General features: G+C 37.2%; 2 protein-coding genes, 2 long non-coding RNA genes and 1 pseudogene across 7 annotated transcripts; 2 read left to right on the top strand and 3 right to left on the bottom strand.

Moving 5' to 3' along the window:
- Positions 1-8,919: 8,919 nt before the first annotated feature.
- LOC130681361 (ubiquitin-conjugating enzyme E2 N-like) lies at positions 8,920-9,404 on the bottom strand. Its single transcript, XM_057494275.1, has one exon. The coding sequence runs from the start codon at positions 9,376-9,378 to the stop codon at positions 8,920-8,922; it is 459 nt and encodes a 152-aa protein (XP_057350258.1). The 5' UTR covers positions 9,379-9,404.
- A 407,622-nt stretch (positions 9,405-417,026) lies between these two features.
- On the bottom strand, positions 417,027-422,335 carry LOC118927722 (uncharacterized). Its single transcript, XR_005030935.2, has 3 exons — positions 422,054-422,335; positions 421,628-421,809; positions 417,027-420,617 (listed from the first exon to the last, which is right to left on the bottom strand). It is a non-coding gene; the product is annotated as an uncharacterized LOC118927722 (long non-coding RNA).
- Positions 422,336-423,410: 1,075 nt separating this feature from the next.
- ADGRB3 (adhesion G protein-coupled receptor B3) lies at positions 423,411-1,092,719 on the top strand. Of its 3 annotated transcripts, XM_036916253.2 has the most exons (32): positions 423,411-423,567; positions 424,954-425,119; positions 426,229-427,000; positions 680,044-680,154; positions 686,103-686,264; positions 692,169-692,333; positions 704,227-704,391; positions 704,808-704,972; positions 720,290-720,391; positions 720,811-720,917; positions 741,374-741,568; positions 756,959-757,027; positions 761,026-761,134; positions 789,593-789,742; positions 790,575-790,650; positions 803,238-803,340; positions 813,840-813,883; positions 945,126-945,252; positions 946,851-946,954; positions 950,785-950,887; positions 1,024,609-1,024,759; positions 1,027,311-1,027,380; positions 1,029,867-1,029,933; positions 1,032,375-1,032,460; positions 1,037,725-1,037,823; positions 1,038,142-1,038,313; positions 1,048,139-1,048,234; positions 1,049,674-1,049,713; positions 1,054,207-1,054,850; positions 1,064,727-1,064,762; positions 1,079,636-1,079,740; positions 1,091,848-1,092,681. In XM_036916253.2, exons 3-32 carry the CDS (start codon positions 426,244-426,246, stop codon positions 1,092,034-1,092,036), a joined length of 4,569 nt encoding a protein of 1,522 aa, XP_036772148.2. In that variant the 5' UTR covers positions 423,411-423,567; positions 424,954-425,119; positions 426,229-426,243; the 3' UTR covers positions 1,092,037-1,092,681. The 3 variants fall into 3 exon arrangements, with proteins under 3 accessions (XP_036772148.2, XP_036772151.2, XP_036772150.2); XM_036916256.2 differs by lacking the exon at positions 1,037,725-1,037,823 and having other exon boundaries at positions 1,091,848-1,092,719; XM_036916255.2 differs by lacking the exon at positions 424,954-425,119 and having other exon boundaries at positions 423,416-423,567.
- On the bottom strand, positions 1,043,275-1,123,006 carry LOC118927723 (uncharacterized). Of its 2 annotated transcripts, none has more exons than XR_005030938.2 (3): positions 1,122,884-1,123,006; positions 1,093,042-1,093,212; positions 1,043,275-1,043,409 (listed from the first exon to the last, which is right to left on the bottom strand). It is a non-coding gene; the product is annotated as an uncharacterized LOC118927723 (long non-coding RNA). The 2 variants fall into 2 exon arrangements; XR_005030936.2 differs by having other exon boundaries at positions 1,043,278-1,043,409; positions 1,093,042-1,093,209; positions 1,122,884-1,122,997.
- A 27,452-nt stretch (positions 1,123,007-1,150,458) lies between these two features.
- On the top strand, positions 1,150,459-1,150,558 carry LOC118927810 (U6 spliceosomal RNA; annotated as a pseudogene).
- Positions 1,150,559-1,153,433: the final 2,875 nt, after the last annotated feature.

The raw sequence follows: 1,153,433 nt of genomic DNA, 5'->3' as shown, positions 1-1,153,433 counted from the left end.
TGGCTGACTTTGAAGTAGTTTTTAAATACTCACTTGAAGTGATGCATACAGGTATGCCCTGCATCTAATCATTTGGTACGTAGACTACCACTGAGAGAAATTTTCCAATGTTAATAACTTAAGTTCAAAACTCTACAAAAAGCATCCTGTTGTCTTCCCTGGAAATGTTGTAAGCTGAAAGAAAGATTAGTTTCTTAAAAGATAAGGGAAGCTAAAATGAGATAAGTACTATAAAACTTCAGTTAAAGGAAGGGATAACATCAGAGGAAATAGCAATGAGAATGAAGACATTTCTAAGTGGAATATCTAATTGTTTTATATTTTTTTTCCTGATTATAAAATACATTCTTCCTAGGCTGTTTGTAGAAGATTCAGAATGCACAGAAAATTTTAAAGTAAAATGAAAAATTGTCCTTGACACATTTCTTCAAAATACAGATGTTGAACTATTACCAGTTCTGTATTAAACTCCCTGGGTTCTATGGTGAATGGTTATAGATTTAAATGGTTCAAGAGGCTAAGAGAGAGGACTTTGCCATCAGGGGTTTACATATACCAGAGGCAATAGATAGATTAATATATACAATGCAGTATGATAATTGCAATGTATTCTAGGCAAGCTTCCTTGGGGAGATGAATCTCAAATTCTTATAAGATCCGTAACAATCAGTAGCATCTTATAAGGTAAAATAGAAAGGGAACAAAGTAAAAACATTTCCAAAAATTTAGTTGCGTTGTTTTTCTATTTTTGAGCTAAATTACACAACTCTTAAACAAATTTTCCACCAAAGTAATGCACATGTAGTTCAGTATAATGTAGGAAAAATGACAAACCCCATCACCATGCAAAATCTATAGTAAATAAAAATATGCAAAATGGTCAAATTCAATGGAGATTATTCATATTATGTTCAGATGTACAAAAGAAATTAAACTTTCTTGACTTTCTATACCTTCATCTTTATCTGTTGTCTCCCTGTTTCTTATTAGTCAGGATAGTGAAATGAGATGAAAAATAATAAATTTGTTAATTAAATTAGCCTACTTACTTTTCAATCTCAGCAAAAATATATAGTTTTTTTGGAAAATTTAAGTTGATATTGAAATGAATGATTACTTTTAGCAAATAAGGAATGAATGGAGTGATCATCAACTTGATAAAGAGCAACTACCCCCTCCCACCAAAAAAACCCAAAATCTACAAGAAACATCATATATAACAGTGAGAAATGGGTGCTTTACCTTTAAGATTGGGAAAAAGGCAATGATGTTCTCTCTCACCATTGCTACTCCACATTATATTGGATGTTGTAGTAAATGCAATAAGACAAGAAAAGGACATGAAGGATATACATATTAGAAGTGAAAAAATAAAACTACCTCTATTCACAGTTGACATGATTACCTATATAAAAACTCCTAAAAATCATCAATGACAACAATAAAGTATTCTGAAACAAATAAGTGAGTATAATAAAGTTATAAGGTTCTAGTTATGTACAAAAGTCTATTACTTTTCTACAGCAGCAATGAACAATTAGAATTTGAATTTTGAAAACAATACCATCTCCAATAGCACTCCAAACATGAAACGAAATGTAGTAGATAATCTACCAAACTACCTACAGGATCAATATGCAAAAATCTATAAAACTCTGATTTTTTTAAAAATAGGAAAATCTAAATAAACTAAGAGATACCTTGTGTTCATGGACTGAAAGACTCAAGATTGTGAAGGTGTCAATATATCCCAACATAATTAATGCAACTGCAGTCAAAATCTTAGCAAGTGTTTTGTAAATACCAACAAACTGATATAAATTTTGTATGGAAAGTCAAAGGCCCTAGAAAAGCCAAGAAAATAGTCAAGAGTAACAGAACTGAAGGACTCACAGTACTTAACTTCCAGACATATTGTAAGATTACAATCTTAAAGACATTGTGGCACTAATGAAAAAACAGATACACAGATTAATTAAACAGAATAGAAAGAACAGAAATAGACCTATGCAAATATAAACAGCTGACTTTGAAAAGGGAGCAAATCCAATTTAACAGAGAAAGGATAGTTTCTTCAAAAAACTGTGCAGGAACAATTGGATTTCCCTGGACAAACAAAACGAAATAAAATGAAAGAAACAACAAAAAGGCCTAAGACCTAGAAACAGACCTTAAACTTTACACCAAAATTAACTCAAGATGGATCATGGAATTAAATGTAAAATTCAGAACTGTAGACTTGTTGACAAACACATAGGAAATCTACATGACCTTGGGTTTGGTTATAATTTTTAAATACAACATTAATAGTTCAATCCATGAAAGAAAGCAAATGATAAATGGACTCATTAAACTTAAAATTCTCTGCCCTGTGAAAGACTCTGCTAAGAAAATATAATGATAAGCCATGGACTGGGAGAAAGTACCTGCAAACACAAATCTAATAAATGACTTGTATCCAAATAATTGAAAAAACTCTTAAAACTCACCAATAAGAAAAGTAACAACCCGATTAAAAAATGGACAAAAGATCTGAACAGAAACCACATAAAGAAGATATGCAGATGGAAAATAAACATGGGAAATGATGTTTGCCATCATTTGTCAAGGACCACAAATTAAAATAATCATCAAATACTGCATTACAATTAGATGGCTGAGATCAGAGAGAGAAAGGAGAAGAATCTGACAACAGCAATTGTGGGCAAGGATGGAGAGTACCTGGAGCTCCCAGCCACTGTAAGCAGGTTTGCTTACTGTATCCAGCAGTCATGTTCTGAGGTCTTCACCCAACTGACTAAAAACAGGTTCACATGAAAGTTTGCATTTGAGTATTTATAACAACTTTATTCATAATCACCAAAACCTGGAAGCAACTGATATGTCATCCAATAGGTGAATAGGTAAACAAACTATAGAACATACAAAAAATGAGTAGAGGAAAGATCACTTTCAGAGAAATATGTGATATTTGGAAGTAAAACGAAAACTAGGTGCTATGGACTGAAAGTTTCTCTCCTCACCCCAAACTCATGCATATATATATAGTTGTGTTCCCAGCAGTGGAGTATTTTACTCCAAGAAACAAGGTTTGAAAGCAGGAGTGGCTCTACTTACTACTACTGCCAATGACTGACTTGTAGAATTTGTGCTTCGCACCAAGGCTGTGTTCAATTCAGAAGTCCTGCTTCCCAATAAAAGATTATGATCGCAAGGGGTGCTGCAAGAACCCCTCTGAACTATATGTTATGGCTACTGCCTGAGCACCTTAGGATCTTCATGACAATGAATTAGCAGGGCAGAAGGGTTGCCATCTTGGTAGGGCTAATTGAGGATCAATTAGCGGAGGGTTCTGTTACACAGGGAGCACAGAGGGAATATATCTGGAATGTAGGTAACCACTTGTGGGTTTCTTGGTACTCCGTTGCCCAGCTGAAAGCAAATAAACAAGGGTGGGCTCCATGTCCTGAAAAGAGCACAGTGACTAAGGACACAGATCATTCAAGGATGAGGATTTGGGACATATCCTTAAGAAGGCCATATAGACCAGCCAAGACACTAGCTGGGGTGGAGGGTATGCAGAATGGAAAGTAGGCAAGGAAGATACTGAAAGAAATTTATAGCCTTGTGACCAGCAACAGCAGCTGTCACAACAGTGAGCAGTGGACTGTAGTTCATTCCACAAAATTTTCTTTCCTAAAGCTCCTCCAGGAAGAGGAGCCCTGTAGAATCCTAGAGGACTACTTTCAAAGCCTATAGAGGACAGTGTATCCAAGCAACACAAGGGTAGTTTGTGGGGGAGTCTGTGATGTGCCATCCTGCAAAGGGCCAGCACTAAGGTGAGGCAATCATGCCTCTACAGAACAGAGGCTTTCTAAGTTCAGCTCTTACACAGCAGGTACATTCTGCCATTGCACTAGTGCCTGAACATGCTCAGGGGAAAGGTTAAATTTAAAGTTAATTTGCTTGCTATAGGGCACAAAATTGAAGAAGATCCTCATTCTCAGGTCAAACAATTGAGTGCCTCCTTGAACTGGGTTCCTTTGGTTCCTCACCCACCCCGTGCTAGTCCCTGCCTTGGCCCAAGTCCTTCAGGAATAGAGGATTTATTCTCCCAGCTTCTGGAAGAACTGCCAAAACAAAATCTACAACCATCAAACATCTTAGGGATGAGTTTTGTTGAAAAAACTGTCCTACCAAAGGCTGAACTCCTACCAGAGGCAGCCCATAGCCCCAAACTTCTGATCATGCAGAAATGTCAATGCCCAGTCCCCTGTTTCTAATTCAGGACACTTCTGATGGGTCATTTCATCACCACGGCTTCCTGTGCAGTGTCTGAGGCCCTCCCTGAGACTGCATCACAGTTCATCGCTTCTCGCCACCTCATCCCCCTCTCACACAGGTGCTCATCCTAAGGGGACTCTTTCTTAATAACTTCCTACCTGCTATATCCTTTCAGGGTTTGCATCTTGAAGGAACTATGTAGGCTTTCCTAAAAATACAGATCTAACCAGAAATGTCTAACTAATAATGTGAAACTAATAATAAATAAAAATAAATGATTTCATCCTCTTAATAAATCTGGGAAACATTTTCATCATCAGAGCATCCTGCATGCTGATCCAATCCATTTTTCTCACTGTGTATCTGTTACTTTTTATTTGAAAATCGTCGTGTGTTTTTATTTTTTCTTTCCGTCCCTTCCCCCATTGTTCTTTCTTCATCTCTCTCCTCTTTCCTGGCCTTCCTGCCTTTCTTCCTTCCTTCCTTCCCTCCTTTATTTTCTTTGTCCTGAAGGTTGACCACATGACTAAAGCTATTTCCAGAGCAGAACAGAGGTTTTATAAGCTCAGCTCTTCCATAGCGGGTACATTCTGCCATTGCACGAGTGCCTGGACACACTCAGGGGAAAGGTTAAATTTAAAGTTTAATTTGCTTGCCTAGGTTACAGTTTGGAAGTCTGTAAGGACTTATTTATAAAATGTACTCAAAATCCTCCTGATTATGAGCCTCCCCCTCTGCTGCTTACACATATGAGCCAAAGATCTCCTGACCCATTTCTTGTTTAATTCTTGTACTGCATTCTTCCAGGATCCATGTGGACACCATAAATATTAGCTAAGGCAGAATCATTAGATGCAATTAAATTGACAGACTCTCCCCAGGGCCAAATTAGTTAGATAAAGACTCATTCTCCAGACTGAATAATTAAGAAAATGCTGTATTCTCTTTGGATTAAGGTAGGCTGGAGATATGGTCATGGCTTGATGTAGATTTCTGGCTGAACTTCTCAACTTTTAGCTAGAATCATTTGTTCAGATGCATACAGGATAGCACTGCAGTCTATCTAATTCCTATACCTCAAAAAATTCTGCCTCCAGAACATAATAGAATTTTATTAGATTATATCTGGATGATAAAATGAGGTTTTATGTATTCAAATAAAGTCTCCATTAATTTTCTACCTAATTGGATCTATGTTTTTCTGTGTGTGCAACTATGTAGGCTTTCCTAAAAATATAGATCTAACCAGAAATGTCTATTTCAATTAACTGTCTTGAATATAATAGGGCAAGTGATTCTTTATTCAAACAGTTAAGGTATTTTACCACATTCATGAGAGGCCAATGACTGTTGCTGCTAATTTTGTTAAACTGATGTCTCAAGACTTTATTTTTCTTCATGGATTAAACTTAAGGTAAATCATTTTGGAAAGTATTGAGTTAATAAGGTGGAGAGAGAGAAGAAGAGGGATATGTTTGGTTAATATATACCTATACCTTTTTTTAAATAGATTTTTTAGTTATTCAGCAAATTAAACTGGCGTTTTACCATCAATATAGAGTCCATTAAATGAGCAATCAAGCCTATCACTATAACATAGAGGAAATATTGGATAATGTTTTATTTATCAATAAATAAAATTAATTTCATTTCACTTTAATAAGAAGTCTTTTGGATAGTATCCTTTATGACTTTCCAAATATTAGAAACATTTTTTAAGATAGACAATTTTTTACCTGCTATGTTCTATTGGTAATCACACTTTTAAAAGATTAGACTTGAGGTTTAATGTGAGGTAGTTACTATTTTAACTTTTTAGTGAAAAAATAATATAGCACCATGATTACATTTCAAGTAGAAATCCTCTTGATAAGACTGTAGATACAAAGGAGATGAGTCCTAGTGAAAATATAATGTCTGAACCTTGTTAATCAGCCAGAAAAAGTGAAACATTTGTTTTGGAGTCCAAAAATAGACCTTCTGTCCACTAAAAGTAATGCAGTCTAGACTTTGGAATCCTTAACTCAAATGTTGTAATGACCATTTGAGTTTTCTTCTGCTTCACAGTTAGTGATAGATAGACTTACAGAGTTGGAAAAGCTGAGGTTTGGCTTAGTCGACCATGTGAAAAATTGGTTATCTGCTGGTTGCCAGTCTGAATTATCCTGACATTTGAAATGCTTGTTCCAGCCAAAGTTCTTTTAAAGTAGGTGCAGAAACTCTTATTTACAAGATAGATGAGATCTTCTTTTTCCCTCACCTTTTAATAACCTTTAGCATGTCTTTTAGATGCTACCAATCCTCCTAACCAGTAGTTTGACAAGAGAAGAAAATGAGTAAATCTGCGTATCATATGACAATGCTAAGAGCTACCTTCTCTGTTACAGAAGGATTACCATCTGTATTTCTAACAGATTTTGCATGAGAAAAACTTCCAGTGAATGATCATATGTCAGAGAGAAATTGGCTTTAGTTTTGTTCAGATTTTTTTTTACAGAAGCTTACTAATATTCTAAGTTCTGGGAAGACAGATACTCTTTTTTCAATGTTTATTCATATATCTCTAATGCCTTAAACAGTGTGATGTAGATGTTCAATAAATATATGTGACTGGATGAATATATACCTTCTTCAGAATTATTTCAAAAGTTGAGTACTACTTCAGGATTAGATTCAGGTTCCCTTTCCCTTTCAGCTTATTTACATGTTATGTAAGTTTTAGGTACAGTCATATACATCAAGTCTTTAGGCCTCCCTGAAATACAGCAAGGAAGGATAATTTTCTGTTTAACATTAAATCTGAAGCACAATGACATTGTGTGAGGACCTCAAGTAATCAGAGTCAGGATATAAAACCCAGGCCTTTTAAATCAGTGGCCCATTTTCAAACCATAATGGCTTCTAGACATAGTCTAGAATAGGAACGGATCCATTATTTTATTTAACCCTATTAAGGAAGTAATGAAATAGTAAGATTAAGTTAAGAAAAGGAGAAAACCTTGATGGGTTAGGAAATAAATCAAACACAGGTGCATGATGGAAGGACTATATTGGAAGCAAATGGAGTAAAGAGACTCAGTGATGCCAGAGAAAGTATAAGAGTTAGGACCAAATATACAAGAACACTGTGTTTATTGTGGCCACTCGGAACAGTATGTAGAATCTTGCCACTAATGCCTCTACATTTCAGGATCTGGATCCACTGCAGACGATTTTTTTTTTAAGAATACCTCTTGAATTTGGCTGACAAACACCTTATTAACTTTATAGATTTAGATTTTTCCAGATAGAAGAACCTCTATATTCTGCAACTGGGCTGGGAGTTGTAAAATCCCTTTTGTACAACTCTTGTCCTATTGTTACAACAAGTTTAGAATATGTTACAGATATTTTGTTTTTAACAAAATACCTTGATTGAATAGTGATAGTTGAGTTTCATGACCTTCCACTTTGTATGTCCAACTACATGTTATCTAGTCATGTGAGACACTTGAGCACTGAAAGTTCTCAATTTTACAACTGCACAAAATGGAGAGATTAACATAAATTATCTACTCCCCCTTTTCTAACCCTTCCTATATACAACATAACTAACATCTCTCTTTCAAGAATGGCATGAATGATTTTTATTCACAAAATGTTTTGTACTCAGATGTGAGCACCTCCATACAGCTAAAGTGCTTCTATTCTCTGGCCTGGTGGGAAAAGTTTGATGCTGTGACCCTTGCAGGAAAAATGCTGCGCCAACCACTGAGGGCGTGGACCATGCTCCAGCTTTTGAAATGCACAAAGCCAGCAGATCCACAGTTAAGAGGGTCGGGGAGAAAGGAAAGTTGTAGGTTAGCTACACACGGAATATATTTGGGAAATAGGGTTTAGGTAGTCCTGTCTTAGAACTTGTAAAACCTGAATGCTGAGAACTCAAATGCTATTGCCTGAGGGGTTTTGTCTTTTACTGAAAGGTGTAAGTCTAATTTTTTTTACTGATCATATAATCCTTTAAAAAAATATCAAAATATATCTTCTAGGTAGTGATGTATTAAAAATATGAATATGAAAGTTTAATGAAAAATAACACACTGGATTTTTTTTTTTTTTTTTTTTTTAGTGAGGGCTGTGATGTTTAATGTTCCCATTTTGGTTCAAATAATCAAGCTTGTCCATCTACAGCATCTAAATAAAGTTAGACTTGGCTAGAGAACATATTCTAAAGAACTGGTTAGCTGCTTTAAACCAATGCAATTAGATCACCATAAAGGAGGGGACAGGAGCCCATTACAATTAGAACTACCCTCCCCCCAAAAATAAAGAAAAACACCCACACCCTTGCAGCTAACCCTGACAACTACCTTCATTCACAGTGCTTTATGCTTAAACCACGATGGGGGAAATGAATAAAAACAGAGAGAAGCCACTGCTTTTAAACTTTTCACAATTCAGATGATACTTCTAGTTTCACAACAATGAATCAGGACAAGACATAGATTTGCTAATGTGCATTTAATCACCAAAAGACTGAAGATGTCTGGGCTTTTCTTCTGTAATGTTTCTAGACTGTGTCCATTCAATGCAAACAAAGAGGAAGAAGTCTTGGCAGAACAGGAGAAGTGATGCACACTTGATGACCAGATCCATTTAAGTGTTATTCATGGCATACAGCCTGGTCCACGCTCTAGCTGTTTCTTTGGCCTGGGCTTCGTTGGTCTTCCAGTGCTCCGCTACATCATTTGCTAATAGATCATCTGGGTTGGGAGCACTTAACAAATCCTGGACCCACAGCAGAACTGTGCGGATCTGCACTGCTGGGGTCCATTTATCTGTCAAAGTATCTAAACATGTTCTTCCCAACTTGTCTACATTAGGATGATAAATTTTGGTCATGAAACGTACTTTCGGGGCTGCCATCGGGTATTCTTCTGGAAGGAACAGTTCAAGTTTAAAAGTCCCTCCTTCAAAGGGGGAATCCGGAGGGCCAGCCATGGTCACATGAAAAGAACGGGCGTTGGTCTCATCCGGTTCTGCTTTAATACCCGGAATTGGTTCTGCCAGCAAACACTGGATTTCCTTGATAATCCTGCGGGGCAGTTGGGCCATCTCCTCAGACCCCAGTTCGGCCTCTGGTCTAGTCTCAGGCTCCGCTCGCTTCATGAATGAGTGGCAGGTCCGGGCTCTGCTTCCAGGAGCCGTTGCCGCGCCGCCGAGGCCTCACGGGAAATGTAGTCCCTGCTCGAGCGCGGGCAGGAGTCTCACGTAACTGCCGCCTCCCTCGCGCTTCCCGACCCAGCCCCAGACCGTGGGCGGCGGAAGTGACGCGCCGCAGCAGGGCAGGAAGTTGGGGGGAGGCTGGGTGGGGCTGCGCGCAGCTCCGGCGGTCGTGACCAAGCCTCCCTCGCATTGGTGGGACTGGGCGGCTTGCTCCCCCGCAGCTCATTTCTTTTTTTTTTTTTTTTACTTTTTTATTTTTTATTTTGTTATCATTAATCTACAGTTACATGAAGAAGATTATGTTTACTAGGCTCCCCCCCTACCCCAAGTCCCCCCCACAAACCCCATTACAGTCACTGTCCATCAGCATAGCAAAATGTTGTAGAATCACTACTTATCTTCTCTGTGTTGTACAGCCCTCCCCTTTCTCCCACCCCCCACATTATGCATGCTAATCATAATACCCTCTTTCCTCTTCCCCACCCTTATCCCTCCCTACCCACCCATCTTCCCCAGTCCCTTTCCCTTTGGTAACTGTTAGTCCATTCTTAGGTTCTGTGATTCTGCTGCTGTTTTGTTCCTTCAGTTTTTCTTTTGTTCTTATACTCCACAGATGAGTGAAATCATTTGGTATTTGTCTTTCTCTGCTTGGCTTATTTCACTGAGCATAATACCCTCTAGCTCCATCCATGTTGTTGCAAATGGCAGGATTTGTTTTCTTCTTACGGCTGAATAATATTCCATTGTGTATATTTACCACATCTTCTTTATCCATTCATCTACTGATGGACATGTAGGTTGCTTCCATATCTTGGCTATTGTAAATAGTGCTGCGATAAAAATAGGGGTGCATATGTCTTTTTCAAACTGGAGTGCTGCATTCTTAGGGTAAATTCCTAGAAGTGTGTGTGTGTGTGTGTGTGTGTGTGTGTGTGTGTGTTTAATCCCACTAAATTTGCTATAACTTGTGACAGCAGCAGTAGGAATCTAATATGGGGAGTTTCTGTGAAGTTCCTGTGGAAATTTGAAAGATAAAACATGCAAATACCCCTGAAGTTGTGTCTTCAGGGCCTAATTACTACGCCGTGAGTCTTTCTCTCTAACGGAAAGCAGGGCAGCAGAAACTGGGAGAACCTTTCCTCAGCTCAGAATAGATGAAAGAGGCAACAGAGACCCATAGCCATGTTTTAAAACATTACATAATAGTAAGTACAACATTGAAAGTGAGCTTAAAGATGATTTGATACTGATGGAGTTTTGAAAGCTGATCTTTTCATATTTGATCTTTGATGTTTGCTGTATTTCTCAGAAACTTCAGGTTTTATCTGGTTAGAGCACACAGAAATCTGTGAGGAAGCATGATAGAATCTCTATTTCCTAAGTGGACAAACTGAAGTCCAAACAGGGTAAAGAATTTGTCCAAAGTCACCAAATGGCATTCTCCTGACCCAAAACAGAAGGGTATTTCTAATATGCTATCAATCTTCCTGAAACTATTTAAAAGTATTATATTTTTATAATGTGAAAGATATGTTGCCAATATGTAAGTGTCAAATGGATATTAAATGAATGAATGGTCTTAATGAACATTAGCTGGGAAAACTGCCTGGAGATAAGGGATGAGTTTTGAATACCAGCAAATACAATACAAAGAGAATGAAGGTTGGCTCTGCTCTGGGTGATACTATTAAGTTTACTTTGAAGTATTCAGGGAGGTATGTTTTTCTGTTTAAAATCTCCAAAATTCAACTGTGAGATTTGTCTCACTCTATAAATGGTTGTTGCATGTAGCTCCGCCAGCCCCTGCCCATTCCTGGTTGCCCCTCAGAACTCCACTGAAGATCTGAATCAGTCTGGATGACACCCAGCCCACCTGCTCGGAGTCTTAACACGCCAAAGAGCACCAGACATTGTGCTCTCTTGTAACTTTGCTCTCGGTATCTGATAAAGAGCAAAGGAAGGACCCTCTGTATTGGCCCCAGGACCTGAGGACCTGGGCTGGTTGGCTAACTTATGAGCAGGAGAAAGGGACCAAACCATTTTCTTTGCACAGCTTGAATCATATTTATCCCAGGGATGCAAGAAGAGTTGATCTGTATGAAGTTCACTTAAACATCTGACACTGCAAAACTTTATTCATTCAATCAGGGAATGTTTATTGGCCAGACCCCAATGTGAAATGCCCGCACGACATGGTAAACAAAAAAGACGTGGTCACTGGACTCCTGTAATTTTAGTCTGGCTGGGAGACAGTTAATAAACAGGTGAATGAACACATAAATACATGGTGACGACTTGGGAAACAGCTAAGAAGAATGCTAGGAAAGAATGGGTTGGGGGTGAGAGCCTACTTTCCCTTGATGGTCAGAAAGAATTACTCTGAGAGGAAAACACTGAAGTTGACACCTAAGATGGAAAGAAGAAACAGGCAGTCAGTGTCAGGGAAGATGTTTCACACACACGGGACTAGCCCTTTGCTAAAGCCTGGAGGGGACGGAGCCTGGCCTGATGAAGAAGTGTGTGGCGGGAGTGCAGTGAGAAGGCGCGCAGGTGGTGAGAGAAGAACCCAAGATTGGGTGGCGGAGGCTCCTAAGGGTGTGGGAGGAAACACAGACCTGCTGAGATGCATTCTGAAGTCAGCAGAAAGTAAAGGACAGTTTTGAAGCACAACTAACTTAAGAAGACATGAGGTTCTACTTAAAATTCACAAGGGTTGTGAACAGTCAATGTGGAACTTGAGGAGTGGTGTAGAAAGGAAAGATACCTTAGAAAGTGTTTGTTAGGTTTTAAATTGCAGAGTTTAGTGAAGTACCAAGGGAGGGAGGGAAGAAGAAAGGAAAAAAACTGTAGTTATTTCTGACTGCAAATAGGAAAAGAAAGCTTTAACATGAAGTCAAATTCAGACAGAGGTTGAGTAATAAGACCATATATCCTAAACTGTTCACTATCATAGGAGAGGAATGAAAAAGGAGAGAATTGATAACATAAGCAAAGAAAATCTTGTATTTGTAAAAGTATTGCAGAAAGATTAAGCAAGACCTCTGTAGTGAAACATTCACATCTTTGTTTCAGTATTTTATATACATTTGATAGTAATGGGGAATCATTTAACCACATTGAGCATTAGTTTCACCATTGATGAAAGGGGATCAATAACAGGACCTACCTCACTGATTTATCTCAATAATAATAGAAATAATAATAGTAATAGATAGAAATAATAGATAATAAAGTGCCTAATGTAATGGCATGCATATAAAATATAATAAAAAAAAAGAGAATAATAAAAACAGATGTTAAACCTTGTGATAGAAAATAAAACTACTCCTTACTTTCTGTTAAAAGAGATTCTTTTCACAGTAGAGAATGTTTGTGTCCTTAAGGCATAAAAATTCTAGGCATAAGACTAATGTACCTGCTTTTATAGCACTCAGGCATCAATCCTTCTGCTGTTCAACAAATATTTACTGAACATTTAATAAATACCATATATAATGTTAAACATATCCTGTTTTTAATAAGCTTACAATTGGGAAACTTACATATGAACAATTACTGCAAGATTGGTCTAAAGAATACAAGTTAATGGCATTATGACTATCATGAAAACTGAAAGAAGTTCCAGATGGAAAGAGAAATAGAAATAAAAGGCAGCTCTGGGTGGTGAAATATTAGAAGGGAGTCCCATAATCCATGTTCACGTTTTCCTTTTAACCTAAGAGAAACGCAAAAACATAGAAGGATTTAAGAAGTGAAGGGACACACCAGACATGTATTGTCAGAACACATCTCGGGCTCTGGGGGAGGTGGCATTGAAATTCCAGGTGAGAGAGTGAGATGCTGATGCTTTGAGCAGGGGTGGTGGCCCTGGACACAGAGAAATGTTAGAAGAGCCGGTGAGGGAGAAGGAGTGTCTGGGGTTCTTGCTTGGGCGATTGCAAGGCTGTGGCTGCATTTCTAAAAGATTGAAAGGTGAAGGAAAAACAGGTTAAATGAATATGTGTTTACATATGTTTTGTCTAAGGTGCCTGAGAGCTATCAAGGAGGATGTTTCAAGTTGAATACATGTGTCTAGAGCTCCGGGGGATGTCTGAGTAGCAAATGTAATTTAGTGAGATCTCAACAGAGCAAAAAATAAAAACAAAACCAAAGAAGTTGAAGCCACACTTTGGATTAGATCTGCCACGAAAGAAATAGAGACCTAAGTGAAATCAGGGTGTAGATCCAGGCCCTGTGACCCATCAGCATGTAATGTCTTCACAGATGAAGTATCAGAATAGATGGAACCACAAAAGGACACTCAGAAGAGCTGTTAATCAGAGCATGAGAAAATGCCAGAGGGAGTGTATGTTCTAAGAAATCCAAATGAATAGAAATTTGTGAGCAGAGGTGTGTGCTCAACAGAGTTAGGTGGGACTAAGGAAAAGATTCAGATGTTAATCGAATAGGAGAAGTTAGAGAAAATGGAGGAAAGAAGTATAGGACTTTTAGATGGATAAAATAGCATGGACACAAAAGTGCACTGATTAGTGACTGCAAAGCCATTGGTACGGTTAGAGCACAGAGGGTGGGAAACAGTATCAGAGGAAGGAACTGGAACATGAGCTTGAGATGGAGTAAGGAGCCCCTGGGTCGGCACGTGGGCTTTTCTACACATCAAATATGAGGACACTGTTAAAGTTGGGATATGCTACAGTCATGCTTGTATTTTAGAAACACTACTCTGATTATTATAACACCATTTTGCAAAATTGTCTGCAGCGAGAGAAGGGAATTCTAAACCAATTTCAACAAATCAGGTGTGTTAAAAAGGGCACAAAATAAGTCCAACAAGTATGAAGGGGAGGGCAGGGTCAGACTGGAGTGTTGGTAGTCTGCACATGGGGCAAGACTGCATGAGAAGAAAGGAAGGAGGGCTGTCGAGGCTAAGTCTTGCATTTTTAACTTGGTGATAAAGCATCACCACTCACCGAGCAGGACACCAGAGGAGAACACTGTTCATTCATTCATTTGGCTGCCACACTGTCACTGAGCTGAGCTGCCATAGAGTCCGAGGCACTGGACACAGAAGAGTGAATGAAACAAAAATTCCAACTCGTGTTTATGATCGGCAAGAAGAGATGCACCATTTTGTTTATTTCAGCTTTGTACAAGAACATCTCTACTTTGGTAAAATCTCAAAATGAATGGCTCTTTGGGAGAGATTTGGGGAATTGAGGGTTTGCTTCACATGGTTCAAAATGTTACTATGCAGTTTTATATGGAATAATTATAAGGACATCAATGTTAAATATGTTTTAATAACTGATAAAATGGCTGAATATTCTAGAAGCTACTACGGAAACAGAAAGAATATCTGTCCCAAGTACACATGGGAATCACTCCGCCTACGCACCCTAAATGGGCAATGACTGGTCATGGTGAATATGGGACACTTAGCTTCCTTTTGGCATTCGTGAAGAACACATCACTCCATCTGCAACACGTCTCCCATTGAATTCCACTTTCTTCCTCATTCTTGATACTTAGTTTCTCATTTTATCTCTGATTCTGTCTTTAGGGCACTTTTTTCCTTTGTCTGTTATACTCAGTGCTAAGGCTTCTATATAATTTGAATCTGTTTTCCATTCCAGGTTTTACTACAGCTCCCATACCTTCCTTGATTTTGCCATTTTAAGGCCAAACCTCAAGATCTCAAAGTTCCACGATCTTTAATCTTTAGCTGAGGAAGACTTCAGGCAAGTGGTATACGTATAAATTACCAAGGACATTTTCTTCTTGACTCCAGCACTGGTCAAATATTTATTAGCATAGTGGGTTTCATTTGACATCCTTAACTGAGTCATGATACAGAGAATTTGGAAAGAAACCAAAAAGGAGCAATAAAAATGATTAACAACTGAAAAAAAATGGGCCCTAGGACAAAAGGGTAAAGGAACCCGCTTAGTAAACCCAGAGACATGAGTGTGAGAGCCAGGGGCAGAGACTAGAGCCTATAAATAGTGAAGAGGCTCTTGATGGTGACGGAGAATGAGAGCTCTTTCCAGGAAGCAGCGCTGAAGATAGAGTTTGCAGCAAGGTGCTTGGCCTGAGAAAGGACACCTTGACTTAATGGATTGTAAGGGTCAGGTCTCTTCTCTGGAGTTTCTTAGTGAGGCTCTGATCCTTTTCTCATTAAGGGCATACATCTTTACTGACAATTCCTTCACCATTGTGAAAGTAAAGGCCAACAGGGGTATCTAGAATATTTGGAATCACTGAGAACCTATCACAAAAGACTTTCACAGCCTGTAACTATCCATAATATTTGAATGGATAGATGTGGTTAGACAACCAATAAGGAAAGAAAATATTCTCTGAACAAGAAAAGCAATGCTTGACCATGTTTTTTGTTTTCTTGACTTCAAATCACCTTGAAGCTATTACTATACTACAAAGTCACCTGCTGTGGGGGTTGGTAGAACTACCTGACCTGGAGCCTGAAGTTTTCTCCATTGAAACATTAAAAATTTAAGAAGTGATGGGTTAATGCACAGACTGCTGCCTGGCATCTGGAAAGGGCTACTGGCAAAGCTTCGTTCTCCTCTGGGCTGGAGGGAGTAGCCCTTCTGGGCAGGTGGCTCCCAGGGAAACAAGGATGACGATTGCCCAGGGGCATCAAAGCATCTCATGATGCCTAACTATAAACACCACCTCCCGTTTTCTCCTCCCTGCTCTGCTAAGGCAGTTTGGGGAACATTTACCGAGATTCTTAAGAAGTAGACTTTTTAAACCCTAGGCCTGATTCCCAGATTTAAGAAATATTAAGGGTGGAAAGAACCTCGGACATTAGGTAACATCCTAGACATATTGTTAATTAAAAAACAAAAGGAAGGTACAGGATACAATGCAATTTCCTGTATTAATTAATAAAAATCACCTGAAACTATGGAAGAGGAAAGGGCAATCTACTACTAACTGGATGAGCCATGGACTTCATGACTTTTGAAATGTCTGCCACAAACTCTTAACCTCAAGAAAACAGTTCAGTTGGTATCAAGAGGCAGAATGTTTAGGAGGAGGCGATAAAGGATGCCTTAAAGCAGCAAAGTGTCTTTCCCCCTCTATGACATTGTGAAACAATATTCAATGTAACTTTATTTTCTTTGGACCCTTGGTTTGAAATGTGGATGCTTCACTGTATTCAGTGTCTACATTTAAAGAAGGCATATCAGGGTGTTTGCTATCTCAATACAGTCTTAGGACCACATATGAAAACATCCAAGGAGCCATTTGTAGACACTGAAACATAGAAAATATCAAACATATTATTTATTGATTTTGGAACTTCCTTTATATTAATATTCATGAGGTATTGATGCCATTTCCAAACACAGGAATACAGCTATTTACAAGTTTTTCTAACAGACTATTAATATCCTATCGTCTTTACAGAGTATTCCTCTGAGAGTATTATATCAGTTTTGTGATATGAGGCTATAGAATCAGAGATTCTGTGAATATTGAGTGTTTATGTAATTAATTCCATTCTCAAATCCACTTTTACTACAATCAAAGTAACAAAACTACTGAAGGAAGCACTGTGCAAAATTAGTCAGTCACAGAAATTTGGTATAATGATGTTATCGGAATCTTTTTATAGTACCTCTCCCCATATTATCACCGTGTTGGAAAGTTGCCATCAATCCATTAGGAATGTTAGTCTAGCTGCACAGGATCCCTGCCACTGAAGAGTTAAAAACAAGTAAGAATATAAGATTCTCAGCAAAAATTAGTAAATGAATGCCTGACATTCACATAAATTTTGTCCAGGAGGTGAAATCTTTTGATCTGTCCTTTTAGGGATGAGTATTCAGCTGCTAAGTGTAGCTCTCTTTCAAGATCACAGGTTTTCTATGCCCTGTGAACAGAATTTGAGAAAGAGAATTATAAGAAGAAACATAAAAAGGGGAGTTAAACTCATTGAAAAAATGTACAAAATGTTTAATATGTTATTATTGGGTTAGTCGGTGAAAGTAATAATATAAGAAAAGTAAAAATACTACTGAGACCTTGCAAGAGAGTACACAAGTTAGGGAAGTAAAGCATGCACACATTCATAAATCAGTTAGCTACGTAATGTACACTGAACACCTACTGTTTGCTGGCAGTGTGATAGAGAAATTATGTCATTTTTTCATTGTATCTTTACAATAACATTTTGGAGCACTTATTATTGTTTGTCATTTTAAAGATAGAAAAAGGCTAAAGCTAACATTTGTAAGATCACAAAACCAATAATTAGCATATTTGGTTTCCAGCACAGACTTGTGTCCAGTGCCTCTCTCTTTAAAAGACAATGCAATTTCCTGTATTAATTAATAAAAATCATCTGAAATGATGGAAGAGGAAAGGGCAATCTACTACTAACTGGATGAGTCCACCTTACCTTATACTTAGGTTTCATTTCCATGTCTGCCTAATGACAGGATTGTTGCTAAGTGTTCCTGAAGGTTCTGTCCATTTCTGGAATTCAGTAATTCTTCAGTTGTACGGTTCTCATGTGGACTGAGTTGATTGATATAGTATTTCTTGAGGAAACAAAGGCTAAATTGATTCTTGTAGGGTGGGAGGTACTAGGACTGTGGGAGGAAAAGCCATGGTACTCATGTGTGGTTTGGAAGAAAGTTCCAAATTTAGCAGTGCAAAGAGACAGGGAAGAGGCACCTACGACTTGATGGGCATTTGTTGGAGCAGAAGGTGATACACCTGACTGGGTAATGAGCAGTCACATTTAGGAAGTGTTTGAAGGCAGGCATGTGGAGTCCTAAGATCAAACAAAAAAATGTGAATAAGGCATTCATGTAGTGACTGACTGATACTAAAGGCTTCAGAAGTAGTCTAGAGTAAAACTGAGACCATCTGGGACAATTTGGGACAATTATTCTTGGGGAAGAAGCCTGATGAATTAAATAGAAGGAAGAGTAGGAATGAGTATAAGTCCCAGAGGTGCCATGTACAGAAATCAGCACTATCTCAGTCCTCAGAACTCTCTTAGTTCCAAAACAGTTGCATTTGCACATCTTGCTCAATTTACATTACTTTATATTATATTATATAATTACATTATATTATATGTAATATAAAATACAGCTAACCTTCCTCCAAGTTTCTGTTTCTGATACTTTTGTCTAGCTCAGATGCAATGTCTAACCTAGATGCATTTTTCACCTCCTCCACTCCGTTTGCTTCGGGTCACCATGAAGACTTTCAACGCTCACTTCCACTGCTGATCCTGTCTTTTCTTCAGCCTTCTTCACATATCTTTGGATGACTTTCAAATCTCATCTGTCCTAGTCACTAATGAAAATTTTAACCACTGGTGTCTTCACAATCACCTTCTATTAGTCATGTTTTGCTGTATATCCCCGGTGACAGAGACCCTTGAGTAGCAGTTGTGATTGTAACTGCCTACCCATGTGCCATCCTAGCTGTGTCATTTCAGACTCACGAGTTTGCTAAAAACATCATTGGAGGCAACTGAATATTTTCCTACCCTGAGATCAATGGATGTCAAGTCTTAACCATAACACACATACAGTTACCTCCCATGTAAATGTGATTGCTTGAAAACCTCTTCCTATTTTAAATTTGACAATGTGCAAGTTAGATTTCACAGGTCATTCAGAAATACAGTTGTTGAATACCATCTTGTACTTTACATGCTTTAAAGAAAAAATGTTTTATTAACTATGAATAGTTGACATGGTATCCTGCTTTGCACAGCTGAATGTCTTTTAGGCTGTGTTTTTCATTATTTTCCTAGATTATCCAAGTAGGCTTTTAGATTTCTCAGATAATGACAATAGCATGTCACTCTCAATAAACTGCTCTTAAAGGAGATGAGCTCTCTCTTTTCTCTTGAGATACTCACAGCATAATGCAGGAGGTGTCAGAAATAATTAAGAAGAATGACTTTCTATCCAATCAAGTGAAATTTATCTTTTGGAATTTTGACACTTTTTCTATGCTGTGCATGATTCTAATGAGAACAAATCAAGTGTGCATCTTCTCACCAGGAGTGGAAAGAATCTGAAACTGTAAGATTCAGTTTAAAATAATTAGTTGGTGGAATAATGTAGGGATTTCAAATCATTAACAGCTCCTGCATGACAAGTGCTATACAGAGTTAGAGCTCACAGCCCTAAACATGGGCAGTTTAATAATCTTACTAAATAGAAAGAATTTCTGTGTCTGTTCACTGAGAAAAATCATGCATATCTCCAGAAGTTCTGGTAAAAAACGGCACAGGTACTTATAAAGAATTCCATTAACAGGAATAAATTTTATCAGCAATATGTTATTGATTGATTCGTTTTCTCAAAATGGTTCCCTGTAGCTACAGTTTCCTAAGATTTGACTCAGCTGTATTACTTTCTCATTCATCAGTTGTCAAAAAAATCAGTCGATATACACAGCAACATTCCTTCACAGTGTAAATGCTGGTCTGTGTTCAGTACAGGATGACCGCCTTGAAAGTTACCAAGTTGGTGATGTATATAACCCATTTTCGAAATGCATCACTAATGCCCTCATGCACTGAGAAGTTGATAATAGAAGTAGAAAAACTTGCATGTCCGTGTAAGTATTCCAAAGCTGTGATATCACTCAAATTTGATGTTATTCAGCCTAATATTATGCCCCCTAGGGAAAAACCTAAATCCTGAGAAAGGAGCGCTCTCCCGCCAAGAACTTAAGGCTGCCAAATTGCTCCCTGTTTTTCTGAATTTCATTTCAAATGATCTCAGGGGTCATGGATAGAAATTACTTTTCCAATTTCAAGGAAAAGACGCCAAGTTTTTATCAGCGTAGAAAATTGCACTATCTGAGTGCTCACTACCTTCAGCCAGAATTTGACATTTTCGGCAGATTGGTGGCACACCTTTAATTAGACACATGAACTTGTCCAACACCATCAGCCTGGCATGTGATGAGTAGAGCCTCGTCAGAAGGAACGCCCACCTAGGGCCCCGGCAGGACAGGAAATGCACTTTCCAGATGCTTCCCGGGACCACAGCAAGCCTTCCTTTTTAGAAGTGTCATGGGAGTGTGTCTTTGAGCTGATGTTACTACACAGAGAATATGAGGGATGTGAACAGCCTGACCAACAGTGACAGGAATTAAATTTCATTTCCTACTTCAGTGGGAAATGATCTCAAGTATCATACAGCATGTGAGGATCTCCCTCATAAAAATATGCAACAGGCACACTGCACAGTCTGGAGTCAGACTTGAGTTCACTGTCAGCTACTAACTAGCTGTGTGACCTTGGGAAACATAATCATTCTTTTCCCATGTCCTGGGTAAAATGGCAGCTGTGTCGCAGTGATGGAAGGATTATATGACTTAATGCTTGGAAAGTGTTCAGCACAGTGCCTGGACATCTGAATTACTCAGCAAGTCTTAACTGGTATCATCATTACATACATGAGGTCATCTTCCTTAAAATACACTTTCGAAGCCTCCTATCTTCTGACATATTCCATTCCTGATAAATACAACTTCAAATTTCTATGACTTGTAGGGCAGCGGGATTTCATTACTAAGTTTGCCACAAGAATGTTACAATAAAGATAACCAAATTAATCTCTTACACTATACAAGGATGCACAGCATATTAACAAGAGTTGAGTGGTCTAGAACACTGACAGCACACTTTTACTGTATAAAAGTCTCACTGGTAAATATATTCAGTTTGGTGCATCATATAGTCTGTGTCACAACTACACAACTCTGACATTGCAATTCAAGTGTAGCTGTAAACAGTGCATGCCTGGATGAGCACGTCCATATGAACAGACAGTAGTTTGCAGAGCCCTGGGCTAGAAAATAACCTAAGGAATAAAAGAAAAATCATTAAATTGGGTAAGAAATCCAAATATTGTATAAATAAGACGATTCCAAGAATAGCCATAATAACAAAGGAAGATAAAATAGCCTATATCTTAAATGTTCCTTAAATGACTTTACTAACAATCCAAAATTTTTTAGGAAAATTAAATACATTCTAGGAATTTCAAACAGGAAGGGAAATTAGGGAATTTGAAAAGGCTTAGGAAGTCAAAGTCAGGGTAAAGGGCCACCGACTTCCCAGCAGTGCAGAAATGAGAGAATTATAGACAATACCTGTCAATGAGCTCAGCTGCCTACATCCTCACAGTAGCTGGTTTATGGGAGGCTATCTGGGAGCCCCAGGTTCTTGTGGCACAAGCTCGTCTGCCTTCTGCCAAAATGCACATGCCCGGCACTGATGCAGCAGTCGTTCAATTCCTTTCTGCTACTTCCTTTCACATCTTAAGGAGCAGCTTTGCATTAGTAGAATGTAAACCAGATATCTACTAAAAGAGTCTGGAAAATGTCTCTACTGTTCTTACTCCTGATATACAGAGAAGAACTTAGAAGGATCAAAAGCTAGTGGACTAGGAATAGGCAATAGCTAGCTCAATATTATCCATGGGTAAAATGATGACAATGGGTTTCTAAGGAAATATATGCTTTGAAACTGATAAGATAATGGCCTGAGAATTTGAAACTGGAGCGTGTAAATGTTAATAGTCATTTCAAGTTAGAAAATAGCACTGTGAATTACAGCTGAGGACAATACAATTATTTTTACTGAAAGCAAAGAATATATTTTTGTCATCACCAAGCGGAACACAAATCCTTTTTTCTTACATTAGAAATGCCCATGGTTATGAGGAAGATGGACACTAGTTTTTAAAAGAATTAATTTCATTGTATGGACAAAAAGAGATTTTTCCCAAAGAAGAAATATATAGATTAAGAGATCAACATATTACAAAGTGTCAATATATTACATTGGAAGAACTATGTAGGATTCACAGTGTATTTGGAGACGATCCCAGGAAGCAGAGGTGAGGAGCTGGGAAGGGGGGTCGGAGAAGGACGCATATGCGATACCAGAGATCATTTTCAGTTTCCCTGCCGTGGGCAGCAGGGCGGGACTCTGCCAAATCTCCTGAAATGTAGTGTGCTTTGCAGAATTGTCCACTTGAAAGACTAAATAATCCACCAGGTTCATGTCCCACTGGCTGAGGGCATCCCCAAGAGGATTAACTTCAGAGTCCCCAGATCGAAACACATGTGGGCCAAGTGGACTCCCACGGTCTTGGGGAAAGGCTGGAAGTAGTAAAATCCTATTCCTAACATGGCCACTGGCAGTTCTAGACAAGCCTGGCTTGCCCAGAGCCGTCCACCATGGCTACTGCGGAAATCAGAGCTGAGCCAGGAAGATCTGGCTCTGAGCCCGCTCCCGGGTACTCCTCACTCTGCTCTAATGCACTAATGGGGGAGTATTTACTCCACCCCCTGGGGGGGGGCACGGTACAGTCCTCCAATCAGGTACCTCGCAATCATCAATGACTGGATCTGCGAACTGCCAAACAATAGCAATTTTATACGGTGGTATCTTGACACCAGTTCATTTTTGTCAATATCATAGCTGAGAAGTAATAGCTCAGTGTAGTTTATGTTTTATTTTTCTTATTATGAGTAGAATCCAGAATTTTCATAAGTTTAAAGGCTGATTTCATACCTGTTCTGGTAAATTCTTTACTCATGGATTTTGCCCATGTTTTTAAAACAGTTTTTTGGATTATTTTGCCACCAGATTATAAGGGTTCTTTTTATGCTGGTGAGATGACCACATTGTGATCTTTGAAGCAAATATATTCTCCTAGTTCGCCAACTTTCTTTTGACTTTGTTTATGTTTGTTGGCACAATATAAACACTTAAGATATATAATTAAATTTGTCAGCCATTTTTTCATTGCTTTTGCATTTTGAGGCAGTTTTTAAAACTTTCCCCGAACATTTCATAGTGTTGTGCACTTGACCTATCTTGAACTAGGAATAATTAAAATCTATGATTAATATATTCTGTCAATTTATCACTATGTTTCCTGTAGCATCTGCTTTTAGGGAGTATTCCTTTTTATTTGGCCCACAAATCTTCAAAATCAATAGATAGCCACATTGTAGTGTATGGCCTTTCACCTTATAAAGTGTCTTCATTCTCTTTCTCCATTCATTTCGGCCTCAATTCTACCTTGTCTGATAGTAGGATCACAATCTGTTTTGTTTTGCTTTTTTTCATTTTTTCCTTTTGACTGGATACCTTTATGTACAGACCAACATCTCTGGCCTGGGTTCCTGTAGGAGTACCCCCACTGGTCTTTCACTCACCACTCCTTTGCTCCTGTAGTTTGTTCTCAATACAGTGTCGGCTAGAGCATTCTTTATGAAAGTTAAGTCATTAGCGTATCGTTCCCTGATCAAAGGTTTACAGTGGCTCCCCATGTCACTCTGAGTAAAGCTCAATTGTCTTAAAACCGTTTGCAACATCCTAAATGCTGTTGTCCCCAGTGCCTCCTACATCCTTTAACCATTTGCTCTCCCATGTACACCAGCCACCTTAATGTTCTTTGGAATTCCCAGCCACACTCTTACCTCAGGATCTTTGTACCAGCTATTCCTTCCAGAGGGGAGACCTCTTAAATAGCTCAATGGCTAACAATGATGTGTTCATGTCTTTGCTCGATTATGAAATTGGAATCCTTCTCTGATCACTTTATTAAAATTACAGCATAATCCAAATCCCTCTTACACCACTTTATATTTACTCATTTATTATGTTGTTTTTGTTTCGTTACTAAAATGATAACACCATGAGGACAGGAATCTTATATAATTTGTTCACTGAGGTATCCTAAGAATCTAGAATGATGCCAGCACATAGCAGGGACTTGGTAAATATGCAATAAATGAAGGGTTCTGTTTTTTCTTAATCTCGCCTCATAGCAATGCATTCTCTTCAATAAAACCACAGTGAATCTTTCAAAGTATAGTTGAACACACTGCATTTGCTTAAAACCTTTCAGTGACTTCCCATCACCTTTAAAATGAAACATAAACTCCCCTTGCCTGAGGAGAAGGCCCTTCATGCTTTATTCCAAGACTCTCTCATCTTTTACAATTCCCACCTCATATCCTGAATTCTCACCATGATAAATCACTTGCATTTCCCAAATATGCTGTTTGCTCACAACTCTGTGTCCCTGCCCTTAGGTAGGGTAGCTACATAATTTATCGCCCAAACCAGGACTTCTGAGAGTTAAAGTGAGTGTTATTAATAATTGTAAAATGGGACTGTCCCAGACAAACAAGAATGAATGGCCAGGCAGTTTATCCTTAGGCTTCCTGCCTGAAATGTCCTTCCTAATTTCTTTGCCTGATTCTGTCAGAATATCTTTCACATTTTAGTCCTGTATCACTTCCTCAAGTAGGACTTTTCATGTCCCTGGTCTAAGCCAGATATCCCTCTTCCATATCTGATAATACCAACCATTCCCTTGTCCTATGCATCATACTTCCTAGGTGTCCAGAAGACAGTGAGGGTGCCCTTGAAGGCAGTAACCATTTTATTTATGCCTCCATCCTGGGCATGAGACAGACTGTGTAAGAAATAATAGATAAAGGTGGCATGATATTGTGAGCTGGTAAACTTAGGAGTTAAGCTTTCAGGCTGTGGAGTCAAACTAGTAGATTTAAATCACGGTCTTATCTCATATTAGCTGTGTGGCCTTGGGCCATTAGAGTCTGTTCATAGAGTGGTTGTAGAGATCAAATAAGTTAATACAGAAATGAATAGCCAGAATCAAGTGAGAACTCAGGAACCCTTAAGTATTTCATCAGTGATTCAATAAGAAAATTCACTGATGAATAATTAGTGGACCACAATAAACATTAATCATACCTATGTTATATCTACTATTCTCACGGGACTCTAAGATATAAAATTCTCTTATCCATAGTACTTACACCAGATTCCCTCCTCCAAGAAATTCATCAGGAAAAACATGGCTTGTGTGTTTTAGTATTCTCAATTTTCAGTGAGGAAATACATTCAAAGGATTGAATGGCCTGCACAGAAACTATAAGAGTTCCCATGTAAAGCAGCTGGAACACAGCCATATACCTCTGCACTTGACCCATGTGCTCTTTAGTTCTCCCCTCTCCTCCTAGCCACCCCCACACTGCTTCAGGATGAGAGTCAGCCCTCATCCAGGACGTCTCCCCTGGTCTGCGCCTGCCTCCTCTCCAGCCAGGTCAGGTGACCGACCCCAGGCAGCACGGCGCCCAGCTTGTCAGCACTATTCCGCTTCTCCCTCTACTGGGCCACCTGTTCAACGGTTGTCTCCGGGTAGGAAGAGAACCCTTTCCAGGCGAGGAATCGTGTCTTAAGGCAACATGCCTATAGGAACTAACACACTGCTATGCTTGATGCATAGCAATTGCTCAAAAACATTTGTCAACACTAAACACAACTCTAAACCTATTGGCTTTTCCAATATTCTGAGTGGCTGTTGAGAATCAGCCTTGGAAGTTTTTGCCACAAAATGAAAACAAAATGCATGTTGAAACAAACAGAAAACTAAGTTTTAGTGGAGAAACATTAATCTGACAGATCATTTATTAAGTGGGAAATCAAATTTAAAAGGCATTTGTTGAATGTTTGTTCTGCCTCAAATACTGCTGATCCTTCAACAACAGATGGAGTTGGGGAGCTAATCCCCTGCACAGCTGAAAATCCCTGAAAACTTTTGACTTCCTAGAAAAGCCTTACTGATAACACAAACAGTTAATTAACACATATTTTTTCTGTTACATGTGTTATATACTGGGCACTTACAATAAAGTGACCTAGAGAAAAGAAAATGCTTTTCAAGTTGTCACAAATCCCCAGAACATTTTCCAATATATGTGCTGAAAATATCCATTTATTAGTGGACCTACATATTGCAAATCTGTGTTTGTTTGAGGGTCAACTATACTGCGCTAAGTGTATCACAGATTTTTTATCCATTTTTGACGTACAGTAACCCTGTGAGCTAAGTGCTGTTATAATACCCATTTTACATGGGGAAAATATATTTAGACCATTCTTTGTATTTTGTGTTTGTATACCTACATTTAGATTAAGAGTGCAGAAAATATTTTTAGAATGCAACCCTTTTACATATCCATTTATCTCCATCAAGTCACCAGGTGATATATATGGGAGAGTATCACAATGAAATACATGACTGTGTTATTCCTATTTGCTTATTTACGTAAGGAAAAGGTTTATTTTCTACATCACATGTTACAAAAGAAATTCCTCCTTATCATGTTTAACTACCTCATTCATACTGTTGCTCTACAAAATTACCTTTTATTATATAGTCCCCTAATAGCTGGTATTGAATACACTTGATTTTTCTTTTAAAGACATTGCTTTGATCTTTGCACAATTCTGAGTCTCCTCTTAAAAATAGTTTCTATTCTACTATGACTTTTAAATGCCAAATTAAGTTTTCCTTTATTTTTACAATATAAAACATCTGAGTCCCTAAAAATAAAGGCATCATTTATTATATAGTTATTGAGTATTTATTTTCACAAGCATTTCAGACTGGTCCACCTAATATTCTTGCTATGTATGTATGACTCTGTATCTATTTGTAAGAGTTTACAAAATGTGTACATGCCTCAAAATACTATTAAAATTTCTGCCCCCAGCTCATGTGGAATTTGAATCTGCTTAGATAATGACGAATGGGCTGTTGCCAGCAGACACAGAAAGCTATACAAATAACCTTTGCTGAGTTGCCGTGGCTCTTATTACTAGAAAGAACCAAGTTTTCCTGCATTGTGGTGAATTAAAAATGCTTCTAGTTTCATTAGGGCTTGACATCTGATGCTCTGTCTTACATGGATTCAACTGGTTGGAGAGTCTTCATAAGGGAGCAATCAGACCCATAATTTCCTCCTTGATTGTTTCTGTGACTCTCTCGAGACTTTTTCTCCCCCATCAATATTGTGAATAAGTTTAGAGCCTTCAGAAAAGAGAGAAATTAAACTCTAGCATCACTATGGCCCCTGTCTCTGTATCTTAGCTCTTATATCCCATCAGTTTGATCATTCAATGATATTTAGAAAACATAATTTAATTTGCAAAATCCAAGACATTGTTGTGGCTTTAAAAAAAAGGCTTCAGAAATCCAGGACTAATGTTGTTACCAGTGATGCCGGTGCAGGAATTTCTGTTAATTAAAAAATGAGAAAAGCTAAGAGGAAAACAAATCTTTTGTTCCAAAACATAAGAGGAGTAAAGATTTGATATCCTGTCTTAGGAGGCTCTTGATTGTCATGTACTGTGGTTTGGGTATATAGATTTACTAGGAAAATTTTGGAATTTTTTAGAAATGACATTTTAAAATTTGTATCAATTAACTAACATGCTACAAGAAATTTCACAAGGCATACACAAAAATTATGTAAAATTAATATAAAAACATTTGATTTTATCCTCCAAGCACATGTGTATGCCCTTACATTAGGAAAAACTTAAACCTGTGAAGCTGTGTGTGTGTGTGTGTGTGTGTGTGTGTCTGTGTGTGTTCATAATTATTTTTTAATAAACTAATCTACCCTATCTCTGGTAATTGTTTAGTAACTAGGTAGTTATGCTGATTATGATTTATTTTTGGGGAGACAGAACTTTTAAAGATCCCATCTTCCACTCACCTTCCTACATTTCAGGGAAGATGCTTGTACAGGCATATTTAAATGTACACAAAACGCCAAATCCCTATAAAATAAGAGTCACTACATTTCTATATGACAGTAATAATGTTTAAGTCATACTGAAACTGACTTTCTGTATCTGCCCACACTAACAGTTTAACGGCTCTATTTTCACTCATCTATCAAAGCAAACGATTGTTCAGTTCTATTGACTGGCTCCTAAAGTGTCTTTATAAAAATTGACCAGTGGGATTATTGACATGTTCAGTTGCTGAGAAGACTTGGTAAACAATTTCTGTGGTTTTATCAAACAGGATGATATCATACTGCATAATAAATTCAGTAGATGAAACTAAGTTTAAAGCATATTTCTATAATCATTTTAAGATATGTTTTGAAAGATAAATTTTTCTAGTCAGAAAATAGCAATATAGAGAAGAAAATGAATTTTTTCTTGTGAGATACAGCCTGCACTAAAATGGAGGTTTCAAATATTTAATTCAATCTAAAATATTAATTAGTAATGCATATTATTGTCATAATAAAATAATTTTTAACAATCCATAGAAAAACTCCTTTCATAAAACCAAGCTTAAGTAAAAGACTAATCCATGATCCAGACAAAGCTTGAGAAACTGAGTGAAAGAGGGACTGACACGGCCCCACATTTTAGATATTTTCCTCATTCCCAGACACAACTGCAAAACTCCAAAAAAAACCCAAATTTTAAAAACATTACATGTGAATCAATTGTTGACTGGTGACATGATCACTGATATTTTAAATTTTAAACATTAAAAATGTTAAAGTCCAAATATGATACATGTGGACTCTGACTTGACTTGATATTTTATACACCCCCTTTCTTTCCAGTAGAACATATGAAAATGGTGGATTGTTTTAAAATATTATATAAATATCACAAATTTTTCTATCCCTTAGGAACTAATTAGCACTTCAATTAAAGTCAAAACATTTAACTGTGAACCTGAATAAATTTGGATTGTCAAACACTCTCAAATTTTATGCAGTTTTCACAGAAACTCAATGTAAAGGTTCACTTTTCTGTTGCTTATAAATAGCAGCAATGCACATAATTCACATATAGAAAGATCACCTTTCTGAGATACAATATTGAGTCCACCTGGCATAAATTTAAAATAGTTCAAGTCAGTAACTGATTGGCATATGCTTAAGAAATATTTCATAGTGTGATGTTTATTTGGCTCCTCCCAGGTGGATTAACTCCATAAATATCAGGTGTTTATTTCTGATATCTCTATTAGTCATGAGGAAATTCTATTATACTCTCACAACTTATTTTGTAGTCCTAGGAATGCCAAATCAGAATTGGCAAAAAGAAGAAATGGCAAAAAAGGAAGAGACATCTGAGGCTAATTTTGATTTGAACTTACATTTTAAAATATTTATACTTGCATGTCTGCTATCCTGTTTTTGCAAGACAAAACCTTTCTTGATTGTCATTGAAGAAAGTAAGCTATGTTATTGGGGGCTGTAAATCCTAAGAAAGAATAAGAGAAGTGGAGATAGCCTTCTCTTCAAGGAAAGAAGAAATGTCAGAGGAAGGAATCAAAGGGCAGAGAGGAAAGAAAAAGAAAACATTAAAGGATAGAGAAGCCTTCCTTGCCTCAGATTCCAGGTATATTCAATCAACTGGGATGAACAGGATTAGAACATTCTTGAAGCATATAAGGAGTACTCGGACGTGAGCATCAATTTTATATTAAAAAGGAAACCATTTTTTATAACCCCCAAAAATACGTAAAATACGATTCCATTAGGAAAAAACTGATAATAACCCACATATGAAGCACACTAGAAACAAAAAGACAAAGAAGTAGAGAATGCTTTTTTGGGGACTAAGACAGAGAAAGGAACACTGAAAACTAAAAGTGAGATCTTAATTTTCTTTGAAAAAGAATGAAAATGTACATTAAAAGGTGTTCATGGATTATTTATGTATTATCAATTATTTATTTTAATCTTAATGAAAATCATTTTAAGCCACTGATATTGGCAACAATTTTGTTTTAAGTCAGATAATATTAGCACTGATGAGTAAATGCATCAATGGAGAACCTCATACACTCCTGGAGGGAGACTAAACCGATACAACTATTTTAGACAATGGTTTTGTGTTGTTCTGTGAAGGCAGATATGGACACTCTCAAGATATAACACTTTCACTGATATGTATATATTCAAAAGATGCTATTGCACAAGCGTACCAGAAGCCCATAAAAACATATGCATTCATAGGTTTTTAAAATAATCATTGTTTGTAATCAACCTGTCATGTAGAAATACAGCCATGAGCAGCAGGGGGAAGGGGAAGATAGAGTTCAAGGAAAAACTGCTCCAACTGCCCAAGCAGGCCTCCCACGTGCAGACAGCAAAGGCTTGCAGGGAGGTCACATCTTGCCTATCAGACAGACCAGGAGAAATAGGTCCCAACTGCATCCCAACGCAGGCGCCACGGAACAAAACTAAGAACCGCCCAAAACACACCTCCTCGTAACCTCATTAAAATAAAATTGTGTTTTTGCAACCCCCACCCCCCATCCCCATGGGATTTTCTGTGTGCATTCTGGGAAAAGAAGTGCACAATGTCATATGTTCATACAAGGGAATCTTATACCACAGTGAGTGTGAACAATGGCTTTATGCCTCATCATGGATGAAATTCAAGGTACAAGGCAAAGTGAAAAATAAACCAATACCATGTATACAGAGCTCAAAAACAGAAAATAATCTAGCTATAAGGTGTTGATTTATAATCCTTTTATGTTAATAATCTACTTAAAAGTAAGGAAAGGATGAACACAAAACACAGAATACTATTTATCCTTATTGGAGGAGGGAATGTGTACACTGGAGAAGGGTCTGCAGGTATTGGCAGTACTCAGTATCTGAAGCTAAACGCTAAGGACATGATGGTCATTTTATATCTTTACCAAAGCACATTTTATATATTCTTTGAGGCCAGGCCGAATTAGCAATTAGTCACTATGGCGCTCTATTTAAGAGTTCCTAATCCTGACTGCTCATCAGAATGGCCCAAGGACCTTTCAAAAATGCAGATTATAAACTTTACTACCATATTCCAATCTTCTGGTATAGGCCCCAGGGCCTGTATTTCTCAAAAGTTTCCAGATCATGCATGCCATCAGCCACATTTACAAATCCCTTCTTCTTGGTGCCAAGTCATTTCCTTTACATCTTTAAGTTTTATTTGTATGGGTTGAAGTATCATACAACGTTCTATTCTAGTTGCTAGGGTGTCACGTACAATAGGGTTGACTACATTAGTGACACACAGAAACAAGGAACCCAAAGACATGTGTGACTATCTACTGTAAATGAGTGAAAATAGGATTATTCTTTAATTGGAAACAAATAAAAGTTGATTATTCAAGTAAATAATAACACTAGCTGTGACCATGGAAGTCACCTAACCTCCCTGAACTTATCTTTCCTGTTATTTAGCTGCAGATATTTTGCTCTATTATTTTTATTATCCTAAGATAAAAAAACATACAGTGAAGTGCCACAGAAAGCACATCTAAAGTTCATAGGTTACTGTTCATTTAAATTCTTTCTCTGTGTGGGATTTATATATATAATTATGACTTTCTTTCAGAATACGTAGTTTGATTTTTGAAACCAAGGATGTTTAGTATTTTTATTTTCTTTAGCAAGGGCAAATCTTGACTCTAGGTTATGTATTATTCTAAATAACCGTATTAGACTAAGCAACATCATTTCACCATATCCCCAAACACCATATCATTTTTACTGAGCATTGCTGCAATGGCTTTTCCAAAAGTTTTAGGATTTTTCAACTCATTTACATGACAGTATATTCAGGGAAGGCAAACCACAGCACAAGGATCAAACCCAATTTGCTGTTAATGTTGGCAAATCAAGTTTTCTTGTTTTACTGGAACATATCCAGTGCTACTCATTTGCATAATGCCCATGGCTGCTCTGTAGCGGCAGAATGGGGTGGTTAGGATGGAATCCATCCGACACACAGAGTCTGAAATATTTTCTCATTTTGTTGACCCTGGAATTATCATTGTTCTCATGAACAGTTTTATCAAAACTTAGCCATGATTCTCAATTAAGTTCTATGACAGCGAATGGTACACTAAATAAAAATCAGGTGCCCCAAACCCTCCTACACTGCTGGTGGGAATGTAAGCTAATTCAACCATTGTGGAAAGCAATATGGATGTTCCTCAAAAAACTAAAAATAGAAATACCATTTGACCCGGAAATCCCACTCCTTGGAATTTACCCAAAGAATACAACTTCTCAGATTCAAAAAGACATATGCATCCCTATGTTTATCACATCACTTTTTAAAATAGCCAAGATATGGAAGCAACCTAAGTGTCCATCAGTAGATGAATGGATAAAGAAGACGTGGTACATATACACAATGGAATATCATTCAGTCATAAGAAAGAAAACAAATCCTACCATTTGCAACAACGTGGATGGAGGTGGAGGACATTGTGCTCAGTGAAATAAGCCAGGCAGAGAAAGACAAGTGCCAAATGATTTCCCTCATTTGTGGAGTATAACAACGAAGCAAAACTGAAGGAACAAAATTATAATACAATTATCCCAAATTAAGTCAATTCTGTGTTTTTGGCTGGGTTAATTTAGCACCATTAACAAACAAACAAATAAACTAACTCCTAAGGAAGGGTAAGTAAAATAATGTCTTACATTAGATTTATGTAGGTAAAGAGAAACAAAAAAAAAGGAAAAATTTATCCAAATTATTCAGGAAATCTATTTGGGTCTGATTAGTTATATAAATATTTCCTAGGCAATATTCTGAGGAATATTTGATTTAGTGTAAGGATATTCCAACTGATGCTTACATCTTGTTTTACTTTGAACATTGCCTCAGACGTCACACAGAAACTATATTCCCCTATGGCAAAGATACAACTCTGCATATTGAGCTTACTACATATTGACACACTGCAAGTGGTGTAGAATGCATGCAATGTGTAGGATGCATATTGACATCCTACAAGCAGTGGCAGACTAAACCAATCTTCACTTTAAAGAAAACTTAATGAATTTCTGATAATCCTAAAGTCACCTAGTCCACAGATTCTCATTTAGAGAACTAAGCCCTCTGGTGTTAAGTAAGATATTATGAATTGGCAGTTGCAATTCATAGAATTGGAAGTGAAGAACAATTATTTACACAATAGGCAAAATAAATTTCCACAAAATCATCTTGTCTGATTCAAATAACACAATAGGAGCAATATTGAGACTCAAATGGGAAGCGTATTAAAGGGTAGTGTTTCAGCATTTCTGGTTGAAGGTAGGCAAGTGAACAAGATTTTACAGTTATTAAAAGAAGCTATAAATGTTTAAATGTTAAGAAGTATAAACCTTCCTCTTGCCATATAATTTCTGGATAATTTGTAAACATATCAATGCAATCAATCAATGTCATTCCAACTATTCACAGAGTAGACGTTTTAAAAATCCATATCCTCTGTTATGATTTTTCAATGGCATAGTTAATTATGTATAGGAGATTAGAAGAATAAGAAATAGAGGAGACAATAGATTTTTTGGAATACATAATGTAAAACATCTTTAAATTTAAATACTTAAAATAATCTGTTCATTCCCCCCAGCTTGGGGTCATGTTGAGCCACTAAAATCAGGGAAAGCTTAACAACATGATTAAATTAGTTTTAGGAATAAACTCTGTTGGAGGCCGTGATCACAGCACCAGGTGAGTTTCTGTCTGGAGCTTCTGTCACTCCTTCTCCTCCCTTCCATTCAGTCCCAGGAAATTCTGCTCCTAGCAGGACCTGAAATGGCTCAGGGTCATGGTGAACCAGAAACAAAATCAGATCCAGGGTGAATTTCCAATTTATATAAGAGCCTCATGTTTTTAACTGGTGAGGATTTATTTTGAACCAATCTACATCCTACTTAGGTGTTTGCGAGATTAAATATTAATTTCCATAGGTTTCTTCATGTGTAGTCATTGTAAACATCACAGCTGAGGTCATGACCAAGAAAACTACACCCAGAATTGGTTTAAACAAGATAAGTCTTGAAGTAATAGATTTTGCAGTCATTTTTATGAACTCAAAAACCCTCAAAAATTGAACTAAAGAAGTACAGAGTTGGAGAAAACCTGGAAAGGGGCCAAAATAAGGGTATTATTTTATAAGAACAAGGAAGCTGACTGGCTGTTCACTACTCATTCAGATTCTCAAAGGATATTGCTGTCATCTGAGACAAAAGAGATATTCACGTCACACATACTTTCAGAGAATTTTTAGCAAAATTTTGCATTGTAGGTTACTATCTGGCTTGCAGAGACAGGAAATAAATTGAAAGTTCAGAATATTAAACTGACTGGCATAAAGAAGTTATCATAAATACATGCTGAAAAACAGTGATATCTCAACCTAGAAAAAAATAACTCCAGAAAATGTCCTCAGATAACTCATTCTGTTTGTTAGTTTGGATGTCTATGGTATTAAGCTTGCCTGCAGAGTTCAGGGTGTGTGTGTGTTTGTGTGTGTGTGTGTGTGTGTGTGCACACACAATGCTAAAGTTAGGATGCAATTGCATATTGTAGAAAATAATGTAGTAAAATAATCTTGCTTGAGCAAGATTATTTCATGCGTTTTGTCTTATATTGATTATTTCCTAAACATCCCAGGCCACTTTCCCACCCACTGTGCACAAACTGAGGTACATTCATGCATAGGTTAGCTCAAATCAACTTTGGCTTTTGGGAGGTATCTTAGGACTACTTGTTTGTGTGAGTCCTCCTACCTACAGCCAGCAGCATAAGTATGTCCCCTCACCTGATGATAAGGCACAGGGAGAGAAGCTCAGTTACACTGGGCTAGGCTAATGAAACAGGGTGGCATGAATTCTAGTTAAGAGTTCCTGACTTATCAGTATTCTTCTAGTCAGCACATCCCTTTTCTTCCCCCTCCATTTGCTACAGGTAATACATAATAAGCCAATCTATGAACTAAGCAATACTTATAAGCATCTGAAGTTGCATCCAGTCCTTAATATCCTAAGCATAATTTAAATCAGCATATTGTTCTGTTTTGGGGAAGAAAGAGTTTAATCTACCAATGTGTGGATATCATGGGCTGGATGCAAATAAAAATTTCTATTTTTGGATTTATGCACTGTTGCCTACACACAACCAAGGCTAACGTGAAATTTTCTACAGGTAAAAATGCTTAGAAATAAGCGAAAAAAAAAAACAACAGAATTTTGAAGATAGAAACAAAGATAAGATAAACATCAGGTTAGTTGTTTAACATGATTTTTTATTTTAGGAATAATATCTCATATTGGGGTGTCTAATGTAAAGTATTATAATATTTGGCTTTGTACCATATATTTTTTAATTTTTTTTAATTAATAGGCTCTTTTTTTAGAGAAATTTTATATTCATGGAAAAATTAGGCAGAGAGTACAGAAAGGTCCAGTATAATACCTGATCCTCATAGAAGTTGACCTCCAGGACTCCATGTGGTGCCCTGGAGCAGGTACTCCTAGGGAATGGCAGGAGACGGTTCAAGTCCCAGCACACTGCCATTGGCATTAGTCTAGAGCTTCCCAGTGTTTCAAAAAATGGATTTAGTATATTTTCATCATATCTTCATTTCTTAGGTCTTATGTATAGAAGCCTCTCCTGATATCCCAAATTGTAACTTTTCCAACAACTTTGACTAATTGAAAAAGAATTCATTCATTTCCTATGCTCTGTGGACTTCTGTAATCTCTCTTAAATTGTCCCTTATAGCATATTTTTTTTCTTTTGCATAAGATTGATTTAGGAACAAAGTTGATTTTTCTCACATTGTTATCCCTTGACCTTATGTCATTTAGCATCATTGTTTTTTCTTTGAGATTTTGAGCTTCTAGGTTAAAAGTGTCATACCAACTTAGCTTAATTTCTAGAGCATTCAATAATTCAACATACATGTTTAAATAATTTATTATGAAAATTGTTTTGAAATCAATGAAGTATACCATACACCCTAAAATATTGCATGAGGTATTAAATTTATTTAGATATCTTCCTATCATGCCAACTGGCAGTTATGCTAAGATGATTTGTAAGTTCATAGAGTAGGCAATGAGAAGTGGCTTACCTTGAGACATTTTCTTTTGCTCAGTCTTAATCAGAATACACCGAGGAAGCTAAGAGATGGGACCAGCCTTTTACCTAGGAAGAAAAGTCTGTGGTAACAGATTAAGACTCTTAGAAGAAATAAGACCCATTTCTCCCTCCTGCCCTACATCATCAGGAATGCATCCATTTAGCTCAACATGTTCTCTTTTAAAATACATATAATGCCTGAGAGACACTTGTTCTTCATGTATTTAATGCCAGCCACTGGTGACTGGCTTGGACTATTAACTACTCAATAGTATCATTTAGAATATTTTGAGTTAAAATGGAAATTTCAAGTTGCTCATATACTGATAATTATGTATAAAATAAAATGTAATAGAAAAGAAGGTCCAAAGAAAACAATGGAAAATTGAAGGGACAAGAATTTCAGACATGTGGATTTTTTTTTGTTCTAAATGCTTTTGGAGATTTCAGAGAGCCTGTCACCTTGCGAGGGGTGCAGGTGTTTTCGTTGGTACTCTATATCTTGCCTTTAGTCATCTATCAAAATTTAAAAGTGAAACACATCACTTTAAGTGTACAATAATAATCCTCATTTGAACAATGGTTAAGGAATTAGGAAAAAATATATAATTGGGCAGATCTTGAAAGAGATATTCTGAAATAGCTGTTGAAATTGCTTAAATAATACAAAATAATATCTATAAATAATAATGCTTTCAACAATGCCTTCAGCATATAACTAAGCTTCTGGGAATTTAGTAAAGCATCTTGTCAGTCCTCTTAATTTGAATATATTCCAAAAAACATTTGTGATATTAAATCCCATAGATACAAAACCAGTATATGAGTACAACTATGAAGGAGCAAAATGCAGTCCTGCCCAAGGAGCTCATCACTCTAAAATTATTCCTTTGTTGAAATTATTCAGAACACTAAGCCATGGGTTATTAAGTATATTCTGCAGGGTACTATATAAAAGGCCTTCTTATGATAGGAATAATGCGACCCACAACATGCCAGTCTATAAATTCAAACCAAGTTAGTAAACTATTATGGGACTTGGGAAACATGAATTCATGCTGCAGGGAATTAATTATCTCCTTTTTACACTCTTGCTTCAGTAAGTGAAACATTTGACCATAAGCAAGCAAGCTCAAGATGTCCTGACTGAACGGGACATGTCAGAGCTTCTGAACAACAGAAATAGGAAGAAAATTGATAATGTAACAATGAAAATTGACCAATTCCCTCTACAGCTTTGTTATTTTTTTTATAATGTAAGAAAGTCATTTCAATATTTTAGACTTTTGTTCAAACTAGAGCTTTTATTTTGCTAACCATTTTTAAATCTTTTAAAATAAGTGTATTGTACCTATATTCAAATGTAACTGGATATTTCATATTAGTTATTTTCTTTATAACATAAATGATAACCTTTTCTGGTTTGACCAAGGTGCTAAACTTAATTAGATGAAGAAGATGGATAAAATAGACTACAGAATCAGATGAAAGGACATGGAAAAATACATCCTTGACTCAGTGTTATTTCATGAATAGTCACTAGTATTTAGCTTTCTGCTTAAATTTGCACCATATGAATAGATATTTTATTAAATGTGTTTTTTTACTGAGTTACATTTTTCTTTTATTTACTGATTTGGAAAAGACCCTGTTTATGACTACAGATAGATAATTATGACATTTAGTTGTACAGATTACTAATGTAAAGGTAAATGGGTTCTTACAAAGCCTTAAAGCATGGTTTCTAGAAATAAAATCTAATCAAAATTTTTGACCATAGGAATCATTAGTAAAAATGGTATAATTTTACATTTAACTCCTTTATTGCCTATTTTCAGCTGAAAAAGTAAATAGAAAGCAAACAATCCTTTTTTTTCTCTCTCTCTCCTCTCATTTGTATTTTCTGGCACCTACCTGCTCCCCCCAGTGTCCTAGGCTAATGACAATGGGCTGTTTCTCTGTGTCATATAGTCCTCATCTGCAACATTAGGAATATAGAAGAAATGAAAAAATGTGGTTGAAGGTCAAGAGAAGATTCATGTTTGTTCTTCTCAGTATTATAAACCTGAGACGATACCCACTAATGTCAGGGATGCCGTGATAGCTTAAAATATCTAAAGAAACCCACCTTGCGAATGCTTTCCAGATCACATTATGGACACAAGAAACAGAATCTTATCACTTTAAATGTAATTTGTGCATAATACTATTATATATTTTGATATCACCTCAACACAACACAGGGATTACTTTTGAAAAGTTTTTTTTACCCCCTTTGTAAAAAACAAACCCAGACCCCAAAACAGTTTCTATCTAATAGCAATTCAGGTAAATTTTAAACAAAAGCAGGATCAGTGGTTTAAGTGGCTAGTTTGAGAACCTACTATCTTTTCAGATACATATTTGTGATTTGTTTAAAATAAGCCACCTTAAAGATTAGTTTTAGAGATTGTATTTTGGAATGTGAAATAAAATCAAAGGGAAACAAGACACGACTTCAGGAAATAAAAAAAGAAGTCTAATGTATAAGTGGCCAAATTACTTAGATCACTCTTTTGGAAAACACCCAAAGATCTCCCAGAGTCCAGTGGCTGGGAGAGCAAAGAGTAAAGCCAGGCTCCTTGTGTTCAACTGTTGGCACTGACATGTACTAGCTCTGTGACCTTTGATAAGGTGCCCAACCTTTATGAGCCTCCGTTTCCTTATCTGTACAATGGGTATAATGGTAGTACCTATTCTGTTGTTAGCCCAATTCACTAAGTTAATAATGAAAGCACTTATATGTGCTTATATAAGAGCAATTGCTAGCATAAGAATAATTCTTAGCACATACTAAGTACTTAACAAATAAACAAAATAAAGAGACTTGAACTCATGCCCAGGAGCTGTTGCTCAGAGACAGAGATATAATTTTTCCACCAATTGGCATGCCTATCAAATAAGGGAATTGGATTTGTTGAGTCCTATTCCAATTAACCATTTTAGGATTGTTAAACTATCCATTCAAGTGAGATTAGAAAGCAAGGAATCAAGACAGAAAATTTGGACTGGTGTTTATATGCTAGTACTTCAGAAAGAAAATGAAGCCAATTTTTCAAGAAAAAAGATGTCTCTTTTAGTCCTGAATAAGCTCAAGTATTCAACTCCTCAAATGAGAATACAAATTAGAACTTAATTTTAAAATGACCGTGTGAGAACTAGAACTAGCTCATAGGAATAAAGTTGCATGAATTACCATGAATAAGTGCTGAACATGCTGAATTTCTAGGCATAAATATCTTCAGGAAAATGATCCCTTAATAGACACACAATGCTTTGAATTTTATTAACTATGACACTGTAATAAATGTTTTGACTTTTAAGCATCAAGGCAATAATGTCACATTTGTTTTATCTCTTTGGTCTACTATTGCACTAACCACTAGAAATATGATTAATTATCTCTTGTTAATCTATGTTCTTGGCTAGAAAACACAGAATCAACTCTGGTTAACAAAAGCAGGACAGGGATTGGAAGAGTGTGTTTTGAGTAGCCCACCAAATTGGTGGGGAAATGACCAGAGAACCAGCTTATAGATCTGGACACTGAAAAACTGGAGAGAAAAATGGACGGGGAGCAGCCAGAAGCCTACATACTGTCACTGGTACTCAGTGACACCTTTGGACACTTGACAGAGTGCTGCTGTGACAGAAGTACATTTTGAAACTCCTCTTGCTTCTTTGTGACACTTACTGGAGAGCCAGAGCTTCAGGCTGGTGTATGTGATGCGCCAAATCTGGGTCATAGATCCTGATCCAGTTGGCAAGGGTCATAGAAAACAAATCTATGAACTTCTCAGCATCCAATATGGAAGGCAGAGCACAGTGTTGACCTCCAGACACATATTTTTAAATGCCGTAAGACCAAAACCAGTAGATATCCCCTACTCTTGTGATGCTGAGAAAGGTGAAAGAGCATGTACTGTGGAGACAGACAGACTGGGCTTGCATTCCAAAGGGGGAAGGGGGAATCACTATCTGTGTGGTAGTTCACAGTGCACTAAAATCTTATGGCTGTTATTTTTCCTATGCATAGATTTCCATGCAAACCATTGCAAACTATGTAAAAGTTTGTAGCGAGAATTAAATGAGATGAAAATTTCTAAGTGGGAGACTCAGAAGTTACTTAATGCATATTATTTAATATCACCAATCCACTTTCTTTTGCTTTTATTAAAAAAAAAAAGAAAAAAAAGCACTGGATATTGTGAATCCTACATCTGCAACCAATCCTGAAACTTTCTGTTTTACATCTTTGGTTGACATTAATAAAGCACTTCAAGCTGGTGTGGGTGGATATTCCTTCCTGTTGAAAAGAGAACAAAACCTTCAACAGGGAGCAGCTGGAGACAAAGATTGGAGAGAGGAAAACCAGAAAGTGTTGCATGGCTGAATCATTTAAATCACAGATCAAGTCAACATAATAGCAGAGGAAAGACAGGGAATTTAAAATGTGTGACTCTAGTGACGACCACACCAGGTCTTCTCATTGGGATCAACAGAGGAAAAGAACTAAATGGACACAATTTCCTATTTCCTGAGAAAGAAAGGAAGGAAAGGATTGATAAGCAAATGTATTTATTTTACATTATAAATTTATTAAAATTTCCTTTACATGCAAAGCCCTTATGCAGCAGAATACAACCATTAACTGCATGAAAAAAACAATAATAAGCAATGAACACTATTAACTATTAAACTTCCTTGAAATTTCACCATGTATATGTCCAAATAAATCTGATTTAAAAAGATCCTTTTCTCCCCTCTACTATCATTGAAAAATTAAAATAGAAAACAAAAGCTAAAAACTTAAGGGAAGGTTATGTTTTCCCCAAAAAATAACATCTTGAGTAATAAATCAGGTACCAACATATTATGCAACTGGTAAGTGGATTGAAGACAATCTTTGGAAATAGAGTTTTTCAAATGCCACTGATTCTGATGTACAAAAAAACTCTAGTAATGTTGAAGTCCTGGCTGGCATTACCACAGGCTAATACTGCTTTAAAGTTTTCAAGTTAATGGTTCAAAGGCTCACCAGCTCTCCATCTGTCAACATGAAGTCAAGCTGTGTATCATGATGAATATCTGATACCTTGCTGATATAAAAGTTAAATCTGAGACTCTTTTTCCCTCGTAATCCATGCAGTAGGGAATGGAATCACTCTGGGGAGAAACCTCTGCTGTAAATTACAGGTGGGGGTTATCTCTATTTCAAAATGAATCAGCCCCTCTATATTTTTATAATTTTATTTATGAATATGTGAACTTATATGTTTATTGATGACTCACTGCTTCCTCATTCTGAGTATGATTGCCTTACAAGGCAATGTGATTGTGGATTTTATGGTAGACAGTCTATTCTGCCAAAGTTGGCAATGTTTTAAGAGAAGATGGTTGTCAATTTCATACCTATTAGGAGCCAGCAGGCATGGAAGTTCCAAAAGACAGATAATTTCATATTTTAAATAAAGATAAGGTTAGAAGTTATTTTGGTTTTGTTTTCTCATAGCTTCAATTGAGGCAAAACCTCAAAATGTTCAGGTTCACGGAATATCTAAATTTGTAGTATATTTGTAGTACAACGAGTAATCTTCCAGAGAGCATCACCGACACCACTATTTGATTTGAATGAAAACTCACAAAGTATATCTTAAAGAAGTAAGGTGTGGGGTTGTGTCTGTGCTTCTTGGACTCCAAACTTCTGGACAGAATGCTTAATGATTATAAGGGATTTGATAGAACAACAAATAATGCCTATGACAGACCCATGGATTATTTTCTCCTTGGCCTACAACCTCAAAATCCCAGAAACCTAACGACTGTCAATTTACATCCCAGGCTTATTTTGCTGCGTCTTGAAGTCAATAAACATGGTGCCCTTGACTTTCTACCTTCTTTTTCTCTGGTGCATTCTCAGGCCGTCAAAATAGGATTGAACAAGACAGGAACACATTCGTCTTTAGTACTAGGCTTATTATGTAATGTTATGCTTATTTATAACTTCTTAAATACTTATAATCTTTGAGCAGATAGTAATTGAAATTTTATCAACTAAAATCATATATTTGGAGTGGATAGTGGAGTAGTTTAACAAAGGTAAAATTTTGTCACAATATTTACCATAAACTTCCTATAAATCTTTTTATAAGACATCAGCTGTCCTTATTGAAGTTAAACTCAGAAAGAACAACATTTTCAATTTCATTTTATGAAGCAAATTTAATGTTGCTATCAACCATTGTAATGGTTGTACAACAAAAATAATACAAATCTCATTTATGAAAATAACACATCATGAAACAGATTTATTCCATGAAGTCACCTGCAGTTGAATATTGAGATCAATTATTATTATGTATCACATAATAGAGAAAATAATTACATGATCATCTTTATAGGTACCAAAAAAATTTTTGAGAAAATCTAACAAAATCCTGAATTAAGAAATAAAAAACACATTAATGGATACTAAAGAAACATGTAAAAGAAGTATATGTGCTTGGGTACACAGCCACCCTAAATTCAGGATACTATATAAGAGAGGAAATATAAGGTCATTTCCAATAATTTCAGGAAAAAGACAACACTGACCACTATAATTTGCAATACTTTGGACATATCTACAAATGTAATCAGACAAAGCAAATAGAATCTTAAAAACTAGAAAAGAAGTAGAATTATCTGTAAGAAAAATAACAATAGCAATAAGATAATTGTTTATCTAAATTGTAGTTTATAAAATTAGCATAAATATTAATCACCTTCATATGTACAAATAATCAGTGAGGTAATTTGATGGATGTAAATATGCAATAAAAATAGCAATAGAATATAAAATAAAATACCTACACATAAACTTAAGAAGAAATGTAAAGTTTTTTCTGAAAAATACAATAGATTTGAACAAATAGAGACATACCATTCTCATGGAAAGAAAAAAACATACAAAAGCTGCCAATGCTTTTTAAGTTAATTAGAAATTTAATATAATTGCACTAAAAATAGAAGTTTCTATTTTATGTAGTAGGTATAAAATTTCACTTAAAAGTTCCAAAAAAATATGAAGAAAAAAGCAAAACATCTAAGTAAATGCTGTTATACAGAAAAAGCAAAAAGAGTATGTGTGTGTCTGGGTGTGTGAAAGGGAGGCGAAAGTGGGTAGAGTAAGTCTGTAAGATATTAAAGCACATTTTAAAGGCTCTGTAATTAAATGCATACAGTATTAACAGATAGGTATACAAACCAATAAAACTGAATAGAAATGATAGGAATAGACCTAAGTATATAATGAAATGCAGTGTATGATTAAAAAAATGACATCTTAAATCTGTGGAGAAAAGAGAAGCTTGCTAATAAATAATGTTGAAAGGAGATATTTGAAGAAAAGAGATAAAATTAAATAAATTAGATTTGTACTTATAGAATGTAGCCCAGTATAAAAACATCAGTGATTTAAGTAGTAAAAAAAAAAAAAAGGATCATTAAAGAAAATTAAATATATTTTTACTGTTGGGAAGTAAGCTATCAGGAGAAGACTATCAGAGGATGATCCTGGAGAGATCAACAAATTTGAGTTTGAGAGAAGTCTGGGCTTTGCTGTAATGATCAAGGATAATTAAGAAAGAAGTTACAGTTTCAAAATGTATGAATTTTCAGAGGCACTCTGAAATGTTAGTGTGAAGAATGAAAAGTAACTCAGATAAATCAAAGATGTTCTAAATAAATGGAGAGATATTCCATGTTCATGGATAGGAAGACTTATCAACATTGTTACAATATCATGTCTTCCCAACTTGATCTACAGATTCAATGTAATATCAATAAAATCTCATCAAGTTACTTGGTGGACATTGGCAAATTGACTCTAAAGTGTACATGGAAAGGCAAAAGATCCAAAATAGCTAATATAATGTTAAAGAAGAAGAACAAAGAGAACTGACTTGAAGACTTACTATTAAGCCACAGCAATGAGACAGTCACTGTGGTATTGGTAAAACAAGAGGCAAATGGATCAATGGAACAGAATAGAGAGCACAGAAATAGACCTACAGAAATATCAACAACTAATTTTTGACAAAGGCAATCACATGGAAAATGATAATCTTTTCAGCAAATGTTACTGGAACAATGAGTATCCACATGCAAAAAGTGAATCTAAACACTGACCTTAAGCCATTCGTGATAATTAATGTCAAATAGATTATGGATTTAATTTTAAATTGTAAAACTATAAAACTTCAGGAAGATAGGTTTTTACAATGTTGGATTTGGCAATTTGTTTTTAAATATAACACCAATAGCAAGATCCAAAAAAGAAGCAGTTAGAATTTCACTGAACTTAAAAATTTCTGCTCCATAAAAGATATTAAGAGAATAAAATGACAAACCACAAACTGTAAATATTTGTAAAGCATATATCTGATAAAGGGTTTTTATTGAAAATATACAAAGAACTCTTAAAACTCAATAGTAAGAAACAATTAAAAAGTGGATAAAAGGCCTTCACAAACATGTCACCAAAGAAGACATACAGATACTCAATGATCATATGAAATGATACTCAACATTATATCTCATTTGGGAACTGCAAATTAAAGCAATAAGAAGACCTACTATAAACCTATTAGAATGACTAATATCCAAAACACTGACATCATCAAATGCTGATGAAGATGTGGAACCACACGAACTCTCATAAACTGTTGATGGGAATGCAAAATGGGACAGCCACTTCGGGAGAGAGCTTAGCATTTCTTAAAAAAGGATTACCATAGGATCTGACAATCCTACTCCTAGCTTTTTACCAAAATGAATTGAAAACTCATATCCACATAAAACCTCAAAAACTTATACCGGCTTCATTCATAATTGCCAAAACTTGGAAATAACCAAAGTGTCCTTCATTGGTCAAAGGACAGAGACTGTGACACATCCATAATGGAATACTACTCAGTGCTAAAAAGAAACAGTCTATCAAATGACAAAAATACATGGAGGAACCTTAAAATGTATATTTTTAAGTGAAAGAAGCCAATCTAAAAAACCACATACTTTATGATTTCAATGATATAACATTCTAGAAAAGGCAAAATACAGAGATAGTAAAAAGAATCAGTGGTTGCCAGGGACTATAAAGGGGAGGAGAGAAGAGTGAATAGTAAAGCACAAGGGGTTTTTAGGGCAGTGAAACTATTTGTTATGATACTATAATGGTCAGTATATGACATACATTTTTCAAAACCCAGAAAACTGTTAAACACAAAGAGTGACTTAATGTCAACTATAGAGTTAAGCTAATCATTATATATTAATATTGGTTCATCAGTTATATTAAATGCACCATAACAGCATGTTATGTTACTAACAGCAGAAACTGTAGGTGGTGGGAGGGAGTATATAGGAATTCTCTGTACTTTTTGCTCAGTTTTTCTGTAAATTTAAAGCCCAAAAAACAAAACACATTAACTGAAAAAAATAGAAAAAACTTGGTGAGATTGAAGGCTGTGACAGCAGTTAGGAATATTAATGTGAATAACAAAAATTAAAATTCTAAGTAAGAAAAAGGTAAATGGAATACAGAAAGGAGTGTGATGGGAGACATATAAACATGGCATCAATGTAACTTAGGTTTACATTGGATCACAAGGGGTGGGCAATCAAGGAAAGAGCAATCTAGACTAACATCCACAATTTTGACATTGATATCTGGGTGATATCAGTGATGGTAGGGAAGAGAAAATTATGGTGAAGAACAAATAATGATATCATCTTTTAACTTCTTGAGTTTTACAAGATAGTGGCAAACAATGAAAAAGTGTCTTATAAAAATAATATATGGCTGAAAGTTTAAAAATTATATATGCTCTCTTGTCAAAGATTTGAGGGTGCTATGTTTTTAGAATAGACTTTCTCGCTTTACTAATCTTCTATAGTCTGTAAACCAGGTTTAGAAAGGATGGAGAAAAGGAGATTTTAAAACGCTGAGACCATGCTAATGAGAATAAAGTTAAAGGGGACTGCATAAAAAGAGTCAGACATTGTGAAAGAGCAAGTGTTAAGCATTATTTCCAAATTATTAGGCAATCTGATTTTGCATAACACCTACAGTGGAGAGAAACTGACTTAGATATGAAAGCACTACAAATCCCTTAGCATGAGATGCTTCAGTTGTGTCTGAAAATATTTTGATTTCTCTGTGTAGGTGCTACTGCATATCATTGCCTCTAACTACACACTTACAAACACTCTTTGAAAATTGAGCTGGTAATTTAACTAGCATATCACAACAAGGGTAGCAAAGCAGGAGAATATTAAATGGATAGGCAAATTGACTCATGAATATGAATAGCATCTGAAATTACAGATACTGTCATAACATTATAAAATTTAAAATAGGATTTTATTATAAAGACTCAAGATCTGTAGAATAAATTAAAAGTGGCTAACTATCCTTAAGATTCTAATTTTATGAAAGACAGCGTTCTACTACGTAATTTTTTAATGAGAAAATGAAGAGTTTGCTAAGTACTGATAGAGCTGTAAGAGCTAGAGTATAAAACTTATTTGGCTTAATAGTAATAATTCCTAATATTTTGATAGTGATCTATGTTTTTTCATCCAGTACTTTCATAGAAATATGTCATGGGCTACTGGAGTCATGCAAGATAAGTAGAGCAATTAAGACTATGTTTATTTATAAATGACCAAACTGTGTCTCAGAGAATTTAAGAAAGTTGTTCCAAAAGCTACAGTGAGTTCCAAGTCTGGTGACTAAAACACAGGACATTTTACATCAGATGAGTTTCTTAGCGTCTGCCAGAGATTAAATATGTGGTTGTCACTTAGGCTTTGTTTGTTTTTGTTTCACTCTGCTTTAGGAAATCTCTCTCATCATTTGAAAGTGGGCAAACAGCTTTTGAGTCTCTGAAGTAGATTATTTTTGAAGAGGGAGTGTAGACCTCCTTGAGTCATTGAGGAAGGCTGTCCTCAGGAGCAGTGAGTAGGTATCCCCAGGATCTGAAAAAGTGGTTTGCAATACTTCTTGTGTGAAGAACGTGTAAAAGGAGAAGCAGGCGTGGTTTCTAGCATGTTCTGTGACTGAGTGTACTAAGAGCCCCCCTGGCTTAGCACTCTGGAGCTGGTTTACATCAAGCAGGATTACACAAATAAGTAAAAAGTTTCGTGATTACGAAAATGTTCAGTAGCATGTACGGAAATGCAAATGTTTAGGACATCTTTATACATTCAGGAAAAAGAACTTACAACCAGTATGTGAGCAAACGATCATACCATTCCCTAAGTCATTTGACTTTTTAAAAATAATCCATAATTTCTATGAATTAATTTTACTTCACTATAAAAATAATCCATCTAGAATCACATATAATTCTAATTTAAATATGTGTGAATTGTTGTGTAAATACAATCCACTAATCTCAGCATTACCCTCATGTGATTTACTTAAATAAACCCCCTAAGGTTCTTTCAATTTGCCTCTTCTCTCTCATTCCACGTGTTTTCTATGGGAAATTTTACCCATTCCCTTCATTGGAATCTACAGGCTGAGAATCATAAATCCTTTTCCTAAAATTGAGACACAAAACATTACTTCCATTGGGCGCATTCACTCTATCACGACAGACACAAAGCTGGAATTCATCTTTCTTTTGTATCATTCTTTCTCCACTTCCAATTGGTCATTAATTGCAACACATTCTTCTTGACGCTACCAGGGTAATATGCTTCTTCAAGGAAATGTGTTGAGTCTCATTCACTACTAAAAGCTATTGTAGGTTTCCCGAAGTGTATAGAAAAACAAACAACAAAAAAGCAAAACAAAACAAAAACAAAAAACTAAACTCTTACTGTAGCAGTCAAGGCTCTTAATTAGGTGGTTTTTCCCAACTTCAGGTCCCAGCTGCTAAACCAGACCCTTTAGTCCCTCTACTCCCACCATTCTGAACTCCTTACAATTCCAGGAATAAATCATCTTTTTGTTTATTGCTTCCTAGTGCAGACTTTCATTGTGTACATGTGTATTTCCCTCCATAGATTTTTGCCTTTTAAAGGAATGCCCTTTATCCCTTGGTCACCAAAAAGTTTTCCACTCAACTTTTGAGATTCATTGCAATTGTCACTGTCTATGGAAAGCCTTTCATTTATCCATTCTTTGTACTGTAGCTGTTCTTTGTATATAACTATTATAGCAGCTTCCAAAGGGCATTGCTTTTATTTGCTTCCAAACCTAAACCTGCCTAGTTGCATCTAGATGGTCATATTAAAAGCAGTAGCTGAAATCGAGCTACATTCCTTGAGTTCATAGGATCTTCATATAGCTATTTTAATGAAAAAACATTTAAAACCGGTATGAATAACAAATTATTTAATATTCAGTTTTTGGCATTGGCAAGATAATTACAAAAGGTCGATTTAATGGCATTCCTGTATCTCCTCCCATCCTGGTGTCTAGACAGGAGATGGTCAGCCATGAAAATGGCTAAGTTAAACAGGTCACATCAAAACATTTTGCTTGAAAAGCAAAACTGCATGATAAAGTAGCTGAGCATAAATTTAAATAAGAAAGGTCACAATATTAATCCTATATGACTATATCATATATATGTGTTTGCTTTTCTAGGATGTTCCTGACATGCTTTCTATTAAACTTAAATATTTTCTACACAACCAAGGGCAGCTAGACCCCCAGGAATTTGCTAGAATGGAAAAGAAGAAACCAAACATCCAGGATTTCAACAGAAGGCGATATCTTACAGACCAGTGTTTTCAAACTTCTTTTTTTCATTATCACCCTCTTAAGGAGGCTAACAAGACATTTCATTTTAATCTCAAATTTTAATGCCACATATATACTGTATATCTGTGCTTTATATCTGAAAGGAAAGTATTTTCACCTTCTCCAAGGAGACAGTATTGCCTCTATTGAGCACGCTCACTTTAGAAAAAGGTCAGAAGGTATACTCATTTTACAATTTTGGCCTAACCATGAGCACAGGGTAATATTTTCCCCTTGTTTCCTTTAGTATAATGAGGCAAAATGACACTGTGTGAAATGTGACTAAGACTGGTATTCTGCCAGGGAGCTCAGCCTCCAGGGGCCTCTCATGTCCCCTGGGCTCCAGAAAGAGTTCCCCTGAGAGGTTCTCTGTGTTGCTCCTCTATGCAAACTGAAACTTCTCTGGAGAACATGGACCAATGCAGATAACAAGGTTTTCTGCTAAACTTGAAAGGGCAGCCAATTAAGTGTCTGTTTTCTCAATATGTTTATTCAGGGGTATTAGAATATTAATACTGTCCTTCAAAGTGATGCCTAGATATTTAACTGTCTTCAGGAAGGGAGGCAGGACAATGCAGGATGAATATCCATCCCAAAAAGAGATGAAGGGAAGACATCCATACAAAAGTTTTAGATTATTTATGAAGACACAGGAGAGCTGGCTCTTCTTGTGAACAAAAACCTCTCAAGTTTTTCTCAGAGTTAGAGGAGTCTTAATTCATTCTCTTTAGTGGCAGACAATAAAAATAAACAAATCCACATCAGTTGCATAATACAAGGAACATATGACTCACTCAATGATAAATATTTACTGAGTAATGCTTTGGGGATAGAAAGACTATTGTACCACATGGGAAATGTTCTTATAAATGTTTAAAATAAGAAGACTAATAATTTAAACGTATAGGAAATATTCAAAGACAATTTCTCCATCCAGGTGATGTTATTTCAATCACATCAGAGTCTTAATACCTCATTGCCAGGCTCCCAATAACATTGATTTTGTAGAATCCTGTGTAGACCATAGTGATATTATCATAGGTATATTTAAATGCAAATAACGAGTCTACTGACTTACACAATTATCAAAGAACTCTCAAAGGCAATTTTAGCCTCACATCATGCTACATATCTATGACTGTAAGCAAGTCACAAAAATTGAAGAAATTTAGTTTTCTTGTATATGAAATGGAGATCATCTTGCCTATTACTGCAGAACAGCTGAACACTTTATAATTTAAATAGCAATTCAACTATATCCTTGGTGGTTCACCTAGGCAAGTTTAGCGATTTTGTATGAATTATAACAGGACAGAGGAATAAAAATGACCAATCCTTTTAAACATCAGTGGTACTAAAACCTGCTAGTTTTGAGAAAGACAGGAAGGGCAGAAACTAAAGTAAAATATGTAAGGCATCTGCAGTTCAGGTCTGGAAATACTCAAAAAGAATCTGACTATGTGTTTTTATGTGAAAAATTGTAATTTTCTATCCAAGATTATTTCTCAAGAACTATATTGAGAAGAGAGTTTAATATCAGTTTTAAATATGATTTACGAGCCTCTTAAGGAGGATAACTTTATTACCGATTCCTTGGGGGAGAAGACATGCCATGACCAGCCTGGTAAATGCGGTGGGGAACCCTGTTTGTGGCCAGCAGGCCTTTCCAGACAACTCGGTAACTACACTTCATCATAACGATGGGTCTTTGGAGAATATGATTCTCTGTATTTCCAATGGACACAGTCAACAAATTGGGTTATTTTCAAGATGCTTCTCATTCTTGGGTGGCAGCTAAGACATGTGACTGAAGCATGGCTGAAGTAGCAATTATTCAAGTAATCTTAACCAGCGAGCCCGAAAACTACTCTGTAAATTCTGAAAACAAACTTAGATGCACGTGTACATACACTTGGATATACCTACAAACCTGCCCGTATTTCCTTCCTTGTTTCGTAGAAACAAAATGACTGCCATATGTTGAAACTGATTAATATTTGTTGAACTGAACTGAAACTGCCAAAATATGCCTAGCTGAATAAACCTATCTTGCCTTTAAAGTAGCATAACTTGTTAAGTGAAGTCTAATTGATATCATGAATTAATATTACTTTAATTCATCCAGGATTGCATAGTATCGCCTGGCAATAATATTACTCAGGTGGAAACAGGTTTTGTTCTATTAAAGATTTCTATTCCAACAGTCTTGGCCATTGTCATCCCTCAACACCCTTCTGCTCTCCTTCCTTGAAATATCCCTCCCTTCTTGACCTTGGACCTCACTTTTGTCAATGCTTCTGACCCTGGCCTCACTGACTAAATTATACTATCAAGCTTTTTAAACTAATGATTCAGTAAGAGGTTATATTTGAAAAGGCTTATGAAAAGTCTGAGAAAAACAACTCAGGTGAGTATTTAGCCTCTCAGGTAATCATATTATTATAGTCTAAGAAATAATATGGGACCATCACTTTCTGTACTTCCTGCCAATGATCCTCCAGAAATATTAACTTACTGGAGTTACAAATTAAGTCTGTTACAAACTCTGGTATTTCTAAACATGCACATAAACTATATTTTTCCACATATTAGAGAAAAGTACAGATCTTTACTAGCTATGATTACATTTTAAGTCTAGGTGTCTATTTCATTATTTGCCAAAAGAAAAGATTTTGAGAAGACTGGGATCCACAAATTAAAATAATTAAAGATCCAAAGAGTTAACATTTCTTTTAGTTAAAAAAAATCTCATAAAATGCCTTTTCTAGTTACAGTGAAGAAACTCCAATAGTTTTAAGACATAAAGGCAAGTTTTCTGTTTATGGGCAATTAAAGGCAATAAACAAACCATAATGTTGTTTTTGCTTTGTTGACTTTGTAGAGCAAAATGAGAAGGAAACCCCTGACTTTCTAAAGGAAAGGAGGCATTAGAATGAGAAACCAGAGCTGAAGAGTTTGGAATTGACCATATTTCAGTATTCTAAAAGAAGCGTCAGATTCATGGTTGTAACTCTTCAGATGTATAAATTGTTCAACAGTTACTAAAGTCATGCTCAAGGGCTTGTTCTGTGCAGATACAGGTGGTCATGCTCATTGCTTTATCCCCACCATCTTCCCCTACAAGTCCTTGCCCTGGGGTAGGGGTACAGCTATAGAAGGGCAAGCACTAGGCTCTCAAATTCTGGACTCCATAAAACACAACCATTTGCTGCAGTAAGGGTGGTATGAGGTAGAAGACAAGACCCCAAGTTAGTCTGTGAGGGCCCCATGAGTAATGTAAATGGAACCACTGGCATGTGAAAATCAAAGGGTGTTTTGTGGTAAATAAAATGGCAGAAGCATCAAATACTGCAAGTAGATCTGAGAAAATAACAAAAACAAGACTATGCATTGCCTTTAATCATATGAAATGTAAAAGCTTTTTCAGTGACATAATTAGGGCAGATTATAATAGACTTCATTGCTCTTGTTGTAATTACAGTATCTTTTAGCCACAGGAAATATTCTAATCCTCTTTATTTTTAGTTGAATCTCAGCTTGACCACATAAATCAATGGATCCTCTCCATGAGACTTGGAATACAGAGTTCTCTACTTGTTGAAGAGAATATCAGTATTTTCATTTGAATTTGGATACTGTGCCATGAATCCTTACTTATTGCCATTACTTACTCAATGCTGGTGTTGGCCCTTATTTTTACTTAGTAGATGTTTATTGAACCAGTACCACTGAATAAAGGAATTTGTCTATAGTCAGATTGACTGTCTACCATTGCTGAAGCAGTCATATTTTCCCCATCAACTTGAAAAAATATCTGGTTTGATGTATTATCTTTCAAGTTTAGGCATTGGTAAGCCAATTCATTTCAAAAAGAAGCTTCTAGAAAGTCAAATTCTCAGCTACATTATTGAGATAATTGAAAACAATTTCAAAAACTACCGAAATCTTGCCCACTTCAGTGGCCGAAAATTGAGAAAGAAATCTAAGTTATTTCTGGCACAAAAGAAACAAGTAGAATATGTGAAGGCAGCAATTTTCTCGTTTGTCACTATATTTCTAATAAGATAACACAACAGTGACTATTAACTACTTGAGTCATTTTTGTCAGCACTTGCTGTTATTGAACTAGTACCACTGAATAAAGGAATTTGTCTATAGTCAGAATGGTTAATTTATACAAGCACAAAATGGTTAATTTATACAGTTCCTGTCTGATATTCTTGTTGTATCCAACTGAAATTACATAACGCTTTTTTTTTCTGCTCTCCCCTCTTTTTGCCATTTAGTGCAGAACATCATATTCCATGGCAGTCTGGTTTTATTATTTTTGGAGAACAGCAAGGTGATTCTCAATGCCTGTCTGTTCATTCTGGGAAGTGAATACAAAATGGTAATATTCTAACCACATCTTTTTGTTTTCATGCATTGGACTAATTTTGTAACATGCTTCTCTTAACCTATTATTTCTATAAGCTTTAGTTCACATAAAAAATGTAGAATAAATGCTTAATTTTATCATTTTCCCAATTTTCAATATGATGAATTAATGACCTCTCACCTCTGAAATGACCAATTAATAATTATGAACTCACAGACTTAAATTTATTTCTTGGCTTTAATCTATATTGTTGCAATTTTTATCCATTTGAACTGTGAAATATCACATCTTTGTCAAGCGGAAACCCCTTTAAGTTGGTTCCTGTGGCCTTTTCACACACCTTAGTTGCATTTAATAGCCTGATAGTTCTATGTATTATGTATCTGTATGTACATTTATGTATCTAGTACATATCCTATCTAATATTTAGTATGTCAAGATATTTCAGGCTTATCTTGACTATGCCTGCATATTCCTGAGTTAATAATTTCTCTGCAAAGACCTAATAATTTATTTGGATAAGAAATGATATTGCATGACCACAGTTTGATCTCTTGGGCTCTTTGAATGTTCACTGCCACTAGAATCCATCAGCTCTAAAACACTTCAGTGAACAGATCCAGGCAGATGAAATAATATATGACATATATAATACAATATATACATTATATATACATATATTCTGTGTATATATATATTTATATTTTTATACATTTATTTATGTATACATATATGTACATATGTATTTTACATATATATGCATATTACATATGCATATTTTACATATACTTTATATATATGGATATATACACATGTATATGCATGTATATATAAAACAATGTATACATTTATATATATGAGAATATATAGAGAGTTATATATATATATATATAAATGAGTTTCAGGTTGATATTCAAATCCAAGACCATGTAGGTTTAACCTTTCTTATAATATATTTCTACCTCCTTTCTTTCATGATGCTTTATATAGAAAATCCCCCGGAATGTCCAATGATTGAAGGGATAATGAAAAGAAGACTATCTCTGATTACTCATTTGCTTAATTGTACTTTTTAGTACAAATTAGTACAAAAATAGATCTTGGAATAATAATGCACTATTAATACTATCACCACAAATTACTGAAAAAAGTTACATTTTTTACATGCTACATATATTTTTACATATGTATGAATAGACAATAATAAAGATAATACCTATATTTTCAAATCATATATTATTTTCATAATTTCACAATATTATCCCCTCTTTTTAACACCTCATTGTGTCTATATTTTCCATGATTTTTTCTATATATTTAATACTCAGCACCAGTATTTAGGTCAATGTCTCTCTACTTGTTTCAGTTTTCTAAAATTTTCTCTCTAGTAGATATTCAGAATGATCTCATGGGAACAATATTGCCTAATAATACTCAGGGAATATGTTTGATAATAGTTTGTACTATTAATAACTGGATGTTGATTTCAGTTCACTTGTTGCATAGATATAAACAGATGATATAGACAAAACAAGACAAATTTTCATTAAAAATATTGATCTTTATATGTGGTAAGAATCTACATTATCTATTCTATATTGTGTTTCACAAAATGCTTGTGAAATGAACTAAGTTGATTTCACTATCTATAGCTGGATTAGAATCTGAAGACCACTGTCTCAAGAAATGACATAAAATAGGATAACCTTCCTGGATCTACAAAATCAAACACACCGTGAAACAAACACTGGAAGGTCATCTTTCGTATAGTCAGTCTACTCCCTCATTGTTCTCTTCCACAGCCATTTCCCATCGCCCTCCCTGAACTCCCTCTGCTGCTCTCTCCAGCACACTCACCACTGCCTTGCATCCCCACATGGAGTTCCATGAAGGACAATGTGTTAGGAGGCTTAAATCACAGGAAATGTACCCATATCTTCACTTATGACTGCAATCAATATTTTTTTCTGGAAATACTAGAAGATTGCTAGACAGGACACTGTGCTGCAGCATGATCTAAAGCTGCTGTGACTCAACCTCACATCTCCCTTCAGGTTGAGGGGACTTCATAGGGCTATTATATAAACCTCTTACAAAATGTTTACGCTTAAGTTCAGTTACTTAGATGGTTACTTAACATAAAATAATCAGAGTTTGCTTATATTTATTACAGGTTGCAAAGTGTGTCCTAGGAAACACAATTAATTTTAAGGGTTTTAATTATTAAGATTAAATTGCACTAAAAAAGGTTTTGTGTTTATACATGATCGAATGCCAAAATATACAACCAGTTAACAGAGCAGAAAGAGTGCGTTCCTAAAGGTGCACCATGCCAGGGGGTCCCTGAAGGCACTACAATGTGTAGGCTAAGTAAAGCTAAAGCCTCTCTTGTTTTTTTTTTTAATCTCACTGGACTTTCATGTACATTTGCATACTTTTTAGCAACATCAACTTTATTCTAAAAAAGAATAATAATTGTAAACCCCTCATTCCAGAATTTCACTTATTCTCTACAAGTTCTCATTACCACAAGTTAATACAAACTCCCATTTTCATAGCTTGTGAGTATAACTTCTGTTAATAACCTTTTTGCCCCGTTACTGAAAAATCGCTAATGAAAGACATCAGCATGTTAATACTGTTCTAAACACACATCCCAATTATCTTCCCCATTACTCATAGAACCAGGAAAACCTGAAAGAGCATTTTCCTTGAGGCAGTAGACAGGAGGGAAATGAGCTCAAACTCACCATGTAGTTGTCACGGGTCACTCACTTCCCGTGAACCAGTCTAGCTGCTTCTGTTGTTTAACTGCTAAAATGAAGTGATAAAGATCTCTCTTGGGTAAAGCTCTAAATATAAGCTTTCACTACTACCACTCTTAATTTGTGTATCATATCCATGTGAAGAGTTGAAGGTTTAATTTGCATTGATTTAAATAAATTACCCTTGACTATAGCTTATTTTCCAAATGTCCTATTTTCTCTCTCATGGAAATATGCCTATATATCCTTTTTTCTTGATATGTATCCCTTATACATGTGACTGCCAGGATTAGCTCTTCTGTCTAGATACAATCATCCATATTTACCTTGATCCACTGATACTTGCATTCTAATTAAATTCATAGCATCTCCACAACAGAGAATTCAAGCAAAACTTACAGCTATTGTCATTACATGCTAGCTAGCTAGAGATTGCAGAAGAGAAGCATCACGTATATAAAGGACATCCTAGTCATATGTTTGCATATAAACACATCTTTTATTGCACAGGATTCTTATTATCCTTCTATGAAAGCCCAAAATAAATTAAAGATATAAAAATCACTGATATAAGTCAGCATGGTACTTCAATCACAATCCAGTTTCTTTCTTTTTCTGATCTTATAGCCTGGGGGTTCTTAGAAAGAAGTTTAGAGAATAAAACTTTATTTTCTCTGAACTTGAGGATATACTGCACATTCTTTTCCAGAATAGGCATTATCTTCTATTTCTCTCATCCCATTTCACTGGGGGCTTATAATTTCAGGCATTATCACTTGGCAGCTCTGTGAACCCAATCCTCTATTCATGTTCAAAGACTCATGTTTTGTTTTGTTGCCCAGAAAAGGAAAATGTTTTTCACTTGGTCCCCTATCCCACCCTCAGCCTCCGGTCCTCTCTTGTTTTGTTTCATAATCCACAATAAAAAGCACCATAATGCCCAAGGGATACACTATTTATAAATCAAGTAATTTAAAGAAATATTCATGAAATGAAATGATTCCCTGCTCCACATCATTCCATCCTCGAAGGTAACAATATTAGCCATCTTTTTCCTTTTTGTTAGTCCCTAAAACTTTAAATATTATGCATTTTTTTCTGAATAAACTGTACACTATTGATGGAGTCCTCTATAAAAGATGATGATTTTATTTGTTTATATAATATTCATCTCTTTCTCTCTTGCAGCACATCTCTCAAATTTGTATAGTTGCATTACTTCTTTTCTTCTTTCAATTAGTTCTGGAAGTTTAAATATACATAAATATCTACCGTTATTTCTTTTTTTACACAGCACTTCCTAATTCTTCTCCTGTATAACAGAGACCTTATGCTTCTACCCTTCCCTTTATGTCTCTTGAATCATATGTCAAATTGCAAGTTTTGATATATAGTGCCATGTTTAGACACGCAAGTCCTGATAAAGATCAGAGAAGAAAAAGAGAACTGAGAAGACAACTCTTACAGGCATTTGGGCATTCTTAGAATATTCAGCCACCATCCCCAGGACTGGTGGCAGAGAAAGAAAACAACAAAAGAAACAGAGATAAGGAGAGGAAGAAAATGCCAGGGTCAGCATAGGAAAGCAAAGCATCCCGAAAAGCTGACATCCAGGTTCTAAAGCAGTATTCTATCGCCATTATTTGTAAAACTAGTACTTAGACTTTAAAACATAAACAAATATCTACAATATCTCTGGTTATTAGATTTCAGACCTTGACACAAGAAAGGTTCTGACATCATACTCAATTCACTTGAAGGCAGTGGAGAACTAAATCTCACTAAAGCAACAAAAATGCTATATCCAGCCACTGCAGATAAAATTGCCTTATCAGCCATTTCCCATTCCTAGAAACCTGAAAAAAGGAGAATTCTTGGATATAGATATAATTTAATATAGTTTCTACTGTTCTTTTATACATGATGATTGGCATTACATTTTTTTTTAAATACAAGAAATTTAAAGAAACAGGAAAAGATAACCAATGGTCAAGAGAATAAATATTTATTAGAAGCAGAACCAGAGATGGCCCCAATGGTGTTATCAATATTTTTTATGTTAGAAAAAAAGGATCTGGTGGGAGAGCCAAAGATATATGTGTACATTTGAATATATTAAGTGGAGAGAAAATATTTTTAAAAGTTAAATGGAAATACTATATCTGAAGAATATAACATCAGAGATAAAGCCTTATCATTGTCATAACAGATTTACAAATCAGTGAATTTGAAGAATGCGACTCAATTAAAAAATATAAACATACATTGATCTATAGGACAATATCAAATGTCAAATGGTCTAACAGATGTATAATTGAAATTCCAGAAGGAAAAGAGAGAAAAGTATATAAAAAGATAATTTTCAACAATTTTCCAAAATGAAAGAAATACCTCAACCACCAAAAACAAGAAACCCAGTGAAAACCTAAGAAGATAAGTAGAAAGAAAAATACAATCAGACACATCATAGATAAACTGCTAAAAACCAAGGATGAAGAGTAAATCTTAAGAAGTCACCACAGGAGAAAGAACTCTTCAGAGCAAGAAGGTCAGTAGACTTTAGAAACAGATTTTAAAGGTTATTCATACATTTTAAGATAATTAATAGAGAAGCCATAATCTAGGGGGACATATTTACAATAATAGAACTGACAAAGATACTTTATCTCCCAAATCTAGATATATGAATTGATCTAGATTTATAGCAAGCTAGCTAGCTATCCTCTCCTACATCTCAGTAATGAAAGAACTCCAAGTAATTTGGGTTTTGTTTTATTCTTGGACACAAATGTCAGAATGCTTAGCTCTCTTGGTGGAGGGATGAGGGCCAAATGGAGAAACTTTTCTGGAGATAAACTCTCAATGGCTTCATTCCTTCTCTCATGCTTTATCCAGCTCTTAAACTGTTCCCTTTCCTTGTTTACTTCAGGAATATCAATTCTAAACCACACTGATGCCCTCTCTTATTCACGATGTAGGCTGCAATTTTTTTCTTCAATCTGAGTATAGATTTGTTTTCCACTACTTTTTCATTACTAGAAAATTGTCAACATACATTCATCTCTTGTGATTTACCACTACTATCATCCCAATGAAGGGTGTTGGGAGAAACATGTGTTCTGTCCACTGTTTTCAAGAAAAAATTTAAAAACCTAGCCTTTAGGATTTCACAAACTGGGTAATATCACTACCATTCGAGTTCACATCATGGCAATAGTCTCAGAACAATAAACAGAAAACAACTTTTCTAATTAAATTGCACAAAAATTTATTGAAATTAGAGTTTTGGACAAATTATTTCACTTCTGTAAGCCAATTTTCACATCTTCTAAAGTAGGTATAAATCTTAGTGTTTACTTCACAGAGAAATTGATAGGATTAGATTAAATGAGACATATAAAGGAATTTAGCATTCTGCCTGGCACTTATTAAGCTTTCAACAAATTTTAAACAAAAATGTTATTACCCATTACCTCCTTCACCCCTTAGCAAAATTCTTCAAGATGCAATACACTTTGAAATGAACACTTTACTTCTTCCTTGATATTTTCCTACACCAATTTATATGCATGAGAGCAATCATTCATGGAATAATAATATTGTTGTTTATCACCATTTATCTGTTCTAAACTTAAAGTCAATCACCTGCTTTTAGGGATAGTCTCAATTTAATTGGATCTCACTGTTTTGTATTACTTAGCTACTTCGTTCTGATTTATCCAGTTTGCTCTTTATGGCTTCTAAATTTCAAAAACTGAAGCATAATATATTAACATGTAACGTTCATTTCTCCAAATATATTCCATTTGTCCTTTTCCTAACTGCACCCAAAACTCCCTGTTACATATAAGAATACCTTCCTATGTTACAGACAACAAGAATAATTTCTTCAATGGTGATTGATTCTCAATTGACAATAATATTTAAGCTATAATTGAAAACATTCTCCATGCTACAATTTGGTTGCTTTTTTGGTTCCTGAGTACAACTTATGAGCTAATTCCTTGCTCTATTCTACTCTTGAAGTATAACCAAGAGACTTGAAGTATAACAAATCTGTTGCCAGTCACTATATCAAATGGAAGGAATTAAATCAATGTTAAATAGCAAGGACTCTACTAGGTTTTGTGACAAATATGGTTCCAATGTATGAAATGCAAATATTGTGCCTTCAGTTTTTCATAACCTAAACTCTGAGCTGCTCAAGCTGCTGCCATATGACAACTTATATAATGTTGAATTATAAACATACCCTTGAGATTTTCTAATGGGATTTCATTTTTCTTTGTGAATGTAACATATGCTTGTTAAAGTAAATGTCGAAAATAAAAGTAAAATCACTTGTAACTAATCATTAAAAGACATAAATTTTAAATGAATTGAGAAAGAGAATAGATTTAGTAAGAGTTCCACAAAGCATTCATACTAATATACAATTAGAGATGGGATAGATAACATGATTTAATTCACAAGATAGAAATTAATAAATATTATAGCTGTAAAATACAAATGTACAGGACTTTCATGAAAAGAAAAAAATGATGAACTGTATTGAAATATATCAATAACTTGCTGATGAGAGAATCTTGCCACTCATTTTCATAATTTTTCATTCTGGCACAGAGTCAGAAATATTTTAAATAATTTTGATAGAAACCACCCATGTTCGATTTTGATTTCAGTAAGATTCATCCAATATTTCACATTTCATGTGTGAAAGAATTTTTGTGGCATGAAAGGAAAGCTTTTTAATAATGTTGAGGGACTTATTCCAATACATTTGGTGTTTTATTCTAGAAGTTGTGTAGACGATTGCATTGTAGTCCCCAAGCATGTTCTCTCCTTCCTGTCGGAGGATTTCTCCCAGCTCAGTGCCGCATGACAGTTGGTGCCTCCTGTGTGGAGTGTATTCCCTCTCTGCAGCTGTCCCTTTTCCAGTTCTCTTTAATATGGGGTAGGGGGAGAGTGGGCTCAGTATGTATTTCTCTCACTGTTTCATTAGTTTTACCAGGTGTTTAGGTGGAATTAAAAAAGGTAAAAATCATATATTCAATTTGACACATTTAGTAGAATTTCTTCACAAAATTTTATTCCTCCCTTTCAAGGCCCAGTTTAAGTGACACATTTTCTGTGCTAGATTCCCTGAAATTCCAACATAGAACAATTATTACTTCCTCTGTACTGTTCTAGCACTTTGCTCATCATGCTAATATAGCAATCATTATATTTTAGCTACATTTGGACATATTTATTCTTTTTCTAAATTGTGTTTTACTTTGTAGCATCTTATTCAATATAGAACACCATCTGGTATACGGTAAGTCCTCAGTCAATTTTTGCTGAATTTAATTAGAATTCAAGAAATTGACATTCAATACTCATCCTCCCTACATTATTAGGTGTAAGTTGACCCCAATTGAAACTCAGATAAGCAAAGGGGTTAGGAGAACTTTTGCCAGATTTCCAGGAATGTTTCCTTCCTTTATTAAAATGAAGATTTAAATTAATATTCAAGGGCAATATTTTCTTCTGCTAGGATTTCTGGTTGTTTAAATGTAAAGCAGAAGTCCTATGCTAGAATGCAAAGTATATGTGTATAATATACTAGGCTGCAAAGTACATATATATACTTACATATAAAGAGGTAAATAGTTCTGCCTGTGGACGTAGGAGTGTTCATATTGTGAAGCACTTACACTTCTGAGAACAAGTTTCAAGCCATGTGGAGGTGGAGGGAGAACTGGAGAATCCCAGCGAGGAGCTGGAGACATGAAGTCACTTTTCCTGGGGTGGAGGTGAGAGTAAGGTATCTACGCTGCCCTTGGGAAATGCTCCAAGAGTAATTAGTGAGCATTGCTATGTGAAAGACCTTATGCTATGTACTTCTGGAGCAGTCATATATATCACCCAGTTTCGTTTTATTCTCTTTCCCCTTTCTACATTATTATTTCTTACTGTTAATGCCCTACCTTCTCTCAAGGTTGGTTAATATAACTCATCTTTGAAAAATGAAAGGTACTCCTAAATACACAGCAAATTCCCAGGGAAATAGGGACAGTGACAGCAATCTGGAAGATATGGTTGCTAAGATATCATTCATTCAGTCAATCAGAAAATACTTATTGAGCACCTACTATTAGCCAGGCATTGTGCTAGGGTATTGGAGATAGAGCAGTGAGCATGTCAGCCATGAGTCCTATATACACTCTACTATGAGAGATGGATGTTAAACATTAATGTTTTGTAGTGCATATATTTTTCTGATTTTGAAGCTTTTCTTCCACTGTTTGAACTAATGAGCCAGTATGCTGCTGCGACCGTGATTGCTCTGACTTTGGTAATGAAAGACAAAGGCAGCAGAAATTGTGCCATACAAGTCATAAAATATAGAATTGAAATTTTAAAAAAGGAACACTGCCAAATCCCTGTAACTGCAGATTTATGCATCACTTAAGATAAATACCTATCAATGAAGCTAATCATTTTACGTCCTTTGGGGATCAGCAGCTGTGTTGGAGTCATTCTGAGGGCAGTTACGGCAAACACCTGCTGCATTCATACCCTCAACTACCATCACCCATACATGCCTAGAAGCTGCCTCAGTGCCAATATTCAGAGATTAGGAAGCTAGCCAGGGCCAGCACTGAGCCCTGAGGCCCAGCAAAGGTTCCATCTAGCATCTGACGTGAGTGAGAGACCGTGACCTCAGAGGTTAGCTTCTAAGAAGATGAGTGAGGAATTTCCCATGAGGTTTATCATGTTAAAGAGGGAGAAAGAGAGGGAGGGAGAATGACCAATATTAAATACAACTGCAAAAGTACAATTTGTAATCTAAGGAAACCACTGCAAATCAAAAATGAAGGGAAGATAAGCTTGCTTTTGCTTGTGATTTGCATTTCTCATGCTTAAAACTTTAATTATGAAAGGTAACATTATTAGTTTACCAAAACTGTGCTAACATGATACTTATGACTGCTCCTCTCTTCCATGGACATGCTCACATGCAGTTGAATTGAATTACTTGTTATGTTTTTAATCTAAACCCTGAAAATATATTTCTCTCTTGAGCCCAGGTTTACCACTGTCTGACTCATCAACATCTTCAGACTTCAAGCTCTTTCCAATTTAATTAAAATGAACACAGTGAAGAAATGTCTGTAACTCCATGAAGTTACTGATTCAACACCTGGTATTTTGCCCTACATAACAAAGACTAAAAATGCAGATAATCTCAGGGGACAGAATAACTCAGGAAAGTACCTTTCACTTTTATGTCACTGCTTAAAACTCAGTACAAGGCTGTAGTGACTACATCTGTTTCCATCTGAGAGTTGCACAGAAGCACATAGGAAATGAGGAAAGGGAATTTCTCATGGATTGACAATATTTTTGACTGGAAAATTCCCATGATAGTCATTGAAAAGATGGTTGGTGATGCTAAAAATAAAGAGGGAAGACTGACATGGCTCCAGAAGGTTCTTTTTCTGCTGGATGTAGAGGTCTCTGTTTCTTATATGTGATATAGAATTTTTTTCTAATATTATTCGACATGATTAAAAATTTTGTCGTACTTTTACAAAGAGAAAATGTTTTAGAACCTCTTTTAGATAGAGTTCAAATGATGAGGTTCAAGAAGTCCAACGGATGGGAATCAGGTTAACATTGTCCATAGGCTATAGAAAGAGCCCAGTGAAGATGTTCAACTTCTATTTGGAAGTCAGTGCACAAGGGCATTCTGTACGTCTGAAATATCCTTATAAATAAGACATCTGTCATTATTTGATATTACATGTATAATTCAGAACTGTTCTCTGCCACTTACATTCAAAAATAAAACGTAGAGTCACCAAACCAATACTATTTTTTATAGAAGGTATTGAATCAACTGGGGATAAAAGGGTTTTTTCCTAGTCACATTTTGCTTGAATTTTCTAACTTTATAATTTTCCCCTTCAATTTCTTTTCCACAAAAGTTCATTATGGTTAATGCAAATGGGAAATCATGACACGACTCCTGTAGTTGCTGCTTCAAGCAATGCTATATTTATCAACATACCTATATGAAGGAGTGAACATAAATAAACAAATGCAGTTTTCTAGGCCACTATTTTCTGCCCAACCCCTTCGGCAATAAGCATCTCTGGGGGATGGGTCTTAGTAAGTTGCCTTTTTAATAAGCACTCGTGCAGAATGTAAGAAAAGTAAGAAATAGCCAAGCCCACTACATTTTTCAGAGAGAAAATTATTTGTCAGATGGCTTAAGTGAGATACCCAAAAGCAGATTGATGGTAACTAGATAGCCAGGTAGGTAGCTAGCTAGCTAGATGATAGATATAGATGATAATTGATAGATTAGATAGATAGATGATAGACAGATATAGATAGATAGGAGATAGATAGATAGATAGATAGATAGATAGATAGATAGATAGATAGATAGATAGATAGATAGATAGATAGATAGATAGATAGATAGATAGATAGATAGATAGACAGACAGACAGGCAGATGAGATAGATGGGTGATAGATAGATAGAAGCTGAAATATTTCTTCTGATCCCTGCCTGTGTGTATTTTCACCTCACAGGTTTGTGTGATCGCTGTGCAATTATGCTGCTAACGTTCTTCTGGTTGACACTTGCTGTGGAAGTAATAAGCGAAATAAACTTACTTGGAGTTTCCTTGGAAAACTCAGGGAACCGAAGCAAAGTGGAACATGCAGGTCTAGGCCAGGACGGGAACCCAGCCCACCGAGCCCTCCTTGCCCAGAGTTCTAAGGTCCCGACTCATCTCAAAGGTCTAAGAGCCCATGGGTCCCAGTCTCTCTATTTCTGTTCAAATGTCAAATTCTGGAAAAGAAAATCTAACTTGCCTAAATTGAATCAGATTATATTTCTTTGTTTTGAAAACCATGGCCAGAGAAACAGGTCCTACAACATAGATGTGGACCCTGGGACAATTTATGTTTATTGAAATCTTCTCCTGCAAAGTGGTAAAACCCAATGCTAAAGTTGTGGACAGAATTTTGGATCTCGAAGGACAATTTAAGTAGAATATCTCACCTTAGTTACCCAAAAAAGGGAGAGCTAATAATGCGGTTACGCCAGAAATATTTGAAGAATAGATATTATGCAGCTGACAGAGAGCCAAATCTAAAATTCTTTGGACAAGAGGACAGAAATGTGCTACACATTCAAGGTTCAAGATCTGACTGGAACTAAAATGAAGGGCAGTGAGACATGATATGGGGACAGAGGACATGGGAAAACTTCCACAGGTGCAATGAAAGTATCTTAAATTTAATTTATTGAGCATAATTGCCTTAGTGCCTGGATGGATCCTGCTAGTTTAAATGTGTTTGCAAAACAAGATCTTTTCGTTTGCATTGTGAGCATAAGAAAGTTGTTAGCTCAATGATGAGCAGAATTTTGATCCCAGGGAATGTGCATGATGCATACTAAAAAAAAAAAAAAAAATCTCTTGATCTGACTTCTGCTAAAGCTTCAGATTTTTGTTCTGTTATCTATCTTATGATGCTATTTAGTCTGTTAGAAAAACTAAAACACTGTCTTTGCTCCAAAATTTTCTCTCCTGTTTCTCACATTCAGAGTTTAAAGTTCACCAAGAGCCTCACACTTTTTTTCACCCAGGTTCAAATCTAAATCTAATGGCTAGTTGTAATCATTCCATCAGAAATACGTGACTGGATCAGAAATACTTCTACATGGAAGGTCATCACACCAGCAGCCTACACAGATAATCTGGGGATTTTCCTTCTAGTTTATTACCATAATTCACAGCCTTGTTCTTACTTTATCTTGATTACTAAACTTTACAGAAATAGCCAGCTTCTCACCATGATTAATATTTCATCTGGTCTGTTGCCCGGTTCATTTCCCTTTGATTCTTGCATGTGCCTTGAAGCTCTCTTCTTACACGCCCCACTCCAAAGAGCCTCCCTTGCATGTTACTGCCGGAGGAGGCCAAGTGCTCCCTCCCTCTCTTTGATGATGCACAACAGTATATTCTCAAAGAGTTTTTGACAAATTAAACCGACTTAAAAACATTTTTGCCTCAGGATAGATATTAATTCTTTCCCAAGGATCCAAGTCCTATTAAGTACAACGGTAGCAGGCAATAAGACTATTTTTATTAACTTGTTTCTGGTTTATTTAATGAAACACCAAGAGATATAGAATTATAGAATGAGAATGGCTTTTATAGATTTTTTTTTTTTACCATTCTTTTTTTGCAAAAGAGAAAGCAAGACCCAGAGCAGTCATTTGCTTTTCCTTCAGACCCCCAGCTAGCTGATGGAAAACTGGGATGTCTTTTCTCAGGTTCCCAGTGTGTTTTTCACTAAACTGCAACTCACATCAATCTATGCCAACTTAATAGGTGCTTAATTGAATTATTCATTGTTGCCCATGTTGTCACATACATTGTACATACAATGGATTAATGAGTTCTTATAACAATGATCAATCTCTCCCATAAAATTAAAGTTGGTTGCACAAAAGCCTTACTCTAAAAATTATTTGCTTAGGTTGTATTTTGAAATGAAATTGTAAAGTCAAAAAATACTAACATTTTAAGACTTTTGGTATATAGTATCAATTTTCTTTCTAATATAGTATCAATGTATTCTTACATAAGAATTTATTAGAAAGATATTCTTAACACACCTTGGTCAACATTGAGTATTAGTTTTTTAATCTTTGTTAATATACCCTTGAATTCTTTTTTTTTAATTTTTACTACTTGTGAGAATAAACATAAACTTTTTTCCAACCATTTGTACTTTTTGCACTTTAAACTGCTTATTCACATGGGATAAAAGTCTGTTGAGTAATTGAACACCCTTTTAAAATTCCTATCGTTAATAAACTTTTTATTTTGTTCTTAGGCTAGTTCTACATTAGTCTAAAGCAAATATCGTGTCTGTATCAAGTACAGTGTTATATAAAATTGGATAAAATTATATTAATATTGTTCCCACTGTTTTCTCTTCCACTATCTATTAAGGAAGATTCTGTGTTGACCCATTCATTTCTTCTCTTCAGTAAGGTCCTTCCTGGGTAAACTACCTTCTGATCTTCTGAAGAAAAAAAATGGAGATGTGTATGGAAGATGATAATGAAAAGAGACATCCAAAATGCTTGTTCAATGTTCACAATAAAATATATATATACAGAAGCAGCAAAGAGCTGCAGTGTTAAAAATTCTTGAAGAGGGATAAAATTTGAAGGGTGTAGAAGAATTGCTGTCGCTTGTGCTTACCTTTACATTGTCCTTTAGGAAATCTATGATGATAAATTGAGTTACATAGATTTTGGGTGCTGAAATGTGCTTGACAGCCATTTGAGACTGGTCCCTGTGGAAAATGGTGTTTTAATTGCCAAAAGTGGTGACATATTTCAACAATGGAAATTTCTGTAAAATACTGTATTGCCACCTCTATGCCACACTTAACTGAAAGAGTACAGAAGTACTATGTAAAATACTTTATTTCGTTAGTTTTAGTAGCTTTATTCATATTGCCCTGTCTTTTCTTTTTCATCTCTTATAAATTCATATTTATTAGTGATTTCAGACATTACAGAATACTTGTTTTCTTTTTTAGAAAACTCCAAATATGGTTAATATTTGTGAAATTAGATATATAGATAGATAGCTTAAAGGTTGATTGATACATATGTATCTATGTACAGGGAGGGAAAGGTCGATAGCGAACATTAGGAATTGGTGAAAAGAATGACAGAACAGGACTTACTGTTTAAGAATTTGATCCTCTCTCTTTCCCTCTCTATCTCACTTAAATGGGGCTTTTCACATTATAGTAGTGATAGCTAACACTGTTTTCTTAAAGAAAACTCTATTTTAATAAAAAGCCCCATTTTAAAATACATATTCCCAGTGATTATTTTTACAAGACAGATCTTATCTTTTTGATTCCTTTCCCACATTTTAATTGGTTGTGCTTAGATACACGTAATAGCCTTGGCCAGAAAAGTGTCCAGGGGGTCCCTTCTAAATGTCATCATCTGCATAAAATGACATGCATCACCTCCTTTGTAAACATCAAAAGAAACTTGCAGGGGTGGGGGGGGTGTCTTGCTTCTTTTAATTACTACTCATTCTTAACAAATGGAAATGAAGTTTGTCTTCTTGATGATCCTATAAAGTTCTATTCTCTTCCTGGCATGCTACATTCCAGCCTAAGTTTTCTATTTAAACGCATTAGAACAGAATTTATAGGAATCTGAAAAGTTAGAAGCCTCTCAGGGCAAAGTTGCAAAAAATGTTGTTGATAATTTAATCCTCAAGTAAGGCCATGTCTCACATTTGTATTACCTTACCAGTACGGTTGGTGATTTTTTTCGAATTACAGATTTTTTAAAACCAAACATCTGTAGTGTTTTTTTGAACAGAAGAGTAGATACACAAAAAATTTGGATCCTCCTCTTCAAACAGTATATTGAAAAATCTCTTTAAGACTTGCATAGTTATGCATACTTAGGGCAGGTAAGTTTCTGCGTTGAAACCCTCCAGAGATTAACAGTAACAACTGCCTCGAGGTATTCTTGGTTCCATTTCACTACTCTGCCATCTGGGGAGACATATGAGAATCAGTCTAGCAGATGTTGGAAGTGATTATTATAGAGGTTACTCTTTTTAGCAGATGATTTTTTGTTTTGTTTTGCTGCTCCTGCATAAATGTAAAACTGAAAATACGTTCTAAGCAGAGACAAGTACAGTGCGTGTATATTTCAGCTTTCCTCTCCAGCCCTCTGAGCTTGACAGTGTCCAGCCAGAGCATGAAGGGCAGATTTTAAAGTATGCACCAGTGTAATGTGTGATTTTCCTTGCCCGCTGTCCCCCAGTACATTTCCTTCTTTCAGAAGAAGTGTGAATATAAGAACAATCTGTAATGTGAGTTGATAATTTAATTCTCCTTCAATGTGTCCTTTAAACTTCTAACAAAGCAGAACAATGTTTTAGAGGAATTAATGCAGAAACTATCAAAGTACTGCAACATTTGATAGGTTTTCAAAATCAAACAAGCATTGGTTTTAAGATATTTTTAAGTTCATGTTCTTTATTAAGATTTCTTTTGTGGATAGAAGTAATTTTATGTAAGGTGCAGATGTCTCTAGCCCTTAAAATTCTAATACAGTGTGTTGGAGTTTATTATAATAGTTTACACCCTTCTTTGAAGACGATAACTGCACGATCATTATAGACTTCCCATGAATGTAAGTAGAATTTTCAAAGTAGAAGAATATGGTAATAGCTTTGACCTTATCCTTTCATAGAGATTTTATTAAATAAATCATCATACTTCTCAAGTTTGATGCTGGCCATAAAAGAAGCATCATGATATTTAAAGAATATAGCAATATATAAAATTGAAATTATATATTTACAGAAGATTTGGGCATACTGAGCCAGACCTTCTGCAAATTTCTTCCATTGGATCATTTCCTTTAAGCAGTGGGTCTTAACTGGGGACACTTTACCCCCCACAGAAATTTGTCAATTCTAGAGAAATATTTAGTTGTCAAAAGTAGGAGGCTGGCTCCTTCTGATGTTTTTGGGTAGATGCTGCCAAACAACTTACGTTGCAAAGAAAAGCTCTGTTGCCACCGCAAATATTTATGCAGTTTAAAATGTCAGTGTGCCAAGGTGTCAAATCCCTGTTCCTTAGCACATGTACAGATCTACATAATACAAAAACTTGACAAATAAATGCAATAAATTGTGCAAAGATAAATATTTAGGAAATTCAATATCTTAGAATGGGCAATCTGCAGGACTGGTTTACACATATGCACACACTTTATGTGCATACATTATACACATACATGCACATGTGTGTGTGTGTATATATATATATACACACACACACACACACATATAGTCTGTATACACACACATACACATATACAGTCCAACACACATATGCTAACTGATGCTCAAATTACTTTAAGTCTAAATAATGCTTTGGAATAATTGCTCTTTTTCTCAGTTGCTAAACTACTCTCCAGTCTAGAATCTTTATGCATCAAGTGATCAAAGCCTCAGTTTTGGATTTTCATAGACTCTTTCCTCCTGTTTATCATGGCAGCTATACAGGGACAGGATTTTTCTAATGGGGTTCTTATTTAGCAAACCATTTCTTTTTGCTCCTATCAGATCTCTGGTTTGTTGATCTTCCGCATCTATGACAGATTCATCATCTAAATTGGAGGTTTTTCATCTTCAAGATGAAATGTTATAGTCAATCATTTACTAAAATGAAATTGTTGCTCCTGATAATGTATGGTCAATCTGATTATCTAAACTGAGACTAACAGGCTGAGCTGGCATAATTTTGGAGAGTGAAGGCAGTTATCTTCCCCATCTTCCTCTGCACTCCATCTCCCATGCCTCCAGGAAAAGAAGCACAACTCCATAGCTAAATTCCTATGTCTGGAAGGAAGTGAATGTTTTACTTGAATATAGTCTACTAGTCAAACAAAATTCCCTCATATTCATATTCTATCTTCAAGGTCCTTTGAAAATTCTCACTACAGACACCTGGAGGGAAATCTAAAACTATTCCTCTGCAATTTATATAATGTTAAGTCATCAGTGCTTATTTTTCAAAACACTTCATGCTGAAGAACTCCTGCATATGAAAAGTACAAAAAAAAGAGGGTTTCTAAAGTACCTAAGGTAGAGAAATAGACAGTTCAGTTGCAGATTATGTGTGCGTGTGTGTGTGTATGTGATTAATCATGTAGAAGTGGTGGACCATATCCACTCTGTAATTTATTATCAATGTAATCCATTTAAACAACTGTGAAGCCAATCTCCATGCAGCATCAAGTTATATTATTTGACTTTCACTTGACATAAATTTACCTTCACACGTTTGTTTTGTTCTTAGTTCCTTGTCTTTAGTTTGAGATCACCTTTCTATTTATTTACATGACATACAGACAAAATTTCATTACTACAGTAACCTAAGACACCAGATTTTATTTGTACATAAACATTTTCAAATTATGAATTATGCCCCAAAAATAAAATCTTTGCCTTGTAAAATAACAAACTTGAGTGTAAAAACAGAGGTAGAAAGATTATTGTAAGTTTATCATTATGAAAACCAAGTGCCATAAATATTAAAATTATGGGAGAACATTTGTTGTGAAATGGGCACTTGCAGACACCAACATTCTATGGTAATACGCAGTTATAGCACGATTATCTTTGAATATATCCTGGGAGTATTTTTGTTAGATTGTCATTAAAATGGAAAGAAAAACTAAAACTAAAAATTACAAAGTAAAGAGTTCTCAGAACTCAGGCACTTTGATGCAGGCAACGTTTAGAAAAGCACTAGGTTGGAGGCAGTTTTCAGAAGGCTATTGGCAGAAGGACTAATTGGCAGGAGTGAAGAAATTATCTCAAAACTGGTATTTGGGGCAAAAATACATATATGATGGCTGGTATAAAGGTAAAGAAAATCTTTTGATTTGTGAAGGGTGTAGTGCCTTCATTACATAGGCATAAAGATTTATCTTCATGCATAAAGATTGACAAGGATTGGGAGCATTTTGAATGTTGAAATATTACTAGAGATACTATAATAAATGTCTCGGTATCGAAGGATTTTTTTTTTAATTAAGAAGTAAAATTTTAAAAGATAACTTTTAAGAAAGTCAGTCATATAGCAGTCCTTTCAGATTCTTGGACCCAATTCTAAGGTGTGTAGAGGCTTCCTTACACCAAAAGTAATTCTAGGACACCAAGGATGTCCAAAAACTCAATTCTGACACTATCGAGCCAAGGACAGCATCAGATTCCACAACTAGAGGGCTCAGTCCCCCAAGACCACCCTCCTCTTCAGATACCAATCACAAGCCCAGGGTGCTACCTGTGCTTCTGACAGACTGGCTGTAAATCAGAGGTTCTGACAACACACTCCTTGAGTTCAGTTAATTTGCTGGAACAGCTCACAAAACCCAGAAAACCCATTTACTTACTAGATTACCAATTTATCACAAAGGATATTAAAGGATATGAGTCAACACATATATACACAGATACACAGGATGAGTTCCACCCAAAAAACGAGCTTCTGTGCTTGTGGAGCTGGGGGCCCAGCACAGTAGCACAGGGAAGCTTTCTGGTTCCCCAGCCTGGAAACTCTCTGAACCTCCTCCTTTTGAGTATTTATGGGACCTTCATTACATAGGCATGATTGATTGACTCACTGGCCAATGGTGATTGATTCAACCTCTAGCCCCTCTCGCCTCCCTGGCAATCAGAGGGTGGGGCTGAAAGTGCAAACCTTTATTCATAGCTGGCTCCTTTGGGAACCAGGCCCCCATCCATAGGCGCTTTCCAAAAGTCACTTTCATTAATATAAACCCAGTGTGGGGGAAAAGTTCACCGTTACGGCTCTGAAGTGCTTTCAGGAACTGAGGGCAAGAGACCAAATATTATAACAGAAATATTCCCATTGCTTTTATCCCTCAGGAAATTCTAAGGGTTTTGGGAGCTGTGAGGCAGGAACCTAGGATGAATACCAAATATATGTGATAAATATACTTTGGTCATCTGAATATCTATATGCTTCTTATAAATCACAATACCACAGTAGTATGAAAATGTTTGAAGGGAGTTATATTGAATTCTGGAAGACAAACAACAATAGCTGTTCCCATTGTTAACAAGGAAGATTACATGAATTTGACCAAAATGCTGCTTGGAATGTCAATACAACTCTGTTAAAATGAAAGCAAAAAATCTAGGAAGTGAAGAGGAACAGATTTTGCTGCCCTAAAAATGTTTCTTTGCATTAATGATCATTTTGAGTTAAAGGCAGTCAAAACCCTGCAGATTCAGGAAAAGCTCCTTACCTCTCCTTCAATGGCCTAAATTTACATTGGAAAGGAGGCCTCCGCCAAGAAGAGAGCTATTATCAAAGATACTTTTTTACCGAAGAAACGTACCTGCACAGCAGGGTAGCCTATCTTTTCCAACTATGTCCTCTCATCTTTTTAGGAAAGACCTTCCTCTATTTTTTCTTCCCCAGACGCCACCCTTTTCCTTCAATCAGGATGTTATATAAGCTGCAATTACCTGGCTTTTGGTTCTCATACGTTTATTCGGTTTCTATTCATATAAAATCAAATTTGTTTTCACATGTCAATCTGTTTTATGCCAGTTTGATTATTAGGCCTGCCAAAGAACCTGGAAGGGTGGAAGAAAAATGTTTCTTCTCCTTCAAAAGTATGCAGTAAATAATTTCAAGCTTTAAAATAATGCAATCAAGAAACTTATATAAGTGCATATATATATGTTTATACAAAAAAATCTGAAAATAATATCCTTTTTATAAAATTATGTCTGTGGAACTTTCATAAAAACTGAAACTGTACCTAGACATTAACAACAACAAAATCAAAACAATTTTGAAATTTAAGGAATGTCTATAAGCTGCACTCCTGTAAAGGAGTGTAACTGTGGGGGTAAGGTGGGTGGAAGGGGGAGATATGTTTCCAGCCTGGGGCAAATAACCTTTGAAGCAGAAATCAGTCAAAGGGAGAAATAAAGTGAAAGAAACCTGTTTATTGCTTTCAAGCAGTTATCTACCTCTTGCCCTTGTCTCTCATGACCTGGCTGCAAAAGGACCCCGTCCCACTCCAGGACAGATATACCCTCCCTCCCCACGCCTCTTATAATTACCCATTGATGTGGAGATGACTACTTCTCTCCACCCCTTGGAAATACCTATTGATATGGAGATGCTCTAAGTCCAAGAGGGAGATTCTAGAAATACTGTAATTTTACCCACAACAAAAAAAGTAAATTTATTCAATAAAATTAAAAATAGCTAATGAGAAGAACTGCTGGAGATATTAGGGGATTAGGAAATAAATTACTAAATATCCTATGAAGCAAAAATAAAATTTAAATTTAAATTACCATTTATTTAAAAAGCAATGAAGAAAAGAACATTCTAAACAAAAACCAATGGAACACAGGTAAATGTATTTTTAAACATCTTAATTTCCTTCAATACTAAAAAGTTAAAGATGGAAAGTAAAATTGAATAATCATTCATTCAGTTATTTAAGAAATAAAATAAACAGAAGAATCAATCAGAAGACATATGAAAGAAAAACAATAAAAAGCTGAAGGTTTAGACATTTTAAATGTAGAAATGATTAATAAGGTAAAATCCTGTTCTTTTAAAATATCAAAAGGCTATGAAGAATCCTTAGGATAGATTTTATGAGAAAAATAAAAGACCAATTATGGTAATAAAAGAGTATTTAATGATATACAGTTAGGTCTGAACAAAATTGAAAAACATGACATATTCTTGCATTATAGCACTCCCAAAGTAAAATATAAATTTAATAAAATTGTAATGGGTTTTCCAGAGTGAGGAAGATAAAAAATAATGTTAAAGTTCATATGGATACATAAATGAATGACAATAGCCAATAAATTTTGGAACAATAACAAAAAGAAAAAAGAAAAGGAAGGAAGATTTGCCAACTAGGTAATGAAATAGATTATAAAGTCTTTAATTAAATGAATGAAACACTGTCTTGGAAAGAGAAAATATATCAATGAAAACTGAAGTCTAAAACTATGTTTTCATATATATGAAAATTTAGTATATAGCAACAAAATCATTTCATTTCATTTGGTGAAAGACAGTTAATTTCAAGAATGATGCTGGCACAAATAACTAGCCATCTAAGAAGAACATAAGGCTGGAACCCTACCTTCACTATATATAAAAATGAATTTCAAGTAGATTAAATGTTTACATACAATTGTTGCTCCTGATAACTCAATATAGCTTTCAATACGATTGACAATCTGATAAAAAGTAAATTTTTTTTAAACCAGATTATAGCTTTGGAGATCATGTGTATAATCTTAAGGACCAGATGCATTAGTTTTAGTAAAGGGGAAATCAAAGATACTATAATGGAGAAGGGAAGAGCTGAGTTTAAAAAAATGAAAACTGCCAATCAAAAGATAATAGAAAGTCAAAAAGAAAAAACAAATGAAAATATATATTATTTTATATTATATATTAAAAAACGTGTTTTAAACTCTATTATTAAATTCATGCTGTAGAAGCCAAAGGTAGACTGACTCAAGATGTGCCATTGTGACATGAGAGCTAAAAACAAGGCCTAAAAGACTCAGAAACTTTGTCTCACCCACCTGCACCTAACTGCAGAAAAAGGATTTAGGTAAAGAATCTTCTCCAGGAGAAGAGCTATAACCATAGATAATGAAATAATAATGTCAGCTAGGTGTGGTAGACAAATGGGGATATGGCCAAATCTGTTAAAATTCCTTGCATGTCCCATTGTTTCTGGGTGGCCCATCAAGTATTTATTTACCAAATATTTACTCTTTCATATTTTTATAAACTGCTTTTTCCTTTGAAATCCTAAAACCCTACCCCTTCTCCTAAGTTTGGGATGACATTTGTACCTTATTTTCTCTGACTGTCTTTGAAATTTATGTCTGTGGATTCCTTGTACATATATAATTAATTGTTTTTTCTCCTGTTAATTTATCTCAAGTCGATTTGATTCTTAGACCAGCCAGAAGAACCTCAAAGAATAGAGGAAATTTCTTCTTCCCCAACAATTCCAATAGAACTTCTTGCACTGATGGAGATATTCTGTATTTGTTCTGTTCAATGCAATAGCCATTAGCCACAAGTGGCTTTTGAAATACGGTTAGTGCAAATGAATAATTGAATTTTTTATTTTTTTCATTTTAATTATTTTATAGAGCCACATGTAACTATTAACTATATGTTGGATAGGGCAGATACAGAAGTTCAACAAATTAATTAGCCACAAACGTATCTTTCAGAAAAAAAATTGAAAACTACACAGAAGCCTAGTGTGGGGCCAAGCACTGCCCACTTGTAACTTTTGTCCCAGAATAACCACGTGTGTCTACATGGCCCCTTCCTTCAGTCAGTATGCTGGATATATAGTATTTTGGTGACATGGGGTGGCTAAATCCAGGCCTGCCTTATCAATGTAAACATCTTATTGGGAGGCCAACATCCCTAACCAAGGTTTTGTTCCTTGGGGGTGCTAGTCACATAAGAATGATCCTTTCTAGCAAAACACACAGTCTTTATCCCCTCACCCCTGGCACATACATAGTCTCTGTCCCCTTATCCCATATAAGGAGGGCCCTCCCTGTCCACAACAGTGTTACACAACTTCGTCCAGTGGCCCCTCTGGACTCCCTGTATGCAAGTCCTTATAAACCGACTAGTCGCCTATGATGTCACAGGGTTGTTTTTTCTGTCTCTCGGGGAAGTTTTCCACTGCAACTTGCCCAACTGGGCATGTGATTGGACTTGTGATCACACACCTAGTGGCCCTAATATACTGCTGTTTAGACAGACAAAATACCAAAGATTGATTTGACAGCAAATTAACATCCGGAACAGAGGCTGAGTGCTTCTTACCTGAATTGCTTGGTTGTTGTGACATGTCTGCACGGTGCAGTTGTTCCTTGTTTTTCCTAGTGTGGGGAAAATGGAACATTCTGACTGGGGTTTCCACCTGGGCTTAATAGGTATCCTGCTTGCAAATCTATGGGATGTTTAATGGGGGCAGAGCAGCTGATCAGTCATAGGATAGGAATGGAGAGGATCACCGATTCTTTCTTCCCCTCTGTTCCTAGAACATAATTGGTTGGAAGCCCACCAGTCACCAGGGACCTGCCCACAGAGCTCCTCTGGAGGGAGTGTGGCTGGAGAGAGAGCTCAAGCAGTGCCGGAGAGCTGCCTGTGCAAGCCAGGAGAGACTGAGCCTTGAGAATAAACCCTTGAATTCCCAACTTCTTGTCCTTGCCTTCCTTCTGTCTCTGGCGTTCATAGTGAACTTGCCCTGGGTGGGGAACCCCTCCTCCAGGAGCTACATCCAGATTGGCTTTTTTTTCCTCAGTTTATTCGGAAAGGGTACTATGCCCACTCCAGCATGTTTTTTAAGACACTGACAGGAAGCTCTTCTAATTTAGTTCCTTTCTCTAAGCAGATTTGAAATCATGTACCCTTTTTGCTCAACTGAGATAATGTTATTCCTTTTCTCCAGCTGAATTTGAAGGAATGCACATTTATTAACTCCATACAATTCTAACACTACTGAAATAAATGAACTCCTAAGTAAGCTTTTTTTCTTAAATTTGAACAAGCATCTTTTGTAACTTAGAACACTACTTAATTCCCTGTAAATGGGTTCCTGAACCCAATTTCAATGTGTGTATGTGTGTGGAGGCTTCCCCACACCAGCAACCGCAGAGCTTTTTCTCCACCCTTCAGATGACAGTTGCAAGTCTGGATTGTTTACCTGTTATTTCTGATGGACTGACTGTAAGTCAGAGGTTTCCAAAACCGTCTCCTTTGGGTTTAATTAATTTGCTAGAGCAGCTCACAGAACTCAGAGAAGTATTTCACTTGCTAGATCTCCAGTTTATTATACAAAGCTTTAACTCAGAAACAGCCAGATGGAAGGTATGGACAAAGGGCAGGGAACTTGCATGCACTCCCCAGGAGCACCACTCTCCCTGAATTTTTGCATGTTTATAACCTTTAAGTCTTCCCAACCCTGTCTTCTTGGAGTTTTATGGAGTCTTCATTACATACTCATGGTGAATTAAACCATTAGCCATTGGCAATTGATTCAACCTCCAACCCTTCTGCCCTCCCCTGAGGCCCTCAGATGCGACAGAAATCTCCAACCCTCTAATCACTTGGTTGGTCCACTGGCAACCACCACCAACACCAGGTGCTTTGCAAAGTCACCTCATTAACATAACAAAGAAACCTGTATCACTCTCAACACTTAGGAAATCCCAAGGGTTTGGAGCTGTGAGCCAAGAACTGTGGATGAAGACCAAATATACGTAAGAACTCTATGCTGGTCATCTGAATGACTAAATACACATTTCTTAGAAATCACAATATGGTACACAATATGCTAATCACAAGATAGAGCAAAACTTATCCACATTTCTCTATAGCTAGTATTCCTGTAGAGATACAACTAGATTCTCTATAACTTTAGAACAGAAAGATAATTCTAATTTAATTTTTGAATAATATATTCAAATGTCTCAAAAAACTTGAATTATGAAAAGAAATTATAGTACAATGTTCTAGTCCCATTGCTATATCCTGTACTAGTTTCAACAGATATGAGGGGTTTTCTTACATGGTCTTGAGTTTCAAATATATGTTTAATATATTAGTAGAAATACACACACACAAAAATGTATATGCCCATTGCCCTTTACACTTAGTAGATTGAAACCATTTATGTGAACAATACACTTTAGTTGGAATTTTTTAATATCTAGATAAATTTAGAAAGAATTGACATCTTAACACTAAAGAATTTCCAATATATAAACATAACATCTTTCTTCATTTCTTAGGGTCTATTTAATTTCTATTAGCTCTCTTTTGTAGTTTTCAGTGTAGATGCTGTCCACATCTTTTGTTCAATGTTTTCCTAAGTAATTTATTGTTCAGCACCATTATGTGCTGACTTTATTTTTATTACTGTGGTATAAAAACATATATCATGAAATTTACCTTATTAAAGTCTTAGGCATATAGTACAGTACTGTTGACTATATGTGCATTGTTGCACATCAGATCTCTAGAACTTTTCATCTTGAATCACTGAAGCTCTACACCCATTGCACAGCAACTCCCCATTCCCACATCCCCAGAGCTCTAGCAACCACCATTCCACTTTCTGCTTTCATGCTTTTTGGCTACTTCAGACAGCTCATATAAGTGGAGTCATGCCTTATTTGTCTTTCTACTCAGTCAGTGAGAAGAGCAGGTGTATAGAGACATCCAGTGGTGACCTGTCCCAGCTGCATACCCAAAGCACACAATCCTCAACAACCATAGCCCATCCAAGCCTAGATTCAGTGGCCACTTTCCCAAAGCCCTCCAAAGGTAGACACTGCCGACTCTACTCCTTGAATGTGCAGCAGTACCCTGGTTGGTTCTAGGTACCTGCCTACAGCTCTGGCTTGCTTGTACCCTAGAGGGTGACCTCCTACTTGACCGGCTATGGTAGCCCAGCTCTGGTTCATGCAACCCAGCAAGTGTCTCATCTATCCAGTGGTTACAACTACACCTTCCCCAGTGGGGCCCAAAGCCCAGCTTGGAAAGAGAAGTCATCCTTTCTAAGTTTGTTCTCAGGTATGTTCCCTCAGCCCTGGTGTGGCTTTTAGACTTCTCTTTAGATATTAATAGTTTATCTCCTCTCATGATTTAATCATTCTTAGTTCTCCTTTTAAGTCTTTGATTAGAATCAGACTGATGTATCATGTATTTCTTTCTTAAAAGAAGAGGCTTTCCCATTTCAAAGAAAATAGGAAGTCATTTCTTTTCACCAAATGGACTCAGGTTCAAAATCATATTAAAATTTAATTATGTCATGTCCCCCACTCTACAGACACCATTTTTTAAGAATTTGTGTGTTAAACAGAATATTGCTTCTTGACTCCACTACTACAATTTATATTTTTATTTAAAATTCCAGAAAATGAGGCTACATAAGTGTCAAGATGTCACAGTGTGTTCTGTAATTATAATCCTTGCAAGTAAACTTATGTGAAATAGTATAAAACAAAGGCAACACATAGTGCAAGAAGAATATTTGTCCCAAGGATATGTAAGACTAAACAGAAAACAATGATTTTGTCTTAGAAGTTATTTAAGCTTTAACACGCCTCCCAATTTCTCTTATCTGGAGAATAGAGTAAGAAAAAGTATGCATTTGGAAGAGAACCTACAACCTATTTCTGATTCTTGACTTCAGTAACTCTGGTAAAGGAAGAAGCTCACCCAAAGGGTAAAGAAAACTCTAGATCAGATTTATGAGTCTTTGGAAAGATATGTCAGAGATGATGTAAAACACATGAAATTCTGTGGCATAAGAGGTCCTTAACTGTTACATTTTAGTACATTGCTTGTTTCATGTTTTGGTCTACTTATTTGGATATAGCCATGATCTTCACAGATACAAAGAAGCATAGACCCTCTGCTCCACCTGCTGGACCCTGTTCTTGAGGTGGACATTCTATCCTAACCATCTTCCCACCCATCAGTTGAGATATCTGGGTTCCCTGCTTTGACAGATTATTTTTCTCAGAGTCATAGATTCACCCTGAGTATGTGTATTCTATCTGGTCTATTTTTATATAAAATAACCTTTTCTGCCATAATCTTAGGACCTCTAGACTTTAATATATGCTATATATGTTTTCACTAACACTACAGAAACTAATTCTCACAAAGAGTATTTCCAATACATTCTTAAGCCGGAAGTGACATCATTAGAAGTCCTAGACTGAAAATACAAGAGGTGAAGATGAGTGTACAAGTTCTCCAAAACTTGAGAATTTTCCCTCATCTCATTTCTACGGCACTGGCAAATTGTAATTTTAATATACTGACTCCTTTCGGAGTATCTATTAAACCATGGATGAATAAAAAAGTGCCACCTATCCCACAGTATGACTCCTCTAGATCAAGGGTCAGCAACTACGGCTTAGGAGCCAAATCTGGGCCACCGCGCTCTTGTAAACAAAGTTTCATGGGAACAAAGTCATGCACACGCATGCATATCTGCATGTTGTCTAATTGTTAACATATTGTCATGACTGAAGTTTGGACTTGGAGAGGACCACAAAGACCGTCCAGATTTATTCCATCACTTTGTAGATGAAGAAGCCGAGGCTAAAGGAAGTCATGTGACCTTTCCTGAATCCTACATATGGATCCAGTTAAAAAACAGCAGTCAGAAACAACGCACAGCTCTTCTCACTTTGTTATCAGATCTGTTCATTTCCTCGTCTCGCACACTCAGAGGTAGACAATGGCATTATTAGCTTAGGCCACTGGTCTGGCTTGACAGTGTCACGTGTCACCCCAACTGAAGCAGAGAAAACCTTCTTCTCATCTCTCTTTTCCCATTACCGTGACCAAGGAGGCCAAACATTCCACACAGCACACTAGGAATCTCATATCCTGGGTCCCTGAATGTCTCCATGCAGTAAAACTCCAGCTGGCTGGTTTGGGGCACAGTGTATGAATTTGAAATAAAATCTTATCTATCCTGACCAATACACTTTCTCTCAAGCACTAGGAGTTCTAGGTTGGTAACTGCATTCAAATATGAAATTAATTCTGAAATGTTTGATTAGAATGGCTTGCTATAATGGAACTCATTGTATGTGTATATTTTAATATAGGTCGTACTATTGTTAGCTTTATAGTAGGTACCTTCTGATGGCATGTCTACTCAGGTTGAAAAGAATTTACGCAGGGTATATTAAAAGTGCCTTTTAAATACAACACTCTCTAAAGCTGGAAGTAAAAGGACATTTTGTAATTTACGTCATCTTCTTTATGAGCAACGTCTTGTTTAAAGTCCAAGTCCATTGAAGCAATTATGCAGTACAATGCTTGTGAACCGTTAACACGTGCTACAACAAAACCACATACTATGAAGTCTTACAGTTTAACCTGTTTTAAAGCCTTACAGTTTAACCTGTTCTGAACATGTATTTCCTTCATCTTGCATTTTTTCTTCTGTGCACGTATTTGCAGTTTATCAATTTAATATGTATACTGTGATCATTGTTTATGTGTTGCCTAGATCTAGAAATTTCATGATGGATATATTCTTACCATTTTTAAAAATAAGTGAGTGTCTTTATTCTAAAGAGATCTTTTTAGGTGAGAGCTCATGAACTTCTTTATGGAAGTTTCTGTTAAAACTTTTCTATTAGCTTTTCCTTTTTCTATGAAGAGACATTAAGATTGGCATACAAATAAATAGTTGAATTTTATAAATACTGTAATAACCCTCATTTTTAGTAAATACCATCTTCATTGTCATTTCATTTGTGTAATCACTTCAGTTTACTATTAAGATAAATATTATTTTTTGATCTGCATTTCCTTTTGTTTTTGCTGTTTATTTGTTTATTTTCATTTGTCCTCAAGTTAAACTCATTGTCTCATGGTCTTTTCCATTGTGTTCATTGCCTTGTGTGTAGCCCTTATTTTATTTATCTGTATTTACTGAGTCAGTAATTTGGCTTAAATATCTATAGGATTTGTAATTAGTTGAATCACTTTATTAAATTATCTTGGGTTATAATTTTTATTTCCCAGCCATTGGGAAATACAGATTTCATTAGATAAATATTTATATTATTTTTTATATTACAAATTTATATTATTATTTGTAATATTTATATTTATATTAAAACTACAAAGTATAATTTGGAACCCTTATCTATTATCATTTCATCTAATCTTACTTTACCTATAACTATGATAGCTACGCTTCAGAATTTTGCTTGGGGGAAGCCCAGTTCACACCTGTAATGCTGGCATTGCAATTATTAACAGTTTGCTTTCACTGCCAAATGTTGGGACTTTGACAATAAATATGTGGTCACCTTACCAATAATCAGTTCGATAGTACTTTTCTTTCCCACACCACATATAGTAAAAAAGATAAAATCCTCTTCTACCCTAGCCACACCATCTTTAAAAGGAACTTAAGAAGAGACAGGCATTAGCATGGACATATTGAAAATCACCATCACCAGAATGTCTATGGTTAAGGAAATGTCTTAGAATGGCAGTGTTTTTGAATCTTGTTTCCAGTTTCTTATTGTCAGACGTCTTATAGTTTCATGACCTTATCAATTTCTACCTAATGCAAACATACAGTTCCACAAAGAGAAGTCTCTGAAAGATTCTGTAAGATTTGCCATTAGCAGTAAGACTGATATTTTCTATAATTTAAAATATTTCAACATCAGCAACGATATGCATAGATGTGTGTAATTAACTAGAGTCTACATACTAGAAGATAGTTAATATTTAAACTGTCATATAACATAATAAACCCATAATCAAGAAATGTTAGATAGTATTTTAATGACCCTAAATAAAGATCCACCATCCAAAGGAGCACAACATTCAAGTATCACTGTCTAAAGCTACATTATAAGCTTTTTTAGTTAAAAGAAAAAAAGAAAAATTGCTGAAATATGTAGCAATATGTGTGGGCTATTCAGCTACATTGTATAGACACCTGCAGCTTTACCTGAATGTTACATTATAATCAGATGAACCCATGAGCTATATTGCTCTTCCAAAGGATTCTCTAGGCTGTGACTCAGTCGGTCCCTGTGTTGTCTTACCTGATTTCTTCATGTGATGTGACTAGATGCTTAGCTGATTCTAACATTAGACTACTGTCCCATCTGACTGAAGTATACCTTGCTTGAAATGAGCTCACAAGAGGAGTCTATAGAACTTTATGCCATCTGTTTGCAATAAATTTCAATAACATTAATTGAAACATAAGTCTTGCCAATAATAACAGGCTAACTTATAAAACTGAGTAATCTGCTCCTGGATAATCAGGTTACTATATACAGATTTCCTTTTGACCTGGGACTGATTCTCCCAATTTCCTCTTCAGTGCACATTTTTTGTCAAGCCCTTAAATTCTCTGACCTTCAAGATCTGTCTTATACTAAGTACTTCTCTTCTCCTTGAGACTTGGCTTAAATGACTGGCCTTGCAGATCATTTAGCTCTACTTCCACTGCTTTGACTTCTGGTGGAAAGATTCTCTCACACCGATTCAGTTATTTCATCATCAACTTAGTCTCCAACAATTTCCATTCAGAAATTAGAAGGGAACTACTCTGATATGATTCTGCTCTTACTCAAAGAGTCTCACTGGGTTCACATTGAAAGGAATGAAGCAAACCTCCATTCCTGCATTTTCTTGGGAAACAAAGAAGTACCTACAGCTAATACAGTTGTTGCTAAGCCACAATATCACTAAGCATAAGACAGAAGTACTTCCTGGGTACCCAGATACACTCATAAAACCCAGAAGGGTATTGCTAGTGGTAAGGGCATATGCTCAAGAATGAAACTGATTCTCTTCCACTCTGAAGGTCTATGTGGATGGCAGGCTGAGTGTCCAGGGGCATCCATCTGAAGCTCCCTCCCTCCTGCCTGCTTTATATAAAAAGGACAGACTGCCTGTGCCACTCCATACCCACATTTTCAATTGTTGAGATATTCACACTCTGCAGAACCTTCATATTTGTCAAAAAATGTGTAATTCCCACAGCTTAGATACTCCATGGGTCAATGGTGCAATATGATATACTGTTTTAGATCAAAGATTTTCTCCCTCTGTGGTCCCTTGCCCAGCCTTCTCTGTTGCAGTTTATCTCCAATCTGACTTTAATCTGTCTTCCACAATCTATAACCTACTTGTTCCAAAATCTCCTCAACCCAGTGAAGCCATGTGCCCTTGCTCTGCATTCTCTTGGTCCCTTGTTCTATTACATTTATTGCACTGAGTTTATCTTGTATAAATTTCAGTAGTCTGTGGAGGCCTTCAGAACAAGACATAGATAATATGTGATATGTAGAAAAAAAGATAGACAAATAGACTGATAGATACTGCAATAGGTATCATTTATCTCTATTTTCCTTGTATTTAGCATCTGCTTGACTTGAAGTAGATGCAAAATACATGTTTATTGAATTAAATTGCTAGGAAATCCACTAATGTCCCTCTTGACAATGAGTCAATAATTCCTGCCTCCTTATTCAACTACATATTACTGTAGAACCTAAAATGTCACGCTTTGTAAGAGAGTATCTATTCATTTTTATTTCCCACTTCCCAAGGAAAACTGTGAACAACTACCTGTCACTGTGCATTTTATTACTTTGATCTGTTATTGTCTTGGATTTCTGCTTCTGTGCATGATTTTCATAAACTCAACATTGAAATTTTAATAAATATGATATATTTAGGGTTTTTTTGAAAACAATAGTGTTCCTTTAAATGCCATTTTATTCCTATGCCAATGGAACATTGCTTATAAGATAGTTTTGTAGAGTTACCTATTTTTACACAATGTATCTCTCCTGAGAATAACAAGCACAGTTCAAACACATTATATGTTATATTTATAAAATTTATGACTGCATTTTTAAATACTGTCTTGTAATTTTAACATCTTAATGTTATAGTGAGCTAATAAAAAGAGAATAGGCAGTACAATTCCTACAGATTCATGTTCTATATTCCTTGAGCATAAAAAAATAAAAAAGAGAATCCACTTTACTGTGAATGAAAAACACACCATGTAGAAACATACATAGATTCTGCATTTTTGATGGTCTTAGGCCAAAAATATGAGGACATTCTTAGGTCAGAGCAGCCAGTAAGGGACTTGAATAGACCAACAACGTGGGATGCAGTTTTCGTTTTCTTGAATTTTAGATGCAGAGCATCAAATAGAACAGATACATCATTCCTTGGAGGAAGGTTGAACAAGCGTGCATCACAATCAAAACATACTGCTAGAGAACCTGACAACTTCTGTGGTTATGAGAACAGTTAGATTTTCATTGTTTATGTTCCCATTTTTTACATTTTCTAAATGCTCAGTAGTATTGCAAAGTGCATAGAATTTTCTCAACAAATGTTATGCAAATGAATAAATAAATAGATCTCCCATAGGCATATTTGACCACTCTTATAAAAATGATGCTTTACTCCCAAATACTTGTTTATATATTAATTTCCTTAATGTAGCATGTGATTTGGCCATTATATTTTCTTGAAGAATTAAACACTTTGTCATTATATAATGTTCTTCCATTCCACATAATCTTTCCTTGTTTCAAAGATAGCATTGCTGAAATTAATAATACTATACTAGATTTCTTCTGATTAGTATTTTCATGGTATATCTTTGTCCACCCCTTTATTTTGAACTTTTCTGAGTCTTAATATTTAAAGTGAGTCTCTTATAGCTATTCAGTCTTGTTTATTTAATCTAATTTAAAAATCTTTATCTTTTAACTAGTGTGTTCAGACCATTCCTTTTCAAAGTAATTGTTGATACAGTTGGATTAAAGTCAACTATCTTTTGTTTTCTATTTATGTACTTGTTCATTTTTTTCTTTTCATTTTTTGTCTTCTCTGGCTTTGAGTGAACATTTTTATTTATTCTATTTTATCTCCCCTCTTTTGTCTCATTTATGTTTCTTTTTATGATAGTCTTGAAGTGGCTCCCTGAAGTTTACAATGTAATCTAAGTTCACCTTTAAATACCACATGACATTTCACATGCAGTACAGTTGTCCTAGAATAGTCCCCACTTCACCCTCCTATCCTTTATGATATTGACATTTATATCACTTTTACATATATATAAATATTTGATATGTTGGTACTATTTTTATAAACATTTAGTTCTTTTAGAGCCAGTAATAATAAGAAAAATAAAAGATTACATACCATCTTCATTTGTTCCTTTTTGTACACCCCCTTTCTGACATATATCATTTTCCTTTCACCTGAATTACTTGTTTTAACATTTATTATAGGGCAAACTGTTGGCAATGGGTTCCCTTAAATTTTGTTTGCTGGGTGTTGTAGGCTGAAAAATGCTCTTCCCAAGTGGTCCACAACCTAATTCCCAGAATCTGTGAATATATTTCCCTATCTGAGAAAATAATTTAGCAGCTGTGACTAAGTTAGGGTTCTCAAGGTGGTTTTCCAGGATATCTGGGTGGGCCCACTGTAATCAAAGGGTCCTTATGAGAGGGAGACAGGAAGTCAGGTGGGAGATAAATGCTGTGCTACAGGCTTTGAAGACAAAGGAATAGACTATGAGCCAAAGAATATAGGTGCCATCTAGAAGCTGGAAGAGGCAAGTGAATGGATTTTCCCTTGAAACCTTAAGGAGGAATGGAGCCTGGCTGACATTTTATTTTAAACTTCTGATCTTCAGAACTGCAGGAAAATAGATTCTTATGGGTTAAATCACCAAGTTTTTGGAAATTTGGTACAACAACAATAGGAAACTGATATACTAGAAATCTATTTTTCCTTCTTTTTGAGGATATTTTCACAGGATATAAAATTCTGGGTTGGCAAGGTTTTCTTTTTATTCTCTTCTTTTTCTTTAAAGATAAAGACTTCTCCACTCTTTTTTTCATGACTTCTGAGGACAAGTTCACTGTCATTTTTATTCTAGTTTCTCTCCAGGTGTGAGTTTTATTTTCCTCTTCTGCCTTCAAGAATTTCTTTTTGACTCTGGTTCTTGCCATTTGATAGGCTTATGTGTTCTTTTTTATTACTATTGTTTGTTCTATTTTTTTGTTGGTATTGGCTTTTATCCTGCTCAGTGTTCTCTGAGCTTCCTAAATTTTTGGTTTGGTATCCATTATTAATATTAGAAAATTCTCACCACTCTTACTCCAAATACATCCTCTGTCTCATTCTCTTTTCCCCAGTTGATATTCCAATTACATGTATGCTATACAATTTGATAATGTTCCAAAGTTTTTGAATGTTCTATTTCAGCTTTATATTTTTTCATTTTTTTTCTCTTAATGTTTCTGTTTGGGCAATTTCTATTGCCCTGTCATCAAGATTACTGAATTCTTTCTTTAGCTCTGTGGAGTCTATCAGTGAGCCCTTTGAAGGCATTCTTCATTTCCTTTATTATGCTTTTGATTAACAGCATTTTTTTTTGGTTCTTTTGTGTAGTTTTATGTACTCGTTTATATAGTTTTATTTCTCTGGAGATATCAGTTCAGTATCTGGTATTGCATGTTGTATACCTTTTTAATTAGAACCTTTATCATATTAATCATAGTTATTTTAAATTATTTTTCTGATAATTCCAACCTTTGTGATCCATATGACTTTGATTCCTCTGATTTTTCTCTCTTCCGACTCTTTCGGCATGCCTTATAAATTTTGTTGATATGCTGATATGCATAGGACAATGGATATTGAGATTAATAGGGATTCAGTGTGAGGATTATGGTAAACTGACCAGGAGTTTGTTGGACTGTGTTTGATGTTTCTTGTAGCTATGAATATCAGAGATTTCAAATTGCCCTGGTGACCTTCTTATGTCTCCCATTTTAGCTCTGGAGCTTCCTGCTATTCTGTCTCCTATAGATTTCTGGGTTATATTCCACAGTTGTTATTACTGGAGATTTATTAACTTAATGGTAGGCTGTGGGCAGGGTATTATCTAATACTCTGTTTAAGTTTCAACTTTGGAGTGCACCGTGGGCCTGTTGCCTCAAGGGTGTGGCCCCTACCAGGTGGGAGAGCTTTTCCCTTGTGCTCCGTGATCCCTTCCTTGGGTGTCCTTCATTATTCCTAGTCTGTGTCCTAGTCCTTTAATGTCCATTGCTGTGTCAGAGAGCAGAGCCTTTAGGTGCTATGATAGGGTAAAAGGAGCTGATATGTGAGCAAAAGCAACATGGTAAGACCGGGGCTCAACTTAAGAAGGTCAGTAAAAATATTATGAGCAGCATGAAGGTAGACCAGAGTGTTAGATGCCAGAAGAATGGAGAAATTATTTAAAATGAAGGCCTTATGAGGGAAGAAAAAAACACTTCAAGGTAAAATCCAGAGGGAAATTTTTTTTTTTTAGCAAACTAGGAAGTTATAATGGAGGATTGGCTACAAAATACAAAGAAACGAAAGTTCACCCCAAATGTTGCCTCCATTAATAATCATTAATGTATCTACTGAATATAGTCCCACTAATTAGTTTTTGCATATGTAAAGATAGATAAACAATGCAAAATGGTACAGCTACTTTAGAAGACAGTCTGGTTGTTCCTGACAAAAGTAAATATTTTCTTCCCATATGATCCAGCAATCATACTCCTTGGTATTATCCCAAAGGAACTGAAAACTTATGTCCACACAAAAACCTACACACTGATGCTTATGGCAGTTTGACTCATAATTGCCAAAACTTGGGAGCAACCAGGATGTCCTTCAGTAGGTGAGTGAATGAATGGACTGTGGTCCATCCAAACAATGGGTTATTATTCTTCACTAAAACAAAATGAGCTACCAATTTATGAAAAGACTTGGAGAAAACTTAATTGCATATTCTGAAGTGAAAGAAGCCAATTTGAGAAGTCTATATACTGTATGACTCCAAGCGCATGGCATTCTGGGCAAGGCAAAACTATGGAGACAATTAAACAGATCAGTGTTTGCCAAGAGTAGTCAGGGGATAGATGAATAGTCGTAGGCACAAAGGCTTTTTAGGGCATTGAAAGTATTCTGTATGACATTGTAATGCTGGATGCAAGTCATTATACATTTGTCCAAATCTTCAGAATGTGCAACACCAGTAATAAGCCCTAGGATAAACTATGGACAAAAGTTTGATAAAAGCTACTCAGTTTTGAGGATCAAATAAATAAATTTTTAAATTCCTATAAGATATTTTGGCAATGCCTTATAAGTATTAAAAGAGAGTGGAAATCTAGGTATGATCCAATAAAAAACAATCTTAGTGGTTTCTTGCATTTGAAGATGTTATTTTCTTACATTAAAAATTTATACTTCTAACATTCTATTTGGAACCTTAAATGAGCTGTGACTTTCAAAACAATTAACCTTTAAGTAGGGCCCATGGTTGTTTAACAAAAGAGTATGAGAAAGTTATCAGGAAAAAACATAACAAAGATTGAAGCCATTTTCTAGAGCTGGATTTACTAATTCCAAAAATAAATAATAAATTAAGGAGAGGGTAAGCAACAAAGGATTGGTTTCTTATGATGAAATAACTTTCTTATGATCAGTTAGTGTTTTGTTTTAAATATGTTTTTAAGTACTTGATCTTAAGCTTAAATTTGTATATTACCAATATACCTATTGAATCATTTAGGAAGAATGTTCCAGGATCCTCAAGTGAAGCCATAAGTACAGGTTACTCAGTTTTATATGCCAAAGTAATGCACAGAGGAACAAGTATTTACTAAAATAGGAAATAGTTCAACTGAGCAGATTTCAGGGTTAAATATATATCAGTGATGCACTTTGTAGAAAGAATTTTCTGACTGCTATAAATAAAGTGTGTATAATTTCTACTAAACATATTATACTTTTAAATAAAAATGACCACCTAGTAGTCTAACACCTTGTCAAATATTATCACATTTCACAGAACTGAAATAAAATATCATTAGATATAAAAATACTATTAACATGAATTTTACAAAATAAATTCTCATATCCATTATTGGTGTTGAGGTATGAATTGGGGAATTGTGTAGCTTCCATTATTGAATCATGAAACACTAGCAATTTTCACTTTCTTGTATTTGAAATAATGTCTTGATTGTTACTTACAACAAATCAAAGTCAATTCAGTTAAATTATATTTTAATAAGTTTTTCGTATCCTCTAAATTCTAATCTTTGGAGATCTATTGTGTGCAATGCAAACATATTTTCTAATTTCCTGGTTGTTACAGGCAGCCTCTAATGTGGTCCCCAGTCACGGTCCTACCTGGTTCATGACTGTGTGAGATCTCCTCTTCTTCAATGTGGGTGGAACTGGGTGACTCACTGCTAAGGAACAGAGCTCACTAGCCCACTGTGGAAAGAAGCCAGCTCCCATGTTAAGAAACAGCCAGTGAGGAACTGACGCCCTAAGTTGAATAGCTTCCTAGGAATCAGATCCTTCAAACAACCACATGATTGAATTTGGAAGACCTTCTATCAGTTTAATCTTAAAATGAGACTTCAGAACTGCCTAAAAGCATGAATGCAACACCATAAGAAACCTTTAACTGGCAGCATTCAACTATGTCCTGAGCCACAGAAACTGTAAGATAAAAAATATTATCTCTATTGTTTTAAGTGGCTATATTTTGAGGTATTTTGTTATGGTTATGCAATGACAGGTAACTAATATAATGGAATGTATAATCCTCTAGAGAAATCAAACATCAATTTAGCAATTATTGGTGCAAAGCCATTAATTTTACCTACCATGACCAGAAAGACACTGTAAAAACTGAACCTTTAATTTGGATTTTGTAAGAAAAGTAGGACATTGGGTGAGAAAACAAGAACTCTGATTTAACAAAATCTACACCTAAGGATTAACATAATGGGCAAAGGTAGATGTATAACTCTCTTTATTACTTGAAGTTCATGAAGCACAAGTGACTGACATAAAGGATAAAGTAAAAAACTAAAATTCTCAGTAATGACTATAATTTGAAAATCCTCTCTGCAGGTAAAGTCATGATTTTTTGGCCCCTGGTAGGTGGAAACCAGATGTTAGTTATCATCTATCTTCCCATTTAAATAATTCAGGCAGAAGGCAAATGATATATGTCAGAAACTTGGGTCAGAAAGAGGCAAATGAAGATGGTATGTAATCTTTTAGTGTATGTAGTCTCTGCAAGAATTCTGTTAATTTCCAGAAATCTTACAATTTCATGATTACCTCTGGATATGTGTCCTCTTTAGATCAGCTCTTAGTCTACATACCATTGACTCAGACAGGAATCTCAAACTCTGGATAAAATCTATGAATAGTGTATAATAAGTTATTGTAAAAACTGAGCAAGCAGGATAAATAGATATTTATGTTAAAATAATACATGCAACTTCAAATTAAACACTGGTAAATTCATTCTTAAAGTGTCCCTTAGCCACACAATCACTGCCTTTTATATTGACCCTTTTATGTATCACATAAACTTTATTCACATAGAATCCCTTTGCTTTCACTCTTGGCTTTCCTTCTTTACCCCACAATCTGAGAGTGTCTCTTCTCCATCTCAGATGAAATAATTAAAATCCAATACTGCTGGTTGCTTGTGCTTCTGCTGACATTTATTCTCATAAGGTCTAATAGTCTATTCCTAAGATATTTCTCATGATATTTTCTCAAAGACCCTTCATAATCTAAAAGGATTTCTAGAGCAAATTGATAATATATAGAAAACCAATTATTATATGTAATCCTCATATTTCCAACTTCTGAAATCACTCACGGTTTATATATATGCTGCTCTGGTGAATACTAAAGTTCTCTATTTGTCCACCAATAGCACCCTAAGAAATTTAATTGAATAAAGCCCCCAAAAGGCAAAGTACACAGCTAAATTTCCATGTATCACTGTTTTCTTTTTGGAGTCCAAATTTTCATTTCAATCTCTTATTTAATAGTAATCTCATGATTACTTCCTATCTATAAAGAAAAAATTCAAGTTTTCTTTTCCAAAAGAACAGAATGAAGGAAATAAAAGGGACAAGAATGTATTACTATAAATTAATAAAGAACCATAGTAAAGGAGGAAAATAGATACTCAGTGAAGAATGAGTCAGTTTACTAATAAGAATCTGCTAAACATTTTTTTTTTTTGCCCAGAGCTAGGATAAAAGCATTGGCAATATCTTACTTATATTTTAAATTCAAGGGGAAGTGAAACACACGTAGAGGCAAAAGGGCTGAGGATGGCTCTCAATAGCCACCTAGAGAAGCCCAACAGTAGTAGAGCCTAGCAAAGTCCAGAGGTACAGGGTATGGAAAAGCAAGGTCGGCACGAATGGACAAGGTCAGATGAATCAGCTGGTAGCTGGAATTTGGAGCCTCAGATCTCTCTTGGATTATCACCAGTCTCCATTTCCCTGGGACAGGGAAATGTTTGAAAGGTGAACGTATTGTGCATGGAGATGTGCTTTGGATTATAAACAATGTGCCTAAATAAGATTGTTAGGATTCAGTAAGATTCAATAATCAATAAATTTCTATGGCAATGAAGAATTAACACAAAGTAAACTGGCAAGCATATAGTGATGGTCTACTTAGTTTAGAAACTTGTAGGTAGTTTAAGGGAGGCAAGTTGGGGGAGAAAAAGGTGTGATTCGCCAATCTGATTAGTGAAAACTAAAAATATGAGATAAGAGCAATTACAAAACAGAATTGCAGTAACAAGTCAACATTCAGAAACAGCAACAAAACACCACCACCGTGATTTCAGTCCCCTTAGGCATTGCTATTTTTTGTCTAGAAATTGTGTTTCAACTATATTTAAAGTATTCTTTTAATATTTTCACTACTTCCTTTGTTATAAAAGTCCTATTGTCTGTGAACGTGGTCACCCAAACTTCCTGCTCTTCAATCTCACGTCCATTTTACCCAGGGTAAAGCGCTTGAATGAGTCTCGCCTTTGACCTACTGAGTCTGTTTCTGTCTGCAGCTCTTTGGGGGAGTAAGTCCAGTGCGGATGGGAATGAATAATGCGCTCTTCATAGCGTCTGTCCTGCCCTCCACTCCTGACCTTCCCGTTGGGTGTCGTACGTGAAGGCCTAGAGGCTGCGGGCAAGTATGGAAAGAGCACTTCCTCACTCCTCATGCTCCTACCCACCTCCAGGCCTCAGCCATGCAGGCTTCTTATGCTTTGGGTTCAAACGTCCAACCCTATTTTGTTCCCTATCCTGATGTTAAAATTCTGCAGGCATATATTCAGAATACATCTATTTAGAATACATGTACCCTGAAACAATTTAGAGTTTAACTGTACGCATTTTAGGAGTCATTGATACCATTTAGGCAAGTCACTGCCTCACAGACTCACAAAACCACTTGTACAAACAGCTTGGAATGTCCCAGGCTAGGAAATGTCTTAAGAACTTAAATTGTTGTTTTTCCTGACATAGACAATTGAATTTACTATATAGAGATATCTTTTAAATAGCTACAATTTATTGACAAGCTTGGAATATCAGAGGCTTAATAACGTTTTTCCTCTCCATGACGACATAAAGTTGATACCAATAAGCAATGCTAAAATAAAGTCTGCAGAAACTGAGAGTCAGTAGGACTAGTAACTAAAATTACAGTTATTTAAGGAGGTAGGATTCGCACCCAAATCTTTTCGATCTTAAGTCTGATATCATTCCTCCATATCACTGAAAAGAAAACAATGTAGAAGAAAACAAAATAAAATAGTTATTTGGAGATTTGGTATGTAATATCAAGATTTGCAGTATTAGAGTTCTGTATTAAGACATGAAGAAATTTAGAGAACATGGGAAATGAGAGAGTGAGGTTATTTACTCATTTCAAGGATATCTGTGTTTAAGAAATTGAACTATCTGTAATATAGTCAATACTTGCTCTTGAGGGAGGATTTCTTTGTGATTCTAAGAGAATCATCCAAGAATCAAAAATAAAGCCTTGAAGGCATGAAGACTAGTTTTGCATGTGCATTACACCCTCCCAGACATCCCTGGGGCTGGTAGCTGCCACTGGAGAATGAATGGCCATGCGCCTGAGAAAGCAAAATTGTCGGACTCATTCAGGGGCTGTTGCTTATGTGACTTCGTATTAAATTGAGCTTGTGCTTTTTCTTTTCCCCTGTAGTCAACCAGGAGGTGAGTGGCAATTAAACCCGTATTTAAGCTGCATTTGACCTAAAATTATACTTCTAAGAAAATTGGACTTTGCCTCTGAAACCATTAAATTCAGCAGCATAAAACATGAAATATCCCCAATTTTAATCAATGTAAATTACACTGATAGAAGAGATGTGGATATGCAACCAACAGCCATACAATTTTTCAGAAAGGTACTCTGAATAAATTCATACAGTCCAAACTTAATGAATGAGTCCAATTTTCATTGAAATGAAAAAGTTGAGTGATCTATTAATTTTCTGACCTTTAAGTTGTACTTAATTGAATGACAGACCTGTTATTTTCATTTCATCTGCCCTTGGAAGCTTCTAGGGCTATTGCTGTCTGTGCCTATTGCAAACCCTGGGAACAAAGTTTTATACCAAGAAAAAAAAGGTATTAAAACAATTTGCAAGGTACTAGTTTTTAAACTAAATATGATCAGAGTAAAAAAGAGAAATTGTAAACATAACAAAATTTAACCTTTGACAATGTTACTGCTAGTCATTGTTAAAAAATAGTAACTTTTCTTAATCATTACATCGTCATTTTTTGTTCCTAATATACACTAGTTACTAGGTTTTTACTCATAGTTTTGTTACTGTTGATAATTGTCCCTGAATTAATAATAAAATTTTTAAATGTCATAATTCTGCTTTGGAATAATATACAGGAAAAAAGATGTGTTTATTAGGTTCAGTTATGATACACTATCCTACTAACAGAATGTCTTAAAAGGAGGGAAAAGTCTCTTCTACTTAATGAATACTCTGCAAATGAATAGCTGCTTCCCACATTTCGCTTTGGCACAGTCACCAACATCTTTCCCCATTGTAATCAGAACTGGATCAGGAGCCTGTTAATCTCTTGATTTTTGCTTTCTCCTATGTGCATTACGTTCATCCTAATCATACAGGCTCTTCAGCCTTCAGGGAAAGCTAATGTTAATGTCGAGTTCACATCATCTCAACAAAAATGGTCTACAGTTTCCTTCTTGCATTTCAGTCTAATTAAAATTACTATAGAAAACAAAAGTGGCATACAGAGCAGAGCATGGAGGTGCTCACATAGCAGTTGCCAGGTGTGTAACAAAATGGTTAAAGGGCTAGATTGTTCATTTACTCATTGGAAAGCAACCAGGCTCGGCTCAATGTAAAGCAAAGATAGAATTTTTGTTTAAATTACTCTTACGGGAGTTAAGTATCACTCAATAATGAGCCATGTAAGGAACAACTAAAACAATCCAGCTGCAAATTGAACAATTCAATTATCTTGTAAAATGGCTGTGACAAGACCAAATGCTAATGTGATCTAAACAAGAAGGGGCTTTTTCAAGGATCTCTCCTCACGTGAGGCTGCTCTTGTGTTTTCTGACTCTTGGGAGTGCAGAATTGTGCCCTTTGTACATGGTTTATTTTAAACAGAAAACATTTTTAAAAGGTTTAAAAAGAGGTACCCTTACAGGATGGTACCTTCTAAAGAAGGTAGATACATATTTTCCTGAATATTTTTATCTCTTCCTTGCCATTAATCTACAACTCACTACACTAGACCAAATAAACTGAGTATGGAATTAAAAATATAGAAGTTGACTCACAATGCAATAATTCTAAAATTCACATTAACTAGGCTTTTTCAAAATTTATAAGGGAGAGGATAAGGCACACTGATGCTGTATGAATCCGTATCTACATATCAGGTACCTTGTGGAAGTCCAATAAATATTTATTGGTGACGATGGAAAAAAGGCTGTCTAGCCATCCATGGAGGAGGAAGCAAACAAGCACAGTGGGTGTAGCTGTGCCAACATATTACTGAGTCATCAATCTCCTTTTACAATATGGTAGCAAAATTTCATAGCCCTGCTTCCCACTTCCTTTTGGATGTGACAAAATGCTTGCATTTAAACTTTATACTTTTATTGTCTAAATGCCACTTCCAGACTTTACACCATTATCTGACTTAATTCTTGCTGACGGTATTTGAATATAAACTTGAAATGACTAGAAACTCTTTAGAACAAAGGCATGTTCTAGTCTGTGACAACCTCACTACAGATAAAAGTTACATAAAAACACTCCAATGAAAGCAGTATTTGAATTGCACATCAGTTCACTAGTATCAATGCTACTCAAGCTGTTGATGTGTCATTGGTGTGCTTAACATGGAAAAACTAAATTAGCATAGGACTAGATTGTCCATACAAAAAGGAAGGGGAGTGTATTCATCTTGAATAATCTAAGTGATTTTCCCCTTACATTAGTACGAGTGAGTGCTAACAAACACATGGGTAACATATCAATATTATATTCTTCATCAATTAGCAGCTGTTTCTTCTGTGTGCCAAATACTCTACAGGGCTTTCTGGAGATACAAAGTAATATAAGATCCAGTCTCTACTTCCTGGGCTGAGGAGATAAGCTATTTAAGTTGGAAAAAGTAATATCATTACCAGGTAACACGTAATAGAAATAAGAGAAATAAAGAAGAGAGGCTTTAATCACCTGAACAAGTGCTCAGGAAAATTGGAAGCAGAGGGCAACAAATCAGAAACTTAAGACAAATATTTCTTACAATGCTTTTAGGTTGGTTTAAGGAAATCCTGGTAGAAAAAAAATTGTCAAGAGTGTGAAGTGGGTGAAATTCAATAGCTTTCTTTTTGCATCACTGATTTCATTTGTCTTTGGTGTTGATCAAAATTCACAGGCAACCCAGTGTATCCATGATGCTTTGACAAGATTTCTGAGGGAGAATGACTTTGATAATCAAGTTCAAGAGTATTTCAGGAGTGGAAACAGTCCTGCAGAAATGCTACTGGTGTAGCTGCCCTTTATTTAGCTGCCCGTGGTGTCTCTAGCAGCTACCCTGGGTCTCCTGGCCTACCGGTTAATCAGCAGTTCTGTGCAATGCCTTTGGTCTTTCTCTCCCAGAGGTAACAATGTAGCTGTGGTACTTTGGAAATAGAGATGGAAAAAATGTGGAGATTGTATTCACGGGGCCCCTAGGACTTCAAGGTTACACATGTATTTCAGCAAAGCCTTTGTTTTCAGTGGAGTCTCTGTCCATTTCCCTGTGAGCTACTCATAATGATCAAGCATGAAAATACCTTGATTTAGCACCTGCCTGGAGCTTCACTTAATGGATACCTTCAGTGTTCAGATGCCTAGACTTTAAAATATGTACTTTGGGTAAAAAACTTTCTGAGCATTTCTTTCTTTTTTCTTCTGAATTGGTTGGTTGAAAAAATAATTTAGATTAAGAATGTAAAGTGAGGAGAAAAGAATAGTAAAAGTGAAGGAGAAAAAGTTAGGAAGGGTCATGTTTACATAGTTCAAAGGGTGTCCCAGAATCATTTGGCATTGTGAGAAATTTTTTTGCTGAAACTGTTAGGGAGAACACACATTCCTTTGAAGAAAAAAACAAAACAAGAAACCCTTCCACAGGCAAGCAAACCTAAGTACCAATAAGCACTAATTGACTGGGAATAAGACTAAGTAGATTAACCTTTAAAGAAAATTGCTTTATATCCACTGTAACTATACTAACATAAATTCTTTATTTTAACAATAAGTAAGTACTCTTAACTTAAAAAGAAAAACATATAGGGTTCTTCTTGAACTATAAAATTATTCATCATTTATGGTTGAAAATCTGAAAAAAAAATCAACACATGAATAATTCCATCATTCTAAAATAATTAATTTATAAGATTGTTATATTTCTTTCATACATACACACAACATGGTCATATTTTGTGTTAGTGTATGCAAAATTATATTCATGTAATAATTGGTCTCTATTTCAGTGTTTACAAAATTCAACCCATTGGGTATCAAGAACTCATTACATATTCAAAATACTTCCTCTCTGACATGTCACATACATATATAACTTTGAGTTTTGTTGACAGTAGTATTTTTTGATATTTAAAATTTTGTGCTATTTAGTCTATCAATATTTTCCTAGTCTTCTCTTTTACATTTCATTTGTATAGTTGATTGTAGTTTCTGCCATATCACTGTTTCTTCCTTAGGTATATACAACCTCTTAAAATATATATTTTGATATTTCACCATGCATAGTTAGTCATTCCTCACATTACTTTCATTGTTGCATTGTTTTCAAGTTCATTTTTGGAGATGGTCTTAATTATTGATTTGATATAAACTATGAAGGTTAAAAACTGAAGTAGTAAAATTAACTAAAATCATAATTAGAGGATATATAAAATAGAAAGAAGTAAAGCATGATATCAAAAACTTAAAATGAGGTTGAGGGTAAGTAAAAATGTTTTGGAATGCACTCAGAAGTTGCTATCACTGGAAGTAGACTGTTACATATATAGGATGATATATGTGAACCTTATGTTAACCACAGTGCAAAACCTTATGATAAATACACAAAAGATAATGAATAAGGAATCTAAACATAACAATAAAGAAAGTCATCAAACCACAAAGGAGGAAAGATAAAAAGAAAGGAAGAGAGAGGAACTACAAAAATAGCCAGAAAACAATTAACAAAATGGCAATACCAAATACCTATCAATAATCACTTTAAGCATAAATGGATCAAAAGACATAAAGTGCTGAATGGATTTAAAAAAAAGAAGCCATATCTATATCCTGCCTACAAGAGAATCACTTCAAAAGTAAGGATACAAAGACTGAAAATGAAGGAATGGAAAAATCTACTCCACACAAATGGAAATGAAAAGAATGCTAGTATAGATATTTTCATATTAGACAAAATAGACTTTAAAACAAAGATTGTGTTAAAAGACAAAGCAGAGTACTACATAATAATAAAAGAGTCAACCAGCAAGAAGACATTACATTTATAAATATATATGTACCCAAAAAAGGAGCACCAAGTATATAAAGCAAGTATTTAAAACCTGAAGGGAGTAATTACCAGTCATTCAATAATAGTAGGAGACCTGTCACTCCACTTACATCAATAGATAAATCATACAGAAAGAAAATAAATACAGAAACATCAGCTTTAAATGACACATTAGACCAAATGGATTCAATAGATACATACAGAACATTCCATCCAAAAGCAACAGAATACACATTCTTCTCAAATGCACATGGAAAATTCTCCAGGACAGATCACATATGAGGTCACAGAACAAGTCTCAATAAATGCAAGAAGACTGAAATTGTATCAAGCATCTTTTCCAACCACATTGGTATAAAACTCAAAATCAATTACAAGAAGAAAACTAAAAAACTACAGATACAAATAACATGTTTCTGAACAACTAATGGGTCATAGGAGAATTCAAAGGAAAAATTTAAAAATACCTATGTATTGACAAATGAAAACAAAAATATAACTTACCAAAATCTTTGGGATGCAGCAAAAGCAATTCTAAGAGGGAACTTCATAGAAATGCAGTTTAACCTAAGGAAATAAGAGAAACTTCAAATAAAAAGTTTAACCATCTATTTAAAGGAATTAGAAAAAGAACAAATAAAGCCCAATGTTAGTAGAAGAAAGGAAATAATAAAAATGAGAAATAAAATATTGTTTTGTTTGAAAAGATAAACAAAATAGACAAAATTTAAGCTAAATTTACCAATAAAACAATAGAGGGCTTAAATAAATAAAATCAAAATGAAATTGGAGAAGATACAATTGATAATTACACAAATAAGAAGGATCAAAGGAGAATATTATGAACAATCTTATGCCAAAAAATTGCACAATAAAAAGGAAATGGATAAATTCCTAGGAAACATACAACTTTCAAGTCTGAATCAAGAGGAGATGGAAAATCCGAATAAATCAATTGCTATTATGGTGATTGTACCAGTAATCAAAAACCTCCTAACAAACAAACATCCAGGACACATGACCTCACAGGTGAACTCTAGCAGACACTGAAAGAGTAATACCTATTCTTCTCAAACTATTCCAAGAAACTGAAGAGGAGGGGATGCTTTTAAACATATATTATGAGACCAGCATTACCCGGATACCAAAACCAGACACAGATACCAGAAGAAAAGAAATTTTCAGGCCAATTTATCTGATGAACATATATGCAAAAATCCTCAACAAAACATTTGCAAACTGATTTCAATTATACATTAAAAGGATTATACACCATGATCAAGTAGGATTTATCCATGAATACAGGGGTAGTTCAATATCTGCAGATCCATCACATGATGTACCACATTAACAAAATGAAACCAAAACCAAAATAACCAAAATCATATGATCATCTCAATAGATTCAGAAAAAGCAAATCAAAAAATTCAACATTCATTTATGATAAAAACTCTCTACAGAGTGGGTTTAGAGGGAACATATCACAATGTAATAAAGTCCATATGTGACAAATTCAAAACTAACATAATAATCAATAGTGAGAAGGTGAAAGCATTTCCTCTAAGATCATCAATAAGACAAGGATGTCCATCTTGCCACTTCTATTCAACATAGTACTCAAAGTCCTAGCCAGAGCAATTAGAAAAGAAAATTAAATAAAAGTTATCCAAGTTGGAAAGAAAGAAGTAAAATTGTCTGTTTGCAGATGATATGATCTTATGTATAGAAAACCCTAAAGACTCCAAGCAAAACCTGTTACAACTAATAAATGAATTTAGTAAAATTGCAGGATACAAAATCAATATATAAAAATCTGTGTGTTTCTATACACTAATAATGAACTATCAGAAACAGAAATCAAGAAAACAATCTTATTACATTAAAAGGAATGAAATCCATAGGAATAAATTTAACCAATGAGGTGAAGAATTTATACACTGAAAACTGTAAGACACTGTCAAAAGAAACTGAAGGAGTCACAAATAAATGTAAAGATATTCTATGCCCAAGGATTAGAAAATTTAACATTGCTAAAATGTCCGTAACACTCCAAGCAATCTATAGATGCAGTGCAATCCTCTCAAAATTCCAATGACATTCTTCACAGAACTAAAACAAATAATCTCAGAATTTGGGTGGAACCACAAAAGATCCCAAATAGGTAAAACAATCCTGAGAAGAAGAACAAAGCCAAAACTATCATACTCCTTGATTTCAAACTATAGTACAAAACTATGATAATCTAGACAGTATGGTACTAGAATGAAAACAGACACAAATACCAATGGAACATCATAAGGAGCCCAGAAATAAACCCACACACATATATGGTCAATTAACTTATAACAAAGGAAGGGATGCTGTGCAATGGGGAAAGGATAGTCTCTTCAATAAATGGTGCTAGGAAAATTGGGAAGCTACATTCAAAAGAATGAATGAATCTGGTCCACTCCTTTACACCATTTACAGAAAGTAACTCAAAATGCATTAATGACCATTGAATGTAAGACCTGAAACCATTAAACTCCTAGAACAAAGATGAGTGTGAGTTCCATGACAATGGTATGAATGTGTTTTTTTTATCTGATCCAAAGGCAAGGACAACAAAAGAAAAAAAATAGCAAATGGAACTGCATCAAACTAAAAAGCTCTGCATAGTGAAGGAAATCACCAACAAAACCAAAAGGTAACCTAATCAATGGGACAAGGTATGTACGAATCATATATCTTATAAGGCATTATCTAAAATAGATTTTAAAAAACTCATACAACTCAATAACAACAATGAAAATCTGATTAAAAAATGGGCAGAAGATATGAATAGAACCTTTTCCAATGAAGATATACAGATGGCCAACAAGAGCATAAAAAGATGCTCAACATCTCTAATCATTAGGGAAATGCAAATCAAAACTACAATTTCACCTTCCACTTGTCAGAATGGCTATTACCAAAAAGATAAAAATAAGTATTGGTGAGGATGTGAAGAAAAGGGAACTCTTGTGTGCTCTTCTTGGGAATGAAAATTAGTGCAGCCACTATGGAAAAAAGTATGGAGTTTTCTCAAAACCTTAAAAATAGAGATACCATATGATCCAGCAATTCAACTACCAGGTATCTATCCAAAGGAAATGAAAACAGTAAATCAGAAAGATACATGCATTCCTCTGTTCATTGTAGCACTATTTACAATAGCCAAAATATGGAAACAAATTAAATACACATTGATAGATGAATGGATAAAGAAGATAGGATATATATGTGACAGAATATTACTAAGCTATACAAAAGAATGGGATCTTGCTAATGTGACAATGTGGATGGACCTTGAGAGTATTATACTAAAGGAAATGAGTCAGAGAAAAATAAACATCATGGGGAATCTGAAAAACAAAACAAAGAGAACAAAACCCTTAAGTGACACAGTAGACCAGATAGACTTAACAAAACAAACAATGAAAACAAAACCAGACACATAGATACAGATTACAGATTGGTAGAGAGAAGAAGGTTCTGGGGTAATATATAACATGGGAAATGCATCCAGTAATATTTGATTAATTTGTATGGGAACAGATGGTAACTAGTTTATTGCAGGGACCATTTCACAATGTATACTAGTGTGGAATCACTATTTTGAACACCTACCTGAAGCTAATATAACATTGCATGTCAATTATACCTCAGTTTTAAAAAGTGTAGGCAGAAACAATATATCTGAATTATTTTTAGGACATGTGACCCTAATTTGGCCTCCTTATTCTTCCTCTTAAATCTTTCCTCTAATGGAAATTTTTACCAGACAAGAGACGTTGTTGAACCTACAGAGGGGTCATAAAACTTGAGATAAAACAAAAGTTATAGAAAGGTGAAAATACATATCTCCTCTGATGCTTACAAATTTTCAACCTTACTTCTTGAAAAATTCACATGTCTGTGTCAGACATGTACAATTCTAGGTGACGCCCTGCTGTGCAGAGCTTGTCAGAATCCTTTGAGCTAATAACTGCATCTGGCTTGATAAACAGAGTTCTATTTTTTTCTAGTGAATATTATGCATTTGCCCAAGTTTGAGCTTTATGGAAGTACCTAAGGCCTATATTGGAAAAAAGGCAAGTTCATTTTTCTGTATTGGAATGTTTTTTTAAAATACATATTTATTCATATGTTCTTTGTATTGAAGTCATAAACTTCTTTACACATATAGCTAAATCCACAAAGGTAATACCACAGAGAAGGAACATTGGCCTTTCTAGTACTGTGTTTCTCATCTGATTAGGTAGCAATTTGCACAATTACACCTAAACAGAGGCAATGCTGATGCTGATATCACTGCTTATCTTATCACATCATTGAAACAGATACAATGCTATCTGCCCTACTTGTTTGTAATATTAGTCATAAACAATTTTGTGTACACTCTATGTCAATTTCCCAGCTTGATTAGCTAACAATCTGCAGTAAAACATTCAAGGTAATATGGAAAGCTAATTGCACAGAGATCCTTAAGCTCATTTGTACACAACTGAATTTATTAGTGCCAATGAAGGTAAAAAAACAGTCTGACTTCTTTGTATCCCTTCTAGTTCCCTCCACTAGTTCTAAACATGCACATGGAGCCTAAATGAGATAGAATATACAAATAGCATTTTTGAAGAGCAGTATTGCTTTTCTTTTGTATTATTGCCTGAATTTTAGAATGCTGCATCAAATGATATAAGAGAAGAGATAATAAAGCTTCTTTATACTAAGGGCTGATTTCCATTTATTGCACTCTCTTACAACTTCTTATTAAGTTTCTCTTTCTGACTCCTACTAACTGAATGATACCAATTATAGGATATCAAAAAAGGAACCCAGGTGCTAAAAGGCTCAAAATATATAACACAGAGCAGTATCATAAAAAGCTGCTATGTTAGGATGGAAAATGAAAAGCTCAACTGAAATTTTCTTACACAAGTTAAACTGGAACAAAACTGATTTTTTTTTTAAACTTTGAAAGCTTCTCAAAAAAAAAAGTAAAAATATAATATTTTAGCACAAAGGATTATTGATTTACAAAATTTTAAAGCTAGCTGTCACAAGTATTTGTGGACTTAAAGACTGACAAATTTGAACAATGTTTACAGATAAAATTTTTCTAGTAGTTATTCCATAAGAGGGAGCCTGAAACTTTTGTGAATGGGCTTGTTAAAGAGTTGTTTTGCTTTGTTTTGTTTTTAATGCCAATGTTCACTCTTAGTCTGGAATGAAAATAATTCTATTGCTTTTTAATTTTCTATCAGTTTATTAAGACAAATGATGTTTATTTACCCTGCTTGCTGGGTAGAATAACCACATCATTTTTCTCTTCACCATTGCCCTTACAAGCCCTTCCTCTGTATCCATTTTTCCCTGTCCCTGGATGAAACCCCAGTCTTTCATCATTTGTAAGAAGTAAATAAACTGCCTCCTTCTATGATATATGATATATAACATATTAAATGATATTTTATGATATATTAAAGAATACCTGGTCCAATATAGCATCAAATGTGCACACTTTTCTCCAGTTGAAGATTTCTCTGCACCCCTGCCCTAGCCCTCTAGTCTTGCATGCCTGTGGGTGCATGCCTCTCCTTCAATCTCTTCCTCACCAAAAGCTGCAATACTGGCCATTACCGTGGTTTCTTCTGAGTGCGGAGATCCCAGTGTTTGATTCTCTCCAGGACTGGGGCAGGAGGGAGTGTTCCTCTGGTGACCTTCCCTCCTGAGTTGGCCTTATCTACAGTTCTTTGAAGCAAACGGTGCCTGCTCTGACCCCTCACAATTTCTCTCTGCTACCTGGTTTCTGAATTTCCTCTCTGGTAAACTCACCTTGACCCTTATACTGTCCCATGGGCAGAATTCTACCCAAGATGACCTGGTGCAGCTGCCTCCTCCGGGAACACATCATCCTACGTTGCGCACGCAGACCACCTTGGCTGCCCTCAGTCCGAGAGTGGAGGCACCCACGAAGAGCCGTCCACTTTGTGGCTTGCTGACCACTGGCTGGAGACCGCAGGTTTTTCAAGATGTGTCTGACACCAGTCCTTCACACTTCAGAAAAGACATACCAAGTTCTCCAGGTGATCTTACTGGACTCTTGAGGTGAGGGAGAATTTTTCTGCCACCCTTCATGTGAGAGTTGTGAGATATTTGTAAAAATATCTTTCTCCAAAGAAAGCACTACTCCTGGCTCTTCAGCTTCTCGGCTAATACTTTTCCTTCTCTTTATATAGACTCAAGGTCACTGATGGGCTAATGCTAAGCCAACTGCACAATCTTTTATCAAGACCGGCCTATGTATTCTAGCAGTTCACCTCAGGTACCTGGTTCCTACTGCATTTTTCTTTGGAAACTCAGCCATAAGAATATAAGAAAGGTTACATTGTTGCATTTACGCCTATCTCTCTTTCACACACACACACACACACACACACACACACACACACACACACACACACACACACACGTGCACACACAGAGTCCCAAAAGACGACTGCATCTATTCATGGCTGAGTTCTTGTGCATTTGTAAGCTTTCACAGAAAGACAAAGGGGTAGAATTGTCACCTACTACCCCCTGATCTATAATTCTAAATTTCTAAAAGATTTTGCAATTTATCTTAAAATTCTTAGGAAGTTGCCTTCGGCTGCATTTTTTTGCCTTAAAGTGCTGAAAATCCTACCACCTCTTCCTTATCCTAACACAATGATACATAAAATTTTCCTATTTAAATATGACATAAATGATTCATACACTGGCAAATTGCACAGTTGTCCTTTCTGTATTGTTACTAAAAAACTAGTGAGGCTAGATTTTTGAAGGTATTAGAAGCATGTACTTAAAATGTGCAATTCCTTCTCTGACAATTTCCTGTTCCCAACCTTAGCTACAACTTTCCGAATAAGTTTCAAGAAACAAAAGTTTAATGGGAGTTGAAGCATTACTTCACTAAGTCCTGCACAAGTTAAAGTTCACACCACCCCATTCATAGCGATATTTGGTTTACGTTCAAGTCCTGTGGCCCCTAATCTAAATCTTGGGACTAATGTTTAAGCATACTTGGAGCTGGGGAGCAGGGAGAAATAAAGTGACATGACACACAGAGCGAGAGAGAGAGAAGAAGGGGCAGGAGGAGGACATTAGTACAGGATAGGTTGTTCTATCATAACAGACATCCACACAATCTCAGCGATGTAGCATAGGAGGTTTACTTGTTCATAGCACATTTCCAACGTGCATCAGCACGTGGGTTCTGCTCTTTGTCAATACTCAGGGACTCCAGGCAGGGGGGAGCAAACTGCATACTGTCTCTTCAGCTTCCCCAGAAAATGACATGCGCTACTCAGGCTGAATCATGTATCTAGACTTAACTTCAAAGGAAACAAAATAATGCTGCTTCCAGGGCCTAGATGGAGAAGACACTCAGCATATTTGGAAACATCCCTAGTGACTTTCCACAAGTCCATTAAGCCAACAAGTTACAAGGATCAAAAGAGACTCACAGTGCCATGCTGTCAGGGAGAGTGACTGCATTCCCTCTCAGAGCATGCTCTGACGCCCCGGTTCTCCCTGCGCGCTCCGCGGGCTCCTGCGTGTCTCCAAAACCCAAAATACTTTCATGAGCATACTGGGATGTTTTTGCCTTTTTCACTTCCATTCTCTCATGAGTTTACAGTGGAAACTTGCAGAGGTTATATGATAGATATGTCATAGGGCAACAGCCTGAAGCTAGCTTCTCTCTATTGAACCAGAAATTAAAGAACTTCACAAAAATATAATGCCACTCTTCTGACTAAACCTTCTGTCTTCAAAATATAGTTGCTGTTTCATGGAAATGCATTGTTTATTTTAACATGTTATGTTTTTATCGTTATTTTAAATGAATTAATAAACATCTGACCTAAGGGTCAAAGCTCCCCAAGGGATGAGCTAGGGGATGAGCTGGACCTTTGCTAGTGCTGTATTACACTTAAATTTCTTCCTCTGCCCAGTCTTCCTGCCTTCAGTTTCCCATAGGTGTTGTTTCAAGATCACTTCCCCCAGAATTCCTGTGTCCAGATATTTGTCTCTGAGTCTGTTTCCTAGACACTGCATTTAAGACAGTTGGTAGAAGGGTCCAAGGAAACTTACTGTAAGTGGGATTTTATGGTTCTGTCACCACTGGCAAGTGAACAGCGAGGCTCCCTATCAGTGGTAAGTGGAACACTGAACACACCTAGTACAGCTAGTAGCACATTTGCTAACACTCTCACTGGTAGTGAACTGGGATGGGACACCAGGAATACCTGGACAGGTGCGGTGTGTCAGACCTTTGGGAAGTGTTGGATAAATAACAATATGAGAACTATAGATGTGAATGGCTCTTTCTGGAGCCAATCAATGATATGGACAATTAAGGACTAAGAGTGATTATTCACCAACTAACAGTGAAGGATGAACGTAAAAGAGCCTTGGAGCACATAAAGAGAGTCAATTCTTACAGCAAAGGCAGAAAAAGTTGACGATCACCTTAGAGTGCAATCATAAGGGTAGCAAAACCCTGGAAAAAGTTGAATTTTAAGTCAGGAGGTTCCTACTCCATTGCTAGGGCTCTGTAGGGAAGACACAGGATCCTTGGTTATTATGAACTTGAAAACCTCAAATACTCAGATTATCCTAAACTCTCTTAGGGTAACTCAACCGCAACTTCTGTGCTAAATGTATCTGTGCTAGAGCAAATTAACATGCTCTTAGGAACTTGCTTTTTGGAATTGATCTGACAGAAACATTCTTTTATATTCCTATCAAAAAGGAGAATATTAGAAACCTTTTACATGAATTTGGAATGGGCTTCACTGAATATTTATGGTCTTGCTGTATTAACTCTTCTGCCCTCTGTCATAATAGACTCCTTTGGGATCTGGGCGATCTGGATATTCACAGATTACCATATCGGTCCATACTGCAGACACTAATAGGAATGACTGCGCAAGAAGTTGCATAAGCTATAAAAGGACAAGTTGACGTTTTGGAGTTCATCAAAATTAAAAATGTCCACTCTTTAAATGCCAATGTTATAAAATGAAAAGACAAGCCACTAACTGATGAAATATTTTCAAATTATATATTGGATAAAAGACTTGTCGCTAGAATATATAAAGAATTGTCCATATCACTAAGAAACATACCCATTTTTTAAGAACAGAAAAAAATTTGAACACTTAACTAAAGAAAACATAAGGTATTGGAATAAGCTGATGAAAAGATATTCAACACCATTAGTAATTAGGAAAAACAAATTAAAACCACAATGAAATACCACTACACACCAGCCATCATCTGCTGGCATTAGAGGAAAAGAAACATATGTATAGAGTGCTTATTTGCTCCTAATGTCTCAGCCAGAAACAGAAGAGCTAGGAATCAAACCCAGATCTGCCTAGCTTTTAAAAAGTGACTTCTCCCACCACACTATGTGACACACTAGAGGTGACACAATCATTCAACAATCCTCTGACCTTTTGCAAGGAGGTGCTTTGAAATCAGCAACTGTGGCTTCACATACATTCATACACACAAAATCAATAAACTTCACTCACATAAACTTTTAAAAATTCATTGGCTCATTAATAAATTTTCCCTAGCGGATCTTTAAGTGCTTTTCAGTGTTTATTGGAGCCATGTGCTTCATTTAAAATTATATGAGGCAGTTTGCTAATTATCAGGGAAATGCAAATTAAAACACAGTAAGATACCACATCACAGCAGTTAGGATGGCCAACAAAGAAAAGACTAGGAACAACAAATGCTGGCAAGGATGCGGAGAAAGGGGAACCCTCCTACACTGCTAGTCCAACCACTGTGGAAAGCAGTATGGAGGTTCCTCAAAAAACTCAAAATAGAAATAACATTTGACCCAGGAATTCGACTTCTAGAAATTTATCCTAAGAATGCAGCAGCCCAGTTTGAAAAAGACAGATGCACCCCTATGTTTATCACAGCACTATTTACAGTAGCCAAGAAATGGAAGCAACCTAAGTGCCCATCAGTAGATGAATGGATAAAGAAGATGTGGTACATATACACAATGGAATATTATTCAGCCATAAGAAGAAAACAAATCCTACCATTTGCAACAACATGGATGGAGCTAGAGGGTGTTATGCTCAGCGAAATAAGCCAGATGGAGAAAGACAAGTACCAAATGATTTCACTCATATGTGGAGTATAAAAACAAAGCAAAACCTGAAGGAACAAAACAGCAGCAGAATCACAGAACCCAAGAATGGACTAACAGTTACCAAAGGGAAAGGGACTGGGGAGGATGGGTGGGAAGGGAGGAAGAAGGGAAATAAGGGGCATTACCATTAGCACAAATAATGTAGGAAGAGGCATGGGGAAGGCAGTATAACACAGGGAAGACAAGTAGTGGCTCTATAGCATCTTACTACACTGATGAACAGTGGCTGTAATGGGGTATGTGGTAGGGACTTGATAATGGGGGGAATCTAGTAACCACAATGTTGTTCATGTGATTTTATATTAATGATACCAAAATTTTAAAAAATTATATGAGGCAGATCTACACAGCACTAAGAGTTTAGGAGTCAGTTTTCCAACTCTGGAATAAATTGGTGTAAGAAGAATCAAAGGACCTGAGATTTCTCTTGTTTATCCTAAAAGATACCCCACTCCCAATCACATGTCCATTTTTCATTCCTGACTATGAATATACTTTATTTTACAAATCATGTCATTATCCTATTGGAACATTTAGGACACAAAGTATGTTACGCCCATTGGTCTCTCAAAACTACTACACTGTTTCATTTTTCAGTTTCAATCTACCCTTCCAGATTATTGAATTTTAACTCCATGTTCATGTCTTATTCAAGATGTAATTGTGTGGACTTTCTGATGACCAAAGCATAAAATAACTTTTATATGAGCAAAAACAAAAGTGTTTTGAGCAATCTTCTCTATTAGAGAGATCTCTGCCATTGAGAAATCGAGTCCTTGGACTCATACCTTCAGGAGTTCAAGTCCAGGCTCCACCTATGAGAACTTTGAGCACGTTTCTTGTGCTCTCTCGGGACCTTTATTTTCTTATTTGTTAAATGAGAAAACCAGAACCCATAATTTAGAGTGTCATGAATTAAAGTAATTCAAGATACTGGCATGCAGAACTCAACTCTAGAAAAGTAAGTATGTATACATACATTTTATATGTATCAGAGGAAAACTTTCCCATTTTAGAAGTCTACTTTTCAGGTATGTGAATCCTTTATATGAAAATAGAAAAGGAAGACCATTCTGGGTTAATTAAGTATTTCAAAAATTTATGATATACAAGTATAAACTTTTTGGCTGAATTTAGGAAGTGGAGCTTGACTGAGTTGAAATGAGCTGGGAGAAGAAATCAGAATTCCCCAGGACCTTTAGGTGGGGTGGGAGTAGTAAGAGATTAGAGAGATGGAGAATAGAAACAGTTCTAGGGAACTAGACTTACTCCAGAAAAGGTGAAGCTGTCATTGTGAGTGATGGCCCCGGTAGCGGAAGAAGCAAAGAGGTTAAAGAACAGGGATGTGCAATGTGTGATTTTTTTTGTTGTTGTCCATTGTTTTGAAGATTAGTAGGTATAAACCTTTCCCCCATGATACTTTTAAGTAAAATTAGTGTTTGGATGCCTTTTGAAGTCCTCTTTTAGGGCACACAGATGTTGGTAGTTTGGGGAGTCGTCTGTGGGACCAACACAGGAGAGGAGGAAGTTGTCACCTTTTGGGTCTATTCCAAGGTAAGGGGAAGGGAAGAGCAATGTCAGAATGAAGAATCAAAAGCCGGTAGAAAATCAGAGCCACTGAAGACAAGCATGAAAGCATACATGGGAATTGCCTGACATCTTGGGGAGAGAATGAAAAGCTATAAAGGTTATATTGCCTCATCTAATATTTGTGATAATAAAATCAATATTTGTGATATAAATACTCTATATATTCTGATAAATATGTATATGTGTAATTGGTATCTTTTTGTCTATATGATTTGTACCTTTTATACCTTTTTGTTTTAATGGCTGCTTTTCCACTAAAGACTTTAAGACAGAGAAGGAAATCTAGGCATTTAAGTAGGCCCTTTACCTAATTTTGAGGAAAAAAAAAAAAAAGGCAAAATATACCTGATAAGGATATTAAAGTAAAGGATTTCCTGGGCCTCTTATCAAGGTCTCGTGTTATCTTTCTTCAGGCTGCTCTCCTGTCCCAAGCTACTTTTTAAATCCCAGTCAGGATGTGGTCACCTAAGCCTTGTGGAATATATTGATTCCTAGTCTCCTTCACGACAGATAAAACCTTCCTTTGCCATCACAATGTGGCCCGTTCACAAATAACTCAGTTTTGCTGAAAGCAAGCAGTCTTTGTTTCTTTTTACATTCAGACCAATAGAGATTTTGTGTGTTGGTCTTTAAAACAATGCTTTCATTTCCATGAGTTTCTGCTGGGCTGCCGTTGTTTTATTAGTTCTCAAATGATTTATGTATTTTCAATGTACAAGTGCCTAGAGGCTAAGATAAATAGAGGTATTTTTATACTAAAAATTGAAAAATAGTTCAAGGCTTGAAAAAGCAAAGCTTATTAGTTGTTCAAAATTAAAATGAATGCTTTCTCTGCCATGCTATATTTGCAAGGGACAAAACAAGACATGTGAGAGAAGTTTTCTGATAAATATTCTATTTTTTGCTCTCTATCCACAGCACATCAATGTCTAAGATAAGTATTATGTCCTTTTCTATAAGATATCTGGATACTTCAGAAGAAAATAATCCTGAAAGTTATAACCTTTGAACAAATCTTGGCATATCTGGTTTCTCCTCTTTGAGTGTTGGAGATAAATGCCAGTCAACATGCCAATGTGATTAATATGTGCAGACTTCATTATGACGGATCTTCTTCATGCAAACAGGTCAAATTTCCATGAATCCATTGATTTACTAACCCATTTTAGTATGGTTGCTTCCACTATGCTAAAAGTGAATCTCCACATTTTGGTGCACTCTTGTGCTTTGGTCAGTTATAAAGGGATTTGATACTTCGGAGCTCCAGAGGGCATCTTACTGCCCATGGTGTTTGGAAAAGGTATCCCCATATGCCACACATTTACAGAGAGTAGATAAGGCCTATTTTTCCTAAAAATCATTTTTGAACACTTCATAAGATGTTATAGTATCCCTACTATTTCCAGTCTTATCAGTTTTGTAGCTGTTCACATGAATCTCCCATCAAGCTTAAATAATCCCCCAAAAGGTCCTGATGTTGACTATGCTCATGGGGACTAATTATTTTCTAGGTAAGGTTACATGCAAGTTTACCTAAGTGCATATGAATTGTGTCTGGTATAAAAGTCAAAGTTAAAAGAATTTGGGAGTAAAGTATTCTTATTTGGAGCTAGCTAAAGAGACTTACCAACTCGAATGGCTGAACTATCGGTAACTGAAGTCTTTTGACAGAATGACTACTGAATAGCCCCGAGTAGCAGAGAAGTCTTCTGGAAAAGACTGAGGTCAAACATGAGCTGCTGATGCACCTTATTACTCTCTGTAATAGATACAGCTTCTAATGTTGGTTCATAACCTGTATGAAGGTGATTAAAATAAGCATTCAGGCAAACTAGTCTTGATGAGGTACACAGGCATAATGAATAGAAGGGGAAAAGGACAGGGTCAAGGATGGGTCTTGGTGAACATGGATATTAAAGAGGTGAGTAAAGAAAAAAAAAAACAGTAAAAATGCCTGAATTGGAGCCAAAGATATAGGAGAAAAACAGGAGAGAATGTCTTAGTGTCACTGAAGGAACAAAATTTAGAGAAAACCATGCATAGCTGGTGCTGGAGAGGGCGGTTCCTACAGAGTAGAGGGTGGAAGCCAGGACAGAGGGGACTTAGGTGTACATGGGAGGTGATGAAGTGGGCACAGAGCTGATTAGCCCGTTTGAAAGTTCATCTTAGGATGACAAAGAAGGCACCAAACAGAAGAAAATGGGAATTAGAAGGAAAAAAGTTTGGTTTTAATGTTGAATATTGATATTGAATTTTTTCATTTTAAATATTGAATAGACTTTGTTGTATACATGTGTCTGGGATAAAAATTGATTAAGGAGACCAAGGCTGATAATGCAGGAAAGAAAGCTCGATTGATGGGACAAAGTATTTGAGACGTGAGAAGCTTGGAATCTCAACCCCACCCACAGAGATTTACTCTCTACTGGAGGAGGCACAGCGCTGCCACTGCCAAGGGAAGGGGGTCGGAGAGTGAATGAATGAATGGCCATTCATTCGTAAAGTTCAGGGAAGACAAAAAGAAACCTATTGGTTTCATTGTCTTAATGATTTAGGAAACAGATTCGGCCTGACATTGAGGGAGTAGCTTGTAGGTAGGGAGTTTGAAAGAAAATTCAAAGTCCGGAAGAGTCCCTTAAGGCAATGAGAAAGGGATGGGCGAAGAGGATCGCCTGTGGGCTTAGAGAACAGGGATTCACATCAGCCTCTGTGAACGCTGCGGTGTTTTCTCCAGACACAGTCAGTGAGCTGAGTGAAGGGATGGCCAAGTCCGTAGCAGTTACTCTGCAACAGAACTGAGGTAGGAGTGTACAGGATAATAAGGAGAAAGGGAATGCGTGTTTCCTAGTTGGATGACAGTATAACCCAAACCGGAACATATTTAACAGACGTATTTAACAGTTATCACCCAAACAGGATGCCAAGAAACCAGGACTGAACTGAGTCTGTCAGTAGGCCAACTGGAATAAATGTCCACTGTGCCTGGAGTGATTCAAACTAATTTTTAAGCAGACCATTTAAGTTAGGGGAAAACTTATTTTCCCTAAAATAAGGTCTAAAACTAGTTGAGGTTGGAGAAAAGTAGATTATGAGCAAGAGAATGAAAATTCTGGAAGTGCAGATTCTGTGGCTAAAAAAATGGACTCTGAGAGTTTAGATTTCAGAAATGTAATAGATACTGTGACTGGTTTATGAAACAATTTAGTGATGTTGGAGCACAGAAGGTGGTAAGTTCACTGGGGTTCAGAAAGTCACAGTGGTCTCAAGTTAAGGTGTGGATGTCTATTTTTCTACACACTTTGAAGTTGTCCAGGAAGATAGTGGAATTAATGGTGGAGAAAATTTACAAGTCAGAGAACAGAGTCCTCAAAGAACATGAAGGTATATGAGCTTGAGTGAGTGAGTGAGGTCGGCCAGTAACAAGGATGAGGTCTGGGTGACATGAAGTATAATAAAGATAGTTTTATAAGAGGGCATGAGAGGTTTGGTAATGGCTATTAAGAAAATGAATATATTTGTCTTTGCTTCATGTCATTAAGTATTTGAATTACCCTTGATCCATGCTCATCCCCAAACTTTGGTTTTAATTGTACTTCCAGTGCCTACAGAGAGAGAATTCACTGTTTGCACTAACAAGATTGACAAGTTCTACATTTCAGTTATAGCCTCATTTTAAATTAGTAACTTGGACTTCTTGTTCATGTTTTGATTTTGATTAACAAGAATTCATCTGTAAAGAGCAATCTATTCTTCCTCTGTCAGGAAAGACAAGATCTGTTGCTTACAAGAGTCAGACCTTAGACGAGGAAGAATATATCAAATTAACTGACAAAATTTGAGCCTTCTTTGAGATTCTTAATCATGAGATCCTGCTTTCTATACTCTGACTTTAAATATCTATAGAAGTTAAAAATTGAGGATATACGTGTGTTTTCTTCTTTGCTGGCATCACAAATACTTGATATTTTCATTCCTTGTCTCTGATTTTTATGCACAAAAGTTTTAAGTTTTATATTTTATTCCTTTCTACCACCTCTAAAAGGAATAAACAGTTACTAGCATTTATAAAATGTCTCACTATATCCTTAATAAGATAAAGCTTAACAAGAGAAAACGACATTAAAATATTACTTGCCTCTTTCCATTTGAGATGTATTTTTTTTTTTTTTTTACTACACTGAAATTACATCTTTCAGTGGGTAGTAGCCTTTTTTGAAACCTTGGAGAATTGCTGGCCCCAAAATGCCATCACTCAGTGACCTGAAAGTAAAGTGAGTAATTATAATTCATTAGCATAACCAAGATTTTAAATGAGGTTGATTATATGAATTGTTCAAATTATAGCAAGCTATAGCAGACCAAATGTAACAAAACATATTACCTTACCATTTATGAACATACTAATTGGTTAAGCAATTGTTATAGCAATTATTGCATTAACATTTTAATTATATAAAATATATTGATACTTAATATGATAGCAGATGGGATCTCCCCATGGCACTTTGCCATTCTCCTGACTTAGGCTTATACATGAGAATTTTGGCTCTTTTGTTTCTCCTATTTTCCTTCTAAGGCCTCTCAGTAGAGTTGAAAATTAATTTAATTTTTTTTTCAATTCCTCTTTGGGAATACTACCAGGCTTCCAAATTTCATCACATTTACATAAGACCACTAAGCTCATTTTGCAAACCCTGGAAATCTGCATTCTTCAAATGTAGTCAACCATATGATTAGCAATTTATAATTATAGTGTATAATCTTAAAGATAAAAGTAAGCTAGGTTTGAATTGTATCTTCACCAATTTTGCTAAACCTTTCTTTGAATCACATGACATATGCCATTACTAGGTATTTCACCCATATGAATAACAGAGAATATTACAAGGAACTTCAAAACTTCAAGTAATAGGGAGAGAGGCTAGAGTTTTATATGAAGAACTTAAGAAAAAGCTTTTTTAATCATAGAAAAACAGAGAATCAGAAACACACTTTAGGAAATCAGAGGATCACTCTGCTCTGCTTTTTTAAGTTAATGAGAAGTTGCAATTGTCTGCTTGTGGATCCTTTAAATTACTGCTTACTTTAGAAGACAGCATGACTTCCCCATAAAAGCATGCTTAATTGTTGAGAGTAGGGAAATCTAAGAGAGGTGAGAAAGGAGATTTTTATAAAAATGGTGGCCTAAAAGGAACCAGTCCAGGGGGAAAAGAAAAATTTGACCTATGTTCTACAATGCAATTGATGCCCCTGCTTCATACCCTACAAGGCTTTCAGTTGTAATTTTCTCCTGTTTCCTTTAAATACTCTTTTTCTTCGGACTCTGGATGCTTCTGTGTTGAATTTAGAAGAGATGAGTGAATCAGCAAGGGAGAGGCAGTGTGCACTTCATTATCACTTTGGTAAACTGTGTTCCCTAGAGGTTCTCAAAAGTGTGATCGTGGGACTGGGAGCATAGAAATCACCTGGAAAATGCAAATTCTAGGTACCACCTGGACGTCTACATCAGAAACTCTGGGCACAGTGCCCAGCAGTCTGTCTTAACCAGCCTTCCAACTGACTCTTGTGCATACTAAACTTTGGAAGCAATTGTGTACAAGAATGTAACTTGTTATTGGTATTTTGGCATATGGATTTTTTTTATTAGAAATCACAAGAAATTTATTAGAAATCACAAGAAATGTTAACAGTTATCATTGGAGACAGAAATGTGAAAAAGAAGAATCATTCCCTATCTTCACTATTAGAATTTTTCTAACAAACATCTATTATTTATGTTTATTTTTCAGGACTTTCCTTGTTTGCATTTTTATAGTTTTCTACACATATAAAATGCAAGTAAAAGTGTTACTTTTTAAAGACATGGAGGGAATTCAGCCCTTCTCAGAGCTTTTATTTCTACTATGTCCTGCTACCCTTTGAAGTACTTGCTTTGGGCTTGGAACTGTGTTGGGTCCTTGGGTAAAGAAAAATGAATAAGGCATAATTCTTCCTGCCAAGACACTCCAAAATTTACTTGATGAGAGAAATGTTGAAAATGCTACAGTTGTCCAGAATTGGGGGGGCCAGGCCCTATAGTCTAAGGCTCTTTTTTTAAATAAAAAAATCTCCATTAAAAAATTGAAATTGTTTTGTCCATCAATTTTCCCAAAAAGATTTGAGCTCTATTATATGTAAACAGTATTTACAAAATTGAATGTCAAAACCATGGAAAGGAAGATAAGCAAAAATGCCAACCACATAGACTCATTTACTTCTCACTCATTGAAGCAACATTTCTTAAGCACATACTTTGGCCCAAGCAGTATGCCATGCACTGAGGATTCGTAAGATGGACCATTTACCCTAAGGGGCTTCGGTCTTGTAGGAGTGATGGGCAGCCAAGTCAATAAGAATAGTAAATTCTTAAAATTCCAAGAATGAAATTTTGACAGGATACCAGGAGGATGGGTTTAGATGATGAAAGGAGGGAATTGTCAGTTTTCCTAGGAATATATTTTTTCATTTATGTAATTAATTTTATTCCTGTGTTTTCAAGATAGTAAATCTCAGTAAAGGACAAAGTAGAGCTATTGCTCTCGTAATTCACAGGCTACCTCTGTAAAATAGTTTCATATATTCCTTATGCCCTGTTTTCCTACCAATGTTCCTTTCATAGTTAAGTTTGTGCTTCATTTAAAAATGTGTGATTTTTTCTTCTGCATACGTGGATGTTTTATTGCCCTTGTCTAGCTTGGATTAACACATAGTCTACAGGCACACACCTGATCATCTACATTTGCTCTCTTACAACACTAAACTATGTTTTCTACCTTTATCTTGTATCTACCTACCACTTCAGCATTTTATTAAAAATAATAATAAAGAGAGAAATGTGGTATCCACATATAAATCAAGTATAAAAACCAAATGAGTATTCATATTTGAACTGACTGTTTATAGTTCATAATGCATGAGCAAAACCGAAAGTTTCTGTGATGACTGCCCTTGTACTGTTCACCATGTATCTTAATCACTATGTAAGAATTTGTTCTCCATGTAAGGACTTGTTCGTTATGCTTCAGAAGATTGGAGACTGACAAAAATTAGGCTTGGGGTGGATTAATGATTGTGCATTGAGCATTGACTCCCCTATACAGAAATTTATTGTGGTTAACAACTATTTGATCAATAAATATGAGAGATGCCCTCACAAAAAAAAAAGAAAAAAAGTACACACTTCCAATTGTAAAATAAATAAGTAACCGGGATGTAATGTATAGCATAAGGATTATAGTCAAGATATTGTAACAACTTGGTATGGTGATAGGTGGTACCTAGAATTATCATGTATATAAATGTTGAATCACTGTGTTGTACACCTGAAACTAATGTAATACTGTGTGTCAACTACCCTTCAATAAAAAATAATTATCTACAAAAAAAAATGTGTGATTTTTTCCACTAATCATAATTTTCTAATAATTTTCCATGATAACCTTTAAAATGACTAGACAATATTTTATGACTTCTCAATATACTTCAAAGTTTGGATTTTTTTCATTATAGGTTATATTACCATTAAAAATTGTATAGAGTGTCTTTTGTAGGTATCTACATATGTATTTTTATTTATTCTCTACATATGAACTTTGAAATTGAAAAATGAATATTTTAAGGTTTTTGTTGCATATGGCTGCACTGTCTTACAAAACAATGCACACTCTCAAAAACTGATTTCTCAATAAAACAATAAATTTTTTTGCTTTGGAAATCATGCCAAATAAGGAAAAAGTGATAATATGTTTTGCAATTATATGATATAACAAGCACATTAGTTTTTGAGAGTAGAAAAATATTTTATTGACCTTAATAATAGACTAAATTGTCACATGGAGATTTAAAAATAATATGTGTAAAAATATAGAAATGTCCTTGACAACTGGTTCACAGCAATTTAAGATTTCATTCATGTAACCATTTCAGTAGAATACTGTTCCTAGGAGGGTAGCAACTGGAGTCAGGATGCCAGGAATCAAATCTCAGCTCAGCCATCACAAGTTCTATCATTTCAGCAAATTGTTGAATCTCTCTGATTCTGTTTCCTTATTTTTAAATTGGGTTTAGAATATAATTTTTTCAAAAGGTGTCTGAGAGGATTAAACTAAGTGACATGTACAAGCATTTAGCAATAAATGCAAGCCTATGAAGGAATCAATAGTTTATTATTAGTATCGATGGCCTTCGGTAAATGTAGATGTCAGATAAATTTATTTACTTTTCTACATCTCAGTTTCTTCTATAAAGAAGAGTTTGCCTCAGCATATGTCTAAAGCCCCTGTCGTAGGCAGTGTCTGCAATGACCCCCAGCGATCCTGGCTGCCTGGGCTGCAGGCTCTATGGAACCCCATGCCCTCGAGTCTGCATTGGACCTAATGACTTGCGTATAGCTAGTAAAATATGGCCAAGTGAAGGGATATTGCTCTTGAGCTTTTGTTGCACAGGTCTGAGACTTCCGTTTTTATCACACTTCCATGCCCTCTGATTTGCTGGCTCTGATGAAGCCAGTTGCCATACTGTGGGTTGCCTTAGGGAGTGAGGAATGACAGAGGGAAGCCTCCGAGGAATTGAGGTTCTCTGTCCAATAGCTTGTGAGGAACTGAATCCTGTCAGCAACCCTTCGGGTGGTCGTGGAAGCTGATCTTTCCCTGTAAGTTGTGAGATGTCCCCTGCCCCCGGGGAGACCTTGACTGTAGCCTTGAGAGTCTCGTAGCCATGACTGGATTCCTGACCTACAGACAGGGGAAGGTGGTCATTGTTGTTTCAGATCACTAAAATCAGTTACACAGCAATAGGTAACTCATGGAATCCCCTCCAGCTCTGGGTTTATGAAACGTAAGGATTAAAAACAATTTTTTCAACTTTATCTTTTCTGAGTTATATGTATTTGTGTGTTTTGTAAGAAACTCTTCATGAAAAGAAAGGAATTTTCCTAAGATTTTTATCACATGGGTATTAATACACATTTGTTAAAAACTTTGGGAATTAGTTTCTTTCCTTGTTATCTTAGGGAAGAAGAGCATTTAATTATGAGTATCTCTAGTTACTTCATTCTCTTATTTACTCATTAACCTTTGTTAATATATCCTCCCAGTACCTATATGCAAGTTATTTTAAGACCAAGCATATAGTTTTCAATTTTTCTGAATGTTGTAAAATTCTAAGGAATTTTAAAAATTAATTTATACTCATGTTAATTGTGAAAAAAATAAGAATTCAAAAGAGGTAAAATCTAAGGTGTATTAAAGCAGTTATAGATTTGATGTAATAATTGTTAACTATACATATAATCACTTTTATCAAAACATGTATTCCGTAATATAAAAAGTTCTTAAATATATAAATACTATTAACTTTAACAGTTAATGTGTTACCTCTAGGTCATAAATTATCTAATAATAATGATGGAAGTATAAACTTTTAATCACTGAAAAACATACACAAAAGTATTTAATGGATTTTTAAATTTTGTTAAGTAAAGTAACTAAATACAGATTTCAAACAATGGAAAATGGCCTAGTCTACAACTTTGTTCCAGGAAAGGATCCTTCCAAAATCACAATTTTGGATGAATTTCAATATTATTCTAAGTAGAAAACATTAATAAACCATTTGGCAAAGAGGAACCAAGAATCCTGGGCTTTACTATGTGTAATACTGCTTCTTTTTGGCTATCCTAACTTAAAGAAGTTTCGATGGGAATTGTTTAATAATTTAGTGGGAGATAGAGGCATTTTGGAAAGAACACTCAGAAACGAAACATTTAATGGCCAGCAAGGAACATGGGAATGAGAACAGCTTGCAGAATGGATGCTATAAATAAGCAAAGGAAAGATTTCTGGACTGTGTTTTAAAACCGAAAAAGCACAAATTCACATTGTGTCAGAATTAACTTGATTTATTTTTCAATAAGAAAATTAAAGAGTCAAAAATAAATGAGCCCAGCTTTCTGCACTACCTAATATTTCATGATAGATAAAACTAAAAATGACTTCCTTCATACTATAGGTGACTGCCCTTATTATGGTTGATTTAAGGACATAGAAACTGCTAAACATTTTGGGCAGGACCATTCATTCCAATTGCTCAGTCTACCAAGTATAAACATAGGAAGCAGTTAAGAACTTGGCTATGTAGTAAGCCAAATTAGATCTTTTCAAGCCAAATACACTTACTTTGTGCCCAGAATTACACAAATGAGTTTGTTGCATTGATCTAATTATTCAGATACAGATATTCCCCAAATTAGGAATAACCATTTTATGCATATCCTATACTTATGAATATGAGCTTCTACTAGAAAAGAAAAGGGCTCTTCCCCAATGACTTAGAATATGGGAACTATTCTGGGGTCAAAGCAATCCCTATTCAGTTAGACCGAGTTCACTCCACTGCCTAATGTATCGCAAGTGCCCAGGAAAGGTACAGGAGGACCAGAATTGCTGCAGCAGCTCATTCATACTTACCCTGAATTATATAATTGTTGGCTTGTATGGTGGGCTTCCCTGGAAGCTGAACTACCATTTGTTAACACTGTGTACATGAAATGTTGTATTTGGGTTCCAAATAACTGACTCTCAATAAATAAATAAATAGGTTTTGGAGCAGAATCTGTGAGTTGGGACCTGCTTGTAATTGCCAAGTCCATCCTTCGCTTTGAGATTTCAGAGCGCAACCATCAGCAGAGCCTCACATTACAGTTCTGCTGGGACCTGAGAGAGCAGATGCACTCCCATTTGTCACCGTGGCTGAGGAATCTGGATTCTAAGCCTTCTGGTTCAATGAAGCCTTAAAACATAAGGTAATCTCTAGGTTGAAATGTAAAGTAGATCTTCAATATTATAAGAAATATACTGGATGATGAGCCATTGTTCTCCCCACAGGTTAAATACCAGTGTTTTTTTTCTTGAATATGATCAAGTAAAATACTCTACAATGCAATTTGTTGTTAGTTGTTTTCATTCTGAACACATTACAAAGGAGTATTGGGTAAGTCAATGACAACACGGTCTCAGGAATAAAATGCATGCTTTCAGTGAGCATGGGTGGTGTCTATGAGCCCCTGGAGCTGTCAAACTGAATGACCTCTGAATAACATTACATAGAGAAAATAAATACATAAGGGGATATAGTTCAGTTATTTCAAAGTGTGTATTTCTGAGGATATCAGGTTTGGTTTTCTCTGGTCAAATTGGCTCTGGGTAAGCCATTGGCTTCTTCTTTATGATACATGTTTTTCAAGACCAGTGCTGAGCCCTTTCATCAGAATAAGACAGGCTACTAGTGAGGAGCTATTTATGCCATTTATTCCTCTGAACTCTGCTTATGAAAGTATTGGACTTTAACTGGAATAAAAAATTAAATTATTTTTTAATTAATGTACGTATGTATCTTAGACATAATGTTACTATACAATTAAAAGACTATAGTGTACACATAAATTTTACATGCACTGGGAAACCAACAATATTCATTTGACTCACTTCATTACAATATTTGCTTTATTGTGATTGTCTGGAACCAGACCCACAATACTTCTGAGGTATGCCTCTGTACAAGGACATATCAAAGGGCTTTTCATCTCTCCAAACCAGATCTACATCCTACACTGGAAGCTTGACAGATCTCCCTTGAAACAAACAAGAATGTTGGCTACAATTAAGTCAAAGAGAATGACTTTACTGTTAATCTTCTCCTTCGATGACATGAGGGAGGCTATAATTTGAGAAAGGTTAGTGTTGCTTTCTATGTCAGGACATTTCTTGAAGATAACTTTAAGATCTACTTTATAAACCATATAAATATATTTACACATTAATTATATATAAACTATATGCTATATATTTTAAAATATATGAAATGTATTTATGCATTTTTTTCCTCCAAAAAGGGTCACAATAAAGATACAGTAAGAAATAGATTCTCGTGTTCTTTCAATACCAATAATGATTAGGCAAATGTGTCTCACTTAGCTTCTTGATATGGCCCAAGATTCAGTTGAAAGATAATGTTTAGAAAGCTCTCTCTGTGATGTTACTTTTCAAATATGGCCCACATATTAATGTTGTGGCTTCAAAGTTCTATCAGTTGTTCATTTATATTCTCTGATTTAATAAAGTAGCTAATGTATTTTAAGAATATACATATACAAAAAGGTGTGTTTTAATTAAGTTTTAAATTAATTGACTTTCATATAAAAATAGACAATCTCTTCCTCAAACAAAATGATATATTGAAAAATCTGCTCTTAAAGGGACCGCATACTTCATGCTGAGTCTGTCCCTCTGCTCGTCACTGTGACAACAGGTTGAACCAGCTTCCCCAGGTTCTTCTCCAGTGATCAAATCCCTGTCATCATAGAGCTGGAGGTCTAGGTGGAGTAGTATTGACTCATGCACAAGAAAAGTGGTAAAGTTGATTCAATACTATGAGAATTATAAGGGAAGATTTCCTGCAATTTGCACAGGATCCACTACCACAATCCAGGAATAAGAAAGCCTTTAGGGAAGGTGGGAGATAAAAGTACAGAAACACTATGAATCTTGTATCATATTTTCGTTGCAACGTGAGAAATATGAACAAAGGCAAAGAATAGCCATGGACTCTTAATTGGCATGTAATTTGCATGAAGGAAAACCTGGTGAAGGGAGTATGGAAAAGGAGGAACACATCTGATTTATATCTAGCCCCTTCAATAATTTCACCAGATCCTTTACTCTTGTAATATAGTTGGACTCTGTCATGTCACATATCGGGAAACATATTGCAGCCCACCATGGGAAAATAGTCTTGGGTCTTTCCCAAGAGTCACACTCATCTGCTCGGAAGCCATTGCACAACCCCCACCTCCAGTCCCTGCTCCTTCAGTCCTTGTCCAGAGCCTCCTTGTGTAAGGACCTATTCCAGGTCTCTACTCTTGACTGAAAGTCCCATTTGCCCTTCTCCTTGACCCACACCAGGTTGGAGGGACTGCCACTCTTGCCAGTGGGCTTTACCTGGTAAGATCCCACCTGCCCAGTGGGGCTCCACAGAAGCCCTATTAGGAAAGGATACCCCAAACACCGTGGTGGCCCAGAATGCCCCTCTTCATGCAGCTCATCTTCATACTGCCGTAGACATACACTCACAGAATTACATCTTATACCAGGGGTTGGCAAAACACAACCCATGAGCCAAATCTGGCATGCTTCTAATTTTGTAAAGCCCATGAGCTAAGGAGATTTTACATTTTTAAAATGGCTTTGTTTAAAATGATTATGTAAGTACCAACATTATATTTTCTATTTTGCTTCTCAGCCAACAAAGCTTAAAATATTTACTATCTGTCTGTGACAGAAAAGTTACCGGCCCTTCTCTAGATAGTATTATTTCCAACAATTGCCATCTGCTCCATAGTCTCAATTTCATGCCTGTTCTTTACTTCCATTATTTCCACTTTACTCACTCTAGAACACTGATCCCAAAATCCTTTCATTTCACTAGGACCACCAATCCATTGATGCTATCACTATTTCAAGTACCTCACCTTTCTGCTAAAAGGTCCATGCTTAATAAATATGTTTTGGATGAATGACTTGAGTGGATATATTCACCTCACATCCAAAGTGTTAAATCTGCTCAGGAGTCCCATTGTTGGGGGTCTGACTGATTGAGTCATTCACCAGTGTGAACTATCTTATTTTTCCTTCCTTCACTCCAGAGAAACATGCCTGCCCCTATCTGCTCTTCCTACATAGAGGCAATCTGTGCCTAGAGTATAATAGCTAAAAAATAGACCTATGGTACAAATAGCAACTGTCAATTTTTGAATCAATATTGTGCACCAGGAACTTTAAAATATAACCTTATTTGATCCCATCTCCAAAGTAAATATTATTCATATTTTAGAGAAGAATTTTTCTCAAATTCACAAAGCTCATAAGTGCCAGAGTTCTCGCTGAGGCCTTTAGAGATTCAAATCCGAGGTTGTTTCCACTATGCCATGTGCTGTAAATATCAAAGAATGATTCAAGAGATACACATATCAGTTCATATTGGGGGTAGGTTTAGACAGATCATGTTAGGCCTGGGAAGGTATCACTAAGAAAAAGGGTTACCCCTGATGAACATAGATGCAAGAATACTTAACAAAATATTAGCAAACTGAATTCAGCAATACGTTAAAAGGATCAAGAAGAATGTATCTGGGGTTGCAAGGGTGGTTTAATATCCACAAATGAATCATACTCTGATACACCACATTAATAAAACAAAGGATGAAAATTATATGATCATCTCAATAGATTCAGAAAAAGCACATAAAGAAATTCACCATCAATTTATGATAAAAACTCTCCACAAGCTGGGTAGAGAGGGCATGTACTTCAACATAATAAAGGCCAGCATAACAACCCATAGGTTATATCAACTTAACAGTAAAAAGTTTTTTTCTCTAAGATCAGGAACAAGACGAGGATGGCCACTCTTGCTACTTATGCTCAACATAGTATTGGAAGACTTAGCCACAGCAATTAGGCAAAAACAATAAATAAATGTCATCCAAATTGGAAAGGAAGAAGTAAAACTGTCACCATTTGAGATGACATACTATATAAAAAATCCTAAAGCCTCAACCAAAAAACTATTAGAATAAATGATTTTAGTAAAGTTGAAGAATACAAAATCAATATATATAAATCTTTTTCATTCCATCACAAATAACAAACTTCCAGAAAGAGAAATTAAGAAAAGAATCCCATTTACAATTGCACCAAAAGAATAAAATATCTAGGAATAACTTTTGAGGTGAAAGACCTATACTCTGAAAACTCTAAGATGTTGATGTAGGAAATTGAAGATACAGAAATAAGTGGAAATACTGTGCTCACTGATTGGAAGAATTAATATTGTCAAAATGTCCATATTATCCAAAGCAATCTACACATTCAGTACAATCCCTATCACAATACCAACTAGAACAAATAATTCTCAAATTTATATGGCACCACAAAAGACCCCAAATAACCAAAGCAATCTTGAGAAAGAAGAACAAATCTGGAGGTGTCAGACTCCCAGATTTCAAACTATACTACAAAGCTATAATCATCAAAACAGCATGGTACTGAAACAACAACAGACACACAGATCAGTGGAACAGAATAGAAAGCCCATAAATAAACACATGCTAATATGGTCCTTTAATCACAAAAATATGACATAAGTATATACAGTCGGGAAAAAGACAGTCTCTTCAATAAATGGTATTGGGAAAACTGGACAGGTAATGCAAAGGAATGAAACCAGACCACTTTCTTACACCATATGTGAAAATAAACTCAAAATGGATTAAAGACTTAAATATAACATCTGAAACCATAAAACTCCTAGATGAAAACATAGAAAGCAAGCTCTTTGAAATCAGTTTTAGTGATATTTTTGGATCTGCCTCCTCAAACAGGGACACCAAAATCAAAAATAAACAATTGGAACTACATCAATTAAGAAGCTCTTGCACAGTGAAGAAACCATGAACAAAAAAAAGGTGACCTGAACAGGAGAAGATATTTGCAAATGATATATCCAATAAGGGGTTAACGTCCAAAATGTATAAAGAATTCATACTACTGAATATCAAGTAAAACAAATACTCAAAGTAAAAATTGGGCAGACACCTACAGAGACATTTTTCTAAAGAAGATTGCTAGCATGCCTATGAAAGATGAACAACATCACTAATCATCAGGGAAATGCAAACCAAAACCACAATGAGATATCACCCCCTCCACCTGTCAAAATGGCTAGTATCAAAAAAGAACAAGAAATAACAAGTGTTGGTGAGGATGTGGAGAAAAGGGAACCCTTGTGCACTGTTGGTGGGAATGTAAATTGGTTCAGAAACTATGGGAAACAATGTAGAGGTTCCTCAAAATATGATTCAGCAACTCATTTCTAGGCATTTTTTTTTGAAGAAAATGAAAACACTAATTTGAAAAAATGCAACTCTGTTCATCACAGCATGATTCACAATAGCCTAGATATGGACACAACTTAAATGTCCATCAATAGATAAATGGATAAAGAAATGGTATACACACACACACACACACACACACACACACACACTAAGATGCTACTCAACCATTAAAAAAGGAATGAAATCTTGTCATTGATGGGCCTAGAGGGTATTATATTAAGTGAAATAAGTCAGTCAGAAAAACAGAAATACAGGCTGTATGATTTCACTCATATATGGAATCTAAATAGCAAAACCAATAAACAAAACAAGACAACAAACTGACGGTTGCCAGAAGGGAGGGGTAAGAGGATGGATGAAACAGGTGGAGGGGATTAAGAGGTACAATCTTCCATTTGTGAAATAAATGAAACGTGGGGTGGAAATACAGCTCAGGAAATATAGTCAATGGTATTGTAATAACTTTATAGGTGGTAGATGGTAACTAGACTTATTGTGCTGACCATTTCGTACTGTATATAAATACTGAAGCCCTATGTTGTACACTTGAAGCTAATACAGTATTGTATGTCAATTATTCATCAAATAAAAAAAGGAAGTGAAAGGGTTAAAAGGGTCTTGCTCTGTCCCTTGAATCATAGCACTAAGGAATCTATGGAATGGTAAGTAATCCATGTTCACCCACCTGGCTTTTCTGTGGCACATCCCGGGAGGCCTTGGAAACAAGAACTGTGCAGGCAATTTCATTTCTTCCAAATGTTGCTATCTCTCAAGAAGCTCATTTGTGGCCCACATTTTCCAGCTGGAAAAGCATGATGGCTCAGTGGAAAGGTCTTCCCGCTGAACCACAGAGGCACCAGACCTCACTTTCTTCCAAAAATAGGGGATTGTGCCTATAAGAGAAAAACCGTCACTTCATATGATAATTCATGTGAGGTTAAAATTATTTTATAATTGCCTTCATGCACTTTCTCATCCTCTCCTCATCAAGAACAGCTAAAATCATTCTTCCTCCTTCTAACCTAAGGTTTTCTAACAGGACTAACCAGTTCCAGTAAAGAAATTCATATCTGAAATGAAGTAGGCAATTCTGGTGTGTCGTTAAAAAAATATTGAGCATGACCTATAAAGTTTATGACTCATGTTATTGCTGTTTTTAAGGCTCTCTCTTTAAAAAAAAAATTCTGTGTACTTTTCAATGCCCCCACAAGATAGTCTTTGGCACCTCAACCTTCTTTAAGAGGTTATAACCTTTCTACAAATGCCTCTTACCTCCCATGCCACTGTCATTCTCTGGTTTGATCTTTGCGATGTCCAGTCATGTGTTTCCATCCAGCCACCCAGTCTTCACAGAGCTTCACCTGACATGTGATTTTCTGTAGCTCTAAGTTGGATAGTCTGGTACAAATTTCCTATTTTGAAATAGAAACCATTTCTCTGTGTACCCTTTCCCAAGTGTTATTCTTATTCAAGCTAACTTTCTTTGTAAAATCAAAGCAACCTCTTTACAAACTGAAAAGATGCCCTCTGCAGGCAGAGGACAGATGGAATCCAGATTTCCTCAAAGGATCCCTGGGTTAACACTCATCGCCTGTGCACTGTGTTAGGCACTGTACTGTACTTCCCATGCATCAACCCATTAAATATTCAAAACAATTCCATGAAGTAAATATTATTACTGTTCTCATTTCTACAAATGAAGTAAGCAATTAAAGGACAGAAAGATGGAATAAAGTGCCCAAGCTCACATAGCTGGTATGTGTCAGATCAGAGAGTCAGAGTCAGCCAATCTGGCCTCAAAGATTGTTTAGCCACTAAATTATGTATTGCCTTAGGAATATTAATTGGTGCTACCTTCTTTATTAAGGTTTGTGTCACCTTTTCTTGGAGTAATCAGAGTGCCTTCATAAAAATTAACCTTATTAAAGTACGATGTATTTTTTCTTCCTAAGTAAACATATATTGAGTCATCAAATGCCTGGAGACAAGCTTTCAAATCCGCTTGGAAAACGTGTGTTGCTACCCAAATATTCCTTTCCAACCTTCATGCTAATTTTCCATCTGGACTTACTGCTTTAACTCATGGCTTTCAAATATGCAAAACTACAAATGTAAACTTCTAAACTAATATCTTCCCCTATTATACCTCCCAACCACAAAGTCTGGCACATAATAAGCACTACTAAGTATTGCTTTCATATGAAAGAAGTATTTGTAAGGAGATTTTCATAGAGGGACGGGACTAAAATCATTGATATTCTGAGGCTACTGTGGAGGATTCTAATCTCAACTTCTACCCAGCACGTGCAATTATTTATACATTTTTATAACAAAAATATTTATACATTTGTATAGAGTATTTGCAAATTTATATATTAAAAAGTATTAGTCAAATTAATGTATAAATTAATGGATTCTAAGTCTTATATGACCTGCTATACAACTTTGCGTTGACAATCCTTTCCCTGTTCCTCTTTGCATAAAACGTATTTTTGTTGATACTGACCTTTGTGACATCTTCAACTTCTTATTACTCAAGAGGATATTGGGGACAGAGACAGAATTGAGAGGAAGTTCACCTCCCTCAGCCAAAAAGAAATACCTGTTAGATATATAGTTCAACATCCCAGATTTTATACTTATTGCCACAAAGAAGAAATTTGCTTCTGCAAGTTTAAAGTGTTTCCTAATTTGAAATTGTTAGTTGACTGACATCGGAATCCTATGTCTTTTGAAAGAAGGAAAGCTTTGCCTAAATGAAACCATCTTCTGAAGGCAAAAAAACATCATCACCATTTCTGTCCTTTCGTTCAGGCAGTCCACAGTGTCACAGCCGTCTTGGCTGGGTAGCCTCTGCACCCGTCAGTCCTCAAGTATTGATTTTTTTAAAAATGTGCCACAAGGTAAATGTTTTTGTGAATCAGACTGAGTTCGGGGTACACACACACACACACACACACACACACACACACTCACTCACCAGGAACCTGGGGGAGTAGTTTTCATTTTGTGGAAAACATACCTAATTGTAATGTTGTTTGCCTTGCCAAGGACCAGCTCCCATTATTCCCTAAGAAATCCTTCAGCTGCTGCAGGAGAGCAGGCTTGCTTACAGAGTTGATTTTTTTATTGTTGCTGGCAACAGGCCAGTTCACTCCCTCAGTACATACCTACTGGAACCGTAGTTGAAATTTCTTAAGAGAGAGACAGTCTGATCCCTCATGTATTTGTGTGTGTGCGTGCATGTGTGTTTGCATGTTTTCTTGACCTACTTTAACTCAGGCAGATCAACAACCACTTAAAACATTCAACCTGTCTTTCCAACTTCCCTAAGAAACAAAATTCAGCTGCAGCTGCTTTACTTTCTGCAAACTTCTGTTATACTTATCATTGAATAAGCAAATGCATTTCGAGAAAGAGTGAATTTGTTTTCTGGAATTCTTGTGCAATTTAGTACCCTGAAATATTTTTTGCTATATACATGAATATCTAAAAGGGAAAATTTTTCATCAGGTTAGATGTTTATCTTTTCATATTAAGGGACTTTTTTAACGCCGCAAAGAGGGACTGGACCTACAATGACAACATGCTATGTCTAAGAAATAGTGGGTATCTTGATTATGTGGCTTCTACAAATGATTCCCTGTCTTGCTAATGGGTTTCAGCCCTGGACAAGTTCAATATGGATTCAATGTGGCCAAAGAAACAACAGTAGAATGTTCTTGGGGTGAAAGGGTTATACCCAACTTTATTTCCACAGTGACAGGTCAATCACTAGAATCCCATCCACTCAGAGCAAGTCTGCACACAGCAAGCTGGTCTCTGCCTCTCTACCTGCACAGCCGTCTCAGTCTCTGTCCTCAGCGCTGCCACCACTCCAGCCTCTTCTCTGCTCTCCTGTAGCCTTGCAGCCCTGCCACCATGTCATGCAGAGCACTGGGCAGGGCTCTTTATATAGAGTCTATAACAACACATTGCCCACATGTGTGCAGTGAGCCAGCCAACCAGGGCCAGGTGAGAATCCTGGCCACAGGAACTTTCATTTTATCCACACTCCACCCCTCCAGGGTTCTTACCTCTCAATCTAAGTGCCCTCAATCTTCTGCAATGGTCCCTGTGCAAGGAAGCTGGAACATTGTAACCAAATTCCATAATAACATAATGATAACAGAGGCTATGGCAATATACAAATAACAAAAATTATGAATAACCCTCCAGCCTGAGGAGATCCATTGTCACCAAGTGGTCATCCTGGCTGTATTCAAACCAGTTCTACTCAAAGGAGTTAACCAAAAGGACCGTGGGTGGGCTTTACAATACCCACCTTCCCCAGCCTCTCAGCAGAAGGTCCTGCAGACACACAGGCCCATCTTGTTGCTTTGTCTCTGCCTCTGCTTCGTCCTCAGCAGCCGGAACCGCCGCCCCGGTCTCAGTTGCTGCCACAGCCCCAGTCATCCAATTCCTTTCCGTCTGCTCCCGCCTTTTCAAACCAACCCACATCTGGGTGCTCGCGACCTTCAGGGGCCCTTTACATTCCTCCTTCAGAAGCAGACCGTACTTCCTGTGGTGCCTGAGCCTGGGGATGGGAGCGGAGCCTGGACGCCCCGCGGCCTGGGGAGGGGGCTGCACCCCTCCTGGAGGAGCCCGCGGCTGCCGAGTCCTTCAGGCTTCCCACCACTTCACCCGGTGGGGTCCCCCCCGAGGAGGGGCCACTGCCTCTAACTGTTCATTAAACCCCCACTCGTCCATTTCTGGTGCTGACGCTCCACTACATCCTTCACCTGCCCCACAGCACCTGGCAGCCGGCACTCTCGGGCTGCTCCCTCTCAGGCCACCATGACATCCTTTACCATTTCTACGGCGCTTTGTAGTGATGCCATTTGAGTCAGAAACAAATTCTCTTTCTCTTGGGGTGGACCCCAGTCCTCCACCCCTTCCCAGTACCACACATCCACAGGGGACACCTGAGCATCTCCCTGTCCACAGGTGAAGCCACTGCCTTCCAGGAGGGCAGCCTGTTCTTTTTCCTTGGTCACCAATGAACCCTGCGGACTGTCACCAATTGTCTTGCCAATGGGTTTCAGCCCCAGGCAAGTTCGCTATGGACTCAATGTGACCAAAGAAATGACAGTAGAACGTTCTTGGGGTGAAAGGGTTATACCCAACTTTATTTCCACAGTGGCAGGTGAGTCACTAGAATTCTGTCCACTCAGAGCTGGTCTCTGCCTCTTTACCTGCGCTGCCACCACTCCAGCCTCTGCTCTGCTCTCCTGCAGCCTTGCAGCCCTGCCACCGTGTCACCCAGAGCACTGGGTGGAGCTCTTTATATAGAGCCAATAACGACATATTGCCCACATGTGTGTGGTGAGCTAGCCAACCAGGGCCAGGTGAGCATCCTGGCCATAGAACCCTTCACTTTATCCACATTCCCAAATCCATAGAAACTACCTAAACTATTTTTCTCCAGATTGGATTTAGCAAAATCAAGACTTGGGTATACATATTTTAAAGAAGGTGATTCTGATATTCGGGCAGTCATTTGGAAACAAACCCAAGCTACTAGGTTTAAGTACCAGGTGGATTGATGATAAATCCAAATAGAGAACAACCCACATCACGGGACCCTTTAAAATATCTGAAGTTCAGGGAACTTATAATTCTTAAATTTTTAAAAAACTCAATAAATGGTTATTTTTCCAGTCCTGCTGACATTTTTAATTTAATTATAAAATCCAGTGATGGAGAAACTATTACAATCATCTTTTAAAACACTGTCGTGGAGCCACATAGATACAGGATACTTACGGGGTCCCTCTTTCTTTGGTACATAACAACCTGAAATGCAAATTGTGTGACTATGTATATTGTCATTTTAAAAGGACCATGTCTATATATTTTTTTGTGTTAGATAACCACACTCCTAGAAGCTAGCATGTCCTTCCTTAGAAAGGGGATCTGGCAGGCATATCTTTGTGTCTTCTACACAAGGTCAGAACTATTTTCTTTCCCTCCAGAAAGCAAACTAAGAAAAATCATCTTCTTCCTATCAAATTGGCAGTGCCTAATAAGAAAGGAAAATAATTATTTCCATGGAAAGAAAGACTCCAACAGAGGAATCTAAATACTCATCTGTCTCTGCACCCCATGTCCCTGTGTCTCTACCTTGTTTACTAGTCTCCCACAACAAATGCATTTCTGATTATTTAGCATTGGAAATATAATACCAATCAAAAATTTTTAAAAAACATGTCTATCTCTCATAAAGAACCAGAGAGAAAGGCATGCAAATGAATACCATTTGGCAAGCCTAAAATGGTTTAATATCTTTGTTTCTCCTTTTGCCTCCCTCTTTGTGGGTTTCCATGGGAATCTTTGTAGAACAACTGACTACAGCTGAATCTATATGTGTTCTAACAAAATCAGCTTCAATTAAAGACTTGCTGCATCTGCTCCTTGTGGCTCATGAAAAAAAAATCAACATGAATTTATTGAATGATTAATATGTACCCAAGATTATGAAAATCTCTAAGGAAACTGTTGCCTGTGTTCCCTCTTGGCAGGATTATATAATGAGAAATGAAGCTAGACAGATGTTCAAGATGACAAACGTGCATGTCTTAGTTTATCTTTCCCGTACGTTCTACCACCACCCCAACCGAAGTGGCTTTTTCCAGTTTCAGGAAACTGCTAGGCTTGGCATGGGTGAAAATGGAAGTTAAAAAAATGGTATTGTAGACAATCAACCAGTAAGTCTTTCAGTAAGTATCTCAGTCAGCCAACGAATATAAATCGACTATCTGCAATTTACCAGTCATTATGATAAGAGCCCAGGGCATAGAAATTAACCATATAGACAATGCCTTTCTCATCAATTAACTTACATGTGACCAAAATAATAACTTCAAAGAATTGTAAGGGCTACTCATTAAATAATAAATACTATGAATGATTAGTAAGGTGGAACTAGGGAGCTGGTAGATGATTTTATCTAGGCTGTTCAAGGAAAGACGCATTGAGGAGATAAAATGTGAATGGAGATCTGAGAGGTGATAAAACAATCAAATGAAAGTCTGGTGGGAGATATATTCAAAAGAGAAGACAACTACAAAGAGAAAGAAATGGAAGTAAATTTCTGAAATGGAAGTATATTTAATCTGTTCTAGAAATACACTGTCTTAGAAATATACTAGAAATATAATGCAAGATACCTAATTATAAATTTTCTAGGATCCACATCAAAAAGTAATAATAAAGTGGTTGATTTACACTAATATTTGATTTGCTTTATTTTATCTGATACATCCAAAATAATAGTATTTGTGAATGTTATCAATAGAAAAACTAATGAAATCTTTATGTTAATTTTTATACCATCTTTGAAATCTGGTATGTGTTTTACACTTACAGAACAAATGATTTCGATTAGGATATGTGAACATGGTGACCATATTTTAAGTCGTCAGTAGTCACTTGTGCCTAGTAGCTACCGTGCTGGACAATGCAGTTCTAAGGACTGAAGGAAGAGTACTGTCTACAGAAGGTGTCTAAGGAAGAGAATGAATAAAGGCAGATCTGGAAGGAGAGAAAAATATAGGTCGAATAGGACCTCGTAGGCAGTGGCAATAAATTTGGACCATACTCCAATTATTAAGGGAAATCACTAGAGTGTTTTAAGCAGAAGACTGACATAATATGATCACTGCTTGTTTTAGTCCATTCAGGCGTCTATATCAAAATATCACAGACTACATAGCTTATAAACAACAGAAATTCATTTCAAGCAGTTCTGGAGGCCGGAATTTCAAAATAATGGCTCTGTCATGGTTGGGCGAAGGCTCTCTTGCAGGCTGCAAGCTTCTAATTGTATCCTCACGGTGCGGACCAGACCCTAGAGCTCCGTGGGATTTTCATAAAAGCATTGATCCCATTGGTGCCGGCTCCATGTTCAGGACCTAATTACCTCTCAGAGGCCCCACCTGCTATAACTCTACCACCTTTGAGGCTCAGGATTTTAACATATGAATTTTGGAAGGACACAGGTGTTCAGACCAAATCACTACTTTAAAAAAGATCTCCCTGTGTTGATAGAGAAGGGGCTGCAAAGGGGGCAAGGGTGGATACAGGAAAACCAACTAGGAGAATATCAACAATTTTTTTGGGAATGTATACATGATGGCATGGATGGGCTTCTGGCAGTGGATCTAAGTGGAGTTCACGTGGATGTATATTTTGGAGGTAAATGTCCACCAGATTGAATCTTGTCAGAGACCAGATGTAGGCATAAAGTATAAAAAGAAGAAGTAAGAATGACTTGTTTTTGTTTGTTTGCTTTGTTGTTTTGTTTTATATTTTGCTGGGGCCAGCAAGTGGACGGTGGTATCATACATCGAGACAGGGAAGACTTGAGGCTGCAGAGGATTCAACATGCCAATTTTTTTTTAATGTAAAGCTGAAGATGACAATTATAATGGAAAATCACAAGCACACAATTTGTTTAGTTAGTGTGGAATTCTGATTTTGGAGGTTTCAGTGTATAGATACTAAAGTTAAGAGATAGATGAGAAGACCTGGAGAAAGGAAGGGAGCTGAGGGATAACAGCTTTGGCAAAATGTTGGAAATTGGTTAAGAGGATAAAAGCCGTTTTCATAGACAGATGGTGACAAAAAGCCTTATTGGAGTGCTATAGAGAGAGATGGGAGGTGAAGAAATGTAGATAAGTAACAACTTTTCCAAGGAATGTATAAAGAGGAGCAGAGAAATGAGACAAGAACTGGAGGAAAGATGTGAGGTCAAGGGAGAGACTTTATTTTTTAATTTGTTCATTTTTTTTTTCTAAGGCTGAAAGTTCATTTTTATACAAGTGGATAATCCATTGCCCAAGAACTGATGATTCAAGACAGGAAGATGTGAATTACATATGAGGTCAATCTAGGAAGAATCTAAGACTAATCAATGTACTCAAAATCCCAAACTACATCGTGACACCATCCTACAAACCCAGATATTCTTGGCTTCAAGGTCCGGCCTCAGATACATGCTATACTGCCTGTCAGGGAGGAAAGCAAGAGTTTGGAAAGCAAATTTCCTTTAGATGTAGTCGTGTCAAGTGAGAGGTACTTGATTAGTCTAGATACAAGGTGATAAGAACTCAAACGAATAGTGGAAATGTGTGGTGAAGAAGAAACTGATGATGAAAAATATATTAAGAATGAAACAAAACTTCAACCAAGGTGAAGCTGGGCCTCGTTAATATAGGAGTAAGAGTCAACAATAGCTTGGGGCTCATAAGTCCCTGCAGAAAGGAGAATATGGTGGTCTGCATCTATCAGGAATTGGACTTCCACCAATGCTCAATTTTTAAAAAATTCCATTGCATCCTTCATCTCTTTCTTTGGATCTAAATTTTGTTTTCTCACTTCAGCAAATTAATAACGATTTTAAGCTCTCACTTGGCAGTGCTGCCCCCTAGTCGCTGCAGGATTTTTTTTTTCCAATATACTTGACCTTCTGATGCATTTTTCAGAAACCTGTCATGTGTGGAATTAAGGCAATCCCTTTAAGGGAAATGTTGACAAAAACAAACAAAAAAGATCAAATTCAAATGAATTAGTTTTGACAATTAGACGGAAGCAATTAGATTCTGATATGACAGAAGGAGATTTAATTTGAAATGTATAGATACCTTTGAGGTCTCATTGTTGTATAACAGTACAAGTAATTCTTAATCTTCTCTTTGGAGGCTGAGTAATGGTTGTAGCCTGTTGTCTGAACTCATAAGCTAAGACTAGATTCTCCAAAGGATCTGGAAGTTCTGTGTCAGGCCCGATAACAACACATTTCTCAGGATGGTCAAGACAGCCAAGACAATCCAGAATTTTGAATACTAGCCAGTTAACCACTGAAACTTCTTAAACTTTTATTAAAAATCTCTAAGCAGTAGATATTTTGGTCTCATTTCATAGCCAAAGAGACTAGGTTCTCTACAATTCAAGTGATTTAGTCAAGATCTAAAGCTGGTAAGTGGCAGATTTGGAATTCTACCCAGTTATGTTTGGTAGCCAAGTATGCATTCTTAGCAGCAGCATGGGACTGCCTACTGAGAAACTTCTTGGGAAGGAAATCCAGGGATCAGTCACGTAGCTCACCATGGTAGCCATTGACCTTTCTCTATGTTATGTAAGTTCCATTGCAGGACAAATATTACTAGTTTTCACTGGACTGAGGAGGGCTAGATTGCATTGATTAGTATAAGGTAGAGATGGCTATAATTAGGAGCACTAACAGAGAGGAAACAGGGGTATTAAATCTCAACAGATCAGTGACATTGGAGAGAGACCTATAAATATGATAATGTAAACAAAAATTTCCATCCAACAAGAAGAGCTGAAATTTTTGTCATTATTTTCCCCTGAGTTTAATCATTGCTAATTGCTTTCTTTGTTGTTTAGTTTAACTTCAGTGCCCAGTTTGGAGTTTCCTGCCAATCCTTCCTTTGTGCTTTTTTTAAATTTATTTTTTGGTTATTCTTCAATCTTGCTGCATCCAGTTGTATAACATAAACCAGCAGGTCCATGAACATTTAAGGACTCAGAAGATGCTCCAAAGCCTTTGACTGGTTGGTTGATCATGTTAACAATAACTTTGGGCAAAGTCAGTGCAAATACCTTGTGCCCCAAAAAACTTTTCTGAGTATCTAATTTTGTAAATTATTTTAAAGCCTCATTAGGACACAGCAGCTCTTTCTTTTTGAATGAATGTTGGAAAATTATACATTTTTAAATGTACCACCTTTATAGTCACAGATTGTTGTTCAAATTGTTCAATTCTGGCTAAACATCAAGCACCTGTTAGAATTAGCTAATTCAGCAATAGTGTCCACATTAGCAGTTCTAAACAGATCTGCAGAGAGAGGCCACAGATCAAACCCTGCAAATTGTGAGGCTTCTGTAACTAAAACCATTCTTTCATTCATTCAGCCATCCAGTGAGTAAACACTTAGCCTGCTATGAGCTTGTCAGAGGGTTGAGGGCTGAAGATGCGATAATTAGCAGACTTTTAAGGAGAACAATGAAGGAGGTGGACACACACTCTAGTAAGAACTATGAATACCCATAATGTTCATAATATACTAGAAACATGCATAGAGTGCTATAACAACAATGTATAAAAGTTATGTACTTGGTTTTGCTCAACAAACATTTATTCTCTGAAACAAAAATATTCTTGTGGAGAATAAAAAGCCAAAATGGTATTTCATATGATACGGAAAATTCTCTTACTATCCATATAGCTTAGCACAAGTAGTTTATAAACTACTACTTCCCCACACTGGAGAAAAATTGAAAGTATCTCTTTAACAAACCATACACAGAAATGGGTATAGATAGAGATACAGAGAAAACATAGATGCATAGTTAGATTGATTGTGCACCATTTAGAAATGTACCTAGGAACTAATACTAAACTAAAAATTTAATTACATTATCATGTTTACATGCTATTAGTTAACTAGCTGCACTGTCTTCCTAAGCTTGTGCTATTTATAATCCCATGAATAACTTAAGACAAAAATGTCTGAAGATATCCACACTACTGCAGATTAGGTTAAAATGATCACTTCTATTTATATGGGGATATTCATCTTGTCAGAGCTTAATTTCAGAGACCTCAGAAGATAATATTTACTTATGTTAAAAATAAATAGAAATCACTTGTCTGTTCTCATGCTATGTACAAACAAGAGTGATAGCAAAAAACGTAATTGGCCCAGCATGGCTGCTGATGAAGAGTGGATACCATCTATAAACGATCAATACTGGTGAACCAGGGGATGTTGGCCAAATGTCAGATACACTGGGTCTAATTGTTTTTCTCTATATACACATATATTTCAAAAATTATTACATAAATTTTGAGCAATGTAATAAAACCAGTATATCTTATCTGTTGGGAAAACATCCAAGATCAATTATTGATTGCTTTCCTTTTCCACAAACTTAGGAATACTCATGTTAAAAGAAAATCTGTATATGATTTGCCTAAGAATTTAAGGAAGGTCCTATTAACAAGGCTTTAAAGCTGAGGGCTGGGTAAAACAGAGGGTGCTGGATTGGATTTTAAGGTATCTTAAAAAAACAAAACTAAAGGAAATGAAAAAATGACACAGGTCAAGCCGGTAATTCAGGTGGGACCAAGTTGGGTCCTTTTACAACACAGCATTTATTGTTTTATTCTTTTCCTATTTAATTTGCTATCTTGAGACAAAATTTTATATTTCCAATTGATGCAAAGAGTATGAAACATTTTATATCATGTATTTTCAATGGTCCTGTAATATTTCCCAAATTTGTTCACCCCACCTGCCCTTCCCACCACGTATCCTGGGAGCTAACACCATTATACTGTTGGATGTCTTTTGTTGGGACATTAGTTGAAGGAATAGCTCCCAGCACTATACTTGTGTAGGGAAAAATATCAAACTTCAAAAGTTTAAAGATCCTCAGATAGTTAACATTTGAGAAAGCAAAAATCTGTGTCCCATTGTCACACATTTGAGATGTAATAGTGAATGAGTAGGTGAGTGGTGGGAGGAGGGACATTGCTAAGGAAATTTATGTTTCTTTGACTTTATCTTCAAGTAGCAATGAAAAAATCCATTTTTATTATTTTAGGGGATTAAATTGAACTATTCTGCCTCACCTACCATCAGGTTTTAGAGAATCCCAGCCAACTGTGTGCTTCATAAGGGAAATATCCATGGCTGTTGTATTTCTTTAAGTATTTTCATATTTGAGCACTTGAGCTTTATATCATTCTCCCAACCCATCTGTCTTTCTGAGTCACTGTTCCTGCCCCATCTTCTCATATGTGACATAGTAGATTTTAAACCGAGAAAAAAGGTGCTTGTAATGGCATTGGAAAAAACTAGTGAGTTTCCAATTGATAAGCAAGTTACATTAAATAGTAGACATCACATAAATAAATACCTCCTCTTGGGTTATTAAAAAATTCACATGAAACCAATAATAAGAATTTTGAAATATTCAGATTTTTTAATGAAAGAAAAGTAATGGAGAAAATTCTATTTGGTTGTGCACATACCATACTATGGACCAGAATTCACAATGCACATATATAGCTTGTACATGACAGCATTCAACAGACAGGAAAGACCCAATAAAACAAAATTATTTTGCACAAACCTGCTAGGTCATCTGAAACATCTCTCATCAGATTTATTTCTTTAGGGTAAGACATTGCTTGCTGAAGTTGAGTGTCAAAATAAAATTTCTTATCTGAGAAAGTTATACATCTAAACAGCTGTTGATTTATATTAGTTTTACCCCAATAACCCCTATCACTTAGATGTGACCAGTGCCCTGAAGGAACAAGATAAGTGACAGATAAAATGTTGAGATAGGGGACACTTCCCAGAGTAAAGTTCTGCAGTGGAGGGCCTTGATGTGAAAGGGTGGGCATAAAGCCCTCCAGAAGGACACCTCGGTGGTTGGGGGGAGGAGAACACCGACTATGAACTATAGTAACCCCCGCACATTGTCCATCTACTACTCTCAACCATTCCTTGCATCAGAGGTCATCATCTCCATGCTATAGATTAGAATATGGACGTGCAGAGAAATTAATAAAACAAAACTGAGAGAGGCAAAAGCAGAGGTGGTGATGACAAGTTTCTGTGGGAAAATCTGCATGTCTAGGATAATATAAGTATTGTTCTAATTATGAATGAGGTGAGATAGTAAGGAAGACAAGAAGAAAGGAAGAAAGAGCGGGCCAGAGGGAGGGAAGAAGGAAAGAGGAAGGGAGGGGGAACAGGAGGGAGGGAAGGAGGGAGAGGAAAGCAGAGAAAGGGGGGAGAAAAAGAAGAAAGACCTCTGTTTAAAAAAAAAACAATGTAAGTGACCAATTACTGATTGCATACATGTGGCAAATGCTACCAAAGTCATCCATGATAATGATGAGTATGATCAGGATCACAATGAAGGGGCATCAAAACCAGGCTGTGAGAGAGTAAATTTGGGTTGCAAGCTAGTCTTAGGATTTCACCAAAGATTTCTTGCCATTAAGCAATGTATTATCTGCCATCCTGTGAGTCTTCCCCTGAGACAATGACTAATCCACCTCACTGGTGTTAAACTGTCCTAAATATTTTTTTTATCCTTGACTAAATTCATTGACTCTACAAATCTGCAACTATGCTTATAGAAACAAACTCTTTAAAGTGAATTTCCGTGTTCCGCCTCCCTCGGGCCCTGGACCTTGCTTTTTCACTGAAAGTGGTTACAAGTGATTGACAGGTGTGGAAACATGAGACAACTCCCACAGAATCATCCCTTTGTACGGGAACTGCAATAAATGACTGTTTGTACAGTGTGGTTAGAAATTGGGCTGGCTTGGTTAATTGTATTTTCTAGTTAGCTGAGGAGTTGTATGACCAGGGAGAATTAACAGATGGTTATAAAAATGTAGTGTGTGTATTAAACCTATTAGTTCTGGGCTTACCACCTCTTTCCTTTCATTTTTAATACATTCGTGGAAATATTTTTCACTGCTGTGCAAATGAAGCACCTAGCATTCAGCGATGTTATAGAGTAGATAAGCCGGAGGGCATAACTTGCATTGGATTACATTTCTGAGAGTGTGAATTTTTAAAGATTTTCATGTTTATTAAGCTGCCATGATCGTTGATTTCTCACCCACAAAATGAATCAGTTGTTACTGTGTACGTTGGCCAAAGCTGTGTTTTTTTGAGGCAATGGCATTCAGGGTACATCTACCGGAGCCACTTTCACTTTCAATAATATCATATTATTTTCTTGCCAAATACCATATCTGACCACACTTATAATGAAGCTGTGGGCAAACCCTGTATGTCACTTTCTTTATTTCAGCAGCAATTACAAGGAGCTGCATGTCAAATACAATCAGCATTCTGTGAGGCTTTCATTTCATTATTTGACTGTGTAATACACACATCTGTAGAGCGAGTAATGTTCAGCTACCTGGGGTCATTTTCATTCAGGGGTATGTCACAGCCCAGCCATCTCTAAATGCCTGGGGTCCTTGGAAACTCAACTATAAACTGTTCATTAAAATTTCAATCATTTCACACCTAGTAGCATATACCATATGCTAGATATCCAGTTGAAGAAATTGCATAGCCCTCTAAAATTCCACTGTAGTCGGCTCTGGGCGACTCTGAGCAAAGACTTCCCTGACCTGCCCACTCTCCTTTGGGGAGCAGGGAGAATGTGGCTGTGAGCCTACTCAGTTCCTATTCTTCTGAAGGAAGGGAAATACCACAGTGTGGTTTCTGTGTCAGATGACAGGTGGAGTATCTCCAACAGCCAGAACCTTCCAGAGCATTGTGCAAAGTATAGTCAGGAGACTGCAAAATTATCACAATACTATATTTCTTTAATGAAAGCTGGGCTCCTTTGTTTAGAACAGTGGCATTATAGATAAGGAGGTATCTATTGCCCAGTCACAACACTCTGAAGGTGGCTTTAGAAATATTACAGCAAACAAGGTGTGTTATCATGTGAGGACATTAAGGGATGGGTCCTCACATTTTCATTTGATGCATCAAAGAGTGCAGACTCAAGCATCTTCTCTGAAGTGTTACATAAATGTCTTATTCAAGCCAGATTGCCTCTAAATCAGTGGTCCTTATCCTTTCTTGGATTCATTCCACAATGTTCTATAAAATGGCATGAGACAAATGTACATAAAAAGACATATTAATAATACTGCTTCCATTTCAAATGGCTCAAGAAACAATCTAATCACCTCTATGTGTCCAGGAACCTAAGATTTACAACTATCTAAAGGAGAAAAGGTGTTTTGCTCAATGAAGAATTAAACCCCCAACTATTCGATGCAGTTTTATGTTAAAAAGAACTTGAGGTAATTTAACTCTCAAGTAAGTTACTCTTGTCTGGTTCAAGATAGGACATTCCTGGGGTATGATTCTGGAACCCAAAGATGAAACAGCCCTGAGTGGAGTTGTCTGGGGGAGTCAGATGCCTTATGTGCCCTCCAGACAGCGTGTTCCCCCACATGCAGAAGGGGCCAGCTTACGTAACCACTTAAACACTTGCTTCATCTCTGTACCAGATGTACTTATACATGTTGAAAGATTTTAAAGTCCTCCACTGAAATCTGCTGAAGAATATTCATTTAAAACAGTTCTACTCAGTCCTTGCCTAAAATTTTCTCTAGCTCATTATTCAAACTTATTGATTTATGTTATTTGTAGGCAATGTACTTCGAATAGCAAGATTTTTAGGAATTTTAAGATAATACTAAGGACATACTAGAGGTCAGTGTATTTGATCAATGAAAAATTATAAAAGACAATGTAGTCTAAAAGCAGACCCCGTATAGTGCATTTTGTTTTAGGCTGTGTCTCTTAATGTCCACACAGGATGAGAGAGAAACTTCTTCATGCCCTCATCTTGTCCACCCTCCTCAACACAAATAGCACACATGTCACACACTCTCTTGAGATTGCTTAACTTCAGAAGGAAAATTGTCATCCTAAAAAAGGAAGCCCTGGCATATCTCTGGGCCAACTGAGGTGAGGAAAAGAATGTTTTTTGGGAGACAGTGTCTTTGTTTCTGCGAAGACTAGAGTCCCAGGAAACAGTCCAGAGTAAACCATGAATGTCACACCTATTCCTTCATTTGGTGACCTCACGCTCTGTCCTTCCCCTCAGAGTTTTAAGATGGAACCTTACTGCTTCTCCCACATCTGAGCATATGTATCACATTAAAATGGACCCCTCTTTGTCTTCTCCACATTCCTTCTTTGAGGAACCACCCGGTGCTTCATCATATCATGGTGATCCTACTCAGTCCTTGTGTTTTTAGTAAGACTTATACTCCAAAAACTCCCTGCCCAAAATGTGACTAAATGTGACCAAAATCTGGCCAATCAGAGTAAACACCATCTAGCAGAACTCACTCTTTTCTTGACCATCGTCATTATTATAGACACGGCACAGATTCCAAGCCATGCTAACTAAAGTCTCTCCCCAGATTTTGACACTCTTACGGTAGAAGTTTCTGTTCAATGGGATCTGGATTTTTAGGGATGACCTAAGAGGGCACTAAAAAATTTTGGTAATCAAGGTAAGTAATATTTTAATGTCAAAAGTAATACAAAAAAAAATCCACACTAAACAAAATATCAAAATTATAAAGACAGGGTCAGACACAAGCACCCATTTTGGACTTCCAGAAATAAAGAGAAAACAGGAACTGTGTTGTTAAAAATCATGAACGCTCATGCAGCCAGGGGTTAAGGGACAGGTTGGTAGTCTCTCACTGCCCCATGCAGAAACACTGAGGTGGGTTGCTAAGAGACAGAAACTACCAGAAGGAAATTCTGATTTAAGTTGGGACTCATCAATTTGGATACTGGTTCCCAGTCCAGGGAGGAAGCAGGAAACAGTCAAACAAAAGCCAGCTGAGGTTTTCAAGGGCATTATTTTGTCAGAGAGACTTTAACCCTGGCAACTTCTCAATGTATAAAACAATTCAAATATCTCTGAGTTTATGCAAAAAAGGATGTCGTCTGCCAAGGTAGTGCTGCCCCCAAAATGAAACCACTCCAATCTTCTCAGATTCAGCCATGGAGGCAAATGGACAGGACATCCGGCAGAGGCAAGACAGCCGGCCAGGAAGTCGACTCCGTTGGCACAGAACCATGGCTGCCGTCCTGGAAGTGACGTGTGCTCCAGCTTAAGGGCCTCTGTATGCTATTTATTCTTGTCTCCTTTTTCATATGAAAGTGTTTATTCTACGCGTTTATCCCATTCTGCCTACTTCATTTAGGACTGGTGAGATTTTTCATGGGGCTTCATGTTACAGAATTATTAGGGTAACATCCAGACTGAACAAGAGCAAGTTAGATGACCCCAAAGATCCTGACTTTGGAACTGGGTGCGGAAACTGAGTGAGACCTTGGGCCGCCCACCTTTGAGGAAAAGGTAAATGCACTTTCAGTATTATGTGGAATTAGTTGCGTTATGTTAGAAATGGCATTTTTAAAAAGCGTATGTATGAAAAGAAAAATGTTTGTGGACTACTGTGGGGTGAACTTAATGGATTTTGGTGTTTTTCTACCTAGATTCCTTTCCATTGGGAATGAATTATTTATACTTCATAGTGACCTTGCTCAACCCAGGTGTTTTTGTCAGACCAGACCTTTCTCTAGTCCACTCCTCTCCCCAAGACAACCTAGTACCTAGGCCTGAATAATCAACATATTCCATCCCCTCGCTGTATGTCCACTCCTCCACCAACCCTCCAGTTTAAGCTGTGTGGCAGTCCTAACTGGTGCACACATATTATATTATCCGTCAAATTCATTGGCCCCACAAAAGGCAAATGATTAACATAGTACATTCAACTTAAAAAAAAAAAAACTAAAGTGATCTATCCTTTGTACCTATTCCAGTCCTGCAAAATAAATCTCCATTTTTAGTGACCACAGGAGACAATTCATTATTTAAAAAAAAGTTAATTTATCAAAGTATAGAATAATCATACAAAGAAGTAAGGGAAAAATAGCCTCAATGGGTTTCTTATACATTGTATAAATAGCTCATAACTACTGAGTTCCAGGAACTGCGATATCACCATTATCATTGTTTTATAGATTACAATGAAGCATGGGGTGCTTAATGTCAATTAAATGGCAAAGTTGGAATTTAAACCCCCAGCCTCGATACAGAATCCAGGCACCTAACCCCTTCAAAAATACCATTTAGTCACAGTAGAAGTGAGTAAAAACATTGTGGAATGGATGTGTGAGTGGACTCAAGCTCATTTAGGCCAGACTAACAAGAGACCAGGAGCTTTTCTTTGTGGAAGGGTGCCTGCACCCTTGTAAGTCAGCTGCACAGAGCAGCTTGCTGTTTGCACCTAGAAAAACCCTGCACTCACAGGCGTGAGCGTGCACTGGCCATGTTCATGTGAGTTCTCCATATCAAAAGGGTGGCATTGGTTCTATGCCCTGATTCACTAGTTCCTCCTTCTTTGTGTTGCTTCCCTCAAAACACACACATGAGCGTGGCCCTCTGCACACTTAGGCAAATGTGGCCTCTGACCCTCCTCTTCTGCCTTTTGCTGTTTAAGTTGTCCGTCCATGTACTGCATAGACCTTATTTTTTCGTTACTTGCAAAATAAAAGCCACGCACCCTAAGTGCTTTATCTTCACTGTGCTTCCTGCTAAATCCTGCACAGTAAGACAAATTAAGCAGATGGCAGACTTAAATGTTAAAGAGAGCAAAAAAATTCTGAAGAACTCTTGAGATAAATTAGAATATAGGATGGAATATATTGAAATGTGATGAATCAGAGGTTAAAGTCACAGAGAATTTTAAACATTTCAGCTTCCTTGAAGATATATGAATGATTCAGGACAGCAACTAAAAGTGCCCTTGCATGACAAGTGTGCCTCTATAATGCTTAATCCCCAAATCAGTCAACTGCTTTCTTCTCTGGCTTTTCTGCTTTATGAGGTCATGCACATAACCACGGCCGCTTTTCTTTCTTTCAGAGTGAAGTGTTCACAGTCTCAGTCAGCATGGGGAAGGGACAAAGCACAGAGGTTTATGTGCTTTAATGTGAGTGACACCCGTGGAGAGTCCAGGTCAAAAGGAAAATAGATTCTCATCTGCTGTCCATTACTAGTTTCCCCCAAATTTACTCCTAGGTTGTGTGCATTCACTGTAAAATTTTCAGCTCTGTTAAAATGCAAATTTTCCTGGGAACATTCACTCACTTGAGTCATTTTCAACTATGAGTAAATGAAATTAGCAGACCATTTCCTAAGAACCAGTGTAGACAAGAAGAAAAGAGGGGTAAGCAGGAGACTACCAGGGACCTGGTTCCAGGAAGGAAGAGGCTTAAAACTAAAGTTCCTAAACATGGAAAGTTCTAAAGTCAGAATTTGTCTCCTAACAGTTTTTCCAGGGCTAGTCTTAAGCTTTATCCAGTCAAAGATATTTTGCTTAAAGAGGAATAGTACTGTTTTAACTTCACGTAAAGAGGAAAAACACAAGGAGGGGAAAGAAAAGCAACTAGCCCATGCTTGCTCTGAACCAGGTGTTTGAGTATCTGTCATTGTCACAACGCTCAGATATTTTCTTAGCTCTCACTTCACACTTGAGGACAATGAGTCTCAGAAGTGTTTCTTTCCTTGATGAAAACCATACATTTAATAAATAAGTTCAGGGAAAAATTCTGACTCCAATTTGCCAGAAAATCTCGGGTCCTCTGCACATGCCCAGAGGCAGTGGCTACCTTGTTTCAAATCCCCTATTTGCGTGATAACATTTTAAAATCATTAAATAGGGAATTATATGTAATTTCATTCCGTAAATACAGATATGAAGGACATTGAAGACAAGAAGGTGTCACAAAGATCTTTGTGATCAGAAAGAGGTAATAAGAGAAAGAAGGAAAGAGGAATTGCTGGAGCAGGAGAAGATGACACAGCCAGGGGACAAAGGGACACGGCAGGCGACTGAACAAGCACAGGTGTGCCCAGGTCCCATGAGGGGTCGCTGGAGGGCTCATGTAATTTACTCACTTACTTCTGACACAGAGTATTAATCTAAAGATACAAAGTGACCGAGTTGAAGAAAGATGTTCAAAACCCTCTTAATGGTAAACAGAGGAAAGGAATTCCAGGGAAGCATTTCAAGGCAGTACCTGCTAGAAGTATTTTATTTTTACAGTGTTGGAATTCAGGCATGTCGTCCTCAGTCTTTCTTCTCTGTAGGTAAAATTTCCTGACCTTTCTTGAGCTGGAGTAAGTAACAATATACAATGAGACTGTCTCCTGCAGCCCAGGCTTTGGGGGGAGAAAGAAGCATCCTCTCTGAAGTATGATGTACAAAGAAAATCTGCGTGGACTTGTTCAGGTAAGTGAAAAGCTACCTTTTAGGTGTTTATATCACAGTGTAAAAGGCTCTAATAATTTGGATGAACTGCAAAAGTGCCTCCAGATGATTCAAGTAAAAGAGAAGCATTTGTAAGAACCGCGACAGAAGATCCACATGAACAGCTACCCAGAACAGAGACTATTTCCTTGGGGAGTTTGGAAGGAACACAATTTAAATATACTTATGACAAAAATACCATTCCTTAGTACACGTGAGGATGTTTGAACAGCCCAAGCCAGTTACACAGAGAAGCCATATTTTGTCTTTACTGGTCCACGTTAACATTTGTATCATCAAAGCATTTGAAGTCACAAGCTTATTACACTGAATATTTTCTTATAGATTATGTATTTTCAGTGGGAGTAGTACATTTCTTTTGGAAACATTATTATGTGTCTGATGGTTATATTTAATAAAATATCAAACTTTTTTATTAAAAATGAAATGACCTTTTCAGAAGGGGCAGTCATTTTCCCTCCAGTATGAACAGTGAAAATCCCAGAGCCTATGGAGAGGAGACTCACTGCTGTGGACAGGACCCCCCCATCTTCTCCAGTCTCTAAACTCTGCTCACTTACTCCCCAACCCACTCGTTGGCAGGTAGGCACAAAGGGTGCCAGGATCACACGTAGAAGCGTGCCATGAAGACCACTTGTTCTAATGTCCACTGACTCTACCAGGTCACTATATTTTAAGTAAATCTGAGCAGCACTTCTAAGCAGAAAGGAGAAAAGGCTGCTCAGCGGCCAGGAGAATGAACTCTCATCCTGAAAGACCGCCTCAGGGCAGAACCCCAGACAGGTCCCTGAGAGCTAAATCACTTGTGAATGGAGGCATGTGTGAACTGCCTCTTTCAACTCCAGAGAAGACAACCAAACACACCGTGTTACTAAAAGTACTACGGAAGCTTCACCCTATTAATAACACAAGTCCAGTACAACTTAATGCTGGAACTAGTAGAACTTTATACGTTTAGTTGCTCAACAAATTTCTGGCTTCCTTGTCGATTATGTTTACCACTAAAACACAGAGGAGGCAATGAAGGAACTTACTGAAGCTTAATTCTGAACAACAAGGAGTGACAGGTTGGTAAAAATCTGAGAATTTAGGGGATTCTAAGGATCTTTACAAATCTTATTTTTTGGCACACCCCATCAACTTCTTCCAAATGTAACATTTTAAAGTTGATAGTAATTCTTTCTTTGCTTTATTCCACTTAATTGTCCTTTGGAAGCACAAATTTAATATGCACAGTAACACATTTTTATTCCAAATATAATAGGAATAGTTTCAGAACCTGGAACACAAAGAGCTCCTCATATGTTCTTAAATTATCTCCTAAATCCCCACCAAGCATAACAATTGCCAGAGGCATGAAAAACTACTTCCTCCTGGGAAACCACTTAGTGATGATTTAAACTAGTGGTTTGCAGATCAACTGTCTTGCTGTTTGGTTATCTTAAGTATCCTTGTGCTATGGTGACTCTGATGCCTAAATGACAAGACAATTTAAAGAGTAAGCATCCTTATCATTAAATATTAAGAATCTATACATAATACATGACTACAGCCTAAACACTATGCCAATAGCAATAACACCCCATGGGAAAGTCCAGCGGGGGGATCTTCAGAATTTTTAGGCCTTCAGCTTGTCTGTCTTCTCAAGGGGTTTATTGGCATAAACTGAAGGGACTCTGATCACCTTTGGCCTGACCAAGGTCAATACTATGGCCTCCCCAAATTTCACAAATAGTGATTTGTTAAAGTGACATATTTCAATCTCCTCCTGTCCCAGATGAGAAAATGAAAATCTTTCTAGTATCTTTCCTGTTCAAAGAAATTAACTGCTCTTCTACATTTATAGGCTGACTTTTATTTATCACTATTTAAACTCATTTGTCCCCAAAATGATTAAAATTTGTTATATTTATGTAGGATTTAACATAGGAAATATTTATAATCTAACTTCTGGCAATAGATACATGAGGAAGACCTTAGAATGCTTGTATTTGTCCCAAAATCAAGGTTAGCTTTGCCTGCTTTCTCATTTCTCATCCTGAATCATCTATGAATATACTAGTTTCATGGGATACTGTAATACACTTTTTCAGTCAGGTTCCATCCAGGAAAGAAGCAATTTTAGATCTTTCATAAAGATATTTAACACAGAGAAGGGTTGCATTTGTGATGGCAGAATTGTGAAGTCAAACAAAGGAAGGTGAAGCAAGTTAAGAGGTTAGCAATAGCAGAAAAACCACTATTTGACCTAGAGAAGCAAGGAAAAAATTGATTAAAACAACCAGAGTACCCCTGATTGACTGACCAATCTTACTAAGAAGCAAGAGGGCAGTGGGTCCTGGGAAATGTGTTTCCCCAAGATACAGAGCAGAGACGGGGTAAGGTGAGGGATGGAGGCAGGCACAAACCAGCAATCATCAATCGGCTTGGGGGCCTGTAAAGGGAAGAAAGCCCTCAGCTCGAGTCTGTGTGATCCTCAGACTGTTAGCATCAATACAGCCTAGGAGTGTCAGGAGAGGTAAAGTCTTCTGCCTGACCCAAATACAGGATTCAGAATATCCGAAGGTGATTCCAGGCATCTGTGTTTGAACATTACATCATTAATTTATCAAACTGGTTTATGGTCAAATAAACTTTATCTTCCCCCACTCCCTTTTACCTGACACTATAACATTCTGGAATGAAAACGCTCAGGAAAGCCAGCATTTTTGTAGATCAACACAATCTATTAAATCTTCCAACAGGTTTACTAACTTGAACGAAACACACTGGGTTTACTTTTCCCAAAAACAGTGGAGATACCGCCCGAGAATCAGTGGGCACCATTTCAGTGGTTTGAAGTTTTCTGAGATGGCAGTTAAGGGTCAGGCTGAGTCACTGAAGGCAGTTCTGATTGTGTGTAAAGCTGATTCTGGGCAGTGACATATACAAGGAAATATGTCTCAGGAATCGGAGTCTCTCTGTTCTGATGGTGGCAAAAAATAAGATGCTTAGCAAATTTCCTTTCCCTTATCCACAAGATACAATTCTCCTCTGTCACTTTAGAGAGTCAACTTTCTCCTGTCTTCTATCTGTTCTGAATAGATTTGAGGACTACAATGCTGTTAGCTGAAAATTCTGTTCAGTTTGACGCAGTGAATTTGCTGTATTATTTACCATCTTAACTTGCATTTGTTTACTGTTCCCAAACAGTCTCTTAATTTTCAACAGTCTGGGATGCTTTCTGCGTAGGACTTACATTGCTCATTGAATTGTTTCATTAACTCCAATGCTTTGCACATCTTTGTTGCATCCATAATGATCTTGAATAATAGTTTCAGCATTCTGGCATACTTTTAAAATTTCCATTATTTGCATTGCCTTTAAGATAAGCACAGACCATATAGCTTAGCAATTAGTAACTTCCTCTTTTGGCTACTCAAAATTTGTGTAATTGTGAAAATTGGAAATACATCTAGTAGAAAATATCTAATAACTTTGCTATCAATAACCATAAGTCTGGATGTCTTTATACCTTATTAAACTATTATACTTTATTTAGAAAACTGCAATGAGGAGAGACAGAGGAAAGTACATCTTAGCATTCTTATTTTGCAAATTAAAATGTGACACATTACAGCAAAATAAACAGAGTTGGTTTTATATTAATTAACAGTTTTTATAACTTTATTGATGGTCAAATGTGTTTTGCAGAAAGAAATACCCAAAGAACCAATATTTTATGCAGCTGACATGCAAACAATATTTTTCATGGGAAAAATGGCAGCACATAAATATTTTTACATACTTCCCAAAACAGTAAAAATTTAATATATGAGCTGGATGAGATCTATAGTGTGATTATAGAAATTCTCAGAAAATGTCCTTGTGTTCACTTGTGGTTTTCAGGAAAATGAAGCCTAGTAGCAGGTGGCCCACTGAGGTAGGAGGCACCATGCAGGAACCCTCTGGGGAAGCACCGGATGGGCATGTACAGCTGTCAGCCTGAAGCTCAGAGAGGACCAACAGTCCTTATACAGAGAATCAGAGGTCTATCTCTGTAGTTCACATAGCCAAGTGCCACAGGGGCTGTTGAATCTTCAATTGCAGGAGCAAGAAGAAAGGAGTAAAATGTACAACTAGACCTCAGGCCCCTGGATTTGCAGTCATGACCAATCATGTCCAATGACTGGTGAGAATAAAAATCCAAAATTAGGGTATTACATATCACATGTGGCGATGTTCCTTCCATGAAGTTTGTGCCAGTGCGAAGATGAAAGAAAATGAGATTTTTAAAAACCCAAAAAACTACCAAGTAAAGGCGCTATAGAAATTAAGAAAGGAAACAGGGCAGAGATTGTGGGGATGTTAGGGAGAAACAGATAAGACACAGGAATTGTTTGTGGGATGGAAAGGCTTAAAATTTCTCTTTTAAAATGTGTTAAATCTTTGTTCTAAAAACCTTGTTCCGATTGGAGTACGAACAATTTTAGAAATCAGTCCTGGGAATCCCTCCTGTTAAAGCTATCTGCTTCAAAGATAGTTTCTAAAATGTGCTCACTAGGGATAATCTCCACAACCAAGAGATACAGTGATATTTGGAAATCTGCTAACCCCAAGTCATTTGTTACAAAGATTTCAGTCAGAGAAACAAATTTTAGTCTCTCCCTCTCAGAGGCTTCTGTTCTCACAACACCTGATATGATCTCTTCCATGTGGAAAGAGCTCCATGTATTGTGTACAGTTGAATTAAAGGGTGTGGAAAACGGTTCATTTCCTGGGGTCCTCTGCACACCTGGGAGTGCCCACTGACCCTGAGATCCTCAGAGCAGCCTCTCCCATCAGGCATCCTTAAATCTCCTCCTACTGGCTGAGGGACTCTGTGCCCAGGTACAGCTGGCTTGGAAAGCACGCCGGTGCCGGGAGTGATCCGAAACAGGAAAATATAGCCATTTGATTCTCACGTTTCTCACTCTGTCTGCCTCCCTCTGCCTTGCATATTTGGTATATATAAATGAGGTCAAGGGAATACAGATACTAAAAAAAAAAAAAAACGTAAGAAAACCAAAGGAAAAACACATTTCTCTTTTTCTAAATACTTTTCTCAGATAGCTAATGAATGGGGAGAATGATATTGCAAACATAGACTTTTTCCCCTAACATATGCATGTGCATGGGAACAAAGTCTCAAATGGTCCAATGGCTATAGAATAAAAAAGACATTTTCCTGCCATCCCTTTCCAGTCTCCTAGTTCTTCCAAAAAGCCATGATTGGTATCAATCTCTTGCATTTAATAATCATGATCAAAAAGTGTTATTTCATTATTTGTAATGACTAGTGTTCAAATGTACAATTATTACCATTTACTAAATCCTCTTGTTCAATGAATATTCCTACAACTACATTGTTTTTACACAAGTAAGTTTATTTGTAAATACATTCCTCGAAGTGAAATTTTACTGATATTGCCAAATTATTCTCCAAAGGGGTTTTTCAGCTATTACATTCCTAAAGAATGTTTGGTTATCCTGTGATATATCAAGTTACTGAGTTTTGACGATTCATATAGGACAAAATGTCACCTAAACATGGTTATAGTTTGTATATGTGTAGTTGTCATAAGATGTAGTTGAGCATCTTTTCATATTTTAAAAGTATTTCTGTCCTAAAAGTAGTCTATCATATCCTTTGCCCATCCAAATTGTTTTGTTTTTGGTATTGAACTTTTCTTTATACAGATTCAATATAGAGTGTTATATAATGGAAATCAGTCTTTGAGATATGACTTGAAAATATAAAAAACAAGTATTGGTTAAATAAATTTAGAGTATATGCTGAATTATATAGGGATAACCAGTACTTTTATTGCAGCATTTCTCAAAATTTTTAATAAGGTGATGTAGAGAATTTCATATGTATTTGTCTTAGATTTAGATCCCATCCATGCCCTCTCCCCAAAGCAGACTGTGAGTCAAGGATTCCACCACAAGTGGTCTATTCAGGGGCTAATCCCAGGAAACACCAGCAGGAGTTTGGAGAAGGGACACAGAAAAGATAGGAAATGCCTACGGACTGTACAAAGAGGAGGTTCCCTCTGCGGGTGACTGGGGCTCAGCCCCCCTGGGGAACTCTGAGAGTCTGGGCAGAATAGACCACAGAGTTGCCCCACATGGAGATGAGGAGCCTGAGGTTTTCAGCCCCCAGCCTCTGTGCATCATTACCTGAGAACTTTCCAGTGATACTACGGTCTGGCTCATCCTTCGTAGGAAACTTCTGGCCACTCAGGAATGATGAACACTAATGGGATCTGGACAGTGCATAGCCTCTGCTACCGCTGCCTTTTTTAAGTGGATTTATCTGAGGGCTTGTGGAGACAAAAGAAAAAGAAAAACTTCCACTTCTGCCCGACTCTGTCCACTCCACCTTCCTTTCTTCTGTCTAAGGGAGGATTAGTTGTTATCTGCTTGGTCAATTTGCAAAGTCTAAGATGTGTCTCATCTGTGAATAGACAAGATGCCCTGCTTGCAAAAATTGTTTATGTTTACCATTGTCTTTGAAATTCTCCTCCGTCCCTGCTTTAGGTCCAGCCCCAAGAACAGCCTAACCGTGTTGGCCTCTTCTTTGTAAGCACCCTTAGTTGAACAAACAATTGTTTCAGATTCTTACAGCAAGTTTCTAACCTAACAGTGATAAGTTACTAAGATTTAGGTTTTGTGTTAGAGGGAGACAGTGTCAACTTGCTAGGTTATAGTGCCCAGTTATTTAACCCAATCCTAATCTAGGTGTTACTGTGAAGGCATTTTGTAGACGTGAATAACAGCTAAATCGGATAACTTTAAGTAAAGGAGAATATCCTCACTAACATAGGTGGGCCTTATTCAATCAGCTAAAGACCTTAGGAACAAAACAGGTTTTCTGGAGAAGAAATTCTGCCATGAGATTGAAGAATTAACTGCTCTTTTCCTGCTGGCTTGCCCTACAAATTTACTGAACCCCAACCTTACCAAAGCCCTCCACTTGAGGGTCAGGCAAGGTCCATCTAACAATAAGGTGGTGGCATTTCCCCTATTCTGTTATATATTCTTATTGATATAGTTCCCTCTAAAGTCTCACAGGAAAAGAAGCACTTGGCCAAAGAGATTCAGGTGGTCTTTGCGTCTCAAGCCAAAGGCTATCTAATATGAACAAGATGCTATCTCAACTCTTAGTAGACTCTCATGTTTTGAAATAATTTATGATCGTCACCTGACCACAGGGTGCCTTCTCTAATCTACTACTTCAGCAATGAAGACCACTTTGACTACTATCACTACCACAGGTCTCTGGAGCACACTCACTCCTCTTCTCTCATTAGAGCACAACCACCATTTATTACATATCTATTTCAAGTATGTTATTAATAGGGAGTTATAATATGGGTTATCTATAATGATGGATTGGTTATTTTAAATGCCTTATTTATGCCTGATATACTGGTAGAATAAATATTAGGCTTTCTGTGACAATCTCTGTTACACGTTTTTACTTTATTTTGTTGTAGTCAGGGTATCTTGTTAAGTTCATATTGCTGTTTTAGTTTTATTTCATTTCAATACATTTTATATAAATAACTTCACAAACAATAAAATCAGTCTTCAGACCATGAGTTCCAGTTTGTAGTTTCAAACCTCCACCATAATGTTTATAGTGACTATATCAAGTTTTTTTTTTATTTTATCTTCTAAAAAACACATGGTTTTCATTTCTTATTCACCCACACTCATGTATTTGAGGATGGGAGGGGGGACAAAGCATCTATTCCTACTTGGAAGCAGCCTTTCTAACCTCGGGCCAACTAAGGTATTTATTTATTCATTTATTTTTGCAAGCAAAAAGTGCAGCTGGAATTTTCAATATATAAAATGAGAATAACTACAATAATTTAAACAGTTGGAAAATAGAAAAAGTTTTGAGAATGAGAGCAAGAGAACACATTTCCTGGGAATAAAATTAGCAAGAAAATGCACTTGAATCTGACAGAGAAAATATTAAGAACAGAATATAAGAAACAGGGAAAAAGAGGTCATAAGATTTGCTTGACTGGATTATGTATAGAATTTAATAGTGCTTTTGTTTAGCTACTTCTCTAGAGAACTTATAAAATAAGATTACAAACATTGTGGAATAATGACAGCACTGGGATATTAATTGGCAGAATTAATAGAATGAACTTGAGAAATAGTAGCAGATAAATCAGGAATATTATATGGATAATTATCATAAAGTATATATATATATATATATACATATATACCATAATCAAAAAGAAAAGCTATAAGGAAACATTAAATGTTTCATGATATAAATTTGACTTTCAACACATGAAATAACTATATAGTTTGATATAGGTAACATTAATTAAGATATAATGATTTATCAGGGGCAACTACCGTGATATTGGTATTTTCAAAACTAAATGAGCCTGTTCTCAGGAAGTGTGTCTTTGGGTTGTCTATTAAAATATGAATACTTCAAAAAAATACAGTTATAAATATACCCTTGTGAAGTTTACGTAAGCATCTGGCTAATATATTTTAGCTACATGCGAAAGTCAGGATAGGCTAGATTATGATGTGGTAACACCCAATCACAAAATCCCATTGATTTAACACAACAAAGATGGTATTTCTCACTTGCCAAAGTGTTTTGTGGGGCCGGAAGTCTTCCCAGTGCTCTCTCCTCCATGCGGCTTCTCCGGCCTCCTGCTGATGGAGGCTCCGCCCCCCGCTGCCACCCTGTGCGGAACGTGTGGTCTCGGCAGCAGGAGAGGGGCTCGGCAGGGTCTCGGACCCTCAGTTAAATGCTTTGTCCTGGAGGTGACAGATGTGTCTTCTGCTCAAAACACGCCACCTAGAAATAGTCACTTGTCTCTAGATAACTACAAAAGAGCATGGGAATGTAATCTTCCCATTTGCCTAGAAGAAAAAGAGAATTGGATGTGTAAAAATATTAGAAGTCTCAACACCTAGCTACGAGACTTCAAATTAAAGCTCCATGCAAATTCCATAATACACCAAGTGCCCAGTAATTCTTTCGTGTTGCCTAAGATACAAAGTTTTCAGTACTAAGTATGTCGCATTTTGTATTATTGAAAATACAGCTTTGTAGAAATGGATATGTTATTCTCTGTAACTCAAAGGCATAGTATAAAGCAATTTCTGGAATGATGTTGTAAGATAGAAGGATGATAATAAAAATACTACAAGAAGAACATGAATACACATCATTAATATAAAATTTCCTGCCTATTCTTTTAGTGTCTAACCAGAAAAAGTATTACTTTAAGACATCTGTAAATGTCAAGAAATTAAATAAAACTAACCTGGGCCACACATACACAAATGTTTTGAACAGGTTAACATTTCTACTCCTTCTTAGCCCATAGTAGTTCTACAGGATCTATTCTTTTCCCGGCGTACTTTCCTCTAGAGAGAAGACCTGGCAGTTACTGCAGCTGCTCCGGCTGAATGAGAATGTTACGATATTCATGGTAACAGATGTCACACCGGGAGGTTCATCTTTCACCTTCAGGAAAATTTCACTCTAGAACAAACAGTTTTGTGAAACACCAATAATTTTACAAAATAAATGTGCAACCTCAAATTTAAACTATTTCATGAAAAAATAATTACATGCTTTAATTTCTCAAAGTTAATGTGATAAATTGAGGTTGGCCCACATTTCAGAAACTTTCAAATATCACTTCCAGAAAATAAATGATCATTTGAGTTACACCAGCTTTAAATCTGGAATCACTCCCATGTAGGATCTCTCTCTTTTTTTTAAATGATGTATAATTTGATCTTAGGTTCTAATGGTAATTAGAGTGAGAGCTAACCATATTTTTATGTTTAATTGTTTTATTCTTGAGTGTGATGGAGGTGCTCAAACTCTCGCTTCACTATGATCAGGAGATACATTTTTCTTTAGCTACCCTTTCAAGAGAAAAGAGAGTAGATATATATAGATTAAAATTAATCCTCTTACACCATATTATATTATCTATTTGAAATCTTTGATGAACTTTTCTGTTTGTATTCAAAGCACTTTATACAGCAAATATTTGCGGAGCGCCACCATGTACTTGCTCGGCATGAGGTTCTTGGTATCACTTGGAAAGCCGTCTTAGAAGGAGCTTCGATCTCTGACCCGTAAATAGGCTTGGCCTTCTTATGCACTGGCCAATCATAGGAGGCAGCAGCCCCTGGGAAGGAGGCAGAGTCTTGAGCAAGACAGCCAGTAGCTCACTGGAAGCCAAGTCAGTCCTTCAGTCCTGATGGGGCTTGTATCAGCACAGAGTCCATCCAATCTCTTCCTTCAGAGAGTGCAAGCATAATTCACAACACGTATCACACACAAGCTTACTTGTGGTTCTTATTTGAATTTCTAATTCTTTTTAGTAAAGAAACTGGTAAAATTCCTGAAAGATGTCTTAGATCTCTTGAATCACCTGTCTCCTCTATATTCAGGTCTGAATAATATCCTCAGACACTAACTCTGAAAAATATGAATTCAGCTATAGCCTTAACACATTTTCTTCAATTGCTCAATAGAAAAAGAATGTGCTACTATATATATATTGCATCTTATCGGGGTGCAGGAGAATTTATGTACATAATAGAGCATTCATAAAAATATTAGATGAGGAGTAAGTACTATTATGATGTTCCATTTAGAAGCATGTTAATAAAAATGATTTAAATATAGTGTCATAAAGAATGGCATTACACAAAGTTAGCCGAAGCAGACACTTGCTATTAATTTGAGGAGAATCATGTGGATTTGCCTACATCAGTTACTATATGTAATTTTCAATGACCGTTTAACCTTTCTGTGGATTCAACTATTTTTGGCCCAAGATGGGATTAAGGGTTGTTCAAAAATGATCTCAATGGAGATGTTTAAAACTGCTTGTAACTGCATTTAATTCCTCAGTTGTCTTACAAAAAGTCACCTTTCAGGAGCCCTGACCTCCAGGCTATGTTTTCCATGCTCAAAGGAACAGGAGATAATAGAGGTTTTAATGCAGCTATTCAGAAACTAACAGAGCATTTTAGATCTCAGAAAAAAATGTTCCCTCTGAGAGGCATATGTTCAGGGAGATAACTAAGAAGCATGGTTAGCCTGTTGATTTCTTGGTTAGCAGTCTGAGCACCTAGTCTCGTCACATGACTTATGAGCATAAAATCACACAATGCTGTAGATTCAAATGAGTGAAGGATTCATTTTCTGAGACGATTCCATATGGAGACTAGGAGTTCTAGGATTTTATCCCCTTGGGAATATGTGATTTCTTAGGCAATGAGGTAATATACCAGCAAGATACACATGCTTCTCACTATGCTAAGCAAATCAAAAAGTGAGAAAGCTAGAAGGCTCAGAAAAAACTATCAGCAATTTTCCAGATTTTGAAGCATTTTTTTATTTAACAAACCTCTGGTGTGATGATCTGGGCACTGTATTTGTGGGTACTTGGCACATGGAAAAGCAAAGTTACTCTTAGATCTGCAATATCTATTGACATGAGAAGATATTCATGGTATGTACTGAATAGTTACTGAAAATAAAATGCAGAAATGCTCTAAAATGGGAGGCCCTCTGACAAAGTCAGAATTGAAATCTGAAATTAACACATCCTTCCAGGGTATAAAGTACTCATGATTCTAAATAGTGACAGAAAAAGAGATATTTTGTACAATACCTCCTGTTCTCTTCAAAGAAGTCTTCAAATAAACTAGCTCATACTATGTAGAACCCACCAACATGACATAAGTTATGTATCTAGATAAGGCGAAACCTGCATGAACAAAGTAGATATAATTCTTATAGCAAAATTCACAACCAACAGATTACTGATGTCAAGCATGTAAAGTCAGAGAAAGGTATCGAGGGGCTTAATTGTTTTGCTATCTACTCTGTAGGAAAATATTTTCAGTTCAATTTTACAAAATGTGAAGACTCCATCATTTCTTTGACCTACCTGCCCTTTACCTGGCTTCTTCCTTTGGGCTGTTGTCTGACTGCATCAAGCAGAAAGAACTGCTGTCACCCACCATCAGTGTGGAAGAAGAAAGAAAACATCCTCAAAGATTGGGGAAAGAGAAGTGGGCATGTTCCAGCAACAGCACGGCGGGAGCCCCTGGCAGTGTGTACGTGCGTCGTCAAGTGGGCACAGCACCTCTGACCTCAATCCAATTCATCTGAAGACTGCTCCAAGAGGGTTGAGCACTGTCCCTCAGGAAATGGGGTGCATAACTACATCCCATTCCGTAGGAAACATAGTTGCCCCTCGATGAAAGATTTTGGGGTCAAGAGGAAGCAAATTTTTAAGGTAACTTGAGCATTGTCGGCCCTCAGGTTTCATCGGTCAGGCAAGTGGGTGTGGATTCATCGTTGGTGTTTGTTGTTATTGGGGTTTTTCCTGTATTTTTAAATTTAATCAGTTGCTGACAATTAATAGTCAGAAAAATTTCTCATAATATGTCAGAAAAAATTAGACTTCTGGCTTAGATGTAAAAACACTGAATGGACGTAACCACATTACGAGATCAGCTGGTGTTATTCTCTTCGAAAAGGACACACTTCAGTTTGTCTAGATCCCCCAACTGTTGTTCATATACAACACAGATTCCCCAGCCAAGAGTCTGTTGTTATTTTCATGGAGGTTACCCAGTTTTTTGTCGTTGTTTCTGTCAGGCTGCCTCCTTCATTTGTTTACCTGCCTCCTGCATGTATTTGACTCAACGCCAGGCATAAACTAAGAGAATCTGGCACAAATACTCCTAATGTCAACTTCGAAGAGACCAAAAATAGAAATATCATTATAGACTGAGACTAATATAGATTTTACTGCTCAACCTTGAATTAAAATCAGAATGTTTTGGACCTCATGAGAAGATACAGTTTATTGGCAGTTTAAGCAAGTCTGCAAAACTAATGGTTGAAATGGATTTTTTTGCTATGGATTCCCCCCTCCCCCCCAAGGAATGCTTTCTTGGAGATTGAGACAACATATGCATGCATAATGATTTAAAATTCGATTTAGATTTCTCTGTGTTCCTGTATGTTAGGCAGGTAGGCAGGTGAGATTGACTGTATTTTGCTTTTTTTTTTCCATTCTATAGAAATTATTCCAATTTTTCTTAAATAATATTTTTAGATAATATACTAAAATTCTGAGTCTTACTGAAAAATTCTCCTCAGAAGAGTAATGATGTAGTATATAAAATGTTAAGGTTCAGTTTTTCCTAAAATAGTGATATGACATTTGTATTTTCTCTTTGTATTTTATAAGTTGATAACTTTACAGTTTTTGTGATGTTATATGCAAAATGTCAAAAAGGAAATTGTAATTATCCAATATAGGCCCAGATATTTTGCTTTATTCTATATTTATTACTGTTGTCTCCAATACTTACTTGATCTATTATATAACCTAAAAACTAAGAACTAGAAAATACATAGCTAATAAGACAAAATGAAATCTTGATAAAATTAGAGTAAGGATAATATTTTTATGGCCCTTAAGAAGAAACACTCTACAAACTAAAATGCAATGTTTCTTCTCTGTTAAAAGTATTAAATATATACATACACATATGCATGTGTGTGTTTATATGTATATATGCATTTATATTCATGTCAGTTTTTAGAGATAATTTATTAAATGGCAGTTTTAAGATTTCAAATAGATATTTTAATCCATTTGCAGTTTTGGTGAATGTCTCAAGCTAAATAAACTTTTAGTTTGAAATGACTTAGAATTGGACTAGTTTTTCTATGATTGTCAGCAAATAACATAGATAAGTTGAGGAGTGTAAAACATATTGATCCACCTTTTGCTTTAAGTAAACATGAAAGTAGAAGGTCATCTTTTGCCTCTGTTCCTAGATTGAATCTAAATCTTTCCTTACTGCCGAACATTCCTAATTATTCTCTCTGGACACAGGAGATCCTGAGAGTCATTCTCCATAAGAACTCAGTCCCATAGAACTACCTTAAAAATTGGTTTTGTAATTTCAAAATTGTTTATTTTGAAATATCCTACACAGAATAATATCCTGTACTCTCAAATTTATCAGCATACTGCTCTAATCCCTTAAAAATACCCACCAAATTTGACAAGTTGTTGTCCCATTTTTTTTCCATAGATTAAAATTCAGAATTTCTACTTTCTGCTTCTCAGCAACGGTGGGTGAGAAATAACAATAAAATTAAATTGAGGGTTCCTGAGGGCTCTGCACACCACAATTTATTGTTTATTACCTAAGTTTGGTAGAGGAACTCTGTCATCCTGCTTGGCCCCAGACACTTGGACCCTAGCAGGAACTGTAACTGTTGTTAAGCATGAGATGCAACTGGAAGCTCTTGTCAATGGCTCTTAAAGACACACTTTAGGGAATAAAGTATTCGTCATTTTCACAGAGGCATTTATTTTCAGAGGTTCCATTGTAAGACCTGTATAGATGCAACTGCTTTGAGTAAAGTCCATCAAACTGCTTTAAGTAGTAGGTAATTCTAAACATTTTAAATGATTTATAAATAGTCTCTACCAATGTAATCAAGTTACTAAAATATTTTTCACAAATATGCATATTTCATATGAAAAAAAAGCACACACACATAAGTAGATTGTATTAAGGCTCAGCCTCACCATTTATGATGTTTTATAGCCTTATATTTCCTCCAATCATTAATAAACTTAAAAGCCAAATGACTTTGGGTTTGTTCATAATATCAAAAAAGCCTTTATTTAATTGGGAATTCAAGATATTTAGCTAGAAATGTTTAAGATTTTCATAAAAACATTAAAAGAATCTCATATTTTATCCAGTGTTCTTCTCTGTCCCAATACCAGGGTTGGATAAACTCAATATTTCAGATGTGTTTTAAAATAATAAATAGTATTTTTGCACGTTGTTTACTCAGTCTGTTTTTTGTTTCATTAATTAGTATAATACGCCTTGAAAAACATAAATGCTCTAATTAAAGAACTTTAACACCATGACATTGTCTAATATTCAAATATACAAGTTCTCTGAGAGAAATATTAATGGGGTTACTTTCATTTGTAACTAAAACAGGAGAAGCCCACAGCTGAAGAAAAACCCCCTCTGCTACCAGATGTATGTGGTCTACTTGGCAATAGTCTTGTCTGTTATCAACATCCCACAGATTTACTTTTCATTTATAAAAATGTACTCAATGCCTCTAGTCATATCTACAAAACAGCAAACAAAAGCAAATTAGTGTTTATTTTTAGTTAAATAAACATGTACCAAATTTTAGCTCTTTTTGCACATTTGACTAAAAATAAGTCATCTTACTTTAAGCTGTCAAAAGGAGAGGAAAGAGTCTTTTTCATACCAAAGGATAGAATAGAAACTTCAACTGTGCCTGAAAATTAGCTGGCATTTAATATATATACACAGAATGAATGAATGAGTAAAAAATATACATGAATGAAAACAAACACATGGTTTAGGAAGTTGTTATAAACACAGTAAAAACCTCACAGTCTAATAACAAATAATCTGACAAAATTTTTATTTAACCTGATGAATGTTTTCTCTCTCAAACCAGAAGAGCAGGAAGGGCAATGGACAACATCGGGGCTTTTTCATTAATAGGAAGGAAAAATGTAAGGAGTTGAAGTACTATGGCTTCTAGAGAAAGTGTCTAAAGACACTTGGAATGAATATAAGGGAAGGGTGCTAGAATGTAAAGGATTTTAAATAGAAAGAGGGAAGTACACTGACAGAATCTATGAACAAATTCTGCTCAAGAGAGCTGAAAATATAAAAAAATATCATCCTGGGAAACAATAATGATGTGGAAAGGCATGCACAGAGTACAGTCGGAATGATCAGGACACTTTCTGGTGAGTGGAGAGCACGGGTGTGGGGGAAATGGAAGTTCCTATGGCCAGAATTCTGGCCTGACTCTGGCCTATTTGCATGCATGTGGGCAATACATTATTACTGACTCTATATAAAGAGCTCTGCCCAGTGCTCTGGGCTGCACGGCTGCAGGAGGACAGAGGTGGTGGCAGCATCGAGGACAGAGACTGAGATGGTTGTGCAGGCAGAGAGGTCCAGAGGCAGAGACGGGCTTGCTGCATGCAGCCTCGCTCTGAGTAGACGGGATTCTAGCACTTGACCTGCCACCGTGGGAATAAAGTTGGGTATAAACCCTTTCACCCCAAGAACATTCTATTGTCATTTTTCCATCTCACCAAAGCAGGAGTGAACTTGCCTGGGGCTGAAACCCACTGGGTTTAGTTTCTAATTCTTGTGCCTCTTTGAATGTCCAGAGCCTAGTATAGCTTGAATGATGTAGGTGCCCAATAAATATGTTGGAAGGGAAAATTAATAGGAAGATAATGATTCTCACCATGAATCATGGCTGACCTGCTTCTCATGTGTCCTGAATGATTTTCTCCTTGGACTTTGCCGTTCTTTGATCATTTTGCAATTCAACAGTCACTCCACTAGAGGGAAAAATAGGAAAAGGGAATCAGGTGAATCTTAAATTGGTTATTATGTCCAACAATAAGCACTTATTCTAACATGTAACTAAAGATAGGATTTTAGGACCAACTAAATATCAGAATGCACAGCGTCAGACTGATTCTGATTTACCTGATTGATTCATGCAATTCCTGTTTCTGTACACCATACAATGGTAAGGTTTGTGTTAATTACAATCACAAAAATAAGCATTAAACCAGAGAGTCAAACCAGAAAGCACTTGAATTAATAAATTTTTTAAGCCTCCTGAATTTATTCCTACTGAACAATTGTCAAACCTTCTTTTTTCTTTAGTTAAAACATTTTAATTTTTTTTCTCTATATAGTTTATAATCCCCTGCTACTATCAGGGGTCAGAGGGAACCCATGGTACAATATGTAAACTACTGGGAATTATTTCTTTGGAAGAGAATTTATTTAAAGGAAAGCTGGGCTATTGTCACAGCATATTGAGAGATATCAAAAAGTAATGGTCCCTGCCTGTCTTGCCTGAGGATTTCAGCCCGGGGCAAGTTCACTCTGGGCTTGATGAGACTGAAAAATGACAACAGAACATTTTTGGGGTAAAATGGTTTATACCTAGTGTGGCTAAAGTGAAGGTTCCTGTGGCCTGGACTCTCACCTGGCCCTGGTTGGCTCACTCACCACACACGTGTGGGCAATGCGTCATTATTGACTCTATATAGAGAGCCCTGCCCAGTGCTCTGGGTGACGCAGCTGCAAGGCTGCAGGAGAGCAGAGGATGCGGTGGTGGCAGCGCTGAGGACAGAGGCCCAGGGGCAGAGATCAGCTTGCTGCATGCAAACTGGCTCTGAGTGGATGGGATTCTAGTGACTGACCTGCCACCGTGAAAATAAAGTTGGGTATAACCCTTTCACCCCAAGAACATTCTACTGTCATTTCTTTGGTCACGCTGCATCCATAGTGAACTTGCCCAGGGCTGAAACCCATTGGCAAGATGATTGGCAACAGTCCGCAGGGTTCATTGGTGACCAAGGAAAAAGACAGGCTGCCCTCCTGGAAGGAGTGTTTCAGCGGCTGCACCTGTGGACCGGGAGACTTTCGAGTGTCCCCTGTGGACACGTACTGGGAAGGGGTGGAGGACCGGGGTCCAGCCCAAGAGAAGGCTGACTGAAGCGGCGTCACTACGAAGTGCTGTGGAAACAGTAAAGGCCCGAGAGGAGGCAGCCCGAGAAGAAGCAGCGGCCCCGAGAAGCAGCAGCCCGAGCGCGCAGGCCGCCGGGGGGCCGGGGCAGGTGGAGGAGGTGGGGGAGCGTCAGCTCCGGGGATGCAAGAGCGGAGGTCTGACGAGCAGGTGGGGGTGGGGGCCCTGCCAGCAGGAGGCAGTGGCCCCTCCTCGGGGGGGACCCCACCGGGTGACAGCGGCGGGTGGGAAGCCTGAAGGACTCGGCAGCCGCGGGCTCCTCCAGGAGGGGTGCAGCCCCCTCCCCAGGCCGCGGGGCGTCCAGGCTCCGCTCCCATCCCCAGGCTCAGGCACCACAGGAAGTACGGTCTGCTGCTCGAAGGAGGAATGTAAAGGGCCCCTGAAGGTCGCGAGCACCCAGATGAGGGTTGGTTTGGAAAGGTGGGAGCAGACGGAAAGGAACTGGATGACTGGGGCTGTGGCAGCAACTGAGACCGGGGCGGCGGTTCCGGCTGCTGAGGACGAAAGCAGAGGCAGAGACAAAGCAACAAGATGGGCCTGTGTGTCTGCAAGACGGTCTGCTGAGAGGCTGGAGAAGATTATGGAATTTGGCTCCAATGCTCTAGCTGCCTTGCACAGGGACCACTGCAGAGGATTGAGGGCACAGAGACTGAGAGGTAAGAACCCTGGAGGGGTGGAGGGTGGATAAAGTGAAGGTTCCTGTGGCCTGGATTCTCACCTGGCCCTGGGTGGCTAGCTCACTGGACACCTGTGGGCAATGTGTCATTATTGACTCTACGTAAAGAGCCCTACCCAGGGCTCTGCGTGACATGGTGACACAGCTGCAAGGCTGCAGGAGAGCAGAGCAGAGGCTGGAGTGGTGGCAGCGCTGAGGTTGGAGGCCCAGAGGACGGCTGTGCGGGCAGAGGGGCCCAGGGGCAGAGACCGGCTTGCTGCCTGCAGACTCACTCTGAGTGAATGGGATTCTAGTGACTGACCTGCTACCCTGCAAATAAAGTTGGGTATAACCCTTTCACCCCAAGAACATTCTACTGTCATTTCTTTGGTCACAAACTGAATCCATAGTGACCTTGCCCAGGGCTGAAAACCATTGGCAAGACACCTCACTTTATTCTCATGGTGGCAGGTCAAGAACCAGAACCTCAGGGAAAATCTGCATGCAGCAGGCAGGTCTTTGCCTCCAGGGCATCGTAGCCCTGCAGCACTGGGTGGAACTCTTCATAGAGCCAGTAATAATCTATTGCCCACACTTATGCAAGCCTGCAGCTAAGAGCATTGCACGTGCCCAGTGGGCAAGCAGACCAGGGTCAGGTAAGAACGCTGGCCATGGAACTCCTGTTTTCTCTACACTGCCTCTGCAGGTATTACTATCCCCTTATGAAGTTAGGGCCAACTATATGATTTTAAAAGTACTTTGAGTCTATAATAAAAATTAAGCAGATTATATGTACTGAATGTTCTGAGAGAGGCAGAGGGGGAATGTTTTTTAGGTGTACAAAGGACTATTTAATGCATTGTAAAAGTACTTCATAAATTGATGGTCAATATCCTGGTGAGTGGTGAGATATCAAAATACCTAAAAATAGACTGATATTCTTGTACAGAGTTTCAGGTGTCAAGAAAAATAAAATGGTTGCACATCTGCTTTGCTGATAAAATTTTAGTCCTGAAAGGAGTAGGGATTTTGTGGATGAACTCTCACTGACTAGCCTCATACAAATTAATGTATAGGTGAATGTTAATTAGCCAATTTTTCAACAGGGAATATTCTTTCTAATGACCAAAATGCATCGTCTCTCGAGAATGCCCTTTTTGAGATGTTGCATAGAACATTAAGTTGTGCATTAATAGTTTCCTTGGTGAATAGAGAATAAAAGAGAAGGGAAGGAAGAAAGAAAGGTAGATGGAAGGAAGGAAGGTAAAATAAAGAAAAGACAACAGTCTCAAGTTATGCTTTGTGAATTTTGGAAACCACTGGGACTAGCGCTGCCTTGGAAGATGGCATCTCATTATGCCTGGATTGCACACACCAGATTAATTTTACTCACTTCCTCAGTACGTGTTGCACATGGACAACTTTGTGCCCTAGGTCCCCAGTTCATCACTCACTCTATCAGTTCCACTTTCTATTGCTGCTGTGACAAGTTATCACAAACTCATAGTGTAAAAGAGTACAAATTTATTATTTTACACTTCTGCAAGTTAGAGGTCTGAAATGTGTCCAACTCAAACAAAATCAAGGTGTCTGCAGGCTACATTCCTTTCAGGAGGTTCTGGGTAAGAATATACATGTCTTTGTATTTTTCTTCTTCTAGAGGCTGCTGCATTCTTTGGCTCATGTTCCCCCTCATACATCTTTAAAATCAGCAGGTCAAATCCCTCTCATGTTGCATCATCCTGACCTCCTCTTCTGCCTTCCTCCTGCCATTTTAAAGACCTTTGTGATTGCACAGATAATCCAGGATAATCTTCCTATCATAAAGTCAGTTGATTAGCAACCTTAATTCCATCTGCAATCTTAATGCATGGGTTCCAGAGATTAGTATCTTGACATTTTGGGGATAAAGGGCTCTATCTTGCTGCTTACCCCACTTACCTTCTGTGATATGTTCTATTGTGTTAACACCAGTCATCAAAATTCAGCCTCGAAGCTCTTCCTATTGGCTTAAGAGACATTTTGCTTTTCAAATCATATGACTTAGAGAAAACACAGGTATACCAGAATTTGACTATCATCAGAATCCATGGAAAGAATTCCCCAAATATCTAATACTCTAACAATAATCATAAGAATCTCTTGTAAGAAATAATCATCCTTATATTTTTATAATACATAAATAAACCATGTTATATAATATTAATGCCTACTATCATGGGATGGAATTCAAGGCTAACTGCATATCAGAATCATTGAGGCATATTTAGGAGTGCAAATGTTCTGGCCCCATCCAAGACTTAGCAACTCAGAAGGTCTCCAGGTGGAACTTGGATAATTTTTAAAGTATTCAAAATACAATTCTGGCATATGCACTGAGGCTGACGACCCTGTATTATTTATGCAGACATATCTTCAAATTTGGTCTCTTCACGCTGGATTCATATTTCAACAAAGGTTAGAATTAGAAACTTTCCTTCCTCATAATATGTAGGCTTGATATATTTCCAAATATGTTGTCTCACATTTAGATTCAGCAATAAATGAATCTTATTTTTAAGTAAGACTAGAAGTAGCACTAGCACTCCTAACTCAAATATCCAAAAAATGTGAAGAACGGATAACAAATTTAAAAAATGAACAAAGCGTCTTAAAAGTCCACAAACAACTGTACAATTTAATGTAAGACAAGGTTGGCATATACTGACACCAAATAAGGGATCAGGAGGGTTTTATTATGTATTTGCTGAATAGCTTTTCATTACCATATAGCAGGTTCTGAATACGCAGTTGGGATAACATCAAAAACGTTCATTGTAAAGAGAACTTAATGTTCTCATGACCCAAATTAAGCCTTGTGTTGGACAGAATTGAGGAACACTCTTTCTTTAGGTTACATTTCTAAAATATGTGTGCTCGTTGTTCTGCGTAACCTATATTTTCCAGGAGTGCTGAGCTTCAAAGCTGGACTACCTCATGTGTACTTTCATTTGTCATTACAAAATACATGATTTATAGAGTACAGCTTATTTTTAAAGGTCAGTCAAATCATATATTTTAATTCACCCAATTTTGAGTTCTTAAATAATTTTAAATAATAGCTAATATCACATGATGCAATTGGAAAAATGCAGCACCAGTGATTATATTCCGCACACATGCCCATGCTAAATAAACTATAATACAGAGCTTACTTTTCTTCTTTAATCTGTCAAGTAAAGCATTTTAGATTTTTTTTGTGCTAACAGAAAAAATATCACTGATGAGTTAAAAGAAGACCTGTCTGAGGGCATATTTACATCTGACAATGTCTGTTAGAATGAGGAAGAAACTACAATTTATATTGTTATTTTTTAATGAAAGCCCAAATGACATATTTCTTCATATGAAATATTATGCTTTCCCAGTGACCATTACAAAGAAAATTAGGAGAACTGAGGAAGCGCAAGGGATAGAGCAGCAAATAAAGGGGGAGATGTAAAAAGAGCCTGAGTGCTAATTATGAAATTATACAAGATCTAAAGAGATGATTCACAAATGTGGGGCACTGTAAGGCTTTCTTTTTAAAAGCAAGTCATAAACATCTGGAATTGACCTGTTCACATTTGCTGGAGGAAGAGAACATTTTTGTGTTTCAGAGATTGTCCTTAACAACAGGCCCATTGTGCATTCAGAAACAAGAAAGAACACAATTTGCATTTGTAGACACATAGACTAGTAGGCATACGGTGTGTTATAGCAGCACTACTGAAGGTGTTGTAAATAGATATTTCAATAGTCTAGTTAAGTGCTTATGTATAAATCAATATCTTCTTGAAGGAGAGCCTACGCCTGAGGGGGCAGAATGTGAAATAGTTGAAATCCCCACTGACTGAAATTATTCAAAAACAGAGAAACTGTTTGAATTATTATAAATCAGTGGGAAATATTTAATTCATATCCACTGGCAAAATTCAGGTACCTCTGGATGTACACTTGACTATTTTATGAATCTTCCTGATAAAGTTGATTCTGTGCATTAGGAGAAGTAAACAAGAAGAAAGAAAAGCTTAAAACATTAATGTCATAAGACTTAATATGTTCCTTTTGTCTTGAATGATACACGCAATTTGACTTGTATTCCTGTGCAGATACTCAAGTATGCCATTATAACCTAGAGAGTAATAATAATCGAGGATTTACTTGGCTTTAAAATATACATGGAAATATCAAACTGCCTTGTATTAGTGACAGATTAATTTAGGTTGATCACTATATTTAATCTAGAATCACTTCCTTAGTATTAGAAGTTAGTGCTTAACATAAGAAATATGTTTTACTTCAGAAATAATTTATGTTCCAAATAATTGATCTAGGGAGACTAAATAATCCAAGAAAAAGATCTCTGTGGGGGAGTTAAAATATAAAAAATTATTTATCATACCCTGCTATAAATATGTCAGCTTTACTTATGATGTGAGCCCAAGTGGAAACTTAACCATAAACTGGTCAATATTCTAAATCCCCTAAGAAAGATTCCGCTTATTACATGTGGATTTGCTAAACACACGTTAGAAACAGAGAATGATATAGCCAAACAACTGTAATGGGCTCCAGCACTGTAAAAGGGAGAGGCTGCTTTGAACTGTCGTCACACCTGGGAGAATCTGCCCTATTGTCAGAATATCCAGGTTCAAATCCTGACTCTGGCACGTAATTACAGCTGTGGTAGGCTGGTTTGTGAGATGGTCTCTAAAATCTCCATCTCCTGGTAGTCATAGCCTTGCATAATCCCTTTCTCTGCAGGTTGATCATAGTGACTTGATCTAAACAATATGATTCAGCAAACGTGATGAGATGTCGCTTCATGATTAGGTTACAGGAGACTGTAATTTCCATTTTGCTGTCAGACCCTATGTATTGCCCTCTCACCTTGCATGCTTTAATGAGGCAGCTGCCATGGGGGAGAGGCCCATGTGGCAAGCAATGGAAGCTTACTTCCAGGCTGGAAGGAACTGAATATTGCCAAAACCGCTGAAGGAGCTTAGAAGCAGATACTTCTCCAGTTGAATTTCATTACGATCCCTAGGCCAACAGTTCGTTGCAGCCTCTTGAGACACCCCGAAGCAGAGGACTTACCAAAAGTGTGGCTGAATTCTTGACCCGCAGAAAATACGTAGTCATACTCTGGTGTTGCATTAAACCACTGGGTTTTGGAGTAGGTTATTACACAGTTGTAGATAACTAATCCATGCTATGTAACCACTAAAACACATCTTCACTTCTTAAGCCTCCAGTGTTCACATCTATAAAATGGTGATTATAAGAGTAGCCATTCTATCTATGAAAAGCACTTTCACATTTAGTGAATAGTTTACGAGTGGTAGCAAGTATTAGGGAATGTAGTCGGGCCCAATAAATAATATAGATCTTCTCTGACTGAGTTCTAAAACAATTCAGAAATAAGGCAGATGTAGGAAAAAATGGATCTAAATATGGATAAAGTGAAATCTGCAGCATTATGGCTTATATCTATATGCAAGTAGACTTAAGAATAATCCAGAGACCCCAATTTAGGCAGAATTTTGGAACCAATAACAAGAGCCCCAGACTTAGAAAGCCCTGGGTCTCACTGCTGTTGGGTCTACTTCTGTGTAAGATTTACAGCACAGAGGAGCAAAGCAGTATTTGTGTTGTCTGTGCAGAAAGCTCCCAATAGAAAGAGAGAAGAGAGAACGGGATTGATCTAGGCATGTTAGATTTTTCCTTCTAAACCCACCAGTCAGGTAAAGTCAGTTCAGATTAGTAACAGAGTACATGAGAAGACAAAGAGGGGCCCAGTTATGCTAATCAACATCCTTCCATGGGGACATGAGGAATAGCTAGTAAAAGTAGCGTGGGAGAGATGCAGAAATAGTAGCTGTAGTCGATGCCCTCATACCGATATCATTAAGTATCAGTTGACAGGGTTGGAAGAACTTGACCGTGGAAATGAGCCTTGCACTGGCTGTGGAGACAAAATATCCTAAATATGAATAGAATTTCATATTTTCCCTTGACAAATTCCATACATTTTAAGAAACCTTCTGATTGTAATTTGAATTACTAGATAGATCTGCGTAACAAAGGATAGCAAGTGCACATCAATCCAATAAACACTTACTATAAAATATTTATTAAAATAATAAATTACTGTTTTGATTTGTATGCATGCCTCATTGCCACCCTTGAGTCTGTTGTCTTTGGCTGCAATGAGGGAATCACATTTCTGAGATTAGCAGATGCTCATTACGGAGGCACATCAGGCTAGGTAGTGATAATACTAATTTTTGGCCATCCTGTGGAGACCTAAGTAGCCAACTTGGCTTCTTCCTCAAATGCATTCTTCAAACTGCAATAAATGTTGATAAGCCATGTAGCTAGCTGGATTAGTTTGAGAGTACTTATCAGTAGTATTGTTATCTTTAATTTATATGCTTGGCTTTGTTCCACTTATACTATTCAACTTTTCTGGTCTTCGACTTGAACAGTAGCTCTGATGACAGAAAAAAAAAGATATTTCCAAGATGTTAATATGATGATAAGAAGACAAAAGCATAGTATATTAAGGTAATCTAAATGCTAGAAAATAATGGGAGGATTGTACTCACACAATAGCAATGAACTCTCAGTAAGAAAGTAATATTGTTGTTTCATAGCAGCAAGTCTCATGTTCACAGATGATTCAATGACATTTTTCTATCCATTGTAGGTATGGTCATTGATCTAAAAGATTAATTATAAATACCTTCAATAAATGTCTATAAATACTTCTGTGTATTCTGAAATAAAAGTTGATTATTAATAGTGATGATACAGATACAAACAATATTCTAAGCCTGGAAAGTTTGAAAAAGGCAGAAATGACCAAATTGATAGACTGAAATACAGTAGTCTAAATAAATGTAATAATGCACAAAGACTATTCCATTTATCATATCTTTTTTCTGTAATGAAACAATGTTTAAATCCCCAATAAATGAAAGCATTTGGAATGTAAGCATAGTTTTGTTTCTTCCTGGTAGCTCTCATTGTCCATAGAATTACGTGTGTTAAAATGATAGATGATAAATGAGAGTTTAGCATAGTAAAGTTATTTCATTTTTCAGTCATCTTTTGCCAGGCTAGTTGTGGCCACATAAAAGCCCTAAAATACATGAGGAGTATTTAAATAAATAAATTATCTATTTAAAAAATATATTTCCTTTGAAAGATTGTTTTGAAGTAACTTTCAAAAAAAGAAAATAATAAGGTCAATACAGCTAAAGTAGAAATAGAGAATTCTGACATAGGATAAAAAGCATGAAACCCTTGAAAAGGGTTAGCAGGGAGCTGCAAAGATGAATAACTTCTGGAAAATAAGGCCAATAGGAAAAAGTTCAAAGAACTGAGGTTTTTAACCCACCTGAGACAAAGAAAGCACAGCATTCCTTCCAAATTATTTATCCAGCTGCCTCACTAATTCTTGAAGAATTCACTGAAGAAAAAAATTAATGCTGGAGGGAAACAAGAGGAAAATATTTACAATACAACGTAGACATCAATTTGTCTGAACAGAAAAATCCATTCATTGTGGAGAGAGGATGAGAAGGAAAAGATGACTTTGACATATGAGGAAAGGAAGTATAGATGCCTGTAGAAAATTAGCTTATTATACTCAGGTATGCAGAAGTACCTTGGCTATTCTAAAGGGGTCCAAGGACAGAAAAGTCACTCCCAAAATAATCTGACAAGTTCTAGTAACTGAGAAAGCTTTGAGTGTCAACTGTGCCCATATCGGTGTAAGAACCCAACCTGTACAGTTAGTACGGATTCAGACCAAAGGGAGGGGAGGGGAGGGAAGGGTCTTCCAGTTGTTTTCCCAAAGTCTGAATGGATAACTGGAGTTGAAGGATAAATAATTGTAGGAATAGGCAGATGCATTAAGAACCTGGTTGATAAAGATGGGAGAGACGGCTGCTATTCAGATGGAGCAAAGACCTATCATTACAGAATATCAAATGTCCTCCTTACTAATAAAGGACTCCTAAATTCCTCTACACGCGGTTTCCAGTGTATTTGTAGACTTGGCAGGGCTGCACATAAAGAAGGTAGTTCTTTAACATTAGCAAGGGGAGGCACAGTCTAACACAGATTCAAATCAGGAAATTCATCTTAAATACCCTCATCAATTCCCTGAATAACTGTATCATGGGACATCATACGGATGAATTCCTCATCCCCCTTTCTACAGTCCGATATGATGGGTACTGGCACGCAGAATCACGGTAACGTGACGCGGAGGAGACAGTCCCGTCTTTTTATTTCCCTCTTGTTTAGTGCACCCTTTTTAAGGCAACACGGGAATCTGAAAGCAGGTGTCCAAAAGCAGATCCAGATTAACGATAGTTAACCAGAAACTGTATTATTAACCACTTCATTACTTTTAATTGGAAGATAGCTTTAAAGTAAAAATGAATCATGGTACTCAGTATTTAAAAGAGAATTGCAGAATCTTTCTGACAGAAATTAAAGTGGATATTTCACTGAAAGTGCTAAAGGAAACAAGTTATATCAAACTCTCCAGCCTTGTTTTTGTGCCCTAAAACAGAACAGAATTCATTATAGTTTAAATAATGTGATTTATGACATACACAGTATAAAACATTGCTTTCATCTTTATGAACTTAACAAAGGTTTTCCTTGTATCTCCTGTAGCAGTTCTATTTATGGATAGTGCTGATAGATCCTGTGGCTATCATTTTTTTCCTATGGAAAATAATTGAAATTCTTTTTTCAAGTGCAAATTCTAAAATGTATGATTTATTCATTTAAATGGATGCACATACCTGAGATGAAAAATATCTGGAATGAAACTCATTAAAATTCAGTGGACTAACTTGATTTAAGAACTAAAGAACAGACTGCACTTCATCCTGTTATAATGTTTACAAAGTGTTTCTTTAAAACCCAATAGCATCTGTTGAGTGATTATGAAGCTTTTCATATCTTTCCTAAGACTTAAAGCAAAAAAAAAAATTGCAATATATTTTAGTTTTGTAGAAGTTTTTTGGCTGTATATGTCCATAGACAAGTATGCAGAAGGTACATTATAAGCTTCTGCAAAGACGAATTTGTCAGTGTTCTTGGTTTCAAACAACAGAAACTGATGTAGGGTACTGGGACCAGGAGACGATGTGACTACCAGAAGGAAGACCGGATCATCCAGAATACTGGAGAACCCGTTTGCACAGAGACTTCTACAGTATGAATGTGGCTGCTATTGTAATAAATTCTAATCTGCCCTCTAATTTTTTTGTGTCACTGAACCAGAGTTAAAGTTCCAGGTGGTAGTACTGAGTTGGCACAGCTTGGCTAACTAGCCTGCACTCTAGGTGCTGGGGATTAGAGAAAGCCAGTGTATATATACCCCTCCAGCCTGCAGTAGAAGCTACACTGTTGCTTGTCACCAATCTTACAGAATGGCTTACAGCTCCAACTTCGAAAAGAGTCTCAGATGTCACACTGCCCCCAAAAGCAACATGGCTAGTAAAGTATAGAAAATTGAAACTATCCAGGGATGTGAATTACAAAAATACATACAAAACATTCAGAAAGAAATGGATGTATTTTTCAACAGGATCTCTTAATAGGGCTGCCTTAAAAAATTCTTTTTGCAGCTTATATGTAGGTTTATAATAAAGTATATAAAAGCATATGTGTACTTGTGTATTTCCATATTTTATGTCACTGGCTCTAAGTCAATGATGCTTCCTGGGTCATTTGTTGAATAGATTCCAAAAGCCTCTTTAAACTCATTATTGTTTCTGTGCTTTATTTTAATAGTTATATGACAAAGTGAAAAAATATACAAGTTGTTTTTGAATAGATTCTATGCCATGATGTTGGTTATTGGCAGTATTAAATGATTAAAGTATTTAAACTTTGAAAACTAGCAGGCATTATCTAAAATGAAACGTTTATATCAGTAAAATTCTCTTTGGAGCTTGATTTACTGCTCAGATTACCTACAGAATGATGTTCTTTCTACAGAAGACCTATTTTCTGAGTGAGAAATGATATGCAGTGCCATGATAAAGGAACAATATTAATCTTAAAGCAGCATGCATAAAAAGTATGGTCTTAAGTTGGCATTGACATTGTACTTGCCAGAACAGGCAATGTTATATTGCACTAACAGAGTAACCCTCACAACTCCTCTGGTTTATCAGAACGAGCATTTATTTTAGCTTCCACTACATGCCAATGTGGTGATTGTGGGGAATTGCAAGGGAAGTCTGTGTTCCCTGTAGTTTCTCAAGACCTTGGACTGACAGAGCACCATCATCTATGGCTGAATTTCTTGGACTATATAATCTCTTTAGTTGCCACAAAAGTGGAAAATACTGGAGAATTGTTGCCTGTTCAGCCTGGAAATGACATGCATCATTCTTCAGTTTCATTGGTCAGCATAATCATGTGGCTCTGCAAAAAGGGATGGGAATGCCCATAAGTAAATGGACCTTTTGGTGAGTAATTTTGTCCCTGCCACAGACAATTTTATATTGTCTTTATCATGTGATGTTATCTTCTTGACTTTTAAAGGTAATAAATTTGATTTCCCCTCAAATGGATGCATTTAAAGCATATGCTTAATGCCATTAGAAGGAAGCATTTAGTAGCATGGTTTAACTCTCCAATTATTATTCCATCCTATAGCTGGATAAATGTTCTTTTTTACCTGGTAGTAGAGTTTGAAGGACTTGCCTGCAAGATAAAAAAAAAAAACTACAGAACACAAAAAAAGGAACATTATTATCAGTTTTCAGACATAATAATTCCATAAATTAAATGTAGTTACTTTAAATGTGGTGCTAAATATCATGTTATCTTAATATTTTTTAATTCTTTAGGATATAAGATTATATGCATTTATCTACACGTGTATCTATGTGTGTGTGATATATATATCAGGAAAGCCAGACAATGAGAAAAGAAATATAAAAAATTAAATGTAGAATACATATATGCACAAAAAAATCAAAAAATGACATTTTAAAGCAGAAGACCTTTGCTTGATGGATCTTCCTTCCCCCTCATTTTCACACTGTCTGTTCTTTTCTAATTATATGAAATACATATCAAATCTTGGACATACAGAAAAAACATTTTTCATGAACATAAATGTCTGTTGAAAAATGATCAAGATGCATAAAAATGTGGGAAAGACACCTCAAAAAATAAGACAATTAGATATAAATTAATTGACTTCAATTTTAAAAATACTCCCAAATCTTAATGCATAACTATCTAATTCTATTATATGTAAACATATATACATATATGTACATATGTATGCATGCATATTTATGCATATATGTGTATATGCATTGGATATATGGGGTGTGTGAATGCATGTGTGTGTTGAGAGAGATTTTATACTCATTAATTTTCCAAAGTTCCAAATTCTTTAGAAATATATAATTCCAAAAAGTAAATTTTTTAAATGCAGGGTAGTGTTTCTAAAACTGATACTATGCATCGTGGTGTAATACAAACACACTCACACATACAACAGCATAAAAGAAGGAAATATTAGCCAGACTTAGGAGTTACGCAGAAATCTCAGAGAGGTCCATGAGCAAGAAAATGTTATGAAGAAAGACACATGTTAGGAGAGTTTATTTGACATTCTGTACAAGACTCATAATGGTCCTGTAACGAGGTACTTATATAGCCTAGGCAAAAACAATGAGGGATTGATCAGCCCTATAGTATCACCAATGAAAAGGAGACACTAGATAGGAGAAATAATCATTAATAGAATCAACAGGACATTATCCAAGCATTATTTTTCAAGACTAATTAGCTGGGAATGTTGGGCACCACTGGCAGTAATAAAGTGAGGCTCTTGACATGGGACTATGTGGACAGAGGAGTGGAGGACATAGGGGAGAAAATGCAATGGAGCTCAGATTAAAGTCAGTCTATCCGGTGGAGGGAGGCGACATAGGAGATGATGTTCTCAGGGAACAGAACCTAATGAAGAGAGAGAAGAGACTGTCATGAAATCATAGGAAGCCTAGAAGATATGGGATATAAGAAAGTCAGTATATTAGACACTTTCGAACAAAGCCATTGAAGAATCACATTCAGATGTTTGCCATTGTTGTTACCTTGGGGAACTTACACAGGCTTTATGAGCCTCATTTCTTTGATCCATAATAATGAATAATTTCTAAACTGAAGGCTTGCCTTAGGATTAAATGTAGTAAGAATTTAGAGATCTTAGCAGAGTGACGAGCACACAATGTATTCTAGTTATATTTTCACAAGAACAAACAGATTTTGTGGTGGTCGATGCTAGCACAAAGAATGCTTCAAGAAATTGCAGGGAAGCATTTAAATGCATACATGTGGGACAAGTCAAAACAAGGCAGTAAAGGAAGGAGGAGATTGGATTGTGGTGAAGTGAAGTACATAGTTTTGCAGGAAGGTAGTTTTGTGTTTTCCATTATGCGAGGCAAGCACACGTCAGTGGGAAAGAGCTTTAAATGTAGTTAGGGATGGTAGAAACTGGAGGGACTAGGACCTAGACAATGCAAAAATAGGACTAAGAGGATGGCAGAGAGACGTTTGGCCTTAACAAAAACAAGGTGTGCTTCTTGGAAAGCAGTGTGGATGTTGGCATCAGACAGATCTGTGTTAGAATCCACACTCTGCCACTAGCCCCATGTGTGTATCTTCAGCAAGCCATTTGATCCTTCTGGGCCAAATAGTCTCATCCCAAAAATGGGAGGATGATGCTAAAATTCATGGCTTTTCTGAGCACTATATAAGCCTAGGCTTTCAACAAAGGCTAGTTTCTTCCTTTCCTTCCCTAATCCTCCAGAGAAATAAAATAACAGTAAAGGACACTGAGAAATGGCCTATGTCTGTTACTATAAGTCAGTTTGAGCATATAAGGTAAGTGGTGGGGGGGAGCTCTGCACAACGTTCATGGGGAATGTGATGGGGAAAGCAAAGAAGACATGAAAAACCAAGACATAATTGGCCAGACTGTGGGAGCTTCGCTGAGAGTGGAAAACTTGTGAATTCACTGAGACAATTGCTTACCAAACACTACCTTGGATATTGTCTTATTAATGTCATCTTTGCTGCTTTAAATAGATACCCAGTTTCCTGAAGAACAAATAATGTATAAAATCCAGGAGAAGCCTAGACCGTGGAATCAGCCTGCTCACAGAGCACATTATCAACAGTATGTGGCTTTCTGTGAGTTGTTACAGACAGGCCCTCCCAATAACCCTCAGGGAACCAAGCTTTATTTCAGATCATGAGTTTTAAATCATTCATCATTTCTCAAAAGAGCATGTGGCATCTCCCTGACCAGTGAGTCACTTACACACTTACAGCTGGTTGATAGCACTTTGTGTCTGAGCATGAGAAATGAATGCTATTTGGGCAGAAGTGATGACTTTTATTTTCCCTCTTTAATGCTTAAAAACCTTAGATTACAAGAGAAAAAAGTATGATTTAGGCACCTATCACTGAATGTGAGAGGAAGATTTCCATGTTTAACGAGGAGGCATAGCACAGCCCGTGAAGACCAAGTTTGTTCTTGTTGCCACTTACGCCGCAGATTGTCCCATTAATATTAACCAAGTTTTGCAAACCTCCTCGGGTAAGAATAGGTTGTAATTCAGAGAGAAGCGCATGACAACTCACACAGTCTACAAACTTATCTTTAGAAGCTGGAGAACTAATGGGTGCCGAGAAGTAGTGTTTGGCAGGTAAAGGAAAGCATGGCTTTCTACAGCTGGAAAAATGTTGCTTCTCTTCAGAAGAAAAATAGCTGCATTTACAGTTACATAACAATGACACAGACTTAAATTTGTACGTGCGCTTCTTAGGGGCTTATGTTTTTAAAGGTAAGCAATACAACATACAGTTTTAGAAATTAAGCAAAATGAAATTATTTTAATTTTATGTGATGGGTTCTATCAAAGTGTTCATGATTTTAAAACAAAAGCAATGTGTAGCTTATATGTTCCTAACAAGCTGACGCTGGGCTAATTATAGGAATGCCTAGAGTTTATTGTGCTGACTGCCTATTTTGTCATGCCATGTAATCCTCATGACAACCCTTTGGGGTGGAGACGATTCACTTCTGTATTTTAAATGTGAAGGGTTTGAAGGCTACAAAGGCAAATGAACTTTCTCATAGTAAAAAATCACAATGAGTAGGGCAGAATTCAAATTCATGCTCCCAACATCTATGGTATAGTAGATATGTACTTAACATTTGTACCAAATACTCTTTATTTGTAAAAATTTTTTTAAATTTTATTTTGGTATCATTAATCTACAATTACATGAAGGACATATGTTCACTAGGCTCCCCCCTTCACCAAGTCCCTCCCACATCCCTGTTCACAGTCACTGTCCATCTGCATAGTAAGATGCTGTAAAATCACTACTTGTCTTCTCTGTGTTGCACAGCCCTCCCCGTGCCCCCCCAACACTATACATGCTAATCATAATGCCCCTTTCTTTTCTTCCCGCCCTTATCCCTCCCTTCCCACCCGTCCTCCCCAGTCCCTTTCCCTTTGGTAACTATTAGTCCATTCTTGGGTTCTGTGATTCTGCTGCTGTTTTGTTCCTTCAGTTTTCCTTTGTTCTTATGCTCCACATATGAGTGAAATCATTTGGTACTTGTCTTTCTCCGCCTGGCTTATTTCACTGAGCATAATACCCTCTAGCTCCATCCATGTTGTTGCGAATGGTAGGATTTGTTTTTTTCTTATGACTGAGTAATATTCCATTGTGCCTATGTACCACCTCTTCTTTATCCATTCATCTACTGATGGACATTAAGGTTGCTTCCATATCTTGGCTTTGTAAATAGTGCTGCGATAAACATAGGGGTGCATCTGTCTTTTTCAAACTGGAGTGCTGAATTCTTAGGGTAAATTCCTAGAAGTGGAATTCCTGGGTCAAATGGTATTTCTATTTTGAGCATTTTGAGGAACCTCCATGCTGCTTTCCACAATGGTTGAACTAATTTACATTCCCACCAGCAGTGTAGGAGGGTTCCCCTTTCTCCACAACCTTGCCAACATTTGTTGTTTTTTTTGTCTTTTGGATGGTAGCCATCCTTACTGGTGTGAGATGATATCTCATTGTGGTTTTAATTTGCATTTCTCTGATGACAAGCGATGTGGAGCATCTTCTCATGTGTCTGTTGGCCATCTGAATTTATTCTTTAGAGAACTGTCTATTCAGCTCCTCTGCCCATTTTTTAATTGGATTATTTGCTTTTTGTTTGTTGAGGTGTGTGAGCTCTTTATGTATTTTGGATATCAACCCTTTATCAGATCTGTCATTTACGAATATATTCTCCCATACTGTAGGATACCTTTTTGTTCTATTGATGGTGTACTTTGCTCTACAGAAGCATTTCAGCTTGATATAGTCCCACTTGTTCATTTTTGCATTTGTTTCCCTTGCCCGGGGAGATATGTTCAAGAAGAGGTCACTCATGTTTATGTCTAAGAGATTTTTGCCTATGTTTTTTTCCAAGAGTTTTATGGTTTCATGACTTACATTCAAGTCTGTGATCCATTTTGAATTTACTTTTGTGTATGGGGTTAGACAGTGATCCAGTTTCATTCTCTTACATGTAGCTGTCCAGTTTTGCCAGCACCATCTGTTGAAGAGACTGTCATTTCCCCATTGTATGTCCATGGCCCCTTTATCGAATATTAATTGACCATATATGTTTGGGTTAATGTTTGGAGTCTCTACTCTGTTCCATTGATCTGTGGCTCTGTTCTGTGCCAGTACCAAATTGTCTTGATTACTATGGCTTTGTAGTAGAGCTTGAAGTTGGGGAGTGAGATCCCCCCCACTTTATTCTTCCTTCTCAGGATTGCTTTAGCTTTTCAGGGTCTTTGGTGTTTCCATATGAATTTTTGAACTATATCTTCCAGTTCATTGAAGAATGCTGTTGGTAGTTTGATAGGGATTGCATCGAATCTGTATATTGCTTTGGACAGGATGGCCATTTTGATGATATTAATTCTTCCTAGCCAGGAGCATGGGATGAGTTTCCATTTGTTAGTGACCTCTTTAATTTCTCTTAAGAGTGTCTTATAGTTTTCAGGGTATAGGTCTTTCACTTCCTTGGTTAGGTTTATTCCTAGGTATTTTATTCTTTTTGATGCTATTGTGAATGGAATTGTCTTCCTGATTTCTCTTTCTATTAGTTTATTGTTAGTGTATAGGAAAGCCACAGATTTCTGTGTATTAATTTTGTAACTTGCAACTTTGCTGAACTCCGATATTAGCTCTAGTAGTTTCAGAGTGCAGTCTTTAGGGTTTTTTATGTACAATATCATGTCATCTGCAAATAGTGACAGTTTAACTTCTTCTTTACCAATCTGGATTCCTTGTATTTCTTTGTTTTGTCTAATTGCATTGGCTAGGACCTCCAGTACTATGTTGAAAAACAGTGGGGAGAGTGGGCATCCCTGTCTAGTTCCCGATCTCAGAGGAAAAGCTTTCAGCTTCTCGCTGTTCAATATAATGTTGGCTGTGGGTTTTTCATAGATGGCCTTTATTATGTTGAGGTACTTGCCCTCTATGCCCATTTTGTTGAGAGTTTTTATCATGAATGGATGTTGAATTTTATCGAATGCTTTTTCAGCATCTATGGAGATGATCATGTGGTTTTTGTCCTTCTTTTTGTTGATGTGGTGGATGATGTTGATGGGCTTTCGAATGTTGTACCATCCTTGCATCCCTGGGATGAATCCCACGTGGTCCTGGTGTATGATCCTTTTGATGTATTTTTGAAATCGGTTTGCTAATATTTTGTTGAGTATTTTTGCATCTATGTTCATCTGGGATATTGGTCTGTAGTTTTCTTTTTTCGTGGGGTCTTTGCCTGGTTTTGGTATAAGGGTGATGTTAGCTTCATAGAATGAGTTTTGGAGTATCCCCTCCTCTTCTATTTTTTGGAAAACTTTAAGGAGAATGGGTATTATGTCTTCCCTGTATGTCTGATAAAATTCCGAGGTAAATCCATCTGGCCCGGGGGTTTTGTTCTTTGGTAGTTTTTTGATTACCGCTTCAATTTCATTGCTGGTAATTGGTCTGTTTCGATTTTCCGTTTCTTTCTGGGTCAGTCTTGGAAGGTTGTATTTTTCTAGGAAGTTGTCCATTTCTCCTAGGTTTCCCAGCTTGTTAGCATATAGGTTTTCATAGTATTCTCTAATAATTCTTTGTATTTCTGTGGGGTCCGTCGTGATTTTTCCTTTCTCGTTTCTGATACTGTTGATTTGTGTTGACTCTCTATTCCTCTTAATAAGTCTGGCTAGAGGCTTATCTATTTTTTTTACTTTCTCGAAGAACCAGCTCTTGGTTTCATTGATTTTTGCTATTGTTTTATTCTTCTCAATTTTATTTATTTCTTCTCTGATCTTTATTATGTCCCTCCTTCTGCTGACCTTAGGCCTCATTTGTTCTTCTTTTTCCTATTTCGATAATTGTGACATGAGACCATTCATTTTTGGTTGTTCTTCCTTTTTTAAATATGCCTGTATTGCTATATACTTTCCTCTTAAGACTGCTTTTGCTGTGTCCCACAGAAGTTGGGGCTTAGTGTTGTTGTTGTCATTTGTTTCCATATATTGCTGGATCTCCATTTTGATTTGGTCATTGATCCATTGATTATTTAGGAGCATGTTGTTTAGCCTCCATGTGTTTGTGAGCCTTTTTGCTTTCTTTGTACAGTTTATTTCTAGTTTAATGCCTTTGTGGTCTGAAAAGTTGGTTGGTAGGATTTCAATCTTTTGGAATTTTCTGAGGCTCTTTTTGTGGCCTAGTATGTTGCCTATTCTGGAGAATGTTCCATGTGCACTTGAGAAGAATGTGTATCCTGTTGTTTTCAGATGTAGAGCTCTGTCGATGTCTATTAGGTCCATCTGTTCTAGTGTGTTCTTCAGTGCCTCTGTGTCCTTACGTATTTTCTGTCTGGTGGATCTGTCCTTTGGAGTGAGTGGTGTGTTGAAGTCTCCCAGAATAAGTGCATTACATTCTATTTCCTCCTTTAATTCTGCTAGTATTTGTTTCACATATGCTGGTGCTCCTGTATTGGGTACATATATATTTATAATGGTTATATCCTCTTGTTGGACTGAGCCCTTTATCATTATGTAATGTCCTTCTTTGTCTTTTGTTACTTTCTTTATTTTGAAGTCTGTTTTGTCTGATACTAGTATTGCAACACCTGCTTTTTTCTCTCTGTTGTTTGCATGAAATATCAATTCCCATCCCTTGACTTTAAGTATGTGCATGTCTTTGGGTTTGAGGTGAGTCTCTTGTAAGCAGCATATGGATGGGTCTTGCTTTTTTATCCATTCTATTACTCTGTGTCTTTTGATTGGTGCATTCAGTCCATTTACATTTAGGGTTATTATTGAAAGGTATGTATTTATTGCCATTGCAGGTAGTAAGTATGTGGTTACCAAAGGTTCAAGGTTAGCCTCTTTACTATCTTACTGTCTAACTTAACTCACTTATTGAGCTATTATAAATGTGGTCTGATGATTCTTTATTTCTCTCCCTTCTTATTCCTCCTCCTCCTTCTTCATATATTGGGTGTTTTGTTCTGTGCTCTTTTTAGGAGTGCTCCCATCTAGAGCAGTCCCTGTAGGATGCCCTGAAGAGGTGGTTTGTGGGAGGCAAATTCCCTCAACTTTTGCTTGTCTGGGAATTGTTTTATCCCTCCTTCATATTTAAATGATAATCATGCTGGATACAGTATCCTTGGTTCAAGGCCCTTCTGTTTCATTGCATTAAGTATATCATGCCATTCTCTTCTGGCCTTTAGGGTTTCTGTTGAGAAGTCTGATGATAGCCTGATGGGTTTTCCTATGTAGGTGACCTTTTTTTTCTCTCTGGCTGCCTGTAATACTTTGTCCTTGTCTTTGATCTTTGCCATTTTAATTATTATGTGTCTTGGTGTTGCCCTCCTTGGATCCCTTGTCATGCGAGTTCTGTGTACCTCTGTGGTCTGAGAGGCCATTTCCTCCCGTAGTTTGGGGAAGTTTTTTCAGCAATTATTTCTTCAAAGACACTTTGTATCCCCTTTTCTCTCTTCTTCTTCTTCTGGTACCCCTATAATGCAGATATTGTTCCATTTTGATTGGTCACGCAGTTCTCTTAAAATTCTTTTATCTCTCTCTGCATCAGCTTCTCTGCGTTCCTGTTCTCTGTTTTCTAGTCCATTAATGGTCTCTTGCATCTCATCCATTCTGTTTTGAAGTCCTTCCAGAGCTTGTTTTATTTCTGAATTCTCCTTCCTTAGTTCTTGCATATTTCTCTGCAAGTCCATCAGCATGGTTATGACTTTTGTTTTGAATTCTTTTTCAGGAATACTGGTTAAATCTATCTCCCCAGGTTCCTTTTCAGGGGAAGATGTAGCAGATGCTGAAGCTGTCTGGGTTCATCTTGTCTGGATCACATTTTTTTGCTTTTTCATGTTGATAGGTGCTATTGACTGTCAGCTGGGAGGGCCAAACTTTCCACTTGCTACTGGCCTTTCTTTACTGGGACAACTGCGACCCCTGGTGGCTTGTGTTGGGCAATTGCGTGTAGGCTGGGTCTCTGTGTCTTGCCTGGCCGGTATGGAGGAAGCTCCCTTGCTGAGGGCGTGGCCAGCCTCAGGCTTCTGCTCTGCAATGGCGGGGCCCCAGAGGGGTAATGGACGGGGGGCTGTTTGGCTGTTTACCTCTGTGAGGGGTCTCAGAGCTGTTGCCCAGGGGGTTAGTGCGCCCGAAGTTCCCTGGAATTTCCAGCTGCTGGACTGTGACCTGGGATGCTTCCATCCTGCTTTGGAGTCCCTGTCCCTTTAAGACTTTCAAAAAGCACTCGCTTTTCTTTGTCACAGGGACACCGTCTTCAGGACCTGCTCACGGGTCTTGCTGCCCTGTTTCCCTAGTATCCAGGGCCCCCGGCACATGCATTGTGTCTGCGCTCTGGCCCGGATGGCTGGGGCTGGGTGTTCGGCAGTCCTGGGCTCCGTCTCCCTCCCGCTCCGACTCCTCTCCTCCCGCCGGGAGCTGGGGGGAGGGGCGCTCGGTTCCCGCCGGGCTGGGGCTTGTATCTCACCCCTTTTACCAGGCGCTGGGTTCTCGCACATGTGGATGTGGTCTGGCTGTTATCCTGTGTCTTCTGGTCTCTCTTTTAGGATTAGTTGTATTTGTTGCATTTTCAAAAATACATATGTTTTTGGGAGGAGATTCCCACTGTCCTACTCATGCCTCCATCTTGGCTCCACCCCCTGTAACAAATATTTTGAAATAAATATGTATCAATCTTTTACAATATTAGAGGATATACCATCCAGTTGCTAATCCCCAAATTTCATTTTCTCTACCATGATCATATGCTTTAAAGTGGTGAGGATAAAGCAAACATATCAAAAGGAACATCTTGCAATTTTGGCAAGGTAGGTATGGAAGCTATTTTAAAGAGCAGGATTAAAAATATTTGGTGCGTACAGTTTTAATGTTATGGATTTGTTCCATTCAGGTTGAGGAAAGGCAGAATATAAGCTTTGTTTGACTAAAAAAAAGCATTATTTTTAAGGAGTTCAACTTTTCTCCAAGCACATCTCCTCTCTAAACAAAAGTTGATCTCTCTTCACCAGTGCGCTACTTTAAATGAACTGATAGATTAGACAATGAAATTCTTATATGAGCAAATCAGTAATTTCTTACCTAGATATATACTGTTTATTCTTTTCACCATACTGTTTCACAGTATATACATAGGATACACACAGAAACATATATGCACATATGTACATATATACATTTTTATGTATATGTACATGTATATACATATGCAGGCATGTATGCATATGAATGTGTTGTAGCCTAGAAGCCTGGAATGATGGGTGTGCCTGCAAAATGAAACAGTCTGTTACCCATATTTATAGGCCAATAATCCCATTAATGATGATGGATCAAAGATGATTCAACTTGAGGACTGATTCACATTCACCAAAAGCATAAGAATTTAATATGCCATCAATGACATTATTATTTTGTGTTGATGCTCATAGCTAACTGAAGACTTAGGTTTATGTTACTACCTCAGTCTTTGCACTTTCTTACAAGACCACATGGGGGACACTTAAATTACTGATAATATCATTAAATATTTATTTCATATTTTATCAATACCTAATATTTGTATGTGGCTTGAAAGGTTTAAATTTTAACAAATTAATGGGATTAGTTCATGTTGGTTTGCAAGTTAAGGAGCTTCCGGGGTGAAATCTGGAACTGGCCCCCCATACAAAGAGGGCAAGGGGAGACCAAAGAAAGAGGCAGACCACTCTAGAAGAGTAGGCGATAGTTTTAATGAGCAAGGAAGCTTATATAGGAGGCTTGTCTTGGGTAGCTATAAGATTACTCAATCTCTGCAGCCACATGCCATAGCCTTAGAAGTTTACAGGGAGACCCTAACCAGTCTCAGTCGCATATACTGTCTAGATGGTCACAACAACACATTGCTCTCTCGAGGCTGGTCCTTGAAAACAACCCTCACTGTGGGGCAATGGACAGAACACACCTTCCCCAAACAAGGGAGGAGGTGAGCCTCCAGTTGCCTTGGTCCAGCTGATGGGTCACCCAGCCATCATGTCTTCTTGATGACCACCCCCAGCAGCTCAATAGAGAATCATTTATTTATTCAACAAGTATTTAATGAACTCCTACTATATCCTAAGAATTTATATGTCTCATATTACTACCTCACTCCCAAATGTTGAATTAATTTGGTTTTCTTTCACATTGCTTTACATTCTCATCATGCAATCCTAGGTATAAAGCATTTATAAAACTTTACATTTTATCTGAGAGGTACATCAACCTCAATGCTATCAGCTCCACACTTACAAGGTGTTTAAGGGGTTCATTTTGTTTTCCTGAACATGTTTCATTTCATCTGTTACAAGGCTCTTTGCATTTTTAACTGAATCCTAAGAGAATGTCCACCTTCTTGTTTCAGCCCAATATTAAATTTGGGGTTAATCTTTGTAGAATCAGTATGCTATGATTACACATGTTTGCTGTTTGTGAATACATGTCCCTCTTTCTCTTCCCACAGTTAAAAGAGTGTAAAAATTCCCTGAAAATGAATGAAGCGAGTGTATCAGGATAGGATTTGAGTGCACAAACAGGGATTTTTGAAGAAAGCCTGCTTTATACATTGGTATGTAAATAAATAGTTTAAGCCCTATAAACTTTAAGGAAATTTATTTACAGATTTATGTCTCAGAAATGCAATCATCAGGAATTTTTTTTTGTATGGAAAATAAATTATGGAATCTCTGATAGCTCTTCATTTGGTGATCTTTGACATATAAAACATCATTTTCTTTGAGTGTTGCATATTTATGAAGAGATGCCCTGCTAATTAATGCCAATTTTATTTTGCCCTTGTACATAACAATTTGTTATTTATGGAAAATATAAGCCAAATAATTTTGCTGGAAAACATTCAAACAAAAGTTCTGTTAAGTCAGTGACATGTACAAGTCTGCCAGTTGGAAATGTATCAGTATGAACCACTCTGAGGCAGGTGACATTGAGATTGTCCCCTTACTGGCATTTGTAAGGTTCTGGGAGTATAGCAGAATTCAGTACAAACATAGACCTTACAATCTCCTGTATTGTTTAAAGAGAATGGTCAGTGTAATTATCTTCTACCTTGCAAATTGTTGGTATATAATCAGTAATCTAAAAATGATAATTACTAGTATTTATTGAGGCTTTATTATGTGAGATACTGTGATCATTTCATGTGCTATTTTATTAAGCCTTCTTCACCACACCAGGAACAAGTTACTATTATTATTAAATTGTTTAAGTCAGCCAAGACATGTAGCTAGTAAGGGGCTGAGTTTAAACATCACTGTTGATTACTTAAGCACTTATGTATGCAGCATCTACATAGTACTCAATATGCACCAGTAATAGTATAAACAGATGATCGTTTCTATAATATTTATTTGACTTGAGGCTCAATTGTACTTGAGAGAGTATATTCAAGGAGCTTCGAATGCTCTACATAGAAAAGAGCAAAAGAGTGAAGCTAACCTACTGTGTGGACTGCTACAGCCTCCTCTCACAGCTCTCCACGGCAGACCCCACTGATGAACCAAAACTTGCTCACACTGAGACAGGATGGTATCTTAAATTCATTCTGAACACAATGATAGATTTCAATACTGCTAGATCGGTGTTGGCCAATGCCAAGAGAATACACTGGTCATTCTCAGACTAAACTGTAACTAAGCATTCCTTCTCCCCTATCAACACAAAGCCACTGAAACCAAAAGAACTTTAGAATGTACAGAACCTTCTAGGTCCTGTCAATGGGAATGACAAATATCAGTGGGGGATGAGGGTCCATCATTTTCCGCAAATCTCTCATTCTAATTTTCTCATAAGACATGGAAATTACTTTATATGGAAGACACAACTGATGGAAAACAAATCTGATTTGTTTTCAGCTGTAGTTCAGAGGCAAAATGCTTTCAATACTTTTGAAAAAGAATTAATCCATAGAAATATAATCTACATTTTTAAACTTGGACAAAGTGATACTTCAAATGTCTAACTAATAATTAAGCTAATTATAGCTTCTCCATACACCTATATATGATCAAATAATGCACAGGAATCTCTTTTGTATGTGTATGTCTTTTTATTTGTTTCATGATTTAAATATGTTTAATGTAAAAGCTCCTACCAATTGTCCAACATATTCACAAACATTTATATTTTATACCCTAGCTATCTCCCTTTATTTTTATTTTTAGGAAGTAAATGTCATAGCTTGAAATTTTAAAAAAATCAAGTGCCAAATAAAAATTTTATACAAGTTAGTGTGATTTAATCATTTTTGATTCAATACTTATTGAACTTTTATTGCATCCAGAATTTCAGCCACTAGACAGCTTGAAATGATGTTAATCATTAAACTATGTTAATTAATTCTTCTACCTTTTGTGCAAACCCAACACTGGAATCCTGCTGTTTTCTTTTGTCTTCAACTAAAAAACATGTCAGGAAGGCATTGGATTTCTGTCTAGTACAAAGCTATACCAATTTGAATGTACACAAATATGTATAGATGAGAACTCTGAAAATTTCTTCCATCCAGTACAATGGATGCTAAACACCAATAAGTTTTAATAAACATTAACAGATTGTTTTTTCTCCTTTGGACTGAAATTGTCTATCTGAAGGATAATCTCTGTTTCCAATATTTAATTTCATTTTTAACCTTTAAGCTCATGAAGTCTCTCTAGTCAAAGAAGTTGCTACAAAAGATTGCCATTGCTTAGTGCCACACGCCCTCATGTGCCTGGCTTATGAAATAGATGACTTGAACTCATCCAATCAAACACATGTCATGAGGTCACATTGTAATACAGAACATGGAAAGTCACAACCCAATTGTATTTGCTATCATATAGACATAGATATATGGACATATGGTGGAAAATGTTTTATTTTATATATGAAATTATGTAACCTATATCTAGATAACAATTTTATACATATATATGTCTATATATTTTATACATTATATAGTTACATAGTTATACACACACATTCAAGACAATACTTTCAGTAGTTCAGATAACATAAAAGCCAAAATAATATTTGAGTAATTTTGAAAGATTGTATAATTGATAACACCAGCTGGATGGAGGTTGGTCACCCCACCACTGGCTCCTGTTTCTGCAGACATGCCTGTGTAATCAATATACCAAACACAGTACAGATGGCTTATGGAAACCGATTCACTCTTTTTAAATAAGACCTCTTGATAATGAGGTATAAAAATTACTATAAAGTCACTATAATTTAATCAACAAGGCAGTAAATCCAAAAATGCAACAATATTCATTTTCTTCTCTCCAGAAATAGGAAACTTTCCAGAAGAGTTTATCTGTTGGTGACTTTCATTAGCTGTCTTATATTAAATTACATTTAAGAATTGAATAACTATATTGAATTTGTATTTGTCATTTTGCTATTTATTTAGAACAAGATATATCTCTGAGTCACACTGTACATTCAAACTAGCTTGGGGATGAGAAACCTGCTAATAATTAGCCTGCATAGGCATATCAAAAATATGTAATAATTATCTTCCTGAAAGACAGGTTTATATAATTCTAAATGATGAAGATGATTGTGATGATGGTGATGGTGATAGTGATGAAAAGAACAGTTACATTTTTTGAGGATGTATTATGTGCCAGTGTATAAATCATTTCCTATGCATCATCTTACTGTATCTTCATAACTATGATATGTAATATTATTATCCCCACTTTACCAATAAAAATAAGGCTCAGTGAGTTATTTAAGGTCCCTGGGATAAAAATCCTGCTGACAGCAGTATTCCATATCTAACTTCAGAAGTTTAAAATTACTGTTTATTTAAACTAGCAGTTCATCATGAACTGTACCACATCTTATGAAAGAGAAAATGATCATTACCAGGGAATGCTTCTCTATGACAAAAGTCTTCCTGTAATGCCAATATTACACTCAGAGTGTGACTGTGTAGGCTGGAGTTTGTAAACGAGGATAATGTGTGTTGTTCTCGTTTTTATTTTTTTCCCAATCCAGATCTTATAAAATGAAAGAGTGTGTTGTTTTTAAGAGTATATACTTAGCTGGGTTCAAGCCTGGCTTTTGTAAATTTTTAAATGTGAGGTCTCAGTTTAGTTACCTGCTCTGATTCTCAGTATCCTAATATATAAATTACAGCAATTCATAAAACCTGGTTTATAGAATTGTCCTAATTTTTAACTGGAAAGAAGAGCTTAACACAGTAGCAGACATGTTGTGAGTGTCCAAATGCTGAGGTGTTTTTTTTTTTTTTGTCTTTGCTGCTGATCTTTTTTGTTTTCAGTAATTTTCCCATTAGTAACCCTGGGATGAACATTTATTCAGGATCAGCTCCCTTGTTCTTTCTACATCCCAGGACTTTGTTGACACCAATCAATAGCTAGAGGCTAGTATTAGAATAATGAAACAAAGAACAAATCAATATTAGTTTATATCAAACAGAAAAAAAGATCCAATTGCCTGCCATCATGGGCACTCACAAGAGGACAATGATACAAGGAAGACGGATATCTGGATACCTTGGGTTTTCTACTTCAGGAATCATTAACTGGGACGTGTAATCATTTGAAGAAAATACTGGAGAATAGTTATTAGCTGCACCTACAATTTAGAAAACATAGGTAATCAGTCATTCCGATTCTAAAAATCAATATAAAATAGGGAAAACTCAGAGATTAGTCATACAAGTTATTCTAAAGTAAAATTAATTATACTTCTCAAGAATCATCTATTCTTTCAGCAGCTAAACTGCTAAACTACAGTTCTTAACAGATATGGGGGCCTTGATGTATTTTAATGAACTGAGCAGACTTTAAAAATCCCTCCCCCAAATTTAAGTGACATCCTCAAACATACTTACTACTTATATCTTAGGTTGGCAAAACATTCAATTTCTATATGACGGTAATGAGTCACATTCTAGTACAACTATTTTGCATTTCTCTAAGAGTCCTCTCTCAATTTCTCCAAACATTCTGGTTTCTTCAGCTTCTTTTTTTATTTGCCTCCTTTCAATTTTTTTTTTTTTACAAATAATATCATTGTATGTTTAAAGCGTACAATGCAATGACTTGATATACATATGCATTGGGAAATGTTTCCCACAGGCAAGTTAACACATCCATCAACTCACAGAGTTACCTTTTTTTTTTCTTTTTTGGTGAAAATGCTTACAATTTACTCTCTTAGTAAATTTCAAATAGGTGACACAGTAATATTAACTGTAGCCATCAGACAGTACATTAGATCCACAGAAATTATTCATGCCATAACTGGAAGTTTATACTCTTTGACCAGCTTCTCCACATTTCCCTTAATCCCTAGACCCTGGCAATCACAATTCTCCTGTTTTGGGATTCTGCTTATTTCTAAAGATTCCACATAGAAGTGATATCATACCGTATATATCTTCCTCTGCTGTCTTATTTCACACAGCATAATATCCTGAAGATGCATCCATGTTGGTGCAAAAAGCAGGACTTCCTTCTTTTTCAAAACTGAATAATACTCCATTGTGTATATCTACATCATTTCCTTCATCCATTCATCCATCCACGGACAGTTTGATTATTTCCATCCCTTTGCTCTGGGAAGTAAGGCTGGAAATTCACATGGCAGTACAGATATTTCTTCAAGGTAATAGTTTCATTTTCTTTGGATATATACCCAGAAGTGAGATTGCTGAATCACATGGGAGTTTGATTTTTAATTTTTTAGGAAACTCCATATTGTTTCTCATAATGGCTGCACCAATTACATTCCTGCCAACAGAGTACATGGCTTTCCTTTTCTCCACATCGTCACCAACACTAGTTTCCCTTGTCTTTTTGGCAATACATCCTAACAGGTGTGAAGTGATATCTCATGGTTTTGATTTATATTTCCCTGATGATCAGTGACGTTCTACAATTTGTCATATGCTTATTGGCCATTTGTACATCTTTACTGGAAACAAAACATGTCTTTTCAGGTCATTTGACCATTTTTAATTGGGTTATTCAGTTTTTCTTCTTACTATTGAGTTGTATGAGTTCCTTATGTTTTTGGATATTAACCCCTTACAGATATATGGTTTGCAAATATTTTCTCCCATTCCTTAAGATGCTTTTTCATTTTGTTGCTTGTTTCCTTTGCTGTGCAGAAGCTTTTTAGTTTGATGTTGTCCCACTTATTTCTTTTTCACTGTTGTTGCCTTTGTTTTACATCAACTTCAAAAAAACATCATTGCCAAAACCAATATCAATGAGTTAACCACATGTTTGGATTTATAGCATGATAGGCCACCCCCCGGAGGATGTATTTATTTCTGCTAAGTGTATACCCTAGAGTAGAATTTCTGGGTCATGGTATCTGCATATATTTAACTTTGGTACATGCAGTTAAACACTTTGCAAAGAGGCATTACCAATTTGCTCACCTGCGAGCAGTGTATGAGAGTCTGGTTTCTCCATATGCTTCTTAACACTTGCTACTACATTGTTATTATTATTGATATTATTAGTACAATTATATAAACTTCAGCCATCCTGCAGTGTAGTGGAATAGGTATAATTTGTCAACTAAGTGACTTTTCTGTTCTGTAATTCTGTGCTATGTGGCGCATTTATTACACAAATAGGCTAGCATCCTTTCCTCGTGGCTTTTGATCTTACTTTATAAAATTATACTGGGTAAATTTAGCCTCTCAGATGGGAATTCTTTCAACCTCTCATCCCATTCTAAAAGCTATCTTTGCACACTCATCACTTCCTCAATTCCCAGAAAAATTTGTTTTGTTTCGATTCTTCTCATCTTTTCACATGTGCTCTGAACTTCCTTTAATGTTCTGAGGATTTTCTGCATCTTTTATCTTTAGATTTCTCCTTATTTTAATCTGTCCCTCTCAGTTGCCTCTTTGGAGTTCTCCTATCTTCTTTTACTAATCTACTTTTTTCATTCTTGTTTAGATAGGAATTTCTTCAGTCCTATCCTTCAGCTAACTGATTAATGCAGACTCACATAATTCCCACAAGTGCTATGGATACTCTGGTATCCTCTGCTCGCTACAGCATTGACCTTCAAAAATGTTCCTTACTATAATAATCTTCTACATTACTGTTATGTTTGCAACCTTTCTACAAGTCATCTCCTTCTGCATGTTCCCTATAACCCCTAGTTCAGTATATTAATGAACCTCCTTGCACTTAAACCCTACATTGTTCTTTATAATATGGTGACAGCCCTTACACAATTGCTGGTGAGTTATCCATTCCCCCAGAGTTTTCTGTGGTGCTTTATAAACCTTCCTTTGGTGCCTCTCACAGCCCTAAACCCACCACCCTGCCTCCAGGTGTTCACTAACTTGGTTTCACTATACATTATAATTATTTTTATATCTTCCACATCTCTGCCTAACATACTCAGTCTTTCCTCTAGCTTCTAAAGTATATGGGCTGTGATGACAGTGGCTGTGTTCATGTCCTCACCTACTAAGTCTATCATCCGTGTCAAACTTGGGTAAGTTTCAATGGATTGATTTTTGTCCTCAGATTCAGTTGTATACTTTTGCCTGTTTGTAAGTCAGTATTTTTTTACCTGATGACAGACATAATATATTTAACATATGAAGTGCAGTGTATTTTGTATTTCTATAAATATTCTTGAGTTTTCTTCTGGAAATCATTATGGTACTTACAGAAAGTTTTGTGCTTTTAGGTACTACTTTTTAAACTTTGTTAGGTGGTAGCAGAGATTTAATTTATGAATAATTTTGTCTCAATCTGGGGCGAAACCTGTGCTATACCCATTTATAAGCAGTAAGTGTCTCCACCCTAATTGGCGGGGTCAGGAACTGTGTCTCTAATTCCTTCAGGTAGCTCTTTCCTCCACCTTGGGCAATTTCCCATTACATACACATATGTAATGATGAGTATTCTTTGAAAATGCTCCAACTCCTTAAAAACAGACTCTCTGCCTCTCTCATTTCCGTCTTCTTTCCTGAAGACAGTATGGTTGCAGTGGCCTTCTTATATTTCCAGTTCCATTTCCCAGCTCAGAGAGAGACCATCAGTCCCCTTCTGGGTCTCTCCCCTTGTGCCACAGACTGGAAACCCTTTCCAACTAATAAACTAGAGAATTGTAAGACTCCTTGTATTTCTCGTGCCTTGCAGGAACCGCTGTGATTCTTTGTATGATGTCCAATGTCTTGATATCCTTTCTTTTCCTCTACGCGTTCTATTTTCTTTAGTTGTTCCCGTGTTGGCCAAAAGCAAAGCTCTCACTGATACCTTACATACTCTTTTTTTTTTTAATCCTTGTGGACTAATATGATTTTGTTCAGGTTTTTACCCTTTCAAACTGTCTTTTCATTTTTACACTACCTATCGTCTCTCAACCTAGAACCAAAGCATTCCTTGTGAAACAAAAATTGGGTGATGTTTAATTTTCAAACTTTTTCAGTGCTGTACTTTTTATAAACATTAATTAACTCTACACTCGGTCTTTAAGCACGCAAACCCCTCCATAATCTCCTCCCTTTTACCTTTCCAACTTCCTTTCCTGCCGTTCCTTTCATTTATGCTGTGCTCCAGGTGTACTAAACCACACATTTTCCTCGATGAAGAGAATACTTCTGAGGATTTGGTCATTTGGTTTCTTATGCCTGAAACAGCCACCCCAATTCATTTTTCCTTTTGAACTCTTATGTATGCTTCAAGAAACAGATCATTATTTCTTTCTTTCTTAAGTCTTTCCACACTCATCAAAAAAGAGTTTATCATGCTTTCCTTTGTGTAGCCACTGAACTCCTCCTGCATGCATTCAGTAGGGTGTACTTTCTGTTTGTCACTGTAGAGACACAGGCCATGCCTTTTTCAGTTTTGGTTCCCCAGCGACCCTTTGGTATATACAGGACACTGCAAACCATCATTACTTCTGCTCACCAGATATTCCAGCTCTTCACCCTTCAGCCATGTAAGTTTCTATTTCTTAGCCCTCTTTCGTGTGGGTGGAATGGTGTTCCTACTTATGGTCAGTAAATTGTGAACAAAAAGACCTATGTCATATTTTGGATGGATCATCTCTGAAAAGAGACTCTTCAGAACACCATTATCATTTCCACAGCCTACAGTGCTCTAAATGGTGGCTGACCCTTCAGCTTGGGTTGAAAGTGAGAAAAACATGGATCAGAAATGATAACTCCCTTGAGACAGATACGTAGCATAGCGTGAGCAAGGTTGCATTTACTTTTTGTGAAGCATCATCCAGCTTATCCTGACTAATATTAGCTTAAACTCTTATTAACTGTTCATTGAATGTATAGGACAAATAAATGAACAGGTATATAGTTTCATAAATGTTATATCAAATACTTGAAAAATTTGATTCTGTAAAATGACAGTGCTTTATGGTTGAATTGTTTTCTAGTTCACATGGCTACAGTTCATGTATGAATTTATGTGCTCTAAGACACAGGGTTTTAAGTGGTGGGTCCCAAACAAGAACCATAAGATGACTATGAAATTTAAGTTTATTTGATGATACAGAAAAGAACTAATTGATCTGATGATTAAAGAGACTTCATTCAAATTAAAAATATTAGAGATACCTTCAGATTGATGAAAAGAACCCTAGTTTGCCAATCTATTAATTATTTATGAAAACGAAATGCTCACTGGAGGTCATGGCATAAGTTAGGGCACAAAGATCTATTGTGCCTATGATGGGAAAATCACACAGTTATTTTTATCACTGTCTTTTACTTATGTTGTGCTTTGCAGTTTACAAAGACATTTCACAATCATCATATATCTTATTTTATTCTTGCAGTCAGTCCAGGACATATATATTATTTTTCTTGTCTCTGTTTTACAATGAGTAAATAGAAGCATGGAGAAATTAATTATCTTGTCTAAGATCATGCCATATATAAGATCCAGGGACCAAAATAGGTCTGAAGTCCAATACTTGTTACTTTGTAAAAACAGTTTTCAAAATATTTTATTTCAAGGTGTAGCTTATGGAAATTAATCTTCACATTAACCATAATGATAAAAAGTCTAGTGAATTGATTTATTTTTACCTTAAGAAATTCTGTTTATCAAAATAAACCATTAAGAGAGAAAAAAAGAGAAATCCAAAGAGAAAAGCATATTTGCAATATGGAAATCCAACAAAAGATAAAGATCTTTCACAAATCTATTTGAAAAGGACATCGAAGCTAGCAAAAGATGGGCAGGGGACCTGAACAGACATGTCACAAAAAAGGATACTCAAATGGCCAGTAACATATAAAAAGTACTTTAGTGACTTCATTAATCATCAGAGAAATATAAATTAGAACAATGTATACTTATTCCACTACACTGCAGGATGGCTGACGTTTATATAATTATACTAACAATATCAATAATAATAACAATGTAGTAGCAAGTGTTAAGAAGCATATGGAGAAACCAGACTCTCACACACTGCTCGCAGATAAGCAAATTGGTAATGCCTCTTTGCAAAGTGTTTAACTGCATGTACCAAAGTTAAATATATGCATACACCATGACCCAGAAATCCTACTCTGGGGTATACACTTAGCAGAAATACATATATGTTCATAATAGAACCATTTATAATAGCCCAAACTGATAAATTCCTCAACTGTCTATAGACATAATGGGAAAATAAATTGTACCATATGCAAATAATGGAACACTGCACAGCCATGACAATAATCTACAACTACATGCAACAACATGGATGTCTCATTAACACAGTATTGAGTGGGAAAGAAACAGACACAAAAAAGTACATGCTGTATGACTGTATGATTTCATTTATGTAAAGTTCAAAGCAAACAGAACAGATCTATTGTGTTTAAAGTCAGGGTGGTGGGTAACCTTGAGGGTGGATCAGTGACTAGAACGAGGTGGGTCTTATGGTGCGACGGTAAAGTTCTGCCTCATGATTTTGATGACTTTTACACAATTATGTAAAGGCTGTGAAAAAAATTAAGAATAAACTCATTTTAGAAGTGTATGTTTATGTGTATTATACTTCAATAAAAGTTTAAAAAACGGAACTTAGTGATCAAAAGATATCTTGTTTTCTGGTATCCCATGTTCACTTTATATTTCCATGTTTAGGAAGATTGGTAAAGGCGATGATTGTTGCCATGCCACATCATTCTTTTCCAAAATATAACAAAAAAAAAGTAAATAACTTAAAATCTGATATTTCAAGGATCTACATTCAAGAATAAAGAAAATCCAATACATGTGGCCCATGACATGACATCAAAATGTGGCAAAAATGTATGCCTGAAATGTGAAAATACTGAGGCTGTGTTCATAATTCTAATGTAAAGTCTATTTGGACAATACATTTATTTAACAGCCAATTGATATTGTAATGGTCTGCTAGGTGAAAGCATGACACCAATTATAAAAATTAAATTATAATTATTACAGTCCATTTGTTCTCTCAGCACATTATAAAGAGGTCTCAGAATACAGAAACCCAGGGCTGACAAGTGCAACTTTACTGGGGAAATTAAAACTGTATTCTGACAAATTATTTAAGAATATTATTGGTTTGTAAAGGTTTGATAATTCTTGTGCTCCTAATAATAAGCTAATGAAAAAGTGTTCTTTTGTGTTGCTCCTTTGAAAGCAGTTATTCTTTAAGGCTTACTATGTGCCAGCACTGAATATGTATTTGTCTAGCACACAACCATGGGCCTGATAGTTTTATGTTCTCAGACACACTGACAAGTAACAAGATAACCATAGTCCCAGCCAATCCCAGGCTAGCAGGGAAGTGATAGATGCGTTTAACTTAGCATTTGGCATGTTTACTATTGCATGGAAAGGCAGAATACGTGAAGTTTAATTTTACTTCAACAAATGTTTATTGAATGCTAGATGAGCCCCTCCCCGTGTTTCACTGTTGTTTTTGTGGGTTTTGTTCCTCTGTTTGATTCTTAGTTTGTTCTTCACAATCCCAAATAAGAAATACAAGAACTGTGTTCCTACAGAGCTTCAGTCTGGTGAAGATGACAGCTGAACATGGCCACGACGATCAGAATGCAGAGAAGGGGCACTTCTCGGGCCTGAGAGAAGAGGACGGTGGAGGCTGCTTTCAAGGATGGTACCCTGGGTGGGACCCTGAACATTGGGCATGAGCAAGGTCAGGTAAGGCAGGAGCAGGGTGGGGAGGATAAGTACATCTTACACAAAGAGGACGCTGTCTCACAGGCTGAAGAGAGCGTAGCTAGCTGGAGAAAAGTAAATATTTGGTACGTCAAGTAGTCAAGAATCCGAGGTGGTGACCAGTGAGGCATGAGGCTTCAGCGATAAGAACAAGGCGAAGGGACTTTGGGCTCCTCCCAAGGAGCAAGAAGTCAACGCAGTTTTTTGGAGTAATAGAACGTCATCATCAGATATGTAGAATGGTGAAGATCACAGTGGCCTCAATGTGAAAAACAGACTGAAGGTTAAGAAACAAAGGAGAGGAAAATGAGCATTTAGTAACCGTGTTACTGCAGATCAGAGAGGTCTGCAACCTGGATCACAGCCCAGGGCTATGGGGGCGACAATATGAATGAACTGGAAAGAAGTTTATGGAATCTATAGGACAGTGTAATTAAATAAATAATCAGGTTCTAAGGGGAGAGACAAGAATTAAAATAGGTTTTTCTCTAGAACTGGGCATAAGAGGATGTGTACTTTGGCACTGGCATCAGTGTGGAATGATAGTGAGTTTTGTGTGTTCAGTGATACCCTGAAAAATTCTAGCACTCGATAGGGTCACACTGCTGAACTGAATTGCTTTCATAGATGCACAGATGTGAAACCATGAGTAATTAAAAGGGGCTTTCTATCTTTATTGGTATCTCTTGAAGAATTTTAGGAAAGCTTATTTAATTAATTACCAGAAATGACATTTCTCAGAATCACTTTCCCATGCCTCTCTAATTTAATTTACTTGATGGCAGTTCCAAAGATCATCACTAAACATTCCCCTACGTGCCATGTGAAAAGGTATTCTAACTTTTACTCTCACAGCACCTGCCTGCCCCCTAATTCTTTATCATCTAGATAAACTCCTCGGTTTCTTTCTGCAGTTTTCTTATCTCCTCTTATTTTACATGGATGCTCCGTAGAAAGGGGAGGGTGGGACCGACTCTAGAAACCTGCGCACCGGTTGTCACCCTCTGCCGGGAGTGATCTGTGACTGTGAAGTAGAGTCAGAGCAGAAGCCATAAAACGGACACCAAGATAAAACTACTTAGTCAAAGACTATTTTATTGCTTTTATGTAAATTCCAACTACCATGTGAAATTCAGTAAGAAGAAATGAATCTAAATGAGCCTCGCAGGCTGGAAATCCCGGACATCCTTGTGACATCCAAGCAAGGCTTAATGTAGTTCATTGCATCTTGTCAATTTCAGTGTCCTGGTTTTGATCGCTTACTTCAGTCATATGTTGTTGTCATTAGGGAAAGCAGGGTATTGGATACAGGGGAGCTCTCTCTGTACGATTTTTTTCGACTTCTTGTTTGTCAATAATAATTTCAAAATAGTAAGTTAGAGAAAAAGAAAGAAAATGCAAGGTGATCTATAGTGACAGATGCCAGATCAGTTCAGTGTTTGCCCGAAATGGGATGGAAGTGGGAGGGAGGGCAGGAAGGGACAAGAGGGAGAGATTGCAACAGTTAGAGATTCTGTGTGTGTGTGTGTGTGTTCATTACCTTGACTGCAGTGATAATTTCAGGGGCATATACATATATCAAAATAGATCAGATTTTGTAATTTTAGCACATACAGTTTATTGTATGTCAATTTTACATCAATAAAACTATTTTGTAAATTGCTCTTATGATCGATGATAGAAACTGTATGTGCATAAAATGATTTAGAAGCATGACCCAAGGGAACCTAAACTAGTTGTGGGGAAAAAATGCTTTCTTGGATGATTCCTGCAAAAAAAAAAAAAAAAGAGAGGAGGAGGTGGAGAGAGAGACAGTAGGTATTTAAGATGATACCTGCAGACTGCAGGGCTAAGTCAGGTGAAGAAGAGAGGAAGAAAAGAATTTCCAAAGAGCTTGCACAGCAAAGAAAACAGCCTGAGCAAAACATTGAGGCATAACGGAGTTTGTTTTCTTGTTGAAGCATTAAAGAAATTGAAAGACTGTTGGGGGCTGAAGTACAGTGAATTCAGAGATACACTGAAAACCCTAAGACTGAAGAGACAGCAATATTTTAGCAGATTTGGATTTTGTTCCAAAAGTAAATTAAAACCTATGATGTTAAGTTCTTACATTGTCTGCAATATCAAGGATTGTTTTCTTTCAATTAAATAAGACATCAAGATACATTCTCACATTTATAAAATACCTATTAAATTCCTTATGTATCAGATTATGGGCAAATCTCTAAATGAAAGGGACAAAATTATTCTTGAATTCGTTTTTCTCTCTCTCCCTCAATGGCGTCTCCCTCTCTCATGCAGCTTCTTTTTGAAGACATTGTCATCTGCGAAGCCATGGCTATTCTAGGCTATTTTGTTTCAGATGGGTGGACCGGTAAGAACGCTTGAGGGCAGCTAAGGAATCAGAAGCTGAGGGGCTTCTTCCCCAGGGAGGAGAACCTAGAGATATTCTTTCTGCAAATGCGCAGATGATCCAGAAAATAAGGCAGGTTTCCCGTTCCCAGATTGATGCCGTCAGTCTGGGCTGTTCTCTTTAAGTCAAGCAGAGGTGCCTCCAACCTGACATACTTTGTCACTGCAGGGGATACCTCTCTGTTGCCCATTTCTCATTCCCTCTCCTTCCATGGTGATAGCATCATGAATTTCTTTTGGGGAAATTCTACCTCCATTCTACTTCCATTCCTAACCATGTAGATTGTATAGGACTGGGGCTCCCTCAGTGGCAGGAGCAACTTTGTATAGCTTTAGACAATGAACTTTTCCTGAGCCACCATAATTGGTTCAGCAATGGGTGTGTCACACACTTTGAGCCAAGGACACTCATGACACATGTACAGGAAGGTCAGGGAATGGTCAATAATGCTCTGGAGGAGCACATTCACCTCCATGTTAGGCAGATATGGAAGATGTTTGGAAGAAGGTTTAGGCTAGGCTGGCAGGACAGTTGGAGCAGAAAGGTAGGGAGCATGCAGAACTTACTGATAGGAACTAAATTTAAAATTTAGTGGAAATTCAAGTGAAATGAGATTTTTTTAAAAAAAGAATATACCAGAAGCCAACCTTGCAGTTTTCCATTCCTCGAGCTAACAGGGAAAGAAACATTAAAGTTCAGTTAAGATCAATGACAGAAAAATTTAAAAATCTATAGTGTTTCATATTTGAGTTCCTTTGTGTTTCAGTCTGTGTCTCTTTATGAAGGAGATTGTCTGGAATTATTAAGAATCTGTTTTCTCTGGGCTGTTCCATGGGCTGATTACAAACTCCCAGACCAGAATTAGGGAGTCAAATCATCTAAAGTCAGGGTTGTGATATCATGAGGAGAAGAAAGTATCAGGCAAATCCAAGATGGTCAGCAGGCAGAAGAAGGGGAGCTGCTTGGAAGTTACTTTATGGCTACCAATAGTATCCAAGATCACAAGCAATACATATTAAGGCTAGGAAATTATATGTGTGTGTATTTATCTACACATGCATTCTATTTATTTCCACAGTTAGTCCATTATCTGGGTCAGAAAAAGAGGCCACTGATAATGCCTAAGCTAAGGCTAATTTGAGAAATCGTATGTGAAAAGACACTAAAGTCATCCTGGCCTTAAGAGTATGTAGGGTTGACCAGTTCTACTTTTTCTTGAGTTTTGAGACTAGACTATGAAGGAAGTAGCACAGCAAGAGGCAATAAAGGATGTTTGTTGGTAATAAACACTATATATTATGAGATATTTCAAAATATGCTAGTGAAAATACTCCTCATTAAGTAAATTTAAGACAGTGTAAGTACTTAGGAGACGGTAATACAGCATAAGAGATGGTCTGCCTGACGCTGGTTGGATGGTTTCATCAGGAAAGGGTGTTTGATGAGTCAATACATGAACTGAGACTTGAATGATTAAAAATGAATCCAGCCAAGTGAAAATGTGGGGAGAACACTTCCCACAGAGAACATAGTAAATATAAAGTTCTTAAGTAAGAAATTAGCCTGGCTTGTTGCATTGCACAAAAAAGGTCAGTATATGTGGGGTATTTTGAACTTGAGTGAGAGTAATATGAGATTAATCTGGAGAAGTAGGCAATGTCAGAACACGGAGGGCTTCTTAAGCCATTGCGTATACACACATTTGTTTAATACGATCTACACATGGGCTGGTTGTTGCTTTATATTTTTCTCTAAAATTCACTATAATTACTGTGTGGAAAGGCCTAGGATGGAGGAGTAATTAGTTCCTAGAAGGTAAGTGAAGTCAGCGGGGACTAAAGTTTAGAAGCAGAGATGGTTTAATGTTGTCAGATCTTAGATACCCGGCTGACCCTTGAACAGAGGGGTTAAGGACACTAACCCCGGGCACAGTCTAAGATCTGCATCTAACCTTTGACCCCCCAGAAGTGTAACTACTTATAGCCTACTGCTGATTTTATGGTAGTAAATGATAAAATAGCCTAGTATCTACATATGTTTTATGCATTCATGATATACCTTTTTCTTAATTTTTGATATTTCTAGGCTATATGGTTTATCTGTAAGTTTTTAAAAAAATTATTGTCAACCCCATTTGTTGAAGAGACTTTCATTTCCCCATTGTATATCCATGGCTCTTTTATCATATATTAATTGGCTATATATGTGTGGGTTTATAGCTGGGCTCTCCATTCTGTTCCATTGATCTGTGGCTCTGTTCTTGTGCTAGTACCAAATTCTCTTGATTACTGTGGCTTTGTAGTAGAGCTTGAAGTTGGGGAGTGTAAATGCCCCAGCTTTATTCTTCTTTCTCAGGAATGCTTTGGCTATTTGGGGTGTTTTGTGGGCCAAAATAATATTCTAACACATGTGTTTGCTGAAAAAAAAATCCATGTTGAGAAATATATATACATAGACCCATGCAGTTCAAACCTGTGCTGTTCAAGGGTCAACTGTATGTGAAAGTAGAACTAACAGGTTTTGCTGTGTGGGAAATAAGGGGTGACTTCCGGGGTTGGGACTGGCATCTTGGTAGACAATGTCGCCATTAGCTAAAATGAGAAGAACTAACGATTATGCTCTGCATGTGCTCAGTTTGGGAATCTTAAGGAAGGGCTTAGTGGCAACTACATGGGTGAATCTGAATCATAGAGGGTAGGCTCCTGTTAGAGATGGGATTCCATCTCAAGAGAAAATATTGACAGTTCAGAGGGCCAAAAACTGAACCTTACACTCCCCCAATATTTAGAGGTCAGTCAAGTGAAGAGGGCCCAGCCAAGAAAACTAAAGAAGAACAGCCACTGAAGAAAGATGAAAACAATAAGGGGAACATGATAATCACAAAACTGAAAATCGCTCCTGAGAAAGATTGAGTACAATGAGAACAAATCACTTAATAAACCCTGGCAACACATGCCAGTGGTACATGAAGGCTCGTATCTATTTTAAAATATTTGGACAGGATTTGCTGACACTTCCACTCCTCAAAGCTATGGCTGGGAAATTGCCCTGGTACAGCCTCCTTAGGACGCTGCTCTGCTTTTATAAAGAGCTTTAAATGTATAAATACTATTTAACCCTATCTTATGGCCCCTTAGAAATGACCCTAAGAAAATTGCCTGGAATATGACAAATTCCTTCACAAATGTCATTGTAACATTATTTCTAAGAGTGAAAGCTATAAAAAATTTCAGTATCAATCATTATGGGAATGGGGAATCAGAGTAACCCCCTATTTAAAAGAACATTAAAAATAATATTGAAGAATTTGACATGAAAAATATGAATATATATAGTCAAATTAAGTAGAACACAATTATGCACATAATGCATAGGATATGTTATTTTTCAGAGAGAAAATACACCAGAATGTAACGAGTGATTTCTTTGGGTACTTTGGCAGTAAAATTATGACTGGTTTTAGTTCTTTACATTTTAAGTGTTTAAAACAAATTCTTACAGAAGCAGGCATCTTAGAGCTGAAAATAAAAATCTACACTTTAAAAGTGGATATATTTAAATACATTGTATTGTTAAAAATTTTAGATAATAAATTTTATAATATTATTTTCCATAATTTATTGAGACTCCACTGTTTTTTTTATCAAATGTGAAACATAATTTTTTTAGGTTAGATTATGGTAGAATTATAGTTACTATAATTTCAATGAGAAAATAAGTTATGAATATTTGAATTACAAATCAACTCAGGAAATTAAAATGTACCTATTCTTTTTCTTATACCTTCATTTCAAGAAATATATATGAGAAAATTAATTATTCAGGTATGTAAAGCCATCTATGAAAAAAGTATCTTTCATCATTTTAAGTAGTAGGTCTTTGGAAATAAACTCAATGTTCATTAAAATGAGATTAACTGTTACATGGGAATGTGACCCACCCACTAAACAAAAGGAGAATCTATATATGCCAACAGAACGGTAGTCCATAACATATTCTAGAGCTTCATAATGATTGATCACATGTGGGTTTTTTAATTAAACACATGGTTTATTACATGATAAGCATTACCCAGTTTAAAACCTTTGAAAATATTTTAATAAGCAATTGGATATTTTCTGTTGTATCATTGCACTGCAATTTATTTAACCATTCTTCAGTTGTTGCCATTTGGAAAAAAATAAACACGTAAAAAGTCTCTAATGCACATAATCTCCATTAACTCTAGTGTAGACCTGTATGGATAAGAAAAAAAATGTGTTAAATGATTTTTTCCATTACCAAAAGAAAGCTTTAGATTATTAGCCACAGGAAAAAGAGAGCACATACTAATTACTGGGAACATAAGAGGTTTGCAACATTATTTTTTAATGTAAGATAAGAAGCGTTCTTAATTTTGCAAGTCTTAAAATCTAAAATTGTTTCTTCATGCAACTGATTGTCTTGGATACCAACTTTTTATTGTGTATTAGAAGAATATTATGACATTGATCAAATAAAGAGAAGTAGTATTAATGTTTTTACAAGGTCACATTAAATATTATTTTTAAATAATAAATATAAATGTACAAACTATCATTTATAAGATAAATAAGTTCTGGGGATGTAATATATAGCATAATGACTATTATTCATTATATTCATTCATTATTCATTATTCACCAAATATGACATTAAGAAAAGTGATGTTTGAAATGTATAAAATTTTTGGTGAATAAATAGTCATACACCAAGTATGGAATAATCACATAATAACTGTAATTATACTTAATTATGTAATCTGACATTAATGCAAATATATGCTTTTAATTCATGGTTATAAATCAGAGATTTTGAGTTTTAATTTATTAGCATAAAGTATCATTTAAAAATATATTTTTCACCACAAAGGTAGAAGCCAAAATCTGAAATCTGCTCTCTTTTTCTTAGCCTGAGACTACTAAAAACACCTTTTCTTTTCTAATTAAGTTATAAATTATACAATGCTTTAACTGTCAAATCAAAAGTTTGCTGCATCTAAAAAACATGGCTCACTTTATTTGTAAGTATTACTTAGGAATAGCACCTTAAAAAGAGGATAAAATAAAAATGTAATTAACATTTTAAGAATTCATGGTTAGATTTCCTTATCACTTTTTCTGCTAATTTCTTCATTCATTATAGGCTTTCAGTATTAGCAAGCTGCAAGATGTAAGTGAACAAATCTGAATATTAAGGAAACATCTAACAGTCTCAAATGTGTGAAAAAATTTACAAATATGAGATTAAAATTACTGATGAAAAATATTCTAAACCCTTTTGGTTTTAAAGATACATTTGGACATATGTTGTCTGATTCTGTCTCATAGCTTGTACTTCATTATCCATAAATGTTTAATTCATTTTTTTATAAAGGACTTAGAATGGGAAGAAAAGCAGTATAAAGAATGGAAATTCTATTTGCATATTTTCTGTCCCAGACAACTAGAATATATTTATTGGATTACCTGTTTGTATCTCAAGAGTTTCCATTTCCTAACTGCCTTCTAGAAGAGTACTGTAGGCTCATCGTTTTCTATAAATTATCTTAATGTAGGGCACTGTAGACTTCCAAGAAAGCTTCAGATTTTGAGACCTGACTTTTTTATGCTAAAAGAAAATTGCCTATTTTATATAAAGATATTTTCAGAGCTAAGGAAAATCACACAATGTAAACATTGATATCTTGACACATGGGTGTGGTAGAAATGTCACAGGATTGAAGTGATGTAAGTAGCACACGAATTTAGAGAGATTTTCGAAGAGGCGAGCCCACTAGTGGGAATTCGAAACCCTTTAAAAGTGTGTGTCGTACCTGAGAGAAGAGGCTGAAAGCATGAATTTTTACTAACACCATGAGTGTACCTGCCTTTCATTTTTTTTTTTCCATCTCAGTCTCCAGTAAAGTGATGGCAGCTGAAAGCCTTTGAAATGTGAAACTGAGTATGTTCAAACCATTTTGTGATTTTATAGAACTTAACTTCCGTGAAACTTAGCTTCCTCAACTATAAAAAGAAAATAACAATAACTACTATGTTTGATTCTTATGAAGGTTAACATACATAATACAGTAGGATACTATTGTTACATTCAGGTGTTTGTATGAAATTAGAAGTGATGGAATTCTTAAATGAACCCTTTTAAACTAAATATATTGACTCACATTCCATGCTGTACTCCCTGTTCAAAGATGTTACAGTATAATGCCCTCCTCCGCTGTTAGGTCATTGTTTCATGACTTTCTAGTGTCCCTAGAAATTCAAACTGCTTTACACAAACTGAGGATTGCCTTTTAAAGATGTATTTTAATATAATAACATCCATTATATTATAATAATTGTGCTATACCTTGTCATTTGTAATATAATGTGGGACATTTTCATTTCAATCTTTGCCATTTTGAAATAAATCACTTATAATTTACAGTGTATGAAGGAGCCGTGAACCAGCTAATCCCATCACGTTTACAATTGTATTTATAAACTCCGAGCTAGTTTGATCCTAAAGGTCAAATTACTAATGTATTAAGCATCAGTAAATTAAGGAGTAGGAACAGGTATGATGGAATATCATTTGCTTTGGCTTTACTCTATTTTTGTATCCTGGGCCTTAAGAAACTCAATCCTAGTTGATGTTTGCAAGCCCATGAGGGTTTAAGAATGAATGCAAGGAAATGAGTGTCTATCAAAGAGATCGGAGTGCAGGGAGACAGAGATTTATTTTAGTGGGAGAGGATCTCCATTCCATCCGTGTGTTCAGATACCAGAAGGCATGATTTAAGACCTGGAGAAATACTTCCTGTTGTCTCTGATGTAGGGAATGATTGCCCAACAGGGTTTTTCAGGTAGTAGAAAAGTCAAGTGCATGCTAACTGCCTCCATGAAAAAGCCACATTGTTTGCGTGTTCTGTGGAAATCAGAGACATGATCTTTTTTTCCCAGAGCTCCCTTTTCTAGCAGCAGTCCTTCACATCCAAGGGAACGAAGGCCGTATTTTCAGTTCTAGTGGAAACGACCACACATGCTAGAAGCATCAAAGAGAGGTCTCCAGCTCTCATAAACTGATAACATATACATTACCCTCCAAGCTTTATATATATTAAATGGTAACATAGCAAGAAAACAATCAATTAACAAGCATTTACAATCTCACTTATCTTTTATAAAATTTAAATAGGTAGAAAGGAGCTAAACCTAACCTCAAGGAATGGTAAAACAATACATTTCAAAAATACTGCTTGACATAGTAACTATTATCTGTCATTTCTATGAGGTATTTGGGTTTATTGAATTATCCACAATGAAACAATAATTTGCTGGAATTTTTTGTCAATGTCTATGGTATAAATAAAAACATTTTTTTGATTTTTAGGTATTACTAGCTACACTCAAAATATCATGACAACTGTCTATATCATTTTAACCATGTTAGATTAATTTCATTTTACTAGTATGTAGATACATCTCTATTTACCAAGTAAGTCAGAATATATTGACAGAAGAAGATTAGGGAATCCAGAAATGATGCTGTTGGGGCATGTTTGCACTGCAAAATTATTTTAACATATTATATGCCTTCAGAGTCCAGGAGTAGAAAGATTGGACATGAGAACTTAGATCTTATTTTGGGTCTGAATTCAAACTCATAAAACTAAAACTGTGCTGTGAATATACTTAGAATATTTTTATATTTAGAAATACAAATAGAATATATTTAGAAGTATTTGGAAGAACGACCACAAATGTTTAATTCTTATAAACATGAAATTCCACCATTCTTCTACTGGTAAAATACACAACAGTAGAAATTGAAGAAAGATTCCATTATCACCATGTGAAAGTCATCATTTGTTGCCCCTCATAAGTATTCTCTGCCCATGCAACTCAGAGGGATGAAACGTGATTAAGAAGCATAGTTATCCTTTTAGAATATGACAAGGAGTTCAGTGTCCACTACAACCCTGCTGGCTCCTGCCATGATATTCACAATATTTTAATAAAAGAAACATAAGATTGACCATGTGTACTGTAACTCATTTCTCAGATGTGAAGCTCCAAAGATCAGAGGAGGACCAGAGGCAGCATCAGCAGTGAGTTAGCCTCAAACTGAGCCCTGTAGCCTAGGAAGCTTCCAGCATAGTTCTCTGTAACGTTACGCTCATGCTTGCTGAGCAAGGGGACCGAGTACTGCTGTTTGGCTGATGGACAGTGACCTTCCGTGGAGCTGTGCACATCTTGGCATTTGCTCCATCGGACACGCTGCTGCACGAATCCTTCACACATGATCCCACCTCTACTCTTGCCTTCTCCTGCTATGGCCGAGGGAAACTGAGGCACACAATGTTCTCCGATGCTTTAATGTGAAAACACACTTTGAACTTCCTCTTTCTGAGGTATTAGCAAGAGCCCGCCCAGCCACACCCTTAACATTTTCCTGAAGCCCACTTTCCCAGGAGTGGGCCTCTTAAGGTCAGCATCTTCTGCAACCTGGAAATGCTGAGATTTGCCCAAGTCAACCAGTGTGCTTCCTTTCAGTTTTACAATTCTTCCCCCAATTTATCTGTTTTATCTCATGTTGTCCTCTGAGTATCAAAAAGAAACTAAGTGACACTTTCAACCCTTTGTTTGGGAATCTCCTCAGTTACTGCCCAACGTCCACTTCTAAAATTCTACTTACCTAATTACTCCAGGGCACAATTGGAGGAATCTCCTTTCCTCCAGGTCCCAATAGCATGTTCTCATACCTTTATCGTCATTTACTAACATCCTATTAATGAGAAATTAGATATTCTCGTAGGCAATAAATGTTTTCTCTGCCACACTCTGCTTCCTGTATCAGAGTGACTAACATCTCTGTTCCTACAAACAGTCGGTTCAAGGCAACGTGGGCTTTTTCCATCACACTCTCCCCAGTATTTCTAGCCTCTGCCCATTGCTCAGTTACAGAGCCAGGTCCACATTTATAGAAGCACCTCAATCCCAGGCACCAATTATGTGTAGTTTTACACTCTAGCCATACCGAATTGCCACAATATAGTGGCTTTGTGCAAATTTGCACTCTCAACAATCGTGAAGGTCAGAACTCTAATGTAAGTCTCACCAGGCTAAAATGAAGGGCTAACATGGCTGGGCTGTTTCTTTGGCCTCTGGGTAGAACACTGTTCTTGCCTGTTCTGACTTCAAAAGGCCACCAATTTCTTTACTGACTCACAATCTCCTTATTCCATCTTCAAAGCCAGAAACAGCAGGCCACATTGTTCTAGTGCTAATTTCTCTCTGATTCTCTCTTCCAATTCTCCTTTCCACGTTCAAAGACCCTTGCGATCATAATGTGCCCACCTAGACAATCCAGGAAATTGTCCCTATGTTAAGGTAAAACAGTAAACAACTTTATTTCCAAGTGCAATCTGAATTCCATTTTGTCATGCAGCTAGTAGAATACCAGGTTCTTCTGACTGGGATGTAAACATCTGGGTGGAAGGCCATTATCCTGTGGACCACATCTGGTGTCATTAGTTTAAAAACGTTTGGACCACAGGGAAATACAAACCCTACAAAGCCCTGACAGGCGTGTTACAGACTGGGTCAATCTTTGGGCTCTGTGGGAAATTGGTGAGCAGCTACAACTATGGAGACTAGGGCCAGGTCATTTGTGACCCCGAATAGCACTTGCATCATGACCCTTTAATGAGCTGCAGCAGCTCGTTTGGAGGGCAGCCAATCATTTCGAGTAGGTAAAACGTTCAGCCCATTCTGGCCAAGTTCCCACCATTGCAGAGTGCACCAGAGCAAGATACTGATGGGATAATGCAGTCATGGTTTATGATTTTCTTTTATATAAATGGTTTCAGATCTATACACATTCTATGAAACATAGAATATTGTAAGAAATACTTATCAATGGTCTAATTGCCTGATATTTGTGACTATAAATAACACAGGCCCAACAACTTAATTGAGAGAGTTCCAATTGCCCTGTCCACCATAAGACAAAAGATGTGGACTTGAGTTCATGCTCACTACTATCTGGGAATGTATTAGCACATTCTGGAGGTAACACGATAATCCACACATTAATTTATAATTGATTTATTTAAATGTGCCCACTGACACATTCTCCACCTCCTAGACTTCTGGAAATACCTTAAAAAAAAAAACCAAAATAAAGACAAAGTCAATTACTACCTAGTTAAAGTAAGAAGCTTAATGGCCAGGTAACACCTGCCTTTCATATACTATCAGAGAAACAGAACGTGTAGTAGAGACACTGAGAATCTCCCAATGGTTTTAGATTGTAAACTTCTCCACATTTATGGAGAATCTGCAGAAATATTTGCCTACAGTTCAGGCTTGGGCTTCGCCCACTCTCACACCACGCCACTGAACTCAAAATATTTGCCTCTTCATAATCCACACATAAGCATCTTCCACACTCTATGCTTCCCACTTCATTCCCCAACACACAGTAGGAATCAAGTCATGGATCCAGGCAGAAAAACCTTCATAAACACTCCAGGTAATAGTGACCAGTCCTCACAAGGGCTTCCTTTGAAACATATTATGGCTGACCCATTCTTTGATGTTATAAACCATGGAATTTTTTTTTTAACCTATAGCCCAATTGTCCTGTAATTCAGTTGATGGAGTAGATAAGAAGATGGGTTCTGTTGACTATTTCCTTTCCTATTATTCTTTTGTTGAACTAAATAGAGAATGATTAAAATCTCATTTTTTTTTTTTACAGTTAGATCTCCAAAACATCTCCCACAGATTTCTTCCAACCTGAAATGGAAATAATACATTTAAGCCCTATATAATGGGAGGCTGATAAGAACAGTACATGGAAGTCATCAAAATGCTCTTTCTAATTTGATCATGTCAATTATAACTGCCCATTTGGACAGATTTAACCAAAGTTTTAACATAATTATTAAATTAATGATAGTAATTTTAATTTTTTCAACAGCCTAAACCTCATCAAAAAGTAAATTAATTTAATTCCTTTACCAGTATACCCACCCTTTTATTTCCAGATAATCGGTTGGTCATGGGAAATTCAGAGAATATATGTACATAAAAAGTTGACTCTATAATTGGGGATATATGAAATCTAGTTATAGGTGATACTGATGTTTATTTGGAAGAAAAATGAGGTTCATGCTATTACGAAGGAATCTGTGAGGATGGATGGAACTTAGCAATATATTGACCTCAGAATATATAAAACATGTCCTTATCTGCTCTTTTCTGTTGTATTTATGATGGTGAAAAGCTTTAATGGCAATATTAATTTCAGTTGGAAAAGAAACAAATTGATGATGCAATATCAAATATTTTAACAAATATAAACAAGTTGAGATCAGGAGTTTTAGCTGTCTTCTTCAGTGCCAAATTTAAAAATTAAAGTTCTTTTAGATCAGCTTTACAAATGGTCTGAAAACTAGTTTAAAACTTTAAAGCATAAAGAGAGTCAAAATGAGAAGCAGATGGGTCTATACTTCTTCAGAGAAGAGCTGTCTGTTTCTCTTTATAATCAACAGGAACCTAAGAAAGGAGAAATGGAATAGAATGCTTGTGATTTCACACACCTTGCTACCCATTGCCACGTATTCATTAGATGGCTCTCAGAATGCTCTTTCTTATTCAATGTGTTCCTACCATTATGCTTGAGTGCTTCATTTTTTTTTATTTGATTGAAGCTGGATATTTGACACTTAAATTATTTAGGGTAGATATTAATCTCAATTTTCTTTAGTCTATGGTTTATGGTATTCTTATACTATTTGGAAAGATTGGAAATCTTGATTGAATATTATTACATTATTTCATACATGTGACATACAAATACCCTTGCAGTCCATGTTGTAATAAGTATAAGAATAGCTGAAAGGTGTACTCACCACTTCTAAATGGTTAGTTTTACTTTATTCTGCTCCTTCTAAAAATTATGAAACACTTTATTTTCAGTGGCAATCATTAATTCCCCCATTCTCTGCTCATTATAGGTGGTAAAAGCCACTCATTGCCATTAAGATTGATGAAAAAGTTTTGGTAATGGCACCCAGACTGAGAGAAATTGGTGTCAATGAATGAATGAATGAATGCATGCATGAATAACAAGTAAATAAAATGGAAGAGCAACCAAGAATATAATTTTTAGATTTATGAATCCGTTGTTCTTCAAACACTGGAAGTTTATACTAAATATAGTCCTTTTTGGTGTTAAAAAGAAGTAACCAATGAAGACTTGCTTCTTCATTCTCCATCACGTGTGATGCAGAAACACATCACAGGACCACCTTCTGGGTCCCAGTACATAATAATCAGCATGCTATTTCTCAGATCACATTTCTGCTGCACCTTCCTCATTCAGGCTGACAGTTTATATGATATTCTCAATTTCGTCCTGGTGTACTATTCCACTGACAAAATACATACTTTCCTGGGACATTTATAAAACCCATTTATGCCAAAACCTGTACATTTTTTACTGAATTGTATTACAGTCAAATGTTCTTATAAGGGAAAATAATTTTATTTTAAGCTAAAATATTCGCTTTGCATTTTCCCTGTTTCATGCTAGGAGACTTTGGAAATACTGACAGGCATTTTTCTTTGTCCATTTCAAAATAAAGTCTCTTTCACAAGACTTTATCTTACTTGGATATGTAAGTGTTTCTATGTAAATATCCCCTGTTCTCTTCTGCAGTAATCTGGACTTTATTACATGTACACCAATAACTCTTTCTTATTTTATTATCTACAAATCCTCTCATTCTATCTTTTAAATATCCTTCAAATCCATTATTTTTTCTACTGTACACATGTGAAACAGGAGCCTAGAGAAATGGAAATTATCAGTCACTGGTTTTTCTGAAGGTCCTGCCTGTCTTCTAGATAATTAACATCCTAAATGGCTATGCTTTTAAAGAACCCAATCACAACCCTATGAGGTAGTATATAAGGTACACACAAATTTCCTCCAGGACTGTAGTAAAAGTTACTTACCTTGTGATAAGTTAATTAGGGAACTTGAAAATGTAGAATAAGCTCAATTATCACATTTGTCTAAATCACTTGATTTGAGACATTCTTTATGCACCTGTAATCTGATCAAAGTGACCTAAATATGCTCTTAGGGAGGCATGACTGGGTTTAACTGTAACTAAGGGAACACATATTAAAATAATTAGATTTAACTGTGTTCAAAGAGCTTGAAGAATCTATGAAGAGAAAGGAGATGGGCTAAAAAAGGAAGAGAATAAAAGGCAAAAATGTCAGAATGTCTTGAACATTAGAAAAGAATTCGCTTAACTTAAATAAATAAAATTTTATTCTCTGTGAGGTTTGTTCGTATGAATCCAGTTCTGAGAGTTAGGCTGTAATGAAATCACCCAAATAGTGCCACCCTGTTGGAATGTGTTTGATGGGCTAGCTGGCTTCTTCAAGTGACTTTTCTCAGAGTCACCAGCATGCAGTGCACTCCAACACATCACTCCTACAGGACTGTGACTTTGTCCAGTACCCTCCATGAAGCAATTATATTCAGACTATGACCTAGTAATTCCAAAACCCATATAAGGACTATTAAAAAGGAGAGGAGTATTTGGTCACTCTTATTCTTGACTTCTACAAAGTCTCTGCTCTGGTTGCTCCTTTTCTTTCATCTAGCAGCATTTTCTGTCTCACTTATTAAAGGCAGCCATTTCCCATTCCTCAAAGGTTCATTCTTTGTTCTCACTCTTCAGTTTTCCCTTTAGGGGATGACACCTTTCAGCAAATAAATATCTTCCATATACATACCCCCAAGAGCTACAGTCTCATTCCACCACTCTCCTTTGCATGAAAAAACAGAAAATATGTGCAGACTGATTGCTAGTAATGAAATTTAACTGGTAATCAAAAGAGTCTCAACAAACAAAATTCCAGGACCAGATAGCTTCACAGATAAATTCTACCAAATATTTTAAGAAGAGATAATACCTGTCCTTCTTTAAATATTCCAAAACTTAGAAGTGGAGGAAATATTTCCAAACTAATTCTATGAGGCCAGCATCACTCTAATACCAAAACCAGAAAAAAAACAATACAAAAGGAAGAAAAAAACCATTTTCCCTGATGAACATCAATGCAAAAATCCTCAAAAAATATTAGCAAGCTGAATTCAAGAATACATCAGAAGGATCATCCATCATGACCAATTGGGATTTATTCCAGGGATGCAAGGATGGTACAATATTGGTAAATCAATCAGTGTGATACACCATATTAACAAAAGGAAGAAAAAAAACATATCATCTCAACAGATGTTGAAAAATCATTTGACAGAATTCAACATCCATTCATGGTAAAATATCTCAATAAAATGGGTATAGAGGGTACGTACCTCTACATAATAAAGGCCATATATGACAAACCCACAATTAACATCATACTCAATGGCATAAAGCTGAAAGCTTTTCCTCTAAGACTGGGAACAAGACAAGGATGTTCACTCCCACTGCTTTTATTCACATAGTACTAAGAGTCCTAGCCAAGGAAATCAGATAATTTAAAGAGATAAAAGGCATCCAGATTGGTAAGGAAGAAGTAAAACTGTCACTATTTCCATACAGCATGATACTACATATAGAAAACCCTAAAGACTCCACCAAAAACTATTGGAACTAATAACTGATTTCATCAAAGTCACAGGATACAAAATAAATATACAAAAATCTGTTGCATTCCTATACACTAACAATGAACTAACAAAGAGGAATTAAGAAAATAATTCCATTAACAATTGCATTGAAAAGAATAAAATACCTAGGAGTAACCTAATGAAGGAGGTGAAAAACCTGCACTCTGAAAGTTATAAGACACTGATGAAAGAAATTGAAGAAGATGTAAATAAATGGAAAGTTACCCCATGCACATGGATAAAAATAATACAGTCAAAATGTCCATCCTACCCAGAGCTATTTACAGATTCAACACAATCCCTATCAAAATACCAGTGGCATTTTCCAATGAACTAGAGCATAGAATCCTAAAATTTGTAGGGAACTACAAAATACCACATATAACCAAGGCAATTTTGGAAAGAAGAACAAAGCTGACATTATCACACTCCCTGACTTCAAGCTATTGACTGCAAAGCCAAAGTAATCCAAACATATGGCATGGGCACAAGAAAAGACCCATAGATCAAAAGAACAGACTAAAGAGCCCAGAAATAAACCCATGCATATACAGACAATATATGACAAAGGAGCTGTAGATGTATAATGGAGAAAAGACAGTCTCTTCAATAAATGGTGTTGGGAAAACTGGACAGCTATGTGCAAGAGAATGAAATTGGATTCTCTCTAACCCATAAACAAAATTAAATTTGAAATTGGTTAAAGAACTAAAAAGAAGACATGAAACTATAAAACTCTTTGAAAAAAACATAGGCAAAATATCATGAATGTAAGCATAAGTAAATTTTTTTCTGGGCATGACTTCCTGGACAAGGAGTACAAAAACAAAAATACATAAGTGGGACTACAGAAAATTATAAATCTTCTGTACAGCAAAGGAAACCACTGACAAAACAAAGGGGAATATATTTGTAAATGATATATCTTACAAGGGGTTAACATCCAAAATATATAAATAACTCAAATGACTCAACAACAAAAGAACAAATAAACCAATTTAAAAAATTGGCAGAGGACCTGAATGGACATTTTTCCAAAGAAGAAATACAGATAGCCAATAGCCACATGAAAAGATGCTCCACATCACTAATCACTAGAGAAATACAAATTAGAACCACAATGAGGTATCACCTCACACCAGTTGGAATGGCCACTATCCTAAAGACAAGAAATAACAAGTGTTGGCAAGGATGTGGAGAAGAGGGAACCCTCCTACACTGTTTGTGATAATGTAATTCGGTGCAGTCACTATGAAAAGCAGTATGGAGGTTTCTCTAAAACCTTAAAATAGAAATACTATACAACCCAGTAACTCCACTTCTAGGAATTTATCCAAAAAAAGCCACAATATTTCCAATTCAAAAAGATATATGCACCCCATGTTTATTACTTCACTATTTACAATAGTAAAGATATGGAAGGAACTAAGTGGCCTTCAGTAGATGAATGGATAAAGAAGATGTGGTGCATATACACACTGGAATGTTATTCATCCATAAAAAAGAAAGAAATTCTGCCATTTGCAACAACATGGATGTACTTACAGGGTATTACACTAAGTGAAATAAGCCAGGCGGAGAAAAACAAATACCATATGATTTCACCTATTTGAAGAATCTAAAAACAAAACAAAACAAAAATGAACAAAATAGCAATAGACTCAGAGACAACTGAGAAATGACTGATGGGTATCATGGGGAAGGGGTTAGGGTGGGTGAGTTTAATAGGTGAAGGGGATGAAGAGGCACAAAATCTCAATCATAAGATAAATTAGTCCCAGCGATGAAAGTAAAGCACAGTGAATATAGTCAATAGTAACATCTTTCTGTGTTGACAGTAGCTACACTAGTTGGGGTGAAGATTTAATAATGTATATAACTGTTGAATCACTGTGCTGTATACTTGAAACCAATAGAATATTGTATATCAATTATACTTCAACCAAAAAAAATTTTAAATGCTCTATATAGTCTCTTGTGTTCCAGAATTCCACATACTTTGGAGGTCACCTATACCCCACTGATTGTTCCTTTTAAGTTCTGCTGATTTCTCCTCCTTTCAACCCTTCCCATTGGTGTGCCCCGGACTGAATCTTGGCCCTCTTTTATTCTCTGTCGATACACATTCCTTTGGTATTCTTAGGACCTTAAATACTATATGTATGATCAAAGTTTGTATCTCCAACTTACATCTTTCTCTGTCATATCTCAGTCTACCTACTTGGAATCTGCACTTGGAAGTCTAATCTCAAATATTACCAATAAAAACTGAAATAGTAAACTTTCCCCAAAAGTATGAGCCACTAGAATTTTCTCTCAGTTGATAATAAAACAATTCTCTCAGTTGCTCAAACCAAAAAAGCAAAAATAAAAAGGACCCATCATTTATTTCATCCTTTCTCTCAAGTCCCATTACAAATTTGTTGGGAAATTTTACTCTCTCAATGTCAAAGTGTTGGAGGTGGGTTCAGTTTGTTCTCCTTGGTTCTTGTCCCCCCGCAACAAAGAATTGAAGGGCAGAGACACTGGAGTGAAGCAGAATGAAATTTTTATTCAAATACCCTCAAAAGGAGGTGGGGGGCTAGAGTTAAAGTAGACAAAGGCAGGTTTACTTGAATAAAGCAGAGAGGAAGGAAAAAAACAAGGAAGGAAAGGAAATCTCATTGAACTGCTGCTCAGCATAGGGCACATCCCCTGCCAACTCCTAAAGCCAGGGTCACCCAGCGTCCAGTGTCCACTTGAGTCTGCACAGTGTGGGGACTGAGTCCCTACTGCTCCAGGATTCGGGGGACCCTCAGAGCACAGGATGGAGTGAGATTATGTTCTGAGAACTTCCTAAAGGCAAAGGAAGGAGATTTTCAGGCAGGCTACTGAGGAGCATGATCGTATATCCACGGCTCCGTCCAGGTCACCCAGATGTCAGGAACTTACAAGCCTGAATCACAGCTCTCGGTAGCCCCGTCCTACATACCTGGAGAAGGACAGAGAGAGTGACAAACTCAAAGAACAGTGAGTGCGGGCAACCTCAGGGAGGAGAGGCACATCCAAAAGCTGAGATTCTGTCTTTTAAGGAGTTTCAAGAATAGAATAAAGGTAAAGGGTTGGGGGGTGTAGGATTGTACTGAGGTCTCACAATGTCTGTCTCCAGTGAGAGACAATATGTCATTGTCTATAGCCAGTCCTCTAGGTAATTCTGTAGGACAAACCTTTTGTTCCTCTCCAACACAGTGGCCACTCCGAGGTACTGGAAACACATCAACAAGCAATTAAGACTGCTTGTCTTGACATAGGATAGGGTGTTAGCTGATTACTGAGGAATATGTTAGGAGGACAAGTCCCTCTTGCTCTCACTATGCTGTTCACAGCTCAACATTTTTCATCTTAGGCAGGAAAATTTCATTGTGACGCTTGTCCCCTGTCTCTGCCCCTATCTCACCTGCGTAGTCTCAAGGTCACTGGCCCAGATCAGAGGGTATGGAATGAACTCACAATGCAAACGGTGTTAACCCTGTCTTTCCTGGCAACCTGGCTTTATCTGATTACCTCCCTGAGTTCTTGGTGGGAGCCTCTTTTCATCCCACTTCTATCCATCTTTCTGCCTAACAAAAATAACAAGTTGACTGCTTGGGACTACCTCTCCGGTTCCTACCTCAGAAAGAATCAGGCCGATTTCTCTCTGGGATGTTAGAACATCCTCCTGATAGCTGTCTCAGGTTCCACCCTACCTCACTACATTTTTATCAATGAACAAAACAATCTGACCTTTCTAAAATGTAAAATGATCCATCACAAATTCTTCTCATGGTTTCCCCCCTTTTCTCATAGAATAAACACCCACAGGGCTTTCTCACTATGGCCTGCTGTTACATTTCTGATCTTACCTCCAACTGTTCTCCTCACACTATTCCAACCACGCTGGGCTTCTTGCTGATCTTTGAAGTACTTCCTTCATAGGGAGATTTATACTTACTTGTCCCTCTTTTACCACAAATATCTTAATCTGTATCTTCAAGGATTTGCTCAAAAGTCAGCTTTACAAGCAAATCTGCTCTAATTACTCTATGTGTAAATTTCAACATCCAAGTCCTCAAGTTCTCCAAAATCCCTTTTTTTTTCAACAAAGCACTTAGAAGCTCCTGACAAAGTATAAAATTACTTATTATCCCTTTTTTTGTTGTTTTTTGAGTGTCTTCTCCCACTGACCTATAAGCTCCATCAATGAAAAAATCTTTGTCATTTTATTCAGCACAGTAGCCTAAACCCTAAAACTGATCATGGTATAGAGTAGTTACTTGGGAAATAGTTGCTGAATAAATGAGTGAAACCATCTATGCCTCTGTTTTAGTTATCATTTCTGTGATTATGACTTCTAAACATTGTCTGTTATTTGTGTCTTCTGTGTAAGTCTAGTCTATCCAAGTGAATCATAATCTTCTAAGAAGTACTGTTCATGTCTCATACTTATTTTGAGCCTCATTGCAAGCATATATTGCTGGACAAAGAAGGCATTTAGTATTTTCCCTTCCTCTACACACATTACTTTTCTGAAATTGTGTTTTGTTCTAGCCAAGACACAAGTATATTCCAGCAACCTTGAGTTTGGGCCAAAGCACTTCTCAAAAAAATAATGCAAGCAGAGACAACAATTAAAAAGAAATAGCTGGCATATATTTAAGGGAGGGAGGGAAATGACTCAATGGCTGAAACTGTAGACCCAGAATCTTAGGTACCTAAAGTACTGCCTCACCTCTGATGCTCCATGATTGTAATATATTCATCAGTTAAATGACTTCTCTGTACAAACTTCTTGATTTGTGAAATAGAAATAATAGTATCTACCTCATGAGATGATTGTGAAAAGTAGGTGTTAAGATGAGTAAAGTAAATATAGCTTGGCACATAGTGGGTGCTCCCTGCACATGAGCGTGCTAGCTTTTCAGATGTGGCCCAAAGTTTTGTTTTTTTTCCAGAGAAACCATTGTATTTTATTGCTCACAGCTTGCTGCGATTCACTGGCTAAGCCTGGCCCCAACCATCTCCTCCTCCTTCAGCCGCAGCTCTCGCTCTCCCAAAGTTTTCACACCCATTCATCTCAGATTCTCACTCCTGCTCCTACTCTGAAAAATCTCTGTGACCCTGGGTGACTCACTGAAGGGCTCTGGGTTTCCTTACCAATAAAGGGAAGAGATTGATCTAGATAACTTCCGAGATGCCTGAAAGCACTACAGATTCATGATTCTCTGAATGCTCGGGAGGGACGCAAACTTTTTCACGTTAAAATCAGCCCTTGACCATTGGGCATAAGAGCTCTGGGATAATATTTCTTTTCATGTTGGTGTCAATGGCTCTATTCAAAGAAAGGGTGAGATTTGCATTTCTACATTGATTAGAAGATGGAAACATAGCTGATGTCCATCCTCATCCCCTAGCGTTGCTCTTTGTGTTCCACATTTCTGGACAGTGAGAATTCTTGCAAAAAAAAGCGGGGGGGGGGGACAATCAGTGAGTAAGACCAGGATAATGGCAGTGGCACAGCAGAGATGATAATCAGTACAATTAACAGAAGGAATGGCACAGTGCTGACAAGGAGGGTATGTGCCAGGTATGCAGATGCGTTCCTGTTGAATGCTAGCCCTGAGTGTAGGAAAGGTCAAGAATAAAGGAGGAAATAAGGAGAAATTTCTATCAGATCACTCAGAGAATAATTAGAAGTTTAAGGCTAAATAGGTCTAGAAAGGAGAAATAACAAACTCTCTCGCTTATTGGTCCTTTAAAAATATTTTGTGATTTACAGAACAGCCTGTTTTAATCTCTTCAAACTGCTGTAACAAAATACCACATACTGAATAGCTTATAAACAACAAATATGTATTCCTTGCAACTTGGGAGGCCAGAAACCCAGGATCAGGAGCCAGCTGGTTGGGTGAGGGCCCTCTTCTAAGTCATATGTTCCTTGCTGTGTCCTCATGTGGCGGAAGGGGCAAGGAATCTCCCTGGGAGCCTCTTTTATAAGTCCCTAATCCCATTCATGACCTAAGTACCTCCCAAAGGTACGATGACACGGGGCCTTTGAATTTCAACATATGAGTTTTGGGGAGACACAAACGTTTAGGCTAGACTACAGCCCAGTGCACATTCTGCCCCTCTGAGCCACCACGATGGTGATCTAACTTCTTTAATGATGACAGTGACTTGAGAATATCCCCTCACAGGAAACAGTGGGGATACTTCAATGGAAGGGTTTGTTTTCATCATGCAATATTAGAAAACCTATTCTGATCTCAATAGAAATGAATTTACTCTGGCAACTACATTAAATACTATGCATGTATGTTTCTGGTAATATAACTCCAGGGAGGCAGACGCTTCCTAGATCTGCCTCTTGTCTCTCATTCCTGCTCCCGTGCACTGGAAGGCAGCAGCAGCTTGAGCACTTCTGTGCCCCTCAACAGGTGATGCTCCCACATTCTCTGCCTCTTGACTCCCGGCTTCTGGCATCTCACACTGGCAAGCATGGCCCCCACTGTTTATCTAGGCTCAGGGGAGCAAGTGCATATGGCACAGTAGTTAAAAGCACTAGTTCTCTTGCCAGGCCAGCTGAGATTCAAATCCTTACCCTGACGTTTACTAGGTGTATCACTTTGGGTAAGATAAAGAAATCCTCATGTATCTGCTTCCTTATCTGAAAATCGGGATAATAATAGGACCTAACTCATACCATTTCTTTAAAGATTAAATGAACTAATAGATAGAAAATATTGAGATCAGTCCATGGCACTTAGCAGGGACTCAGCAAATGCACACTGTGATTTATTATTAGGCTTCTGTTAATTTATTAATGTAAGAGTATTTCAGAGAACCCTGAATCTGCTTTTGAAGTCATCCTGCTTATTCTAGAAGCAAAGCCTTTTTACAAGTCACCAATATACTATGAATAAAGATGAGACCAACATTTGAAACATATATGTGGTGTGATCTCTTATTATTTAGTGCACTGCTCTTTCAGCAGCAGCTTCAACACTTTCAGTGATTCTTACGATTTTGCTTTCTTCTGGTTGCAAACCCACACACAATTGAAACCTCATCCCTAATTTATCACCTTTAAAATTGTAAAACTGCTCAGAAAATAGTAATACTGTATTATTCTATATGCATTTAAAAAAATAAGCCTGGTGTCAGTGATTGGCATTAATGATATTCAACTGCAGCTGTTGTGCTAATGCGTCAGAAGTGCTTAAAAATGGGTTTGAAGCATGTATCAGTTACCATGGAAGTATGCCAAGGTGGCTAAACTGATTTTTGGAGACACTGACATTTCCGACCCCTGGGATGACAAAGAAGACCATTTAACTGTAATGCTCTTTTCACTAAGGGCGGGAGGACAAGGTGATCCCCTAAGAAGCTCATTATTTTCTTCTAGGCTTATGCCTCTAAGTCTAGTGGCTGCCAATCCAAAGCCAGTTTTACCAGTTTAGAGATAAAGACAATATTTCTTAAAGTCCTATGTTTTATAAACCACTCTTAGGATTTGGGATAAAAGAGTAATGCACTGGGATAATGTCATGATCAGAATATTGGTGTAGTTTTTCCTCTTTGAATATTGAAGCTTAGGATTGGACTGTGAATATGTTTAGCCCATAATATATTATGAAACAAAGCTTTCTTTATACTGGTCAGCAAAAGCAAGAAGCCAGAGAAATGTCCTAATCTAATCTGTTAGGTATGATCCTCTAAATTAAAGTGGATACAGTTAAAGTCATGAATCAGTATGAACAACCCAAACCCACCTCACAAAGATTTGTTGGCAGACCCTTGAGAGGAAAGAGACCTGTGAAGTTTAGGCTCTGCTTCAATACAACACTGCCTCTGGGGAAACACATGGTGAAAGGTGACTTAGTCTGGTTGGTACGAGCTGGGGAGATATTTAAATGTCTGAGCCCTGGTCACAGACTAGGACTCCCGGAATATACCATCCTTATAGCAGCCTGAGTGTCTTGCCAATGGCTTTCAGCCCCGGGCAAGTTCACTATAGGTTCAATGTGACCAAAGAAAATGACAGCAAAACATTCTCGGGGTGAAAGGGTTATACCCAACTTTATTTCCAGGTGGCAGGTCAGTCACTAGAATCCCATTCACTCAGAGCCAGTCTGCATGCAGCAAGCCAGTCTCTGCCTCCAGGCCCCTCTGTCCCGCACAGCCATCCTCCGGGCCCCTCTGTCCCACACAACCATCCTCTGGGCCTCTGTCCTCGGCACTGCCACCACTCCAGCCTCTGCTCTGCTCTCCTGCAGCCCTGCCACTGTGTCATGACCAGAGCACTGGGCGGAGCTCTTTGTATAGAATCAACAGCCATGTATTGCCCACAGGTGTGCAGTGAGCTAGCCGACCAGGGCCAGGTGAGAATCCTGGCCACAGGAACTGTCATTTTATCCACACTGAGCTAAGACCCAACCACGGGGCTCTGGCTTTCCCTAGCTTTAGAAAAGCAGGATCAGCATAGATAAGGCATCTTACAGAAGACACCAGAGAGCACAGTCTTCCTGAGCCTAAGAAAGGCCAGAGAACCAAGTCCTCCCCCTTGAGAACCAGTCACAAAAGAATGAAGGGGAAGGAGCCATGTATTCATGCAAAATATATCCTTTCCTTTTTGTTCCTGAGCCCAATAAATGATTTTAAGTACATGTTGTTAAAATGCATGTAGCTTAGTTGAACATGAATAGGTCAGGAAGATTTGAAACTCAGAATTATAATTTGAAATTGTCCAAAAGTCATTCTATGAAAGGATCACCTGATCCCAGTACACAGATATTCTCTTAGTATGGACAATTGATGCACTATAAACAAAAATATGGTTATTTTTTCTGAAAATAATATTACACTTATTAAAATAACTTCAAGAATTTCCACTGTCTTGACTTAGTAGAAGTGAGATTTCTTCTCATTAGATTATTTCAATACTATGTCAGTGGCTTGTTTTCTTTGCTGTCTCTAGTCTTTACATGTGTATCTGAGCGACTTCAATGATAGCTCTTCTGTATTGTCTCTACAATCTGACAGTAATTAGAACAGAGGAGATACTCAGGAAACAGATACTGAAGTAATGAGAGAACCCCAATTAGAGCTCTGAAAATTTCAATTCCTGGCTCAAAAATTTTAGTGGAGCTTCATGACCTACAACATAGACTTTACACTTCTAAATATAATACTCATATTCTCTACAACCCAGCCCCAAATTTTTGGGTTCCAAAAAAATCTAATGCAATACCTGAAAAGGTATACACTCCTTTTCTAGACTAGAAAAGAAGATTTAGGCTAGACTCTCGATCAGTTTGAATAGGTCATCTTCCTAGCACACCTTGCCCTTCAATGCCCTAGAGTCCCCTTTGCTCCTCTGTCCATTCAAATCACATCCATATTTCAAATACCAGTTCAATTTTTACATAACACACAAGTGGGAGAAATTTCCCTGAGCTTACAAACTCTTTGGTTATATGTATTTTCAGCAAATACGTATTCTTTAATTCATTTAATAGTAATCGCAAACTTTCATGTGTAAGGCATTGAGCTAAGTGATAAGGATCTAAAAGCCAGTGAAACATAGTTCTTGCTCATGAGACATACAGGCTAGTAGGAAATCCAGATGTGCAAGCGCATCACTATGAGACATGCTTTAGCAGCTGTGAATACAGGGTTCCAGGCAACCTGTAAGAAGGGCATTCAGCCCAAGCTGTGGGGGTGTCAGGAAAGAGTGTCTGGAAGAAGCGAGATCTATTGTGCCTATGACTCAGTGAGTCACTGTTTGAAAGAACAAATTAAAAGCCTGATTATGCCAATTCCCTCCTCAAAAACTTGTAAAGTCTCCTTATTGTCTATAAAATAGAGCTCATGCTGCTAGGCACTTAGAGCTGTTTAAGAGTCAGTCAACTGAATGGGGGCTAAGAGAGGGGAGGAAGAGAATTTGCAGCATATAAAAGGCCTAAAGGAGAGTGTGCGAGCCACAGTGGGTAATTGCCATACTTTCTCACCCTCCTGACCCCCACATTTTCCCTCAATCTTTGCACTGAAAAATAGGCCTTATTTGCCTTTGTGCAAAAATACTGGAACATCTTATTTTTGTTTCAATCTCCACCACCAGATGGTAAGCCCTTTGTTTGAGAGAATTTGTCTTATATTCTTCAGAATGTCATACACAGTCTAGACACTGATCAACTAATTGTGTAGAATGCAATTTAATATGACAAGTCATATTCAAAGGAGAAAGGATCGTTGTGGAGGAAAATGAGGTGTTTTCTCTTTATACACTGTCAACTGCTATTCATTATTAATTAATATTGAACTTAGTTTCTGTCTTTTCCCGAAATTATTTAAACTCACTCTCTACTGTGATGTGTCCAGATTAGTCACAGCCAGCCACAGGTGCATTTCCTTCTATCAGTCAGAGCTCACCACCTAAGATGTCAGAAGTTGATGTAAAGTTTTGTACCTCAGGCATCAAAAATCCTTTATTTTTCTTGACTTTGCTGAACTAGAGCTTTCTCTCTCCTTTCTGTGTTGTTTATCTGCCTGGTTATCTTTTACAGAGCAAGAAAATGGTGCCTGTAGTCACTTTTCCATGGTTTGCAACATGAAGCCAAACTGGAGAAGCAGGCAGTGGCCACATTGTAAATATTGCCAGTGTCTTCTTACACCTTTTCCTCACAATGACATTGATGCCGTTTCCGTAGAGCCACACAGCTTCTCTTTCTTGTTAATTATACTTTTATTTTGAAAAACACCCAAATAACTTTTTTTTTTCTGTAACTAGTTAAAAGTAAGTTAAGGACTCAGGGCCTTGTCACTTCCAAATACCTTAGTATGCAATTGCTGAAAACAAGAACATTTTCTAACATAACCACACTGTGACCATCAGTATTCAGGAAATTAACACTGCTTTGTTAATACCATCTATTATGGCCTGAATTGTGTCACACACACCCCACCAAAATTCATAGGTTGAAGTGCTAACTCCAATTACCTCAAAATAAGAATGTATTTAGCATTAGGGACTTAAAAGGTGATTAAGTTAAAATGAAGCTGGTAGGGTGGGTCCCAATCCAATCTGAGTGGTGTCATCACAAGAGATAATTTGGACACACAAAGAGACACAGGGTCATGTGTACCCCAAGGGAGGACAGTATGAAGGGACAGCAAGAGGGCAACCATTTGCTGTGACAGGTGACAGAGGTGAGAGGCATTAGGAGAAACCAAACTTGCTGACACCTTGATCTTGGACTTTTAGCCTCCAGAACCCTGAGGAAATAAATTTCTGTTGTTAAAGCCACCCAGTCTGTGGTATTTTGTTATGAAAGCCCTAGCAAATTAACCCAGTATCTAATCCACAAACCCCATTCCAGTTTTTATGATTGTCTAGTAATAGACTGTATAGTGAAATAACCAAACAAGGATGGTCTGCTAGAGTTAGTTGTCATCTCTTTATCCTCCTTAATTTGGAAAAGTTACTCATTCTTCCATTGGCTTCCATGACTACGAGGCTTAAACATACTCCTCTGCAGAACTATTTTGCATGAAGACACTCAATTTGTCCTGTATTTCCTCATGATTCAATTCAGATAATACATGCTGTGCTTTAATTCATTGATTCTTGCGTTGGACTTTGTCTTAAAGCTAATAATGTTAATTTGACTACTTGGTTAAGGTCAAGTCCACTGGGATTTTCCACTTAAAAGTCTTTTTTTCTTTTGAAATTGCTTGTTTTCTGTTGTTGTTAATGGGAAGGTAATCTCAAACTATTTAAATACCCTGGTTCTCATCAAAATTTCACCAGAGGTATTTTTAGCATCCATGGATGATTTTTGCCTGTATCAGTTACTGTGCTAGTTACCAAATGGTGAATTTTTAATTTCTTCCACATATATTAAGTAGATTTCTACTCTAAGGAGAGATTAGTCTTCTTTCCATTTATTTATTAATCTGTTTATATACTTTATATATTTACTTATGTTGATGCTTTAATCATTCCTAATTTCCACAGTGGGAACCTGGTCAGGATGCTTACTTCCCTGCTCTTTGGACATGTGCCCAACACTCTTTGACAACTTCTGTCACAAGACATTTGAGGCTTGTCTTACACATTCACAGACACATTCCTGGAATCATCGCTTCTTCAAGAAACCATTGCTCCTCTTTTTGAAGTAGAATTTAGATGCCATGATTTAGGCACCAAATGAGCCCATTGTTATTGAGGTGCCACTACCCCTGGGCTCTTTCAGGGAACAGAGGAGAAACACACACACACACACACACACAGAGCTCACACTGATGATTCAGTTCCAATCCAACATAATTCACAGGATTTATTTCTGTATTTATACCTCCATTCTCTGGCTTCTCAATATATATACTGGTGTAAATAAGCTCAGAACTCATATTTGAAACAAATCTATTGCTGACACCAGCCCTGTCAGTGCAGACAACCTCCTCACCATTCTTAGACTCTGACACTCCGTGCTTGACCACAATGATCACCTCCTGTTCGGTCACCTGCTTCCTCTGCTCAGGGTAGCAACCCCACCCCACCACTGCATGACTAAATTGTTTTTACCCCCAGCTGAAATTTTCAGGAAACAAGGAAGCAAGTAAGCAAGCTATTCTTCTGCAAGTGGGACATTTTTATTTAACTAAAGAAGTAAAACATAGATGTCCCAGGTCTCACCAAAATGTGAGTAAAAATGATTCCCAAATTACAATAGCCTTTGCTACTGCAGGTGTTTAACGAGACAAGCTTACTGATTTATTTCAGGGTCTTCCAGTGAGATTACAACAGGTGTGTTGGTGGATAAGCAGTTCAGTTAGTCCACCTAATTGAACAAAGAATCGCCTGGGAACATACAAAAACTACTGATGCACTAGCCCTGTTTCAAAACAACTAAATCACACACTCTCATGTAAGACCCAGTCATGAGCATGTGCTAAGACCCTCCATGTGTTTCCCCTTCCATTAATCACTGATTTAAAGTGTTTTTTTCTCCTCCTTACTGGTCATTAAAATAACATGTGAGCTAAACTTACTGTGAGAGGCAAATACTAACATGGAATCTAGACCACTAACCCCTGACATGCCCCGATATACTTTTCTCCCCTGCAGTGTGGGTACGACATGCTTCTAGCCAGTGAAATATGGCAGAGATGAAAAGATTTTACAGTTGCAGTATGTGTTCCAAGTCAGTTGATTTTGAACTATTCAAAAAGGAGATCATCTTGAGTTGGCTTGCCTTCATTAGTTGAAAACCCTTAAAAGAGGAATTGGCCCTTTCCAATGAGAAGCTTTCTCTCTCCTTCCCTGGCTTTGGAAAAGTAAGCTGCCGTGTTGTGAGGAGGGTCATGGAGACGGTAAGGCAGCAAGGAACAGAGCAGCAAGCATGTCGCCTGGCTGACAAGCAAGAACACTGTGACCTCAGCCTCACAACTGCAGGGAAATGAACTTTTCCAGCAGCCGGAAGAATTTTGAAAGATAATCTTTCCCCAGTTGATCCTCTACCTGAGAATGCTGTCTGATCAACACCTGCATTTCAGGCCTCTGAGACCCTGAACAGGGGAGCCAGGTAAGCTGTGTCCAGGGTTCTGGACACAGAGGTAGAATATAGCTGCGTGAAACAGTAAATGTGTGTTGAGTTAAGCTGCTGTATATGTGATGATTCGTTGTGCAGCAATACAAAACTAATGCAGTTATCAGCCATTTCTTGGCTACCAGGCAATGTGCCCACTCATTAGAAGTTATTGATATTATTTGGATCAGAAGGTGGAAAAAGAAAATAATTGGACAAAGGGGTAGATGACAAGTACATATTTTTGACTGATTATAATATCTAGCAAAAAACAGTCCATGGTATAATGAGCATGTGTGGTCTACTTCATCTTCTAGGAAAACATTTACCCTTTCAAGGGGCACTTTTGATGTCACTTCCCCCCTTTTTCTATGCCAGAAGTAAAGTCAGCCAGTTGGTACCCTTTTCCTAACAGGTCATATTCCCCTACATTGAGATATGGGAGGATAAATGCTATAAAAATCAGTCAGTGCTATCCTTAATGAAAATAACATGGATTAGATTGCTCGTGATCTCACCTCACCTGTTCATATTTATCCAGCCGTTAATGCATAGCCTCTAATCAGAAAATCCATGAAACTCTTTTCCTTCAACCAGCTTGATTATAACCCTCTTACAATGTCTATGCAAAACTCTCCTACAGTCATATTCCTAGGATACAAACACTTTCCCCTTGAAGGAAACTTGACCTGGAACAGGAGTTGGGGTGGGGATCAGGGGGCTGCTGGGATGAGATGCAGTAGCCCAGAGCTGGGAAGTACAACACCCTTGAAGTTTCCTGGAAGCGCTGGAACAGCCTTTGGTAAGTTCTGACCATGACGGTACAAGTCAGCAAGAGTCTGATGTGGTCTGGGATTTGGGGATTTTTTTCACCCCATCTATCTTGTATAAACCCATACTTCATCCATACTTGTTTCTGCATATTTTATGTTCTCTGAGCTTAGTTTTCTAATTTGAAATGATCTACTTGCCTTCACACTCATCTCTAATTATTGTATTAAAAGAATAAATCAGGTTCTATCTTCTCTATGAAGAAAACTAGTGCTCCCTTGAACTTTAAATATACATTATATTTATATATTATGTAATATAAATATAATGTATATAAATATAACAAAATATCTTCTTGATAAAAGGAAGGAGAGGAAAAGATTTGAGCAATGTGGTTCCTCAAGATAGCATGCTACAAGCTTTTCATAGTAAAGTCCGAAAAGAGGAATTTTTGTAATTTTTTCAAGAAATATCAACTAAATGTTAATTATCCATGAAAGAAAGGATTGGGGATCAAATGATTTGGAGAAATAATGAATTAAAGTTAAACAAATTTTTTTGACTTTAGTGCTTTTTAGGACTTTTGTGAATCTCCAAGAATAGATCATATAGTCAGCAGGATTCCAGCAAGTTTTTCAAGTATTGAGCACTTTTTAACCTAAGAAGACAACTGAGTAAACTTAAACCAGTGGTTCTTAAAGTGCATTTTCCAAACCGGAAACTTCAGCGTCAACACCTCCTGGGTACCTGCTAGAAATGCAGATCCTTGGACACCCCACCCCAGACTGGACCAGCAATTCTGGGGTTGGTGCCTCATAGCCTCTGTTTCAACCTGACGGGATGCCAGCTGACTGTCATAGAGACTTGAGGGCCATTGCTTCATTCCACATGTGATTTGAGTAATCCCAACACCCCTACTTTTCAAAACAGATATTTACTGTAAGGGATATTTTTAAGGAGTAAGAGGATTAACATTGGAAACCGTGTAACCACTGACACTGGGCACACATTTCTCCCTGTGGAGTTTGTAAATGCTTAGTGAGGGTAATTGAAGAGACATGACCCATGTTTACCAGTTCTGAAAGATTTCACTGAAGACATTAACTCTAAAAATCCAGGGTGTTTAATTGATAGGAAAAAATATAGATATTTTCCCTCTCTCCAATCTGTCAGTCTGATAATTTACAACCTAAAAGATTTCAAATGAACATCCATGAAGAAATGTGTTAAACGTTAACATCTGCTCTGAAGTAATTTGTCAGAGTTCCCTACACAGATGAGGTGAAACTTTTTAAAATTCCCATTTAAGCCACTTAAGGTTGCATGTGTTAGAAATGTATTTAACTTCTAAAATCAGCTTGATAATTATTAATAAAATAGTTACGTAATGCCAAAAGGCAGTAACATTGGAGGGAATGGGGACTAATTTCCATTCTGTGATGCATGGGTAGAAACAACGCCAGGGTCTGAGCTGGCTGATTGTAGTTTATTTAGATGGCTTCAAACTCAGAATGGATATCGCTGTCACTTAAATTATTAGGTCAGAAACCAGGTCCTGTTGGAATAATCTTTTGGATATATCAATAAGAGACTTACACCAGGGCTGATTAACCCAAAACTAGCTCCCTAACTAGGTTACGTAGTTAACCATTGGACTCGTGTGCTTGCTGTTTCATCTGCATTGAAATCTTAATCCATTCTAGCATGAGGAAGATCTGATACAAGACATATGAACCTTATTAGCCTTTACCCAAAATTGTTCCCCACAGAATGCAGTCAGATAGCAGCAGATAAAACAACGGGCCTGTGGAGTCCAGGGGCACGTCAGTTAGGGATCCCTCTCTCCCTTTCTTGAGAAGGAAAATGCTGCCAATGTCAAAACACCTGGCGATTCCTTTATACTTATTATTCTCATTTTAATATGGAAAGCATTCATAAAGTGAGCTAAATTCTTACTAAGTATTCACTTAGAGGTTGCTTGTTGCTATTCTATTTTCTCAATAAACTTTATTTACAAGATGCTGTTTTTCAATGTCAGGCTAGTCCCGTGCACAAATAGTAAGTTAGGTGTTTTTACACTAATTGTTTGCTCATCTGCATACTAACGAGGCTCCGACACACTGCCTGATGCCAGTGTGACAAAATATTTTTAAATTCTCATAAATGGCCTGAAAAAGTCTTCTCAGAGGAGGGACTGATGCAGAATGCAGTCTCCCATGCGTGCAGTATATACAGCTCAGTGGAAACATGAGAATCTGAGGATACCAATTTGCTTGGGTAAACCTGGCGAAACAAAAAAAAGTCTCATTACTTCATGTGCATGATTGAAGCATTTTCTTTGTCCTTTGAACTTTTGATAAGCAGGCTTGACAGAGAATCGAAAGCTATCACTTCAGTTTTAATTCTCTTCTGATAGCTAAACACAACCACTATTCAATGAATGTTTAATAATTCTAAATCATTAATCAGCACTTTCACCCAATACATAATATAGAGTATAACCTGTAGCACAAGTTTTTTAAAAAGTGGGCTTAAATCCTAGATTGATCTTTCCCCTACACTCTTAATCTTTCAGCCTGTTTCCCTGGACAAAAAAAAAAAAATGAAATGAAGCTAATACTGCACACTTGAATGAGGTCTTCCTGAAAATTTAAATCAACTGTATGTAAAGCACTTAAACTAGTCCCTGGGAACATAGTTAAAATTCAATCAATTACTGATTTTTGCAATAGTAATTATTATTTGGCTGATGTATATGTCAGGGTTGTTTTATTGGGGGGAGTTAATTGATTTTGTCAGCATATATGAAGAAGCCAGAGATCAATTATCAACAGGAATAGGAATAAACGTTCATTTGGCAGAGAAAAGGTGGTGTAGTGGCTAAATGCAATGGCCACCCTGGCTAATGACCTCCTGTTTCTAAGGCACCTTGAGCTCTTGGCCCTTGCCCGGCCTCTCACTCTCCCTAAGTGCGATCATCTCTTCTCTGGCTTCACCACTGCCTAGAACATTAATGGAGCCCAAGTCTTTATTTCTAATCCAAATATCATTCTTGAGATGCAGGCTCATCTATCTTGATACTTACTGGATGTTTTCTGTTGTTTTTCTCCATAGATGCTTGAAATTGAACATAAAACAGATCCCCACCCTCAATTAAAGAAAATAGCACCTACCCCTCCTTCAGTGTTAAGTACTTGAATGAATGATACTATCAATCACCCAAGGGATCATACGTAAACTAGAAAATCACCCTTCACTCCTCCATCCACTAAAAGCATCGCCTCTGACTGATGGGAAGACCCTGCCCTTGGCTGCCTCCCTGCCCTCCCTCCGCACCCAGGCTCCGCTGCCGTCACTGCGGAAAAGCTTCTGTTCTTTCTCTGCCTTGTCTCAGAGCTGCTTCTCAGGTTCTGCCTCCTGATTTGGCCAGCTCGTTGCCAGTATTTCCAAAATGTAGACAGTTCACTAAGTAAGGACTATGGTTTGCTTACTAGCTTGTGCGTAATACATGACATTTTTAAAACTCCCTTTATGCAATATTTTTTGTTTTTCTCATGGCTGGAAGCACTTTCCCTCCCGCTGTCTTATGGAATGCATCTGAAGTCTCACTTGAAAGCTCTTTTCCTAGGGAATCGGGTTGGATAGACAGGGTGAATGATAAAAGACAAGCTTTGCAAAAACTGTGATGGGCTGGAAGCAGACTTTGTAGAAATCACCAAGACCCTGGTGTGTCAAAGAAAGCTTGAGTGGAGAGAAGCAGAGTGGACCATTCTGAGAAGGCTGATTCCTAGTCTCAGGGATGTTCCCTGTGCATGATGGAGACAAAGCCTTATCAGTGGCAATGCCTTCTGGTGGAACTTGCTGTGGGAAACCAGGAGAGACTGGACACATGCTCTCCTGACTAAAGAACAGACTGAAGTCACTGTGGCCAATCTGCGGGCAGTGGAGTGTGAGTGACATCAGCGGTGGGCATTAGTGCTGCTTTTCAGATATATCCGGTCCTCTTCCTGGGCACATGGTGGGATTTTATGTTACTCCCCTTTGGGATTTTATTTTGTGACTTGCTTTGGCCAATGTTAAATATGAAAGGAAGCATGTCATTTTCTGGGAGAAGCTTTAAGTGTCCATGAGGGACTTGTGGTGCCTTTTCTTTCCCTCTTTCATGCCATGGTTCCTGGGAACATTCCTTTGTCCTGGGTTCCTGAGTGTTCAGAAGGCAGAGCCCAGCCCTCCGGCTGACCTGCAGGGAAACGTAGCATGGACAGGAGGAAAGCTGTGGGGGTTCTGAGGCTAGTTGCCACCCCACATAATCTGACCAATAAAATATCCTTGAGTTCACTGTGAGTAATTCCTGAACAGCATTAAAGACCATCTCTTGCTATTGTACTGGGTGGCAGAAGAATCCAAGGAAATATGGCCTCCCTATGGATTCATGGTCCTTCTCCTAGGTTTTTTGGTAACTTATGGGACCCTGCAGGGGAGAAACTCCCAGTGGTACCTGAAGTTGAAACTCTTACATTGGGAGAGGCCTTGATGCAGTCTTAGTGTGAAATATATCTTAGGTTTGTGCATTATGATTGCCACCTGTTACATATGTTCTGGTCTAGAAATCTCTAGAGCCCAGGATACTAGGCCCACTCCATCAGCTGCAACATTTAATCCTGACTTCTAAAGCCACACTTGAGTTAATCCTCCATGTCCTCTTCCCCAAGAGGGCTGTTAGCATTGATTTTGCAAATAAATGCAACATCAGTAATAGTAACATCACTAATTTGCTGAATACTTAAAATGTGCCAAGTGATATGTTAAGCCGTTTACATAGATTATCACATTTATTTCTTTCAATACATCCATGAAGGAGTTATTACCCTCCTTTGCCATTGTAGGAACTTGGAAATTAGAAAGGTTAAAAATTAGCGTGAGTCACACAGCTGGCAGGAGACGGAGCCAGGCTGAGAACTCAGATCTGTCGGTGCCGATGTCGTCACTGCACAGAGTCCGCATTCATCGCCTGGAGTACTGGAACCACTGTCTAACTTCTGCTTCGGCTGCTTCTCTGGTTTTCTTCCTTAGCCCTTTCCCTTACTAGGTAGAGTCACGAATAAGTAATGTTAATCTGACTTTGGAAGTTCCTCTATTAAAATTCTGCTAGCTCCCAATTGCTTCTTATATAAACTTTAAATTCCTCGTTAGGCCACGGGAAGCCCCCCAAGAGCGAGGTCCCTGCCCACTCCTCAGCACGAACTTCTACCAACCCTGTTTTTCTGCTATGATCTCCTCACACTAGCTACTTTTGCTCTGTTGATGTTGCCAATAGCCATCTTGCCATGGGCAGGCTTCTGTATGCAACGCCTTCCAGGGAAAGACTCACGGACTCTGTCACCTAAATCCAACTAGCGCTAGAGAAACAATGAGGGGATGGGCTGCTCCATGGAAACCTTTACAATAATTCCGATCCTCAGTTCTAAGTCATGTAGCCCATTATCATGGTATAGATAATATGACACTTTGAGTAATGAATCCTGGAATCACAGTCAAGAGTTTGAATATCAACTCTGCTACTGTCTCGTTAACTAGGCTTTGACAAGTCATATAACATCTCAAAACCTCAGTTTTATAGTTGGTTAAAATATAAAATAAAATGATAGAAATATAGACCTCCTTGGGCAGAATTTTCTTTTATCATGCTTTGTTTTAGAATTACATTGAATAATGAGTTTAGTACAATACCTGACTATAATCAGAGATAATACAGTATTTGTTGATATTTCACTCATCACACTATAGAGTGATTATCTGAATATCAGTTTGTGAACTCTTTAGTTTCAAGATTCAATTTTTTTTTCCTTTAGATTCAATGTCTGATACAGTAGGCCCTAAATAAATGTTAGCTGATTAAATGAATGGATTATTTTTTAAATAGTAGAAGGATGCCATTTAAAATGCTTAAACTCAAAGGGATTAGCATGCATTTTGGCCTTCTCAGGACATCAGAAAGTGACATCAAAAATATAGTTCTTCATCTTGGATGATTTTACCTTATTCTATCCCTGAGACTGCATGAAAAATGAGGAATGCTGAAATAATGAAAGGGCTCCTTCTGAATTGTCCCAAAATACCCAGTGAAGTAAGAGCTCTTCTCTGAAATTGAGAAGGAAAACTTGGAAGCTTCTGGGCTGAGGAGATTTGGAACATTTCTGAAAGCAGTAAGCCAAGGAGTCAATGAGGGAGAAATATTGGGCATGCTGAGAAGCAGTCAGGGCCAGGTTGCAGCTGGTTGGGATAAACACTGAGAAGGCCAGGTCTGTTCAGCTATCATGGATGCAAGCATAAAGAAAGTGGCCCTCGGGGGAGATCCCGTGAAGATTACCAAGGGCAACACAAGGACTACACACACACAGAGAAATGTTGCTATAATCTTTTGCAGTGGGCCAATCAGGTCCAAAAGAGTTAACACATATAATGTTTTTCATAAATATTTGTTGAAAAAGTTTTAATGATATGAATGACCAGGTATGTTATTTCTGGGGCATATATTTCACGGGTAAAGCCTAAACGAACTAACAGAGTATTACTTTCAAAGTGTCACGCTCCTCCTGGGGTTGAAAGCATTTTGTGTCTGAGTTACAAAATTCCTGGACCTCACTTTCCAAAGTATACTCAGAACAAGGTTAATAGACAAAAGTAAATGATGCTACAAACAATACCAAACAGCCTTTCCTTGCTGGATTATATTTGGAGAGGATTAAATTTAGAGGGTAGAGAATGGTTCATGATGGAATGAATAATCACTTGAATTTTTCTTTAGCATCATAATAACCACAATAGAGATAATGAATTCAAGTCAATTTGGAGAATTAACCTATATAAACATAACCTACTTTGGTATGATTAAAACTGACAGGCTCTACAATAAATTAATATAGACATAATTTTTTCCTGACTTCGCTCATACTTGTATATGCCTTTAATGGCATAATGGGAAAGGGAGAAGAAAAGAGATGATAAGAAAGATTAAGGGATGGAAGCAGTATAAGTGAAATCTTGAATTTGGGGCATTTATATTTAGAGATGGATGGGCTAGATGAACTGTTTCTTTTGAACCATCTATTTGCACTCTCCCAAACTCATGAGTGCCTCTACTAATTACCTTTTGTGGCCCCATGGGACACTATGACAGAGACAGATCATAGGAAGAAGCAACAGGGTGAATGGATGACCCGGCTTCAGAAATTAAACACATAAAAATCATTTAACTCTTCCTCAACTTGAATTTTCACCCACAAGGAAATAAAATTCAATTCCCATGTGGCTCCAGGAACTTTGCATGCATTAAAAACATACTATAGAGCTCATTGGCTACATCTATATATTAAAGCAAACAATAGGTGTGGATTTTTTTTTGTATCCATAAAATACACCTCTTTTCATATATCTGCAAATTATGCAAAAGTGAGGTCTGATTTTTCCCTCATAAGAAGGAAAGTTCCCAGGGATAGGGTTGTTTCCCCTACCTGGCTCGGCCTCAAAGGTGCCACTCCAGGGAACTAAGAAGCAAGTAAGACCACTTTCCTGAGCACTATTATAGCACTTAGCACTTATTATTATAAGCACTATTACCCAGCAAAGAAGAGCATGAAGGACACCCCTGGAGGTTTCAGCACTATTTTAAGAAAGTCAGCAAGCCTCCCAGAAGAATCAAAAGTAAGAAATCACATGACCCCATCTAAGTCATCTATTTGTGTTAAGAGTGGGGAGGGCCAAGCTGCTTATTGTGGGCTAAGGTTGCCCCATGTGGATCTGCCCTGCTTCAACCGTTTACGTCTCCCCGCACCTCACTGTTCCCCCAACAGCCCCTCTGGCCCTGCCCATTTGGTCTATTATCACTGCAGGTGAGAAACCACCCTCTACCGCCAGTACAGAACGCCCGTGACTCTCTGTGGCTTGCACCCTCATACCTGTGGACTCAGCCAGGTGTAACAGAAGTTTTATTATCCTCCGGGAAGAGGATAAGGCTGGGCTCTGGCATAAAAACTATTTTAAAGTTCCTGATGGCAAAGGAGGAGTTGCATTAAGAGCATATATGAGAGAGTCATCTATCCTGCAGTGTCAGGAAGCCTTCAGTGAAGACTTTCATTTGTTTTTGTTTTTTGAGCTGAGATGTGAGAATAATGCTAAAACTGTGGCAGAGAACGGGGACAGAGGGTAGCAAGAAGGGAAAAAGAGGAGGTGCAGACAATAATGCTTTGCTTCACGCTACTGCTTAAGTAGTCTGTTTTTTTAATTAAGACACACAGGGGACATTCCTGTTTTTATTTGTTTGATATTACTGTATATTTACAGGAAAAAAATGGATTTTTTGAGATTTTTCATATCATTATTTCCTTTCAACAAATAATTTTCATAATTTATACTTTGCTTTTCCTCAGAACAAATCTGATAACAATTTAGGAAGCATAAATAGGTATTAAAGAAATATGAAATGTTCTAAGATACAGTACCAAAGAAAATAATATTATCTTGCATATACTGAGGATGAACTAAATAATAATAATAAATTGACCTTGAATTATAACATATTGCCCAGATGGCATGATTATTTTAGGTGATGTAGTTATATTTGTCTTTGACAATATAATACAAATTACATTTGTTTTGTCTGAGAGATGGTAGAGAAGATATGTTTTAAAATCCATGTACCCTGCCCATACTGGGAGAGTAGGGTGGTAAGGCAATCCTCCACTGTGATGGAAGGGTTCAGCCAGCTGAACCGTGGTACCGTGGGGTAAATGCAAGTTTTTACTCAGAATGTGCAGAATTCCCCTCCTGGCCTTAGTCCACTTACATGCCAGTAGGGGTTCACCACAGCAGAGCCCCCAGTTGATCCGGGGCAAGACGTGGAGAGAAAACAGCCATTCTCTCCTCCCCTTGGTTCCTGGTGCCTAACTGGTTTGGTGTCAGTCACCACCGCCCCCCCCATGGAGTTCCCGCCAGAAGGGGCGGACTGGAGAAAGGTGTGCACTGCGCCTGGAGGGACTGGCTGGAGCCTGGCTATCAGTCCCAAGCATGCTGTAAGCAACGAAAGCCTTTCTCCCAACCTGCTCTTTCCTTTGACTTATGTCGGTTTCATCAGATTCATAGGCGACTCACTGCGGGTGGAGAAAACCCTTTTGCCTGGAGCTTCAGGTACACAACACATTTCTCACTTTTCATATGAAACCCGGCCTGTGTCCATATGACAGACTAGTAGGAAGTGTACACAAAGGGCCGACTCCCAGCTCCTTCACCTTAAATAGCAGACACACATACACGCATGCAGGCGCTCAGTTACCCAAGCTATCCAATCATCCCGTGGTCTTTTTCACTTGCAGAGGAACTAAACAGGCGCTGCTGCATACTGTCAACCAAAAGATACCATTTCATTTGCACGTTGAATGATAATGGTAAAGGCATTGGGAAAGAAATCCTGCAGATAGGGCCTCACTGCAGTAAGAACTGCGTCCAGAAAATAAGAAACATTTGGAAGCTGTTTTCAGAGTGGAGTTAAACAGGAGTTAATCAATTACATAGGAGGAGTGAGGAGGAGAAATAAGTCAGTTTAAGCTATTCTGAGGAATTCAATTTGGAAAAGTTCATAGGTAAAGAGTAAAGTTTTCAAAACATTAGTATCGTGTTCTTTTTATTTTTCCCAGAAGTTGACTTTTAATCTAGTTCACACATATATTCATAAGCATGGAGAAGACCTACGTTTGTTTCTGATGGGTCCCAAAGGAGTTACTGCTCAGGTTATGCACACTGGGCTATCTTAAAAGGTTTTTCCAAGTTTATTTTCAGCTGTCCCCAATCTAATCATCTGAATAATTCAGTTAGGCAGCATTTGGTGCCTTTTAAATAATTTTTTTTTTTTCTGCTGGATTTCTATCATATGGGTAGTACATGGCACAGGGTGGACATTTAATAATTACTTTTGTATAACTAAATAAAAAAATAATGTGCCATGAAAAGAGAATATCAAGGCATATCTAATAGGGGGGCCAGTCTTGATTAGAAAGCTAGTTTGTAGTAGAATGAGTTCTGGGAAAGTGTAAGAAGATGAGGTTGAGGAATTCACCAGTGGTCAGAACTTGAAGGTTCTTGAAGGACATGGTGAAAAACAGTTGAATTCTAGGAGAGATCAGATGCTGTTATAGGACTGTGCACTGAATAGGACATGGGTGTGTCACATGATTTAATTATGCTTCTTAAAAGACCTTTCCATAAGGTCTGGGCAGAGATTATACCATAAGTGTGAGGGAGTGGAAATAAGAAAAATAATTAGAGGGCTTTAAATTATCCTGGTCTGGTTGAAAGCGGTTATGGCAGAGGTTATAAGCAGTGGTTACATTTTAAAGATAAACTGAATAGGAATTGTGGATGAATTGGCTTGGGCATGTCAAGGACAAATAGACTCAAATTTGGTTCTTGGGTGGTAAATAACCCTAAACTAAGTGGCTGAAAATGGCACCAACGGACCACCTCACAGTTCCTGTGGATCAGGAGTCCGGGCACAGCCTGAGTGCCGCCTCCGCTTAGAGTCTCCTGAGGCTGCAGCCAAGGTTTCAGGCTGTGTCCTCAAGCAGAGGCTCTGCTTCCAGCCTCATTCAAGATGTAGGAAAAATGTTTTCCTTGCAGTTGTATGCTTCAGGACACCAGCCTCCTCCTGCCTATGGGCTAGAGTTGCCCCTCAAGTCCTGGAAGTCACCTCCAGCCTCTTGTCATGGAAACGTCCAAAACGCAGCTGTTTGCTTCTTCAAAGCTAGAAAGGAGAGCTTCTAAAGTAAGTCCTCTATGAAGATGATACACCATAATCAAAGGAGTGACATCTGTCACCTTTGCCATATTCCACTGCTCAGAACCAAGCCACATGTCAGACCCATGCCCTGGGGAAGGGGCTACACAAAGGCGTGACCACTGGAAGTCAGAGACCATGAGGGTCTGTGCCCGAACCTATCCACTGCAGATGGAGAGCCCGAGTCTCTGACGACAGCACTGGGCACTGAACTCTCCCTGGAATCCCCGACCTCATTGCTTTTTCTGCACTGGGGCAATTAAATGTGCTCACTCTTTAAAGCCGGTTTGGGGAAGGACTTCCAGCCAAAAATATCCTGTCTGACGTATGAACAAGATATATTAAAAATATTAAAAACTTCTCAGTCTAGGGCCTCCATTTTTTCTTTGAATTAGAGGGAGATGATAGACTTGGGCCTCGCATGAAGGTCCGTGGTGGAACGTGGTCGTTGCGGTGAGTAGGAAAGAGAGCCTATCAGGATTTGCAGGTAGTTTGTAGGGCGCAGATGAGTTTAGAAAGTACGAGTATTTGATCACGACAATCTGTAAACTGAACTTTTCCTACTCTGTTCAACAGCCTAGATAAAAGAGTGGTGAAAATAGCTAATTGGCCAAATGAGAATTGGTGAAGGAAGCTTGGAAGATGAGACTATTGGCAGGAGAATGGATGGACTGACGAGTAATGTGACCCAGCTAAGTGAAATGAGAAGCAAAGAGAATATTCCTGGTAGTCGTAGATCTGCTGTGTACAGATAGTCAGGAAACGGCTGTGACAGGAATAAAGAAGTAAGCACCTTGAAGAAGGCGGCTGGGACTGGAACACAAGACTCCAGAAGCAAAACTATCATCATGAAAACCTTATTTCAGAGTGTGAAGTAGTGGAAGGAACTGCTGCAGATTGGGGGAAAGAGCCTGAGAAATGGAAGGCAGAGAGTTGGGAAGAGACAGTGCTCTATGATGTGCCCCCTCCAGGATAACGGCAAAGCTTACGGCATAGGCAGATAGGATGAAACTGATAACTAGGCTTGGAGACTTCAAGGAGGGTGGGTATGGGACAAGCGGTGGGTAGTTGCCCGAGAGGGGAAAAGGGTCAAGGTGGTAAAGCCAGATATGAGCATCAAAGCAGAGTATGCCTAGGTACGTGAGCGTTGGGTCGTCAGAGTCTAGCAACACCAGCAATGAAGTATGAGACTGTCAAAGTAGCCTCTACATCCTGCATTCCATGAGCCTTAGGAAACTAAGAAACTGAAGATAAACCCACTTCTTGGGAAAGACCCAGGGCTTAGAAAAAGCCAGCAGAGGAGGAAAGCATTTTGTAGCCTTTAAGGGGTTTGTGTACAGGCGTTTGGTCTTCCGGGATAGAGTGCAAGGCTCTGGGTATGTTTGGAGGGTGGGCCTGAGTGAGAGAACAGTGAGGCATCTGCGGATGATGTTATTGAAGAGAACACATTATCTACCACTGTTGAATTTCTCAGATTTGTTGCTTTTAGCAAAACAAGACTTCTAGCAGATGTCCAGACATTTGAAGTCCCACATTACTACTCTATCTTGCTTCTGTCACAGTTTCATGGTCTGTATTAGGCAAGCATCTGCTGGGCTGAGCGAGCTGTCATCTACTTCCACAGCAACATCGATCACGGTTTTCTTTCCTTTAACCCTTACCCACATGTTCTCTATGTGGTCCACCCTCAATCCACAGATCGCCACCCAACTGCCCACCTCCTGGGCATGCAGGTGTACTCCTCATCCACTTCTGTTCCATCTCTTTTCATTAAGAAAAGAGTTTAAACAATCCAGTTTTAGGTTCCTTCTTTTTAAAGTTTCCATGGTACATATAAAGTGATATTAGCTACTTTACATTAAAGTGTTTCTATCATATTATCTATTGTTTGTTTTCCATATTTTTATATCCACATCTAAAGCCCTTAGTATATTTATTGAATAGATTTTCAATTCATTTATGTGACATTCCAGATATGGCTCTTATACCATTGTTGCATTTCTCTCTTTCTTGCCTTTTCTATAATATTCCCCCTTTCAAACACTTTTTTAGGAATGGTATCCATTAAACTTTTTAAAGGAACTTTTGTGTAGATTGGCTTGACACCTGACAAACTTTTCCTAGTTCTCAGGAGATGCCCACTTTACGCTTCCAACATATTATTATTAAAGGTGTTTTTATTCGAATTCCCTTTAGCATATCCTGGAGAAGAGTTTGTATAGAAGAACCAAAATAACCTTTATGATGAGAACTCCAGTAGTTACCAAGTGTGGTGTGTCCTAGGTACCCAACTCTGGATTCAGCCCCAGCACACCTGAGACTGCCCTCAACATATGACACTCAAACCATTCTGAGCTAGGTTCAAGGTGGGCCAATTGGATTCACCTCCTTTCTAGGAATTTTGACCTAAACAGAGAAACAGACAGGAATCTCAGGAGAGTTGAAGCACTTGATGACAATGCTTTTGTTATAACATTTAAGAGTTCCTTGTCCTTAGAACTGTTCTGGCACCTGCCCTTCCAGCGGCTTGAGTACTCTGCTCTTTTGTTGCCTTTTGAGAACCATGCAACCTTACAATAAATCTCCTTGTTCTCAAGTAGACCACGGTCTGTTGCTTTCTATTGCATGTACCCAAAATAACCTTTCCAGCTACAGTAAACTTAGTACTACACCGAGAACTGTTCTATATCCAAAGAGAGCACACATTTAAATTTAGCCAGATATGTTTTTAAAAATCTGTGCCATGAAGAAAAGTTGAATCTGGACCCAAAAGTTACAGGTGAGTCATGAAAAGGCCACTATCTCTTCTGGAAAAGCAATAGAACATGTAAAAGATCATTTTAAATGTAGATGGTAACATAAAAGCATACTTTAGGTGTGTTACGTATTTTGAGTTTCGATTATAAAAAGATATGCCTCAATTCTCAAATGTGCCATAGATGTGATTTCACTGCAGGTTCTATCATATGTTTATCACATAAATGTATCACTTATAAACAAAATTTTTGCACGCTACGTTTCTGTGGCTGCTCCTTTCTTTATGGAACTTACCAGAAAAAAAATGAAGGGAGATTAATCCATCTCTTATATGTACTCTGGTTCACTCTATAAAATAAAGTGAAGGTGGTTGAAGAAGGCAATTATAAGATTTAGTTTTCTCTCTAAGAAGCTCAAAGTACTTAGCTGTTGTTATTCAATCGATTTTGGAGGATCCCTTGAGAGTTGTGGGAAATAGCTAGTTTATAACCAGAGAAACTAATGCAGAAACGCCACATGCTGTGTTAACTATAAGAACAGGATTAGGGCCCACCACCTCTGAGTTTATGAAACTGTCGTGAGCCCAGTAAATTATCCTAGACCCACCACAGTGCTTAGGTTCCTCCTCCTAATGGTGCTTGCGTGCTGCAGTGAGCTAACTAGCTAAACATTTTATGAACCCTCTGGTTTAAGGGGAAAGAAATCATTCAGCATCAATTAATTGGATCAACCCCTGTCTTTACAATTCTCTATGAAAGCATGTGGATCACTGTTAAAATGTCACATGCATAATGATTAGAAAGGCATTCGAGAAGTTAGTCACATTTTTAGTCTTCTGTTAAATGGCTTAGCCTGGTTTTCTGTCAATATCTATCATGTCATTCAATGCCTTTGATTTTCAATATTCACCATCCACTTCAGCTGACCACTTTGTTCCCCATGAGGCTGAACATTGTTCTTTCCCACTTCCTTTCTTTACATTTCTTCTTCTCATTATATATATAATACACACACAAACATATGTATGTGTTCTTAAATGTTTAAGTCACGCTGTTTCTCCTGACATAATGCGATCTCCCTCTAGTGACTTTACCCAAATCTTGTTTATCCTACTTGTTCCATAGAGTCATCTCTGGAATTTCAAATTATGCTATCCTTCTCACTTTTAAATTCAGGTCTTATTTCTGTCTCCGTTCTTAGGGATGTTAGCATTGTTCACTCCTTCATTTCCCTTGAACACTTACTTAACCCTTATTTTGTTACTTCCTGTGCTTCTATCTCTTCCTCCCAAAGAGACTGAAATCTTCCAGGCACAGAACCACTGACTTGCCGTACTATAGGTTCGATGATGTCTAGTACAGTATTTTGCTCTTGTCAGGTGTTTAATAAATGGACAGGGTAGAGTGTTGACGAATTAACTGGCATGCTTATGTGAACTTGAGGGTACTCTAATGCTTTGGAAAGCAATGAAAAGTTTTAAATGCTTAATTCTTACCAATTAATAATATAAGGTGGAATAACTAAATACTGCTATATTTTTGAAATGAAGAATAGCTCACAAAAACATCATTTTAATCTGCAATTTCCTTACACTGGATAATATGCCATTAGATAGCAGTTTAGTTTACATATAATCAGCTAAATAGCACAACCACTAGAAACCTCTTTAGTTTATATTAACCTTAATTATCTCATAGTCTAAAGCAAAAGACCATTTTGTATATTGGGCATTTTATTCTGTTGTCTATTCAGGCAGTTATTGGATTCTATATAAAGAACCAAGGACTTTGGTCCCCAAAAGTTCTTTAAAACATTATTCTCTACTCACTGTATTGACCATTCTCCTCCACAATTGTTATAACCTACTGCCCCCTTATTTTATAGTTGATAGTTGATCAGGTTCATGGTTTTTAATGTTTCTGCTACAATTACTTACTCTAGAGTACCCTAGACATCCTCACTTCTCTGAGCTCCTTCTATATCTCATTCTATTCCTTTACAAAGAAACCTACACATTCAATTAAACAAGTATCTCTTAAGTTCTTCTTAGCAGCAGTTACTGGACTAGCTGTTGCCAGTGAATCTACTGCTGTGTCAAAATATTTAAGAATTTATAAAATGTTAATCAATTTGATCAAGCTATTCCACTCTAAGATTTTGTTGCAAGAAAACAATCAGAATTAGGGTACATATAACATTCATGTACAGAGATGTTCATTATAGCATTATTTGAAATGTCAAAATATTTGAATCAAAGCAAGAGAAATATTGTATTTTCATAAACAGAAAAAAATATGTCAACATTTAAGAATATTGGAAAAGGATGTTCTGTAAGAAACATAAATGGGTACCACATATTGTGATATGGCATGACTTATTAAACCACTTATTTAAGCATATTATGATCACATGTAATATGTCACACATAATTCAAGGCACTGGTTACACGAACATAAACAAGCCCTGCCCAAGTGAAGCTTATAGTCTCATGGTGAAAGTAGATAAGCAAATAACTATATCATAAAGTGTCAGTTAGTGGCAAGCAGAATAGGGGGACCTGATGCAGGTACTCTACTTAAGGATAGTCAGAGGGGTAAAATCAATCAAGTGAATATCTGTATCTGGGAAAGAGCATTTCCGATAGAGCAAACATTAAAACCTATATTGGAATGTTCTTGGCGTTGAATGTAGTTGGCATACCAAATGAATGAATGAATGAATGAATGAATGAATGAATGAACGAATTATTCAATTCCTTTGGCTGTGATCTTCAGAACTGCATAACTTTTACTGATTAATTCTATAGAGTCATGCAATATGCATTTTAGCTAGCCCTAGGCTTTTCACTGAGTGCCTATCATTTGCCAGGTGTATTTTCCTACTTAAATTTTGTATCAGATAAATTAAAAATTTCAAATTTACAACTTTGGTATCATACCTCCCCGTTTTATTGAGACCCATGGGGCAAATGTTTTCTACCGCAGCTGTGTAATTCTAGGGTAGTTGTGTAAATCTGTGTAATTCAGACATAACCATATTTTGTTCTATATCCAAAAATTCTTTCTACCGTATTCTACTGCTTTTTATGACCAATGAAGAAATGTTTCCCCAAGGCAAAAAAAGTTAGAGGTATCCCAGATTTGAACTCCTAAGAGAAAAGTGAAATTTTGTATATGAGCTTTAGCTACACACAAAAAATATTAAATTTGAATACATCTGACTAACCCTGCTAAGCTTAACAAAAGAATATAGTGTCCAATATGATTTTTAATGAAAATATCTATATTTCCTGGAAATTTTCAACAGTAACTGGTAACTTCTCATATTAACCCTGAAATTTCTTATTTGGAAAATTAAGCATTTTCTAGTTTTAGGAACATGTCAGTTCTCAGTTTAACTTATAGTTTAAGATAGTGTTTCAGAGGTTTACATTCACCTATTCAAATTTACTCCAATTTGCCTACTCCGAACCTCCCATCAATGGATGACAATTACACTTTAATTCTAATGACTCCACCTAGAATCTATATTATTCCCTCGTGATAATCTTGGGGATCTGAAGTTCTTTTCCTTGCTAGTAGAAAATGACTTCTTTTTTTCCCCAGCATCTCTGAACTCCTCTCAAAATCATTTTCACTGACTCGTGGTGTTTTAAAAAAAATTCAAGTCAATTCAAAGATCTACCTGGCTTTATTAAGCAAGTCATGAATTGGACAGCTTCCCTTCTAGTAAGCAGAGAAATGTTCCAAAGGGCTACAGAAAGGGAGACGATTTTAAAGGCAGGACAAGGAAGTCACAAACAAAGAAAAAGATTACTTGGGGTGAGGTCAGCTTTCTTTTGGGAATGGAGAGGGTGCATCATTGATGCTGACCAGGAAATTCCTGACACACATTTCTGGGAGAGGTTGAGACTACAGTTAAGTTAGATACTAAGCCCCAGTTTGGTGACTTGGCCTAGTAGAACTGACTCCATGCTGGGCCTGTGGTATTCTTTCTAATAATTCCCCACTTCTGATTAGACTCTTAGTTTACCTGAGAAATGTGATCAAATCATAAGATGTCAGTGCCTCACTCGGCCACTGTTCTTTGGGTCCTCCAACTTCTGTTGATCCTTTCATCACCTGTCGTGATACATTTTTGCTTAGTCTGTGTGATACACACAGGTTCCAGCTCAGGGTCACCATCTTTAAGGAGGCCATCCTCTTTGTTTCTTTTCTGATGACCAGTCTTTGGAGATCACGTGCTCAGTGGTTGGTGCTACAGACATATATGTGAAGCTTCTGAGAGAATACAATGCACCAGGGAGATTTATTATGATTGTTATTAATAGGAAAATCCCCCATGTTTGGAGTGCACTTCATAGCCATGCTCCCCAAGACCCAAACTGATCAAAAGCAAAGAAAGACACCCCCCCCCCCCAAAGGAGTTCCTTCTTTAAGCCAAGTGGCTTATTCTATGATCTTAAGTAACTGAGTTTCAACCTTCCAGGAGTATTAATCCAGGTGCGGCAGGTGCTGCAGTCCAGGGCATAAACACCTCCTTGCTCGGTTAACAGATTTCATGGACAGTTTGGAGTCTTTTTATGATAAATCCAGCAGCCTGAAAGATTATCTCCCTTATCAATGGCCTGGCAGGTGCATATGAGGGTGTTATTTCTCAGGCCAATGACAGAATAAAGGAAAAAAGGAAAGACTTTTTGTTTAGTTGAAGTATGAAATCTTGACCCTGTGTCTTGGACAGAAGTGGTCTCCCTTGAGGCGAGCATCTCTCTCTTGCTAACCTGATTTGGAGGCCTCCTTTGTAAGACCAGGTGTCAGGTGAGGCTACCTTCAGCTGTGTCTCCAAGGCTCAATGCCTTCTCATTTTGTGCAGTGTCAGTGGTCAGGAGCTCTTGGCTAGGTTCCTTCCAATGTGGCTGGAGAACCCTCATCCTCTGATGATGTTTCCAGACTTCCCGGACATGAGGCTCTAGGCTGTGACCAGCAAGATGCACTGAATAGGGATCTTGGAAGCTTCTTTAACTGGTTGGTGATGGGCTCTCATATAAGAGGACATGCAGACTAACATGAGAACTAGGGAGTCACAGAAAGCTGTATCAATAGACTCTGGTCTGCCAGTGACTATCTCATATGAGGTGAGTTTGTTTCCCAAAGGGGGTACTAAGAAAAGCCTAGCAAGGCCATACGTAATACTTTGGCCATGGGAGTCTGACAGGGTCAGAGAGTTTAAGACTTCCTGGTTTGCCCAATGCAGTGGGCGCCTCACTCGCTGTGGACGACAGAAGGTGCACCTCCAGTGGAAATCACATTTTTCTAACAGTTGCTTTGCTACTGTGAGGGCATCAGCCTTGTGTCAGGGGAAGGCTTCAACCCTTCCAGAAAACATACATACCATAAGAGGAATGTATTGATGACCCATACAGGATGGCAGCTGAATGAAGTCCAGCTGCAGGTGTTCAAGAGTCCAGAGAGAGTAGGAAAAAACAGGATCTGCCAGCAAGTTGGGAAGAACCAAGTGGCTCTTTTGGGTTTCCTATTGCCCTGACTCTTTGTTGGTTTTACAGCCATTATTCGCCCACCTTGATTTTCAGGAGTAGACCATTGCCATATTGTGAGGACAGCAGGATGGCAGAAGTCTGGCAACAAGTGGTCATTTTTGTAGAAGCAGAATGGGCTTCCTCGATGGGCACCGACCCTTAGAAACTCTGTCTCTACTGCCTTTGCATGGAGGTCAGGGCATTTCTCTGACATTCAGGTGCAGTCTTTTTAGTGTGAGCCTCCGTTTTGATGACACCAATTTCATAAGGTAAGAGAATAATTGTGAGTGATAACATTAACCCAGGACACATCAGATTTCTAGGAATTCCACTTAATTTCTAGAACACATACGTATCTATACAAATACAGGATAAAGAAAACTTAGTATCCTTATTTGACAATGCTTTCATGTAATTTAACATTATCAAAAAACATATCTAATTAGTTTAAGAGATACTTTGGAATGTTCCAGGTCTAAAGTACCTCATTTAGGATTTGGTTTTGGTAATTTTGTCAAAAATATCAAGAAGGTTTTAAAACACTTGGCCAAATAGGGTAGTAGGTCACTGTGAAACAATGATTAGTTATATATTTAACCAAAGTGACAAATACTTTGTAAATATAGAAGGTTACATAGTTGCTGGCAAAACTTCATTATTTTAATATAAGGAAGACTCAGTTTTCTTAAGTAATCAAAGGTCAGAAGATATCGTAAAGCATAGGAAGTTACTTTGATCAAACACAGAATTTTGTTTTCTAGACATTTACTTTAAGGGCAAAGAAAAATCCTTCATAATCTCTTATCAAGAACAGACCAATAGTCCAAGAAAACTTTGTCCTTTTCACAGAAAGAAAACAAAATTCCAATCTTGCCCAATGTACTTTTGATACTGAAACTGATTCTTAACTAGATTAATTTTAATCTCAGGTAGCTTGACCACTTTAAAATTTGCTTTTCAAAGATGACTTTTCCACAAATCTTCTACAACAATCCTTTTTTTCTTTTAGATTTTTGTCCTAAATTTTCCAATAACCAGTTATACTTTAGGACAAAATTACTTTCTTTTCCCTCAATAACAACAACAAAAGCCTTTCCATTTCTCATGCCTTTTTTGATCAAAAGGACACATCCTGCTTTTTTTGCATGAAGAGATGTTTCCCTTACTATTTCTAGTGGTTTTAATTACACTTATGAGAATCCTTAATTTTTAGAAACCTTAATTTCTAGTAAAAACCAGTAAGTGATTTTGAACTATATGTTATACCAGCATTCTTTAGATTTGCAAATTATGATTATATTTCATAATTTCTAGAAACGTGCTTTTTCCATAGCACAATCTTTTAATAAAGTACAAACATGTTTACCAACAGACCCAAATTTATCCTTAGTTTTCCTGTTGTAAGAATAGAAAAGTAGATAAACTTGTTTAGCAATTAATGTCTCAGCATTTTACCTTATTTGGAAATTATCTAGATGTTCAATTGATTTAACTTAACTCATTATTTGACTTAGCAAAATGTTAAGGTGTCGAGTTACCAAAAAGATTTTGGAAAATTATTTATCTAAATTTTTTTTTCTTATTTGTATCCATTCAATTTATTTGTTTTTAATATGTTTAAATTACCTACAAAAACTTCATTAAGCATTAGACAAGGTCAGCCATTTTTTTGATAAATTCTGAAACAGAGGTAGCTATCTTGAGCTTATTTTTAGTCAACCTAGGTAGAATGAAAGTATACTTAATCTTGATAACTGTAAAGACATATCTATTTTTATTAAACCAACAAATTTAAGTTAGTTTTTATTTATTGAAAATTACTCTAGATCGCATGAACTTGAAAAACATTTAGTTGCTTTCTGTTATATTTGAGATGTATAAATGCTTAATTTGTAAGTGCATATTTTTAAACCAATTAATCGAGCTCTTTACAAATTATTTTGATCTCTCGATGGTATTGCCAAAATTATCACATATCTAAAGCACACAGACATAGAGATACAGAGACCTTATAGTCATTTTTTAAAAATCTTTAGCCATGAGACAGATATGATCATGCAAAACTCATTAATCTGTAATGGAACAGTTGGATCTAAACTGTTTTCCTGTCAGACAGAATAGGTAAGACTCACCTGTTCAGAGAGGGCTAAAGCTTTTTCTACTGTTTGTGAAGAAGACACTTGAGATCGTATTTGTCCTGACAAGCACTCTTATGGAAGCTGGAGGCTAGTTTTGGGGCAAAGGTGATTTTGTAGCAGTTTGTGTTCTAAAAGGCCTCTTTTTCTTTTTCAGTTTTAGGAATATGGGATGATCTAGATAAGTCTTTCTGGAGAAATTAAAGACTTTGAGATAAATAAGGGATGTTTTGGTATTAGTAAAGATAGGTGGTCTTTCACCGATTTCTAGAGTTGTATTTCTGGTTTTGCAAATATTTGTAATATAAGCACAGTTGCCTTCAGTCCCTCAAAGAACTGGGTTATAATTTCAATGACATCACAGTTTGATCCCCCTATCAAATTATATTATTCTCAATTTGATTCTTTCCCTCTGGGTACACAGTTCTAAGGAGGAAGGCCTTTTAGAAAATTCTGATCAGGATCTAAATATTAACTTTCAATTTAACCATCTTTTGATTACAGAGCTACTATAAGTCTTCTGAAATATCTGTCAGTTTTCAGCTGAGACAAATAGTAAATACTTTTGGTGATACTGAATAACAATTCTTGAGTGTAGCAGGAGTCCCCGGAGACATTTCAAAGGATGTTATCTTCCCAGCCACTCCCAAATACAGTCAAAAGAAAGAACCCGTATATCCCAGGCAGGCAGATATCCAAGCCCAGTTCTTAGAATGCAAAACAAAACAAACAAGAAGGCGTAGCTATTAGTGGTAGAGAAAGAATCAGTGATGGATCTGCATTTAGAAAGGAAAGAACAATGTGAAATTTTATTTTCCTCTCTTGATTGGGCACTACAGAAAAGCTGATTCTGGTAAGAATTTTCACCCTTTTGTTGGCTTCTCCAAGTTTTTCCAGAATCCCCTCTACAGGCACTGGTAAAATTGCTAGTTTTATGTTGGCTGTTTAATGAATAATGTAGCAGTCAACTAGAAAATCCCTCAGTTTTGTCAACTCTGGGAGAAGCCCATATGAATTTCCGTAAGGCCATTAATTTGGTGGACTTTTGTTTATGATTGGTAGTGGAGACTTTTCAGAGTGGGAAAGCAATTCAGACAGAGGATTACCAGAATAAATATTCAAAGGAAGATAGAGGAAAGCATGGGAGTTATGTCAGGCTTAGAGTCTTTTGTGTTGGGTACCTTATGTCTTTAACTTTTCATTAGCTTTGCAAGAAAACTTTTAATGAAGCTATTCTGGAATTCCGGACACTTTGCTTTTATGTGCATTTTTAAAATGATTTTATCTAAATGGAACATTCTTCATACTGGCCACAGTTATTCTAGGTTGTCATTCCCCTGAGGGCTGGCAGCAACTTGGTAGAACCCTAGCCACTAATGGAGTTTAACTCACATTTCTGTCCAGCCATATCTGGCTATAATGGGGTACGATCTACATTTCTCTTCAGCTACATCTGGGGTATATACAAATGGGGTGTAACTCATTTCTGTCTGATCATAGGGTTTCCAAAGTGACAGTTATTAAACCAAATTTTCAGAATACAAAATGAGCTTAGGAAGAGTTTGCTATTTTTCTACGTATCTGCAGGCTCTGAGATATAGTTTCAAGTGCTGGAAGGCAACGTAATTGATTCTTCAGAATATAAAGAATCCTATTTCCTTTAGTTAGGTCTTTGAGTTTTGCAGAGCCAAAATAATACCTAAGAGGGACCTGCTTCAGGGTTGGGGACTGTGCATATTTTACTATGTACTTCGTTGCATGGACTTTTTTTGAGATTGGTGAGTGACCCAGTGTCAGTCAAACCATTCCATGATGAAGATTATCATGGAGTCTTGTTGAGGTGGCAATGCTCTAATCATGTTTAAATGCTTGACCCATACCCACCAACTTTTGTGATGTTTTGGCCTCAGAGATCCCTGCTAACAATAGCCTATATGTCCTTAAAACAAGACAAACATGTACCTCAACACACCAGCAGTAACCAAAAGATATCACTGTGGTCTGACCAAGGAATGTCACACAGACCACCAGCAAGGCCCAGTGTGAACCAAACCAGTGGGCTCCTGTGCAGCTTCGGACTGGGGCCAGGGCTGGAGCTGGGGACTGGGTCTGGGGAAATGGGTTCCAGCGTGGAACTGCAGACCAAACGAAGGACCAAGGACTGGCTCTCTCTCAGAGCCTCTTCTCCCTTTAGACTGACCCTTAACCCTACACTCAAGACCCAGTTAGACTGGAGATTCAATGTAAAAAGAGTAGAGTTCAAACTGAGAGGACTTACAAACAGCTCTCAGAAATGGCAAGAAAGACAGTGAGCTCTAAAGTGTTCTTGGGGCACCATGCCTGTGCTTCTTATTGTCCCCAAATTCTGTCAGAAGTTTGTTCCAGAAACCACCACTGCCACCAACTCCATTAAAGGAAACTTTCAACAAAGTAAATTTGAACATCTAATTGGCATCATTAAGTAATTTTTATTACTTTTTTTATTTTTATTTTTTGGTATCATTAATCTACAATTACAGAAAGAACATAATGTTTACTAGGCTCCCCCCTGCACCAAGTCCCCCCCACATCCCCGTTCACAGTCACTGTCCATCTGCATAGTAAGATGCTGTAAAATCACTACTTGTCTTCTCTGAGTTGCACAGCCCTCCCCGTGTCCCCCACGCACTATACATGCTATTCATAATGCCCCTTTTCCCCCTTATCCCTCCCTTCCCACCTGTCCTCCCCAGTCCCTTTCCCTTTGGTAACTATTAATCCATTCTTGGGTTCTGTGATCCTGCTGCTGTTTTGTTCCTTCAGTTTTCCTTTGTTCTTATACTCCATGTATGAGTGAAATCATTTGGTACTTGTCCTTCTCCGCTTGGCTTCTTTCACTGAGCATAATACCCTCTAGCTCCACCCATGTTCTTGCGAATGGTAGGATCTGTTTTTTTCTTATACCTGAGTAGTATTCCATTGTGTATATGTACCACATCTTCTTTATCCAATCATCTACTGATGGACATTTAGGTTGCTTCCATTTCTTGGCTATTGTAAACAGTGCAGCGATAAACATAGGGGTGCATCTGTCTTTTTCAAACTGGGCTGCTGCATTCCTAGGGTAAATTCCTAGAAGTGGAATTTCTGGGTCAAATGGTATTTCTATTTTGAGCATTCTGAGGAACCTCCATACTGCTTTCCACAATGGTTGAACTAACTTACATTCCCACCAGCAGTGGAGGAGGGTTCCCCTTTCTCCACAGCCTCGCCAACATTTGTTGTTGTTTGTCTTTTGGATGGCAGCCATCCTTACTGGTGTGAGATGACACCTTATTGTGGTTTTAATTTGCATTTCTCTGATAATTAGTGATGTGGAGCATCTTTTCATGTGTCTGTTGGCCATCTGGATTTCTTCTTTGGAGAACTGTCTGTTCAGCTCCTCTGCCCATTTTTTAATTGGATTATTTGCTTTTTGTTTGTTGAGGCATGTGAGCTCTTTATATATTTTGGGTGTCAATCCTTTATTGGATCTGTCATTTATGAATATGTTCTCCCATACTGTAGGGTACCTTTTTGTTCTGTTGATGGTGTCCTTTGCTGTACAGAAGCTTTTTAGCTTGATATAGTCCCACTTGTTCATTTTTGCCTTTGTTTCCCTTGCCCGGGGAGATACGTTCATGAAGAAGCATCATTAAGTAATTTATTAATCAGGCCGCATCCCATCTAGCAAGTAGAGAGATGCTCCAAAGAACTACAGAAAGGGAAGGGACAATTTCCAGAAATTATACACAAATGTGATGTAAAGGAGGTAAGGGTATTGGATGAACTGGAGGCTGACCAGTCCAAGTGCCATTCGTGAATTGTTCCCTAGCCTCAGGAGTGATGGGCGAGTATTGTAAAGATTCTGAGGAGGATCAGTGGTAATGCTCCCCAATCCAGTAATCATTGACACCAAGAAAAGATGTTCCCCAGATACACCTCCTCTCACACTCCAGCCCTTCCATACCAGCCAGGGAGACTTTTTTTTTTTAGTGGGAGAAGAGAGGATTGGACTTCAAAACCTTGGAAGTTCCTTCTCGTTCTCTCTAGTTAGTCAGTGTTCTCTAGATTACATGGGGTAAATGTGGACTCCACCTAGAAGGGAATATTCTCAAAGGGACAATTTTCTGTCTTCTTTCTTTATCTGCAGAATCTTTTCAAACACACGTGTGCTCCCACCTTCCTTCTGTATACCTGCCAGTCCTCTCCTGTGCGTTTTTGTAGAATTCTTCAAACCCCTTGACTAAGATGACACATGTACTTCCCTGCAGCCCTCTGTATGGATGGCAGTTCTCTCATTCTCCACATATTTAAAGTTTTAGACATAGAATTTACATTTCCATGCTAATTTTAGACCTTTTGTCATCCCTCTGCAAGCAGTGCTCTCCACCAGCACCCTTGAAGCTCTGTCTAGCACTTTACCTATCTTGACTACTCCTTCCTCGGTGGGGCCCTGGCATCATCACAGTCTGAGAGCTTTGGTGGGAGAGAGATGCATGGTGCTTCAGAAGCTACGTGAATGACTGCCCAACATTTTAGACAAAAATTATTTGAACATTTTTCCTCCCACAGTTTTAACTTTTACTTAGCAATTCATTCTCCAGATAGTGCCACATCCCAGCGTCACTCAACATCTGAAAATTTAAACCCCAACATGCCATTTTTGGATTATGATCCCTAACCCCTACATTCTTTCATGCTGTCCTGTCTGTAAATGTGTTCTTCATTCTCATCAATCTCTACACTTCCTTGAACACTGCATTTTTTCAATGTTTGTTTATCCTTCTCTTCACTGGTATTCCAATAGAGCAGAGTTACCCACCTGAACAAAATCATGTTGTTGAAATTACTTTCTAATTCTCTAACCCAAACTCTCAACATTCTTGGTGACTTTTCTTTCTAATCTTAGATCACTATGACATATTTTCTGAATTCTCTATGTCTTAATATGGGCTGTTGGGACCTACTTGGGAAAAGAATCATATATTGCCCAGAACTAAAATATCTGAGTTACCCCCCACTACTCCCACCTCGCACACATGCTCTCTCATCAGTACCCTCTCTAAATCTGAGTCATCAGTTCTCTCAGTCCCTGTAACTATTCCAAAAATAGCTTTTGAAAAATTTCTCAATCTTCCTAACCCGAGTTAGCCCCACCTCTTCTCTATTAGGAAAAGAACTTGCCTTCTATTCCTAACAGAAAACTGAAGTAATCAGTGTCTACCTTTTTTATTCAACCAACTGCAAACCTAATATCTGCATGCACCCTATTTTTTTCACCTCTGAACTCAGGATAAAAAATATCCCTCTGCTTATGTAACACTAATTAATCCAGTGGTGTCTCATTCAGAGCTTCTCAAACTTTAATGTGCCCATGAAGTACCTGGAGATCCTGTTTAATGCAGATTTTGATTCAGTAGGTTGGGGTGGAGGCTGAGGTTCTAAAATCTTCCTGAGCAATGTTCCTGCTCCTGACCCACAGATTATACTTTGGATAACAACGTCCTTAACTACCATTCCCTGTCTTCTCTGAGACGTTGGTCTATCAATTATATCTTCTCTCTTTTCTGCAGTTTTGAGGTATTCCTCTGCACTGGCTGCTTAGACTATGCAAAACTTTTTTTTAATGAAAGGAAGGGAAAACAATGATAACCTCTCAATCTTATTGTTATCCTACTTATCACCTGAGACCTTGCTTTGCCTTTATAGCCAAGCTACACGGAGAATTCTAGACTGCAATACTGACAATACTGACTCTACCACATACTCTTTGAACTCTGGAATATGATGTCTGTACCTCTTTCACTAAAAGTATCCTGTCAAAGATAACCAATGATGCGCTCAACCCAAGTGTGTATTTTCTTTTCCTTTACCCACTTGACCAATGCATCACTAACTCTGTAGTCTCTCCTGATTTATATTCCATTTGAGAATTTTCTTGAGATTCTTCTACTTCTCCCAAACTCTTAGCCTTATATAATCATCACAGTCCTTTCTATTTCTGCCTTTTCTGTCTTGTCCTGCATCATCAGTTCCTTAAATGTCTGTGTTTCCTCAAGTTCACACTGGTATTTTTTCACTCTCAACATTATTCATAAACATTATTCCTACAACTTCAATTAGCCTGCATATAGTACTTACTATGAGTTCAGACATTCCCCATAGACTTTACTTGTACTGAACTTGTTCACTTCGAAGTCCAAGAGACACTTTCAATCAATGATGTCCCAAACTCAGCTTACCATTTTCTCCTTCAAACCGATGTATTTTGGTATCTTGCATTATTACCTGTGTCACCATCTATCCCAGTCGGGGCTGACTTGCTCAAGAGGACAGTGTCACCATGCCTACAGCCCTCATGACTTCCAAAATCTGAAGGAAGCAATGAAGCTTTAGGTTAAAGAAAATGTCTTAATATATAATTCTTAGTTATATCAACATTGTCATGAAGAGCAATTTTTAACCCTTTTTCTCCCCCTGGAGGAAGTAGCTCATGAAGACAAAATACCCGGGACCCACGTAAGTAACAATGTGGCCCCGGCTCCAGTCTCCTAAACCATAATAACCGGGAACTGTTCCAGGGGCCTTTTGCTTCTTCCATTCTCATATTCAATTAGTCACTGAGTGCTTATAATTCTATACCATTTTGGAGATACTGTCTTAATTCTGGCTCTTTTGTGAGTTACTGGGTAATTCCTTGCTGGGCTTCTGCCTTCTATCATGTCCTCATGACTTGATATGGTCCAGTGATTGCTCTGAAATGAAATGCTGATGATCACTTTTCTGTTACTCTCCAGGGCTTTGAGTATGCTACAGGAAAAAGATCGAATGCTCTCTCTTTCATGACCTGTGTTTTGCAGATCTTCCTGGTTTCATTTCCCCTTGGACGTCCAGTACTCCTCTAGGCTACATTAGTGGCAGCCCTTGGTGCCTGATTTTGTGTTTATATCTGCAGGCAGTTGCTTCTGACTGGGAAAACCACATCTCTCCAGTTGGCAATATAAGTTCTTATTCACCTTAAAAGCCTCTCCATCTCTTTGAAAATATAGTAAGTTCATATAATTACATACATAGCAATCCTCACATTGTAAGTACACAATTCAGTCACAAGTCACCACATGCGTTTGTATCTATTTATTTTCTTTTGTGTTGCACTTTAGACTGTGGGCTCCTTAAGGGTAGGAATTTTATCTTATCAATCCATATGTCCTCAATTCCTGGCATAGACAGGCATTCAACAGATATATGCTGGATGAGTGAATAAATTAGTGAACTATTCAATGTATACTTTGGATGTACATCTTATTAAAAATGTAAATAGTAGCAACTATACTTAAAATTGACATAATTTCAGCCCAAATCCCATGTCCATTTCTGATTATCTAATTAAGATTTGTCACTTTACCTCTGAAGATCAAAAGCAGCTATAAATGAACAATAATTTGCTATGAAAGTAGAACTCCTAATTATGAAATATGAGATTTATAGTCAATGTCAGTGCAGGCAACACATGACTTTAAATATGCAATAGTAACAAAATATGATGGAATATTAACAAAAATATGAATAGAAAAAATTTAAAAATTGCCTGGTTAAATAGATCTCAAGAATCTTCTTAGTTTTATCCTACTTTGATAATCTAAATATTTTTAGAAGTACCCAAAAGCTCATAGAGATTTAATTCAAAGTTGACAAATCTTCACATCAGTCTCTGGAAACTGAAATTGTTTTTTTAAATGAAGCTAAATGGGTGGTGGAGAAAGCATTGTGCCATTCTCTTTACTGCTTTTCTTCCATGACCACTAATTGGACAGTATTCTCAGTTGATTAAGGTACTCTTTAATCTGTCTAGTTCCTACTATGACATGAAAAAGAGAATCATCAAGATATGCCACAAATGTGATCCAAATCTATTCAGCTCATCAATTTTCTCCACTATGTTTTTAAGTCAGAGTCATTCACTCATTAATTCAACAAATATTTACTCAATGCGTACAATATACCTGGCACTTCACTGGGTATGGAAGCACTCTAGGGAATAAAACAGGGATTTTTAATTATCAGAGCGCACAGACAAAATTAAATATTGATGAATATTATGGAATGAATATTTCTATTCTCCCAAAATTTCTGTGTTGAAGCCACAACCCCCATTGTGACCCTTTAGAGATAAGGACTTTATGGAGGTGGTTAAGGGTAAACGAGGTCATGGGGACAGAGCCCCGATCCAATAGGATTAGTGTCCTTATAAGAAAGGACATGAAAGAGCAAGAAAGCCCCTCGTGTGCCCCGTGGGAAGATGGCTGGCCACCCACGAGCCAAGAGGAGCCTCACGAGAAACCTACCCGGCTGGACGCTGACCTGGGCCATCCAGCCTCCAGAGCTGTGCGAAAATTAATTTCTGCTGTTTAGCCCCCTGATCTATGCTGTTTTGTTACATTAGCCTGAGCAGAAACTAACACACTGAGATAAAGGATATGAAAGGGGGATCCATGAGATCATTTTTTTTCAGTTTTTTAAATTAAGCTATTATTGATATACACTCTTATGAAGGTTTCACATGAAAAACAATGTGGTTACTATATTCACCCATATTATCGAGTCCCCCCCATACCCTATTGCAGTCACTGTCCATAGGTGTAGTAGGATGCCACAGAGTCACTACTTGTCTTCTCTGTGCTACACTGTCTTCCCCGTGATCCCACACACATCATGTGTGCCAATTTTTGACAAGAATACTGAGACAATTCAGTGGACAAAGCAATCTTCAAAAAATAGTGTTGGGACAACTGAATAGCCACATGCAAAAGAATGAAAGTGGGTTTTTATCTCACATCATACGCAAAATTAATTCAAAATGGATGAAAGAACTAAGAGCTAAACTATAAAGCTCAGAATAAAACATAAATTTATAAATTTCATAAAATTTAGCTACCTTGGATTAGGCAATGGTTGCTTAAATATAGCTTTAAGAATGTGTAACTATCCCATCCTTCACCAAATTTTGGCCACTAGCTTTATTTGTCCATTAGTGATTCTTTCGTAATCATTTATTACAGTGTTTATCAAATAATGGTTTTCTTCATTATTCTTCTGCATTCAACACTTGGCAATTTCCTATTAGAGCGTTCAGTCCTTCTTGATTTATGTGTATCACTACAGGCTAGTAGACTCTTCATTTAATAGATTATAATCTGTTACTATTCTTAGATATTTTGGTGTTCAAATTGTCCCAAGTGTAATGAGTAGGGGCCACTTTAAGGTGTTTCTGTGTCCTTTTATTTATGTAAACATCATGCTGTGAGTTCTTCCTTAGTTTCCAGCCCAATGAGATGTTAGGCTTGCTTTGAACATTCCCTGTCCTAAACCTGAAAACAGTAACTTCTCCAGAAGCCTAGTTCCTTAGAGTGGAGAAAAATCAGACTTGCACCTGAATGATTCTCCTTTCAGGGTGTGGAGGCAAAAGACACGGCTCAGAAAGGATGGTGCTGGTTCTAAGCAGGAATGTAACTCAAATTCCAGGTGGAAGAAATATCCAAGGTTCTTGTTGTATACACCAGGGATGCTGGATTTGAGTCACAAACTCTGTCATTTATCAAAGATCTGGCTGATGTGGCAGGGGCAGTAGGAGATACAGGGGATGGAATTTTCCAGTGGCAGGGAAATGTTACATTAGAACCTGATATGTAGAGTTATGCCCTCTTTGAAAGGCTAAGAAACTCTCCTTGGATGAGGCAACCCCTAAACTAGGATGTAAGCTTGACCCTTAATCCTCCAGGAGGTAAAAAATAAGGGCTTTTCATGTTATTTAATATTGTTTTAATCTTCCTCTCACTCACTTCTCAAAGAGAGACTTGGTGGAATATTTAACTAGGATCATATTTCTTTTTTCTTACAAGGGCCATAAAAGGGGAAAAATTATATAATTTTAACACATAACCCTTAGATTGTGATTCTGTAAGTTTGGAAGATAAGCATAGCTAGCTTGTATGCCAGTGACATACAAGAGCTAAACTATAAAGTCTTGTGAGCCAGTGACAAAATGTGGACCAACGATGGCCATGACTTGGAAAACTTTAAAATTTGAGAGGCGTAAAGAGGAATTCATAAGTAGCTAGACAGATAGGCAACAATATCTTGAAAGCATCAGAACAATAACATACTTAGAAAATGATACCAACATGATATCCTTTACATACAAGTTAGGTTTATACAGCACCAGTGCTCCTGTCTCCTTCCCATCTGCATACACACTGAGAGAACATGCTCTAAATGACAGAAAGGAAACGAGCCGAGTAATGAAAAGCATAGCTTAGAACTCGGGCAGACCATCATAAGAGAATACATGATTCTGTAACTCAGGGCTTCCTTTTTTGAGACTGTGGGCAATAAAATGGCCATGCCTTATCCAGTCTTCTGCTGTTTCATAAGATTCTGTTTGATGACAGACAAGTCCGATTGAGATAAAAAATTAAAACAAACATAAAAGGCGAATAGGATCCAAACTTCAAATAATAAGCTGTGCCAGTAAGATGAGCTGTCACAGTGCTCAAGCAAGCTCATGTGACATGGGCAGTGGATCAGAGCATAAGGGCCTGGCACTGGTAGAAGGCAAAGCCAATAAGCCATTTATAAGAGTCAGAATCCCAAAAAGGAACAGATGACACAATTTATATTAGAATAATTTGAGGACATTTTGATAAAGAAAATATGTGTAAAGTGTAGACAGAATATTAGGAACCCATAACAAATGGTGCTGCCCCACAGCTAGGGAAAGAGAACTATTACCATTCCTGGGCCTGAAAAGATAAAGGAAAAAAGAGCTTTCGGAGCCTGCAAGCAGAGAACCTTGTGGAGACGGTCACTCTTGGAGAAGCTAGCACTAACCTCAAGGAATAGAGTCCGATTGATTAGCTGTGTGAAGAGGGAGACAGGAGGGTACATGAGCTGACTTTAAACCCCTTTATCCCTGGAATTTCTTGGGGCTATCCGTTAATGAAAGCCAAGTGGAAGTCCCAGGGCGTGGAGGTCTACTGCAATAGTCTGAACAGAGCCAACAGCCCAGACAGAGAGCAGGGATGCAGAAGGGGGAAGAGCAAATCGGAAAAGGAAAATGGATGATACCCCGCAAAGCAGATTTCACCACCCCTCAACCACATTAAGTAACCAGGGACAGCTGTCAGGAGGCCAGTGGCATTCCCAGGAGTCTAGGCTCCAGAACATTGTTTTAAAGGATCAAAATATTTCATCAGCATAGTAATGGCGCTTTTCTAGATATTAAAACAAAAGAACTTGTTGCCCTTGTTTTTCTTTCTTCTCATAACAAAAATGCATTCTAAAAAGTATGTGATTCCCTAGCTTGCTTTATGAATAGTTATAGGTATCTACTATGGTTTTATTTCAGCAAGACTGTGCCCATAATTTAAAAGACAAAGATGTATGTTCATGTAGTCATTTATATTGAAAATAGTCACTCTTACTATATGCACATTAGCTATTTTTGTGCTAAGAAACTAAGACAATGAGGATGAATGAATATGTAAAAATGCTCTGAGATATTCATTAATATTCATAAAGATATATATCTATGTAATAATCCAATGTCTAGGTATGAAACAATTATGTTTCTTTTTTAATATACCTGAAATTACTCTTAATGATACATTCCTGTGGGGGGAAGGAAAACTATGTCTCATATATTTAATAACTAAAGCCAGAGTTCCTGCTGAGAATATTAGCAAGCTATTGAGATTTATTTTATCTTATTTATTAAGAATGTATATGCCATATATTTTAAACAGAATAGAAGTAAACTTAGTAAGATTGAACTTAATATAAAATACGGTCATTGGGGATATACAACAAAATAAAAATCATGTAAAGGGAGCAGAAAAAGTAGATATTAACAGGAAACTGATCTGTGCTTATTATACTCTGAATTTAACTTTAACTTGTAAGAATCTGTATTTAAATTTTCAAGACATATGTAATACATCTATATTCCAAAATACACACACACACACTAGCCTAAGGAGAAAAAAATGTCTTTCATAGAATTTTACTAAACCAGAAAATTTACCATATGTCTTATTTGTGTTGTAATGTCCAATACCATAGACAATGTCTTTAGCCTTATTTTCTAAAAGACACAAAAATGTAATTCAAATAAGTAGTTATAGGTAGGGTTTTTGGTGAGTATTAAATACACACATAAAGATCTTTAATCTGTGCTATGTGTATAATGAATATTCTAGCTGTTGATACACAGTTATTATGAAAACTAAGGGAAAGGTTTTAAATAATAAGTTGATGGAAACATTACTTTAATGGCTGGAGAAAATATATCTATTTACTTAATTTCTGGTGCTCTATCTTAGCACTGCAGCAGAACTTACATAAGAACAGACAGTTAATACATCTGTTGAACTCTCGTTCTTTTCGAAATTTCACAAGTCTTGAGCCAACCCGTGGCAGTTTTTAGACTTTAGTCAATTAGTTCTGAAATTTTAAAATACGAATTCAAATGTAAAAATTCTCTGTTGGTCCCATATGTTTTAAATACTAAATGTGAGAATGGAAAAGTTATGTCTCTGTTTGGTAATTATAAGGGCTGTCCCTTATTCTCATTCATATGGAATGCTAATATATTTCATGAAGTCATGGTGGTAGGGTTACCTAAAGATACAGTCCAAATTATTCTCAAAAATGTATTTGATTTTAATGTAATGAGATTATTTTGTTATACCAACATAAATAGATTAACTGGCTCCCAACCAAGTAGAATACTAAAATCTCCAAATTAAAAAGACTTGATAAGAGCACATCATTGAATAAAATAACTTGTGAATTAATCATTGGGAATTTGAACATTTATAATCTTCTTGCAGAGTATGTAGGACCATTTCTCTTTGTCCTTCCACAGCCACTCAGAGCTTTTCTCAGGAGACCTTGTGAGCCTGTATCAGGAGATTCACTTGCCCTTCTGCTTCCGGTTGGATTTAGCCAATAGGAACTCTAGGAACAATCACACAAAGGACAATGAGTAAATTCAGGGTATTTATTCCTCTGCTCCTTCCTTCGTGGTCTGGACTGGCCGGCTGCCTCCCTCAGCGACAGGTCACTGCTGCCATGAAGCTGTCCTCAGCACGCAGCTCTCTCTTCACTGCAGCTCCCACCCCTGCTGTCCTGCCTTGTAGTCTCATCCCACTTGCTCAGACAGCCATCAGGTGTAGCACGGGTCACAGCGCAAACGGAGGAAACCATCGAGAGACCTGGTAAATTTGGCACTTAGTCATGACGGTAACAAGATTGATTATAAGGTGACGGGAGCAGCTCACTTGTTCCCTTGATCCTAGACAATTTAGCTGAGGAAAAGGAGAGACCGAAGTGATGCATGAGCATCAGATACATCAGCTCTGAAAGTTTCCTTCTCCCGAATTTGGAGAGCAGAGATCTATGCCGAGGGAACAAAAGAGTTACATAGTTGCTGTGCCAAATAAATATTGAAACTACCATATGTTTTGCTACTTTAACAACACTGGAGGAAAATATTGAGTCAGAAATATGGATGGCAACTTTAAGAGAGAGACACAGAGCTGACAAATTTGAACTCTTAAATCCCCTTGAATTTCCCAAGCCCCAAGGTGGACTTTCTTCTTTTCTTCACTTGCCCAACCATTAAGAAGCTGCTTCTTCATTACAAAATAATAACACAAGATTTCATCTAGGGAAGCTGCCTCACAAACTGTTGGTCCCATGACTACACCTCTACTGTCCCTAGGTTCTTAGTGAGAATTAGAATTTTAATAGTAATTTTCCTGGCAAAAAATAGGCTATGCAATCTGAAGGCACCTATATGAATCAGTACAAATTTGAGGATCATGAATAGAAATAAATTCTGACCAAGAAGGATGGAATGTACATTTGATGATGTTCAATTTGTAGACATGGACGCATTCATTTATTAGTAAAAATTGACTGTGTTGAGTTGAACATATTGGGAGGGTACCTTAAAAGTCTGCTGAGTTGGTAAATTCAAGACTCGAGTCAAAGATGGTTTATATGTGGTGGACATGTTTGAATTTCCCTACCATTTGGTAGCAGTAGTCCAAAAACTCAAAGGTGGAAATATTGGCCAACCCCCAATCACATCCCCAAAGAGAATCCTCGAGGTATTCATAATGCCTGGTAAAGGTACTCTTTTCACCGGGAGATTAAGAAACACATTGGTAAAGGAGACACCAGCATCCTTGAAATGCTCAGTGGCAGCTGTCCTGTGTAGACCAGTGGTGGGGGGGCGGGGGGGGTGCTACAACAGCACCAGATTCTCTGGTATCAGCCGGGTGCTGGCATCCAAGCACGGTAGATGCTGGTATGATGATCCCGTCAGCAGCAATTACCTCAACAAGCCACGGGAGTGAGGCAGCCGTCAGAGTGTTTTGACCTGTGTACTTAAATATCTAGTGATGACTATGTGTATGGAGTATCTTAAAAAAATGTTTAAAGCAGCCTACTAACATGCTCAAGTTGTTAAGCTCCTAAGCTAAGGTACAGAGGCAGAGGTAGATATAAAATGAGTGGAAACAAATAGAAATACATACATACCCAAACACACGCACACACACTTTTGCTAGGCTTTGTCAGTCAGAATTTAGCTCTCTGGCTTACCACTATGAAATTCATGTACACCTGCCCAGTTTTAAGTCTGTTTACAGCCCTAGAGCCCTTTGACTAAGATAATGGTACAAGTAATTAAGAAACTTGGACAGAAATGATGCATAGTGGAAATGATGTAAAAAGGTCAGAAAGAAATCAAAATATCCACTCTGTATCTGATCTAGATCAGAAAAAAATCTGGCTTGCACCTGAAATTGAACTGGACTTCCCACACCATCTTTATCCTAGATAAAACTTGCAAACCCAGTAGTAGGCTGATCAGCTAAACAATTGTAAACTTTCTTGCACAGACACAGGGCCAATTTTTTAATGTTTCCAAATTGATGACAGTAGAACATGTTCAGTTTATTATAGATAATACAGCCCCTCAAAGAGAATTAAGACTTGACCGAACTATATACTTGCTCAGTTTGCCCAGTATCGCCAACATCACTAATCAAAATAAGACAGTGTTTTTCTGTTGAAAAAGAGTCAGAAAGATGTGGAAACAGAGTGTTGGTTTTTCAGGGTAATTCCTTTGTTATGGGATTAAATAAGAATAACGGAAAGGGGTTGTATAATTGTCCCTATAGTTATATCTTCTTTTATACTTATGACACAATCATGAATTTTCTTTATTCTTGATTATATTTTAAAGTTTGTCTTCTTTGTTAAGCTTTTTAAGCTCTTTTTTCTCATGGCTAATACTGATAGTGGTCCATATGGTATCATACTTAGCAAGTTAAACTATGTCTTGGACTAGTATGAACTCAACTTTTATAAATGTTTTTTCCATGTTTGTTTGGAAAGAATGCATATTCTCTGTTTTCAGATCTGTGTATGTGTTTGTCAGTAATCTAGAGGTAACATGTTTTTATTCTAATTTTCTTTATCTCCATGTATATTTTGTTTACTCAATCTGGTTTCCAACAGGATTAATTTAAACTCTTACATTTTGATTATTAATTTATCATTTTTTCCTTGTTCTTTTACCACTTCTGCTGCATATGTTTTGGAATTATTACCAGTACAAAGGATTTTAAATGTCACTTCTTCTTGGTAGATTTTCATTTTGTTTTTTACATTACTGTTATCCCTCTTGGTCTACTTGAATGCTTTCCACCTGATTAAATCCTTTATAATCTGTTCACAAGAGACTAGGGTATTCCTTAAGTTTTAGTATTTGTTATGATGATATATTACATGATTCTGTTTTAAAATATAAAACCATCCTTGCATTCCTAGGATAAACCCACCTGAATCTTGACATAACTTGAAAAAATAATCAGATTTAGTTTTGTAATATTTAATTTAGAGTAAATTTGATATTTACTATCAAATGGCCCGTATTCCTCTTCTTATTATAGCCTTTTTTTACTACAGTTCTCTGATAATTGACTTCATAAAATGAGTTAAAAACACCTCTTCTTTTTCCATTTTCTAGAATAGTTACAATTTAAAAATACTTCATCTATAGTGATTTTTAGAACTGAATTTTAAAACTATCTGGATCTACTGGATTTTTAATTGATAAATATTTAAGAAGCAAGTTTTTACTTAAAATGTATAAACCTATTCACATTTCTGTTTCTCCTTAAGTCTGATTAGATTAAGTTAGTGCAACCCATGAAATTGTTCATAATGTCTGAAGTTTTTGTATTTAGTGTCACAAACTTTTTATTTTTATCATGACTTCAGGGTCCTTTGTATTTATTTATAGCTAATCCACATTTTTGTTAATTTTTCTAAAGTTTGCCTTCTATAATTTTCTTTGCTTATTTCACCTAAAGTTTGTTTGCTTTGTTATAATTTTTAAGAAACATTTTTTAGCTTTGTTAATCATTTCTACTACATATTTATTTCTATTCCTTAATTGTTCCTTTTCCTTTATTCTCCTTTCTCTTTATTCTGTAGCTTTCACCAGATTTTGGCCTTACTTTTATTTTGTTTTTAGTATTTTTCTAAATATAATCTTGTATGCCTGTGACATATCTAAATACTGCTATAGCTGGTGTTTGTGAGTGTGTGTAACTGGATTTCTCTTTTGATTGCATTGCAGTGAAAGGCTGAAGTTTTCATGGTGTAAATTCTGTAAAAGTTCTTTCTGTATGGACTGCCTAACATAGGTAAAATTTTAATTTTTCTCTATATGTTTATAAAGCTTATATATTATCCATTTTGTCCATTAACTCAAGCATATTCATTTTATAGCAAATATTCTCAGCCTTTATAATTCTTCCATTTGATCTACCAATTTCTAAGAGAGATTTGTAAAATTTCCTTTTATGATTAGGATTTATCAAATAGTCCCTGTTATCCTAGCTATTTATGAAATTACACTATTTTCAGTATTTTAGTTTAGAATTCATGTTTCTCATTTAACAAAAAAATTAAGAAGTTGCATCCTAAGTATAAAAGAACATATAACTATAGGGAGAATTTTCCCATCCATTCTTATTTAATCCCATAATAAACCACATGTTTTTGTTTCTTCATTGTATCATTATTTTTTTATCAGTTTTATCCCCGGTATTGAATTTTACCTTATTACAGTCTTGTCTGTTAGCTGTATTGCTCCATATTGCTTTTAGGTATAATTGCCTCACCTTTTAATTGAAATATTTTTGTGTTCTTGTGTTTTAGTTATGATCCTTGTATATAACATGTTGATTTTTTTCTATATCCAAACTGATCAGTTTCTTTACTCACCATTCCTTTTACATTAACTCCTTTTGTCTGAGTTCATTTCCTGCTTCTTGAATGAAATGAGTTAATATTTAGTTGTACATTCATCAATGGCTTGTGACTGGTAAGCTCTGTCTTTGCCAAGAAAAAAATATCTTTATTTTTCTGATATGTTTGGAGGATAAATAAATGTTGTATTCAGTGCTGACAATTATTTTCTTTCAGCACCTTGAAGATGGTGTCCTTGAGTACTAGCTTATCCTGCTGCTGGTAATATCACACAAGCATTACTTCTCTGGAGGATCTTTCTTGCTCTTCTTAAGACCTTCACTTGGACTTTGAATCTCTATGGTTGTACCATATCTATACATACGGTTATTTGCCAGCTGTCTCTCTGTCTTTACTTCCTTCCTTCACTTTTATCTTTTTGATACTTGTGATTTCTGGATATGAGCAGTAATGTCTTTTAAAATCTTGGAAGTTTTCAAGTATTGATTCTCCTCTATTCTCTGGAGTTCCAGTTAGACACATACTGGATCTTTCCTTCTACCTCCTGTTATTTTTAGTGCATCATTCATAGATCACATTTCTGATATATTTTTCCAACATAAATTTTTGTGCATGGTGTAAGATAGTAGTCCGGCTTCATTCCTTTGCTCTCCATTTTCACATCACCATTTATTGAAGAAACTGTCCTACACCCACTGTATGTGTTTGGCTCCTTTGTCAGATCAACTGAACATATATGCAGGGTTTTTTTTTCTTGGCTTCTATTCTATTGATCTCTGTGTTTTTTTTTATGCCAATCTGATACTGTCTTGATTACTGTAGCTTTGTAATATAGTTTGAAATTAGGGAGTATGATACTGTAGCACAGACTATCTCTCTATTTATTTGTGTTATCTTTATTTCCTTTTATCAATGTCCTGGTGTTTAGAGCACAGGTCTTCTACCAAACTGGCTAAATTTTACCTAGGTGTTTTATCATTTTAGTGCAATTATTATAAAGGATTTTTTCTTAATTTCTCTTTCTGCTAGTTCATTTTTGGATAGTAAAACACAACAGATTTCTACATATTGATTCTGTATCCTAGAACTTTACTGAATTCATTTATTCTAACAGTTTTCTTGTGGAATCATCAGGTTTTCTACACATAGTATCATGTCATCTGCAAATAGAAACAGTTTTACTTCTTCCTTCCCAATTTGGATGTTTTTTATTTCTTTTTCTTGCCTGATTGCTCTAGGACTTCCAATATAATATTGAATGAAAGTATGGAGACTCAGCATTAGTATCCTTGTCTCATTCCTTGATTTTGGAGGAAAAACTTTCAGCATTTCACCGTTAAAAAAGATGTAAACTTCAGCTTTGTCATACGTGGCCTTATTTAGGTTGAAGTACATTCCTTCCAAACCCACTCTGTTGAGAGTTTTTAATCATAAATGGATGTTGAATTTTGTTGAGTGGTTTTTCTGCATCTATTGATTTAATCATATGATTTTTTTAATCCTTGATTTTGTTAATGATGGATATGCAAATGTTGAGCCATCCTTCCATTTCTGCAGTAAATCCCACTTGATCATGGTGTATAATCTTTTTATTGTACTCTTGAATTTACTTTGTTCAGGATTTTCCTTGTATTTTGAGTATTTTTGCATCTATGTTGATCAGAGATGTTGGCCTGTAATTATCTTTCCTTGTGATGTCCTTGTTTGGTTTCTAGCCTGGTAAGATGAATTTGGAAGTGTTCCCTCTTTTATTTTTTGGAAGGGTTTGAAAAGAACTGCTATTCATTTTTCTCTGAATATTTGGTAGAATTTACCAATGAAGCTGTCTAGTCCTGGATTTTGCTTTTTGGGATGTTTTTGATTATGGACACAATCTTGTCACTAGAAATCAGTTTACTCAGATTTTCTATTTCTTCACAATTCAGTGTTGAAAGAGTATATGTTTTTAGGAATTTATTTCTCCTACATTGGCCAGTTTGGCATAAAATTGTTCATGGAAACCTCTTTTGATGATTTTTATTTCTGTGGTATCAGTTGTAACTTCTCTTTCATATTTGATATTTTTGAGCCCTCTCTCTTTTTTTCATTGTGCGCCTAGCTAAAAGGTTTGTCAATTTTGTTTATATTTTCAAAGAACCAACTCTTCTTTTCATTGATCTTTTCTATTATCTTTTTAGGCTCTATTTCATTTGTTCTCTGAACTTTGTTACTTCTTTCCTTCTCCTAACTTTGAGTTTCGTTTGTTGGATTTTTCCCTAGTTCCTTGAGGTAATGTACGAGATTTTATTTTTTTTATTTCTTGAGGGTAGCATTTATTGCTATGAACTTCCCTCCATGGAACTGCTCTTGCTGCATCCAATGACCTTTGATATGTTTTATTTCCATTTTAATTTGTTTCAAAGTATTTCTTTATATTTCCCTTTTGATATCTTTCTTGACCCGTTGGTTCCCCAGCATCAAGTTGTTTAATCAACATATTTTTTATGATTCCAGTTTACTTCTTGTATTTGATTTCTAACTTCATACCATGTGGTCAGAAAGGATCTTCATATAATTTCAATCTTCTTATATTTATAAGACTTGTTTTGTGGCCTAACAATCTATCCTGGAGAATGTTCCATGTGCACTTGAGAAGAATATGTGTTCTGTTGTTTGGGATGAACTGTTCTGTATGTATCTGCTAAGTTCATTTGGTCTAAAAAATCCTTTAAGGCCAATTATTTTTTACTCATTTTTCAGGCTGGATTATCTATCCAGTAATGCAAGTTGGGTATTAAACTTATTATTGATACTATTATTAATAGTAGTGGTATGTTATTAACATTGTATTGCTGTCTGTTTCTCCCTTTAGTTCTATTAATATTTGCTTTATTATTTAGATGTTCCTCTGGGTGCATAAATTCCTACAAATGTTATATCCTCATGTTGTGGGGGACAGAGTTTGCACCAATACTTAATTTTTAACTTTGTGCAAATAAGTAGAAAATTAATCTACATTCCTTTAGCATGTTTTATTCTGAAAGTCTTTCTAATAATCAGAAATTATGGCTTCACCTATAGGGATTTCATCTTCATCCAATGACGTCATTCTGAAGAGATATGCCTATATTTAGTAAAACATTTTATTGGGAAGACAGGTCATCCTAAAAAACATGGCACAGACATCTAGTCATGCCTTTCAGCTTGTCTTTGTTGACAGTAGATTCTATTATTCACAGTCTTATAGAAGGAAAGTAATAAAATTTTGGTGCCTGAAAGGGATGTTGAAGTTTAACCCCAGCCTCCATCTCTATTACCCCAAATGATCAGCAATTAGACAGCTATGTACAATCAAAATCGGCTCTGGGAGAGCTCTTGGGTCTACTTAAGAAAATTCATCAATAAAATGGCAGAAAAAACCTTGAGAATAACCACGCAAGAAAAGCAGGAAGACAGCTTCATATTGTCTGCATCATCCCACCTCCCATGAACATTGCTCAAGGCCAACAGGGACTTTTCCAGTTAGATTTCCCCTTGCCAAGGAAGATCTGGTTCAGTGACCAGGTATTTTAACTATTTGGAGTGAACTCAAAGGTCTTATTTTGGTTTCATCTCACCCTGACCAGGAAAAACTGAGATATCTAGAGATGGTTAGGAATGAGGAAGAAATTCAGGGGCTACCAATAGAATCCATGAAGCAGGAACAATTGCAGTTCCCAGTGAGCTGTTCTACAGATTAACCCAAAAGAAATTGCTACTGAAGAGACTAAATACTCTAGTCTCAAAGGCTATGTAAGCTCAAGAGAACAAAGAATTCAAAATAATTGTTCTAAGGATGCTCTGATGACTACAGAAGAACACAGATTTAAAAAATTAACATTAGGAAAACCATACAAGAACAACAGGAGAAATTCAACAAACAAAAACATAAAAAGAACCAAACAAAAATTTTGGAGCTGAAGAATAAGATGACTAAACCAAATTCAACAATGCATTAAAAAGATCATTCACCATAATCAGTTGGGATTTATCTTTGGAATACAAGGATGTTGAAACATAGGCAAATCAACAAATGTGATATACCACATTAACAAAATGAAAGATAAAAATTGCATGATTATTTCATGAGATGCAGAAAAACATTTGACAAAATATGATAGATATATTTTCATGATAAAACCCTCAGCAAGATGGATATAGAAAGAAGGTGTCTCAAAAAAAAAAAAGGCTATATATGAAAACCTTACAGCCAACATTGTACTTAATGGTGAAAACTGGAGAGCTTTTCTTCTTAGATCAGGAATGTGGTTTAAGGAAACTTAGAAATGAGGGGCATTAGTGACTTCTTTGCTATTTGTGTCACAGTTCTACCTAGCATTTTATCATCTCTCCAATCTGAGGTTATCAATGTACATATAAATCAAGGAAAAGAAAGGTATGGGAAGACTAATATATTTATTATTTTAAATGGAGAATCAGAGACATTATAAACACTTCTAGCAAATTAATTAGAAGTGAGAATTATTACAGCATAAATGTTTCCTAGTTATTTTTTTTATACTTGTGATTTAGTGAGAGCTTCATCTCCTAATCCATAAATTTCCACAGGCAATCATATGAGTTTCCTTTGTTGTAGGTGAAAAAGTATTAACATAAAATGGCATCACCTTTAAAGTAGTATTTATATTAATGAAAGGTACTATTTTAATTGACATTTATTTTAATCATCTCCATGTTTCAGTGCCTCACATTATATACTTTCGTTCTGTCCTTGGACACACGTGTATGAAGAACCAACAAGATGCCACACACTGTATTATGCAATAGACGTCCAAGCACAGATACAATCATCTATGCCATCAAGAGTTTTACCAACTAATGCAGAGAAATCTTTCAAAGTGGTCATATATACCCCACCACATTATCTGACTATTCAGGCTTGCTCTCAGATGTTGTTTCCTTGGGAGTAACAGTGTGATACGTATTAAGAGAACCTATAAAAAGTGATTATCATATCATAAATTAGGTGTTATATAATTAAACATAATTAGCTTAGGCAGAAAATCTATATAGTATAAACATGAAAACAATGAACCAGAAATGTGACTCCCCCAAACTGAGTAATGCATAATAAGTTAGGCCTCTTGTAGCTGGATACCCAAAGGTAGACGCACTATTAGTTTCTGAATTGAATGAAAAAGTAGGTACAACTTGAGGGCAATTACCTTAGTTTTAGGTACTTGCTAGTACCTGAGAGGGAAGCTATGGAATCACGTGCCTAATTTTCTAAAGCAGTATTGAAGCTTTTAAAATTTTTATTGGACAATTTTAAATATATTCTTATCCAGAAGTTCAATAAATTTACTATTGATAAGTAGACTTAGATACCAAGCTATTTCATAAAATTATTTTTTCACAAAAAACAGTAAGTATGTATAAATATATTCTGTTTTACAACTTTGGGGACTCTATCTTTGGATAGTTTTATAATCACATATGGTTTTGAAAATAAAATGTTAAACTATAAGTTAATTGTATCTTTATGAGTGAAGAAATGAAATGAGTTCTGATATCAAAGAGAATTATGATCAACTTACTGATATTCAAAAAGGGCTCTTAAGATTCTTAATAGTTCCTAAAGTCTATTCCAAATCATAAATATATATTGGATAAAACTATATCATCTCAAATTCCTCTTATAGAAAATCAATATTTAAGGATATAATTGTTATATTTTGTTTAATTTAGATGATCAAAGCCTTGGAATAAACATGTGTATATTCATATGTGTAAAACAAAAAAATAAGAATTATAAACAAAGAAAAATATCTGTATACTTAATATGAATAAAATAGATACTTTATAAATTAAAATTAAAATAGAAGAAACCAAGATAATTTACCTCTCAGAAGCGGTCTTAAGTCCCTCACTTTATGAGTGAGAATCACACTGAATTCTCACTAAGTAAAAAGTTATAGGTTGATTCTCAGTTGTTTAGAAAATTGTTAATTGCATAAGGTTATGGATCTAAATGTATGAAACAATTAGCTTTGCATGAAAAAAAAGTCAACATCAATAACAGCAAAGCTGTTCTACCAACACAAATTGCCCCATTAAGTGCGGTCAGCCATCCCAGGAAAGCAAGCCGATGGTCCCAATGGGATGGGTGCAACATATTTTCTCTCTTGGAAGTATAATTAAATACACATTTCCAGCTGTTGGCAGTTCAACTGCAGCATCTTAATTTAGGAAAACATCTCTGAGAGAACGGTAGCTAAGGCAGAATGATCTGTGATAGAATAGCTGGCACAGAAGCCCAATTCAACATAACCAAAAGGTACAGAATCATAACTATCTGCTACTTAAGGACCTCAAGCCTTGTGAAAATTCTGGACTTCCAATCAATCCCAGAGCTCTATTGACTTAACAGCAGCCTTTCAGAATTCAGATAACATTCGATTAGCTCAGGCCTGCTGCTTGAGGCTAGCAAACCGAGTAAACACACCAAGAAATGCTACTGTGTTTATTTGTAATAGTAGGTGCACCCAGAGCCTTAGCAACAGGGCATCTCACTAGTTGTCTAATTCTCCCATTGTACTGACATAACGATGATTTTAAAAATTATTTCAGCAAACTTTACATTAAAGAACAACTCACACAGAAACTTGTACAAGTCATAAGTATGCAACTAAAGGAATTTTCACAAAGTGAACACATGCATGTCACCATTAGCTAGAACAGCAAATAGAGCATCTCTTAGCATTGCAGAGGCCTCCTTGTGTCCCATCATGTCACCACCTCCAAGGAAAAAATATCCTGGCTCCTAACACCCCAAGATTGGTTTCATTCTTTTTGAATTTATGTAAAAGGAATCATTTAGGATACATGCTTTGCGTCTGGCTTCCTGCACTCAACCCACCTCAGTTTCACCCCCTCCCTTCATCCTGTTTCATTGCCCTCCTTCCTTTTGTGAAAAACAAAAACAAAAACAAAAAAATGGATCATTAATAATGTCGAGGTCTTTTCATCCTCTCTCTGCTGGTTATTCACAAGAATATTCTCACTTGTTAGATCATATGAAAGATTTTTCCAAAATTGCAGACAGTCACTTATAGGCACAGATAGCCATTCTATATCACTGTAAGCACCACCTCAAGGCAGCTTTGTCCAAGCTATGAATCTTAACTGAGCCATTTCATTACTATGATCTTTCCACAGTGTGTTCAATCCAGAGTTCAAAATTCTCCTCCCTGACACGAGTTTTCTGAATCTACACCTCACTCAACTCCATTAAAAAATATGGTCATTTTAAAATTGAAGTAGAGCTGATATAAACATCATATTAGTTTCTGTGTGCAAAACAGTGACTCAAGTTTTATCGATATTACAAAATGATTATCATTATAAGTCTAGTTATTATATGTCACTATTAACAGTTTTCACAATATTATTGACTATATTCCTTATGGTGTACTTACAACCCTATGACTTACTATTTTATAACTGAAAGTTGTACCTCTTAATCCCCTTCACCTATTTTGCCCATTCCTCTACTGCCTTCCCCTCTGGCAACCACTAGTCAGTTCTCTTTGTTTATGAAACTGTTCTATTTTGTTTTGTTTTGTTTGTTCATTTGTTTTTTTAGATCTCATATATAAAATGAAATCATATGGTATTTGTCTTTCTCTGTCTGACTTATTAGCTTAATACCCATTAAGTCTACCCATGGTGCAAATGGCAAGATTTCATTTGCTTTTATGGCTAAGTAATATTCCAGTGTGTGTGTTGTGTGTGTTTGTGTATGTGTATCATCTTTACTTGTCTATCAGTGGAAACTTAGGTTGCTTCCATATCTTGACTATTGTAAAAAAAATGCTACAGTGAATGTCGAGGTGCAGGTTTCTTTTTGAATTTAGTGTTCTTCTTTCCTTCAGATAAATACCAAGAAGTGGAATTGCTGGATCGTATGGTAGTTCTGTTCTTAATTTTTTGAGGACCCTCTATACTGTTTTCCATAGTGGCTGCAGCAATTTACAATTCCACCAACAGCGTAGCAGGCTTCCCTTTCTCCACATCTTCACCAACACGTATTATTTCTTGTCTTTTGGATCATAGCCATTTTGACAGGTATAAGGCAATATCTCATTGTGATTTTGGTTTGCATTTCCCTATGTTGAGTGATGTTGAGCATCTTTTCACGTGTCTGTTGGGCTACCTGTATGTCTGCTTTGGAAAAATGCCTATTTAGGTCCTCCTCTGCCCATTTTTTAAATTGTATTGTTTGGTATTTGCTGTTGACTTGTATGAGTTCTTTATGCATTTTGGATATTGACTTCTTATCAGATGAATAATTTGCAAATATAGTCTTCCATTTAGTAGGTTCCCTTTTCATTTTGTTGATGGTTTCCTTTGCTGTTCAGAAGCTTTTTAGCTTGATATAGTCCCAATTGTTTATTTTTGCTTTTATTGCCCTTACCTGTGAAGACAGATTTAAAAAATATTGCTAAGGTCAATGTCTAAGAGTTTAATACCTATGTTTTCTTTCAGAAGTTTTGTGCTTTCAGGTCTTACATTTAGTTCTTTAATCCATTGTGAATTAATTTTTTTGTATAATATAAGAAAGTAGTTCAGTTTCTTTCTTTTGCATGTAGCTGTCTAGTGTTCCCAAAACCATTTATTAAAGACTGCTCTTCTCCCCATTTGTATATTCATACCTATTTTGTTGAAGATTAATCAAACATTTAAGTGGGGTTTTATTTCTGGGCTCTTTTTTGTTGTTGTTGCATTGATCTATGTATCTGTTTTAATGCCAGTACCATGCAGTTTTGATTACTATAGTTCTGTAATAGTTAGGATTCACGGAATGTGCCACCTCCAGTTTTTTTCTTTTTTCTCAAGATTGCTCTGGCTATTCAAGATCCTGTGATTCCACAAAAATTTTAGAATTATTTGTTCTAGTTCTGTGAAAAATGCCATTGGTATTTTGATATGGGTAACCGAATTTGTAGATTGCTTTGGGTAATATGGACATTTCAACAATTATTCTTTCAATCCATGAGCATGGTATATCTTTTCATTTATTTGTTTCATTTTCAAGTTCTTTCATTAACATAATCTTATAGTTTTCAGAGTATAGGTCTTTCACTTCCTTGGTTAAAATTATTCCTAGGTATCTTATTCTTTTTGATGCAGTTGTGACCAGGATTGTTTTCTTAATTTTTTTTCTTCTATTTCATTATTGAAGTACAGAAATCAATTTGAGTAAATTTGTGTTCCGGCCCATTAAGAATGGAGTCTTGTTTTTCTACTGCCCTCTAGCTCTCTGGGAGTTAAGACCTCCTGGTTTTAAAAGCCAGACATTATGGCGACTCATCCTGGTGCAGGTGTCCAGGGTGGAGGCTCCCAACATGGGGCTTAAACTCCTTGCTTCTCAGGGAGGAATGTGTGTATGGTATATTTTCAACCTGTAAGTCACTGTGCCAGGGATATGTGTCCTAAAACCTAATGTGGGGTATAGACTGCATTTCTGCCCCTCCTACCATCTTGATGTGGCCTTTTCTTCATATATTTGTGGGAAGTTGTTCTGCTAGTCTTCAGGTCATTCTCAGAGAGAGTTATTCTTTATGTAGCTGTAGTTTTGGGGTGTGTGAGGAAGGAGTTGAGCTCAGGATTCTACTCTGCTATTTTGATCTTCTCTCAGAAATATGGTGGTGTTTTAATACCTTTCTGCATCCAGCAGAAGTTGGACTTCCTTTTCCATTACTTTCCACAGTCTTTCAATGCGGAGTCCCAGACTGTCACCCTCCTGGGTCTTCCTACCATCTCTGTCATACTGCATATCTTTACTCCCTTTTCCCAAAAAATTACAACTTTCTGTAAAAATCTGTTGTCTATAGTAGGTAATTCATTCTTCACTCTCTTCACTGACTCCTCTTTGAATAACACTAAAAAAAGTTGCTTTGGTGGTCACCACTAAAAATTTAACATTACAGTTTAGATGTCTCTGGAGTTCTTACTGAACTATGTGCTCTTGAGCTTTGCACTGTCTAGAGACTGGTGCTGTCACAGTGTCAGCCATCCCCTCATCTCTCATCGCCATTGCTGCACATGTGTTTCAGACCAATTTCTCCCTCCCAGTTAAATACCACAGCGGTGCTTTTAAAGCCAGTGATTTATATTGAAATAGGCAGACATGGGACTACAGTTAAAATTTTTCATACTGAAGTCTCCACATTTCATGCCATCCCTAAGTTTCACTTCTGAAGCATGAGGAAGCATAAGGATATAGTTCCTTGCATAAAAGTGAGTTTTGCCATTAGCAGATCCAAAACATGTGTAGAGTACTATGACCCAAAATATTTATAAGGTAAATTATGAAGGTCCACCTCAAACCAGTATTTGGATTTTCCCTCATTTTTCTAGTGTTCCCTCGTTTCCCTTAACTCCATATAGCCCTGTATTGTTCCCACCCTCAGTATCCATCAGGTAGCCTAGATCCAACTTGCTGTTGCAATCAGTTCATCCAGGTTTCATTTTCTTTCCAAATTCTATCAGTGAAAAGAATTCTCAACTTCCTAAATTAAGTATTGAATAAGCCCCTGAGAATCTTCATAGAGAAAGATATAAAATGAAAACATATTTTCCTGTGCTAATTTCAGCTAATTCTTATGGCATAACTGTTAGTTTATTAGGCTAACAAAGTTTTTTTTCTTTACTCATTTTAACCAAGAATAAGAGAAGTTACTGAAGGAGTCATAAAATACCATCCTGCCATATCTGTGTGCATGAAGTCAGATGAAATGCTTTTAAAGATGTGACTGAATAGTTTCAATGCCTTATAAACCAAATTTTTAGAATGAGAATTTTAACATCATTTTTCCTGATGTTTTCCATTTGCTTATTTGGGCTGGTTGAAATAACAGATGGCAAAATTAGATGAATTGCTTAAGAGCTGATATGAAGAAGGTAAGTATGCTTGGGTGAACTATTAAAAATCATCAACAATCAAAAGAAGATGCAAACAGTATACTTTTATTCAATCATATATTTGCTCTGCTCTCCAACAAAGTAACAAAATTAAGAATAACACCATATGGGATAAAGAAAAATGTGATGAAGTTATATAATGTATAACTCAAGAAGGAATTGTGGTCATAGTGTAAGGAGTTGTGAGGAGGAGTTTATAGTTGAGTAGGGGAGGGAGAAGGAGTAGCACAGAGTGAATGGAAAGAAGGTGTAGAGACAGTAGCAATAAAAGTCAAGTACGTCCTTGTATTTAAAAAGGTGTTTATGTCAATGCCTCATCCCCACACATATGTAAAGATGTATGAACAATAATTTCCTAATAACAACATGAAATAGATTGGATATATTTTATTAGACCTTGATTAAAACTGACACATTATTGTGAAATGTTCTTTATAAGATAAAGTAACCGTGTCTATCATGAAGACACTATCATGTGATTTGAAAACCCACCTAATAAATGCTAGGAAATACCAGATGCATTCCATTCTCTCTCAAGTAGCATTCTTTTATTCTTTTAAAAATCTGTTTTCCAAAATATAGATTTTAGAACTTCAAAAGGTTATGCAAATACAGTTTGAAAATTACTTGTGAAAACTCAAAGAAAAACTTGAGGCTTTCTATTTGAATATGAGATTTCTAAAAGAAATGTGGCAAAGTAAATTCCAAGAACATTTTTTTTCTACTTCAATGAGGTAGTTGGAAGACCTTCAGGCAGCAAGATAAAGAGCATACACAAGGTAGTTTTCCTATTCACATGTGAAAAATCAAGCTATGAGAACAGAGAATATATAGAATTACCAAATGTGTTCAATTTTGTTAGTCAATGCAATATTTCAGTTGGCCAGAAACCTCCATTTGAAGCCCATGATTACCTTCAAGAGTGTGCTAGTTATCCAATAATGATCTAAATACACATATTTGCCAAAATACTTTGAAAAAAAAACACAAAAGAGCTCAAGTCTTTTAAGATGAAAAGTACTGAACACTGAAAGCAATTCTTACGTGTCAAAATCTAGCATAACAGAGGTAAAAATCAGGGCAAGTTAGGGCATTGACAGGATCCCAGAATCAGGCTGTGTACGTGACTGAGCTAGGAGGCGATGACTTCGGCAGGCAATGGGGCCTCAGTTCCATTACTGTCATTTCAAAAAATAGGAGTAAGAATAGCCATTCGGGTTTTGTTTCTGCTGGAGCAGGAAAGAGAGAAACGGTCCCCGACTGCAGTTGGTAAGCAATAAACAGATTTTAAACTTCAAAAAAAAAAAAAGAATAGCCATTCCATGGGATACCAAAATAAAGTGTCTGAAGCTGTGGCAAGAATAAAATGGATATTCAGGAAGCAGTCAGAGGCCGATTTTGCTTCACGCTGATAACTGATGAATTTCAGTGCATGTCTGTGGTCGGCCTTACCCGGAGGCATCTAAGGCATGGCTTGGAGTCTGCCAGTGATCAACAAAGGAAGTGACCACAGGTGCAACTCAATTTCCAGGCTAATGCCTATAATTCCTTTCAAGCACAGGGGGAAAAACAAATAATTCTCTTCAAAAACATACTTTTTTATTATATTCAGAATCCTGACTTCTCAATCTTACAATCCTCATAATTCTATTTTCTTCAATTCCTTTAGTTTATATTTCTACAAAAAATAAGTACTCTGAATCTAATCTCAGTAAAGGCAGCAATGGCAGAAAAATTTGTTTTTTCAGTCTAATGAAAAATCCTCAGTGATCTCAGTGGTATTACAACTAGAAGTTCAGTGTATGCATACATATTTTGTGGCTGTACAATGCTTTCACATGCTATCTGATGTGCCTCCCCATTTCAATCACCACCAAAATTAATAATATTTTTAAAACACTATTAAGGAAACATGCTGTCAACCCCACCAAAATAAAAATTCTTATAAGGGAACACTGTAAACAAATGTATGGCAACGAATGAAATAACTTAGAAGAAATGGCAAATTCCTAGCATGGCACAAACTATACCAAAACTAAGTAGATATAGAAAATCTGAATAGACTTATAACAAGTAAAGGAATTGTATTAGTAATTTTTAAAACTTCCAGTGAAGCGAAGTTTAGGGTCAGATGTCTTCAGTGGAGAATTATACCAAAATTTTAAAAAATAATTGATGTCAGTTCTTCATAAATTCTCCCAAAAATAGAAGAGAAAGGAGTAAGTTTCTACTTATTTTATGAAGGTGGTATTATGACAGGCAAAGCATCACAAAAAAACTACAGGCTGATACTTCTTTTTTATATAGTTACAAAAATCCCCAACAAAACATTACAAATTGAATATAGTAACATAATAAAAGGCTTATGCAACATGACTAGGTGGAGTTTATCCTAGAAATATAAGGTTAGTTTATCAATCAAAAGTAAATTAATGTACTAAGCCATAGCTATAGAAGAAAGGCCAAAATCACATGATCATATGATTACATACATAAAAAGAACTTGACACAATGTAACACCCTTTTATAACAAAATTCTAATAAACTCGAATAGAAAGGAACTTCCTCAAGCTGGAAACCACAGCTAACATTATACTTATTGTGTATAAGATTGAATGCTTTCCCCCCAAGATCAAGAAAAAGACAAAGTACTGATATCATTATATTTTACTGGAGGTTCTAATCATAGCAATTAGACAAAAAATGAAAACCATCCAGATTGGAAAAAAGAAATAAAGGTATTCACATGACATGAGTTTGTGCACAGAAAATCCTAAGGAATTCACTAAAAACTCTTAGAACTAATAAACTAATTCAGTAAGATTATAAAATACAAGATAAATATACAAAATAAATTGTTTTCCATACACTTTTAATGAATCATTTTTAAAATGAAACTTCAATTCCATTTATAATAGCACCAAAGTTAATAAAATATTTAGAAATACAACAAACAAAATATAAAACATATACTCTGAAAACTACAAAATATTGTTTAGAGAAATTAGACAAGTGAAAAGATGTATCAGAAAATTTAATATTGTTAGTGATGGCAATGCTACCAAAACTAACCTTCAGATTCAATTAAATTCCTATAAAAATCTCAGTTTACTCTTTTGCATAAATTGACAAGCTAATTTTAAAACCCATATGCAAATGCAAAGGACCCAGAATTGTCAAAGAAAGGAAAAACGAACTTGGAGGACCCACACTTCTTAATATCAAAATTTACTACAAGCTATTGTAATCAAGACAGTGTAACAAACATGAAGATCAATGGAGTAGAATTAAAATTCCAGACGTCAATCCTTACATTAACTGTCAATAAAATTTTAATAATGGTGCCAAGAAAATTAAATGGAAAATGAATAATCTTCAAAAAATGGTGCCAGAAAAACAGGATGTCTGCATTCAAAAGAATGAAGTTGAACTCCTTCCTCACACCATACACAAAAATCAACTCAAAATGGATCATAGTCCTAAATGTAAGTGCTAAAACATAAAACCTTTAGGAGAAAAGATTAATCTATTCATTGTCTATTGGATTAGCAAAGCCTTTGTACTTACAACATGAAAAACAGAAGGGAAAAGAAAAAATTGATAAACTGAACATCAAAATCAAAAATTAATGTGCCTCAAAGGCATTTTCAAAATACTTTCAAGTGAAAAGACAATTCATAAAATGGAGAAAATATTTTCAAATATATCTGGTAAGGGATTAGTATCTATAATACATAAAGAACCCTTACAACTCAGTAATAAAAAGACAATCCAGATTTGTTTCATCAGAAGGACTAGAATAAGTTAGAAAGTAGGAGAGAGGGTAAAATGGTTAAATTCATATTTTGAAGTCATTGCAGTTACTAGTGATGACAAGGTACAGGATGTACATAACTACTGAGAAATGTAGGATGGAGGGAATTGTTGTTATTTCTCAGAAGGTAAAGAAGCACAAGACCAAGAGAATCATCCATTTGGATAGTCAAGACACAGGGATATGGGTAGAAAAGGAATGTAATGAACCTGAAACCAAGTTACTCAGTGAATAAGTGGAAGTGACTAAGAGGTTACTGGGTAAAATCAACAAAACAGAATTTTAAGAGAATTCAGGAAAAGATGAAGTAGTTTTCCTACAGGTAAACTTTATTGTATAAAAAAATATTTGGTATAGGTAACAATATTGTATAAAAGTTATAAACTTGAATTTAAATCACTGCTTTGTCATTGTATCATCTATGACAAACTATCAGTGTCACCAATTCTCCCTCCATGTCTTCAATTGTAAAACTGGAAAGAATACTTATTTCATATAAAATTATTGTGGAAATTAAATCAAGTAATTAATTTGAAGTATCTGGCACATACTGGGTCCTTCAGACATGTTAGCTAATTATTAATTAATATGTGATGAATATATTGATCTAAGGCATTTTTGAAATAGAAATTCCTGAAACTAGCTCAGGCAGAAAGAAAAATTAATTGAAAGACTAAGTATTGGATATTTATTTTGTCTGCTAGCCCCTGAACTGACTTGTTGCATTTGGGCATCTGCCACTGTGTGACTCATAGTGAGAGGTTGGATTTACCTTTGCCATCAGAAAGTTTCTCTCCTCAAGTCTTGGCAGCCAGCGGGCATAGACAGGTCCTATGCTGGGCACTAGGGCACTCTCTCCTGGGGCTTGACTTTGTATAAGTGAGGCAAAAGAACGGACAGTTGAGAATTCATTCTAGCGGAGGCAATAACATCAAATGGTAGGTGTGTTCTAGATGGCATCGAATGCCTACAGTGTGGTTACGGTTCTCTTCATGATCTTCCCATTTTCAAGCCTAGCTTCCCAGAACAAGGAACTTGGATGATATCAGGCCTCTCCCTTTCAAATATCTGCTTGATTCTCTCACACTTCTCTATGGGAATTATAGGAAATATAACCAGCATCCACCATGGTCCCTTATATATCCTAAGGTGCCATTAGGAAGGGTTTTAGATGTCTTTTGATTGGTTACAAGTACAAAACTGGGGAAAGACTGTAGTTGTTTCAGTTTGTGGTGATGTCTGTTCTTTGAACAATTAACCGTGGTCATAGTGATGAAAAATACACTGGACTTAGATCAAATGTTAAACTCCAGCTCAATAATACAAAACCAGGAATGCAGAATGTCTCTAAAAAATGAGGGAGTGTAGTAGAATAAACATGGTTAGAATACTGGGGAAGGGCACTTCTCAGAAGTCAGGCAAGGAAGAGAGAAAGGAGTGAGAGATGAGTTAGAAACATAGGAATATGGCAATAACATATCTGAGAGATTACTTTATAAACAGAGAACCATTAAGTACTCTTTGGCAGAAATTTATATATTCCATATAATGTTTGGGAATATCACATAATGGTATGGCATCAAATAAATGATATAAAAGGAGAGACTGAGGAATGGATATTAAGAAGGAAGGCATTTTGTTGGTCCATCTGTGAAGGCCTAAGTTAAGATAAAGTCAGTAAGAATATAAATAAATTAAAGACTTATTTTGAAAAAAAGAATCAGCAAAACTGAATCAACGATTGATTCAGGTTGGTGAAGGTGATTTCAAAGCTGACATCAGATATATTTACAATGCCGACCAGAAAGCTCTAATAATAACAGGGAATTTGCATGTATGCATGTGTTTGGGAGGTCCATCTAATGGGAGTTGGGGAAGCAAATGAAAAATATTTCTAATGAATTTCTCAAGAATTTCTACTATACAAGTATTTTCCTTCATTTTCTTTTGTATTTATTTACACTCGAAAAATCTGTATATGGAAATATCAATAAATGAATGACTATATAAATGTATAGCAACATTTGTATTTTACTGAGAGACTTTCCTATGATACATCAAGTTAATGTAACCCATAATTTGAGACTGCTGGTCTAATGCAACAAAAATATATTTGAAATAAAACTCATTCATTCTCCCAGTGAGCAAGCTGCTACCTGCAACAGAATTAAGTACTTTTCAGCATTGCATCAAACAATAATTTAAGGCCATGGGAGTAAAGTAATGCCTTTGATACTAAATGTATTCTCACATTCTGTAAGAATTGACTCAGCTTTCAAAAGCAGCTGACACTTTGGAAATGGTTTAATAGCTATAGAAATCAGGTTCTGTGTATATCTCTATGCCTTTTGGCCTCCTATTCAAGATTCCTAACTTCTTGATAGTCTTACTAGCACTATATAAAAATGATAGATAGATGGAGAAAACTTCACCTTTTCCTACTGAAGCTCATAGACACAGAAACTACTTCATTTGGTAGTTCCCTCAGAGCTCGGCATATGTGATCTGTACATTATCATTCATCTTATTCCCACCCATGCTTTACTATTGATGCTACCATCAATTCCACTCATTTCACTTCCATTAGAAGGACTATTCAAGAGAAAAATATTTCAAACTGTTAGTGGAAAGTGTTAATTGCATGGTTTTTGAAATAATGTTGCTCTTATCCACGAAAAGAAATGCATTATGAATTTTGTATTTATATATGAGAGCATAACTAAAGAATACAAATACTGACTTAAATAGAAAGTGACAAATAACATTCCTGTATACCAAAAGGAATACTTATAAAGTGGTAAATTTTCTTTGCTGAAAAAAAGGAAATTATTTGTAGAACCATTGTTATTGCCCACAGAAGTTGCTTACCAAATTCTTGTTTAATGATCTAAAAATAAGTTCTACACTCGGAATCTGATACATTGATTGTACCAATTATAGCATATCTTGAAAGTCATCTCTTTGGGTGGTAAGAAGATATAAATTGAGGGAAGGACATAAAGAAGACAAATAGTTTTCAAACTTTATCAGTATACACCTACACACATGCAGACTCCATTACATATGGAAAACAATTACTTTTATAATCCCACCTTATTCTTTAAACTTGTACATGCTGATTATTTTTCTATTGAAGAGAAAACATTACTGGAATGATAAACCTAGTTTTTTAGAAGAGAACAAAATATCTCATGGAAACATCTGGAGGTGATCCAATGGGTCCCTTTATTTTTTTCATAAATGAGGAGAAACTGTAACTAACTAAACAGAAATTTATTGCAAGCCTATGATGCATTCTTAGAATTAATTGGAAATTTAGAGAAAAGGCTAAGATTAGGCAGGAGAAAAGGTCATTCCAAATACCTACGAAACAGAAACCACAGAATCAGTACAGAGAACCGTCACCCAAACTCCAGTCTCCTCCCATCCTATTCCTGTCTGAGAAAGTTAAATATGCAGCACCAACGATTTGCATTTCGCTCTGAGAACTGCTGTGAAGAATACAGCGAATTATTGTTAGACACAGTTCTTACTCCCAGAATGCTTACAATGTAACAAAGACCTTTTCTGACAGAGGAAATAGCTAGTGAGAAGTTAGCACCAGCCAGAATTACTGTACCCATGATCTGTCATTAAATGTACCTCCTCCTGTCACTCCTCAAAGTGAGTCTACTTACTGACTCCACTTTTCCTTCAATACCTTTTCCTTTCTTTCTACTTTTACTTCTGCAGCCAGAATTTCCTCCCTCCCTGGTAATGATGTGCTGAACGGCACTGTACTCATTCATTCTTTACTCATCTGCTTATGCATTTCTCTCTTCTACCAAATTGCTGTGCACCATTTTTACAGAACATTCTCAAATTTTGTTTTAATTTCCTTCTCGCCACCCCAGACCCCGATACTTTTCATTGTGCTGGACACATCCCCGTATCATGTATCCATCACAGGGTACTGTAGTGCTCTGTCATAAACTAGTAACCGTTCTGCAAATATATAACCTGATGTGTAGTCATGGGTGTGGTGGAGAATGGGGACCATTCAGCCGGCTGCCTCCACTGCCATAAAATACAACTATTTAAAGTTTCATTTCTCCTGGCTTCTTTGACACATCCATTCCAGATTGACATCAAAATGGAGAAATGCTTTAAAACTAATTTCTCCTTTCTTTTTTACCCAATTCAGAGTTCTAGAAATCTTAAAATCCTTAAGCAGTCCTTGAATATCCTGTAACATTTCCTTAAATGTTGTTTTCTCTACTTCATAAATGCCCGATTAACTCTCCTATTTGATTCTCAAAATTTCCCAACATGCTATTATTTTATAAGCAATATCTTTACACATTAAATAGCAGTATGGCAATGTGAGTAATGCAATTATTTTTTTATTTTACTGGTGTAGTATTTAGTTTGTCTCTTAGAAACAGGTATAAGGAATCTGAGTATAACAGCAAAGTCAATTAGTGTGTCCAGGCAATTGCTCATAGCTTTTTATTTCCCCTTAACCCCTGAGAAATTGCAGTGTCAGTTTATATCTAGTGGCTTACATAGCTATAATAGATTGTTTTCACTGCTGAAAATTCCTTTATTAAGTTTAACTTGCAATGTTTTATTAAAATAATCATTTTGTTAATACTATAATACAATTATGCATTCCTCTTTGGTTTTGTGATACATTTTATTGCCTAGAAGTTTGTGTTTTTAGACTTATATCTAACAGACTTCTGATCAGAAATATAGGTAAATAATTGTTAAATTATTGAACTATTGAGAATACCTAAATCTTTTTATATAAGGAATTTTGTTTTTAGCATCTTAAAGCTACCCCAGAATAAGCATAGTTTTCTCTGGTTATTATTTAATGGGATAAAAGCAGTTTACATATTTGTATTCTTATACTTAATCTATTAATTCCATTTATTAACTATTTTCTACTAGAGCATTTGTTTTTATGCTTCAGATTTCTGGGTTTTTTTTAAATCTTCCTTTATCTTCATTAGTGTGCACACACAGAGAAAATACTTGCATGCAAATCGGGATACAGTCAACAAGTTTCTACATATTTCTTTTAAAATTAAATCTCAAAGGGGAAATCTAAGAAGAATGTGAGAGTATTCATGTAGAACATAGGTCAGCCTCCTTTTTCATCTGGATGATCTCCTTTATACACACAAATCATATGAAGGTTGAAAAGGAAGCTTCATTTTATACATATTTCTTAGTAAATGGATGCAGACTTTCTCATTGCCCTTTGTCAGTAGAAAACATTAATATGTTTAGAATTTTTCAGCTCTGTTCTTTTTCTGTAGGTAAGAAAATGTATGTCCAAGTTGTCAGACAGTAGTCAAAACTTTTTATTAGAAAAATCTCTTCTTGTGTGATGTAGTGCATTAATTTATAAACTCCTGCAAAATAGCAGAACTAAAATATTTGAATCTTTCAAATACAGTGAAAATATCCCCTGAGATTAGGTTCTCTGATACCAAAATTTCAATTTCTCTTCATAGCGTTCATTTTATATCGTTCTCATGAGTTCCACAGTAACCGGTAGAACTATAATGATTAAAGTTGCTGTATTTTTAATATCATAATATTATAATTCAGTCAAAAAATGTTATGAATAGAAAAATGTTATATAAGAGAAGTGTCTATCCAAAATAAAGGAAAAAACAACAATAACAATAAATAAATAGATGCTGCAGGGAGAACCAAGATGGCGGCGTGAGTAGAGCAGCGGAAATCTCCTCCCAAAACCACATATATCTATGAAAATATAACAAAGACAACCCTTCCTAGAATAAAGACCAGAGGACACAGGACAATATCCAGACCACATCCGCACCTGAGAGAACCCAGCGCCTCGCGAAGGGGGTAAGATACAGGCCCCGGCCCCGCGGGAGCCGAGCGCCCCTCCCCCCAGCTCCCGGTGGGAGAAGAGCAGGCAGAGCGGGAGGGAGACGGAGCCCAGGGCTGCCGAACACCCAGCCCCAGCCATCCGGGCCAGAGTGCAGACACAGTACATGCCCAGGGGGCCCTGGATGCTAGGGAAACAGGGCAGCAAGACCGGTGAGCGGGTCCCACAGCTGGCACCCCTGTGACAAAGAAAAGCGAGTGCTTTTGAAAGTCTTAACGGGTCAGGGACGCCACAGCTGGACGGAAGCGCCACGGGACACTTAGCCCAGCAGCTGCGAATCCCCGGGGAACTCTGGGAGCTTGAACCCCCGCAGCGCAGCTCGGAGGCTCCTCACCATGATAAACAGCCTCCCGCCTGTTCCCCCTCCGACGTGGCTCTGCCATATCGGAGCAGCTGCCTGAAGCAGGCCACGCCCACAGCAACTGCAGAGCTAAATAAACTCCATAGCGGCCGGGCAAGATCAGAAGCCCCGTCTGCAGGCAGCTGCCCAGCACAGGCCGCTTGAGGCCGCTGTTCTCCCAGGAGAGGAGGGCCACAAACTGGCAAGAAGGGACTTTCTCTTCCCAACACACGTACCAGCTCCCCACAAATATATCTATCGCCATGAAAAGGCAGAAGAAATTGATACAGACCAAGATCACAGAGGCAAACCCTGAGAAGGAGATAGACCTAACCAGTCTTCCTGAAAAATAATTAAAAATAAGGCTCATAACCATGCTGATGGAGCTGCAGAGAAATATGCAAGAGCTAAGGGATGAATCTGGAGGGAGATTACAGAAATGACACAATCTCTGGAAGGATCTGTAAACAGAATGGATAAGATGCAAGAGGCCATTGATGGAATAGAAACCAGAGAATAGGAATGCATAGAAGCTGATGCAGAGAGAGATAAAAGGATCTCTAGGAATGAAACAATATTAAGAGAACTGTGTAACCAATCCAAAAGGTATAATATCCGCATTATAGAGGTACCAGAAGAAGAAGAGAGAGAAAAAGGAATAGAAAGAGTATTTGAAGAAATAATTGCTGAAAAATTCCCCAAACAGGGGGAGGAAATAATCAATCAGACCATGGAAATGTACAGAACTCCCAACAGAAAGGACCCACGGAGGATAACACCAAGACACATAATAATTAAAATGGCAAAGATCAAGGACAAGGACAGAGTTTTAAAGGCAGCTAGAGAGAAAAAGGTCACCTATAAAGGAAAACCCATCAGGCTATCATCAGACTTCTCAACAGAAACCTTTTGAGGCCAGAAGAGAATGGCATGATACATTTAATGCAATGAAAGAGAAGGGCCTTGAACCAAGGATACTGTATCCAGCACGATTATCATTTAAATATGATGGAGGGATTAAACAATTCCCAGACAAGGAAAAGTTGAGGGAATTTGCCTCCCACAAACCACCTCTACAGGGTATTTTAGAGGGACTGCTCTAGATGGGAGCACTTCTAAGACTAAATAGATGTCACCAGAGAAAATAAAATCACAGCAAACAAAGCAGACCAACTAAATACTAACTAAAGGCAAAAAATAAGATCAACTACCCACAAAAGCAGTTAAAGGAAGCACAAAAGAGCACAGAATTAACCAACATATAAAGAACAGAGGAGGAGGAATAAGAAGGGAGAAAAATAAAGAATAACCAGACAGTGTCTAAAATAGCTCAATAAGCAAGTCAAGTTAGACAGTAAGATACTAAAGAAGCTAACCTTGAGCCTTTGGCAACCACGAATCTAAAGCCTGCAAGGGCAATAAGTCCATATCTTTCAATAATCACCCTAAATGTAAATGGACTGAATGCACCAATCAAAAGACACAGAATAATAGAATGGATAAAAAAGCAAGACCCATCTCTATGCTGCTTACAAGAGACTCACCTCAAACCCAAAGACTATAGGAACAAAGAAAGACTGAAGGAACAAAACAGCAGCAGAATCATAGAACCTAAGAATGGACTAACAGTTACCAAAGGGAAAGGGACTGGGGAGAAAGGGAGGGAAGGGAGGGATAAGGGTGGGGAAAAAGAAAGGGGGTATTATGATTAGCATGTATAATGTGGGGGAGGGGCACATGGGGAGGGCTGTACAACACAGAGAAGACAAGCAGTGATTCTATAGCATCTTAATACGCTGATGGACAGTGACTGTAATGGGGTGTGTCGGGGGGATTTGGTGAAGGGGGACCTTAGTAAACATAATATTCTTCATGTAATTGTAGATTAATGACAACAAAATAAATAAATTAATTAATTTAAAAAAATAGATGCTGCAGACTTCCAGGCACTAAGATTTGAGATTTTAATTAAATATACCTTTGGGTTTTACACATATGTTGCAGAAAACATTGCCTTAAAAATACATAACTTCAAACAGTAAAACATATTATACTAGAAGTAAAGAGGGTCATTTCAGACCCATCCCAGTGGGATTCTAGCTTAACAAGGGTGACCTGCGTTGGAAACAGTCTGTCAATCCACATAATAAACAAGACATTAGTGATAGAAACAAGGTTAAACTAACCTGATTTTCAAAAGAATTGCTTTAATAACCCTGCCTGATAAATTAAATATACTTTATTGTATTTATATAAATTACCAAATTACCAATTTAAGTGTATTTTTATTTTATTATCCAAGTATAACTATGATTATGCTTTAGTTGTATACTTTCACTAAGTAGAGGAAATACTGACTACTAAGAACTAATCAGACAAAATGGTATAGGACTTTTGGGATAAAGTAGACAGGAAAGCACCTTTATTTACTGATTGTTCTTCCCATAATTCCATTAAAATGAAAAAACCAGAAATATAAGAATAACTTATCATAGCAGTTCAAGAAATCTCCAACCCTCATCCCCACCAAAATTATCAGACTTAAAATTGTGCAGAAGTTCAGAAGATAAAAAGCATAGGGGATCATGGTGAGAGTGAGTTGAAATAGAAGTCAAGAACACAACCCAATTTATTAAAGAAGAGAAGCTTCAAAATTCGAGTATTCCTTGAAAAACTATTTTATAAGCCTAAGATCACTGTAGTAGTAGTGGACAGTAGAAGGAGAAGGTCTAAGACAGATGGCTTGGGAATTAAAGTATTTAAAGGTTACAGAAACTGGTATTTGCTTCCATGATAAAACGAAAGAGCTCACTCCTAAGCCATTAAACACATGTTATACTGTAGAGCTGGATGTGAACCAATAAACCCAGGCATTTACACACCTCCTTCCCCTTTTCCTCATCAAATCATTTTACCCAGAGTGACTGAAATTAGAAGTGTTCTCACCAGGAGACACTTCAACAGCGGTTGCAGGAAGGTCAAATTAACCGCCACAGGCCAGCCAAAGTGAAGAACAAACTGCAGCCACTATCACCACATTGATAAATTACACTGGGGGGAGAAACCCTGAATTGTAAGCGGTGAATTCAAAGAAAGTAAATTTACACTGGGATTTAAAACCAAATGACTGCTATCACCAATAGCAAATTTTGAAACCAGAAAGGCTGAATTAACATTCCTTCCTATTTCTCTGCTTAAGAGAAAATAGAGATGTGTTCTCTGAGGAGATATTGTCTGCTGCTGATAAAGACTTTTCAGGACATTCCTGGTGTCCTGCCCAGACCCCCTTGTCCTGGAGCACGTGGATGTCTGGCTGCTCTGCTGGCCCCGAACAGCTCATAGCTTAGCCGAGCCGCCTGCTTCCCTCACTTCCCTTCTCCTGAGAATACTTCTTCCGGACACCACACGGACTTCGCTCTCTCACTTGAATTCTGCCTTTAGGAGACCCAACCTAAGACAACATCTGAGTCTATGTGAGTTAATTTTTTCCCCTAAAATTATATTCAGTCATGTGTTTAGAGATCAAGACCAAGTAAGCTGTGAACGTGGTATAAAATTATGTATTTGAAGGCGATGCAATCTGATACAGAGTAGGACCAACAACTCCAGTGATCGAACGCAGATGCTAAGTGTTCGAATTTACATAGAAGAGTCCAAGGAGGAAGCTGAGCTCAAGAAATTCTTCTCCTAATTCTACTCAGATGCACTAATCTCCTCTCTAACTAATCTCTAAATTCAAACATAAGCAGTGCCCGTACTTGTGTAAGGTAATATTTTTTTAAATGAAGAAAATGATAACTAGAAACTATAGGACCCTGCGTGGAGTTCAAAATAGATGTCAGTGCCCGTCATGGCAGCATCCTTTCCGTTTGCTCCTATCTCAGCCCTCATAACCTGGCCCCAGGAAACCACCTTCTCTATTAAAATGCAGAACTATGTGAGCTTATAAAGAATAGACTCTATCAAGGTGAAAGGAAACAAGACATTTCTCATTTATATGAATGAAAAAATACTACTGTGCTCCTTGCGTTGTAGCCTATGATGAAATACACCGAGACATCTCAGCTAAAAGAACGTGACTTTTGCTTGAATCCACCTTTACATACAAGGTACAGGCATGTCTCCTTGCGCTGTCTTTCAAGAGTTCATTTTAAAAAAAGTAAAGTGCTTAAATGATTCAAATACATGCTAAAACAAAAGGAGGTTAAGTCTAAAAGTATGATGGTTTGGGGCTATTTTTTTAAACTAAATCTTACAATGGGTTTGCAAAGGCAAATATTTACAAAGTTCTTAAATATGGAAAACTGTTTACTCAGTAAATGCAAGAGAAAGAATATATTCTGTGTGCAAAGGGGTTATTGTGCAGAGTTACACATAGAAGCCTGAACAACGGAAATGGACAGAGAAAATATCCATGACCTGATAAAAGACAGAGAGATACCTAAGCATCCAGAGTAGAAAATAACCTAACAGAATATTGGTAAGAGCCAATGGAGAAATGAGGATGTCTTTGGAAGATCAATATACAGTATTTTAAGTAATATTAGCAATTTTAGACCAGGAAGAGAGCTAAAGTTCCTATTTTTAATTATTCCATGTCATTACTATTTCCTACTTAAAATATAGCTTGTAATATCCTTTTTTTTTTCCCAAAAATAAGAATCAATTGAGCCCTATGAAACACTGATTTGGCAGTATACCATTTGCATAATTATTTTAACCCAAGCATTTTTAAACAAATAACAGTATTAATCCTGGTATTCTACAGCTGTATGATCTCAAAACTGCATATACATGTTTATACATTAGTATTAACCCTTATTAATGATTTTAGTAGTATTTGATAATGTTCTCTTCCTCTCCTGAGCAAGAATGCTAATTTTGTTAAAATATAACAGTTCTGTGTGCACATTCATCAGTTTCCTAATCTTAGAGAACAAGTGAGCAAAGTTACCCTTAGTTATACTGTTTTTGAAACCAGTAGTTATTTTTGTAAGAGGCAGTATTTTGTTAGCAAAATCACTCAAGATTTTAGAAGTCCAAGGAATGAACAACCATGAAAAAACAGAAAAGTTTTGACTGGATAAGGCATTTGAAATGAGAATTTAAGAAATTAGATTGGACATGTAAGTTGCTCTTTATTAACAGTAGGAAATGGAAAGATTGAACTAGAAAGATAGGAGAAATAAGACTGAACTGAAGGACAAAATACTATGCTTTTCCAACTGAAAAAAAATCTGAAATCAATTGCTTGTAGTGTCTAATCAGGGAAGGATGGAGGAGGGGTCGATACAAATGGTCCTTGCACCATAGCTTTCCAGTGATGGGCTCTGTAAATGACACCTACAGGCAAAGTAAAAAGCCATTGTACCCTATGGCATTAATAAACAAAAAGAACTTTAAGATCATCATTTTGAGAGAGAATCAATGAATGAAATAATGGTGGGAAAGCACAGTAAATAGGACATTAGTGGAATCTAAGTGAGGTCATAAAATTACAGTGCCTTTAAAGAACAGCACAGGATAAAAAGGATGACAAATATCTGTACATTATCCTGACAATTATGGTCAGCTAGAGTATTTCTGTTAAAAGTCCTCTTAGATTGAAGCATTAGAGAGATGAGGGATAGTGTATTTTTCCGTTAATATTTTCTATCAGGAAACGGTGTTTTCTTGGCAAGCTGCAATTTTTTCTGAGTGAATAGTGTAATATTCACTGAGTGAATATAATCTGCTATGACATTTCTAAAACATTTACATTATTATAAAAATATAGTTACTAGATTTGATATTTTATATATGCTTTATCCTAGAGGTTAATTTTAATCTGGTGTCTTAAGTGGAAGGAAATTAACAAATCAAAAATGTAATGGAATTAAATGATAGAATGTAGTTCCCTTTCAACTTTTCTCAAAGCATACTCCCTTGCAGTGAACCCAAGTATTCATGTAATTACCCACTTCCCTCATGTTATTAATTATATACCTAGTCCCTCTATGTTGAAAAATATATGTATGGATATGATATGAGTGAGAGAATAAATACATAGGCACATGAATGTGTTAAAGGAGAAGATTGTTAGTAAAAGCAAAGCTACATATGACTTTGAGTTCTTACAGTATATTAACCACAAAATTTATATTTTGCATGAATTTCATGTTTATACCTTAAATTTTATAAACATTTTAGAAAATGGCTCAGAAATATGGGTCACAAGCGAATTTCATTAAGAGTTAAACCCCTGTTGTTCTATGAACAGGATCATATACGTGTGAATAATACTAGGTGATCTGCATGCCCCTGAGGAAAAGTATCATTGAAACTTCGTTTATCACCTGCAAATTTGAGCAGCTATTCTTTTTCTCATTTGAGGGTTCCAAAAAATGTAAAGATAGCCAGTCAGCTGCACAGCTGCTGCACATGGAATCGTAGCTACAACAATCATGTATGGCTCATAAATGAATGATCATTAAAACTTGAATAACATGACCTATCTAGTGGAGATAAGCCGAAGTAATATTGTCACAGATACTTCTGCACTTCTGCTTCTACCATTAAAGTCCCCCCACTGCATGGGTTCCCGAGGGAGACTCAAAAAGTGGTGACTGCATCAACAGACACTTCTCCGAAGAAGATATTCAGATGGCCAACAGGCACATGAAAAGATGCTCCACATCACTAATTATCAGGGGAATGTAAATTAAAACCACAATGAGATATCACCTCACACCAGTTAGGATGGCCAGCATCGAAAAGACTAAGAACAACAAATGCTGGCGAGGCTGTGGAGAAAGGGGAACCCTCCTACACTGCTGGCGGGAATGTAAGTTAGCTCAACCATTGTGGAAAGCGATACGGAGGTTCTTCAAAAAACTAAAGATAGAAATACCATTTGACCCAGGAATTCTACTCCTAGGAATTTACCCAAAGAATACAACTTCTAAGATTCAAAAAGACATATGCACCCCTATGTTTATTGCAGCACTATTTACAATAGCCAAGATATGGAAGCAACCTAAATGTCCATCAATAGATGAATGGATAAAGAAGATGTGGTACATATGCACAACAGAATACTATTCAGCCATAAGAAAGAAACGAATCCTACCATTTGCAACAACATGGATGGAGCTGGAGGATATTATGCTCACTGAAATAAGCCAAGCGGAGAAAAACAAGTACCAAATGATTTCCCTCATTTGTGGAGTATAACAGCAAAGCAAAACTGAAAGAACAAAAACAGCAGCAGACTCACAGACTCCAAGAAGGGACTAGCTATTACCAAAGGGGAGGGGTAGGGGAGGGCGGGTAGGGAGGGAGGGAGAAAGGGATTGAGGGGTACTATGATTGGTGCACATGGTGTGGGGAGGATCATGGGGAAGGCACTGTAGCACAGAGAAGGCAAATAGTGACTCTGTGGCATCTTACTACACTGATGGACAGTGACTGCAATGGGGTTTGGGGGGGACTTGATAATATGGATGAATGTAGTAACCACATTGTTTTTCATGTGAAACCTTCATAAGAGTGTATATCAATAATACCTTCATAATAATAATTAATAATAATAATAATAATAATAAAAGGATATTCAATAAACGAAGTAACATTTATTTTTTTTAAAAAGTGGTGACTGCAGAGGGACACAGTCCTGAGACGAGCTGGAAGCTGACTCTGAAATTTGGCAGCCTGCAGGTTTTAAGAAGTCAGATTGTTCATTAGTTAATTGCTTTTACAAATAACTTGATTTTAGTAAATTAAGTCATTTAACAAAACATTCATTCACTACTTAATTGATCTCTCTTCTTTGAGGCTTTCTTAATGGAGGCTTTCCTATAGGCATTGGGAGTTGTGGGGAATGAAGACAAGATATTCACTGTGACAGAAGCTGGTAATCTAGCCGGAAGCTGTGGATTTTTAACAAATAATTCACCACAGAATTTCAGAGAGCCATAAGTAATGAAGAAAATGAGCAGGAATACGTTCAATGGAGGGAAGTGTATGAGAAGCTCCTTTCAGTGGTCTGGTGGGTAGTCCTTTCCGAGGCGCTGACCTGTAAGACGAGGCCTGGAGGGACTCGCTGTGTGAGCCCCAGGGCGCTCCAGGCAGAGGGGCAGTAAGGCGACGACCCCAGGGCGTGAAGGACGCCCGTGTGTCCCTGTAACAGAAAGCGAGGCAGCGCCTTTGCAGTGCAGTGGCTGATGGCACAGGGCCACCAAACAGACAAAAGCCAACTCTGGAGCATGTGTTTCTGCCTCCAAATCATGGTTAAATGTCTCACAGGTGCCCTAGTAGGTGCCCCAGTAGATCCTGTACAAGAATTACGTCGTCAGCATGTCCTTTACAATCTATATCCCTGTGGCTGCCAGAGCAGCCTGAATCTTGGACACACTGAGCTATTTAAAGAGTCCTTCCTCCCTTTCTCCTTTCCATGAAACAAGAATGTCCTGTGCTATCAAGGGACCGTCCACACTCTAGTAGCTGCACACGGGGTGAGGACATGACCGCATGGTGCTACGTCAGGGCGAAAAGGAAGCAGCATTGCTGGAAGAGCCTGGCGTGGATGTAGAAATTATTAAGATAAATAAGGTTTACATCCTTATCATTTCTGAGGCAGTTTCCAAGGTGGGCTGAGTCTGTCTCATTTATTATATGTAGAATATTTATTTTTTAATGTAAATGTAGTTTATATAGACTCAATAGATTAAAAATAGCCACATTAAAATTATATTGAATATACGTATATTTTCAACTCATGTCATAATATGTGTAACAATTTCTATCCACTAAGGAGGGTATATTAAAACCCATAAACCTAAGTCCAAATATAGGTACCAGTCTATAAATTACATAAGTTTGCATGTGTCTTTTCATTTTTTAATAATTTGAGTAATTTAAATATTATAAATATTATATTAACATTTTCAACTTAATGCTGATGCAAAGAAAATAATGTAAATTAACACATAACCAGAAAAAGATGATATACACTAAGTACTATGATTTGAAACATAGGCACAGACCCTGATATTGTGGAATTTCTAGTAGATTCTTACTAACCTGTTCAGCTGAGAAAAAGATCAAATGAGGCGAATCCCTGCAGGCTCATAGGGAACTCCACTTTACATTTTTCTCAGAGAAGAATATAAGTAGTTTAAAAATCATTGGAAATCCTACCTACTGGCCTAACATCCTGGGGATTCACTGGAATTATTTTATTCAGCTAGATAAACCCTAAAAATGAATTCAAAATATCAGGTGTTTCAGGTCCAAGAGTTCATCTCAAAACAACGAAACAGGTGGCATTAGAACACAGACTCTAGAATAAAATATGCTTTCTGGCTGCGCTGACAAAAGAGTGTTTATGGATAAATGAACACCTTTTGTTTTGAAATTTACTTTTTCACTTTTTAAATGGATAAATGATAGAATGTACAAATGCACGTATTTCATATGAATAGACATATTAACCAGCAATAGAAAGAATTAATAGGAAACATTTTATAGGCAGGTCAGAGTAAATGCTGGTCATTAGATAATTTCCAATTTCTAATGCATGGACTTTGTTCTAAGTCCACAGGGACAAATGAAAATGCCAACTGGGGAGCATTAGTGTGAAATGTAAAAATGGGCCAGGAAAACAAAACATCCCAGAAATATACCTTAGAACATACCATCATATTACACCGAACTTAAAGGAGGACCATAGCTGGGGGCAGCCTGTGCACATGGGAAAGTCAGTAATTTGTTGCACAAACATGTCAGGGCCAAGCTATGTATATGAGAATAGATGAGTATTCTTATGTGAGATGCCATATTTTTCCAGAAAATACATAAATTATATTTTCCTTAATAATTGTCATACAAACCCATCTTATTTACATTAAGCAATTTTTTTCAAAATATTACGTACTACTGTTCTTTCAAAGTGAACAGAAAATAAAATGCTTTTTTTATTTTTTTTTACTCTATAAAAGTCGATTGAGATTGAACTCTACTCAGGAAAAAATGGCTTGCTTGCATTTTTCTTTGTAGATACATAATTTCATAAATCCATTCCACCTGTGAATGTAACTCATAAACTGACCTAACATGTATATCAAATTGCCAAGGGTATTTTGATCCCAGAATCATTAAACTATAAAAAGTAGAATTTATAGTACAAGAACCAATCCAATTTTTATTATAGTTCTGGTGACATAATACTATTAAGTTAATATGAAAATTCTGTAGATCTTAGGCTTTTATGCATAAAGTCCAAGAATAAGGTAATATAATAAAAACATAGTCTTTCCACAATCTTTTTGTCATTAAGTTCAAAATCCCAAGTGCTGAAGGCTTTAAGGTTATTTTAAGTTCATTTTAACAAAAGCCTACCCATAGGTAGCATTCTCATAAGCTTAGGTAAGAATTAAGAAAATGGAGAGCTTTGGCCACAGTTGAAGATTATTCATTTTGAGCAAAAGTGAATAATAGTCTGTTCTTAATATGAGAACATGTAACTTATTTTCCAACAAATGTTTTGTCAGTAGCCAGTATGAAAAATGCAGGTTCTTTTAACTTAAAAAAAAAAAAAAAAATTCCAGAGAATGGCTGGGCGTGGCTTGTGACTTTATTTCCAGAAGCCCTTGTGGGATATTTCTTCCTTCCCATTTATTACTCTAATTAATAATACTTGAAGACTTTATAAAGTATTTCCTCAGGGGAATTCAAAACATGTTAGTATTTCTCACATCTACTCTTTGAAGCAGAAATATTTCCTTAATAACTTAAAAAATTAATCGTGTGCAACTTATCCTTTATTCAAGGTCAGGAGAAATGAATCAGTGTTAAAAAGCAGGATTCTGACCAAGAGTTAGCATGCGCTGTCTGTTCATAATGCACACAACTGCACGCATCTTCCTTCTGCCGATCCTTGTAAAGGAATGTAGAAAGTCCCTTGAATGGACAAACTGGTGTTATAACGTGGTGACCTTGGACGTACATCCAATGGAAAAGGACAGTAAAACTGAACTCTTGTCACATATATTAGGGTAATTATGAAATATAGAAGCAACATGAATTGGAACCTCTAGCTATGTTTATTGAAAACATTTTAATTTAGTCGTCTATATCTATTGCCAATAACCATCCAGGCTTTGAATCAAAGCCTAGCAAGAGGGACTGGGATCAGGCACAATGTTCTACTTTCTCCCTATGTGTTCTGTCTCCAGTCAAATCAGGCAGTTCTGGTAAACTCCAGAGGAACAAGAATGTTCAATGCAGAGAGAGTTCGCTGTTACCCCTGTTACCTTTATTACTGGAATGAACACTGAAGCTGAATTCGTGGGAAGGCAAAGGAAATAAAGTTAACCATCCCCAGATTAAAAAAAAACAAACAGCTAGAGGCCAGAACTTAACCTTTTAGGTTGATAAATCCAGGCTGAGAAGCATTTATCAGGTTGATAAATCCCCAGTGTTCGTGGATTACCAATCATGATCCCTAGTCTAAATCATAACTGATACACTCAGATAAGTGCGTCGCTTTTTGCCTTTAGCAATTTTTAAATGACCCGCTGTAAAATTTTTCATTGAGATTTCTCAGATTACTGGATTACAGCACCTAGATTTTTTCAATGGATACTTTCACACAGGTGTGGTTAATTTATTATAGTGGTAACAACATTAAAGAATTAAAAATGATAAAGAAAACTGGAACAGTTCTAATTAGGATGACTTTTTATATATTTACTTGGAAATCATATATAAGTGATACAGTTAAAGAAGTTAAAAACAGAGTTCTATTGACTCACAGGAGCTCTTTATCACAAGTATTGGTTGGTAATGGTATAGTTCTTAGAAGTAAATCATACAATTAAAACTCACGGGAGTAATTATATCTTTATATCCATCCTCATCTACAGGAGTTTAGTAAGAGAGTTGCTTGTGAAAAATTAAATGCAGTGTAACAGAGAAATATGTCACCCAAAGCCATTTCTGTGTTCATCAGAGATATTGGCCTATAATTTTTGTATGTGTGTGGTGTCCTTGTCTAACTTCATTATCAGAGTAATGCTGGCCTTGTAAGGTAAATTTTGAAGTATTCCCCCTTCTTCTACTTTTTGGAAAAAATTAAGAATTGGTTTTATATTTTCTTTAAATGTTTGGTAGAATTCACCAGTGAAGTACCTGGCACTGGATTTTGTTGTTCAGAAGTTTGGATTACTGATCCAATCATCTTACTAATAATTGGTCTGTTCAGATTTTCTTTTTCTTCATGAATAAAATTAAATTCTTAAGAAAATAGATGATTGCTGGTTACCTGCTTATCCTAACACTTATGTCTTCCCATGTTCTATTTCCCTTGTTTGTTTGCTTGTTTGTTGACAATGGGTCATGTTTTTCTGCTTCATCTGTGTAGTACTTCTTTTTCAATTGGACATTGAACACTGTGGATTATATATTGTAGAGACCCTAGATTCTGAAGTATATTGATTTGTTTTTCAACAGGGAGTTAAGTTATTCTTTGTTCAACTTTAAGGTCTTCATTGCATACTTCAAGGTAGCTATGTGGCCCTAAGTGTTAACAAGTCTCTCTTACTAGTCAGGACTCAAACACCAAACTGTTTTCATTGTGATGGGCCACAGCAAAAATCTTTTCTCAGTTTTTAAGCCTTGCAGCTACTATTTTTCACAGGGCACCTAAGAGTCTCCTCTTCTCATGTGAAGTTCAATGATCCACAAAGGATTTGAGCATAACTTATATTTAGCTACTGGGGCTCTCCAAGCTGTGTATCTCTCCTTTCAATTTTTTTCCCCTCTTAATGTGTAGCCACTCTGATAGACCTGTTCTCCATTCTCTGATTCCTTGATAGAACAATAGTTTTTGTTTCTATTTGTGTTATATTATATCCCTACCCTTCCACTGTACCAGAGAATATCATCTTTAAAAAAGTCAGTTAAAGTCAAGTCTCCATCTAGTGTTCATTCCTTCTTTCAAGAGTTAAATCTGCTCCAGTTTCTTCCTATTTTTATTTACTCCTCAGTTCCTTCAAACAGAAGCTCTCATAGTTTCTCCAGTGTTTATAGTTGTCTGTAGTATGTTTTGTCCAATACAAGTTGCTCTGACATTGGTATAATTGGAAACTATCAGATTTATTTTTATTTTACTTTTCTGTCAAAATGGTTTGGTTCATTTTAAATTAAGTCCATGTAGTGATGGAAGAAAGTAAGAAAGGAAATGGGTAGAGTGGCAAAAAAAGATCTTACAGAATAATAGTATTTAATTCTTGTCTGTGGCATGTAGGATATGACCACCTTCCTTCAACACAAATTTCTTTAGTATAGTCTTCTATACTTTCAAGAATTTGCACATGTATAAATAATGGTTTGTTTGTTTTGAAGCCACAGAACTTTGTATCTGATCAATGCTATGCATAGCCAATCCCAGCGACACATTAGATATTCTCCCTACCACCTGAGTTTGCAGAAATCATTGGAAAGGATTTGGACTTTTATAAATAATTGGCAAGTCAATACAATTTTACATAATATTACAGGGCAGAGGGTACAGGATGACTTTCTTGGTATATATTTCATAATACCTAGGCAGATAGGAGGCCAGACTATCCAAGTTAACAATTTTTGGCTACAGTCATGACATCAGAATATGGATAGAAATTTGGTTTCTTAAATAAAAGCAACACAAGCCCTCAGTATTATAGGAACTAACAAACTATATTTTGTGTAATTGGAAGACATGTGCTTACATTTACATTGATGATCACAAGCCACTCATCCAAAATAGTAATTTATTAGGTGCTTATCAGTGTTCTTTGCAGATATATTATCCTAAAAAAACTTGTAATGTTACAAGTTCATATATAAGACATGCAAGCAATTATGCCATTGTATCATGGACAAAACAATAAAATTAACACTTGTCCTAAAAATTAAAGAGTCTTAGCAGTCAACCTTCCCTTATTATTTGCTAAGGAATTATTAAGCCTTACCCAAGTATTTTTGAATTGCTTGATATGATTCAAAGCTCATATGTGATGGAGAGTAATAACTTCACTTAAAGGTGTTCCTACTAAAATGGATTTATCTTCTTCCTGGATAAGAAAACAAGTAAGGCTTCTGAAAATTTAAAACAACTTCTTGCTACTTCATGTCTAGTAGTCTAAACACATGACTTTTTCTTACAATACAATATGCAGCATGGGTTAGTGATTAAGAGTGTAAATTCTGGGGCCAAATGCCATAGACTGGAATCCTGGCTCTACCACTCCCTACTAGTCTGTTATTGGGCAAATAAATTACCCTTTCTGTGCTTCAGTTTCCACTCCATAAAGTGGTGAGTATAATGATAATTATATCATGTGGTTGATGTGAGGGTTAAATGAGTTAATAAATATAAAGCACTTAAGCTGATCACTGTCAACTTAAAAGTACTGTACAAGTATTATAACAATTATAACTTTGTGAAATAATTCAAATAGTAACTAATTTTACTTCACCATCTTCCAAAGATTCAGAAAGTCATGAGACAAGTGAAAGAGTCACGTCATGGCCATTTCAAATATTCATCCGTTTAGAGTCTTCCATCTCTATTTAATAGTAAATTAATAGTAAATATATTTATAGCTTCTCAAAAAATTTATCTTTGCTGAGAAAAAGAAATGTTCATAGATTTATTATTTAATAAATATTAGCCAATATTTGTCAATTGCTTACTCTTAGGCAATGAACATAATGGACCCCAAATATCTACCTTATAGAGTTTATGTCCTAATAGGAATTCAGAAAACAAGTAAGTTATACAATAATGTATACTAAGAAGGGAAAAAAGAAGAGGAAGGATATAGGAAGTGTTAGCAGCAAGAGTGATTACAATTTTAAACAGCCCAGTTGATGAAGAAACATCCTTTTTACTAGTGACTTTATGTCATTTGCCATCCATTCTAATTTGTTATACATGGATTCATAACATAAATTATTATGCAGGTAACAGCACAATCCTTAAATCAAATCTGGGTGATAATTAGCTTCTAGGTCTGCAAATTATTAAGTATATGACTTTTATAATTACTTAATTTCTCTAGGTTCAGTTTCTCCATCTTCCAAAGCAGGACAAACCAACCATATACAGATGTGTGTCAACCAAATCAAATAACTACACATCTTGTACTCCCTCTTGGAGAACCCCAACGCTTTCCTCTTGAGAAAAGCCTAGTTATTCATTTATTTCATATAACAAGGCTTTATATTTCATCCCATCTTTGAGAGGGACTATTCTGAGTGCTTTAAAAGTGATACTTCATTCAATCCTCATAACCACCCAATAAAGTATTTTTTTTATTATTCCCATTTTAGAGATTAACTGAGGCACAGAGAGGTTAACTATCCTGTCCAAGGTGGCAAGACTAGTAAATGATAGGGAAACTATTCCATAGTGAAATTTCTTAACCTTTATGTTATTCTGTACAATTAGGAAAAAGACATACTTTTTCCTTGTCTTGGTAGAACAATTAGGAAAAGATTACCACATCATTCTTGCTGTGATAGATCTGTGCCAGGGCACCTATTGTGCTTCAGTGGGATCTCAGTGTCTAGTCAAGTTCCTCTTACATTATGTATTCTATTGATCCTTAGGAAAATTTTATGGAGTCCTAAGCCACCCTTCCCCATCACCTGCCATGTAATCATCCTTTCTTCTTGTGAGAGACATGAATAACATTACCCTTGATCCCAAACAAAGTATGTCAAGTGTCAATGCATCCTATAATTTTTGTCATTCCTTATTTGGAACAAGAGCTATATTTGCACTTGAGGGAGAATGAATAACAGATGCAAATTCTATGTTTTAAAGTTCCTTGTGTTTAAGCATTTTGCTGGTTTATCCTTTTGAATCTGTCTCTTCTATTCAGGAAGAAGCTCGCTCTTGCATTTAAGGTTAAATAACATCAACAAGGCAAGAAATAGTAAGTCCTGGGAAGTTTGAGAAAGAGTTGAAAGCCAGCTACTCTCTCTGCTTTTTCTGCCAAGGGGAAAGTTGAGTAAAGGTCTCATTGCCCCTCTTTCTAGGCCAGTAGCTCTGAACTCTGCCTACATACTAAAGCACTATGGGATACTCTTTTTGCAATGGTAAACACCAGATTACTTAAACGGAAATTTTGAGGATGAAGTTCGAGCATGTGTGTTTAAAGAGTTGCCCAGGTGATTCTATAGTTCAATTACAGATTTGATCACTGATCCAGAATATAAGGGCTGGAAACCTTGTCAGCAATCTTGAACTCGAGCCCTCTTAAATTGAAACCTCCCACTATCTGCCACAGGACCATAAGAAGTTCACGGAATATCAGCATATTAGTTAAGAATTGCTTATTAGAGAGTGAAAGAGTTGCAGAGACCCTTTTATCAGTCTCACCCCTGATGTATTGAAATTCCGGGCTATAGGCACTAAAAGACCAAAGTGTCCTCTGGTCACAGGGGAGTTACCTCTAATTTCTTATAACAAAGTTTTTGTGCAATACATGGCACATAATATGCTTGCAATAAGCAGTAGTGGTTTTCAGCAGTTCTGCAGAAAATTTATCTCAAATATGTTTCCTTTCTATTAAACAATGATAACTACATAAAGCACTTATGACTTTTTATGTCTTTTAAGGCTGAGGGAGCTATGCTTTTTGTTCACTGTAGGGTAATCTCTTTTTTGTACATTTGTTTGCCTATTATATCATCATGATTGATTTTGAAACAAACTATATAGCCTGAAATGTGAATACCTAATTAACATAAATAGATAAGGATGAAATTTTTAAAGTGGTTTCCTATGGGTATATTTTGTTGGAAGGGGAATTTATTGCTACAGGAAGTTTTTTCTGTTTTCCACTTTTTAAGAAATTTTATAAGCAAAGGGTTATCAACCACGGTCACAAGTTAATGACCATATGTGGTAGTTTGGAAGACAGCATTCATGTAGATAACCAAGACCAAAAAATAAATAAAAATTGAAACTTACCACACTTGACTTCCCACTTCAAAATACAGCCTAACATAAAAAATATAAGTTTTATGAATGTTGCCATTATCATAGTATATTTTTACTAGGATTAAACTTTATTTAAAAATAGACTATTCCCCCAAATCAGAGTAGTAATGAAAATAAAACTCTGTGTGCTTAAAATAGAAAAAAAGTAAACAATTCATATGTGTATTAGTCAGCTTTCTCCAAGGAACAGAACCAAGAGACACGCATGAGTTCCATGATCTGCAGGCTGGGGGGCAAGCCGGCACCCAGGAGAGCCACTGGTACCCTTCCTGGCCAAAGACTGGCAGCTAGAGAACAAGGAAGAACTGATGTTTGAGTCAAAAGGCAGGAAAAAGCCACTGTTTCAGATCAAAGGCAGTCAGCTAGAAAGAATACTCTTACTCAAGGAATGGGCAGATTCTTTTTTTTTCTATTCAAGCTTTTAATTGACTGAGGCCCCCACACGTGAGGGAAGCCAATCTTTTTTACTCAGTCTGCCAATTTGAATGTTAATTTTATCCAGAAATACCCTCACAGAAATATCCAATATAAGATTTGGCCAAATATCTGGGTACTTAATGACCTAGTGAGGCTCACACATAAAATTAACCATCACAATGTGCTGATATAATGTGCTATCAAATATTGAAAATGTGCGACTATGGTTTATATTTGCATAGAAGAGTGTAATAGCAGACTGTGGGAGTGATTGTAAGCTAAGCAGGCTCTCTACCTCTAGGCCCGTCTCCTCTCCTGTCAGTGCCTTCTTTGTATTGACGATACCACCTCCGATTCTGCAAGGCTTTTCTTTGGCCAGCATTCATATGGTGTGCTAATCCTTCAGTTACCTGTGTGTTTGCAGATGTGCTACCCAAATTTTCTGGCCACAATAGCTTTATTTTTAAGGAAGTAACTGAATTCCATGAACTCCTAGATCATTGGCTTTTTATCATCTCTAGAAGAACATGCAAATCTCACCTATTATTATTATGAGAGTTACTATGGTTTAGAAAACTCACACAGAAGAGATAATTAATTTTTACTCTACCCTTACTAACATATTGTTCATGAGAATGTTACTTGGTCATTGCTTAATATTTATAATTTGATTTTCCTGCATACAAAATATGACAGAAAGCAACCTACTTTATATACATTATTTTAATTAGTCTATCTACTAACTTTATAAAGTTCCTAGGAGTGTCGAGCATATAGTAAAAGCGTCTACTGTGTAAATATATTTTGAATAGAACACTCTAGGAAGGCTGTCTCTTTAATTCTTGGTTCCTAGTTCTAGAATTTTCCAATTTTAACACAGAACTGAAAATGACTCCACAATAACATCAAATTACAATTTCTGCAACTCATCTCCTTAGAGTTTAAAAATTTTATCCTAATGAAACCAAATGAGGAATGAAGGGAATTATTTTTTATCTTCCTTCTCTTTTAGGTGCACATGAGCTCCCACATAGTCTTTTTGTTTAATGCCACCAATTGTCAAACTCAGAAGATAATGGCTGGGATTTCAAGTTATAATAATATTTCAGATCTTAGGGAATAGGACAGGCTTTGCACATGTTTTGAATCTCTAGGCTTCTTGAGAAAACAGATACTAAATCAGTCAATAGACTCAAAATCAAGCAGTCAGCCTTTGGCCTCATTCCACTCTGTAATGGAACAAATGCCAGACCTCTCCCACAGTAATTCTTATTTGCAGTCCAGAGACATAAGGCTGCTGTAGTTAGATGTTAATAAAAGATCTCAGTGCAGTAGAGCAAAGGAGAAAGTCTTGGGGTACAAGCCAAACGGGCCAGCTGTCAGTCATCTGGAGGCTGTCAGGAAGAAAGAGCAGAGAATAGAGTTTATCAAGTATGGTTATACTTGCAGATCAGAGAAATATTGTCATATTTTTCAGAGGATTTTAAGGAAGCCATAGACCCACCCTCAGTTTTAGAAATAAAGTATAAATTCCATAAAATGAAAAAAAAATTGGAGTTTACGAATTTAGTAAAAATTTTGTTATCTCAATCCAGTTAATCCAAAAATGTTCTTCGGTAATGAAATTATAACTTCCATCATTTATTCCATTGAAAGAGGAGTCTGGTCTGATTAGCTCAACATGTAATTTAGAATTTAAGTCTCCAAATTGAATCTTTGTATGGTTACTTAAGTCAGGTGAATGTTGAAGTAAGCAATACCACGTAGATGATAATAAGCATCATTACTCGAACTAATTCCTCCAGGGTAATTTTTTGGTGACCACGTGGTTGAGGTAATGTTTGTGGTTGGTTGTAGTCAACTGAATAAACTAAATGCATTTCTTCTCTAATTTGAACAATTGCTTTCTGAATTAAACGTTTTTTCTTTCTGTTATATCAGGAAAATATAGACAAATATCACTGTTCTTTTAAAGTAAAAAAAAATGCTAAATGCTAAGGAGAAATCCTCAAATCTCTGTGCATTACCTTAGGGCATGCTTATTCATTCTGTTCTCATAATCACTTATGTAGAAATGCATAGCCAAAGTTTTATATCTACCAAATCAGATTTCTTTTAAAATGTAAATGTTATAAGAGAACTTTCTTGAAGTCATGCTAACGGTCACAAGATGCATCAGTGTCAGTTTCCATAGTGTTTGAATATTTGTAGGTGTCTAAAACTGGTACTTACACATTCCATCAGTATAGATCATTGTAGAAGTGAATCATACTTATGGTTCCACACTTCAAGCTTCCACACTAAGATATTAAACCTAAATATCAATAGAAATAAATAAAACAATTACAATTGATTGTGCAAACATGAAGAATGTGAAGGAATTTGATGTCAAAAAGGCAAATGATATTTTATAAATGGAAAACACAAAATTTGTGCAAAAGAGAAATAGAACCAATGGAATATCTACTTAAGATCTGGAGCTCAATATGTTAGTACACATTAACATAAACAATAAAGAAATATATAGATAAGAATATTTTTCTACAGGAGTAACATCATGGAAAATGGCTGAATAAGTCATTCAAAGAGCCAGACCCACCATTGATACAAAATGGCAAAGACTGAAAGAATCCATTTTTTTCAACTCTAGAATATAATCCAAAACTTTCAAAAGTAGGACTTGTAACTCCAGGAGGAAAATAAGTTCCCAGTCCAGGGAAAATAGCCTTTGAAGCCAAAATCAGTCAAAGGGAGAAATAAAATGGGAGACACCCATTTATTGTCTACAAGCAGTCGTCTACTTCTGCTCGCCCATGTCTCTTGTGACCTGGCTGCAAAAAGGAACCCCACCAAGCCTCTCCAATCTTGATATACTCTCTCTTGCCCCACCCTTGTAATATCTATTGATATGGAGATGGACTATTCTCTCCACCCTTGGAAACACTTATTCATATGGAGACACACTAAAGCCAGGCGAAAGATTCTGGAAATATTGCAATTTTACCCATAGTCACACTATTTGTGAGGGAAACTGATTTTCAGAACTAAAATACCCAATCAAATGACAGGGGAACTGCTAGAACTCTCTCCTAGACCAAAGGTGTTTGTGAGCACCATTATTTATATTCCTCCCCTACATATTGATAGAGCAGAAGGCAGAAGGGTGGGTACCACTGTTTACATCCCCACCACACACACTGCTAGTGCCAGTCGATACAGGGAGAGCATCATTGTTTATGTTCCTCGCCTACATAAGGATAGTGCAAATGGGAGCAGGGTCATGGTACACATATCAGCTCAAGACTGAAACAGTATGACCCCCTTCCATCCCCAGATGCCCCGTTAGTGTACCCTGACCGGTGTCCAGCCGGAAGATTTCTAGACTGTGCCTCTCCACCCCCAGCCACCCCACCAGTGTGGCACCAACTGGCACCCATCAGAGAGACCCATGGATTGTGCCCCTCTTCCCCTTGTCATCCCATCATAAAGGCTACAGTATGTTGCCCACCTAGGAGTTCCCCTAACTGTGCCCCAAATTCAGCCACCTTCTAGTGCTGCCCCAGGTGGCAACTGCCCAAGAGACCCCCACCAGGACATCTCAGCCCATGCCACCTGACCGCCAGCCAGAAATTAATGCCAGGTACACACCGTCTATCCAGGAGAAGTTCCTACAGAAGTTGAGGCCTTCAAAACTGAGCTAGAGAGCTTGGCCTTTCATCTAACCTACAGAAACAAATACAGAAACTTCAAACAAAATGAGGAGACAGAGGAATATATTTTAAACAAAATAACATGACAAAATTTCAGAAAAATATATAAATGAAGCACTTAGGCAATCTACCCAATAGAGAGTTAGCCCTTGTTAGAATAGCTAAAATCAAAAAGAACATACCAGATTTGGGCAAGGTGGCGGAGCTGGAACTCTCATTTACTCTTGTTGAAATGTAAAATACTGCAACCAGTTTTGAAGTCAGTTTCTAAAAATGTTAAACATACACCTGTTACATAATTCAACCATTCTACTCCGAAGACAAACTCAAAGTATATGTCCACACAAAGAGCTAGGCAGGAGTGTGCATGACAGCATCAGTAGACAGCAACAAAATCTAACTGAAAATATGCAGCATCTTCTACTATTCCCCTGTGTCTTCCACATTAAAATTACTATTTACTTTTGAAAGTAATTCTAGGTCCTAGAGAATTTAGGATATGCCATTTTATCCTTTTCTGTCCATGCTTTCAAATGTTTACCACCCTACATTAATGCAGGTTGAGTTTCATGTTCTTTCTTTTAATTTTTTTTATAGCTTGAAGAAATATACTGTTAGGAAATTGCCTTCAGTTTTTCAAAATGCAGTACAAATACATTTATATATAGCTCTTTTTCTATTTTCCATTTGACCTAGTGCCCCTTTATTTTCCTCCCCCAGTGTTCCCTGTCTCCTAGAAGGATACTCTTAGTTTGTGAGAAGTAAGTGGAGGGGTTGTCTAATGCTTTAGGTATTTTTAATGAAAATCAGCTTTTAAACTTTTTATATTTCTTACCAGTTGCTGAGTTTTCCCATCATTTTTAATGTAGTGTAATTGCACATCAAAATGTTAATGGGCATCATTTATTTTAAGGGCAAATGCTAAAATGGAGTAGGTCTGTGGCTGAAAATGCAACTGAAGTAACAGCATGGATGTTATTGTACATACAGCACCTGTCCTCAACTTTTAACTGAATTGAAATGAAAAAGAGCATTTTATCTTAAAATAGTTGAAATAAAAATAGTTAATAAAAGGTAAAACTATTTTTATAGCTGTGGCTTCTGCCAACAATTTTGTATATTGTTTTACACAAAATCATATATATTTAGCAAATAAGATGTCCACAGTCATGGGTCCAGAGAATAATTTTAAGATTCCTAACATGCCTTATTCTAATTTCTGCTGATGATGAGCCTCAGGAGTGTCATTATGGAAAGGATAAAGAAAGCTGAACAGTAGGGATTAAGTAAAGAGGTAGGTGTAATATTGTGTCCCTCTATACTGAACCAATGTTTTTTTTTAAAAAAATCACACACATGCATTTATTTTAAAGCATAAAAAAATGGTAGTGGAAAGTTATCAAAATGAATGTACAGTTGATTCTGGACACTTTCAGTAAGTCCAGAAAAGTAATTTTTGTCTTTGATCACAAACTCTGAAAATCTATATCTGCTTGCTCTCTGAATTAAAACTAAATTTTGATTGATCCAAGCCAGCTGATTAGGTTCACTAGAGTTTCGAATAAAGCAGTTTATATGTCACCAAAGTAATCTATGTTATTCTGAATACTACCACTGAATATTGCAAAATCACAGCTCAGACATGATCCCAGAAAAATGGAACTTCTGAGAGTGCAGATTTAATGTGAATTTCAAAACAGACTATCAAAGCCTCTCCTCATTCCCATGTTTAATATTTTTCGGGAAAGTATCAAACAGAAAACCAGGCTTGTTAATCACCATACTTCATAAAGTGTTTTATGTGTCCTAGGCATCATGTGAAATGAGGGCCATTATCATAAAATGCATTGATTTAATTTTAAAAACTTTGTAATATCTGAGGTAGTCACTTGTTTTTTTTAATTTTAACATTTCTTTCAGTTTGCATAAAAGACAAAACAAGTATAGAGAAAATAAAATTTCTCCTTAATTAACTGATAGTGTGATATTATACATTGTCAGTTATTGACCATTGACTACATCAGCATGCAGTGGAAATAATTTTTCAGTTAAGTTAAATGAAATTAAAAATCTAAAAAAAAAAGGAAATACTTCACACATAAGTCATGTAAATTTTAAATGATTTGAATAAAATTAGTTAAAATAATTTAATATGTATTTCTTTTTAGAACAGAATGCATATATTTTCCCCAGTTCTCTTCCCCTGATATTTAACAGACATATACTGAGCTCATACTATTCGCAACCTGCCATACTACATATTTGGGGAAACTTGACTATTTATTTAAAATAATTCTTTCAGTTCTGTCTACTGCAGCGAATTTCAATTTGTGTGAGTCAAAACTGGATCGTATACATTGTCATTGACAGATTTCTTAAGATTTCTACATTGCCTAAAGTTTTTTGGTATATTAGTTAGGAGTCTGGTAGCTAGTATCAGAAATACAAGAAGAATAAACTAAGTCACTATAGGGGAGGAATTGTATAATTCATTTAATTCAAAAAAGGATCATAGCTGAGGCTGAGGAAAGCTAAGACACAATATATAACTGTTCCAAATACTGTATGTTCCATTCCTTGTATTCATCATTCCCTAAGCTTTACAATTTCTCTAAATGCAAATTCACCTGACAGACAACAGACTTGCTAATAATTCCAATTTTCCAACATTAGAACTTCACCTACCATAGAAAGATTGAGATAAATTTGTTTGCCCATAAGATGTTTTCTGTCGAAGAATACATCTTCCAGGGTCTTTAGTCTGAAAGTTTGTATTGGAGGGAAGGATTTCCAGAATTAGTTAATTTGATACCCCCCAAAAAAGAGGTAAATAGTTTGTCTCTTTCTTCTTTTCTACCTTTATGCTATTAGCTTGTCTACAAAATGTGACATGGGCTTTTATTGGGAAGATGTCCCATACAACCCTAGGTAACCTTTCTCAGCCAGCAATATCTAAGAGAAAGGCCACTTCTTTTCAAGCATCTTTTTTAATCAAGGAGGAAATTATTTCCAGAAGCTTCCAGAGGGCTCCTCTTCAGGTCAAAGTTGGGCAGAATTTAATTAATCTCCATATCCTACCTAAAAAAGTGAGAAATGAAGTTTTTGTCATTTCTAGTCCTCCATAATTGAAAGTAAGTTCTACTAATGGATGGTAAGGAAGTGGAATACATTTGAATAGGGACCAATATATGTTAACTTTCTTTGACTCCCAATTCTAAAAAAAGAGCAGGCTTTTTGTCACCCTTGAATCTTTGGCCAGAGATGTGGTTTTAGAAGAGCATGGCAGCTCTCTAGGGAAGCACTGGAAAGGAGAGTCAGGGAGAATTGACTGTCCTGGTGGATAGGTAACTCCACAGATCTTTTCTACAGTTACCTCCGTGGCTTCTCAGTAAATTATTCTTCCAAAATACACAATTCAAAACCTTCTCCTTCTCCCTCTCCTTCATAATATGTTTTAGATATATTACTTTGGAAATATCACATTAAATTGTGAATACTTTCACTCCTCAAGAGAAAACAACTCAAAGTCATAACTAATAACTTCATCCACTTACAGATTCAGTACCTCGGAGAGTTCTTCATCCCTCTCAATCTCTGAATCTGGCTTTTTAAAAAGTTGACATTATTTTTAGAGCAGTTTTGGGTTCACCAAAAAACTGAGTTGAAAGAACAAAGAATTCCCATATGATTATAATTTTTCATGGCCGGAACTTATGGCTTCAATGATAAATGTGTCATTCAACAACATATCTAATATACCAAAATAGAGATTAAAAAGAAGAACTACTATCAAGGTCAGAGAGTAAGAGAACTGACATAGGTTTCAATTGATCCTAGTGGACTCCTAGGGATGCCTTTGAGTTTCAGCCTATCCTTGCTTTTTCCAACTTTTCATCCATCTTCTCTTCTATACTGTATGTCCTGAGGATTTCAACTTCCAACATTTTATGGGAAGGCAAGATCTTTACGAAGACTACTTAACCTCTTCCCACAATGGCATAAATTCAAATTCCTATAATTTGTAGAGTATAAAACATACATACATGTTATATGTATGTATGTTTATATATAGTATAAATTATACATATATATCTCCATTCTAGTTGCTCTCCTTCTCGGAGGGAACATTGCTAGAGACAGATAAACAGAAAAAAACACAAGTGAAATTTGATTTAGAATATTTAACACTCTTCTCCATATTTGTGGAACAAGGAGAAAATCAGTGAGGATATAGAATATTTTAGCAGCACTATCAACCAACTTGAACAAAAAACAGTAAGATATGTTTTTCAAGGGCACATGGAACATGCATCAAGCAAGATAATAGTCTGGGCCATTAAATAAATCTCAGTAAATATGAAATTAATGAAATTGGAGTATTAAGAATCTAAATATTTGGAAACTAATACCCATGGAATAATGAATAAATCACAAGGGAAATTACAAAATATTTTCATCTAAAAGATAAGGAAACTAAATTAAACTCTGTGCAGCGAATCTTTAGCAATGGTTCAAAGCAAATGTATAGCTTTAAATACTTGTATTTGAAAAGAAAACCATTTTAAGTCTATGATCTAAGATTCCATCTTATGATTCTTGATGAAGAATAGTAAAATGAGTCCAAAATAACTAGAAGATAAGAAATAATAAAGATAAGAACAGAATCAACGGAGTAGAAAACACAAACAATTCAGGAAATCAATGAAACCAAAACTAGTTTTCTAAAAATATTGATAAATATCTATCTAGACCAATCCAGATAAAAAGAATAAATTTCCAATATCAAGTGAAAAAATGATGTAATTGCAGATACTATAGGCAATAAAAACATAATAAAGGGATATAGTACAAAATTCTTATGCCAATATGTTTTAACTAGTAGGATGATAAGGATAAGTTTTATGAATCTCAAAAATCACCAGAACCAAAAGAAGGAAAAATGTTAGTGTGAATAGCCCTATATTTATGAAAATAATTAAATTCTTAGTTAGGAATGTTCCCACAAAGAAAACTACAGTTCACAAAGTCTTCACCTGTGAATTCTATCAAACCATTAGGAAAGCAATGAATCTAAATTAACGAAAGTCATCTCAGAAAAAAAGAGGATCAAACACTTCCCAACTAATTTTAATAGCACTCCCCAGCAAGGTCCTAACAACCAAAACCTTACAAATAAATTTTCAAAAATGAAGTTACAGAATCTAGTCAAAGATTCTGATCACAAGAAAACAAATCTGCAGACTTATATGCCTATGAATGCAGATACGAAGAGCCTAAATAACCCAGTAATTTATAAAGAATAATTCAACATGACCAAGGTTAATTTATATCCTACAGATTCAAGATTGAGTTAACATTTTATGATCAACATATAATTCTATGTATTTACAGAATAAGGAATAAAACCATATGAATATTTGAAGATGTAAAAAAATTAACATTTGAGAAGATTTACTATTCAGTCTGAATTTTTTTAAAAAGCCCTTGGCAAACTAGTAATAGGAGAGAACTTACCCAATGTGATAAGGGAACCCACGGAAAACTTAAACTAGCATTCTACTTTAGAGTAAAACAGTGAATTCTTTCCTATTAACATCAAAGTCAGAGCTGGTTAACCACTCACTGCTTATAATTAACTTAGAACTGGGGGTCTTTTCCAGTTTAATAAAGTGAGAAATAAATGTAAGTAATACTGACTCAAAAGGAAGATACACATGATATGCACAAGACATACTTATAGAAAACTACAACACATGTAGATGTGTATCATGTTTCTAGATTTAAATATTCTATAGTCTTAAAATGTTAACTCTAAATAGGTCTATCCAAAACAGTCACAATAAAAATGTTTGCTGGTCTTTTTGGTAGAAATTGACAAAGTTTGCTTGGAAACCCAGAAGACTCAAACCAAATTTGAAAAAGTAGTACAAAACTCACTCTAAAGGAAGTGTTATCAAGACAGTGTAGTACAAGTTTAGAATAGTGTACCTAGATGTTCAAATATATTTTAACAAAAGTGATCAGAAAATACAAGGGAAAAAAAAATAACATTTTCAACAAATGATTGAAAATAATGGATATCATGAGGAGGGAAAAAAAAGGGACTTGGCCCTTATTGTATAACATACACAAAATATTAATTCCAAATATATCATAAACCACAAAGTGAAAAATAAGAGTATAAACATGTTGAAGAAAACATAAGAAAAAGTATTTGTGATCTTAAGCAAAAATTTCCTGGCTATGACACAAAAATCATACCTCATAAAAGAATACCTTGATAAACTTGACTTTCAAAATAAAGAATTCTGCTTCTTACAGAACACTGTTGAGAGAATTAAAAATTATGTCATACTGAAATTATTTTTAAACTCATAACTTATTAAATGACTTGAATCCAGAATATACAAAAACCTCCCAGAACTCAACAAGGAAAAACTCCACAAGAACGTTTAAATTATTTGAATAATATGAAAGTAAAACTTTAAAAAATAATTTATTATAATCATTATAAAGAGTAATATAATTACACATAAATTTAGCAAAAAAAGAATAATCCAAATGTATTGAATATTTCAATCTAGAAACATGATATACCTCTACATTCACTTAGATCTTCTTCAGCCTTTTTCAGCAATGTGTTGTAGTTTTCTATAACTATGTTTTGTGCATATCATGTGTACCTTCCTTTTCAGTCAGTATTACATTTATTTCTCACCTTATTATACTAAAAAGATTTACATACTGAAAATCAAAGTACTGATAAGAAATAATAAGATGACCTAATGGAGAGCTATACCATGCTCATGGATTGAAAGACTATAACTGGAAGAATTCAGTTCTTCCAAAATTAGTCTATAGATTTAAAGCAATTTCAACTATAATCATAAAGGGATTATTTTGTAAATAATGCTAAAATAATTTTAAGATTAGTATGAAAACACAGCCTAAAATAGATAAATAAAAATTTTGATAAAGAACAAATTTGGAAGACTTAAATGGCAAAAAATTAAAAAAATAGGCAACACCAAATATTGGTAAGGAAGCATATTAATAAGACCTACCCACACCATTATTGGCAGTAAAAAGATACAACCCCTGTGGAAAAGGATCTGCAGTTTGTTACAAAACTAAATATTCATCCACACCCCAGATCAGAAATTTCAATTCTATATAATTGTCTAGTTAAACTCTAGATAATTATCTAGAAATTTTAAAAATTAACCACAAAAAGATAAGTACAATAATTTTTTACAATGGACCAAACTGTGGGTTATCCATATAATGGATTACTATTCAGTAATGAAAAGGAATGAACATACAACATGGATAAATATCAAAAATATTATGCTTTACAAATAAGCCTTATACATCCATATTTTATGATTCTTCTCATTTAAAAATCTTAAACTAGCAAAATGAATCTATGATGAGAAAAAGAAAAATGGTTGCCTCTTGGTGGTAGGGGCAAAGACTGACGGGGGGCATGAGAGAACTTTCTGGGTGATGGTAATATTGTAGGTCTAGATAGAGGATGGGGTTACTATATGGATTTGTTAAACTCATTGAATTGTACACTTCATATATTTACCATTATATATATTAAATTTAATATGTGTTAAATTAATAATTTTACTTTATATAAATTATACCCCCCAAAAAATGAGAACTGCAAGTAAATATTGAACTCAATGATATACATGCTAAAATATTTATGGTGATATTTACTGATGTTTGCAACTTATTTGAAATTCATCAGAACCATAGAATGGATAAACAGATGAGTAGATGGGCAAATAAGTGACAAATCAATTATAGTAAAATGATAACAGTAGAATCTAGTCAGTGGTTGTATGGGAATTCACCATAAAATTTTTTTTCAACTTTTCTCTGTATTTAAAAATTTCCCTAACAGAATGTTGGAAATATTATGTTTAAAGACAGAAAACAGTATTAGTAAAAGAATATTTACAGCAGCTTTAATCTAATAGCCTCAAGTCAGAAACATGACCACAGTCCATTAATACAGTCCATTAAGTGGATAAACAATTTGTAGTATTTTTCAAGAAGTACAAATAATACAAGAGGCAACAACATGGAGGAATCTCAAAAACCTTAGCCTGTGCAAAAGAAACTGAACTGAAAAAGTATACCATGATTCTATTTATGGAAAAATTTAGGATAGGCAAAAGCTAATTTATAATGACATAAAACAATCAGATTTGCCTGGGGGCTAAGGGTGAGGGAATGGAACTACAAAAAGGCTGGAGGAAACTTCTGGGGATGATGGAAATGTTCTATATCCTGATTGGAGTATCTGTCAAAACTCATTGAAATATACACTTAAAATGGGCAGATTTATAATATGTAAATCATACCTCAGTAACATTGATTTGAGAGAATAATCTATTTACTTGTACTGGTGTCCTGTAGAGCTTTTCAGATGGTATTGTAAGTTGTTCCAATCTTATAACACTTTGCTGAAGGCTGCAGTAACTACAGAGTACTGACTTTCTTATCAAGTCTCCTGAAGTTAGCTATTTCTCGGAGCTCAAGACATGCTCTCAGTGTCTGATATAACCAAGTACTTTACTTTGCTCCTTTATAATAAGGACTACTAATTTTCAGACCAGGTAGTGGGATATTTGTTAAGTCCCCAAACCCATAGCCCTCAGATACTTTCTCTCAGATGCAATGACACAAACTTAAACTAAAAAAGGAAATGTTTTGATTTATGACACACTCGAGGTTTAAATAATGAAGCCCCGTGAAGATGGGAGTGCAACTACTAGCACTTGGGAATGCCTAGAACTAGGTAATATTTCCAGAGCTCTTTCACCATCTCTTTTTTTCTTTTCTGAATTTGGACTTCATTCTTACACTGCAGACTGACTGACTATCTCCACTTTTTTAAGACACATGGCTGCTGAATTTGCCAAATTCTATATATCCTATGACTTCACTAACTGGTGGGAGTTGGTATTGATGCTTTCTTTAGTCCTTGCTGCAAAAATCCCAGGGAAGGGCCTGTTTGGCCCAGATTAGTTTACATGAATGAATGTGCTCCAAGTGACTCTGGCCAGGGAACCAGGGGATATGGGATCATGACATATACGGCACCTCTAGTGACAGCTTTGAGGATACAGGGTTGAAAAATTGGAAAGGGCATGCTACAAAAGAAGTGAAAAATATGGAAAAACAATTTCATATAGGCTCATGGTAATAGGCGTATTATCAGTTATTACATATTGATCCAAAGTATGCCCTTCATTTATTGTGGGTTTTTTTTTTGGCCAAAATAATACGTAAAATATTTCTAAATCAATTCTGAAAAAAAATGGCAGGCATAGTCATGAAACGGTATTTAAATATATTTTACATAAAATGAATATTTCTAAATAAATTTTAAATAAGAAAATTCAGACTTTAATCACATTAGCAATGAAAGAATGAGCAGTTTACAATAATATAAGACAATCTGGGGAAGGGAAAGTCTAAACTGATGAGAAGTAGTTGAAGAAGATATTCTAGTATGAACATTGGAATGGAAAAATTAAAAGAATTAGGATCCAGTTTTAGTCCAACAACCGATAACTGGTTCTTCCATGAGGTTAATCTCTAGCAATCAGTTTCATATTCCAATCACTAAAAAACTTGGAATGGGTGACCTCCAACATCCTTATCATTGAGATGTTTTAGTCTTCCCCTTGATCTATATCCTTTCCTCGCACAACATTAGAAGATAACATGTAGTCAGGGTTGTTTCTGATGACTCCTACTAATGTACTGAAACTTTCCAAAGCCCAAATTACCTTAATTTACTTTTCTTTTAGTTTTCCATATACCTCATCTCATTCAGTTCTCTGAATGATGGGTTTGGCCTATCACTCTCATAGAACACTATTTTATATAGCTAAAATAATCAGAAAATCCCTAATCAGTAGATCTTTATTGACTTTTACTATTCCAGTAATATTCTTGGCATTGCTTTGATTAAATGACTGGGCTCATATAAGTTAACTAATTTATTTATACCATTATTATTTTTGTAAGCATTGAATATGTGACAAATACTTTTATCTCATATATACAAAACACATTTTACCTAATACTAGAGAAAAAATTGAGATATTCAAAATTCTTGCTAAAAAATTTGATAATGATGTTTTTTAAACATTGTCCCTTCTCAAAATCCATTAGATATGTATTTTTGTAAGTTTTGGATTTTTAGTTGCTCCTTATCTCTATGAAAATATAAACAATCCAAAGAAATTTAAAATAAATGTGTTCTTTTAGAATCAGTGGGCTTTTTGATGTATTACATGTTCATATTTCTGGAATGTGAAAAGATGCAATAAATATATATTAACTATCTACAAATCATATATTTTGGTATTTATGGAGAAGTTACTTATTTTTTAATGTATATGTAAATTCAAAATATCTTCTCATTCTAATTTAAAGAACAGAGATCCCATAGTTTTGAATAAATGCCATGTGTGTTTTTAATTCCATCATTCTTTTAGGTCTTCACCTTACATCAACTAAAATATAAAAGTTTCAACCTGTGTTTTTAAAACATATTAAAGTGTATTTTATCTAGGACTTTAAAATCTTGCAGCATAGATTATCAACTTTACTATCCATTAATTTATTTTCCATCACCAAGAACTGGCTTTTTGTTCTGCATATCAATCTTTATTCTACCCCAATTATTTCAGACAGACTTCCATCAACTTAAGTACTTTTACAAAGAATAGCAACTTTAAAAATAATCAATATTGAAACTACTAGTGGTTGGTCCTTAATAATTATAATAGATGTCAATTTTTCAATATGCTTCCACAGCATAATATAGTATTTTGAAATACACTTCAGTGAAGCAACTTTTGTCCATGAATAACTCCCCGATAAGAAACTTAATACTCAGGAAAACATAGCAGCCTTTAAATGAATGACTGAAAGCAGCGTTTCCAACTTATTTCAGTGCTGTTTGGTAGATTTCTCCTACCACTAAAAGTAAAAAATTTACTCTTAGCCAATATGACTATTTCCTCACAGTAGGAAGGAACCCTTTTGAACTAAAAGGCAAATTTCCTTGGTAGTGTCTTCCAGTGTTTGTGGATGGTGCTTTAACATTTAATTTAAATGTTCTAATCACTCCCAAAATTACTACTACCTAGAAAAAGGCAAACTACACCAAAATTCATGTAAAGAATTAAATGCTTGGATCAGTGTTCTACAAGGCAGGGGTTTACTGCCCAGCACCCTAGTGATTAAGCATTAGTGTTGTAATCAGAGAAAATCCAGGACTCTGATCTTTCAATAAGCAACAATTTGCATAGCAATTTACATAACTAAATTGAGAAAATCTTCCTTTGAAGTTGGAAACCAAATGCTTGGACAAAATTTTGTGTCCTTATTTATTATACCTCATTTAACCAGTTGAAAATGATTTGACTGTATATAGTAAAAAAAAAAAAAAAGTACAGTGAGTTAAACATAATTTATTTCCCTCTTACATAAAGGAAAATGAGGGAGGCAGTGCAAGGAAGGCTCTACTGGGCCATCAGTGACTCAGGTAATTATCTTTCTTCTCTATAGTCAAGGGCATGGCTTCTGTTCTAAAAATCACATAACCCAAGATAGATACTGAAGATTCAGTGATCAAACGTCAAGTGTGCAAACCAGAAGGAAGAAAAATCACAAGTGTTCCTCTCAGTTGAGCTGGCTTCCTTAAGAGTAAGAGGCCTTTCCGATAAATTTCCATTAAGTATTTCTCTTATCACGTCTTTAAAATTAGATGTTCTGGACTAAGTTCTCTAGTGAAACTTAGTTGAAACTAGCAAAATGTGGCCCAAATGTGATAATATAATGACCTATAGCATTGACTAGGACCACAGAATTAGCAGTCAGATGTCTGAAGAATGTTTTCTTTGCAGTGATATAAAAATGACAACCTTTTAAGATATTGAACAATAGAAACAAAACACATTACTTTTTGATATTCTTTATTACATTCCCAAATCTAATGTCCTTCCTTCCCTCATAGGTAAATTATATTGCTTTTCTGCCTAGTGATTCATAAGATGCTGTCTTTACGATTATAAAACAAATGTTTGCGATATGATTAATTCTTGGCTGGCATGTCATGAGTCATTTTGCTCTGTAATTTCAAGACTTCCTTCAGTTCACAAAAGTTGTCATCTCTCTCCTTAATTATAATATTTAATTTATATTCTCTTTTGTGTGCCATTCTTGATCTTGGTAAACCAAGGTTGTTGACTTTGAATTTTCTTAGACCAGTGAAATTAAGTTCAATTCTGCACAATGAATTCAGTTAAAGTGAAGAGCTTTCTGTCCATCTACATCATAGTTCTGTCATCCACTGTACTTTCATGGCTGTTTGTAAGATGGCCGATGGGATCCTGTCAGAATTTCTTCTATTTATATAACATGACACAAGAATTTCTGGAATTCCCTCTTTTTCATGGTTAAATTTTGTTCTGTTTGCCCTCAGTTTGTCAGAAATACCTGGAAATTTTGTCACTTAGATTGGATTCTTTTTTTGTTCACTGAAAAATTGCTTTGTTTGCTAATTTGGGTCCAGATTATGTTCAGGGTCTAATTTAGCCTCATTACTAAGGTGCAACCCTTTTTAGACCACTATGCAGTGTCCTATCTGTGGCTATGTCATGGGATGACTACTAACTAGACACTGCTATGGTCATATTGCAGTATATATCATTAAATATACTAAAGTCATTATAATCATTATCATCAACCAAAATACTAAAACATTATGTAGTACATCTGAAACTAATATAATGTTATATGTCAATTATACTACAATAAAGAAAGTTAACAATGTGTGATATCAAGTCAAAATGTAACAGGCACACAAAAAAGTAAGAAAATATCCATAACTACAGGAAAAACCTATCTATATTAACAGAAACAGAAATGATATAAATGATAAAGTTAGCAGATAAGGACTTTAAGACCACTTATAATTTTTAAATATGCTTAAGAATGTAATCAACAACATGAAAAATAAACTGATGAGAATACAAATGAAATAAATTTTTTAAAAAACAAAATAAAATTTCTATGCATAAAAATAACAATTATTTGACATTTAAAAACACTGAACTGGGTTTTCAACTGAACAGACATAGAAAAAATTTCAGAGAACTTGGAGACATAACAGTGGAGATAAAAGGAAAAATGAGGGAAAAGTGAAAAAGGACCGACAAAATTAATAGAACCGAACTGACCTATAGAGCAATATTGAGCAGTATAATGTATATGTATAGCTGAAATCTGAGAAAAAGAAGAGCGAAAGTAGTAACAGAAAAATACTTAGAGAGGTAATAGCCGATGTTTTCCCAAATTGATAAAAGTTATAAACTCACAGATCCAAGAAATTCTTATCTATGTGAACAGAAGAAATGTAAGCAGAAACACATCAAGACACCTACTGGCCAGACTTCCAAATTCCATTATTAAAGACTAAAATCTTAAGAGCAGGAGGAGAAAGAGAGATACACAAAGCAAGGAAGAATGATAATAGGCTTCTCACGTGAAACTCCACTGGCCAAGAGAAAACGTAAAGACACCTGTGGAGTACTGAAATCTATATTTAGCAAAAATTTGTTTGAAAAGGCAAATGAAATCAAGATTTCTTTCAGGTTAGAAAATTCATCACTAGCAGGCATGAATTACTGAATATTTTAAAGAAATTTTTTAGCCAAAAGAAAAATGATACTTCTTTTAAGTTAATTTATACAAAAGAATGCAGACTGGCAAAAAATAGTAAATATGTAGATAACTATGAAAACTTTTCTATTCAATTTATATACTGTTAAAATATAACTAACTGCTTAAATCAAAAGTAATAGCAATACATTGTAAGGTTGTTACACACAACAGTAATAATGGTGAGTGGTGGATGGAGATGAAAATACATTTGTTGATGGTTTCTTGTAATTTAACCAGATGCTATACTTTTATTTGAAGGTAGACACTGATGAGAAACAAATGTATATTACAAATCATATAACAATGAAGAGTTAAATAAAAAAATTAATTCATTTATTTATGTAATTTCTTAAATAAAAATAAAATAATGAGGAGTGGAGATAAAGCAGAATCATAAACAAAATGAAATTTGTCCAAAAGAAGACAAGCAAAGAGAAAAAAAGGGAACCAAATTAGAAAATAAAGAGAAGAATGTAGATTTAAAACTAACCAAAGCAGTAGTTGTATTAATATAATGAACTGAACACTACAATTAATAGGAAGATATTGTCAAGCAAGAAACGCACTTTACATAAAAAGATAGTTGGATGTCTACAAATAAACAGGAATTAAAAGAAAGAGATAACAGCTTCACTGATATCAGAGGCTGACTTAAAAAGTATTAAGGGTGATAAAGAGGAAGTTTTCATAATGACAAAATGGTTATTTCATCAGGAAGATCTAATAACTGTAAATATGAATGTATGTAATAACACAGCTTCAAAACATGTATACAAAATATAATAGAACTGAAAGGAGGAAATAAATTAATTGGAGATAGTTGGAAGCTTCCACACCTTATCAGTAACTCGGAGAGAACAAGGAGTCATCATTTTTAATCTTATTTAAAAACCTTATCAACCAACTTGACCTAAGTGGCATTTATAGAACACATATTCCTTTCCAGTGCACATAGGTCATTCATCAAGAAAGACAGTACTCTGAGTCATAAAATAAGTCTCAATAAATTTTATAGGATTTAAATCAGAGGGAGTATTATCAGAAAAATAGATGGAAAATACACAAATATTTGAAATTTAAACAACACACCTCTAAATAACTTTTGTCAAAAAAGGAAATCACAGGAAAATTAGAAAATATTTTGAACTGAATTAACATAAAAATAGAACATATCAAACTGGGTGAACAGATGAAGTCATGCTTAGGGGGAAATTTATAGTATTCAATATTATGTTAAAAAATAAGGAAGAGCTAAATATCAGTGATCTCAGCATCTACTTTGAGAAACTAGCCAAAGTGGAGCAAATTATACAAAAAAGTAAACTGGTAGAAGGAAATAATAAAAACAGGGGCAGAAATTAATGGAATAGAGAAAAAGCAGTAGAGAAAAATCAATGAAACAAAAAGCTATTTGTTTGAAAAGATTAGTAAAAATGATAAGCGTCTAGATATCCTTCTCAAACATACAAAGCTGTCTTCCCAGTTGTGTATTACCTGAATGTAATAAATTGATTGAAGGCAATATATGTCATTTGATCTTATATAAATTGACACGGTAACCTGATAAGCCTATCTTCCTATTCAGTACATCACACTTCATGAGAGGAGTGTAAAAACTGGCTTGGGTAGATATAAAATCATGCTGTAACCAAACAGTTACCAGGACTGGTGGCTTTGAGCATTAAACACAACAGATGTTGGGTAGGAAGAGTAGCTGCCTAAGTGTGTTCAAGCTTATTGCTGAGTTGCAGAAGTATTACACCTGCTACCTGACTACTGAGAACATGAATGATAAAAATACATGAGAACTAAAACGAATACATGTGGTCCCCCAAATAGTTCAGTCTCCTCTGAATTCCTACTGCACACTATTTGATATTCTCCTGTGGTATTACTGCTCTTATATTACAATAACTTGAGTACATACCGTCATCCTAAGGAGAGAACAAATGCGTTATTTATTTTATATTTCCCACAGTATCCATATCAGATTCCTTCTTATAGGTTGTGAATGAAAGTTTATTGAATAACGGATCATTATTGCAATTAGAAAGGAAGGGAGGGAGGGGGCAAAAGTGGGAAGGAGGAAAGGAGAAAAAAAATAAGGTAACTTGGCAGTTAGTTACTCTCAACAGAGTTTCAAACAAAATCTGGGTGACATTTCTTTTGATTTGTCATTAAGGTCATAGAGTGAACGCAAGGTAACGCCATAAGGGCGTTTCACAATGTGTTCTGGAAAGCATTGCTGCTTAAAATCTGACCCAGCGCTTCTGCCCGTGAACATTTGTATGTTTTCTGACCCTCACGAGATAAAGCACAGAAAAATGAGAGTAAAAGTAGAAATATTTATAGCAACTTCATAGGTTGATTTTGTCTTTTGGATCTAATTGCAAAAATTAGTGTTCATATTTTGTATCTATTTTATTTTTATTGTATTTTACAAAAGCTTTAGTCTGTCCAAATAGGTTTTTCTCCCAAGTCCTTTGCTACAGATAGTTTGAAAACACTGTTATAGAACATTTGTTCTCCCAAAATATTTTGTCCTGTAAGTATTCCATGATAAAATGAGTCCAGGAAATGCTTCACTGTGTTATCTTATAGATTACTGGGCACACTGAAATGTTAAAGCCTATGAAAATTAAATCTGCCTACTTAGCTTTGTTAAGCCATTATTTTTCAAGCCTTTCGAACTCAGAATTATTTTCAGGCAGTACTATTAAGATCCTGGGGAAAGAGTGCTCAAAGGAATGTACTTAGAATTATGTGATTTGGAAGTTATGAGGAATTTTCCAAATATGTGACATTTTAATGATCATGTCAAAATGTTAACTGTTCCAATTTTCTCACCATATTGAAAAGCTTTTCAGTTATTTATGAGAACTCAGTTGGTGTCTAATTAACTGGTGATTTTATCAGATTTTTCATTGCCAGAAATAGGTGGATTCTCCTTTCAAGTAATAAAGTGGTAGATCATATACTTTTAAATTATAGGTAAAACACTTTGAATAGCAATTGTATAATGAGATAATATGTTTAAATAATAAATTGCCTTGAAAATACTAAGTAGAAAATAGTTTATAACTTTTGATATGCATTTTTATCTATCATAAATATAAGAAAAGCTTCATAATAATAAACTATAAACATATTTTATCACTTATATCTAAGATAGTTTTAAATTGTTATCCAAATTCTTGCTAGCATCTACTGAGATGATCACATGGTTTTTATCCTTCATTTTTAATAACATCCTTCAACAAAACATTTTAATATATTTGCTAGCAAAAATTATACCTTTCCCTGAGGATAGGTATCCCTGACTCTTTAACTTATCTGGTAATCTTCATTGTGTATTTTCTGAGAGTACATCACTGAGAAATTATTTCAATGTCCATTTTTCCAAGATCAATTAGGTACATAGTTGAAAAAGAAGATAGTCAGTCATGGATATATCCTAATCTTCTATAACTTCTGAAATATCCAAAATATAAAACTATCAAATACCTTGTCTATCCTTACAGCTTTCTCTTCTTTCAGGAAAAAAAAACAAAGTCTATTGGAAAATTGCCAAATATGATTAATTAACAACAGTAGATGATAGATAATTGAAAATAATACTTTGACTCACCAAATAAAAATAGTTTCCATTCCTCTCATTTTTTCTATCTTAAATATAAAATTAACCTTTGTAGAAATATTTGATTTCTCTTTCATGTTTACCTGAAAAGGTAAAGATAATAGAAAATGTTATGCTTGTAAAATATACTACGGTCATTTATGAATTTTAAGGTTGATTAAAATCATTTTTACTTCTCTGTATATAATATTCCAATTTCAGAGACCTACTTATGTTTGAATAGGTCAAACAATCTTCTTGTTACCTTCTGTGAGATATATTTGAAGGGGTATATTGACAAATAGGCAGATATCTAGTATAATGTCAAGCTCAAAAACAAGACAGGAAATATAATCGTTTTTTTTTTTTTTTTTTTTTTTTAATTTCCTGAAAAGTTTTTTCTTTTTTTTTGGAGGGGGAGGCTTAAAACTTTAATATATAAATTTTACAGGGACAAAATTCAATCCATAATACCTTTACTGGGCTTTAAGGTTTTTATGTTTTTTATTTATTTTTATTTTTTAAATTTTTTACTGAGGTATAATTGATATACACTCTTATGAAGGTTTCACATGACAAAACAATGTGGTCACTACATTTACCCATATTATTAAGTTCCCCCCCATACCCCAATGCAGTCACTGTCCATCAATGCAGTAAGATGCCACAGATTCACTGTGTGCCTTCTCTGTGCTACACTGTTCTCCCCGTGATCCCCACACCATGTGTACTAAACATACTACCCCTCAATCCCCTTCTCCCTCCCTCCCCACCTGCCCTCCCACACCCCTCCCCTTTGGTAACCACTAGTTCATTCGTGGAATCTCTGAGTCTGCTGCCATTTTGTTCCTTCAGTTTTGCTTCATTGTTATACTCCACAAATGAGGGAAATCATTTGGCATTTGTCTGGCTTATTTCACTGAGCATAATGTCCTCCAGCTCCATTCATGTTGTTGCAAATGATAGGATTTGTTTCTTTATTATGGCTGAATAGTATTCCATTGTGTATATGTACCACCTCTTCTTTATCCATTCATCTACTGATGGACAGCTAGGTTGCTTCCATATCTTGGCTATTGTAAAAAGTGCTGCAATGAATATAGGGGTGCATATGTCTTTTTGAATCTGAGAAGTTGTATTATTTGGGTAAATTCCAAGAAGTGGGATTCCAGGGTCAAATGGTATTTCTATTTTTAGTTTTTTGAGTAACCTCCATACTGCTTTCCACAATGGTTGAACTAGCTTACATTTCCACCGGCAGTGTAGGAGGGTTCCCCTTTCTCCACATTCTTGCCAGCATTTGTTGTTCTTAGTCTTTTTGATGCTGGCCATCCTTACTGGTGTGAGGTGATACGTCATTGTGGTTTTAATTTGCATTTCCCTGATGTTTAGGGATGTAGAGCATCTTTTCCTATGTCTGTTGGCCATCTGAATTTCTTCTTCAGAGAATTGTTTCTTCATATTCTCTGCCCATTTGTTAATCGGGTTATTTGCTTTTTGGGTGTTAAGACGTGTAAGTTCTTTATATATTTTGAATGTTAACCCCTTGTCAGATATGTCATTTACAAATATATTCTCCCATACTGTAGGATGCCTTTTTGTTCTATTAATGATGTCCTTTACCATATAAAACCTTTTTAGTTTGATGTAGTCCCATGAGTTTATTTTTGCTTTTGTTTCCCTTTCTCGAGGAGATGCATTCAGGAAGAAGTTGCTCATGCTTATATTCAGGGAATGTTTGCCTATGTTGTCTTCTAAGAGTTTTATGGTTTCATGACTTACATTCAAGTCTTTACTCTATTTCGAGTTTACTTTCGTATATGGGGTCAAACAATAATCCAGTTTCATTCTCTTGCATGTAGCTGGCCAGTTTTGGGGGCATAATTGTTTTCAAATATTTGAAATGCTAGGCTTGTTCCATATATTATATATCTAGGACCAATGAGTATATACTACAGAAAAGAAATTTAAATGTAAAATGTAAAATAAAGATAAAATTCACAACTACAATACTTTGAAAATTGTATCTGGAGTAAGTGGATTAACTAGCAAAATAAAGAAAATTCTAGATGATGATATCAGATATTTTAGAAAAAAATTACAACTTCTAATAGATTTTTGGTGGACTCCTTAGGGTTTTCTATGTATCAAATCATGTCACCTCCACATAGTGAAAGTGTTGCTTCTTCCTTTCTAATTTTGATGCCTTTTATTTCTCTTTCCTAATTGCTCTAGGTAGGATTTCCAGTGTTATGCAGAAGAGAACTGGTGAGAGTGGGGCACCCTTGTCTTGTTTCTGACCTTAGAGGAGAAGCTTTCAGTTTTTCACTGTTGGTTATGATGTCAGCTATGGGCTCATTATGTATACACTTCATTTTGTTGAGATGCATCCCTTCTATACCTAATTTGTTGACTGTTTTTAAGATGATTAGATGTTGAATTTTGTCAAATGCTTTTTCTGCATTACTACATGGTCATATGTTTTTTATTCTTCATTCTGTTAATTTGGTGTATCGTGTTTGTTGATTTGCATATCTTGAATTATCCTTGCCTCCCAGGGATAAACCCACTTTATCATCATATATGATTCTTTAAATGTGCTATTGAATTTGGTTTACTGGAATTTTTTAGTGGATTTTTGCATATATATGTGCATCAGGAATATTAGCCCGCAAATTTCTTTTCTTGCACTATGTCTTTACCTGGCTTTGGTATGAGGGTGATGCTGGCCTCATTAAATGAGTTTGGAGGTCTTCCCTCCTCTTCTGTTTTTTGGAAGAGTTTGAGGATTAGTATTAATGCTTCTTAAATATTTGGTAGAATTCACCAGTGAAACCATCTGGTTATGAACTTTTGTTTGTGGGAAGGTTTTTGATTATTTGTTCAATTTCCTTTCTAGTAACCAGTCTGTTCAGATTTTCTATGTATTCATGACTCAGTCTCTCTAGTTTGTTTCTAGGAATTTATCCTTTTCTGCTGGATTTTCCAATTTCTTGACATGCAGTGTTATAATCTCATAATCCTTTCTATTTCTATAGTATTAGTTGTAAATATCTCCTCATTCACTTTAAATTTTGAGTCCCCTTTTTTCTTGAAAGTCTCGCAAAGATTTTTCAAGTAATTTCCAAAAACCAACTCTTAGTTTCATTGATCTTTTCTATTGTCTTTCTAGTCTCATTTATATCTTTATTTCCTTCCTCTGCTAACTTTGGGCTTAATATGCTCTTTTCTAGCTCCTTGAGGTGTTAAGTTATATTATTTATTTGAGATGTTTCTTTTTTTCTTAATGAAAGAATTTATCACTGTGGATTTCCCTCATAGAACTGCTTTTGCTGCATCCCATAAGATTTGGTATATTGTGTTTCCATTTTGTTTGTCTCAAGACACATTTTTAGTTCTCCTTTTATTTCTTCTTTTACTCTTGGTTGTTCAGGAATGTGACATTTAAAATGAAAATTTTTAAATTTCCTCGTCTTCTCCCAGATACTGATTTATGATGTGTAGCTTCATACCACTGTGGACAGAAAAGTATATTGATATGATTTCAAAATTAAATTTGTTAAGGCTTGTTTTGTGGCTCAATATATGATCTATCTGCAGAAAATTATGTGTGTACTTGAGAAGAATGTGTTAATATTTGCTTAATATATTTAGGTTCTCCAATGTTGTGTGCTTCTGTATGTAAAATTGTTATATCCTCTTGATGATTTGTGTAGTGACATTCTTTGTCTTTTATAACTTATTCTGACTAAAAATCTATTTTGTCTGATGTAAATATAGCCACTCCTACTCTTTTCATTACCACTTCAATCCTTTCATTTTCAGCCTATGTGTGTCCTTAAAGTTAAATGGGTCTCACAGGTAGCATATCATTGTATCCTGTTTTTTAATTCATTCAGCAACTCTGTACCTTTTGATGGCATACATGCTGCCAGGTATTCCGGATGGGTGTGGCTTCCTCCAGGTTCCTGAAAGAGCTCCCTGCAAGGTCACTGGGGTGATGCTGACAGGTAATATTAGCCCCAAGATTGCAGTTTGTAAGGGATTGGACCAAGTCACAGGGCTACTTCAGGATCCATGTTCAGACTGATGTCAGCAGGCCTGCCTTCAAAGGCTGAGACAAGTATGTCTCCTGGTGATTTCCTGAGCAGGCAGAATCACTTGCAGACTGCAGCTGGGAGGGGCAGCAGCTGTTACAGGGCCATTTCAGGATCTTCAATTGGATCAGACTAACGTCAGAGGCCTGCTTCAGTGCATGCGCAGTTGACTTGGGTTGGAAGATTAGAAGCTAAGAGGGTCTGGAGCTAAGTCACAGGCCACCTCAGGGTCCACAGCCAGAAACCAGGTCCCTTGGCTCATTACTGAGGGCTCTGGTGAATGTACTTATGCCTGGTCTTTTGACCAATGGTGCCAGTAGGAGAAGCAAGGCCAAAGGGGGCTGTAGCCTAGTCCACAGGATGATGGGGCTGTTTCTGGGTCCTAGCTGGGTCCAGAGTCAGCAAGTCTGTCACTAGGGGACAGGCCTGCCTCCTCAGTGTGGACCTTCTGGGTCTTGGGCTCCCCTAGAGTTTCTCAGACTCCCACCAAGATCCTAAAACTCCCACTGAGGCACTTTTGTCTGCAGGTGGCTGCCAAATTATTGTTGCTGAGAGAGATACAAGCATGGACCTCCTATTCTGCCATTCTTTTGATATCACTGTCTCAACTGTGTTTTTTAAAGTATTTGTTCTCAAGCTTATACCAGAAATAGAAAATAACCACAGTGTAATCCAAGCCAACACACAATTATTTTCCAAAGTATCAATAGTTATAATTAATGAGGTTTTGAGTAGATGAAGTCTTTCTGGAGAAAATGGGACTTTCCTATCTGAATAGAATATGTGTATAATGAAATTTCATCATCTTTTATTTCTTCTCTTATCTTATTCTTGTGGTTTCTTTAGTTAACTAAAACTATCTGTCAGCTATAACTTCTAGCCATAGAACCAGATTTTTTTGCAAAAAGAAGTATAGTCATTTCAACTCTCTGGCTTTAGCAGCGGCTGTATTATCAAGAAATCTGTTTCCTGGACTTGAACAGATTCAACTAAGCATATGCTTCCCTGAATAGCCCTGCCAGGGAAGTCTGGGTCTGTTGCTAAAATAAGATTGCCATTTAGAGCAGGTGGATTCTGCTATTGTTTTTAGTCTCCTCCCTTATTTCCCTAACACCTTTCAGGAATAACAAGTTAGGAGGAAGCAATACCTTTCTCACTAAGATGTCTTATTAAGCTGCCTCAAATCTTCTTGGAAGATCCTTGACCAAGTAAGATAAAGCATCTTAAGATGTGGTCATTTCTTAAACAAAAGCTTCCTTCATCTAGGAATTTTTAACAAACTGAAAACATGTATTAAAATAACCCGCCATAACTGAAATAGAAACTGGACTATAATTCTTCATAGACAGAACGTATCTTAAAAATCTACTTTCATTTTTAGAACTTGCTCATTATTTCTCAAGAGAGATGTTGTAATATAGATAAACTAGGTAGATAAGTTTTGGGATTTTTTTTGTGTGTGTAGTAGTTATCTGTGGCTCTTTAATGATCATCTTGGATTCTTTTAGCCCCATGACTACAGTCAACCATATTAATTTCAGGTGTTTTAGGCTGTATTAAGGGCCAACTTCAGATAAAATTCTGTAATATGTGGTTTATCTCTAGCCCCCATGTATATCAGGGTTCCCCTTCCCCTTCAATAATTCCTGAAGATCTATTTTTTCCAACATAATCTTACTCTTATAATTCTAAGTACACCAAAAAGTAAACCAAGAAACTAATTCCTGCCAAAATGAAAGTTGATGGAGTTTTTGTCCTTATCCCTTTCAAAGTGTATTTACTACATTGTAACATGTAAGTAAAATACTTTTAAAGCCTTTCTTCAAATCAATGTACAAAAGCAACATCTTCAATATCAAATTCTGAGGTTTAAGGAAATAATTCAGGGCTCAAGAACATTGTCAGTATGCAGAAAACCAAGCTCCATGTTTCATCTATTCAGAAGTCAAGTCCTTCCTATATATTGCTGTTTAGATCTCCAAACAGGATATTTATAGTTTTAAAAAAAAATTCAGAGGATAAGATATCCCAAATGGTAAAATAAACAAAATGAAAAATTTGTCTTTGTGGATGAATTATTTTCACAGTAAGGACATGGGATTTATATTCCGTAGGACAGATCTCATAAAACTTGGGATAAGAGCAGGGGATTTGCAATACTCAGAAACTGAGATAATTAGGTCCATGAGTGAATGCTGGAAAAGGATTGATGCCGTGGAAATAGCATATGATAGTGAAGTTTAAGAAGGCATATTATTTTCAGAGCATTCTAGAAGTGGTTGGCAGAATCAGAGTACTGAAAAACCATAGCACAAGACCATTAGTTATCTCATAGGCAGTACCCCTATCACTGAAATAGCTAGAGTTTCAATTAGAAACTTTGGCCTAAGGAAAGAAGTGAAAATGATCTGAGGGGTGAGACAGGCTTGGTCACAAGAAATAAGGTAATAGACAATAATAAGCACTTTGTTGTGAATTTCTATCGTATGTTGTGAATTTGCACAGCTGACCATTATGTAATAGGGAGGGGCCAGATTTACATTTCAGTCTTAAACAAGAGTCAACTAAACAAAACATATGAAACAACAACTTTCAGACATTGAACAAGTAGCAAGGGAAAATGACCCCTGAGAGAAGGAAAACAAATAATGCAGTCTTTATGGTTGCCCAAGCCTTATGCTTGAAGGGCAAATCCAGGCTGCAGGGCCTGATGTATCATGACTCACTAGCCTGTGTTCATTTGTTTCTGTTTTTATATTTGTGGTTTATTTTTAATAGTCTCTCCCTATGTTTTCAACTTCAGTAATCTCTTTTGTGGTACCTTAACTGGTTCATTCTAGTCAGTGTGTTTTTCATCTAATACAGTATATTGGTCATCTCTAGAAGTTTGATTTGAGTCTTTCTTACATATTTCATATCTGTCATGCTTAAGATTTCCTCTTCCTTCTTGATACAAGGATATTAACATATATTTAACATCCATGTGTACTATTTACTTCATATGTGTAATTTCAGGGTCCATCTGGATTATTCTTTTCATTCTGTGACATTTTTTCCTTCATTCTTGAATGGCAGGCATTGATAATTTTATACTTCTGAGTGATAGAGTATTTAATTTTGAAAAGAAGCTAAGTTGAAGGATTTATAGTAACTAATTTCAATGCAATATAAAAGTACAACACTTATACAATATAGTATTTTACAAAAATAGACACTTAGAATAATGAAACAAAATCAAGAGTCCAGAAATAGATCCATAAACAGCTGGTAAAATGATTTTCAACAGAGGTGACAAACTTTAATAAATGATGTTCAACCAAAACAAGATAATAAGGAAAAGGGGGAAAATTGGATATCTAATGTAAAGAAAAAAAAAACTTCAACTCTTACATTGTATGTAATAATTAACCTCTTACCTATCACAGACTTCATGTAAGTGCTGAAGCTTTTAAAATTCTAAAAGAAAGCATTAAAAAATCTTAATGGTCTTAAGCAAAGAGTTCTATGATATAATAACACATATATAAACCATAAAGAAAATTTTATAAACTGGCCTTGGTAAAAACTAAGAATGCCTGCTTTTCAAATGCAAAGCTTAAGAAAAATTTGTTAAGATACAGAAATGGAAATATTTTCTAAACTTGTATCTCATAAAGGACTTGTATTCATCTTTAACATTATCAGTGATGTTATATTGACAGCACATATCCTTGATATAATGTGAAAAGATTGGCACTTAGATCTCTGATCTTATACCCAAGAATACATGGCCACTGTCTAATCCTAAGTAAAACACTAGACAAACCCTAATTAAAGGCATTCTACAAAACACCTAACCAGTATGCCTCAAAACTCTTAAGGTCATAAAAAACAAGGAAAGTCTGAAGGCGTCTAAGGAGAATAATGATTAAATATGACGTGGTGTCCTGCATAGGATCCTGGCACAGAATGAGGACATTAGGTCAAAACCTAAGGAGACTGGAAAAAGTGTTTACTTTACTGAAAACAGTGTATCAATGTTTTTCATTCTTTGTGACAAGGGTACCATAGTTGTCTATCACATGAACAATAAGGGAACTGGGTGCAGGTTATATGGGAACCTTCTTTACTATCTTTTCAACCTTCCAATAAATCTAAAACAATTTTAACATAAAAACTTCATTAAATATAGAAGTTAGCAGATGGCTAACTTCTTTTCACTCCTTTTCACTCCTAAGTATTTACCCAAGAGAAATAAAAGCATCCACCTAAAGAAGGACTTTAGAGGAATATTTATAGCATCTCTATTTCTGAGAGTCAAAAATAGGAAATAAAACCAAATATCCATCAAAAAATGAATTATAAAAGATTATGTCATATTTATACAGTGAAATACTACTCAGCAGTACAAAGAAATGAATCATTGATACATGTAACATGCATCCTAGCCTCTTAAAAAAAGAGTACATGTTATATAATTCCATTTATTTAAATTTCTAGGGAATTCAAAGTAATCTCTAATGACATAAAGCAAATCGTTGTTTAGTTTGTGAAGGGGTGGAGGGACAGATTACACAGGAGTAAAACAAAACCTTATAAAAAAATGAACAAATGTTTATAACCTGGAAGGTGGTGATGTTGTCATTGATGTATATGTACATATGTCAAAACTCATCAAACTATACACAGTCTACGAGCATTTTATTACACATCAGCTACACCTCCATAAAGCTGCAAATAATAGGAGGGGCAATAAGGTGTCATCGTTTTGTTTTTGTATACCTACACTCATTCCTTTGGTGATTACAGTAGACTGAATTAATGACCACCAAAGATATCACATCCTAATCTCTAGAACCTGGGAATGTTACCTTACTTGGAAAAAAAAAAAAGGGTCTTTGCAGATGTGATTACATTCACTATATTGAGATGAGAAGATTACCCAAAGTTCTCTTTGTGAACCCTAAATGCAGTCACATCTGCCCACATGTGAGAGACGCAGAGGGAGGCTTGACACACGGGGAAGGGGGCAAGACAGTGGCTGTGGAGAGACTCAAGGGAATGGGCCTCGAGCCACGGCAGAGAAGCCGCGGAGCGTCCGCCGGCCTCCGTGGGGGACTGTCCCTGACGTTGATTTAGGCTCAGAGAAACTGATGTTGGACTTCTGGTCTCAGGATTGTGAGAGAATAGCTTTCTGTTATTTTACATCATCAAGTTTTTGATGATTTATTACAGCAGCCACAGGAAACTCATAGAGTTATCCACTCCCAAGAATTTAAATGCGCTTTCTATTCAGAAACTTTTTGTTTCTGCTATTGTGGATTGTTTTTATTTTTTTAAATAAGCTTCCTAGTCCTTTCTTCTGAAATTAAACTGCAAGGTTCATTTACCAACTTGACATGTCCCTTGAAAAATTTCAGTATTTCCAGAGTTGGCCATCTCCCCAAAACCTGCTCCACCCCACAGCCTCCTAACCTCAGTTGATACTAAATCCATCCTTCCAATTACTTAAGCCAAAATTCTTACTGATGTCCTGAGCTCTTCTCCCCTCCTTACCACCAACACCCAATGTTTAGGGCAATCATTTTAGCTTCAGAATATATACAGAATATGATCACATATTATGATATCTACCTCTGCTACTTATTTGGAGTTACCGTTATCTCACTGAGATACCCTACAGTTTACTCAACCCAGTGCCATTTATATGAACACCACCTCTAATCGTGTGGGAAGAAGAAAAACATTACTGCTATTTTGTTCGATGATTATTAGGAAAATGGTTAATTCTTTCAAATCATAGGACTGAAGCAAGAATTGTTAAACAATAGTGTGAACACCAGAAGCAATAAACTTCCAAAAATTTCCATTAACTGGGAGAAATAGCCTATAATATTAGAAAATCTACTGACCTCTTAAACAATTACATGCCCACTTAGTTAATGCAAATACAGTTGGTCCTTAAACAACATGGCAGTTAGGGGGACTGACCTCTGTGCAGTAAAAACCTGCATGTAACTTGTGACTCCCCAAAAGCTTAACTACTAATAGCCTATTACTCTTGGCCAGAAGCCTCACTGATAATACAGTCAACTAACACATATTTTATATGTTTATATATTATGTACTGTATTCTTACAGTAAAAAAAGCTAGAGAAAAGGAAACAGCTTTTCAAATTGTAAATTTCTGAAATTTTTTCCAATATATTTATTGAAAAAAATCTGCATATAAGTGGATCCATCTGGTTGAAACCGTGTTGTTTAAGGGTCAGCTGTACATGACTGAAATCTAACTTCCCTCAGTGAGAACTATTGGAATTAAAAAGTGTGTTTCCATGGCATTGAGAAGTTGTTCTGTTCTCTGACAAGTACATTAGGAACAAAGAGAGACAGAAGACAGAGTGCATTCACTTTAAAATTGTATACTAATTCCAAATGAAAGTATTAGTCATCTATAAATATTGTTCTGCTTTTGAACTAACAGACATAATTAAAAGTTGTGAGACCAGTAACGTGCAGTTTTCCACTGCCTGTTCTTTTTATATGTAATTCTTTAAAATACTTTGTAAGTCAAAGGACTATGGAGACATTATAATCTGTTCATAATTTAAGTTGCTCTCACTGGAAATTCTAGGATACAAAAATTCCCTCAAGATTTTGGACTAGAAATATAGCCATGTTTGTCCTTTCCTCTGTACTGCATGGCACCTACATGGAATTATACACATAATTCATATTTAACAAATACTTATTACTAATTATGGAGTAATGATGGTTACCTTGATGGACATCTGAATTTCTTACCCTTAATAAGACCTTGCATGAATTCTTGAAACATGAGATTTTTTTTTCAAATAACTGTTTTTAAGTGTCTATTGCTTTAAGGCAGTTCTATTTCAGCTACTATTCACTTCAGCACACCAATTAATCCCATTAACACTTCATCCATCCTTTTGCCCAAATTGTATTTCTTTCTTATCAAATATATAAAGGCAATTACAGTAAATGGCTCTATCCATTTATATCAATGATTTTGCACACTGTTTGGACCATATTGCATAAGGTACTATCTCAATATTTAAGATTTCAGTAAGTTTTAGGACAATTAGACTTACTGTAATTTAAAAGTAGAAGTAAAATATCTTGATATTTAATCATAAGGTTTTGGATTCAAAGCCTTTTTTCCTAAAGATGAGAATTATAAAAAGATGATAAACATTGTTTAGTGCACTGGGTTGAATAATTTCCATTAAAACTTCATGTCCTTCCTGGAACCTCAGAATAAGATTTTACTTGGAAATAAAGTCATTGCAGACGTAACTTTAATTCAGTTAACATGAAGTTACACTGGAGTGGGGCAGGCCGTTATCCAATATGGCTGCTGTCCTTATAAAAAGGGAAAAAGAGATGGAGAGAGAGAGAGAGAGAGACAGAGGAAAGAGAGAGAGAGAGAGAGAGAGAGGAGAGAGAGAGAGAGAGAGAGAGGATAGCCACATGAAGATGGAGGTGGAGTTTGGAATGGTGCAGCCGCAAGACAAGGAAGAGCAAGAATTGCCTGTCACCACCAGAATCAGGGACAAAGCTAGAAAGGCACCTCCACTGAAGCTTCAAAACAAGCATGTCCCTGCGGACACCTTCATTTTTGACGTCTAGCCTCCAGAACCAAATAAATGAATAAATTTCTGTTGTTTTTATCCACTCAGTTTGTGCTACTTTGTCATGGCAGCCCAGGTAACTAATACCTAATGCAGACTTTGCTTAATCAATTTTTATGCAATATAAAAATCTATCGGGGGGCGGAGCCAACATGGCGGCGTGAGTAGGACACTGGGAATCTCCTCCCAGAAACATATATACTTTTGAAAATACAACAAACACAACTAGCCCTAAAAGAGAGACCAGAAGACGCAGGACAGTGGCCAGACTGCAGCTACACCAGCGAGAACCCAGCGACTGGTGAAAGGGGTAAGATACAAGCCCCGGCCCTGCGGGACCCGAGCGCCCCTCCCCCCAGCTCCCGGCGGGAGAAGAGCAGGCAGAGCGGGAGGGAGACGGAGCCCAGGGCTGCCGAACACCCAGCCCCAGCCATCCGGGCCAGAGCGCAGACACAGTACATGCCAGGGGGCCCTGGATACTGGGGGAACAGGGAGTAAGACCTCTGAGCGGGTGCTGAAGCTGATGTCCCTGCGACAAAGAAAAGCGGGGGCTTTTTGAAAGTCTTAAAGGGACAGGGACTTAACAGCTTGACGGAAACAACCCAGGTCACAGTACAGCAGCTGGAAATTACAGGGAAAACCGGGTGCACTAACCCCCTGGGCAACAGCTCTGAGACCCCTCACAGAGGCAAACAGTCAAGCAGCCCCCCCATCCATCACCCCACCGGGCGCTGCGAAAGCAGAGAAGCAGCCTGAGACAAATTCCGCCCACAGAAAGGGAAATTTCTCCCTTCCGGCCAGGCAAGACACAAAGACCCAGTCTACACGCAATTACCCAACACAAGCCACTAGGGGTCGCAGTTGTCCCAGTAAAGAAAGGCCAGTAGCAAGTGAAAATTTTGGCCCGCCCAGCTGACAGTCAATAGCACCTGTCAACATGAAAAGGCAAAAAAATATGATCCAGACAAGACTAACACAGACAGCTTCGGCATCTGCTACATCTTCCCCTGAGAAGGAATCTGGGGAGATAGATTTAGCCAGTCTTCCTGAAAAAGAATTCAAAACAAAAGTCATAACCATGCTGATGGACTTGCAGAGAAATATGCAAGAACTAAGGAAGGAGAATTCAGAAATAAAACAAGATCTGGAAGGACTTCAAAACAGAATGGACGAGATGCAAGAGACCATTAATGGACTAGAAAACAGAGAACAGGAACGCAGAGAAGCTGATGCAGAGAGAGATAAAAGGATCTCCAGGAATGAAAGAGTTTTAAGAGAGCTGAGTGATCAAATAAAAAGGAACAATATAAGAATCATAGGTATTCCAGAAGAAGTAGAGAGAGAAGAGGGGATAGAAAATGTCTTTGAAGAAATAATTGCTGAAAATTTCCCCAAACTAGGGGAAGAAATGGCCTCTCAGACCACAGAGGTACACAGAACTCCCATGACAAGGGATCCAAGGAGGGCAACACCAAGACACATAATAATTAAAATGGCATAGATCAAAGACAAGGACAAAGTATTAAAGGCAGCCAGAGAGAAAAAAAAGGTTACCTACAAAGGAAAACCCATCAGGCTATCATCAGACTTCTCAACAGAAACCCTACAGGCCAGAAGAGAATGGCATGATATACTTAATGCAATGAAACAGAAGGGCCTCGAACCAAGACTACTGTATCCAGCACGAATATCATTTAAATATGAAGGAGGGATTAAACAATTCCCAGACAAGCAAAAGTTGAGGGAATTTGCCTCCCACAAACCACCTCTACAGGGCATCCTACAGGGACTGCTCTAGATGGGAGCACTCCTAAAAAGAGCACACAACAAAACACCCAACATATGAAGAAGGGAGGAGGAGGAATAAGAAGGGAGAGAAATAAAGAATCATCAGACTGTGTTTATAATAGCTCAGCAAGCGAGTTAAGTTAGACAGTAAGATAGTAAAGAAGCTAACCCTAAACCTTTGGTAACCACATACCTTTCAATACCTTTCAATAATCACCCTAAATGTAAATGGACTGAATGCACCAATCAAAAGACACAGAGTAATAGAATGGATAAAAAAGCAAGATCCATCCATATGCTGCTTACAAGAGACTCACCTCAAACCCAAAGACGCGCACAGACTTAAAGTCAAGGGATGGAAAAAGATATTTCAAGCAAACAACAGAGAGAAGAAAGCAGGTGTTGCAATTCTGGTATCAGACAAAACAGACTTCAAAATAAAGAAAGTAACAAAAGACAAAGAAGGACATTACATAATGATAAAGGGCTCAGTCCATCAAGAGGATATAACCATTATAAATATATATGCACCCAATACAGGAGCACCAACATACCTGAAACAAATATTAATAGAACTAAAGGAGGAAATAGAATGCAATGCATTCATTCTGGGAGATTTCAACACACCACTCACTCCAAAGGACAGATCCACCAGACAGAAAATAAGTAAGGACACAGAGGCACTGAACAAAACATTAGAACAGATGGACCTAATAGACATCTACAGAACTCTACATCCAAAAGCAACAGGATACACATTATTCTCAAGTGCACATGGAACATTCTCCAGAATAGACCACATACTAGGACACAAAAAGAGCCTCAGTAAATTCCAAAAGATTGAAACCCTACCAACCAACTTTTCAGACCACAAAGGCATTAAACTAGAAATAAACTGTTCAAAGAAAGCAAAAAGGCTCACAAACACATGGAGGCTAAACAACACGCTCCTAAATAATCAATGGATCAATGACCAAATCAAAATGGAGATCCAGCAATATATGCAAACAAATGACAACAACAACACTAAGCCCCAACTTCTGTGGGACCCAGCAAAAGCAGTCTTAAGAGGAAAGTATATAGCAATCCAAGCATATTTAAAAAAGGAAGAGCAATCCCAAATGAACGGTCTAATGTCACAACTATCGAAATTGGAAAAAGAAGAAGAAATGAGGCCTAAGGTCAGCAGAAGGAGGGACATAATAAAGATCAGAGAAGAAATAAATAAAATTGAGAAGAATAAAACAATAGCAAAAATCAATGAAACCAAGAGCTGGTTCTTCGAGAAAAAAAAACAAAATAGATAAGCCTCTAGCCAGACTTATTAAGAGGAAAAGAGAGTCAACACAAATCAACAGTATCACAAACGAGAAAGGAAAAATCACGACGGACCCCGCAGAAATACAAAGAATTATTAGAGACTACTATGAAAACCTATATGCTAACAAGCTGGGAAACCTAGGAGAAATGGACAACTTCCTAGAAAAATACAACCTTCCAAGACTGACCCAAAAAGAAACAGAAAATCTAAACAGATCAATTACCAGCAACGAAATTGAAGCGGTAATCAAAAAACTACCGAAGAACAAAACCCCCGGGCCAGATGGATTTACCTCGGAATTTTATCAGACATACAGGGAAGACATAATACCCATTCTCCTTAAAGTTTTCCAAGAAATAGAAGAGGAGGGGATACTCCCAAACTCATTCTATGAAGCTAACATCACCCTACTACCAAAACCAGGCAAAGACCCCACCAAAAAAGAAAACTACAGACCAATATCCCTGATGAACGTAGACGCAAAAATACTCAACAAAATTTTAGCAAACCGAATTCAAAAATACATCAAAACCATCGTACACCATGACCAAGTGGGATTCATCCCAGGGATGCAAGGATGGCACAACATTCGAAAGTCCATCAATATCATCCACCACATCAACAAAAAGAAAGACAAAAACCACATGATCATCTCCATAGATGCTGAAAAAGCATTTGACAAAGTTCAACATCCATTCATGATAAAAACTCTCAGCAAAATGGGAATAGAGGGCAAGTACCTCAACATAATAAAGGCCATCTATGAAAAACCCACAGCCAACATTATATTGAACAGCGAGAAGCTGAAAGCATTTCCGCTGAGATCGGGAACTAGACAGGGATGCCCACTCTCCCCACTGTTATTTAACATTGTAGTAGAGGTCCTAGCCACGGCAATCAGACAAAACAAAAAAATACAAGGAATCCAGATTGGCAAAGAAGAAGTCAAACTGTCACTATTTGCAGATGACATGATACGGTACATAAAAAACTCTAAAGATTCCACCCCAGAACTACTAAAACTGATATCGGAATACAGTAAAGTTGCAGGATACAAAATCAACACACAGAAATCTGTGGCTTTCCTATATACCAACAATGAACCAACAGAAAGAGAAATCAGGAAAACAACTCCATTCACAATTGCATCAAAAAAAATAAAATACCTAGGAATAAACCTAACCAAAGAAGTGAAAGACTTATATTCTGAAAACTACAAGTCACTCTTAAAAGAAATTAAAGGGGACACTAACAGATGGAAACGCATCCCATGCTCATGGCTAGGAAGAATTAATATCGTCAAAATGGCCATCCTGCCCAAAGCAATATATAGATTTGATGCAATCCCTATGAAACTACCAGCAACATTCTTCAATGAACTGGAACAAATAATTCAAAAATTCATATGGAACCACCAAAGACCCCGAATAGCCAAAGCAATCCTGAGAAAGAAGAATAAAGTAGGGGGGATCTCACTCCCCAACTTCAAGCTCTATTATAAAGCCATAGTAATCAAGACAATTTGGTACTGGCACAAGAACAGAGCCACAGACCAATGGAACAGACTAGACAATCCAGACATTAACCCAGACATATATGGTCAATTAATATTTGATAAAGGAGCCATGGACATACAATGGCGAAATGACAGTCTCTTCAACAGGTGGTGCTGGCAAAACTGGACAGCTACATGTAGGAGAATGAAACTGGACCATTGTCTAACCCCATATACAAAAGTAAACTCAAAATGGATCAAAGACCTGAATGTAAGTCACGAGACCATTAAACTCTTGGAAGAAAACATAGGCAAAAACCTCTTAGACATAAACATAAGTGACCTCCTCTTGAACATATCTCCCTGGGCAAGGAAAACAACAGCAAAAATGAACAAGTGGGACTATATTAAGCTGAAAAGCTTCTGTACAGCAAAAGACACCATCAATAGAACAAGAAGGAACCCTACAGTATGGGAGAATATATTTGAAAATGACACATCCGATAAAGGCTTGACGTTCAGAATATATAAAGAGCTCACACGCCTCAACAAACAAAAAACAAATAACCCAATTAAAAAATGGGCAAAGGAACTGAACAGACGGTTCTCCAAAAAAGAAATACAGATGGCCAACAGACACATGAAAAGATGCTCCACATCGCTAATTATCAGAGAAATGCAAATTAAAACTACAATGAGGTATCACCTCACACCAGTAAGGATGGCTGCCATCCAAAAGAAAAACAACAACAAATGTTGGCGAGGCTGTGGAGAAAGGGGAACCCTCCTACACTGCTGGTGGGAATGTAAACTTGTTCAACCATTGTGGAAAGCAGTATGGAGGTACATCAAAATGCTCAAAACAGACATACCATTTGACCCAGGAATTGCACTCCTAGGAATTTACCCTAAGAATGCAGCAATCAAGTATGAGAAAGACCAATGTACCCCTATGTTTATCGCAGCACTATTTACAATAGCCAAGAATTGGAAGCAACCTAAATGTCCATCGATAGATGAATGGATAAAGAAGATGTGGTACATATACACAATGGAATACTACTCAGCCATAAGAAAAGGGCAAATCCAACCATTTGCAGCAACATGGATGGAGCTGGAGGGTATTATGCTCAGTGAAGCAAGCCAAGCAGAGAAAGAGAAATACCAAATGATTTCACTCATCTGTGGAATATAAGAACAAAGGAAAAACTGAAGGAACAAAACAGCAACAGAATCACAGAACTCAAGAATGGACTAACAGGTACCAAAGGGAAAGGGACTGGGGAGGATGGGTGGGTAGGGAGGGAGGGAGGGATAAGGGGGGGCAGAAAAAGAGGGGTATTAAGATTAGCATCCATAGCGGGGTGGGAGAAAGGGGAGGGCTGTACAACACAGAGAAGACAAGTAGTGATTCTACAACAGTTTGCTACGCTGATGGACAGTGACTGTAAAGGAGTATATAGGGGGGACCTGGTATAGGGGAGAGCCTAGTAAACAAAGTATTCGTCATATAAGTGTAGATTAATGATTAAAAAAAAAAAAAAGCAGTTCCTATGTGGTGACCTCTAATGAGTTCTACACAATGATATAAAGGGCATATAAAAGTGTAGGCAAAGGGTCTGTTTGTGTTTATACAGAGGATCAAAGCCTAATTTGGCTACCCCGAAAATGAACTAAGATACGATATGAAAAAGAACTTCCAACATCAGCACTCTCGGGAAGACTCATGACAGAAGATGATCAGCAAAAAAAAAAAAACTCCAACAATGATCTACGCACTGCCACAGGTGTAGATGCACTCATCCCACCAGTTCCTGGACTTGCCATGGGAATGATGAAGGAGATATCTAAGCTGGCCTGTGCATACAGTAAAACAAAAATTGGACTGGATCTATACTGTTGGAACTCAAGCAAGAATTAGGGGAAGTGCAAATTGTAGCACTCCAAAATCTTACAACCACAGACTATTTATCATTAAAAGAACATATGGGATATGAACAGTCCCCAGGAATGGGTTGTTCTAGTTTATCTGAATTCTCTCAGACTGTTTAAGTTCAGTCGGACAATATCCACCATATCATAGATAAGTTTTCACAAATGCCTAAGGTGCCTAACTGGTTTTCTTGGTTTCACTGGAGATGGCTGGTAATTACAGGTATGCTTTGGTTAGGTAACTATATTCCTATTATGTTAATGTGTGTGCACAATTTAATTAGTCGTTTAAAACCTATCCATGCTGAAGTTACTCTACAAGAAGATATGTCAAAGAAATAATCAATCTTCCCAGGTTTTCTTCTGCCTGCTACTTCTATAGCTTTTCTTCTTCCTACCTAATCACAACCTTTAAATAGAACTCGTGCCACATGTCGAATTTACCGAGTATCATAATTCTTCCAAGTGGTAAAGACACCTCAAGACAAATGCTGGGCATAGAAGCCACAGGGCATAAATATGCAAAGAAGTAAAAAGCTAACCTTTTCAAACAATAAGGCTTCTCTCTCACTTACCAACTTCACATTTCCCTGTATGGCCCCGGAAGATGACTGGTTAGCCAGAGATGGGTAAGATTCCTCAAGGGAGGAACAACCTAAGACAGGCACAGTCGCAGGGGGGCCATCAGGTGAGAAATTGGGGATCAACAGAGGTGAGGCTTAGAACCTCCCCCCTCATTTTCTGAGAGAAATCTTCTGCATACATGGATGTTTATTGCCCTCGTCTAGCTCGGATTAACACATAGTCTACAGGCACACACCTGATCACCTACATTTGCTCTCTTACAACACTAAACTCTGTTTTCTACCTTTATCTCGTATCTACCTACCACTTCAGCATTTTATTAAAAATAATAATAATGATAGAGAAATGTGGTATCCACATATAAATCAAGTTTAAAAATCAAATGAATATTCATATTTGAACTGACTGCGTATAGTTCATAATGCATGAACAAAACTGAAAGCTTCTGTGATGACTGCCCTTGCACTGTTCACCATGTAACTTATTCACTATGTAAGAATTTGTTCTCCATGTAAGAATTTGTTCGTTATGCATCAGAAGATTGGAGACTGACGAATATTAGGCTTGGGGTGGATTAATGATTGTGCATTGAGTATTGACCCCCCTATACAGAAATTTATTATGGTTAACAACTATTTGATCAATAAATATGAGGGATGCCCTCACAAAATATATATATATATTTTTTAAAAAAATCTATCATTTACATGGTTCCCTCACCCCAACCCTCAGGCCACTCAACAGCTGTGTCAGTACGTTTTACACCACAGACTGGTTTTCATATTAAATTTACATATGTCTGTACACTATTTTCATATTTGCAACTGTTAATTTATTTCACACCAAATGATGTGCTTTCCCCACATGTGAGTCTCCTTTCTCCCCTCAAAAAACTGTTTGAGTCTAGAAAACTAGCTGTAAAAAAGAAGAGTAAAATAGGTTGTCTTGGCCATGGAAGTATCTTCTCTATACACTCAATCCATGAGAAATAATAGGCCAAAAATGAATTTTACTCGAATAAGATAAACTAGATATAGGCTTTGTGTTTTTAAGAAACACTGAACAAAAGGGTTTGTTCTCTGCTCTAAGCAGGACAAAAACATTGATTTTTCCATTGTTCAATCCAGAAGATCACACTGCCAGAGAGCTTACAGGCCAGAGATGGGAAACTAGATGGTTGTATCAGTAACTACTATTTTCATTATTATAGTAACTGATAGTTACTAACTTCCTACAAAGTTACCTCTAGCTATTCAGGAAATGGTGTTTTTTTTGTCCTTACTCATATCCAATAACTACATATTTTGAATTGCTCTGCGATTTGTATGCTAAGCAGCATTTGTTTGTCCATGTGGGAATATTTTCGTCCTATCAGGTTGTACATCTCTACTACTTCTCTGAAGTCGGGACAAAAGTAGTTCTAGGATATGCTAAAGACATGTGATGAGAGTGAATTGGCTGAGACTAGAGCTAGAATACCTAATGGGCTTAAAGAAGAAATACATCCAGGTTGTTATACTATATTATAATAATTTTTCTTTGTGATTTTTCGTGCCTGAATAACATCAATTTAATATTCCAAATCAGTTTTTAAAACTTGCAACACTGTAATCCATCATTTATATGCACATCTAATGCTTTACCTTAATTGATTGTTAAGCAATTTTAAGGCAAATTGAGTATCAAGGTGTATTTGGCCATGCCTTTGGTTGTCGATATTTGGCGGAGTGATTGTACACCTGTAATAAAGAATGCATGGTGTAGGGAAAATGGGAGTGCCTGGAGCCAGGACCCTCATCTTACCCTAATCTACCTGCTGATGTATTTGGCCTACCACGTAGGTGCATGCTCACACCCCTGTTGGCAGTGAGCCGTTATTGTCTGTGTTACTATATAAAGAGCTCTGCCCAGCGCTCTGCCCACAAGCAGAGACAGAGATGGATTGCAGACTTCCAGAGGCAGATGCGATTCCACCACTCAACTCGCCACTATGAGAATAAAGTTTGGCGTAAACCCTTTTACCTCCAGTGTTCCACTGTTATAATTCAGTCTCACTGAATCCAGAATGAACTTGCCTGGGGCTGAAACCCTCCAGTGAGACATTTGGCACAGTCAGCAGGATTCACTACAGACCAAAAACCGAATAAGCTGCCCTCGTGGGAAGGGTATTTCAGCGGGCTGTCCGTATGGATGGCACAATACTGCGGTATGCTCCTATGGGTAAAGAGATACTTGGGTGCCCCCACTGAGCATGCGGGCCAAGGTGGTGGTCCTCCTAGAGGTGTGGGCCCCTCCCCAGGACTGGGAAGAGGTGGAGGTGATGCCTGGGGCAGTGGTGGAGACCCTCCACAAGACTGGGAAATCTTTAAACAGGATGCCCACATGGCAGCAGTAACTGTGGGTTGGCTATTCCTCGCAGTGCTAAGGGAGGGCCAGTAGGGGAAGAGCATGCTTCTGCAAGGAGCACAAGAGGAGATACAGGTCATGAAGGAGGAAAAAAAATTCACTAAGGACCGAGGTGGTATCACTGCGAGGAGCTTTGGAGAAGGCGAAGGATGTGATGATAGCACAAGAAGAGGCAGCACACCAACAAGGACTGTGAGGGGCTGTGGAGGAGTTAAAATATTTGTTAAAGAATGAGATGGCATCACTGTGAGGCACTGTGGAGGAGGTAAAGGCCGTGAAGAAGGAGGACATACCCCTGTAAGAAGCAGCTGTGGAGGAGGTAAAAAAAAATTATTTGCAGAATGAGGTGACATCTCTGCAGAGTACTGTGGAAGAGGGAAAGACGCAAAGGAGAAGGACATACTCCGGCGAGAAGCACGAGAAGAGGCAGCACGAGAACACCAGCTGGAATGTATGGAGGAGAAGGTAAGAGAGCTTGCGAAGACTGAGCTAGTGTCGCTCGGAGGCACTGTGTGGAAGGTAGAGGGTGCAGCAGGGGAGGCGCTCTGTGGAATGAGACAGCTGCCGTCAGCCCCAGAGGTGGTGGAGGAGCTGGAGGGGAGAACAAGGAGGTAGAGGTGGGGCCAGAGGCACCGTTCCCTCCTCTATTGAAATCCCACTGGGTTGTCATCGAGAAAATAAAGACGCAGCAACTGCAGGTTCCTCTGCGAGAGGTTCAGCCCCCTTTCCAGATGATGGAGCACTCTCTGTTCTGCCCCTAAACACAGGCAGAGCTGGCAGATTTGGGCTCCTTGTTTCAGGCTGGCTCCTGCACCTTTGGGATTTAGGAGTGGATGGGATTATTCTGTCTGGATCAGAGGTGAGAAAGCTGGCATCCCTGACAACTCATCCTGCCTTGTGGCAGCAGCTTCAGAATACACATCCAACCCCCAGGACCCATTCCCTTCTCGAATGGCTGGTGACCTCCCTTTACACTGTATGGCCCAATCAGGGTGACTTACCATCTCCCCCTCTAGATGGAAGACGTATGCTGAGCTACAACACATGTTACGGGAGTTGGGCATGAAAAATGCCATTTATAACCCAGTGAAATTATGCCCCAGAAAAGGAGCTGTTTACAGTAGGGATGAGGAACATGTACTACAAACAACTCCTTCATCCCTTTTGGCCCCTACTGGCCATTCTTGCCCCTCATTGAGGGCAACCCATAAGTGAGGTTACCCATACTGTGGCAGATTTGGGGGAGGCTGAAGCAATGCAGGCATGGAAGGGAGTGGAGTCTGCTACTGAAAGAAAGGACCTAAAGGGCCTGTGAAGGTCATGAGGCCCATATGTTGCCCAGTGATTACAGCAATGTTTGTTGCATGTGGGGCAAAAGACAGTATGGGCTGTATCCCATCTTTGTGGCCTGCCTTTAACCTTTGAAAAAGTCAGCAAAACCCAGGAGGAATGCACTGTGTGCTCTAAAAGGGACTTACATCAAGTCCTACAGGAACATGGGACAATAGCTAAGGGGCCGATACCCCTCAACAGGTGGCAGATTGACTATCTTGGGCTTCTGTCCATGTCAGAAGGGTATCAATATATCATGACTGGTATGGACACAGCCACTGGAATTCTGATTGCTTTTCCTGCATGTTGTTGTGCAGACCAGCAAATGACCAAAAGAGGCCTGGAGCATCTCTTTGCAGCCTATGGCTGACCACAGGTAATTGAAAGTTATCAAGGCAACCACCTTACTGGACACACACTACAAGAATGGATGCAATGATTAGGGATGAGGTGAAAGTCTCATATACCATATAATACTACTGGAGCAGAGATAATAGAGAGGTACAGTGGTTTGTTAAAATCTGACCTGAAGTCAGACACCAGTAATATACAGGTATGGTCAGCCTGCTATGGACAGTGCTACTGTGTTCAAATGAGAAGCCCCAGAAAGGGATATTGAGCTACATGAATATGCTAACACACATTGCTGCTTCCCCTGTACAATCTTAAATGCAAACTAAGGAGAAATCATTGAAGCCAAGGTTTGGCCACCAGAATAATACCTTGCTACCAGCACTGACTACAATAAACCCCAGGGACTCCATTCAGTGGACATGGCCTTGGACATTTTGACACATAGACCAGTGATGCCTGGCCGTTCTGGCACCTTGGGGACAAGGTCTGGAAGCTGGCCTCCTGGGTATGCCTGGAGTAATGGCAGAGGGGCTCCCAAAGATCAAGGTAGTGTATCTCAAAGGCCAGAACAAAAGAGCATCTTACCAGGGAATTTTGTTTTATCTTTATGGCCAGTACATGCACCTCCAGTAGCACTATACATAGACCCCTCAGTAACTCCAACAGGGAGAGAGGTAAATGTATGGTGTACTAGACCCAAATGGGATCCCTTTCCTTCCATGGTCCTTTCACAGGGCCACTCTTTTACATTCACATTCCCTGATGGACAAGATTTGCCTATGTTGGTGTCATTAAAACATGTGTCTTATTGCCCTTAAGGTTGATCTCCTCTAAAGTCTTTGTGGATTGGGCACACACCCTGGCAAAAACTGCTGCTTGCTGAGTGTGCACAGAGCTTCTTACCAGTTCCACTACTGGCCTCTGGTGGAAAGTGCAAGTCATAAGCTCATCTGAGTAGGACTTGTTTGAATACAGAGGGAATGACCACTTGGTGACATGACAGTCAAGCTCCTCAGACCTGAGGATTATCATGATTTTTTGTCATTATGTGTATATTGTTGTAGCCTCTGTTGCTGTTTTGGAATCTGGTTACAATGCTCCAGCTTTCTCACATAGGGGCCATAGAGGAAGATTGAGGGTGTGTAGATTGTGAGGTGAGAATCCTGGAAGGATGGAGTGTAGGAAAAATGGAAATTCCTATAGCCAGGATCCTCACCTGACCCTAATCTAGTTGATGATGTAATTGGCCTACTGCTTTGGTGCATGCTTACATACCAGTTTGCAATGAGCCATTATTGCCGGTGTTACTATATAAAAAGCTACATCCAGGGCTCTGCCCAGAGGCAGAGATGGAGAAGGATTGTGGACTCATCATATACAAATGTGATTCTAGCACTTGACTTGCCACCATGAGAGTAAAGCTTGGTTTAAACCCTTTTACCTGCAATGTTCCATTATGTGATTCAGTCTCACCAAATCCAGAATGAGCCAGCCCTGGGCTGAAACCCTCCAGTGAGACACATGGCCACGTAATGCATGCTTGTTTGGTTTCCTTCTTATTATTTATGACTTTCTCTTTTTTTATATATCTTTTAAAATAACCCTGAAATTAAACTAATGCTATATACAATTCCTTTCCTTGAGATACCTTCCAAACCAAGAACAAAAAAGATTGCAGTGAATTCAAATTTTATTTGTTACAAATTTAAAATTAGATATAAGTGAAGTAATGTTTATTAAAGTGCTTTATGTATGATAAAGTGCTATAAAAAAAAGCTTTATAGCTTTTTTGAGATGTGTTGCTTTATCAGTAATTTTCAGTATTCTGATATTCATAACTATTAACAAATGAGTGAATTGGCATATGATTGTCACATTAATTAAAAATTGGTCTGTTAAAATATGTATGGGCTTTTCCAAGCTTTATTTTAGTTGCTATAAAGCATTTGATTGGATATATTCTCTTTGTAAAACCTGCTAGAAGTTCTGAAGCAATTCTTTCTTGAGAAATGTTTTGCTTAGGGTTTTTAATCTTTAACCACTCTCTCTCTTGCACAATAGAACTTATATCATTAGGTATTAAAAAAACCTTAGAGAGGAAATTTGAAAAGTGTTAGATACAGTATTCTATACTTTCAGACTCTGATATTTAACATCTATATTTGCCTTAAAAATGCTTTTCTTTTATGCCAGAAGCATAGAATAAATGTCATAGGTTGAAGTTTTTAGGTAGTGAAAAATCACATTTCTCATAATTTAATTCTCTCTATATTGTGTACATCAGTCTAGGAGTTTTAAAAATCAGTGACTTATGATTCTTACTATGTTGTAGTCAGATGTAACATCTTACTATATTGATAGACAGTAACGTCACTAGAAGGAGTTAGGATTTAATAACATGGTAACTGTTGAACCACTGCATTGTATATCTGAAACCAGTGTAAGATTGTATATCGATGATACTTTAATTTAAAAAATTCAGTGACTTAATGGCAATATACACATATATGATAAGCATATATCTAACCATTTCCAGCTGCCCATAGCTTTAAAATATAAAAAAATAATAAGTTTTTCAAGAAATATCCAACCATGTTATATCTGGAGGCCCAAAACACATCATTTACTTAAACATGTGATGTTTTTTAAAAATAGTAGATATGCTTTAACCAGCAGTGGTCAATACTTAAGTAGCCATAAGACGTTTGAACACTCCTTTGTAAGTAAGCAATCACCAATGGATACTTTAGGAGATAAAATCCATGTGTTAAAATTTTAGCCATTGGTGGATACTTGATCCCTGACCCTGAAAAGGATAATATACACAGTGCTTTGCAAAATGTGCAATCAAATTTCTCTCCACTTAAAAGTTGCCCTTTGCCTCAAATAGACCATGAATTAATTTTACTAGAAGACTCATCGTGTTTATTTAGATAGGATCAGACTCAGTTAGTTTATTCTTTGGCATTGATGAGCATACAGTAAGCAATTATTATAAACTGAAATTTTCCAGGAGACAGTTTTACAATTTTGAGAGATATATACTCATGTAACTTTGATTTCTGAAGAACGTATCTTAAGTACATATGTATGTTTAATTCAATACCATAGGATTTAGGAGTTAATTATTATATTGTTAGGTTCACCTGACATTGCAGGCTTAGCTGATGGACACCTCAGTGTGATAAACTTTTTTTTATATTTCAAAACTAAAAGAGATTTGACTATTTTGTGGGAAGTTGGGATTCCTCCAAGGGAAAAGTAGCCTAGAACAAGCCAATTCTTATACATTAGACTCTAGCCATTAATCTACAAAGCCAAATTCAGCAGTTCTCATTAGAGTTCATCCCTATACCATGGACATGATGATTTGCAAAGGTTAAATTGAATCATGAGCCTTGGCTCACGTAGTTTCATCAGATTCTGCTCCTTTACTGTCATAACAGTGCCTTTTCCAGCTAATTAGGTCTCTGCTGTGCTTCCTATTTTTAATTTGTGGATAATATCCAACCTGGCTTTGGCAAGTTATACCTGTTTCTCATGATCAATGTCATCTCTTCTCCCTATTGTTATAGTTATCTTACCCCCACTGGCTGACCCAGGCTTCTCTCTGGTTCTCTGACCTCCTGATGTCAACCTTATGACAGACATGGAGTTGCTATATACTTTTATATTTGCTCTTATTATATATTATAAATGGAAGTGCTCTCCCATCAGCCTGAACTTGCTGGCCATTGGGCCAATGACATCCCCATCCAAGATCTATTTACTGGGGTATGTCCAACATTGTGCTTTCATAAGATTTGTAAGATCCTGAATGAGAGACTATTCCTAGAGCTGATAGTAAAGCTATTTCTATAGCTTTTAATTTATTTGCCACCAAAGTGTTGATCATACATCAGTGCTACTTTCTGTATCAGAAAATTTTTCGGGGTAATGACTTTTTAATAATATTATGTTCCTAGAAATGCTTACTACATGGATTACAAACAAACACTCAGATCAACAAAATAAAGAAGGTGAATGCCATGTATTAAGATGTCTGGGGAGTTGTCCTAGGGAGTGAGACTACTGAGTCATGGATACATACTTTATTAAAATGTTAAGCTTATCAATCACATATTGACAATAAGAAACAGGGAAGTTCATAAGGTTTCTAAACAGATGAATAATGTGGCAGAATTTATGCTTTAAACTGTTTCTGTGGAGAATGGAATGAGAGTGGAGGAACAGAGTGGGAGAAGCTCTTGGAAAAGATCCTGAAAAGCCTAAAGAGATGGGCAAAAATAGATGCACACTGTATGAACAGGAGATACTTTAACTGAGAATCATATTAGGCCATCTATATCAATAATCACTTTGTCAGTGGTTTAAATGAAACAATTAAAAGACAGAGATTGTCAGAGTGAAAAATATCCAAATATATGTGTTTACAAGAAATTCACTTTAAATATAAAAACACATAGATTAAATGGATAGAGAAAAGTATACCATGCTAATGAAAAAGAAAGCAGGAGAAGCTATATTAGTATCAGTCAGAGCAGACTGCAAAGTAAGGAAAGCTATTGGAGATAAAGAGGGGCATTACAAAATGATAAAGGGGCCAATTCTCTAAGAAGATAAAACAATTTTTGTATGTATGCCTAAAACAAGAGCATCACATAAAGTAAGCAAAAACCGATAGAACTACCAGAAAGAGATTAATGCACTCTTTTAAAATTGGAAATTTCAACATCTCCCTGTCAACAATGGAGAGATTCAGCAGGCAGAAAATCAGATAAGGACATAGTTGAACTAAACATCACCATCTATTAACTGGATATAATTGACATCAATAGACTACTCCATCCAACAACAGAAGAACACACATTCTTCCCAAGCTCACACGAAACATTCTACCAGACAGATCACATTCTGAGCTATAAAACACTCCTTAACAACTTAAAATAATAAAAATCATATGATGTCTGCTCTCAAGTCACAGTGGAATTAAACTAGAAATCAATAACAGAAAGATAGGTGGGTATTTCCAAAATACATGAAGATTAAACAATACACTTTGAAATAAAACGTGATTCAAAGAAGAAATCAAGAGAAATTTTAAAATATATTTCAGTAAGTGAAAATTAAAACACAAATTATCAGAATTTGTAGGAGGTAATAAATGCAATTTTAGAGGGAAATTAATAGCATTGAATATACATATTAAAAAAGATCTAAAATCGATTATTTAAATAACCACCTTAGGGAACTAGAAAAAGAAGGGCAAATTAAGTGCAAAATAAATAGAAGAAAAAATAATAGGAATTAGACCAGAAATCAATAAAATTGAAACCAGGAATTCAATAGAGAAAAGTCAATGAAACCAAAAGCTAGTTTTTTAGAAAACATCAATGAAATCAATGAGCCTTTAGCAGGGTAAATAAGAATAAAAGAGAGGGCACAAATTAGTAATATGTGAAATGAAAGAGAAGGCAACTACAAGTTCCATGTAAGTTACAATAATAAAGAAATACTATACGCAAATCTATGCCAACAAATTTGACAGGTTCACTGGACATTTCTATTGAACATTTAAGGAAGAAAATACATCAATTACCTATGATTTTTCTGAGAATAAAAACTGAGGTAATGCTTCCTAACTCATTCTATGAGGACAGAATTACCCAAATATCAAAACTAGGCAAAGATATGAAGATAAGAAAACTGTAGACCAATACTTCTCATGACCATAGATGCAGAAATTTTAACAAAATGTTAGCAAATTGAAACCAAAAAAATATAAAGATAATTACACAGCACAACCAAGTGAGATTTCCCAGACATGCAACATTGATTTAATTAATCAATTAATGTAACTCATAATGTCAATCTACTAAAAAAAATCACATAATCATATCAATACATGCAGAAAAAGCATTTGATAAAATCTAATGCATATTCATGATAAAACCCCTCAATAAACTAGGAATAGAGGGTAACTTCCTCAAAATGATAGACTATCTACAAAAAACATACAGCTGACATCATACTTAATGGTGACAAATTTGAAGCTTTCCCAGTAACATCAGGAACAAGGTAAGAATCCCCTCTCTCACCACTTCTTTTCCACACTTTACTGGACAAGTCCTTGCAAATGCAACAAGGCCAAAAAAAAAAAAAAAAAGAGGAAGGAGAAGAAAAGGAAGAAGGAAGAAAGGAAAAGAAATTAAAAGACAGAAAGATTGGGAAGACATAAAACTGTCTTAGTTCAAAGGGAACATGATTGTCTATAAAGAAAATCTGAAAGAATCAACAATAATAGAACTAATAAGCCTTATAGCAAGGTTTCAGGAAACAAAGTTAATATACATAAGTCAATTGCTTTCCTCTATACCAACAATTAACAAATGGAATCTGAAATTAAAAACAAGTAACATTTACATTAGCACCAAAACTGAAATACTTAGATACTAATCTACTAAAATGTGTACAAGATCTATATGAGAAAAGCTAAAAAAAAGTCTAATGAATGATATTAAAGAACTGACTAAATGGCAGGAGATTCCATGTTCATGGATAGGAAGACTCAGTATTGTCAAGATGTCAATTCTTGTCAAGTTATTCTATAGATTTCATACAATCCCAATCAAAATCCCAGCAAGGTAATTTATGAATATAAACAAACTGATCCCAAAGTATATATGGAAAGGCAAAGGACCCAGAATAGTCAGCACAATATTGAGGGAGAAGTACAGTGTTGGAGGACTGATGCTACCTGACTTCAAGACTTAATATAAAGCTAAAGGAAACAAGACTGGTATTGGTGAAAGAACAGACATAGAGATCAGGGGGGCAGAACTGAAAGCCCTGAGATAGACCCCATAAGCATGGTCATCAGATCTTGAACAAGGAGCAAAGGCTATACAATGGAGCAGACTATCTCTTCAACAAATGATGCTGGAACAACTGGGCATCCACATATAAGAAAATGAACCTAGACACTTTACACTCTTCATAAAAACTAATTCAAAAATGAATCATAGACCAAAATGTAAAAGGCAAAACAATAAAATTCCTAGATGATAACATAGGAGAAAATCTAGATGACCTTGGATATGGTCATGTCCCCCCCTTTAGTTACAACACCAAAGACACAATACATGAGAGAAATAATTGATAACTGGACTTCATTAAAGTTAAACATTTCTACTCTGTGAAAGACGATATCAAGAGAATTAGAAAACCAACCACATACTGGAGAAAAGACTTGCAAAAGACATCTAATAGAGAACTGTTATCTAAAATATACAAAGAACTCTTAAATCTTAACAATAAAAAGACAAATGACTTGACTAATAAATTGGCCAAAGACCTTAACGGACACCTCACTAAAGATGAAAATATATGTTTACTTGACAAATAAGTACATAAAAAATTGTACCACATAATATGTCATCAAATGTTATTTAATTTAATGCAAATTAAAACAATGATATACCATTGCAAACTTTTGTAGCATCACAAAAATCCAGAACACCGACACCATCCAGTACTGGTGAGGATGTGGGGCAACATGAATGTCATCTATTGCTGATGCAAATATACTGGAATATATTTTGGGATGCAAAATGGTACAGCCACTTTGATAGCCACTTTGGCAGTTTCTTACAAAATTAAACATATTCTTACCATGTGACCTAGCTATCACATTCCTGATATTTCTCCAAAGGAGTTTAAAACACATCTACACAGAAACCTGCACGTGGATGTTTCCAGTAGCTTTGTTCATAACTGTCACAACTTGGGAGCAATCGGGCTGTTATTCAGAAGGTGAATGGACAAGTAAATGGTGGCACATGCAGACAGTGGAATATTATTCAGTGCTGAAAAGAAATGCTCTATAGGAAGCCAAGACAAGACATGGAAGAGACTTTAATACATATTACTAAGTGAAAACAACCAGCCTGGCAAGGCTACATGCTGTATCATCCCAACCATGACATTCGGGACTAGGGAAACTGTGGAGACAGTAAAAGGATCAGGGGTTGCCTAGGGTTGGGGGTGAAGGGAAGGATGGATGTATGTAGGACAGAGAAAATACTCCATATAATAATATAATGATGTATATATGTCATTATACATTTGTTCAAACCCATAAATACACAACAACAAAAGTGAACCCAAGGGTAAACTATGGACTTCAGGTTATTAGGATGTGTCGATGTATGTTCATGGTAAAAAAAAAAAAAGTACCATTCTGGTGAGTGATGTTGATAATGGGAGAGGCTATACATGTGTAGAGGTAGACAGCAGATGGGAAATCTCTGTATCTCAATAAAATAATTTATGTGGTTCTGCACTAATTAATCTTCATATTATATAACACATATGATTCTCCCCTAAATATATAATCAGATATGATAGAACAAATATATACAAGCATATTTATATAATCATTTTGGTAATATTGATAAATTGGAAATGAATTAAGAGTGTCTTAATAGTGTAACAATTATGTATATATGTATATACTGCAATATTATGGGACCATTAAAACATTTGCTTTTGGAAAACATACTAACATGGAATAAATTATCAGTAATAATGATAAGTAAACAAAGCAGGATGCAAATTTCCTTAGAGGGTTATTTCTACAATTTTGTAAAGTTGAAATAATTAGAATAATCATAACCATGATGTAATTTACAAACACAAAAATGACTGAAAAGCAACATATCAGAACTATCACACTGGATCAACCTGAGGGTGGCAAGCGAATAGGATGTGCATTTTGATTGAAAGATTACTTTGGGTGCAGCATGGATAAAGCTAGAGAGATATGAGTACACACAAAGAGAACAATTAAGAGGCTATTACACAAATATTGGATATTGCTGGGACTAGCATGCTGATAGTGATAATTGGAAAAGTGGAAAGATCCTCAGGATATTTGGAAGTTAAATCAATTAGTGAAGTAGAGGTGAGGGATGGGGCTGTCAATTATAACTTATAGGAGTCTTTCTCCCTTGAATAACAGACATCAGAGCCAATAGTGATCGTTTATTCCTATACCCAATTTTTTTATCTTTCTTAAGTACTCACAATAAGTCATGATGCTTGCCACATAGACCATGATTACATGAATTGAGGATAGCACTGTTCCTACCTCTGCCTATTTCTTCTCCATCTCTGTCAGTGGCTCATCTCCTATTGTACCTATACATATTGTAGAATCTTAAAATCAAAGTTCTAAGCCTCCTTTTTATTCCAAACACTATATGCTCATGGCTTAAATTTTTTGAATGTGGCCCAGAGTAAAAAAACTTACATTGCAAATGTACATAGCAATCTAATAAACACATATGTATTTATATATAATTGAAACAAATGTTTTTTGAAATAACAATAACCTGAACTACATACAATGGTCTCTGATATTTTGTATTCCATCCTGTTTTATTTCACTTTTTAAAAATGAAGTTCTGATCCATCTAAATGTATTTATGACCCACAAAGAAATCTTTGTCCATGATTTGAATTCACTAATGGAGGTTTTCTTATCCAATACAACTTCAGTTCTATCTCCAGGTTGATTAAACAGAAATTTGAATCTCTTGTAAAAGTCTCTCATCAAAATCCAAAATCGTAAATTCTTCTATTTCTTAGCTCCCCTAGAGCAAATGCCCCTAAAACAGACATTTCAACTTCAAAATGACTAAAATTAAGTCTATATTTCCTTCCAAACCTGCTCCACTCCAGAAATCTTTATCTCTGCAAACACAGAGGCATCTACACATTGTGCAAATCAGAAACTGAGGTTCATTCTTATAGCATCTTTTTCTCTCTTCTTTATATTCAACTAATCATCAGGTCCTCTCTATCCTCTCTAATGTATCTTGAAAGCAAATTCTCCTCTTTCCTCAATGATATCTCTGAGCCCTATAAAAGTTTCTCTGGATTACTACTGCAAATGACACCACGGCTTCTAGACTAGACCAGAGCAATATTTATACCACACTGCATCCAGATGGAAATTTTGAAAAACAAAGTGTTTATAGTATTTTCCTATCTTTAAAATCTTGAATAATTCTCTTTTGCCAATAGTAGAAGTTCTCCAATATGGAGATAATATCCTTCATAATCAAAAACAGATTTTCCTGTCTTGCCTGAGATATTGACACTTGCCCTTTGCCCTTAGACCCTTCATCTATCCATGCAAAATTCTCCAGATTTTAATAACTCTCACTTAACTCAAATACTGTCCCTTCAAGTTTAGGATAAATGCAGCTCTTTCAAACAGACCTTCCCATTTCTTGTAGACTGAGTGAGAGATCATTTCATAAGTCCTCATCTTGCACTTATTTCCAATAAAAAATTAATAATGCCAAGTTTTAATGACTATTTACTTAATTATCTCTTCCTTATTACATATGCTCCTTGAAGGAAAGGATATTTTCATGTTCATCACTGAAATTTCAGTACATGGCAATGAATTACTGGTACAAAGAGAAGATATATTAAAAATAATATAATGAGTAATTTAAAAATATTTCAAGCAATGACATTCAAGTTTACGATGCAGATGAAATTGGTGCATACTTTTCCTTCCCACTTTTCATTAATATACTAATGAAGAATCAATAAATATGGGGTCTACTTGAAATCCCATTTAGATGACCACTGACACAGTCAAAGAATAAGAAACACAGAAACATATATGTTTATATTATATGGAAATATGTGTGGAAATATGGATATATATGTATATATAGTTAAACACACAAATACAGTAAATTGATCAATTTATGTAAGATAAAATGCAAATGAGGCCATTAGATTATATGTTCAAAAAAATAATAAAATACCTGGGGAAATCTCACAGAACACTACATGTATGAAAATAGAAACAGAATTTACCATGCACCCCAGAACATTTACCAGTCTGAGAGGGCCCAGGTCGAAAGGAGTGTCGAGGAGCCCCATGAAACATACTATGTTCTCTTTTCTCAATTTCGGTTTTTGTGTTTCTCAGTTACAGAATTTCTATTTGGTTCTTATTATACTTTCCAATTATCTGCTAAAAATCTCAAATGTCACTTGTATTTCATTGTGCATATTAAGCACGATTATTTTAATGTCTTTTTCTGACAGCTCCATTATTTGGATCCCCTGTGGTTCTGTTTCAATTATCTGTTGTTTGTTACGATTTAGAATCACATTGTCTTATCTCTTGATGTGTCTGGTTAGTTTTGATTGAGTGGTGGATATTGTATATGAAAATTGTAGAAATAATTTCAGGACCAGGATAATGTTATTTTCCAAAAATTTGCTTTGCATTTTCCAGGTACACAGGGAGAATCATTTTGAGGAAATTACCATCCAATTCAGGGAGTGAAGTGATCTAAAGCTGAGTTACAATCCTTGTGACATCATTTCTACTTCTGGTTCACCCTTATTCCTAGAGCACAGTCTCTCTATCTCAGCTCACGGAAAGCATGTTCATTAACATACACCACTTGGTAGGCCCTTGACTTCAACATCTGACCCCTGACAATTATAAGATTGCCAAAATTGCTCCCCAACTTTTCAGATTATAATTTCCCTTTGCAATAGACAAGTGTCTCTAGACGAAAAGTAGACCCAAATGGTGTGCTGGTGTCCCTGCATCCCTAGCTTCTCCTAGATCTTGATCCATTATTTCTTCACCATCTTGAGATCTTCCCATGCCTTAATACAGATACATCTATAAGAATATCAGTCTAGATCTATGTCTAGATCTGGATGTTTCCCACTTTTCCATTTGTTCTCAGCCAGAGGATTAGTTCAGCATTGCCGAAAGCAGGAATCCCTGAACTAATTATAAAGAAAAATTTCTCTGTGGAAATCCTATAAGTATTAATTGACTTTGTGTTCCTTTACAGCATCTTTACATTTGCTTTTTATCAGGTGCTTCTTAGCTTGGGATATATTTTCATCTTAACTAGTTGCTCTCTGGCCCACATGGATAGTATAAATTTAAAATCCAAATACATTTTAGACATAGGCCCTTGGTTACAAACTCACTGGTAAGATATGTTTTCTGACCTAGGATATAAACAAATACAGAAAAGTCATGCTCTGCTGGCAGTGATAGATTAATTCCTAGTGTTTCAGGGTTTGGATTCTCTACCATTACCTTCTATACAATCAAGCAAGGTCTTGTCCCGTCTCCCTAAGAAGAAGTTAAAAAAAAATAAGCCCCTTCCAGAAAGGCCTTTGAGTCAGTTCAGGCTTTCAGCAGCTCTGATTTTGGTTTCACCTTTATTTTAGACTTTTAGAGTTTTCCTTACTTTATTGACTACTCAAGTGGTAATTTAAAAATATGTTTGATAAATTTTATCCATATTTTGTAACAGCATCTTTTTCAGATGAATTTGTCTGATAACATTGTGAGAACTAAAAGTCTATTAAAATGTTTATGTATACTATTACTTTCAGAATAAAAGCAATTACCTTAATATAGCCCTGAAAACTCAAAAAAGTCACAAAAATCATAATAGCACTGAAATATGAGAAATTTGTGTTAACATACTTTTAAAGAAGGAACATACTGAGAAATTATTAGTGACCAATGGATGCTTTGATTAATAAACCAGATTAACAAGTAGACCCTATTAAATGATTAAATTAAAAAACAATGGATTGAGTGGCTCAGGGTACAGAAATAAAAAAGGATTTCAGGGATTTCAACAAAGACAGAAAATGAATGTAAAGTACCTAACATGAAATATCAGAATTAAGTTCCCCAGAAAGAGTCCTTAAAGAGGAAAACAAGCACTACAGAGAAGTGATTGAGCGACAGATGAAAATGCTTCCTATGAATCTGGGGAAAATGAAATATATATGAAGGTAAAATAGATAACAAATAAGGAGGGCAGATAATGGAGACCCAATCCATGAATTATAGGTACTGCTGAGGAAGAAATGAGAACAAATGGAACAGAAGTAATGGTCATAAGTATAATCATGATAATAAAAAACTGTTCCTGTGGAAGAAAATCTGTCTGCAGTTCTTTCTGCTCATAATGTTACAGGAAGAGAAAAAAAAATTAACCCATGCCTAGGTTTACATAGAAATAGATAAGCTTTTTAAAAAATCATAAACATAAGCACTAATAAACTTCTTTAACAAGTGGATTGTATTTGGCGGGTAGGTGATGGGTGGATGATGAATGGATGATAGCTAGAGAGATGATAGGTAGATGGATGGATGGAAGGGTCTCCCCTTCACAGAAAATATAAAGAAAACCTAATTAATAAATAAGGAAAATAAAATGGAAATAAAAGCCTTAACTAACATGTATATTTACTTATGTGCCTGTGTTCCAAGCACTTTACATATATAGTTGACCCTTGAACAACACAGGTTTTAACTGCACAGGCTCACTTATATGTGGATTTTTTTCAGTATATTGGAAAAAATGTAGGAGATTTTTAACAATTTTTAAAACACATTTTCTTTTCTCTAGCTTACTTTATTTTAAGAATACAGAATACATATACAAAATATGTGTGGACTGTTTATGTTATTGTTAAGGCTTCTGGTCAACAGTAGGCTATCAGTTAAGTTTTGAGGAGTCAAAAGTTATGTATGGATTGTCAGCTACACTGGAAGGTTAGCACTCCAAACCCTTGTACTATTTAAGGTTCAACTCTAATCTCAATTCTTATTAATATTACATATAATCTTAATTCTTACAAGAACCCATGATGTAAGTATTGCCATTCCCTTTATTGTACAAAAGTGGATTGACTAATTGACCATCTTGACAAAGCCAGGAATTTGCAACTAAGCAAGATGTTTCCAGAACTGTGCATGTAACCACTGTGGCACATCAACTGCATTTATTTTTAAAGAAATCAAGATATATTAAAAACAATAAAAGTTATAATCATAGGATATAAAACAAATATGTTTTGATTAAAAACAAACATAAAAATGTTTTTCATTTCCTAATACTAAACTCTCAGACTGAGATTAAAAATAAATACCTGCATGTTTCTATTTAAGTCAGGATTCTTGTAGTAGTAAAAATCTAATTCAACATACAAAAATGATTGGCATACATAATTGCAAAGTACAAGTGGTGTGACTGATTTCAGATGAGAGAGGACCCAGGGGTCTGAAAGCAGTCTTGGGACTCCCCGCTCTCCCCATCTTACGCTTGTTCTCCACTGTTGACTTCATTCACTGGAATGCCCTCTCCATCTGGTGACCAAAATGTAAAGAAACCGCGACTGTACATTTAAAAATTCTTAGTAATGACTGATTCACAGAGAAAGAAAGGACTCTGAATGGCGCCCCCTTGACTACAAATCCTTTTCTGAACCAGTCACTCTAGCCGGGGGTGTGGGGATCACGGGGCCACCTTGCGGCAGCACCATGGAGCACGTGATAGCTTCCAGGAGGGAAGGAGGAAGTTCACAACAGGAAGCAATGAAGAGCAAACAACACCACGAACAGATGTCCACTACAACTGCTCCCAAGAGTACCAAAATGATATAAAAAAAAGTCTTAAAGAAAAATGATGAGTAGAATTTATAAAGAGTACAGTAAAATTGTTGTATCAACAGAAAAGGATTCAAAGAAAAGGTATGAATATAACATTTATATTGATGAAGGTTAAGTGCACAATGAAAACCTGACAGACAGAGGCCTCTGTTAATTGAATAATATAGCAAGAAATGTCAATTAAAAACTGTTAGAGAAAAATGATAAACTGAGAGAAACAAATAGAATGCAAAAACAAAAAAAAACACAGTAATGGATCAAGTATAACTATAAAGACCAGGAGTATTACACAACATAAGGTAAAATGTTGATATGTATTTTGAACTTCTTAACCTAATGCAGGAAATATGTCTTTATTTTCATTTTTGATTTTCCATAAAACATTTTCAGAAATTGGTCATAAACTGGAACACACAAATAAAATCAATCTCCAAGTTTCTAAAACATAAATTATACTGGCTAGAATTAGACATTAATAGTAAATATTTACATTTAAATAGTTCTAAACACTTAAAATTTTTTAAATTCCCCTTTTTTGTTTTGGGCCAAATAAAATAAAAAGACTACTTCTAACTCCAAGTTTTTAGGATTCAGAGTTGAAAAATAGTAATGCAGATATATTAATTTAAAAGTTATGTTGAACATAATTTTAAAAATAAATTTTTAAAAATCTAAAAATGAATTTAAACATTTATTTAAAAAATAATTTTACAATGATTGTTTTGAACTTAATACAATCTACTTTAATCAAGTGTGTATTTTAAAGCTCCAACTCCTTATATTGCATCTCATATCATATAGTATGTAATTTAACCTATTTCTCCATATTTAACTCTTTCTAAAAAAAACTGATGCTGATTAGAAGGTATCAGAAGTTATGAAAAGGCCAATAAAGATTGATTAAAAGGATGTATCCAATATGACATTATTCCAATTGGATTTTATAGTAATGATTAAGTAACATGAAGATGGAAATTATTTTTATCTAGAGTTATCTCCAGATTTAATACATTTAAATGAATCTAACTCTTTGATACTAATACAATTTTTCTCTAGATTATCTCTAAATTCCTAAATGCAATTCATTTTCCAAATGAATTTGGCAAACTCTGTAACTACTAGAGGGCAGTAAAGTTTTATTATATGCCCCCAAATCACCAGTACAATGAGTCCCTTGCCAAGCCACATGGGGTAACTGTATGATACTATTTCAATGTTACTTGTGCCAAGTAGTGGAGACTGTCTGAGAAATCATTTTGGTTTTAATATTTGCACTTTTAACAAGACCCAATCACTGGATCCATCCCAATCAATAAACATTAATTAGCAAGCTAACCATTGTAATTAGGTTAAAGTATATCCCTTTTTAAGTATCCGATATTAACATTCTTCCTGTAAAATTCTCTATGTAAACTGTTGTAGGACTTGCTGTAAAATGGTCATTGGAAAGTTAAAACAATTGCCTCCTTTCAGATTTCAGTCATGACAAATATTTACCATAAAAATCATGTATCTAGTAAACTTTCTAGCATTTAATTATTCGTGGGAAAGAAATACTCAACATAGAATTTTGGGGCTCTGAGGAATATATGTAAACATGATTAAGTTGTCTAGCAACACTCAAAAAAAAAAGATGAGGAATTTTATGTTTAGCCATTTTGTAAAAAATGTTATTCCTGTCGCACAGTGTATTAGGTCAGCGTTCCTTGTGAACAGGATTTTAACAGTCAGGAGATGTGACTGTGTTTAAGATTCCTTTTTCCAGTCACTAGTTCATTGTCAGCAGCAGCTACAGAGCAGTTTTATGTGCATTCAGAGACAGCCAGGAAATTAGTTCTGCACGACTGAGTCAGCACTGTGGCTCAGAGAAGGAACATCACCCATTTCCTTAAGCAATTGTTTATTCCTTGTTATGATAACAATGTTAAATATTAAAATTCCAGTATAAAAAAAATACCTGTTGCCACTCTAATGCTTGTGAGAGTCAAGTCATCCTATAGACGTTAAGTTTCAATGCAATTTGCTGGGTTTTTCTTTGCTTTTTGTTGCATCCCAAAGGGCGTGATAGCTGGTGATGGCTTACTTAGCATCTTCAAACTTCTTTCTGAACTATATGAGGCAGTGAAGTAAAAAGTCTGTGAGATGATATTCAGGGAAGTTGAACATTTAAAACTAGCAACAACTCAAATTAAACTGATCTTTAAAGTTGAACCAAACGTTTTTGTTTCTATGGTTTTCAAGGGAAAAAAATAGCATGGCATTCAGATGTTCCTCTCTGGACTAATGAGGCGGCTACAGCCAATGTAAATGGACATTGTTCCAATGAACTTCGCCGCTGCTCGATTCTTGTCCACTTGCTTGTCTCGCGTACCATTCCCCAAATCACTTTTCATTTTTGTTTTTCCTATAAAAAGGTAATATAAAATATTCCTATACCCAGTCCCGTAGGTTAGACTATATTTCCTAATTAAACTCGATTTTTTTATCTGAATACTGCTTTTGCATATCCTTTAAGATTGAGAAGAATTCTTTTCCCCATTATCATACACTATACATACAAAGATAAGCCTGCAAATAGTCCTTTTGATTCTTGGATAAATTTCATCATCATATACCAAAGTATGACATATACAATCCCAAAATATTACACACCTCTGCACACACACACACACACACAAAAGCTTTGTTCAGAAAAATTATCCTTGCCTAAACCTGATGGTATAATTCAATTAGAATTGAAGGCCTGAGTGCTGTAGGGGAATTTCTAGGTATTTTAAGGCTGGATTCCTGTTTCATGTTTCTCAATGCACACCATACATGTATTCCTTGTAGAATTTCAGTAAAATTATTAGCTGTCACTTTTTAAACCTGGGAAACTGGTATGAAACTATAATCTAGAAAATGGCTGAGAAATTCAATTCAACAGAAGTTTATTAAGCACTTACTGTATGGCTCAAACTTTGCAATGTTGAATACAGAAGTAGATGACACAGTTCTTACCCTGAACCTTGTCCCTTTCACAACAAGAAAGATACCCATTTACCCATCTGTCATAATTTTTGGGTTGAAAAACATAAGCACATGTCAAGAAAAATCAATTTGTAAAATTTTATAATAGCATAAAAAATGGAACAGAACTTCTGCATAACCATATTTTTCAAATTGATCTAATTCTATCATATGACGGAATGACAGGATTCCTAACTCAGGAGAATCAAGAAATACAATACACGGACTCTGCATAGACACAAATACTAGACAAGTGGGGAACCTGGAACTGTGAACTATTTGTTCTGATATTAGAGTAGCCTCAGAAATGAATGTTAATTAATTATTATCCCAAGAAAGAAAATTATTCCTATTAAGATTGGTAGTTTAATTTGAGCTTGATAAATGGCACAGTAGCATGGAGGCTATTTTGTGGCAATCGCAAAACAGGTTATAGCAAACACCAAACTAAGGATTTAGGAGAGATCAGTACGCAGCAATAAAAATCAGCCAAGGATCAGGGTGCAATAAAGGAGTAAAATCAAAGTCAATAAGGTTTTGCAACATGGGCTATTTTCTAAAGAGCTGAGTCCTAGATTCTGGTTCATGATCTAAGATTATCTCTGAAACCATAACTCTGAATCTATCAGAGACAAGTGAAGTCAGTGTTGAAGAATGCAAGGCTATCATAATTAGTGAAAAATATTAAACGTGTTAAAAAAAAATTAGGACTACAGTCTATATAAGGATATGACTTAGAAAAATACCTGAAGCGCCCAAGCTTGTGATGCTAGTGTTAGGCTGTGTAAAAAGAAATGGTTACTATCCTTATCATTCCACACTTCAGCTAGAATATCTGCTTGTGAATATAAAGCTGGAATGTGAAGGCAGGGAGGGAATATTTCTGATATCCTATGACTCCTAAGATATGCACAGTGGTAAACTACAGATATCATCAGGGATGTCTTCTCCAAGTATGCAGATGGTATCCTGCACAAGGACACTCATCTGACGGGGAGACTGTGAGCTGAATTAATGCTCACTCTCCTAGATAGGCCCTGGCATGGGGCTGTGCTGGCCTGGAAAGAAGGGGCCATCTGTTTTGGACATAGTTTGTTCAACTCTCTGATCAATCAGTGGAGACACAACTCTTTGTTCACCCATGAAAATTTTTCTCTGTTCTTTTGTGTTTTCTTGACCTTTCCTGCTTCTATGCAATAAAGAGCTTTGTAATTAATCACTTTTTTTTTTACATGTGTTGCTGGGTTTTATTGTAAGAGGAGGCACTTATATGTATTTTTTGTCTTTTCATAATTTCCCCAATTATGTGATTATTTTCACATTGAAATTATTTTTAAAAAATTTTTAAATAGACCCAAAGGGGAAGATGGTGGAATAGAAAGATCTTGACTTCATGTCCTCCCGTGCACAAAGTGAGGCAAAAACTAAATATAATACAACTCCGAGAAACACCTGAAGACTGGCTGTACAGATCTTTCACAGCTACAGACAAAAAGAGAAGGCCACTCAGAAAGGTAGGAGGGGCAGAGATGCAGTTGGGACCTAAACCCCTCGGCCCAGTGACCCACAAGCAGAAGGGATGCAATAGGCACAGAGGGGAGAATAAATTGAGCCCCACATCAGACACTCCCAGCTGTGTGGTCCTGCACTGAGAAGACAAGCTACCACAACACTGGCTTTGAAAATCAGAAAGGGTGATACCAGGAGAGCTGGAGGGGTAGAGGAAACTGAAACTCTACTCCTACAGGGCCAGCAATCTATATCATTCCATGTAGAAGTAGACAGAAATAGCCATTTCAATAGTACCTGGGTCATCCATGAAGGAAATTTATTGATTTACTTTAGACATGTACTGTAGTGTCATGGATCAGATCTTTCCAGGAATGGAAGTACTGGTGCAAGCCATTTTTTTTGCCCTCCTTCAACCTCGCTGGCCAGGTATTTATGGAGCCACATAACACCTTCCATCTAACTTTCTTGCTTGTCCCACCCCAGTGTTCTTCTGCTGACCCACCACACCTAACTTACACCAAAGGCACCACTCCAAAGCAGTCTCTGCTCTGCACACCTGGCAGGCAGCCTTCAGCCAGGATTGACTTCCACCCATAGCAACTACAGTCTTGTAACAGTCAGTGAAGAGCCCTGGCTGGCACTGGTGCCCCACCAGAGCCACTCCTGCCTCAGGGGTGGGGAGCAGCTAACGCCACCCAGCAGCACAGCCACAGATGCTGCAGACAGGCCTTTGAGCCTACTGAACTGGGGGTAAACCCATAGCAGCCTAGCCACAACAGAAGACACAGGCAGGCCACATAGGGGACACCCCTGAAGAGCCCGGTTTGAAGATCAGGTGGGATAGTACCACCAAGCACCAAAAGGCACTGACTACATAAGGCTGCTATTTTCAAGACCAGGAGGTAGAGCTGACCAACCTTTTACATACAAACAAGAATCAGAGGACATTATGAAATAGAAATATACTCCAAACAAAAGAACAAGATGAAAACTCAGACAAAAAGCTAAATGAAACAGTTAAGCGATCAACCTGATAAGGAGTTTGCCTAGTGTTCATAAAGATGCTCACTGGACTCAGAAGAAAAGTGGATTAATCAGTGAAAACTTCAACAAAGAAATGACAAATGTAGAAAAGAACCAGCCAGAGCTGAACAATGACTGAAATGAAAAATACATTATAGAGGGAATCAACAGCAGATTAGAGGATGAAGAAGAATGAATCAGTGATTTAGAAGACAGATTAGAAGAAGGCACCCAAACTGAACAGCAAAGGGAAAAATGAGTTTTAAAAATAAGGACAGTTTAAGGGGCCTTTGCAATAACATCAAGAATAAAACATTTGCATTATAGGGGTCCCAGAAGAAGAGAGACAGAAAGTAGCAGAAAATTATTTGAAGAAATAATAACTGAAATTTTCCTTAACTTGGAAAAGGAAACAGATATCCAGGTCCAGGAAGCCCCAGACAAGACAAACCCAAGAAGGTCCACACCAAGACACATAATAATCAACACATCAAAGACTAAAGATAAAGGGGGGCTTCGTAAAAAGGCAAAAGAAAAGGAAACAGTTAAGTACAAGGAAACCCCAGAAGGCTAACACTTTTTTTTCAAGAGAAACTTTGTAAGCCAGAGGGACTGACACGGTATATTCAAAGTGCTGAAGGAGAAAAGCCTACAACAAAGAATATTCTACCCAGCAAGGTTGTCATCCAGAATTAAAGGAGAGATAAAGTTTTCCAGACAAACAAAAGTTAAAGGAGTACATCACCACTAAATAAACTTTATAAGAAATATTAAAGGGACCTTTTTAGGTGGAAAAGAAAAGGCCATAACTAGAAGTAAGAAAATAATGAAGGAATGTATTTCAGTAGTACAAAGAAACATACAGTAAAGGTAGTAGATTGAGTACTTACAAAGCTAGTACAAAAATGAAAAGGCAGAAGTAGTAAAATCAATTATCTATAAAAATTAGTCATGGGATACACAAAATAAAAAGATGTGAAACATGACATCATATACATAAAATGTGGAGGGGGGGTAAAAAAGTAGTACTTTTAGAATGTGTTAAAACTTACAGGACCATCAACCTAATATAGATGCTATAATTATAGGATGCCAAATATGAATGTTATAGTAATCACAAACTAAAACCCTATAATTGATACAAAGGTAAAGAGTAATGAACACACACATAACACTAAAGAAAGTAATCAAATCACAAGAGAACAAAGCAAGAGATGAAAGAAACAGAGAATGACAAAAACAAGCAGAAAATATTAACAAAATAGCAGTAGGAATATAGCTACCAATAATTATTTTTACTGTAAATGAATGAAATGCTCCAATCAAAAGACAAAGGATGATGAACTGATTGTTTACAAAAAAAGACCCATCTCTATGCTATCTGGAAGAGACTTGCTTCAGACCTAAAGACACATACAGACTGAAAGTGAAGGGATGAAAAAAGATATTCCATGCAAGAGGAAGCAAAAAAAAAGAGGGGGGCACACTTTTATACGTATATACATACTTATGTCAGACAAAATAGACTTTAAAATAAAGACTATACCATGAGACAAAGAAGGGCATTACATAATGAATGAAAAAGGAATCAATCCAATAAGAGGATACAGCCATTATAAATATCTGTGTACCCAAATAAAAGCACCTAAATATATAAAGCAAATATTAACATATAAAAAGGGAGAAACTAAAAGTAACTCAATATTAGTAGGGGACTTAAGACCCACTTACATCAGTGGATAGATAAGGCAGACACAGAACCAATAAATAAATGATGGCTTTGAACAACACATTAGACCAGATGACTTTACAGATATACCCAAAAATGTTCCATTCAAATACAGCATAATACACATTCTTTCCAAATGTACATGGGGCGTTCTACAGGATAGATCACGTTAGGCCACAGAAGAGACTCAATAAATTTAAGAAGGAAATCATGTCAAGCATCTTTGCTGACCACAATAGTGTGAAACCAGAAATCAAATACAAGAAAAACAAACTGGGAAGAACACCTGAAAGCTAAACAACATGCTACTAAACAACCAATGGATCAACAAGGAAATCAAAAAAGAAATCAGAAAACATCTGGAGACAAAAGAAAATGAAACAAAAAGTCTTTAGGATGCAGGGAAAGCAGTTCCCAGAGGGAAGCTCATCATGACACAAGTCTACTGCCAAAAAAAAAATAGAAAAAAAAGAAGAATCTCAAATAAGAAACCTAAACTCACAATTAAAGGAAATAGAGAAAGAAATAAACAAAGCCAAAGTTAGTAGAAGGAAGGAAATACTAAGTATAAGAACAGAAATAAATGAAATAGAAGTGTTCCTACCTATCCCTCTCAAACTATTGTAAAAAAATAAAAAAGGAAGGAATGTGTCCAAATTTATTGTATGAGACCAGCATTACCCCAATATGAAAACTAAAGACACTAAAAAAAAGAGAAAATTAAAGAACAATAAGTTTTGGACATAGATGCAAAAATTCTCAACAAAATACTAGCAAACTGAAATATACATTAAAAGAGTCATTCATCACAATCAAGTGAGATTTATTCCAAGGATGATACACATCCTAGAATAAATGTTTCAAAATCCTCAAGATCAAAGTGATCACACCACATTACCAAAATGAAGGATTAAAATCATATGATAATCTCAATACATGAAGAAAAGCATTTGACAAAATCCAACAATCATTCATGATTAAAGATTCCCAACAAAGTGGGTGTTGCAGGAACATACCTCAACATAATAAAAGCCATATATAACAGACTCACTGATAACATCATACTCAATGATAAAGAGCAAAAAGATTTTCCTCTAAGATTAGGAACAAGACAAAGATATCCATTCTCAGCACTTTTATTCAACGTAATCCTGGAAGTCCTAGTCACAGCAATCAGACAATAACAGTAAATAAAAGTCATCCAAATTGGTAAGAAAAGAGTAAAACTGTCACTATTTGCAGATGATGTGATACTATACAGACAAAACCCTAAACACTCCAACAAAAAAACTATTAGAAATAATAAATGAATTCAGTAAGGATGCGGATATAAAATCAATGTACAAAAACCTGTAGTGTGTCTATACACTATAAATAAAGTACCAGGAAAAGAAATTAAGAAAATCATATTTACAATTGCATCAAAACCAAAATACTTAGAAATAAATTCAACCAAGGAAGTGAAAGACAATCAGTATGAAAACTATAAGACTTTGATGAAAGTAATTGAAGAAAGTAAGTGGAAAGATATACCATGTTCATGAATTAGAATAATTAATATTGTTAAAATGCCCATACAACTCCAAACAATCTACAGATTCAAGGCAATCTCTATCAAAATACCAATGGTTCCAATGGCATTTTTCACAGAATGAGAATAAATCTAAAATTTGTGTGGAACCACAGAATGCCCCAAATAGCCAAAGCAATCTTGAGAAAGAAAAAAAGTCCAGAGGTGTCACAATCCCAGTTTTCAAACTATACTACAAAGATATAATAATCAAAACAGTATAGTACTGGCACAAAAACCAGATGCATAGATCTGTGGAACAAAATAGAGAGCCCTGAGATAAACCTACCATTATATGACCAATTAATTTATAATAAAGGAAGCAAGAATATACAGTAGGAAAAAGGCAGTCTTTTAAATAGATAGTGCTGGGGAAACTGGACAGCTACATGCAACGAATGAGTGAAATGAAACAGAATACTTTCTTATATCATACACTGAAAGAAACTTGAAATAGGAAAGACCTAAATATAAGATTTCAAACCATAAAAATCCTAAAAGGAAACATAAGCAGTAAACTCTTGGACATCATTCTTAGTGGTATTTTTCTGGATATGTTTTTGTAGGCCAGGGAAGCAAAAACAAAAATAAACAAGTGGCACTACATCAAACTAAAAAGCTTTGCACAGAGAAGGAAACCACCCACAAAATGAAAAGTCAGTCTGCTGAATGGGAGAAGGTATTTGCAAATGATACATTTGATAAGGGGTTACTATCCAAAACATATAAAGAGCTCATACAATTCAACACCAAAAAAACCCCACAAATAATCCAATTTTTAAAAAATGGGGAGAGGCCTGAAAAGACTTTTTTCCAAAGTCTTTTGGCCAACAGACCCATGAAAATATTCTCAACATCACTAATCACCAGGGAAATGCAAATCCAAACATCTGGCTGTGTTCAGAATGGCTAGGTATCAAAAAGACAAGAAATAACAAGTGTTGACAAGGATTTGGAGAAAGGGAACCCTTGTGCACTGTTAGTAGGAATGTAAAATGGCACAGCAACTCTGGAAAATATATGAAGTTTTTCCAAAAAGTTAAAAATAGAAATACCACTTGACCCAGGAATTCCACTTCCAGGTATTTATCTAAAGAAAATGAAAACCAAAAAGATATATTCACCCCACGTTTATTGCAGTATTATTTACAATAGCCAGGATATGGAAGCAACCTAAGTGTCCATCAACAAATGAATGAATAAAACTGTAGTGTGTATATGTATGTATACACACACACACACACACACACACACACACACACACACACACACTGGAATATTACTCTGCCATAATAAAGAACTAAATCTTACCATTTGCAACAACATGAATGGACTTAGAAAGTATTATGCTAAGTGAAATAAGTCAGACAAAGAAAGGCAAATACTGTATGATTTCACTTATGCATGAATTCTATAAAAGAAAACAATAAAACAGAAACAGACTCATAAATACAGAGAACAAACTGGTAGTTACAAGAGGTGGGGAAGTGGGTTAGGCCAAATACAGGATTAAGAGATACAAACTTCCAGTTACAAAATAAGTAAGGAATGAAAAGTACAACATAGGGAATATAGTCAATAATATTGTAATAACTTATGTGGTGACAGCTGGTAATTACTCTTATGATGAACATTTTATAATGTATATAATTGTCAAATCACTATGTTGTACACCTAAAACTAATATATGTGAACAATGCTTCCATTAAAAATTTTTAAAAATAAAATTTTAAAGGAAAAATCTGTTTAGTTAACCAGGTTTAACACAATAATTGATGCTTTTCAAGAAAATTCTAACTTTCTAACAAGAAAGAAGTAGTTGTATTTCACATCCTTTAATAGATATGAAAATAACTTTGGTTTTTGCCTTATTTTAAAGTTAACATTTTTACCCTTTCTTTAAAAAAATAAAAAAACAGCTATTCAAATTATAAGAATATAGATTTCCATATTATCTACAAAGTTTTATTTCCTGCATAGATTTACATAATCCCTGGAAAAGGAAAGAAAAAGATAAATTAATGCATGCAATATAATGTTATTTCATATCACCAGCTAGTTGTTATACTGAATATAAAGCATTGTGCTAATAATTGTTCAAACTGAAACTTTAAAATGGTTCTAAGCCCATTGAAGGCTGACAGTCTGTTGTCATAAGTAATCAGTACAAGGCAACTATGTGACGAGACTTGCAAACACATACTTACTTTTCAAAAACATAATCTCAATTGTACAATTTTAGAGCTCTACATGAGAATGTAAAGATTCTAGGGATAATAAGATGGGAGTTTAACTGAGAGAAAGGAAAAATAAATGGTGCAGGTAGGGGTTCTGGTAAAGAGTTGGCATTCTTCAACAGAGAAGGGAAAATAAAATATACAAAAAATAAAACAAAGATAAAACATCTTCACTTAAGCAGACAAAGAAAAAGTCCTCTTTCTTACTTGACTCATTTTAACTTAATTGTGTTTCATCTCTAGTCATTCTTTTCCACCATCAGAGAAAGCCTCAGCATATATGATGATTTCCAATTCTACCCTGATCCTTTACTGTGCTTTGGTTCAGTCTCTCACACAAACTACCCAAACTTAGGGACATACTCCTCTACCTGCTGTCTCTCTATGGGTGAGGAGACTTTCCAAGACAATCCCTTGTTCTGTGTTACTTGCTGATTTATACCACAGTCATCGCAGCCTTCTGATGACTTCCTCCAGAAGAAAGGATCAGGAAGTTTATAAAAGATCATTCAAGAAAGCAACGAAAATTCACAGGCACCAAACCTGCATGTGCTAAAATCTCCAGGAAACCTAGTATTCATCAGAGCCTTGCATTTTGGCCCAGAATCTTTGCTGTGGTCATTTGAATTTGTTGCAATATTGCAGGAGGCAGCACCCACTACTTAGCAACATCATGTATATTTTGTAGCTTCATTTACAATAAGGAAAACACCTAATACCTCAGAAGAATGTACACAATACAGCAAGTAGAAAATGAGTACAATATGCAGTTATGCAGATAAAGAAAGACCCCTTAGTCCCCTCTAAAAAAGAATATTATGACGCTTACTCATAAAAGGAATAGCTAATTGGATCTTACAGGGGCGGAAGATGGCGGCGTGAGTAGAGCAGCAGAAATCTCCTCCCAAAACAACATATATCTATGAAAATATAACAAAGACAACCCTTCCTAGAATAAAGACCAGAGGACACAGGACAATATCCAGACCACATCCGCACCTGAGAGAACCCAGCGCCTCGCGAAGGGGGTAAGATACAAGCCCCGGCCCCGCGGGAGCCGAGCACCCCTCCCCCCAGCTCCCGGCGGGAGAAGAGCAGGCAGAGCGGGAGGGAGACGGAGCCCAGGGCTGCCGAACACCCAGCCCCAGCCATCCGGGCCAGAGTGCAGGGCACTCGATACTAGGAAAACAGGGCAGCAAGAACAGTGAGCAGGCACTGGAGGCTGGGCGACAGAGGGCATAAGAAAACCGCGCGACCATTTTTTTTTGCTTTTTTGCTGTTTTGTTTTGGCGAGCGCTTTTTGGAAGTCTTAAAGGGACAGGGACCCCAATACTAGGGAAACAGGGCAGAAAGACCGGTGAGCAGAGGCCTGAGGCTGGCACCGCAGAATAAAGAAAAACGAACGACCACCTTTTTTTTTTTTTTTTTTTAATTAAAAACTTTTTTTTTTTTTTAAATTAAAAAAATTTTTTTTTCTTTTTTTTTGGTGGGCGTTGTTTTGTTTTGGCGGGTGCTTTTTGGAAGTCTTAAAGGGGCAGGGCGGGTCACTTAATCCAGAGGTAGGGAATCCGGGATCTCTGGGCACCCTAACCCCTGGGCTGCAGGGAGCAGGGAGGCCCCTTATGGAGATAAATAGCCTCCCAGCCGCTCCTGCTCCAACGCGACTCCACCATTTTGGAGCAGCTGCCCGAGCCAGGCCACGCCCACAGCAACAGCGGAGATTAACTCCATAGCAGCCGGGCAGGAAGCAGAAACCCTGTCTGCGCGCAGCTGCGCAGCACAAGCCACTAGAGGTCGCTGTTCTACCAGGAGAGGAGGGCCACAAACCAACAAGAAAGGAAGTCCTTCCAGCCGTCACTCGTCCCAGTTCTGCAGACTATTCCTATCACCATGAAAAGGCAAAGCTACAGGCAGACAAAGATCACAGAGACAACACCAGAGAAGGAGACAGACCTAACCAGTCTTCCTGACAAAGAATTCAAAATAAGAATCATAAACATGCTGACAGAGATGCAGAGAAATACGCAAGAGAAATGGGATGAAGTCCGGAAGGAGATCACAGATGCCAGAAAGGAGATCGCAGAAATGAAACAAACTCTGGAAGGGTTTATAAGCAGAATGGATAGAATGCAAGAGGCCATTGATGGAATTGAAATCAGAGAACAGGAACGCATAGAAGCTGACATAGAGAGAGACAAAAGGATCTCCAGGAATGAAACAATATTAAGAGAACTGTGTGACCAATCCAAAAGGAACAATATCCGTATTATAGGGGTCCCAGAAGAAGAAGAGAGAGGAAAAGAGATGGAAAGTATCTTAGAAGAAATAATTGCTGAAAACTTCCCCACACTGGGGGAGGAAGTAATCGAACAGACCACGGAAATACACAGAACCCCCAACAGAAAGGATCCAAGAAGGGCAACACCAAGACACATAATAATTAAAATGGCAAAGATCAAGGACAAGGAAAGAGTGTTAAAGGCAGCTAGAGAGAAAAAGGTCACCTATAAAGGGAAACCCATCAGGCTAACGTCAGATTTCTCAACAGAAACCCTACAGGCCAGAAGAGAATGGCATGATATATTTAATACAATGAAACAGAAGGGCCTTGAACCAAGAATACTGTATCCAGCACGACTATCATTCAAATATGACGGTGAGATTAAACAATTCCCAGACAAACAAAAGCTGAGGGAATTTGCTTTCCACAAACCACCTCTACAGAACATCTTACAGGGACTGCTCTAGATGGGAGCACTCCTAGAAAGAGCACAGCACAAAACACCCAACATATGAAGAATCGAGGAGGAGGAACAAGAAGGGAGAGAAGAAAAGAATCTCCAGACAGTGTATATAACACCTCAATAAGCGAGCTAAGTTAGGCAGTAAGATACTAAAGAGGCTAACCTTGAACCTTTGGTAACCACGAATTTAAAGCCTGCAATGGCAATAAGTACATATCTTTCAATAGTCACCCTAAATGTTAATGGGTTGAATGCACCAATCAAAAGACACAGAGTAACAGAATGGATAAAAAAGCAAGACGCATCTATATGCTGCTTACAAGAAACTCACCTCAAACCCAAAGACATGTACAGACTAAAAGTCAAGGGATGGAAAAACATATTTCAAGCAAACAACAGTGAGAAGAAAGCAGGGGTTGCAGTACTAATATCAGACAAAATAGACTTCAAAACAAAGAAAGTAACAAGAGATAAAGAAGGAAACTACATAATGATAAAGGGCTCAGTCCAACAAGAGGATATAACCATTCTAAATATATATGCACCCAACAAAGGAGCACCAGCATATGTGAAACAAATACTAACAGAACTAAAGGGGGATATAGACTGCAATGCATTCATTCTAGGAGACTTCAACACACCACTCACCCCAAAGGATAAATCCACTGGGCAGAAAATAAGTAAGGACACGGAAGCACTGAACAACACAGTAGAGCAGATGGACCTAATAGACATCTATAGAACTCTACATCCAAAAGCAGCGGGATATACATTCTTCTCAAGTGCACATGGAACATTCTCCAGAATAGACCACATACTAGGCCACAAAAAGAGCCTCAGAAAATTCCAAAAGATTGAAATCCTACCAACCAACTTTTCAGACCACAAAGGCATAAAACTAGAAATAAACTGTACAAAGAAAGCAAAGAGGCTCACAAACACATGGAGGCTTAACAACACGCTCCTAAATAATCAATGGATCAATGACCAAATCAAAATGGAGATCCAGCAATATATGGAAACAAATGACAACAACAACACTAAGCCCCAACTTCTGTGGGACACAGCAAAAGCAGTCTTAAGAGGAAAGTATATAGCAATCCAAGCATATTTAAAAAAGGAAGAGCAATCCCAAATGAATGGTCTAATGTCACAATTATCAAAATTGGAAAAAGAAGAACAAATGAGGCCTAAGGTCAGCAGAAGGAGGGACATAATAAAGATCAGAGAAGAAATAAATAAAATTGAGAAGAATAAAACAATAGCAAAAATCAATGAAACCAAGAGCTGGTTCTTCGAGAAAATAAACAAAATAGATAAGCCTCTAGCCAGACTTATTAAGAAGAAAAGAGAGTCAACACAAATCAACAGTATCAGAAACGAGAAAGGAAAAATCACGACGGACCCCACGGAAATGCAAAGAATTATTGGAGAATACTATGAAAACCTATATGCTAACAAGCTGGGAAACCTAGGAGAAATGGACAACTTCCTAGAAAAATATAACCTTCCAAGATTGACCCAGGAAGAAACAGAAAATCTAAACAGACCAATTACCAGCAACGAAATTGAAGCGGTAATCAAAAAACTACCAAAGAACAAAACCCCCGGGCCAGATGGATTTACCTCGGAATTTTATCAGACATACAGGGAAGACATAATACCCATTCTCCTTAAAGTTTTCCAAAAAATAGAGGAGGAGGGGATACTCCCAAACTCATTCTATGAAGCTAACATCACCCTAATACCAAAACCAGGCAAAGATCCCACCAAAAAAGAAAACTACAGACCAATATCCCTGATGAAGGTAGATGCAAAAATACTCAACAAAATATTAGCAAACCGAATTCAAAAATACATCAAAAGGATCATACACCATGACCAAGTGGGATTCATCCCAGGGATGCAAGGGTGGTACAACATTCGAAAGTCCATCAACATCATCCACCACATCAACAAAAAGAAAGACAAAAACCACATGATCATCTCCATAGATGCTGAAAAAGCATTTGACAAAGTTCAACATCCATTCATGTTAAAAACTCTCAGCAAAATGGGAATAGAGGGCAAGTACCTCAACATAATAAAGGCCATCTATGATAAACCCACAGCCAACATTATATTGAACAGCGAGAAGCTGAAAGCATTTCCGCTGAGATCGGGAACTAGACAGGGATGCCCACTCTCTCCACTGTTATTTAACATAGTACTGGAGGTCCTAGCCACGGCAATCAGACAAAATAAAGAAATACAAGGAATCCAGATTGGAAAAGAAGAAGTTAAACTGTCACTATTTGCAGATGACATGATACTGTACATAAAAAACCCTAAAGACTCCACCCCAAAACTACTAGAACTGATATCGGAATACAGCAAAGTTGCAGGATACAAAATCAACACACAGAAATCTGTGGCTTTCCTATATACTAACAATGAACCAACAGAAAGAGAAATCAGGAAAACAACTCCATTCACAATTGCATCAAAAAAAATAAAATACCTAGGAATAAACCTAACCAAAGAAGTGAAAGACTTATACTCTGAAAACTACAAGTCACTCTTAAGAGAAATTAAAGGGGACACTAACAGATGGAAACTCATCCCATGCTCGTGGCTAGGAAGAATTAATATCGTTAAAATGGCCATCCTGCCCAAAGCAATATACAGATTTGATGCAATCCCTATGAAACTACCAGCAACATTCTTCAATGAACTGGAACAAATAATTCAAAAATTCATATGGAAACACCAAAGACCCCGAATAGCCAAAGCAATCCTGAGAAAGAAGAATAAAGTAGGGGGGATCTCACTCCCCAACTTCAAGCTCTACTATAAAGCCATAGTAATCAAGACAATTTGGTACTGGCACAAGAGCAGAGCCACAGACCAATGGAACAGACTAGAGAATCCAGACTTTAACCCAGACATATATGGTCAATTAATATTTGATAAAGGAGCCATGGACATACAATGGCGAAATGACAGTCTCTTCAACAGGTGGTGCTGGCAAAACTGGACAGCTACATGTAGGAGAATGAAACTGGACCATTGTCTAACCCCATATACAAAAGTAAACTCAAAATGGATCAAAGACCTGAATGTAAGCCATGAAACCATTAAACTCTTGGAAGAAAACATAGGCGAAAACCTCTTAGACATAAACATGAGTGACCTCTTCTTGAACATATCTCCCCGGGCAAGGAAAACAACAGCAAAAATGAGTAAGTGGGACTATATTAAGCTGAAAAGCTTCTGTACAGCAAAAGACACCATCAATAGAACAAGAAGGATCCCTACAGTATGGGAGAATATATTTGAAAATGACACATCCGATAAAGGCTTGACGTCCAGAATATATAAGGAGCTCACACGCCTCAACAAACAAAAAACAAATAACCCAATTAAAAAATGGGCAGAGGAACTGAACAGACAGTTCTCCAAAAAAGAAATACAGATGGCCAACAGACACATGAAAAGATGCTCCACATCGCTAATTATCAGAGAAATGCAAATTAAAACTACAATGAGGTATCACCTCACACCAGTAAGGATGGCTGCCATCCAAAAGACAAACAACAACAAATGTTGGCGAGGCTGTGGAGAAAGGGGAACCCTCCTACACTGCTGGTGGGAATGTAAGTTAGTTCAACCATTGTGGAAAGCAGTATGGAGGTATATCAAAATGCTCAAAACAGACTTACCATTTGACCCAGGAATTGCACTCCTAGGAATTTACCCTAAGAATGCAGCAATCAAGTTTGAGAAAGACAGATGCACCCCTATGTTTATTGCAGCACTATTTACAATAGCCAAGAATTGGAAGCAACCTAAATGTCCATTGATAGATGAATGGATAAAGAAGATGTGGTACATATACACAATGGAATACTACTCAGCCATAAGAAAAGGGAAAATCCAATCATTTGCAGCAACATGGATGGAGCTGGAGGGTATTATGCTCAGTGAAACAAGCCAAGCGGAGAAAGAGAAATACCAAATGATTTCACTTATCTGTGGAATATAAGAACAAAGGAAAAACTGAAGGAACAAAACAGCAGCAGAATCACAGAACTCAAGAATGGACTAACAGGTACCAAAGGGAAAGGGACTGGGGAGGATGGGTGGGTAGGGAGGGATAAGGGCGGGGGGAGAAGTAGGGGGGTATTAAGATTAACATGCATGGGGGGTAGGAGAAAAGGGAGGGCTGTACAACACAGAGAAGGCAAGTAGTGATTCTACAACATTTTGCTATGCTGATGGACAGTGACTGTAAAGGGGTTTATAGGGGAGACCTGGTATAGGGGAGAGCCTAGTAAACATAATATTCGTCATGTAAGTGTAGATTAGTGATACCAAAAACAAAGCAAAAAAAAAAAAAAAAGGGCAGTTCCTGTGTGGTGACCTCCAATGAGTCCTACACAAGGGTATAAAGGGCATATTAAAGTGTAGGCAAAGGGTCTGTTTGTGTTTATACAGAGGATCAAAGCCTAATTGGGCTACCCCGAAAATGAACTAAGATACGATATGAAAAAGAACTTCCAACATCAGCACTCTCTGGAAGACTCATGCCAGAAGATGATCATCAAAAAACCCCAACAAGGATCCACGCACTGCTACAGCTGTAGATGCACTCATCCCACCAGTTCCTGGTCTTGCCGTGGGAATGAGGAAGGAGATATCTAAGCTGGCCTGTGCATACAGTGGAACAACAAATTTGACTGGATCTATACTGTTGGAACTCAACCAAGAATTTGGAGAAGTGCAAATTGTAGCGCTCCAAAGTCTTACAACTACAGACTATTTACTGTTAAAAGAACATATGGCATGTGAACAGTCCCCAGGAATGGGTTGTTTTAATTTGTCTGATTTCTCTCAGACTGTTCAAGTTCAGTTGGACAATATCCACCATATCATAGATAAGTTTTCACAAATGCCTAAGGTGCCTAACTGGTTTTCTTGGTTTCACTGGAGATGGCTGGTAATTACAGATATGCTTTGGTTATGTAACTATACTCCTATTATGTTAATGTGTGTGTGCAATTTAAGTAGTAGCTTAAAACCTATACATGCTGAAGTTACTCTACAAGAAGATATATCAAAGAAATAATCAATCTTCCCATGTTGTCTTCCGCCTGCTACTTCTATAGCTTTTCTTCTTCCTTCCTAATTACAACCCTTAAATAGAATTCGTGCCTCATATCAAATTTACCGAGTATCATAATTCTTCCAAGTGGTAAAGATACCTCAAGACAAATGCTGGGCATAGAAGCCACAGGGCATAAATATGCAAAGAAGTAATAAGCTAACTTTTTCAAACAATAAGGCTTCCCTCTCACTTACCAACTTCACATTTCCCTGTATGGCCCCAGAAGATGACTGGTTAGCCAGAGACGGGTAAGATTCCTCAAGGGAGGAACAACCTAAGACAGGCACAGTCGCAGGGGGGCCATCAGGTGAGAAATTGGGGATCAACAGAGGTGAGGCTTAGAACCTCACCCCCCCGTTCTGAGAGAAATCTTCTGCATACGTGGATGTTTTATTGCCCTTGTCTAGCTTGGATTAACACATAGTCTACAGGCACACACCTGATCATCTACATTTGCTCTCTTACAACACTAAACTATGTTTTCTACCTTTATCTTGTATCTACCTACCACTTCAGCATTTTATTAAAAGTAATAATAATAAAGAGAGAAATGTGGTATCCACATATAAATCAAGTATAAAAACCAAATGAGTATCCATATTTGAACTGACTGTTTAGAGTTCATAATGCATGAGCAAAACCGAAAGTTTCTGTGATGACTCCCCTTGTACTGTTCACTATGTAACTTATTCATTATGTAAGAATTTGTTCTCCATGTAAGAACTTGTTTGTTATGCCTCAGAAGATTGGAGACTGACGAAAATTAGGCTTGGGGTGGATTAATGATTGTGCATTGAGCATTGACTCCCCTATACAGAATTTTATTGTCGTTAACAACCATTTGATCAATAAATATGAGAGATGCCCTCACAAAAAAAAAAAAAAAAAAAAAAGGACGGACTTCCAATGGTAAAATAAATAAGTAACCGGGATGTAATGTATAGCATAAGGAATATAGTCAAGATATTGTAACAGCTTGGTAGGGTGATAGCTGGAACCTAGAATTATGTATATAAATGTTCTACCACTGTGTTGTACACTTGAAACTAATGTAATGTAATACTGTGCGTCAACTACCCTTCAATAAAAAATAATTATTAAAAAAAAATAAAAATAAATAAAAAATAAAAAAAAAGTATCTTACAGAAAAAAAAAAAAAAAAAAAAAAAGGAATAGCTAATTGGCAAACTGTCATTTGAAGTATGTAGTTGAACATGTGTGGAAGTGTCATTTGTAGTTGGTCAAGTAGAAATCAGCGGTTCAATTATAGAATTTACATATCTGTGGGATTATATTTTCAGTAGATCAGCTATGTATCAGGTATTTCATGGACAGTACTTGCTTGATTTATACTTGTAAAGATCTACCGTCTCGAATTGGAGATTTGGTTTTCTAGATCTATAACAATGGTAGAGACCAATAAAATAATATTAAAACAATAAAGTGAGACATGGAGATCTTCAAACGCATAAGATTCTTAAAGGTTTTAGTAACCATCTCCATCTTGACAGACCATAATTCATACAGTTCATTCATATTCGGTAGAACTAGAGGCCCTGACAGTATCAAAAGTTACCGAGTTATTTTTTTCCCACTTTTAAGTTTCTAAAGGCTTAAAACCAAAACTTTTATTTTTCTCTAGCAGAGTCTTCGATCCTCCATCTGGAAACTCCTGGGAGTTGTTGTGCATTATCTGAATGAACTGTAGAAATAATTCCTTGTTTTGTCTTTGGTAAGTACGTTCATGGACATGTGATAGACTTGTAACCCTGGAAGGTAATGGTGTGAACCTGTTCCAAAACTGGCTAGAAAAATAGAGACCCCATTTCAGCTCTGATCTCTTGATGGCTGCAAATCATATATTTTTCTATTAAAGAGTAAAGCAGTCCCTCAAAGGATGTCCCTTAGTTTTCACTCTAAAGAAGAATTTTTAAAAAGTATATTTGAAAACCATTTTCTAATCAAATAAATACTTTGTATGCAAAACTAATCTAATTAAAATACTGGATGATTAGGAACAAATGAGAGTTTTTATTCCAGTAATGAAATTTCCAGATAATGATTATGATAGTAAAAGCTTACCTAAAACATACAAAAAAACTAAGCATTATGTATGCAGTGTGTTTTACACATATTTCAATGTCCACACAAAAAAGCCAGCAAGTTTGTATCTCTATTTTAGATACATATAAATTAGTATCTTGCTAAGTATTTTGCTTCAGATTAATTCAAAGTATATGCCTTACTTGATAAAATCTTATTTTTTGAATTGCATAATGACTTCCTATCACATTGTTGCCTTCATTGTAGATTTATTTCACTGGAAGCAAGTGGTCATTAGCATGGACTGTTCCTTACAGCATAAACTGCCATTTTTTAATTATGAAATTCTTTGATTTAGGAGTGTTGAATCATTTTTCCTTTGTGAGAGGTTAGCTGAAGAAAACTTAGATGGCAGACTTCACAAGGTGTTTTCTGCATATCCTGGGAAAATCTGATTTCTTTCTCATCCCAGCAATTAAATCCTTTATTCTCAAATTACTACATCCAATAATTTTTCTTCTTGATTGCAAACAGCCACATTTTGTTTTTAATTATTTGTTTTCTAAGGGCTATGCAGGGATTTGCAGTATTTGTGATCTAAGTACTATTTTACTCTCTCATGAGGGGAATTGAAGGAACATGGTGTATCTATCAAAAAACTGCTGACTAGCGGAAGAATACAACAGATAGTATTTCTTTATGAGCTAGGAAGATTCCGAGTGAGTGGAGGTCTTACAGTATATCTCTATTTTCATTGAGCCACTCTCATTTATTCTTGTAACACTGACCTTTGCATAGTTAAAAACACAAAGACACTGAAATATGAGTGGAATAAATGATTTAAAATATAATTGTTTTTTAAGCCCCTTGATGAAACAAAATCCCCTACGAGGACACAAAAAACAGAAAGAATGAGTTAAAAATGGGAGGAGGGCAGTGAATAAGCATAGAAAAGTGGTTGCAATGAGTCGCAAACTGAATAATTAAATAGAAAATGCCAAAGAAATTATAGCACACAGAAATGACCTAAAGCAAAGTCAGCATCTCTTGCCATCTTGATCCCTGTGGTGCAGCCAAGCCATCCTTTTTTCAATATTTTTCTCCCTTGTTATCACCTCCTGTGATAAAACATCAACTCCGATTCACTCTCCCCTTTCATGGTGACTTCATGGGTAACCACTCTCTTGGACCTGCACAAAATAAATAAAATTAGGCTGGGAGAATAGAGTAAGTTAGAGTGAGTAAGTCTCTCTAATAAAGGGGAGTCATTGGTAGCTCTTAAGCATCCAGGGAGATATACTGACATGACTAAGCATAATAGGAGAGGATGATACCAGCAGGCGACTAGGTAGTGTGCAAACGGTGATGCCCATCTAGATCTCAGAGATACTGCTGAGTGGATGACTGGATGAAAAGTGGAGGAGCAGCAAAAGGGAAGGCAGAGCAGGAAGGATACCTACAAATAGTCTGGAATTTTGGAAGCACAGTCAGGCATGAATGTTTTTATTTGTATTGTTAAGATATGTAGCAACCCTGCAATCACAAAGTTCCTATGGGACTTAGCAAAGAATATGTTGGTGGACAAACATCCATCACTGCTCCCAGGCCAAAACCAAAAATTTGTGCATGGAAGGACTTTTCTATACTGAAAACAAAGTCATCCATATCTAAAGTTCCTAGACACCAGAGGCTAAGAGGACAAGAAGTGGCAGAAATGAAAAATGGATCCCAGAGAATGCATTTTAAATGATAATTTTACAAGGGAGTCAAAACATAGGGATTCTTTAAAAATAAGTGATTATTTGTGTGGCTGAGTGACCCATCACTTCTAATATTTAATATGGAGATTGATTTTCATCTTGGCAACACAAATTAGGAAATCTGCATCCTGCTTTAGCCTGTATGAAATTATCAAGTAGACAAAGAGACTTTCACACTTTCACTCTTCACCTTCATCTGAGTAATCAGCCCCCCTTACTATTTCTGACCAAAATTTGTCTTGTGATCAATAAACAAGTTATTGAAAACCACCTGAAGTATCAAGTTGCTGTGAATTAAACAGCAGGGATTAGAGTGTGTTTCAGGTAAATTCCCTAGAAGAAGAACCTGAAATTGGGATTCTTATACCACTAATTTATCAGGGGGTGTTCCCAGAAGAAGCCTCAGAGCAGGGGCCGAGCTCCCCAGGGAACAGACACCATTCCAGGGGAAATCTAGCCTCAGCCTGATTCCACACGGAGCTGTAGAGCCTAAGTCGCATTTCAGAGTATGACTCTCATGAGAGAAGGGCCTTTGTAGCCCAGCACCAGGTGGTCATTTTCTGGCCTTCTGGTGAGTAAGGCAACTCCAAAAACCCAAGGGAGGGTTGCAGAAAATTAAGCCCTTAGCAACCCCTGCAGCTCCAATTGGAAGGGATCCCTAGGATCCTGCCTGTCTGCTAGAGCCATTATCCGAATAATCTAAAACAGTGTCAACAGAGAGTCTTATAAAAATCTCTAGAAAATTTAAAGTGAAATAACTTGAGTGACTTGCAAAGGGTTAGGGAGAAGGTGCATCCTTCAACATCTGCAGTATCCTTTAATATAGTTTCTAATACTGATTTCTCAATAATACGTCTTAACAGTGTTTGCTAAACATTTAGTGGTCCAAACAAAGGGAAAGGGTCTGTTCTAAGGACTTTCTGATCTGTGTCACCCTTTACTATGTGGAGTACTTTACTTTTCAGGTTTCTTCATAGATATAAACATAGTGATATAGATATTATTCTTAAATCTTCTAAAGATCCTGAGAAATAAATAGGGTAAGCACTTATTATCATTTTATAAATAGGCAAACAAGAACTAGAAAAGCCATAGACTAATAAAATTCACACAACTCGAGTAGTATTTTCAAAACTTGAACCCAGATTCTTGACTCGTAATTCAGTGTTTTTCCGACATTGCTACAACCTTCATTTCAAGAATTTTTCCACTTCCTAAACCATGTTTTTTTAATGAAAATCTATTGTTTAAACATGTCAAAAGTTCTTTCTTCCAAATAACACTTGACATAAGTCTAGTGAGATAAAAATGTAAAGCATGCAGAATCAAGCTAACACCATTCAAGATCTACATTTATCACTCATGCTAAGCCTTAGTTTTTCCTCTGAAAAATTACAGGTAGATTTAATACCTTTGGCTCAAGGTTGATTGGGTTATATTTGCAACAGATAAAATATTTGTTTATTTCAAAATGTTTTAAGTTATTATTATTATTATTATCATTAACATCATATGGAAAAGACCAGAAAATCGATGGTCCAGCAGTTATTGGCAGATGCCTATTAACTGAGCCTTTGGGCTGTCTTCTATCATTGAGAAGTTTTTAAGAGTCAGAGACCCCAGGACCCCAGACCTAGGTGGTTATCAGACAATATCGTGTCCATCCTCATAACAATAAAACTCGACTCTTCTTTCATCGCCTGATGCTTAATGCCACTTTGATGCCCATCACCCCACTGAGGCCCAAAGTTTATGCTGAGTTTTCTTGAGGAATTTTCCCTCCTTTTTCTGAGATAAGTGCATCATTTGCTGTGCAAGTAGCATAGTTCAGTGGTGCCACTTAAATCCATTTTTCTGAAGAAATTCTTCACGTTCTACTGTTCAGTTTCCCTGTGGTTTCAATTAAAATTCCAAATAGAATTCATAACTGTAGTTTTTGGTCATTAAATATGCATATATGTAAGAGTTTTTCTTTGAAAGTAAAAAAGAATAAGTTCTCAGGTTTTAAGATGATCAAAACTACCATCTTTACAATGCATGCTTAGTATAAATTATTTTTCCCCCAAGACAGTGAGAGATTTCAAAAACTAGATTAGACAGTAGAACATTTCCCCTCTTAATCTCTCCATCAGAACCTCTGGAGACTAGTAAGCAGTTATTCCAACATCCTGAGCTGTGCTAATCATTGTCACAAGCAACATCATTGGCTTGAAAGTTTCTTGAATGTGTTAATACACTTAAAAGGCAAAATTACATTTTGACAAATTGTCACATAAGATATCTGAATTCAAACACAGTATTCTGTTAAATAGTAATCTAAAGCAACTATATCTCAAATTATTTTACCAAGATAAACTGTATGTCTCACTTAAAAAACAAAAAACGTTCAAATATCTGAATAAATATACTTGGTAGTAGAAGAAAATATTTCCCCCAACATATATAGCATGACACTTGAAATACACATAATTTCCCTGTTGTTTCCCTATTTGTCCAAATAGTCCTGGCCTTGGGTGGCTATGTAATAATGCAAACAAGTAATGATATCCTAAGTGCCTACCATCTTAAATTTTATGGTTGTTGATTCAAGCTGCAATACTCAGCTCGAATGAATGAATGAATGAAAAGAAATAGAAGGAAAGAAAGAGAGAGAGAAAGAAAGGAATCAACATTTGTCACATATTATGACTGCTTTAATTCCCATTGGTGTAAATGCCAAATGTTTAACAGAGACTAATTCTGTGGAAGAACAAGTATTCTACAATGACTTTTAAATATTCAAAGGTTTATGCTACTCTGTTTTTTCCAAAGAAATGGCTCTTCTATATCAAGCACTTTGTTTTGACATTAATATAATCTTCAAAATAAACAAGACATATCAAATTTGTGAAACACAAGGTTTTCTATGGAAACTCAGAATTTAGCCTTTTTCTACCCCCCTCATCAATACATAGGAAGAGGACTTAAGAGTGAAGCTAAATTTGCTGAATCCTACAGACAACATGAAGACAATCTGATCTTAAAATGTCCTTATTGCTGCTGGCTTTTCAGACCCCCGTGGCCATTCTGGCTTTGAGGGGAGAAGAGCATTACCCATACAGCCTGAACCAAGTTCTTCGGTTTACTTTGAAATCAGTGAGCACAAAACAACAGGAATTATATACAGAGGTAGACTTCTATTAGCAGAGTAGTATAGTTTTCAAGTACCATGTCAAACCATGAGATAGAAAATAGTACACTAAGTCAAGCAGAGAATTTTTATCTCTATGCAATTATTTTCAGCACAAATTCTCTGGTGACAGAATTGGATAATGATTATTTTTTGTTTTTCTAACATGCTATCATCACAATTGAGTGTATTTTGGCTTTGCTGAAGTCCAAATTGACTCTTAATAAGGACAGTATATTCGAAAAACTATTAATGATGTAGTTGTTTCCATCACCAAGACACACTTTAAACCTATAAACACCTTAATGAATATTGCTAATTGGTTTGCAGTTCTGAAATGAATAGCATTATATATTTCGATTCTTTCCATAAATCAGTAGGAAAAAAAGTTTCCAATTAGGTGACAACTATTAACTTCTCCATTTTCCTGGAATAAAATAACAAAAACATCAATTCTACTAAATTAAGTGCTAAATTAATCTAAGTCTAATAGCATTTAGGTGGAATACCTAGACAGGAAGAGATAAGCTGCTTGGTACTCTATGATGAAAGCTCAATTATTTTCTCTGTATCAGCAAGTTATTAATAACATTTCCCCCATCATAACCTCCTCCAATCAGTGTTTACCAAATAAAGAAAGGAAAATTTTCATATTAGTGGATACTGCATATCCATGGGGTACCCCACTTTACTTAAGTAATAATAACACCATTTATTCAAATGCAACATGAAAGTTAAAGAATATTTCACCTACAGGGTGATCCACATGGTCAGGAAACACTCCGCTTTGGTCAGATTTCTTTTTTGAGGAAATGCATTTCATATCAATTACATATCCATCCTTATCTTCTTGTAGAAGACCAATTCAAACTCAACACTCAATCACTGTATCTCAGTTGGCTTTTGGGCAGTGCATTCTCCAGTTTATGAATGTAACTGATGTGGCCACAGTCTTCAAGAGGAAAAGCAAACATTGTAATCCTTAGAAGCAACATGGAGTTGTTTTGGTGATTTATATTCCGTATGTGGTGATTTTAGTCATTTAAAAAAAAACAGATTATAAATTAATTGACAAATCATGGCTTGGTTTACAGTTCTACCAAACAGAATAATTCTTAATCTCTCCTATTTTGTTAATCCCTCATATTTAAGGTCCCATTCTGTTTTATAAAACCTATCAGATAATCACCAATTCACAGCCATTTAATGTAGGAGTTGTATCTATGCATATTTTGGTTTTGAAACATCAAAGGAGTTCTCTCACTTGAAAGTTCTGGATCAGTCATTAAGATTGTGTATAAGTCGCACAGTTGGTAGGGGGATTTGTAATTTTTCCATCTTTCCGATTTTATTTATTTCCTTTTATCCTGTGCTCTTCATCATCCTCTCACATTTAATCTTATGTCTGCATGTGGTTTTTCAAAATGTGTATTATTATTGTTTTGTGCGCTTGTATTTTTAATTTTCATAAAGGCTGCTGTATTATACAGCTAATTCCTTTTTCAGCTTCTTCACTAAGCACTAATATTTTCAAGATCTGCCCTTATTGTCATGTGAACTTCAAATCAGTTGCTTCTAACTGCAGTACATGGCATGCATCAAGCGCCTTTTACTTACTCCCTCCGTCGTCATAGAAATTGAAAATGCTTCCAGCTACTCACTTGCACAAATAGCCTGCTGCAAGGAACACACATACACATAATGCTCAGTGGATCGGTATAAAAATTGTTTTGGGACTTATATTCGGGAAGGTAATTGATGACTAAGCACACCTGTTTCCACAACGGCTGCACCAATCTATCATCCCACCGGAGGGACCTGAGCATTCCCACTTTGGGTTAGGCTAAGAGTGATACAGTGAAAGCAACAAGGTTGTTTTAATTTGCATTTGTACGATTACTATAAATGTATATATCTATCATATATACATTTATATATATTATATAATGACATTGAAATCTCTGTAAATACTAGTGTGATTTGGAATTTACTTTTCTGGTCATTACTTTTTCATCATCACTTGCTCATTTTCTTCTTTGGATGTTCTCTTCATTCTAATAAAGGACTCACTTGTTTATTTGAGATAAACCACATAATGTCAGCTATGACAATGTCTTCTACCCCAATGGCTGAATTTTCCCCTTATGATGAGTGCTTTTCAAGATTGTTTAATATTTCCCCATACATTGGTCACAAAGATATTGCACGTACAGATGTTCACACCATCTAGAGTCCTCCTTTCCATGGACAATTTTATCTTTAACATACAGTGCATACAACTGTCTCAAAGAAGTGGAAAGGTATAAAAGTGAGAATGCACCACCAAGGAAGTATAAGAGCAAGTTATAACAACTAACAGGAAAATATTTTCATGTTGGGAAAAGCAAATTGGCGAGAAAATTATTTTTAACAATTCCACCTTCTAAAGTGTATTTTCAGATTTTTGCAGATGTATTCTAAAAGAAACACAAGGATAAAGACACCTGCGAAGAACTTATACATGAACTCAAACAGATTTTAACCAGTATTGTGGTGGCAATATTATAGAAAGATGACTCATCATTAGAGCAACATGTATTATTACTTCTTGGTACTAATAAGAAACTGAAACTCTCTGCTTCCTCTCCTCCACTGTTTTTTACCCCACTCCTTTTTTAACTGACATATAGACTTGGTATGAATGAGAAATTAATAATACTTCTAAAATATAATCCTTCTATAACAGTTTGCTTTTTAAACAGTTCTCCTAATAGTGAAATAAAATAGATTTCAAAGAAATGCTAAGGATCATATGCAAATCATTATTTAGGCCTCGAAATAATGGGTGAATATCAGTGTATCTTTGAAAAGTAATAGATTACATGTTTCATCAAATCAAGCTTTCAACATTGATAATTAACAATAACAGAATTCTATAGAGGCAATAAGATAAGGATAAAACCCTAAATTGACTGAATATACAAAAAATAATTAAAGGAATAGTACAGAATATAAGATATATCATGCCTATTATTAAATATATAAAAATAACTTTATCAAAAGCTAAACTGCTCTTATACCATCAGATTTCCAGTTTATTTTCATCTATACATGTAGAAAGTGAACACTGATGATTATCATATGTTGAAAGTTGCAAAACAAAGTAATTTTAGAAACTATTTCAAAGGTAAATTAAGTTTAAAAAGTTAAATGGAATTTTATAATAGTAAAAAGTATAAGTTATAATAACAGGGCATATAGATTTCTCTGTTATATTTCTTTTCTACTTCAAAGAGAAGATTAAACTGCTTTCTAAGCACAGGAAATATGAAAGACCTACTTCAGGAATGAAGTGTTTTCTAAAATTGCCAACTCCAAACTAACTATGTTAATTTAATCATTGTTAATCTCCAATTGCAACTGTATTCTTGTATACAAGATACTTTGAAATGCTTTGTACGATTTCATGCTTTTTCTTCTATATTGAGAAATTAGATTTTTAATATCCAAGGAAAATACCAATTAAGTAAAATGATAATTTCTAGTTTTCTTATGTCTGCTTTTGAGTTTTCCCTAGGCACAAATATTCCATCATTGTATAAGTGTGTGGTGTTATTGTTTGTTTGTTTGCTTCTGTAACCTGGGAGTCATCCTCCTGGTTATCTTTGAAATGAACAAGGAAGCATGCTTTATACCAATCTCTGATTTTTTATAAACCCAAGGCATGCCTTCTCTAGGAGAAGCTCTACTGTAAGCTCACGTGACTAAGAAATGACTCCTGCTATTACCAGGGTTAGTTGGTAGATGACCTGCGTGAGAGGTTATCCCCTCCTGCCATCACAACTGTGTGTGTGTGTGTGTGTGTGTGTGTGTGTGTTTCTAAAACTAAATGTTTCATCAGACAGTAGTCATTACAGGTAAAGGCAGACTTGCTCGTTGGGCAAGGGACTAACAGCTACAATTCCCTGATAGAATTTGTAAGCAAACTTAAGAAAAAGTGCTTGTGCCGGCAATCAGATAAAATCAATTGAACCAGATAGCCTGCTGTATTAGTTTCCCATTGCTGTTTTAACAAATGACCACAGACTTGGCAGATTAGACAACATGGATTCATCATCCTACAGATCTGGAGGTCAGAAGTCTGACATGGGTTTTGCTGAGTTAAAACCAAAGCATCCGCGAGGCTGCATCAGGCCTGCATTTCTTTGCAGAGGTTCTGGTTAAATATTTCCACACCCTTTTTAGTTTCTAGGGGCTGCTTGCATTGCTTGGCTTGTAGTTCCCCTTCCTCCACCTTCACAGCCAGAAAGATGAATCAAGTGCTTCTCTGTCTCACTACTCCGACATATTCCATGGTCATACCTCCTTCTCCCACTCTTTCTTTTTTTTTTTTTGATATCGTTAATGTACAATTATTTGAACAACATTTCCTTCTCTCACTCTTAAATACCCTTGTGATCCATTGAGCCCAACTGCTAATTGAAACTAACCTTCCCATCTCAAGGTCAGCTAGTGAGCATCCTTAATTCCATCGGCAACTTTAATGCCATTTTCTTAGGTAACCTAATATATTCATGGTGCCTGGGGTCTGTGGCATGGATGTCTTTGGGGTGTCATTATTCTGCCTCTCACCCTTGCTATTATCAGAAGCTGATATTTCACGTAGCTTACAGTAGGTGCTGCAAAATATTGTTGATCTCATCAATATTAATTTCCTTTATTTGCTTATTCATTAATTCAGCAAATTTTATTTTATACTAAGTGGTGAGTACTTGAGATGCAGTACAAAGCAAAATAAACATGCTATTTTCCCACCCTCTTGAATATATTGCCTACAACAATTCTCCACCAGAACAAAATAAAACAAAACAGAAAGAAATTCTATAAATGATTGATTGTTGCCTGATTATTCTCTCTGGTATGCACCTTCCTGTTCAGCTTTAGAGAATTCCTGATAATGAAGCTTGTAATTGATAAATACTATTTAAATAGCAAACCCTCTTTTCAATAAACTGTATTTCCCCATTTAACTAAGAATACAGAATAGAAATAATGTTTTTCTCTATATCTCAACCAAGAAGATCTAAAGACACCTAGATCTATAGACTATGAATGGATACTAAGTTTTGCTAGAAAAGCTATATCCTATTGAACAATCTAAAGTGTGCTTTGGATTCTTAAAATGTAGCACTTACCTTAGTAAACTGGAAGTAACCTGTAAAATTTAGTAGTTACAGATAACCAGTAGTCTTGTTCTGAAGTTTAAGGAGTGTCTGATTTTAGTCATCTATGATTTTCCACAGAGATCCCTTCTCCTATTACAATACAAATAGATAATATTTTCTTTCATGGAAGCTTCTAAGAATTTGTTTTAATATGTTTAGGCTATTGGACTACATGGAGAGGAGAAGATCGATATAATAAAAATAATTTAAATCACTTCAAAATGAAAGGATATATTATAGAGCAGCTATTAATATATATACAACCACAAAATCTTATTGACATACAAACACCAGCATTAATTTCTCATGCATCTGAGGATCTGTTTTAAACAGTGATTCCAGATGGGTGGCTCCTCACTCCTATTCATACTGTTCTATTTAGTAAGTTTTCATTCAGGAGCCTGAGATGAAGGGGCAGCAGTTACCCAGGGGATGTTCTTCTCATGGCAATGGCAGAAAACCAAGAGGTAAACCCCTCTGTGTAAGCACATTCCAACTTCTGCTTGCATCGCTATTGCTATATTCCGTTGGTCATAGCGACTTACATGGTCAAATCCAGAGTCAAGGGGTACATTCAGCCTATCATGAGTCAAAGGACACACGGCCAAATCAAACATATTGAGACATGAAGTACACTCCACTCAAAGGAAGAGAAGGAGGGGAATAAATAGTTTCTGAACGGTAACCCAAACTATTACAGATATCTTATGCAATAAGTTCCCAGAGACATCATTCTTACATACTTTACTAGGCACAGAAAAATGACAGCATATACTTATCACTGGAAATATGTCAGGTTTGTGACATGATGCCTTAACCTTAGATAAGGATCTTCTTAATTAGGCAGAAGTCCTTGCTTTAATTTGCTCAGACTGCCATAACAAAATATCCTAAACTGGGTGGCTTGAAAAACAGAAATTTATTTTCTTGCAATTCTGGAAGCTGGAAGTCTGAGATCAGAACACAGCACAGTTGGGTTCCAGTGAGGGCCCTCTCCCTGGCCTGCAGACGGATCCTTTCTTACTGTGTCTTTACTTAAAGAAGAGAAAGCAAGCTACAGTCTCTTTCTCTTCTTATAAGGACACTAGTCCCATCAAGAAGACCCTAAGGTCATAACCTCATCTAAACCTAATTACCTCTGCAAAGCCCACCTTCAAATATCATCATACTGAGGGTTTGGGACTCAAATGTGAATTTGGGGGCATACAAACCTTCAGTCCATAACCCTAAAGGGAGAGAGGACTTTGGAAATACAGTTATCCCTTACTTTCCAAAAATTATTGTTATGTCACTTTTCTTTTACAAGACCTAATCAAAACTCAAAATTCAAAGTGTAGTTTCTACAGAATATGTATTACTTTTGCACCATCTTAAAGTTAAAAATTGTAAGTCAAACCATTGTAAGTCAGGGTATAATGTGCACAGGCATGCCTTGTCTTACTGCTCTTCACTTCACTGTGCTTTGCAGATACTGTTTTTTTTCCCCACAAACTGAAGGTCTCTGGCAAACCTGCAACATGCAAGTCTATCAGCATGGTTTTTCCAACAGCATTTATTCACTTAGTGTCTCTGTGTCAGTTTGGTAATGCTCGCATGATTTCAAGCTTTTTCATTATAATTTTATTCACTGTGTTGATCTGTGATCAGTGATGTTTGAGGTCACTATTATAATTGCTTTGGAGCCCACAAATGGTGCCCATAGAAGACGGTGAACTTAGTTAATAAATGTGTGTGTCCTGACTGCTCCAACGACCAGCTGTTGCCCTGTCCCTCCCTCTCTCCTTAGGCCTCCCTATTCGCTGAGACACAACAACATTGAAATTAGGCCAATTAATGACCCTACAATGGCCTCTAATTGTTCAAGTGAGAGGAAGAGTTACACATCTTTCACTTTAAATCAAAAGCTAGAAATGATTAAGTTCAGTGAGGAAGGCAGGTCAGAAGCCAAGAAAAGCTGGAAGCTAGGCTCCTAGGCCAAACAAGTTAGCCAAGCTGTGAATGCACAGGAAAAATTTGAGGGAAATTAGAAGTTCTCCTCCAGTGAGCACATGAATGACAAGTGAAACAGTCTTATTACAAATCTGGGGAAGGTTTCATGGTCTGGACAGAAGATCAAACCAGCCACAATGTTCCCTGAAGCCAAAGCCTAATCCAGAGCAGGGCCCTAATGCTCTCCAATTCTGTGAAGGCTGAGAGCGGTGAGGAAGCTGCAGGAGAAAAATTTGAAGCTAGCAGAGGTTTGTTCACAAAGTTTAAGGAAAGAAGCCATCTCCATAATGGAAAAGTTCAAGGTGAAGCAGCAAGTGCTGATGGAGAAGATGCAGCAAGTTATCCAGACAACCCCTAGCTAAGATCATGAATGAAGGGGGCTACACTAAACAACAGATTTTTCTATGTAGATGAAACAGCCTTCTATTGGAAGAAGATGCCATCTAGGACTTTCCTAACTAGACAGGAGAAGTAAATGCTTGACTTCAAAGCTTCAAAGAACAGGCCGACTCTCTTGTTAGGGCTTAACACAGCTAGTGAATGTAAATTCAAGCCAGTGCTCATTTACCATTCTGAAAATCCTAGGGCCTTTAAGAATTACGCGAAATCTACTCTGCCTGGGCTCTCTATCCATGGAACAGCAAAGTCTGGATGACAGTACATCAGTTTACCACATGGTTTTTAAAGTGTTGAGGTCTACTGATTAGAAAAAAAAAGATTCCTTTCAAAATATTGACTATGTACCTTGTCACCAAGAGCTATACTAGGGATGGACAAGATTAATGTTGTTTTCATGCCTGCTAACAGAACATCAATTCTGTATCTTATGGACCAAGGATTAATTTTGACTTTCAAGTCTCATTAATTAGGGAATATATTTTGTATGGCTATAACTACTATAGATAGTGATTCTTCTGATGGGTCTGGGCTAAGTAAATTGAAAACTTTCTGGAAAGAGTGTCCATTCTAGATGCCATGAAGAACTTTCATGATCTGGGGGAAAGAGAGGTCAAAATATCAACATTCACATGAGTTTGAGAGAAGTTGATTTCCACTCTCACAGATGACTTTGAGGGGCTCAGGACTTCAGTGGAAGAAGCAACTGAAGATGTGGTGGGAGTAACAAGAGAACTAGAATTAAAAGTGAAGCCTGAATTACTTAGTCTCATGATAAAACTTTAACAGGTAAGGAGTTGCTTCTTATGGGTGAGCAAAGAAAGTGGTTTCATGAGATGGAATCTACTCCTGATGAAGATGCTGTGCAGATTATTGAGATGACAGCAAAGGATTTAGAAAATTACATAAGTTAGTTGATAAAGTAGCAGCAGGGGTTGAAAGGACTGAATCCAGTTTGAAAAAAGTTCTACTGTGTGCAAAGTATGATCAAACAGCATCACGTGCTCTAGAGAAATCATTCCTGAAAAGTAGAATCAATCAGTGCAGCAAACTTCATTGCTGTCTTATGTTAAGAAGCCTTCGGCAACCACCATCCTGATCAGTGAGCCGCCATCAACATCAAAGCAAAACTCTCCACCAGCAAAAAGATTATGACCTGTTGAAAACTCAGGTGATCATTAGCATACTTCAGCAATGAAATATTTTAAGATTAAATTTTAAATATGCACCTTGTTTTTTTAGACAATGCTGTTGAACATTTGACAGGCTACAGTATAGTGGAAACATAACTTTAATATGCACTAGGAAATCAAAAAGTTCATTCGACTTATTTTGTTGCAATATTGGCTTTATTACTGTGGTCTGGAAATGATGTACAGTATCTCTGAGGCCTGCCTGTACAGCAATCGTGGACACAGTCTCTTACTGCAGACATTCAAGAAAACTAGTGTAAGAACAAAATGAATTTCAGAAATATCTGAAAAACCAGGCAGTGATGTTTTTATTCTAAAACCACTCTGTAGCTTAATTAACCAAATAAATATATTAATATTGTTTAGAACCAAGGTTCTCAAGGTAAGAGAGGAAAGATGTAAATAGGTAATGTAAGAAGGGGAGAAGGAACCCAGTAAATGTGTTTGGATTTGAAAATATCAACACGAATATGTGATTTTGCCAGCTCTGATCATGGAATGGGCCTGGAAGCGATGATATCTCAATAGCACTGATAGTATCTAGTGCCCATATTTTGTTTATTAAATTTTTTAAGAAAGATTACTGGAGAAACAGCAGATTCCAGGACTGGACTGTGAAGAGTGCAAGTTAAGGTAATGTACAGAATACCTCGTTGCTGTGCTGAGAGTAAGAGAGTACTCAAAACCTGAAGAGGATATATCACAGGATGGAAGCCACCTTGAAAGATTCCTGTTTGGAACATGTTGAGCATCAAAAATAACAATTACAGTAATGGAGTATCTACATATTGAATGTGTGTGTGTTGTGAGTTTGTGTATCTCTAAGAGAAAGAGAGAAAAAGTTTGTGTTAACTGAGTCTGTGGAGATACTCAAAATAGAATGGAGGGAGACTTTTCGTTGCAGAAGAATGATGAATAATAAATGTAGAAAGAATGACAGATTGAAAATTACCTTCAAAAACCACTAGAATAGTAAATGATATAGAGAGGAATCATCAGTTGATACTAAAACTATTAGGTGAACAATTTTGGGGGAGTAGGCTATTCATATAGTCTCAAAGATTTCCTATTAATATATTACTTATTTAATAAAAAGGGAATAGGATACCTTGACAATGGAAAATTTGTCAGACATCTCAATCAAGACATCAAAATTAGTGGAACACAGTGATTTTGTGCAGCTCCTGCTGTGATATATTAAGAGCACATTACATATCAAATGTTATTTCCAAATAATATTTAATCCAAATATGATGATGAATTACTAAGCAGAAAAACTAAAACTGAGGGACATTCTATTGAACAACTGGTCTGAAATATTTTTAAATGTCAGCATCATGAAAGGCACAAAAGGAAGAGACTGGCTTTTCTAGATGAAAGGAAACTTTACGGCTAAATTCAATGCTTTAAATTTCATTAGATTCTGGATTTTTTTTAGAGCTATTAAAACATTACTAAAAAGTGGAACTTTTTCAAAATAGATTTTCTGTTAGACTACTGTACCAATGTTAAATATTTCATTATGGCTCATGTGGTAGAGTTATCATTACTAGGTATTATATATCAAATATAGTAATGTTTATGAATTATTAAAAGTATTGGCAACGTCTGAATATGATCAATAAACAGGCATTTGCCTAAGACATTTAAAATAAACTCTGGCCCTTGGATTAAAATTTAAGTAGTGACTACAGACTGCAAGAGCTTTAAAAGAAAGAAATTATTAAGAATTAGAGTAATTAAGAAGGGGTCATGGAGGAAATGAATCTTGGTATCTTGTTCAAAAAAGGAGGGGCAAAGGGAAAGGTGGAAATGTACTTATAATAGCACTGGCCATGTATTCGGCCCTTACCTTGTATACCCTCTCGGCATCTGGCATGTAAAAGACACTGTGTGCAGTAGTGAGAGTGGTGTTTGGATTCACTTCAGCATCTCTCAGAGTATCTTACGTAGAGAAGGAGTTCAATGAATGTACTTTATTCAATTCAAATTAATTTATGGCTAGGACATAACTGGAAAAGAACTGGAGAGTGAGATTATCATGATGCAATTGCAGGCTGGCAAAGGAAATAGTTCTCACTCAAGAAGAGCATAAGTACACACAGGCGGTTAGGTGAGCAAAGATTATGGAACATCTTAGAAGACTAGCAGAGAAGTGTGCATTTGATTTAGTTAACATTTTCTGAGTTAGGGAATGATTCTAAAAATAATGCTTTAGAACAATTAGTTTGGCAACAAAATATAGTCTTGATTGGAGAGGGGCAAACTGGAGGCCAGTTAGAAGTTGCTGCATAATCCAGAGCAACCATCTCCCTCCTCATTTATCAGTCTTCACCTTCAATCACTTCCTTTGTCATTTTCTCTTTTGTCTGTATTAGGGGGTGCGGAAACTAAGTTATTCTAATTGCACACACTAGTTCCTGGGGAAAGGTGAGAATCTGGTCATCTTTTCTTTTACCCATTCAAAATTCTTATATTTGCAACTTATTTTTTTAAACTTTTACAAAGATTTCTTCTTAAGTTGAGTTTAAAGTAACTTGATGTCAAAAGTAAGGCACCATGTTAAGAATTTTAATCATGTTCCTGGAATCATTGATAAATTCAATTAGCTACATGTTAGCTTGTCAGGTACAAACATCTAAAAGCCCCTGTGTGTTTCATTTAAACCTGCTAGTAAATATTCACATGTACAATTCCATTTACCATAGAACTTGATGTCAAAACCTAAGGCACCATCTTAAGCATTTTAATCATGTTTCTTGAATCATTGATAAATTCAATTAGCTAGACAATTACTGATGTTAGCTTGTCAGGTACAAACATCTAAAAGCCCCTTAAAAATGTTACAATTAAAGCTGCTTGTAAATACTCACATGTACAATTCCATTTACAATAGCATCAAAATAAAAATTTTGAAGAATAAATTTCACCAATGAGGTGAAAGACCTGTTCCCTGAAAATAATGTTATTGATAAAAGAAATTGAGAAAGACATTAATAAATTGAAAGATACCCCATTTCATGGATTGGAAGAATTAAGAGTGTTAAAAATGCCCATACTACCTAGGAGGATCTACAGATTCAATGCACTCTGTATCAAAATTCCAAAGGCACTTTTCACAGAAACAGAAAAGGCAATCCTAAAATTATTATGAACCAAAAAAGACTCCAAATACCCAAAATCTTGTGGAAAAAAAGAACAAAGCTGGTGGCAATACACTTACTGATTTCAAACTTTATGACAAAGCTGTAGTGACCAAAGCAGTATGACACTAGCATAAAAACAGAATGACATAATCAGATATAACAAATGTTAAATTTTTGCAATATACCCCACAAATCATTTTGTAAAAAAATAAGCAGGTACAGTGTAAACACACTATTACCACATCCTTTTTTCTTTCCTCCTTATCCAGAGTCAACCCCCATCCTGAAACTGCTATGCTTGTTTCCCGTGTTTACTCTTATTATTCAATGTGCCATATGCTATATGATTTTGAAATTCTTAGGTTTATAAAATGGTTTCATATTGTAGTATGAACTTTTCTACTTTATTACTTTGAAATATGAGAAGTACAACATACCTCTTTACATCATTTACTTTATTAATATATTTCAAAAATATTTTTTCAATTAAAAAGGGATGTTATAGAATATTATATATAGGATGATACAATTGTGTATATGTACATATGCATGGGCAAGAATGTGGGTGATTGTAAGTGCACATCTTATTGTGTTTAGTTCTGAATATTTTTCTTCCCCCAAATGTTCACATTTCTTAATGAACACATGTTCCTTATGAAATTATATGTATCATTTGTGTATGCAACTTTTAAGAATCACACCTATAAATCAATGAACATGACAAAACTGAGAGACTTACTCATCTATTAATATTATGTAATTGGGATTGGTGTCTAAAATTTTTAAGATCTTGAAAAAGTTTAATTTGTAAGTCAAAGTGATTTAAACGCATGAAATTTTATTTATATGTTTTTAATCATAACTTAGTTGGAGCAAAAAACTTAAAAACAGAGCATATTAGTACACTAGAGAAATAAAGAGTTTTAAAGAGAAAATAAAGATAAGGAAGCAATGGGCTAATATAAAATGCAATTTATATTCAAGCAAAAAAATAACATTAAATACCCTGACCTTTATTAATAAGGTAGTAAGATTCTTTGAAATTGCCAAGCCATGCTCAGAGATTGGAATAAGAAAGTAAAATGTTTTTAAGTATCCTGGTGTTTGTTGAAATGACATAGTGAGTTCTGTGATAAAAACCTAGATTCCTATTATTAGTATGGAAAAACCTATCGCAATGGCCAGAAAAGCCTCTAAGAGCTCAAGGAATCTAGAAAGCCACAGTTATAATAGAGGGCACAGCAGTGCCCTGGAAGTCCAGGATATTTTCATTTGTTCGTATGCAACCTTGATGGTGGTACAGTTTTCTGACTTCATCTTCCATCAACAACCCTTCTCACTCAAGTTTCCTTCCCTTTGGGCACCCTATTCCTGAGTTTGGGCTTCCAAAAATGTGCGTATCCCTGTGGCAAAAGGTTTGTAACCTGTACTGCTGGAGTCTCAGGAATGATGTACTGGCTATGGATCATGGTACATTAATGCCTCAGTTTTTCCCCTAACATCCAAAATTCTATCCCTTGTAGATTTCAGATAACTAATTAGTCAGACATCGAAATAGTATCTATGCCATCAAATCAAATAAAAATAGATTAAAAGGCTTTCCATTATTGAGATGGGTGTTTCTTGCTAATATTCATATGAAGTTAAAGAGAAAATAACTCTGGACTTGGATTCAAAAGAATTGGAATTTGATAAGTGACTCCACATGTGTACTACATTTGATATATAAATATGGACCCATTATTCAAACTTCCTGCATTTCAGTTTAAGTATTTATAACAGGGTTGAATGAACTTCTTCTGTAAAGATTAGAGACTAAATGTTTTAGGTTTTGTAGGCTGTACTTCTCTGTCATAACTACTTAACTCTGCCCTTACAGCTCCAAAGCAACCATAAACAATATGTAAATGACCGGACATGCCTGTGATCCAGTAAAATTTTATTTATATAAACAAGTGGCTGGCCAGATTTAGCCTACAGGCAATAGTTTGCCAACTTCTGACCTATGAAATGGTAATAATAATGCCAGTCCTAGCTCTTTCAGAGGACTGACATAAACGATCAAATACATGGGAATGGACTCCTTCATAAACTATAAATTGTTATACTCTTGCATGATGTTATTATTAATGATTTTATAATCTTAGAATTAAATCTATGAATTTTTTCTTATGTTGAAACATCATATAGGATCCTTCAATATCAGAGCAAATAATTTCACCCACTTCCATGAACAACCTAATTCTAAAATCTGCTCTACAATATCAAAATACAAAATCCTGCAATTTTAAGTATCTTTAAGTGTAAAATTTTGATGCTCCACCTACAAAGAGTATATAGCATAATTACATCACCGTGTTGTATTTGCTTGATAAGTGTCAATGAAAATATAGAATTAAATTATAAAGGGAAACAAAATTGATGCTCTAAAATTGGGGATATATATGACACACCCTTTTATTCTGCTCCCTTAAAGAGAGAGAATGTTCTGAAATGTATTTCCATCAAGAGTACTAAGAGATGATGCTATCCATTTAAACAGATTTTAATTCATTCTAAATTATAATTGAAACACAAAGCACATGAGATGACCGCATTAAAGAGTCATTGTTGAGCAAGACAGAGCTTGATAGCAATTTTGCTGTCTGCTTGGGAATGCTGAGCAGAGACAATGGCACTTCTGCTAGGAAATCTGGGAGAGCATTTTATGGACATCTCTGAGGAGCAATTAAACTAACTGAATTCAATTAAAAATTGGCTGGAAATCAAGAGGATATGAAGTTAGCCTGGAGAATAGACCTGTTTTTTAAAGAAATGTTTTAAACCTTGGACTTGGAGGAAGAGGTAGATCATTGCACTGATCTTTCGGATGCTATCTAAAATGAGATTGTATTATTGCCATAACAGCAAATCATCTTAATAAGCAAGGACCTTTAGGAATTATTTCCAGGTCACTACTTCAAAAGCTCAACTAAGGAAATGAGCATCAACCCAGCCAAAAGATTTAGTTAGAAATCTCTTCTACACCACTTAAGTTATCCTCCTCTTTCTGATTACAATTTGTTTGACAGATGCAAAATATGCCTTAAACTTCCTACATGATATATTGAAAACCACCTATACTTTCCTAAGTTACTAATTTTGATTCAGTTTATTATCATGATCTGTACTTTTTTCTATTCTGCCACTCCCTCCATTAGCTTCCTCAAAACACACACACATATAAGAAACAGTAATCTATGAAGCCTATCCCGAATAGACTGTCATTCTATTACAAAAATTTAGGTGAGAGATAACAAGGACCACAGGTAATCTTACTTTCTTAATGTGAAGTTTACTATTAAATAATCATCAAGGGCATCAGCATTGTAAAATGGAGAGTACTTATTTATTCCTTCATATTTTTATATTTATCTATTAAATACATGCTAACATTTGAATTTGCATTTGTGGACCCAGTAGAAAGACTTGCTTAGAGGGTGGACAATAAACAGATATAATATTATATATAAAAATGTTACTAAAAGAGAAATAATGAGCAATTATTGTTATAATTAATTGCTGGGTGTATTAAATATATTGTATATAGAAAAATGATGTTAAATTACCACTAATAATGGCAATAAAATTGCTCACTGCTGCATGCATGGCATGAACTACTTATTGTGCTGAGAATTTTAGTTGCGTTTTTTACTTATATCTCGCAACAACTTTATAAAGCAGTTACTATTACTATCTCCATTTTATATCTGAAAAAACTGAATTTATATCTGAAGAAACTTGATGGACTGGAGATAGTAATCAGTACGTAATGGTCCGAACCATAATCCTGCAACAACTCTATATGGTAAGCATCATTCTCCCCATTTTTGTGATGAAGAAACTGAGTTTGAGGAGAAGTTTAAAATCTCCTATAAGAGGTAGTACTACAAGTCAGACCTAGCTTTTTTATTTCAGAATTCACCCTCTTAGACAATACAATATGCAAAATATAATCAGCAATATCAAAATTAATTTTGATATTTAGTTATATAAGATTGAAATTAATTATCTTTGTAGCTGATATCAGAACATTGTTCAGGGAGGAAATCTCTTTTTTATGGAAAAGTGCCTTGGTGAGCTGCTTGGAGGTAAGATGAGTTTGGGGGGTATAGGGACATGATTGAAAATAAGATAATTTTTTGGTCATTGTTCCTAAGGAAGAGGAGAGGAAAGGTGGAAGAGGTGGAGAAGATAGAAGAGGAAGGTGGCCTCATTATTAAAGGGAATTTTAGGAATATGCATGTCTCATGTGTAATATCAAATTGTGTGTTGAGTGGGTTGTGATTTAATCACTCCGCAGATGTGAAAATGGGGTATTAAAGCATTCTTATTAGGATCTCAGGGGATATAGAAGACTCCTAATGACATCAGATTGGTTGAGCTATCTATAATCTATTTCTCTACCCATCTATCATCATCAATCTATCTATCTATCTGGTAGAAGGTATGGTAACAAAACTCCAGCTAACTTATTTATAAGATTACCTCAACAGGCTGGCTCATTCTTATTACTAGGAAGTTCATGAAAGTATTTTCTTCTCACATATAGGTTTCAAATGTTCTTTCAATCTTATCTGATGACTGTGTCTCTCATACGAATTTAAACTGAACAGGTTGAGAAAATATGGAAGTGAAATAACTGTGCTTAAACTATCATATTAAAATATCAAAAATTTTAAACAGACCATGTAGGAATTTTTTCAAAGTTTAGGTTTGTACACCTAAAATTTGGCTCCATTCCACATTCCGAGGGACATGAGAATATACAAGGAGGAATCAAACTGCTTTGGATACATTGTATTAAATCTGATAAACTATTCAGGTCTCAGCATCAATTTTCTTTACATAACAGAAGATATCATCTGATTCTAGAATTTCTATTGAATTTCAATAGAATTAAAAAATTCTATGAGCTCCATGGGTATTGATATGAGAATTTGATGTATTGGCTACATTGTGATTATTTATAGAGACTCAAAGAGTAAGAAAAATTGACAATTTATACAGGGTTCTCTTCAAAAGTTTCCATGAGTCATTTTCTCTTTTTGCATTAATTGATAAACTTAACCATTTTTAGAAAATGAAAATATTAGTTCTGTCAATTGACTCTTACAGCTAGTAATTGCTTGGAAAGAGTGTTGTAATTTAGTAACATAATAATAACCCCCAAACAGCATTTAATTCCTTTTAAAAACATCAATATCTAATAACAGCTAGAGTTTAATCTTTAATTTTAATTCACATGAACTAACTTTTCAATGAATATTACAATCTGCTTTTTACTGGAAGCACACAACAGAAATTTAATTTTCCAATTATTTAGGTTTTATTATGAAAGCACTCAATTATACTGCCAAACTCATATTCTCTGAGTGTTTTTCAGAAGGTTATAAGTAGTTTGACATTAGCTAGAAATGTTCATCTCAGAATAAAACTTCACATTCAAAGCCTCTTTCAGCAAACTTTTTAATCACTTGGATTGAAAAACCATGAAAATTGTTAGTCAACATATGTCTTGAGTCCATTCTTACGCAACCCTTGAATATTAAGATGATCACTATTATGCTCAGTGAAATAAGCCAGGCGGAGAAAGACAAGTACCAAATGATTTCACACATCTGTGGAGTATAAGAACAAAGGAAAAACTGAAGGAACAAAACAGCAGCAGAATCAAGAACCCAAGAATGGACTAACAGGTACCAAAGGGAAAGGGACTGGGTAGGGTGGGTGGGAAGGGAGGGATAAGAGGAAAAAGGGGCATTATGATTAGCACACATAATGTAGAGGGGGTGCACGGGGAAGACAAGTAGTGATTGTATAGCATCTTCCTATGCTGATGGACAGTGACTGTAATGGGGTTTGTGGTGGGGACTTGATAATGGGGGGAATCTAGTAACCACAATGTTGCTCATGTAATTGTATATTAATGATACCAAAATAAAAAATAAAAATATGAAAAGTAGATCTAAAGATTCTAATACCATTTTCTTACATACAGGACAATTTTAATATATATTTTGATAGTATGTTATTTCTGTTATTTTCATAGAAATAAAACTAAGTTTGAGTTTAAAATGCTAACATTGTTTTGAATCATGGACTTGATATTCATTACCCAAGTCTCATAAAATTATTCAATATAATTTAGTAATTATGAATGCTGGTTTTATATGTCACTAATAACTAAATGTTATATTCACAAATGAGGACAGATTTATGTTTAGATATTCACTGCTTGAAGAAAACATAATCCATATCCTATTATACAAGTAATAGTTTTTGAAAAGAATTTAAGCATATTGAGAATTTACTGATAATCAGTCAAATTACAAAGTTAATGACCTAATGATACCATCTCTATAAAACTGTTTAAAATATTTTTCTATATCTGGATTTTATTTTGCTTTTCATAGAAAGTATATATGTAGCCAAATTTGCTCAAATCATTTTATCTTATTTTTTAAGCTTTTTTTAAAATTTTGGTATCATTAATTAATATACAACTGCATGAGCAACATTATGGTTACTAGACTCCCCCCATTATCAAGTCCCCACCACATACCCCATTACAGTCACTGCCCATTAGTGTAGTAAGATGCTATAGAGTCACTACTTGTCTTCTCTGTGTTATACTGCCTTCCCCGTGCCCCTCACCCCCTACATTATATGTGCTAATCATAATGCCCCTTTTACCCCTTATCCCTCCCTTCCCACCCATCCTCCCCAGTCCCTTTCCCTTTGGTAACTATTAGTCCGTTCTTGGGTTCTGTGATTCTGCTGCTGTTTTGTTCCTTCAGTTTTTTCTTTGTTCTTATACTCCACAGATGAGTGAAATCATTTGATACTTGTCCTTCTCAAATCATTTTAATAGTTAAACCATAACACAGAATGGATTTGTAGATTAACTCTTTTTAACTTTAACTTTTCTCTGCTGAGTACTTGGAATATTTGATAGAGCAAGTAGTCTCTAGTCTAAGTAAAATGTAAGTGGACCACAGTTACAGTGTTAGATGTGGAGCCCCTTTTCCTCTTCCCTGCTCAGCACTATAGAGAATTCTAAGTCAAATCTTTCCTTTGTCTTGAAAACAAAAATTTCAGAATTGATGTTTATATTGCCAGTGCTTGCTTGACTCAGGGCCGTATAATATGCTTGTAAACAATGCTAATTGTTACCATTTATTGAGGTCCTTCTCACTCCCACCACCCTATTTGGCACTTACCAGATTGTCCCTAATCTTCAGAACAGTGATATGAAGTGGCATTGTCTTAACTAATTTTTTACCAGACTGAGAGTTACACCTAAAGTCACTTGCCCGTGTTTACACAGTCATTAGAAAGCCAAGGCAGAATCCAAATCTTTGTCTGAATCGATTCCATATGGCAGCACTAACATGTTTTGGCTATCTTTGCACTGAGGGCTGTGATAATCTTCTTTGAATTATTTCCAGTAAAGCACATGCTGCTGGAACAGAGGCAAAACAAACATCCTTCTAAACAGATGTGTTAATAATATTTTATTATTCTTTGAATAGACCTCTTTTACTTCCATGATTTCCAAACACAGTTTTAATTAATTAATTTCAAAGTGCACCCATCAAAGCTTATTTTAAGATGTCTAATCATAGCTCCATCTGGGCCCAGATAAGAAGGGTCACCCGGATGGCTTCACACTGTGGGCAGGTGGCTCACTCTTAGCAGCTATCATGCAAGACCCAGTGAAGAAAGATAAACAATGTGTATATTTTAGAATCACAAAAGAGGAGATGATGCAGTCTTATTTTTTAGTTAAATAATTCAATATACATAATGATAAAAACATCTACTCTGGGGAAATGGATGAAAAATTATTCAGGGTTCAGGAAAAATATATAAAATTAGATATGGTTTTGGAAAGCAACAGTCCATAAAAACCTAGTTTCTCATCCCAGCTCTGCCATTGCCTGTCTGGGAAACATGGGGTGGTTCACCATTGATGCCTGTATCCCAGTTTCCTAATCGGTAAAATGAGGACTCTACACCATTTTTTCCCAAACTTGTCTGATCCTAAGAATCACTTGGGGTCAGGGTTAGAAATATAGCCTAGAAAGCCTCGAGAATGAGAATCCTTGAGGAAGGGGCTCCAAGGCATGTGTTTTAACAAACACACCGCTGTTGACACCGATGATGGGATGGTTTCAGAAACACAGGAGTCAACTGTTTCTTTGTTGCTTACAGTTATGAAGATCTATAATTCTCTAAGACTGTGACAAAGGCTTGTGTATAAAAGGACGAGTAGATGAAACCAATGATGTATCATCACCAGTATTTGTGCTTAATCTAGATTTTCTTTTTCCGTTTACAAGTTACTTTCTTGAAGAAAATAAAATTTAGCCTCAGTGTACATTCTGTTGTTACTGGAGGCCCTGAAATGAGGACAGCATGAAGAATGAAACTTTGAGTAGAATAAAGATGAAGTGGCATATGTGGAGCATGAGATTCTTCCTGTGTTTAATGTCTTCAGTTATCTGGAAGGTAGCATTTGTTCAATGAGGATGCTTCATTTTTAGCCGATGGGGAAACTATGATTAAGCCGATATATATCTGCATTTTTCTATCTTAGTGGTAGATTAAAGTGAAGTTTTTAGTTGTTCTAAGTCAGTTTGATTCAAGAGAGGCACAAAGGGAAGAAACTAATAAAATCCATGTTGAATCCCCTCCTCTTTCCTATAAAGAAAATATGAAGATGAATTTAGATAACTGATACCAAATTAGCAGGGTTTTTTTAAGTCGCTGAATAATTCCTTTATAGTTAATGTTTTAAGGATAAAAATGTCACCTGGATATTGTGCCTGCTGTCTGGGCAGCATCGACTCCACAAAAATTCTAAGCAGACTCTAGGATATAGAGAAATTATTTCCAATATTGACATTGAAAGAGTCAATTAAGGAAGTTAGGTGGCTTTTAGAAAGAGAACTTTGTGAGAAACTGTTTACCAGTTTTTCCCTTAGTAAAGAAACTAAGATCATAGAAAGACAGTTTTTGATATGGAAATGGAAAATTTGCCTAAGATTTCATCTTCAATAACAAAATTAAAACATAACCTATTTAAGGAAATGCCTTTTCTATAAATTAGAACTGTCAAATTCTCCATAGTATTAAAATTCAGGATATATACAAGAGATTTTAGTAAACAACTTGCCCTCCAAAAGACTTTGAAATGGTTAATAGATTATTTTATCTTCAAGGAAAAATGTTATTAAATTATTAAGAAAATAAATCACCCAAAATGGATAATCTGCACAACTCCTGTTAATTAAGGCCAAGGTTATGTGAGACAGTCAGTTTCATCAGTAGGAACCCTCAAACACAGGCTCGATTTTGTAATGATATTAATAAAAGAGAAAGATGTCCACATGTGGAAAATAAAACAAAAAAAAGTTCAAATGTGAAATAACAGGAAGTTTGAAGAAAATCCTACCTTCATGGCACCCAAAGTTAAGTGATAATAGAAGACAAAGGGAAAGCAGCATCTTTTGATTGCTGCTTGCATTTCATTTCCTGCCAAAAAAGAGAATGATCCTTCACCTTGGAAGTATGGTCTAGGAATGTATGAATGAAATGATACTGAAGAAATCAAGAAAATAGTAAGAGGACCCTTCTGTACCTTACACAGTTTCAAATGTCCTGGTCTATAAAAATCACATCACAATATATATATAAAGGAAGTATAAATGTTCTTATGAAACCATATTCAATGATATTTGAGAGATCTTGGAAAGAGAGTGGACACAGGGAAAAGATGGTATCAGGTGGTGGATATTGACTCTATTTTAAAAGGGAGAAAGAACTAATTTCTAGAAATCCTAATGAATTCAATATTGATTCTGGAAAAATTGTGGAATAAATTATTGAAAAGGTGGTTTGTGAATACATAGAAAACAACATGGTGACAAAGAGGAACCAGCCTAAATATAGTAGGAAACCATGGTATTAATCTAATGGCCGTTACTAGGGATATTACAAGAGGGGACAGTTACAGGAATAATGCATATGCTTCGTATTTCATGATATTTAGCATAATCTGGTATATTCCTGGGGAAAGGAAACATAAGCATGGGTTTTTTTGTTAAACAGCATTCTGTAACAACAAAAAGAATATCAATCAGTGGGCCAGCCAATATATCTTTACCAGGTGTTCTTCCAAAGACTAATTATAGGCATAACACAATATCCCTACCCTTTAGAAATGTCCTCCAATATAGAAGGTTCTAGTGGGATATTAATGGACACTATTTTTGAACCTGACCTATTTAACACTGTCCACTCACTTCAATAGACACATCAGAAATGCAGATGTCATTGATTATGGAATAATACTTAATGTTTTAAATGATATAATCCACCAAGAAGATGTCAATAAACAGATTGTGCACCACACATCGACATTCTTTGGCATTCTTTCCGTTGAGAGATGTGATTACATTGAGAACTAGAACTAGAGATATTTCTTCTACTATTCAACACCCCCCTCCTCTTCCACAGGCACCTTGAATCTGGGTAAGTTTAGTAACTGCTTCCATGAATAGAATAACGTCAGATTTGATGCTATGCCAGTTTCCAGACACAGACTTAAGATACTGGCAGCTTTCTTTTCCTGTATGTTGGAATGCTGACTCATGGAGACAGCTGCAATGATGTGTGGAAGATCCAGCAGCCCTATGGAGAGGCCCAGGTGAAGAGGGACTGACACCTGCCAACAGCTTCTGCTGAGACCCCAGTCAACAGCCAACCCTGAATTCCAGTCGTATGAGTCTATCTATCCCAGTTGACATTGCAAGGAACAGAGACAAGCCTTCCCACCAGCAGAACCCTCCTCAGATTGCATATATATGATGAAAACAAATTATTGTTATTATTTTAAGTTAATATGTGTTATGGGTTGAATTGCATCCCTCACCCAAAATCATAAGCTAAATATCTAACCCCCAGTACCTTGGAATGTGACTGTCTTTGGAGATAGGGTCTTTAAAGAGGTAATTGCGTTAAAATGAAGGTCCTCTACAGTGGGCCCTAATTCAATCTGATTGACATCCTTAGAAAAAGGAGATTAGGACACACCGAGAGACACCAGAGGTATGCAGGCATAGAGGGACCATCAAGTGAAGAAATAGCAAGAGGGTGGCCATCTGCAAGCCCACATTATCCTGATACAAAACCAGACAAAGGCACTACAAAATAAGACAATTACAGATTAATATTCCTGATGAAAATAGATGCAAAAATCCTCAACAAAATATTAGCAAAGTTAATTAAAAAATAATAAAAGGATCATTCACCATAACCAAGCAGGATTTATTCCAGAGATGCAAGGACAGTGTCAGTATCTGCAAATCAATCACTGTGATACACCACACTAACAGAAGGAAGGATAAAAACCGTATGACCCTCTCAATAGATGCAGAGAAGCATTTGACAAAATTCAATATCCATTCATAATAAAAACTCTCAACAAAGTGAGTATAGAGGGAACATACATCAACATAATAAAGGCCATATATGACAAACTCACAGCTAACTTCATATTTAATGGTGAAAAGCTGAAAGCTTTTCCTCTAAGATCAGGAGCAAGACAAGGAAGCCACCTCTCACCACTTTTATTCAACATAGTACTGGAGTACTCCACAGCAAACAGACAGTAAAAAGAAAAAAAGGCATCCAAATTGGTGAGGAAAAAGTAGAATTGCTACTATTTGCAGATGACCTGATACTGTATATAGAAAACCCAAAACACTTGACCAAAAAACTACTAAAACTAATCAATGAATTCAATAAATTGCAGTGTTCAAAAATCTCATATAGAAATGTGTTGTTTCTTTATTTTAATAATGAACTAACAGAAAGAGAAATTAAGAAACAATTCCATTTACAATTGCATCAAAAAGAACAAAATGCCTAAAAATAAATTTAACCAAGGAGGTGGAAGACCTGTAGTCTGGAAACTATAAGACACTGAAGGAAAAAAAAAAAAATTGAAGACAACACAAAAAAATGAAAAGATATAACATGTTCATGGATTGGAAGAATTAATACTATTAAAATATTCATAACTACCCAAAGTAATATCTTTGCATGGTGACAGACGGTGACTATATTTACCGTGGTGAGCATTTCATAATATATAATTTATTAAACCACTATGTTGTACACCTGATACTAACATAATATTTTATGTCAACTATAATTTTATAAAAGAAAAGAATCTGAAAAAGAAAAAGAAAAAACTTGGAAGATGGTAGATGATAGCAAGGAGGAGTGAGGTTGGTAAAGGCAGATAGTATAACTTCTAAGGAAAAAATGTCATGAGAAGTAAAGATTTCAAACCAGCAGTGGAGAGTAAAGTCACTGTTCCTGTGTCCCCACACACCGTCATTCATGTTGATGGAAGAAGCAGGTATTTAAGTGACTTCTACTTGACATGGTTGCAAGAGATGCCACATCTTCACAAAAGTGCAGGTCTCAGCCAACAGAGGGTACAGAACGAACATTGTGCAAGAGGGTGTGTTGGTGCAGAAGAGTGAGATCCAGAAGGCAAAGTGGGAGAATCAGGCAAAAAGAGGAATAGTAGGGATTAGTGGATCCGGACTGTCAAGGAACAAGGCTGGAGAGACACAAGAGTTCGGAAATAATGAGTGATCAATGGACCTCAAACTCTCGTGCTGATTAAGCTCAATAGATAAGGTTGTCCTTGCAGGTTTAGTTCTTGTTAGACTTATTGGTAGGGTGGGAACTCAATCTAAGAAAAAAAATTGGTCACAATGAGAAAAGAATAAGGATGTCAAGGGCTGACTGACAGTAAGGAAGGAAAACTACAAAGCAAAAGTGATAAAACTACAGAGGTTTTAAAAATCATGACAGAGCAGAAGTTACCATGGACTAATTGTGATTCTTCCTAGTCTAGGGTTTTGTTGCCTTTTTCTCTCATTGCTTCTATTTCCTATGAGATACTTTCTTTTATTTAGAAGACACCAGAAGAACCTTAAAAAGTATTTAGTCAGACCCTTTCCTGCGAGGAGGCTGAAATCTGGACAGTCTACAGCTGTTTGTCCATGTCAGGTATATAATTAGTGTCAAGTTCAGGGGTAAAAATGAAGAATCTTGATTTCTAGTTCATTTGAAATTCTAGAAATTAAAGATAATGGCTAAATATACTAACTTTATAGACTCTTTGGACTAAAAATAACTCTGGCTATGCCTGGAGTGGGGCAAGTTTAGACTAACCCAGGAGAACCATCATACCACATATCCCTGTCCTCTGCTCTATCCCTTTACTTTTTACTACTTTTTCCACGTACTTTCTATTCAGGATGTCCAAGTAAAAAATAGTCAAATTGTTTTTTGACAGATATCCAAGAAAATCAACTGAGTTCCTGAGAGACTTCATTATTTAATAATAATAGGGAGGAAGAAAGAGAGGAGAAGGAGGAGAATGAAGAGAAAGTTGAGGAGGCAGAAGAGCAGAGGAAAAGGAGAAAAAGAAATTATTTCAATTCACTGTAAATATGCTAATTTTAAACATAAGGTATGTACTCATAACAATTTAATCATGTAATATTTTGACCATTTTATTAACAGAATATATTAAAATATTAGTTGATTATAGTAAATAATAGGCTAGTTCAGGTTCTTATTGAAGTTATTAATTTCCTTTAATTGTGGAATTAGTGGTTTCCAAAGCCTTTTTGTGTGTGTATGTTGGAGACATTAAATATTGAAAAATTAGAGCATATTGAAGAAGGAAGAATCTACAAATTTATTTGTGCTTCTTAAAGCCTTACTGTAGGAAAATTATAAAGTTTAGAATGTGGTAACAGAGTAATACCAAAAATACTATGAGAGAAAAGGTGAGGGGAGAGAAAACACTTTCTAAAACTGAGTGAACATATTCTAATGATTTAAGTCTGAGAATTATGCAGGTGATAGCTGAATTTTATACAACGATTTTGAAGGATGGGGTCATTTTCAAATGTAGAGGACTAAACTTAGCAAGAAAAAAAGGCAACAGAACAGAGATGAATTACACTTAGAAACCTCATTTCTCTAAAGTAATCTTAATAAAATGTATACGTAATAGGAGAGAGATTTGAAAGACTTTCACTTCATATACTATGGGGCCAGTTGAAAATACAAGTCTGTATTTGATGTGTTAACACTCGATAGTCCTTTCAAAAGTTGGCAAGGAACATGGATGAAAATTAGCTTATACAATTAATTGGGCAATGCTGGCATGAGAATACTTCATTTTATTAAGAGAAATATTAAGCAACATAGTGAAACCGTCCTCCCAAACACATGTAGCAATTTAAATATATGTATATGTACTTTTATTTATATATATAGGTGTAGGTATCATATATATAATGTGTATATATGTAAAATAAGTGTATGTGTATATATATATATATATATATATATATGCATTTGTATATATACATAGACACACACACAGACTTGTGAAAGAGGCCAATGAAAGCTGATCATTATAATTTGAAATGGTGATTTTACAGTGTATTAAAACATGAAGACAGGCCAATCTCAATAGGGAGGAGAGGACACAAGATTGCCTGCAGGGTGTAACTGCTGCTCTTTCTGTTGGTGGGTCAATGTGCCAGCAGTGCTTTCATGCGAATCATGGTGCAGACATGAATCGCTGTGGTTCTTCCTTCCTTGGCCTTTGGATTGTGCTGTAGTCAGGGTCCACAGACCAGATTCTGCATATATGGTTCTTTTTGTGATTCTTGATTATGACCCCCTGAGGAAGTCAGACGAGCCTGGGGTTACTGGAGATGGTGTCTTGCTTGGCATATTTATCATCCACAATCACCTTCTATAAATATACCCCAGCAGGATCATCTTCAGGCCAGGTCAGTAGCCTGCAATTTATGAAGGTTATGGGAAACAGTGTGAAGGGTGAAGTGCTTTATTAAAGGTGGCTTTTTCCCTGACCCAGCCCTGCATTCTATCTAAATATAAATGACCCTCGGAGTGAGCGTGCCTTTCAATTTAGGATTAAGCCTTCTTAAATTGTCCCTTTTGGCTGTTTTTCTTAGGTCACTGTGTCATGACATGAGTTTCTAAGACACGTCAAAAATCACAGTGGTCAAAGATAATGTGAGAAACCAGTTGATGCAAAATAGAAGCATATCTAAACCTCACATTGTTTCCTCTCCTTTTTATGTACTGATTATTCAAAAACATTCTCATTTTCCCCATTAAAAAAAGTCACTAATCTCTATTTTTTCTATGACAAAATAACAGGACCATAATATCTTACAAGCATCATAATTACAATCTCTAAGGAAGATGAAATAAATTAAATGTGTTTCTCCATTGTATGCTGAATGTTTATTTTTAAAAGAAAATGCGTTTGCTTAAGATATAGTTATTTTGGATTATGCCCTGGACACGAACCTTTTTTTCCTTTCACATCACTTATGTGAATATAAAATATTGTAATGACCAAAATGACACAAAACTAAAACGCCACCCAAGCAGCTCTCAGGCAGTGGATTTTCCTGGAACAAGGTGAGAGCCTGCTGGACGGGGAATGATTAACTCTTTTCCCTACGGGTGTTATTCTGAACGCTTGTCCTACAAGAGAAAGCTTTGAAGAGGGTCATCCTATTAATATGTATTAAAAAGTAAAGGAGCAATTTTAATATTTCAAACAACTCCGGTGAATAAAAGATCATCAGCACCTTCCTGTTCTCACGATGATCCTCTTTTCAAATGAGGTTCTTGGCTATGCAATTGCCCTGAGGGTGGGAATGTGGGGGGGGGGGCGGGGAGGAACGACAAAGGGAAGAAAAAACGTAGGGAGACTAGGAGAGAAAACGATGAAAAATTGTTTTATTCAACTTGACCTACCGTTCAAGCAACTCACCCTTAGGAAGAGTCCGACACTTGATATGAATTACCTATTTTGGTCTCCTCCCACCACATCACCGCACTGTTTGAGCACTTGTTTTGCAAACCTCCAACTGCGTTTACAAGTAGGGACATAGTAGGCGAATGACCTTTTGCAGCATGTATCTGAAACTAATTCATCAAATACTTGTCAGTCAACTGTCCAGGAGGCAAAAAAAGAAAAAAAAATAGGTGGGGAGTGGGTGAAAATTTATCCTTTTTGCTGCTTAATCAAGAATCTAATCGCTTCTCCTCCCCTTTTCTCTAGTTTCTTCCCACCCGCGTCTCAAACCTGTTACTAGGGAAACTTGGGGGGAAAAAAATCAGCTACAATAAGAAAACAAAACAGAAGTTTAGACCCATGATCCCCATTGCCATGCACCGAGCACCGCGAGATGCCAACCTCGGTGGCCGCACCGCGGTCCTGACAAAGCCTGTATCTGGCCAGAACAAATAAGATGTTAATTACAGCCTCCCGGAGAAAAACTAGTATTGCTGCAAGTCGGAGACACGCAGCAGCTCGGGGATGAGAGGTGCCCCTCCGCGGGGGACCGGGTCCACTCGTCGGAATCCCGGGGCTGAAATGACAGCTCTTCGGCTGCGACAGTCCGCGCTGAAAGAGAAACACGATCAAGTGCGGTGTTTGGTCCCCAGCTCCCCAAGCACCTTCCCGCCCGCACGCCCCCAGCCTCGCGTCCCACTGCGCCGCTCTTACCGTCGGTCGCCGCCAGCCCCGGCGCCGGGAACGGAGGGCGCGCGCACCTCCCGCCGCAGGGAGGGCCGCTCTCGGGACGTGCGGGCTCTGAGCGGCCGTGGCGCGCGGGCGCACCAGGGCCCGGCGCAGCCCTCTCCCCCTCCCGCCGGGCTCCGGCTCTCGGGCCGCCGCTCCCGGAGGCTCGGCTCCCGCCCGCGCGCGCAGCGGGCGCAACTCCGCGGCGGCCACGCGTCGCGCGTCGAGTCTACGCCAGCCGCGCGGAGCCCCGCTCTGAGGCGCGCGCCGCGAGTACGCGGGAGGCCGGCGCGCGGCCACGCCCCCTCTCGCCCGCGCGCCCCGGGGAGCGCGAGCCCCTGCCGCCCGCGCGCCGCCTTCACGGGCGCCTCTTCACTCCCTCGCGCGCGAGCCCCCACCGTCACGCGACCCCCTTCACGCGCGCCTTCCCCTCCCTCGCGCGCGCCCCCTGCCTCACGCGCGCGTCCTCCCGTCCCGCACGCGCGCAGCGGGCAGAGCGAGCCCCGCGCGCCGGCGTGCCCCGAGACAGAGCCGGAGTACCCCGCCGCCGGCCGCGCCGCCCTCCTCGCTGGCACTCACCGTCCCGACGCCGCCCGCGCAGGGCGCCCCTCTCCCGGCGGCGGGCGGCCCGCGGCACCTGCGCGGAGCGGCGGAGGGAGCGAGCGCGCCGGGGAAGGCGCAGGGGCCCCAGCTGCGCGGCCCGACCGCGGGCGCTCGCGCGACAAGCCCACCGCCCGGCCAGCCGCCTGGGCCGCCGCCGCCGCCGCTCGCTTCCCGTCCCCGCGCTCCCTTCGCCTCTGGGCTGGTCGGCTTGTCGCGGGTGGATTTGGCGGAACGGACCCTCGCTCTTCAGCCGCTTGCATATTTTTGTTCCTTCGGAGTCTCTCCTCGGGGGGCTCCCCCGCCGCGTTGGAGGTCCGGTTCAGTTGGATACGGCGTCAGGCTCCGGGGTCCTGGGGGCTTTTTTTCCTCCCCGTCCTCCCCTCTTTGATTCCCTCCCCCCGCAATCCTTTGCTTCTCTTACGTATGCGTTTAAAAAAAATAAATACTGATTTCTGAAGCCGAGCCGGGGAAAATGGGCAACGGTGCCTGGGACCGAAGGGGCGTCTCTCCGTCGCTGTTGCCGGGACGCGTCCCCGCGCTGGTGTCTTAGAGCAAGAGCGTCCCTGGGCTTTCTGGAGTGGAAGGTAAGGAAGGGGGTCCCGGGGTCGCCTTCCCTCTGCCGGGGGCCGCCGGAGGCTGGGTGTTCGCGGCGGGAGGACGAGGGGAAGCAAGGCTGTTGCTGGCAGCTGGAGGGGCTGCACGCACACCCGACTGTCTGCATTGACTTAAACGCCGACGTTGAAAAGTTAGACAAGTCTGGTTTTCATGAGATGCGCTGGCTCGGAAGAAACAGGCAGGGGCACCTAGATCTGCCGGTTGTGTGTGATTGGGGTAATTTTATGGGGGGAAATTTCGGGCTAAAAGGAAGTTAAGATAACGGGAGGCAACGGGTCTACCACGGGGGAAAAATTCAGTGGAGTGATGGCGCCGTCTATGTTCGACTAAACTAAAGTGTCACCCAGAAAATCAGTTTTGAGGATAGCAAAACTAAACGCCGGTTTGCTTCTTAGCGGGAGAGAAATAAATAAATATATCAATACAACATCCTTGAGCCCTCGGTGGCCAGCCCTTAGACACCCCCACGCCATCCTTTCTCTCTTCGGGAGTGAAAACACAATTGTTTGAACTGGCCCTGCAGTCGGGGACGGCGGGGGAGGGGGCAGAGTTGAATGATTCATTTTTTGATTATTTAGAATAAAGCCAGACTTCCTACACCGAGGTTTAATCATGAAAATAAAGAGCATTATACTACGGGGGCTCTCTTGAGCAAGCTTGACAGTGAAATCAGCTATTTCCGCACTCTTTCTAATCCTTGATGAGCACAGCAATGCAGACATGCACTGTCAAATAAAAGGAAGCAAAAGTGCCGGATTTCATTAGGGAAAGAAAGACGACCTCTTTTTTCAGTTACCCATTATAAAATGAAGCCCCCTTTCACGGATGGAATTCCTAATTTAGACGCTTATTGTCACATTGGCTCCCAACGCCTACACTCTATCCTGGCGAACACTGCGCAGACCTGCATTGCCTGCAAAGTGCTACAGAAAAAAAAAAAAAAGGAAATTATTTCCAGAATTTCCTACAACTTTCCTTATTTTTTAACCTCTAAATGCTCATTGGCTTTAATTTCTCAAGAAGAACATGCAGTCTGCATTGAGCTGCCTGCTTGAAACAGAGAACACTGTTTTTGATAGTCCCAGCAGTTCTGATGTTATTTTAAACTGCTGCTATGGAGGGAGATTTAGAGTTGGGGCTGTTTTTGCCTATATCGAGACATAGAACTTGAATTATGATCTGGAAAAATGCAGATCTATCTTCAGGGACTCCAGTCACTTGATTTTGTGTGCATGTGTTGGTGTGTGGTTATGCAATGGGAAGGAGGGTTTTATCCTTTGGTTCAGAGAGGACCCAGGCAAAGACATGAAAACTCTTAACTATCTATATGTCTGTATGTCTGTCTCTGTTTACAGAACAGTGGAAGAGACTGCAGCCTAAAGACTTTTAAAATTAACTTGGCATCACTTTTCTCAGCTCAAAGGCTAAACAAAAAAGCAGTGTCATTTATTCTAAGAAATAACTTCTTAAAGGTTAACGCTGAAAAAAATTCAAGTTATTTTTGGATAACAACTTACAGAGGTAAATATAACCAAGGATTACTTTATTATGCAAGGTCAGGTTAAAAAAAAAGAAAAGAAAAGAAGAGGAGCTTTGGAGCTGTTGGTAGGAAAGGGAGCAATTAAATCATCGAAATCTGCTAGGAAAGAATATGGTAATGTCTTTTATCTACCATGTGTAAATCTTAAATTACAATAGATAACTCTAGGTAAAATAGCCTGAATTTTAAAAAAAAAAGCTTAAAAGACTGAAGCCAGCTCAGTTCCTGGGGTTCAGGGATTTTTCACTGACATCGCCTATGGAGACGGATACTAATACAGTGATCCACTTTATGTACCCCAAGGGGGCATGTCACATTGAAATGACTGCCTTAAATCCTGGTTCTCAGTGGTGATGTCGAACAACAAGTCTTCCCTATGTATCTCCCCATCTGTGCCCCCTTCCTCAGATGAAGGTTTAAAAATGCTATTAATCCACACGAATGCCGGTGTTTCTGCCCAGGAATTCCCCATCAGTTCACATGGTGGCCCCTGCAAAGACAAGTAGGGCCATTTGGGAAACAATGTTCATCTGCAACAAATTATCGTTTGTGCTTTTAAAATTGTGGATATCATTTATCGTAATTACTTTTCACATTTAAGAGAAAAGAAATAATGTGATGACAGCTGTTGCCAGATTATCAGATTAAATTCTGTGGGTTGATGTTTACTGCAGGCAGAGGATTGAGAGAGAAAAGATTGTATAGCCCGTGTAAAAAATATTTCAAGCATTAACATTTAGGCTACGACATTAAAAAATACATTTTTATTTTTTCTTTTAATTGAATCGTAACGCACTTGGAGGAAATCCTGGTAGATAAATTAGAGCATTCCTATTAATGATCTATTAAATATTATTTTAAAATTGAATGTAGAGAATTTGGCCTTTGTGAGTGACCACGTGAGGGCGCTGTTCTCACAGCAACATAATTTTCCAGCGTTATAAAATAAAAATTACCTGCCCTTCTTTTAAAAAGGGTTTTTTTTTTTACTGAAATCTTGAAAACAGCTGGCTGTAATATTGGAAGGAGTTTCTTTTTTCAATGCGCATAGACTCCTACTTGGATTTTACTTTCATTGCCATTTTTACAGGCCAAATGACATAGGATGAAGGCTGTTCGTAACCTGCTGATTTATATATTTTCCACCTATCTCCTGGTTATGTTTGGATTTAATGCTGCCCAAGACTTCTGGTGTTCAACTCTGGTGAAGGGAGTCATTTATGGATCGTATTCTGTAAGTGAAATGTTTCCTAAAAACTTTACAAACTGCACTTGGACGCTGGAAAATCCAGATCCAACCAAATATAGCATTTACCTGAAATTTTCCAAAAAGGACCTTAGCTGCTCTAACTTTTCCCTCCTGGCTTACCAGTTTGATCACTTTTCCCATGAAAAAATAAAGGATCTTTTAAGAAAGAATCATTCTATAATGCAACTCTGCAATTCCAAGAATGCTTTCGTTTTTCTACAGTATGATAAAAATTTTATTCAAATACGTCGGGTATTTCCAGCCGATTTCCCAGGATTACAGAAAAAAGGGGAAGAAGATCAGAAATCTTTTTTTGAGTTTTTGGTATTGAACAAGGTGAGCCCAAGCCAGTTCGGTTGCCATGTATTATGCACTTGGTTGGAGAGCTGCTTGAAATCAGAAAATGGGAGAACAGAATCATGCGGGATCATGTACACGAAATGCACCTGCCCTCAGCATTTGGGAGAGTGGGGTATCGACGACCAGTCGCTGGTTTTGTTAAATAATGTGGTGTTACCCCTGAATGAGCAGACTGAGGGCTGCCTGACCCAGGAGCTGCAAACCACCCAGGTCTGCAATCTTACCCGGGAGGCCAAGCGACCACCCAAAGAAGGTAAGTGCCCAGCAGAGAGGGAGAGAGGGAGGGTGGGGGAAGGGGGAAGGGAAGGGGGGCCCCCTGGGGCACGGAGTTAAACACGCTTCCATCCGCAAGGCTAAGCGGTGCTCCTTTAACTCGAGCGTCTTTTATTCATTTGATTTGTCATCTTCACGGATAAAGGTCTCAAGCTAGATTTAAGATTCAAGATTTTAGAGATGGAGCGGTGAGAATGGGATGGTTTTCAATAACATGCCCTGCATGTGCAGGGAGAACGTTCGGGAGAAAAGAAATGCAAAAACGTGGAGCCAATTTGTGCTGGAGGTTGGTGAGGAGCGAGGGAAAGGGGCGGGGGGCATTATTCGGTAGTCCCTGGGGAGACTCACACACACACACACACACACACACACACACACACACACACACACACACACACACACACGCACACGCACACGCACACGCACGCGCGCCCCCTGTGAAATGGATTGTGGACTTGCCCCTTATGCTCCAGCCCTGTAAAAAGTCCCCTTCAGTTTCTCACCCGTTCCTTCCCTTCCCCCGCCCCCCGCCTCACTCTGAACCCAGATTTGAAATTGGGCAGCACGACCAAAAGGTGACACAAACTCAACAGCAAGTCTGTTTGGACCAAATGACTTCCTGACACGTGAAGACAAGGGTGTCCCCCTCCTCCACAGGCGGATTTTGTTTAAGGTGCCTTACACCATAAATCCCGCGTGCTGCTCGCTCTCCGGTCCAGAGAAGCCCCAGGGCATAAACTCTGGGGTCTCCTGGCTGTGAAGTCGTGTGCGGGCAGGGGAGCGGGGCTGCATTAAAGCACTGGCTGACCCTGTAAGACCTGATACCCCTCTGTCGTGATTTTTGCTCTTATCTTCTTGGGGCCCTGTTGCTATATGGCGAGGGGAGCGTGTCACAGACGAGCTAGATGGGAAAAAAACAGTGCAACGGAAATGCGGAGGAAAAAGAAAGTAGGGGAGTGATTTATGGCTTTCACCCAGTCCCCAGTGGGGGAGCTACCAGAGGATTTGAGATGGTGGGTTATGTTTAATAATGCAAGAAAGTTGACATATTTTGAGAAAACGACTTTCCTGTTTGGAAGGTTAATAGATGTGTTTCATTTGCTTGAGGACACGGCTGATACGTACTCGTTCTTGCTCCTCATCCCTGCAACCAGAGAGTGTGTTGATTTTTTATGCAGGAAATGTTTTCTGATCGCCACAAAGATCCCTGTCTGTGGAAAGGGACAGCCAAGCTCCAGTCCCTCTTTCCTCTCCCTCCCCCAACAGAAGTTGTCTTTGTGGCCAATATAAAATTGACACGTTGTTGGAGAATTTTCTTTAGGGGTAGCCAAGGCTTTGTGATGGGGGTGGGGTGGGGTGGGGAGGGAGAGAGGGAGGGGGCTTAACTAGCTAAATGGGATTTCTCTGCTGAGAGCAGTTAGGGGGCTGGGAATTATGGAAGAGGAATAGTGCAAGGGGAAAGGATGTGTTGGAAATTGAATGCAGACTAATGGCAATGAGAGAGGGGGTGAAAAACCTTTAGATTTCTACAGGTCAGCGTCTTACAAACAGCTGTGACTGGAGAAAACAAAGTGGTTTTAAATTACAGGAGTTCTTTTCTCTAGTAAAAATCCCAGAGAAGCACTTTGCAACTGCAGGGATGGTATTTAACACCATTTAAAACTAATTAGTGTCCCCTAGAATAAGAAGCTACAGTACACACAGAAAATGTAATGTTACAAGCTAGCTAATAAGACAATTAACACCAGAAACTAGTTTTAGTTTTACTGTTTTCATAGAATTTAGAGAATTTGCTTCTTCAGTAGTTAGAATGCTATCATCATATTGACTGCTGATGACAAGAGGAAACTGAGCCCAGATTCACAGCCCTCCTTTGTGAATGTTAGCAAAAGCAAAACCGAAGACGTGTGCCCATTAAACATGATTGTCAAAGATTTTGCTGGTCATGATCATGAACTGTGGATTAAGACAGTGCTGAGATTTGTAGAAGTTGAACTAGATGGCAGTTTGTTTTGTATATGGCTAAGAGTAAGGATGATATGAGATGTGAGATGTAGAAATCATTTGTTAGAATGCATATTTCTTTTGGCTAGTTAGCTGGCAAAGTGAGAAAAGAATACCTCCACAAATATCTGATACTAACATTTTTTAACATGTTAGAAGAACTGAACTAGGGGAAGTTTACATAATGGGAGAATACATGCAATGTCGGTAAAATTACCCCGCTTATCTTCTCTGTATTCTAAATTAGTGTTCTTTAGTTGTTTAGGTATTCTGAGTCAGGAGGGTAAGGATAAGTAATTCTTGATGACATAATTGTAACTGATACATTGGTAAGCAATTCTTACAGAACATATACAGCCCTCCTTACCTCATTCAGAGAAGACCTTTTTTGGCTATGCTGCATTGTAGGATCGGAATGTGGAAATCTGCAGGCTCCTAATTGAACCACATTTATGCAAAGTATATTAAATCTTAAATATTTGATATAAATGATATATAAAATTCTTGTGAGAGAATTATTTTAATTCCATTTCAAATAAACTACCTCTTAAAGATATTCACATGACTTGAGGTTACTAATCAGATGTAGTTGTGCTACTCGTATCTAATTTTATTCCAAATATATCTACATTTTATATGGTAACATGTAATCCAAGCTTTTAAAATGAAGCTTTAAATATCCCACTTATATGTTGCATTACTCTATGATATCTATTTCCTGTGGAAAACATAATCAAACTATCCTGTAGGTCATCAAGGAAATAAGTAAGTACAAGATTATTCTCTATAGTTTTTGACTCCCATTTATTCACTGTAATAAGAAAGCCTTGAGTAGAAATATTTTCCAGATTTATTATTACATCATAGAAGTGGTACAAATTTGACAGAAGGGCCTTTACCCTCAGTAGATGTAATTCTAGATTGTTTTGTGTTTTTTGTGTGATGCTGATGGTGGTAACAAAAGTATGCCAAATGGTGAATATTTTTAAAGTGTTCAGTGGAATTACAAAATCATATTTAAGTTAGCATTTGAGAAAACTCTAGGATCCCAAGGACGGGATGTTGATTTTGAGATAGGAGTTCTACTAACATGTTCGTTAATAATACATTCATATACTGAAGAATTTCATAGCCAGAAACAGCAAGAAGAAAACTATTACTATTCGTCGTGACAACACCAATAATTACAAATGTTATCTTGAATATATTGTAAACCATTGGACTGATACTTCACTAAAATGTTAAACATTAGTGCACTTAAGTATATTCTTTTTTAGGATTATATTTGACTTATTTAAGGATAGCATGTGATTATAGAAACTTAGATGTCATTCCTCAATTTTTATGGGACAATTTGAAACTAAATCAACAAAAGGAAGCCTTTTAAAATTAGCTATGTTATATTTCAGTTATGTAAAAGAAAAACCTACATTTAGTATAGATAACTTCAAAAGAAAGTCAAATAATGTTTACCTGGTTTTCAGTGTAAGTCTGGGGAGAGACTAGTGTCTATTCACAAAGTCTTTACTATGCTTTATAGGACTCTTTGCCAAAGATGATCTGAACTGTAATACCAAAATATAAAAGATGATCTAAGATCTTATCTCTTACTACTTCACTTAAAATAAGTAATTAAAACAGGTTTGGCAGAAAGATTCTACACGAGGGAATCTAAGTCACAAATAAACCTTAATGGGACCTTTGTTCCCTACTTACATCAATGGCACTACTTATGTGAAGGGAAATTGGGATCCCTGCATAGATTCCAGGAAATCGGAACACACATACTCATTTGTCCTTCCATTCTGCCTCTGCTAATCCTTGATATTCTATCACCCAAGGGAAGTCTCGCTATGCGACTGTGTAAAATCTAGCCTGTGTTTGTGTGTGTTTACGGTTTTAGGCACATATTTGTCCTCTAGAGTAGTTTGTGCTTGTCAGTTTAAGAGTTCTTATTTCTTTCAGCTTTTGTGCTTTTTGTCTTGTTTCTGTCACCTTTCACCTTCTTCTTTACCCTCCTTTGGTCTTGCTTCCTTTGCAGATGACTGCCATGGACCCACACCCCTTATCAGGGCCTAGAGAGATAGACTGAATCAGTTGTTCCTTGAAGACCCAGAGCCTGACAGTTTTCTCTGCCCACTGGCTGGATCCCATAGTCCTTTGCACATATTGTACTTCCATTCTCGCATTTATCATATTGCATAGTATTTTCATTTATATTTCCATCTCCTTCCACTAGACTTGGGAGTTATTCAAGAATAAACACTGGGTCTTTGAATTGCCTAGGACAGTCTTCACAGAGCTTCAGTAAATATTGGTTTGAGTGGCTGCTAAATGAATAAAACAAAAAAAAATCTCAGTAAGAAAGCAATATATTGATTACAATCAAAAGAGTAAAAATACATCATTTTAGGAAAACAGCCACTTTTACTTTTTTTTAGGGAAGATGCTACCATTTATAGCATTCCAATTCCATTAATGTATTATTTATACCAGCTCTTGATTTCAAGGTATTGTTTAATAACATTTTTAAAAGAACAAGAATGGAGTCATTAAGAAATATTTTTCATTTCATATATATTTATTTTTAAAAGTTGAACGATTAATACTTTTCTACACATGGCTATTTACAAAACTGTGGTCAGAAAATTGGCTAATTTCTATCTTTGTTTAACTGTCTTCATTTCTTTCTGTGTTTTTCTCTTCTGGCTCTTCTGGCTCTAGTATCACTTCTATAGTAATAATGTTTCCCCAATCCTCTTTTCCAGTGTAAAAACAAACATGCAAACTCTTTCCATGAAAGAGGAAAAATGTATTTGCATGTCAAATTCAGAAATTCTGTTATCTACTCCTGATTATCATCTATAAATATAGTAAGAGCAGAATATTACTAAAGTTATAGGCCTGGCCAAGTAAAGTGCCATTTTTAAATTTTTACTTTTTTATTTTAATAGCCAAAATATACGAATTTTAAAAAAATTTTGTTACTTTAGAATTTTGTCAAACTTGAGCAATTAGCTAAAAAATGTAGTAGTTAATGAAACAAAACTCAATTACATGGCAACATATTTTTGGTAAACCATACTACATAGAATTAGTAGAATCTAATTAGTAGAATACTAGAATTCAAATTATTGCATTCCTTTATTTCCCTCACTTTCCTAATAGAAGCGATTTTGTTAAACTGAACAGTTTTATAAAATAGTGTATTCTCTAGAATCAGTCTTGGATACATTATCTATAAAAGTCATCTGGCTGTTGGATCCAAAATCCCATTCATTCAAAATAAGTTTTTCTTTTTTCAAAATGTCATGTGCTGGGTTTTAAAATTCTGAGCCAGAGAAAGCTGAGTTTGAATCTCTTTTCCACATCATAACTGTTATTCTGTATTACTACTCACCCTCTTTCTGGGTAGTAAAACCTATTTCTAGAGGTACTGGGGAACAGAAAATAACACCATGCATTAAATTTAAAAAAATAATAAAAATAATGGTTTGGGATATTTTAGTTCTTGTCAGCAATGTGAAAATTTCTTTCCAACTCAATTATAATAAAAATCAGAGACATAGTCAGTTTTTCTAAGTGTGTCGCTTCACTGAAATAAAATGTAAGACATACTCAGGTTCCTAGAGTGACACAGCCACCTAATAGTACCTCTGACAAGTGACGGAGCTTAACTGGGCTTACCACATCAGTACTGTAGTAGTGTTGTATTAGTCCACTGCTCAAATTATGTTAGGCCCTCGATTCAGTTATGGAAACTTGTTTATTCTTATATTTTGGCTATAAATGATAGGGAGTTGATAAATAATGAGGTAGATTGTCATTTAAGTATTTGGACTAGTTTAGGAATTTTTAACAAAGGGTGATTATGCATTTTAAATGTATGTCTGTTTTGTATTAGATAAAACAAAGGTAACATCTCACCACTTATGTGTTGATGGAGGAATGACTGATACATCAAATAGGCCAAAGGACTGGTGTGTGAATCGTCGTAGGTCTGGGAGGCTGTCTTTTAGATGTCATTGCTGAGAGTCTGCAAAGCCATTTAAATTAAACAGTTTCCAAGTATTTTACTCTTTGCTGCATTATGCAAAATTATGTTCATGTTTTGAGGTCTATTTTGAAAAGGAATTATCTTGAAATATTAGTCTATGTTAATAGTAGGACTTTTTTAGAATTTTTTCATGGAACTGTAATCAGTTATTGAAGACCAGTGAGCCCCAAGACCCCCTCCCCCAAGGGTTTACATATTCAGATAATGAAAAAAAATTTTATTAATATTCATTCGAAAATTCTGTTATTTTCTTAAAGCAAAATTACAAAATACCATCTATAAGACTCCATAAAATGCTAAACCCCTATGTTCAATTATCTTTCAACTATCATTCAGCAATTTTACTCACTTGCAGAAAATGACCTAGCTGCATATCTGGTAAAGGTAGTATTGCATTTCTAGTTTACACAGAAATTGCAATTAGTAACAAATGTATAATAAATACATCAATATGGAGCTGTTTCTCTCAAAATTAATTGAGTTAATTTGAGTTTTTTCTGAAATCTGACATGTTTGCTGACGTACATTTTCCCTATAACCCACCCCCTATCATACATTTATAGAATGGTTTCTGTTCGGTCTCTTCCATGCTAAATGAAGTAATTTACCTGCTAATGTAATCCTGGGTATTATATTCTCAAATTATTTCTCCTAGAAAACAAGTTTCTTTGGGAACTAATTGTTGTTTGGGAAAGACAGAACCTATACATGCATGGAAAAGAAATTAGAACACTGATGTAACCAGATTATAGTATTTATAATGCAACTTAAATACACATAGACATACTTAGCATTAAAATAACTGGGGAGTCAACCATAGAAAGCCACCTTGATGAAATTATTTTTTAGTAATAAATATGTTAAGGTGATAGAAATATCACAGAAATAATGTCTCTCCTACGTAATTCACACTAAGTAGTACACAGTATTTTTTGTGTCATTTATATGTTCCTTTGTATGTTTCGAGTAAATTTAAAAATTTAATAATAAAAAAATAATTTCTACACTTGTATATCTAAACAGTAATAATTTGCTCTCTAGTAAACATATTTTCAAAGAGAAGCTTCATATACATATCACTTCTAAGAAAACAAAGAAGTAAAGCATTTTAATAAGAGTTTTGTAAATTAAAAGGATCTAATAAAATCTAACATTGAGAAAGTGCTTTCCAATTTGCAAAGCTCTCTTGCATATGTTGTTTTATTTGAGCAGTAATTGTGTGAGGCACATATTTTGTGTTTTATTGACATGTGCCGATTGTACAGAATACCCTAATGACTGGTTTTCCTTTTCCTAAAAATTTTAAACAAGTTGATTCAAATGAAAAACTAGATAATTTCAGAGCTCTGAGTTTTCTCTCCCTGTTTCTGGATCACTTGAATCTGAGTCACAAATTCTCAAGTTTCTAAGGGACTTTGGACTATTACCTTGTCCAAATTTTACCAGATTAATGGACTCCTAGTCTGTGTACATGTGATGAGAACATTGTTTCAGCTGAATGTAAGTCTTGGAAATTTTATTTACTACTGTCTCTATTATGTTAAAGAGTCACAGTCATTTAGGACTGTTTGATAGATCTAGTCATTAAAAAAATTTACCTGTTCTCTAGGCAGGACAATAATCTGAGTATCCTTTGCTATACTACTAAACTATAGATTATGCTCTACAAATTAAAGCTTCCATTCATTAGGTTTTTGTTTTATTTGGCATTTATTAATAAAAACAAATGTGATAGAAATCTCAAAAAACTACTGATTTTCAGTCTAAGCTCATTAAATTTAAAGAGCCATGTGTTTCCAGTTTAAAGTCTGTCTAGATTTACTAAAATGATTTAGCAAGAACTATCTTGGGTTTTCATTTCATTATGTTCGAAAGAAATCTGTGTTTTGGAGAAATAACATGTCTTAAATTTTGTAGTTATGTTATGCAACATTGAGAAATACTGTTGACGTGGGAGAAGAGTGAGGTCAGTGTCCCCTCCTATTGAAAGTCACACCTTCTGTGTTGGGCTTACCTTTTGAGCTGTGGTGACCACCCGGCAGTCTAACTCCTTCAGGCCTGTGGGTAGTCATGGCTCCCCACTGTTCCTAACCGGGAATGCTGAGTACCTCACTCTCTTTCCTTGGTCTCTCAAATTACCTTAACTTGGGGGATACCATCTGTTTCTTACTGAGACCCTGACTACTACAGGGGTGCATAATTTTGGTGGTGAAATGATTTCTGTTTAGTTATAAGATTAATTTGAAACCAGCATTTTAAGTTTTAATCCTTCCTTTTAATGTACAGAAGGTCTTACCTAATAACTAGCCGTTTGGCGGATTGCCACATAAACCAGCCCAGGTAAACAGAGATATAAATAATAACAATTTACAGAATTGAGTTAATGAAAATTGAATCAGTTGGCCAGGTTTTTTTCCAGCTGAGTTGAAATGATATTTCTAACTCAGTATCAGTATGTGTTCATCTTCCTAACTCCATTGAGTTTAGGCCCTCCCAGTATTTTTCTATATTTGCCTGTTGGTTTGTTGATGCTTAGCTTGTTAAGTTTCCTAATACTTTTATATTCCTATATATTGTGTTTACATTTTTTCAGTGTTGATGTGACCCTAGAACATTTGAACTGCCCTGGACATTCAAAGAAAGTCTTGTAAATTGACAATTGAAAACAAGTAACTTCAAGGCCCCCATATAAAATATAAGTCATGACAGATTAAGATTTAATTCTAACTTTATATCATTATAATAATGGAAATATAAAATGAAAATAGAATTGCAGCTGCTAATCCAACTTTCATTTTGCCTGTTGATTTTACTATCACTCTCAGAGCAAAACACATACAAAGCATTTTTTTTTTTCATTCTTCTTTACTCATTCCAAAAATGAAATTGAGGCATCTTCATTTGTCCTTATTATTTGATCAATAAAATTGCAAACGTTTGCTTTTTCTCTGTGTCAGTTGTGGAAAAGAGGGCACCTTGGGAAGACAGAAATCTGTTTACTTTATATAATCTTTCCACATATATCTGTAAAACTTTCAAAGATCTGCTACTGTGCTGTAGATTGAGAAATTTCAGTTTATTTTGGCTTCCCAGGGAGGTCAGCTTCCTTCACAGATATGTCAGCTTGTGGTCAGCTCTCTTTGGCTGGCCTTCATTTTTTGTAACTTGGAGAGCAAATGGTGTATATTTTTTAAGTGGTGCCTGAGAAATTAACCAAGTATGGTGGCTTTTTAATTTTTCTATAGTCTTTACTTTCAAATATGATGAAGTAAATAGCTTTGGAGCACCATTGTTTTGTTTGCACAGTGTAGAACATTTTAATATCTTACTTTGCAATACAGTAATGTCTAATCTCTTAAAAGTGTATGGCATCTTTCTGTTTAGTGATTTCCCTAGAATTTTCTGATGACCATATTTTGGTGTTCAGTTGGTGATAAAGGGCATAAATGAGTTCTAGGCATAATGAGTATTATGTGTGCTTGCCTCTGGCCTCTGTATCCTGAGACCATAGGAACCACAGAAATGAATCAAGGGGAGTTAGAAGCAGAACAGAAGTTGATCCTCTAAGTAGTGAGAGCTGATTAAGGTGCAAGAAGTATGTATATGTAGGATGCGAGTTAATATAATTTTTTTTCCTTACCAGTAGAACATTATTTTCTAAGTAAAAGTCAGCCTACAAAAGAGATTTTTAAAAAATAGAGCTATATTCATTGAAGTGGGAGGAGACTTAGAGCCCCGTCTAATCAGTCTCTCCTTTCTTCCTGTGTTGGTCCCAGAGGCAACTTTGCTTGAAAACCTCTAAAGGACTATAAATCTTAGAAGCCTCCATATGAAGCCATATGTGAGAAATTAATGTTAGGAACTTTCTTCCTCTGAGAAACTAATATTTTCAGTACTATGATCATCAAGAATGTGTAAGAACTGTCATTTTGTTTTTATTGCATTTTGCTTAGAACAAAAATGATAATTTGTCTAGGATCTGATGCTGAACATTTCTGTGCTTTTTTCCTGGAACCTGCTCCTCCCCACTCAGCACAACAGTCAAGGTTGCCGGGGTCTAGCTCCCACCTGCATCAAGCCCTCAGCCTGCTCCGTCATGACTCTCGGGCATCTCTATTGCCTCCTGGAGAGTGTCCTGTAAGCACTCTGTCCCTTTAATGCTTTGTCTCATCCAGTCTGGTGGGCTTTTGCTATCTCCTGCCAGTCATTGGTATCTCTGCCTTTGCTTTGCAGAGACCTTAGTGTAATGAAGCCATGCTGGTTTAGACTAGAGGTGAGACTTCTTCCCACCCTTTCTCTTCTCTTTGTCACACTCATCAAATAACAGACCAGCTCATGGCACATCTCTAGTGCCATCCATGTAAACACAACCTTCAGAGTCTTTCTGGGGCCCATTAGACCCGCAGCTCCATGCGGGACCTCAGGATGAGTGCCACAATTCCACATTTTTCTCTGGATTCCAAACCTCTTCCCCCCTAGGTTTGCAGCACTCCTGCACATATGCTTATTCCAATCATGCCTCTTCTTCATGTAATTGTGTTCCTAGATAAATATGAGTATTATTTTCAAATTTTTTAGATCTTTAACTTTAATTGATAAACATTCAGAAGCCCTAATTTTGAGTCTTTATAAATGTTTTATATTTGGATGGTATTCATTCTGACTCTCTTCCTTACTGTTTTGTTAATCACCAAAGAGTTTAATTTCAAACTGTTAACTTTTGAAATAAACTAAACTTATGAGGGCAGTGAAAATTATTTTGAGTTCCTTTGATTGTTCACATGGAATGGATACCCACAAAGGAAGACAGCTCATCAAAACAACAAAAAGCTATTCGCATTGAGATTCCACTGATACGAGGGGATAACTGAGGTGTTATTAATGTCCTTCACCAAATAGTTCCAGCCTTCCACTATTCTGGGCACATGTTGGAATTGTGTTCCTGGCTCACTTGGGGTTGCATGGGGTCATGTGACTCTGGCCAATGGAGTTGTGAGCAAAAGTGACATTCCTCAGCTCTGAGCTGGATCACCATTCACCACTGGTCAAGTAAGGCCATGAAGAGACCTGTACTTAGAGAGAAGGGCCTCCTCCATCAGTCTGAGACTGTGAATGTCTAAAATGAGATAAGCCACCTTCCCCATGCCCTTGCCCATCTGTGATGGTCAAGAATTAAGCAAATAACTTTGTCTGTTTTGAGACACTGGGAATTTTGGGTTTGTCTTTGGAACCACAGTGTAATCTGGAATATCTAGCTAATGGTGCTAAACAGTGATTAGGCACATTGGTGATGTGTTCTGTAATTCAGCTGTAAGGATGTGATGGCCATGTCCGTCTATGATATTTCTGGGGGGAGGAACTCACATATTCCACAGCGTGTTCGGGGTGGCAGTTTTGGATTGTTAGGCACACTCTGGAATTTTTTTTAGGTATTTATCAATATGATATTGTTTAGCCTAATTAAAACTAATGCTAAAATAACTACAATAATTGTTTATATTTACAAGAGACCATTCTTTTGTGGCTTATTTAGGAAGTTACCCACTTTTTCTATATTTACAAGCTTACATTGTGGTTGTGTTTTGCTGAGTCATGACTGCCACAGAACTGAGTAGAAAACATTCGTTTGAGCATGGTAGTTCTCACCGAAAGGTAGAAAAATTCCTCCTACTCTCTGTCCATTCTTTCTTTCTCTCTTCCTTCTCTCCCTCCCTCACTCTCTCCTTGGTTCCTTCTTAATTTGTTAGATACATATACAGTGATTTATGAGTATGATCTACATTCCATAGTGCAGTAATTTATACAGAATCTGTCATCAGTATGTGCTCAGGTGTTTTTGGTAAACAAATATTTCTGTGGTTGTTCATGGGAAGCTTGTAATCACTTAGTAGGCACCACTTCGTTAATCTCAGCATTTTTCTTGTGAGGTTAATTATGTATCAATAACTAACCTCCCCTTTGAGTAGGTGGGCTTTTGTCACCCTGAGAAATATTCTCACATCCCAGGGGAGGTGGGAGGGGAGGAGTAGGTCCTTGTGAACTTGAACAAGCCTCTGTGTGAGTTACTTAGGGGAGAGTGAAGAGTTCTCCCCAATGTCAGTGACAGGCTGGCAAGGTTTGCCCTACCGGGCCGTGCCTTCCATTATTTCCCGGTTGTCCTGTTTTGTTGAGAAGGATTACAATGTGCTCATTAGGTCCAAGAGAGACATTCCAGGATTCAAAAGGGACTATAGAGGCCTGAACAACTGAGAAATTAAAGCGAAAACAAACATTTTCTTTTTTTTTTTCTCCTGTCTTATAAAGTGTGAAGAAAATCCAGATATGGAGTGAATTGTTAGTTTGATTCCCACATGTTTATTGATATCTGATATATAGGGCACACATGTACACATACTCACTTTGCATGAATTTGTGACATTAAATGCTCACAGGTATTGTGTGCCTGTGATTTGAAAAGATAAACACTTTTCAGTAGTTTGAGAATATATTCCCTGTGAAGCTACATTTACTATTTGCTAAATATAAATCTAACTAGAGTGACTTACGAGAAGATCGTAAGTATGACAAAGAAAAAAAATACCTTTTGCAACGGAGGCTTTCAACTTTAAAGTTTTGATTTGCTTGAAAATTGACTTGAGACTCTTTTAGTCTTCCCTTTTTTTTTTTTGGAGATAATCTTTTTTTTCTTATTGGCAATGATCTAACAGACAATAATTTGCTCAAAATAATAATGTAGCAAAAATATGTTAGATTATTATAGCTTATGGAGAAATTAAATGAATTTAATTTAACTTTCATTTTAAGCAACATTACAAAGGGTGGTAAAGAGAAATTGGAAATACTCTGTTATAAGGTCCTGTACTACCTGTGAAGCCTTAACACTGTTATTTGAATGTTGACTTAGATTAGTTATAAATGTGTATTACAAACTATAGGGCAGCCTCTAAAATATTTTTATTTTATTAAGGTATCATTGATATACAATCTTATGAAGGTTTCCCATGAGCCACATTGTGGTTAGAACATTCACCCATATTATCAAGTCCCTCCCCACACCCCATTGCAGTCACTGGATTTGAGCCTTTTTAATAAGTACATTCAGAACAGTATTTTGTGATCTTGGACATCAGAAATTAAAGTAAATCATTTTCTAAGCAGGTTTCTAAAAGTTGAACACAAATGTCAATTTCAAAAGTGAATAATTCTGCATTTCTGAAAAATTAATATATGTTATAGTAAATGAACACTCTTTTATAGGTTCTTTATTCATTATTTTCTTCCTTTGGAAGTTCGTTACAGACTAGATCCCACACATCCCACAGCTCCAAATTCAGCTTCAGATTATAGGTATCTCCTTGTAGAAGGAACCAGTAATTGCTGCAAAATCCAATATTGCATAGTGGTTAAGTCAGACCTCCTGGATTCAAATTGTTTTCTCTGTTTCTAACTCTGTAGCCCAGAGAATATTATGCACCTCTCTAAACTTCACTTTCTTTGTCCATATAAGGTGATTATTTTAGTGAGGTGACTGAGAGACTGGATGAGGTCATTAATGTAAAATACTTAGCATGATTCCTGAACTGTGTATTAGAGAAAGCTTCAATAAATGCTAACTTTCATTAATGGGATGATTCTGGAACCCTTTACTGCATTAGAATTCTTTAATATAAAAAATCAAATTTTGATTCATAATAAAAAGTAGTCAATTTATTTAATTGACCTCAGGGAAATTAGAATGCCTCCCAGATTGTTGAGTCTACAGAAGTGCACTGCATCTTTAATTCTTTACTCCCTCCGAATGCTCATGTTTCTGAGAAAAACAGTATTCACTAAGCTGCTGTTTCTGTTCTCTTTTGCTCATTTCAAAAATGAACCACTCTGCTCATGACATCATCATTTTCCTTCTTAAAATAGACTAGGCAGTAATAATTCAGATTGTTGGACAAAGGGTGATTGTATTTTGTCCACCTAAGCAACTTCATCTTCTATGTATTTTCCTGAAAATATTTATGTCTCTTTGGTCTAGTCCTTTTTCTGTAATATTGTAATTTAAATAGATTCACTTTTTATTGGGTAAATCAAGATAGATTCTGTATTCCCATTTCTTTCTAAGAATTGGTATGCATGTTAAAAGAAAACAAACTATAACTTATATCTTGTGGTCTGCAATGAATACCTTTTTCTTTCTGAACAGTCAGATACCCTAGAAAAATATCTTGCTTGGTGCCTACTTTTTAAACATTTGTTCTAAGCCTTAATATAAGAAAATACAAAAATATATAAATCCATATTTTTCAAGCGATTATAGGTTTTTACATTCGATTTTATGAAAGTTTTACTTTTGCCATTTCAAATAAGAGAATTAGCAGTGTGGTATTAGAATTTTAACTCTCTGTAGTCCTTTGTATTTGAAGAACCCCCAGTTTAGAAGACTGAACAACAGCCTTCTGGATAAGATTTGCCATTACTGTCTGAGTAATTTCAGGCAAGTCACATACTCTCAGAGAAAGCTTCACTTTGCTCATTTGTAAAAATTAAATGGTCATTTGAAACTCATAGGATTGTGTGGAAAATAAAACCATAGTATACACGAAAGCCATGTAGACAATGGAAATGGTATCCAAAAATGTTATTATTGCCAACATTAATTTGTAAATTTGATTAGGTTTGTGAGTTTGGTTCATTTGAATGTATGTATGTTAAATAATGGTTCTGTCCTAGGACGATACATATCACAAATTGCTGGAAAAGTGTTGAGGTTGACACTTTTAGGTTAGACTGTGATCTTTTGCGTTTGGGAAAATAGTCTGTTCTCTTGTTTTTTCTTTTTCTTTTCTGTATCAGTGGAAGCAATAACAGTTAGAGCTTCGCATTCAAACACTTCAGTTTGATCCACAGCCCTGCCTTCTGCTAGCTTTGTGAGTTTTGACAGTTTGCTTCATATTTGTAAACCATGCTCTAACATAGACATCATGTTTATGCCATTTCCCTTTTTTTTTTTAAAGTGGTCTGTAGAAAAAACAATAGTGGTCAATTCTCTTAATTTAGGTTTTTTAAATAATTGAAAACTTTTTAGGCTGCCCACAATAAATTAAAGTGTGACTTCATTTGTGTTCAGCTCTGGCTTTCTTCTTGTCCATGAAGATCAGAAATACAATGAATCACTTCATAATAAGCTTTCACTCTTATGTCACCTAGTCAAGTAGTTTGAAAATAAACATACCCTCTTTTCCTTTTTGTTTCTTGGGCAAACCAAGAGTTAGCATTAGAGGAGAAGGAGTATAGATGAATGCTTGCCAAAACCTTACTCCAAATGCCAAAAACTGGGAGAAATTTTTTAATGTACAGAGCTAGTTATTTTATTTTAGGGGCATAGGCTACGTATAAGTAAGCAAGGGTTTCAGTGTCATATCAAATAATTGAAAATCAAGTATATCAATCTTTAAGGAATACAAATTAGGTAAGTTTTGCATCAGTAGAAATTTTGAAACAGACCATATTATGGAAATGTGGATAGAGCTTCATAATTTCATGGAGTGAGTGTTTTTGTATCAGTCCTGAAATGAGTACAGATTGGAATCTGTCCTCTGCAGGTCATAGGTAGGACTGTTTTGGGGGCAAATGTGATCTAGCAGTCAGCCGTGCAATTGCTCTGATTGGATTACTCATCCGAATTAGTAGATTAAATACCTCCTGGTTACTTTCTATTTAAAAAATTCAATTTATGAAGAATTGGTAATAGTTGGTAAACACTTTTGAAAATTACTGAGTGTTGTGCTTTTAAACAAATAGAGCAAATTTAATAGTTGGAACTATATTCAGGTTGTACCAGCCTAAATATATATTTTGATTTAACAGCTTGCTAAAATAGTCATTGCACAGTTTGGCCCCTAATGTCACACTCTAATGTTGACCTGTTATCAGGGGGAAATGGCTACATTAGAAATCCATTAATAGAAATTTACCATGGATAGTGAATATTCTGAAGTAAATTCAGATGGAACAAATGGATCACCAAGCCTCCAGTTTTAATTTCTTTGTAGATTTGTTTATTTGCATATTTATTTTTATAATTGCAGTACTAATGAATACCTTACTCTGTGTCAGGTACAATTTTAGATGTTAACTCTTTTAATCTCAGTTAAGAGCCCTACGAGACATCTATTATTGTTACCCCCAGTTTCCTGATGAGGAATCTGATATAGACAAGCTAAGTGACTTGTTCACTATCACAATGAGAAGGGGAAGAGCTGAATTTGAGTCCTCTTAATCCTTACATTAAACACCACTCCGTAAAGATAAATACCATCTAATATTTTTCAGTAATTCAAAAGGTACTTACTTTTTATAACTGTAAGATGCTTTGAAATAGCATAAAGTTTTATTTAAACCCTCCAAAGTATATTTCCTCAGATATATTTAGTGGCCTCTGATTTGTTAATAATGCTCCTTCCAACTCTTGCCTTTCCCAAGTTACAGCCAGTGTGTAGATCCTTACTAAGAAAGGAGCTTTCTTCTTTAACCAAGTACATTATTCAAACAGTTCTTCAATCTCATCTGTCCCAGGGAACCTCCCAGTGATTAATATACAAGTGTTGATTTTGACCTGCTCTGAGAAGTACAATGGTTATGAAATACTTTTTACTCATAAGTATACATTTAAAAATTTTTTATATTTTCAATTAATGTAAATATTCCTTTAGACATGAGTGTAGTGTGTTTCTTAATATTTTCTATTTATAAAAATGTGAATTTCTTGGATAATGAGAGTATAGATGGTAAAGACTTCAGTTTAATTACCTTGAACTTCACTTAGCACCATATTAACACAATGAGATGCTTAATCTTTTCTGTAATTATAATCATAAAAGATCAAAATAAAATTAGAATTACAATGATCTTTTCTTGTATAAGTTAATGATTTTAAGTTGGTAAGATGCCATTTATATTAGATAAAAATAGTTTATAGTTAGATTAAGCATCTCTAATACTAGGAAATACAGGATACTTATAAAAAGAAGCAGAAGTGAAAAGTTCACTCCCTAGCTCAGGGAATGTTTTATTTGATCTCATCTTTAAATTAGTTCTTTTTAAATTCTCAACTTTTATGTGCTTGGACACTGAAAATGAATACTCACCTATTGGGAAAAAGAATAAATCCTAATCCATTCTGACTAAAATAATTTTTGGGGAATTTCCTTAATTGTGATAACATTCAAATACTGAAATTCAAGCTGATGCCAACTTTCCTTTTTCAATGATAGAGATTCCATTTTGGGGGAATGTAAGGATTTCTTGAAAGGAAGTAATCAAAATAAATTTTTTCTTCATTACAAAACAGCTATTCCACTTATTCTAAGGAATTTACAGACTTTCTGTAGGTCAATGTCAGTCATGAAATAAAAAAAGGAAAGAGTAACTGCAAATTATTATCTGAAAAGATTACATACATCAGAAGATTTAAGGTTTATTTCCATTTTCTCTTCATTTATTTTATATTTTCTTGAATTTCTTCCCCATTTATATGTGCTAAGAAAACATATTCCAAAACAAATGAAATTTTAGAGGTTGATTTTTATTACAACCCAAATATCTATTATATTCTCTCAGCCCCCATACTCATTTTTATACTTCATCATTTGAAAAGGTTTTGTATTTGAATTATTCCAGAATTCTTGTATCATGCTAATTTTGGAGCAGGACTTTAGGTACATGATTAAAATTTTTCTAGCATTTGCATAATTTAACAGATTAGGAAGAAGAATTTAGAGAAACATTCCAGAGCAATTTACTTGTTTTGAACATCTGGTTAACAGCTGGAGCAATGAAAGTTAACACAGCAGTAACCATCTTTTACACTGATCCACCATACACACAAACACTATCAAAGATTAACTACTATTAATTCTTGCTTTCTTTTGATATAGGAATTTGCTTAAAAAAGGAAAATAAAATTTGAGAATTCTTAGCTGTAGAATGTCAGCTGATACCTATATGCAAAGTGCGAGTAACACTGATTAAAATCAGATTTCAACTTCATTAATATAAATTTAAAAAAGAAAGCTAACTCTTGACAGTGACAGAGACAGTTATGATAGAATTTTGTTGAAATTCTCATAAGCACATTTTAGGCAATAAACAAATTACTGTGATAGCCAACGTCCTATTTAGCAGAACCTTAATGTTGACTTGATGGGTAGATAAAGACTGAGCACACACCTTTTAAGATGTTTAATATGTTTATTAGATTATCCATTTTGTATGTACGCTGTATACTAAGTATCCAGCATGTTTTAATATGGCAAGTTTTTACCTTTTCAAATTAATCTTTTTTTATGTATCAATTTATGTTAGTAACTTTGGGATGTTTTAAGTAAAAATGTTAAATAAACTTGCATGCTCAGATCCCAGTGAAAAACAGTTGCTTTTCTAATTTAATTTTTAAAATAATCATTATATTCAGTTTTAGGAAACAGAAGGTGGTATAGTGAATTGTATTTTCAGCTTAGTCAAAGACATTCAAACTGATACCACTCCCTTTTAAAATTTTACTTCCATATATCTAAATTTCTAGGCATATGTCATACATAGTTCATAGGATGAAAATAATCAAAGTTGAAATTATTGTAAAGTAAACCATAATGGACTCCTTTTAAAACGTCTCATCTCTAACTAAATGCTTCAGTAGCATAGCAAGATATATTGCCTTACGGTTACTCTTATAATTTTAGTGTTTAAGCTCTTCTTGTCAAGGAATAAGACTGAGTTTTGCATTTGCTTTTCTTTAGCAAAAAGTTAATTTAGTTCTTGCCATGTTACAATGGTTGTAGAAGGTGTGTATCTATTTATCTATCTATCTATATATATCTATAAACACACACACATACATATATTATATATAATCTGAAGGCGGGGGGAGCATTAGAAGGAATTTTATGATGAGCATGGTGAGAGGCAAGCAAGCAGTTACCAGGAAGAAAGGCAGAGACTGATGAAGTTTAAGCCAGTAGAATTAGACCATTTGGGAAGGGATGTAGGGCACCAGACACCTTGAGGGGACGAGTGATGGGGCTTCTGCAATAATCCAAAGGTAATGTAACTAAAACTGTTGTAATTGAAAAGCAATGATGAAAAGCAATATGATGAGTTTGAGATATTTAAAATGACATGAGGCAATCAGTTTTTCAAATGAAATACCAGAAGGAAAGAAAAAGCCTGTGTTTGGATGTCTGTGGCATTGGCCAAAGTTAGGAATTTGCAAAGGGGAGCCGGTTCAAGCTGAGTCAAGTATGGCTCTGAAGTGATGAATCCGAGGCGTTAGCAGATAATTAAATTAGCAATGTCCTGTAAAAAAGAAAACAGACTTTCATATTATAGCTGTCACTTAATAGCTATGGGATGTAGCACATAAAGAATTAAATAAATCTAAAGAGCTTAGAATAGTTCTTTTCATGCAATTGGTGCTGAATAACTTTGAAGAAAAATAGTAAATAATTGGAGAAAGTAGTCTAATTGTCAGAGGAGTAATTTATTATTTCATAAGATCAAAAATGACAGTAACTGAAGAGAGAATTGAAGTGAAGTCCACAGGCAAGATCACTGGGCTCCCTTAAGAGGAGTCGAGTGGTAAGAGGTAAAAGCAGGATCGTAAAGCTTAAATAAATAATTTTTGGTGAGGATTTTAAAGCTGTCATCATAGGACATGCATTTGAGAAGTTGTATTTTTTCCAAACCATTGTAAAATCTAATATTTAAAATCAAAGTAGGGTTACTGTGCAAGGCAGAAAGAGAAGCAAGAATAGTCAAAATATAAAGCTATTTCTTTTTTCAGTATTTCCTAAACATTGTTTTTAGGTCTCATTGAGTTAAGTTACAGGTTTTATTCTAGTGTCTCTATCCCCAGAATGGCAAATACGTATTTTAAAAACAATGTTAGAATATAAAGTCCACTCATTATAGAAAATTTAAGCCACAATATATTATATGTAAACATAATATTTTTAGTCTGGTTAAAGATTCTGTTGTGCATATCTGTCAATGTTATCACAAAGGAATCATGTAAATAGTGCTTGTTGACTTTCTTAATGATTCATTTTCACAAATTAACTACAAAATCACTATTTGAGAACTGTTCACTTACAGGGGAAAATGAAAAGATAAAACAACACCTGAGATTAAGAGTTGATGTTATATCATGAAAAAATGTTGCTGCAAGTGTCTTTCAGATATGACATAGTCTTGTTTGTTAAATGGACAATAAATTTCCATTATATCCAGTCATCAGCTTTCAGCAAGCTATACAAAACAATAAAAACTAAAATAGAGAAGAAAAGATTTAAAAGACTTACTTCCTTTTATCTCATTTCTCTAAAGTGTCATAAATATGAAGAAGACTACTTAGATTTTAAGAAAGACTTTTAATGGCATATTTTTAAGCAGTACATTATAGTTTGTGTCCATTACAGAATTTCTACATAGAACTGTAACTATCATTTCCTTATCTGCTCTGTTTTGAAAAGCTGTTGGAAGTAGTTCTTGATTTTGGAATCAAACTTTTTCCTTCTTAGAATCTTAAAAATATACAGTATACCAAATGTTTGCAAAATAAGCTATGAAGAAACATGAGTCACATTTTAGTTATTTAAGAAAATCTTTATATTTTATGAAGCATTTTAAGAATTTCAACTTGAGATTAATAGGATTAAATTATCCATCCAAACCCAGGCAACTAATATTGTGCTCTTTAATTTGCTGAGATTTGCTGTTAGTATCTGTATGTCTTCTACTCATAGAAGGCAGTGCATTGTAGGAAATCAGAGGTACTATAAAAGAAACATTTTGCTTTTAAAGAAGACAGTATTCAGAATTGCCTGCTTGAAATTTTTGCCATCATTCTTTGGAAGTCATTAATGGATTTGAATGGAAATAATTTTAAAATAGAAATTCTGCAGCTATCAATGAGAAAATTGCCTTGATTTCAACATGAAAATAGGAAGAGCTGAACATAGTATTTGGCCTTTGACAGTTTCTTCTAGAAACTTGATTATTAAATATGTGAAAGCTGAAGATGATTCAAGTATTTTAGTGTACTACAGATTGTGATCTTTAGAGTTACATTAGCTATAAATTACAAGTAGCGTAACTAAAACATCTGCAGTGTGGCAGTTTCTGTGCATTTAATTTTCACTAAAAGCATGAGAGTCAATAGGAAAAACACTCTGTCAGCAGAATTTGAACATAGAAATTCCATTCGTGGGATAAAAGGATTATTTTTAAATGGAGCAAAATATGCTGAGTGATATTTGTCCTTTTGTTAATGATCAGTGTTCATGTTTGCCCTACTTTATTACCCCTATGCTCATTTGTAAAACAGAATAAATAATTCGAATCCCATTTTTAATATTTTATGAGACCATTACTTCATAAAGCTGATGGGCTGTCATTTTCAAAAGCTGTATTTTTTTAGGTAACATGAAAATGTTTGAGGTGTGTTTGATATTTGGAATGAAATATCTTGTCATACTTCTGTTTTCATGCTGTTCTGGCCCAAATGAGGAAGCTGAGGACAAGAGGTTAAGGGTATTGCTCAAAGACTCCCAGGGGCAGAGTGGTGATCTGTGCCAAGGCCGTCTCTCCAGAGCTCCTGCCCTTCACCGCTGCATTTACTGCCTCCAAATATTGCTGAAAAATTGCTTAGGAAGAGGAAAAGTGAGGGAGAGCTTTGGGGGTGGAGAGAGGGTGGCTGCTAGCGAATGCATTGGAGCAGCTTGCATGAATCTTCTGCATGTTCTTGCTAAGTCCTTTATCTTGTAATTCTTTCTGGTGGTTTTCTGCAGGCATGTCTCTCAGCTTTTGGTGTTCATATGCTTAGTGTGTGGATCCTGTTAGATCCTTTAAGTCACAGGATCTCTCCCTTTCCAGCTTTCCCAGGCCGTCACCTTCAGCGCCCCCTAGGGGCCAGGATACTTTAGGGACCTCTGAGGGGCGAGGAGGGAGGTAGTCCTCTGTGTCAGCACTCCACATTTCATGGTATTTGTAGGTTCTCTGTAGCTGGTGTTGGGGGTTTATTGTGATTTTTCTTCTTTACTGAAAATGGAGCGTTAGTGTTCCCCTTTATATTTGTCTTATTGTGCTGTTGGGTTTCAAGGATTGACAAAAAGTTATGAACGATGCTGATCCTCTGCAGTTTTTAACTGCACTCGAAATATTTTTCTCCAAATAATTCTATCTCAATTGAATTGTAAGACCTTAGTATAGTTTGTATGCCTCTGGTAGGTACAAAATGCAATAGCACCTATTGCACAGACTGATGTGGAAGTTTAATGAAGCTGACAAACATGTGCAAAGTGTTTAGCCAAGGACCACATACCGTAATAATTATACCATAATGCTTCGATGAACATCATTGCCATCATATAGTTGTAGCTTTTTTGGCTAGTATTAAATGTGCTTTTGTTTGGATTTCACTTTAAATTCTGAATGAATTCAAATTAGTAATGGTACAAATACTTTATTCTGAATGTAATAATTGGTGAAATAAAATAATTCCAATAATTTATACTGAATCTTTAGAAGGGAATTTACTCTCAGTATATATTCATGTAGTAAGTTCTGACATTATTATAAGCTGCAGCCATATAATTATAAATTTATATCACACAAGCATCACTATTTTAGTGTCTAATTTCTATATTCCCAAATTTAGCAGTGCAACATTATCTCTTAAATGTTTATTTAACCTCAAATGATGAATGGATATAGTCTTAGGTTCAATGTTGTTTTGTTTAATTATTTATATGTCTAACCCAACTGAAATATATTTGTGCGCTTTACTTTACCCCTGACCTTAGATGAGTTATTTCTTTTCTGTAGTATCTCATAGATGAGCTTTAGAATCATATATTAGCAGACCTGAATCTGCCTGGAGAAATATTTTGATTTATTAGCTTAGTGTTTAAAGCATTTTTATATTCAAATGCTTTTAGTAATGGCATGGGGTCAACTGTTTTCTTTGCATTCTACCTCAGCATTAGTTTATGTGCAGCCACTTCATACATTTATGTAAGTTAGGTGTGTGACTGCTGAAGGAATTTGAGATTTTTACTCCTAGATCTCTGAGGTTTCTTTCAACTTTAAAGTCCTTGTGTATCTTCTTTCTCTTTTAGAGAGTTGAACAAATTGGTCTTTATTTGCACCTATCTGTACCATACGTTTATACTCTGGCAAATACCTGTAACGGTCATATTCCTCTTGGGAGGAATGGCTGTTTCTGTTTCTTGATTAAAGATATCAGAGAATAGCATATTATGGTTTAATAATTTTCATTTCCACTATTTTGCAGTCTATAAAAATATATAAAGAAAATAATGTATATTATTAATTCACTATTTAAAAAGTAGCAAATTTAGATTCTTATATTTCTCTGTTGTCATTGGCTATACTCACTATGCTGTGTAGCTTAAGCTGTTTTTATTTTCTCTTAGAATAATTTTGAACATTTGTGAATGTCAAAACAATAACTCATTTTGAACTTTATAAGCATGATTGGATGATTACCCCCCAGAAAATGTCACGATGAAAGATCTTGATATCAAATCATGACATATTGGTGGGCTGATGATCATGATAATGAAGCAATTTAAAGGGAAGTGGTTTGTACTGTTTGAAAAAATATATCAGATTGAAGTTAATATAATTGTTTTCACTGTTTTGTAAATATGCAGTTGACCCACTTACTGAAAGATCTACTTGGAAAATCAGACTTGTCGTTCAGTGGTTCTGACAGATTATTGTATAGTCAAACTTCTTTACAACCAATGAGAGGCCTTCATACACAATTGGTGCCTTCTCTTTTTTTTTTTAACTTTGGAGGAAAAAGTAATATAACTAAAATACAAGGATCAAACTTGGACTCGTTAGCTGGGATCAGTTTCTAGTCATAATTACAGAAGGACTAAGAATGCACTCATTATGTAAAAGGGGGGCTTTGATACGGTTTAAAAAGGATCATTTGCTCATAGTACAATGAAACTAAAAATTAAATATTACAAATTTATGCAAAACACATCAAACTGCTTGGTGGTTTCACACTTCAAAAATGGACTTGCATGTGAAAATGCAGATTCATAGATCTTTCTCTGCTTAAAGTTAGCAATGCTGTGTCCTCTATTTAACCCAAGGTGACAGATTCATAAAACAAACTTTAGAAACTCTGTCAATATAAACTTATGTCTAAAGAACCTCTGTCAGTTATATAATTCTTTGAGTTAATGCATATTTCAAATAAACATTTTAATGAAATCAATATGATAAAGAATCCACTCATAATAGTAACTAGCAAAATTTCATAACTATAGCTATAGACAGTCTTAGTAAAATATGTCTATAAGGAATATTTGGAAAATGTATGACATTTTGGTAAAAAATATAATTTTTAAAATGGAGAAATATGGTGTTTTTCTTTGAAAGATGTATCTAAGAATTATAAAAATACTAATTTTTCTTAAGTCAAATGATCATTCCAGTGGATTTTTTAAATGGAGAAGTTGGAAATTTTGTTCTAATAACAACTTTTTTCAATAAGAGCTTTAAGGAGAAACCAGTCATCAAATGATTAAAAGTTGAAAGTGAAAACTGTCAGTATTTACCCAAGAAATGACCTATTAATGAGATTTAATATAAAGCCCTGGAGATCCTTGTATAAATTGGAACTTAGAATTTGATAAGGGGAGCATCTTAAAATTAATACAGATGGAATCAACCATTCAACTCATGCCATTAAAGGGCTGTTTGGAAAACTACAACTCTGATTGAAATTCTTCCCTCAAATCTTATGCTAAAAGTAAAAAAAAAAAATATGGATTGGTAAAATGGTCACTGTGTTAAATGTAATTATATAACTATAAAGTTTTTTTGGAAGAAAATAGTATTTAAATAATATCAGGCTATTCATCCTTAGAAAAAATGGAAAAGAACACAAAATAAATTTTTGGTAAAACTAACTACCAAAAAAAGAAAATAAGAAAAAGAAGACTAATACATGACAGAAAATTTTATAATTAAACTTAAAAGCCAAGTTTCCAGGGGGGCAAAATGTTTACATAAAGTGTCAAATAATAGGTTGATGTACTTATAAACAGCTCTTGTAAATCAAATCTCTACTTCTCACTCTGCTTGGAAAGCTATATTATGTTAATCAATAATGATTTAATCAGAAAAAGTACAGTAATGAAAGAATAAAGGATATAAATAGAAAAAAGACCAGAAAATAAATCCAAAATGACCAGTAAATACATTAGGTTACTGAACATCAAGAGTAGTCAAGTACAAAAAAGTACTGTATAGTAATGTTAAAAACTTCCAATTCCAGAACATATTATTCATTACAGAAATGCAGATAGATAGATAGATAGATAGATAGATAGATAGATAGATAGATAGATAGATAGATGGATAGATATAGATAGATAGATGATAGATGATAGATAGATAGATAGATAGATAGATAGATAGATAGATAGATAGATAGATAGATAGATAGATAAAAATGGCAATATGTCAAAGTTCAGTTATAAGTAACAGAAATCACTCTGGCCATTGAATGGCCTATTTAATAGGATTAGATTTTTTTCCAATGAGTATAAAGAGTAGTCAAGTACGACTCAAACACCCATATGGATTTTTAAATCCATCAAATTAGAGAAATTTTAAGAAGATAATAGCGATCATAGGAGAGAAATCATAGGTGCGTTTTGTTAGACTACTGTTTGTTAAATATAAAACTTGGAAAAAATTCATGTGCCTCACAGTAAGTGATTCATTCAGTTATCTATTTTTATTATGAAGCAACAGGAATATCAAATCCATGGTTTTGAATATATAGTGACCTAAAAATATAACCATGATATAATATTATGTAAAAAAAGAAAGAAAGATTGTGAATATGTAAACCAAAGTTTGGCTTTAACTTATGTAGGGATATATAAACTACAAGGAAACACACTTAAGTGTTAATAGTTCACGTATAGTAGGATTATGGGTTGGTTTCATTTGCTTGCTTTCTCATGTATTTTTAATGTATTTTCCAATGAGTATAAAGAGCATATAAAAAAGTACTGTATAGTAATGTTAAAAACTTCCAATTCCAGAAGATATTATTCATTACAGAAATGCAGATAGATAGATGATAGATAGATAGATAGATAGATAGATAGATAGATAGATAGATAGATAAAAATAGCAATATGTCAAAGTTCTGTTATAAATGACAGAAATCACTCTGGCTATTGAATAGCCTATTTAATAGGATTAGATATTTACACAGTTCAAGGGCACAGCAGTACATGTAGCTGCAACTGCTCTCATTTGATGTCCTGACTGGGGCTGGTTGGTGGACCTAAGGTGACTTCACTCTTAGCAGCTGGGCACCGTGGCTTTCCTTCCTGTGTCCCAGTCTCTAGCAGGCTAGATTGGGTTCCTTCACAGCCTGGTGGCTCAGGGCTCCAAAAGAGCAAAGCAGAAAGTGTGAGGCTTCTGTGTGCCTAGCATCCAAACTGCATGATGTTATTTCTACCATATCTTATTTGACAAAATAAGTAACAAGGCTAGCCCAGGTTCAAGAGGTAGGAAAATAGACACTTGGTTGGAGGACCTGTAAAATATTTTTGCTGTGTTTTCAATTAACTGTACTTTGTGATTTGCTTTGGCCAATGGAACATTGAAAAAATGCTTGTAATTAGAGGCAGCCTCCTGGAAAAAGAGAGATCACAGAAAAAGGACTCAGCCATCCTTGCCATCCCAGCCAGGCGCCCAGGTGTGTGACCATCCAGCCTCAGTCAGATTGCGTGAGGATCTGGAAGACCACCCAGACAAAATCCGCATAATCAAGAAATTATAAATGTTTATGATTTTAAGACACCAGCTACCATGCAGCATAAGCTAACTGATGATTCTCTTTGCTCCAATTCAGAGAATAGTAAGTTCTTCATATATTAGCTCAAAACTACATCCACTGCTAGAGCCAAAAACTGAAGCCCCATGCTCAGTGGTCCCACAGCCACTGTTAACAGACCAGTGCCCTGAAATACACAATGCTTTCATGGTCATCCTTATTCCAAATAAGCATCTCTTTTCCAAATCCTGTACAGTGGTGTCTAAGAAGCTGAAACTAAATTACATCGAGAACCCTACTTACAGGAAAGTCTGAGAAATGTAGATTTTAGTACTTGAAAATCAATAGTACAGAAACTCATATTAGGAAGGTGTGGTATTGTGGTCTGTAAGAAATAAGTATTGGGTCTTTAAACCTTTCCTGGCAAAGAACTCCTAAAACCCTTAGAATTTTCTGTGATAAGAACAATAAAGTCCTCTTTGTTATATTAATGAGGTGATTTTTGGAAAGTCCTTAGTAACCTAAGGATGGGAGCTGCTTTCCAGGTGAACCAATCATGTGATTAGAGGGTTGGAATTTTCAGGAACCACTACACCCCGACCCCCAGGGAGGGGAGGCGGCTGGAGGTTGAGTCAATCGGCTGTGGCTGATGATTTAATCAATCCTGCCTCTGTAATGAAGCCTCCAGAAAAACCCAAAAGAATGGGATTCATAGAGCTTCCAGGTCTGTGAACACGCGGAGGAGCTGGGAGAGTAGCCCCCTGGAGAGGGCATGGAAGCTCCTTGCCCTCCCTGATAGCTTATTTATGCATCTCTTCCGTCTGGCTGTTCTGAGTTGTATCCTTTTATAATAAACTGGCAATCTAGTAAGTAGAGCGTTTCTCTGAGTTCTCTGAGTGCCTCTTGCAAATCATCAAATTTGAGGAGGGGCGTCTTGGAAACCTCTGATTTATCCAGTTGGTCAGAAGTACAGATAACGAACGGATTTGAGACTGGCATATGAAGTCCAAGGAGGAGGTCATTGGAATTTCCAGTCTGTGTTTGGTTGGTCAGAAGCACAGGTAGCAATGTGGTCTTGTGATTGGCATCTGGAGTTTGGGAGTGGGGCCAGGTTTGTAGGAGTGCCCCCTCTATCTATGGAACTTGATGCCATCTCTGGGTAGTAGTGTCAGAATTCAGTTGAACTGTAGGACACCCAGCTGGTGTCCCAGGAATTGCTTGTTGTGTGGGGAACTCCTCCCCACATTGGACTCAGTACCAGAACCTATTTAAAAGGTATAATAGATACACAATCTCTACTACAGTCAGCAATGTTTCGTTTTTCAGTAATTGTTTTCACTTTTATGAATTTTGAGACCATTAGTTCCTATACAGTTAGAAGAAGGAGAATATCAACACTACTATTATTATTATTCTTTTGCTATAGGAAAAGAATATATATAGTCTGTCTTCAATTCATAGCTGATTAACTCACATACCAAGAAACAGTACTTATTTGCCAGCACCAAAGTTCTCTGCAGTTTTTTTACATTTGAAATGGTGGGTAAGGTTCCTGTTTACTCAGTCATAGTCCCCCCCTCACGTGTAGCTCACCATTGCTAAGTTCCTTTATGTATTTCAGGGCCCACAGATAAGCTATTCCTTCTACCAGGACCTCTGCTGTCCCTTATCTGTACTTCCAAAGTATAATTGACTTCTGTTACTGGAAGCCTAACATGATTGTCACTTGGATTTTACTAGTATTTTTCCTGTCACTGCCCTGGGTTTCAGACATGACAATTTTCCCAGTTTAAAAAAAAGTAGTGTTTTTCTAGACCTTTATTTTTTTCACCCATACTGAACTTGAGAAGTTTTTCTCTCTTTGGTAATTTTTCTTGCTTTCAAATTTATTGCCTAATTCCCCTGAAGTAGTTCCCACATTCTGATATCTCACTGAGGCTGGTCTAGGAGAAAGCTAATGGAAGTGAGATTAGGAATAGAAAGTCGCAGCAGGAGAAAACAGATCTTCAGAGGAGTCAACTCTGGGGGGAGTTTCCTTTGACAGGAAGCAGCTTCTCCAGTTCACCTGTGCCTGTAGGTGCATCCGGAGGCCTCCTTGGGGAAGAGCTTCAGTGACCTAGCCCCTTACCCTGGTTTTTCCATTTCTCCCTAGAGGAAGGGGAGCTTTAGTTAGGGTCTTCAGTCGCTTTGCTGTTTGGAACCTTCTCTAATCACCAAAACAGAATGAGTAGTAATTGTAGAAGCTGTTGTTTATAAAAGTCAATGCCGCTCTTTGATAATTTTCTATATATTTTTTAATTAGATGTATCATAATGTAAAAATATTATAGAATTGTTAAAAGGTACATTCTCTTTGCTGCATCACTGTTTTGTTTCCCACTCACCAAAAAAATGCCTCATTTTCTTTTTCCCGTTTTAGCATTTGGATAAAAAAATACCTTGTATGTATTTATTCAAAGTGGTTTGACCTAAATAGTACCCTCCTTTAAAATTGTCTTCCAACATTTGTTTCCTAAATGAAAGTGTGCCATCTTTATGGATGATGTTAACTTTCTAGAATGCTAACACAATAATGAAACTGTAATAAAGCTAACTCATACCCAAAGAACTGCTGTTTAAGCACCTACCTATGCTGTGAATCTCTTTCAAGCTACATTATTATGCACTTGCTTTTGTTTTCTAATATTTCTATGGTCTTCCATTCCCAGCTAGACTGTAATATCTCCCGGCACAGGGACAGTATCTTACTACTTTTATGAACTCCATAATTTTTGGAGTACATTTGCAGTACAGTGTGCATTTTAATGTATGTGTGTGTTGAATTAATGATACAGTTCTTATGTGCATATAACTTGAGTCGTGTGACATCTCTAGGTTGTTAAGGATGTCAAATCTAGTGAACCTGCATTGTAGTAGAAGTAGATTCCTAAAAAGGATAAGCTTTTTCTAAATTCTGATAGTCCCTAATTCAATTTGAAAAAAAAGAAAATGATGCAATTACTCAGGAGCCAACCATTTCAGAATACTGTTTATTCTAATTGCATTTTGTTGTTTGAGTCTAGAAATCTTAAATAAATCCTATTTAGTGTACTTCTTCTTTTTGGCAAAGAGAATACATGAAGAATAAGCACCCTCTACATTAATTTTTGGCAAGAATACTTACTTTACATTGGCAAGGTTCTGTTATTTCTTTTATTTCAGATATTTGAATTTCTTAAAAGCCTAACAACAAACCAAAACAATATGTGTATTATGTAAAACTGGAAGTTTGTGTTTTTGTGCTGCATATAGATTTCTTTTCATAAATAGTAAAAGAATTTGCTTTCCTCAGTACATTTCTAATGGCTCTGGTTCAATACAAATCTTTGATAACTCTCAGTTTTCCTAAGAATTATTTTCTTATTTTCTTCTTGTCCCTGCAGGCTGTAGCTCAGAATCCTTTGCATGGATGTGACTACTTTCAATTTTATGTTTTTTTCCTTATCTGAATGTTTCAAGGGAACATTCAGAATTTATTGATTTAAATGGAATCATAGAATTTTTAAATTAAGTTTAGGTAATGATAAAGGGAGCTACATAAAAAGGTGCATCTGGATATATTTATTCACTTACATGAAAATTTAAAGAAATGTGATGGCATGAAGCATACACCTGGAAGAAAAATAACAATATTGATAATCTATCCATTAATAAAACCATCAGAGAAGATGCCACCTTGTCTCTGTAGGCATGCTGAATAAAGGAGAGACCAAAGTATCTTTGCTCCCAAATTAAAAAGTTGCTTTTGATTTTCTTCACCAATTTAAAATATACTTTCAGCTGTTTACATATAGGTAGAATCCTTAGAACACAGGTCAGTGTGTTTTGGTTGCCTCCCAGTGTTTCAAAAGTGAAGTTGATTTCACATGAAGCTCTGGATTGTTAATTTTTTTCTGAAAAAAACAAACAAATGAGCAAAAAACTCAGAAGATTCAAAGGCACTAGAACAGCATCCCCACAAGGCAGCTGTCTGGGGTCTGGAGTACCTGCCCCCTTCAGAGGGGCACAGCCTCCCATTTCATCACACAACCACCATCCCCGGAGGCGCCACACACAGGCAGGGGCCACTCACTGCCCAGCCCCTGTCAGCTCTTCCATCTGTGACCCTGCTGTAGAACATTTACATTAAAAGACTGGTCTATAGGATGAAAAACTGTGGTTAAAAAAAATAAAATAAAAGGTTGCATTCATTTGGAGTGTGGATATGATGAGAGGAGGTTTAAGTGGAGTGAAAGATACAAAACGGAGGGGTGTATCCAGGTTCAGATCATTGTCTTCAGGATTCCTGCCTGTTGGATTTAACAGCCAGTTTTACATGTATCCTTTATGAATTTATCATAGTCTTTAATTTTATTACAATTTTTAATATGTAAGACTGTTAGTATATTGAAAAATTTAATACTCCATTAATTCCAGGATTTAGCGAAAATCTAGAATTTTCCAATTAAAATAAGAAGACTAATAGTGCTAATAGCAACATTAAGGGACCATTACAATAATAATAAAAAAAACTTCAAAAGCATATTTTTTCAAGTTGTCCAATGACTTACCTGACATTTATTTTGGTGTTACAAATACAGGTGATAGCTGTTCTTAACTATCCTTTTACATTTCTATCCCAGTTTAATTTATTGTTTAGATTTTAACATTTCCTATGAAGTTCCTTTAAATATTTATGCTGGGATTCTCTAACTTTCAAATTATATGGGAGGCACCTGCATAAAATTAAATATTTGTTAGACTACTATGAAAATAATCACATCAAACAAGAAAAGTCACTGAGATTGATAGTGTATTAGTTTGGTAATGTTTGCTGTTGTAACAAACTCCAAAGTTTAGTGGCCGACTACAATTAGAATTTTATTTCTTACCCATGTAACAGTTTGGTGATGGCATTACTATTCTGTGGGTGGCTTCTTCACGAGGGACCCTAGGATTCAGATTTCTTCCTTGCTTTGTGTCCCTTAGGAATATGATGTTGCTTGCATGCAAGTAGAGAAACGGAAAGCTTGTAGAGGTGTGTAGACACACGTGCTTCTTACTGACTACAAGTGAGACTCCCATTCACATTTTTACTGGCAAAAAGTAGCCTATCTTCCAGCATGCTGAATCCTTCCATTTGAAACCTTAGTCTGTACTGGTCACATTGGTTCTGATAAGCTGGGAAGTCAACATTATTTTCAGCAGAGAAACAGGTAAATAAACAACTGAGCACATGCTCGAAAGAAAGGCATCAAAGAAAAAAACTGAATACAGTTTTTCTTTACTATACAGAAAAAATTGAGAACAGTAAATGTAAACACTTAAAAATAGCCTAACAAATAATAAAAATGTTAGGTAAGTAAAGGAGGAGGAAAATAGAAGGCAACAAAAACTGAAATGTCTTTTAAATACTTGTTGGTATTTATATATTTTCTTTTTAGAAATATCTAGTCAGGTCCATGGCCCATTTTTAAGTTCATTATTGATTTTTCTTTTTTTGTTCTTGAGTTGTTTGAGTCCTTTACATATTTGTGATCCTGATTCCTTATCAGATACATAGTTTGCAAATACTTTCTCCCATTCTTTAGGTTGCCTTTTTACTGTGTTGATTGTTTCCTTGCTGTGTTGAAGCTTTTTAGTTTGATGCAGCCCCACTTGTCTATTTTTGCATTTGTTGTCTGTGCTTTTGATGTCATATCTTAAAAAGTCACTGCTCAAAACAACATCAAGGAGCATTCCCCTAGGTGTTCTTCTAGTGGCCTTTTGGTTTCAGGTCTATGTTTAAGTCTTTAATCCATTCTGATTTGATTTTTGTATATAGTATGGAATAAGGATCCAATTTTACTCTTCTGTATGTGGGTATCCAGTGTTACTAACACTATTGAAGAGATTATCCTTTCCCTGTTGTGTATTCTTGGACCTTGTCTAAGATCAATTGTCTGTAGATGAGTGTTATTATTTCTGTGCTGTTATGTTCCATTGGTCTATTTGTCTGTCTGTATCCAGTACCATACTGGATTTGATTCTAGTAGCTTTGTAATGTAATTTGAAATCAAGTAAGTGTGATGCCTCCGTCTCCGTTCTTGCTCAAGATTGCTTTGGCTATTCTGGGTCTTTTGTGGTTCCATATGAATTTTAAGATTTTTTTTTTCTATTTCTGTAAAGAATGCTATTGGGATTTTGATGGAGATTGCATTGAATCTGTAGACCACTATATGTAGTATGGATATTTTAATAATATTAATTCTAGCAACACATGCACATGGGATGTCTTTACATTTACCTTTGTTCTTTAATTTATTTCATCAACATATTATAATTTTCAGTGTATACAAGTCTTTCAACTCTTTGATTAAGTTTGTTCCTAAGTACTTTGCATTTTTTTGTTTGTTACTGTGAATGAGATTGGTTCTTTTTGATCCTTTGTTGGCAAGGATGTAGAGAAAAGGGAACCCTTGTACATTGTTAGTGGGAAGGTAAATTGGAATAGCCATTATGGAAAACAGTTTGGAGTTTCCTCAAATAACTAAAAATGGAACTACCCTATGATTCAACAATTCCACTTCTGGGTATATATCCAAAGAAAATGAGATTATTATCTTGAAGAAATATCTGTACTGTCATGTTCATTGTAACATTATTCATAATAGCCAGGATACGGAAGCAACCTAAATGCCTGTCAACAGATGAATGGATAAGAAAATGTGGCATATATATGCAACAAATATCATTCAGCATTAAGAAAGGAGATTTTGCCATTTGTGACAACATGGATAAGCCTGGAGGACATTATGCTAAATAAAATAAGCCAGACACAGAAAGACAAATACTGTGTGATCTCACTTACGTGGGAAATTTAAAACAGTGGAACTAGCAAAAGCAGAAAGTAGAATGGTGGTTGCCAGGTACTGGGGAATCGGGGAAATGGGGAGATATTGATTAAAGGGTACAAAGTTCCAATTATAGAATGAATAACTTCTGCAGATCTAATGTACAATATGGAAACTCTAACTAATACAGTATTGTATACTTAAAATTTGCTGAGAGTTGGATCTTATGTGTTCTCATCACACAAAAAAATGGTAAGTCTGTGAGGTGAAGGATATGTTAATTAGCTCGATTGTGGTAATCATATGTTAATTAGCTTGATATGGTAATTAACCAACTATCTGGAAACTCTGGGCCTAGTCAAGTTGACACAAAATTAACCATGGGAAACTCCTAGAGAAACGTGCAGTAGTACTGGTTTTTGAGTTATTATTAATCTAATCTAATTATAGAACAGTATTGGAAACATTCAACATGTATCACAAATATACTTAACTAGTTTTCAAAGAAAATAAAAGATGGATTGCTGTAAATCTATCATCACTTTTAGTTAAAAATGATTTTCTTTCTCAAGATTTATTATTTCACTTTCTTTTTTCTTTAACTACAAATCCAAGATTAGAGAATTCATTGTAGGACTAGACTAGATTCAGGTTGGAAAGTAAATAAAAAAATTAGAACAACAATCAGGCTACTATCCAACTAGGCTAGGTCAATGCACTTCAGAATTTATTTCCATTTAACCCAGGGGAGATTCCACAGCTGTTTGTGTCAAACTGAGGTATTGACAGGTGGCATATTCTCAAACTTGTCCTAGGAAGCCATGCATTTCCTCTGGTGTGACAACTGGATTGTGACATCTATCTGATGTGACAACTGGTGTTCTAAGTGAGGAGGAAATAGGAACAATTGTATGAAGAAGAGCTGTGGAGGATTGGCAGGTCAAATGCCAGGTTGCTGAGAGATTTCACTGTCCAAAAGAAAAAGGAAATTCCATTGTCAAGGCTAACCGTGAAACCAAGATCTAAGGAAGAAATCCCTGAGTGTTGTGCTGGGGGAACCAGTTACAAATGGGTATCTTTCTACTCAACATTTGGCTGGTGAAGCTCTCTTTCTTCAGCCCTTACTGGCCTTTGACCATCTTTTATAAGAATCACTTGAGACTGGTATTTCTGACCCTTTGCTTGATGATAAAGTAGTACTTCAAGTGTGCAATTAATGCAGTCTGTTTTACTTGAAGTCATTTTATCTTATTTTATTGTACCCCTAAATTGGCAAAATCATTGAAGACAGAAGCTACTGTATATGAAGATAAAATTACTGCAGCCTATAGACTGAAATTAAACCTAAAACAATACGTTCAGAATAATAAATTACTTTAATACTTTTATTTATATTGATAACTTTCTTTCAGTCATGCAATGAACTGCACAAGCTAATTGGCAGAAAAATATTAGTTTAGAAACCATAATCATAAGACAATATAATAAAGCCATAAAACAAAGATAGATGATTTCAAAAATTTTTATTGTCGCAAATTTTTTGCATCATTGCTATTATTGTCAAAAAGAAGATTAACAAAAATATATGTGTACTAAAAACAACCAGCATGGTGATTATTTTAGACTGTAGAATAATGAGATTTCTTTTCCCTTTACATATATTTGTAAAGCTTTCTACAATGAGTATGCATTAATTTACATTCAGTAAATGTTCATATTAAACATTCCAGTGCATCACTGGAATCAAGATGAACTTTGAGGCCTGGCAGCTGGGATTGTGTCGATCTTCTAAGGTCTTTGACTTCTACTTGGAGTGAGATGTGGGGCCAATGGAGAGCTGTGAGCACAGGAGAGATAGTATCTAACTTGTGTTTATAAATACCTGCTAAAACTTTCGTGCATTTAACCTTTAAGGTAATGTTTTTCTGTGTGTGCAAATACCTCACACGAGGCCTAGCAGGTACAGTGGCCTGTATGTAGCAGGCAGTGGTAGAGAATGCAGGTGTAAGTACATGGGAATGTCCACACTGTACTTGAGTGGTGAGGGCACCAATACATTGTCTGGAGGGGACATCTTCTTCCCAGCTCCGGATGACTGCTGCCATTTGGAAATTCAGGCAAGTGTTACCTGATCTAGCGTATTGTCAAGAAATGCTGAAAAATCTAGGTTTTCAAATGAATTTTGAATTTAAATTTAAGTGAAATGTAGCAGCAGATGTGGAATAAATCTACCTCTGGAATGTTCATTTGCAGTCTTTGTCTTGTATTCATTCATAATATCTCATAATTTGTAATGTTCGAGTATAGTTTCTTGATAGCTCTCATGTCCTCCAGTTTTCTCTGTCACTGGATTTAATCTACTTGTTTTATCTACCTGTCTTTCTTATTTATTGATCTGGTTTGCTCCTGAGCCTACACAGTGCCTTTTCTGCTGTTTGTTTCTTAATTTTAATTCCAAGGTATTGTTTGTTATAGTTCACACTGAGTCAGTTTTAAAAAGAAAAGCTCAACCAGCTTTTTAATAATAATCTTGTTAGCTCAGAGGCAAAAAAAAAGGTACCAAAGATATGTTTTCCAGATCGTCAACACTTAAGAAATGCAGAAAATGGCCATTTCTGAAGATTTAATCTTACATTTTACAATGGGGTCATTGTAATATGAATTGAGATGTCTGGCCTACTTTTAATGAGGCCCTCTCTTTTAATATATCCTTTATTTAGCGGGACATGATTTCCATTGGGAGAAAAATGAGAGCAATGTGATATAAACTGCAAGTATGACAGATTCTAATGTTAAAATAAGGGAAATTTTCCAGAAGATATTTGAGGATGTGACTATAAAAAGCAAGACACTAAGTACACATAAACAGATGATTTTTTGGAGTAGAACTGATGCCATTTACCATATACCCATAGAACTTAATTTTAAGTTAATGCTTATTAAAATCACCATGGAAGTTTCTTTTTAAAATAATCATCTCTTTTTAAGTAGGAACCTGTATACTTTTTTGTGTATTTTAAAAATACAGATCTATGGAACCAAGGAATGTTTGCACTTGGTTCCCACAGTCATGGGAGGGTGGGCTGGCGTGCTGGGCAAAACAGACGATGAAAATACATGACAAAAGAGACCATGCTTCACTCTCTTACTCCACTCAACCCCAAATACGGGCACCACTTACACTCTTCAGGGAAGGGCCGATCAGAAACTGAACCAACTCAGACCAAAGACCTTCACGTCGCTTGAGTGTTGAACGTCTCCAATGGAAGGACTGGATCTTAGTTCTGTCCCACTGATCGGATCCACTCTGCACAGACAGGCAGAGCTTCCAATCAACCGATGCAGTGCTTTATTCCTAAACAAACTAAGGAAAACCTCTAGTATTAAGAATACAAATTAAAAGCATGAAAAAGGTCAGAGGAAATGAAGACTTTTAAAGAGAAAAAGAAAACTTCAAAAAAGCTATAGATAACTATCCTGTGAGAAAAAAAGAATAGATGGCCTATCTTTGAAACAAGAAACATTTTTTCTTTAAATCAAAGAAGCAACTCTTAGAAATTAAAAATATGAAAAGCAAAATAAAAGTCCAATCAATATATGTGGCTGAAATCTAAAATTAAAGATAATAGGGCCAGTATAAAGCTGGACAGTGAGAGAGGAAAGAATTACAATATAGAGTCAACCTATAGGATGCAGTGTCCGATTGATAGCAGTCTCCAGAATAGAAAAATATCATGGGCAGAAAAATAAATAACGAAAGCGATTATTAAATCTTTTGGAAATGAAGAGTCAAGGACATGGAATCCAGATTTGGGCCCAATTCTCTAGTGCAGTAAATTGGGAGACATGGGTGCCAGGTACATCATTATAAATTTCTAAGCTTTGGGAGTAAAGGCAAAATATTGAAAGGTTGCAGAAAAACAAAAAACAAAAACAAAACAGGAAAACACTAGGGAAAAGAGGATGTTAGAAGAATGTCATTTCATGGAGACATTGTAAGCTAAATATAAGGTAGTCTTTCAAATTTTTCAGGTATAATGATTTTTCCCCCAAGAATTCTATACCCAGCTAAATAAATAATCTTGCATAAAGGTTGACTGTAGACAATTTAGGACCAAAAAACTGCAAAACTTTGCCTCCTAGTATCCTTCTTGTAAAAAATAATAAAACTTTGCCTCCCAGAACCTTCTTAGGTAGTTTAAAGCACCATGAAGAAAGAGGAAGATATGGGATCTAGAAAACAGAATTCAGAGAGGTGAAGAGATTTTCCAGGCTAAAGACAAAGAAAAGTGCTCCATGGTAATCTGTATCACAACTGCCAGCCCAGATATTAACTCCTAGAATGTATGACTCAAAGATAAAAAAAAATACCTCAGATCTTTGAACATACCTAAAATGGTACAGAATTCCAACTTAAAATTTTAAGATCCATCTCAAATGTGCTTTCTCTCTGATTTTCTCCAATCCAGAAGCAAATTTATTTAATCCCTCATCTTTTCCATTTATTTACCAATTTGTTATAGTTGTTCTTATAACAGTGGGTGGCTTTAAGGCACTTCTTGGTGTGCATTTCTAATCTCCTAGGCTGTGAGTCACTAGAAATTAGAGGCTTTATCTTATTTACCCTTACATTTGTAATGCCTCTCGGAGAGATCACTAGATGGTAGGTCTTTAAAAGTTGGCTACATATTACACAGCACATGATTGGAAAGTCTTTGGCTATTTTAACTTCAGAAAAATAAGTAAATGTGTGTGTGTGTATATAAAACTGAAAAAATATGTCTTTTTCCATAACACTAATAATAGAATCTTGTTTTTCTATGACTCAAAGCTGATATTTAGGAAATTTTCATATATTTAAACTGTTAGAAATTTGCCATTTGTATCTGGATATTGTCCTGATATAATACAAATGCTAGCATGTGTAAATATACATCTATAACCCCAAACAACTACAAGTCACTGAATATACCTTATGTTTCAGAAATCATGTATTTTAAAAAAATCACTTTTTAATTTACAGAGATAGCTTTTTAGATTATCAAGTTATATATTCCTGAGAGCTAGAATCTTTTTAATGAGAGGACATATTATCTGTAGTTCCTCTGCAAACTATGAATAACTCATGAAACTTCGAACTGAATAAGTAGTGTGTGCTAAGTAGAAGTTCATTGACTACTTATCAGAAGAATCCACATGTAATTAAGGGTTACATTATGGATAGTATCATAAAGGTTACATTATGCATTCTTAGGAAAGTATGGCAGCTAAACTAGTTATGCAGGTGACTTAATTCCTAGCCTTCTACTTTAAGTTGCTATTCAGGTATATGAGAATCATTTTATATCAGGTAGAAATCTAACACTTCTGTGTCCCAAATTACAAAGATAAAAAAATTTCTGAATTATGTTTTGGTGAAATGGATTATTGTGGAGGACACTGCAATTTCTCTTTCTGCAGTTCTTTGAATATAACATACACTTTGAACCATGTGTGTTTGGAAAAAGATGTGCCGAACTATGAAAGTGGCTAGAAGGCTTCTTGTCAAATAAAAAAATTGTGCAGTCATGCTCTTTTCTGTGTTATTACTAGAATTCTGCACATTATAACTGTCATTCATTCACTGATTCATGCATGATCAACAAATGTATATTGTGTATTTATTACCTGCTACCAAGAATCTAAACTTTCAGAAGAGATGTTAAATATATAACTTACATGAAATAAACATACAACTAAATATACACCTTTTGATAAGTTCTGTGGGGGAAAAAGAGAGTGCTATGAGGATTCAAATGTACTTTAATATGTTTAGTTTTTATGTGTAAGACACATGAAAGTTCCCAAGTTTATTTTTCCCTAAATTTATAAAGTGACTTCTCTGAGGTGCCTTATTTACTAAGGTACTTTAAGTTTTAGTGTAAGAACTATGTAATTTTTCAGCATTCCTGTCAAATACATTCAGAAAGAAGTATGTTATCTCCATCTGGCCCTTGGGATGAGTCAAAGAGAGATGGACTAACTTGTCAAAGAAAATTAAGTCACGAACACTGGAGCTCTTCACATCCAGGCACTATTCACAGGACAAAGTTGTCAGCTTTGGCTTATAGGCTGGGGAAGAATCTAAGAAATTCACCTCTATCCCCATCATTTTACAGATGATAAAATTTAGATCAAGGAATAGACCCATTGTTAGGAAAGTATGGCAGCTAAACTAGTTATGCAGGTGACTTAATTCCTAGCCTTCTGCCCTAATCTATCATAGGGTTAACTTTAGATTAAGTCTAATTTTTAAAGGATTTATTTTCTTTTTAAATTTAAATATTCCATACTGTAAGAGAGCATGATTTTCCCTTCACCAAGCTGTACTTAATTGTGTTGAATACTTTGTATTCATCCAAACATGAAAGATCTAGAAAAGGCAAAATCCCTAAGCTATCTAGTCCGAGTCATTTTCTTTTTCCTCCTGAAATTTCAGTGAGAGAAAGAGTGAGAGTGAGTACCCACTCTAGTGTTTTCTTCCTAAAATGCTAAGATATTTCATACTCACTTAAGTTTATAGCTTATATTATCCATCCCACTGATTTTTATGCAATCACATGCTTCAGTGTAAGATTATCAAAATTCATCTTGTGCTCTGTCGTGATTTTCTCTGAAGCATCTGTTCTAAATTTATTTCCCTAATCAATTCCAAAAAGGTAAACTATGCAGTGGGTATTACTTGGAGGATGGCCTGAATATAAGCATTCCACGTTTAACTTTTTTTAACTTTCTTTTTCTCTCCCAGGTATTATATATTTGTTCTTTTAAATTTTAAAAGCATAATCATTATTAATGATCTGGGTTTTATATTCATTTATTAATGTACCATTGTTAGCTGTGGGTTAGACACTAGTGCAAGGACATATGTATTCTTAACAAAAAAATATATATTTTAATATTAGGGATAATGTTAGTCTGGTTGATGACCTCTACTTGACCATTAGCAGGGAAAAGAAAAAAGAAAAACAAACAAGTTTTGTGAAACTGAAGCCTTTATCAGTTTAAAGGAAGAATACAGTATATATAGATACGAATGTGCATATTTACTTAACACAGGACACAAATTCATAAGAAGCTGGAAATTTAAAAAACTGGTAGATGCCACAAACATCATGAAATCCCGAACAATAGTTTAAAATTTTAGTAGTTAGTGGCTGAGATAGCTCTTTAAAATATTTTTCCCTTAATTTCTGGCTGCATACTTTTTAAACACCTCTTCACAAGACATTGATTTTTTAAAATTTTTTTCTCAAAGGAAAATAGAAAGTTAATTCAATCTTCCCTCTAGCCTCTATTTTATTAGTAATAGCTGAGATGAATCAAACATGCAGCTTTGCACAAAGACAGATTTGCTGTTTGTAATGTTGCTGTAACTTAGTGTTCGAAAAACCCAAGGGTTCTGTTTTATACAATTCGCATCCATAAGAAAGAGGAAAGAAAGCATGGTGTGTTTACCAAGTGTGTTGCCCACAGCAGAGAACTTCTGTTTTGACTAGGCATTGATGAGAACCAAATTCTCCACTATGAGTTTTATAAGTGTGATGTTTGAAATAGTTTTCCACAGAATTCACTTCATAATTTGTACATCTCCAAATCTTTTTCTCCTCCAGTACCCATAAACTTCCACGGCAGGGTGTGGTAGGAGGTGTTCTTACTGTGATAAAACCTTCATGTCACAACAGCAGGGAAGTGACCTGTAGGAGGATTCCAGGAATCCATTACTCCCTTGGGAAGGAGAGCAATAATAGATTGATTACATATGCAGATGACTGTGACTACATAAATAGATCTCACAAAACCCAAACTAAATGGATCCATAATTCACCTTCACCTCAGCAGGATCTCAAATTGCCCATGGCTGTTGTATTGCCACCCAGTGGAGGGGAACATGAACTAGGGATAAAGCTGTCTTTGAGAGAGAAGATGGTCTTCATTGATTGCAATTGAAATATCCTATGTATGCAAATTTTATAAAAATAAATTACTACATTAATATATTGCTAGGTTCCCTCCAAGGGCCTAAGAGTGTCCCTGCAAGTGAGAGGCCCTGAAGCTTAAATGTCATTGAATTCACAGGACAAGAGCCTCTGGCCTCTGAAAGGTCAAAATCAAATATGCAACCCACTTGATCGGTAGACCACAGGGCCTGACTGGGATATAGTTCTGAAGCTAACCTTTTCTCTGGCATTATTTAATCCTTCTGTTAATAACTTCTTATTGGCCTAATTGTTGCTTATTTGATTCTCTCGTGTTGCATGTTTTCTTCAAAAGAGGCGTTGTACTGGGGTCCCAACAATATACATATACCCTCAAAGAATTTCCCTGAGTAAAGTTTCAGGAAGGGCCTATGTACAGAGGTGTGGCCAGAGCTCAGGGACAGGGCCCGGAGTCGTGTCAAGTGCCCAGGGACTAGCAACAGTGGCAGGTTGTTAACTGAAGGGCAAGTAGAAGCCACCCCATTGGAACTGGAGTGCTCAGGCTCCCAGGCAGGGAGGGGAAGGGATGAAGAGGGGAGACTGCAGCTGGACAGAGAGCCAGCCAGTTGATGTGGCCAGGGAGAGGCCAGAGCAGGTCCTCAGCCCCAACCTCCCTGTGCCTCCTGGGGTACCTCCCAGATGGCAGCTACGAACAGTAAGCTGAGGAAGTCATGGGGTGTGGTAGTCCATAGGTCACAAGGAGAGTCCAGAGAGGAGAATGGAGTGTGGTGAATACAGTGTGGGAACAAGATTAATCAGCGAGGTCCCAAACACACTTACATAAAATATGAAACTATGTAGATTACTTGTTTTTGATTACCTAGGTACATGTCTACATGTATTTCTGACATTATGAGAAATCCCTTTACCACCAGTTCAAACTCCATGAAAAAGAGAACAAAACTGTTAGGTTTTTGTTTGTTCAGGTTGACTTTGTTGTTTCCTCTCTGTTCTGATGTGGGCTAAAAGAAATAAAACAAATAAAAAATAGTGTGTAAGGTGCTGTGAAATCATACGATCATGAAATACTTAGGGATTTATCACTCAGCATGTTGGTGAAGAGTATATACTATTAAAGGTGTGCAAATTGTAGTTTTAGCACAAAATAAATGACCTTGCAAACAAAAGTTCAGAACAGTGTCCTTGCGCCCAGCATCCACAAGCCTGCCCACAGCATTTTGTGTCTTTTCTCTGTGTATGTCACCATTCCTGATGGTTATACTTACAGCCCCTGCATCCGTGAAGTGGAGGATTTGTCTCTCTTCAGACTTCCTGACACAGTCCTTGTGTGTGTGTGTGTGGATCCTTGGTGACAGACTTAAGTGAGCATGACAGTGAAGCCCTTCTTAGCCAGTGAGAGGCAACCTGGCCTTTCCTCCCCATCTGAGTTCATGGATCCTGCAATCTACAATGAAATGAATGATTACTGTGGATGCAAATCTGCGCCTTTATTGGGCTTCTGAGCTTCAGGGAGCAACTTGTGGGACGACCTGAAACTGGGGTGTGTTGGGGAGGTTTGTACCTAAAAAGATGTGGATATATTATAATGCCCCTTTGTTAGTTTGTGTATTTTTGAGGCATGTTAGCACAGCTTAGCATATATGAGGAGCTACAAGTTTCCTCCTCTGAAAACTTGAAACTTGAAAGGAATAACTCCTTTTTGTGTGCCATAATGGGATGTTTGCTGCTGACAGAAGGAGTGTTTCTACCCACTGGTATGATTTCCATAAACAGGCTCAAATTCCTTCATTTTTTAAATATACAGAAAAACTAAGAAGAAAAGTTTTCATTTCTAATCCTTGAATAATTCTGCTTTATCAGCTCTTATAGGATTATGGACCAAATGTAGATTTTTGATTTAGAAAATTTTGTGGATTCACTTAAAAATTTTTTTTTTTGAAACTGAGCTTAATTTAGAAGCGTAACTCTCCTCATGCATGATATAAGATTGGATAACAGCTACCTAGGGTAAGAAATAAATACATTTATGCAGGTTAAGCTACTTCTGAATTGACCTCTAGCATATCACAGTCCCCTTCTTTCCTCTTTTCTCCATGCTTTATCATTTTATGCTTATTTCCCTGTTTATTTCCTAGAAAACCCACTCTGGGTTGCAGTTTTCTTTAGGAAAGGAAGAAACTATTCAAAGAAGTAAAAAAAAAAAAAGCCACCAATAATCATTTCATAAAATGACTAGGATGTCTTTTCCAGACCAGTAGGATGTCTTTTCCAGACAACTAGGTACTTCATCCAACAATACCACATTATTTTGCACACTGGTAAATGTTTGCCAAAAATACTTGTCACTGATTTTATCTCTTGTTACTACTGCAGACTTTTGAAAAAAGTAGATTAAAGTACATACAGGTTTAGATATAGTCATGTAGCTGTTTGAGTTGTAGAGGCATCTGTAGAATGAATAGATCTTAAAACTGAATGCATTTCATAGAATACGTGGCTTTTTTTTTTCTTAATTAATGCCTGAATTGCAGTAGATATTGTGGGAGGTTTCTCATCACATTCTTTCTTCTGAAAACAGCTGGTGACTTTGTAATGAACTAAGTCACCACTGCAAGAACATTCCAGAGCCTTGAAACAAGGACCTGGCGTTTGGTTGGATGCTAGATGACTGTGCAGTGCCTGACTTCTATGCCTCTCAGGGAAATTTAAAAAAAAAGTCTGTGGCTAGCAGCAACATTCACACACTGTTGAAACTTCTTTATTACCAAGTATCTCAGTGGACTCCTCAGATTGAAGACAGTATATTTAAATTTATAACTTATTGTATACTTACCTAATTGTAACTTATTTTAAATGCACCGGTTCTTTCATTGCCAATGTCTCATCTCACAACTTTAGGTATGATGGCAGTTATTGAACAGACATTTCATTTCATTAAGATAAACTTCTAAGTATACATTTCAGATCACAAATTATTTCAGCACATAGCTGGTTACAATAGGTGCTAATGTTGACAACTAAATCATAATAGTACTTGCAAAAGTGCCAATATTAATTTCTACTCTGCCTGAGAGCAGGTACTACACTAATCCTTAATTAAAAGGACCATGATTTATACGTTAGTAAAGTTAGCCTCCACTGAAAAAATCCCTAACTGGTGTAACTCTGGGGGGGGCAGGGAGAATCCTGGAGTAAAATACCTTAGAAACCGAAATCAAAGGGAGAAATAAAGTGAGAGAAATCCGTTTATTTCTTACAAGCAGTCATCCACTTCTGCTCTCCTGTGTCCCTCGTGACCCAGCTGCAAAAGAAAAGACCCCACCCAACTTCTCCAGTCCAGGTAAACCCTAGCTGGCCCTTGTAATTACCTATAGGAATGGAGATGGCTACTTCTTGCCACCCCTAGGAAACACCTACTGATATGGAGATGAGCTAAGGCCAGGTGAGAGATTCTGGAAATATTGCAATCTGACCCACAGCTGGATTGCTTATAAGTTTTAAATGCATTATCTTTTCCCTACATTCATTAGTAATGAATTCAGTGGAAGAAACTAAATCTTAATCACAAATTGTTAGCATTTAGAGGATTGACAAAAGAATCGCTGTATGTACACAGTTATACACTATGTACATACATACATACATATATTTATACAAAATCTGATGGATTAATTTCAATATTGAGACCACATTATTATGAATGAAGGAGAATTTTAACATTTATTCCTAAAAATAATTTCAAACATTTTCTCTAGGAATTTAAAATAAGATAAACATTTTCTAAGACTTGAAGTAAGTATGCAAAACCTCTTGAAATCAGTTTTTAGAGTCCATTAACTTTGATGTCATTTAAAATGCTGTTTACATATGGAATAACTACTTTGATTATTCCCTAGGAAGTTAATTTGGTGTTTAAAGGCATGAAATCTGCTTTCTTCCACATTTAAAATTATAGAGAGTAAAAAAATAAAGAGGAGCAGTAGAGCAAGGGAAGATCCTGAAAGAACATAAGCCATGCTTCTCAAAGTATGTTTATGCTCCTGATTTTTTTCCTTCTAATTTTAGGAAGTGAGGCAATACATTTAAATATTCCATATGTTACACCATTTCTGCACCTTGGTTAAAAAAAAGAAAAAGGTACAATATACCAGGGGTTACTTCAATCTGTACGCTAGCTATGCAAAAGCCCATGAAATACACATTCACCAGCAATGGTCCTTAACTAATGCTAAAATCACACCAGCAAAGGAAGCCTTGGGGATATTTTGAAGTGGTTGTTTGAGACTGATGTTTTCTGCTGAAGGTTATTGAACATTTCATTGCTGTGTTGTGTTACTAGCCTTTCAAAATTGGTAGAATTTTGAAATTGGATATCACTGTTTTAAAAAGTTTGTCTTTTGACTCTCACTCTTACTTTGAGATGTGGGAAAATGATTTTTCCTACTGCAAAGGGGGTTATAAAGAGAAATGAAAGTGGTAGCTATTAGTGTAGAGAGAGTTGCCCCCTTAAAAATGTCAACAGTGAAATAATGTTTTCAAAAGGGCTCTTAAAATCACTCACTTAAAAACATATACTGAAGAAAAAAGGTGTCACTGGGGCTTCTATGACTACTCAGCTTTACAGAATCGGTTTAAGGAAACCTAGAAGCTGAAAAACAATAGTATGCTCAAGTTTAAAGGTTACTGTGAGTTTAGGAAGGAAGAGTGGGAAAATGCTTGAAGTCAGTTTTTTCCTAATAAAAATCTCTACTCTTTGGTGAATTCAATGGATGATATAGTTCATTGACCACATTTTTCCTCATATATCCCTGTAATTCCAACTGTGGGCTTGGGGAAATTCATTGCACAACAAAGAGAGGGAATGAAATGAATTGTCAGGCCTAGGTTATGGCCATTTGTTGAAACATACCCAAGTGTATCATGAATCTAAGGAAGAGTACATTGCATTGCTATATATTTTAAACATGGTCTTCAACATTTAAGGAATTCAAATTATTGAAAAGATATTGCTGGAACCTTTCATAGTGTACAATATAAATCAGCTAACTGGAACATGGTATATCTTTTTCCCCTGATTCCTTAGGAAGAATTTGGGAGTTGCTTAAAAGTAAGTGATGCATGATATCTTACACTCTTAGTGTTTCTTTTCTCAGATGTATTGGTCTTTTATTTTCATGCATATTTATGCCTGTCAATTACCTAAACAATCTTTTTTTCATTTTGAACTTATGACATCAGCAGGACTGGATGTTCTATACTAATGACAAATTAGGTGCATATTAATCATCAGGAACACATGACATCTATCCTAAAATTTGGAAAGCACTCAAAAGTATTATTTGTAAAAAATGTTTGCAAAATGGGCAGTTTTTCTTTGCTCAAGGCTTGATGCCAGGGGCCTGGTGAATTGAAATATTGAACCCTTTATAAGAAAATATGAATATCATTTCCCAAGTTGGGTGGTAAGACATATAGATCCATTTAGATGCACCATCTATTAGGATGGGGGAAACCTAATTTCAGTGGCTTTCTCATATGACCCCTCCCCCTCGGTTCCCTGAGATTTATCCAAGTTTGGGGGCAACTAGTGTCAGGCATTGTCCCAAAGGTGGGGCAGGGGGGACTGATCCGTTTTGTTTTCATGTCTTCTGCCTCCATACAGATGTCTGCTGAGATGTCCATCATCCCATGTGGCCCTCACTTATTTTCCTGTAGGTTACCTCAGAGACATGCTGCGTTCCTGCCATATCGACCTCTTAAGGTCTGGTGTCCTTTTCCTCTCTGTGCTTGGCAATCATTTTGTTGTTTCCAAGCTGCATTAAGGAAATAGACCGGGGACTTTGTGCTTTTTAAAATCCCAGCAACTGCCCACTGTCCCCGTCTCTGGATACTGTCCCTTAACCACTGTCTCCCCATTCTCCAGGCCAGGGCTACTGTCTTTGGAGAAGCTTCCATCTCTTAAACCCCTTTCTCCTAAACACTGTGGTTATGTCTTGGGCTTCTCTATATCCTTATGTACGTAGGCTTTTAGAAACTAAAGTCAGAATACTCTCTTCCTTTATGTGTTGGGCTCTGTTAGATCTCCTGGAATGAGGCAGTAGTCACAGTGTTGTCTGTATCAGGGCTCGCCAACAAAACTTGCTGTGGTGATGGAAATATTCCATATCTGTTCTGTTTAATAGGGTAGCCACCACCCACGTGTGGCCATTGAGTACTTGAACTGTACCTAGTGAGACTGAGAAACTGGTTTTGATTTTATTCAGTTTTAATTAATTTAAATTTTAATTGCCTCATGAGGTTAATGGCTACTATATTAAACAGCAGAGGTAGCGGCATGAACGTAGAGAAATGGCAAAGGGGAAGAATATGAAGCTCTTAAAATTGCAAAATACCATGCAGTTCTAAAATATCTGGGAAGTACTGTATGACATGTCAGATTTGAATTTTATTCAGTGGAACTCAGATTGCCGGCAAAAAACAAAATTGTTCCTCTCTCTGAGTAGTTTCTTCTTGGGCTCCTCTGTCACTGGGTGGAGGTAGATAGCAGGGAGAGCAAAGGGGAACAAATCTACACTGTCAGTGAATGCTCTCCTCTGAGTAGATTCTCCGTCTTTCATGGGAACTCTCTACTTCTCTTTTTGAGATGGCATCAGGATGTGAAACAAAGCTGTGGATATGTCTCCTGGTGATGGAAAAGGACCACCTGAATTCCGTAGCATTCTCAGGGTTTCTTTTGGTCTCATAAAGACGGGGCCAGACAGGTACAGTGTGAGGGCACAGCCTAAGCCCTGCTTTTATAGTCCCTGGCAGGTAAGATTCCTAGTCTGCTCTTGACGGCCGTTGGTGTCTTTTCCCAGTCTGACCAGTGTCGAGGGGATCAAAGTGCTGGCCATGCCATGTCGCAGATGGAGATCTCTACGAGTCCACAGAGTTTTCTTCATAATTTCCCAGTGCTTTAGATCTTACAGAAGCAAAAGAATTGCCATGTTAGATGTGGTGAGGAAAGGATCCACACGCTGAGATGATCTTAGATTCTCTGTTTGTACGTCTGGAACTTCTGTTATAGATTTTCTCAGCTCCTTGCTGATTTGGCTGAGACCCAAAGTGGTAGTCTCTTCAGATTTTGATTATCTGAATCTCCCTGCCACCTCTTTTATGGAGGTTTTCCATTCCTCTTTCTGCCTCGGCAGAAATTCTCTTAAGTCCTGTTATCAGCGGTTTGCAGAAAGCTTTTATGTATCTGAGTTAACCAAGCTTGACTCTTACTATTTAAAGGGAACTTTTAGAATTTCTCATTTTCTCTTTAAGCAAAGCTGGCATTCACTGTGGAATTAATTGCCTGTTTTTGAAATTGAAAAATGAATATTGATTTTTTTTTCCTCCATTCAGAATACAGAGGTCATATACAATAATGTTAATGATGCCATCGACAAGTTTAAGGTTTACATTTTTTTTTTCCTTGCTGTGTTTTTGAAAATTGACATTTGTCACTTTTAGATCATAAAAAAAAGAAAACATCTAAAAGGGCAAATTATGAAATTGCTCACAACCTCATTTAAAAGTAAAATACAAATCACAACTGAATTAATGAAAATGTTTGGGTAAAGAAACCCCTGTATTTGATATATTTCCTGACAAAGAGCAAAAAAGTCCTCATGAGCTTCTTTTAAAATGTTTAAACTTATGACAAGAATAAAATGTTTCATATTATATGAAATATTCTGAATCATAAATACATAATTTTTATCTAATAATTATAATTAAGGGTTATTTCCAATCTGTCTCCAAATACTTGAACTTTAAACTGTTTTAGAGATCATAAAGTGTCCAGGTCCCTTAGTCAAGAAAATTAGCCATTATTCGTGTATTATAGAAGACCAACATGAAGCAAATTTAGCCAAATTGTTATTTTATTGTGTTTAATTAGATATCGTTGTCCTATAAATTGATTCCATTGTGTAAATTTCTTCAGGTGTGGTACTTGCTACATTTGGAGAATTATCACCTGTTCCCTTAAGTCAGATCAGTCAGTGAATGAATAATAAAAAGACCTCAGGTGACCGCAAGGAATCCTGTGAAGATGCAGAATTGAGTGTGGGCTGGATCAAACTTTGAGATCAAGTGTTCAACCATGATTTTACGTTTAAAAATACAGCTTTCAATATTTCTCTCTAAAAGTGAACACCCATGTCTTTTTGTGGGATATTTTTGCATTTATGTTGACATGAGTAAATTTCATTAAATCACTGTTTCATTTTAACTTACCAGTTGTTTCATGGTTCATTTTGTAAAGGACCACTTAAAAAAAGGATTCTGATATTTTTAAAGTTAGAAATTTGTGTATATGCTTTGCTTTTGATCATCTTTACTTACATTAGTCTAAGTGGTAGATGACTGACTTTTCTCTTTGAGCATGTGAACTAATGCTCATTTACATTATTCTTTTAAAAACATATAAAATTCCTTTCCATGCTGTTTTTCTTTTTTCTCTCATTTATCTGTATTTTGTGAGGCTAGGAATCATAACATCCAGTGGTGTTGACCCATACTGGTTATTTTTTTTTTCACTTTATTTTTTAGAGCAGTTTTAGGTTTACAACAAAATTGAGAGGGAGATACAGAGATTTCCTCTTTATGCCCTGCTCCCCATACATGCATGGGCTCCCTCAGTATCAACATCCCCCACTAGAGTAGTCCATTTGTTAACAACTGATGAACCTACACTGACATATCATAACCACCTAAAGTCCACAGTTACATGAGAGTTCACTCTTGGTATTGTACGTTCTGTGGGTTTAGACAAATGTATAATGACGCGTGTCCATCATTATGGTTTATCAGAGAGAGTAATTCACAGCCCTTAAAATCCTCTGTGCTGTGCCTATTAATCCTTCCCCCTAAACCCTGACAATCACTGATCTTTTTACTGTCTCCATAGCTTTTCTTTTTCCAGAATATCATGTTGTTGAAATCATATAGCATGTGGCCTTGTTAGATTGGCTTCTTTTGCATAGTATGCATATAAGTTTCTCCATGTCTTCACAGCTTGACAGCTCATTTATTTTTAGTGCTGAGTAATATTCCATTGTCTGGATGTACCACAGTTTATTTACCTATTCACCTTCTGAATATTATTTTTGTCTGCAAGAAAATGACCTCTGAATAAATCTTACAGTGTTGAAAAGTATACAGTATTAAAACCAAGGAATGAATCCTATTCCCTGGACATATAACAGCCAAATAACTATAAAATAATCTCAGATTAATGCCTAGGCCCTGGATGACAAACAAACATGAATCTCTACTAGTTCCCTCCCCGCTTTCTAACAGTAGCCATCAGTCACCACTCAGGCATTTGTCCCCACCTGCCCCAAATGAAGACCCAATCACAGTCAGTAGAGGACTCCCAGTTGTTACTCCCAATTGATCAGAACTGGCACATAAGATGAAACCTATTCACTATCCCCAGATTAGTGTGTGTATATGTGTGTGGGTGTATTTGTAAAATAATTTAATCAGAGGAATAAGAACTTCTGTATTTGCAAGATGTGGCTATGATTATAACTCTACCTCATGTACTTTGAAAGCCATTTAAGTTGGCTGTTCATTATTGTTGTTCTGCCTCAAAAAAGGAAATCATAAATCTCCAAGATCAAATGCCACAGACACATGGCACCAGGAAAATCCTCCTTCTTCACATTTGTCCATTGTCCCCATCACTCTTAAAGATAAAAATGATGTTCATAACACATGAGGTTTTTACTTTCTGTTACTTTTTTTCCAAACTAGGAGAAGCAAAAAAAAATAGGGAAAATTGATTCTAGTTTGGCAAGATTGATAAATTGTCTTAAGAGTCTGAAAATTTTGACTTTTAAATATAGTCTTTACCTGCATTTATTCAATTCGAATTATTTTTAAACTCCTTAAGGACTTGAGTGTCACAAGGCAGCCTGCAGGGGTCTGTCCTTCTGCCCTGCTGAGTAGAGCACGAGTGGACTAGGAAAGCATCTGAGGCCAGAAGAGCACACGGGTGAGCTGCTTCCTTCTAACTACGGAAGCCTCTTAATATTCCAGTCCCATTAAAAGAATGCATATAAAGCTGAGAGAATCTATTATTAGCCAGGATAAAAGAATAAGTATCTCATGTAATGTTTTAGTCTTTTGGAACCGCTCAGAGTGGTTTCTCTTTTCCTAATTGGGCCCTGGCTGATGCCCTTGACTGAAATACAAATATAGGATTTACTTGTCTTTTATGGATACATTTATGTTAGTAAAATGTTTTAACTAAATGTTTTTTAGTAGCCATAAGGATTCTTCAAATCAAAGAACTGAATAAATGTCATAAACAATTACATTTGCAACTCAGTATTGTCAATTTACTTTTAAATGCATCAAAACTAGAGATTGATGCTTGGTCAGAAAGAGTAATAGTGGATAGATATTAATAAAACAAGTACATTAAACTGTTAATAGCAGAATCAAGGTAGTGGGTGTGCAGCTGTTTATTGTAAAACTCTTTCAACTTTTCTGTGTGTTTGAAAATGTTCCAAATACAGTTTTTGGGGAGAAAAAAATCAAACATTTTAGATAAAAAAAAAAAACTTCCTTTTTTTTTTTCACACTCTGGATCATTGATTTAGATTTGTTAATATTTTTGCACCTCTGGATTTGGTAAAAATTACCAAGAAAATCGAACTTAACTATAGTTTAAAGAGTGACTCACATAAAATATCACTATTTTGTGGGTCATCGAAGGACTGTAACTTTGAAATTTTGAGTGTATCATCTTACAGTCATAAAGACCAGATTTAGAATATAAATATAAAATATAAATAGTTATCATTATGCTTCTCTTAACTACTTTTCTAAAATAAAGTGTGGCTATGGTTGGGGACCTTTCCTGTTTCAAAGATTTAATTGACATTTTAACAAAATACCTAAATTATTAAATACAAGGATCCTCATTCATTGAGATTAGTATATTTCCCTTGATAAACTACATTTAAAGGAGGCCTTTGCATGAAACTTACAAGTGGAGTATTGTTCAATATATGTCCCTAATAATTGTCTATAACCTATTTGATTATTTATATCTTACCACTAAATAGCACTTCAGTATTTTGTGTCAATTATTATGAGGCAATGTTTGCACTTATTTTCTTAGAATTGAGATATAATTGACATATAACATTGTGTTAGCTTAACAGGTACAATGAGTTGATTTGATATTACAATGTGATTGCCACTGGTAGCATTAGCTAATGCCTCTACTGTCACATAATTATCATTTCTTCTAGTGGTGGGAATGCTAAAGATCTAGTAATTTTAAATGTTTATAATACATTTTTGTTGTCTCTAACCACCAAACTATGCATGTTAGATCTCCAGGACTTATTTACCTATTAGCTGCAAGTGTACCCTTAAACAGCATCTCTCCCATTCTCTCACAATCTGGCCCCTGGTAACCACTGAGACACCTTCTATTTTTCAAGTTCAGGTTTTGTTTTGTTTTGTTTGATTCCATATATAAGGGATATCTCACAGTATTTATCTTTCTCTGTCTGATTTATCTCACTTAGCATAATGTCACCAAGGCCCATCCATGTGGTTACAAATGGCAGGATTTACTTTTTTTCTTATGGCTGAATCGACTATGTGTAAACAAATACCACATCTTCTTTATCCATCCATCTATATATGAACACTTAGGTTGTTTCTGTATCCTGGCTATTGTGAGTAATGCTGCAATGGAAGTATAGTTACCTTTTTGATAACCTGTTTTTATTTCCTTTGGATGTGTACCCAGAGGTGGGATTGCTGGATCATTTGGTAGTTCAACTTTTAATTATTTGAAGTACCTCCATATGTCTACATTTAATTTAAAGGTAGTCCAAGATTTTTACAAAATATAGGAAAGAGACACCTTGGAATATTGAGGCAATCATGGTATTATTGAAGCATCAAGGTTATTAATCTCATATATTATATATCTGTGCTGTAAAAGTTTTGCTCTGTTTTTAGATTTGGGGCATTTAGAGAATAATGCCAACCTGATTATCATTCTCAAGTGAGTTTTCAAGAGTTCATTAAAAGTTAGAAAGAGAACAGCATGCTCTAGGAAGCAGCTATTTTTAACAGCACCAAATTTGAATTCGCCTACTTTAAAGCTTTTCACTGTTTTTAGGAAATATTTCTATCAATAATTTTTAGTTTACAAGTCTATTCAGGTTGCAGGTCATAGTCTCACATTGCAATGATCTGACATTTTCGTTTCCTGGGGGAATTCGTGAGAACCAAATTATTTCACTTCAAGAGCAGTTTAAAAAGAGAAACTGAATAAGCAAACATACAAAAATCCAAAATGCTCAGTCTAATTGGGAGTACACAAGTATGTATAATTATGCTTTGATTTGATAAATGGCTGCTAAGTATTTTTACCATATGAAAATCTCACTTTATGGCCAAAGGTTGCTGTTAAAAGTAAAAGTTCAAAATTCCACTTAAAAATAAAATCCTATAACATGAGGTATAATTTTGCCTCCAATTTAAGTGGAAAAATTCCCAGCTCTTGAAAGATATAACATCTGCTTAGTAATTTAGCTGTATCACAAACTTGATATATTTTTAAATGTACTTACAACTATCAATATATTAGTATAAAAATACTTAAATAGTGGAAAAATATTTTTCAGATCACAAATGGATTTAAGAATAGTTACCAGACAAGAATGCTACGTTTTTGACATAGCATGTCTGGACGGATCACAGATCTCTTAGCTATTGCTTACTTTATCTGGAAGGTTCTTGCTTCCCTCTTACTTGTCCAGCGACTCTTCACTCTTTGGTACAAATGTACTTATTGCTTCTGTAGATCTGTTTCCCCTCCACATGAAGACTGGCTTAGCTATGTTATTTTTTCTCCCCAAGGATAGCACCCTGTAGCTCTTACTACAATGTTTACTTGCATTATTTTCCCCATTAGAATCTAAGCTCGTCCTGGGCAGGGATTGTTTTGTTTAATGCTTATTTATTTATTGTCTGTGGTCTGCCAATCACTGAGTAAATGCTAAATGAATTGCCTTAGTTCGCTTGCCCTCTGAAGCCTCCTCTCTAAGGCAAATTAGCATGTCAGTGGTCTTGAAAGGGAGCCAACTAATTCCAGGGTTCCCTTCTCCTTTTTTTAAATCATAATATGTATGTTTCCTTGAAAAATCATGATGGAGTCAGTCTGGGTTAATTATTCTAGATGAAATGGACACGTGAAAGGTTCCACTAAAGAGATTTAAGGCAGGGTCTGTTTATTGGTGGGGTAGAGTTAGTCAACCAACCTGAGATAGGAAACAATCAAAAATTAGTATTACAGACAAACAGAGCTGGACAGTCGTTAAAGAAAGCAGCAAAAACAGGTTTTATTCAGGAACTCTTTATTGCAGTAGAAGAAGAGGGACCTCAGTATGGAACTGGGCTCAATTCCAAATGTGGTGTGAAGAAGTGGGAATTTATAGCCAGGGAGTATAGGGTAGGCATCAATGGATGGAAAACTTCTAAGAGGACGAAACGGGGTACTTAGCTAAGCTGATTCAACAGGATTGTTGCTGAAGGTAGGCTAGGGCAATCAGATATCATCTAGTAGGTGATGGGAGATGAGGAATTTGATCAGCTATCAAGGTGGTCAGATAGAGTGGAGGAGTCTCTGTAAACTGATGAGGCAGAAAAATTAAGCAAAAAAGAGGTTTACATGGATGTTCAGAGGCTGAGACCTAGTTGAAGAGGCTTCATAGAAAGCTGACTAAAGTTGGATCAAGGAGAAACTCTGTCTCTAGCAACAGAGAGAAGGCATTACCACCCCTAGACATCAGGAGTATAAAGAAGGAACATTGTAGGAATTGGGGCAAAGAGAATGCAGCCACAGCTTAAATTATGACCCAGGAAGAAGGGAGCTTGGCATGGGGAGGAGTGGAGAGCAAAGAATAAATACACTGATGGTCAACCCAACAGGAGGCCAGTAAGGGAACCCCAGTGTAGAGGTCAATTTCCTGAGCAGACCACAAGGCAGACAAGGCAAAGGGAGACGGGAGGGGTCAATGGAGCGCAATCAGCATGTGCTTCAACTGGCTGGTAACTTTAGACAAATTAATCATTCCCTCTAAACTTATTCTCTCATCAATAAAATGTGAACAGTAAAACCTAATTTGTAAGTACAAAATTAAAAGAAAGAAAAGGTGTAAGTCAGAATATATTAGTCTCTATGACTTCCTTGTTCTTGGTGTTCCAAATGTGGACATAAAAATTTAAATCCCTCAGGTTCCTAAACTTTGACCTTTCCTCTGATTTGAGAGTTAATGTATTAGTTGAATATATCCAGAATGGACTGAAAAAGTGAAAACTATGGCAATGTAATGAAAGCAGAAGAATTTTACTTTGGTGATGTAAAAGTTTGCTGTACTTAGCCTGTCAGAAAGAGATGCTTGTTGTGAATAACGGAGGTGACTGTGCAGCCTGGATGCACAATGGCAGCATTTGCACACATGCTCTGAGCCAGGCTGACTCTGTTACTATCCTGGTTTGACTACTTCCTAGCTTTGTGACCTTGGGTAAGTCACTTCATATCTCTCTGAATTAATTTCCACTTCTGTGTAAATGGGGACAACAGTATTTTTCATTGTAGAGTAATAAGACATATGTAAGTTAAGTCCTGAGAACAAGTCCTGGGACATAATAAGCACTTATTAAATGTTAGTATTATTATAGGGACATGTGATAATTTTAATGCATACATAAGGTTACATATATACTCATAGTTACTCAATTCTAATGGATTGTTTTGAGTAAAGGATTTGCTGAGTAGTATATACCAGTGACAAAGTCATCTTTCTGTTTGGTACAGCTATTTAAACTAATGATCTAATGGATTATGTGGAAATTAGTCTAGAAACAAAGCTGAAATAGAATTTAAATCACTTATTGGATTGATTGTGCTCTGTGACTATTTTCCTTCCTAGCACCACGTCTGCATTACATATCCAAATACCTTAAGAAACTCTTTTTGTTAAATATTTTCTTAGAGCAAGGTAAAATCACTTGTGTATATCTGTATGTGTATGTGTATTTGGAAGAAAAATATTTCACATCTGTACAATTTATTATTATTTAAAAAATCCTGGTGAAAAAAACAGAGGAGTTTATTTTTACCCAGGTATCAGGTGTTCCCAAGTCTACATGTTCAATAATATAATTCAATAAAATTTCATGTAAGTATGAAATGAATTGAGTAATTACACTTATAAATTATTGAGAAATAATCTTTGTTGTTATTCAATATAAATTAATCAAGTAATTATAATCACATTAACTACTAATTGGAAGGATAAAATTGGGTGAGTTATTTTAGAAAGAGCCCCAGCAGTATAAGGACTGCAAGAGATCAGTGATTCTGACCCCCACCCCACCTTGCCTGCCCCCTGATCAGAGAGTGGACCTGCACAGGGCCTCGAGAGGAATGGCCAAAGGACTGGCCAATGTGAGGTAAGGCACTTGGATTAAGTCATTTAGCTCTGGAGAACTGAACAGGGAGGTCAGAGAGCCTTAGGGGCAAAGATCCTGCTCAGGACTAAGGCTGTGCAGAGATACAAAAAGGTCAGGTCACAGAGAGAGGCAGAGACAAGAGCTCAGGCATCCTTGGAGATTAAGGGCCAAAGATACAAAGAATATCTGGAGATTTTTCTCGTTACTCTGAGGCTGAATGGTACCTTCTGTACTTGAGATCCATGAGACTTTCACATAGACAAACATTTTGTATTTGACCCAAGGCCAAATTATAATTGAGGCACATTTGACTTCAAAGTCCCCTTCCTCCATTAAGAAAAAGGTAGAGAGATATTACCTAATCCAGATTATATTCATTTTTCTCCTTCTGATTTTACAAGAAATTAAACATTTCCATGGACCTCTAGGCCCTGTGCCTCTTGTGCCAGAGGAAAATTCACCCTCACTTGAGCTAATTCGAGTGTATTCCTGTCCCCTGTCTTCATATAATCCCTACCTAAGAAAAATGATATTCTCCAGTGACATTTCTAAAGGGCTCAGGGCATGGATACATACAATCTTTAAGATTAACAGAAGTGCATCATCTTACATCATTAGATTTTTAAAACACAAAAACTGTACTTCTAATTAAAGAGGTCTAGCATTTTAAAGATCCTAGCAACTGACATCTGTGTTGAATATTTTTTAAAAAAGGTGAATTATTTCAAGAGTAGCTAATTAAAAACAAGATAATGACTTACTGTTGATACATATCAGATTTGAAGCTTCATTTGATTTCATTTTTAAAATAGTTTTTTCTTATGGAAAACTAAGTGAATATTTCACACTTGCAAATGGTATCTTATGAATTACTGAAAGGGAGCTTCTTTTGTGGAGGGGGTCTTGATTAATGTCAAAGCCTATTATTATCAGTCCGTACCTAGTGTCATTTTCCTACTTAATAGCATGGAAATAAGGGGAAAAAAGCATTATATCTCACTCGTTGGCATATACACTGGGGTCCTGATGAAGGGAAATGCATTTTGCATGCACTTCTTTAGTAGGGACTTGTTTAAAATGTAGGTTGTTCTACTTTAAAGCTCAATGCTCCGGACATTTTGAACCTTTTGCTTCATTAACTTCATTCATTCTAAAATACCTTTCAATTTAAAACAGGAGATAATTGTAATACCTTGAAGCAAATGAGATGTTATTGCAATAATTAAATCCAAAATGAGATGCAGATACTTTAGACCTGCTGCTGTTTCAGCTAGTTAATAGCAAATAACATTTCCATTGGTCACACTGATTTCTTTCTCTTCCAGTTGAGACGGAGTACTGCATACTAATCGTATTCTAATGCATTTTACAAGAGGTAAAAGGTGTATGAAGCTCTGTCACACTATTTTAAATTAATGTAACTGCAAAAATTGTAATAATTATATGACATGATGCTTCATCCCATACAAATATGCATCAGGCTTAAGAAAATAATTTTATATAACAATAAGATTACTTGAATGCTAAATGCATGTTTTTCCCCTAATGAATCTGTTGGTAGAATCAGGGGACTTTTTATTAGTTCTCTCAAGCTTCAGAAACTTCCAGTGTTCAAAATGTGCTTCCAGATTTCAGCTGGAGGTGTGGGACCTGTTGACGTGGTAGGATGTGTAGATGGCTATGCTGAGAGGAGGTTAAAAAACTATTTTCTCCAAATATTTTTGTTGGGTAAGGAATGTCATTTCCATCAAAGACATAGCTCCTATATTAAAATGTTAAACTGGGATGTGTTATTTGGGTCAAACTACAGACATAAAAGGAAGGTTCTGTTTATGGAAATGGCCTAAATGTACTATTTCTCTTAAAGAACTACTTCAGGTGGACAGATTTCACTTTTGGTGGAGATTATCATACTCTCCGGTTTCTGAGGAGCTGAAAACTAAGTTCTTTCTCCCCCTCATTTTAGTGCTTGCCCAAGTTGTTCATTACTGCTTTTCTCTTAAATTTTACTTTTAAATAAAAATAGAAATAATAATAGTTGGGATGTATTAACACTTACTGGGTGTTGGACACTGTGCTCAATGCTTTGAAAGATTACTGCACACACTCCTCACAGTAAACACGTAAATGGATGTTCTTGTCATCTATATTCTATAAGTAAACAGCCAGAAACGGGTTGTGGAGTAACAGCCGACGTCCAGCTGGGTGGCGGGCAGCGAGCTTGTCCAGCTCTGGGACTTATGCCCTCCACGGCTCCCTCATCAGCTGGTTGCAGGGGTGGGCAGGAAGGAGAGTATAATCAAAATGTAGGTGGTGTTTTTTAAAAAGTATTCTGAATATAATCTTCATCTGTGCTTTTCTCAGAAGAATCAGGGAAACCTCATTTCCTGGAAGCCCTTTCTTCCCCTGATTTTCTTTGAATGCTATGAAACGCTTCTGCTCCAAGCTGGAGCTATGGGTTTCTATTTTCTCGCCTTCTGGCTCACCATGCTCACACCTGTTCTGCCACAGCTTTAATTCCGGTTGCTTCTCAGGTGTCTGCTCCTTCCTTTACTACTTCTTCTGTAACAAGTTTGGCATTTTTCAGTGACTAGAGCCATCTGTTATTTGGGTTTATCTATTTCCTTTCTTGGTTGCGCATGTGCCTCACTGAGTGTTTAAAGAAGAGCCGGCTTCCATTTCCTACAGCTGCACTATTTTGGTCATAGTTCTAGGTTAAGGCAGAACTTAAGGGCATGGACAGGAGATGGGAAGAGGACCAGTGTGCCTCCCGGGCCCTGCATCTCTCTGGGCCTTCCTTAGGGCAATCGTTTGTAGAAACCACTCATGATTAAAGGGCAGCCCTGGCTCCCACCCTTGCTTCAGGGAGGACAAATGTAGACCAGTGTTTCCCATCATTTCCTTGCCTTCGGCTCAGCTGGCTGGTCTACATGGAAACTGTGCATCTAAGGAGTACACGGGCCGTTTTCAATCTTTCTGCAGGCTCGCCTCCCACAATAGTTTTTTTTTTTCTGAGACTCCTTCTCTTCCTCTTTCCCTTCCATTTCTTCAAATAAATAAGAGACTTGGTGGGAAAAAGATACTATTCTAGTTCCCATTATCCCTTTTCACCCTCAAACTGCAGTGAATTTAACCCTGTGAATCTCCATATATGTCTGCACATGCTTTGTTTTTCCACCCAGGCTGGGGCTCTACACGCTCACGGAACAAGGACGGCTGATGCTACCTTAATCTTTCCAGGTCCCGGATCCACAACTCAAGCCCTTATTTCTTTTCTCCTTCCCAGGGTGTGACCTGCTTGTGTTTTTTTCTCTCTCTCTTTCTCACCTATTATGACATTTCTTTGTTTTGACCTCCTTTCTCCTGCAGAACACTTGTAAACTATAATTTCACATCCCTCTTTCACAATGCAATTTTCAAAAACATCACATAAAATAATTTCTATATTGTATGAGGTCTTAGGTTTAGTTCATAGGAAATCAAACAATTTACAATATTAGCAAATAATAAGAATTATGGAAATACAGGTCCTCTGAAGGCTTAATCCAAAAGAAAAGGGGAGCTAAGTGTTCTTTTCTAATATTCCCCTTAACTTTCTGTATGGGCTTTCCCCTGCCAGCCTCTAATTTTGTCTGTGGACTCAGCCAGCTCAGCGGAGTGATGAGATTTTGACCCCGGGAAAAGTGAGGTTGACCTGGCTGCGGATCAGCTGCCAGCCCTCCCTGTCCAGAGAGCGCTAGTTGGCCTACTTCTCATTTCATTCTCTAGAGCCACTGTGATCAAGTCACACTCATGACTTCAGTCACCACCACTTAGACCTTCTGCACATTTACTCATCACATGGCAGAGAAACATTTCTTGCCCCTTAGTAGGTTAAGCCTAATTAGCATGATATTTTTTTTGTGAACCAAGCACTGTGAAAATACCTTACCTATCTAATGAGGTAGGGTTGAAAAGACTGGCATTTGGGGAAGTCATGCTTTTAACATGACTATGTCTTAACTATTCTGTCTGTTCTTGTTTGAAATATGCTATGGAAACAAAAGATAACTCTAGGGGAAATATTCTTAAGAAGTAAGAATTAAAGCTCCAAAAATAATGACTGAGACCAAAAATGCTATTAATAAATTTATTGGCTTCCAAAATGCACTAAAATTTTTATGAAACAGAAGTTGAGTAGAGGCTTAATTTATGAGTGGAATATCATTATTTTGCAACTTACCTTAGTTCAGCAGAGATAAAAATCCTTTAATAAATAGAGGCAGCAATTTCTGGTGACTGAATGAAAAGGCAAAGGGCATAGCTACATTAGCAATTTTGGTCTTGATCTACTCCACAGGCATTTCAATAGCTACTATTTCAAATTCATTTTAAACTCTTTTTTTTTTTTTTTTTACATTTTAATAGCTTTACTTCCAGGACTAGAATGCAAATGTGAATTCTTGCCTCTAGCGTATTTTATTACTACCTTGTCAAAAATCACTAGGAATCCAAATAGTTATAAGAGTACCCTGCACTCCTCAGAAATCAGGAGGACACAGAATGAAGGGGTAAAAGTAAGAAGGTATGAAAAGGAGTCTTTTGAAAATGAATACAGAGGTAAGGAACTAGAAATCTAGGAGGAAGAATGGGGAGAAAGGAAACACGACAGAGAGACAAGGAAAAACAGAAAAACACGAGATAGAAGTTCAGTAAATTATGTCTCTGGATGTTCAGACCTATGGAATGGATTTTGCTTTCTCCCATTTACTTGCATTAATGACACTCTCCGCTTCTGTCAGTGTTATTTGAGATACTATGTAATACTAAGGAACACTCCTCTCTTCCTTGTAAGTAGTTGCCTGTTTTAGTTTTCAGAGTTCAACGTTTTGATGTTTCAAAAATAAATCTTACTGAATACTGATGGGTGAATGCCAGTGGGTGAAAGAAAAATTTTTTTTAATAAATTCATTTTGGAACTTTACAGGTTTTGGTCAATTTATTACATGTGCTTACCTCTTTGACATGCAAAGCCTGGCAGAAAAATCTTCTTTTGTTTGTTTTGTTTTTGATTTTTGATTATTAAGGCTGCCTTGTACAAAAATAGCTGAAGGTTATATGTTTTAATCAGCAGGTATTTTGTACTTCTCAGCACTTTCTTTCAAATCGAACTCAGGTTTATGGTCTAATTAGGGATAACATACGGTGTGAACAACAATAAAAACATGACACCTTGATGGAAACAAAAAGACTCAGAGGTAATGGATTAGTCACTTTCCCACAGTTTTCAATTTTTGAGAGCAAATAATCAGGACGCCCACCATTTGTCTATCTGTTCCCACTGAAAATCCCCTTATCTACCTCATATCTGGAAGATTCCAATTTCCCTCTTCATTGGCATCCTGGAGTTCATGTTTGTAAATTTGTAGGTATATTTTATACAATTTACAAAATTGTTCTGTTGCCATCTTCTACAGTAGGTCTTGACCTCTGCCCTGTTTCTGCTTTCTAGTATCTCTCTCTCTTTCTTTGTCCTTGGCTTTCTGAATCAAATGGAAAATTTTTAACTATACATTTTCATTTGCTTTGCCAAATTAAATTCTACTTTCATTTCCCATCGTGTTTCTTTCATTTTCTTCACCTGTCTTGTAGACAGATTGCCTTTTTACTCCTATGTTGTAACCTCCCATCGTAGTAACTTTTCTTAAGACTGAACCTTCCAAGGGTAAGAGAGGCAACTCTTCTTCTTTTAGGTACTCACATGAGGAGACATGAGAGAATGGGATGCAGTTCACAGTGGGAAGGGTCGGCTTTAGGAACAACTCTATTTTTAAATCCAAGTTAGAATTTTACTTGTACACCTAGAAAGTTGAAATAAATATCTCTTATCCCAGGATAATTAACTATATGTTCATCTGTTATTCACATATTTAGTTAATGATAAGTGTCATATAGTCATTATATAGATATTAACAAGTTTATTATCAAATTTTTATTATGATGACTATTTAAAACTTTCTATTATTAATTACATACTGTACATTGAAAATATAAGTAACATTATGTAGAAGGAACATTATAGAGTAATTTCTATTCATTAGAAGGGCAATAAATACTTGCAAACTGATGCCTTTAAAGAGTATTTTTTTGGCTACATCCTATTTAAACACTTTGCACCTATGTTCTTCTCTATAGAATGTAAACAGTTGCTTGGGAATTTTTGTAAAATATTTGAGAGCCTTCATGGTTTTAATTTGTACATCCAACTCTAATTCCTGATACAGTCTTTTGAGTTAAAATAATGAATTGTTAATACATATTTTCAAAATTTATTGAGCATTCAGAAGCTCGATAATATTCATATTAATAGACTGTAGTCTATTAATAACCTAGGTAAAGTTTTTAATTACAAAACACAAGAACATAAAAGAGAGAACCTATCCAAAACAACAAGGAGTTACTCAATTATGCAAAGACTTCTTTGTCAAAAGGTTATTGCACATATCATAGTTTTCATCCTCCTCCAGTCACAAGGCACCATTGACAGTGGGCAACAAGTGTTTTCACCAGATGGTGGCAGTGGGATGGCTGCCGTGCGGGTACGCGGTAACCACACCCATGTTCATTTGTTTGTTTTATCCAATAGACAGTCTGGAAAATAATGACAAAGCCCCCTGATCAAGTAGGAAAACACAGCTTGATAGAATGTTCTATGTGCTGCAATACAATTGGCATGTTGAAAAATTATTTTGAAAGTGTTTCAATTTAAAATGTAGTAAATTTAGTGCATGTTTATAATGAGTAAATTTTAAATACATATAGATTTTGGACTTAGGTCTGAATTCCTTTCTCTGTCCTCACACTTCCAGTTTTGTTATCCTCGGAAAGTAAGTGCTCAGAAATTGACTGTTCTCTTCTGTAAAATAAGGTTAATATGACCCATGTCATGTTTGAGGTCATGAGCAAAATCGAATGAGCTAATGCATACAAAGTGTATCACAGTGTGCCTGAAGTGGTAGTTAACGTCGTCATCATTGAAGTTTAGCATTAAATAATTGTTTTTTATTTATGACAAAGTATAAAAGACCCTGAGGTTATTTGTTCATGGCAAAGGATGGATAGTGCAAAATCTGATAAGAAAATAATTAGAAAGTACTTTAATATTAATAGCCATTACAGTCTCTGCATTGAAATTGCATCAGAGACTTGAATAGGTTTCTGGATAATGTAATAGTTCCTGTAAGCCTCTAGTTGTTAGCTCTGCAGATTCTTTAGCACACATCTGCTCTTTGTATTCATCTTGCTTTTGTGCAAGGAGCTTAGGAAATAAGTGTACTGATACTAACAAGCATCAGTTATCTGTGAGATCTTTTCACTTACTTTGTCCTGCTCACTTCTCACAATAATATTTTCCAGTTGGCAATATTAGATTCTTTTGAATAAATGAACAACTGAGAAATTGGAGAAGGTAATGGGGGAGAGTCATGGGACTAAGATGTAGTGTGCCTGCATGGTATCCAAGGCATTTATCGTTGATAGCCCATTTTATCTGCTAATATAACATGCTATATCAAAGATTACTATATGTCTATCCTTCTAAACTTATAAAAGGAAGGGAAGAAACTTTCTGGTAAGTGTGTGGGCAGCTAGCATGTTTTTCTCAAGGATTCCCGTTGGTACTTTGTGTATATCACGTTAAATCTCACCAGGCCTCCGTAAGTCAGCCATTTTATTCCCATTGATATCCATTAATTCACTATTTGCTACAATTAGCAGAAAATAACTGAATTCAGAATGGTGCAATAAAAAGAGGAAGCTATTTTACATAATAGTGTGTTTAAATGTAAGAAGCTATTAGACAACTTGTAAGATGAACTATTCTTTCATGAAATGTGTGTGTTGATGTGTATGTATATGTCTATGGGGGCATGTTGACAGATTTGGGATTTAAATTTTTATGAGCTTCAACTAAGTGCTATCAGGACTGGTATTACCTAGAGTAAATAAAGAAACTGAGGTGCAACTAGGGCACATAAGTTGTTTGAGTTACACAAATCATAATTGGTAATTTGAGCATTCAAACCCACGTTTTTCTGATTTTAAAATCTGTACTTTTTCCAATGACCCTTCTTCCATTAAAATGTTTTGGGAATATCTGGAGTTGATCTATTCATCTGCTTCCATTAAACTATAGGGTGTAGGGTGGATTTTCACTTGCTCATTTTGTGTGGAGATATATATATATTTATATATGTGTATATGTGTGTGTATGTGTGTGTATTTATATATATATATATGTTTATAGAGTCTATATAGATATGTAGTACAGCCTATTTGAGTATATTTGAAATATTATTTTACTAATTGATCCTCTGTGGCTTCTTAGTATGTCCATGCTCTTGAAAGAATCCTGAAGATAAAAAAGATCTCATAAAGTTGTGAACCCTTGTTATAACTGGTCCTGAGAGGCAAACTACTTTCCATAGTTATTTGTGTATGCTGAAAGTTGTATCACAGCCTTATTTTGCTTTCTTTTCTATGAGCCACCTCATGCAAGTTCCCAGAGCTAGCATTTCTTCCTATCTACATTCACATTGGTAGCTTGAAATTGCCCATTGAAGGAGTATTTATACCACAGAAATTGGCAAACGCCACATCCTCCTTCCTCTCTTGCTCAACTCCCACCCTCTGCCGCCCCAGGAGAAACAGTTGGTAAAATGTTTAAGCTCATCACTGCTTTTCACTCTTCTGCTAAGTCTGCTGAAGTCTTTGGGAAATTTGTGAGCATCTGCATCTAAGCAAAATATTTACCCTCCTGTTCCCTAGAGATAAGCTCTGACTTTTGGAAGTGATTTAATTTCTCTGAGCCTGTAAACTTAAGATTCAAATATTTTTCTTTCTTATAGAATTTATTAATTTTCTCATGTTCTTTATTTCCATGAAGAGACCTTGTGATAGAGCTGGCTTTCTTCATTTCTCACATAGGTGCTTATCTTTCTCCATGGGATACTCAGCAGTTCTCAAGTTCTACCCACGAATGTTTTTTGTAATGGCCCTACTTTTCAAAAAGTCCACTCTATTTTATAGTGTATTTATAAATAAATTGCTTCAATTTGCCTAGAACAACCTTTCAATAAAGGACAGTCTTTAAGAGAAATATTTATTTCTGCCATATTAACAGTTTTAAATGTTAAGTATGCACAGCTCTTAAGAACATCCCTATAGCAATAGATCTATACATAATCCACAGTATTTTATAATAATTCTAAATTTAGGGCCCTCACTGCAGATGCTAATATCACCAGTTCAAGTAACATTCAATGAAAGCCTTGGCATTAAAAAATAATACATCTTAGAATGCCACATCATAACAAATTCTAGTCCACAAATGTCTTAGATATTCAAAATGATGAAAATGAAAGTTATTTTGTAGAAAGTCTTCCTTGAATGGGTAAGATTAAAAAATGAGTTTTGGGTAGATAAGTGCAAGGTAATACATTCAGGGAAAAGTGACTCTATTTGTAAAATCATTTGGGTCCAAGAGAGGTCTTACACTAGAAAAGGGCTAGAAGCATCCAGTTTTTTGTTTTTATTTTTTCTTTTAAAGAATTTGATGGACTTCTATTAATTACAAAGGTCTTCACATCATTAGCAGTATTTAAGAAAGACATAAAAATCAACCTACATTTTTTCTTATGATTTTGTAAATTAATAAAGCCAAAGCATTAATCTGCCATGTTATATAAACTTCACTGATATGCCTTAAGAAGAAATACAGAGACAGTCCACAGGACAGATGATTTAATGATGAAAATGTAAGGTGAGCAATGTGAGTGAGAATATTGTAAGGAGTTAGGCATTTTATTCCAGAAAGCTGAGACCTGGAAAAGGGAGAAACTACAGAATATGGTGAAAGAATGTGGTGTACACGGGCTCATCCAGTAAAGTAACTTAGAATGAGGAGGAATTTTTTGAAACCACTTTAAACAATAAATAATAAACTTTTGGAAACTTGAAGAGAAAATAAAGGCTGAAAACAGGCTCAATAATAATTCTAAGGTTCTTCCCCCTGTCCTAAATGCTAAGTCTGTTTTAAATATTAAAACATTACAGCATATCTTAAGTGATTAAGGAAATGTATTTAGACATGTTTTAAGTGTGTATGTAGTGGTTCTCAAGTGAAGTGCCTCAGATCCACAGAATTGCTTGTTCAGAATAGCGATTTCTAAGCACTCCCTCAAATAGGCTGGAATGGAATTTCTGGTGCTTGGGGCTTGCAAATCAAAATTTTAACAAACACTAGCGATGCTGCAGCTGAGCCTAGGCCACTTAGAGAAACTAGGCTTTCTGTTGATGTCAGGAAAGAACATCCTAGTATATTTTTAGAAAGCATGAATGCCTCCTACGAATACATCTTCTGGGGCCTCTGACAGTTCCAGTTACAATGAACTACTGTCGACTCATTGAGCAAGTCCTGTGCTGTTAAGCCTTTGGTGTTTTCTCAAGTTGTTCCCTCTTGCTGAAATTCCCTTCACTTGGTATTTACTTAAGGAAGTCATATTCATCCTTCAAGACCCATTTTATAGCTCTCCACCTCTGGGAAATCTTCCCAGTTCACTCCATCAAAATCTCTCTCTCAAACCTATGTTTCCAGAAGACATTGGATATATTATGGCATTTATCACAGTGTTTCTGACACCTTTACAGTCTTTTACCTATTACGTAAGTGCTTACCTGTCACGCGGAGCAGGGATTGGAAAATCATGTTCTGTGGGCAAAATCCAGCACATGGACTGCTTTGTAAGTAGTGTCTTAGGGGAACACAGTCATGTCCATTCAATCACACATCATTTAAGACTGTGCACTGTAACATCGGACTTGAGGAGCAGCGACAGGGACAAATGGTCTTCAAAGCCTAAGATGTTCACCATCCGGTCCCTTGGAGTTGGCCAACCCCTGAGCTAGAAGGTGTGCGCTCTATTTGTACTCGTTCTATGTCAGTGTTTCACAGAATGTTCTGTTGAGATTCTGTACCCTGTTAGCTATATAAAATTAATTAGTGAAAGAATGAAGAGTTGGGAAATATATGTTTTTATGCCAGTTAAGGATATATAAACTCTTTCCCATTCCTGCTTTTGTTAATGAGCCCCTGTCTTTGATGCTATTGAGTGTTCAACTAGAACTCTCTGTGATGATGGAAAGCGTTCCCTGTCTGTGCTGTCCACCGCGGTAATCACTGGGCCCCTATGGCTGTTGAGCACTTGACATGTAACCAGTGAGACTGGATAATTGATTTTTAATTTAATGTAATTAATACATAAATAATTAAAATATAGCTAACTGATACCATATTGGACAATATAGATAGATTAAGAAATAGATTAAGAAATTTCCAAGTAATTCCACCTAAAGACAAATGACATGTAATAAGGGAGAGAGGAAGACAAAAAAAAAATAATTCCACAAAATCTCCAAGAGTTCTGATGTGTCTGTTTTGGTAATAGTTATTCACTGGAGAAATATGTAATCCCTGATTGTATTTTGACTAATTACTCTAAGGTTTGTATGTAAAGCATTAGAAACCAATTTCAAAAGTTAGACGGAGGGCGGAGCCAACATGGCGGCATGAGTAGGACAGTGGGAATCTCCTCCCAAAAACATATATACTTTTGAAAATACAAAAAACACAACTAGCCCTACAAGAGAGACCAGAAGACGCAGGACAGTGGCCAGACTGCAGCTACACCAGCGAGAACCCAGCGCCTGGTGAAAGGGGTGAGATACAAGCCCCGGCCCTGCGGGACCCGAGCGCCCCTCCCCCCAGCTCCCGGCGGGAAACAATAGGCAGAGCGGGAGGGAGACGGAGCCCAGGACTGCCGAACACCCAGCCCCAGCCATCCGGGCCAGAGCGCAGACACAGGACGTGCCCAGGGAGCCCTGGATGCTAGGGAAACAGGGAGTAAGACCTCTAAGCGGGTGCCGAAGCTGATGCCCCTGTGACAAAGAAAAGCAGGGGCTTTTTGAAAGTCTTAAAGGGACAGGGACTTAACAGCTTGACGGAAACAACCCAGGTCACAGTACAGCAGCTGGAAATTACAGGGAAAACCGGGTGCACTAACCCCCTGGGCAACAGCTCTGAGACCCCTCACGGAGGCAAACAGTCAAGCAGCCCCCCCATCCATTACCCCACCGGGCGCTGCGAAAGCAGAGAAGCAGCCTGAGACAAATTCCGCCCACAGAAAGGGAAATTTCTCCCTTCCGGCCAGGCAAGACACAAAGACCCACTCTACACGCAATTACCCAACACAAGCCACTAGGGGTCGTAGTTGCCCCAGTAAAGAAAGGCCAGTAGCAAGTGAAAATTTTGGCCCTCCCAGCTGACAGTCAATAGCACCTGTCAACATGAAAAGGCAAAAAAATATGATCCAGACAAGACTAACCCAGACAGCTTCGGCATCTGCTACATCTTCCCCTGAGAAGGAATCTGGGGAGATAGATTTAGCCAGTCTTCCTGAAAAAGAATTCAAAACAAAAGTCATAACCATGCTGATGGACTTGCAGAGAAATATGCAAGAACTAAGGAAGGAGAATTCAGAAATAAAACAAGCTCTGGAAGGACTTCAAAACAGAATGGACGAGATGCAAGAGACCATTAATGGACTAGAAAACAGAGAACAGGAACGCAGAGAAGCTGATGCAGAGAGAGATAAAAGGATCTCCAGGAATGAAAGAATTTTAAGAGAGCTGAGTGATCAAACGAAAAGGAACAATATAAGAATTATAGGTATTCCAGAAGAAGTAGAGAGAGAAAAGGGGATAGAAAGTGTCTTTGAAGAAATAATTGCTGAAAATTTCCCCAAACAAGGGGAAGAAATGGCCTCTCAGACCACAGAGGTACACAGAACTCCCATGACAAGGGATCCAAGGAGGGCAACACCAAGACACATAATAATTAAAATGGCAAAGATCAAAGACAAGGACAAAGTATTACAGGCAGCCAGAGAGAAAAAAAAGGTTACCTACAAAGGAAAACCCATCAGGCTATCATCAGACTTCTCAACAGAAACCCTACAGGCCAGAAGAGAATGGCATGATATACTTAATGCAATGAAACAGAAGGGCCTCGAACCAAGACTACTGTATCCAGCACGAATATCATTTAAATATGAAGGAGGGATTAAACAATTCCCAGACAAGCAAAAGTTGAGGGAATTTGCCTCCCACAAACCACCTCTACAGGGCATCCTACAGGGACTGCTCTAGATGGGAGCACTCCTAAAAAGAGCACACAACAAAACACCCAACATATGAAGAAGGGAGGAGGAGGAATAAGAAGGGAGAGAAATAAAGAATCATCAGACTGTGTTTATAATAGCTCAACAAGCGAGTTAAGTTAGACAGTAAGATAGTAAAGAAGCTAACCCTAAACCTTTGGTAACCACAAACTTAAAGCCTGCAATAGCAATAAATTCATACCTTTCAATAATCACCCTAAATGTAAATGGACTGAATGCACCAATCAAAAGACACAGAGTAATAGAATGGATAAAAAAGCAAGATCCATCCATATGCTGCTTACAAGAGACTCACCTCAAACCCAAAGACGCGCACAGACTTAAAGTCAAGGGATGGAAAAAGATATTTCAAGCAAACAACAGAGAGAAGAAAGCAGGTGTTGCAATTCTGGTATCAGACAAAACAGACTTCAAAATAAAGAAAGTAACAAAAGACAAAGAAGGACATTACATAATGATAAAGGGCTCAGTCCATCAAGAGGATATAACCATTATAAATATATATGCACCCAATACAGGAGCACCAACATACCTGAAACAAATATTAACAGAACTAAAGGAGGAAATAGAATGCAATGCATTCATTCTAGGAGACTTCAACACACCACTCACTCCAAAGGACAGATCCACCAGACAGAAAATAAGTAAGGACACAGAGGCACTGAACAACACACTAGAACAGATGGACCTAATAGACATCTACAGAACTCTACATCCAAAAGCAACAGGATACACATTCTTCTCAAGTGCACATGGAACATTCTCCAGAATAGACCACATACTAGGACACAAAAAGAGCCTCAGTAAATTCCAAAAGATTGAAACCCTACCAACCAACTTTTCAGACCACAAAGGCATTAAACTAGAAATAAACTGTTCAAAGAAAGCAAAAAGGCTCACAAACACATGGAGGCTAAACAACACGCTCCTAAATAATCAGTGGATCAATGACCAAATCAAAATGGAGATCCAGCAATATATGGAAACAAATGACAACAACAAAACTAAGCCCCAACTTCTGTGGGACACAGCAAAAGCAGTCTTAAGAGGAAAGTATATAGCAATCCAAGCATATTTAAAAAAGGAAGAGCAATCCCAAATGAACGGTCTAATGTCACAACTATCGAAATTGGAAAAAGAAGAAGAAATGAGGCCTAAGGTCAGCAGAAGGAGGGACATAATAAAGATCAGAGAAGAAATAAATAAAATTGAGAAGAATAAAACAATAGCAAAAATCAATGAAACCAAGAGCTGGTTCTTCGAGAAAATAAACAAAATAGATAAGCCTCTAGCCAGACTTATTAAGAGGAAAAGAGAGTCAACACAAATCAACGGTATCAGAAACGAGAAAGGAAAAATCATGACGGACCCTGCAGAAATACAAAAAATTATTAGAGACTACTATGAAAACCTATATGCTAACAAGCTGGGAAACCTAGGAGAAATGGACAACTTCCTAGAAAAATACAACCTTCCAAGACTGACCCAAAAAGAAACAGAAAATCTAAACAGACCAATTACCAGCAACAAAATTGAAGCGGTAATCAAAAAACTACCAAAGAACAAAACCCCCGGGCCAGATGGATTTACCTCGGAATTTTATCAGACATACAGGGAAGACATAATACCCATTCTCCTTAAAGTTTTCCAAGAAATAGAAGAGGAGGGGATACTCCCAAACTCATTCTATGAAGCTAACATCACCCTAATACCAAAACCAGGCAAAGACACCACCAAAAAAGAAAACTACAGACCAATATCCCTGATGAACGTAGACGCAAAAATACTCAACAAAATTTTAGCAAACCGAATTCAAAAATACATCAAAACCATCGTACACCATGACCAAGTGGGATTCATCCCAGGGATGCAAGGATGGCACAACATTCGAAAGTCCATCAATATCATCCACCACATCAACAAAAAGAAAGACAAAAACCACATGATCATCTCCATAGATGCTGAAAAAGCATTTGACAAAGTTCAACATCCATTCATGATAAAAACTCTCAGCAAAATGGGAATAGAGGGCAAGTACCTCAACATAATAAAGGCCATCTATGAAAAACCCACAGCCAACATTATATTGAACAGCGAGAAGCTGAAAGCATTTCCTCTGAGATCGGGAACTAGACAGGGATGCCCACTCTCCCCACTGTTATTTAACATAGTACTGGAGGTCCTAGCCACGGCAATCAGACAAAACAAAAAAATACAAGGAATCCAGATTGGCAAAGAAGAAGTTAAACTGTGACTATTTGTAGATGACATGATACTGTACATAAAAAACCCTAAAGACTCCACCCCAGAACTACTAGAACTGATATCGGAATACAGCAAAGTTGCAGGATACAAAATCAACACACAGAAATCTGTGGCTTTCCTATACACCAACAATGAACCAACAGAAAGAGAAATCAGGAAAACAACTCCATTCACAATTGCATCAAAAAAAATAAAATACCTAGGAATAAACCTAACCAAAGAAGTGAAAGACATATTCTGAAAACTACAAGTTACTCTTAAAATAAATTAAAGGGGACACTAACAGATGGAAACGCATCCCATGCTCATGGCTAGGAAGAATTAATATCATCAAAATGGCCATCCTGCCCAAAGCAATACACAGATTTGATGCAATCCCTATGAAACTACCAGCAACATTCTTCAATGAACTGGAACAAATAATTCAAAAATTCATATGGAACCACCAAAGACCCCGAATAGCCAAAGCAATCCTGAGAAAGAAGAATAAAGTAGGGGGGATCTCACTCCCCAACTTCAAGCTCTATTATAAAGCCATAGTAATCAAGGTAATTTGGTACTGGCACAAGAACAGAGCCACAGACCAATGGAACAGACTAGACAATCCAGACATTAACTCAGACATATATGGTCAATTAATATTTGATAAAGGAGCCATGGACATACAATGGCGAAATGACAGTCTGTTCAACAGATGGTGCTGGCAAAACTGGACAGCTACATGTAGGAGAATGAAACTGGACCATTGTCTAACCCCATACACAAAAGTAAATTCAAAATGGATCAAAGACCTGAATGTAAGTCATGAAACCATTAAACTCTTGGAAGAAAATATAGGCAAAAACCTCTTAGACATAAACATGAGTGACCTCTTCTTGAATATAACTCCCCAGGCAAGGAAAACAACAGCAAAAATGAACAAGTGGGACTATATTAAGCTGAAAAGCTTCTGTACAGCAAAAGACACCATCAATAGAACAAGAAGGAACCCTACAGTATGGGAGAATATATTTGAAAATGACACATCCGATAAAGGCTTGACGTCCAGAATATATAAAGAGCTCACATGCCTCAACAAACAAAAAACAAATAACCCAATTAAAAAATGGGCAAAGGAACTGAACAGACGGTTCTCCAAAAAAGAAATACAGACGGGCAACAGACACATGAAAAGATGCTCCACATCGCTAATTATCAGAGAAATGCAAATTAAAACTACAATGAGGTATCACCTCACACCAGTAAGGATGGCTGCCATCCAAACGACAAACAACAACAAATGTTGGCGAGGCTGTGGAGAAAGGGGAACCCTCCTACACTGCTGGTGGGAATGTAAGTTAGTTCAACCATTGTGGAAAGCAGTATGGAGGTACATCAAAATGCTCAAAACAGACATACCATTTGACCCAGGAATTGCACTCCTAGGAATTTACCCTAAGAATGCAGCAATCAAGTATGAGAAAGACCAATGTACCCCTATGTTTATCACAGTACTATTTACAATAGCCAAGAATTGGAAGCAACCTAAATGTCCATCGATAGATGAATGGATAAAGAAGAGGTGGTACATATACACAATGGAAGACTACTCAGCCATAAGAAAAGGGTAAATCCTACCATTTGCAGCAACATGGATGGAGCTGGAGGGTATTATGCACAGTGAAACAAACCAAGCGGAGAAAGAGAAATACCAAATGATCTCACTCATCTGTGGAGTATAAGAACAAAGGAAAAACTGAAGGAACAAAACAGCAGCAGAATCACAGAACTCAAGAATGGACTAACAGGTACCAAAGGGAAAGGTACTGGGGAGGATGGGTGGGTAGGGAGGGATAAGGGGGGGGAAGAAGAAGGGGGGTATTAAGATTAGCAAGCATGGGGGGTGGGAGAAAGGGGAGGGCTGTACAACACAGAGAAGACAAGTAGTGATTCTACAACATTTTGCTATGCTGATGGACAGTGACCGTAAAGGGGTTTATAGGGGGGACCTGTTATAGGGGAGAGCCTAGTAAACATAATATTCATCATGTAAGTGTAGATAAATGATAACAAACAAACAAACAAAAAAGCAGTTCCTGTGTGGTGACCTCCAATGAGTTCTACACAATGGAATAAAGGGCATATAAAAGTGCAGGCAAAGGTTCTGTTTGTGTTTATACAGAGGATCAAACCCTAATTTGGCTACCCCGAAAATGAACTAAGATACGATATGAAAAAGAACTTCCCACATCAGCACTCTCGGGAAGACTCATGACAGAAGATGATCAGCAAAAACAAAACTCCAACAAAGATCCACGCACTGCCACAGGTGTAGATGCACTCATCCCACCAGTTCCTGGACTTGCCATGGGAATGATGAAGGAGATATCTAAGCTGGCCTGTGCATACAGTAAAAAAAAAAATTGGACTGGATCTATACTGTTGGAACTCAACCAAGAATTAGGAGAAGTGCAAATTGTAGCACTCCAAAATCTTACAACCACAGACTATTTATTGTTAAAAGAACATATGGGATATGAACAGTCCCCAGGAATGGGTTGTTCTAATTTATCTGAATTCTCTCAGACTGTTTAAGTTCAGTCGGACAATATCCACCATATCATAGATAAGTTTTCACAAATGCCTAAGGTGCCTAACTGGTTTTCTTGGTTTCACTGGAGATGGCTGGTAATGACAGGTATGCTTTGGTTAGGTAACTATATTCCTATTATGTTAATGTGTGTGCACAATTTAATTAGTCGTTTAAAACCTATCCATGCTGAAGTTACTCTACAAGAAGATATGTCAAAGAAATAATCAATCTTCCCAGGTTTTCTTCTGCCTGCTACTTCTATAGCTTTTCTTCTTCCTACCTAATCACAACCTTTAAATAGAACTCGTGCCACATGTTGAATTTACCGAGTATCATAATTCTTCCAAGTGGTAAAGACACCTCAAGACAAATGCTGGGCATAGAAGCCACAGGGCATAAATATGCAAAGAAGTAAAAAGCTAACCTTTTCAAACAATAAGGCTTCTCTCTCACTTACCAACTTAACATTTCCCTGTATGGCCCCGGAAGATGACTGGTTAGCCAGAGACGGGTAAGATTCCTCAAGGGAGGAGCAACCTAAGACAGGCACAGTCGCAGGGGGGCCATCTGGTGAGAAAATGGGGAGCAGCAGAGGTGAGGCTTAGAACCTCCCCCCTCATGTTCTGAGGGAAATCTTCTGCATATATGGTTGTTTATTGCCCTCGTCTAGCTCGGATTAACACATAGTCTATAGGCACACACCTGATCATCTACATTTGCTCTCTTACAACACTAAACTCTGTTTTCTACCTTTATCTCGTATCTACCTACCACTTCAGCATTTTATTAAAAATAATAATAATAGAGAAATGTGGTGTCCACATATAAATGAAGTTTAAAAATCAAATGAATATTCATATTTGAACTGACTGTGTATAGTTCATAATGCATGAACAAAACCGAAAGCTTCTGTGATGACTGCCCTTGCACTGTTCACCATGTAACTTATTCACTATGTAAGAATTTGTTCTCCATGTAAGAATTTGTTCGTTATGCATCAGAAGATTGGAGACTGACGAAAATTAGGCTTGGGGTGGATTAATGATTGTGCATTGAGTATTGACCCCCCTATACAGAAATTTATTGTTGTTAACAACTATTTGATTCAATAAATATGAGAGATGCCCTCACACACACACACAATATATATATATATATATATAAACGCACTTCCAATTGTAAAATAAATAAGTAATCGGGATGTAATGTATAGCATAAGTAATATAGTCAAAATATTGTAACAACTTGGTATGGTGATAGCTGGTACCTAGAATTATCATGTATATAAATGTTGAATCACTGTGTTGTACACCTGAAACTAATGTAATGTAATACTGTTGTCAACTACCCTTCAATAAAAAAAAAAAAAAAAAGTTAGACTAAAATTCTTACAGATATATGCTCTTTTCTTAGGTTTACATTTTTCCTTACAGTCTTACAGTATTTGCACTGATTAATTGGATAAATAGCACCAAGATAAAAGTGAAAGAAGGAAATGGGAAACTCCTAAAGATTCACATACGAATTCTACCTGTGAGTGCATAGACATGTGCTGAGGCTGGGCCTGGCTGTACCGTAAGGGACAGAGAGGAAGGGAGGAGGAGAATGGCTGAGGGCTTTGTATGCATAATCACTGGTCATGAAGAAATGGGGCCTTTTATGCTTCCCCAATTTATTTATGTAGTTATCATTGCTTCGCTTGTGTTTACTGAAGTTTAATTAAACCTCCTTGGGCACATGAACATGGTAAGAACCCTATGGCTGTGGAAAAGTGCAAATTCAAGGAGCTGATTTGAATGGATATGTTTAAACCTATACACAGACCAGAGACCATATGATGACATGGAGTTGGGTGGAAGGGAGATTGTTTCTGTTGTTACCCTGCAGAGACTGCAATAAAACACCCATTCAAGATTTTGTTCCACTGAGTCGTTAGAATTGTTCTGTCCTCCAGGGTAGATAAAGCCCAGATTAGCAAGATGATAATGATCTTTTTCTTTGTAGTAGTCAAGTTAATGTCTTATGTAGTTATTTTAATGCATTGTTCAAGCTTTCTGAGTTATTTTAATACAGTGTTCAAGTTCCCCGCTCTTCAAAATGGGCGAGCATCCATCAATCTCAGTATATCTATATAGATCTACGTAAACATAGATATTATTATATACAGAAAGAGATCTATTTCATTTAAGGTATATGTAGGTGTGTGTGTGTATGCATATATATATATATATATATATACTAAATATATTTGTGTATATTTTTAAAATACAGTGCTCTGGTCTACTCTAAATTTCCTAAGCAAAGCAGAGAAAGATAAGACCATACTTTAAATGGATCTATATGCTCAAAGAGGTGACAGCCCCTAATAATATTCTTTTCCAGTGTATCTTTAGATGAAAGGGGAGAATAGGACAACTTGAATAAGCTTTTAATGTAGCTTAAACATCTCTTTAATCGATGAAATTTAATTTATTAATGTAACTACACTTTATTAAATATTTTTTCTTTGCTTACATTTTATGAAACCATTTTCTTCATTCTTTTCATATTCATTTTTTTCATCTGTGACTACATCATCACCAGGGTTATTTTTTTAGTTAGGTAATGCAGATTATAATATCATCCTTCCTGCCAAATTATTTGAAAGGCAACACTTTTTGAATCTGTGCATGATTTTATTCCAAGCTACAAATATTTCTGTAAAGTGAGGATTTAAAAAATTGATCCTGAGGTATAAACTCATAGTTGCCACACAATGTTACTTAAAAGGTGAGGTTACACTGCCTTGAATAGAGAATGAATTTGTGTTAAATTTCTTTCCTTCCTTTTTTAACTGAATCTGTCAGGTTATATGGGTATCCCACACCGTTATTGCTTGAGATCATTTCACTCTGATGTGTGCTCCCAAATAACACTTTATTTTGAAAAATTACCCAAAAAATAAAAGTCATTATTTGAAAAATAAAGTGTCTAGAGATTGAGACACTGTGTGAAGGCTCAATTATAAATCAGGTCTTTCCTAGGGGATAATTTTAGGGAGTGATCCCATTCTTCTCTATATTAATTGTTACATATGGCAATGTTCATTTAGAAATGAGACTAAGAAAACAAATAACAAAGGCAAAGAAAAGAAAAAAAAAACCTAGAACTTCCAAAGAGGAAAATGTGTGCAGCAAAAGGTCTTTGAGGACATGGTGCTCACTCAGGGTCCAATGGGGTCTTTCAAGGGCTCACGCGGCAGCCTTCATCTGGTGAATTTTTGCCTGTGGACATGGCTGTACTCAAAATAACACTTTTTTCAGATATTGAAATTCTATCATATAACCAACTTCTGTTGTTCTGATTTTATGCCCAGCTAGCAAATTTCTGATAACTTGTCTTCCTGTGTAGTTGGCTTAGAAAAAGATAATATAAAGATGTGGCTTGTGAAAAGCTGACATGCCACATGGAGGCAGTTCTTGGATCGGCTAGACCCCACATTCGCCTCCATGACTCACCCATTTGTCTGGTTTTCTCTGGGTGAGCAGCTGTCTTTCAACCAGAGTCTGTCTTCAGATGTCGGTACACTCAGCAAAGTTACAGCTAAGGTCTTCCATTCGGGAAGGTGTTTGACCCCTGTAAGATGAGATGACTTTTTATGACTTCTGTCTTATCTGTTAGGTGGTGGTTTGACAGTTTAACTCTCAGAAAGCAGTTTTCTTTCCCACTTACACTAGGAATCTGTAATCCCTGAAGAGGAATGATTGTAAATTGTGTTTCCCTCACGTAAAGAATTGTGCAGCTCACCTACACTAAGGAAGTCACATGCTCTAGGTCTCGTAAGTGTTCCCTGACATGGGGAAGAGTTATCATTCCCACCATTACTTATGAACTGGATATACCTTGGGGCTGACATATGTAATTGTAGGGTTGCTGAGATGAAGTAAATGTATAGTCTTAAATACTAGTACTTGCTAATATTTTTCAGGAAATATTTATTGAATATATACTACATGCCAGATAAGGCGATATGCAAAGACTGTATAAAGCAATATAAGCCAGGTTGCTTACCATTTAAAGCAGTGGTTCTTGACAGGAGATTATTTGGAAATGTTTGGGTACTTGTTTGAGTGTCACACTTGGGAGGAGGCACTGGTATCTAGTGTTATCTGCTGACATTTAGGGATGTTGCTAAATGTTTACAGTGCATAGGGTCAGTCCTCCACATGAAAGAAAAATCCAGTCCCATCTTGCTAAGGTTGAGAAAACTTAACCTAGGTATTTAAACAAATACAAATAAATTTTTGCATGATATTAGGATCTCCTCCAGAAGTTATGCATGAAGTATTAAGGGAACAGTCTCAGAAGAAATGTTTTTATCCAGTTGCTATTTATTTTACATATTGCTTATTATGTACTAACCCAGGAAATGAAGTCTTAGCGAATACTGTCAAGAATCATATAGATGTCATATTATCACATTAAGAAATCCAGTTTCCATACATTGATTTCTTTTAGCCTTTATTACACAGAGTTTAAATTCCTGACTAGAAATGGTTTTTAGCTACAACATGAGAAATAGGAAATTAAATTAGAGATTCAATGGACTTTTATTGACTTTTGGGAATGGTCAAAATATAGGTCAACTGTGGGTCAGTTCTGTAAATCTCAACAGTTTATTGTCCTAAAAAGGAAGTATCTAATTTAATAAAATCTTGCTTATGGTGAAAACAAGCTTTTCTACTTCCTGGATACTAGCAACATCTTTAAAAGAATACTGAAAGTATTAAAACTTCCCTGTCAATAAACTCCCACAAAACTTTGTATCGGAGGAAGCAAAAATAAATAAATAACTGTAAAATTTTTATCTGAGCTCTTACATGCCAAAATAAGAGAACTGATTACTGACTTTGTGTGTCCCTTTGTTTTATAGATTTATGATCTTGGCATATCCAGACTAGTGCATATGAGAGACAAGCACAAATAAACAAAAGTGGCTTGTCTATAAAAACTCATGTCTCTTGATGAATTCTATGAAAAGCCTTTCCCATTCTCTTCTAGTTCTTTACCTTTGTCATTGGGAAAAAAAAATATCCAAGAAGCATTAACTTAATTTATTGAGAGAATGCTTTCGCAGTTTTTTAGACACTAGAAATATAAACAAAGGCAAGACAGGGTCTGTGTACTTGACAGAAGTATAATTACAAACGTAACAATTACATGCATATAACCACCATACATACCAGAGTTCAAAACTTAATAATCTGTCTTAATGCTGAATAATCTGACCTGTAGTTTCCATGAATATTATTTATATTTGTCAGACGTTGTGGTTGTGCTACTGGGAGCCAGAGAATCGTGCTGTCCAAAGAAGTCTTTGGGAGCAAAAGAAGTCATAAATTAGAAAGGGGTTAGAATATTCTAGGCAGATGGGATGGGGTAGTCAAGGGCATGTCAGTATGAACATACATCATAAGTTTCATAAAGGGTGAACCTGTGCCCCTCAGGCAAAAAAATGGGATTTCAGTTTAGAATTTGAAGGATATTAATAGGAGATTTTGAGAATTGTAGGATATAACAACACATATGCAACTTACATTCCTAAATTTTTTAAACAATGGAAATGACATCAGATTTTTTGTTGTTGTTTTAGAAAGTTAATTCAGACATTAGTTCATTTTATGGATTAGATAGGAGGAAAATGAGAATGACAGAATTAATTAGGAGGCTAACATAGTAGTTCACATGCTGAAGATAAAAACTAACGCCAGGAGGTGATCATTGCCCAGGAGGAGGTATTTTGCAACAACATTGTCACCACAAATTGAATGGAATTGGTGACTGACAATGTCAGGACTAAGAAAAAACAAGAACTTAAGAGTGATACCTTGGCTTCAGCTTGGGTGGTGTGGGGAATAGAGCCTTTAGGACTGTTTTGAGATTGAAGGTGGTTTTTGGTTGTCTGTAGCATTTAGGGAGTACTTGAAAAGACTGATGTGCACTCAGGGGAAAAGACAGAGTGGGAGATGAGGATCTAATAATCAGTAGCAGCTACAGATGGTGCTTCTGATTCTGAGAGATGAGTCTGCACTAGCACAGGACGAAGTGAAAAAGGGGCTCGGTGGACAGAAGGGTAAAGGGAGGTTGAGGACAGAAGCCAAGAGTCTGAAATTAAATTAAACTAAATGAAATTAAGTTAATTAAAGAAATATAGATTCTGGGAGAGTGTTGTCCTAATAGGCAACATGGAAATAGAGGAAGGCTGGAGGACGGAAAACAGTACCAAATTGTGCAGAAAGTCCAGGAAAGAAAGACTATGAGAGAGGCCTATAAATTTGGCATCTAGGATACTTCATATTATTGACCATGAATTTTTCCATAACATTTGTAGATAAAAGCCAGATTGTGGGGTTAGGATAAGTGTTGGAAGGTTGCTGTTTATTTTAGATTAGTTCTGATGAAGGTTATTTATCAAACATTACATGCTGGGAAGTTTTTCTTCCATGACTTCTTTTGTTATCATCTGAATGAATGGTATTTTTCTTCTGAAGATATGAACATATAAAAATAGAAGAGGGATATGGAAAAGGATGTTTTAGATTTTCTTATCTACCTACCAGTGTAGAGAGAAGGAAGGAAATTAGAACAAAAAACGTTAAGTGTCTTGCCCAATATGTATACACAGTCAGTGTGCAGAATCAAATCTGGGATTGGTCTCCTGATTCATGGTCTGGTGCATTACACATTACTCCATGAACGGGAAGATAGAGGTCATTTCTATGCAGAGAAAAACAAATGAGCTGTGTCATTGCAGAGATGTTCTGCATGGTTTGCTGCCATCTGTCTTAAAGCTCAGTCTGGCCTCCCAGGAATTGAGGCTGCTGAGATGCATTTAGGTGGACCACATGGACAGGGCACAGAAGAATCTTTGATCTGGATGATTTGGTTGTTTCCATATATGGGATATGGAAGATACAAAATATTTATGACAAAACTAAGAACGTAGAGCTGTGGAAATTTTGAGGGCTGATTTTGATTTCCTGTTTTGTAAGATGCTGAACCTTTATGTCTCCTTGGTAAACCACTATATTTTGTGCATGTTAAGATGCTGTTGGGGGGATAATAAACATTGTGTTCAGGGGGAGAAAAGGATAAAGCAGATGGAGCACTGGGATGGAAGTCAGGGAACCTGCATTTGACCCCAAGTGTGATACTTTGTGCCTGCACCGTTTACACCCTCTGGGTTTCTGGGTCATTAAGTTTCCTTATTGGACCAGGTCAGGTTTTGAAATTGAAGGTCTTTCAAAGTTCCTTAAAGACTTGTTTGGTCAAGCCCACAAAGCTTTTAGGAATTTAATGTCTTCAAGCTGAAATGCTTCCCTAGGACACCTCTTGTCATATATCCACATCATGGAAATATAAACACTATTTTCCAGGCTTATGATTATTTGCCAATAGTGATATAGTTGTAAACTCCTGGAAAACAAATTTAAGACAGAAATTTAAAATGCTTTAGGTTAAAGAAACATGATTCATTGAATGTAATTATGTAATTCAAAGATTATCAGAAGACTTGCCCCAAGATGCGGTCAACAGGGTTTGTTAAGTGCTGGTATGTAGTTCCCTTTCAGCTTGGCCAGTGACTCTACAGTAGAAGGATTCAGAGTTAGTACCTCTGTGGGGGACACGTTTTCAATGTATTAATTTACTATGTTGGAACTGTCCAAGCAAATGCACTGAAACTATATGGTCAAGAACAAAAACAAATATAAATCGTTTTTCCCAGGCTTATGATTATTTGCCCATAATGGCATAGTTGCAAAGTCCTGGAAAACAAATTTAAGACTAGAAATTAAAAATCCTTTAGGTTAAAGAAACATGTATCATTGAATGTAATTAAGGTAATTCAAAGATTATCAGAAGAATTGCACCAAGGTGAGGTCAGTAGGATGTTCTTTCTTGGTTCATTGTTTTTTAAATAGCCTTTCCAAATTACTTCCAAGTTTGCTATTCTGTAAACTTTGGAGGAAAAGTGAAACATGTCTACAGAGAAATCTGTGGTGGTACATTGTAATTTAATCCTCTTTTTTCCAAAAATCACTTTTTAAACTAAGATATGGTTGTCATTGTAGGGAGTCACTCAAATTCTGTTTTATTTCATTGAGACTTTCTCAATTTTAATATAAAGGGCTAGTAAGATTTGTCTTACACATGAACACTGGGGCTTTATGTTCTGTAGGCATTCCTTGGAAATCCAAATGTCACATGAAAACAAGGAAATTGTTGCTAGAAACTATTTGTGTGAATTCGCTTAAGTGCCCTGCATCCAGCCAGTTGACAGCAAGCCTTTCTGGGCAATAAAAAGGTTGTCATCTCAATCAGAGGACAAAAAACAGTTCTCCAGGGTCCACTGAACTCCTTTTACCAAAGAAGAATGTTGAACTTTTAATACTTTCTGAAATAATCAGGCATTTATTTGTCAGAAGCTTAATATACATTTCTTTTGTTTGATTTTTATCTGGGCATTTTTATTAAGTTTTACTTGATTTGATTTTCCGGACTCTTCTATGAGGATGACTTTTTCCTGTAAGTTTCACTCAAATTGACATTTTGATGTTTTAACACATTAATGAGATTCCTAGAAGCTAGCTATGTTCTTTGAAAAATAAAATATTGACAGAGTACACTAAAGGGACATTTTAAAGTACATTTTGATTTCCTTTGCAGCTTGATAACATATTTGCTGCTGTTTGGTAGCTCCCGAAGCCGTCCTTTCCACTACATGTCCAGATGATATTTGACAATGTTGCAGTTCCCCTTTCTGTATCTAGATTTACATATGCAAATTGGATTCTTGGCAGTCCAGGAATATCATAAAACCCCCATCTCCCAGTCTAGCAATATGGGACCAAAAAAAAAAAAAATGTGCTTTTGGAAACCATAGGGGAATCTTTCCCCTGGTGATTGAATTTTCCAGACCACACACCGAGTCTAATCTGCTTCACAAAATATTTTATAAAAAACAAATACAGAGCTATAAACACTTTCACAGCACTATGTAACAGGCACTCCTCTGAATTACATCATTCATCATTTATTATTAAACATTTCATTTATTCTAGACAGCGTTCCTGTGATACAGGGACTATTAGTAGCCCTGCTTTACAGACGAGTAAATCGAGGCACAAGGTCACGCAGATGCCAAGAAGAGGCAGAGCCAGGGGCCAGCAAGACAGCTTGGCCCCAGAGTCCCTACACCTCACTGGTAAACAATGCTGTGCAGCTCTCACTTAAATGGGCAAACTTCCACGTAGGCATGTAGCTCCCAGCCAGATAAGAGGATTATCAGAAGTTCTTACTCAATCCAAAATTCTGCAGTACTATTTTTTTTTTTCCCCGTTAAGAGACGTACATAAATCTTTTCCCTTCCAGTTAGTGAGTTAGCAGACTAAGTCAAATCACTCTGGGGTAGGCAAGGAATTTAGAAGATGTAAGGATAGAATAATCCAAACATTGAACTAGTTAAGTGAATAAACTGAGAACGTTTTTGCATTGTAATTAGATTAAAAAAAAAAAAAAGCAGTGTTAATAGGGTGACGATTGTTTATTCCCAGGGACAGCCACTTCCTCTGCCTGGTTGCCCTGCCCTGGGCCTGGCTCTTGGGTGGCAGAGCTGCTGTGAAAGCTCTCCCTGCTAGCTTGCTATCTTTGTTCATGTTATTGATGCTAAACCTAGAGGTCAGTACACAGAACACCCTTAAATAAGCAGTGAGGAAAATATGAAATCCCTTTGGAAGGTATAATCCTGGACTTAAAATCCTCTCTAAATGCTCAGTTTGTCATAAATATCATTATCTAGGGACCAAAAAGTTTCTGTTATTTACTGTAAAACTTTGTTTCTCCTGATATCATTAGTTACCTTGATTATGCTAAGGCAATGACATGCCATCCAATCTTGCACGGAGATAACCAGCCATTCAGAGCACACCAGCTAGTGCTGGCATCATGGAAGCTGTGGGGAGAAGGCCAGTGCAGGAGGTTCCAAATGACCAGCATGGAACAGATCCTGGAGGGATTCCTCTGGCTTCTGCAGACCCATGGACTGCATTTTGTAAGGGGCTCTTGTGCTCTAAGGCAGGCAGTTAAGGGCACTGAGCCAGGATGGGGTCATGTAAGAATCCCTGAGAATCTCTTTCCCATGCTACTTACAGAATCAGGGCCAAAGTTTCAGTCATTGTTGCATGGGTATTGCAATTACTGTTGCTGTGATGGTGGCACTTTTCAAAACAGCCAACATCTGTGCTGTGCTGAGGGACGCATAGTCAGATAATGGTTTTTCACCTTGCTTTATTGATTCTCCATTTACAAATACACATTTTTTTTCTATATTTGTACATTATGGATCCACTTTTAGAAGCCAAAAATCCATTGTGCCAAGTTATAAACTGGTAAAGCACTGTTCTCAGCTCTGGGAATACAAAGATGAAAAAGAAACTGCCTTTGCCTTAGAGAAGTTTACACTTTAATAGCAAAAGAATGCTTGAAAAATAAGGCAATCATTGCTTGGAGATAAATCTGTACCATTTTATTCCATTTGTTTACTTATCTATCACTATGAGCAAATAGTGAAATACTGGAAAATACAGCCATTGTCTTATTCATCTTTATATATCCAGAACGTAGCACAGTGTCTGGCACATAGACGTCTTGGCAAAACTTAATCAGGTGAATATCTAAATTCTTCTATTCAATTAAATGCACAGTAAATTCATATTTAAAGTTGTAGTGAATTATTAACCATAAAAAATCATGTGACCTCACACAAGTCATTTTAGTTCTCTGAACGTCTAGAACTACCTATAAGAGGATGATGTACCATCATAACACAGAAAAGTAAACCGATCCCCTAAGTAGAGTTACATTTTACCCTTGTATTAATTTCTGCCATAATGCACAGAATCTAGATGCCATGATGTCTCTTTCCTTTAAAAATGTGCATTTTGAGATGAAATTACGACACACAGCTAACAAGTATCTAATAGAGATAATGTCTCAGGCACTGTGGAGCCAGAAACGAATTAGAAAATATGGACACACAAATATGGAAATGATCCATGTGGAGGAAGTTCACATACAGTGGACTCTTCACTACTAAAAGACTGTGAATTACAGAGCCTCATTTGTTCTCCTGTTATTTCTTGATTTTACCCACCGTTGGGCTCACTCTGTAAGAAGGGTAAGAATGAAGGAGATAATTTCAATTCTATAATTTCAACAACTCAGTTATAGATAGAAGTAGTGGAAGATGCTAATACCAATGGTTTAGAGTTTTTAATTATATGTAGCATCTTTTGTTTTCAATTAGTCCTGAGTCTGTAGGTAGCTTTTATTCCAGCTGTTAATCTACAGATTGAGTCGGTGCTCTGCCCCTGCTCCCTGCTTTGATATCAATCACAGGACTTGGTGATGTACAGAAAGGAAGAAAAAAGAACTTAATTATTCAGAAAGGCAAGGAAAAACTTAAGGGAGAAAACAAAAAGGAATTGATGATCATTCTGAACTACAGTCAAGCAACAATAAGTCAAATGTGTTGTTTGAACAAATTACTACAGGTCAACTATATATTGTAATCTTTTTTCAAAAAGATACATATCTCCACTAGGGTTTGATTTAAATTATTTCTACTTAAGTATTTTACAAAAAACATATGCATTATGCTTCCATGCAATGACATGAACTATAATATAGTTATACCCCAATTCTTACTTCAAGCTGTATTTCAAGATGTCAAGATGAGTACAGACCAGTCATACAAAAAGAGCTACTGCAAAACACAAAAGCCTAAAATTTCAAACTTGAACATTAGGATATGATGAACAATGGTGATACATATATTAAAAGCATAAAGTTTAGTACATAAATGGTTTAAAGGATGGTAGCTTTCGAATAAATGTTTTACACTTATTAATAATATGATGTATCACCAGTGTTCAAGCTTAAAATATTTTACGCTTTTTGGATAACTGAGGTTTTAGTTATAAGCATAGTTTATAATATACACTGACATATGTGAACAAAATTATTTTCATTTATATTACAAAGAGTCATATTATCTTAGTCACTTTTACAATGTAAATTTATATTTAGTTTCAAGGATGTCAAAGAAATGAAACATATTTGGATATTACCAATGTATTATAGACATGTGGATCACATTTTTACTATGTGAAAAACTTGATTATTTATAAAACTAATTGACTTGAGAAAATTAATTTCCTTAACAAACTTAAGTATATATATCTGCATATATGTGCATTTGTACATGCAAAATACCTATTCAATTCTTCCAGGTTGTTTTTCTAAGGCTTTATTGTTTAATGAAGTAAAAAGATAAGTAGTAGTCCCTTTGTGGGTACATTTATATTATCCATTTATAATGTAATACATTTTTATAAAAATCAGTTTACAAGTAGTGAAATAATTGCTTGTTACATAATTGGTCATTTAAATGCACAACTTGCTAGTCTTAAAGTGTTCAATGTAATTGATCTACTAAACTATTTTTAATTGCATTGAACTATTTTTAAAGGAAAGTTGTTTCTAGTTATAAAAGGTATAACAATTTGAACTTCAGAAATTAGTAAAGAAGATAAAAACCCATGCTGTCAATATCATGTGATCATTGCTTAAATTGTGGTGCAGTGCTGGGAGAGATGGTGAGGAAGAGGTCCGAGGAATTGGAAAGCAAGAAGTTCAGGAGGTCTTTGCAGAGCGTTCTGCCGAAGTGAAACAGGAGGCAGGTTGAGGTGCAGGTCTGGGTGGGAGGTGAAGGAGACTGGGACTCCGCCCTCACTGTGTATCCGAATCTTTGTGAGACATGGAACTCTCACCCAGATACTATATTCACATGGTCTGTGATGAGTCCTAGGCAAGGGTATTAAGTAAAAGCTCCCAGATATTTTTAATGTATACCAGCATTAAGAAAAATTACTAATGTTTTTCAATCTTTGGAAAGCATCAGAATTATTTGCAAAGCTTGTTAAGATGCAGGTGACTGGGCTCAACCCCAGAGTTTCTGATTCAGTTGCCCAGGATTGGGCCAAGATGTTGTATTTCTCATATCATCTCTGGTTATGAGGATCATACTCTGAGAACCATTACTCACCATCCTGTGAGCATTTTGGCTTTAAGGTGCAAGGCAGTGCTATTCAGTAATGACAGAGGGTATCAGCTGCTTCCCGAGACAGAGTGATTTCGACCATTTAATTTTTGAACACTCCTTTTCCATTTTTCTTTCCTGAGCACTGCACACCGATTGATGATCTTCTGTCCGGTTTTCACTCCCTATTCATAGCTAGGCATTCATATTAAAAATTAAGCATCTTGCCCCTTAACTGGAATTTGTCCATGCTGGAGGTACTCGTTGGCAAAAGGAATACTTAATAGACTTTTAACTTATCAAGAAGATCAAAGTTAAGGATATAGAGTTCTGCGATTTTTGAAAACCCAGAAGGCAAAGGATCAAAATGTTGGATGAGTGACAGGAAGTTCTTCTAGTCATAACAATGCAGTTGAAGTCTGAGGTATGTGTGGAATGAGAAAAACAAGAAAACACTGAATTTGTGGTCATGAAACTTTGAAAGGGCTCACCATATGAGTATTTAAAATATACCCAGGGTGACAATAATGTGGAAGAAAAATAGATTCTGTGCGAATGTTGAGTAGTGTCCTGAATACTGGAGGATGGGAATGGGAATGGGTAGAAGGAGATATAAACAGCTGACAAGGACATTCGAGGAAAAGGGGGCTACTAGGCAGTCTGGTTGACGGCTTATCTATCACCTAGAGACGAGGAGTGCAGAGAATATGGGACGGCCCTTGGAACAAAGCATTTGCAAGAATGGTCAGCTCTTCAACTTGAAAAAGTTTATAGGAATGTGAAACCAAATCCGGTTTCAGTACAGATTAGGTCTGTTTAAGGAGAATCTGGAAACACCTCCTACTTCCTACCCTACCGATAGTCTAACCTGGACTTCTGCCCAGAAGTCCAGTACTTGAATGATTAAAGTGAATTGATCACAAAAGGTCAATACTACTTATGAAAATTACAAAGATTCAAGAAAAGTTTCAAAAATTGTAGTAGGTTTGTATCACGAGCATGTCACTGCTAATTTAATGCTTTAGTTTCCCAATGCAAGGAAAGAGCAAAGACAAAAAAGTACATTATCATATCTCCATCCTCATCTTGTTCAACTCCCCACCTCATTCACTATTTTGTACTCAAGCCATCTGGGACTTAGTTCAGTTACCAGACATTCACTTTGATCTTTCCTGCCTCTTTGCTATTTTTCTCTGCCTTGAATACTATCCACTTCACCTTTCTCCTGAGCCTTCTTTGTCTAAGGTCACTGCTTATGAGCTCCATGACCATCACTTTAATAAACTCACCATACCTGTGATTATTTGCTCAATGTTTTATCCATTTCTAGCCTGCTGCCTCCAAGAAGCAATTGAGTGTATGTTATTCACTGCTTTTCATGGTATGTCTAGTAGATACATAGCACATAAATGAAAATGTTAGTTGACTGAATGAATAATCAAGTTTTAGAATAAAATTCTAAAACTCGGGTTATTAATTAAAATGCTAAATATAGATAGTTGAATCTCAGAGATGCTAGTTTCTGAAAACGTGTTCAGTGTTGGAAATATATAACTCTTTTCTCTGATGGAGGCTAAATGATCTGATATAATCTGAGAGGAATTAAACTGCCTTTCAGTTACAGACTGTGTAAATGTATATAATAGAGAAGAAAACAGGAAAACGTGTTAAAAATTAGTGATAGAAAATACAACTATTAATTTATTGAACAAATATTTGGAAAGAACTAAGGAAACTGTGTTAATTTTACAGTGTGACTGTACCCATATTAAAATACACTGAAACTACAGACTTGTCTAATTATATTGATTGTAAACTTCAGAAATTTTTAGCATGCTCAGTTTTGAGGTTGTAACAAAATAAAGAGGGATAAATTCTATCTTGAAACTGATTCTCTGGAAAGGCTTCTAGCTTGGATACTAGGGGCTATCCAATCATCATGCCTTTCGTGAAAGAGTTATTTAATGGAGGCTTAAGGCATTAGAATGAATTTAATTTATGGGGAAAAAGAATTAAAGGTTGCATAAACCATATTAGGGGCAAACTCCTGAAACCTATTTTTCTTATTTATGTCTTAAAATAGATGAATGCTTCAATTTTGGTGAAAGCATTTAAGTGAAAGATTTACAGTCTTCATAACACAACAACCACTGAATTTTCCTCTTCTAAAAAATATTTTATTACAATTGTTTGCTTTGACTTTTATATTATCAATAGAGAATGATATGACTATGTAGCTTTTCAATGTTTTATGTTGAAATGGACTTATTTAAATTTAAAATCATTCTGATAATGATTACTGGAATCATTACTATCCTCTTTTTTAGAGTAACAGGAAGTTGAAAAATAATTCTTTAAAAAAATTAAAGTATAAATAAATGAATCTCTCCATGAAAATAACAATATATTAAAGTTTATTAATTTTAACCCCACTTATTTGTAATTGATATCAGTTGACAGAAAGGTTTATTTTCCCACAATTTGAGTGGCTTGACTAATTGGAGTTAATTAAATGCAGATATATTACTCTTTGTAAATACTGGTAAGACTTAATTGAGGGCTCTTAGATAAAGGTCTTTGGGTGGATAAGTAACAGAGAGGGGCTGGGGCAGGGAAGACTTGAGAAGACCCCAAGATAGGACTGGGGAGCTCGTTAGATGGCTTGTACACTTACAACTAAAGGAGAATGAAGACTGATTTGAGTGAAATGAAAGTGGATATCAAATAAATAATTTCAGTTGCTTAATATAACATCTTTATATTTATCTTACATTCTTTAGTGAAGTGGGCAAATTTTTTTAAATTAGTATTTTTACTTTTTTAAAAATACAAAGACAAGTAGTTCTAGCACCCAGAAGTACTCACTGCTAATACTTCTTATATTTTCTGTCAGTCTCTCTCTTTTAAATGTCCTTGAGTTATTCATGTTTATCACTTTAATACTCTATACCTTTCAATAAGAATATTTTCCCTTTAATAAGACGTAATAGTCATTCTCCAATGTAATAGAAATTATTACTTGTGATGATGATACATTCTAGTAAGTGAACAAACCACAATATGCTTAACATTTAAACATTTTTTTGGTCATTGTTTTTTAATGTTTCAGTATAACCTGTGACAAGGAGTATGTTCATGCTTAAATCTCAATGTGCACATCAGATCATTACCGCTCATAACTGAAATGACTGTATGAGGAGTTATTAACAATGTGTAAGAGTTGTATCAGATAATCTTCCCTTAATCACGAGCCAGCTCAGACCATCCTTATTAGCACTGGGTATTTTGTATTCATTGTTTAACAGGGAAAAAAATGGTATTTATATTGTTTTGTACTTTTTTCATTACCAGTGATAAAGCACATTTTTCACATCCTGGAAGTCATTTGTATGTTTTTCAATGAGATTTTTGTTATTATTACTTGTTTATAAATCCCTTTTAAATATATGGATGCTGTTTCTTAATTATAAGTCTTTTAGTGCCTTAGGGCTGGTGTCAAGATTTGCATTCAGCAAGGCAGGCCCCAAAAATTCCAAGTTCTTGCCACTTTTCCTATGCAGTATAGATGTTCTTATCAGGAATGAGGTGAAGGCAGGAGTTGGGAGGATCGTAGAGATCCAACTAGGAAACTGAGGGACCTCGAATAAGAGGGCACACACATATCTTTCTTTAATGATCTAGGAATCTCAGTTCTCAGTGATCAGAAATCAACTCGGTTTCCTGTAAAAGACTGATTGAAACAAAAGCCAAAAAAATGTAGAACTGGATGTCTCCAACAACAAATGCCTATTGAGCAGTCTCTGTGGGCCAGGCACGACTTTGGGGGCTAGATACGGCAGTAGCAAGGTAGACAGGAAATATCTGCCTCATGGGAGTTCATATTTTGGTCGGGAAAGGCCAACAATAAATATATTCATCAAATAAATATGTCATCTACCAGGCAGTAATGAGTGCTGTGGAGAAAAATAAGAGAAAAGGAACTGTGTTGCTAAGGAGGATGGAATACAAGCTCCAGGGGAGTGTTCAGGGCCTCACTAAGATACAGACAGAGACCTGGGGGAAGCAAGGGAGGCAGGCCTGTGGATATTTGGGGGTGAACGGTTCCCGTCAGCAGAAATGGCAAATGCAAAGACATAAAACAAAAGTAGTGCCGGCTATTCAGAGACGAGGAAGGAAATTGTATGATCTTATCAGAAAGTGATTGTAAACAGAGAAGAGGTATGAGGACTAGAACTTGGCTTCTTCCAACGTTAGTATTTGTAGCTCTGAAGAGGGTACAACAAAGAAGACGGAGGCGGACTAGTCAATAAGGCAGAAAACAAAGAGTTTGGTGTCTAGCACTCTAAGTCAAGAAGGGGAATGGGCATGAGCAAATGTTTCAAATTCTGTTAGTCAAGTAAATGAGGATTGATCACTGACTGCTGACACGTGGTCATTGATGACCTTGCTGACGGTTCCTCTCATGTCTGTGCTAAGAGTTTTAAAAGACAAAGTCTGCATGGCCTCAACAGTTCAGACTTTAGGGGGAATAGGAAGAGAGTGATCAGAAGCAGTAAGTAAAGACACCTCTTCCTGAGAAGTTTATGGGAAGGGGAGCAGACAGTTGAATATGGGCAAGGTATGTGTGGTTAAGTGGGAGTTCTGATTTGTTTTTAAGGTGGGAGAAGTTTGGCATACTTTAATATGCTGTTGAGAAGTATTCTGTAGAAAAATCTGATAGCATAAGGAATCAAGAGGATAAAAGCTTGCCCTTAGGTACGTGAGAGGGGGATGGATCCTGTGTTCAGTTGGAGGGCCTTCTTCAGATAGAAGCCTACAGGGGGATGAAGAAACTAGAACCTGTAGTCATAGACGCAGGTAGGTGATGGATATGCAGGTGAGCACTCCAGGAAGCTTTTGTGCTTGTTTATACTTTGCAGTTATAAACTCAGCTGCAGTGGTGAGGATGGAAGGTGTTGACAGTCTGGAAAGAAAGGAATAGTTGATCAGGCGAAAATGAATTTTCCCTCCTTATCTCTGATTTATGTAAAAGAAATCCATAGTATTATGTACAATCCATATAATGTTTACACATTCAAAATATAGGTTAATTTATTAACAGACATGAAGCTATCCTTGGTAGTTTATGGTTGAGTTTCAGCTATCAGTAGTCGTTTAGCTTAATTATCTCACTTCCTTGGTTTTAACTAGCTTTCTTGGCTTTTGTTCAAGTTTCTGTACTACTGGTAGCAAAAGTTTGTAGCTTGTTAAGGGAGATGCTCATGTGGCATTTTCAAATGAACAATAATATTTAACACGGGTGTAATCATAGGAGACGAATGCCAATTATTCAGAAGTAGTTGATCTACACAAAGCTTTCTGGCACCTCTTGTTTTATCAATTACTGTACCTTTGATTGGACCATATTATGTTCTCTGCTTCTACTGCTTTCTGCTAACCAGTAAAGAATTCCTTTCTTGGAATCTCAAGGTGTATTTTAGGAGTGGATGTCTGTACTATTTATAATCATACATGGTATTACGTGTTGAGGCAGGCTTTTCAAAGAGCTCTGGTTACATTAATTCAAAAAGTGATAGAAAACAAATATCAACAGCAAGCACACTAGTACATTCTTACAGCTGATTAAACACCTTTAAGAACATCAACTTGTATCAATAACTTCTGGTGGGAATAGGACTGAAGGGTAGGTTTAGAATTAAGTACACTGTTCTGAAAACTTCAAGTTGGCTAGTGAAAATGAATCATACACTTCATTGATAGAAATCATGGCCTTATAGGGGTCACAATGTTAGTGTTAGTTTTTACATGTACTTTTATTTGAAAAACACCTGTGCATTAGTTGCAAAGTTATCCTTTCACAATATTATGTGTTAGTAATATTTACTTGTATCCATTTGTTTTGGAAAACTAGCTTCAGTGTATTTATAGGACGACATCGGTAATTTTTAATAGAATTTAAATTGGGACACAAGCTTTTCTTTCATTCCTCCTACTTTACTAATAAAGATTGAGTTTTGGGAACTGGAATACAGTTGGAAGGGATGGTGAGAGGCCAAGTCAATCCTTCCTTGGACCTCACCCCTGCCCTGTTTTTCTGTGATGCCGATGAGGACCTGCATTTTCACGGAGGGACCTGGGCACCTGACCTGGATTTACACACACAAAAAGTGAAATACCTTGTTTTTCCAAGAATGTTTTTATACCCATCGTACAAATTATGACAGTGAGGCAGAGGAGGTAAAGTAACCTCCCCAAAGTCACACAGCCAGCAGGTGGCGGTGCTGGTACTTGAATACAAGCAGTCCAGCTTTCATGCCACCAGGTCGCATCTCCTTTGCCAAAGAACACAGACAAGGGTCATCTGATATCAAACTGGCTTATGGAGGAAGCATTTTGAATTCATGTTGTTTATTCCTTAGGGCTTAAGAATATTTGCTTCTGAAGAAATATTCTTTACAAAATTATTTCCCATCTTCCTTTTTTTTTTACATTCTTTTTCTTACAATATTTTAGTTATGTGTGAAATACTCTTTCCATCATTCACAAGTGACGATATTGCTTTGGTAAGAAGGGGGATCTGAGAAAGTTCATAAAAATTTTGAACCCAAGTTCCTTTGTTGTAATTTCAGTCAAAGGAGTGAAGATGCTTATATCTTGTATGAAGAATTCGGCCTAAGAAATGAAGAAAACAACACAGTTAACATGTCCTCTGAACTAAGAGTTATAAGAGTAGTCTTATCTTTCACTGACTTTTGGAGAAATCCTAGAAAATAAATTGCTTGTGTGTGTGTGTGTGTGTGTGTGTGTGTTTCCCAGTGTTAATCACAGCTCATTGCTAATGAGTGGCATGATGTAAAATAGTTTCCAATTCAACACACGTTGCAGATTCTCCAAGCTCTAATTAAGCACACTGTTTATATGACATATCACAGCATAGATGTCTGATTGAAGAGTCAAGCCAAGCCTGTCCAATGGTAGGTGATATACATACACTTAAAAATTTATTTGATGGTTTCCTACTTCCTCTGAAACTTGACTCTGACAGAGAGGAAAGAGAAAAATGAAAACACTGTCTATACCCTTCATTCTCAGAAATAAGGTTCATTTCTGAAAAATGAGCTGGTATAGCTGCAAGAGTACAGGGAAAAAGGGTAGTTGTTTAATGGGCATAGAGTTTCATAATTACAAGATGAACAAATTCTAGAGCTGTTTTAACAACAATGTGAATATATTTAACACAACTGCATTTGAAAACAGATACAATGATAAATTTTGTATTTTATTTAACTGTAATAAGAAGGTTTTAAAAAATCATTATGTATCCTTCCATCTGCCCATAGGATTTTTGTTCATCTTATACATGTTTGTCATTTATATATTTACTTTTATACATCTCACATCTTGTCTATTTATTTAGAAATGACTTTAAAACATACCTATAAAATATATTTACACATATTCAGTGACTCTTTTCTCCTTGATGAGATATTATTATTTATTTTGTCCTGCAAATGGCCTTTCACACTTTGCAAGGCACCACAGCTCTCCTCCTTTGCCTGTTTGTTACAGGCTGTCCTAAAGGTAATGCTGCTGCTGCTCATGTTACAGTCATTAGCAGCCTATAGCAATGGTCAGTTTGCTGTTCTTCTATTGATGGGCATGTTTATTGGAAAGGGCTGGAGTGAACAGCCCCACAAACTGCACTGCAGATGCAATCCTACAAGTGGAATTCTCAGTCACAGATGTTGTGATTAACGTATTATAAATACATAAATTCCCACGTGACATGTGATTGGGTAATTTAATTCACTGAAGGCAATAGAGATTCCTATTTCCCAAGGGGCTCACTGCCTCTTGTCATGTCCACCTGAACTACATTTTTTGTGGTTTTTAAAATTAATACTGCAAATTAACCTCTATAAAACTTGAAAACATCCTGCCAGCACTGGATAATATCACATCATTTATGTAAAAATGTGTTTCCTAATGTAATTTTTAATGTATCCTATCAGTTTTCATTTATGTTTCTTTGATTACTAGTAAGCTGAGAATTTTCCTATATTTATTAGTGATTTGTGTTCTCGAGATCTCTTGTTCATATCCTTATCCAGTCTCCTTCTTACTATGATTTTTGTTGTCTTCTTACTGTTTTACAAGAGCCCTTTGTGTAACTTTGCTTAGGAAGAATCTCACTATAGAAATGCTTATCATTTTTATATAATCAAATAAATTGGAGCTTATTTAACAGTATATATGTCACTGCATTATAATTAGAGTCCTTCTTCTCATGTCCTAGTAGAGCTATGCCTTGTGACAGGAATGTTCTCTCAGTGGCCCTTTAGCATTTTCTGTCTTTGATTACAAAATTATTTTTCTTTTTCACTCCCCATCTCGAGTGGAGCATTTTATTATTTATTATTGGACTTTCTTTCTTCTATCTGTTTTGATCTGTAGGTTTTTCCAAACTTACCAAAAACATTCATTTGATTTCTTTAGTAATTTTTAATCTCACTAATCCTTTTAAATTAACATTTTAATTTTATTTAATACTCTTTGAGGATAATTTGATTTTCATATCCTCTAATATATCACTCTACATCCTTAGCCCTATAGTCTATTGTTTTCCCTTATGGATTATTGAATTTTTCTGTTACTGGGTTGTTGTGTCTTTTGGACAGAATATATAGGTCATAAAAACAGGTGGCTCAGAGTCATTTTATAGCTTCCTTAAGTTGCTGTCTTGTTAAGGCAGCACATACTCGTGATGGCTTACATAGGGTTCAGGTGGACATGACAGGAGGCAGTGAGCTCCTCAGGAAACAGGAACCTGGATTGCCTTCAGTGAATTAAATTAGACAATCATGTGTCATGTGTGAATTTATATATAAACATATATTTAGATAAATGAAAAAATGCTTTAGGTATAAAAAATAGCCGACCTGAAAGAAGATGCTGGCTGTGTGGACAGAAAAATAGGTTCATATATGTGACCCTCTATATTGCTTCTCAGAGAGCAATGAATCATCCATACAGGCATGGCGAGCAGTGAAAGTAGTGAAATCACTCAAAGGCATCTATTTATACACCATTCATATTTGCAGCAGTGTTTGTGGTAACGGACCAAATGATTAAGCATTCTTTCTTGCAGTCTGCAGCCAGATGCCATCCTTTTTAACCAACTATTCTTTTTATTAATTTGAATGATAGCATATATACTCAAGCAACAGAAGAGATCTCCCAGAATTGACTCAGAAACTAAATATACCATTTCCATATACTTTAGCAAAAGTCATCTAAGCACTGTAAATGGAATCATTTCAGCCAATTGCATTTGCAGATTTGGCACAAGTCATATAGTAGGGAAGAATGTTGATATAAAAGTGTGAAATGGAAGAAACTGGGAGATTATGAACCTAGAAATAGTCAGGATTGTCTAGTTGAGAGTTTTCTTGACAACAAAATACCTACAGCCTGCACATTACCATTTGGCAAAAATTGTCATTAGCACTATTAATATTTCACTGGCAATACTGCAAATTACTTCTGTATTGTAATATTGAATAAAGTGGTTTCAAATAATGACATCATGATTAAGATTATGTCAGTGTGAGTCTGTCCAATAACACTGGCTGTCAGGAAAAACGTATTAATAAATGTTATAAATCACCATAGTTTAATCACTGTGATTACCTATCCTCACATTTTTGTAGCAATAATTGAGGCTTAGTTTCAGAATATATGGAAAAGGACTCTGACATTCTGAATCAAGGATTGTGACTACAAATAAGTAAGTCAGAATAGTCAAACACAGAGTGAAGCATGGTATATTAGGCAGCATTTTTACATATCTGTAAGGATATTGGTAGACATATATCACCCTACAATAACACAAGTTCCTGAAGCACAATTGGAATCAATGAAAAAATAAATTGGTTATAATAATTGAGAAATTAAGTATTTTAGTGCACTCTAATTCTTGGATAATTGGTTACCCACATATAACATCTGTATGTTAACTAGAATATTTGATTAATGAGCATCCATTTTGTGACCATACTGGATAATTGAAAAAAATTACATTAAAATTTCAGCAGCTATATTATGAGACTGAATTTAGTGAAACTCAGCAATTAACATTACTGCCATAAACATCAATACCCACATTATTTTATGGTAAGAATAAAAAGTTTTGCTCTAAAAGGAGATAGCACATTTTAGAATATTTTATATGTAAGCCAGTAAGAAATCAAGGGTCTTTCATGAAACATTGAGCCTTCTTGTGATCACTGAATTGTGATAAATGTTTCGATATGTTTCTGAACTATATAATATTGAATGCACAGTTTCACTCTGTGTGACTTGAGGTAGGATGAATTTGTGGAAGAGGGTCAATCAAAATAGGGCATATGCATTATTGACTTCCACAAGAACAGTGTTTTTACATCCCATGCTTAAGAGCCCATGAATAAATGAATCCATAAATTAAAATAGATTAGTCTTTATTTTGCCATGTTCTCAAATGCCATTCTTCTTTATATTTACACTGAAACAAAATGGCAAGAGGCTGGTCAATTAATTTTTATCTTTGCTTACAACTTTGTTCACAACATTTTTTTTCCTTCCTGGCATTTAACAACAATTGCTTTATTCTGTAAGACTTCCATTCGTTTAGTTTGAACAACTCTGCCTTATTTTTTAACAGCCTCTTTTGCTGTGTATTTCTAAATCTCCCACTGACCAGTGGACAGGGTATGGGGAGAGATGCTGACTGAGCAGGGGGAGCTACGGGTTGTGTTGGCGGCAGATGTGTGTAGTACAGGGCAGAAAAACTGAATGATTTTAAAGCACTTAACTGAAATGTGGCAGACTTTAGATGTCAGCCTTTAATGCCCAAACAACCGTTGTCTAAATCTCCTCATGGCTGACTGCAGGAAGCATGTCCTTTTCTAGGTTTCTTTTCGTCTGTATTTCTGGGAAGCCCAAGGAACTCCTGCCTTTTTCATCCATCTGTCCTGGGCTGCTCAGACTGTTGTCACCCTCTCCTGGGAGTTGTTTGCCTGTCAAGTGCAGCTTCCCTCTCCCAGGATGGCTGTTCCTCCACCTGGACAGCTGTCCCTCCAAGACTGCCACTCAGAACATAGATAAGCCTGAGCTCTACTGTGTCACAGTACTTGGTGAAAATGCCAGACAGGCAAGAATGTCACCCCTCAGTTCTGTGGATGACTGCTCTCAGGCTCCCACAGACAAGACTTAGTCCCCTGCTGAGCCCTCATTGCTGTGTCTTCTACCAGCTTACAGGCCAGTTTATCTGCCTTCAATAAGATTCTCTCTCTCAGGTCACCTACCCACTTTATCCCCACCTACCCACTTCCCCCCACCCCACGGGTAAGGCGAAGCTGAGGAAAACACATTTCTGCATCTCCCTTTTGCCCAGTCACAGCCTGTCCTTCAAGTTAAATAAACTAAAATAAAATAAAACCACAGAAATATAAGCTCATGGAGAAAGGAAGAAACCTGTTCAAAAATATATCACTATGCAAAATGATTGTCTCTTAGGTAATGCGACCCATTCACAGAACCAAAAGACTTACTGAAATTTTCCCACATGTCAAGGAAGCATTTTGTACTCAAATAATTCAAAATGCAACCTGTAGAGAAATAAGAAAAGCTGCTGATTTTCAAAGAAAACCACAAATATATGCAGTCCTCACTCCCTCATGTGTTTGTAGACCTTGTGGAAACTGGAGGCCATTCACTGCTAGAAAATAATGCTTCACATGGAAAGAGCGCAAATGGAAAAAGACATAGTGCAGTAATTTTACTTATTAAGCATATGTGATTATTTATAGAGCGCACAGTCTGTGATGCCACTGTGAATCCTCTGTCTACATAACATAAAGTGCCCTGAGGATGTGATGTACTGATATGAATAGGTGGGTACTAATTACACATTTCTTGTAATTCTGTGTTAATTCAATTCAATTATCATTAGCTGACTGTTCATCCCACACCAGCCCATGTCAGACACTGTGGAAAATACAAAGATGTAACAGAGGTACTAGCTTCTCAGGAACCTATGATTTAATTGGGTAAAAATTTGTGCATGAAAATTTGAGGTGATTGTAATACGTAAACAAATTTCAAGATAAGGTATTCTAAGTATTGTAAGGAATTAAAAGTGAGATATGGAATTAGTTAGCTTACTAAGAGATTATAGGAGTTGGCTAAGCCCCAAAAAGGTAATGGCTTTTCAGTTATGGTAGAATATTCCTGAAATCTGAAGTCATACATTAACAAGTCTCAGAAATATGTAAAACAAATAAAGAGAAATATGTGCAATGAGAAGATGGACCCAGTTCATGGGCTTTCCTGAGTATCAAACTGAGATTTTGGTGTTAAGCTTAAGAGACAGCATTGAAGTTCTTGCTCCAGAGAAAGCAGACACATGTTTTACATATTTGATTAATTGCTTTTAGTTGATGAAAATCATGTTCTAGCAAGTAAATATGACTTAGATCTGCAAAATATTTTAGTGATGGGAGAAACTAGAAGCAAATGAACTTCAGAGATTCAAGCAGGCCTAAGCCACAGAGAATGGAGTTGGCTTTGAAAAGCATTGAGAAGCCACTGATAGAAAATAAGGAGTTGTGTTCAGTTCGAACAGAGATGGTGTTTGAGGTAGGGACGCGTGAAACAGAGGTACCTGTGGAGGATGTGAATGGCCTGAACCTGTACAGATGACAGCATCAGCACTTCCCTCAGGAGCAGGAAAAGTTACTATGGAAAAGGCACCATCTGGGTGGTAAGGCTAGAGTGTGGTACCGTCCGTAATTTACAGAAATAACAGAATTCATTTACAAAAATATCAGTGACAGTGTAAGGCTTCCCCTGACAAGTAATTGTCAAATTCAGGCACATGGTCAACACAGGACATTGATCAGAAAAGTCTTTTGGACAAAATGGGACTTAAGATGGTCCTTTTCAGAAAAGTAAGAGAGAAAATGGGATAAGGGATGAGAGGAAATTGCACAAGTCTTCTCAGGGTCTGCAGATGGATAACAGAAGGATTTGGAGGGGAGGGGTAGCCCCGGATTGGCAAGGTAGTCAAAGTAATTTGGAACTCATCTTTCTGGTAAGAGATGCTATGGAAGATTTTTAAATGTACGATTGATGTGAAAACAGTGGCTGTCAAGAGTTATAATTAAGGTTGTGTCATTCGACCTGAACAGTAGAAACTAAAGGCTAGCAGTGCATAATTATAATAGTCTTGCTGAATTCCTCCATAGAGATGGGAGAATAACGGGACTACAAAGAATAGGACAGATTAAGAAGCTGTACAAAATGATCTCAGTAACTGACTGGAGGGAGGAGAGTGAAGATAAAGAAAATAATTTTTCCTAACCTGGCATAGTTTTAAGATAATTTGTCATTAACACAAATAAAGAAGCCTGGTGCTGGATGGAGGTGCTGGTATATCCCTAGGACAACATGACGAATTTGGTTTGAGGTCTTGGAAGGATACCAAGTTGAAAATTTTTGTTTGACTATCAGCAATGCAATTTTTAAAAGCACAAGGCAATTTTAAAATGGGATTTAGAAATTAAATCACTTTAAATAGAAGGACTTTGGTGTCCAAAGAGGCTATATTATGTGTCTGAGGTAACACAAAGTGAGTATAAATCCACAGGAGGTATGAGTTCTGTAAAAGAGCAGGTCCCTGGGGGAAGAGCTTATGTCACATTGTGGTTTGGTCACTCAATTAATAAGGAAGTAAAATTATTTTTGCTTTGGAAGTCAGAGATTAAAACTAAGGATAAAAATTTTACAAACTGCCTACAAGTGCAGTGTGAATTTGATCCTCATGTTAATCATGAGTTAGGCAGAATAGGTAGTGTTATCCCCATATTAGATTAGGGAAATTAAACTTAGTTTCTGAACACTTTCCTTTACTCTCTGCCCTCTGGTTTGAGTGGGAGAGTCTTACAGATCAAGCAGGCAGCGGGGCGTGGAGTCTGGATAGGGGTGATCATCAGGCGCATCTGAGAATGGAGAAGGTGGGAGGGAGGCTTCCCCTCGCCTGGTCAGTCTCACAGGTGCTGTGCTCGCATCTGCTGTGTCAGTCACCGCTTTGTTCCACTCCTGCAGGACTCTGAAAGCACACACTGTATTTTATTTGTATTCTCTTCTTAGCATTTAATGTGGAATCTGATAGGCGGCCAATAAATTTTTCTTAAATGTCACTATCTGCAAAGTATTGATCCAATGAGGAATAGGAAGTGTGTAAGATTGAAAGTATGGCTCCTGAGCTCACATAACTCATAAACTAAGTCTAGATGAGACTCCCTTCATTCAATGAGAGTGCTTACATGTGGGATGACACGTGTGTGGAGAAGGAAGCAAAAGGAAATTGGAAAAACCACCCTTTGAGAAGTTGCAGATATGAGCCTGGCTGCTGTCACAAAGGATGCAGAGCAGGGGGCTGAGGACTGAGCCTTGTTCTTGAATGGAAGGGGCATGGGTTCCACAACGGGGACATGGGGGTGACATCAGGAGCAAGAACGTCAGCCAAACAAAGCATCGAGGGTTTGGAGGACCACTCGGCAGTACCAAATGGGAAGAGAATCCTGAGAGCACGGGATGTGTGCATGTCTGGCCGTATGAATCCATGTCTGCCATTGTGACTCCACGTGCTGTGGTTGAACAGATCCAACATGTTTGCATTGGACACAAAGGACTGGGAGCAGAAGCCAGTTCTAATAACACGAACTGAGGGTCTTGGGGCAGCTGCATGAATGAGCAATAGAGTCAAATACATTTTGAGAGTAAGGATGATCTTTCCTCCAGCTTATTTGTTGATATGATTATGTTAAAAGCCATAAGGGAGGAAGCCAGACAAATAAGACAGAAAATATGGTGCCATTGATACTGATAAGTGAGAAGCCACCTCAGGAGGAGGGGGTGTGGGTCCAGTGTCTGGGCAGTTTGGGCTGGACCAAGTAGGATGGGGTGTCTATATTTTGACATTGGAGAGAAGGGTAAGACACAGCAGGGGTGCTGACTGAAGTGAAGGGAGCTCTAGGAGTGAGCTCAGGATGAATTAGATGGCCTGTCTGGGTTTTTCTTGGAGAATTAGATGGTAAGGCCATATTCTGAGGATGGGGCTGATGTAGACCTGAAAGAAGGTCGGCTGAGAGCAGTCACTCTCCGGGAGGTGGCTCATGAAAGATGAACACAGATGATGGGAATTTGAAGGCAGCAGAGATCAACCCAGAGAAACTGAACATTCAGTATTTGAAGGAATGAGGCAGAAGCCACAAGGGGGGAAAAGATGCAAAATATTTATGATAGAAGAGAGAGGAGTGGAGCTGAATGCTTTGGGTGTCAGGAAGTGGAAAGATCACAGACACAGGGGAAAGCTTTCTCTAAAAAATTTACTTAGGGCATTTGCTTGGTAACATTGCATCTAAGACCTCTTATTTTCTGGCAAATGGTATACTGTTGTTTTGAGTCAACCTTCTGATGTAGACATGGTCCATTTGTTTAATTTTCCACTGAAATAAACTTCTTATAAAGAATAAGCACCTTAAAGGAGGATAATTCTCAGGGAGAATAAAAACCCTCCTGCCTTTTTCCAAACCCTGTTAGCAAGTGCTTTCAGCAAACATTGATGTATGTGTCGTCTAAGTCTAGAGTTCCAATTAATGGGCTTGTTGGCTTGTTCCTGCTTCCTTGACCTGCTGGCTAACTCAGCTCTGAGAAATCTCTTCAGGTCAAATTAAGGGTAGAGGACAGAGTACCGATGCTGCAGGAGACAGCTGTATATAATTTCCATTTAAATGCCACCGATGAAAAAACTGCCTGGGTATAATTTAAAGCATTTGGTTAAGGAGAGAGTTACTTTATAATTAAATAACACTGCTTCCTTCCTATCTACCCCCATGGGTCTGAGAGTTAAGAACTAAAACAATTTAATAAGATAATATTTCAAGTGTATACAGTCCTTCCTTTTCCATAGGCAGAGCACTTTAAATCCAAGGGGAATCGTGTGTGCAGAGGCAATATAGAAAGATGGGCTGGAGGGAGAAAGTGACTGCCTCAATTAATGCACAGAGTAGCAAATAAAAGCCAAGGCTCCTTGTCTGGGAAATCTGTTTGATGCAAGGGCAGTGAGTTCTTTTCCTGTAATGCAGGCTCTCACTTTACTGCAGGCCATCTTCAGTATGGGAAAGTCACTCAGGGTCCACCCAGGCTTCCTGTGCTACATGGAGGTCAGTGGGCAGCTCAGCTCGGGGCTGTTTTGTAGGTCAAATGGCCTCTAATGTTGGGAGAAGTTGCCGCCAGGAAGAGAGACTAATTCCCAGGCCCTTGGTATTCTGATAGTTGCAGATACCCTGCTTCTGCACAGAACATTTTTTTACATTCACGGAGTGATTAAACGCGTTTGGGTATAATGTTTCTCACAGGGGATAATGGATACGTTTAATCACATAACGTGTGCCTTCCATCTGTGAAGGGTCATGGAGCATTCAGCCGGGCCCGCGGGCCTGTGCCCAGCCCCGTCTTCTGCCCCTGGCATGCCTCCACTTCCCCAGAGTGCCCGCTGCGCATCTTCGGGCTCTTCTCATGCCTTCACACTCTCCTCCTCACACTCCCGGCCTCCTGCTCCTCTCAGAAGTGGCAGACCACCCTTTGAGAATTACTACTTCAACTTCCCGCACTTGGGTCAAACATTCCTGTAGAGACAGTCCACCTTCCTTGCTGTTCCTTGTAAGAAGCGATGCAGCGCCTTACAGAGCTTGTCTCTGACCGGGACCCTGTCCTGGCTGTAAGGGGCTGTTTCTCCAGCTGTCCGGATTGTCTCTCCTGACTTCGCTATTGCTGTGTTTTGTTCACCTCCTTCAACTTTGTATGGACTCTCCATCTAGGTGCCTGTACTTGGAGAAGACAAAAAAGGTGTTCATCCCTGGACACTGCCTTTTTTCTAAGCAGAACCTCCACGTTTAATGCCTGAAACTTGCCAGTTCCCTCCTCTCCACCCCACTGGTCTGACTAGTTCTCAGTCTAAGTTCGTTATCACTGGTTTGATAATAAAATGTCTTGAGCCTCTAAATCTGTGGCTTTTGCCATCTTACCTATCAGGGCTTTTTATCACACACAGTTTCATTTCTCCAGTGCTGTGCTCCTGAAATTTCCTTCTCACCTTTTCCTGCAAGCCCTGACGACGATTGAGATTTTACTACCATAATAAGCAAAAAGAAGAAGCAAAAAACTTCTTTTAATCTTGCTTTCCTCCTTCAGAAATAACACCTTCTTTCTCCCTGTCTTCATAATAACTCCTGGGGGCTTACCACCAATGTTTCTGTTGCTAGTAGTCTGGCTTCCATAGTTACCGCTTTGGGAGCTGTTCTCTAGCATGACCATTGACCTCTAAAATTACTGCTTTTAGTATTTGTTTACAGTATTTGTGCTACTTGTTTCTTGATCCTACTTCAAACTTTGATCAGAAACTCCTCATTACATCTTTTTAGTTTTTAGAAGTTGTGTTCCTTTCTTATTACTAGTGGGAAAGGCACCACGGGGGAAGTCTCAATACATGGGCTGTGGAGCCTTACACACCTGTCTTCCCATTCTTGACTTGGATACTATGTGTCTGTTTAGTAGGGGAGCTAGTTATGCTTCTAATGCTCATTATTCAGCTGTGAGAGAAAAGTTGTCCTTGTAGATTTGCTAATAAGATTAGAGGTAATGGACATTAATATCTAGGAAGTTCTTGATACATATGAAGATCTCGTAGTCACTGTTCTGCACATTCCTAACATCACTAACTCCCCTGTCACCATCACGACCATCCTTGTAACTATCATCATCACTGTAATTATTGGATACCAACGTTCTTGCTTGTCATGTCTTCAATTATTCCTTTCTTGATCTCATCTGCTTCCATTAACAGTAACAGAACTATAACAGAGTGCTGAAAAATGACTTTGTTGTGTCACTTTCTTTGTAAAACAAACTTCCAGTTGTGACCCGTTTCCTTGTAATATGTCGTTTATGATCTTGTCTTATCTTCTAACATATTCTTCCATACATCTCATTTTTAAGCCACAGGCTATGACACACTTTCAATTTTTTGTTCCTTAGTTTTGTCCTAACAGTGAAATATTTTATTTACCTATTCTTCTCTACATACACAGTCCAGACAAATTATTATCCCCTTCATAAAGCAATTTTTTACACCCCTAGTTGGAAATGAATGATTAAATATTCCTCCCATTATTTTATTCAGAACTTCACAGCTTTATGGCATGTATATTATTCTGCTTTGTAGTATGACAAGCTATTTATATGTCTATTTGACCACCCTTCCCTCAATCCAGAAAGCTGCTTACGGTAACTACACTGTTTCATTAATTTTTGAATTACAGCCAGCTTTGCACCTCAAATGGGTGATTTCTGAGATTGACAGTTTTACATATACATTCCTGCAAATGAACATAATTTCAAGAGTATTTAAATATAGTAGGTGTCCAGAACATGAAATTCTGAGCCATGCACTCTTATGCGCTTGAGAACATTATCCCATTAGAAGATGCTACCCATGGTAAGGTAGCATAAAGTAAGCAACCTGCCTTGACACATGATGAGAAACAACAGATACTGAATTACAGAAGATCTGGGTAATTTAAGTATGTGTTTTAATGGTGTGTGAACTGTTTATTATTATATACAATGTATAGCTATTCACAACCCAAAAAGGACCTTTATTTTTCCATATTCTTGAGGAAAAATAAAAAGAAAATACAATCAGTGTACTCTAAAATAGTCAAATTAATTTGCTATTCATTTATGAATAAAAAGATTTATACATTACTATGAAATCTTTCCTTTTAATTCTTGAAAGATAACTCACATACCCTTATATAATAAAACGTATGCTTCTCATGAACTATGTATCTTGGTATATCCTTGTTTTTGTCTGTCTGTATTAATGCCAGTCCTGGAATTTTTTTTTTTTTAATAGAGGAACTATGGTGTGAAGTATTTGGCATTGCTTTCTTATTCTAGAACTACTTCTGCACTCTGACATGGCTTAATTTTCTATAAAATGGTGCTCCTGAAATCTTTATATCAGATCGACCCTTTTGTGTCCATTATTTTTCCAGAAAAAGTATTTCCCTAAGGTTTATATTCCTTAAAGTCAAATACAAATTAAATGTGGAATATTTCTAGTATTAATGAAATTCCTCTCAAATATGTAAAGAAATAACATTTCTTTCCAGATAAACCAAAGAAACTAGGTCAATTGAGAGGTGGAAAATGAGATCTATAGTTAAAGAAAATGGGTGTTAATAGCACAAATTATTTCATTATCATATATTATAAAATTTAACCTAAGAAAATCTCATGAATTTAACTCATTAACTAAAGTAATATCTTAATTGTTTGACATGATTTCTTTACTTCGGTTGAGTACTGTGCTGTATCTTTGATTTCATTCTAGTCAAAGTATTCTTAACTTGGAAAATTATATTTAATGGTATAATTTGCTAGTTAGGCCATTATTTTCTATTAAATTTTGATAAAAAGCCTCTGGTATAAGCAGAAGCAAGATATTCAGTATATCTGAGCATCATATAAATTATTTGATCCTCAGCATTTCATAATAGAAGTCACTTATTAATTCCAAATTATACTCACTCATTATACCATTGATGTTGAAAGGAAATAAGTTGGTATTTGTTTCTGAGAATGGCAGTTATAGACATACACACACACATACATTTCAAGGACATTTATCCTTTTGGGGTAGCTGTCATATGCTTCAGTAGTGGAGCTTAAGTTCCTAGTAGTTGGATATATCTTTTCCTAATAGGGAACTTAGAATTCATTAAAGACTAATTAGGAGGAGGTTCATTTTCCATGTTAAGCTGTATTAAAATGAAATAAATAATTAATAAAGTATCCAAAGATTGTTTTGGACAGAACTACCAAGTATTGTTTTATAATACCAAGTATTATAAAAAATAGTAATAATGGAAGCTATGAAAGCAAGTTAAGGCAAAAAATCAGGTCCGGCTCATCTTGCTTTTTGTCCGAAGGAAAACAACAAACACAATGTCCACACAGCTCTATTAAATAGTGGCTGCTGGCAAAGAATCTGTGAAGTAGCAGCTGTCCATGCAGGTGGACCGCGTCTCTTTTAGTATTCTAGCTAGAGAAAAATCATGCCATTTGCCAGGATAAATTTTCCCTCAGCAGAACGTAACTGGGTATGAATTCTAGCTAGATTCAACGTCCAATTACTGAGCCTACCACAGGACACTATAATAGCAGCATGTCCGGTTCTCTGAATAAATTTGTCAGCTGCATTCAACATGCAATTTAGATATATGGCACAGAGTGGAAACCAAGGGAAAATATTCAAATGCTATAGTTTTTCTTTTTGCCAAACTTACAATTTCCAAACTATATTAGCATCCTTTTAAATCTTGCCTTCTGGTTAAATAGAGTGGGCATTTCCATGGTGGAGAGATAAAGTCAGTTCTGTTGACACCCTTTCCTGCTACCTCCTGCAGTGGGTGTTCTTCCTCCTTCTTGGTGGTCCTAAGGGACAGGACAGCTGCTTACAGCCCCAAAAAACAGCACCCCTTCTGCAGCCCCAGTGAGCTCCCCACCTCCCAGTCTCCAGATGAGAGGCAGAGGGAGAGGAGGAGAGTAAGATGCAGGCAGTGCCCCAAATATTCTCACAAAAGCAGGCTTGGGTTTAGATATTTATCCACAGACCCTAAACCTCCTTATTTGGTACCTTCTTTTGACCCTTCACAGGCTTCAGTCGGTAACTCCTGTGGGCAGCCTCTGACATGCCCAGCTAGTGCCATGCTGCTGGCTCCTCTGAGCCTGAATCGGGCTGTGCCCCTGTCGGCATTGTGTGTGCCAGTGCGGCCCCAGTCGCACTTCAGGATCCTTGGCAGCCTCGTGCAGGCCCCGGGTGGTCCGTACTTGGTTCTCTTCCCTGAAAACACGGTTTGTGGTGCTGCTGTGATCCACATGCTATAGCAGCCGGCCATTCGTCTTGTTTTATCACACGGACCATAGTTGGTGTTCACTTGGCCTATTTTGTCATTGCCCTTTTCTTTAGATTCTGCTTTTTGAGGGATGGCGCAAACTCAGTTTTCCTCAGATTAAGGTTTTTAAATATGAAAATGCTTATTTTACTGTCAGATTTTTCTCGTCATCATCATGCTTGTGTTGTCTTCCAAAATGGTAAGTGAAAAATGGAAAATGTTCTTTTGAGGCCGATTAGGTGATGCTATGTCAAGTTTGCATGTACCTGAAAGGCATTGTATATGACTATTATATTGCCTAATATTTTTATAGGAGGGTGGCAGATTTTCATTCATTCTTATGATTTAAACCATGACACCACATTTAAAGACTACTTTAATGTAAAATGTTAACTTTAGAAAGTATAGTTAATATAGAAAAATATTTAAATACTGTCGAGATTTACCATGTCCCTGGATGGTCAAACTGAGTAACGTACAAATATCGCTCTTCGCCAAACCACTTTACAGGTTTAATGCGGTCTTTTTAAGGTCTCCTCTTCCCCTTTTCCCTCCTCTTTGTCAGCTTCTCTCTTCTCCCCCTCCATTTTCTCTTTTTCCTCTTCCCTCTTCTATGCACTTTTTAAAAGTTTGGAAAAGTAATTCTGGAATTTATATGGAAAACAAAACAGGTAAGAAATTGCACATTTTGTTGAAAAAAGAAAAGTGAGTAATAATGAGCAACTTAATCTACTAAGTGCTAACCTTACTGTGTACCCACAATAATTAGTATTGTACAAAAAAAGCATCAAAATAAGGCAAAACTAATCTACCTGCTCCAAGGCCCAAGTATGAATGAAAATATAGAGAGTGATAGCTGTGACCAGATAAATTGATAAATCAAAGAATTTTTTAATACATAGGACTTTTTAATACAAAGTCATTATTTGAAAAGTAAAAGAAAGTAAAAAAGGAAAGATTGCATTCTCAATTTTCACCTAAACATGAAAGTAATGAAATAAATCGTACACATATCTGTATAAATTTTAAGTGCTATTAAAGTTTGTTATTATGTGGAAACTGATCATTGGAACACAGATAAAGTGGTTGTACTTATAAATAATACAATTGTCTGCTAATCATAGTATCCCCATTTACTGAAACCTTTTATTGTGTCAGGAGCTCTGCTAAGTGGTTTTACAGTATCACAGTTAATCCTCTATGAATCAAAAATTGTGATCTCTATAATCTTCCAGAGAGGGACATAGGGCTTAGATTTCAAGTTGCTCACTGAACTTTGAGTCAGAATTTAAACCTTAGCCTGACTCCTTACATTTACTTAAAACACTCTTGTAATGTAGTCACTGCATTGTTTCACTTCATTAATATTATGGCACTGTGATGATGTTTATGATACACAAGCAGACAGAAACATATGTATATATAAGAGAGAAATCAAGTTTTATCTGTTGTATTTCAACAATTCCAAAGAATAGGCTACTCATTTTATTCATTTAAAATCATATTGGTAGACATTTATATTTCTTATTGATTTTTCCTTATTAAAATAGCATGAACATTTCCACATACCCATCTTTTTGCATATTGAAGGATTTATTCCTTCTAATAAAATTACTGGATGATAAGGGATGGATGCATATTTTAAATGTTACCTAGATATTATTACAAGTGATAGAAGGTATTCATTTTTATTTATGATTTTAATGGAAATATGCATGTGAGGATTGACTGTTAAGGATAATCTCACTTTAGATTTGTTTGGTTTTGGAAGTGAAGTTATTTTTCCTTAGTTATGGAAGTTGTTTCTATTCCTTTATTAAAAATAATATTTTTAGACATGAACAGGAATTTGCTTTATAAAATTTTTGTGCACAATTGTTCTCTCATATGATTATTACAATCAGTATTTAATGTTGCAAAAGCTTTATTGCAAAACATCTAGTTCTACTGAATAAAATTTTGGAGCAAGAAAAAGAACATGTCAGAATTTTGGAGAAAATTAAGATTTAGTTAGAAAAAAAGAAAGAATATAGTGACTGAGCTGTAACATCACAGGATGCCAAACAGACCATGACTGTTATTCAGAATGAGGATGAAAAGACTAAGGAAGTACATATGATGCCTGTCAGGGATATAAAAGCAATTTAAGGATCAAAATCCAGCCAGCAAAACATTAACAAGACAGAGGAAAGTAATAGCTTTGGCTAGACTGAATATGACATTAGACTGCTGAAGCCGAGGCTGACTCTGCACGTGATGATGGAATTCCAGAACCCTCATCAGAAGTGAAGATGAGGTCAGGAGCCAAAACATCATCAATGGAAAAAACAAATGTAATCATGCACACTCTCTCAGTGAAGATGCAAGAGCCAGGGTAATGGTGATGGGGTCCTTTTAAAAATGTCCTATAAATAAGTAAAAGAGGGTAGAGGTACAAACTTCCAATTATAAAATAAGTAAGTCACAGGGATGAAAGTACAGCATAGGGAATATAGTCAGTAATGTTGTAATAGCTTTGTGTAGTAACAACTGGTAACTACACGTCGCGTGGTGAGCATTTTGTAATGTATGTAATTGTTCAATCACTATGTGATATATATCAACTATACTGCAATACGAAAAGTCCTTCAATATTATGTTCCATTTTTTGCCTTAATAACATTTTCCTTATATCAAAAAAAAGTTCCCCATATAATTCCTGATGGGATTTTGATTAGAATTAAATTCATTGACTAATTAAGGTCAATTAACATCTTTAAATATTTCAATGTTGCATCGCTTCATTTATTCATTTCTTCTTTTATGTTCTTCCGTAAAAATGTATAATTTCATTTGCAAAATATTTCATAATTTTGGTAAACTTTATTCTATTTTAAAAAATGTTACTACCCAAAATTTCTCTGCTAAAATTTCTATTTGATTTTTGCTGGTTAGTGTAAGATCATATTTTTTGCAAAATGTGTTAATTTTGACTCTGTTTTGAGATTCTAACACTCTTTCTTTACTTCTGTTCCCTTTTTGCCCTGGATGGGTCTGTAGTATATTGTTGAGTAGCAAAAGTAACAGATATTCATACATTGGCTCTTATAGAATGCTTGTAAAGTTATACCAATTAAAGATGGTATTTACTTTAGATTCATCTGTTTGGGGAAGAAGGAAAACTATTTTTAGTAGATAAAGAAAGTTACTTTCCACTCCAATTTTTTAATAATGCTTTTAGTTATGAGTAAGGTATTGCAATTTATCAAATATGTTTTTTGCATCTATTAACTTTGATCATATTTTCTGTTGTTTATGTGATGAAATTACACAGATAGGTTTTCTAAATGTGGACTGCCATTGAAAAAACTTTCTTGTCATGATATATAAATATTTTAAATGTACAACTGGAGCAGAAGGTTGGGTTAATTAGTCTCCATAGGTCACAGTGTATTATCATTATTGAAACCTGCAAGGTTCTTGTCTTATTTAATTCATCTTTATTTATAACTTTGATGAGCTTACAATTTTCTTTACATGTGATACTTTTTATAGACCTAAGATCAAGGTTGTACTAGTTCCAAAATATTGGATACCTTTGGGTATTTTTCTATACTATGCACAATATGTATAAGGATTACCTATTTGTTGAAATTTTGGAAAAAAAAAAAAATCCCTGCAAATGCTCCTGAACTTGGCACCTATTTTTTTCTCTGAACAATCTGGTAATTTTTATATTTAAGTATATTTGCTTAGGTTTTCAGATTTAATGAGATATTTTATATTTAAGTATATTTGCTTAGGTTTTCAGATTTAGTGAGATATTTTAATAACATGTATTCTAAACTCACAAATTCATATGTAGTTATATCCATTTTATATTTTTTATAGTATCCGATCTTTTATTTTATTTTTGTTTACTCTTGCTGGATATTTTGGGGGTTCTTTTTCTAAAAACAGGAAATTATTTTTATACTTAGTTTCTACTTCATTTATTTACTTATTTCTCTTGTTTCTTTCCTCTACATTTCTTGTATTTTTCCTGTTTTTCTTTTTTAACTTATTCCACTGAATACTCCAATTATTTATATTCAATTTTTCATTTAAATGATCCTTGGCTAAACATTTTCCTGGAGGTACCATACTAGCTGCTTCCTTTCTCATATGAACTTTTTAAATACATACATTGGCCATTATTTTACAGAGGCTACATTAATTTATGCACAAAACAGCTCTACATTTGACAGCAAATGTTTTTGGGTACCAAATCATTTCTAGATATGAAATTATAGTTCTTATAAGCAATTTGCAATGTAATGAACAACAGTATTTTTTTTTTTTTTTGCTTAATGCAATTGCCAAATCTTTTTACATAATTTTCTACTTGCTTGGTTTATATTTTCTTGATTATTTCAATAAACCATTTCCTTTACAGACTGTTGCTAACAAGTACATAAAATGACCCCATTCAGTAGTCACTTTAAAAATGGTTTTTATTTCTTGGCCTCTACTTCTTTAGATGTTTCACAATCACTAGTTCCATTTGAACAATCTCCAAAAGAGATATAACCATAGAATATAGGAAAAAATGTTATAGCTTATTCATGATAAAAATATATAGTATCTGTTAATGATATACAAATCAACTGCCGACGTAGTGATCGACTCAGTGAAATCTTATTTAGGACAATAACCCATTTGTAATGCACTGGTATATAATCCATGGTTCCCAAGATAAATTGCATCAACACATTCTTCTTTGAGTTTTTTATATACATTTTGACTGCATATGGTCACATCTTCTAATGCCTGGTGAAGGAAATTCTCTGTGCGTTGTCTATATTCTCCATAAATCTAGACTTCCTTTAAAATAGAAGCTCTTTCTTAAAGGCTCTTTATTTTTAGCTACTTAATTGTATGTTTCTAGAGGCACAAATTATTTGTTTTAGTAGCTACACATCACCGAGGTAGAAATAGAGTACGTAGGCCTGTTTTTTAAGTTTTATGAATTAGAATAAATAACACTACAATACTGATTTAGCTGCAGTTTAATCAGGAAGTTGCCATTTAAGATATTCCTAGGGCAAAGTTGTACATAATTTTTCCTTTGAAATAATAGTGTAGCATACCTACTTGTTGAAAAAAAAAATGGAATCCTTTAAATTAAAAAAATTTTAAACTTAAGTGTTTATACTCTCCACATGGCTATTGCATTGTATATGTCAATATATTCTAGGTGTTGGCAATAAAGAAAAGATAAGACTGGAAATATTAATAACTATCGCAGTTGCATTATGAAGCAATGAAGCATGCAACACTGAACAAGAGAATCGGTATTAAAATATTTTGCTTGCTATTTTTTAGAACGTTTTCCTCACACTAGAATTCTTTTCTCTAGAGATACAGCTAAATTTATTCTACAGTGTTTCAAATTATTTTATAGTTCTTTATGTAAATGTAATTTAGGTTAAAAAAAATAAAGAAGAAAGATGTATATTCATTGTCAAAACTTAAAAAGCATTCATCTAATTCACCTAAAACGTTAATGCCAACTGGCTAAAAAACTAAAATACACGTGCCAATTTTGTGTCCTCATTCTAATTGCAAGCCTTTGTATGTAAAAATAGTAAGTTCACTTACTAAACCTACAGAAGATACTTTAATCTATATTAAATACTCTGGAATGAAAGTTCTAATACACTTGAATTATATTGATTTGAATTTTGTCCTAGTATAAGCAAAGCATTATTTGTTCTTGAAAATATTAAATATCCAAACTTAAGTTGCTCTAAATTTTATGCAAAGAAATGGGACATATATTATTGCCTCTTACTGTATTTAGGAAATGAGATTCTGATAAAAAAAAGTTTAAAACTTTTTATTAAGTTTTAAGAGAATTATAGCTATCAATCAGTAAGAACTTATTTTTAAACTCTCCTCTCACTCAAAATGGAGGTTCACCACTAAGAATTCACCATTGAGAGAATGTCCTAAATTCTTAATAATTTCTTATTGAAATTAACTGAAACTCAATCATTAAAAACATGGCATGTTTTATGCCTTCCATATTTTGAAATACTCTGGCTGTCTTCATTTTTGACTGACTCCTGTCTTTCTGGTCCTGATAGAATGAGAAAAAGAAATCTGCATACTTTTTTTTCTGCTGTTTTATGCACAAACCTCAGTAACTGGATTCTGAGACTCCATTCTCATTTCTATCCCAGGGCTCTTATTGACTATTTGGACTGTAAGACAGGCTCTCTAGAAGGAGTACCTTAAGGGAACAACACCACTGTAGGATAAGTGGTTGCCGAAATCCCTTTATAACTGTCTTGAGTTATAAAGTTGAGAATATGTAGACCTTCCTGTTCATTACTTTAAGCATTATCTGTGGCCTTTTTGCCTCATTAGCATTTGCAATCTAATGTATGACCAAAAAAAAAAAAAAGGAACTAAAACTGATGATAGAACAGTTGATAAAGTTTTATGTGTTTTTTTTTCTGCACTTGCTAACACCACACCCACCAACAGTCTAGATGAAATAATTTTCTCTCCATATGAAAACTTGTTACCCAAATGGGCTGATGGTTATTTGCAAGGAGGACTTAGGTACTATTCTTCGTGTCATCCAGAACTACCTTCATTGTGTTTCTAGAAGAATGAGTAAATGTTTGTCTTCAGAGTTTTGAAAATACAGCATTTTCTTTCTGTGTCATTTTATTATAACTGGAAGACTGCTTATCAAAAACCACCAACCTGTTAACTATAAATAAGAGGAAACTGAAGTGCTCAGTTGAGTTCAGAGGTGGGGCTGGTGCTGGAATCGTCTGTTGTGGTCCCTGAGAGTGGGCGTGTGGTGGTGGCTTCATGGGGACAGCTGACTCTTTTTTTCACAAGACTTCAATTTCTACATGTCAGATTTTGGTGACTTAATGAAACAGAAAAACAATTTTTTAAGGGAGCAGTCATAAAATTCAAATACCCAATGTGTGCCTGGTGTGATTTGTTTCACCATCTGTAGAATGGCTGTAATGTGTTAGAGACCATGCTGGGTGCTAAAGGGAATAATAAACAAGACATGTGCCTGTGCTCACACACAGATCATATTCTAATTGAAGAGATTTAAATGTATGTAGCTAACTGTATTTTAAAGCCTAATATGATAATAGTCATATTCATCCATTCATCCAATGAGTATTATGTTCGTTCTTATCTAGTGATGCCACAGAGTCCTGGCGCTCAGTGTGCTTAACGTTCTTACGAGGAGACACAGATGATATACAAGGGAACAAGCTAAGTAACAGGATCCTGTATTTTCAAAAGCTGTGTGGAAAAACAGAGCAGCATATGGAGATTGAGAATGGGATGTCTTGGATGTGCTGGGATGGAGAGGATGGGTAAGAAAGGAGTTCTTTGATCGTGTTGGCATCTGACTGGCAGGGGCAGGGAGAGTGGCAGCCCAGACAAAATAAGTAGAGCTTGAGGGAGAAGAGGTTGTTACCCACACAGCTGATCAGACTGCACGGAGTTTGGAGTGCTTGATAAAGGTGTGTGGCTTTCTACGGGAGTGGGCAGCATCAGCAGCTGTTTATCGCTTGCTTCTATTTATAAGTGAGGGCTACTGGGAGCAGAGTTATATGTAGGAATGGAATATTGCTCCACTGGCACTTTGTGGGAGGAATCGGAGCAGTGAAGAGCCCGACTCCGGTCATCAGCTCAGAAACTATAGCAACTCCCTAGGCAAGTGGGTAGTGAGACTGTAATGGAGAAGACTGATGCGCATCATTGCAGAGTACAACCGAAAAGGTGTGCAACCCAAGGTGTGTGCAAGGGGAGGCAGGTGACAGGGGTCAAGGAAGGGAGGGCCGGAGCACCTCTGAAGTTGTTAACCTGGGTAATGGACAGGCAGGTGAGGCCACTAAGGAGACATGGAAGATGGACAGAGGAACGAGTTTCTGGAGATGGGCAGGGAATTTCAGATTTGGCCTTTCAAGGTAATGATAGGGCTCTATTTAAGAATCCAGGAATGTCATGCACCTGTGGGCCAGATTTTGGAAGAAAGTGTGAATTTCAAGATACAGATTTGAGAGTGAAGATGTTCAGAATAAAAAAGGCATTTCTGGAGCATGTGATTTCAAAGAAAACTGCCAGTCATGAATTACCATACTAGTAATCAATTCTGAGAGATCTGTCATTCTGTCAGTTACTCTAATAAGAAAATTTAAGACATTTGAAACAGAATAAAACTAAGGCAGCTCAGTAGTGTAGGCAAAAATAGTCCTTTACAGCAATAGTAATTACAAACACTACGTAAGTTCTTTATAACTTATTAAAGAAAACAATTTTATGTGCATTGTTTCATATTTTTTCCTCAACAATGTGGGGTTTTTCCTCAACCTGTGGGTTCAATATTACTATTATTCTTATTTAGCAGAGAAGGATGTTGAGGTTTAAAGGAGATAAGTGATTTTCCCCAAATTGCCCAGTTTGTATGTGGCAGAGTTGGGACTCAAGTCTAGCTCCTTTCACTACTATTTAACAAAAAGAACAGAGCCCATCATCTACCCAGTGCTACCCTCACAGAATTGCTATCCTACTAAACAATCCCAACTCTCGGAATCCAGAGACATCAGCGAAACTGGCAGGAACTCATAGTGCTGTAGTCCATAACCCTGGAGAGAATCCAGGAGTGAGGTGAATTATGTGTGGTAACTTACATGAGATAAATTATGTCCACTAATACATATTAATTCATTCAACATTTATTGAACACGTACTGTGTGTTGGGCTTTGTCCTAACTCTGTACGTTTTAAAATAAATGAAATAGAAATTTATCCTTTCCTCATTTGCTCAATGAAAAAAAAAGACAAGTAAGCAGGCAGTTATAAATATGCTGTGACAACTCACGGGAGGTCCACGGAGCTCTGAGCGCTCTGGAACAACAAGTAGTCCAGATGTGGAGGGTCAGGGAGGACTTCCTGGGGGAAATGATGTCTAAACTAAAACCAGAAGCGTGATGTGGGGTGAGCTGGGCTCATTAAAGAGGCAACGAGGATGAAGGTCTAGAAGAGGGCACAGTGCTGCCGAGGTGTGCCGAGTTGGGTGTGGGGTGTCCACACGTAAGCTCAAACAGGTCAGGTGGGGAAGGTGGTGCAAGGCCGAAAAGACAATTGTAAAACTATGCGCCATGGATTATATTTAAAGAAGACAGTGATGTCTAATACATTTCATTTTTCTATCAAGAATTTTTTAAAGTTTTTAGACTTTCTTGGTAATTGTCAACTCTTCTGGAATATTACCTGTGCGAACTAAAATATTCCTGAACAAGTGAGGTACCCCTGTATTCCTATATGATAGTCTGTTAAGTCACTGATCCTAAGACAGGAGCAGAAACAGTGTAGCAAGCAGGATGGGAATTGGATTAAGAAATTCTGATAATCTGTTTCTGTGCAATTTGGGGCCTTTTTAGCCAGAGTAATGCTGAATCTTCCACTTTGCCTCCTTTACTTTTTTGGGGGATATGAAATTTTGAAGACTTTCTTAATATTGGTCTCCTGAGGATCACGTCCACGAATATACGATTTTAGCTCTAACAACCCCCAAATGAAACTGGATTAATTAATTTCCCCTAAATTTTGCTTTTGTAGTTACTTATTCTCAGGTTCCTTTAATTGCAGGAGAAAGATTGTATACATTGGGCAGGAGGCCTTTTTATGTATATTGCTTCTTTCTTTTTCAGTGATACTTCTGTTCTGGTAAAGGTTATGCTTCAGTGACACATTTGTTTCTAAGCACATTACTGAAGATGTAAAATACAATATGATGCCTAGGACTTCATCCCAGTTGGTCCCCAAAATATGTTACTTTGAAACATTTTTCACCCAAATGGAAGTTAGAACAGTAACATTTTATCAGCAAGTCTATTTATCACAGCAGTAAACACATTTCTAGCAAAAATCTGTTCAAAATTCAACAAATATATTCCAGCCACTAAACATAATCCTGTTCTACAGATATGTCTTCATCCTATAAGGTTTTGGAAGGATTAGTTCTGGAAGAGAGCATTTCTTATACGCAAGAGACATTTCAGTTGTTTAAGAGAACAATTGGGCAGGAGACACAGACGTCTAGGGAGTGTGGAAAGGCTATGACTGTAGCCTTCCCTGTAAAGTGGGATATAAACCTTTCCTCCAAGGATTAAATGAGATAAGCTCCTTGAGTGCTTACTTCCATCTTCTCACAAGCTAATTGCTCAGAAAAAAAAAAATGTTTGTTTTCTTTTGTCTACCCACTTTAACTCCAGTCTACATTTTCCGTGTCTCCTGACCCAGGATGGGTGCCATCAGCAGTCAAAATGAATGAGGACCCGGGCAGGGGAAGTTAGTGTCTTCTTGCATTTCTTTGAAGTCAGAGAACACTCCCTGTTGGCCCAGGAGCCTGGAATGTGGCTGCCTCTGGGCATCAGGTGCCATTTATGGCCCCAGGCCTCTGCAAGTCACTGGGGGTGGCCCTGGAGAGTGGAAGTCAGGCAGTGCCTCCTTTTCTCCAGAAGACGAAAAGACTAAGGCAGTAACTTCAGACATTGTACAAATGTTCTCCAGACAGCAGCTGGCCAGAAAAAGTGTGCTGCCATACTCCCTAGCCGTGGCCCCAAGTCTCGTACTTGACCTTGATATCCAAGATTGAGTGAGTTAATGTGTATGAACTCAGGACAGTGGCTGGCATGGAGCAGGAACTATTAACTGTTTCAAATAAAATAAAAATAAGTAACGCAAGACCTCTAAGATTTCAGGAACAGGCACAAACAGCAGTACTCCATCCACTTTGTGCCTCACCTCTTCCTTTATAAGCACTAGTCACAGACTTCTCTACTCAGCCGCCGCCAGTTATGACCGAGCCATGAGACGCCTCCTCTCTTTTGTACCTCAGTTCATTCTGAATGCAAACAGCCTTCCTGCCAGGGGAAATTTTTCTTTTTTCCCCCCCTTTTCATTCTTTCCTTTTAAAGAAATGCCTAGCTGATTTATTGTAAAAACATTTATTCATATAGTATTCATTCAATGATATATTGTACTTTTGTAATATTATATCATTGTGATATTATACATAAGAATTTGGAGGTCACTGTGGAATTGTGCTGGGTCACTGCAACACCCATCAGTGTGTCCCGGTGTTTTCCTTACATGCCTTAGAGCATAGAAAGTGCAGATTCAGGTCTGATCCAGAGGTTGGGACAAACACAGGCTGTTTCTGTGATAGCTCGGCTTCTCCTATTTCTCCCACTTATTGGATATTTCCCTGCTAAGAGGACCTCAATTTTAACTGGATATAGAAAATAAGTGGGGAAGGGACTGAGAGCTGTCACTTTATTCCTGGTCAGAAACTCTCTCAGCTCGAAAGTCGTGGGGAAAAAAAAATTGCTTGCAAAATGAGTCAGCAACGCTCTTCTCAACCCTCTACCACAGACAACTGAGGAGGGAGTACATGTAATGATCTTTAAAAGTAGACAAGTTTCACCTGCCCAGAGTGGCTGACTGGGAACCTGAAGACTGGGCATGGAGGGAGTAGTTGACCTCTCTGGCTTCCTTTCAAGTCCTTTGATTCCATATTTTGAATGCATAATTTTGTGTGCATTTATTCAGAAATATGTGCACCCAGACTACTTTCTGCTAAATGCAGGCTCCCACTCTTAAACAGTGGAGAGAGAAGTCTGTTAACTGACATTTGCAATTTCAGGATGGCACCGTGTGGGAGACAGAACTGCCAGTCATTTCTGCCAACATCACTCTCAAGGGGAGTCAAAATGAAGCTGGCTTGGTCCAATTAAAAGGAGCAATTATGAGTAATGGAAAGTAAACAAATCTAAGAAAAATGATCCTGCTGGTTACAGTGGGTACTCACAATGAAAGGCTGTACTCTGTTAAGTGCCACCTTTGTTTCTAAAGCTATTAATCTACTTTGATTTTCTTGAAGATTTTTATATGAAATAATAAAAAATCATTAACCTTCATTTCATAACTATGTAAAATTCATAGAAGTGGAAAAGTGAAATTAAAACTTTATAGAGTTTTAATTAGGTCAAATTTCCACGTGGCCCTTGGGTTAGAAAAAATATATAAAATATTAAATGGTGACCCATTTAGCCACTTGATTATAGAAAAATATTGCAGAACTGCCTAGCAGAGCTACGTACTTTTTTTGCTAAGTTTGAATCTAATATGTGAAATCTTCTTTTGTGCTATAACACAATCTAACCATCATAAAATACAGACTTTGATAAGCTGTATCTTTATACCTTCTTCTGTGTGCAACAGAAATTGAACCATGACCTGTAATGGCTCCTAACTGTGTGTTCTTCTCTCTGAATGCACAGTGGTAGATTATTTTTATCATTGCCAACAAACTTTGTGTTAAATTAATTGACCTTAGTTCACTTATACAATGAAGCAATTAACAAATAGCTGCAGACATCAACGTTTTGGTTGAATTTCCTAAATAGAAAAATATGCCTGACCCAGAGTTCCAGAAAGAATGTAGAAATAATTTTTTCCAAATAATTTGCCTTCTCTGAATCTCTCTCTTCTTGGGTCATTCAAGATAAACTTATGTTAAGCAGCCAAAATGCAAACTCATATTACTGGCCAGTAATGACCAGAATGATTGGAGATAAAAGGCACAGGAGTAAGGGAAAATGTGTTTGGACATGTGGGAAATGGTGGCAAATGGCTGAAAAAGAAACTCAGACTTCTTTAATACTGGAAAATTGCTAATGGGACCAAAGGGAAGAGGAAGCAGAGTAGAGAGTAGGGAGAACAGGGAATAGATCAGCCAATTGATCTCTCTGGGAATTAAGCAGACTATTAAAGGTAAGAATGATATGCTAACATGTATCTATGGAAAAGATTTTGACCCTCTCTCAAAGGGGTTTACGGCTGACTCCCAGTGGAGAGGCAATGAGGGTCCAGGGAACTTGTGCCCAGAAGTATACCCAGTGTGCTTCAGAAAATACTCAATTGAAAGCTGAAGCTAAATTTTGATTTTGCTGATGTCTGGAGAATGCTGAAAAAATGCTCTCTTGATAAGCAAGGTAAAGAGAAACCATCCTGACCTAGTAAGCCAGCCCATCCACAGAGGGACGAACCAGCAAAGCCTGTCAATGCCACGGCCGCGTTAAGTTTCCGTAGGTGAGTGGCTACAGGTGTGCGTTTACCCATTCTTGTCTACGGAACTGGCCCTTTGGTCTGCCACTGACATCACGTCAGGCATCCTGAAGTAGATGCTATTTCATGAGAATTACTTACTGCCAGCAAATGACACGGCCTTGGGGCAGAGCCAAGCTGCTGGCCTGAGAGACTGGCTAGAGATTCAGGACTGGGCCTCCCCAGGGATGGGGGAGCGTTATCCCGCCTAGTACTTGGTGAAGGATGTTATGAAAGACAGACGGGAAAGCACACACTGCACGTGGTGGGGTAAAACTAGATTAAAAAAAAAATCCCTTTCTCACCACAGAAAGACAATTCCTTAAAGCTTTTTCTTGCAGGCTCACACATTCTAACTTAATTCTACCAGCAATGTGTTGTCATGCCCACTTTGCAAATGAAAAAGTTGAGGCATTTTTTAGGATGAGGCAGAAGTATATTTAGACTACTAATCAAATGCAGAGAGTGACTGCGACCACACATCGGAACACAGTCTCTGTTCCGTAGGTTTGTTTTCAACCCTTGCAGTGTCATGGAGCGCAGAAGTGAGGTTAGTCATCAAAATATTTTTAATCGAGTCAGTTTCAATTGTCTGCTTTTTTATTTCCATGGAATGCTTGTGATGAGTTTGTGCAAAACACCTACACTTCATCTTTTACCAAACCAACCTGTATATTTGTCAGTTCTTTCCATCGCAGAAAATACCAGCACTGCATATTTCTATCCAAAATGCTGCTACCACCACCCCCTCTTTTTCCTTCCTGATGCGGGACTGCCATCTGGTGGACCAGGGGCAGCACTTCTGGTTGGGACTTAACCAAGATTGCGTAATCACGGTTTCTCAGGTTTCTGAAGGATCAGTACAGCAAACAGGAACCCAGTTTCTGGTCTCTAGTGGAGATGAGCCTACACCGAAGAAAGGGGAAAATGATTAAGATTACAGCAGCTGCCAGTCTGGGAACTGCGCTAATTACCATGGGTGATGGATCGGCAGGAAGAGACCCCTCACTGAATTTTATTGTTTGAGATTTTTTTTTAAATTACATACTCATTTATTCACACACATATTATGTACATATAAATTCATTATGTGTACATTTATGTGAGTGCAGGTGTGTATTAGACGAGGTAAAGAATGGAAACAAAGTGGCCTTAGAAGCCTGAGCAGATACAGTACCGCCACCTGCCTCCCCTTGCCTCTCCCCCACAAACACGTCCCCTGCCAGCCATGCCCCCTCCTGAGAGCCCCTAACAGGTCATACACTGCCCATATAATGCCAGCCAGGCAATGTAGGGTCTCTGAAGATCTGCAAGTCTCAATTCTTGCTATGCTGCAGCCCTCTTTCACTCAGGGATAATGTCAGCTTCACAGAAAACTTATGATAAATCGTGAAGTGCTACTGGAGAGAATATTTATTAACATTTGGTGTCCTCGATCTGGAGCTAAAATCAATGTGAATCATCAATGAGAAGAAAGCAGAGGCAGTGCCCAGATATTTTCCTGAATAATATGCTGGCCTCTGGCTTCCCAGTTTTCAGGAAGAAGAGGGCTTCTTAAACACCGGCTCACTAAACCTCACCCAGAGGAGTTTCTATTACTTGAAACCCACAGCCAAATGCAGGATGGGCCAGAAAAGAAGGTGGAACATCTTCCAAAGGGTAAAAGATAACAGGTGGAAAATGTGACACATATCCAGCACACAATGGCTTGACAGCTCATGTTTGTGGAGTGATTTAAAAAATGCATAAGTAGTTTCACAACAGAGTAAAAAATGTATTTCTAATTTCATGCAGATAAGTCCTTTTAAGTCTTCAAAATTTGTGCCTCAGCTTTTTAATGGATTTTTTTTCTGGTGCCTCATGCATCCCCTTGACATACTAAGCACAATTTTTAAGTATTTTTTTTGCTTTGAATAGTTTTGGATTCCCAAGAAATTGCAAAGCTGGTACAGAGTTCCTAGCTTCCCCAATGGTAAAATCTGATATAACCAGCGTACCTTATCAAAAAAGGGAACTGTTGGCATACTATTATTAACTGCAGACTTTTTTGCGGGGGGGCATTTCACAGTTAAACAGTTTTCTAAAAGCATTATTGAATAGGTCTTAAATACTGCCATGATTGATAATTTTATTGTGGTCATTTTGTCTTGATTATTTTATTAATTTATTTTAGATATTTGCTCTGTAATATGTCTTAATTCAGGGCTCGAAACTTTACTTCAAGATTGGATTTCTTAAGCAAAGCCTTACCGTCTGTGTTTATGTTTTTGCTTTTGTTTCTATTCGTGTTGTTCTCAAGTAAGTGAATAATGTAACCTGACATTGCATGAATGCTTGTGGAGTTAGAGTGATTGCTCATCTGCAAAATTAAAACTTGGAACAAAGTCAAAGGTGGCTGTCTTCCAAGTGGTTCCTTGTCTTCAGCAAAATCATAATTTTCACTGTTTCTATCAGTGTCTTCTGACTTATGAGCTCATAAATGTCTGCTGTGCCAAACTCAGTTATCTCTTGGATTTTGTCCTCCCCTTTATTCAGTCATGTAAGTTACAGGCATGGTGTCATTGGAAGACTTCAGTATGGCTTAGAACATTGCTGCTCTAGATCAGAGAAGCTAAGTTGTTCCTTTGCAATTGAAAATATTAAGAGTAAAATATTGTATTTGTGCAACAATTTCTAGTTGCAAAATACTTTCAAGCCCAGAATTTTCCTTGATCCCAAACAACAACCTTGTGAAATAGGCAGAGAAAATATTTTTTACCTCCACTTAAACTTTGCATGACCCTAAGCTTAAGGGTCAGATCCATTCATTGGAAAAACTGGCTTCAGCCAGAAGACATATTTGTCCCATATAAATCAATAGAGAAAATATAATATAATGAATTTAATATGATGGTTAGAATTAGAAGACCCAAAAGAGCAAGTAGGGGAAGGAAGGTGAAGCAACCTGCACAGTGACAGCCACCAGAAGCTGTCTCCCTGCCTAGAGTAGGAGGGGCAGGGAAGAGGTGAGATTGCTGGACCCCAGGGAGCGGAGGTCTCTTCTCAGACCCATGCCACCCACCAGCCGATCCCAGCTGGACTCCTAATGGCAAGGAAGCCAGGGAAACAGGGTCCTACCCCAGGTACACCAGACAGAGAAAGGAAGAGCGGGGAGCTGACCTGAGAGCGAGTGCACCAAGCAGTGTTGTGCCAGGCATACTCATTTTTGATAGAAATACTGTGTGGTGGCATGCTCCTGAAGGATAGAGAGGAAATGGGCATTATCTGTGCTTTGAAGGAATTTTCATTTTTATAAGGGAAGATCTTCTTGTAAACAACAGCTACGTTTATTCCTACTGTGAACTCTTGTATTCGTTACCAGCTAATGTGCATTAAGTACTACTTATATGCCAGGAACTGTACCAAATTATTTAAATGTAGTTCATCATGTAACCCTTTGGAGTTCAGTTGATTATCGTTTCCATTTTACAGATGATAGAATTGAGGGTTAAACAGAACAGTTATTGCCAAAGGTCACAAGGCTGGAACCAAGTTTCTGATGTAGACAGTCTAAAATCCACATTCCTTATAGTCCCATCCAGTGCCCCCCTAAGTGTAATAATGTGTTTAAAGTTCCAGAATTACTTCTATGTACAGGATATAGTGTAGGCACCCAAGAGGAAGGGATCGGTTCATCCCGGGGCAGGGAGACCTCCAAGGAGATGACTTCAAAGCGAGCAAGGATAGGAGTGAGGGCTTCTCCAGGTGAAGCAGAAAGCAAGCACAGCCAGAGCAGAGAGACAGTGTCAGCGCTGGGGAAAAACAACTTCTGAGGACCTGGGAAATGTGGCTACTGGCAGGTAGTCCAGAGCTGGTGGAGCACAGGGTAAAGTAGAAGTGTCACCAGCACCATCTGGCCATTTACCATTCTTTCTAAACTTCTCAATCATTGAAAATTGATGTTCTTGGTAAGAGTTTGGTCATGCTTGAACAGGCTTCAGCTATAAATGCTTGGTTGGGTCCTTTGTTACTTTCGTTCAAAGTTAAACAATGGTATCTGATTAAACATGTAGCTATATAATTTTATGCTTCATCATAAAACTCTCACATATCTTTTCTCAAATCATCCGATGGGTTTAGTAGCATAACTACCCTTTGCTACAGTTTGTAGATAAAGAAAGTGAGTGGCAGAAAAGTGAAACCCCTGCCACAGACCTGCTGAGTGTCAGAGCCAAGCCCATCAACTGGCCCTTTTGTTTAACCTGTGTTACTTTCACATATTTTCATGATCATCTTGAGAAGTCAAATTATCTCATTATTCTGTCATAATCATGTCATGTGTGTATTCAAATAAATTAAATTTCTATATAATTCCCCAGATTTTTCTATATATTGTGTTTTCCTTTTATATCCACATACACATTTATTACTCCTCAGTAATAGACTTCGTGATGGATTTAATTCTTTCCACTGGCAATCGTCTACATCTCAGAAATGCCACGTGTCAAACATATCAATTTCTTCAGTAAATAGAAAGCTATTTAATATGTGTATATGTGCTTTAAATTTAGCTTCACCTAGTTTCCATTATGTTGCAAGGTGCTTTAGAGGTAGAAATGCATTTCTGGTTTGCCCACGAACAGGTGACAGATGATTCTCCTGCCTTCTTTGATTTTAGTGTCTTGTAGGCACTCATTTGAGTTATACATCAACTGTGTTGAAATGGACGTAGCTGCGTATCAGCAAGAAGAAGAGAATTCTTTGTATTGAGAGAGTCCACACCCTTTTCTTCTTTTCTTTTTCTTCACAGAATTAATAGTGCTCACTTTCTTTCCATGTTATAATTCTCTAGATAACTGCAACATTTTGTGATTAAAGCAGTTTGGGTGAATGGAGAAGAAATGAGACTGAATTTAATTATGTTAATAACCACATAAAGAAGGGATAAAAGACCCTTTGATTCTCATAGGGTTTCAGCTCCACAACTTATTTAGCAAAATAATGTATTAATGAGCTTATATTGAAATTGATTCATCCATGCCTGATAACAGAAAAAAAAAATCTTAGCTCCTTAAATAAAAATGTAGTTTCTTTAGCAGTATCTTCTAACCTGTCAATAAGATTTATTCAGAGGAAAGAGTTGAAAATGTCAGTATTGTGACTGTACAATAAATACTCATTTATGTCTTTCCACACTGTGCTTACGTGTGCATATATTCACAGTGATTTATGACTGTCCAGGTTATGATCAGAAAATGTTGCTTTTTAAAAAAATAAAAATATTGTGTATGAAATATAAATATATGCAGTATAATATGATGAATATATACAATACAAAAGATGAGGGAAATTAGTTGATGATTTTTATTCCTTTTTTTAAAAATCCTTTGTTTGATGTTGTTTCTATGGAAATTGTCTACTTAGGAAAATTCAATTTCCTGCTGGGAAAAATTGAATACTGGGCAGTATATAGACACTGCAGTTTCTCAAGTTAGAAGATTTGAGCTTCACTTCTAGCTGTGTGATTAGCTAGCTGGCTGGCTTTGAATGAAGAAACTATGTCTCCCTTTCCACATATCTAAGAGTGTGATCACGTCTTCCCAATCTGAAATAGTTTTTTAAAGATAAATTAAAATATAGCCCACAGGAGACTTTGGTGCACAAGCTAAAAGTATTATTCAAATTATATTTTGGAAATGACATTTTATGTTTAAATCAGGTCAGTTGGAAGTCAGTTAAATGTGACAATACAGATCCTTTTAGCCAAGCCAAGGATGTTATAATAATGTTTGTGGGCAAACCTAAATTATGTTTTGGAAAGCCCAGGAAGACAGGCCCTAGGAGAGAAATCAGAATCTGAGAGATAAATACAGGTCTGGTCAACTGGTCAACCAGAACGGTGTTGTTATAACCTGTAGCTTAGCTTGACAGATGATGTTTGTTAAAAAGGAAATTGGTTAAAAGATAAACATGTTTTTCTCTTGTTACTGCCTGTAGGCCCAAGAATCTTTTTGACTAGAAGAGTTGTATTGCTTCTAGGGCAGGTATCTCCAAAGATTATTTTAATTGGAAGAATTTAAGGGTTGGTGAATTTGTGAGAATGATTGACTTAACTCCGCACTCAGTAGTAAGGCCAGATGGAGTTCCTTGGCCATGGATCTGGGTCCTCCTCCCTGAGCAGCTCGTGGGTCCTGTAACCTAAGAGCAGGAGAGAGGAGTCGGGGTTCATCTCAGACCCTCTGGAGCAGCCGGCAGGGCTTCTGGCCCGAGAGCTTCAATGCTCAGTCTTGTTTCAGGGCCCTTATTGCTAAGTTGCAGTAGGTGCTTAGTCTCTTGCTTAAGTGATCTTAAGATTCCGAGGAAGACCTTGCTTTTCATTGTCTGCAATCTAGGTTGCCGGTGGCGCTGGGCTTCTGACTCTCTCCGTTTCGCCCACCTGGATTCTTCCACATCTGTGTCTGTGCCATTCTGGCAGCTTCGTGTGCTGGGCACAATCAACATTGCCTCTCACTGTCAAGAGGCCTGACACTTTAAACCTCTTTTGGCAGAACCAGTTTACTGTTTGGAATCTAAACTGTAAATACATCTCTTGTTGGGGAGAAATAAGCATGCTCTAATGATGCTTATTTAACATCAGCACTAAACAATGCCCCTTTTCCCACGCCTCCCTCTAGCAGGAGCTCGGGTGCATCGCATTGAAGCACTCCCTGCTCCATGCTCACTCCTGCGACTCCCTCTCACTTAGGAGGACAAAGGATTTTCAGATGGTCTCCCTAAAGCTATCAGACCTCTCATGGGGGAGGGAGAGAAGCAAAAGCGAGAGTATTTCACCATATAGTCTGTTATAGGGGCCCCCGTGTTCTCACACCTTGCGCTATACCCACCATCCTTTTCCTGGGGTGCTTCTTTCCCTTATCCTCTCCCTCCAATTAGACCCAGGGTCTCCAAAAAACCCTTCTTAACCTTAAAATGTTAGTTAATACGGAAGTACTGCAAAGAATTCTCTTTTTCGCTAATAAATAGAATACGTAGCACCCCAGACAGAAGTGTTCACATTCAGATATGTGAGCAAATACTTGGGCTTACTTACCCCACGGACAATGCATAATACCTGTGACCAGGAAGCCAAGCCAGGTTACCCTTGGCCAAATACAACTACATCTCTGGCCATGTTAGATGACTGCTTCTTTTCTCTGTCGTCGTTCCCTCATTTCTTGTTATCAAGCATTCACAATTATTCTGGTCATTTTTTCCCTTTTCTTTAAAATATTTAGCTGGACAATTCACTTGAGGATCCTTAATGAGCCTACATGAAGACGGCCTGCAGAGTAAGTCCTAACTCAGGAGAGGCCGGCAGCTCAGGTGCTTGCTCCATAGGTCTCGGCTGTCGGCGCATCTCGGGGTTACACTGCTGCAGACATTCCCCCGTTCCACCCTGTGGGCTAGTAGCCGGATCTTCATCTTTAAGATTTGCTGTTGGTTTTTATAATCCCAGCAACCCACAGCCCTTCTCTATATATTCAGTATTTTCCCAAGTTAAACTTGTCTGGATCTTTTGTATTCTTTGTGTATGAGTGTATATCATATATACTCTTTATATCCATAGATACTCCCTTTATCTACATAGTCCAGGGTGAACTGTGCACTTATCTCTATGCATGAATTTGTTCTTAAGGCATTCATAATTTTCCTCAAGGTTATGCTCTTTTAAATTTTTAATTGGATAAAATTATCACCCTATTTACAAATTGTTTATGTTATGATCTCATTCATTGTTGAAATCACCCTTCTTATTCTAAATCTGGAAACTGTACACGGTTAGTGTGTTATTTACCGCCCTTACATCCATGACAGAGCGAGCTTTTGCACAGCTGCTTTCTCAAGATGCATGTAAAGCTGTCTCATTAGAACTCTAAGTGTTAAAAATTGCCTGTGCAGTTTGGGACTTGTATGTGAGTAGCTATATTTCAGCAAAAATATTGTGTTTCTTACTTTCTACAATATAACCAAACCAACACAGGGACTGCCGGATAGTAAAATTGCTTATGTATATTAGCAAATTTTATGTATCTTTAAATTTGGAAATGATTCAAAGCTATAGCCACAGCAAATACGTGTATCAAAATATGATCTAATCCCATAAGGAAGAGCCATGTACTATGAACTCATCTTAATGTTTTAATGGTGTGTGTGTATTTCATAGCAATCTATAAAAATGGATCGATAAAATGTAAGAATTATTGAAGCTGTGGAATCAGTTTGAAATGCAGGCCAATTTGTGTTACTCTTCTGCAAACCGAGATGCAACTGGGGAAAAAATTTATGCTGTGGTAATAGCCGCAGCATATTGAGCTCATCGCATGTACCACTATATGCTCATCTATTTAATATTCAGAACAACCCTATAAAGCAAGGACTATTATTATTCCCATTTTACACATAAGGTGAGGCCTAAAAGATTAAGTAGTTTACTCAAGATGTGGAGATTAGCTCCTCTACCATCCGGAGCTCTATTTCAGCGGATTTATTTCCTTTGTAGCTCTCAAAGGATGAGAGCCACCATAACAAACCATATTCCTGTTAGGAATACAGTTCAGTAGGAGGTTGAATCAGGGATTGGGAGCCGTCCTCTGCCAGTTAATCCTCCCTGAGTCGTCTGTGTGCAGAGAGGATCACAGAGGTATTGGGGTTCCGTCACCTACATCCAGCTTGATCTTATCCTGTATATGACTGTTAACTGTGCTCAGATAATTTAAAAGTTTTAATACCAGGTACTGTTGGAGTCCCAGGATGGCGACGTATAATATTTCCTTCCTTCAGTTCACATAGATCAAACAGAAAATTCTTGATTTTCTTGAAAAGTTTTGTGAAAAGGTTCATGACTCTATTATTATTAACCACAAATATTTTGTGTCAACTTTGAGATTCTGTAAAATATTGATTAAAGCCATAGGTACATAGGTGGAACCAAGTGCTGGAGCTTTTTGGTAACATGTCCATAAAAGCAAAAGTGAACATATGGGTAGCATTTAGAACTGTCAGGTGCATTCAGTGGTATTAGCTATTAGCTGGTCTTTCCTGCATATGCCACTGGAAACTCATCACTTTAACAATCGCATATCTTTTCTTATAATCAGTCAGTGGCCTTGTGAAAGAAGTTAGGTAGAAACAGGAAGTTAAAGTTATCTTTGATAAACTGCAGGTAAATGAAATTTTCCTGGAGTAAAAAAATTTATCTTGAAATAAAACAAAATATGTAGTATAGAAAGGTACAGAATTCCAAGATAAATAAGATGCTAGAGGTTGCTATGACAAAAAAGTGCAATTATGTATTTCTTCTTAAAATAATCACATGCAAGGATACAGTGATAAAATGCAAATCTTAAGGTGCTCTTAGCTAGCTAGAGGTCAAATCAATGTTTTTCCTCAAATCAAAATGTCAGAATTTTTCTTCCGTCGAGTTTTAATTTTTAAAGGTTGAATATTTATGGGGAATCTAAAAGCTGAAATTGTCAGAAGTCCTTGGAAAAAGGTTAAGCTATGTAATAAGTAAACACAAAATGCTCATGAATGAGCTTGAAGGTGTCCGTGAACACCTTGAATTAAAATGAAAAGCATTCTGAGGAGAAAGTTTGTACCTTTTACCAGATTTCTAAAAGAGTCCAATAACTCTTAATAATTATTTCCCTTGGATAGAATTTTTTTCTTTTCTTTTTTTTTCTTTTTGTAACCTGCTCATGAACTACACTGGTTTGCAGACTTCGTACTTAATGTATGTTAATGGCTTTACATAGTCATAGAACCACAGACTCATAGAATTTCAGGTTCCATCCTCATGAATCACTTCTGTTTTTGCTGCCAAGTAAATGATAAGCCTGTGCATAAGGATCAGTGGTGTGAAAGGAGAAAGAAAGATGCTTTGGAACTAGGTTGATGTGATTTCAAAGCTTTCTCTGCTGTTTGGCCACGTTTCACGTTTTGTAAGCTTTTTCAATCACATCACTCCTCACTTACAATAATGACAATTGTATATCATAGGATTGTAGTGGATTGAATGAAATTTATAAATATCTCTCTCATATTCCACTTGGCATCTAGGTAGAACTCTGTATTAGCCCAAGATATTTCCGTGTTTCAATCTGTGTTTTACCGCTTTATTAGAGTATTCTTCTGAACACTATATGGACTATAATCTGCATAAATGCCACTTTCTTCCAATGGGGTTTTTTGGAAGCCTTGTATTCATACAAATCTCAACTCTTCTGCCTGGCACTCCCTGTATTCTTTCTATTCTCATTATCTTCGCCATTCTTTTGAGCTATTCATATATTTTATGCCCGAGTATCTATAATCATTGTGCTACCAGTCTTTCCAAGTGATCTCTGAGAATTTCCTATTTCGTCTGAAAGCTTCGGTGAAGCCCTTGCTGAATGCACACATTCTGGGAATGTGTCCTCCCCATCTTTGAGGTTCACTACATAGGTCTGTGGTTGTCTTGGTGACAATTCCACGATTATGACCCAAATTCAGAAAACTGTGAAATGAAATATTTGCTTCTATAACTTCTGATACAGTCAGTCCAGGAAATAAATATTTTTCCCATTCATAACAACTTAGGCACAATCCTTTCTGGAAATGAAATAAAACAGAATGGGTTTGCCAGACCATAGGGTGAAATTTCTTAGGGGTCTATTTATAGGTAGCCTCTGTTCTGGGAGTCGGGGAAACAGTGGGAGAAACAAGCATGAGTTTTATGTATACTTGTATACATCCTCCCTTGCAAAATTCGAAGGAAAGGATCTCACAGACAATGGTAAAAGCTATTTGAAAACTGTTTACAGAGACATGAAGTATATTTGTTACTCTAATTTCCTAGTTTTTTTTTTCTTTTTGAGAAAACATTCCGGGTAGAATGTCCACCTCTTATCTCAAGGCCTGCCTTGCTGCTGAAGTGAGCCATTACACAGAAATGAATGAGCCATGGTGAGAATCCCTTGTGTTTGTCATTCTGTATTTCATTCATTCCATGCACACGCATTGAGTGTCTGGCATCAAGCACCGTGCCAGAAGCTTCTGGTACACAGAGGAGGAAAAACAATGCGACTTCTCTTTGGCAGGGCACTGCCTGCGAAAGGAGACAGATGTACACGCAGGTAAGTCGCGGAAAACAAACTACGTACGTGCAGAAATGTCCGTTCGGGTCTTCCTGGGGCTGTGAGGAAAGCTTCCGAGAATCCTTTTCATTGAGCCTCAGCAGGTGAGGATGGGGCCGGGGTAGGGCACTGAGCCCTTGCGCAGAGGGATGCCCGCACACTGACGCCTGTAAGCCAGCCCCACCCATGGGTGGGCAGCGCACCTAGTCCTCACCGCAGTATCCGCTGGCGCCATTTCCCCATTTTACAGAAGTGAGAATGGAGATTCATAGTAGTTAAGGGCTTGGCAGCTCCTGTTTAGTGAGTTAAGTCCCTGACCTGGAACCGAAGGCTGAGCAGCTGAGCCACCTTGCCAAATGCTTGTGCTCGCTTTGACTGTCTCGGGACATGACACCCTTTCCTTCATCAAGTCTTGCCCCTCAAATTGATATTTGGGGTTTTTCTCAGTCATGTATTCTTTCACCTCTATTGGACAATGGACATTAAACAAGGAAGCTGACATCACGTAATAATATTTGCTTTATTAGTAAACCACTTAAAAGCATTTTGGTTTGCCAGGCTCTAACCAGTCACCAATGATGAACCTATATGCCTTTTCTAGTTTTAGCATGTTTTCCTTCCTCCTACTTACATTTTCTTACTGTGACATTCCCATTGATCTGACACCTAGTTTAAATACATTCTCTACAGAATTAAAGAATATCTTTACCCCTGCCCCAGTCACAGACTTACTTTGCAAGTCAAGGGATAAAAGTTTTAAACAAAATGAAAAATAAACTTATAAAATGGATGGTTTATTGAAAAACAACTAACTCACGTGGGGTGAGTTTATGACAGTGTACTTTAACTGAATTCATCAAATATTTACATATTCACAAGACTCCTATGCCTCCAGTCTGTTTTGGGTCTTTATCTAAAGGTTCTCATGTTTGTAGGGGAGACGAACATTTAAGGCAATGAACTGGAACACTGCATGCAGAGTGAAGCAAGAGAAGCGCACTTAAAATAGATGATAGCAAAGGAAGAGTGACTCAGTCTGCAGAGTAAGGAACACTTTCTTGGAGAAAGGCACCTCAAAATGGCATTTTAAAAACTGCAAAGTAATTTTCTAGGAGGAGCAAGTTGGTGCGGGCAGGATATGCACAGAAGAATGTCCTGTGCAAAGATGTGGGGTGAAATGCCGTGTGTTGCTCTGGAATATTAAGTCAATCAGCCTTAAAATAAGGAGTTAAGACCAGTACATATAAAATTATTATACAAAAAAATATTACTTAAGACAGCTGCAAACAGCTGTTGAGGGAGCATGGAACAATGCATCTGGACGGATGACGGGAGGAGGCAAGCAGCGGCCAGCTAAGCAGGCCTGCCTGCTCTTCACAAGCTTTTTAATACAGAAACTGTATTCTGACACAGAAGCGAAAAGGATTCTGCCTTGCTGATGAGATCATGACCAAATTTAGAGTTTTCTCCAGCTCCATTGGCCTAGATCTATAGGCTTAATTGATATGTATAGTGATAATTATTTTACTTGTTTGTTGCCCATGTATGTAATTGAAAAACATAGTCCCCTCCTCTGCCCTGTGTTATTTCTAGGAGTTCCTAGGACATGGGTTCATCAAATGTTCTGTTTTAAAGGAAATGTTTCTCTCTGCTCAGTGTCATGCTTTATTCTTGGAGGCTATAAACATCACTGTCCTTTATTTTGAGGCTTCAAACTCAGCTGAGTGTCCCTATCCTGTCCTCTCCGTTGTTGATCTCCCCAGCACACATTAATCAGAGCGCGATGCTCCCCCTTTCCTTGGTTAGCCAAAGGATTCTCACTCACACTGAATGCACAGACCCACTGCTCTCCAGTCTGTCCCCTTAGCTTGGCAAATACATCCAGACATGTCTGCACCAAAGCAGAGGACACAGCCTAGAATAAGCTGAACCCTTTGCCACATAGATTATGGGTTTTATGAGAGATTGAAATCACACAATAATGATTCATACAGGAAAAAAATGAGTAGTATTTTAAAGGCAAGGAAATGAAATAATCTAACTCCTTTATTTTTCCCTTGAAGAAAATGAAATCCAATAAATTCAACCAATACATTTAAGGACACAAAGCTTAAACTTTCAGAACTCAGAGCTGTCTTCAAATCTCAGACTGTTTACTTTTCCAAGAAACTAAAACACACACACACACACACACACACACACACCAGTAACTGAATTTTGAATGCAGTCTAATTCATTCCATTGAGTGGGGAAATTAATTTTTACTGTACTCTTGGAAATGAGCACTATTTGAGATGGGAAGTAAATATGGTAATATGTGGATGTGTCATATTATGGATGCAGGAAGAAAAGTACAATGCTTGGCTAATTTCTCTTTGTATTTCAAGCTTCAGATTGTATTCACTTGTAATGGGGAAGCAATAGTTCTTACTAGATCTGCTTAGAGGATAGAGAACTCAATAGATGTTGACAAGAAAGGTAAAATCTTAATATATAATTTCCACATGTTATGACACTTGTGGAGAATAGCATGATATGACAAAATATTCACAGTAATGTGTGTTTACCAAAACCACTGGTCAATTGAAAGACAAATCTAATTGAACTAACCATTTGATTAATGAATCAGCTTAATCAGTTAACCAATGGCCTTGTATAAATAAAGTATGTTAGAGTTTTAGAACTTATTTATTTGGAACAAGTGGCTGGGCATTAGATTTTCCAGGCAGATGGTTAGGGAAGTACAGTCTCAATCAGTCCAATCTGGGTTCCACTTTACTACCAGAGGTACCTTTCTAAAATCCTGTTTAATTCAATCCCTTCATTAAAAATCATTTTCTCAATATGATTTCTCATATTTCTCAATATTTATTTCTCAATAAAATATAATTTCTCAATATTTATTTTACATGTCAAATCACTCAAATTCAATTAATAGTAATCTCTTATTTTTAATTTATTTAAATTAATAAGTAAGCTCTTATTTTTTTATCATGATTTCTCATGTTCTGTAAAAATATATATATCATGATTATGAAAAACTTTTATCATAAAGTGAGTCTATATTCTGAATGCACACTGTAGAAAATAGAAAGTAAACATTAAAAAAATTCTCAGTCTCCCAAAAATATTAATCATTCATCTTATAGCCTGTTTCTTTTCTCAGTCTAATTCTACTTTATTTACTTTATTGAATTCCATTCTGCTAATTAATGTAATTGAATTTGTAAGAAAACCTGATATGGTGCAAAGTCCACCCTGTTTTTCCCTAACCCATGAAAGAAACTTTCATCCCACAAGTGACATTATGAAATTCATCTCATCTACTAGAAAGCTTCGAGACCAGAGATAAAAATTCACATTATCTGTGTCCATTGAACTGTGGGAGAGGGTGCTTGGCGCCTGCCTCCACAGTGGCTGTATTTTATAAATATGTTTGTAAATGAATGAATGATGGCCCCAGTACTTATTTTCCTCACTTGAACTCATTACATTTCCTGTGTAATTTTAGGATTATAAAGAGTATTTCCATATTCAGTGTTTATGATTTATAAATTTAAGGTATTAATATTAAGATGGATTCTTTTTGAACTCCTAAGGATTTGCTGTCTCCTTTTAAAAAATATGCAGACATCCTGTCATTGCTTATAATCATAATGTAAATAAATATCTATATGATTCTACTTGCTAACTTTTGGCTCAAATAGTCACAGGTTGCATTTTTATATATGTATTTTTAGTCAGTAAAGACCTTACCCATTTACCAGGTTTTCAGAAATAAATAACTATTGAAACTCAGGACTCTGGGATAGGCTTTTCATATTTATAGATTATGGCATTGGATGTATGCACCTAAGTTCAAATTTTTTTCAAATAGCTTGATAACAGTATTAATATTAATTTTTTAAAAGAATAAAAGCCCCTGTGGTTCCAGAACCCAATAAATCATTGGCATTTTCTATGTTCCCTTCCATATAACTCTTACAACACAAAGTTGAAATATATACAATTTTGGGTTCTGTGTATTCACATGTTGACAAACAGATTGTCCATGTGGCTGACATCTATTAAATCATCATTTTAATAGTTATGAAACAATCTAGAGATTTGATATTCTAAAATTTGCATGATACTCATTACTGGGTTTTTTATTTTTTTTAATTTTTATTTTGATATCATTAATATATAATTACATGACCAACATTTGTGGGTACTAGATTTCCCCCATCATCAAGTCCCCCCCACATACCCCATTACAGTCACTGTCCATCAGCATAGTAAGATCTATAGAGTCACTACTTGTCAGCTATCCACCCCTAGGAACACTTCCATCTATAGCAGTCCCTCCAAAATAGACTGTAGAGATGGTTTGTGGGAGGTGAATTCTCTCAGCTTTTGCTTATCTGAAAATTGTTTAATCCCTCCTTCAAATTTAATGATAATCTTGCCAGATAAAGTAATCTTGGTTCCAGGCCCTTCTGCTTCATGGCATTAAGTACATCATGCCACTCCCTTCTGGCCTGTAAGGTTTCTGCTGAGAAGTCTGATGTTAGCATGATGGGCTTTCCTTCGTATGTGATCTTATTTCTCTCTCTGGCTGCTTTTAATAGTCTGTCGTTATCCTTGATCTTTGCCATTTTAATTACTCTGTGTCTTGCTGTTGTCTTCCTTGGGTCCCTTGTGTAGGGGGATCTGTGGATCTCCATGGCCTGAGAGACTATGTCCTTCCCCAGACTGGGGAAGTTTTCAGCAACTACCTCCTCAAAGATACTTTCTATCCCTTTTTCTCTCTCTTCTTCTTCTGGTATCCCTATAATATGAATATTTTTCTGCTTGGATTGGTCACACAGTTCTCTCAATATTCCTTCATTCTTAGAGACTTTTTTTCTCTCTGTGTCTCAACTTCTTTGTATTCCTCTTCTCTACTTTCTATTTCATTTATTTTCTCCTCCACAGTATCCAACCTGCTTTTAATTCCATCCATTGTGCTCTTCAACAATTGGATTTCTGACCAGAATTCATTCCTGAGTTCTTGAATATCTTTCCATACCTCCATTAGCATGTTAAAGATTTTTATTTTGAACTCCCTTTCAGGAAGAATCATAAGGTCCATATCATCTTTCTCAGGGGTTATATTAATTTTACGCTGCACCAGGTTCCTGTGGTGTTTTGTATTTGTGTGTGGTGCCATCTAGTGTCCAGAAGCTCTACTCTGTGGAGCTGCTCAGCCCCTGAGGCAATGTCCGGGGTCTCAGGGGAGTGGGATTGGTGCCTGGGGGGAGGGAGGAAAGAGCTGTTCCCCGCCTCTGGGCTGCTGTGCCTGTCTCCACTGCCTGAACCAGTGGGCCGAGCACACAGGTATAAGCTTTTGTCCCAGAGCAGTTGGATATGGATCCCTGCTTTCCACAAGCAGCTGGAATCTCACTCTCTCCAGGAATTCCACCTCTGTTAGCTTTCCAACCCCGTAATCACAAGAGTATCATGAAACCACCATGAAATGTATGTTTGTGCTCCCAGAGCAGATCTCCAGAGTTAGGTATTCAGCAGTCCTAGGCCTTCACTCCCTCCCTGCTCAGTTTCTCTTCCTCCCACTGGTGAGCTGGGGTGGGGGAAGGGCTTGGGTCCTGCCAGGTCATAGCTTTAGTACGTTACCCTGTTTCATGAGGTCTGCTCTTTTCTCCAGGTGTATGCACTCTGGCGCAGTCCTCTTTCCTGTTGCTCTCTCAGGATTAGTTGTATTAATTATATTTTCATATTATATGTGGTTTTAGGAGGAAGCCTCTGTCTCACCTCTCACACCACCATCTTTAATCCTAGAGTCACTACTTGTCTTCTCTGTGTTGTACAGCCCTCCCCGTGTCCCCCCTGCTACATTATGTCTGCTAATTGTAATGCCCCTTATTCCCCTTATCCCTCCCTTCTCACCAATTCTCCCCAGTCCCTTTCCCTTTGGCGACCGTTAGTCCATTCTTGGGTTCTGTGAGTCTGCTGCTGTTTTGTTCCTTCAGGTTTTGCTTTTTTCTTACACTCCATGGGTGAGTGAAATCATTTGGTACTTGTCTTTCTCCGCCTGCCTTATTTCACTGAGCATAATACCCTCTAGCTCCGTCCATGTTGTTGCAAATGGTAGGATTTGTTTTCTTCTTATGGCTGAATAATACTCCATTGTGTATGTGTACCACATCTTCTTTATCCATTCATCTACTGTTTACAGAATACTCAAGTTTATTGTAGAGATACAAATCAGCAAACTTCCTGAATTAGAAAGGAGGACTTAATATTTCACTTCCCAGAGACAATAATAACTTAATATTTAGAATATATCTTGAATATTTAAAATATCTCACTACATTTCTTTCTCAGTATCTATAGAAATGTGCATATAAATATATATTGTGTAATTTTTAAAAATGTGATCATGTAATACATAATAGTGTAAAAATTATAATCAGAAATTTAATTAATCATACATTATGGCCTATTTTCACATTGATAAATCAGTTATCTACATACTATCTCATTTTTGCAATATACCATGGTTTTAAAGTAGTCTCCTATGATTGTACTTTTAGAGTACATTTAATTTGCTGTAATGCTGTGTTAAGCATTCATATCATTAGGAGTTGTTAATTTTCATTATTATTATTATAGTTGTCTTATTAATTACTCATAAATTCTAAAATTGTATAAAGATATGTACTTTTTAAGGCTTTGATACTTATGGACAAGGTCAAGAAAAGGTTATGCAAATTTCAATTCTTAATAGCAGTAATGTAACACAACTTAACCTTTTTGAACACTTTAAAAGAACTCTTTAACATGAATGGCTGAATTTGCTTAAACGTGTTATAACATATCTCAAATAAGACCCAAATTTATAGATAATGTGAATATTTATCATATTAAATATGTGCTTTTCATAGCACATTGAAATACATATTAATTTGTTTTAACATGACAGTGATTAGTGATATATTCTCTGCTTGCCAGTTGATCATAAATTCCCAAATAAAGATACAGTTTGGCAATGATGCCACAGGCAGTAGCATCCCAATTATAAGTAGTTTATAGACAGAGCTCTTCAGATGAAGCATTTGAAAAATGTTTATGTGTGTTTCACTTAAGTGAGGGAAATGTGTGAAACATTAAAAAAATACAACTGGAATTTTTTTCTAAGAGATACTGTGCCACTTCACAAGTGGAACCATGCAAACAGCTCAGTTGGTTAAATTTATCAAATTTATTGTTAGTTAATAGTTGAATTTCATGGACTGAGAGTTATGAAAACATTAAGTATGCAAATTTTGTTTTTTCTGACTAATATCTAGTTACAATAACTTCGTTGTGCCTTTAAGAAAGCTCTAAGGTATTTCTAAACTTAGTTCAATAATAACATTTCTAGGTCAGCTGGTTATAATTTTGTTTTTATCCCTGGAAAAATAAAGCCAAATAAAAATAGATGCAGATGGAGGACTGAGGGATTAAAGATGGTGGCATAAGAGGTGAGACAGAGGCTTCTTCCTAAAACCACATATAATATGAAAATATAATTAATACAACTAATCCTGAAAGAGCAACAGGAGAGAGGACTGTGCCAGACTGCATACACATGGAAAAAATACTAAACCTCACAGAACAGGGTAACGTACCAAAGCCATGGCCCAATGGGATCCAAGCCCTTCCCCCACCCCAGCTCACAGATGGGAGGAAGAGAAAGGGAGTGGGGCAGGGGATGGGAGTGGAGGCCTGGGACTGCTGAATACCTAACTCTGAAGATTTGTTTGGGGAGCACAAACCTACATTTCATGGTGCTTCAATGGTACTCTCATGATTAGAGGATCGGAAAGCTAAGACAGGCAGAATTCCTGGTGAGACTGAGATTCCAGCTGCTTGTGGAAAGTAGAGATCCATATCCAGCTGCTCTCGGACAAATGAAAGACAGGCAGTCTGAGAGACTTCCTAACAGCAAGAGGGCTGCTAACAGGGCAAGGATTTCACAGAGCTTATTGCTCAGTAAAAGGGATAGATAGACAAAATTGCTCAGGTGCACTATGCCCAGCAGGTTGGAAACTTACATGATCCTCAGGCACTCCAGCTCCCTGGCTGGCTACACAGCTCCAAGGACCCCCTCCATGTTCCGCAGCCTACTGCGCCTTTCTCCTGGCCAGCCCCATCTGGCTCACAAACCGGCAAACCCTACCCTGGCATTAGGCCACCCAGAGGGAAGACCTGTCTATAGCAACTACAAATGCAAAGCATAGAGGCTTATACCTGTGTGTTTGGCCCACTGGTTCTTGCAGTGGAGACAGGCATAGCAGCCGGGAAGCAGGAAACAGCTCTTTCCTCCCTCCCCCAGGCACCAATACCACTACCCTGCTACCCCCAGTATTGCTCAGAGACTGAGGACCTCCAGAGAGCAGATCTTCTGGGCACTAGATGGCACCATATAGAAATAAGAAACACCAAAGGAACCTGGTTCAAAGTAAAGTTATGAATACAACTCCTGAGAAAGATTCAAATGACATCAACATCATGAATCTTCCTGAAAGGGATTTCAAAATAAAAATCATTAACATGATCTTATGCTCTTGGAGGTACAGAAAAATATTCAAGAACTCAGGAATGAATTCTGGTCAGAGATCCAATCATTACGGAACACAGTATCAGAAAGGAAACATACAATGGAAAGTTTTAAAAGCAGATTAGATACGGTGGAGGAGACAATGAATAAAATAGAAACTAGAGAAGAGGAGTACAAAGAAGCTGAGACACAGAGAGAAAAAAGGATCTCTAAGAATGAAAGAATATTGAGAGAACTGTGTGACCAATCCAAGTGAAACAATATTCGCCTTATAGGGATACCAGAAGAAGAAGAAGAGAGAGAAAAAGGGATAGAAAGTGTCACTGAGGAGGTAATTGCTGAAAACCTCCCCAATCTGGGGAAGGAGATAGTCTCTCAGACCATGGAGGTGCACAGATCTCCCAACACAAGGGACCCAAGGAAGACAACACCAAGATATATAGTAATTAAAATAGCAAAGATCAAGGATAAGGACAGACTATTAAAAGCAGCCAGAAAGAGAAATAAGATCACATATAAAGGAAAGCCCATCAGGTTATCATCAGATTTCTCAACAGAAAACGTACAGGCCAGAAGGGATATATTTAATGGAATGCAGCAGAAGGGCCTCAAACCAAGAATACTTTATCCAACAAGATTATCCTTTAAATTTGAAGGAGGGTTTAAATAATTTCTAGATAAGCAAAAGCTGAGAGAATTTATCTCCCACAAACTGTCTTTACAGTGTATTTTGGTGGGACTGCTATAGATGGAAGTGTTCCTAAGGTTTGGTAGCCGTAACCAGAGGTAATAAAACCACAGTAAAGAAAGCGGAACAGTTCATTACTAAGTAAATGGAATAAATCAACTATCCCCAAAGTCCATCAAAAGAAAGGCAAAGAGTATAGAATATGATACCTAGTATATAAAGAATGGTGGAGAAAGAAAAAGGAGGAGAAAAAAAGAACCTTTAGATTGTGTTTGTAATAGCATATTAATTGAGTTAAGTAAGACTCTTAGATATTAAGAAAGTTAACCTTGAACCTTTGGTAACCATGAAACCAAAGCCTGCCTATCAATAATCACCCTAAATGTAAATGGTCTGAATGCACCTATCAAAAGACAAGAGTCACTGAATGGATAAAAAAACAAGACCCATCTATATGCTGCCTACAAGAGACTCGCTCAAAGACATACACAGACTAAAAGTGAAGGGATGGAAAAAGATATTTCATGTAACTAACAGGGAGAAAAAAGCAGGAGTTGCAGTACTTGTATCAGACAAAATAGACGTCAAAACAAAGAATGTCACAAGAGACAAGAACATTACATAATGATACAGGGGTCAATCCAACAAGAAGATATAACCATTATGAATATCTATGCACCGAACACAGGAGCACTTACATATGTGAAACAAATACTAACAGAATTAAAAGGGGAAATAGAATGCAATGCATCCATTCTAGGAGACTTCAACACTCCACTCACTCTAAAGGACAGATCAACCATACAGAAAATAAGTAAGGAGACAGAGGCACTGAAAAACACATTAGAACAGATGGACCTAACAGACATCTACAGAACTCTACACCCAAAAGCAGCAGAATACACATTCTTCTCAAGTGCACATGGAACATTTTCAAGAATAGATCATATACTATGCCACAAAAAGAGCCTTGGTAAATTCAAAAAGATTGAAATTTTACCAACCAGTTTCTCAGACCACAAAGGTATGAAACTAGAAATAAATTACACAAAGAAATTGAAAAATCCCACAAACACATGGAGGCTTCACAACATGCTCCTAAATAATCAATGGAGCAATGACCAAATAAAAACAGAGATCAAACAATATATGGAGACAAATGACAACAATAATTCAACACCGCAAAATATGTGGGACACAATGAAGGCCCTGCTAAGAGGAAAGTATATTGCACTACAGGCCTACCTCAGGAAAGAACAACAATCCCATATGAGCAGTCTATACTCACACTCAACAAAACTAGAGAAAGAAGAACAAATGAGGCCCAAAGTCAGTAGAAGGAGGGACATAATAAAGATTAGAGCAGACATAAATAAAATTGAGAAGAATAAAATAGAATCAATGAAAGCAAGAGCTGGTTCTTTGAAAAAATAAACAAAATAGATATACCCCTAGGCAGACTTATCAAGAGAAAAAGAGAGTCAACTCACATAAACAGAATCAGAACTGAGAAAGGAAAAGTTACTATGGACACCATAGAAATACAAAGATTTATCAGAGAATACTGTGAAAAATTATATGCTAACAACTGGATAATCTAGAAGAAGTGGACAACTTCCTAGAAAAGTACAACCTTCCAAGGCTGACCCAGAAAGAAACAGAAAATCTGAACAGACCAATTACCAGCAATGAAATTGAACTGGTAATAAAAAAACTACCTAAGAGCAAAATACCTGGACCAGATGGCTTCACCACTGAATTTTATCAAACATTTAGTGAAGCCCTAATACCCATCTTCCTTAAAGTTTTCCAAAGAGTAGAAGAAGAGAGAATACTTCCAAACTCATTCTATGAGGCCAGCATCACTCTAATACCAAAACCAGGCAAAGACACCACAAGAAAAGAAAATTACCAATAGCCCTGATGAAGATAGATGCAAAAATACTCAACAAAATATTAGCAAACTGAATTCAAAACTACATCAAAAAGATCATGCATCATGATCAAGTAGGATTCATCCCAGGGATGCAAGGATGGTACAACATTCGAAAATCCATCAACATCATCCACCACATCAACAAAAAGAAGGACAGAAAGCACATGATCATCTCCATAGATGCTGAAAAAGCCTTTGACAAAATTCAACATCCATTCATAATAAAAACTCTCAACAAAATAGGTATAGAGGGCAAGTACCTCAACATAATAAAGGCCATATATGACAAACCCACAGCCAACATTATACTTATCAGCAAGAAGCTGAAAGGTTTTTCTTTAAGATTGGGAACAAGACAAGGATGCCCACTCTCCCCACTTCTATTCAACATAGTACTGGAGGTCCTAGGCACGGCATTCAGACAACACAAAGAAATAAAAGGCATCTAGATTGGCAAGGAAGAACTTAAACTATCCCTGTTTGCAGATGACATGATATTGTACATAAAAACCCTAAAGAATCCACTCCAAAACTACTAGACCTAATACCTGAATTCAGCAAAGTTGCAGGATACAAAATTAATACACAGAAATCTGTGGCATTCCTATACACTAACAATGAACTAGCAGAAAGAGAAATCAGGAAAATGATTCCATTCACAGTTGCATCAAAAAAGAATAAAATACCTAGGAATAAACCTAACCTAGGAAGTGAAAGAACTATACCTGAGAACTACAAGACACTCATGAGAGAAATTAAAGAAGATACCAATAAATGAAAACACATCCCATGCTCATGGATAGTAAGAAATTAATATTGTCAAAATGGCCATCCTGCCTAAAGCAATCTGGACATTCAATGTAATTCCTATCAAAATACAAACAGCATTCTTCAACGAATTAGAGATAATCATTCTAAAATTCATATGGAACCACAAAAGATCCTAAATAGCCAAAACAATCCTGAGAAGGAAGAATAAAGCTGGGGGTATTACGCTCCCCACCTTCAAGCTCTACTACAGTAATCAAGACCATTTGGTACTGGCATAAGAACAGACCTATAGACCAATGGAACAGACTAGAGAGCCCTGATATAAACCCAACCATATATGGTCAATTAATATATGATAAAGGAGCCATGGATATACAATTGGGAAATGAGGCTTTTGTGCGGATTAAAACCACAGCCTCTTCAACAGCTGGTGTTGGCAGAACTGGACAGCTACATGCAAGAGGATAAAACTGGATTATTGTTTAACCCCATACACAAAAGTAAACTTAAAATGGATCAAAGACCTGAATGTAAGTCATGAAAGCATAAAACTCTTAGAAGACAACAAAGGCAAAAATCTCCTGAATATAAGCATGAGCAAGTTCTTCCTGAATGCATCTCCTTGAGAAAGGAAAACAAAAGCAAAAATGAACACAGGGGACTACATCGGACTAAAAATTTCTGTATGACAAAGGACACCATCAACAGAACAAAAAGGCATCCTACAGTATGGAAGAATGTATTTGTAAATGACATATCTGACAAAGGGTTAACATCCAAAATATATAAAGTACTCACATTCCTCAACACCCAAAAAGCAAATAACCTGATTAAAAAATGGGCAGAGGATATGAAGAGACAGTTTTTTGTCCAAAGAAGAAATTCAGATGCCAACAGACATATTAAAAGATGATCCACATCACTAATCATCAGGGAAGTGCAAATTAAAACCACAATGAGATATCACCTCACACCAGTAAAGATGCTGAGCATCGAAAAGACTAAGAACAACAAATGCTGGTGAGGATGTGGAGAAAGTCCCTCCTATACTGCTGGTGGGAATGTAAATTAGTTCAACCATTGTGGAAAGCAGTATGGAGTTTCCTCAAAAAACTAAAAATTGTAATACCATTTGACCCAGAAAATCCTACTCCTTGTAATTTACCCAAAGAATACAACTTCTCAGATTCAAAAAGATATGCACCTCTATATTTTTCACAGCACTTTTTACAATAGCAAAGATATGGAAGCAACCTAAGTGTCCATCAGTAGATGAATGGATAAAGAAGAGGTGGTACATATACACAATGGAATATTATTCAGCCGTAAGAAAGAAACAAATCCTACCATTTGCAACAATATGGATGGAGCTAGAGGGTATTATACTCAATGAAATAAGCCAGGCAGAAAAATACAAGTACCACATGATTCCCCTAATTTGTGGAATGTAACAGCAAAGCAAAGCTGAAGGAACAAAATAGCAGCAGACTCAGAGTCCAAGAAGGGACTAGTGGTTACCAAAGGGGAGGGCAGTTTGGGAGGGAGGGAGAAGGGAATTGAGGGGTATTATGTTTAGTATACACGGTGTCAGGGGGATCACGGGGAAAACAGTGTAGCACAGAGAAGGCACATAGTAAATCTATGGCATCTTACTACACTGATGGACAGTGACTGCATTGGGGTGTGGGTGGGGACTTGATAATATGGGTGAATGTAGTAACCACATTGTTTTTTCATGTGAAACCTTCATAACAGTGTATATCAATAATACCTTAATAAAAAATTTAAAAATAAAAAATAAATGCAGATGCCAGACAGCAGTTTCTGTCCTGGCATTTAGTGGTGTCAAAGAGTTCCCCAAAGGGTGCTGGCTTTGGTGATCTCATCCATCACCTTGTCAGCGGGGTACAAAGTAGAGAATAGATTACCAGTTCAGGTAACATCACTGCGACAGTCCTGGGTCCCCCTATATATTCTGGTATGAGAAAAATACCTCATTTTTCAAAGCCTTTCTTTTGCTACCCGTAACTATACATTTACTACATTTAAGGTATTTTCAAATCAAATTCATTTCAATACTATTCAAATTCTATCGTTCCCACCCCACCGAACAGTCCTTTTTTGCACACAAGTACTCAACGCTATTAGTGGATAAACTGGAAATATCAAATTAGACTTCAGAGATAATAATTATGCATTTCATAATATCTCTGAGAATGCAGTAACATCCAAGAGATACTATATAACTCATATGTGTATATGCAATGGTAGATGATATCATCAGGAAGGAAGAGGAGAAAGGAAGAGATGCAAGAGGAGAAAGGGAGGAGACAAGGGGGTGGAGAAATATAATGACTTCTTAATGAATAAAAGAAGGTTCTTGTGTAGACAGCTGTTATCAAAGAATTAGCTGCAGCACTGTTTTTTCCAAGTGCAGTCAGAGGACCACAGGTGAAAGAGTAGCACGGTGTTCTTGTTAACAATAGAGCTTCCTGCATACTACTTTGTATCTCCTTAGTCAGGTTCCCTCGGGATGGGGCTCAGAGCTATGTATTTTTCATGAGCAGCAAGATGAGTTTTGGCAACTAAGTTTGAAATGCATTAAAGTGTAAAGTTAATTGAAAATTCTGAACCATGTCGTGATTTAAAAAAAAAACGTATTGACTTAGAAAATCTATTCATATATTGCAACTTGTCTTCAAGCTTGAAGAAGAGTGTAAACACACAGAACACTGACAAAATAAACTTTCTATTAGAACACATTGCAAAGCAGAAAGTAATGATGACTTATTCTGTTTCATTCACCACTGTTGGAAGGTGAACCCTTAAAATGTAAGCAGGGGAATTAGAGGAGAGAATGACTTTTTACTTAGAGTGATTTTCTTTCAAGAGAACCTAAATGATGAGTGTAATTAATGCTTAAGTAACATAAAAATTAAGCTGTGTAGGTATAGCCTCTCTTCGAGCTATTGAAGCATATAAATTAAGAATTTGAATACTAAATACCATTTATATGCTAGCATATATACTATAAAGCTATTGATACTGGAACATATTTGACCCAGGCAAATATTGTGAATATAATTTACATAACAGATAGTGGTGATAGATCATTATTAATTGTGATTTTTCTTAAATCGAAAAAAAATACATTTGAGAGCATATTTTAATTAAGACTCCTAAGAGGCTAAGTCTATATCTCTTATTTATATAATTTAAATAAATTTTCTCATCTGAGAAAACAAATTACTGTGAAATAACTAGATATGAATTCATAATCCCAAAAAATCAAATGCTAATTTTGGATTACCTTCATTTAAAAAAATTATTACCATTATCAGTGTTGAAACCTTTGATTATTAATGAAAAAAAGCCCACATTTCCTATGGAGTTCTTTCTGACATGTACATTTTAATCTGTGTTAAATACATATTAATCTCTGCCTCTTTTTTCTCCAGTGTTTGAAATTGAATTACAACACAAGGATATTATGCAAATCAAGACAATTCTTTCCAAAGCTCTGAAATTTAATGTCAAAAAATACATATTTTAGCATATATTATTTAGTGAAAAGTTCATTTTTTTCCTGCAAAAGTTCTCTAAGCCTTGGTATAAGAGAAGTTTGTGGGTCCCTGGTCATACCATATGTTTTAGAAGTTTTAACTTCTCACGAGTATCCAAAGATGTTAACATTTGATTTTATTTCTGGAATTCCAACAATTTTAATTCTGTTGTTCTTATTATTTTAATTCTGTTGTTCTTATTATTATCTTATACAGGGGAAATCACTCAAAGGATCAGTGAATGACAGCCCCTTACACCTGGTCAGTAACTTAGGCTGTGTTGGGAAACTGATTCATGCTAGGCATTGGGCATGCCAGAATCCTAACTGTGGGTGGAATTGAATAAGGTTGTCTGGAATTTAAAATGTGCCATACATGCTTCTGAAAATAATCACCACCACCATCACCAACCCCAGCCAACTGAGAATCGCTGCCATGGACACTAGCAGCAAATGACAAAACCTTTAGTTACTTACATGGACATGGCTTGGCATGAAGGAGGTGCTCATCAAAAAATGCCTGAGTTGTTGACTGTTGTGGCTGAGTGGACACATGAAGCAGTAGGAAGATTATTACAGTAAAGGTCAAGAGACTGATTTCTAGCTAACCTTGTCATTAACTCTTCAATTCTGAGAAAATCAACTGATTTTTCCAGGCCTCAGTTGTCTCCTTTGAGGACGAGTGGATCGAGGCAGATGGTTTTGAGTGTTTTCTCTGGTTGCGCAATATATATAAGGTGATACAAAAACAAAAACAAAAACAGAAAACCTGTGGTGTGAGATAGGCAAATGATTAGATCACAGTGAAATTAATGATGCATAAAAATTAAGAAAGGAAAACTAGAAACATGCTATGAAAAGTCTAACTATGAAACATGTTTGGGACAGAAAGAAGATACAGTAGGTCCCCTTTTATCTGCAGTTTTGTTTTCCACAGTTTCAGTTACCCAAGGTCACCAGGGTCCAAAAGCAGATGGTCCTCCTAGCGTGTGGTCAGAAGGTCAGTAGTAGCCTCACGCTGCGTCACCATGCCTACCTCATTCACCTCACTTCATCTCATCACATAGGCATTTTATCATCTCACATCATCATAAGAAGAGGTTGAGCACAGCAAATAAGGTATTTTGAGAGAGAGGGAGACCATATTCACATAACTTTGATTAGAGTGTATCGTTATGATTGTTCTATTTTACTAGTTATTGTTATTTATCTCTTACTGTGCCTGATTTATAAATTAAACTTTATCATAGGTATGTATGTACAGGAAAAGGTCATAGCATATATAAGATTCAGTATTATCTGCTGTTTCCGGCATTTACTGGGGGTTTTGGAATGTATCCCCCGTGGATAAGGGCAGATTACTGTAGGTAGAGTGAGAACAATAGGAAAAAGAATTATGAAAGTATTTTCAAAAGTATAAGGTAATAGACACTGTTTGGTAGAGGGATCAGGTAAAAAGAGAAAGAATAGCAGTATTTTTCTCTAAACATGTGTGCATAGTTAGAGAGCAAAATAACAAAATATTTTAAAATATGTTTTTCAACACATCTGCCTTATGAATTTTAGCCATGCTTTTAAAATTATTCAGCAAAAATAGTAATGTGGATTAATTTTATAGTTGCTCACCCTTTGTTTTTTATGACGGCTCTTTTAAATATAAGAATAGTCATTCAAAATTGATTCAAAGCCAACAGCTCCATTAATGTACATGGTCAATGGATTTTTTAATGCCTGAATATACTACTATGACCAACTTTAATGTCAACTTAACACCTATTTCTACTTCCATTCTTGTGAACTGCACTCTTTTATTTATATAACAATTTAGGATAAGAACATTTTAATTCCTAGGCACATGCATTTTCTGAGTATTGGAAACCTATGGAGTTTTCTACATCTATATATACACACAAAAAAGCACCTAAGTTTATATATGGCAAAACCCATGTGGGTCTGGCTAGGATTTGTATTTCTTGGTTTCTTTTTATATCTTAGTGTTGAATCTCGCCATCATCCCAAATCAGTTAATTCATTTTTAGCAGTTGCTTGTGGAACATCAGAACTGACAAGGCATTTTGTAAATGCTATCATAGAAATGTGATGAAATACAGATATATAGATATATAAATACAGAACTATAGATATAAAGATATAAAGATAGACATACACACATACAAAGTTGATATGTTATTAAATATCTTACAATGTATATTCTGTAAGAATTTAGTGAGGAGAATATTTTTAGTTGCAGTAAATAAAAGATTATAATGGTGAAATTAGAATTATTTGACCAGTGCTTTTATGGCTCATGGGGTTTGAACAGGTGCCAAGAGGTGCGGACGGAAAGGCTTCAGTAAAAAGGTGTGTGCAATGTGTAAAAATTTTAGGGAGACACTAAGTAGATTAGGAGATTAACCTGGCTATTGGAGAGACTTCATGTAAGTAGTGGTATTTGTGGTTCAGACCCAATTATAAAGAGCCTTAAATGCCACACCAGCAGACTTAGAAGTTTATTCTGTGGGCTGTGTAAAGTTTATGGAGTATAGAAATATTTACATTATTCAATGTGCCTGAGGGAAGCCTAATCTCTCTTGATTCTTATTTCTGATTTAACTTTTTGGAAAGAGTATCTGCTTTGTAAATATGTGTATTTCTGAGAGTTTAAATGCTTTTGTATATTAGATAATTCTGTTAAGTGTTAATGGTAGTGGAAGAATTTTAAGTGCTTTAATAGCACTTTACAGATAATAATAACACTGTCATAGTTATTTATCCTTTGTGCCTTGCCTAATGTGACCAATTCCTTTGGAAATGACTATTCATGTCAGTGGTCTATAACACATTCAGACTTACTTTCATCACAAAGAGTCATTTATTAAGTGGTTAACTGTGAATGTTGCTCCCACCAGGCAATGTACAAAGATTACTACTTAGGGATTTTTAAGAATTGAGTCCAGGGAATCTAAATGCTCTTAGCATCCTTAATATGGCACACTACTTTTGTGCCCACTGGGCTAAATTGTGTTTGATAGTGTCAGCTAAATATGTTAAATAGTCACAGTTACAAAGAGGTCTTCCCCAAATAACAGATACTGGCCCTTATATTACCGTGTAGCAAGTGTGTAAGTTCACATTAACTTGGAGCATGTAGGAACCATATGGTAGAAAGAATCTGACTCGCCATGAGTAATGAAATGTTTTGTTCTATATCCATTAGCCCATCCTTCAGGGCCCTTCATTCAGACATTCTGGGTGTTTAATACAGAGTTTGAGTTAGAACTTAAATTTCAGTTCTCTTCCTTTATTTGTGATATCACAAACTAAATACTGAATCTCAAAAGATGGGCCTTATTTAGTTTGGAATCTTTATATAAGGTAATATAACATTGGCATAATTAGCCAACAAGCTAAATTTATCAGAGTAAACTGAAATTGTCTAATATTTATAAAAGAAGTAAGACAACAGTGTTTTATGTAATTTATTGAGTTAGGAGATCCTTCTTATGAATTTCCCAAAGGTAATATCGTTTTTGTTAATCCAGAAATATTTTTAGTACTGAATGTTTAAATTTTAAGATACCACAAATGAATGATTTGATCATCAAGAATACTTATCCTTGTGTGAGGATGTGTATGTATGTACATAGTCCCTGTTTGATATAATGGCTCCATTGAAACTCTTCCTGAATTATGAAATTCAGCCAAAGAAAAAAATCACTGGCCTTAAAAATTACATTTTGCATATGTAATTGCAAAAAATAGACATGTGTTAAAGATACACAGACAAAAATCTTCAACAAAATTTTAGTATTTGCATTGCTTTACATATTTTCCAAAAAAGTCAGAATTTGGTTGATACATGTTATGCTATATTTTTACAGTTTTGAACAAACATAACAACACATAGATATATCATACTCAAATTGGCTTGTTCACCAGACCCTTAAAATCATTTTATATACAGTCTTTTAGAGCAATATTAAGCCTTTCAGTTGTAAAGTATTATTTCCTCTTCGAATAAAGACCTTACAAAATCTATTGCAGTTTCTTTGAGATAATAGTGGCTCAATATGTCATAATTTTATACTATAAAAATTCTTCAGGACAAACTATTTAAAAAAATAATATGGTAACAGGAGACAGTTGACTTTTGGTATTAGAGTTTGTCTAATAAAATCATTAATAAAGTATTTAAAATAGTATCTATTCAGGGTATTTCAACTTCCTTTTCTATTTGTTGGAACAAACGCTCTTTTGTTTTAAATTGGTTGTGATAAAACTGTATCTTGAAAGAAAATCCTCAATAGTGTAGGCAGATAGGAGGAAGGTGTCTTCCAATATCCTTTCCTCTGTTTTTAGCTTGCAAAGGTCAACAAAAAAAATCAAACAAGGGTCCATCCCTGGAAGAATGGAATCAAGTCAAAGGTCAAGGTCAAATAAAATTAAATACAGTGGTCAAAGCTCCTACTTGAAAGTACAAAAATTAGTTGATAATATATGAGAAGAAAATAATGTTATTTTTTTGATTTTGAATTAGCAAACTAACTTAAATTGACCTTGAGTAACTAAACACCCTTTAATATACTCAGATATATTAAATCTGAGATAAACCTAGAAATATTTAGTTTAGAACAAGTAGTCAATGCTAATTGGAATGAAAGTTACAATTATTTATTATCATGAAAATGATTAAGAATTTGCACTGAGTTATGACACTGTTAAATGGAGAGTTATTAGAAAGCATAACAGAGTATTAATATCTAATTACACAAAATTGATTTGTAATTAGCTCTACAGGAGTGCAAAAATAATTCCTGCGGTATTAATGACAACCAGATTAAAGAGGAAAGCTTTTTTCCCCTTACTCTAATTAGGTTGGTTTGCAAATTCTTATTTATGAAACAAATATATTATTTATTTTCCTCTAAGTACTTATGACTCCCAAACTACTTTTTTCTTCTGCATGAAAGGTTCAGTTATCTTCTTACTTTGCCTTAAAAATATTAGTGTAATCACACAAGTGTTAAAACTAATGAGCAAAAGAAAAGAAAAAGTAAAGACCCAACCCTAAGCAAGCATGTGAACTATTCATAAACTGTGTTTGGTTCTCTCCTTGTTCCACTTAATCATGTACCCCAATCTGTTTCTTACATAGGGGGCCTTTAAGGGGACTGGCTGCATCAGTACCATCCGTATGGCCCCCCTAAGCCCACCCTTCTCAGCCCGGGCCTGTGCTTCGCTTCTCATGAATCCATCAGCCCATCAGTGCCTTTGTATGCTATTCCAGTACGTGGTTCTAGATTTCCTATTGGCAGCTCACCAGCCCAGGATGAGTTGCTACATGCCATTCTCCCAAATATTATTTGGGGGATAAGTAGAGAACATTTCCTAACCCAAAAAAGACTGAAGATAACACTGGGCTTCAATCTTCACAACAATATCTTTTATGATATATACTTGTGTTCCATACCTTTCTTACCCTGCTAGAGTAACATTCCCTATGTAGACCCTCTGTTTTCCTCACCTCTCTATTCCCTAGAGGTTAGCCCAGCAGCCGCACCACTTGCTCAGCCAGTGTCGGCGGATTATACATATTTGTTGAATAAATGAGTAGTAGAAAAACGCGGTGTCTGGCTTAATGTAAATGACAATAACCGAGAGTGCATTTAATCAGCTATGAGGTAATTTACCATGAAAAAGTACTTTTCTTTCTATTTCTGCTTTTGTTTATCCATATAAATATTGTGACTCTGTATTTCACATTTCTTCCTGTTAACACGTTATTAATTTTATTCTTCTAGCTAGTTTTTCCCCTTACATCTGAATACTCTTTTCTGGCTGGTACCCCTATGCAGTATGAAAAACCTGTTGAATGTAAAATGCTAAAAGAGCACTTTTACGTTAAAGCATTACAAACACCATGTGTAAAGGAAAATACCTAGTGAAACAATTAGTAACACCCAGAATGCCTCTGTAAAATGGGTCTGCCAATAATCCTGAAGATGGCTGTTTATATATATATTTTTTTAATCTGGGATAGTGCCTAGCATCCATGGTAAGCCCTTAACAAATTAGAGCTATGATTGTATTTCATGCTGATTTTCAAGTCAAATGCATTTGTGAGTAGCAGAGAAGCAATGAAAAAGAGCGGTTATGATACACATAGGAAAGTTGCATGGTAGAACTTTGGGGAAAAAAAATAATTAGTGATCTGGTTTCACCATTTTTGTTGCCATCTTGCTGCTCATTACTGTGAAATAACGTTTGGGCTTTGTAGTTCAAATGTTTAGTGCCATGATTTGCATCGTTGGTTAATAGAGATAGGAAGTAGAAAAGAAAGTGAATACCTCTTTTTTTTTTTTTTTTTTTAAGCAGCCAAACCTCAAGAGTATAGATCAGCTTTCTTTGTAACTGGGGCCAATTCCTTCTTTGCAATTTTAGGTGAGAAGCTCACAGACCAAAGGCTTTAGAGGAGAAAGAGGCAAATCACGTGCACAGGTCTCTCAGCCTACAGCCTTCTCAATCTGCATGTTTTTCTTGCAGTATGAGTGGAATGAAAGCACAGACTTGAGAGATGGATACAGTTTATTCCCTCACACCTTTAATGTCACCACATTTTTGTGTGAAATTGGGAGCTCAGAGCCACCTCCATGAATGCAGATTGAAGAGCCCAGGAGCCATAGACACCCAGCAGGTCCTCAAGTCCTTCCTCTTTCCCCTTCCCTTTCCCAGCCCTCCAGCCAAGCAGTTGTGATGTATAAAGGCACTGGAAGAAGTGACACTGTTGCTTTGGTGGGAAATACTAAGGAGGACATTTTGAAAACTTTATTGAAAAAGAGTTCAGGTCCTGGTTTTGTTCCACTAGTTATGCAATCTTGGGCCATTAAAACCTTTTTTGGACCTCATTTTTTCCCCATAAATTGTAGGTTTAATTATTTATCACTTGCAGTGCTAACTGTCTGCTGTTCCAGAATGAACTATCCAGTCTTCTTATCCTCAGGCAGAGAGACCCAAGGAAATGTTATATTTTGCCAATACAAAAATTTGAGGTAGAGAAACTCAAGGACAAGAAAGCCTGTCCATTCTTTATTTAATCTTCCAAACTCTCTCTTTTTTAAAGTCTTATAGAAAACCAACTTACTGAGGAAAGATACATTTCAAAGAAATCTATCATGTTTCTATAAAAGATGGATAAGTACATGTTTCAGTATATAAAACAGTTGACTTAAAAGGAACAATGCACATGGCAGATGCTTCTTTTATCTTGAAATTTCACAGCTGTTGTCTGTTGCAGCAAGGATGATTGAATGAGCGCAATATTGTTTATACCACTAAGGAAATTAGCCAGCCTTCGGTGTATAAATACTTCTTTCATTTTTTCTCACCGTCATATCTGAAAGCAATGGAACACACCTACCTTCATTTGTAACTAGTTGCTTGTTGCTGTTAAGTGTGTTCTCCACGACACTCACGCCCTCCTTTAAGGTCTGCCTTTCAGTTCATTAAAACAGCTCCCTCCCATTGTAGTGACCATCTACCTGCCTGACCATTTTCCTTTCCTCGTCCTCAATCTCTCTGCACTGTTTGGCACTTGCTATGGTGCCTTCCACAATCTATTCACTCCTTCAAACTCTGCACCATCTTGCATTCCCGTCCATTCCGTGTCTCCTTTATTAGCCTGTCTTCCTTCTCTCTGCAACTAGATTTTACCCTCGGATGACTGTTCTTTGTATAATCCTCTCTTGGTAAATTCATTCATTCCCACAAATTGAATTTAGTTAGGACCTCCAGGCCATGACTCCTAACCCTCTATACGTGTAGTGATGACATCTTCCATATATATCCAGCCGCTGCTGGGTATTTCTGCCTGGTGGGACCACTGGGCACCTCAAAATCCTAAGTCCCAAGGCAAACCTCGCTGTTTCCCCATGGAGATTTGCTTCTCCTTTCTTTCTTATTCTGTTTAATAGATTTCAACATTGAAATTACAAAGCAAATCTTCACTTTCTCATTTGATGTTGATTTTTGCTTTGTGCTATGGAATTTTCCTTTATGACATATTTTCATAGTCTCTCCTTTTTTCCCCTCTACTATCACCATCTAGCTTTTATTGCCTTTAGCCCGAGCTATTGTAATACCTTTATAGTTGTTTCCACATCACCTCTTCCTATCCTGTTTCACCCTGCATCCCTGCTAGAAAAGACTTACTACATATTCCCATTGACTGTATAATTTTCCTTCAAAGCATCTTCCATTGCCTTCTGTGGTGGGCCGGTTCAGGCCTGACACAGAAAGCTGATCTACCTTTATTCAGTACTTCCCTTCATATTAATTTAATTTAACCCAATTAATTCTGTTGCAGCTTTATGCATTGCTCTGCCTTCTCTCTCAATAAAACTCTCCCTCCCTCCCTTCTTTTTTTCTTCCTTCTCTCTATTTCTTTTTTCAGTTCACTTACCCTTTTATTTACTCATTTGTATGCCTATTTGACAAAATATTTTGAGCATTGATTGTGTACCTGGCACAGTTTTGGATATTAGAATAGTGTAACAACAAGGCAGAGTCCTTGCCATATTGCCTCTTAAGGTCTGGACGAAAACACAGATGGCACTCGGATAGTCACATTCATCGTGGCTGGTCCTAAGAAGTTCGGAAAAGAGTGTGGAGCTGTCCTTTGTAGGCCTGCTCTGTTGTTCCAGGATCCCCTCAATTGCCACCTTCTTCAGGAACCCCTTCCCAATCACTCAGCAAGGATATAATTTTGTGCCCCGATACGAATGCAAACTTCATGCAGACAAGGATTTTTGCTAGAGTTTATTCAATTGTTATATTCCAAGCACTTTAAGAACAGGTCATAGTGAATGCTCTATAGATATTAATCAAATGAATGAATGGTTGAAGCTCCTGGTTCTTTGCTTTACCTTGCCTTATATATTTCTATTACCACACTTTATGCTATGTTTATTTGTATGTTAATATTATCCTACCTTCTGTTGATAAACACCAAAAATTTAGGAATGACATTTTACTTATTTTTCTGACCTGGTGTACAATATTCTCAAGTATTTATTGAATTGAATAAACAATATTCAAAATATCTTAATATACTTAGTACTTAGATACAAATACTAGTCAAATACAATTGTCATGTATTGACAGTGGTCTTGATGACATCTTTTTCAGTGGCATGATTTAATGACCTGAACTGTTCATTACTTGTTTTCATAAAAGTTTTAAGTGTTGAGTGAAATGGGCCATGTATGCAATCTGCATCTGCTTTTTAAAATCTTTACAAAATCCAGCATACTGTCATATAAACTGAAAGGCCTTGGAAAAGAATCACTAATTCTAATAAACCCAGTTGAGAGCAAAGCTGCATTGTTTCATTGAAACTTCTGTTGAATTAGTGTAGTTATTTTTTTATAAATTTCTGACATGTATTTTTTTTTTTAATGAAAGAATTTAGTTCCATGGTGCAGTTAGATATTTGAAGAGCTACAGGTGATGCTGTTAAAATGTGAGTTGTACTTAATTTATGTCTGACATATACTGTTTTTACGACATATTAATTAATCCATTTAATATTTTACAACAACCATGAGAGGTTGGTACTATGCACCCAGGGTTTATGTAAATCGTCCAACATCAGAGAGCTAGTGAATTCAGTAAATCTGGCTCCAGATTTTGTGCCCTTAAGATTCTATATTGGCTCTCCTAAAAGTGTGTGTGCCTGTGAAGTGAGGAAAAGAAATTCTTTTTATCCTTCATATGAGAAAAAGGAAGGCCTTTAGAAAATAAACACTGACTGCAAGTATGTAATTATGCTAAATGCAGTTTAATAGCATTTTATGTAACCAATCCCATTATCCCCAAAATGATAAATAATAGAATTAAGGAGAAGGTATACCAAGAGGAAATTTGGGGGAAAATGAAGTAACTATTTCTAATTTGATGCATACAATTCCAGAATAATTGGAACACAGTGATCAAAAGCAGCCTGGTGAGATCTTTTTGATATTAGACAATCTGGTTCCTTTTTAACTACTCCCACCTTTCCACATATTTTGTTGCATTTGAAAAATACCATTATTTAATATAGTTGAGGTACATTGTCTTAGAAGAGTAGTTTAGAAAGCATCCTTCAAATAGAGTTATTGTGTCCTCTGAAAGCCAGTACTCTTATTGGGTAGCAGTTTTTCATATTAAAATTCAAAAGCCACCACTCAAGGTCCATCAGGTGTTCTGATGTCTGTTTCAACTACTAGATATTATACTGCAGGAGTAGCTCGTCATGCAGATTAAAAAAAATGTTTATTGTGTAAAGTTACAGTTTCTTGGACAATGTCTTAAGAAACCCTGTAGCACAGAGAAGACAAGTAGTGACTCTGTGGCATCTTACTACACTGATGGACAGTGACTGCAGTGGGGTGTGGGGGTGGACTCGATAATAAGGGTGAGTGTAATAACCACGTTGCTTTTCTTGGGAAACCTTCATTAGAGTGTATATCAATGATACCTTAATAAAAAGAAAAAGAAATGCTGTCACAATTTTGAGAAATATAAATTGTGAGCCAAGCGTTTTATGAGGCACATCATTTTAGACTTTGCATTAAATGGTTTTCTGATGACTAGAGTTTGTGACAGTGTGAAAAAGCTGAGTCTTTAGAAGCTCCCTTTCCTTTACATCCTACAAGAAAACTGTCTTGGTTTTCAAGCTAAAGACTGTCATACCCCTGCTAGTAATCTACCGGAAGAAATGAATGTAAAACACAAAAAGTTTTAGGCATAAAGATGATTGCTACTGTCAAATAATTCTCAGGGGGTCCTCTGACAAAGGATGGCAGGTTTTGTTCATTCACTCTGGAATATTATACAGCCACTAAAATAAGCTAGGTAAAGTTGTTATTAATGTTAACTGAAAGGCTTAGAACACAAATTTCTAGAGTTAATATGATCATGATTCTGAAAAGCTGTGCATAGGAAAAAATGGAATAAGTATGAATGATTTTCATACTTAAAAATTTTTACATTTTGAATGAGAAATTAATTTTGAAGTAGAAAAAGATGAATTTACTTCAAAAATGATATAGCATGTCCTCACTTTTTACTCTTTAGGATCTTAGAGACTAAATAGAGATACTGAGAGAGAGAGAGAGAGAAGGTAGACAGATAATAATATTCCATGATTTAGTTAAACAGTAGAAATGCTTATTAAGATAATGCAAAAGAAAATGTTTTCCTTTCTATGTTCTGTTGCTGATTTTTGTAAGACTTTCACGATAAATAATGAAGAGCATTTTTTTCTGGCCTGGATATTATTTCCAGTTGTTCATGGGAAGATTATCCTTAGAATTACTTATATTTGTTTTATAATCAAGTCAGTGACTATCAGTCTTGATGCAAAACTCTCCATGCTTTATGAGCTCTGTTAGATGATATGAGCAGACATTTGAAAAGACATTTGGAATGTGGGAGTCATGTTACAAAATAGGAAATGAAATTCAGTTGCTTCATTAAATTAAGTAATCATTACATCTTGCATAACAATCTTGCTATCAAGTTAGAAGCTCCTTCAGAGTTTATTGATGGTAACCTTTCTCAGGTTTTGTATAAAAATGTCATAGCAACTCTGTCGTGCTTGTATGGCAATTTAGTTCGATGTTCAATTCTATTTTCAATGAAAGCTGAAGATTTTTATCCCACTCTCCTCTAATATCTGTTTTTCTCTTGTCTCATCATTATTCCTTTATATTATTTTTTGACAGCTTTTAATGTTTTTGTCATCATCCTGACGTGGAGTCTTACTGCTATATATATGCCTTGTGTGGAATTCTTTCTATCTGTCGTACTTGTTTAGGCCGGGCTTCCTACACCTGAATTGTCTTCTCTGTCATCAATTGTAGGAAATTTTTATCCGTTTTACTTTAAATATGTCCCAACTTGCATTGTATCAACTTTCTAATTCTGAAACTCATATTAGAGCTAGCTGGGGCTTATCCTATTCTCCGTGTCTCCTAACCTCTGTTTCATATTTCCATTTCTTTATATTATGAAGAGTTTAGAGTTATTTCTTCAGCTTTATCTTCTAAGTCATTACTTTTCATATCATGATTAATGAACGTACTGTTAATACCATGCTTTGCATCTTTACTTGCAATGACTAAATTTTTTTCTTTGTACAGCTTCCTTTAAACAAACTTTTATTGAGGTATAACTTACATAAAATAACTTTTCTGATTTCAGTTTTAGGTTTTAATATATATGTATATATATTCAGGCAACACCTACCAGACATATCATGGGAAACATTTCTATCCATTCTTTTAATTTTTTCCCCTAGTATTTCTCATTTTTTGGTAGCATCCTGTTACTTTCACATTTTCATCCATTACTTGTATCTTTAATTGTTTAAATGTGTTTATTTTATGATATGCATCAGTCAGTTCTTATGACTGAACATCATGTGATCTGATTTTTGGGTTGTTTTCTTTGTAATGAATTTTGCTCTTAATGGCTTGCTTCTTGTGTGTTTTCTTAATGTGTGCTGTAAGCACATGCTTTTGCATATTTACGTCTGACAATTCTGTATGTCCTTTGTTGTAGATATGTTCTTCAAGGAAGGATTTGAATATTTGCTTTTTCTAGGTGCTTCAAAATTTTTATTGTGTAATACTTGATATATAAACAGAATGTTCATATATATAAGGGAACACATACATATATATACATATATATATGTTGTATGTAAATGAAACGTAACAACAAAATTAATACCTTTTCTCATTCCCCATAGACTAAGAAGTAGAACTTTACATGATCACTTTTTACAATAATTTTTCAGGATCTAACTATCCATTCTGGTGTACGGTTTTCTTCCTAATTTTGGGGCCATAAAAAAATTTTTTTATAAGGAAGTCATTCAATTATTTATGTATTCCCCAAATAGTTGGTGAATCACCTTTATGTGCTTGGTATGATTCTAAGTGCTGGGAACACAGGAGTGAGCACAACAGGTGAAGTCCTCTGCCATGACAGAGCTTACCTTCTAGCAGAGACAAGACAGTAATTAAAAGGGTAACACGTGACCCACATGGTTTGCCTGAGGGGATAAATGCTATGGAGGACAACATTAGGAAGTGAGTATAAAGTGTGTGAGTGGGGGCAGGGATCACACTTTGGAAAAGGGAGTCCGGGAAGACCTCACAGAGAAGGAAGAGGCTGAGGATGTGAGCAGTGAAGGTTTTTGGGAGAATAGTCGGGACAGAGGGACAGTAAGAACAAAAACCCCAGAGCAGTAAGATACGCACAAGGGGAAGCTCAGGAGGCAGCCTGGCTGGAGCTGAGTGACTGCGGAGAGCTTCCGGAGCAGAGGAACTCACAGCTTAACAGGGCCAGACTGGGTAGACACTGGGAAAAGATCTGGCTTCAATTCTAAGTGGAATTGGAAGCTTTGGGGAGATTTTGAGATGGGAAATGATGTCATCTGATTTGTGTTAAAGGGATACACTGGAGTTGGTAAAAGAGAGAAAGATCTGCCAGGAAGCCATTGTAGTAACCAGATGGCAGGCAAATGGCGGTGGCTTTGATCAGTGACAGCAGTGGAGGTGGTGAGAAGTGGTCAGACTGGGAGGTATTTTTAAGATACAACCTACAGGATTTGTTAATGGATTAGTTGTGGAGTGTGAAAGAAGCGTCAAGAATGACTATATTGTTTTTTTTTGGAATAACTGCAAGGACTGATTTACCACTTGCTGAGAGCAGAAGAAAACAGCATGACAGGAATATGGAGAGGAAGATCAGTTTGAATGTGTTATTAGACATCCTAGTTTTCATCCTAGACTTCAAACCGAATAGTAGTTTGGGAGAGAGGTCAGGATTTAAATTTGGGTGGCCTCAATATATAGACTTTATTTAAAGTCCTTGATACTGGGTTATTTCCCCAAAGTGGTAAGGATAGAAAAAAGGTGAATCCTAGAGATTGAGTCTTGGGGAGCTCTATGTGGTGAGGTCTGTCAGATGAAGAGAAACCAGAAGAGTGGATTGAAGGTGAGAAGTCCTTACGAGAAGGAAACCCAAGTGAGCGTCATGTCCTGGAAGTGAGCACAGTTACGGGGTGATCGTGTGTGCCAAGCAATGCTGGCAGTGTCAAGATGGGAACTGTGACTGACCATAGCATTTGTAATTTGGAGGGCGGTTTAAGGTTGCCTGGAATAAGTTCAGAGAGAATGAGAAGAAAGGAAGTGATTCTTTTACTTAACAAACTGAAAACAGTAGGACTATAGCTAGAGAGGGAAGTGGGGATAAAAGAGGGTATTTGTCAGATTGTGAGAATAATAACATATTTGTAGATGAAAAAATTGGAGAGCGATATTTGATGATGAAGGAGAGGAAAGAGAGACTGCTGGGGCTTTGCTGTGCAATAGATGACAAGGCATAGGCGTAATGCATCATAAATGGAGGAGTTGGCCCTTGGTAAGTGCCCATAGAGCTTTGGGTTTAAAAGAATGCTTGTTTTAAGGTGTTGTGTGGATGGAGTTTTTTACTTACATAGTCTTCAAGATTGTCATAAATGTCCATATACTTTCACAAATGCAATGCATCATCTTTGTTGGCACGGCATATGATGCCCTGCACACTTTAGCCCTTTCTCTGTGGTCCAGTCACAATGGCTTTTCAGTTCCGGGAAGCCTCATGCTTCCGTTTGCCACAGTACCTTTGTACATGCTGTTATATCTGCCTCCACGCCCACCCACTCTGTGGTTTCATTCGGACCTTCATAGCACTTTCCCCAGATACAACTTTCTGTTCAATTGTGTGCTCATTTGATTAATGTCAGTATAAAAAGCACATAGGTAAAAAGCACATAGTATTCTGAGAAGCAAGCAATGACATTCACTATTTATTTATGAATTGACAAGCATGTTATGAACTAAATACATTTTTATTTCAAAAATGTACTTATATGATACAAAGTAAATAATGCAAGTGCTTGTTGTCATTCAGTTGGCTGCCTACTTGGTATAGAGATGAAGGAGATTATTGTTGCGATCGTATTTAGTCCTCTGCGGTCTGGATAACATGTTTTGGCAAGTAAAATGTAATCTCAATAAGCCAGAAAGTAGTTTTACACTGGAAGAAGATGTTCTAGCACTTTTTTCAAAAGAACAAAATGCCTTCATACAGAAAATGTTATTTAGACATCTGAAACTAAGCTTGAATATCTGAACCTTTAATTGTGCTTCTGTAATTTAGAGGCAGAACTGCTTCAAACGTGTAATATTTACTCACTGAAATACAATGTTCCCTGGTCTCTAACTGCATGTCCCTAGTGGGGCATGCTCAAGTTTGGGCAGGACTGTGGGAGCAGAGGGTTGGAAATCAAAATTTAAACAAAATAAAATTGAATCCATGGCTCCATGTAGATTCAAGTGAATATACAAACAACAAAATAAGGAACAAAACAGTGTGCCTAAAATATTTTATTGACACTCAAAAATCAGGAGACATTTAACACTGATAAAAACCTACAAATATGAGCTAGTGCATCAAACTAGGAATCAAATAAAATCAGTGTTTGGTCCTGATTCTTGCTACTTGTGTGATTATCAATAGTTTTAGGTACTGTAGACTTTAATTCCGTAACAGAGGGCTGGAGGAAGAGCCTTTTCCATTTGCCCACTATGCTACTGGAGTTTACAAGATAGAAATGTAAATTAAAAGTACTGAGTTTTACAGAAAGAAGTTGCCTACTGATAACTTAGAATTACAAAAATTTCCCATCAATAAATGTGCACCCTCAAAGTTCATACCTTAGGCTAGTGTCCCAAGTCTCCAATAACTCAGTGGAACAGACAAGGTTTTGTAAATGTACCTTTCCCATAACTGTTAGAAGGTCAATGCTGCAGTGCCAAAGGAAGATTCAGTCCTAACAGTTTCTGGTGTAAAATGAATGGAGAATTTTATGATCCAGTCAAGGGAGTGAAGGAATTAATGGGTGAGCTACTTGGATAAAACCACTTGGTTCTTTAATTCAATGCTCTACATTATTTTAGCATGAATTGGGGGGAAGGAAGGGAAAGTTAGTATTCTTGTCCTTGGAGTGACATAGAATTAATTTGATATTTTAGAAAGAATTCATCTTTCTTCAAAGATGAATTAATTTTGGCAAGCTTTGAATGTTGTTGTGGGTCCTGTGCCAGGTCTGATGCTTTGACCTGTATTGACAGAGATGAGCATCAAAAGTCCAAAATCACAATGACTAGTAATGACTTTCTGCTGGAAAAGAAGTTAATAAGTTATGCAGAAGAAACAATATTTATTATTCAGCATGATTTTAAAAGAACCATATTAATACCCAATGTCCTATTTTTGATGAACATGAAACAAGAAAAAATTTTATTGACAAATGCATTTGTTACAAAAGTAACTTCAGCTACTTCTTTTTGAGGATCTGCTCTTGAACTGAAGTGTAATCAAAAGATCTCACTTAAAAATCAGATTATTCAGGTTAATTGTCATTAATTTTTCCACATTCATATTTAACTGACTATCCCATAACAAAAGTCCTATTTTGCCCATTGATTAAAATAGAAAATGTTCTGAATGAAATTTATTATTACTAGAAGATGAAATAAAATCATTTTGTATGAGATAGAACATAATGAGAAATGATTATTTGAAACAGATAGCTACATCTGCTGTTCAGAAATACTGAGTTTATAAAATTACCAGTGAGTAAAATTATACCTTGTTTAAAAGGAGCAATAAATAGCTAAGATCTTACTATCATAACAGATGTAATAAGAACTATCTATACTTTCACCTTGCAATAGAATAGTGGTAGAAAAGGCTGATTTTAAGAAAAGCCTTGATTTCTTGTGAATCATAACTATTTTTATTATCAGAGCCAGTTAAAGAGTTTCCATTAGCAAGTATTATTTTTGACATTTTCAGATCTATGATGGTATCATAACTGGAAATACCTTGCCCTTTACTGTCATATGGATAATAAAACGCTGTATAAAATAGAAAAAAAGAGAAAAATTTAAAGTAAGCAAGGGTTCATTTTCAGAACTGGAATTTATAATGTGAACCAATTTTTTCTGTAAACCAGAACCCTCAATTTCGTCTACAGATTCATTGTGCAAAGCAATATGTAGCAGGACTTGCGGCTTCCATCCCTGTCCTCTGATTACATGGTCTTTGCTTTAATAGACTTAATAATAAGGTCTCTCAATTTCAGTTAAAACAACTGGTTTATTTATTTAAAAATAAATTCCTTTTCTGAATTTTTCTTAATTTCATTGGTAATTTTATGCGTCTTGGTGGCCAGAAATTATGTATTTAAAAATACCATAGAACTGAAAACGTCAGGCATTGACTGTCTGGCAGAAAAGGAATATAGAGAAAGGAAGCATTTGAAAAAGTTGTAGAGACACAATAAAAACAATGTTAATGCATTAGATGTGAGTATAAAAGAGTGCAAAGATGTCAAAAAGGACCCCAAGGCTTCTTTTTCATTTAGGTAATGGGCAAATGATGAAAGTTAAGGTGAAAGTAGAGGGAAAGACTTGATAAATTATTTTGGCCATGTTAAATTTGAAGTATTCCAGATTTTTGTAGACTATTTAAGTGGAAGGTCATTCATCAGCTAAGAAAATGAGTAGAGAAAAATGCACAGAGGATCTGAACAGACACTTCTCCAAAGAAGAAATTTGGATGGCCAATAGGCATATGAAAAGATGCTCCACATCGCTAATCATCAGAAAATGCAAATTAAAGCCACAACGAGGTATCCTCTCACACCAGTTAGGGTGGCCAACATAAGACAAGAAACAAATGCTGATGAGGATGCAGTTAAAGGGGAACCCTCCTACACTGCTGGTGGGAATGCATTGGTTCAACTGTTGTGGAAAGCATATGGAGGTTCCTCAAAAAACTAAAAATAGAAATACGATTTGACCCAGTAGTTCTACTCCTAGGAATTTACCTGAAGAAAACAAATCCCTGATTTGAAAAGACATACACACTCCTATGTTTATCGCCACATTATTTACAATAGCTAAGATATGGAAGCAACCTGAGTGTCCATCAATAGATGAATGGATAAAGAAGTGGTGGCACATATACACAATGGAATATTATTCAGCATAAAAAAAAAGAAATGCTAATATTTGCAACAACATGGATGGAGCTAGAGGATATTATGCCCAGTGAAATTAGCTAGGTGTAGAAAGACAAGTACCAAATGACTTAACTGATTTGTGGAGTATAACAACAAAGCAAAACTGAAGGAACAAAATAGCAGCAGACTCACAGACACTGAGAAGGGACTAGTGGTTACCAAAGAGGAGGAGTTGGGAAGAGTGGGTGGGCAGGGAGAAGAGGATTAAGGGACAGTATAATTTGCAAGCACAATATAGGTAGGTCACGGGGAGGACACTACAGAGAAGACAAGTAATGACTCTGTAGGATCTTACTATGCTGATAGTCAGTGACTGCAATGGGGTGGAGGGTGAGCTGGTGAGGACTTGGTAATATGGATGAGTGTTGAAACTACAATGTTGCTCATGTGAAACCTTCATAAGATTGTATGTCAATGATGCTTTAATAAAAGAAGAAGAAAACAAAATGAAATTAGTATAGAACTCAAGAAAAGTGGGTTGTATTTATCAGATTACTCAAAACTGTGATTTCCTGTCTGGGATATTCAGGTCTATTTTGCTAAGGTTTCAGAGTCACCGACTTTAGATAGTATTGAGTGATTTAGTAAAAGAGATCTCCTAGAGAGAGCTTGAGGGCTGAGGAAATCAAGTGTGGAAACTTGGTAAAACCACTAGCAGAGGAGGAAGAGAACCAGGAAAGAAGGAGCTTTTGGAATTCAAGGGGAAAATAGTTTTAAGAAAAGGGAAATAGTCAAAGGATCATTCTTTAGGAAGTCAAATGAAATGAGAAATAAGTCATGCCCTGAAGACTGGAGAAAAGAGTTAACCTGATTATGTCCTAAATTACATCCTCTGCGTCAACTAATATTTCCTTCCATCCATCATTAGGGTGCTAGACTATCTTCAGATCACTTGTAAATTTTCCCTTCCACTGTATGTAGCCCTCTTAACTTACTCTATAGTCATCTGAACCCAGTTGGACTTAGAAAGTCAGGGATGACCATGCTAACAGGATCGTGGGCAATGATTAAGTAAGAATTTAGCAGCTACTTAAAAAAAAAAAAATCCAACATTCTCGAGTTTAAATCAGAGTATTTCATTTTATTACCTCTATATATTTTAAAGCATGTATTCTACATTGGACTTTGTATTCGACATATACAAAATCTTACAGGATTGAACAAAATTAACATAGAAATCCCCTAAGGTTATTTGACATACACGTATTTGGAAAGAAAAAACCCAAAAACAAAACCCCAAAATATTCAGAAAGTATTTTAAAAGTGTTACATTTAAAACAAACATAATTATTAAAGTAACTTTATGCTTCTATAAACATGAACAAAGTGTAATGCTGATTATCTTTCCATTTTTTTAAGTCTATTGTCATTACAGTCTCAGTAAAGACACCATTTTTTTACTTTGTTTTATATTTTGTTAGCTATTTCACCTCCTCAACTAAACTCTTAATTTCCCTGATGAGAGGCCTCATATCTGACTCACCTCTGAATTTCCCACATTTCAATACCTCTAGACCCAAAATCTAAAATTAGAGAATTAGTGAAATATTTTCTCAATATATCATAACAAAATGATGTACTGCATATCTGGCTTGATGAGATTAATTTTTTCTACTTTCTCAATGATATCAGCTCACATTCCACTGTTTTAAATTCTTCAAATTATCTTGTTTAACCTAATTTTCTCATTACATCATTAGTTATTAGGTTAATTAGAGTATGGTACTAATGCAACCAACTCAGGGTTTGAATTCTGGGCGGGACTTTTAATTGTCTCAGAGCCACAGATTCACTTTAATCTTGGTCATATTTGCAACGGTACAATATTGGTTAAAATGAAAGGGTGGTGGGACAGAAGTGGAAAGATCGTTACAAATCCATTTATATCCCTGGAAAATGAGTTCAAAGAGCATTCTCTCTTCTGCCTGGATCAGTAGTGTGTTTGTGCTTAGAGAACAGCACAGTGTTTTCTTTGCCTGGCTCTGAGATCTGAATCTCCTGTTGATGATCCTCCAGATCTGGTAGCATCTGCCCACTTGTGCCTTCCTGTGGGCTGTTTCCAGCAGACTGCTCAGAAATACAGACAGCCCACACTTAAGGAATAGAAGCCTGTCTCAGGAGGACTTTTCAAAGACATGTTTTTCCCCAAAGCTTATGATTTGACCAAAATAGCCATGTCCATTCTGTGTAGGAAAACAAAATAGCCATGTCCATTCTGTGCAGGAAAGAACATATTTAGCAATTAAAAACTCCAAGATATATTTCTTGGTCAGTTCCATACATGTAAATTTTTATGCTGAACTATTTCAAGAAAGTTATTTTGTAAATGAAACAGATTGCTAGATAGGATGCAGAATTTTCTCATTAAAAATAATTTTTATTGTATATATAAACTGAACTAAAAAATGAGTATGAGAGAGCAGAGTTTGAAAATATATAGTTATTTATTTTATAATATTATTGGTACTATAAGGGCATTTCAGTGTCAAAGGAACAGAGTGTATCAAGCAAGTCATTAGTTTGAGGTTTTGTTCAAACCTAGAAGTTGAAACTATTAGTAGAACAAAATAATACTGAACATTGAACAAAGTGTTATTACAATGTTTATATTTTCAAGTACTTAAAAGAAAAAATTTCCTTATGATGTTAACAAGGAAAGTAGTCTTAAAGGAGAGAAGGTATTTAACTCAGAATCTTCATTATCCTTCTGTTTTCCTAAATTACCCACCATTAACTACATATTATTTAACTTAAGAAAACAATAGAAATTCATTAATATTATTGCAAATTTATTGAAAATAGAAAAAAAAATCAACTATTTTCTCAACACTACTGAAAGTAAATCATAACTTACAAATGATTTAACTTTGGTTATTACTGGAAAAAAATTATAGTCATTATCTCAAAAAAACTAAAGCAAATTGAAAAATCACAACAACTTCCTTTGCACAAGAGTATAAGCTCCATGCTTTTGCTGGCTTTGACCCCTGCAATATCCTCACCACCAATAACAGTGGTCATATATACAAGTGATTAATCCAAATTGTTAAATGAATGAAAAATAACCTGAGAGTTTTGAAACCTATTCCTATTTAAAAATCAACATACTTGCATATGAAGAAAAGTAACATGCAGACTGAGACTAATGAGTGAACTCTTTGGGATTCTGTGCGATTCTGGACAATTTTCCTATCTATCTAATACCCAAAGCCATGTGCCATCACAACAGTGTCATGAGGTCCCCCGTGCTCTGCTCCCTTTAATTCTTACGACGTAGAGGTCAAAATTTGGACCAAGTGAAGAGTATGTGGATCAATGCAAAGCTAATGACTAACCCTGTATGAACAATTACTCGAAGACATCATTATCTCCTGAGTATGGGCCAGTATTACTTTAATTCACATGAGACATGGTTAACATGATAATGGCATTCTGCTGAGGATTTTGTGAGTGTATACACTTATTCCTTCTGTAACTTGTTGAACTGAATCCAAAGTTACAGAACAAAGGAACTTAAAAAAGCAACCACTTTGTGCAAAGGACCAGAAATCTGGAAGATGGCAGTCCAGTTGAAATCCTTCAGGAGAATACTGCAACCCGATGTTTCCAAAATCTTTTATATTCTGAGTTTGGTTTGCTGAATTTATTCGTGGATACTCCATCTGTTCAGTGCAGACAGAGCCTGGAGGAATGTTTGTGTGAATGGCCTCTAACTCCAACCTGATGAGTCACTTTAGCAAGAAAGTACTAGGATCATGCCCGGATTCTGCAGGGCATATGAAATACGATTTCTCAAATGAAGTTCAAGATTTTATTTTGAAGAATCTGGGTCAGACCCCGGACCTTTAAGTTTTAGGCAAATCAGGAATAAATATTTTTCTCAGACTAAAAATTACTTCTTAGTCAAATTGAAAATATGTAAGTTGAGAAAACCAATATATGGATCATTTAAAAACTAATTTATTTACCTAATCTCACCCATTGAAATATTTGATACACCGTTTTAGAGGAGAATTTTTAAAGAAAGTTAAAAAACTGTTGTCAACATCAGAACACTTTCTAACCTTACACAGTGGGGCTTCACAGTAGGGTGCTCATTGTTAGGTCTGCTAAAATAAGGAGACATTATTTAACACTTCCCAGGTATCCAGCTGCTGCTTTCTGGTGAGGCATCCTTGCCAAGTTGCGCAGAGGGACACGTGATTCAGCTGGTCATCATGGATGCAATTTTCCTGATTCAGCTAGAATTTTTATCTCTGGAACATTGAAATGGTTGATCTGTGATTTGAAGTGACTGATCTTTCTGTGGAGTTCATATTAAGACAAATTATATGCAGATGATGTGTGGTGCCTGTTGCTCTTATTTTTATAAGGAAGAGCTCATTATGTTTCTTTTTCAATTATTTTATGAAAAAACATCCTAAATATAAATGACAATCATCTAGATGAGTTATCAAAGAACCAAATTACATCCCAAACCTACATAAATATGAAATATAAGGCTATTATCTTTTCTTTTTTCTTTCTCATTTTCTACTCGGGCTCCTCCAGTTCACATCTCACCTCCAGCTCACGTGTTAGAGAGGTCACATCTTCTACAGTTTCTTAGATTTCAAGCTGTCTATTTCAAGGAGCTTTGTCTGCTTTGCAACATAATTTTCCCACTGTAGTTTTTTCATCTGCCTTTATTTATCATGTCATTTTCTCTTTTTTCTTGTGGCATTTTTTCATTTTGATTTTGGTAAAAATAAGTGTCTTCCCGAAGGCTGCTAATTGTTTAGCGGAGGTTATTTCTTCCTTGGCTCAGCAATTTAGTAAGTGCCAGTGGGGGCAGAAGAACTTGGGGTGGTGTTAGCTGGTGGATGCTGGCATTGGACCTATCCAGCCCTGCATCCTTCCCGATGGATCACCTCTGCTCTCAGCTCAGTCTGCCAGGCTGACAGCGAATTACATGTTACATGTCACCAGTCCTTGGCATTGCACGTTAACTTTTTTAATATATCAAACACACAGCTGCAGAGGTATCTTTTGCCTGAGGTTTACTGGAGATGCCTTGCGCATGTTTTCTCATCCAGCTCCACCCTCCCTGCCGCCCTCTGATGGGAGGCTCAGGGATCTCATGCACCCCTGCCCACACCCCTCAATCTTGTCATTCTAGACAAAGGACAAAGGACATGGATTTGGCACTGAAGGCTTTACACTGCAGTGGAGTGGGCTCGCTTCTTACTTTTTCCCTGGGCCAGGTCCAGCGTTCCCCGCTCATAGCAGCCCCTCTTCCTAGGCTGTGGCTCAGGATGAGTCCATTTTCTAGTTTTACCCAAGATGTGTTTTTCTTTCCTATATTTATATTCTTGTTGGCTAATTTCAGAGAGAAAAATCAGACCTTGAGATAGCTTTAATTCATTTTCCTGAACTAAAAGTTCCAGATTACTTTTAAATGTGAGCAGTGTTTTTTGAAATTCTGATGAGCTGCTTGCTGCAGATATTCAGAGGTGTTTCATCTGCTCTGGACAAAGGATTTTTCCCAGTTTTTTGTAAAGAACAACAGTGTATACATTCTTACCTCATCTCCATGTAACGTATTTAAGTGTGATGTCTATGAAAGAGGACTTAAGGAGTAAGGGCAGAAGTCATACAGGAAAATGTGGTGCATGTGGCTTCAAAATTCACTTTATCTCACAGTGAATTCAGGTTATTGAAAGTTATATGTCTCCAGAAAAGTAACCTCCCTTTTAAGGATCCTAATTTAGAGAAATTGAAAAACTGTTTAGTTTTCCCCTTCTGTGGTGCCCCATTCACCCATCCAACTGCTGCCTCTCCCACCCACCCTTTCCTAATCCAGTCCTTTGATAGAAAGAAATGCATTACTTCATAGAATCATTAACACCGAAACCAGGAACTGGATGAAACAAAGCAACAAAGAGCTTTTCTCTGTCACTAACTTACTGGCTACTAGGCTTTCTTGGGGCACAGGAACTAATTAACGGTCTTGATTTATAATGCTAGTCCTTTTGATACTTGCTGCAACTTGAGATGACTGAGAATATGAGAAATAAAGATGCTAATAATTCAAACTATGACAATAAGCACAAAAATGTGTGAAACTCGGTAATAGTTGAGATATTTTTACACTAAAATTAATGTTTATGCAATACATTCACTTTGCATTCAGGGTGACTATAAATATATGTTATTTGTGCAACTATTCAAATATCCTTATAAATAATATAGTAAAATTAATCTATAATGTATAGGTATAAGGGAGATAAATACAAGAATTTCTCTAAAATGCATGTCCTTTAAAGAAAAAAGGGATTATCAAGTTTCATTTTTTTTTTTTTATGAAAACTTGAAATAAGATAGAAACTTAGTTGTATCATTCAGGGATAGTTTATATCCGTAAGCTACGAAATAGAGGGTCTTAAAGACAGCCTCTCCAAGATGGAATTGTAGTCTTCTCATCTGGGTCTATTGCATGGCCTCTGAAGGGTTTCCCTGAGTGGATTCATCATTTAGAGCTACCTATGTATTCAGATTCCTACTCATTTTCTCCAGGGAGAATGCAGCTGTCTGAGGATTTGCCCAGGTTTAAAATCTATTTGTAGTAGAAGCTACCAGAAAATATCTCAAGCTGCGCTATAGGAGAGCCCATCTAAGTCAGCTTCCAAGGCTCCTCTGATAGTCAGTGCCTTGATTCTGGATCTTGAATTTTCAACACCTAAGTTTCACTTTCATGTGAAAAAATAATCAAAGGGAAAAAGCAATATTCAAAAAGGAAAAAAAATGCACAGGGAAATACCAGCCTGGAAAATGATAGGTTAAAGGAATGCCAGGGACTCTGCAGACTATTACCAGGGTGTCAGAATCTGCTGGAGAAACCAGCTGATAGATGCTCACGACCAAAACAGCTTTATGAAACCTTCATGCAAGGTTTCCTCATAACAAAGGAACTAACATTAGCTCTGCTCAGGCTAGTTTCTTGCCAGAACTGATCAGAAGAAGGATACCTTAAACTGCCTAGGTCACCCTGCCCTAACTGTGATCTCCTCTCCCCTTGTAGCTCATACATTTATGATAATACTTGCAGAGATGTACCTCCCGGAGACGTATGCAGCCATCTGTCCCCTTTTCGTTTCTTGCTCTTAATGAATTAAAGGAAACAAGCAGTAAGTCTTCTGTTCCTGAACTGAGCTGAATTTACTTCATTTCCCATTTTCTCTTTCTCATTTCACAGTAACCTTCTTTTCAAATATTACCAATTCAGATTGGAGGTAATAATATATGCCTCTTATTTGGTAAACTGTTTTGTTAGCAAAATTAAAATTGTAGCATAGCCAAATGAAATAATAGAAAGAACATTGGTTTAAGTAAGATTCAGGATCCTATGATTAGAGTTCTAGATCTGTTACTTATACACTGATTTGGTTTATATAAGTGGCTTCACCTCTCCATGCCTGCAGTGCTGGTGTGCAAACTGTATAGGCTGTTTCAACTAATTTAAATGGTTACTTTGACAATTTTTTCATGTGTCTGAGTTTATTTTCTTGGAGCTTTATTCCAAAATCTGTTTGCAGTGGCTATAGAAATATATAAAATATCAACAGATAATTAAAACAAAGTTAAGTCAAGGCAAAGACTAGACTAAAAGTGGGACTACATCAGCTGTCAGTTCCTAGAAGTCAGTACAAAAAGAAAAACTAAAGTGAGTACATGATTTGAAATCTCGGTCTCTCTCCTTCTCTCTCATCCTTCCTGCTCTTTCTCCCTTTCTCTCTCCTTGATATGACTAGTCATGAACAGAGTGGTCCAAATTAGAAATACAGCTTTCATTTACATGCAACTATAGAAATGCAAGTACCTCTTATTTTCTCTGAAATTTCAGCATTATCTAGTTTCTTATGAAAGTCAGGTAAAGCTGTATTATCCTGCTGTCCTTTGGCTTCAGTGTAGCACATTTTAGTCAAAGCTTATCTGAAATCATGAACTTCAAAATGTACAGCTTCCTATATGATGACTTGATTATGTAGAATGTCGAAGGCAACACCATTCTAAAAGGTCAAGTTTACCATTTCGGTGTGAATAGCACTCATTGTCCTGGGAACATGTGTGCTCTGTCATTCTTCCAGGTATCAAAGAACAAGACTTTTTGATGAACTAACTTTAGACAGATATATATTCTAAGAAGAACGTTCCAATCTCCTGTTGGTGGTCTGGACTTCCCTATTCATAGTCTTCATAGCCTTATAATCCTGCTCCCCTTTGGCCCCTGTGAAAGCATGTGAAATCAGAAGATGTAACTAACACATAAAAGCCATGTTAAAAGGAACTGGTAGAGGATTACATATGTAAAAGAAAAGAAGGAAGAAAAACAAGCAACGTTATCAAAGTAAAATTTAAAAACTTCAGTCATATAACTGAGAAATTAAGTACAAAAATAGCAACATAAAACAGTCCTTAAAAGTCTAAGAGATTTAAATGAGGAAGAGCTAACATTTATTAATTGAATTGTAAAATGTAATGCCAATAAAATAAAAATTTTTAAAGCTTGTGTATTAAAAAGGATAAACATTTAAAACAAAAGACTACATAATGGTAGCTATCTAAAAACACTATTTAACAGTAGCAATAAAGAGAGATTAAAAACCAAAATTCAACTTTGTAAACTTTAAAGATCGTATTTACTTTATATAGCAAGTCATGAATTGGGCAGCATACGTGTAGCAGATTTAGAAGGGAGCTCTGAAGAGTGGTCAGAATGGGAGACTTTTGTAGGCAGAAGTGGGAAGGGACGAAGAAAGAGTAGATTATCTCATTTTTCTTTGGGGGACAGATGGAGTCTATCAGAGAGATTGCCTCACTAATGCTGACCAGGTAACTCCAGATTTACTGGGTCAAGGTCACATTCCTGGGAGAGATGGAAACTGCAGTTGTGTCAGGTATTAAGTTTTAGTTTGCTGACATGGGGCCTAGTGCAAGTGACTCCGTTTGGGCCTGATGTTTCATTTTTTTTTTTTAAGAGGTGAAGAGCAAAAGCATAAATCTTCCATACTGGATATTCAGTTTGAGGCTCTCTTCACTTTATCTTGCACTTTGGTGAATACTACATAAATAAGAGACATTTTATTATTCCCATTATCAACAGCAACAATAAAAACTAAAAAACAGAACAAAATACTAATCTCCACTCCTAAGAAACATTAACTAGGAAAACAGATTAAACTCAAGATTTAAATGTTTTCATTTAAAATCAGCTGTTTCCATAAATATATTGACTCATGGGGATAAAAAGTCATATCAACAACACAGTACCTATTGTTCTATATTGATCTAAGAAACTAGCTGCTAAATACTACATTTAAATTTGTACAGGGTCTTTTCTTTCTCAAAATCATATTGTTTTTCCACCATGTTTTATATAATTCTAATATATGTTTAGATTTCTCTATGTGTTTCACTAAATCTCAATTTCAAAATCAGGGAAAGAAAATTTCTGACTCTGGAACAAAATAATGCAAGTAAAATTTTTGTTTGTATTTCCAAAGTTGGTTTTACCTTAAAAGTTATTATTCTCTCAAAATTTATCAGAACTTAACCATTTCACATATAACAACATTAAAAACTTTTCTTAGTAAGGTATTAGCATCCTGTGAATTGTCAATTGACTTTTAAACACTGCCAATTCAAAGACTAAGCCAATTTTTTATGCGTCTTCAGAGTTAAGAAAAAGGCCATACCTGATATTTGTTAGAGGAAAACAGAAGATAGCTCTCCAAGGTTGATTAACTTCTTTTAAAAATGTTAGTGCTCAGTCAGACTTGTGAGTGAAATGTCTTGAGTTGTTTATCAGGAAAGTTTTGAAAAGGAATAATATTTGCTTTGATCTTTAGGTAAAAAATAGTTCTTGATTCATGAAAAAGTGCTATTGGAAAACATCAATGTCCTTAAATTAAATATTTTCAAGTGGGAGTACTTCATGACATGTTTTTATTAATATTGTTTTTAAATCTATGTCTGGGGATTTTGCTGGAGATTCTAAGGAATGACCAGAATACAAAGACTGGCATCTAAGTTACACATTTAAATCTTTAAAAAGACTTCAATAAAATTAAAAATGACCTATGAGGAAGGGAAATATCAAGGGATGAATAGGTAAACTGTTTAGAAGCAAATTTTAAGCACCTACATTATCCAAATCAGACTTTTGAATAATCTTCAATTAGGAGTTACCTACTGAAAATTAGATTATTAAGCCTTTTTACACATTTGCTTCCAGTTTTAAAGAAAAAAATATTTACCTGTTTTTGGAAAAATTATATATCCTTAAAAAATGCAAGCAATACTGAAAATTAAAGATGAAAAATTAAATTCTACAACTCTAAAAATTGATCATTTTTAACACTAGCTGAACACCATCCCATACATCTCTCAATGTAACAATTCCTTTCTCTCTGTACAGAAATGCAGCTAGAAATTTGGGTGTATGAGTGGGTGGATGGATGGATGAATACATTGAAATAATTTACAATATGGGCATCATAATATAGATGTGTTTTTAAAATTAAGAATCAACTTCAGTGTCCTTTGCCTTTCATATAAGAAAAACCAACCAATATGGAAATGAAGAAAAAGATGTAATGTCAAATAAATAAATCTTCACTACATACAATACTCAAAATATTCCTTTAAGGCTGAAGAGAGAGGGAGAAAGAGGAAGTGAGGAAGAGGAAAGAAGAGAAAATGCAAAGGAGAAGAGAACAGAACAGGATAGAAAAAACATGATACAGTTTTTAAAGATAGAGTTGTTTTGCTAAACTACCTATTTCAATTTTAACTCTATTGATGCCCTGTTTAAAAGGTGAGTATGTTGCCACTCTCATATATCCTCATTTTTATAAGGCATATTATTATTTTTATATTGCCCATGTTTACAGCACTCATATTGTGTTCTGTAATCTCAGATCCCATGGCATTTTATTAATATACTTCTGTGTGTAACTGGATCCAGTGTACTCCAACCAGCCTTTTACTGAGATTCTCAATTCCTTTGTGTTTATTTTCATGTATCTCTTAATTGGACATTTGTTTGTTATTTTCTGAAGAAGGGCTTTGGGGCATTGCATTATCTTAATTTGTTTCTGGTTGTGAATACCTGCCTATTACCTTTATACATAATCAATATCTTGACTGGTTATGGAATTCCTGGGTTACATTTCTGTTCACCTAGAACTTTGTAGAATTGCTTTATTACCTCTTGCACTGAATGTTTGAAATATTTGCTACTTGCCTAATGTTTTCCCTCCTTTTAAGTGATTTTGGGGAGGACTTTAGGGGAGTCTGGAAAGTCAGTAGACTGGGCCTTGTGTTGGCACTGATTATCCTGTGTTGGTTTGTTTGAAACTCTGTTCTTTGATGGTAAGATTCAGTTCTTCATTTGGGTGAATTATCTTATATCACACATTTCAAATGCATCTTCTTTTGCATTTGTTAGGTTCCCTACTTTACGAACATAAATTATATTTTTGCTGGATTCTCTTTGTCTTCTATATTTGTTTTACTCTATCTTAATCCCTTATGTTAAAAAGAATCACCAGTTGCCGTATAAATCTCGTCTCCTCAGTGTCACTTATTTGATTTTTAGTTAAGTCAGTTTTTTTTCTGCAGTTTCTCAATTATGTATTGTTATATAATGGAATCTTGATCCTCAACTTCTGTGATAACTATTTTAATCTTGTGTTTCAGAGCATCTTTGAGCTCATTTTTGCATAATTCACATTCTCAATATGTTATTTTATATCATGAAATAATTGTGAGGCATCCCAGTCTGTTCCATGAGTTATTTTTCTTGCATTTTTAAATCCTGGTGTTTCTCTCTGCTCATAATGGGGATTCTAATGAGATGGGCTATCTGCTGTGATAAAATTTATATGACATATTTATTACTCTCTTCCCACTGTATTTGAGACCCGCTGGTTTTTCCTTCAAAGCTGCAAGCTGAGGGCTGTGCCCTTTGGTTTACTGTCCGTCGTCCCTATAAGCCAGAGGGAATGGAAGGGGGTGGCTAAGCGGAGGGGGCACAGTCTTTGCTCGGTTTTTCTCTCCACCTAAAATTTCATCAAATGTAAACCTCTGGATTCCTTCCATCTCACTATGAGGGTGAGGGTGTATGTGATTTCCAAAGGGCCGACCCTAGGACTTTGGATCAGCCGTCTGAGTCATTTTGCATCTTCAGAACCTTCCCTTCTTTTTTGCACTAATATGGCTGAGCGTTCAGTTTGCTGGCTTTCAGATTCCGTGGTACGTGTGAGGATCGTCGAGATCTGTGACTCGGAGTATAGTGCGCAGAGGCGGAAGCAGAGGCCAGCGAAGGCTGCTCTCAGCAACCATCCCCCTGCAGGGAGCATGTGCCTGGCCTCTCTCCCCCTCACCTGTTCTTTCTCCCTCCTTGCTCCCCCCTCCCCCCCATCTAAGTCTAAGTCTGTCTGACCTCTTCCCGTCTTGCTTGCTAGTTTTGAAGATTAGTAATATGTTAGTTTATTTCCTTGTCTGGATACTGATTGTAAGTTTTTTCTTCATATGACCATTTGTTCTCCATTTTATTGGGTATCATTGGAGAAAATTCTAGTATTACGAAGATAGTTTAGCCATCTTAACCCAGAAATCCCTGTTTAATCTTCAAAGTTCTACTCTTACAGTATTAAATGATTTTCTAAGCACCACCTATAATTCTTAATGATCATTGTATATCTGAGACAATTATGCTGCATGAACTTTGACATTTTAAAAATATTTTGCTTTAAAAAAAGGGTCCTTCCTGCATGACAGAAAGTTATTCATAATGTGTTGAGATGGTCCTTAAATATATCCCTGGATTTTTTCCGTCTGATTATTTCAGATAGGTAAAATGACTTTTGGAGGGTTTTAGCCATGGTAAAAAGAAGTTACATTAAACATATGATTTTCATGGAGACAGTTTATCTTCTTACTGATATTGTTAACTGATTTGCAAAAACACAAGATATTGATTTTCATTATGCAGTGAGCCAAGGTTTCTTTTCTTATATGAGCAAGACACAAGCACGTGTTCAAAAATCTCTTTTTGAATTATTTATTCCAACATTGCTATATTGTGGTAGGTTTTTAAGTCCTTGCACTTTAATCCAATGGTTACTATACCATTTCCTAAATAAATTGAACAATTTCTATTTCTTCTACTTTTCAAAACAAATTAAAATCAACTCATGTATACTTACAAATATGCTCTTATCATGATTATAAAGCTTATCTAGTTATTTTGTTGTAGACTTGAACTCTGTGTTATTAAAAAAAAAATCATGTTTGTACTTCATGTCTTTTATTTTTAAGTTGTAAGGGCTCTGCAGATAAAGGCATTTTTGTAACGGTGTTCAGGAGTCTTTTTAAGTTCCTGAATTAGTAAGTATTAAGTACATTAAGTTGACCTAATATAGAAAAACAAAAGAAATATGTTAAAGGATTCCTGATAAAAATGCTCTGTTTATTTTATGTGATTAATAGAGAACTATAATAGCATATACCCAATAACTTGTGTATCTTTAAAGACTATAAACACTAGATATTGTCAAAGTTCATAAAGGCCATCTGAAGTTTTGTCTTCATTAAACAGTTTGATGTAACAAAAGATCCACCTGTTAGGATTTATACCAACGTTGTCAATGGCATCTTTTTTAATAGTGTCCCTCTGCAAAAAAAAGAAAAAATATATATATATATATACCCCATAAGCATAATCTGTGTTGCTTTAAGTTCTAAGCATTTATTTTTCTTTAAATAAAACCCTGTAGCATTTGCTGTACACTATAACAAGGCAGGCTGTCAAAGAATGGAGAACTAATTTAGCTGGAAATCAATGAATTCCATCCTCATATCACATCAATTTTGTTAGAATAGTGTCTCAAGTAGAAAATGTTGGCTTTGAGTATGGAATAATGAGTTACCTCTTTAGGGTCAATGGGGGAAAATGCCAGGCATGGGAACCTGCCACTGGAATGTGACTGGAATACTAAGTGATGACCTCAGCAGCAAAAACATTCTCAGCACAGATCTGATCAGTATTTAAATTCATCCATGAAATAATGTATAATATGTATTGTGCACATTTTAGAACCCAGTATGTTTTTCTGTTGGAACCCTTATTCATTAGTGTATATAATTTATTTTTACCCATGGGTAAACTCTTAATCTTTTATACAATCATGACAAGCTGAAGCATAACAAATTATGATATATCATTATACAAAAATATCTGACAGAACTTGCCTATAGTAAATATAAAGAAAAATGCAATTGGGAAAAAAGCAATTAACTTATGTTATAATTGAGTGCAGATTTCATAACTTGTATTGTTTTCAAAAGATTTTAAAGCCTGATATTTAATAACCGTAGGTTTGAAATAAATGAATGGTGTCATTCATTTTTTGGCAAAATATTAATAATATTTTTCATTCTGTAATGATTCTTATCTTTCTAAGTAAAAAAGTGATTCATTATTGGAGAAAATACAGATTCTAAAATGTTATTACACAGAGAAAAGATGTGGGCAATGGAGAAACAACTAAAATCTTAAATATTTCTGTTAACATTTTGAGTGAAAAAAAATGCAATTGTAAAGGACATGCTCTGTTAAATGTAGCTCTGTAAGGGGTACAGCTTACCTGCTCAGTCTGGGAATACTCTCATGTTTGTCAACCTGGGACTGATCTGTTTCAAATATCTTCACTTAACACTAATCAAAGAGGTTCTTGAACTTGGACTTGCCAAACACAGCCTAAATGATGTGAGAATGACTGAAATCACACATGGAATGTGATGCTTACAATTTATTAGAGCTCCATAAAACATGAATAAGAACAACACAGATTACAAATATTATGGCTCTGATGTTAACTTCCAATTTTTCAGAACCATGGAAGTACTAAAACGCTTAGACACATGTGTGTAAAGCAAATTTTCTTCAGCCCTGTCCTCTGCAGACTTTTTGTTAATCCATCTAATTCTTAATTTTGTACCACCTGCTCATTTCTTTCTGTTTTTGTTTTACAGTGATCTATATAAGTATGGATACTTCCTCCTACCAAGACATATTCTAAAAATGTTCTGTCTTTGCTTAACCAAAGATTCTGTGTGCACAGGCTCTATCTACTGTGCCCTTACAGCACTTCTTTTCCTAGTATTGGGCAGTCTCTGCAGTTCTCTGGACGTGGCTGCTAGTTTTTTGGAAATGGCTTTTCTTTACTGAGTTTGCAGCTTTGCAAGTTCAAGAGTTCAGCTTCGGAGCTGTGCTGGGTGACATGCACAGAGGTGACCAGCCTGCACAGCACAGTCCTCATGCTGGCAGAGAGTTTAACTATGGAAAAAAACAAATGTACTGTCTGTGCCAGCATTTTGCAGATTGCGAATCTGAACTGGCAGATCTTATCCGCTGCATGCGAAACTTCATGCTCTTCAACTCCGAAGCTAAGGCACACTCCACTGTGTTTTGTTGCTTTGCCTGTCTGATTTGAACTTGACCCAGTTTCTGCCCTCCACTGCATCCCTGGCCCCCCTCCCTAGCAGGCCTCAGGGTTTCCCCTAGCAACGTCTTCATCTCTGCTTCAGGGCAGGGCTGTCCTGGAGGCCATCCCGGCCCTTGCTGGATCCTGTCCTGGGACCCCTCTTCCTGTACCCTGCTCCTACATGCACCTCTCACCTCTCCTCATCTCTGCCCAAGGAGCCAGACCCAGGCAGGGCAGGGTTGGTCAAGAAGAAAACTGCTTCCGAACTTTTTTGACATAAAGAACATCCCTTAAGCCTCAAGTCTTTTGCTTTGTGTTGTGTTATTAAATATTTCCTTTATGAAAGTCCAAGTTTTTTGTTTAACTCGTTATTGTCTGCTTCTTAGTAGATTAAACTCTAAATATCTTTGAATACCTACAACCAAGGTGATTGTGGACTAGACTTTTTAAAGACAAATCTCTAATTTTAAATACCTGTGAATAATATTTTTTAATGTTTTTTGTGATCCATACAATTAATCTCAGTACTTTAGGTAAAGAAGATAACATCTGTAATTACTAGTTAAAAATCTTTACATTATTAATGAGTTCTTAAACATTATGCTAAAAGCCTATCTTTTTCCCTCAGATATTATAGATTGCTTTTCTGTGATGACAAACTTCATTCTGCAAATAACAACTGAAAAATGATAACACAACTCATAGGCTTAACTGTATTACCAAATCATAAGAATTTACTGGATTAGTAACAATGCCACAATGTTTGTGCCATCAAGTAACATAGCCATTTATAACTATTCCTGTAAATAGTTGAATGACAAATTTTTTCACTGCAATGAGAAATAAAATTTAAAAGATGAAAAAAAACTATACCTATTACTAAAGAAAATTAAGGGAGAGGCATTGGTATTTATTGAGTAGCTAATATTGGCCAACTATTCTCAAAATTGTGAACTCAGAGCTACTTTACACTCTTAAAAATTACTGAAGATCCCCAATTTTTTGTTTCTTTGGGTCATTTCTATTAATTAAAATAAAAGAGAAAAATTAACAATATGTATTAATCCATTTAAAAATAAAGATAAGTCTATGATATATTAATAGCAAAAAAAATATTTTATTTAAAGTAGGTATATTTTCCAAAACAAAACAAAAAAATGAGAACAATGGCACTGTTTTATGTTGTTGTAAGTATCTTTAATGTCTGGATTATTGGAAGACAGCTGGATTTTTGTATCTTCTGCCTTCACCATGTATATTTTGCTGTTTTGACTATGTGTAAGCTGTTTTGACTATGATGATGTATGTTGTTTGACTATGTATATACTGTTTTGACTATGCAGAAGATGAAAATCACACAGGTAATTCAAAAAGAGAGGAGTCTTTTAATATCCTTTTCATTAATGATGGGTATTATTTGGTACTACTCTAAAACTCAGTAAGTGGTAGTTTCTTCATTACAGTGTAGAATTGGAAGGCATATCAATAGACATTGCACACCCATGCCATCAAAATCCATTGGTCTTCTTTGCACTTCAAATGGATCTTGTGCCTGAGCATAATTTTGACCTCATGGGCCCTTGAAAATATCTTGGTGTCCCATGGGACGCCTGAACTCTTTGAGGACCACTGTGCCAGTTATTGCTTTTGCAAAGCAAAAACATCATATGAAATAAATCCTGTTATCCCCTGTTTGCAGTTTAGGAGTCTTACTCTAGTAGAGTTGGCAGTGTGTCTGGACTTCATATTCCACCAGGCCTGTTTTTACAACCCAACTCCACCACTTACCAGCTGTCTGACTAAAATGTTCTGTGCACCCCTCAGCATACCAGAGTCATACAAACATACAAACACATAATATTTCATTTTAAAAGAGACCAAATCAAAACTAATTTCCCTCAGTTTCCTTTTCTCAAGTAACTCACTTTTAATTATCCCATCTTAAATAATAATTAGCCCACAGAATAATTTTTAGACACATGGGTTCTTGGAGCCAAATTTTCTTAGTTCAAACTCAGTTTATGCCATTTTCTGTCTGTGACCTTCACAGACACATGCACTTCATGAAGTTGTGAGAATTGAATAAAATAGTATATATTAAGTGCTATTAGTATTAACAGTGTTGGGCATAAGGGCTAGATTGATGCATGCTATTTTTTTACTATTATAGTTGTTGAAGTTGTGAGAAATAAGGTAATATGTATTAAGTGCTTAGAACAATGTCTGGCATATTATAAGGGCTAGATTAATGCACTTTTTTTTTTACCATTATTACAATTGTTTTGTTGTTACTCTGCTGCCCTTGGCCACTCCTGCTTTCTGAGATATTTCAGGTACTGGTGACTTATTTCAGGTTCTCCAACTTGCTGTGTGGAAAACCCCTCCCTCTGAGGAGAAAGAGAAGGGGCTCCCACTCTAGAAATGTTTTTCTTTGTGGGACAGGGTCAACTATGACTCTTTCTAAATGAATGTCTTAACAACCCCCTCCACTGCACATTCTAACCATCTTTGATATCCTTAATCTATCCAAAAATTATGACGCTGGTTTTCAACTACTTCACCCTAAAATCTTGCTCACTCATATTGGTGTCTGCTCTCTATTGTATGGACACCACGGATGAGACAAGAATAGGAAGTGTCCCATCCTAATACTCCATTACATAAATAACAACAATTCAGGAGAAAGCAGAAGGGAACTAAGACATAGTGTGTTTTTTGTACAGCAAACAGTGTTAACTCTTTACAAACATCCTCAAGGTTGTCTGCAAAGGTATTGTCCCATTTTACAGAGGTAGGTTTAGGGGCACCAATTGCTCAGGGAGATTAAGCAATCTGTCACAAATTAAGTATCAAAATAGGACAATGTCTGCCCAGTTCACCTTCACTAAGTTTGCCCAGCATTTATATGTTCAATTTCCCTCCCCTCACTTTGTTTACTCTTGTTCTTAGTTTTAGTTTTAAAGGCCAAATATATACAAAAGAGTGTTCATAAACCAACCCACCCTGGCCTGGTCCCCTTTCTGTTCAGGCCACCACTTCTGATTCTTTGGGATGATTTGTTGAGCATCTGCCTTCATGTCTTTACATGTTTATATTGTATCTCTTGATTTTCAGTTTTATAAATGAATTCTTAACTTTCCACTATAAAAGATTAGGATTGGTGCCTTTTCTTTCCCTGCCCATTTACGTGCACCCTTCCAATCTTCTTTAATAGGACTGGGTCATAATTTTGGTGTAGATGAGTATCAAGTGTTTACATTATTATGATGATGTCAATGCTATTCACATATTATTATTAATTTTACTTTTATAAACTACTTTTTGTTTTCTCTGACCTTATTATATTTTTCATTTCCTTGGTTATGTGCATACTTACTGCCATTTCAACTCCAAAATGTTTACCAGTTTTCTACATTTTCTCATAGACATCCTAAAGAGGTGTGCAAATTAAGGAATGATTTTCATTACTTATCACAATCTTTTTGTCACCTATTCGGCTTTTCAGAGATATTTGTTTTATTTTATTTTATTTTATTTTTAGATAATTATTATTTATTGAAGGGTTGTTGACACACAGTATTACATTAGTTTCAGGTGTACAACACAGTGATTCAACATTTAGATACAAGATAATTCTAGGTGCCAGCTATCACCATACCAAGTTGTTACAATATTTTGACTATATTCCTTATGCTATACATTACATCCCGGTTACTTATTTATTTACAATTGGAAGTGTGTACTTTTTTTTTTTGTGAGGGCATCTCTCATATTTATTGATCAAATGGTTGCTAACAACAATAAAATTCTGTATAGGGGAGTCAATGCTCAATGCACAATCATTAATCCACCCCAAGCCTAATTTTCGTCAGTCTCCAATCTTCTGAAGCATAATGAACAAGTTCTTACATGGAGAACAAATTCATACATAGTGAATAAGTTAGATGGTGAACAGTACAAGGGCAGTCATCACAGAAACTTTCAGTTTTGCTCATGCATTATGAACTATAAACAGTCAGTTCAAATATGAATACTCATTTGATTTTTATACTTGATTTATATGTGGATACCACATTTCTCTCTTTATTATTATTATTTTTAATAAAATGCTGAAGTGGTAGGTAGATACAAGATAAAGGTAGAAAACATAGTTTAGTGTTGTAAGAGAGCAACTGTACATGATCAGGTGTGTGCCTGTAGACTATGTGTTAATCCAAGCTAGACAAGGGCAATAAAACATCCACGTATGCAGAAGATTTCTCTCAGAACAGGGGGGGTGAAGTTCTAAGCCTCACCTCTTTTGATCCCCAATATCTCACCTGATGGGCCCCCTGCGACTGTGCCTGTCTTAGGTTGTTCCTCCCTTGAGGAATCTTACCCGTCTCTGGCTAACCAGTCATCTTCCGGGGCCATACAGGGAAATGTTAAGTTGGTAAGTGAGAGAGAAGCCTTATTGTTTGAAAAGGTTAGCTTTTTACTTCTTTGCATATTAATGCCCTGTGGCTTCTATGCCCAGCATTTGTCTTGAGGTATCTTTACCACTTGGAAGAATTATGATACTCGGTAAATTTGATATGAGGCACGAATTCTATTTGAGGGTTGTAATTAGGAAGGAAGAAGAAAAGCTATAGAAGTAGCAGGCGGAAGAAAACATGGGAAGATTGATTATTTCTTTGACATATCTTCTTGTAGAGTAACTTCAGCATGTACAGGTTTTAAATTACTACTTAAATTGCGCACAGACATTAACATAATAGGAGTATAGTTACATAATCAAAGCATACCTGTAATTACCATCCATCTCCAGTGAAACCAAGAAAACCAGTTAGGCACCTTAGGCATTTGTGAAAACTTATCTATGATATGGTGGATATTGTCCAACTGAACTTGAACAGTCTGAGAGAAATCCTACAAATTAAAACAACCCATTCCTGGGGAATGTTCACATCCCATATGTTCTTTTAACAGTAAATAGTCTGTATTTGTAAGATTTTGGAGCGCTACAATTTGCACTTCTCCTAATTCTTGGTTGAGTTCCAACAGTATAGATCCAGTCAAATTTGTTGTTTCACTGTATGCACAGGCCAGCTTAGATATCTCCTTCTTCATTCCCATGGCAAGTCCAGGAACTGGTGGGATGAGTGCATCTACAGCTGTAGCAGTGCGTGGATCTTTGTTGGGGTTTTTGGATGATCATCTTCTGGCATGAGTCTTCCCGAGAGTGCTGATGTTGGAAGTTCTTTTTCATATCATATCTTAGTTGATTTTCAAGTTAGCCAAATTAGGCTTTGATCCTCTGTATAAACACAAACAGACCCTTTGCCTACACCTTTATATGCCCTTTATAACCTTGTGTAGAACTCATTGGAGGTCACCACACAGGAAGTGCCTTTTTTTTCTTTTTTTTTGGTATCATTAATCTACACTTACATGACGAGTATTATGTTTACTAGGCTCTCCCCTATACCAGGTCCCCCCTATAAACCCCTTTACAGTCACTGTCCATCAGCATGGCAAAATGTTGTAGAATCACTATTTGCCTTCTCTGTGTTGTACAGCCCTCCCCTTTCTCCCACCCCCCTATGCATGCTAATCTTAATACCCCCCTTCTTCTCCCCCCCCCTTTAACGCTCCCTACCTACCAATCCTCCCCAGACCCTTTCCCTTTGGTACCTGTTAGTCCATTCTTGAGTTCTGTGATTCTGCTGCTGTTTTGTTCCTTCAGTTTTTCCTTTGTACTTATATTCCACAGATGAGTGAAATCATTTGGTATTTCTCTTTCTCTGCTTGGCTTGTTTCACTGAGCATAATACCCTCCAGCTCCATCCATGTTGCTGCAAATGGTAGGATTTGCCCTTTTCTTATGGCTGAGTAGTATTCCATTGTGTATATGTACCACCTCTTCTTTATCCATTCATCTATCGATGGACATTTAGGTTGCTTCCAATTTTTGGCTATTGTAAATAGTGCTGCAATAGACATAGGGGTGCATTGGCCTTTCTCAAACTTGATTGCTGCATTCTTAGGGTAAATTCCTAGGAGTGCAATTTCTGGGTCAAATGGTAAGTCTGTTTTGAGCATTTTGATGTACCTCCATACTGCTTTCCACAATGGTTGAACTAATTTACATTCCCACCAGCAGTGTAGGAGGGTTCCCCTTTCTCCACAGCCTCGCCAACGTTTGTTGTTGTTTGTCTTTTGGATGGCAGCCATCCTTACTGGTGTGAGGTGATACCTCATTGTAGTTTTAATTTGCATTTCTCTGATAATTAGCGATGTGGAGCATCTTTTCATGTGCCTGTTTGCCATCTGTATTTCTTTTTTGGAGAACTGTCTGTTCAGTTCCTCTGCCCATTTTTTAATTGGGTTATATGTTTTTTTTTTTGTTGAGGCGTGTGAGCTCTTTATATATTCTGGACATCAAGCTTTTATCGGATGTGTCATTTTCAAATATATTCTCCCATACTGTAGGGTTCCTTTTTGTTCTATTGATGGTGTCTTTTGCTGTACAGAAGCTTTTCAGCTTAATATACTCCCACTTGTTCATTTTTGCTGTTGTTTTCCTTGCCCGGGGAGATATGTTCAAGAAGAGGTCACTCATGTTTATGTCTAAGAGGTTTGTGCCTATGTTTTCTTCCAAGAGTTTAATGGTTTCGTGACTTACATTCAGGTCTTTGATCCATTTTGAGTTTACTTTTGTATATGGGGTTAGACAATGGTCCAGTTTCATTCTCCTACATGTAGCTGTCCAGTTTTGCCAGCACCACCTGTTGAAGAGACTGTCATTTCGCCATTGTATGTCCATGGCTCCTTTATCAAATATTAATTGACCATATATGTCTGGATTAATGCCTGGATTCTCTAGTCTGTTCCCTTGGTCTGTGGCTCTGTTCTTTTGCCAGTACCAAATTGTCTTGATTACTATGGTTTTATAGTAGAGCTTGAAGTTGGGGAGTGAGATCCCCCTGCTTTATTCTTCTTTCTCAGGATTGCTTTGGCTACTCGGGATCTTTGGTGTTTCCATATGAATTTTTGAATTATTTGTTCCAGTTCATTGAAGAATGTTGCTGGTAGTTTCATAGGGATTGCATCAAATCTGTATATTGCTTTGGTCAGGATGGCCATTTTGAGAATATTAATTCTTCCTAGCCATGAGCATGGGATGAGTTTCCATATGTTAGTATCCCCTTTAATTTCTCTTAAGAGTGACTTGTAGTTTTCAGAGTATAAGTCTTTCACTCTTTGGTTAGGTTTATTCGTAGGTATTTTATTTTTTTTGATGCAATTGTGAATGGAGTTGTTTTCCTGATTTCTCTTTCTGTTGGTTCATTGTTAGTGTATAGGAAAGCCACAGATTTCTGTGTGTTGATTTTGTATCCTGCAACTTTGCTGTAATCTGATATCAGTTCTAGTAGTTTTGGAGTGGAGTCTTTAGGGTTTTTTATGTACAGTATCATGTCATCTGCAAATAGTGACAGTTTAACTTTTTCTTTACCAATCTGGATTCCTTGTATTTCTTCGTTTTGTCTGATTACCATGGCTAGGACTTCCAGTTCTATGTTAAATAACAGTGGGGAGAGTGGGCATCCCTGTCTAGTTCCTGATCTTGGAGGAAATGCTTTCAGCTTCTCGCTGCTCAATATAATGTTGGCTGTGGGTTTATCATAGATGGCCTTTATTATGTTGAGGTACTTGCCCTCTATTCCCATTTTGCTGAGAGTTTTTATCATGAATGGATGTTGAACTTTGTCAAATGCTTTTTCAGCATCTATGGAGATGATCACATGGTTTTTGTCTTTCTTTTTGTTGATGTGGTGGATGATGTTGATGGACTTTCGAATGTTGTACCATCCTTGCATCCCTGGGATGAATCCCACTTGGTCATGGTGTATGATCCTTTTGATGTATTTTTGAATTTGGTTTGCTAATATTTTGTTGGGTATTTTTGCATCTACGTTCATCAGGGATATTGGTCTGTAGTTTTCTTTTTTGGTGGGGTCTTTGCCTGGTTTTGGTAGTAGGGTGATGTTAGCTTCATAGAATGAGTTTGAGAGTATCCCCTCCTCCTCTATTTTTTGGAAAATGTTAAGGAGAATGCGTATTATGTCTTCCCTGTATGTCTGATAAAATTCCGAGGTAAATTCATCTGGCCCGGGGGTTTTGTTCTTTGGTAGTTTTTTGATTACCGCTTCAATTTCATTGCTGGTAATTGGTCTGTTTAGATTTTTTGTTTCTTTCTGTGTCAGTCTTGGAAGGTTGTATTTTTCTAGGAAGTTGTCCATTTCTCCTATGTTTCTCAGCTTGTTAGCATATAGGTTTTCTTAGTATTCTCTAATAATTCTTTGTATTTCTGCAGGTTCCGTCGTGATTTTTCCTTTCTCGTTTCTGATACTGTTGATTGGTGTTGACTCTCTTTTCCTCTTAATAAGTCTGGCTAGAGGCTTATCTATTTTGTTTATTTTCTCGAAGAACCAGCTCTTGGTTTCATTGATTTTTGCTATTATTTTATTCTTCTCAATTTTATTTATTTCTTCACTGATCTTAATTATGTCCCTCCTTCTGCTGACCTTAGTCCTCATTTGTTCTTCTTTTTCCAATTTAGATAATTGTGACATTAGATCATTCATTTGGGCTTGTTCTTTCTTTTTTAAATATGCTTGGATTGCTATATACTTTCCTCTTAAGACTGCTTTTGCTGTGTCCCACAGAAGTTGGGGCTTAGTGTTGTTGTTATTTGTTTCCATATATTGCTGGATCTCCATTTTGATTTGGTCATTGACCATTGATTATTTAGGAGCGTGTTGTTAAGCCTCCATGTGTTTGTGAGCCTTTTTGCTTTCTTTGTACAGTTTATTTCTAGTTTTATGCCTTTGTGGTCTGAAAAGTTGGTTAGTGGGATTTCAATCTTTTGGAATTTACTGAGTCTCTTTTTGTGGCCTAGTATGTGGTCTATTCTGGAGAATGTTCCATGTGCACTTGAGAAGAATGTATATCCTTTTGCTTTTGGATGTAGAGTTCTATAGATGTCTATTAGGTGCATCTGCTCTACTCTGTTGTTCAGTGCTTCCGTGTCCTTACTTATTTTCTGCTCGGTGGATCTATCCTTTGGGGTGAGTGGTGTGTTGAAGTCTCCTAGAATGAATGCATTGCAGTCTATTTCCCCCTTTAGTTCTGTTAGTATTTGTTTCACATATGCTGGTGCTCCTGTGTTGGGTGCATATATATTTAGAATGGTTATATCCTCTTGTTGGACTGAGCCCTTTATCATTATGTAGTGTCCTTCTTTATCTCTTGTTACTTTCTTTGTTTTGAAGTCTATTTTGTCTGATATTAGTACTGCAATGCCTGCTTTCTTCTTGCTGTTGTTTGCCTGAAATATGTTTTTCCGTCCCTTGACTTTTAGTCTGTACATGTCTTTGGGTTTGAGGTGAGTTTCTTGAATGCAGCATATAGATGGGTCTTGCTTTTTTATCCATTCTATTACTCTGTGTCTGTTGATTGGTGCATTCAGTCCATTAACATTTAGGGTGACTATTGAAAGATATGTACTTATTGCCATTGCAGGCTTTAAATTCGTGTTTACCAAAGGTTCAAGGTTAGCCTCTTTAGTATCTTACTGCCTAACTTAGCTCACTTATTGGGCTGTTATATACACTGTCTGGAGATTCTTTTCTTCTCTCCCTTCTTATTCCTTCATATGTTGGGTGTTTTGTGCTGTGCTCTTTCTAGGAGTGCTCCCATCTAGAGCAGTCCCTGTAAGATGTCCTGTAGAGGTGGTTTGTGGAAAGCAAATTCCCTCAGCTTTTGTTTGTCTGGGAATTGTTCAATCCCACAGTCATATTTGAATGATAGTCGTGCTGGATACAGTATCCTTGGTTCGAGGCCCTTCTGTTTCATTGTATTAAATATATCATGCCATTCTCTTCTGGCCTGTAGGGTTTCTGTCGAGAAATCTGATGTTAGCCTGATGGGTTTCCCTTTATAGGTGACCTTTTTCTCTCTAGCTGCCTTTAACACTCTTTCCTTGTCCTTGATCTTTGCCATTTTAATTATTATGTGTCTTGGTGTTGTCCTTCTTGGATCCTTTCTGTTGGGGGTTCTGTGTATTTCCGTGGTCTGTTCGATTATTTCCTCCCCCAGTTTGGGGATGTTTTCAGTAATTATTTCTTCTAAGATACTTTCCATCTCTTTTCCTCTCTCTTCTTCTTCTGGGACCCCTACAATACGGATATTGTTCCTTTTGTATTGGTCACACAGTTCTCTTAATATTGTTTCATTCCTGGAGATCCTTTTATCTCTCTCTATGTCAGCTTCTATGCGTTCCTTTTCTCTGATTTCAATTCCATCAATGGCCTCTTGCATCCTATCCATTCTGCTTATAAACCCTTCCAGAGTTTGTTTCATTTCTGCGATTTCCTTTCTGGCATCTGTGATCTCCCTCCGGACTTCATCCCATTTCTCTTGCGTATTTCTCTGCATCTCTGTCAGCACGTTTATGATTCTTATTTTGAATTCTTTTTCAGGGAGACTGGTTAGGTCTGTCTCCTTCTCTGGTGTTGTCTCTGTGATCTTTGTCTGCCTGTAGCTTTGCCTTTTCATGGTGATAGGAATAGTCTGCAGAACTGGGACGAGTGACGGCTGGAAGGACTTCCCTTCTTGTTGGTTTGTGGCCCTCCTCTCCTGGGAGAACAGCGGCCTCTAGTGGCTTGTGCTGCGCAGCTGCGCGCAGACAGGGTTTCTGCTTCCTGCCCGGCTGCTATGGAGTTAATCTCCGCTGTTGCTGTGGGCGTGGCCTGGCTCGGGCAGCTACTCCAAAATGGTGGAGTCGCGTTGGAGCAGGAGCTGCTGGGAGGCTATTTATCTCCGTAAGGGGCCTCCCTGCTCCCTGCAGCCCAGGGGTTAGGGTGCCCAGAGATCCCGGATTCCCTACCTCTGGATTAAGTGTCCCGCCCTGCCCCTTTAAGACTTCCAAAAAGCACCCACCAAAACAAAACAACGACCACAAAAAAAAAAAAAAAAAAATTAAAAGATAAATAAATAAATAAATACAAATATCCGCTCGTTTTTATTTATTCTCCGGCGCCAGCTTCAGGCATCTGCTCACCAGTCTTGCTGCCCTGTGTCCCTAGTATTGGGGTCCCTATCCCTTTAAGACTTCTAAAAAGCGCTCGCCAAAACAAAACAGAAAAAAAAAAAAAATGGCCGCTTTCCTTACTTATGTCCTCCGTCGCCCGTCCTCCGGTGCCCGCTCACTGTTCTTGCTGCCCTGTTTCCCTAGCATCCAGGGCCCCCTGGGCATGTACTGTGTCTGCACTCTGGCCCGGATGGCTGGGGCTGGGTGCTCGGCAGTCCTGGGCTCCGTCTCCCTCCTGCTCTGATTCCTCTCCTCCCGCCGGGAGCTGGGGGGAGGGGCGCTCGGCTCCCACCGGGCGGGGGCTTGTATCTTACCCCCTTCACGAGGCGCTGGGTTCTCGCAGGTGCGGATGTGGTCTGGATGTTGTCCTGTGTCCTCTGGTCTTTATTCTAGGAAGAGTTGTCTTTGTTATATTTTCATAGATATATGTGGTTTTGGGAGGAGGTTGCTGCTGCTCTACTCACGCTGCCATCTTGTCTCTACCTCCAGAGATATTTTAATTGGTCATAAATCCAGTTTTACCAGTCAAGATGAAAGAAATGGTCAGATGTATTCATTTAAGAAAAATATGTATTAATAATTCTCATTCCAAGTATTAAAAGTTGTTATTAAAGTTGCTTTATAAAGTAATACAGTCTGTAGTATTTCTCATTGCATATTGACTGCAACAAGTTTGAATTAATTTGGAATACTTTAGCAATTAAGACAAATTGTTATTTCAAGGTAAAATGAATATGCCTATGAAACTGATTATGAGTCATAGGTACTGATATTTAAGAAAATCCACCATCCTCTTTAAATACAATGCAATTACAATCTCACGCATTAAAAAAATCTGTATGTCCAGATACATAAAGGTTGTTTATTGACGAAAACACTTTATATACACAGAGCATCTTATAATTCCACTCCCAACTACCCGTCTTATCTAGACAATGGATTTGTCTGGAGAGCCGGTTTTTCACATTCCTGATGTTTATTGCATGAAAGCACAGAAATCAGCTTAAGGTGGCTACTCCATAACAGCATTACCTCTAGCCCTGTCCTTTAAAGAGCCCAGCCTTTTTAAAAGCCCATTAACAAACTTCAATTATTCGAGTGATACTTGTAGGATGAAATAATGAATGAAAGAATATGCCTCGTACTAAATGTTTCCAGATCTTTGTGCTGTTTGAACTGTCTTTTCCTTAATTAGATTACCTCTCAAGTTATCAAAGCTCCTCATAATTCAGGGTATCTTCCTTTATCATCTCTTCTCTCTTCTTATAATTGGTTGCTTCTTTTTAACTGTGTGCTTTCTACCATATAATCAAAATAATTTGATCAGGGCAAAAGCTAATACCAATATGAAGATATGTACAGATACGAAGGAAGGGCTCTTGTGTGAATAAAGTACACCAGACTTAGCGGATGGGCCTATAATACTGAGTTTCACTGACCAGTATATGTTTATTCCTTTCCTTCTAGGTACGACGACATCTGTGTACAGTCAGGTTTGCCATAAAAGTGAAGTGTTAGCATCTGCTAGTTGCTAGTCACCCCCCTATGTCTTCTGTCCTTCTGCAATAATAGAACATTCACTTTGAGCTGGGGCCATGGTGGCCAGGAAGGAGCAGCCATGGGACTTCATTCTGGGCAGTGAGATGGGGAGAAAGTGCGCATCTTCAGGACACAGCCTGAAAGCAGACGGTGTGCCTTTTCTGCTTCTCTCCATCATGCAGCTCAGGACTTAGAACTTCCTGTGGACTAGGAGAGGATACAGTGAAGCCACTGAAGTGAGAGCAAAACAAACTGCTTCTCTTGTGTTTAAGCCCCTGTTATTTGGCATCTATGTGGTTTCTGCTCATTAATCCTAATTAGTCTAAGTGAATCGTTAATTGTGTGCAGACAGCATCTTCCCTGCTTCGGGTATTGGCCAGTTCATTTGTTTTGGGAGCCTTTGAGCGCAGTTCAAACTTTGTGCATTTTATTTGCATCCCACCTGTTCAGGCCCTGAGGTCTGAAACAGTAGCTTTCTGAAGGTGGCTGTCTTGAGGTTATTAATCTGTGATGATGAATAAAGCAAGTAGTGCCTGAAGGAGGCGTCGACTAGAGGAGGATGGTTTCCCTCAGTCCCCTTGGGTTCTGGCTTCAGCTGAAAAACTGAACGAACCCTCAGTTCTCATGGTTTCTGCCTCCTGAAGGACTTGAAGGATAATGGACTTGCCGGCCTCCTGTTCTGGAGGCTAAAGCTTGCTCTCCAAGGTTATTTGTACCTCTGGTTGCAGCTAAATTTTTTCCAAATGTACATCCAAAAAAATGAAATAAGCCGACCAACACTTACCTGCGTCTTCATGTAACCTCACTTTATTGAGGAGTTTAAGTCAGTGGGAGGTTTAAATATGAGGTTTTTTCTTTAATCTTTCAGTTGTCCTCAGACCCTTTCCTATCCCCAAACCACATTTTGGATGTTTTACTCAGTTTTGCTGTGAGTTTGGTTATGAAAACCCCAAGTCAGGTAAAAAAATTTATTCAAACTTAATTAAAATTTCATTGCTCTTCGTTCCCAAGCACAAACCTGGCCATGGCTGAGGGACCTGAAGTGGCGACTGAAGGGAAGAGGGGGAATCTGCCTGTCCCACCTCATCTCAGTCCTCAGGGCTCGCCTGTCTCGGGACAACAGGACGAAAAACTGGTTCTCTTGTGAGATACATGTATGTGTGCTTGGCTGTGTGTTGGGCGCAGGGCTGCTGCTCAGTCCCTGAGTGCGTAGGCCATTCTGGAACACGCCCCTGAGCCGGTTAATCCTCACCACTGGTGGGACACGCGTGCCCTCTAAGAGCAGGGTTCTCTTCACCTGGCGGCAGCCCCCTTGCTCAAGTCCTCTGCCTTCCTCCGTGTCCCTGGGCACATGGACACTCACACATCATCGCATACCTACTAGTGGGCGTGTACGTGGTCGGGTCCTACCCCTCCATCCACCCTGCCTGCTGTCTTTCTCCAACTGTCTTTTGTTCAGAGAGGCGTGAGTCAAGCGGGTAAATCTATCCCTAAGCAGAGATCCGGCCATTGGACAGCACGGCTGTCTTCCTCCCCCTTTCCCCATGGTGAGGAGAGGGAATTGCCTCTTACCAGTAACCTGAAAGTTTCCACAGGACAGACTGACTTCCACTACCTTTGCTCTTCTGCCATCTATTCACTGCACAGAGCTAGGAGGGGCTCTGTGAGTTCTTGATTCTTAGAGAGCGAGTGGAGAGAGATCTGGCCCCGACTACAGGCACCCCTCTTCAGAAGGTGGGTTGCTTAATGATTCTTTGTGTCCGAGTTCGGTAGTATTCCTATTCGACTTACCCATTCAAGTTACCTTTCGGAGGACGTACCTAGTGGACATGATGTATCATTTTATACAGAATAATACAATTTTTAAATCAAAACACAAAGTTGGCTGAAGCAATTACACAGTAGTTTCACAACGCGCATTGAAAATAAACATATTTATTCTCTCTTGCTCCCAGAATGCCTATTTTTAACGGAGTATAAAATGCTGCTATTTTTAGGTTTTATTTTGGAAAATCTAGTTTAGGGAATTGTCATAACCTTGATAACTATTATTATCTTTCTCTGAGATGTTTTGAATAAATATTATGATATATACATTTGTGCAATATTTCTGTGTAGGCATATGCCAGATGTGTGATGACATGCAGCCTTGTAATACAATAATACAAACCCCTGGAAGGGTAGTAACTGAGAAGTGTTTTATATACTGAATATAACTCTGGAGACAAGATTTACAAATAGTGGTGCGTGTGTGTGTGTGTGTGTGTGTGTGTGTGTGTGTGTGTGTGTGTGTGTTTTAACTTCATCTCAGCATACCATCCAGTTCTAAAATCTTATGCTTTGATTTGGTAATATGCCCTCTCCTAGCAAAATGAATCCTTTACAGAAGATCTCAATGAAACTAATGAGTTTAACCTCAAAGATTTTACCCTTCTCAGCAGTCAACTGAAAGCTAAAGTATATCAGAGAGAAACTAATTACAAGATGTTTGCATTTCAGTTATTCTGCATTTATCATTGCAACTACTAATTCCACTTAATTTTTACTGGCTAAATATAAGAAATGAAAAACAAAGACCCCAAAATTCATAATCCCTTCAGAAATGAAAATAGTCTATAGTTGGTACACACTTTTCTTTATATATTTATTATTTTAACTAGGACTAAAACCATAGTTGCAATTATTTAGAAAGATTTTCTGCAGTAGGAAATTCAAGGAATATCTTTAGCTGTTTTGAGCATGCCCAATGCATGGTTCAAATTTAGAGTACTAATTATGTCTATAAAGGCTTAAATTATCTTGATTGGAAAAGCTGGGAGAGAAAGCATGCAAGATAACCAAAAATCAATTTGTGCATTTATGATGCGAAGAATGAATGCTGACAGTAAAATCTAGTAAACAATATTTGTATAGTCAAATCAAATCATTCAGTGCATAAACACAATGTAAAAGCAAAAGTAATATTCCCAAGATAAATAAAAGTTTTAAAAAACTGTTTTCCATTTATTTAGAGTTCTGAAATAACTCTTATATATGGAAAATCATGAAGAGTTATTTTAAAATCCAACTTTATGTAAGTGACACATACACACATAGCTTTCAATAAAAAGGCAAAACTCTTGTGCTGTGAAAGGCAAACTCATCTTCCTTAATATAATTGGCCATGTGATTGTCGTTGTGTGTTCCATGTGGGAACCAGTGCCGTCATTCCCTTAAGCTTGCCATGAGCAGTGGATATTAAACATACTGCCACGGGGTATTGCAGATGATGGGGGGGGCTTTGTCCCTGGAAGAAACCTGAAAATACATCTGGCCAAGGAGAAAACAACTGTGGCTCATAGGAATACAGTGGTGCTTAACCAATGCAGTATTTTAAACATTTGGAAATTTCACACAGAAACCTTGAGTCTCAGGTTGTCTGAAAATACACTGGGCTTGTCTAGCCCTCAGTCAAAGCTGAGTTAAGAACTGGTCCCTTTAGGAAAGGCATGTTTCCTCCAGATTCCCACAGTTCTCATCACCCCTATTGTCTTGCCAACAGTATTCTCCCCTTTTTATAACTTCCAAACACATTTTTGAATTTTTAACCCCTGATCTAGCCTGTCTTTTGCTGGTAAAAACATTGAAGTCTCATCGATCCCCTGAGCTTTATAACAATAAAGTGTAATGATTAAGAGCATTGTACCTGAAGTTAGTCTGTGTGGTTCAAATCCCAGCTCAGAAGCTTATCAGCTTGGGGACTTTGAGCAAGTTATTGAACATTTCTGGGCCTTAGTTTTCTCACCTCAAAAACTAGTACCTGCCTCGCTGGGTTTGTGAGGCTAGATCAGTAAATATGTGTGGTGTGCTTAGAATAGGGCCTAGAAAACTTTATGTTCTATGGAAGTGTTTGATGTTATTAAACCACAAAAAAAGTCAAGGCCCCAAGCAACCTGCTCCAAGGAGCAGCCAATGTGTGGCCAGGTACTAAAACCAGATACAGTACAGTCCTGTTCAGTTAATTCTCCCTCTTGGTCAACCCTGTCCCAGCTCTGCATATTCGAGGAGAAGTGTATGCAGCCTTAGCGTCTGTGAGCTTTCACTCTTCTTGGACAATGTGATCTTGAATATGAGAGCAGTATTAAATTTGGTGGAAAAACCAGTCTCAACATAGAAAAAGATCAGAGACAAAGTGATTAAGAAGAATTGTGTGCTAATTCATTGAGCCATTTATGATTTTTACCTTTAGTTGTCATTGCAAAGAAGAGGAAGAATTTCATTTATTTCCATTTTTATTTTAAAAGTGCTTAATTAATATTAACATTTTGAGAAGCTAGAAACAGATCACTCACTGAGGAGAGAGAGGGGACTTTCAATCCTCTTTCAAAATAGTCTATAACGTGTTTAGATGAATTTAAATGATCTCTTTTAGAATTGCATTGATTGCATTGAGGAAAAAAAGGTGTTTTTTTCTGATTGTTCATATAATCAATCTCACACTGAATAAAGAATAACCTCATGTGATTTTGAACAAGCATTTTATGGCATAAGTGTTTTTCATCTTGAAAAGATTGTTTGTGACAGTTTAAAAATACCAGTTTCCAAATGTGTTTTTCCTATATTGTGTATTTGGGGTGACCTGACTCCCTGAACATCAATCTGGAGGCTCTGTTTCTCTAAAAACTCTTGTGTTTTTAAGTAAATCATAAAGGATTAATAAAATTATTCACATGCACTAGTCTATTCTCTGACAAAAAGGACTTAAAAGTCCTTCATTTAAAGGGAAAACATTTCTTGTTCCACCGTTACGTATTGCTGGGGCTTGATGCCGGCAGGCTGAGCGTGGTCCCCGGGAAGAGCCTGGCAGGGCCTCGGCAGTTCGGGGTGCACGCTGCCGCCCTACCAGTTTGGTGCCGAACAGACCCTGAACACTATTTTCACTTTTCACCTTTTTCCATAAAAAGAAAAATCCTCTTCAAATTTCTTTCATTTAGTAAAAACAGGTAATAACGTAGATTTTTGTGAACATGAACTGGTGTAGCAAAACTTTCAAAAACCTGTGCAAATATATTTCCCCAAAAAGGGGTTAAGAGAGAAATGTACTAAATATTTGGGTATTTGGACTCATGTACTTACCTAGTGGCTATGGACTGATCCTTCATGTCCACAAACCCAAAATCATGTGTTCCTCTATGTCCTTAACTGACTTCTGGAAAACAGCATTGCCGAAAATCAAAAGAACTGAGATAGCCATTTATAAATTAAGAGTTCGCAATTGCTAACATTGCAACAAATCCTTCAAGATGCCTTAAAATACATGATATTGATATGTAATATGCTAAGCACATTAGCTTTGTATAACTGAACCAGTCTCAGCAAAGAAGTTGGATAGAGATCATTTCTATAAACAGCAGGCAAACATACTCTAGTTTTAGGTTTGGCTACTTTCTGTAAGACTATAGTTTGTATTATGGCCATATTTTATATATATTTTTTTCTCTGAAAGCTAGTGAAAATCCCCTGGATGTAATGTCATTAATTCTTAGAGAAGAAAGAGCTGGGGCAACATTTAGTGTAACAACATTTAGAGGTGATTGCTGTGTGTGTCAGCGGTAAGATAGCAGTCACTGTACTAGCAACAGGGGCTAAATAAGGAGCGTTGAGAAACGGTGAGTAAGGATTCTTGCCCTGGGGGAAATTTGGTGACAAAACACCTTCAATTATTATTTTCAATAACATTGAGGTAATAATACATGATTCAGCCTTAAATATTGACTGTGGATTCCCACAGTGGAAAGGATAAGGTGCTGTTACAAAATCTAAGGTTCTTTACCAAAGAAGCAATATTAATAAAATACTCACTTTTAGGGAGGGGAATGAGAAGGAAAGTAAAATTGTGGTAAATTCATTATAATAGGACTTTGTATTAAATATTCAAAATGCTTGTATTACATTTCTCTCAAGGTAATTCAGTATGTTTCGAAGGACATTTTTATTTTTTTAATTGAGCATATAATATTCTCTCTTCATTCCAAATTAGTTCTTTTAACTCAGAAAATCCTAAATATTAAATGAAAACTATAAATTTATATTGGTTGTTAAATAGAATAATTATAATGATTCAATACTGAAGATCTCTGAAGGCAAATATTCTGCACATTACAGTCTCTATTGACTGAAATTTTACTCTCAGGAATGCTAGCTATGTATATTTCTTATGGCACATGACACTGTTGATAGTGTTAAGGTTTTCATGTATTATAGGATAATATTCCCTATACGAAATGCTACCATTTATAAATGTGACTTTGCCATGCATAAGAATGTGTGATTTCACATACATATTATTACTGTAACTGTTTTCTTAAAACATAACCTTCTGAGAAATAATATGTCATGCCCTCGTGATTTATTATTATTTTTTCAGCTAACACCTCAAGTTTCTAGGCTTGACCCTCATGGCTATAAAGTCTTCAAAGCTATGAATTATAGATTATAAATCATGAACTGTAGACTCTTAAACATACTTGTAAAAATTCCCTCCCTGAGCATTTAGTCTGGGTAACACTCTGACCTCTTAAACAGTTAATAATAAAATTTTTCTTTGTTTCCTGTGTGAGCTTTATATTAACGCAGTAAACTTCATATGTGGGCAAACTTGAAAAGGCTATTATGACCTTAAAAATAATATGATTTTAGGAAGATTGAGAAGGCAAATATAATATTTCAGTAACTCGAATATATAGAACCAGATCATAGCAAAGTTTCATATATGAATTTTAAGTAAAGCCACTATTTATTAACATTGATGACTGCATATTAATAACTGTAGTGACTTTCAAGGAATTTGCAGCTAAGTTGTTCAACCAATCAGTCTATCTATGAATGTGTCAACATAATTTTGTGATGATTCTTCAGAAATCCCAGTTTAAAGTCATAAGCGAACATGATTCTACGTGAAGCCAAAGTATAAGCTAAAAGCAGGCTTGGTCCCACAATGCTATTTTGCAAGTGAAAACCTGTGGGATAAATGCGCCCGATGCTTGTAACAGGTGCATCCTGTTCCTTCCGAGCACGGATGACATCCCACTTTAGGTATCAGTGTGGGTAGAAATGAAGTGTTTTATTTCATTCCTTCTTTTTTTCTGCAAAGCAAAACTATGGAAAGCACATTTGGTGTTAGCTCTCTTTCTTATCAGTATTTGCCTAAATCAGAGGATACATTTGCTTAGATTAGATGGGGTGCTTGAAAGTGAGCCGCTGTATATTATACAAGTGATTTCCCAAAGCCAATGACATGATCCTAAGATTACATCTAGCAACAAATGTGTATGTCCACTTAAGATGATAAAATATATCTTATTCAATTATGAAATGCTTTTTTTCTTTTTGACCTCTGTGTCTCATTTATTGACATTTCTTTTTCAATCACTGGGCTGAGCTAACATTCCTATGAGGGTACAGTGTTACTGTTGCCATTTTAAGGATTAAGGAAACTGAGTGTCTTGCTAAAGGATACAGAAATGTGGGATTTGTGTCCACTCTTTCTGTGTTCCGTGTTGATGCTATTTTAATCACATTAAAAATAAAAACAGAAGGGGGGGAAGAAGAAAGGGGACCTTATGATTAGCATGTATAATGTGGGGAGGGCACGGGGAGGGCTGTGCAACACAGAGAAGACAAGTAGTGATTTTACAGCATCTCACTACACTGATGGACAGTGACTGTAATGGGGTGTGTGGGGGGGACTTGGTGTTGTGGGGAGTCTAGTAAACATAATGTTCCTCATGTAATTGTAGATTAAATGACACCAAAAGAATAAATAAATAATAAATGAATGAATGGATGGATAAATAAATAAAAATTACCTCATTTTAAATAAATGATTTTGGAGTTACAAAGTGAAAATTTTTTCCAAGAATATTTTTATTAGAAAAACAGTTAAATCTTTTTGTAAAGATTTAATTGGGAAAAATAAGAAGCACATTTCTTAATGTGTCCCAATTTGCCCAATAAAATTACAAGTGCTGTTATTGCCCATATGCTGTATGTTGAAATTAATTCATTAATGTTTTCTATACAATGCTAAAGCTTAATGGAAGTCACTTTGGATACAAATTTTAGAAATTTTATATTTGAAACTTATTATCATTCATACTAACTCAATAAACAACTGTATGACCTTTATTTGTAAATATAAACAATTTATTTGTTCATCCAATCCTTAAATATACTGAGTATACCAGACATTGAGTTTAGGGGTTGTGTGAACCAGACAGACAGTCTCTGCCTTCAAAGAGTTTCCTACCTAGTGGTTACTATGCATACGCACAAGATAAATAAATACAGAAAGATGACCTGTTGTTTGTGAAGGACTCTTACATGAACTGTGTCTCGTTGGGCTCTACACAGCCTTCTTTGTGACTTCTGAAGTTGAACTGTGTCAGCCTACCAAGAGAGGATCAGACTTTGATAAAGAGACCCATCTTAACTAAACTCAAAAGGATATAAAAATTAAAACAATATTTTATTGATTTCTGAAAGATGATACTATGTACTTCACAGGAAGTGCCTGGGACTTGAAATTCTTACTAGAAGGTTTTATAAACATATAACTGTAGTAAAGGGATTTAGATGATGTTGATGGATAATTAACTTTTCTTACAAGACATTAGCTCCAATGTCTTTGTATAATCCATTTTAGTTGGCCAAAATACTTGTATTTTCTAGATATTGTATTCAGAAATAATGAATTTAGAAAAAATTTAGAAAAGAATTGCACTTAAAATGATAGGCAGAGATGAGTAGACACTGAAAAAATGCTTATTTTGTACTTTTTTCACTTTTGTGTTAATATAATTTAATTGTAAGTTTATATAATTCAATTTTTTCCAGCTTTATTGAGAAATAATCAACATATAACATTGGGTAATCTCAAGAGTATGGTAGTGTTGCACATTCTTCTTATGGGTTATTAAAAGCACTATTACAAAAACATTAAGTAGGTAAACAGTTAACATTTACATATTGTCCTTCTCTGAATGTACTTTGTACCTTAATCATCTGAGTTCAACCTGGACATTTGCCTTCTGCAAATATTTGTAGCCTGAGTGTGTTCAATATTTTTGCGTATGGCCAAGCTTGCTTTTTATTGATGGTTTTAACTAGTTTGCATGAATGGCTTTTACTGACCTTTTCTCAAAATTAGAAATGCTAGTTTGTACCCAACCCAGATATATTGACAAAAATAGGTCTCCTGTGGCGATAGCTTAATCTTAAATGTTTAATCAGCAAATACTTCAGACCTTTTAATTTGTAGACTGACCTATATAGAAAAACCTTTTAATTTTTAATAGTAGTAGTATTTTGATGAACACTTAAGTCACTTTTGATTTTTTACTTTCTTTTGCTAAGGTCATTAATAAAATACTCATCATTTAACAGTTTACCTTTATATTTTTCTTCATCAGCATTCAGACAGATAGATGTATATGTAAATTAGTATTTGAGTAGAATGAGATAATTGGATTTTTCTAAGTTTCAGGTACTGTACCTTTTTGTTCTTAGGCATTATTAGGTTATATCCAACTTTAGCCTTTAGGTGGCAGCATTTGAGAACAGTTATATAAAGAAAGTTGCCACCATTTAGAAAAATATGATGAAAAATAATACATATTCAAAAGACGCACACTAGGATTTATCATGCCTTTTATTTAGATTTAAGACAATACTTTATCAAGCCATAGTGTAATCTCATAATTTTGAAGTGAGAAAGTACTTTCTATCTACATAAGACTATTTTATTCGCATAAAAACCCATCCTCTTTTACTGATGTTCATTCACAGCTCCTCATGCTTTCATTGAAGGCAAGGGGTCTTCCAAATGGATATTCCTAAGAGGTCGTTGCCCGAAGAATATCCTCAATCTTATCGAATCTTTGTTTAAGACATATCTGAAAATGCCTTCTGGAGTATTGAAAGTAGAAAGACACCTTTCTTCTTGCAATTCATTGGTTTTGAAGGATTTTAAATAGATGATATAGTAAGAGATGAAAAGGGAAAGTACAATTTACACTAATTATATTCAAAGATTCTGGTTAATAGTCCAGCTTAGTCACTAACTAGAATAATCATTACAAAACATACATTTTATTGCCTAATGGACAGCTCAGTTAACCGATGAAACACTCCAATCTTGTTTTCTCTCTCAAAACTTGGAATGAAGTAATTTTATTTCACTGTTTAAGTACCTAATGAAGGACTAACTTCACCAAGAGATAGAGTAGTGACTAGAAATCTATGGTATTTAGTTGAATTTAAGTATTGAGTTTTCACAGAAGATCATGTCAGCTTTTCCACACTGACTAGAATTCTTGTTGCTATATAAATTTGCATTATATTAAAACTCAAAATTTCTTTTTCTTTTCCTCCACTTATATTTTAATATAGTCAAGAAAATCTTTTAGAGCAGCTTTTTATATAATAGTTCTTTTTCCTTTGATCTTGTGCCTTATTGGAATATGTCCCAGTATTTTGTATCCTGATTTAAGTTCAGAGATTTTATTAAGTGCTTATTTCATTATTACAAGAAAGTCATAAAAATTTAAGTAACTTAACTAAAGCCAAGTTTATATGTAGCTGGTCCAGAAGATTTAATAATAAATATGTTTATTTTGTCTGTCTAAAAAAACAAATAATTTTGCTAAGCCTGAGGTGTTTGTAATGACATCCATCGATTTTTGGTACAGTTATAAGAAAAAATTCTCCTTACCAAGTAATCATCTAAAATTTATAGACATAATTCAAACTATATAAAATACTTCATATTTTAGGTGTCCATTCCTGTGCTATTTATGTTAATGAAAATTTGGAAGGTACCTAAACATCCAAATATGGGAGAATGGATAATATATTAACTTATGTTGTGAGATGTGTGCAGTCTAGATAAATGTAGGATACAGAAGTGTATGTGCTCCCTGATTATGTCAACTTTTGTCAGGATTCTTTCATTTGCATGAGTTACTCAAACTGGCTTGAGCAAGAGAAAAGATTTATTTACTCAATTAACTGAAATTTCCAGGGACTTGAATTACTGGATCCAGGTACTCAAACAGTAATAATGTCAGAAATCTGACTCTCCATGTCTCTTTGCCTTCTTTTCGGTTGGTCTCATTCTCAGTAAATCTCTCCCAAATGTTGGCAAAGAAGGTCTCCATATTCCAGACCAGCAGAGAAAGTGTAGGCGTGTATCTTTCTGATGACCTCAGTGGTAGTTCCCGAGGGGGCTTTCATTGCCTCAACCTGAGTTACATTCTGAGACGACCATCAGGAGACAGCAGCTCTGACTGACTGGGCCCCTCAAGAGGAGAGTTAGCATTAGCCCATCCAAACAACATGGACTAAATCAGGAATAAACATGGTTCTCCAAAGGAAATATGAGAATCTTTTCTAGAAGAATAAGTGTGTGTGTGTGTGTGTGTGTGTGTGTGTGTGCATGGCAGAGAAACAAAGTAGATAACTACCATAGTACCTTAAAAATTAAATAATGGACCGTTTTCTACCATAAAAGATATATTGAGAGAGAACCAGAGAGGAGTACCTGAGAAGAGAGGGACAGAAATAAAAATGAGATGGGTGGATGAACTATTCTTCAATCTCACATGATCACATAGCCAGCACATAAATCAGTGATGACTAATATCAGTTACAGAAGCAAGCCAATTAACTGACTTCAAACTTAATTAGAATACATTGCATATTTTTGCTTATAAGACTAGTATCACTCAAAATTCTAAAATCATTTTTTCACCATCTTTAAAGTAGACTTATGATAAAACTTTTAACAATTGTCAGCTCTCCATATATTAGCATAATAAAAGGCATAGGTCAGATTATTCTTTTAAAAGATGCATCATATAAGAATTCTATGCAAATATAATTATAAAGGCAATGATGGCTTAGGCAAGTCCCTCTCTATTAGCATGATCTAAGGTAGACTATTCAAATTTGCTCTGGATCTACTTTAATTGTAATTGCTGTAGTGATACGATGTTTGGTATAAAATTCAGTTTCCTATTCAGCAAGGTGGAGATACAATAATACACTGGCTTTTATAAAGATTAAATGAGATGTAATTTCAGCATAGAAACTCACACATCGAGCTTTTTTACTTAACGGTCAAGATCTAAATAACATTTTTGCAATAAGGATTATTAAAACTATTAGACTTTCCTCCTAAGAGTTTTAGTGACAGAGAAACTATTTAAGAACAGAGGATTCAGTATAGTCTTTAAAACATAAGCCTATCAGGACTTTTTTTAGACACATCTAAATTAAGCCCACTGGTTTTCTTCTTGTAAATGACCTGTTTAGAATAAAGCCAAGATTCAAGGGTGACATTGAGGTGGGAGAGTGGGGAGGAAGGGAAAGAGAAAGGGAGAGGCAGTGGGGAGGGGAGTGGGGAGAGGATGGATGCACATGTGCACGCCCCTGGGTGGGTCGCCCACTTTGCCAGCCACTTTGCCCTTCAGTTCCTGGTTTCCTTGTAATCACACTATTTCTGTTCCCATGAATCTGCTATTTCCAAATTTTAGAAGAGCCTTAACTTAAAAACTTTTGGTTTTCTGAAGTATTTTTTGGGTACAGATACCAAAAATACCAGCTGCATGAGAGAAGTAATCAACATTTCAATGCGCATCTTTTCTGAGTTCAAACTGTGATCAGGCCTCACCACAGATTTTAACTCATGCACTGTCCAAGTAATTCCTGGGCTTCAGTTGATCTTTATGTTCCATAACCTTTGGGAGAAATGAGCCGGAGTAGCTACTAAGGCTTTTCACTCTTCTCACTGCCTCTTTGACTCAGATCGGTTGTAGTCAGAGCATGTCTACACGGCAGCCTAACAAAGTGCGAGAAGCCGACCAGTTTCAATAAAATGGAATTGTGTTTGTTATGACCCCTTTATAATACTAACTAGTATGATCAGGTGGCTTGAAATTGTCTAAAGCAGAGAGACTTCTAAACCAGGAGAAACTGTTATATTATCCGATGGTTTATTATGCCAATGCTCCTGACCTTTGACTTCCAGATCAGCACAGCCGTTGCCTGGGGTTTAGGGGAAGGGTTGTGGGTCTTGGCTGGTAGGCCACCGTCATGAGATATCAAATCATAAGTACAGGCAAACCCATCTGATAACCCTGCAGCTAAATCGAGCCACGGCATTAAGTTGTCGTGTCCAAGGTGGCCTGTATCATCTGTCCCACAGGAATGGTGTCCTGTTCCCTAAACAATTGCATACTGTTATCTTAACAAAGGACATGTTAAGTTTAAATGCTTCCGTAAGTGTAACAATTCTTACACAGGCAAAGCTCTGTTATATTAAATTATCCCTTTTGCTGTCCCACCCTCCAAAGCACCCCTTTAAACTACCAGTCTTTAAACCCCCATTCTTTCTAAACTTAATTAAAAGGAATACTAAAAAGGACCTTTGGGATATTTTACATATTTAGTGTCCATTCTTCAATTTTATCACTGATAAAACATGAATCTTGCCTCTGTGCCCTCTTTTCTCTGTGTTGCAGGGTAATCTCTCTCAAAACCCATTTATTTATCATGTCCCTCCTCTACTTCTCATTCTTCAATACCTCCTGACCCTTGTTGTTAGGGCAGACATGTCAGTGTGTGCCACAAGTCCTTACAATTTCACAAGACCACCTCTCCAGCCTCATCTGTGATCTTTTCCTCTCCTCTTCATATCCTGTTACTTTTCATTTCTTGGAGTTCCATTAATACAGCATGGTGCCATTTTCATTAAGCACCCCTCTTCTACCTGCACAGGCCTTTCTCATTCACCAGGGCTCACTTTGCCGTCATGTTTTCCCTCAGAATGGAAGTGAGGGTGTGGTGATGCGTGATGGTACCTGACTGTGTGATGGTGCACCCCCACATCCCATCGCACCCTCTTCTCATGTATCAGAGCACCTGGTACATATGATTGCAGTTGCTTTATTGCTGCTGTCAAGCATTTAGCTTCATGAGGACAAAGATGGTATATTGCTGTATTCCGTGCTTAGCACACTGTGGGCACATAGTAGGTGCTCAGTTAGTGTATGTTGAATGAGTGACCCCTGTTCAGTTCGGTATATATCTCCTGGTGAGCACTGATGTGCAGTGCACTATTCTTTGCAACATAAAGATGGCCAAGACACATTCAGCTCTCCATGTAGCTTTCCATTCCGTGTAAACAGGCATTTGGGATGAGTCATGACACAAATTCTATTAAGGCAACATTACAGCGGCCAAAGAGAGTCATTCGTGAACAAAATGTTATGGGTATCAGCCTCTCAGATCAGAGACCATGTAGTCCTCAGCGATGAGAGTTCATTCTGATGAGTGTTTTGGAAGATAGCTCTCTCTTTTAATAGCTAGTTTTTAATTAGCTTTTTTGATAAATGAATAAAACGTGGCTTTCTTTATGCTGTGTTTCAGTTTAATATACTAAAAATTATCATATTCTTCTGTTCCATACTGGAGTCAACAAACTATTTGATGTATATTTAAGTATTATTGTAATTATAGTTTTTATTTTATTAGGCAAGTTACAGCTAGGTTTCGTGTGCATAGGTCTGTGATTATAATAATCCATTTCTAATTGTTTGCATGAAATTCATGAATCCTTTTTTGCTCACTATTGTTTCCTCCTGGGTGTTGATAAACTAGCTCTATTAGCAATCTTTAATATTCTCTTAAAGGTTATTTGACTTTGACTTAGAAATGTTATGTTCCTATTCATTTCATAAATATTCTGCTAATGCTTTTCTAAACCTGGGACATAATATGGATCTTATTTCTACAGAAAATTATGGATATTATCAGTAATTGCTCTATTACCACAAGGAAAAAAATATACTTAGATTGTAGAGTCCTGAGGTATTTCAAAAGATCTTTTGAAGCATGATTCAATATTTGTAATGTATGTAGTTTGCATGCAAATAATAGTTATTATACTTTTATGTATAACATTTAAGCCACAGGATACTGAAGTTCTCATTTCCTGTTGGAAATTTTCTATATAAATGTAGCTCTTCTTCTATCTGAAGAGCTACAGATTTCCATTTTATTGTATTAAATATACAATGAAATGATAATGGTTGGTGTGATTTTTAAAAATATATATCATTTCAAAGGTCTTAAAAGAATGCTATGCTTCCTTCACATTGTGTCACCTTATTCTAGTCTGTGCCAGTATCCTTAATAATTGTATCTCTAAATTGAAGTTTACTCTGTGGATGGATCATCCTCTTTCTTTTTAGTGGCCTCCACGTTCCTTTCTCCTGTCACATATTAAAAAAATTGGAACTATGATAAGTTGATACAAATTATGTCAGGTATTCTTCGTGATAATGTAGATTTCCTCCTCTTCCCTGCTTTTACTATAAACAAGTTTATGCAACACCTAAAAGGGCTCTTTGAAATAATGGGACACCAGAGAGGCCCCTAATGTTTACCTCCCTGGAACACCAGTTTGGTAAGCACACGATCCCAAGAGCTGCCTCTTCTGTGACTGGTTTTTTAAGTCCAATATGAGCAAGTGTTCTGTGCAGTCAGAAGTGGCCACGATGGCAGAACTCTGTCTTTCTAGGGCAGTTTATGATACTGCTCGTGTAGAAAGGCACATAGGAGGAATTAATTTTCTTAACTATTTCATTATCTTTAATACTTAATTGACCATAATTTTTATCTTTCTTATCTTTCTATTAGGTAAGTGATTAAAAGAAAGATCAAGTCTCTTCTCAATGTACTAACATGAAAAAGAAGTTAGATATTTTACAATCTGTTCCTCTGATACACTCAGTAAGATGCTTTTGTGAAAAGCCCTTGTATTATGCAGATGGCAATACCAAGGCAAGACAGCTTTAAAACTTGAGATACATCATTTAATTAATTAAAAATAGAATTAGAGAGGCGTGACTCAAACAAATTGAGCATACTGCCCAGATTGGTGTTCCGTCAGTGGATATTTGTTTAACGATATGTTATGAGTAAGAAAGGCAGAATTAAAAGAGAATTGGACTGGAATGCAGAGTGTCTGGTTTTAGTCCCTGCTTTGTTCCCGACTGTGGGACCCAAGCTCCCCCTCTAGCTGTACACCGAGATCATTGCTTTGGTTTCTGTCACCTACAAAGTTCATCTGGAAGTCTAAAATAGATGTAAGTTTTGGAGTCATTTTAGACTTTTCTGTATTCTTTCAGCGGATCCTTTCTGAGCACTTACTTCCTGCCAGGCTCCTTGCTGGGCACAGGGACAGAGCAGGGGACAAAACTGATGTGGGTCCTGCTCTCTGAGAGTCAGGGTGTAGGAAGGGGCAAACCCCACATGACCACACAACTAATCAGCCAAGTAGGCACTGAGATAAGAGCTGCAAATATGTCATGGAGGGTGTCAGGGGAGAAAATAATTAGAGTGAACTTAAATTAGAGTGAGAGTCAGGACCTGTTTCTCTGTCCGTTTAGAGCTGAGGAGTGAGAAAACAGTAGCCGGGTGAAGATTGAATCGGAACCCTGTGATCCAGGCAAAAAGTCACAGAGAAGCCTGCGGTGTGAATGGCCCAGGGGGCCAGGGTGTGGTCTGGATGACATGGGAAAGTCAGGGCAGCAAGTTGGAAGACTGAGAGCAGCTCAGGGCTTTTATCTCAAATATAATGAAAATCTGGTAGTGACAGAAATTGAGAGAGAGAAGTAGGTACAGAAGGGAGGTGTGTGCAACGCACAAATATAAGATTTTGAATGGGCGAGAAATTTGGCTTTTTCCCTTTGTTTGCTTTGTAAAGATTTGCCTTTTTTAAAACGCCGGGTTCTCGACATAATTTCAGGAGAGAACACATGGAATTTCAGCATCTGAAAATGTTCCTTAAAAGGCTTCATGTACCTCCTAGGAGTACTTACTTGCCAACTTGAAGATTACTGATACAAAACACTGCCTAATCTTAGAGAGTTTGTAATCTAGTTGGATAGAAAAGACATGAATGTTTGAAAAGTTAATTAATAATAAAAGATTTAAATAACAGTTCAGGACAATAATAGAGGAACTATACTAAGAAGTCACATATTCTTCCTCAGTTGAGCAGGCCGTGACTTGTCAGGGTGGTCAAGGTGCTCTTCTGGGATCTTGAAAAACTGGGAGAATCTATATGAGATCTCAAAACTAGAAGTAGTGGAGATTCTAGAAGGGAACATGATAAGATATCTTGGGGGTGATGGAGACTTGGGGAAATAATCAGAAGTCAGGCAGTTTAATTGCAAAGAACATGGAATGCCAGCCTTCAGAACTAGTGCTTCACTGCGTAGGCCACAAGGATGCAGTGTGGGCTTTGGAGAGGGGCTCAAAATGATACATCAGAAGTATCTAGAGAGTATCTAGTGAGAGTTCTAACAAAGGGATTGGGCAGAAGGAATGGTTGTCAGGTTTGGAAGCCTAGAGTCAGAATCCTGGCCTGGGTCAATAAAGGGCTGGAGTGATGGATATGAAAATGGGGAGGCAGGAGTATTTTTGAAATAGCAGGTGAAAAGGGGGGGAAAAAAAGATTGGGTAATTCTTTGTATATGGAAGTCAAAGAGAAGTAGGGAGTCCTAGAAAGAAGAAGTTTGTGCTTTATAATTTTTGGGAATGGTTTCTGGGATTCTTAACTGAGCTATAATTCAGTAAATTAATAACAGCATTTTCCAATGAGATATATAGCTTACACATCAGCTAGACATACTGTCTTTTCTTAGCCTGTCTTTCATTTGCTTATTATGCTAGCAGGTGAGGGTACCGGTGTCTGCACTGCTGTCAAATCCTGGTGTTGAGACTTGTGAGGATAGTGGACTGGCTTTACCTTCTTTGGCATTATTTGCTTGCTCTCACAAACTAATATGTTTCATAAAATGAAAGTACAGTCTAGATCCTTGGTGGCCATACTTCCTTAATGTAACTTCCCATGTGACCATCTTCTAACAGGCACGTTTGGACCGTAGTGACCCTTATATGCTGTAACCTTTCTCTGCCCAGAAAGGAGATAGAGAGAAATGGAGATTCTTATTATTATATGGATGATCAGTGATGATCCCTTTGAAAAAATGACATTTGAGCATGGTCCTGGGAAAATTCCTCAGATACTTGGTGTGCAGAACATTTAAGGCTAAGGGCACAGCAAATGGGGAGGCCCTGAGACGAGGTATGTGTGGTTTTTAGCAAGTTCAAAGATTACTTGGAAACATATTACTTCCTCATTTTCTTATTGAATTTATGTTTCATAGTTAATATCAAATCCACTAATTGGCCTAAATAGAAAGTAGGAAACATAAAAGTTATGTTCATTAACCTATTTACTTTCAGACACCCTGATTTGTTTTTTATTTTTTATGTAATGTGTTTATTTAGTAGAAAGGCTGGTAGAGATAGATGTCAGGGCAAAGACAGGATCAATTAAGATAGGTAGGATAGTGGGACTTAAGTATAATTTGTTAGTGTATAAATTTTAACAAAAATGTTTTAGTAGTATGACTAAAGACCTGTAATGACTAAATGAATTATGATCTGCTTACCCAAATATTTAAATTGAGACTTGATTTCAGCCCAGCATCTTGATTTCCATATGTAACAAAGTAACATCTTAGAACAATAACTCTTCCAAAAGTTATATCCACATTTTATTCTTAGATTTTATTAATGGCTAATCAGGCTGGGACTATGAGTATATAAAGTGCTACTTAACAGAACCATTGGCATTTGATATCCATATTTTAGACTATATGCTGTTTATTGCTCTAGACGTACATCAAATAACTCTTCCTGACATCTAAAAGAATGGCCGTGAGCATGGAGCTTTTCAATAGCATGTGCAGATTAACCCAAAACTATGGAGTATGTTATCCATATCCCTTTATATACACATACATAATTTAGATATGTAGTTATATATAAATAGCATTAAATTTAGATATAGATAAAAATAGTAATAAGCACTATTGTAAAACTCTATATGTGACCATCTTGTAAATATGAATTTCAAACTTTTTCAAGTGATTTCTCCAAAATTATATGCAAATACTAATGCTTGATTGATATTTTCTGTACCAATTGTGATTTATGATGAAGGAATTTTCTCTTTGAAATGCCTTCTTTTCATAAAGTCCTAAGGAAACAATAAGGCACTTGGTCAATCAAGATGTCAGCCTACCTATATTTCATGTGTGTGCCGCCCATCAGTAGAACTGTGGTAAGACTCCAAGGGCAAGTCATGACTTTTCCATTCTTAGGCATTCGTCTCAGGCTAAAGAATTTGAGAATTGAAATCTTGGCAGAGGCTGACTTGCAGGTGAGTACAATCACTTGAGAATTTCACACATGATGTTCAACTCATCCTTAGCAGATGCATTTGCCCTGGCAAAACAGAACATTTTATGCTCTTTTCACAGGTAATAACAGTCCGCCTGAGTGACTTCAAAGTGACTGAAGACTCCAGTTTCTACTTCCCAACTTTTTAAAAAGAACCCTGTTGTAGTATACTTGAAAAATCTTTATAAGGACCTTAGACTTATTTTGATACCCAACTAAGTCAAAGCAGGGTGTTTCTTTACAGCAACAATAAAATATGTGATGAATTTGGGGATATTTGTATATTCTACTTAATTCAATTGAATAAATATGTTAAGTACTGCCTGGGATATAAATATATATATGCTATTCTTGCTTTAAGAGATTATAAGATATAATACATTAATAACCTCTGTAATGCAGGATGAAAAAATTGCACACTCAAGAAAAAATGCACTGGCAATTAGAGAAAACTCCAAGTTTTGAATTTCAAAGCATGGCTTCAGAGAGCAAGTATCATTTATGATGGGTCTTAAATAAAGGAGAGTTTTACAATCATAAATGGAGGCAAAATGTCTAGTGGATGGAAAGGGGACAGCATGTGCTAAGTCTGAGGGTGAAATGCATGGGGTTAGGTTCCTGGAACAGCACACAAGTTATGAAAAAGAGTAGGAAACAGTGAAATTGGAAATCCAATGCTATTTTTTATAGCAGTCCTGGGAAAACAGTATGTATCTTTCAGAAAAGTCTATCTTTGAAGACCTTGGTTGAAACTTTAATTTAAGAAGATTAATCTACCAATGCTGATTCAGAATTAATTTTCTCAAGGACATTAGAACAAGAGTCTAGGCAAGAATTAGGCAATATTGGGAATAAAAGTAGGGGAGAGACATGATGAAGGTACATTATTTATGATTAAGCAACTTACTTAACACCTGCCTGAGTGGGAAAAGAGAGCAAATGACTTCAAGCTGGTGACTAAGAGACTGGTCATGCCATTAATAAATATAGAGGGGTCAGGGTAAATTAATGGTCATGGGGAAAAAAAACTACATTTGTGGACATCTTGAATTTAAGTCGCCATCCTAACAGCTCCATGAAGCTGCACAAGAGGCTCCTGGGAAAGCTGTGTCTGGAACGGAAGAGAAAAGGGAAATGCTGATGAGAAAAGAGGCTTAGACGTGGTCATAGAAGTGGGAGAGTCAGGAAACTGAGGAATGAGGGTGAGGAAGCCGAGAGCGGTCTCACAGCTGGCAGATTCTGCAGAAAGGCAGAAAAGCTGAAGAGTGGAAACCAGGAAGATACGGACAATGTTCTGGAGCAGAGCAGCCTGGGAGAAGGTCCCGCACTGATGGAAATGTTCTCTGTGTCGTCCAGATGGTGGCCAGAAGCCACGTGTGACTTGGAGGAATTGAATGTTAAATCATGCTTAATTTTCATTAGTTTATATCCGCATAGCCACATGTGGCTAGCGGCTCCTGAACTGATAAGTGCCATGATAGTGACTTCTAGGGCTTTTTTGTATCACTGCAATCTCTTGCCCACTCAGCCACCAAGTGACATCCCTCAAATATAAACTGGAACATTTCCTTCCCCCACTTGCAATTCTCCAGTGGCTCTTCAGTGTCTGGGAATAAGATCTAAACCATTGAATCACGGCCAAAAGAGACAACTCCAGCTTCGTACTCCCCTACCAAAGTCCCAGGCTCATCAAGCAAGCTCCCCAAACAAGCTGATTGCTGCTCTTTACAGTGCTCACTCTTTTCAGCCTTTCAGGTCTTCGTTTAAATGTCATTCCTCAGAGAGTTCTCCTTGAGCTCCTTACTTAAATTAGCCAGATTTGCCCCATTAGTCTCTGACTCAACACTCAATCTATTTCATTTATGCCACTTACCATAATTTGAACTCATTTACTTATTTATTTCCCTCAGCCTCCCTCACTTGATTGTAAATTCTCTGAGGTCAGGGATCCTGTGTGTCTTATATTTCTCAAATACCAGAGTGCCTGGCATATGATATGTGTGCGATAATTATTGGTTGAGTGCTGATCAAATATCAAAAAAGACTGCTTGATGAAAGAATATGTAACTACTAAACCTAAGTTTCCATAAATATTTTTGTTGTTGTTAAATAAGTACATTTCAGCAAGTACACATGCAGAGAGGCTTATATATCTCTAATGTACTTTGAAAAGTCCATTTAAACAGAAGAAACTAAGATGATATCAGTTGAAAGATATAATTTGGATGCTACTTAAAGAAGAATAATGTTGCATAATTTTTATACTTTATAAAACCTCAAGAATAGAATTCTTAACCTCTACTTCCACCTAGTTTCTTCCTCCATGGGGCAACATTTTGTTTCTTAGCTACTCTAATGCCTGCCTCTGATTTATTCTTTGAACTTCTATGACCCTTGAAAGCACTTGAAAATTTTTGCTGAGAATGTTTTCTGGAATTATCAATAATAGTGAAAGGTAAACACTACTATTATGTCCATGAAGAAGACAAGACAAAAATAAAATATGTGGTTCTCCGTTTGGCAGTTTATTAGAGAAAGAAAGGATCTGGTATTGCTTGGAAATGCATGAGAAATAAGGACCAATTTATTACCCAGGAAAACAGTTGTTTACTTTCACTGTATGCTGAAATAAAGCAGCTGGCCTGTTGAACTGCTTTTATTACTTAAATAACTAGGGAATAATACTTCGAATAAAATTTTATTTCACTAGTAATAAAATAGATGGTGCAGCATTTAAGTTTTTAAAATAAAAGACCTTTGTCTAAGATACATCTTCTAAATTTAAACACAGAAAGAATTATATATATGAAAGCCAATATGTTTCCTTTGCATTTAAAATGACGGTTCATGTCTACTGATAAAGAAAAAAAAATCCTGTCTCCAGGACAACAAGCTATTTTTTTCAGTGTTACAGTTCCTGTTCTACCACTATCAATAAATAGTAGAAGTAAAATAAGAAAAAGAAGGAAAGGGAAGAAATGATGAAAGAAAGAACACAGTGTAAGTGCATATGCTGGGTTGAAGTGGGCATGTTCTATCTCTAAAGTATGAGTTCAATGGATGCTAAATTCATTTTCAAAGCAGAGTTAAAAATTAAATTCCATGTATTTAATTTTAATGCTAATGTGTAGTCTTTATAAATACCAAAGGTCGGAAAAAAAATGTTGGATTTTTAAAAGATTCTAACTTGAACTTTATTCAAATACTTTAAATATCTTTCTTCATCTGAGACTTAGTCCGATATCCAACAGTCCCTACAGAGTCGGTTTGAAAGGCATACATTTTCTTAAACGGTTATAGATAATATAAGAATAGACAGCATGAGATTGATTTTTTAAATATTTTAATAATACAAAATTAAGCTTCAAATATAAAAAAGTCCAACTAAAGTTGTCACCAACTTGTAGATAATCTTATGAATAATACTATAAAATAATTTTTGAAATCTTTTTTTAATTCTGTCATCCTCTCATTGAATTAGACATTGTCCCTTCATGACCCTCTATTTAATAGGCATTACCTATTAAATTAGATAATTATAGAATTTCCCACTTTCTGGGAAGTGTCCCCATTGAAGAATGAAAACTAAGTGGATCTTTATTTTAGTATTCTGAATGATAACTTGGGGCATAAACAATGGAATATATTGTCTGAGCTATGTAGGTTTTTTTAATATCATTATTGAACTTCCAGAATGTCTCTTCCAGGGAAAGATTCCTGTTCTGTGTGAATTACAAAATTTTTAACATTAGTTTGTTGCTAGGCTATGCCTCTGAGGTAGAGAATTTGATCATGTAAGAGGCAAGTGGTGAAAATTATAGTTTGAGTCCTCAGTAGACCGTGTTTCCTTTCTCTGCCTCCCTTGCCCAAAGGTGCATGTTAGAAAGTAAATAATTACCTTGTGAACTCATGTTGTATACACAAATGGATCGGTTAGTATGGAAAAAAATAATTGCATTAATGGCCTGTGAAATGCAGATGAAGTAATTACTTAATTCCGTCAAAGCACTAATTCATTCTGATCTCAAAAATGTAAATGAGTCTAAGGACCATGTGGTGTGCCCCAGTCATATGGGCATAAATATTTCATTTCAAATCATGAGAGATAAGATACAAGCTTAATTTGTTCCTTCAAATAACTATTAATCCACTTGCTATGTGAATTAATATATTTTTTCAGTGTTTACTGTGTATAATCAGACAGCATTCAATTTGTCATTTGGTAATCCCTAACCAACTTTATGTTTTAAGTTGTAGAAAAGCATCACTTTTGAAACAAAAGCAAAAATAAAAAATCTGTTGTCAAAATCAAGGTCTCCCAGCTAAAAGGAGTTAGTGGCAAAATGTGATTGAAGTGGTATTAAACATACTTTTTAAAAGCAGGAAACAAAAATTCTGAAAGGAATCCTCTTCTGAAATAAATCATGTTCATTAGCATTATAATCCTTCCCCAAACGTGACTCTTCTTTGGCATCCCTTTTTCTGTAGTTAGAAAACACTCCAGTGGCTCCACAAGCTGCATCTGCTGACACTGATTGTTGTTCTGAATTCCGTGTCGTGTAGACTGCACTTCCTGTGGAAGTATTTGAAACAAGTCATACTGTTTTAAGATATAATGGCTTTTTTTTTCACTTGCATTTCCTTTTGTTTTTCTTTTGCATGTCTTGTGGAATGAGTAGTTAGTGTCCAGGATTTTGTGAATTTTTATGCTTTTGAGGACATCTTTCTGGAACTAGAGTTCTAGAATGTTACCAACAGAGGGTAAAATCGCACAAATCTGCCTCTGCACTACTCCATAAATCTGGCCTGTGTTCTAATGGGAGGGGAGGATTATTTGTTGTAGTCTCTTATTTAAGAGGAATAAACTGAACCTCTCATACATGAAAACATTTCACACCTTCAAACGTTGAGTGTATAAGTCTTGCTGTCTCTAAATTTTGTATTGATAAAGCAGTAATGTATTACACAGTATATTGGTTATTCAGATTAATGCTTCCTAGTGTTTCCTGATGAATGAAGTCACCAATAGACTTATTACCAATACCAAATATCAAGACCCACAGCAGATCAATGAATCAGAATGCCTAGGGTTAGGGCCTGAAAATTTAAGTGATGTAGTTTTTCTGCTGATGGTCATCGATGTATATATCCTTGAAGAAATAGTTTGCTATTAACAAAACTAATGGGCACTTGCAGACAAAAAAAACTTAAAAAGAATCAAAGTAACAGTTTTTACAAACAAAACATATGATTTTTGCTATTAAAAGAAATGGAGCTAAGGGCAAGAGGCCAAACAGTAACAGTAGAATGTCTTTGTGTAGGGAACTTAAAATTCTTGTATAAGGACAAGAGTCAAAAGCAAGGTTCGGCAGCGTTTTTAGCCTTTTTATGGATTTAAAAGATTACTGGAACTGGAAGCTTCATTGAAGAGGGTCATATATACTAAATGATGAATGAGAGGAGGAAGGGGGTTCAGGTACAAGTCACCCTTGAAAGCTGTACTTCTCTTCGAACTTACTGTCCTGACAGCTTGTAATGACAAACGATTTTAAACAAATAAAAATAAAAGAACTGGAGGACTTGTAATAGATTCTGAATATCCTCCGTGTGCTGATAGACACTGTGCAGAGGGAAGACCAGGTGAGAAACCCACAACGTCTTGGGAGCATGCTCGAAGATTTCTGTGAGGGATACAAACATGTCTCTCTTCCCTGTTCAACATCAGATTGTTCTCAGCTATTAAAAAGAAATAGAGATAATTAACTTTTTTTTTCAAAAGTGGCAATTTTGAAGTTAACAGAGCAAGCAGAAAATGCTGAGAAGAATTTTTGCATTAGTTAACCAGTTTTCTTTTTAATTGACTAACTTCTCTGAACTGTTAACTTCCTGCCTTAATTCTATTTGCAAAGGTAAAAATTTTGTAGGTGTGTTAAGTTTCACAGGCACAAACCTGTTTCTTACTTGGGAAGCACAATGTACATGGGGAAAGGAGAGAATCAGTAAGGCAAATGAGAACCCACAATCTTTTTATAACCTTGTCTTGGAAGTTTCATCCTGTCTCCTCTGCCACACGCTGTTTGGTAGGAATGAGTCACTAAATCCACGGAAGCACATGAGGCTTTGAATGCCATGAGGTCAAGTCCATTGCAGCCATATTAGGACCCTGCTTGCCACCCTAAGGAAACACAAATCTGTTAAAAGGGTAGAACTCATGTTAAATGTTTTTACTAAAATTAAAAAAAAAATGAAAATGTTCCTTCTATCATGACTTACAATATGGTGGTGAAATTTTAACAGCTTAAATGCCAAACAACAGGGACATTGAGTCATACATTAAAATACAAGTTTAAAAAACTTAAAATAATTATGTACCCAATATAGTATAATGGAAAATTCTTACAATACAATACTTAAACAGAAAATCAGAAAACAAAATTATCCAAATATATGTAAGGACAAAGCTTGGAAAGGAAGTCACAAAAAGCAAGAATTTTGTTTAGCAATTCTTTTGTTGAATTAGCAAAGCAATGGTTACGTTTTCTTCAAAATGTTTAATATTGTTGAAATGAGAGAATGTGTCAAACTGATAATGTTTAATGTCAGTTTATATTTGTTAGCCACAGGAAACATATTATTCTCAAAATATGAATTCAAGTTAAGAACTATTATAAAATGGTCCTAGGTATGGATGACTCAGTACAAAACTTTTATCACTCGTGGCATTAGGTTTTTAGTGACATCATCCTGGTGCATACAGAATTCAGTTTTGTATCATATGTTTTCTTATCTATATTCTGAAACCAGTCTACAAGTAATTAGGCATTATTTATACTACTGCTTTTGATTCAAAATGGCAGGTAAAGCACACATATTCAAGTATTTTATTCACTGAAGATTATGTGTGTTATCACACCAAAAAGTGCACTAACAAAGAGAGGGTTTGTTCCCTCCAACCTTTCTAGGACACTAAATCAAGCCATCTGTAGTAGTCTGTTTTTCTGCTTAGGAAATGATTGTTAACATATGGTAGTGTCAACTGATTTTAATTTATCTTTCATTAAGCAAAAAACAGCATGTCAGCTCTTCAGTAGCCTGGAGATTGTTTGCTTTTTTCATTACAAATCACTAATCAAAGAATATTGTCCACTGCCCTTCTCTACATTATACCAGAAAAATTCAGAATTGTCCCTACGTTTCTATATAGACGAAGAAAACTTAAAGGAAAACTTAACAGATACAATATGTTCAGATTTCAATGACAAAATTGTGATTAATATACTTGTTGGTATGATAATCTTGGAAGAAGCCCTAACAAAGCACACAATCTTGTTCAGAGAAGGATTTGAAGGGCCTAATTATATTATTTGCTATAAAAGTGAAAAAAAATTGCATTTTACTCAGTATAATCATCTGCTCTGCAGCTTTTTCCATTTGGATGATAAACTGGAAAAAGCTATGTAATGATCTAGGCACCCATGATGCCAACTTCAACACTTTGTGAGTCAGTATAGTGAAGGGGTTAGATGATGTGATTTCACAGTCTCTCTGCCTTACATGATATGCTTTTGAAATAATTATCAAACTCTTTGATAGAAGGGAGTACCTCATTGCAAGCCTCTGGCTGCTGTGGAGGGTCTCTAAATATGGGATATAGAGACAAATATCAATCCACATGTTCTGATAAGTATGAATGCATTTATGGTACCCATATTTAAATAGCATATTTAAATATTTAAACTGGGACTTTTCTAGAAATCTGAGACATATACTTTAATCTGGGAAAAAGGTTAAAAAAATAATCGGCCCATAATTTCCACTTCTGACATGAGCTCACTAGCAGCAGGCATAGTGATCTAATTATAAAAGAAGTTTTTGAGAAGACACATTATCTAGGGAGGCAAGAAGCAACTTTTTTAAGTAGCAGTCAATGAGAAATGATGACAGTACATATATGATTTGACAATCCAAAGTTAAACAATGTCAGTATTAAAGTAATCAATAATAATAATAATGCTAATCATCATTGTATCTCTAAATCTGCTATTATTAAAATCAGGAAATAGCCAAAATGATCTATCTTTTAATGAAAAGCCATGAAAGTAATGACCACATATTTCTCAATGAATGGGATAAGATTATAAATTTGATGATGGTATTTTCAAAAACAGCATAGTCTATCCAACATATATTTGCTTCAGTTTATATTTATTATTCTAGAGATGAGACTTAATCATAAAAGAGCTAACAACCCAATATCCTATTCGAATTTTTTTAATGAAAAGTTCTGCTTAATTAGGACACTGACAATTACTGCTATCTGAAACTTGGTAAAATGATAATAACACTGTCTATATTTCTAAGACCTGTAATACTTTTAACACCCAAGAGCAGTAGCTAAATCTCTCTCACTCAACCTGAAGAAATTATAGCAAACTCTCAATAACCTTTTGATGAATCAAGCTAAATAACTGACTTAGAGTATTTAGTGGCATATGTAAGGAGTCTTCTACCAAAGCTCAGTCTTAAAGTCAGACATTAGGTCTGGGTTATGATATGGAATAACCAGATTATATGTATGTGTGGGAAATTCTAAAGTCTAAACTTGCTAATAAGATAAACTAATTAACTAAATTCCTAAGAAAGGTATTTAGAACTGGTGGAGAACCTATGGATTGGTGAGCATGTACCTAGTCTAAAGAACTTTTTTTTCCATTTCCATATAAGAAGGCTGGGCTGGGCCAGGCAGGCATTACTGAGTATCACGTCCTTCTGTGTGGACATCAAGTTTCCAGTTCGGTCATTTCGGTGTCACATGTGATCTCTCACATCACGCAGCACGTCTCAGCCTGAGTTGGGGCTGCTCCAGTGCTGACTGCTCTCATCTTTGGCACAGCCAAATATGATCAACAGTGAGAAAAAGTGGTATTGAATGTATTCATTTTGCAAATAATATTACAAAAAGACTGTGGGAATGTCGCTGTAAGTGCAGATACGTTAGAAACAACGTAAATCACAGTGCCTAAGCAAGTGACACGGGATTCAGCAGGACAAGCGTTTCATTGTATTTTGACTGCAGAACTGAGATAGTTGTGACTTGAAATAAATGTTCTCATCATTTCCAAAGCCAAGGGATCCGGTGGAGATGAATGGTGGATTGGCATATGGTCTCCTCTTGTAAGAACCTCTCTCTTAGTTATTGTTCCCAAATGCTCATCTTTTAAATAATCAGTTCCCACAGGTGCTAGTAAATCCAGAGCCACCTCCACTTCACGGTTGCCTATAAGGTCTATAATCTCCTATTACATTTATTTGGATTTATAAGGATTAGAATCTTTCAGGTTTTCCTGTAGTTGATTCAGTTCTGTAATCCACAGACTTAAAACAAAACTATTAAGTGCAGATTTAAAATTTTTTATTACCCTACCTAATATATGAATACATGTTCATTGTAAAAAACCAAACAGTACAAGAGTTGACTACATACCTGGCTGCTTTGCCCATTCAACTTCCCAACAAAGAAAAGCAGCAGATATTAATGGTTGATGCGACTCTTCTGAGCCGTTTCTGTATGCACACACACATACACACATGCACCCATTTTAGTGAATATATGAATAAATAGAATCAGGTGCAAGTTATTTGACACTTTATTCAATTGACAATGTACCTTGCAGGTTCTGTTCAAGTCAATACATATAAATCTGTTTCATACACTATTGCTTACAAAATAGTCTGTATTTGGGCTGCAACCTAATTAATTTAATTTTTGCTTATTGATAGACATTGAGGGTATTTCCGTGGACATACTTTCAACCATGAACATCCAGGAACCCTTTGTTTTGACTGTCATGTCTCTCTCATGATCCTGTTTCAAATACTGAAACTAATTTCCAGTGCCAGTCCTTCGGAAACACCCGATCTAATGAAGTTCTTTTGCAATTCCCCTCACTTTAGTGATGTTGGGACTATTAGAAATGTCAAACTCTCTTCCCTCTTAACTGGAAGTGAAGCGTGTATATAAAATTGATGATGTCACACGGGAATTGAATTTCACTCCATTTGTAAAGATGGACATGAACACTTTGTGCTGCCAGCTTTGGCTTATACTGGATGACATCATCATAAAGGAAGTTTATGTTTAAGTTGTTGGACTGTCCCCTGTATCTTATATTATCTGGCCAATGTACAACATCATGTAAGAATTAAATCTTTATTAATAGTCCCAAATAGTAGGTCCAAAACCATGTTGTGATTTATTAGAGTTCTACTAAAGATGAAAAACAAATCATTCAGGATCCATATAGAAGGGTGTTCTGATCAGTCCTAAGGTTACTTGGTTAATGCATTCTTATACCTTCTCCATCTGACCTGAACTCCACAAAGGCTTTTCCCGAGGCTCTGGCATTAAGAATCATTAATAATAAGTTCATTTTGTTCTTTACTGTATGAGTCTCTTAATTTCTTGCCCAGAGGATGGAACAAAAGCACTTCCTTTATTGTGGATAAAACTATAAGGCTGCTTGGTAATCGATGTATTTTTGCAGCAAACTCTACTGTGCTCTCTTTTAATCACAGTAGCAATGACGACTCTAGCAGGCTTCTCTGTCCGCTTGGTCGGCCAGACAGACAATTACAGGTGTCCCACTTCAGAGACTACCTGCTGGAGGCTGGTCCATGACCTGCATCTCCAACCTCATCATCCCACAGCACTGAGCAGAAACGGCGATCAACCTCCCTGCCACCCCCGCACTCCCCCCCATCTCCTGGCCGCACAGCAGTTCTCTGATTGTCTTCAAACTGTAAATGAGTTTTTCAAATTAGGTTAAAAAGCTTCCCAAATATTCAAACTCTAGTCTTCCCTCTAGCCCTGCCCCAATTTTCTCCTTTTCTTTTCGGTTACAGAATGAATGAACTTGACCACTGTCTCGATTTCCTCACCACCTGCTCTCTTTAAATACAGCATTTTAGTTTCCCTCCCTATTTTCTGGAGAAATTGATGAACCCCAGTTTTTTTAAAGTGCTCCTTCCTGGTTTTTAGAAACTGTATGTAATCATTTTGAATAACTTAAAAAAGACAATGAATTATAAAAACACAAAAATTGTTTACAATCTAACAGAGATTAAACACCATGGATGTGTTTTTCATCTTGTTTTTTTAACGGGGCTTATAATGCAGGAAGAACATTTTCCTTTGCCATTAACATTTCTTGGGAAATGGTTTTCAAATACTGCATTATTTCATTATTTCCTGGTTGTTCCTTAGTTTCTAATTGTTTGCTTTTACAGATGATTCTGCAACAAAGGTTTGATCAGATGTGTTTTATCATTTCTCTATTATTTCTAATCAGATGTATTCAGGAAAGTATAATGGCCGGGTCAAAGACTATTGAGAACTTTAAAGTTGCTAGTAAAAACTGCCACAGTGCTAAAGATAAAGGTTGAAAGGGTTTAGATCCTAGTAGCGTTCATCCTTTGAGTGTTCCTTTCATGATGCTCTTAAAAGTCTAGTGAAGCTTTTAACTTTTGCTAATCTAAGAGATTTAAATAATTACTATTGTAGTTCACTTTATTTGGGTTGCTAGTGGAGAGAGCATGTTTATTGGTTATTATGTTTTTGTCTGTTAATTGTGTATTCTTCATGTAACTTGTTGCAAATACACTCCCTTGTTTGTTGTTAAACCTTACATTTTATGTTTCTGATAAACAAAATCTTTATTATGTACACTAATCTTCCACAGCAAAATCTACCACATCTATGAATTTACCTGTGTAAAGGCCACTTTGTAGTCACCTCTTTTTTCCTTCTTCTTCCTTCATCCTTTTCTTCTTCCTCCTCCCACTTAACCTGTGAGACATTAGGAAAGTTTTGCACCTAAGCCTCAAAGGAACATAATATATAAACAAAGGGTAACTGTAAGGAGTAAATAAGGTAATATTGTACAGTCCTCCCCAGTGTAATTTCATCCTAGTATTCTTTTTTAAGATTTTCAAATAAATATTTTGCTTTGTGGCTTTTATTTTTAACTATCTTTGACATATTATGCTATTCATGTTATGCTAATTTTATAAAACAGATTGGGTAGCTTCTCATCTTTTTCAGATTCTGTAACATTTTGTATGTATCAGAAAATAATTTTGTTTTAAAAGTTTAAAAGTCAACCCTTTCCCAATATATATGAATCTGGTCTTCATATGCATATAGCTCTTTAACAATGGTTTCTATGTCTTCTTTTTTTATTGGCAGTTAACTATTTCTCCTTCTGTCATTATTATTGCTAATATTTTTCTGAAAATTATTCATTTCCACGAAATTTTACTATGAATACTTACAAATATAATATATCCTCTTAAATATTATTATTTTTTAAATTATGTAGTTATCTATTGCCCTTTTAGTTTTTATGTGTATTTTTATCATTGGATTTGTTAGTCTCAAAAAGATATGCTATTGGCTTTATTAGTGATCAATCCTAAGGTTTTTCTGATTCTAACGAAATTATTACTTTTTAAAATTTTTCTATAAATTATTTCAAGATTTAGGGTCACCAGTGTCTACCTAGTCTCCAAATATACTAACTTCTGAACCCCCAAGAGCATTCCTTTTATTCATTGATTGTCTTGGGACCTCCCTAGTGAAACACTTGCCTAGTTTTTCTGTTTGCTTTAATCATTTCTCTTCTTCTTACTTCAAAGGTCTGCTTTCCTCTTCCAACCCCAAACGTGGGCCACCTCCAAGAGCAGCTCATGGTTCTTATTTGCTTTGTAGACCTTACCCCACCTCCAGCACAGTAAAAAGCGAACACGTTTAAATTCTCACACTGACAGTCTTGGTCCACCTGCAGACATTCCCATCAAGAAGTTTCACTCTCAGTTTAAAGTCATAAACTCCCAATTCCATGATGTGACTTTCTGATCACAGATAGAGTGTAGCATTTCAATAACTTGTATTTTTTTTTATTTTTAAATCCCAAAGTTATCCAAATCCTCTTCCCCTTCCCTGCAGAAAAGGATCCACGCCCACAGCCCATACACGCAGCTGACATGGTCCTGAAGTATTGGCCACTGGCCCTCTCTCCTCTGGACCTCACAGCACCCAGCAGTCAAGGAAACCTGGGGATTTATGTGAATATGTAGTCAGGAAGTTTTAGTCCCACCCTGAACTTACCAGTGAGTTCCTCATCCTCTTCTTTCAGAGCAAAACCCGTCAATATTCTCACCTGGGGATGACTTTCAATGATAAAAGCTGTTCTGTCCCTGGGAGGCATTGGAGGCTTTAATTAAGAAATTTTTTTCTCAACAGTGAAATCTTTGTGCTATTAGGTAACTCTTGGTATAAGTTCTCAAGAAAAACTTCATAACGTCTTATATACCTCCCCACAAAAGAGAGTCCAATACTTGGAAGATGATGTTAGTATGAATATTTTTTTTTTTTGGTAATGGGGCAGGGATACATAAAATGTGTTTTTTTTTTCTGGTATCTTAATTTTCCATAATGAACTTGAGCTCCTTTTATATGGGAGAAGCATACCCTGCCTTTTTGTATTTCCGTTTGGTGTTGTAGACCAAACAACATGGACCCTGAACACAGACATAATCTAATTTTGAATCTTTGGCTCCTTCATTTGTGGTATAACTGGACACCATTACATTGTCCTTTACATCCTCATTTCTGCATTAGGTTAAGGGAGTAAGAATTCTTATTTCACAGAACTACAAATGAGGTTAACAAATACCTTCTAACATACAGTAGTAACATAATAGGTGCTAAAGAAATGTTCATGGGCTCTGAGTTTAATTTCACAATTTATGGTAACTTCGTTAATGTATTTGTTGGAGTTCGTATACTTATGGGTTGGTTCAGAATGGGATTTAACTGGTTCTCTAAACCCCCTGTTCCAGACAATCTGCTACTTTTAAAGCCTAAAGATTGCCTTTTATAGAATCAATGTGGAATTTGGAGGGCAAAGCCTAAGTAAGGTCCAGACAGAAAACCATGGAACTGGCTTAAAAGTTAAGTCACTAAGTTCAGTGAGACACTGTATATGAGTCTAAGATTCTCTCCATCCTTAGAGGAGTCTGCGAGAAAATGAGGTTTAGCAATTAAAAGGAAAATGTTCATTCAATTGAGTTATCAAAATTTTTAGCAGTGTTGCAATGTGACGTGAGAATTGATGAAGCATCTCTATTTAGTCTGGTCATTTAACTTCACTAATTTCAGCTGTGTTTGCAAAAGAAAACACATTTATGCCTAGTAATTACTTTTTTAGCTGGTGATGTCTTTTCATTTGCAAATTTCTTTCTGGGAAAGTTTGAACATTGGCTTTTTGGAAAATGACTTTATTTGCTATGTAAAGGTCATTCTTAAATGTCAAACATCATTCAGTAGTTGTTTGAGTTTCATTTTTTTAATGTCTGGAAGGATATTTTGTCCAGACTTGTTTTTGAGGTCAAGCTAGTGTTTTGAGGTAGTGAGAAATTCTGGTTCTTTGAAACCATAGCATTTGAGAAAAACACAGAGCACTGTTAACACAGAAAAATTAAGTTTTTGTATAATTCAGTTGTGACCTTTATGAGTAATTAACAGATTGCTTGCCTGGTAAAAGAGTTCAGTTCTTTCTCAGCCATTTACTAAGAAGAATTGAGTCCTGTTGTGAGAAATTTCATTCTTTTATTAGAACTGGACTCAGAAAACCTTTGCAGTCTATGGAGAACAGCAAGATTAATGTTTGCAGTCTCAGTAACTAAGGATTAAATATATAAATTCCTCTGATATTTTTATGTACTCTGATGTTTTTATATTCCAGAATGAATCAGAGGTGGCCTAATACTAGCACTTTTAAATACTTCACTGAAAATTTAAATGTATCTTATTATTTATGCTCAACGAAGGAAATTTTAGTAGAGGCAAAATTTAAAAAGGCATCTGTTGCCAAGGGTGAAAACATTAGCGAAGGCGCAGCATGATACATTACTCTTCATTAAAATCTTGCCATTATATCCCCCATCATATTAATGACACTGTACAATTATACTCTTTTTTAGAGCATCTTAATATCAATTCACATATGTGAGGCTGTTTATTTAGCATATTTTTCCTCCACGAAGTATCAGAGAAAACCTACAAAGCAGTTGGAAGGGACGTGCAAATGAAATTATAAAAACTGTGATCATATATTAGCCTGATTCTATATTCCACCATGATTAATACCATGAGACCACATATTCCAATTCGGGAAAGTAAACCATGCAAAGTACGAGGAAATAGAGTTAATTTTAACATTAGAAGGGATTCTAGGGGCGGAGCCAACATGGCGGCGTGAGTAGGACAGTGGGAATCTCCTCCCAAAAACATATATACTTTTGAAAATACAACAAACACAACTAGCCCTAAAAGAGAGACCAGAAGACGCAGGACAGTGGCCAGACTGCAGCTACACCAGCGAGAACCCAGCGCCTGGTGAAAGGGGTGAGATACAAGCCCCGGCCCGGCGGGACCCGAGCGCCCCTCCCCCCAGCTCCCGGCGGGAGAACAATAGGCAGAGCGGGAGGGAGACGGAGCCCAGGACTGCCGAACACCCAGCCCCAGCCATCCGGGCCAGAGCGCAGACACAGTACATGCCCAGGGGGCCCTGGATACTGGGGGAACAGGGAGTAAGACCTCTGAGCGGGTGCTGAAGCTGATGCCCCTGTGACAAAGAAAAGCGGGGGCTTTTTGAAAGTCTTAAAGGGACAGGGACTTAACAGCTTGACGGAAACAACCCAGGTCACAGTACAGCAGCTGGAAATTACAGGGAAAACCGGGTGCACTAACCCCCTGGGCAACAGCTCTGAGACCCCTCACGGAGGCAAACAGTCAAGCAGCCCCCCCATCCATCACCCCACCGGGCGCTGCGAAAGCAGAGAAGCAGCCTGAGACAAATTCCGCCCACAGAAAGGGAAATTTCTCCCTCCCGGCCAGGCAAGACACAAAGACCCACTCTACACGCAATTACCCAACACAAGCCACTAGGGGTCGCAGTTGCCCCAGTAAAGAAAGGCCAGTAGCAAGTGAAAATTTTGGCCCTCCCAGCTGACAGTCAATAGCACCTGTCAACATGAAAAGGCAAAAAAATATGATTCAGACAAGACTAACCCAGACAGCTTCGGCATCTGCTACATCTTCCCCTGAGAAGGAATCTGGGGAGATAGATTTAGCCAGTCTACCTGAAAAAGAATTCAAAACAAAAGTCATAACCATGCTGATGGACTTGCAGAGAAATATGCAAGAACTAAGGAAGGAGAATTCAGAAATAAAACAAGCTCTGGAAGGACTTCAAAACAGAATGGACGAGATGCAAGAGACCATTAATGGACTAGAAAACAGAGAACAGGAACGCAGAGAAGCTGATGCAGAGAGAGATAAAAGGATCTCCAGGAATGAAAGAATTTTAAGAGAGCTGAGTGATCAATATAAAAGAAATAATTTAAGAATCATAGGCATTCCAGAAGAAGTAGAGAGAGAAAAGGGGATAGAAAATGTCTTTGAAGAAATAATTGCTGAAAATTTCCCCAAACTAGGGGAAGAAATGGCCTCTCAGACCACAGAGGTACACAGAACTCCCATGACAAGGGATCCAAGGAGGGCAACACCAAGACACATAATAATTAAAATGGCAAAGATCAAAGACAAGGACAAAGTATTACAAGCAGCCAGAGAGAAAAAAAAGGTTACCTACAAAGGAAAACCCATCAGGCTATCATCAGACTTCTCAACAGAAACCCTACAGGCCAGAAGAGAATGGCATGATATACTTAATGCAATGAAACAAAAGGGCCTCGAACCAAGACTACTGTATCCAGCACGAATATCATTTAAATATGAAGGAGGGATTAAACAATTCCCAGACAAGCAAAAGTTGAGGGAATTTGCATCCCACAAACCACCTCTACAGGGCATCCTACAGGGACTGCTCTAGATGGGAGCACTCCTAAAAAGAGCACACAACAAAACACCCAACATATGAAGAAGGGAGGAGGAGGAATAAGAAGGGAGAGAAATAAAGAATCATCAGATTGTGTTTATAATAGCTCAACAAGCGAGTTAAGTTAGACAGTAAGACAGTAAAGAAGCTAACCCTAAACCTTTGGTAACCACAAACTTAAAGCCTGCAATGGCAATAAATTCATACCTTTCAATAATCACCCTAAATGTAAATGGACTGAATGCACCAATCAAAAGACACAGAGTAATAGAATGGATAAAAAAGCAAGATCCATCCATATGCTGCTTACAAGAGACTCACCTCAAACCCAAAGACGCGCACAGACTTAAAGTCAAGGGATGGAAAAAGATATTTCAAGCAAACAACAGAGAGAAGAAAGCAGGTGTTGCAATTCTGGTATCAGACAAAACAGACTTCAAAATAAAGAAAGTAACAAAAGACAAAGAAGGACATTACATAATGATAAAGGGCTCAGTCCATCAAGAGGATATAACCATTACAAATATATATGCACCCAATACAGGAGCACCAACATACCTGAAACAAATATTAACAGAACTAAAGGAGGAAATAGAATGCAATGCATTCATTCTAGGAGACTTCAACACACCACTCCCTCCAAAGGACAGATCCACCAGACAGAAAATAACTAAGGACACAGAGGCACTGAACAACACACTAGAACAGATGGACCTAATAGACATCTACAGAACTCTACATCCAAAAGCAACAGGATACACGTTCTTCTCAAGTGCACATGGAACATTCTCCAGAATAGACCACATACTAGGACACAAAAAGAGCCTCAGTAAATTCCAAAAGATTGAAATCCTACCAACCAACTTTTCAGACCACAAAGGCATTAAACTAGAAATAAACTGTTCAAAGAAAGCAAAAAGGCTCACAAACACATGGAGGCTAAACAACACGCTCCTAAATAATCAATGGATCAATGACCAAATCAAAATGGAGATCCAGCAATATATGGAAACAAATGACAACAACAACACTAAGCCCCAACTTCTGTGGGACACAGCAAAAGCAGTCTTAAGAGGAAAGTATATAGCACTCCAAGCATATTTAAAAAAGGAAGAGCAATCCCAAATGAATGGTCTAATGTCACAACTATCAAAATTGGAAAAAGAAGAACAAATGAGGCCTAAGGTCAGCAGAAGGAGGGACATAATAAAGATCAGAGAAGAAATAAATAAAATTGAGAAGAATAAAACAATAGCAAAAATCAATGAAACCAAGAGCTGGTTCTTCGAGAAAATAAACAAAATAGATAAGCCTCTAGCCAGACTTATTAAGAGGAAAAGAGAGTCAACACAAATCAACAATATCAGAAATGAGAAAGGAAAAATCACAACAGATCCCGCAGAAATACAAAGAATTATTAGAGACTACTATGAAAACCTATATGCTAACAAGCTGGGAAACCTAGGAGAAATGGACAACTTCCTAGAAAAATACAACCTTCCAAGACTGACCCAAAAAGAAACAGAAAATCTAAACAGACCAATTACCAGCAACGAAATTGAAGCGGTAATCAAAAAACTACCAAAGAACAAAACCCCCGGGCCAGATGGATTTACCTCGGAATTTTATCAGACATACAGGGAAGACATAATACCCATTCTCCTTAAAGTTTTCCAAGAAATAGAAGAGGAGGGGATACTCCCAAACTCATTCTATGAAGCTAACATCACCCTAATACCAAAACCAGGCAAAGACACGACCAAAAAAGAAAACTACAGACCAATATCCCTGATGAACGTAGACGCAAAAATACTCAACAAAATATTAGCAAACCGAATTCAAAAATACATCAAAACCATCGTACACCATGACCAAGTGGGATTCATCCCAGGGATGCAAGGATGGCACAACATTCGAAAGTCCATCAATATCATCCACCACATCAACAAAAAGAAAGACAAAAACCACATGATCATCTCCATAGATGCTGAAAAAGCATTTGACAAAGTTCAACATCCATTCATGATAAAAACTCTCAGCAAAATGGGAATAGAGGGCAAGTACCTCAACATAATAAAGGCCATCTATGAAAAACCCACAGCCAACATTATATTGAATAGCGAGAAGCTGAAAGCATTTCCGCTGAGATCGGGAACTAGACAGGGATGCCCACTCTCTCCACTGTTATTTAACATTGTAATAGAGGTCCTAGCCACGGCAATCAGACAAAACAAAAAAATACAAGGAATCCAGATTGGCAAAGAAGAAGTCAAACTGTCACTATTTGCAGATGACATGATACTGTACATAAAAAACCCTAAAGACTCCACCCCAGAACTACTAGAACTGATATTGGAATACAGCAAAGTTGCAGGATACAAAATCAACACACAGAAATCTGTGGCTTTCCTATATACCAACAATGAACCAACAGAAAGAGAAATCAGGAAAACAACTCCATTCACAATTGCATCAAAAAAAATAAAATACCTAGGAATAAACCTAACCAAAGAAGTGAAAGACTTATATTCTGAAAACTACAAGTCACTCTTAAAAGAAATTAAAGGGAACACTAACAGATGGAAACGCATCCCATGCTCATGGCTAGGAAGAATTAATATTGTCAAAATGGCCATCCTGCCCAAAGCAATATACAGATTTGATGCAATCCCTATGAAACTACCAGCAACATTCTTCAATGAACTGGATCAAATAATTCAAAAATTCATATGTAACCACCAAAGACCCCGAATAGCCAAAGCAATCCTGAGAAAGAAGAATAAAGTAGGGGGGATCTCACTCCCCAACTTCAAGCTCTATTATAAAGCCATAGTAATCAAGACAATTTGGTACTGGCACAAGAACAGAGCCACAGACCAATGGAACAGACTAGAGAATCCAGACATTAACCCAGACATATATGGTCAATTAATATTTGATAAAGGAGCCATGGACATACAATGGTGAAATGACAGTCACTTCAACAGATGGTGCTGGCAAAACTGGACAGCTACAAGTAGGAGAATGAAACTGGACCATCGTCTAACCCCATATACAAAAGTAAACTCAAAATGGATCAAAGACCTGAATGTAAGTCATGAAACCATTAAACTCTTGGAAGAAACCATAGGCACAAACCTCTTAGACATAAACATGAGTGACCTCTTCTTGAACATATCTCCCCGGGCAAGGAAAACAACAGCAAAAATGAACAAGTGGGACTATATTAAGCTGAAAAGCTTCTGTACAGCAAAAGACACCATCAATAGAACAAAAAGAAACCCTACAGTATGGGAGAATATCTTTGAAAATGACACATCCGATAAAGGCTTGACGTCCAGAATATATAAAGAGCTCACACGCCTCAACAAACAAAAAACAAATAACCCAATTAAAAAATGGGCAAAGGAACTGAACAGACGGTTCTCCAAAAAAGAAATACAAATTGCCAACAGACACATGAAAAGATGCTCCACATCGCTAATTATCAGAGAAATGCAAATTAAAACTACAATGAGGTATCACCTCACACCAGTAAGGATGGCTGCCATCCAAAAGACAAACAACAACAAATGTTGGCGAGGCTGTGGAGAAAGGGGAACCCTCCTACACTGCTGGTGGGAATGTAAACTTGTTCAACCATTGTGGAAAGCAGTATGGAGGTACATCAAAATGCTCAAAACAGACTTACCATTTGACCCAGGAATTGCACTCCTAGGAATTTACCCTAAGAATGCAGCAATCAAGTATGAGAAAGATCAGTGCACCCCTATGTTTATCGCAGCACTATTTACAATAGCCAAGAATTGGAAGCAACCTAAATGTCCATCGATAGATGAATGGATAAAGAAGATGTGGTACATATACACAATGGAATACTACTCAGCCATAAGAAAAGGGCAAATCCAACCATTTGCAGCAACATGGATGGAGCTGGAGGGTATTTTGCTCAGTGAAACAAGCCAAGCAGAGAAAGAGAAATACCAAATGATTTCACTCATCTGTGGAATATAAGAACAAAGGAAAAACTGAAGGAACAAAACAGCAGCAGAATCACAGAACTCAAGAATGTACTAACAGGTACCAAAGGGAAAGGGACTGGGGAGGATGGGTGGGTAGGGAGGGATAAGGGGGGGAGAAGTAGGGGGGTATTAAGATTAGCATCCATAGCAGGGTGGGAGAAAGGGGAGGGCTGTACAACACAGAGAAGACAAGTAGTGATTCTACAACAGGTTGCTACGCTGATGGACAGTGACTGTAAAGGAGTATATAGGGGTGACCTGGTATAGGGGAGAGCCTAGTAAACAAAGTATTCGTCATGTAAGTGTAGATTAATGATTAAAAAAAAAAAAAATGCAGTTCCTATGTGGTGACCTCTAATGAGTTCTACACAATGATATAAAGGACATATAAAAGTGTAGGCAAAGTGTCTGTTTGTGTTTATACAGAGGATCAAAGCCTAATTTGGCTACCCCGAAAATGAACTAAGAAACGATATGAAAGAGAACTTCCAACATCAGCACTCTCGGGAAGACTCATGCCAGAAGATGATCATCAAAAAACCCCAACAAAGATCCACGCACTGCTACAGCTGTAGATGCACTCATCCCACCAGCTCCTGGACTTGCCATGGGAATGAAGGAGATATCTAAGCTGGCCTGTGCATACAGTAAAACAACAAATTTGACTGGATCTATACTGTTGGAACTCAACCAAGAATTAGGAGAAGTGCAAATTGTAGCGCTCCAAAATCTTACAACTACAGACTATTTACTGTTAAAAGAACATATGGGATGTGAACAGTGCCCAGGAATGGGTTGTTTTAATTTGTCTGATTTTTCTCAAACTATTCAAATTCAGTTAGATAATAACCATCATATCATTGATAAGTTTTCACAAATGCCTAGGGTGCCTAACTGGTTTTCTTGGTTTCACTGGAGATGGCTGGTAATTACAGGTATGCTTTGGTTATGTAACTATACTCCTATTATGTTAATGTGTGTGCGCAATTTAAGTAGTAGCTTAAAATATATACATGCTGAAGTTACTCTACAAGAAGATATGTCAAAGAAATAATCAATCTTCCCATGTTTTCTCCCGCCTGCTACTTCTATAGCTTTTCTTCTTCCTTCCTAATTACAACGAATTCTTAAATAGAATTCGTGCCTCATATCAAATTTACCGAGTATCATAACTCCTCCAAGTGGTAAAGACACCTCAAGACAAATGCTGGGCATAGAAGCCACAGGGCATAAATATGCAAAGAAATAAAAAGCTAACCATTTCAAACAATAAGGCTTCTCTCTCACTTACCAACTTTACATTTCCCTGTATGGCCCCGGAAGATGACTGGTTAGCCAGAGACGGGTAAGATTCCTCAAGGGAGGAACAACCTAAGACAGGCACAGTCGCAGGGGGGTCATCAGGTGAGAAATTGGGGATCAACAGAGGTGAGGCTTAGAACCTCACCCTCCCTGTTCTGAGAGAAATCTTCTGCATATGTGGATGTTTTATTGCCCTTGTCTAGCTTGGATTAACACATAGTCTACAGGCACACACCTGATCATCTACATTTGCTCTCTTACAACACTAAACTATGTTTTCTACCTTTATGTTGTATCTACCTACCACTTCAGCATTTTATTAAAAATAATAATAAGAGAGAAATGTGGTATCCACATATAAATCAAGTATAAAAATCAAATGTGTATTCATATTTGAACTGACTGTTTATAGTTCATAATGCATGAGCAAAACCAAAAGTTTCTGTGATGACTGCCCTTGTACTGTTCACCATGTAACTTATTCACTATGTAAGAATTTGTTCTCCATGTAAGAACTTGTTCGTTATGCTTCAGAAGATTGGAGACTGACGAAAATTAGGCTTGGGGTGGATTAATGATTGTGCATTGAGCATTGACTCCCCTATACAGAATTTTATTGTTGTTAACAACCATTTGATCAATAAATATGAGAGATGCCCTAACAACAACAACCAAGAAAAAGTACACACTTCCAATTGTAAAATAAATAAGCAACCGGGATGTAATGTATAGCATAAGGAATATAGTCAAAATATTGTAACAACTTGGTATGGTGATAGCTGGTACTTAGAATTATCATGTATATAAATGTTGAATCACTGTGTTGTACACCTGAAACTAATGTAATGTAATACTGTGTGTCAACTACCCTTCAATAAAAAATAATTATCTAAAAAAAAAAAAAAAAAAAAGGGATTCTAATGGTCCTGTTAACTATATGGCCTTACACTTTAAAGCACAGATTGGGCATTAATTAGATGTGATATTTTGAGTCTCGGGCACAGCACATCTTATCTGTAAAATGATGGACAAGTAACATAACCTTTTGAAACATCATCATGTCCATATCTAAAATGGGACTAAGAACAGAATCTAACTTGGGAAGAAGATAGCACTTGCAGAGCCACACTCACTGGGAAGAATTCAAGCAGCATGGCAGAATGACTCCAGACCTGCTAAAAACTCATAAAAATGCTGGACAAAATGTACAAGGACAGCAGAAATGAGCCAAGCTGGGAAGAAAGGGAAATATATAGGTGCCCATGAAATACAACAGCAACAATAAAAAGACAAAATATTAGGGGTAAGCTGGGAGCTTTTTGCACATTTATAAGCTCTAAATGGCTAAGAATTAGGATTTCAGAGCTTCATTGTGGGGAGGAGTGTGTTCTCAGGTTGTGTAAGTTTGGGGAACTAAAATCAGCCCACCTAAGATAAAACCTGGAGACTCAAAAATCTACCCTTTCTATCAAAGGAGGTCTAGAGAAATTTCACTATTTATGATGGCTCTGGAAAATAGAAGGAAGCTTTCCTTTTCTCAGGATTCTTTGTAGATTCAAAAAAAGAAACAAATACTAGCACGTGCCATTAGGGAATATGGTGTGAATTTATACTTCAATAATGAAGCAACCTGAAACCAAGAAATACCCTGCTATGGAAGGACAGTTTTACATTGAGGCCTTATACCAGTTTCACAGGAGAAAAAATACTATGCAAGATGAACCCTCAATAGAAATAAAATAAAATAACTATAGAGAGAAAACAAAGACCACACAGGCAAAACACCAGACATAATACAAGGAGCACACTAAGACATAAACAAACGAAGCCCTTAAACAAACCATAAAGGAGATATGCTTAAAGTGATTTTTTAAAGGGTAGAAACAATAAAAAAAGAATAAAGAATAAATATAGAACATAGAATAAAGAATAATAAAGAAAGAATAAATTTAGAGCAACATAGAAGAAAAATAGATTCTGAAAAAATAGAGCTACCAAAAATAAAACATAGAGTCACTGATTCTAAAAATTCAGTATATAGGTTAAGCACTAATTTGGACACTGTCAAGGGACGTGTTTGTGAATTGGAAGATACAGCTGAGGAAATCACTCAGAATGCAGTTTAAGATCATGATATTATTTGATAATAATAACAATAATTTGTCTCTTCTCTTTTTCCTCTATCTCTTTCTCCCCAAGTACTTTTCAGTCACTTACAAGGCACAAGACACAGTGATGGACAAGATAGACAAGACTTTCACAAGACAAGTTTCATGGGAAACTCATATTTTGGTGGATTAATGGATACAGTTAATTAAATAAAAATAAAGAAAAGAGATAATAATTTGTGTGCAGAGAATTAAAATCCAGTCTTAGAGAATAACTCTCTGGTACTTTGTATTTGGTAGTCAGGGAAATCATCTTGAAGGAAGTGACATTTTAGCTTAGATAAAAATGACAAGGATAAATCAAACATGCAAAGATCAGAAGAATTTCGTGGTTAAGAAATCAAGTAGTGCAAAGGAGAAATGAGCTATGTATACCTAAAGGAGCTAAAAGAAGGCTAGTGTGGCTGGAACCTGGTACATAATGGCGAGAAGGATATGAGCTGATCTTGGACATGGAGGCTGGGCCATATTATACAGGGCTCTTAATAAGAGCTGTGTAAGAAGTGTGGATTTTATTCTAAGAGTTGGGAAGACATAAGAGGACTTTAAGAATGGGATTAAATTTTCTGTTTTACCTTTTAAAGGATTTGTCTGTATGTATGTGGAGAATTGACTGGAAGCAGGAGAAATGGTGGTAGGGGTAGAGAAAGTGGCATAATTAAGAGGTGATTGCAGTCATCCAAGTGCTGGAGGTTAGTGGGGTTCAGATTAGAGTGGTACTGATGGATATGAAGAGATGCTGACAGATTGGAACATGCTTTGGATGCAGATAAAACAGGAGTTGAAAATTGATGGACTATGAGGCTTGGGGAAAAATAGAATCACAGATTTTAGGAACCAGAGATAAATCCATGTAGGAATTATCTCTACACTATTCATTAGTCATACAGCCACTGCTTAAGCACTTTCAGTAGCCGAAACTTGGTACTACATACAACCACTCATTCCTTTTATGCACCCCAAATTGTTAGAAAGTTCTTCCTATGGATTTAAGCTTTTAATGAACAACATACTTTATTTATAATCTTTCTATAGGCAATTGAGTAGTAAAACAAAATTACCATTTCTTCCTGAGTTTTCATTTTTTCCAAGTAAAATATTCAAAGCTTTTGATATGAATAAGAATCTATTTGTATGGCACTTACAGCACTTATAATTCTATATTGAAGGGTGATTGGTTAAATTTGCCCTAACTTTCCTTAGATTCTGTTTTTTAAAATGCCTTATCCATTGGGCACTCAAAAATTTTTTCCAAAATAAGCCTGACAGTAAACTCTAATTTTTGAGATAATTATCACTCTAATTCTGATCCTTTTTCCATTCTGAGCACTCTTCTGTCCACATATTTCACTATATCAGTATTTCTCCTTAAAAAATGATGACTGCAACTAAATGCTAAGCAGGTCAAGAGTTCTGAATACCATACTTTAAGAAATGAAGCCAAAGTTTATACTGAGATTTGATATAACTATGTTGCAATATGGACTGATCAAACTTTAGTTATCAAAAAACCAGTACATTCATTTTATTTTAAGCCAAGTGTGTCCCAGCTGTGAAGATACACTCTGACACACACTTCTAGCAAAGGAATAATAATAAACAGAATTTATAGATTTGAAAAGAGATTATAATTAGCTGGGAAACCCCAGGTGAAACATTAAAAAATAAATAAAAACTACAACACAAAAGAAGACATCTTTCCTTCAGAGAAGCAAAATTTTAATTGCTTCTCTTAAGTCTTGACGAAAAGGCTCACTATAATTGGCTAATCAAAGCTGGTGTCCCCTGTAAAGGTTGGGGTGAAGGAGGACGAAAAACCAGAAACTGAAATAGAGGCAATTTAGCATGTGAGCGATGCCGTCCTTCAGCACCTTTGCCTATCTGTGGCCACTTGGCCACCAGCCTGGTGGAAACCCAGTCCTAGCATGAAGAGTAAACAACTGTGGGGCCCTTGCTGGATCATGCTGGGGTTTGCATTCAGTTCCGAAAGTGCAAAAGAGGCAGAACGCCCATGTTTAATGGACATTACTAATATGAGCTACGCAGAGACCAGTGTGAGAATGTCAGCTTACAGTCTCAGGGTTGTCATCCATGTGCTCCCAAATTTTCCTTCAGAGGATTATCTTTATTTTAGTATAATTTTTAAACAATCATTTGGCTTGAGCTGCCATATAATTTTGAATTAGTAATTAAATATTTGCCTAATATTCCTAAGGCTTCTTTGAGGGATGGATTACCTATATCTATCTTACATATGTTTCTGTCCACCCTTATATGTATTTTGGCTGTATTATCAGTCATTTGTTTGTATTTTGCTTCTGGGGCTCTTTATTTTGTTCCTTGCCAACCTCAATATGAAATCAATCTTCCTTTCCTTTAATCACCACGTTTTAAGTATCTCTAAAACAAGGTAAGTAGGCATTTAATACAAGTTGGCTTTACTGGAGAGGGATTATGTATAGTACATACATAGTATATACATTTGTACTTACATATCTCTGTTATTAAAATTGCTTCTGATATTCCTTCTACAAGGAATTTCTCAATTTTCTCCTCTGATCTCATCCTTCTATGGTTTTTATGCACACTTCTTTCTTTATTCCTCTCCCAAGATCTTTTAACCTCCCCTCCTTTCTCTACCATCCACAGTAGGCCTCTCCTTACCTCCCTAGCAACCTCAGTAAACTTCAAATTATTCCTCTGTTGCTATATTATTCAGCTTTCCAAACAAGCTCTAGGCCTATCTTCACATAACCAAACTCATCCATCAGGATATTTTGATAAACCTGAGAGTGTGTTCTGCATTATCTCTGGTCAGTTTTATTTTTATTTTGCTCTTTATCTATTCATGAGCTATTTCTTTTGAGCACCGTACATTAAAAATATATTTGAAATGCATAGCCAGGAGCAACTCTCTTAAGGAAATTGATTAACTTATTTCCAAAAATGCTGAGTTTGCCAACAAAATAACCAGGTGGCGTTGCAGTTGGGAGGGTCTGGGAGAGGCGACTCAGCCTATGTCTTTAATGCCTTTAAAATGCCTTCAAAAGCAAGTGATTTGTTTGCCTAAAAGCAATGCTGGAGTTTGTAGGAATGGGTGGAATGCCTGAGGGAGGGGGTGTTGAGGCAGAACCTGAAGGAAAACTGACATTTAGAGGATGAAGAGTCAGGCAATGGAGACAGAAAAGCAGTCAGGAGGAGGAAGAAAATGAAATTGTCGGCTTTGAAAGCCAAGGGAGGCGAGCATTTTAAGAAAAGTTGTGGGATGGGGGGAGGGTGGGAGGGTGTCAGATGTTGAAGGAATCAAGATGAATGTGACAGTTTCCAAGAAGCAACTGACTTTGAAGAGAGTGGTTTCATTCAGGAAAGGAGGCTTGACAGTCAGATTGCCTGACACATTGTGGGATGAGTGGGAAGTGAGGAATTAAAACGATATTTTTTGGAAAGTCTTCTGTAAGGAAAGAGAAGTGCTCAGAGAATGAAATGGAAAGTAACATGTTTTGCAATTACCCTTTAATCATCAGAAACCAAGGGTTCCCAGAGAAAGTACTTGGTGAATAGGTAGGGGGCTGAGAGTACAGCTTGCAGTCACTCCAAAACTCCATAACAGACATGGAAGAAAACAAAGAAAACGGAAGGTAGCTTGGCAAAAACCACATTCAATGTGCTCAGTTTAAGTGCTGGTCCTTGTATTGAAAGGGAACACTGAGTACCGAGGAAGCTGAATGAAAAAGACCCACGTCTAAAGACATTCTGCTAGCATTTCAGAGCTGCAAGAATAAGAAGTAAAATCCTTTCAAAAGCTCCCAGGAGGAAAAGCAGATTCTTTTACAAGACCTCTCATAGGAAATGCTGGATACCAGAATTCAGTGTAAAAATCATCTTCAAAGTTCAGTGAGAAAAACTCTTCCTGACCTTAAATGTCTAGGCTGAGTCAAGCTAGCATTGAAGAAGGAGGACAAGATGAGTCAGTTTTAGACCCCTTGTCTGATAAAGGAGGCACAAGCAAAAATAAAAACAAATTCAAGAAAGATCAACGAAGAAGTTAGTGTTAAGTAAATAGTTAAGTCTAAATTATTAAAGCACAATAATAGTAGTTTGGAAATACATGACATACAAGTGTCTAGGGAAGGACAAGTGAGAACACTCCAAAATGCTTGTCCTCGTTTAGAAAAGAGTACAGCTACTGATTCACTAAAGATACTTAAAAATATCTGAAGCAGTCTATGAATGAAAGAATGAAATTAAAAATTATTAGTCTGAGGAATTGTATATGACTGCTTATAATTAACATTTCAAAGGGATGGCTGGAAAATTTAATGTTCAAATGAGATTTTATAAGCCATACATATTAGACTAGGAGTAACTAAAATTTTCTCTGAAAAACAAATTTTTGGCTGCTCTGTTCACTGTTGTCTCTCTAGGGCCTAGAATCCCATCTGGAATGTAGTAAATGATCATTTAAATGTTTGTTGAATGAATGAATTTCATTCATTCCCAAATGCCTTTAAAAGCATGTTGTCTTAAAAAAAAAAACTCTCTCCAGTATGGATGCTACAGCATGAATGGATACTTAAGTAGTCAGCCAGCTGAAGCTTCGCACACAAAGTCAACTTTGGTTTAATGCTTTGACATGGATACTTTCAATATTGGTTGACTTAATGTTTAGAAAATATGTAGAAGTACAGCTCTGTGTTTTAGTTAGACTTGTGTGTGTGTGTGTGTGTGTGTGTGTGTGTGTGTGTGTAGAGACCTATTAATCAAGCTTGATCAGGTCTTCTATGCCTCTTGGTCTGGTAGAGGTCGCCCATGTGTTCATAAGCCAGCTTCTGACTCCAGAAAATAATGTAATTTTAGAGTTTAAAGAGACTGTACTGATCATTTTTCCAGAATCCTCTTTTGCAGGAAGAGGAAACAGGTCAAAGAACTTAAAGTGTGATACTCTGAAATAGGAGCTGCATCTGCTGGTTGCCCATTTATTTGTCCACCCATCTACATTTAACTTCAGCCTACATTTTTATTAAACTGTCCTAATTGTCTTGAGGTATATGAAACTCTGCTTTGAAAAAGCTTATCATTTTTATTTCCCTCTAGAGAATGCTAGTTAGGTTTAATACTAATAAAAATAACCTATAGAAGCAAGTTTAAATATATGTTAGTTGATTATAAGGATAATTTATATCCTAGAAAATTACTGAAAATATTTTCCGTGTGTATTCATTTACCCTGAAAAATAAGGTAAAATATTAGGGGAATAGTTAAAATGGTATTATAGTTATTTTTAGAAATTATTATAAACACCATATGTAAGTCTCAGTAGAATCACTTTCATTAAGAAAGTCAGTTTTGATATTTCTTTCAGTAAATACATATACAATGATACTGCTTTAAGCCAAAATAATCTGCAATAATTCTAGAAATGTAGCAGTAGATAAATGGTGAAACACAACTCGGACTTTTTCCTTTGATATTCATAGATTCCAAAGAATTCCATATGAAAATAACAGATAAGTTAAAAAGTATAAAATACAGAGGAAATCCTTCTGTCTTACTTCCTGGTGCAAAGAGTAAAAGTTGAGACCATGTGATTCAATTGAATGTAATTTAAGTGAGATAAAGATGTGTCAGAATTATCCGGATTACTTACTGCTTATATATTGATTTTAGTCAAGGAGCCATTTATCTACTCTTTTTTAACCTTCAATTGGAGTGTAGAATATACAAATTATTTTTATGGAGTATCTTATTAAAGTATTCCTTTCAGTAAATGTGCATATAGGGATACTGCTCTAAATTAAATTATTCTGTACTACAGTGTTACAGTAAATGACGATGCACTTTGGGAAGTTGAAAAGTACCATATGGGTATTTGCTTTTGTGAAGAAAGCATATAGGAATGATTTTTCTTAAAACTATAAATAAATGCATAATATAATATATGTAATACAATATAGATAATATATATACTAAGGTAATATCTATTAAAAATAGCATGTGAAGAAGTATCACTTTTTTTTACAGTGTAGACTTCCTTATAAAACACGTTTCCTGTAAACCTTTGGATCACTGAAAACTGCTGTAGTTTCAAACAATTTGGACCCACTGGTCTAAACATGTACTCACCCTGTAGTAATTTGAGACTGGCCAGTGTTCTGTGTGTGGTTCTGATTCTGTAACTAATGGGGCTACCCCCATCCACCGGTTACCCGAGCTCAGGGGCTGCCAGTGGGCAATCCATCAGACCTCATCTCCATGCCCCATAACCATCATAAATAGTCTTCTACGGACAATTGCAATAGCCTCCTGATAGTTTATGGCTGCCTCTACTTATGTTTTCCTACGGCCTGCTCTCCATTCTTCAATAAGAGTAGTCTAAAATTCAAATCAAACCGTGATTCCTCACTCACTGCCTCCTAAAACCTTTCGAAGGTTTTACATGTAATCAGATAGAGATACTTCCCAGGGTTCTTTGTAAGGCGTCTGAGAGGCTTCCTGGGGACCTGATTCCCTCCCTGCCCAATCTCTTCAGGACGATCTCCTTCTCTCCTCTTTGTACTTTATATTCCATTAATACTTAGCAACTTCTTGTACCCAACTCTGATGAGTCCTCTGTCTCAGATCTCCATATCCTCTGACCACACGTTTCTAAAGTTCTTAGATCACTATTGAGGATGATCATTTTCCCTTCTGAAGAATTCGGCTTCCCTTCACTAGGCAACTCATTCATTTCTACCCTTCCAGGGAAACCTGAAAGACAAGTCCATTGTCATTTCCACAACAGCGTTGCCCTCCATTAGGAAATCTCTTCTAAGTATGCTCTACCCACAGAGGATCATTCTGCTTGTCAGAAAGATTGGCAGGAAAGCAACCAAGCCTTATTCTTCTTAAGAAAATACAGAAATACTTCATCCAGGGACAGACAGTTCAGTTTACTTTCTTATATTTGTGACTCCCTACAGTTTTATTGGGAAGTTCAGCAATAAGATTACTGAAATCTTATAGTGTGAGAGTTTTAGTCATCTGAAAAAGTTATTAGAATTTAGAGTAAATACTTAATTTTGCCACTGATGTGTTAATATGCTAAGTTAAATTCTGATACAGGTCAACAAGAAAAGACACACAACTACTAGTTTACTATTGGAAGTATAATTACATTTATCATTTATGTGCTTCTATGTTAATTTTCCTCATTACTAACAAATAAAATATTTTTCAAGCAAGTCATTACTGATAATTTATAAAAAGTCAATAGTTATCTCAAAAAGAGATGAGGTTATAAAATGCAGTTGGATAATATATAATCAATATTAACAAATAATTCCTACCCAATTACACACATTGATGATTTCTTACATGGAATGGCACATCCAATTTACTAACATTTACAGAAGGCAGACACAATAAGTTTTAAAATGATAATTTAAAAGTTTATACCTCAGATTTCCTAGAAGCATTCTAAATAAGTGTTTTATCATACACTTTTCAAATACATGTTTGAGGAGATCTAAAGAAAAATCCACCATTACATGTAATTATTTCAAAGTTTCTATTTGGAATAAAGATTAAAACATAGCATCATTGTTTAGGAGTATATACACTAAATATATTTGATTATCACTTCTATATTTTGTGTTTCATAATTTAATAACTTACAAAACCCCTGAACATTTTAAACTTTTCTACAAACAAATGAGCACTATATGCCTTTGACTATTCTATGTTTTGTGCATTTTTAGAAGTGGCATAAAATTACCCATCTACTTAACAGAGTTATGGCCAACTATCTATAGTGTTTTGAAAACCAAGATTCCATTCTGTTATTGTAAGAAATAGCAACTTGATCCCTATAACCAGGTATCTAACTGTAGTAATGGAACCGAGAAATCATTAGAATGAAAAAATATCAATTAACCTCTTAAATTTTAAGGATGAATTTATCAGACTCCTGATATTTCTTAATAGGTCTTAATTTTATTTTAAATGTATGTTCATTTTTAATTGTCTCAAAATTTATTTTATTTAAATATTTCCTGGTATTTCTTAATTTATTATGTAACTTATTTTTTAATTCTTTGGAAGTTGTTTTCTATCCATTTATCCTTTCATGTTTAATTCTTTGGGAAAAAGAAATTGGTATATTTAGAACAGTTGAAAGTATTTTTTAATCAACATCCTTCAGAATTTCAAATAATAATGTCTAATTCTGAAATTCCTTGTTACTTATAGTTCATGTCAGTTCTAGAAATGCGTTTGATAAGACAGATTCCAGTCTTGCCCCTTATCAGCTCTGTCTTTTCATAAGGCACCTGACTATAGTTGTTGAGTAAGAGAATACAATATTTAAGTCTGAACACGTTTCAAACATACTTTTAAAAAAATCTCAGAAAACACAAATATATCATAGTGACTGCTGATTTGAGCTGCTCTTCACTATCTAAATATCTCCCAGTTATAATATGCACAAAACAATCCACACGTAAAATGATTTTACCACTTATTTGCTCTTATTTTCAATAAGCCTAAAAATGAACAAATTCAAAAAGTTATGCTCCTGACTACATATGAACTTAGAATGCATTAAATATAATAATCCTATTTCAGAAATATCTGGTTGCTACCTCACAGAATTTATTTGTCCATACCACCAGAATCCAGCCACATGATAAATTCTTTCTTCTGCCAAGAAATTATGCACTTAATATTTCTTAACTGTTATGCTATGACAAATGGAATGTTTCTTCAAATGACCAGTTGCAAGACTTAAAAGATATATTTTCTCTTCGGAAACTTACAGCAAGTCATTGTAGTCAAGGGTAATATGTTATTTAGGAAATTAATATGAAAAGTGAATCTTGAGTATACCTTAATGTTCTGATTAAAATAGACCATTTAAAATATTTCAAAGGATCAGGCCATGTTTATGGGATTCTCTTGAGCTATGAGCTTTAGAATACAAAACACTATTTTTTATTTATCTTTGTAATTTTTGGTACCTAACACATTAAGTAATTAATAAATGTTTATTGATAAAAATTAAGCTTTATTTTAGGGTGCTATATTCTTTTATTTTAGGTTTAAGTTCTAAGAAAAGTAATACTTCTTTTAATAATAACATGAGTATACTTACAGATAATAAACCTTGACGAAAGAAATGGTGACCATTATAATTATACATAACTAACTTTCAAATACTTTGCTAAGAATTTTATTTTTCCCCATCAAACTGTTCACCAAGCAAGTTAAAAAAATGGTTCTAGACATCTAGACACTTGCGTTTTGGAGAAGCAATTCTTAACATGCAATTTACTTATGTATATATTAAACCCCAACTCTGTGCAGGCAGGAGGTGATTTTAAAACTCATAGGCCATACTGCCTTCCCATAGAAGTTTATGATCTAGAAGGAGGAATGAAATACTTAATCTAATAATTAAAATGAAAGACATTATTGATAAAAAACAAAATAGAAGTCAAGGAAGGCAGGGCTTGGGCTCATGGGTTGAGTAAGAAACAGTTCGTGGAGGTGGTGCCCCTGGAGTTGGACTTGAAGAGGGGGCGGCTGCACAGGGGATTCAGATGGAGGAAAATAAGAGAAAGGGTGCAGGGGTTCAACCATACAAAAAGCAATGCAGGTTGGCCATTGAGTGTAAGTGGGACATAACTTTGAGAGTTTGTTGAAAACTAGTAACAGTCCAGGCTGGTTTCTGTGGAAATGCAAAGGAAAGTTAGCTAACAATGTGAAGTTGGTGTGTATAGTGCAAAATAGATTATAGTCACATCTGTTATCAGTTGACATGATGTTGTGCTTGTCTGTACATTGGAAATTGAACACATGATAAAATAACAAATTGATATACATGTATTTTAACTTTTTGATGACTCAAATTTTACATTATTATAATCCTTGATTTCCAAACAAAAATTTCATAACTGACAATTAACTATCAGGAGTCAGTTTTCAAGTCTATTTGTTTCTTAATGATCTACTTATATATTCCTGGATGGGTGAATAGAAGACATAAAACCATATTTAAAGCAATAGATTTTTAAGACTTTTTCTTTGATGTAACTTTGACTGTATCTCACTTCCAGAGACTGCTGTTTTTTATGGAGAAGCTCAGTGAAAGTATATGGGACAACGTGCCTTAACATGGAAGTCACCTCCAATCATTTGAGTTTCATACATGAACACAGTTATTTACCCACCACTTCATTGATACCATCAGCATAAAGATATAGGAAATGACCCTGTATTTTCATAAGCCATGCACCATACGTACCTACCCAGTATTATGCTGTACTTTACTCATTTGATTTCATAACTTGCTTTCCATTGCTTTCACCAAAGCAGATCATCTTTTTATTTGGTTCTGCTATTTTTCTTGTGTAACTAATGTAATATTTTATCTTGGCCAACTTAGAATCATTTGACTGTAAACCAACAACCATGAAGAACTTACTTTATTCAGAAAGCATAATATGCTAAAAATTTACCTCAACCCTCTTTCACAACATAAAAAGAACAATAGTAAAAATAATAGCTTGTTTTGTCCTAAGTTTGGGTTATCTAATTGGCCTTTATTTACATTAGAAATAACGAAGATGATATTATCCTGAAAGAGACACATATTTTGAAAATATCCCATTGTGACTATGGATGGAACCAGAACAGCTCTTGTTAAACCTTATCATTGATAACAACCCAACAACGATTGTTTTTCAAACACTTGGCAAATAAACATTGGCAAAAGAAACTTGTTTAGATAAGTGTTCACATGTTTCACTTACAAATTCAGATTGTTTGGGGTCTGAAATAGCAGGTCAGGAGCATTCAAAAAATACCACCATAGTGTTGTTTTTCCATCTGAGAAAAAGAAATAAATTGTTAGCATGTCTTTTTTTTATGGCATTTTAGACATAGCATGACTTCATATTATTCTTACTTTCTCAAAGTAATTTTTCAGATACATTATATTGACAGCAATAACCAAAAATTTCATTTTAAACTTTTGATTATGTGAAACATGTAATCAAGTCCATTAGATGATTAAAGAATTTCTTAAATACCGTGACCCATGATATCAACACTAATGCTCATGAAACATTGATTATTGGTGATAAGTAGAAGTGACTACAATGAAGAATACTGAAATTTAATTTGTATTTTACATGTTTGAGAGAGATTTAAATCATATTCCAGTTAATAATATGAAATAGTTCACTCAAGTACTAATAACTGTTTTAAAAACTATGCATTTTGTGTTTAAATTTCAGAAACCATTCAATGTTGAATTTAAAATTATCTCAGCAGGGTCCATCGACATATTCAGACTCCTAAATTTCAAGATCACAGTCCCTGTATAAATAAACCATTTTTCCTTAGGAATCAGATTGCAGACTATTATCATGCAACCACTGAGTTGAAGAATTATTAACCTTCTAGAACAGGTTAATAAAGTCCTAAGTGGTTAAGAAGTTGCAGGCACAGAATAATTTCTTTAGGTATCCTCTGCCCTCCCGGTGCCAAATCTACCTTAGTGTGAGCATCAAAGCCCCAGTTTATTTATGTAAACATATGTTTTGAATTAAATGCCTTAAAGTGTTAGACACACACACATCCCACATGCACACACTTTAAATGATAAATTCAAGAAGACAAAAGGTAAAGCATACTGTTAATAAAAATCACTACTAAATTGCCTTTGCTATTTCAGATCCAGAAAGATTCCAATGATATACAATATTTTAAAATATTGTATAGTGCATAGAGTCTAGATACAGACTTCCCAAATAGTTTCCAAAATCATTAAATTACATATGATTGGATGCTTATTAACATGCGGAAACATGGTTTAGGCATCACATACTGTACACATAAATGAATGGACTGAAACAATGCTGGCAGTAATGGAAAATAGTGATGGATTTTACAAGATTTAAAAAACTGACATTTTATGGAAATTTCCATTTCCTGCCTTGGATTTTGCCTAAACTGACAAAAAACAAACACACATTTAGATTTCTCAAATTACTCATGGGATGCTCTTGGGTAGAATACCTGCAAAGAATTTCTGACAAATCAATCTGTCAGATGCCATACTTCAATATGTGTAACATGTGGGGATTTGTCAGGATGGACAAAAACATGCACTCATCTCTCCTCCTTGCATAAAAGACAAAAGTTGGTATAATTAGTGCATACAATATACATTGAGGAATTGCACTAAGTTGTAATATTTTAGCAGAAGATTAATGATTGATGGGGAAAGACAAAAATGATAGGATGGAGAAATTATCCATTCACAGATTTTAACATTATTACTTCTGGCAAGACTTGGTAAGACCATGTTTTACCCAATCATCTTTGTCATGTACGACAGACCTGGTCTTAAGGGCCCAACAACTTTCTTGATATAACAAGACAGAGCAAGAATTCCCTGACCCTCAGGAATTCCTCTACCTACACTCCTAAGGGCCAGAACTACCCCATACATAAGGCTTCGGTTTTATTAGAATTATTTTACAGTAATAGCGCAATAAGCATGGGACTCTTGCAGAATTCTAAGCTTATGGATTTTGAAGATGTATTACATGGAATCTATTCTTTGGTTCAATTTATTTTTTCCCTCTATTTGTTTCTCAATTAGGCACTGAGCTTTCACCTTTCCTGGGAGGTTTACCATTAAAAGATTAGATAACAGAGACCTGGAGTCATTTTCTTTTTTAAATAAAACTTTTAAAAGAAAGAACATTTTTACATATGGTTAGAAAAGGGCTGAGGAATTATTTGGGAACAGAGCAGGAGAGACTGAGAATGACTTCAGCCATCATTTTCTTTGAGCTTTTGAGGATACCAAGGGCAGCCTCATCTTTGGGAAAACAGTCCATTAAGTGAATGCTTACCTTAGGAAAGCTAGGTTACAAGATTACCCAGTCCTCAAGAAAGGTGCTGAAAAACCTGTGGGGGGTGATTACCATGCCGCAAAGCACTACTGTTACATAGTCAGGATTTTATCTGGAAAACAACAGTTAACACTGTGGTTGTATTTTTTCTGACATGTTGCCTCAAAACATTATCAGAAAAAAAAAAAGAGTACACTATTTCTGTTAATTAAGCTGACTTCAAACCTGATGTGTCATTTTATTGACTGTTGCTGTTTCTTGAAACCTTATTCTTGTTTATAGGTTTTTCTTGACTTGAGTTTAGAAGTATTCCAAGTAGATTAGCCTAGCAAATTTAGAATTGTAAATTTAATCAGTAACTTCTAGGTATGTGTAGGAACATATTGCATGAGACAGTAATGTAATTTGTGAGAAATGTCTACACACAAGCTTTCATATACCTTTATTCTGTCTTTAGAATTTGGAATGATGGGAGATCATACAATTAAAAGTCAGCGACCTCGATCTGTTCATGAAAAAAGGGTCCCTCAGGAACAAGCTGATGCTGCTAAATTTATGGCACAAACTGGTAATACGTTAGTTACATTTTTCTATTTATTGTTGTTAATTTAATGAAACCACTGCATGTTTTCATAATCTTTTGCTGCACATTTGTCAGTTTTTGGAGCTGATATTTTTTTGAGCCATTTTTTTTTTTTGTCACCAGTTGAAGTCCATAAATGAAGTAGCTGTGAATTGAAAAATGCACGAAAAATGTGTAAGATTTATTTTGTTTTCAGTATGGAACATTTAGAATATATACATTATAATATATATATGTTATTATTTACTGATGTTAATTAACTATTTAAAAAGTATCATGAAAGTTTTAAAGAAAATCAACAGTTATTTCATCAATAATTGATTATTATAGGACTTTTCCAAATTACAATTTTAAATAGGACTTGAGATAGAATTCAACAAATTTAATATGTTGAATATTTTTTCAATGTCATGTGTCACGTATTATTGATCAAGTATATAAAAATTAGAACCACTTTTAAGAATTCAATGTTTTTGATTTGAAAAGAAAATTTTATTATATAAGCTAAAAAATAAAAAGTTAACAGTAAGCTGTAATAAGCTCCAAATAATTAAATATCAACAAAAATTACTTTCTGGTTTATAAAATATTTAATCCTAAATTAATTAGGTTATTTTAAATACCTTCTTCCCCCCAAAAAAATTATTTATAGATGAAAGCAAATAAATGCATTTATATTTTGGCTCAACCAAATAAATGGGCTATAATTCCATCTGTTTGCATTACATGCAGTACATGCTTAGATGAAAATGGTTTTAAACTACATAGTAAAAGTTTTCAGCTGTCACTTTTATTTTGGGAAATTACAAACTAACAGTTTTATCTATGTCTTATACATTCCAACCTAGATGATCTATTTTACTATTAATACAGAAGTTTCAAATACTTGACCAGCTTTTGACATGACGTTGACTGATTTTGATGAAATTCCCTTAAAGAATGATTCCCTTCTTTCATGTTTTCTTACGATAAAATTTTTCAGAATGCTAGATTTGAATCTACAATCTAAATATATTCTTAATGAATTGTACTATTGGTAATGGGTGAGTAGTAGAGTTAAATACATTAGTTGCAAATAGGTTAAAAAAATCAAGAATTCTCAGAACAGGAATAATGGTTACAGTAAATTCTACATTGAGAACATACTTTTAGCTTTTCTTTTAATACATATTGCAGTCAAATCCAGAAATGAAGAAAATTTGCTTATCAGGATTGCTTTTGGTATACCTTCTTGTTTAAGAAAGGTAATTTATATTTTTACTACTTGCTTAAACAAGTCCAAATGTGCATTACCAGATTTAGGCAAATTTTCACATTTCTAAATGTTTTTTTTCCCCTAACAGGGAGCTAAAAGTCTCTGCCATTGACCTGGGATAAGGAACATTTGACTCTAGAGGCACAGGGCATAGATTTTACTCACCCTCCTTCAGGTGCCATTTCATGGGGCATTCCTGTAAGATTATAGGTGTCCTTCCTTTTTTTCCAAAAGAGGTGACTGACATTGGTTTACTGAAATTCCTTAAACTGGAGTCACTTAGGAGTGAAATAGTGAACCACAGTTTTAAATTTCCAATAATGTAGTGCAGTTAGCTTATGCATAAATATGTAGTTTGGCAAGGAATTTTTATATAAATTCAGTTTTTGGATTTGCCTGTTATACATACCAAGAAAATTTATAATTTTCAGTCAAAACACTTTTTTGCAAATTCAAATCACAAGGAACATTACATTTTCTCAGTAAGAAATTACTAATTTTGTTTTCATTTACACATTCTTTTTCAGCCATTGTTTTGTACTTAATACATAACAACATATTATTTGGTAAAGTAGATGCAACACTTATTAAATAGACCCAGGAGGAGCTTTAAAACCATTTTCCCAAATTGTTAACAGTAACTAAGAAAAGGCAATGAACTTAAAAATTAAAGTTCTGAAAATATTGCTTGGATGTTTGAATTGATGAATAATAAATATTTATTTTTTTCATTTTAAACCAAAGCTAGGATAAGAAAGTATAAATGAACATATAAGACTTACTTTAAATTTAAATTTAAAAGACTGAAAAACCGCATTATTAAGTAGTTTTTAAAATATGTAATTTGACTGTAGGCAGTTATACAGGTAAAATAAGAGGGTTTTTATTTTTTCCTAAATATTTTCTCAGATTATATTTTCTTTAGGTATCAAGTTAGTCTGAGTAAATAAAGCTAAGTGTCACACAATAAGCCTTTCAAAAATTAAATTTTACTTGTCTTTCTAACCAAGATAGAGGTGTTATATATAAATAATGATAAACATTTGCTAACGTTAATTTGAGAACAAAAAATAATGCAATAGAGGAAAAACAAAATAAGGAAAGACAACATATATATTTGTGTATTAGTTGTGAGGGAAAACAGCAAAAGCTATCAAACATTTTAATGTAGGAATTGCTTCACAAAACACGTAACCTGGCCTCTTTAATCAATATAATCAGAAAACCCTGTATTTAAAAACAAGCTTTCTATAAAGTCAAATTATGAGTGGAAGATTATTTTCACAAGTAACATTTGGTAAACTAATATCACTTTATCAAAATAAGTTGATCATTTTGATCAGTCAGTCCAATAACTGAGAAACACTAGTTTGAACATAAATGGAAAAAGCTTCAATAGCCTAGGACACAGTCTGTATTTATGGTAAAGGGAAATGAAGTGAATTAATATGTTACAGTTATTTAGTATGAATATCTAAATTAAATGCCAGTAAGATGGCTTAAGACATCTTAATTATACCTACTGATGCTTTTAGACATCATGGTCATGAAATGATTTTATAAACATGCTTAGAAAAGTAGTCTTATTTCAGTGGGGACCATAGCCTATGTTGGTAATATGTAGCACATTACTCACAACAGAAATATAAAATTAGAAAACGTATTTCTAATTTCATGATTTTAACATACTAGTAAAATATTATATTAATAATTTGCTTAGAATTTAAAATACACTCCCATACATTATCTCATTTAATCCTCACGAACTGATTTTTGAGGTAGATATATTACCCACTTTATTGAGAGTTTCAGAGAAAATAAAGTGACGTTCTCAAACTCACAGTGCTAATATTCTGTAGCTTTCCATCCAACACTGGTCTTAGGACTTTAATTTCAGTGCTTTTCCAGTTTCCTTTCATGGTTTGTAGGATAAAATAGCCTCTATAGTGCCTTAGATACTGTAGCATTCTACATGATGCTTAATGTGCCTTCTCAGTTACAATTTAAAGAACTAGATTAGTTTGTGCTATTTCCAAAGACACACATTTTAAAAAGAGTATGCTTTGTATTATACTTTACTATTTTAATATCAGTGTGGTTTTTTTTAATGTTTCTTATAAAATACATTAGCTGTTTCTCACAACGACCTAATGTGCCTGACTAGAATAGCCTTCACACCTTTTGCAATGAAGAAGTGCCAAAATGAAAATTGTTAACTATTTAGTGGACATGTCACTTGGAACCATAGCATTTGAGATATAACGAGGTTGCTTTGGTAGGCAGACCAGTATTGGTGTGGCAAAATTTGATTCAGAGTTTGAAAGCCAATACATACTTTATTCATTTATCCATTTTGCTTTTGATCAACAAAATGAGCCATCAGTTTGAGAAGAGTGAGGAAGGCCAGTTCTCAGCACTAGTTATTCATCTGCTACGACCCAGGAATCACTGTTTAGCCCGTTCAGTGTTGTAGTATGACACATTCAGGAGCAGCCCCAGTTTATAAGTATTTGTCCAGAAATACATTTAAACCTAGATCTCATCTTAATTCATTGTTCAATTTATTTTAAACATTTTTCCTGCCATCATAACAATGCAAGGTAAGAGAAAGACTGCTTTTGTGGTAAAATAAAACTAATTTTATTCATAACATTTATCATTTTGCTTATTATAAAATTCATATTGTTCAGGTTTTCTGGCTTTTAATGAGTAACGTACAACCATAATATTTTTATGTCAATTTTGTAACAAACACAGGTTGAAATAGCAAAAGAAAACAGTTTGCATTATATTTTTCCTAAGTTTAAGATTAATTTTTTTATTTCTACATATATGTGTGTATATATACATATATGTGTAGATACCTTTTGCCCATTATTACTGGGTTTTTGTCTTATTTTTGGGTTTCTAGAAAAATAATTTTTAACTTTTTATAGACTCTTCTTTAATGTAAAAGAACAAATAAAGAGGCATGGCTTTAGATATTATTCAAATTGTCATCCAGTAACTTTTTTATGAATTATCTACATATAAGTTGATGAAGGCAAAAAAAATCCTGAAATAATCAATAGTGAACTGTAGCATATTTCCAGGACAAACACTGATCACAGCACTGAGAATAAATGCTACTTGATGCCATCCCAGTTACCATGGCCTGTGCCCTAATGATATGTAGCCAGTTATCAATGCCATAATTTATGCCTCTGGGTGCATCATGCAGACCAATACAAGAGCAAATGCTTTGTTATGATGCTACCCCAAGGGTTAGTGCACCTTTGTTTGTCTGTGAACTAGTTGTTATGGGTCTTCAAGGAGAAAAGAAACTTACACCAGATGTAAATTCAACTACTTTATCAACCACATGTTTTATTTCACCTTTATTTTTTTTCTCAGCAAAGAGATCAGCAAATTGAAATACATGCTGGTCCAAACTCCTTCAGGCCTGAAGTACCAGCCTGTGGACCAGCTGCCTTGAGTAGCACAAATAATTCCTAAATCACTTACTAGCTTTTCAAAGAAAAGATGGACAAGTGGATTATCATATTCTGTCCTCTGAAATCTATTCCAAAGGCAAATTCTAAACAGAACCTATAAAATAAAAATTGCTCCTTAATTTACATCATCAGTGATACAAAGTTTTCAGAAACACTTCACCTGAAAACCTTTTCAACAGCTAAATGGTGTTAATTTAATAATTCCTGCTACTGATATAAATGACCCAACTTCATATTTGGGGAAAAGCAATTACATATTTTCAAATCAGTGTGAAAAATCTCTCCTGAACATGGTGTGAGAGTAGAATTAGAAGCCCACTGAACTGGTCTTAGGAATTCTTGACTTCGTTTCCTTCGGACATGACTTTAGAAAATAATAGGATTTAGATACAGCTTCAGTGTGGTGCTTACTCCAAGAGAATTAGTGAATTCCGACATTCACTGACTTGTTTAGGGCCTTATTTTTTAATTAAAATTTGCCATATTAAATTAATAGAATCATAGAGGAATGTTCCTTCATTCTGAGTCAAAATTACTCCTCTGCCCTAGATCATGGGGGAAATTGTGAGCAGAAAAGTTTGGTGTTTTTTTCTTTTTTTTTTAACAATCATCACAAAATAAATAGCTGTCATAGAATGAAAAAGTAGGAATTGCACTAGGAAGAAATTATAAATAGGTGTCAATGTTCAACACAATAAACATCAGATATGCCCAGACTCCCAGGGCCCCACCTCATCCAGCATTAGAAAGGAGGTCATGCATAAAGCATTAGGAAAGACACATCAATATATTCCTTCCCACCAAAGCCAGAGTAAGTTGAGCAATACATTTTGCTTCCTCTCCTGTCAAATTACAAAGCCATAGATTGGCTTGTAGAGAATTTCTTCAACAATTATTCTTGTGAAAAAATCCTAATTGGTTCCTTCGTAGGGTCCACAGCGCAATGAATTTGTGAAGGGTAGTTTTGTTAACAGGGTTATAGAAAAGTTTGACCTTGCATCAGTGTAATATGTATCTCTAAATTTCTTTTTTCTCTGAAATGTTTTCGTGAACCTTTTGATGTACTGTCCTATTTTTTTTACATTTAAATTATCCTTGCATGTCAGAGTGTCAAGTTTGGTAAAATGCTGCATAGATGAATATTCAAGACAGTATTTCACGTGTATTTGTTGTCTTGCACACAGGTGAATCTGGTGTGGAAGAGTGGTCCCAGTGGAGCACATGCTCAGTTACTTGTGGTCAAGGGTCGCAGGTGCGAACCAGAACTTGTGTATCACCTTACGGGACACACTGCAGCGGCCCGTTAAGAGAATCAAGGGTTTGCAATAACACTGCCCTCTGTCCAGGTAGTGTTAGCAGCAAATACAACTGTGGATGTTATTGAATTGTGTCATGCTACGCATTTGGAGCAATTTGTTATGTTCGTATGAACTGGGGATAGCCATTTTAATTAGAGCGGATAAGTGTAATTCTTATTCAACTGTGAAGTTTTATCATGTATGTGATTATTTCTGCTTTAAGAACAGTCAAGAAATTATATAAGGGACTCCCCTGCCCACTGGAACTCTAAGCCTGAAATTTCTGTATCTGTTTCTAATCGTATTTAAGGTTCAAATATTTTCCCTTATTTTAGACGGTGAACATTCACAATCGAATGTTTGAGGAATAATGGAACCTGCCAGTGTACTGGAAATAGGCTCTGTAGCCATTGTTTGAGGAAGTGGCTGGTGTGTTCCTTAAGACAGTCACTGTTTTCCTGTCGTTTATTTGACCCTTACCAAAGGCAACAGTGCCCCTAAGCAGAGGGCTTTCTGTTAAAAAGTCTGTTAAAAGACTTTCTTTATTTCATTCAAGTGACTGCCTTCACTAGAGCCATTCACTACTTTATAAACTTAAAGTCATTAATGGAAAAAAAATTAATGTTAAGTGGAGCGCAGCACAATGGCATGCCCACATAGGGTCAGATTTCCCATGTTACAGTTCTCAGTTGATGCCTGTATGCATATAAGAGGCATTTCTCTCCCCCAGACCACTGACTTTCATTTATAAATAAGTACTCAAAGAAATCTGGGCTTTCTTTCAAGAAGTCCAGAGCACTTGATATTGTGAACTGCCAAGTTTATATTTTTGTTCAATCATTGGTTGGTGGTTGATGCAAATTTATTGACCATTGTAATCGACACTGGACCTGGATTATGGCCTTTCCAGAGGTCTCCAGAAGTGGGTAGTCATAAAGAAAGAGACTGGTATTGTCTTTCATCTGTTAAATTGTGCTTAAAAGTTTTCTGGTGAGTTCCATTTCCAGAGATGACTGATTCTGTAATTGTTAAAAGCAGGAGTAGAGAGTGGGTGGCATGGGGGAAGGGCAGAGATAATCCCAATTTCCCAGCAGAATAGTCAAAGGCAACCCTTTAAAGACAGCCCGGAGGAGTTGCTGTTTACTAGGTACAGTTTGATTTGCAAGATAAAAAAAAAAACTCTGCAGGTCTGTTTCACAATAATGTGAATATACTTAACATTACTGTGAAAAATTTTACATCATGTATTCTTAATCACAATGCAAGAAAAGACAATCTGGAAGAAATTAAAAGGAAAGGAAGTGGTGGGAAGAATGCGGAGGAAGAATCATGCCAGGAGGTGGGAGATCTCTTTAGAACAGAACTGGAAGCTCCAAAGCAGCAGCACAGGGTAGAATTAAAAGCTCACCAGGGCAGAAAGCTGTGAGGAAGGAAGACAGAACTGGCAGGAAAAGAGCGGTGATTTTCCAGTGGAAACTGGAAAAATCAGTGATAGACAGCAGGAATTAGACTAGATGGGTAAGAACATCAAGTGAGAAGTACATAGATTCAGAGGGAAAAAGTGTTTAAAAAGGTCATGGAGGGGGAAAGACAATGAAAAAAATGACAGAATTAGGGGTCATAAAGCAAACAGACTGGGTACGTTAGACAGAATCAAATAAAAGCAGTAAGGAACTAGAGATTTTAGGAATTACAAAATTTCTGAATTTTATAGGTGAAATGACCTCATGATTAAATGCTTCTGAATTTTCAGCTGGGTGTGAGTAGGGAGTTTTCCAGGCTAAAACTGGCCCCTATTTATAGCATTTATATTAAGGGTTCCAGGATCAAGTTCCCTATTCTGAGCAATGAATAAAAGTATCAGAGGGGAGTTAAGATGTATATGATAGATAAATTTGTCTTATCAGCATTCTTTTGAATAGTCAAGATTCTTTCAACATACAAAGATAAAGTCTACTGGCAAATGGATCCCCAGACGGAAGTCTGAGCGCTGAAGTTTTTCCACGGTCCTGCATTCAGGGCTTCCTTTCCAGGCCCCAGTTACACACATTCATATGGCTGATACATGGAAATCTCCCTCTTTCTCCAGAGATTGCTGATTAGTCCCTTCCCAGGGCACAGAGAGCATCTGTAGTGGGCCAAAGTGCTCCCCCTTTTCCTCTGGGTCTGATGTCCAGAAAATTGAGTAATATTCTATGATTACAAAGGTTTTTCCCAGTTTCTTAAATCTCTTACTATTATACCTACTAAACAAGTACATACTAATTACTAGTTCCTTCTCACCTTCATATACATATAGGTTTGTCTTTCTAAATTTCATTAAATAGTACTTATGATAAAAGAATGTATCTTTTAATGATTGATATAGTTCAGATACTGAATTAAAGAGAATGAAAAGAGTTTTGTTGATTTCTTTTTAATTTTCCAAACATGAAGAGTACCTTAGCAACTTCATTATTTTAAAAACATTGACTAAATATCCCATCATAAGAAACCGGGATGTTTCTCTGATGATCATTGTACTTGTTATGAAATATTGTGTGATTGATATTTTGTTCAGTTATTTGCCAAATATTTCTTTTTGATACATATATCATGAAAACAGTGACAAAAGTGAATTAAAAAAACTTAAAAAGTACTTTATAGATAGTGTAAATATATTTCTAAAACAATACTTTAAATTTGCAAAGAAAATTAGCTTAGAAATCAATAATCTATTTGTGACACTGTAGATACTCAGGTGTTTCGCCATTTAATTCATGAAAGTGACACAAGGACAAGCTGAATATTAAAGTCACATTCCACAAAACATGTAGAAAGACAGAATTAGAGCTTATATTTATTTCTATGGTTAAAGGCTAATCAATAGTGTTATAAATTTGTTATCCACCCATGTTATTCAAATTTCAAAAGAAGGGTTTTCTTTATTAAATTGCACAACGTATTACTTCAGTGCAGATCCTAAGATATCCAGCCATTTGGAAAACTGCTTCTTGACACAGTCTCTTTAAAACTGTTAGTACTGAGAGCAGAAAATGATAGGGATAAACAGAGTAAATTGAGAAAAATAGAGAGCTACATTAAATTATTTATTTACTGTCCTGGTTTCTGACTTAGAGTTTTCTTATCTTTTCCAGTGTTTCTTAACCTCAATGCTATTGGCATTTTGACATTGATAAATCTTTGTTGTGGGGTTGGCCTAAGCATTTTTGTATGTTTAGCAACATCCCTGCCTCTGCCCATTAGATGCCAATAGCATGCCTCCTTCCCCTGAGCTGTGATAACCAAAAATGTCTTTGAGGTCAACATTGGCCCTGGGTGAAAATCACTGGTCTACTCTATATGTATTCCAATCCTTTAGAAGTTTATTTAGGGTAAGAAACACTTTCAACATTTTTTTTTTGTAAATATCGTAGTTTGCATGTCTATTTATTTCTAAAGAAGAAACCATTAACTTGATTTATACATTCCAATCTAAATCATGAAATAATTTGTATGCTTAATTCAAAATCTGGTAGTAACATAATTTGTGTACTGTATATCCCTTATCTAATCTCTAGACAGCACAAAGCAGAGGTTTAATAATGTAGCTAGTGGCTAAAATGGAAACTATAAAAATTGATTCATTTGGTTTAAATTTCTTAGCTTTATTAGGTTCATTTTTCAAAGGGACTAGACCATTTACAGATTTTCATACTTTATTAAAAAATAAAAGAATTTATATAACATTTTGCCATTAAAATAAAAATATCTAATTTTTAACATAAAATTTTGGAATAGCATCTTTAAAATTATATGTGCTATAATTTCCTATTTAGTCAATAGTATCTAAAATAAAAAAATTATTAGTATTTTTGTTTTCTTTTCAAATGAAAAGATATTTTTTGCTTTTTTAAAATTATGTGGCAGATTCATGAAATTTTACAGTGGAACAATGAAGACTGTTAAAAACTAATGAGTAACATTACTTTTTAGAGGATTCCAGCTTCATAATTTAATGAAGCCATCAGGATTAATCAACATTTCTTTAGAATTAATTGAGAAAAACCTGCCAATTTAGCAGGTTCTTTCCCACCTAAGATTGTTCAGTGCATGTGATTTGATAGAAGAGAAAATGAACAGAACCAGTAATATGAATAGCATATAGTCTATTAATATTATATAGAGAGAAAAAAGGGGAAGAAAAAGTTGTTTTAAATGGTGAAAACTTGGTAAGTAGAAATAAATGCAAAATTGATTAAAGATATATATTTTTGCATAAAAAGTGCATTCATATAAATCACTTTTAAAATATCCTGCTATAATTGACCAAATATACCTATCTGCAAATATAGGTATATATGGGTTTTTTTTTCTTATAGTTAAATATAGGTACTATTTATTCTTATATCAGTGGATACAAACTGACTTTAGGTTTTCCAAACTTAAATGTAAAAAATTGTAAACATTTTAATTTCTCTCACTCTACTCTTTTTCTGTATAGAGTTTCAAAAATATATTTTTCTAGCAAGTTTTACAGAATGTTAATGAATTTTTCATAGACTGTTACTCAAATTTGGCTATTTTTTCCACTAATTGAATACGTTTTTCAATATTTGAACAATCAGCTGGGGCAAGTCAGCATAAATAGAAGAGAATGAGGTGCCTCATAATTAAGGTTTCATATATATATTTAAAAGTAGCAACTTGGTCAGCATGTATGCTTGTCAGATCCTAGATATATTTACTCAAAGAACTTTGCTGACACTTTATATAGACTTCTGCTTACCCCTACCAATATTGAGGAGGAAATGAACATTTTTTTTGTCATTCTACTATTATAAATTTCTCCCCTTACTCATTTCAGTAGGTGTCATAGCAAACATCTGCTCATGAACTTCTAAGAACATGGTAAGACCAGAGGTTCAACATCAAGGCAGGAGGTTTTGAACCAAAGAGCATATTTGCCAAGTTTCTTTTTATTTGTATTATCCATAGAGTGAGGTTACTGTCTCAAATATTAAGAATTGGTGAAATGACAGTGCAAGGAGGGGATCTAAACTTTGAGGCCTAATGGACTTTTTGTGAAAGATGTCAATATCTATTCACAGTGATTATTCTGAAGGAACACACATTATGTTAACATTTCTGATCAAATTTGAATTCATTGTAATGGCACATATGGAGTATTGATGTACCAAGAGTTACTTTAGGCAAAATCTTAATTAGATCATTTGTATTCTCTAGACATTTTTATTAATTAGGATTTCCAGTGCCATCAAGTGACTGGAAGAGGAAAGGCATCTTCTGGTTTTGTATTTGCCACCCATTTTAAAACAGGGTAAAGATAAATCTTATGAGGGAAGATACAGCTTTGGTATTTCCCTGTTATTCAGAAGACAGTGACTTTAAACACCCACATTTTTATGACAGAAAAAACATTTATTTTCGAAAATGTGAGATTAAAAAGATGTTTTAAATGTGTACCATCAATTTTCAGATTTTGTTTTTCATTTTCAGACATCATAAGTCATTATTCCTGAAACTGTGTTGGAAAAACTAAGTTAGCCCTTATCTATTCAAATGGAAATTAAACTCCAGAAGATCACATCTGTCATAAGAAATTTGATTTTCTATACTACCTTAATTGATATTTGTTCTACTTAAAAATAACTCATGACTATTTTACCATGAGAGAGAGAAGTACATTTCCATCACAAAAGGAAATACTTAAACTTGATGATATAAATAACTGTTCAACTACAGAAAAACATACATGGAATTTTACATTATTTTAATGAATTTTGATATTGGGTATTGTATTTTGTGATGAATAAGAATGTGAACTGAGGTTTTTAAAATATCTTCATTCTTGTCTATTTGATGAGTTTATTTTTCCTTAATTGTAGAGAAGAAAAATCTTTGACTTTACTTCTCTGCTTTTGTTGTTGAAGCTTTTTTGCTTTATTACAGTACATGGAGTCTGGGAGGAGTGGTCGCCGTGGAGTTTATGTTCATTTACATGTGGTCGAGGCCAAAGAACGAGAACGAGGTCGTGCACCCCTCCGCAGTATGGCGGGAGGCCGTGTGAAGGGCCCGAGACTCATCATAAGCCTTGTAATATTGCTCTCTGCCCAGGTGAGCGTTCTGCATGTGGTGAAATGTGCATCTGTGTATTTTGTGTGTCGTCCCTAGTATACACTGGAGATATTAAGGGCATTAACCTTCATTCATTCATGGGAAATGTGTCCTTCAGTTATTGTTTCTTGCTTAACATTGGTACCTTCCTTGATTTATATGCAATGGAGTCTATTTCCTTGACTACAAATCAATGTTCACCTTTATTGCATTTCTATAAATATTAATGCTTTCCACTAAGATTTTATTTATGTTTGGCTTTCCCTCCTGGAAAAATTTTAAGGAATCCCCAAGATGTGAGATTGGCTATTGCTTTCACACCGTAACTAGGCCGACTGGTGTAGAGGCAGTCCCTCCCATGTTAGTCTCTCACACTCATGCAGTTAAAGAATGGTGATGTACAGCTCACCATGTACGAAAATGATAGGTATTTGTGAGGAAATCAGACTTTCTAGATTCACTGCTAAATGCATAAAATGGTTAGATCATAAATGACATATAATCTTATGTGATTCTAAAGACTACTTTGTTCTTAAATGTATTTATGTTATCTTAAATTTTCTTTGCTCTAAACTGTTTCAATTCTGTTTTACCTGTCCTTGATAATTTTATCCATTACTACAGAGAAAAGTCTTCATCATGTTGTTATTTAGGTCACTGAAACAGTCAACCATAAAACAAATACCTACAAAATGAAAAGACTGGTCTCCAGCTTCAAGGGGCTTGCAATTTATGGGGAAAAATACACACCCACATAAATGGTAACATTTTCCAGGACTAGCAAAGGCATTTTTCAGAGGAAAAGGTAGACAAGAGTGGCAAATGGCAAAGGCTAAGAAGAATGTCAAAAAATATAAATAATCATTTATCTACTCCTTAGGAGACTTTCTCATTGGCCCATTTAGTTACATATTCTGCATGCAAGCAACTTAGCTAGGATCCCAGTAATGTGCTCCCAACATGATATCCAATTCACATTCAGTCCATTTGTTTTCTGAAATCCCCAAGTTAATATCCTATACTATAAAGCAATGTTTCAAGTTTCTTCTGGAAATTTTAAGTATCTAAAACATCTTAAGACTATGAAAAAACTATCAAAATATAGGTAGTACCACATTCATCTAACATGCTTTATTATTCCCATTTACTTTAGAGAAAGGTTACTACATTCCTGCACTTAGGAACATACATTTAAAGATGTAGTAATTGTATGAGTAATATCATGATTCCAAGGATTTAATGAATTCTGTGAATTATGAATATAACTCATACAATTCAATATTCATGTAATTATGAATATCGGGGAGTCAGAATCATGATTCCTTTTTCGCAAATCACTCCCAGAAAATCCTATTTATGAAATCATTTATGTTCTGTCTTATTTCTGTCTCTCTATAAACATACAGATAGGCACAGAAATAAACAGATGTATATTTTTGCCCTTTTTCCCAAAGATCTGGGCAAGCTTAAATAAATTTTAGAACCTTTTTTTAAGTGCTGAGCAGTGACATTTATTGAGTCAAATATAATTCATGCTTTGTCCATGGAGTGTGAAAAATAAAAAATAATAGCTAACTATAGAATCTCTTTTAAAATTATTAGTTTTTATTACTGCTTTTACCTCAGTTCATCCCCATAAGTATAGAGATAAAATGGCACTGGTCAGTTAAAATATAAACCAGATTCCACATAGTCTACTTCCCCATGAACTTTTCTTGGAGTTGAATGCTTGAATATCAGTAGATAGAGATGCTAAATTGTTAAGAATCAGATAAGAAAAATTCATTTTCCTAAGGTGATAAAGTTGTTGCTTTATCTCTCAAGTAGTAACCTCATGTGTTTTCAAGCTATTTTAACAGTATTACAGCATCTTGGAATCACTCTAAGACTATTAAAATTGAATGGCTTCTTTTGCATAGATCTTTAACTTTTGAAAGTTATGTTTATATTATTAGTAAATATGGCCTCGCTCATATTCTCTCCTAAGTGAATATTATGGATCCATCTTGAACACTTGATAAATTTATCATGTGTTATTTCTGACTCTTATTTCCATTCTTGAATTGAGTTGCATCATAAAAGATGTAAAATTCTTACCATATTGGATCCAAATTTCCTTACTCTCTAAAGGGGATTCTAATAGCTATGATATTTTTTAATGTTTTTATACTCTGCCCCAAATTTTGGCAGTATGCTTTTAAAATATGTAAGATGTATTTGGTGCAAACATTTGGAGTTCTCCTTAGAACTAGTTCTCTTACAGCTGAACTCAGGTTCTTCACTAAATATAAAAGCATCATCGAGTATCAGCAAGATGTAAGACACTACCTAGAAGAATATAGATAGTCCCTGAGCTAAACAAATTGGCAGTTTCTTCAGAGGATTCAGCCATAAACATGTGAAAAGTTGAATGCAGTTCTGAAAAACATATAAATCCTCTGCCTCAATGAAAGGTGGTAATTTGAGAACTCAGTAGTTTCAACTTACATTTCTCATCCTACTTGAGATCCTTAAGACACCGTCTTAAGAGATAAAGCTCACATAGAAAGAGCATTAGCAATAAAAATAGTAGGCCAGCACCTACTTTTGGATCTCCTTGGTTGGGCTGATGTGAACTGATAACCAGACCAAGTGAAACAACAAATTGGGTCTGTACTCACCACCTTTGCAAGATCTGACCGGGTGGGTCTGGTAATGGAAGGTGACATTCTAGTGTGGGATCATATCAGAGCAGCATTCCAGCATCCTACTTTCAAGAAACACATAAAACCACTCTGATGAAATGGTTATGTAGGGATGATGTTTAGTGTTCAAATCAAATAATGAAATGTTTTACTTATGCAAATTTCAATATCAGCCTGTGTAAGTAGATGACATACTATTTTTTTCCAGGTACTTTCCTTTGTCAATGTCCAACTTTCTCCCACTCTTTTTGAGGTGGGGGTAAGCCATCTATATAAGAAGACAAGAAAGAGAGGAGAGAATTCCTAGTTTTGAGTTCTTAGTTACCAATTTGTGTACCATGTATGAGAACAGAGACTGGTGTTGGTGGGGGGAGGTGGACCAGAGGCACAGAGCAACAAAAGGAATTCACTACAGTTCATTAGATTCATTCACAACTCAGAAAAATAGTGTGACTCCATTTTCTTCCTATACTAATAAGTAAGTGTGATATTGTAGAAGGGTGTGTGTACATATGTGTATGTCCAGTGGTTTTTGTGATTTGTTTCTTATCTCACTAAACTTAGGAACCTATGTTTCCTATTTTCTCTGAATTTTCATTGCAACTAACTTAGCATCAAGTTCAATAGTAGTACTATTTGATTTATTTAAGGATAAGGAAATTCTCTTCCATTTCCTGTTTATCTCTACATGCAACTTCGTACCTGGTAGTATTCAATAAATTACTGTTGAATGGATTATGTTGACATGCACATATCCAAATTTCTAGCACTCACCCAAAAATTGTTATAGGATATTTTCTGGGCTTATTCAATAATACATTGATGTGGTACAGTGGAAGGATCTTGGAGTTTCACAAGAAAACATATATGTTTATGTTTTTAGATATCACTTTTTAATATGCATATTGCTCATTTGACCCTTAGTTTCTTCATTGGTAAAATGGGAACAATAGTAATACCCACATCACAGGAATGTAAGGGCCATGTGAGATGCTATAAGGGAGAGAATTTGAGAAACAGCAAACAAAAACAAAAGCATTAGTTTTATGTCAATGCCTTCTAGTCAGAGCCCATCAGGATGACACCTGTAGTTGAACAAGTTGGGTTTGTCACTCTAGGCAGAGAGGTGAAATCATAGGGAACTGTGGCGCATCTCAGTAAGAGGGTCTTAGAAAAGACTTATTAAGGGTGGGCTTGTACCGAGTGATTTCAGGGAGGGTTTAAGGAAGTGGGACTTTTCTAATGATTTGATAATGTGTTGAGGGGGGGAAATTAAGATTAGGTAGCTCAATAAAGTATCTAGGAGGAGGGAAGACCAGCTTTAATTGAAGTGGTAGTCACTCATACCAGCTGAGAGAAGACGATGTTTGGAGCTTTGAGGTTGCACGTTGACCTTGTTTCTGTCTACGAAGGGGCTTTGCTTATCAGAGTCTCAGAGTGATCTTGTCTGATGTTAATGTTCCCTGTGGTGGTTTTTGGTTCAAGGGGGGATAGCGTAGCCTTGCTCTGAGTGCCAAGCGAGCTGCGAACCGTGGAAGTCTAGCCGTGTCAGACCAGTTCCTGGGTGCCACCTGGTGTTCCCTCCTCTAGGATGATTCGATCACTTTAGCTGCTTCTGTTTTTAGTGGGTTTGACTTCTACTAATATATAAATGGAGAAAAGTATCAGACGTAATGGAATATTTACATTTTCTAGGTGGGTAAATTACATAGAGGTATATCCTCCAAATAAAACAGATATAGACTTTTCCAAAATTAAATTCTTTATGGAAAATAAATTTCTTTAGTCCACAGCTTCAAGCTTTGTAGTAATTTTCTTCATAGTGTTTTACTTTATAGCAATGATTTTTTTCCCCGCTGTGTCAGTACTTGAAGACCGGAGGCACAGGTGATTCAAGTTCAGTTCTCTGTTGTGACAATTCTCGCTCTGATACAATTTATGTAGTAAAGTACAAATAATATAAAGGATGGGGATAAATAATGAGTGGAAATTATTGAAATAAAATAGATGGAAGAATTATTGACAAATAAGTTTTCGTTTATATACTGAAATCTGTATAAATGAATTTAATTATATGATTCAGTGGGATACACAGTGGTCTGGAATTCATAATGTTCCTGACAAAGTGGAACCCCTAAAGTTGGGGTCTTTCCCTGTTCCACATCGTGAAGCGACTATATGAAACCAAAAGTGAGTGTCGAGCAGTGCAGGCTTTATTCAGTGGCCAAAGATCGGAGACACAGAGCTTGGCCCACAGACGAACTCCTCAGCTGGTGAGGGCTGGGACGTCATAGATAGAGGGCAAATTTTCGTGAAGAGGTTCCATGTTAAAAGGGGAGGAATATCCATGTTTTTCAATGGAAAGGGCAGAGACCTCAAAATCAGAACACCGCCTTTCTTTTGTCCTCTTAAGGTTTCCATTGGTCTTTGCCACAGTGATGGTCAACTATAAATTGGCTGGAGGTGGGAGTGTCATTTAGTATGGAAAGCACTTATTTGAAACTAGAGGTTCTTTTGAGGTTACGTGAGCCACAGTCTTGGGTCCCACCAATGTCAGTGCGTCTGGTGGTCTGGTCAAGAGGGGGATCTCCTGACAACAGGTACCTTTTTCTTAAAGATAAGCAGAGTTAGAGCAGGGTGAAAGTTCAGCCAAGCCACATACGCATTGCACTGGGAGAGGGTAAGACATGGATTAAGGTTCAGTCCCAATCCTTAATCATGAATATTTATTTAGGCAACTTATCTCTTCTTCAGTTTTCTCATATATAAAGGGGAGCCAGTATTTTGTACCCTTCTTTATCATAGAATCGTGATATGATGAACGTTTAGCTGGAAGAATCCTGAGAAGTATCCAGTAATATAAAGTGAAGACTACTTTTCACGATTTATATGAGAATATTACCTTAGAAGTAAGGGATTTTGAAGAAGTAGTAAAATAAACTCCGGATAGTATGATCATTCTGAGCTCTGTTGCTCATGGACAGCCTTGATCATGGACTGGGAAGGACTCCTCCGCCACGTTTGTACCGCAGGGAAGTCCGCACATAAGGGCTCAGGCTGCTCTGTGCAGCTGAGATGTGTCACACTGGTCAGCACTGCGGTGGGAAATGCACTCCTGGGAATGCAAAACCTCCCTACAGAGATGCTGTCAGGTTTTAGGGTTTTTTTCCTGTAAAAAAAACCTGCAAATATCTGCAAATTATATTTGCAGATCATTACAAACGCTAAGAAGAAACGAGTCACCCAAGGGTAGGTCTTCAGGAAGAGAGCTAGACCCAAATATTTCTGTAATCTAGAGCAAGAGGCTTCAGCCTCTGTGAGGGGGTGACCTGCCCACAGTCCCTCTGCAGGGAGCCCTTCAGGTGAGGACAGTGAGTGGTAAGATGCTAAACATTTGCCTGACCTTGGTTCAAAAGTCCCTGGTTATGTCTGGGTGAGGATGTTCCAATTTGAAACTCAGGTGCTGCATCATTAACCTGCTCTTTAATTAATTTGCATTTTATCTTCTTAACCTTCTAGTCTATTGTATGAAAATTACATTCATTTTGTGTCATTTCACACTTTTTTGCTTTCTGGTGATCTTTCAATGTTTAGCTGATGAATTTTTTTAAAATTAATTGTGTCTTTATTAATCCTGGCTTGTTTTCTTGGACTGTTTAATTTTTTTTTTCCTCATTAGAAATTTAATTAACAAAACTTTCTTATTCATCTTAGCCTTACCATGTAACTCGCTTCTATTTTCAGTTCTTATTTTTTCAAATGATATTTCATTTTGATATTTCCTCTTTTGTGCTTGATTTTAAATTGGCAAATGGGAAACATAGGTTTATGCTCTTCAACATATGCCCAAAGCAAGGGGTTGGCTCTTTCACATTTCAGTCTTACATCCCCAAGGGGTCTTTCCAGGTGCCTGAGTAATTCCCAACTCAGCAAAAATCTGAACCCTTCAACATTGCCATCCCTAAATCATATAGCCTCATAGCCAGGAGGCAAAATTCTCTTCCCCACCACCGCTCCCTGCACATTGCATAGTTGATCAACAGTAATCAACCCAGAACAGCTGTTGAAAAGAAAAGTTTTATTATCCATAATATTCATGATTTTATGGATGAGTGCATAACTAGCTTGTGGTTAGTGCTGTCCAGCCTATTCTCAGTTATTGGTCAAAATGTGAAAATAGACTGAAACACAGTATGTTCATTAAAATGTATCATAGAACTTAATTTGGCCCCTGTCCCTGCTGGGAGACAAGTGTTTCTTCCAGGTGAACATAATTGCAACTCTATGCGTATGGCAGGAGGAAGTTCATATAAGAAAATAAACCCCAGGCAGCTAGTCATTTAGGCTTTGCAATTTTAATTCTTACAGGTCCAGGAAATCTGGTAATGTGTCACATTGCTGAAGCCAAACTCTAGCTGTCCCCAGTGTGACATTGTTGTGTAAGGAGGCACATTACCTGATGGCAAGACAGGCTGATCTCTCAGCATTCTTCTCGCTTCAAAACACAACCTTATTGTTCTCTATTCTTAGTTACCTTTGTAGTATGGTTCATAAAGTAATAGGCATTTGGAGTTTTTAGATGGAAAAATAACAGTAAAAAAAAAACTCCAACTGCAAGTGCTTATGATGGAAATGAAGAGAAATGGAAACAGCCTGAAAAAGTGTTGATTCTTAACTAGGCTGCACATTACAGAAGAAATTGTGTACTTGAGTGAGATGTTTACCAAATGGCGTTCCAGGAAAGGAAAAAGGGAAGTGAGGGGAGAGCTGATTACATTTCAGAGAATCTGGGAGTCACAGGTTTAAACAAAGTTATTGAATGCAGGTCTCCCTCTGTCACAACAATAATGGCATCAAGGATTCAAGGGGATCAGAATAGATGCTTTGGTCTCAGGGCTATACACCCCCTAGCCTGTTTGAACCCTAGTCTAACCCACCTGTTTCAATAAGCCAAAAACCTGGAAGTTAACCTTCGTTCTCTGTTCTTCCATACCCCACCACCAACTTGTCAGCTCTGCACCCAGAAAATGCAAATTCATCCACTTCTTTCTACCTCCACCAAAATCCAGGCCACTGTCACCTCTGTCTGGGCTATAGTGGAGTCCCTTACATCTCTCAATACCCATCCTTGCTTCTGTACCATCCATTCTACACACAACTGCAAAGTTCAATGTTAAAATGTAAGTTATATCAGCACTCCCCTGCTTTAACGTCCTCTCATGGCTTCTCATCTTATTTGGTCACATGGCCTATGGGGCCTACTGGCTTCTGCATGCCATCTGAACCCATCTCCTGCTGCATCTCCCATTCCGTGATCCCCCTGTGCCCCAAACTTTTCTCTGTTCTGAAATGCACAAAGTCCTCTTGACCTCAAGACTTTGCAATTGTCTAGAGTATTCCACAGATCCTTACATTTCCAGCTCCTAGTGACTCACTACTCAGCCCTGATATGGTCCCTTCCCAGAGATGTGACCGAGCATTCCCCTCCCATTGCCCTCTCATCACCTGGTCTTCATACCACTGCTCAAACTCTGAGTATCCATTTGTTTACTTGCTTATCATCTGTCTCCACAATAGCCCCTCAGACTCTAAGTTCCAAGAGGCAGAGGTTGTTCAGTTTTTATCACCATTTCTTCCAGAGTCTAGGAGAACAAGGCTAGTCAGGGTGCAGATTCTCTGTATGAGAACATTATGACATGCTGGGATAAGTTTTGGAGTGTTTACATCTTCCAAATTATTGGAGAACTCTCTTCTGACAGAATGACAAGATGTTAATGAGCTTTCAGGAGGAACATAGTTTTAAAAGAAAGCCTTGAGGTATTTTCAAATCCGTGGGTTTACAATGACTCTGGGAGTTCTCTTACAGTGTCCGAAGTCAGCTTTCTACAGGGAGGGTGGAGGCGGGAGAAGCGTGGGTTGTCTCTGTCGCCTCCACACCCAACCTGGTGGACAGCAAACCTGCACGCAGGGCTGAAGGAAGTGCGGCTTCATTACCAATTTGGATTCCCAGTTAAATATCAGATTAAAAAATAAAAGCAGTCCCATAACTTCTTATAGGACATAGATGAGGGGTTATTAAAAAATGAAAAATTAGTATGATTTTTTAAAAATATCTGAACATTTATCCCTAAATATAATGCACATATCCTATTTGAAAATGCTTAAATGTTCAAAATAAAAGTGTTTCCACCTCTCAAAAACCTCCTCTTTTTCCCATTCAGTAAAATGACACTACTATTTCCTGAAAGATCTGTAGTTGATGTCCCAAAAAAGAACACAATTAATCATTCTTTTTTAATTCTAGGATATCAAACTAAAAAAAAAACTAAAATAAAACGATGTCCCACATTTGGCACAAGAAATTCTTTCATGTTATGTAGTATCTGTCTAAACCTTTATATTCTCATAATCCTCTCTTTCTAACTTTTCCATTTTCCATTTTCCCAGTAACTTTGACTTAATATGTGCACTAAAGGAATATTGGGCTTTTCCTCTTTTTTCTTAATAACCAATCATTTTTGTCAGTTCTCACCTCATGGTGCAGTTAATGTTCACTGAAATGAACTTACAGTTCTCCTTGTAAAATAAAATATCAAAAGTGTCTACTTGATACCTCTTCAATTTCATTGTTATTCTTTTCTGTAGCTGACTTTATAAACAAAACTCTTCCTATCTAAAATAAATGTTTTACTTATGTTTACGGAAGTGTCCAACCTCAAAAGTTCCCGCAGATGCATTAACTCATTCTTGAATTTTAGCCAAAACATAAAATGTGTACATTGACTGAAAGGTCTGCATAACTAATATTACAAATGTTTGAATTTAAAGTATTTAAATAATTTTTTACTAATGGTGGTGCAGTCTTCTTTCCAGAAAAGCATGAGGAGCAAACCCCTTCACAAATGTTCTCCTTCCTTCTGATCTTTTATCCTCAAGGTCTTTTCTTAGTCCTCATCAATAAAACAGCCCCAGCCAAATTATCTTCTCTCTTATTTCCACATTTGACTTGCTCATTTTTGACTCCACATCTTATCTGGGAAGATACCCTCTCTTCTTTGCCCATGAGTATGTAACTGTTACATTCCTTAAAAAAATAATAAAACTTTCTTACTTCCAAGCAGAATTCTTAAGGACATCACGTATTTCTTAATTCTAGTCATTCAGCACTGGATCGTTCAGAATCGCCTAATTCATCTTCAGGTGTCACTTTCTGAATGTTCTCAATAATTTGGATACCTGTACATTCTTTTGCCAAGCTGATGATAAGGTGCAGGCATGAATCTTATTTTTTTTAAACATGGCTTAGAATGCTTAGGATACTGAGGTTTATACTGCAAGCTCAGTAAGTGTTATCTTTGAAAAGCAAAATTCTGAAATGAAAAATGCAACCATCTTTAAAACCAAAATAGAGAGGAAATGGTAACTTACAGTGTCCTGTTACTCTAGTAGAATTTTATTTTGTTTTTTGTCTGGTAAATGGACTACATCGCCAATAAGATTGTATCAGGTACTTTTAATAAAGTGAGATGCCAAAATTACATGAATAGGATGATTAAATTGGCACTTGTGATGTTTTTATCTCACAAAAAGTTTATTAAGTACAGTTAGATACCTATTAAACAATCTCCTTTTTAATAACTCCTGCAAGGCCTGAACTTAGATGGAAAGTACTGACTCAGGTTCTGACAGGCTTTCTCATTTGTTTGGATGGGTTTTCACAGCCACATTAGCTTTTTTAAGAATTTAGGATTTCTGGTGATTTCTCTTTCACTATTATGAAATTTACTATGAACTTTGGAATGATATTAGAAAAAGTAGGCAATCATATACTAGTGCATTTATAACACTTTTATGCTAGTTGATGCATTTTAAATTGGGTAAATACTGTTGATTTTTTTCTCATTTGTATTTTGTGGCCTATGAGATTATGCCTTTGTGAATGCCATCTCCCTTGTCTAAATTATCCAGATCTCACCATATTAGTCTAACGTAATTACCCCCCAAAAGATGTGATCTGTCCTCTGAAAATCTTCACATACCATGTTAAGATGTTATTACTTTTAAGCTTTTCTTTACTTATCTGCATACACAATGTAATTCTTCTACTAAGTGATAAGATTATTGAGGTTGGGATTCATATTCTTTTCTCTATTCCTCATAACACCTATCACACTGTAGGATAACTAACAGATTCCCAAAAATCATTTGCACAAATGAATAAATGAATCTCAATTTAAATCTCTCAAAGTCAAGTTCAACAGTCTTTATTAAGTTCTAGTCACCAGACACCTGAGAGTCACCTTGATCTTCCCTCCACGTCAGTTCCCATGTCCAGCCCTCCAGCAGTTGCTCTCACCATCCCCACTGAGTAGTTCTTTAACCTTCCTGGGGTGCTGCATCAGCAGGGCCTTACCATCCTAGCTCATACCCTCCCCATCCTCTCCCATAATTCTTTCTCCACCCTGCACTAGATCTGATCATAGAATCCCATATATGTTCTCCAAAGGTTTCTTAGTGATCTGAGAATATAGCAAAACCCTCAACATAATCAACAAAAACTTGCATTTTCTGGCCTCTGGATTTGGCCAACCTTCTCTGGTATAGCTCCTCACCTGGCACTCTGGGCTTCATTCACAGTGGCCTGCATTCATTTCCTGGAGGCGCTGCTGTTTCTTCTGCCAATGACCTTTGTACCTCTTCAGGGAACAAACTCTTATTCTAGGTAGTTCCTCATTATCCTTCAGGGCTTGCCTGAACCTCACTTCATCAAGGAAGACCCCCCAGACTCATTTTATAGGTGCTTGAAATTATCCTTCACAGCAATGCTATATAATTTATTTATTTATCATGCAATTAATTCATTCTAGTAGTTCCTTCTCTAAAATATGAGCTTTTTGAATTATTGGTTACCGTTTATTTTCCTCTCTCTGTCCATCTCCCAATCCAACATCTGGCATTTTTGAGTGACTGATATTTTGAAGACATAAGTAAATAAAAAGAAATACTGGATACCTAAAAGAGAGTAGAAGTGGGAAAATAAGGTAATAATGGTTTGGGTGTAGTAATACAATCTAACGCCATTGTGACCTTCCCCTGTATTCAGAATGCTTTGGCCGGGACCCATCCCCACGGTTAGTTCTGCCGCGTACTCTCTGTACAGCGCCCCCTGCTGGACCGTCTCCTTACGCTGTCTCCCTCCCCCCTGGCAGTTGATGGACAGTGGCAGGAGTGGAGCTCGTGGAGCCGGTGCTCAGTGACATGCTCCAATGGGACCCAGCAGAGAAGCCGGCAGTGCACAGCAGCTGCTCACGGGGGCTCCGAATGCCGAGGGCCGTGGGCGGAAAGCAGAGAGTGCTCTAACCCCGAGTGTACAGGTAAGGCCTGCTTACTGCGCCAGAGGGAGCCTGCCCGTATATAAAATGTCATCGCACATGCCCGACGATCATGGAATAAGCAGATAAGTATCTATTTCTAGGAAATGAAGTCAGTTATACCAAAGCACATTCTATGGTAGATCACATTAATAAGGCAGCAAAACTCAGAAGATTCTTAAGTGAAATACCGATTAAGTGGATGACAGTACTGAATGCATACTTTCCACAAAAGGTTCATGTCCATTTGAAGATTCTGACAAATGGAAACAAACTCTGTGAATCCCAATGATCTGTATTTGATCAGCAAGTCAAATTCTTGAATACAGTTTATTCTTGGCAGTAGATCCTCAGGTTTTAATACTCCTGGAGTAGTGTGCAGTAGACCACTGCCCCTGACCGTGATACATTTCTTTCAGCCAATGGTCAGTGGAACCAGTGGGGTCATTGGAGTGGATGCTCCAAGTCCTGCGACGGCGGCTGGGAAAGGCGGATAAGGACTTGTCAGGGTGTAGCCATCACAGGGCAGCAGTGCGACGGAACCGGAGAAGAAGTGAGAAGATGCAGCGAACAGCGATGTCCTGGTAAGAATGAACTGGGATTATCCCAAAGGAAACAGTTACCAAGGGGAAAAAAAAGATTAAAAATATTGTCATCATTTAAGGACAGTCATTCCTCAACTGAAGGACTGCTAATGATAAGTGGCAATTAACCTGTTTCCCTAAAATATGGGATTTCTTCTACTTATATGTTATAGACTATTTCTTCTATAGGTTTTTAAATTATTTCTACAAAATGATATTGAAAAATGTGATGACATAAAGGTAGCCATATTAAACAATAACATCGCTAGATATGATTTCAATTTGTTCGGGGTACTGGTTTTTTTTTTTCACTGTTTTCATGGAATATTTGTTTACTGAGAACACAAAACAATTACTTTAGATTATTTACAGTAGAAATATAAAGATATAAGTGTTAGATAGCTAAGTGAGAAAATAAAGAGCTGATGTTGAATTCAACACCTTGCAATTTCTGCTGTTCATGTCTTGGTTTATGACCTTGGACATTCCCATTTCCTTGCTCTTGACCCATTTTCCACTGTGAAAGAACATTCCAGTGAGGAACACATTTTAAAATGAAAGGGTAAGGTAGTAATTAGTAGTGAGAAAATGGAAGTTCTGCTACATTAAAAGATTTTACATATAAGTACAGTTGCTCCTTTTCAGTTCAAAAAAGCTATGGATTTCTGTCTCTATCTGACACAACTACTTCAATTTAGAAAAACAAAGGAATTCGAAGAGATAACCAGGAGTCAAAACTTTTATTTCTCCACAGTTAGAATTCTAGAAACTTCGCACAGTTTAACACTAACGCCTATAGAAACTAGACTCTAAAGTATTAATATGTCAGTAAGGTTATTTTTGGCTGAGAGTACTTAAAAAAGATCCAAAAGTAGTTGTGTCAATTCTTAATGCCATATGAATTCTGAATGATAAGAAGTAAACAGCATGCAGGGTTTTGTTGAGATGGATACCTATACAGATCAGCTCAGCGAAATTCCTCCTGTTCTGCATAGGAATTAAGAAGTATTCAACACAAACATTTATTTTGCCCAGGGAGGAATTTCATTAGAACAGTAGGCATGATTAAATAAGACCCTTTTAATATTTAAAGTTATGTAAGCTAGTCTGAGCATGCCCAGGGTTCTTAGCTGTTTTTTTAAAACTTTGATCTGCATACACAAGAGGTAAAAATGGTGCAGCTGCAATCAGATTTATAAAGATTGCCACCTGCTGTTTGGAAAACATTTTACATGTCTATTTACAAAGAAGATATTATACCTTATTTAGTCTGTTTGATGGCTTTCCTGATTTAAGGCAGGCAGGCTGAAAAATCACCAATAAAACTGTAAAACCTTTTTATATTACACAGATTTTTGGTATTCATCTTAATATTCAAATTTACTGTTTTCAATGACATAATTTGTAATGACTTGACATAACCTCCAAGTATATAAATAACATTTTTTAATTAAAATGAATTATCGAACCAGCTAAGTAATCACAAATTAAGGCTTACATAGGGGTAAAAAATAAATATTTGTACCAAGATTTTACATATATCACAATCTGGTACCTTTATACAAATTGCATTGACCATCAGAAATCATCTTATGACTATTAATTTCAAACATGCCTCTGTTGAGTAGAGAAAGTTTTCATCAAAATGAAGGAGGATTTCTTTTATAGTTATCCTTTAACTTTTCAATGTGCATCATCTCATCCCCATGTTATTTTACCAAAAGAACAGGATTTATAAATAACTCAGCTTTCCATAGTGGACTTGGTGTATGTATTGGTGTTCCAGTCCTGTACAATTGCTTCTCTGTGATCAATATCTATTACCTTTGTGATTAGGAGCAGAGCGTTCTGAATTTCCATTATACTGCTCCAAAATTACATCTTGACTGTATAAATAAAGAAAACTTTCAAATTAGTTTAACAGTTACTAGGGCATTTTTCTCTTTTTTGTCGATGACAAAGCCTCAGTAAAAGTTTCTTTTGAGAGAATATGCTCTTCCTAGTATTATTTTTTAGTACTGTTCATTCTTAATTTTTCTTCAGATTTCTGGAAACAACTAATACTTATTTTTTATGTTTCACTTAATTTCAAGACAAGACAAATTGTTTGCCAAGAGACCGTCTAGAAGGAGAAATAGAATATCCATACATCTTTGGATAAATTAGTGAAAACAATGATTAATCATCTGGATTTATTCAAGAGCTGTTATGATATCTACTGAAACTGAAAAATTTTTTAAATATATATTTTCCCATCAGGATAATTCGGTTGCCCAACTTTTAAATTGTTCAGACTCACCAAATGATGATTTCATTGATCTCAGTCTCACTGTACAACCCCAGGCTCTGAGGGTTAAAATAAAATAGTAAAAAGGTTATAGCTGCTTTGGTTGCGTTGCAACCATGTGAAACCATACTATTTTTCATCTTTCGTTTGCTTTTGTTTCTTGTTACCCCCAATCTTTCCTTGGTTAATATCATTCAGAAAGTAGATGTTACTGGTGGATTGGCCTGTGTTTACCTTCTTGCTGTGCTCCCAGGGGGGAGACTCACTATTCCTGTAGCTCCAATGTTAGATCCATTACTCTTCAGTCACTGACTGCCACGTTGGAACCTACCATTCACAGATAGATGTGAATCTTAATTCGTACCTGAAATGCCCTTCTTGGAGTCACAACTGCTTCATCTGCAAATGCTGAGCGAAGCCTGCAGGCGGAGTGCTGAGGAAAACTTGTGCGGTGAGGTAGTCATATCATAAGTGCACGCAGTAATAGCAACCTGGACCTGGGATGTGGCGATTATTGTGATATTTAAATATCACGTCAAAAGAGGTCAGCGGTAGCGTTTGTAATCCCAAACTTGTCTTGGAAGTCGTAATGCAGTTGTATTAGAATTTAGTGCCATAATATGGTGAGTGTAAGCCTCTCCCCCCTTAGGGGAAGCGCCATTCTGGGAGTGACGGTCCCTTGTCAAAGTCCCTCTGCAACGGAATTACCTGCTCTCCAGAGACCGAGAGAGACTTTCATTTGGTTACTGAGTAATTTTCTATTAATTAAGCTTTAGCAGGAAGAAAAAGAATCACAAAGCTTGCTTCCTTTGTGCTCCCAACGTCAAGTGCTTCTCCTCATAGTCCAAAGCTGTGCTTCTCAAACTTCAGCAGACATTAAGAATCACCCAGAGAGCTTTTTGAAACACAGATTCCTGAGCAAGACCCCCAGAGATTCTGATTCAGCGGGTCTAGTGCAGGCCTGTGGACTTGCATTTCTCACAAGCTCCCAGGTGATGTTGATATGATACTACAGATCACCCTTCGGGTTGCAATGGCTTCAATAAATATAAACAAAAATATAAAAATTCAATGACAAAAGTAATAAAGAAGTGGGAAACAGCCCTCTGTCTCAGCTCTACTGATGAAAGTTGAAGTATCTTCTGAACAAGAGTGCAATTTTTCTTTTAATTCATGCTTCTTCATCAATAATGAGAGATTGTTTCTGGAATGAGTTAATAATGAACTAGACAATCCGTTTCATGTGTCCCTAGCCAATTCATGTTCCAACCAAAGTAGGATCTCCTTAGAGCAGTCACTTAAAGAAAAAAAGGGCTGTTACCTACTTGTCATGGACAAAGAAGGATGATTCTCCAGCTCTTAGTTCTCCAACCCTATTGTTCCTGTCCCATGGAGAACAGGAGGAACAACTTGGGTGTCGTCTGAATACAGTCTGTATAAAGCTGCCTGCTGCCAGGACACAGATTGTCCCAGTGGCTCTCTTCCTGAGCAGTGTAGTCTTCCTCTTCTCCTCCATGGCTTTGAGCTGCGGTATGCATAAACAGGTGTATAAGATTGCAGATGGGGCTATCAGGGTGCAGGATGAGATCTTAGCTCCCATTGACTTATTTTCTCCTCAGTTCCCAGTTGGATGAGTGGCACATTAATCACTATCAATATATTTTGTCTCTGTTGGAAACAAGTTTAACAAGTTAATAAATCAGACTTCTAAATTGTGTGGATCACTACACTTTAAGGCTAAATACAATCATTATTAGAAACCCACATATGTGAATATGTGAATGTAAAACTTACATTTATTCTAAAGAGAAAACAAAAAGCACATTATTCTATATTGAAATATCTGCATACAGGATGGCACCTTCTTTACCTTTTTCATTCCAAATCATAACAGTGCTTTTAAAAAGTTCCCATTCCATTAGAATTTATATTATTTTCTGCTATCAGATGTCATAAGTATGCCCTATAAGAAATTCTGTTATTACCCGTTCAATTCCAAAAGTTTAAGGCTAATGTTTTCACTGAATATTTTTGGACATAGCAAATAATGACACACCCAAGTGTTCATACCAGTTGTTCACCTAAAACCAACCACTGAGTTCAGTGCTGACAGTAGGGGGCGCTAGCTGTAGCCTTTCATCTTTCAAGTTCTATTTGTTCTTGCCAAGTCATCTCAATTACATTCTAAAAAGTAGGGAAACAAATTAGAACCTGAAGATACCCCCTAGGTGTGAGCAATCACCTGTTGCTTAATAATATCTAAGCATCCAATCTCCTTTTGAAAAGCGTGGGTTTTATTCCCTGTATCCCATCTACAGTTCTGCAACAAATCAGCTACATTTTATAGGCAGAATTAAGGAAGAACCACTGGGGTCTAAAATAATCAATTTGTATACAAGATAGTATTGAATGTCCATTATTCAAACCTGTTGCTATGGAAATAATCATCATAATTTGTTTTATCAGATTGCTCCTCAGATGAGACTTTGAGAAAACTCTCACAGCTTCTGCCACAGCAGAAACTCAAAAAGCAATTTGTTATAATCTTATATAACCTTACCTTGTCCAATTTAGAAACATTTGGCAACATGCTGATCATTTTTAAATTGAAATAGAAAATTTAACCAGCACTTTTTACTATGTGTTATTTGTTCCTTTTATTCTACCTTGCTTTTATTGGAAAAATAAACATAGTTTACGAATCACGTACTTTTTTTTGAAGTTTTTATTTTTTATATTTTTTATTTTTTTATTTTTCATTTTGGTATCATTAATATAAAATCACATGGGCAACATTGTGGTTACTAGAATCACCCCATTATCAAGTTCCCACCACATACCCCATAACAGTCACTGTCCATCAGCAAAATAAGATGCTATAGAGTCACTACTTGTCTTCTCTGTGCTATACTGCCTTCCCTGTGCCCCCCCTATATTATGTGCTAATTCTTTCATTTCCTTTCCCACCTACCCTTCCCAGTACCTTTCCCTTGGCAACTGTTAGTCCATTCTTGGGTTCTGTGAGTCTGCTGCTGTTCTGTTCCTTCAGTTTTTTTCTTTGTTCTTATACTCCACAGATGAGTGAGATCATTTGGTACTTGTCTTTCTCCTCCTGGCTTATTTCACTGAGCATAATACCCTCTAGCTCCATCCATGTTGTTGTAGATGGTAGGATTTGTTTTCTTCTTATGGCTGAATAATATTCCATTGTGTATATGTACCACATCTTCTTTATCCATTCATCTACTGATGGACACTTAGGTTGCTTCCATATCTTGGCTATTGTAAATAGTGCTACGATAAACATAGGGGTGCATCTGTCTTTTTGGATCTGAGATCCTACATTCTTAGGGTAAATTCCTAGGAGTGGGATTCCTGGGTCAAATGGTATTTCTATTTTTAGCTTTTTGAGGAACCTCCATAGTACTTTCCATAATGGTTGAACTAGTTTACATCCCCACCAGCAGTGTAGGAGGGTTCCCCTTTCTCCACAACCTCGCCAACATTTGTTGTTGTTTGTCTTTTGGATGGTAGCCATCCTTACTGATGTGAGGTGATATCTCATTGTGGCTTTAATTTGCATTTCCCTGATAATTAGCAGTGTGGAGCATCTTTTCATGTGCCTGTTGGGTATCTGAATTTCTTCTTTGGAGAATTGTCTGTTCATATCCTCCACCCATTTTTTAATAGGGTTATTTGCTTTTTGGGTGTTGAGGCGTGTGAGTTCTTTATATATTTTGGATGTTAACCCCTTTGGCAGATATATCATTTACAAATATATTCTCCCATACTGTAGGTTGCATTTTTGTTCTGCTGATGGTATCCTAGGAATCACTTACTTTTAAATTACTAGTTAAAATTAAGGCAATTAGTAAAATTCCTTCTTGAGTTCAATGCTTGTCTACACACTAAACCTGAATATTAATCCTTGATGTTTCTCATCCCCTCGTATTTCCCACTCGTTTATCTTGAGACGTGAATGACCCTGAGACCCTGCCCTGGCCTCTCGGTTACGATTTCTTCTCTTCAGCCATCTCCTGTGCGAGAAGCACCCACAGAGCTGCCTGTTTATGTGCAATCTCTTGTCAGTGCCTGATACAACTTTCCAACCAGGGGTCCTGAATCAGGCTCTATGTCACCAGGAGGGCTTTTCTGTCTTACTGCCAAGTCCTTCCTGTCACCTGAAGTAACTTTCCATTCCTCAAGCCCCTGTCCTAGTGATGGACTCCAGCTCTATCAGGCCTCTCTCCCTGGGCCACCACCTGCTAGTGGGGGAGGGGCCGGGTGCCATAACCTAGTGTGTCACCATAAACAAATTTTGGCTTTGGGCTTCAGAGTCCTCATATACAAAATGGAGATAATACATGTCTTAGGGGATAGAGTCAAGGATGAAATGATAAAGACCTATAGATAATTAGCATTCTTCAATTTCAATCCAGGTCCTTTTTGTCCATTACCCATATTACTACCTTTTCTAATTTCTTCCATACAGGTTCATCTAAGTATTCTCCCCTATTCATGGGCTTAGTCATGTGATTCACTTATTCAAAAATATTCTGTGGCTTCTCATTACTTGCTCAATTCAGTGCATACTGGGATCCCTGGGATTCTAATATCCCCACCTATCAGCTCATCAGCTTTCCAAGATTATCAACCTCTACTCATAGGTAAATAGATGATGGATGGATGGATAGATAGATAGATAGATAGACAGACAGATAGATGATAGGTAACAGACCCCATCTCTGGCTCCTGGGCATGGAGGCATATGTGTTCTCTCCTTACTGTCCACCTGGACTTCACAGTGTCCCGTGCCCCTCATCTTCACGTGCTGGGATGGGAGTTTCTCGGGAGCCCAGGGCATTACAAACTGTCTCCTTCCTTAGTCATTCTTTTTCCCAGAGTCACATGAGGGCTCTTTCATCTTTGAACCCCTAGGAACTTGCTTTGTACTTCCTTTGTTATGTATTATTATTGTATTTTTATTATACATATTATTGTATCTCTCAGCAGGAATTCCAGCTCATCATAGACTCTCAATCTCCTCTTCTGCCTTAAACCTAGTTGAATATAGTAGGTCATTAGATACCTGCTCTTCTGAACGTTTTTATTCCATATCATAAATGCTATAACTGGACGACTGAAATCACTTGTTCAAAAGAGGAATTAAAATATGTGATGCACTTAGAAGAGGGCCTGATAGTGATATGTAAATATTGCCATTATAATTGCATGTTCATTCAACTTGAGACTGATCAAAACCGCTTTCTATAGAAGGAATGCTGTTATGAAGCACATCTGATAAACACCTTTCTTTTTCCCTCAGACCTCAGCAGCATCGTGAATTCCCTTCCCCAGAGTACATTCCACCTCTGAAATTAGAGCTGTAAGCTGTGTAAGCAGAGTGAATCTGTTTCATTTACCTCTGCATTCCCCAGCAGAGGGTATTCCAAAACATAAGGATTAATGAATTACCAGCAAGTGAAATTTGAAATGTGGGGTCATGCATAGTACATGTTTTTCTTTTTCTTTCTTTTTTTCTGCATGCCAGCTCTACAGTGCAGAATCAACTTCTCTTTAATGCTGAATTCCTAGCATAAGGAGTGAAAACTAATTTTCCATATCAAATTGATTTAAGTCCTGTATAATTTTTGCTATTTTTAAGAGACAGAAAATCAGTTTGAATAGACAGATTAACAGCTAATCACTAGGTAATTGCTACCTTGTTTTAAGGGAGCATGCTAACTACATACTTGTGACTTCAAGTACAGATGTATCTTACAAATGGGTTTTTATATCTTTGCATTAGTGATAGCAAACAGTGGGATCTTTCAGCTGATGAACATGGCTGTTGCATTTTTGCTAAGGCATATAGTAGATCATTAGATATCTGCTTCCATATGACTGTGCAGTAATATGTTTTCATTCTGAGCAGAGTGGCCTGAGTTAATTATGTGTTTTCTAATTTACAAAATACACATAGGTAGCATTAAACAGAAGAAAAATTAACACAAACCTCAATCTCTAGCTTATGTTTCTCTCCTACCAACTGACATTTTGGTAATACCAAGATGTACTCAGGTATCTCAAACTCAAAAATACTTTTAGCTTATTCTCTCCCAAGCCATATTCCCCTCACGTGATGTAACCGAGGGGATAGCCCACCTGACATTCTTCCTGGAAACCTGAGTTATCTTTTATTTCTCTCTCTTCCTTACCTCCTACATCCAGCAATAGAGCTGAGCCCATTCCTCCTCCTAAGGAGACTTCAACCCACCCACTTCCCATTGCCAGTCCCTGTGGTTCCACATCCCTTCCCCAGTTCTACCACTTAGATCATCACAGGCCTGTTGTCTCCCTTTCCTTCAATCCGTCCTCCAAACTGCAGGTGTAGAAGTCACAATATTATAATAAATTTCCCTTGCCCTTCAATTCAAACTCCTAGTTTACCTCCTTATTTATCAACCATCCTCCACCTGTTATGACCCACCTCTACTCATCCTCAACTTTGCACTCTAGCCATTTTGAAATTCTGTTCCCAATTTCTTAGACATACCAGGTTCTTCTCTCCCCAGGTCTTCCCACAGGTGGTCCCCAAGGCATGCATCTCCCTTCCTCATTGGCTAACTCTTACCTGTCCTTTGCACCTCAACTTGGACACGCCTTCGGGATGTCCTCCACTAACACGCTCTCTCCTAAAGTACTCCCGGAGCAACTACAACTTTTCAGATCACAGTAAGCATCCTACTGCATTGTAATTTCTCTGCTCACTGCTCACTAGGCAGTAAAGACATGGGCCATGCAAGCATTTGGGGAGGGGTGGAGGGATCTCATGGACAGGAAGAACAGTGCCCAACTTGCAAGTTGAGACATCCTGACTATGCTTGTTTTCTTTCTATGTACACTATTTAATAAAGTGACTTGAACATTATGGGTACTTAGTAAAGATTTGTAGAATGAATGGGAATTGGCACTGAGAAATGTCCAGAACGTTTCCTACTACTAGGGATTTCAGAAAATAAATTTGTATTTTAATATCTAGGCTATTTGCTTTTGGTATGAGACCTATTTTCTGAACTACTTTTTAAGATACAATCTTCAAAGAATGTCTATTACCTTTGATGAAATATTTAAAGCAGCTGTGGAATTTGACATTACTACTAAACTGCTGAAAATTTTGGACCAATTTGCAACTTTGAATCTACAATTCCCTGTCAATCTGCTTTTCTTATCATTCGTGTACTGCATTTCTGTCTATAAAAAGCACGGTGAATTTAAAGAGAAGAAAACGTTTGTTGACCTCAGTAGGTTTAAAAAATTGCTGTTTTTTTTGGTCTGGTTTAGATGAACTATATTGATTGTCACTAGGTAGACACTATAGGTAGACAACCATTGTCATTAGGAGACACTAGAACTACTACTGGTTTGGTGAGTTCTCTGTGTTCGTGAATATGCTTAAGTGCTGTACTTGGAAAAAGGAGAACTGTTTAATCAGCTTCTTCCTTAACAAGTTAGGATGTACTCAGAGCCCGTTGGGGGGCCTGAATAGGGTCCCTTGGAATCTAACCAAGTCAGACATGGCCTGAGAACGTCAACTTTTGTCGAGACCCAGTACCATGGAAACCCATTTTTGCTAAATTTAGGAAAACTGTGGTAGCTAACCTCTCTCTCACTGTTCCTAAGTGAACATACTACCTAGTGCTGGCCAGTTTAGTGCATGCACGTGCATGCATGCACACACACACGTTTGTGGCATTAAGTACCCACCTGTCATTTGCTAGACTGTAAGTGCTGTGTACTCTAGGAGTGAGACAAAACAGGAAAACTGCTCTTTTCATGGTGCTTACATTCTAGCAGGAGGAGAAAAAAGTAAGATGGAAAAATCTGTAGATGCTATAAGGTGACAAGGGTTTTGGAGAAGAGCAAAGAAGAGGAGGTGTGGGAGTGTTTGAGGGGTAGTCAGGAAATCCTGAGAAGGGGAGATGTGAATTACCAGCAAGTGAAATTTGAAATGTGAAGATTGAAGGCAGTAGAGACATGAGCCCTGCAGACCTTTGGGGAGGAACGGAGGGGAGTGGTGGGCAGGAAGAACAGAGCCCAGCTCTGGGGTGGGAGCCTTCCTGGGGCAGGGGAGAAGCATTAGGGAGGCCGGTGTAGCTTAGGAGGGGGCCAGATTGAAGGGCCTTATAGCTGAGGCTTGTTAGTAAACATCGTACTTACATGGAAAGGAGAATATTTAGTTTTTGCCAAGTAGTCTACCTTCTAACAAATGAAGTGCTCACCCATATTCCGCAGCTGAGAGGTCTCCTGCCCACCGGATATTAAACCTCTGCAGTGTCAGCAGCCAGCCCCGTAAGCATTTCACCCGTTGGCCCACCCGCGCCATCTAGTGGTTGATGTTTGAAATTACCAGATTTTCTGACTGCACTGCCAACCGTGGGGTAAGAACCGAGGAAGGACAGACGTTTCTGCAGAGTGACAGAGGGTGTGAAAGGCTTCTTTCCATCACTACAGGGAAATGAAGAGGTTTCGGGGTGCAGACTGCTTCTTCACTGGTTTATGTCAAGACTGAATCAGAAAAAACTGAAAGCTATAGCGACAAGTGTTATGAAATGTATGTCAAATTTCATCACTGGAATGGAAGAAAATTTTAGTTTGAAAACATTTAACACAACAAAACAAAGTACAGTTGAGGCACAAGTGAAAGATTACAAATGAAGAGTTAGTAAGGGAGCTACTGAACAAAAGTTATATGTAGAGATGAAACAAAAAGAAAAATGAAGTATAATAGCACTACTAGTTACTGCTATATTGTTACTAAAAAGTGACTAAATTTATAGAATTCAATTATGTAGTAAACTATGCATGATGTAGTTTGCAAGTTTTAACATTATAATTTTCCTTTTTTTATATGCTATAGTAGTTTGGTTGACATTTACAGAGACACAATTATCATCTATTAATTAGCATTGTCCAACATAGTGGCTATTAAAATTTCAAATGTGCACTAACTAAAATTTAAAATTCAGTTCTCGGTCTCACTAGCCACAGTTCAAGGACTCAATAGCCACATTTGACCACTGGCTACCATACTGGATAGTGAAGGCATTTCCATCATTGCAGAAATTTCCATTGGACAATTATTGTTTTCTCAGTAAAAGTGATTTACTTAACAAATCTGTTTTGAATACCTACTATATGCTAGACACCAAAGCAGTTTATCACTGCAGATTAAAAAGAAATAAAATCAAACATGACAATGCTCCTAAACGAGCAAAATTTGGGAACCGGAGAGGTTCATAGACATAATAAAATATTTTAAATCCATTGTGAAAGAGCTATAGTATTTTGTATATTCGATGACTAATGTGTTAAGGGAGGCTCCCTGAGAATACACCATTTAAGATGTGTTTTAAAGTTAAATGGGAATTTTAACAAAAAACAAGTAGGGAAGAGAATATTTTAAGTAGAGGATATAGCTTTTGCAAAGTTGGTAGGATGTGAATCATGTGGAATATTTGGACTCTGACAATTCTATGTGACGGATGCACAGGAGAATAAAATATGAGCTGTAATTGCACTGCTAAGTTGGGGCTTGCTAGAAGGGACTTTTCCATCCTACGCATCCTAGGTATCTTTATCCTGTCGGTACTGGAGAACCATGCAAGTTTAAAGCAGACAGCTATGAGATTAAGCTTCATTTTAGAGATTGTTCTGTTGATGTGACATGAAGATTGAATTAAAGGGGAAAGATGCTGGAAATAGTACCACTTTATACCCAGTTCCTTGGCTTAGAAAGTAGGCATCATTCTTGACCCCTTGGTCCTTCATTCCCCACACCATTTAGTCTACACCCCCTAAATCTACCTTGTGTCCACATACTTTCTTTATCTTTAGCCCAACCATCCTGCCTGACTCCGCCATCACTTCAGGGCGGAAGCCCTGCATCAGTCTCCTCAGTTGTCTTCCCCTACTGACTGCTCCCTCAGTTCTTTAACTCACTGAAGGCAAACTGGTCTTAAAATAAAAAATGGAGTCATGTCAGCCCTGGGTCTGTGAGGCCCTGCAGGTGCTGAGCCCCACCTGTCCCTCTAGCCCATGACTCCGTTCTCCTCCTCACCTTCTCCCTCCAGCCCACCGGCCTCGGTGCCCCAGATTCTTCTGCTCCCAGGCCTCTGCACACACTTTTCCCTCTTCCTGGTGCCTTTGCTGCACTTCACACAGCCAGTCTCAATTAAGTGTCACTTCTTCCAGGAAGCCTTCTTTGGTGCTTCAAATTTTAGGTTGGAATAGCACCCCCGCACCAACAGCATTAATGGAGAAAAATGATGAGAGATGGATTGTAGGTGGACTGACTTTGAGAACTCTTTGGAACAGCCAGTAAAAAAATATACCACTTAGCAGTTGAATATGACAGTCTAAAGCCCAGAAAAGACATGTGAACCAAAGCAATACATATGTGCTAACATTACGTAATTGACAGTAGAGGGCGTGTGCCAAGGCTTGACGAGAACATAGCAAAACCGACTGAATTCTCAGCACTGCTCCAGCATTCATTAACTTCCGATCTTCCCCATTATTTCCCCTTCCCTGGCACTACTCCGGGTGCCACCCACCAGCTCCTCAGCAGGGACAGCCCCGCCGCAGCTCTCATCTCAGGGCATGTCTCCTCTTCCTGACCCTGTCATCCCAGGTCTCAGCAGACCCTTCCCTGGGCCCCCAGGGCTACCTGGAAGGAGGCAGGATGGGGAGCATGTGCTCTTCTGGGGTGAGGGAGACAGAACAGGCCAAGTGACACCCCACTTGCAAATCTCTGTGTCCTGTGTGGAAGCGGCTGCCCAGCTGGTGGGGCTGCTGTCTCCCTGCATTTATTTTTCTGCAGTTTTTATTCTTGCAACATCAGGGAAGGATTTCTTTACAGGGCCTGCCCCCACCCTCACTTGAATTGTACCATTTTTTGTGTGATGGGTTTAATTTTTATTATTTTATATTTTTGATTTATGATGACTCCACTTCTATCCATCACCACTATTCCCAGGCCAGACTCAGCAGCAAATCCAGTTCTTGGGGAGGGTCCTGGGAGAGGCCCCGCCAACCTCAGCCGTCCTGCCTCTGTAACCACCTGGAGAGGGTGAAGGGGCCAAGAGGGCATGACTTGGTTGCCAAAAGGGGCGGTGTGGGGCATCTCGGCAAGGTGACCCTTCCCTGTCCAACCCCCACATCTCCACTTGCTTTTACCTTTGGATCTAGCATGCAATGAAAAGAATGTGTAGAACATCCAAATACATAAAGAACTCCTATGACTCAACACCAAAAAAAATAATAATAATCCAATTTTTAAAAATGGGCAGAAGACCTGAATAGACATTTTTCTAAGAAAGACATGCAGATGGTCAACAAACCTATAAAAAGATGCAGCACATCACAAATGTGCAAATGAAAACCACAATGAGATACCACCTCACACCAGTTAGAACGGCCACTATCCAAAAGATAAGAAATAGCAAATGTTGGCGAGCATGTGGAGAAAAGGGAACCCTCATGCAGTGTTGGTGGGAATGTAAACTGGTGCAGCCACCATAGGAAGCAATATGGAGGTTCCTCAAAAAACTAAAAATATAAATACCGTATAACACAGTAATTCCACTTCTGGGTATTTACCTGAAGAAAACAAAATCTCTGATTCGAAGATATATGCACCCCTTATGTTTATTGCTGCATTAATTATAATAGCCAAGATGCGGAAGCAGCCAAAGTTTCCATCGATAGCTGAAGGGATAATGAAATGGTACATATACACAATGGAGTATTATTCAGCCATAAGAAAGAGAAATCCTGACATTTGGGGCAGCATGGATGGATCTAGAGGATATTATGCTCAGTAAAATAAGCCAGGTGGAGAAGGACAAATACCATATGATTTCATTTACATGTGGAATCTAAAAACAAACCAAATTGCATTCTTCACCTATTATTAAATATAATGTATCCTAATGAGTTCATAAATTCTGAGGTAGAATCAGTATCAGTGGAATTGTGATTAGCATGGATTAAATAGTATATGGTCTCCAAAGGAAGAAATTTCTTCCAGGAAGTCACACGCATGTGCATATTAGGTATTTTTAATTTTCAGGTCCTTGTTTGTTTATTAAAGGTATTTATGTATATACATTCGTTCATGTGTTCATCCAACTTGGAGCAACTTCTGTATGCCAGATATGCTATTAGGTACAAGATACAGAGACGAAGAGAAGAAGCTCTCAGGCAATAGTGAAGACAAATGTATGAGCACGTGAATGGCAACAGTGAGTGAACGTATGAATGAAAAGCACAGCAGTGGGTGGGTCTGCAGAAGGGACCGATACGTTCTTTCCAGGAGCAAGGTGCCGGGTTTGACACGACAGAGGTGGACCTCGCTCTTCCACGGTTCTTCATTAAAGCATTTCTGGTTCACATCTGTTATTCCTGAAATTCCCTTTCACTTTCCTGTAATTAGAGTTTTTGAAAAAACTAAATCCAAATGATCAAATCAGTTTGTGTTAAATGGCATAATAGGATGGAGCTCCTTGTTCATCTATGAAGAAATGATACATTATATGTTTTCGCCCTTTATGTTTATTTACTGTTAACACATTTAATGATTCTAATATGATTTTCAGCTTATTAGAAATCACGGTATTGTGTAACATCCCAAAACATTATGAATATCGGAAAGATTTTAGAGTTATATGCTTGATTGTAGTGTGAATGTAGTGTTTAATTTATAGGAATATCTGAATGACTTTTTAAAAAGACCTACGCAGTAAGGACTTTCAAAAGGAAGTACATTTCTGTGAAGATTTTTTAGAGAATGAAATGAAACCTGGTGGGTTTTTGTTTACAAATACATCCCTAACATTTCAGTAAACAATATGCTTTCAAGAAAATGAAAGAGCTCAGCATTTGAGATGCATTTAAGGACTGCTTATTACCAGTATTTACAAAAATATAAGCACTGCTGGCCTTCAGGTCCCTTTGTTTTAAATTGCAGCACCTTATGAAATCTGCCCAGAGGATTATCTGATGTCCATGGTGTGGAAGAGGACTCCAGCAGGCGACCTGGCCTTCAATCAGTGCCCACTGAATGCCACAGGTGAAGTAGGGTGACCCTGGCAGGCCAACTGACGATTGCCATCCAGGCCCAGCATGACCATGTGTGCCTAGGAAGTCACGCTTCCGTGCTCCATCCATCAATAAATCTTCCCAACAAGCAATTAATAGGCAGTTTTAGTAAAGTGCTTCCTAAATGGAGCCAATGAAAAGAACTAGAAAAGGTTGTTGACGCACTGATTTCTCGGCGGGGAGGGGGGACTCAGATGCATTATAAAAACAATCAACATAACCGGATACCAGCTTTATTCCAATGAAAAAGAAACAGTAAAATAACAATTTCATTTGCCTGTTTCTTGGAGGCGAGCAAAGAGCAACGCCTGTTGTGCGCCTGCCTCCCTGCTGCCCCGACGCCTCCCAGCACCCGTTACAAAGCTTCTCTCTGTTCTGTGTGACGCGCAGGCACCACCAGCAGACGCTGCTCTCTCGGTCTTCACGGAGCGGCCTTCTGGGAACAGCCGAGCTTTGCCAGATGCATATCCAATGAATACCGCCACTTGCAGCATTCAGTAGGTGCAAAGCCAGCTTTCGTCCTTGCTCTGTTTATTTTCGCGAGTGATCACCGCGTGAGAATTTAACTTGCTTCTGTGCAGTCAGTACGTCAGTAAAAATCTATGGAAAAAAAAAAAAGCCAGAAGGAAAAAGGGATGTGATAGAAGGCTAATTTTTATGTCAGTGCTAAATCCCCTAGGGTTTGGAATTTTACGGGTCCTGCTATTTTCTGCCTCAGCAAAATCTCTTACACAGTTTTATCTGTAAGAATTACACTGTATAACGTGATTGGCACAAATCTGTGTTGAATAGTATATGACTTATCTCTAATTACCATACATTTTTTAATTAAATTCTTACGAGTTTTACGAGTTGGGAAATGTAGGTATCAATTTTCTCACTGCATTTGGACATTAAGATGTGAAAAAAATGACAGTATCATTGCACCACAAAAAATTCAGTGGGCCAGATTTTCCAAAACTGGACCCCTTTCCCCCCCAACACATCATTGAATTATTCAGAGCATGATATATGACTATTCTGAGCACAGTTACATTTTGCTTGTTATTTTATAAGTGCAAGTCATTTTCATTATTGGAGACTGTTGTCATTTTGTCCCAGCAGTTAAGAACTCCATACATGGATAAACATGGGGTTCAAACAAGATGTGAGCATGAGCCGAGAGGGAAGTTGGACATTGGCAGGGCTGATGTTTAGTGGGGGAGCTGTCAGTTTTGCTGTGCTTATGTTTTCTTTTTTCTTGCTGTCGCTCACAAATATACATAATTCTTTAAAAAAAAAAAACCCTAAGGACCATTCCTACCCACGGATGGAGAATTAGCTTGTACAATAACAACCCTTATCAATGAAGTGAATGTATTTGGTTATCAGAAACATTTTAAAAGCACATTTAAAAAAATCTGAAAACCAAATGCTCTCTAATGTTTACTTACCAAATTGATAATTTATGATAGTTTGAATATAGAGAACCTCATTTCTGTTATTATGTATATATGTATGTATAACACACATATACATACATGTACTATATATATATATATATGCAATATACTGCAGAGAACCTCATTTCTTTTCTTGTGTATAGATGTATCTATATACAATATATACACATTACTTTGAAGACTGAATCTTCTCCTGTAGTAGAGTTTATCATTTCACAATTTAATTGTTCAGTTTTCCTTAGGTGACTTCATTTCCTGTCCCTCTGCATTCATAAAGCTCATTAAATGTTAACTGTCACCTACTGCAAAGAATTATTTAAATGGGCAGATTGGTGTTTTCTGACTCTTATATATAGATTACAGTGTATGTATACTCTCACATAGATAATATTTTATATTCCCATTTTATAAAATTGTAGTAATGGACTGTTTGAAATGACATTTATTACCATCAAACATTAGTTGAAAATGCTCGATGAACCCTCATAATAATAAACCAATTGAAGTAGACAGAATGGGACCTTTAATCAGTTTAATATATAAAATCACTAATCTGTCATATTGAACATTTAGTTTGAATTACTTGAGGTCATAAACCATGTTTTTGATCTTCATTTCTCTAGTGCCTAGCACAACAGTAGGCATATACTGGATGATCTGTATATGCTTGTCTAAAGAATGACTCTGCCAATCTTTTTATCAGTAGGAGGATACTGACAGCAAAAGGGTTCTTGAGAAGCTGATACATCAGAGTTAATGTATATGAATATTAACCACATGAAATTAACAAGTATTGTGAAATTATTCGGCCATTGCAGAAAATGTTCAGTAAGCTAGTAATCATGAAGTTTGTTTGGAAACCTAATAAGAAACAAAATTGAACACTATGATCTAACTGTTGTCTTCAAGAAAGACAAGCCACAAACATGCACATAATTTTTTTTTTAATTGAGGGTAGATGAATGAAGTGCTAAGTGTAGGGGGATTCTTGGAAATTTCATATTTTCCCATATGTTAATATTTCATTTCATAATCTGGGATATTTTCTGAATTTTATACCAAGCAAGGTAGAAATAATTTCAGAATCTGTTGAGAAATAGGCACAGGAATCAGGCAAACTAAGATTACTATCTCCTGTTACTTATAAAGCTGTTTGGAGAAAATGACTGAATATTGTGGGCCATATGGGCTAGTGTCCCCTGAATTAAACAGACAGACCTACTTTGTCCCTGGTACACCTGGACTATCATGGGCAACCTCTTCCTGTCTCCTCTCTCCGCACACCTCCCGCCCCCCACCCCACCACCATTCTTTCATTCTTTCTCTCTGTCTTTCTCTTTTTTGCATATGCAAATACACACTTACACATACCTGAAGTGGCATTACTGTATGGAACTGGCAGAATATACACCCTCTGCAGGTAGACAGTTCTAAAGCAAGAGGAGTTGAACCAAGTGTATCAATGCCTTCTCCTAAATTCACCAGACAGATAAGTCACTTCTCCTTGACCGGAGAGGGGCGAATGATGGGGGACTAGAGAAAGGACAAACATAGTACTCTAATAGATGCCCCTCCATATGGAAATATGAGGAGTTGGTATAAATGTTCTCTTTTAAGTCATTGTTCCTTAAAAACCTCTGTTTCTATTTCTCAAACCTTCATTAAAAAAACAAATGAATACAGAAGTTGGAGCAATAATCTATCTGATCATCAAAAGGCTGGCTTTGTGGGATGTAACATCAAACAGCTAAAATCCTGGTTTAACAGCTTTGTTTCTCCTGTTTCCCTCAACTTATATAGGTGGTTTATTAAGAGAGACAGGGAAGACAGAGATCTGGGGAAGATGGCTAGGGAGAAGACAAAGAGAGAAAGACGACCATAGAGAATAGGTTTGCTTTATTTGTTTCCCCACGTACCCAGCTTCCAGGTGAATTTTGCTCCATTGCAACAAAACTTGTCACATATCACTTTTTTGGCCACCACTCATTGTACAAATGTCCAGCGCATTTGCCTAAAAGAGAATAATGCATTTAATTACTGCAGGAAAGAAAGAAAACAATAGCCACCATAGTTTTTGTTTACAACAAATATTTATTGAGCCAAAAAAGTATGCAAGTCTTATTGCTTGTTGGTGTTTTTAAGTGAGCAGTTAAGAAACGGAGAACCCAGTACCGTGGTCCAGCCAGCCAGGGGAACCAGCAGATTATTTTAATTTTCAAATATTCGTTAATTAAGTGAGGTGAGTGAGCCTGAGAGACAGCAGTCCCTTGTCCTGCCGGTTCTGTGTAGTACAGCGTGGCTGGAGCACGGCCAGAGGTGGGGAAAGTGGAGAGAAGGAGCTTAACCACTGGTTTCTGAATCCTAGCTGAACATTACAGTAATGTGAGATTTCTTAAAATACCACTGGGCAGGTCACCCAAGGCCAATAAAATGGAGTTGTCATCAGTCTATAGTATACGTTCAATAAATACAAGCCATTATTATTACTACTTACAACAATTTAGCATTTGCATGCAATATATTTTTAATTACATGATCCTCTTATGAAAGAATGTGGACACCTTTATTTTAGTGCTCAAGACATTGCTCTCGAATGCCTTTTTATTTTTGCTGCCAAATTTCAAGTTTGTCAGATTCCTCTCTCCCAGCGCTCAAATAATTATTGCAAATAATTAATACCAAGGAAAAGTTGAAGAACATTACTTACCTTAAAATGGACAGAAGCCTCTTAATTTTATTCAGGGCTACATGCTAAAATTTTGGGATTTGGGTTCAACTTCACAATTCTAAAGTTTTAAACACGTTGCCCAGATTCCATTATGAATTCACTGAGTGTTCAGCAAATGATAATAGGTCACATTTATTGAATGCTGTCTACCCTGAAGGAGCTGAGTTAAAAATAAAAAAATTTTTGGAAGGAAGGTGTTAACTAACTCATGACATTCTAACCAATTTATGTGTCAAAGTGCACAGCATATATTAAAGACAAGATAGTGAATATTTTAGACTTTACATGCTGTATGGTCTCTCTTCTACCTACTGTACTCTGCTGTTCTTGAGCAAGAGCTACTGTAGACAAAAAGTTTATAGTCACAGGCTATAGTTCACTAACTCCTGGCCTAGAATATACACTTTACCTTTTAAAGTTTTTTTCTTTTTTATGTAAAGAGTCTAGTGCCTTTAGAATTCTCCATCAAAAAATGGACAAACTCTAGTTTGTCCCTTTTTTTTTTCTCCTCTATTTTTTTAACATTTTAACCATAGTCATTTGAAATTCCTTACTAGCAAAATCTCATGTCTGGATAATCTGTGAATGGGCTTGTTTTGTTTGTCATTCTCATCATCTGGCATATCTAGTAATTTTTTATTGAATTTCAGACATTGTAAAAAATAAATGTGGAGTTTTCAGACAATGTTGATGTCCACCAAGAAGCAGTCCCCCTTTCCTTGTTTATTCAAATATCAAGTTAGGAGCAGATACTTTATCATAGTCAAGTATTGATCTGGGCCAAGGATGTTTTACAGTTTTAGTAAGAGATCCTCTGCTAGTCCCCCTTCCTCACTATGTATCTTACAGGGTTGGGTGGACAGCCTATGCGTGCCTATCCCTCAGCCCTGAGAAACTGCAGAAGATTCAGTCCTGCCTTTCAAAGTATCCAGCTTTCTGCCAAGCAACTTTGACTACATCAACTATCTCAAGGGGGAGCCTATCCTATTTCCAAGGATAAAAAAATTTCACTCTGCATTTAATATGTTTTCATCCTAATTCCTAAACTTTCTATACTTTTAAAAACTCAGCAAATGTCTTATGGAAAAAAATCCCAGCAAAATTTTTAGAAATCTTCCAGTTTCTAATATATTTCTCCTGTCCCAGTAACCAAAAAATATTAGTTTTTCTTTCTGCCTTATGGGTCCTTTGCTTGGGCCATACCAGTGCCTTAATTCTTGCCCAGGTTTAGCAGACATTCCCAAGAGAAAATAAAAATGTGACTGAAATTGTTGGCTTACCTCAAAAAGGATTTCAACTATTTCTAGCAATTTAGTTTAGTTGACCCATAGCTCTCTGATGCTCTAATGAGTATGATTTTTGTAATTTATATAGGTTCTTCTAGTTGTGGTTTTAGAAGCATTTGCCTTACAGGAATTACTACATTTTACTAAACCAGTAAATTTCAATTGTGTTATAAAATTTTTTTTTAATCTTTAGGGATATATTTAGTATATCCTAGGGAATTTTAAGGGAGTCTATTATATAGATGTATAATGAAATACTTGTACAGTTATAGTTTCTTACCTTTTAAAAAAGAACTCGAATATATTAGTGATTTAAATCTATAAAACCCAGGAGATTTTTAAGCTTCTCCCAGATCATGGATTTAGTATGACTTGGAGTAGAAATGTTAGTTTTTGCCATTGAAATTCACTGACTTTAAATGCATTCATAGGATAATTTAATATAATATGCTTGTACAGAGAATTATATTTAGGTTAATACCAAAGGAAAGAACATTATAAAGGAAAGTGTACTCTGTCATTCAATCATTCGTGCATCCATTCAACTACCCATTAATTTATTCTACAAATATCTACTGAGAATTCAACAATGTGCAACGCAGTGCAATGACCTGAGGATACACCTTGAATGTGACACACACAACAAATACAAAATAAAGCAGGCAGGAAAAGGAATAAAGTAATTACAAATGATGATATACTGAAGGAAATTAACCAAGTGCCAACATAGGAAGTAAAACTTGGAGACTGCTTTAGATAACAAAGTCACTGAGGTCTCTTATGAAGAAATGACATTTAAAACTGTGACTTGATAGATGAGATGAATCTAGACATGCAAAGAGTGCTTTTTCAGGGAATTGAGAGTATATTGCATTTGGAGGGAATAGCATATGGAAAAACTCTGAGGTCTTTTAAGGAAGTGAAACATGATGCAATCTTTAATATGAAGGTAAAGACCTTTGCTACGAGTTTGGGTTTAATTCTAAGTGCAGTGGGAAGCCATTGACAGTAAGGAGTGATGTGATTCAATACAGTTAAAGAGACATAAGATGTTCTTCGGAGAATAGGCTGTAGGGTGCAGGGCTGGGAGAGGCATAGCCTGCTGCAGTAATCCAGACTAGAGATGATGATATCCCTTTTGAAGGCTGAGTGAGTACATTTAGTTGATGGTGATGTCATTTTCTGAAATGAGGAAGACAATCAAAGAATAGCTTGAGGCAGGTGAGCTTCAGGGTTGCCAAACTAGAAAATTCAAGTAATGGCCATAGAATTGTGCAAGGCTTACTGGGTAACTTAAATGTCCTGCCTCCCATTGAGGAGGCTCCTGAAAGTTTGGGTCCTAGTCTACAACCACTGTGCTTCTGCTTTGAGCTTGAGGATCATGCTCTAGTTCTATCCTTTGTCTTAGAATATTAGTAACTTCTAGATTTCTTTGGTGTTAAGAAAAGAAACCTCACCTACGCAGGAATTTTTTCTGACTAATTCTAGCCCAAAACTCTGAAGTTAAAGCTATTTCTAGTTTTTTACTGGATAGTTAAACTTATTATGCTCTCATTTAGGGCTTACAGGGAAATATCTACAGTGTACACCTGTTTCAGTTTTCTTTATGATTCAGTTCATTCTCAGAACAGTACTTTGAAGTCCTCAAATTCTTTGAATCCTATAACTCACTTCAGGAATTCCTAGGACAAGAAACTGGGGCAAGAAACGAATACCTTGATGGCCAAATGCTCTTCATCCTGAATTCTGTGCAATATATACATAATTTACTCAGGAGAATTCTAGACTAAATCTCCCTCATCCCATTGTCTCCAGATAAGAATTGTCTTTTCAAATTTGAACTCTTAGCCCTAGGACAACTCTAAAAATGAACACAAGTCTTTATGTCAAATATAGAGAAAATTAATAACTACTCATATACTAGAACAAAGGGAAGGCTTTCTTTTCCATTCAGGATGATCTGTTTCCTGGAGACACCAGGTACCTCTGTAAATAATTTGATACCATCCTCTAGTGAGTGACTTTGGTCTTAAAAAATAAGAGAGTGATGAACTGAAACAGAAGATATGTTTTTAGATTACTGTCTCATAAGATGTTTCTTGATAATTATTTTTTAATTAGCCACTTAGAGCTGTGAGAACCTTTAATATATCTTACAGATGGACTGTAGGAGTTGACACTGAAAATAATATATAAATACATGATGTTTAAAGTGTGTCATTTGCACAAAGTGAATATGATAAGCCTTTTTTTTTAGGATTCACATAATAGAGGCCACTGTGGCTGGAAGTAGGAGGCATAAAGTGAGAAGAATAAGGTTATTTCAGAAACACACCTACTCTTTAAACCATGGCTCTCACCACATCTTTCTATATAAAGAGCAAAGAGGCTTAATCTAGAACTTTAAAAGGCAACTATTTTTAGATTTTAGATTTTTTTTTCCTTTCACTGTTGATTTGTCAACAGTATTATGTATGAGTGACACAGAAACTTTTAAGACTCATCTTTGGAGCAAAAATAAAAATGCTCGTAGAGCACTGCAATATAAGCAAACAATCACTGATGATTATAATTTTTAAAGGAAATATTACAATTTTAAACCTTTCTGAGTCGTTTCAGTAAGTAAATTAAGAGAATTAGAAAACACAGCCTCGAGAAATAGAATCCTTGATGTATCTGTGGGGGCTTCTTTTCACCAACTGAAAAAAAACAACCTACACAATTTTTTATAGATATTGGTAAATGGTTCTAGGAACAAATACACATTGCATTCCAAAATAATAAACACTACTCAAATAATTGGCAATACCTCAACAGCCTGGCAAGTTACTTCAAGTCTCTTGCTTCTTATATTCTTTCCTCATATTAAAAATATTCAGTGTCTCCTTAAAACAAATGTGGTTGAGAATTACTTTTAAATAAGCATTTGACAGTTTCTAAGAAAAGTCCTATATAGGCAGACCTCAGAGATATTGCTGGTTCAATCCAGACTACAACAATAAAGCAAGCATCACTACAAAGTGAGTCAAATGAATTTTTTGGCTTTTTGGTGCATATAAAGTTTTGTTTACACTGCAATGTAGTCTATTAAGTGAGTAATGGCATTATGTTCTAAAAAAATGTATTTATCTTAATTTAAAAAAATACTTTGTGGCTAAAATATGTCATCTTCTGAGCTTTCAGTAAGTCATAACCTTTTTGTTGGTTGGAGGGTCTTCCCTTGATGTTGACGGCTACTGACTGACCAGGTGGGTGGTTGCTGATGGTTGGAGGCTGTCGCAATTTCTTAAAATAAGACAGCAATGAAGTTTGCTACATTGAATGCCTCTTCCTTTCATGAAAAATCACTCTGTAGCATGTGATGCTGTCTGATAGCATTTTTCCCACAGCAGAACTTCTTTCAAAACTGGAGTCAGTCTTCTCAAACCCTGCTGATGCTTTATCAGCTAGGTTGATATAATATTCTGAATCCTTTGTTGTCATTTCAACAATCTGCACAGCATCTTTACCAGGAGTAGGTTCCATCTCAAGAAACCACTTGTTTTGCTCACCCATAAGAAGCAGTTCTTCATCTGACGAAGTTGTATCATGAGATGCAGTGATTCAGCCATTCAATATGTTCCGACTCTATTTCTAATTCCAGTTCTCTTGCTCTTTCCACATCTGCAGTTACTTCCTCCACAGATGTTTTGAATCCCTCAAAGTCATCCATGAGGGTTGGAAACTTCTCCCAAACTCCTGTTAATGTGAATATGCTGACCTCTTCCTACGAATGACAAATGTTCCTGATAGCATCTGGAATGGTCAGTCCTTTCCAGAGGTTTACTTGGCCAGATCCATCAGAGGGGGTCACTATCTGTGGTGCAGTAGCCTTAACAAAATCATTTCTTAAATACTTGTTGACTTGAAATTCAAAATTATTCCTTGATCCATGGGCTGCAGAACGAATGCTGTGTTAGCAGGCATGAAAACAACATTGATCTCATTGTCTGTCTCCATCAGAGCTTTTGGGTGACCAGGTGCAGTGTCAGTGAGCAATAACACTTTGAAATGAATCTTTTTTCCTGAGCTATAGCACAACAGAGTGCTAAAAATATTCAATAAACAATGTTGTAAACAGATGTGCTGTCTTCCAGGCTTTGCCATTTGTGCCATTTCCAAAGCACAGGCACAGTAGACTTAGCATAATTCTTTAGGACGCAGGAATTTTCCAAATGAGCACTGGCTTCAACTTAAAGTCACCACCTTCATTAGCCCCTAACAAGAGAGTCAGGCTCTCTCTTGAACCTTTGTAACCAGGCATTGACTTCTCCTCTTTAGCTATGGAAATCCTAGATGGCATCTTCTTCCCAATATCTAGGGTGTTTGGCCAACATTGAAAATCTGTTGTTTGGTGTAGCCACCTTCATGAATGATCTCTGCTCGGTCTTCTGGATAACTCGCTGCAGCTTCTACATCAGCACCTGCTGCTTCACCTTGGATTTTTCCATTATAGAGACAGCTTCCTTCCTTAGACCTCATAAAGGAACCTCTGCTAGCGTCAAACACCTGAAACTTCCTCCCCTCTCTCAGCCTTCATGGAATCGAAGCACATGAGGGCCTTGCCCTGGACGAGGTGTTGGCTTAAGGGAATGTTGTGGCTGGTTTGATCTTCTATCCTGATCACTAAAACTTTCTCCACATCAGCACTAAGGCTCTCTTACCTTCTGCATGTTCACTAGAGTAGCACTTTCATTTCCTTCTGGAATTTTTCCTTTGGATTCCTAACTTGGCTAACTGGTCAAAAAGGCCCAGCTTTTGGCTTATCTTGGCTTTCAGTATGGCCTCCTCACTACTCTTACTCACCTCCAGCTTTTGATTTGAAGTGAAGGACGTGCGACCTTCCTTTCCCTGGACACTGAGAGGCCATTGTAGGGTTGTTTGTGGTCTGATTTCAATAGTGCTGTGTCTCAGGGAAATAGGGAGACCTGAGGACAGGGGGAGGGACAGGGCAACAGCCATTTGGAGGACTAGTCAGAGCACACAGCACATTTATTAAGTTTGTAGTATATATGGGTATAGTTCCTGCACCCCAAAACAATTACAACAGTAACATCAAAAGGTGCCTGATCACAAAGAATCATCACTGATGTAATAATAATGAAAAAGTTTGAAACATTGTGAGAATTGCCAAAATGTGACACAGAGACAGTGATCAAATGCTCTTGGAAAAAAGGTACTGACAGACCTGCTTGATGAGGGGTTTCCACAAACTGTCAATTTGTAAAAAAAATGCAGTGTCTTAGAAATACAATAAAGTGAAGCATGATAAAATGAGATTTGCCCTATAAAACCTGAGTTAGGCTTGCAGCAGTTAAGAGAATAGACTCTGGAATCCAACCACCTGAGTTCTAATCTTGGTACTATGTAGAAGCTGTCCAATTCTAGAGGATACATCACCACCCTACGCTGGTACCTCCTCAGCTGTAAAATGTGGGTGATTCTGGCGCCTCTGAAGGCCATTTTAAAACACAAATGAGGTAAGTCATGTAAAACATTTAGCAAGGTTTGCCATATAATAGGCACTCAGATTAAATGCTCCATCATTTTTCTAATTGTTATTGTTTTTAAGGATTACAATTACATAGCTGTATTTTTAGATGGTTAAAATACCTTAAATAATTTGCCAATTTATATAAATTGGATATGTATTAAAAGGCAGTTTTTTCAGGAAGGGTAACAGTTCTGCAATTATTACATCTCTCTTTGTTCTGAATAATCATGGACTGCTATTTTTTTGCCTTGTCAGCTGCTATGGATGTTAGTTACGTAAGGAAAAATATTCTTCTGTAGTTTCAGTTTAATTTAGCAAGTACTTTGAGCAGATACCTTTGTAGGTCAGACAACTACTAGAAATTACAGGGGAAACAAAGAAGAGTAAGAAATGACAGGCCCTTTAGGAGTTTATGGTCTGGTAAAATGGATAAGAAAAGAACACAAACTCTGTAATAATGTCAGGTTGAGGAAGATTACTTCTTTGAGGTTGAAAGTAAAGATCATTTCATGACTCATGACTGCAGTTACCTGAAACAAATTCAGGAAGGAGGAAGGATTTGGGAGGAGCTTTTGGGGTCAGAAGAGCAAAGGCGAGGTCCATGGGCTTTCTTCGGGAAATGGCGAGTAGTCCAGTCTGTGTGGTATTAGGAATGTGTACCAGTAGTGGCACAGTGGGACTGACCCAGCTCATGCTTCACAGATCGTAGAGTTCTGCTTAAAATACAGCAAGAATACATTCTGAATACTGCATTATAGCTGAGCTCAAAAGAAAGACAGGGAAAGCCTTAGATATCATATAAAAAAAGAAAAAGAAAATCAAAGACAGAGTTCTAGAGGAAATCTGGTGGTTCAGCAACCTGTGAGTCTCAGACTGTATGTGAGTCCTGGGGGCTGGAGGCTGAGATTCTAGAGCCTTCTTGGGGTGGACACAATGAGACAGTGAGCTGGAAGATTGGAATTGTACGTTAAGTTTATATTTGGACGGCCTTATAAGTCATGAGCAAGGGGGTGTGTTGTTTTACTTAGCATGGAAATGGATAGACTTTTGTTGTGGTTGTGTTCTGTTGTTTTTGCCCAGAGAAGTGACATGTTCAAGAAGTTCAAGGTAGGATATTTAGCGCAGAGAAAGATTCAAGAAGACCAGGTAGGAGACTATTGTAATGAATGTGATGAGAGGCACTGAAGAATTCTATCAGGATCCATCTCTTGACCATAGATGAAAAGGATGGATATGAGACATGTTACATAGCTAGAATTAGAGGAATTCGAATTGCAGATGGGAAGAAAAGAAGGGGAAATGGTCACTGAACGGTCACTTTTAACAACTGGTTTTGTATTAACCCATCACCACAACCCAGTAATGTTATTTGCTTCTTTTTACAGACAAATAAAATGATCCTAGGAAAGAGGCAATTAATTTGTGCCGTGCTCCCATGTAGTAAATGTGGTAGAACCACAGTTTAAGTCCAGGTTTTATGCTCTGACTGTTCATTAAACTTAATATACTAGTGAGATTTCCAGAGAGAATCCTTATTAGGTAAGTGTTGAATTTAATTTGCAACTTAAAGAGTTGGGGATTCAAATCAAATTTCATACTTCTGATTTCAATTTTGAAGAGAAACAGGAAGAAGACAGTAGTGGAAAGGAGGTAGCAGTATGAAAAGTTGGTGCTTAAATAAGATATACAATATCAGGCCATATTTTTGAGAGAAGGAAATATTGAAGAAGAAGGATTGGATGGGTTTCAACATCACAGAGCTAACCATAGAGTTAAATTAGAGAGAGAAAAATGAAAGAAGTGGAATGCCAGCAAAGGACAATTTGAACTAGAGAAAAGGCAGATGAACAAACCCCATTTAAAGTCTACTTCCTGATCCAGCAAGGAGAAAAGCAGCCCAGCCAATAAGCATGGCATTTACCATTCTAAAAAAAGTTAGTGAAAGGCAGTAAAAAAAGCAACCTTTCACAGTATACTTGTATTGTGGAAGGAAGATCAAAAATTGGATTTTTTTTTTCAATTAAATGTGTTTGGCATGGAAATCTGTTTTATCCGGACACTCTTTATACCTTTTATAAATGCTACCAGTAGTCAGCACTACTGTGTACAGATATTACAAGGTATTTGTTCTGGGTGCTTTCCACGAACAGTGCCAGAAAAGATGCTAATTAGTGCTGGAGAGCTGATGGTGTGATCTGGGCACCTGCCTGCAAAGGGCTGGACCGAGAGCAGCTCACTGCACATAAGCCCACTATGCAGCTGTCAGATGGCAGTGACGTTAATTTACTACTGACTCAGACTGCACTTGATGCTGACCCGCACATGAAAGCCGGCCTTCCCTATCTCTGATTAGTTGGGCCATCCAGGGCTGTTTGTACTATTTTTACCGCAAACAGAAGACATGTCTAAATGTTTTGTTCCTCAAGATTCAAGTCAATGCTGTAATGTTTTCATTTGAGAGGAAGGGTCTATTAGATTTGTACAAGTTAGAGCCCCTCAGAAGCACAGGTGGAGGTTGTCAAAATAATAGATACAGAGCTGATCTGAAGTCAGGTGATGTTTACCTTGGCGATCATTGCTGCATTCTACTTCTAATGGAGAACCATCTAAGTCCTCTGGGGCTTTGAGAATCACAGCTGTGATTTGCATCTCAAGCACAAACCTGAAGACTGAATTTTGTGGCATTTTTTAGTGTAGACCCTGTTAACTTCACTTCTCTTCAAAACTTTCTTCACACTTCTTTTGAACCCAAAAGTTGCACCGTCTCTTTTAGTCAGGTAGTTTATTCATCTCATGATATTTGATCCCAGTGTTTTCTGTGGACTATGTTAATGAACAAGTTAGGATACCTTTCAGGTGTGCCGAACTTAGTCCTGTGACCTAGCGTAAGCATAGAAGGAAGTTGATTCACTCATTCATTCATTTCATTAACTTGTTCAACTTATTAAGTTCTCTAGGTGCTGGGAATAACAGTAAACAAAATAGACAAAAGTCTGTTTCTTCACAAAGCTTATATTCTTTTCATTTGGTAGGATTTTCTTTTTCTTTTTTTTTAACTGAAATATACAATTGATACACAATATTATATTGGTCTAGTGTACAATATAGTGATTTGACAATTATATACATTATGAAATGCTCACCACAGTTAGTGTAGCCTCCATGTGTCACCTTACAAAGATATTACAGTGATACTGACTGTATTCCCTATGTTGTACTTTTCATCCCCATGACTTACTTATTATATGATTGGAAGTTTGTGCCTCGTTATACCCTTTGCCTATTCTGCCCATCTCCCTGCCCCCTCCCCTGTGGTAACCACTGGTTTGCTTGTTTGTTTATAAATTCCACATATAGGTGAAATTATATGATATTTGTCTTTCTCTGACTTATTTCACTTAGCATAACACCCTCTGGGTCCTTCCATGTTATCATAAATGGAGAGATTTCATTCTTTTTTCTGACTGAGTACTATTCCATTGTGTACGTGTTTATGTACCACATTTTCTTTATCCATTCATGTATCAGTGGACACTGAGGTTGCTTCCATATCTTGGCTATTGTAAATAAAGCATCAGTAAACATAGGGGTGCATATATCTTTTCAAATTAGTAATTTTTGTTTTCTTCAGGTAAAAAACCAGAAGTGGAATTGCTGGGTTGTATGGTATTTCTATTTTTTAGTTTTTCTGAAGACACTCCATACTGTTTTCCATAGTGGGTGCACCAATTTACATTTCCACCAACTTTGCACAAGGGTTCCCTTTTCTCCACATCCTCACCAATACTTTTTCTTGTCTTTTTGACCCTAGCCATTCTGACTTGGGTAAGGTGGTATCTCATTGTGGTTTTTCATTTACATTTCCCTGAAATGATCAGTGATGTTGAACATGGTTTCATATGTCTGTTGGCCATCTGTATATCTCCTTTGGAAAAATGTCTATTCAGGTCCTCTGCCATTTTTTAAATTGGATTATTTATCTTTTTGGTGTTGAGTTGTGTAAGTTCTTCATATATTTTGGACATTAACCACTTATTGGATGCATCATTTGTGAATGTATTCTCTGAGTCAGTAGGTTGCCTCTTGTTTTGTTGGTGGTTTTCTTTGCTGTGAAGAAACTTCTTACTCTGATATAGACTACTTGTTTATTTTGTCTTTTTTCCCCTTCTCTGGAGAGACACATCCAGAGAAAATAGCTAATGCTAATGTTCAAGAATTTATGGCCCATGTTTTCTGTTAAGAGTTTTATGGTTTCAGGTCTTGTATTGTTGTCTTTAATCCATTTTGAGTTTATTTCTCTGTGTGATGTACGACAGTAGTCTAGTTTCATCCTTTTGCATGTAGCCATCCGGTTTTGTCATCACTATTTATTGAAGACACTCTTTTCCTCATTGTATATTCTTGCCTCCTTTGTCATAGATTCATTGACCAGATAAGTGTAGATTTATTTCTGGGTTCTCTGTTCTGTTCTGCTGATTTATGTGTCTGTGTTTGTGCCAGTAACATACTGTATTGATTACTGTAGTCTTGTAGTATAATTTTAAATCAGGGAATATGATACTCCAGCTTTGTTCTTCTATCTCAAGATTGCTTTGACTATTCAGGCAGGGTATTTTGTAGTGCCATACAAATTTTAGGATTATTTGCTCTAGTTCTGTCAAAACTGCCACCGGTATTTTGATAAGGATTACACTGAAACTGTAGATTGCTTTGGGTAGTATGGCCATTTTAACAATATGAAATCTTCCAATCCGTGAGTATGGAATATTATTCTATTTATTTGTGTTGTCTTCCATTTCTTTCACCAGTGTCTTATAGTTTTCAGAGTATAGGTCTTTCACCTATTTGGTTAAATTTTTTCCTATGTATTGTGTTCTTTTTGATACAATTGTATATGGAATTGTTTTCTTAATTTCACTTTCAGCTAGGTTGTTATTAGTATATAGAAATGCAAAAGATTTCTGTACATTGATTTTGTGTCCTGTAACTTTACTGAATTCATTCATTAGTTCTAGAGTTTCTGGTGGTGTCTTTACGGTTTTCTGTATGTCAAGTTAATCTGCAAATAGTGATAATTTTACTTCTTACTTGATAATTGGATGTCTCTTCCTTCTTTTCCTTGTCTCACTGCAGTTACTAGGACTTCCAGTACTATGTTGAATAAAAGTGATGAGAATGGGCACCCCTTTCTTGTTTCTGATTACAGAGGAAAACTTTCATCTTTTCACCATTGACTATTATATTACTTTTGGGATTGTCATGTATGGCCTATATTATATTAGGTGTATGACCTCCATACCCACTTTGTTGAGCATTTTTGTCATGAATATATATTGAATTTTCTCAAATGCTTTTCTGCATCATTTGAGGCAATTGTATGATTTTTATCCTTCCGTCTGTTAATGTGCCTCACACTGTTTGATTTGCAGATGTTGAAACCATTATCTTTAATCCCTGGAATAAATACATTTGGTTGTGGTGAATGATCCTTTTAATATATTTTTTGAATTAAGTTTGCTAATATTTTGTTGAAGACCTTTGCATCTGCTCTCATCAGGGATATTGGTCTATAATTTTCTTTTCTTTCTTTTTTTTTTTTTTTGTGGTAATGTCTTTATCTAGTTTTGGTATCAGGGTAATCCTGGTCATGAAAAATGAACTTGTAAGCATTTCTCCCTCTTTAATTTTTTGGAATAATTCAAAGATAAGTATTAACTCTTCTTTGAATGCTTAGTAGAATTCACCTGTGAAACCATCTCATCCCGGACTTTCATTTGTTGGGAGTCTTTTGATTACCAATACTATCTCACTACTAGTAATCGGTCCATTCAGATTTTCTGTTTCTTCCTACTTCAACCTTGGGAAATTGTACATTTCTAGGAATTTATCCATTTCTTCAAGGTTGTCCAACTTGTTGGCATATCATCTTTCATAGTATTCTCTTGTAATTCTTTGTATATCTGTGGCTGTAGCTTCTCCTCTTTCATCTGATTTTATTTGAGTTCTCCTCTCCTTTTTCTGGTTGGTGAATCTAGATAAAGGTTTATCAATTTTGTTCATTCTTTTATAAAAACCAGCTCTGGGTTTCACTGATCTTTTGTATTTTTTTAGTGTCTATTTCATTTATTTCCATTCTGATCTTTTTTTTCCCTTCCTTCCAGTAACTATAGGCTTTGTTTGTTCTTTTTCTAGTTCCTTTAGATGTAGGGTTGTTTATCTGAGATTTTTCTTGTTACCCCAGGTAAACCTGTATCACTGTAAACATCGCTCTTAGAATGATTTTGTTGTACCCCAAAGATTTTGAACTGTCATGTTTCTATTTTCATTAGTCTCCAGGTATTTTTTTATTTCCTCTTTGATTTATTCTTTGACCCATAGGTTGTTTAAAAGTATGTGGTTTAGTTTCCCTATGTGAGTTCCAGTTTTTTCTTGTAATTGATTTTCAGTTTCATACCATGTGGTTGGAAAAGATGTTTCATATAATTTAAATATTCTTAAATTTATTGAGACTTGTTTTGTTCCATATATATCTGTTAAGTCCATCTGGTCTAATGTGTTGTTCAAAGCACAAGGCTTATATTCTAATAGGGAATGCAGAAAACAAGTAAGTGAAGAGACAGATGCACAATGGCTGGTAAGTCTGAGCATTTTGTAGAAGGGTAACATGATTGAGAATGATAAGCATACCATTTAGACAGGGTGTCAGGTACGACCTGTCTGAGGAAGTGATAGAAAAACATGTGGATCTTTGTGGGAAGACTATTCTAGGCAAAAGGAAAAGTAAGTGCAAAAGCCCTGAGACAGGGATGTAATTAATGCTGTTGAAGGGATCAAAAGACAGAATGATTAGAGCACTGTGAATGAGGGGAAAAATATTAAATTCTCCAGGAACCAGATCATGAAGGCCACACAGGTCATGATGAGACAAGAAGTTTTCCTGTATGCAGTAGCTTGTGCTAACTATTTTAGGCTTGTGTGGGTTCATTTAAATTTAAAAATATATATATTTTTAGAACTTTTTAACTATATAGGCATGTTTTTTAAATCTTAGAGGACACATAGCAAACTGAGTCTGTGATGGGTTCAATAACATATGTAATAAGTCAAAAAGTCTAAAATAAAAACATAGGCAGCCCTGGCTCCAAAGCCCATCCCATTGTATTACATGGTAAGGTTATAGTAAGGACATCATAAGTTAACTTGCTCTAACAGATTTTTACCATGCTATATTCTAAATCTATGAGTGATGCAGGGAACCTACCCTCACGGTTCAGAAGGCCTACTGGGGTGAAAGACATATAAGCAAATGATTAATTCAGGATGGTATAGTGATACATGTATAAAATAGGAAGATAGCACAGAAAAGGGGCTGATTCACAGGGCATAAATATGCAAAGATGTAAAAAGCTAACCTTTTCAAACAATAAGGCTTCTCTCTCACTTACCAACTTCACATTTCCCTGTATGGCCCCGGAAGATGACTGGTTAGCCAGAGACGGGTAAGATTCCTCAAGGGAGGAACAACCTAAGACAGGCACAGTCGCAGGGGGGTCATCAGGTGAGAAATTGGGGATCAACAGAGGTGAGGTTTAGAACCTCACCCCCCCTGTTCTGAGAGAAATCTTCTGCATACGTGGACGTTTTATTGCCCTGGTCTAGCTTGGATTAACACATAGTCTACAGGCACACACCTGATCATCTACATTTGCTCTCTTACAACACTAAACTATGTTTTCTACCTTTATCTTGTATCTACCTACCACTTCAGCATTTTATTAAAAATAATAATAATAAAGAGAGAAATGTAGTATCCACACATAAATCAAGTATAAAAACCAAATGAGTATTCATATTTGAACTGACTGTTTAGAGTTCATAATGCATGAGCAAAACTGAAAGTTTCTGTGATGACTGCCCTTGTACTGTTCACTATGTAACTTATTCATTATGTAAGAATTTGTTCTCCATGTAAGAACTTGTTTGTTATGCCTCAGAAGATTGGAGACTGACGAAAATTAGGCTTGGGGTGGATTAATGATTGTGCATTGAGCATTGACTCCCCTATACAGAATTTTATTGTCGTTAACAATCATTTGATCAATAAGTATGAGAGATGCCCTCACAAAAAAAAAAAAAAAAAAAAGGACAGACTTCCAATGGTAAAATAAATAAGTAACCGGGATGTAATGTATAGCATAAGGAATATAGTCAAGATAATGTAACAGCCTGGTAGGGTGATAGCTGGAACCTCGAATTATGTATATAAATGTTCTACCACTGTGTTGTACACTTGAAACTAATGTAATGTAATACTGTGCGTCAACTACCCTTCAATAAAAAAAATAATTATTAAAAAAAAAAAAAAGAAAAGGGGCTGATTAACTCAGTTTAGGTATTTAGAAGAAATAGGACTAAATCTGAGTGGTGTATAAACATGAGATAACGTAATGGAGAAGGATAGAATATCCACTGCAAAAAGAAGAAGTTGTAGAAACATTCACATGACCTGAACAGAAAATTGCAAATAGTTATAAGGAGCTTAGAGACAGGCCTGGAGTTCAACCTGGTGGTATATATCATTGTGGCAAACCAGCCGACTTATACTCTGAAGGTCACGTCTGATTGACCAGCTGTCTCCATAGCATATTAAATATGTTGCCATTCCATAGCAATGGGTATTGAGACTAAAGAGATCAGTCAGTGCTAGATCACTGAGGTCATACTTACCTTTGGGACTTAGTCAGTGGCTGATGGCTGCCACTGAGGGGAGACAAGAAAAAAAAAATGAAAGAAGAAAATGGGAAGAAATAAACTGCTGAAATATATTATGTTTTTAGCGTAACTCAGCGGACATAGAGTATGACTCTGAAGATTTTATTTTACCAAAATGTTCTTAGAGTTTTAGGAGCTGAAGTGTCAAGACAACACCTTTAAAAATACATTTTAAGAAAATTGCTAATTTATGGATTAGTTTGGTTTGATTGCCATATAGTAAAGGATTTATTGGCATGTTTCTTACTGGGAAATTGATAATTACAACTATTACATGTTAACCTTTCTTTTACAGTATGTCTCTGGTGTGTTAGTTCTTGGTTATTTCATGATCTTTTGTTATGATCATTTTATCCCAAATTTAGCAACAGAATGATAAAAATTATCCTTTTAGTAAACAAGTAAAAGTATAGTGGATCATTATGATCTCTTTTTTATTCTCTCTTACCTTACCATTCACATTCTAAGATGCGTTTCTTCCCTTAAACTCGTAGCTAAGCAAATATGAAAATTGACAGCAGCTTTTTCTGGCCATCAAACTAATTTAAACTGTGCCTCTTACTAGTCATTCTGCTGCTGAAGACCTGAGAATTGTTTTTGGTTGTTTTTTGTTTATTTCCTCTTGAAATTAACTTAAAACAATGTAACTTTTGATCATGTAATGACATCATAGTAGACCTCTCAAAGGTCCAGCTAAAGTGTCCTTGTGACAAACTTTTTTTTTTGCTGCTATGTAAAGATGTGTTTAAGAGGCAAGGCAAAAATTATTAAGCTCAGCTTGTTAATAAAAATGTGCATTTTGAACTGTTTATAATCTCCCATCTTTGATCACATCTTACTGAGTGATCTCCCATGTTTGCCACATGCAAAAGTATTTTTTGTTTTAACTTCAATTAAAAACCTACATTATTACACACCTCCCTCAATGTGTTAAATTGTGTATTCTTAGAACTAGGAAAGTCTAGTCCCTCAACCTGCCAAAGTTTATACACTCATTTTTATTTTTTTGCATGCTGGATGTTCATTATCTGAGTGTAAGATACACACAATTTACAGCTTTGAAATCCCCTCAAGGATTGCAATCCTGGTTTGAAGTTGATTCAACAATTGTAAATACATTTATTTGATGAAAATATGTAGAAAAATTATAATGAAGATTCTGATGTTTATTCTGTTCTTTTGACCATCACAGATCAAAGAACACCTTGCTAAGGGGCAGCGGATGCTGGCAGGTGATGGGATGTCCCAAGTGACCAAGACACTGTTGGATTTAACTCAGAGGAAAAATTTCTATGCCGGAGATCTTCTGATGTCCGTGGAAATCCTCAGAAATGTGACAGACACGTTCAAAAGAGCAAGTTACATCCCTGCATCTGATGGTGTCCAGGTAAGGAAGACAATCCCATGATAGAAAAGACTAGTGAAGATGCAATCAATTGTTGGCCCTGAGAAGCCAGTGCAGCCTCTGGCCTGCAGGGAAAGAGCTCTCAGCCCTGCTGACATCCGGGCTGTGCTTAGTGTGAGCCCTGGAAAGGACCTCTGTCCCCTTAGCCATTCTAACCTCAGTGTCCTCAACCCCAAGACATGCCTTCACACACCTCAAGGAGATACTGAATGAGAATGTGTGTGAAGTGTTTTGAGACCTCAGATGAAGGCAGTTTAGCAAATTCAAGGTTGCATCACAGATACTTTATTCCCATGTTTAATATCACCATCTTGCCATAAGAGGCTATTAAAGTACATTAAACATAATGAAAGCACATTAACTGTAACATGTAAAGAAGACAGAGTTTTGTTTGGAGTTTTGCTCTTAGATTAGGGAAGGTCATACTTAATTTTGTGGGGTCATATTTAATTTTGTAGAGAATTATTTTGGATAGAAAAATAAATTCAGTAACTTCTCATCGCATATTTTTCTTGTCATGGAAGATTTCTAGAGCAACAGCATTTATTTCTGTAAAAAAGTTCAAGTACTCACCCAGTTTCAATATTGCCTTTGCCATTAAAATAAAGCTTGTTGAATGGCAGACAAAGCATATTTAATGCAACTCTTGTTTGCATTTCAGATGAACTCTTTTTGCGCTGTAGGCTAGCATCTACCCCTGCCAAGCGTGAGTTAATTCCTGCATTTCTAGTGAAATGCTCTTCCTGTATCTCTGCATAAAGTTCATTAACATTAAGGTTTGGCAGCCCTCCCAGAGCAGGTGGTTTTCTTTCAGCCTACTCGTTTGGGAGTTTTATTTGAATTTCATGTGGAGAGTGCAGAGGGGTTTTTTTGTTTTTTGTTTTTTCATTTGTTTTTGTCTTTTGTTTTAATCAGCATCTGAGGGAAAGAGGAAAAGGAGGTTTTTGGAAACATGGAATCATTCATAAATAATATTCATGCCTCGAGTTGTATAGAGGTACATATATTACTTAAATTACATGCAACTGCTACTAAAAGCAGCTGCAGGAGGCTCGTTGGTGCTGTCTTCTATTCTGCATCACCAGTGTCCGGGGATACCGTTTTGATTGTTAAAATACAAATGGGGGCGGGGTGGAAGTGACCATCATTTGGGCAGTTCAAAGATGTTTTTTCCTTACAAAGAATGAGAAATCCTTCCCATTTTAAAAAGTTAATAAAGTCAGTCAAGTACAATTTCTCCCTGTAGTATGTAGCTGAAATATTTCTATTAGCATTTACATTGAAAAATAACATCTGAAGTCTTTGACCCAAAGTACACGTTGTAATTTCAAAAGAACTCAGATGCTTTGTGTTCACAGTCGAAACATCAGGCAGGCTGCTCTCCTGTATGTTCTCCCAGGCCTCTGCTAACCCTCCAGATGCAGGGATTTTAAGATTTTTAGGTGCTGAGATTCAGGAAATGAAGATTACCAGGGTACGGGAACATCTTTGATTGAACTACTCACTAGAGTGCACGGACTCAGTGGACATGAGCTGGTTTGACTTACACAGAGCGATTTGGCCCGTTGTTCTGTTGTCCTGCCAGCATGGTTGGGAACAGGTCCCTCCGTTTCCTCGCTGCTCTTTCTCCCAGTCCTCCACATACACACACAGTTCTGAGCACGGTGGTGTCCTGGTCATTCCTTCACACATGGGGACTGTGGTTTCCTGATCTGTTGTCTCCACAGGCATCTGTCTTTTCAGGCTCCTGAAATGCTTCCTCTCCCAGATTGCTGCTGCTTCTGTCTCTGCCTCAAACTCCTAGGCCAGCTCGAGCAGTCTTTATGAACGCCAGACCAGCAAGCCCCATGGTCCATCTGAAAATGATCTTTCTCTTCTCTGGAATCCCAGAGAACTTTATACCTCTTTTATTCTACTTTCCACAAACAATTTGACAGAAGTCTTTTATATATATTCAGTGTCTTGGTTCAATTGTAAGCTCTGGTTACAGCCTTATGCAGTATCTTCTGAACCTGACATAAACTTCAATTCTCTATTTCCAAGGGCTGTGGACTTTTCTGATTGGGTAGCACCTCGGGCTCAATACAGCATAAACTAAACTCATCCTGAATTCTAAGTTCTCTTGCATTTTCTACTTCTTGTAAAATTCACAGTCCGCAGGCTGGAATTGTAATGCTATCTTGACCTTATCCTTCTTCGGCTTTCCTCTAGGATATGTCTGCTTTTCCATCATGCTTTCCTCCTCTTCCCACAGCTGTTTCCCTAATTCAGCCAGTTATCTCAGCCTGCAGTACTTCCATGGCCTCTTTGCTTTATCCACTCCCAGGTCTTTACCTACATCTCTATCTACCTGTACACCACGGTCCTATTAATTGTCCGAGGACAGCTTTGATTATGTCACTCCTTATTAGAAACCTTCAGTGGGGCTCTGAGGCCCCTGACTGACAGCCCAGTGTCTTTCTCTCACCCTCTGGTCTATTCCACAGTGTGCAGATTCCCTCTCTTTCCAGCCACACGCATGTGCTATTCTTCACAGACGTGAGCAGAGGAGCCGCTGTCTGCCTCCTGAAGGCACTCTGTGCTCTCTGCCTTGGGGCCTTTACTTCCTCTGTGGTTTCAGACTGTCTCAGTCGGTCTCAATCTTCTATAATCCCTTGCTGCTCTGGACCTCTGATCTCCAGCAGCACTTTCTCTGTGTATTTCATATTAATAGCACTCGTTAGTAAGTCCTTGAGAAAGAAGAACTTTTCCTTGCCCCTTTTGGGTCCCAGCCAAGCTCCAGCTCCCCTCCACAAACATGATTTAGCGTAGAATCTTGACCATAGAACATGTTCAACAAATGTTGAATTAATTAACAGAATTAATAATTCTCAGTTTTTTTATCCCTTTTTTAAACTAAGAAATGAACAGACCAAAGAAAGATTAAGTAAAACTGTCTAAGGAGAATACATTTTTTTAAGTGTAGTCATGTGAGAAGCATTTTATTTAAAATGCCTAGTAATGCCAGATCCACTAAACAATTGATTTGAGATATTGATGAAAGAATTGCTACAATTTGCTAAAATTGGGATAAAACATTAAGTGCGCTTGTATGTCTCAGAATGGGAGAGCATGATTGTTTTGTTTTTGGAAACTGGTAGAAAAAAGTCTTCCAAGTCATTTCCCTTTACGCATGTTCTTTTCTAAACCCTGGGGCACTGTGCTGTCTCCCCGTCTCTGCTCACGTTAGTTATCTATTTAACTGATCCTTCCCATTTCCAGCTCGATGCAAGTTCCTTCAAGATCCGGCTGGAAAATCATTTCCACTCCAGAGTTTTCTCATCAAATCCTAGGCAGAATTCATTTTTTTCCTTCTTGTCTGGCCTTTAGAAACCTTGTAAATCTCCCTACTAGGTAGAGCACATCTCTCCTAGAACCATATAATTATTTGTGTCCAGGCCTGCCTGCAGCCATAAATTTTAAACTTATTGAGAGACTGTTATGTCCCTTGGCCTGGCTCATGAAGCAAGTAGAAACTCAAATATTTGTTGAAGTAATTAATGAACTAATACAGATAATAGTAATATTAGGGAACTTGACATTGCTTCACAAAGAGAGAAGAAAACTACTCTGAACATCTGATTCAGAGAGAAAAAAAGAAAAAGGAAACTCTGTCTATGAATGTATTTTAACTGCTGCGAGAATTCATCGTGAACTGTATCTGCAGGGGATTGACTCTCAGGCTCAGCCTAGCAGGAGAGGATTGAGTTTGCACCCGGCACTCAAGGAACCACGAGACTTGGCAAAGGTAACATGGACATGCACCAGTTAGATTCCCGGCTTGTCCAGTAACTATCTTGGTGTCTTCAGACACATACTTAACCTTCTTCTACCTTACTTCTTCATATCTAAAGAAGAAATAGCAGTCCAGTCTGTTCTCACTATTCGTGGTAGCTACGGTCTGTGAAGGTGCAGCGAACACCACGTCAACAAGCACGGAGTCATGGGCACTAGGGGAAATATGGGAGGAGACCCCTTTCATGGTCCAGTCACACCACTTTCATCCACCATGTGTGAATACCTGACCTTGTGTTCTGTGTGTTTCTGTTCAAAGACACCCTACTTCATGTATATTGTTAGCCATTAACATTGAACTCAACAGCCAAGAGATTATAACACATTCTTGAATAAAGTTTATTAGCACGTATTTCCTCTGTGAGGCACATCACAGCCTTCTTGGATTATGAAATAGTCCTTCACCACAACTCTGGGGGCCATTTTAACCAGTGACATTATCAAAAAAGCATAAAAAATATGAAAAACAAACAAACAAAACCCTGGGCATTAAATAGACATGAAAATACCCTTTGTTCACAGTATACAGGCTGAAGAAAAAAGAGTATCACCATGTTCAAACTCTGCTGGGTACTTGAGCCTTGGGCAACTCAAATTTTGTGCCACTCTGTGTATGTCCATGAACGCACTGTGAGTTTTGATTTGGGGGTTACAAATACATTTCAGTGAGTGGTTGCCTTTGCAAATATAGGCTCCACAGATAATGAAGATCGACAGTAATTATTTTCCAGGGTTGTTGTGAGGCTTAGAAATATTACAAGTTAAATACATAATAATATTTATGAAGTGTCTGGCACATACTCTCAGTACCATAACTCTGTAATGCCATAATTGCTAGTATTGCAACTTTTAACATAAAAGTAAAAGATGGATGCCTCTCTCAAGCCACTTACAAAACCATTGAAGGAAAAAAATAAGTTACAAATGAAGCTAGACTGTGGTGAGGAGGAAGAGAAGTGTACGTAGAGTACGTCTCACCTCTAAGAATTCTAGAAACAGAGGTGAGAACTACAGTGAGAAGTGAATTCATGGGAGAGGTTGGACTTGCAATAGAATTTGGAGAAATGAGAGGCAAAAAAACAGTTATTCGGCTGTACAGTCAAAGGCATGGAAATGGTATGAGCACAGCACATGCAAGAGAAAATGTCTGTAGAAAATGGGATGCATGTTGGAAAATGAAGATCATGTGGTCAGAAGAGTCAAGGAAGGCCAGAGACAAGTTTAAACTTCATTCTCTGTAATCAACATTACTAAATGTAAGCGGTACTTTTGGAAAAATGGTCTGGCAGAGGTAGATAATGTGGATTAGTGAGAAAGGAAGATGGCAGGGGAGAAATCCATAGAGGCTGTGGGTGTGCTGTAGAGGTGAGGAAAGACGAAAGCGTGTTCGTGCCTGTGGATCAGAAGGGGAGGCACGGTCTCTTAATGGAATGAAATGGTAGGCCCTTAAGGCAGTTTATATTTGGGAGATAAAGAAAAAAAACGTTAGAAAGAATACAGACGTGGAGGTATCCACAGAGACTCTTAGTGTGCCGTGACCCTCAAACTCACCAACACAAGAATTTGTCTCTACTCAGTTATCTTTCTGTTCCCTGACAAAACTCCTATTGGTCTAACTCTATTGTTTTTGACTATGACCCACATTAAGCACACAGTTCACATCAATAGATGATGGGAAACTAGTTTTACAAAATCACAGTTACCTTTACTATTTGTAATACACTCTACCATTCTCTATTCTTTTCTATTTCATTATGAAAAGTCGGTCATGATCCTCAAAGCATTTATCACTCAACATCTGAGACTCCTTCGTTTATCTAACACATGCCCTAGGCTTGAGAAATATATTTCCTAATGACTGAGATTAAATAGGAAGCTCAAACCTCAGCTTCCAATTTCTTTCTTAAATAAAATCTATATTCTAAATAAAATTTTCAGTCAAGTGGTCAAGGAATTAAATGGAAAGCAGAATTAGTGATTTGAGATAAGTCAAGCATTTTCTCTCCTAGAACTCTTGCTGAGGCTGAGCAAGCGTATATGTTGCACCATAGATCTCTCTCATGCTACCCGTCAGTAGCATTCATCACCCTGTGAGGATCCTCCGGTGTCAGTGCCTTGGTTTCATTGTTACCTTTTACATGCAGAAGAGTGGACTGATAAATGTAGAAGCAACTATTACTATAATAATATAATGCCATCATGTAATGGTAACTCTCATCCATGGAGATACTCTAATTGTCTTGACTAGGTAAGATCTAAGAAGGTTCTTTTGGTTTGGAATTACAATACAAATACAACTCTAGCGTTCAAGCTGCATGCAACCTGATGCCTTGCGATCCTCTGCTGAAAGAGCATTGTGCAGCAGAAAGGGTAATCATTTCCCTGAACAAAAGAATGGGAGGCAGGGAAGAAAGCAGAGTGACGTGACTGAGTGCCTGTTCTGAGGGCAGAATCCTGAGCTTCAGGTCAGGGCTCTGCTACTGGTTAGCTGTGTGATGCAAGATAAGTTATCAACCTCTCTGTGACTCAGTTTTCTTTTCCACTATATGGGATAACCATACCGACCTCACAGGGCTAATGTGAGCCTTAAATTAACTATGTAAAACTTATATAGTATGTAGCACACAGGAAAAGGTCAAGAAGTGTAGCTCCCCTTATTACACAAGAAGGTAGAATTCTGATGGAGCAAAACCCTGAAGCATCTCTGGACCACAGTTGTCTTCTGCCTGTGCAGCTGTGTATCTTGGTATCTCTGCCGTAAAGAAAGGAAGGCAGGTGTTGTTCACGGCACCACCTAGGGAAGTACGGGCACTGTTTTTCTCCCCCCACTTGTTCCAGAGAACAGCAGGGAAGGTGTCAAGGAAACGGGAGTCAGAGAAGCATAGTCCTTACAGCTGACCTCGCAAGGCCATTCTAACGCCAGACAGCAAGTGGATGCAGGGGCTGGCGAACACCAGCACCCAGGGTTCTCAGGAACCCGGCTGTGAATAGGCCACAGCTCCCAGCTGACAGTCACTCCAAGTCATGAACGCTGCTATTTTCAAGGCGTAGCAGCCTGAGAGGATTCTCTGTTGTCCCTCTGTGGCAGAGAGAGCCTTGTCTGACTCAGGGCCCTGTTCAGGTAGCACTTAAACCTGACCCTGATGATAAAGGTGAAAATGAGAAATTCAACACCAAATGACTTCCGTAATAGATGAGATATTAAGCAACAAATCTTGCCTCACAAATCGACATGATTCAGTCCTACTATGAACAAACTTTAGAAAATGGCTGCAGCCTATGAGCTAGTGAATGCCAAGTAATATAACTAAGTTATTTTGGTCAAGTTTAGAAAAATACAATGAAATATCTGATAGCAGTTTCATCCCTTCTGAATTCCTCATTATTTTCTTGAGTCAAGAAAATATTGAAATGTTCATCAGCAATATACAGATAGTTTTCTATTGTGGTTCCACTTATGATCAAAGCTTTATCTTTTGAACAGTTATTGGGAAATGCATTAGTTTGCTGGGGCTGCCATTACAAATACCGCAGCCTAAGTGACTTAAACAACAGGGATTTGTTTTCTCACAGTGTGGAGGCTTCAAGTCCAAGATCGGGTGTCCCAGGCCTGTGTCCTCAAGGCCTCTCTCCCTGGCTGGCACGAGTGGCTGCCTCCTCCCTGTGTGTGAGCCCTCCAGGTATCTCTGTGTGTCCTCATCTCCACTTAGAGGGACACCCACCAGGTTGCACCAGGGCCACTCTAACAGCTTCATTTTAAATTAATTACTTCTTCAAAGGCTCTATCTCCAAATACTGACATGTCTGCGGTACTGAGAGTTAGGGCTTCAGGATACAGGCTTTGAGCAGACCCAGTGCAGCCCATTACAGGGAGTCGTGAAGGCCTGGGACAATGTCCCTTTAGCAATGAGGAATGTGCTGGGCATCTTCCCCAGACAGGACCTGCTCTTGCTGCTGCCTGTGGTGACACCAGGGACAAGTTGTGACGTGTGCCTGCTTCTTGCACATGCTGACCCTTTGATGTACCCGCCAGGCCTGCCCAAATCTGGGTGATCAGTCATTACCTCATCCCTTATAGCAGCACCGCCTGTCTGGGTCTGAGGACTTTGCCACCCCGAGTTGGGGTGTTCATGTATCCTTGGCGGCTCAGCCAGGCCAGCTCTGGGGAATCATCATTGAACATATTTAATCGTATTAGCATCACTAACGTTTTTGCCTTTCATCTGTAAATGAGGCCCCAGAGCAGCACCCCTCTCGTGCCCCAAAGCACGGAAGGCTGGACGGCTTCTGCTCGCCACCTGGCCTCCCCATCTGCTGCACCTCAGAGCAGGTAACTGCTACCTCCTGCCGGAGTGCTTGCTCCTAAGCTTAGCCCGCCGAGACTGGCCGCATTGTTTAAGAAATCGCCCATCCAAGCTACTCAGAAACCACAGGTCACACTGTCTTGCCTCCTGGCAAGCAGTGAGATTAGTGTGAAACACAAACTGATTCCTGGAACGGTGTCCTGACGTTGTTTTCTGTGAAATCTGTGACTGAATGGAGAAGAAATAAACAAAGGTGTCCTTCAGCCTTTGGCTTTGTTTCCTCCTAAATTAGTGAGCATTAGGGAATGTTTGCTTCAATAACGTGTTCTCACCGTCCTCTAGGTCTGCAGAGGTAATGGCTGAGCTCAGAGAGCCCAGCCCGGCTGGCAGGAGCCCTCTGACCACAGCTTTCTAGACCCGGTCTTCCAGCCTGTGTGGACCCCACGACGGACCTTGATACTCCCAAAATCTACCTCCCAGTTTGTCCCTGGTTTTCTAGGGACTTGGTTTCTTGTCTCATGCTCCGCACATGTCTTGGCCCCTGAAACCTGCCAGGGGCCATCCGCTGCCATAATCTCTTGCCTTCCTGAAGCCTCGATAGTTCCTAACTGCCAATGACTAGTCAATATGCTCCTTGGGCAGACATTCTAGATTAAAGGTCTAAACCATAGTGTCGTGACTGTCGTGACAACTGTGAGTTATTTTGTCTATCCGGTTGTTAACAAATACAGTTAAAGCAAGCTTTAGGGCTTGTTTAATTAAAAAAATACATTAATGCAAGCCCAAGATTATTTATATAATAATTTCATTTCTTTGAAAATAACTTGCTCTCTTGAAGAGGAGACTAAAAAAGTAGGGTCACAGCCAGATCACATTGTTATACATGCCTTCATCTATAACCCAGGTGTGTTCATGGACTTGTGTCAAGGCCATTGGCCAAATGCATAGAGGCTGTAAAGATACATGAGATTGACTGCACCAAATCTTGAGCTCTCTTTGGATTTTTTTTTTTAATTTTGGTATCATTAATCTACAATTACATGAATAACATTATGTTTACTAGTCTCCCCCCTTCACTAAGTCCCCGCCACATACCCCTTCACAGTCACTGTCCATCAGCATAGTAAGATGCTGTAAAATCTCTTTGGATTTTTACCTTGTGAAATGCTTAGTCCGTCTCCTGGAGATTAATCTCCCCAGTGGAGAGTCTGTTTCTGAATTAATTTTATGTCACTCCTGCTTCTCTTCTACCCCCTCGTCTCTCATCTCTCTTACTGACTTCTCTTCCTGTAGTCTATCGCCTGTGTTTTAGCTATATTATAGTTTCTCTTCTAGCTCTGCTCTTAGCTGCATTATAGCTTCCTCATTCTCAGCCTGATAAACCCAAGCTCTCTCCCTTTTTTGCCGCACTGCTGTTTCTTCTGTGCTCTTTGGCGTGGCTGACTGCAATGTTGCCCGGAGTTACCTGAGCCAGGAACCAAAGACCCATCTTTGCTTCTGTACCTTCCCTCCTGGGCAATCTGTCGCCGGGTCATGCTGGGCCCCTTAGACAAGCTGCCATGCTCTCTGGCTTCAATAAAAAGTGGGGACTACTTTCTGCCCTCCCTACACTCACTCTTGCTCTGCTGCACTTTGTTCTCCCAGCAGCAGTGTTAGATTTTTATTTTTAATGAACCTCATGCCATCTAACTAGCAGAGGATCAAGACGCCACTTGGTCTGGTTCCTTGCCTATCTTTTACACCCTGTGTTACTATTCTCTCTTCTTCTTCTCACCCAGCCCCCTGTTCAAGATCACCCCAGCTATACTGGCCTCTTTCTGTTTCTTAGCTTCTCCAAACTGTCCCACCTACCCAGGGAATTTGCACTTCGTCTTCCCCTTGTTTTCCTGGAACTTTCTTCCTCGGGTCTTCTTCCATCTGTCTTCTTCTAATCCTCTGATTTCAGGTCAGCTGTCACTTTCAAGAGTCTTTCCAGCTGACCACTCAGCCTTAAGCAGTGTTGCATAAACACACATGCACACAACTCCCCGACCCTCTATCCCCATAAATTATTTTGGCTTGGTATCACCATCTGAAAGCATCCTGGGCAGTTATTTATTTTCTCCTTTATTGCCTTTTTCTACCCACTACAGTGTGGGCTCTGTGAGGACAGGAGCCCTGGTGTGCCTCCCTCATGTATTCCCAGCATGTAGAACAGTGCCAGGTATACAGTATGTGCTCAATAAATACTTCTCAAATACGTAAATACATTTCTGCTTCTCCAATATTTTCCACATCTCTCCTCGCCTTCCCCTTGGCAAATCCACCACCTCCCTTTAGGTCTTCACAGTCACTGCTTGGGGCACCGATGCCTTCCCCTAGCAACACGCCTTTCTCCTGCCTGTCTCCTTGCCAAGCGCCCTCCACTTTGCCACCTGGGTTATGTGTTCGTAACTCTCCTTGGGCTGTTCTTCTGTGAGCAGAGCAGCAATCATGCTGCCAAACGCATTCTGCCGGGGATGGGGTGGCGTTAGTGGTGCATGGGGAGGTTTTCTGAGGTTGGCAAAGCGTGAGCTTATTTATGGAAGAGGAGACCCTTCCTCGGTTGTCGCCGGGTCTCAGCAGTCCAACTTCCACAGGTGTTGCTTCTCCATTCATCAGCTCCTACAATATCTCAGAATTATGTGTCTGTGTTCAGTGTGGCCTTGAGACCTCAGAAGGCTGTTTTAAATAGGAAGAGTTGGATCTCATATTTATTCAGGATAACCTGTTCTCTTATCTGTACAAACAAGTGTCATATCTCCTTCCCTGCATATAGTGAGAGCATCGGGTGATTGGCAGAGGAAGGTGTTGAGTTGGAAAGGAAGCAGCAAATTGTGTGTGGGGCCATTGATTGATTTTTTTTTAATTCTCCAATGCCTAACCCACTGTCTTATACACAGTAGACATTGCAACTAATCAGTTTGAAACACTTCAGTATTTACCTTTGCCTATGTACAAGAGTGGAGCACAAGAGTGAACAAGATAGAAATAATTCCAACTAGATCACAGGCTGCTAGAAAATGCCCTAAACTGATTGTCATACAAATATCATAATTAAAAATTGTGATGTACTTCAGAAGAAGACTATACAGTGCAACGATGTGTCAGATGTTTACCACCCGTAAGCAGGTGTTGTACAGCGGGCTGCCTGCATTACTGTCCTCCTTTATGTTAGGATGGAGGGCAAATTATTCAGCCTTGGCTTTATACAGGATAGTTCTGCTGAGTGGCCATACATGGATGTAGAGGTGGGAGTGAAGTCACAGACTGTCCTGCTAATTCACTCTGCATTTGGGAAAGCAGGATAACAGAAGAGAGAACAAGTGCCCCTTACGGTAGATAGAACCTCTTCCTTCACATATTTGCATGATTGATTATGCACTGGCTATTTCCTTTCTCCATGGATTTTTTTGCCAAGCATTGGTAAATGCAAAATAAAAAATGTTCACTGATTTAAATTAAAGGTAAAAGAGAATTTGCAGACCTTGTGTACTTAGGCAGTAGTGGTGATCTTATAAATCCTTTTTAAGGAAATTGCATATAAATCTAGAAAGGGTATTTTCAGTAAGAACAGGAAGTAGAACAGCTGAAGAAAGGGATCAGAGTCTGGGATGCATGAAGTCCAGCGCCCCTGGAGTACACAGAGCACGGGGCTGGGGAACTTCAGACTCAGTTGGAGAGACAGGAAGGGGCCAGATCGTGCGTGGCCTTGAAGCTGCCAGTCACAGAATCAGTGGCCTCTCCCATGCTGTGTCCTTACCCTAATGGCCGGTCCCTTCTTCCCTGTTTAGCCTTAAGCCTTTCTTGTGGCCCCCCACTATTTCTAGTCAGGACCACCAGGACACCTTAAAGCTCTCAGTTCTGCACTGTTAAGTCTTCTTTAGCACTTGCCCTTTCCTCTCAGTGTCCAGGCATTTTGCTGCTGGGTTTTGAGGAGGCAAACGCATTTCCTGTGGGTCAAATAGCTCAAATCACTAGCCTCACCTACAACTCTATTTCATAAGGAATAAGCAAATGCTCAGGGCTAAGATGCACTTCACTGTACTTATAGAAAATAGGATATAGTCCATGAGAAATGTGTTAAGTGGAAGCCAATAAGATGTAGAGCAAGGAGGTATTTACCACTTTCCATAAAATACAGTGTCCTTTTCATCTCACATGGCCAGATCTGGGACTTACACTTTGAGTGTGGCAGAAACATTTATGCTTCTCTTTTCATACATTTACTGCACTGATTTTCATCATGCATCTTGCAAAAGTAAAGCAGAGTCATGCCCCCTGACCTTGTGTACCACATCATTTGGCACAGTGCCTCTCCTGTGTAGGTGATTGATACTAACAACACTGCACCCGCCCGCCACCCCTGCAGGGTGCATTCTTAGGAAGGAGGGTTTCTGCTGGACAAATCATAAGCCCTGAGGTTAGTGGTGAGTAAGCTCTGGGCTGTGCAAATTCCTCAGACAGGAAGAGACTATCAAAGAGGAAAGGGGAGAGCGCCACTGATTGTGAAAGTCTGTAGCAGCATTATAGGTGCACATTCACTGTAATGTGGCCATAAATACAAATCATGCTGCCAGTCATAAAAAAGATAATGCAAAGGGAGTAATATCCTAAAGGTGCCATATATTGAGCACTTACCATGTGTCAGATATCGTGCTAAGAAATTAGCTCCAAGCTTCACAAGTACGCTGCCAGACAGCTATTACCATTTCTCTCTTACAGGTTGCAGAAGGAAGGTGTAGAGGGCAACACCAGCCCGGGAACACAGTTATTAGATGGTAGGGCGATTTTAAACCACATTGCCTAGTTCAGGCTTCAAACTCAAACTCTGCCAAGGACATCCCACTCTTTCAAGTCAGTTTAGGCCACGGACAGCAGGGCCGATGAAGGCAAAATAAAACAGAAACTTGCCGTCAGATGCAACTCAGGGGCCGACAGAAGTGTGCTGAGCCATGAACCATCAGGAGAGGTACTGTGGCAATTAGAGCTCCTCAAGGACTCTGGCAAGCACTGGAATTGCTGCCCTGGAAGCTGCTTCATACTTTTCTCAAGACATCAATCAAGTGGCCTGAGATGTTACGGGTCCCCTCTTCACAACGGTTTTCTGTTTGGTTCTGCTCTGTTCTATCAGTCTGAGCAAATGTCAAAGTAAATTGATATACACGATGTTTTCAATGTTAGACAGATTCGAGCAGGGCGAGCTCAGAGGAGCGATGCTTGAGTCTTCTTAGAGAGTCCGAGGTGTACTGACTTTGTAACTTCATTATTTCCTTCACGGTAGGGCTTTACTAAGTGTTTGCTGTGAGCCAGGCTGGGTATGTGCTGAGGACGCACTGACAGACAAGAAGGGCTCATGCTCCCCGTGAATGTTCACCCCCTTTCCGCCCCCTGAGATGTTCCAGCTTAACTCACTGAGCCCCTGCACAGGCCCACAAATGATCACCCCCTAATCCTATTGACAGTGTGTGCTGTTCTCTCACACTGATTTAGGGAAGTGATTTATTGACCTTGGAAAATGTTATAAAACATTTCTTATACTCTCTGTTTGGTTATTTGAATGTATATTTTAATAATTTGTGTGTTTGTGTGCTTTTATGTACTCTCTTTGGTGATTAAAAGAAAGGCTGACCTCTGAGTTGATCATTTTGATGAAGGAATGATGTGTGCTCACTGGCCTTTATATGCAGTGCAGAGCCACTGACCTGCTTTCAGCAAAACATGCTTTGTGAAATGTTTTCCCAGAAATGGAGACACATTTGCACAAATTGGTTCCATTCTTTTGGTGTCTCTTGTTAGCAGCTGCATGCATTTGTATGGAAGCTGGCCGGGGTTAGCATGCAGACCATGGCCATGGACCTCTGCACAGCTAACTGGCATGTACGGGGATGAAATCTCCAACTTCTGCCTCATTAGCACCATGTCCCCTACTGAGTTAATCAGCCACTGGCAATTGGAGAACTCGGAAGGTCAATTCTTTCTGCCCATAGGTAGAGTTACAGCTCAATGGATTAAGCCCTTAAATGCTACCACTCCAACCAGGAAATTCTAGGTGGAAAAAATGGCTGGTAGTACAAAAAGGTTAAACGAATTGAAAATGAGTCTCAAACAGACATGCAGTTTTAAGAGTTGCATAAAATATTCTGTAAACTTTTATAGAGGTCATGGCTTCAAAGATGTCTCGATCATGAGATTGCTAGGAACTATTAAAATAAATAGCACAAATAGGGCAATTAAATATAGATACTAACGGCTTCGAAACACAAGAGAAGAGGAAATGAAGCTGGTTTGTTTTTCTTCTTAAAACACCCAGGTGACTTTATTTGAAATTAGGATAACAGCCCGTTTTGAAAAGCTAGATAGGGAGGAAGGTTGATGAGGCTAAAAAATTGTGGTTGTTTCCACTCACAGGAGTCGTGCACTGACTCATGTGTCAGATGAGACCAGGCTTCTGCTAAAGTACATACAGACCTGGTGGAAGGGACAGGCCTTCAGGACACAACTTAGGGACTGTCATCTATGTGGCATAAGGCAAATTCATCAGGTCACTTTATATTTCTTAAGTTTTCTGTGACCCCAAGTCACAAAAGTCAGAGTAAAGGATAATAATTTTAAATAGTTAAGATTTATTGAGCACTTACTGTGTGCTATATGCCAAATACTTAGGAAACTTCATGTAATCTTGCAATAGGCAGTTGTAAAAGTTAAAGAAAATTAGCCAGAAAGGGCAGAGCCAGGATTCAGGCCACAAGCCTGTCATTTGTGTCACCTTTGCGCATAGTCTATGTCACTGTGATGCTCTTCAAAACGGTGGTATAAGTAGTGGTCAAGTTCCACAATTAACTGGATAGCATGTAAAAAGATAAATTTAGGACACCTTCATTACAGAAGGGAGAACACTTATTTGTAAGGAATGATTATACAGTAGTGTGGCAGAATAATTTATAGAGAATATAATGAACAGGAAGTTGTAAGTTAAAATAAGTATTTTACCTATTCTGATGTCTTCTGAGGTGTATATGTGAAGTTACATAGAAATCCCAGAATTACAGTACTGAGAAAGGATCCTCAGAGATCTTCTAGAATAATATATTGGGGTCATAAAACAATATTGCAAAGCATTTATATCCTTACCACATCATCAGTTCAAATGGATGTTTTCGAAACGTATATTCTCTCATGTAACACTCAACCTTTTATCTAATTTAATTTACAGAACTTCTTTCAAATAGTTAGCAACCTTCTTGATGAAGAAAACAAGGAAAAGTGGGAAGATGCACAGCAGGTAAGGCTGGAGTTATTTCAAAATTTAAGATGAAGTTGTCTAAGTAAAGTTTTAGAAATAAGTGGAGAAATTAATGGCTTGCTGTTCCAAGAACATAAAAGGAGACTTTGAAAAATCATTCCAGATTATATCATACTAACTTTAGAGAAAATGAGTGATTTATCATAAAAATTAATGAAATGAGTGATATTTATAAATATGAACAAACTGAGCACGTTAAAGTAATTTATAATTTTGAAGTATTAGTACATGAAAACTATATGACTTGCCAACTAGTTTCTTTCCTACCTACAGACTATGGAAAAAAGAGCAAATCTAAAGGCACATATTGCAAATTAAACTATAGATTACTCACTAGTAAAATCATTTGCATGTACTGCAACACTACATATACTCTGGATCATATATACAGATGTGCATTTTAATTCAAAGCCAAGAGCTGTAAAGATGAATTCTCATAAAAATAATTGTATTCTGCTTTTTTTTGTCCCTTTCTGCTATGCATGATCAGCGTAGCAAGTGGTCTTATTGGTTTAGTTGTTGTTTTAAAATGCCTTGCACTGCCATTTGTGCTACGCTGACATATGGTTAATAACATTTTTTCCAAATTACAGGAAAAGTGGATTAGAGGTTAAGAAAGGAAGAATAAGCATGTTTTTAAAAAACTCAATGGAAATTTATTTTAACTGAATGTTAAACTTCTTTAAGTTTTCAACTTGACCCTAATTAAAAATTCCAAGAGAACAATGCAATCTTGAAAATAAAAATCTTTGCTGAGGTCCAAGCGAGCCATCTGCCTCTTTCTCTCTGTGATCATGTACTGGGCCTGCAGGAGTAAAGCATACCCTTGATTCCTGCTGTGACAGGAGCTCTAAAAATAGTCCAGTGGGGATCCGCCTTATTATCAGGTACAAATTCTGTGCTTCTGGCCTTCTCAAGAAAAAGAAAAATCACTCCTTGGATTAAGACCCCAAATCTATCCCTTTCTACTTGTTTGAATTATATATTTGTCCTTGGCTTTTCTCTAGCGGAGAGCCTCATTCATTCACTGTGTCTTTCCTTAGAGCACAGCTGCAGAGACTAAGCACAACTCTCTAGAATGCTGGAGACTGTTAATTATGGGTATATATAAGACAAATGTATGAACCCTATTTTAAACAAGACTGCAGTTCATCGGATGATGTTATTTACTGCGAGGTCCCAGTGTGAACACAGAATGAGTGGTGGCAGAACTTCTCATCAATGGAAAATCCTGAGTCCTTAGTCCCTCTGTTTACTTGTGATTTTTGACTTAGCTATATTCTTATCTTTTAAGTATTTTTTTAGTAGTCATGATCCCTAATGCTTTTATAACTATATGATATTCACCAACAACAATTTTGTAGCTTTTACTGAAAGTTATTTTCATAAATGCAGTTACATAGTAAATGAGTCTCCAAGATTATGGCACAAAGGGGGATGTCCATGGAAATAAGAGTTGTTTAAAACCTACCAAAGATAGTTCCTTGTATGTCCCCTTATCTCCTTTTAAAGGAATAGCTTCAACAAAACAAATTATAAAACACAGGTCTGGGTGCGTTTGGAAAAACCAGCTGAATCAAGTAGTGAATATTGACATCAGAAGGTTTCGCAAACAAAATTTACACTTTTGGGCAACAAATAGGGTCATTGTAGAACATGTTTTCTGCACATTGGCCCTGGTTATAAAAGATAAAACTATGCTTCCTTAAGGTGTCATACTAAAAATATAGTATACTACAGTGGAAAAAAGACTATATTCCATATGCACTATTCCATAAGCCTTCACCATACCTGGAATGGACAAGTCCATTGCAATCAAGACAGGCCATTTCAACTTCAGTCATGATACTATGCTCTGTATTTCCTTATTATACTGAAAATTCAAGTTTTCTACAGCAGGAGTGGGTAAACTTAGCAAGTGAGCCGCTTCCAGCCTGACACGTCCAGCTGCTTTGTGTACAGTTTGGCCCTATAGCTACACCCAGTCGCTGACATATGGCTGCTGCTTTGGTGCAACAAGGACAGAGGTTGAGTTGAGTCGTTCTAACAGAGACCCCATCCTCCACAAAGCCTAACATACTCACTGTCTGGTGCTTTACAGAAAAAAATTTACCAACCCCTGCTCTACAACATTTGGCTTCTGTTGGGAAAACACAATTAAAATCTTCTACCAGCCTAGAAAACTTGTCCACAAAGGTAGAAAAAAAAAAAAACGAAGCAGTTTTATTATTGGATAAGTGTTTAATCCAGAATGTGATGCACATCACAGGCAACCCACTAAGAAACTGCAGACAAAAAGGATTCTCACCTCCTTGTGTGTAGCCCACCAGACACAGTCCATTGCAATGTGTCCTCAAGACAAACAACTAGTCCTTTGGTAAGAAGATTTAGCAGCACCATTTGTTATGCACAGTTCATCCTAGATTTGCTGGTAATTGGGGTGAGCACTTGTTAGGAAACTGCCCTTATTCAAAGAAAAAATAAGCTTCTTATATCTTAATGGCTGAAAGTTTTGCAACATCGAGCAGGGCTCCTGCTGAAATTAGACTATCACAAAGACTGAGAGAGAGAGACACTGTCTTCCTTGGTGATTACATTTCAGAGAGACATTCCTGATTTTTAATCTGGTAAGAGACTATTTAGCTTTTAAAAAGATTCACATACATGTCAAAGAACCAGAGAATGAACTTAACGATTATTAATTTTCTGAAATAAATACTCTAAGAAGAGGGATGGGGGAGCAAAGAACTGAAAGAGGAAGTCTTCTTATTTTCAACAGGGAAAATTAAGCCTCTCATTTTAAATTTGTATTTACCCTTCCACCACACATACTCATATGCACGTACGCCTACACAAAAGCAGAGAAAAAAAAAATAGAGGAGTAACCGGAAGCTTGGAGCTGATGGAAATTCAGAGCACATTTTTGGAGTGCTGCTAATTGAACTTTCAGAATGCAAATAATGATTGGAAGTGTAGGAAAGACATAACGTTTATCCCAAAATCTTTCTGAAATTAAAAAAAAAATGCACCTATCTATGCTGTACATTTCTAAGTGTAATAGTCATTGTTCACATCATCAGGTATATGAAAAAAATGTGCATCCTGGGTGTCTGATTTTTAGATGGGTACAGTCATGAGCTCCTGTAAAATGCACACACCCTGCCTGCCGTCTGCCCTGCCTAGCATGTCTTCCTCCTCCACCCAACCCCTGCCAACTCTTACTGAATGCTTTCCTGCTAATCAGTGTCTCTTCTCCTTCCTCACTGGCCTTTGCACATACACAAAACTAGTAAAACTCTCTAATCTACTTAATTTTTTTCATGGCTGTGTGCTACTGCAGTGCTGAATGGCTAAAAGAAATGAACCTCACTTCAAAAGACTTTCTGCTCTAATATGGTTATACGATGCAGTCTGCCTTTATAAGCACCACGGGTTACACATGCTAAAATTCACATGACCTTTTAAATGGCTTCCAGTTTCCACACACCATGAGCCATTGCCAGAATTGGGTTGTCTTTAAGAAAATATTTGTCCTTGCGAGGTGGCTTGGTGTTGGGAGGTGTGTATGGACACATAAAGCACCTTTATGTCGATCCTGAAATCATTGTTAACATTGTTATTCATACCATGGCTATTATAATGATTGGAAATAAATGTCTCCCCCTAGATATTTAGTTATTTTGCAGTTAAATGAATAACTTTGTAAATATCTTCATGATGGCAGTAATAATTTCTTCTCTCAATGCCCATAATACAGATGTTAAGGAAAAAAATGTAAAAAGCTCCCAAATTTCAAACTTTGTTCCGGTATATTTAGGTGAGGAAAGGAGCCATTCTCAACTATTAGTCCAAAACACCACTGTTGCCATTACATACATTTCTTCATTTCACTAGAGCTTATTTATGACCTCATTATACTGGGTTTTTTAAAATTCCATTATATAAACTTTTTATTCCAACCTTTGTTTTTTTTGTAGATTTATCCAGGCTCGATAGAGTTAATGCAGGTGATTGAAGATTTTATACACATTGTTGGAATGGGGATGATGGACTTTCAGAATTCATACTTAATGACTGGAAATGTAGGTAAGAAATAGGATGTTTTCCCCAAATTTTACTGAAATTTAAAAAAAAATTGCAAGTATGTAAGCCATATGTTTTTCAGTATAATATCCATTGTTCATGTCTTTAAGTATATGTAAGTAATGTATTATGGATACTTGGTGTCTGATTTTTAGATGGGCCCAACCACCTATGTAGTTTACACACACATTTGCATGCATCTGTATGTACTCGTGTGAATTCATATAGTGTTTATCTTGTGCTCATCAGCACATGTATATGGAAAGGGGAATATGAGCTGCTCTCTCCATTTGACGAATGTCCTTTGCCATCCAATCAAATGTTGAAAATATATATCTTCTAGTATGTTTTTTAAAAAATGAGTCTTCATAATGTTCCATACATAGTTTAAAAGGATGTCAAGTTACTTTCTTGCTGGTTGTCCCAAGAAAGTGCTGACTAGGCAGAGCTGTGGAATGCGTGAGTACCTGTGAGGGTCACGATCATGCCTGAGTAACTTCCGGGAGGTGGTGCATCTCTGAGATCCCTCTGTAGTGGACTCTGTAATGCTGGAATATGTAAAATAATACTTCTTCCTTTAGTTGCCTCTGAAATTAGGGAGGGAAGTACAGAAAGGGGAATAGAGAGAAAAACATAACCTACATGCACTCGTACATCACCACAATTGCATTGAACCAACAGTTATGTTAACCAAATGGCACATTCCTCTTTATAGGTAAAAAAGCAGATCAGAGCAAAGAAATAGTCTTCCTAAGTATTATATGCGTTGAATTGATGTAGATTACAGTTTTCTCATTTCTTTAAAGCTTCCTCTCATGATGCTGCTGTGATTCAGAAAGATTTTCTTTCATTTGTCATGCTGTAGTAATCTGCATATAAAGATCACCAAACTATAGATGATAATGTGTTCAAATAAATGTATCTTACCTTACAGACTTATGCATGGGATGTTTAAGCTTTAGTTTATGGATCAGGAAGAGATGTAACTTGGTAGGGGGATTAACTAGGAGAATTCAACTGGTGCAGAACATATATATATATATTTTTTAATGATTACGGGTTTTGGTGGTTCATTTTATACATGATTTATTCTGAAGGTCCTTTAGTCTTATAGGGACTTTAGTGATCCTAGGATATCTTCCACCAAGGTGACCTCAAATTGTAATAGTTGGTAGCTAACTACCAATAATATTCCTCAGCTGAAGAGAACCTATGAAACCAAAGAGTCCTCACATGGAGACAGTCATGTGGCCACGCGGCATATTCACTCAGCGTCATGCTTTTCCAGGTGTGCTGATGTCGTAGTCCCCCTTCTGAATCAATTTGAGCGTCCAGACTTTTCCCCACAGTGGGTGTTGAGCAGCTTGTTCTAGACCAAGAATGGAGTGAGTTCTCTTGCCATGAGCAATGAGAAGAAAATGGGGTCAAAAAATAGTATCTTCATTAAAGAAGGGATTCAGAAATCAGAGAAAATCCAAATTAAATGTCCATGCAAAAGTATCTGGGCAAAAAAAGGAAGGGTAAAGTCTGTAGGAAAAGGGGTGGCATGCCAAGCTGTGAAGCTGTGAGTTTCTGGGCCCGCGGGAGAAAGAGCCTGGGGTGACTGTGGAGTCGCTGATGGTTGGAGCTGGACTCACTCTGCTAGAGACCTTACGGCGTCTCCGGAGAGGAAGGAACCCCAAGGGTGCTGTGCCTTGGCAGAGATTCACAGAGTAACTTACAAGAAAAACTGAGGGGAAAAGACCAAGAACTACTGTTTTCTTTTCTTTGTGTAAATGTTAACATCGACTTCTGAAAGGTGTTCCTAATTAGAAGTATTATCAGATCGATAACGGCTTTTGTTCAGAATGCGTTTGGAACAAACCTATAAAAAACAAAGCCAGTCTCAGAGTCCAGTAAACTTCAAATTGGATTTAAAGTATGCTGTTTGAAGAGGAGCATTTCAGATTCTCTCTAGTACTAGTATTATTTACTATAAAAATTGCACAAGTGTCCATAAATCGTAAACATTTATTCCTCTTTACCTTTAACAAAACAGTATATTTGAAACACTTGTTATTTTTTCATTATTATTATTATTTCTACATTGTTTGTGTTATCTAGGTCTGCATACTTCCTTTATCATTACTAAACTTTAAGAGGTACACTAATTATAGTAATGCAAAGCAATTTAATTCTGCCAATAAAGGCAACATTTCTTTATAATGCCTTCAGTCGGTGTAAGGACAGCGTGAAGGTTTGGCCCTCCCACTACCCGTTAAAGAAAGGTTATGTTCTGTGAATGATTGTCCCAAGCATTATTGTACCACCTAAGAGAGATCTTATTTATAGTTGATTTCCCCCAAAATACTCATCCAGGATTGACTTACTATAGCTTGATGACCAGAAGGAGGTTATTCTCAATAATTATCTGGTTTTTCAAAGTGTATCTCTATTTTAGGGGTCTCCAGAGAAGCAGAACCAATAGCATATATAGACATACAGAAAGGGATTTATTCTGGGAGTTTTACTCCTGCAGTTATGGAGGCTGGTCTCTGCAAACCGGAGGCCAGGGAAGCTGATACTATAGCTCCAGCCCAAATCTGAAGGCCTGAGAACCAGGAAAGCCAGTGGTTTCTAAGTGCTGATCCCAGGAGTGTGGGGGAAAGAGAAGACAGATGCTCCAGCTCACACAGAATGTGGTTTCACCCTTCCTTGGCCTTTTTCGTTCAGTTCTGGCCCTCAGCGGATTGGCTGATGCCCACCTGTCTCTGTGAGGGAGATCTTACTGACTCAGTCTACTGACTCAAATGCTAGTCTCCTCCAGAAATATCCCCACAGACACACCCAGAAGTAATGTTTTGCCAGCTCTCTGGGCTTCCGTTAGCCCAGTCAAGTTGACACAAAACATTAACCATCACAACCCAGTAGAATCAAATTGGGTTTAAATAATTACTTAATGTTCCTGTAACCTATGGGTAAATAATTACCCATGTTCTTCATGTTATCCAGTTTGATACTAGTATATATAAAATACAACTATACTGTTTTGTCTGATATTTCCAAGGTTTTTAGATAAGGCTACATACAGAGAACAATTTATAGTAGTAAATTGTGAAATGAATAAGTTGGTATTAATTTGTCTTACATCCTAAGTCCAAACATTTATTATCCAACATCAAACTCATACTGAGCACATGTGTACACACATGTTCACACACACAGATCACACAGCACGTGAATAATAAATAAAGGTGAAGTAACTAAGAAAGGTTGCTTATTCCTTATAGCCATTCTCTTCAGCCTTTTGGATTAAGACTCCTTTAAGAACTTTACAAAGTCATCATATCCTTTAAAGACATTATAGTTTGTTTGTTTGTTTGTTCTCATAAAGCTTACAAGCATAGCCATTCTACTTTTCTGGAATTTTGATAAGTTTCTGAAGAAAGAGACAGAGTTGAATTGCCAAAAATAAACATCCTAAAGACCATATACTTTAGTAAGAGAGTCTCGGAACCTTGTTGGCCTATTTTATTTCAACTTTATGTATAGTTTCAGCATGTCTGTTTTCTGGTTCTTGGTTTAGATAGAATGAGTCAGAAGCAGAGACAGAAGTGTTGGAAGCAAACAGATAGCAAATATAAGAGCTGAATTAATGAAGCAATCAGAAAAAGGAGGAGGAAAGAAGGCAGCAGAGTGTGGCTCTTTTCTGAGGCAACAACCTCTGAGGACATTAGTTCTCAGACTTAGCACAATAATCTATGCAACAGTCATGGCTTTTATTCATCAAGTTCCTATAATCTGATAAAGATGGCAGAAAAATGAGTGACATATCTTGGAAATATTTTCTTCAAAAATAGTTTAGATGAAAAGTTTTGAAGCTTTTTTTATCCGAAAAATGTCTTTACCTGTATCAGCTTTTGATAAATGAAATGCTCTTATATGCTAAAACCTAAGAACACTTTAGTGTAAATGCATGTGTGTTCATTCTGGGAGGGAGCAAATCATACCTTGGATCAATTTCTCAAAAGACAGAACATCCAAAAGTTTAACAACACTTGGAAAAAATATTCTACAAAGATATTAAACAAAACAATGTGTTTATAAAATAATTAAGCTTAAATAAGATATTTATTAATTTTCCATATTCAATATTGACATAATTATAATAAATGAAAGTTAATGAGCATTTATTAAAGACTAAACACTCTTAAATAGCTTATATAATTACTGAATAAATGAATGCATGTGAAAAATTGATATGCTACAGAGATATTTAAATTTTCAGTGTGCCTCAGTTTACTGTAAAATTGTATTCTAAATTTTCTAAATATGCTGCATAGGTAAGTAGTTTTTGTTTTAGTAAAAAATGTGAATTTTCAATGAAGTTTTTCAACATATTATTATCAATTAGGTCAGACAGACTGCATCTTAATATTATTTAATTACTTAAATTTATTTCTCTTCAACAAAAATATTCTCTGGCGTGTTGTATAAACTCACTTTCTATACTTTTGCAACAAACATTTTCCCTCCAGTCCTGTGCATTCCAGTGTTTCTCTCTCTCCACTTCCCTGACAGGCCTCTTGGAAAAGCCTGGAAGGAAACTCCAATCACCAAATTAAACCTCCTCCCATGTTTCAACCTTGATGCCCTCTATGCCTTGATGGCCACTCTCTCTTTCTTGAAACTGTTCATTCTTTTAACATTTTTGTATTTATGATAATATAAATAGAATTAAAGGGTATTAGACTCGTGATGCAGTCATATTTAGATTTTGAGGGGAGAGTAACATAAAGTAGATGAAGCCCTGGAAAGGAAGAAAAGCACATTATTTGAGGCCAACTGTCTCCAAAGGCAGAATAGAATGTCTGAGATCTCATGGTTCGAATGACATGGCATGTGTGTGGATTTCCATTGTTCTAAAGACTTATCTAAATGTGTAGCAGAGTATTTTATAGTTTTTCATTATGCCTTTAGTCATCTGTTTTCCACAATAACTTCAAGCAGCATAGTATTTTTTCTTTATTTATTGGTAAGGATAGCCTTTTCTTTAGAAATTAATGTTTTTAGTTTTGGACTTAGATGTTGGGCATAAAATAATTACATAAACAAATAAAATACCTAGTATACTTTGGTATATGTCATATAAACCAAGTGTTACAGAGGTTTATTCCAAGAAATGTTCTTTAGAAGCATCTAGAAAAACTTCCTGGAGAAGGAAGCATTTAGTGTCGACTTTGAAGGATGGCTGGATTGTTGGCAGTTCAACATGGAGGAGAGTGAGTAGCAAGGAGAGATGCTTACATTCCAGAACCTTCTTTCAGCAAAAACAGTGTAGAGTTGTCAAAGTTGAGATTGTGTTAAGGAAATAAGTGGTCTACTTTGATAAAACATGCATGTTTAGAAATTAAATAAAATTGGAGAGGTATGCTGAAACATGGTTTAAGGTGGTTCTCAATTCCAAAGACAATAGGGAGCTACTGAAGCTTGATCTGACGAGAGTTGTGCTTGGTAAGGTACCTGTTACAGCAGAAATAGTTTGTTGAGGCACTTAAGAAAAACATTAAGCATGGAGACCAGAAGGCTTTTTACAATAATCCATGCAGTAGATAATGAAGACTTGAATTAGTGGTAGTAAGAATAGAAACCAAAACATGGTTATGAGTTTGAGACTCAGAGGGTAGAAATGATAGCATTCCGTAACTGAATGAGGTGTCTGTTTGGTCCACAAGCTAGGAGCTTCCCAGGTGTAATCTGAAACTCCCATGTGGCCCCCATACACAAAGGGTGAGAAGAGAATGAAAAAAGAGACAGGCTACTCCAGGGTGGTAGGTGGCAGGTATAATAAGCAAGGGAACGCACATACCAGGCTTGTCTTGGGTGACCCCAAGATAAGAGATCCCTCACCCACGTGCCATAATATTAAAATTTTTGTGGAAGCCTTACCTGATCTCAGGCATATATACTGTCCAGATGATTTCAACACCACATCATTATCTCCGTGGGGTCTGGGAGCAGGAAGGCAGGCAGAGCCAGTATTCCAAGCACAGGGGAGGGGGGAGGAGCCTCGGATTGCTGGGTCTAGCTCATGATCAGGTGGTGGTCATTTCCTCTTGAGGACATTCCCTAACAGTGCCAGACAGAAGGGAGAAATTGAGATTATATTTCTTCTATAAACTATTGAGAGTGCCTTTCACTTATTGATGTTTAAATGCAAGTATAACCCTCAAATGAAGAAATGAAATGTGATCTTGGGGTTTAGTAGAGAAGTCAAATTTATGATAGGCATTTGGCAATTAACTGTGTAAAAGTGATGGTTAAAGGTATAAAAGGTTTTTCAACTATCAGGACAGTAATAAGAGAAAAGATGTAAGGTGATACCTACATTAAAAACAAAAATTTATAACTAGGTGTGGTGATGGGTATTCACTGATCTTATGGTGGTAATTATTTTACAATATACACAAATATCAAATCACTATGAAACTACTCTACCTGAATACACCTGAAACTAATTGTTATATGTCAATTATATCTCAATAAAAAATATATCTGTATATAACCATGGGGAGATCTCTAGGATATATTGTTACCTTAAAACACATATATTAATAAGCTAGATTAAGAAATACATTTTGTATTCAAATAAAATGTAGATATTTTACTAGAAGGAAGTTATGTAAGTCATAGAATAAGTCAGTTTTGAAAGAAAATGATAGCAAAGACCCGTAAGAGGTGTCAGACTAAGAACAGTCAGAGGCAGTAGATATAAAGAGTTCCAGAACAGGGCAGCATAAAATCAATGTCATGTGATTAACAGGACAGAGAGAACGTTTCAAACTGCACACTCTAATTAATATCAATTGCTAATAATATTCAGAGTATTAGAGTTAAGAAAAATCTTATGTGATTGCTGGTGGTGTAACATAAAAGTTCTCCAGGGAAAATGTAGACACAATGAGCAGGATCTAAATTTCTGATCTTTTTAGGTGATTTCAGTGGATTTCAACCTTAACATTTGATAGTTATGCCCAAGGGTTTCCTTTGCACTGGCGAATGCTGCCATGGCCACTTACTGCTATCTCCCACTGTTCCTTAGGAACTATTCGAAGTTAACAATATTAGATAAAAAGAGACCACTTTTATGCTAATAATATCTCAAAATACAGAGTATAATTATTAGCGGGAAGGAATTTCAGTAGTCATCTCTATTAGAAGCCCTAGGAGATAAAGATTCCGGGAAGTGCAGTTCTGGGTTTTTCTGTAGTAAGTCAGTCAGGCCAGTGCCTGGAGAGCATTAAAGTTAACACATTTTTTTCTTTGCTGAGCTAAAAATTACTGACTGTTCTTTATTTAGAAATAGGAAATATTGGGCTTTTCAGAATGAGCATTCATACTAGATATTTTCTGAAATTGAATTCAAATTCAATCTGAAGGATATGGCATAAATACAATTTTGACATCTTTCTCTCCACAATGCCGTATCATCATCATCAAATCTATGTTACTGCTTACACTCACTGGTAAATTTAATCATTCCTTTGGTAGAATATCATGTTCTCCAATTGAGAAGCCAGCGTGCAATCTGATGATGTAATTATAAAGTGGCTTCCTTTCTAGGCTTATTTTCCTTTCTGTCACTGCTTAGTTTTGTGGCTCATACATCTCCATCCCTTGTTTAACTTCCTCTCTTTTAAAATAAGAGCTTGCAGTCAGTTGACACCACGCCTGAAAAATACACAATGTAACATCTTTTTTTGTTTATCTGTAGCCCCAGATGCTGGTGCAGTCAGCTAGACTTGAGGCTGAGGGTGTCAGATTCTATCTCCACCCTCTGGCTTCCTACTTTTTCTTGCTAGACACGTGAAGCAACTGGTATGTTTTTCTGTAGATCAGAAACAAGAAACTAAAATAGCCTTTTTTTTTTTGGTCCTAGCATATTGCTTCCCTTGAAAAAATAAATAGTTCAAACATAGTTTTAAACTATGACTTGGAATGAAATGCAGCAGCATGAGTTCTTTGGTTATTTCTAATTTAATAGAAATCATCCCATTGTATTTTCTCTCATCCACTTATTCCAAATGGCTGTGGTGGAAACGCTGAGGTGGCTGTTGTGAAAGGCCACTTTTAGGGGCACACAAGACATTCTGCTCAAGGGATTTCATGGGCTCTGTTCCATCTAGCCGAGAACCTCCTTGTGAGACGCTCCCTAGTGTCAGTATAGTAGACTGGTAATGATTTGTGGATTTAATTAATTCGCTTTTACATGTATTAGACATTCATTCCACAAATGGGTGCCAGGTTGTGTCCTAGGTTTTGAGGATTTCTCAGTGAACAAATCAAGGCTCCTGTTCTCATGGAGCGTGTGTTTTTTAGCAGAGACAGATGTCAGACAAGTGCCATCTAACATTCCCAGTAGTTATAAGTAAAATGAAGAGAAACTGTAGAAGCAATCCGTCAGGGCCAGAGGGTAGAGACTAAAGAGAGGAGAGTCATTTTAGGTTGGATGGTCAGGGAAGGCCTCTGGTCAGAGAAGCAGACTTTGAATGCTGACCTGAATCCCAGGGATCATGAGACGCAGTGATATGTGGGGACAGAACACGTCTAGCAGAAGGAGCAGTAAGTACAAAGGTCATGACTCATGCATGTGCTTGATACATGAGAGGCCATGTGGTGTTAGAGTGGCTGAGGACCAAGTGGGGAAGAGATGAAGTCAGAAGGGCCGTGGGGAGCCAGCCTGTGGAAGGCCCTTGACTGTAGGTCCGAAAGAGGTGTGATGCCACTGAGAGATTTGAGCAGGAAATTGATCTGATCTTATATCTGAATTATATCCTAAGAGGACCATTCTGACTACAGAGTAGAAGCTAATGCACAGGGTATGACTGGCTAGAGGGAGACTGGTAGGGTATTTACAGTAATAGGCCGGATGAGAGAGCTCAGCGGCCTAGACCAGATGCCAGTGGACAGAGTGAGAAGAGATCAGGTACTGGAGCATGTTAACGGTCTGTCCTACAGTTTACTGATGTTCAGAGGTACGGTGTGAAAGAGGAAGGGTTCACGGAGGTGCGGCCACTGCCTCTCCTCTCCAAGAACCTGACGACAGTATTAAGGCAGATTTATTTCCCAATCTGTATACTCTAAACACATATCAAAAATCTACTTTGGCAACCATTTGAATGTCTCCAAAGTTTAGGATCCAGAGCAAGCTTGATTGGGTTAATTTTTTTCTTTTTCCTTTAAAAACTTATATTGAGATATAACGTTGTATTAGTTTTAGATGTACAACATAATGATCTAATGTATGTATATACAGTGAAATGATTCACACAATTTAGTTAACATTAGTCATCACACATAATGACAATTTTTGTGTGTGTGATGAGAACTTTTAAGGCATACTCCTTTAACAGCTTTCAAATACACAAGAAAGTATTGCTAACTATAGTCACCATGCTGTTTATTTTTTATGTATTCTTGTTCCTGGGTTGAACACAGAAATCCTTGCTCTTGAAGTTTTAAGCAGTTTTATCCTTTGAAGCCATCAGCATTCTGTCCTCATTCCACCATCTGAATCCCCAGACAAAAGCTAAAATGAAATTGTCCATTAAAATGACTTCTTTAAAGCTGTGACTCATATTGAGCTGCCAGTTAACAAACAAAATAAGTCCTACCTTCCCTCCCATTTCTGTGTTTCTCCTACTTATAAAGTCACGAACCCCAAGAATGGGAGAACCCTTCATGGCCAAGGACAGCCATACACTGGTCTGCTCCCTTCTACTTAAACTATTTTGTTTTTTATTTTTAATAAAACAGTTTAGAAAATAAATACATAACCCTTATTATCCAAGTTGTAAAGATCTTTGCAAAGCACCTTTATCTCTTCATCTTAAAAACATACAATTTGTCAACCAGCTGCTATCATAGCTTGCTGGACCTTAACTTAGAAAACACTCTTGTTACAGTGTTTCAAACTATCAGTAGGCCTGTGCTCTTTTAGAAGTTAACTGAGGTGAAAATCGTTACATAATATTTCCAGGTTTCTCTAATCTGTTTCAAATAGCCACACTGAAGGACACAATTATTCATGGAGTCATTAAACAGGGCTTCTTGTCCCTGAAAAAGTCCAACTAGAAAGCAGTGTTAATAGCAGTTCTGTTTCATTTCAAGTAGCACGGATGTCCCGACCTTTCCCCCGTTATCCCCGTATCAGACCAATTCCTAGCTCTCGACTAACTCTGCTCCGCTGTGAATCCCCACATAGTCTCCAGATCTTTAACAGCTTTTGCTTCATTATCCTGGTTGAATTTACCATGAAGAAAGAACAGAGCCTGTATGTTACTACTTTGGAATGCCTGTTTTTGTATAGTACCTTATGTACATATTTGAGTATACAGTAAAATGAAAATTCCCTAATGTCAGCAGTTACTATTCTTTTCAGAAGTGCCATTTGAGTACAATGTATAGGCAATTGTATTTTTTTTTTCCTCCTTTTGTATCATGCTTTCCAAGAAAAGGTTTGGTAAAGCATCCCTTATGTTATATAGCATTTCCCAGATGAACACCTTCACCAACATTCACAGTACTATTTACTCGGAACAGCCTCGCTGCCAGAGTGTCAAGGGCGCCCACACAATTTGTCCTATGTCGGTGCTTCCCATTCAGAGTGGATGCATTTTTATCCCCCTGAATCTTAGTAGTTGAAAGTTAAAGATTTGTTTCATTATCTTTCTCAGCCAACCACACTCTAACCTACTTCTGTTATATAAAGAACTTCATGGTAATTTTGATATGGCTCTAGGAAAGTCTTACTCATATATTCTGTATTTCTACATCAATGTAAAATGACTCCTGACCTTTATTTTCTTTTGTAGTAATATTTTTCATATTTATTGGAAAATTTAAAATTGTTTTTCTAGCTAACTACACATTTTAAAATGTGTTATGTGCTTGTGTTATATATTTAATGACTCTTTTATAACATATCTTAACCAGTGAAAATTCTGTTTACATATTTATTACTCAGTCAGTCTCCATCCCTTCCTTTACTGTCCAGTGGAGAGTGCTTTGATAAAGACATATCTTTGGCTCTAAGGTCTGTCCTTTGTTTTAAATTTTGTATTTACTGGGAGAATGTTCATGATCTGAAACCTAATGAAGTCACACAAAACCCCGTGGTAAATGTATAATATATAGAATGCACAGTAATGAACAGAAAGAATTGAAAGCCTAAAGAGCAAGCTATGTGTAACAGAGAGGGTGAAGCTACGGGTCCTCGTGGCACAGCTTGGTGTGTTGGGCATGGGTTCATGGGTTATGAGGGCTGTGCTGAAATTGGAAACAACAATTTCAAACATTAATATTTCTGCTGAGAACACAGACTGAGAATTCTTGGGTTTCTCACATGTGGACACATAAACCTAAGCGCAAACATTTTGGGTTTGAGCTTTCTTCTGTTACTCTCTATAAAAGACATGAAGTGAAGAGGAGCTTTGCAAACAGGGATCGATGCTTTGCCTCAGTTCAAGAGATCTGGAAGAGGACACCGACTAGGGGAAGGCTCTCCGGGATGGGATTAGCCCAAGGGCCATGCGGGGAACGACAGAGCTTCCTGCTTCCCTGGACACATAGTATCTAAAATATGTTGTAATAATAGGTCTCAGTGTGGCTTCCTTCTACAAAATTTGAAAGTTGTACAGAAACACCTCTGATCTCCATTGGTTTATGAAATAAGGGTTTAAATTGCTAAAACTGGCATGCAGCATGCATTCTTTCTGATTTTGCTGTTCAACTGAATTAGAAGGATGTTGCCACAAGTTTGCATGAATATGAAAAACAGTTGCATTTAAACTGTCTCTATGGCGATAATTGCTTAGCCCACCGCAGTATTGGTCTGCGCCTATAACAGTAACCAGTGAAGAGAAAAGAGACATTGATCCCCTTTAACATTTTTTTCATTTTTCTGTTTTTATGGTTTTGCCTTTTCAAAATCTTCCTTTATTTGGTTATTCCAGGAGTTCTGTGCTAAATTAGCCATCTGTTCCATTGTTTCCTTCACCGAATCCAGTAGGTTCTCATCTGAATCAGATTAAAGACTGTCACGCTATATGTCAGTGCAAACAGGAATGCCATTTTGTATCCAAGAAAACTGGTTTTGGAGCCAAGTTTGACTGCAAACGTTGGCTACACCACAACTGACTGACCTCCAAGTTGTTTCATCTCTAAATCCCTCAGTTTGTTCCTTTCTAAAGTAGAAATAATAATATATCTCCCCTGAAGAGTTATTGTGAAGGTGAAAGATAATATATAGTTAGCATCTGCTGTATAATAGGCCCTATAATTGGTAGTGGACAAATATAGAGCCAAATAAGGGTCCTACTCCTGATTCAGTGACTTTGGTCAGGCCATCCAGGGCCCCGTAAACACAGCCTGCTCCTTCTGAAGTGCCTATCTAAATTTAATACCCTAAGTTTTAGTTTAGTTTAGTTTTTTTAAAAATCTCAATGGTACATTTACTGTTATTTCACAAGGAAAACCAGGAACCCAGACTCCTAGGCAAATAATACAACTAAATCTAGAAACGATTTGCACTGTGTCCACCTTAAAATGAGTTTGTTACACAATTGTCTTCTGTGGTGTAATGAACACTAAAGGCTCACAAGCATTTCAGTGGTATTTGCATTTTGCTGTCTTAAGAAAGTACTCCTCTCTTCCATGTATTTATTAGCAGATCCTGGCTCCCTTGAGTGATTCACACAGAGTAATCCCTTCTGCTTCACCTTTGTGATTTCTGTTCCTTAACATGTAATCTGTGGTCTGCAAAACTGAATCAATTATCTCTACAGATGCAACAAAAGATTCTCTAGCATCACTGTATCCTCCTGAATCCATGAATGAATGAGTTCTCTTTTGTTCTTAAATAATGTCTTTGAACAGTCAAAAATGTTTTTCTGCCCACTTACATTTTTCATATGAAGAGTTTTAACTTTAGAAATATAAATAATTACTTATGTGACTGGTTGGATGTATTTTCTTTCATTGAACCTTCTGTTTTGGTCTGTGTCATATGAATTGGAGTGAGCAAGTGTGAGTGATGACTGTGTGTGTGTGCGCATGTTGTAAAATATCTGTGATTTGAACCTGAAGTGCAGTTGTTTTAAATGCCACTAACACTAATGATATTTTAAAAATTACATCAAAGAATGAAGACACTTTTTAATGAAAGTTAAAATGAATAGAAAGTCCAGGAATAACAAGCATTAAAGGACATATGACTCTATATATAGGCTGGACAGTATTTTATGCCAGGGCTAGCTGATAACTACAAAAGAGAATGTTGTAGCTGTAGGGACTGGACAGTTCATCAGGGAATGACTTATGTTCAGTAATAGGTTATATGGCTATATATATATTCTGAAGTCAAATAAAGCTTGATGCAATATTGAAATTATTAAAGGTTCTAAAATTCAGTAGGAATACAGAGGGATATAATGAGACTAAGATACTGAAACATTTTCTTTGCTGCTACAAGATGTTTTAATTATAAACTTCAGTATCCATTTGGACTACTTTATTACCTTTTGAAATAGGAATCTTTCTGCTTTTGAAAGAAAGCTCTGTCTTCTTTATTTGAGAGCATTACCCACCCTCCTCCTTCTCTCTAGGACTCTCCTGTTGTTTTCCCCAAACTCATAGCCTGGTAAATTCTCTTTTAACTTTCCCCAACTCCTTCAATTTTTCTTTCATTTTCCCTAAAATGTCATAATATTCTTCCTGAAGAAAATAACTTCTGTCATCTTTAAAGTTTATTCTAAAACTCCATATTTTAAAATGTCATAGCATATTAGAAATATGGAATATTTACTTTTTAAAGATCAGTTTCTTGGGAGAAAAATTAATATATTATTGTTAGCATAATTAAGACTACATAGGTAAAGCAAAAGTATAATTGATTGGTATGCCCCTAACTACATATAAATTATTGTAATGAAATAGAGCACTCAGTTTATTCTTAGGAAGTGTGTTTTCATGTATTTGTGCATGCATGCATATAGGGAGGAAGAGTAAATTATTATTTGTTTGGATTTTTTGTTGTTGTTTCTTTGTTTTTGGTTGGATGACCTAAAGACCAAAACTATTTTCTGAATTTGATGGGAAAGAAATGATGCTCACAAATACAGAGCTCATGTATTTTGTTTTCACCAATCATTGCTTAGTGTGTTTATATCCCAACTGTAATCTCCTGACTCTTTATTATAATGCCATGAGAATGTAAAGACTGTTTTTGTACCATAATGATCCAAAACCAGTCTATGAAGTGGGATTCATTGTACTTGGTTGAGAGTGTGCTGTGGGGTCAGGAGGTACCGGGGCTGGCACTCAGGTGCTCAGCAATTGTCCTCTTCTGTTACTGCCACGTGTCCCTCTCTTCAAAAAATTGCATTTGGGCAGGCACATGTGTCTAACCTCAGTTCTCCCTACTTTGAAAAAAGCATAGTATCCATGGTTTCTTTGAGTAAGATGAAGTGGTCAACATTCTATGGGCAACTGAAAATCACCTCCTTGTTCTTATTTACATTTTCTTGTCATATATTGACCCTCCTCGGTTATACTTAGTCTCTTGCTCTTCATTTCTCACTTCATTCATTATATTAAGTGAATATTTATGAAGGACCTGCCGGGCACAAAAAAGATGAGCCAAACATGCCTATTCCATGCCTTATGGAGGTTACCGTCTGGTAGAGAAGAGAGTAAGTTTTTAAATACAAGACTTCTGTAGATGAATGAATATATAATTTGTATTATTAGAAGTAATATAAGGAAAAAGAACTGTTAAAACCAAAACACATACAAATAGGTAAACAGATACATAATTGTAATTGAAATTGTAATAAATGATGAGAGGTTAACCAGGACCCCCACCTTAAGTACGGGCAGCGGTTACTCAGTGCTAGAAAGGTCCCCTTGGCATTAGGCTAAGACCTGATGGTAGAATGAGAGTTAATCAAGGAAGTACTGACATGAAGTGAAAGAATTTCAGTGTCACTTGAAAGTACGTTTTTTTTTTAGTTGAAGTATAGTTAACATACAATATTATATTAGTTTTAGATGTACAATGCAGTTATTTGACATTTATAAACATCATGAACTGCTCACCACAGTAAGTGTAGTTACCATCTGTCACCATACAAAGTTATTACAATATTATTGACTATATTCCCTATGCTATACTTTTCATTACTGTGACTTTTATTTTATAATCAGAAGTTCGTACCTCTTAATCCCTTTCCCCTATTTCATCTACTCCCCCACCTCTGGCAACCACCAGTTTCTTCCCTGTATTTATGAGTCTGATTTTGTTTTGTTATATTTGTTTGTTTGTTAGATTCTACATATACGTGATATCTTGTGGTATTTGTCTGACTTATTTCATCTAACACAACATACCCTCTGTGGCCATCCAAGTTGTTACAAATAAGATTTCATTCTTATTTATGGCTGAGTAATATTCCATTGTATATATACACCTTTAGCCATTCATTTGCCAATGGACACTAAGGTTGCTTCCATATCTTGGTAATTATAAATAATGCTGCAATGACTATAGTGGTGCATCTACCTTTTCAAATTAGTGTTTTCATTTTCTTCAGACAAATATCCAGATGTGAAATTTTCTGGATCATATGATAATTCTATTGTTAAAATTTTGAGGCCCCTTCATACTCTTTTCCTTAGTGGCTGCACCAATTTACATTCCCACCAACAGTGCCCTAGGGTCTCGTTTCTCCACACCCTCACCAGCACTTGTTATCTTCTGTCTTTTTGATATTAGCTCTTCTGACTGGTGTGAGGTGATATCTCATTGTGGTTTCAATTTGCATTTCCCTGATAATTAGTGATGTTAAACATCTTTTCTGTGTCTGTTGGCCATCTGTATGTCTTTTTTTGGAAAAATGTCTGTTCAGGTCCTCTGCCCATTTTTTAATGGGATTGTTTGTTTATGGCGATGAGTTGTAGAAGCTCTTTATATATTTTGACTACTAACCCCTTACTGGATGTATCATTTGCAAATACCTTCCCCCATTTAGTAGGTTGCCTTTTCATTTTGTTGATGATTCCTTTCACTGTGAACAAGATATTTATTTTGATTTAATCCCACTGGTTTATTTTTGCTTTTCTTGCCCTTACCTGAGGAGACAGATCTAAATATACATATATATATTGCTAAGACTGATGTCCAGGTGCTTACTGCTAATGTTTTCTCTCAGGAATTATATGGTCAGGTTTTACATTTAAATGGTTAGGTCTCACATTTGTGTTTTATCTGAGTTTATTTTTGTATATGGTATAATTATTTTTCATATAGCTACCCACTTTCCCAACACTATTGGAGAGACTGTCTCTTCCTCATTGTATATTCTTGCCACCTCTGTCATAGATTAATTGGTTATACAATTGTGGGGTTTATTTCATGACCTTCTATGCTGTTCCATTGTTCAAGTGTATGTTTTTGTGCCAGCCCCATATGTTTGGATCATAAACTGTGACTTCATAGTATAGTTTGAAATCTGGAAGAGCAGGTGTTAATGGGAAAGTTGTAAGGTGACATTAAAGAGGAAGTCAAGGACCACGTCATGGAGACCCTGGACATGCTTTTGTATTTTACTCAATTATATCATGAATTCATTAGAGAGTGACATGATTCAACTCCACTGTACACATATTCTCACTGTAGTAGATAGTAAGGACACAAGAGGGAAGCAGTGAATGTAGTGTGTTGCTCAGATTTAGGAAAGATCTAATGGACTATTGTGTGATAATCAAGGCAGAGAAAAAGAAACAAGTCTAAGATGTGTTTTGGAAGAGAAATAGCAAGCACAATAATGAACTGGATTCTGGGGATGAGGATAAGGACATGTCGAGGATACCTTACTGTTCTCTGTCTTGGGGAAAGGGTGGATGGAGTTACGTCTATGGAGGTGGGGAAGACTGCATAGGGCAAACATATTTTGATGAAGGTTAGGTGGAAACCAAGAGTTAAGCTTTGTGGGTGCTTCATTTGAGATTCTTGAAGACACTCAATTCACCAGTTCATATATAAACCTTGCAGTTCAGAATATTTGCATACCTATTCTTCCATACTTAATGATATTTGTGTGAAGCAGACATCTTGCTAGATTGTAATCTCTTTCTATATAAGGAATGCTTCCTTTTTAATTTGGGATCTTCTATAATATTTTATGAGAAGAGACTCATTTAGGTGAAAGGTAAAAGTGAATTGGCATATACTGTGTCTTACTATGTATAGGGAATGAATTAACTGCCTTCAGCTTAATCCTCATGAAAGGCTACTGACTTTTACAGATGGTCAGACTGAAGAGCAATTAGATAACTTGCCAAAGATCTAAAGTTTTGGAAAACTAGGTCTGTTTATTTCCAGGGCCCAAAGTTACCACATTAAACCCCAATGCCTCCTACTGAGTCTTTGGTAGACTTCGTTCATTAAAAAAAAATATATGTAGAGAGAGAGAGACAGAGAGACAGAGAGACAGAGAATTATATCAAATATACTGTGTGTTAGGATCCTATCATACAACAGTAAATTGGAAAAATTCCTTTCCTTTAGGAGCTTATAGTCTACTGTGGGAGGCAGATAATAAATCTCCATAAACTAAATATTTAACTGTGAAAGGGGCCATAAAAAAATAAACAGGATGATGTAATAGGGAGGAATGAGTTTCTGTAGGTGGAGCAGTACAGACAGACCAAGGTAAAGAAAAAACAATTTAGCAGAGATTCAAGGATAAGAATAGAAAAGAATGTTCTAGTTATAGAGGAAAGAACTGTGGTAGAAAAGAAAGATCTGTGCAGCTTAATAGGATTCAGCAAACAAGACAGCTGTGCATAATATAACTGCAGAGACAGATGGGAGCCAGGCCATGCAGAGCTGGGCAGGCCGCGGTGTAAGATTTGGATGTTTTTCGAAGACCACTAACAAGCCATTGAATTACTTCGAGTAAGGGAACAACATGATCTGATTTATATTTTTGAAAGATAACTGGTTTCTGAGAAGAAGGAATTCAAGGACAAGAGTAGAATTAAGAAGGATAGTCAGGCCCTTTTGAGTTAGTTCAGGTTAGAGTTTCTGGGGGCTTCTAGATGGTTACAGAATGGACAGAGAGTCCATTCTCTGCATTAAATCCATTAAGTGAAACTTAAGACATGTTCTGGAAGTAATACTTAGAGGCTGTATGTATATGAGAGTCATAGGAGGCAAAGGAAAACCAGAAGTGAAGAATGACCGTTCAGGTTTTGATTTGAACATTTGAGTAGATGGCGGCACCTTCTATCAAGAAGGGGAGAAGTGCTTTGGTAGGAAACCAAGAGTTCTGCCCAGTACACATTTGCTGAGTCAAAGAACCACAGCCTTGGTCACATAAGACAATTTTTCTTAAGTGATTAAATGCCACATTTCCTCGCATGACCACTCAGGAGTTCTCTGTGGCTGCTTTGACATCATACTTGCAGAGTTGGGTGATTTCAACAGAGTTTGATGGCCCACAGAACTGAAAATATGTACTTTGGAGCCCTTTATAGAAAAAGCTTGCTGACCTCTGCCATACAGCATGGCCTGAACCTAATTTTAGAATATGGTTTATATTTTTTAAACCGGTGATCTCCATAATCTTTAGAAAGCTTTTGAGTCCTTATAAAGCCACTCTTTCATTATTATAATACATCTCTCCATCCTGCGTTACCTTGCTGTAGTGTTTTTCTCCTCTTTTTCTCTCACCATTTATTTTGGGGGGTCTTTCTGTTTATTTCTCTTTGCCTTCTAAAAGTGAGCCCTCCATAAACCACATTTCTTAGCATCTTTCTGTCATCCCCTCGACATCTGCCTAACTCAGCATTGCCCTTCCTCCAGGTATGGCGCAGACACCAGCTTGCCAAGAGGCTCCCTCTCTCGACCAACCTTCTCAACACCCCTCATTCTCTAGCATGTCCTTCATTATCACTGACTTTCTATCTGGTTGGATTTGTTCTTTCTCCATCTTTCCCCAGATACCATGCAAGTCCCAGGAGGGCAGGGACTTTAGCTATTTTGGTGCATTTCCAGTGCCCAGTACTATGCCTAGCATATAATAGATGCTCATTTAATATTTGCTGAATGAATCAGTCTGCCATGGTGTCTTCTCATTAGGAGAACTTATCTGTGTCCACATTGTCAACCATTACTTCTATTTTGAAGGCATCCAGTTTACATTTTGAAGTTCCAAACTTGCTCATGCTGCAGACCTCAAGGTCTCTTAGCCAGTAATATCATTTTTCAGCCTTTTCTCCTATTGCTTCTCTAAACTTTTCTTTCCTATTAGAAATGTTAGTATTTCTGTAGGACATATCAAGTTTCCTCATCTCATGCCTTTAAGGGCTCATGCCATTACTCCTATCTAAATACTATTATTCTGAATTTTTTGGAACTACAGGCCTTTTCTGGATGTAGGTCTGCACAGGCAGTTTCCTCTTCCACAGCCTAGATAGTCCTTCTTCAAAGAGGCCTTCCTTGGTCAACCAACCACGCATTTCACCCATTACGTCTGTCCCGCCACCTATCACAACTGAGGATCGTTGAATCATATGTTCGCTTTCTAGTTGTGTGCATTGCCCACTAGACTGTGTTTCTCGCTCACTTACCGAATCTTCAGTGGTAGGACAGTCCTCACAGGCCTCAGTCGAGGTTTATTGGATAATGAATTTCCAGAATAAACTCTCCAGTCTACAGCGATCTCTTTTCCCTTGTCAAGCCACAGCACTCCCCCCTGCCGTTACTCTCCTGGGAGTGGGTGATTCACTCTCTCAGGAAGCCCTTGAATTGTTGCCTTCCATGGGTGCTTCCTGCCTGCATTTGGTCCCTAACTCTTAAAAGGTCCTTGACTTATTTCTGTAGTAAGGTTAAAATACCCTTAAATATAAAAAGGCAATATATCTTGCACACACATACATATACATCTATGTCTGTATGTGTGGAAAGAGAGCAGAGTCAGTAATGCTGCATGTATAAAGCTTCTCGTTTTTCTCTGCTTGGCTGATTGTCACAGGGTGTTCTTTCCTCTTGGAATTTTGTTTTAATTTCACTGGTTGGGGAAAGAGGGAGAACTTATTTCCTAAGGCATTTTCTACATTGAATTGTTTTTACTACTCAGGCACCAGGCAAAAACGACTTCCTATATCACATTTTAGTTCGTATCGTGTTAGGAATAAAATCAGGAATTACCTACGTAAAATGAGATGAACATTTATAAAAAGTGTTTCTAAAAAACCACAAAGTACCCTTTTTGAAAACTGAAAAAAAAGAAAAAAGGTACAGTCATCTTAAATTTCCCCACTCTATTCAGTATAGCATAGAAACAAAAAGGTAGAAAGCACATGAAGTGCATAAAAGGACAAGCACAGAAACGAATACACTTTTAGAGTATGCTTCCCTTTAAAGAAAGATTATAATGTTCAAAAATAGCTTCTTTAATGTATGTCTGGAACAGGGGTGGACATTTTTCCTAAAGAGGACCAGATAGTGAATATTCCAGGATTTGTGGACTTGGAGCTCCCAATCCACCTGCTCGCTCCTGCCATCACTGCATCAAAGCAGCCCTAGACTGAGCATAAATCAGTGAGTGTTCCTGTCGCCCAGTGAAACCTTTTTTGTGGACACAGAGATTTATTTGAGTTTCATATGATTTTGATTTCATGCCAAGGAATAGTATTCTTCTTTTGATTTTTTTTCAACCACCTAAAAGTGCGAAAAACATTAATAAAACCACTGGCCTGTAGACGGTAGTTGCCACCCCGGTTGAGACAGTTCAGCTTGAACATGAGTCTCACGTGTGGCTGTGGAAGTACCACGTGCACTGGCCCAATTCCGTGGCGGGGAAGTGGGAGTGACCAGAGGCGAAGCTGAGGGAGTCGGCCACGGAGGGCGCTAAAATCAGGCAGAAAGACCCAGAGCAGCGATCAGAAGCAAGCCTGTGCCACCCAGAGGCCCCCAGGCGTTGAAGTGGCTAATGAATAAAAAACAGAACGTGAAGCTATGATTCACAGATAATTTATGAAATTTTTCAATTTTGATGCTGGAAAGGAATATGCAAAATGGTTAATTATTAAACATTTCAGTATGTATTATATGTCATTAAAAACTAACAAGTTGAAAGAAGGGTCCTGACAAGGCCTCATGGTTCCTTTCTTGACTACGTATCTAGTTTGTCTATTTTAAAAATCAGAAGATCCTGAGTTTTCCCCAATAAAAAAATCGGGAAGCTCCTAATAAGAAAACTATTTCTCACGTAAATTTCTGTGCTGCTCCTGATATTTGGAGATCTTGTCCTGAGTAGCAGTGACATGGAGAGGGGGCAGACGGAGTCCTCTCAGTGCACCATGGGCCTTATGGACGTGCCACCCAGAGGGACCGTCCTGGCAAGCGGTGGCCACAGGCCACGCTTCAGCCTGCCCTTTCTCTGTGGCCCCCAGCCTTCTGGGGAAGGAGGCACAGTAAACATGGAAGCAGGACAAAGAGGAGGCCAGCTAACAATGTCTGTTTGAAGGTCTGAGTGTGTCTGTCACTGTTGCAGAATCCTAAAGTGTGATTTTTCATAGAGTTAGAACATAAAGGTCATGATGGACAAATTAAAGTACAACCACCCTTTGATAGCACCATTCTTCAGCGATGGTTTTTATGTCCTTTTGGGCAAGTAAGATAAAGAAAACAAGTTTATTTCCTTTAACTGAATCACTATGTCTGTCTCTTATAGTGAGAAATATTACAATAAGGCAAAGTAAATGTGCTATTAACAAACTGCACCATGCAGTGTGAAATCATACACTTCTGGGCAGGTGAAACTTGAATCTCAAGTTACCACCCGAGAGAGTCCACTTCACTTTTAAAATGAAGATACAGATAATAACAAGGATACTGATAATAACGATACTTCCAAGGGTTGTTTTAAATATTAAATAAGATATCATGTGCAAAACACCTGGCCGACTGCTGTGCTAGGAACAGTGCCTAGCACAGAAGAGGCATTCAACAAGTATCTTTTGAGTGAGTTAATGAATGGGTGATGAATGCCACCTTATGGCAAATGTTCAATAAATGTCAGCTGTCCTTTTCTTTCCTCCCAAAAACCCTCAGTATTTTACAAGGCATTGGGCATTGCTATATAAATATAAAAAGCATAGATTTCTAAGCTGCTGTATGCCAAGGGATCACACTACACTAGGCTCTGCTCCGCCCCTCATGCTTCCTGTGGGTACATGAACAAACTAACAGTTGCTTTCTAACACAACAATACAGTGTATCACGCCCTCCATCCCATATTTTTCTTACAGGATTTCAAAACTGGGGGCGTGTCTATCTAGTAATACTGAACAATGGTTTCTATAAACAATTCCATTTTGACAACTGGCCAATTTTTTAATATTGATGAGTCAAGGCCCAGTTTGTAAGTTGTTCCCTCTGAATCAACATGAAAAAATGATGCAAACTTTAAATATATGGGAAACATCAATGTAAGGAAACAAGGAAAAAGACGGTTTTTAAGGCATCCCTTAATCAACTTCCTCTGGATGCCTACATGATGTTTACGATCAAGAGGTGCCTTGCTTGGGAGTTCCCTCTTCTCATTTACAGAATGTGAGTCATTGCATTAAGCACTTACGCACTGTTCAAATAGTGCTTCTGAAGTTTCCTTTGCAACCAGTGGCCTTGGCTGCACTGGAAACACTGAATTTGTCATTTGTCATGTGGTCATTTCCTCTTTTAATTGAGGTGACATATTTTTAACCTGGCTGACCTTGTGTAATAAATAACCAGAGAAGGAAGCCTCTTCTGTCTGGAAGATTCTATCAGAGGAGAGAAAGAGAGAGAGGGGGAAGGAATGAGGGGTGGAAAGACAGAAAGAACAAAAGAAAGAGAATGAGTAAAAAGGAGCCCTTTTCAACACCCTAGGTGCTACATTTCAGTACTAGAGGATGAGCTCTATTTATGTTAAATGCAATTCCTGCCTTTCAGTTGTCTGAATATATTCAACTTAAGGTTTTCAATACACAATCTCATGCCTAGGGTCACTGAAGGACAGCCAAAAAAGAATGTCCGATGCAAAAGTCAAATATTTATCATCATCGTCAACATAATATGGAACCCACAGTAAGGTAGTTCTCTTGGACATGATTATGAGAAAACCTATTGTAACAGTAACAACCAGTACTTGCCTAGGGCCATCCATGCACTGGACTCTCAGCTCTTGACAGACAGTAACTCCACCTCCAACATCCCAGCCAGGTAGATAATATTATTATTCCCATGTTATATAGAAGAGGAAACTGAGGCATTGAGAGGTTAGGCAATCTGCCCAGTATCACACAACTGGTAAAATGATGGAATTATCTTTTGCAATGAGACTTTCGATAGTGATAGGGAATGCTATTCATAATTATACAAAACAGCAGAGGTAAACTGGGACTGACCTGAAAAAAGTAGGACATTGTAGTTAGCCTAAAATGTCAGGAATTTGAATCCAGGGCCCAGATCCAGAGGGCACACATAAGCCACTCTAGAAAGCAGCCATTTTCCCTCTATAGGCCCCCGTTTGCCATTTTGCTCCTTCCCACTGTATTCACCTGTACTTCTGCTCTCTGATTCCATCCCTGTCCATGATGCAAACTGATGTACCAAATTGGCTGACTATAGCTTGTCCATGGACCATTCACATTACTTGAATGACTAAGAAAGATTCCTGCAGGAACTCAATAAGGGCAGAGGGCTAAAACCTCATGATTTTCCTCAGGAACAAGGTTGAAGCATCACCCTGCTTTGATGAATCAAAGGAGGGCTCAGAGGTTACAAAATAAAACAGCAAAGCAAAACAAAACAAATGACTCATGTGCTTTAAGGCCTGTCTGCAAAAATTCCCATATGCTTTCTGATGAGCCAAAATCTATACTGAACCTGAATCCTTTGAGAGCTTGGCCAACAACAGACATGATGCTCTCAAAGGGATCTCAAGCTGCACATCCAGATTCAAAATGAAAGTACAGTTGGTTTGGCCTCGGGGTTTATCAGTGATGAGTCACCTATTTTTATTGCATAGGAAATCAAATCTAGTGTTGTAATGAAAACATGATACAGTAAAATTAGGGCAATTCTTGGAGCATTCAAAATGTGCCTATTTGTTCAGCGACACTGTGTCCTTTGAGGTTTCTTCTAAGTACTTTAATCTTCTGTAAGAAAGGCATTTTCTCAGTTTTTGAGGAAAGATGCTATTACCTAACCATCCACAGTGACTGGTGTTAACGCAGCAATTAGTGCAGAAGCAAAGTGTGTAGATTATGCACTTAATCTTTGCATCTGAGTTCCTTTGTCAGCACTGGACACATACTTATTCTTGAAATAATTTAAGGCATCCTCTTATTTATTTATTTTATTAAAATATAGTTGTATGCAATATTATATTGGTGTCAAGTATACTGCATAGTGATGCAGTAGTTTTCTACATTATTAAATCTTCATCCCAACTAGTGCAGTTACTATCTGAGTCAGGGTGACTGAGTGGTCTAAGGCATTCACTTTGAATCTTACCTCTTTGGTATTCATCTAACACATGAGCTTCCCAGGTCCCTAAAGACTGCACTTGCATCTAAATTTTACCTAAGGGTTTAGACAGTTAAACATGGAGAAGAAGGGAAGAAATTGAGAACTAATCCAGTCCAAGGGTCTAGTATAGGGACTGAAGGAGGAAATCAAAGTAATCTTTAAATTATTTTTTAATATGGAAATAGCTTTCATATATAAAACCTATTACACACACACATACTATATATATATATATTTTTTTTTAATGTATCTATTCCTATATATATAGAAATAGGTTTTCTTCTTAATCACTGCAGGGACATGAAGAACCACAGTGTTATCCTAGGCATTTTCCTAGGTAGGTTTAAGGTAAAGATGTACAACTTTAAATATTTCATATTTTAAAGTACATGCATATTAATCATTTGAAGACTAGCATTTGAATCTCATTAGTCCATGAATTTATATTCTTTTTTATAATGTATTTGTTGAAAATATCATCTTTCATTAATGTAGATTCCTACTAAAATTAATGAAAAGTGTTTGTTTTTATTCATTCCTATTGATCAGGACTATGCATTTTAAAAGTCTTCTTGCACAAATTAAATGGTGATGCTAATTGATTTTGTGTTCCTTTAATGTAGACTATGTTCAAAAATACAATCTAATACATAAAGTCATAATTGAATAGCCAATAAACCTCTAATTAAAGAATGAATGCATTTATTTCATAAGGTCAGATACAATGCATGTATAATGATATCATTTTTGTATATTTAAGAACATGGTATTAGACCAGCATTTAGTCAGGATTAAGTGATATATAGTTGGTACAGCATATACTTCTTCTATCTGTTACTTCTTCTTCTTTTTGTTTATTTGTTTTTTGTTTTCTATCCAATATATATATAAACAGAAGAATTATTAGACTTCAGGGTCCAACAATTTATCTCTTGTTTTCCTTTATAATGGAAACAAATTATATAACAGTCAAGAAGACCTGCATTTCTTTTCATCAGTGTTTAGAGCAGAGGTGAAATAAATATCCTTTAAATACCAAGAAAACCAAAGTTAGAGTCAAGGAACTTGGAAGTAGGTAACTTAGTTTTGCATATTGAATAAAGCTGATAGGACCCATAAGAAAGAGTGTGCTGCCAGTGTGCTGACCTGTCCACGTACAGTTGACTTTTGAGCAACACAGAATTTAGGGGCACTGACCCCTCATAGAGTCAAAAATCCACCTATAACTTTTTAAAAAAATTTTTATTAAGGTATGATTGATATACACTCTTATGAAGGTGTCACATGAAAAAACAATGTGGTTACTACATTCACCCATATTATCAAGTCCCCACCCATACCCCAATGCAGTCACTGTCCATCAGTGCAGGAAGTTGCCAGAGATCCACTATGTCCCTTCTCTGTGATCCCCGTAGGGAACACTGTTCTCCCCGTAACCCCCCACACCATGTGTACTAAACCTAATACCCCTCAATCCCCTTCTCCCTCCCTCCCCACCCACCCTCCCACACCCATCCCCTTTGGTAACCACTACTTCCTTCTTGGAGTCTCTGAATCTGCTGCCATTTTATTCCTTCAGTTTTGCTTCATTGTTATACTCCACAAATGAGGGAAATCATTTGGCATTTATCTTTCTCTGCCTGGCTTATTTCACTGAGCATCATGTCCTCCCGCTCCATCCATGTTGTTGCAAATGGTAGGATTTGTTTCTTTCTTATGGCTGAATAGTATTCCATTGTGTATATGTACCAAATCTTCTTTATCCATTCATCTACTGATGGACACTTAGGTTGCTTTCATATCTTGGCTACTGTGAAATGTGCTGCAATAAACATAGGGGTGCAGATGTCTTTTTGAATCTAACAAGTTGTATTCTTTGGGTATATTCCAAGGAGTGGGATTCCAGGTCAAATGGTATTTCTATTTTTAGTTTTTTGAGGAACCTCCATATTGCTTTCCACAATGGTTGAACTACCTTACATTCCCACCAGCAGTGTAAGAGGGTTCCCCTTTCTCCTTACCAGCATTTGTTGTTCTTAGTCTTTTCCATGCTGGCCATTCTTACTGGTGTGAGGTGATATCTCATTGTGGTTTTAATTTGCATTTCCCTGGTGATTAGTGATGTGGAGCATCTTCTCATATGTCTGTTGGCCATCTGAATTTCTACTTTTCCACCTATAACTTTTGACTCCCCAAAAACATAACTACTAACAACCTGCTATTGACTGGAAGTCTTACCAATAGCATATACACTCGATTAACACATATTTTGTATTTTATGTGTATTATATACAGTATTCTTAGAGTAAAATAAGCTAAGGCAAAGAAAATATTTGTTTCTCAAATTGTCACAAACTTCCAAAAAATTTTCCAGTGTATTTGTTGAAGAAAATCCACATATAAGTGGACCCACATGATTCAAACCTATGTTGTTCAAGGATCAGCTGAACAAGCAGAGGAGGTTTTGGACCCTTAAGGACACATGAACCGGATTATTTATGAATAACAAAGACTATATTGTTTGAAAAATAAAAGAAACTAAAATAATTAGAGCTTCCACCCAAAAAGTACCATTTAACACCCATCACTAATTTATCTGTTACCCAGCACCCTCTTTCTTTTAACCTTTAGTTGCAAAATCCTTTCTTAACCTTTTTATGTCAAATTACAGGCCAAATGAAATTCTATCCTTTAATAACCCAAAAGAGCTTCAATAAAGTACAATAACACATAACAAATTCAATCTGGAACTAAGCCATTGGTGCAGTAATATATTTATACAACTAATATTGTTAAATTCTTGATTTTTATCCTCTCTTGATTTAAATTACAAGTTTCTTTAGAATAAATCCACTTATGAGGAGGCTAGAGGTTTCTTACTTTAGCTTTCCTCTTCTGATAGTTTCTATAGTTTTCCTTCTCATCTTTCTATTTAAATCCTCCTGAAACTTTAATGCAGAACAAGTATGGGCCTATGTAAAAATTATACAAATTACATTTCTTAATTGAAAGTGTATATAATCAAGTATCACATAGTTTTATTATATATAGCTTTATATGTACTTGTGTGTATATAACTCTTGCATATAATAATAGATATATTTGGGCATTACCAAGCATATCATTCATGAAGCTTATCAGTCTATATTAAAATAGTTATTGCAAGAAAAGACACAAGTTTCCATTCACACATTTACATTTATTACTTTCAACTGTGGGAGGATGTTCTAAATTTTGTATTGTTAATCTATTTGATGACTATTTCTGCATATTATATGAGCTCTTTGGTTATGGCATTATTGACCCTTCACTATTTAGTGTCTGACAGTGCTGTCTCCCAGAGCAGTATGACTGTTTTCCACATCTTCGTGGTATCCCATTTAATCCATGAAAAATTTGTTCCAATGACAACATTCAGATGTAATTGCAGAAAATTTGTTCTGAAGACACAGTTCAGATTTAAAGGCAAATTTAAATCAATGAATCAGGTGTGTTAATAAAAATATTTAACCAAAAATACAATACGGGCTTCTAACGACTGGAATGAAGGTCAACCACAAACAACCAGTATGGCAGGACCGTCAGTACTCCCAGAATACCCACCCCACCTTTGTCCATCACTGTAGCATTCCTGATGAAAACAACAAAAACCTAAACTGATAAATGACAGAATCAGCAACCTTAGTGAATACTGTCTAGTAATAAGAATAAGTCTGTTTTGTCGCTCTGATAAATATAATTTTGACTTGAAATTTGATCTTGAATATTCTGCAAGGCTTAGTTTGATCAATTTTAATTTCATGGAAAGATTTTAGCTGACATTATTCCTCCTTTTTTAATAGTGGCTAGCATTCAGAAACTTCCCGCAGCCTCCGTTCTAACAGACATCAACTTCCCAATGAAAGGACGGAAGGGGATGGTTGACTGGGCGAGAAACTCGGAAGACAGGGTCGTCATTCCAAAAAGCATTTTCACTCCTGTGTCATCAAAAGGTAAATATATGAAATAATTTGAACTTTGAACAAAACATTTCTGATAAGGTCATTTAATAAAACACTCATAAATTTACATATATGAAACAATTTACAAACAGTCTGCAATCATGATTCTAAACTAATTTGGTAACTATAAAAAAACTTATATATGGTCTTTAAATCTGAATTTCCTGGAGGAAAGGATCTATTAAAATGGGGAAAAATTATAAGCGTAAATTATAGATCTGAGCTTGACATGGTTATGTTTCAATATTGATAGTCTCATGCCACTGCAAAGCATATGGACTAATATTTTAACTTTAGGTATGAAAACATGTTGTATTTTCCATGTAGTCGTTTTTGTTTCTGCCTCCATTACTTTGGTTTGTAGATAGTATTTTAGTATAGAAAAACAAATTTGAGAAAGAAATTAAGTTTTAAGTACATCAATAGCCCCTAGAATTAATTGCTGTTTCCAAAGGTGACACTGTCATCTGAATTCTTACCTTGGATATTTTGACCTGGTAACTTAATACTACAAAAGAGAATTGGCTCTCTTTCTCTACATCATTGTAACTTAAAACTCCTTAGCTACAACTAAGCCAGCTTCTTGTCTCAAGCTGGCGAAAGAAGGTTAGTTGCTTCATGACAAAAAGCCACTGAAAACGCTCCTAGCACTACCCTGAGTGCCCAGTGCGTGGGCTCACCTGGGCCATGCATGTGAAGGAGGGATTTCTTCTGCCCAGCTTTGTATCAGCAAGCACTGGAATCCCCTTATAATGAGCAGGTGTATAGGACACAGAATTATTCTTGTTGTTTTCCTAATATTTTTTTATTTTATTCTTTTTAGAATTAGATGAATCATCGGTGTTTGTTCTTGGAGCAGTCTTGTACAAAAACTTAGATATGATTTTGCCCACTCTGAGGTAAGCTACAAAGTAATAAGCTATTGTCATCATTGTAAATTATTCTAAAAGTGTGATTATAGCTCATTCTATGAAAACAGTCCAACTAGCTTTGGTAATACAAAGCGTTTTTTTCTCAAGTGTAATAAAAAATACCAATTTAATGAACAGCTTGTTAGCATATTATGCATTTCAAAACAACTAGAAAAGACAATCTTGATCTCTGATTATCACTCTGTAATTCTTTTTGTAACTAATCATGATTTGCTTTAGACTAAGAGAGAAAAAATAAGGAAAAGAAAAACTTCAAGTCTGTAATAGAATGGGTTGTTTTAAAATTAATCTGTCTTCTCTCTTTATTTGTATTTAATGATACTGTTCATTAACTTTACATGAAATTAAAGGAGTGTCTTGATGACTGGGAATACATGGTTTTGTTCTTCATTTGCACAAGATATCAATTTACTTCTAAATAAATATTCAATTATAGCTACATTAAGAAAATATACTGTGTTCAATTAGGATACTATTTCTGGAAGAAATCCATTGATTTCTTTCCTCCCAGACACTAAAAAAAACAACTACAAATTGTAATTCTACCAACATTAGTTTATTTGCTCTACTGTCTTAGGTACTTTACCTAATCTCACAGAAAATATTCACATCTATTTGGATAGTGACATTGTCATTCACTGATGACCTGTTTCCTCCACCCCACCTCATTTTGGAGTCTGAGACAAAGTTGTATGTCAATTAAACACAAGCACATCTTCAGTGAGCTCTTACACTCTCATGAATTGAAGCTTCAAGTTTTTAGGGAGGAAAAGACTGAATAATGTGTGTAGTTTTACCAAGGACATAAATGGTCTAATAAATAAAAACAATTAGAGTTCAGTCCAGCAGACAAAGGCATCCCAAGGAAATAGCTAAGATTCCTGCAGCAGCAGTGACTAGTCACTATTCTTCGGAGAAAATCTATGAGCAGCGAATTATTAATACAGTTGGCAAGTCATTGGGAATCCGACCAGTGCAAGCCAGAATCTCCTTCATCCACACAGGCAACTATGGGAAGTTGAGTTTTCTTTAAGTCCCTTCATTAGGATTTGGGCTTTCTGACTTATGAATAATAGGTTTGTGTTTGGTTCTTTTCTAATAGCAAATTTTCAAAACTATTAAGTTTCTATTTCCCCACTGGCTTTATTAAAACACATTGGTATGTACAGTTACAGATCAAATTGAATTACAATTACACTGCCTCTATCTTTGTGAACAATGCTCATTTGAGGAGAAATGTGCTCAAGTTGAAAATACCCTGATACTCAAAGTCAGACACATTTCCACAAGGTAATAAAGCTAATCTTTCAAGAATTCTAGACTAGACACTAACACTAATCAGATGACTTGGGTTTCATTTCGATTTAACATAACAAGAAATTCATAAACTTATCCAGTCACTCAGCAATCATCTGCCTTCAGTTCAGCTTTAAAATAGAAGCCCCTTTATGCGCAATACTCGCCCTATTTGGTGCTGAGGGAAATAGTGAATGCAAATAAAATTCTCAACATAAAATGCTTTAGATTGTGAACTAATTTCCCTCCTACATATCGGACAAAGTTGCATTATGATTAATCTTGTTTTGTATAGTTACCATAGTATTCACTCACCTACACAAATTAAATCAGATTATTCCAAGTTATATAACTTTATACAGCCGAGAGAATTAGAAATGTATCTTTTAGTAAAAAAGAAATGCATTTATTTAGTGTTTCAACATTTCTTTTTTATCATGGCAGAAGCTGTGTTCACTTGCAGTTTATGGGTAGATTAATGGACACATTATGACATTAAAGGTGTTTTAATGGGTAAATCAGGGAATAGCCCAGAGCAGTGGCCCCCCTGATACCAGGTGTGACATAAACAGATTAGCCTTTGGGCAAGTTGCTTGCTTTCTTAGATGCATATTGTGGGGTTGAACTCAAATGTTCTTTCCAACTTCAGAAATTCCCTATTTTTATTGCAGTAAAATTACAGAATTATAAAGTTCTCACATATTCTTTAGCTTGAAGTCCTTAGTAACCTTTGTATAAGGATTATGAATATATAGATCCACTCATACTTTCTATGTATAATTAGGTAAATGACTATAGGAAAACAATATTCACAATTAGATTCATTAACTAGAAATAATGACAATAGAATGCTCAGGATAAAATGTTTAAGTACTCTTTGAAAGGTGAAATATTAGCATTTTCTTTTATTTCATACAGTAAAATAATGTAACTACTAGGCATTCTCAAGCTTATTTTTTTTTCATTTTCAGAAAACTATTCCAGAAAGTTTAGTGAGTAACTATGCAAATTATAGATATGCTAAATAAGAATAAGCCTTTTAAAGGACAAGGGTGATATCTTTGCTTCATAGTCACTCAACAAACATTTGCTCAGCAACAACCTGCTAACTGTACTCTTAATTTTTAAAACTTTCCTCTATTGGCAAAAGTCCCAGAATAGTGCTTAATAAATAGTAAAGGTCAAGAAGTGTTACTGGAGTAATTAATTGTCTTATCTGATAGAATATGCTATATTACCCATTTTTAAAAATACAGGATATAGAACTTTAGTGTATATCCTGTAAAATATTTTAGAACAGAAGAACAAAATACATAAATCTTGTTGCTTTACTGTATAAATTTAACTATGTGAGCTGAACTTAAGAAAGGAAATATCTTCTTATTCAACATGAAAATATGCAAATTCGCTCTATGTATTTAGTCATTATTTATCAAATTTTCATGACACTTTTTCCTCAGTGATCATTTTACTAATTATCTGTTGGAATTTTTGGAGCCAAGTTTCCCATACACAGAATAATGTTAGGCTTGCTCTTAAGTTTCCAGAAATTTTATATCTTGATGTAACCATTTTCAAAACAATACTTTGCATAATGCCCCTTGTGGGGACTAGGAAGGGGAACTTGATGCACTGTTTTGAATAGACATAATTTAGAAATTTTCCTTCATACAAAGACAGAAATAACTTTTCATGTTGATTCTTTTATTTAGATATTTCTTTTCTTCTCTTTCCCTAATATGCTTTCTACTGTTCTTCATGCTAGAGTTTTCATTTTACTGTTTGATTGTCTTCACTTTTGCAATCAAGTAGATATAAGTTGTCCCTTCAGTTGAAGGAAACGTGCTCTACGCAAGTCCAAACTCAACGTGTGCTCTTCTCAGCCTCCCACTTTTGTTCTTCAGAATAATTTCTTGTCATTAAATAGCATAGAAACAGTGCTGCAAGGCCCTTTCCCGGCTCGTGCCACCCAGAACTCCATGGGGGTGAAGCTGAGCCCTTTATTACTACAGTTCCCTCCCCAAGATTGTATGTCCAGCAGGTGGCTGAGTTCCAAAGTCAAGTCTTCAGTCCGCCAACGCTGCGACTCTGCCAGGGTCTTACTTGCTTCCTCTCTGAGGATAATACTGATCCCCTTCAAGGAACAAACCGTGGACTTTCACATTGGTGTGAATACACACATATCTTACGCATAAAATCCTGTAAGGCCCAGGAGGCAGTGACCCCGTGTGGACCCTCAATGACCCTCCAGGAACCTAGGGGGTCTTCTCGGTGGCTCCGACCCAAGCTATTTCCCAAGGCCTGGGGTGCCGCTTTTCCCATGACACCTTCCTTCATGGTCACGTTTGGGCCTGATGGGTGAGGGCCAGCCGCCGAGGCCAGAGGATCCTTCGAGGGAGTGAGGCCACCTACACACAGACCCCAGTCACTTCAAGGAACTAACCACACCCACAGCCTGGCAGGCTCTTAAACTGCTGGTGAGGATTCTTAACTGGAATAAACTTTCCATGGGACAATTAGTGATATCAAGAGACTTTAAGAATGCTTTGTCATTGATACAGGCCCTTGTAAGAATTTTTCGAGTGGAAATTAACTCTAGGGGAAAAAAAGTATATCCAAGCATACACTCAAGCCAAAAAGTTCAAGAAACAGTTGCAAACAATCCATTTTCTGATTCATTTAATAAAGTCAGGTTCCAGTTTTGTAGGAAAATCATAATACTTTTGAGTATGGGAGCAATGTCTAGTTTTCCTGGTAGGACATATGGAGATGTAGTCTAAAAAAAAAAGCCCTTTAATGTATCTATTAACATTCAAGATACTGTAAAGGATCTAATTCAAATTATATGCAAATTCCCCTATAGCATTAAAATACCAGGAAAAATACAGATGAACAGAAAAATATCACAGTGTTCTCATAAGCCAGTTATAGCTTGAAAATTATCTTTTAAAAGAAACATGTTTCAATAATGCAAAATCATATGAATTTGCGGTCAAATGCAGCAACCTAATAAAGATAAATGATGCTGGACTTCTTTTCAAATTCAGGAAATGAAACTCATTTGAATTCATAATATTATAGGAGTTAAAAGCAAATGGAACAAGTAACTGAACTAAATAATATTGGAAATAATAGAAAAATGAAAACATAATCACATTATACCAATGCATCTTGAAGGCAATCAGCTTGAAGTAGCAAATTCTCTCAAGAGCACCCTGTTCAGTTTCAAGGTCTAAACTTTGAACCTTGCTTCTTCATTCTGAGTATGCAGTGAAATATTGTCATGTTGTGATATTCTTCTCTTTATACTGTCCTATTGTGATCACATTACAAATTAAAATTACCTATAGGGGTAACAAATTTTCATGACTAATAATATAAATTATTGTAATATTACGTTCTCAGTATATCATTTACAAAAACTGCTATACATTTTGAAAGTGAATTTAAATCCCTGATCACTTAGCTTCTTTCCCTCGGCAAATGAATCTTGCAATTCTAAATAGTTTTCAAAGCACCTTTCAGCTGATTTTAATTTTAAAAGAAAACGTATTTAGCATAATGATTTTGATGAAGTTCCCAGTTCTTAGAATATATGAAATCATCTACTGTATTTTAATTTTATTTAAGTTGTGGGGCTTGTTTAAAGCATTATGAAAACTCTTGACTTAGACTCTATACAAACTGTAATTGTAAAAATAGAAAGATGCTACAGTAATTTTAGTATTTTTCACTAAACCATTAATATCTTTTTACTGTACCTTAGATGGCTACAATTTATTTGCAAAATTTATTCTACAGTTTCCTCCCACTGGTGTTTGTTCTGTAACCCTGCATTGCATTTTTTTTAATGTGATAAAAACCATAACATGAAATTTACCATTTTAAGCATTGTTATTTCTACAGCATAATAGTATTAGCTATATGTAACTTGTGCAACAGATCTCTAGAACTATTTTCATCTTGCAAAACTGAAATTCTTTATTTCTTGAACAACAATGCCCATTTTACCTTCTCCCAGCCCCTGGAAATCACCATTGTACTTTGTTTCTAAAAATGTGACTACTTTAGATACCTCATGTAAGTGATACCACGCAGTATTTGTCCTTGTGACTGGCTTATTCATTTAGCATAATGTCCTCGAAGTTCGTCTATGTTATAGTATATGACAGAATTTCCTTCTTTTTTAAGGCTGCAGTTATCCATTGTCTATATACACATTTTCTTTATCCATTCATCTGTCAGTGGACATTTAGGATACGTCCACCTCTTGGCTGTCATGAATAGTGCTGCAGTGAACACTGGTGTGCAAATATTCCTTTGAGATCCTGTTTTCATTTCTTTTGAATATATACCCAAAAGTAGGACTTCTGGATCATATGGTAATTCTATTTTTGATTTTTTGAAGAATCTTCGTGCTGTTTTCCATAGTAGCTACACCATTTCACATTCCCACCAATAGTTCACAAGGATTCCAATCTCTCCACAACTTTGCCAACAGTTGTTATTTTCTGGTTTTATTTTTTTTTGATAGTGGTCATCGTAACAGCTATAAAGTGATATCTCACTATAGTTTTTATGTATATTTCCTCGATCAGTGATGTTGAGTATCTTTTCATATACCTGTTGGCTGCTTATATATTACATTGGAGAGTTATCTATATGTCTTTTGTCCATTTTTTAATTTTATTGTTTGTTTTTGTTGTTGAGTTTTAGGATTTCTTTATTTCAGTATTAACCCTTAATCAGATATATGGTTTATAAATATTCTTATTCCATGGATTGCCATTTTACTCTGTTGTTTATTTTCTTTATTGCATGAAAGTTTTAAAATCTGATATATTACCATTTGTCTACTTTAGTTTTAGTTTCCTGTACTTTTGGTGTGAGATCAAAGAAATAATTGTCAAATTCAGTGTCATGAAGTTTTATCCCTCATGTTTTCTTCTGGGAGTTTTATAGTTTCAGGCTTTATGTTTAGATCTTTAATCCATTTTGAATTACTTTTGGTGTATGGTACAAATGTAAGAGTCCAGCTTCTTTCTTTTGCATGTGGATTTCAAGTTTTCCCAGAACAATTTGTTGAAGAAATTATCCTTTCCCCATTGTATAGTCTTGGCACCTTTGCCAGAGACAATTTGACTATATATGAGAGGATTTATTTCTGGACTCTATTCTATTCAATTGGTCTGTGTGCCTATCATCTGTCTTTATGCCAGGACCATACCGTTGTGACTTACTGTAGCTTTGTAATATGTTTTGAAAATAGAAAGTATGAGGCTTCTAGCTTTGATTTTCTTTCTAAAGATTATTTTGACTACCCGGGGTCCTTTGAGATTCATATTAATTTTAGGATTTCTTTTTCTATTTCTTTAAAAAATATTATTGAGATTTTGATAGGTAACACATTGATCTGTTAGATTGCTCTGGTAGTATGGACATTTTAACAGTATTAAGTCTTCCAATTTATGAACATGGGGTGTCATTACATTTGTGTCTTCTCTCACTTCTTTCATACACACATACACACACACACAAACACACATATATAGTTACTGGTTTTCAGTGCACAAGTCACTTCACTTACTTGGTTGATTCCTAAGTATTTTATTCTTTTTGATGCTATTGTAAGTGGAATTGTTTTATTTATTTCATTGGTGGTTTATTCATTGTTAGTTTATACAAATACAACTGATTTTTGTGTGTTGATGTTGTATCCTATAACTTTGCAATTTGCTTATTAGTTCTAACAGGCTTTTTATTTTTTGTATTTTTAGGATTTTCTGCATATAAGATTATTTCATCTGTGAACAGAGTTAATTTTGCTTCTTTCTTTCCAACTTGGTTACCTTCTATTTTGCTTTCTTGCCTGATTGCTTTGGTCAGGAATTCCAATACTGTGTTGAGTAGAAGTGGCAGTAGATGGCATCTTTTCCTTGTTCCTGATCTTACAGTGAACACTTTCAGCTTTTCACCATTAATGTGATGTTATCTATGGGGGTTTTATATATACATTCTATACCTAGTTTATTAAGAGTTTTTACCATGAAAAAATGAATTTTTTCAGATGCTTTTCTGCATCAGTTGCGATGATCATTTAGTTTTTGTCCTTCATTCTGATAATGTGGCATATTTATTACATTGACTGATTTTAATATCCTAAGCCACCCTTACATCCCAGAGATAAATCCCATTTGATCATCGTATATTATCTTTTTAATGTATTGTTGAATTTGGTTTGCTATTATGTTGTTTAGAATTTTTGCATCAATATTCATCAGGGATGTTGGCCTGTAGTTTTTATTTCTTACAGTATCTTAGATTTTGGTATCACAGTAATGCTGGCCTCATAAAATGAGTTTGGAAGTATTCCCTCCTCTTTGATGTCTTGGAAGAGTTTGAGAAGAATTGTGATTAATTCTTCTTTACATGTCTTGGAAATCTTCAATGAATCCATCTGATCCTGGGTTTTCTTTGTTGGGAGGTTTCTGATTGCTGATTAAATCTCCTTACTAGTTTTAGGGCAGTTTAGATTTTCAATTTCATCATGAATGAGTCTTGACAAATTGTACGCTTTTGGGAATTTATCCATTTCTTTTAAGTTATACAGTTTGTCAGCATATAGCTGTTCATAGTAGTCTCTTATGATTCTTTTTATTTCTGTGTCATCAGTTGTATTGTCTCTTCGTTTCTGATTTTTCTCACTTGAGTTTTCTCTATTTTTTTATTAATTAGTCAAACTAAGAATATGTCAGTTTTGTTGATTTTTTACAAGCAACTGAGTTTTTCTATTCTCTATTACACTTATTTCTGCTCTAATCTTTATTATTTCCTTCCTGCTTCTAATTTTTGGTTTAGTTTGTTCTTTTTCTAGTTCATTAAGGTGTAAATTTAGGTTGTTGATTTCAGATATTTTTCTTTTTAAATGGAGACATTTACTCCTTTTTACTGCTGTCTTAATACTTCTTTTGTTACATCTCCTAAGTATTGGCATGTTGTGTCTTCATTTTCATTTGTCTCAAGTTATTTTCTAATTTTCCCTGTGTTCTATTCTTTGACCTACAGATTATTCAAGAGTGTGTTCTTCAATTTCCACATATTTGTGAATTCCAGTTTTCCTCTTGCCTTTGATTTCTAGTTTCATTCCAACTGTGGTCAAAAAAGACAGTTGGCATGATTTCAACTGCCTTAAATTTAAGACTCTGTGGCCTCACCTGTGATCTATCCTGAAGAGTGTTCTATATTCACTCAAGAAGAATATATGTTCCACTGTTGCTGGATGGAGTGTTCTGTATATGTCTATTAGGTCCAGTTGGTCTATAGTGTTATTCAAGTCCTCTGTTTCCTTATTGACCTACTATATGATTGAGCTATCCATTATTAAAGTAGGGATATTGTATTGAAATTGCCAACTATTATTGTGTTACTGTCTATTTCTCCCTAAGTTCTGTCAATGTTTGCTTCATATACTTGTTCGTTCTGCTGTTGAGTACATATTTGTTTATAATTGTTATATCTTCCTGTTGGATTGACCCTTGTATTTTTATATAATGTTCTTCTTTATCTCATTACAATTTTTGACTTGAATCAATTTCATCTGATCCAAGTATGGCCATCCCTGCTCTCTTTTGGTTATCATTTGCATGGAATATCATTTTCCATCTTCACTCTCAGCCTATGTATGTCTTTATACATGAAGTGAGGCTCTTATAAACAGATACATTGCATTTTATACCCACTTTCTTATTCTCTTTAACATATGGTTCATATACTCTAAGCATTTTAAGCCTTTGTAAAAATTGTGGAGAAATTGGGTCCTCTTTTGAATGAATAACTCTACACATATTTTAATGTTTTAGATACCAACTAGCACAAATCTCAAGGACAGGAAAGAACTTTATTACTTTAGTCATGAAATCCATTTGGCTGTAAGATCTGCTTTCCTAGCAGTGAATACAAATATGTACCCCGCCAGGAAGCATTAGTAGCTCACAAAGCCTGACATGGCACATAAGGAGCCAGCTAGTCACTTATGTAAATTAGTATAAATTGATGGAATAAATTAAAGATAATTTTGTGCACTGTATATTTTTTAAAAAGGGAATCATTACATAATATAAATTTGCTTATTTTTCTTTCATTAGGCATTTTAATACTGTGATATTGGCATTACCTTTTAAATCAACTTAGTCAAAAATTTGGTATTTTTTGTTTAGCATGTGTTTATTTAGTAAGACATTCAAACATATGTTAGCACTAAAGTGTGCCAAACATAATGCAAATGAGGATAGACAAATGCTAGATACAAATCTTGCCCTCATTGAACTTATGATTCTGTGGAAGGAGATATACATAGCATAGTGGATGCGGTGAGGGAGGGCACTCAATAAATGTGATGAGAACATGCATTTACATAAATATATTGATATACATCCCTTCCCAATTGTATTCTAAAAAAGTTCACACACACACACACACACACTTGCACACACACTTGTCCTCTAGGGACCATCTCCACAAGGCCAGTTCAGAAGCTAATGAACCTGACAGCAGAATAACATAGCCTAGAATAGGCTACATATCTTAAATTTTTTGCTTTCCACAGCCTAGTTTCCCAGGGTCAAAACCCCAACATGCCCACACACACAGAGAACTTCATAAATGTCTTGACAAAATTGTAAATTTCTATTTGGAAATCACACATCTGTATTTCCAGTAACCTGTCCAATTGTGTAAATACAATATAAATAATACAAACTATCTGTATACTATCAAATTTAACTAACCTTTACTAATTAAAATTGGCAGTTGATTTAAATTAGCATTAGGTTTTATGTATAGTGGGGAAATGGGATTATAGACAGAACCAGATTAAAAGGGAAGATTGAATTTGGGTGATGGGTAAATATTTTTGTTTCAGGTAACCATACCAGTATTCACATTCAAACTAATTTGAAAAAGGAACTTTCATCTCTGTGCTCAGCACTGGTCTCTGGGAGAAGCCTTCACAAATTTTTTTGGTGGTGATAGATGGACATTCTCCCCAACTTCCAGCCATATACACCTTGTCATTCTTTGGGAATCCTATCAGATCTGCTCATATAATTAACTGCCCAGTATGTCCTCACAACTTGGTTAATTCCATCTATTCTTCCTTGATCCCCTGATCGCTTTTGCTCACAGAAAAACAAGGAGGAATAAATTTGCAAAGGGAGCTTGGCTTGGCATTTAGGTCTTACTTTTGTACCTCTCTCAGTACACTGTACCTTCCTTTGACTCATTTTGTATTAAATGAAATAAAGGACAGTTAACCAGCTCTCTATGTTTGCAACTACCTTCCTCCTATAAAATACAAAAAGAAATTTCTACCTTGCTGTTTTTTACTATTTACTGTTAGTCTGGATACCTGAACTTCCTTTGTTTAAGAATTTGTTATTTGACATTACTAAATACGTGAGATATTGATTTAAAAATGTCATCCCACTCAAAATATGTTTATAGTTCCTCTACTACTAAATATAGTAAATTCCTCCATCTGTGGTATAGTTAGCATTTCATAATTAGCTGAAATCTTGTGACAAAGATCATGCCATTGGAGAAAACATTTTCATAAAAAATGTGAAATTCAGCATTGTTCCTTGATTTTAGAATTAGATGACTTTTATGGCACAGCCATTTTAGAAATCAGTATGGCAGGAACTTATAAAATTAAACATGCTTTTACCACATGACCAAGCAGTTCTTCTCCTAGGTATTAACTCAAGACATATGCAAACATATGTCCATGCACAAATTATGTACACCAATTATTCACAATAGCCAAGCAGGAATAGCTACTATTCATAAAAGCTAAAAATCAGAAACCCCCCCCAATGGTTGCTTACTTAATTGATGAATAGATCCCAAGTAGCGGTATACTTATATGATGGAATATTACTCAGCTATAAAAGGGAACAGAATCAATGAATCTCAAAAACATTATGCTAAGCAAATTAAACACTAAAATCTATGTACTAAAATTACCATTCAAATGAAATTCTAGAAAAGGAATAATTATATGCATGGTTCCCTAGAATCATGCGTATGGGAGGAGATCAAGCGTAAAGAAACTTGTGGAAACTATTCCAGGTGTGAGACAGGTTATCTATATTAATTTGGTGATGACTGCATGGCAGTATACAATTACCAAAATCATTAAGCTGCTCATTTAAAATTGGTGAATTTTATTACTTGTAAATTATGCTTTAAACACCAAAAAAAAAGAGGAAAAAAATGACTTTGTCTTTGATACCTTTTACAAATTCCCCAGAATAGTATATGCTCTATGGAAGAGCAGGTGGTTCATTTCAAATCAGAAAGAAGGGATAAAAAAGTATTTTCTTCAAATTTCTTCAAAAGGAAAATATTTCTTTAAACAGCTAAAAGTACAATAAAACGTTTAACTCTCTAAATACTAGGTGATGTGTGACATTTTGTAAATTTATACATGTTGGATGAAAACCTATATGTGCAATAAATAATTGGCTCAGCTTTACATGTTTATATTTATGGATAATTTTTGTAGCTTGGAGATATGATTACATTTAAAACTGAGTGAACTCTAATTACAAGATATTTCAAAAGGCAGGTATGTTCCTTACATTTTGAGTAAAAGAAGTGGCCTGTAAGTCTCTACTGCTGAAATGAATGAGGATCAATAATTAGCAACAACATTTATTTATATTTAAACTCTACTGCGTTCATGCTTTATCACATTCCAGTCATTGATCTTAATGAATTTTGAGATAATCTAAAAAAAAAACGGCAGGACAGTGCTTTGCAAGAATATTTGGTCTCCTGGAGAACAAAACTGTTAAGTCCACTTTGAGGTAAATGGATTATATTCACTTAAAGCTCGCCTGAGGGTTTGAATTCACAATCCATCTCTCTTGTAGGTGAATTGGATTTAGTAATGGAAAGCTTGTCAGTGCTACCTACTGCTTTTTCATCTTTCCTGCATCTAAAATAGTAACAGTCAGCAATAGCTTTTCCCCTCAAAGTTTTCTAGCTCCAGATAGGGTGTGTTTATAACAAAAAATGAACTGTATCTTTCCATGAATAGTATTTTAGCCTCATGTTTTTAATCTATTTGCCCAATAGTTCTGTGTTTTTGCTTAAGATACATTTATTTGTGATGCTGTCCCAACATGTATTGAGCAGTAGGAATTCATATTTGTCATCAATCCTTCCTCCTTTTAATCATAATTACTCTGTTTCAGAAACTATACTGTCATTAATTCCAAAATCATCGTGGTCACAATAAGGCCTGAACCCAAAACAACTGATTCGTTCCTGGAGATAGAACTAGCTCATTTGGCTAATGTAAGTACCATCCACTTGGCATTGAGTTTCCTAGAGAATTTACCTTTTAAAGAAGGTTAACAGTCACTCTTTTGACCGATAAGACCCGAAGATATTTTCTAAACCTTTTAGAGTTGCGAATGAATTACTTTGTTATGAATATATGTATTATAAAGAAACAAAAAGCCTTATTATCCTATGCTTTTGTTCATGATAAAACTCTCTTCAGCTTATCCAAGATAGTAAGTTGTTTATAAATAGTTTATAATAATAAATAGCTAATAAATTATTTATCAGTGTACATATCTTTCCTGGGCTCTAAGCTAGGCAGTGGTCCCCCAAGATGAATAATAACCTGACCCACCATGTGGTAGGGAAGACTGCTGTGTAAATACATAAATTTCAGATGCAATAGAAGTTATTCATACAAAGGGAGGTGATTAATTCCAGGGTACTCCAGGGTAGGAGAATGGATGGGACAGCATTTAAAAGTGCTAAGTCAAGGATCAGAGAAGGCTCTTCATAGCTACCTGGGTGCTCCAGTGATATAAATCTAAGTCTTCCATTCCAGAGTGACAAGAGCCCTTTCTTAAATCCCTCCAACTACAACTTCAACTCTTCAGATTTTGTACAGTCCTTATATAGAAATTTAAAATATCTGCTTATCTTTTTAAAGTAGTCACTTTAAATACTTAAATCTTTGATGAGTAGGGGCAAGAAAGGTAATTCTTATTAAAGCATTCTTAATTATATTATTCTTCCTATACTGAAGTACACTAGTCCCATGTGTTGTATATACATAGTTCCTTTCCTTTACTCCTTGCAAAATTTTTATGAAGTTGACCTTCGCATACAAATAATGGAAGCACAAACTGATCGCCATTTTCCCAAATTGGTATATAAGTGAATGACGTAATGGTATTTATATTCACATCCTCTGGTTTACAAAACCTGTGTATTTTCTGCGATTTTATTGTTTTTGATTTCCCAGAAAACAACTAGCCTTGGCTTTATGAAAAATGAAGATTATGTTCCCTGTAAACCATTTTTTACTCAGATGCTTCAGGCTTCCTAGGCTCTTGAATGGAAAGCTCAAATCTCTCAGCAATAACTCAACATCATAATTAATACTTACTCTTTCCTTGCTTTTGCTGCAATGTGACCATCCTGGTTCTACTGTGGAATAATCTCATCTTTACCCGATCGCATTACTGCACTGAAAACTGGGAGACACTTAGCATTGCCTTTGAGTAAAAAACACTTTTTTTCTTTTAGGTTCAAAATTTATTATACAAAAATTGTTATGACTTACTTGTTTTTATTGATTATCCGTGGTACCATTAATCCAGTTATAAGTCTTTTGGTTAAAAAATAATGAGAGATATTAATTCCCTGTATTTCTTACTGAAAAAGCAGTACAGTGTTGAATGTGTACCCAGTTTTTTATGGAGAAAATATCACTGAGTGAGCATTCATAAAACTTTCCTAAATGAAGATAAAATCATTATTTAGAATTTAAAGAGCATATTAATTACATGACTTCTTTCTCATAAGCTGAAGAAAGAGTGACCTCAAAGAGAGTGTTGCTGAAACAGTCTCACTCTTTCAGTTCAGTGCAACTGTTTGAAACCAACAGATACAAGCTTTGAGCCAAACTCTTATCTTCTGGGGGCCTATTTTATTAGACACTTAACAAAAGAGTTAAACCAGGCACACACACAAATTATTTTCTGCATAAGAAAACTAGAGTGTATAGTCAATCAATTTCATTAAGTGCCAACTAGATACTGGAGTAGCAATGTAAATCAGAACATCAAAATGGTGAGATAATTATCACAAGCCATTTAGAATTAATTCTGTCTTTCAATATTTGGAGGGTGTGAGTTGACCAGATTCCCAAAGTAATACCGTCTCTACTGCAGGAGGCCTAGATTTAAGAGAGTGTAGACACATCTGTTACAGAAAGGGGGACGAGGGAGAAGAGGAAGGAACATTCAGGCCGCAGAAGAAAAGGCTGTGGAGTGCTGTCACTCACTGCGTTCTCCCCACCCACCCAGGTGCCACCCTGGGACCAGCCATCCAGTGGAACCTCCGGGCTGCTCAACGCCGCGTTCCTTCCCTCTGTTCTATAAATACCTTTCACACTGTTACCTGTACAGTACATATAGTCCTTAGAGCTCTATTGTTTTGAATTTCTCATGCTTTTTGTATGTATACTTATCATCCAATTTGGATTTTGTAAAATACTTTATTGTTCACTGAGGGAAGGAATATATGCTAAGTTTTTGAGTGTCTCAATATTTATTACTTATCTAACAAAGAAATGTTCTATATACCGATTTCAGTTTATTTCCATTGAAGAGATCATTTAAAGAGTCTATACTGAAAAATAATAGTCTTTGCTAAAATGTGAAGAAGTATATTCTACACATGAAAATTGAAATTCATTAGAACAAGGTGAAATTTCATTATAACTGTAACTATCTAGAGATATATAGATATATATTATTGTTACTACCTCCAAAATTGAACTATTTTAGATATGGCATATTTCTAATGTCAAGTCTGTCTACTTTCACCTATTTTTTCATATCAAAATGGTCTGCTATACTTTCCCTAAGCTCAGAAAAAGATTAATGACTTGAAAATTACATCTGCTTCATATACCATGTGGAAAAAAAATGAAGAATGGGAATTAGTAGTTATAATGAGTCTAGGGAAAAGCCTGCTAACATTTTCTAAGTGAAATGTGTTCTTTTAAAAAGCTTTTTAACAAATAGCATTTAAAGTATGTTAAATATAATAAGGCCCCTGGGAACTGGTAGGAATAGGTAATAGAATATGGAATCATGAAATTCCAAATCTTATTTAGCAAAGCAAGTTGCAGTTTTAACCCAGCTCATAAATCATGAATGAGTAAGATGCTATTCTTAGTTTGGTTTTTTGGGCTTATGGCTTTATTTTTATGACTTACAGAGTCAGGGTCTGTGGTACTTAGTGCTTAGACATAGCAATTGCTTGCTTTTAAGAAATATCATATTTGCTTTTCCCAGAAAGAGAATTTTATTTTTCATATTCCTTAAGGTTTCTTCAGTGTGACATTCATGCTTATCAATATTGTTATTCTCTAATGCATAAGAAAAGTGAATAATTTTATTGAAGAAATGAGACCTAAAAAAGTGCAGTAGACTAGAACTATACACACACACACACACACACACACACACACACACACACCCCTCCACCCCCATTAGGATGCCTTGGGTCTGACAGGCCTGAGCCTGCTGTGAATGTCCTAGGTAGATAGCATCCCTATCTTTAACAATGAGAGAAAAATAAGAAAATAGGTGCGTTTTAGTTAGCTCATGCTATATCAACTTTGAAGCTGAAAATGCATTCTTTTTCCAAATAGAAAGTTTTTACATAGCCCCATTTTTAGTGGAAGGATAGACCGGACTATACTGGCAAGTGGTCTCTGCAATTTAGTCTTGATTCCTTCTTATTCTTTCCTTTCTTTCCTCTGAGCAGCACTCTAATGGTCTAGGAACTGCTGTATTTCAGAATCGGGAAAAATCCACCAGCTTTATTTGTAGTTCTCTAGTTGGTCATACTCAGCAAAAGATCTCACGGGCATTGGGTTTTTTCTTTGCTATATTTGTTTGCATACTAACAGGATCAAGCTAACAAATCAAGGAATTTATTTTTTGTGTAAAAACTAAAACTAATCATGGACGGTGACTTTGTGAATCATAGTGGAAAACACAGTGGAAGGTTGTAATGTACATGCTTGTCACCATTGGCATCAGGAACAATGAAAAGAGCATCCAGCCTTCATCACTGGTTATTTTCATGAATATCAAAGGTTGATAAGCCTAAAGAAATAAAAATCACATGACAAAATTTAAAGAAGTCCAGTCCCTGCAAGTATAATTTCTATAAGGGGTCATTTATATCCCTTACTTTTTCCCCCACCACCCCCCACTTTACTTTTTGAATTACTTTTTGTTCATTTGGAAGAGACTTCTGGTGTATTTCCTGCTTAAAGCTCTTGGTTAATTTTAGGAGAACACCTTGAAATGTTAACTAGACAAGCAGATTAATGTTTCTGCCAATGGCTGAAATTGCGATAGAAGTTGTCCTCTAGCTCGTTTTTTTGGTTATATCATAAAGTCTTAAACTTGAGTAAGCATTAACCTCACTTACATTTCAAGTTCAGTTCATTTTTATTCATAACACAGTTAATAATCTTCAAATATTTTAGAGCGATTGTGTTATTTTAAGAACAGGGGTCAGCAAACTGTTTCATTTGAAAGTCAGACAGTGAATATTTTCGGCATGTGAGTCATAATGGCTCTGTCTCCCACCCACTCACCCGACTGTGCTGCTGTTCTGTGAGAGCGGCCACAGATAATAGGTAAACAAACGGGTGTGGCTCTGCAGTGAAAGTTGGTCGTTGGCTATATAGTTTGTCAACCCCTGTAAGCAAACAGAATAATGCCCCCCTCCAGAGATGTCCATGTCCTTATAACAGAATCTGTGGATATGTTATGTTACATGTTAAAAGGGAGTTTGCAGATGTGACTAAGGGTAAGGACATTGAACTGGGGAAACCAATCTGGATTATCTGAGTAGGTCCTTAATCACATGAACCTTCCCTATGGCTATGATCAGAGAGATGCAATGTGCAGTCACCCAACTGACACTGCTGACGTTAAAGATGAAGGAAGGGGGCTACTAGTCAAGGGAATGGGCAGCTTCCAAAGGATGAACACAACCCCTGGTTCCAAGCAGGAAGGAAATGTGAACCTCAGTCCTACAACTGTAGGGAACTGAATTTTACTGTAACCTGAATGAGCCTGAATATGCATATATGCCCAGATCCTCTAGAAAGGAATGCAGTCCCCCTGGCACTTTGATTTCAGCCCCATGAATCCCTTGAGCAGAGACCCAGCTGAGCTCACCAGACTTCTGACAATGAAATTTGTTGTTCTGTGCTGCTAAACTTGTGATAATATGTTAGAGCAACAATCGAAAACTAATAACCCTGCATTGGAGCATCACAAAATTAATTTTTAGATTAGGAAGGTAATACATATGTATATGCGAATAGTGCCATTTTAATGCAATATACTACAATACTGATAATTGCTCAATAAAAATCAATACGCAACTAGAGATTACATTTTGTCCTGCTGATTATCATACTAGCACCTTAGGAACCTGATTAAAACAATCAGCAGACGATGAGATTGGCCTTTGTAAAATGCTCGTGGGATATGGGAAAAATTGGGGGATGCCATGAGGCATCCTGGAAGGACCTTGTAAAACCGGGTGCTGGATGTCAGGGGCAACACTGACATTTGTAGGTATGTTGTGCTCTTAAGACAAGTTAGCAAAACTTCTCTGCTGTGAGCCGGAAGAATAGAGCAATGCCAAAGCCCCGGCCAGCGCTTACCTCTGCTGCAACTCCATAAAAGTATTATTAGAATATATTATTATAATCTCTCAGTTGCAAAAGGAAAATATTTAAGTTATATGTTATATCAACATGGAATCTAGTTATTTAAATATTTGTTTATTGAAGTTATTTGCCACTTCAATTCATAAGGAAGACTTGGAGAGTTTTTGCCCCCAGGTGACTGGTTTGTTGAGAGATACACCACACTTCTGTGTAGCTACTGTGGGAAATGATGTGATCATGTATGAGTAAGATACTCTAAGACATTATATGTGGAAGTGATCATTTTCTTTGAAGAATACACATATAAATAATTCTTGACAGTGGTTCTACTTTCTACTGTTTCCCATATGTCAAATAGATGATATTCATCAAAAAATAATGTACATTCAAGTTAGTGATGTATCTCAGAAATTAGAGAAGCAAGCTTTTATCATATCCACCAAAGTAGTGTCATCTGGTTAATGTGAGCTACTGAGTAGCCATATAACAGAAGCTTAATTAAATATATGCTTTCTCCCTGTGTTCCAATTCAATAGCTGCTAACTCCCTGAGAAGGTCTGTGTAACATGGATGTGACTCGTCCTGATAAAACAGTATTCTGCATTTCTCACTTTAATGGCCGTTGTATCATTCTGCTTTAGGGAAAGCCGGCTCTTTCTTTCCCATCTCCTTGACTTGACTGGTTCTCAATGCAATGATTTGTATAGAACCCTTATAAATCCATTTAAGGATTCTGTATATTCATAATCCTATCAAGTAAGAACATAATATTGCATTTTCAGAAAGGCTCTTTAGACTTCAGATGTAGGCCAATCACTCCTTTAAAAAAAAAGAGAGAGGGACCCAATTAGTTTTTTTTTTAAAATACTCAAATACAGAACAGTACTTACCATAACCTTGAAAAGAGGTTTGGTGAACATTGAGCAGACTATTTCCTGTTGCTGAGTTTCACATCATACCTTTTTCACTGAGCCATTCCCTTTGGGTGGATTACTCTTTCAGAGACTAGGAAGCTTGTTTATATGTTAAGAGACGTAACCTGAAGAGGGGTCCCTCTCACTAATCAGCTTTTAGTGACCTGTCATAGATTTGGCTATGGAAGAATTTACAGCTGCAACTCATTTCCCCTGGCATGCATTCCTGAGACTCTTTTCTCAAGTAGAATTAGAATTATAAGCAAGATATAAACCAGTCTTTTGTGGGTCAGGACAGTCAGTTTAGAAATGTTCTTGAGGAATTCCTAAAATCTGTTTGTACAGTTATATAATGACTACATGTAAACTTCAGTGGGGAAAGAAGGGGAGGATAAGCTTAGCAAAATCCAGGTCATTTTAATGGAATACCTTCACGTCTAAAATTTAGAAACTTAAAGAGAGCCTGTAGAGTGTCAGTTGAACAGTTTTTCTCCCACCCACATTCAGGAAGTCAGTTCACTAGAAGGTATGACAGAACATCTGAATCACAGCGCTGGAAATATTGAAAGACTTATGATGAGGTCCCCGCCCTCCTTCATGTTGTTGGATGCATTGTCTATGTGCTTCCTTTGCCTCTATAGACGAAATATTTTTGTTTCAATAGGACTGTGGAAGGTACAATAAAGTTAAGAGGTTTTCAGATAAGGAATTTACTACGGACTCTGAGCACTAAGCATTTGAAAGCTTGAAGAAAACCAGGATAGAGTGACCTTGGCATTCCAGTGTCTCGACTGTGTGTCTCAGGCAGCGCGCTTTCCCCAGATTTGACGTGCATAACAACTATGGGGGGTGGAGCGAATACTAAGGAGGCGTGTTCCTAGATTTAGCAATCTCAAAACTTGTGGAGCCGAGGAATCTGCGTTCAGATAAGCCTACCAGACAACCCGAGGGTAGGCCCAGAGAAAACAGTTTGAAAACGTGAAGATAGCAAGAGTGTACTGGAGATGGCATGTGAATTGAATTCATTCAGAACTTACAGCACTGAGGAAAAATGAGAGAAACTTGGTCATCATTTATATATATATTTTTGAGGCTTTTTTCTTTTCTATAAACAGCTTTCTTCAGATGTCTGCTCAAATATCATCTTATCTTCCCAATGTACAGAGTTGCAATCCATCCACTTTCTATTCTTTCCTATTCACTGTGATTTGCTTCTTATCCATCCAGCATATTACATATTTACGTGTTTATATTTTTTTGTCTTTCTCCCTGGTGCTTTTACTGTAGTTCAGTCGATGAGGCAAGGATTTTTTGTTGTGACTGAATGCTGTATCCTCAGGCTTCAAACAGTACCTGGAATAAAATAGTTGTTTATTAAGTGATTTTTGCATGAAATGAGTAAATGAATGAATGAACTTGTTCGGATCATCTCCCAGGCTCCCTTTTCTGACTTGCCTGTTCTGTGAGAGTAGTTTACCATAGTGAGATATATCTAAAGTATCCCACAGGGGGGAAATACTTGCAAGAGTTTTAAAAAGAAGAAAAGGAATTTGCTTATGAATGTCATTCTAGAATCGCTGAGATCTAGGACTAGAACGACGTCCAAATCCCCTATTATATAAAGAAAACAAAACTTACTCAGAACAAAGGAAAGGAGAACTACCCATTTTTGGCTGGCGTTGAAACAGAAAAGTAAAAGAAAAAAGCAAAGACTGTTAAAGACACTTGAAAGCAGCATGTAGAACATCTGTGGTAATTAGGAAATTTGGGTCATAGTACATTAAAAGTGACTGTAGAAATGTTTAACTTGAGCTCAACTACGCTATTTTGAATGGAGCCAAGAGAGGTATAGTTTTGCCAAAAAATATGTTTTTCAGGAATAGCGTCTCCTTTCCAAAAGTTTTCAAATACATGCAAAATTTAATATTTTAAGCGTAAGTCATAACGACAGCTTTGTAAATTACTTTTCTTTGGCCGGCTTGTTTCATTTACCTGCTGGGTTTTATCTTTTCAGCTCCACCTCTGTAAGTTAGTTCGCAGCTTGCCTGTTTTCTTCTTGCTCCATCATAACGTTTTGTTCCTGCTCTCTGCTGGGCTCACCATTTCCTGGTATTGATTTTCTAGAAATTCCCCCTCACAGATCTTGTAGCAGAGTACCTTTGATAAAAGTACTTGAAAATTATAAACAATATTTCACAAGTCGTTTATCCATAGAAACCTTTTAGCCTTTCAGCAAGTTTTTTTCTTTTTCCACGTTTAGAATTCATTCATCATTCGTTGTTGCTTTGTGTTTTCCATCTGACATTCTTATTCCTTAAGCGACTGGTCTATCCAGGTGCTGAGATTCCTCTGATATGTTCTGCTTATTTTTCTGAACTTCAAATGTTTAAGAAATTCACCTCAGCCCACAGGCCTACATTGGAAGGCTGTACTAGACAGGAATATTCATGGAGAGGTCTATGTGTAGGTCCCATAATGTGTAGTGACACACAAGACTGAGTGGTGGATTTGGGAAACTATCATAATTCTTGGGTGGGTGCTTTTTAAATTTCCACAAGGAGAAAGAGAGAAGGAGCATGAGATAAGAACCAAGAGTGAGAAGGCAGAGAATACCACTGAAGGTTGACAAAGTAACAGGTTAAGAACAGGAGAAGCATTTGCCATCTTTACCCTTTTGTCTGAAAGGGGAAATCAGTTTCTTCAGGGGAATAAAAAAGAAAGAGATATCCAAACACTGAAGTGCACCCTGTGTTTCTTTCCTAATATGATTTTCTTTTGTTGTAACCTGTTATGAACTCTATTAAATATTAATCCTATAATTAGTACCCTGTATTGGTTTATATAGAAATTTAACTTAATCTAAAAGAAGTGGACTAGATTTAGAGGATCTTTTAGCTCAGGCTCTTTTCCTAAACCTACTTTCTATATCCATGAAATAGATACTCCCATCCCTTTCATTGTAATATTCCAAGGATTATTTATTTTCTATAAAGTGCTCTATGCTCTTTTGAACAAATATAGCACAACTTTATGATACAACATTTTAACTATGCTGAAGATTTCTTAGAAAGTCACTAGCTGAATGAAAATTTCAGATAAAACCAGACAGAGTTTCATAGGACAGAGCAAAAACCAATTAGAAACACCGTTTCCTCTCTATTCCTTGAACATCCAGACCTGGGCCTCCTTGGAATAAACAGATAAGGGCCCAGTTCTTCCATGAAACTTGCTCTCATGCAGGCCATGACGCCCTCTCCCTACTTGTCCCTTACACAGTAAAATTATGACTAGTGACATTTATATGAGCATGTCTCTTTATTGTTATATAAACATTCCATATGTGTGCTCCTCATCAATTTATATAACCTTTCTCGGGGAAGGGAAAGTTTTTACACTTTAAGAGCAGAGTTTATAGGTATGACCATTTGATAAGAAGAGGGTACCTTAGATATGTGGTCCTTGAGGGGTTTTGGAGAATGATAATTGTGCTAAAGTACTGGAGTTAATCAAATGTTCCAGTTAAAATGAATAATAAATATATAAGTAATGCATTCTAAAGTTTAGAATAGTGAGCTTGATTTTTATTTCCGGTGGATTTCTAGAATGGACCCAGCAAACCACACTTAGAAAAGGCAATGTTTGACAAAGAACTTGCCTAGACTTTTAAAGATGCTGCTTTTCCAGATAACACCCCAGTAAATATCTACTTGGAGACCAGGCTGAGGGCTCCGAGCCACTTCACAGCTGGCTGCCACTGAGCACAGCCACCTGTGGGAAGGAGCCAGCAAGCCTGGGTTCAGGACTGTGACTTTCACCTGCCTTGGCTAATACATCATTTTTATCAATGACTTGGACTTTGTGGTATATGACAGCTTCACTTCCAATTTTCAATAAAACTAAATAAAGGTCCTGACACTTGGAATAAACATAATGTTTCATGAATAGAATTTCATAAAATGGGTCACCAAATCTATGAGAAAGGACATGCATAGTTTTATTTTTTTTGCAAAAAAATACAGAGATAACATCTTAAAGTATCTTACTACAGGAAAAGAAATCTGCCATTCTGTTTGCATTTCACAGAAACCTCCCATTTTTTATATATGTACTCAAGATACAATTATTCTTTCTCTGCTTATTTTTAGGGTACTTTGAATCCTTATTGTGTGTTATGGGATGACTCAAAAACGTAAGTAACAGTTTTCTACATTACTTTGGGCTGAATATTCAAAGCACATTAAGTTACTTCAACTGCCTGCTAGTCAACAGGAAAATGATAAGTTAGTGGGGTGTGAGTTACTCAGAGAGAAAACATTCTCCATTTCAAATCTGCAGGACAGTATGATGAATGCCGTCAGGTAACTTCTCTAGACAAGATTGCATTACCTAATATGGAAGGCACATTGCAATGCAAATTCCGTGAGGACTTTTTAAAAGCTCTAATATTTTAAAATTAGGGAAGCTCAAATGCTATTTCAACATTTTACCCTAGTAATTCAGCTTAGCATTGCAGAATAAAATAACAGTCTCTATGGTCATTTAGCCAATACATTACTTGCATGACCTTGAATCCATTATCAGAGTACTACAATATTTATATTGCCTTTCCAAATTGTTTTGTTATATAAGCATTGAGTGACATTTAGTTTTGTTATTCATATATATATAATGAATTCATGAAGACAAAATAATTGCAATATATAAGAATGAATACTCCTTTCTTGTATTCCTTTGTTTATACATGCAATTGCAATATATCTGGTCAAAATCATCCTAACCTCACTGGTGATTCTACGAGATTTTAATATCTCAAAGAGCAGAAAAAATCCATGATTGAGCCTTAATTAGACTCCTATACTTTAAATATTTATGTAGGTTTATTTCAGTGTAGTAGCCAGAGTACACACTCTTGTTTTGTTCTGTTTTCTTTAGCATGGAGGGGAAGTAAATATCAATCAGTCCCTAAAGCTAATACTGCCATGTGCATGCTGTCGGACAGGGCACCGTCTTGTCGGGTGCTATGCACTCTGAGAGTTTCCCCAGTATTCTTGGCCCTAAATCCAGTCACATCTGACATTTTATGATATTACTTGCCTCTTCATTAGTATTATTGGAGAGTCTAGAAAAGGGATCTTCTCAGAATTTCTAGTAAAGAGCAGATCTCTGTAGATATGCTCATTCCTAGGAAACTGATGCAATTTAAGCCACAGTATTTCTGTGGATGAGAAATCAATGATAGTAGGAGTATCTTTTTTGCTACAGATCCTGCTGTTCTAGGGATCCTCTTCTAGGAACCTTAGTGCTATAAGGAGAATCCCAACTTACCTTGGTAACAGCATGAACCGATGTCCTCCCTGATGTCTTACTTTTCTGTCTTTGAAATCCCATAAAGAGATCATGGTAGTTAAAGTTTTGCAAGCTTTTCTCTTTACCAATAGCCAGAAAAGACTTTGGTAGTATATTCTAAGGCACTGTTTAGTTTGTTGTATAGCCAAGGGAAAAATAAAATGTTACAAAAATCTAACTGAATGTTTTCTACTCAAGAAAAATATGCCATCTTAAACTCCTGATTATAGCTACTTGCATATATCTATGAATAATAACAACTTTGATTTAGTTTTATTATCCTGTCAGTGGGTAGAATGTGCTTCAATGTTGATCCACACAGAGGACAGTGTTAGTTATTCCAAAGACCTTGAGGACTGTTAAAGGGAAGCTTCAAGAAGAAAAAGCGTTTCCCTACTTCGTGTCTGCCTTGGTTTCCTTTCACAGATTGTCTAAGGTGTTAAGTTTAATTTGTTAAACTATTGCTGTTTGAGGTCAGCGTTAACCTTAGGAATCAATCATGCGCTACTTTCCCCAACATCTGCTGATAACATAACTCTTATCTGTCACAAAGGACATGTTTTTGCTTTACAAAATTCAACTTTTAAGCTGTCCTTGAAGAAAACTATCTAGTAAGAGGCATGTTCAGCTACATTTCAAAGCAGATTATCTCAGGATTTCAGTGTAGTTCATATTTCTTTGATGTATCTGAAAAGTGATCAAAAGCTTTTCACTATGACAGAACTGTCCCATCACACTTTTCACCATACTGTTTCATTATTAAATTTTTTTTCTGAGTGAGTTTTAAACAAGATTAAGACAACCTTATTTCCTTTCTTCACATCTGTTCTATTCTGATCATATTCATATACACAAGAATTTTATTGATGCAAAGATTTTAACTTTGAGTGTAAGTCCTCAAGTATACTTAATAGCAAATATGGCTACTGCTTTTTATACAGAAAAAGGTTGACTTAAAATATGTTTTCAGGATTGCAGTAATCAAGTTGAAATAAGAAGTCTTTTCAAGGTACAAACTTTGATTTCAAGGAATTTGTTCTTGTGCCTACATGATTTTTTTTGGAATCTTCCTAGATAAATTTTACATAAATTTTGCTTTGGGTAATCAACTTAATTCAGTGAATCATCATCACCATATGACGCTATTCAGTTTAACGGAATGATGAAGGATGGGGATTCAGACACAGGTTAATACTGACATGCCATGTGATCATGGATAAGTGACGTGATAAAGCTGAAATGCATGCTTTGTTAGGTCCCTTTCTGCTCTAACATTCTATGAATCTGCAGTTTGCACCCTTCTGTGAAATGTTGTATGTAATTTTTTAATATATCGGAATATATTATAATCTATTCAAGAGAATTAACTACTGGATAGTTACAATAATGATAAAATTCTTTTGTAAAAATGATTTGGAATGTAATACTGATTTTTGCTTGAAGTAAATCAAAATTATTTGGAAAAAAAAGAAATAAGTCTTCTAATTTTGGTTTACATTATCAAATTGCCTTTTTTATTGAGTTATAATTGACATATAACTTTATGTTAGCTTCACGTGTACAAAATAATGATTTAATATTTGTACCATAAGTCACCATACATAGTTACATATTTCTTCTTATGGTGAAAATTTTGAAGATTTACTTTCTTAGCAACTTTCAAACATGCAATACAGTATTATTAACTATAGTCACCCAGCCATATTTTCATCCCCCTGACTAAATTTTTTTGTAACTTAAAGAAAGTCTGTGCCTTTTGACCCCCCTTCACCCATTTTGCTCACCCTTTACACACACCTCCCCTCTGGCAACACCAAATTGCCTACTTCAAATTTTTTAGATTAATTTTTAATTACAAAAATACATGAGTGTCTCTTACATATAAAACTTTAAAATGTAACTGCTAAGGCAGAAGGCTCCATTAATTACCATCATGTTGGTCTCCACATCCATTCATGCCCTCATGTCCCCAAGGTCACTCTTATTTGTATTTTGTTATATATAATTTCAGATATCCACTTATGCACTGACACATGTATGCAGTCATAGAAATTAACACTATTTTTACATAAATATTGTCAAAATGTATATAACATTGGCATCCTCAATTTCTAATTCAACAATGTATGGTGGACATTTTTAAATTTTACTACATGTATATTATTCTTTGTACCTGCTACATTGCATAGATACATTGTAATCAATCTAGTATTTCCAATGTTGATGGCATCGAGAGGGTTTTCAGTTTATTTTATTCTATAAACTGTGCTCTGTGTATTTCCGGTACATCCCTTTATGAGATTGTCTAAGACTACCCAGTCCTGTTGTTCTCTTTCTATCACCCTAATGCATATGCTTTACAACATGCATTCCTACTTTTTTATTTTGTTTGCTTATTGTCTTCCCCCCCACTAGACACTAAGTACTATAAGAGAGATGCTTTATTTTCTTATTCACTACTGCCTAGTACATGTATACATGATACATGTTCAACAAACTTTATTGGTTAGTTTTGTACAGGAATGAATGTATAAATATTTCTCAAGTACCTTTCTATTTAAGGACTGTTACCATTTAAATTTCATTTTACTAGTGACATATATTTCTAGACATTATTAGACCTAACACGAAGTTTGAAAGGAAGAATGCATTAGCTTGTTATATACTAAGATCTATTATAAACAATTAATTTTGTTTTAAATGGTAACCTACGACCCTGATAACCACAGAGACATTTTATTTTACTCTGATTGGACATAATAGTTTTAGACAATTTTAAAACCTATCTTTATCCTACTTTGGCTAACTAATGAACAGAATGAAGAAAATGCTTCATCCTCAATGACCCATGATACTTTGCTCACTTCAGAAATAGGTTAGTTAGGAGAAGTGTTTCATTTTAAGTGTCCAAATATTTTCTTTTAATGTAATTTGCAAAGTTATCATTTGGGTGATTGATAATTTGTATGTTCTTTGAGATAAATTTGGATTCTGAGTATTTTACTGTGTGTGGTACATTCCCTAGACAGCCCATCATCCTTCCTTTAAATTAACCTGTGATCTTTCTCCATGGGCCTTAGTAGCACCATCTGATGCTATCAAGCCTGTGAAGGATCGTGTTTGTTTTCAGAGAACACTTCAATGTGTTAATTGCGTGAATTTTAATGATAACTTCTTAAATATTATCAAACAGTTTTATCAATCCATTTATAACTTATTCACCTACCTTGTAGTTGGAAATAAAAACTTTTTAAGGACTGGACTTTCCATTCTCTACACTTCAAGTTGATATATTGGAGTTGGGAGTAGCAATAGTCACATCTTAACTCAGACTGACTGGCTTGTTTTATCTCAAAGTTAGTAATTGAATTGAACTGAGTCCTCTCCTTTGCTTCTGTTATATTTATGTCTTAATTTTGTCCTCTCCTTTGCTTCTGTTATGTTTATGTCTTCAAACCCAGAACACCAGAGCCTGTATGGAATCTAACTACAGAAGTAATTAAGTTAAATTTTTGGCATTTGCATGTAAGATGTTAGGAGTCCACAGAACTTCTATTATCGATTCGGGTTCAATGATCAATTCTCTAATAATACAAAGCTATGTTATGCTTTATTTTTCTCCTTATTTTATTCACACTAACAGAAATGAGAATATTAGACCTTCACATTAACAAAACACTAGTCCTTATAAAACAAAATTTACCCAATCTCCAAAAAGCTGAATATGGTATCACAGCCAAAAATAATCATGCTCAAATTTATAATATTTATTGGTTTTCAGATATACCATTGATAAAATTTTTGCTTCTGTTTGCAAAACAACTGTGCTCTTCTAAAAGTACTGCAAAAAGCAATAGGAAAACCTTTATTTGCTAAGAAAATAGCAATATAATTAAGGGTTGATTGGTAGGAAACTAAATGGGACTTACTTTAGCTTTCTTGTCTTAGACTGTACATTACTTTTTGAAGTTTTCTGTTATCCATAAGTGTGTGCTTTCTCGTAAATCCATCATAATTCAGAATGATCTTGTTTTAGCTTTCTTCAGGGAAATTTTTCTTGTTCATCCTTTAAAATGTTTTAAATTTTCTTTAAACATTTTAAATTACATCATAGATTTTATGGGATTGAATCTAATTTCCTGAAGGTATATTTTTGGATTTGCTAGTGTATAAAGTCTCCCTTTTTAACTGATAAAGCTAACATAAGTCTCTCTAATATTATTAGCAACCCATTATGTCCATTAGCATGAGCTACAAAGTTCAAGAAACATTGCATAATGCCTTAAACATATGTTCTTTGGACTGATATTGGGAGTAAAATGGCACCATATTTTTTTTATCGTAACCCTTGCCTTGATCCTCTAGAGGTTGAAAAATAATGCCTGTAACACTGAGACAAATCCAGACTGAAAACTATTTTCCAAATAAAGTTTTGTTGGAACACAGTCACATCTATTTACTTACTTACTGTTTACGGCTGCCTTTGCCGTACCACTATTGTATTGTCATTGCAACAGGAACCATATAGTCCACAAATCCTGAAATATTTACTGTCTGGTCCTTTACAGAAAAGAAATTTGGCAACTCCAGTCCAAAACAGTGTTTTCAGCATTTTTCATGTCTTGGCACACATAGAAAATAATCACATAGCACATTGGGGTAAAAGAATCAAAATGTTGGTGAGCAGAATCAGGTTATGTTGCTCGAGGGTAGAAAGGATCAGTTTCTCTTTTAGTTCTGGAAAATTCTCAGACATTTTTTAAAATATGAATTCTCCTTTAATCTGTCTCATCTTCAGTGGAAACTCTAAAGAATGTTGTTTCCTGTTCTTCTTGTATCATAACCTTTCTTCTAGGTATTCTGCTCTTTTTTTTTAATGTCAGTGATATATTTTAGAAAAAATTTTTAACCTAAAATTGGGTTCACTATTTCTTCAATTCTGTCTAACCACTTATTTAATTATTTATAGGGTTTGATTTTAAGTTATTTTCTTTTTTTTTTTTTTTCATTTCTAGAGTTCCCATTTGATAATTTAAAAAACCCTATTAGGTTACTGTTTAGAGTTTCCTAGTTTATGCAGGTATTTTTAAGCTTACATGTTATTTATTTTAACTATTAAGCATAGTTGGTTTAAAATCTGTGGTTGATAATATACAAATAACTTATTGCTAGAAACAGGAAATCTAAATCACTATCTTCTCATACCTTTATTTCTTGATCTGCTCACCATATGTCGTAACATCTGTTGGGAAGCACCGCCCTGAAGGACTTGAGGTCCGTATCTCTGATAACCCTTCTATTTCCTGCCTTATGTTACAACTGTTTGATATTTCCTTCTTGACTTAAATGCTCTGTGTACGGTGTCCCTTCAGGATCCATCTCTGGCTCCTCCCCTGTGCCCGGGTGCTTTCCCAAGCCACCTCCCTAACTGCTGCGTCTGATGCTAGAGTTCTTTGTCCAGGGCAGTGAGCTTCCCCTAAGGGTCTGGCCCTCCATTTTCAAGTATGTTCTGTCTGTGGCCTGAATGCCTCTAGCCCAGAGTAGTCGTACCAACTATCAATTAAATTGAGCAATGCCTTGGTAGACATAAACTATGAAAGTTAATATTTTCTGAAATTGAAGCAGCTAAAAATTCTGGCAAAAAGAAAGCCACTTTATACATAAAGGTTTTTAAATCAAGAAGCCATGATGTCTGGTTATAAAAAAAAAAAAAAAAAAAACCTTAAAGGGTAGAGTCTATTCTTTAGTATCTATTTTCTAAATGCAATTAAAATTCCAAAATGAAAACTCCCTGACCCTGTTCATAGGTATTTCTGATTCCAAAATAAAACCAGTGATATATAGATTTACAAATTTCTTTAGCTAATTATATACCATGTGAATAATGATCTGGAAAGAACACAAGTTTTGAAGGAATAATACTGTACTATATTCCTCTTCATAGATCAGTGAAAATACTATGAGAAATAAAGCCTCTCAGTTTATCAGTAAAGTTGTCTACCTATTTGAGGATATGAAACCAAAAAATAGTTTCAATTTTTTAATCAGTGATATAGAAAAAAATGTGATAATAAGAATAATTCCAGTATATCTAATTACTCTAAAATATAGATTCCTTAAAAGTCAAAATTTGCATAATATCGCAATACATGGGGTGGTCATGAGGATCATTTAAGAAATTTAAAAAGCTGCTCTAACATCCTCGGCCCAGTGCCTGAACTATGGCAGATGCTCAAGAAAGCTGTGGGGGATGGGTGAGTTGTCTGGTCCACTGGCTGCTTAGTGGGAGATTCTAACAGGGAAGGATAGCTATTCATATTCCCTTGCCTGAAAAATGGACCTCATATATCTGGGAAAGTAATTTTTTTTAAGGTTTCAGATACTTTGAGAAGGACTATTAGTGTAAAAGGGAGAAAATAACTTGGACAAAGTAAGACCAAGAGATGCTGGGCAAAGACTTACAAGCACCACGGAAAGCTGCTGTGAGTCCACAACTGCTCTGTGCCTCACCCATTTTGCCTCTCCTCACAAAATCGGTGAAGTTAGTTTTCAAAGAATTTACTTACACTAAATGTTTTAAAAATCTATTGTAGCAAAACTGGGAATTCATCCAACATTTCTCACCAATTTAGGCTGTTCTTAGGAGCTCTGGGATGATTCCAAGAGAACCTTTTGACAGGATTTTAAAAATTATGTTGTTAAAATATTAATGGATATAGTATTTATAGAAGCAACCTAGAGCTGGCTAGTAAGGATAGAACCCTGGTGAACCTCTTAATTTGCTAATGTCTGTGGCTTTATTTCAGAAAAGATCCGGGTTTAAATGACTGAGAATTCATATCAGATAATTTTAGAGCTGTAGTTTTTCATTTATTTGAATGACTGAGGCTAAAAATGTCCTGTACTTACATATCCTGTAAGCAACAGACTGGACATTTTCCTTAATATTTAATTTACTATTTCCTTTTCTTATTTTAAGCCTCAGAACTGCCCACCTGTGCCCTAGCTAATTAGTTTACAGCTTTGGTGTTAAAGACATGCAATAATTAAAGGTAGCTAATGTCATCTCTCATTAAGACACCATTAACTAAGCAATTCACCATGTATTTATAAATATGTCTTAAATCCTTAATAATATTCTTTTCCAAGTTATTTAAAATATATATTTGAATGAACATGAGTAAATGGAAAGCCGATGTAGAGAAAATTATTTTAAGACTTGGTAATAAATATACAAGTTATGGATCAAATATTGAGGAAAAGCAACAGGATAAGAATGTATGTAGTAGTGATGATTGTGTCTGAAGAAATTAAACCTAATCTTTAATCATTTTCATTTGTTTGATCTAATGGACATAAGTATAGCTGAGGGGTAAAAACCAAGCTACAGCTCTAACCACAATATCTTACAAATTATGTTCAGAGTCAAATTGAGTTCTTATTGCAGATGACATAGTTTGCAAAGATAGAAAACAAAAGAAGTTATTTTAGAATGTGTATAAATATTATCTATAAAAAGGAATGTGTACTGGAAATCTGCACTTAAAAAAGATGAATATCTTCAATATAAGACTAAAACACTGTATTGCCAGGGCACAACATGCAAAAGATTATCTAGCCATGCTCTCTGCTCTCTACAAGCAGCCCTTTGAGTATGTGCTGGTGTTGCTGAGTGACTGCTTTATCATGCTGCCTGCAGAGCTGGGCTGGAGCAGGAATTGGACAGGTTTCATTGCCCTGAATTTTTACCAGCATCCTAAGTGAGCACTATTCTGAGATGGCAGATTCAGCAGGCTGACTCACAGTAGGTGGCATGTTTTCCTCTCTCTAGGAGATGAAGTTATGATCCTTAAAAGTGTGGTTTAGTTTACTAGGTTTTATGGAAGTGTATTTGAGAATATAGTCGAAGACCTGAAACCTGATGCTAGTTTTTGTTTGTTTGTTTTTATTTTCTGGAGAGAAGGAAGAGAAAGTCTTCCAGTGGAGTGCATTTTAAACTATTTTGAGCATCACAGAGGCAGCTGCCCAGGGACTACTTTGTGTGGATTGCTGTGTGCTTGAAATACACATTCAACTAAGCAGATTCTGGAGTTCTATTAACCCAACAAGATACATTCCCCACCCCAATCCCCACTCCCCAAAACATTCTGGTCTGCCAGGAATACTTTGCACACAGCCTTAACTGTTTTATTTGAAGAGTAATTGTAATAACGTACCCTGTACTCTCAGAAGTCGGTTCAGTGAAGTCCTGCTTCCAAAGTCTACAGCCAGTCAGCTTCTCTGCTGGGCCGTGCACATCTATGGATCCTTTACAGCTTGTAACTTGAGCCTAGACTAAAATTTAGGTCAGAAAAGAGCCCTAGACTAGACCCATATCTGCTACCCACAAAGGGAATATCATTTACTTTCTTTAATTTTTTTAACTTCAAGTCTCAAGGCAACATAGCTAAGACTTAGATGATACACTTAGAACATCACTATTCTTTCATTACCATCCACCTCTCCTAGATTAGAAATGTGGAAAAATAGAATATCTGGCTATCCAAACAGCTGTGACATACAGAACCCATGCAGGAAAGTCAAAAGAAACTATGCAAAAGGTGTAGATAGAACTGGAAAATAACTTCTAGACAACTAGCCTATGTTGCAGCTAAAAGAAGTATAACACATTTGTTCGCAACAACCTCAGACTGTCCATGAGTCTATGTCACAGATGAACAACTGTCCTTTGAATAATCACTGTAATTAAAAGACACTTATGCCTCAGCTCAACACAGGTCCTATGCTGACAGATCCTTCCAGCGTTATCTGAAAACAGATCACAAGTTGCTGAGTTATAAGTTCCCCTTCAAATACGAATGACAAGAAAATACATCATCTAGAGTTTCGGGTACTCAAAACTGAATAGGTTGTGTTGAATGCCTTTGGCGGTCTTAGGGAGGCCTCCCCTTAATCCCTGAATTTCTTTGAACCCCCTTGCTGTCTCCATTTCTGTTTTTCCAGCACTTATAGCACAGTTCCTAGAGCACAGTAGGTATTTATTAAATATTTACTGAATTAAAATTCATTGAAGTGTTCAGTTTTGTAGTAAATTTATATAAGGTCATTTCTTTGTCCATGTAGATATATTACACACAAAAAATGTAAGAATAAAATACTAATTCAGAGTTGATAGGTCATGTTTTCCAATCTCAGTTGTATAGCAATCTCCTGAAAGTTGAAATGCTCTTGTTCTTCCTCCTTCGCCTTCAAGAGAGAAATAAATTCTTTTTGCCACAGAAAATACAAAGTGATTCAATGTTCATGGGAGGAATTCATAATTTAGGTTCTTATTTTCGCTCTGCCTTTCAACAACACCTACGCCACCCAGAATAATAATGTGCTAAGCGCAATGGCTGCAGAGTATTTCAATAAAAGAAGGAAATTATTTCCATAATTACTGATAAGTTCTTAATTTGTTCTGCTAAAGGGTAAATCAACCACAGCTGGTGAAAGAAGAGATTCTTATGTGTTGATATCACAGGTTTGGAAAAGGAGGCGCACTGTTGTCTTGAAATGCTAGGCAGTGATAATTTCATTTTATGAAATAAAGGGTTAATGAGCACAAATTCTCTGAAGCCCTAACGATCAAGTGTCATTTGCTTTCTGGTATTTAAAATGCTCAGTTAAGTCATTTATAGCTTTCTACTATTATTGAGAGTAGACAATAGTATTTCTTTAATGAATGGTGTTGAAAGATGTCAGGAGGACTGAAATAGTTCAAACTGTAATTAAACTTGTCAAAAAATATTAACGCGAGATAATATTTATTGAGACTTAGCCTGAACATAGGCATAATCATTGTCTTTATAAAGAAGGTATACTAGTTCGGTTTCGTTCCTGATATATGTCAATTAGGTATTCAGTAATTGTATGTTGAAAAGACTGCTCAATGGAAGGATGAATGAATAAATGAACGTGTACATCATTTTTTTATTCTGAGCTAGTCTCTTCCTTGCAGTGTAACTGGGAGCATCAGGAGCTCTTCTGAGCCTGTTAGCATTATGTAAAAGAGGGAACTCACCAATAACTCATTTATCTGGCATTACTGGAGAATGAGCACTCCTGGCAAAGGAGTTTACAGTTAAGTGAAGAACTTAACTAAACCTTCCTCAGATAGGCCTCACCCTGGGCACGTGTCTCACGGGGGTGGTCCCGGCTGAGGTCGGGGGCTGCCCCAGAGCACACCCTCTCTCCACCCTGTAGCAGCATCTCTCGGCCTCGGCACTGTGCAAAGTTCAGCAACATTCCTGGCCCCCCACCCCCTAGACACCAGTTGCACCACATTCCCCCTTAGTGGTGACAAACAAAAATGTCCCCAGATATTGCCGAATGTCCCCAAGGATGGGGAGGGGCAAACACCATTCCTGGTTTAAAACCGTTCGTATAGGGGAACTTATTAAAAAATGAAGATTTTTACGCAGACTCAAGAGTTACTGAATCACAACCTCTGAGGGCTCTGTAAGTAAGTGCTGGTTTTTTGTTTTTTGTTCTTTTGTTATCAGATTAAACTTCCTAAGGGGGTGTAACCACACACTAAATTTGACCATCACTGTTCAAGCAGCACTCACTGCTGCTGCTTCTGAGCTTCCATTACTCAGGTTCGAAGCTGGACAGCCAGACTGAATCTATGCATTTAATTTCACATGTCTTTCCAAGCCCTGCTGCTCTTCTCCTCCGAGTAAGTCCACAGACTCTGAAGTCATGACTTCCTCAGTCGCTCAGGGCCTCAGCTGTTCTTGGGCCTGATAGGAAACCTGGTCCCAATGAGTTTGACTGTGATGTGATGGCCTGTCCATACCAAAGTAAGGTTATGGCACTGGACAGACAGTCCTTTGGATGGAAGTGTGCTGTGTCCTTGTCTTCCAGGATACGTGGGAATTTTCTCAAGATTAAGCAAATAAACAGCAACCACGGTAGTTGGGGCTAGCATCCATTCATTCATTCATTCATTCACCCATTTACTCAGTTACTCAGTTATTAATTTATTTAATATTTCATGCACTCATTTATTCAAGAACTACTTATTGGGTACCTTCAGTGTGTCAGTCACTTGTTAAGTATTGGTGATATAAATAGTGCACAGGATACAGAACTAGTCGTCTATACAGAAAATGTTAGAGATGTAGCCACAAAGTCAAATTAAGCCCATTCAGCCACTGGAGGGCAAAACCATTAGTGAGGGGCTGTGGCTGAGCCATTCAACAAAGGAAATGGTACCCTTATTATCTGGATAAGATAATTTAGTATCTAATGTTTGCCCAGTCTCAGCTAATCCCATCAGGGAAATTAGCTTAACATTACTATAAACAAATTTCCTTTATTCTTACTATGAAGGGAGAGGAATTTTCCTGAAATTTAATTAAACTAACATAATAGTTTAATTTTAGGCACAAAAGTTTGTTAAGAATAGCTTTTCATACCTTCTATTAATTTTAAATAAAAATCATTATGTTAAAATTTGCAGTCATTTTGGGCGAGATGAGAAAAATGTAAAAACATTAACTTTTAATTATGAGGTTGGGAAACATTCACTGAAGCAAGCACTCGTTCAAGCTCCTGCCTGGCCCCGGCCCCCTGTGAGCAGTCTGAGCTGGGGCCCCGGCTCCCAGGCCCTGAGTGCCGCTTCCCCCGGCTTCTCTCAGGACTCCGCTCTGGCAAGACAGCCTCCCCCTCCTGCTTCCTCAGCTCAGCCTTTCCCACAGGCTTTTTCTCCTTTGCTAGCAAAGATCTTCAAGAACCATTCATCTTAAAAATAAAGCAACTCCTTTTAACCTATTTAAAATTTGCTGCCATCTTCAGAGGCTGACGTCTTTTGTCCTGTTTTATCCACTCTTCGTCAAGATCAATGGCTGCTTTAATGAGCACCAGAAATGTCCAGCACCCTCCTATCAGTTTCAGTGTGGATTCTGGAGAGAGGGCCCCACGCGCTTACGGAGTGGGTTATTTGAAGCAACGTTTCTAGTGAGATGTTCACGAATTTACTTCTTTCACCCCTAGATTATAAATTCCTTAGAGAGAATTTCAATTTTATTAACCTCCGCATCCACCTCTAACCCCACTCCATTCACTTGCACTAAAATAATGCAAATCACAGTAAATGATCTCCCTAAAATAATTTTTTTTGTTTGTAAATAATGCTTGTGCTTGTAAGCAACATGCATGAAATATGTTTAGTATGCAGGCCACTCTTCCGGACACTGAGGACACCCAAAGGAGTAAACACAGACCCTTCTTTCAAGAAGTTACAATCAGCGGCAAAAACGGAAACGGGAACATAGGGGTACAACTGCTAAACAAAAGAGCAGACCCGTCAGGCCTGGGGATCCAGAGGAGATGTCTCAGAAGAGATGATGCCTCAATTGATCTGGCATCAATCCTGAAGGTATTAGCCTGTCAAATAGGGAGGTGATGGGCAGGTGGCTGAGGAGCAGAGGAAGCAAGCTTCCAAACAGGACAGGCAGCAAGTGTGGTGGGATGAACGGCATCAGAGTGCCTCCCGGTGGGAAGGCGGGAGCCTGATTCAGGGGGTGGGCGGCCCCAAGGACGCAAGGTAGTCAAAGGGAAGGGCTGTGTTTGCCTTGCTAGGGAGTTTAGACTTTTTATGGAAGGCCACAAAAATTGTTTAAATCTGAGAAATGTACAAGGAAACATTAAAAAGAAAAGATAGTGAAGATGAAAGAAACTGAGCAAAAGGGATCAAGAATGTAGGCAGGAGACCTTCAGAGGCTCCCGCAGGAATCTAGGCTAGTCAGTAAGGAGTGTGGGTGTGGGAGAGGGCTGAAGAGGTCTGGACAGAGCACAGCGGTGTCCATGACCTGAAACCAACGAGCCTGGTGACTCCTGGCCACAGAACAGAGGGAGGACAGGCCAGGATGGCCCTCAGGTCGGCCCCAGCCCACGGTCTAGGTAACACTTCATCTGTGTGGATGCATTCTGTTTCGGAAGGAAATTTAATTGGTATCCTTTAATTAGACACCAAAATTCATTATTATTCCATGCTCTGCTGTAAATATTTTTTTATATGAATAGATAGAAGTTGTTCTTTTCAAAATTATTCACTTATTAATTGCTACTGTTTATTAACAAAGGTGCTAGTAGTGTATTAGGCCCAACTAATTTTTGATTGAGTGCAAACAGAATACTAACCCACAAATGCTTATAATTAATATTTAGCATGTGTATATATGCATCCAAATAAAATTGGCCCCTAGATGGGGCAGGACTGAATAATTCAGCTGATGCTGAAAGCTATATATCCTTCTCTGTTTCCAGTTGTGGTTTTCGGATGTTCGCTCTCATATTCCTTCCATGTTTTTTTCTCATATATCATTCAAATATTCATGGTTGACTCTCTGTATAGAACATAAAATTAAAGTTTTTTTTAATTGAATGGCTTATGTAAGCTGAAAGCATATCTAAATCTCAGGTCAGATAATGTGGCTTGAGGACCAGATTTGAATGGCTTCCCATTTGCAGAGAAACCATTAATGCCTTGATCAACGCTGTTTGAGACAGAAAACCTATTTAGAGCACTCCAAGAGGAAGTGTCAGCACATTTTAACAGGGCTTAAAATAATGCAAATCACAAGCTACCTCTGATTTAAGCTACATGAAAAGAACCAAAGCCTTCAGCCTATCAGGAGGCTTTGGTGTGGCCTTTCTGCTGCAGGACTTTAAGGGCAGGATTGGTTCATAACTCACTCCTTGTGGGTGTGTATTCCTGAGTTCGAATTATCCCAAGTCAGAGGTATTAAACCTAGTGTTTTTGATTGGCCTTATGATTTACTGCAGGCTACCTTTCATACATGGCACTTGCTCTGTCTGCAGATTGGCCTAACATTCAATAAAAGTCATGATTAAATGAAAAATAATAAGTAGAAGAGCAATAGATTTATTGAAATGGTTTTGCAAGTCTTCATTGTTTTAAAATAGCGGTAAGAATTAGGAAGTCTGACTATGGAAGGCCTTCAACAAAGAGTTCTGAACAGGATTTTTATTTTTTTTATTTTTTTTATTTTGGTATCATTGATGTACAATTACTTGAACAACATTATGGTTACTAGACTCCCCTTATTATCAAGTCCCCCTGACATACCCCATTACAGTCACTATCCATCAGCATAGTAAGATCCTATAGAATCACTACTTGTCTTCTCTGTATATACAGCCTTTTCCTTGCCCCCCCGCTACATTATGAGTGTCTAATCGTAATGCCCCTTTTTCCCCCTTATCCCTCCCTTCCCACCCATCCTTCCCAGTCCCTTTCCCTTTGGTAACTGTTAGTCCATTCTTGGGTTCTGTGAGTCTGCTGCTGTTCTGTTCCTTCAGTTTTTTTTCTTTGTTCTTATACTCCACAGATGAGTGAAATCATCTGATACTTGTCTTTTTCCACATGGCTTATTTCACTGAGCATAATACCCTCTAGCTCCATCCATGTTGTTGCAAATTGTAGGATTTGTTTTCTTCTTATGGCTGAATAATATTCCATTTTGCATATGTACCACCTCTTCTTTATCCATTCATCTACTGATGGACACTTAGGTTGCTTCCATTTCTTGGCTATTGTAAATAGTGCTGCAATAAACATAGGGGTGCATATGTCTTTTTCAAACTGGACTCTTGCATTCTTAAATTCCTAGGAGTGGAATTCCTGGGTCTAATGGTCTTTCTATTTTGAGTTTTTTGAGGAACCTCCATACTGCTTTTCACAATGGTTGAACTAGTTTACATTCCCACCAGCAGTGTAGGAGGGTTCCCCTTTCTCTACATCCTTGCCAACATTTGTTGTTGTTTGTATTTTGGTTGGTGGCGATCCTAACTGGTGTGAGGTGATATTCATTGTGGTTTTAATTTGCTTTTCTCTGATGATTGGTGATGTGGAGCATCTTTTCATGTGCCTGTTGGCCATCTGAATTTCTTCTTTGGAGAAGTGTCTGTTCAGCTCTTCTGTCCATTTTTAATTGGCTTATTTGCTTTTTGTTTGTTGAGCTCTTTATATATTTTGCATGAGCTCTTGATATATTTTGAATGTCAACCCCTTATCGGATATGAAAATATTCTTCCATACTGTAGGATGTCTTTTTGTTCTGCTGATGGTGTCCTTTGCTGTACAGAAGCTTTTTAGTTTGATAGAGTCTCACTTGTTATCTTAACTTTTGTTTCCCTTGCCTGGGGAGATATGTTCATGAAGAAGTTGCTCATGTTTATGTCCAAGAGATTTTTGCCTATATTTTTTTCTAAGAGTTTTATGGTTTCATGACTTACATTCACGTCTTTGATCCATTTCGAGTTTACTTCTATGTGTGGGGTTAGACAGTGATCCAGTTTCATTCTCTTACATGTAGCTGTCCAGTTTTGCCAACAACAGCTGTTGAAGAGGCTGTCATTTCCCCATTGAATAGGATTTTGTGAAGGTTGAATGTGTGTATAGGTGCAGGCTGGGAGGGTCTTGGGAGGCATGATTGACAGCAGCTTATACATTGAGGAGGGGACAGTAAACATGTTCTAAGGCACAACCAACATACTTAGCTAGTGAAAAGAATGATAGCTATGATGCTAAGGCAGGGAAGACTGATTGGTGAATAATTTTAAAGTTCAGGCTAAGAAAATGGGGTTTAGCACTAAGATTTCTTATTTGCCAAGATGTTTTAATAGCTTTGTCTGTCTGGAAGAAAGCACAGTGCTGTGAGGACTTTTTACTGTTAGGTCCCAAGTTCTGGGCATGTGAAAGACATGTATTCACCTCACAAAGCAATCACAAAATGTTTCCTAGAGCTAGGCAAACAGAAATACCCATTGCAGTTTACTGCTTCAGTATCACAGAATGATAGACCACATACGCATGCACACACATACATACATATGCACACATACATACATACACACATATGCACACACACACATGCTATTTGTACTGTGATATTGTGTATTCATGTTTTTCTTCTGTATGTCCTATATCACTAGTTTGGATGATTTGTTTGCTACCATTGCATAGGCACAGAGCAGATATCAATAATGAGCGCTAAGTAATCCACAGATGAGAGTGCCTAGAACATCTTTAATGACAATAACAATCAGCACTTGTATTCATTGTCTGTCTATGGTTTTTCTGACTCACGTTGCATTTTTGGTGTTTTTCATTTCTTTCTAGAACTTTTTAAAGACTCCAGTTAGGATGTTTCTAATATGGCAAAGTCTGGAAGTCCCTTTAGGTCATAAATGAACATTTTACCTTTCCTTATTTTTTCACTAGAAATGTAAAAGTTTACAATTTAATTTACCATTTATACGTGATGATATCTTTCACCAGGATGTAAAACCGACCCAAGTCCCACAGCCATGTGCACTCGCTTCAATTGAATACAATTGTATTCTGTTCAAGAAAGATAACTTTTCCTTGCTCATCACCTATTCAATAAATCGTCTATTATATGCCTCTATCATGCACATCCACATTGTCCCTCAGAAAAGGAGAAGTATTAGCAATTATGTTAACCATTCGATGCTGCCAACTTACTTCTAAATAAAAACTGTGGCAGCTACCCCCATTGTCTTATTTTTTAAAGTAGCAGGTTCTTAGTCTTTTAATCTAGAAGCTAACATTTTCTTAAGCCCAAGCCATGTAATTTTGAATACCATTTCTTTATAAAAATTCTAGTTCTGGTCATTTCTACTCATATAACCCTGCTCTCATAGCTGCTACCCAATTTTAAAAGTCACTGGTACACCCTGTCCAAATACATTAAGTCTCAGTTTCTCTCCACCAAAGATAGCAATGCCTTTCTGACCTCCAAGCACCTCACGTAATCTTAGGGAACACTTCAGGTACCCAGAGGTTTTGTTCTCCTGTGTTTTAACCACACTACACACTGCATTTCAAGTGAAGTGTTGAGTGAATCACTCAGTCTCTCAGGAATCCAAATGGAATTTGCATAGAGTCTGAAAGAAAGTGAAATCACATTCTCTCTGTGAGTTAGCTATTTAAATTCTTACCATATATAAATACTGGAAGCTGACCTAATGTCCTCTAACATTAGAGTAAAAGAGAACACTAAGAAAGTGATTTTCCTTTAAAAGCTGTAACTGGTTAAGAGAGTTAAATATCATACTCATTTTCATTTTATCTTGAGGAATGTTCAGTAATTTTTCAAGATAGGTCATGTTAATGTCATTTATCATATCAGATTGGAAATAAGAATAATACAAATGAATCTATAGATTTAAACATTTCAGATGAATGACAGTATTATTAAATGAACTGCTTTAAGCCAAATCATTTCACTTAAAGTTTTTTTTTTAATAACTGCTAGATCATGGATGAATTAATTAATCTTTTGTTGAAAGCACATTGCATTTTTTGTTACATCTGAAATTATTAAATGAGAAGCATGTCCCACATAGCCAAATGCAATATACCTCACCACTCGTGTCTATGTGCTTGAAACAATTAGTCTCAGATTCTACTTTTCTCTAGAATAGAAGAATAACTAAATTACAAAACCATCTCTAAAATAACATCATTACTTCTTTTAAGGCTGCATAATAGAGCTATTGCATTGCAAAATGATGTGATAGAGATAAATAGAAGAGGTAGAAATAGGTTTTGTAGGGCATCAAATTTTGCCACCCCAAGATGTGCTTATTAGACATATTGATTATTTTCAGTGGATTATTTTTAAGAAAATGCAAACAGCAGAAGCTCTGAAAACCAAGTAGAAGCCGTCCTTTTGTAAGAGACATGTACATTTAAGAGGGAAATCTCCATTTGTCAGGGCATTCCCTCCCTCACCAGGAAGAAAAGGATGAGGACACTTTATTTCTAGAAATTTATCAGTGGAGAAGGCAAGATCTGCTTAACAACCTTACCCTTGTTTACTGTGCTTTTCTTGATAGCCCCCTATAGCCAGCCTCACCTCCCCAATATCTTTTGTGTTTAGCTGGAGGTGCTATTTAAAGTGATGGCTTTGGCTATGCAGGGGAGCTACTGTTTTTCTGGGTCTCTCCCATATATACAGGAGGTATGCATGTGATTAAACTTTTGTGTGATATTCTTTGTTAATCTGTCTCATGCCAATTTAATTCTTAGACCACCAAAAGAATGTTGAAGGATGGAGGAAAAATTTTCCTCCCCAACCATATGCATATATTGTACATATTTATGTGCTGATGAAAAGAACATTAAAATCACCTTGAAATAAAGATGAAGTTTTATTTGAGCCAAACTGAGAATTTAAGCCTGGGAAACATAGCTTCTACTCAAAGAAACGTTCCGAAGGGCCTAAGTCACACTAAAGTTTAATGTCCTTGAAGAGACAGGCAAAAAAGAGGACCTCAAAGGGGTACATTTTGTTTATATAAGATATGTGATGCAAAGAGTTGGGGGTAGGGGATGATATTCATCCTGGTGCTGAAGGAAATTAAGGGGAAGGGCAAACATTCTTGCTTACCTATCTTATGTCCTGGAGTAACGGTTACCTCATTGATGCAGTCCAGAAAATTCCTGACTGACTGCATTTCTGAGGTAGATTGAGACTGAATTAGGTTAAGTATTAAGTCCCCAGTTAAGCGACTTGGCCTAGTTGAAGTGAGTCGATGTTGGGCCTGTATTTTTTTGTTTTTTGTTTTTGTAGATACTTATTTCTTATTGAAAGGTAGTTGACACACAGTATTACATTAGTTTCAGGTGTACAACACAGTGATTCAACATTTATATACATGATAATTCTAGGTACCACCTATCACCATACCAAGTTGGTACAATATTTTGACTATATTCCTTATGCTAAACTTTACATCCTGGTTACTTATTTATTTTACAATTGGAAGTGTGTACTTTTTTTGTGTGTGTGTGTGTGAGGGCATCTCTCATATTTATTGACCAAATGGTTGTTAACAACAATAAAATTCTGTATAGGGGAGTCAATGCTCAATGCACAATCATTAATCCACCCCAAGCCTAATTTTCATCAGTCTACAATCTTCTGAAGCATAACGAACAAGTTCTTACATGGAGAACAAATTCTTACATAGTGAATAAGTTACATGGTGAACAGTACAAGGGCAGTCATCACAGAAACTTTTGGTTTTGCTCATGCATTATGAACTATAAACAGTCAGTTCAAATATGAATACTCATTTGATTTTTATACTTGATTTATATGTGGATACCACATTTCTCTCTTTATTATGATTATTTTTAATAAAATGCTGAAGTGGTAGGTAGATACAAGATAAAGGTAGAAAACATAGTTTTGTGTTGTAAGAGAGCAAATGTAGATGATCAGGTGTGTGCCTGTAGACTATGTGTTAATCCAAGCTAGACATGGGCAATAAAACATCCACGGATGCAGAAGATTTCTCTCAGAACAGGAGGGGTGAGGTTCTAAGCCTCACCTCTGTTGATCCCCAATTTCTCACCTGATGGCACGCCTGCGACTATGCCTGTCTTAGGTTGTTCCTCCCTTGAGGAATCTTACCTGTCTCTGGCTAACCAGTCATCTTCCGGAGCCATACAGGGAAATCTAAAGTTGGTAACTGAGAGAGAAGCCTTATTGTTTGAAAAGGTTAGCTTTTTACTTCTTTGCATATTAATGCCCTGTGGCTTCTATGCCCAGCATTTGTCTTGAGGTATCTTTACCACTTGGAAGAATTATGATACTCGGTAAATTTGATATGAGGCACGAATTCTATTTAAGGGTTGTAATTAGGAAGGAAGAAGAAACGCTATAGAAGTAGCAGGCGTAAGAAAACATGGGAAGGTTGATTATTTCTTTGACATATCTTCTTGTAGAGTAACTTCACCATGTATAGGTTTAAACTACTAATTAAATTGTGCACACACATTAACATAATAGGAGTATAGTTACATAACCAAAGCATACCTGTAATTACCAGCCATCTCCAGTGAAACCAAGAAAACCAGTTAGGCACCTTAGGCATTTGTGAAAACTTATCTATGATATGGTGGATATTGTCCAACTGAACTTGAACAGTCTGAGAGAAATCAGACAAATTAAAACAACCCATTCCTGGGGACTGTTCACATCCCATATGTTCTTTTAACAGTAAATAGTCTGTAGTTGTAAGATTTTGGAGCACTACAATTTTCACTTCTCCTAATTCTTGGTTGAGTTCCAACAGTATAGATCCAGTCAAATTTGTTATTTTACTGTATGCACAGGCCAGCTTAGATATCTCCTTCTTCACTCCCATGGCAAGTCCAGGAGCTGGTGGGATGGGTGCATCTACAGCTGTAGCAGTGCGTGGATCTTTGTTGGGGTTTTTTGATGATCATCTTCTGGCATGAGTATTCCCGAGAGTGCTGATGTTGGAAGTTCTTTTTCATATCGTATCTTAGTTGATTTTCGGGGTAGCCCAATTAGGCTTTGATCCTCTGTATAAACACAAACAGGCCCTTTGCCTATGCTTTCATATGCCCGTTATACCCTTGTGTAGAACTCATTAGACATCAGCACACAGGAAATGCCTTTTTTTTTTTTTTTGGTATCATTAATCTACACTTTCATGACGAATATTATGTTTACTAGGCTCTCCCCTATACCAGGTCCCCCCTATGAACCCCTTTACAGTCACTGTCCATCAGCATAGCAAAATGTTGTAGAATCACTACTTGCCTTCTCTGCATTGTACAGCCCTCCCCTTTCTCCCACCCCCCATGTATGCTAATCTTAATGCCCCCCTTCTTCTTCCCCCCCTTTATCCCTCCCTACCCACCCATCCTCCCCAGTCCCTTTCCCTTTGGTACCTGCTAGTCCATTCTTGAGTTCTGTGATTCTGCTGCTGTTTTGTTCCTTCAGTTTTTCCTTTGTTCTTATATTCCAAAGATTAGTGAAATCATTTGGTATTTCTCTTTCTCCGCTTGGCTTGTTTCACTGAGCATAATACCGTCCAGCTCCATCCATGTTGCTGCAAATGGTAGGACTTGCCCTCTTCTTATGGCTGAGTAGTATTCCATTTTGTATATGTACCACCTCTTCTTTATCCATTCATCTATCGATGGACATTTAGGTTGCTTCCAATTCTTGGCTATTGTAAATAGTGCTGCAATAAACATAGGGGTGCACTGATCTTTCTCATACTTGACTGCTGCATTCTTAGGGTAAATTCCTAGGAGTGCAATTCCTGGGTCAAATGGTAAGTCTGTTTTGAGCATTTTGATGTACCTCCATACTGCTTTCCACAATGGTTGAACTAATTTACATTCCCACCAGCAGTGTAGGAGGGTTCCCCTTTCTCCACAGCCTCACTAACATTTGTTGTTGTTTGTCTTTTGGATGGCAGCCATCCTTACTGGTGTGAGGTGATACCTCATTGTAGTTTTAATTTGCATTTCTCTGATAATTAGCGATGTGGAGCATCTTTTCATCTGTCTGTTGGCCATCTGTATTTCTTTTTTGGAGAACCGTCTGTTCAGTTCCTCTGCCAATTTTTTAATTGGGTTATTTGTTTTTTGTTTGTTGAGGCGTGTGAGCTCTTTATATATTCTGGACGTCAAGCCTTTATCGGATGTGTCATTTTCAAATATATTCTCCCATACTGTAGGGTTCCTTTTTGTTCTATTGATGGTGTCTTTTGCTGTACAGAAGCGTTTCAGCTTAATATAGTCCCACTTGTTCATTTTTGCTGTTGTTTTCCTTGCCCGGGGAGACATGTTCAAGAAGAGGTCACTCATGTTTATGTCTAAGAGGTTTTTGCCTATGTTTTCTTCCAAGAGTTTAATGGTTTCATGACTTACATACAGGTCTTTGATCCATTTTGAGTTTACTTTTGTATATGGGGTTAGACAATGGTCCAGTTTCATTCTCCTACACGTAGCTGTCCAGTTTTGCCAGCTCCATCTGTTGAAGAGACTGTCATTTCGCCATTGTATGTCCATGGCTCCTTTATCAAATATTAATTGACCATATATGTCTGGATTGATGTCTGGATTCTCTAGTCTGTTCCATTGGTCTGTGGCTCTGTTCTTGTGCCAGTACCAAATTGTCTTGATTACTATGGCTTTATAGTAGAGCTTGAAGTTGGGAAGTGAGATCCCCCCTACTTTATTCTTCTTTCTCAGAATTGCTTTGGCTATTCGGGGTCTTTGGTGTTTCCATATGAATTTTTGAATTATTTGTTTCAGTTCATTGAAGAATGTTGCTGGTAGTTTCATAGGAATTGCATCAAATCTGTATATTGCTTTGGGCAGGATGGCCATTTTGACGATATTAATTCTTCCTAGCCACGAGCATGGGATGAGTTTCCATCTGTTAGTGTCCCCTTTAATTTCTCTTAAGAGTGACTTGTAGTTTTCAGAGTATAAGTCTTTCACTTCTTTGGTTAGGTTTATTCCTAGGTATTTTTTTTTTTTATGCAATTGGTAATGGAGTTGTTTTCCTGATTTCTCTTTCTGTTGGTTCATTGTTAGTGTATAGGAAAGCCACAGATTTCTGTGTGTTGATTTTGTATCCTGCAACTTTGCTGTATTCCGATATCAGTTCTAGTAGTTCTGGGGTGGAGTCTTTAGGGTTTTTTATATACAGTATCATGTCATCTGCAAATAGTGACATTTTAACTACTTCTTTACCAATCTGGATTCCTTATATTTTTTGTTTTGTCTGCGTGCCGTGGCTAGGACCTCCAGTACTATGTTAAATAACAGCGGGGAGAGTGGGCATCCCTGTCTAGTTCTGATGTCAGAGGAAAGAAGCTTTCAGCTTCTTGCTGTTCAATATAATGTTGGCTGTGGGTTTATCATAGATGGCCTTTATTATGTTGAGGTACTTGCCCTCTATTCCCATTTTGCTGAGAGTTTTTATCATGAATGGATGTAGAACTTTGTCAAATGCTTTTTCAGCATCTATGGAGATGATCATGTGGTTTTTGTCTTTCTTTTTGTTGATGTGGTGGATGATGTTGATGGACTTTCGAATGTTGTACCATCCTTGCATCCCTGGGATGAATCCCACTTGGTCATGGTTTATGATCCTTTTGATGTATTTTTGAATTCGGTTTGCTAATATTTTGTTGAGTACTTTTGCATCTACGTTCATCAGGGATATTGGTCTGTAGTTTTCTTTTTTGGTGGAGTCTTTGCCTGGTTTAGGTATTAGGGTGATGTTAGCTTCATAGAATGAGTTTGGGAGTATCCCCTCCTCCTCTATTTTTTGGAAAACTTTAAGGAGATTGGGTACTGTGTCTTCCCTGTATGTCTGATAAAATTCCAAGGTAAATCCATCTGGCCTGGGGGTTTTGTTCTTTGGTAGTTTTTTGATTACCGCTTCAATTTCGTTGCTGATAATTGGTCTGTTTAGATTTTCTGTTTCTTTCTGGGTCAGTCTTGGAAGGTTGTATTTTTCTAGGAAGTTGTCCATTTCTCCTATGTTTCTCAGCTTATTAGCATATAGGTTTTCATAGTATTCTCTAATAATTCTTTGTATTTCTGTGGGGTCCGTCGTGGTTTTTCCTTTCTCGTTTCTGATACTGTTGATTTGTGTTGACTCTCTTTTCCTCTTAATAAGTCTGGCTAGAGGCTTATCTATTTTTTTTATTTTCTCGAAGAACCAGCTCTTGGTTTCATTGATTTTTGCTAATGCTTTATTCTTCTCAAGTTTATTTATTTCTTCTTTGATCTTTATTATGTCCCTCCTTCTGCTGACCTCAGGCCTCATTTGTTCTTCTTTTTCCAATTTCGATAATCATGACATTAGACCATTCATTTGAGATTGTTCTTCCTTTTTTAAATATGCTTGGATTGCTATATACTTTCCTCTTAAGACTGCTTTTGCTGTGTCCCACAGAAGTTGGGGCTTAGTGTTGTTGTTGTCATTTGTTTCCATATGTTGTTGGATCTCCATTTTGATTTGGTCATTGATCCATTGATTATTTAGGAGCGTGTTGTTAAGCCTCCATGTGTTTGTGAGCCTTTTTGCTTTCTTTGTACAGTTTATTTCTAGTTTTATGCCTTTGTGGTCTGAAAAGTTGGTTGGTAGGATTTCAATCTTTTGGAATTTACTGAGGCTTTTTTTGTGGCCTAGTATGTGGTCTATTCTGGAGAATGTTCCATGTGCACTTGAGAAGAATGTATATCCCGCTGCTTTTGGATGTAGAGTTCTATAGATGTCTATTAGGTCCATCTGCTCTACTGTGTTGTTCAGTGCTTCCGTGTCCTTACTTATTTTCTGCCCAGTGGATCTATCCTTTGGGGTGAGTGGTGTGTTGAAGTCTCCTAGAATGAATGCATTGCAGTCTATATCCCCCTTTAGTTCTGTTAGTATTTGTTTCACATATGCTGGTGCTCCTGTGTTGGGTGCATATATATTTATAATGGTTATATCCTCTTGTTGGACTGAGCCCTTTATCATTATGAAGTGTCCTTCTTTATCTCTTGTTACTTTCTTTGTTTTGAAGTCTATTTTGTCTGATATTAGTACTGCAACCCCTGCTTTCTTCTCGCTGTTGTTTGCCTGAAATATGTTTTTCCATCCCTTGACTTTTAGTCTGTACATGTCTTTGTGTTTGAGGTGAGTTTCTTGTAAGCAGCATATAGATGGGTCTTGCTTTTTTATCCATTCTATTACTCTGTGTCTTTTGATTGGTGCATTCAGTCCATTAACATTTAGGGTGACTACTGAAAGTTATGTACTTATTGCCTTTGCAGGCTTTAAATTCATGGTTACCAAAGGTTCAAGGTTAGCCTCTTTAGTATCTTACTGCCTAACTTAGCTCGCTTATTGAGCTGTTATATACACTGTCTGGAGATTCTTTTCTTCTCTCCCTTCTAATTCCTCCTCCTCCATTCTTCATACTTTGGGTGTTTTGTTCTGTGCTCTTTCTGGGAGTGCTCCCATCTAGAGCAGTCCCTGTAAGATGTCCTGTAGAGGTGGTTTGTGGGAAGCAAATTCCCTCAGCTTTTGTTTGTCTGGGAATTATTTAATCCCACCATCATATTTAAATGATAGTCGTGCTGGATACAGTATCCTTGGTTCAAAGCCCTTCTGTTTCATTGCATTAAATATATCATGCCATTCTCTTCTGGCCTGTAGGGTTTCTGTTGAGAACTCTGTCGTTAGCCTGATGGATTTTCCTTTATAGGTGACCTTTTTCTCTCTAGCTGCCTTTAAAACTCTTTCCTTGTCCTTGATCTTTGCCATTTTAATTATTATGTGTCTTGGTGTTGTCCTCCTTGGATCCTTTCTGTTGGGGGTTCTGTGTATTTCTGTGGTCTGTTCGATTATTTCCTCCCCCAGTTTGGGGAAGTTTTCAGCAATTATTTCTTCCAAGATACTTTCCATCCCTTTTCTCTCTCTTCTTCTTCTGGTACCCCTATAATATGGATATTGTTCCTTTTGGATTGGTCACACAGTTCTCTTAATATTGTTTCATTCCTGGAGATCCTTTTATCTCTCTCTATGACAGCTTCTATGCATTCCTGTTCTCTGGTTTCAATTCCATCAATGGCCTCTTGCATCTTATCCATTCTGCTTATAAATCCTTCCAGAGTTTGTTTCATTTCTGTGATCTCCTTTCTGGCATCTGTGATCTCCCTCCGGACTTCATCCCATTTCTCTTGCGTATTTCTCTGCATCTCTGTCAGCATGTTTATGATTCTTATTTTGAATTCTTTGTCAGGAAGACTGGTTAGGTCTGTCTCCTTCTCTGGTGTTGTCTCTGTGATCTTTGTCTGCCTGTAGCTTTGCCTTTTCATGGTGATAGGAATAGTCTGCAGAACTGGGACCAGTGACGGCTGGAAGGACTTCCTTTCTTGTTGGTTTGTGGCCCTCCTCTCCTGGGAGAACAGCGGCCTCTAGTGGCTTGTGCTGCGCAGCTGCGCGCAGACAGGGTTTCTGCCTCCTGCCCGGCTGCTATGGAGTTAATCTCCGCTGTTGCTGTGGGCGTGGCCTGGCTCGGGCAGCTGCTCCAAAATGGTGGAGTCGCGTTGGAGCAGGAGCTGCTCGGAGGCTATTTATCTCCGTAAGGGGCCTCCCTGCTCCCTGCAGCCCAGGGGTTAGGGTGCCCAGAGATCCCCGGATTCCCTACCTCTGGATTAAGTGTCCCGCCCTGCCCCTTTAAGACTTCCAAAAAGCACCCGCCAAAACAAAACAACGGTCACAAAAAAAAAAAAATTTTTTTTAATTAAAAAAATAAAAAATAAAATAAAAAATGTCCGCTTGTTTTTCTTTATTCTCCGGCACCAGCCTCAGGCATCTGCTCACCATTCTTTTTGCCCTGTTTCCCTAGTATTGGGGTCCCTATCCCTTTAAGACTTCCAAAAAGCGCTCGCCAAAACAAAACAGAAAAAAAAAAAAATGGCCGTTTGCTCTTCTTATGTCCTCTGGCGCCCGGCCTCCGGTGCCCGCTTACTGTTCTCGCTGCCCTGTTTCCCTAGCATCCAGGGCCCCCTGGGCACGTCCTGTGTCTGCGCTCTGGCCCGGATGGCTGGGGCTGGGTGTTCGGCAGCCCTGGGCTCCGTCTCCCTCCCGCTCTGCCTGCTCTTCTCCCGCCGGGAGCTGGGGGGAGGGGCGCTCGGCTCCCGCGGGGCCGGGGCTTGTATCTTACCCCCTTTATGAAACGCTAGGTTTTCGCAGGTATGGATGTGGTCTGGATGTTGTCCTGTGTCCTCTGGTCTTTATTCTAGGAAGGGTTGTCTTTGTTATATTTTCATAGATATATGTGGTTTGGGGAGGAGATTTCTGCTGCTCTACTCACGCCACCATCTTGGCTCCACCCTCCTATTTTTTTGTTTTTTAACGTGAGTGTGTGTGTGTGTGTGTGTGTGTGTGTAATGTAGGCTGCTGCAGATGTTGGAAAAATCTGAATATACTGAGCACTTTGGAGGTTTTTCCTAGAATATTTTAATACACCAATATATTCACAATAGCTAAAAATTTACAGTCCTCCCTCAAAAAACCCTCAGAAAAAGGTAAAAAATCCTTAAACATTTATGAGTTATTTTAAATGAAATAGTTTGGTAATCTATATGAAAATAAATGGTAAAAATTTAATTATATTGGCATTAAAACCAGATATTCTGTAGCCTCATATACACAGGTGGATTTAGATCGTTTAGGTAAAATAGATTATTTTCTTGAATTACTCAGTGAATAATTTCTGAATTGACTAGACTGCCTCCACTTTATCAATTACTTTCCAGTTCTTTATTTTACTCTGTACTTTATATACATGTACACACACATAAAACCGTAACTAAAGTAGGGGTGCAACTGACCTGAGTTTTACTACTTGAGCAGCAGAATCATGACTGAAACATACCACCCAGTTCACGTATGATTTACTTTGGACTCTGTGAAGACAGCAAAATAATGTTTTTGAGAATGAATGCAGCCACACTATGTGATGCTTGGGGTGAAAAAATGTTCTCCTACCCTTCAAAGTTTCTTCTGGATGGTCTAAGAATTAAACTAGCATGAAACAGATTTACAGGATAAAATCAAATTTAATGAAATACATATGGGAACCCCACATACATGAGAAGTTCAGAGACAAAAAGGTAAAATGAGATATATAAACCATCCTGAGCTAAGGAATGAGAAGGGTCCTGAGACCTCAAAGGGGAGGAGGGCCGCTCAGAGGGCCATAGACAGAGTGAGTGTTTGGTAATTACCTGCTTGTCCTGCCATACATATGGGCTATTCAGGGAAATTTTACCTCTAGTAAAAACTCTTATTCTGGGAAAGACACCCAATTTAGATTTTTCTAGATAATTAGGGGAGTGGCAAAATTTCTCTTAAGCCCACAGGGTCTCAGTTGCCTAAGCACAAATAGTGCACATACCAAAGTAGCACATTTAGCAGAATCATGTTCTGACCTTCAAGATATATACTCATACTTACTATGTATTAACTTGGGAGGTCATAGGCTCCCAACAAATGGCTATCAACTTCTTATTGTACTAGAAAAATTTCTAATAAAGGGGTGTTTTATCACCATAAGGACATTAAAGAAAGGACACTTTTACATAAAAGGATAACTTTCAAAAATTAAATTAAGAAAATATTAACATTTACTTATGACAAAAAGTCACCATGCTATCCTTACTTTTCTCATTTTATCCCATTTAATGAAAATTTCATCAGCACCAGTGTCCTCTCGGAGAACTGGTATTTGAGAATCTTTTAATTAGCATAGTTTAAAATGGCTACCTCCTTAACATGATGATGTGTGCAATTCTGTTATCAGCACCCAGTTCCTTCCAATGGTTCACTGAGGGTGACGTTGCTCCCCGAGGGACACAGGGTAATCTCTGGAGAGATTTACTGGCATGGAGGTATCACTGGCATGTAGAAAACAGCAGTGATAGTAAACAACCTACAAATCACAACAAAGAATGATCCAGTCCAAAGTATAGTGATGAGATTGGAAGCCCTTTTGAAAGTTAACCTAAGGAACTGGTGAGACAATATAGTCGAATTGCCTAAGGGAGTAGCAGCTTCTGTTCTGATGGGCCCTAAATCGTCTGCTTTCATATTTGGTGAAAACCTATGTCTAATGCTGATTTCCTTCTCTCTGTATGCCAAATATGTGTTTGACGGCCCCCTGACGTGTTATTATTAGCGGAAAGTCCCTCTTTGTTGCTTATGCATTAAAGTTCCTTTTAAATAAAACTGTCCCATAATATCCTAGGGAGGCATTGCTTCTTTCCAGTATGTTCCACAAAAAGGTGGCCTTCCTTACTTCTCTCAATGCCGCATTTGCTCCTACTAGGTACTTATGTATTGATTCTCCCCAAAATATATGTACTTGGAATATGTTTGTATTTGCCAAATGGGGGTCTGAGATGGATAGACTTCCTTCATTCCCACAAGGCAGACACATGGTCTCCATCACCAGTTCAATGCAACGTGGTACCCTGGCGTGAACCAGGCCCATGGCTGATTCTGCTTAGCCATTCCTTGCCCAGCATTATGTAAGCTGAATTAAGAAAATCAGACTTAATGACATCACTCACAGAGATTTACACAGGGAATATGCAACATTTTTCAGTCCTTTGTTTCTTTATGTGAATATGTACGGTTCTTGCATAAATATCCATAAAGAACAGGGTAGGAAAAAGTGGAGTAATTCCATATGTAGAAACTACTTTTAAAGTCAATTTTGTAAACCTTATTATTAGGTTTACAAAACCTCATAGGTAAACACATTAGTTCATTTACAGGGGAACATACTAAGTAATGGTATTTCCTATGAAAAAACAACTTGTACTGTTCTCCCTCTAGATATTGTTTTAACTTTTGTCATTGGTACCCATTTGCAGAGACACATGTGTGTATGTGGTTTCCCCCTGTGGCACCTAAGTTCCTGTAATCTTTCTGTGTACTGTTGGGGAGGAGCAATTTCCCTCCAACCTTCCATCTTCTTCTAGCTGGTCAAGAATCAAACTGACGTGAGACATTAGAAGGAGGCAAAACAAAGTTTGATTACATGCACACGGAAGCCCAATAATAAAACTGAGACCTCAAGAAATGACTAAGGCAAGCAGTTTTCATGCTTTTTTAGGCAAAGAGACAAATCTGTGAGAAATTAACAGGACACATAAAATCTATATTGAGAAGCTTTAATTAGTAAGGAATCTTAAAGTGAATTTGGACTGCAGTAGTAAATTAGTAAAAGTAACCAAGTTTATTTACATAGCTTTCTAGGCTCTGAGTTCCCCCTCTCTGGTGATAAGGTAAGTCTTCACCTTCTGGCACAGGGAGGGTACGTTTCACTTGGGAGACTGACTTCCTGCTTCCTGGTGACAAAGGGGGGTCAGGGTTTTCTTCTTGTACTAGCCATTTGTTAAGTAATTTTAATAAAAAATAATCAATATATGAAAGTGGCACATTGTGGGACAGCCTGCCCTTAGCCCCTACAGTACATATATAATTCTTAAATGTACCTCGTGTACTAACTTTCTCTTTTATTTTTCCTTACTTTTTTATTCTGATTGTTTTTGTCCTCTATATTCTGAGAAACACACATATTGTTCATTATTCACCTTGAGGGTTGTAACTGGGTGCAGAGTAACTAAAAAATAAAAACCAGAAAACATTTGTTCCAATCCATAAAGTTTTCACTGAGAAAATAGTGTCTTCAGAATGAATCCCCAAAAGTCATTTATACGCCAAGGCACGGATAACCTCCAACAAATTCTGTCTGTTTTATGCTTCTGTTTATTCTGTCGAATAATTGAGAGGTATATTCAATTTACTGCGATATATATCAGGTTCTTTGTACTCAAAATGATAGCCAGAGAGACAGTAGCATCTACAGGCCCTGAATTTCAGCATCTAGCTTAAAAAATGGAAAAAAAAGGCATGCTTCTCTAGACTAATTTTTTTTTCTGTGACTTAGATCCATAAGAAAAGTTGCTTTTGTTTTGAGACAGCTTGAAAGAAAGGGAAAATCTAAATTCTCCCATATTCTAATTAGTAACTGGGAAGCTTTTTCTACAGGAAAACACTTGACTTCCTCCTGCATTTAACGCTTTGGGCCCTTACAGCCAATGGGAACATAAGCAGAACTGTCCTCCATCACATACTGACTCCAAATTTCAAATAAGCTGAGGCCCTGATCCTGTTCCCCTTGCTAGAACTTCTTCTAATGGTGCCTTAAAAATGTGTATAATAATTCCAGAAAGATAATTACTGTTAAATGTTTGGCCTTTAAAGGCCTTTAAGTCCAATTTCCTTCTTAAAGAATGTAGATTTAATGAAAGGCAGGAAAGAAGGAAGAAAGGATGGAAGGGAGAGTGGAAGGGCGAGGTAAGGAAGGGGGAGAGGAGAAGGGGGAGGGATAAAGTCCCGGCTGCAGGTCTGGACAAGTGTCCCCAGACACCTGGAAACCACACGATGAGCTGTTACGACCCTGGGGACAGGTGATAGAGTGTGCCGTGTTTCAAAATGAAATTTCATTTCCTCCACTATTCCCCAGATTAAGGGCAGCTTGGGTGTGACCACTTTCAGTGTCCTGTAACTCCCCTCAAGTAATCTAAAGTACTTGCAGAATGAAAGACTGGTTCACTGGGGAACAGTGTGCATAGCATGCATCGATTGTTGTTCATGAAGTTCTCTAACACAGCCAAATGAAGTTTTACCTACAGTTTTTCTTAAAACAATTTTATTGCTTGGTTTTGAGTTAGAAGGTTTTTTGTAAGAACTGAAGATCATTAGAGCTATGACTGCAAATAGCAGATAGTCTGTGTCATGAATGTGGGCTGTACAACAGTGGGTCAAAGAGGTAAATACCAGAGTCGGGGTGGAAATGACACTGAATCATTGGGGTTTTCATTTGCCATTCTTATCTTATGAAAATAGACCAAAAGAAAGCGATTTTTTACTTCTATTTACCATACTATACAGGAAACATTTATATGGTACCTCCTATGTGCTGGGTACTGTTCTAAATGTTTTTTGATATATAAACATACTTAATCTCTTAAAGCCCTATGAGACATCCCATTTGACACAATAGAAAATGAAGCATAGAGAATTAAAACACTTGTCTGGTATCATTGAGTTAGTGAGAGTAGAATGGGATTTGAACCAGGCAGTTTACTCCAGCATGAATATTATATTGTCTTCTAACAATATACTGAGTCTCCATCTTAAAAATATTTAAATACAAAATTGACATAGTCAGTTTGATACTTTTCTTTAGAATAATTTTAATTTGCTCTAGTGAACTAGGTAAAGCAATCCCTACCAGCAGAGAAACACTTCCTGAAATTCTTATAAATAAGGTTAAATAAGTCAGTCTGGTGAGTACCTTAGAATAAGCCCACAAATACATTTGAAATATGTGTATTTTTGTACATGTTCAGTGTTTTCCATCTACATGTGAAACTTCTTTCAAGAAACACCAACTTGTGTCTATACTGTGTTTTAGCTTTTAAGAAGCATCCATCTAAATACATGTCATTGGGGGCCCAGAGGTCTTGGGCATTGTGATTTAGGCCACATTCCCTGGGCAAACAGAAGCCAACCATTCATGTCACCATGAGTATAAGGTGATGTTAAGGCACAGGTCAGTGAACAACTGGGCTACAGAGGTAGGCTAGTAGAGCCCAGATAGAAAATAGAGCATCAGTTATTTTGTACTGATTACTTGGTAGAAAAGAGTTTACCTGGTGCCATATCTGATTTATTGAACAGATTGGAACTTGTAATGAGAGTCTAGATATAACTGACCTCTTTCAAAGGAAGTCATAACCTTTTTTGATATACGTTATGTGTGGGCTCATGAATAAATGATCACTATGCAGTTTTTAAATTTTTTCTGCAGCTCATTCTTATGTTTAGCTTTATTCAGATGTCTTCATAAGAATAGACAACCATAGAATTCAAAGTGTAATTCATTTCATTCTTTTACTGCTCTTTCCCTATTGCATTTTTTGTTAAAAAATAAAAAGGCTTTGTGTTACATTGCATATCCGTTCTCATGACAACAGTTCCAACAGGAAGAATATGCTCCGAATGAACTCATTTCCATGGTATTCTCAAAATGAAAATTTTCCAGAACCCAGATGTTGTCCTCAAAAAAAGATAACAAAAAATTGCTGACCTCTGTAAAGAAGATGGCACACACACACACATGTTGGGGAACATGCATATGCAATTCAGCTGTACTGAACTTTAGGGAATTTAAATGTTTCTGGTATACTTAAATTCTGTTTCATTTAGTTGAAAGATATGGGTCATGACTAGGAAACTGTTATAGTATTTTCTGAAATTAAATTTAGACCACGCCAATATATCAACATAAGTTAATTCTTGTTGAGCAAAGTAGGCATTGAAAAACCCATCTTATATAGCTTCGCTCAGATGACATTAAACAAGTTATTTTTATAGGTTTAATTACACACATCATAACTAGAGTGTGCCAATTATCAGTCAAGTAAAATGTCCTTACCTTCTGTCTCCATAATCATATTTTCTTAATACTTTAAGGGGGAAAAAAGTCTCATTTGACAATGGGCCTTTGGCTATGGATCAGTTATGACAAATCTGTGACTTTTATCCAATTTTTAAAAATATTTTATCATCTCTTACAATGGCTTACAGATCTTCAAACTATAACTAAGATTTTCCCATGGCTGCCGTCCCTAGTTCCATCCTGCAGTGAATTATGAAAGTAATGAGAAGGGTAATCGCATGACTCCTCTCGCATCTGCACTCACATCTTTGTCATCTATATATACAAATGAGTGTGAGAAATGTATTTAAAATTACAAAGTGGCATATATTAAGGCAGAAGCATTCATGTTTAAGAATTAACAGGTGGTGACAGTGGGAAAACTTGTAGGCAAACTAAGAATTAGGACCTATCTCTGAAGGCTTTCCTGGGTGCTGTCATTAATATTTAAACTATACATGAATGTGCTAGTCACTGAATAATAATAAGTTACGATATTAGAATATTTGTATACTGGATTCCCTGAAACTTCATATTTTAATTTGTTACACATTGAGGACAGAGCATAAATTCTGCCTGTTGTTAAATTTTAGTTTGGGATATTTTTATTTGTTTTTATTAGATTTCTCATAGCCTTTTGATAAAAAATGTATAAACACAATAAAATAATTGTATGAAAAACGTTCTGCCCTTTTCTATAAAATAAGAAAGAAGCTGTGAAAACTCCTAGCCAACTGCGTTTGTGGTAAGGAACCAATGAATAACACTGAACACGTAATACTTGTTTCAGTAAAAACTTCCCAAGTTGCTCAATAATTCAGTCTTTTATTTTTTATCCCCCCATTTTCTGTTAATTCACTTTTTTTGAAATTTCTAGACAGAAAATTATATTTAAACAAGATGTTTGTGACCTGGATGCTCAGAGAAGTTTAAGCAAATAACCATTTTGTGTTTTGCTATTTCATTATCTGTCCATTTTCATCTAAAAGATATCTTTCTTTTAAAATGCCTTTGTAGTGGGAGATACCAAATATCACAGTCAACAAGAATTTTCTATGGCTCTGATCACATTTAGAAAGTGATGTTGTGGTTTATATCAGATGACTTAAGAATTGATCCTCAAACAAGTGTTGTAGGAAGTTAGTCAATACTAATAGTTGTTGCAAATGATACAGAGATGGCTACACAGTGGATATGGTTTGCAACTCTGGATTGCAAGAAATATTTCATCATTCATTTTTCTCAAATCAAGTGTAATCTGATTCCAGACCTCCGTTCTCCTGGGTCCCCTGGAAATCCAGCTACTATTATTCCTTCACCCGCCTGTCCCTCCTGGTCACCCCAGTCTCTGAGGCCCCCAGGGACCTATGAGGATGTTTGGGGACTTCCACTAAGCTTGGCTTTGTTTGGCTGTCATGGATGGCGGCGGTGTCTCTGTTACTTCCTGTGTGCTCCTGGGCGTGGGAATCCTTCCCAGCACTTGACCTAGACACACCGCTGAGCTATGCAGCCGTTCCCCTAACTTCCCGCCCTTTCCCGGTGGTGGTGTGAGAGTACCTCGGGCCTACTCAGCCCCCTGCCTCCTTTGAGGATCCGTCTCTTGCTCTCTAGCCCCAGCTCACAGCTGGGCACTTTCTCTTTCCCTTACCCTCACTCCCAGCCTCATTCCTACCATGACTACTATTCTTCCTCAATGAGCTTAGACTTTTATAAAAGAAAAGTCATTTAAAACTGAAAATGGGGAGATCTTTTATGGGTGAGAAAACCAAGGACAAGACAGGTTGAGGATCATGCCCAAGGTCACACAGCTAGTTAGTGACATATCCTAGATTCTCAAATAGTCTAGCACCAGGGAGATCTGATGACCTTGTTAAATGTGGAAATCAAAAATACTCGAAAAACAAGAAACAAAATCAACTTCTCAGCAAATTATTATGTTATATCAGACTTTCTTAACCTCGACACTATTGACATTTTAGGTTGGATAACTCTTCTTTGTGGAAGGCTGCTTTGTGGCAATGTAGGATGTTTATCGGCATCGCCGGACTATACCCACTAGATGCCACTAGCACCCCTCTCAATTATAACAACGAGAAATATCTCTAGTCATTGTCAAATGTCCCTCGGGAGACAAACCCACTCCTAACTGAGAAGCACTGCTCTAGATGTATGCATATACAATTATTTATGAAATCAACTTCCACTTTTATTTGTTGAATACATATATTCAATATTGTTTACTCTCCTAATCTCTTACTGCAAGCCTATCATGATAAGGTGTTAGGTTTAAATAGTCAGGGTGCCCTGTGATGCTAGTTTGTTATACAACTGAATCGCCTTCTCTCAGACCTGCATCTGTGTTCTAGTAACTGTTAGACCACAACTGCTAAAATAATCTAAGGTTGGTTTTACCACCCATCAGCCCCCTAGGGAGTACTAGTTCTCCTTGCAACATTTGCAGGCTACTTTACAGAAAATCACATACCTCATATACATTATTTTTTCTTGACAAAAGAGTTGATTTTTCCCCAGTTGCTAAATATACTATGAAATTATTTAATAAATGCAAAATGACATAATATTGAGCTAGAGAATATGGGAATAGTCATATTTTTAAAAAGAAAATTACCACAGACTACCATGATCCCATTAAGAAATAAGACCTTCAAAAAAGCTTTTTTTCTTAATCAGGCTATCTGAACCAAACACATCTGCAGAAGTTCAATATTGTGTCAAAAAAAACTAAGGACATTCTTTTATAACAATAATCAAACTTGATCATAATTTTTTTTACATTTTTTTGCATTTCACATTTTTACAGTTTTTACATTACTTTGCTGTCATTACTATTACTTAACTGAGGCATGCCTGTCTAGCCAGGCACCTCCAGGCGTATGGTTGTTAAGGTGTAAATTACATTTAACAAAGGGTGGTGTGCTTAGCCTGACAGGCTTAGGTTGAAGTCGTGCTTTTGCCAACATTACTAGTTTAATTGGGCCTTATTTTCCTGTCCCAATGAACACTAAAAATGTGAGAAAATGGATTTGTGTTCCCTTGTCCTCCCCGAGAGAAACTAAATCACCTTCTGAAGATTATCTAAGTAAGTAAATGCTTTTGTTCCTCAACCAAGTTATTTTAATTACCATCACCGGTCAGAGCTGTTTGTTCAGTGGATTCAGCAGTTTCCCAGAGAGGCTTTAATCGTATCCTGTATTGTAAAGCTAGGAAAGGCACTTTTCTCAAGGGACTTCTGGTGTAAAGGACTGTGCTTCCTGGGAAACATGCACCGTGAATGGTTCATTAGCACCTGCCCTGTGTGGTAGGATAAAAATGACCAGTGTGCTAATGGCGCTGTAAACAGTATGTCTAAATAGCTGAAGGCCAGTCGCACCAGGACATAGATATGCTTGGAGTTGTCCACTAGGGGGGCATCGCAGCATGACGTGGCGGCTGCACACATCCAACATGAGAATCTTCCTATCAGAAAAACACAAGATGGAAGTAATTTTGATCCAATCATGTTAGCTGACTTAAACATAAATCTCTCCCAATTCTCTAGCCTCTCAAAACTTGTATTACTTCATCAAGGATCTTCATGCCGCTATTATACATAAATCTGTTCAAAAATTATTTTCATCAGAGAATATCTAAATAAATCTGTGATGTTCTTTCTAAATAGCAAAACAATAGACTCTATGACTAATCTTTGTTAACCTTCTGTAAGAAAACTACATGGTATATATAAATGTGCTTTCTTATCAATTAGCCTTTTTTTTTAATTGCAAAAGCCTTAAATACATTTCTGCTTAGGTAAACAAGCCAGAGATTTTTAAATCCAGGTGTCCTAAAATTGATGTTTATTTCTTTAGTACACTGAATGTATATATAAAGATCACTCTCTAACATATATTATTTTAATATATCACATTAAGTATATATCATAATGCATGAAAATAACTTTTAGTCAGTATTCATTATGTCTAATTAATATGCACCTGGCATTACACAAGGTTCTAGGAATAAAAAGTTTTGCTTCTTAGCTCCTTAGATTAAATCAACCAAGCATATGTGTATTGCTAGCAGTCACAAGATACACTAATAGTTATTTATTGTTTTCTAACATCACTGAACTAAAAAGTGACAGCCCAAGAAGAAAGAGCTGCCTCACCTGCGTGGATCATGGTAGTAGGTAAGGAATTTTAGCTCCAGGTCACAGAGAATATTAGGTCTCCTCGTTTTCAAAGGAAGTATAAACTTGGCCAAGAAACCTCTTTTCACATTGCCGCTCCTGTACCCTTGAGGCAGACAACAGCGAAACGGCTGAGTGTCCACCTAAGCTATCAGATCGGCATGGTACAGGCGAATGTGTGAGACATGAAGTTGATGAACTTAGGTTCTAATATCAGCTCCATCCATAACTGGCAAGCTTCTTGTGTCCTTAAATCTCATCTCTGAAATGAGGACAAGATGCCTAGACAGTGGATTTGGGAGCTAGAATTCAAATATTATGTGCAAAATAGCTAACCTTTTCAAGCTTACAGCATGGAAATGAGAAAGACTTACCCTAAACACCTGATTGTGTGCATGTGTGTGCGTGTGTGAAATGGCAAATTGTGATAATAGCTATGATGGTAAAGAGCAAGACACTATAAGAGGGAAGAATGGAGTAGAGGTCAACATTTAGTTTGGGGAAATCCAAGACCTTTTTGAGGAAATAAGCCGAGATCTGGATGACAGGTAACAATCATCCTAGGAAAGACCTGGAGGAATGTGAGAAGATGTGCCGGCAGGAAAGAATTTGGTGCCCTCCGGGATCTGAAATGCTAGTAGCCTAGTGGGAGCCGGGGTGGGCTGGGGAATGAACTGGGCCTCATTTGGAGGGTGATCACAGAACCTATAGTCTGAGATGGGAAACGCAGCAAAGAGCGGAGGGGTGAGGAGGGGCCCCCGCTGATCACTGCGGAGGGAGAGTAAGGTCAGCAGGGACTGTGCACGCGGAGCTGCGGCACCCTGCCTTCGGGCCGTGTCAGAGAGCGCGGATTAGGTTCCGAGTGCGGTGGGAAGCCTGGAAGACATTCAGTTAGAGGGTGACATTATGTGACCTGTGTTTTAATAAAAACTACCCACTGCGGTGGCCTATTAGGTTCGGAGACTGTTAATTTCTCTTAGTATAAACGAAATAGGAAAAGCCAATTTGATGACATATTTTAGCCAAGGCTGAATTTCTTTTGAAACCATATCTCATTAGTGAAATAAAAGGGGAAGACCAAGTGTCTCCGGTCCTTTACAGAGGGACGTGAGGGGGTCTCCCTCTGCTGCCTGGTGTTTGCAGGTGCTGCCCAAGTCAGAGGCCCCGGAGCAGTGAGAGATGTAAAGGCAGCATTGTCTTTACAGCTCCCCCACCCTCACCGCCCCAGCCCAGCTGCTCATTTCTCTTGTTCCTTTGTACCTCAATATATGATTCTACCAGCCCCCATGTAATTCAATAAAAGTAAAAATAATAATAATAATAATAATAGGCAATATTTACTAGAAAGCATGTCATGGGCTTCATTCACATTTATTATCTTATTTAATTCTCAAATTGTGAGGTAGGTGTTATTTAACCCTATTTTATAGATGAGGAAGTGGAGCTTTAGAGGAGTAGGTGATTTGTCCAGCTTTACCTAATTAACAAGTGAAGAGTTAAAACCCAGTCCAGATGATGTGGTGGACAAGCGGCTCTCCAGCGCTCTGTACTAGGGGCGGCAGGCCCGTGACTCTTCAGAACTCAGTGTCAGTGGTTCATTCGGGTGGGAAGAGAGTAGGATTAACTACAAGTTGCTGGGCTTGACGTAGAAACTCTAGTTTCTAAGGCCAATTCCATGTGCAAGCAGTGTCAAGAAAGATTCCTCCTGTCTTAAGGTGTTATTGTCACTTCATTCCATGCATTGAGATAAAGCTTGAATAAAGCCATAATGTGGAATTAACATCCCTAACCGTAGTGGGCAATTTGTGATTTCCCAGGCACTCTAACATTGTTGGGAAAAGGGGAAAAAAAGTCATCATTATTTTAGATAGGACATTGCTGTAGACAAATGGAACTTATAAAGAAGTTTAAAAGTCTCTTGTGTAGATGAAATCCCATTGATTGTTGTAGGATTTATTTTGATAACAAGTATGTAATCAAGTCCTTAATATTTCACCTAAACCTTATTTCTTCCTTATCTTTTCCCTTTTTTGATTAAAGTGGTAGCAGATAAGAAGTTGTTCTTAAAATGAACAGTATTTTAAAAGCACATTCATTTTGTATAGTAATACAAAGCCCATCAAGTGGTCAAATATAAACACTGGTACAAATTTTCAGATTGTTGGTAGCACTAGGGCTGTATGAAGCAGGAAAATCGATGTTGGTGTTTATGACCTTCAGTTTACATATGGTGACTATTTTGAACTCTTGTTCTCCAGCTTCCCAGTGGAATACACATGATTAGACTTTCCATTTGTGGAAACATTCAACCTCATAGAAAATATTTAGGACATTTTTCTTGAAAATACATTATTTTTTATCATTATTCAGAATATCAAGTGGGTTTGTTTCTGATTTTGTTTTTAATGAAATAATATTATAGTATAAAGATATTCTGTTTTATCAGCAAATAGGATGCTCCTCACACAGAAACATTATAAGGATCGTATCACATTTAAGCACATTAGCATCACTTAGGCATCTTCTGAATAAACAGGTTGAAATATATGAAATGTTGGTTGGCTGCTCACCATACATCCACACTTCTTCTGGGAAGAATTAGCAAAACCACTTATCCCCCCATAGAAAGCTGGGTTTTAAGTTTGACCTCATTCTTAACCACTGCAATAGAATGTGTTGACTGACCTAAATCACGGCCACCCAATAGGATTTTGGTAGGCACGTGACCTAAGACTGTCTAATAAGACCATACCTCATGGCTTTTTCCAGAACAGCAAATCCCTTATTTTTGTGGCCTAAATAAGACAGTATGCAGCCCTAGTTGCCGCCTGCAGCCATCCTGTGACCTTGGGTGGCCTCAATTAGGATAAAACTATCATGTAAGGAAGCAGCATAGAGAAAAAGGGAAAATAAAAGCACATTCTTGGTGACATTGTGGAGCTTCTGATTCAAGCCACACTTGAACTTAGCATGAACACTGAATTCTTCAACTAAGTAGCTCAACATGTTTGCCTGATTGTCTAGTCAATTTGAGTTTTCTGTGACACGAAACCAAGATAATTGTAATTGATGCAAGGAACTATTTTTAATGAAAATGTCATTTCAGTTCAGACTAGTGAAAAGCAGAAGAAACAAAGCACCTGAGCATGTGTGAGCCATCAGGTTCAAAAGCCTTTCTATGATAACTTTGATAGGAAGCAGGAAAGAATCATTTTCCAGCTGGGTGGCTTATGGGGCGTATGTCGGGGTATGGGTCATTTTCCATTGACGTGAAATAAAGAGTTAAAGTTTCAATGGTTTGGAACCCTCTCTTGGGCAGAAATATTAATCATTTGGAGACAGGAATCTCCTGATTGCAAATGGGCTCTGTGATATTTAGGAAGTGGAGTAAGCTACTTAACAAACCTTAAAGTCCATTCCTTCAAAAAGGGAAGAAGTTTCCTTGTCTCTTAAGATTCCATGAACAGGTAGGCAGACCAGAGAGGGTAGGTGGTCACCTGAGATCACCCCTCCTTGGCTGGTAGTATTACGTGGCTTGGCTTCTATCTCTGATCAAAGTCGGATGCTCTATAAGTAACCCTTTCCCAGCCAGCAGAAATGGGAAAAGAAGAGAACTGAAGAGTAAATGGTTTCCTTTGTAAAATGTGATTTGGTAATTGTTTACATTGCTTCTGCTCAAATCCCATGGACCAAAACAGCACCAAGTGTCCCAGCAGGTTGCAGTAAAGGATGGGAAAATGTAGTCTCTGAAACCCTTATGACGAGAGCTCTGGGGACAATTTCAGTGTGCATCACAAGCATGTAGCTCCGTGTTTCCATAAAATTAAAACAAAGTGTTCTTCTTATACATACACATATAGTACACATAATAGATATACATATACATATGTTATGCATAATACATACATATAAAATACACATAATACACATATGCAAGCATACACATATGCATTCCCCTTGTTACTCCCCAGAGAAATACTTTTTCTAATTCTTACATGACCTTGAAAATTAATTCAAGTTCTTGAAAAAACTGAACTAAAAGAATGTTATAGTCAGTAACCACAATGGAATACCTAATTCCAGTTCCTTTACAATTCTAAGAAAATTAAGCAAGACAGCAATTTTTCATTTCAGTAGTTTGTAAATATTTATGCAAAAGTATGAAATATATTAACATACTACCTAAGTTCAGAAATTTATATTATTTGTTATATTTCCTGTTGTGAAAATGTGAGAAGGAAAGAAAAACTTGCATGTTTGAGGCAATTAGTCAGTTATTTTGCTTCTGGGAAGTGATTTATTCAAAGCCTCTCTGTGGGCAGCAGTGGTCATAATTTCTGTCCTTATGACTTTCCCTAATGTTTTTCGGTATCAAATAGTTGAATGACTATTACTTTAGTCCTTTTTAGGCAGACATTAATCCTGTCACCTGAGTCAGCCTGGGCGGTGGAGTGTAGAAGCCTGAGTGCCCTTTCACGTGCGTATATGAAGGCAGAGATTTGCATTACTTGTTCAGGTCTCTCGTGTTCCCGGTGTACTGTCAGTTCCTAAGTCCTGCAGAATTTCTGGTACCTACACCAGCGAAGGGCTCCACAATCACAATTTGGGAGAAAAACATGGCATGTTCCAATAGCATCTCAACATGGTTTTAGTTTTTAATTTGTTTGAAGCCACCAGTCCCAGTGTACTTGCCCACACCAGGCCTGCCCCCAGGGCTGCACTTTTGACCCTTACAAAGCCCTTGGGGAATGTGTCATCAGCCTTTTACAGATGGACGCTGAGGCTTGGGGAAGTGATTCCATGGCTAAAGACAAGACCAAGCTTTCCCCTCCTTTTTCTGATCCCAAACCCTTGAAAATTACAGCTAAGTAAAAGTGATGCATCGTTCAGTGTTCTCCAGAGAAACAGAATCAGTTATACGTGGGGGGGAGGTGGATTTTTTTTTTTTTTTTGCTATGGTGGCTCCAGGTGTTGTGTGGGAAGTAAGAGTGGGTCCTGATGGTGGGCACTCACCCCAGGGGAAGCCCCGTCTCACAGGGTCAGGGGCTCAGGAATTCTACATGGGAGGCAGGCTTGGGAATGAGAAACGCCTGGGCGCCCCAGGTGCCAGAGGCCCACCTCCCAGACTCGTTGCATAAGGCGCCTGCCTCCCTCTGTCTATCAAGCAAACCTCGGTCTTCGTTGACCCTGCCTTGGAACTCAGGTAAGAGTTGGTGTTGCAGTCTTCTTTTTATTTTCTTAGCAATGTTCAAAATTCAGTACAGTATTATTAGCTGTGGTCATCATACTGTACATTACATCACCAGGATTTATTTATTTTATAATTGGAAGTTTGTATCGTTTGATCCCTTCACCCATTTCACCTGCCCCTCATCTTCCATCTCTAGCAACCACCTATCTTTTCTCTGTTAACTATGAGCTCATTTTTGTTTGTTTTAGATTCTACATGTGAGATCATATAGTATTCATCTCTCTCTCTCTCTCTGACTTATTTCAGTTAATATAATGCCCTCAAGGTCCATCCATGGTTTCACAAATGGCAAGATTTCATTCGTTTTTATGGCTGAATAATATCCCGTTGTATAATAGACTGCATTTTCTTTATGCATTCATCCATTAATGGGCACTTAGGTTGTTTCCATATTTTAACTATTATAAATAATGCTGCAGTGTATATGTGAGTGCATATATCTTCTCAAATTAGTGTTTTCAATCTCTTTGGATAAATAACCAGAAGTGGGGTTACTGGATCATATGGTAGTCATATTTTTAATTTTTTTAAGGACACTCCATACTGTTTGCCATCGTGGCTGCACCAATTTATGTTTCAACAAACAATGCACCAGGGTGCCATCTTCTCCATGATCCCAGAACACTTGTGATCTCTTGCCTTTTGGTTACTGGCCATTCTGACTGGTGTGAGGTGACCTCTCATTGTAGTTTTGATTTGCATTTCCCTCATGACTAGTGACACTGACATCTTTTCATGTGCCTGTTGGCCATTGTATACCTTCTTTGGAAAAATGTCTATTCACATCCTCTGCCCATTTTTTTTTACTTTTTTGTTTGCTTTTAAGTTGTGTTATTTCTTTACATATTTTGGATATTAACTTCTTACCAGATGTGACTTGCAAATATTCCTCTCCCATTCCATAGGCTGTCTTTACATTTACTGATAGTTTGCTTTGCTGTGCAGAGCTTTTAGTTTAATGTAATCATACTTAATTTTGCTTCTGGTGTCAGATCCAAAAACCCTCACCATGACTGATATCAAGGCGCTTACTACCTGTTTTTTTCTAGGAGTGTTATGGTCCCAGGTCTTACACTATCCTTATTTCTGTCCTTCTTTCTGAAGCCTTTAATCCATTTTGAATTACTTTTTGTGTATGGTATAAGAAAGTGGTTGTCTCACCTGAGGGTTTCAGCCCCTGGCAAGTTCACTCTGGATTCAATGAGACCAAAAAATGACAATGGAACATTCTCGGGGTAAAAGATCCTACACCAAAGTTTATTCTGGCGGTAGCAGGTGGAGCACTAGAATCCCCCACTGAGGGCAAGTCTACATGCAGCAAGCTGTTCTCTGCCTCCAGGCCTCTTTGCCACTTGGAAGCCCCAGAGCCCTGGGAAGAGCTCTTTATAGAGTCAATAATAACCCATCGCCCACACGTGTGCAAGCCTGCGCCCGTGAGCACTCCACGTGCCCAGCGGGCACACAGACCAGGGTCGGCTGGGAATCCTGGCCGGGAGACTTCCATCTTCCCTGCGGGATCCGGTTTCATTCTTCTGCGGGTAGCTGGCCAGTTTTCCCAATGCCGTTTATTGAAGAGACTGTCTTTTCCCCGTTGTATATTCTTGGCTCCTTTGCTGTACATTAATTGACCATATATGTTTGGGATTATTTCTAACCTCTCTCTTCTGTTCCATTGATCTATGTGTCTGTTTTTTATACTACTACCTTACTTTTTTGAATTTGGATAAGAGGGAAATGCTGGGAATTGAGGTTAAGAGTTGATGTACAGTCCTGAGCTTGAAATCCCTAAGGCCGGCCAGCAGACTGGCATCTCAGGCAGAATTTCTGTTACAGTTTTGAGGCAGAATTCCTTCTTCACCAGGAAATCTCAGTTTTCCTTCTCAAGTTCTTAACCTATTAAGTGAAGCCCAACCATAGTATGGAGCATAATCTACTTAAACCAACTGACTGTAGTATTAATCACTTCTACAAAACACCTTCACAGCAACACCTCAACTAGTATTTGACCAAACCACTGGGCGCCATAACCTAGCCAAGTCGACACATGAAATTAACCATCCCAGTGGGTTTTCAGATAACTACTCAGACACACCTGCTTTTACCCCCAAAATCTCCATTATGCATTAAGGACACAAAATTCAAACTAAATCAAACAAATTATACTTAGGCTTCCTGCAATTCAGGTAAGGCTATGGGGAGATTGGATGTTAACGTTATTTTTTAAGGTGCAGAGGAGGTTCAAAGTCATGAAAAAAAAAATTTTCTTTAATACCCATGTAAGCTATAGGGGGCATCAGGAAAAATAAGGGATCCTGGATGCTTATTTCCACTGATGACAGCGAAAATTGAAGGCAATTTCTTGCCCCAGGTGGTACTAAGAAGGTGGAGTCTCTGAAAGCTGTGGTATTAAACAACAGCTGTGCCTGTTCTAAGGTTAACAGTGCTAGAGTGAGATGAAGGTATATGATTTTCAGCAGAAAACTCTCATTAACAAAAGGACTGTCCTTGGGCAGGTGGCTCACTGCCTGGGGCAGAGCTTTGTGACAGCACATTACAAAAGCAGGCATGCTGAGCTTACTAACATGCCTCCCAGATACACTTGCCTCCTTAGTGCTGCCAACGGGGCCTCAGGACTGTGAGTGGCCTTGGCTAGCCGGCCTTGGGCAGCCTGCTTCCCAGCTGACCTCTCCTCCAGATGAACAGTGCTGACCGCAGAAGTCAAAGGCCTAGGGCTACGTGCTCTACCTCCAGCAGTTTTTTTTTTCTGTTCTTATTACAAAAACAATACATAGTCCCCAGATAAAATTTGGAAAAAAAATAGGCAAAAAATATTTGTAATCCTACCATCTATGTTGGTGTGTATTCTTAAACCTTTCCATTTAGCTTGGATGTTAATATGATCTGGCTGTGGATATAGGTAGAATATAGTTACAAAAATGGGTTTGTGTTTCATATACTGCTTTATATCTTTTTCACTTATCATTAATATAATTCTGTGTCAATAGATATATTTCTACACCTGTGGTAGGGCTGCATAGAATTCTATTATATCTGAATTCTCTACTGTTGAAGAGTGTAATCCACTGATAAAATATGAAGTATGTTATTCCACCAGAACACACATTCCTGAGATTTTTGTGGCTCTCAGTCTACCAGACATAAGTTTTTTTTGTCTTTAAGCAGGAGGAATAGAGAAAGATATATTAGTGCATTTTAAATCGTCACCTTCTAATAAGTAATATCACAGCCATATTACAGTAAGCCAAGCAGTTACAGGCAATAGGTAAATACTTCAGGAGTAAACATTATCTTAAAATGTAATTATTCCAGCAAGTTCAGAAATAAGAGTGATGAATCAAAGATGGCTTAATTTTGAATTTTTCATTATCTTGAGCTTTAAGGCAGCAGGCTATAAACCATGGCAAATTTTCAGTGCCCTCTTACTATTGCCTTGTCATTTTGTGTCTGAGTATTGTGTGTTTTATTGAATTAGATTAAAAAGAGATGTTTGAACTAAATGAGCTTTGAGATCCTTCCAGATATGGTATAATCCTGGAATAGTACACCCCTTGGAGACTAGAAACTTCTTCTAACTCATGTATTGATGATTTCTATACCAGTCTTGGGCTTCTGTACCAATCAGAGTCAAATTGCCAAGAAACAACCTACTTTACCAAGTTAATTTATGGTTTTAAAGGCTTACTGAATCGACTGCACAGAGTTTCTAGAAGAGACCCCTAACGGCTTAACACAGAATTTGGCTAGCCACCTGCTGTAATCAAGAAGCTGTCACCAAGAGACAAAGTTTCAGACTACCAGTCTGCATGAACAAAATCAAAGCGTGGAACACTACTGCCTTTTTACAGACCTCAGTTCTTTAGACCTCAAGTGAGTACATGTAATTGGTGAAAACCTGAGTCACTTGAAGAACCCTACCTCCAAGGGCCTCTGGTGCAGCTCATGTGTTAGATCTGCAGCCTCTGTAGTAAGGACATCACACTGCACTGAATGTTCGATCGGATGTTGAGGGAGTCAGATACCAACTCCAGATGTTCTCAGTATTTGATTGGTGCCAGAAAACCATGAGTAAATCATGGTTTTATTTTAAATGTTTGGCTTTTTGTCCCAGTAAGGGCTTATACTTATTTTAAGTGGGAATATATTACTGTATAAAGTTTTAAAAGTGATTATTTAATAATTAATAATGAAATTTATGTTTGGTCTATCTATAATTAAATTGCTTTTTTGGTGACAATATTCTAAATATTTTCTTCTTTTTATTTGAAATGAAGAGTATATGATAAATATGCCCTAAAAGAGTATAATATGAGTTAAGCTACCATTTTGTTCATATTTTATTCTACTCAAGAAGATTTAGAGATGCTACTATAATGGACATATACTGGTACTTTACAGATTTCCCAAAGCTGACATTTGTTATTAACAGTGTTTTGAGTCCACATGCCACCATACAAATGCCTTTCTGCCACTTAATCACTGTCATAGAAAATTTATTTACATAGAAGTCAGAAATTATTGATAATTGTAATTTATATGTCTAGCTGAGCTAAAGTTATTTCAGAGAGATTACTGATGAGTGGCTGATTCTCAGAGCAGATCATTAGCATGAATTTTTCAGGCTGTGATGAAATGTTAGGTAAATAGAAAATAATCATTCGTTCATTCATTCAACAAATATTTATGTGTGTCTACTATGTGTGAGGCACTAGTAGGAGTTTGGAATACATCAGTGAGTGAACCAAAGATCCCTGCCCTCTTGGAACATATATTCTAACATGGGTAGACAGGCAATAAACCAAACCCATAGTACATAAGCAAATTATCTTACAGAAAGCAATAAGTGGTATGAGAAACTTACAAGTGGAGCATGTTGAGGTGTGGACAACCTAGCACTCACTGAGATGGGAGAGCTGAGCAAAGATGAAAGAAATGAGGAAGTTTAGTTATATGACCACCCGGAGAAAGAGCATTTCAGCCAGAGGGACAGCTGGGGTACAAGACAGTCGGTGGGAGAGTGCCGAGCTCACCCAGGGGAGAGCCAGGACTCTGGTGTGGCTTGAGCACAGTGAGGGAGAAGTCTTAACAGGTGAGGCTGGGGAGCTCCAAAGATCACATAGGGCCTTGAAGTCATTACAAGGACTTGGGGGGTGGCTTTGGGGAAATGAGACATGTCAGGGTTTTGAGCAGAAGAGTGACATAAATGTATATTTTTAAATTTGCTTCTTTAAGTGCATGCATTGATATTTTCACCCTGTTATATTTGGCTTGGGTTAGGTTTGGTGGTTAGGATTAGGGTTAGGATTAGGATTAGGATTAGGATTTTTCTACTGTTCTCCAAAGTAGGGCATAACATCTATGAGTTTTACAAAGTCTGTTGATAAGTTGAAAATAAGAGGAGATCAAGTCTGGGAACCATGATTCCAGGAAACTCATTATTCTTGCATTTTATTATAAGAAAAGATGCTTAGGCTGTTTGCCAAGACCAAGTGGTAGCAAAGCAGTGTTTTACCGTGTAAAGGACTTGTGTTGTTTGGAATAAGTTTTTGCATTTGAGGTCTCAAACTTTTTTCTCTTAAAACATTGTCAAAAACTTGCTTCTGCCATGCTGATTTCCAGACAATGTCACCTAAATAGTTAGCCATTCCTCATTTTCATTATTCTGGGTTTCTGATTGAGGTGCTATTACAGTATATATAGAAATGAATGAATCCTCAGAGTATGAACTAACATCAGTGGGCTGGGAAATTACAAATGAACTGTACCATTTTGAAATTTTATACATCCAGTAGAGAATGGAGATAATAAATATAGGATTAACAAAGTTAAAAAGGCTTGGTTTACGTAAATACAATTAAAGTCAATCTTCATCTGCCTGTTTTGGAAACTTTTCCTTCCTGCTTCTGAAATTCTCTAATTCTGCAGATTGTTCAACATTCATTCAGCATCTCTATGTTGAGCATTTACTGTGTGCCTGGCATATAGTTCTGGATGCTTTGGATGTAACAGTGAACTAAATAGACAAGCATCTGCACCTCCTGTAGGTTACATTCCCGTGGGTGGAGGCAGCCAATAAACAAGAGCAGCCAATTATACAATATGATACATACGCTATGTAATAAATGTCATGGAAAAAGATAATACAGGGGGGAAGGATATCAGTGATGGAGAGGTGAGAGAAAGAACATTTTACATAGAGTGCCTAGGAAAGGAGTCACTAATCAGATGACAGTTGCGTCTAGACCTCACATGTGGGAGGGGATGAGCCACGTACATTTTAGGGCATAAGAATATCTACAGAGACACTGCAAAGGCCTGGAGTTGGAGAACATGTAAGGAGGGCAAGGTGGCCTGTGTGACCAGCAAGGGGTGACAGAGAGGGATTTAAGAGATGAGGACAAGATGCAAAACATGCAGAGCCTCGTAGGCCTTTGCAAAGACTGAACAACTTGGAATGAAGTAAACAGCAGTGGAGTTTGGGCAGAAGGCTCCCTTGACCTGACTTCCATCGAAGGATCCCCTCCTCCTGCATTTTCACTGGACTGGGAACTCACCTAGAAACGAACTCCTCGGACTAAATTATGTTTGCTAGAAACTGTGGAGTCACTATGGACCCGAACCGCGCAGACTTGCATGTGACTCTGATTTTTGTTCTTTTGTGATGCTTAGCATTTCTTGTTGTCTTTCCATTTTACATAGAATTTGTGTTCAGGTAGGCATTTTTATTTCTTTTTTCTAAAAGTTACATAGGCATTTTTATTTCTTTTTTCTAAAAGTTATTCTCCTGCAGCTCAAGATTCTGATCTTCAATCCAGTGGAAATTTCTTCTATTATTTCTTTATTTCCTCTTCTTCATTCTCTCCTCCTTTCTAACATTCCTCTGGGGTGGACATTCCAGATCTTCGCATGTCTCTTAAGTTTTCTATCTACAGTATCCACATATTGATTTTTTTTTCTGCACTACAGACTGCCTAAGTTAGAATTCTGTATTTGGCACTCACTTGGTGTGATTCTTCATCTGTAAAATGAGTATAAAAATTAATAATTCCTACATCATAGGAACGCTGTGTGGTGTAAATGAGTTCATAGGAAACAATACATTAACGTGAGCTACATTTATCTTCCAGGTTACTAGTTCAGTGCTAAATATCTTGATGCTATTATTGAACTGGTCTTCTGAAATTTTTTTTCTAACAAACTTAAGGCTATTGTAATTTCAGTTTCCCAGGATATTTTCACTTTTGGCTCATATTTTCTATAGACCAGTCTTATCTTTTTTTTTTCCATGTATGCCATATGCTATCAAGTTTCCCTGAGGAAAACAACTGAAAAAATGTGAAGTTATTTTCTTCCCCAAATTAATTATTGCTATTACCTCTAGTGTTCTGCCACCCTATTTCCTGGTATTTTTCTTTTTGCCTTTGGTTTTCATCATGTGCCTTGAGATGCTCAGTTGCCAATTCATGTTAATGGATGAAAGATACATTTTTTTTTCATATACAGATCACTGACTCTGGGGACCCTTATATGTAATGTGAGTTGTTCCCTCCTGTGGACCGAAGGCTCATGGCAGGGCCTGCATCACCAGGCAGAGGTGCAGACAGGCAGGCTTCTTCCTTACAGGGATAGGGCACAAGAGGCAGACTAGACATTTGCCAGCTTCATGTCCCTCCCGGGCAATGCCAACCACCTGTCCCCAGGCTGCCTTCCTCCATAGCATCCACGGAAGTCCATGTCCCCTGAGCTTCTACTCCAATTCCTTCTCCAGCTACCAAACCCACACTAGGAGCCCTGCTCAGTCAGGTGCCTCCTTTGGGACTTCTCAGGCTATAAGTCAATTATCTGTATGGACCCAAAGAGGAAGGGGGGACCTGACTGATTCAACAATTCTTTATTTTCTTTAAAGTCTCTGAAAGTTCTCCAGCACTTCTTTAAAAACAACAATGCTCACCTCTCACCTTGAAGGCAGTTTGTTCTGGTTCCATCTACTTCCATGTTCTTAAGTCCCAGAGGCCACGTAGAACAGAGAGTGGGGGCAGATCTCCCAGCTCCTGCCCATGGGGATTTGTGCTGGACGCGTCTCCCTGCCACAGTGCAGGATTTCAGCTGGTGGGGGATTGGCGCCCAGCTCCCTGGCCAGAACTCACCCGGCTATGGAACCTCTTGATCCACTCCCATAACACCATGAAAGGGTTGTAGAGACATGAGTGTGGTAAATAAGTAAGAAACGTCAAAAAAATCACCATTCCCTCAGTTTTCCACAAAGTCAAACTCAATGGGAATCCTGTAATTTTGTAATGGGACTAAAGATGACCCAAGTAGTAATGGGAGCTCCCAGGTGCTTCCCGGTGAGGCAAAGGACCCCATAAAGGCAGGGGACTGCACCTGCCCATTGCAAGTGGCCGTTTGCCGGGAGGATACAAGAGGTCAGGAGACCATAGGTGGGCATTTAGCTGGAAGCCCGAGAATTGTCAAACAGGCCGCCCGACAGTCAGAAGCTCGCTGTGCTCACTGGACTGATAAGGCTGGGACTGACCAATAGAGAACTGAGCTAAACCTGACTTAGTCTATTGCCAGTGTGTTCAGGTAACCAGGTTCCCTTTGTGCAAATATTCTTTGGCCTGTTCAACACAGATTTTAATCAGGTTTGAGAGTAGAAGGGAAGGGAGTTTGGAAAGAGTGTTAAATGGAAAAGAGATCATAGAAATATTTGAATATGAGTATATTCACCCAGTTTTAGTCTGGGCTTGAGAACACTGTAGGCCTAGAGTGCATTTACAAGAATGAAATGAATTTAGTTTTCCTGCTGTAAATTGTTACTGATTGAGATTGGGACAATCTAGGAAAGCAAGAAGAATTTTAAAATGAAACATAAAGGAGTTTCATATTCACCCACAGCTGAGCATTGACTATATAATGTTGAATTCTTTATACCTAGTGTCCAATAAAAATGCCTAATTTGTCTTTAATTAGATAGTAATTGTGTTTTAGGGCTAAAAGGTAAAATATTTAAATGCATCGCCTATGAGCCTGGCTTTAGGCATTGTGATGGCAGTTCGCTGAGGCTCTAGCAATCTCTATGGCCCAAACACAGTTATCAAACAGACTGATCAAAAGTTAGCATGGTATTCCCAAAGCCATCTGCCTCATGCCTTTAAAAACTGAAAAGAGTGTTAGAAACTGAGATTCCTTTATCCATTCTCAGTCCTAAAAACTGAAGCTCTGAAGTGGTGTTAAAACATTACCTGCAATCCCAAGGCCCCTAAGACACATTTTACTTATCACTTTAATTTAGACTTCTGCCTTCGCATAGTTTGGGCAGACAGTAAATATTAACCAATGCAACACGAGAGGGAAAAGGATAATTCAATATTTATGGGACCAGTTCTTTCTTGACATCCTCATCTTAATTAGTATTTGCATATGGGTTAACTGGCATGAATTTGAAACAAATCAAACTTTGTAGCTCTTGCCTTTGTACCGGAGTATCTGTCATAGAATAGGGTATTCCTAAATTGTAATTTTCAACCTGGATTTTTCACCATCTGTTGAATGAGCAAAGAAGTGTATAGCATTCTGTGAAAATCTCTTTTTGGTTCAAAAATTACATGTTTCTGTCTATCATGACAGTTTCTGAGCTGTGTTCTGTCTCTTTATGAGTGTCTCTGATCTCTGACTCCTGTTAAAATTAATCCTGTATGGGTCAGTCTGACCCATAAACTACACAAAATTGTTTTTGAGGTTTGAAGCCTTAATCTCAGGTAATGTCAAAACCTGCCATAAAGATTTGCTTTGTGATTTTTGTTTCACAGATAGTAATTACTGCCTTCATAATCATATTCAAGTCTTGTTAGGCTATGCTGCTTTAAAAATACTAAGGGAAAAAAAATTTAACCATACGGTCTTTTTTTATTTTGGAAATTAAATGCTGATGCCTACCTAAATGGAGACTTCCACAATTTTAATTTTCTTTTTTATCTTACAAGAAATGATTGCTGTTGTAAATTCATGTCACTCATGTGTGGCTCCCTGATGTCTGATTCTAGAACATGAGTAGTTTCTGCCATATTAGAAAGTTTTCCCTGGTATCTTATAATACATAGTCCGTCAATGTGATCCTTCCTTTAACCACCAAGTGTTAGTGTCAAGGTCTGTTTATTTCTAGGTTTAAAACTACAGACTTACCTTCTAACCCAGTTTCTACTCAATCACTTAGTAACTTGGGACATCCCATTTCATCTTCCTATGTCTTACTTTCCTCTGTTATAAAAATGGGGATATGATATCAACCACTTAAAACATTTTTAATTCAGTGTTCTGAAAAAAGGTGGATCATGGTTAGTATTCAAAAGATTCAACCTTCCTTTCTTTGTACGGCAGAAATTCAGTTTCATTCCAGAATAGATCAGCTTCTTTTTCAAACCTCTTTCTCCAAACCTCTTATTTAGATCTCTTTTCCCAAAAATTATTGATAACGAAGACATCTTGGTGCCAGCATCTCCCACATTCTAACCGTTACCCCCTCTGGTCCGTGAGGGCCCCGCGCCCGGGAATCTGTGTGAGGCAAGAGCTCACAGAACAAAGCTAGATCCAAGATCACAGCGGGCCTTCTGGGGTGGCATTTGAGTGTGTCCTTTCCGTCCAACCCTCAATATATACAGCTGAAGGAAGGCAAATGTGAAGGGTTAGCAGGATATCTTCACATAGAGACAGGTTCCTTTTTTTAAAAAACCCAGTTACTCTATTTCAGTGAAAAATGGTAGGCTGTCCCCAGTCTGTGGACAGTGCAAGCTGACTCTGAACAGTCCCTGCTTATTATCAGTATTTCAGACACATCCACTCATGCTCACCGTCACCTGTCTGTTCATGAGAAAGTATCTAAGAGCTATCCCTTTATTTGAAAGTCAAATGTATCTCTGTATATTTGCCACATCAATTTTACTTAAAGGCTTAATTCCCCAAAGCCAATATGACAAAATCCACAGCTTAGAGTCATCTGTTAAAATTTAAAGCCTCTGTTTAAATGAAGAGAGCTGTTGGAGACCCGTTGTTCCATGATCTGAAGACAATTATTTATTCTGTAGTAATAATACTGATAATTTAAAATGTTCCTTCTTTGCTTTTAATATATATATATAGTAACTGTAATCACAGAATTTCCTAAGCCCTTTTCTGCCATTTAGTGAATCACATAGTACATATAAACCCACCCCAACCCCAAAGAAAAAGAAGAAAAATAAAGCTCCAAGAATCATTGATTCAGGCCTGAAGCCAAGCAATCTATTTTTAGTACTTTCTCAACAAGGCACACAATAAAAATATAAATGTAATGGTGCTACCTTCTCCTCGCACTGTTTTTCAATGTGTAAGTTTGACACTATTTCAACTGTTTATTTTCAGACTATCTTCAAGGAACTTAGTGGCTCTAATTTGCAGGCCATCCTATCCCAATTTCACGTTATTTATAATTCAGTGTTCCTTAGAGTTTACAATGCGTGACCCTATAAAAATCTAAGCATCAACTTGAGATATTTTCTTACTCCAGGTTGCTGGATTTGCACTCAATCAGTTGGATCTCAGTCTGTCTCACCCCCCCAACCAACTTTATTAAATATAATTGACATACCTCCATGGTGTCACATTGTTACTATTTCTTTTTTTGTGGAGAGAACACTAAAGATATAGTTTCTTAGCAGTTTTCAAGTATATAGTATAATATTCTTATCTACTATGCATAGCTCCCCTGAACTTATGGATCTTCTAACTGGGAGTTTGTTCTCTTTGAGAACAATGTTTCCCTATTTCTTTAACCCCTGGCCCCTGGTAACCAACATTCTGTATTCTGTTTTTATGAGTTTGGTTTATTTAGATTCCACATACAAGTAAGATTACATGGTATTTATCTTTCTCTGATTTATTTCACTTAGCATTATGCACTCAGAGACCATCCCTGTTGTTACAGATGACAGGATTTTGTTCTTTTTCACAGCTGGATAATAGTCCGTATATTCCAATATACATCACATCTTTATTCTTCTATTGATGGACACTTAGGATGTTTCCGTATCTTGACTATTGTGAATAATGTGCAGTAAAATGGGAGGCCAATTCTTTTCAAATTATGGTCCTTCCTCCAAGTGGCAATCATCCAGTCAGCCTTGTCTCAGGGGAGGTGATGTGCTTTTCTGGAACCATGCTAGATTACAAATTCCATATGAACGTGGAACTATGTTTGAACTTTCTGTGTACTTTGACATTAGCCTAGGGCCTTGAGCATATAATAATAGGATAGCACTTATAAAATGGTGACTGTATGTCAGGCACTGTGCTATAGTCTTTATTAATGTATTTAATCTTCACAACTTAATGAAGTAGGTTATTATTATTAGCTTCATTTTACAGTTGAGTTATTCTGAAGTTTATCTGAAATGCAGAAGATGTTTTTGCCAAACCCACTCAAATTAGTATATAAGGCAGCAAAAATTTGACCCCAGGCAACTCTTAAATCCTACCTGTACTGTCTACTAATGAAGGGTAGGAATGCAGTGTATGTATGTGGAATTAAATAAACTCCTGTGGAAGTTAATTGAACTTTAAAAAATTATAGATGATGTAGATGGGATGAAAACGGTAAAGTGAAAGAGAAAAAGGTAGAATAAGAAAGTTGGAGACTAGCACCAAAGAAAGAATATGGGATAAAAAATGGTGAAGGACATTAGACCATGTGAAGGAATTCATGCTGAGCGCAGGAGAAATGAGTTTAAAAGAGCCTACTTGAAGAAGACTGTATGAAATAGAAAATATTATCGGTGGACCAGGAAGAATATCACAAATTGAAAGTTTACAATTATTCTTAAGTAGCTACACACTTGCTGTTACAATATTGCTTCCCAGGTTGCATTCACTGTGATCTCTCAGCCTCCCAGTCTTGGTGCCCCGTGAGTCCATTTTCAGACCCCAGTTCAGATGTGATGCTAGGAGAATCTTTTCACAGAAGGACAGCTGTTGATGGCTTTTTACTATTGAGTCTTCACATTATACATAATCAGAAAAAGAACTGTATGCCAAGTCTTACTACCCTGATGGACAGTGACTGCAATGGGGTGTGTGTGGGGGGAGCTTAATAATATGGGTGAATGTAGTAACCACAATGCTGCTCATGTGAAACCTTCATAAGATTGTCTATCAATGACACCTTAATTAAAAAACTGTATGCTAAGGATTCTTTTTTGGCGCAGAAAGACACTATCAGTCCTCGCCTTGAATACCTTTCCCTGACTCTGTGTCATTACTGTTTTCTCTTCCCAGTAAATAATCTAATTATTTTTAACTACTCTAATTAGAAGTTTTTGTAGAGACTGCTTGGTCAGAAAGATGGTGGTTATCATTCTTACCATGCATTGCCTTAGCTCCCTTAATGTGCCCAATTCACAACTCACTGTCACCCAAAACATATGTGTCCTCTTACATGCCCCGTGTCATTCACTGACAGTGATCCCCCCCAAGGAAGGGGAGAGTGCTATTGGGAATTGAGTGGAGTAGGTTTAGCAGAGCCCCATCTCCCTTCTTCCCCCAACTTCCATTTCTCCCTCTGTTGCTTTCTTTTGGATTATTTGAGGCTTTTTGGTTCTCTTTTATTCTCTAGTGCTCAAAGTTATACATTCTATTTCATTTCTTTTAACAGTTGCCCAGTATTTTTAAATTGTGTACTTTATTTAAGTCTAATGTAGATTAGTATCTCAGCCCTTTTCCTAAGCAATATGAAGATTTTGAACTCTAGTTCCTGTCATCTTGCTCTCCTGACTTCTTATTGTTTTCCAGACTTTTACATAAATCTACCTTGTGTTTATGCTTCACAAATTTAATCATTGTTATCTTTGTTTAAAAAGTCCATGCTTGTCAAATTCTACCTGCATATGATTAGCAGTCATCTAACCATCATCTCTTTCTATATTTCACTTCTTCCTATTTATTGTATCAATTTTCTTCAGCTTTAGTAGTTCTTCCAACTAACAAATCCTTTTAGAGACCTCTCTGTTTCTGAGCTTGTTTTCATCTTTTGTTCAGTATTAAATGATACAGGATATGGGGTTTTTATTTCTAATTTCCCCCCAATTCTTAATCATATTTTTTGTGGAAAAATAAATTTCCAGATGAGAATTAAGAACCATTAAGACAGAATGTTGTTCTGAAAAGAAGCTATGAATTTCAAGTGTTGGAGAATAGCCATTAATTAGTTCAACATCCAGACCTAATATATTAGCTCAAAATTAGAAAAAAAAAAAAAAGAAGTTTTAACTCAATGGCCTTTCAGTATAAGACACTTAATTAGAAATCATGGAATCACCATGGAGGTCAAACAGTAGAGTACCAAAAGCTAATATGGGACATTTATCTTTAAAACAGAGTAGAGAGATGACACTGAAAATTCTCATTATGTCTAGCACCAAATGGTATTGAAGAAAGTAGTTTTAAGTTTAAATGCAATTCTCTAGTGTATAATTGCAAAAAGTAGTTTCCATGTGTGTGTCTTTACAGTTGAAGCACAAAGATTTAAATAGGACCATTTGAAAATTGTCACTCATGCGTACGCTTTAAATAAACATTCTCTCTACCAACCGTCCACTCCAGTCTCCTCTTGCCTTTGCTGTCACCATTTTTGCTGTCTCTCTGCCAGTGCAGCTCCCACCTTCCCTGAGCGCTCAGGGCAAGTCCCACTGCCTCCTGAAAGCTTTTCCTTTCCACCGTAACTCCACACCGGTCGGGGTACTGATTCCTTCTTCTGGCCACACACTGCATTGTCTCCAGATAACTTTCTGCATCTTACTCTGCCAGCTGAACTGTGGGGACACACTTGATATGGGGGACCAGGCGTTTTGCTGCTCTGCAACCACCATCAAACTTTGTGTGCCACGCTGCATGTATGATTCTTATCATGTTTTTCCATTCAGTAATAAAAACTAGCTAATTTGGAGAGAGGAAAACAGGAGGTTACAAGTAAATCAAAAGGACCACTTTTGCCCTTATGAACATATCAGAGTTCTCCAATTGAGGGGCATGTATACATACATATATTAAATAAATGGAGAACAATTTCAAAATCATACATGAGCATGTGGACAATAAGGAAGCAAGCTAGGTCTCAAAAGAATTTGAAGAGAAACATCTCCACACAATACATTTAGTCAGAGAAAGTTGGCTACACAGGTTTTAATGTGTATGTTTCCTAAATGTGGACCTCACCTTTGACATATGAGCAATCCATGCTGGCAGTGTTGTATTTTATTTTCTGGGAAGATCGTCTCTTTTCCCAGTATTTTCTGAAGGGTGTAAATTTCAATACGACTAGAATTCTGTTTAAGAGGAACCCTGAGATACCCCCTACAGACACCAAGTCCCTTTGACCACATAGATGTTAAAACAGGAAGAAGCTTCTTAAATTCCAAATAAGTAATAGAGGAGGTTATGCTACATAGTGACCTTTTGGGGTACATCATAGACTTCTTATTTTCCATTTTCTTCCATAAGTAGTCTAACAGATGCAGTACTAGTTGGCAAAAATGGCAGCTACATTTTATTTGGTAAGGACTTTGATGTATTACATCAGACCTCTTTAAGTAAAGCATTCTCATATTTTTCACCTAGGGACATTCATTTCAATAGGGTCCATAAAAATGTCTTCTATAAGCTAATTTAATGCTAACGAAAATGTAGTGATCTTCTTTAAAAACATGTTCTCTTAATTCAACAGAAAAAAAATGTACTGTCATATTAAGCAAGGAGAAAGGCTATGCGTGAATTAATTTCTACATATAAATTTTCTAAGTACAGACAATGGGGCATTTATACTTTCTATGCCATCATTTAAAAAAAATTCTTGCATTGGCTCAAAAAAGCCTAGCAAGTTAAAGCATATTAATTACCAGGAATCTGCAGTCTCATGTGTCTAAATAATACCAATGGACCAATTTTGACTCTGACTTGGAAAATTCAGCAACTCATAATTTTTGACTTATGATTACCAAAAATCTGCCTGAGGATAAAAAGGCCCATACTAATCAGGAAAAGAGACTACAGGGACACTTGAGAGAAGAAGAAAAAATGCCAAGTATTGAATTTGGAAACATCATAACAGGTTAGTCTGTGGCAATAAACAGAACGTAGAGCAGAAAATGTTCCCTCTACAAGAGACCCCCTGTGTCACTGAGATGGAATACAAGGAAATCTACCAAGACATAACTGTGATTTAGTCTTCACTGAGGAAGAGGAAAATCACAGGGACCAAGATTAAATAATACCTTGTTGTGCTGTCTCTTTCTGAGCATATTCTTTAATGAAAGGAAACAGTTTCAGAAACATGCTCTTAGTTAGCATACACATATGTCTACATGCATATTTAAATTTGTGTGCAGATACAAAAACACGTATATAGTTGTAAATACAGTGCAAACTACTATGGCTATAAAAATATTAGAACATAAGAAATGTAATCTTGAGTAAAACATTGGTGTTCCCCTCTCATATTCTCTAGGAAACACTGGTATCGTTGCAGTAACTTCCAGGAAAAAAGTTATAACCTATAATGATGACCTCAAATTTTGGAATATATACATAACATACACTTTCCTCTATGACTATATAACGTATAAATGCAAGTCAGTCCATCTTTATGAGTTCACTGAATACTACCGGTGCTTTTCACTGCAGCAGTATACACTGAAAAGTAATTACTCTCTTTTATTTAATATTAAGATTTGTGTCTGCTTCTATAGGTCTATAAATTTGAAATTGAAGAAACAAATGCATTTTCTTCTAAAAATTCCCTTCGTGATTGTATTCCGTGTGGCTACTCTCCACCTACTCTTTTTGTTCCAGTCTTCTAAGTGAAGGATTCTCCTGTTTTTCCATCATTAACCTTTTTCTTTGAGCATTGTAGTACCTCTTTACCATCATTTCCTTTCATAGCCAGACTATATTTAGAACCCAGAACTTGGAGCAGCAGTCTGTTTTTTGTATGCATATCTACAGCTAAAGAGTTCTCTTTCTACTTTGAATAACGCCCAGCTCTTTGTGGCACTTTCAGGTTGTATAAACACATTATCTACTATGAGTAGATACTAATTTCTATATGGCCAGTGATTTCATTGAATAAAGTACAGACTTCAATCCCTCATTGTTAGTTTCCTTCCTTTTAAAAATAATATCTTTTTTCAGTTAAAATAAAATCTTTGCTCTCCCTACCCCACCAACGCAGTAGGTTCCTTTTCGTAAGGTCTTTCTGAGCCTCAATGTGAAATGAAAATAGATGACCAATGTGGTCCCTTTATAACTCTGCATTCTGTGAGTATCAGGTACAGAATCTTAATGTAAAAGTTCATAAGTGTCTAAAATCCTCTCCCCTTGTCTTTATATAAACTTGTTTTTCTCTCAAAAACAACTGTTACCCTTTCCCAATAGGTTATAATCAGTGATTTTTAACCTTTGCTAAAGACTTCACCAATTCAAAAAATGGTGAAGTAAACCTGTGAAAATGTATTTCCTGTGGTGAGTTGGACAGCCTAGATGGACTAGATTATGTTTTGGTAAATTAAAAAGAAACACACAAATTTCAGTGGCTTGAAACAGCAGTTTCTCAGAGTGTGGTATTCACTCTTACTGCTTATAGTGTGCTAGTGATGTAAGAGGGCTGAACCACAGAAGATGCCTTCCTGTACCTTGTGATAACAGAACACCAGGTGGAGAGATTGGCAGGGTAGCCTTCCTCCAAACTGTTATTCAGCAACCCAGCTGATGAACATGTTTCCAGCTTCAACATATTTTCATGGTTGCATCGGGCTGAGGTCCATTCTATGCAACAGAAAGTAGAGAATAACATGGAAAAGCAAGTATGGGAGATTTTAATGACCCAGGCCCAGCAATGAGTATTTACCACTTCTATGTACATTCTGTTGGCTAAAACTGTATCATACCTAATTAAAAAACACACAAATATAATAATACAATACAAAATAATAACAAAAATAATGGCCATACTTAACCCCAGGAAGTCATCTGGAATATATGGTGTCCTGTGTTCCCAGGAGGAAGGAGAAAACTTATTGAAGGATAACTGGCCGTCTGTCACATCTCCTTTACTCGGTATTGTCCCAGAGTCAGGAAAGGTATAAGAGAAGACCACCCACGGGCTGTTCGTGTTTGGGGGCTCAAGCATGCATAATGGTTCCAACATGGCACCGTCATCTTATCACAGGTTGCTGATAAATGTGTTTAGTGGCAGCCAGTGTTCAAGTGTTCACAATATAAGTGTGCCAAAATGAAAGTGAAATTTCAAACTAACCTGAAAGGCCCCAACCTCTACATCCCCACTGCCAAGTTCTTTGATTCTTTTCATAAGGTCTCTTCTTGCAGAAAGGAGGTTTGGCTCAGGGTCAGGTTTTTCAATGGTTAAAATGGGTTATCAAATACCACAAACTCTTTTTTACTGAAAATTGTTATTTTCTTCTTCCTTGAATTCCAGATTAGTGAAATTTACCATCTTCAGTTTATAAAATGCCAAGTTAATGAGTTTTAATGAGAATAAGAATATTCCATTGTAAAGCTGCCTTTAAGAATAAAAGAGAGAGCTATGTGATGGGATTCATATCATAATTAAGCAACTAAGGAAAGCAAATGTTACAAGAAGAAAAATGTTAACATGAGGAAAAATTGCTTTATACCCATCAGAACACTCTAGAGAAAAAAAAACTTTTAAAAATGAACTAGTGTATATTTCTATTCAGAATAAGAGATCTTGATTTTTGGGTGTAAGCCCAAGAATTCCTGTTTGAAAACTGACACTGAGAAAAACGGTTCAACGTGCTACAACTGCTGCTCATGTCAATGTGCGATGATGAAAGCAGATGCCAGGTCCTGTCATTCAGCTTACGGTGACTATTTCTGGAGCTTTCCAACCTTCCTTTCATGCCTCTCCCCTCCCCTGCTCCTCACTCCAGAAACCTGGGTACACCTGGGAGTCCCCACGATGTGCTTTACCAGGGCCTGCCCTTCCCATCTGGGTCCATGCAGCTCCCCTGCATGCACCCGTCACCTCCCCTGCTGTCAGCACTCGTTGGGCCTGGCAGCAGCCCCGCGAGGACTCGTTCCTACAGGTAGTCAACCTCCAACAAGCGCCTGTGTGACTCTAATATTAGGACCAGTTCTTCAGTTCCTGTTAGTAAAAAAAGTGACTGCTGATAATACAGGAGTTTCAGGCATTCTTCACTCAATGAGAGATTTTATTGTGGGTGTATCTTCATTGTCCTTCATATTATGACTCATCTATTGACTAAGGTTGCATTTTATGTGAAGAACCATTTTTTGTTTGTATATTACTAATGTCATGGAATTATTTGCATTCATATAAACTAAATGTGGGAATGTGTAGACAGAGATCACAAGAGCTATAATTTTTACTACTATGTGCCATTCACTGATCTGTGTGACCTAAATTCATCCTTCCCAAAACTGTTTCTGGATTTTTATCCTTGTTTTAGAGATGAAGAGATGAGTTTTAAAACTCAGGTGAATTGCACAAGCTCACCCAACCAAGCGGGAGGCAAGCTAAGAACAGGGCTGCCCAGAGCCAGGGGCTGTTGTGTCAACGACAACTCATCTATCCTGATTTCAAACACCCATTTTCCCTTTGACTCCTCATATGAAGTAAACACACTAGAAACGTTTTATATTTTGAAGGAAATTTAGAGATCACTTTATTGAAAGCAGTTATACTGAGACCCATAGAAATGAAATACCCCTATTTCAAGATAACTTAATTGGTTAACAAAATAGCAGAGACCAAAAGTAGTCAATACTCTTGCCTTTATAACATGTTGTCTCCTGCGCCGTAGCTGAGATGATTCACTGAATATGCCATTTTAGAAACTGATCTCTTTCAAAACTTGCCCTTTTCTCATCTTTGCATCTCAGATGCAAGCGTAGCCTCTTGGAAAATATGGAAAGACTCTAAGCTTAATAGCAACATATTAATTGATAATATATCATTAAGTTCATGCTTTGAATTCAAGAGCCTCTAATGCCTGATATATAAGATAAAATAGGATAAATCATGAAAATTGTTGCTGGGCTAAGCCTTTTAGAGCACAGAGGAAAAACAAACAACAAAAAAATATCGTCTTATTTGATCACATCCCATATTAGAACATGTACATCCTCCCACACAGAAAGCCCCAGTGAGCGAGAGATTCTCAGCGGAGGCCTCCACAGACAAGAGGAGACACACCAAGAAACAAAATTGCTGCTCATCTGCCTTTGTTGTCATGAGCCAGAGAAGCAACCAGCTTCGCTCCAGCTCAAGGCTAGGCAGCGGGTTGCCCGAGAGGATGAAGGGGATGCTGCTGCCCCCCTGTCAGTGTGGCATGTGCTCTGAGCTGTCTTTTTCCATCCACAGTGATGACTTGTGTAACTCTGTCCTTCTGCCCAGGGGCCACCTTTTCAAGCCCGGGGTCAGGGTTCGGGACGGACTGTGCCATGGTGACGGGGCCAAAGCACAAGCCCACAGAGGGGAGAACTCATGCTTGCCACTTAATTAACTTGAAGCCCTAAGCAACGTAGCTAAATGGCTGCAGAGTCCTTCGCATGAAGCCCCGCGCATCTGTGCACATACACTCACACAGCTGTAGATAAAACGCAGGTACCCTCTGCATGTGCAAATCACAGGACCACTGCATGTTCCCTGAACCAGGCTTGGAGAGACCACTCTAAGGGAACCGCCAAAGAGAAAGTTAGGGGGACAGATCAATTTACCCACTGAAAGTCTTTCTTATGGAACAAGCTCTGATTAAAGGTATTCAATAAATAAAACACATGCCAAAAGCAAATTAAAGCATATCATTAGAAAATTCCATTTCTTTCAACACCATTATTGTGATTCGGCTTAGGGTCACTGATTCTAAACTCCTCAATACCAATCTCCTTGAAGCTAAGACACATTCCTTTCTAAACCTGTCTGTGAAACTTCAGACAGCACATGTGACTGAGTTAGGATTTAGCTCTAAGTGCCAACCCTGCCGCTTATGAGCTACACAAGGCAAATCCCAACGGCTGTGATTTAATTTCTGCTTAAAATGGAGTAGACTTGGTCATGACTCAGATACCCCGATATCTCAGTGTCCAAAATTTTACAACCTACTTTTTCCTTTCCCATGCTGTCAGTTGGCAACGTTCCTTCCAGACTATTCACACAAAGTAAACAGCTACGTCGTTACTATTACCTTCTAGGGTCTCCACGAACGTCTCCCTCCGTGATTACTCTCCCACTTGGTCTCCTACTGCTCTTCTCTCTGTTCTCCATGTTGCTCTGGCCTTCTTGCTTTTCTTCCTGCACACCAGGAACCTTCCTGAATAGCCTTTGCACTGACTAGAATGTTTTCTCTCTCGAGACCCGTGGGACTTACTGTAAACAGCTGACAGAAATGAGAAACATCACTTACAGTACTTTCTGATCACTCTTCTGAAGTATCAAGCCCTTACCTCCCTATTTCCCTTCCCCACTTTATTTATTCTCCTTTTCATTTACTGTCCAAATACTGTATTATTTTACTTATTTATCATGCATATTATTTGCTCTAGCCTACACACAAGCTCCGTTAGGAAAGGCTTTGTGTCTGTTTTGTTCACTGTGACATCTGAAACAGGAACTGGCATGGGTAGGTGCTCCTTAAATGTTTGAATGAATGAGTTAAACTTACCTCTTTCTTAAAATCCTGTCTAGGGACTCCTGTCCATATGTCTCTGATACCATGAATACCTTGACTAGTTGGCTATATTATTTGAAAGGACCCAACCAAAGCTCACTATGTATTTTATTTTTGTTTTTTAGAGCTGGTCTTTTGGGGTGAGAAAACAATAATGATATTTCTTTTCAAGTCTGGTTTTTAGGTATCAAAAATGAATGAATTATTTCATTATTCCCTCAAAATATATTTATCTGTGGAGCCACTCCTTGTAACGTTCACAGCAATCCAGAGAAAAATCTGGATAAGATAATAATCTGGAAAAGATAGTTTTTAAATTCAGGTCCCAACTGTGACTCTCCTTAATGCAAATTGAGGGTGAATTTATAAGAAACCATTAGTGGGCTAAATGTTCTCCTGTTATGTAAATCTGTATCTTTAATCTGAAATATGGAGAGTGAACTGCCTTCCAGAACACCTAGTCTGATTCTGTGATTGGGTGAGCAGGTGGTTAATCACAGGTGCTGTTAGTGACTCGCCCCTCATCGCAAGAACATAAGAAGCCAGTTCTATGTTTCCCAAGTCACTCATAGGGGCACTTGTGCTGGCTACACAGGTTTTAAGTCCACAAGTGTGTTAAGTGCCTGAATCCATAGGAGGAACTGTTTTGTTTTGTTTTTAATAAATATCAAAGTTGACATTTCATGACTGATACACATTAAGAATTATTTTAGTGACACATTTATGTTGATTCTATAGTATCTTACAGTATTTTGTTGAGTATCTAAAAAGCTAACAGACCAGGTAGAAAAATTGTATTTATCTACGTTTTTAATACTACACTGCAGCAGCACATAAAAAAGTCTACTAAATTGTAAAAGGGGTTATTTCTTTCTGGTCACAGAGCTGCATAAGGCATTCAATTTATGATGTGACTTATTTTCTAATATTTAAGTCATGGTGTTAAGGTAAAGATTGTATCTTGGAGTCCTAGCCAACAGCATGTAGCCATAGAAATGAATTCTTCATGAAGTGTCCTCCCAGATACTAAAAAGACTACCTCTAAAATGTAGGAAACCCAAAAACCCACATAAAAGTTAGATTTTCCATTTTAAACTCAGTTAAGAGGCAGAAAATGTTCATGAAAGAGAAAGCATAATATGAAGACAGAGAAGAGAGCATTTTGAAGTTGTCTTAAATCATCCCTTTCTCCTGCTTCTAAACACATAGCTTTGAGATCCCGGGGTTATATTGCAGTCTTTCTTCAAGCTTGGTAATCCGAAAGACTTACAGACACACAAACAGGTAAAATAATACAGGAAAAGGGTAGGTTGGGGGAAGGAGGGTGGCAAGTCCAAAAGGTGGCAGACTAGGTTGAAAAGTAAATGAAGAGAACAATAAAGCATAACCGGAGTTAACACTTTGACTTCCAAAATCTTGTAATTGCTTTTCAAAGAAATGGGAAGCTCTTTTTCAATGAGGTACAACACCGTAACCTTGTCTTAAAGAAGAGTTAGTCAAGTTCAATGCCATGCCTGTATAAAAATGTTGGAAATTTCAAATTGAATCCATCCGATAAAGATCACGTGATATATCTCAGAATCCCAAAAACATTCAATATTAGAATTTGGTAAGAATAACAAATTACATTAGGGATGAAACAGTGAAAGTAGGTCTTACATAATTTTTTTAAAACAAAGTGAGCTATAATGATGTAATGATGAACCTGACTTCCAGAGCCACACATCAAAACTGGTGTCTGGTGACTTTACAGTCACCTTTTATGTATTCACTTCGTCTGCCCACAGTTCTTTGCTTATTCATTGTCTCCATAATAGATCAATTGTCGGGGTTTAAGGATAGCTCCTGCTTTTCATGTGATGATGAGAGACCTGCATTTGTAATCATAATTGCAGTAAGAGACATGATGTGATCCCTGGTCTTTGGCTTTCAAATCTATCTTCCATTCTTCTACCAGAATGTTTTCTATTTTGATGGTTCCTCACCACCTCATTGGATCAAGTGCAGCAGGCTCCTCAGCACGATCCATGAGGCATTCCATGATCCAGCCCCATGTCCCGTCATTCTCTCTTCCCCTCCTGCACCTCTGTCTTGTCATTCCATGCAGTCAGCTTTTTGCAGTTTCCCTAACACACCACACTGATTCACACCTTTCTTCACTCTGTTCCATCTGCCTGGAGCTCTCTCCATATACTTCCTCCGCCTGGCAAATTGAGGTCACAACTTCAGTCCTACCTTCTGTTTTCCCAAAGCAGCCTTCACTTACCATTAATTTAGCACATAGCATTTGGTAATGAGCAGTCAATGCCCCGAGGAGGGGCAGGTTTAAAGGCTGAAGACTTGCCCTTCCAATTGGGTTTCCTCAGTGCCCAGCACAGAACCTAGCTCACATTTGATGTTCATTATCTCTTGAGCTGAACTGAACAGTTTATGTGTTTGCCACAGTATAGTCATCTATCCATCCATCCATGCCTTCAAACAACAAGTATTAAATTTCATTGTGTTTACCAAGGTCCTTGCTACTCACTGAGATAGAATATATTCTTATAAGTAAAGAATGATCAGCTTTAAAGTTTCAAACTTGCAGTAGCTTTGACAGGCTAAAAATGATAACTGAGTAGAGAACACCTAAAATGTGTTTTGCCTGCATTTGGGCATGTAAGTAACCCTGAAACTCTTAACAGTCTTTACAAGTCCAGATTTCCCCCACTGTCCAAAAGTTTGCTTTGCCCACCTTCACTTTTATGAAAGACCTACAGTAGTATCATTTTTCGCTAGCAAAGAAATCTGAAGAGGATTTTTACTTTTATGAAATGGTAACTGCTTCTTTGCTTTGCACCATGTCATCTTACGAAAGGTTTCTTAGGAATGCTAGGCTTTTTGATAGTGGGGGAAACCTGTACTCTAAAATCTAAGACTTGATTTATTAATTTGGATCTGACAGGTAGTTCCTATAGAGCTAATCAGCTAATGTGACCAATTGCCTCGTGTGGAAGAATATGCCCAGTGTATCTAAGAAGAAAGAAAGAAGGGACTGAATCGAACGCCCTGCGCCCTGGCAGTGCTGCCCTCCCGGCCGCATCCGCCCAGACACCCCCCATCAGCTTTGAACACCCACACTCGGGTGTAGGCCGCCAGGCAGGATTTGTGTGCCTATTTCCAGCTGCCAGAATAGAGATGACAATTTACAACGTTGTGTTTGCCTCCAAGAAAATACAGAACTTGCTATTATGCCATCTGTACCTTTTGCTTTTCATCAAGGTGCATTATAAATTCTGGATTATTGCAAAATTTAAGACCACGGTATTTTTCAAAGGATTACTAGATGCAGGAATCAATCGGATCATCAACGGCCAGGGAATTAAAAGTGGCCAGCTACCATCGCCAATCCCAGTCTGTCCATCTAGTGCTGCCATCAGTATGGGAATTGTTTCTAAAGCAGATGCTAAGTACACATAATTTCTATCAGTTGAAAGTTTTCATAGGTCACCCCATTTCTACAAAAACACAAAGCTTTCCACTGCTTCTTAGAAAAGGAATACATGATTAAGTTAATGGAGATTTTTTCATCTGGAAGCTGCAAATGAGAGAAACCACATGACAGTAACTATTTGAATACGAATATTTCAAAAATTCTCAAAATTAGTCCTTTCCTCTATATGGCAATCTGACAGTGTCTACAGATGTCCTTATGTTTCTTATACATATTTAATGAAAAGTCAAAAAGTAAACAAAAGATAATTAGAAAACTTCTTTAGTTCTCTGTGTGCTCATTCATTTATTTTAATGTTCAGTTGAGAACCTAGTCTCAGTTAAACCCCAAGATATTTTCATTATCTTTCAGGGAAATGGGAAGCTTCTTTTCAGAAAGCAGCATTATTCTAGGCGTCGGCTGTAAAATGGGCATGGCCTCTGCCCTCAAATTAATGGACGTGATTTCAGAAAAAGGAAAAAAGTTGTGAAGGAAGGAAAGCAGGGCAGTGTGATAAAGATAAAGGTTAGCAGAGAGGCTGTGAGGTCCCTCGGCTAGACAGCAGGTTGGGAAGCCTGTGAGCAGGTGCTGTTTGAATGGAGATGGGAATGGTGAGTTGCTGAAAAGTGGCCCCAGGAGCACTTGAGCCAAGAACATAGCAAGACAGTGACCCTGAGCAGGAAACCGCTGGACGTGGGGAGGTAGAGGAGGAAGGCCCACGTGACTGGGGCCCATCCCGTGAGGAAACAGTCCGGAGTCAATCGTGTAGGGTTTGTAAGACATGGTAAGGAGTCTGGATTTTTTTTAAAGCAATGAACAGTCATATGGGGCCCTTTAAGGGAACAACATGTTGGTTTAATTTTTTAAAAGACCCCTCAGGTTGATGTGTGGACAACGGATTGTAAAAAGACAAAAATGGAGATAGGAAGACCAGTTGTTGCTAAGATAATAAAAGACTGACTTTCAACTTTTGTCAAAGCTACTCTAGTTAATTGTCAATCCTATATCATTAAATGTTTAAGATGAAAATTGCTTTAGGGATCATGTTTTTCTCATTTTACAGATGAAGGAACTAAATAAACCCCAGAGATGTTAGGTCACACAGCTTACTACTTGATCAAGTTATGTCATGTCATACGTCTGTTAATACGTCCCGGATGACCGGCCTTCTGTCCAGGGGCCTAAGCGTACAAGTCAGAGCCCACCAGGTCCTCACGCCGCTGACAAAGTAGCTCAGCAAAGTGTTACAAAGGTCCACCCTGCATGCAGATGGCCTGTTTTTCCTATCCTGTCCAGAACTTCAGCCTCTGTGTAACTGTGGGCAAATGACCTAACTTCACTGGACCGCTGTTTCCTCATCTATAGGCAGAGATGATAATAGTAGCCTACCTCACGGAACAGGTGTGAGAATCGCATGAGTGGGTACTCATATACTGCCAAGGACAGCGTCTGATAAGCACTGTAAGGTGTTCACTGGAAATACAGAAGAGTGGGCCAATGAAGTACGGAGGCGTCAAATACTGCCAGTACCGGAAACCGAGGACACGGGGGCATGGATGTGTGGGGAGCTTCTGTGCCCCGTGGAGAACTTGGCATGGCCTGTGCAGTAGGAATAATGCCGGAGATTGTACTTCTCTCAGAGAAGTGACTGGAGGATGGTATTCCCGAGAGCATTCCCCCACTGAACTCCTACCCACCAGCCATCTCCTGCCCTTTCCATTCATGTAGTTTTGGTAGAACTCATTTCTCACCACAAAAGCTCAAATGCCACACACATTCTTTTCCAGTCCTCCTTTGGGCCTGGCCCTCTGATTCCGGCTAAAGGACCAAGGGGAGCTTCTGTGTGTAGCGGAGGACGGAGGAGGGGCAAGCTTCTGACGACAGATTTCCCAGACAATTACCAAAAAGGGGGGAATTCTCCTAAGAAGATCCCTTTCCCTTTCCATGATTTTGGATATTTCTGTATGAGGAATTGACATGTGGGGTGGTGACAGCCAACTTGGGGCAAAGAGGAGAAGTCCAAGTGTATTACAGGATCATGGGGGGGCCTACAGTCACCAGGCTACTGAATCCTCAGACCACCGAACTACCTGTATTGGAGTTCTTTTTAAGTGCAACTTATTAATACATTCCCCTTGTCTACACCTCTTCGGATTAGTGTTTAGTTACTTGGAATAGAATCATCCTGTCCAATGCACTCTCCCAAGTCATCCATTTTTCAACAGATAGTATTAAAAAGCACAAAAATTACTATGTCCTGCTTAATCTTAGTATATAAGTAAGATATATATGAACCCTACTAGAATATATGATGCTTTTCTTAGTCACCATTTATTTCTGTCATTCCTCCTCACTATATGGTAAATAATTTAAAGTCTGGGATTGTTTGCTTGTCCTCCAACCCCCCACAACACCTGATGAAGTTCTTTAGGTACCAAAATAACTTGATTAATGTTTGTTAAATGGTATTGAATAGCTTGAATAGCTTTGGATAATTGAATCTTCCTTCCCCCATCTCTTACAGCTCTAATTTCATATAACCTGAGTTGATTAAACATAGATCGAAAAACACACATACATTAAGCCCTTCCTCACTCTCAACTGAAGTTCAGTCAAAGAAAGCAATACAAAACAAGGCCTGAGCAGCCTCCAAATCAATCTGAATGGATGAGTATTGCTGTAATTTAAAGTCAGTCTGACCAAGAATGATGCTTCCCTTAAATTAAATATAGCCTCATAAAAGTAGGAAAAGAAGTATACATTATTGGTAAACTTTCCTTATTGGTAAACTTTCCTTATTGGTACTACCCATTGGAAGATCTTATAGAGGGTGAAATATCCCTATCTGATGAGTCTTTCAGCATTTCTGAAGTACTGCGGCAGCTTTCTCCAAAAACTGCTTGAAGACATTATTTTTCTCATTTGCTTCACTCAGCTTTTTCTCATCTACTTCAAAGTGAACATAAGAGCGCTTTCCGGAGTGGGCTGGTCCTCTTCCAACTCCAAAGGGAAGAGTACAGTAATACAGGCTATAATATCATTTGATTATCACAATTTTTCAATCTTTTTGAAGATCTGAATAAGGCAAAAGCATATTCCTAATTCTAGTTTTCTTATGGCATTATTCATCTTCTCTTATTTCTCTCAGGTTCCAAACCCCCTCCTCTCTGCTAGGTCTCGTGAAATTACCCTCAGCCTTCCTCAGGTGCAAAACACTGAGAAAGTATGGCTTTAGTCTAATGTCTGAAGTTTCAAGATGAGCCTTGGGTCCCTACCTACAATCTGAGATGTAGGCCCTCCTAAGTAACGAGACCTCAACTCCCTCTGTGTTCCTTAAATTATTTCCATACACCCAAACGTAAGTTTCATGTCCCAATAGAAGTCTTTCATGTTTTGGTAGAATTTAGATGTTCCAAACTAAAATGAATGGTCTTCCCTTACATTCCATCAGTATTTTAACCATGGTCCTCATATTGTGTATGGACTATAGTTGGTATTTTTAATGTTTGTTTTATTTTCTCACCTCAAGTCTTAGTAGAGTTGATTATAGGTTTTTAATCCATGTTTTTTGAACAGTTACCTGCCAAGTCCCTGGAATGGAAAGGTGATTATAAATGGGTCCTTGTCCAATGTTCTTTTGCTCTAGTTGGGCAGAGAAATGAACAAGCAGACACACCAGGTCTAAGGTCTAGCTGGTTGCCAAGCATACGGTAGTTATTTGCTGAATGTTTAAGAAGGAAAGGAAGGAGCCAGAAAGGGCTATATTTGCCTATAGATATTTGTTCATTTGTATAGAGAATGAATATTTATATTCATTCTCTTAATCATCTCATCTGGCCTCCCGTTTTAAATACTGTGCATTAATGGAAGATGTCCAGATTGACGTCTTAGAACAGCTACACTTACACGTACATGGGCTGCTCCTCTGCGTGGCTCTGTATACACCTGATTTCTACATGGGCATCTCCACTTGAACAGCTAATATGCTTCACGATCTTAACATTCTAAACCCAAATTCTTGAACTTTCCCCCTGAATTTATAATTCACATATTCTTCCCTGTCTCAGTAAAAAGACAACCCCATCCTTCTAGTTACTCAGGCCAAAAAGAGCTGACTCCTTGTCTTTCACACCCCGTATCAAATCTTTTCTTAAACTGTCAGCTCTGTCTTTAGAAAGTAATCACTTCCTGTCACTTCCACTGCCGTCATCATGGCCCAAGCTTCCATGATCAGCAGTCTAGACACTAGATTACTGAAGAGATTTCTGACTACCCTGACTGGCCTTCCTGCTTCCATAGTTGCCCATATAGTTTCTTCTTAACACATTAGCCAAAGTGACTTGCTGCACTACAAATGAAACCATGCCATTCTCTCTGCTCAACACCTTTCCATGGCCTCCCATCCCATGCAGACAAAAAAATCCAAATTCCTTATGATGGGTTTCAAAAACCATTCTTTATATGTCCCTTCCATCCTCTCTCTGACCTCATTTCCTGTTACCTGCTCTTTATCTCGACCCACTCCAGCAGCACAGGTGTCCTTGGTATTCCCTCAACATGGCCGACACTATCCCACCTCAGTGCTTGCTCATATCTAGTCGCATATTCTCTTTCTCAAGACAAAAGCCACCTTCCTTGCCTGCCTCAGGAATTTGCTCACGTGTTATCTTCAGTGCGAGCCTCCCTGACTATTGTATTTAACACCAGGACACCCTCCCTCCACCCCCCGCCAAATTCTTTATATACTCACCCTACTTTATTTTATGCTCTTTTCTTATAACCTAGAATACCTATTTTTCAAGTGTTTCTTTTTAGGCTGTCTCCCCCTAACCCCCAACTAGAATTTAAACTGCAAAGCAATCATTTTTGTTTGATTTATTTTTCCTTCTAGCGATAAAGTTACATCTGGAATATTTCCAGGCATATAACAAGCTTTCAATAACTATGAATGAACAAGCACCTCTATCTGTGCCAGAGAGAGTCAGGGATAGTTTCACAAAGGCGGTTACCTCTGACTTCAATTTGAATGAGGCCTTGGGAGTGTAGAGGGCACAGGGAGCTTATGCAACTGTGGTCTGTGTGTTCTGGGAGGCCGTGTGGCCTACTGCTCAGTGTGTATGCTCTGGAGTGAGACTTCTGCCAGATCGTGGCTCTAACAGTTATCCGTGTGATCTCAGGCATATTGCTTTATTTCTCTGAAACTTATTTTCCCTCTGTTTTAAAATAGGGATAATAATCCCATGGACTTCACAGCACTTGGTTAGGAAATTCTCATGTGATATTACATAGAGAGTGGCCTGATATGTACTCTGTACCCAATGAATGGTATCTATCATTACTCTCATAATTATTAATAAATGAAATAATATATACAATTTACTCACCATAGTTTTCAGCAGCTCATAAGCCAGTCAGTGGCTGCTAAAATTTGTTCAGTTATAGCCACTGCTGATGAAATTGGTTGATCTTAGGGTTGAAAGACACAGGATGAAGGAACAAAGGTTTGGGGGGAGGGGTCATAGAAAAGGCCCTGTAGACTTAGTTAAGGATTTTAGACTTTTTCCCGTAAGGTAGTGATTCTTAAATTTGAACATGCATCAGAATTCCCTGCAGGTCTTATTAAAACATAGATTGATGGAGTTCAGTAAGTCTGGAGCAGATCCTCAGAATTTACATTTCTAACAAGTTCCCAGGTATATTATCTATGGCTGTATAACAAATTATCCCATAATTGAGTGTCTTTAAAAAAACAAACATTTAATTCACAGTTTTTATGGATCAGGAACCCAGATGAAAATTACAGTCACGAGTCATTTAGGGCTGTGGGTTTTTGTCTGAAAACTTGCCGGAGGAAGGGTCTGCTTCTAAGATCTCTCATGAGGTGATGGGCAGCGTTCAGTTACCCTCCAGCTGTCGGGCTTAGGGCCCTGGCTCCTTGCTGCCTGTTAGATGAAGATGTCCCTTACTTCTTTTCCAGGCTGACTCTCTGCAGGGCAACTTAGAACATGACAACTGGCTTCCCTCAGTGACAGCCAGCGAGAGAGAGCTCCCAGGAGAAAAGCCATAATTTCTTAGGGACCTAATGTTGAAAGTGACACTGTATCAGCCACATTCTATTTTGTAGAAATGAGTCACTAAACCTAGCCCACACTCAATGGGGGGGGGGGGGGGGGGACACCCAGTGTGAATACCGGAGGTGGGAAACATTGGTGACCAAAGTGCTGGTCAGAGACCATAATTTGAAAACCATTAGTATAAAGAATCCTAAGTAAGACATGGACGGACCCAGCACAGAGAGGTACTGAGACTAGTTAGAAAGCTATGTCAGTAATCTCCATGATGACTTTTATGTTGAAATAATTTTCTTTTATGCTTTGAAAATTAATACACTTTTCTAATCAACATATTTAGCAATTATACCTCCAAGTTTTGGTCTGAACTTCCTCTATAAATGAGATAGTTTTAAATAAATTTCAGGGTTATATAAAAAGATCTGCATGGAGTTAAATTCCATTAAAGGATTCAAAACGATCCTTTTATTTACCTTAATTGAGCATATATTTAAATTGAGAGAGGTTTCAGCCTGGACTATCAGAAAAGATACTTTGGTCTTGACCATTAACAACATTGCAAGATGAAGGCAATTGAAGATTCTAAGTAAGTAAGAACAGGCATTCAACATCCTGGACCACACACACACACACACACACACACACACACACACACACACACACTTTGAAAGCTTAAACTGCAAAGCAGTAATATAAGCAAGGACACAGTAATGGTTTAAGTTGCTGGGACAAGCACCATAAAAAATGGAGCAACATTTCATAAAATAAAGGGACATGATTTTAACTTAACAGTGAAAGTAAATAAGTTAGAAATTGTGGGAAATTGTGCAGCATAAGTGGACTCAAATGTTATTTTAATAGTTATTTTGGATGAGAATACATGATGCTCTAGTTAGATTTTTCTAAACCTTCACTGTCCGGTTGAGACTGGCACCAGGAATCTGTCCTGTTTGTGGTGGGCCGCCAGCTTGACCCCATCAGCCATTCCCACTGAAACTCCTGGAGTCAGTGACATCCAGTCTCAGCAGCAGGTTTTCACAGTCTTTTGTCATGGCAGCAAGGGGCAGCCTACCTCTCTGGCTAGAGATTCTGTTCTGTTGGCCTGCTTGTTTGTCCAAAGTCAATTCACTTGCCTCAGCCGGCTCTCACCTCCTGGTTATTAATTTTGGCTGACATTTAGTTCCACATGTTATCGATTCTCTTAATCATCTCAAAGCACAAGAAGGGAGCAGAGATGACCAAACAGTGACCCATCACGTCAGCCCAAGACGGCTTCAGGGCATCCACGCCACAGCAGCAGCCCAGGGGTTGAGAAGTGCTTTCGTTTGTACTACTTCAGCCATAGAAACCGTAATGGCAGAGTTAGCTCATGCATCCAGAAGTGGATTGAAGGCCTGATTTTTTTAATCAAGCACTTTTATTCTACTTCTGTAACTAGGCTGCCCCCACTCCCATTACCAGGAGATAAATAATGCTCACCAAAGTAAATAAGAGTAAGCAAGTATTGCATTATTTGAGTAAGTAAATAAATACACTGAAGAGTAAGTATTGCATTATTTGAACCATTTCTAGTTTCAACCATGACTCTCCTAATTTCTCCCAAATTCTCCATCAGTGTTTCTGATAACCCATGACAGCTTTAAAGTATAATCCTGCTCTTCCTCTGGTATTCCCTGTCTCTTTTAAAGGCAAAATCATCCACATTGTGAGATCTTTGAAGGTAGAAGTAATGTCTAATTCAGCTTTGTGTCCCTGGTATTTTTGACCAAAGTAGAAAGGAGGCACATAGATGGAATCATATATCCAGATGTTGAAATTATTCCAGGAAGAACCTAAAGAAATAAATGCATTTATTATTTTGTAATCTGCAAACATTAGGCTGGCATAAGATTCATCTCTCAAAGCAGGGATTACCATGAAAGGATAAGACAAGTATTAGCACCAGCCTGGAAGCCTGTATAGATGTATTTATTCTCAGAATGGCCATCACTCAGAGTAGGTCACCAGGCAAAGGGTAGGTTAAGATATTTATTCCATTAGACATTACCAAGCCCTTCTTGTGAGCAAGTCACCGTTAGAATCTAGAGAGATGAATAAGACGTAGTCCTGGAACTCTGGAAGTTTCTATTTGAGGAAGAAGCTTGCCACGTATCACAATTATTATTAGATGATTTCCCGTTGTCTGCTTCCTCTCTTAGTTTCCAGGCTCTGTAAGGGCAAGGATTCTCTCCTTCTGGCAGGCAGCACGTGCCTGGCACATAGTAGGCATTCCATATTCTGATGCCAAGTGGAAGGTGGTCATCTCCTCTCCGTGCCTGCTGGCCTCCCTCCCTGCCTCGGCCCTTCATCTCCACCAGGACCGTGAAGGGGCTTCCTCGCTCCTCACGCTGATGAGTCTCCTCCTGCCAGCCTTCTCTCACACGGCCACTAGAGGGCGCGTTCTACAGCCAGACCTGATTCTGCTTAAAATCCCTCATGTCATCTCCAACAAATGACGGGGGCCCGCGTTTGGGGGATAGCGATACCTTTGAAACTCTGATAAAAAGCCATGAACATTTTCCCACTTAAAATGCATCTACAACACAAGATTTTGTACCCAGCTTCTAGGTGTTTTGTCCTGAAGCCCATTTTCTAAGCCCAAATGAAGTCTAGGACTCAGAATCCCAAGATAAAATAACAAACTGTTGAATAGGCAGAAGATACCTATCACTTCTCTTTCATTTTCTGGCACTCCCCTCCCCCCTAGCAGCCGACTTCCCCCCTCACTTTACATGCCAGCCACACCAGCGGTTTAATCTACTTCCCCAAACACAACATGCTCTTCGAGAGTTGATGTTCTCACTGGGCAAGCCCGTCCCTCGCCTGTAACAAGCTCCCATTCTGCCTCTTCCGGGAAGTCTCCAACAGGCCCGAGAAAAAGATACCCCTTATTTCCTTGGGTTACCCTGGTCCTTCCACATACCAGCAGGGTTGCTCATCTTACTGTGAGTATCTATACCCACACATCTCTCCTCCAAACTCTGGAAATACTCCTCCTCCTCCTCCTGACTAGTATTTATTCTCAGCTTACAAATGTATGAGGCACTCTTCTAACCATTTGCAATGTAAGGATAATTTAAATCGCACAAAAACTCCGTGAGGTAGGTATTATTTTTACCTTTATTTTATGGTTGAAAAAAAAATCAAGGCTCAAAGAGGTTAAATTTTAATATATCAAGATTTAAACTTCTTTAAATCAATAAGTTTATTTGAAAGCATGCGCATTAAAGTGAGTTGCATCAAGGTGCAGTATAGAAATATTGGCAAATTGCTGAAACAATACTTTTAATAGTTGCCATTTCCTGCACCAACTACTCTCACTGAGCACTTAGAATTGTACCTTACGTTGTCACTAATATTCACCATACTTCAGCAAGGCAGTTATTTGCTCCCACCTTTAACAGAGGGGAAAGAACACCCTGTATTTAATCCCTTAACAGGCTGCTTCCTATGTAGCCTGAATAGGGAAAAGGGGAGTCTTGGGAAGACTTCTGGGAGGAGCTGGACTATGGACGAAGATGATGAGAATGAGTTTCAGCAGGTTCTGTAGCCTGGGGAGTGTGTACAGTGTGACAAACGTGTTTCAAGCAGGGAAGATCACTTGGCCTCTCAGAAACACCCTGCAAGGAGAGCTGGTTGTGGAGTCTTACCCTGTCGATCACAGACTTCCTCTGAGCTCCGTAGATTCACAAACTTGAATATTAGGGCTTCTAGAGGTCACCAGCCTTTCAAAGATTGAGTCAGTTTAAACAAATCCACCAGAAACCAATATATGAAAATTAAAATGATATTTTTTTCATAATTCATTCACTGGTAAGTACATTCACTCCTTGTTGTCATGTTTATATGAGAAGTTATACCGCAATTAAAAGATTGCCAGGAGTGCATAGATCAGAGCTGGGGGAGTTGGTGAGATTTAATTTTCCAATAAGTATTGAGTGCATCTGCCACTCACTTCACCGAGGAATGCAACAGTGACCAAAAAAAAGACAAAGACCCCGTGCTCACAGATGGACGCTAGTTGCATCACGAGGTCCCGCATGCCCATCCTTCCTCCTGCTTTGTGGGAACAGCCCCCCTATGGGCTGACAGGGCTTTTAAGGAACTCGAGTAGTGCAGCTGGCTCTCAGTGTTTGTTCCCTGACTTACTCTTCTCTATCAATGCTCTATCATCGATATTAAGTCCAATCTAGATTTAAGAAATTCTTCATTGAGAGATGTTTATTCTAACAACTGAGTTGTATTCAAGTCTCGGTCTGATCGCATTTTATCCCTTTACGGAGATACACATATCTTGTCTGTTCCATTGCATATTTATTTAGAGTTTAACTCTCAGAGGCAGGAGCCCTTACTTCTCCCTTCCTGGATTTGTGGCACTTCATTGCTGGTTCTGTGCATCACCTACAGAGAGCAGCTTGAGTAAAAGATTGCTTCTGTGCATGTTTGCAAATTAGCAAATAGGTCATTGTGTCTACAGCTTATAGAACAGAGAGAGAATGGGTTGGCAGTGTAGTTGGGAGCCCAATCAGCAGGATTTTGAGGACTAATATGAGTTCTTTATTCCATATTTGGTAGGAAATCACTGTAAGTTTTAGAACAAGAAGTGACATAACCAGATAGGTATTTCTAGAAGGCACAAATTTTAGGGCAAAAACTTAGATACAGAAGAAACAAACATTGTAAAGCTGATCCTAATTTCTGTTTCATGCCTCTGTTCTTCTACTTTGCACAACTTAATCCCAGTTGGTTTTGGATCTTCCGTTACTTCCTGGATTTCCTTGCCAAACATCTACATTCAGTGACAAGGGTTTTTCTGGAAGTTTTCTCTGATACCAATTCTCAATCATGTCTTCCTGGCTAGGAGGATAATACATGTTCCCAGGTATAGTGTATGGGACATGCATCACATTTCTGAAGAGAGCCCGGATTGACAAGCAGACCCCAGAGCTCTTCTACTTTCCAGCAGGTGCGGAAGCTGTGTCACGGAAAAGGCTGCTCAGCGCACACTGGAGCTGGGCAGAGGGCCTGCGCCAAGCTCGCAGAGTTCTCAGCTGCCAGCTCAAGGGGCAGGCTGGCCCCGCGCTGAGATGGCTGCTGTTCTTAGGCAACCTCGGTGTTTTTCCCACAAGAGCGGAAGCCTTCCTAGTGCCCAGGAAGAGCAGAAAAGCAGCAGAGAGGGATTTGAATTTAGGGTGACCTTGAAGACTAGAGTGAGGGACAGGGTACCATCTACTCGTGCTGAGAGGTTACTGAAGTCCCTGGAATTTGGATGAAGAACTGAGGCTCGTGTTAGAATTAAGTTTCAGAAATTTCAAGAAATTTGCCCATTGTCTGTACCTATGTGACCTGAATCCAATAAATTATGAGTCAGTAACCATTTAAGAAAGTTGCTTAATCAGTAGAAGGATATAGTATGCGTCTCAGTGGGTGAGAACAGGGAAAACTCTGAGTTCAATTTCATCAGTTAAAAAGCAGTTTTAGGCTAATACAACTGTAGTAATCTGAATAACTAAACATGGAATTAAAAGCAGAATTCTTGCATGGCAAAAGAAAAATCTGTGTAACAAAGTTAACTGACTAGTTAATGTAGGTGTATACTGATTACCCAAATATTCACTATCCAAGCGCACAAATTATGATGTTGATAGAGAACCCAAAGTGGCTAAAAAGGAAAGTGTTCTGCAATGAAGTAATGTCCCATAAAACTAGTCCCCATTAAAACACTACACAATTCACAGTAGTATTTATCCCCGCCAACCCAACCAAACCTCATTAGTCAGTCTCTCACTGAGTATGATCATATCAAATATCCAACTTAAAATTCAGTTTTAGTGTTAATCAATTGCAAGGTGAATTTTCAAGTTTTGCAAGATCTGATTTCATGGATTTTCTGTAAATCATATTGTAAAATTATTCATATCAGACCAGAATGATTGACAGAAGGTCATTTTGTTCTGCCTTAATTATTTGTTGGAAAAATCATCGTTTGATTCAGCCTACAGTTGTTATGAAAATTGATGTATAGTTATAAGCTAAATATATTAAATACAAAAATAAGTTAATTGTTTTTAAGACAGCATCCCAGTATAACTTGTTATTGTTTTATAATCATTAACAAATATTGAAAATTCAATATGCTTTAAAGGGATTCACTTCTACTTTTAGTGACTTTTTCTAATGTAATGAGTATCTGCTGTACTATATGAAGCAGATGGACAGTTCCATTATAGCCATACTGTCTAGAGGACAAATATACTAAAAAGGAGTGAATAATGAATGGGGGGAAAACAAATGCCCTCTTATCATAAATCCTCATTATACAATTTTGCAACTGACTATTGGAAATGAAGCTTATTTTTAAATGTGCAGCCCACATTTAGCAGGTATATAGATTTTCGTGGCATACGTGTTACACTTGATATGCCATCGTAGAGTTTACTTACCTAACCTTATTTTCATTGCCTATTTCTCTTACTCATTTTAAGTTTATGATGTACAATGCTATAAGCTATCTCAAAACACTTCAGTTACAAAAGAGCAGTATAAATTAAATACATTGCACTAGGTATTAAGGATCTTGCAAAAAGTTTACAAAATTGAATCTGCTAAGATGACTTTTTTTTTTTTTTGCCTTAAATGTAAATAAGATCTTCTGGTGAAAAACTAAAGAATAATAATATTCTGTAACTACTGGCTTCCAATGTACATGCTCAGGCAGATTCAACCTTGCCTAATGCAGTGGGTCATGAACTTTCTCCTGGCAACTCTGGCCTGGTTAGACAATAGTAGTTTACAGTTTGACCTTGAATTGCATTACTGTGCACAGACTCTGTTCTGTCTTAGTAGCCTTCAGGGCCCTTAGTTAGCCAAGTGCAGAAAAACTTAGAGAGCTAGAATGCTCCCTGGTACACTCTTGAGACCTAATAGTTCTACCAGAAGTCAGTTCAAGAAGACCATTCAGCTTTCAGAAAGCACTACAATTTCTAAGCATCTTTAATGAGGGGAAGTTCACCCTAAGGAACAGCTTTGAATGGGTTTTCTTTACCCCTGCTCTCAAGGGACCCCAGAATGCTGAAATGTCATGAACATTTTACTAGTGTTTTAGACTGAATTGCTTTGAGACACTCAAAAGTAATTTTCTAAATTTTTATAATAAGGCCAAGTCTAAGACTTTTTCCCTGGAACCATTTTCAGTTCAAGTATATGTGGAAAATAAAGCATTTTGCTAAAAAGCCACTAGATCTAGATTTTTTGAATGATGTGGATTCTCAAATGCATACTTTTAGCTTTCATAGGAAGTGTTCTTTTTCTACAGGCCCTACAAGTAGTATTTCGTGACTTTCAAAAGCCCTCCCGTCTTCGCCTTTTCCCCAGCACTCGCTCCAGTTTCTCAGCCTTTCTAGCAGAATATACCTCTCTGTCCCCGTTTGTCCCTCACAGCAGCACTGTTTATTTTCTCATTCACAGATATTTAGCTAAATTCCTACCACAGCCAGGGGATTAAGGGAAGATACACAAATTCAGAAGCAAAGTCTCTGCCCAGAAAAGAAAGCCTGAAGCCCATAGAGGTGCTGAGACATAGGCCCCGTTCACTGTAGTGCAAGGTAAAGGCTGTTCTTTGCCATTAAACTGCACAGGTAAAACTGGACAGTAGTCAGGGAAGGAGAAAATGTGACTTCCATTGGGGAAGGAATCGTGAGAAGGTCAAGGGAGAAATGGCCTAGGAGCAAGAGCGTGACAGTGCGTAGGGGCTGGGGCCTGACTGTGGACTTCGAGCACACCAGTTGCAAATAGCTCAGGTTTGCTTGAAGGCAGGGGAAGTCAAGGTGAAGAGCGCGTGTAAGACAATGTCTCAGATGACAATCAGAAACTTTTAATTAGTGCTGTATTATTGAAATGTAAAATAAGCCACATATGTAATTTGTAATTTTCTAATAGCCACATTCAAAAGTAAAAAAGTAAAATGTTAATATCTCTCAGTCAATTCATCTAAAATATTAACACTTCATATGTGAGCAATATAAAATATACTAAGGGGATATTAACAGTCTCTTTTTCATACTAAGTCTTTCAAATCCAGTGTATATTTTATGCTTATTTCACATACCAATTCATGCTAGGTAACTTTCCAATGCTGACTAATTACGTGGCTAGTAACTCCCATATTGGACAGTGTAGTTCTTGAGTTGATTTTAGTTAATGAAGACAAGAAATAATGGAGCAATTAAATTTAATAAAACTAGCAGATAACACTCTTTTGTCCTCAACATGTATATGTTGTTTGATTTGGGTTGACAAGCATGTGTAACCCCCAAAATGACTTGACTATCTTCGACTCCTCCTGTTCTTGGTAATTATTCTGGTTGTTAATCAGGTATCCACAGCTCACACCCACAGCCTGGTTGCTTACGGGCAAGCTAATTCAACTTCTGGTTCTGTAAAGCTGCATGTGAATTAGCTCCAAACTACTTAGCTTCATGTCTTCCTCTGGACATAATTTTTGATTCAGATATGACCAGTGAGATCGGAGGAAACATTTTCTGGGGTATCTAAGAAAGGTGCTTCCTCTGCTGACAAAGCAATCGGAAGGACCTCTCTCTCTCTCTCTTTCTTTCCCTTCCTAGATGTGAACAGAAGAATTTTTAGGTAGCCATCATGTAACTAGTCAGAGAGCATGCCTGAAGAAAGACTTGGGGGACACAAAGAGAGCCCCATAAACCTCAGAATCCATTTAACCCTACATCCCATGGGAGAGGTAGCTACCCAAAATCTACTTTCTCCTTGCACAGTAATGAACCTTGATGTCTGATTCTGGCACATTTCCGCACAGAATAGGCACTACATTTGCTGCCACCCTCTGAAGTGAGGTATAGCCATGTGACCAGTCCTGGCCACAGAAAGAGGAGGTGTGGCATATGACTTCCTGGAAATCATAACATGGCTTGAGCTACAGCCCTTCTCTTGACCATGGTGTGACCTTAAGTTGGAGGCTGTGTGCCGAGGATAATTTCATGGAGAGGCTGGATCCTGAATTCAGGATCATGGGGTCTCCAGGTCACTCTTAATCACCTAACATATTTCTTTTACATGAGAGAGGGATAAACATCTGTTCTTCTACGTCTACTGATGCTTGGATCCCTTTATATCATGCAACAGCTAACCCTCTGTCTGATCCTGCTCTGCAGCAGTGATACGCACAGACGAGAGCGCTGCAATCAGGGGATCTGTCTCCTAATGGTGGGAAAGAAAGATAATAAACAAGTAAACAAGCAGGAGAGGGACTTCCCACTAGAGACAGGAGCAGTGAGAGGGGCTGCTCTGCACCCAGAGAGGCCCCCTTGAGGAGGAGACGCCGGGGCTGGGGCCCGCAGGACAGTAGCCCACCCGGGAAGGTCTCGTCCACAGGCTCCAGGCTGAGAGCGCAGACAGGGCAGGAGGGCTGGATAGAAACAGAAAGAAATCCTGTGAGCCTGGAAGGCACTGGGGGAGGACGGGCTGGTGGACAAAGGGACTGGAGTCTGCAGGCAGGGCACAGGTCAGATGCAACCCTCTAGACTAGGAAAGCGATTTGAATTTGTTTTATTCTAAGAGAACTGGGAAAAGACACTGAGTAACTTTCTTAACAGGAGAATAAATGGTCTGGGGTTTTTTAATCAATTTTTTATTACTTATATTTTTTAAGGATCACTTAGTGAACAAGACAAGAGTAAGAAAATTATTTGCAGTAGAAAGTGAGGAATGATGGTAGTTTGGACTAAGATGGTAGCAGTGGAGATGAAGACGGACACAGGTGAATGGAAGAGATATTCCAATAGTTAATTAATCTTGTAGCAGTGATTTTTTTTTTCTGTCTGATTGTAGGTTATTCCTACTCTGTCCTTACCAAGAAGGAGTGGAAGACATGTTGAATAAATAAAAGCAAGTGGATAAAAATAAGTCAGGGAATGGGAGGGTGTGTGGCTCAGCAAAGCTGGGAAAAGCCTGCGCGTGGGAAGCAGGTGAGCCCTGAAGGGTTTTATGGCCCTGAGGGAAAAACAACATAAGGTGGCGACTAACAGGTGGGGCTGCGCTGGTGGAGGAAGGGGAATTTGGTCACTTCAAAGCTTTATCTGAGCTGTTCTTGCAGAAAATACTTCAGCTGATAGCAAGTTTGAGATAACTAGAAAAAGAGATTTTTATCATTTACTGATAAATAATAAAACTTTCACTGTTTTAAATGAAAAAGCGCATTTAGTTTTAGTGATGTTTTATGTATGATTCCTACCCTTCATGTCTACTCTTCCTAATTCTTATTTTTAAAAGATACTACTACGTTTTGATAGTCACACAGGTTGAGTTCTTAGTTTAAATAAATTTTATTTTTTAAAAGTTATAAAGGTACTATGTATGCATTATAAAATACCTAAGATATAAAGATGTGTAGAGTTGAAAATATCTGTAATTCCATTATCTAGTTGGCTAAATTACCTTTGAATTTTTTTATATTTTATATAAAGATTGTGCCATTTTAAAAGCTTTTTTCCCTTCATTTCATATTCATTATTTTAACTATATATTTTTTTGAAATATTTTAACTACATATTTTTGAAATATAGTTTTGAAATATATTTCATTTTTTGAGATATATTTCATTACATAATTTTTAATTTGAATGTTTAATAATATTTTAATTGCATGGCTATTGCATAATTTTCTTATCACTTCCTAGATCTTGAAGATTTAAATTACTTTCAATTTTCAATTTTTCACTATAATAAGTAATACTGAGATAGGCATCTCTCTACATAAACCTCTATCTTCATTTCAAAATTATTTCCTGGGGTTTGATTCCCAAAAGAGGAATTATTGAATCAAGTGTGTAGACTTCTTTAAGCTCTTTTGGAGTTATCCTTGACTTATGTTTTTCCTCCCCTTTTGAGTGTGGCTAATAGCTAATTCCTGTAAATTCTCTTTCTGCCCTGGACCTCAAACCGAGCCAGTCTCTTCACTGTCACACCGCTAGTCAAGACCTAAATTACATGGGTATCATAATTCCCACTGTAGTTACCTTTCTGGACTCCCTAATTCTTCTGTTCCTCACTCAAATCAGTCCTGCATATACTCTGATGCCAGATTCACCTTTCTCAAATATGTGTATAGTACCACTTTGCTCAAAAACCTTCTTAATGGCTCAGCACTGACTTTAACTAAATACAAACACCTCATCTTGACAATCAAAGGCTAAGTGGCTCCTGATAGATTTTCCAGTATTTTTTCCAGATCTCCTATATCCTGCCTATATATGGATCATGGTCTGTTACATCACACTTCCATCAAGAGCTTTAAAGAATCCAAGATTTCCTCCTACTTGCAGTCTATGAAGTAAGCCTGCTGCCATTTCATGGATGCTAGTAGAGGACAGGAGACTGCTGGAACAGAGAGAAACGCCAGTTTACTATTCCGTGCAAAAATAGGAGCCAGAGGATCGACATTTGTTGTGCCAGCTCCTCAAGCCACAGCTCAATAAGTTGACACAGAGAGAGCCAGACAGTCCCAGTGCTCACAGTGCGCTGTGTTACGGGAGAGGAACCAATCTTGAGCATAGGAAACCTGTATCTTTCATAGCAGACAGACAGAATTCCTGTCCCCTGCTCCAATGGGAGATACTCTCTCTCTTGGAATAGATTCCAGAAAAGAGGGCAATTGGTGACTTGCTCCCAAGGTGTGCAGAAATGTTACAGACCTAGGGAAAATTATCCCCCAACTTCAAGATTCTACCTTCTGCCTAGAATACCATCTTATTAAGCTCTGGTAATATTATCTATCTAGAAAAGTAACTTAAAACCATGTGCTTTGAAACTTCTTTGTGTAGTTTCATTTGTGTGGTTTGACTTTTTTATAGTCAAAAAGATCTATAATTTCTTGTGTTTAGGATCATCTTATTTAGCATTGTGTTTCCATTAATACCTAGAGAAGATTTACAAAAAAACAATTAAATTCTATAAAACTCGGTGATCTTAATAAGAGGACTTCCATGGCAGAGATTCATCATAGAAACTGGCTCACCAGATTTCCCATCCTCAGTTACTTTGACATGGAAATATGGAAAGAATTGAGGATTTGGCAGCAGGCAAGGACTGAAACTGAAAAGTTGCACATGCACAGATGTACATCTGAGGCAAGAGGGATCTTGAAGAGCTCTGTGTAAAATAACACTGTAATTCAAAATCATGAGTAAGCATAAACTATGAGAGAGAAAAGCTGTGGAATGGAGTTTGAAGAAAGCAGCTGGGAGCAGGAAGGTGAGCAAGGGATGGATGGCACACAGAAGCAGAAATCTAGCTAAGGTTTCCTACGCTGAGATCCTACTGCTGAGGGTCTAGAGCTGCCTTGGATTCTGAACCGCTGACCAGGGTGCCCCTAGCTCCTCACTCTTCATCCTCTTTGTCCTGTTCAGCCTGGGACTCCTCCCTTGGCTGAGAGTCATTTTCCCTTATTCTTCCCATAGCACCATTATCCCTCCCATTATTTGAGGCAATCTGAGTGAGTCACTGCCCCTTACAACTGAAAGAACCTAGCATAGCGCAGATGAATGGGATACAACATTCCAGTGGTTTGCAGGTCAAGTTTAAGTAACAATTGACTCACCTGCAGAAAAAGGCCCTCATTGGTAACATTTGTCAATTTCCGTGGTGCAAATACCCCCAGCAGGACTTTTTTCAAGGCATCACTATAGTGTTAAGAACGATGCAGAGCTGGGAAGTAGGTGTGCATGATGGACTCTTGTGAGCCTGCACAAACCAACTCCAGGACTAGTGGATAAAAACATTAAAACCTAGCATACACATCCTCTTATTTTTTTTAATCCTTCCTTGTAAAATTCAGTAACTACTTTCTGAGTTATTACTTAAAAATCTAATATTACTGTTATTCGGATATTACCCCCATCTCACTATTTTATGACAATTAATTTATAGAACAGTTTAACTTTTTTTATACATCAGAGGAGACATGTTATTTTATCTTTATACGTACTTTTGCCAGAGTTTTGGTTAAATTTGAAATCATATAATGCATTCTGAATTGTTACATTATAAAAGCTGCTTGACTTACTTTCAAACTGAAAGCCTTCAAATGAAATGGGAAAAACCTGTAAGTGCTTCAGAGCCTTAAAATTGTCCTACACTATATACTGTGATATGAAATTATTGTGGTACTTTCCTTTTTGGTCTAAGTGCCTCTGTCTATAAATAGTAGGGACTCTGAACTTACAAAGTAGAAGATAATTTAAAATTATTGGAGCGCTTCAAGTTTTTAAGAGACCTTCATTCTTTCAAATTGGAATTCCAATTTGTGAAGTGCTCAAGTAGCTCAAATTACTGAATACTATAGGCTCTAGAATCCATTCAGAGTTCCTTACCAAAGTACTTACCATACATTAAAAATCCATCAGCTAATTCTCCGAGGACTTGGCCAGATTATTAATTTCTTTTTTTCTCAATCTGCAGTTAAGAACTTAAATGTTATATGTGAAGAATGAAAGTAGATCCATGTTTTAATCTTAAGTATTAACTTATATCTTTAAGTTTTGGTTCCTCTAAGATGTAGAGGTTTATACTAGACTTTCTTAAACACTATCAACTTGAAAAGATGTGAAAGCAAATCAGTTCCATAGGTCTGAACACACTCATTTTTATGTAAGAAAACACCCTAATATTATTCCTTGTGCCTTATGGATGTGGGCAATGTAAAGAAATTGTGTGTCCTTAATCTTCCATGTATTATGGCAAAGTTATTATGAAAAATTAACACAGCAGTTTTATTCCAGTTAAAATATGAATAAATTTGCAAAAGCTGGTGTAATAACTCTAGAAAATGTTCAGGTATGTAAGCAAAAGAGTAAAGCTTTTTTAATTTTGTAAATTAAATAACAACTGAGGCTGGTGGCCAGACGGCTGCTGTTTGTCCATACAGAAACGGATCCAGCAGTGTCAGCACTTCTTTGTAATCTTAGAAAGTTGTGTGTGAAATCAGTGTGTCTTTGTAGGTCCATCTATTGCAAAGAAATGGGCCCCCATCCACTGACTTCTAAAGCCATTTCCATCACTTAGTACGAATGTGCCCTTTGTCCTGTGTGCTATAAGAAATGAAGGTGGCAGTTTGCCTTTTCTCATATGACTTAGGAAAAAATGTAAATGTAATTTTCCTTACATCCAACCCAGATAAGAAACAACTGTTACCATCACAGCCACCACCACCAGTAACAAATACTGTAACAAATTAAAAATAGTTTAGAAGAAAAAAACTAGAGAGAATATACCACTTATCTGTGCATATACATACTTGTACATGGAGTTTTGTAATCTTCTATCACATGTAGAAGTTACCATCCTAAAACGTGTAAATTCCAAAAGCAGCATTATTTTTATTCTTAAAATTATAAACTGATTTGATATTATTGCCTTACTGGAGGAATTTGACTTTTAGAATATATTTTATTTTATTGGTTTCTTTCATAAAAAGTGCACATGGATCTGTAGAAAGAATAAAAGATACTTTCATATGAAGCCCCCACCACACACACACACAAAAAACCCTAACGGAAGGGAAAGTAATATAAATAAAAATGTTCTAAAAAAAATCCTTGTTATCCCTAAATTCACTATTTTCATGGAGCATTTTTGTTGGACTAGAAAATAATATGTCCTAAGACTTACTTGAAAATTACTTGAGAATTCATTTTTTTAAATGTCTCATTTTGAAGTTTTATATTATTTCCTTCAAATGCAATGGGGGGAAAAGGATATTCTCTGTAGGACAGTGATTTTTTTTTAAATTAAGTACAAAATGCCCTTCATGCATTATACACGTGTAGAATTAGCTTGTCATAGAGTTCACATCCTTAACTCATTTTTTAAATGTTTTAATATTACATAAATTATTTAAAGATTTCCCAAACTGGGTTTTGCCTTCAAATGCTTCCTTATTGGAAAATAATATATATGGAAGGGCAAGAGCAACAAGTCTGCCTTCATGTGTAGAGCCACTTTGGAAGTTAGGTTTAACGAATATTCTAAAACCTCTAACTGTACTGTACATGTAACTCACCTCATCTAACTCTGATATTGATAACATTCAGGTGACCTGCCAAAACAGAGAAGACTATAGCATGAAAACTCTTCTTATACATTTACAGACGTTTATTCACTGATATATATTGGAAAGGGTGAGCTGTAACTCCCCTTGGTCAGAGGACTGCTAGGACAGTATAAGCTTTCTCACATCTTTCATGAAAGGAAAACTACTATGTGACCGAAGCACCAGATTAGATCAGATCCAGGAATATTTTTAGCACAGAACAGAACATGTCATATTGCCACAAGTACCCAGGGTATTTTTTCCTAGAATTTCTGCTTTCATTTCATTTGCTCCTATTCAGACTATATGCCCTCTGAATAGTGAAATGCTTCTCTGAACTCTTAAAGGACCTCACTCATTCTTATCACTTCTTTTACAAGGAGCATACATTGATCTTATTTCGGGAAGCTCTATTTAGGTCTCTGTTCATATAATTGAAGGAATAAAATATGTGATAAGGTCTCTGTTCATATAACTGAAGGAATAAAATATGTGGTCATATAATTGAAGGAATAAAATATATGCACCTTATCTTTCAGAAGTACAACCTACTTATCACTGGCTTTTAAGTTGCAAAGAATACACGATGACTTCTGTATGCTCTGAGAAGCAATTTGCATATTGTGAATTCCCAAATGTTCAATGACAGCCTTATACAAAAACCCGGCGTCCAATGCATTTTGAATTTATATTTCCAATAAGGTATCTGTGTATTAAGAAGTCTCTCTTTTAGTAGCAAACACATCAAGTCAGAACAGGACAAAAGAACCAAAGTAATCAAAGTGAGCAAAAGAAGGGAAATTAGAATTCTAGACTTTAAAGCACATGTGTGCGCGGGTGCGCATGTGCGTGCACCCACCCGACCCAGTGCATCTGTAAGGGGAGGGGTGGGCAATCAGTCAGCCTTGCTGGACATTTCTTCTGACAGGGAGAGCTGGGCAAAGCCCGCTCGGAGGGTAAAAGAAGCTGCATGTGCTCTGTTGGGCATTCTGGTAATTCTTCGAATGTGCCACCAAATAAAACAGTAACAAAACAATTGTCAGCAGGCCTTCAACCCATTACTGATCAGATGGAACTTCACAGGTTATCTTTATCCTTGGCCACAACTAAACAAATAGGCTCCACACATCTTTATGCTAAGGGGGAAGAGATGTGAGCACATCTTATTCTCAGGAGCAGCACAGCCGCACTGGCTTCACTGCCACTGAGAAATTGGGGATCTGCTGTGAGGATGGGACCCAAGCTCACTTCGGTAAAAGCCCCCTTTTCCCCATCACCACCAGTCCCATTTATTCCCTGTCTGTGTAGAACAGGAACATAAGACACACGGAAACAGCACATCTGTCCATCTTCTGATCATTATATCCCCAGCACTTAAAAAATTTCCTGGCCCACAGTCCAAGCTCAGTCACTGTATTTTAATACATATTTGAATAAATGAATGATTTAACAGAGTAAACTGGAATCTCCAAGTTATTGTATTAACCTTGACCTAAAACTTCCCTCAAATCTGCCCTCTTTGGGCTTATGCCACAACCAAACTGAACTTCAGTCTGTAAAAGCATGAAAAGCCAGAGTCCATGCTCAGTGTAGGTCTCAATGGGTGTGTGTATGTACATACAATTTTTTTAAAAAAACAAAGCTATGCTATTACCAATTGCTTCGGCCTCTGATCTCATACTTTTTAAGAAGGTGTACAGCTGGATTGATTTTTCAATGCCCAGTTTCATCTATAAGATAACAATAATTAGGATGGTAAATTGGACAGTAAAGGTAACATTTGAAATACAAATTTTTTCTTTCTTACTTTACCTCATTCTTTTCTGAAATTTAAGGGAGGAATCAAAAGCATTTCTTAAATCTTCATAGCTTGTATTGCTTGTGTTTTGCACCACATGTGCACATATGAGGGGCAGGGCATGGTGTAAGGGAGTGAGATTGAGGGAGAATAAAATCGTTTTTGCTTTAAAATTTTTATGGGCAATTCATTTAAATAACAACATTTTAAAAGTTAGGATATTTATCTATAATTTTAGATCTGAAGCCGTAAGAGCTAGTGATGTGATTATTCTGTGATATGAGGCTTAGGACAGTAACAGCCGCTATCCTTTATCTGAAGCTGCCTGGTGATCTACTAAAGTTACCAGAGAACATCTGTATAATGATGGCTTCTGTCAAGGCTAACAGCAATAACCTGTATTAGATCAGGTCTTTATCAAAGGATATTTTTATCTTTAAAATGAAATGATGTGACTCAAGTCATATGCAAATTCAGAGAGTCCTGTAGCATCAATAACATTTCGTGCAGCCCTGTTCAAACTGTGGCTTATCTTTCCCTTTGAAGTTGTGACTTGGCAAGCTTTGTTTCCTGGAGCTCAGCCAATTTTAAAGTAGAATGGAAATCAATTACTTCCGTTCCAACACAAATCAAAGAAGGACTTGTCTAGGTAGATGTTCTACACGTGGGACCTTGCAGACGCTTGCCTTTCTGTGAGGCTTCCACTGCTTTGACCGCGCTGGCTCTGGAAGGGAGATGGGAGGCCCTAGTGGATGTGAAGGAGGAGAACCGCTCCAGAGAGAGGAAGGAGCCAGTGTGGGCTGGTCACCAGGTGCTGCCTGAAATCAGCACGAGAAAGAAGGACCTGCAGACTTGCAAGTCTATTTAGTTATGGGTCATTGAGAAAATAAAATTTTTCTGTGGCTTGTCCAAGCGATAACTAAACTGCTGGTGAACTAAGCATACTGGTTCTTTGCAGAAATCATGCTCAGGTGACTCTTTTGTAAGAGGGGCTCTTTCTCTCAGTTTTCTATTCTCAGGTAGCTGTTATGCTATCAATGTAATGTGATCATGGTTAGAAAATGGAGTGAAGTCCAGGTTCAGGGAGTTATCATTTTAATAAAACTCTAAGGTGGTTTTCTTGTCTTTTACTTTTTAGATTGATGGGAAAAGGAATATTCTCCATGAAATGCCTTTTGTTCTGGGAGTTATTATCCAAGAAATATTTTAAGGCCATTTTCACTTATGTGTCCCTTCTAGGGTCTCTTTTGACTAGGTTTATGACTCATGACTTTTCAAAAGAGATACTATTTCTCTGCCATTGTGTGTCCAAAGCCTTAATATTAAAAATAAATAAATAAATAGAATTCATTAAAAAATATCTGTATCTGGGATTAATAATTCTTTATTTTTTTAATTCAAACACAAATTTGTTTTGAATGTGTATCTGGATACATCATTTATCTTCAATTATCTTTATTGGGCTGCATGAACAACTGAAATTATAAATACCTCTTCACATGCAGTAAATTAAGTGCACACAGTAGGATACACTGAAAATAATATCACACATGCACTGATAGTTTATGATAAAAGGTAAATTTGTGGACTTAATGAAACAGGCAATATTTTTATGTTCTTCTTCCACATAGTGCCTGAATGAAATGATATCCATTGAAATGAACCTCATTTCCCCTGGAACACTGTACACATTTTAGAAACACTTAGAAATGGAAGCAAAACTAGAGTTCCATAATTTGGGGATTACACATAAATGTCAAATTCTCAAAGGTGTCAATAACATCTTTTCTCTACTGGAGTCAGAACTGAGGTTTGATTGGGTCATAGTATTTGATCCAGTACTTCTTCTGGGCAATTCCTTTGGGAACTATTCACATAAAAATGATCAGTTCAACTATATTTTGCTGTTTGCATTTAGACCAGCACTTCCCATGCTTAGAATTCATACTACTATTTGTCCACAGTGGTACCGTTTCATATTAAAGATTTTGCATCAGCCGTGAAAGATTTCGGGGTTTACTGTTGACTCAGCATAAGAGAAGGCATAAACATCTTTTATTGCTTTGTTAGGAATGTTATGGAATTATTAATGTGACTGTAACTGGAGTTAACACATATTAATATTCACATCCATTTCTATGGAAAAGAATCCTGTCTGGTAAAAATACCATTTAGTTCAATATGATTCTCCTTAGGGAATCTCTCAGAATTATAAATAGGCACATCTATTATAATTTAGGCCAATTTCTGCTAAAGTGAGTCAGCAGTGACCTTAGATTGCTCATCAATAAAATTCTAGTCTCTTCACTTTGTAAGATGCGTGGGGCATACTGAATCTTGTTTACTAATAGCATCTAATCTAATTTTAGGATAGAGAGGTCCTTTGCAGAATATAACTCAAAATAATGTCTTACATTTGTATGGTGCTACTGAGTTTACAAAATGCTTTCATATACTCCCATCTGATTCTCTCTACAAATATTACTACTCCATTGGGAGTGAAATCGTATCCTCCAAATATTAAACTTAGTAGTGGTGAGCCTAAGACTGGGACCACGGCTTCTCCCTCCTACTTCACTGTTTTTTCCTCTCCACCTTGCTGTTTTGAAACCAAGCTACATGCACTTCTGGGACAACTGTGAGCATTTCTTTGTCCAAGTCTGGAGCAGGGGATTAAAAACTAGGTTGTGGGAAGTGAGGGCAGAGTACCTTGGCAGGCAAGGTCATGGTGATCTAATAATACTAAGCTTTACTCTTAGCCTTATGAATTTTGGCCTGTAAGTTCTCTCATCTATGGTATAAAATGGTAAAATGGTTCTAAAACTTACAATCTGATGGCCAGATTGTAGGCACTCGCCAGCATGGAGAAAGACCTGGAGCAGAAATATGCTCTGAGCCTTGTTTGCATTCGTTGTCTTGACGAGCGAATTTTGTGAAGGGGCACAAAATCTGGAGAGGACACAGGTGTGCTTCACTGTCCCACTTTTTCTCAGCCTGCACAGCCCAGCTCAGTTCAGCTCAGTCTCACATAGTCAGGGGAGAAAGAGAAAGACAGAGGGAGGGAGTTGGAGATATCAAGATACTGAGGACCTACAGAAGTAGCTTGCATTCACCTTCTCCAACAGTGACACTGTGTCATAGGAGCACAGGACAGAGGTGCCATCATGCAGGAGGAAGAACGTTGAGCTTGTACTTGGAACCCCTGGACCCTGCCAGTAACTAGCTGTGTGACCTTTGCAAAACTACCCTGAGTCACCTAGAAAGTAAAACAATCTTACTTTGAGCATGTCATGAGACTTTTCTGTGAATTAAGGGACAAGAAGTGCTATGTGCCCTAGGAAGCACAGCATAAATCAAGATGGCATCATTTCAGGACTTGAACCATGGAAAACCCATGTCGAGTCTGATAGGAAAAAAGCAGAGGCAGTAAAAGAAAGAAAGCTCTAGTTTGTTCTGTCTCCTGATGTGTGGCGCTCAGATTTTCCTTTCCCCAGTTACACTTTATCCCTCATCTGCCTCCTCATCCACTGTTTTCATTTTAGAGTGTGGTCTCCTCCCTGTGTCTCTCATCCCTCTCAGCCCCCTCAGTAAATCCTCAGACTAGTGAGTTCCGTTTTGGAATTTCTCTTTCTGATTTCTCCACTTACCTTAGGACTTACCATAAACTTCTAAAATAAAATGAATTTGGACTCATTTTAATTTTCAAAAAATGTAAATCATATGACAGATGGTGAAGGAAATGGGAAGGACACTTTCTCAAAATCAGAGAGCAGGGGGCTATAGCATCTCCAAATAGACTGGAACTGCGAGTGTACGTGATGGCTGAACTGAGCCTCGTACGACAGTCGGTGCAGTGTTCTGTGCCCCTGGGGGACTCTCACATATTGGGGAATGGCGATGCTGCTGGGTGACACCTTTGCTGGGGGGACCTTTATATTTGGGGCTGGATGCTATTACTAGATCCTCTCCAGGTTTTCTAGAAGCTTGCATGATTTCAGACCTCACTTGTTCCAACAGTTTTTGATGGTGTAAGAATGAACCAGGTTGTGAGATGTACTGGCTTCTAGACCCAGTTCCATTATTTATGAATCATGTGATGGAAAGTAAATCACTTAACCTCTAGTTAGATTAACCTCTAGCCTTACTTGAAGGATTTTGGTGCTCGAAAATAGAACTTTAATATTATTAGAGTCTATAGGGTTTGCTATTTAAGAGGGCAGCCTCTGGGGCTACACTGCCTGGATTTGAGACCGGCTCTACACTGTTGGCTGTGCGGCCTTGGGCATTCAGTATCTCTTACCTCAGTCTTGCAAAGTATAATAATAGTATGAGATTATGAGCCTTGAATGTGCTATTCCATGTACAGTGCCGAGAGCAGCATCTGAAACATAGCATGCACTCAATAAATATTAGCGACTAATGTGTTCTATTTATTATGTGGAGAAACGGCTGGCTTTCACTGCCTGAGGTGGGTGTGTGTTTGTAGAGAAGGTGGACTTGGCAGACACATTGGTCTCACTGTGTTTGAGCAATAGTGGAATTGGAGAGACAACCCAGATGTCCTAGGAATTGAAGGACAAGTCTCCCCACTCATACCCACTTTTCTCTGGATCCTATGGAAACCTCAACCTTGAGCCCTTCCAGTATTAAGTTTCATTAATGGAAATACTGCGGATACTCTGCAGAGTTTAAGAGACCTGCTGCAGGTTCACAGAGCATGAAGCAATTGGCAGCCCCACTTTTACCCATTATTCTCCTACTCTTCTTCCCACACCTTTTTCTTGCTTTCTCTCAGGGAGAGCAGGTTTTCATTTATTGCTTTTACGTTTAAAGAAATCAATACACAAAGGGGTTTCATACACACAAGACCTGAGAAGGCCAGAGTCCTAGCGGTACTCACTCCCCTGTCTCTCCCTGCCACACTATCGTTCCAAAGATCGATTTAAATGGACTCCTTTTTTCCTTTATGCTTCATCAAAGCACAAGTATGTCACAAGGTTTTGTTTATCTTTTGAAATTTGGAGTTTAGGAAATAGCTATTGATTTCAAAGGAAAAATGAATGTTCTATTGATAAAAGTCATACACTTCTCAGAGAATCTCAAATTATTTCTAAAGAGAAGTTCCTGTTCATCTTATGAGGTATATAATACAATGTACAAGTGTATGGACATATACACTCATACATGACAACAACTTCCTCCCTTGCCAATTTCGTGTGAATTAAAGTGCTCACTGGAGTTCCATGTAATAATAGATCCATCATGTCGGTCTCTAATGTCAGACGGGTCAACGTTATTGCATTAGTTTGTTAGAGCTGCAATAATGCAATACCACAGGCTGGGTGACTTAACAGACATTTACTGCCGTCCAGTTCTGGAGGCTGAAAATTCAAGATCAAGGGGTAAGAAGGGCGGGTTCTCCTGAGGCCTGTCTCCTTGGCTGGTAAACAGCCACCCTCTCCCTGTCTCCTCCTTGGCCTCTCCTTGGGCTCACACACCAGAATCTCTTCCTCTTCTTATAAGGACACCTGTTCTACTGGCTTAGGACCCCACCTGAAGGTCCTTATTTGAACTTAATCTACTGCAACAGCTTTATCTCCAAGTAAGGTTGCATGCTGAGGGACTTGGAGGAGTTTGGGGAAGACAAGATTCAGTCTGTAACATTTACATGATACAACAGAGCTCAAATAAGGTCTTTCTTAATTTGTTTTGTTTTTTTATTTGAAAAGAGATTTACTAGACTTTTTGTGATGATCCTTTCACAAGATATATATACAAATATTGAATCATGTTGTACACTTGAAACTAATGTATAGCTCTATTTCAGTTATACCTCACTGAAAAATTAAAAGAGTGTTTAGAGAGGGTCAACATATTATTTAATATGTAACTGGATGTATCCCTAGAGGAAACAGAAAGTAACATGCACAAGAATTAGAGTTTCTCTAGTGAATAGTTAGAATATGAAGGATTTGTTTGTTTGTTTGTTTTATTCTCACACAGCTCATTATGTGCAGAGTTCTGTTCTAAGTACTTCACAAATATTAGCTCACGCAATCCCAGCACAGCCACACGAGGTGGTGTCACTGATTGGTTTCCTACCTTCAGATTCGCTTGCCCCTCTCATCCCCCATATCTGATCTTGTCACTCTCCAGCTCAAAGCTGTTCCTTGACAATTATCTCTCTACAGGAAAGTCGTAACTTCCGTAACAGCACACCGGTCAGGTCGTGGGGAATTCTTTGCCACAAGCCAACTTCTCTCACATGTATCAGCCTTGACCCAAACTATCTCTCCTGCTTTTTACTCTTTAAAAAGAAAGAGGGACACAGAGAGAGAAGGAATTCCTTTGTTTATCACAAAGGGTTATTTTTCATGTAACGAAAGGCAGTGAGGCATATGGAAGAGGCACAGACTTTAGAGTCAGACCTGAATTTGAATGTATTATTGTAGGTAAGTTACTTTTCCTCTCTGCTCAGAGCTCCAGTATTTCACCTGTAAGATGGAGATAGCACTACTTACTGCCTTGCTGGATTATTGGGAGAATAAGAAATAATTGCCCTTTGCACTCTGCCGACAGGTATATGTATGCATCTAATAGCTCTTACTTTTATATTGTTAATACTCTATACACTAGTGTCCCTTGAGTGCAAGACAGATCAAAATAAAAATTCTGCTGGTAAATTTTAGTCTCAATTGAACTGTTACTGGTCAACTTAATATTCTCTATCTTCATGTTCAGCAGTGCTAATATTCAGCTAGTTTATTTGCCATTGTCTCTAGTCAAAAATACTTTAGCATTTTCATTTTTTTAAATGTATGTATTTTACATGTGGTAATTGTTCATAATGTTGTACATATATATGTATATTGAGTAACCAGATCTATGTTCAGTCTAAATGTCAAAAGCAAAGTGCTTTATTTTTTTAAAGCAATTTATTGCTGTATGATTGACATACAAAAAGATGTACATATTCCATGTGTACAGCTTGATGATTTTGGCTTAAGTATAAAACCATAGAACTATCACACTCTATTCCACAAACATGTCCATCAGCTCCAAAGGTTTCCTCCTTTGTTATTTTTTTTGAGTACAGTAAAAACACTTAACATAAGATCTACCTTCTCATGATCATTATTCTAAAGATTATTTATTAGGTAAAAAATAACCCTTTGTGATAAACAAAGGAATTCCTTCTCTCTGCGTCTCTCTCTCTTTTTAAAGAATGAAAGGCAGGAGAGAGAGTTTAGGTCAAGGCTGATACATACGTGCGAGAAAAGTTGGCTTGTGGCAAAGAATTCCCCACCACCTGACCGGTGTGCTGACAATGAGGAGTCTTCCTTGTTTGTCAAAATAAACAGTTACGACTTCATTGTAGAGAGAGAATTGTCACTGAACAGCTTTGAGCTGGAGAGTGACAAGATCCAAGATGGGGGATGAGAGGGGCAAGCGAATCTAAAGGTAGGAAACCAATCAGATTTGACACTGTTGGGTTTTTCTGTTACCCACTTACATGCTTAAGTGAAAAACTCTTATTTTTAAGTCAAAATACTGACTTATTTCAGGACTTCAAAATAAGATGTACATACATACATATATCCTTGATAGTATTTCATGGGAAGCAATAAAAATGGTATATCAGATGCTCAGTTTAAATCTCCACTAATTTTTACAACTTTACATTTCCACTCGTCTATTCTAAATGTAGGCCTCATGGTCTCCTTCTCCCACTTAATTCCATAACTGAGGCACAGGAGAAGTTTGGAGTCGAGTGTAAATGAAACTGTCATGTTGTAAATAATATCAAGTGTCGGTGTTCTCATGTGGGTTTAATGTCAACCAAAGGTAAGAGGGTAAAGGCTGTGGAAACGGGACCATCCGAAACAAGGAAGGATTCATTAGTGCTCTGAAGGTACTTGGAAGAAGGTTTGATGTCTGGCAGCTTCTCCTCCCCTTGTTGTATTCTCCTGCCCTGTCTTCTCTTACTTAATTCAAAATTTACCTTCTTTGATTCCCTAACACCTTTACTGCTCCCTAATCATTACTTGGTCTTTTCATACCAATTGATTGTTTTGTATTCATATGAATAATTCTAAGTTCATCAGGTAGGATGGTATTTTCTACTTAAGTGTTTCTGATCCTCTTAACAGTGGTATGCATTATAGATATTTGGTTTATTAACTCATTACCACCTGACATAATAAAAAATTACTTTTTTTTAAAATCAGTCATCCTCCCCGGAACATAAGCTCTGTGAGAGCAGGACTTTGTCAGTCTTCTTCCCATTTTTATCCCAGAATCTAGAGATATGCCTGAAAAATACTAGGTGCTCAGGCACCTGCGACAAGCCAAGTACTGTTCAGGGTGCTGATAACAGAGAGGAAGGGGGCCGGCCAAGCCCCCACCCCAGTGAGTTTCTATTGCAATGTAGCAAGATGGGAATAAACACACAGGCACTCAATCATTGATCAGAACTAGTTGTCTAAAGGAAAAGCAGTATGAGGGAATCGAGTGAGATGGTGTTTCAGAAGAGGTGATGAGGAGCGACTGTGGGCTCTGGGGCAGCAATGACTTTTGAGCATCACCTGAGTGAAATGAGCATCTGAAGATGGGCAGGTCCAGTTATTCTAACAAAGGAAGCAGGAACTACAAAGGTTCTGAAGCAGGAATGTATTTGGCATGTTTAATGGAAATACTGAGGGAACACTGGGAGAAGTTGTAAGAAACAAGCCCGGAGTGATTGACAGGGGCCAAATCATCGTGGGTCCAGACGGAGTTTGGATTTTGAGTGTACTGAGAATCCTCTGTGCATGAATGACTAAGTGAGTGAACGATGCCCAAATTAGCTGCCCAAATCCAAGTACATTTGCTTAGTAGCAATTAACTGATAAATTACTAGAATATAATTTTATACATACTAATCACACCATCTAGCAAAATCCAAAAGAAGTCTGATTATTTAATGCGGATCTAACTCAGGAGCCGGGCTCATTGGAGCAGATGATGAGACTCAAAGAGCAGCTGAGGGCGACTAAATATGGACCGTGAGTTGGTGCAGCCAGAGCAGACCTAGTGCCAGGGAAGGCGCAGCGGAAACGCGCGGACGGGAGAGCGCTTCCCCACGGCTAGCGTGGGGCAGTATCTGCAGAGGGGACAGACGTACTCGGAAAGCTTTATTGCCCTCGTTTTCATTTTCATCGCTCAGCACATCTCTGCCAACACTTCCTTAGATGCTACGTTACTATTCTGAAGGGAAAGCCTTCCCCCAAGTACTTCTGCTGAAAAGGAATATGCAGAGGTTAACCACACAGGCTCTGGAGCCAGACTGCTTTTAAGCCGGCTGGGTGATCTTGGGCCAATTAAACTGTCATTGCCACAGTTTCCACATTGGTAAGATGAGGATAATATTAATCATCTTCATAATATTGTGAGGATTAAATGAGTTAATTCACTTAAAGCACTTAGTAGACTTCCTGATATGTGATAATTGTTCAAGAGACATTGATTTTCTTATTGTAACTAAGAAAAGAGAGACCTTTTCCTGAAAGTGAGCCTTACCAACATGACTTCTGTAAGTTTCTAGAAGCTGTTTGGATTAACGTCTTTCTAAGAGAAGAAGGGCACATCCTGTTCTCACTTTCAGTGGTTCAGAACAAAATATTACTGCAGCAGAAGCCAGGAGCATTCTCAGGAGTGGGGCACATGGTTAGGAAGTGATACGGGATTGCAGAAGGATCTCGAGGTCTGAACCCAAAGGACCTGCACTTGGTCCTCAGCTCAGCCACCTCCCTTGCAGAGGACCCTGTGGAGGTCATTTGAGCTCTTTTCTTCATGGCCTTCCATGCAAAATGAGGGTAATGATAATATCTCTCATAAGGTTTTTCTATGAATTAAAAGTAATCATGTACATAAATCTCCTTTGAAACATTTATAGCCCTATTCAAATGTCGGGGTTTTTGTTACTAAAGTTTTCGAGCCTGTCAGTGTTGATAAAAAGAGAGTTTCTTAAGATGAAAAGGCACATAGTTCTGACATTTGTTTTCTGAAGTAGAATTAGTGTTTTTATATTTAGATCGCTAAAAGTTGATGTCATCAGTTTTCTGGTATTATATGCATAGTTTTTAACCCAGAAATGAATTTTTAATTAGAAAAGTAGAGAAAACTCTATTAGGTCTGGTATTCTCATGTTCAAAGTGCTGGTTTACAATATGAAATTTAAAGAAACTGAGAGGGAGAAATCAAAGGGTGGCAGTGCTGTCTTCATTTCATAACATCGACTATGGTAGTGAGAACTTGAGAATATCTCTAGATACCCTATCCTTGACATTAGTTTGGCAAGCATATAGCACAGATGTGGCAGAGGGAACATTAAGGCTAATTTTATAACATCAATCTGTTGTCATCAGTATACAAATGAAATTAAGCCCACATCGGCCGATCAAATGACTGAAGAGAGACGTGCGGACTAGAAAGGAGAGAGGCCTGAGCCCATAAACCCTGATGCTGCCTGGGATGAAGTGTCAAATGTCGGACTCTGAGCCGCCAGCAAGGTGCTGGCTATGTGCAGTTTCTATTCAACTGAAATTCTGACACAGATAGAATGTTTTTGTTCAAAACGTTTATCTGGGCATCTGTAGAAAAGCGAGTGGCCATTGTGACCAAAGGAAAGCATCTGGGAAATCCACAACCGCCCCTGTAAGGCTGCTCTGCTCACGTCCTTGCAGACCCACAAGGCTTTAGTGAGTGACATTCTACCACTGCGATGCAGACTGGAACAGAAATCTATGAGCAGGTGGCTTTTGGAAAACTAGAGGCATCCCGGTCCTAGATATCCAGAGTGGAATTTTCAAAGTCGTCAGAAATAAAAGAAGGAATGGTAGAGAAGATTTTCTAAGGCAAATCTAGAACCCATTGTCTAAGCAGTTCCAAACTGACTGAGAGCATGCTTTTCTATGATTATTGATATTAAAGAAATGTCAAAAATACATTTATTTAAGGGACATAAGATGGCAAAAATGTTCCGCAGAGCATATGACTTCATAATTTTAACACAGAAATCAGTAGTCTTGTTCCATTCTGTCTTTGCTCATAGAACGTTGCCCCATAAACTACTCTACACTTTCTCTATTTCTTCAGACACTTCCATCGGATTCTTTCCATCTGAAGAAATAAACTGCAAAGCATAACACCATATGATCTGTCCCTTATCTTAAAATATTTCCCTGTTTCCTCATGAGCTCACACCCCATTTCTTCAAGGGCTTCACAGGATGGTCCCCAGTGGCTGCCACCTCACTCTCCCCGCCCTGCCTGGGTCTGACCTCCTCTCTGGCTCCTTAGAGCTCCCAGCTCCCCGCACCTTATGTCAGCTGTTTCTTTCTAGATTTCTCTCTCTCTGGCATTTGACCCTACTCATGTCCTACTTGATCTTGAAAGTCTCTACTGCTTTCCTAAAACCTCACGCCTTTTGTGTGTGTGTCTCTCGCCTCATTCTTATTACATTCTCTCTGACCACTCCATCCTTTAGATTTCTGATTCCTCCAATTGTTTGTTTGTTTGTTTGTTTGTTTCCTAACTCCTGCAAGTGTTCATTTCCTAGAGTTCTGTTTTTGGCTCCATTCTCTTCTATACATGTATCCTTGACTGATTTAAATGATCAGAAGGACACACTTTTATTGTCCTTTATGTGTCTATGTTTTTCACTTCACTGTAGTCGGCATCACCACTCTCTTATCCATCCCCAAATTATACCTACGCAGGTGTCATTGGCATTAGGTCCATCCTATACTGTGTCTCTCTTTCTGTGAGATGACGTGAATACCAGAGTCCCCACTCAGACCCTCCTCTGTCCCTGAACAGATGACTTCAGCCACATTCAGAACATTGCCACCACTGTCCAATCCAGACACCAATATTTCTTCTATTGTCTACCCTTTATGACTGAAAATTGTACAAATAAGGTGTCCAGAAGTGTACCATCACCACCAGCATTCAAAAATCTTATCCAGGTAAAACGCTGAGTTCTGCTATGCAGTAATTAATATTTTAGTCTCTGCTCAAAGTGTGCCATTAGGACATGATTCCTACATGCCAACGTGGTCTGCCAGCATGATTTGCAGTCCTTCCTGAGTGTTCTGTGTACCAGCAGTTGGACTGGGGCTCTCCTCAAGGATGTATTTCTTTGATCAGTTCACAAATGATTAATCCAGTGAGGTTGCGTATTAATTATAAATATTCTATGTTGACAGGCAAGTTGTCTCTTGATGTTTTAGGTTACCATTCTGCTTTACTATTAAGAATGATTCTGAGATTGAACTAATGTCTAATGAATAAGTTTTCTATACTATCTATGAGGGATTCCGAGAACATCTATACTTTTCCTGTATGTTGAAGAGGATCCTATCTTTTCTCTTGTTTTTGGGGGTATGGACACTAAACCAGTTGCATTATCCCACTTTTCGTAAATCTACAACATTCTAATCCATACTTTCCACTCCATTTATTTATCCAGATAGATAATAGACAGACTCTTCCTCTGGTTGTCTAAAAATCATCCTGTAAGCCAACTTACTCCTGTAATATTAATAGGCCCTCTCATAGGTAGAAATGAAAGTATTTTTCTCTATACCTGAAATAATACAATGAAGTTCCCTAGTTGAGAGTTCAAGTAATGTTTATAACTAAGTTAGTCTCCAACTAGTATTTGAAAGTTGAGTGTATAGACGGCTGAGTTTTTGTAAGTAGCCTTTCTTACAACTACTGAATTTTTAAAAGCTGGGTATGAGAACAGAGGGCATTTGAGAAATCAGATACTTTATTGGCAGCCACCAGAAATAAGTACCTTCTTGCTTCAGCTTTACTGGTTGAAAAAGTGATAAATTCCACAGAAGCCAGAGGCATTGCCAGAAGAAAGGTTTTCTCTGGCAGCGCATGCAGAATGTGATGAGTGTTTTAACAGGACACTGGAGTTACATGACCTTCAATGACAATATCCAAGTAATAAATTAGTCTTCCCAGCTGCTGATGCATAATCATAACAGCAAATATTACGTGAAAATCAACACCATAACAAGTAGTATTCATGGTAGCATAACACTGATCACAACTCCTGAGGGACAGAAAACAGAGGCCTGAGAGGAACTCATTTAAAAATACAGATATTTAGTAAAAATTACTTGTGAAATTAGCACATCATGCAGAGGTTGTGAAAACAGTTTTAAATCACACCTCAATCCTGGAAAGTACAAGGGCATTGTCTGGCACACTGGATCATCATTGCCATAGTTTATTGTCATTGTCACTGAGTACATTTTAACCAACTACCTTTTGTTATACGTCATTCATCAACAGAAAGGAGCATTGTCAAGATTAAGTAGAGACCCCTGGCTTTAGGGTAAAAAATGGCAGAGCTCTTTCTCTTGACCTTACTTCCTTTCTCCCTTCTTTCTAGTTCTCTTTATCCTTCCCTTTCTCTTACCCCTAGATATTTAAACTAAGATTGCACACATAGTAGGAATTATTTGAGTTGATAGAAGCCATGTCATTGTCCTTTCAAATCTCTCAAAGTTGTCCCGTCATCTACAAGATAAAGGCCAATCTTGGAAATGTAGCCCTAAAGTCCCTTCAGCAACTGGCCCCTGGCCATTTCTCCAGCCATAAAGCTATCTACTTCCCGCCTCACCCTTTATTCTCTCCAGCACCTACCTACCCTCAGCTCTCATTACATCCTCCTTCTAACCTAACAAACACACCGGTGTTGTCATGCAGAGTCACGCCAACTGAGTGTCATACCCCGGTTTCTGAAGACCTGGAAATCCTTTTTAATGGAATGCATCATTTACAATCTCATGGTTTAATTTTCTTCTGTTTGCTACCCAGTAATCCCCCTCTTTGAATGCACAGAAGTTAAGAGGGTTGCCACTAGTTTTGTGTATTTTCACCTCCAGTTTTTCATGTGAGAATTTTTTCAGTTGTCCTTTTGATAATTAACTATCCTGAGAAGAGAAACAGAGCCACTGCTTATATTCTAACATTCCCAAAGCTGTGCCCTGCCCATGCCCAGTTTTTAGGAAATACTGACCAACGGTCAGCGGCGCACGAAGATGAAGTGACAACCTCCAGCTGGATGCATTGACTTCAAGTGTTCACAGCCTCTTGGGGTCTTGGCATGGATTTCAAACTTAAATATTCTATGTGAAATATAAATGCCCAGAGTCCTCAAAATAATTGTCCCTTTTCTATGAGGCAAAGTGCTTTTGTTGCACATTATATTTTTTAGTTGACCCTTAAAGCATATCTCTTTTTTCCTACAACAATAATGAAAATGATTAAATTTTTACTTACAAAAAAGTCCACTGTATCAAAAGACCTGAAAAAATCGTTTTCTACAAAATTGAGGCATACCTATAGTGACAAGATAGCTGGATGTCTTGTATGCTGTTTGCTCTTGAATTCAGTTTTCTAAGGGTGGTGGTGAAGAGCTGGGTTATTAAAATTCATCTGTTTGGCTCCATTTTTTCCTAGTTCATGTTTTTGTGTTTTTTACAAAGCAGTTCATCTACTAATCAAAAGACTCAGATTCCATTTGCCACCATTAGTTATTTTTCCTTGATCAAGTCATTTAACCTCCCCGACTCCTAGTTTCTAAGACTATACAATTATGGAATTGTTATAAATTATCATCAATTTCTTTCATATCTCCAGTACTAATAGACACAGTTAAGGACAGCTAGAAGTAGATAGTAGGCTTTTGCATACTTTACAGAATTTTGAATTTCTAAAAGTTATGGTGTGCTTGTTAACATATTCCTAATGTAATATTCAGCAAAATCTAGTATAAAAAAGCTGAATTCATTTTATATTAGGTCAAAAAAATCTCACATTATATGCTCATATATTTATTTTCTTCATTTAAAATATCATCACATAAATGCTGAATAATTTCTAAATTTTTGACATAGAGCAAAAGCCTCGATTAAAACAGTATCGTGTAGGTGAACAGGATATTGCTTAGCACGCTTACCATCAGAGTATTGGCTTAAATAGCTAGCTGATGTCCACTCAGTACAAGAAAGCTTTATTTCACTCTCATCATCTGGGGTTCTCATTATTGGAGCATTTCTCAACCCTCTAAGGGTAGGAGTATTTTGAAACTGCCCTAGAGGAAAAGACTCTTTTTGCCTGAGTTCTTAATGTAAAATAAATCTGCTCAATAATGCTGGCCCCATGCTTCTGACACTGTGACTGCCATCATTATTCTCCCCTTTTTCTACAATAAAAAAACTTTCATTTTTTAGCTGGAACACAGCCTTATGATTTAAAAACAAACAAACACCACCACCAAAAAAAGAGCTCCCACACCCTATGTGACCCAGCCTCCTTTTAACTAAATCTGGCCAAGTTCTGGTTGTTGAGATGTAAGCAGAAATGGTATATGTAATTTTCAGGGAGTATTGTTAAGGAAAGGGAGAAAGTTCTCTTTCCATTTATTTTGTTCATGGTGGCTGGGATGGGGATGGTCTGCCTGGGGCTGGATCAGTCATCTTGGAGCTTGAACCAGAGGTCATGCCCCATAAAGCAATAAAACAGAAGGATCCCGGGTCCCTTACACACCAGAGCCTCATACCACCCCTGGGCTACCTTCCTTCAGATAAATGTGTATACATATAATTTTTTTAAACTGCATCTAAGTACCAGGCATTGCCTAAGCATTTTACCTGCATGATATTATTTAATGTTACAACTCTATAAGGTAAGCAATATCATAAAAGACGTAAACAGTGACCTGAGGGAGGCCAGCTTACCCATATGAAAGCGCTAGACCCTCTCTGTCAGTGACCATGCCCTTACCCTCCTCTGGTTTCTATTGTATTTGATAGTCATTGGTTTATATTATTGTCTGCTTCCCCCTTGAATGTATGGGCAGGCATGTTGCTGTGTTCATGACCTATCCCCACAGCCCCAAGTGGGGCCTGGAACAGTACTTGTTGAGTACCTGAGGAGATAACTAGAAAACCCATATTCTTAACCACCAAATTGCATTGCTATCCACTGTTTAATCTTTTATGACCCATTCTGTACAGGTTACAACTAGCCTACATGTATTTTACATATCCCAGCATTTTCATCATTATAGATAAATGTTGAGAAATTACATAGGCCAAAGAAATGTATCAAAAGGATAGAATGAAGAATATGCTTTATTACTCTATGTAGAGGAATTATTTTTATTCTTCAGTATAAAAGAAATTTAGTATTTTCTGACCTCTGTAAACCCTGATGTAGGAGGACAATTAATTTCGAGTATTGACATAGTGAATTTGCAGGAAATCAAATAGGATTGTAGTGACCACACTTGAAACAATAAGGCATCTGAAAAAAGCATCAGAACCCATCCTACTTGTTGCTTATTTGCCTGTGAAATGTGCTTGAGGATGGCCTTTTCCAATATTGTCCTCTAATTAGCTTTGCTAAATTGGTGAAAACATAAATCACATGCAGCTGCATTTAAAAAATTAAAGTGGGTGCACGAGTTCATTCAGCCTGAAATGAGAAACGCGAAAGACTTTATTTACGAGTAATACAGACCACACTGTTTTCAGTCCCCATTTTAGGTAGAGCATTGAATTTTTTAAAAGGTGACCTGAACAGAGAGCTAATTTACATTTTCAAAATGAATTTAATGCTAAGGGTGATTATCTGTTGTATTTTTTTCATAAAAGTTTTGAAAAAAGAGAACTCCCCAACAGAAAGGGAACTATGCCCTTTTCTTTTATTCCTCCAGACTAATGAACATTCATGAAATTATAGTCCTTGACTGTACTGCTCCTTCGTTGATTGGGTAGGCAGAATATTTGAAATATTTAATTGGCTAGTTATTCCTATTTCAGATCCCTTTGAAGACAATGAAACTACTGGTTTGATAAGAAAACTTAATGTGTTAGAAAAGAAAAATGGGTAACGTTTGAGTAAACGTCTTTACATGTAACCTTTATGGGCAAGTCTGAGCCAGTTTTTCATCTAGCTGATTTCAGAACTTCCTCATTGATCTTGAGGGCCTGACATGCTTCTTTGTAACAGTAGATAGATGGTGGGAGGTAACAGACATTATTTTAGTTTAAATTTGTAAAGGAGTGAGAGGGAAATAATGATATTATCTTGCGTAACAAAGCTGACGCATTAAAGTATTCCTGTAATGTGATCAAATAATGTTTTCGTCTAACCCACTAATACAGTGAATTACCTGACTAGGTACAAGCTACAGATAAGGTATTCATTTCACAGAGAACTCACTTTATTTTGTGATGAATGCAAATAAATACTCAGCACAAAATTAAAGTGCATACACATGAACAAATTCAGCTATTCATATTTCACTCTCCCATTCACCTTCAAAATTCTTTAAATGCATATAATTTTCTTCCCTATACACTAATTCTAGGAATAAGAGAAGTCCAACAAACAGTGGAATTAATATGCTCTTAACTCTCACGTTGCATTTGCCTTCTGGGTAAAATAGCTACGCCCTAGTTCTCAGGGAGCTCTGCTCCAAAATCATAAATGTTAAGGGGAAACAGGTACATTCATTGCTTCAACAAACTTTGCCCATCAATCATTAAATACTTTTGCATGATTCAGCATAGTTGCTCTGTTTTGTTTTTAGAAGTTAATATTTACCATATATAGGCTTTAGAGTAAAGATATCATCACACAGAACATTTTGTTGCTACACAACATGGTCCCTTAGGTTTCATGACATTTTTAGAACTACTTTTCATAGTTTAAGGCTTAATTTAGACCTCATTGCTAGCAAAAGTGTAGGACATTATATATGTATTTTGTTTGATACAATCTTGGCTCCTTCTTTCCACTCCTACTTTTTCATATCTATTTTTGCTTAATTTTATCTTTCATTGCATATATTTAAATGTTACCTTATATTTTTCTGTAACCAGGAGGTAAAATTAGATTGGATACATAGATGGATACATAAAGAGATGAATAGAGAAAATATGATACAGCATTTACTGTTTTAATGTTTTTTGAAGTTTGTAGCTCATTTACTCAGTATTTACAACCCAACCCTATATCTTCAAAGCTGTATAGTGTGGTTCCAAGTAGAAGAATAGTCTCTGATGTTGAGTACCTGAAAATTGAGTAGACGTAAAAGAGACCTCCACAACCAACCACTGTACAATGTACTATTCACTATAAAAGAAGTGTAAAGAATGCTATCAGAACACAGAGAGCCCCAGCAGCCCTGAGGTATGAGATATCGAGGAAGGCTTAGAGAGGAGATGGTGTTTGACCTGGTCTAGCCGAGGGGGGACATCCCAGGCTGCGGGGGAGAGGAGGAAAGAACAACATTAACAAAGGCACAGAGGAAGAATGTGCACGATGGATTTGAAAGTCTTTAATTCTCTTTTTGTTCCAATTGTCAGTTGAGGGTGGTACTGTGTTAGGGTGTCAGCTTGATAATAAATGACCATGTGTGGTACCTGACAAGAGTTTTTAGCAGCCCTTGAATGTTGCAGTCAAAGCTGCTTGACTAGGAACTGAGTTAAAGCATCCTCTGTCCCTACTGATTCAGATCCATTTTATTTTGCTAATAGGAAAAAGAGACTACCTTTATGTTGTTGGGCCAAGCATTATACTCAAAGCAAAACTCTATTTGTGCAAGGCAGTCTTGGCAAAGATCAACCTCAGAAATGACTAAAACAACAGCCAGACCGGTGATAGTAGCTCTATAGACTTGAATCCTAAAACTTGGCTAAGGTTTGAAATTAAGATGAGCGCTCTCCAGTGGACTCAGAGGGAGGTGACTTTAAGGCATACGGGTGTCAAGAAGGAAATGAGAAGTTTCCTGTCCTTATATGAGGTCCCCCAGGATCACCCATGTCTTAATTTCTAAAAGTACATATCAGCTAAAGAAAATACATCACCCCAAGACGGGAGATTACTACTTAATTACAAATGGAACAAGTGGGGAAATCTGGCAGATGCACCCTGAACCAAATGATCAGAGTTGTGCATATCATGTACTTCCTGAAACGATACACAAAAAAGGCACAACGTTGCTTCTGTAACATTCCTGTCAAAAATGCATGATCTCAAGCTTCTCCTAAGAAAATGTACACACATTTACACCGAGGAATTTTTCTTCAAAATAATTGATCAGTACTCTACATAATTGTCAAGATCACAAAAGACATGAAAAGAGTGAGACCTACCCCAGATTGGAGACCGAGGAGATGGGACAACTAAATGTGGCACAGGATCCAGGATTGAATGCTGGGTCTCAAAAGGGACGTTAAAGGTACAACTGGTGAATTTTGAATAAGGTTTGTAGACTAGTTACTGGTACGTGCTAATGTTAATTTCATGATTTAAGTTAATTGTACTATGGTTAAATCAGATTAACATATTAGGGATAGCTGGATACTGGATAACTATTCTGTATATAGTTTTTGCAACTTTGTCCAAAATTATTTCAAAATGTTAAAAAAGAGAACATGTAAATTATTATTCTTTCCATTTGGTTTTTCTCTTAGTCCTAGCTTCAAAAAAAAAGGGTGACAAAAATGAGTATAAACATTACATAGCTCTGGGAGAAGGGGATTCCCTGCCTAGGGCAAATTCCCTATGAATTCAATGAGATCAAATAAAAGCAAGGGCAGGAAGTTGGGGGTAAAAGGAGGTGACCACATTCCCACGGCAGTCACGGACAGCTCGGTGCAGGCCGCTGGCTCAGATGCACCTCACAGGCTCTCTGCAGCTTCTGCTCCCCAGCACGAGCTTAATGCCCTAGAAGCACTACTCTCTCCCCACTCTCTGTCTCTGCTCTCTGTCACTACACTACCTTTCCCGTCCCCTCACTCCAGGAGAAGCTCTGTGGATGGGTCTCTGGTGACTGGCAGGTGCCTGACCAATTACTTACCGGGAACACAGGCAGAGGAGAGAAAGGGTGTTTCCTCTCTACCCCTCCCCTTAGCAGGTGCCCCCATACTGACCAGAGGCCCTATCACCAGTAAACATACAATGAATGTGCAAACAGGCTCTTATCATACACACATTGGGCACTCTTAAGGCCAGTAGGGAATCCTGGTTGGAAAGTTCCATTTTGCTCACACATGAATATAAACATAAATATATAAATGTAGTTCATTGAACCTTTTCATCTTATATGTGTATAGCTTTCCAAAGTTAGGTATTTTCTTTTCAGGAAAATATTAACTAAACTTAAGCTTTTTTCCTTGACCAAAGAGTTATAAAACTCATCGGAAACCTAATGTTGATTATCCCCACAATTCTCATCAGAGACATTTTGAAGACTTCAAGAAATTTTATTTTTTTAATTCCAGAGCTTGTTAGTGGTGGCCTTGTCCATTCTCTCATAATTATATTCTTACAGCTGATGTAAAGTCTTCCTCCTACAGTTTAAACAAGATTTCTCTTATTTCTTGTTAGAGGGAGAGAAGTGGGTGGCTGTCTTTCACACAGTAAAATATATTTCTTAAATCCTGATAATTCCTCAAGCAGAATGTTGCTAACCCTTTAATTCTTCACAGTTGACCTAGATTGTTAAATGAATTCAAATCTCTTGAACTGGTTTATCTTGACTACTTTCTAGAATGCAAAGATTATTTTCAAAATCTCCTAATGACATAGGAGATTATAATCTAAAGGAATGTGTATTCCATCCACCCTTCAGTATTTTTAGGCTGCTACTAAATACTGGCCTTATAAATATTATAATGATTTCAGCACCTTTTTCATCTCCCCAAAGGAGTAGTAAATGTCTGATAATAGTAGGCACTTTATTAACTGGATGGATGGGTGGAAAGCCCTAGGCTCAAGATTTTCCTTCATTGAGAGGCCCTAATGGATCTAAACAGAACTACTTTTCATCTCCAAAGACTATTATCGCCTGGGGTTATTTGCATTCCAACACCCAGAATTAGTGACAAAATTTGCTTAAGACTGACTCAAGATCAGGTTTCCTGTTGAGAAGCTAAGTAATTTGAAGGGCTTTTAACATCTTGTTAAGGGAAGAGTGACCCATAGGGCCCTGTTGGGATTGTCAGTGGGTATGTCTGATCTGTCCACCCAAAGGAGGGCCCCAGTGTAAGTAAGGCTAAGTCAATGCTCCATGCAATGTCCACAGGTAAGACAACGACTGGGTAACAGTACAGAACCATGGAGTCCACTGTGAGAGAAAAGACAGAATATTGGGGTGTAAGGTCCCCTGGCAAGGCCATTCCAAGAACACAAAAAAGGAAGCTCCATGGACGTCAGTTCTGCAGAAACAGTGAATAGCCTAGGGAATCCTGCAGGGGTCCCGTGGAGTCACAAGGCAGAAAGAACCTGCCTGAACAGAGTATCTAGAAAAAGCCCACCAGCTGGCTGTGGAGGCACAGTGATCAGGATTCAGCGGTGGAGGATCCCAGTGGTTTTGACATTTAAACTGTGGTCTTCAGCAGATGATATCAGCTGTCAATCAACAGAGAAACAGCACGCCGTAGGGTCTGAAGAAGAAGGGCATACGGAGCTGCCTGCTCCACCTCCACCTGCAGCCTGTCTTGTCCTGAAACAATGAAGGGGCTGTTTGAAAAAAGAAATCCAACTGAATAGATTTAAAGATCAAATTGGTTTTATTATAAAGCATCCCATCCAGTGAACAGAAAAGAGCTCCAAGGAGCAGAATGAAATGGAAGACTTCTGTAGTGAGAAAGGGCAGAGGGCCGAGGGAGGAATGAATTGAATTGCTTAAGGCAAGGTCACTTTCCTTCAGGGGACTAAGGGGCCTGTCAGGCAGACTACTTCCCTACTGTTGACCAAGAAATTCTAGACTGACCAGTTAAGGTTATGTCCTTGAGGGGCATTGAAACTGCTAACAGGTTACGTATTAAGTCTCCTTAGATCTTAGCATGAATGACTGCGTTTCGGGCCTGTTGTCTTCTTTAAAGGGCTTACTGAGAAAGAAGGAAGCAGGCACTCAAGAGTCATGATCCTAATTCCTGGAAAAACAGGGTATACAGACCACCTCACCTCCTTTCAGTTGCTCTGCTGCCAGTCCGGCTGAATGACTGAGAGGAGTGTACTCAGCTTCTCTGAGTCCTGAGCGGGCAGTGCAGACGCCTCATCCACCGGAGACAGCCACAGAGGGGTCCTTGCTGGCACAGAGGGGCTGTTGGCAGCCTGGGAGCAGTCACTAAGAGGGAGGGGGCTGACCAGGAGTCCTGAAACCAGGTCAGAGAGAATGACTAGCTTCTTTACTTCAATTCTCTGAGACACATTGAACAATGATTACAATTAAAACTTGTACAGGGGGAAAAGATTTTTATGAAGTGGTAGGCAGTGCGCAGAATAAAACTGGCAAAACCTGGCCTTGAGCATCGGTTCCTCCTGTCCCTCATTCCTGAGAGTTGCAGTCATAAGGCATGGGTAGCACGGCTGGTAAGGAAGGCTGCATGACACAGCAGGCATGCAGCACTTCGTGCAGGGTGGCGTGGCTGTCGTCCACTGTCCCATGGGCTGCGGCACATCTCAACTCCGGTCCCTTGGCTGAAAGAGGCAGCAGGAGATGGATGGTCTGATGTTAGCAGGTGCTTGCCTTTGTGCCGCTAGGATGATGAAAACCCTGATCTGCTTCTCTCCCAGCCCCCTTGACTGTCAGGTAGAAGGGCTCTCTGTCCTTGAGACCTTCCTGAGGTGTGCCTGAAAGGAAGATTTGAGTCTGGCAGACTTAAGAGTAATGTGGTTATAGCCTTTTTACTTTTTTCTCCTATCTCCTGGCAGCTAAATAGATACTTAGTTTCTAAAAAATGAAGAAAGTATGATATAGGTGATAGGGAATTTGGATCAGAGTATCTGACTCTTAAGTAGGGATGCAAGGCTCTCTGATGCCCAGGAGAGGGTCTTGAGATACTTCTTTTTGCATTTAACAATGCATTTGGGTAGATGTGTATAAGCCCTATTTCCATCAAAAAAAAAAAAATCAAGGCTTTTCAAGCCTTATGTTACAAAAGGAAGCAGTTATTGTTATATTAATATGAAAACTATTGTCCAAAGTGGTCCGTAAGTACTCGTAATAGAAATATGAACACTTAAATGTTAGGAGTGAGTCTGCTACCATAAGGGGCGACTGGTATTTTAACTAGCAGTCCAATCTTAGGATCCACTAGAAATTTTCTTTTAATCTGTAAAGTGCTATTCCCATCAAGTAGTCCATGCGCAGCCCTGGGCAGTTTATGTCCCCATGTGGGTTGATTAACAGGCATCACTTCAGCCTGTACTTTGGTTCTCTGGGAAGAGGGAGAAGAGGAGCTGGAAAACAGTGAACAACAGTCTTTTCTATATTGTCATGTAAGATTTGAAAGAAAACCTAATTCACAAGGATATAAATAAATAAGTTACTCTAAGAGTGTCTGTATTCAGAAGACATCTGTACTGAAGGAAATCACATGGAATGCACACGGCGGACACCAAAACCAAGTGCCTCCCCTTCTTCCTGTTCTTTTGTGCTTGACTTTCCAGAGAGAATCTGTTGCCTTTACAGGAGGCTTTGTTCAGCATGCCTGGTAGCCAGAGGAGCCTAATTAGGTGAAGATGGCTCAGGCAGAGGGAGGAAGGAGTGCACTCTAGACAAAGGTGGAGACAGTAACCATCTGTGGGGTCACCCACAATGGATTTTCTGTCCATCTACTGAGTTCCTAAATATTTTCCCAAAGCTGCACTTCCTTCGTGGAATATCACCACTGTCCCTTGGAGGTGCCATGGATTTCTATCAGCATTCGTGTCATGTGTTAAAATGTCCAGAAGCCACCTTAGTAACATAAGACTTCTGTTCCAGAATGGGGTTAGTGCATTTCCAAGGCTCTTTTTGAACCTGTGTCTTGCTCCAGGAATTGCCACAGTTTAACTCTTGGGCATTTGAAGATACACTTAATGGCCTGAATTAGAGAAGTGTGAAGTCGTAAGTTAATTTCTTTCTTTGTCTTAAAATTGCAAAGTTGGAAATTGTTCAAAATGAATTTTATCTGCCACTCTGAAAATAAACAGTCTGTACACCAGCCTTCCCTCAAATATATCCTCAATAAGAAAATTTCTGATTTCCTGGGGTTTTCTATGTATCCTAGATAGCTGGCTACAAAAATAGGTTGTTTATATTATGGAACATTATGTTGATGTCTGGTTCTCTTTGGAGAACTTGGAGTCCTTTTCTCCAGAAGAAATTTGCTTCAGTGGCAGATGCCCTGTGACAATGATTCTTCATAAAATCAATCAACTAAATGTGGTAGACATTTTTCTTCTTCAACTTTCTTGAGATTTTTTTTTTTTAATATTCTTGACTATGGTTAAGAGAAAAACAGGAAAACTGAAGGACACGTTGAACAGAACCAGACTTTGCAACTTTGCTAAAAGATTATGTAACTCACAGGTAAACGTACATGGTGTCCTCGGTTTTTATGAATTAATCAGTAAGCAAAATTTAAAGTAATGGTTGTACTTCAATATCTATCTGGATTATTGTAGTTCTGAAGGGAAAGTGAGGGGAGATTCCCCACCTAGGATAAATTTCCTATGAATCTGGTCAAACTGAAGTAAGAAAGGGGAAGGGTAGGCTGGGTTAAAGGGGCTTATTTTCACTGCCCACTTGGGTTTGCTAGCCAGGCCCTGCACGGTCTCCTCCAGCTGGGGTACCTGCTGTCTCCCTGCTCCCGCCCCTTCTGGGAGGAACTCCATGGGCAGCTCCCTGGTGACTGACAACCAACCAGACCAATTACATACCAGGAACGAAGGGGCAGAGAGAATGGCCCTTTTCTCTCCCCTTCTTGCCCTGGATGGACCTGGAGGCTCTGACGTGATAAACATCCATTGGTATGTAAATAACTAAAGCCAGACAGGACATTCTGGAAATTCTGGGCAAAACTTCTATTTGCCGCACAGTTGTTAATGTTCTCATCTTTAGAGAGCGCTGGAGCTATGCTTTCTTGTCACCAAGAAATGCCAAAATTCCCTACAATTCTACAGTCTTTACCTAATAATGAAAATAATATAGCATATATTGTGCTGTACCTGTCAATGTACATTATAGTAATGGGTCGACAGCATCAGAAATGAGATATGAAGACAGGAGAAGCCCGGGTTTTATATTAGGGATGCTGTATTAATTATGAGAGAGAAGGCTTTTCTATTATAAGCCTCATTTTTAAGATGCTTGAAACTTTCCCACAGGAATTTTTCTCATGACAGTTTTTTTTTTCCTTTTGCCAAGTAATGAAAATAAGGAGATTGGTTTTTTATGTTTTTGAAAGATTTTGTCTGGGAATAAAAGTGTTTTACTATCCATTAGAATATTTTTTTAAGGTACTTTACTTTCTGAAACCTCAAAACAAATAGCTTTTTAATGACCTTCAAACTTGTCTCCAATGCAGAAGTTTAGTGCCTTTGGTGTATTAGGCAGAGTTTAATTTGCAAATAATTAAATTACAAGCATTTCCCAATGTTTCCCCTGCAAATGATTGTGTCCCCAAATAGCAGTTACCCCACTGTACCTTGCAAAGGTGGGGAAATTGTAATTAGTCGGTCACTTACTAAAAACTATCCACTCTTGGAATGTGTGCTGTGGGCTCAGTTTTTGTATGTGCTAATAAAGAAACCAGAGCTGGAAACTAGCTGTTGGTCTCTGATATGGCACATTTGAATGTATATCAGCTCTGCTAAGAAAGAAAAGAGAGGTATCATTGAGCTGAAACACTAGACTATATGATCTACTTTTGTTTAAAATCTTACTAAGACTGAATCACCTCATTCTCTGAGCTCAACAGATTGAGATCCACTCTGGAGACACAAGGTTGAGGTCCAAAACAGGAAAGGCCTTGACTGCCCATTAAAATGTTAATTACGCCGTGGAGGATTGAGGGTTGTCCTTCAACCGTGAATTTTCACTGCTTCCCTTATTAACGTACTAAGACGCCATAGTAACAGAAGAGCAGCAGCATGCTGGGAAGACAGAATGCGTATTTATTTAAATACAGTGACATTTCTTTAGTGCCAGGGTTTTGGGAAGTGGACTCATGTACTTCTCCCCCTTTGTCACAAGGCAGTAACCATAACCTACAGTTTCTAATTGTTACAGGTTTGGGGATTTTCTTAAAGGTGGGGATGGACAAACTGTACCTTGGTCTCCCCATTAGACTTGAATGTAGGGACTATGTTTATCTTTTAATCCTTGAATCCCAATGCCTAGTACCATGCCCAGCGAAAAAAAGGCACTAAAACATTTTATACAAATTTACAAATGCCTGAGGTTAAAGCAAAATTTCATGTTCTTCAAATTAGGAACGTCAGTATTTTAAGGTATCTAAAAAGCCTCATTTTTATGTACCTATAAATTCATAGGAGAATACTGTCCTTTCAATTTTTCTCAAAATTTAAGAATCAACTTAAGCATTAAGCATCATCAGGGATTGAACTTCAAAAAAGCCATGATACATAGTTCATTTGAAGATGTTTCTGCCTTTTTAGCATCTTTTCCACAAGCGCTGTCGTTGAGGAGTTAAGACAGCTGTCCATTGCTTTTTTATCGCTTCCCCGTTCAAGTTTCATGGAGTCCAGAGTGGATAGCTTGGCAAATGACTGGCCAGGCGGCTACTATGAGATGTCCTAGAGTCTTAGAACAATGCTTTCTCTGTGAACCCTTCTCAGCAGTAGTAGCCACTCTCCCTTCTCTTACCTAACATCTTTTTGTTTTGTGAATGGGTGAGTAGTTTATGGCCTCCTACCAAAGAGATCTTTATTTTTAAATTACCTTTTGTAGAAATCATGACATTTTTGTAATTTCATATGTTGTTACTCTTGACTATACTTCTCAGGGCATTTATTTTAAATAGTCATAATTTCTAAAGAAAGTACACTGAATGGGAGGTTTCCATTGGTAATTTCTTGTCAATTACAGTGTTTAGGAAATAGGTTACATCTTAGCATTTCATGTCAGGATGTGATGTGGATTCCTTCCTTGGTGGTATATAATTTTTCTCTTGATACTGCACTAGCCATCTGTGACTTAAAAACAATATGTGATTTAGCTGTTGGTAGGTGGCTATGTGAACCCAAAGAGATTAGCTAATCTGGGGTTCTGTTTCCAGTTCCTAAACTCTTTATAGTAACAGCACTTCATGTCAGAAATCAACACATACCATGTCTTTTCTTCTTCATGGAAGACACTAATTGCCTTTCTTTTAACTTTGGGTCTTCCAAACTGGGACTCTGGTATTACCCTCTTAAGCCTGAAAATGTTACTGTGCCTCTATGAAATAGACAGCGTTTGATGGATAATTTTGTTCATGTCACTTGCCCCCTGCAAAATTGTTTTCTTGTCAATAAAGTGGAACATGTGATCATCACGATAATATATTGTATTTGTACAGAACTTTTAACTTTTAGAAAAATTTCATTCCTATTAATAATGCCTGGCTCATATAACCATTAAATAATCATTGAAGAGGCTATCCATCATCTTGAGTTTTGTCAATACATATCCCTGTAAGATAGGTAGAACATGCAATTGTCTAATTTTATAAATGAGGACACTGAGTCCCAAGTTAGGCTAGGAGTTTCCTCTGGAAAACAGAACTCTGTTGGTCATGCAGCTGAAATCAGAAGCCAAGTTTCCCATTGCTGTATCTATGACTTAAAAACAAAGCAAGACAAAACAACAAACTGTAGGCACAATAAAGATATTTATTTTCACACAGATTCTATAGATGATGTAAAAGAAAAATTGGCAAGCTCTTCTGAAACTAGTCACAAATTCAAAGTGCAATTTTAATTATAGGAAAAACAGATGAAAAGAAATTTTTATTGAATATTTACTGAAGCCATTATTACAAAGCTTGATATGGTACATGTATTTATCTCTGTCATCAAGTAGGTAAAAAATGTTTGCAGTTCGGCTTTTATTGAGTGAGGATTTTCACTTTAAACACTGCAGTGCTAGGACATTGGTTAGATCTTAAAGAATTCAAGAATTCAAATGAGTGATATTGGGGGTGGTGCAAAATTAGTGTATTAATTGAATAAATACATGACTGTGAATCACTTCATTGATGTGAATAGATTATTTTCTTCATTTGTGTTTTAATTGAATGCAATTTTTCATATACAGACCACTTTGTTTCACTTCCATTTGTACATAGTAATACTTTGTTCTGCTATTCCAGTCCTCTATTCCATTTCCTCTACTAATATCCAGGTTCACAAATTGCACATAATACTCTGGGGAAGTGAGCAGAGAAACATTCGCCCAACACTCAGGGCTCCTTTCTCAGAGTTCTAAGAATATCATGTCATCTAAAGAGCCATTTAAACTACATAAATGTCCAATGATCCCTCATTTTTACATTTTCTATATAGGCAATGATGAATCATATTTTTTGAAGTATGATTAACTGAAGATATGAAATTTCTTTCCTTGAAACTAACAATTCTAATATCAAAATCACATGTTCCTACTTTATCATAGAAATAAAGTATCAGCATTTTGAGTGAATTAAACTTCAGTCTCTAATTGATGTCTCAGTTTTAGAATTGTTGAGAACTGTTTTTCCAATGTGGGTTAACATGGCGGGCAAGTGCTCATGTTTTTTACTTGGAGAAGTGGCTAACCTGTGACTCAGTGCCAAAAGCATGACTGGGTCAGTTTACGGCCAAATTATAATTTCAAATGGATTGGGGCTGGGGAAGGTCCTTGTGTAACAGAAATAGCTGCCTAAGATGCTTACTCAGTGATCCTGCCGTTGAAAAATTTTGTACCAGGGTTTTGGCCTGTAGAAGACTGTTGTGAATCAGAGATGTACCTTTTACAATGTTTTACAAAATATTTCTCGTAGATAATGTTTGACAGTATGTTTATTTGACTTAGGGGTGATAAGAACTATAGAAGAATCCACAATTCTCATAATCTCTTCCAAAGATACATAGTTTAAATTTTCAGTTGACCTTCACTTGCAGGCCTAGAACTATGTGCTCTCTTATAAGGTCTCTTTTTACTGAGTCTTCTACAAAATAATAAAGCTTAAAGATAACCATTCTGGGTCAGTGGTTAAATATCAATTTGCAAAGCCTTATCACCATAAATCTGGATAGATTATTTATATAACTTTAGCAAAACATTACATAAGATTACTCCCTTGGTACATAGTCAAAGTAATAAAAATGAACACCAGTCTATGAACCCAACCATTATTAGTGTAATTCAAGTGCCGTAATGGTGCCATAGTTTAAGGGAAAATATTCATGTGCTACACGATGACTTTTGATATCCAATAATAAAAGACTTGGTGAATCCATTTGAAATTGGAGCTCTCTTATATTCCTTAATCACATATAAATACATATACATTTTGTAAGGTAAACAGATTTTTCTTAATGTTATCTCCTTTCATTTTCTGATCAGGAGCCTATTTTGGTTCAAGTTACACAAGTACTTAAGAAATATAAATTTCCTATAAATAAAGGCTATCAAACAATTGATGCTCTGCTAATCATGTTACTGATATTATTTAATATAATTTCCTTTCTGAATCTCAAAGGAAATATTTTCTGATTGCAGAAATAATATAGTCATGTGGAAAATGCAAATGTACAAAAATGTAAAGGAGCAAAAATAATACTCACAATTCATAATTCAGTACAAAGAACCAGCTCCTGTTCATTATTTTACCAAATATACTTCCAGTCTTTTTTTTCTGGGTGTATTTTACACAATTGGTTAATCCTTTACAAAAGGAATATGAAACAAAATCCATTAGAATCAGAAAATGTACACATTAATTTTAAATTGGTGAGATCTTGGATGCATATTGTTTTATAAATTTTTATAGATTGTACGTGGTATGGCCACATCCCAAGATTGGCTTTGTGTCCAGATTATCTGAGAACTAGGATGGAAAGTAACATATGTTTAAATTTGCTCTAGTTTATTTTAATAATTCTCCTTTTTCTGGGGTTGTGGGTTTCAGCTATTGCAAATTTTATCAGAGTAAATATTAGTTACTAGCCCAGATAAACAGTTTTTTTTTTGAGGGAGGAAATATCCAAATAGAATGACTTATTTCTTATTTTGTGATTTGAGATTAACAGTGTTCAAGGCATTTTTAAACCTTTCGAAAAGAAATGAGAGAAAAAATTTTAGGACTTACTCTTACCTACCCCAAGAATAACTTTGGACATCTTTCTTAATCTAGTTACATGTACAAGTAAAGTATATTTTGCAATTTTATTAGACATGCTATATATAGTTTATCAATTAACAAACCTATATTATATTAGTCCTCTTCGGTTCCATTCAAAATTCTATTCCCATATCCTACCAAGCTGTCTCTTTTCTCTGCCCATGTGATATTCTGCTCTTCCTTTTTTTTAATGGTGTAAACAAATTTCTGGAGATTTTCTGAAGAAAAAAGGCTTAAACTAATATAAAACAAACTTTAGTCTTGAGTGTCCTTCCATTTTATTGAAAGAAATAATGCTTTTCCTTCACAGTATCAGAGGAGATTTCTTTTCCTCTTCTTTCTAATATCAACACCCTTATGAATACTCTGAATCAACTTGTGGAGCTTCTGTCTCAACACTGCTGCATCCTGCCTGAATCTCTTCCTCTGGGCACAGTTTAGGTCTCCATGGGAAGGTGTTTGATTTATTCCTATCTCAAAGTAAAAACGTAATTGACAAAAATTTTATTTTTCTATGCTGACTCGCATGGCATCATCTTCTTGCTGTTGCTGCAGTCTTTGATATCACAGGGTTCCTTTTTGAACTTGAGGAAATCTAGTTTCTGTCTGAGCCCTCTACTAAAATAATTTTCTCGAAGGTTCTTGGTGTCCTCCTCCATGCCTCGGTGCTGCGTCTTTTTATTCTCTTAAGCATTTAACCTTTGACCAATCGCTTTTTCCCAAAGTCCTTCCCACTTACTTTCTGTGAGATTTTAATTTCAAAAATACTGTCACCATTCTGAGCCCACTCCCTGTATGTTCCTAATTCTGGCTGTGCTCTCTCATGGTGTCTACCTCACTGAGAGAATAAGAAAAAAGAATCTGCTTTGAAGTCACGTCGATTTTGGCTCAATTTCTGGGATAGCCCTTTACCAACTGGATGGCCTTCGGAAAGATGCAATCTCTGGGCCCCATTTGTTTCTTTTACACATGTAATGAAACAATGATTGGAAGCCCAGGGTTTACACAGATATTACACAGATTAATTTATCCAGGCAACTCCCCACTCCGGGCACTCTTACCTCTGCAGTCCTCAGGATCCTAGATAGAGGCATTAGTTTCATTTGCTTCCGTTTTCCTATCTGGGAAAATAATAGTACCTACCCTGATATTTTATTTTAGGATTTTTTAGAAAATGTATTTAAAGTATCTATCACAGCACCCAACTTTGAGCAGATACTCAGTGTTAGCTGTTAGTTTCATTAGTGTGATTATTATTTGCCTATTGACTAATTAATTATGGCAGCTAGCATATTTTAACCTTTATTAGTAAATCATGGTGAAGATATTTATACATATTTATAACCCAGTAAATTGGCTTCCTTAATGTTATTCTTTTTCATATTCCTTTCTACTCTTATTTCCAATTTAAAGAACAACAACAAAAAATACTTGCCCACTTTTTAATAGGATTTTTTGTTTTTTGCTGTTGAGTTGTAGGAGTTCCTTATATATCTGGGATAGTAGCCCTTTCATCAGATATATGGTTTGCAAGTATTTTCTCCCATTCAATAGGCTGTCGTTTCACTCTGGTTTATGTTTACTTGCTGTGAAGAGGCTTTCTAGTTGGATGCAGTCCACTTAGCTATTTTTGCTTTTGTTGCCTATACTTTTGGAACAGTGGTTGTCAGGGGCAGAGGAAAGGAGAAATGGGGAGTTTCTGATTAATAGGTATTGAATTTCAGTTATTCAAGATGAATAAGTTCTAGAGATCTGCTGTACAACACTGTGCCTATAGTCAATACTGTATTGTGTATTTAAAAATTTGTTTAGAGGGTGGATCTCATTTTGTGCTCTTAGCTCAATTTAAAAAGTAAATAAATAAATAAATGAAAAATATTACTGGCAAAAAATCTGATGCTACTCTTCTTGTAAATGATGTTCAGTGACCCTCATGAGGAACATATTCTTGGTTGTAATGTGTATTTTATATATACAAAGAGGCAGTGATACTACACCCCCAAGGTAATTTCTGTTAAAACTTTTAAGCTCCAAAAAGGCAAAGTGGAAATCTAGTATGTCCATAAAATGCAACCTAGCACAGTGTCTGCTTCATATTAGATACTGAATAAATATTTGTTAAGTGAACAAATGAATTAATGATTCAGGAAAGTTTGACTATCCAGGTCAAAAGCTACACCAAGTATTCATTCAATATTTATTGAGGATCTACTATGTGTCTAAAACCGTTTTGGGAATTGGGAATACTTGAGTGAATATAACAACATCCCTATCCTCTTCATGAAGCTTACATTCTAGTAAGCAAAGACAGTCAAAAAATGAATTTAAAAAATATATATATAATGTATCTGATGTGGTAAATGCTACAGACAGCAATAGATCAGGGTAAGAGCAGAGTACATGTGGGAAGTTCTTGGATAGTGTATCAATTATTGAATAACAAAGTACCTCAAATCTTAGTGACTTAAAACAATGATCATTTTATTTGCTCACAGTTCTATGGGTTAGCTATTGAGTTGAGTTCAGCCGGTTGGTTCTTCTCCTGGTTCCACCTGGTGGCACTGATCAGGTGACATTCATCTGACTGTGTGACCTGTAGCTGGTCGATCTGAGATGTGCACACTCACGGGTCTGATAGTTGGTGCTCGTCTCTCATCGTCAATGACGCTAGGCTGTCTACCTTGTGTGGCAGCAGAATTTCATAATTATGCGAATCAAAACTGTAAGATCTCTTGAGGTCCACACTCATAAGTCATACATCACTTTCAATGCATTCTTCTGACCAAATCAAGTCAGAAGGCTTACCAAGATTCAAAGGACAAGGAAATAAACTCCACCTCTTGATGAGAAGAGTTATATATTATGTGTGCCCATTTCTAGCCCATTACAGGTGCGGAGTTACTTTCACATGGATAGTCAGTGACAGTATCTCTGGTGCAGTGACAAAAGGGCAGAGACCTACATGATGTGAGGGAATACACAATGTGAATATCTTTGAGAAGTGCACTCTGGGCCATGGAAATTTCCAGCACAAACACCAAGGTGAAACAGCAAGGAGTTCATTGTGACTGGAAATTATGGGCAAAGGCTAGTGTGTCAGGAGATGAAGGTAGAGAAGCAATGATAGACCGGATTGTTTGGGTCCTGGCAGTTCATTGTAAGGGCTTGGGTTTTTACTCCAGGTGAGGTCAGAAGAACCACTCCACTGACAGAAGTTTGAACAGCCTGATGCATGTTGACATATGTGTCAACAGGGCCTCTCTGGCTGCTGTGTTGAAATTGCACTTCTGAGTAGGTGACAAGAATCGAAACAAGGAGCCCAGTGATGAGATTTTTGCAGGTAAGAGGTGAGGGTGGCTTAAAAGTGTACAAATAATAGCATTTTCTGGAGTAACTCATAGAACTAATAAAAGAAAACATGTTCTTGGATTTTGTATAGTCTTCCCAACTAGATTGTCAGTTTCTCTAAGAAAGAAACTATAGTAATTTTTTAAATATGTCTTCCTTTTTATCTGGCATTTGTAAAGCACTCATGAAATACTTACTGACTGGTTAGTGAAGACTCAGGCCTTGTTGCTGGATGGAACATAATCACTACAGGATGCTGGTCTTTTAGAGTTTATCATCAAATGATGTTTGAAGACCAGAAGCAAATAGAAGAGCCCATTAAAATCTACTGATACTTTTCAGATTGCATTTCCACTGTATGCTGAAGGAGAGCAAATGAAATAAAGCTAAGAGCCTGCCTGATCCAGCAGTAGAAAAAGCCATCCCTTCAAATGTAAATAATAAAGTAACTGAGCAAACATTTATTATTAAGTCTCTACTAAGTGGGAAACAGTATGTCAGAAATTCAAAGTCAAGCAAGATACAGTTCTCAAGAGCACTAATATTCTAGTGTGGCATGGAGAATGTTCATTTTATTAATGAAGAAAGTGAGATGAGTTCGTCAACTAATATTCTAGTGTTGGGTGGAAAGCAGTAATAGTCACAGAGGTGTGTGGGGAAGATCTAAGTGTAGAGTATTCCTGGAACTTACTTAATTTTGGGTAACAAGCTGGAAATCTGATATTATGCTGTGGAGGGGACACCATCAATTCCAGGCCTAGGGTAATAGGTTAGTAAATGTTTTTCCTGGTGATAGCAAAGTACCGCTTCTAAATTTCATTCCAGTGAATGAAGAATATATGCTTTATGTTGGTGCTATTCTTTTTGTAGTTATTTATCTAATACATATGTATGTGTGTGTGTATAAAATACACACTTACATATACACAGTAGTTTGTAATGCTGTATACAGATGACATGATGATTGATGTAAGAGTAACTTTGAATCACAGTCTTCTATTGACTCAACATACAGAGGACATCATTTTTAGAAGGAAAAAAGAACATAATTTTTACCCATTATCATCTTTTCAGAATTAGGAATTTAAATTTCTGTATCACCCCAAACTGTAAATGATCCCACTTAAGAGATGGGAGATGCTTTATGTCATGAACAATTTTTATAAAATCAATATTTTTTTCTTTAACATGTCATAGGATATATCACTCTAAAAAATAGGAGGTAAACCATAGAGTATGACAATCTGTCTTTAGCCAACTTCATCCACTGATAACTCATACTTTGTTAAAATGATGGCACTAGTTTGCAAGTGTAAATAGGCAAGACATTCAGAACTTCTTATAACTTCAGAGGACATGCTAGTTACATTCTGTTTTAAAACAGATTACAATTAAAATTTAGCATTAAAAATCTCTAGTCTGGAAATGAGAAACCCAGCTTTTCTTCTCACTCTGTGACTTAAAACAGGTTTCCTAAATTAGCTGTTCTGCACTTCCTTTATCTATAAAGCTGATTGGGACAGATCAGTGATTCTCAACCCTGGCTGCACACTAGACTCATCCAGGGAGCATTAGAAAAAGAATAATGCCCAGGACCTAACCAAATATTTAATTTTTAAAGGTCTCTAGGTTAGTTTAATGTAAGTATTGAAAACCAGTGGGCTGGGTGGTCACTCAGGTTACTTTGGCAAAACTTTCTAATTTTATAATTCACTGTGTTTTGACATAGTAAAAGTTGCCGCAGTGTTCTTGGTATTTGCAATGTCCTAAAAAGTAGAAATTACCCCTCAAAGGCTGTTTCTACTCAAAACTGAGAACACTTCTCATCTGTACTCCAAAATTTTCTCTGTTATGAGGATAATTTACACCAAGCCGTATATATCATTTATTTGGGTGTAACATGCATTAAAAATATAGATTTGTCTAATTCTTAGCAATTAATGACTTATGATTGGGAAGCAATTACTCTCGGTACATACATATATTGTAAGGACACTGTACTCAGAAATACCGTGCAATCTCTTTTAATTGCTGTTGTAGCTATTTTGATTTCGAATAAATAGACCATTAGTATCTTAAGAGAAAATAAATCTCCTAAAATGTATAACTCACTCGCGGTAAATACTTTACACACTGATTTATGAGGAAGCAGAATAGACAGTTTTATAAAAGACTGATTCAAGTGGAATGTCTGGTTATTACTGGTATTTCAAAAGATAAAAGTTTGATTTCTCAAAACAGTTTTGAAATGTGTCACTTTAACTTTTTGCTCTCGGTTTTTACTCAACAGCTTTTCATTGAATGAACAGATAATTTTTCCTTTAATCTTAAATAGCAAAGTCACATGCTCTATTACTTAAAGCTCTGGAACCCAACAGTATGCTCAGATCCAAAACAAACCCGTGTAGACTTATAGGAAATTGGGGAGCATCCTCAAATAAATATTAAGCTGGGACACAATCGATTATGTGACTTACATTTTCACAGAATTCTGTCCCTGTGAGTGTGTACTTAGGATTACTTGGGCAGTCAGACTTTTCTTCCTTAACCAGCCTAATAACAGGAAGAAGGAGCAGGGGTACAGATGACAGCTAGCAGCTAACGTGGGTGAATGTAGGTGTCACCAACAAAGAATGTACTTTGTATGGAATTTCTGCTGGCCTAGTTATTTTTGAAAACTATTTGAAAAAAATGTTAATGCCCCAAAAAGAAAATATGGGATTTCAATGTCATGTGTACATCTGTATCATCATTCTGTGTTCACTTCATCAGTTGTATTTTTAATGTTTATTCATATTTCATTGTATTTGCTTGCTCTATTGATGACAACCTAAACTTAGTAACTGAGAATAATTCACAGATATACCATTAATCATAGCATGAAAAACTATGATGTTGAAAGAATAATGTGACTGCTAGAATAATCCACATTTAAAAACCTTGTTCTCTGCAGACTGGGGAAGCTGTTTTGCTTCACATTAGTTCTATCACATATCAGTTTGCTTTACAAAGGCTCCCTGAAGTCAATGAGACTTGTGTACCATACTTTCAAAGAATTTTGTACAGTAGAAATAGGCTATGGAATGTTTGAAAATGTAGGTGACACATACTATAGGTTTTATAATAATATTGACATGTATACTAGTGACTCAAAAAACTAATGTATAAGAGTTTTATATGGTTTTAAAATATCAAGAAGTTTTATAGAAAAAGATAAAATTTAGCATCAGACTGGCATCACACTTATTACTCAACTCTTGACAGTGACCACAAGCAGACACCCCTCACCTTTCAAGATCTTCTCTCCTACTTATCTGCGCCCAATTCTGGTATTCTCCCATTAGATGTATTGTGTGTGTGTGTGTGTGTGTGTGTGTGTGTGTGTGTGTGTGTGTGTGTGTTTATTTCTTGTTTTAAACTGTGAATAGCATACCAAACTATTCTGTCACTTATATTATTATCCATTCATTTAATCAGATAAAGTAAAAAAGGGGATAATAATTTAAAGAAAGGTAAGGACAGAGGTCCTGTAGCCTCATGAACGTACACATGAAAAGGAGCCCAGGGATATCAGAAGCATCGCACGCTTGGATGTAGCAAAAGACTGAAACATGGAGACCAATGTCACTTCCCAGATTTGCCTGGGGCTGGGCCAGGTCAGCAATGCAATCATGGTACAAAGTAAAATAAATTGACCTACTTTTCTAAAGATGTCATATAAAATTTACATGATCTTTAGAGTCTAGCATCATTATATCCAACATAGACTTTATATCTGACAGCCAAAGTTTAGCGACGCTAATATTTTCTTGAGCAAACAAAATTTTACTACTTGGATATAAATATATAGCTTTGTCTCATATGAGTTATTTACTGTAAATTGTTTCTCCTTGTTAAGATTTTGAATTGGTTATTGGTCATAGCCACATAATGTGAAAAGTGTATGTATTGGACTCCATCTTCAAAGTACAAATGCTGCATTAAAGCTGCCGTCTAGAATGAATAATGCAGATGCTATGTTTAAAAACATGTCTGATTTTCTTAAGTATATCTTTCTTCTTTAAACTTTAATCAGCTAAGATGAATGTTTTTCATTTGGCCTTAACTGTTTGTCAGAAGAAGATAAGAGACAGACATCTAATGAAATAAATTGAAGTGCAGTTATGGTTAGGTAGAATTGGAATTTAATACTGTTGCAGTTGGTTGAAGGTATAACTGATTTTTTTTAAATTTGGCATTATGGTATGACATCACAAGGAAAGAGAACTACCAAATTTTGAATTGGCTAATAATTAGAAGCATTTGGATGAACTTAACTATAATTTTTATGTAGCTCACACCACATATAGTGTATTCCTTCTTAAAAGAATTTGTAATTAAGAATAATTTGAGCATGAATATTAATTATATCAAATAATAAATATTAAAAGGATATGCTTCTAGATACCAAAAAGAGATAGTGTGATTTATATTTTGTTGCTCAACTTGCAAGTCCAACTGTCAAAGAGGAGCCTTCCTCATTGAAATCTCTCAGAAATAAGACTGCATGCATATTTAACCCAATAGCTTTAGGCATTCAGAGATGGAGTAGGTGAAATCAAAAGTACCATTCAAAATTAACATCAAGCCTTGCGTTTTCCTCCCTGAATTTTAGAGTAATTTTTAACAACAAGAGTAACTTGGTTTGAGATTTAAACACATACATGCACAGGTTTGCTAGTTGGAGAGTTTCCATGCTTGGAGGAGGGGAAGTGATAATTGGCGCATTCAGTGTATAACACGTGTAATGATAATAAAGTTGATTGGTTAAACTCTGTAGCTTTTTTTTCCCCTTCTTTTCCTCTTCCTGTAGAGTAGTTCAGCCGGGGGTGGAAGGGTTCTCACCCCCCTCCACCCTCCCCACTAAGAAAGCGTAGGTTGATACCATTTTTATTGTTCTGCTGGGGTGGGAAATAAACCATATGCTTAGAATTTTGAATGGCTACACCAAAGAAAAAATTGAAGCAAGCCCTGTTTCCTCCTTCCTATTGGACTTTGGGGTGGGGTTATTCCTGTAAATGTTCCGGCAGACTTAGGGCTAGCTTAACGCTTCTGCCCAGAGCAAAGAGGCGGGTCAGGGGAAGAAATGTCAAGGGCTTCAGTGGTGCGTCGGGCAGAGTGAAGTGTGAGGTGGGAAGCTTATGCCTGAAACCCACCCCTCCCCTGGATACCAGGCAGAGGCAGTGAGAGTCGGAACCAGCTGATGCCGCTGCAGCTGCTTCCCGTTTCCAGGGTGAAATTTTCACAGCAGCTAATTCTAAAGGGAGGAAAAATCCCTAACCAGCCGCGGAGAGGATCCTATCACCCAACCCAAGCTGTATAACCTTTTAGGCAGGCTTTTCAGAGAAATCCGCATTTTAAAAGGCAGCATTTCCTGTCCAAAAACACGGGACAGGAATCAGAACTGGTGTGAAAATGTGAAAAGCCTCTTTGCACTCTGAGTGTTTGAAATGATCCGATGAACATCGGAAGCGGCTGCCACCGCTCTGGCTGCTGCTCGAGCCGCCACCGCCGCCGCCGCTGGTCCTCGCAGGGGGCTGGACGGAGCTAGTCCCGGTTTCAGCACCTCCTGCGCTGGACAGCGCTCTGCACGCCGCACCGCCGCGGGCTTGCTCTTTGCAAACACTCGCTTTGCATTACTGGAGATGCGTCTAAATTACGTCCTGTTCAACAACAAGTAGAATTTTTTTCCTGTACGGGAATTACAGTAGACGAGTCTCTCAATTAAACTGCATTTTCTTCTTTACGGAATTGGCCGTCAGGCGTATTTATCCCTATCTTCCCCCCCACCCCCTCCTTTGCAGGAACGAGTCTTTGGGAACGTGGTCCACCCAGGGATGTAAAACTGTGCTTACCGATGCATCCCATACGAAATGCTTATGTGATCGTCTCTCTACCTTCGCCATTTTGGCTCAGCAACCTAGAGAAATAGTAAGTAACAAAGGGAAAACACGGCTTTAATGCAAAGGCAGGGACATTGTGGCGAGTGTTTCTCCAGGGAACTGCATTTTAAATCGGGAAATTGAAATTGTTGCAGAATGGTTAAAACTGGGTTCTTTCCTCCTTAGCTACAGTAGCTTGATGAAATGAATTCTAGCTGATGGGCTATAACTAAATTCTACTCAATTTTATGTCTTCTAACTTGAAATTTCTGCAGTGTAGTTTTGAGGATGTACTCCAGTCATATTACTAATATGCTGCAAACTTTCAAATAAAAATAATTGCCAACTTAACCTTTATTTTAGCAGTGGAAAGCTGTTCTGGGGGTTTTGTGAGCATATTGGCTGGTCATAGAAGGAAGACCCCAGACACTCTAGCCAAACACATTGCCTGTCTGCATTGGATATTTTCAGTACAGGTTTTCTGGGGGTGTCCTTGGATATTTATTTTTTAAAAATCAAATGAAGTTTTCATGAAAGCATGGATTGTCAGAAACTGTAAAATGATCCCTTAAAAGTATATAGGTTTAGAAAACTAGTTTATGAAATAGCTTTATAAACCAAAAGAAAAATGTCTTCATCAAATGTATTTTGAAAAATTATTTCAGAAATTGAAATACTGAAAATTATTAAGGTAAATGGACTTTCTGTCTACATTTGGCCTAAGTATGAATCACTCTTCTTTCTTATTTTGATGACAAAAAAATACCTAATTTAATGTGCATACCTAAGGTTTGAAACACACTTGATCTTAGAATGTATTTCTTCAAAGTTCCAGTATTAAAAATACAAAAAACCATAGATTTCATTAGTTTGTATTATATTAGTGTGTAAGGAAAGAAACCTCTCAAGTAAGTGACTACTTATAATCTTTACATATGTATTACAAGATATAAGGCTTATTTTTCAAGGTCATGTATTTAGGGACTGATACTGGCATTGTGAAAATTATCTCTGCATGTTTTGTTCATAGAAAAAAAATACAAAATACATTCCAAGGTCTTGCCTTTGAAAATGGATTTTCTTATCTATCCTTAGAGGCCAAGCAAGTGAAATTAAATGAGAGACTACTTGACTTAGAATAAAGTTGTCAAAAGTGAAAAAGTTTGAAAAATTTTCAATATCTAGGTACCAGATTTGGGTTCACATAATGAGTTGCAAATGGGAGGAACAAAGTGAATTTTTCCAAAAAAAACATATTGTGAAATATCCTGAATTGTAGTTAGTTGAAGAAAAATAAATGCTGTTTCAAATTTCAACCAGACAAAATTTAACATGTGACTGTTGACCACCCTGTAGTTTCATTTATTTATTTTAGAAAGCCATTGTAGTGTTCCATAGTGTTCCAGAGTCAAGTATTTAAAACTCTAAGGCCTTTATTCACAGTGGCAGAGAGGAGCTAGAATTAGTCATTTAGAGGTTGAGATTATGTGAATAGAGTAGCTTCTGGGCAATAATCTTGTAACTACGGCAATTATATTGGCTATTTTTGCATGTTAGGATAGTTTTACTGAGTTTGGAAGTTACTTAATTTATTATAGAATTATCTCTTTCTTTCTTTTATTTATTCTTTTGTTGTTTAATTTACAGATCATGGAATCCTCTGGTACACCATCAGTTACCCTGATAGTAGGCAGTGGCCTTTCATGCTTGGCCTTGATCACCCTAGCAGTTGTCTATGCAGCATTATGGAGGTAAGTAATCAATTAATATACTTGAAACGGAATGCTCTGTTATTCAGAGTTAAATCAGGGAAAATGATAACGATTATATGTCTCTCTTAATTTATTGAAAGAAATATTTTTAGAACAGAGTTATAAATGCTGGGTTTGAGCTATAATAAATGAGCTCCATAATAAATAATAATGATAATAAAGTGTTCACCTAATTTTATTTTCTGTATTTGCCTATAATGAGAAGTAAACAAAATACATGCTCACTTCTCTTGCCAATTCAAATGATAGTAGCCTTCAACAGGTTGCTCACCCCTAAGCATGGTACTCTTTTACCCAATTTAGTCTATGTGTGGTTTCTGTTTATCTGAATTGCTGTTGAGCTTGAGAGTTTAACTGGTACAGTCAAATTAATTTCTCCATTATAGAAATATGGTCTCCAGATTTTTATGCTTTTAGTGTGTCCCAAACAATAAGTAAAATATTCTATAATGTTAATGTACTAACATAATACTACAGCACTCTAGAAAAGGCCTCTTGGTTGAATGTTTCCAATCTGTCAGATTTTGACCAATTGCTAAAAGAAGTCAGAAAAATACATGTACAAGGGGAAGTTACTGAAAAATGTAGTCTTCAATATTTGATATTCCACCTGCTTGTTATTACATGAAAATTTAGTGTTTCTCTAAGGTTTTCTTATTTTATAAATAAAAATTACTTCTGTGAAGTTTATTATGTCTACTCACCTATTGACAAACAGTAAATAAACAGAAAGCGAAACTCCCTAATGAATTAAAAAAATTTTTAATCTTAAACATTTTTATACCATTTTGATCATTTAAAAATTGCTCTAAGAAGTTATATTGATAAATACATATGCATTATTTCCTGAATGTTTACAATATTAAAACTGCAAAAGTATCCAGTCCTTGTATTTTACTTAAGATAAAAAAACTCTAATTGAAAAATTAATTATAATTTAATAAGGAAAGGTCATTTGATTTAACATTCTTCAAAAAAAATCATTGTTCTCCATTGTATTTTTTTACTCTTTTGTGGACAATAATTAATTGTTCAGTATACTGAATTTTCAAAGATATTAAAATTTTCATGCTTCATACAAAAATAAGTCATGTACACATTCCTGGTCCATTGGCATAGGTATGTAATAGAGATTCTGCCCTCCTGTGAAGGAGTTATCTGGTAGTGAACACAAAGTGAGACAATCTTATAAATAATACCATAGCCAATACCATGAAATAAAGAAATGCTTCTTCTAGGCCTGGCATCATAGGCAATAGAATCCAGGGTTCAGGGCTCAGTCAAGCAGGACACTGTCCTGGTAATACAAGAATAAGATGGACAAAAGCTGGAGAAAAGACAGCTTTCTCTCCTATAATTGCTTGCATGGCATATCTCAGAAAATGAGGAAGAGGGAAAATTAAGGACCAGAATACTAGGTAATCATAATTCATACTCACTGAAGTATTTAGAACTAAGTTCCATTTCCCAGCACTTACGATTCAGGGATCCATTCCACTTTCTCTTTATCCATCAGTATGTATGGCTAATACTAACAGCAAACACTACTGCTATAAATGATACATAAAACTTACCAAAGAAGTACAAGATTAATTAATGCATAATAAAGTTTTATTTAATCCATTCAATCCAGAAAAAACCCTTATTAACAATAGTTTTCTAAGAATTACAAAGATACCTGAAAGGACCTATCAAAACTTGACAGGAAATTGAGTATAGACGACACTACCAAGAAACAACCTAAATTTGGACTTCTAGCAGTTAGTGGCCATCAACTCCTTGTCTACAAATAGAAGAACTGTAGTAATATTTATAATTTGATAGATGTTTCAAGATTTATAAGTTATTACTCTAATCAAAGCATGACAAATTCAATATGTTTTATAAACATTAAATTTATCTTGTAACATTATGGTAATACTCATGTTAGGCTCCTACTGCCTTTTTTTTCTAATTAAAAAGTTAATAATTTTTTGTTGTTTAATGATTTGTAAAATGTACAAACATCTGAATTATTTTATGTATAATGTACTATTTTGAAATGTGTTGGTGTCTCATGTAGTTCATTAAAAAGTATTCATCAAAAAATTAACTTACTAAGTTATGTTCTCTTAACAATACGTTCTGTAGAAATACTATGTTAAAGAGCAACTGAACATGTCCTTTTAATCTGTGTATTGAAATGGTGCATTCACAAGTTTTTAAAGAAACACATTAATAAAAAGTTTTGAAGGTTGAGACACAACAATTTTTAAGGCAATGATACTGACTCAATATTAATGGAAATGGAAACATCTGCAGACTTCCCAGGGTGGTCTGTCTAGGTCTCTTATTACCATAATTGTCCTATTTACAAGACAAATGATCTCACAGAAGCCCTTTTAATAACGTCATCTGTGTGCTTGGGCTATCATGGAAGCCATTAACATCATACAAAGGGTCAATTTTGTGCAACCCTTCAACTTTCAATGTTACACCTACATTCACAAAAAAAGAAAAACTTAATATTGGATAATGTCTTCAGCATGCCTGTGGGTGGTTTATTATATTTTTAGGTACTGATGATGCAGGGACAAGGTTAAACAACTCCAGGCCTTCTGCTATTGAGAATCAACCTAAGTTAGTCCCTTTGGGTTTGCTTTGTGAAGAAAAGAAACTTCTTTTACATTAACAAATTGCCTTTTGTATTTTATTGTTACCCCTGTTTTTGTTCTGCTTCCTCTTCTGAAATATATGGTGGAATATAATGTTTCTGCCTAAATTTGACTCAAAGACAGAGAGAAAGAAAGAACTTTGATGGATTTTTTTTATCTTCCAAAGAGTGCCTCTAGATCTCTGGCGCCCCCATCTAACACTGAGCAGGAAAGCCCATGCCTGCTGTGGAAAGTGATTCCATGCTCTGATACAAACTGAACAGTCTCGAACACACAGCGAGTACAAGCGTAGCTTTTGTTCCTGCCACTCAGTGATTTACCATAGGGTACAGTAAAGCGAAATAGCTGTTATCCTTCCAGGGTAAACAGCTGGTAGAACATTTGATTCTGAGCAGTTTTCTCCATGGCTTATATCTTTGATGCACTTAAAAATTATATAACAGACTGTATATAAACATTTCTTCATAAAGGTAAAATATGGCAGATGCCAAGTAATTTTCCAGCCTAATAGTGAATTATCATTTGTGCAATGGATTCGTTTTTAGAGAAAAGGATTCGTTTTCTTCTTTTTGGGGAGCAGTTATTTAAGGAAAGGAAAAATATAAAGAGTAGCAGCCTGACTACATAAAAATACTTGCGTGGTTGAAATACTCATTGAAAGTTCATGATTCCCTGAAATCAGTGACTCTTTGTCTAGTTAATAAGGGGATAACTTCAAAATCTGGGTTGGGCTTTTCCTTTTCGTTCTGAATTTCTATTGATTGATTTATATGATAATATTTAGTATAGTATATACACACATATATGTAAAGGTAGTTATACTAATTGATAGTTTCCAAAAAATTATATGTGTGTATGTATACATATATACTGATAATGACAGGTGTGCAGTGTAGGCTCTGTTGGAAATGCTATGTTGTTGTCCACACTAATATCCAAATAAAAAAAATAATTCTAAAGGACTCTTGGATATGCCATGCCACTGCAAAATTGGGTCTCTAAGAATAATCTCTACTTTAAAAACACTGTTTTCATGTTTTTGTAAAGGCTGTATTTTAGTGTTTTTCTGGAAGAATTACACCAATTTGCATAATAAAGAATTCTTTATCTTTCCATTGAATTTTAAAGTTGGATACTCTTTCTCTCCCTGGCTAGGTATATACGCTCTGAGAGGTCCATAATCCTGATTAACTTCTGCCTGTCTATCATCTCATCCAACATCCTCATACTGGTTGGTCAGACTCAGACTCATAATAAGGTATGACTGGTAATTATTCTGATTCTCTTTGTGTATTTATGTTTTGACATAAAGTTGGCTGTTGATAATCAAAACAATTATTCTAGATAAAATGGGGAGCTTCTGACAAAACTGTTTTTGAAAACAAAATTATTTTACTGGTTTCTGAGTAAAAGTATTGCCACTCCAGAGCAGAAACTCATTCCCTTGGCTTAATTAGCTGGGGATTGTGAATCTGTTTATAATAGTAAAAATATGTTTGTTAAACATTATATCAAAGCTACATGAGTTCAAAGCCTTGGAACATCAAAAGCACAAACTTTGATTTACTATCCTAATTGTAAGAAAATTGCCTGTGTTTTGGTCTAGTTTATTAACATACTGATTCCTGAAAGTCTACTATAAATTGCTTACAAATGCAACTTAGATCTTGAAAATCCACCCAAAAGTTGACTATAGGCAATAAATGAAGAGTATATTAGGTGAAAGCAACCATAGGCTTTATGCCTTTCTTAAAGATGCTGATTTTGAATCTGGGTAGGGCCTGGCAAGCTGCTTAAGTGCTTCTGATGAACATTTCTTCCTGGACCGTATTGCCCAGGCCAGGCGGAGGCCCAAGGCAGAGGTGGTGTGAGCCCTGAATGACAAAACAAAAAGAGCCACAGCCCACGAAAATGCCCTGTAGAAGTAAAAAGCGCTTTCATGTATTTAAATGTTTATTTTTTTCCCCATGTCTTTCTCTGTCTTTTCTTCTTTATAAAACAGGTGAGTGGATATAAAGTTTATTGAAGTATGTTTCAGGTTCATTTTAAGAGTAGTTAACATAAAATTCTAAAAGAAATACATGAAAAAAGGAAAAACAGAGGAAGAACGGACAAAAGGCCAAAGGGGAAGGGAGATGCCACCTGGCATTAGTAGAGGAGAAAGAAATGCCCAGAATGACTAAGAGGAGAAAGTGAGGCAGGCGCAGGAGCAAGCTGGAAAGGAGAAGGGAAGAGGGGGAAGGACACCGAGATGAAGGGGGGAAGGTGGGACCGGGCGCCCTAAGGAACCGAGTCGCCCTTCCCGCTGTTCAGCTGTTCACTTCTTGGGCAGGGCTTCAGACTCCTTAGAAATGCTCGTTTATTTGTTAATAACTGCTCACAATTCTGCAGTTATTTGTCCTTGAAGCTGCAGGAGGAGAAGGAGAGCTTCCCTCTGGGGTAGGAATGTACTGGGTCTGGGAACCAGAAGAATCAAGCTAGAGTTAGCTTGAGCCGTAGTTTAGTTTCTTTCCACCAAAGCCTCCCTTCCTGCCATTGCTCCGGACACTCTTGAGTTATAACCCCTCGTTAGGCTACGGAAAACTGCACTATCTTCAGAAAGAAATATGCCTCTAAAACTGTTCCATGCTGTGTGGCCAAGTTTTGACATTTTCTGAATCAAATGGCAGAATAATAGAATTTTCCCCAGGGTTTACTACATAGTACAGTGGTTATGGTCTCAATTGTTTTTGTCCAATAGATGTATAATGTAAGCCACATATATAACTATATTTTAGTACACCCACATTGTAAAAGTGAAAAGAAACAAGTGAAATTAATCTTAACAATGTATTTACCTAAATATTTTCAAGAGATGACCATTTTAACATATAAAGTTTTGAAATGTTAATGTAATGCTTTTTATTAAATTTTCAAAATCTGCTGTGTATTTTATCTGCACAATGCATCTCAGGTCACACTGGCCGCACTTCAAGTGCTGAATGGCTACACACAGCCAGTGACTACCCTAACATGTAGATCTAAGTGGTAATAATACTCAGAAACTAAAATAGTCTCGAGAAATTACATTCTTCTTGCACATTTTGGTTTTCCCAAGTTTTCAATGTCCTTGTGTTTTCATGAAAATGTCTTTTTGATAACTGCAAATATTATGGACATCGAAGGCAAGATAAGATGAGTCTAGTTTTATTTTTCATGTCTGATTACAAAGAATGGCTGGCATGGAGTTAGTTTAAAAACCAAACCAAACAAAAACCAATGTCTTTTGGTTTCTTTTCAGATAATTAACTGCAGAATAGATTCCATGTAGTTGTGGGACCATAGTGGTTCTGCTCCAGATAGATGATGCAAATTTTTGCTGCTATTGATTGATGCTTGTTGGGAAAAGTGGGTAGTAGGTGGTGTTGATGATGAAGAAAATGAGAAATTATTGTGTTTTTTTCTTATGCTATGTTGATTTTGCTTTGCTAGTTCTGAGTAGATGATCTTGCAAGCCTAGGACAATTCACTACAGAGTGACTAGGAAGGACAAATATAAAACACTGAGATTTTATTGCTAGTCACTCTCAACAATATCAAGTTTCCAAGGACAATAATCATATATTTATTATGATAGATGTGTGACTTGAATTAAATTGAGCCACTACATTTTATCAGTAAAATAGCACTATGTGAAAAGCTATACCTGCTTGACTGTATTTGGAATTAGTGATTCCTAAAAAAATTGTAAGAGAAAGAAAAAGGAAAAGTGAGAAATGTGTCATTTGTATAAAATTTATGATCTATACAAACTCCAGGAAAGTATTTTAAAAAAGGTAAAATATTGATCAGTGGCTATAGTATTTTATTTAGGTTTGCATAGGCCCCCATGGCTGCTGTGGACATTTTGTAATTGATCAGATTTCTATCTGGCTTCCCTGGTAAGTTGTGACTGATGTTTTAGTATTTCCCCATTTGGGAAAATGGAAACATGTGAAGGAACGTTGTGATGCACAATTATCTGGTACTGCCTCTGAGCGCTGTCGTGGCTAGTCTGTGTGAAATGTATTTGGTGATGATGTCCAGAATAGTTTTGATATTAGTGTACTTGGGGTCTTTCTCTGAATTGCTTATTGAAATATAATTGACTCGATTATTTTACTACTGAGTATCGCCACTGTGTTTTGAGTTGGGATAGAAACAAGCTGAAATAATCCATTGTTTAGAGTATGACCTTTTCAAACCTTTAAACTGTAGGTTCAATTGCTGGCATCAGAGTAAGAAATCAAGTGTAATTTCTTATATCTCTTCTTAAAATTCTGTTATAAAACTTAATTTTAGCTCACATTATTATATTTTGAGCTTTTTTGTAAAAGTACCATTGCCCTTTGATCTCTGTGCATTTATAATTTCAACCAGGATGTTCATGTACCTCTCAGATGTTGTTTATTTTTAAAGTGTTTCCTTTTATCTTAGAGTATGCAAATGTTTTGTTTTTTTTTTATTGAGCTGTGTAGACTATTTTTGGTCCTACTGTTTTGCAGAAAGCAAAGATTATTTTGGAAACAGATATATTCAGAGACTGGTTTTCTTAACTACAAAAAGTATATATGCTTCTTTCTAAAAGACTTCAAGATGATTTATGATAATAAAGATTTCTTAGCATTCTTTTTAATTGATGGAAGCTGACTTTGATAAACTCTTGTTTTGTTATTGTCATTATTGTTTGGTTTTGGTTTGATAATGATGGCCGCTCTAGAAATTTGCAGTGTTAACCCAATGTCTGGACAAAGAACGATTGGGGATACAAATGCAGGGTCCATCTCTAAGAGGTATAGGGATAAGCCTCAGTGGGATCTTTCGTACAGTCCGTTCAAGAGTAAGAGGGTTTAATTATATTAACTAATCCACATATCCTCTATCCTTTATTTTCACCAAAGGGAACTTATTAATACAGCCAACATAATCATTAACCAGACACTAGTTCATCAGTAAAGACCAACCTTTTATACTCAGTTTAATAGTGAATAAAGTTTTGATTGTGAGAAGATCTCTGCAGAACAGAGGGCCTTGGAGTTGCCACCTCTGGAGTTTGGTCCTTTCATATATAAGGCCACTGGGCCACCCTGCTCTTCTGTACATTCCTGGACAGCTTCTGGAATTTAAGGTTAAATTTACTGGCACATATATAGTATCACACTGAGAATACCAAATGTTACAAAAATGTATTATAGACATCCTAAAAAGACATCCTGAAAGTTAAGGTAAACATTTTGAAAAATGTGAGAAGACAAGGTTAGACACTAACTTTAGTCCTAAGAGACCTACCAAAAGTCCTCATTGACAGAGGTTTCCAAATTATTTTAGGTGGGCTAACATTTCTTTAGCACTGTTTAGGAGAAATTTATCTTTTGTTTTTTTATGGATGGACCATTGAATTATTTAAAGGGCCATGTCTTTTAATTCAGTCTTGCAAAAAAATACAGAAATTCTCTGTATTGAAGAACTTGTTTAAAGTCACATACTCTAGAGTTTTCTTACTTCATCTTGTGCTATTTACCTTTTATAAAGTGCTATGTTTTTGTTAATTAGTAAATTAGTAAAGATGGGCCAAACAAGAAGGCTGTGGTCATTCTAGTGAAAGATATTTCCATGTTATCTGAATTGTATTTTTAAAAAATAAAATATTGAATTTGAATGTCTTTAATTGAGTGATGCATTCTAATTCACCTATTTCTTCCATGACTTTCACTTGCTAGAGACCCAGATTCTGTACACATTTACTTACACACCTGGCCTCTGAATGTGTATGTGTTCAGCCTCTGCAAAGGAATATTGAATATGTGTTTTCAGCTACCATTCTGTCCTTCTTGGTGCCTCCCTGCAGATCCGTGCTCTCTGTGGTTCCCTGGAGGTAGCCGTCCCCCAGAGGGTGAGGGCTAAGAGAAGGCATTTTAAGCCAGGTAGACCTGGGCCCCCTAAGTCTGCCACTTCCTCGCTGTATGGTCCTGAGCATGACAGTCAGCCTCTCTAGACTTCTGAGCCTCCTTGTCATCTCCTTGCAAGGCCACAGGAGGTGGTACCTGTGAAGCATTTGTAGAGCACCCCTTAAACAGCAGCTGTGCTTACGGCGGTGGCGGTGACCCCCAGGTGTACATCTGTTTCTGCACTTCTCCTTGGGTCCAGTTTTCTGCTCACCCTTAAACCTTCCATTTGTGTCCCACCCCACATCCCAGTACATTATATAGAAATCAAATGCATTTCTGCCTTCTCCAACCCACTTCCATAAACTGAAACCCTGAGAATCATACTTGATGGTCCCTCATGTCATAAACCTAATAAATCATTCGTCTGCACCAGTTGTATCCTCACGTATTTCTCACTTCTACCAGGTACAAATCGTCTTCCCTAGTCCACCACTTCCAACATCATGAAACCCGTCCTCTGTAGCCCATGTGACAGAGCTAAAATTCATATCTGTCCACTCTACTGCCTGTGCAGCATTTACTGTTGTCTTACCTTCTACAAAAGTGATTTTTCAAACTGCTCAGACACAAACAGTGCAAAATGTTTATGAAGGTTTCACTGATTTTCTCATCTTAATAATACTGGGGCTCAGGAATACATTTTCTTGAGAAAGAGTTCTGTAGTTTATAAAACTTGAGAAACCTTAAACATGACCTAGGTTGACCCCTCCATTCTCATTTTATTTTACTGACTTTCGTGTTACCACCACACCAGAAATACCAAACTACTTACGGTTTGTCAAAACCATTGTTTGGCTTGTGTTCCTTACCACCCTTCAGCCTAGAGCAACTGTCACTCTTTTTCATCCCACCTGATTTCCCAGACGGGCTCTCACTCATTCTCTGATACACCTCTTTCCTCGCCTCCTGTAGCCAGCCATCCACCTGCATCCTCCACCACAGGTACACCAGCTCTGGAGCTCCGTAATTCCCAGGTCATGTCCACAATCTTGTCTTTTACCACCTATTTCCCATCAGACTGTACACTTCTTGGGGCAGGGCTAGGTCGTTATCATTCTTAAATTCCATGCCATTATGTAGTCTGAGTACAATGTGTATGAAATAAATATTAATTGGATAGATGAGCAAATGCACTTATTTGAAACTATAGTTTGAGCTTATACCTATGGAGCTAATAGCTATAGTTATACAAGGGTTAGTGTCCTCCTCTGTAGATTCAACCTAAGTCAATACGGTAATAAAGACTATTTCCCTGCAGCTTGTTTTAAGCTCTGTGATTCCTGGCATGCTTTTAAGGCGATGTGATTCCTGGGTTAAAGAGATCCTGAAACCTAACAAATGTGGATCTTCTCACTTGATAACTCATGTAAAATAATGTTCACAACCCTTCAAAAGAAATGTGCTTATTCGTAATCTGTCTCATAAAACTCATTTCCTGCCAATAATGCCCCAAATGCATGTTTATTATGTCTCAAATGTGAGTATGATCCTACTGGCTGAAGCTAAAGCCTCCTATTTAGATTTATTAAAATCTAATTTATTGACTTGCTATGATGTTTATAAAAGGATTCGAATGTAATAAGCTTATGTATGATTCATTTGAGTCCATTTGGAGGCATCTTTCTAACTCTGCCAGGATTCTTCTGGATTCTTGAAAACCTTTATCAAACCAAGGAACAGAATGTTCGGCTAGTTCCTTAATTTTCCCAGGCTCCGAGAAATGAAGGATTATTTCGTCCTGTTGCTGTGGGGTTCACAGAGAGACTTAGGATTCAAGAGACTCCCTGGGCCTGCTTTAACCTTTTCCCCTGATTATACTTTTACCAGGTTTGTGTGGTAGGAGCCAGAAGTCACACTTTCAAAGTCAACTTCAAAATAGGGCCCCAAATCAGCATAAAGGTTGGAATTGAGATAAGCAAAGAAAATGAAATGGGACTATTTGGCAATAAGGAGTTTCTGAAATGAGATTGTCAGGTTGAGGTATCAGGAGCCAAACAACCTCAAAGGACACATAGTCCAGATTGTACATTTAGGGTGTTTTCTTAGGTCAAACTCCAAAACTGGGCAAACATTCCCAAAGAGTGGGCATCTGTTCAGCAGAGGAGAAGTAGAACACCGGTCTCAGGCCTGTGCGCTGGTGGCTGGGTCACTCTGGACCACTTGTGTTCTCATCCATCCTCAGGCGGTTGTACAGAGCGTCTTGCAGGCAGTGTAGAAAGTCCTGTGTGTGCCCAGTCCCTGGTCTCCACCCCCGCCACCCCCTGCTTTGGGCCTGGCTTTCATGAGTTCTCAGCTGGACCACCGTAACGTTCTTCTAATGTTGGTCTGTTCATTGAGCTTTTGCTAGTGTTAGCCCATCCTTCATATTATGTTGAAAAATAATCTTAAATTTAAAGAAAAAGCAAACAGCTGATTATGTCATTCTGCTTCAAACTGTACAAGGATTCTGTAGGCGTTATGAGATTAACTGCATTTTCTGAACATCACCCACTCTAGTGTATAAGTTGACTTTGTGGGAAATAAAAAGAACCCTCCTTCTGGGTAGATGAGTTATAAAAATACTCCTCTCTCTCCAGGCTGAGAATAGCCTGTAGCAGGGCTTCTGGCCCCCCATTCCTGCCCCAGGCTGGGAAACTTGTCTCTATTCTTTTCAGAGCATCCCATGTCCACCAGAGGCACTCTTACGCTGTATCTTTGTACTTATTTTTTACTTGCCTGGTAAATTCCCACCACCTTTTAGGAGTTGGTTTATATAAACCATCTTAGTGATGTCCTTTGAAACTCCTTTCTGCTTCCCTATGGTATATACCTCTATGGTTAGCACCAATTACATTATTCTACAACTATTTATGGACTGGTCAGCTTTGCTCACTGTACTATAATGGTCAAGGGTTAGTGTTTTTCTCTTGTTTCTAGGCTTTAAAAGCACTCATACGAGTGCTTGTTTTGTACATGGTATGAAATCAATGTTTATTGAATGAATGAGTAAAGCTGGCTGTGTCTCTGAAGTGAGGGATAATAGAACAGGAATACAGCCATTTCTACACGGGGAATCTATTTCAAATAATTGTAAACTAGGTAAAATTTTTTGTTATGAGTATTGTTTTATCATGAGAGAAAGGAGTTGAGGAAAACACTAAAGATTCACAGAATACTTCTGAGAGCTTCCTTGATGAGAGATGGGTCAGTTAAATAAGATTTCATCTTGAAGCAGGAATATCTGAAAGACAATTTGAGAAGCTGAGTGGTTCTCAAAGAGTCTAACAAAAAGGTGGAAGACTCTATCTGTTTTTCTTCCCTAGAATCAAACCAGTAGAGAAATTAAAAATTTCTCCCTGTGTTTGATTTTTCACCTTCCCTCCCCTTAGTACATAATATGAACTGGTCAGAAGTTGGCTAACGTCAACAAGAAGCCGTGTTGTATAATTACAGCTGATGCTCTTTGTAAGAATTGCAGATACGTGACAATGCACTAAAATGCTAAATAAATACCATTTAAGTGAATTATTTTAAATCATAGATATTCTCTCAAAAATGAAAGGCCATTGAGAGAAGATTGTAATAGAGTTTTCAGTGGCCCATTATACGATCTTTGATTCTGCATCTCTGGGGGCAAATATAAGAGTAGAATTCAGGTTATCACGGAAGATCATTTGACCAAGGCAAAATTTTTCTCAGTGTATGATTGGAATGGCTTAGAGAGTATAGGAGAGAATTCCTTTCACAAGTACTTAAGAATCTAATTCAGAGGTTGGCAAGCTTTTTGGGTAAAGGGCCATATAGTAAATATTTTAGGCTTTGTGCTCCATATGGTCTCTGTCAAAATTACTCAGCCATGCTGTTGTAGCTCAGAAACGGCCATTGCTGTACAGATATGGATGTGTTTGGAGTTGGCATGAGGTCGTCATTCGCCAACCCTGGGCAATTTTGAGTTTTCTAGAAGTACCTAGCATACATACCAACAGAAGAACTACAGCATAAGGTGAGGCCAGCCCACCTTTAAGCTGATGATTTTATGCACAAATGACCTTCAGTTCTGAAGCGTCTAACCAACGTTTGCTCTGTGTAGCCTGTAGAACTGAAACAGGGGACTTTGGGCAGTTCCTGGAAAGGTTTCTGCTGAGACAAAAAGGGTGAAAAGCACTTTGAATTCCTTCTTTGGAGCAAGAACCAAACAGAATTTCTTTACATATGGTGACTCTTGGTAACCAGTATAAAACAAATTAAAGCATGAATCAAATCACCCTCAGTCAAGCAGGACATTCTGTGAATTGAAGAAGCCCCGCTCAGCTAACAAATGCCCAGTGCCTGAGACAACAAAGGCGGCTCCCTTTGTAAAGGAAAACTTCTTTAAGTACAGCAATAAATGTTAAAGCCCTATTAGAGAGTCTCTCATCTCACGGTTGTGGGCATAAAGGTACCATCTGACACAGTAAAAAGGGATGGCAGAGTCCAGTTCATTCCCACTAAATTCACCCAGAGACAGAGTCCTTTTTTATACCTCTCAGCCTCTGGTCCCAACTCTATCCTAAAAGCTGGATGATTATTATGTATATTAGGTAATAAGCTTTGCTATAGCAAACTTTAGAACTAATGTGCAAATGCTAATACCTGTTACCAGGAAAAAATAAGCATGTTTCCAGATTAAACTCTATTTTTCAATTCTTTCAATTCTTTTGTGATGCTAGTTAGTTAATTTTAAATTTTAAGCCTTGAAGAAAAAAACTGGGCATATGTTTGAGCTGAGTTTACGTTGCAACTATAAAATTTAGGATGTATGCAGTTCAAAGTGAGTAAATTATAAATTTATAGTCGTCCTAGGCTGCTAGTGTTGTGAATCGAAGATTAAGATTTCAGCTGATATGTAAAGAAACGATTAGCTAAATTTAATAGTAGAAATACAATGATTAGTTTTAATTCAAAAACTTTAATTTGTGAATATTCATGATGAGGGCCTATGTATATACATGTTTAATTTTACACTATGTGTAATTTTTATCTATATCTATACGTGTCTTTGATAGATGATCCATCAGTATATGTACACAATTAGTTCTGACTACAAAGAATTTTCAATGAATCTTATCTGCGTCTGTTTTACATTCTTATTGTTAATTAAGTTCTATTTGTATTTCAAAGTGATTTTTCCTAAAGGATAGGAATGATGTGTATTGCTTTTACAAAATATAAATTCGTTCTGTTTTCCTTGTTTTCTTTCCCATATAAATATTTAACTTTGTTTCTTTTTGTTAAAAATAAGAACATCTATTTCCCAGTTTAGAAACTTTCATTGTGTATTTCCCTAACTTCCAAATAGTTAACAGAATGAATCCTCCATACCTAAGGAAGAAGACTTTTTGCAGAAAAAGGTCATCTATATTAGTTATCAATTGTTGCATAACAGATCACCTCAAATTTAGTGGCTTAAAAGGTGAATATTTACCATCTTCACAGTGTCTAAGAGTCAGGCATTTGGCAACAGTTAGCTGGGCGGTTCTGGCTCGGCGTCTCCCCCGCCCCCCAGATGTGTGGGAGCCACCATCATCTGCAGGCCTGACTGGGGCTCAAGGACCTGCTGTCAGGTAGCGCAGCATCCCAGGTGCGATGGAAGCTTCCCCGACTCTAAACAAAGTGTTTTTAAGCTTTACCACTTACTGGCCATGTGCCATTTGTCAAGTTACTTAACTGTTTTCCGTAAAGAAGCCTAGTGATCTGTTTAAATTATAGATCAGATCATGACACTTGTCTGCTTAAAACACTTCAGTTAGACTAAGTGATGCTTCTGTTTCACCTGGAATGAAATCAAGATCTCATAACATGGTCCACACACCCCCGCATGAACTGGCCCCTGAGTACTTCTCCGGTGTCACCACCCCGTGCTCATCACCTCTCCTGTCTTTCACTACATTCCTGTCATGTGGCCTTCTGTTGGAAGCACTGTGGAGTACCCACAAGCGACCAGTCATGTGACCATAGGCCTGGTTTGTGCCTACTGCCCCGGTGCTGCTATTAACAAGGCCACTTACAAAAGTGTCCCATCGATTGCATGGTTTGCCTGGCACCCAGCTCTCTCAGGCCTTCCTCTCCTTCCTCCCCCTGCACAGCTGGCCTTCCATGCATAGACTGGCCTGGCCGACTTAACACACATCCTCATCACGGAAGACTCCCTAGCCCCACTGCCCCTAAACCAAAACATTATAATGCTTTTCTTATTATTCTTTCTCAAGGACACCTTTTTCTTCTTTGATAAACATAATTTTAATTTGTCATCTTATTTTTATTCAAGTACAGAAGGGAAGAGACATTGTCTGGTTGATTTGTACTACGTACTCAGTGTCCAGCACAGTGCCTGGCACATAGCAGCAGGCACTCATTAAATATTTTTAAATTAATGAAGGAAATGTCTAACTCTCAGCTGTTATTTTCTAATCTATTAGTGGAGAGGGGATATTTTGAAGGTCAAGGAAGATTATACTTGGGACACAGTAAATATCATAAACTAGTACACAATAAACTTAAATGAGGTAAAATTTACATACAGGGAAATGCACAGTGAATAGTGTGATGAGTTTTGGCCAACACACACCTATGTAACCAACACCACACTGAAGATATGGAACATCACTGTCATTCTAGAAAGTTCTCTCTGTCCTTTTTCTGCCAACCTCCAGCCCCTATAGGCAACCATTGTTCTGATTTCTGTCATCATACATTAGTTTTGTCTGTCTTGAAATTTTATATAAATGGAATCATATAATGAATACCTTCTTTTTTAGTCTGCCGTTTTCACTCAACTGTTTTTGAGATTCAGCTGTATTGTGTTTATTAGTAGTTACTTCTTTTACATTGCTCAGTATTATTCCTTGTATTAATATACCACCATTTGTTTATTCTCCAGTTGATGGACCTTTAGAATGTTTTCAGTTTTTTTGTTGTTATGAATAAAGCTGCTTTAAACTTCTTGCAAAAGTTCTTGTATGGGCATGTATTTTTATTTTTTTTTAATCTGCTAAACAGTTTTCTACAATTATACCATCTTATACTCTTAATAGCAATCTGTGATTGTTACAGTGTTCAATATCCTCACCAACATTTTAATATACATTTCCTAATAACTACTGAGTTGAGCACCTTTCTTTGTGCTTATAGGCCATTTTATATCCACTGTTCAGAAGCCTATGTTCAATCCTTTCTTCCCTTTTGGATTGTTTATCCTTCTCCTAATGCTTTGTAAGGGCTTGTTTAAATAATATATTCTGGATACATGTCTTTTTTATATGTATTACTTATATATTTTTTCATATATATGATATACATGCATCTTCTGTCTGTGGCTGGCTTTTACATTTTATTAATGAAATTTTTGGCTGAGTAGAAATTTTTAGTTTTGTGAAGTCTAGTTTATTGTAGTTTTGCCTGGTGGTTTGTTTCTGAGTGCTGTGTAGGAAACCTGTGCTTACTCTGCCAGGCCTTGAAGATACACTGTTTATCTTCTCTGAGCCTTACAGTTTTCATTTCTGTGTAGCTAGATCTATGGTATAGCAAATTAATTTTTGTGTAGGATATTATGTATGGATTGCTGTTCATTTTATTCTATATGGAGATCCAGCTGTTCTGGCACCATTTGTTGAAAAGACTTTCCTTTGTTGAATTGCTTTGGTACCTTTGTAAAAACTCAAATTACAGAAAGTCTGGAAATCAGAGATTTGCGTTCTCTTACTGCATTCTTCCTTTGCAAGATTATTTTGTCTAATCTAGACCGTTTGGACATCCAGACACATTTTAGAATCAACTTGTCAATTTCTACTAAAAAAAACAAACAAACAAGCAACCAGTTGTAGTTTTGTTGGGATTGCATTGACTCATCCGGTTAATTTAGGGAAGAACTTGTCTCTGCTTCCAACAATTATGATTATTCAGATAGCAGCAGTAGGTGTGGATTGGCTTCATGAAATCGAATCATAAATGTTTTGTGACCAGTTAGATAAAGATCCCGAGAAAAAAAAGAGAACATCGCCAGTTGCAGTGTTCTCCTGGGCTATGACATAATGCTTGCTTTGAAACGGAAGAAAAAGTTTCAGGGGATCAGGAGACCGCAGGAGGTCTGTATCCTGCTCTAGGGAAGATATTCGGCTCCAAGCAGTTTTCTCTCGCCCTTGTCCTTCATTGTTCTTTTTGGAATTTTCACTTGATTAGTTACTAAATAGGTTTCCTCTTAAAAGTGAAGTATTGTCCTTCTAAAATATCATGTATGTCCATCAAAACATATGCAGTTAGACTGAAGTTATTTTCTTTAAATTTCTTGAGCTTGTTAATCATCAGCTGAGGGCAAATTGTGTCAACGTTGAAAAGTCCATGGGCCACGTTCTCTTTATGTAGGCATATATCTCTTTCCGTCACTTTTGACGGGGCACAAAAAAAGAACTTGCAGTGAGTTAGAAAGTGAGCTGCTCTGCTTCCCTCCAGGAAGGCTGTCACCGGGGTTGGGGTGGGGGGGGCTTGTCTTTCATGGGAGCAAAGTGTTTCTCAAATTAAGGGGAAAAAAAGAGCCCGAGGAACAGAATTTCACCCAAGCAAACTGCTTCTGACTTTACTTCCAATGAATGAGAACCAGTTTCAAAATCCATTAATGAATATTCTGTCTGGAACCCATTTATCTTCAGTTACTAGTTTTTTGTTTATTTAAGTATAGGCAGTATTCTGTATCTGGCGTCCTTCAAGTTGCTGAGCATCCAGAAATCTGAAAGCCACCCTTTTTGCCTATTAATGCAAACTTAATGATGCTGTTTCTCAAAAGGTAAAATAAGACATTTACCTATGTGTGGACAAGAACCTTGACCTTTCTACTAATAAAGTAATAGCATGAGTGTGCCTAATTTTTTTTTAATACTGGAAGGAATCCTGTTGTGTATAAATTGTGTTTTACTGTTGAAGACCTTTTCTATTTTTTTTCCTGAGAGGTTGTCTCAGTGATATGGAAACATGAGTGTGTAGCATAACTACTTCTCTGTTATCTTTTTTCTCTTACCTTCTATGCTGTCAAGAGAAAAGAAGTGCATTTTCTTTGATCATTAAATCCTGAAGCTATAAATCTAATTCTATTTTCTAGATTTACCTGTTGAGTGTCTCTTCTCTTTCAATAAGGACTGATGTGTTTTTGTTTTTGTTTTCTGGAATGTGTGTGTATTCCCTCCTGCATCCATTTGCATCCCTGCAAATTCTGAATCCAGCAGCTCTCTCATTGGGATTCATTAGCTATGAATTGCAAATGAAAAAACCTTGCCATTGGAAGTAAACCAAATACGGTTTACCTGTTTACACTGCTAGCAAGGCAATCATCGAAAACCAATGGCAAAAATACGTTGCACAGGTCGGGGGAAAGTTCATTGGTTTCCATTTGTCCACTGATTATGTTCAGGATTTAATTGGCTGGGCTGCATTAGTGAGAATTTTGAGGGAGAAGTGAATTTCCAGTGTACACTCTCCCCTGCATGCCCACTTGTCATTTCTTTGGTTGATAATAGAGCTGAGCTATGCACATCAAGGGAAAACTAGATTCCTCAGGGTTTCCTGCAGGGTAGCTCATCACAGCATCCTTAATGCTTGTTGACAGACCTATTTGTAGCATTGTGGTGGTTACTGTATGGTAGAGGTCGCTGGGGTGTATTTCTGCAGCTTCTCCAGTCCCAAGGCCAGCTATGAAGGGGATCCTTGTTAAGCTTCCAGAGACCATTTGTTGGAAAAGGGAAATTTGAATGAAATCTCTGCAGCTAGTAATATGAAGAAAATGCTTAAGCTCCATTTTCAGAAATGGAATTGTATTCACAGAGAACGATAAAAAAAAACTATTTCTGCTGGCCTGGAGAATTCTAAAATCAGTAAAGGAATTCTCAGGGATTAGAAGAAAACTAGCAATTTTCAAAGTTGAAAATAATGTTGATGGAGAGAAACCTATTTTTCAATACTTTGAGGAATCCCACCCTCCCGTAATTATTCCATTCTCTTGGAATTTGAAGGGGACATAAATAATATACAATATTGGTATAGTGCTTTTCACAGAAAACTGGTAAAACGAATAACTTGACAACAGAAGAAATATCTGAAAATTGAATCCACATGTATATAGAAGTGAAGAACAGTTAGGAATTGGGCTGAATATGAAAGCATTAGATAGAATTAATGCATTCAACAAAGTGAAAACCACAAAGTCATTAATGAAATGAATTGCCTTTATGTGCCAAAAATGTTAGATCACACAATCACTTTTCTAAAGACTAAGGGATATATAGTCCAAGGTCCCAAAGTAGGAATTATTAAATTGTTATAATGGGATAAACATTTAAAAGAGGGTAACGTATAAAGGGAAATAGGTTTGAGAACCAAAGCGCATGCATTGGAAAACTGTACAAAGGCAGTAGTGGTCCTCAGCCAGGAAAAGGAGACAGGGCATGTGGAAACACACGACAAGTGTTTAGTCTACCTTCCTCTACATCCTCTTAAATTCTATGCCCTCAGAAACTACACAAATACATAGATGGAAATGCTTTGCCAGTGATTCTGAAAGGCAACCCAGTTTGAAATCACTGGTATTGGAGTTCTCAACAGAAAATGGAAAGATGGGTAAGAAATAGGAGGCTGAAGTTGGCCCGCCAGTACTTGTCCTTCATTGGTCTGTTCCATGTCACCATCTGCTTACCTCAGCGTGCCTGTGTGTCAGATAAGGATAAGAACATACCACAGCAAAGTTCTGAAGATTAGTACTAAACTCTTTGACCTTCCTGGAGAAAAGCACAAGATATTAAGGGAAAGGAATCCAGCAAAGCCAAAAATACCGTATCATTTCAAATTTGCTTAATAAGAAAATGAGTCAGTACAGTGTAAATTAATGCAAGTTCTCAGCTCCAAGCAGAAGAGATTCAACAAAAGCTGGGCCTACACAGGGAATAATTTTAAGTAATAGATATATTATGAGTCTTCAGTAACCTTGTTGCAGCCAATTTGTCAGCCCTCCAAACGCATTTCTTTAATGTTTTCTCCATCTGTGTTCGAGAATATGTGGTTACTTTTAACCTTGAAAAGTTTAAACAATGTGTTTTTTGTCCCACCCCCAACTTCTCTATTTGCAGTCATTTCTATTTGCAGCGTTGAATCCATGAAATACTATATATACATGTAATACTAATGGAATCAGATATAAGGAGGACATTGAATATATCAGAGAATAAAAATTGAAAATGAAATTCTTTCAGCTGGGTAAATTTTCCTTTTAGGTTATAACATATTTTCCTGACTACAACATTGCCATTAGCAAATGGTATAAAGTTAACTAGAAGTTAAAAAAATATTTTGTCTTAACACAAATTCACAGGATCAAAAAAACATCTCTTCCATTTCAATTCTCTTAATGGCAAAATGGAAATGTGTGTGTGTTTGGAGGAGATTAAATCGCTGCTTGAAGTAAGAGGAGTGTTGTTCTCACTTGAAGGGGTTAAATGAAAGCCATCTTTAATTTCCTTATAGCTCTGAGTCTAGAATTCTTACCTGGAAGAAAAAAATGTGCATTTTCTTTTCTTGTCCAGTATTTTTATGTGATTTGCAAAAACTTCTTCTTAGATCAGCATCTGTTTTGTTCATATATTCTAATTTCCCTGGGTCCCAGTATTAGAATGTGGACATCAACAATAGCTATTTTATTTTATCCCCAACAATTTAGTGATGATACATAAGTATACCAAAGATGTGAATTATTTTATTACCCATGTGAACCAGTCTAAACTGTATTTAGAAACATTATCTCCCTGTAAAGACCAGATCTGCCCTCAATCTCTAAAACAAAATTCCTTCCTCATGGTAATCGTCAGTAAATACAGTGAAATATGAAATTGTGCCTCGAGTCTTAACACTTCATTTGCTTTTTGGTGATTTTACCATCATCTCCACATTTTTATTCAATAGGCTTTTGTATTTGAATAATTATAGGCAGTTGCCCTGTTGATTAGAAAATTGCCACCAAAAAAGTCCCTTATAAGGAAAATGGCAGCAACAAGGCTGATCCATAGCTGTGGCCTCTCTTAATGCACGTTGGCCGGGAAATTTTTCAGAATCCTGCAGGGAAATGTATGTTTTTGTAAGAAAAAGGTCTCAAGCTGTTAGAACTGATAGAATTTCAAAAATGCCATACATTCAGCTTGCAACAGATTTGTAGGTTTTATGAGTAAATGAAATACATTTTTAAGATACTCATTTGGAATCAGTTTATCTAGAATAAAGAACTATCAATGTAGAAAAATTGAAAATAGTTTTCACCCCAGAATACAATTCAGTGTTTGCTGAATAAAATAGGAATTGTTATATAAATAGACTAATTGCTGTATATTCATTTCATCTGTTAGAAAATTGTAGATCCTCAATAAAATCAAGTATTTTATTCAAGAGCCCTTTTTATACTTTTATTCAAGTACCATGTACAATGAGAAAGCCCCTAAATGAATAAACATGCACATATATATGAATCCATGTTTCATAGGGTAAAATTATTCCCCAAGCCATTATGTACAGTAACATCTAATATTGGGTCAATCATAGAAAATCTTTGGTTTAGGTTGCATAGCATTTATTTCAATCAACTAAACTGAAAATTACCAATGAAGGCCAAAAGTATTTTTTCACTTTTGAGTAAAGGAAAATTCTAGAGCATATAGTCAGATATAGCCAGAATTGGAAGAACCTAAGGTTAGTTGAGATTTCCCTATGTATGTTGGTATCCATTTGTTAATGCTGAAACATAGTACTATAGAATATTTTATGAAATAACAAGTCAACTTAGAGGGTCTATCTTTATTAACAGGCTATAAGCATTTACATTCAGTGTTAGTAAGCCTTGTCTTTAATGCTTTCTAAATTTCCTATGAATACATAGGGGGAAAAAACAACTTTTTTAAGGAAAAAGAGTGACATAATCTGCCACAAAGGACCAAAAGTAGCCAACTCTCTCTTTATGTCAGCACACCTTGAAGGGGGAGGGAGGTCTGAGATACACTGGCCTTGTTTTACAGTTTGATTTAGCTATAGAAACAGTATATATTTAGACTGTCAATGTGGTTCATAGAGATCCTGTCTTAAAAAAACAAGGATAAAATTTTATTTGCTTATTTTTTACTCTTCATTTTGTTTTCTTTCTTTCTTTCTTTCTTCTTTTTTTTTGCTAGACATAAATTTTGGGCATCTTAGAAACTAGAAGTCCTTCCGTAAAGAAGAAAAGTGGGCTTGAAAGCATATGAAAGATGAGTACTTTTAAGGTGGAGTTTTATTTTTTCTTCATCTCGGAACTGGGTTTTATTAATATCAGTTCTTTACTTATACAAATGGTTTTCTCAGTGGGTGATTAGAACTCTGAGCATCATATTATTAGTTTCAATTGCTTCAAACTGTGTTTCAGAACAAGCATATATCATTTATTGGCAATTCCACAATTTTCTCATCAACCTCATATGACAATTCCAGCCACTGGGTTGTAAATATAATTGTCTGAGATTTTACACATTGCATTTTCTAAATACAGACGTCAGGTTTCCTCAAGAGAGAGCCATTTAGATTTGGTTGACTGGGAAGGTTTCAGGAAGTATTATGAATTATTTATTGAAAAATTAAGGCTAAAATTAGGTTTGATTATTGGTATCATTAATCTTCAGTAAAAAACAGCTCTCAGGAGAAATTAAAGGAAGCTACAAACATCACTTTGCTGTGACTCTGCAGCTCACTGTCTGTAAGGCAAGGGAATGAAACGACTGTACTAACACTGGCATGCATGAGTGTTCTTTATGCTGGATGGACATGCAAATCCTCATTCTCATTTGTCTGCTGTACATAAGATATATAATTGATTATGCTTCAGAAAAAGCCCTTCTCAAGTTTTTCTTAAAAAAATCATGATGGTGAGAAGGGAAGTTTTTTCATGATGGCCCCTAAATTACACTTGCATTTTGACACAAAGAAGTTGGGTGACTCATGAGTGGAGTCCCTGCTTCTCTGAAGCAGCATTCACATTTCCCAACAGCACAGTGTTGGCCAGTGCCCTCTGGAAGACGCAGCAATCTAGCAGAGATATGTGTCATATTTGCCTTGTGTAAGTCTATGTATCTTATCTTTATGTTTAGAAATTGAGGTTGAATTTAAAAACTGCAGCCCTCAGATTCCCAACTCCATCTTAAAATGTGGGCAGATTATTTGTCTGCTTTTTGATTAACTTGGGAGGCTTCACAGAGAAGTGAAATTTCAGGCAGATTAGATGCTAAGGGCAATGGATGTGATGTTCTGTAAGAATTCATATGCTGTCTTAATGATTAACTTCATTCAGTGAGTGATTAACTTCACTTACAATGAGGAAACAGACATAGAAACTTGATCAAAGCATATAATTAATTAGTCAGCTTCCTCTAGTTATTTGATGCTCAGTTAAACCTCATTTAGAGCTCTTCTGTGTAAATAGAAATACTCTTCCCATTCCATGTATGTCCTTACCTTTCATGGCAGACAGTTTAACACCAAAGCCAAAACTATAAAATGCTGCAAGAACAAAGTTCTTGAACACAAAAATACACTCATCCATAGATGGGGATGTAGATTGCTATCCTTATTCATTGCTTTTCTGGTTTTTTTCACCCAAAACGACAAACACTATGCAAAAACTATACCCAATTAAAATTTCTTGGAAAAGCCAATTTACAAAGTGAAGAGAAATCTCTCTAGGGAAATTTATTTTACTTGAAGTACAAAAGTTAAATACAAGTAGGGTATCTGTGCTCCAGGCTTAAGATTTATACCTAAGAACTGCCAGGGCTTTTTTTCAAGCCCAGCTGGGCTTTGCTTTCAATGTGCTAAGAATGCTCAGTGTGATTAGTCTTAACTTGAACTGTCAGTCTTAAAAATCTATTCTTTCTCACCCCATTTCTGGTTTTATTACTGTATCTTTTTAACTCTGTCTTTTGTCCTTTCTGTTTTCCATTCCTCTTTGCTCTAAGACCACCTCTCTGCCTAGGCAACATGTTTCCCCCACTTCGCTTTTCTTTAAGATGTATTCAGTTAACTTGAGCATTTTCCGACAAAGCCGTTTTAGTGCTGCATGTACCATCTCAACATCCTGTTTGAATTCTTACAGTCTTGCTCTAAGTCTTCTTCTTGCACATGTGCTCATTAGTGACACTAATCCGCATTCACTCTCTACACTCACCAGGCTCTCTCTCCTACAGGATACAAAATAACAGCAACGAATGGTAATGAGAGTTGTTTTCAACATGAAAAAGAAATATCTTTACACGGTTGCCAGAAGAATATCGACTTGTTTGTAAAACTAACTGTCCTAGAGTATACTCAGGGTCTTGTTCATTTTTATGTGCCTTAAATTTCTGGAAAGTCTGAATGACTGATCAAGCAACATGGTCTCACTGGTTTCTCTCCTAGTAAGATCCGAAGCCAAGGCACAGTTAGCCTCTTTCCCTCTCTCTTTTGCCCCCTCTTTCTATGTCTTACTGAAGTCCAGAAAATAGCCTTTCAGCAGGAACAAATAAACTGCAACATTGCCTTACACAGTGGTTCTCAACCCTGGCTGCTCATCAGAATCACTCAGAAAGCTTTTTAAAGCTGGGAATCCTGGGACTCAACCATGAAATTGACTGAATTAGAACCTCTGAGGGCTGAGTTCAGGGAACTAGAGTTATAAAAAGCATCACAAGTGACGCTGACATGCAGCCAGGATTGAGTCACATAGTTTATAATACAGGCAGACCTCATTTTATTGCACTTTGCTTTATTGTGCTTCGCAGATACCGTGATTTTTACAAATTGGAGATTTGTGGCAGCGCTGCATCGAGCAAGTCTGTAGGTGACATTTTTCCAGCAGCATTTGCTCACTTGTGTCTCTGTGTCACATTTTAGTCATTCTCACAATATTTCAAACTTTTTCATTATTATTATATTCATTATGGTATTCTGTGATCAGTGATCTTTGATTTATTATTGTTATCGTTTTGGGGCACCACGAACCATGCCCAAAGAAGGCAACTTAATCGATCAGTTTGTGTGTTTTGACTGCTCTGCCAACCGGCCTCTACATATTGAATTGATAGAAAGAGTCACACAACTCTTTAAATCAAAAGCGAGAAATAATTAAGCTTAGTGAGGAAGGCATGTCGAAAGAGAGACAGGCCAAAAAGCAGGCTCCTTATGCTAAACATGAATTGCGAATGCAAAGGAAAATTTTTTGAAGTAATTAGAAGTGCTACTGCAGTGAACACATGAATGATAAGAAAGTGAAACAGTCTTACTGCTGATACAGAGAAGGTTTTATGGTCTGGATAGAAGATCACACCTGCCACAATATTCCCTTGGGCCAGAGCATAATCCAGAGTGAGGCCCTACCACTCTTCAATCCTATGAAGGTTGAGAGAGGTGCAGAAGCTGCAGGAGAAGAGTTTGAAGCTAGTAGAGGTGGGTTCACGAAGTTGAAGGAAAGAAGCTGTGTCCATAACATGAATATACAAGATGAAGCAGCAAGTGCTGACGGAGAAGCTGTAGCAAGTTATCCAGAAAATTTAGCTGTGGTGATGAATGAAGGTGGCCACACTAAACAGCATATACTTAATGTCGACAAAACTGCGTTCTATTAGAAGATGATGCCATCTACGACTTCCATAGCTAGAGAGGAGAAGTCAATGCCTGGCTTCAAAGCTTCAAGAGACAGGCTGATTCTCTTATCAAGAGATAATGAAGCTGGTGACTTTTAAATAGAGGCTAATGTTCCTTTACCATTCTGCAAATCCTACGGCCCTTAAGAATTATGCTAAATCTACTCTGCCTGTGCTCTAGAAATGGAACAGCAAAGCCTGGATGACAGCACATCTATTTACAACATGGTTTACTGGGTATTCTTAGCCTGCTGTTGAGACCTTATGCTCAGAAAAAAAATGATTCCTTTCAAAATATTATTGCATATTGACATGCACTTCATCACCCATGAGCTCTGATAGAGATGGATGAGATTAATATTGTTTTCATGCCTGCTAACACAACATTCCATTTTGCAGCACATGGATCAAGGAGTAATTTCTACTTTCAAGTCTTTTTCTATAAGAAATATATTTTGTATGGCAATACTTGCCATAGATAATGATTCCTCTGATGGATCTGGCAAAGTAAAAACCTTCTATGAAGGACTGATGATTCTAGATGCCATTAGGAACATTTGTGACTCACAGGAACAGGTTAAAATATTGACATTTGCAGGAATTTGGAAGAAGTTGATTCCAACTCTCATAGATGACTTTGAGGGGTTCAAGACTTCAGTCAAAGAAGTAGCTGCAGATGTGGTGGAAATGGGAAGAGAACTAGAATTAGAAGTGGAGCCTGAAGATGTGACTGATTTGCTATCATCTCAGGAAAAAGCATGAATGGATAAGGAGCTGCTTCTTATGAATGAGCAAAAGAAAGTGGTTTCTTAAGATGAAATCTACTCCTGGGGAAGATGTTGTAAAGATTGTTAAAATGACAATAAAGGATTTAGAATATTATGTAAACTTATTTGATAAAGCAGAAGCAGGGTCTGGGAGAATTGACTCCAGTTTTGACAGGAGTCCTACCAGGTAGAAAGCTATCAAACAGCATTGTACAGCTACAGAAAAATTGTTCATGAAAGAGAGTCAGTGCAGCAAAGCTTATTTGCTTTCTTATTTTAAGAAATTGCCACAGCCACCCCAACCTTCAGCAACTACAGTCCAGATCATTCAGCAGCCGTCTACATCGAGGAAGGCCCTCCACCAGCAAAAAGATTGTAATTTGCTGGAAGTTCAAGTGATGGTTAGCAATTTTTTAAGCAATAAAGAATTTTTAATTAAAGTATATACATTGTTTAAGACAGTGCTATTGCACACTTAACAGACTATAGTATAGCATAAACATAATTCTTACATGTGCTGGGAAACCAAAACATTCACTTGACTTGCTTCAATGTTACATTTGCTCTTCTCTGGTAGTATGGACCAAGCCTGGAATATGTTCCAGATATGCCTGTAGATCCCCCTATAGGTCTTACAGAGTGACGGGGTGATTGACAAGGGGGGAATAGTCAGTTGTCCATAGAGCAAAATATAAGTGTCTTTACACAGCATTATCCACTACCTTCCCCCACCCCCACCCACAACAAAACTTTTCATTAGCATGACTAAAATTTCTTCTACATTTGATTCTTAACAACAACCTTGTGGACCCTGTTATTTCCCACCCCCCCATTTTTCCAGATGGGAAAACTCCCAACATTATATTTTTCTTAGAAAGCAAATCTCTAAGTTTTATTAAAATTTAACTTAAATATGAAAGCATCTCTAAATTTAAACTCATTTTAGATGAAAGTTATCAAATTCTATGTTCCAAAAATCAACAGTGTTGGCCTAATTAAAAAACATCCAAAATATAACTTCTGTATTCAAATACCTTAAAAACCTGCGGTTACTGGTCAACTTTAAAAAATCGGAACTGCTCCTGGCCACTTTCTGTTTCCTCCAAAAGGTGCCTCCGCCTGTATCTTGATGCACCTTTTCAGTTGTTTAACCCAAGTCTGTGATGGACTGAGGTAAGTGAATCTCCTTCCCTTTTGGAAATAATCTGTTCATTCACAGAAGATAAATGACTCCTTCAAGGCAGACGTAGCTTAGCTACTTCAGCCCCGTGTTCATCCCATAGCCCATTGTTTACATGCTCAAATGTAATAGCAGAAAAAAAATACCAGAAATATTTCAAATTATTTGAATATATAGAAAATATGTTAAGAAAATATTTTAAGATGTATAAAGGTTTGCATAAGCTTTTTTATTTTGGAAGGGAAGTGTTTTTATGTCAATAAGTTTTATTTTTTTAAGTTATCTGCTCGATAGTTTCAAAATAAAAAGAGAAAAAAGAAAAGGAAAATATTGTTCAGAGCTACTGCCATGAAATGTTTACTGAATAGTTAAAGGTAATAATTACATACTTGTTTATGTATTTCCAAAAGATTGTGTAGGGTGTTAATTGTCTCTTCTTGACAGTAATGGGTAAAAAAAAAATCTGAATGTGTTTGTATGTTTGTTTGTTTGTTAATTCAAGGGTGCCTATTTTAGTTTTTTAGTCTTTATGTGTTCTTTGCATCAGAGGGGGAGCACCCCAAAGTCTCTGGAAGCATTAGTTAGATAGAGATAGAAAATTCCCCCTAGAGGCCCAATGCGTACATATTACTTTCTCTAGAGATCTTGGCACAAAAGGCTAATCTCAGTCTACAGAAAATTTATTATGACAGAACATAAGAATCATTTGTACCCATTGGGGAATTAATCTGTTTACCAGTTTCAATGTTACATTTTAATAACATGCACAATAATCTTTCATATTAGACAATTTTAAAAAGCCACATTATATAAAATTTGATATATAAAATATTTTATGTAGAAGCCACTTGAGGCTTAAAAAATATTGCTGTAATAAAATAAACATTATTTAAAACTGAACTGAAAGTTGATGTTAGCTCCACTTTATTTTCAATGAGATTTAAAATTAAGCAATTTTTAAGTAGGTTTGGGACTCATGTCATCCTGGCATAAGTGCCTGATGTTTATTATCTGGCCACTGGGCAGTAAATCTATTGGCAATATTGCCATCAGTCACTTTGGCAACTGTAGAATCTTAAGCACAGCCCTGAAAACCATTCAGAGGGTGATAATGTTGCATTTATATAATGGTTCATTCATCAATAAATAAATTGACTCACTGCAGTTCTGTGTTTCTGATTTACATTAAAATACTCATGAATGTAGAATATATTTATTTATAAACCAGGCATATTCAACTCAAAAAAAATTTTTTGATGAATATGAATATGAAAATATGAACATGTAAAGATTTTGGTCTTTTTTAACCTGGGAGATTCTTTTAGTTATGTGTCATTGTATCATTTTTTTCAACATTATGGTCTTATTAAAAATAATCAGACAAAGAAGGATTTGAATAATATAGTGATAGTATTTGGATATGTAACCATGGAGACTTGTCACATAATTTTTGCAATGTGTTTTTTTAATAATTTCATGACTTTTTATAATGTGCAATTATAAATTAAAAATCCCAGTTCATAATAGAATTATTTAAAAGATAAGGAATGATATCTTATTTTCTTGAGTGTTATTATTGAAATGAGTGTTCTCAAAACAGCCTGCTTCTTTTTGGATATGTAGGAAATCAGGTCCAATGTATGACATCCAACAGTCATGGCATATCCTATCGGACTCCGTCTAAGCAATCACTGGGTTGACCAGGTACCCCCGCTGCAGGCGGAGGGATTTGCTTTTAGCCTTCCAGAGCATGGTGGGCATCCCACACAAATGCTGGCATATCCTGCCTGTGGGCCTGCGCCCTTTATTCCCCAGGCTTTAAGACTCCTTGTTCTCAGCATGGAAATGGTTCCTTGAATATAGACTTCATACTGATTTTTTGAGCATCAGTGGAGTGATTTAATCATTTCGTGATTCCTCTCTGCTCGTTAGAGAAAAGCCTCGAATTTTCACTTTTAGCACCATTTCCCTGTGTTTACCCACTCCTAAAATGGGCTGGCAGGGACTAGGGGCAGGCTAGTGAATAGAACACTTTACTGAGAGCAAACGGCCTGGCGTAATACGGGCGCATCGAAGCTCTGAGCCTTGGTGTTTTCCTCCCTAAAATGAGATGAACCACGATCACGGAGGTTCTTTCCTGTTCAGCTATTTCACGTGTGCACTTTGGACTCCTCCTCTTCCTCCTCCTCGCCAGCAGCAGCAGCAGCCGTATTGTTATTGCTATTATACCCAACACTTTTGAGGATTTACTTTCTGTGACACATTATACTAACCTTTTTGTATAAATCATTACCTTTATGCCTCAAACAAGCCTTTAAAATAGTTTTTTTTTTAGTTTTCCATACTTTAGAACTGAGAAGTCTGAAATCTACAAATGTGAACTATCTTGCCCAAGGTCACACAACAGGGACAAGGCAGAACCAAGCCCTGAACTTAGGTTTGTCTAATTCCAGAAACAGTATTCTTTGGTACCACAGAATATAGAGGTGTTCATTAGAATGTAAAGAAAAACGATGTATTAAAAATTGTCTTCATTAAATACAGGTACTCCTTGAGATATCATTTGAAGAGGATGACAATAGTAAAAATCTCAATCATTTAAAGAAGTTCTCAATGTAAAAAGGTTCATCTTAAAGTGATAGTTTCTCCTGTAGTTTAAATCAAGCTGATATGTACATTTTGACAAAGTAGTTTATGCTGATAATTGTGCATTCAAAATTAGTGATATTTCAAGTGGTTTTCCCTAGCCGGAATTTAAATTGCATAAATGTGTATCTGTCAAATAACTTTTGCATTTTTTAAAATTAGTATTAGCCTTGATAGTTCTCAAAGATTCAGCACTTTCACTAAGTCACTTACATTTCAAACCAAATGAAGGAATATCATGATTGACGTACCCCCAGAAATAATCATTTTGTAGTGTAATATGATTTTACAGGTAAGGACTAAGAAGTAATCCAAGAAGTAAAATGTGTATTACTATAATGTTTCATTTCGTTAGCATCTTAGTACTTTAGGTTTATATCAAATAGGACTGTCTGTATAATAACTTCCTTTTGAAATTTAAAGACAAATTAACTCTTCCAAGCTGTGGAAGCTACATTTCGCTTCACTGTCCTACAGACTTCTTTGACCAGGTATGAGAAACAGCATTTATAGTATTAACACACTAGTGTTAAAAGACTGTAAAATAAAAATCTGAGAGCAAATTTGTCGATCAAGGGAAGTCTTCTATAACACAAACATAGAAAGTGGAATGTGGGTCGTGTTTACACAGCGGCTCCTCAGAGTCGCGTGTGGGTTTTGGAGTCTGTGCTGGGTCTGTCATACTTCGTGTGCATGATTTCTCCAGCATGGCTGGCATCTTGGTATTAGGCTTCCAGCAGTGAGTTCTTGTGAAAGATGGGTTTAGATCACTAGACTTTCCATGATTAGAGCTTTTGGTACATAGTGTCAATTACACTCATCAGTTAAATGAATTAATTGTAAGTGAGCATTCTGTTGGTTACACAGCAGCAAGACAAAAAACTGTCACAGAAATAAGCCTTGGGGTGTGCAATACTTCCTCTCCTCTTTGTAAACGTCGGCTCTTATTTGGCCAGTTACTGTTCCTAGGATCTTTAAAGAGCTTGGTTTCAAGAGTAGGCCTATGGGCATAATTAAAATGAAATTATAAATATTTTTAACAGTAAGATGTATCAATCTATAAAATGCCAATATTGAGAAAAGAAAAGAAGGCTGCGTATTATTTTGAAAGAATCTTTAAGAGTAATCCAATTGTTCCTTAAGGGAAATAGAGCTGATTCTATACATTTTACCAAGGAGGAAGTTAAAACATGTGAATATTGAGGAAAACCCCAAATCTATTAGTTGATTTAATTGATTTAACCAAACGTCAATAACAATTTGAACTGTAAGCCATAATCGTTGCAAATCACAGGAAGAAAAGGGCTGAGATCTCAAATTCCACTTTTTGCCTTTTTGGTTAAGAATGGTACTTCTCCCAGGTTCGTTTGATACAATACACAGATTAACTCAGTGATTTATATTAATTTCAGTTGGTTTTCTAAATATTTTCAATTTTTGTTGTTATATTGGTTTTGTGGTATATGTGACTCAACTGAGAATTTTATACAAAATAGGTATGTTGACGGTTGAGTTTGTTCTCATTTCTTGTCCCCACCACAAAAACGAATTGAAAGGCAGAGACACAGGAGTGAAGTGGGGCAAAAGCTTTATTTGAATGAACCTCCCAGGGAGGAGCAGGCCAGAGTCACTGCAGACAAGGGCAGGTTTACTTGAATGACGCAGAGGAAGGGGATGCTTGTTGAAGGGAACTTGCAAGGTCAAATCAGAGCTCTCAGCAGCCCCTCCCTATTTACCTGGAGTTGGACAGAGAGAGCGAATACTCGTGCTTAAAGTCAGAGAAACAGAATGAAATAGCAAATTGACAAAAACACTGCTGGAAGAGCACAGAGACAAAACATCATAAGTTGAGCAGTAAGAAGTGTTTTTAAAATACTCCAGGAAAGGGGAGTGAGGGAAACCTCAGAGAGGGGGCACGCCTAAGGGCTTGGGATTCTCCTTTAAGGCTTTCAAGAATGGGGCAAAGGTAAAGGGTCAGGGGCATAGGCTGGTCATGAGGTCTCATGACGTCTGTCTCCACTGAGAGACAATATGTCATTATCCATAGTCAGTCCTCCAGATAGTTCTGTAGAATAAGCTGCCCCTTCTTCTCCAAGATAGTGGCCACAACTACTCGCCTTGCCTTAAGATAGGTTGTTGGCTGATTGCCACAGAATATGCCAAGAGTGTAACTTCCCAACTCTCTGCTTTTAAAATGAAATCTTAGCCTTAAGATAAGTCCCTACTGTTCTTATTGTGCTATTCATATCTCAGCATTTTTAGGAAAATTAATCATGGTGTTTGTCCCATGCCTTTGCCCTATCTCACCCGCATTAGCTAGAGCACATCTCAAGGTCAGCCCCAATTCAGAGCATGTGGAATGAACTCACACTGCAAAGGGTGTTAATTCTGAGTCCTTTCTGGCTCTCTGGCTTTGTTTGATTCACTCCCTGAGTTCTTGGTAAGCCCCGCCCTCTTTTCATCCTGCTGTTGTGTCTTTCTGCCTAGCAGGTATTTTTCAAGCAATGCAGTAAATTGGTAGCATGACAGTTTTCTCTGTATTGGTTTAGATCAGTGACAAAATTTTCCCTGACATGATTAGTTACTATAAAGGTATACGTAATTTGCATTGAATTGGGGAAGCTACAAATTGTGTCATTAATGGAAAAATTCTCCAGTACTGTTCTAGTAAAAGCTAGAAGAGCATTCTTTACCCACGGGAGGGATTAAGTGTGGAAATATGTAAGTACGAAATAAAACTGAGCAATAAGGAGGGGGAGATCACAGCTAACATGGTGTTCAGACTTGGTTACCGCAGAGTGAGGGGGTCAAGGGGATAGGTTGACAGGAGACCCAGATGGCTATGTATAAAGTATTTTCAGGATTCTATCTTTTGTGTTGTGTGGCTGGGTCATGGGTACATGTTACATTATCAGTACATCAATGAATAAATGAATGGATCCTGAATGAAAAAAGAACCATTCATAGATCAATGATGAGACTGTTTGATAGACCAGAGATTGACCTAGTTTTTTAAACATATTCATCCAGATTCTTTTATGTGTTTACAAATAATATTTGGGGTAAAGTGTAAATCAACAAAAAAATGATGTAAAACTGTCAGGGGTCGAGTTCGTTCTCCTCAGTTCTTGTCCCCACCAAAGCAAAGAATTGAATGGCAGAGATTCAATAGCCAAGCAGAGCGAGAGATTTAATTGAATGCACTTCCAGGGTGGAGTGGACCAGAGTCAGGGTAGTCAAAGGCCTCAAAAGGCCGGCCTTTTTTAATTCCATGGTGGCTAGGAGGCACCTCTTTTAATGACAAAGTGGGGGTCAGTCATTTGATTGATAGGTCCATCCTCGTAGCCACCCTCTCAGTGTGCATGTCCTTTTCCATGAGGACATGTGGTTTGGGCAGTTCTTAGTTTTGTTCCATGGTGCCGAGGTTGGAATCAGGTTGGGACCAGTTTGGCCTGGTGCTTGTAGGGAAGGATGTTCTCTCCCTGAAAAGCCTTTGTTGTCTTCGTAAGAGACCCCTTACCTGGGCAGAGTTTGTGCGTTTTTCTCTCTGAGCCTTACCTTCCCCTTCCTGTTCCCCAGCTGCTCATGTCTATCTTTCTACCTAACAAAACAAAAAAGCAAACATGCACACACACACTCATGCATGTGCACACACGCACACATACATGCACATGCACAAGTCCTGGCCAATTCTGGTCCAAATAATTGTAAGAATTCCCAGCTGAACTTGGAATGCATCCTGAGATTTATCATGGCAGCTCTCCTTTCTTTCCAGTGCTGGGATGCAGAGACAAACAGGTTTCAGTGTCTACCCTGGAGGAGACAGGTGGGTCAGCAGAAAATTAGAACATGGTGTGGTTTTTATCTAGCTCAAGAGAAAAAACAGGAAATAATTCTGCACAGCAGAAGTGAGAATGGGAAGGATAAGGTCAGGAAGGCTCCACAGAGTTCATAGAACTGGGATAGGAGTTGACATGTAAATAGGAATTAGCCCAACAAAAAGACAGAGTGGGGTAGACAGTAACTGGACTTGCAGTTAAAACACAGAGCATGCATCAGAAGCAAGGAGGAAACCAGGACCTGGAAGGAGATGGGCCTCGTGTCCAGGTAAAGATGCTTAAGAGACCTGTGCTTTAGAAAAACAAGGTTGCCTACGGTGTGTGGGATGAATTAGAATGAGGAGAGACTAGAAGTGGGGAAGCAAAGTGCAAGTCTGTTGCAACAGACTCGTCAGAGGAGCCTGCAAGCAGAGCAGCCGTTAGGGGATTCGTGACTCTGGGGTGGAGAGGAAGAGATGGCGTCAGCCTAGCACCCCTCTGCCCCCCACATCTTGTATGGTTTGGACCCACAATAATTTTTGAGTCATTCCGTGAATCTAAGGTTTCCCCTCTATTTTATATGCCTGATAACTCTTTGCTTTTTTACTATTTGAAAAATAATTATTTTCCATACAAATCCAGTTCTGTGAGTGTTAGATACTTAGGTTCCGCTAAGAAAACTTAATGTTTGCATATGGGAATGTATGTAAATTAAGTTGATAACATTCAGTTCTTTCAAAAAGGAAAAAGCCAGGTAGAATGATTTGATTGACTACATACAGCATGGTTAAAAAAAAAAAGGTAAATGCATGCATTCTAGAAAAATGGGAAATTTAGTTCCATGTGGCTTGTATTGTAAACCTGGAAATCCTCTGTTGGCTGTTTAGGACTCAGGGATTTGAGAACTCAGGTCAGCATTAGGGCCGCTGTGTAGAAGACAGAATCAGGTGGTGCAGGGTTTAGAATGAAAAGCACTTTCCTCCCTTGGTTCCGGTCATTTTCTTAGGGAGTTGGTTTTGGCAATGTTTATATGTAAAACACTTCAGTGATGTGGCAGCCTTCAAGTTTCTCTGTGTGACTCTAAAACCACTAATGCTGAGGAAAAAGGACAACCTTGACTAGTTGGAGGAGGTTTACAAAGACTTCAGGGACAGTGCATTTCTGCTGCTGGGGCGGGAGAGTGGTTTCGTGAACTTTATCCCCATGTGGACTGTGATGGCAGAAAACAGTGTAAACCGGGGTAAATTCTCTTCAGTCACCAGCCACCTAACATCCAGGTGATGGACTGGAGTAGAAAGGACGTCTCTGGAAGCTTAGCTGTGTACATGAAATTGGAGTGGGAGATGGGGGGGGTGGATATCTTCGGGAAGTGGCTACAAATGTTGACAGATAGTCACCTCGCTAGTGGGGGTGAGGATTTAATAATATGGGTAATTGTTGAACCACTGTGTTATGCATTTGAAACCAGTATAAGATTGTATATCAACAATACTTCGATAAAAAAATAATAATAATCAAGAAAACTAAACGTGAATAGAGACATCATGAGTCAAGAAATCTCTGTTTAAATGTAAAAGGAGCTGAAATGGGCATTTTGAGCAAAACGAGGTCAAAGAGATAAAAAGATTATCCACACACAGAAATGTTCACAGTTCCAAGTTGCACTTTAAAATGTCTGAGAAGGAAAAAAAACAAAAATCAGTGTTCTGTATGCTGGTACACGAACCTTTCACCTCTGGGAAAGCTCTTTGGGTTTGAAGCCAAACCAATTTTGTAAGTTTTACCCTTCAATCCCCAGGTCACACACAGCTAAACATTTTTACCTGATTTCCAGTATTCCTGCCAAGAAGCATAGAGTTCAGTGTAGAGCCACGTGCCACTGTGTGGGAGGCAGCATATTCTGAGAAAGAGGTGGTCTTTCATGTAGGTAATTCCGTTTCTTTTCTTTTTTTTTTTTATATTATAGCCAAAATAGAAAGTTAAAATAGCTGGACAGGTAAGGCTGCACTTGAACAAAGTCACTCGGCAATAGAAAGGGGCTTAAAATTCTTCTAATAACCTCTCTTTGCATGTGCTTCTTACTGAAGGAGGGTCTGGGCAGAACAGCAAAACGTCAGTGGGACCCTTGGCCATGGAATGAAACGACGCCTTAGAAATGTACTGATGTGTCCTCATGCTTGTCATCCCACTTAGCAGCTTCACTGGGTGGGCTCCAGTCCCCACTGGTCCCGAGGAGAGTTGTTCTTGACAGGGAAAGATAGAGGACAAAATGTAAAGTGAGCACTTTGGGATATCATGGATTTACAGGGAGTGAACATCCCCTGCTTCTAGCAGCTTCTAATGTCTGCGGGGTAGGCCTGGGATGCCCAGAGCACTGAGGTCTGACTATTACTGCCCCTTTCCAGAAGCTCACAGACCACTACATTGAGTAGGTTGAATTCTCTGTGCAAAACCTCCAATGTGCTTCAGAGCTTCGGCTGTCATACTTTCTAGTTTCCTCTTCCATCTTTTCTTCAGCTGAAATCCTTTAGGGGAAAATGCTCACGTGTCTGAGAGTTGCATTTTTCAAAAAGTGAAGAGAAAAGTAGGAAGGTAAGGAGAGAGGAAGAAATATTACTCTATGAGTAGTTGTGGTTTCTCATTGGCCTAGACGTGCCACCTATAGCTTGTATGTAAGGCAATTTTTCACTTCACTTTTCTTGCTAAGGAGGGAGGACAGTCATCCACATACCACTGTGAAATATATTCATAAAAGTGTTGCCTATAAAAATGATCCTATTCCTATATTACTTTATGATATATTTTGGTTAAGATGAAAATGATAATTATATGCCAAGTACTAACCAGGGCTCAGTGTAATCCTACAAGATTCATTAGGCTGGCAGGTATTTCTCAGAACATGTGATGATATGAAAATATTTGTGGTGGCCTCTGAGTATTTTGAGGTTAATGGAATGATTTCTTCTGGGCTTCAGGGGCCAATACTTTCAGGAGGAGGGAGAAACCACCACAAAATAAGAAAATGTGTTCAGACATGCTCAGGATCAGATTTCTCTCACTGTTATCCCACCAAAGCCAAGTCAGTCCTAGCCCTTCATTCTTCCTTTCAACTTTAACTGCAGCATCCCCATGGTAATTCAGCATTAATTGTGCTTCTTTTCATGGTGTTAAGTGGTGTCAGATAACAAAATTTCACTTCATTCAAATTTGGCAAAACACTGGGTTTTCCCATAGGTAAAAAATGCAGATAGGAATGTAGAAAAAAATAGTGAATTACAGAGAGGATTCTCCTGGATTTCTATAGCACCGGGTATTTACTCTATTTCTGGGAAATGTCTGCATTTATGCTTAGGTAAAGGGAGTGGACAGGAAAAGGAAGAGGAAAATTGGAACCATTTTAATCACATTCACAAATGACACTCAATATCTAGATATCAACAAGGGGCCAAATGAAAATAAGCTATCTTATGAATTCAGACTATAGTCAGGGGACATTCAAAGGAACAAAATAAACAACCTCTCAAGCATAAGTCATTCCAAATCTAAATCAATCTAAAATGAAAAATACTCCAGGGCAGGTGCAGAGGATAGAAGTCCCTGTAAGAGAAAGATGCTCAAATGCATTCCTGTCAAGGTTTTTTTTGTTTGGTTTTATTAATAGACATACATAATTTTTTTTTTGTAGATAATTATTTTTTATTGAAGGGTAGTTGACACACAGTATTACATTAGTTTCAGGTGTACAACACAGTGATTCAACATTTATATACATGATAATTCTAGGTACCAGCTATCACCATACCAAGTTGTTACATTATCTTGACTATATTCCTTATGCTATACATTACATCCGGTTACTTATTTATTTTACAATTGGAAGTGTGTACTTTTTTTGTGTGTGTGAGGGTATCTCTCATATTTACTGATCAAATGGTTATTAACAACAATAAAATTCTGTATAGGGGGGTCAATGCTCAATGCACAATCATTAATCCACCCCAAGCCTAATTTTCGTCAGTCTCCAATCTTCTGAGGCATAACAAACAAGTTCTTACATGGAGAACAAATTCTTACGTAGTGAATAAGTTACATGGTGAGCAGTACAAGGGCAGTCATCACAGAAACTTTCGATTTTGCTCATGCATTATGAACTATAAACAGTTCAAATATGAATATTCATTTGGTTTTTATACTTGATTTATATGTGGATACCACATTTCTCTCTTTATTATGATTATTTTTAATAAAATGCTGAAGTGGTAGGTAGATACAAGATAAAGGTAGAAAACATAGTTTAGTGTTGTAAGAGAGCAAATGTAGATGATCAGGTGTGTGCCTGTAGACTATGTGTTAATCCAAGCTAGACAAGGGCAATAAAACATCCACGTAAGACATACATAATATTATGTCAAGGGCTTCTAGTTTTCTGGGGCCCAAGTAAGGGCATTCTGAGGTCCTTTCACCAGCTGCTGGTGGAGGCTTTTCTGTGAAGAACACATGGACAGATGATGCTTGTGCCTTAGCTCACTGCTGTCCCCTGGTAGCTTGTCAGCCTAAGGACCTTCTGCCTTGGGCACCTACTTATTTATAGGGTGCCTTAAGAACCCAAAATCATTGCAGCAGTCTTCAACCTCTGCTCCATCCATTCACTTAAAAATGGATTTTTGGAACACTCATACACAGTCCCTTCCGCTCCTCTCATGGGCAGGGTGGCGTGCGGTCTGGCATTTCAAAAGCGCCCAGCGTAAACACATGTGCGCCACTGGTAAAGATGGCACCAGATCGCGTACAGGAGCCACAGAGCTGGCACAGCTCGTGCAGGAGCTGTGGGTTTGTATAGTAAGCATTTCCAAAGGACCTCAAAGGGGTCTGCAGCTGTCATCTGGTGAACAGCTACAGTGTCAGCATTCAGGTAGCATCGTTAGCTGCATTTTAGATTGCAATCTGCTGCTAGTGATTTCCAGCAAGCTAATGCTCCTCTCTCCCCCAATTCATCATCATCATCATCATCATCATCAGTAAGCAGAAGAAATGGGGGTCAAGAGCACAAGCCCCAGGGTGTGGCTCCCTGGCTGCACCACTTCCTCCGAGACCTGGCAGCATGATTTAGTGGCACTGGCCTGAGTTTCAGAATCTGTAGAGGCAATATGATAGCACTCACCTCAGTGTCATTGTATTAAGCGAGGTAATACAAATGATGTGCTTAGAACAGTATCTAGCAGAGGGCAAGCATTTGATGGATGTGAACTGTTATTGTTATTGGATTTAATTATTGCATCATGTACCAAGAATAATGTATCCTTGAAGACACTTGTGTTACTTCATACTAATATCCTCCATTTGCATACAAGGTGTCTTTTTTTACTACTGATGCTTTAAGAACATGTTTTTGAGAGAAAATAAGATGTTTTTTCAAAGAGTAGTGTTTCAAGGGGGAAAATTCATAACTGCTTTCACAGAATTCCAGTGTCAATGTGCCATAGGGACACAGCCAGCAAAAAAAAAAAAAAATGGCTCATCTTTAGCATTTTTTATGTAATGTGGCATCCTGGGAAAACAGCTTTAATTTATTCGTACGATAAAAGTATTCATCCATTATGATCAGTTGTTTTTATGAGAAAACAAGAAACACTTCTTCCCCATCTCATCAAGGAATTAAAAATAAGTTAATCATCTCAGGTTTTAATCTGGTGAACTCTGATAAATTCTCAGTGATGCACAGGAGTAGTATATTAGGGATAAATTAATTTGGCCATAACAGTGAGGTATTAGAATTCTGTCATTATCTCATGAATTATTTCCCACCCATTGCTTGATACCTTGTACCTCTCTTTACCTTGCCCAGTCTATTTTTGCTGAATAACACTGTCAACTAAACCTAAGCATAAATTCAACAAATTCTACATTAACCCTCCTGCAACTGTAACTCTTTTGGACTTAAGACATGACAATCTGGTTTACAGAAAATTAGTGAGCTTTCATTTGTTGTCTGATCTAAGAACCAAATCAGCATCCTAGCGAAGAGCATGGTTGCAGGTTCAACATCCTAGGTTTTTGCTTTTCTAGTCCAATTTGGCCTCAGTTTCCTCTTCTGTGGAATGAGAGCAGTAACATTGCCTGTCTTAGAGGGTTACTTGAGGATTAAAGATAATAAAAAAGATACATAAAGTACACAGCCATTCCTGGCATGGAGGCAAGTGTCCACTATGTTTACACTATCATTAATGTCACATACAGATATGATCCAGAAATAGGGAATGTCATGGAATTCTTGGAAAAGAAAATGAAAGCTTTTTTTAAAAAATTTTGATCTTCAGAGACCTAAAACAAGAATTCTATTCCAAGAATTCACCTCTCACTTCTCTTCCTTTTTATCTCGATACCTCACATGGCACTTCTAAAATATATATATATACATATATATTTATCTAGTTGTTTCTTAAATTATGCTTTCTTGACTACATTTAGAAATTGACTCTAGCTGATTCTGATCTGTCAGATATTAATTATGTATATCTTCTGTACAGAGGGACTAATTTTGAAATCTTTGAGGAGTATGCTTCATCCTAACATTACTAGTTTCAAGGTTAATAACTGCTGGCTTAATTCAGTTAAAATGTGGACCTCTTTTGGACAAATAGTAAAATCTTGATGTCTGTAGAATCCAGCCCTCTTAAGGAAAAATGTCAAGATTCTCCTGTTGGTTCAGAAACTTGCCCCATACACAGAGAGCAAGGAGAGAGGGAAGAATGAGACCACGCAGATCAGTAGGTGGCAGGTGTAATGAATAAGGGAACTTAGGAGGCTTGTGTTGTGCAGCTCCAAGATGAGTAGACCTTAGCAGCTGCCCACCAGGACCTGGAACGTTTACTCAGAGGCCTTACCTGGGTCATCACATACACTGTCCAGAGAGTCTCAGCATTGCTCCCTCAAGCTGTGTCCTTGAGCCAGGAAAGGCAAGCAGAGCCCACATTCTAAGGCCAGGCGAGGAGGTGAGGAGCCCCTGATGACTGCCTGAGTCCAGCTCATGGGTCAGCTGGTGGTCATGTCCTCGCGAGGACCTCCTCTGACATTTATTTGTCACGATGGGCTCTTACAATCGTATATGTACCCCTTTTTGCAGTGTGCCCTGAGTGGTCAGCAGGGGGTTTCCTTGGCATAGAGGTGGTTCATCTGGCAACTGTCTGGCTGCATTAGAGGCCGATGCCACAACACTAAAGGCTCCTGTGAGAAAAAACATGGATTAAGAAATGATTCTCAAAATCAGTAACAGTTTTTTCCACTAAGAGCCCCATGATCCGAACCGCTGATTTACCCTTGACTGGAGTCAGATTGCTTGTGTCCTCATGTGGTTTAACAGAGACAGCACATTAGCAGACTCAGCAGGTGTGAACACCCAACAGTCTGTGTGGATAACAGCCCAGGTGCCTCCTTGAGAGGCAGCGATAATGTCAAGGCCACTTCCTGTTGGAGGACAGCTTTTCTCATTAAACATTCCAGCGTTCAGGAAAGACCAGTTTTGCCAACTATCACGTAAGGCTTGCTGGGTGAATGTAGTGAGGGTGCCTGAGTGGGCTCTGACATCCCCCGGGTCCGTGGAGGGAATGAAGATGGCGGCACGCGACTGTGCCAGTGGAAACCAGAACGTGCCCACCTGGCCTGGAGGAGAGGGAGGCTGGCAGCGTTAGGAACTTGACCTGGTAGTGCACGCTATACATGTTGGCCAGGGGAGACAGCAGCACGAGGAGAGGACCAGGGGTGGGGTAGGCCACATCAGGACGCTCGCCTTTTCCCGTCTCTCAGTGGTGAGGTTGCCGTTCTAGGCACAGTGCGTTTTCCTAGGCCCAGCCTGCAGCAGGTCGGTGGGATCCCAGTGGGGACTGAGCCGTGCTCCCCCACTCAGGGGTGCAGAACAACTCACTCATCCTGGGGGGACACCTCATTTCAGGCTCCTGGAGGTGACATCTTTCGAGGCGTGATGGGGCTCTCAGCAGCGGGCATGTTGACCCATGGTGCACACCAGGGCAATGGCTGTTACCTGTGACTTCCATACTTTTGTGGCACCGGCTGCCCCAGCAGGCAGAGGTCCCCAGTCTGGCAGACGGGGCAATAGGCTCCTACTCCCTGACCATTCAAATGTGTTAAAGCCTGGGGCAGTACTGTAGTCCATCTGGCCAGTGTGGTTGCACTTACTGGTGATTTAATCTGCTGTTTTAATATGCCACATTTTGTTTTTACCAACCCTGATACTCACAGATTATGGGAGAGATAGACCCTCCATTTGATGTCGTGTTCTTTTGCCCAGTCTCATATGTTGTGACCTTTGAAGTGTGACCTCTGACCACTGTCTGTCTGTTGGAGGTATCTGTACATGGTACTCAGCTCCTTCAGTCCCCTAATGGTGGCAGCCCAGTTTGCACGGTGGCAAGGGAAAGCCTGGGTTAGGCAGAACAGTGTCTATATAATCCAGGGCATATTGAGAACCCTCACTTAGAGGGAGGGGACCGAGATCATTAATTTTTCAATCCCTCACCAGTTGAGAACTCTGGTGACTGGCCCCAGACTCTTGTGGCAGGTGCCTGGGTGTTGTTGAGAGCACACAAGATGGGCTGTTACCATGTTAACTGAGTCACTGTGTTTCTGGCATCCTTGGCAATATGCCAGCCACCCAAGCGCAACAGTGGCTGCCCTTCCTATGCACCTGATGTGTTACCCCTCCTGGAGGGTCACATGGTGGGTTTATACCTGGACGAGGGCATCAACTACCTGGTGGCCAGGGAGTGTTAGTGCCTCGTGAGCAGGATGTGGAAACTAGGACTGCCTCCAGTCTTGCTGGTGAACCCGCATGTCTCCCCATACACCCTGACCCCACAAGGACCCACTCTTATTCATCATCTCTCGGCTTTTTATTGTCCAGGCCATAGGGTTAATCCCTTGAGAGCAGCCCAGCTGTCAGTACAAATGGTTAGTGGCCAGGGCTTATGGCCACCACATATCCTTCTCTAATCTCAGCTCTTCTTCCAACTGCCTAACTTGAGTTTCAGCCTCTGGTTGGACATCAGTGTCCAGCCGAACAGCTCTCAGTGGAGGCCAGCCCACGGTGGCAGCCATCCGTTTCCCTTCTTTGCCTCAAGGCACTGTGTGTGTTTCCTCAGACAAGTACGTTGGACCAGCAGGGGTTTTTGGTGCGCTCCTGCACCCGCACAGAGGTCCCCAAGCAGCAGATGTACGGGCTGCCCCTCCCCATGCAGAGGATCATGGCCAGTGTGGGATTTCCCCCAAGGGTGCCTCCTTCCCAAGACCCATTTCTTTCATCTCCTGCCTGCTTCACCAATTGTTCATTGCCAAATTTTTCCCGTACACAGAGGGCAAGGAGAGAGAAGAAAGGCAGAACACCCCAGATCACTAGGTGGCCATTTTGATGAGCTAGGGAGCTTAGGAGGCTTGTCTTGGGTGCCCACAAGCTGAGTAGATCTCCATGCCCACCCACCAAATCTTAGAGGTTTACCTTGAGCCTTTACTGGGCTACTGCCCTCAATCCCACTCTGCTATCTGCTCGGGGCAGCTTCTGGAAGCAGGGGAGGCAAGCAGAACCTGCATTTCAAAAACAGGGGAGAGGATGAAAAGCCTCTGCTGGCCCAAATCCAGCGCATGGGTCAGCTGTGGTCATGTCCTGTCACTGACCTTCCCCGACATGTCCTTTGCCTGGGAATACAGGAAGGAGGAAAGGTGGGGGTGAGAAGACCTGTGCGCTTACATTAAACTGAACTACCTTCGAATTTCATCTTTTCACACCAGGCAGCCAGCACCCCCTCTTTGTATCTTGTCTCCCCAACAAAACCTCCAAGGAAGAAAAAACAGAGAAAAGCCTCTCACTGCTCTCAGCTGCTGCAGTCATTGGCTCCCCCTGGCCAGGGGCCTTCTGTGCTCCTGCTTTTAGGCTGGGCCTCCTAGTGACCTGCAAGAGCCGTGTTCCTCAGGGGAGAGCTGGCAGAGCGGGGACAGGGGCAAGCCAGGGGGACTTTTGTAAATATATGCTCCTGATTTTTGCTTTTGCTCTCTATTCTGCTATATGCAGAAAAATTCCCATTCTAGCAGGAGACCCAGGCCAGATCTCCTCTGGATCTCAATGGGCAAAGCCAGAAGCATCTCACATTTGTGGCTCCTGAATCTTAACACTTTCCCTGAGCTCACCCGGCAGGACACCCGTCTCGTATTTGTAGCCTCATCCGATCGTGGAACCAGTGCCATGCATGTATATGTTTCTAGTCTGGCTCTCCCTCAGAGGAAGGACTATGTTACGGTTAAAGTCAAGGACTCTGGCCTTAGGCTGCCTGGTTTTGAATCCTGGCTCCAGCACTTCTTAGCTGTGTGAACTTGGGCAAGTGTTTTAACCTCTTTGCACCCCTGTACTCCCTCTACAGTTACTTTATCTATATTCTGGGATTAATGACATCTACCTCATGTTAATGTTGCAGAGATTAAATGAGTTCATCTGTGCAAAGCACTCACAAGAGTGTGTGGTACACAGTAAGTGCCAAAGAAGGGTTTGCTCTACTTTCTTGGGAGTAGAGAAGTTGTTTAAATCAATCTCTCTAATCCCAAGAACCCAGCCTACTGACGGGCACATCATATGAGTATCTAACCTAGTTCTAGTTCTCGTTCTCAAAGACAAAGCTACCTGTTGGTCCAAATAACCAATACCCCAAGCAGGCTGAAATGGCAAAAGAAAATTGTGTTTCTGTAACTACCAAAAAAAAAAAAAACGTGTGAGAAGCATAATGGAAAACAAAGAAAAAAAACAAGTTCTCTGTAACAGGAAACATAATCTCAGTGGGATCTCCTTTCCATCTAACTAAAATGTCCTAGTCACCAGTCTTTCAGAATCCCCTCCTGAAGTATAGCAGCCGGCCAATTAATTAGAATGAAAGCTTAGTCAAAAGGACAATGCTACCTGGAGAACTAAGCAATTCAGTAGGCCTCGCAGCATTTAATTAAGCCACAGACCAAGGAACAGCTTTGGTTGGTAATTTAGAGCATACATTTCCACTGGAGCATGTTTTCTGATTCAGGTCTTCTCTATGGCTGCTTTGCTGCTGGTCCGATGTGTTCTGTAGGGGAGGAGAGAACAGCATGCCCTGCCCACACAGAGGGTACCACCAGGCTCTAGCCCACGTTTATTAGGGAATTTGAGCCTGCCTTCTGACACAAATTGGGATTCATGCAACATTACTCACTTTGCAGGAAACATTCCATAGAGTAAGTGGGTGACCAGAGGAGGGAAGCCTTTGGTGGTGGGAGAGCTTCCCACAGTTTGGCACCCTGCTGCTCGTGGAAGCCTAGCATCCAAAGGGCTGCACCCCCATTTAGAGCAGTTACCCCTCTGCATACCCTAGAGGCCTGCCTCAGAGGGGGGAGGAGGGTCTAACCCTTGGGAAAGCGTTCAGTCTGTCTGCACCTGAGCCCCTCGGCTCGTACTCCCAGGTTCTCCTAGACCCGGGGGCCAGAACTGCTCTGGAGTAGAGCACGGCCCGTCCTGCTGAGGTCCAGGGAAGGCTAGATAAGCGAGGCCATGAAGAAGGGCTCTTCGGGGGAGAATCCACTCTTTTAGGCAAATACAAAAGCCTTAATCTGTGTTGGGTGCCAATTGCAACTGCATAATGAGTAGCTAAGACACAGGGTGAAATGCATTAAATGTAGCATAGCACATCATATCCCTAGAGGAAAAAGTAGATTCCCTGGTGGCCAGGCTAAGCTAGCTTCCTTAAGAATGTCTTGGCCTCCTAATTGTGATGTGTTCACGGGAAGGGAGACAAGCAGAGTGTCACCCGGGGATCCCTCAGCATGTGCTGACTAGTATGTGAGGCTCACCTGGGAGAAAGTCACATGGTGCTTCCACCACAAGGCCCTCCCTCCCTGTGGACCCAGGGTAAGATGGAAACCTCTTTCCCAGTTCCCCAGGGGTCTGGCTTCTACCTTGTACCGAGTTTTCTCAAGAGAAAGGGCACCAAATGAGAATCATTTGGCAAAGGGGATGATTATCAGGATGGGAACATGTGATTTAAGAAGTGGCTTACAGGGATAGAGAGGCACAAAATCTCTGTTCTAATATAAATTAGTCATGGGGGTGAAAGTACAGCATAGAGAATATAGTCAGTAGTTCTGTAACATCTTTCTATATTGATATATAGTAACTACACTAGTTGGGGTGAGGATTTAATGATGTACATAACTGTTGAATCACTGTTATATACTTGAAACCAATATAATGATTGTATAGAAAATACACTTCAATTTAAAAAATCAAAAAAATAAAAATAAAATAGAATAGCAGCTCACATGGAAACCCACCCACTGTTTGAGAAGCCACGATTTGCTTGATATTTTTTTCCCAGAGCTACATGGTGAGATGGGCTTTCTGACTCTAAAAGGATAATAGACACCAAAAGAAAAGAGCAATAAAATATGTCCCAACCAATATAGAGCCACGAGTTCATGAAATTTTATTTTTAAAAGGTGTTTTAATGAAAGCAATGAAGAGTCTGAATACTTTTGTTAAAAGTGAACTGAAATGGATCAAGGCCAATCTATATAGGTAATAAGATTCTTCAGAACTTGATTTTCTTTTTAAAGCTCAGTTTCAAAAAGTACTTGAAGGGCTTAAGTCAGAATTAGGATAAAGACTTTGCTGTTTATTTTTGTTTTGTTTTTTTTTTGTCATAGAGAACAGGTGGGAGGGTGAAAAGTATATAAAAGGAATAGTAATGGGATTACTGAGGTTTAATCTCAGCAATATTTATTGGGTAACCATAAGCTGCATAGAACTAAATATGTCTCTATGAAGTGGGAGCTTAGCAAGTAAGATATTATATTAATATTTCTCAGTAAGTTAGGTACCATGTACGAGAGATGAAAATGAGCATACCACAAGTCCTGCTCTTACGTAGTTTAAAACAGAGAAGTCATCTTGCCATTCAAAGTGCTATAGGAACCTGAAAATTATGAGGTCCAGGTGAAACCCTCTTGAGAGCACAAGGAGAGAGGTAAGTGTCCATCAAGGGCGTGTGAGCCAGCACCGAAAGGGTGGGTGGAAAAGAAGGACATAGGGACGGACTAATGTGGTAAACGTGCAGAGGAGGAAAGTAAGGCAAGAATCCTGCTAACAGTGGCTGTTAGCAGACAGTGGCTGCTCGAAACACGAGATGTCAGACGTGGATTAAAGGGAGACGAGCCTGGGAAAATAACTGGAACTTTATTCCTTTGGTAACTGCCAGGAGGCCTGGGAGATATATTAAAAGATATTTGTATTTGCTTCTGTTTTGTAACAGGGTAGTGACACAATTAGCAAATGTTTGGAGCAAGAGATTAGATTGTAATTAAAATCGAATAAGACTGATATACCAGTGACACCCCAGAGAGCAGCCCAACCCAGGGGCCTGCAGACAGTTCTGTGCTTCCCCCTTTTCCACGGGAGTTGGAGAGCAGTGCCCTGCCATCCAGCTGATGGTCTGACGGTTGCTGTGGTTTTTGGAGCGGTCCTCCCATTCTTGGTCAAAAGGGAGGCTGGACTTCTTGATCTCACTAGGCAAGAACTCCCTGAGAAGTGGGACATTATATGGGTTTCCTGTGGTGGAACCTACATTCAGATCGTGGCTTTGTGACTTGGGCAAGTTACCCAATGTCTTCACACTTGAGTTTTCTTCTACTGTAAGGAAAGTCTAGGACATTGGTTGGTGTATGGTAAAGGACAATAGCTGGTAGCTATGATTACAAATAGGCATTGTGAACAGTAAATTCACTTTGGGTCCCTGAATATTTTTTCCAGTAAACCAATGTGTGCTCTACTGCATTTGATATACAGTCAAAGAGATTCACAGATACTTTGAAGAAGTCTCAGCCCAGGTGGGTAAGGCTGTCACATTTTGAACTGTCACATCGCTAGACCTACCAAGTACGTTCGGGCAGGGTGGTGTCGACTCAAGGGCTGAGCTTTGCACACATTCCCAGTTGAAATGCTGCAGCATGAGACACTTACTGTATAGTCTGTAAGCCCTTCCCTGAAATGAAAAAAGTACAAAAATACAAAATGGGTGACTCATGGGCTGTGGTGGATTCCACAAAATGGGCTCTGGAATGTTGCCTCTTTCTTTTACCCAAAATTACTTCTGACACTGTTATATGGAGGTGATGAAGAAGCTTTAATCCGCCTTATTTTTGAGATTTATATTTGGAGGCTTGTCAGAAGCAAAGTAAAACTGAATGTCTGTCACCATTCATCTCACCTGCCACTGCTGCTCTGAAGCACAATTGTGAGGTTCTCTTTGTTGCCCTCACCCTCCTGCCTACCCTTCATCTCTTCTCGCTGGTGCACCGCCTTTGTGTGTATACTTTGCACATAGTCATCATATTTTTTCTACTACATTTGTGGTCCAGCTTACCCCTGGACTCAATCAGGCAATGAAAACAATTGATCCCTGTTGTGTTCTTGGTAAAGGTCAGAGACTAGAATCGTATCAGCTGCCTTGATCTGCTTGACTGCCAGCATCGTGATTCCGATCCTGGCACCTTGAGAGGGCTGCAAACTGTCAGAATTAAGACTGTGAGCATGGCCAGGCATTCAACGGAGACCCGACAGCTCTCACATGAAATTGGGCAAGGAGCCCTAGTTATTGCTTTTCAACATCTGGCCCTTTCTCTGAATCTAGAAAGAATAGAAATGCAAATTGAAGCAGGACCTTCTTTTTCTGGACATGGTGTGTCTTGCTCTCAGAAGTAACTTGGTTTTATTTAGATTTACATGAACATTTCCACTTAGCCTGACTGTTGACTAAAGGGGCTTCCTGCACTGTCCAGTCACTGGTATGTCACCAGTCTGTCCTGTGCTCCCATTTAACCTTCTTCATTAAAAACATGGAGAGAAGAAAAGAATGATCATTATAATGGCTTCATGGTAGGTACAGAAAATCAGCAGTGGGGGGTTGAGAAGTATAGAAAAACATTCAGGAAAGAAAATAAAGGTTGCATTTAACAAGTGAAGTTGTCAAGAAATAGAGAAAAAGCATTAAGATCACAGTTATTCATCAAAAATGAAAAAATGATTAAAGTTGACAATAAGAAAACCCCACATAACACCTTTGGGGAGTAGTAAGATGCTCAAAGAAAGCTTTCCAATTTATGGGTTCTCACTTTGAACTTGTTTGCCCAAGAGGGTAAATGTTGAAATAATCCATGGGGATTGAGAAAGTTGTGCTAGTTCCCAATATTAAGCAGTGTAAGGAGAGAACTTCTGCCAAAGGCAGCAGAAATGACTTTGCTCCTAGGTAGTGAGTAGTTTGGAAGAGAACATAAACTAGCTTGTGAGCCTGCCTCGTGAGAAGTTCATTCATTGTGTAGTGCCCCTTACCTCTGGTTCCCCAAGCCTGCCTCCCTGTAAGCCTCACAGTTGCATCTCCTTCCAAAACAGCCTCCCCCCAGTTCACATGCTCATCTTCTTAGACAGTATTTTCGTTGGGACCATCCCCACCTCAAGAACTGCTGGCGGCAGGCGTTCAGGCATCTGGCCTACTTTGATATTCTGCATTATCTCTGCATCCCTGACACCTGCCCAGCATGGCTCCGACTCTTCCTCACGCTCACCTTCTGTGTGGGTCTGGCTTCGCTTCGTACCCATTGCCTCTGGGCAGATGCCGGCCGAGTTCTGCCATCCACATAGGTCTACCCAGGTTTAGGTAGGGCAAGAGCTTTGCTTTAATGAAAAGCTGCCCTGGTTCCAGGAGGCGAAGGACGGTGACCTGCCTCCTTATACGGCTTCTGCCCCAACTCGGTCTCACTTCTGAAGCGTGGGCTCCCCTGGGTCCTCGGCCCCACTCGTGTTCCAATCCTGCTCCACAGAACAGGCTGCTGGGGAAGGGGGTGCAGTCGGGGCACAAAAATAAAAAACAAGAATGATTGGCGTGGGAAAAGGCTGGCGTTAGCTCACTTTTCCTGACAGTCTTCATTCTTAGTCATTCTTTTTATTGCCCCCTGGTTTTCGAATCCTTCTAGAAATATATTCTTTGTGTCTAAACCTTGTGTTTTCCCATCTCTCTCATAACATTTGCTTAATCTCTCTCTCCCTCATCTGATGTGCACTTTCTTCCCTTCTCATAATCCTTTACTTTCATGTTTTCCCCTCCTGCTTATCCATCCTACTTTCTCCCCAATTGATTCTGGAGCCTCTTGCTTCCTACTTTTAAGTGCTCGCCCCTGACTGCAGTGTGGGAGCCCCAAATTATAAAGGAGATGCTACCTAGCTGTCCTTCGTAATTGTCATGTCACCGAAGGCTGTGTGTGCCAGACATCCCAGGCGCAGCGCGGTCAGGCTGACAGGTGAGGCTGGAATGCGCTGCGCATGCGCAGGTGCAGAGGCAGGCCTGCCCGGCAATGGCTGGATCCGAGTAGAGGATGAAGCTGTTGCCATCTCAGGTGTTAGGCTAGGGAGGAACTGTGCTGGCGTTTTTTGTTCGTTTTTTTTTAACTAGAAACATGCATAAATATTGTGTTTAAAAAGCCCCCATGTTTAAATTTACCATGGAACCCATTTAACTTTTGGTTGGGAGCAGCTTATTGTAAGGAGAGAGATTCAAAATTCGAACTTACTAAAAAAAAGAGAGAGAGGTAGAATCAAATTCTTGTAACATCTTTATGTTATTTTGAGTAATTGAATTATTATATAATGCCTTCACTATTAAATATGTAGCATGTTAGTGATACATGATAATAATAGTATTATGTATTAATAGTGATGCATGTTAAATATGTAGCATGTTAGTGAACCATGATAACCTCTCTGAGGAGGTCAACGTTAGTGGGACTATTTTCTTTAATCTTTATCAAGTCCCTGGAATGCACAAAGTTCTGTAGAGTTCTGTCAAACTGTTTTATTTCCTATGAACAACTGTTTCAAAGTCTGCAGCTCTAGATGTCCTATACCTACATCCTGTGGTTTGTTCATATATTTATTCATGATATATGAACATAGATTGCTCTAAAGGAAAAATCAAAATACTTTGAAAGCCATAGTTTGAGCATGTGTGTGTGTGGTTTGTATGGCGTGTGGTATGTGGGGGGTGAGCGTGCTTTGCACCCCCTTCAAGGTCATGCTGCTTGTTTTCAATCCCGTGGTCACTCTGTGCCTGTGTGTCAGCACGTATCGAATGACTGTCAAGAGAGAAGCGGTCCCTCCATGAATTAAGGTTTCCTCTGGGTTGAGAGAATAATGGGAAAATTTTAACCTGTGGATTCTGTTTAAAAAATGAAATATATTATGTTGTGCTCAGCCCGTTTCTCGTGGAAGAAGTACTGTCGTAGGGAAGGAAAGCCAGCCTATCAGGAAGCAGGCATCAGGACAGGCTCCTTGGCAAATGCTGATTTACTGAAACTTCACACCCACCGGCAGTGTGACTGTCCCCTTCTTCACTCTCGAGGAAACTGAGGCTCATGAAGGTCAAGATAGCGGAGATACTATGGGAGGGAGTCAAGATGTAAAACCAGTGCTCATGGACTCGTAAATCCTGTACTCTCATTATGCACATCTTTGATCGGACCTTGTCTCAATTTCTCCTCTAATAAACCAAATTGCTCTTGTGTGTGAAAGTGATCTGTATGATTGCATGAATTTCTATTTAAATCTTCTCTATAACTGAGAAATTCCAGTTACTATGTGATATCTCCAGGAATCAGTGCAGAAATTCTTGTTTTCTATTGTTCAGGGAGTATTACTATGAAATACACAGGAACTTTCAGAAACCTGCCTTTTAAAAAAAGGTGGAGATTTGAATTCTCAGTGTGTTGTGTTATTTCAGTGGCTGAACCTTGCAGTAGCAATAAAACTTGGTTTCTGATGGTACCTTTTATGTTGCAATGGAAACAGTTTTCTTTCCCTCAAGTTCACTGCTTACCATTCTCTAACAATGGAAATGAAATTCCACTCAGATCTTTTAACGTTGTTACGTCTTGATAGATAGGTTTGAGGTTCAGTGGCAATTCTTGCAGCTGTGTCTCCCTAAGGGAGTCATTACTTAAACAGTGGTGTACACTCTGGGCAAGTGGTTGGTTTTAGCTTTCCCAGTGTGGTTGTTTATTTATTTGTTTTTAATTAAAGACCTTACCTTCAGGTCTGCTGCACAATTTCTGTTGATAATAATGGCACTCTATATGGGCAATGACGGAAAAAAAATTTCTTTCACTTTAGTTTTCTTTATATGTCAAGGTGGCATTATTGGTACAAGCAGAACCAAATCTCATTCTGAGGGGCCCAGTCCTGCTTTGTACTGCACATTTCATTGTCTCCGGCCCCCCAATGTGTAAGGTCTCCCCATCTTATGTGTAGCACCTTGGTGGTCTATCCGCATCCCCACCAACTCCCCCCCCCATGCCACTGTGAAAAAGAAAGAAAAAGGCAGTCAGCTAATGAAATACGAAAACAATTGGCGAGGAGCACCCATTGCCTGAGGCTCACTGGTCACCCCAGGACAGTGCGGAGCTGACCTTTTGAGACAGTCCAGTTTTCACCCCAAGGGAGTAGCAGTAATGGGGTGAATTTTGGACCTGTCACGAGGCAGGCAGCACAGCACAGAAAAAAGAGGTCATTCTGGAGTGTTAGAGTTTGAGGCTGCTTCTCCGTCACTTCTCAGAAAAAGCTACCTGTGCGTGACCTCCGTATACCAGAGGCACGCCTACAACGTCCCCTCACTGGAAATGGTGCTGGCCTCACAAAAGGCCCAGTTTGTCCAGACAATCAAAATTTCACTTGATAGAACTCTGGCCAAAAGAAAAAAAAGAGGGGGAGGTGTTTTTCATTGCTGTCCTCTCTTCATAATTCACTAGGAACAGGTCTTATCCGAGGCCTTATATTGTGCCCCAGACTTCTCTTTGTTACCACATCTCTTGCCCTTCCAGCCATGCAGTACCACCCTGTTTTATGCCTCACTGACATTTGCGTGTCACAGGGCACCAAAGGGAGGTTCAGCTGGGTGAGCGTGAAGGTGACAAACTGGGCCTGGGGCATTCGGTCTGCAGCAAATGAAGCTGGGCTTTTCTGTCCCCATCAGCATACCTGGCCATGCAGTATCGCCTCCGCTGCAAATAGGAGCCGAGCCAGCCAGAGCCGGTAGAGCAGTCTCTCTGGCTTCATCTGTCCTGTTGCCATCATTTCCATCCCTGACTACGTGCACTGCGTCCTGCCGCCTCTTGGCCGATGCATCACACGGTCGGCAGCGGCAGCGATGTGCCATTGCATGTGGCCTTTAGAGCGTCACCTCACCTTCCTGGAAGTGCGCACAGCCTCAAAGCTGTGAGGAAAGAAGCCTGTGAAAAACCCCACCAACACCCTTAGCAGATGCTTTCCTTTACACTGGTGGCTGATGCACATGCACCTCAGGCCCAGAATGGTGGCTGGTCTTGCCTCGAGTAAATGATTTCAGTCCTAGTTGCTAAACGGTGGATTCATTGTGCTGAATATTATCAGAATGAAAGGGGAGTGGTGGAAAAGGGTTGAGTCATCCTCATGATTAGCATAACTGAGTGATTATAGACCCTTTCCCAGGAGGAAATCGGACAGTAACCAGCCACTGAAATATAAAATAGAATCCTGAAGAAGCCTGGCACAGGATCTGGGCTTTGTAGCTAAGAATAGCAAGGTTAATTACAGACGGGAGGGAGAGAAACAGGAAAATAGCAATCGCACACACGGAGCACAAGTTGCTGCCACGGTGGTTCTAAAATAATTAGTAACAAGGGCTGATGGTGGAGTTGTCAACACATTAACCCTTGAAGGCTGGAGGTGGAGAGGATGAGAGAGAAAAGAGATGGACACACCAACACCCCAAGCACAGGTCTCTTGTGATTTCAGTTCAAGTTCTTGCACCACTGCAATGGAGGGTAACTGCTTATTAACCAGAGTCAGATTCTAAGTCTCTAATTATATTTGTTAATATATGACTACTGCTCCTTAAATTCAAATTGTATGATATTCAAACATACTTATGCAATTCCATCTCATTATTATTCTCTGACAAGCATGAAATGCTATAATAAAAGCAGATATTTCAAACACATGAGTACATAAACTTCATAGTAAAAGTCTAAACAAACCCTAGACAATGAATTTTCTAGCCATATGAATCTACCGTGTGTAAGTGTCCCAGGAAAAATCTTGTGAACGACTTAAGGAAATAATGTGTTTTTTTTAATATCTGTTAAAGTTTAAATTAACCTGAAAATATCTAAAACAAGTGCATAATGAGGTTGACCCTTATTCAAAATAAGTGTTCTAAACATGTAGTACTTTTCCCTTATGGCAATTTCAAGCCAAAGTTTTAAGTCTTCCCCAGAATAATAGCTGATATTTCCTTTATGTTCAGCTTTCACTGGTACCATACCTGATTGTGTAGACAGCAGAATTTTGGCTGGAGCGTTAAGATTAGCAGTGAGGAATAAAATATTTAACACTGGGGAAATGGGTTTCTAAAGGAAGCTTTATCATCCTCTTCTTAATACTTCCTTCATTAATTTTGGTGAGAATATCTTCATTTGCTTTTCTGGAAAAGAGAAATGAGGGCTATTTTAAGGTACATGCCCCCCTCGGATAAGCCCCAGAATCCCGTCAGCGCTCACCTCATTGTGACTGTGATTATTATCACCATTGTTACCATTAAACATTGCTTGAACATCTGCTAGATGACAAGCATGTGCTAGAGTATCTACCTGCATGATTTATAACCTATAACTCCGTAGGCAAATAGGATCCCTGTATGAAAGAGGAGACAACTAAGGCCAAAGGAACTTCATCATTTCACTGAAAGGTATACAAAAACCATTAATAAGCAGCAGAATTGGAATTCACAGGCAGAAGTCATAGTTTTTCCAAAATATCCTGCTGCTTATTTTAATTCTTCCTAATCATTATTACGAATCCCACCTTCTTTAATACCATTAGCATTAGGTAACTCCATTTACTTTTCGTATTCAGAGTGGAGTTACTCATAACATTTTCTGTATTCCTCAACCTAAAGCCCAGTTACAGAAGCTGCCCAACTTTTTATATAGTGTGGTTTCTTCAACAATGAGGTGAGCCTGTTGCAGCCCCTAGCCCCATGGCAAACATTTCCTAGAGATAGAGGATGAATAATTATTATTAAGAAGTATAATGAAAGTTTGCAGTTTCCCCTAGATCACCCCAATTCAACTTCCCTTATTGGAAAACTATGGATATAAAGACTAAGTCGTAGTAAGCGCCCTCTGCTCCTGGAGAGTTTCTGAACCAGATCATGTGCAGTAGACTCCCCTTATCTGCAGGGCATGTGGTCCAGGACCCCCAGGGGATGCTTGAAGCCACGGACAGGACCGAACCCTATACTCCCTGTGTTTCTTTCCTATACACACATACCTATGATAATGTTTAATTGACAAATTAGGCACACTAAGAGATTAGCAACAATAATAATAAAATAGAATTATAACAATATGGTATAATAAAAATAATGTGAATGTGGTCTCTCACTTTATGTCTCAAAATAGCTTATTGCATTGTTCTCGCCCTTCTTGTGATGTTGTGAGCTGGTACAATGCCTGCGTGATGAGATGAGGCGAGGTGAATGATGCAGGCATGGTAACATAGTGCTAGGCGACTGGTGGCCTTCTGATAGTTCATCAGAAGAAGGAGGATCTGCTTCTCAGTCGGCAGCTGACTGGATGATTGAAACCTCAGATACAGGGGGAACACTGCAGTCTATAACAGTGCATTGGTTTGTTTGTTTCGTGTGGCATCCTTTGTCTACTCTTACTGCCGTTCCCTGCCCCTCTCTCTGCTCTGCTTTGCTCCGGGTCTTAGGGAACTAGATTGTCAGACTCCACTGCTTCCTAGCGTCTGGGTAGGTTCCAGCAATAGGCTGCTTTGGAGGAAGACTGGAGAGAGGTGGTGAGAAATCAGGTTATTTCTCTGCTCACAGCGGCTGTGCCTCCTCTGTGATTGTGGTTTCGGTTGGACTGTTCCGTTTCCCACTGCCAGCCCCCACCGGAGGGCTCTCGCCAGCGGGTTTGGCCAGCCTGTCCCAGCATTTGCAGGACTTAGAGGGAGGGTACCAAAGGAGGCCCACACATCTATGTCCAATAGTTAAGAGTTATAAATCAAATATGAACTGTTATTTTCCATATTTCTACTTTGACAAAATGGTAATTTTTTTAAAAAAGCAAAATAAATACACTTCCTTGGGAATCCACAGGATAATCACCCATTTTCTCTTGCTCTTGAGGTGGAGCCTCTTCACTTCTACAACCAGGGCTTAGCTACTCACCCAGCTGTCTTGCTTCCTCTTCCCCTGTGTCTGGGAACTGTGAGGATCCTAGGAATAGGAATACCAAGACATTTTGCTGACTCCAGCCACTCTGAACCAAAAATTCTCTATTCCCAGATGCTCCAATCCCCCAGCTTAGTTGATGTGACCCTTTAAATTCCTCAAAAGAACCTGGAACTAGAAGGCCAGGTTCAAACTGAGAACTCTCAGGCCTCAAGGCTGGCAGCCACCCCCCCCCACCCCCCCCGTCCTCTTTTCCTCTCGGCCCCGGTCCACAGGGAGGAGCTGTGGGTGCCCACACTCAGACACTCCGGTCCGCACCCAAGCTCTGTACCACTCCTACCTGCCCCCTTTTTGCAAATAACTACCTCCTCTCAGCCACCTCTTGGCTCTAGGGATCTGTGCTGCCCACGGAGGATGGGCCCAGGAAAATGGCCCATTCAGGCCCTGGACACAGGCTTCGTCCAACGGGATAGGGAAGGCCAAGGACCTATGCCCCTGCAGCGTGGTCTGAAAGAGGGCAGGGCATGGGGCCTGGTGTCCCCTTGACTCAGAGGTTTCTTCTCTCTGGAAGGAAAGTTCTTCCCAGCCAGGGAGGCACAGAGTGAGGCCTTCTAAAATGGAGGGCCCGGAGCAGGGTTTGCCCTTCCCAGGTATAAGGGTACCACCAAGTTCGGGGAGCCCCCCAAGGATGGTGGTGGTGGCATCTGCCCAGAGTACTGCTCTTTGGGTTGTGTCACTGTCCCCTGCCCATCTCCTCAACTCTGCGCCCCCCGTTTAACCAATTCCCTGTGTCAAATCCCCCCTGCTTGAAACACCTAGAAAGGTTTCAGTTTTCCCGACTGCACCCTCATTGACACAGTTCCTTTAAAAACTTTTTAATTGGAGAGGAAGTAGGACAGATAAGCAGGAGCAGAGAACATGAACGTAAAGGATTATGAGAAGGGAAGAAAGTGCACATCAGATGAGGGAGAGAGAGATTAAGCAAATGTTACGAGAGAGATGGGAAAATACAAGGTTTAGAAAAGAAGACTACATTTCTAAAAGGATTCTAGAACAAGGGGCAACGAGAAAGAAGGATTAAGAATGAAGACTGTCAGGAAAAGTGAGCTAACGCCAGCCTTTTCCCAGGCCAATCATCCTTGTTTTTTATTTTTGTGCCCCGACCGCACCCCCTTCCCCAGCAGCCTGTTCTGTGGAGCGGGATTGGAACACGAGTGGGGCCGAGGCACCACCAGGGGAGCCCAAGCTACAGAAGTGAGACCGAGTTGGGGCAGAAGCCCTATAAGGAGGCAGGTTACTATCCTTTGCCTCCTGGAACCAGGGCAGCTTTTCATTAAAGCAAAGCTCTTGCCCAACTGAAACCTGGGTAGACCTATGTGGATGGCAGAACTCGGCTGGCGTCTGCCCAGATGGCAACGATATTGTCTGTGAGCAGTTGGCCGTTCTGTGCATTCATGTGAACTAAAGAGAATAGGCCCCATTACAAAGATGGATTCAGAGGTAGAAAGTGTTTTCTGAACATCTAAATCTTTACCGAGCACATGCACATTTCATAAGTTTTTATTTCAAAAGGCATTATATATTTAGCTGTACCTAAATTTGCATGTGGAGCTACAAGGTAAATAGGACAGATGGAGAAAAATAGAAGTGGAATATTTCAACATGCCAGGCAGAGGGGCAGGAGAGTGATAGTGATTCAACTGAATGCTGTCTCCTGCCTAATATAGAGCCTCGGACGGCAAGCTGCAGCCCTTGAGCTCTGCAATCCGCTCTGACACTTCCCACATTGGCTCTTTCTCACGTGTCATTCTACTAGAGCCGTGCACTGCTCGCTCTTAAAATAAGACTTACACATATGGTACTTATATAATGAAGATAAAACCTGTGCAGGGGGTGCTGCAAATGTTCCCCTTTGGTCTCTTGATAATGCTTCAGGAGAGATACCGCCTCGGTTACATAATGATTCAATTCCTAGGTGACTGGTTTTGTTTTTTTTCCTGGAAGGCATAAGATTTTGACATATATCGGATTTCTGATCTTTGCTTCTCTTTTTTAACTAATCAATAAGATTTCTTGTTTCCTGATAAAGTCCCGATTTTGGTGCTGTAACTTACATTGTATGTCCTGTCCATTCCTCACTGAAATGAAACGTAATTGCTGAGAAAAATCAAGGATCTGTTTGGCGATGTTCCATCGCCCCTGCTCTGTCCCACTGCTGTCGCTCTCACTGATGCTGCAGACACTGCCAAGCTTTGGCAAAAAAGGAGAAAAGGGAAGTAATCAGCTTTCCTGCCTGAGTTACTAAGTACTACATCCAGTTTTCAATTATCCATGTCAGTTGGTGCAAGGATCTTTGAAATCAACATCTAATCTGTAAATAAGAAAGTAGCCACAGAAACAGAATGGCGTGAGGCTTCATCTGATCGCTGGTAACCCTCCGTTCCTGTATTTTTTAGTCAGGATTTCTGAGGTGGTCATCATACCACCTCCCAGTTGAGAACCAGATTGGGTCTTAGGTCTGGATCGTCCAATACAGCTGGAGTGAGGAACTCGGCCTTCATTTGCAGGCGGATGGGCGTCCTGTGTGTCTTGACCCCCTGCCGCTGCCCAGCTCCGAACCGAACTTCTTTCCCAGACAGCGCAGGAAGGGCACCTGGAGAACCTGAGGCTTCTCACCCGAGGGCCAGGCAGTCAGGTGTATCAAGGGGAGAGTGGGCAGACGCTTCAAAGGCTGAGAAAAAGGGCACGCTACCTGAGAACAATCATCTTCACACCCTAAAGCCACCCAGGAGAGAGTGCGCGTGACTTCAGGTGTCCCTGTGATTTACTCGCCCATCTGGGAGAAGATGCTCCCTCATGCAAACACCCATGGGGGGATGGGGAGAATGGGGGAGGGGAACAGAGTCCCTCTAACATTTGCACTGGGTCTGTTAAACATTTGAAGTCTTCTACCTCTACTTTTGACAGTAGCTAGGCCATTTTTAATGGAGTCAAAGAAAGAAATTTTGACTGCAAACTATTGAATCAACCACAATGCCATGAAGAGTTGATTGTTTATATTTATTGTCTCTCGTTGTTTGTTCTGTTCCAAATGCAGTCATAGCCGCCCCCTTCACACATGGGGGCCAGACTAGAATACATCTATGAATCAGCAAATATTGTTGACATTTTGGGGGAAAATCTGAGAATTTGTTTCCTACTTGCTGGACTAGTGACATCATGGCCGCATATGCTGTGGTTTATAATGTCTTCCAGCTCCTCTGAGTAGTTGTGTTACCCTCATTGCTTCTGATGCATTTAAGCCAGACAATAAATTGTGCTTTGCTGGTGACTCCCGCCAATCATGGAACCTGTCATCATAATATCCATATTAATTAAGTTGATGAATGTCCAAAGTGAAGATAGCATTATTATTGTTCACAGCTGTAGTAAGTACAATTGACAGAATTGCTCTCCAAATTTCAAGGAATTAAATAGACCCACAAAGGTTAATCATGGTGTGAATAACCAGTACGGATGGTGGTTTCCTATAATAAGAGACTCAGCAATGTTTCCAAGCTCATCATTATTTACTCACTTACTTGATCTTTGCTCGCTTTTCTCACTTCTCCCATGTCCCAAATGCATATTTCAGAATATGCAATATTTTGTAAACATTAATGTGAATTGATGTCTTCCTTAGAAGCAATTAGAGCCCTACCCATGTCAGAGGATTAGGAGACAGAGTATCTTTCAGCTCAAGGAATGTTGCAGCACAGGAGGTGAGGAAAACTCCTTATCTGAAAGTTACTCCATATAAAGAAAATAGTCATGTTCTCACTTGAGTTCTTCAGAAACAGATGGCCACCGTCTTTATAATAAAAATAATTCTCCTGACTTACCAAGCTTTCATTTCAGAATACATTCCCTTGAATTATATCGTGTTGCCATTCCTATGAGGGAGACAGAAACCAAGACATGATGCTTCATGAAACCCTCAGCAGAAAAAGGCAGAGCCCAGCCTCTGAATCTGACATTCCCTCCACGGGGGCTCGTGCTAGACTCTGCTAGGATGGCGACTGATCCATTTACGGACATTGTACTTCTCTGTGAAAATTTGCTACTGCCTTTTAAAAGGATGCTCTCAGGATATCAAGTGCATGTCAACAGGGTGAAATCAGACTTTGGTTATATCATAGGCTCATGTTAGCGCCTTACCACATTGAAACAGCATTTGGCCTGACTCCCGTCTTCCCCAGACTTCCACTCGGGGGTGAGCACAGCCTAATTGATGCACAACTGCACAGTGACATCAACAGGGGAAAATGCAAGAGCTCTCTCAGCAGCGTTTGGCCCTTGGAATTGTGTTGCAGTGGTGATGGTGGTGGGCATGGCAGTTTCCAGTGGAGACTGTCCGTGTGTGAAGTCAACAGGGCCAGTGTTTACCAGGCCGATAAATACTAAGGAAATGCCACTCTGTCAACTACTTCCTGCTTTCCATTAATTCCATACCACAGACCACTTAGAAAAGCTTACAGAAACTTGTACCTTGAGAAAATATGCATTTGAGAGTGCTTTTTGAGGTTAAGCTACTTAAAGAATTCTCATTTCCTATCAGGAAGACAGGTTCCTCACACTACACTTTTTTCCTTCTCATGAAGTTTTGGCCTTTATTCATCTCCTGTCCTGTGTCATTCTGTCTTTTTGGAGTCCATCTCATTTCAAGCTTTTCTTGTTTTGTTTTGTTTTTTCCCACTCCTTTGCACTCTGTCTCCTCTCTGACACAACAATAGACGTTATTTTTTTAAATTGCACATAAAACTGATGTATCTCTAAAGGCCTTTTGGTTAATGGAAAATCTGGGAAAAGCAGCCTTTATTTTCCAAGACTTTGGGGTTTGGCTTCGTCATAAAATAGGACCCCATCATTAGCTCAATAATTCATGTCCTATGAGTTGTGACTTCCCTGAGCGCTGTTTCCCTCGACCTCAGAGTGCTTACCCCTCCCCTATTGCCCTCACAGCTCTAACTCCACCGGGGCCCAACTTAGACTTTTATCTGCTTTTGCCATTTCTTTTAATAATATTATTCTCAACAAAAACTTCAACCAAGTCATAAGCTTAAAGGAAACGAGGTTAGATATCTGTTTTCTGATTTCCAAGTTGAGCCCAATTTTTATCACACTAGGTTTATAACTGAATAGCAAAGCAAGTTAAACCTGTTAATCCTGGGGTTGTTAATATTGTAGGTTTTCTCTTTAAAAATCAGATTGAGTGAATAATTAAATCATTATAGAAAACCCCATTTATTTTTTCCAGGCTTCAGATCAAAACAAAATATAACATCCACATGAATTTATTTATATTCAATAAATTCAAATCCCTGCTTTTAGGACTTCAAAAAGGTGTTAAAGAAAAGCAGTTAAAATGTTCTGTCCCCTCTTGGTAACATTTATTAGACTCTTCTTCCACTAGTAGTATGATTGTAGCAAAAATGAAACTACTGGATCTTAGTAAAAATGAAACTAGATCTTTTAGGTGCTACAACTTTCTTCTGTATGTTTTAACTGTATTGATTTGGAATCTTAGCTACATTAAACTCAAATAAAAGCTATTTTTTAGGTTCTTTGGTGGTTATAGTTAGCCAGGCCTTGTATGTCAAGCTCTATGTCCTTCTGTTTCTTCTGTTTCATTTTTGCCTTACTGAATGCAGCAGTTAACTACAGAGAAGTCAGTAATGAATTCTATTCTTGACTCCCACTTTGATTTGACATGGTTTTGGAGGCCTATTGCTTTATATTTCTCAGTTTATCTGCCTCTAGAGGAAGGGCAGCATTTTCAGTTTTGAAGATATGGACTATTCTAGAATGAAAGAGTCTAGCTAGTAGCATGTTCTACAAATCTGTCATGGACCGTGCATGAATCCATAGTTTTCAAAGGTTTGAGAGAAAGTCTGGAGTCATAGAAGTGCATGGAGTCCAGTGAGTCTGGATTTAAATACCAGTGTGGCTCATTACGTTTTATGGGACCTTGAACACGTTGCTTAATCTGCATATGGTAATAATGATAATAGCAAATGATAAAACTTTCTGGAAGGACTATTGTAAATTTGAGAAATAACGCAGGTAAAACAGCACCATGCCTCACACATAGCAACCACTCAAAACAAAACAAAAAATAAAACAAAAAGGTAGAGTTCTAATGGTCATTGAAAATATAAAAAATTTCCTAAATTATACTTGTCCTAAATATATTTGAACTAAGGCAAAGGAGCATCGCTTAATCCTGATTATTGATCACAAGTTACTCAACTGTGATGGCTTCACAAGCCACTGTTAACTCGTGGTGGTTATTATCCCAAAAATTACTTTTCTGGTTAAGAGAGTTTTGCTGATTGGCAGCATACAAGCTACTTCTCAGCTAGAAGTGTGGGATCATCCTTCATTTATGTTAAGTTGCCACCCTTCTTCTCTAAAGAAGATGCTCCTGACTCTCTTTAATCCTTTTTCTAGAACTCAGGTTAGACTGATCCCTTTCTACACTTAAGTTCTTCACAGTTACTGTGGAGCTAATTAAGATTAGTGTGTCACAAAGAAGACAATTACTGACTGTAGCATCTTACTATGCTGATAGACAGTGACTGTATTAGAGTGAGTGAGGACTTGATAATATGGGTGAATGTTGAAACCACCGTGTTGTTTATGTGAAACGATCATAAGATTGTATATCGGTGATACTTAAAAAAAAAAAAAAGATTAGTGAGTCAGAGTTTGTGATGGGAAGGTGGAGCAGAAAAAACAGTAAAACCAACTAGCCCACATTGATACCAGACCCGTGGCCACGGTCACTTTGGTAGAACTCTGGCTAAATAGGTCACCTGGCTCCAGGCTCATGTAAATAATCAATGTGGGATTATATCTTCAACCACAGAGCTTTCTCTCACTCTTCAAGTCCTTGTAGCCTTTCATTGATTCTAAGTATATTGGTGGTGGACATCAGTAAGATACTATAAACTTTCTTTCATATCATAGAAATTTAGTGTCAGTGTATCACCCAGGATAATCATAGTATTTGCATAAGCCCAATGGTGTCTTGACATATTGTTATCCAACATAACTTACTTTTAAGAGATCACCTAATATTTTTCTTTTGTTTTGTCTTTATCTGAAGTTTCTAGGTAGTAAGATGCTGTAGAGTCATTAGTTGTCTTCTCCGTGACACACTAATCTTAATTAGCTCCACAGGAACCATGAAGAACTTAAGTGTAGAAAGGGATCAGTCTAACTTAAGTTCTAGAAAAAAGATTCCAGCCTTCAAATATAGAATATAACATGTTGCCTCTTCTCCTTTATGAAAAAATAAAGGCAGCTTTTTCTTCATGGAGTCACTAAGTTGTGAAGCTTTGTGCTGGGCACAGAAACATGTAGAGAAGTGAACTGGAAATAGAGCTGCCCCAGGAAGCTAACCCTCCAGGAGATGAGGCAGGCCAGTAACTGTAAATGCAGCAATGCAAAGACAAAGCGCTCAGCCATCCAGTAATTCACTCACTCATCCACATTCATTCAGCAGCTGAGTGTTTCTATTTCTTAATGCAGGTCAGGCTCAGAGCTCATTTTGGGGGTTATAATAATGCATGGCAAAAGTGTAGTAAATGAAAGCTCCCCCTCTGGTACTTTACCCTAAAGTATATGTAGGGGGCAGGGAGAGCGGAAAAACAATTCAACAAGCTGTGGTGATGCAATGTGAAACATGCTAATGGTGCTTATCCAAGAGGGCAGGGCCCAGTGGGACATAGGAGGGCATATTGCAGACTTTGCCAGTCAAGCAGGATTTCCTGGAGTTCTCTGTCATGTTTGTTCCCACTGACCTTGAGATCATAGCTTCTTATTATAGCCCCTATCACATTGCACTGCAGTCTGTAGTTTCCATGATTGCTACCCCCTTTCTCTTCCCTCTGTGTTTTTTTCTCAAAACACTGTGTACTTGTAAAAAATAACTACTTTTTTTTTTTTTGCCACTAACAACTTTCCTGTTTTCCCAATTATGCTCATACTGTAGTTTTAGAGTATTAAGTACAGGTATTGCATCCTTAGTAATTACTCCTTTTCATTGACTTGTATTCGATTCTAAAAATTTACCTTAGTGTCATTATTAAGAAATGTACTATAGTGAAATTTTTTGTGGATATAAATGCCAGGTGTTGCATTTTAAACAAAGGTAAGAGGTGTTGCCATGCTTAAGTGATCTACAGTAAAAATAACTTGATTTTTTTTAAAAAGTGAAATATAATCTATGGTTTTTGAATAACTTGAATGCTGATATATCAAATGGAGATCATGTTATAACCATATCTCCGAGATTGCTCTTCACTTTTTCCTGACACTTCTGGGAGTTCTCTACTGACCTAGTTCTGCTTTTATTTACCGAAACTGGCAGGAATTTTTTTCCTCACGAGCCTTCCATGTTCTAGTTTCAAGATCTGTACTTAACGATACCAGAAGGCTCACATACCGAGCTGTTCTAGTTCCTTCCAGTAGCCCAGGCCAGCCGGGCTTCCCCGGGGAGAACTAAGGGATGGTCCCGCTGATGGAGGAATAGTCAGAGTATGTGGCTGCCACAAATGTTACTCTTCCAGTGCCACAAAACCCCCAATCTCAAATAAATAGGGGAGGTGGTTCAGTTGAAGTTATGAATTAAATTTAGAACTCAAGTGTAAGTTCTGGTGGCAATATCACAACCAGGAAAACGTGAAGCCCAGGGATCTTGACACACATTTGCTAGAAAAGGAGGAACAAGGTGAGAATATTGCTTATCAAGTAGTTTGGATGTCTAGGCTCTGTGCTATAATATAATAATTTGAGATAATACAGTTCATTTCCAATTCAAACACATCCACTAAGACCACTTGGTGTGTAGGAAAGGAGATCAGACCTGAAATAAATCAAAAGACATGGTTTTGGGTCCTGGCTCCGCCCCTACCATGTGACTTAGAGAAAGTCACTCAGTTTCACTGGGCATGTTTTATTCATCCATAAACTAAAAATTATGGTGATTATATTTTTCTTCCCTATTATGCATAAAGGTCAAATGAGATCATGGGTATTAAAGTACTATGTAAAACTGGCCATACTTCACAAATACCATTTATTGCTAATTGAAGGATTTAGTGATGTTGAGGAAGATACGGTTCAGAGTCTATTAAATGAAGCATAAATATTTGGATTGATTTCAGAGCTTGGCAGATTAGTATAATTTATTCCAGTGGTTTCACAAATTGCATTTACTCAGGCACTAATTAATATTTTGTTAATTAAGAGCATGATAATGTGTATCTGTCTTTTATATGTTGATACCAAATGTAACATTTAGGCTTTATTTTGGCTTTGAGTTACAGGAAAACTCAAAACAACAGTGTGTAAAAAGATAAGTTTATTTCATGCTCACATAAAAGTAGGCAGCTCTATGGTCCTTATGGGTCAGGACCCATTTCCTTCTGACTTTTTTCTGCCATACTGAATTTGAAGTTTCTACCTCACTGTCAAGATGACTGCTCCAGCTCCAGCCATCATGTAAAGATTCCATCTGATGGCAGAGTTTCCCACATCTTGCTTATCTTCCATTGGTGAGAATTTAATCATATGACCTTAAAAGAAAGGATAGCAAATTCAGTTTTAATTCTGGAGCTCTCTGTGCCCAGGTATTATGTTTTTAAGATTCTGTCATGAGGACAAGCAGAATCAAGTATTAGGGGAGCTAGTCATCCCCACAAGTGATGGAGAACTCCTCCCATTAATCACCACTAAGCAAGAGTATATGTATTCAGACAAAGTCCTCTTTGAAATTATTGATAACAGCTATTTTTTAAATCTTTTCATACAACAAATATTTATTAGATAAAAATCTATTGCTAGGTTTCCCAGTAGACATAAAAAAGGAAAACAAATTCCTGAACCTTAAAGCTATGATCTATAAAAAGCAGCATAAGAATAGGCATTGCCAAGAGATAATGTAATAATACCAGAAAAAGTGATTTTTGAATTCATGGAATTAAAAAAAAGACATATTATTCTGAGATGAAATCATTATTTGTTAAGAGCTGTGCATTAAATGGGAACCTAGAAACCTGAAAGAATGTGTATCCTCTAAAAGTGCTTCACATACTGCAAGAGAGTAGCAAACGCACTGAGACTGTAACAGAACTATGAATCATAATCTGATTTCTCTTAGAAATATGCACTTGGCATATTTTGTATTGAATTGAATACGATGAATTGGTGCTTAGAAAAGGCAGATATTATTTATATAATATTAGCTTGATTTGAAATGATTCAGTTATTTATATAGGCCTGAATCTGGCTCATTTGATTCAAGTAGATTCTTCAGCAAAGCTCTCCTTCCTTGTGGAATCCTGGCATTAAGGCATCGCGGTCAAAGTAGGAGGACAGGTTGCTAGATGTAATTAGACTCTCTTTTTCTCTTTCCTGCCCCAATGCTGACTTCGACTACAGCCACGCCCCTCCTCAGAAGGGAAAAGTATATGGAGAAAAATAGGAGGCAAGGTTGGGGGTGGGGTGAGAACGATCTTAAAATGAGGAGAATGAAATTATAGCTCTCCAGAGAAGACCGTGAACACACTTCAGCTCCTCCTCCACCCCTCTTCACCCTGTCTCCCTCTACCTTGGGCCCAGATTTCTCTTTCTCTACACTTGTGTTTTTTACCCACTGTTAACTGCCTGTGGGTAAAAATGGAGGGAGTTTCTCAGCTCATCCACATTACTTTAAACTGTATAATTTAGAGTCATGATACAAGAATAAAAGACTATACTTAAAATATTTGGTAAGATCTATTTTTTACTTAATTGTCTTTGGGATTTTGTATCTCTTTTTCCTGTTGACTCTTATAGCGGTTTCGGTTTTAAAAAAATTTTAAATATGAGAAAAAAATGGTATAAAGCATGACATGTCATATTGAAAACAAAGGAGCTTAATAATAAAGTTTTGGCTCAACCCAGAAACATTGTGATCCAGCTTTCACCATTTATAAACAAAGTTCAAGGCTATTATTAATATAATGCCAATATTTTTAATGTTTTGAAAATAAAGTGAAATATTTTACTTCCTTTTTTCAATCAACTTTTTGCTAATCTCATTTAAGCTCCAGATTTAAAAGTGATGTATTAATGTACCAATGACATTTAGTTATATTCTAAGTTGATAAAATAAATTAGGTGATTCTAGAGGGAAAAAATGTGAATTCAGAATTGAAAGTGTCCTTATCTTCTTGACCTTGTTCATTCTAGTAATTCATTCTAAATACAGGCAGATGTCATACTTTCTTGCAGAAATTATTCTTATACTTACATAATTTTTATTTTTTATATTCTTGTGTAAAATGTTTACAACTTGCCTAATACAGGATTTTCCACTCATTGGCTCCTCCCTAAATATTTGACCTTGAATGTTTCAACAACAAACCAGTTAAGACATGGTAAAGAAAAAGATAACCTAGGGCTTGTCTGGGCTGAGCTATTCTTTCTCAATAAATGAATGTCTTCCAGAAAGATATTTATAGTCATTACTTATAAAAGTAATGGTACTAGAAATAGTTTGGTTTGCCGTCTGTTATTTTTATCCAATGTGGACTACAGTACTCTGACCATAGTCATCTGTCCCACATGCTGAGAAATTGAGAACCTTGCCTGGTAGGGTTCCAAACTTCCCAAGGTAATTGTTTATTGAAAGACAAGAAGCAGCTTGAGACACATTTTCAGTCTTGCTTCAGAATAAGGGATTTGCTACACTGTGATTTCAGCATTTCCTAACCCATGGATGGAAATCTTGATTTGTTCTTGGCAATAGCTTCAATTGTTTCCATAGAGGTGGTTTAGCTCTTCTTATGAAACAGTAGCAAGGAGTGTGTCGTGAAATAGTCAAAGGGGGGAAAGAAATGGAACCAGGTACTGGATGGTCCATGAAAAAAGGAACCCAAAGAAAAGCCCAAGCACAAAAAAATAGCAAAACCAGTATTTCTCTGCCTTTGCAAGGGTTTAGAATCCATGGTTTCAGAATTGGAATGGGAGTCTGTGCTGTCGGTCTTTGGTTTTCCAGAGGTAATAGGCTCTGATAAGTCCCTCACTCTGCAGTGGCTTCCGTGCTGCCTGTCACTTCCACATTATCTGCCTTTCCAGTTCTCAATAAAGAGAATTTCCAATCTGTTTAAATGTGCTCAAAACCTCTGATCTCCCTCCTACATCTTAAACTTTAGCAACTGACTCAACTCCTATTCCCAAAAGAATTTGGTAACCATCACAGAAAGTAATTATTTTGCCTTCCCCCTGCTTTAAATCAAGAGTGGACTCTCTGCTTATCTGAGGCCAGTTTTTCATGTGCATTAGATTCCTTTCTATCAGATTTCTCCTGTCCTTGATGCAATCAGTTCTATCTGCTTATTCACAATTTCTGTGTTTGGTTCTTCATTTTACATCTAAACACACTGCAGTATTTTTCACTGTAAAAATAAATCTGACCCACATTCCCTTCTAATAATTATAAAAGTACTGTTAGGTGCAGCTTATACTTCTTGAGCACTTAGTTTATGTCAGACCTGTGCTGAGACCATTCTTGTATTAAGTTGCTGAGGGGAGGGAGCAGGGGCGTCCTGGGATGCTTGCTTCTGGGGCTTCTACTTCACTCTTACCAAAGGAGGTCGAGCGTGGAGCCAGCAGAAGGGTGGCTGGCTCCCCAGAAATCTCACACCACCACGGATAGTTCAGGAGAGAGCGGGTGACAGCTCTGTCTGAGGCCATGGAAACAGATAAGTGAAGTCAATGTATCATTACTAATATAATCAAGTAGGAATAGTTTGGATGTGGAGGAATTACAGAGATGACACAAGGTCACACATTTAGTAGCTCCAATTGCCAAGTCAGTCCCTGACTCAGTTGCTGATTGTGGATGCACAGTAGAATCACCTGAGGAGCCTTAACAATTCTAATGCTCAGGCCATACCCCAGACTGATTACATCAGAGTCTCAGGGGATAGCGCTGGTGGATCCATATTTTTTAGAGCTCCCCAGGAGATGCCAAGCTTGAGAAACACTAGCCTGCCTCTAAAACCTAGGACCTTATCATACCGTGCTGCCGCTGAATCAAAATTTGTTTTCATTCCACATTGAAATAGTTTTGTGGCACCAAATGAACTGTTGCTTAAACTTGATGAACAGAATAAATAAATATCTTCTTGATGTAAGTGTTATCTTCCTCTGCCTTCCAAGTCACCAGAGAAATGCTTTCAAAGTCCAAAACACCAGCAGCTAGACTGGAGTTCTGTTTGCTCTACTCGATACAAGTTGAAGGCAACTTTATATTTGTGTTACTATCACCCCTTTTTGAGTGACTGTATATGAGGCTTGCTTATACCAGAGAATGAAAACCCACTGACAAATTATTTCCTCTGCAGAGACAGAACATAGTGTAAATCTATTCTTAGAGGTATCTTAGAGCTCATAACACATTTTGAAGTTTCTGAATTATTAGTAAAGCTTTAGTTGAACTCTTGGCCTTATTTAGCAAGTGACTTAATTATATTTCCTTTTGAATAAAATTGTTATTTCCTAAGCCTGGCAATCACAGTGTATAATGAAGCATCTGCTGTGTACAATGTACAAATGTTTGGATTCCTAAAGGATACATTTCCAAGGATTAGATTTTCCTCTTATGTGTGACAAACTTCCCAAGGTCTTCAAATTATGAATATGTTTTCTGCAAGATACACGTTTTTGACATCTGTGGAGCAGATTTTTATCTCTATTGACATCTATCTAGCATTTATTTTCTTTTTAAAAGAGCTGCTTTATTTTAATGTGAAATTGTAAAAATGTAGCAAGGAAGAGTTGTTACTGTTTGAGGAACTCATATTTAGCAACTGCATGTTTTGTTCCTTTACTCATTAGCTATTTCATATCATAATAACTTTATATTAGTGATTTCTTTTGTTTTTCTCTTTTTTTAAAAAAAAGGTATATCAGATATTGTCTCCTCATCATAGCTTTGTGCCATAGCTTGTAAGCAAGAACACAACTTTTGTTTAACGGTAAAGCAAAAGTTTTCAAGAGAGAACTAAAGCTAATCATATTTATCCTACTGATATTTTCTGTTATATGCAAAGGAAAAAATGCCCAACTGAGTGTTGGGTCTATGAGAGACACTTGTCAGTTGTCTGCAAATGACATCATTACTGATGTCACGGCAGCTGTGGTATGAGAGAGTGACATTAGCAGGAAGATTCTGATGGAATCCTTAATGCCATAAAACCTTTCATTTAATTTTATGAAATGATGAGCTTAGGGTCATAATGCCTGCTGGTTTTGATGACCCATCTCATTCAGACCGAGGTGCTCTACCCAGATGACCTCAAATGGCAGTTGCACATGTGTCGATGGAATCTACAAAATGAGAGCTATATTTCTCAGTGACGTATCCTTATGTTTTAGTTGGTGGTGATTCGGATAATAAGGACTAATCATTGAATATCATTTTTTGTTTGTTTACCCTAATACCTATTTGTTTACCACCTACATACCTTTATTTCAAAAAGGATTTGCAGTGGCTTGAAAGGATATAACCATACAAATATAAATATTAGCAAAACCAGGGTCCCTCGCAGCACAAGACAACATAGTGTAGTGAAAACAGCACCCACTCCTTCATCTGCTGCCTGTGTAACTTCAGACAAGTTACTCAACCTTTCTGAGCTTCATTTCTTCACTTACATGAAATTTACCTTGTGGCATTGCTGTGAAATTGATATTTAAGGCAGCATAGGTGCTTGATAAGCTAGTTTTCTCATCATCTTTTAAAATGTTGTCAAACACCTTCAACTATGTTGGTTTTGCCAAATAAAAATCAGTTAATACCTTTGACTAAGATTTAATTATGACTTTGATGAACAGCTATTATTTGTTAACCACCTATGCTATATGAAGTTATATATTACCTTTGTGCAAAGCCCTTTGTATCCAGTACCTTATTTCAACTTCACAACAATTTAATTTTAGTCTGTAAGGACTACCATTTTCTGAATAATGTTAACAAGTAGTTACTAGCATAGCTTTAAAAGACTGTCTTTGAAATCACTATGGTGCTGAACCACAGTATCTTCCCATAGCATCATTCATATGTAAGGAGTTAACACATGTGTCCCAGAAATATGTTGTATGTGTCTTCTATGTGTTTTATTCCATGTGAATAGGAAAATATACATATTTCTAATTAATTTAAGAAATAATTGACATACATCACCATATAAATTTAAGACACAGCACAACGGTTTGGTTTACATATATTGTCAAATGATTGCCACAGTAGGTTCAGGTGCCATCCAACTTCCCATATAGATACAATTTTTAAAAAATAATATTAAGAATGTTCTCCTTGTGATGAGGACTCACGATTTACTCTTAACTCTCCTGTATATCATACACCAGCATGAGCTGTAGTTGTCGTGTTGTTAATTTATTCATTATAGATGAATTAGTGTGTGAATGGAAGAAATTGTATAAATAATTCAAATAAGAGTTGCTTCATATGAAGGAATTATTTCAGCTTGTCTAAAACTGTTGAAATGTTGCAAAAACTGTGATGATTCTTGATTTCTCTATAAATGCTGTAATGAGAGCAGATCGAGATTGATATTCTTTGAGAGTTTCTAAATATCCTACTGAAGTGCTTCATCTCAATATTCTGTTTGTTTTTTTTGTATTTCTAGCAAAAGCAAGCTTCTCTACATTCTATACTCCATGGAGGTGTTTTTCTACCATGTATTGCTCATCAAAAGCATTTTCCCTTTTATTCTTTGGAATATTCACAAAATGGTTGTCTAAGATTGCTTATTTTCAAATGCAAACAGCTTTTCTCTGATTTATTTGAATGTTGAGAATACGGTAAACAAAGTATTTTGTCCTTAAAATTCTTGAAAGTCTGCCAAATAAAAAGAGTAAATATATTTTACACATTAAGAAATTCAACACAGTAATGTAATAATATTTTTCAAGTTCGAATTAAGGAATCATTAAGGTTTGAAACAAATTAGTAAAACTGACATTTTTAATAAACCTAATAAGAAATAGGGAACATAGATAAGCAACCTTAGACATGAAAGAGTAGTATTTCTTAAAACTTGTGAGAGTATTGTATATAATCATACTGTAAGACATTGGAAAATATAAATGAAGTGGAAAATTTCCTGGGAAAACCAAAATTGCCAAAACTAATGCAAGAAGTGCATAGCACAGTGAGATCTTTAATTAGGGTGTGTTCATGATATTTTAGAATTTTAAACGTAGGGAAGCCTTTAAAGATCATGTAGTAAGAACTCAATTTGCAAGTCAGAATGTTGAGTCCCAATATTTTTTGTGGCAAACTAAAAAAATTCTGTTCATTAGCTTTAGGAATTATGAAGTCATGGGTGATGCCTGTGGGAAGGGCAATTCAGGGGAGATGCCAGAGGGCAAGAGGAAAATGTGTAAACAGGTAGTAAAGAAATTGATTATTTTTAACCTTTCAAGAAACTGGAGCACAGTTAGAACAAGAGAGAAAACCTCAGTGAACACCAGTGGGAATAAACCAATAAAAGGGAGATGGATTGGTTGATTTAAGATAGAAATTTTAACAGATTTGTAGGCTAAAAGATAATGTGTACACAAATAGAGGTGCTAACTAGAGGAGGAGGGTTTAGAGTTGGCCAAATACTAGATCCCGAGTAAGTTACTGTGTCTAAAGCTCTTTACAGGTCTCATGCCATTTAATCTTTATGATTCCATGAGGCAGGTGCTCTCATTATCCTTATTTTTACAATGAGGAAAGAGAGGCACAGAGATTTTAAGTAACCACCCGTGGATGAAACAGTCAGTGTGGGTGAACCCACAGTGTAACTGCAAGGGCCTGCCTCGTAGCTCTGTGAGAACACCTGGAAGAGAAAGGGCCTGCTTGGGACAGGAGGAAGGGGTGGATGAAGTTAGGAGGAAATCGCAAGATAGGGGCATGGGGAATATAAAGAAGTCATAATATGGATAGTCCGTACCTCATAAGTGATGATGAAAGCAAGGCTATCTGAGGAAGATAGTAAGGAGAAAAGTTGGGAGGATGAAAAAGGTTGTGAGGATTAGATTGCAAATGGGCAAAAAATATTGTCATCGGGCAGCGTGAGGTAGTTAAGGAAGCCCACAAACTCTGGGGTCAGTGGTTTAACCTGTCCTTACTCTTTAAGCATATTTTTTCTCTTTTTCTATGACTTTCTAAGACTTACAAGTCTTCCGTGATGAACTGAATTTGGCTGTTTATCCCTGTACTTGCTTCAGATACTTTGAAAAATTATTCTTAGTTTTATAAAGATGTGTTACTTTGTAGGCTTCTTTATGCCTAGTCCTTTTATCTGTGTGAAAAGTCCTTCTTTATATCTTTTAATGTTTTTTTTTCAATGTTAACACTGTGGCATGTGATTTTTGCATTCTAGCATTTGCTTAATGTAATTCTATTCATTTCTTTATTCTCAATCTTATCACATCATGGGGTTTAAGGTATGTCTCTTAAAAGTACATTACTAGATTTTGACTTTTTATCCAACATAAAAACTCTTAACTTTAAAAGTGAATTTGAATAATTCCCATTGTGATTTCTAGTATTTCTAATTATTCTTGTTGTCATTTTTTTCTGTTTATCATTAATTTTTGTCCCTTTTCCCACCTTTAATTAGACTAATAGGTTTTTTTCTTAGTTCTATTTTTCCTCTGCTCTTTTACAAATATATCATTTGCTTCTACCTTTTTGTGGTTACCTTAATGGTGTTAACATAAATGTTCAAAAATATCTTTCTAACATCTAGAGTTAATCATTATCTCTGATATTCCTGAGGGGAAAAGAAAAAACAGAAGCTTGCTGAGCACATTTCTGTGTTCCCCTGTCCCCTTGTGACTTTCATGTCGCTCACCTTTAACCTTTATGAATACTAATTTGAATTTTATATCCAAGTGGCTGTACTTTAAATTTTCAAATATGTATATTTAAATTTAAAAACACATTTATGAGACTTAAGATATCTGATTACTTTCTTCGCTATCCATCATTTCTTTCATCTCATTCCCTCCTTCTAGCTCTCTTCTTTGTATCAGTTTATATTGCCCAGCAGTTCATTCAGATGGGATCTCGATGTTGTAAACTTCAAAGTTCCTTTCAATCCTAAAAATACCTGTATTTCCACCTCTCCCTTGAATAGTTTTGCTGGGTGTAGAAATATATCTTCAAAGTTATTTTCCCTTAGAATGTTGAAGGTATTATTCTACTCTTCTTGCATCTTGGGGTGCTCACAAGGAGTCTGATACCAACTTGCTTCTTATCTCTTTGTAAGTCATCTTTCTTTTGACTTTGACAGCTTTTAAAGTTTACTCTTTATTCTTGATATTCACAGATTTCATCACACTATATCTAGGGGTATGTGTGTGTTTGTTTTATCTTTAATTTATCCTTTAGTCCAAAGGAGCTTTAAAATTCTGAGAAACTTTCCCATAATATTACTTTAAATGCTACCTTTCTGCTAAATTTTCTCCCTTTCTTCCCGTGGGAAGTACTTTTAAACAGATGTTAGAACCTCTGTGTCCTCCATGTGCCTTAGATCGCCTTCTTTGCAGTCCTCATCTCTGTCTCTAATGTCTGGCTTTGGGATCTGGTACATTTCTCCAGTCTGTACTCATCTGCTTTGTTTGCAGGCATTCCTCACAGTCTCTGAGTCTAACGCAGTTTACACTTCTTTTCTTTCCAGATGTCTTTCCTGTTGTCCCCAAGGATGTGGGGTGAAGGGTGTATGTGAGGGTGGTAGGTATAAACAGTGCCCAGTTTGCCAACTTAAGTACCTTTTCAAGTCTTGTAGTATTTGTCAATACCACTTGCTGATTGTCAAGCAGGACCAAATTGGGAATTTTTTGACAAGCCAGAAGAAGCAAAAAATTGGATAGCAAGCCTGAGGTGCTAGTCAGTCTCATATTTGAATGGCAACTTGTGAGACCTGGATTTGTGGGACCAGAAGCCAAATAAGGAGCAGCCGTGAGACTGGGGGTCACATAGGAAGAACTGAACGGAAGACAAGTTGGAGCCTGTTGCGGAAAAGGAGAATCAGAGTTTGAGATTTAGAAGTGGAAACGTCCCCAGCCCCGACGGGGTCCAAGGACGGTCGATCTTTGTGGGCTGTGACAGGAGATTCAGGTTCTGTGGGAGAAACAAATCAAAGGAGTCTGGGCCCAAACATTAGAACGGCCTCCCTAGTGGTATTGTGACAAATGTAGAAAACAACAGTTCATTTGAAATTCCTATTCATAAAAGTTGTATTTTAAAAAGACAGCTGAGTAAATATAACATCAGTAGAAAAATCCATGTGTATTTCATTGTGTGGAGTAGGTGACTTCATACTGATTCTTCATATGATAATGAAGCAAAATGTAGCTCCTTTTCTCTGTGTCTCAGAGTTACAGAACTTACTATACTCTTCCTATAGAATTAGTTTTGTGATTTTTAGACCCCTCTAATCCATATATACACATTCCTTAGACTGAGAAAGCTTACCTCCATGCTTGAAGCACTTTTTAGACATATATGAATATTCATGCTACTGCCCATGGAAATTGGTCCTACTTCCTTAGTTACTACAATAACATGTGGCCATATTATTGCCCAGAGAGACATGAATTATTGAAATAAATGTCAGTATCCCAAAATTGCATGTATTTCAATTTGTATAAGAAATGAAGTAACAGGAAGTCACCAAGTAGCAAGCATATAGAGAGCAAAGTAAAAGTCTCGGTTGAAACATCAAGCATTTTATTATTTCTTATAAAATTCCAGTGCATCCAGCACTTAGCATTCAACATTTCAACATTCTTTGCATTGTTTTATTTAGCCTTAGGTTGATAGTTCAAAAAAATGGAGAAGGAATAGCTTTGCTAGCACATACAATTGAGATGAGATGAAACAAAACGATGGAATGAAATGACATGTAACTAGTCTTCAGGTATTGAATGGAAGAGTTATCTTTGAAATTCAAACTGGGACCAGGAACCTCAGACCTCAAATGAGCAAAGTAGTCAACCTGCAGGTATTTAACTTGGAAAAATGTCTCCGTATCTAAAGGTTAGAAGGAATCACAGTTGGTGGAAGCTAGCTACTACATTATGCCTGAAATAAAGAGTAAGGTGTGAAGAAGAGGGTGCTGGAAATCCTGAAGGCTATACTGAAAGTTGTTACCATCTCTGTAAGAATAAAGTTAATAATAAGTCAATTTAAGTATTACATGAAATAAGGAATCACATGCTGAAAAACAGACGGACCTTTTTCCTACTACTTAAAATAATGATGATTATAGCCATAATCAAGTGAGCGCTTGTTAGATGCCCAGCATACATGCCCGGTGCTACTCAGCTTCTCCCCATTATCCCTCATCATTAAAGCAACCTGGGGAGATAAACAGGATAAAGTTCTTTTTATAGGCTTAAAAGAACAGGAAAGCTAAATAACATCTGGTAAATTGAAACAAAATAACAAATAATGTGAATAATTTGGGCCAACATTTTTTAAAGATATTCTGCTTTAGCAGTGGACTGGCGTGGAGGTGGGAGGATTTCTTTTTCTTGGTTATAAGTTTTTTCATGATTTTTTCCCCCCTAGTTCTTTGTTCTGTTCCTTTCAAGTTTTGGAAACAGCAAAACTGAGACTGACAAAAGAAGAAATTAGTTCTGGTTCTAGTTCATAATGATTTGCGTTTTCACAGAATTTACAGAAAGAAATTCTACCAATAGTGAAAAAGTAGCAGCCTTTACCAAAATGAACCAGCTCATCTTTGCAGAGGAGTCACAAGTGGCTGATGTCGGCACCTTCAGAGTGATGAACAAAATTTCGTATAAACAAAAATATCCATGAAGTCATGGCCGTGTGCTGCCAGTGATTCGATGAGCTTTTCAAAATGACTTAAGACACACATTGTGACATAGTAACACAGAGCAATGAATTAAATACTTTAAAATAAGTATGTTATACTTGTACCAGGCTGTTAACCAAAACTAATTTTTTACTTTGCTCTTGTGCCTTGAATATCACACTTGTATAAAAGTAGTTTTCCTTTTGAAGGGCTGTTGTGATATCATCTTAACATTAACACAGATAAAACAACAAATAATTATTAGTTAAAAAGTAAGGCTAAAGAATGTAGCCAAAAGAATTATGCAAGGTGTCTATCACTTAAGCCAAAGAAAGGACCATTCCTTTAGTTATATTTCAAGAAAAAAAAAAAATACAAGTAAAGCAGTAACTTTAATTTTCCTTGAGTTTAAATTTACATTCAGGTTTCTCTTCATAAAGAACTGAGCACACGAATGAGGACATTTTTTTGGTATCATAGATACTGTATATCACATAAAGATTACAGGGTTTCTAATTTCTGTAAATAATTACTGTATTACAGAGGAGAGGTAGATACTTGAAATAAAGTAGTGAGTTGCAGATTAACAATCCTCTGAGGGACACATGACCCCCCATAGTCAGTGTGAGTCTCTTTTGCTTCCACAGAGCATCTGCACGACCACCACCGCATTTTTGCACTTTTTCTTCCTGGCTTCCTTCTGTTGGGTTTTGACTGAGGCGTGGCAGTCATATATGGCTGTAACTGGAAAAATCAGGACACGGCTAATAAGGAAACGTTTTTTGTGCCTTGGATGGGGTAAGCATATTCATATACCCTTTCGTGATTTTGTTAAAATGACTATGAAGTAGTGGCATGCAGTTATCCCCAGGCTACTTTGTTTTGTGTCTCATTTGGTCTATGGAAGTGAAATATATGAGGCTGGTCATTTTTTTTAAGATTCTTTGGGCATTTGGAACTTTAAAAAGGATACATATGGATGACCATGTAGCTAATCAGTGAATAATCAACAGTGCCTACACGGTGTGAAATGACAACTGAGATACGTACAGGCAGAAAAACAGAGTCTTCTCTGTTATATGTAATGAAAATGCAAAATTTTAAATGTTGAGGGTTCAAAGCATGATATACTGGTCATGTACACTGGTTGTGTGTTCCCTGCAGGATCCCTTTGAGAAGTGATTCAAAGAGAGCTCAAAACAAAGACTACAGCTACTCAGGAAGCCATTTAGAGAATGAATGGCAACGTATGGCCCTCAGAGTAAAAACAGAATTGTTGATAGACTGAGAATTAATGAACTCTTTTCTTATTTTATAGGAAAAAGTTTCTCTCAAATGACCTTATGAAATGGACATCTTGAAGAGCTGTGCAATTCATAAGGCCAATTCCAATGTTTAATTCTAATTCTAATGCTTATTTGGAATGAATAAGTTTATTAATTAGTTTAGTTTAATTAGAATTCATTAATTAGTTTAATTAATTTATGAAACGTTGTACAAAAAAACAAGATTTTATCTTAAGTTTCAACATACTTGCACTAAAAAACTGGGAGTTTTGGACTAAATTTATAACAAAGACTTAATGTATCAGAAGACTGGAGAATAGGATGCTGGGTGAGCCTGAGAAATTACAAATAAGTGGAGTCATTATAATAACAAACTAATCCATGCTGGAAAAAAAACAGGATCAAGAACACTTAAAGGTTATCCACTAGGTTTCAGCAAGGTCCTGTCACGCTACCGTGTCAGGGATCTTTGCCCAAGCAAATGGAAAGCCCATTAACAAGAAATTGGAGAATGATTCTACTTCCATTTTCATAAAACTTGCACCTGGATTTCACGTCAAAGACCTAATGTTGGACTGGTATTGACTCAGGCAATACATTTGTCATGAATTAATACAGATCTAAGAAATATATCAGGTAGGTAAGTGAAGACTTCCCCTGAAGTGTAAAGACTGGCCACTTTCAGGATTTGCAACTATTTTATTTAACATCGTTAACCAAAGATCTTGGGGAGAGGGTTCACAGGCAATCTTCAAGCTTACAACTGATACTAAACTACTCTGGGTAGCAAAAAAGCTAAACCGATGGAGCTAGACTATCAGGAGGTCTGGAGTGGGCAGGATAGTGGCATGTGCGTTTTGTTACGACAAAGTACAACATAATAAATTTAGAATTTTTAAAAATCTAAGTTGTAGGAAATGAAAACTATTAACCCTTCAGCTATGACCCAGGAGAGAATTTTTTTCTTTTTTCTAATGAACTTGGTCATGGGTGTGAGGGAAGAGATCAGTATTTGTAAAAAAAAAATTATATATATATATATACATATATATATATATATATATATATAAATAATATGTAAAAGTGTGTCCCTCAGAGGTGTTCTCCATCATTCTTGTCATTAAACCTCATGAAGGAATGTGGTGTGACTTGAAAAGTCTCACAGCAGAGAGAGTAACAGGGAGGGAGATGACAAGAAGACAGACGGTTGGTGGAGGAGATGCAAGAAGGTGATTAGATGGTGAATTTTTCAACCTGAAAAGGCAAACATGGTCTTCCTGGAAAGAAGGCATAGCCAAACTTTGAAAAAAAATTAAACAGCATGGATGAGACTGGGGTCTAGTCATCAAAACACATAAACTGAAAGATGGTGGGTCAGAATTGGGGCAGGTTTGCTGGCCATCGAATGCCAAAGGGGACCCAGCAATGCATAGATACCTACCTAGAGAGCTGTGAAGAGAAACTGGCATATATTTTCTGACTTTTATCAGGATTGGTAAAGGAAGATAACAAGGAAGCCCCAGAATTAATTTCTTAGGACCCTAAACCCTGTACCTGCATTCTTATTCTTATAAGTAAACCATAAAGGATGAATTAAATGATGAAATGAATTTTTCTTTTTCCTATTATAAGTACAACTTGGTGTGGATCCATATGTGACCAAAGAAATGTTCCACTTCTGTGATACTCCATCACACCAGAACATCTGTTTTTTTTGCCTTTCTGGTTTTATAACTATAATTTACTTTGTAACAGTGTAAACCCCTAAGGAAAAAAATAACTTAAAAGATATACTAAACCTGTGTTATTAGTTTCCTTTAAGCCCATGTCAAATGTAGTGGTAACCTAGCAACAACCAAGAAGTGCACCAAATTAAAAACTCAGCTGTCACTCTCATATTTTTGTACTTGAAAGAAATTTTGTAATGGAAGCATACTTTATGAAGTGATTCATCCGAAGGTAGTTCTTCTGATTTAAGCCTTTAGAGTTTGTGCTCACTTTTCTTGAGCCACTGCGACACTGCTTATATCTGAATGTGTAGTGTGATGATGCTTTTCTTGCAGGTTTACCAGCATTAGTAGTGGCCACATCAGTGGGCTTCACCAGGACCAAAGGATATGGCACTGATCACTAGTAAGTCCATCCACAGTGATAAATCAAAATGTTTATAATTAAGTACATCACCAAATATGCTTCATTAGTCTCTGTTGGCACTGCAGATGGCTCGCATTTTGTCCCTGAGGCATTAGCAATGGATAGAATTTAAACTAGTGAAGAGTGATGTAAAGTAGATCAAATGCATAAAGGTTAGGAAAGAAGTGCTCCAGCCACATTCAGAATCCTTGTTTCAATTCCCCATTTTTTTCCTAAAACCAGTGTATTTGGTTTTTAAAATATTTCAATATTTACTCTGCATGTTCAATCTCAGATACATTTGCTTTCAAAACTGGATAAATCCTGGCATGCTTACCTTTTACAATGTGATTCTCATCTGAGCTTCTAATTTCCTTGATGGAAATATACGTTGGAATCAAGCCGGCTTTGCCACGTTAGTTCAAACCTGGTTGCCATGTTAGGGTAAGACATACTGAAACTTACAGATCAGGGGAATCAGTAGATTCCACATTAGAAAATGCCTGGACTCCGAAGAAGAAATTAGAAGGGAGAAAAAGGGGTATGGTTTCAGCCCTTCCTAATCAAAGAGGTGATACTGAAAAATTTTTATGAGAGAATGTAAAAGTTTATATTTAATATTTCAAATGTAAAATAATGCACCTTTCATATTTTACTTCATCTGCTCTTTCAAGTTGAGGAGGCAGTTGAGAAATGGGGAAAGAGGTATGCACCTCATTAGAAGCTTAAGTTTTAAAGAGAGATGTCCTGTTTAATTATCTTCAGGCTTGAGGTAGGCATCATTGCTAATTAGGCCCTCTGACGGGTCATCCAAATGGACAGCATGCCAAGCAATCTCACTTCACCTCCCCATCCAAAAGACACTCCCAAAGAATTTAAAGAGCTCATTTTGTCACCAGGACACTTGTTTGTCTTATGCAATCTATATTGTCATGAAAAACCTCTCTGATAGCATATGTTAGAGAGTAGTGTCTACCTCAGCGCTCTGACCTTAAGCTATTTCTTTTGACAATAATATGACTCTTTGGGTATAAATCCAGAATTTCAAAGGCACTGTATTAGGGATATGGAAAGAAGTAGGATTATAGATGGTATAATTCCAGCTTTCAAGGAGCTTATGATACAAACCAAATGCAAGTAATGTATCAGTTTGAAGGTTAATTTACACAAAAATAGAGTAGAAAGTCAGTGGCATCTCAGAGACAACAAACTAAAGTGTTTTATCAGAGTAAAGGCTTTTTCTCCAGGTTATTTGTTAAAAAAAAAAAAAAGATGTTAAATTACCCCAAAGTGGGAAACTAGAATTTTATCTGTCTGCTGCTGTGGCTAGAAATAACAAATGCAAACTTTGAATACACACTTACCTGCACACTTGTGTTATGTATATATTATAGATGTATTTCTGTGTGTATGTGTGTGTGTGTATACATAATCACGAGATTAAAGTTTTTAATTAAGGTATAATTTACAAAGAGTAACATTAACCTATTAAGTGTATAGTTCTGTGGTTTTTTAGCAAATGCCTAAGTCATGTAAACCACCACCACGACCCATACAAGAAAGTTTATTCTTAGAACAAATAGCAGTTATTATTAATTATTCATTTTGGAGGCAGTATGCTGATTCTAAGGACTGAGAAGTAATACTGAAAGGCTTGAAAGTAAAAACCAAGTGCGTGAAATGATGGGCCTGACTGCATCGCTAGCGATAAAATGGTTTCTTGTGCTTTCTTCATTTTAACCCTCCTGGAAGATGCACGCACAGAGGGCCCCCCTCACAGAGCCCAGGGTCAAGCCCCGTGGCCCTTGGCTGTGAGACAATGAATGTTTTTAGCTAAATGGGTTTGGTATCTCTATCAATGCAAACCTGAGCCTCTTGGTGAATTTAATAACTGAAATAAACACAGCTGCACTTATTTTTCTTCAAAAGCTTATCTTTGGTGAATTTTCTCAGTAGTCTGGAAAAAGTAAAATTAGAAGTGAATAAGAGCATGCAAAATAAAGATTGTCCATCCCCTGCAATGATGGCTTTTACTCCCAGTATCTCAATTGCCTCAAGGAAGAAGAGGTACATGGCATATACACAGCTCTAAAAACACACTGTTCTTTGTTTAAAAGTATGCATGAAAAATTCCATTATGGACATAAAGCAGCATTTTATGAAATTTGAGTAGTAGTCACCTTTCTACTGAAAGTCAGTATAAGAATCTCACTGCAAGAGTCATTTGTCTAAAATGTTTTTACTGCCTGAAAGTAAGGCCTTCTAGTGAAAGTTTCTTTTCCACGAGAGGTATGTAGTGTTTCCCTCTCATGCAGTGTTCTAAGTTTAGCTATTTCCACATCTTCTATGTATTCATTAAATTACAAACCTTTGAAATGTGCCAAAACTCCAAGGCTAAGTGTGGTATCTGAGTTACGTGTATCCCGCTTTCATGGTCTGACACTTGGCACTAACCTCTGTGAGTCTCTGTCTGATGTTGATTTCAGTTGCTGGCTCTCTCTGGAAGGAGGACTGCTCTATGCTTTCGTTGGACCTGCAGCCGCCGTTGTCCTGGTAAACATCAAAATCCACTTATTTTGTCTTTTCAGCGAAGAAAGCCTACTTTATTTCTGTTAGAGTGACAAATGTGTATTTGGGGGCCAGATATTTTAAAGTTTGATGGTTGCTTAAACGTGAGCATATCGACTGCCATTCAGTCCTTTATTACTATCAAATATTCTTATTTGGAAGACTGAAGAACATTAAACCTGGGACTGTGGTATCTCTCTTACAGTAATTTCACATTTGTGAAGAAGTTTAAGAACGTTTCAATAAATTCTTCCTCATTACTGTATAGAATTTTCATCATTGGTCATTTCACTTTTACGCTATTCAGTATGCTCTACATAGTTATTAAGATCTCTTAATCTTAATAACAAGAAAATATATGTCCATATGTCAAGGTTTCTCAACCTCGGTGCTGCAGACATTTTGGACCTGATATTTCTTTGCTGTGGGAATGTCCTGTGTATTCTAGATCATTCTGCAGCATCCCTAGATATCAATAGTACCCTCCAGTTGCAACAATCAAAACGTTTCCATGCATTTCCCAGTTTTCCCTGGGGATAAAAATCCCCTGCCCAGGAGAACCCTGCCACAGATTTTGCAAAAGTTTTTACATTTTCTCTTTTTGGAATCACAAAATAATTTGTTTATGTGTTTAATTATGAGAACATGAAAGTTTCCTCCCAATTTGCCTTTCTTTATCTCTCTACACTTATTACTTACAAATCATCCTTATCTAATAAATCCCTGAAAAATGTAAAGGAGGAAAGAAGTGGTTTGAATTAAATACAAAGGCCCCTATCGCTGTGCAATTAGACTTCTAATTAGAATATTACCCTTTGGTTTCTTGAACAATTCATTCAAGAAATTGGAAGCCAGCGATACCATTTTAATAAGGGTGTGATTTTTTTCTTCCTGTGAAGTTTGCTGTCCCTCGTCTAAACTGTAACAGGAAGCAGAAACTGTTCATGATTCACACAAAAAAAGAAAACCCGGGCCTGAGTGTTAGAGAAGAGCGTAGGGAAATTGAAACTATTAGGCACATTTTTGTCTGCTGCATTGAATTTTTATTTAATCAATTGAAGTAGTTCCCTAAGCTACCAAGCTAATACACATATAACCCTAAAATGAAGAAACAAAGAATATGCATATAATTGAAAGACCAAAGTACAGTCTTTGGAGTGGTGATGAATTCCCTCATGATTAAATAGCAGATTAATAGGATCCGCGGAATACACTTTTTCTCTTAGTTCAAATAATGAGAAGTGCGAAGAAGAGTAAGTCCTTCTCTTGATTAAATGGTATCTTGTCAGGAAGCTATGAAGAGTGACACCTCCTAAGTCCCTACCCACCACATCCATTGGATTTTTCTTACAGCAGCAATTTAACAGGTTCCACCTTTATATTCCATGAGGCCAGCATGAGCAGTGTGTGTTGGGGAAGTGAAATTTTTCTTTGTTCTTAACTAGTCATCCTGCTTAATTTAAAATAGATTTTTATCAACTACTAGTTTCAGTGTGAAGACTTTATTATTTGCACTGGGGGATCACCCAGCTTCTTTTGGCCATGGAGGATAAGGGGCAGGGAGGCAAACAGAAGAAAATACTTTTCCTTGAATGCCTGGGTTTCAGCCTTGGACTGGAGGCCTTTATCAGGAAGTGCTGTTCGGTTAGAGAACTGCAGATGCTCCTCAGAAGCTGCTGCAAATAGACCACAGCTCTCTCTACAGCTTTTTACAATTTTACTTGAGAAAGAAAAATATGTGTGATTCCATTGCAGCAGTATTATGCAAAAGACCTTTTAAGTGAGAGAAAGTCCTAGAAAGAAAATGCTGAGAAGTGTAGAGCACAGCATATTCTAAGAATTGGTGTCAGTGTCCTTCTCTTAGAGGATTCTGGTGAATGGAATAGGCTTTTTCCTTTGTCTAGAAAAGGGTGGTTCATCAAAATGCTACCCACCCCACAGGAGAAATAGCCACATAGCTTAATAAACGTAGACATTCTGTTCTCCCCGCTGGAGGTAGTGACAAATCCTTAGCACCTTGGGCTGCCAAGCCTCACATTGTCAGATTCAAAATCTTTTGACTCTCAGGCATAGGGTAAAACTCATTTAGCTAATTGATTTTATTCAGGGGTGACTCAAAGAGAATGCCAGATTGGCATAGTATGGCACCACTGAATGTTCATTTCCTCAGTGTTAATTGCAAAGCCTGGAAATTAAATGCACTTAATATACTTTAAAACCTTAACACACCCTTGTTACATTGTTCCATATTCCTTTCTGCACTTATAAAATATTTTGAAAAGTGCTTCATATCACTAATATTGTGAGTATATAATTCTATGGTAATTATAAACTGATAAAAAAATAAAAGAGGGTTTTTCAGGAGAAACAGGGGCCTGATTCCCTTCAATATCATTGAAAGGTCAACCTTTGTTTCTGTTTGACAGGTCAACATGGTGATTGGCATTTTGGTATTTAATAAACTTGTTTCCAGAGATGGGATCCTAGATAAAAAGCTCAAACACAGAGCCGGGTAAGCTGCAATTGGTGGATTTTGAAGGTTTTTCCGAGTGAATCCCATGCTCCAGTTCCAGATCATCATTGAATTGACTGCATTTGTTGACACACCAGTGTATCTGGTAGATTCTGACATGCAATTTTTTCCAATGTGCTGTTTGTGAGGAATGTGACTAAAATCTAAAAATAAGGACCATTAAAAAAAAATCTGAGTTCATTTGTGCATATTGCCTGTCTGTAAGATAAGAAGATTAAATGTTAAGGCTAGACTTCAAATATTTGTCTTTTGGTGAGGGTTTGAAGGCCCTTTTGTTTGGGTCACAAAGAACGGGAGGGTAGGTTGAACATGATGTCAGAATAAGACAAACAGAAGCAGAACAAGCAAATCTTAGTAAGGCAAAATACTGCATTTTCTTTGATAGGTCGGAAAAATTCTTCACTTGAAATAATCTCTTGTGAAACACTATTCTTGTCATATATTTTCCTTTTTTGTGGTGTTTTGACTATAGTTGTTCGAGTTATTCACAATTTTCACTTGTACATTTTAACCACTTATAAAATTTAGAAAAACATCTCCTTTAATTTTACTGTTATTATATCACCATATCCAATGAGTTAATAACATTTCATGAGCAAGCTGATAGCAGCTTTTTAAGGGTACATGATCACCTCCTCATATAAACTTCTAGAAGCTTGAATGAAATATTAATGCCTTCAAGTTTCCTTTTGTATCTTTTCTTGAATAAGTTTATAGGTTTCTCCATTCTGTTTAATTTTGCCTTCACTCAAAACTTAGCGTGTAATTGTTCTTGTTTCTTTAATAATTTATGGTATTACTTAATAGTCATAATATTTGATCACCAGTTGGTGAGAATTTTAAGTTTTGTGTTTTATAGTCTATATAATGATGTATAAGACAATCTCGGTATTTTTCCACTAGTAAAGAATAGATTTAATGGTTTTCAATATAAAAATTTGATGTCATTCCTATCAAACATTACAACTGCAGTGATGTAATAGAAACAGCATTGGAAGTTGCTTTGTGAGGAGGGATTTGCTTCCCTAATTTAGACTTCTTTCATTTCAGATGAGTCTCTGTAGCATCTTTATATAGGCAGACTTGAACTTGTACAGACAGTGAGCTTCCTGTACCATTTGAACTTGAAGCTTTCACACTGTTACTCTTGTTAGTCTGCCAAGTATGGTTGGAATTAGAGCAATAACTTCTTCCGTTATTTCTGTCTTGTTTAATCATGTAACAAGTTGATCATACTGAGTATAGAAACTTAATTCTCCCACTAGTGGTGTAAACTTGTATAACTTTTCTTTTTTTTTTTTAACTTGGAAGGAGCTGAAGTTAGTGGTTAGGCAAAGCTTTGAAGTACAAAAACAACCACGTGCACTATCCAGCTCTGAGTTTAGTAGCTCATGTCCATGGGCATGCAGTTCAGTCTTCCTGCAGCTCAGTTTTCTCATCTGTGAATGGGGATAACTCTTGCCTCATAATAGGGTGTATGAAACATATGTAAAGTGTACAAAGCATTCATGAGCTTATCTAGCAACTAGCAAGCCCTCACTCAACAAATGTTGGCTTATTACTACCATGAGTGAAATGAAGACACCAAGCTGGGTAGATTGTTTTCAAAGGACCCTGACTTCTAATAGTCAAACATCCATGATTCTACCATTCATGACATTTAGGTCAGAAAAAGAGATAAGATCATCAGGATGAGTAAATTGCTAAGGATTTATTAAACTTACAGTCAATTATTTCATTTAATCACTTTATATGTAATACCCAGTTTGAGCCACATAGTTCTTTGTAAGAAATAGCATAAGTTTAGGAGAAGTGACAACATTGTCACATTATGAATTTAGAAATTAAGTCATTTGAATCTACATATTAAATTTAAAACCTCTATTTCTATTTAAAACCATATTATTTTGTTTTGCTGGGAAAACTGAGTTAAACAGGGCTTTTCTGGTTCAAAGGCCACTGCTGGAAAATATAGGAATGTTGTTAATAAGTGATGTAAAAGTAGAATGCTGGTTATTGTCCAAAGCAGAAAAGAATTATTAACAAATTTATGAGTCTAGGTTTAAAACATCTTTTTTTCTATAATATGAAATACTATTTTAGCTTAAGTACATATAGATTGAAATTTGCTCTCTGTTCCAAAGTGTGATTGAAGGAAATTTTTTTAAAAGATATGTTTGAGGCCAATTTTAGTTCTCAGAAAAGCAGTGATAAAGACAGACTTTGGTGAGGAGCAAATAATCATAATTAACTAAAGAAACATTGAGCAGGAAGCTAATTGATTAACTTAACAACTGAGCTCCCTAATTATACATATTGACTATTCTGGGTTGTTTGAATATACACGTGTATATATATATATATATATATATCAAGTGTTTCTTTTGAAACACTGTTTATTATTTAGAATCAGATATGGTACCAAGATGTTCTTCCTCCTGTTTTTTCCTATTTCTTTGCTCCCTTTATTCTTTTTATAATCAATAATTAGATAATGCCAAGCTTATAGTTTATGCTCAATAAATATTTATAAAGGAACAAATGAATGAATATTTAATAATACAATAGCTTGACAAGTTTTATAGTGCCCAAACAATATTGATTTTTTCCTAGTACATAAAATATACATATAAAGGGGAATTTAGTGCAAATATCAACACATATAAAATGTAATTGGAAAGAACGAAAACAGCTAAAATAGCATAGACTATCCCAAACAGAATATCTCATAGTCCTTTTTCTAAAGTGCGACTTTCTTATCTGTTATTTTAAACTGCTTTATCTCATCTAACTGAAATTTAAGAGACTACATCACCAGGATCTTGCACAAATCCCATGAGATTTTTCCAAAGGGAAGTTGTGTATTTTCTTTCCAGGGAATTTTTAATAGTATTAACAACGAGTCGGACACAATTTTTTTTTTTTCTAAGAAAATTGGGAAGGGAACTAGAACTTGTAGACCTCAGGTCCTCACAAAAGCAAATGGAACAACCCAGAGACAGTGGTGAAATGACCCCTCTTCCTGCTCTGGTGGACATTGGTTACACTTGAACTTAAGCAAAATTCACTTTTTTTAAACCGTTATCAGTTTTTGCATTTATATATATAATTTCCTCCATAACAAAGAAACAAAATTTTATTTTATCACTTGCAGCAACTCAGTTCAGCATCTAGACTACGTGTTCTTCATATTGTATTAATTTCTGTAATGGTCATGCAAACTAGGAAAAAAAATATTCGATCTCCCTGAGCAGCCTATTTCCTCTGCTGCATTCATACCTAATAATAGAATTCCAAAGGTGTCCCCCCAATAGACATCACACATAGTGTTCAACAGTTAGACTGGAGGGAAGTATGTGTGGACCCTTTCGTCAGTCTCAAATCTCAAAGAGAAATAAACATTTCAAATAATGACTTAACATTTATTTTCAGAAAAGCCCATACTTTGATCAAATTACAGTGTTTTTCAGGACTAAAATATGTGGTTATATTGTTAACTAAAGTTAATTTTTAATAATCTTTGGCTTTTCAATTGTGTTTTAGAGCCTAGAGGCAAAATGTTCTTAAACTGAGAAAGCCACATCCATGTTCAAAGCACAAACACCAAATAGCCTCTCTTCTGTGGTAAAGGAAATAACTAGGCTATGCCTTTTTAATATTACTCTGATGGAACTTAGGATAGAAGATAAACGTATAGGTAGGGCAGTGGGGCTCATTCCTGCTTTTCATTAGAGTAATTGATGAAACTTTAAAGAATACAGATGGCTGGGTCTTATTAAATTAGTCTTTGGGGTTGGAAATATACATGTACTGTGCAGCCACTGTGGAGAATTCTGGTGTAGGTACTCCTTTGGGAGTAGTTTCAAACACATTGGCATGCCCATTGAGGCATTCAGAAACCGGGCTGGGTAGAATTTTGCTTATTTAGTATTTTGAAAAATTGGGACACATGTGACTACTACATATGCCCTGCATTGAATCAGTAAAGTGAATGATTTGTTATATTCCCTCCCCTCCCATCTAACTCTGAAAACTTTGATTTTTCTCAGGGAAGCTACTGATCAATCTACTTACTTTATAGTGTTTAGATTTATCATCTCAATCAAACACTATTCACCAGTGAGTGCACTTCTTTAAAAGAGACCAGACATTCTGATTTATGGCCAACTTAGGATTTTCTTTGTCCTGCCATATTTATTATACACGTGGTAGTGGAAGTCCACTACAATATTATTTTTAATAAAACTTACCAGACAAACTTAGATTTTAGATATAAATACCATGTGGAAATGGATGAGAGAAATACACCACTGAAAATAATTTCAAGGTGTTTTAAATTGTTATTGAAATTATTTCCTTTTGTTTTTTCCTAAAGGATTATGTTCTAATAAACCAGTCATTTTCAAGGGACTCATTTCTAATGTAAAATGTGTATAAAGGCTTTCTATGGAGTGTGTCTTTGCTTCTATGATACAATAAATAGGATCTGAATTATCTGAATCAGAATTTACCTGCAAAATGCTCTAGACTAGAACAGACCATTTTAAATGCTAAATTGAAATCCATGACAAAATGTTCAGAAAGAATATTTTTAATTTAATAATTGTATTAAAGGTGTTTTTTTATTAAAGCAGAAAATGATCACCTTTTTTATTATCAATTAATATTTCATCAAATTTCATCATCCCCTATATTCAGATCATCCTAAAATATCATCCTAAAATTTGAAGAAATATGAAAATACAAATCTGAAGTAAAGGCTTTATCTTCTACAAATGATTAAAGATAAAATATGTTTCTTCCTATATTGGACTTCTGAGATACATGTTTCAGAAGGTTTTAATTGATATCCTGTGCCTTCTGTAGATGACGGTGAAACTCTTGCAGCTAGGAGTACTGTCACGTTTGATTATTGGGTCTGAATAAAGGGTTTTCACTGTATGTCTACACAAATACATGCTTACGTTTAACTCAGTGTATTGGGCAATTTTGATCTGTAGACACAAGAGCCATTTATGGTGTAAATGATGGAAAAATGCTTCGCATGTGACTAAGGCTCATCTTATTAGAAGGTAAATGTTACAAAAATGTATAAATGCACCTTTAAAACGATCTAAAGCATTCATCTTTGATATACTTTTCTGCATGAAATCGTATTTAAAAGCTACTTTGTGGCAGCAACGTTCTTTTTTGGTGACAATTCAATATTCTGTTCTTTCTGTGGGTGTTCTGTTTGTTTGCAGTCAGATGAGTGAGCCTCATAGCGGTTTGACGCTCAAATGTGCCAAGTGTGGAGTAGTTTCAACAACAGCTTTGTCAGCTGCCACCGCCAGTAACGCCATGTTAGTCCCGATCATTTACATCTTCTTGTTACAAATCTCGTACAGTGCATGTGAGAAAATGCTGTGATGGAATAAAAGTCATGTTTGCTAATATTAGAGCTAAGAGCCTACTTAAATATTTGATTGGCAACTGCTTACATAACTATTGTGGGATTATCTATAAAAAATAAGTAAAACTATCGAATGTTATTATCAGCTTTGTGGTGTCCGAGTTAATGGTCTTGGTACCACATGCAATAATGCTTTGCTGATCGGGGTTTGGCTATCTCCTGGGGTGACATGCAGCTACGTAATGTGGCTTTCTGTGTCTCTCAACAGGGCATCTCTTTGGAGCTCCTGTGTGGTGTTGCCCCTTCTGGCTCTGACGTGGATGTCTGCGGTTCTGGCCATGACCGACAAACGCTCCATATTGTTTCAAATACTTTTTGCCGTGTTTGATTCATTGCAAGGCTTTGTGATAGTCATGGTCCACTGCATCCTCCGGAGAGAGGTGAGGAACATCATTCTTGTGGAAGACAGGGATGATGGTTAGAAGAGTATTCTCCTTGTCGAGGAATGTGACCTTTTATGTTAATATCTGGATGTTCAGATTAAAGCTGGTCTCCTCTAAAGGTAACCGTTTGGGAATCAAAGCTAAAGGGAAGCTTTAAGGCAGAGTTCAACAGAACTTCTTCAACTCCGAAAGTGAAGCATTAAAGCAGATGGGAGTGTGCAAGGGAAAGCACACAACCAGAGGTTTTGAACCAAAGAGGCTAGATTCAAGAGAGGCTCTGATGGAGTCCTGCGTGTAGATAAGTCTGTTAGAGAAACTGGTGGATAAGAGGGTAGAGTGGCATTTTTTAAAAGGTATAATCCATAAACATGATACAATGATATTTCTTAAACCAACTCCCTAACTCGTGCTTCTTACACACAGCTTATCCCCGCTCTTCATATTTAACTAATTGAATTTTAGATGGAAAAACGTTAAACATTTAATGCACGGTTCTTCTGTCTCTATACTAAATTGTGGTTAAGGTCACTAAAGGTGAATGATTTAATATGGATGCCTATGCTCAGAAAAAGCACAAACAAATATATATAGTAGAGCATGGAAGAAAGTAATTGTCCCCAAGAACTGTGTTTCTGTAATCACAGCATTTCTCCAGGTCATCGTTGGGATTTATTGTCAGCAATGAGGAAAAAAAGTCATCCATCATCATTCACATGTCTAGACACCAACTTGCACCAGATCCATCTAAAACAGTGATAAATTTCAGACTTGAGTTGTTTAGGGATAAAGTACTGTTTTCCAACCAGAACAGAATTTCTTCTGAGTGTTTGCAAGTGCTGACACAGTGTTTACAAGGTTTATGAGTCACTTTAGCATTTACTCTGGGGAGGGTGGCAACTAAAACACAGTGACACAGTGCCAGCTAGTAATTTTGAGAAAACTGCCTGCGTTGTTATTTTGCATCATCTGGCTTCTTTGAGAGCTGTCTCATGTTGTGCACATTGCAAAAACACACGTGCATGTGCGTACACACCACATAGTTGTTACAGTGATGTGTGAAGGTAACCAAAGGTTTTTACCTGATTTACTAGACGGAGAGAACAGTATTTCCGTGCTACTTCAGTAAAATATGCAGATGTCATCGATAAACATGTATTCTAAGAACATTAGATGATGAAAACAGAACAGTGACTTCACGTAGCAAGGGTGCTCTTATTTTTCATCATTAAAAAAATCTCATTTAATGTACAGTTGCCAAGCTTTACCATTCTTGTTGCAAATTTCTACCTAGAATATCAGCAGTAAACATTTTCCAAGTTTCTAATTATTTATAGACCAACGTTAAGTAAAAGTTAAAAGGAAATTGAATATTTTAAGGCTGTGTTCTTCTTGAACTGTAATTATACTGTGGGGCTTCCGTATTATCACCAGTATGTTATGTAACAAAACTGTTTGAAGTGAGTAGACACATGATACATTTTTGGTTGACTATGAAGGATGAATGGTTACAGGTTTTAAGCAAGATGCATGATATATTTGCCTGTAATTTTCAGAAGATATTAATGCTTCAGGTGTAAATGAGGGGGAAAAGTGTCCCATCTAAATTAGTGTCTCTTTTTTTTAGAAATAAGCTTTTTAGATAGCCTTAGGCTAATAATAAAAATATTCAGGTTTTAAAGTGACAGATATTTTGATGACTTATTATCAAATTTTTGCTGCTCAAATGAAGAAAAATACTTGGCACAAAAATTCATTTCCATCAGAACTTTTCCATAGTTGCTAATTGGACTGATAACTGTAAGAAAAACATGATTTATGTGTAATTAAATCAAATCATGTAATAAATTTGCTAAAACAGGTGTCTAAAAATATGTTTTCTGTATTAATTGGGTATAAAAATATGGATATTGGCTCTGTTACATTTTCAATGATTAATTTAAAATTGAATAATTTTGTAGCTAATAAATTAATAGTTTAACTCTCATCCCAGCACTGAAATGAAAAAAAATCACTTATCCATTATTTTTGTATTGACTGTTACAAATACCCTGTAACAAATACCCTTCCTGTGCAAGTACACAGAGAAGATTTCAGTTACAGGGTAATTCTCTTCCAGAATTCCTGAGGAAGTTGTTACTGAAAAACCAAAGGAACCTTATGCAAGAGGGTTTTGCAAATCCCAGAGACCACCTCAGAATGGGCCTCACTGGATTCACTGAAACTTTGACCTCCTGTGTATTGCCTAACACTAGCAATGGGTCTATCTCATATTACCAGTACTCACACTGCCCTAACATTAACCACAGGCCAGGAGTATTCTCATATTCTCTGTGTCTCCTATCAACAAACATTCCATAATAATATACCAAAGCCAAAGCTACCTGTAAAATATTGGGTAATGACTCATATCTATTCATTTATTTCATAATCCCCTAGGAGACCCTAGGAATATAGTTGTCTCCCAATTGCTTTTTACACTTTAAAGGTTTTGGGTTTTTTTTCCCACAAAAACTTAAGATATTTCATATGGATTTTTCTTTTAAAAAAATATATAAGCAATGGAAGGAATATTTCCTTCAATTATGAGATAAACTGGATATAGACATATGTATTTCTATTTCTATGTGTTTTTGACCCATATTTACATATTTGGGTCATTTTAGTCTTTAACGATTGTTCTAATATGAATTCAAAAGGCTTCACCCGTATTTACTTTTGCAGTCTTCTTGTGCAGGAGGTGGGTGTCCACAGGGGAGGAATATAGTCTTGCAGTTTAAGAGAAGAAAGGAAACAAAATACTGTAAGGTGGCATTTTAAATATGATGTGTATAGGGCTTCATTTATTTTAAAAATCCCTTTGTTTTTTGGGTTTCCAGTTGTAAAACCAAATCATTTCCAGTCAGGAGGGAAATGGGAAAATTGATCACTATGGTACTGTCAACTCAGTGATATTCCACTATTTTATAAAAGCAAATTGATTATTTGCTTAAGAACTTGTCATGACCTCCATTCAGAGTTGACATCTTAATATTTAAATTCCATCAAATTGGTATTCTTGAAAAATGTAGTTTCTTCTGGAGCACCTGTCTCTCCTGAATTGCTTTAGTAGATGCTTCTGATAAAAGAGAAAACGAGGGAATAAGAATTTTTTTAAACATTAAACCATCTGATTTATCACAACACATTACTTTTGGCATCAAAACTAGATCTTAGAAGCTAGTATGCCTAATACCTAATAAGACATAATCTAATAGAATCTAGATACTTCCTTCATTTATCTGTCATTTCTTGATTAGAATTCATTGGCATTAAAACACATAACGACATCTACTATTTACTATTCTCCACATTGCTATGGAAATTCAAACTACACAAGAGTTATGAAACCTCTGAAATAGTTACTGTTGCTAGGAAACCAGTTTCCTGGAGCCTGCTTATTCTTCTCATCTCCCTGTCTCTGGCTGTGCCTGCCTCTAAGACAATCTTACAGCTTGATGTCAGAGGGGGAAAATAACAAGACTGTGATACAAAATAAGCTACAATGAAACCCTTTCACTAAATGGACGGAAAAAAAGGAAAGTGCTTAACAGGATAATTTTGTTGGATAGATGTATGAGGATCCTGTGGCTGTTCTGTGGCGTTAGTAGGAGGGCCAAGCCCCCCTCTCCCCTTTCCCCTTTTCCCCGGTACTGGCAGGAGTCTAGGCTGCACCAGATGAGGTCTCAGAATCTTCATCAAAACCTGTGAAGCAGTTTTGTAGCAAAATGCTTAAAATAAACACGAACAGCTTTTCCTTTCTTTCTTTCTCTTTCTCCCACTCCCTTCCACCTTTTTTTTTCTTTTGCCATTTTCCATTTGGTCTTATAAATTCCATAAGGAGTACAGATAAACATTTAAAGCATGTGACAGTGAATGTATAAAACCAATATTCTATCTAATCTAAAACCAATATTCTCCCCAAATAAACCATTTTTTAAAAATAAATGAAACAAATAGTGGTGAAATAACTAGACAGCACTTTGAAAAGAGGTCACATGGCATGTAATACAGTCAAGATGAAGAGGTGCATGAATCTCCAAGCTTGACTGTTTACAGGGAAATGAGGTGTGACTCGTTATTAGGGGAGGGCTTGTCTGTGTGCTCCCTTAATGAGGGAGGCAGGGGTCTCAGCGGGTCTCTGAAGATGAGGGACTGGGTGACGGGAGACTCAGAACATAATAGGGTCCTGGGAGAAAATGCAGTTGGAGGATTAAATGAAAGTTTCAAGTAGAGGAAGATGGACAGAGGTTCCTGGGCATCTGGCTTCCCTGGGATTGAGCCTTTGGTGAAGAGTAGGAACGAAAGTCTTCTCTGGGACCACCTGGGGCCCATGGAGGCCTAGAGCAAGTGATATAATTCTGGACACTAGAGTGAATTTTTTTTTTTTAACAGCTATGACTGCAGGACCAAGAAAGACAATGACAACATTTGAGGGCATAGCAGTAAGTGGTGTTTTAGAGCTTTCTCAATGGAGCGTTTAGTGGCCATGGTTAAGAAGCCGCTGTGAGTGGTGTCATGAAGAAATCCAATAGATTTTATAGAGTAGGCAGCGACCCAGGGTGATGCTGTCACGTACCAATCCTGACATGTTCAGTTTGCTCAGAAGGACACGGCTTGAAGAGAGAAGGAAGTGAGTGGCCAAGAGCTTTGTCTTCGTCAGGTTGAATTGAAAGGCCAATAGAAACTTAAAGATTTTGTTTATGTGTTTTTAATAAAATAGGATGTGTTTCTGGAAATGGAGACTGGCTAAAGATACTTAAGTAGAGTTGAATTTTATAAGAACAGAGACTGGAAAACAAAGACTGCTTTTAAATAGGAGCATGGACATGATACAAGCTAGGACAATATGCTTATATTCTTATACACTTTTTCACAAAAATCACCAACCCCCCCTTCACCCAATAGTCATCCCCTTTCTTAGGTGAGGAATATCAATCTCACCTCTTTCCAGATCAAGCTTTCCTGCTTTGAGCATAATTCCAGTGATATCATGAATATCTGCATCATCTTAAACTGACTTGTGGGCCTCCAAATCCATGCAGAGGTTTAGGAGCCTAAGAGCGTGAAATCAGATGAATAAGATGGCATCAGTGAAGAACTGAGACAGACATACGCAAACTCTGGCATGTCTGCCAGGTCATATCTAGCTGTGGCTTGCTCTTACCCAAAATTCTTCTGAGTGCCTGGCCAGAGGGAGAGGTAAACCCCACCCCCCTCACCCACCTTCTACACCCCCAGGGTTGCACCTGTCAGCATTGTTAAGCTGGTGAGGGGAAGTTAACTATGTCTGGAATAAAGGTTTAAAGTATAAGAAGTAAGAGGTCATGAACTAAGTTTTTATTGTCTGCCTCAGTGGATGACATGAGGCTAAAATGAAATCACTTCAGTAGATGCAGAGGTGCTGGTATCTCATGTATAACTTACCTTCTTTTCTTATTTTTGTGCTAAAGAAATGTCATTATATTTTTTTCAGGCCATCTAGGGATGTTAAATGTCATCTAGGGAGGCTTATGTGACCCCCCTAAACTGATAGGAAAAAGATAAAAAGCTAAAACAATTTTGAGATGAAGTGATAGAGCCTTTAGGTGGTGGAGGATTATAATGGAAGGTCAGTAGGACTGAAATCTGAAAAACTGAAGTTCGTATTTTTCCTTCAATGTATACCAAAAGGCAAAAAAAAATTTTGTTTTATTTCCTTTACTTTTCAAGATTTCGGGGAATATTTTAATCATGTGAAGTCACTCATATGACTTATGCTTGTATCAACTGACAATACATATGAAATTGAAAACAATCTTACTTGTTCATTGAACGATTAAATTATGTGAACTGTAATATGCTTACAAAGAGCTAAGCCATTTGTTTGAATATAAATCAAAAGAAACAATAGTAGACATTAGATTCAGAAAAAAAAAAACAGAATTGTAAGACAGTCCCCTCCTCCCAAGTGAACAATATCAAATGCTTACAAGAATATAACTTAGTTTCTTGTCTTAAAATGATCTCTGGAATAAGAAATCAAGAAAAACAACTGGCAATAAAACTGTCTTCTTACAAGGTGAAGATTCTGGGTCTGAGCGGCTCCGTAGCTGGTTACAGAGCCCATCTCAAACAGGGCAGCCCTGTCCTGGGAGGTTTTTCTCTAAACTGCAAGGTTGCCAGTCATTGCTGGGTATTCTTCCCCAGCAGCTCCAAACCTGGCCTTGACCCCCACAGTGACACTCTGCCCCGCCTTCCGGGAAGCCCTGGCTGGCCGCTGCTGAGGTGAACCAGATCGCCCTCCCACGGGGGCAAGACAGGAGCAAGACCCACTGCTGAGCTCTCCGAACTCGTGTCTCATCCAGGAATCCACTGCAAGAAAAGGACTGATGGTTTTCCCAGGAGTTTTTAGGGCAGTTCCCAGAAGGAACTTGCAGCTTCACTTGGGTGTCCCGGCTGGACACTTGGAGAAGATAACCTGAGAGCCCATTCTTTGTACGTCACCGGACTTTTGAAGATGTTTCTTATATTTCTTTCATGTCACAGCATGACATCAGATTTCCTTAAAGTTCCCTAAATATTCCAAGGCAATTTATGTATCTGTTCGTTGCTATTTCCCAATACCTTTTATCCCTCCACCTGGCTGACAGTTAAGGCGGAACAAACTCTTAGGCAGATTATCATGAAGAGAGGAAATTTTGAAGTCTAGATTTTAACTGTGCCATAATTTATGTTAAGTAATTATTCTGCACAGGTTCATTGAAAAATTGTACTCACTGGTCTTATGTAAGTTTAAAAAATGATAATATTTCAAGAACTCAGTTGTAGTGTCTAAAAATAAATTTTAAATTAATTGTTGCCTAAAAAACGTGACTTGTTCTTTACAAATAGTAAGTCAGCTTAGAAAGCTTACATAACCAATATTAACAACTATTTTTCTTCAGTCTTAATCATAAGACAAGAAGGACAGCAAGACTGTTATTGTCCAGCGTTGTAAATATGACTGTTGACACAAAAGATTTTAATTTCAAGAGAGGACAGCCAGATCTAGATTCTGTCTTTTGTTTGTTTGTTTTGTTCTATTTCCTCCTCATCTGGAATTAAGATTCTTGTCAACATGCTTTTTAAAAAATTTCAGGTGTTCTCCATCAGTAACATTAATTCACAAACATAGTCTTTTTTGTTTACCTGATAGAAAATGCAATTAGTTATCAAAATGTTTCCAAATAGCTACAGATGTATTTCCTATGTACTCTATTGCCTGAAACACCCTTTTCTGTTATAAGGAATATATATGCAGAAAGAAATCAAATGAAATCATTCTTCCCTGATAGTGTTAGACAAATATTTAAGACTAATTCATCTACATTGCCTGCATACAATTAAAAAAATTTTTTTAATCAGATGGAGCATTTGGAATCAAGCAAAGTTTCTCTCGAAAAGCTTTCTGAATTAGAAATAACAGAGACACTAAAAGTGTCAGGGAATCTAACACTTTAATTATGGCATTGATGTGACTGTTAAAATGATCTTGAATTTACTGGAGAATTGTTATGCTTTTCTGTTTTATATTTTTTTCTGAATAGCACTGACTAATTCGTGAAGCTGACATCATTCTCTAGCGTAGAAATGCCCTTAATCCATTGTCATATTTGGGAGTTTGGGAGTTTTAGGTATCGATTTGTGTGTGTGTGTGTGTGTGTGTGTTATAAAAAAGAGATTTCTTTTATGTCTCCTTCAAGAAATCAGATAGTGGATTTTGAAGAGAAACTTACAGAAGTTGCTTTTCCATATTTCATTGTTGGACAAAAATAGCCTTGATAGCTACACTCTGAAGGTCTGAAAAATAGAGAGCGGTGAGGACCAGTTAAATGCATTGTTTGGTATTACCAAGTGCCACCTTTCATATTTTATCTATGCTAGTATTTAGAAATAGATCTGAAAAAAAATCTCTTCATGTGACAAGCTCCTGGAGGCAATATTTCTAACATATTATTTATCTTCTTCTATAAATTGTGCTTCTTGAACAGTTGCTTCAGGACACACACAGAAAATCAGCATGTACCTGTTTTTCTGATGTTAGTCCTTCGGGTTTTTTTCTCTAAAAACAGATACATTTCTTTGTGGTTTCCCCCAGTGCAAGTTTCTATTTAACAGAAACAGTGATCATTTGGCAAACACTAGACTCATTACCAATTTTTGATTATTAATTTGTGTTCACTTTATGATTTTCAGCTATTAAATCTTCTTAATCTAAAGAGGAGGAGCCTGGAAGCAATGGTATCTAAAGACTGACTTACCCCATGTCATGTCTCCTTCAGGGTAAAAGCTGGATAATTAACTTTTAAATATTTATCCAGTTCTTCAGGAAAAGGTGGTCAGACTAGATTTCACTGAACCTGTACTTTTACTGATGTGTTTGAAAAGTCGCTCGGTTCTATCAAGCAACTCCTCCGAGAGTCTCAGTCCCAGATTCTGAAATATGAGAATCAGAGAATGGAAGAGATGTCAGAGAGAAAGAGTCCCTCCCACCCCTGGATTCTCAGCCGTTAGTGACCCCGTCCCTGGGATGAGAACCCGGGGTGGACAAACAGAAGCGGACAAAGGTCTCATTACTGAACTGGCTAGCCAGGACTCGGAGGTGGTGACTGAACTCCATGTTACTTTCAAATCTTGCAATAATAACTTACAAAGTGGGTGGGAGGAGCTGGAAATGATTTAACAGGCTCAGTTTTTTCTTGGCCAATACGTGTACTACTCACATGTCACAATAAAACAGCACGGGACATTTTATATCATGGTGTTTCAAAGTTAAAGATCATTATGTGTTTGCTTTGAGAGTTTCTATGAAGGTATGTCAGTAAAGTAAAGGAAATGCGACATTACCTGTGCTTTGTTTTTTTCATTGAATAAAACGATTATAATAAACTAGAAGGAGAATACCAGTAATGTGAAGTCAGAAACACAGAACATTAGAAACATGACCTTGTCAATGACTGGGACAGGGAGCTACTTGTGACATCTGTCAACAGCTTGTTAGGCCACGGGAGACGGAGATGCGCTGAGGCAGAGGAATCACACGATCACAGTAACTATCGACTGATTGTGTGCGTGTTATTCATCTATTCATGTTTATTTTGTTGTTAATAAAGGATTTAATGTTCTTCAATTTTCCCTGAGATATGTTTATTCTTTACTCAGAATCCAAATGTGAATGGATATTAAGGAAATTTGGCTTTGCTAAGTGACTTTTTATTTCCAGACAGTCAGCCAGAAACAGCCATTTCTGTAATCTTTTTGTTTGGTTCTGTTTCGTTTTTACATCAGGGCACATCACACGTGAAGGGAGGCGAGATATAGTCCCCCCCGATATGGTGCCTAACAGGAGACATAGAAGGAAAATTCCAGATCAATTCCAGTCGAAAGATCATTGAGTAATCTCATTGTTCACAGTGCTTAAAGCTGTTACGAAGATTATGCCATAACATATAAGAAATCCCCCTTGAAAGACATATATATTGTGTGTAACAGTGGAAATAAATCTCTCTGGCACTAATTATTAGTGCTGAGCCAGACATGCCCGCTTTGACAGCTGAAGAGCACTTTTTGCCCCTGTAGGTCACAAGTGATACATTTCCTTGGCATAGCACAAAGTCCAGACACATCAGCGTTTGCATTAAGAAGTAAACAAAATGGGTAGTAGTTCATAAAAACAATAACCACTATCTCAGTTGATTGCCAAAAAAACCAGTATCTGGTCATTACTAAGACAGAAAAAAATGAATGTCATTTTTTTTTTCACAGGTTCAGGATGCATTTAGATGCCGATTGAGAAACTGTCAGGATCCAATCAATGCTGATTCTTCAAGTTCTTTCCCTAATGGGCATGCTCAAATCATGGTGAGCTTTTATTTTCCCTGATTGTTAATTCAATCGTGATTTGTGAAGGGAATGAACAAATATTCTTATTAGTAAAATAGTATCTAGTATTGAAGTCCCATTTTGAGTGACTCTGGCTGTAGTTCATGAACAGACTTGGAAGTCCGATACCAGGTAACTATTCTATCTGGATTGCTTAGGAGTCCATTATCTGTTACTGGTCCCCAGGCGTGTTGAGTGTGTTTCTATGCAACACCAAAGAGTATTTTCATCCTTGCAAAGATTTAGGGATAACTTCGTCCATAGGATCTTTTTTATTTATAGATCAGAACTCTATGGACCTGCACGTCCAATCTGAAAGCAGTGGTTTTCCAGCCTTGGTTGCACATTAGAATCCTCCCTCCAGACCAATGAAACCGGCATCTCTGGAGTGGGACCCAGGCAGGCATTGGTTCCAATGTGCAGGCGCAGGTGAGAGCCACCACCCTACAGCCCAGGGGGTGGCCGCAGCTCCAGTAAAAGATCAGCTGTCATACCTGAATGCTGCCTGTTGTCTGGGATTAAGGGGTGCTTTAGGCATAGCCACTTTGGTGCGTTTTGGTAATGTGGTAAGATGTAAACTATGTGTTGTTAAAATCAGGGCTTATATAATAGAGATTTTCTTTTATAACCTATTTGATATATTATTGTTTTGGGATTAGACAACATAAAGTAATGAGTGATATACTAGTAACTAAGACTTGAGAAGGAATAATCAATTCTATATTAAAGACAAATAGAATACTGAAATTTCTAATTTAAAATGTTTATAGGGAAAGGTATATGATTGGAAGACTTCTTAAGATGGGCTGATTTAATTTTGCCATTTAAAATAATAGTTTGTTTAAAATAAAAGTTTGGAGAAAATATGAGGATGGAGCTGAACTCCAGCAGGTTCTAGACCAGATTAGTATTGCTTAATCTTCAACTTTAATTCTTGAACCTAAAATCCTTTTGTCACATTTGAGTGAAAATGGGTCAGTATGACAAAGCTGTATTACAAGGTATGACACTATAAACCACATATTCAAAATAAATGCTTAAAAAATACAAATTTACAAAATACATTTAGTTAAGTATATTCATAATAATGCACATTCTTTTTATTATGGTTTAAGGAATTCCCTTAACATTCTATCCTTTTGTATGTGGTGTCAATCTACTGACTGAAGATGACAGTTGTATCTACTGTATTGTCTTATTAAAACTGTATGTTGTGATTCCATTGATTTTGCTTAATATCTGGTCGCTAAGAAATATTCTTTAAAGCAATTTGATTTTTCCTTGAGAAAGTTTTTCACACAAAACAGTAACCAGTACTTCCTAGTCAGATAGCTGTAAGCATCAGATAATCTAATAGATAAAGTCACTTGAGCTCTTCCTTCAGTGATGATTCTATACCTTATTATTTCTTATTACAGACAGACTTTGAGAAGGATGTAGACATTGCTTGTCGATCAGGTAAGAATATTGGGATTTTGAAAATATAATCATTAGGGATGTTAAATCATTATTACGGATTCTGGTCTTCAGGAAAATGTGGTTTCATACCACATTTCACACAGATGAATAAATAGAATCTTCCGAATGGAAGTCTTGTAACAGCAGAATGCGGGGGTTGGGGGATGAGAAAGGAGAGAGAAACTGAGGAAGGTCAACTGGGAGCACCGGGAAAGCGAAAAGGCACCTGCTTGGAGGCAGAGACTTCCATTCCACTGATGCTGGTTGTCAGGTGTAAGGCCGGCCAGTTCAGCCTCTCTCTCTGCCTCAGTTTCGTCATGTGTGGAATGGGGATTGTGGTAAGGAGGAAATAAATACCATCGTGTGTGTGTGTGTGTGTGTGTGTGTGTGTGTGTGTGTGTGTGTCTGTCTGTCTGTCTGTCTCATAGTAGCTGCTATGTTTCATAATTGCAGTTTCAGCGGAGGCCGGGAGAAACCACTCACACCTGTTCCTTAGAGTGCTCGGGTCCCTTCACAGTGTTCCTGATGGTTGTTCTCCAGCCGGCGGCTCAACTCTCACCAAGAGTAGACTCAAGAGTTTTAAAGGAAACTACCTGTCATTTGGGGATATTACCAGTTGTTGAAAATGCTTCTTTACACTGGGACAGAATAGATCTTATTTTTTCCTTTTATTCACTGGCTAGTACTGCCATCTGAATAAAAGTGGATGTCTGCTTCATGTAAATATCCAAATATTTGAATGCAAATATTATTTAGCCCAATCCAAGTCTTCTTTTTTTTCTCCAGACTAAACAAACTATGTTTCCTTATCCATTCCTCATAGCATCCTCCCAGGCAGGCAAGGTGCCCAGGTGGTCTCCAATTTGTTAATAACTTTAAACTGTAGTGCCCAAATATATACATACTTATCCAGCATTTATCACATTTGGCTCCTTACTTGTATTAATGCTATCTTCATTTTCATCTGACTTCATAGCAGCTGGTACAGTTCTAATGTCAGGCTGTTGTCATTCTCAAATCCCTAAGACTTCTTGTAGTAGCTGTCAGAGGCTAAGATTCCCAGATTTCTGGGCTAAGATTATGTAAATGTTCTGGGTTTTTTTTTTTCCCCCCTGAAGAAAACTCTGGCCTTTGCTTTTATCTTTATTTTCTATTATATTCCTAGTTTCAGGTTAGTATTCTCTCCATTTGAAATTGTTTGGCCACTGAAAGTTTGATAAGAATACCTTCTAGATCTTCTAAACTCTCAGGAAAGGAATTGAATGGGATGAAATGAAATGGAGTATAGAACCCTGCTTCCACCCACCTCATTCAGACTCCCTCCGAGTGTAGTTTTTCAGATTTGACTCATAACCACTAACCAGCTATGCAGTCTGAAATCAGAGTTGTCATAATCACAATAATATGAGAGACTTGTCTCCTATTCTCAGTCCTGAATTCAATCAAATTACTCTATGCAGGGTATGACCATAGCACAGCCACAGAATAGCTGACATGTCTTGGCAACCCATCGTGGGCCTGTGTAAGGCATTAGGAAGCATTCTTTCCAGTATTAAAATCCTTCCCAATGTTAAAATATTACTAAGAGACCATCTCAGTGGTGTTGGTTTCCAAAGTCGACTATTTCCCTCTTTGGAGAAGTGATGAAACATTTTCCCTTGCTCCACCGACTTTCCATAATTACTCAAAGATCACGAGCCATGTAAGCCAGGTTCTACGTCTGTGTTCCGAGATGGGATGGCATTTATGTGGACCGGGAAACCTGAGTGTATTTAAAATAATTAGGTATTCATTTAATTCCTATTTTCCTTCCTTCAATGTAGTTGACTTTTAGTCTCTTTTTGAGTACTGTCTACAGTTCTCCTTGGTAGAGAAGCAAAATAGGAACAGTTTTGTCTTTTCTTTAACAGGTATTTACATTAAACCAGGGTTTGTCAAAGCATGGTCCCCAGGCCAGCATGCTGGTTTAGCATCACCTGGGAGATGATGGATATGCATGCTTTTAGGCCCCACCCCAGGCTGGGGTACAGTGATCAGTACCCCTATAAGCCATCCAGGTAATCCTCATGCATGCTAAAGTTTGAGAAAACTATTAGATCATCCTCCCCAAGCTGGGTCTCACCCCATCAGTATTCATCCTATTCTTTCGTTAAATGATTTTACCCAGATTTCATTGTATTCTAGGGTTTAGTATTCCTTATAAAAAATGTTCTAATGTTTCATTTTCTGTTTGTGCTCTTCTAAGGTGAGCTCATGAGGAGCTTGCCTCTCCATTTTTCTAGAAATTTCTGTCCATTTTGAGGTATTTTCAATTTTAAAGTCTCTATACATGGACTCTGAATAATCTTTCTCTAAGTTTTGTTTGAAATTTACTTTTATGCAAAGTACTCGGGTGCTTTTTGTCACCTTTTGTTTGTGTTTGTGTTTTACCTTTCACAACTTGATTAGTGGCTCTCAAAAGCCCTGTCACTTCAACATCATACCTGCCTGTGTAGATGGTATGGATTTCTTTGTGTTGTATATTCAAAATCTGGATTTGCGCTTTCAGCAGGTCTATGAGGCAGACATTCCTCTTACATAAAGTAGACACTACTTCATGAGAATTATTTTTCCCCAGATATTTAAGATGCACAGATTTTCAGTAAAGGTGGCTGTCTCACTTGGTAAAAATGCATTGATGGTGACTGCAAATGATATTACATTTATACAAAACTAAATATATCATATACAATTGCAGATTATGAAATCAAAATTCAGTACTGAGATTCCCTCATAGTTTGCAATATATTCATAAAAGTATAAATGATCTATATGTCCTTAATGCAGTATAATAGGTTTGTTCCCATAATTCACCTTTAAATTGTGCTACTGCAGATTTTGGATGAGTTTTTACTTACAGTTAAGGATTAAAAATATTCTTTCCTGAATTTGGAGATTTTTAAAAAATATTTTATTAATAATATCATTAAATCTATTAATTTAACATACTTTGCCCCTTAGTATTTTCATGTAAATTGTTCCTGGTAACCACAATTAATTATTGATCTATTACTTAAGAAGTTTGGAAATAGTCTTTTTACATAGTAGTTAAGTACAAAATGTCATGGAAAATTGTAGATTAATAAAAAAATGTAAATGTAGATTTAACATGATTTTTCATGTCTATCATAAAGAGACCTAATACAATAATTAAATACAGTATCTCTAAAGGTAAAAGGTAATTACATGAATGATGCATGTTTTGAAATATTTTTGAACGCTTCTCTTCTTTGTAATAGACATTCATAATCTATTTTTCAACCTTTGCTTTAATACACAATAATTATTATACTATTGAAAATTTGATTAAAATAGGTAAAATTCAGTATATCTGAAACTTTTCATGAGGAGACAGTAAATGCAATATTTTACAGTTATCTATGCCTGGTAAAATTTCAGTGACAGTTGCTCTGCTTTTTAGATAGGGCAGAATTATGTGCACGAGTTGAGCCAGTTTGCATACAATGCTGTTCTATATGCTTTTAAAACCAAAATTACCAAAATTTTTCCTCAGAATTTCATTCTTTCCTACCTCAAAACTGACAGTTGTTGACAACTAAGCATGCTTTGAGCCATTCTGCCTCTGTTGCCCATAAAATATGGCTTTCATTTTATGCAGAGACAAAAAATAAACCCACCAAAATATATTTTAGTAAAGAATTCTGAACCCTTCCACTGGCTTACTTGATTTGGTTTGGTTTATGTTTTCATTCTCTTACTACAAGTTAACATGCCTTTTTAATTTTTCTAAGTCACTATTTTTCAGGTTTAAAACTGAATACAGGTTTCAGAGATTCATACAGTTTTTTTCTTACAGACTTGGAAATTTTAATATTGAAACTCAAGCATCTGGACTGATCTTGTAAAAAGAAAAATTCCTTTCTTTTCCCACATGGAGCTTAACATGATAAATACTTTTGAACCCTGTATCTACCTTGACCATATGGACTTCATAGATAAATGCTCATTAATTTTCAACATTTCTGGCTCAGTAGGATGAAATTCTCATTGTTACTTCCTTCACACAGTATTTTAATGAGTAGAACTTGTAGAATACTTTGGGGAAAAAGCCTTTAGGAAAAAGTCAAATTCATTTGAATATATCCACAATTTTATAAAACTCTTTGCAGTAGATTGATGGAGAAAGCTTCTTTGGTAATCTGCCTTTCCCCTGAAAAGTTATGCAGAATTGTTTAAGGGTAGGGCAGTGAGAGTTTTGAAAGTTCATTCATCAGCTTTCAGCTATGCTTTAGCTGTGGGCTACCTGGGATCTGGGAGAGCGTATCAGAGTCAATAAAGAGTGTTGGAGTCATCTAGACAGCATCCAAACAATAGATATGTAATGTTTTTATTTTATTAAGGAAATTGTTAGGTAGAGAGACAAAAGAATACAGTAATGAAAAAACTAAAATATGCTAACTTTCTTCTATGAATTTTTATATTCTGATTCACAGTTCTTCACAAGGATATCGGTCCTTGCCGAGCAGCAACGATCACAGGAACACTCTCTCGGATTTCTCTAAATGACGATGAAGAAGACAAGGGAACAAACCCTGAAGGACTAAGCTATTCAACGTTGCCTGGAAACGTCATTTCCAAAGTCATTATCCAGCAGCCCACGGGTCTGCACATGCCAATGGGTATGAATGAGCTGGGCAATCAGTGTTTGAAAAAAGAGAACAGTGAATTGCGGAGAACTGTGTACTTATGTACAGATGACAATTTGAGAGGGGCTGATATGGACATAGTCCACCCTCAAGAAAGAATGATGGAGAGTGACTACATTGTGATGCCTAGAAGCTCTGTGAATACCCAGCCATCGATGAAAGAGGAAAGCAAAATGAGCATTGGCATGGAAACCTTACCACATGAAAGGCTATTGCACTATAAAGTGAATCCTGAATTCAACATGAATCCCCCTGTAATGGACCAGTTCAATATGAACTTAGATCAACATCTCACACCCCAGGAACACATGCAGAACTTGCCCTTTGAGCCTCGCACAGCTGTGAAGAATTTCATGGCCTCTGAGCTGGACGATAATGCTGGACTGTCAAGAAGTGAAACTGGATCAACAATATCCATGAGTTCACTAGAGGTAAGCAATTGAAAAAAACCTTCCCTTGATAGTCGAAATGTATGCACAGATAGAGATAGAGGTGTATAGGTTGGTTCACGTGACACTGGATTGAGGGAAAAGAGTCACATTCACTTTGACAGTTATGTGTAATACAAGAATTTGGGGCATGTTGGGATTAAGATTCTGGACACATGCTTTTTCCAGTGGTACATCAGAATCACCTTTTTCAAGATCATGTTTAAAAGAAGGAACCCTCTATATTTAAAAAGATAACTATCAGTCATAATTCTTTCTTAATGGAAGCCAAGGAGGGCACTCATAAGGAAAAACCAGATCCGATGATTCTCAGGTACTGGAGGTCCCTTGGCTACAAAAGTAATTTCTGCATGGCATGACAAACTTAAACCAAGGTTTGGATTTTCTGTGTGAGGGCAGCTGTTAAAAATAATAGAATTGGAATGTTTTATGGCATTTACCATTGCACAGATGATAAACTCTCTTACAATGTTAGAGGGATGTCTTTTAGAGGAAATGTTTTGGTCTCAGCTCTTACAAAATGACCACCACTGAAGTATTTAGTCTTAAATTGTGAACCCTGAGGAGGTCTGTACATAGAGCAGGCTAAAATCCAGGACTCTGAGGTCTACCCATAGAGCTTTTGTATGAAAAAAATTAACTCCTCTCTGCTTCTTTACAACCCATAAAGTGATAGACAGTAGCCAGCAGTTATCAGTATCAATTATATTGTATCACAATCAACCAAGTAAGAGTTAAAGAATACAATGTCTTATTTTCTATTGACCTACATCATGTTATTGTTCTGTATGTGACTTTTATATCCTTTCTCAAAGTTTTGCTGTAAACCCACTGCTGATATATAATGATGTGTTCAGTATGCAGTGTGATACATGCGTTCTTTTATGTGTATTTCCAACTGCTGTAATAGAATAGATTTCTTCATAAAATACTACTTGGTGAAAGACAATATAATTGGTTACCTACCCTTTCTAGCAGAAGTATGCTGTTAATTGTAAGTTCTGGTGTTGCCCAGAGGCAACCATGTCTCTGTTCTGCCCACAAAGCCATGCCTTATGCCAAGTCACAATGAACAGATCCTGAAAGGCTAGAGTTAACTTGGTGAGCGGTGTAATTTGGAGGCTTTTCCCAACTGGATCAAGGAAATTCTAGACCAAAATGGGAATTTATATGGGATCTAGAATAAATTCCAGAATTTCAGATCAATCTTAAGTGGAATAGGGTTTCTCAGAATCATCCCTCAGAACCTGAAGCCTAGTTCACTCCAGAATGTCTACAGCCCCCTCCAGACCAAAGCAACCCATCAGTCTTCACTGTAAAGTAACAGAATAGCTACTGCTTCTCTATTTCTAACTTGCATATCCTGCAAACCAGCAAGTCTACTACAATAATGATCAGGTGAGCACAGATGACATAATGTTCATGCAAAATCACAAAAGTTTTTAAAAGGATTTTCAGTGAGTGTGCATGTGATATAACATCATAAGTAATCATAATTCTGATGCACCACTGGAAAAATCATAATGACCTTATGGAGCCATCTGTATAGAATGGCTCTGTAAGATGTGCTAAAAGGGCTAGAATGGAATTATATTACAATATTTTGCTTATAATAAAAATGCTTTATGTCTAAAACCCTAAGAACCTCTCTAGGTTTGATGTTGTGCAGGTTTTGTGTGCTTGAATAATAGACTATATTTCCAACTGCTGCTTCATTCAATTTATAATGTTTCCAAATCTCCATATCCTTATTATTAAGCATAAGCATCATATATAACTGTGATTCTGCATTTAAATGACTTAGAAATCATAAGGCTTACATCTTGAAAAGGGAGAAAATTCAGGATTCAGAATGAAAACCCAATCCCTCATTTTCATTCTTTAGAAGAGTTTAATAGTAAATTGCTTATGGTGACCATTTTAGAAGACAGCTGAAAGAATATATAGATGTGGGAATGAATAATAAAAATTAGCATTTATATGGCATCTTTCATTAGCAGATCCTCAAATCACCTTAAAAACATGAATTAATTAATCTTCACAACACCTCTGTGCAATGGATAAATTGTTATAATCCTCGAAGTAAAGTCATTTGTCCAAGGTTACAGAGCAAATGCATAACAAATCTAGGAATAGAATGTTCCTGTTCTGATCAGTTTTATGTTGTCTAAAAGAGACAGTAATGGGCCTCAACATTAGCACGAGAGTAGTGTTGGAGTTCATTTTAACCCTTGACAGACAATTGGTGTTATGGTGAGTAAGACACAAAGTGGATGAAATACAGGTGTGCACAGCTAGCAGATTTTGGAGATAAGATGGTGGCCAATGCCTATGAAGTCGGTGGTGTGGCTTTCCTATGAGCAGAGCCCAGCCTGTCACGTGGAGAGGTCACCTCTACTAAGCTGGGTCTGTCACCCGGTGGGGAAGATGATATCTGACAATAGGAAAGAGCAGAAAGATGACTGAAGTATGTACATGGAGACTGGGATCAACAGTAGCCAGTAGGTATCTTGAGTCTTAGAAGCTAATGTGGAATGAAACTGGGTAAATATGTGGGTGACCCAAGGCTGAGCCATAGGACAACCTGAGTGTCCTCCGGGTGAGAAGGCAGGTAACAGCCTCAGGAGCACGCCGCAGGGAACGCGGGGACAGCAGCGTCCAGCCAGGTGCCTCAGCACCCTTTCAAGGATGTAATAGAAAGATGTGCTTATTAACTCATAAAATTTGCTCCCAAGAAGTGGGTGTTCACAAATTGCCACCATGGGAGGTGGTTGGGGGAAAGAGGAGGGTAAAAGCAACCAGCTGTAGCCTAAGATGTGGTATTCATGAGTAAAAGGGAAGCCAAGGAAAAATACGAGTTGAGGGAGAAAGAAAAAAGCTGAAGAGTGGGTGAGGGTGTGGAAGTATTTACTCAAATAAGCAGGAGGCAGCAGCGAGGGAGGCTCCCCAGTCCCTAAGGCAGTGCCGGCAGAAAAGGCCCCGTCCTCCAGTTTGTTCAGCTAACCCCCCATTACTGGGTGTGAAAACGTGTGGTGAATGCATGAAGTTTCTTGGCATAAAAGCATACCCAGATTTTCTCCCTGCCTAATATTACCTTGTTTGTTTCTTTCTAATAATGTGTTATCTTCCATCTTCCCTACTGTATCCATTCCCACAGTGGATTTGTTATGCAATTCTGAACAATTTTAAATTTAGTTTCCACAATTATGGAATAATTGCAATATTAATATGTTAGAATTTCTCCCAATGGCTCCAGCCCTTAGAAGTCCTCTAATTGCTTTGCTTAGGGTTAAGAAGAATTGATTGTCATTAGCACTCAAGTCATTCACCTTCAGTTAATGAGCAAACTGTGCTATGTGCATGTTGTGTATATAACAAGCAAAACATCACCAGGTGCTGTGGAGCAAGTGCAGAGAGAAAAAGAGGTAGTTCTCAAGCCATCAGGGACTATGAAATAGAGTTTATATCTCGGATTGTGGTTCTACTTATTTATTCCGTGAAAAATTCTAGGTACATCATTAAAGAAGACAGGTCAGCATTCGTTTTGAATCATTGAAACACTGATATTTATTCAACATCTCTTAACTGTTAGATCCAAGCAGTCAACACGTCGTCACTCAAAAGCCCTCCCAGCTCTCATGCATGTCCTGGGCCTGTTGGGCATGGGGTCCATTCTTCACCCTTTTCCCGAGTGTCATTCAGGGTTGATAAAGGTTCCTGTGTCACTGGCTTGTGGCCAAGTGAGAAGACTGGCCTCTAGGGAGCTCTGGTGAGACACTGGGGGTTCGGGAAAAGAGAGAATCCCAGGACGTTTCTCCCTCTCTCTCTGCCTCTGCAGCACCTGGGGTCTCCTCAGCTGCCATTCGGTAGTGCGCCCAGCTTCTGCCGGCTGCCTCCGTGTCTGGGCTTAGGGCGCTGTGCCAGCTCCCTTCGTCTCCCCAGCTGGGGAGGTGGGGGGCAGTCGCTGCTGCTTCTAGCCCCTGGGTTACCTCACGATCCCTTGTGGTGACTTCTCAGCCATTCTGTCACTTGACTTCCTTGGAAACAGTTGGCTCAAATGTAAACACATCAAGCAGTTTCTGTTATTCTCCTGATGAATCTTGCTTTAATTTTTCTTATTAAAAAAAAGAAACCCTTAATAACTAATCAGAGTTAGATAATAGATTACACATTTTATCTAAACCAGAAGTTCCAGCTTTTCTGACCATCAATAGCGTATAGTATAAACAGTATATCTGAAAACATGCCCTCTCAATTTATAAATGGATGGGCAGAGACATCATTCTAGGCTAAATTTTTATACCCCAGTTTTCCTCCGGCCATGAATTATGAGCTCTCAGCATAATGGTTTTTAAAGGTAAAACATTTCAGCTAGAATGTCACATCACAGATGCCTCCCTCCCAGCTATTGAGAGGATCAAATGAGATAATGTATGTGAAACCCTTTAAAAATTGTAAGGAGCCCTTCAGATGTAAGGTTGTGTTATTATTATTTCATTTACCAATATGTCTTGACTTTCTGAGAAGAAGCTTCGATGCTGTACTGAATTGATATTCAGGATATTAGACAAAAATGTTATGGCCTCACTTGGGAACTGGGAGACGCTGTCCCTGACAGAAACCATTGCAGAACTGACCATCGTACAGAAGCAACATTTTCTTTTTTAAATTTTTTTCTCGTGCAGCTATGGTAAAAGGAAGCCTCACCCTTCTTTAGTGTTTTGTTTTTGCTCCTGAAGTAGGGAATTTTTTATGCAGGCATACAAACAAAAGTATTTCCAACAAAAGTTGTTTTTCAAACTTAATTCTTCTTGGGTTTCAATTCCACAGGTATCCTGAATGGATTCCTTATCAAGGTTTTCTCCTTGAGAGGGTTCATTGCTCATTCTGTATCAAAAACTTTTAATGACAGTCACAGTGCCATTCATTAGTCCATAGAATTTATTCTTCGCTGTGAATCTTTTAGTGTCTTGTCCGGCTGAATTTGCTGTGACACAAACAATAAAGTATTCCCTCTGAGAAATTATTCATCATTGCACAGAGACGCCCTCTCTGCGTACACTTGCCAACTATTCCTCCGAGCAGTCGCACACCATTATGCAATTTCTTATGCATAAATCAGACTAAAGGATGTTTCCCTTCTATTAGTGATAAGCCTGCATTCCTCTCAACCGCCTTGATCCTCTTGGCTGTCAGTCGGTCCATTCTCATTGGTTTTCTTTGTGTATTTAGTCTACCCACTTATCCAAATTCTCCCCGAGAATGAGAAGACAAACAGCAGAAAAACCAAACACGAAACAAGTCACATTCTTTTGGATTTGTTTGGCTGCTGCAGTACAGCTCCTTCAGACACTCATCAGTGATTCTGTAAATGTCAAGAATTCTGTAAATGTCTACAGTTGTGGCAAGCCCTGGGCTAAGAGGCTGGGATATATATATATTAAAGGTGATCAAGACAGATGTGGATCCTGTCCCAGTGACAAATAAACCCTATGGAAGAGGCCGATAATCGTTAACAAAGGAATAATCTAAAGAGTGCTGTGCTGGGTAATAACCATGGAATGTGAGGGAGAGACCTCTTTAGATAAAGTGGTCTGGGAAACCTTCTAAAGGGCTGTATAGGGTGGGAAATGAAGTTAAGGAACATGGCTTGTGAATGGCTGGAGGGTGAGGGGATGTTTCAGGCAAAAGAAGGTGAAGTTGGAGTAGGTAGGAGTGACCAGATTTTGCAGAGCCTTGTCAAACAGTGGAAGCTACCAAGGTCTGCAAAGCAAAAGACTGTCACGATCATTTCACCATCCATCCCTCTGATGAAAGGGCAAGATTAGGATCCAGTAACAGCAGGAGAAGGGACAGAGCAGGATGCCGGAGGACAGGAGGCGACTGGAGCAGTCCAGACAGAAGAGAAGAATGCCTTTGCCTGCAGAGGTGAAAGTGAACGTGGAGAAGAGTGGGCGGATCCAGTGTGTTTGGAGGTGGAGCAGAGAGCAGCTGCTGGTAGATCCATGTGTGGGGTGAGAGACAGGAAGCAGTGAAGGGTGACTCCTGTCTCTGACCTGACTAAGCTGATAATCAACATTTTCTGTGATGGGAAAGACATGAGGAAGAAAAGGATGTTTGGAACTTGAAAGATGGTATTTAACACCGTAGAATGAATTGTATCATCCAGAAGAGAATATGAGAAAAGAAGCAAATGTGGGAATTCAACATTTAAAAGGCAGAGAGATGACAAAGAACCCGCAAAGGAGAGGAAAATGAGCTGCAGCAAATAGGAAAAAAGGAAAAGCTGAGAGATGAGACATATTTTAATGAGGAAATGATTAAGTTTCAAAAACTTCTGAGAGTCTGGTAAGATCAGGACAGAAAAATGACCCTGCAAATTGGCCAGATGGAGCTTATCAGAGACCTTGACAGGAAGAATGCTAATGGAATGTCAAGGACAGAATGCAAATTGGGATGAGTCCTAAGTGGGAAATTAGGAAAAAGAAACATCACAGAAGAACTGAAGAGACTTTTTTTTTATCACCTACTATGACAAAAAAGGATTATTTGTATCAGGCTGCTTGGGAAGTTGGAAATATATAAACAGAAGGATTTATATCGTCATAAAAGATTTCAGTATCACCCTGGCTTATTTTACATTTATATGTAGCGATTTTTCCATTATCAACTTAGCAGAAAATTTGTTATGACTTGATCGCTTTTCTTAGTTGGTTCTCATTTTTTAAACATATAACTATTATCTCTAATCACTTCTATACCTTACAATAACACTCCAGAGAGCCCAGAATGACATTTGAATGAACATGTCAGTCAGTGCCACACACTTAAGTGTTTTGAAAGACCTTCCAACACACCACATGTCTGCCAAAGGCGAAAAGAGACTGAAAACAGAATGGAACATTCCGGTTCTTGCAGTACGCCACCAATTTCCCAATGCCAGTACTCATTCAAGATACACTAAAACTAGATTTCACAATGGGAGACGGACGCATCATGGAGGGAGAGATGTCAGTACCCCCTCTGGGATGGTATCTTTCCTCATAAGCTATCCCGTATTAGAATGATTTTTAAGTTATTTTACTCAACACAATTTATTGTAGATCGCCATCAGATTTTCTTTCATGTATCATATTGATGCTTTTTTTTCTCTTTTAAAAAATAATTGACAAGTAAAATATAATGTACTTGACCTTGCTTTATGCTTAGAAAGCACCATCTCTGTCCCCCTGCTGACAGCCTGGGATTGACTGGGTGCCTCTGAGGTTATTCTTGCTGAGTTCTAGTAACAGTCAGAGAACTGTCACAGGCAGCTTGGCTACGAAGTACTGCAGCTTTTACCCCTGAGCAGGTGGCGGGAGGCCGTGGAGAGAACGCAGGGTGTGAACGTGAATCCCGGCTCCTCTGCTTACTACCCAACTTGTGAAGTAAACAAGTTATTTGAACTCCTCTGGCCCTCGGTTTTTCTCTTTCATAAAGTGGGGATAACAAAGAATACTTTCCCAGCCACCTCATAGGGCAGTTAGCATGGTCACACGTGAAGCACTTCATGAAAGGTTGGAACACTTGGTTTTGTGAGCATATGACTAACATTACACAAATTCTTACCTCCCTTGGGCTCTGAAAATTTTCCCCTTTCTCTACGTTCTAAGTCTTCAGTGCCTCATTTTCCCCTCCTCACCATCCCCACCCCACCCCCACTGTTAAGCTTTTTTGATAGAAATCTGTTTGCTTCATTTGTTCATTTCTTAGTCTAATCCTTTAAGGCTTAGAATTTAATTTTAATAAAATTAAATGGAGACCATCTATGTGTAGGAATGTATCCATTTTCTTTTCCGTATTTCACGTCGGCAACAGGGGACATCCGCCCTCACAGGTGGGCTCTGTGGTGTTCCAGGTTCCCCGCTTTCGTTTTGTGCTCCTAGACAATGGAGCCTTTATTGACATGTATCCATCAGCATTTCTAGCTCTCAGGCAACACAGCTTTGCATTCGGAAATGAAAAGGGCAACGTGTGGCTGTTACAACCCTTGGCAACAGAGACCCCCTCGTCTCGGGCAGCAGAAGGGCCTCTTACTCTGCCCGCTAGCTGAACTTTTCTCAGAAGATTTCACTGTTTAATTTTCAAATGGAACGTAAAGCTCATGACTAATGTTCTTTAATTGCTTAAAACCGTTTCTGTGCTTGCATTTTGCTGTATTAAGAACTTTGCTTAATGTATTCTTACAAAAATGTCCCGCTGAGTCACAGGGCCAAGAAGGCAAAGAATCCAAGAGCAGAATGGAAACACTGACATTTAGTCTAGCAGGTTGTAGCGAAGCCTGATGGGCTACGTTGGCGCCCGATGTTTATACAACGCAGTTAGATAACAATAGTGGCAGAGAGGTGGTAAACGAGGGCTGGGTTAAATGCTCCCCCACACACTTCTCTCCTCTTGGGAAGTCACCGGGGCTAAGTAGGGTGACACTGCAGACACCGTGCAACGTGAGGTCGACATGCTGTTTCCATTTAAGAAGGCAGTCTCCTGAACCCTCACCTTCATTGTACTTGAAGACCCAAAACCAAATATTTCAGAACTGTTAAACTTTATTTATTCTTAAACAAAATCTTTCTCTTGGTGTATCACCTTCTGTGTACTGAAACGTGCTTTTGGGAGTTGGTTACAAAGGGATGTTCTGGTTCTATAGCAACAGTTTTTAAATAGTCATGCTTTTTAGTGAACTTTGTTAGTGCCTTCCTGTCTCTCCTAATGTTCCACAGTCACAAGAATCTCTCCCCTGTCTTGGTAATGATTCCCTGTTAGGTTATTGAACTTTAAATTGTAGATAGTGAGATAGGAGAAGAGGAAAAAATAGGAGACAGAGGTCTAAAGGTGTACGTATTTTTCCAACTGCCTGAATATTACTCCTTTTTAATATTTATTAATTGTCACTGTGTTTTTATCCCTACTTCCTCCCCAAAAAAGCCAGATTAAAAAAAAGCACCTCTTATATTGGGAACATGCTTTGTTCCCTAAAAATTCAGAGAACTCTTTTAATATTAACCAATTACCTCCTTCTATAACTAATCATTCTAAGAATCCAGTGACTTCTTCGTGGAGATGTTAAGTATACTCCCCCTACACTGATATTCATATGATGACATTAATTTCATTTAAATTGTTTCCTGATGTTATCAGACCTACTGCCTGATTATTTTATTAATGCATATTGATTTATAATTAGATTCAGGAACTGTTTTAAGAGTTGGAACCACAGAGGAATACTGTGAGATAGTTACATCTACATTTACAATTTGCTGGGGTGTGGACTATTTGTTCTTTTACTAATTAGAAGAAATACTTCAGTTTAGACCAAGAAATTTGCAAGTAAGACTTGTACAGATAGCACTCTGGAACTCAGACTGAGGGCCAGAGAGAATTTAGTAGAAATGAAAGCTACAGGTGGGTTGGTGGGAGGTCTTGAGTTGGCTAGATGATTTTTCCTACACAGCTTTTAACCCTTTTTGTCTATGAAGTAGTTTTGCTGTAGTAGACCTAAAGTCTCCTTCAAGACTGAAATTTTTGTGTCAATTTACACAGACAAATTTCTCTCCACTGAAAAAGTGAAGTTAAGAGGTCAAAATGAGAAGTATGCTATTTTTTTATATTCCTCAATAATTTTAAAGGAGGTTCAAAGTGAAAATAAAATAATTTGGATGAAAGTTTGAAATCAGAAAAATTTTCACATGTTCTTATATGAAGGCAATACTTGTAACAGAGAAGCTGGATTGTTTTATTTAAAATAATGATTTTTCATTCTACTTGAAAGACTAAATATAATTTTATTGGTTTTTCTTCTTTTTAAAAAATACCTAACAGAGGAGAAAATCACGATATTCAGACCTTGACTTTGAGGTAAGTTTCTATGGATTTTCAATATGATTTTCATTACTTAAGTTCAAAATTGATATATAATCACTTAAACATACTGCTCTGTGCAGCTGTGTAGGTGTTCTACTTATTTTTAAATGAGAATTCAAACATTAATTAAAATCCATATTGTTGCAGAAGAAAAATTTAAAGTTCTAATTGCTTTAAATGTATGACTAAACAGATTTTTCAGACAAGTGAGGAATCCATTTTATAATTGGTAAGATAAGTGGGCAATTTATGGTGAGGGTTGCCCTTGGTTGGGAGATGAGAACATTGGTTTCTTAATTTTTCATGTTTAGAACAATTGTGCTGGCTTTGCTTCAGTCACTGCCTGAAGAGAGTCTGTGGGGGGGCTTCGGCTGGTTGTGGGACTTGCCTTGTGTCCTGATTCCTATTAAGCAAGTTCTCTGTGGTATATTCCAGATTCTTTTTTTTCCAATAGCAAGTGTTGATTCAATGGGCTCCTATGTTTTGTAAATGCCTTTTCACAGATATAAACAAGATGAATGAAGATGTTCATTTTCCAATTTACATTGAGTTTATATTGATGCCATAACATCGATACTAGAAATTACTGAAATCATACCATTTGAGCAGCTCACACCAAGCACAAAATTAATGATGTTTGAGCATCACATAAAATGCACTTATGCATCTTGATAATTGGATATGATTCATAATCTGCTGACATAATTGGATACACAATTGGATGACAAATTGGATAAATTTCTCCAGCGTATTTGTGCTGTTATGATGCTTGCATAGAACTCAGTACTCTTAGCTGGTCGTCCTCAAATTATGGAAGCCTCCCAGAACCTGGAAACTAACGTAATGATTGTATTTATGTAGATGAATGTTGTAGCTCAGCAACGTACACATCAGGTATCAAAAGTGAGACTTAACTTTTATTTACAGCAATGGTGAACAAGCTCTGGTTTTAGCAATTCCAAAGAAAACTGGTCTTTTTTGGTAGTATTTCAGACTACAAGATACAAAGTAATGATAAAGACTCTGGCCTCAATGATTATGGGGCAAAATTTCATACTGACACAGCTCAATTGTAGCAACCTGGCATGTGATAAAAATTTCATTTTATCATAAGTTTTAGAGTGAAAGTATCCAGACTATAAATTCAAAGAGAAACTATTCAGCAACACTTACTTTTAGATTCTCAGTGCCTTTTAAGGGACAGATTTCCCATTAATTCTTCAGGTTACCAAAAGTAAAGGATCATACTGTGTATATTTTTTGTCCTGAAAGCAGTAAGTTGTTATGATAGTACAAAGGAAAGGAAGTGGGAACTAACCCACTAGACATCAGTGACAAAATACAGTAAAAACCTTGATTGAAAATTAAGCTTCAGTACAACCAGTTATATAATCACAAGTGCTAAAAAAAAAAATCTAATCATACTGTGTCATTTGGAGCATTAGAAAAACTATTTTTTCTTTTTGTACATTCTCTGTGGCAACTGGTAGCAGATTCCTTGAGCTGATACTTCTTCCTGTGCTTAGTAGTCCAACATAGAACCATGGCATTATCAAAACGTTTGCTGATAATGGAAAGATTTCACAGTACAACCCTGGCTATTTTCTTTAGCTCTTTCATTGCTATAGTTATTGCAAGATTGCTATAGGCATCAAAATTTGGGGGGGAACTTTGAGTACCCTTACATTACAAACCATTTAGCTCTGCTCCCCTTATTCTGTGTGCAGGTACAGTTATACGGCAGATACCTTGGTGGTGATGTGCAGAAGGATTATTGCCAGATTTAAGCGTTGATGAAGGTCAATACAATCTATTTGTACCTCGTGGACAGTCCTTGAGGAAGAGTCCAAGTTGCCCCTCCCCTTTTCATCCAGGCTAGGTTAATGTGTTTATGTCAAGCTTTTCTTAATAGTCCCCCCAGCTACTCTACCATGCAAACTTCACCACACAGTGGCCACCTTAGGCATTTGCCTCCTCGACTCCTGAACATATCTTCCCTTCAGGCCTCACACACTCCGACATAACAAAACAGTATTCCCTCAACTCATATTCTCATAAAACTCTGTAGCTAGTAAGAGAGTTACAGCTGGGGAAAAGTCCTTTCAATGTAACCAATCTCCAGGACAATATTGCATTATTGCATTTCTAGAATAAATAAAACAAAGGATGGACTAGTCATAAAATACAGAACACAGCTTCTTGCTTTCTGGGTAGTATTCAGAGACCACGGTAGTGAGATTCCTGTGTTCTTTAATAAAGCCCTTTAGTGGCTTTGCATGCTGGCTCCGAGTGAAGATCTGGTTTACAGCGTTAACCTTAAAAATTTAACAACAAAAGTTATTGAGCAGCAAATGAGTTAATTTAGGAAGAGCAGAGGAATTGTAATTTGGGACATGCAAACTATGATGAACAATAGGCAAGTCTGGAGGACACAGGAGGAGAGTTTTCGTAGAGGAAAGGAGGATACTGGAAGGGGTTCTTTTGAACAGAAGTTCATTAGAGGGAAATGAGAGTTCAAAGTGGTGGTGGCTTCTCCCTGGCTGCAGGCAAGGGTGAGCTTGTTGTTGACAGAGGGAGGGGATGTCTTCTTTCTTCCTGCTGAATCATGCAAGCTGCAACAAGGGGTGGCAGTGCATCTGAAGTCCCCTTGGGGCTTCCAGGCGTCATCTTGAGTGAGGTTTTCTTTATTCAGTTTTACATTTCCCCCTTTTGAACAAGCTCTTTCCTCAGAAGCATTGCTGATACAGAGTCAGGTTTGCCAAGGTTAGTGGTTTTGTCCCTTGTTGCCAGGAAGGACCTCTCCTGCTTGTCATTTCTCACAAGGGAAGGAAAGTACACTGTGATTAGAAACCATTTAAAGCTACATTTGAGTTGCAAGGATGGGTAGGAGGGAGAACTCTCAGGCATTTCCCATTTAAAGTCTATATCCTATCCAGGTTGTAAGCATTGGAGATCATCTTGAACCACTGAGTCAGCATCCCCCTATTGGGTACATTGTTTCTGCAAAGGTTTCACAGGCAACAGGCATAAAACTTAACAATGATTATACAAGACAAAATGAAGAACAGGATAATTGTCCAATTTGTGTAATGGTCCCAAACCTGAAGGTAACAGCTAAGTAGATCAAAAAACCAGGGGTCATCTAGATTTTCTCATAGCCTGAAAAAATATTACTCAAAATTCCAGAGGTTTCCCCCCTTAGCAATGACCTGGGAGATACAGAGGCTGGCATTGTTCTTCCAGGCCAATGCCAGAGTAAAAGGAAGAGCGAGTTCTATGTTTACTTGAAATATGAAGTCTTGATCCAGTGTTTAGGAAGAAGCAGTCTGCTTCAATGTCAAATACTTCTCTTCCTAGTCAGTTTGCAGAAATCTCTAGCCTTTGTACAAGACTAGATGGTAGTTCAACCTCCTTTAGCTGTGAGATGTGTATCTGAGGGATGTCCCTGAAATCCATCACTTCAGTAGTGACGAGGACCTGGTATAGTCCCTTTCAAGGAGGTTTAAGGACAGCATTTGTTCTTACTGATCCAGGGTGGAGAAAAATTGGAAACATTAGTTTGGAGAGTTGTAGCCAGATACTTGAAAAAACTAGAAGAATTTAAGATGTAGTCCAGTTTACTATCTAAAAAAAATCTCAAAGACAAGATCAGAGTCTAATATAGACAAAGATTCAAACAAAATTTTTCTCTTTTCTTGGTTAAGAAAAATGAGGATAATCACAATAGAATGAATTTGCTTGAATTAAACTAGGTCTGATTGTTTACATAAGTGTAGGAAGAATGATCAGCCACGTAAGTCTCAGACTGCTTCACCGGAACCTTGTAAGCAAGACACCAGCTTGATTTTTCCAAGGAGCTCTATTGGCTGCATGAAGTCAGCCTGAGTTCCCTAGAACCTGCCTGTTTCTATGTGAGTCTGTGCCCATCTCTCTCAAACACGGAAATCCAATCAGAGCCTTGGTAATAGAGCCAATATTTCCGATTGTTGTTACAAGGAGAACAGATTCTTATTGAACGTATGCAACTAACTAACTATATTGCCATGATTTCTGAATTCTGGAGGGATCAACTAGAGAGAAAAAAGTAGATATTTCATCCTTGTTTACAAAGGTATATTTTATCAAATTGCTATACATAAGTCCAGGGAGAGGAAATCCTGGGGCAAAATACCTCTAAAAACCAAAATCAGTCAAAGGGAGAAATAAAGTTTAAAACCCATTTATAGCTTGCAAACTGCAGTCCAGGGCCATCTCTCTCCTCTGCTCCTGAAGAATCAAGCAAGCAAGCCAGCCCCTCCCCTTAAACTCTCAGGTTCAGACACGCCCTTGGTTGCCCAGGTAATCACCCAGTGACATGGAGATGAACTCTCCACCCCTGAGGATATGCAAATGCACTGAAGCCAGGGGAGATACTCTGGAAATGTTATAATTTTACCCACACTATATATCATAAATAGCTTTCAAGAGAGGAGAAAAAAGGGTTCTTTATATCTGGAAAACAAAACAAAGAACCAGCAATGTTTCAAACAACAAGTCATAAAAATTATAATCCTCCTCCTCAGTTCACTGAGTCCCATATTGTTAATTCTTATTCTGCTTGAGTCCAGTTTTTCCATTAGTTCTGGAAATTCTTAGTTCAATTTTATAATCTCAAAGTTATCAGAAATCTGTGCTTTGTCAGTGCTCTTTCCATGAATCTCTTTGAAGATGAATCACTTTTGTAGGTATACTTTTGTAAAAGCATCAGAGTAAAACAATAACTCCCTATAAATGACAAAAATATTTAAAATACCCATTATTAAAGATCTGATGAGAATTCATGATAATGGAATTGAAAGGAAATTTGGTTATTTCTATGACATACAACATTTTAAGATACTAACTGGAATTATGACTGATAACATTATATCAAGACAGATTTCCAGGAATTTCATACAATTTTTAGAACAGTTATATTAATAACATTCATTTATGCAATATAAACTAAGAAAATTTAACATCACTTATTTGACAATGCTTCCCATGTAATTTAGCATATCAAATAAGCCTAATTAAACATCTCTTATAAGGAGAGAAGGACAAACCCTTTGAGATGTTTTAGGAACCCTCTGCAAAAAATCAGTTAGTTCAAGGTCAGAAGACTTTATTTAGAGTTTTATTTGGGGGAGTTTGTCAGAAATACCAAAAAGATTTTAAATACTTGGTCAAGGAGAGTCATAGTTTATATGAAATAGTACTTAGTTATCCATTCAGCCATGGCAACAATAAAAGATGTTAACAGCAAATATAGAAAGTCACATAGTTCTGAGTAAAAATTTAGCTCTTTTAATATCAGAAAGACTCAGTTTACCTAAGTAATTAAAGAACTGATGAAGGTAGCAAACACAGATTAATTTAACAGAACAAAATCTTTTTTGGGATTTTTTAGGCCGATTATTTTAAAAGGTTAAAAAAAACCACTTTGACAATCTTATATCAAAACCAGACCAATAGTCTAAGTAAGCTCTCTCCTTTCAGCAGATGAAAGTTAAAGTTTTACAATCCATAGTGTACTTATACAAAACTAATTTTTAAAACCTTTATAATATCTAATCTTATCTAGCTCGATCATAAATAAAATTCTTTCCCCAAGATTACTTTTCTGTAAACCTTCTGCAACTGTCTATGTCCATCTTAGTTTGTTCTTTATTCTCTTTCCCTCAGAAATAACCAGCTTACTTCAGAACAAAATTACCCTCATTTTCCTCAACAAAAATGCATCTCCATACCTCATACTTTTTCTAACCAAAAAATGTATCCTATTTTCCTTACATACAGAGTTGTTTCCGTTAGTACTCCTAGTAGCTTTAATTACATATTTTTTAGATTAGATGCATTAGAATTCTTAGCCCTTAGAAAACTTAATTTCTAAATAAAAACTAAGCAATTATGAGCTGACTTTTACATTAACTTTTTTTAGGTTGGCAATTTTGTGAATACATTTCATAGTTTGTAGAGACATATACCTCCTCATAATACAGTTTTTCAGTGTGGAATGAAACATGTCTATTAATAGACCCAAATATCTTTTGTTTCTCTGTAAAAAGAAGCCAAAAGGAACTAGACCTATATTCAGTAATTAATGTTTCAGCATTCTATCTTATTTGGAAATGACTAGATATTCAATGAGCATCCATCATTTAATTTAAGTTAGTAAAACTTAAGGTTTTAGGTTACTGAAAAGGAAATTATTTTAAAATTTCACTTAAAAACTGTTTATCCTACTTACTTACATCTAATTTACTGTTCTTAACAACTATGTTTAGATTACCTACAAAACTTACCGAGACACTAGACAACTAGCTACTATTTTGTTGCTGACAAATTTCATAAGAGAGATAACATGAACTTACAGGACATTTAGTAAGCCTAGGTAGAACAAAACTTTTATATTTGATCTGATAACTTTATACACCTGTTTTAATTATACCAATGATCTTAAATGAGTTTGCATACTGGGTATTTTGTCCAGATCATGTAAACCTGAAAAATATTTTCTTTCTATTATATTTCTGAGAATTTAATCTATATCAGTGCTTAATTTTCAAGCCAATTAAATAGAGATCCTTTTATGAATCAATTTTAAGCAATACCATCAGGAGGTAGAAAAATACCATATTTATAATGTTATGTCATAGCAATACATAAACATGTAGATGCAGAGACCTTAGAAGACAGTTTGCTTTTTTTTTTAATTGATCCACTAATCTCAGGACATTATTCATTTATAAAAACCTTTGAGGATCCTCCCTGGGTTTGAAATTCTTGAATTGTGACCCTTAGTTGTATAGAATGAGGAAGCAGAGCGTATTGAAGAGGTGAGCCTTGCAGAAGAGAAAGAGGAAGCCAAAGCTGGAGACAAAAAGAATGCAGAAGGGGAAAAAGGACTCAGAAGCCTTTCTGTCCTCTCTCAGTTGTTTGCCTTGATGAGTTTAGAAGCAGTGTTTGTAAAGAGGTGATTTTAGAGTCTTGGGTGTGTTTGGAAGCCTCCAGGTACCAATTAAAATAGGCTCCCCATTCAGTTTGTTTGAGAGCCAGAGTCTTCTAATTTGGTTCTGAGATAAGTAAGTTTGGGGAGTCTGAAAATTCCCCAGAATGGCTATTGGAATCCTAAGTTATTTTGGTTAAGTTGGTCCATTTAGTTAATGCTCATGAGGAAGGGCCATGATTTTGAACATAATACTGGCTAGGGTTCCAGAAGGAGGGACCCTCCTGAGAGACTTTAGGGAATTGGGATCCCATACTTCAAAACCAGAAACACACAAAACAAATGAATACTCACCTAAAGGATGATGCTTTGAAGAAAACAAACCCCGTATAAAGTTGGAGAGCACAGCCAAAAAGAGAGTCTGAGAAGAGGCTTACCAAGTCAGAAGGCAAAGGATTTCTGAGGGAAACAGAATGCAAGGGGTGCCACACACGATGCCAAGAATCATTAGTTCCTCAGAGGTTCATCTCCTTTGGATCCCACTTCTGCCACCTTGTAATATCAACCTTAAAATTAAGCAACAGAGATTTTTGAGCAGCAAATGAGTTTATTTAGGAATAGTAAAGAAATTGCAATTCAGGACATGCAGACTATGGAGAATCCTGGGCAAATGAGAACAAAAGAGGAAAGCATCCTTCTGTAGAGGTAAGGAGGAAGTTAGGAGGAGTTGTTGTGAACAAGAGCTCATTAACAGAAAGTGAGAGCTCACAGTGGTGGCCACTTTCTGTTGCTGGGCTGAGGGAAGTATTTACTTTTCCTGATGAACTATGCTAGTTGTGTCAAGTGGTAGTGTGTAAGAGCTCCCCCTTTATGGCTTCCTGACTCTATTTTGAATGAGGTTTCCTTTATGTATTTTCACTAGAGTAAGCATTCCATAAATTTTTGTTGAACAAATGATGAAAAATTGGATTTTTAAATCCAGTTTTCTTTAATAAAAAATTATAGCACATTTTATCTGAGTTGGGGCAGAAACCAGTATAGAAAATGTGCCACTATGGAGGTAACCTCAAGTACAGCCACATTAGACATCAAAGACATCATGTATAATTCAATGAAGTGAATGGCAGGCAGAAATTCCAGGAGGAGGTAAAAGCATGGAGGTTGGCTAAGCGGTGGCATGCTCAAGAGACAAGTGAAAATTCACAGAAACATGGTATCTGTGGAGGAAAAGAGAAGGGAATTAAAAAGCCATATAAAGAGCTTTTACTCCAAGGGAGGAAGTTTTACCTAGTTGTGGCGAAAAGCTGCTAAAGCTTTTGTATTGCATTTTTGTTTGTTTGCTTTTTAGTGAAGAATGATTTGCTTCAGCTAGGGCTTATAAAGATGTAAACGGCAGTAATAGGAAGGAGGGATTGGTATGGAGTGAATGAGGATTTGAAATACAAATTAGGAAGTGACTAGTCCAGGAAAGAAGAAACGAGAATCCACTTCCTGGAGGTGATAAGAAAAGAAAGGGATAAAGGGACCATGCGGAGTTAAGATCTATGGAATTTGGTCCCTAAGTGAACATAGGGAAAGAGGTCAGGGGTGCAGAAAAAAGAAGACTGCAGATCTGAGCCTGAGTTTCTAGTACCATCAGCAGATCCAGGGAAGTTAAGGAGACATCTAGCTAGGATGAGGTGCAGTTTAATACTTTGGGGATTAAGGTGCCTAATATGATATTACATCAGAAATATTAGGCAGGTAGGTTAACTTGTCTGTCTTGGGTTGAGCCTAAAGTTCAAGGAATTCTTAGGGATGCAATTACAAACATCCATTCTGAACCTGTATTAGACAATACTATCTATTCCATGTTAAAAATGAAAAATAAATATCTAGTCATTTATCTTCCAAAAAAATGAGGATAAACTTTGTCACATTCTTACATGCAACCATGAAGACTCTTAAAAACACCTTAGAATGTTCTTTTTAAGCTCCTAATGAACACCACACATCCAGCACACCCATGCTCCTTAGACTGGGAAGAAAAAATCAATACAGGACCATTGTGGCCCGTCTTTGTGGGGACTGGAATTTTTACTGGAAGAGTTTGAGGGACATAGTCAAGTAAGATAAAATATTTTTTATTTTATATTGATATGAACACAGCTAAGCTATGACATAGAAGATAAATTTATATTAATTTCTAAATAATAAAGCATACAATTTCAAGTGAATGTCTTACCCCTAAAAGACCCCTTCCTACTTTGTCTCTGACCCTCCACAGTAAGTGTGTTCCTTAAGGCAGTCAGCACATTTAGGGAGGAAAAGTTTGAGCAATCTAGTCCTATACTCTATCCATCTTTTCTATATTACTAAATTTAAACTGCTGCAAAATTAGTATTTGCAGCAAGTATATTATTGAGTGGCAGTGACATAAACAAACAAACAAATAAACAAATAGTTCAGTTTTTTAGATCCTTTGTCCAGTTTCTCTTAAGCCCTGGATACATATTCATTCAAATAGAACATGCTTGAAACATAGAAATTGTAATGGCAGACTACGAAGAGAAAAAAGATGATTTATGTACTAAGAAAGGTACATAAATCATCTTTTTCTCCACAATACAGCATCAGGAATCAAGCTTCATCCTCCAAGTGTGCATTGCTTCCCTAACCTGAGGTTTGACAACCACTTCAGACTAGTTTTTATCAGCCTATTTGGGATTGGGGACTACATGCAAAGCAGTAAAGAAGAAAAAATAACCATAGGTTTACACTAGGAAATACAGACAGAGGCAGTATAGCTTTATAAAATCCCGAGGCTGGAAAAGATAATTTAGGCAAAGTGCTCTTCAATTCCTGTCAGCACATGATTTCCAGGAGTCATAATCTAAAGTGTATAGTCAGAAGATTCCCCAACTTTTTCTAACAATTTTTCTAACAGTCTTTCAAAGTCCATATATAGTGATGCCTATCTTATTTGTAATTCAGACTTAGAGAAATCTCAACTCTGTGATCCATACTCTTTAATGTAGAAGAGAAAATCTCCAGTTTATCGCAAGGCCACATAGAGGCCCCTTTACAAGCCACTTGTATGGAAAATAATGGAACCCAATGGGATCAAAGCAGGATTGTCCAGGGTCAATAAAATCAGTCCTCCTTCCAGTGGGAAGACCCCTTAAATAGGAGAGAAGGCAAGATTTATGATGGCTTTCCATGTTGCAGGCACCTTCCCGGGCATATATACAGATGGGCCATCTCATTCATTTACTTTATTCCTTATACATTTTTTCAAGCATCTGCTGATGGCCAAATACTGTGCCAGGTGTGACGAATAAAAACATGAGTAAGTCACTCTTTGCAAGGTGTTCAGAGACAAGATATCAAAAGATAGTCGCAGTCCTGTAGGATGGTTGCAGGGTGATGGGTATACCGGGTTTAGGGCTCACTCCTATAGGCACCTACAGTGTTTCGTCTTTTCCATCTGAAGAGGGCATCATACAGACTTCAGTAGTCTGAGGGGGGTGCTCCCTGAATCTGGGGGATACATGTAAGAGAGCAGCATTCAAAGGGAATCGGCTTTGGATTCAGAACAAATGCCAGCTCTTTCACTACCCGCGTGAGGACGGGAGCTTTGCTGAGGCCCTTGAGCCTGAGCTTCGGGCTCCTAATCAGTCAAGTGAGATCATGGCTACGACTACCGCCTCCGAGGATTATGGTGAGGATTAAGAAAGATAATAATGGCAGCCATTCCTTAAGTGATTTATATCCCTTTTTAAATCTTCAAAATAAGGCTGCAGGGTTATTCTGACTACTGAAACTGGGCTAAAGGGGAATTAGAGTCTGTGCCTGGAACCACAGGGCTTGAAAGTGGTGGGATCGATAGGTAAAGCCAGCTGGGTCCGTACCCAAAGCTGGCAGATTTGACAAACCCCAAGTAATTAATCTAGGAGATTACCTGGGATATAGTAGGTGGTCAAGACATTCATGGTTTTTACATCTCCATTTTTTTCAGATACCTGAAATTTCCTGAAAGTGTTTTGCAATTTACCACTTTTTCTCTAATGTGAACAATTAATAGGCTAACAAAGGCTGCCTCCCTCGAGGTACAAAGATATAAAATGAAAGAGAGATGTCCCATGAAGTAAGCTACTCTGGAGACAGTAGTTCTGTGCACTTTGGGTGGATGGTCCTCTGGCGATGGGGATTTTGCACAGAAATGCTGGGTAATAATAATCGTCGTAGAAGGGAGCATCACCAGATGTTTAACTTCATTGCAAAAGATGCCTATAATATCTGACAGACTTTACAACTAAGGGAACCTGAATTTATATATATTGCCAATTAGAATGTACCTATTTATTTAAATTAAAAATCCACAGGAGTTACAGTTTTATCATCTTTACAAGGTTTTGGAAAACTGACTTCTAAATTAAACTTCTCACAGAAGTCAGTTTCTTTGGGACGCAGGATATCCAAGTCATAAAAGAAAGAAAGGAAAAGCTAAACAGATAAACCCTAAGGTCAGTGAAACTCCAAAAACAGACACTAAAATGGACCAAGATTTGTAAGCATGAAAACTTCCAGTTAGGTGGTTAAGACCATCAAAAGCATGAGTGTTGCAAAAAAATAATTTTTCAGACAAGAAGACAAATAAGGGGAAACCCTTGTTACTTATAAAAACTAAAACCACAGCTGTGTTGTAACCCCAGAACTTTGCTAGGTTAGAAACTCACCAGTATTCTCTGCGATGCTGGCTCTCTTGTCCATGGAAACTTCCATGCTGAAAAGGCTGAAAGGTGTCCTTGAATCTGAGCAAGAAGGCATCCTGCCGTGGCAGCTACACGAGCTGTTGACTGGCAGCTCTACTGTGGCACTTCTGTTGGTACCACCAGGCCACCGTCACTGTAGTGATTTCTGGCTGTGCCAAGGTGGCAATTTCAAATTAGAATGATTATCTGGCATTAGGATGTATTTGCAATTGATGTTTCTAAGTAGGAAGGGCCCCAGATTTCAGCATCCAAATATTTCATTTGTTTCTATATTCATTTCAGTGTCCTTTTTTAGAAGAACTACTAGTGGCTTTCATGAACCTATGTACAATATTCTAAAATGCTTTTTGTTTATGAAACATTATATCCACCGTATATATTTCTGGATATGTCCCGGCAACCCACCTCCTCAGAATAAATCCACTCAGTTCAGAATCAGGTGCTAACCATGCATTCAGAATGTAATTATAAAAACTCCAGTTAATGTATCCTGACATCTATGGGATGTATTTGACACTTCGTCTGCATCATGAATCCTGCTTTTTCCAACATGAGAAAATTGGTGGCAAGAAGTAGTGTGGCATTGACTAACAAAGGAAAGAGAGCTGTGTTGGAAAAGTATGGGAAAATTGCCCTCTTTGGCCAGGGATCGTATGGACCTTAATTGACATTTCCAACAACGTGAGAAGGTGTAGCTCCCCAAGGCAAAGTCAGGATCCTTTTATGAGATGAAAGAGAAATGGAGACCATGCAGACAAAGTGACCACACGCCACCTTAAGACGAGTGAGCTGTGCCAATGATATCAACTCTCTGAAAAGGAACAATCTCTTTGAGGAAAAGGGTTTTTGAGCTTAAGATTAAAAATTCTACTAGAAATTCTCTGATTTTAGAAAATGGGAGAAAGAGAATAAAAAAGATGCAGAAATAACTGATGAGAGAATTTTCAACTTAAAAATGAATACGTAAAAATTTGAGAACCTGCCACACTTGGATTTATCTTATCAAATTCCACATCACTTACAAAATAGCACCATTTGTTTTTCTTATCACAGTTGTAACGTAACATATATTTGAGTTATTATATGATTAATGCCTATATTCTCCATTATACTTAAAGCTGTAAGAGGACAGGAACTGTACCAGGTTTTGCACACCATTGTTACCCCAGCATCTAGTACAATATTTTGTGCTCATGAAGCTGTATTAACTGAAAGAATGAAATATCTTCAGAGAAATGTCAGTAGTGTGACATCCCTCGTGCTGCACCCCAGCAAACAGTAACTATATAATAAGATTCATTATGAAAAAGACTCTTTGTAAGGTACAGCCAAAGTCAATATTCTGATGACTTAAAAAAAATTTTTTTTAAATATTCCATATAACACAAATCCATATTTTAATCAGTGTTTTAGGACTTGGTATTAGCAAGAGTATTTGCTTCCCTAAGTTTAGAACGTACTGTATTATTTTTGCCAGCTACATAGTCCTCAAAATCCCTCTACTGAGTTGCTTATGCAAATCCTCCCTCTCATAAATCTTCACCAGCCATTACCAGTCAAATTATGTTTGCCTGGTGTTTCTCTGTAAATCCTGCAAATCTGTTTCCTGTACACTCCCCAAAACTGATGGGAAGTTAATTGCTCTATAATTGCTTGCTATGTTTCATGTCCCCATCATGAGTAATGTTGCCATGTTCTCATCCTCAACCAACTGATTTGTCAACAGCCAACTCCTAGAGCTAAGAGGAGCTCTGTGAAAATAATTTGGCTATAGCAAGACTTAAAATGGCAGAATATAAACGTAGGCTGATGAAAAAATGAGAAATTAGCTTGAAAAAAAAGTATTGCCTAACAGATTCAACACAGATTCATTAAATATAGGAAATTAAATTTGGCATATGAGAGAATAAGGCCTTTAAAATATGTTAAAGATTCAATTTGCATTCCTCTTTAGCTTATTTTTCTCAAGGAGATAGAGTTCTCTGCAAGTGTTTTGGAAGAAAGTTAGGCATTACGAATCTTCCCCCGAAGACATATTTCTTTTTCAAAACATATCCTTACTTTTGAAAATATTTGGTAGTTAAAGCAATAGACCAAGTGCTCAAATCATAGCTTAGGCATGAGTATATGCAATCCACACAAACAAATGGTGAGTTGTAAAGCACATGCTTAAAAATCTTAAACATAAAGGCACAATCTTGGAGAATCACTAAAATGTTGATTTTTAACTTTTTTTAAAAATCAGAATTGAGAAAGATATTTTCTTTCTTTAAAATAACACTTGCCAGTTACAGGAGTTCATGATCTACTCTTCTTTGTTAGTGCTCTTTTAAATGCACTGTAATATAAAAAGATTCAGCTCATGACACTTCTCCAAGGTCATTTTTATTTATGAGCCTGTTTGTTAAGTTATGATAACGTTGGGAGAAAGCAGTGTCACCAGGGATGAAGAGTATTAATATATTTGTATCCGTGATTTTCAAAGCTCATCCACTACACAATTTATGCCCTGAACCCTAACTGTGAAGATTCGGTACCATCTCGTAAACAAATATATGAAACCTATGGGTCAGATTTTCTTTCTGCGAAGCTCTATCATTATTCACACGGAATGTGTAAGATTTTTAGATCTCACATACATTTCAGACACTTTAGTGCTTTGAGTAAGCATTAAATGAAAGTGCCTGGGATTTTATCCCCCTTTAGTACAGCTAGCTAGGATTTTAGTGTTTATAGAAATAAAACATAAGAAAGTAATATTTCCCATGATAAACGTTGAGAGTGACAGGTCCTTTACAAGTCCAAATTTTTTAACTTTTTCTCATATAGCAACAATTTTTGTAAAACAGCTTTAACTTTGTATGATGAAAATCTCACACAGGAATGGCTGATACATTTTTAATGCACCCACAAGAAAAGCTATTTTTTGGTAATCTTGTAAGTAGAGAAAACCCAATCTTCCTGTTCAGGAAGTGCTGACTATGAAACAAGGATTTGTTGCGGCTCATTTGCATTTGTGGAATCTTCTGAGACCTCCTAGTTCCTGCCCAACTTGTCTTCCCTTATTAGTAAAATGAAGATATTAAGTCTTTTTTTAAATACCTACATCAAATTAGAAATGAGAGCTATCCTATTCTCTTTTGCAGAAGGTCATGCATACAAGGAAGAGACATATGGAACTATTTCAGGAACTGAATCAGAAATTTCAAACTCTGGACAGATTTCGGGATATACCAAATACAAGCAGTATGGTGAGTATACTTTGCTTCATTAGTGCCCAGCACCATGCTAAGGATATGTCATGTCAACTGTCATCCCTGCCTCTAGTAGCTCCTCACTGTCTTGGGAAAACAAGAGTGACATACACAGAAAAAAATAACCCCTCAAAAGGTGCTTTAGAATGTACTAAGGGGCAAATTTAAAATGACAGAATATTTAAATATTTCATTCATATTTCAAATGCTCACAGATACAAACATGCTTTCATTGGAATTAGTTGAGTTATGTGATTCAGGTAACAACTCAAGATACTTTTCATATATGTATATAATTATATTTTATTATTATATATAATTATTATATACATAACTATTACATATAATTACATTTTATGACTTTAAAATGCCAGGCATTCCAATGAAAATGGAAAATGGAAAAAGATTCCTTCTTACAGCAAGAATCATGCATTTTTTTGTTATCACTAACACAATGCTTATGCATATGAAGACATTTATACATAGTGAGTACTTCTTTCTCATACGTTCCTCCTAATATTGAGCTGTCAATATTCAGTTAGCAGGCAAATGAGACTTGTACCATTGAAATTAGACTTCAGCACATTACCTACTCATTTTAGAATACTGAAAGCTAACGTCAAAATGAAGAAAATTGTTTTATTTAAGAAAAACAGGAGAGGGTTGTGTTTACACATCTGAAAGGCTCATGCAGCAGATACAGCTGGTTGACTGCTATCATAGGATTATAACTTGTATGGTCTGAGTATTAAATCATTAATGGCACAAATGTCTGTATCTCAGTCTCCTGACATCCAAAGTAGTCTCCTGATTATACCACATCTCTGCCACATCATGCCTCTTCTTGAAAAGGCTTATAAATATTTATCATTTGGAAGGTTAAGCCTAGGGAAGATTGAGTTGTCATCGCTGCTGACTATTGTCCTAAATATCTGAGAACAGAAAAAAAAAAAGAGTTCCTTATTCAGTTTTGATTAATAATGAGCATTTTTATGAGGGAGATCATTATCCTAAATTCAGTCATATAATTCATAGTGGCACACTGCTAATGAAAATTTGCATAATTGGGTGGTGAAAGACATTTCCAAAACAAATCACCAAGTCTTTTTTTTCCTCTCTCTTCTTTTTTTTTTTTTGGTTACTAATTCATACCACCTGCCTACCACTGCAAATGATAGAAATTATGTAGAATTTTAGGAATCAAAGGAACCCAAAAGACCATTTAGTCCATTTCCCTGCTTCCAGGCAGGACACTTAAGTTACACTACAAAGAAAAGGTGCCATTGAAAGAACTCTTACTTTGAGCGTGTCTCACAAATGATTCTCCATCAAGATCTCTTTCCATGAAGGAGTTTCTCCAAGTTCTTGCTCTTTTAGAATATAAAATAAACATATTCTCTTGCAGTTTGTCCCCAATAGTGGTAAACTGGAAGAAGGAAGGAAAGAGGAGTAGGAAGGAGGAAAAGAGGATGGTTGGATGATGGAAGGGACTTACCCAGAAGGGATAGCCAGCCTGCTCCTGGACACATGAACTTTGGGAAATGCTTGGGCAGACCAGCTGGGTTGTGGGTGGCTCTAAATCTCATATGCAGCTAACATTCCATTTCTGTTTATACAGCCCAAGACCAAATTAGCATTTTTTGAAGCTTTATGTATATTAGCTTATATTGAGTTTACAATTTTTTATTAAGATATAATTAACATATATGATATTAGATCCAAGTATGCAACATAATGGTTCAACATTTGTATATACTGCAAAATGAGCACCCCAGTAAGTCCAGTTTCCCCCCATCACAATATAATGTTCCATAATATACCACATAATATTATCAGCTATAGTCACCATGCTGTACCTTACATCCTCCTGACTCATTTGCTTTATGACTGGAAGTTTGTGTCTCTTGACCCCTTTCTCCCCTTTCACTAACCCCCACAAGCTGCCCTTCCCTCTGGCAGCCACCAGTCTGTTCTCTGCATGTATGAGTTTCATTTTCTTTGTTTTGCTTTTTAGATTCCACATATAAAGAAGTCATGAATTTTGTCTTTCTGACTTACTTCACTTAGCATAATACCCTCAAGGTCCATGCATGTTGCCACAAATGGAAAAATTTAATCCATTTTTATGACTGAGCAGTATTCCATTGTATGTGTATGTTGAGGATTTTTGCATATGTGTTCAACAGGGACATTGGCCTTTAATTTTATTTTTTGTGGTATACTTGTCTGGTTTTGGTATTAGGGTGATGCTGGCCACATAAAATGAATTTGAAAGGGTTCGCTCCTCTTGATTTTGGGAAGACTTTGAAAAGGATACATTTTTAAATCTTTGAATAGTTGGTAGAATTTACCAGTGAAGCTGTCTGCTCTGGAACTGTTGTTCCTCGGGAGGTATTTGATTACTGATTCATTCACCTTGCTAGTAATCAGTCTGTTCAGATTTTTAATTTCTGCATAATTTAGTCTTTAAAAATAGTATATTTCTAGGAATTTATCCATTTCTTCTAAGTTGTTTAATTTCTCAGCATATAATTGTTCATAGTAGTATCTTATGATCCTTTGTATTTCTTTGGTATTAGTTGTAAATTCCTCTGTTTAGTTTGTGGTTTTATTTATTGGAAACTTCTTTTTTTCTAACTTGTTTAATTTTATTAATTTTCTTTTCAAAGAACTAGCTCTTAGTTTCTATTGATCTTTTCTATTGTCCTTGTAGTTTCTATTTCAAATATTTCCATTTTATCTATATTATTTCCTTCCTTCTACTACCTTTGGACTTTGTTATTTTCTATTTCCTTTAGGTATAAAGTTAGAATATTTGAGATTTTTCTTGTTTCTTGAGGTAGGCCTGTGAACTTCCTGGTGAAACCATTTATGCTGCATCCCCTTGCTTTTGGTATGTTGTATTTCATTTTCATTTGTCTCAAGGTATTTTTTATTTCATGTTTGATTTCTTCATTTAGTAGCATGTTGTTTAATCTCCACATATTTGTGATTTTCCCAGTTTTCATTCTGTGATTGATTTCCAGTTTCATACCATTGTGATCTGAAAAGATGCTTGATATGATTTTAGTCTTTTTAAATGTATTGAGAATTATTTTGTAGCCTAATATGTGTTCTATCTTAGACAGTATTCTATGTGTACTTGAGAAGAATGTGTATCTTGCTTCTATTGGGTGGAATGTTCTGTATATGTCTATTAAGTACTTCTGGTCTAATGTGTCATTTAAGACCAGTGTTTCCTTATTGATTTCCTCTTTTTTTCCCTTTTTAAATTGAAGCATTATTGATACACAGCACTATATTGGTTTCAAGCATACAACACAGTGGTTCAACAGTTATACACATTATTAAATCCTCACCCCAACTAGTGCAATTACTATCTGTGAACATAGAGAGATATTAAAGAACTATTGACTATATTCTCTATGCTGTACTTTCATCCCTGTGACTAATTTATATTTTGAGTGAAATTTCTGTGCCCTTTTATCCCCCTACTCTCAAACCTACTCACCCCAAACCCTCCCCATATTAACTACTAGTCACTTCTCAGTGTCTATGAGGCTACTGCCGTTTTGCTCATTCTGTTTTGTTCTGTTTTTAGATTCCACAGATAAGTGAAATCATAATGGTATTTATCTTTCTCCACCTGGCTTATTTCACTGAGCATATGACCCTGTAGGTCCATCCATGTTGTAACAAATGGCAGGATTTTTTATGTCTGATTAATATTCCATTGTGTATATGATGTACCAGTCCTTCTTCATCCATTCTTCTATTGATGGACACTTTGGTTCTGTCCATATCTTCACTACTGTAAATAATGTGGCAATGCATATAGGGACATATATCTTTTCAAATCAGAGATTTTGTTTTCCTTGGGTAAACTCCTAGAAGTGGAATTTCTGGGTTATATGGTATTTCTATTTTTAGTTTTTGAGGAACCTTTATAATGTGTTGCCTAGTGGGTGCACCAGTTTACAACCCAACAGGGCATGAGGGTTCCCTTTTCTCCACATCCTCACCACCTGTTATTTCTTATCTTTTGGATAGTAGCCATTCTGACTGCTATGAGGTGATAACCTCATTGTGGTTTTGATTTGAATTTCCCTAATTATTAGCGATGTGGAGTATCTTTTCATGTGCCTGTTGGCCATCTGTATTTCTTCTTTGGAAAAAATGTCTGTTCAGGTCCTCTGCCCATTTTTTAATTGCGTTATTGTTTTCATGTTGAGTTGCATGAGTTCTTTTTATATTTTGGATGTTAACCCATTATTGGTTAAATCATTTACAAATATATTCTCCCATACTGCAGGTGGATTTTTGTTCTGTTGGTAGTGACCTTTGCTGTACAGAAGCTTTTTAGTTTGATTTAGTCCCACTTGTTTTTTTTTCATTTTGTTTCCCCTGCCTGAAAATATGTATCCAGGAAAAAATTGCCTGTGCTTATATTCAAGAGATTTTTGCCTATGTTTTCTTCTAAAAGTTTTATGATTTTACATTTAGATATTTTATTCATTTCAAGTTTACTTTTGTGTATGGAATTAGACAGTAATCCTGTTTCATTCTCTTGCAAGTAGCTGTCCAGTTTTCTGAACACCAGTTATTGAAGAGACTTTTTCCCATTCTTTTTTCATGGCTCCTTTATTATGTATTAATTGACCATACATGCGTGGCTTTATTTTGGAGCTCTCTATTCTGTTCCATTGATGTATGGATATGTTCTTGTGGCATACCATACTGTTTTGATTACTACAGCTTTGTAGTATAGTTTGAATTCAGGAAGCATAATACGAAAAGCTTTGTTCTTTCTCAAGATTGCTTTGGCTGTTCAGGGTCTTTTGTGGTTCCGTATGAATTTTAAGATTATTTTCTCTAGTTCACTGAAAAATGCCATTGGTATTTTGATAGGGATTACATTGAATCTGTGTAGAGGATTATTGGTTGAAGGTTCTTCTGTTTCAGTACATTAAATATTTCATACCATTCCCTTCTGGCCTGTGAAGCTTCTGCTGAGAAGTCTGCTGATAGCCTGATACGGTTTCCCTTATAAGAAATTTTTTTTCAGCTGCTTTAATACCCTCTCTTTATCCTTAATCTTTGTCATTTTAATTATTAGATGTGTTGGTATTGTCTTCCTAGGATTCCTTTTGTTAGGGGTGCTCTGCACTTCCAGCACCTGGGTGTCTTTTTCCCTCCTCAGATTGAGGGAGTTTTCAGCAATTATTTCCTCAAAGAGACTTTCTACCCCTTTGTCTCTCTCCTTCTTCTGGTCCACCTATTATGCAAATATTGTTTCATTTGGAGTTATCGCACAGCTCTCAGCATCCTCTCATTTTTAGACATTCTTTTTTTCTCTTTGTTCCTCACTTCATTGTGTTCCTTCCTGCTCTCTAATTTCCATCTCATTGATTGTCTCTTCTACTTGCAGCAATCTATTATTCATTATTAATCCCTCAGGTGTATTTTTCATTTCAGTTACTGTATCCTTCAGCTCTTAGTGGTTCTTTTTCAAATCTATTTATTTGTTGAAGTTCTCTCTGAGATCATTATTTTTTTTCCTGCAGGTCAGTCTTTATTACTGTTACTTTGAAATCTTTATCAAGAAGATTGGGGATCTTCATCTCATTTAGCCCTCTTTCTGGTGTCTTACCCTGTTCTTTAGTTCAGAGCATATTTCTCTGTCTCCTCAATTTGTCTGGGTTTCTATGTTTCTTCATTTGTACCAGATGGATCCACTATTCCTCCTGGTCTGGAGAGTAATGGCTTTATGAGGAACGTGTTCCAAAGTGCCCAGAAGCTCAGGACTCTGTGCTTACCTGTGCCTGGTTCCCCTCTGCAGCTGCTGCTGGGGGACTGTGGGTGGGGCTCCTTTATGCCCATCTGCCAGCAGTGGCTGATCTCTGTCAGCAGAGGCCCTTTGTGAGCCATGCGGCTGGCACTTCTACTGGGATCACTGTGGGCTGGGCCACCCTCTGTCTGCTGGGCAGCAGTGGAGGTGCTGCTGGGCCAGCAAGGCATACAGAGCAGCTGCACAGGGCTGGGCAACAGGTGAGGAGAAAGGAGAACTTCATGCTGGCTCCCCCAGGCACCTCACTGGCTGGGCTGAGAGAGGGCTGGGAAAGCTGCGAAGGCCTCCCTCTACCTGTCAGGAAGTAAAGCCTGATGGCTGCTGGGCAGAGCAGGCCTGGCAGGTGGGTGGGTGTACAGTGAATGGCCTTAGGCCTGAGCTACCAACAAGAAGAATGGAGCATTTGGGGCTGGGTCCCATGAGTGCCTGAACAGTTGGGCTGAGGAAATGCTGAGGAAGCATTATCCTCCTGCCCTTTCTCCAGCCAACCCCCACCCCTCTGGCACCCTTCCCATTGCTGGTAAATCTTTCAAACTGCCCCCTCTGTGTTGGGTCTCAGTGGCATCCTTCCTGCTCCTGGTCAGTCTTTCAAACTGCCACCCATGTGTTGGGCCTCAGCAGGAGCAGTGGAGCATGCCTGTCCTCCACAGTGGTAGTATTCTCAGCCTCCCAGAGTGCTCTGACTCTCCCTGGTGTCCAGCCTATTAATCACCAAAGCCCAATGCGGTGTACACTCATGTTCCCCGAGCAGATCTCCAGGGCCAGGTGTGCAGGGTTCTTGAGCATTTACTCCCAACCCAGTGCATTCTTCTCCCTCCCACTAGTGGACTGGGATGGGGAAGGGGCTTGGGTCTGGATCAGTCATGGCTCTGCCACTTTACCCTTCTCTGTATGGTTTTCTTTTCTTCACCAGGTGTAGATGGTCTGTTCTGCAGTCTTCAGGTCATTTTCAGGGTTATGTGTTTTGCTGCAGTTGCTTCCTTGGTGTGTGTGGGAGGAGGTTTCTGCCTTGCCTTCCTACCCCTCCATCTTTTCCCATCTCTCCTTATGATTTTATGTTTGGATGATCTATCCATTGATATCCTTCTATTATTGTATTGCTGTCAATTTCTCCTTTTAGATCTGTGAATATTTGCGTTGTATATTTAGGTGCTCTTATGTTCTGTGCATAAATATTTACAAATGTCATTTCTTCTTCCTGAATTGACCCCTGTATATGATAGGTAATGCCCATTTTTGTCTTTTATTACAGTCTTTGTTTTAAAGACTATTTTGTTTGATATAAGTATAGCTATCCCAGCTTTCTTTTGGTTTCAATTAACATGAAACATCTTTTTCCATACCTTCACTTTCAGTCTGTGTGTTCTTACATCTGTGGTGAGTCTCTTATAGGCAGTGTATAGATTGGTCTTGTTTTTTCACCCATTTGGCCACTCTTTCTTTCGATTGGAAAATTTAGTCCATTTACACTTAAAGTAGCTATATAGATGCGTATGTTATTTGTTTTCTGGCTGTTTTGTAGTTCTTCTCTGTTCCTTTCTTCTCTTGCTCTTTTCCCTGTGATTCAATGCCTTCCTTTAGTGTTATGTTCAGAGCTTATTCTGATTTTATTTTGTGTATAAACTATATGTCTTTGCAGCTACCATGAGGCTTACATATATAAGCCTATATATAGATATACACCAATCTATATTAAGTAGATAGGAAGTTAACTTGTATGCATTCTAAAACTCTACATTTGCATTCCTCCTCCTATGTTTTATGTTTTTTGATGACACATTTTACATCTTTTTTATTTTTATATATTTTGTTAACCTTCTTGCTAGCTTTACAAGTGATGGGTCCACTACCTTTACTTTATATTTACTTTATCAGTAAGACTTTTACTTTCATTTGTTGTCTTGTTACTGAGTAGTACCCTTTCTTCTTAGCTTAAACTAGTCCCCTTAATATTTTTTTGTAAGTCCAGTTTAGTGGTGCTGAACTCGTTTAGTTTTTGCTACTCTGGAAAATTCTTTCTCTCTCCTTTAATTCTGAATGCTAACCTTGCTGGGTAGAGTATTCTTGGGTGGAAATTTTTTGCTTTCAGCCTTTTGAATATATTATGCCACTCCCTCTGGACTGCAAAGTTTCTGCTGAAAAATCTGCTGATAGTCTTAAGAGGGTTCCCTTGGATAGAAAAAATTGCTTTTCTCTTGCTACTTTTAGGATTCTGTCCTTGTTTTCAACTTCTGACCTTTGAATTATAATGTCTTGGTGTGACTTTCTTTGAGTTCATCTTATTTGGAATTCGCTAGGATTTCTGGATGATGTCTGTTTCCTTCACAGGTTAGGGAACTTTTCAACTATTACATCTTCAAATAAGAAGTTTCCTGTCCATTTTTCTCTTCTCTTTTGAGATTCCCCTATTATGCTAATATTGCTCTGCTTGATGTTGTCCTATAGGACCCTGAAAATATCTTCACTTTTTAAAATTCTTTTTTATTTTTTCTGCTGTGTTTGTTGAGTTCCCTGTCTTCCAGGTCACTGATCTTCTATCTGCTTCATCTGGTCTGTTGGAACTACTCTAGCATATTGTTCAGTGCAATTATTTGTTCTTCAGCTCTGTGACTTCTCTTTGGTACTTTCTTATATTTTCTGTCTCTTCATTGAAGCTCTTTCTGTGTTCACCCATTCTTCTTCCAAGGTTGATGAGCATCTTTATTACCATTATGTCCAACTCCTTATCAGATAAATTAGTTATCTCTGTTCACTTAAGGTATTTTCCTCAGGTATTACCTTGTTCTTTCATGTGGGACAAATTCCTTTGGTTCTTCATTTTGCTTGACTCTCTGCATTTGTTTCTATGTATTAGGCAAAACAGCTCTCTCACATTTTGAGGGAGTGATCACAGAAAGACTGAGGAGTTTCAGTCTATTGTCTGTGTAGTGCCCTGGGGGTGATAGCCTGCCAAGAACTGTCTTTCCATTTGTTGTGGAGTCCTGTGGGGACCAGAAACAAACCCCTAGTCCCCACCACTAGGGATAGGCATTCAAAGGGTGTCTTCTTTGTGCACTGTGCATGCCTCCTATCAGTTGACTTTACAATTTATTAGGCCTTTATCACACAGGCTTCAGTTTAATTACATATTCTCTATTCTTTACTTGAGCTCAACACTAAAAACATCAACAACAACAAAAACAAAACAGCTATATAAATTCAAGAATTTATACTTACTCTGAAATTTATATCATAAAATTCAGGCCTTCACTGAAGCCTTTCTTAGCCCCTGTAGCTCTCACTGTCAAATTCAGTGACCCCCTTGGGCTGTTCCACAGTTTATCATTCACTTGAACCATTGAAAACATTGCACCTCCCTATGGGTTAGTCTGTAGGCTCCCCTCTTATCACACCAAACCACATAGGAAGGTTGGTAGTTTACAAGCACCATCCCCTGACTACTAGCCATCCTCACTCCCTGCGGATCCCCGCCCCACCCTGATTGCTGGGTGCAATTCTTCACCACTCAAGAAGCAGGGGAGGTCTGTCCACACATTTGTGAACCATGGCGAGAGCCACAGTTCACCCAGGGGTACTGTGGGATGCCAGAGAAGGTGAACAAGAAAGCCTACCTTATTACTTATCACCCACTAATATACTCTCTCAGAAATTCGATCAGTTATATATAGACAATAATAGTCTTTGATTAGAATCTAGACACTCTGACAAAGCTTTAAATTGGCCATGTTAGATCATGTATCTGTGGTGCTTGATCTTCAAAATATAAAAGGAAAAATCACTCATACCAAACATAACAGAACCCCTATTTTCAATGCAAATGAGCTAACACTTTACATATCTTGAATCCTTTTAGGAGTGAAATAATTGAACTTTCTGTCAAAGTAGGATTCCCAGAAAGCTCTTTTAGACATAGCCCTTGTCTAAGATAAATCCACTCTGAGGCTTGATTCAGTGGAATTGATACCAGTGAACCTTTCAGTTGGTGATTGATGATTTAGGTCATGGTAGTACCCCCCAAATGTTCAATCATTCCCCCTTGTCTGCAAAATAAATTCCAAGTTGAGTAACCTAGCACAGTTTCCCTTATGATCTGGCTTTCAGTTCACCTTCTGACTTGTTTTTTTCTGCTCTTTTTGATCACTCCAACTAAAACAAGTTGGTAATTTTTTTCAGAGTTGCACCATCTCCATGCCCTCTGGATTTTTACTTCTCAGTGTGTGTGCCTGTTCAGCCCCTCAACCACCAACAAGACATGTCTTCATGACCCAGCCCATTCTTCCATGTCAGCCCTAACGTCACTTTTCTCAGAAAAGGTTATGTGCTTTCCACAAAACAAAGCCATATCTCCACCCTCCTCTGAGCTCACACAGCATCTTTCCCAGATCATAGATATAGATACAAGTATATCTTTTACACCCCCATTTAACTATAAACACTTTTATAATAATGGTTACTACATAGTAGGCATGTATTAAATACCAGGCATTATGCTAGGCCCCTCCATTTCTTTTATTTTTGCAATCTTACAAAGTAGGTGATTATCTGCACATTTTTCTAACTCCTTTGGTCTGTAATACAAAGCATATATCTCTGTTTTGCAAATATTAAAGTTGAGGTACAGAGATACTGAGTAAATTGTTCAAGTTCACATTCATATGAAATTGAGTAATTGTAATTTGGACCTGCATGTATCAGAATTTAAATCCTATGCTCCCCAGTGGACTGTGCTGCTTTTCTGTATTTGAAGTATCATATTATTGTCTCTAGTGCCTAATAAAATGCCCAGCACAGAGTAGCTGATAGATAAATATTGGATGAAATGAGGCCAGAAAGGAGAGGGGGAAATAAGAAGGGGAGAGTTAAAAGACTACAGTTCATGAGACTTTGGGATATTAGACTAGATCAGACTTACTCCCCTGAACATATCCTAAAGGTTATCTTTTTATTATATCTTTACTATTGTCACAATTAAGGGTTGTAAGTGCTGAAAACATCAAATGTATTCAGGATTTTAATAATTTAATTTCTAGTTGTAATAAATATTTATTTAATTTGTCTCTTTTGCTCATCCATACTTGAGAATGATTTTTAATATATTGAGTGGAACCCATATAATAACTCACTTACCTGTTTTATGTTCCCCTTGATAACTGATCATAATCAGTTGAAGGTGATAATTTGGGGCAGGCAGAAGTTCAGTAGCTTGCAAGCACCATCCGCCAATGGGAAGGGTGTAAAGAACCCATTCAACAATTAGGGTTATTTTAATTTTTTCCAAAGAGTTTTCTATCATGATTTCCTTCTTGTCCTTTGATGTGACTCAGTTTAGTCTATTCCATTCAAATGTCCTCATTTTACAGAAATCTTTCAAACAACACTTATTTAAAATAAAGCAAGTCCATGGCTAAATCTCAGTGAAATATCAGACTGTAGAATCCTCAAATTATGTCTACTCATATTTATTGAGCACCTACAACATAGAAGGCCTGGATGAAATCATAATTAGGTAGATCTTAAATCTTAGGTGATAAGAGGGTGTGTACTATGAAACATTAGAGGGAATGGTGGCTTGTGAACTCTTTTTACCTTAAGGCCTTACATTGCCAGATATATTTTCCAAAAAGCTGTGCTCTTTAAAGGCAAAAATGATTTTTGCCAAATCAGTGTGCCACCCAAATACATGGAAAATTGTGGAATGCACAACAGAAAAAAAATAGATTATACAAAGTAAGCACAGCATTTTAATAGTCTAAAAAGGGTAGTTTTGGAGAAAAACTAAGCAAGCATAGTGACTTAAAATTTTACAAAATATGGCCAATTTGGGTAACTGATTTTATTATTACATAATATGCTCCATTACGTATCTTCAGACCTTATCTTTCCCAAAGATTCTTCTAAAAACACTTCAATTTTCTGCATTTAATCACAGTACCAGCTTAATGCTGCTTCCTACCTGAAGCGGCCGTGCTGGCATTTCAATAGATCCCCAACACCAAACGTCATCTACTTTGCCTTCCATACTATTGGTCGCTTTTGATTGCTCGAAAATTTTAGGACGACTTAAAGAAGGTGTTCATCCGTTTGTTCAATAAAACAAAACTGAAATCAAGACCACTCCCTGCAGCTGGCCGCAATTTCATATCATCTCTGAGTCATTTAAACTGGGTTAAGGTTACACACATGCAGTCTCGCTGGAAACGTCAACAAGCAGCAATTACACCACCATTAAGTGACTCTTCTCCTCTCTCCTCAACAGGAAACCCCAGCACCAAACAAGAATCCATGGGACACTTTCAAAAACCCCAGTGAATACCAACATTACACCACAATCAATGTCTTAGACACAGAGGCAAAGGACGCTTTGGAACTGAGGCCGGCTGAGTGGGAGAAGTGTCTGAATCTGCCTCTGGACGTGCAAGAGGGTGACTTTCAAACAGAAGTTTAACAAAATCAGAATGGACTGAGGTGGATACAAAACAATTTATTGCACTGACACTTAAGACTTGGGAAGCCTGGCATTTCTATCTGGACAGTGTGACTATCCTACGTCAGGACCTTCATGTGCCAGATGTCAGTGGCGTCTGCATATGGTAACTTCTCGCTAGCCAGGCTAGTGGAGAGAGGACCAGGTGTATAGTTCTGACCATCCTGTGTTGTAAGTACCCGTGGAATGGATTTGTATGGTAATCTTTATAGATAAACCTCAAGCAACGATTCATGTTGTAACCGCTTCATATGGTTTAGTTTTCAAAAAACTTCACCATGAAGCACAATGTATATATTTATGCAGTTTTTAAAGTTTATAACAGTCTGTTTGGCCATTACTACACTTTTTACTTTATAATATAAAAAGCAAAGTTTTTGTCATTAAATGAATGTTTGTTGAGCTACATTCTTCATTGCTTTAAATGCAATAAAGTAATAATCTCACTTTTATATGAATAATATATTTCACATCTTTATTATTGCAGTTTTCTCTAGAAAGCTCTGAGTAGCTTTCTTTGCTGCAACTGTGTAAAAAAATATTTAAAATGTTGTATGGTGTAAATAAACTTTTGTCTACATATCAGTTTTTTGGTGCATTTTATTTGGGGTGTGTTGAATGGAAGTGTACATATTTATAGTTTTTTTCAATACAGATACTGAAAATGTATTCACCGTTTTAATAGCCTATGTTATTACTCCTTTGAGGCTAGTGATCTCTCAAATGTAATAGTAGGTTTATATAGTGCTTCTGTATTTTCCACTCACATAGCCTTTGGAACAATGTAAATGGGGCTTGTCAGAAGTCTGCTGCCATCATACTCTTACATAAATGCTATGTTTTTTTATCTTGAAGCAAAAAGATACAAACTACTCATAAAAAACAGTAAGTTATCATACAAAAAAATGCAGAGAAAATGTTTATTTTCACAAGTAATGAACTTATTCAGAATTTCAAAAACTTTACCTGTATGTTCTTTAGCAGAAGGAAAAGCGGGGAGTGATGCATTTGGCCGCAGCTTTATCTCTGGTTTGAGTGATGGGCAGTCTGGGGTGAGCCGACTGCAGAACAGTCCCTCGTGTCCCCTCTAGTGTCAAAGCCACACTGGTGGGGATGGCTCCTGCTTCCTCGGAGCTGCTGTGAAGAAAACGAGGTGCGAAGGATTTTCGCTCTTTCGTCACCTTTACTGGAGGGTGAGATTTTGTTTTCCAGTCTGAGGAAGGCCAGGGGAATAGAGAGGAGAATGGGGTCTTCAAAATCCCTAGACTGTTTATGTAGACTAGTTTGCAGTTGACCCTAAGCTGTGGGGTCTGCTGTGATCTGTCAGGAACTCAAGTGGGCTGCTGCGCATGACCTTGGGGACCGCGCCCTGTGGCCATGAGGCTCACCGGCACCACTAACCTAGAGCCTTAGGAACTGCAGGCTCCGGCTGAACCCTGTCAGGTGTTCACAAGCATTCTCCATGAAAAGATGTTAGAAGTACCTTTTTAATCAGATTTTAAAAATGAAAGTGACATCGTTATGCAAAAAAGAATAAAACCCAACTAAGAACTGATTTTTCAGAGATAAACTTCATACTAATTATAATGTAATATTAAATGCCAATTAAATTTATAAGATGATTTTCTGGTGCTGAAATAATAGTAAATTTCTGTTCCTCATTCTATAATATTATATCTAAATATATATGTGTATGTGTATGTACACACACACATATATATAAAAATTCATAATACTCAGCTCCACCTCAATATCCTGCAGAATGACCGAAAACCATGTATCCAGTTGCCCATTCCAAATTGTAAAATCTTGTTGGAAAAAGTACCTACAATATGTTTAAAAACAAACTCTATATGTTTAAAAAAAATTCAGTGTATTAGACTAATATTTTTAATAAAACTGTAGTACTCACTGCCATAAACAAAATCTTCACATTTTTCACTTCTATTTTCCTCTAGTTCTAACAACTCAATATTAGATGAAAACTAACCAGGAATTGAGTACGGTTAGGGTAAATTTTTGGGTTTTTCTAAGAAGGATGCCGAGTTGTGGTGGTGCTTTCTGTTTTTTAGCCCATAAGGAAAAAATGCAGGTGAATGAGCTTCAAGGAATCCTAACTTTGAGGACGCTCTCTCCCAGTCCACTCCTTCTGCGTCCCTGCTGCACATACACGTCTGCCAAATTCGAGGTGCAGCCTCCCTCAGGGTTCCCTTGGAGCCCGCTGCACCCAGGATCTGCCGGGATCTTTGTGCCCCTGGACTGGAAGTTCTTCCCTCCCCACCCCGAAATCCAAATTTTACCTATGCTTCAAGACACACCTCATATTCTATCTTCATGAACTTTTCCATTAATTTCCAACCTAGAAATAATTCTTCCTGTGAACTCCTATGGCAATGCTTCTGTACCTCTCTTAGGACTTTAAAAACCTTCCGTCTTGTTATTTCTACACATTTCTGATAACCTCTGGTGGGCTGTAAGTGCCTGGAGGACAGGATTCATACGTGATCCATTTGTGTATCTCTTAAGGGACCTAGCACAATAATGTTCACACAAAAGATGCTTGTTGGATTATTTGTGGATTTTAGTTTATTTTTTGCTTATAGTCATATATTCTTATCAAGTCACACACTCACAAGTGTTTATTGAACAACTATTCTGTGTTTACTTGTAAGTTAGCGGTTCATATAAGGGCCTATTTTAGGTAGCTCACTATCAAACATGAGATACATATGTGAAACAAGTAATATTATTTAAATATTAATAAGTTATTACCCATGTTCTCTTTTTGTCCTTAACATCATCTCATGAAGCAGGAGTTAGTTATCCTAAAGAAATGGAAGCTCAGAGGAAGTTAAGAGAGCTAAGATCACTATAAGTAAGTGACAGACCCAATAATCTAGCCCAGGGCTTCTGACTCCTACTCTAGGTCCATTCCTATGATACCATGGTGTTTCTATCCCTTCCTCATACATTATGAAGTTTCCCATGCAAATAAAAGCAAGTTCTAATGGAGATGTTTTTCAGGCAAGTGACAGAGGCATAAAACTGAAAAATACATATCAGCTGTCAAGGAGGTCTTGAGACCACTAGCTGATTGTAGCAGAAAACATGATTGATCCAAAATAACAGGTTATCTTAAATAGATTGGTTCTATAGTCCATTGTGTGTCTCTTCTTGCACCTACTTTACTTTTCAAATGCTCTTTAAATGTAGTTAATTTTTCACTAATTTTATTATTACCTGCACAAGAGACAGAAGAAAGAAGACAACCTGAATTTTCCAATTGGCTTTAAATTTTGAATCATTTTCAACGTCTTAGAAAAGCTTTAGTTTTCCTAAATGTGAGTATTCCAGAGTTATCTATGTCAAAATCAATTAACTAAATTCTGTGAATTTGTAGTACTTCATCAAAGAATATGAAACAAATGTTTCCAGTGTGTCGATCTACAGGAAGCTTTCCATGATGAAAAGACATCTCACCCCATCAGGTACTTCTGTAGTTAAATTTGTAACTGGGGTAGGTACAGAAGAGAAGAGATTTAAGAACTGAGAACCACAGAATGTGGAGAGGGACGAATTTGGGCAACTGATGAAAATGGCAATCATTTTCAGCTTTCTGTGACTAAGTCCAAACTTAGGTTAAGGAGAGAGTTTATTTGAAAGGCCTTTATGTGAAGAGTTTGTTTGAAAGTAGCTTTAGGGGCAGAGACACTATTGCAATAGGGGGAACACTCTGACCGTAAGATCTACAGGCATCTCAGACGTCAGGCAGAAGGGCCCTTATTTTATAGAGAAGAATCAACAAGACTAGAAAGAACTGGACGTGGAGAGTGGGCTGATCACGTGGTGTGATCAGGTGACTGAACAGGAAGTGTCTTTCTTTGTGGGCAATTCTGGGAGAGGGAAAGTTAGGGAAGGTAGTGCCCCTTCCGGTGCTTTGTTAATCTCCCAACACTTGTTTAAACTCAAGGATAGACCCAAGTCCAGGGCAAGGGAAAGCATGATGCCCAACTAGTTTGGCCAAGTTAAGTGAGCAAGTATTTTGTTCTGGTTGGTCAGTGGAGACAAACAGTCCGGCTAGTAATTTCTGAGACAAAGAACAGAAAATTGGAGGGTCTATTGTCTGACTTTGTTGTAAATAGACAAGAGGTACATCTGAAAGTCTTAATATCAGAAGGGTGGTTTTTGCAATAAGTTGTTTCCAAGAACATGGAGGGAGGGGGGGATTTCTTGATTATTGCTGTTTTCCAAAGGTGTGTTGATTGCTCAGATAAAGTTCAACATTGTCCCAGGGAAAGAAGCTAAGCCCACTGGAATGAGAAGAATTTTTCAAAAATTGCCAGTATTTAGCCAGCAGTGATTAAGGGAAAGGATTTTCTCATACTAAACAATAGCCATGACTCTTGAAACAAAAATAATTTAGAGTGATAGTGGTAAAAATTACAACCTAGGTAAAAATACCAACTGTTTTTTAATTGTGAGCTTACTAATTATCTCCTAGTTTGGACTCTTGTTTGTACCTTTATATCATATAATATGTAGGTCAGGGAGGTGAGAGGCCTAGAGTTGAGAACCAGCCTATCTAAAGTGTAGTCAAGCTGAGGAGAATATTAAGGCATTCTTGGGCACAGATGAAATAATAGATATATGCCTAAAACCAGCTGAATTGATAAGACTCATCCATGAGCTGAATCCACTTGAGTATAGTCACCTCAAAACACCCAGCCAGAAACATCTAGCATTCAACCCTACACAGAAACATTTCCTGGTGCAAATGATTCTTCTGGTAGCAACCTCCTATCAAAAAGGCCTAACAGCCTCTTGAAGAATGAATATACCTTCCTCCTCACCAAAACCAGCAAACTCCAGAAGACGGGCCAGCTTGATTTTCATAAACAGTTTTCAATAAAGGAGAAGAATTTCAAAGATTAGAATTGAAGGTCAGCACTTTAATTCCTATTCTTTTGTTTAACCAGCTCAGAGTTTATGTCAACTTTTCAGATGAATGCCTAGCATTATCTATTATCCCTTTTCCTCTAAAATCTAGAATTGCATTTCTAAAACTCATAGAGAATTTATATATATATACTTGGAGATAATTTTATGCAGTAAGTATGTTGTACTTTATTCTGAAGTGTACTTGAGGTGGTTTATAAAAATACATACATTATTTATTCAACAAATATTTATTTAGAACCAGTTTCAATCTAGATACTGTGCTAGAAGATGGTAATTCAACAGTGAACAAAACATGGTTCCTTTTGTAAATGTATTTTATATATTATATTAAGTATATATTTATTTTATTTATATATGTAATATGTAAAAATATATGATACATAAGTCATAATATATAAAATATGTTTATATTTTATATATAACAAAATATATGTAATATGTTTTTATTTAAATATATAATATATAAAAATATATGTAATATATATGTTTATATATTTTATATAACATAAAATACATGTAATATATATGTTTACTGTATTATATATACTCACACACATATATGTAGATATGTTAAAATAAGGACAATCAAGGTGACAAAGAGACTAAGTTAGCATTTACAACATATTCCTCAAGGCCCTAGATTCTTTTCTAGAGCTGCTCAAAGTAATGGCTCTGAGCTTCCTTGCAGCCAATGCAAAAATAGAAACTAACTGGTTACGTGATTCAGTATACCTAAGATAAAAACCAACATTTCCCTGAAGAAGCAGATAGACCAAGTGCCTCTCATGAACCCTCCTGTTGAATTATGTGGTAAATTCTTTATCAACAATCTCCTAGTAAATTCCTTGAGCTTTACTGAAATAGTACTTATATCCCTTCTCGAAGGGTAATGTCACAGTTAATTTATGTCTCGACTAGACCACAGTATCTAGATATTTGGTGAAATACCAAAGTAGATGTCATTGTGAAGTATTCTTTAGATGAGAGCAAAATGCCACGAGGACAGACGCCCCTTTATTTGGGAGCTTGCCCTGTGTCTCTCTTCATCTGGCTGCTAACTTGTATCCTTTACGGTAACCTTTATGAAGCTGATAAGTATAAGCATTTTCCTGAGTTCTGTGAGCCACTCTGGCAAACTGATCGAACCTAAGGGAGAGGTCGTGGGAACCTCCAATTGGTAGCCAGTTGGTCAGAACCACAGGGAAGAGCCTGGGACTTGCGACTGGCGTCTGGAGTGGGAGGTGGTAGAGGGCAGTCCTGTAGGATGGAGCCCTTCACCTGGGGAATCTGGTGCTGTCTCCGGGCAGATAGCATCGGAAACTTGAGTCGAGCTCTCAGACACCCTGCTGGTGTTTGAGAATTGCTCCGTGGTGTGTGTGGGAAGAAGCCCTCCCCCACCCCCACACATGCACACTGGAATCAGGTCCGGGGACCCAAAAGAAAGGAGTTAGACTGCTGTGTACATTACTGCTGTGTTTGAAAACACCCACATGTCCTGTTCATTATTCTTTTTAAGTTCAGTACTTATGGAACATCTAACTTTTAAGTGATCTAATTTCCCAGTGAACCTTGTAAACTGGCTGCAAAATGTAATCCAATGTAAAAAATTGATATTAATTAGTCAATTAGACATTTACTGAACATTGTAAATTAGGGTTTTGAAATTGTGCATTTAAAGTCATGTTTGCAAATAATGATCTCATCGGAGGTCGAGATATCACTTGCGGCCATATTATTTCATAATCATAAGGTCATGTTATGAGGGGGTGCTATAGGAGACCACTTATATCTTTCTGTTCCGTAAACTGGGGAAGAGAAAGGACAACCTACCCAGTTCACCGAGAAGCGGTACCAAGTCATTAATGTGGGGAAAAGCTAGGACACAACTTAGTTTAGTCCCACTGAATTCTCTGACCCTTGGAGGGACAGTTACCACAAATTTTGATCCTAAAGATAATATTAAGACATAATTATACATGAACATCACTAGCCAAGGAATCATAAAGGTAAATAAAAGCTGCAAGTAGTCTTAGGATTTATGTTTTTATCCACTCATAGAATTCCCAAAGCGAAGAACAGCAAGACAGCCATCAAAGGAAGATTAGCCGTGTGCAGGGCTCACTGGCATTTGATCAAACACTGGCCTGAGAAGACCAGACTTGTAATATTTCTCCCTGTAGCAAAATGTCATGAGTTTTAGACAAACTGTCTAGTGACTAATACTTCTAATTTTGGAAGGAATAGAGTGCTGTTTTTAAGAAAGGATTCATGCCAATAATTTTATTCAGCATTAGCCCAGGGAAGGATGAGAAATAATTGTGAGGATACAAATGTCAACTTCGCCAGGTCTATTTACAGATGAAGTTTTATATCTTATACAAATTTATAATGCATAATTGTCATTTGAATGATATAACCGAACACATTTGAATGTCAGATCTATTTCTGTACCAACTCTGCCCATCTGATGCCTCTAATAAGAACTGCTCAGTGCGTGCCCGGTGGTGCTCAAGTCTGAGCCTGAGGAGGTGGGCGTCGGGTGGCCCAGAGCTTTCACGTGGCAGCCCCTCTCTGCTCTTCTCCTTCCTGGGAGCAGAGGGAAACTGGGCAGTGTGCCCAAGTGGAAGGCCTTTCTCTTGCTGCCTGACCCCCCTCCCAGTAACTGAAGGATCAGAAACACAGAGTAAAAATGAAGCAAATTCACAGCAGGACCTCCCCTCCCTCAGAGTCCAGCCATCTCATCACCTCAGCTGCCACACTTTCCCAAAAAGAAGAATGTTTCCACAGATCACTCTGAGCAGATAACCTCCACCACAAAGTCATTCTGCTGAAGGCTATTCTTTGCTCTCGTTTTGGGATCTTGAAGTGTAGCCAACTTTTAGGTAACTATCCATTTCCCTTTCACGGTTGTAGTTTCTTACACCCAATGTCCAGACAGATGAATCATATCAAATGGCCCATTCGGTGGGGAAACTGGATAAAGTGCTTTATTTTGCACAATTTCACCCTTGGCCATTCAGGAGCCGAGTGAGAACTGGACCCACTTTTCCTCACGGAGAGGTGCAGGGCTGGAGCCTGCCCGAGGCCCCCAGCGGGGACGCCTCAGTCACTCACGCAGTCCTCAGTTTTTCTGCTCCGAGTCCTCATTTTCTGGGAAGCGCATTTGCGAGGCTGCATTAAAGAAGGGGAATCTTAGGGTGCAAGTGACACGCACTGGTGCTGGCAGACGGAGATGGAGCAGCGCTTGGGGTAGGGCACCAGCCTCGGCACAGGCCACGTGCTCTTCCCATCAGAGAGAGGCTGGAGCGAGAGACAAAACGACCTCTACCCCTGCCATGTTCAGCAGCAAAACAGGGCACACTTCATAGAAATCCATTCTGTGGCCTCCTGAACAGGCGCCAGGCATTGGTCATCAGCACGGTTTCTTTTGATTGAGTTTCTTTGATTCATTTATCCAGTGAAAACCCTTTATCAGGCTTTTAAAAGTACTTGAATTATAAGTAGGGCTGTGGTCTTTTCTTTTCATCTTTTCTATGAAGGCATCAAAAGAGCAGCATATGCTAGAGATTGTTTTGTATATACTTTTTAAAAAAGGTAATTCTATGAGGGCTCATGTAGAGTAGCCAAGAAATCATTAATAACCACAGTGCACACAGATTTCTCAGGAGCCCAAGCAGAGACTCGCTACCTGCGTGATTACTCGACGTGTTTTCTGGGACACATCAGAGCTGAGGTTGCACATCTTTCTGTTGACAGGGACATAATGACAGCCATGTGTTTATAGAGCAGGATGCTAGCCTTTGTCCACAATTTCAAATGCTTCACTTCACTGCAGCTGTGCAGAGACCTTCCTGACCCAATTTTAATTAGTATAATTAACTTACAATGTTATAATTCTAGCATGGTAGATTTTTTTTTCCAGAACTTATCATTTGACACTCCAAGAGAAAAATCTCTGAAAATTATTTTATTGTGAGAAGAAATCATCTGCTTCCTTTACGTATACAGAAAAAGCCAGTAGGCATTCATAAGAGTCTGCCTAGTTGTACATTATATTCCTGCAAAATTGTGTATGTTCATATACCCTCTGGCCAAGAAACAGCTGCCCCAGAAATACTTGCTATGCTGAGGGTGAAGGAGGTTGAGCAATACATTCTACTTCTTGCTCACAGCCACATACACAGAGATTAATGGTATTTAGCAGTGACTCCCTTTCTGCCAAGCTTCAAGTTACAGTTACATAAGCCTATGTAGTCCACATTTCTACAAAGCAGAAATTTTTCTGCCCTTATATCAACAGTCAAGTGGAAAAGAAGCGTTCAAAAAACATAAATTAGAGAATATCAGTTTACCACTCTGCGTGGTGATTAGTGTTTTTTGGCAACATATGGATTGAAAACATGATCATTATTTTTAGGGGCTGGTGGATGAGGAGAGAGAGAAAGGCAGGGGGAGGGAGGAGAGGAAGGAGAGAATGACTATGAGAATGAGAACTGACAGCTAAATCGAGAGAAGTATAATAGGCATATTCAGGAAGCAATGTGGGGACAGAAAACAAACACGTGCTTCTTTACTAGCCAAAAGCATGGGGCTTACAAAGCATCCTGTCTTTGGCAAAACACTGTGCAAAAAGGCCAAGAGTTGTAAGTGTGCTGAAGGGCGAGGCACGGCAGACCCTGGGAGGTGAAGAAAAGTAGACAGGTGATGGGGACGCGGGTGAACGTCCACATACTGCAGGGTTGTTCGGCTACAGGCGCTTTGTAAAGCCTGGTTTCCAGGGGTTTTCCAGTGTGTGGCAGTTGTTGCTACGAACAATTGCATAAAGCTTTTTAATTTCTTGTCCAATACAGATTTTTCACCTATGCATCTAGGGAAAATTGATTCTCTAGTAAATGGTGTAAAATCATTGGGGAAACAAAATATTATGAGTATCGAGAGAAATTAAGGTTGTTTTTCAATCTGTTTGATGTCTACCTAAAAAATTAAGAATAAGATTTTTTATCTTCAGGAGTTCATTGAACTTCAGCTATTGGCTGGTTATAAAAACAAACACTAACTATTCCCAGTGGCTCCAAGGAACAACTATTCTGATTATTATGCACAAGAGATGAAAATCTGTTGGACAAGAAAATGTGACAAAGGAAGAAAAAAAATAAGAATAAGGAAAGCAGGGGAGACATGTGTCCCTGAATATAACTGTTTTCTAGTTGTGCAGTAAATGGGATGGCAAAATAGGACTATAAAAACCTCACTACCTAAGGAAGAGGGTGTTGAATCTAATGATGCCTTGAGATCTACACTAACTTAAAGAATTTATGATTCTGACCAAAGGTTTTGACCCAGAAAATTTAGAATCACTGTGATTAGTCATATTAGAAAAACATATAAAAATGATATTGGGGAAATGTGTGTCAGTAAAGAGGCTATGTGATTCAGTATTCCATGGCAGAAGTTTCTGGAACGTGAATCCTGTCCATGGAATGCCACCGTATTCCCAGCCCGTGGTTTGTAAGTGGTATAAGGGAGTTCATGCTTTTGTCTTGAGGGGGGGAGTTCACTCCTCATTTTAGTATTTGACAAGGCCTTTGAATATTTACAGCATTTTTTTCCTTCAGTATATTCTTCTGTTTAATGAAACTGAAACCATGAATGCTGTCCAACTCAATTGAAAGAACAGAAAGTTAGCACTTTTATGACTATCACTGAACACCATCACATAACAGGAAACCGCATATAGTCTGTTGCTGTTTTGATAACATAACCTGGGTATGTCATCCGATAGAAGATGGCCACGTGGAAATCTCTTTCTCCAGGAAGAGTAAGAGGACATTGGAATATACAATAAGATTGGCCAGGCCTAGTATAAGTACCCACTAGAAGCCATGACTTATTACTTTTTCTGAAATCTTCTTCTTTCCTGACTAGACTAACAAAAGCAAGTAAGAACTAAGTCATTAAAAAAGTATACTATCAGCTAGGGGACTCATTTCATGATATAATCAATAAAACTAAAAGGGTACTTGGGGAAGTCAATGAGGAAGACTTTGGTGTCAAAGCAAGCCACATATTGCTAATATTGGTTGGTAAGAGTGCACACAAACCCTTGTGAGGTGTGGTCATTTACCTTCTTTATCTATAAAAGGCCTTTCTCCCTTTGATTCCAAGCTGAATCTGTCTTTTCAAATCAATTTTTCTAATACAAGGTGAATGCAAGTGATTATTTTTACTTAAAGTCACATCCTGGTGGTAACCTGACTTTTTCCTCTGCATAGCTCTAAGGCTCAACAGGATCATAAGAACAACCTTCAAACCTTTCATGACCCTAAGCCTCACCCTATCGACTTATACCAAGTCTTGGAACATTCTAGAAAAGTACATCACTGTGACTAACCCCAGGTTTCCCACACACAACAGAACATTTGCAAATTATATAGCAATCATTCCTATCTTGTTGATCTCAGAGTTTGAACTATTATTTAGAAAGAAACCCAAGGATCACTTATTCCTTAGAAAATGAGCATTTACCAAAAGAAAAAAAATTGCCAATGTTTATTTCAAAATATATCTGTAGGTAGGTTTATTGGATCTTAAACTGCTAACATAATGCAGACGATTCCCCTAAGTTACTGTCTCACATGAAGGGAAGTGATGACCTTTAAAAGTGTTATCTAACCACATAATAATACAAATTATTGAACTGTTTCAATATATCTCCATATTAAAAAAACTCTACCTGCAGTCTAAACACTTCAAAAGATTTTTAGATAATAGAATTTTTTACCATAAATTATGTTTTAAGTTTATGTAGAAGACAGGTACTTTAATGAAAAGTTATTAAGATAGATAGAGCAGGGCTTCCATTCAGAAACTCTGCCTAGAATGTTGCTGTCTACAGAACTGAGTATGTGAGAAGAGATAACCATTATCACAAAGCAATTTAGTTCTGTAGCAAAACATTAAGGAAGATGTGCCAACCAAAAAAACTTGGCCTTCATTTGGCAAGTTGCTTCTCATCAAACAGTTGAAGTTAGAACTTCACCAGAATTTTACGATCAGCATAGGTCCAAATTTAGTTCTCCAATTTCCAAAAAAAAGTTTTTAATTAAAAACTCAGAATGCTAGCTGCACAACTTTTTCTAGAACAAAAACTTTCCATTGCATATACTTCACTTCCCCTTATCATCACTCAAGTTTTTGAAAAAATAAGAAGGAAAACATGCTGACAAGAAAATTGCTTTGGAATTATCATGTACTACAGAAGGAAAGATATTTAAGAAAACAATTAAAGGGTAATTAAAGGTTAAAAAAAGTTTCTGGCAAATTGGTTCAAATTCCTGCTTTGCTTCAGCCTTGAAGCTAACACATACCTGTGTTCTGGGTGTTTGAATCCATATGAAGCCATACAGAACACCTGGAACTGTGGTTGCCAAGAGTGAAGTGGATTTGTGTCATGATTCTGCCCAGTAAACAAGCCATTTTCAGGTTTTTTAATAATCAAAAAGTTCCTCTTATGACTAAAGTACCTGAGTACTCCTTCCTTTGAGAATCAGACATGCCTTGCATAAAGTTCTCAGGAATTGGAGGAAGACTGCTGCAGGGCTGTGAAGATGGGACAGCCATCCCTAGAGGTCTTGACGCACAGTGATGCCCAAATTTTTGCTTGTTCTGAGAGCCTCTATATACTCTTAAGAATCATTGACTACCCTCAAAATCTTTTCTTTATTGAAATATTTGAAATATGCATCTTAGGAATTTGAAATAAACATCTCTCTTATCAAATATTCTCAGAGGACCTTTCTTGTTCATTTTCCTCCTTGGCAAAATCTGAACTGGGACAAGGAAGCACATATTAGGAACTCAGCAATATTTCTGGATGAATATTGGACCGAAGGAAGGTCCATCCGGAACAGTGGCATAGAAAGAGTCTAAACACACCTCTTCTTACATATACACCAAATCTACACCTACATATAGAGCAATTTCTACCGTGGAAGAACTAAGCGCTGAGTGGACAGCTTCTGCACAATGAAGGACAGGGAAACCACATTAAAATAAAATGGCAGGAAAGATGGCAACATGGTAATGGCATGCCCATGCCCCACTGCAGCAACCTGCAGTAGGGGGCGTATCACTAAGGGATGCATGCACAGATCCACCTACCCTGGAGCACAGAGGGAAATAAAAATATTGTTTAAAAGACAGTGAAGGAAGTGAGTAAGTGAAGAAAGTCAATTTATTAAGCTGTAATACCTGGGGGAAGTGCTGAAACCCTCTAAACCCTCTCCAGGTTCACAGGTGCTGGGAGCACCATGGTTTATGTTCCTCACACACATTGATAGTTTGGATGGGAATAATGTCCAGATGCCCAGAAAAGCTCCCAACATCTCCTGAGACATCCCCTTTGAAGCCCAAACACACTTGCTCAAGATCCAGCAGTCCCTTCAAGACAGCACCAACATGGCACATGCCAAGACTTCCCTGACCCTTCAGCCTCCAACCCCTACTCCAAGGCATCCTCAGTGTGACACACACTGAGACTCCCCTAGTCAATTCCTTGTCACCTGACTATCCATCAGGACACCCACAGCCTGGTGTGCCCTGAGACACCCCTGGCATCAGCTCAGATAGCCTTCAGCCAGTCAACCAAAGTTACCAGCCACTGGCAGTCTACCAGAGATGTTCCTGTACAAGGCCAACCCTTCAAGACTGGGAGGGACTATTTAGCCTAATTCAAAGAAACACATGATGTCAAACAAAATGAGATAGAGGAATGTGCTCCAAATGAAAAAAAAAGACAAAACTTCAGAAAAAGAACTAAAGGAAACAAAGTTAAGCAATTTACCTGATAAAGAGTTAAAAATAATAGTTATAAAGATAATGAGAGGAATGGATGGCCTCAGGGAGGACTTCAACAAAGAGACAGAATGTATAACAAAGAACCAATCAGAGTTAATATAATAAATGAAATGAAAAACACACTCAAAGGAATTAACAGCAGGTTAGAAGATGGAGAACAGATCAGAAATCTGGAAGACAGGGTGATGGAAAGCACTCCAGCTAAACAACAACAAAAAGAATTTTTAAAAAGTGATGATAAGTTAAGGGACCCCTAGAACAAAACCAAATATCCTAACAGTCCCAGAAGGAGAAAAGAGAGAAAAAGGGGTGAAAACTTGTTGAAAAATAATAGCTGAAAACTTCCCTAAGCTGGAGAAGGAAACAGTCATCCAGGTCTAGAAGCACAGATAGTCCAAAAACAAGATGAACTCAAGGAGTTACACACCAAGACATATAATAATTAAGATGTCAAAGATTAAAGATACAGAATCTAAAAATGAACAAAAGAAAGGCAACAAGGTACATACAAGGGAAACCCCAAAAGCTGTTAGCTGACTTTTCAACAGAAATTTTATAGGCCAGAAGGGATGATATATTCAAAGTGCTAAAAAGATAAAAACCTACAACCAAGAATACTCTAAGCAGCAAAATTATCATTCAGAATTGAAGGAGAGATAAAGAGATTCCAAGATAAACATAAGTTGGAGCAGTTCACCATCACTAAATCAGCCAGACAAGAAATGTTAAAGGCACTTTTAAGAGGAAAAGACAACACTAAAAGTAAGAAAATTATGAAAGGAAAAAATTTCACTGGTAAAAGTAAACATAAAATAAAGGTAGTGTATCAATCACTTAAAATCTTGTATAAAGTTTAAAAGACCTCAATTATATTTTAAAAATGGAATCATTTTAATTTAAGGGAATCGCTAAATTGAAAAGGAGTAAAATAAGACATATACATAAAATGTGGAGGAAGGGGAGTAAAATGGAATGTTGTAAGAATGTGTTCAAACTTAAGTGACCATCACCTTGATTCAGATAGTTATATACATAGGATATCATATATGAACCTCACGGTAACTACAAACCAAAAACCAATGATAATAACCAAAAAAATAAAGAAGAAGAATTTAAGTATATCACTAAACAAAATCATCATATACAAGGGAAGAGAGCAAGAGAAAAAGAAAGGATCAAAGAACTACAAAAACAACCAGAAAACATTTAACAAATGGTAACAAGTACATACTAGCAATAACTACTGTAAATGTAAACGGTCTAAATGCACCTATCAAAAGACACAGATAACTGAGTGGATAAAAGAGACCCATCTATATGCTGCCTACAAGAGACTTACTTTAGACCTAAAGACACACATACTCTGAAACTTAAGTGATAGAAAAGATAGCCCATGCAAATGGAAGTGGGAAAAAAAAGCTGAAAAAAGTGCTTGGACAAATTAGACTTCAGAACAAAACTGTAACAAATGACAAAGAAGAAAATTACATAATGATAAAGGTTCAATACAGCAAGAAGATATAACAATTGTCACTCAACAGAGGAGCACCTAAATATATAAAGCAAATACTAAAAACATAAAGGAAGAAGTTGACAGTAATACAATAATAGTAGGGGGATTTAATACCCCACTTACATCAGTGGATAGATCATCCACACAGAAAATCAGGAAAAAGGGAATTTGAACAACACATGAGACTGGATGAACTTCATAAATAAACAGATCATTCCATCCAAAAACAGCAGAATACATGTTCTTTTCAGGTGCACATGAAACATTCTCCAGGACAGATCACGTTAGGCCTCAAAACAAGTCTCAATAAATGTAAGATCAAAATCATATCAAGCATCTTTTCTGACAGCAATGGTATGAAATGTAAACTCAGTTACAAGAAAAAAACTGGGAAAATCACAACCTGTGGAGACTAAACAGTTTGCTAAACAACCAAAGGAACTATGAAGAAATCAAAGAAATGAAAAAAATACCTGGAAACTAATGAAAAGAAAACACAGTGGTCAAAATTTTGGGGACACCACAAAAGCAGTTCTAAGAGGGAAGTTTATAATATAGGCCTACCTCAAGAAAGAAGAAAAATCTCAACCAATCTAACCTTCCACCTAAGGAACTAGAGCAAGAACAAAGCCCAAAGTTAGTAAAAGGAAAGAAATAATAAAGATCAGAGTAGAAATAAATAAAATAGAGACTAAAAAAAAAAGATGAAACTAAGAGCTGGTTCATTAAAAAATTAAGCAAAATTGATAAACCTTTAGCCAGACTCATTAAGAAAAAAGAGAGAGGACTCAAATAAAATCGTAAATGAAAGAGTAAAAACTACAACCAACACCACAGAAAAATGAAGAATTAGGAGAGATTACTATGAAAAATTATATGCCAACAAATTGGACAACCTACAAGAAATGGATAAATTCCTAGAAACATTCAATATGCAAGAGTGAACTAGGAAGAGAGAGAAAATCTGAACAATCAATTACTAGTAACAAAAGCCAAAACACTCCCCAAAACCAAAATCCCAGGGCCAGATGGTTTCACAGGTGAATTCTTCCAAAAATGTAAAGAGGAGGTAATACATATCCTTCTCAAACTATTACAAAAAATAGAAGAAAGAATGCTTCCAAATTCATTTTATGAGGCCAGCATTACCCTGATAAGGAAACCAGACAAATCCACTACAAAAAAGAAAATTACAGACCAATATCCCTGACGAATGTAGATGCAGAAATCCTCCACAAAATATTAGCAAAGTGATTTCAGAAGAACATTAAAAGGATCATTCACCACAACCAAGTGGTATTTATTCCAGGGATGAAAGAACGGTTCAATATCCACAAATCAATCAATGGGACAGACCATCATTAACAAAATGAATAATAAAAACTAATTGGTCATCTCAATAGATGCAGGAAAGGCATTTGACAAAATTCAATATTCATTCATGATAAAAACTCTCAACAAAGTGTGTATTGAAGGAATATACCTCAACATAAAAAGGCCATATATGACAAACCCACAGCAAACACTAAACTCAATCATAAGAAGCTGAAACTTTTAAAATCAAGAACAAGACAAAGGTGCCCACTCTTGCTACTTTTAGTCAGCCTGGCACTGGAAGTCCTAGCCATAGCAATCAGACAAGAAAAATAAATTAAAGATGTCTAAATTGGTAAGGAATAAGTAAAATAGTCACAATATGCATATAACATGATACTATATACTGGAAACTTAAAACTCCACCAAATAATTTTTAGAACAAATGAATTCAGTAAAGTCATAGTACACTAAATGAGTATACAGAAGTCTGTTTTGTTTTTATATACTAATAATGAACTAGAAAAAGAGAAATTCACAAAACTATCCCATTTATAATTGTTATCAAAAAGAATAAAATACCTAGGAATAAATTTAACCAAGGGGGCGAAAGACTATACTTTGAAAACTATAAGACACTGATGAAAGAAATAGAATACAATGCAAATAAATAGAATTATATTCTATGTTCATGGATTCGAACAGTTAATATTGTTAAAATGGCCATACTACCCAAAGCAATCTACAAATTCAATGCAATCTCTATCAAAATTCCTGTGATATTTTTCATAGAACTATGGCAAATAATCCTAAAATTGTGTGGAATCCAAAAAGATCCCTATAGCCAAAGAAACCTTAAGGAAGAAGAACAAAGCTGGAGGTATTATGCACCATGATGGTTATATTACAAACTACACTACAAAGCTACAATAATCAAAACAGTATGGCACTGGCACAAAAATAGACACATAGATCAATGAAACACAATAGAGAAACCAGAAATAAATCCACTTTAATAGTCAATTAGTATATGACAAAGGAAGCAAGAATATACAATGCAGAAAAGACAGTCTCTTTAATAAATGGTGTTGGGAAAATTAGACAGCTACATGCAAAAGAATGAAACTGGACTACCATCTTATACCATATACAAAAATAAACTTAAAGTGGATTAAGACCTAAATGTAAGATCTGAAACCATAAACACTCCTAAAAGAGTTTATAGGTGGTAAACTCTTAAACATTGGCCTTAGCAATTCTTTTTCAGAATATGTCATTCCAGGCAAGGGGGAGAAAAGCAAAAATAAAGTGGATCACATCAAACTAAAAAGCTTCTGCACAGCAGAGGAAACCATCAACAAACCAACCTACTGAATGGGAGAATATATTTACAATAAGGGGTTAATATCTAAAATACATAAAGAACTCATACAGCTCACATCCCCCACCAAAAAAAAAAAAAGACCCCAAAACAAAAACAGATAATCCAATTAAAATATGAAAAGACCTGTATAGACATTTTTCCAAAGAAGATATAAAGATGGGCAACAGACACATGAAAAGATGCTCAAATATCACGAATCTTCAGGGAAAGGCAAATCAAAACCACAATGGAATATCACCTAACATCAGTGAGAAAGGCTAGTATCAGAAAGAAAAGAATCACAGGCATTGGCAGGGACGTGGAGAAAAGGGAACCCTGGTGCACTGTTGGCAGAAATGCAAATTGGTGCAGCCACTATGGATAACAGCATGGAGGCTTTTTTTAAAATTAAAAATAGAAAAAAAATATGACCTAGTAATTCAACCTTTGGGTATTTACCCAAAGAAAACAAAATCATTAATTTGAAAATACATGCACCCTTATGTTTCTTGCAGTATTATTTACAATAGCTAAGATATGGAAGCAACCTAAGTATCCATCAATAGATGAATCAGTAAAAAAGACATGATACATATGCACAATGGAATATTACTCACTTTTAAAAAAGAATGAAACTTTGCTATTTGTGACAACATGGATGGACCAAGAGGTTATTATGCTAAGTGAAATATGTCAGAGCAAGACAAGCACCATATGATTTCACTTATATATGGAATCTAAAAAAATAAACAAAACAGAAATACATTCATACATGGGATAAAGTTGTACAAATCTCCAAATATAAAGTAAGTAAGTCATGGGAATGAAAAGTACCCTATAAGGAATACAGTCAACAAAATTGTAATAACTTGTATAGTAACAGATGGTAACTACACTTACAGTGAGCATTTCATAATGTATATAATTCTTGAATCATTATGTTATACACCTGAAACCAATGTAATATTGTATATCACCTATACTTCAATTTTAAAATAAAACATACATCTCAGAAATTAAAATGCCATTTAAATATTTCACTTATTTATTTTTAAATAACGATAATAATCCTATAACCTATTAACATAAATAACATATTTTAGGAATAAATAATCTATTTTCCAAACCCAAAAAAATTTAGTAAGAACAGCAATTTTTTACATTTTTTTCAGACCTCTCAAATGCTTAGCTGAATATAAAACAGTTGGATTCTCATATCCACTTCTGCATTCAATGTTTTGTGATATGTTCTTTTGGTTGAAGTATATGGTTCCACACAGTTGTGTGATTGGAAAAGAGAGGAGTCTGATAATCTTTTTTAGATAATGTGGGATATGATTCTTTGATACTATACCAAAACTCAGTGGTAGGAATATCTTAAAAGTTAGTTGCAGTGTCAAATCTGAAACCATATCAATAAACCTTTTGTTTTCCCTTACATTAAAATCCATTGATCTATCTTGCACTTTGGATCTTTTACTCCACACAACTTTGCAATACCATGCATTGATCATCAGCAACATATTGTTTGACTTATGCAGATCTTCCAAATGCTAAAACATTTCATCTATAAAATATCAAAAATCACATTCATTCATCCACCAATCTCATCAGAAAAGTCTTTAAGTATTGGGAAGTTATAAAGCTCATCATGGCAGATACAAGTTCAAAATTCTCATTTTCATTTGAAAACTCAAATTTTATCATCAGGAATAAACACCGTCAGTTGGTTTCTATGAAATGACAAGGCCCACTTTGTTCAGTTTCAAAAAAACGTCTCACAGATGCCCAAGAAGAGCGCTTATTAGCAAATTGTTCTTTTAAGTTAACATATGGCTCCATGAAACAAGTAGCTCATTCAGATTGTAACTCAAATGCAAAGAGATTTTTCTGAGACGACCAAAGTCAGTCAAAGGGCAGAAGTGCTCTATGTCTACTTATTTCATCATACTCCCTGCTAAAAAGACATTTTTAAGGTTGAGATTTAATGCCATTAACAATTTTCCTGACTCATTTATGCCATTCTTAGGTGAAACTAACTTTATGCTGTTTTGCTTTTGTCTGTTTTGTTTTTCTACTGAGAATGCCTTGTAATAAAGAGCAACACCATGATTTTTCATAAAAGTTAGTTTCACTGCTTTTATTTGCACTATAAATCACCAGAAGTTTTACCACTGTTCCTTTTATACCATTAGTGTGCAAATACCAACACAGTGAAAAAAGCAAACAATGTCTTAGTATTATTGTGAAAGCAGTTTTGATTTTGTGGGTCCCCTTCAAGGGTCTTGGGGACCCTTATAGTCCAGGCACCACATACTGAGAACCATTGGGGTAGCAAAACTTCCAGAGAAATCAAATGATAAAGGGAAAGTATACTACACAGATCAATTGTGAATAGCATTTACATGGTTATAATAATGGAATCAATGATAGGAATATGAATAAAATTATAATATAACTATATGGGGAAAAGGAGAGGGGGTGAAATATGTGTTGATGGTGGGAGTTGGTAGTGTTAAATCCTGTCATCTAAAATGGAAGTAAAGGAATAATCACTTTAAACTTAAAAACTGAAATTAACAGTGTTACTAAAACACAAAAGAAACTGCTGCAAGATTCCTGATTTGTCGTCCTGACTTGGAATGCCCTGCATGATTGACTCCTCCCTTACCTACCAGGTCTCGCTGCTTCCTCTGCTTTTGGCTGGCTCTGCTCCAGCCGCACTGGCTTCCTAGGTTTCCTGCTATACACCCGCCTTCACTGCCTGCTTCCGTGCTCTGCGCTGTGTGGTCTGCCAGACCAACAGGACCCATCCTGGCACTCTCCACAGTCCTGGGGAAAGTAGCTCAAGCCCAGCAAGATCCAGCCCCCCCCTAAAACAAAGCTTAGAAAAAATGGAGGTCAAGGAAATACAAAATGACCACCCCCAGACCCATATCTGTGTTAATGGAAGACATACTAAAAATGAGGAGACCTGAAGGTGAAAACGCAAAGGATCAATACCAAGAGGAGAAAATGGCACAGAAAGTGGAGATTCACCATGAAAATAAGTGTTAAGATCTGGTGTCGGGTACTTTTCCTGTTTTGATAGAAGGGAAAGAGTTTGAGAGTAGGGCCAATGAGGACAGGAAGAGAGGCAGTTAAAGGTCACAGCAAGGGCACTAAAGGCTTCATGGTTTGGCTTTGAGTCAGCTCTGTTTATCATGGAGACTGCTGGTAACCAGGAATTTCTAAAATAAGGGTTATGACCAAGAGAAGTGCAAGAACACAGTGCCATGAGTGCACACGAGAGGAGGATTTGACCTGGTTGCAAACTTCAGGAGCATGTCCGTAAATAGTGGTGATTAAGTAGCAACCTGATAATGAAGAGGTACGTGTTACATGGGTGAAAAGCAGAAGGCAGAGAGATCAGCATGTGCAAAGGGCTTGTGGTGGGAAGGTAAGACAGAGAACAAAGTGTCCAAGAAGCACATGTGCTCAAGAACACATAAGAGTTTGGGAAAAGTTTGAGGCTTAGCAATGGCTACACCAAATAGAGCATTGTAGATAACATTACAGAACTCCGTCTTTATCCCAAGAGAAAGTGGGAGAACTTTGAAGTATTTTAAACAGGAGAGTGATATGTTCTGATCTGCCTTTTGAAAACATTACTCTGCACATTATGTAAAGAATGGGGTGAGCGGGGGTGCATGGGGTGGACAAATAAGGATGTGGCAGAGTAGGTGAAAGGTGACAGTCAGTCACCTGAGACAAACAGTGGCTGAAAAGATGGAGAGAAATTATTGGATTTAAGTGTTATTTAGATGGTAAAATCAACAAACTTGGGATGGAATGGATAAGTGGAGGGAGAAAAAGGAAGGTATCAAAAATGACTTCCTAATGTCTAGATTCTGCAACAAGAGAGAGGTAGTGACAATCATTGACTAGACACCTGCAGATGGTTGTAAGATTGAAGGGGGAATAGGGGCTAGAGAGCATCAGTTTAATTTGGGGCTCATTAAATTTGAGATGACTTTGAGACATTCATCAGACATTAGGTAAGTAGAAAAGTATTTAGTCTACAACTCAGAGGAAAGGTTTGCACTGAAGAAATACACATGAACCATTGGCCCATGGGTGATAACTGAACCTGCAGATTAGGTGTCACCTCCTAGAGGGTAGAGTCAGGAGATAAATGAACCCAGGAACTGACCTCTGGCATAATAATGAGGAGGTAGAGGAAGGAGAGCCTGATAGTGTCAGAGACAAACCACCAAAGGAGGAGAAAGCAGTAGGATGCTGGGCAATGCCGTCTCATGTACCAGTGTTATTTGAAGAGGGGAATAAGTACCTAGAATATTTTCCCAGGTAGGAACAGTCTAGAGTTCATGGGAAATACAGAAGCATCTATAAGTGAGATTTTAAAGGTTGCTCTTCTCCAATGACTTGTTCTCCAGTGGTTACCAAATCCTAACAGGAATCTCTTGTCTCTCAGAAGGGAATCATGAACAACTTAATACAGAGAAAAAGAGAGTCTCATTTACCTCCAAAATCTGTCACTGTTATGAAAACCTAATGAACTTTGCTGAGGAAGGCTGAGATTGGCATACCTGGGAACATGCTGTGATGAGCTAAGAAGTGATTATGAAGCTGGGCATTTTAAGAAAAGAAGTATAAGGTTGTAAAAGATATATATATACTAAGGAGACACAATATGACAAAAGTTCATTGCCTGCCAGAAATCCATTCTTCTTTCCTTTCTCAAACAAAGCCTAGATTTTTACTTGGTCAAAGTGTTATCCAATTAAAGGAATACATTCCCAGCTTCTCTTGCAGCTACATGTTGGTGATGTGATGAGAATGGAAATACCACCTTGCACGGGACTTCTAAAAAATGTCATTGAAAGGGAAGGTTGCCCATCTTTGCTCTGTGCGATTTGCTGCAATGCAGATGTGAAGGAAGGTCATTATTAAAGCAGACACCGTGGGAGGGGAAAGCAAACGCTAAGCCCAGAGGAGCAGCAAGAGAGATGGCACCTGGGTCCTGAGCCACCACAGGCATCCTTGCCTGCCACCGGACCCTTTCACTTGTCAGAAATATAAATGTCCAGATAGTTTAAACACTGCTTTGATAGTCTATGCAACTGGACATAGTCCTAAACAGTTTAAGATTGTGACCTGAAATGGAATTTGCACAGCAGGGTAAAATCCAGATGAGACTTTAAGAGCGAGCAGAGGTAACAGGAATCTGTAGCGTGACAGAACAATGTTCTAAAAGAAAAAAGAAAGAAAACATTCAAAGAAAGACTCCTTTCTCTGGAAGATTAATCACCATTGGAGGGTTAAGTTTAATACAGGTAGATCAAATAACTTTTGTTTACGCGTCCTTTTTTATTTGTTTCCCATAAAGTTTTAGAGCTTATTTCCCCCTAACGTTTTGTGTTTCATAGCATAGAGCTGGGATAGCTTCTAAGATTAATAAAAAATAATTCAGAATTTAGATTTCAGAAGCAGAAAGGCAAGATGGTGATAGAGCTCCCAGCACTTTGAACGGCGACAAGCCTTGGGGAACAGAGGAGTGGTGTGTAGAGATGCCGAAGAACATGCAGAAATGAACACAGCTTCTCAGTGTCCTCACGGAGGGATAACAGAGCCTGGGAGGCATGCCAGGGGTGTGATGGGCAAGCATCCCAGGGATTCCAGAAACTATCCATCAGTGAGCTTAACATCCATCGCCAGCAGAAGTCTAGAATAGGTTAGTAAATGAACGGCTTACGAGCATATTAGCAAAAAAGGAGACGTGATGATCCCTGAGTGCTCGAGTAGAATGCTGTATATTCGTTCTTACTCTCACTGCCAGCTCCCTCCTAAGCATTGCTGTTTACCAGGCTTCCACTCTCTCTGCTGGCCCTACATTCCCCACACCAGGACACCTCATATACATTCATGGCTTTAACTGCAGCTATTCAAGGAGAGCTAACAAGATGGTGAAACCCCAAAAGTACAAGAGACAGTGAAGCATTTAAATACAATCATGCAGGAAGCATTATGGTTGCAAATATCAGCTCAGGGGGTAACCATTTCCAATTTGGACACAACTGGGAAGTTAATCTCCCTGTGAAAGTGGGAGAGGGTGCTTTCTTAATTCTCTACTCAATATTCCTTGGTGTTCTGTCATTCTTGGAGCTGAGTACAGAGCAAACAAGGGCAAAACAAAGAGAAAACATTCAAGCTGAAGGTCGAGGGAGCAGACTAGTCATATAGGAGAAGAAATTCCAGGATAAAGCAATAACTGAGAGCATATATTTAGCATAAAGCATGAAATGAAGAACCTCTGACTATGATAATGACTTTTCTACAACTGAAATTTGAGCAATTACAGATGAGTTGATGGGCAGCACATTCTGGGATGGAACTAAAACAGTGTGGAACATAGAACGGCACCTGTAGAATGTGGAGGAAAATGATAATCATCTTTACCACATCTGACTGAAGATTTTCACCAGTTTCATAATGTAAAAGATCTAGACTTGGATGTAGTTGAATGCCACTGCTTATTACTTAGAGATTTCCCATAACCGGGTTGAACATACCTGTGTTTAGTTCTAATTTCTAATAGACTCTGCTATTTTCAACACATTATTCTATTATCGTCTCAAAATCCTAAAGAATGACCCCCTAGGTGTGGTGGTAGGTGAAGACATCTGGGTAAGTTAGACCCCCCCTGAGAACTTCAGCAAAGATTCTGCTGCCGAGAGTGAGCAGGACAATGCAGCAGCAAGGGTTCTAGACTGCTGCCTTTGCAAGGTTCCCTCTGGTCCACACTCCTAACTATGTAATCCATTGACAGATTACACCTTCCCCACTCTGAACTCCTGACTGTATTTTATCTGTCTACCTGCTCTGCCATCACATATCACAAACTCCCAAGGACACAGGACTGAGGACCTTGTTTTACCCAGCATCGTTCTCTACCTTAGGCAATGCGATCCTCACCTTCCCCGACCCCATCTAATGAAGCTGGTTATCCAGCACTGCTGTCTGCCCACATACCCCCACCTCGTTTCCTCTGGCCACCGAGTCCTATTGAGACCACCTCCAAAATTTGCTTAGGTCAGTCAATTCCATTATCTCCTCTCCCTCTGCAGCTGCCCTATCCGTTCGTAACTGCTGTTATCTTTCTACAGTGAAAATTTACAACCATACTTTAGAGGACCTTTTATGGTTCTGTTCTGCCTTCTGGATGAAGGCCAGCTCTTTAATAAAGTTTTCAAAGCCCTTAAGAATTGAGTACTACTTTTCCAGCCTTATCTCCCACCCTTTCTGTCACTTCCTCCTTTTCTCCCTCCCTCTCTGCACAGAGAGAAAGGCACGCACACCCCCTGTACTCTAATCACCAAAGGCTAACTGTCCTAAATGTAAGCAATAAAGTTTACCCCCCTGGCATTAGCACAGGGCTTCCCCTCTGGGTCTGGATCACTCTGTCACTGTCCCTGTAAACACCACCAGCACAACGATGCTACTGATTCCCAGGCCAGCTCAAATATCACCACCTCCAGTAAGTCTCCCCTGATTCCTGAAGGTCAAATTGATAGCTGTCTCCTTTGTGTTTCCATAATAATTTGATCGCAATGCTGGCTTGGTTCGTTTTGAGCACCTACAATGAACCAGGACTGTTCAGAGTCCAGGGGATTCAGGGGTTGAAGGAATGATGCAGACCTGAGGCCAGGTCAATGGGGAGGATGCTGGCGGTTGGACAGACCCTCCAGGAGTATCCCTCAGAGTGAGGAGCAGCATGGGGGAGGGGTGGGAGGAAGGGAGGAAGGGTTTCCAGTGGCTTGGTTCGTTAGCTTACACTCCATCGTGTTCAGTATGTGATCGCAGAGAAATGATGAGCCCAGCCTGTCAATGCTTCTAGATCCTGTGAGTCAAGGCCTAAGGGATGATGTAATCAAAGCCAAAAGGTCCCCCTAGAGACTACTGTCCTGTGCACTTCGAATGGAGATGAGCACACACCTTGTATGCGCACCCAGCCCTAGATGGCAGTGATTGGTGGCACACCAACCAGTATTTGCTGGACACGTACCATAGGCCATCCCATGGTAGCTATTATGGTGGGCATGATGTCTGGGACCTGGGATCGTTCAGAGGGATGGGTTGACTGCATAACAAATTGGAGAATCCTGACAAATCCGTGTATTCCGTTCTCATGCAGCACCTTCTAAGTTCCAAGCCTGGAGATAAATAGAATGAGACACAGTTCCTGCCCCTGAGAGACTTACGTCAGAGTCTGAGAGACGGACGTGTAGTCAGATGAAGTGTCACATTATAACGAGGCAAGTGCCGTAGCAGAGATCTGAACGTGCCATGGGACAGCGGGAACACGGGAGGGCTTCGCTGGCAGAGGGGAAAACGTCCCCCCAGGGGACTTGTCAGGGGAACCTCGAATGAGTCTTTCAGATCGCCTAGATGGAAGGAGCAAAGACGCAGACTTATAACAAAGGTGGCTGGTGGTTTCTGGGTGGCTCATGCGAGAACATTATGCCAAGCAAACCCTGGCAGAGGGAAATGAACGTGGATGAGGAGGCAAAGCTCAGGCCTGCTCTGGGCCTCTACAGAAGCACGAGAAATGGAGAGGTGGATGTAGGTTGTAGAAAGTTCCAGACAACTTCATGGAAGAAGTGGAACCTGACCTTGCCCTTTAAAAGTGAATAGATTTGATGGGTTGATTTTTTTAAAAAGGAGCTAGTCATTTCAGGAAGGAGAATCATCGGAACCAAAGCAGAAGGGAAAGAAGGGGATGGGCACACGCGCGGAGAAGCGGCAGCCAGGAGCCTGGACGGAACAGGGCACAAAACTGGCTGCTTGGAGAACTGGTCATAGGGGGTCCCCCCCAATCCCATCGCCAGTTACAGGCATCGTACAGTAACCAACACCAATAGTTCACAAATAGTCAGGATAATACAAAATACCCTTGCCTAGCCTGCTTTTCTTCCTTTCAGAAAATAAATAAGTAAATATATTTCCTCAAGGGAGGAGGAAACACAGTTGCTTGGTGTTTATCAGTGATGACGCTGAGACACATTACCAAGTGGTGTCACCTGTAATTCCCAAAGCAGTCTAACAGCGTTGCCATTAGAGTCCTCGTATTAACGATGTGGGACCTCAGGAAACTCAGAGGTTCATCGGTCGGTTACAAGGTCAAGGCCATAGCCCAAATCTGTCTTATCTTCAAAACCTGTGTTTTCAGAGAGACGGGAAGGCTTAGAACAGAGATAGTAAACCCAGCCTCTGAGATCTAATCCAGTCTCAGCCAAAGTGCTTTAGATCACTACGATTTTAAAGTTCAACTTATTAATATTAAGCACAGAAATGAAGCAAACCATGTACCAACAATCTCTCTTCTTCCCTCTCCTAATGATGTGGTTACGATGAGCTGTACCGCTCAGCCACATGGTGAGGGAAGAGAGGGAAAGACACACCCAGGGGAACGAAGCCTCACTGGGCTCTGAGCTCAGCAAGCTTCCTGGCTTGAGACATTCAGAGTCACTTTGGGTAAGCAATGTGGCAAGAGGCTATGATGCCTCAGGGTGAGGATATCTGGATATACCAAATCTGGGATGGCCAAGGCTAAAAACCAAACCAAACCAAAACCGATCATTTGGACAGGAAAACAAAAGTCTGTATTGAATCCAACTCTCAAAGGTGACATGCTTGTTGAGCACTGTTACTGTGCAAGTTCTGAAGTCGCTCACGTTTCCCCTTCAGCCCTTGCACATATTTCTACCGTATTTACTGTAGGGGCCTCCATATTTTAACCTTCCTTTCAGAAAACTTATGGTAAGTAGAAGCCAAATCCTCTTGCTGTAATTAAAAATCCAAACTAATTGTATTTGTACCATCTCATTTTACACCGAGGTTAGGAAATCAACATAAAGTCAGTCTCTTCTCTTCAACCATCAGCTCCGCAGCAATGAAGTCCATCATCTCTTTTCTCTAATAAGCATGTAAAGCTGTGCTTCCATGGGAATGGTCAGATGGAGGACACCAGGTCAGACACACACTTTTATCCCAGATAGGATATTTATTCTACAGATTCTTGCATCAATACTCTTTGTGTAAGAGGTGATACAAGGCCTCCAGCTCCACCGCATTCATATTTGCTTCTTTTTACTAGAGGATGAAGCAGACTTAAAAGAAGATAATTATATTATTGGCTTTGGGGCGCCGAAGACAGAAAGAAAGAGATCAGTATTACATTTTCTCCTTCCTAATCCCCAATTTCTTCTCAAGACTTCAAAAGATAATTGCCTGTAATTCAGAAAGTTCACGACTTAATTTATTTAAGACGCTAGAAACACATGTAAGACCCAAGGAAGACCGAGGGACTACCATCTATAATCTTTTCCCTAACAGGATTACTGAAGACAAGATGATCCTAGAGATGCTGTGCTAAAATGATTGGACATTTTTTTTCACTTTGCATAGATCTGCAAAAGCAGAAATAATATGTTTCATAGTATTGGTACTAAGCAATATGCATTTGAGCATTTTTTATTATGAGTAATACACATTTATGATTTCTTAAAAAAAGGTGAAAGAGTTTATGGTTCACAGCAAAATGCGCCCCCTCACTCCCAGTGTATCCGAAACATTTTCTCCCAGAGAAGAACTGCTATGAAAGCTTATTTCCACATATAAATATTTATGTATTCTGGATTTTTTTTATATTACCTTCTTTAAATTTTGTCTACTTAACAATGTATCTTGGATACATTTCCTATAAAAATGTACATCCAAATCATTATTTATAATGGATCCCTAGCAGTACACTTTATGGCCATCCAATAATTTATCTCAGTCATATGCTATGAAAGGACAAGGAAGTTACCAAGTTTTTGATCTTATAATCAATGTTGTATGAAGAGTCCTGGAACCTATACATTTCTATATATTGAGAGCCTACTCAAAGATAAATTCCTACTAGTGAAATTATTGAGTGAGAAGGTATATGTATTTTTAAGAAATGCTGGCTGGACCATGTGCTCTACAGCCATGAGGATAAAAATATTAACTCCTAGGTTAAATTTATAGCAAAATATGAATTTAATTTTACTTGAGATGGACAGAGGTTATAATTAATGATTTGCCTCTCAACTATGAGGGATCTTAAAATGAATTCTTTCTTTTCCCTTACAACAAAAGGTTTCCATTCCTGTTTTGAACATTTCACAGAAAGATTGTCATGCACAATAGGACCCTGAATTTATTTTAAAGAGATACATTTTGAATGGTGCTCCATGTTTCCATATTTCACAAACTTCAGAAAATGTTGTCTGCAAAATAGTAGAGAAAAGGAAAACTTCATAAAAGCTCATTAATTGGATCATAACAGAAAATAAAACCTCATTCCCAGTGGATGAAAACTTGCACTCCTAAACCAGACTTCTAGTCCTGCTAAGCAATTTGAGCACAACACATTAGTAGGATTGCATATAAACAGCATACAGAAGCCATGTGGCTCCACCTGCTCAGACGCTCCAAAGTCATTTCATGGTTATCATAGTCTGAGACAAATGTTCTTGTACATGCCTAGTCATGCATGCATTGGACATGTCTCTCAGCCAAAATAAACTGCACTTCAATATAAAATGGAAAGCCAAAACCTGTGGTAGGTCCATTTTCTATCTTGATTTTGAAAATCCTTATTTTCTACTTTCTCCATTCTCTAGGTTTTCTTTCTCTCAATTATTACAGGGATTTCTCAAATGAAAGTTTGTAACTATATTATTTACAGTGTATTATATATATTTCAAGATATATGTATATATATTCTCTCTTTAAATGTTAATATTTAATTACACTCCCTTTGGGGGTTTGTTCTCACTGTCAGCATCGCTAACAGGAAGCCTGTGATGGCTCCCCTGTCAATCTCAGTGGGCAGGAGCAGTCACCAGAGCTTGCAGTATCTGTTGCTAGGCAACCTGTACATCTGCTGAGCCTGATATTTCAAGTCAGCTGCAGTAAACGTCTGTTATGGTATGGCCTTTCAGAACTACCTTCCCGACATAATATCTACCATTATAATAAAGGAGCCCCAAACGTCGAGGGGTGTGAGGGTAGCAAGGAAAATCAGTGCACCTGTGGCACTGAGATGATGTCAAATTAGACTTTCAGCATGCAAAGCGTATAAAATGATGACATGTTTTACACTCAGGCCTTCATGGCAGAGCGCTGATAAAGCATCATGCCAGGGCTATTTATTTGATGGTAGCAAACGAAGTCTTATCATTTTAGAAAAGTTTCTAACTGCCACTCTAATAAAGGTAAAATAGCAATGGCCTAGAGAAATAAGAAGAATATTAATATTCTGGATATAATAAATGAGACTAGTATAGCTAGCCAAGTATTTGACCAAAGGACAATTCTTGAGAACAGACTTTCACGGAACTACAATTAAGTCTGAAAAGCAGCAGCTATGTCAATGTTTCAGATTGCCAATCTTGCTGAAACATTACTCGATAAAGTATCTGAGATTCCATGATACGCACTGGAAATGATTTCAAGTAGCCCACTTTTTATCCCTGAGCTTATTTTAAAATAATTATTGTAATAAGACGGCTCAAAGCACAGTTTTGTTCCCTTATCCATTCTGTGTCCAAGTTTTCCCTATTTGTAAAATAGAAGCAAGCTAATGATAACATAGGTTTGGAGGCAGTAACCGCAAAGACCCAGTGACAGTGTCTTAAAGAAACATGGAAACTCTTTGCCCCCCACGTAACATAGTCTGGGGCTGATTTGGCCCCTTCTGTTTGTTTATGAACCTTCCACTTGCAGTTTCTCTCTCCTGGTCTGTTCATTCTAGCCGACCAGAAGGCTAAAAAGAAGGTGCTCGTACACTTTTCTTCCCTAATAGGGAGCTCATAGCTGCACCCGTCACTTCTGCTTACATTCTACTGGCCGGAACCCGGTCACACCCAACCCCACGGGAAACCGGGCAATCTGGTTCTTAGTTGAGAGGACATGTGTCTGCCCACTAAAACCCAATAGAAAAGTGGAGGTGTAGTTTTTTGGGGACAATTAGCTGTCCCTGCTGTAACAACCAAAGCAATCCTCGGGAGGGTTGTACAGAAGTCACAAAATTATCTTAAACTGTAAAAATAAGATTCTTTTTATGAGTTATAGTAACACTGCAGGAATAGAATGGGACACAGACTAACTTAAAAAACTGAGTTCACTCCTTCACCTCATTTCTTCCAGAAATGTTCCAGGACCCTGAAGAGAATGCACCTGGAGACAAGAAGCAGTTTGGGGGTGCTGGATATACTGATTCTCTTGATTCTGATGATGGTCTTATCTGTGAATAATGAAGACTACTCAAAATGTGCCACTTCGCATGTGGATTATTTAGGGTTAGACACAACCAGGAACAGGGCTGCCACAGAGGTTACTATAAAGGGTCCGGGTGAGGTGTGGTGAGGTGGACAGTCCTTCGGCGGCAAAACCCGGAAACAAAATTAGGAGAATATGCTTCCTTCTGGACTAGGAGTCAGAACCTACAGGCAGCAGACAATTGGCAAAAGCGAGAGGGAAGCTAAGTGGAGCACGGAGAATACAGCGAGTGGTTCTGTAGCATCTTTCTGGGCTGACAGACAGTAACTGCATGAGTGGGGGGTTTAACAATGTGGGGAACTGAGGAACTACTGTATTGTACACTTACAACCAATATAATATTGTATATCAACTATACTTCAATTAAAAAATAATTCGATTAAATAAATGCAAGAGTGAAGCTAATATATTCTTTATTTTTTCTAGGAGGAGGAAGAGCAGAAGACTAAACCCTTCCTGCTTATGGCAGCTGATAGACAAGGACTGTTGGTAAAGGGTTGCCAACTTCCCAATTCCTTTGCCTGTCATCTATTCCTCTCCTAGTCTCAGCCATTCTTATTAATTCTCATTTGTACATATTTCATATCCATTCATTTATTCAAACATTTTTCAGTACTGACTTTTTATGTGGTGCTTTGCTAAGTGCTGAGGATAAATGAACAAATAAATTCAACCTCAATGCAGCTCACCATGTGGAAAAAGAGGCAGAAATCAAAATCCTCTCTGGCTCAGTTTCTTCATTTATTTCTGAACTTTTGGTATGCTGTTGTAAAAATATATATTTACTATATATTTCAAGCAACCCCAGAAGAAACCTTCTTTTTTCAGGGGGGGACTAAGAAATTTGTCATCAGAAAGTGCTGAGCTCAGGGCTGACATTCCTTACATCCTAAGTGGGTGACATGTTTTGGATGCATTACATCTGGATGGAAGAGCAAGGCGTGGGCTTGCAAAATGGGGTGGAGGCAGGCTGAAGGCACGGAGACATCTAGATGGCAGGGGAAATGCTGTCGGGGAAACAAGGCTTAGATCGTCCGGTCCGTCTCTTAACAAGCTCAACATTTCATAATGTTAAGTAGCTAAAGTAGTTCATGTAGAAGGGGTGACTCATAACTTCAATGCTGTGTATCGCCTTACCCTTGGTACTTTCGCCCTGCCACCAAAAACCTCCTAAGCTCTTCCCAAAGCTTTCATCCACTTGGTGTTTTGCAACACCTTGGTAACCAGTGAAACGTTTCATTTTCATTTTAACACTTCCATTGAATCAAAAGTACATATTTAAAATAGTTGGGCTTTGCAGAGCATTCACTGTGGGGTGGGGGAGAGTCTCACCCTCCCCGGGCAGCACTTTCCTGATTAAGTAAAGCAACTGAATTATGGATAAGCAGCTACAGGTTCCCAAACGCAGACAGGAGACTCTGCTGTTGCCAGGTGCGCCCTTCCGTCCTTCACCACCCGAAACGTAACCGACCGCTCCCAACTTTTTCCAAACCCGCAGCGCTGCCCTGAGAATCTTGAGTGCCTGAGGAGTGAACACATTTCTGAGGCAAAAACAACTCCTCACTCCATCTATCAAAACCTCATCTTCACGACTGAAATCAGGTTTTCAAGAAAGTTGAACATAAAGAAAACCTAATAACACAAAACTCCAAAGCAGCCCTGATACTGCCACTTGGAATTTTTCTAAAACTGGGTGATGATTGTCTTAATTTGAAATAAGAGGGAGACCCTCCCCTTTCCCTTGATCCATGGTTGTTATCCCCCAAAACAGCTGTGGCTTCATAAAAGAAAAAACAGTGCCTACGGTTGCTATTTCGCAAGTTCCATAATCTTGAATATGTTATTTATTGATTAACATGGAGTCTTTCTCCACAGAGCTACAGGTTTTCAAGTGTTTGGGAACCTAAGGAAAAACATTACTGCAGGCCGTTGTGGGGCAGAGGCACACAGCACAGGCAGCACCCCCACACCCCATCTCAGGCTCCCTTGGGAGCAAATCTCAGCCTTGGGGATTATTAGCAGTCAAGAGTTCATTTGCATTTTAATAGGGGACTCTTGAAGGAAGTCCTTCAATTCAAAAGAAACTAAAATGATAGATCAGGGTTTATATTTTAGGAATGTTTGCTAAATATAGCTCAATTAAATCACAGAGATGCTTAATGTCTAAAGTATAGAAGAAAATATGTTAACTGAAATTATGTATGCCTATAGGAAAACAGTGTACTCAAATCATTCCCAAGAGCATAGATCATATTTTGGCATCTGTGTTTCAATGTTGCTAACATCCCGCATGTTATCACTCCTCATAAATTACTAAAAAATGTACTGCTTTATTCAATAGATAATCACTGTGTCATGAGCTGGGAGAGGTATTGGGACTTCAACAGAGACAAAGACAGACATGGTCTTTCAGGACATTTTAGGAATGATCTGAAGTCTAGCAGAAAGGAGCATAGGTTTCCTGGGAGAAAATGGCCAGAGAAAGGCCTAAATAAGTGGGGCTAAATGGGAATGTAAGTTAATTCATCAAATGAAATAAACTTGGTAATTAATGAATGGTTACCCCCCAGATAAGACAAGTGTCTCCTTAAATCTCCCCCACCCTGGCCCTGCCCCCAGATTTTCACTTATGTATGTAAGAATTTTAAATCACATACAGTTATTTCTTAAAGCACCCGTGTCTTATTCAATAGCAATACTATTGGAGTGCAATCAAGGGTAAATAATAATAAATAACAACACACCTCCAGGGCCTTTAACCCCCTGCACCAACATTTGTCAGGCAAAATGATTACATGTTTTATTACCTGAGCTAGTAAAAGTGTCATGTTTATGAAGCATTACATATTACATCATAAAGATTAGAAATTGAAGGGCCTTTATAAGTCATATCATCTTGCCCCGCTGATCTGGGGTGGCAGTCCAGGGCGCTTCGCCGTGCGCTCTGTCGCCCAGCAGGGGAGCTGTGGGCAGTGCTTTCACAATTCACTCTTCACTTCTAGGCCCCAAAGGACCAAAAATTCAAAAATGTCCTTTAGCTTACTTTTGTTGAAGCCGATAAGGCAAGAAACATTGGTCTTTTTTTGGAGAGAATATCTCCTTCCTTGTGGAACTGGGGAAGAGGCTGTCAAAATATCAAGAGTTCCCTGCTGACAGTTGTGTCTAGTTCTACAAACTGGGGAAGTTAAAATTAGAACGCCTTGGTATCCCTGGAGTCAAATAGCTCTTTCTGAAGCTCAAGGGTCTTTCTGGTTGGTGCAGGACACTTGTTTAAAGCCTCACACCATCCCAGCAGAGCGGCTGCCGATCAGCAGAGTGAGCCTATAAGGAATAAGGGACCCGGAGAAGGCCGGTGTGGTAGTCAGGCACAGAGCTGCCTGGTTGCTTGTCATCCCTGCATAATTATTTCTAGGGCCTCCTTGCACTTTCCAAGGTTCTTAATTTGGAAAATAAATTACATAGTTCATTTGCAAATAGAAAAAAGAAGGCTGCTGGTCTCAACTGACACGTCAGGCCTCAATATATCTGCAAAAGGCATTCAGGTCCAAGAGAGTACCCAAGGGGTCTGGCTTCCACTGTAAAGTTTGCCAAGCCAAGCCTGCTTCTGCACTTCCACTTTTGAAAATGCAACTTTCTTATGCATATAGAGAGCACCATCTGCAAGCATGAAGACCAGCCATACCTTAGTCCACTAGAGAACGGCAGCTGCTTGACGGCAGAGACATTGTGTGTTTTGTTTATCACTGTACCTCTAGTACGTAGAACAACCCAGGGCATAGAGAACGTGCTCAGTAAATACTCCCTGAATGAATAACTCAATAAATAAATGCTGCCCTTCACAACTCTTTGGCAGGCCATGTTACACGTGAACATAATATTGAAGGAAACTACACTTCTTTTACATGTTCCTCCTCTTTTACAGTACCGCCTAGTTGACCATATTGCAATTTTAACTTCAAGAAATCAAACATCCTTTCTCCTGGTCCACTTTTCTGTCCCTCTGGTAGGTCTTTTCCAGAAACCAAAAGACTTCCAAAGAGCTAATATACTACAACAATAACATCATTTTTCTTCACAAAAAGAAGTTGCCTAGAACTAAATATGAAGCTTGTCCCTTGCCCTGCATTTAGTCACCTGTTAGAACTAACACTGGGGCTCTTCTCCCAGATGGGGGAGAAATCTGGTAACAAAATAGAACATATCAGTGATGTTCATTCATTTTATTTACTAAGACTCAGGTTTGTTTTCTCTGAAAATTACAGAGCTGTAACCTTCACTACTAACACAAATGTGTTGCTTCAGAAAAAATGGAAATCCAAATAAGAACATGATTTATTTATCTAGATGTTGGTGTCTTTTGTCCTCTTCAAAAGTTTATATGCCATTCACTTTCCCACTGCGTTCATTCCATGCCCTTCCTCTAAGGATGGTACTTCTCAACAAAAGGTATTTTCCCATTTAGAATATCTTTCTAGAATTAAAAAATGTCTGGACAATCACAGAGAGATCTATAGAGGCCTTAACTACACATAACAATGGATCTTTGCCAAAACTAGAGGTCATGGTCAAAGTCAGCAGGGTCTCCTTATGTATACCCCTCCTGTACAGTTCGCCAGCCAGAAACGTGGCTTGTATTTTTGGTGGTCTGGCCCCAAAAGACTGGGATGGAGACCAGCAGAAGAATGTAAATAGGTCTATCAGTTTGGAATGTTTAGTTTCCATGTGATAGCAACCCAACTGTAGTTTTTCAAAAAAGTAAACTAAAGAAGTGAATTCTCAGAACCTAAGTAACGGCCAAACTCTGGGAAGGGCAGACGCACGTGGCCTCAGGAACGCTCACAACTGGGAAGTCTCAACAGCGGTCTCAGGACACTGTCTGTTTCTAGTCCTGATTTTCTGCTTATTGTCTACATTGGTCTTTCTCATTACCGAGGGTTTTCTCCACATGGACAGGAAGCGTGACATTGTTAACAGGGAAATGGGTCACTCTGCCTGGATCCAGGTCACACACACACACATACACACACACACACACACACACACATGAGCATAGCAGACTGAAATGAGAATAAAGGTGCAGTTGGTGAAGCAGTGGTAGCCACTCAGTTGAGAGGAGCGGGTGTTTGGTATTTTGTAGGCTGTACGTGACCTTGTTCGGTGCTACTTATCATAGTAGTAGTGACTTTGTCTGGCAGTGATGTTCGCTGAGATGGTGGTTCGTGTCCAACTGGAGGACAGCACAGCCTGGCTATGAGTCAGACCAGTGGTGGTAAGCGAGCCCTCACTGCGAGCATTTTTGGATTTTGGGGACATTCTTTTTTTCTCTTTCTCGAGGCTTTGGTAACCAGGCAATCACTGAATGTTGGGGAACAGCCAGACGGCAAAGCACAGAGTTTTGTGTAACCAGTGAGTAAACGGGAATACATACACTTAGAAAAGGTTGGCCTGCAAGGAAAATAATTAACCTTGAAGGGAAAAGAGAGAAAACTAATGGCTTGAAAATATCCATAGGCAGATGGACAGGAGCAAGTGGACTAGGACTTAATAAAGGCACAAGGTACCTGAGGGAGTGAGAGGGATGGAATAAAGAATTCACTTCTTATTCTTGGGTGGAAGTGAAGAATGTGATGAATACAAGCAGAGGTTTTGAGATGGAAAAGAGACATCTTTAAAACAAATTTAGTGGATCTTAGTCTTGATATGCGATAAGAATGGGGTTGGGATTGGAGGAGAGTAAGAGAACCAAGGTGCTCTGAGCAGAGTGTCCAGCGCTCACCTGAAGGTGAAGCAAAGGTCTCTGAATGTGTCATGGGCTCAGCTAATTTCAGGTCACAGGGATTTCTGGTGGAACCGGGTGGGTCCCCACTCTCAGTGATGAAGATGTATAACACCATGCTGCATAATGGGTATTTATCCGCAGTTTTAAGCTTAAAAGATAGTATTGATAGTGTAATACTTGAAATATTTAGGAAGGTTGATTCCTTTTGCTGTTTCTTCTGAAACTATACCAGAAGTATTACACTTTAGGAACAAATTTGGCTTTCTTCATTGTTGTGGTGTGCCCCAAATCCTACTAAGCTACTCTCTCCACATCCTGGTTTCTAAGAGCTTCATGTGATTTTGCAGATTTAATGAGATGCAGGGAATTGTAGAAATGTTCGAATATATAAATTCCAAAAAATTTCATATGTATTTATTGTATCAGCTTATATGATTAAGGTTACCCAGTTCTCAAACATGGACTTTGAGCTAGGAAAGAATAGAAGATTACAGTGACATGACTTGACATGGATTCATTTAATTACATTAATATCATTAAGACAGACGTCCTATATCTTTTATCAAATGACTGCTGTACTTCTGCTAACATGCTATAGGAGACATGTCAAATCAAGGTTTTCTGCTTTGCTAGTGGCTGGAGAAATAGATCAGGTCTTAAATCACACATACATTAAGTCGATTTATTTTTCTTTCCTTTCTACCTCTAAACCACAATAGAGATGCTGTATAGTAACTGGCATGATTCAAATCTAAAAACTTAGTGTTTATGACTCAGCCCCGTAGGGATTACACTTACTTGACTCCATAAATTCTAAGGGCTGTTTTGCTTTTTAAATCTCTGAATCTGGTAAGTGGACTTTCGTAAGTAAAAATGGGAGCTTTTAAAATTCCAACAGAATGTTTAGACTGAAATGTAAGGCCTAAATGTCCTCAATAACCCAGAGTTTCATTAATTCAAGTCTTGCAAATTTGAACCTACCTAACATCTAAGACTAAGTTAGTCCTCTTATAATATGAACTGTGGCATCTTCTATTTGCACCTCATAGTAGAGTTGATCATCAAATAAAGTAATAATGACCAATTACTATGGGGGAAAGAAAAAATGTTTTGGTTTATGAAAAAATATTAAAAAGCAATTATGATTTCCAATCGTCCTCATCAGAAATCTAAAAAGTCTCAAATGAAACACAGTGTAACTAATATTTCCTAGAGCAGGCTATGAGATCTTACTGGAAAACCACAGCTTTGGGGGTCTTGCTGCACTTCATATGGATCCCAGGGCATAATGGATCCCAGGACATAACCAGATCAGAGCATTAGGATCTCCTTCTTCCTGACTTAGCTTCAAAGTACAGTTTTACCACACCGCCCACCTCCAAGGTAATCTCATAAATCTGAAACTATTGCGACCTTTCCTTGCAATTTTCTTCCTTAAAATTCTTACTTAATTTTGGTTCAGTGCTAATTTAAGATAACCAGATTGAATTCACTGCAGTCCGAGAGGGGTGATTTTAATTAACGGTTTCAAGGAAAAGAACAACGGCTGTGTGGAGATTTCTACGTGACTCAGCTGGGGCATTGTGTCAGTGCACAGCAGCCCGAGATGCAGCAGTAATTGTTCTGCTTCCGGAGCAATGGTTTTAAAAATTACTTCTATTAGTTAAATAGAATATTGCTTTGCAGGCCACAAATGTATCAGAAAAAACAAAACAAAATAAACCACCCCATGACTCAGGATTTAAGTAAGGAGAGACCACTTGAAGTTTTATTGCAAGAGGGGGAAAAGGACTAGCGTGACCTGGAGCATGTTCTCACTGGAAGCTCTCCAAGCCTCTCAAAGTGAGGCACAGGGTGCTTTCCTGGGAGGGTAGACAGGACTCGAGAGCCTGATGTAGGGAGTGGGACAAACACAAAGGGGTGGAGGCGGCAGTGATAAGACTGTAGATCAGAAGATGTTTTACTGAGAGGGCTGCCTATTCTTGGAGGCGCTAGGTACTGATTCAGGCTGAGAGTGGGCTGAAGTTCAGGGCAGGAGAGAAGCTTAACTCAAGTTTGATCAAATCACATTGATGGGCATTTTACTCTAGTACACTAAGGGAGGCAAGATAATTTAGCTAAGTATTTATGAGGCAAAGAGTGGGAATTTGGGGGGCCTTTGTCTGGTTTTGCCCTATATAAACAAGGGAAGTATCTCTGAGGCTTATTTAAGTCATGCAGGGCATAGTGGTTCTTCCCATTAGCAGTTTTCCCAAAGACTAGAGGGCAGGGATTTCTCAACCATAGCTGTTTTCTGGATCCCAGCATTGGGGCAAAGGTCAACACTGTTGGTGCACCAACGTAACAATCGGGATTTTTCCTCCTCTATGATATGTGAGGCAATGACAGTCTCACAGAAGCTTCTCCTCCTCTGTGATAGGCAGAATCCTAACTGGCCCCCCAGATTCCTGCCTCTTGGTGCACACACTCTGTGTAATCCTCTCCCCTCGAGAATGGGTGAGACTGGTAGCCCGAAGGGACACATACTCATAATTATGTTACTTGATATGGTAAAAGATTCTGCAGATATAATTAAGGTCCATAATCAGTTAGCCTCTTCCCTCCAGCAGAAAGAATGCAGGAAACCTTTCCATCAGTCATATTTGAACATAAACCTGCCCACTAAGCAACTCCCTATCCATTTGCCTGCTCGGCAGGAGCTAGACTACACAACACACTCATCTAGGCTGTGGGAGATGAAATCACAAGCAGAAGGTTGAAAACAGGATGAACTCTTTGCTTCACCCACAGTGAAGAGTCCTACTCTGAACTGCCTTTGTGTCTCTTGTATCACCAAACCTCATTTAAAAATGAGTGAGAAGAACGCAGCAGCCCAGTTTGAAAAAGACAGATGCACCCCCATGTTTATCACAGCACTGTTTACAATAGCCAAGAAATGGAAGCAACCCAAGTGTCCATCAGTAGATGAATGGATAAAGAAGAGGTGGTACATATACACAATGGAATATTATTCAGCCATAAGAAGAAAATAGATCCTACCATTTGCAACAACATGGATGGAGCTAGAGGGTATTATGCTCAGTGAAATAGGCCAGGTGGAGAAAGACAAGTACCAAATAATTTCACTCATCTATGGAGTATAAGAACAAAGAAAAAACTGAAGGAGCAAAACAGCAGCAGACTCACAGAATCCAAGAATGGACTAACAGTTACCAAAGGGAAAAGGACTGGGGAGGGTGGGTGGGAAGGGAGGGATAAGGGTAAAAAGGGGCATTACGATTAGCACACATAATGTGGGGGGTGGGACAGGGAAGGCAGTATAACAGAGAAGACAAGTAGTGACTCTATAGCATCTTACTATGCTGATGGACAGTGACTGTAATGGGGTATGTGGTGGGGACTTGATAATAGGGGGAGTCTAGTAACCATTATATTGCTCATGTACGTGTACATTAATAATAGCAAAATAAAAATAAATAAATAATAAATAAGTGAGAAATCATTGATCTTGGACTTACCAAAAATAGGAACTAAAGAGAGCTAGTTGGGGTGGGGTGAGGTGAGGGGTGCAACTGACTGAATGTGGGTTCTTCAAAGCCTTCCCAGCTGGGTGTCTCTAGGCAAGTTCTGAACCTCTCTGCACCTCCCTCTCCTGTCTGCAAAGCAGGAACAATGCTACTACCCTGAGGTTATGAGAAAAACCGAGGTCTTCTAATTCTAGGTGTAATGTCTATAGGACTTAACTAGCAGGATAACTGCTGGTTGTAATTAGACAAAGAAGCATCTCAAAGAAGTGATAAAGGACTTTAGTTTCATTCTGGTGGTTTGTGTTAGGTTTTCTCCCTTGATTCAAATGTGTCCTTAGTTTAATTCCTGACGTTATTGTTTTTGCTGGTGGTGGTGGTGGTTGTTTTGATTGGTTACTTTGGATTCTGTTTTCCTCTTTTCTTTCTTTTTTACTTCTTAATACCAACAGAAGTATAAAGAAAAAATTTTGGAGAGTTAGAAGTTTACTTTCCAAACCCTTTCACTCATGAAATGCTGAGTTTTATTCCAGAGAGAGAGGTAATAAAGAGGCAACAAAAGAAATTTGTCAGGTTGCTGATGGAATTTATACTCTGAGGTTAAAAAAAAAAAATAGAACAAGTCTTACATTATAAAACCTGAATTTGAGTGGATTTGAATGCCTTGGCTGTTAAGGAAAAGTAGACATAATTGCTCTTATAACTGCAAATGTGATTGATTTAAGAGCACAATGGTAAAAAATAAAATAAAATTTGAAGAAAAATTTCTTCATAGAGACCAGAAAAACACTCACCCTAATGTCTATTCAGTTTGCTGGTGGGCAGCTGATCTTTTTCCTGGAGGAGGGGGCAGCACCCTAGGGAGACCTTCTCAAGTGGATTTGTGGGTTCCAATTTGGTTTTCCTTGGCTACATTAGCTTTGCTATTCAATTAAAACAGCTATCTGTCCATTCAGTTTTCCAAATAAACATCGGAACAACTGTATAAATGTTAAATGCTAGAAAAAGTTTTGGATTTTTGTATTCAGTGTTAAATAACAGCTATCACCAGCTAGTTCTTGCTCGGCCACCAAAAGCCCAAGAAACTCCCTCTTAATCAAAGTTAGAGCTCGAGTCCTAAAATAGTCACTGAAATCCATTTATCACTGAAGAGCTCTCCCTAATTAGAGAATTGAAAAATGTAATACAAAAGAGAGTTTGAAGATTAAAAATAGCCAGCAACATACGTGTTCTTTGGAGATCCAGACGTCTGAGGGGAAAAAGGGACATGAAGACAGAGGGGGAGGAAAGAAAGCAGAGAGGAGCTGTTTCTCAGAAATTTTCCTATTTTCCTCGTGCCCCTCCTGGTGGGACACGTGCCTCTTTCAGGGCGTCACCTGAAAGAACATTCAAAACATCACACTCTCCTTCCGCACTTAGGATGAATCTAGTTTGTACTTCATCTGAGATAGAAAGAGGGTTATTTCACGACCAGTGGAAATTTCATGGGCTTTGTTGTCAAGCCCATTTGTGTACGTGACGATACGTGTGATATTCCGGCCGCAAAGGCCCCACTGCCTGCATTTCGTTCCAGCGTTTTCTTGCTACAGATGGAATACGGGTGTAGGCAGGCAGAATAATTTATTGGGGATGACAAAACCCTGATCACAACTTATAATGTCCAAGTTTATTGTCTATGCAGACACCTTTGGTTATTATTATGCAATTTCAGAGAACTTTATAATTGAGTTTCAGATTAAAATCCTTGGGGAAATGATTCATCATCTTACCGAACTAGGTTTCTATTCTGCTTTTTTCTCACTACACATTTTCAGTTTCTACCTACCTATATTTTATTACATTTCCCACTGCTATAAACTAATGCTCCTAGTTCATTTTTCAGCTGTTCCATTAATTTGCTGTTTACTCCTTATTCAGATTCCCTAATAAAAATACTGATTATGATCATATCTAACAGTGACTGCTGAAGCACCACACCAGCTCCTTCCTACCTCCAACTGGACCTACTCACATGTATCATCAGGGTTTGGTTAGTCAGCCAGACTGCAATATTCCCAACTGCTCTATTTCAAGCCTGCTAAACCCAGTTTGGGAAATAAATCCAATTTACAAGATACTCTGTCAATTATTCTAGCAAACCTCCAATACAATGCCACATTCTGTTTATTTAGTACCCCTGGGAAAGAATAAAAGCTGAAGAGGAAAGAGAATTTATTCATACCTGTTCTTAATAATCACTTTACTTATTGCTCCTGTATGTACAGATTTTTCTGTGATCATCTCTCCTAATATTAATTTCACATGTTTACTCATCTTTCATGAAGCTGCATATACCAAATCTATGATGCATGGAATACTTGTCTTTTGTAATATCCAAAATTGATTCACAAAATGTATTAAAATCTAGATCTGATCTCTTGACCCTATTTTTAATATTCTTGAGCAGTCTTGTTATTTTCCTAAAAGCTATTCTGACAAATTCTTTCACTCTAAACAAAAAGAAAAATGTTTTTGCTAATTGATTGAATGAGCACAACCCACTTACTTTTAAAAAGTCTTCATGTTCACTTCACAATCTTTGTCTTATTAAAAAAGTCTTTTAAATTTTACTTTAGTCATCCAGATGTTATGCTAGCCACTTAAGTTTTTTTAAACTATGTTGTATTTCAGCATGATATTTAGACCCTGGAAAGAGAATTCACTGTGCCACAACGGAAAAAGAAGCTATGGGAAAAAATTTTAATGTAGTTAGCATACTTAAATAATGAGAAGCCCTGTGGAAAACTCTTGCTTTCTTGAAATCAGAGCAACTTTACTCTTTTTATGATGTTCACAGCCATACCATCATTTCCTACAACTTCCTTATTTCCTTTTGATTACCCAAAAAGCAACAACTCTTTTCTATCTCTATAATTCTGCCAATAGGCTCACTCTCTGTGTCAACTTGGTCTCTATCAGCTAAAGCCGTGTGTGTATCAGCTCTGTTAATGCAAGTGAGTCTTTTGGATGTGTTGCCATCAAAATGATTTATTGTTTAACCCACAGCTACAAATAAAATATTTCAAAAGAGTTATGCCCCTTGAAGTTCAGAAGCAGCTCTGGTTTTCCTCATAGAACTTTATCTCCTCCTGCCTACGTTTTGAAGACATACTTCTGATCCAGTACCAGCCATCCTTACTTTGTAAGAATTCTAGTTACCACAGCTTAAACAACAGCGGTCCCCCAATAACAGAGTTCAAATTTCAGTCACCATGCCATAATCAGTGAGTAATTACATAAAGTACAAACTTTACTGCTAACAGTCCAGTCCAGGAATCGTCAGGTAAGTGACAGACACGCTTCACGCTCAGTGGCCGGTCACATCACTTTTTCAAAGTCTGATGGTCATGGGTCACTGCATATCCACACTCATTTCACACAGAAGAAAACACATGCTTGTGTTGTCTCTTTGCCTCCCAGTTTTAAATCCATGTGACTTACTACAAAAGTGGACAATCAAGGAGGGAATTGTCCAACAAAAGTGTAAGTGCCACAAAGAAACCAGAAGTGATTACACCAGGAGAGATACTTGAATGGGACTCAAATGGAGTCATAGCTGATCGTGGGAATGTGGACACTGCCATCCTGGAAGAGGCCTCAGGGAAATTAGTGAAGGTAAAGCTTTAGACATACACGAAGAAAGTGGTTGTGAGGTGAAGGATGACAATGTCCCAGAGACCAGCAAAAAACTTCTTACTAAGGAATTCTTAGAGATACTTCACAGTGTTGAAAGGGCAAAGGATAAAATGTTGGAAGCTGATCTAAGCTAGAAGTATCTTTTTCTCAGATTTTCAGATTGCCTGAATTAAACTTGCCACTCAAAAGTATGAACACAGATTGTCTCTTGTTTATTCAGAGGCTCAGAATGGGCCTGAAGAGCCAGTGATTGCCAAAGGGACAGAGGGACTAGAACAGAACAAGAAGTTCCTAGCCTACAATACTTTTGTTCCAAAGAATGTTACGTGGAACCTCAAATCCTCTTTCTCCTTCTGTCAGCAATATACATGGTTGGACATGCTGGCCCGCAGAAACTTGTTTAACCCAAAGTGTAACTCAATTGCCTTGCTAATGTTACATGGGAATAACCCTTCATTTTCCTAAAGATTGTTTATTCAACAAGCTCATAATGGGGATCACAGCCAGAACACAGGAGGGGTATAAAGTAACTGTCTTTAACTTGCATTATTTCAATCAGGAAACCCAGATAAACAATAAAAAATATCGCTTGTAATTCCACCATCCATAGATAACTATATTGACTATATTGATGCATATTATCTGACTTATTTCTGTACAAATGTGTGTATGAATGTGTAATGTTAATATTTAACAAAAGAATGATTATACTATGCATTTTGTTTTGAAACCTTCTTTTCTTCACTTAACATATTACAGATATGGCAAGAAATATGTATCTACATTATAATTGTCAATGGCTTTACTGATAAATGAAACATAATTTGTCAAATGCCTTTATTTTGGATGTTTAGATTGTTTCCTTCTTTGTGTATTATAAATATACATATATGCATATGCTTGAATATCTATCTTCACATGTCCCCTTTGGAAAAATTTCTAGAATCAAGTGTTAAGTCAAAGAGAATGCCAATTTAATGATTTTTCAGAACTTCACAAAATGGCTTCTAGAAAAGTTGAATTATCCTACATTCTAACCACACTGTATATTTGCACAGTTTCCTACATGCTGCCCAACTATGTTGTAAACCTTATAAATTTGCTAATCAGATGGGCAAGTAAGGGCATCTCCTTTGCTTCCATTTGCATCTCTGACTATTGCTGAGACTGAATATCTTCATATGTTTCCTGGCCATTTGAATGTCTTCAGACATAAGTTCATTTTCTCAGCCCTTGCCCATTTTTCTATTGGAATTTCGTTATATTAGTTGATACTTTTATATTAAAAAGATTAACACATATCTACTAAAAATGCATTTCCTATTTTATATTTGTATTTTAGTTTGGAGGGAGTTAGTTTTATAATAAAATTTTTTATCTCATGAAATCTTTGACTCAGAAAAAAATAGTTTGTACAGTGGTGTCATGTTGAGAATGTCCTTCCTCACCTCAAGGTAATATAAATACTACCTATGTTTTAACATAATAATTTATGATTTACTTTAGATATTTTATAACAATATATTACTGTAAATCCGGGAAGAGGAAAACCTGGGGCAAAATACCTCTAAAACCCGAAATCAGTCAGAGGGAGAAATAAAGTTTAACATCCGTTTATTGCTCACAAACTGCAGTCCGGGCCGTCTCTCTCCTCTGCTCCTAAGAAGCAAGCCAGCAAGCCAGCCCCTCCCCCTAACTCTCAGGTTCAGACACACCCTTGGTTGCCCAGGTAATTACCATTGACATAGAGATGAACTTCTCTCCACCCCTGAGAATATGCAAATGCACTAAAGCCAGGAGAGATACTCTGGAAATGTTACAATTTTACCCTCGATTACATAAAAATTACATATTTTTACATTTTAATCTTATTACCCAGTAAAAGGTGTCAGGCAGAAATCTAATTTTTTTTCCTCTCAAATAGTTGTTCCTGTTCTATTTAATACCATTACAATTATTTCAGATATTGTATATTTTTAGGTTGAGGTTTTCCTTCTTTTTTTAGACTTTCTATATCTGTGAAATCTCCTCTTTTCTGTAGATGCCTCAACATATTAATCATAGCTAAAGTCCCTGTCTGCTCATTTCACTATCTAGATGATTTGTTGTTTCTATTAACCATATTTTTCTCTGGACTGTAAATCATATTTTGTTTCTCCATGTGCTTAGAATTTTGCATTGTATACTAAATATCATAAATGACACATTGTAGAGCTTTTTAAGCCACTGCTATCTTAAGGAGTTTTTTTCTTCAGTTAAATGCAATTGAACTTAGTACTACCTAATACAATATATTTATTTGGGTTTGTTTCTGTGCTATTCCATCCTATTGCTCTTTTTGCCTCCCATATGTCTTCCAGTGCAACACTGCTACCTTCCTTTAAAGAGTATCGAGTTCTGTTGCAGCAAAAAATTAAATTCCTGGAGGATCACCCTGAGCGTGTGGAGGTGTGGCTTCCGGCTCTGCCCTGTGAGCAGGTCCATCCCAGTTGGCCTCTGCTCCTGAGCCACGGTTCTTACTCCTACAGCTACGGCCCCCCAGATTCCACGGAGAGCCTGACCTGTTTACCAAATACCATTAAATTGGTGGGAATCAAACTCCAAACTCTATCCTCGCAGCATCCAGGCAGCTGTTCAAAGTTCCTGTGCAACTCGGCCCTTTGCCCTGGGGCAGTGTGGGCAGTGGGGCTGGAGGCTTGTTCCGCACACGCGCAGTTCAAGCCCCAGCAAAGGATTGGACAGGAGTTGGTCCACACATCTGGGGGCTCCCTCTTGTGTCTCTCCTTTCTGCTTGTGTCTTTCTCCTTTCTGGATGTCCTCTGATTTTTGATTGACATTCTGCTTTGTAATAATTTCAGAAGCAGATAAAATACTTTTTTAGTTGTGGCTTGCCCGCAAATGTCTCTTGTTCCTGCAATGAGCAATGGCTTTCCAGGGAACAGTTTTCCTGCCATAATTCTGTTGACATTTCTTCCTCACGTTCTAGCATTTACTTTTGTAGAAGAGAAGTATGACATTTTCTTTTTCTTTTCTAAGTTTTTCTGCCTGGATACTTGAAGGATTTCCCTTTTGAAAATTAAATTTACTACAATATCTCCCTTTTCATTAATTTTGTGTGGTATTTTATGGACCCTTTTATTATAAAGATCGTCTTTTTAAAATTTCCAAAAATCATAAATATGTGTGTGTGTATATATATATAGGTGTATATACATATATATATTTAGATATATCTAATTTTTGAAATAAGAACATGGTGATTTTAATGATAGGGAAATTTTGCAAAACATGGCCACAAATGAAGAAAAAAAAATCCCAAACCAGACAAGTCAAAAAAATTAATAAATAATATATTTATGTATATTATTTATACTATATTATTATTATATGTGTGTATATATATATATATATATATATATTTTTTTTTTTGGCTTGTTGTCTGGTTTGGGATTTTTTTCTTCAGTTGTGGCCATATTTTACAAAATTTCCCCATCTTTAAAATCACCGTGTTCTTATTTTAAAAATTAGATATATCTAAATCCAATCCCTAACATACTGAACTAGCATCTCTGGGGACGGAGACACAGGAACCAGAAGTTTAAGTAAGTGTTCAGGTAACTATTACAATCATGCACATTTGGGAAACATTTTTCTGTATTTCTTGTGCCTGTATGTGATTTTCTGGATCTTCCATGTCATTTATACCCAGTTTCTTTATTTTTTTACTCAGTGTTCTTTGGTAATTTCTTGAGCTGCTCTTCTAATTCACTGATCCAGTTCCCTGTGGTATCTCATCTGCAGTTCAGTGATTCAATTGCTTTTTCAAATTCAGTATTCATGAGTCACGTGAAACAAAGTTTTCTTGGTTTCTAATTCTTCTGTTTATGTAAATGCAAGATCACCTTGAATCGTGTTGTGTAGACACATTAGGTCTTTTTTTAACTTAGTCATTTTCCTTTAAGAAGTCAGTTCCCGGGGTCATTTTATCTGACTTGTCTTCTCCCTTTGAACTACTGAACCATTTCATATACAGTGATTTTTTTTATACTTACAAATCCATAGAAATATGAACTTCCTCACTCAGAGGTGATGTGTCCATGTCTTTATGCAGACCAAGAGAAGAAAGAGAAACATTGATATTTTCTATAATTTTTGCCTGTGTAGTAGTTACAGTAATTGTTCAATGAGACAGCTAGCAAGGACACTCACATTATTTGACTTCACTTGGAATGAATCTCCCTTTGGGAAGGAGGGCTGCAGACCCCGAGAGCTGAGAGATGCTCAACAAATATCAAGAAAATAAGGTTGTTTTTTTTTCCACAGCTATCCCTTATTAGGGATTGAAGAGAATAGGTGTAGGTACAAAACTTCTCAATTTATACCATTTTATATTATTTCAATTTTTGAAAAATATGGAAGTATTATTCATTCAAAAAATGAATAAATTTAATGTAAAATAGTATAAAAATGTAAAGGCACAAGGTAGGAGTGCTGGGGGCAGCCCCAGGGGAAAATATTTGATATTTTTAAACAATAAAAATTATCTTCTTTAGTAATGGAACTAAGTAGTCACTCAGTTCTGGTTTGTTTAGTTTTTCTTTTTTTTTTTAACTGAATACCAGCTTTTAAATTAGAGTTCCTGAAAATTCCTTTGGGATCTTTCTCTACTGTGTCAGCTCTTTATTAAAGTAACTGTGTCCATTGGCACTTGCACTGCTCTGCGAAGGAACCATTCAGGTTTCAGAAAAGCAACAAGATCAGGCAAAAGAAAATCAGAGAAGGTGATCAATATACTGAGAACATAACAAGTGTACCAATTTCTGGCCCCATGTTTCTTAAAGAAAGATTTTTAATATATATGTTTGATTATCACCTGTGCCAATTTTCACACATCATGATGGGATTTTGAAATAGTCACATACATTCTTAAAAACCAACCTTCCTCAGATGGTCGAGTGAAGTACTATGACATAAAGCCCGATCGTGGTTCCAAACTGTATAAATTAAAGGAATATTGATCTTAAAATACTAGTACAGTAAATAACGGGAGCTTTTGCCTGTATCACTGCTGGCATTGGTACACGTTTTGTCTTCATAATGCTCCCCCAAGCAAGCACTTAAACAGCCAAGCCCATTAGCTCTTTACAGACATCAACCTTGTCAACTTACTGACACATTTCTTTAAGCACAGATCTCTTTCTTGAGTGTGATTCCTTGCTCTGGCATAGCGATGACAAAATGCACCACATTCTCTGAATGCTCATTGAAAGTAGCTATAAACAGTGCCTGCAAGATGAATGCAGGTGCAAAAAGGGCACAAGTTCCTTACTGCCTCTTATTTGTGTTATGCACACTTGTTTTGACATCAGAAATACAGTCATTGGAGAAAAAGTGGGACGTGAATTCACTGTACTAACTGCCTGCATTCCAACACCACCATCACTTTCCATCTTTAACAAATTAAAAATAGTCTTCATCTTACAAAAATCCTTTCAGAAGATTATTTTTTAAACAAAAAATTAGAACATGGGCATTGGAATTCTGCAGGAGACATAGTTATATCTCCTCCTTGTGAAAATGTTTGCAGATTTAACTTGACATCACTGATCAGTGAAAATAATAGTATCTTGATGAACACAAGTGGTGAGCATTATTGCACATTATTTAGCATTAAAAAAAAGTAGCTCTTCTGGTAATGGAAGCTTTCTCAAGATGGTCTTTTTTTTAAGAAAGAGCACAGAGCTGGAAATAGGGAGGCCAAAGCAAGCTGGCCAGCAGGGTGTCTGGCACCCAGCAACTTAGGACGTGTTCACTGAATCCAAATCAGAATGAGGTTCTGAGTCTGTCACTCAGCACTGTGATCTTGGATACTTTGCTTGTCTATCACATAGCTTTCTCACGTAATATCATGAGACACTTGCCTCACAGAATAGTATGTTACAGTGTACATAAACATTTGAATTGTTTAAAAGGAACGTATTATCAGAACATTTTACTATTTCACTTAAAAATTACTGCCTTATTCTGAGATATCAGAACCATGTTGGAAGAGACCAATTTTCAACTGTTTGCTTAAATTTACATGCTTTGTGGACTAAATGTTGACATAATTGATAAGATTCCACTGCTTGTTATTATGCAAATAGACTAAAATAAGCTGAATTTGGCAATTTTCTGTTTATCCCAATAATCTCAAGCTCGAGACAACGAGAGCTCAGACATGTCAGTTCAGCCCTCCTGAGAAGAATATTCCAAGAAGGGGGGGTGGGGCAAGTGTTTCTGCTGAGATCTAGCTAGCCCTGGGGTGGGTGAGAACCTGCGTGTCCTGCACCAAAGGCTGGGACTCCCTCCTTACTCAGTAGTGGCTCCAGGTCACCCAGGAGGGGGCTGGAATGACACTGAGGAGGCTCATCTGGTCTGTCTGGCCCAGGAATCTAATGATAGCTGCAGTTTAGTGGGGAAGCTAGCGGGGTTGGTTCAGCACAGTTGACCCACGAGCTGGAGCCAGACAGCTGGAGGCTCCTCACCCCCTCCCTGCCCTTGGAATGCCATTGCCCTTGCTTTCTGTGCTCCCAGAGGCTGCCCAGGAGACATGGCCTCGAGACAGTGATGTGGTATTGAGACTGGACAGTATAAGTGACTGAGTCCAGTTACGGCCTCTATTTAAACTTCTAAGATTCTGGCAGGTGGGTGCAGGGATCTGCTCATCTTGTAGCTGCCCAAGACGACCCTGGTAAGTCAGTCCCCTTGGTCATTAAACCTGCCACTTACAGATCTGGAGTGGGCTGCCTCTTTTCGTCGTCTCTCCCTGCCCTCGCATATGCAGGCCCATTTCAGGTTACACCCAGGAGGCTCCTAACAAGACTGTGAACCAACAGGTGCAAAGTGATCATAATTTACTCTGTGGCAATGCAAGAAAATATAGAAGCTGCCTTTGGACACACAAAAAAATCAATGAAATAGCATACTTCTATTGAAACAATAACATGAATTATACTATACTTTGAATAGCATGACTGATACATCTTAGGTGAACTATACAAACAGAATGCCAGTCTTCATAGGCCCTTTATAAATATGTACCCCATTTCATTGTCACCATTTACATAATACATGAAATGTCCATTTTGAAATCATATGGAATTTTATGAACCTTCTCTGATGAAAAATCTTAATGTGCTTACTTCCAGGTATGAAACCAAAATATCCATAATGACTGGCTCAATGCCATGTACACAGTCATAGATAAATTCCAAGGACTATTCTATTCATAACTATTTTGGTTCTGCTATAAATTACGACATTATGGTTGTTTGAAATAAAATACAAGAGGAGCATATTACGTGAAAGTGGGCCACATATATCAGCCATTTCCTCGGGGCCAGTGTCATAGTTCAATGATCCTAAGATCCAACAGTGACACCACAGCACCGACTCATCCTTTTCTGCCATTGCTGCCCTTCTTCCACATCCCCACACCAGTCCTTTCAGAGTCCGTTCACTCGCTGATGGATCTGCCAGCCGGGCTCAGAAATGCTTTACTACTGGAGTGTGTCCAGGAATTGGGGGGCACTTTCCTTGGAAATAAGTTTGCCGCTCTGCCCAACACCTCCTACACAGCCCAGAGCATCATCGCTGCCAAGGCTCAACCTCAGATCGATTTCAAACCTTCTTTCTCCTAAGACTAGCAAAAATAACATAAATTATTCCTCCTTGTTTTCCATGGAATAGGATGGTGGCTCCTTTTTCTGCACTTTCTTCCTAGACGTTATTTTATCATTTCTATAGCTGCCTGAACATAATTAATTGAATGAATATATATTGCTGTTGATAATTGGGAAATTGAAGAATACTACTTTGAGGGCTTCATTAAAGAAGAATATATATCATATATAAATATATGTCACACATACAAATGATAAATTCCTAATCTCAAGATCAGTCTCAGTGTAACAGGTAATGCCCTAAGGAGCCTGCTCGGCCTTTTCACCTGGTGACATTAGCTACCGCTGGTAGTTAAAGCAATTGACAAATATTTATTATGCATTTACTATATGAGAAGAATATTTTAGATAATAAGAGGTGCAAGTAGTAATAGATTTTGTTGTAAATCCTAAGTTTATAAAACATAACCTTGCATTTTAATATCTTGGTGCCAATTAGCAGAACACAACTAGGAGAGATCAACCGCAGCCGGGGCAGTGACTGGGATAAAGGAGGCATTTCTGCCTTGAAGGATCTGAAAGGCAGAGATCTGGAAGAAGAGGATTATAAGTCAAGGAAATGTTGTGACAGGAGACTTAGGTGTCTGAAAGTTAAGGTGAAAATAATCAGCTGTTCAGGGGTTAGTAAGCAGAGACCATTTTTTACTGAAACTCTGCTATAGCTATGCAACACATTATAACTGGAAATTCAGATTCAATCCAGATCTAAGAGTGGTCTGAGTACAAAACTAAGGAATTTAGACATCAGACTTAGATATATTATAAATCAGGCTCATAAATCGGTGGTCTGTGTGCTTTAACAACAGCAAATGCCTCCCACTTTCACCTCGCCTTGAAGGCATTTGGGTTTGCAAATCCTGCTCTGAATGGTGGAGTCCTTAAGAGCATTTTAATAAAAGAATAACATGGAATGTAGCAGTTTCAGAAGAAGAGTCTGGCTGTGGTGCATAATAAGAACCAGAAAGTGTAAAACGTAAGGAATGAAATCTACTAGGGGATGACAATAGCGATTTAAGGATGAAACGATAAAGGTGTGAGTGGGCGTGGATGGTGAGAGAGAGGAAAGGACATTCCCAGGGGCATTAAACTATTTATTTACGAAGTGTTTATGGAACATCTAATACGGTGGTCAAAAGTCTTTGCCCTAAATGTAGCTTATAATTTATTGTGGGACACAGACTATAACCAAACAATAACACAGATGAATATACAAAGTTATAAACATTTTAAGTACTTCAAAGGGTAGAACATGCTTCTAACTGGGGGGCTTTGTTAAGAAGTATAATAAGATCAGTGAGGGAAATTTCAAGTAACACTTGAGCTTAGGTCTGAAGGACCAGTTGGAATGAATCAGATACAGAGGGAAGGTAAGAGGTTCTAGGCAGAAGGTAGAACAGATGAAAAAGCCCTGTGATGGGAAAGCACAGCTAGCGGTGGACGCTGAGAGGAGGTCAGCAGGACCGCGGGCGGGGTGGGGAGAAGGAGCATCTGTGAAGGTGTCCGACCATAAGGGGTCTTATAAGGAGACTGGTCTTTATCCTAAGAAAACTTGGAAGATTCTTTGAAGATTTATATGTAGTTGAACGATAGCTGCATTTTAAAAGAACACGGCAGCTGTAGCAAGGGGAAATGATTGTGGGAAGGCACGGGGAAGGGTGCAAACCTCAACCCTGCTGCTAACACTACACTTTAAACAGAAAATGTTTAGCACTTCCTAAAACACATTTCATCAAACACCAATGCAAAGTGTCTTCAGGGCAAAGTGTTCCATGATGCAGTAACTTTGGGACATGCTGTATAGTCTGTCCTCCTTTTAGAGATCTGCAGCAAATGCAGCATTTTAAGGGCTAAGGCTGTGAAAGAACGCAGCTAAAAACCAGAGCACATTTAACTTTGTGAAACCCGTAATATCACGATTGCATCTAACCTTGAAACTTATTGCACCCAAAGTACATCTTGGAAAATACAGGATATAGTTCTTACAGACACAGAACTGGATTTTAGTAGATGGCTCTAGCTAGCTTTTCATATTACTATTACAGAGGAATATTGTTCCACTTCAATTCTGAAGAATTGTATCATAGAGAAAAACAAGGATATAATTTAAACCATTAGGCTGTTGCAACTATGCAAACATGAGATAATTTGAGAAGCATAAAAAAAAAAACAGAAATAGAGTTGGGTTTATTTCTAAGGAACTGCTGTGGAGAAAAAAGTAATTTAAAAAGTACATTTTTAAAATGATATAAATTATTACATACCTCTAAAAATATGAAAAGGATGACTGAGCAGTAGTGAGCTTCCAAGATGTCCCTGATGGGGCCTGCGTCTTAGCCCTCTGTCCTGCTGGGTAATGCTACTGCTGAGCCACAGGACATAGTGGGAACAGCTGTGAGTTACGGGCTAGGTAATAAAGAGCCCTTCACCCTCTACCTGGAACGTTTAGGTGCTTGAAGTGCTTGCTCTGGGGAATCCAGCCACTATGCCATGAGACACTCAAGCTACCCACCTCAGGGCACCAGTGGAAGCAACTGAGGTCTCTGGGACCAACAGCCAGCATCCCGTCGCCAGCTCTCGGAGTGAACTACTGCCAGCAGATGCCCTGTCTGGAAGCTCTCAGATACCTGCAACGGTCTGAGAGAGCCCCGGAGAGAACTCCCTGTCGAGTCCTTCCCAAAACCCTGACCCACAGAAACCTTGAAAGATAATAAAGGACAATTGTGACTTTCAGCCACTAACTTTTGGGGCATTTTTACAAGAACCATAGATACCTAACATACAGAATTCTTTTAGGAAAAAATTGTTTTGAATGATATTTTCTTGTCAATGTCAGGCAGAGAGTTCTGCTTCGACAATTAAGCTTTAAGCAGCTTAATTTGTGAAAGCATTTTGTTTGCCTTCCAAATGAGCTTATCCCATGCTCTTTCGTAAGGCAACTCCAAGGCTATCTCCTGGTAATGTGCAGGAAAAAAATGTAAAGATCTCATGACATAACTCACAGGAACTGACAGATAACATGCCAGATGCTAATGTATAACCCTTCTTCTTCAGTGGAAGCAAATTGTCACAGAAGGGGGTCCTTAGAAGACTGTCAAATCGTGAATAGGATAAGCCTTCTCTGATGACAAATATGAAATAAAGGCTTTGGAAACACTGCTAGCCGCTGTGAATGAAGAGAAAAATTTCACAAGGTGAAGAGAATGAATCTCATACTTTGCAAGGTCTTTCCCTTCATTTCTAGCAGACCCTTTCCATTCCTATTTTCTATGAAGTCTACTCAATTACGGATCATAAGGGAGGCCTGGAATAGCATGTAGTTCACCTCCACAATCCCAGCACCTCATTTTATCTATTAGTTTCAGCCTTGTTCCTCATTTCTCACCCTTATGCATCTAGCAGAGAAAAGACAGTCTGGCATTTTTTTCCTCCTTTTTACCCCACCCCCAACCACTTTAGGAAGTTGTATGTGAGGAAAGAGCATTATTTCAAATCAGACACTGGGGGAAAAATGTCAGCTGTACAGCTACAGACAATCTATACATAAAACCAGCCTTTGGGTGACTAAGATTTCACTACTTGATTTTTAGGTGTATTCAGTTTTATTTATTTTAAAATCATCTTGACTAAGAAACTCTGTGAAAATTCTATATTAGTTGTGATGTTGAAGAAAACACAGTTTCATATATTTTTATTTATTAAAAAAAGATAGTCAGCTTTCAGTTTCAGCTCTGACATGTAAAGAGCTTGGAGGTGGTTACACTGGCCCTTATAATGAGAAAAAGACTGAACAAACTGGAAATCAACGATTTTTCTGGGGTCCATTAGAAAATTGAGGCCACAAGGCAAACTGCCACCTCCAAGCTGGGAGGGACAAGGTGGATTCCAGCAACCGCAGAGATCGGCCCACCTGGGGCGGCAGCTGCTGAGCCATCAGCTGGCGAAACGGTCACATGATCGTTTTGGTGACTTGCTGGCAGCTGAGTGGCTACTGGAGGCGAAGCGGAGAGGGAGAACACCCGAGGGCCCCGTCTCAGGACCCGGACATCATGAGATCTACTTCTACCAGGTTCTCACCCGGAAGACCCAAGAGAAACCCCCTCCTGTTTCTGGCCGTGGGAGGAGAAAAGTAATCATTTTTGAAATATGTCCTGGGTCTCTCTCCATAGCCAAGAACTACTCTCCAAGGGGAAACACTTTATAAAATCCTTATCCTACTTGGGAAAATTGCAATTATCCAACACCGGCCCATCTAGCCTTGCTGTCTGTCCAAAGGAGAGGGAACAAAGCCTAAGAAACACCTGTGCAGGTCATAGTCGGGGATCACAGGCCTGCGGCGGGATCACGTGCACGACTGCTGAAGGGGCTAAAAGAAACAGCACTAGAGGGAAGGGCTTAGGGAAACAGAGGCAAAAGGTGGGGGAGGGGCACCAACGGCGCTGCAGGGAAAGGAAGCCCGTGGCACCTCTACCAACTGCAGGCATTCAACAAAGCCCAGCTCCTAACCAGACAGACATAAAAGCTCATAGAATAAACCTATACACCTCAGTTGCTATTACCTGATACATCATATTTCTATTACATTGACTTCTATTTCTATATATAATATACACATTATTTCTATTACCTGGTACTTGACTTGCAACAAAAATTTACAAGGCATGCTAAAGACAAGAAAAAGCACAACCTGAAGAGACAAAGCATCAGAATTAGACTCAGATATGTCATCGATTTTGGAATTATCCAAATTGGGATTTTCCCAAATGAGGGATTTAAAATCATGATGATTAATATGTTAAGGGTTCTATTAGAAAAAGCAGGCAACATGCAATAACAGATAAGTAATGTAAGCAGAGAGATGGAAACTGTAAGAAAGGTGCACAAGGAAACACTAAAATCAGAGATACTGTAACAGAAATAAAGAATGCCTTACTGATCTACACTATTGGTGAAAGAAAAGACAAATAGATCAATGGAACAAAATAGAGAGCCCAGAATAATAGACTAACAGATAGTAAAATGATCTTTGACAGAGGAGTAAAGGCCATTCGATGGAATTTTTTTTAACAAATAGTGTTGGAACAACTAGGTATCCACATTAAAAAACAAAGGAATATAACCCCAGTGTAGACCCAGTGTTATACCTTTCACAAAAATCAGATCATACACCTAAAGGGAAAGTGCAAAATCATAAGACGTCTAGAAGAAAGTAGGAGAAATTCTAGGGCTTCTTCAGTTTGGCAAGGGATTTTTAGATGCAATACAAAAGCATATCCATAAAAGAAAAATGTTGGACTTCATGAAAATGAAAGGCTTCTGGGAAAGATTCTCCCAAGTGAATGAAAAGACAAGCCACAGAATGGGAGATATATTGGCAAAACACGTATCTGATAGGGTACTTATATCCAAAATACAAAGAACTCTTAAAACTCAACAATTAGAATATAAACAACCCAATCTGAAAACAGGCAAAGGTCTGGACACTTCACTACAGGAGATACACAGAAGACAAATAAGCATATGTAAACATGTTCAATGTCACCTATTAGAGAATTAGAACTTAAAACAACAAAGATATACCTCTACTCACCCAGTAGAATGGCTTAAGTCCAAAAACCAAATACACAAAGTTACAGATTTATATTTAAGAAACTATAGACAAACTTCTTACTATTTCCTGTTCAAACAAGTAAATTGTTAAGAGGAGCTGAAGAAGGATCTTGGTGATAAAGTCCATTTCCCTCTGAAAACCTCTGAAAATCCTTGGTATCTAGGGAACCAAAGTGATAGAGAATGTACTTGGTTATATTGGATAGAACACGCACACAAAGTTTCTGCAAGTCCGATGTGGAAAGTAGGAATTATGCAATATTTTTTGAGGCAAAAGTAGCAAATAGATACTGCTGCTACAAAAAGCTAAACATACCCAGGCCTGCTAATGCCAAAACTGTCAGAAGATAACAGGGCCAACCATTTGGAGCATAAGATGTACCATGAATTATGTGGTTGTGTGAAGTGGACAAAGTAGGATAAAATAATTTAGTTTTCCTCTTCCTTCCCTTCTAAGGCATCATCTTCCTTCAGGCTGCCTGGGTTCTTTACTCACAGAATAAGGACTAAGCCGTGGAGAAAACGGGAAGGTGAGTAGTAGGTAGCTTTACATTTTAAAAGACAAGGATAACTGGATAATGGAATTAAGAATTCCTGTTTACCAAAAATATTGAGTACAAAGAGATAAGAGTACAAAGACAGCACACAGAGTGGAAAAAGATATTCATAATACTTTTTCTTTTAAAAAATCTATCCTTGTGCTTGGGGAGCACATATACTAAAATTGGAATGACACAGAGATTGGCATGGTCCCTGCATAAGGATGACATGCAAATTCATGAAGCATTCCATCATTTGAAAGCTGCTAAGACAGTAAATCTTAGAAGTTCTCATCACAAGAAAAATAAAAATTCTGTAACTAGGTATTGTGACAGATGTTTCTTTTTTAAAAACTATCCTTAATATGCAAAGAACTCCTGCAGATCAATAAGAAAGGGGTACATTCATCCGGTACAAAACAGGTAAACACTGCTGAACAAACACGTTACAGAAAAGGATTTCCAAACAGCCAATGAAGAAATGAGAAGCTGTTCCACTTCATTAGTCATCACAGAAATGCACGTCAAAAGCACAAAGAGATTTTACTACACCCCTACCATAATAGTGAAAAGGAAAATGAATAAACAATAATGGAAAATGTTGATGAGGATGTAGAGTGATCAGAATACTCGTAGGCCACTATTGGGAAAGTAAATTAATCTAACTGCTTTGTCAAACTCTTTGCCAATATCTGTTATAGCTGCCTGTGTTGAGAGGAAAGAGTTAGAGCAACTGGACTTTGATCCACTCACCGCAGTCCCGAGGGAAGGCTCCTGAGACAAAGGCCCTTGAGGTCACCAGTCTAATCTCCTTCCTATCTGGACTTCCGAGTAAACAGACTAATGATATTTTCTAGGAGAAGTGACCTTATCTCTGAAATGCCCTTGTCAGAATGTCCTTAAAGATTGCCTATTGCGAAAGGCCCCAGGACGTGTGGGAAATGGCCCTCTGGAGAATCTCATCTAAGGTCCTCAGCTCTCCGGCTTCACAATGTAAATGCTCCTGCTCTGTGCAGTGACCCTGCAAAATTAGCAGAGATCTAATCTGTTATTCTGGGCCACAGGGGCATGTCGGACAAGGAGAGCCAGGGCTGGGAAGCCACCCTTGATGCCCAAAACCTCTCTCTGCTCTTTCTGAAGTTTTCAGTAGTCTTCAAATTGAAATTATTTAGCGAAGCTTGCTAAGGGATAAGATCTCTGTGATTCATGTGAGTCTGACTTGATAATTTCATCCTGTGTGTTAGTGTAAACAATCAGACCCAATAATTCCACTCACAGGTAAAAGCCAAACAGAAACCATTCATATGTTCAGCTCGGATCCAGTACTGTTTATTATCTTCATAACAGCACTATTATTTTTTTAATTGAAATACAGTTAATATACGATATTATGTTGGTTTCAGGTGTACAACAGAGTGATTCAACAATTACATGCATTATGAAATGCTCACCAGGATAAGTGTAGTTACCATATAGCAGCAGCACCATTCTTAATGGTTCCAAACTGGAAAATATCCAAATGGCCATAAATAAAAATGGACAAATTTGGGTAGTATGTGCACACAACAGGACGCTATTCAGCAACTAGTAAGTTCAACTATGTGAATTAGTATGGTTGTATCTCGGAAATAATGTTGACTGAACTAAGCCAGACTCAAATAATACTTCTACATGCACAAACATAGGCAAGGTTAACCTAAGCTGTTAAAAGTCAGATAATGTTACTCTTGCAGGAGGCAGATAGTACTAAAAGAGAGCATGAGAGGACTTCTTTTTCTTGATCTAGCTGCTGGTAAGTTCAGTTTGTAAAAATTTTGCAGTTTGTAAAACAGTAAAATGTCTGTACTGCTACGACATGTGAACTGGAGGAAGAAAGGACTCCCTGGTGGGAGCAGTGCCCACATATGGGTCTTTGAGGGTTAAAATAGTTAAGAAAAAATTTTAGGACATTTTAGTGGATATTGGTCATAGAATTCTCCCATTGCTGTCCCTTCAAGGGGCTTCTGAAGAGATTTATATAACTTTCAATAGTTTTTAAAGTCAAATTATTTTTTCAATGTGATAAAATGTGAAGATGAATGAGATGGGAATACAAACTAAGATTATAAAGAAAAAAACTTGTCAAGCAGATATGAATGAAAACATCTTTAGAGATAGCAGGTCATCTAACTGCTGTTTCTAATCCTCAGTATTTAGGTTTTAAGAAAATATCCTTGTATAGAGTTTTGAAATAAAATTGATGCTCTCATATTTTATTCCATATTGTTACTGACTATTCCACTCAATTCTTTTTTCAGTATCTCCTAGGGGATACGGGGAGTAATTTGATCCTTCAACATCTTAATCTGAGAATCAACTTCAAAATCTTAATCTGAGAATCGACTTCAAAATCTTAATCTGAGAATCGACTTGGCTTTTACAGACCTGATGGAACAGCTCCAGTCTTGACTCCTCATGTCAATTAAAGAACAAGGGGACAAGGGAAGAGGCCCATTACTTCCCAACATAGCAACCACCTCATCCAAGCACAAGAACCTACATTTTTTCCATAATTTTTTACAAGCCTTTCGATGAGCTGGAAGACTTGGCCACGCTGGAAGTATCTGAGGGCTGCCAACACGCTAGACTTGACTGTAGTTTAATATGTTGAATGTACAGCCACTGAACCTCGTTTTTATCTTAATGTTTGTTGTTAAATGAAGCTGCTTGGCTTGATTACTTCCTGTCAGATTTCTGTGAGTCCCTTGGACCAATTTCAAGATAATAGATTAGGCAGTTTTAGCTTTATGAAGATATTTTGTATGTTTGGAAGTGCTACCCTTTTCCACTGGGAGGCCTTAAACGGAGGCAAGAAATATACACATAAAAAACAAAGGCATTGGATTTTTCCTTGCTTTCCTTGCAGGATGATTATTTGGTTCAGAAGGAGTGGAGTTGGGTTAGGGAAGAAGGGCAAGCCTCTCTAAGATTCATCTGTTTTGTGGTGGGTCAGAAGGAAGCACAGGGACCGACTGGTTACAGTTGAGATAAGCAGCTGCTGGTCCAATATTATTGTTTCTGCTATGAAACGTATCAGACTGACCAATAAGGATGCCGTGCAGCACTATCAGCTTTCCCAGCAAGTATTAAATGCA

Source organism: Manis pentadactyla, chromosome 16, assembly GCF_030020395.1.
Source record: "Manis pentadactyla isolate mManPen7 chromosome 16, mManPen7.hap1, whole genome shotgun sequence".
NCBI lineage: Eukaryota > Metazoa > Chordata > Mammalia > Pholidota > Manidae > Manis > Manis pentadactyla.
Note: the sequence above shows the minus strand (reverse complement) of the source record. Positions and strands in the feature narration are given on the sequence as shown.

What these genes read in the sequence shown, in the direction of transcription:
- LOC130681361 (XM_057494275.1), bottom strand. Translation starts at nt 9,378, where the DNA reads ATGGCCCAACTGCCCCGCAGGATTATCAAGGAAATCCAGTGTTTGCTG.
- ADGRB3 (XM_036916253.2), top strand. Translation starts at nt 426,244, where the DNA reads ATGAAGGCTGTTCGTAACCTGCTGATTTATATATTTTCCACCTATCTC. An exon ending in ACCGCCACTTGCAGCATTCA is followed by an intron (nt 720,918 to 741,373) that starts GTAGGTGCAAAG and finishes TGACCATCACAG; the next exon opens with ATCAAAGAACACCTTGCTAA. An exon ending in AGACTCAGACTCATAATAAG is followed by an intron (nt 950,888 to 1,024,608) that starts GTATGACTGGTA and finishes TTGCTTCCACAG; the next exon opens with AGCATCTGCACGACCACCAC.